At 40.3% G+C, this 1,022,318-nt stretch overlaps 2 protein-coding genes, 1 non-coding gene and 1 pseudogene across 5 annotated transcripts; 1 reads left to right on the forward strand and 3 right to left on the reverse strand.

Moving 5' to 3' along the window:
• Positions 1–478: 478 nt before the first annotated feature.
• On the reverse strand, positions 479–70,620 carry SLC1A1 (solute carrier family 1 member 1). The gene is made up of 12 exons (XM_060100829.1): positions 70,530–70,620; positions 37,314–37,454; positions 20,562–20,654; positions 18,785–18,899; positions 17,070–17,112; positions 15,554–15,649; positions 12,501–12,685; positions 11,273–11,380; positions 9,293–9,415; positions 8,715–8,909; positions 2,848–2,982; positions 479–725 (listed from the first exon to the last, which is right to left on the reverse strand). The coding sequence occupies exons 1-12, from the start codon at positions 70,618–70,620 to the stop codon at positions 479–481; spliced, it is 1,572 nt and encodes a 523-aa protein (XP_059956812.1).
• A 10,826-nt stretch (positions 70,621–81,446) lies between these two features.
• Positions 81,447–81,558, reverse strand: LOC132492870 (U6 spliceosomal RNA). The gene has a single exon (XR_009532922.1). It is a non-coding gene; the product is annotated as a U6 spliceosomal RNA (small nuclear RNA).
• Positions 81,559–149,853: 68,295 nt separating this feature from the next.
• On the reverse strand, positions 149,854–165,987 carry LOC132491646 (elongation factor 2-like; annotated as a pseudogene).
• A 94,311-nt stretch (positions 165,988–260,298) lies between these two features.
• Positions 260,299–784,977, forward strand: GLIS3 (GLIS family zinc finger 3). Of its 3 annotated transcripts, XM_060102228.1 has the most exons (11): positions 260,489–260,575; positions 280,748–281,234; positions 448,211–448,418; positions 454,474–455,593; positions 677,393–677,554; positions 681,595–681,705; positions 718,206–718,347; positions 737,794–737,962; positions 755,682–755,857; positions 781,743–781,925; positions 782,823–784,977. In XM_060102228.1, exons 2-11 carry the CDS (start codon positions 280,847–280,849, stop codon positions 782,957–782,959), a joined length of 2,796 nt encoding a protein of 931 aa, XP_059958211.1. In that variant the 5' UTR covers positions 260,489–260,575; positions 280,748–280,846; the 3' UTR covers positions 782,960–784,977. The 3 variants fall into 3 exon arrangements, with proteins under 3 accessions (XP_059958213.1, XP_059958211.1, XP_059958212.1); XM_060102230.1 differs by lacking the exon at positions 280,748–281,234 and having other exon boundaries at positions 260,299–260,575; XM_060102229.1 differs by lacking the exon at positions 781,743–781,925.
• The last annotated feature ends 237,341 nt before the right edge of the window (positions 784,978–1,022,318 follow it).

Genomic DNA, 1,022,318 nt, shown 5'->3' on the forward strand with positions numbered 1-1,022,318 from the left:
ATTAACTTGTGTGTGGGGGTGTTTAGATGCATTATAATCTATAAAAATGTGAGAGGTCAAAGGAAATCCATGGCAATAGAAAGCCTGAGTAATGACAGAATATTTTTTTTTAAACCCAAAACACTGGTCTGTGCATGAGAAAGCAGCTTCTCTTTCACATCTATTGATATTACCTAATTAAAACAGTTACTACTTTAAATACTTCCTAACTCTGTCTCCCATAGATTTAAAAATTCCATATAATACAGCTTTCCTTTCAATCAATTTTCTCTCATCTTACCCCACCCCCAAATCTCAGAACTCGGAGAGCAAAAGCTGTGAATCCAAATATAGAAAATAAACCAGAGGTCTGTATATCAACTCCAACGTACAGTTGGCGGTTAGTGTTTTTCTTTTCCTTACTTAATGTTTGAATTTGCTAAGAGATGACTCTCCTGGAGAGGTCCTTCACCACTCCCCGTTTTCCAAAGCCAGGGCCCTAGAACTGTGAGGTCTGGGTGAATGAGATGGTGTCGGACTTGTCGACAGCAAAGCCTCCGTTGACATAGGACTTCTTGGTGTCCAAGTCTTCATTGTCGAGTGTTGTGGATTCCAAGGCAAAGGGGTTCACGATGTTGACCTCAGATGAAACATCCATCTGCTCCAGCTCCTTCTTAGAGAGCTTCTCCACGATGCCAGTCCCGAATGCATCGCCGAGGACATTCACCATGGTCCTGAACCGATCCCTGGGGAGGACAGACGGAGAGTCAGACAGAAGGCCCGGATTTTGTTTTCCTTCAAGTTGGAGACGGGAAAGGACCCAAGGAATTCAGTTACAAATTAAATAAAGCACAAAGTACTGTCCCCAGGGCTGGCTGACCAGAGGCTCTCCACTTCACAGGCCTGGGCCAGAGGTGGTTTGTAAAGGCACAGAATGAGCATACAGGCTGCCCTGGGTCCCCGTCAGTCACAGTGAATCTCCTGAATTCAGCACTGAGCTCCCTAAATTCCCTCCTCTCCTCCCAAAGAAATGTGAACACCGTCTTCACAGATACTTTGGGGGAGCTGAGGGAGGGTCAGGATTCATTAGTCTTTCACCCAACCTCTTTCTTATGGGCATTTCTGAGCTTTCTTTTGGCCAAGATGAGAGAACTTGGATGTTTTGTGGGTGGTGTGTGTGTCCCCGGTGTGCTCCTTTCTTTCCCACACAAGGTCACTCCATGAGCAAGCCAGCAGGGACACCACTGAGCACAGGATCAGAAACCCCAGCCAGCCTGGGAACAGCTTACTCCTTGTGGCACTCTCAGCCACTGTAAACCCCCAGACAGCCCAGAGGAGAGGCCGGTGGCAGGAAGCTGAGTAGGTGTAGGAGGCATCCTGGATGCTGGAGCACTGTTGCTAGGAAATGTGTACATGAATAATGTGAAAGCTACACCTGCAGGACAGAAAAGGCTTACGCACGTGCTTACACACGTCCATTCTGGGTGCTCTCCTGCTATTTAGAACATGGACTGAACTAGACCCTGGTGTGGACCAGCTAGTGTCTTCTTGTCCGTGGATCAGGTCAGGCCTTTGACTTCTCTGGATGTCTTGGAAGTGAAGGTCACTGGTGTTTCAGGAAGAACCAGGGAAAGAAGAGAAGTGCAAATCCACCATCACCACTAGAAAGAAAAATTGAAGCACTTGCCTCAATGGTAGGGTATCTTGGCAAGAAAGGTACCACCTCAGTTGGGCCTTGAAGAACCAGCTAGCTGCTGAGGGGGCCCCATAGCAGCTTCCCAAGTGCAGAAGCTTCTGCCTTCTGGGATATGATGGTATCTTCAAAGCCACATGGAATGTTTCTGCTTCCCTTTGTACTATTTCAGCTGCTACTTGCAAACTACATAGCTCTGTACTCCCCAGTAAAGCTGGCTGGTTCTGAGTGAAGGCTCAATATGGAGCAAACTCTCCCCTGATGGCCAGGGGACAGAGCCACACCCAGATGCTGGAAGACCACTGCACAGAGTGGGTATCAAGTTTAAAGCCGGGAACCAGGCTCATTCTAACTTTAACCTTGGGGGTCACAAAAGGCATGTTCTTACCCAGATGTTCTGCTGTGTTCCTTAGGTAGGTGTGTGCATGTGTGTGTCTGTTGTTTTGTGAGAGAGAGAGAGAATGAATCGTTGGTTCAGGCCTGAAAGGTCCAACTCATTCTAATCATAACAATTAAACTTGGCTGTTAATTGAGCACATACTGCTGGCCAGACACTGTTCTGGACATTCCTCTGATTTTAGCTCACTCAGTCCTTATACCAACCCCATGAACTAGACAGAACCTTTCCCATCTCATAGGTAATGCAGCTGGCCCCCAGGGAGGTTAAGGAACTTGCTCAAGGTCAAAGAGCCAGTAAGACACTGAACCAGGATTCAAATCCAAATTAGTCTTATCCCAAAGCCTTTGCTTGTGCTACTGCCCTGATGGTGCTGACGATCTTGGGAAGGTGGGCTGACATTGAACCAGGGTGTTCTGAATCTATGATGCTGACTCAGGGCTGGGATAGGCTAGGGTGGCCTATTGGGTTTGGAGTGTCTGGGGCCTTGCCCAGCTTCTTCACCTTATTATTTTATGTTTATCTCATCCCACACCCAGCTCCTAACCTTGAGCATTACCAGGTATAATGAGTTAATGGCGATCACTAGCTTTATAAAATCACGGCTTGAAGTTATGAGGAGTTAGTTTTTAAGCATGTTATCAGATAGCCTGGTCAGAGGGAAATTAAAGCAGCAACAGATGGCTCATTAGGCAATCTGATGACAGACTGCAGATTATGCGTGGCTGGGAAGCCTGCCTTCCCATCCGGCAGAGGCAATGCATGTATTCCAACTCACAGGAACCAGTCGACAGCGATGATGAGAGTGACATCCTCAGTGGGCAGGCCCACGGCACTCAGCACGATCACCATGGTCACCAGGCCGGCCTGGGGCACACCGGCAGCTCCGATGCTGGCGGCTGTGGCCGTGACACTGTAGACAAAACATACCAACACAAAAGGAGTCAGACACACATTTCTCCCTTCAAGGGCCCCAGTCCAAAACGGTTAGTCCTGTTGGCTGTTACTGCTCTGTCGCTAGACTGGCCGGTCAGAATCTGTTCTCTGCTGAGCACAAGCTCTGCCTCATTAGAGAGCTGTGGAAGACTGAGAAGAGCGTCATCTTTTTCCAGGGGGTAGATATGGCAAGTCATTCTAACGTGAGGAAGTGGAGAGGAACGGCGTGAGGGGCACACAGAAAGGGAGCTAGAGAGACACTTAACAGGAAGGCCAGAGTTTACCAGCCGAGGTGTTCATGGAGGGCGTTATCCACCCATCCATGAATCCATCCATCCTAAACAAGTGCCAAGTACCTCTCCACCTGCTTTCTTCCTCCCTTCCTCCATCTACTCACCCAGGCAATCATTTATTGAGCATCTAAGTGTGCCAGGAATTTACACTGCCTTGAAGGATGGTGAAGGGGCGGGGATGGGGGTGGATGGGCAAGGGTATTCCAGGTGAAGGCAAAGGAATGAGGCACTGGCCAAACAGGTTTCATGCACTTTCTTTTTTTTTTTTTTTTTTTTTTGGCGGTAGGCAGGCCTCTCACTGTTGTGGCCTCTCCCGTTGCGGAGCACAGGCTCCGGACGCGCAGGCTCAGCGGCCATGGCTCACGGGCCCAGCCGCTCCGCAGCATGTGGGATCTTCCCAGACCGGGGCACGAACCCGTGTCCCCTGCATCGGTAGGCGGACTCTCAACCACTGCGCCACCAGGGAAGCTCCATGCACTTTCTTTGACATCACAAGTCTCTTGACCTCTCTGGGAGCTGCCCTTTAGGGCACTGAGTTGAGAAATAGCTGTGACTCCTGTCCAAGGTACAAGTGTTTATTCCCAACTGCTCCTTTTTGCCAGTAGATGCACTTTGTGCAAAAGGAAGAAAGATCTGGAATCCAGGAGAGGCAGCCAAATTAACTTCATTACCTTGTATTTAAAAAGATCCCTCTTGCCCAGATCAAATGTGGCACTAGGGATTTTTCTCTTTGGAATGTGCAGTTTTTTCTCAGCAACATCTTCCTGATTTAAATCTGGTCATTTTGGAGAAAACAAGGGTTTGCCCTGCCCTGAAATGTCCCTGGATTTGAATGAGCTTGAGGGGACCCCTATATTTTCTGGATACACGTTCTCATCCTTGGGCCAAGGATGCCATTGGATTTAAAGCTGAAGATGGAGACACTGTCAATTTAAACTAGAAGAATCCCTGATTCTATCCACAAATCCATACTCTGTGGGCTAAAAAAAAGCCTCAGAGTTCTCACCAAGCTGATTCTACTGTTCATTCATCTGCCTAGTGATGTGTCACAGGTGGTCTCTGAGGGCACGGTCAGACACAGGCCAGAGTTCTTTGACAAGTGTGGTTTCCTTCCGTCGCTGTGACCACCAACTTATAGTAAATTAGAGATTTCTGGGGCTGTCCCCATTCCTCTAAAAGTTTCAGGCTTGCATAATCCTTTAGATCTGTTCTGACTTAAGCAGTCTTTGGAAAACTTAAGTTTATGTCAGTGGTGGTCGAAAACATTTAAAGTGAATGCATCAGTGGGTTTTCTTTGTCAAAGTGATTTGTGTCCATACCCACTGTTCCCTCTTGGAAGACCCAACACATCACGGTTAACCACGTCCCTATGGTTGAGGCTGGGCTTGAAACTCAAAATCCATTTGGTCAAAGAAAACTCTGCCCTTGAGCCTTGACCTTGCTGATTAAACTTCAGCCATTTGCCTGGCTTAGGTCTGAAACTTGGAACTATAAATCTTCAGATGGGGGTAAAAATATAAAAAAACTACTTCTTCTTGAACATACCCCACTTTGACTTAGAGGGTTTCACAGAAGAAAACACAACAATCATTGGTAGAAAGTTCTTTCCTAGCACTGAGATCAAGTTTTAGGTCAGGCCATTTAAAACTAAGCTCTCCATACAGGTTGGGGACTGAGTCGTGAGCTAAAGTGAGCACAGGTTTTAGAGGCAGACAGATCCAGCTCTGCCGTTTTACTAACGGTGTGTCCTTAGGCAAGTTACTTCTCTGAGTCTCAATTTCTTGCCTGTAAAATGGGGAGAATATGTTTACTTTGCAGGGCTGCTGTTAAGATTAGATGAGGTAATATATGTAAGGCATCAAGTAAAGCACCTGGATATAGTAGATGCTTAAAACTGATGTCATTTTGCTATGTCAGCAGCTGTTACAACTACTACTGCTGCTAGTATTACTATTAAAATTATCATAAAAACAACTACTATTACTACTGCTGCTACTTTTTTCCTCTAAGCTCTTTCTAGGCCCGAAATCCCATAATTTTCTTTTGTTATAAGAAACTTTATCCCATTTTCAATCAGTTGTAACCTTTGATAAGTGAATATTTTGACAAAACCACAGAAGGGAATGTTTTAGGTGGATGGTTTCCTTGATGTTTCTTTGATGTCCAGTCCAAAAGGACCATAGAAAGAGATAAACTATGGGTCCAAAAATCTCTGTAACCATCAACCACATAAGCCACAACTGTAACTTGTAAAATTAAAAAATATATAACACTTATTATTTCATTCTCTCCCAGGTAGAGCCGGAGGATTTTTTAAGTCAATGATTACTCTGGGCCAGTAGTTATCAGCAAGTGTGATTTAAGAACACACCAGAGGGGCTTCCTTGGTGGCACAGTGGTTAAGAATCTGCCTGCCAAAGGGGGGACATGGGTTTGAGCCCTGGTCCAGGAAGATCCCACATGCCACGGAGCGACTAAGCCCGTGTGCCACAACTACTGAGCCTGCATTCTAGAGCCCATGCTCTGAAACAAGAGAAGCCACCGCAATGGGAAGCCTGTGCACCCCAACGAAGAGTAGCCCCTGCTCGCCGCCACTAGAGAAAGCCCGTGTGTGGCAACGAAGACCCAACACAGCCAAAATAAATAAATAAAATTAATTTTTAAAAAAAGGGTTAGAAAGATCTAGGAAACTTATGACTGAAGCAGAGGAAGGGAATTCATCCCCCAAATGGCAAATACCCAAAAGAACTGGCACCTCATACAACCACTCCTTGGAAATAAGTTCAGCACAGACTGGGTTCCACAGGCTGTGGTGAGGGAGGTGGGAAAAGGCACTTGGAGAAGTAAAAGTAACAACTGCTGGAACCACGGTGGTTGTGGAACTTTTTCAGGCATGGTTCAGGGTTTCACTTTTAACATACTCGCTGCTACTCAAATTACAGAATTTTACCCATGCTCCTTGAGGTCTAGCTTCCTTAGCCACTTAATACATTTTACAGATCGGGAGGCACTGGTATAGCTTCCCAGCTGATGTGCCAAATGGTCTAGTTTGTACTTGTCTTCAGTTAATTTCAAGCAAACTGCAGTACATACTTTATGATTTAGGGTTGGGAAGATTTAAAAATTTACTGCATTAGAACACTGCAAGAACTTACTTTATGCCTGGGATTTATGCCTATGTCAAGTGCTGCAGATGCAAGAGTGAATTAGCTCTGAAAGGTTCGGATTCAACTGTGGGTAGGCCTAGGGACCTGGTTTAGTCTTAAACTTCTACTCTAAACTGAAGTCTCAGGATTAACTCTAATCCCAACCCACTACTTCAAAGCAGCACTGTCCAGTAGAGTTTTCCACTATGATGGCACCTATTTCTACAGTGATAGAACCTTCGCTGTCTGCTCTGTCCGATTTGTGTGTGTGGCTAATGGCTACGATATTGAACAGTGCTGTTCCAGAGAAACATCTCTGGCAGAACTCACTAATGAGGACTTCCCTGGTGGTGCAGTGGTTAAGAATCCGCCTGCCAATGCAGGGGACACGGGTTAGAGCCCTGGTCCAGGAAGATCCCACATGCCATGGAGCAACTAAGCCTGTGCGCCACAACTACTGAGCCCGTGTGCCACAACTACGGAAGCCCACGCACCTAGAGCCCATGCTCTGCAACAAGAAGCCACTGCAATGAGAAGCCCATGCACCACAATAAAGAGTAGCCTCCACTCGCCACAACTAGAGAAACCCCGTGTGCAGCAATGAAGACCCAATGCAGTGAGAAATAAATAAATTAATTAATTTTTAAAAATTTGCTATGACATTTTCACCATCTACTTGAGCAGACAATTTCAGTCTTCGTTTGACTACAATTCTCTGCAAGATTTTACTCTTGTTGACCATTTCATCCTTGAAAATCTCTCTTCTCTGGGTTTCCATGACACCATGGTTTCACGGCTCTCTTACCACCTTTCTATTCCTCCTCATTCTCCTATTGGGTTTTCCCCTTTCTGCCTGCCTCTAATATTAGGCTTTTCTAAGGCTCAGTCCTTTGTCTTTTTCTCTTCTCTACAAACTCTCCCTAAGTAATGTCATCCATTCCCAACATTTACTGAGTGCTCAGGATGTAGGCACTGTTCTAAGCATTTTATGTGCATCATCTGACTTAATTATCACTACTTGCATAAAATGTAGGTACTATTATCCTCATTTTACAGGTGAGAAACGGAAGCTTAGAGAATTCGAGTAACTTGGTCAAGGTCACAGCCAATCATGGTCAAACATACATAACTGACTCACGACCCACATGCTTGATGAGCACCATCAAGCTGATGACTCTGACTTCTGTATCTGCAGTTGTGACCACATGTCTCACTGCATATTTCCACCTGCATGTCTTAAAGGCATTTCAAATTCAGTGTGTCAAAAAGTGTAATCTCTTTACCTTCCCACCTATACTTGCTTCTCTTATACTAGTCCCTGTGCTGGTAAGCACCATCCATCAATCCAGAACCATCCACTAATCCTGGGGGTCATCCTAGCTTTCCTCTGTCCCTCACTCTGAATCCAGTAAATGCCTCTTGAATTCATTAGCTCTTCCCCATCCCCCGTGTCAGTACCTTAATGTAGGCCTTTTTATACCTTACTTGCAATAGTCTTCTAACTGGTCTTCTAGCTTATGGTTCCTGCCCCCACTGGGGCCATCCACCATATTACCAGTTACCTCTCTAAAATGCAAATCTGTCCATAATATGAAAGACTGTCTAAGACCCTTCCATGAGCTCCTCACACAAAGCCCTCCACGATATGATCCCTGCCTTCACATTGTACTCTTTATGTCAACCATACCAAATAGTCTGTACTCTGTAACTAGGCCATAGTTACATCAAGACCCCTGTTAATGCTATTCCTTTTTCCAAAATGCTTTTAGCTTCCTTCCTTCTACTACTAAATTCTTATTCCTCTTCTAAGACTTAGCTAAACGTTCCCTTCTTCCAGGAAGCCTATCCTCACCTTCCCAGGTAGAGCCAACCCTTTCTTCTTCAGTTCCCTCAAACCTCTATTATAGCCTTTACCATACCACCGAGCACTTATTTAGATATCTTCATACCTTACCTTTCTCCAGGAACCCCTTGAAAGCAGGAACTGGTCCTTATTCCACCTTGAGTCCTTGGTGCCTACTCTGCCTAGCCCCTAGTGGGTGCACTGGACTGAGAATACAGGGATGCCTTTGGCTATCCAGACCTGAAGCAGTTTTATGTAGCACAATCCCACTACTTGTAATATAGTTGTGCTTAATCTTGGGAAGGGACCTTGTAGACCAAGAAAGTCAACCTATCACTGGACCATCCTTGATCTCCCTTCACAGATGATTTTCACTTGAGGCAATTCCAGTAACAGAGATGAAAATGAGTGTGACTTCATGCCCCACCTGATAGTGACAATCTGCCCAATGCTCAAGTCCAAGTCATTCAACTGTGCAATAAACACAGCTGCCACTGCTTCATAGAGTGCAGTCCCATCCATGTTGATTGTAGCACCAATGGGTAACACAAATCTAGTGATCCTCTTGTCGACCCGGTTCTTCTCTTCAGCACAGCGGAAAGTGACTGGCAGTGTTGCTGAACTGTGTGATAAAAGAGAAAGGAACTGATGGTCTAGGAATGCTGGTCCTCGATCCCTGCCTGAAGAGATACCTCTGTTCCAAAAACTAAACCGAGATCTCAAAGCATGATGGCACTTTTGGCAGGTCCAGGAGTCAGAAGGCGCTGTGCTTGCCACTGCCCCCAGCTACACTATAACCCCTTCCGGGCTGCAGGCTCTGCCAAGAGGGCAGGAAATATCCAATAGGTGAGGGAATATGTTTAAGGACATGGGCAGAGACTATGGAGGTCATTTCTCAAATGCAGCTACAAAACCCGCCAGCTGCAGCCAGTGCTTCATCTGGTGAGGTGAGAGTTGCTAAGGCTTGGTTCACAGACTTCTTCCAGACACCCCTCTTCTATTTACCTGGAGGAGATCATGAGAGCTGTCAGAAGAGCCTGGGCCATTCCCAGGGCAAATCGGAAAGGGTTCTTTCGTACAATTACAAAATACATCAGTGGGAGAATTACAATGGAGTGGATTGCAAGCCTGTAAACAGGAGAGAAACAGGTTCATAGATGTTAGCATCTCTTCATGCTACTTTTTTTCAAACAGCATTTTTACTCATGATATATCATTCAACTTTCATAATGACCCAATGAGAATATGAAAAAGAGTACAGGAATATATGTCTCCAGTGCACATATGAGGAACAAAAGAATCAGCAAATCAAATATCTTGTCAAAGTTAATGGCTAAGCCAGTAGCTGAGCCCATGTTTAGGAGCTCACAGAACGAATTGTGTCATGCTGCTGAGCCCTGTACCTGCGCTTCCTGCTACACGTGCTAACATGCTTTCACTTCCTTCTCCTGTTGAATTCTTATTCCTCATCTAAGACTCAGCAAAACTTGCCCCTCCTCTGGGAAGCCTTCCTTCACCTTCCCAGGTCAAGCTGACCTTTCCCTCCTTGGTGACTCTGTGGCCAATAGTATTATAGCCCTCATCACAGCACTCAGCCTGGGCCACGCCACTGTCTGGCTGGATGGCACCCACCACCTAAGAGGAGAATCAGGGTGCAATAAGGAGGAAGTAATCCCTGCTTTTCCACAGTCATACTTCAGGACTGACCCTCTTTTCTTTATCATTCCTACCTTCCGAACTATTCCTTGCCAGGGGGCTTAAGAAATGAGACTGATTTAGCAGATGCCATGTAAGTGGGAACTTAGAGTTTACAGATCAGTTATGTGAAGCTGAAATAATAAGAAATGGTCATGGAAAATACAGATCCTGGAGGTCAGGAAAGAGGATCTTATAGACAGAAAGCCTGTGGCTTAGAACTATGAGAAACTGACTTTTAGTCTTCTGTTAGAAACCTAGATAGGTCGATAGAGCAGAGACCAGCAGAACCCCATTATGAAATAGCTCAGCATAATAAACCTCAGCCACCCCATGACCTGGACACAGCCCCTGGCCTCCAGTAAAGTGGATGGTCCCACCTCCATTACTACTGGGGCCCTGGGATTTGATTCTGGCTTTCTTCTCCATTGACCAGCAGGACTATGCTTTTGGTACACACAGATTAAGAACCAAATGCTGTGCAGTGGAAAGTCCCCAGTGCATCTGAGTTCCAATAGGTGAGCTGATTACTCCAGTTGGGTGTTTGGGGGCAAGGACCCATGGGAGTCAAGTTGATGATGTTTAGTCATTCCCTTGGTCCATATTTCTTAGCACATGTGATGTATCCTGCCCCCGGCTAGATATCTGGGCACACCACTCATAACCTCTCCCACCACATCTCCCCTCAAGAACCAGTAAGTGGGCTACAATAAATATGCACACAACCTGTCTCCTACTGCCCTCCTGCTTTGTACAGTTCTTACCAATCTGAAGATTCTCCTAGCACCCTCTCCAATGATGCAGGCTGTGACTGTGCTTACCAGCCCCACCAACAGGAGTGGAACCAACCAGCCATCCCACTCCTAGTTGCTCCAGTCTGACTTAATTTAGGCCCTGCTTAATTTCTTTCAGACTCGGGGTACGTGGGGCCTGTTCTTACTGGTTTGGTTGGTTTACATCCTTGAAGAAGTTAAGGCCAGGAGTGGGCCAAGAGAGGCCACCAGTGGGTTTTTCTCTTGTTTTAAGATATGATTTTTACACAGCTAATAAAGGCAGTGACAAAGCATGGTCCAGGCTGTTCTGCCAAGATCTGGAAATTAGCACAGTGTGATCCACCTCCAGTTCAGCCGTTAAAGGGCAGCCCTCCTCCCCGCTGCTCTCTTATCTCTGAACCCCATCTTTCCCTGCACGTGGGAGAGAAGCCAATTTTAACCAACTGAAACCCAGGCTCTCAGCAGAAATCCATTGGCTCAAATGAGGTTTCTGTTTCTTCCCTTGAGTCTGACATACCCACTCAGGACAGTGGCCATGTAAAGGCCCAGCTTGCGGAATATTTGCCAGTCTTCGACTTCCATGATCTTTCCGGCAATCAGGAACAAAATACCAACCGGCATGTAGCTAGAAAGTAAACATAAGAAAGACTCACTTCTGTCATCAAGTATTTTCTCAGGGTGGGAATGCCGGGGAAGAAACAAGCCAGGGCATGCACCTGGGCTTGGCATGTGCCCTCAGCTGGGAGTACACAATGAAGCTAAGGTCTCACTTTCAGCCCTGCTGGACCACACTGGCACAAGGTTTCAGCACCCCTGTGCACCTTAACTTCTACCCACCTAAGCTACTGTAAGGGGTACACTTGGCTAGAAGGTGTGGTTAAACTGGTACATACCCCATGCCTTGCTTCTGGTACACAAACTCCCTGCCTACTCTCACATCTGCAGATCTCTCCTTAGCTTGACCCTCCAAATATGGCCACTAGGCTCTTTCTAGACATGGTTGTCTTGTTTCCCAGGTAGTGGTATCAGCAATAGAATAGGATTAGTTGTGCAAGTGGTCGTAATAGCTCTCTTTGTGGAGCCGTCATTACGTGCTTTGCGTTGGGTTGAGAATTTTACATGCACCATTTCATTTAATGTACTTCTCCCAGCTCTAGGGGTAGAGGTTATTAGCCTTTTTTTACATATGATGAAGCTGAGGTTCAGCAGGATTAAGTGACTGAAATGTCACTGTCAGTGCGTCTATACATTGAACCAACTTGCTATGAGATAAGCGGGGCAGAGGTCTCCTAGGAAAGGTGGACTTTTTGGCATCTCTAGGGACAGGGCAGATACTCAGGTGGTGCCACTGCTATGCTCACCAACGGCAGCTTTTATTTGGATGCGTTAGGGCCCATGTCGTACCAACTGTAAATATCTGAATATCCCTTCTGCCTGGGGCCTGGGAAGGAAAGCACCTTGTGTTCTGATGTGCAGGAAACTCTTTCAAATCACTCCTTTAAGAGTTATTTCTTACATAAATGCTGCTTGGTTGCAAGATGATCGAGGGCTTTGGTAGAAAAGACAATGGCTGATATCTAGACTTTTGTTAGTGACCTAAGTCCTAAGTAATACATGGAATTATTTAATACTCCAGTGTCTGGATACCCTCCTCTAAGGTGAGGTCAACTGAGAAACATAAATCTCTTCATGTTAGTTTTGAAGGGTCAGGGGAAGCAAGATGGCATTAACCGGCATGTGCTCACCACATAATGATTTGAACGATTTTCATGGTTGCATCACTCAGAGCACTGAAGAAATCCACCAGAATCTGTCCCCTTTCTCCCATTTTTCCAATGACAATTCCAAAGACAAGGCAAAAGACAATCAAGCCCAGGACATTTATGCCGTCTGAATACATGCCTATGATCTTGTATTCCTTTGTTTTGTTCTGTGGATCAAAACCAAGAAAATATATTGATGCATGATTACAATCTTGTTAGAATGCATAGACCCTGAAACAGAAAGATATGAGAGCCATACCAACCAGTGGCTCTAGCAAGAACTTTGGATCAACAACTTCGGGAAACATAATTAAAAACACAAACACCTACGCGTGGGTCAAATTTTACTGCCCTCCACCCTCTGCCACTGAAGTTTAAAGTGTGTTTTTTTTCCTTTCTTTCAACAAATCCATATTTGAATATTTCTTTTGAATTTTTTTTTTTTTTTTTTTTTTTTGCGGTACGTGGGCCTCTCACTGTTGTGGCCACTCCCGTTGCAGAGCACAGGCTCCGGAGGCGCAGGCTCAGCGGCCATGGCTCACGGGCCCAGCCGCTCCGCAGCATGTGGGATCTTCCCAGACCGGGGCACGAACCCGTATCCCCTGCATCGGCAGGCGGACTCTCAACCACTGCGCCACCAGGGAAGCCCTCTCTTGAAGATTTCTTATTCTGGGGTGTTTTAAATTTTTAATAAGAACTTTAGAATCAAGGTACTTTTCAGGGTTATTTTAACAACTAGTTACATTTGGAGTCTGCATAAAAAAGATACAGATTAATAATGCAGAAAGCTCAAAATATTTACCAGTGTGGACATTTTTAGGACACTTTACTATCTGTTTTATCCTGATAATGAACACAGGAATATTCTTTTCTGCCTCTAATCCTGGATGACCAATAGGATTTTAGACACATAAAAATTAACCAGACATATACTACTATGAACCATGTCTTTGTTTTATGCTGGGTAAGAAGAGCATGAGATATACCAAGAGATAACTCAATCTGCGTTGTGCAGCATGAGATTTACTGAGAGATTTCACAGGGAGATAACGTATTCTGAGTGGTGCAAACCAGGTTTACAAAGAATTATGTGGACGAGCCACTGGGGTACCAATTATTTCTTACTTATGATCTGACATGATCAAACATATTTATTGAGCAGTTAGTGTGCTACCTGCATTGGCTACAGCATAAGGTCTTAAAATGCAGCTGGACAGACAAGACTAACTGTGAGAAACATGAGCCAATGATAGCAAGATGGTGTGTAATTAGCTGCACAGCCAAACCATGAGTTACAGGCATCATATGGAGACTGGGGACATGAATGAGGGCTGTGAGGTTAGGGAAAGCTAGGCCTGAGCAGTAGGCAGCCAGGAGATGAAAGCACAGTCCAGAAAAATGTAAGGAAAGGCAAAAGTCATCATGCACCAGGTCCCTGTACCCTGCTTGAATAATTCCTACTCATCCTTTATGGACCCCAAACTAATTTAAACCTCCCTGCTGAATGCCCCAGAGTACCCTATTCTTCCCTGTTTTAATATTCATCACTCTTCACATGAGGGCATATGTCACATCTGTCTTTTCTCTAGTGTAATCCCAATGCCCAGCAGGGCTTGGCTCATGGAGGGTGCTCAGAAAATCTTTATGGAACCATATCAAAAAGCAGGAATCGAAACTAATTGAGGAGGTGGATCTGGATGGAATAGATTGGGCTCACCAAGAAATAAGCTGGGAAACCAGGGAGGAGCTAGGTCATGAAGGGCTTTCTGTAGGAAGAAAGAGGGAGCTAACTGTGGCCTACTTAACCTGAATTCTTAAGTCTACTGAGTATTTCTTTTTTCCTTAAATCTTTCCTTTCTGTGTGAAGGCAGAGTACCTTCAGGAGCGATCTACAGGACTACAAATATACTACTTTAGGCCCACATGATCTAATCTCCAGTGCTGAAATCCCCAAAGTTCTCAAAGCCTGTTGATTTCATTGATAAATTTATGGCAAACTTTTGGTGGCAAAACCTATCCCGAACTGAAATGAGGCTACATATAGCCTATTTTTCTTACTTGGTAGAACATTCATAAGTTAGTTGCAGAAATACTGATGTGCTTGATTCTAGAATGTTATTGTCAATTCCACTTAAGGATGTTGTATAACATATAGTACATACACCACCTGGACCTTCTAAAGTGAAAAGCTCTGGACTCGGTATCAAATATGGGCAAAGAGTTTCAGGTAAGGAACTGTAGGCCTGCAGTTTAAGTAGTCTTGCAAATCTAACATAGTTCCCAGAGGTGCCCAACTCAACTGTGGGTGGCAGAGATACAGAAGTGAGAGGGCTCATTCTTTTCTCTGCGTGGTTCAGTTGCTTCTCATTATTCTCAGAAGTTACACTCTATAAAGTGGCTGTGAACACTGAATTAGTGAATATTGAATCAATGTTCCTAGGGGAAATATAGGATTAGGTTCCTGGGAATCAACAGTCACAACATTTTTGCCAAATAATCAACATAAAACCTTGTTTTCTCTGTGTTTCAGTTCAAAGGCACCTTATTTAATATATATTATTTAGTTGTTAACATTGAACTCACAGCCAACACACCTTAACTCATGTCTGAATGAAACTTATCTAACACATGTATTTTCTCATATGGCACATCAGCCTGCCTGCCTTTGGGAAAACTAACCAGACAGCACTGCAGCATGATGCTTGGGGGACATTTCAAACAGCAAAATCACCAAGACAAAGTACAAAAATGTGAAAAATGTGGCATAAACACACCGCACAAAGGACGCTTATTTACCGTGTAAGAGCTGAACCAAGAAGGCTGAGTGTAACCTCGTTCAGCCTCAGCGGGGAACATGTGCATTGGGCAACTTAAAATTTTCACCACTCTTTGTGCGTCTGTGAATGTGAGTTAGGTGAGTTCACAAACGTGGAATCTGCGAACAATGAGGATCTACTTATTTCCATCTCCTGCTCACTCATGGCTCAGCCCCTGCCTACCAGGGAAGGGAGCAAACAACAGGATGGAAATGGTACCTTGGAAATAGTTGTCATGATGGCTGTGACAGACGCCTCCGTTGTGTTTGTCCCTGGCTCATCGGGATGTTTCACTTCTTCACGTGTGGTTTTGTACTGCACGATGGACGGGGAAAAAAGTCAAACAAACCAAAAAAGAATTTTTTTTAAGCTTCTGAGGCTAAACTATAGGAGTATTACTTTGGCCAGACAAGTGTCACTGAAAGGGTCCACCTCCAAGGCCTCTGCTGGCTTCAGTTTTGGACGGTACCTCCCATGAGGCTTTGGAAGCAAAAATGGGATTGAGAAATCCAACCTCCTGACCTCCACAGCCACCATTCAATGGTGTCAAAATGCTCTCTCACCTCTGTAATAAGGGACCAATTAATGGAGCAATAATGTGAAAGAAAGCATGGGTTTTATTTGTAGTTGCTTTACCAGACAATACTATAGGATTCTATAGGAATCGAATCATTTTTGTTTCTGTTTATTTATTTATTCATTTATTATTTTTAATCTGGAAAAAAACCCCTCATCACTTGGATAAATGTAGTCACCATGACTTTAACAAACATCAAGAACTATACAGGTGTTCCGAAGTCAATAGTCCCTTTAGGGCTATTACGTGAGTGAGATTTCTGTTGAAATCTCACTGGGCCCTGTTTGATTCTGCTGGACTTCAGCAGAGATGTTTAAGAAAGAGCTAGTATAACATCATGCCAGGCATAAATGTCACTCCTACGAGGCTCTGCCAACACCAGGAACCTTACAAATGACCACTGTGGCTGAATTGCAAAGGCACTCCCTAAATAGAGGTGGTTCTGTACCTCTTGGAGGTCGGCAGGGAGCAATTTAATTGCTATTTTTGTTGGTCTACACAGAGGTCTCTGTTCCTGTAATTATGTAAATGAATTCAGCAGCTTGTGATAGACTCAGCTGTCTTAAAGTGCATAGATAAACAAGAGGAAAAACCTTAAAGGAAATGGAGTGAAGAGATTCTTAAACTTCCTAAAGGAAGAAAATCTTGGCTTTGTTATATTGCTCTGTAGAGTGCCAGCAATGGGCATGTAAAGATGAAACAAAAGACCAAATGCCAGGAACACTAACCACCCATGTGGGTCAGATACTGATTTCCCAACATGGGAGGGAAAGGAAAGAAGAGGTGGAGGGCTACTTTTCTAACTGCATTGTATGTGTAGACAGTCTAAGTTTCTTCACAAATATAATGTGGTTCTCCAAAAATAGGTACTAGAAGCCACATTTTAAAACACTCATTTTTTGACAGGTTCCTGACTTGCTCCAGTTGAGCCCTTTTGGAGGAAAGAAATAAAGGCCTAAGGGAAAATGGAGGAGCTACAACAGGCATGTCACTGTGCCTGGAAATACTAGGGTTACAAAATAGGTCACCTGATATTCCTCCATTCACAGGTGAATTTCCTGTCATTTTTGACGGGCTCATTCCATTTCTTGGGTCATAGCAGGAAAAAAATCTTAGGGAAGAGGGGAGCAACTTGAGGGCAAAAGTCATAATTCTTACCAGCTGAAAACAGGCTTGGACAAGGTTCTCAGGGAACATATTCCTGTTGGAGACAGGACAAGCAGTATTACATTAAGGCAAAAGTGTTTTGGGCCTCCCTGGTGGCGCAGTGGTTAAGAGTCCGCCTGCCGATGCAGGGGATACGGGTTCGTGCCCCGGTCTGGGAGGATCCCATATGCCGCGGAGCGGCTGGGCCCGTGAGCCATGGCCGCTGGGCCTGCGCATCCGGAGCCTGTGCTCCGCAACGGGAGAGGCCACAACAGTGAGAGGCCCGCATACCGCAAAAAGAAAAAAAAAAAAAAAAAAAAGTGTTTTGTTTTTTTTGGGGGGGTGTGGGGGTACGAGGGCCTTTCACTGTTGTGGCCTCTCCCGTTGCGGAGCACAGGCTCCAGAAGCGCAGGCTCAGTGGCCATGGCTCATGGGCCCAGCCGCTCGGCAGCATGTGGGATCCTCCCAGACCGGGGCACGAACCCGTGTCCCCTGCATCGGCAGGCGGACTCTCGACCACTGCACCACCAGGGAAGCCCAAGGCAAAAGTGTTTTGTTTTGTTTTTTTGGGTTTTTTTGGTCATACCCAATACTTTGATGGAAATGATTATGTGATAGAATTAGTACTCTGGTTTCTCTTCTGGCCTCTCCTTTACATAATACTTCCTTGTATTAAGACTTATTTTTCCCTGCTGAGCTTCAACCAGGGATAGATAGAAAGCTCTCCTAACCACCTGTCACGCTTAACTGATTCACCGAGTAGCTGACATGCTCGCTGTCCTTGGTGAAATTCACGCTGGCAGGTAGACATGCAGTTAAGAGACTTCTTTAATATTTTCCACATTTCTGTTTTCATTGATAATGAGAGTCCACTGCACTTGTTCCCAAATTCTTTACGCCAGTTGCAAATAATCGTTATTATTGAATTAAAAATTATGTAAATCAATGCATTATCAGTGTGAAAAGGAAGGAGCAGTTTCTATAGAAACTAAGCTGGAATGCCTGGAAACTCAATCGAGGCAAGTGAGTAAAACTTCTGTGGTTGCATTAGGTAAGGGAAGACAATTGAACTAAAAAACAACCGGAAGAACTCGGCAATCAGCTTTCTTTGCTATTTCTAAGGGTTTTGTTTCTCCACTTCATGGAAACTGAATCTGGAAATTGTAGATGATGCGTTTATAAAGGCAGCCTAGGCAACAGGAGTATGAAAAATCAACTGACACGCTCTAAGAAAAGACCTTGGCCCGACATGAAAAAATTGGCAAATAAACGCATTTAAGTTTTAAGTGTAAACAAAATATGTAATGCATATTTATGATTCTCTGCTTTAAATGCTGGTTGTTTTTTTTTAATTAACTGACCAATCTCCAGCCCTGATTGCTTCAGATAAGAGGGTTTCTCCTGTACAATTAAAAAATGTATTTCTTCAAGTGCTTCAGAACTGACCACCCAACACAGCCTGGCATCTTAACGCAACAAGTATACTTTAGGCATCTCTGTCCATCCTAAACCCTGACAGAGAACGCTGTTCCTTCCATTCCCTCTTGGAACCATGACCTGGTAAGCATGACTGGCTGTGTAATTTGCAGGGTCCAGGGCAAAATGAACATGTATGATAATTTAAAAATTTCAAGACAGCAACAGCAGAGCATTAAACCAAGTATGGGGCCCTGTGCGACCACATAGGTCGCATGCCTATGAAGCCACCCTGCTGGCCAGACACTCACCTGATCAGGTCTAACATGGCATCCACTGAACTGACTTCAGGGCTGCTGCCTGTCCTGTCAATTTCATTCACTTTCTGGGAGATACCAGGCTTGATGCTCACCACCAGCACGATACCTATGACCAAAGATAGCACCCACAGAGCATTAAGAACCTCCCAGGGCACCTGACACCCCTCGTGGATCCATTTTAGAAGCAATAGGCCTGGTGGTACCTGGGATGGGGACCCTGAGGTCCAGCCAAAATGACAAGCCTCAGTGGGGACCTCAGCAGCTGCCTTTATTACTTTTCCATCTAAATGAAGCAGAAAGAACTCTTCATGTGTGTTTTTAAAAAAGGAAGGGGCTGCATTCCAGAACTGCTTCTGGAAACACCTGCTGATGAGAATCCTCTTTTTTTCTTTTCTTTAGCTTATGAGATCAGCCTAGGCAGGGGTTAGGGTGAGAATAATTCATTTTCCAACTCAGGGCACTCACTCAAAATCTTTCTGTAACTTTTACCCACAGTTGCTGGTTATTTTTCTGAGGGTCATACAGAATAAGCCTTATTTTCCTTTCATATCACAAGCCTTCAAATATCTGGAAAGCTGTTGTGTAACCCACAAAAGGATTTGGGTTAGGAAGTGTTGTTCCGTTTGACTCTTAGGGGGTGGAATGAGGACAGGAGTTCCAAGGAGAGATAGTTCTTCTCATTGTAAAGAAGAAATGTCTAGACAGAGAGCATCTGAAAGCCCCATTCTGGCCTCTGGAGGTAATGGGTTCCTCTTGAGATGTTCAAGCAGAGGTGGGAGGTTTTAGGAAAGACCAGGTTGTTTGACTGGAGGGGAGTGAAGAAGAAAAGGCCCCATGCCCTTTATCACTCTTCCCAAGGAGAAATGCTAGTCCAAGGGGGTAGGACTTAAGGATGCTGAATGGGTCAGTTTTGCTAATGGGAGGAGTCACTGGGCAATAGAGGGGCAATGAATGGGTGTGGTCCACTCTTCTGTCTCAGGGTTGCAGAAAATAGATAAGCCCAGCTTTGTTCTTTGCCTTGGCCTCCCTCAGGAATCTCATGAGGAGATGTAGCTTTGATTTAAGGCGGGGTTCAGGCCCTCCTAAGTCCCCTGGCCTAATACCACTAAAATGTCACATCTTCATCACCTTTTATCAGTTCATTAAAGCAGAGCTGCAAGGGTCAAACTGGCTGCAACATCTGAGTACACTCCTCTCCTCTCTTCCCACTCCAGGCATCCTTCTTAAGATGTTATGCTAGGTCCCAAAGGATGGACCATACTTTTTTCAGAAAAGAGTGCCAAATGTATAAGAGCAACCATATTCTCTTATTAGAACATTCTCCCTCTTTCAAGTGGAATTTATACTTGGCAAGACTCTGTTAGCTCTGGCTACTACATGAAATTTGAAATGTAATGAAACGCTATCTTTCTGGAAATACTTTATAATTATACTCAAAGCCACTATTATAGACTAATTATCAAGTTTAAAGATTATATTAGCTCTTGGCTTCATTTCTTTCTACCCAATAAGGTAGATATGGCACAGAACTGTCACCCTCTTTCTGTTTCTTACTAGAGACACTAATAAGCAGTACCACGGCTGAAATTCAGTCCGTATTATATTGTTCATATAAAATGTGCTGTGCTGACTTCAAGCCAAAAAGCTTCATAGTAGTTTGACAATTGTACTTTCTGATTTTAAGAAAGTGTGCATTTTTAAAAGTCAACTACTTTTAAATGGAAAGTCACAATTATACAGAAAAATAAGGATTCAGAAATAAATTTACCTAAAATTACAGCAATGACAGTGGTACAGAAATAATAGAAGACAGCACGTAGACCAATTTTTCCAGATATGTTGGAATCCAGTGCAGCAACACCTGAAAAGGGGAGAGAAATCAAATTATATTACTCAAAAAAATTTCCAGGACTGGTGGTGATTCGATCCTCAAGGTGTGTAAAAAAGAGCTGAGAGCTGTGTCTGCATCTGCTAGGCCTATCTCACACATTTTGTTTGAGTAAGTGCAATGGGCAAAAGAACCACTTCAACATTCCAAACGCAGGTGGGAGCCTAGTGGGAGGCAAGTTCCCCTCTGGCTAATCCCCACTACTTTAGCCCATAGTGAGTGCTGTGTCTTTGGCTGCTCTTGGGGGTGGTCATGAGACAGTAAAAGGAGTCCCCCCTTCTGCATCCGCTCTAAGAACTTTATCAAGATTTGTACATTATATCACTCAACATTCTTTTGGGATTCAGTATCAAGGAAAAGTTTACCTTGAAGAACGGAGAAAGTTCTTTCATCACATAATAAAAACCATGTAACTCATGATTGTCTCCCTTTCTGCCTTTTTTGTCAGGAATCTCAGTCAACTAAAAAAATAACTTTTACATGTGATTATAATATATATGTTCATTGTAATTATCTGAAGAAAAGAAAAAAACATAAAGATGAAAACAAAAATCACTTCATGTCATCAGCTGTAGTCAATATTCTGGTGAATTTTATCCCCATATTTTTTTCTCAATGTTTTGTAAACATGGCTGAGACAATTTGACAGTTTTTAATCCTTTCTCTTCTAAATACTGTATTATAAGCATCTTTTCTTATTGTTACAAATTCACCCTGCAGATAATTTTAAAGGCTACATAATCTTCTGTCGTGTGGCTGTACCATAGGTATTTAATCATCTACTTAATGATGGATCTTTAGACAATCTCAGGGCCAGATTCAATATAAATGACAGTAATTTCATTATCCATCCTGGCTAGCAAATTTCCTTCTTTTCATGATTTTTAAATTGCTTTTATGTTTACAACCTTATTCTGTATGGCTTTGATTGTGAGACTCCTTAAAATCCCAGTTGGAGTTGGGATATAAATAAAAATTTCCGAGGGCACAGGTAATCAAAGAGACTTAGGACCACATTGTTAGATCTAGTTTCAGATGGTCTTTGGCTGCCAGTAAAATGACTGAATGTTACCTGACTTGAAATGGTTGTGTAGAATGCCAAGGATAGCTGTAGAGGTAGAAGGCACACATCCCTCCTTGCTAGAAACCTCTGCGTTTCATCAAAGATGCTTATATAAATGGAATCAAATGATGCATCTCTCTAACTGGACTGCTTCTACATGGGACACGAGGCAGGTTCAGAAGTGACCAAGTCATCTTTCAGCACTGTCACTTGAAGGTTTCAGACTACCCTGTCCGATTTCCAAAATGAGAATCACATTTTGAATCAAACAATCACCATAGAAAGTGATTTTTGAGTCTTCAACACACATGAGTTGTTCCATAACTGTTTGCAAAACCTGAAGTACAGGGTAGCAGGAAAAACGAAGAGGTTGTCATGAGGCAACCCCGAGGAAAAGGTCATAAACCTGCAGGCTATCAGCAAGCACTAGTAGCTTTTATATTCACTCCTCATGCTATAAAAGGCCTATCCATTTTTTTTAAGTGACTAGGGGATTATGCTCCTCAAATATAATCGTACATAGTTGACGTACAGGAAAAATCTGTAAGGAAGCTATCATGATGATGATGACAGAAAAAGTCATCTCTCACTCTAAACACACCATTCCTCTGGCTGTTGATTGCTCCTTATGAAGTTAATATTTTGAGAGAAGGGGCTCTGGCCTCTAGCAGTCACCCCAGGATGTTGTTAAGGGCTCATTCACCAACCTCCAGAGCAAGATTGTGCAATTACCATATGATGGGTATACTGCAGCAGTCACATACTAGAATAACCTGGATGATAGATCCTATTCTCTTTCTTTGGGAAAAAGAATGTGGTATGCTGAGCAGACTTTCTTTTCCTAATGTTAAGACAATTAAAAACAATAATTCTGCAAGAAACAATAACAACAAAAAAATTAAGAGACACTGAAGGCTACAACTCAGAAACCAATGAACTATCTCATATTTAGCTTTGGTCTCTTAAAAAAGAGCAAACAATAATGCAAATATATAAGCTTGCTATGTGTATTATTTGATTATAAAATCTTCCTATTCCATTTTTGAGCTCCATACATTTTGATAAACAATTATAATTATTCATAACAATAATGGTAGGTTAAAAAAAAGAAAATCACCAACTTAACAGCACTCCAAGTAACCTGTACAAACACCTGTATCCCTGATCTAACAGAAGATGTATTTTCAGATATATTGTCCTTTGTTAGACATCCAATTTAAGCATCTCCCAGTCCCTAAGGCGCTGACAAGTGACAGGCTCACAGGGTGACTGCAGAACTGTTCTCAGGTATGTGTTTCATGCCCGCTCAGGATTTTCTTCCAGCAGTGAAACAAATTAAATCTATGTGGGTAATTGTTTCCAGCATATATGGATATGTCTTAATTTGTCTTAATGATTTGGTCATGGGCTGGTGCCTCTGCTTTTATTCCAGGTTCCAGCTGGCAATAAAAGGCTTCATAATAATGAGATTCTTGGTGGAAATATTTTAAACAAATACAGCCCCCAAAGCAGTCAGCCAGCTCCCCTCTGCTGAAGTACAGCAACTCTCTTGTAGTTACTTTCAGAAAGAGCTTTGTGCCCCATTTCTCAAATCTACCTAGGTCCTACAGTTCTCTTGGATATATCAGAAGTCTATTCAAATCAACAGTCACACTTCTCCACCTCTCTAGAGTTACCACTGTAACTTTCTAGCCACCACTGATTGGGGGCAGAATTCGCACTCAAATCCAGGTTCTCAACAATTTTTAACACAATGTTGAGGATGAGGGGTGGGTGACTGCCATAAAGGGAGGGAACATATGCAGGGAAACAGCCTAATATTTGAAAACCTTTATAACAGGAACATTACTGAACCTAACATGAATATAAAATGTCTGAATGGATGGTCTAAACACCCCACCTGCCAGTAATGATAATTATTATAAAAATGAAAAGATAATAGAAACTGTGTATTGAGCAATGACTGCATGTTAAGTGCATCATCTCCTTTTATGCTTACTATATAACCCCACGCGGTAGGCCTTATTACTCCCATTTAACAGAGAAGGCTGTGGCTCAGAAAGGCTAAGTGACATGCCAAGGTCCTACAGCTGTTGAGTGGTGGAGCTGGATCCCAACCCAGGTTTGACCCCAAGGGCCAGATCTTAACCACTATGTCATACTGGGTCTATCCACGTGCTACAAAATTCTAGACCAGCACTGCCCGTAGAACTTCCTGTGATGATAGAAATGTTCTTGGTTTGTGCTGTCCATTGCAGTAGCCCCAGCTACACATGGTTAGTGAGCAATTGCAATGTGGCTAGTGTGACTGAGGAACTGATTTTAAATTCTGCTTAATTTTAATCTCAATATAAATAGCCACATGTGGCTAATGGCTACCATACTGGACATCAGCATAATCTCTAGACCTTACCAGAATGTCCAGCATTTAGTGGGTGCTCAGCAATGTTGAATGAATAAAGTCAAGCTTAAATATATTACAAAACTCAGTGTAGGGCTTCCCTGGTGGCACAGTGGTTAAGAATCCGCCTGCCGGGCCTCCCTGGTGGCGCAAGTGGTTGAGAGTCCGCCTGCCGATGCAGGGGATACGGGTTCGTGCCCCGGTCTGGGAGGATCCCATATGCCGCGGAGCGGCTGGGCCCGTGAGCCATGGCCGCTGAGCCTGCGCGTCCGGAGCCTGTGCTCCGCAACGGGGGAGGCCACAACAGTGAGAGGCCCGCATACCGCAAAAAAAAAAAAAAAAAAAAAGAATCCGCCTGCCAATGCAGGGGACACAGGCTCGAGCCCTGGTCCGGAAAGACCCCCATGTGCTACGGAGCAACTAAGCCTGTGCGCCACAACTACTGAGCCTGCTCTCTAGAGCCTGCAAGCCACAACTACTGAGCCCGTGTGCCACAACTACTGAGCCTGAGCTCTAGAGCCTGCAAGCCACAACTGCTGAGCCCGTGTGCCACAACTAGTGAAGCCCGCGCACCTAGAGCCCGTGCTCCACAAGAGAAGCCACCACAATGAGAAGCCTGCGCACCGCAATGAAGAGTAGCCCCCGCTCGCCGCAACTAGAGAAAGTCTGTGCACAGAAACGAAGACCCAACAGAGCCAAAAATAAATAAATTAAATAAATAAATTTATTTAAAAAAGAAATTCAGTGCAACCTGTACCTTGGTAGCACAGGGGCGGTGGAGAGGATGACGGTAAGCCTGATCAGCCATCATCTCTTGGTGTGCTTTTCCATCACCATGCTGACCATAGTGCTCTAAGGCCAGAGGCTTTTTCTTTTCTGGATCCTCCGTGTATTAAATAAGATGCTTTATGAATTTTGTACTCGATGCTTTCCATGTGACAGAAAAAACTGCACTTCTTATTGGTATTCCTCTCCTTACAAAGTGAGCCCATTTCAAAGATCCACCCCTGTGTCAGAGATTAGGAACTTGGCAGGTAATCTTAAAAACCACTCATACAGGGCAGTTTGGTATGGTTCCCAGAGCGGCCAACAAAAATACTTTTCACCCATAACAGACCTCCATGTGAGAACATATTTAGCATCTTAGTGTTTCTTTTTTTTTGTTCATTATTGTGTGCTCCACCCCACTCACCCCTCCCCCAGTCTTTTAGATATTTTTTCCTCATTGCCATCCCATGAAATTTTAATAGCACAAACTGTTCATCTGGTCATGTACTAAATGTATATAAGTGCTCTTTACATGAGAAGAGTAAGTCCCCCCTCCATCCTAGGAACCAGCTTTTGCTGCCTCGAGGCCATATTGCTCCTGTTGAGAATGTGTGGTCTAGCTCAATGGATGTTGTCCTGCAAATGGTAACTTAATCCAGACTTTGCACTCTGAAGACAGCGCTTTTCAAGTGCTCTCTTGTCACATGTAGCTGGTGGCTACTGCAATAGACAGCACAAATAGAGAAAAATTCCATCATCACAGGAAGGTCTACTGGGAAGCACTGGACTAGATTTTGTAGCACATGCATGGGGCTAGTATGACATAGTGGTTGAGAATGTGGCCCCCTTGATAAAGGAGAATGGGGAGCTATTTATGAGTACAGAGTTTCAGTTTGCAAGATGAAAAGAGTCCTGGAGATGAGTGGTGGTGATGGTTATGCAACAATGTGAATGTACTTAATGCCACTGAATTGTACACTAAAAAATGGTTAAGATGGTAAATTTTAGGACTTTGCTAGCGGTCCAGTGGTTAAGATTCTGCGTTTCCAAAGCAGGGGGCGCAGGTTCGATCCCTGGTCGAGGAACTAAGATGCCATATGCCACAGGACATGGTCAAAAAAAAAAAAAAAAGGTAAATTTTATGTTATGTGTTAAAAATAATTTAAAAAATTTAGAACTCTTACAGGTGAAACATCACCATGCTTTATCCTTGGGTTTTACTCTGAAGAGCCTCCTGGATTCCTGGTTTTCAGGCCACGCCTCATGCCTGGCGAAGTCTAGAGGACCGCCTCTCCTTACAGTCCACTGCCAAACTCAATTCTTCTGGAAGCTAACACCTGCCCTTTAGCAACTGACAAATAAATGAGAGGGAACTGTGCACTAATACACTGCAAAGCAGGTACGACAGGATCTGCACAGAAATCAAAGGTAAGTGTTTGAAAGTGTTTATAGCAATTGAACAGAATTTTATGTGTGTTGACTGTAAGAATAAAAAATTGGGCAAGTGTTTGTGTGTCTTTGTTTTTTATACCTTCTTCCTAGTAATTCATTTCTATCATAGTTTACAAAGATTATTGATCCATGCAGATGGAAATTTAAAAAACTGGATCTTTCCCACCCACTTTAGAAACTGGAGGCTCTGTAAAGCACTGGTGCCGAGACCTGGTATCATGGGCTTTCAGAGGAGCCAGAGGTATCAGCAGGCTGAGGTGACCAGAAGCAACTCGCAGCAGGCAGCATCAAGATGTGCCGGATTCTGACAAAGATTCTGTGCTTGGCCACACTTCAGTCAGGCTTCTGAACCTTCTCTTAGGCCCATCTGTGTACTTCCTTGCAAAATACACTTTTAGCAAGAACCCTGCTAAGTCAGTTTAGCCAGAACCCCCTACCCTAGATATATCTGATCAGGTCTCTTAATCCTCTACCACCTCCCAGATGATGTCTGATTACTCTGGCCTGTCTTCAACATCAATCTTATTGGGTTGATTCAGCCAGAATCCCCCTTACCCTTGATGTTTTCTCTTAATAATTATCCATCCAGTGCCCCCCACCCCCGTTGCTCCTTGGCTATAAATTCCCATTTGTCCATGCTCTATTCAGAGTTGAGCCCAATCTGTCTCCTCCACTGCAAAATCTCATTGTAGTGGCCCCTACACTTGTCTTTACGGTTCTAGGTAAAGTCTGCCTTACCATCTTTAACAAGTATCACTGAATTTCTTTTCTTTAACAAGTCCAGTTACCAGTGAGTCCAGGATTGTCCTTTAAAAACAGGGATAGTTTTGAGGCTGAGCTGTGGCCTAGAAACAGAGGTAGTCCTTGAAATTTAGGGGCACCTGCTAGCAGTTTAAGAAACCACACTTGTTTTTTCACCTCCGGAGGAGGCTTGGATGAGCTGGGGTGCTGGCTCTTGACCAAAGCAGTAACAATCTACTAGAATTTTTTAATGAAAACACTGCAAAGGAAGACGTTACCATGGGCTAAACAATAGTAATGTTTTAAAGATAAACAACTGAGGGCAAAAGACTCCTCTGAGAGCTCTCTGATTAAGCTACCACCCACCTGAGAACAAAATTTCGTGATGATCTCTCCCCACCTTGCCATTAAGGTATCAGAATTAACTGTTACTGGACGTTTTTTGGGTCTGGCATCTGATGGTGCTTCACAATGGTGAATGGACACATCATTCAAGAAACTCGTTGCACTGGGGCATCCTCTTATCCACAGGACTCCTGTCTCTCCATCACCAGCAGAGAGGCCACCGGCACATGGAGAAACAAGTATGGGCTTCGGTGGGACCCCCTGGGATCCAATCTATAAAATGGAGGGTTTTTTAAAAAAATAAATTTATTTATTTATTTTTGGCTGTGTTGGGTCTTCGTTGCTGTGCGCAGGCTTTCTCCAGTTGCGGCGAGCGGGGGCTACTCTTTGTTGCGGCGCGCAGGCTCCTTGTGGTGGCTTCTCTTGTTGTGGAGCACGGGCTCTAGGCACGCAGGCTCAGTAGTTGTGGCTCGCGGGCTCTAGAGCACAGGCTCAGTAGTTGTGGCGCATGGGCTTAGTTGCTCCACGGCATGTGGGATCTTCCTGGACCAGGGCTCGAACCTGTGTCCCCTGCATTGTCAGGCGGATTCTTAACCACTGCACCACCAGGGAAATCCCTAAAATGGAGGTTTTAAATGCCTCTACCTCATAAAGTGAAATTGTGAGGAGCAAAGTGAACAACCCCATCTTGAACAGCTGTTGTGAGGGTCAGAAACAGTACCTATAGCATGCCTAGAACTTAAATTTTACTCGGTCAATAGCCTCCGTTATCACTGAATGAAATGATCTATATGAAGTGTGTCACTGAGCACATGGAAGGCACTACACAAGTGTTAACTTGTTCGTTCCCTCACTCCCACCATAATCCTCTGTATTCCTTCATCCCATGGCCACTAAAGAGATCTTTTTAAGACACAGATCAGGCCATTTCACATGCAGGTATAAGCCTCTCGTGGCACTTAAGGTAAAATAGAAAATCTATGTATGGCTGCCTGCCCCCAGGCACCTCTTCCCAGGCTTTGGTCCCCAGGCAGCAGAAGGTTCCAGAATGGAGCTCGAGACTCTGTGTCAGTCCTAGGTGCTGCCCTTATGATCTGTGTAATCTTGGAAAATTGGCTGAATCTCTCTTCGATCTCCTGTTGCCTCATCTCTGAAGATAGAGAGGTACGGTCCTACTTACTTTCATTGGGTTGCTATGAGGATAAAGAAATAAGTTCATTCCCCAGTGAAAACAAGGCTGGCTATGCTCTCATTTTGTTGATTCAGGGCAGCGTGGATTAATACTCCTGGGATGTTAAAAGGGGGAAAGAGAAAAGGCAGAGGGGAGCATGCAAAATATATTTCTGTTTACGCTTCACCTATGGCATCTATTTTCCTTAGAGACATTAATACAAAGAACTGCCTTGAAATAGGTTCTATCACCTCCCAGACTATTTTGTGAAGTTTAAAAAAAAAAAAAAAAAAAGGTCCCCAGCAAATGAACTAAAGGCTCTCACTTGCAGCCTTTGTCAGCAGGTCCACATTTGATGTTCAAAACATCTGTCAAGAAGCAATGGGCTGGTCTCCTGGTTCTTCAGCAATCCAGGTGCTGTTTTAACTTTTTTTTTTTTTTTAATATCATAGAGGACAGTGGTATTTGTAGTTGGGCCAATTTTTCAGAAGATTCAGTGAGCTTTTATAGGAGGCTTCTTGTTCAATAAGCATTAAACACACCTCAGAGGATCTAAGGAGCTCAGCCGCTCTCTTCAAAGTCCATGCTTTGACATCAGGGTAACTAACAGCTCAGTGAGACTTTTTTGGCTTTCTACCGCAAGCTAATTATTACCGAGCTCTCTCTTTGCTTCTCCTTCCCTTACGAAGCTGGTAGCTCAGGCATCTGGGTAGAGGCTGCTTGTATGCTGAGGAACTTAACACTGCTGGCAGAGCAAGCCTTTTCCTATTATTTTCATTTCCAGAATGAACTCATTGTGTGAACTCACCTGTGTGGGCTTGATTCTAATATTGGCCCTGTAGCTTCTGATGCCAACGTTGGGACTGTCTAGAAACCTCTGATAGTATCAGACAAAAAAGAGTAAGTTAAAAAATTATATAGCTCTTTCAGGGCACTATGACATAGTATTATCATTATCCCTATTTTACAGTTGAGGACACGTTAAGTAACTTGTTCAAGGTTTCACAGCTAGTAAATGGCAGAGCCAGGATGCAAACCCAGGTAGTCTGGCTCTTAACCAGTAGACTCTCCTGTTCCTCTGTGATTGATACTGACAAAGATTCTTTGCTTGACCACACTTTAGTCAGGCTCCTGAACCTCCTCCTAGGCCTAACTGTGGACTTCACTGTAAAATCTAGTTTTAGCAAGAACCCTGCTAAATCAGTTTAACCAGAACCCCCAAACCTCAATATCTGATCACTCTCCATATCTAATCAGGTTCCTCATTCTCCACCACCCCTCAGGTGTTATCTGATTAACCTGGCCTGTCTTCAGCAAGAATCCTGTTAGAGGTCAGTTTAGCCAGAATCCTGCTTACCTCCGACGTTTCCTCACAGCAATTTTCCATCCACTGATCTCACTGCTCAGTTTCTTGGCTATCAACTCCCAGGGGCTCATGTTGTATTCATTTGGAGTTGAACCCACTCTTTCCTCCACTGCAAAATCCCATTGCAGTGGTACCTCTACCTACCATGATGGTCTGGAATAAAGTCTGCCTTACCATCTTGGAGTGTCACTGAATTTTCTTTTAAACAATACTTCCTCACTTGAAGCTTGTTCAGGGTGTTCCTTTGGAGATGACAGGTGGGAGTCACTGCTCTAACTTGCTTCGCATGCCTACAGGCTCACGTTGACCTCCCAGGAAGGCGCACAAATCACATGAAGCCATGCCCTCACCCTTCCATTCCCATGCCTCCTCCCCAGGTTTGCAGCATTCCAGTCAAAGTCTCACTGTCCTCCCAAGATGCCATGCCTTCTGCTATTTTCTTCTGCCTGGAATGCCTGCCTCACTTCATCTGATTCCTATCTCTTCTTCAAAACTCCACCCAATGTCCCCTCCCCTGTCCTCATTCCCACAAAGCACTTATCACACAGCATCGCAATGTAGTTTCCCTTTCTTGAGGGACAGGACTTCTCTTTATATCTTGTATGCCCAGCACAGAGCCTGGGACACTGAAGATGAAATGAATGTAGTTTCCCAGATCCATGTATTCCACAAAGGAGGTTCCTTAGAATCCTTGCATGATATCTCACTCAGTTTTTCTATTTTTTTTAACAGGAGAAAAGCATACACATTTATTTAACACAAGTTTTACAGGACATGGAAGCCCTCATAAAGAATGAAGTCCCAAAGAAATGGCAAAACCTACTTGCTTTCACATTAGGTTGACAAAGAGAGGCAATTGTGGAAAAGTGACTAAAGTATATGAGGCTCACTCCTTTTTTTTTTTTTTAAGAAACAAAACCAGGTTAACTCAGTTGAACAGAGCTGTGAACCAGTCTAACAGCACTGGTTTAGGCAAAAGGAAAGCTCATTCAGGGTGGATTCTCTGGGTTTCACTATGTCAGAGACTGAAGCAGGGAATATTTATCTCTTGCCGCTTTTCTCTTTATTACCGCGGCCAGTGGCACATTCATTATGGGAACTCCATTCCTTATGTATACAATGTACCCCTTCCTTCTTTGGAGAAAACACGTTGTAGAAACCCAGTTAATATAATAAGTCCTCTGGCTTCAATAACTGTGTTCTGACACAACAAAAGTTTCTTGTGGGTCTTAGGGAAATGTTTAATTCATGTGTGCAAAGCTGTTTAGGCCATCTTATTTTCTTGGTTCCCAAACAAGTCTGGGAAAAGAGAGAGGAGACACTTCTTGAAATGCAGGCAGAGTCCAGTGGTTCCAGATGGTGCAAATGAGGTAAGATGTTCATTCTCAGCCTGTGTGATTTTAAGCTCCAGCAATAAGTTTTAAATTTATAATCCATCTTGAAGTGGCAATTTTCGTAGAGACTAAACTATATAAAAAAGCCACCAATGTTTCAAGAAAAGCATGCATACTTTCCCCCATAGATGAAGTTGACATTGGATGCTCTTAGTTACCTAATAGCAAGCTGTACAGCCAAGTGATATGTGAGTCTTCAACTCTTATACCTTCTGGACAACAAGGGGACTCATGGACTTGCGTGGCTAGCAGAAGACCTGGGATCCATGACCAGGTGGATGGTAGGAACTTCAGCCTCTCGCAGGGTTAGTTTGTTTTCACACAGTTAACCAGTGTTTTCTGAATTAAACTGAACCTGTTTCAGGGAGGCACATGGCATGATTCTTTCCACTGGAGGGTGTGGGACACCTTCCCAGTACACAGCCTATTATGAGTAAATGAATATGTATCCTTAAAAAAAATGCCCTTCCCAGCCTAGACGATCCCAGTATGTCATCACCTGCAAAGTCTGAATTTAAAAATAGGGGTCTCGGGCTTCCCTGGTGGCACAGTGGTTAAGAATCCGCCTGCCAGTGCAGGGGACACTGGTTCAAGCCCTAGTCTGGGAAGATCCCACATGCTGCAGAGCAGCTAAGCCTGTGTGCCACAATTACTGAGCCTGCGCTCTAGAGCCCGCAAGCCACAACTACTGAGCCCACGCGCCTAGAGCCCGTGCTCCGCAACAAGAGAAGCCACCGCGATAAGCCTGCGCACGGCAACGAAGAGTAGCCCCCGCTCACTGCAATTAGAGAAAGCCCTTGCGCAGCAACAAAGACCCAACGCAGACAAAAATAAAATAAATTTTTAAAAATACTAAACAAAAATAAAAATAGGGGTCTCCAAATACCTTGAGACTTCACTTTATCTGCTCCATCCTTCATTCTTGTGTCTCTTCACTTCTTATGAGTAGTATTTGCTTGGTGTGTTGGTTTGTCACTCAGATTCCATCTCAATTAGACTGTATCCTGAGAGTTAGAATCTAGTCTTAAATTTATCTCACCAGAGGTCAGCTGCCAGCTGGTCTCCTATTATTTTGTAAATAAACATTTTATTGGCAACGCAGCCAGGCCCAATCTTTTACATATTACTGATTGCTGCCCTTCTGTGATAACCAGTTGGATAGTTGGGTAGGGACTGTATGGCTCAAAAGCCTAAAATATTCACTATCTGGCCCTTTACAATAAAAGCTTCCAGATCCCTGCTTGAAAGGAAATCTACTCACACACATATTCTAATAAATACTGTTTATATCTAAGCCTTAATAAGTACTGGCTGTTGCTTAATAAATACTGTTTATATCAAAGCTTTCGTTAAACCAGTGATGGAAAACCTTTGCCCCTGGAGGTGAGATCAAATGGTTGTCATTCCAGCTTCTGCATCAGGGGAGTAAGAGCATTCTGGAAAGATGCTCAGGGAATTTCTTGGAGCAGGAGCCAAGGAGCTGTTCCATTCCTGTGCTGGAGGCTCCAGTCATTATAATTTGTATATTAAAGAAAATGTGACCCGAATTTAAACTCATTGGCTGATAAGAATGGGCCAGGATTTTCCAGAGCCACAATTCTCAGGCACGGCCATAGCCATTTCCCCTGCTATTTCCCTGGTGGTGTGATATAAATACAGCTTACAGACCCTAACGTTAACAGGGCCTAAGCACTGATATTCTGCACATGGCACGAGTGTGTCCCTCAGGATGTAAATTAAGGGTAGGATTCTGTTAGTGCCTACACTATCCGCCTCTGAAAATGCCTTGAGATTATGTCTATTGTGCCTTCTCTCTCTCTTTTTTTAAATTAATTTATTTTATTTTTTATTTTTGGCTGCATTGCGTCTTCGTTGCTGTGCGCGGGCTTTCTCTAGTTGCAGCGAGCAGGGGGCTACTCTTCTTTGCAGTGTGCAGGCTTCTCATTGCGGTGGTTTCTCTTGTTGCGGAGCACAGGCTCTAGGTGCATGGGCTTCAGTAGTTGTGGCACATGGGCTCAGTAGTTGTAGTTTGCGGGCTCTAGAGCACAGGCTCAGTAGTTGTGGCGCACTGGCTTAGTTGCTCCGTGGCACGTGGGATCTTCCTGGACCAGGGCTCAAACCCATGTTCCCTACATTGGCAGGTGGATTCTTAACCACTGTGCCACCAGAGAAGTCCTTCTTTTTTCTGTTTTAAAGCAAATTCCAGACATTATGTCATTTCATCCCTACATAATTCCACACACTTTTGATAAAAGAACATTTTCTTACGTAACTAAATGCCATTGTTACTGCTAACAAAATTATCAACAATTTCTTTTTTTTTTTTTTTTTTTGCGGTGTGTGGGCCTCTCACCGTTGTGGCCTCTCCCGTTGTAGAGCACAGGCTCCGGACGCGCAGGCTCAGTGGCCATGGCTCACGGGCCCAGCCACGCCGCGGTATGTGGGATCTTCCCGGACCGGGGCACAAACCCGTGTCCCCTGCATCGGCAGGAGGACTCTCAACCACTGCGCCACCAGGGAAGCCCTCAACAATTTCTTGATACCATCTCATAACCATTATATATTCAAATTTCCCTGATTAATGTGACATCTGATCCTCATCATCACATAAAGAGATATTCTTCCTGTTAAAATAGCTATAAAGTAGTTTTACATCAGCAGAGGCTTTGATGGCAGAGGTTTTTTTCCTAATTGTTATGCAAGATTATGCATAAGCACAGATATTAGTCTTAGGTCACAGTTTTGCTGTGTCTCTACCACTAATTTATGTATCCTTAGGGCACTCACTCAACTCTCCCCCACTTCCAACATGTATTCTCCTTTGTCCTAATAAATGTATAAAATAAGCTCTTGACCTGCTGGATTTATAAAGGCTTTCAAAACTTGAAAACTGTTCTTCCTGTGTATTTTCCATAGTCATCTTCTGCTTTACTCTCCTGGTTCTGTGCTGGGTGGGGAGGCTGAGGACCACTGCAGGGTTTGGGGGAAGGACCACACACCAGGTAAAGGTGGTGCTGAGCTGCAGGAACAGGGAGCAGAGCTGGGGAGGAGAGGGGGAGGGAAACTACCAGAGGGAAGGCTGGAGGAGCACAGAGCAGAATCCATCCTACTTCCTTCTTCTGGAAGGAAGGAAGGAAGGAAGGAAGGAAGGAAGGAAGGAAGGAAGGAAGGAAGGAAGGAAAGAAGGAAGGGAGGGAGGGAGGGAGGGAGGGAGAGAAGGAGGGAAGGGAGAGAGAGAGAGGAAGGAAGGGAAGGAAGAAAGAAAATACAAAACAAAACAAAAATAACGTGTGTTTGCCTTGAAAATGTAAAGAAAGCTCAGTGAATCACTTTTTCTTAGTATCAGGATCTAATCATTGTCAGCCATTTGGTTTTGATCCCAACTCTTAAAATGTATATACATTTTAATAAAATTTGGATTGTACACAATATCTTGTTGTTTAATTTGTTTTATCCTTCTACTTTATATTGTATTAGGAACATTTCCACCTTTGTTAACTATGTTTCCAAAACAAAGTGTATAATAATTGCATAGAATCCTAACTTACAGGTATAACATACATTTAGACAGCTTATAATTTATCACCATTATTTAAAAAAATGTTACCATGAACATCCTTGTACCTAAATCTTTGAACATATCTCTGGTTATTTCTTTGCAGTAAATTCATCAAAGTAGAAATACTACGTGGAAAGGTCAGAACATGCTCCAAACTGCCCCCAGAAAGTTTGTTCCAATTATACAGTAACTGAAAGTGAATGAATGAGCCCATTTCCCCATACCTTGCCTTTATATTGTTATTATTTCTTCCTTTTAATCTGACAACTTAAAACACAAATATAGCATCATCGTTTCCATTCTGTTTTGTTCATGTCCCTTGAATCTTTGATCATTTTATCACTTTATGTCAAAAGAATGGGTAGTTGTTCTGCTTTCTAACTCCTGTTTAACTGCTGGGGATTTGGTGAAGGAAAATTGTAGAAATTTCCAGACCTGTGCTACACCTTCAAAAAGCAGCTAGGCTATGTGAATGGAATGCTGAGGGTTGCAAATTATTTTCCTAGATTATTTGCAAGGCTGAGCTAGCACCCAAAACAGCCAGACTGCAAAAATCTCACTAGTTATTGAATACCAAGAGCAGTATATATTTTCAAACATCCTACAACTAGTATATGCATACATGTATTGTTACCTTTTCGTCTAAAACCTGGTTTACGGCATGAGTTTTGGATTTGCTGTCTAATCTGGATCAACATTCCATACCTTCCTCCATAGATGTAAGTATCAATCACTAAGTAGTTTATGAACTTCGTGCAATTGCATGTAAAATACAGTATATATGTACAACTGTGAACACTTTTCTTGGGAGAGAGTCCAAAGCTTTCATCATGTTCTCAAAGGAGCCTAAGAAGAGATTAAGACTCTTCAATATGGAGAAAATTCTAAGGGGTTGTAATGGCAGTGTCTACAGGGGAAGGCAGGTAATGCAAATGAGTGAAGTAGATGAGGTATTAGGCAATAGGGAGTGGTGGGGACTGTGGCATCCTCAAATGCATTTGCTCCAAGTAAACAGAGTAGCTGTTTCTCAGCTCCAAACCACTGTTGGTGTGTGGGAACATGGCTCCAATGTTTCCTGATCTTATTTTTTTTTTCAGAGGAAGCCAGAAATCTGGATGCTTACATGAAGTCTTCCAAATTTTAAATGCTTACAATCACTTCTACAAATAAACAAACATTATATGGTACAAATGACTGGTCTGCTGATTTGGCCCTCTGGCTGCAGGGCCTAAAAGGAGCCAGTCATTTCAAAACATAATTATACTCTCTTTAGGTTTGTAATAGGCCAAGAACACCAACACCCAAGGGACTCTAGTCTGACTGGAGTTTGGCACTTCAAAAGGTCAATGGCCAAATCCACAGCTCAAGCAATGCATTGCTGAATGCAGAAGATCCTGACACCCACCCTCCCTTAACCCAGCCAATGTCCAGTACTCTACATAGATCAGTCCTAGGTCTCTTTAGTGGCAGTAGAGAAAAATGTTCTAGAAGAGGCCATGTCGAGAACCCTAATTGCCTGGTTGTATAAAACCATGATTTTCAAGCTGGCAACACTAGTGATTGCCACATTTTACCTACTGCCAGAATGAAGATAAGGACAAGAAACTATGGAATGCAGAGAGAAGCTTACCATACCCAGACAAATGACATTTTTGTAAGCCAAATTAATCTCTATCTACATAAAGGCGCTTGTTCTTTAAAGAGACCCTGCAATATAATGATCTATAAGGAAACAATCATTTCCAAATTCAACGGCATCACAAGTTCAGATTTAAGAAAACCAGGTTTTTAAAATATGGTGCCAAGCCATCATTAAACCTTTCCCACAGCATGTGACTGCTGGTCCCCTGGGCAGATTTCCAAGGCAAGTATGTAGCAAGTTCTGAGTTCTGTGGAGGAGTGGCTGTGAGTGAGAAGAGGGGACAGAGGACTCTGCAGGCTGCCGCCGACAGGGTGGGGGGCAGGACGGATGCAGCTGAGAAACAAATGAGTCAACTACTGAAAACACGATCAAGACTGACAACTACGTTTTCCCTGAGGACACTGGCTGACATCTCATTGACCAAATATGCCTTTTTTGTTTCCTTCCTCATAAGACATTATATGGCTGGTCAAATGAAGATCTGAGCTGCGGTGGACAGTGCTACAGGCAGAGCAATGCCACAAAGCAATGCCACTTTGTGAATAATGAAATATTTCACTCAAGCAAATATACACTTTCCAAGTGAGGGGTGTTTTGTGTGTGTGTGTTTGTGTGTGTGTGTGAGATGCATCAAATGCATTTTGACTTTTTCCATAATAAGAAAAGAACAACTCAGGTGATGGGATGGCTCCTTAAATAATCATGGAGAATGTCAGTTTTCTCAAGGTACCTGTAATCATGCTGGATACAATTAATGGTAAAATGATGAGTTTCAGCATTCTCATTAGAATTTCTCCAGGAAAGGAAAAGTAGAATTTCTCCAGGTTAGAGAGCTTGCTGTGTTCTCGAACCAAAAGGCCTATGGCAATCCCTAAGAAAAACAAGAATTGGAAAGAAGAAAGGAACAACATTGAGTTCTCCGGTATAAATTTCTATGGAAAAATACCACCCCCAGTGCAAATTTTAGTGGCAGGAAAAACAATTTTGATGATCTCCCATGAGTCTGTAAATGTTAGACTTAAAAAACAAATCACATTTTAAAAGGTAAAGAGTACAAGTACACGTTATTCAGCAAATCTGGAAAAAGTATAGTTCGTGTGAAAGCTTTTGTTTTCATTTATTTTCTTCCCCTTCAATTATATTTATTATCATGACAAAACATCTAAGAATACTGTGAGAAGGAAAAAAAAAGTTCATCTTAGTCAACCCAATATAACTATTGTTTTTACACACCACTTTTATTCTACCTATAGATATTTTACATATTTTATAGTTTACATATCAGTTTGTATTTTTCTCATATTCTTTTAATAATAATTGTAGTAATACTCTTCTCTTTTTTAATTGAAGTATAGTTGATTTACAATGTTGTGTTAGTTTCAGGTGTACAGCACAGTGATTCAGTTATACATACATATATATATATATATATATATATATATATATATATATATATATATATTCTTTTTCAGATTCTTTTCCCTTATAGATTATTACAAGACATTGAGTATAGTTCCCTGTGCTATACCGTAGGTCATTGTTGGTTATCTATTTTATATATAGCAAGGAAATGTTCCATATCAAGAAACATACATTCTCTGAAAGCTTGCCTTAATGTTAATATGAACTTCTTCACTTGTTATGACTTTGACAACTAAAAATCACAAATTCTATCAATAAATATTTCTTCTTTATCCTCTTTCAAATGGTTCTAATAACGTCTAATTGGCTTACTCCCCCCCATCCCCAGGAACCCTCACTCCCTACTACCTTTTATTAACCAAGAAAGAAAATGGGTTGGGATGACTCACACATCTCTTTTTTCTTCATCAACCTCTGATGGATGACATGCTAATTGGGAGTAAAATGACTAGAGGGCAGGAAGATTCAAGGAGGATATCACTGGATATGTTAATTCACAAATTCAAATAATTAGTATGTGAAAATTTAGTTATTTGGGTCCAGTTAAGAATGCTAGGGCAAATGAAAAGAGATGTGAATTATAATCAATACTAGAGTTTTCATTTAAATTCTGGTATACTTCTCATGCTCACTAGTAGACCAAATAGATGAACCACATAAGATACATTTGTGTAGTAACCTTACCTTTAGCTTACTTTTATTTTCCTGCATTAGCAGGTGGATTCTTAACCACTGCGCCACCAGGGAAGCCTTGGATATGGGTTTTTATGGGAGACATAAAAGAGTCACCACGAGGAATCATTTAAAAGCAATCAAAGGTGACAAGCACAATGAATAGGTTACTATATTTAGTAATGAAAGCTTTCTATCAAGCTTGTTCTTGAAGTTAAGTATCACAAATTATATTCTGATATTTGTTTTTTTTTTACTGAAAAGGAGAATATAAGTGCCAACCAAAACCTGGAAAAGCAGTTGGGAGATTCACCCTGGGCCAGTGATGTCATCCTGGGACTCTCAAGAACAAGTAGCTGGTGAATGACCTCAGCCAGGAGTTATGCTTGTGAATGGGTATGCTTTATCTTGGTCTCAAACACATTTGGGAAAATGAGATGCAAGATAAGAAAAAAAATCACTGGAAGATTTGCCAGGTTCCAAGATGAGGTCAGGATTTCACAGGGCACAGTCCTTCCCTACCCTTTTCCAGAGTCAGAACCTTGGAGTGGATTAAGAGGCATGGAGAGGGCTCCATAGCCAAAGGCTGCTGGGAATAAGTGCCTGCCTGGAGGTGCACAGATCAGACGCACATGGTAGGGCCACTCCCAGAACTAGGGAAGATGAAGATCAAGAACCTCCCTGAATGGTATAGCTCTACGGAGGTCTTCAGCAGGGCCAACAAGTAAGCCCAAAGGTAAAATTGTTACGTAGACCTCTGTAGCCCCCTTAATTATCAGGAATTCATTCTTGGCTGCCTTCCCCCACACAGGGTGGAAGATCCCAAGCAGGTACTGACACAGCTTGGGAAGAATGTGGTGTTAGAAGAGTAGGCTCTGAGTTCTGCTTCCACCACTTACAAGGTGCATAACTTGGGCCATGACTTTAACTTCTCCCGTTGTCAAGTGGTGGGATTAGAGGTAGGGCAAAAAGGTTGAATTAGATGTCTTCAAAGGTTCCTTCTGTGGCTCAAGATGCTGTGAGCATCACTGAGCCTTGGTGTCCTCGACTTTAAAATGGGATCATAAAACAAGCTCATTAGTGCCTGGAGAGCTCGCCGTGCTTTCTCCAGTTTTTATGCGAAAAGTAAGTACACTGGTAAAATGGAAGGGAGAAACTAGGGAGGAAAACAATTAAGAGCGCAGCTTCAGATTTCTTCTTCAAGTTCAAAAACTTAAGCTTAAAAGAGAAGATACACAGAATGTCATCTCTTTGTGCTCATGTTGTCTCAAACAACAATTGCCAGTCCAGTAGCCCTATTTTGGAGGTAATGGGGTGATTTTTTTTCCTGTAAAGTTTATAAAAAATTATTGTTCATGAAATAATTCTGAAGATCAAAATAAAAGACGAAAGTCATAAATAATTAATTACACCAACCTATCCACTCCTTTCCCCTCACCAATTTCCAGGTCCTACCCAGTCTTTGTTCTGATGCACGCGTGTTTTTAATAGTTATAAAAATTAAACCTGGGGATAGTAGCTGAACTGCATTTGATTCAGATTTATGAAAACAGCAGTGTTCCTGTTTTAGGGTATTTGCAGAAAAGAGATTAAAATCTTCTGTGGTTTTTTTCAATCGTTTTCAATTTATTAAGGCTTGTTTTACCACCTCACATATGATCTATCTTGGAGACTGTCCCATATATTCTTTTTTTTTTTTTGACATCTTTATTGGAGTATAATTGCTTTACAATAGTGTGTTAGTTTCTGCTTTATAAAGAAGTGAATCAGCTATACATATACATATATCCCCATATCTCCTCCCTCTTGCTTCTCCCTCCCACCCTCCCTATCCCACCCCTCTAGGTGGACACAAAGCACCTAGCTGATCTCCCTGTGCTATGCGGCTTCTTCCCACTAGCTATCTATTTTACATTTGGTAGTGTACATACGTCAATGCCACTCTCTCACTTCGTCTCAGCTTACCCTTCCCCTTCCCCGTGTCCTCAAGTCCACTCTCTACATCTGCGTCTATATTCCTGTCCTGCCCCTAGGTTCTTCAGAACCTTTTTTTTAATACATTCTATATATATATATGTTAGCATACGGTATCTGTTTTTCTCTTTCTGACTTACATCACTCTGTATGACAGACTCTAGGTCCATCCACCTCACTACAAATAACTCAATTCCGTTTCTTTTTATGGCTGAGTAATATTCTATTGTATATAGGTGCCACATCTTCTTTATCCATTCATCTGTCCATGGACACTTAGGTTGCTTCCATGTCCTGGCTATTGTAAATAGAACTGCAATGAACATTGTAGTACATGACTCTTTTTGAATTATGGTTTTCTCAGGGTATATGCCCAGTAGTGGGATTGCTGGGTCATATGGTAGTTCAATTTTTAGTTTTTTAAAGAACCTCCATACTGTTCTCCATAGTGGCTGTATCAATTTACATTCCCACCAACAGTGCAAGAGGGTTCCCTTTTCTCCACACCCTCTCCAGCATTTATTGTTTGTAGATTTTTTTGATGATGGCCATTCTGACTGGTGTGAGGTGACACCTCATTGTAGTTTTGATTTGCATTTCTCTAATGATTAGTAATGTTGAGCATCCTTTCATGTGTTTGTTGGCAATCTGTATATCTTCTTTGGAGAAGAAGATCTTCTGCCCATTTTTGGATTGGGTTGTTTGTTTTTCTGATATTGAGCTGCATGAGCTCCTTGTAAATTTGGAAATTAATCCTTCGTCAGTCGCTTCATTTGAAAATATTTTCTCCCATTCTGAGGGTTGTCTTTTGGTCTTGTTTATGGTTTCCTTTGCTGTGCAAAAGCTTTGATGTTTCATTAGGTCCCATTTGTTTATTTTTGTTTTTATTTCCATTTCTCTAGGAGGTGGGTCAAAAAGGATCTTGCTGTGATTTATGTCATAGAGTGTTATGCCTGTGTTTTCCTCTAAGAGTTTTATAGTGAGTGTCTGGCCTTACATTTAGGCCTTTAATCCATTTTGAGTTTATTTTTGTGTATGGTGTTAGGGAGTGTTCTAATTTCATTCTTTTACATGTAGCTGTCCAGTTTTCCCAGCACCACTTATTGAAGAGGCTGTCTTTTCTCCATTGTATATTCTTGCCTCCTTTACCAAAAATAAGGTGACCATATGTGCGTGGGTTTATCTCTGGGCTTTCTATCCTTTTGCATTGATCTATATTTCTGTTTTTGTGCCAGTACCATACTGTCTTGATTACTGTAGCTTTGTAGTAAAGTCTGAAGTCCGGGAGCCTGATTCCTCCAGCTCCCTTTTTCTTTCTCAAGATTGCTTTGTCTAGAGAAATTAAGGAAACACTCCCATTTACCATTGCAACAAAAATAATAAAATACCTAGGAATAAACCTACCTAAGGAGACAAAAGACTTGTACGCAGAAAACTATAAGACACTGATGAAAGAAATTAAAGATGATACAAACAGATAGAGAGATATACCATGTTGTTGGATTGGAAGAATCAACATTGTGAAAATGACTACACTACCCAAAGCAATCTATAGATTCAATGCAATCCCTATCAAACTACCAATGGCATTTTTCACAGAACTAGAACAAAAAATTTCACAATTTGTATGGAAACACAAAAGACACCGAATAGGCAAAGAAATCTTCTGTGGTTTTTAATCAAAGCCCCAGAACAGCTCTCTGGTACACAGATTGAATTTGTCTTGATTAAATAAGAATTACTGGCAAAGGAAAACATATTTTTTATTATCACTGAAATAGTTATCTAGCCATGCCATCATGCTATGCACTATTTTAAGCACTGGATTAAGCCCCTCAGGAGCTAACCTAAGATGAACGTTGATAAACAGAAAATAAAAAGAATGGAATGAATAATGTTATTAACAAATGACTATGTGCATACACTCAATAGATGGGAGGATGGTTTCCCTATCTTATCCTTCCACGGAAATATACCTGTCCCTTTTTCTCATCTTTTTCTTTGGAACTGAGTAGCTTCACCAGTGCTTATAATTTAAGCAATGTTATAACAGCTCTACTGGAAATCAAAAGTCATAAAATTCACCCACAATCTCATCAACTCAAATATATGTAAAGTGAAATTGTTTTCATTTTTCACATAGTATTATGGTTAATCATAATACAAAGATTAACAATCAGTGAGTACATACTATATGTCAGACTGTGCTAAACACTTAAAGTAAATTATCTCTTGCATATCTCTTGCAATTCTGAACGGCTATATAATTACAGGGTTTTGAAATCAATAAAACACCAATCTGGGTATTGCTGTGCAGGTGTCTTGTAGATGTGGTTAACACCCATAATTAGTTGACTTTAAGTAAAGGAGATTATCCCTGATCATCTAGGTGGCTCATCCAATCCGTTGAAGGCCTTAAGAGCAAAAACTGAGGTTTCTTGGAGAAGAAGGAATTCTGCCTCAAGACTGCAGCATCAACTCCTGCTTAGTTTCCAGCCTGCTCTTTGGATTTCAGACTTGACTCATCACATGAGCCAATTCTTTAAAATAAATCTCATGTAAGTGTATATAAAGAGATTCTATTTCTCTAGAAAATCCTGATTGATCAATAGTGGCATCTGTGTCTGGATTCTTTCACCTAGCATAAAGTTTTCAAAGTGCATCCATGCTATAGCATGTACGGGTTTTTGTTTTGTTTTTGGTATTTCTCCTTTAACATTATATCACAGGCATTTCCTCATGTTACACATCTCCATCTTTTTAAAATGCTGGATAATACTACTTTGGATGGACATATTTCTTGACCATCACCCAACTGTTAGACATGTCCTTTCTTGACAATTTTGCTGAATGTTATTGACTTTACCTAACCACCAAAGGGTACAAGCATAAAATACGATGAAAGGCTTGAGTTACTGTCCGTTTTCAGGTTCAAGGGAAGGAAATCACATTAAACACATTTTTGTAGTATATGAATTCAAGAAAAAGCAAAACAAAGAACTTTTATTGACATCCAACTATATGCCCAGTACTGCACTGAGTGCTAGAAAATCTGAGGGAGAGGAGTTAAAAAAAGAAAACAATTTTTTGTTATTTGCAATAATAAATATTTTCCATCCATCATGGATGGATCTGTCCACTATCAACAGGAAATGTGGTTTGCACTGTTTTGTCAATAGCCATGATTGTTTATATTGAGTCTTTTATCCCTTTTTGTCTACTACCTACAATTAAGAATTTAGTCTGACTCAGGAAGAAAGTTGATTCTGGTGAGGATCTAATAGGTTTCTGTGTATGTCTCTATCCATTAAAATGTATAATGCTGTTTGTATGTGTTTGAAAATTTGACTTAACATGGTATCAGTCTGGATGTATTTGTAATCTGCCTTTTCTTTTTGAAATTTTTTCATTACATCTTTGAGATTTATTCATATTAATGCAGGTGATCCATTTTAAGTGCCGTTCAGTATTCCATAACACACTCCCTATTGTGTTTCTGTTTTCTATATCATTAAATTCTGCTCTTATCTAATGATTTATTTCCTTCTTTTTTTATGTTTACCCTATTCTTTTTCTACCTTTTTGAGTTGACTGCTTAGCACATTCACTTGTTTTTTTCAATATATGCATTTCCTTCTAAATTCTGTGCGTGAGTCCTATAAATTATTATATAGTATTGTCATTGTTGTTTAGTTCTAAATGTCTTATAATTTCTATTATGATTTCTTCTTTGAACTGTAAATTCTTTACAAATATGTTTCCCAGTATCCAAATACATGGGGATTTGGGGGCTTTTTACATTCCTTCTTGTTACCTCTCTGTGATGAATTTGACTGAGTTTCTCACACTACCTTCCAGTTTACTAATCTTTACTTCAGGCATATTTACTGGATGTTTAATCTTGGGCAAAATACTGGTCTGGCTGCCTGTGCCTCTATTTTCCCATCTGTAACAATGGGCATAATAAAATATCAACCTCAGAGTCACTGGGAGATTTTAAAATGAGACTATAGGGCTTCCCTGGTGGCGCAGTGGTTGAGAGTCCGCCTGCCGATGCAGGGGACACGGGTTCGTGCCCCGGTCTGGGAGGATCCCACATGCCGCGGAGTGGCTGGGCCCGTGAGCCATGGCCGCTGAGCCTGCGCATCTGGAGCCTGTGCTCCGCAACGGGAGAGGCCACAACAGTGAGAGGCCCACATACCGCAAAAAAAAAAAAAAAAAAAAAAGAGACTATACATAAAGTGCTCAGAGTAAACAGTACCTGGCTCATATAGTACATACTCAATAAATGTTAACTGTTATTATAGGTAATACACTCTTCATAGGGTTTCTCATGAAATCCTCAAAGCAGTTGTGGCTCTCACAGGTGAGTCATGGTCACAGAGCTCAAAGCATGGTCAGGAGTTGAGAGAGATTCATGTAAAATATTTTCAGTGTGACTAAATTTACAAACTTACTCCCTTAGTCTACTGTGTTTACTTTGGTAAAGAAATATTTCCTTTTATCCTATAAATGAAAAAAATTTCAGGGTTAAAATAATGACACCTAAAGCACCCATTAAATGCACCGAATGGAATGTTTGTTCATTTTGATACCACTTGACATCACTCAAATAAAAGTCTCAGGATCTTGGTAGCACCAGAAGAAAAGGCGTTTCGATTTTTTTTTTTTTTTTTTTTGGTGTCTTCTACAATCATTTTCATTGCGATTCAATAACCTAATTAAATTCTGCAAATATTTACTGTCCAAAGGACGTTAAGTGCAGCAGTGGGAGTAAAGATATAAAAATGGATGGCATAAGACCCCCTTCCTTCAAGAAGCTCCCAGGGTAAAGAGGGCCAGTCACAGATGTAACTGAGCAGAACCAGAGTCCAGGTGGGGAAAGGACTAACGCAAGGAGGGAGAAGGAGCTCTGGAAAGACAGGGAGGCAGGGGAGAAGGAAGAGGAGAGGAATGAGGAAGGCTCAAGAGTAAACACAAAGAGAGAACTATTTCAGGATTTTTATGGAAATGTTTGCAAGTCTGAGAGCACATCAGGGAAATGCCACGTATTTTTCTTCATCCAGCAAGGAAAGGAAGCTGCAGTCAGTACAGCTGGCATTAACATCACATAGGCCAACCCATGGAAGCAGGAAAGAAGGAGGAAGACTGTTCAGACACACAGATTGAGTAACCACGTGAGGTGAACAGCAACAGGGAGACTGGGAACTGAATATCTGCTTCTTCAACTTCGATGTGCACACACTCACCTAGGGATTTTGTTAAAAGGCAGATTCAGTCAGTGGGACCATGCTTTGAGTAACAAAGAGGTAAATGAGCCTGGCAAGGGCATCCGTAGGACTTTGCAGTAATGGTGGCATCCACCTCAACAGAGCAGAAGGACCCTGCCGCCAGCCTCAAGCCCAGCACAGTGAGGACGAGCTCCAACAACACATGAGCAAGTGGAGCTGCTCCCGTAAAGGCCCTGGACACACAACTGTTCCTGCTGACTCCTGGTCTCTCACTTAGCCACCCTCTTCAACCTCAGAGGAAAAGCTTCCTATGAAGCCGCCCCAAACTGGCAAACTCATCTTGACTACAAGAAATGTGCCCTAATGATGGCTGATGAGGGGATGGGAGCTCATCTGCCCCAGAATTTTTCTTTAAGAGCAAAAGACAACCCAATTCTTAAAGATGCAGATGTAAAGAATGGACTTGAGGGGCTTCCCTGGTGGCGCAGTGGTTCAGAGTCCGCCTGCCGATGCAGGGGACGTGAGTTCGTGCCCTGGTCTGGGAAGATCCCACATGCCGTGGAGCGGCTGGGCCCGTGAGCCATGGCCGCTGAGCCTGCGCGTCCGGAGCCTGTGCTCCGCAGCGGGAGAGGCCACAACAGTGAGGGACCCGTGTACCGCAAAAAAAAAAAAAAAAAAAAACAGAAAATAACTTATGTTGGTGAACAGGCTTCCCTGGTGGTGCAGTGGTTAAGAATCCGCCTGCCAATGCAGGGGACACGGGTTCGAGCCCTGGTCCGGGAAGATCCCACATGCCACGGAGCAACTAAGCCCGCGAGCCACAACTACTGAGCCCACACGCTGCAACTACTGAAGCCCGCACACCTAGAACCCGTGCTCCACAACAAGAGAGCCACTGCAATGAGAAGCCCATGCATCGCAACGAAGAGTAGCCCCCGCTTGCTGCAGCTAGAGAAAGTCCATGCGCAGCAACAAAGACCCAACACAGCCCAAAATAAAAACTTAATTAATAAAAAAATATCATATGTTGGTGAAGATGTGCATGTATGTAAAATAATACAGCCCCTGTGGAAAACTATTTGACAGTTCCTCAAAAAGTTAAACATAGTGTTACCATATGACCCAGGTAGTGTTACAATTGATGTAGGCAATTCTTCTCCTAGGTATATACTGAAGGGAATTGAAAACATATCTTCACCAACAACTTGTACACAAAATGATCATAGCAACATTATTCATAATAGACAAAAAGTGAAAAACAATAACTGTCTATTAACTTATTATTGGATAACAAAATGTGGCGTATTCATACACTGGAACATTATTCAGCTACAAAAAAGAATGAAGTACTAATACATGCCACAGCATGGATGAACCTTGAAAACTTTATGCTCAGTGAAAGAATCCAAACACAAAAGGCCACATATTATATGATTCCATTCACATGAAACATCCAGAATAAGCAAACCCAGAGAGACAGAAAGTAGATTAGTGGCTGCCATAGGATGGGGGTGAGGGATAGGGACTGACTGCTAATAGGTATGAGGTTTCTTTTGGGGGCATGACTGAAAATGTTCTGAAATTAGACAGTGATGATGGCTGCACAACACAGTGAATATAATAAAAACCACTAAATTGTACACCTTAAAATGGTAAATTTTATTTATGTTATATGAATTTTACCTCAATTAGAAAAAGCAAACACATACTCTCAAACTAAATTGACTTAAAAAACTGAAAAAGAGAAAGGCAGGTAACACTAAATGTGATTCATTTCCTTTTTGATCGGTTGACAATTTGATGACTTTTCCATGGGGTGGGAGAGAAGACAAAACCATAGGGAGACTTCTCTTTTTCCTTTTAGTTATCATACTAATAGCACAAAGACTGCCAAAGATGCGGCATTTTGTTCAAGTTTTCACTTAGTATGATATGTATAAGCTTATCAGATCTGAAGGCCTTACCATCTGGAAATTCCAATTTGAAAACCCAAATGATGCCAGACATGTTTATTAACAGCTCAGAAAGAAGATGATCAATTTAAAGAAAAGTTGTGATTACAGATTGTAGTTCATAGCCCACAAAGGAGATGTTTGAGAGCTTAATTTTTAATTACAGGTTATAAAAATCAATCAAAACCAATAGAAAACCAGGATTAATCTGAGAACAATATGACCTGAAAATCCCTGCAGGAGAAGAAAAATCTAACTAATGACCTAGAAAAAAGTCAAATGTCATTAATTAATGACTAGAGTCCCTGCTGCATACAAGCAGTTTGCTAAGCTCTATGGAGGATACACTTGTGGTCCTGGTCCTCATCTGGCTTACAGTCGAGGAGAAGATACCAATACAAGTCATATCAGAAATGTCCAGGGGTCATCCAGATCTGGAGTTGAGTCTGCTCTAACAGGTACTAGCTGTATGACCTTAGATAACTTACTTAACCCTGTTAAGATGCAGTATCTTCATCAAAGAGACATAACAGCAGTAGCTATATCATGTGGTTTGCAATGTTAAGTGGAGTAATGAATGCAGATGATTTAGCCCCACCCCTGGCAGGAAGGCTCAGTAAGTGTTAGCGGTGACTGAGTAACAACAGAGATAATAGCAGCAGCAAGTGAGAAAAGAGCTTTCAAAATTAACTTAGACTCTCTATGGTATAAGTAAAAACCAAACAGGAGCATATAATGCAAAGAGGAGTCATGAATCCAGATTTTAATTCCATTTCTACCACATACTTAGCCGTCACTGAATGCCTTTGATTTTGGTTGCTTCATTGAAGTGCTTGAAGTATTTACTTCAACAAAGGTACCTCAAAAATGTTGTGAGAACCAAATGAGAAAATGTATGTAGGAAGCACTTTGATCTCAACCAGTCACGTATTATTCTTATTTCACAACGTATTTAATCTTATTATTCTTTTTTTTTCCTATTTCCTTGAAGACCATTCAAATTATAGAGCTATTAATGGTGGAAAGTCGGGAGGCCTAAAGACACACTCCCAGTGGAGGGCTGAACAGAAACTTCTTATTTAGAGCAGGGGCAGAAGCTCAAGTTTTGTTTATTTCAGCTCAGCTCCTGATTGTCTTCCAACTAATAAACACTTATACAAATACCAGCCTTAGAAACATGGTGGGAAAGGCTGAAGATCCTAAGGCAGACAGAATAGGAAGAATGTGACATAAGTTAGCTACAACTGGGCCCAAACTCTGCTCACCATTTATTTCCTTGCTCTGGGACAGAGGGTAAACAATTGCTTCTTTGTGCCTTAGTTTCATCATCAGTCAAGGAATCATACTTGACTCAGAAACGTGGGGTGCTTTATATGTCCATGCCGCTCTTGGACATATATACACTACCAAATGTAAGGTAGATAGCTAGTGGGAAGCAGCCGCATAGCACAGGGAGATCAGCTCGGTGCTTTGTGACCGCCTGGAGGGGTGGGATAGGGAGGGTGGGAGGGAGACGCAAAAGGGAGGGGATATGGAAACATATGTATATGTATAACTGATTAAATTTGTTATAAAGCAAAAAATTAAAAAATAAAAAAAAATTTAAAAAAATTAAAAAAAAAAAAAAGAAACGTGGGGTGCTTTGGCTGGTGCTCGAGGCGTGGTTTAGAGAGACAGAAACCTAAGTTGGGGCACCCCATGAAAGGCCTAGAATGCCAGGGAGGAGAATTTATACTTCCCTAAGCGTAGGTCCCTTCCGATAACTGGGTCATTGTGCAGATTAAACAAGAGAAACCATGTGTTACACTATAACGTAATACACCAAGATTAGCTATTAGTAGAGATAATGAGCAGCCACTGAACATGTTTGCACAGGGGTGGGCCTGGATTGGAGATAAAGCTGGCTGAGGTATGTAGGGGCTGAGATATGTAGGATGGATTAGAACAGGGAGCTAAGTAGTTAGGAGGCTGTTCTTGGAAAGGAAAGTGAAGCCACACGGGGCTGGGAGATGGAAAAGGAGCTTCATCAGGAGTGGGAAAGAGAGAAGGCTGCAGAAGAATGAGAATCCCAGATCCACAACTGGGTCAGGGAAAGGTTTGATGGGATGATGAGGGTGGTTCATTTCAGAGCTTAGGTGAGAGGGAGTACGAATCAGCTTGTTAATTCATCTGTTTCCCAGAGAAAGGAGGAGGTCAAGAGAAGCCATTCTGACTCTGCCATGTCCCCACTGCAAGCCCTGGCTTATTTCACTTTCTTGCTCAAACTAAACCTACCAGACCCAAGCTCGATCTATCAAGAACTGGTTGATGTGTATTGTATTCAACTGTCCAAATGTTCAGGCCATTCAGGGTAGGTGTACAGTGGTGTCTTTAGAAGGATGCCTGGGGTGAAGGGCTCAGCTCTGAAGTCAGACACATCTGATTTGGAACCTGGCTCTTTTGAGGAATCGCAAGTGACTTCCTTTTTCCTTGTGGCAACTCAAAGGAGGAACCAGGCTAGCCCTAGTACCAAAGCGGTTCTCTAAAAGGATCGGGAACTGAAGGCCAGTCACAGGGACGTGGCTTGAATTCAGAAAAAACATTTTTAGGTGGCTGAAGAGAAGTGACTTTCCTAACAACTTGCTCAAGTAATCTTTCAGTTCAGGGAAAACACCTCACTGGAAGGAGGGAGGAGGATCTAATTCCTTGCCCCATACTGAAAATGTACAGGACAGAAGCAATCAGAATGCTGTGCTTCCTGCACGCACTGCCTGGCCTTCCAGGAAGGGCAGGAGATTCTGACAGTAGCAGCCTGGTGGGAGAGGGGGAGAGGATGCTCAACGTGGGTCCAAGAGTCCCTTCTGGCTGAAAAGATAACTCTTTGCCAAGAGGATGCTAGGACTCAGAGAAAGAATTCTCAGACTGCAACATCCTACAAGTAAAACCAGATGGAGGTCTGGAGGAACCTAGCCAGGCTGAGTAAGCTCTCCATCTCCCCACCTCTGGACATTCCCCTCCACACTGATACTGCTGTTTCCCAAGGAGTTTGTATTCTGACCTCTTCATGGGCTGTCCACTCTCCCAGGGTGATCCTATCTGCTCTTATAGATTCAGTTTCCACTTCTATCTCCTGCCTCATTCTGTCTCCCAAGTCTGTCTCTTCAGGCAATCTCTACCTAGATATATATAACTCAACGTGGGACCCAACATACTAAAAACAAACCTATCTTTCCTTCTCCCAGAAGACTTCTGACTTTTCCTCCTGGGTTAGCTGGTGGTTTTAAAATAGGTCCACACATTATTTGACACTCTTCCCATCAGGAGATGGAGTCTCTGTTCCCTTCCCTTAAACCTGGATAGGTCTTTGTAATGGCCTTAATAAAGAAAACACAGAAGAAATGAGCCTGCATGGAATCTGAGGCTAGCTTAGAAAAGGGGTGGCTTTTGATGGTTTCTCTTCTTGGGACACTCACTTTGAAGCCCTGAGGTACCATGTAAAAAGTCCAGCTACCCTGAAGCTGCCCTGCTGGAGAGACCACATGGGAGAGCGAGTGAGTGAGTGAGTGAGTGAGTAACAGAGAGAGAGAACAGCTGTCTGAGTCTTCCAGGCAGTAAACACATGAGTGATGGTCCTTCAGTTGACTCCAGCCCAGTCACCATATCCCTGCAATCACAAAAGTGACCTAAAGTAAGAATTGTTTAGCTGAGCCCAAATAATTCTCAGAACGGCGAGGGATAATAATATGATTGCTATTTTAATCCACTAACTTTGGAAGTAATTAGTTACACAGAAATAGATACCTGGGAGTTCCCTGGTGGTGCAGTGGATAAGACTCCGAGCTCCCAATGCAGGGGGCCCAGGTTTGATCCCTAGTCAGGGAACTAGATCCCACATGCATGCTGCAACTAAGAGTTCGCATTCCACAACCAAGGAGGCTCCCTGCCGCAACTAAGATCCAGCGTAACCAAATTAATTGGCTTCTTAATTAAAAAAAATAAATAGATACCTGGAAGAGTTCCCTATCTTCCTAAATTGTGTTGTCACTGCAGACATTTTTTGAGGGCTGTGTAGACTATGGTCAGGTACTGTTCTAAGCATAATTAACTCTGACTGATCTTCACAACTCTGTGAGGTGACTTCATTTTCAGGTGAGAAACTGAGGCACACGGAAGTAAAGTAGCTTGCCCAAGGTCCACAGGAAATAAGTGACACAGCTGAGATACCGAAGCAGTCTGAGTCTCAAGTGGTACACTTTGGGGACATTCTAGACAACTCTGCATCCCATCCCAGGCCCACATCGAACAGCCACCAAGTTCTGCTGATTCTACTGTCTAAACAACTCTCCAATCTGTCTCTCTCCCTTCCATCCTCACTGGCACCACCTTGGCTCAAGTCAGCCTCATTTCTCACCAAGACTATTTCATCAACTTCCTAACACTCTCTCTGCTTCTGGTCTTGTCTCTTCCAATGCATCCTCCAAATCAAAGCCAGAACGATCTTTTGGAGATGCAAATCTGGCTGAGTCACTTTCCTGCTTAAAGCCCTTTCAATGGTTTCCCATCATGGGGTGGCATGCAAGCTCCTTGGTCTGCCCTACCCCCAGCCCCGCCCAGTGCCCAGGTCTCTGAGCCTGTGCACAAAGGCCCCTCTGCTTTCTGACTTTACTTGTTTACCATTTCAGCAACTTCAAAACTCAGCTCAAGGGACTTCCCTGATGGCGCAGTGGTTAAAAATCCACCTGCCAATGCAGGGGACACAGGTTCGAGCCCTGTGAAGATCCCACATGCTGCGGAGCAACTAAGCCCGTGCACCACAGCTACTGAGCCTGTGCTCTAGAGCCTGCGAGCCACAACTACTGAGCCTATGTGCCACAACTACTAAGCCCGTGTGCCAAAACTACTGAAGCTGGCACGGATAGAGCTCGTGCTCCACAACAAGAGAAGCCACCGCAGAGAAGCCCACACACCGCAACGAAGAGCGGCCCCCACTTGCAGTAACTAGAGAATGCCCTCACGCAACAAAGACCTAACACAGCCAAAAATAAATAAATAAATTTATTTAAAAATACAAAAACAAAAACACCTCAGCTCAAGGGTGTTTGGAAAGCCTTCCCAACCTCCTCCATGTGACGTGTGTGCAGGTAACAAGGCAGGCCCTGGCTGGCCCTGCAGATGTGGAGTTAAGAAGATCCCTTATCTTCCACGCCCCAAAATACCAAAAACAATTAGATCAGATATCCTCCGTAGGAGGGCAGCATCAGTCCACTGGAGGCTTCGCCCTTCACAGGAATGAAAAGACACCAGAAAGAAGGAATTCCTCACACCATTTAAACATAGAACACCTCCTGGAACACTGGGCCTGTCTGTACCAGCCAGACTAGAGTCTGTGTATGTATGTTTGTGTGTGTGTGTGTTTAAGTGTATTTATCATACAGTAAGACTGAACTTTAGTGCACAGTCTTATGATTTTTAACATGTGTTAAAATTCTTACAACCACCGTCAAAATTAGGATATGGACAGAGAATAGTTCTATCACCCCAAAGAACTCCCTCATGCTATACCATTACAATGATACACACACACACACCCTGTCCCTAATCTCTGGCAACCTCTGATTTGTTCTCCACCACTATGTTTTTTTCTTTTTGAGAATGTCTTGTACATAGAGTCATACTCTACGTAGCCTTTTAATACTGGTTACTTTCACTGAGTATAATGCCCTTGAGATTCATCCATGTTTTCTGCATATCAATAATATGTTCCTTCTTCTTGATGAATGGATCACATCTTATAGGTGGACAGTATTTATTTTTTCATTCACTGAAGGACATCTGGGTTGCTTCCTGTTTGGGGTGATTATGACTAGAGCTGCTATAAACATTTGTGTGTAAGTTTTTGTGTGAACATAAGTTTTTCTCTTTCTAGGGTATATACCCAGGAGTAGGATTGCTGGGTCATACGGTAAGTGTATATTTAACTTCTAAGAAACTGCCAAACTGTTTTTTAGAGTGGTTGTACCATTTTACATCCCCACCAGCAAGGTTTAAGAGGATCAGTTGCTCCACATCTTCATCAGCACTCAGTACTGTATTTTTTTTTTTTTTTTTTTTTTTTTTGTGGTATGCGGGCCTCTCACTGTTGTGGCCTCTCCCGTTGCAGAGCACAGGCTCCGGACGCGCAGGCCCAGCGGCCATGGCTCACGGGCCCAGCTGCTCTGTGGCATGTGGGATCTTCCCGGACCGGGGCACGAACCCGTGTCCCCTGCATCGGCAGGCGGACTCTCAACCACTGCGCCACCAGGGAAGCCCTGTATTTTTTATTTTAGTCATTCTAATAAGCATGTAGTGGCATCTTGTGTTTTTTTTCATAATTTATCCTTGTTTTATTGAGATTTAATTGACATACAGCACTATATAAGTTTAAGGTGCACAGCACAGCGATTTGACTTACATACATTGAGATGATGACCACAAGAAGTTTACTGAACATCCATCATCTCACATAGATACAAAATTAAATAAACAGAAAAAAAATTTTTTCCTTGTCTCATTGTGGTTTTAATTTACATTTCCCTAATGGCTAATAATGCTCAACAACTTTTTGTGTATTTACTTGACAGCCTCTTTGGTGAAGTGACTTTTTAAAGTTGGATTATTTGTTTTCTCACTATTGAGTTTTGAAAGTTCTTATTATGTTCTGGATACAAGTTCCGATATGTTGGATATGTGATCTGCAATTATTTTTTCCGAGTATGTAAGATTCTTCAGTCTCTTTCCCCCCACCCAGCTTTACTGAAATATAACTGACAATTAAAAACTGCATACAATTAAGGTGTACAGCTTTATGATTTGTTGTGTTCATTCTCTTAACAGTGTCTTTCATAGAACAAAGGTTCTTTTTTTTTTATAAAGTCCAATGTATCAATTTTTTCTTTTATGAATTCTATTTGGTCATAATATCTAAGAACTCTTTGCCTAACTCTAGGTCACAAAGACTCTGAAAATTTTCTTTTTTACTCTTCTTCTAGATCTATGATCCATTTTGAGTTAATTTTGTAAAAAATATGATGTTTAGGTAGAGGTTCTTTTTTTTTTGCATATGAATGTTTAGCTGTTCCAATACCATTTGCTGAAAAGACTCTACTTTCTTCTTTGAACGGCTTTTGCATCTTTGTCAAAAATCAATTGGGCACATTCATATAGATCTACTTCTGGAATCTCTATTCTATTTTATTGACTTATGTGCCTATCACTTCACCAGTACTACAAAGTCTTGATTACTGTCATCTGTGATTCTTCCAACTTTCTTCTTCTTTTTCCAAATTGTTTGTTATTCCTTTGCCTTTCCATATAAAGTTTAGAATCAGTTTGTCTGATACATCTACAAAACATACTTCCAGGATTTTGACTAGAATTGCATTAAAACTATAAGCCAATTTGAGAAGAACTGACATCATCATTATGATGTATCTTCCAATCTATGAACAGGTATGACTGTTTATTTAGGTCTGGAATTTCTTTCATCAGTGTTCTGTAATTTTCAACTATAGATCCTATTCATACATCTTGTTAGATATATACCTGATCTTTACTGTTTGGAGCTATTTTAAATAATATTTAAAAATTTCCATTTCCGGGCCTCCCTGGTGGCGCAGTGGTTAAGAGTCCGCCTGCCGATGCAGGGGATGCGGGTTCGTGCCCCGGTCTGGGAGGATCCCATATGCCGCGGAGCGGCTGGGCCCGTGAGCCATGGCCGCTGGGCCTGCGCGTCCGGAGCCTGTGCTCCGCAACGGGAGAGGCCACAACAGTGAGAGGCCCACATACCGCAAAAAGAAAAAAAAAAAAAAAAAAAAAAAAAAAAAAATTTCCATTTCCAATCATACATTGTTAGTATATAGAAATAACAAATGCTTTTTTGGGAATTAATCTTAATTTTGTCTTCATTCCTTCCCATTCCTGCCATGGTTCTGGTAGTGGCTATGTTCCTCTGTGGCCATACAGGTCCTATCAAGCAGCTACTCTGTTGCAGCCCAGCCCCCAGTGGACTGTGATAACACTGTCCCCCCTTCCCTTGACCATTCCAGCATAGGGGAGTTAACAGCTTCCCACAGTTACTAGCCCTGGGTGCCTCACCATCCCTTAACCCCACCTAACACTGTAAGTAGTCCCTTGATTACAGTCTGTTCAGTTAAATACTTTTGAGTGAGTGGATCATCTGTTTTCTGCCAGGTCCCTAGCTGATACAGGCCCTCACATCTTCATCATCATTGATCTTATCATGTCCGTTCACAATAAACTCCTTGCTGTTTCTTAAAGATGCTCCTTGCTTTTGTGCGCTTGTTCAAAGATCCCCCTCCAAGGAAAACCCTTTGTCACTATCTTTGCCTAGTGAAGTGCTAATCACCCCTCAAAACAGAGTCACCTCCTCCAGAAAGCCTTTCCCAGGGTCTCTCCCCAGGTGGGATGAGTCTCTTCTCAGGGTCCTTCAGAGCTCCATCTGCATCTGTTGTCCCCTCTAAAAGACCTCTATCTCAGCCCCTCCCTTCATCGCAAGTTCCCAAAGCATAAGCATTGTATGCTCACTTTTGTACCCCGCAATGTCCCAGGCACCAGTGCGTGACACTCCATGGATGTTTGGCTAATACCTGCTGCATTGAAGTGAACCAGGAATGTGTTATAATTGCTATTTAATGCATATGCCCAGGAAACCACTGCATTTTCTATTCGTTACTCATCAAATCTGATTACAAAAGGCAGGAGAAAACAGCTGAGATAGGGTACCATTAGCAGAGTGTGAAAACTGGGCTATACGAATGTGGGTACAAATTCTGCCACGTTGTCCCAGGGCCATCAAACCCAGAGAGGCATCATAAATATGGCCTCTCCAGTAATGGACAATGGCTATAGTAATGTACCCATGAGAAGTTAGGTGCCTGGTTCCTACACCTTGGGACTTCTCCCAGGCTTCTGGAGCCCCTGGAATCCAAAGAGTCCCTTGCGTTCAAGTGAGGATAAGGTTGGTTATAGGACCAAGCCACAGGAATCCAGTCTCTACAGCAAGCATTCAACTGGCTTAGAGGCCCAGCTTGTTCTAAACTAGGAACAACCAGACTGTCCCTCCCCACTAAAGATGGGTCAGTCCCACATATGTGTGTTTGGGTTATTTCCTGAGATACCTATCTATGACTTGACTTGTGGATTCTAAAATCTCCCGTTTCCTACCTGTGGTTGACTTTCTTTATTCTACTTTTTTTCCCCCCCTCTTAAAATGGTTCACATCTGCTAAACTGATGGGTCATTCTACCTATCAGGTTATTTTATACATTCTTGTGAAAGATCTTCATCTACCTGTGGTCATACTCCACTCTTTCCCCTCCTTGGTACCCAGGCAAATATTTGGTCTCCTAGTCCCTGGAGGAATGACAAGTCTCCTCCCTCAGACGTACACAGTTTGGAGAGGCCCTGGAATCCTTTGCTTGAAGGACACACCTTTTCCTCGGGTTTAACACCAGATTATCCGGGAACCCTACCTCTTTACCGTAACCAGTTTTACAACTCCCATAAACACCTTCTTGGTTCATTACACAATCTTAGGAAGGCTTCTTTCCATGTGTAAAAGAAATCTGACCATCTACCCCCCAGTGAGGTTTAGTCAGGGGCAATTTGAGAGCAGGAAAGAGATGGACCTCTGCGAGAAAGAAGGGAGCCAGTCATCCTGGATTTTCTAGACCTGTCACAAGCCTGGAATTCCCATCTTGATGAACCCTGCATCCAGAGTGCTAAGTCTAAGTAACTGGGACTCCCCAACTTTCTCAGCCCATTCCTCACCTCTGCCTCAAAACTGTGTCACCTGCTTATTCTTACCATGTTCCTGCCTGCCAACTGTTTATCCCTCTCTTCTCCTAACTTCTATGGAGTCTTAACTCTGACCTCTCCTTCCCCACTCCCAGAAGGACTGCAGAAATATTTACTTTCATCTTCAAATGAGTTAAGGTGTATTTGAAGAACTGTATATTTCCTAAATTAAAATGAAAGTGGTACCCAGTGTTGAAAGTTTGGGTCAGGGATTTCTGTCTCTAAATATCTCAGATGCTTCTCTTAATCCTAACTGAAAGAAAAAAGGGCCCAGATGTCTTTTCACAGGGATGAGAGTTGGGCCCTAGAAAACACACAAAGATAACATTGTATATTAGTGTCTTCAAGGAATAACATTGTAACCACGAATCAAGTTTTACAATTTGCATGGCTCCCTTTTTTGTTTGTTTCTGGGAAACAGTAACAAACATTTATAAGACACTTTATAGTTTTATAAAGTACCTCCACATGTATTAGCTCATTTGATAAAAAACAATGGATTAGATTTAAGGTCTAGAGATAAGTATAAATGCATTTAAGATGACTGGCAGAGACCAAAAAAAGAAAAAAAAAATCAAACATGGTGAGTATAATCTTTTCAGAGTAATACTAGAGGATTTTGTTTATTCTTGCAATCTTGGAATGTTTTACATTTGTGAGGATCTTCAGCCTCCTTTCTCAGTATTGCCCTCATGAGCAGATGTTCCAGGGCATGGGGAGAGGCTGTAAAAGGGGAGAAAGAGAGAGATCTAAGCAAAAAGTGACAGCTGCAAACCTCATCCACTGTGATCTACCAACACTTTCCCCTAGAACACAGAGCCCTGAGCAGGATTCATAAAGCCTTTAAAAACTCAGCGATGAGCACTGCCTCAGGAACTTCAGGATCTTGATCTTGGATTCAATAAATCCAGTCTTCTATGGTTACTTACTTGCAATTTAAAAAGCAGCCAAGGGGGCTTCCCTGGTGGCGCAGTGGTTGAGAATCCACATGCCAATGCAGGGGACATGGGTTCAAGCCCTGGTCCAGGAAGATCCCGCACGCCACAGAGCAATTAAGCCCGTGTACCACAACTACTGAGCCTGCACACCTCGAGCCCGTGCTCCGCAACAAGAGAAGCCACCGCAATGAGAAGCTCATGCACCACAACAAAGACTAGCCCCCGCTTGCCGCAACTAGAAAAATCCCACGCACAGCAACGAAGACCCAACGCAGCCAAACCTTACCCAATCATTTCCACTTAAACAACAGTAGACGTAAACTTCTAATTTTTTTTCAAAATAAACAAGCTAGTTAGAGATTACTGGCAAATACTTATATTCAATGCAAATGGCAAACCAGTTACAGAGGAGACCTGGGCATGTTTCTCGGGGTCTGTGGGTTCTGCACTGGCAACAAGAGCTCAACCTCTGTTGCTCTGTGGAGCTCAGAATCTCTCCCACGTGATGAAACCTCAGGAAGTTCTCTAGGTGTGAGAAAGAAATCAATGAAGCGAAGCAGAAATGGAGAAAACCTGTTATGTCTCCTGGTTGACAATTAACTTTTGCTGATAAAAAAAGTAAAAACTCATCTTCAGAATCTTTAACAACCGAGTCTAGTATTTGTCCAAGGTGTTTAAGCTCAAGGTCTACTGGAACAAGCAGCACAGACAGGCTAATTAATCTCTTATCATAGAAATAATCTCCAGACAGAGACAGAAATGGGCAGAATTTGGGCAGGGATGTGAAACGATGAGTGGAGGGGGAAAACCTAGAAAAAAATTCACTGGAAGACAGAGGAGTTGCTAAATACCACATTCAAAAAGACTCTACCATCCAAGGGTGATTCAGCTCCACGCCATGGCCCAACTTTGGGAAGCCAGATGGATCTTCTCATCTCTCTAATTCTGTCCAGTTTCAGTATTGTATGGAACTATTAGTTAGTCTAATTAGTCCAAAGAACTCTCTGGAGATCAGGCTCATTCCTGTGCTGGTTTCCTGAGGTCAGATCTTCCTCAGGGTAGAAAGATGCTCTCCATTCTGAAAGCTCCAGGGTCATGCTGAGCTCACACTAAAATGGCTTCAGAACTGTTAGTGACTAGGCTTGCTCTTCTTCTGGGGCCCCCAAACTAGGAGTAAAGTATATTTCAGATGACTCCAGCTTGGATAAGAGTTCCTCAGGGTCTTCAAAAACCCATGCAACTTACTGGGTAACTAGGGGATCAATGGGATAGGCTCATCAAGGACTGACCTCTTCTTCAGTGAAGAAGGTTCTATAATCAGTCAAAAATATTTGTGAGCATCTCTTATGAAGCAGGTACCAGGTTAGATGCTATGAGTGTGACAGACCCATATAAGACAGCATTTTTTTTTAACCCTCAGGACACTGAGATAAGAAAGAGAAGTTGTAAAAACATAACAATACATATATTAAATAGTTTCATACCATACTGAAATTGGACACAAGATAAAGACCCCTGTACTCGTATCATTATCTCTACCTGGGTTTGTCATCTTTCCAATCTTCAAGCCCAGAAATCCTACCACACCTGCTCAAGGCCATTCCTGGCCTCCTCCAATTCCCAATTCCACCTGTTTCTCAATTGCCCCTCTTCTTTGAAGGCCCAAGGCGTGTTGTAGCTTTCCTGCAGCATTTACAACACTTACACTCATATTAGTGATTTCTGTGCACATATTGCCTCTGACAGACTAAGACAAAACACAGACTTCAACTCTGCATCTCTTGCCAGTTAACATCAATACTTGTTCAATTTAAATTAATTGCAAAATGAATAGATTTTCCCAGAAATGGACAATACTTTTCATCTTACATGCCAGTTCCCTTTGATTAACAGTAGTTGCCTAGAGAAGAATTTTGAGGATTCTGAGGTCATAGCAAAGCTCCAAGGTAAAGAGTGCTATAATCAATAAGTGATGTCTGCCACAGGGCAGGATTAGGAGTAGTGGTTCAAAGGCAGTACAATTTGGGAAAATAAATTAAGGGTTATACGAGCACAGAGAAGGGAAATCATCTCTGACTGGCAGTCAGAGAAGTCTATATGATAAAAGTGAAAATTAGATCCACCATCAAGGATGGTTAGGATAACAGTGGGTGAAACACATGAGCAAAAGCAGTAGGGCAGGAGAGTATGACACATCCTGGGAAAGCAACTCTTAGACAAGCTCAACTAGAATAAGTTCAAATAGAAGGTTTATATGGGAGATGAGTAGGGGAAGGACTAAATACTGTAGAATGCCTCAGGTTGAAGGACATGATAAAGAAAAGCCAAGAGACAGACAAGGGGTGGAGTAAGGAGGAGGTTACTAGGCTTTATTTAGCTACTGTACAAGAGTGAAGTCTGTAAGAATGCTCTGAACTATCAATTAGGTGTATCAAGGTTCATTAGGAAGTAGCCTTGCTTAATAGTTAAGAACTGCAGTTTTTTTGTTTTGTTTTGTTTTGTTTGCAGTACGCGGGCCTCTCACTGCTGTGGCCTCTCCCGTTGCGGAGCACAGGCTCCGGATGCGCAGGCTCAGCGGCCATGGCCCATGGACCCAGCCGCTCCGCGGCATGTGGGATCCTCCCGGCCGGGGCACGAACCCGTGTCCCCTGCATCGGCAGGTGGACTCCCAAACACTGCGCCACCAGGGAAGCCCCAAGAACTGCAGTTTTGGAGTCAGACAGTCCTGGGTGCAAATCCCAGCTCTGACTGTGACCTCACGTGACTTAAGCCTTGTAAGTTTCAGTCTCCTTTTCTGTAAAAAAAGTACACTTCTTACCTCATTGTGCTGAGGCTCAAATGGGAAATAATGTGCATAAAAGTCATAATAAGCCCTCAATAAATATTACCTATTAGGCTTGGTTACCCACAGAAAAAGAAATTTTCAAAGGAGAAAATGTCTCCCTCATTGTTTCATAATTTGGGAAATCTTATATGAAACTTGTGAAGTGGTTACGTGGCTCAGAAAATAATTAAGTATATGAAATAGCCACAGAACTAGAATAGAATCAGTTTATTTTCCAGTAATGCTCGGAGATTAGGCTTTTTGTGGTTAGGCATTTCTGGTGATGGTGCATTTTTTGTTGACTTAATTCTTTACTGAGTTATAAGTAACCAGATAATTCTCAAGCGGTAGAAAAATAATTTAATTTTATAATCTCATTTAAGCATTCTCCTCTAAGGGTTTCCTCCTTGGTCAAGAAAGTAAGTACAGTTTTAACCCCCTGAGAGCATAGTTGTCTCAATGCAGCTGTAAAAATTGACACACAGGGCTTCCCTGGTGGCGCAGTGGTTGAGAGTCTGCCTGCTGATGCAGGGGACACGGGTTCCTGCTCCGGTCCGGGAAGATCCCACGTGCCGCGGAGTGGCCGGGCCCGTGAGCCACGGCCGCTGAGCCTGCGTGCAACGGGAGAGGCCACAACAGTGAGAGGCCTGCATACCGCAAAAAAAAAAAATTAACACACAGTGCAGACCCCCACTGAGGTCACTTCTGAATAGTTCCAGTCCCAAAGGCCACCACTCTGCTTCAATATGCAGACCTAGCAGAGTCACATGATGCTGGTATCAGGACCCTTCCTGGACACAGGAAAATCTGCTGTGACAACTGTCCTGCTTGTGGACCCTGTTATGGACTCTGACCAACAAGGGCTCTGGGAACAAAGACCTTAGCCTGAGTGTGGAGGGATTGGTGGGAGGGTCTTTTTTCCTCAGTGCTGGTTCTGGGTCTCATGGTGGAGAACAAGGCACAGAGTTCCCACTCTCCTGGCAGAGCGGGGACCACTGCCCAGAGCTCACACAACTGGGGCTGGGCCCGGGAGAGGAACCACCCAGGACACACAGCATGAAGTGTCTGTGAGCTGGGACAAGGTCTGCCCATCCCAGAAAATGCAGGAGTATTTGCTGGAAAGGAAATATTCTACCTCTGGTAATGGAACAGGCAGTGGGCAGATATTTTTCAAAGGTAGGGTAGTAACATTTCTGGCAATGAGTGAGTCACTGAAACACTTCCTTTCCATTAACAGAGGTGTTACTGTGGAGCGTTCTAATTACAACAGAGCACTCTTTGTCGCAGTTTGGGGCTGTTTCCTCAGCAAGTATAATGAATCAGCTCCTTCTAAATCTATCTGCCGTGCTAAACTACAGCTCCGAAGTGAATTATTGGCTTAATGGTAACTGTCTTCAATGTTGTCTTCTATTAGATGTATGTTTAACATTCAAAATAGGAAAGGCCATTGAAAAGACTTGCTACTTTAACAGGCACTGCTGCGGGGGAGTTTAAGTGGGCCACTCAGTGCCGTCTAAGATGAGTTCATTTTCTTGGAGAGTGTTCGAGTCCCCACAGTACTCGTGACCCCAGATCTCCAGAGACATCAACATGGGGGAGATCTGCAGTTCCTCAGGTGAACAGAGCTGCCTGGCACCAGGCCAGCGTGTCACTGACTCCCTATATAGGACAGCTATTTTCATTCTCAGCTCTGCTAAAGGTAATCACAATTTCTCCCAAGTAATTAACATGGAAAGCTTTCTCTCTTTATAAGCAAGTGTTCGTATGAGCACGCATATGCTCTCCAACAGCTAATTCCTAATCCCATTTATTTACACTGTGTCTGAGCAACCCAAGGTTTTTACCCATCTGAGCTACTATATGAGCTCCACCAAATCCAAATTTGGCATGTGATAATTTTCTACATCTTATGTCATCATTTGAAGTTTCCTTTATTTCTTATGCTCACTGCTCAAATTTTTGACAGATGGGTTAAGTTTGATCAGCCAAAAATCAGAATCTTTTCAGTGATTCCCCAACTCTGGTGGGTTTTGATTTCAAAACTGAAAGCACCAGGCATAGGCATTCAAAGCCCAAAATTGTTTCCCTAATCCTTCAATATGTGGAACTAGGGACAAGTCAGCTAAAGGATCACTTCTCAAAGGTACTTAATTAAGCAGATACATGCAAGATATATATACATGTATAGAAACAACGTAAGTTTATTAGATCTCACATTACTGTTGTGATGAATAATTTAAGGCTGACATAGAACATTACCCTGGTAACAGTCCCACACACAATTTACATTTTTACACCCCAAGTCACAGATGTAGAACAAATGACTCAACATCAAGGTCCTTTTACCCTCCAGTAATGACCTTTAACCCTTCCTTGGTTCCCTAAGGAAGACTTCCTCTAACTCCCAGCAATGAACTGAGGAATGACTATACAAGCATAGAGCTAAAGGATTTTAAACCTAGAAGGAACTTCAGAGACTTTCAGACCCAGGGTCAACAAGTATGAAGCACACAGGCCACTATTTCCTGTCCTTAAGCCCTTGGCAGACAACAGTCATCAATTTCAGAACTTTTCTTTCTCAACAAACATATCACGCCAGACAGTCCATTACCTATAAACTGGAGTTGGCACATGAATGAAATCTCTTTGATCTTCCAGCTAATCCAAACCTCTCTTCCTTCTGACAAGAAACAAAGATTCACTTTTTTATATAGCATTTTAGAGTCAGTCTCATTACTTTAAGGCCTCCTTTCATTTTCTAGTGCCTGCTAAGGGTAATCGAATGCTTTCGCCCGCTAGGGGTCTATAATCTAGTTTTGAAGAAGAAAAGTTTAACATGCTTGATAAGTATATGTAAACTAAGTGTTAATCTGTTTTACTGATGCAGATCAGAGGAGGCTGAAGTAGGCAGAGAAGAATGTATGGTGGAATTCAAGCTTAGCTTTGAGCTCATTTACTCATTCAATAAACAAGGATAACGTCTAACTATCTCTCTGGGTCATAAATGACACAACAATTTAACAAATGTATTGAGCCCACCAGGCATTGTGACAGGTGCTGTGGGTATAGAGAGGGGCAACACAGAATTCCTTCCCTCAAGGGCTCATGGGTCAGTGGGGAAGGCAGGAAATTAGAATACACTCTAACTATACAATAACAAAAAGCAAGTAGACATTGGTTCTGTACAGTGGGAGAGCATGGTAGTTCTTTTCCAAGCTGCTGCCCCCTCCGGGACTTCCTCTCCTGCTAGAGATCACCCCCTCCTCTCCCGAGGACTAAACCTAGCCAAGCCGCATCAGGTTAACCTCCTTTCCACTCTCACTGCTGCTGCTCTGCTGAGGCCCCCATCTCTCTCTCTCTCTGCCTGGACCTTAACAGTAATCCCCTAGGGTGATCTGCCCACTTGCAAGATCACCCTTCTTGGATCCATTTTCCACATCCATCTGCCTCAAGGATCTTTTCTAAGCACAGTCCTGCCTATGTCATTGTCCAGTTTTGTCCTCAGGAGCATGTCTGAACTTATCAGCATGGCATTCCAGTCTCTCTAGGATCTGGCTGCCGACCTCCGTGGCAGCCTTGCTTTTTCTCCCCCCATGTCCCTCAATCACACCCTTTGTGCCAGTCACACCAAGCCACTTAGTTAGAAGGTAGAAAGGGCAGGCTTTGAAGGTGAAAAGAATAGCAGGGCAGCCTCATGGACAGAGGTGTAAGGGTGGCTCTGAGCCTAGAGTGGAGACCAGTCTGGCTGATCAGTCTGGCAAATCCCACAGGAGCAGTGTTCCTCCAGGGCACACACTGCAATTCCGAGAGTCCTGTGGAGGCATGTTGCCGCCCCTTCTCAGTCTCAGGGGAGAAAGGCGCAACTACAGCCCAAAGTGCACGCTACAGAATCCTCATACCCTATCCCGATGTGGCATACAGCCAGACCACCATGGTCCCCAGGAGGGTCTGCAAGGACCAAATATGACAGGGAGATGGGGAGCAAGACAGAGGACAGCAGTCCAAAGGGGGGGAAGGAGACGTATAGGAAGACTGGGCATTGCCAGTTGTTATCTGAGTGATCCTGAGCGAGTCCTGCTCTGTTCCAAGTCTGCTTCCTCGTCCATAAAACGGTGAACAATAAGGCCTACTTTATAGTTGCAATATTTTTTTCATTGATTTTTCTTAAGTATTTCCTAAGGTTTCACTAGCCATGATGGAAATGAGATTAGAAAAGTGTAAAAGTAAAATACATAGCAGAACAAGATCCTAACTTTCTATACAGAACAATTATAAAATAAATCATTTTTTCAATTAAAAAAATACATAGCAGGTTAATTGTACTAGCCTCCTAAACTGGTCTCTCTGCTTCCACGCTTGTCTCTGCTGTCTGTGGTCAAAAGAGCAGCAAGCCAGGGAAAGCTGATTAAAAGATAATCAGACCATGTCACTGCTCTGCTCAACACCTTTTAATGGTTTCCCAACTCCCAGTAAAAGTCAAAGTCCTTATAAGAACTCGCACCATCCTACTGCCTCTTCCCCCCACCTCCTCACTCCACCCCCATGCTCTTCCTTAAACACATCAGGATCTCCCCCAGATATCTGTGTTCCTTCACCTCTTTCCAGTGTCACTTCAATTCTCGCCTTCCCAGCAGGGCCTTCCCATTCTCCCTATTTCAACCTGCAATCCCCCAGTGCCCTCTCTGCTTTATGCTACTCTAGAGCACTCTCACCAGCTAACATACTCTACATTGTAGTTTACCTATTTTTCTGGTTTACTGCCAGCTTGTCTCCACTTGAACATAAGTCCCATGAGGACAGGGGTTTTTATTTTGTTCACTGTTATGTGCCCCGGTTCTAGAACAGTCCCTGGCACACAGTAGGTGCCCAATATATATTTGTTGAATGAGCGAATGATTTAAGCATCGGTTACTCTACAGGTATATTCCAAGGCTGAGCTGATTAGACGCCCAGCAGCACCAGGCCTGAGACCTGCCAGAGCACATGAGTTTCATGATAACAAAATACATTCTGAACATTGAGCTGCAGTCGTCTCCCCGCCCGACCCCCGATCTTCAGGAGCTTCACAGACATGTAGAAACTGAGCAAGAGAGCTTATACCATGACTCAAATTAGCACTGCCAGATACAAGAGCTCCGGCGTAGGAGATGTAAGGCTGGGTAGGGCAAGGGTTATTACTAAGAACATGAAGGAATTGTTCTCGATTTTGGACAATGGAATCTGAATCTGTAAATGACTGCTTCCTTTAGTGCTCCAAAGAAAATTATTCTGGATGAATAAGCTTGCCAGCTCTGTCCTGTAAATAACAACAGCTATTTCCTTTCCTGAAAATCCACAACCTGGAAATCAGATTTTTCAAACGACTGAAATAAAGCACAACCTGTCTGGACACAAAGATCAGGCTTTATGTTGTGAACGGGGTGAGGGTTCCATGAGTGCTTTACCAACATTATACACGCTATGATCAGTACTGGCTGACTTGAATCACAACGCTTGGACACAGAATTCTCACACACAGATTCTGCTTGCACAGAATTCCCACTTAAAGCACTAAAATTCTTCCCTCATAATTTCTGCCCTGTTAAGTGAAATGAGAATCAGGCTATGGGGCACAAAACAGAATGATTAATCCTTTCCATATCCTTTTAAAACAGTAAATAATGCTCTGGAGGCTGGTGTTCACCTAGACAGAACATGTCATCAAAACACTTGAATCACCTTGGACTCAGAATTCTAGGCTGGACACCAAGCAGAACAGCGAAAGACCACGAGAGTCCTTATTTTATAAGAAAATATTAATTTCCTCAGAATGAAATTATTCAAATCATCTTAAAATGACATTTATTGAGTACCTGTTATATGCCAGTCACACAACTAGATATTTTCACATTATCTTAAACAACTCTAATAGCAAATGAGGTAATGACCTATATCCCTATTTTCCAGATGAGGAAATTGAGGATTCCAGAGAATAAGAGATTTTGTCTAAATGGCAGAGCATGACAGTATCAGAATTCAAATCCAGAACTCTTGACTCCAGGCTCTGTGCTCATACTACTACACTATGGAAGGAGGGAAAAAGCCTGAAAGAATTGTAATGGATGCAATGAAAATTGTTCCTAATCAGATTTTAGTAAAGGCCTCTCACCTGAAAATCCAAGATATTATTTCCAGGACCTTGTAGGGTTTCACAGAAATTAACGAAGATGGTCACGTAACCATTCAATCCCTTTATCTCACAAATAAGAATATGAGGAAGCATCTCCTTGTCCATGAAAGAAATTAACTTTTACACCTAATAAAGATGACTTTTAATTTCATTTCCCTTCAAATGCTGTCTTCAAAAATCAGAGGCTTTAAGATGGCTGGGAAACACCTTTGCCCCTCACTTCAAAAATCAAAACATTTTAAAGTGTCAGGGCTGCTGAATTATAGCAGGGACAAAACATTTCAATTTTAATCAGAAGATGATATTCTGTCAGGGTAATAAATAAATTTAACTGTTTTTTCTTCTTTAAGATCCACATACTGAAAGGTTCAGAAAGGAGGCTACATGAGGGTGCTTGTGATTTCTGTATCAATTAAGACTGTTATAAAAATAAACTTACTATCATGGCCTAAAGGGCTTATGGATGGACTTAGCATCCCTGTTATAAGTTGGCTGCAATTTCACTTCCAGGTTTAAACCAGAAAGAGTTAGCACAGACTACACAGACAGAGGTATGATTTTTGCACTCAAGTCCAGTGCTCCAAAGAATGAGGAAAAGAGGAGGACTCTGGGAAGTGCCTTGTGATGGACACATTGAGGGTGGTGTAGGCTTGACTTCTCAGACCAGGAGCTGAAATGCTCAGGGACTGCCCGATGTTGCTCCTTTTGCAAATGTGCTGAAAGACTTCAGTTGAGCACTTACAATTTTTATATGGTGTTTTTCCTTTCTGGAGCAAAGTATCTAAATCAAGCTCCTGGGGCTTACCCACATTAAAACTGGAGGAAATTGCCCATCTGACAACAAAGGCCACGTCTGCAAAACAGACTTGTCATCTCCCGTGACCCTGAAGACGTATTTATGCAACAAGTTCCAAAGGTCAGGGTACAATTTTCAAAATCTTTGCCAAACCAGCCACCAGTGAATCAGTAAATTCACACTGGTGTGCCACACTTGGTTAATAGGTGAGTATCTCTGGAAAACCCCACAGGTGAAAAGGCAGGATCATTTCGTGTCCACGGGGGATTGGGAGGGAAATGCCACGCTACCCCAAACCATCCTTAAAAAGGGATTTAACAATTAATTCTGGAATCTTGTCACTAGGAAAACAAACAAGGCCAACTCATCTATTTGGCTGCAGGGAAAACAAATCACTCTCTCTGAGGCATCTGTTATTTAAAACGTGATGGGGCAGGATAACTCTTCCCTTAAAAACATCCTAACCAGGGACTTCCCTGGTGGCACAGCGGTTAAGACTCCGCCTGCCAATGCAGGTGACACAGGTTCGAGTCCTGGTCCGGGAAGAACCCACATGCCACGGAGCAACTAAGCCTGTGCGCCACAACTACTGAGCCCGCGCGCCACAACTACTGAAGCTCACGCGCCTAGAGCCCGTGCTCTGCAACAAGAGAAGCCACCGCAATGAGAAGCCCACACACCACAATGAAGAGTAGCCCCGCCTCGCCGCAACTAGAGAAAGCCTGCGTGCAGCAACGAAGACCCAACGTAACCAACCAACCAACCAACCAACCAACACAAAACAAATGCCCTAAACCATGTGGCTCTTCTTGGGGAAAAGTTAAGCCGTCAAGACTTGCTCCTCTACTTCTCTCTTTTCCTCCCACACGTGGCCTCTGCTAAGGTAATTCCAGAATGTTATTTATTTACTAGAAACCTGACTTGACTTTGCATAAGGATCTGGAGGAACAAATCCAGCCCTGAGGAATCCATTAATCTCCACAGACTTTTTTTTGGGGGGGGGGGGGGCGGGGGGTTGGGCACCAAGAGCGGGGAGCAGGCAACACCAAATATTCTGAGATTCAGAAGCAGCAGCTGGAGAGAAAGGTTCATGAGGCTGGAAGAGGTACAGGCTAACCCTCTCCCCAGCTCCAGTTTCCAAATGGAAGGTGGGGTTTTCAAAGGAGCCTCACCTGCTGGGTGTCCCCACCTGTGCGAGCTCTTAGAGGAAAGGAGGCAGTCTTGGCGCCAACCCCAAAGAGAAGCATCCCAGGGCTCAAGGTGTAAAACAGACAACCTGGCAGAAATTCATAGTCTAAACAGGAACAACTCATACCTCTGAGCAATGGATCTGACATTCACCTAGTCCAGTGATTTCTCAGGAATGAATCACTTAAATACACCTTGTTTAAAAACAAGCACATATGACTTCAAAATTACTTTCAATAGAGAACCAATGTGGAGAGCAAGGAAGCTCAGGGAGGCTACCTCGGTAGATTTGCACGGGGGAAAGGGAGAAATCTGATAGCTCTCTTCCCCTTGACATCCTGCGGGCCACAACTGCATACTCCTGAGTTCAAGCACGAATCTGGCAGGTTTTCCGTGCGGGCAGCGGCTCGCCGCGTGGGAAGGCACCTTTCCAGGTACTGCCCAGGGTGACCGACCGTAGGTAACATCCACCTCCTCCCTCCCGCCGGGGACCGGACCATCCCTGAGGTTAAGGTGCCTCTTCCAGTCCAACCGCGAACCATCATCCACACTCAATCCTCGTCCGGACAACGTATGGTTCAGGGAAAAAAAGGGGGGGAGCAGATAGGATTTTAAAAATTAAACCACATTTGCTTCCAAACGGGAAGAACCGAGAGCTCTTGCTTCCCTTTCTCCCTTGCAAGCCCCTTTAATCATTTTGGGTAAAGCAGGAACCCGCAGCTCGCGGAACACCCAAACGCGAGTCCCGTAGGAGCTTTGTTCTTTGCACGCAGAAATCAACACCCTCGAGGGTAAGCCCCCGCGTGGTGGCCGAGGGAGAGCCGAGGGACCGGAGCATTGGGTGCGCCAGCGCCATGCCCACCCTCGCACCCGCCCGCCCCACACGCGGCCTGGGCGCTGGAAGCGCGTGAGGGTGCGCGCGTCTCCCACCCGCCAGGCAGCTCACCTAGCACCACCGCAGCCACGGTGGAGAGTAGCAGCCAATTATTCCTCAGGAAGCGCTTCCAGTCGCATCCCTTCTTCGCCGGCTTCCCCATGGCTGGCGCCCGGGCTCCGAACCACAAGAGAGGCGGCCGTTCTTGTGCGTGGGGGCTCGGCCGTGCGCGCGGGGGCCGGGGGAGCCCGGGGACCGCCGGTGGCTCCGCGGCTCAGTGCAGGAAAGATGCGGGCGCGCTGGGAAGAGGGTGTGCGTTGGCCGCTGCCGCCACCGTCGCCGCCTCCGCCGCCACCTGAGCTCGCGCGCCGCGCCTGCAGCCCGTGCTAGCTCGGTGGCCGTGCGTGTCGGGCGCGCCTGGCCCCTCCCGCCGCCGCCGCGCTCTGCGGCGCCGCGGCCAACCAGCGAGGAAAGAGGGAGGAGCGGCCGGCCCCCGGAGGAGGGCGGGTGGGAGCGTGCGGGGAGCGTGCGTGGTGCGCCCGGGGGTCCCGGCGGAGCAGGCGTAGGAGGGTTCCCATGCTGTGGCTGCAGCGGGGACGGCTACTCAGAGACCGCTGCGCTCCTCCCCAGGCTTAGGCTGGAGCCTCTCGCTTTTTTTTTTTTTTTTATTTAACTGGTCAGGCTAGGTTTTCGGATTTATGGTTTCCTCCTCTCCCTAATCCAGAGGGGCGGAGCCGCTGGCCACTTTGGTTTGGACTTCACTCGGCACACCAGCACGCCTCCTCTTTCTCCATACCAGCCACTGCCAGTGCAGCACCGCAGTGGGGAGAGTCGGGGGGAACTGAGTTCGGTCTTGGGTCCCATTTGCTTCTCCACTGCAGCCTCGGATTGGCCAGCAGCCTGGAAAGCCTCCTAGAAGCGTCTAGGAAGAGGGGGAAAAAAAGAGTGCTGGTGGGGTGGGGGGGCGGTGAGCAGGACAGGACTTTGTGAACTTTCACACGAGGCCTCTAACTCCCCTGCCCGCACAGGTATTATTAACTCTCCTCCTTAAGCCGAGGGAGGTGACGCTCCCCTAGGATGGTCTGTGGACGCAGGGCTTGGAATGGGCCCTCTTAGAACTTCACTGCCGCTCCTTGCGACCGGCTCTGTGGCCGCCCAAGGCCCCAAAGCTGTGAGCCTAGGCAGAACGATTGGGACTGAGAACCCGACCTAGCCGTTCTGAGGAGAAAGTGGGCGGGTCCATCCCTAAGGCCAGATGCTTTGGAAAGGCAAACACAGGAGAGGTGGAGAAACTAGGTAAGTGCAGCTAAGTGAATTTTCTAATTCTCTTCCATTCTTCTACCCAGTTTTTTCACCCTCGCTTATACAAAACTTTTTCCTTCCCTTTTACCACGCCACCACCTCTGCAGCTCCAGTCTGCCTTCTCATTAGCTTTCCTAACGTTAAGTCAGCCCTGCACCTTTTTGCTGTTGTAGAGTCTCCTCTGATTGGGGAGGGTGGGGGAATCTCCCAGCTAGATTTTCTGGTGACTAACCCCTCACAATTAGAGCTCCATTCCTTTGGCTTAAATTGACAGAAGTGTCCTTGAAGAGAAAATAAGTTTTATGAACCATGTACACTTTAGTATGAATGAGTTTATCAGCTCCTTTCCAAAAAATAAATTTTGAGAGAAGGAAAGCTAGAGGGACACCAATGTCACTGTGTGCTTGGGAAAGATATGAAGAAATGTCAGAAGAAGGAAAACTATTGAGAAAGAGGAGACAAAGACATCCATCCCACAGTAAAAAAGCTGGAAATACTCAGATGTTCAAGGTGAAGAGTGGTAAATATATTATGGAACTGCCACGTAACTGTACATTATGCAGCGTCTATAAAAGAAGTTTATGAAATTTCTAATAGCATAGGATAGCACGTCATAATATGAGGGAAAACCGGAAGATGAAAATTGTATGTATCACATGATCACAACTATGGAAAACAAACATAGAACAAAACCATGTACTTAGAAAAAAGTCTAGAAGGAAACACAAAATTTTAACAGTGGTCATTTTTGGGTGATATTATTACTTGAATCTTTTTGCTTTCTATTTTTTCTGTATTTTCTATAGTGTTTACCATAAGCATACCTGTGCCCATTACAGGTGGATAGGGCTGTATTTAAGAAATGAAGAGGTTCTAAAGAGAAAAATGTGGAAGAATCTAAGCAGACTTTGTACATCACAATTTTTTGAGGTGTATGTAGTGAGATAATTACACCTGGGTTTTGGGAGTAGGATATTTAGGTTTAAATCCCAGCACTACCATTTACCAGCTGGGTTACCTTGGGCAAGTTGCTTAAATTTTTTGTGTCTCAGTTTCTACATCTGTAAACGGGGGCATTAATATTATTTATCTCATGAGGGTATTGTAAGAACTGAATACTAGAATGTATGTAAAAGACTTAGAACAGTGTCTGGCATACAAGAGTCATCATGAGTTTTACTTGGGGGTCAACCTGGACAGGCATCTTTTTACTTCTTCTTGTTGCCTGCCTGTCATGAACACACCCTGAGCCACTTCACACCCACAAGAACCCTTGTATACATATTTTTTATTATTAATTTTTATTGGAGTATAGTTGCTTTACAATGTTGTGTTAGTTTCTGCTGTACAGCAAAGTGAATCAGCTATACATATACATATATGCCCTCTTTTTTGGATTTCCTTCCCATTTAGGTCACCACAGAGCACTGAGTAGAGTTCCCTGTGCTATACAGTAGGTTCTCATTAGTTATCTATTTTATACATAGTAGTGTATATATGTCAATGCCAACCTCCCAATTCATCCCACCCTCCTTTTCCCCCCGGTATCCATATGTCTGTTCCCTACGTCTGTGTCTATTTCTGCTTTACAAATAAGTTCATCAGTTCATTTTTCTAGATTCCACATATAAGCAATATTATACGATACTTGTTTTTCTGACTTAACTCTGTATGACAGTCTCTAGGTCCATCCACGTCTCTGCAAATTGCACAATTACTAGAACCCTTGTATATTGGTCAATAGTAATTGCCTTTAGAATTACAATCAGTGGACCCTGAATCTATTGTACTTTCACACCTAAAGCCTATATAGTACATATTCAGTTTACACTTATTTAAATTATACAATTTTAGGATAGTGCAATATAAAAAAGAAAAATAGAGTCTAAACATATACACTCATTTCAAAATAATTAAAATCTCCTAAATAAAAAATAAAAGTCAAGAATCGAAGAAGTTCAAAGCACGTGGGCCAAGTGAATTATAAACTATGTTTATGCTATTGCTACATGGCAGGTCCACTTTAGCTGGTAATAAAAGGTAATTAATAAGCAAACACTTATAATACACTTAACATTTGCCAGACACCCTTCTAACCACTTTATACATAGTAACTACTTTGGTCCTCACAACAACTTAATGAAGTAGGGACTATTGTTACCTCATGGGGCTGCTGGAAGAATCAAGTGAGATATTGTGTATTGTTATTATCTTCATTTTACAGCTGAGGAATCTGAGGCAAAAAGAGGTTAAGTAACTTGCTTAAGTTCCCTCCATTAGTAAGAGAAGGATCAAGGATTGAACTAGGTGGTCTTGCTCAAGCTAAATGCACAAACTCTGCATTAAACCATGGGTCCCCAACCCTCGGCCACGGACTGGTACCAGTTCATGATAGTGGTTCATGGCCTGTTAGGAACTGGGCCACACAGCAGGAGGTGAGCAGCAGGCAAGCAAGCGAAGCTTCATTTGCATTTACAGCCTTTCCCCATCGCTTGCATTACCGCCTGAGCTCCACCTCCTGTCAGATCAGCGGTGGCATTAGGTTCTCATAGGAGCAGGAACCCTACTGTGAACTGTGCATTCGAGGGATCTAGGTTGCGCGCTCCTTTTGAAAATCTAATGCCTGATGATCTAAGGTGGGGCTGAGGCGGTGCTGGGGAGCGGCTGCAAATGCAGATTATCATTAGCAGAGAGGTTTGACTGCACAGAGACCATAATAAATCAATTGCTTGCAGACTCATATCAAAACCCTATCAGTGGGCTTCCCTGGTGGCACAGTGGTTGAGAGTCCGCCTGCCGATGCAGGGGACGTGGGTTCGTGCCCCGGTCCGGGAAGATCCCACGTGCCGCGGAGCAGCTGGGCCCGTGAGCCATGGCCGCTGAGCCTGCGCGTCCGGAGCCTGTGCTCCACAACGGGAGAGGCCACAACAGTGAGAGGCCCGCGTACCACACACACACACAAAAAAACCCCTATCAGTGAGGGGCGAGTGACAAGCTGCATCTGGTGGCAGGCTTTATAGTGGCAAGTGAGTTGATGTGCTTCAGTTGTACAGCTGCATCTGGTGGCAGGCTTTAAGTCAGAATCCAACACTTATTTTAGTCCACATGTGGCCCACCCATTATTTTATTTACCACTTCCGTCCGTGCCTCTTTCCCACACTGCACACTTGTCTCAATGACAGTTTTGGTAAGCTCACAAGCTAACCCTAGCCAAAATGAGTAAAAAACAAACATCACTGGAGAGCTTCTTTGAAGAGGGGTAAAGACCCAATGATGAGACAGCAGAAGACTCTAAGACTGCCAACAAAAAGAAAGCTGCATTTAAAAGAAAATACCAAGAGTCCTACTTAAATTACAGGTTCATTGCAACAGGTGATTCACATTCTCCAAGCCCGCTTTGTATAATATGTGGTGACCGGCTCTCCAACGAAGCCAAGAAACCTTCAAAACTGCTTTGTCACATGGAGACCAAGCACCCTGCATTAAAAGACAAGCCTTTGGAGTTTTTCAAAAGAAAGACGAAGAACAGAAGCGATTATTGAAGGCCACCACTTCATCAAATGTGTCTGCACCGAGAGCATGGTCCTTAGTGGCTTACTGCATTGCTAAAGCTAAGAAGCCCTTTACTATTGATGAAGAGTTGATCCTGCCTGCTGCTAAGGACATTTGTCTTGAACTTTTAGCAGAGGCTGCAGTTCAAAAGGTGACACGTGTTCCTCTTTCGGCTAGCACCATACCTAGATGAATTGATGAAATAGCAGAGGATACTGTGGCACAGTTGTTAGAGAGGATTAATGGGTCACTGTGGTATGCAGTCCAAGTTGACGAGTCTACCGATGTTGACAACAAGGCAACAATGCTTGTTTTTGTGCAATATATTTTTCAGGAGGATGTGCATGAGGACATGTTGTGTGCACTTTTGTTGCCAACCAACACCACAGCTGCAGAACTATTCAGTTCTTTGAATGATTACATATCAGGAAAACTGAATTGGTCATTTTCTGTTGGTATATGCACAGACGGAGTGGCTGCCATGACTGGATGGCTTTTTGATTTCACTACTCGGGTCAAAGAAGTCACTTCTGAATGTGAGTCTACGCACTGTGTCATCCATAGAGAAATGCTGGCTAGCCAAAAAATGTCACCTGAACTTAACAGTGTTTTGCAGGATGTGATTAAAATTATCAACGACATTAAAGTACATGCCCTTAACTCACGTCTGTTCACGCAGCTCTGTGAGGAGATGGACACAGGGCACACATGTCTTCTCTTATATACAGAAGTGAGATGGCTTTCTAAAGGTAGATCACTGGCCAGAGTTTTTGAGTTATGAGGGCTGCTCCAGAGATTTCTTTTAGATAAACAGTCACCCCTGGCAGCACATTTCAGTGACACAGAATGTGTCACAAAACTTGCTTACTTGTGTGACATATTCAACCTGCTCAACGAACTCAATCTGTCACTTCAGGGGAGAATGACAACTGTGTTCAAGTCGGCAGACAAAGTGGCTGCATTCAAAGCCAAACTGGAATTATGGGGCCGACGAGTGAACATTAGGATTTTTGACATGTTTCAAACATTAGCAGAGATTTTGAAAGAGACTGAGCCAGGGCCTTCTTTCTCCCAGCTGGTGCACGATCACCTATCTCAGCTTTCAAAAGAGTTTGAGCATTACTTCTCAACCACAAAAGGCCCCCGAACTAGGAAGGAATGGATCCACGACCGGTTTGTGAATAAGCCAGGTGAATCGACTTTGTCTGTGCTAGAAGAGGATCAACTGCTTGAGATCTCAAATGATGGTGGCCTTAAAAGTATGTTTGAGACAACTTCAAATCTCCATACGTTCTGGATTAAAGTCAAGGTGGAATATCCTGAGATTGCCACAAAAGCACTGAAAAGCCTGCTTCCATTTCCAACATCCTATCTTTGTGAAGCAGGGTTTTCTGGAGTAACAGCAACCAAAACGAGATTACAGAGTAGACTGGACTTAAGCAACACAGTTCATGTGTCACTGTCTCCCATCACCTCCAGATGGGACCATCTAGTTGCAGGAAAACAAGCTCAGGGCTCCCACTGATTCTGCATTATGGTGAGTTGTATAATTATTTCATTATATATTACAATGTAATAATAATAGAAATAAAATGCACAATAAATGTAATGAGCTTGAATCATCCCAAAACCATCCCCCCCTGCCCCATCCCCACCCTGGTCCATGAAAAAATTGTCTTCCACGAAACTGGTCCCTGGTGCCAAAAAGGTTGGGGACTGCTGCATTAAACCACCATCTCTTATATGAGGAACAAAAACAGAATTGTTATGGGAAAATTACTTTTGAGTTACATGAATTTTACTTTATGCAAGATCTTCAAGAATCCCTCCGTTCGGGCTTCCCTGGTGGCGCAGTGGTTGAGAGTCCGCCTGCCGATGCAGGGGACACAGGTTCGTGCCCCGGTCTGGGAAGATCCCACATGCCGCGGAGCGGCTGGGCCCGTGAGCCATGGCTGCTGAGCCTGCGCGTCCGGAGCCTGTGCTCCGCAATGGGAGAGGCCACAACAGTGAGAGGCCCGCGTACTGCAAAAATAAATAAATAAATAAATAAAAGAATCCCTCCGTTCACATCCAAGAGACACTATGGTGTCCTACAGTGCTGTGCTGAAGTGGAAACTGCATACATTTTATGGGGCAGTGGTTGAACTCTCGAATCCTCTCCCCATTGCTGCTACTGGAACTTAATAATTCTATGTTATTTCTCTGCCTAAGACAAGAAATGGTGTAGGAAGCATCACTTTGGGAAGGGGGGAAATTGGAGACCCCTAGTGCTCAAATTCCATTCTTTATTACTTTCTTAGCCTGGGATAGTCATGGACACAAATGATCACAAATTTGACGAGAGTGAAGAGGCATCTCCCTTGTAAACTCTACCTGAGGGGATCTTGACCACTCAGCTCCTGGAACAAAAACTTCACTCTCCTGGGATAAAATCTTAAAGCCAAGTAGAAAGAAGTGTTAGAATTTTACCCCCTCCAGTAGATGTTAACATCTCCCTTTCTGCAGGTCCCTCACATTCCTCATCCTGCTGAAATACACCTTTGGCCAGTCCTTACTAGATTACATTTTGCCAGTACGCTTGCTTGCTCTTTTCCTCCCTCCCTCCCTTCCTTCCTTTCTTTCTACCGTTTAAGTAACTATGCCATTTCCTTTATTGTTATTGTTCCCCACCCCCCTTTTAAATTGTTAACTCATGGACTCTCTTGTTAGTTATTAAAGAAAGGAGACTTCGACTTTGCCACACAAGGTTAGATGGGCAGGTGACAACCTGGCCTTATATGTTAATTGGGATAGAAATGGAAAGGGGCATTCAGAAACAAAAAGTAAGGCATCAGGGCCTCCCTGGTGGCGCAGTGGTTAAGAGTCCGCCTGCCGATGCAGGGGATACGGGTTCGTGCCCCGGTCTGGGAGGATCCCATATGCCGCGGAGCGGCTGGGCCCGTGAGCCATGGCCGCTGGGCCTGCGCATCCGGAGCCTGTGCTCCGCAACGGGAGAGGCCACAACAGTGAGAGGCCCACATACCGCAAAAAGAAAAAAAAAAAAAAAAAAAAAAGTAAGGCATCAGCTTCTGAGCATCTCTCAAAATAGTATGCTGGTTGCATTCTACCACCATAAAACATATGCAGTGGGATGCTTTGTCCTCAGGCTGTGGTAATGGGGAGAAGGAGGTCATGGGTATCAGAGTCTCCTTCAGCATCTACAGCTGTGCAGCCATTGATGACTGATTGATGGTAAGAAGGATGCTGTCAGCATATTCAGATGCCCTTTTTAGCAATCTCTTTTTTATCTTCCAATCTTGATTTGGATTTCTCTTGGAATTAAAAATTAAGGAGTAAAAGAACTGTAATTTATCAAGTCTTCACAATAGTTCTCCAAGCAATATTTTATAAAGATGATTTTGCCTGAAGAGACTTACATGTTAGTTAGATATCCTTGAACTCTTGGATTCAACAGAACTTTGCCCCATAGGCTTTATTGCTTACTCTGACAAACTGAAGAGCAATTCCATTTCATTTTAAAATATGAAAAAAATAAGTTAACTGCTTCGTAGAAGCTGTGTGTCCTTGAACAAGTCATTTAATCTCTCTGAACCTCAGTTTTCTCATCTGAAGGTATCATTTAAAGTAATACAAATGGTCAATACGTATTTGAAACATATGAAAAAATGTTCAATCTCACTAGTACTCAAAGAACTGAACATTTAAACCAATATTTGTTTACCAGCTGAACAAAGATATTTTAACATAAAATATTTTATTTTTTCACATCTTTATTGGAGTATAAATGCTTTACAATGTTGTGTTAGTTTCTGCTGTACAACAAAGTGAATCAGCTACATGTATACATATATCCCCATATCCCCTCTCTCTTGAGCCTCCCTCTCACCCTCTCTATCCCACCCCTCTAGGTCATCACAAAGCACCAAGCTGATCTCCCTGTGCTATGCAGCTGCTTCCCACTAGCCATCCATTTTACATTTGGTAGTGTATATATGTCAATGCTACTCTCTCACTTCATCCCAGCTTCCCCTTCCCCCCCATGCCCTCAAGTCTGTTCTCTACGTCTGTGTCTTTATTCCTGCCCTGCCACTAAGTTCATCAGTACCACTTTTTAAAATTCCATATATATGCATTAGCATATGGTATTTGTTTTTCACTTTCTGACTTACTTCACTCTGTATAACAGATTCTAGGTCCATCCACCTCACTACAAATAGCTCAATTTCGTTCCTTTTTATGGCTGAGTAATATTCCATTGTATATAATAGCATAAAATATTTTTAAATTCACAATTATAAAATTTATAGTTTTAACATTTTAATTATAAACTTAGAGAAGGTATGGAAAAATGGGCAGTGTCACACACTGCTGGTGGACCTGGAAAAATGCTATGATTTTTCTTAGGATAATTAGGCAATTTGTAATCTTTCCATCAAAAGTGTTTGTATTCTTTAATTCAACCAGTCTACTTCTAGAAATTTATACCAAAAAAATACTACAGTGCTGTTCATCCCAACTCAGTTGGAAACAACTTAACTGTCTAGTATAGTAGATTGGCTAAAGATTGATTAAGTGTGTAAAAATACACTGGACAATGGAACACCATTCAGGGATTGAAAAGCATATTTTAGCAGAATATTAAATTACATGGGAAAATGGTAAACACACACAACTATGTTTTGAGATGGCAAAAGTAATAAACAGTGGGTGGGTTTCTTTTTACAATGAAGATGTAGTCATTTATTATTTTTAAACCTAAAAAGATAAAACTTAAAATATGCATATTATAATTCCAAGTAAGTCTCTGTGTGTGTGTGCGCATGTGTATAAGAGTTGTGATACGAAAGTTATTAATGTGCTTTTTTTTTTTTTTTTTTTTGCGGTACGCAGGCCTCTCACTGTTGTGGCCTCTCCCGTTGCGGAGCACAGGCTCCGACGCGCAGGCTCAGCGGCCATGGCTCATGGGCCCAGCCGCTCCGCGGCATGTGGGATCTTCCCGGACCAGGGCACGAACCCGTGTCCCCTGCATCGGCAGGTGGACTCTCAACCACTGCGCCACCAGGGAAGCCCATTAATGTGCTTTTTTCGTTTTCCTTTCTGAGCATATGTTCTTTGCCCTGCTAGGCCAAGGTGTTCATATGCTTAGGAGATTAGGATTTGTTATAGAAGGAATTTAAAGGAAATAAAAATGTACTAACATTACACTTCTGCGTTATATAATAATAATAAATAATAATAATTGTGAGACAGAATGTTCCATATTCCTTCATCTCCCCACTAGAATATCAAAATATCCAGTTCACAGAATTTTCCTGTAGTGTAGGAACGATACCCTTCTATCTATAGCAGCTGTCACTCCACTGGAGCACGAGGTTAAGACATAGGGGAATTAGAAGAAAAACTTACCACTTTGTAGTCAATGGAATGGTGGGAGGAAGAAACGGAGAGGAGAGATGTTGGTCCTGTTTTCTCTCTCCAGGCAGACTTCATCCAGGAAGGGGGTGTATGTTAGAGAAAAGGGGATAGCAGCTGTCCCCTACTCCCTATTACGATGCTGCTTCCCAGGCTCTCCTTTACCAACCTGGGGTGCAACTACATCAGCACAAATGTGGCAGGACAGTGTGATCAGGCAGCAAGAGGCTCTGAGATTTCACTTCTCAACCACTCTCTGTTCCTGGTGGCAGGGATGCTGAGCTGAGAGTCACAGAATGGTCATGGCAGGATGAGGGGACTCTTCTTAGAGTCTGGGGGGAAACCATGTGAACTGGCCTCATGCAGAGAGACTCACTTATTTGTTACTTAGCGATAGCTGAGGTGAGACGGAGGCTGTGGGTAGATGCCCATTGGCTCTGGCTCTAACAAAGTAAAGGAAAGGACAGAAATACATCTTCACAGCAGCAGATTTCAACCAAGAAGGCCCACAGGGCAAGTTCCAACCAGAAACACAGAGGACAGTGCTCTGGAAACCAAGATCCAAATGAGTCCACACATTACACTAGGTTGTTAATTTTGCATAGTCTCTTTTATTCTACAACAGATGCTCCTCATCTCATTTGTTCAGGGGTCATTTGTCCTACAAAATTCCCCATATTCTGGATTTGGCTGGTTGTTTCTTTCTTTTTTTCCTTTCTTTTTTAAAGTATGGAACGCTTCACGAATTTGTATGTTATCCTTGCAAAGGGGCCATGCTAATCTTCTCTGTATCATTCCAATTTTAGTATATGTATTTCTTCATGGTGGCAATTAATTTGTTTCTCTACCTCCACTCTTTCCTCTAAGCTAGTGATTAGATCTGGAGGTTTGATGTTTAGCAATGCTAAGATTGAACAGTGGATTCTGATGTTGCCAGCCTGATTCATCCATGATAAATTCACTCATCAACCCTTTTGAATATTGTTTTGGCATCTGTTGGTGACGGTTGCTTAATACCATTTTGTTTAATTCATCCTAATTCTATCATTCCTTCTGAACACATTTGCAGAGATTCTTCCGTAAAAAGAATTTCTACCTCATCAACTGTTTGGTTACCCTGAAATAGAGTTTGTATGGAAAAGGCAGGATTCATGCTTAATTTCCTCCCTTTATTGGTTTTCTCAGTAATGAATTGGTACACTAGAAACATCCAGTGGTGATTGATGAGATTTTGTGGTTTCATTTTTTGTTAGTATTATTATGAACACATGGATTTATGTGTTGTGGATGGTTTTATGTGTTTCAGTCAGTTATAATCATGATTCTTTTCCTTGCTCAAATTGTCCCATCTTTGGTCAATGGGAGCCCCTTCATTTTGACTCCTGTGTCCTTTTGACAGAAGTATTTGTCTTCAATAGTGTCCTTATTTTCTGGGTCAGCAAGATGTCCCAAGGCCATCTTTTACACTTCTTGCCCTGGAGCTGGAATCAGCCATTTCTCAAAAGAGTCCGGGTTCCTCTTCGTGGAGAATAGTATTTAGAAGCTATGATCTTGGTGATGGGGGGGCTCATTGCTACTAGGTTGTCAATGCTTCTAGACCTTTTTAGTGGACAGCCCTCAGAAATACATATTTCATGGTAAGAGACAAATATATAATGAGTTCATACTGATGTTTCCTGTACAGTTGTTTTATTATTGTAAAATATTCATAATTAATTTTACCATGTAAACAATTTTTAAATGTATGAGTTTGTGACATTAAGTACATTCACATTGTTTGGCAAGCATCACCACCATCTGTCTCCAGGGCTTTCTCATCTTCCTAAACTGAAACTTTGTACCCATTAGACACTAACTCCCCACTCCCTTCTCCTCCAGCTCCTGGAAACCACCATTCTACTAACTATATTTATGAATATTTTCCCTTTTGTGGCTGGTTTATTTCACTTAGCATAATGTCCTCAAGGGTTATCCATGTTGTGGCATATAATTTCTTACTTTTTAAGGGTGAATTATGTATACATTGATGTATATACCACATATTGTTTATCCATTCATTCGTTGATGAACACTTGGGTTGTTTCCAAATTTTGGCCATTGTGAATAATGCTGCTATGATAATGGGTGTATAAATACCTGTTCGAGTTTTCAATTCTTCTGTGTATATATCTGGAAGTGGAATTGCTGGATCATATGGTAATTCTATGTTTAATATTTTGAGGAACTGCCATACCATTTTTTACATTGGCTGCACCATTTTACATTCCAACAAGCAAAGCACAGGGGTTCCAGTTTCTCCACATCCTCATCAATGCTTGTTATCTTAATAGTAGGTATCCTAATGGGTGTGAATTAATTCAACTTTAAGATTACAGAGTTTTGATTAAACTTCTTTGATTTTACTCATATCAATTTTCTCTTTACTTCAAAAATCGTGGTTCCCAAAGACATTAATTGAAGTATTTATTTCCTAATCCTATAATGTATATATAATAGTTTTTAAAAAGTATCAATATTACTTCTAATAATAAGACCACTGAATGCAGCTTAAGAATTCTTTGGTTCTTTTGTCACCCAGATATATACCACAAGGGATATATAGTTATATTTCTGTGTTTGAAAGTCACTCAACAAACATAACTAAAGAGAAACAGAGTCATAGATACAGAGAATAAACAGGTGTTTCCTCAGGTTGGGGGGATGGGATGAGAGAACTAGATGAGGGAGATTAAGAGGTACAATCTTTAAGTTACAAAGTAAATGGCACAGGTATGAAATGTATAGTGTGAGGAATATAGTCAATAATTATGTAATATCTTTAGTGACAGATGATAACTATTCTTATCATGGTGATCAGTTTGAAATGTATAGAAATATCGATTTATTATGTTGGGTACCAGGAACTAATGTAGTGTTGTAGGTCAATCATACTTCAAAAACAAACAGACAAACTCATACAAAAAGAGATCAGATTTGTGGTCATTGGGGGTGGGGGAAAAGGAATTGGATGAAGGTGGTCAAAAGGTACAAACTTCCAGTTATAAGATAAATAAGTACAACATGATAAATATAATGAACACAGCTGTGCGTTATATATGAAAGTTGTTAAGAGAGTAAACCCTAAGAGTTCTTATCATAAGGAAAAAATCTTTTTCTATTTCTTTAATGTTGCATCTCTATGAGATGATGGATGTTCACTAAACTTATTGTAGTCATCATTTCATGATGTATGTAAGTCAAATCATGATGCTGTACACCTTAAACTTATACAGTGCTGTATGTCAATTATACCTCAGCAAAACTATAAGAAAAAAACCCATGGGGCTTCCCCGGTGGCGCAGTGGTTGAGAGTCCGCCTGCCGATGCAGGGGACACGGGTTCGTGCCCCGATCCCGGAAGATCCCACATGCCGCGGAGCGGCTGGGTCCGCGAGCCATGGCCGCGGAGCCTGTGTGTCCGGAGCCTGTGCTCCGCAACGGGAGAGGCCACAGCAGTGAGAGGCCCGCGTACAGCAAAAAAAAAAAAAAAAACAACAACAACAAAAAAAACCCCATGGGTATTCCAAGGAAAACGACCTAAGAGTCAAAAATAATAAAACAGCACAACACTGTGAATGCACTAAATGCCACTGAACTGTGCACTTTAAAATGGTTAATTGTATGTTATGTGAATTTTACCTGAATAAAAAAATTGAATTAGGGCTTCCCTGGTGGCGCAGTGGTTGCGAGTCTGCCTGCCGATGCAGGGGACACGGGTTCATGCCCCGGTCTGGGAAGATCCCACATGCTGTGGAGCGGCTGGGCCCGTGAGCCATGGCCGCTGAGCCTGCGCGTCCGGAGCCTGTGCTCCGCAGCGGGAGAGGCCACAACAGTGAGAGGCCCACGTACCGCAAAAAAAAAAAAAAAAAAAGTCACTTGAAATAATTATTTGCCCTGTGTATTTATGCCATCAATTTGATATACAGTTAGAATCATAGGTTTCCATTTGGTGTCAATTTTTCTTTTCTTTTTATTTTTTGGCCACACTGCGTGGCATGCGGGATCTTAGTTCCCCCACCAGGGATCGAACCCATGCCCCCTGCAGTGGAAGCTCAGGGTCTTAACCACTGGACCGCCAGGGAAGTGGTTTTCAAATTTTAGAAACTGGTTTTTAAAAATTCAATAATTTTAAAAATAAGTAAAACTTTTACATAGTTCAGTCAAAACTGTAAAACAGCACAGTCAGAGAATTCTCCATCTCCTTTCTTCCTTTACTCCCCTACCTCCCACCATATGTAACAATTAGCAGATATCTCTTACTGTTTGGTTTATCCTTTAGTTGCTTCTTTTTAGGAAATAGAAAGAAATATTTATATTTACATTCTCCTTCCCTTTATTACACAAAGGTGACATTTTACAAGCCCTGTTCTAGGCCTCACTTTTTTTCATTTATCCTGGTGCTCACTCAGTGTTACGTACAGAGATCTTCCTCATTCCTTTTTCTGTTCAATACTCCTTTGTGTAGGTCTTATTGTAAAGAAATCTTCCTCATTCCTTTGGACTGCTATGGAATATTATACTGTGTGAATAAACCCATAGTTAATTTAATAACCTCCCTACAGCTGCTATGGAGGACAGTATGGAGGTTCCTCAAAAAACTAAAAATAGAGCTATGATATGATCCTGCAATCCCACTCCTGGGCATATATCTGGAGAAAACCATAATTTGAAACGATAATGCACCCCAGTGTTCATTGCAGCACTAGTTACAATAGCCAAGACATGGAAGCAACCTAAATGTCCATTGACAGATGAGTGGATAAAGAAGAGGTGGTATACACACACAATGGAATATTACTCAGCCATAAAAAAGAATGAAATAGTGCCATTTGCAGCAACTAGATGGACCTAGAGATTATCATACTAAGTGAAGTAAGCCAAACAGAGAAAGACAAATATGATATCGCTTATATGTGGAATTTTAAAAAATGATACAAATGATGGGAATTCCCTGGTGGTCCAGTGGTTAGGACTCCATGCTTTCACTGCTGAGGACCTGGGTTCCATCCCTGGTCAGGGAACTGAGATCCAACAAGGTGCACGGCACAGCCAAAAAAAAAGAGATACAAATGAACGTGTATACAAAACAGAAATAGACCCACAGACATAGAAAACAAACTTATGGTTACCAAAGGGGAAAGGGCAGGGAGAGGGATAAATTAGGAGTTTGGAATTAACATATACACACCACTATATATAAAATAGATAACCAACAAGGATTTACTGTATTAGCACAGTGAACTATATTCAGCATCTTCTAATAAACTATAATGGAAAAGAATCTGAAAAAGAATAGATATATACATATATATATATGTATAATCAAGTATTTTTTATCATTCCAATCAACTTGTTGGTATACAATCTTTATTCCTTTAATGGTTATACTGGAGATTACTACATCCATTCTTGAGTTATTAGTGTGTAATATAAATTAGCACTTCCCACATAATGATAAGACCTTAGAACATATTAACTCTGTTTACATTTGATGTTTATGTTGTCATGCATTTTTAATTTTACATAAAACCCCAGAAGACAGAATTAATAGTAGTAATACTAGTATTTTTTTCATACAGTCAATATTCATTTAGGTTTACTCACGTATTTACCTTTTTGGGTGCTCTTAATTCCTTTCTGCGTTCTGTATTTTGGCTTGGGATCATTTTTCATTTTCCTGAAGAATTCCCTTTAATAGTTCTTGTGGTGTTGGTCTCATGGCAATGAACTGTCTTTGTCTGGAAGTAGCTTTATTTTATGTTCTCTTTCAAAGAACATGCTTATTTTTGTCTTAGATCCTACTCTGGCCCAGGGCAGACACTTCATGGTCCAGGCCTCGTGCTGCCCTTTTAGTGACTGGGCTCCTAATGCCAAACTCCCTCCTCATGCCCACATACCAGCTTTGGCCCATCTGAACCTTGGGAGGGTGTTTCTTGCTTGCCTGGTAACTGTGGACCAGTTCTTGCCTGGGCAACCCAGAGAACTTTTTCACTGTCGAGTAGGCTATAACTATATCTTCTCCAACCTGGGTCTGCGTCCCAGCCTTGGGGAAAGGACCTTCTAAATTTGTCCATCCTTGGGTACTTTTGTCAGGGCTAGTTTATTCTTTAGCATTCTCTTTATATATTTATAGTTGCTCCCCTGTTGAATTAGTGATTTTTTAAAATCAAACTTTCCCCATTTAAATTACTGTGTGATTTCTCTCTACTGGTTAGACCCTGAATGATACACCAACACATATCCCCAGGATAACCCCTTGTGTCATGACGTATTATCCCTATTGGATATATATTATCCAATATAATAAATATATATTGTTAGATTAAATTTGATAATATTTTGTTAAGAAGTTATACATCTGTTATGAGGGATAATCTGTAATTCTATTTTTTTTTAATGTCTTTGTCAGTTTTTGGAATCAGGGTAATACTGGCCTCATAAAATGATTTAGTGTTTCTATCTTTTCTATTTTCTCAAAAATATGTGTTTGGATTGGTATTACTTTTTCCTTAAATGTTGGATGGAATTCACCAGTGAAGTCTTCTAGGCCTGGAGTTTCTTCGTGGAAGCTGTTAACTATGAATTCAATTTCTTTAGCTGAAATTGGGCTGTTCAAGTTTTCTATTTCTTCTTGGGTCAATTTTTTTTTTTTTTTTTTTTTTGTGGTACGCGGGCCTCTCAACTGTTGTGGCCTCTCCCGTTGTGGAGCACAGGCTCCGGATGTGCAGGCTCAGCGGCCATGGCTCATGGGCCCAGCCGCTCCACGGCATGTGGGATCTTCCCTGACCAGGGCACGAACCCGTGTCCCCTGCATCGGCAGGCGGACCCTCAACCACTGCACCACCAGGGAAGCCCCTTGGGTCAATTTTTGAGAATATGTGTCTTTCAATGAATGTGTCCATTTCATCTATGTTATCACAATAATAGTTGTTCATAATATATCCTTATATCCTTAATATCTTTTAGGTCTGTTGTGACGTCCTCTCTTTCACTCCTCATGTTGGTAATTTGTGTCTTCTCTTCATATTTTTCTTGATCAGTCTGGGTAGGAACTTGTGAATTTATCAATCCCCCCCCAAGTAGAACTAGCTTTTGGGTTCACTGTTTTTCTACACCGTTTTTCTGGCTGGTAGACCACATTTTGGGGGTTCCCTCATCTCTCTGATCTTGTACTCTAAAATTGTGGCTGCTAAGCCAATTTTCTAATGATGTCAAATAGACTTACTGCCTTTAAATAGATTTCATTTTTGTATTTTTTTCTGGCTTTTCAAGTTGTTCTCAACAGGAGCACATGTTGCTTCATTACAGCCAGAAGCAGAAATGTGAGAGAAATAATTTCAGGTGGCTGGTACTGCTGGAAAAGTGCTGATTTGGAAGCAGGATTCTTGGGTTCAAGACTTTTCTCTGTTGCTTACTGATACTGCTGTTAACAACCTTGGGCAAGTCAACTTGACTAAGTTTTAGTTTCCTTGTTTGTAAAGTGGGGATAACAGTAATATCTTACATTACAGTGCTTCTGTAAGTATTAAGTAATCCAAAGTGAAACTGTTTTATGAACTATGAAAAATTTCATGAATATAGCATGGCTCATATTTAATTTGTACAACTATGGATGCCTTGGAGGCAGGGACTGAGTCTTTTTGATCATGATTCCTCAACACCTAGCACAATTCCTGGAACATATTTTGGCTTTTAATAAACCTTTGTTGAGCTCAACCAAAGCTATTTTACATGAATGGTTAAAACTCTTACACACTGACTCAGTGTGAATTCATACTGTATGCCCATAGTTATTGGCAACACCTGAATTAAGCCAGATCATGCTGAATTGTTGTTTATTATTGTTATTTAGACTAAAAATATATACAATATCATGTGTAAACTTCCTGTATTATTCTTATAGGATTATCCTTTTTCTGGCCACAAATAGAAACATGTGCTGAAAATCTATAAATAGTGGGAAATCCGTAAGGGTTGTCTCATAGGAGGAAGAGGTAAAAAGAGGCCTTGATTCTGGTAATGCTGTAGGGTGAGTGTGCAAATATAACAGAGGTTCCTAAGTGATCTGTCACTGCAGCTTATAAGCTCTAACATTCCTTTATAGTTTCTGCACATGGGGCTGTTTGGAGGAATTTAACTACACCACCTACAGAAGACAGGTTTGTGTGTTATCTTAATACCATTTCTGGGTCACCCCTGCCCCTTTCCCCCCCATATGCATGCATATCTCTCTCAGTTTTAAATTCAAGTGTGAAGTTCATTCAGGCTAGATCACTGTTTCCCCAGCTTCAAGATTCTGCATACCACCTTCATAATTCTTTTCCACATCTATGTACCACTTATACTATTTACCTAAGATTTTCCTTGAACTAATTTTATTTTTCCTAAATTAATGTATTTTAAAAGAAAATTATCACTGTCGCAAATTGAAAATCAACACCACCTTCCAAGATTGTGGTAAAAATAAAAAATAGTGAAAACAAAACAATTTGTTTTAATTCAAATGCTACAAAGAGATCATTGCCTATTGAAGACTCTGAGCCCAGGGCCTGCTGTCTTTCAGGGATATACTGGGTCAGATAATCTCTAAGGTCTCTGATTTCATCTTTCAACATCTGTGGTGTTCCAAATATTTTCTCTTCCAACTATTTGTGTATTTCCTCCCTCAGTTCTCACTCATGCAAACTGTCCTTGCCTTATATCTCATGTACAAATGATTCCTTTTTACCAATGACTGCCTCCATTTTTAGTGTTGAGAGTCAGTATGGAAAAAACTTGGGGATTCTATGTAAGAAATAGAAAAAGGGGGGAAATTGTGAAAAGCAGGAAGTGATTGGGAGGACGTAACTTGGACAAGAGTCATCCTGCCTCCTTGACCTAGAATAGTTTCCTCTGTTTTCCCAAACATATTCTTTTCATTTCCTTTTACTTCCCCTTTGAGGTTTGAGTTAAAATAAGCATATTCTCTAAAAAAGATAGATACCTCTAGAAGGATTAAGAGGCCATTAGTCATCTACACCTAAGTGTAAAATAATCCAATCTACTTATTTCCTTAATATTGAAATTGCCTACACTGAAGGAAAGGGAATGAAATAATTCTGATGAGTGGTATGTTTTGGAAGACTAGGGGAACATAAGAGGAGAGAGGGTTGGCTGAGAAGGCATGGAGAGATAGAAGATAATAAAAGAAGGTGAGAGAGTCTAAAAGAAAAGTTTAGCATAGTTTAACAATTTCTCTCTTTCCCCTCCTTCTTACCCTATCACCTTAATTTCTGTTCTAGAGACCCACAAGTTAAATTAGTATAAAAAATTATAGAGTTCAGCTACTTCTTAGATCAAGTCAACTTTTTTTTTTAACATCTTTATTGGAGTGTAATTGCTTTACAACGTGTGTTAGTTTCTGCTTTATAGCAATGTGAATCAGCTGGCTAGGATTCTCCCCACCATTAGTAAAATTGCTTCTAAGAGAAAATGTATTCTGCATTCTGTGACACAGTATTTCATAACCTGAGAATTGTACAGTGTTCCACACACAGTGGGTAATTAAGAAATGTTATTACTACTGTCTGCCTTTATAAATCTCCAGTGGGACAGAAAATGTCAGGAAGATTGTTAGTATGGACATGGATTTTCCCAAGAGAACAGTTCAACTTTGCTTATAGTGTTTCTGTGTGGTTTAGGTCCTGTATTAGGTTTCTTATCATGCTAAGTGCAATGATTGTTCTGATGACTTCCAGGCAGCTTTTGGGCCAATGCTTTTCAAATTGTCTGTGGTGAAGAGCCAGGATTTGTGTGTGTGTGTGTGTGTGTGTGTGTGTGTGTCTGATCTGTGGAAGACCAATCTTAGTATGCACCTTGTGCCACATGTGACTCACCACATCATTCTGACAACGCACACACTGTTCTGTTACCTCACTCAAGAAGACAATTTGAATAACCTTGAGTTTGGATGTTCGGGTAATGTCAAATTGCTATAACAGCTTCTAAACACACACTCCTAATTTCTGGGCTTATCTCATTGAAGAATGATGAAGAAAAGATCACAGACTACACTTGAGTAGTCTGGTCTAGTAGGTGTATTCTGAGAGTTCCTCTTATAAAATGACAAGACCCCTCCAGCCCTGGGGAGTCCTTTTATTGACCTAAAATAAATGTAATATTAACAGTGTGGTTCATGGACAAAAATAATCTAAGAATTATTGGTTTGTAACACAAATTTTCCAACTCACTTGGCATACTCTTGTTGCTATTCTCATTTTTAAAAACTCTACCAGAAAATTAGGAGCCCAGAAAGTTTGGAGATCTTATAATTTTTGCCTATTATTGTAATACTTATATTACATAAACATAATGTGTAAAATAATTTATAAAGCACTTTCTGTCAGGTTAAGTTATGCTGCAGTAACAAATGGTCCCTGAAATCTCAGAGCTTTATAGCAACATTTATTTCTTGTGCATGCTGTGTATCCATCAGGGGTCCATTTAAGCTCAGCTCCAATTTGTCTTCATTTTAGGACTCACAGTAAGAGAGCAGTCTAGGTGGAACATTGCTGGTCTTGTGGTCAGGGAAAAGAGAAGATGGCAGCCATGTGATGGCTCTTAAAGCTCTACCCAAATTGTACACATTACTTTCTCTCATATTTCAATGGCCAAAGAAAGTCATATGACCAACCCTGAAGTCAAGGGGTCAGGGACGTATAACCTTCCAGAGGGAGAGGCCTGGAAGGAGGGGCAGCAAAGAATTCAAACTAATAACACCTATGACACACACTGTTAGAATCTGAGTGAGAGTTGGGAAAAAGAATAGAGAGGCATTTCAAAGTGTAGGGAATCTAGTCTGTAACTAAGAGAGAGAAAATTACTTTTACTAATTTTAATACCAGTTTGAGAACATTTAAGTCTTTTTTTCCAGCTTTATTGAGATATAATTGACAAACAACATTGTGTATGTTTAAGGTGTCCAGTGTTATGATTTGATACATGTATATATTGTGAAATGATTACCACAATAAGATTAGATTACATATCCATTACCTCACATAGTTACAATTCTTTCTGTGTGGGCTGAGAACTTTTAAGATCTACTCTCTGAGCAACTTTCAAATATACAATAGAGTACTGTTAGCTGTAGTCACCATGCTGTACATCACATCCGCAGAATTTATTAATCCTAAAACTGGAAGTTTGTACCTACCTTCACCCATTTTCCCCACCCCACCACCCCCGGCAACCACCAATCTGCTGTTTCTATTTCAGTTTGTTTTTTGTATTTTTAGATTCCATATGTTAGTGAGATCATACATTATTTGTATTTCTCTGACTTATTTTGCTTAACATAATGCCCTCAAGGTTCATTCGTGTTTTTGCAAGTGGCAGGATTTTCTTCTTTCTCATTGCTGAATAATATTCCATTGTATATATACATATACGCACCACATTTTCTTTATCTATTCATCCATTGATGGACACTTAGTTTGTTTTCATGTTTTGACTATTGTAAATAATGCTGCAGTAAATCTGGGGTACACATATCCCTTTTAGAGAGTGATTTCATTTCTGTTGGATCCATACCCAAAAGTGGTATTGCTGGATCACATGGTAGTTATATTTTTAATTTCTTGAGGAACCTCCATATTGTCTTCCATAGTGGCTGCACCAGTTTACATCACCTTTTTTTTTGTATCTTCCTCAGCATTTGTTATCTCTTGTCTTTTTGATAATAGTTATCCTAACAGGTAGGAGGTGATATTTCATTGTGGTTTTTATTTGTATTTCCCTGATGATTAGTGATGTTGATTGAGCACCTTTTCATGTACCTGTTGGTCATTTGAATATCTTCTTTGGAAAAATGTCTCTTCAGGGTCTCTGCCCATTTAAAATTGGATTATTTGGGTTTTTTTGCCATTGAGTTGTATGAGTTCCTTATATATTTTGGATATTAACCCCTTATCAGATATATTGTCTGCAGATATTTTCTCCCATACTGTAGGTTGCTCTTTCATTTGTTGATTGTTCCTTTTGCTGTGCAGGAGCTTTTTAGTTTGATGTAGTCCCACTTGTTTATTTTTGTTTTCATTACTTGTGCTTTGGTGTCATAGCCATAAAATCATTGCCAAGACCGATGTCAAGGAGGTTTTTCCCTGTTTTCTTCTAGGAGTTTTATGGTTCCAGGTCTTACAAGTCTTGAATCCATTTAGAGTTAATTTTTGTGAGTGGTGTAAGATAGGAGTCCACTTTCATTCTTTTACATGTGAATATTCAGCTTTCCCAACACCATCTATTAAAAAGACTATCTTTTCTCCATTGAGTATTCTTGGCTTCCATGTCAAATATGAGATGCCTGTACATGCATAGGTTTAATTTTGGGCTTTCAGTTCTGTTTCATGTGTCTGTTTTATGCCAATACCATAATGTTTTGAGTACTATAGTTTTGTAATATAGTTTGAAATCAGGGTGTGTGATGCCTGCAGCTTTGTTCTTTTTTCTGAGAATTGTTTTGACTATTCAGGGTTTTTTATGGTTCCATATGAATTTTAAGATTTTTTTCTATTTCTGTAAAAATTGCCATTGGAATCTTTCTTTTTTAAAAATTTAATTTAATTTTTTATTTTTGGCTTCTCTGGGTCTTCGTTGCTGTGCGTGGGCCTTCTCTAGTTGCGGCGAGCGGGGACTACTCTTTGTTGCAGTGCGCAGGCTTCTCATTGCAGTGGCTTCTCTTGTTGGGAGCATGGGCTCTAGGTGCACAGGCTTCAGTAGTTGTGGCACGCAGGCTCAGTAGTTGTGGCTCACAGGCTCTAGAGCGCAGGCTCAGTAGGCTCAGTAGTTGTGGTGCACGGGCTTAGTTGTTCCGCGGCATGTGGGATCTTCCTGGACCAGGGATCAAATTGGTGTCCCCTGCTTTCGCAGGTGGATTCTTAACAACTGCACCACCAGGGAAGTCCTGCCATTGGAATCTTGATAGGGGTTGCATAGAATCTATAAATGATTTTGGCTAGTATGGACATTTTAACAATTTAATTCTTTATTTTACTCTGTCTTAAAGGCTCTTATGAGATTAGTTCTTTAGGTGTCTTAAGTGGAAAATGTATCCCCTATGGAAGAAATATAGATAATTTATATTAAAAAAGAGAAACATCATGGGAATTTATCTCTCTCGGGTATATAGGGATGACATAGTAATAAGCATGATTATAAAGGAAACACAGAAGATAATAAAGTCTAATCTGATGCTAACTCACTTTATGTCTGAGGTTTCAAAACTTCAATGTCTTTTATCTTGATTTGTGTGGTTCATTTTTTAAATTTATTTATTTTTGGCTGTGTTTGGTCTTCATTGCTGCACGTGGGCTTTCTCTAGTTACGGCGAGTGGGGGCTACTCTTTGTTGTGGTGCGCAGGCTTCTCATTGCGGTGGCTTCTCTTTGTTGTGGAACACGTTCTCTAGGCGCGCAGGCTTCAGTAGTTGGGGCACGTGGGCTCAGTAGTTGTGGCTCGCGGGCTCTAGAATGCAGACTCAGTAGTTGTGGCGCACAGGCTTAGTTGCCCTGCGGCATGTGGGATCTTCCTGGACCAGGGCTTGAACCTGTGTCCCCTGCATTGGCAGGCGAATTCTTAACCACTGTGCCACCAGGGAAGTCCCCGTGTGGTTCATTTTAGAAGATCAGAATATCACAGAAAAAGAGTAACATATTCACGTTCTGAACTTGTCAGAGAATTCCTGATTTGGTAAAATACAATTCCCAGAGAAGAAGTCAGACAGGTCTTAGCAGTTCTTAAAAATTATTAATTCTCTGAGGATAGGAAAGAAGTTTCCTTAAACCTTTCTTAAAATAGGGCTCACTTCATATCAAAGAATTAATAAGTCCCCTTAAGCAAGTAACATACAGTCATAGAGTAATTGGGCTCATTTGGAGCTAGCGCTCTTCAAGATCTCTTTTATCTCTAAACGACTTCAGATTTGAAATGCCTTGTCAGAAATAGAAAGAAAGAATAAGGACAAATCCCCAGTACATACAGGGGATTCTTCTTCTTTTTTAGTTTTAATTTTTTTTACTTTTAATTTTTTTTACTTTTCATTGTCTTTCATTCTTATTGATTTATGTTACTAGTAAACACAGTATTTTGCAGTATAACAAGCAGTTTACTGTTCAGTTATATGATTTAGGAGGAGGACATAAAATTTAATCTTTTTTCTTCATAGTCCAGTGTGGGACAGATTACATATTACCCCTCTACCTATGCACACATTTATGAATATATACATATATCTATTCATATACACATGTACATATATAAATGTATATATACACATGTATTTATATATAAGAATAATATATAAATAAAATAATACATATAAGTGAAATCAACTTTTTTTCCCTCTTTTCTCTGTCTCTTCCCTTTCCCTCCTTGCCCATGATTTCTCTCTTTTTTTTTCTTTTCCCATATCTTTTGTTTTTCTTCAGTCTTCTTTCCTCTCTTCCTTCCTTTCTGTCTTTCTGTCTTTTTTGACTTATGCTACTCTTGGGATGGCTTTTTCAATTTTCTGCTTTGAGAGCTAGTAGGAGTACATTTTCCTAAGAGCTCCCAGTGTTTAAACTTGGGGAAAAGAATTGTGTTCTTCTAGCCAGAACATCCAGCTATAGTTGTTTAAAACATATATGCTTCTTTATGGGGCACAATGTGGCCAGGGAGTGATGCCTGAAGATGTGCCACATGGGTCTGCACTTCCATTTTGTCATCATGATGGTAACCAATTATGCTTGTTGTGGTAACCTATCATGCTTGTATAGAAGTTACAGTATGTACAGAGTTCATTCATCACATTCTCTTTTTTGATCTGATTTTGACACCAGTTCTGTAAAACTGGGACTTTTAACCCCATTTTATAATTAAAGTTTAAGTTACAGACCCAATGTTGGGGAGAGCCTTGGTGACCTCCCCTTCCTCCTTCCTTCCCCCTTTCTCCATCTGCACATATATCTTAGGTGCCCATGTTCCTACATTACAGCCTGAGAACCCCCACTGTTGATCAGTCTACCACTAACCCATCAAATTACCCTCCCCCTTGGTCACAGTTTATTGGTCTAAAGGTGAATGCTTGATCTGAGCCACATTAATCAGGGTCCATCTTTAGGATTTTAAAAACTAGAACTGAGAATTCAGCACCTCTTCAGTGGTACAGCTTTTAGAGCATTTGTCTCCATTATTTCACTGAAAACAGCTCTTATCAAGGTCACCTATGAGCCCCTGTGGTCCTATCCAGTAGTTAGTTCTCAGGCCTCATTTCTCCCCACCATTCAGCAGCATTTAGCATGGTTCATCAATTCCTCCTCCTGAATTTTCTCCAGATGGCTTGTGGGATATCACTGTCTCTTGCTTCTCCTCCTACCTTGCTGACTATTCCTTCTGAGCCTTCTTTGCAGATTTGTTCCCAGCTCCCAATCTCCAAGACATCCCAATCTGAGGCTCAGTCCAGGCTTCTTCTACTCTCTATCTTGGGCTACCTTTGGTTCTCTCCTCTTTTACCTCCACATCCAATACTTCAGCATATCATGTTGACTACCTTCAGAATATATTCAGCCTCTGACCATTTCTCACCCACTCTACCACGTTATCTCTTATCTAGATTATTGAAATAGCCTCCTAAATAGGCCCCAGGCCTCCACTTTGCCCCCCTACAGTTTCATCTCCATGCAGCAGCCAGAGTGGTTCTACTAAAACATGAATCAGATCCTTTCACTTCTCAGCTCAATATTTTCCAGTGACTTTCCATCCCAGAGTAAACACCCAGATCCTTACATGATCTTGGATTTATATGGTCTGGGCATTGTTACCTTTCTGATCGTGTCTCTTAGCACTCTTCTTTTCTCCCACTTCTACTCTAGCACACTGGCCCCTTGCTTGTCCTTGAACATGTCAAGAGTATGTTCCCACTTAGGAGTCTTTGTGTTTGTTCCACCAAATATTCTTACTACTTTCTCCCTAACTTCATGGTTTGTTCATATATAACCAAATATTAGAACACCTTCCCTGACCACTTTTATAAAATAACACACACCACCACTACCACCACAACCACTCAGCACTCCCTAACTCCTTATACTGGTTATTTTTCTCCATAGCAGTTAACACTACCTTATATATTATTTGTACATTCGTTTGTTCTGTGACTTTCTCCACTCCACGAGAACACGAGCTCCCTGAGGGCAGACATTTTCCTTGTCACTACAATTTCCCTAGTGCCTAGAGCAGTGCCTGCCATGCAGTCAGGCTCAAAGGCAACAACTGTTGAGTGAATAAGTAAATGTAACAATATAGAGCTGAGAAAGGCAGAGAAAACCAGTCTGAAAAAAGGAGAACAAAGCCAGCATTCTGGGAGGAGCAGAGACCAGGTGAAAGGTGAGTCCTGACTGAGCCTGAGTCCCTGATTGTTCCAGGTGCTCAGGTGCCTTTCTGATCTCCTGCAGCTTGGTGATTCAGTTCTCCCATAGAATCTATGGACCTTGGTGTTTAAGTGGCCTTGAGTTGGGTTTCTGTATCCACCAGAGTCGTAACAAGTACTGTACACCATAGTCATATATACAGAAGGAGCTACAGGTCCAGAATCCAGGTCTTGGATTTTTTTTTTTCCATGGCACGCGGGCCCCTCACCGCTGTGGCCTCTCCCATTGCGGAGCACAGGCTCCGGACACGCAGGCTCAGCGGCCATGGCTCACGGGCCCAGCCGCTCCAGGGCATGTGGGATCTTCCCAGACCGGGGCACGAACCCACGTCCCCTGCATCGGCAGGCGGACTCTCCACCACTGCGCCACCAAGGAAGCCCCAGGTCTTGGAATTTTAATCCAGCATCATACCAGGCATTTCTGCAGTTCAAATCCCTCATATGATTACAGGGCCAAAGATGTAAGTGCCAAAATCCACTTGAAACAAGGACACAGAGGGTGTCAAATGTGAATGATTTCCTGCCAAACTTGCTAAATATCTGCAGAGGGTGCAATCGCTTTCCTTATAAATACACATTTTCAAGATCTGAAAAGGTACAAGCAACACATAGTCTTTGCGCACCCCATTATTGATCAATTTATGATGATAAAGAGTAGACTTTAGGGCTTCCCTGGTGGCACAGTGGTTAAGAATCCACCTGCCAATGCAAGGGACACAGGTTTGAGCCCTGGTCCGGGAAGATCCCACATGCCATGGAGCAACTAAGCCTGCGCGCCACAACTACTGAAGCCTGCGCACCTAGAGTCCGTGCTCCACAACAAGAGAAGCCCCCGCAATGAGAAGCCCGCACACCGCAATGAAGAGTAGCCCCCGCTCGCCACAACTAGAGGAAGCCCACGCACAGCAACAAAGACCCAACACAGCCAAAAATAAATAAGTAAAATAAATAAATTTTTAAAAAAAGAATTTATGGTGCAAACTTGGGTGCTGTCCATGGTCCTGCCGATTTAAAGTGAATTATTTCCAACTGTACATCAAAGGCTTTATTATGATAAACAACCCAAATCAGAGTTGTTTCTGACGAAACATCAAGAATCTGAAGGTAGACAATCAAGTAGCCGCTCAGATTGGGATAATAGGGAGCTGTGGAAGAAATCTTGGACTGGGCATTAAGAGGATCTAGTGCAGTGATTATCTGTGTTTTTGTCTGTCTGGCATTCATTTACCTTACTTCAGTTAACAGCACCACGATTTTCCTTTGATCAATCTATCATCCCCCATAGCTCCATACAATTCAGGTAGAGTTGACCTCACCCTCCACTTCCCCCCTCCATTGACCTGTCATTGTTACAGTGAAGGATCATAGTTCTGTGTGAGATCCCAAACTGCAGTGAATCAGATGAGAGCTCCAAGAGTTAGCTTTAGTGACCAGTACCAGTTAGGGAAAGCTTCACTACTTTGGAGGACAAATAGGACAGGAAGAAAAGTGAAAACAACATAAAAGGGCAGGACCTGAACATGGAATACGCTGGCCTCAGGTGCTGAACGGAGGACTGTGCTCAGGAGGTGGACTGCTTTACACAACCTCCCATCAAAAGTAGAGATAAAGTTACCTGGGTCCTTGGGGAGGGTGTCCTTCATGAAATCATCCATGGAGAGAAGATTTCAGCATCTCTTTCAGCAGATCAGCAGTACTTGGAGTCAAAGACCAGTCAAGAAGCAGAGTGAGTGAGGTTCAGGAAGGGTGATCAATGGTCACACTGGAATAAGAATGAAGAGTTTAATTTCTCAACATTAGTTGAGATTTTGATTGGAACAACAGACATAAAATAAGTACTTGCCATACTATGAGGTAAATGCAAGAATACATGCAGGACATTGTAAGAATATAATGGATGAACACATTGTGTGGTGTTGTGGTGAGGAGACTGTTCAGAGATTAGTTCCTGGTAGGAAGATAAGATATAATATGTGAGAAAGGTTCATTGCAGGCGTAAGGTAAAACGTGAGCAAGTGACAGTCAGTGGGCATGTTTGTTAGAATCAGTAGGTGTGTTTGTAGAACTATAAGCTGTTCAGCGCTGCTGGCGCCTAAGCACAGGCAAGGACAGTTAGAAAGTGAGCTAAGAAGGAAGCAGGGGCTGGATCACGAAAGGCCTTTGATACCATGAGAAAGAATTAGGACATTTCCACAGGTTGCAAATGGGTAAATCATGGGCTAATTTTGACCCTCTTGTTTGACCTACACAACATTATTTAGAAAATTGAAATATCATTTAAAGGGCTTCCCTGGTGGCGCGGTGGTTGAGAGTCCGCCTGCCAATGCAGGAGACACGGGTTCGTGCCCCGGTCTGGGAAGATCCCACATGCTGTGGAGCGGCTGGGCCCGTGAGCCATGGCCGCTGAGCCTGCGCGTCCGGAGCCTGTGCTCCGCAACAGGAGAGGCCACAGTAGTGAGAGGCCCGCGTACCGCAAAAAAAAGAAAAAGAAATATCATTTAAAAATTAGGAGGTTTTACATATCAAAAAGATCTAGATTTCTGATCTTTCTAGAAAGAATTAGAAGATCTGGCAATCTTGGACCTACATGATGATATGGTAAAAAATTACCCAGAAACAAATATTATCTGTCTTCTCTGAATGGGGCATATGCATTTCCAGTTCCCAACACTCCAGTTCCAGTACACTCCACTGATTTCTCAACTGGCAGCCAGCCTCTCTCTCTCTCTTTTTATCTGCATGGCCCTTGTAGTAGTGAGAGTATCTGAGAAGGATTCAAAGTCTGAGTTGCCCCCAACATGCTGTATGTCTACAAGTAGGTCATTTAATCCCTCTGGTCCCCAGTTTCCCCATCACTTAAATCCTAACTAGTTTATTTCCAAGGTCCCTTCCTGCACCATCATTGTATAATTTTATTATAATTAAAACAGTGATGAAAAATGCTCTAGCACTTTACAGTTTTCAAAGATTTTGTATACATTTGTCAGAGCTCCTGTGAGAAAAGTACTACATTCCTGATTGAATAGATAGTAAACTGAGATCCATAGTGGCTAAGAAACAAATCCTGCGCCCTTTCTCTTACACTGCACTATGCTGTAAGGCTGTGCTTGAATTTCCTTCTTTCCAATATGCCCCAGGGTTGATGCATACTGATTAAAATAATGAAATGCAACCAGCTAGCATGAGATAAAACGTATGAGATGTAACTCCAAGGCAATGGGATAGATTCCATATGACAAACAAAAAATATATACTTAACTCTCATGTTTCTTCTAAGATGTTTTGGCATCTTGGGAAAGAAGGAGCTAAAACTGCCCATTAAGAAGGTTTTCAGTCAGTTCTTTTCAGACAATTTATTCAAGCATAACATCTTTGAAACAATTTTGTAATCAAGTCTGAAAACAAGTTTTCAATCCTCAGATGCAATAAAGCAAGGGCTAGTGAGGGTAAGAGGGTGTGCCTGCAGGGAATGCAAATGTCACTGGTTTCATATACACTAGAGGCTTTGGCTCTTCTTATGTGTTCATCTAAAAGGAGAGGTAGGGGAGGGGAGGAAAAAATAAATAAATAAAAGGAGAGGAAGCCAGACTTCTAACGATGGGATGGCTTGCTGTCTTCATGATAACTGACAAGGTTAATCAGAATACCAGACTTGTGAAGTCATGTCCAGCAACCAGATGTTTTGCTTCATACAGGTGAATTTGAGGTTGCTGGAAAGAAGAGACATCAGATACACAATAGAATTACAGGAGTCTGGCTTAATGATTCACATATGAAAGAGAGACCAGAGCCAAAAGCTCATCACTCCAGTTCATTCAAGAAAAGTATGTGAACTGGAAGATACCTGAGAAAATGTTGCTAACTCAGACAGAAAGGTGAGAGGACAGACAGCTTAGCATGTGATTATGTATCACTTCTGTTGGGAAAACAGAAAGGCATTACGTAGCTGTCTTTAAATTGTGTACATGAGGCAGAGTAGTTATTATGATGCTCTTGTGAATTAACACAAGTCGTATACATTATTTTGCAGAAGAGATTTTGCATGTTTGAGATGCTGATTGTTGGAAGGGCATCCCAAGCTGAATGGTTTGACCAGCAACCGAACCAAACCTCCTGCTGACTCAGTGACTTTATTGGAAATATCCCAAGTATCACCCCAGGGCATTTCTTTTTTCTTTTTTTTAAAATAAATTTATTTATTTTATTTTTGGCTGCATTGGGTCTTCATTGCTGCATGAGGGCTTTCTCTAGTTGCGGCGAGTGGGGGCTACTCTTCGTTGCAGTGCATGGGCTTCTCATTGCGGTGGCTTCTCTTGTTGTGGAGTATGGGCTCTAGGCGCACGGGCTTCAGTAGTTGTGGCTCACGGGCTCAGTAGTTGTGGCTCATGGGCTCTAGAACACAGACTCAGTAGTTGTGGCACACGGGCTTAGTTGCTCCGCAGCATGTGGGATCTTCCCGGACCAGGGCACAAACCCGTGTCCCCTGCATTGGCAGGCAGATTCTTAACCACTGTGCTACCAGGGAAACCCCCCAGGGCATTTCTAAACTATTCTTATGAGGTTGCGTTCTGGATTGGGGTCTGGAGCACTATGTGGACGCAGCTTCAAAACTCTTAGAATGAGGGACAGCAAAGTGGGAGAAAGAGAAAATGAAAACAAAATCCATTTGATTTAAACTAAACCTGCAAATTAATAACTGTAAACATATAAAGGAATCTAATGGTAAGAAAGACATGAATTCATTATAGATGAGATTAACTTATTAAATTTATTAATTTTATTTTATTAATTTATCTGACGAAGACTTTGAACTAACTATATATGTTTAAGGTATTCAAGGAGAAAACTGGAGAAATAAAATTCACTGAAAATAAGACATTGTAGAACAAAAGTAACAGAAATGAAATCTGAAATGAAAAAGGATGAATTAGAAATCTTGGAAAATAGAAAAAAACTGTAGTCTTTGAAATACAAAATTTCATACTTATAGGGAGAATTAATGAATTGGAAAGTAGTACTGAAGAATTCACTCAGAATGCAGCATGGAGAGACAAAGGGACAAAAAAATTAAAACATGTTGAAGAGGCAATAGACTGAGATTGAAAGGGAGGGACCAACACTGACCATTGTGTACATTTTGATTGCACATTATGACTCTATGTATATAATTCCTAAAGGCAGGCCAGGCAATGCTATATTTAATGAAAATCTACATGTGTGGTAGGATTATACAAAATATGCAAGGAAATGATAAACACCAGATTCAAGATAAGCTGTTGCTTCGTTCGAAGTGGGGCCGAATTTAGGGTAAAAAATACTTCCCATTGCCACCATGTCACATTCTCTTTGGCTCCTTCCACCCCCCTTAGGAAAATGAGAGTCAGTCACCATATCCTCAGAGCTTCCTGTTGTTGATTACAGGGTGGGCAGACTTCAGTGGGATATGGATAAATACAGTCTACTAGTTATCTGGCCTTTCATTGCTTTTAGTTAATATGGTCTTCACTACTAAAACAAACATTTTAGTTGTATCTATAATTTTTTTTTCTTTAAACATGTGTATCTAAAGAAAATATGGCAAAACATTAGGATTTATTAGGGTGGCACGATGAGTACCTGAATATTGGTTATTTGAGTCTCATTATTATACTTTGTTGTAGAATGGAAATATTTCATTTGAAAATAAATTTATAAAATAAAAAAGAATAAGAAGCTATGTAGTTGGTGTCAGTGTTTGGGGCACTGGTTCTGGAGTCAGATTGGTTGGGGTCATTTCCTAACTCTTTAACTACCGGCTGTGTGACTTTGGGCAAGTTGCCAAACCTCTCTCTCCATGCCTTAGTTTCCTAATCTGTGAAATAGTTGTCATAATGGTGTCTACTTCAAAGAGGTACTTGAAGAGTAAATGAAAAAAATTCTATATATATGCACACAAAGCTAGAGAATTTAGAAAATATAGATATGTAAAAAGAATAAAACCATGTCATTCACATCATATTAATATCTTAGTGGATAAACCTGCATCTCTTTTTCCTTGTGGATGTGCATATAAATATAATCCTAATAAATGTAAGCCCCTCATGCAGTTTTGGGTCCAGCAAGCAAAATTAATATATAAGAAATCGAATTCTTTATTGCCACTTCTACAAAACCACGAAGGGGTTCAAATACATTTCCATACTAAGTTTTCACAACTTTCCTCTTCTGTCCCATTTCCTCACACCCTGATGCTGTTCTACATCCCCTAGGAAACTCTTACTCTTCCCCAGCTCAAGATACCTTTTCTCTACATTAGCACTTTATTATGTAGATTCAGTTGCCTTTTAGATGTAAGTCCTCCTTTTTCTTCTTCTTTAGTTCTGTCTCTCTCTCCATTACCCAAATTACACATCACAAAACTCAAAGAATTTGTCTGAGAAAAACAGAACTCTTTTCTTTCTTTTTTTTTTTGCGGTACGCAGGCCTCTCACTGTTGCGGCCTCTCCCGTTGCGGAGCACAGGCTCTGGACGCGCAGGGTCAGCGGCCATGGCTCACGGGCCCAGCCGCTCCGCGGCATGTGGGATCCTCCTGGACCGGGGCACGAACCCGTGTCCCCTGCATCGGCAGGCGGACTCTCAACAACTGCGCCACCAGGGAAGCCCCTATATCTAAATTTTTAGAAGAGGCATTATTGGGTTCAAGGATATATCAAATATCTAACGCTTTTTTTAATAGTAAAAAAAAAATCAGCACCAGTGTTGTGAGTCACAAATGAGTTTTCTTCAAGTATTCATGTTTATACCGAATATACTTAGGATAGCTACAATCCACAGAAAATTTGGGGGGAGATTTTTGTTGTAGGCTATTGTCTTATCCTTTTTGGCAGAGATTTAAACTGAAGAGGCTTTTCAGTGATACAGCAAATCTGTCATTAAATACTAGGCAGACCCAGGATCAGATAAAATTAATATGAAAGGACCTTTGTAAGAGGATGCCTTTTGAGGGTCCTGTGACAATGGTCAGGAGACCCAGAGAAGGAAAGAGACACGTTTCTGGCAGTCTGAGGCATACTCCCCACTCTCCAATGAAGAAATGAGAGAATCTGCTCAGCTCCTGGAAACTCTACCTTTTGATTTGTCTTTCTGGGATTTTATCCAGCCTTCCTTGCGCCTGCCTCCTGCCACTGAGTTTTATAATCTCATTCAGTTTTCACTATCAGTAGTAATTCTGAGTATGAAACAGACAGTGGGGAGAGGGGAAAATGAAGGGGGTGGAGAAAGGAGAAGGAAAGAAGCAAGAAAAGAAAGCGTTTGCCAGGCTAGGCATACTGTCATGGAAGGGAGAAAACTCGAGAAATTCTTTAGGCTGGCCATATTCAAACCCTCTCAACAGGCTCAAAGACGTTTATCTCCACAAATTGTTTCAGATAATTGTGAGAGGCAGAAATGTCAACTTCAGCTGTATTAATGATTGTGAACTTCCCAAATTCTTGTATAACTTTGAGTACAAATTATACAATTTGGTACTTGCTGGCTTTGTTCTGATTTATTTCTTGAATACAAATCTTGATTCTCTAGTGACATAATTTATTGGTGGACTGGATCAAATGTCCTTTGGCATCTCACTGGGCTCACAGTGAGTATGAGATTGTATTCAGTATCCCATTTGCTTACATGTGCATTAGGATGAAAATCTCTCATTCTCAAGATTTAAAATTTTTAATTTAACAGAAAGAGAAAAACTAGAATCTTCTCTAGGGCTGGAGGTGGAATTGGAATTAAACCTCAAGGCACACTGGAGGTCTGTATGGAAGAAAGACTGACTGACTCTGGGTAGACGACAGTACAGGGTTTCCAAAGGTTTCTTCATATCCATCCTTCCTTCCATTCATCCATCCATCCACCCATCCATCCATCCATCCACCCATCCATCCATTCCCTTAGCAAATATTTATTGAATGTACACAATGCTCTGTAATCAAATGCTTTCTCTGCTTGAGATGCTGTCTTCCCATTCTCTCTAAAGCTTCTATTTAACATCTCAGCTCAGATATTATCTTTTCAGAAAAGCTTTTTCTGATCCTATAGACAATTTTAGATGCCTCTTTTCCTATGTCCCATTTTGACCTGGACATACCCCCACAAAATAAATTATAATACTGTAAACACTTGTTTGCAGTGTGACTCTCACGGGCTATCTCTACTACCTCTGGCACCAGTGCAGTATCTGGCACACAGCAGATACTCATAAATATTTGTGGAATAAATGAGTGAATAAATGACTATTAACATTAAATGTCAGGATGAGGCACTGGCACTGGGTGCTCCCAATTTTGAGGCTTCCATTCAGTTGCAGTCTAGGTAGACCTTACATGAATGTCAGAACAGATTTCTCCAGCAGCAGGTGGAAGCAGGGAGTCCTGCCCAGAAGGCAGCTGAAATCAATGCTTTCAACACAGATGGGTTCTGAAAAACAAGCCCAACAGGTTTGTGTCAATTAGGGGTAAGTAGTTCTTTTTAGGGATCTAGAAATGAAGGCCCAGCTAAATAAGCTTCTGACTTCATGGTTCCACCTCTATGCAAATTACTTCTCAGTATCCAAATGAGCTGGCAAAAAACTTGAGTCTATATTTTATCATGGCATACCCTTCCAGGAATTTCAATAGTTGGCTATAAATCTCTGTACATGTTAACTGAGGAACTTTTCCTTCCTGCTTATTTTAGATTAAGACAGTGAGATTCAGAGCAACATTTATAAAGCTCTATAGCTGAATAACTTTCTGTATATGTTGGTTGAGTAAAACAATTCTTCTTTGCAGATACTTAAAAATTATAAACACCTGAGAAACAAGCTTCTGTAGACCAATCTGGGCCTCTAACTCCCATTGCTTATAGTGTGTTAGAAAACAGTCTGTGTTTCAAACAACAAATTTACAAACAGATTTTTGGCACCCAAGATTTGTGTGTATACTTCTCAACAACTTACAGTGGCTCTCTATTGCCACTATATGTCTAAACCTTAAACCTGATGTTCAAACCTTTTTATCTTTCCAGACTTATGTCCCTTGATTCCTCCAAATAACCCTGTGTTACAGCCAAACTCAACTACATGTGCTTACTAAACCTACAATGCTTCCAGCTGCTACACATTTGCTCAAGCTGTTCCCCATTTCTCTTTGTTAAAATCCTATCTTACCTTTGAGAATCAACTGTAACCTTTCCTAATCTCCCTCAATTAAGTATGACCACTTTCTCCTATAAATACCAAAGGTACTTTATTCCTGTATTAAAAACAAAAGATGATGTTGCCATTTATTGAGCAAATCCTACATACTGACCTTTGCACTAAGCACTTTACAAACATTGTTTAGTATAATCCTCAGGACAGTTATATGGGGATAGGCATTAATTTTACATGTGCCTCTTCCATGGTGCTCACTCTTTATCCACTGTCTGAATGCAGAGAGGGACAAGGTCCTAGAGCAGGCGTCAACAAACTACAGCCCGCTGCCTGTTTTTGTAAATAAAGTTTTATTGGAACACAGCCATACTTATCTATTTACATTTTTTAATATAAATTTATTTATTTATTTTTGGCTGCATTGGGTCTTCGTTGCTGCGTGTGGGCTTTCTCTAGTTGCGAGTGGGGGCTACTCTTCATTGTGGTACGTGGGCTTCCCATTGCAGTGGCTTCTCGCTGCAGAGCATGGGCTCTAGGCATGCGGGCTTCAGTAGTTGTGGCACATGGGCTTCAGTAGTTGTGGCTCACGGACTCAGTAGTTGTGGCTCATGGGCTCTAGAGCACAGGCTCAGTAGTTGTGGCGCACGGGCTTAGTTGCTCCGCGGCATGTGGGATCTTCGTGGACCAGGGCTCGAACCCGTGTCCCCTGCATTGGCAGGCAGATTCTTAACTGCTGCGCCACCAGGGAAGTCCTCGATTTACATATTGTCTCTGGCTCCTTTTGTGCTTCAGTGCAGAGCTGATAGTTGTGACAGAGACCATATGGCACACAAAGCCTAAAATGTTTTCTATATGGCTCTTTACAGAAAAAGTTTGCCAACCCCTGGACTAAGAGATGGTGAAAGCACATGATGGAAGGATCCTGAGTCCCCGATTAACCACGTGGAGTGGAACTCTTCATTCCCCTGCCTCGCTAACCCGCGTTGAACTGCGATGGAAGTAAGAAACAAATTTTTATTCTGTTAGTATGTTAAAAGTTCTGGGTTACTTGATCTAGTAGTTAGCCTAGCCTCACTAAAGTGATCTAAATATGCTATCTCTCCAGGACAGCAATCAAATGATTCCTCTTTCCATGATCCAGGAATATGTGAAGTTTGTTGCTGATTTCTTCTATTGACTTCTGATGCCTTTTAAAAATTACAAATGAATATAAGAAAAATTCTAGGACTTCAAATTAGGATATGCTTCACAAAATAACTTCCACAAACGCCATGGCAACTGAGTTACTAGTGATTTAACTAAGTAAATAAACGCCATAGGAAAAAAGATCCCAACAATTTCTGAGGCATGTACTTAGCTGGTGTTTGAGTGGGGAAGGTCAAATTGAGAAAATCTGTGAAGCTCTTCTACATGCCAGGTCCCTCCAGAGTTAGAGGAACTGAAACTAAAAAGCAGATATTTATTTGATCATAGCTTCTTTCTTGGAAGAGCAGTTTGTTACATCTTTTTATCCCTTCAATGAAAAATGCTAAGGAAAGGAACCCGGAATGAGATAAAGATGAACTTTCCCATGATCTCTGGCATATATTGAAAGTGACTGCAGTTCCTATTGGGAATTTGAATTAAGTTAAGGGCCATTATCAGCTTATTTTGGACTATATTTTTTTTGAAAGGAGAGTAGCCTAGTCAGTAATCTACACATTCTTCAGCAGTGGCCACTTGAGTTCCTTGCCCATTGCCTTCCTTAGGATCATGGGAGGAAGATGTTTACCCTCCTGTGGTTGTTGTTTCTTTGCTTTAACGGAACAGAGTGATCTTGGAACAATAAAGCTGGTTATAGATTAACTGATCCTAACTTTTCAGTTTTGCAGAGCCACCAAAGTTCAAGTTGGATAACTATTGCTAAGATTATTTATGAGGGCCCTACCCAAATATTTTCCATGCAAGGTACAAGCATAAGTGTGTACTGACAATAGTGCGTCTTTCCTGCTACTCTCCCATGCATCTAGACTGGGTATTGCAAGTTGATATCCACAGTCCACATTCCTCCTGCAGACATGCTCTCTTTGGTCTGCATAGTGTTTTAAAATCGGAATGACTGCACACAAAAGTCAAGGTTTGAACTTCTCTTAAAAATTAGGACAGCCTAAAAATACTGGGCCTGCATTCCTGTGTACCAATAATAATGTAGAGTTCGAATTATATGCACGTTCCAGCTGGACGTGGTTCCCAACACTCTGTCTTATCTTGGTTCTGACCTGCCTCAGCCTTTACATTACCTGCCCAGCTCCTGTCGGCACTGGAGTTCCTGGCTCTCACTCCAGGGTTCCTTGCTGTCTCCTCTGCTTATCTCAATTGTTTTAAATAGAAAGACGGCTGGATTTGGAGTCAGATAACCTTGATAGGCATCTTAGATCTACCATTTTGTGACTCTGGGCAAGTCATTTGATATCTCTAGTCTCCTTGTTTATAAAATGCCTGAAGCAAAAGATGGAATGTTTTTCAGATTAACCAAGGTAATGCATGAAAAAAATGGCCTTGGTTTCAGTCACTCACCTTCTCCTACAACACCATTGCCTCAGTCTCCAACTTGATAACCCTGCATCCAGTCTCTTCACTCTTCTATTCCACGGTTTTTAATGTTTCGTTTACTCAAAAGCATGTTGAGCACCTACTCTGGCACTGGGCTGGGGATTCAACGGTCAGTGAGAACAGACTCAGTCACTATCTTTATGAAACTTACAGCTTTAATGGGGGAGGCAGACATAAATCAAATAATCATACAGATAAATGTAAAATTATAATTGGGGCAACTCTATGAAGGAGATGAACTTGGCATTAAGAGAACATATGATGGGGCCCTTGATGATGCCAGGGAAGTCAGAAAAGGCTCCCGAGATCTAAAGGATGAGGAGTTGTACAATTGAAGAGGGTTTAGAAGAATATTCTAGGCAGTGGGAACAGCATGTATAAAAGCTCTGTCGGGGAGGAACGTGGAAGGGATGAGGCACTAGAAGAGATCCAGTGGGTCAGGTTTAGAGGGAACGAAGAAGAGTGGAAAACAGACAACTCGGGGGAGATAGGGATCAAATGGCACTGTAGGCCATGCTTAGTAGCTTAATCTTTATCTTAAGAGCAGTAGGAAAGCCGTGGACAGTTTAAGCAGGGGGCAGGTACAACAGGATCAAATTTGCTTTATGAAAAGGTAACTCTATTTGTAGGGTGGAAATCAGATGGAAGGAATATCAGGTTGAATCATATGAAGTTGCCACATGCAGACTATTTGTCCTATAAGATGGCAATTTCATATGATTTCACCTGATAAAGTGGATGCAGGGTAAACCAGATAGGAGGCTAGCAAGAGATGATTAGTGGCTTGGACTAGGATGGGGCATTGGAAATGGAGAAAAATGGACAGATCTGATAGGTATTTAGAAGGTAAAAATCAGTGAGCCTTAGTGACGGTTGGTGCAGGGTATCAAGGACAACTCCCAGACTTGTGTGCCTTAATGGGAAGTGGTGCCATTCATGAGCAGGGTGCTTTGGCAGATGACCAGGTTTGGTAAGCAGGGGCGATTCCACATTGAGTTCAAAGTGCCTTTGCAACAACCCCAAGGAGATGAACTTTGAAAATGTCTCTACAGAAATATCTTGCCTTGGCTTTAGCTGGATTCCTGGGGGGATGAATGACCCTAGGCTATGTTAAATCATCAGCTAGAGGTTCCACATTATGAATGTTTTATAAATTAAGGCCCCAAACCTGTGTGATGTGGGCTCAGAGTTTTGATTTTCAAGGTAATTATTTTTACCCCTCTCAAAACACCAGGCAGATAATGTGTTTATGCAGGGAGTTCAGTTCTATTCTTTCCCTCCTTTGGGCCTGAACTCACTATTTTTTTTTTTTTTTTTCTGTAGGTGTTAGAAGTCTAGCTCCCTTGCCCCAGGGGGTCCATAACTCCACCTGAAACTCCTGTGGCCTCCTCCTGATATCAGCTCATATTTGTTCCTCTGACTTGATTTCATGCTATTCTTGGCACTTGAAAATTCCTTTTTTTAAAAATCAAACTTGGTTACGTGGAAGGTATTTTTTGTCACATTGTATCTAGTATTTCTATGTGGTTATGTGGCAAGGGGTCTATTTGGGTCAGCTCAGTGGGCTGGGTGGTCACAAGTGGTCCAGGTAATTTTATATTTTTAGAATTATTTTATAATGAAGTATGACATGCTATTCTGCCATTTGACATAAGTATACATATCTTGTCACAAGAGAGGAAAATCTTGCAGAGTGGTTGCCATCTGGCATTGGGCTTCAAGCTTATAGAATATGAAAATTTGTATATGACCTGCGTCCTGAGCTTGAATTCCAATGCTAAAGAGCAGCTAGTTTGCAGGAGCCCAAGAAGGACATTTCTGATCCCTTACCACAGTGTACGGCACCCAGGAGTTGCTGAAGAGATATCTGTAAAATTGAAACGGAATTGAAAAAATTTTAATTGGAGAAGATGGGAATTCTTGGCCTATCCTTCATGGTGTAATAAAAATCCTGGGATTAGGACAGAGAGATGTAATCAGGATGTTTTTTCAAGACCCAGAATGATTTGTAGTCTCAATATAGCATCCATCTTACTGTTCCCTGGCGTCTAATCTATTCATAAAATGTAGATGACAACAGTGCTATCTCTGGTTCTTAGGTTACATGTTTATGGATGATTCATTTAAATTCAAATATCATATACTAGTTATTAGCTATGTGCAAAGGTTTGTTTGTTTGTTTTTCTTTCTAGGTTCTATGAGGTATAAAGTGATGACTAAGACCCAGGGTCCACCCTCAACTATTTTATAGCCTAATGGTAGGGGGTGGGGACAAAAGCATACAATTAAAATAAAAATAACTAGCCCTTATCAAATGCTTTCAGTGTGCCAGGCACTGGCTAAAAATTTTACACGGATTAGCTCACTTAACACTATGAAGTAGGCTGTTATTGTCTTTATTTTGTCAGTGAGGGAACTGAAGCGCAGATAGGTTAAGAAATGTATACAAGGTCACATAGCAAGAAAGACACTGAGGCGGGATTGGAACCCAATCATTCTGATTTCAAATGTCAAGAGTTCAAATATTCTGCTGTATGGCACCCCAAATAATCCATGTTAGAAGATGTTCATACCTTAACAGATGTTCAAGCTCAGGCTGAGAGCACAAAGGAAGTGTTTGGGAAAAGCTTTAAAAAAGTTTATTTTTCCATGGTCTTGAAGAATGAGTGGCATTTTGACAGACAGTGATGAACGAAGAGGGTCTAGGGGTAGGAATTTGTTGAGCAAAGGCAGAGGGCACAAGAAGGCACCTTGGCATGTTTGGGAAACAGTAAATAAACAGTCCAACAAGGCCAAGTATGGGCTCTTTTTGTGAGATAATGCAGGAAAGGAGACGTAGATGGGACTTGAATTTCAGATAAAGGACTTCAGAGCAGGAAGTGGGGAGGGGTGTGCAGCATTCTTCTCATTGTTGGTCATAAATAACATAAAGCCCATGAACAATTGAAGCTCCCAGAATTGACTTGGTCTACTTTCATTTGAGAGCAGAAGTGGAGAAAAAAAAAATTGGATGACTTCAGAGGTTTTAAAATCTGCTCTGAGGTTCAAAGGCATGACATATACACACTACTATATATAAAATAGATAACTAATAAGGACCTCCTGTAGAACACAGGGAACTCCACTCAATACTCTGTAATGATCTATATGGGAAAAGAATCTTAAAAAGAGTGGATATACGTATAACTGATTCAGTTTGCTGTACAGCAGAAACTAACACAACATTGTAAATCAACTATACTCCAATTAAAAAAAAAAGACTTCTTAGCCTGGGGGCTCTGGACTCATGAATAGGCTTCAGGGGGCCTGGCACCTCAGGAAATTGTGGGCAAAGTTTTGTGTTGCATGAACATATATGCTTTATGTCTAGGGAGGTGGTCCATAAGATGCATCACTTTCTCTAAGCATTCATAAGGTCCTTAGACCTTACGATGGTCTAAGGAGAGAAAGTCAGCAACGATCTCAGTGGGGCCTTCCTCGGAGTCAGGAACTAGAACCAATGTCCTATTGTGTATCCTGAAACTTTGAGATTCTGCAGAAGTCAAAACTGAGAGTTTGAATTCCCCACTGATAAGCAAAACTTTCCACAGAAATATCATCACCATTAATCAGTAGAGGCTTGCCTTGTGTCAGCCTCTGCCTCAGGATTGCAGGTTATCTTGGTTAGCAGTCCTAACCAGGAAGGTATTAGGTAAAGCAAACCTCACTGTAAAAGTGTCAGTAGGAACTGGGTCACTTTTGCGCTTCTGCCCCTGGATGTTTACAAGGGTAATAGGAAGCTATAATTTCCAGGCAGATGACAGCTGTCTGGAAGGATTTCTACCATTGCACTTTTAACCCAACCCACCGGAGTCACTCAACAGTAAAACAGCCTCGACAATTGGCAACTTGTGGGCCAGGCCTATGAGAAAACCCTTCATTTCCTCCTGTTTGCAAAGCTTGCCCAGCAGGCCCTGGCATCAGTGACACCAGCTGAGGCGACTGAGGGTGGGAAGCCAGAAATGCCAGTGATGAAAAGAAGGTTTCCAGGTAAATCCTTTGGTTTGCAGAAATAGCTGTGGTGGAGGCCGCTTTGGTCATTAGTGTTGTGTTTTATATAATGATACGCTTTGATAAAGAGAAACAGAGTCCTGTGTGTATTAGTCATGATTAGGACTATCTGCAGGTGACAGAAAACTGAAGACAACAGTGGCTTAAACATGATAGATATTGATATCTCTCTCATGTAAACCAAATCTAGAGTTGGGCAATCTGGAAGTGGTTTGGCAACTCCATGATCAGCAGGAAACCAGGCTCCCTCTAGTTTATTCCTTCCTCAAACCTAGGGAGCTACTGGCTCCTCAACCTCCAGCCTGGAGGAAGGAGAAAGAGGGGAAGAAAGGAGCCCACTCTTTTAAGGACACTTCCTCAGAAGTCTCAATTCCATATACATCCCATTGTCCAGAACACAATGGCTGAAACTAGTGGTGAAGATGGTTGGAATGTAGTCTTCAATATGGGCATCCAAGTGTCCAGTGAAATATTGGGGGCCCTATTCCATACATACATATATGGACAATTAGATGTCTCTTACAGTGTCCTCAGAAAAGATGGAATGTTTTGATGCTGTTTTGATAACTCTAGAGACCTTAGCAAGCCTGGATACTCCTCTATTTATTTAGGTTATTTAGTTAGTTCTCCTCCTGCCATGAAAGGCACCTTTAAATAGATAGCATCCTTTATTTTTGTTAGCAGGAGTGTGAGAAGCAAGATTTCTCCATTCACTCACTCATTCATTCAGGTATCAGTACTGTCATGGCAGAGATGGTCGGCTATTCACATTTATGCCTCCTATTCAAAGCATAGAGTTGCTCCTGGGAAGTGGTTGTCCAGCCAGGGACTAGACTTAGCCTGTACCATAGAGGTGGGCCCATATGACCAGCTTTTTTTTTTTTTTTTTTTCCTTTTTTGTGGTACACGGGCCTCTCACTGTTGTGGCCTCTCCCGTTGCGGAGCACAGGCTCCAGATGCGCAGGCTCAGCGGCCATGGCTCACGGGCCCAGCCGCTCCGCGGCATGTGGGATCTTCCCAGACCGGGGCACAAACCCATGTCCCCTGCATCAGCAGGCAGACTCTCAACCACTGTGCCACCAGGGAAGCCCCATATGACCAGCTTTTGCCAATGGAATGTGAGCAGAGGAGATGCATCCCTTCTCGGAGGAGGTGGTTAAAAAACAAGCATGCTTTCTTCATCTCCTATTTTCCTACCTGCCTCTGGAAGCAAGGGATCCTGAGGCCTATCAGACGGCAGAGCCACAGGTGGAAGGAGCCTGGGCTCCAGAATCACCCCAGGAAAGCTGCCCACCAAATATGCACACTGGACTGTTACATGAACAAGAAATAAACTCCTATCATCTTAAGCTTCTAGTATGAGGGTGTTCAGTAAGTAGCCTGCTCTGATACAACACTAGGTTGAGGGCTCAGCTCTCACATCAGATAGAACTAGATTCCAATGCCACGTGCAGTACTTACTAGCTGTGAGATTTCAGGTGATTTCTACTAATCTCTCTGACATTTATAAAATGTGGCTTAATAATAGTACATACCACATACAATATTTTTTTGGTGAGAGGCTAGTACCTATTAAATGCATCATCCATGTTGGTTTTTATTCTTATAATCACATCTTGTTGAGTTCCTCCTTTTCTATTCTATTAGGGTAGCTTTTGCTAATTTAGGGAGCAATCAAAAAGTTTGGGCTCTCTCACTTAGTTCTTCTCTTGTGCCCTCCAGGTTGTGGGTCTCTCTGCTGATGGTCATCAGTGATTCTGCACAGCAGGAGTCTCATTCCGCAGCTACTCTGTAGTAGGCAGAATAATGGCCCAAAGATGTCCATGTCCTGATCCCCAGAACCTGTGAATGTGTTGCTTTATGTGGCAAAAGGAATTTTGCTGATGTGATTAAGTTAAGGACTGATAGATGGGGAGATAATCATGGATTACCAAAGTGGGCCCAATGTAATCACAAGGGTCCTTAAAATATGGGAGAGGGAGACAGAGAGTCAGAGAAGGAGATATGATGATGGAACAGATGTTGGAGTGATGAGGTTGCTAGCTTGGAAGATGGAAGAAGACCATGAGCCGAGGAATGCAGGCAGCCTCTAGAAGTTGGAAAAGGCCGGGAATGGACTCTCCCCTAGAGCCTTAGAAGGAACACAGCCCTGCCAAACCCTTCATTTTAGCCCAGCAAGACCCATGTCAGACCTCTGTCCTACAGAACTGTAAATAATAAACGTATATTATTTGTCCTTAAGTTTGTAGTAATTTGTTACAGCAGCAATAGGAAGCTAATGCATACCCTACCCCTAACATGCTTTGTTGCAACGTTCATGTGAATTTTTTTTTTTCATCTTGGAATATAATTGCTTTACAATGTTGTGTTAGTTTCTGCTGTACAACAAAGTGAATTAGCTATATGTATACATATATCCCCATATCCCCTCCCTCTTGAGCCTCCCTCCCACCCTCCCTATCCCACCCCTCTAGGTCATCATAAAGCACAGAGCTGATCTCCCTGTGCTATGCGGCTGCTTCCCACTAGCTATCTATTTTACATTTGGTAGTATATATAGCTACTCTCTCACTTCATCCCAGCTTCCCCTTCCCCCACTGTGTCCTCAAGTCCATTCTCTACATCTGCATCTTTATTCCTGCCCTGCCACTAGGTTCCTCAGTACCATTTTTTTAGATTCCATATATATGTGTTGGCATACGGTATTTGTTTTTCTCTTTCTGACTTACTTTACTCTGTATGACAGACTCTAGGTCCATCCACCTCATTACAAATAACTCAATTTTGTTCCTTTTTATGCTTTATTGAAGCAGGAGGGAAAATCTCAGAAAGGAGTCACAGTGCAAAGTCAAAGGCCAGGGTGGGGTGGCTAACATGAACTTTCCTTTGTATCATACAACGAAAGGTACTTCAAGACTTGGGCTTTCCCAAGGGGGCTGTCCCCAACCCTCCAAGGATGCTCCTCAATTTCTGGCCACGCTCTCCATCTTTGTTTTGTGTCATGGACACTTCATGGCACCCCTGCCCCAGCCCTCCCACTGCAAGCTGTGAGCCTGCCAAATCCCATACTAAGTGCCCTTTAAGTAAGAACATGTCTCCTATTTCCCTATTGGCAGGGCTCTGGCTTTGAACTTGAGCAATAGTGGATCCCATACTTGTAGTGAGAGCTTTGGGATGTTTCTGCCCCTCCCACCCCTAGACCAGGGAGCAACATGAAAGGAACACACTGACTCTGTGTGTGTGTGTTGAAATTCACATAAGCCATTTTAAATTGTACAATTTAATGGTATTTAGTACATTCATAATGTTGTGCAACCGTCACCTCTATCCAGTTCCAAAACATTTTCTTCACCCCAATTAAGTAGTTCCGATTAAGTAGTCACTCCCCAAGTGCCCCTTCCTCCCAGGCCCTGGCAGCCACCATCTGCTTTCTGTCTCTATGGATTTATTTTGGAAATTTCAAATAAATTGAATAAAACAATAATACAATATATGGCCTTTTGTGTTGGGCTTTTTCCACTTAGCTTAATGTTTTTGAGGTTCATCCACATTGTAAAATGTATCAGTACTTCAATTCCTTTTCATGACCAAATAATATTCCACTGTGTGGCTATACCACTTTTTGTTTATCCATTCATCCATTGATGGATACTTGGGTTGTTTCCCCCTTTTGGCTATTGTGAATAATGCTGCTATGAGAATCTGTGTATGAGTTTTTCTTTGAATACCTCTTTTCAATCCTGCATGGACCTGTGTTTTCATATCTCTTGGGTATATTCGAAGGAATGGAATTACTGGGTCACCCTGGCCTTTGATACCTGCTTATTTTGTTGTCAAAGATAAATGTCTCCAGCACCACTAAATTACTTATTTTCAGGATCTTCTCTAGGTGGAAAGTGTGTACGGGGGCAGAGGGGGATGCTAATTTCTCTACCACATTGCTATTATCAAGCATGTTATCCCATACATCTTTGTAGCCAAAGTGCTACCATGTGCTAAATTAATGGTGATCTGGAAGTGAGGGCTACAGGCTGCATCAGAACCCAAGACACCTTCCGTCACACTCTGACACATTAAGCGGGTTACTTATACATTCACTGTCTAATTCCTTTACTGACTATATGAGTTCCACAAGGGCAGGGATTTGGTATGTTTTGTTCATTTCTGTATCCCGAGTGCCTATGACAGTGCCTGGAACAATGAACACATGAACATTTGGGAGGTCTGACCAGCAATGTTCTCTGATTCCATGTCCTGTCTCTCCTTGAGGTCCCAATCCTAGTAGCTGGGTCTGATACCCAGATGGAGGGTAAGACTCATATCCAGGAACTCTTTAAATGGCACCTTTGTGTCCATTTTTCCTTTCAAGACTCAAAACTACCCTGGAGGTGTACAGAGTAGGTATTCTTTCATCATTTTGAAGATGAAGAAAATGATTATCAAAGGCATTAATTTGTGTCAAATAACTCAACTAGTGGGTGGTGTCAAAGGAAGGTAAGGGTGGTGTAGTAGTTTCCTAGGACTGCGGTAACAAATTACCACAAAATGGGTGAGTTGAAACAACAGAAATTTATTCTCTAACCATCCTGGAGGCCAGAATTCTGAAATTAAGCTGTCAGCAGGACCATGCCCACTCTCAAGACTCTAGAGGAGGACCTTGCTTCCAGCTTCTGGTGGCTCCAGGCTTCCTTGGCTATGGCAGCCCAGCTCCAATCTCTGCCTCTGTCTTCACATGGCCTTCTCCCGTGTCTCTGTGTGTCCTTTCTGTCTCTTATAAGGACATTCATCATTGGATTTAGGGCTCACACTAAGCCAGGATGATTAATCTCAGGATCCTAAACTTAATTCACCTGCAAAAGACCTTCTTCCAACGAAGGTCACATTTTGAGATTCAGGTAGACACATCCTTTGGAGGCCACCACTGAACTCACTGCAGGTGGGTATCCCAATGAGAATGTCTCCTGATTGAGCTCTTTCTCAGTGGGAGCCTGATCTGCACTCCAGCCTTCCCAAACGACGTCCATGTAACACTGGTTCCTTGAGACAGTAGGTCTTGTGAAAAAGAGGGCTGCAGGCAAATGAGTTTGGGAAACTCTGAGTTAAAGCTAGGCAGGAGCTTTTACTGCAGGATCTCTCAGACTCTTTAATGTGCTAGTATTCACTGTAAATCTTCATGAGAGGAAAACATATGGAGCACTCCTCAAATTCCTTTGATCTGGAAATCCTTTGAAAAAAGTGTAATGGAGAACAATGGAGCTCTCATGGGGTGAGGCTGCCTGGAATATATGTGGGAAGAGATGCTCCTCTTTTTCTCTCCCTTTTCTCTTGGGGGGACTCCATTCCTAGGAGAGGTCCCATCAGAAATGGTATAAATCACCTCAGAGAGGCTAAAGTGGCATGGAAACGATCAAAAATATAATGCCAGATGTATTCTTTCCATCAGTAAATGTCTAATTAAAAAAAGAAAAATCTACCAGCTGCCTAAAAATCCCATATGATTGTCATAGTGATCATGCTTGAAGATATTTGCTAGGATTATGTTCCTGTTAGGAATCTATTGCCTAGTGCCACGTGTGCCTATTCTAATTAGAAAGGCAGAGTTTTAGAGCTGCAAGAGGTCTTAGAAATAATCTCTTCTAACCCAGTAATTTTACACATTAGGAAACAGAGGCCCAGAGGGACAAAACAGTACAGTGGGGCTTCCCTGGTGGCACAGTGGTTGAAAGTCCGCCTGCCGATGCAGGGGACACGGGTTCGTGCCCCGGTCCGGGAAGATCCCACATGCTGCGGAGCGGCTGGGCCCGTGAGCCATGGCCGCTGAGCCTGCGTGTCCGGAGCCTGTGCTCTACAACGGGAAAGGCCACAACAGTGAGAGGCCCGCGTACCGCAAAACAAAACAAAACAAAACAAAAAATAGTACAGTGTAGAACCTGCTCAAGTTCACCCAGAGAACCAGGTGCAGAGCTAGTTCTGGAACTTACGTCAACTGATTTCAATTCCAAGGCTCTTTCTGCTACCCCGGGCTTCTTTTAAAATATTGCAGAAGGAAAAAATTTTACACTGATGTTTCACTGGAAATTTAAGGATTTGGGGATATTCTTATAACTGAACTTTCTGCCAAAAGTCCTTTTACCTCAACTCTTTTTTTTTTTTTTTATAAAGGTGTCACATTTTTTATTTATTATCTTCGGCTGTGTTGGGTTTTCGTTTCTATGTGAGGGCTTTCTCTAGTTGTGGCGAGTGGGGTCCACTCTTCATTGCAGTGTGCAGGCCTCTCAGTGTTGTGGCCTCTCCTGTTGCGGAGCACAGGCTCCAGATGCACAGGCTCAGTAGTTGCGGCTCATGGGTCCAGTTGCTCCGTGGCATGTGGGATCTTCCCAGACCAGGGCTCGAACCCGCGTCCCCTGCATCAGCAGGCAGACTCTCAACCACTGCGCCACCAGGGAAGCCCCTTACCTCAACTCTTGATTTAAGGAAATACTTCTAACATTTATTGTCTTTATTCAAGATGCAATTTATTTTTTCTTTAAGTATGCATGATTTTACAGTGGGTTAGGTCTACTGTCTGACCACAGACTTAAGTGGAGATATAGACTGTATAGGAAAGTGGAGATATAGACTGTATAGGAAAGAGATTAGCAACAATTTATAAGAGATGTCAAACTTTCACTGATTTTCTTGTGACATTTTAAGTATGTGTGTGGGGGACGCTATGAAAAGGAATAAAGCAACTGAAGGTTTAGAAGTATCTGGAAACGTAGTCTGATAGGAGCAATTGGTCCACTTTTCAATAAAAATGGTTCCATGTGCCCTTTATAGCATTTGTGCAGTAATTTAGCCCACATTTTTTATAGGGCATAGGGCTGAATGTTCAATGACCTTGTGATATCCCCTGAAATTATTGGTTTTTTTAAAATAAATCCTTTATATGAGCTTGTTTCATAGCAACTGGGTAGGATTTTTGTAGATTTTAATAAGCTATAAGTGATGTCGTAGAGGCTGCTCACAGACAGGAGCTTTGATGTCGTTTTTTCATTAGGGAAGTGATTCTCCTGAAGGTCAACGCAATAGGGGCAAACGAGTAGCTTTCCCTGGATCCAGCTGGGAAAAGATGTGAAGATGTGTGGAATAGAATTCTTGTACCCACCGGCAGGCCTTGGAAGGTAAAAGTGAGATGCATTTTAGAGGCAAATAGTTGCCGCTCCCCAATCCCTATAATAGAGAGCTTATTTCACTGCTGCAGGCCTCTCAAAATCAGGGGTGTGGGCTCCATGATGTCAGGTGAAACATAGTTGTGGATCCTCTCCAGGAATGAGGTGGGACCTCTGATTATAGCAACTTTTTGTCTGAAAGGCAGACTTATGAATTGGTCTAGGAAGGCTCAGGGTTGTTCAGAGGTAAAAAGGCGCCGCCCCCTGCCTTCAGTACTCCACATGTGGAGAATCTGGACATGGCATATATGAGGGCCCTCGATATACATCCCCACTGCTGTTTCTGCCCACTCTGTCCATTTCATACCCTTGGCCACCCCAAATTTCCTCTTCTGATTCCTGTGATTTGTTTCTTTCTCCAAAAAGCAGGGCATGGCAGGGAAACAATTACTACTAACTCAAGGGAACTGAGAATTTACTTGTTTCTGTCTCAGGTCCTTTGTCCTATCTGTCAGTAAAATTCCTCCCCCAGATATCCTCCTCCAGGTCTCAGCATGACTTGCGTCCTCCGAGAGACCTTCCCTGTCCCCTTAGATGTCCCATAGCACCTCTTGGAATTTGCTCTTTATCTCATTACCCTGGTTCATTTTCTTCAGGGCTCTGCTCTCTAACAGAAATCATCTCGGTTATGTATTTCCTTATGTGTGGTTGGCTCTGACTTCTTCCACTAGACTGGCAGGCACAGATGCTGTATCCCCAGGACCCACACAGGGCCTGGCACAGGAGAGATGGAAGCAGAATCTAGGTGGGTCCCACTAGACTAGAAAACTGAGGGGTTGGGGGGCATATCTGCTACTATAAGGCATCTCTCACACCTAGACATTTTAAAAGAGCTCTTAGCACTGTTTTCAATTATATATTGGTGTGATTATTTCTCTAAGGCCTATCTCTCTTACTAGGGCAAGGATTCATAACCATTTTGTGCCAAGATACATTTTGGTATCTGGTGAAGCTTATAGACCCCTTCTCAGAATACTGTTTTAAAATGCATAAAGTAAATATATAGGATTATAAAGGAAACCAAATATTGAAGTAAAATCATCAAAATATTAAAATATAAATTTGCAATATAGTTACATGTGCTTCGTCATTAAGTGACACATTAAATAACAAAACTGACCATAATTTTTAAGTGGTGATGAGCATAATCAATTTTTTGAGATGTCTACAAAAACTAATGTGAGATAAAATTGCCTGTGATTTCTACTGGTGACAAAAGCATAGGTACTTTTAATACTGCTGTGTTTTGTTGCCTACATGCATGATTAAATCAAATGCTAAATTTCAGTTAGAGATTAGTGAAAATAAAGATGTAATTCTTCCCATTCAAGCTCACCGATTCCCTGGTCTTTCCACAGATTTGGGGGGGTAGGTGTGGGTGGGGAAGGGTCCATGGAGCCCAAGTTAAGAATTTCTGCACTAAAAAATATCAGTTAAGTTTGTTTCGCCATTTTAACCCTAGTCCCTAAGGCACAGTAGTAGATACTCCTTACATATTTGTGGAAGGAAAGAAAGAAGGAGAAAAGGAAAGAAGGAGGGAAGGACATTCTTCTTTGCGTCTGACACTTTTTGGTGCTTGCTTGCTGAATTAATGAATGAATGGATCCTGCAGGCAGGGCACTACCCTTAATAAGCTAGTCCTTAATAAATGAGAGTACCCCTTTGTGATTCCTTGAATCATAAAGCCCTATGAGGGACTTCCCTGGTGGTCCAGTGGTAAAGAATCTGCCTTTATTAAATAAGCTAGTCCTTAATAAAAGAGAGTACCCCTTTCCCCACCTGTTCCAAATAACAATTGTATTTTGGGTAAGGTCCTTTGTATACTACTGAAACCCACTGAGTGCCTCATGCATAGCTGACAAAAAATGCATACTTGAATGATAAAATGCCTCTTTGACTGAGATAACCCCTACACTGTGAATTATCAGGTATGATGCATCAGTGCTTTGAGACTTCTATCAGAACAATCAGCTTTCCCCTTGGGCTACCTTGGGCTTCATTTCCTGTCAGCAAGTTCAGAGCTTCTGTGGCCACGGCCCTTTTATCATGACAGCACCCGTGAGTTGACACTAGCCACCACCACCAGCCCCCCACGCTTGGTAAGTCATCTTGGAGGGACCTTTTTCCTGCTTCATGAGAAGAGAAGGCCCATGGAGATAGCAGGCTCACTAGGAATCTGGCTGTATCATCTGACAGAGATCACTTCAGGCTCTCATGAATATCAGCTGGAAAGATCAGTGCTGTGCATTACTGCTCTCACTGACAGGATTTAATGAAAACTCAGGGCTAGTGGAGATGAAATCTAATTCTTTATTCAATGCTTCAAAAACAAATCCTAATATATCAGCATCACAGATGCCAACATGCATCTCTTGGTAGCAGACACTTTTTGAAAAGTTTGGAATGCTTTCTAATACAGTTAAGGACAAATGAATATTTATGAAAGTGCTACAAAAATGAAGGGTCTATTTCTTTTTTTTTTTTTTTTTTTGCGGTACGTGGGCCTCTCACCGCTGTGGCCTCTCCCATTGCAGAGCACAGGCTCTGGACGCACAGGCATACCACATATGGCTCACGGGCCCAGCCGCTCCGCGGCACGTGGGATCTTCCCGGACCACGGCATGAACCTGTGTCCCCTGCATCGGCAGGCGGACTCTCAACCACTGCGCCACCAGGAAAGCCCTCTTTTTTTTTAACATCTTTATTGGAGTATAATTGCTTTACAATGGTGTGTTAGTTTCTGCTGTATAACAAAGTGAATCAGCTATACATATACATATATCCCCATATCTCCTCCCTCTTGCGTCTCCCTCCCACTCTCCCTATCCCACCCCTCTAGGTGGTCACAAAGCACCAAGCTGATCTCCCTGTGCTATGTGCCTGCTTCCCACTAGCTATCTATTTTACATTTGTTAGTGTATATATGTCCATGCCACGTGAAGGGTCTATTTCTTAATAGGGGAAAGATAAACAGCTTGGGAAATAAACAGCAATAAAAGCGGCTATAAAAACTAGACCTTATGCATGGACCTGTTTTATTGTAACTGCACAGTGTAATATTTCTATGTTATCACACAGATCAAATAGTAAATGTGCTCCGTGTTCCCTCACCCATCCTACCTGCAAATCGATTGACTTGCTCAACATAATACTAGGCAGTGACTAACTATAACTTCCTTGAATCACAAAGCCCTATGAGGGACTTCCCTGGTGGTTCAGTGGTAAAGAATCCGCCTTCCAATGCAGGGGACGCAGGTTCGATCCCTGGTCGGGGAACTAAGATCCCACATGCTGCGGGGCAACTAAGCCCGCATGCCACAACTACTGAGCTTGCACGCCTCAACTAGACCCTGCGTACTGCAAAACTACAGAGCCCCCGTGCTCTGAAGCCCATGCACCACAACTAGAGAGAGAAAACCTGCATGCCACAGCTAGAGGGAAGCCCACGCGCCACAATTAAAGATCCCGCGTATCGCAACTAAGACCCGATGCGGCCAAAAAAAAAAAAAAAAAAAGATTGATAAAAAACCCCAACACCCTACGAGTAATGATTTGGGGCTAGAGATGCTTGTCCAGCTATATAATCATCAAATTATCTTTCTTTAAGTTTGTGGGGTATGTGCTTTCTCAGATAACATGGTCAAGATAATGGAATATGGATTAAGCAATGGAAGAAAGTGAACTTCTTGAACTCCATAAAATGCCTGGTCTATCTGCAAATGTGGCAGTGGACTTGTGGATTCATGATCCCAAAACTGCTTCTTCCTCTCCATGTGGGGTCAGTGGTCTCCTGTTTGATGATTCCTCAAATCTTTGGTTTTCCATCCTGGAAAAACCACTGACCATTAGAATCACCTGGGAGTGATTTTTCAAAAATAACCACACGTGCCTGGGCCCTACTCCAGGCATTTTAAAAGCTCCCCGGGTGACTGCACTGAGCAGCCAGGGTTCAGAACCACTGCTCTAAAATCTCCACCAACTACTCTTTTTTTTTTTTTTTTGCAGTATGTGGGCCTCTCACTGTTGTGGCCTCTCCCGTTGCGGAGCACAGGCTCCGGACGCGCAGGCTCAGCAGCCATGGCTCACAGGCCCAGCCGCTCTGCAGCATGTGGGACCCTCCCGGACCGGGGCACGAACCCGCGTCCCCTGCATTGGCAGGCAGACTCTCAACCACTGCGCCACCAGGGAAGCCCATCCACCAACTACTCTTGATGACTTCTGTTCAGATCCCTGTACATGGCCCTCAGCCCACTCTCCTGTTTGAAAGAGATTAGCAGCTGTTCAAACCAGATGAGCATCAAAATAGAGTCTTTTTCTCTGATGTAATCAGGAAATTGAACTTTTGGGAGAGAAAGTGACAAAGAGACTCCCATATTTGAGGTCAGAAAGCAATACTCCTGGACTTCATCAATTGGGTCTCCATCTCCCTTTCTAGCTTTGCCTTGAGTTGACTGTGCACCATACTCTACCTTTCATTCCACCACACAGGGCGGCAACCTGTTCCCTGAAGAAGTCCGGAATGTTTCCACCTCTTGCCCTGGCTCATACTTCTCCTCCTACATACAATGCCTTCCTCCTCATCTCCACCATTTGAAATCCTACTCATCCTTAAAGATCCAACTCAAATACTACCCATGAAGGCCATTCTCTCTTCAAGGCCTGAATCAGCATCTTTTGCCAATATGTTTTTATAATACCATTTTGTATTTGTATTTTAGCCTTTTCAAAATTTTTATATATTCCTTTCTAATTATTAGTTCAGAAAATTTTACTAGAGCAAATCCTATAACATCCTCTTTTTGACCTTCTCATTTGGGCAGCATTGTGATTTGCGTAAAGTTATAGTCTACATGTTGGTCTCTCCCATCTGAGTACAGTGACCTCAATAGTTAAAGCTAAGTTTCTTTCCTACAATAAACATTTGTGGAACTTAAAAAACTGCTTCAGTATTCTCTAGCATAGTTTAAGGTTCAGGGTGGCTTATTCAAAGGACATCTGGCTATACCCAGTCCATTTGTTCAGGATGGCTCATGAATGACTGTTAAGTCTTGGTAAGAAGACTGAGATGTCCACCTAGTGGTTCTTAGCCAGGTGGTCCAATCCTAAGAGGGCTTTAGAAATATGTGGCTTTCATAAAGCCTGGAGGTGTTATAGGCATTTAGTGGGCATGAGCCAAGAATGCTAAATGCTTTGCAATGTGTAGAAAAGCTTGTACAAAATGAGTTGTTTCATTAAAAATACCAATGGTTTCCCAAACCTACACCCATCCTAGCAGATTCTAACCAATCCACATTATAAAATACTTAAAAAACAGAAACAAAACCCAACGTGGTTTGGAGAAATGAAAGAGGCTCATAAAACTCACTCTGAAATCACATGAAAAGTGTCCTGGGCATATTATCAGACAGGCAAAGAAAGCTTGATGATATGTGGTTGGTGAAATAGGAATTCTCACATTCTGTAGGTGAGAGTATAACATGATGTAACCTTTCTGAGGACAATACTTATCAATATTTAAAACACACATTCCTTTAGATCTAGCAATTTCACTGCTAGGAATTTATCCTGTAGATATATAAAGGCTCAAAGGTGAATGAACAGGGATGTTCATTACAATGCTGGTTGCCATCACAAAAAAGTGAGAACAATCTATATGTCCATCAATAGGAGAATGGTTAAATAAGCATTGGCACATCCATATGATGGTATGTGAGCACATGGAATGAATGCCAAGTTATATTAAGTAGGAAAAAGTGAAGCCAAGGGATGCATGATATGATCTCTATTTTTCTTCAAAGTATATGCATGTACTTACATACATATATACACACACAGAATATATATATATTCACTTTGCATGGTTCTGGTATAAACAAATTTTGTTACCATGGGTGAGTTAAATAACACCAGTCCCACAACAACATGATTTCAGTTTTAGTTACACTGAATATATATATATTCACTTTGCATGGTTCTGATATAAACAAATTTTGTTACCATGGGTGAGTTAAATAACACCAGTCCCACAACAACATGATTTCAGTTTTAGTTACCAAGGTATATTAACTGTGAGTCATTGGATAAAGTACAAACTTTGTTGCTACCTCTTCAATCCACAAATCACTACATAAATAACAGATGCACACCATGATCTGTGACTCACTAAGACTTCCTTCAATGTCTGTTGGTGATAAGTCACTGAACATTTGTTATCAGTTCACAAACAGACGGCAAAACAAGTAGTTTGTCCCTTTGTCTCCCAGTAATAAACCCACGTGACACTTTAGAAAAATTAGGTGCAGCAAAGAAAAGAATAGTGATAACACTAGAAGGTAAATTTTGAATTGCACAACATGGAGGTGGAGAAGAAACAGATGACCGTGGAAACAATGACGCTGCTGCCACTTGAGAGACTCAAGATACGCATCAGGAGAAACTCAGTGAAGACCCACGTACCAGGAGCAATTAAAATTGTTGTGAGAAAAGAGATGAAGGTGCCTCAGAGGAAGGGACACCAGCAAAAAATTTCACATGAAAGGAACTCTTGGAATTATTTCCTGACATTGAAAGCATAAAGGATAAAATGTTGGAAATTGATCCAGATTCAAAAAGGAGTAGGACAATTCGCCAAGGCATAGAGAAGACACTCTCTCCATATCATCAAGTTATATGACAAAAAGAAGGCAAGGATTCCTGCTAAATTTTTTACAAAGAAATACAGCACTCTAATTCTCAGTGTTTCTAATGTTTCTAAATAAATAGTAGGTTTACTATTTTTTCCCTCTACATTTGTAACCAACAGTAAGAGAGTTTTAATGTTTTGATGAAAAATTGTAAAGATAATGAAACAGTTATAATTTTCCCCATTGATCATTAAGATCGCTTTGCATGGTTTCAGTTTGCAGTTATTTTCACGGTCCAGCACTACTGTGCAAAGCCAGGCCTGCCTGTATATAGAAAAAGGTACATATACCTACATGTACATATATGTGTAATTTAAAATGGAAGTATATACAAGGAACCATTAATAGCAGTTACTTCTGAGGAGTGGGGCTCAGGCAGAGATGGTAGCAAATGGAAATTTTATTTTCATTTTATACCCTTCTGAAATGTTTGACTTTTTTCCCTTTAGTATGTATTAATTTTTGATATAAAACCGAACCTATAAAAATAAATATAACGAGAGAGATAAGTTAATAAAACATTAAAAAATGTTCTGTGAATGTGATTTGTGCTGTTGTCAGTCCCTCCACCCCGACCCCAGGGAGATAATCCAAAGTTTTCGTTAATTAAGAATCTCAAAAGAATTCATGACACCAAAATGGTTAAAAATCCATTGCTGTAAGGTCATATTTACCCTGTTCCCAAGCAGAAAGATTACAAAATGTGCAGGTTCTTCAGATAAATACGATCTTAGTTATTGATTTAATTTGCCTGTAGGGAGAACTGGCCTGAAAACAAGTCCAAGTGATGGTGATGTTCAGGTGCAATTTGCAAACAGATGCCCTAGACAAAATGCTTCCGCTGTGTCTGATGATTAAACATGCATCTGTTTAGAAGGCAGCAGGATTGAGGCCAAGTATGACCTTGTGCACAACCTTGAAAGTTTAATTGCTGGCAAACAAAAAGGCAAATACATAGCAAGGACCATTTAGAGATATAATGTTGAGATTACCGGTGTATTTACCCTGCCAAGACTTGGTATACTCAGAAAATGAAGGTCCCATCAGGATTAGGCTGAAAACTTAACCACTGATGCAGAATGAGCAACCAGGATTCGGTCTGAGAGAGTCATAGGGTGAAAAGATCCTGAGATGCCTAAATTGACCTAAACAATAGGTTTTGACCTTCTATCACATTCCCTGAGGCCTTCTGGATAGATGAGGAAAATGCAAACTTATTATAACCAGGAAAGACTCTTGAAGGTCTAGGGAGTGAGCAGGAATGACTAGGTAATCCTGAAGCATGCAGGATACAAGGCATCAATCAGTGTTTTATATGCATTATCTTATGTGACCATTGAAACCATCCTATGATTATTTTTACCACCCTAATATCACTGATGAGACAACCAAGTTTCAACCAAGTTCAAGGAGATTAAATAATTTTCCATAGTGGGTAACTGGTAGAGCTACGACTCCAAAGTGCTTGGAAACGCCTCTGGGCTATACAGGTTTTGCTGCATCTTCCATTTACCAGAAATCTTACTACTGCTAGATTATCTAAACTAAAATCTGCCCAGCCCTGCTATACTGTGGTGCTTGCCATTATAGGCACTCAAGCCTTTGGATCTTGGATTCTGCCCTTTTGTGTTTCTCTTACATGATGTCTGTGGCTGGGAATCTCCTTGCTTTTGCCCACTTCACATTCCAATCAGTTCAGAGGAAATGTACACAAGCCTTAGTGTTTCCCCTTAAAGGACAGTATGGTTCTGGCTTTCACTGACTTGGCAAAGGCTTCTATGTCTACAAATAAGAAACATCTGACCGCGGGTCTGTAAACGAAAATGATGACAAACTGGGCAGGGTGGAATTCTATAATCTGGCAAAGTTGAGCCATATTTGGATAGTCAGAACTTCATTCAGCAAAATCCAAGTTTTCATTTGGATTAAATCTTATTGGGTCTAAGTTAGTAATTTGAAAAATGAAATTGTGTTCTTTTGGGGGCATTATAAGTAATGGTTAAAATGGGCAGTGGAAAATATTCCCTACTTGGTATAAGACTCAGGGACATGGAGTCCCCTCCCCCATTTAAAGTCATGCTAGGTCTCGGTGGCACTGTTCAGGATGCTATTGGGGTTCCTTCCTAAATAACAGAGTCAAATCTGAGCTCTTTACAGAACTTTGTTAGCACACTGAAGAGTTTGACAATCTAACAATTGTCCACAAGCAGGACTTATTGAAAAGTATGTTTCTTGAGAGGTGGAAACTGGAACTTGCATACTATCCTTGAGATAATACATAGCTGAAAAATTATCAGAGTTCAAAATGTGCAGTGTCAGAAGGCAAGCCCAGGTCTGATGGAAACTCCTTTTTTTTTTAATTAGAAAAGGGATTAAGCATGAGACCATGAAACTGGAAGAGACCAAGAAGTCAATCAGAGAGGACTGCACTTCCCACAGTCATGTGGTCATAATAATGGTGTGATTCAATGTACTAGGCATTATGCTAAGGTGGCTGTGGCTGATGTGTTTTAAGCCAATTGCCTACAGGTTATTTTTTTGGGAGCATTATTCTGCTTCAGAAGAGGAGTTTAGGTAGTCAAGCATAGAGCATCTAGTATGAGGGATCTCATTTAATCTTCTCAACAACCCTGACTTGGGATCAGGGTGCTAAATGTATACCCAACGTCTCTGAGTTGGTGGGTGTCAAATGCAGAACTCAAGCCCAGGACTGACTCTAAATAGCACACTTAGCATTATGATACCTTTCCTTCAGTAATGTCAGTAAAGCATCATCGGGCTTCCCTGGTGGCACAGTGGTTGAGAGTCTGCCTGCCGATGCAGGGGATACGGGTTCGTGCCCCGGTCTGGGAAGATCCCACATGCCGCGGAGCAGCTGGACCCGTGAGCCATGGCCACTGAGCCTGCGCGTCCGGAGCCTGTGCTCCGCAACGGGAGAGGCCATAACAGTGAGAGGCCCGCGTACCGCATAAATAAATAAATAAATAAATAAAGCATCATCTATTTAATGGGTTGTATTAGTTAGGATAGTACCAGCTACTGAAACAAACAGACCCTAAATATCAGTGGCTTGACAAAAGAGAACTTTATTTCTTACTCATGTTACGTCTAATTGGCAGCAAGGGGGTGGCAAAAGAGGCTCATTCAGGGATCCAAGCTGACACAGGCTCTGCCATCTTTGACACTGGCTCAAGGTCACTCTGGGTACTAACATCCAGAGGCAAATGGGAGAAGAAAGATAGTGGGTTATCATATGTTAAGTTTTTATGGGCTGGGCCTGCAAGTGACATATCCATTTTTGCCCTATTTACTGGTCAAATTCAGTCGTATGGCTAGACTCACCTCCCAGGGAGCCTTGGAAATGTAAACGAGTTGTGGGCCCAGGAGGAAAGGAAAAAGGGTTTGGTGAATAGCCAGCCAGTTCCTACCACACTTGTGTTTTTCTATAGTTACCAGAATGTAAGTATTATAAATAAATATTGCCACCTACTAAATACCAAATTCCATGCCAGGTTCTGAGGATTTAAAAGTGAATAAAACCTGAATTCATGTCCCCAAGTCTAGTGGGGGACTAGACAGATACAAACACACAGACTGATATGGATTGTATCCTTTACGTAGATAACTAGGCCATTTGGCTCTTAGGTTGCATTTATGGATGCGAGGATCCTTTCTAGTTCAGAATTACTGAGTTGGCTCCTTTTGAGGCTCTAGAATTGTCTGCTGCAGGGTCTGAACTTAGGTGCCAGTCTAGGGTAGGTTTTTCCCCCTTAAAAAAACTTTGATTATAAAAGAATCCATCTGTAGGCTTCCAACACAACCCAAAAGCTACACTGTCTACAGCTCACAACTCATTTTCACATTATCAAGCTGTCATAGCAGTATAAGCATTCCATCTTGCTAGGCCTAAATAGGTGTGCTTCTTAGAAGAGCACCACCTAACCTTTAGGCTAGCTAGCTATTGGGCTGTATAGATGGGAGGATAAGCAAGATATTCTCAGAAAGTCAATGAAGACAGGGGTGCTATTAGAGACTTAGACAATTTTGTCAGAGTGACAAATCCATTATATTTTGGCCTACAACCGTAACTAAAAAAATAAGATTACCTTTCCTTCCTGTCTCTATGCTAAGGAGAAAAAGGAACTGTTTCTCTGTTGTTCTAGCTTCCTCTTAATAAATGAAAAAATAAATATTTAACTTATATGCAGCCTAGTCCTTCAGATTTAAAATACATGGGGTTTTCAAGAAATTACTCCTGTTTTTGCATGTACTGTCAAAAAAGATACTGAGAATCATTTATAGGCACTTGGGGATTGAGGAAATTCCCGTAGTCATGCCTGAAATCAGAACTAGCCAATAACAATGCTCTTATGTAGGCTCCCAGGTTTGCTTTCCCTGTGGCCAATATTATTTTTCTTTGACCATCTTTATATTTTATGATCAGTTCCCTTTTTCACATCTATAGTTTGTGGCTTATTATTTCTTCCTCTCTTGTTTTAACTCATGTTTAATAACTCACCAAGAAAATGACTGTTTGCAGTTAGAAGCATAATTTTATTGAAATTACTAGAATCTTCAGTGTGTCTCCTAATGGTTTTCATTTATGACATCATGCTGTGACAATAATTCTGTGTATACTCTATAATGATCCAATTATACAAGTAAGCATGTTCACCTGTAGTAAATGACTGAGACTTCCTGTAACCATAACAAGGGCAAATTCGGCCATAAGTACTAGCAAATAAAGTGATATTCACATATTAATTAGGAGATAATTTGTAGGAATTTTTTTTTTTTTTTTTTTTTTTGCCTGTAATTTTTTTTTTTTTTTTATTTTACAAATTTAATCAGTTATACATATACATATGTTCCCATATCCCCTCCCTTTTGCATCTCCCTCCCACCCTCCCTATCCCACCCCTCCAGGCGGTCACAAAGAACCGAGCTGATCTCCCTGTGCTATGCGGCTGCTTCCCACTAGCTATCTACCTTACATTTGGTAGTGTATATATGTCCATGCCGCTCTTTCACTTTGTCACAGCTTACCCTTCCCCCTCCCCATATCCTCAAGTCCATGCTCTAGTAGGTCTGTGTCTTTATTCCTGTCTTACCCCTATGTTCTTGATGACATTTTTTTCTTAAATTCCATATATATGTGTCAGCATACAGTATTTGTCTTTCTCTTTCTGACTTACTTCACTCTGTATGACAGACTCTAGGTCCATCCACCTCATTACAAATAGCTCAATTTCATTTCTTTTTATGGCTGAGTAATATTCCATTGTATATATGTGCCACATCTTCTTTATCCATTCATCCGATGATGGACACTTAGGTTGTTTCCATCTCCGGGCTATTGTAAATAGGGCTGCTATGAACATTTTGGTACATGTCTCTTTTTGAATTATGGTTTTCTCAGGGTATATGCCCAGTAGTGGGATTGCTGGGTCATATGGTAGTTCTATTTGTAGTTTTTTAAGGAACCTCCATACTGTTCTCCATAGTGGCTGTACCAATTCACATTCCCACCAGCAGTGCAAGAGTGTGCCCTTTTTTCCACACCCTCTCCAGCATTTATTGTTTCTAGATTTTTTGATGATGGCCATTCTGACTGGTGTGAGATGATATCTCATTGTAGTTTTGATTTGCATTTCTCTAATGAGTAAAGATGTTGAGCATCCTTTCATGTGTTTGTTGGCTGTCTGTATATCTTCTGTGGAGAAATGTCTATTTAGGTCTTCTGCCCATTTTTGGATTGGGTTGTTTGTTTTTTTGCTATTGAGCTGCATGAGCTGCTTATAAATTTTGGAGATTAATCCTTTGTCAGTTGCTTCATTTGCAAATATTTTCTCCCATTCTGAGGGTTGTCTTTTGGTCTTGTTTATGGTTTCCTTTGCTGTGCAAAAGCTTTGAAGTTTCATTAGGTCCCATGTGTTTATTTTTGTCTTTATTTCCATTTCTCTAGGAGGTGGGTCAAAAAGGATCTTGCTGTGATTTATGTCATAGAGTGTTCTGCCTATGTTTTCCTCTAGGAGTTTGATAGTGTCTGGCCTTACATTTAGGTCTTTAATCCATTTTGAGCTAATTTTTGTGTATGGTGTTAGGGAGTGATCTAATCTCATACTTTTACATGTCCCTATCCAGTTTTCCCAGCACCACTTATTGAAGAGACTGTCCTTTCTCCACTGTACATTCCTGCCTCCTTTATCAAAGATAAGGTGACCATATGTCCGTGGGTTTATCTCTGGGCTTTCTATCCTGTTCCATTGATCTATCTTTCTGTTTTTGTGCCAGTACCATACTGTCTTGATTACTGTAGCTTTGTAGTATAGTCTGAAGTCAGGGAGCCTGATTCCTCCAGCTCCATTTTTCGTTCTCAAGATTGCTTTGGCTATTCGGGGTCTTTTGTGTTTCCATACAAATTGTGAAATTTTTTGTTCTAGTTCTGTGAAAAATGCCATTGGTAGTTTGATAGGTATTGCATTGAATCTGTAGATTGCTTTGGGTAGTAGAGTCATTTTCACAATGTTGATTCTTCCAATCCAAGAACATGGTACATCTCTCCATCTATTTGTATCATCTTTAATTTCTTTCATCAGTGTCTTATAATTTTCTGCATACAGGTCTTTTGTCTCCTTAGGTAGGTTTATTCCTAGATATTTTATTCTTTTTGTTGCAATGGTAAATGGGAGTGTTTCCTTGATTTCACTTTCAGATTTTTCATCATTAGTATATAGGAATGCCAGAGATTTCTGTGCATTAATTTTGTATCCTGCAACTTTACCAAATTCATTGATTAACTCTAGTAGTTTTCTGGTAGCATCTTTAGGATTCTCTATGTATAGTATCATGTCATCTGCAAACAGTGACAGCTTTACTTCTTCTTTTCCCATTTGGATTCCTTTTATTTCCTTTTCTTCTCTGATTGCTGTGGCTAAAACTTCCAAAACTATGTTGAATAAGAGTGGTGAGAGTGGGCAACCTTGTCTTGTTCCTGATCTTAGTGGAAATGGTTTCAGTTTTTCACCATTGAGGACGATGCTGGCTGTGGGTTTGTCATATATGGCCTTTATTATGTTGAGGAAAGTTCCCTCTATGCCTACTTTCTGCAGGGTTTTTATCATAAATGGGTGTTGAATTTTGTCAAAAGCTTTCTCTGCATCTATTGAGATGATCATATGGTTTTTCTCCTTCAACTTGTTAATATGGTGTATCACATTGATTGATTTGCGTATATTGAAGAATCCTTGCATTCCTGGAATAAACCCCACTTGATCATGGTGTATGATCCTTTTAATGTGCTGTTGGATTCTGTTTGCTAGTATTTTGTTGAGGATTTTTGCATCTATGTTCATCAGTGATATTGGCCTGTAGTTTTCTTTCTTTGTGACATCCTTGTCTGGTTTTGGTATCAAGGTGATGGTGGCCTCGTAGAATGAGTTTGGGAGTGTTCCTCCCTCTGCTATATTTTGGAAGAGTTTGAGAAGGATAGGTGTTAGCTCTTCTCTAAATGCTTGATAGAATTCGCCTGTGAAGCCATCTGGTCCTGGGCTTTTGTTTGTTGGAAGATTTTTAATCACAGTTTCAATTTCAGTGCTTGTGATTGGTCTGTTCATATTTTCTATTTCTTCCTGATTCAGTCTTGGCAGGTTGTGCATTTCTAAGAATTTGTCCATTTCTTCCAGGTTGTCCATTTTATTGGCATAGAGTTGCTTATAGTAATCTCTCATGATCTTTTGTATTTCTGCAGTGTCAGTTGTTACTTCTCCTTTTTCATTTCTAATTCTATTGATTTGAGTCTTCTCCCTTTTTTTCTTGATGAGTCTGGCTAATGGTTTATCAATTTTGTTTATCTTCTCAAAGAACCAGCTTTTAGTTTTATTGATCTTTGCTATCGTTTCCTTCATTTCTTTTTCATTTATTTCTGATCTGATTTTTATGATTTCTTTCCTTCTGCTAACTTTGGGATGTTTTTGTTCTTCTTTCTCTAATTGCTTTAGGTGCAAGGTTACGTTGTTTATTCGAGATATTTCCTGTTTCTTAAGGTGGGATTGTATTGCCATAAACTTCCCTCTTAGAACTGCTTTTGCTGCATCCCATAGGTTTTGGGTCGTCGTGTCTCCATTGTCATTTGTTTCTAGGTATTTTTTAATTTCCTCTTTGATTTCTTCAGTGATCACTTCGTTATTAAGTAGTGTATTGTTTAGCCTCCATGTGTTTGTATGTTTTACAGCTCTTTTCCTGTAATTGATATCTAGTCTCATAGCATTGTGGTCGGAAAAGATACTTGATACAATTTCAATTTTCTTAAATTTACCAAGGCTTGATTTGTGACCCAAGATATGATCTATCCTGGAGAATGTTCCATGAGCACTTGAGAAAAATGTGTATTCTGTTGTTTTTGGATGGAATGTCCTATAAATATCAATTAAGTCCATCTTGTTTAATGTATCATTTAAAGCTTGTGTTTCCTTATTTATTTTCATTTTGGATGACCTGTCCATTGGTGAAAGTGGGGTGTTAAAGTCCCCTACTATGATTGTGTTACTGTCGATTTCTCCTTTTATGGCTGTTAATATTTCCCTTATGTATTGAGGTGCTCCTATGTTTGGTGCATAAATATTTACAATTGTTATATCTTCTTCTTGGATTGATCCCTTGATCATTATGTAGTGTCCTTCTTTGTCTCTTCTAGTAGTCTTTATTTTAAAGTCTATTTTGTCTGATATGAGAATTGCTACTCCAGCTTTCTTTTGGTTTCCATTTGCATGAAATATCTTTTTCCATCCCCTTACTTTCAGTCTGTATGTGTCTCTAGGTCTGAAGTGGGTCTCTTGTAGACAGCATATATATGGGTCTTGTTTTTGTATCCATTCAGCCAGTCTGTGTCTTTTGGTGGGAGCATTTAGTCCATTTACATTTAAGGTAATTATTGATATGTATGTTCCTATTCCCATTTTCTTAATTGTTTTGGGTTCGTTATTGTAGTTCTTTTCCTTCTGTTGTGTTTCTTGCCTAGAGAAGTTCCTTTAGCATTTGTTGTAAAGCTGGTTTGGTGGTGCTGAACTCTCTCAGCTTTTGCTTGTCTGTAAAGGTTTTAATTTCTCCATCAAATCTGAATGAGATCCTTGCTGGGTAGAGTAATCTTGGTTGCAGGTTTTTCTCCTTCATCACTTTAAGTATGTCCTGCCACTCCCTTCTGGCTTGTAGAGTTTCTGCTGAGAGATCAGCTGTTATCCTGATGGGGATTCCCTTGTGTGTTATTTGTTGTTTTTGCCTTGCTGCTTTTAATATGATTTCTTTGTGTTTAATTTTTGACAGTTTGATTAATATGTGTCTTGGTGTATTTCTCCTTGGATTTATTCTGTATGGGACTCTCTGTGCCTCCTGGACTTGATTAACTATTTCCTTTCCCATATTAGGGAAGTTTTCAACTATAATCTCTTCAAATATTTTCTCAGTCCCTTTCTTTTTCTCTTCTTCTTCTGGAACCCCTATAATTTGAATGTTGGTGCGTTTAATGTTGTCCCAGAGGTCTCTGAGACTGTCCTCTGTTCTTTTCATTCTTTTTTCTTTATTTTGCTGTGCAGCAGTTATTTCCACTATTTTATCTTCCACCTCACTTATCCGTTCTTCTGCCTCAGTTATTCTGCTATTGATCCCATCTAGAGTATTTTTTATTTCATTTATTGTGTTTTTAATCGATGCTTGATTCGTCTTTAGTTCTTCTAGGTCCTTGTTAACTGTTTCTTGCATTTTGTCTATTCTATTTCCAAGATGTTGGATCATCTTTACCATCATTATTCTGAATTCTTTTTCAGATAGACTGCCTATTACCTCTTCATTTGTTAGGTCTGGTGGGTTTTTATCTTGCTCCTTCTCCTGCTGTGTGTTTTTCTGTCTTCTCATTTTGCTTATGTTACTGTGTTTGGGGTCTCCTCTTTGCAGGCTGCAGGTTCGTAGTTCCCGTTATTTTTGGTGTCTGTCCCCAGTGGCTAAGGTTGGTTTAGTGGGTTGTGTAGGCTTCTTGGTGGAGGGGACTACTGCCTGTGTTCTGGTGGATGAGGCTGGATCTTGTCTTTCTGGTGGGCAGGTCCACGTCTGGTGGTGTGTTTTGGGGTGTTTGCGGACTTTTTATGATTTGAGGCAGCCTCTCTGCTAATGGGTGGTGTTGTGTTCCTGTCTTGCTAGTTGTTTGGCATAGGGTGTCCAGCACTGTAGCTTGCTGGTCGTTGAGTGAAGCTGGGTGGTGGTGTTGAGATGGAGATCTCTGGAAGATTTTCGCCGTTTGATATTATGTGGAGCTGGGAGGTCTCTTGTGGACCAGTGTCCTGAAGTTCGCTCTCCCACCTCAGAGGCACAGCACTGACTCCTGGCTCCTCAATTTGGGATGATTTGTTGTCTATTCATGTATTCCACAGATGCAGGGTACATGAAGTTGATTGTGGAGCTTTAATCCGCTGCTTCTGAGGCTGCTGGGAGAGGTTTCCCTTTCTCTTCTTTGTTCTCAGAGCTCCTGGGCCTCAGCTTTGGATTTGGCCCCGCCTCTGCGTGTAGGTCGCCGGAGGGCGTCTGTTCTTCGCTCAGACAGGACAGGGTTAAAGGAGCAGCCTCTTCGGGGACTCTGGCTCACTCAGGCCGGGCGGGAGGGAGGGGCACGGAGTGCGGGGCGAGCCTGCAGCGGCAGAGGTCGGCGTGACGTTGCACCAGCCCGAGGCGCGCCGTGCGTTCTCCCAGGGAAGCCGCCCCTGGATCCCGGGACCCCGGCAGTGGCAGGCTGCACAGGCTCCCGGAAGGGCGGTGTGGACAGTGTCCTGCGCTCGCACACAGGCTTCTTGGCGGCGGCAGCAGCAGCCCCAGCGTCCCACGCCCGTCTCTGGGCTCCGCGCTTTCAGCCGCGACTCGCGCCCGTCTCTGGAGCTCCTTTACGCGGCGCTCTTAATCCCCTCTCCTCGCGCACCAGGAAACCAAGAGGGAAGAAAAAGTCTCCTGCCTCTTCGGCAGCTCCAGAGTTTTCCCGGACTCCCTCCCGGCTAGCTGTGGCACATTAGCCCCCTTCAGGCTGAGTTCTCGCCGCCAGTCCCAGTCCTCTCCCTGCGCTCTGACCGAAGCCCGAGCCTCAGCTCCAGCGCCGCCCGCCCTGGCGGGGGAGCAGACAAGCCTCTCGGGCTGGTGAGTGCCGCTCGGCACGGCTCCTCTCTGCGGGAATCTCTCTGCTTTGCCCTACCCAGGTATGTGGGGAGTTTCTTGCCTTTTGGGAGGTCTGGGGTCTTCTGCCAGCGTTCAGTAGGTGTTCTGTAGGAGTTGTTGCACGCGTAGCTGTATTTCTGGTGTATCTGTGGGGAGGAAGGTGATCTCCGCGTCTTACTCTTCCGCCATCTTACCCGGAAGTCCGGAATATTTTTGATAACATACTCAAATATGTGGTACTAATATCTACACCACTGCTTAAGTCAAAAATGGAGGACAGGGCTTCCCTGGTGGCGCAGTGGTTGAGAGTCCGCCTGCTGATGCAGGGGACGCGGGTTTGTGCCCCGGTCCGGGAAGATCCCACATGCCGCGGAGCAGCTGGGCCCGTGAGCCATGGCCGCTGAGCCTGTGCGTCCGGAGCCTGTGCTCCGCAACGGGAGAGGCCACAACAGTGAGAGGCCCGCGTACCACAAAAAAAAAAAAAAAAATCTTCAATGATGCTCCTTTTCTTCAAACCCCTTATGTGGGGTTTTACTACAAGTGACCTGCCACTAATTCGACTGCTTCTAGGGTCAAATGCCTTTCTCAATAGGAAGGATAATCATATTTCACCAACTTGAAATTGTAAAGAAATTTAAATAGGAAGGCCATCACCTGATCTGGAATTTAGACAGACTGGTGGCAAGAGCCTGCTGGGAAGTAGTAGCAATCCCTGGTAAAGTATCCATATAAGCTTCTCAAAGGACCAGTTTGGCATGGGCTCAGCCCCTTTCAGAGGAGAGGTGTCACCAGTACCAAAGTGACCCATGAGTTGTATGGGGATCCTTTCCCTTTGGATAGAGCATCAAAGCTGGCTGAATAGCAGGCACCACCACATACCTCAGGCTGCCTTTTGAGCCTGAGGCATAAGATGAAAAGCAGATTGAAATCTCTGTAACAGTTATATGTTCACACCAAAACATTATAGTGAGTGAGTTGGGGGAAATAGAAAATCATGTCGGCACCTCAACAAAATTATCAGACTACATGTGCAAATCACCTTATTTTGGAACTCATGTATGTAATCACTGGTCAATGAATACATTTATATTCTGCTTGTAAAATACTGCCTTTTAAGGGAGAAGATGTGATTGGAGTTTAATAAGCTGAATTATTAGGATTTAAATTCATGGGCACAATTTGTAAATTTATGAACATGGTCTGCATAAAACCCTCAACATTAACATTTCGTAGGTTGGAGACATGCAATAGAATCCCATTTTATTCTTAATGAATAATTGGAAAGCATTTTACACCATTATAGACTTTCTACAGAGTCATGGTTCTGAGTTTTTAAGTTAGCAATTAGTCATCTACTGGATATTCAATGCAATAATAGTACTCAGTGTGTTTTCCCAAGCCAGTCTGATTAAACAGCTAATTATAGTGCTAGCTATTGCAGCTATGGTCTCCAAGCTTAAAGATATTCATAATAGCTAGACATGGCTATATTTGGCAGTGTTTTGCTATTACTGTAATACAGAGAGAGCTATATGAGTTATAATCTTTTCTCATTGTTAGTGAATGGAATGAAGAGTGCACTTGGATTAGTCTGTACTCTGTAAAAACAAATGTAGAGTCAGATGTGCAAAATCAGGAAAATCAAATGAATGTAGTGGGCTACCTTTTCTGAAAAACTTTGGCATGAGATACAAAGCTGACCTTTTGAATGGATATGAATTATTTCTCACATACATTTCATCTGAATTAAAGGTTGAGTCTTCTTTCTTCCACCCACTCGATGGTACACAGCACCACTAAATTAAAGCTTGAAGGTTATGGTTTTCCTTTGCTTGTTGTTCAAGCATTATGACCTTAAAGAATTCTTCAATATTTGAAGCACAGATGCCAGAGCCTAACTCCATGTCCCTTGAGAGACTGAAGGCTCAAAACAGCCCCAGATCACTCCTTTAGTCCTTGAGTTGGGGCTCTGAAATAACAACGACTGAATTGAGCGCTCCTAAGAGAAAGATATGAAAGTCCCAAACCTCATCTCAAACCATTCTGTGCTTTATGCATTCCCTGAGAAGAATCCTGAATTGTCAGGGGGAGCAGACCAAGGCAATCACAATAAATTCAGAAATAAATTCAGTCAAAAATAAACGTAGAATATGAAAGGGAGTTTTTAAAAAATGTACACCAGTTATCCTGGAATTGGGCCTTAAATGGAACCAGGTTCAGCAAGTCCCAGTTCTATGTCCTTCTGGTTCACCCAGAAGTACCATTTTCTGTTCCAGTTTTGGTTACTCTGTGAGTAGGGTAAAAAGTCCAAATTCAGGTGTACTGATCCATGAAGGTCACAGGAAAGATAATGCTTTGATTGGCAGTAAAAAGAGAATCTATTAAAACATAGCCCCTTTTATATTTTTAACAACAATGATAAGATAAAAAGACTGTCTCCCATTAATTAAGTGATCAAAGTTAATCACTAAAACAGACAAACTAACATCATGTGCCTCCTGATATGATGTACCAAGAAGGACACAACATTACTTCTTTGGTTTTCCTGACAAAAATGAATAACCTGAATCTAATCATGAGGGAACATCAGGCAAATTCAACCTATGGGACATTCTACACAATAACTGGCTTGTGCTTTTCATAAAAATAAAGGCCAAATAGCACAAAGAAAGGCTAAGAAACGGTTCCAGATTAAAGAGGAATAAAGAAACATGAAAACTAATGCAATGTGTGATACAGGATTAGACCTTGGTCTGGGAAAAACCAAATAGTTATAAAAGACATTATTAGACAATTAATGAAAACTTAATATGGACGGTACTCCACATTATATATCATCAGGGAAATGCAAATTAAGATGACAGTGAGATGTTACCACATACCTATTGGAATGGCCAAAATCCAGAACACTGACAACACCAATGCTGGCGAGGGATGTGGAATAACAGGAACTCTCCTATGTTGTTGGGAATACAAAATGGTACAGCCACTGTGGAAGGCAGATTAGTGGTTTCTTATAAACCATACAGTTCAGTAGTCATGCTCCTTTGTCTTTACCCAAAAAAGCTGAAAGCTTATGTCTACACAAAAACCTGCAAAATGATGTTTATAGCAGCTTTATTCATAATCGTCAAAACTTGGAAGCAACCAAGATGTCCTTCAGTAGCTGGATGGATAAACCGTGGTACCTCCAGAAGATGGAATATTATTCAGTGCTAAAAATTAATGAGCTATCAAGTCATGAAAGACATGGAAGAACCTTAAATGGATATTACCAAAGTGAAAGAAGATAATCTAGAAAGGCTACATACTGTATGATTCCAACTATATGACATTCTGGAAAAGGTAAAACCATGGAGCCAATAAAAAAATCAGTGGTTTCCAGGAGTGGAGGTGAGGAAAGATGAATAGGCAGAACACAGAGGATTTTTAAGGCAGTGAAAATATTCTGTATGATATTATAATGATGGATATATATCATTGTACATTTGCCAAGTCCACAGAATGTACAATATTACCCCTAAGGTAAACTATGGACTTTGGGTGATTATGATGTGTCAATGTGGATTAATTCTTAGTAAAAATAATGTACCATTCTGGCAAGTGATGTTGATAATGGGGGAGGTTATGCATGTGTGGAAACTGGGGGTATATAAGAAATCTCTGTACCTTCCTCTCAATTTTGCTGTAAACCTAAAACTGCTCTAAAGAAATAAAGTCTTAAAGAAAGAATATATATTGTTGATAATTAGTATTGTATCAGGTTAAATTTCCTTTTTTTAAAAAAAATTTTTGGCTGCATTGGGTGTTCGTTGCTGCGTGTGGGCTTTCTCTAGTTGCCACGACTGGGGGCTACTCTTTCTTGCAGTATGTGGGCTTCTCATTGCGGTGGCTTCTCTTGCTGCGGAGCATGGGCTCTAGGTATGCGGGCTTCAGTAGTTGTAGCACGCGGGCTCAGCAGTTGTGGCTCGTGGGTTCTAGAGCACAGGCTCAGTAGTTGTGGCACATGGGCTTAGTTGCTCCATGGCATATGGGATCTTCCCAGACCAGGGATCGAACCCATGTCCCCTGCACTGGCAGGCAGATTCTTAACCACTGTGCCACCATGGAAGTCCCCAATTTCCTGGTTTTGATAATCACAGTGTGGTTATAAGAGGACACCCTTGTGCTTGTGAAATACACACTGAATTATTGACTAAAGGGGCACAGTGTCTCCAAAATTCTCTCAAAAGATTTAGGAAAGGAAAATTACAGAGAGAGATATAAGTCGAAATGGAAATAGAGATATAAATAGAAATGTGTGTATACAGAGAGACATGCATGTGTAACAAATGGAGAAAAAAAGGAAAATGTAAGCAGTTGGTGAATTTATATAAAAGGTATATACAAGAATTCCTTGTACAATTATTGTAAAAATAAAAAGTTATCTTATAATATAAAAATGGCTGCCATTTATTTGAGCATTTTCTATGTGTGAAGCCATGCTCAGATGTTATATACACATTAGCTCAGGTAATTCCCACAATTGATTTAGGAGATAGGATGGCCCCATTTTACAGAGGTGGACACTGAGGCCCAGAGAAGTTAAGTGATTGTTAAGTGACAGAGAGGCCTGGTCTCATCCTGGGTTGTCCAATGCCAAACCTGGAGTTTTGGCCACTATGCTCTCCTCTCCATGAGAGGCGTATTTTTATACTTATGCATGCCAGTTACTACCCAGACTTTTCTAAAGCAAGATCCTCTGGCAACTCTAAGCTGGCTCTAATACACTCTTCCTCCTTCAGTGCAAAAGCCTCCACACAGCCATGTGCACATATGAGGACTGGAGTTACTTCTGGGGCCAGAGGACAGCCAATCCCTAAGCAGATCTCTGGCCTCCTCAGCCATTACCCCATCAGTAGAGCGCCCTGACCAGGCATCTCCTTTGATGTTCTTATTCTCTTCCTTCTTGGTGCTCTCCTGGGCCCCACACTTCTCCCTGATGCTCACTGGAACCCCCACTGATTTCCCTCTGTCATATATATATATTTAATTTTATTATTTGGCTGTGTCAGGTCTTATTTGTGGCATGCAGGATCTTCATTGTGGCACACAGGCTTCCTAGTTGTGGTGTACAGGCTCTCTAGTTTTGGTGCATGGGCTCAGTAGTTGTGGCACGTGGGCTTAGTTGCCCCTCGGCACGTGGGATCTTAGCTCCCTGACCAGGGGTCGAACCCACATCCCCTCCATTGTAAGGCGGATTCTTAACCACTGGACCACCAGGGAAGTCCCCACTCTTTCTCATTTTTTTAAGTGAAAGTTGGCTCCAACCTCAGGATGCTGCTGCCTGCTATGTCCCCCTCCAACAAAGATGTGTATTGTTCTGTTTCTCCTGTGATTCATGTTATTGTGATAGGATTGGCTTTTCCAATTGTCCAAGTGTTGAATTGTGTCCCCCTAAAAGATATGTTGAAGTCCCAACCCCCAGTACCTCAGAATGCCACCTCATTTGGAAATCGGGTTATTGCATTAGTTAAGATTAGATAAGGTCATACTGGAGTAGGATGGGCCCTGAATCCAATCGGTCTGATGTCCTTATAAGATGTGAAGACACAAGAGTAGAGAACACCATGGATGATGGAGGCATCTATCAGCCAAGAAATGCCAAGGATTACCAGTGGCAACCAGAAGCTAGAAGAGCAGTATGAAAGACATTCATTTCAGAGCCTCCAGAAGGAACCAACCCCACTGACACCTGGATTTTGGACTTCTGGCCTCTAGAACAGTGTGAGAATAAATTTCTGTTGTTTTAAACTACCCAGTTCGTGGTACTTTGTTATGGCAGCTCTAGAAAAACTAATACACCAAGGCTGCTTCAAACTCCTTCTCCTACATCAATTGGTAAAAATCTCAGCTCTTTTAAGGGTCCTGCCACTAGGTTGTACCTCTTCTACTCCTGATCACTGAAAACTACCAGCCTCCTGGCCACTCTTTTTTTTTTTTTCCCTAATAAATTTATTTTATTTATTTATTTTTGGCTCCGTTGGGTCTTCGTTGCAGCACGCGGGCTTTCTCTAGTTGCGGTGAGCGGGGGCTACTCTTCATTGCGGTGTGCAGGCTTCTCATTGCGGTGGCTTCTCTTGTTGTGGAGCACAGGCTCTAGGTGCGCGTGCTGCAGCAGTTGTGGCTTGTGGACTCAGTAGTTGTGGCTCGTAGGCCCTAGAGCGCAGGCTCAGTAGTTGTGGTGCACGGGCTTAGTTGCTCTGCAGCATGTGGGATCTTCCCGGACCAGGGCTCGAACCTGTGTGCCCTGCATTGGCAGGCAGATTCTTAACCACTGCGCCACCAGGGAAGTCCCTCTTGGCCACTCTTAACAGGTTCTTGACCCTTTGGCTCCTTTCTTCTCCACCCCCTCCCGTTACCTGCTGATATTCCATGTGTTCAAATGACCCTGTAGATGAGCCATCCAACACCTGAGCCTCAGTTTCTTAGCCCCAACTCCAGTAAACCCGACTTTACTGGAGCTACCTCCATCTTTGGCTTGGAACCATTCCATATTAGAAATCCTAGGTAACCACTCTCTGACAAAACCCCAAGTCCTCCATAATATAATGTACCTCCTTTCTTAAAACTCTTGTTCTCTAGCTTCCTAGTGTCCTCTGTACCCTAAATCTCAGCCTATTATTCCAGTCATCCCCCTTCTAGCCTCACTTGTTTCCTTCCTTGACTTGGCCCACATGGTTGATGACCTAAGCTACAATTCCACTCAATCTCTTAATTCTTCTGCAGCCTGGCTTTTATGCCACAGCCACCAGGCAAAACTCAATCTTGAAATTTGCAATGTGACTTTCCTTCTGTACCCAGATTGTTAAGTGATAGGTTGGAGAAAATCCCATCTCTAGGTGGGTTGGCTCCACTACAAAGCCAGGGTTAGCATAGCAGCTCAACTCTTTTTCTTGTCCCCTGTCATCTTCTTTCCCTTTCCCCTCAGCAACTACTGTGACCCTCACTCTCCTCAGGTCCCTCATTCTCAGCAGAGAAGCTATCTCCTTCATACACTACAATAGTGAGGTCTTTGGTGATGAACTATTCAACATTCTAGGTCTCCCTCTATAAACACAACCACATCCATATGCACCTTTACCTCCTCCTGCCAGTCTAAAAGGATAGAGTGCTTTCCTCCAAACCAAAACCATTCCTTCTGCTTGTTCTTGTGATCCCAGCCTTCTCATTTCCCTCTGGGACCCTAATTCTTCTTTCTTATCATTTCAACCCACTGTTAAAGTTTCTCTGATCCTAAAATCAATCAGTTATTTGATTCATCCCACTCTAACCACTGTGCTATCTTCCCCTTAACAGTTTCTTACCTCTCATTCACTCCTCAACTCACAAAAATCTGGCTTCTAATTCTATTGTACAATGAACTGCTTGTCAGGATCACCAATGACCTCCATCCTTGTAATCAATGGGTCTTTTTAGCCCTATGTTACTTGTCTTCTGTGCTAAATTTAACCTGTTGGAACATTCTCTCTTGAAATTTTCTCCTTCCTTGTCTTCCATGACAATAGTTCTATTTTTTCACCTATATTTCTGCCTTTTTCTTCCTTTTCAGTTCTCCTTTCCCAGTCTGTACATTTGGTGTTACCTGGGGTTCCATCCTTGGTCTACTACTTTTCCATGGGTCATGATTTTACCCCCATACGTTATTTCCTTAGAGAGAACTTCCATGACCCCAGCTGCAAATCAGGTCCTTCTCTTGTAGTAGCTTCACCTTTCCATTACTGCACTAAGCAAAAGCACAATTTTCAATGATATGTTTATGTGACTTTTTTTTTTTTTGCAGTACGCAGGCCTCTCACTGCTGTGGCCTCTCCCGTTGCGGAGCACAGGCTCTGGACACGCAGGCTCAGCGGCCATGGCTCACGGGCCCAGCCGCTCCGTGGCATGTGGGATCTTCCTGGACTGGGGACGAACCCGTGTCCCCTGCATCGGCAGGCAGACTCTCAACCACTGTGCCACCAGGGAAGCCCTATGTGACTTTTTTGATTAATGTCTGTCTCCCCCACTAAATGGTTAACTCTTTGAGGACAAGAACCAAGAATTATTTTGTGCATCTGTTGTATACCCAGAGTTAAGTGCAGTGCCTGGCCCATAAGGTCCAGATCCAACCAGGCAAGTATATTCTATGATTTCCAAGTTCATAGCTCCAGCCCTGACTTCTCTCCTGAGTCCCAGATTTACATGGCCAACTGCTTACAAGACACCTCTATTTGTATACCTCATAGTCATTCTAGACTTTTCTAAAACTAAACTTATCTTCCTCCTCCTGATGCACTTGTCTTCTATTATTTATCTTCAACCACCCAGACATCCGAACCAAAACCCTAGGAGTTATCTTACGTTCTCATTCACCCCCACATCTAATCAATTACTTAATCTTACCTAATTCAGTCTAAATCTCTCTCAAAGTCATCCTTCCTCTCCATCTCTGTATCACTGCCCACATGCCGGCCCCACTATCTCTCATTGAGATTATTCCTCTATCACCTGCCTGGACTCTCTGCCTTTGCACATATGCGTGTCTGAGACTGGAGTGATCTAACTGAAATGCAAATCTGACCATATCACTCTCCTTTGGAAAGACTTTTCATGGCTCCTCATTGCCTGCAGGAAAAAAAAAAAACCCTCCAGATACCTCCAAATTCCACAAAACCATGTAAGGTCTTCTGCTATCTGGGCACAACTAGTTTTCCCAGTTGCATCGACTGTGTCTCATTATCTGACGCTTCCTACATTGATAATACCAAATGTTCACAGGCTCATCCATACATCCCCATGCCTTTATTTCTGCAGGTCCAGTGACCAATGATGCTCTTCTCTCCATAAAAGTACATCGCACCAAAAGTCATCATCACCAGCATTATCCTCCTCATTTATGTGTCTGCCACCCTCCCTATCTCCAGCCAATTAGACTGAGTACCTTGACAGTTTAGCCATGTGTAGTTCATTTTCATTGCCCCATATCTTACTAGCACCTTCCTGACACATAATAGTTGCTCAATAAATCTGTGACAGCCTGACCTGAATATACTTGGAACATAAATGTGCTGGGAGCTGGTAGTATGATGGTTTGGTTTTGAAACTGTTTTCCTGAGGTTCTGAATTACTGACCAAAGAAACTTCTTCCTTATCCAAAGAAAAACAAAGACTTGCATGGTATCAGATATTTCCTAATGCTGCCAGTTCTGGTACATATTAGCCTGTTATAAATGGCCAAGTTAGACAATAAACAATAACTAGTCCACTGGGTCATAATGTCATCTTGAAGTGCTTTTTTACCCCCCTGATCACCCCTGCTCTCCTCACAATTAAAACAAATCAAGTTCTATTCTACATTCTTCCTTTCCAAATCTAAAAGGATAAATATGCGCCCATACTAACCAGCAAAATAATGGGAAAGAAAGAAAAATTTACTTTTAAAATTTGACCCTATAAATACTGTAACATTAAACAATTTTTACACGTACCATTATTTTATTTCTGTCAAATCCCCCAAAGTGGGATTGCTGGATTAAAGGAAATTCCTTCACTTCAAAAAACAAATTAAGCTCCACTGTTTAGGGAATAAAACAAGCAGTGATTCAGGAAGAACAGTGACCTAAAGAAGCAGTTCTGGATTTTTTCCAGTTATTTCACTCTGGCAAGTGACATCTCTGTGTAGTCTTGTGTTTCCACTTGTTACTATAAGCACCAGTAGTCCTGACTCAGAGAATGGGGCTGCTTTGAGATGCCCCCACCAATGACAGCAGAAATCAATGATTAATTCATCTAGAAACAAAAGGCTATAAACTGTATGTCCTTCCTGCCTTAGCTTCAATACTTTGAAAAGAATGTTGCATCTGCGGGGGGGCGGGTGATCTAGGTCGTAAAAGAAAACATTAAAATCCTGGATTGGATAAAAAAAGAAAAAGCTGCAACTGTGTCCCCCGTTAGAATTTAAGGTTCAGGGCTGCACTGAGAGGTAATTGGCTTCAATCCCCTTTCCCAGGAGGAACCACAAACGCCAGCTAAGCCAGGTGGAGGCAGGTTCTACCTAGAGATCCTAAGGCAATGCACCTTTTGTAAGAATAATGATAGCCTCCAGGTATTGCATGTGTGTTTCCTGGTGCTAAGTGCTTTACTGAATCTCTTTTGACAATGCAAGCCTCTTTCTGGTTTTTCTGTCCTCAATGGAGATAGAGAAATGTGATTATTTTTCAAATTTCAAATAAACATTTACATATCAGCTGGAAAAAAAGTGAACACCCCATCCTACCCTACTCAACAAACACACACACCCCTCCTAGACTTTTATCAGTAAGAAACCTGACAATGAGGAAGAAACTATTTGAGTACAGTTCCATTGTCTCAGGTGACCCAAGTAGAGTGATTTTTCAGTTAATGTAGAGAGCCTTAATGAAAACCAGGCCCAGAGAGAGGTCTAGTGTTACTAATTCAAAAGGAGCAGGGTTAAAGCTATAATAACAAGAGAACATGGTCCCTATATAGACTAGACAAGGTAATCTTTGTAAGTAACTACTTCTTTCACAGACGAAGTTTGTTTGCCTTTAAGGAACGTCAGAAGGCAATCTGGAGGCAGGCCCTTTGGAGGTGAAGCACCCTCAGCGTAAGTCCTTTCACAGGAGAATGTACCCTATAGAACAATTTTACAGAAGGGGGATCAGAGAAAGCCTCCACTGGCATCCAGCTGAAACCAGAGGTTGCAGAATATTCCAGACTCAACAACTGGCGGGCACTAGGACTCTACATCCTGGCAGGAATCATAGGGAGTGACAGAAAGGGGAAGGGGAGATAGGGAAGAGTGGGGTCCAGATAGAAGAGGGGGAAGACTCAAAGATAAGGAGAGTAAGGTGATTCCCTGTGTCCTCTGGCTGCCGCCCCACCTTCTCAAGAGGGTCACAGGCTACTAGCAGTTTCAGACTTTACCTAATATACACAAACACTGTTTGGGGTTTGTACCTCCACAAAATTTACTTATGCTGTTTACTTATGCATATGATGAAGTGTTGCACTCAATGCATAGTATGAGTTATTGCATACTTCATCCTCTGCTGCTTTTTTCCTGCAAATTTTATTCTCCCCAATTTGGAATGCCGCACAGTTCTTCAAACCCACCATGATCTCTTAGGCATCTATACATACATATGATCTCCTCATCCTGAAATGTCTGTTTTTCTCTTTGCTGGAAAATGTACTTATCCAGGATTTTGCTCATTGCAGCACATAGTATGTATTCAGGAAATGTTTATGGAATGAAGGAATGAATGACTCCTTTATCCCCAAAGAGTTAATCACTCCCTTCTCTGTGCTATCTTAGAACCTTCTGTACATGTCAGTAGTTTCACTTATCATGCCATGTTGCCTACTTATTTTTCAACCATAGACAGATTTTTTTTTTGTCACCACCATATCGAATTTTATTCCAACGACACTAATACAGCTGAAGATGCTCACGGTGACATGGCACAAGATTTCCTGCCTTCTAGTTTCTGTCCAAAGAGAATGTCTACCCACTTGTTCCTTCCCCCCTTTCTGGGAGAAAATCCACAATAGGCCACTTACCCAAATAAACCTCTTCGTGTGTCTATTTTAAATTTTTTGGGGGGACATTTGAGTTCCCCTCCGAAGAAATGAACAAAAAAAAGTGTTGGGTGTCCCCTCCCCTCCCCCACCTCCACCGGCCAAATAAGTACCTGCTGCGAAGGCTTTCCTGTTGCTCCGAAACCTTTAAATAGATATGAAAAGAAACGTCATCGAACGTCCATGATGAGCGATGGCACCAAGTGGGCCCCGGAAAGCTGGCAGGCGGAGCGTCTCGGGTCTGGACAGTCTCGCGAGGCGTCGTGAGGAGAACGAGAGGCTAGAGGTTTTGTGGGAAGCCGGCTGGACGCGGGCGCTGCGCAAGGAGACATTCGCCGGCAGAGGCGCAGTGCAATATTCTGCTTCCAATCTGTCGTGGAAATTGTCTGGGGCTGGGATGCCCTCCTTCAGGCCTGTGTGCTTCCACGTGTTCCCCACAGCCTGGCTGGGGAGGCTGGTGTGGTCGAAGGGGTCTGCGAGCAGGGTCTGGAGGTGCCGGGAAGGGGAAGGCCTGGCCGCTCGTGTGAGCCCTCAAGTCGGCCGTGAAGCCAAAGGGCCTTCACGACAAGCAAGGGGATGCCAGCCACCTGGGACTCCTCTAAGACGTGGCCCCGCTTCCCGTGCAGGACCCCCTCAATGCCACCAAGCCCTGTGGCGGACATTGGATCTCCACAGGTGGAGGGGCTCCACGGGCCGGGGCGGGAGGTCAGCACGGCGTAGAGGCAGCGCCGGGCGTGGGGAAGCTCTGAATGGATCCATGTGCAGCGTCAAGTAGCGAATGTCGAAGCGCCCCCTGTAGGCCAGCCGCCACGCTGTCCCCATCTCGTTGAGGTACTGCGCGTCCTTGGTGATGTCGGGGAGGTGATGGGGCGGGTGCTTGAGGGCCGAAAGCACCGCGCACCGCAGGTTTCGGACCTCGGCCACGTCTCACTCATACTTCTTGGCCAGTTTGAGGCCTGTTACTTGAGCTCCTGGCAGGCGGACACCTCTGGTCGGTGTCCTTGACCAAGGAGTCGAGGAAGGGCCGTGTTTTCGTGTACAGCCGATTGTGCTCACTGGGGGCCTCAGACAGGCACCGCAAGTTAGACTCCTCGCTGACGGTCTCGCGATACTGCACGACCGGCTAGGATTTCTTGGTGGGAATGCAGGTGTGGTTCTTCTCCTGGTCCTTCAGGCAGACCCACAGGTGCGGCTCACCACCCTGCTCATAATGTGCTCCCCCGATTCCTCAGTGGTGCGTTGTACCACGTGGACCGACTTGGCCGGCCTCTTCAGCCCCTCCACCGGCTTGGGCAGGTCAGCCAGTTGTTGGCCTCCGTGGTGACCCTAACAGTCGGGCTCATGCTGAACTTCATCACCCGCGTGTTGTGAGCATGCTCAGAGATGGTGATGGTGCCTGTCTTCACCAGGAACTGGCCCATGCCCAACAGGCCAACAGTGTTCCCCCAAGGCACGTCCTCCATGGACTTTACATAATGGTAGACAGATTCTTTTTTTTTTTGCGGTATGTGGGCCTCTCACTGTTGTGGCCTCTCCCGTTGCGGAGCGCAGGCTCAGCGGCCATGGCTCACGGGCTCAGCCGCTGTGCGGCATGCGGGATCTTCCCGGACCAGGGCACGAACCCGTGTCCCCTGCATTGGCAGGCGGACTCTCAACCACTGCGCCACCAGGGAAGCCCATAGACAGATTCTTGGTGGCCGACACTTGATGGCACTTATGGTGTCTCAGCTGGTGCCCAGTCTTGTTCAAAAAATACACGGCCTGGATCATAGTCAGTGGAAGTTTTCCCAGTGGTGAGGACGCTCAGTGGTCTAAGGAAGAAAAGTTAAAGAAATCCTGGGCTTGAAAAAGACCTTAGTAGGACATGGGGATTGAATGACACTTGCAAAGGGCTGTCACATCACAGGGAGGAGGGATAATGTCTTTGTGGCCTTGTGGTCTAGACCTAGACTGGTGGTTGGTGGCTGAAAGGAAATAATTTTCAGTTCAGAATAAAAATGAGTTTTCTAATTGTTAGAGTAGTCCAAAGGTGAAATATTTAGAAAGAGAGTTTACTGTCTTTAAACGTAGATAAATAAAGTGATCCTTGTAGACAGTGTTGAGGGGATGACTCACATATCAGATGAGGATTGAATTTAAGGACTTTCTGGCTTTTCCCAATATGGCATCCTTTGGTTCACTGAACTTGAGTTGTTTTAGTAAAAACACTAGTCATTTACTCATTGTAGCACAGCGAGGGAATCCTCCTTTATTTTGTGTAATGGAAAGAGCATGGTTTGTAGAAATAGACCTGGGTTTGAATCCCTCATCTGTCATTTTTCTGGTACACCTTTTGAGAGAACGCAAGTAAGCTTCCAAGCCTCAATTTCATCGTTTTAAAAGTGAGGGTGCTACAATATTTACCATCTAAGATTGTTGTGAATGTGAAGCATGTGACAGAGTACCTGACAGCCAGTATGCTCTAGGAATATTTGTCATTAATAGTAATGGTATTATTGTGATTACTCTTATTAGACATCTTGAAATTTTGATTGAGTAATTCTATTTCTAAGACTCTATCTCAAAAAATATTCATGGCCACCACAAAGATTTAGTCATAAAAATGTTATTACAGCCCAATAATAAGTATTTATATATGTAATTTATTATTATAATGGAATAACACTCTAATACTGTTTGGTGGCCAAATTTTTTTCTGAGTGTGGTGATTATGGGGAGAGTTTATTTTTAGTATCTCTCTCTTTTTTCCCCCCTTAATTTTCTACTGTGTATATATGTTTTTATAATAAAGAGATTAATCATAATAAAGCATTAAGGAAGGAGTCAATTCCTCATGCCTAGGGGTCGTTGGTCCCTGAATGGGGAACCAGGAAAGATACCAGCATCAGATGGGAATAGAGGTGGATAATCTTAAGGTTTCTCTGTATCCTGAAGTATTTTATGCATCAGTGAGTGGTACAGATGCTAAGTGCTATAGGAGATTAAAAGCTTGTGGGGCTCTCTGGACAGGCTTGGACTTTTAGAAATCCCTGAAGTTTTTATTTGCAGAGGGAAGCTGAGGAGAAACAGTATGGGAAATGCAAGAGGTTGCAGAAACAGTCCTGCTATCAAATTGCAACAGATGGTACTCTGGCTGCTATTAGTTCACCGGGACAATAAACTGTCCCTGATGTGTGTCAGGAGATTTTCCTTTATTTAGAAATTTGAAACACACTTTAAAATCTCTCATTCTCTCGTCATTTTACAAACATTTTCTAAGAGGCTGAGCCATCTGCCCTTGGTTTCTGGCCCTCTGCAGGGCAACATCATGAAATTGGAGCAGCTGAATTTTGACAGGTGACTTGAAATTGTGACAGTGAATGGTTATAACCCAGCACTGTGCAACAGCATCTCAACTGAGGCTCATGTTCCCAATTTGGATATCAAGGAATAGAAAATCTTTTATCTGATATGCTTTAGTTACCAGGGTTGTGTCAGGGGGTGGGGGCAGGACACAGAAGCCTGTAGATATTAACCAGCTGATGTTAGAAATTTCTCAAAAAGAAAAGCAGTTCATTACCTAGCTTTTGGATGTACAGGAAGCTGGTAGATGGAGAGTTAGGTCCTGAAATAAAGCAATGAGTGGCATCTTGCTGTCCAGGGAGGAAAGAAGAGAGTGGCTGTAATTTTGTTTTGTGTGTTTTTTTTTAAAGACCAGGAAAACAAGAAAGAACAAGAGAGAGTGAGAGGGGAATGAATTTCAGTGCCATTGGCCATGGGTAATAGTCCTTTTTAAAGAACAAAAAGCTTAGATTGACAACTTAGAAAATTAACTTTTACCTTCATGTGGAGTCTCTAGAAAGTTCTTTTCCAGTGAGGGTGAGTCCTGACTAAATGAAGAGTATTGCCTAAAAAGCTGCTCCTGCCTTTTTTTTTTTTGGCAGTGTTGCTGTTATTTCAAAAGAGGCCCCCATAACTGAAACCCAAAGGTCATCAAGGTCCAGCAACCTGGGTTCATTGCAAGTGTGGGTCCCACAAAGTAGGTGGGAGGAAAACTTGTAAACACCATTGACACAGTCTCCGAACAGAGTGCTGGGAAGTTAACCCCAAAAAGCCACAGCTTCTTCAGTACTAAGTGGGGAACAGATGGGACTAGCTTGATGCCCTATAAGTGAAATGACTGATGGGCAGCCAAGGACACAGAAATTCCTCCAGAGGATCATTGTAAAATGTAAGTAGAGTCTGGCTGTTCACTGGGAAAATGGGGGTAGTTCAGTGGGTATTTAGGGGAGTAAGTCTTGAAGGAAAGGAATCCAGGGGTATTTAAGGATTCAGGGTCTCTCTAGGACCACCCAGCTAACACAGGATAAGGAGGGGGCCCGTTTCTACAACTGGAGAGCCATTTACCATTCAGTACTTCCCTCTTCATTGAAATTTAAGCCTCTGAATACAACAATTTTGTGGTCATTCAATATGAAGAAAGGACAGATTATCCAGGATATTTACTTTTGGAGAGGTAGGTGCTCAAATGGAGAAGATCAAGGCATGGTGTTACCTAAGAAGGGTTATAAGGGACCTTTGAAGGCCCCTTTTGGATCCATAAATCTAGAATTCAGTTCCTTTCAACCATCTTAATGGATTTTTAATGCAGTCGGAGAACTGGAATTCAGAAATGTTAAAATATAGCCAGGTCTCAGCTTTTGTGGAAACTGCTTTTGGAAAACATGCAGTACTCAACCTGTTAGTAATTAAAATTAATTACTGAATAGCTTCTGTCATAGGTGAGGGTTCTATATCACCTTAAAAATAACATAATAAATAGCTTATGATAAACCTAGATTGGTTTACTCATCCAGGAGTCAGGAATCATTTGTCAATAATGTGGGAATAGTAGACCTAAAAGGAAAATTAAATTTTCAAATAACAACTCCAAATGTTATTAAACAAAAGGTGAATAAAAATGCAGTCTGTTTGGAGTTTAGTTTTTCTTGCAAGCTCATTAAGCTTATTTCTTAAGCTTGTTCTTCAGAATGCTAAAGCCAAGAACCTAATGCAATGAAATCTCAGGCCTCAGGCCAAGGAGAGGCTTATTTCCGCTCTTTTTAGTTCTTGCTTCCTCACTTGAAGCCTGGCAGCCTCAGGACATGCCATCATTTACTTTCAGAGCACTCAGGTTATTTGCACTGTTTAGGTTTTGCTGTCTATTTTCTTGGCTAGGTTTCTGCATTTCTCTCTTAGGAAAGAAAACTGATAGAAAGACGGATGAAAGTATGGAATCAATGAGTTCAGGGAAGGTCAAAGTTTACTACTTGAGATGCTTTTCACTGGGCCAGAAATATTAATTGGGCAGTAGTGACACCACCTGGTCTTCTTGGGAATCTTCACTTAGTCAGTTCATTGAAAAATGGACAGATTTTATTGCCTCTGCGTAAACTGTGTTAGGTACAGTAAAAGCTACATAAGAAATGAGAGGGCCCTGACCTTGAGGGGTTTATTATCTGAAGAATATTTTATATGCCTTTTCTACCCCATCTCGCCCACCCCTTACTCCAGAAATTCTGATTCAGGAGGTTAGGAGTGGCAGTGGGGTCCTGGCATCTGGATATATTTTTCTGAGGATTCTGATGATCACTCTGGCTTAGGAAGTGATTTAGGGGAAGACTCTGACTGATTATTTACATGGAGAAATACTCTAGAAATGAGAGAACTGAAGAACCAAAAGAATTCAGAGTAAGTAGATCAAGACTAGCTGGGGTAATCAGAGAGGCTTCAGTGAAGAGGAAATTCTTGTAGATCTGTGTGAAAAAGCAGAACGGATAAAAACAAAACAATATAATAAGGTAGTATGAGCTAGGAGATATTCTAGGATGAGAGGAAGGTATTTTATCCCCTACATATGCTATTAAATAATAACCTAATTCTCCAATTTAATTTCAGTTTCTATTCTGGATTCTTATGGAACACATGAAATTTTCTCTAACTTCTGCTTTTAATATCTAATGTAATCACGTTTCCCCTGATTTTACCAAGTGTGTCAGTCAGAGTATTGTCAAAAAAACAGAAACCACTTCTGTTTCAAATAGAAGTTTCAAACAGAGAGAAATTTAATACAAATCTTGGTCTTACGGGTGTTGGAAGGGATTTAAGAAAAAAAGAAAAAGCAAGGGAGCTTGAGAAGCAAAAAAGATAAAGAGTGATACCCAGAGATTAGTATTTATAGGAAGCAGCTATAAACTCTAGGACTGGATCCCAAGATCAGGCTTCTAGGGGTTCCACTTAGCCAATGGTAGGGCTGTGGAGGATGGCCTCCCTGGCCACAGCTGGGACCACCAAAGAATAGCAGTTACAGCAGAAGCTTGGATCACTGACAGGATGCAACTACTTCCAGAAACACCAGCAGAAGCAAAAGAGTATGAGAAAGAAATAATGGTTCTTTTTTTTGCCAGCTAATGAATGAATCTGGGAAATGTAGTTTGTAGATACCAAGCCCCAGCAATACAGAATAGTTGGAAGAAGGTGGATGTGGAGCTGAGGGGAAACAGGTAGATAACTGGTACATCAGGTAAAATGAATCAAGATGTACTTCCTTCAGGAAGACAAATAAACATGTTCCAGTCAGAGGTTCATGCATGACTGCCAGCAGGTATTAGTACTAAAATATGCCAAATCTCATAACAACCACTTAGCAGCTCAGTCCAAGAAAAGTAGAAAATGAAGCTTATGAAGTTTGGTGAATACTATGTGAATGTGCAACTCTTCCCTTGGCTTTTCTCATTTTAACCTTCATCCATCCAGTTACTGCCTACCATATGCCAGACATTGTGGTGCACACTGGGGATACAAAGATAATGTCATACAGGCCTCCTTAACTAGCTTCCAAGCCAGGCAGGCAGTGGACAGATTTGATAGTCACAGAAAATGCTTCAAGAAATAACCATATTATTTACTCCTTATGCTTTTCAAAGTAATTTCTCATCTCCTATTCTAAAATTTTTGTAGGATATTTTTAAAAGATAATTTCACATTGAACATATTTTACTTCTTGCCAAAAACTTTCCATGAACATAGTATATCATTTTCTTATAAATATAAGGACACTCACATTTTTACCATTTTTCACTCACCTGCCTCTTACTCTCCTTTTTGATGAATAGGCTTTTTCCTCTGACCAGTGACCTTCCTGAATCTCTTCCTTCTTTGTAGGCCTCAACAGTGGTACCATGCAAAAGATTGCCACTGTTTATCCTGTGGCCATTTCTGTCCCTCTTCCCATGTTTTTCTTCCAATTTTATATGGCCTCTTAGACTCTTGGATTTGTCCTTTTCCTCCATTATCTTCGCCAGCTGGCTCTTGTAGATCAACTTGAAAGACTTTTTGAGAGATCAGACATTGCTATGAATCCTTCTCTCCTTGCCCTACTCTCAGGAGGGTCTTGTCTCTCCTGTCCCAGAATTTATATTTAAACAAGTGTACTTTCTGCTTTCTACCATTTTCTTTTTAACTCATTGCCTTTAAAAATCTTAACTATATATTTGTAGTGACCAATGTTTCCCAAAGTGTTCAAAATGGACCACCTGCCTCTGAATCACCCAGGGAGCTTATTAAATATCCAAATTTCCCTGGCCAACTCCAGTCCGACTGACTTATAATCAGTGGTGTGTGGTCCAGAAATTTACATATTTAACAAGTTCCCCAGATGATTCTAATCACATGAAAGTATGAAATGCACTGATAGAGATCTTTGTCTTAAAGCTCTGAAGCTCTGAAATTCTCACCTCCTTTGGTGCTTTTGAAAACACTGGTGTCTTTAACAGAATTCTTGCTTATCATCAGACTTCCCCGATGGGCAGTAATGATTGGAAGTTGGCCCCCTTATTTCTGAAATCATTTCACTTTGAATCAGTTATAATTTCTTCTCATAGTAGCATACAGCCAAGATGCCTTCTACATTTGAAACCTTGTACCAAAATACTCCTGTGGAGTAGAGCAATATTGATGTCAGGCTACAGTTGGTGAATATGAGGCTCAGAAGGAGTACGGGATTAGTGGAAGGTCACATAGCCAGATCATTGCAGAGCTGAGATTGAAGCCTAGGCCGCCTGGGACACTTTCACTGTCTTCCCCCAGTTAAGACCTCCTCTTTTTGGATTGGTATCTGTATTAAAAGATAAAACACATACACACACAAACACACATTTCCATCCTTTGCAACGTACCATGAAATGTATTGAATACTGGCCTTTTTTGGTACCTACCTTTCACAGAAGTAAAGTGACATCTTTTCCCCAACAGCAAAAAGTTGCTTGAAAATGCCTCTGTTATCACTAGTGTCACTGTGAATTAACACAGTGATGCTGATTGTAAATGGGGAGGGATGGTGCACACTGAAGTGAAGCAAACAGTCGTGATCATTTCAAGCTCCACTGAAATACCAGAAGACAAGTCAGCTGCCACTATCCAATGGAGATGAAGCAACTTGAGGTTTAGCTCCCAGATCTTGAAATCTCATCAATTCCAAAACAACTTATAAGCATTTACATGTATTTACATGTTTACTCTCCCATCTCTAGATAATTTGCACTAAAAGAAGGGACTGATATTGTCAGTCTTCCAAAATGGCTGATAATTCCAAAGTCATTTATATTTGACTTTGCAACTTTTTTTTATGTTTAGTATTTGAATTTGGGCTTAATGTATTCTGAAAAATTATAACATTTTAAACAACAATAACACAGTAGTGAGAACCAGGTAGTAATATCTGCCTTTCTTGTTCTGCCTCTTGATTTAACACTTCTCCTCTTTATGGTCCATAGTAGGAATGCTGGTGACCTCCTACGGCACCAACCAAAACTGAATCTCTGTTTCTGACTCTCTCTGTCTCTGCCTCTGTTTTTTTCTCTCTGTCTCTCTCTTTCTCACATATATTTCTATTATATCTATTTCAAAGGACTGATTGAGGGTTGCTAGATGAAATACAAGGTGCCAAGTTAAATTTTAATTTCAGGTAAACAACATAAATTTTTCGTATAAGTACATTCCAATATCTCAGATAAACAATGAATAATTTTTAGTATGAGTATGTGCAAATATTTCAGATAAACAATGGAGTAATTGCATTTGGACATACTAAAAATTGTTTATCTGAAATTAAAATTTAACTGGCATTGTGTATTTTTTATTTCCTAAACTTTGCAGCTTAAAGTGGAAATTAGATGAGATAATGTGTGTACAGTATCTGGCTCATAGTAAATGTTCATTAAAATTATTTTCATAATTGAGCTTCTATAGACCCTAACAAATAATAATAATTAGCATTTGTATATTACTTTACTATTTACAAAGCCGCCTAATATTCATGACCCTTTTTTTTTTTTTTTTTTTTTTTTTTTTTTTTTTGCTGTACGCGGGCCTCTCACTGCTGTGGCCTCTCCCGTTGCGGAGCACAGGCTCCGGACACACAGGCTCCGCGGCCGTGGCTCGCGGGCCCAGCCGCTCCGCAGCATGTGGGATCTTCCAGGATTGGGGCACGAACCCGTGTCCCCTGCATCGGCAGGCGGACTCTCAACCACTGCGCCACCAGGGAAGCCCTATTCATGACCCTTCTGATCCTCCTAGTGACTCTGTGGTATCCCCATCTACCTCATGAAGAAGTTAAGCCTCATAAACATGTTTTACTGACTGTACAGCAATCCACAGTATGCTGTACAATCTTTTATTTCATAGACATGTATTTTTGAATATTGGCCTCATTTCTAATCATTGCTACTATAAATATTATTGAAATGAACATCTAAAAACATAATTTTTTTATAAGTACTTTATGAGCTCCTTAGGTCAGAGACCATGACTATTTTGTTTTCCATTGCGCAACCAAATATACTGCTCAATACATATTTCCTAAATGAATGCAATTTCCAGATTTACTGCTAGACTCTTCTAATGAAAATAACAACAATAATATTAATACTATTTCATGATGTACCAGGCATATTCTAGATTGCTTTCATTTACTGATAATAATCTTCACAGTACTTTGTGAAATAGGTAGCATTATTACCCGACTTTATGGATGTGGAATCTGAGGCACGAAGAGGTTAGGCGATTTCCTGCCCAATTGTTAGGCTAGTAAGCAGTGGAGCTGGGAGACAATTTCAGGTGACCTGGCTCAGAGCCTGCATTCTTATCCATTTCACTCTTCAGCCTCCAGCAATGGAATTAATGGCTCAAAGAACATGCATATTTGTAAGCATCTTAATGCACATTGCCAAATTGCTTTTCAGAAACATTGCACCTATATATTCTTCTACCAGGAATTAATGAGTGTCTCAACACAGCTTTTCTATCATTGAGTATTCTCATTAAAACTTCTTTTCACATCAGTTAGGTGAAAAATAATATCTAATAGTTACTACATTGTATTTATTTGATTACAAAAGGTTGAACTTTCTTTTTCATATAATTAAAAAATATATTTCTTCTCTTATAAGGTGTATATTTATATCCATACCCTTTGGCATATTAGGACTAAGCAAGCCAATCACATGAGTCTTATTGTCATATGTTGCAAAGGATTTACGAAAATCAAGTTTGCTTGTCTTTCAGTTTTGCCTTTGGACCTTTGGCTTATGAAGTTTAATTATAAAGAGAGAGAAATATGTCAGTCTTTTCTTTTGTGATTTCTTCTGTTGCTCTTGTGCTTTGAGAGCATATAGGTCCAACATTTTAAACTGGACATTGTAATCCATTGCTTTTTCAAAGTCTTTACCTAGAAAACTTCAGCCTTTGAAAGCTCTCCTTGTTATCCTCCTAATTTTTTAGATACTTGACACCTAAAAAGGTGGATTAATTTGTCTTTCTTAACCTTTCCCTACTCACCCCTTTTCCTCCTAACAACTTCTTCTGAGAGAAAACCTTTGCCCCTCCTTCAGGGAATTCTTTCCTCCACTAGGATCATGTCTGAAAATATTTAAGGAGCAAGGCTAAACTATTTCTTTAAAAAAAATCCGCATTGCTAATCCAGCTGTTTTGAACAATAATAAGGCTTTATATTCTGTCTGGTGTTTTAGCATATTTCAGCACCCTTCCTATATGTTATGTGACCTCAGCATCCCTGTGAAGCCCATAGCACAGGTACTTTTTCCCTTTTACAGGTGAAGAATCAGAGACAGAAGTTAAGTGACCCAAGGTCACTGAAACTCAGGTAGCTAGGACTGGAGTCTGGTTATTTTTCTGGTTATTTTAACTCCTGCTCTTGTGATCTTTTCACTACTCCAAAGTTTCTTATAAATGACTTACTGTCACAACAAGAGACCTAAATACTCACATAGTCATTTTTCCTCTCTCAGGTGTTTTAAGGTTCTGATACTTTCCCACTCATGCCAGAATGTTATCAGTTGGGAACAGTGAATTCTCTGAGCATTTGCTTTACATGCACACATTTTTAAAAAGTCAACAAACACTGATGTGTATATTCTATTACTGCAGAAGCAAATATTCCCTGAAAGAGGGGCTTGCAGTCATACTTAGCAGGTATTTCTCATAACTTCACACACACGAAAGCCATGTGTCTTCTGATTATCTTCTGTGTCAGCCACAAGATGGTACCCTTGCACATGGGAAAATGTTCAAGATGTATTATAAAGTGGAAACAATGGAGTTCAAAACAGTATATTCGAAAACTACTAGAGCTAATCAATGAATTTGGTCAAGTTGCAGGATACAAAATTAAGGCACAGAAATCTCTGGCATTCCTATATACTAATGATGAAAAATCTGAAAGTGAAATCAAGGAAACACTCCCATTTACCATTGCAACAAAAAGAATAAAATATCTAGGAATAAACCTATCTAAGGAGACAAAAGACCTGTATGCAGAAAATTATAAGACACTGATGAAAGAAATTAAAGATGATACAAATAGATGGAGGGATGTACCATGTTCTTGGATTGGAAGAATCAACATTGTGAAAATGACTCTACTACCCAAAGCAATCTACAGATTCAATGCAATCCCTATCAAACTACCACTGGCATTTTTCACAGAACTAGAACAAAAAATTTCACAATTTGTATGGAAACACAAAAGACCCCGGATAGCCAAAGCAATCTTGAGAACGAAAAATGGAGCTGGAAGAATCAGGCTCCCTGACTTCAGACTATACAACAAAGCTACAGTAATCAAGACAGTATGGTACTGGCACAAAAACAGAAAGATAGATCAATGGAACAGGATAGAAAGCCCAGAGATAAACCCACGCACATATGGTCACCTTATCTTTGATAAAGGAGGCAGGAATGTACAGTGGAGAAAGGACAGTCTCTTCAATAAGTGGTGCTGGGAAAACTGGATAGGGACATGTAAAAGTATGAGATTAGATCACTCCCTAACACCATACACAAAAATAAGCTCAAAATGGATTAAAGACCTAAATGTAAGGCCAGACACTATCAAACTCTTAGAGGAAAACATAGGCAGAACACTCTATGACATAAATCACAGCAAGATCCTTTTTGACCCACCTCCTAGAGAAATGGAAATAAAGACAAAAATAAACACATGGGACCTAATGAAACTTCAAAGCTTTTGCACAGCAAAGGAAACCATAAACAAGACCAAAAGACAACCCTCAGAATGGGAGAAAATATTTGCAAATGAAGCAACTGACAAAGGATTAATCTCCAAAATTTATAAGCAGCTCATGCAGCTCAATAGCAAAAAAACAAACAACCCAATCCAAAAATGGGCAGAAGACCTAAATAGACACTTCTCCACAGAAGATATACAGACTGCCAACAAACACATGAAAGGATGCTCAACATCTTTACTCATTAGAGAAATGCAAATCAAAACTACAATGAGATATCATCTCACACCAGTCAGAATGGCCATCATCAAAAAATCTAGAAACAATAAATGCTGGAGAGGGTGTGGAAAAAAGGGCACACTCTTGCACTGCTGGTGGGAATGTGAATTGGTACAGCCACTATGGAGAACGGTATGGAGGTTCCTTAAAAAACTACAAATAGAACTACCATATGACCCAGCAATCCCACTACTGGGCATATACCCTGAGAAAACCATAATTCAAAAAGAGACATGTACCAAAATGTTCATAGCAGCCCTATTTACAATAGCCCGGAGATGGAAACAACCTAAGTGTCCATCATCGGATGAATGGATAAAGAAGATGTGGCACATACATACCATGGAATATTATTCAGCCATAAAAAGAAATGAAATTGAGCTATTTGTAATGAGGTGGATGGACCTAGAGTCTGTCATACAGAGTGAAGTAAGTCAGAAAGAGAAAGACAAATACTGTATGCTGACACATATATATGGAATTTAAGAAAAAAAATGTCATGAAGAACATAGGGGTAAGACAGGAATAAAGACACAGACCTACTAGAGAATGGACTTGAGGATATGGGGAGGGGGAAGGGTAAGCTGTGACAAAGTGAAAGAGCGGCATGGACATATGTACACTACCAAACGTAAGGTAGATAGCTAGTGGGAAGCAGCCGCATAGCACAGGGAGATCAGCTCGGTGCTTTGTGACCGCCTGGAGGGGTGGGATAGGGAGGGTGGGAGGGAGACGCAAAAGTGAGGGGATATGGGAACATATGTATATGTATAACTGATTAAATTTGTTATAAAGCAAAAAAAAAAATTAAAAAAAACCAGTATATTCAATTGTATGCACGTGTGTGTGCATGTGTGTATGTGTGTGTGGAATTGGATGCACAATAAATGGCTAACTGTGGTTCTCTCTGAAAAATGTAGCCGTTTATTTTTTGACCTTTGAGTATAATTTACATTTTCTATAGTAAGCCTGCTTTGTGTATGTGATCACTCATCCAGGAGATGGGAAGGCTCTGCTGTCAACAGAGATTGCATTCCTATCCTATGGTGGGGGAGATGTGATGCTTGAGTTGACAGTCTCATCAGAATCACACAGAGTTGGGAGTGGGCATAGTTTCCCTAGAAAGGGATGCCAGGGAGACAGGTGCCACGTGTGAGCCTAGCTGTCTTGAGGGCCTTGGGCTGGGCCTGTACGAAATGTTCTTTAGGGATTGGTCAGTAATTGGCTGAAAGTCCTGTCTGGGTTAACCCCAATATTGGTTCTTCTAAAATATGCTATGAGGTGGAAATTTCAGGATAGTTAAAGTTGACCAACAGCACCTTCTGTCTTTTTGTTTTGGAGGGGTGAGTAGAATAGGAAGTAGGGCATAGAGGTTTTTGCCTACAACAGCCATTGATTCAGAGGAGGCAGTTGTTCTGACTCATCTTGTAACTGTTCTTGGAGCAGAAATACTTGGCAGTGATGGCAAATAATCAGAAAGCAGTATCATTGAGGCAGTTTCAATAGGGAATTCTTTCTCTGTATTTCAGTAGGAAAATTAAATAGCAGAGGTATGCATTTGGACAAAGATTTCTTGTATTACCTGAGAGCTTCATACTACCTGTTCCATTCATTGTAAGATATGAAATGTAACTGTCAAAAAGGTGCACACATATGGTATAAATTGTTCAATAGTCACAGTCTGAAAATTTCGTGTTTTTCCCCCAGATAAGGAAAAATAATTAATTTCACCCTGAGTGCTGAGAAGTCTTTTTAGACCCAGGAAAGAGTTTGGCCAGGGGTTTTGCATAACATTTATGTAATTCAAATTGATTCTTGGTATAAGTTGAGTTGGGTCTCAGAAACATATGCAGCTTCAACAGTTTGTCATCCTAGGGCAATGGTTCCCAAATGCTGGTTTGTGTATTAGTTACATGAGAATCACATGGAAGAGGTTTAAAAATCCCCCACACCACTCCCAAATTCTGATTCAGTAGGTCTTCAGTGGATCCTGAGAACCCCCAACCTTCCCCAGGTAACTCTGATGCAGTTGGGGTGGGAAACCATTGATCCAGACCACAGGACGTGGAAGCTAACAGCTCATCTTCCACATTTAATGCAGTGGGTGATTGGTGATGTCTGAGAAAGGTGTTCTGTGTTCCCTAGGTCCCAAGCACATGGAAACATTGGGTTCTGTGATTTATGAGTTCTGAAACGTTGCTTTCTTACGTAAAACTGGACTTTTTCTGGTGCCATGATGGGACCTGGGGGCAATGCCTGGTTTTGAAATGTGGCATTTAATAATCCAACTTGTGTTTTTCTTTCTAGTGTATTTTTGCCTTCTGCAAACATTTATGCAATGCTACTAGTACTAGTTAGTGCATGAGGCATTGAGGTGGATAGAAATATCAGCCATCATCCCTGGCTCAGAGAACTCTTTGTCTATCAGAGGCTGGGGAAGGACTTTGGAGTCCTACCATCATTACATGGAGTGACATCTGCCACGGTGGTGGCAGGTGGGAAGAATATGGGTGAAATAAGGACAATAGCACAAGATTCCTTCAAGGGTTAGATGAACTATTATAACTTTAGCATCTTTCCCAATTCTTTTTTTTTAAAGATTTACTTACTATTTATTTATTTAATTTATTTTTGGCTGCGTCAGGTCTTAGTTGCGGCACACGGGATCTTCGTTGAGGCATGCGAGATCTTTTATTGTGGCATGCGGGCTTCTCTCTAGTTGTGGCATGCAGGTTTTCTCTTCTCTAGTTAGGGGGCACGGGCTCTGTAGTTAGCTGCACGCAGGCTCTCTAGTTGAGGCGCATGAGCTCAGTAGTTGTTGTGCGCAGGCTTAGTTGCCCCGAGGCATGTGGGATCTTAATTCCCTGACCAGGGATAGAACCACATGCCCTGCATTGTAAGGCGGAGTCTTTACCACTGGACCACCAGGGAAGCCCCCTTTCCCAATTCTTGACTCTATTTTTAGGGTTCTTAGGAAAGTCACCTGTTTTAGCAGATCTGGGCCCCTTCAAGCAAATACCACTTACAATAGGATTTTCATCTTTTGATCATCAGACAGTCTCCTAAATTAGATGAAACTAGGAGGCTTTCTTGAAGCAACTTCCTAAAGTCTAAGTAGTATGTGCAGTTGCTGTATAATTTTTTATTGGAGGGCAACTGTCCTTGGGTGGCCCAGCCCATGAATGCCTGGCTACTTACCATTAACATCCTGACTACACCCTCTGGCCCTCTCTCGGGCAGCCTGCAACAACAGGGTATGTCCAGTGGTTCTTGCAGTTGGTGATACACCTGCTAGAAGCCACTGTGGATTTCCCACTTCTTTCCTAACTAGAGATGGCGGACTCATCCCCAAAAAAGTGCTCATCCTCCGCCCCTCCATCAGCATGCACTGCCTGGAGTGATGAGGTCTGTAGTCCTTATTTCTCCTGGGCTGGGACATCTCCCTTTTTCCCCACAAGGTCTGTGTGCTGTTGGTTCATTTCTGTCAATGCTGTGTTCCTTGTGTAAGAGACTTTGGATTAGAGGGAAAAGATTCTGTTCTTAATTTCCATTGGAACAGACAATTTAGTCTTTAATCAGACCAAAGCACAACACATAGTAGGCACTCAATAAGCCTTTCCCTCCATCTTTATAAGTGTAATTTGGGGTTTGCTGGTAGTCAGGATAGAAAGTGGTTCCTTTTTGCCTGTGAAGGGCCAGCTACCTAATTTGCAGGGTCCAGTGCAAAATGAAAGTGCAGGGTCCCTAGTTAGGGGGCACGGGCTCTGTAGTTAGCTGCACGCAGGCTCTCTAGTTGAGGCGCATGAGCTCAGTAGTTGTTGTGCGCAGGCTTAGTTGCCCCGAGGCATGTGGGATCTTAATTCCCTGACATGAAAAAAAGCATGAAAAAAGTGCCATGAAAGGTACTAAAAAATACTTTCTCCTTTCTTCTGTAGACTCTCTCATGATTTGTCATGGTGTTTAAAATTTGCTATTTAATATCATTCTAAGTAATTAAAAATTTAAATTATTACCATGAATTTTACCATTCATAATTACATTGTGCAAATGTCAGTCTAAAAGCAAATATAAGAGCATTTAAATTGTATGCAGAATCAATGTAGTTGCACATTTGTATTTCATAGATCATACATGCATATGTATTTCATTCTTAGCAGAACAGTAGAAATGCTACACAAAACTAACTCAGCTTTTAAATTTCACTTCTTGATATATGCACATTCTATCAACATTCTCCACCTGAGAAGTAATGAATAACTTAAAGGAAAAGGAACCAAGGTTACCCTACCTTTCCCTTTCTTTCTATGTCGTCTTTTTCACCATAAGTGATTGGCCAATTCAGGGAAGTAATGTGAATAAGGAAGGATATGATAGGGTCCTTGGGCATTCATATTTCTGTCTTCTTTCTGCACTCAAAGTAAATTCTGGTTCAAATGGAAAGAGTGGTCTCCCTAAGGTGTCAGTTTACTCAATTGCAAATGTAACGTGCTCACCTTGTACCCACTTTTGAGTCTTTCTGAACTCCCATGTATGTAGATTTACCAGAATTCTGTACTCATGGGGTATCACAAATGCTATATGTGATCATGGTGGCAAGAAACAGAAGCAGACACTCATGTTGCATGTATCTCTTACACTCAAACTTTTGCTCCACTGTTCCATCGTATTTCACTTACATGGCAGAAGTTCAAAGATAAAATTATTAAAAATTTCAAGATGGCAACAGTAGAGTATTAAACCCAAGCACAGGGCTCTTCTGAGCAAAGGTCTTATGCAGCTGCACCAGTGGTATGCCCAAGAAGTTTGTGCTACATGGATTCTTTCTAGACTAATTCCTCTTGCCTCAGGACACTTCAGCCACCCTTCATGGCATAAAAAGAGCAGGCTGAGTAGAAGTTATGCTGCCACATCTTCAAAATATCAGGGATCCTAGAGGAGGGGAGGGGACAGCACACAGTACCTGAAACTACCCATGGAGGCTGGACTAGAAGGGGACTGAAACAGACCCAGGTGCAGTTATGGCTAGAAAAGGTGCAACAGACAGGCAGAGCTGAGGATCCAAGGAAACACTGTTCTGTCCACATTTATTGTGAAACAGAAGGACTAAGAGGTGGCCTATACCCTTGAAGGAAAGAGTCAGGTCCTCGGGGGAGACTTGAGCCAGGCACCAGATTTGAATTTCACTTTGTAGGAAATGCGGAACCACTGAAAACATTAGGAGAGTTATGGGATGATTTCTATGTTTTATAAAGATGACTTTGGCCACAGTGCAGTAGTGGGTGGTGGGAGAGACAAGCCAAGGGGGCAGGGACCAGTTGGAAAGCTGTAGCAATAGTCCAATATCTTGTAGATCACAATGAGAGGTCAGCAAGGAGGGCCACACACTGGGGGTGTTGGGTGTCCCAATGGCAAGTCCAGGCAGGGAGAAGCACTGGAACTGCCCTCACTGGGCTGGGATTTGTGGGCAGGGCTCCAGCCATCAGGTGGGTGAGTGGTCAGAACAACACAGGCCACATACAGAAGCTTGAAGGAGAGAATTAACTCATCTACGGAGGAGGAGTCTGGGGCTTAGGATTGAGGTGGTATCTAGTAGAAGAAGTGGAGTGAAACTGAGGGGACAGCTTATGAGAGGCAGTGTACTAGGGCTACTTACATGCCTTCTGTCCCCCGTCAGTCAGGATTTGTCATGGGCATGCACCGAATCAACAGGGAGAAATACTGTTCTTCTTTTTGTGAGGAACAGAGGAGATGTCAATCCTGGGAGCCAGACCTGACCACACAGTTTATATATGAATCTTTTTAAGAACCAAAAAAATTATATCTTTTTCTATTACAAAAATCAGGATATTAGACAATACAGATGAGTAAAATGAAAAAATCAAAGCAAAGTATAATTCCAACCATCCTGGGTCACTATTAACATTTGGGGGCATACACATTCAATATTTTATCTTTGCAAGTTCCCCTCTTCATTTACAGAAATGTTAGTCTTTTAAGCTGAATCTAGGTTGGAGGAGGGTTATCTTTTACCTTTTGAAGTTTCACTCATTTGTGGTTCCTATATAATTAATATATGTTTATCTCAAGTGCCTCTCTCTAGAAGTAGGACTAGGTCTGCTGTTTTGTTTTGAATTCCCCAGAGGATTCTAATTCTTTCTCCAGAGTCTTCATGAAATAATGTCTTGTTGACTAGAGGACTAGTTACCTCAGGAAATGTACATTGAATATGGTGTGGATCTCTTATTCCTTAGTTGAAAGAAAGAGAAAATATAATTAATTAAATATAAAATATTTTATTTATATATAGTTTTATAAAATACTTAAATATATTTGTTATATATAAAATACATACATGTTAAATATAGTATATTTAGTATCTAGAAAACCTGACATTGTGCAGCTCCCATTCCTTCAGTCCTTCCACATGACCCATAGTTTGAGATCCCATTGCCATCCAGAGGAAAAAAGACTGTGAGCAGATCTAAATCCCTGAAGATTTGGAAGATCTGGAATAATGAACCAAATGAACCAAATTTAAAGAGCTTTATTTAAAAGAGATGAAGACCTATATTTGCAACGAAAAATCTAACAAGACCCGTAGAAGAAACACACAACTCTGAGATGGTGATGAGGCAGCAAACTATGGCTCAGGAGGAAGGATTGGAAGAACAGTACTGTTCATCATGGACAAGTCTGAGAAAGTGATGCTGCTTACTTGTCTGAAGACTGTCATGCAGAAGAGGAAGCTCCTTACTGATACAGAAACCCATGCAAATATTACTTTGGATAGCCACAAAGTGCTATTTATTTGTATTTCGCTTCCAGTCTCCAATTCTTTTCACTGTCTCTTCATTCATGTACTCCTGCAATTTCATGTTTCCTTTTTAGTTGCTTGCTTTTTGGCCATGAACATAGGACTTTATTAGATAAACTCTCTTTAGATCTGGTGCATGGTTCCAACTTGTCAAAATCCTTTGGGATTCTGATTTGTTCAGTGAGCATCTAAACCAGCTCTTGCAGTTGTATGCACATTTGATCAGCATGCCATTATTATGTTATAATCCTCCATGTATTGATGAGAAATAGATCCTTAAGAAGGATAACTACTCGCCCAAGGCCTTACAGCTAGGGTGTGTCAGAGCCCAGACTACACCTGGGTCTTCTATTCTCAGGCCAGTGTTCCTTCCATGGAACGGTACTCTCTCAACACAATTTTGAATTTTTGGTAGAACTTGAAGATAGATGCCCCAGACACAATGTAACAGAGACGTGCCCTTTGAGTAATGCTTTCACAAACATTTGGCAATAAATTATTTTAATAACTTTAGAGTTGGTATTGTTGCTCTCATTTTATAAATAAGAGGCCCAAGAAGGTTAAGTATTTTTATTCAAGGTCAGAATGCAAACTACATATCAGTTGCTGCAGAGAACAGTTAGGTTGGGAAGATGTCTTCCCTTCCTGGGATTCTTAAAACATCTTAGGGAACACCTCTTTAGAAGACCTAGAATAGTAGCTGAACAGTTCATCAGGAATTATTAAAATGGGAGGACCTCAAGGTCTGATCGGTCAAGATACTAGAGAATCTTTTTATGGTGTACAAAAATTCTAAGATGAAGCAAATTTCCAAAAATATGCATAACAAGAAAGCATGTAAGCACCATTTGGGATCTGATTAGAATTCTGAGACTAGTCCTTTACATTTAGAAGTATAGTAGTTGGAGAGAATTTTCAGGAAAAAAGAAAACATTCTTTTGGGCATTATTTGCTCTGTTTAATTAAGACTTAGTTAACATAAACAAGATTTTTATTTTTCTGACTGAAGAGTTTGAAGAGGTCTTTTAACACCAAGCAAAATCACCACCTTATTTCAAGTATAAATCAACAAGTTTGTAGAGACCAGCTCCACTTTGAATTAGAACAATAGATTCCATCCTCTTCTTTTCAAAAATGAGGAACCAAGTTTCAGAGACATGAAATAGCTTAGTCAAAGTCATCCTTCAGGCTTGGGCTAGTGCTTACCTCCTAACTTTGTCCTCTTCCTGTTTTCTGCTTCATGATGCTTTTTTGCCTTCTGGTTGGGAAAGCTCACCAGGGTGACTTAGTTATTTTCTTTGTAGATATTCAGAAATGGAATATCTCATTATCTCTTTTTAAATGGAAGAACAAGAACACCACCTAAAGTAAACACCACCTGATAGAGATGATTTTAGCATTATTCACTATTTGAGAATAGTCAAGCCATGTGATGCTTTCATTGACAGGAATAAGCAAGAATTGACTATGGTCAACTTGGGCTGCGTAAGAGGAGGCATCATGCAGTAGAAAGTCCATGGGCTTTGGAATTATACTTGGGTATGAATTCTGGATTTGACATATTCTCCCTTACAGCTTTGGCCAAGCTACATAAAACCTCTCTGAGCTCCACTCACTTTCCTCACTATAAATTGAAGATGATAATACTTTCCTTAATTGTATTAAATGAAGATTAAATGAAATAATAGATGTACAAATATCTAACCTAATGCATTGTCCATATTTGACACACAATAATATGTCGGTCCTCCTTTTCCATTCTAGAATTTGCTTCTTCAAACACATTATTTCAATAAATATCTATAGTCCCTGTGTTTGGTGTAAAGGATAAAGAGATGACAAGCACAAGCACATTATCTGTCCTCATAGAGGACAGATTGGGGAAGATACACATTAAATAAGCAATTACAATTGAGTGTTATGAGTGATTAGGTAAGGAAATGCAGGGTGCTAAATTTGGACTGAACAGGGAGATCTACTTTAGGGGATCAAGAAGGGCTTCCCTGAGGAGGTGATATTTAAGTTAAATTCTAGCACATGCATAAGATTTAACCAGATGAGATGGGATGAGGTTGGGGAAGGGAAGTCCCAACTATTCCTAACAGAGGCAGCAGTCAAGTGTGAAAATATTGAAGAGAGAAAGTTCAAGAAATGTAAAGTGATGGGGAGAGTGACAATTGATGTAGCTGGGGAGGTGAATAGGGGATATATCCTCAGGGTTTTACAAACCATGGTAATGATTTTAGAGATTAATTTTAAGGGAAATGGGGAATCATTGGACAGTTTATGAATTCAAGTGAAATGATTTTTGTCATTGAAATTAAAAGACTGTAGATATTAGCTCTCTGGAAGTGTGTAGATAAAGGCCATTACTCAAATGGGCTGATAGGATTGCTTCAGGAATTGCCTTCATCCTTCGTTCATAGAATTCAGGGATGTCTTTCTAATGGGAAAGTGGCAGGATTTAGCTATTGTGCTCTGCCACAAGAGGGAGCTAGTGGTCTTCCATGGTCAAGTAATCTTCTGTTGGTCCATTGTCTAATGACAACATGGTAGTAGCACTGGCAGTTGGCTTAACAGCTGGCAATTTTCCAGGGACAAGGCCGTTATGGCAGTTGGTGGTTGGTAAATTCAGTCCCTACTCTCTGTGCCCAACCATATGTCCAGACCTTCCTAGTCCTGAAGCCTCCAGCCAGCTCAGAACAAAAACTTAGTCTGAAAAGGCCTCTCTCTGTCACCATCGCAATCACTTGATCATTTATGCTCAAATCAGCTCTCTGACAGGAAAACGTTTGTGTTCCTCCGGAATGTGAAGGAAGGTTCATGGTTTTTAAAATTCATGAATTGCGTGGAATGGAACGTTCCTTTTCTGAGTACAGGATAGAAACAGAGAGGCTGTGTCTTCATGACATCCAAGCTATGGGTCATCTCAGGCAGGAAAAATTTAGTCAAGCCAATTATTTGGCATGGTAAAGATTCCCTTTCCCTTCCATTCCAAGAAAAGGTCGTAAAATTTTTTCACTTTCCAGCTCGTTGCATTGGGTTCACTTGAGAATATTCAGGCTTAGGCAACCAGCTGAAGAAATTCAGTATTTCTTTCTTCTACTTAAAATTATATAAAGGCAGTGATTCAGGCTGGGTATATGATCAAGTGAAATCCAATTAAAAGATTCAAGTGGCCTGATTTTCTTTGGTTGGTTAAATACAGCTATGAGGATAGGATAGAGCCTTGGGAAATTGTGGAGTTTATCTTTAACCATTCTTATCACTCTTTCTACATTCTCTCCTGCCTTCTTGGGTCTATTTCTTCCTTCTGGATGCCAGATCCCCTCATACCCAAATCAGACTTCATTTCCCCACCAAAGCATATCCAAGGACCTCTCCCACCCTGTTTGTTCTCTCATCTGCACTTTTTTTTTTTTTGCGGTACGCGGGCCTCTCACTGTTGTGGCCTCTCCCGCTGCAGATCACAGGCTCTGGACACGCAGGCTCAGCGGCCATGGCTCACGGCCCCAGCCGTTCCGCGGCATGTGGGATCTTCCCAGAGCGGGGCATGAACCCGTGTCCCCTGCATCGGCAGGCGGACTCTCAACCACTGCGCCACCAGGGAAGCCCTCTCATCTGCACTTTTGAATGAAATCTTAGAACCTCTGAGTTTGAAACAAAGACATTTGATTAAATTGATTTACTGTAAGTTTTTAATAAACTCTTATGTGTGAATGTAGGAACACGCAGCACACACTCTAGCTTCTTGACCCTTAGGAAAAGATTTTGATAGCCCAAATGAATACTTGGTGGTGGCATTTTAGGAACACAGTATTTTGGCAGCTGGTGGAATGGGGTGAGTTGGAGCAGGCCTTCTCAGCACTGTGAGTGGGTAGTAATCTACGTTGCTGCTTTTGGAGTCTTAACTTTTGTCCTTCCATGTGAGCAAGTCAGGGTGATAAGATGCAGCTCAGGTTTTCATTATGTTTCATTTGATCTTTCTCATTTTCATATAATCTTTTTCATATAGTTAAGCCATCTCTATTTCAACTGCCTTCCCTTCCCCATACATAATACTTAATAGCATGTTTGTGGAAACTAGAATTACTGTTTGATGATAGTGTCTGAGAAAGACCTACGACAGACAGAATTTTCTGAAGAGGGAAATACCTCTTTTATAAAGAAATCATATTGAAAGGACGTGGAATTTTTTTATTAGTTAAGAATATCCCATGTCTTCACTTTATAGTTTTATTTTAAAAGCAATACATGGGCTTCCCTGGTGGCACAGTGGTTAAGAAGCCGCCTGCCAATGCAAGGGACACGGGTTCGAGCCCTGGTCCGGGAAGATCCCACATGCCACGGAGCAGCTAAGCCCGTGTGCCACAACTACTGAAGCCCATGTGCCTAGAGCCCGTGCTCCACAGCAAGAGACGCCACCTTAATGAGAGGCCTGCGCACCACAGCGAAGAGTAGCCCTCTCACTGCAACTAAAAAGAAAAGCCCGTGTGCAGTAACGAAGACCCAACGCAGCCAAAAATAAATTAATTAATTAAAAAAAATAAAAATAAAAGCAATACATGATGACAGCATAAAGATATAGAATACATATAAAGTGTAATAGAAAATATAAAGAAGAAAGTAAAAAAGATAAGTGATCACAGTTTTAGAGAATAATCACTGTTAAACTATTAACATTTTGAAACATTTGGAACTTTTCGGATATTTTTCTATGCATACATAGTCATTTTTCAGACATAAATAAGCAATATTATATTGTGGTTATTATTTTGTAACCTGATTTTATTCACTTCATTACACATTGTGAGCATTGTTCATATCATCATTTTAAATGGGAGCACACAATTCCTTTGCTTGAAGGTATTATCATTTACTTAAGCAGTGTAACTGATCTCCTGTTAATCGAACTGTTCACAGTTAAAAATGGCCAAATATTGCATCCTGAGATTTACCCTTGCTGGGGATATAGCACACACTTTTTTTTTTTTTTTTTTTTTGGCTGCGCCGGGTATTAGTTGTGCCACGCAGAATCTTCCCTGTGGCGTGTTTTTAGTTGCGGTATGCAGGATCTGTAGTCACAGCATGCAGGCTCTTAGTTGCAGCATGTGGGATCTTTAGTTGAGGCATGCAGACTCTTAGTTGTGGCATGAGAACTCTTAGTTGCGGCATGTTAATTCTTAGTTGTGGCATGCATACAGGGTCTAGTTCCCTGACCAGGGATCGAACCCGGGCCCCCTGCATTGGGAGCACAGAGTCTTACCCACTGGACCACCAGGGAAGTCCCACCACACACTATTTTTGAAGAGGGAGTTTTCTAATGTTCACTAAAAATACTGTGGTCCTAGGTTCTATCTCGTATTTCAGAATGAGCTTCAGAGAGAGACCAAAGGCATACAGAGATTTAAAGAGGGATTAGCTGTCCTTTTTGGTAATAGTTCTTCAGTAGACTCAAGGATATCTTAAGATCAAATGAGAATAATCAAGTGTTTTCACTCTTACAAAGAGAGCCTTGAGTTTTCCATTCAGTTTTCAGCTGAGGTTTAACCCAGAAGGGCAGATTTTTAACTTGACTATGCATTTTGTGTCACCTGTATGTGTTTCAACATTTAGTATACAAGTCTCTATAGGAATTCTATCCAGACTACTGTTGAACCAGAGTTACTAAAGGGGAATTTAAGCAAAGGATCGAGGACTATAGAAACCTCTTTTGTAATATTGGACTGGGGGTCCTGCTCTGTGTCCTCATTCCTGGGAACGCTGTTGGAGCCTGGCATGAAGAATTGCCACAAGAGGTTGTAACCAGTTTATTAACTTCAACAGCCATCTAGCCCTTATGAGATTATCTTAGCTGGTACAAAGTGTTGATCAATGACAGTTCTATGTGTATGTGTGTGTATTTTCAGAGCAGAAGAATTATATGAATTTACTATGGGTAGAGCAAAGATACAAATTAAAAACCAGTATACTTAGAAATGTTGCTGAGTACCTATTTGTTGAGGATGTGATAGAGGTGGAAAGAATCCAGTCTGGATTAAATAGTGCTGGAGAAGCTGACCATTAAGGGGCCTTTTAATATTAATAGCTCAGACACTAGGAAACATCTCTTGGACAGGACCGTTGCTACTGCAGTATATAGAATTTCTGCTCCAAAATTTGTGTTTGACTTCTAAATGCCTTAAATATTCTTTTTTAATTAATTAATTGATTTATTTACTTTTGGCTGTGTTGGGTCTTCGTTGCTGCATGCGGGTTTTCCTCTTTAGTTGTAGGGAGCAGGGTCTACTCTTCATTATGGTGCGTGGGCTTCTCATTGCGGTGGCTTCTCTTGTAGCAGAGCATGGGCTCTAGTCGCACAGGCTTCAGTAGCTGTGGCATGCAGGCTCAGTAGTCGTGGCACACAGGCTTAGTTGCTCTGCGGCATGTGGGATCTTCCTGGACCAGGGATCAAACCTGTGTCCCCTGCATTGGCAGGCAGATTCTTTTTTTTTTTTTTTTTTGCGGTACGCAGGCCTCTCTCTGTTGTGGCCTCTCCCGTTGCGGAGCACAGGCTCCAGACGCGCAGGCTCAGCAGCTCACGGGCCCAGCCGCTCCGCGGCATGTGGGACCTTCCCGGACTGGGGCACGAACCTGTGTCCCCTGCATCGGCAGGCGGACTCTCAACCACTGCGCCACCAGGGAAGCCCTGGCAGGCAGATTCTTAACCAGTGCGCCACCAGGGAAGTCCTGCCTTAAATATTCTTAAAAAAATTTAAACACTCTATTTTTTAAAGGCAATTTAATTTTCATCATTTATGCCCTAAAATTCTCTGGTTACTTGGTGTTAATTCAATCAAGTGTTTTATTTTTATTTTTTTTATATTTATTTATTTGGCTGCTCTGTGTCTTAGTTGCGGCACGCGGGATCTTCATTGCCGTGTGCGGGATCTTTGTTGCCGCGTGCGGGATCTTTGTTGCCGCGTGCGGGATCTTCGTTTCAGCATGCGGGATCTAGTTCCCTGACCAGGGATTGAACCCAGGCTCCCTGCACTGGGAGTGTGGAGTCTTACCCACTGGACCACCAGGGAAGTCTCTCAGTCAAGTGTTTTAAAACTATCTTCAGCTTATTTATTACTTCTGTTCTTGGTGGTTTTCTAGATCAAGGCTGTCTCTTGGGATTAATGGGACTCATTTCCAATTTACTGAGTGAATAATAGACCAGTGTCCACCTCTCTCCTTTCTTTTCTTTTCTCCTCTCTTTTTCTTTTTATTCTGCCATCATCTTCTTTTTGTATTACCAGTATTTCCCCTTCACTACCCTCTTTACCTCTCTCTTCCTTCCTTTAACTCTTCAAATTCTACTTCTTTGTGAGCCAATTTTCTCAAAATTAGGCATCTTTTATGTTTTCCCATCATTCTCCTGCATAATAGCTGGGTTTTCTGGCAAGCTCTGTAGGTCCTGCAGAGTTTACTCTTTGTTTAGGGAAGTGGTGTACTAAGAGTGTGATACTCAGTTTTTCTGTGCTTTGCTGCCCGTCTACCTCTTTGCTTGAGCATTACCTGAGGGCCCAACAAATGTTTTTTTTGTTTGTTTGTTTTGCGGTACGCGGGCCTCTCACTGTTGTGGCCTCTCCCGTTGCAGAGCACAGGCTCTGGACGTGCAAGCTCAGTGGCCGTGGCTCATGGGCCCAGCCGCTCCGCGGCATGTGCGATCTTCCCGGGCCGGGGCACGAACCCGTGTCCCCTGCATTGGCAGGCGGACTCTCAACCACTGTGCCACCAGGGGATCCCCCAACAAATGTTTTTGATCATAAGAATAATGTTCAGACTTTCCCCCTATGAGGTAAGATCCCTTTCCCACTGGAGTCACTGAAGGTGGCAAACATATGACCATGAGCAACTTTAAGGGAAATTCATCATAAAGTGCCTTTTTTAGTGTTGTTTGAAAAATAAGCTGTTGCTATAGGATTTTAATAAAACTGGCCCCATGCCGAGATGGAAAGCATGTGGTCATCAACTACAAAGGGAGCTTCAGCTGAGAGGGCTCATTTGGGGATGAAAATTGTCTTCCTGTTTTCTTACTGCATCAGTGATACAGCAGTTTCTTTTATAATTTCCAGTTGTGCACAAGCCAGTCAGAAGAAAAATGAGTTTCCTTTCCTCCCTAGCTGAGAGAATATTCTTTTAAAACAGGGAAAGAAAGATAAACAGAAGAAGGAAAGAAAGAAGTAAGGAAAAAAATCCATGGTAAAAAGTATATTTAAAAAATCCTTCCCCTCCACTGGTTTCAGGGAAGAGAGATTAGTTTGATATACAGCTTGTTTTAGATCTTATCTTAACCAGATAAGTTGCTTCACCAGGCACATGAGGTTGCTGGGGGGAACTGATGAGCACTTTTTAGTGATTCAGTATTGTGTAAGTAAATATATCCTCATTCACTGACCATTTATCTCGTTTATTTCTGCTTACAAGCTAGAAAAAGAATATCAGTTGATCGTTGGAATTTCACTTGGATTTTCTCATAAAACTGTTCACACATTTTATTTCTTTTGGATGGGGAGAAGAGAAATAACATTCCAAACTTGCAAAAACAAAATAAAAACCTCAAAGATTACAAGGTCCTTCTCTTCATCATCAGGGAAGGAGCTTCATATTAGGCTGTAGATTTTCTACTGATGTGCAACCAAATTCAGGGTTTTAAGGTGTAGTAAAATCATCGTGTTACAAGGTCAGGAAATGTGGTTAGGAGCTTTCACTGACTTTTGATGACAAGTCTTCCCAGATATATTTGCAAGGTTGGAGCAAGCTGAAGTGAGGACTGCTTATAGAGTGACTAGGGTAGGAATGTGGGGATCTGGAAGCTTGAGCTTCCACCCAGGATTTATCCGAGGATTGATCTTGGCCCCTTGGGTGAATTACCCAAGAAGGAACAGTTCATACACCACAGCTTTGTAAATCTAAATCTCTGTGCATGTAGAACCTTGTTGACACTCGGTATGGAAGGGAAAGAGACCAACCATCAAATAATTTTTTTACAAGAACTGTTGTCTCAGATTGAGTTCCCTAGGAAAATGGGACATTACTGTCAAGGGAGTTAGGGAAACAGGATTGGGCAGAAATAGAAATTGAACTGCCCTGCAATTGCAAGAGAGATTTCACCCAATCCTTGGGATCATCAGAGGGATCTGTTCTTGAAGCTAGAGGGCCCCCTTCTTGACTTTAGAGGGCCAGACCTTGGTACTCCCCTCCATCCACCAGCGATTACATAAAGACTGCCCACAGGGAGGGGTATAACCTTGAGTGAAGCCACTCCCTTCTGCAGAGAGCAATTCCCCAAGAGGGGCAGCTGGGAGCTGTCAACGGCCACCATTGCCAGCAGCAACACTCTCAGGAATGAGGTTTTTTTGTTTGTTTTTTTCCATTTATAAAATAGGGCCAATACTATCAACTTTATGGGGTTAATATAAAGAGTAAATGAGATAATCCTTGTAAAGGGCCAAAGGTGGCATGGTAAATGCCAAGAGCTTAATGCATATTAGCAGTTATTATTTAAATGATAGCAATCTAATATTAATAATATTTGTAAAAGTGTTATTAGCCATCAGCCACATCTGTCTGAGAGTGTGTATTTTCTGGGTGCAAGATGCAGGCGGACTTCGGGAGAGTGACAGTGTCTCTGAGATGGATCATGTTTCTCTTAAAACAACCAAATGTAGTCAGTCATGTGCTCTTCTGTTGTTGTATTCCTTCACTCTTGGAAGACTTGTTGAGACACAGAGCCCTTTGCTGTCAAACAATCTAAAAGCCAGGGGTAGGTCAGACGCTTAGATGATGCCTCCAGTGTTTCTAAGCCTGCTGCCTCCTTGGGAACAAACAGTGCTGTCTGTACAAGGCAAGTGCCCTTGTTGAATAAGGATGGCAGAGGGAAATGATGACTTCGTTAGGAGATGGAGAATAGCATAGGTAGGCTTTAATTTCTGTAATTTAAGTTTTTGCAAATTCTGGTATTCGATTAAAATTCTATCTATCTGACATTTGTGTCAGCATGAAAAAAAGTAAGAATACATATATTGGTACTTGCTTTTTTTAACATGAAGCTTAATTAGTTTTCAATGTAATTATTGACTGAGGTGGAGACCAGGGTAGCCTACACTTCTCAGTTCAGTAACTCTTTTTTTAAATTATAAATACTTTTATTTATTTATTTGAAATTGATTGTTTTTATTTTTTTTCTCTAGTTGCGGCGAGCGGGGGATACTCTATGTTGCAGTGCGTGGGCTTCTCACTGTGGTGGCTTTTCTTGTTGTGGAGCATGGGCTCTAGGCACGTGGGCTTCAGTAGTTGTGGCTCGCGGGCTCAGTAGTTGTGGCTCATGGGCTCAGTAGTTGTGGCTCGTGGGCTCTAGAGCGCGGGCTCAGTAGTTGTGACACACGGGCTTAGTTGCTCTGCGGCATGTAGGATCTTCCCGGACCAGGGCTCAAACCCGTGTCCCCTGCATTGGCAGGCAGATTCTTAACCACTGCGCCACCAGGGAATACCCTCAGTTCAATAATTCTTGATGTTAACTTCAGCAGAAATCAGTGTCTGCTTATTGTACTCCCAAGAGCCATTGCAGGCAACTCTACCTTTTAAAATAAATGTTAGTTCTAAAATTAAATTAAAAGTTGGGTCTTGGCATCTCATGAGTACTGTGTACTCCCAAGTTATTTCCACGAAATGTTAAATAAAACATTTATTGGCTATGTTGCCCCTGTCACCAGGCAGAAACTGTTATTCCTCTGCATATGGGAGGGAATCATTATAAGGTGATGAAAGGTGACCAGTAGCTCCTCCGAGGAGTCAGCCAGAAAGACTGTAGGCCTTAGTCTCATTATAGTAGAAATAACAATCAGAAATCTGTCCTGATCTTTGCCCTGAAGGAATGTAAGCAGCTGTTCCTGACTTCCTGAGGCTAGTGGTTCCAAAAGCAGTTCAGGTGAATCTACAAGGTCAGAGTGGAAGAGGAAACAGAAAAGGTCTGATGAGCCACATGCCAGTTCCAGGCACTCCAGCAGTGGAGCCAGTAACAGGTTGGGAAAAAGCAGGTGCAGGGCTTCCCTGGTGATGCAGTCATTAAGAATCCACCTGCCAATGCAGGGGACATGGGTTCAATCCCTGACCCAGGAAGATCCCACATGCCACGGAGCAACTAAGCCCGTGCGCCACAACTGCTGAGCCCATGTGCTACAACTACTGAAGCCCGTGCGTCTAGAACCCGTGCTTCACAACAAGAGAAGCCACCACAATGAGAAGCCCGTGCACCACAACTAAGAGTAGCCCCCACTCGCCACAACCAGAGAAAAGCCCGTGTGCAGTGAAGACCCAACGCAACCAGAAATAAAATAAATTTAAAAAAAAGAAGTAAGTGCATGAGGAGATTCACATGTATGTGTCTCTGGGTGTGCACAGCTGTGAGCATTTCTGACATTTGGGGTTTAGTACATGCTGGAACAACTGTTACAACTGACTTGGTTGGAAGGAGCTACTTTCAATCCCCAGAGACTGGTAGCTAGGATGACAACCCAGATGAGGTATTTGAAATCTCCCTTTGGTGAATGCAAACCTCTGTCTCTATAAGCTGGCATAGTCTTACCAGATGGAAATGCCAAGGATGGGACTAGTGACAAGTTTTAAGGATTTAGGGACCCAGCTATCTCCTAAACTACAGCCAGCCTGGGATTTAGGGACCTGGCTGTCTCCTGAACTGCAGCCAGAGTGGAAGGTTTTGGAGTGGAGGAGTGCAGGCAGCAGTAGCAGAGGGAGCCCCCCGTGAATTCTGTAAGATGACTCTGGTTGTTAATAAGATTTTACATGTTATGGGGACATTTTTCACACCCATCTAATCTAATCTGCTCTGAATAGAGACTTCACTGTATAGGGTTGTCTATATGAATGCCAGACAGACTGTACCCCAGACACATATGTTAAAACACACATGTGCACACACATGTAATGTGCACACATACACACCTGTGTGCTCATCCCTCTGGGAGCATTTGTAGAGATTCTCACTGTATGAGGTGTATCAGGACCACATGAATGTGATGCACAGACTGAAAAATTTCTGATGTAAATAGGACTTTAAGAATGATGAAGGCAAAGGTTTTTGTCTCTTTTGGTCAATGATATATCCCCAGTACATAGAAGAGTGCCAGCACATATTAGGTGCACAATAAATATTTGTTGAATGAGATAGGTAATATTTCACCACCAATAACAGCAGCACCACCTATACTACCAAGAACAATTACACCAGCGAACTAGATAATTTCACGGGACGAGGAGTACTTCAACTTGGGAAGGTACTTAGCATGTTGCTTGGTATGTGATCCTTAATTACTGAATGAATGGGGGAACTTTTGTATTACTCTAGTTTTTTTTAAATATAAAAGTAATACCTGGCCATGGTAAAAAAAAAAAAAAAACCCAAACATTAAAAAAGAGTATATAACAAAAAGTAGAATTCCTCATCACTCTGGCCACTAGTCTCACTTTCCAGAAGCAACTAGTATTTACAGTTCATGTGTGTATAGGGGAATGTACTCTACACTGTTCTGTCCTTGCCTTTCTTGTGTTGGATGTCTTTCCTTATCAGATTATATAGATCTACCTCATTGTTTTTCAGCAAAGGCATAAAATATCCATAGAATTGTGTCATGTAGATGTAACATAACTTATTTAACTGGCCTCCAGTAGTTGAAAGTTGCACCCTTCTGAAATGTCACTTGACATTTCAAACAATGTAACAGTGAACATTTTGTCATGCTTCAGGGGCCCATTGCCAAAGCCTCAATGGGAATGGTGCCACCCGGCCCAACACTGTGTAATGCAGTGGTCCTGAGCCTTATACTTGGTCTTTGCACACATGTCCAAGTGTTTCTGTAGGATAAATTTCTAGAAGGACAATTGCTTGCTCAAAGCCTATGCTCAGTGTGAAGTTTGATAGCTAATCTCCATAATGTTGAATGATGTTAACATGAATCAACTGATTAGTCATTTGTGGGAGTCTGTATTAGCCAGAGAAATAGAATATCTACCTATCTATATATCGATATCTATTTATCTGTCTCCTATTGGTTCTCTCTCTCTATATGTGTGTGTGTGTGTATGTATATAAAGAGATTTATTATAAGGATTTGGCTCATATGATTATGAATGGTGAAAAGTCCCAAGATTTGCAGTTGGCAAAGAGGAGACCCAGGTGAACTGATGCTATAAGTTCCAGTCCAAGTCTGACTCTGAAGGCGGGAGCTGGATGTCCCAGCTAGAAGAGAGTCAGGCAGAGGGAGCAAATTCTTCTCTTACTTACCTTATGTTCTGTTGAGGCCTTCAGATTGGATGAGGCCCACCCACATTGGGGGAGCAATCTGCTTTACTCAATCTACCAATTCAAATGTTAATTTCATCCAGAAACACCCTCACAGACACACCCAGAATAATGTTTAATCAAACATCTGAGCACCCTGTGACCGACCCAGTCAAGTTGACAGATAAAATTAACCATCGCAGTGTACTCACTTTTATTATTTTTTTAATAAATTTATTTACTTATTTATTTAATTTTATTTTTGGCTGTGTTGGGTCTTCGTTGCCACGCGTGGGCTTTCTCTAGTTGCGGTGAGCGGGGGCTACTCTTTGTTGCGGTGCGCAGGCCTCCCATTGCAGTGGCTTCTCTTGTTATGGAGCATGGGCTCTAGGTGTGCAGGCTTCAGTAGTTGTGGCACTCGGGTTCAGTAGTTGTGGAGCACAGGCTTAGTTGCTCTGTGGCATGTGGGCTCTTCCCGGACCAGGGCTTGAATCCGTGTCCCCTGAATTGGCAGGTGGATTCTTAACCACTGCGCCACCAGGGAAGACCGCTACTCACTTTTAAAATGAAACTTGAGACTAAAATATGACTTTTATTTCTATCCTATTTGCATAAGTAAATGCACTAATATTCAATGATTTGTATGTGTTAAATTTTGTTTTCAGATTCTTGGTCTTTGGACACTATAAGATTTAGTGCTAGTGAGTATATTCCACCTTTTAAAACACTTGTTAATGTATTACGATAAAGCCAACCCTAGCTCCTGGCATAATGCTCTCCCATGAAAGTCTAACTTAACCTTCCTTTTACATATGTAATATTGCAAATATCAGTGGGCATTTTACATCCAAAGGGCTTTGGGTTCAAACCTTTAGAGATTTCCTTACTGATGTTTCTCAGCTGTTACTTCAGCAAATTCCAAATTCAGTCTTGGTGATTTTTATAGCTATAATAGCCATTGAATTTCATTTATAAATGAAATAAGTGGCCTTTGATCATATACTCTTTGCAAAGCCTGATGCACTCTGTTGAATGTGTTTTGTTCCCTCTGTATTTTTAAAAGCAGTAGCTGCACTAGAGACAGCTTGACCTTACCGTGAGAAATAGCATTTTATCATGAAACTTGGCAGAGCCTTCAATTTCCTCCCGTTTAATATCTGTCAGTCATTCCCATTGTCCAGGAAATATTCTCTCTGCTCTCCATGTGAAAGTTGTTATCTCTGGTGGCAGATACAACTTCTCTGAGGCCAGATCATCCTCATCCCACAGCTCAATCATGTAGCATTGCCGGATCCCTGTGGAAAACCAATCATGTTCTTTAAAGTGTGGCTGGAAAGTTAATGATGCAAAAGAAGGACACTGGATCCCCTAAACATACCATTGAGTTCCTGCCCACTTCCCCTAAATTGTGTGCCAATCTCTTTGACCCTGCTTATGAACCCAGCAGGCATAAAATAGAGGCTGAAATGAAAGGAAGAGGTCTTATTTACCATATCAAAGTATTGAGCTAGAAGGGACCTTAGACTTTGTCTAATCATAAACCTTCATTATAAAGACAAGAAAGCTGAGGCCCAGAGAGGGGAACTGACTTGACCAAGACCACTCAGCTAATTGGTGTTGGAGCTGGGGCTGGAAAGCATATATTTTTATTGACTAATTTAACAGGTATGTAATTTGCATACCATAAAATGCACAGAACTGAGATGTCCAGTTGATGCATTTTGACAAATGGATATATCTATGTAATCATAGCTAACACACCCACGTCCAATCAAGATATAGAATATTTCTGAGGAGTTTTCCATATATTCCTTTCTAGTTAAAAAGTAGGTTTTTCACTCCTGATCTAGTATTTTTGCTACCACTGACCTTTTCACCATCATATAGGTACGCTTACCATTTGACGAAAAGAGCCCAGGGCCAGAAACAAGGTATATGGGTTCTCCTTCCAGTTCTTGTTCAATTAACTGTATGATATTAGGCAAGCAGTTTCACTGAGTCAGTATTTCTAGCTATTATAGGATGGCGTACGGTGGGGAGCCAGATTGTAAAGGTGATAAAGCTTGCCTTTGGTTCTTCCTGCCCTTCTTTTCTGAAATCTTTCTTATCTGGGCTGTGAAGTGTTGCTAGTTCTATCTAATTCCAACTACATTCTGTACGTTGTTTTGATCTAGCTAAGTACCATTACAAAGTAAGCTGAGTAGTCTGTTTTATGTCAAGGTATCAATAACTTTGTTCCTGGAAATGCTTGTATTTAATAATCATAGTGACATCTACAGTTTATTGGAACCTACACTGTATATCAGGCATGTGTTTAGTACTCTATATATGTTGCCTAAATGGATGTTGCCTTATAGGAGCTCTATAAAGTTGTTGGGTCTATAAAGTTGTTGTTTAGGAGTTCTGTAAAGTTGTTGGTTGTAAGGCCAGTCTGAGGCTCAAGTAGGTTAAGTCATTGGCCCATAGTTGCAAAGCTAGTAAGTAGCAGAGTTTGCACTGGGACCCAGATCTGCCCAACTCCACAATCAGGACACTTTCCATTCCCCTTCCTGCCTCAGGGAACTCTTGAAGGTGACAATGGCTTCAACCAAAGGAATAACTCTTTGAAGTTAGAATTTGAGGTAGTATATCTTTCTGGAGGGAGAATGACATCTGACCGGGAGCTCATAGACAACATATGCATCACCCCAGGGCTGTCAGTGTGGTTGTTCTCCTGGTCTCAGGACCACAGTGAGAAAGGCCTGAGAAAGCCCTGTGAACAGTGCACTGCTTTGCATGAGTTCTGTGTTTAACTGTGTCTGGACAATTCTGTGCACTGGGGTTTTGGACTCAGTAAGATGGAGCAAATGGATTTTGGAGGGCAAGTAGTTATTACAGCCAATATCGCCTATAAAAATTGAGATTGCAGGGCTTCCCTGGTGGCGCAGCGGTTGAGAATCTGCCTGCTAACGCAGGGGACTCGGGTTCGAGCCCTGGTCTGGGAAGATCCCACATGCCGCAGAGCAACTAGGTCCGTGAGCCACAACTACTGAGCCTGCGTGTCTGGAGCCTGTGCTCCGCAACACGAGAGGCCGCGATAGTGAGAGGCCCGCGCACCGCGATGAAGAGTGGCCCCCACTTGCCGCAACTAGAGAAAGCCCTCGCACAGAAACGAAGACCCAACCCAGCAAAAATAAAATAAAATTAATAAACTCCTACCCCCAACATCTTCTTTAAAAAAATTGAGATTGCAGGCCAGAGTATATAGCTATGTTAATTACAGGAAAAGAGAAAGGAATCATCATGCACTCACTCAAGGAAGTAACTCTGGCTAAGGACCTCATGCCTACTAAAGAGGTGCTCTGTCCTCTTCCCCACAACATAAAGAGAGGTTTGCTGGTTTAAGGGTATGAACTGAATCTTATTCACAAAGAAAATGATTAGGAAGTTTTGCCTGAGGGAATACTCAAGAGTTTCTGTTGGGGTATCTAATTTCGTTCATATACCTTTGCTTCTAGTTGTCTGACTTGCAAGTTTAGCATAGTATTCTTTTTTAAAAGCCCTACTGGGGGCTTCCCCGGTGGCCAGTGGTTAAGAATCCGCCTGCAGATGCAGGTAACGCAGGTTCGAGCCCTGGTTCGGGAAGATCCCACATGCCGCGGAGCAACTAAACCCGTGAGCCACAACTACTGAGCCTGCGCTCTAGAGCCCGCGTGCCGCAACTACTGAAGCCCACACACCTGGAGCCCATGCTCCACAACAAGAGAGGCCACTGCAGTGAGAAGACCACGTGCCACAGTGAAGAGTTAACCCCGCTCGCCACAACTAGAGAAAAGCCCATGCGTAGCAACAAAGACCCAAGGCAGCCAAAAATAAAATAAATAAATTTATTTTAAAAAAAGGATATTCTAAAAAAAAAAAAGCCCTCTTGGGTACTAAGAGTTTTCCTGAAGTGGTACAGAGGAGACATGAGAAATAAAGCAACTCAACAGATAGAGGTGCCAAATTAAGTACAGCACATGTAATTCAGAGCATACTATCCCCTTGCAGGGGATATGCAGGCCCCAGGAGAAACAGCTGAGAACAATTCTGTTGTGTGGTTTACGAGAGGAATCTAGATCTATCTCAAGAGCGTCCCAGACTCTAGCCTACTACTGATTAAGACCCCCTTTTGGGTAACTTCTTGACCTTGGACCTGTTGAGAGACACTCTCAGGCAAGGAATCAGAGTGTAATCCTTAGTTTTGTTAGTAATGCACAGATACACATGCCACCCTTTGGCCAATGCCCAGAAGCAGTTCTGGAAATGCCTTAGTCATTTTTGAGCTGGGCTGAATCCAGAGACAAACCCTGGCCCCTGAACTTTGGAAATGCTGAGGCTCAGTAGACTTGATTAGTTTTGGTGCTGGTGATCTTCAACACCTCCTTCTCATCTTTTAAAAAAAGCTGCCTGAGGTCAGAGGCCTGAGACTTCAGAAAAGCAGATCATATAACAAGACAGTGGAGGCTTTAAGGGTTGCTTGCCTATAGAAGTTTGCCCCCAACTGTGGTTTTGCCTGGTCAGTGGGGCACAGAAGTCTGATCGCCTTTGCATCAACAGTTTTAGCCTTTAGTGGCACAGAGGTATCAAGACAGGACAGTTCTCAGAGTCTGAGAGAAAAAGAGGTTGGGTCAAGTTGTGTTTGTTTGCTCAGGGATAAAAGATGAAACTGAGTCTTGGGAGGTGGCTGCCCTACTCCAGGCTGGCATAACTTTCCAGAGAGCTAACTGACCTCCTGGCCAAACCAGTAAACCAACAAACCACTAAGGACTAGAGCTCTGAAGGAGGACCCCATATCTTAGCCTGAAGAGTCGCCACTTACACCTGCTAAATGTATAGACAGTAGGACTTGTTTTGTGCAAAGGGATGTTTTTCTTTCACAGTTCACATAATCTTTCAATGGTTCACCAGCAAAAAATATTTATTTTTGGCAATGTCTGAGAATATGCATTTATGACCAATTCATTCTTTTGACCACTCCATCAAAGTGTTGTTTCCTGGAGTCTGTGGCACAAAGGTACAAGGGCAAGCTGAACTGCCCAATACCACACCTAGCCCTTCAGGCCTGCCTTGGTCCTGATTATCTCTGTGCCCATGAAAGCCTATGGGTGGCCAATGGAAGAAATCTCTCTACATAGAGACAGCCTAACCCAAGACAGAGTTCATTTAATGACCATCTGTAAGAGGCATGGCTATTTGGTTACCATTCTGTGCTCTCTGATGCTGGAGATCAGGAAAGTCTCTTGGTTTTACCCAGAAGATGCCCCACTGTGCCTCAGCCAACTGTGTTCTCGTGCCCTCACAGGCCAACGACCCAAGCTGAACTGTGAACTGCTTTAACATTGGAGATCAATGATGGAGACCTTACATAAAAAGCCTAATGTAATTTTAGTAGCCACAGGCCAGCCTCAGGTTTTCCCCTTGTTCGTGAGCCATATGCCTTCATGACCTTGAGAAAATCAGGTAGCCACCCAAAAGAGGGTGTTACTGGGTGTTGCCTGAGCTTTACTGATGTTAGCAAGGCTCAAGACAATGGCTGCATTTTTTATTTAAAGGAGGAATACTGTGAACCAAGACAAGCTTCTTCTATAATGACAAAAATACTCCTTTCCACATCAGTTGTGAATCTAACTTCATAAACATGATAGTTCAAGTTTACACTGAACACTTCATGAATCGGAGGATATTTTACAAAATGATCTAGCTTACTTATTTCTTAACCAAGAACAGCTGTTAACCCTCTAGAGATTAAATTAAATCTCTTAGATCCAAACACAACTCAAATAGAAGCACTGTTAGTTTAATTTTTTCTCCAGATTCAGAATCTAGAAATTTTTTAAAAAAGAAAACTGTGCATTCATTTTCTCTGAACATGACTTCTTTGTGGTCCAGATTTCTAGCTCAGATATAAAATTGGATTCTTTGAAGAGATTCAGAAACTAATTTTAAAAACCTAAGGCTCATCAATAAGTGACAGACAGTACTTTGGGTACTATTTTATGCTCCCTAGTTCTAGGGACCACAATATTTTGTTCAAAACAAAATCTTTCATTGTCATTTAATGTCCATCATTAGGCAATACAGACTATAAACTTTTTGCTCTTTTTGCCCATGAAAACTACTAATTCTTGTCAGTTAAATGGAAAGTTTATTTTCAGTGTAAAATCTGAATAATAAAGAATTCTTAGAGAAAGGTATTTTTGTGTTTTAAAATATATATTTGAATACTTTGTAATAAGCTCAAGCACTAAACAGTATTTTCTGAACTATGTAAAAGATTTTTCCTTACCCCTCCCTTCTTGATTTATATTTTGTTTGTTTTTAATTTTGGAAATTTAAAAAATACAGAACAGGGCTTCCCTGGTGGCACAGTGGTTGAGAGTCCACCTGCCGATGCAGGGGACATGGGTTCATGCCCCGGTCTGGGAGGATCCCACATGCCGTGGAGCGGCTTGGCCCATGAGCCATGGCCGTTGAGCCTGCGTGTCCGGAGCCTGTGCTCCGCAACAGGAGAGGCCACAACAGTGAGAGGCCCACATACCGCAAAAAAAAAAAAAAAAAAAAAAAAAAAATACAGAACAGGGCTTCCCTGGTGGCGCAGTGGTTGAGAGTCTGCCTGCTGATGCAGGGGACACGGGTTCGTGCCCCGGTCCGGGAAGATCCCACATGCCGCGGAGCGGCTGGGTCCGTGAGCCATGGCCATTGAGCCTGCACGTCCAGAGCCTGTGCTCCGCAACAGGAGAGGCCACAACAGTGAGAGGCCCACGTACCGCAAAAAAATAAATAAATAAAATAAAATAAAAAAATACAGAACAGTGTGAAAAATAATAAACTATTATCCAATACCCACTAACATTTTATTATATTTACTTTTAGTATTTTTTAAATTAAAAAATAAGACATTTTAGATCAAATTGAAGTCCCCTTTGTTCTACATTCTCTATCTTATCCCATTCCCAAGGACAGTTGCTGTTATGAATTTAAGATATATTCTTAAAATATTTTTAATACTTTTTAGGTGCATACTTATATATCAAAGGACAATATGTACTAGTATATGTGTGTGTGTTTTAAAATTAACTTTTATTAGAGTATAGTTGCTTTACAATGTTGTGTTCGTTTCTGCTGTGTGTGTTTTAAATGTGCAAGAGGGACAGTTTACCCTACATATATTATTTTGTATATATCATCTTACAAGTTGCTTTTGTCATTCAATATTGATTTAACCATGAATATCTTGATTAGTGGATGAGTCTTCTTTGCTTATATTATTTATAGTATATGACATATTTGGAATTACTTACACCATTTTACCATTTTAGTTTTTTTTGTTTGCTTTTGTTTTTCCATTTTGCTTGCTTTTCCCCTCTCTTCTCATCTTCTATTAGATGGTCACATTTCTTTATTTTCCCTTTTTTTTTTTTTTGCAGTACACGGGCCTCTCACTGTTGTGGCCTCTCCTGTTGCAGAGCACAGGCTCCGGACGCGCAGGCTCCGGATGCGCAGGCTCTGGACACGCAGGCTCAACAGCCATGGCTCACGGGCCCGGCTGCTCTGCAGCATGTGGGATCTTCCCAGACTGGGGCACGAACCCGTGTCCCCTGCATCGGCAGGCGGACTCTCAACCACTGCACCACCAGGGAAGCCCTCCCTGACCTCTAAAATGGAGATAATAAAGCACTCTGAAAGAGGCTTTAAAATAAAAATGTTTTTCAAAATTTCAAAGAGATACAAAGCAGTAGAATTGTAAATTTACTCATGTGGTACTCAGGTGAACAGAGAAAATGTAGTTTAAAGAAATTTTCTATTAATTATCCAAATTTCATTAGTAGGTCTCATCATTATAGAAGTGGGAAGAAAAATCTAAATTTTATGTCAAATCCAGTAAGCCTGGTCCAGTGCAATAATTGAAACAATCCTTCTAAGCTTGATTTTTGTTCATGATTTAAACATGCCTAATTGCTCAGAAATCCACCTAGTCTCCCTTTGCTCTCCCAGGTGCTGAGTGATGTCTAGAGGATATAGCAAACATGGTCGTGCCATGGACCTTGAAGGATGGAAACGATTTCCTGAAGATGGTGAACTGGCAAGATAGGAACCTTGGTTTCTGATGACACTGAAGATTCCATATCAGCCCTGGATTGCCTACCTGCTCTGAACTTCTTTTAGGTGAGAGAGGAATATATTTCTATTTTGTTTGAATGATAATTATTTCAAATGTTCTCTTATATGCAGACAAACTTAATTCCAATACAGATACTTAGGCTGATTCTAATTTTTTGCTGCTATAGACTATGCTGCAGTTAGCATACTCATCCAAACATTTCTGCACATTTGTCTGAGAAATTTTAGAATATATTCCTAGAAGTTGAATTATCAATTAAAAGATTTATGGGGCTTCCCTGGTGGCGCGGTGGTTGAGAGTCCACCTGCCGATGCAGGGGACACGGGTTCGTGCCCTGGTCCAGGAGGATCCCACGTGCCGCAGAGCGGCTGGGCCCGTGAGCCATGGCTGCTGAGCCTGCGCGTCCGGAGCCTGTGCTCCGCAATGGGAGAGGCCACAACAGTGAGAGGCCCGCGTACCGCAAAAAAAAAAAAAAAGATTTATGAACATTTTTTATTGTTTTGTGAAATATCTTGCCTAACTTGGGAAGGCATTCTGAATGGGGATCCTCTTGGGCAATGAACAAATGGGGTGGGAATATGTGGGACACTGATACTGGGAAGTGGTTGACATAACATGGGAAATGTAGATGAGAACCAGATGTCCCCATGTCAAGCTAAAACTCCATTCTACAATTCCCTTTACTAGAATGGCTGAATCAAAGTCAAAATTATAAAAAATAACCCAATATAATAGTTGCATTTCAAGCCTGTCAGGTGTTCTTAAGACATTCATTTGATATAATTGTAAAGCAATAGAGACACACACACACACACACACACGCACAAGCTACTATGCTGGGTCCACTTCCGTCTATGATTTTTAGGTCACTCTGGATTATCGGGAGAGTATTATTGTTAGATTATTATTGGATTATGTAAATAATTAGTTCTCAAACTTCAGCACATTTAAAGATCTATCTAAAAGCCTATTCGAAAAGTACATTTCTGAGCTTCACATATTCTGATTCAGTTGGTCAGGGGTGGGGCCCAGGAATATGTGTTTTAACTGGTGTATCACTTTGAGAAGCACTTATCCAGATACTTTAAAGATTAAACTATTGGTTGAAATCCCATCCATCAGTAAATCTTACTGTCTCACTGTTAATTAATTCTTTGGTCAGAGAAGCTGACCAAAGATGGGCATAGAGGCGCAACTGAAATTGGCAGTTGTGGTCCTTCCTCTCAGTTGATTGACACTTTATGATTGTGGATTTAAAGTAATAGCCACACTTATGAATAATGAATATGATATTTTAGGAATTATTTAATGTATTTTTTATTCCTCTTAAATCAAGATGCCATATGGCTTCCCATCCTTTTAATCAATGAGTTTCAGTGCTTCAGAGGCAAGGTAGTTACTGGCTAGAACACCAAAGTCATCCCTCAGCTTTGATTGTCAAATGAAGCTTTTTAATGTATTGTGTCTCCAGGGAGAAAGTGCTGTTGAAAGCTGGGCTGTATCAAGAGAGGAAAGGAATTTCTAATTTTCTAAGCTCCTTTTATATATCATTTATTTCTAATGGTATTGGATTCTTATTAGAGAATGAAGTCTGTAAAATTTCTACGTTCATACTTTCTTGAGGTTTTTTTGCATCCATGTTCATGATCAATTTTTATAATATGTCTTTCCTTTAAAGGATGTCAAGTTCTTTAGCAATTAAAACAAGTGAGTTGATTGTAATATTCAGTTCCTCTGTATCTGTATTTATTTTTTGTCTCATAGATCTCACTGATTTGAAAGAAGTATATTAAAATCTCCTATATAACTGTATTTTATCTGTTTCTTTTTAACTTTTGCAGTCAAATTGTACTCTAATGCTTAAAGAACAAAAATTAACAACAAACAAACTGAGCAACATAATCCCTTCCTTACTCCTTCCTATTCCCATATCCTCACTCCTCAGAGGCAACCACTTTCAACTCTGCTTATCTTCTGGTGGTTACTACCATATTTCAAAATTACATGTAACTTTGATTTTAAATTTAAAAAATTATCTATTGACTTTCTACTTTGGACAGTAAGTTTGGGGAGAAATGGAGATAAATACCTACATTCAATCTGCCACGCTTAAAGTCTTTAAGGAGGGGGAAAATGAGGAACAAAGGCAAGTGGTGAGATATGTGGATCCTGGTTCCTCTTTTGCAGGTCAAAACGTCAGCTTGGGGGTAATGAATATTAGAAATAATAAGACATTAAAAATATTTATTGAGCGCTTACTGGTCTAGTAAAATGCCCTCATGAGCCTGTATTCTACTGAGAGAGCCAGACAATAAATAAATATGTAAAACACATATGTCAATCGGTTAAAAGAAAAAAAAAAAGCTATGGAGAAAACAAAGCAAGGAGGTAGATAGCATAAAGAGGTGGGGTTGGGGGTAGGCTTGTGATTTTTAACTAGGATCATTATAGAAGGCCTGACTGAGATGGTAGCATCTGTGCAAATGCCTGAAGTAGGTGAGGGTACTGGCTAAGGGTATTTCAGGAAGAGCAGAATGAAAGAAAGGCAAAAGTAGGAAATGAGATCAGTGAGGTAATGGTGGGGCCCAGTGGCAGGAAAGGGTGAGAATAGATTGTGTCTGACCTTGTAAACACTTTGACATTTACTCTGAGATGGAAACTTCTGGAGACTTTTGAAAAGAGGAGTGACCTAATTTGATTGTTGTTTTGAGGACAGACTGAAGGGAGACAAGGTGGAAGCAGGAGATCAGTCAGGTGAGTAATGCCATAGTCCAAGTGAGAGATAAGTACAAGTTGGACCACAGTTACAGTGGTGAAGACACTGAGAAGTGTGAATTCTGGATATATTTTGAAGGTAGAGCCAATAGGATTGCTAATGAATGAGCTTTGGCAATCTGAGAGGAAGGAAATTTTGACTGAGAAACTGGAAGGAGAGAATTGCTACTTCCTGCATTGAGGAAGATTGTAGACGGAGCTAGTTTTAGGGGGAAACATCAGAATCTAGCTGTGGACAGGTCAGGTCTGAGATGCCTGTTGGTCATCCAAGTGAAACTGTGGACTAGACAGTTGGATATTGGAATCTAGAATTCATGGGAGATGTTTAGACTGAAAATGAAATTTGGGAATCATTAACATAGATGATTTTTAAAGCCAGGAGACTAGATGAGAACACCAAAGAGTGAGTGAGTATAAAAGAGGAGATAGGAGAGAAGAGGCCTAAGGACTGAGCCCTGGGTCACTCTACATTTGGAGGTCAGAATAGGAGTGGGAGAAGAGTTGATAATGAAGTCAGAAGAAAACCAGGATTTCTAGGAAGCCAAGTAAAGACAGTATTTCAAGGAGAAATGTCAATCAACCTTGTCAAATGCTGCTGGCATGTTAAGTAGGATGAGGACTGGGAGTTGACCACTAGACTGAGCAATAGGAAGTCATTAGTGGCCTTAAAAAGAGTAGCTTCAGTGGAATGGTGGCAGGGGAGAAAAAAGGGGAACCATGGAGGAATCAAAATAAGTATAGCCAACTCCTAAGAGGAGCTTTGCTGTAAAGGGGAGCAGAGAAGTGGGGTGATAGAAGGGGATGGATGAGGATGTAGGTTCAAGGTGGAAAAGAAATTTCAGTATGTTTAAATGGGATTAAATTAGCAGAGAGAAAAAAGGTGATAATGCAGGAGACAGGGGAGAATTGCTGGCAATGGGATCTAATGTTGAAGTGGAGTTGTCTTTAATTAGGAGAATGGATTGCTTGTCCTCAGTAACAACAGGGAAGGCAGAATATATGGTCACAGCTCCAAGAGCTGGGTAGAAGTGATGGTGTAAGCCTGTGTATGCTTTTCTATCCGTTTTCATATTCTCAGTGAATTGAATGCCCCTTCGTCAGCTGGAAATGAGTATTGATGAGGAAGCGCTAGGAGTTTGGGGAGATGAGAGAAAGTATGAAATAAGTCATGGAGGAGAATGGGAGAGAAAATGATCTAGGGCAGCATTAAGGCCTCCGTGAGATGAGTGACTTCAGATTTAAAATGAGACCAGTCTTCATAATCATGAGTTTTTCTCCAGCCACACTGGAGCTGTGCACATGTTAGCCTGGGACAGAAAGAGAGTTAGACTGAACCAGGGTGAAATGTTGCCAAACATTTATGAGTTTGGAATCCAGAGTAATGGAACTTATCCCTCACTTCCTTGGGTGCATGCTGGGAAAACTCTAAGCTCCAATTTTGCCAGAGTGCTAGTTTTGAAATGGCTGAAGAAGGGTGGACGTGGTTGGGCGGAGAGCGCTCTTGATTCACAGAATGTAGCACGTGCCTGTGGGGTCAGAGAATGCAACTAGGAAAATCTGTCCCCCAAAAGAGAACACAGAAATGCTAAGAGGAGCTATGGACCAGAAGAGATAAGAGATCATTTGGATTAGGGGTAGGCAAGATTTGCAGCCAAGGGGGTACCTCAAGGATAATGGACTCTAGGCATGGGTGTTTGCAGAGTTTCCAAAAGAATCAGGTGGGATCAGGCCCCCACAATGGTCAGCAGGTTCAGGTATCCAGGGAAGAGATGCCTAGTCTCCATGTCCCCATGGTGGGCAACAGCAAGGACATGGGAGCCATCCCTCCTACTCCCACCCTCCTGCCACCATAAATACCCCCAGGTCCAGGAGCCATCTTGGTAAGGAAAATGGGGAAGAAGTATACACCCTGAAAGATGGAGCATTTCTTCCAAAGACCCTGGGTGAGATAGAATTTTAAAATGTTTCATACTGGAATTAAATGAGTTATATTTAGTTAGTTCGTTGAGTCTTCCCCCACCCTTCTCACTTCTACCCCTTGGCACACCAGAAGCTCAAAAGTCAGATGATAGCAGTTGTGGGAAATAGAGGAAAGCAACATAATTTTTTCTCATTTGATTTGTAGTTCATAAACTTCTACTTGGGTGTAGACATTTTGGATTATTTAGGGATTTAAATCATACATATTATTCCATGTAACAAAATATTAAAAGTATGAAGAAGTCTGGAGAAAAAAGGAATAGATCCAGACATTCTAGGGGAATACTAACCTCACACTAGACCATGAAGCCATGAAGATCTTATGAATTTTCCAATGAGCAAGAAGCAAAGCCACTTGTAACCAGGTGGTATTAGATCTTGACTTCTCACCAATCCATGTATATTGGTTAATATCAACATGAGAATGTCTGCTCTGAGAAGTCCACTCTACCACCAAAAACATCCTGGTTTTTTCTTTTTTCTTTTTTTTTTTTTTTTTTTTTTTTTTTTTGCGGTATGCGGGCCTCTCACTGTTGTGGCCTCTCCCGTTGCGGAGCACAGACTCCGGACACGCAGGCTCAGCGGCCGTGGCTCACTGGCCTAGCTGCTCTGCAGCATGTGGGATCTTCCCGGACCGGGGCACGAACCCATGTCCCCTGCAACGGTAGGCGGACTCTCAACCACTGCACCACCAGGGAAGCCCTCTTTTTTTTTTTTTGAACAAAAATTGCTATGGAGCTTTCACACCCATTAGGGAGATTTCCAGTTTTGCACTTTGACCCTGAGGTGCGTTAATGATCCCTCCACCCCATTAGCTCTTGGACTGTATCTTAGACGTCATCAGCATCCTAATGGGCAGTGTCCTGTGATTTGACAGTGCTACAGCTGTTTGAGGATTTTGCCTTTTTAAAATCCAAGCCAAAGGCCACTGCAGCTCAGGAGAATCATGTGTGCTCTAAGAGTAGAGGTAAAATGAGGGCAAAGTAGGTTTTCCAGTGGCCTTGTGCAGTGCTCAAAGTTGTTATGTTCATCAGTGACCCAGTGGGCAGACAAGGGCAATGAGGAAGCTTCCCCGTGGAATCAAAGGCACTAGCACCTGAGAGAATGGGCCATTCAGAACCATCTTGGGCCACATCTCTATCTTTACCAAGAGCTCAGCATGACAGAATGTCCTGTCTTAGAATGGAAGCTGTTAGATGGCATCTGGATTTGGGCAAAGCTACTATTATCCCTACTTTCCTTTCAGAATTCAGTCCTGCCAAGTTGCTATAAGGATTAGTGATAACATATTTAAAGCAGAAGACATATACTAGGTGCTCAAGAAATGCTTGCTGTTATTGCAGAAACAATGTGAGTAGTATTAGTATAAAGAAGTAGTTTTCAAAGATCTTCTCAGAAGTCCATGGTTAAAAAAGGGAAATTTAATTTAGACCAATGTTTTTCAAATCTGGCTGTGGTCAGAATATTTTCTGAGGCTTGTTAAAAACACATACCCTGGTGTCAGTCCTAGACATTCTGATTCACTTTGGGGTAGGGAGTGGGCATCTATATACTGATAGTTTAACAAGTTCCACAGGTGATACTGATGCACAAACCAGTGGTTCTCAGCCCTGGCTGTACATTAAAATATTAAAATAACTAGGGAGCTATGAAAATTACAGATGCCAGGGCTGTACCTGGGCCAACTGAATCAGAATCTTTGGGCAAGCAGACACTGGTGTTTAAAAAGCTCCCCATGAGATTCTGATGTGCCACTAAAGGGTCTCTGGTTTACATCATCATCACCTGAGGTGCCTGTAAAAAATCCCAATGCACAGGCCCCACCAATGCTATTCTGTACTAGATTTATTTGAGTGGAGGCCCAGGGATCTGCATTCTAGCAAACTCCACAGGTTTTTATGCATAACCAGTATTAAGAACCACAGTTATAGACAATAATTCTCAAACTTAGCACATTGGAATCTCCTGGAATATTTTAAAAAGTACTGATAGTTTGGTCTCACCCCCGCATATTCTGAGTGAATTGGGATGGGCTGTGGCCTGGTCATAAAGATTTTTTAAAGCTCTTTGGGTGACTCTAATATCCAGCAAAGCCTGAGAACCAGTAGTCCCTGGGTCAGTAGCATCAACATTATCTTCTGGGAATCTGTTAGAAATGCAAATTCCCAGGCTTCACCCCAGACCTACTGAATCAGAAATACTGGGGGTGGAGCCCAGTTATCTGTTTTTTGTTTTTTTTCTTAATTTTTATTGGAGTGTAGTTGATTTACAATGTTGTGTTAGTTTCAGGTGTACAGCAAAGTGAATCAGTTATACATATACATATATTCACACCTGTTTAAGATTCGTTTCCCATATAGGCCATTACAAGAGTATTGGGTAGAGTTCCCTGTGCTATACAGTAGGTTCTCATTAGTTATCTGTTTTATATATAGTAGTGTGCATATGTCAATCCCAGTCTCCCAGTTTATCCCTCCCACCCTTATCCCCTGGTAACCATAAGTTTGTTTTCTACATCTGTGACTCTACTTCTGTTTTGTAAATAAGTTCATTTGTACCCTTTTTTTAGGTTCCACATGTAAGTGTTATCACATAATATTTGCCTTTCTGTGTCTGACTGACTTCACTCATGTGACAATATCTAGGTCCATCCACGTTGCTGCAAATGGCGTTATTTTGTTCTTCTTTATGGCTGAGTAATATTCCACTGTATATATGTACCACATCTTCTTTACCCATTCCTCTGTTGATGAACATTTAGGTTGCTTCCATGTCCTAGCTATTGTAAATAGTGCTGCAGTGAACATTGGGGTGTATGTATTTTTTTGAATTATGGTTTTCTCTGGGTATATGCCTAGGAGTGGGATTGCTGGGTCATATGGTAGCTCTATTTTTAGTTTTTTAGGAACTTCCATACTGCTCTTCATAATGGCTGTACCAATTTACAGTATCTGTGTTTTAACAAATGCTTCTGGTGATTCTATTGCACACTAAGGTTTGAGAACCAGGGACTAGATCTTGCTAATTAGCATGAATCAATTAGTAAGAATTCATGGATCAGATTAGCTGGTTGACACTTTGATTCAAGGGGCTTGACCCAGTCAGTTTCTACTGAAACAGTGGGAAAGGCTGGCAGTGTGCAACCCTGGTTGAGGGGTGCCTAGCTCAAGGCTGCCCAGAAAGGTTAGCCTCTGGGTGTGTGTGTGAAATGAAGAGCTCTGATCAGCCCTGAACACATGGGTTCTTTCTCATTTGAAAAGCCATGTTCCCTGGTGGTGCAGTGGTTAAGAATCTGCCTGCCAATGCAAGGGACATGCGTTCCAGCCCTGGTCCAGGAAGATCCCACATGCCACGGAGCAACTAAGCCCGTGCGCCACAGCTACTGAGCCTGCGCTCAAGAGCCTGCAAGCCACAACTACTGAGCCCATGTGCTGCAACTAGTGAAGCCTGTGCGCCTAGAGCCCATGCTTTGCAACAAAGAGAAGCCACCGCAATGAGAAGCCCACACACGGCAACGAAGAGTAGCCCCTGCTCACCGCAACTAAAGAAAACCCGTGCACAGCAACAAAGACCAACACGGCCAAAAAATAAAAACAAACAAATAAATAAATACATTTATAAAAAAGAAAAGAAAAGAAAAGCCATGTTCTACCAAAGGAGAGCCCATCCCTCCCAAGGGCTTTCAACAGCTGTTCCAGGCTTTGGTGAGAACTAAACCCTAGACACCATGTTAAAATTCAGCTTCCTGAGCCCCATGCCAACAGATTTTTGTTCTCTGGGTGTGGGGTAGGCACCAGGAAATAGCATTTTAAACAGGCACCCACGGTGATGCTGATGTAAGTGGTGTGTTAAACCAAGCTCTGAAAAACATTGGTTTTATGGGCTGCTCTCTCGAGGCCTTGTGAGACCAACTTCTGAGACCTTCAGATTTTAGCCCTGGTTCAGCTTCAGAAGGTCTGGGCTCCTCCATCGGCGTATGGGTAGCAAACCCAGGTCACTATGTGCAAAGTCACTGGCCGAGCTCTTCTTCCAGCACCTGGTTCCAAAGTGAGGCTTTTGATGTCAGTGAGAAGCTTCTTTTGTTCCAGGCCTTCCCAGCCCCATTGTTGCACTGCAGTCTGGCTTTGAAATGTCACTCTAGGGTCCCCACCCTTGCTTAGGAAACTTTGCTATATGCAAAATCCAATGTGCTTCACCTGACCCTAACTCCTTGTGACTGAGGCCAGAAGCAACAGGTCGAAGAGGCTCCTTCTGAAAAGAAATCCAAAACGCTGCACATATTTGGCCTCCAGGCGGCGCCAGCCTTTTGGAAAAGGAGGTTGTTTATGTAACAGATTGGCAGTTTCAGCGGCTGTGTAAATGTCATTCTTTAAAAATAAAGATGAAACTCTCAGTTAACTCAAACAGGAGCAAATTAAAAAGTAGAGTGAAACATCTATTTCATGAACACAGTTCATCTGCTGTCTCTGGTACTTCAAAATGATACCTTTTCTCCAAATGATAACTGGCACCCTCCCACTGGCTTTAGCTAGGCAGTGACAAAACAACAGATCAATTCACTCACTTCAGTGAAGAAGAAAAATCCAGTCAGTTAGGATGGGCTTCATGTAACTCACACACATGGAGACTGAATCTTTTCTATGCAACCAAACATATAAGCAGAGCCACTGAAACATGACTGAGATGTTAAGTTTGTCCCCCAAAATGCAATAAAGAAGTTTGTAATGAATCTCAATTGTTTTTAAACCCAAAGGATGATTATTCTTTGTGAACTCACCAGGAGGTTCCTTGAAATAATCAGTTTTCGGCCATTGTAAGGGTATGTCTATAACATGTAAAGCCATCTCATTTAGAGGGCTTTCTGTCTTGTGTGCTAATGCAAAATCTCAACCTTAGCTTCAAAATGGAATCGCTTGGGAAGCTTTTAAAAATTCCAACATTCAGATACATATCCCAAGCCAATTAAGTAAGGATCTGGAGGTGGGCCCCAGGCAACAGTCCTTTTTTAAGCTCCTTAGGCGACATAATGTGAAACCACCCCTTTCTGTTTGCAGCTATTTTCTCTGGAGTTTAGACCCTAGTCCTTGGGGCTGGGTGCAGGGACCAATCTCTAATACTCACACTGCTTTCTCCCAATTTCTCTTCTCCTAGGGTCTGCTCCAAACCTCGTGCAGACCAGTCCCTAGAGGGCCCATCTCCAGTATCTTATGCCTACCATCCCAGGCGTGTCTGAAATCCAGTGGTGGCTACACCTTGACCTCAAGCTTGGGGCCCCACCACATAGTAATTGACTGGTCGATATGAAAGATAGCTCATTGTCTAGTATGATGGTTCCCAAATACCAGTCCAGAGTTAATTCTTATCCTGAATAAGAATAGCTCAAGGAGCTTGTTAAAATATGTATTTCTGGTCTCAACCTCAGAAAACCCTGTTCAGTTGGTCTGGAGAAAGACCTGGAAAGTTGTGTTTTAACAAGCTAAGCTTCTGGGGGAAACTGATTTAGTCCAGTGCCTCCAATACATAGAGGTAACAGAATCTCAGAGGAGATGTGACTTGTTCAGGGTCACTTGTCTAGTTAGGAGAAGAGGCAAGATTAGAAGCAGGTGCCCTGACTACCATGAAAAGAAGACATGCTATGGAGAAATACAATTTTTGCATTTCAAAAATATTTTAAAAATCAATGAATTTTCTTTCCAACCTTACCAATTAGATATTCCAGAAAGAGCAAAGCCTTCTGAAGTCAGATCTGTGTTCTACTCCCTGCTTAGCAATACATTAGCTGTGTGGTTTGAGGCAAGTATTTTAATCTCTCTGAGTTCCAATTTCTCTATCTTTCAAATGGGGTGCTACTTGTCTCATAGGGTTTTATGAGGATTATATGACATAATGTTGGGCTTCCCTGGTGGTGCAGTTGTTGAGAGTCTGCCTGCCGATGCAGGGGACACGAGTTCATGCCCCGGTCCGGGAAGATCCCACATGCCGTGGAGCGGCTAGGCCCGTGAGCCATGACCGCTGAGCCTGCGCGTCCGGAGCCTGTGCTCCGCAACGGGAGAGGCCACAACAGTGAGAGGCCCGCGTACCGCAAAAAAAAAAAAAAAAAAAGACATAATGTTGCAATGGAGAGGACTTATTTTGAACCCACATGAGCTACTGTTTGGAGACTCCCAAAATTAGGGCAGGGAGAGGATTTTGCAATGGGTGGGAGCCAATAAAATATTGTTTCTCCTGCTTTTGTGATCCCACTTTAACATCATGCTATGTGGCCTACAGGTAATAAACAGATTGGGAATGGAGGCCTACCAAGGTGCAGTGACTTGCTCAAGATCACATAGCACATTGCTTTCAGACACAGGTCTTCTGACTTATCAATCATTGCCCTTCCTTCTACATCTCCTACGTGTCACCGAGGAAATTGCTTCAAGTCAGTAAGTTTTTACATTAGATGATCGTAGTACTATATTACCTACCTGAATTTCTTGGAACTAGATACAGACACCAAGGATAGGATGAGGGAAGGATCACTCAAACCTTAACCTTATCTTCCTAAATCTGATTCAGTGGAGGAAGGGAACTTAGGACACTTCAGCAAAGAACAAGGGACCCAGGGGAGGGCCTCTTGGATCCTTCTAGGATACGTATAAACGGATCCTGATGTTTCAGGTTTAAATCTTACCCTAAGCAATGTTGAAAATGCTCCCTGTTTAGCCCTGGGCTATCTGGGACCCTGCAGAAGAGATGCTAGACAGAAGTTGGGTCAGTGCCTTCCTCAGGCTAGTGGGGTGGGGATGGACCCTGGAATCATCACATTCTCCCCGTTTTCCACCTGAAAGCTTTGTCAACACAAGAAGAACATGGAGTTGAGATGACACTTCAGTTTGAGCAAAAACCCTTTGCTGAGTAGTGTTGCTGGATATTTCCATCTGGTAAATCTGGAAACCTTATGAGCGATTGAGGATTTTTTTTTTGAATTTTTGAATTTTATATAATTTATTTTTTTATACAGCAGGTTCTTATTAATTATCCATTTTATACATATTAGTGTCTATATGTCAACCCCAGTCTCCTAATTCATCACCTCTCCCCCCTGCCACTTTCCCACCTTGGTGTCCATACATTTGTTCTCTACATCTGTGTCTCAATGTCTGCCTTGCAAACGGGTTCATCTGTACTATTTTTCTAGGTTCCACATATCATTAATATACGATATTTGTTTTTTTCTTTCTGACTTACTTCACTCTGTATGACAGTCTGTAGATTCATCCACGTCTCTACAAATGACCCAATTTCGTTCCTTTTTATGGCTGAGTAGTATTCCATTATATATATGTACCACATCTTCTTTATCCATTCATCTGTTAATGGACACTTAGGTTGCTTCCATGTCCTGGCTATTGTAAATAGTGCTACTGTGAACATTGGGGTGCATGTGTCTTTTTGAATTATGGTTTTCTCTGGGTATATGCCCAGTAGTGGGATTGCTGGGTCATATCATAGTTCTATTTTTAGTTTTTTAAGGAACCTCCATACTGTTCTCCACAGTGGCTGTATCAATTTACATTCCCACCAACAGGGCAAGAGGGTTCCCTTTTCTCCACACCCTCTCCAGCATTTGTTGTTTGTAGATTTTCTGATGATGCCCATTCTAACTGGTGTGAGGTGATACCACATTGTAGTTTTGATTTACATTTCTATAATAATTAGTGATGTTGAGCAGCTTTTCATGTGCTTCTTGGCCAATTATATGACTTCTTTGCAGAAATGTCTATTTAGGTCTTCTGGCCATTTTTGGATTGGGTTGTTTGTTTTTTTAATATTGAGCTGCCTGAGCTGTTTATATATTTTGGAGATTAATCCTTTGTTCATTGATTCGATTGCAAATATTTTCTCCCATTCTGAGGGTTGTCTTTTCGTCTTCTTTGTAATTTGCTTTGCAAAAGCTTTGAAGTTTCATTAGGTGCCATTTGTTTATTTTTGTTTTTATTTCCATTACTCTAGGAGGTGGATCAAAAAAGATCTTGCTGTGATTTATGTCAAAGAGTGCTCTTGCTATGTTTTCCTCTAAGAGTTTTAGAGTGTCCGGTCTTACATTTAGGTCTCTAATCCATTTTGAGTTTATTTTTGTGTATGGTGTTAGGGAGTGTTCTAATTTCATTCTTTTACATGTAGCTGTCCAATTTTCCCAGCACCACTTATTGAAGAGGCTGTCTTTTCTCCATTGTATATCCTTGCCTCCTTTGTCATAGATTAGTTGACCATAGGTGTGTGGGTTTATCTCTGGGCTTTCTATGCTGTTCCATTGATCTATATTTCTGTTTTTGTGTCAGTACCATATTGGCTTGATTACTATAGCTTTGTAGTATAGTCTCAAGTCAGGGAATCTCATTCCTCCAGCTCTGTTTTTTTCCCTCAAGACTGCTTTAGCTATTCGTGGTCTTTTGTGTCTCCATACAAATTTTAAGATTTTTTTTGTTCTAGTTCTGTAAAAAATGCCATTGGTAATTTGATAGGGATTGCATTGAATCTGTAGATTGCTTTGGGTAGTAGAGTCATTTTCAAAATATTGATTCTTCCAACCCAAGAACATGGTATATATCTCCATCTGTTGGTATTATCTTTAATTTCTTTCATCAGTGTCTTACAGTTTTCTGCATATAGGTCTTTTGTCTCCCTAGGTAGGTTTATTCCTAGGTATTTTATTATTTTTATTGCAGTGATAAATGGGAGTGTTTTATTGATTTCTCTTTCAGATTTTTCATCATTAGTGTATAGGAATGCAAGAGATTTCTGTGCATTAATTTTGTATCCTTCAACTTTACCAAATTCATTGATTAGCTCTAGTAGATTTCTGGTGGCATCTTTAGGATTCTCTATGTATAGTATCATGTCATCTGCAAACAGTGTAAGTTTTACTTCTTCTTTTCCAATTTGTATTCCTTTTGTTTCTTTTTCTTCTCTGATTGCCGTGGCTAGGACTTCCCAAACTATGTTGAATAATAGTGGTGAGAATGCACATCCTTGTCTTGTTCCTGATCTTAGAAGAAATTATTTCAGTTTTTCACCATTGAGAATGATGTTTGCTGTGGGTTTGTTGTATATGGCCTTTATTATGTTGAGGTAAGTTCCCTCTATACCCACTTTCTGGAGAGTTTTTATCATAAATGGGTGTTGAATTTTGTCAAAAGCTTCTTCTGCATCTATTGAGATGATCATAGGGTTTTTATTCTTCAGTTTCTTAATATGGTGTATCACATTGATTGATTTGTATATATTGAAGAATCCTTGCATCCCTGGGATAAATCCCACTTGATCATGGTGTATGATCCTTTTAATGTGTTGTTGGATTCTGTTTGCTAGTATTTTGTTGAGGATTTTTTTGTGTGTGTGTGTGTGTGTGTGGTATGCGGGCCTCTCACTGTTGTGGCCTCTCCCGTTGCGGGGCACAGGCTCCGGACGCGCAAGCCCAACGGCCATGGCTCACGGGCCCAGCCACTCCGCGGCATGTGGGATCTTCCTGGACCGGGGCACGAACCCGTGTCCCCTGCATCGGCAGGCTGACTCTCAATCACTGCGCCACCAGGGAAGCCCTTTGTTGAGGATTTTTGCATCTATATTCATCAGTGATTTTGGTTTGTAATTTTCTTTTTTTTTGTAGTATCTTTGTCTGGTTTTAGTATCAGGGTGATGGTGGCCTCATTGAATGAGTTTGGGAGTATTCCTTCCTCTGCAGTTTTTTGGAACAGTTTGAGAAGGATGGGTGTTAGCTCTTCTCTAAGTGTTTGATAGAATTCACCTGTGAAGCCATCTGGTCCTGGACTTTTGTTTGTTGGAAGATATTTAATCACAGTTTCAATTTCATTACTTGTGATTGGTCTGTTCATATTTTCTATTTTTTCCTGGTTCAGTCTTGGAAAGTTATACCTTTCTAAGAATTTGTCCATTTCTTCCAGGTTGTCCATTTTGTTGGCATAGAGTTGCTTGTAGTCGTCTCTTAGGATGCTTTGTATTTCTGCGGTGTCTGTTGTAACTTCTCCTTTTTCATTTCTGATTTTATTGATTTGAGTCCTCTCACAATACTTCTTGATCATTCTGGTTAATGGTTTATCAATTTTGTTTATCTTCTCAAAGAACCAGCTTTTAGTTTTATTGATCTTTGCTATTTGCTATTTCTTTGTTTCTATTTCATTCATTTCTGCTCTGATCTTTATGATTTCTTTCCTTCTGCTAACTTTGCGTTTTGTTTGTTCTTCTTTCTCTAGTTCCTTTAGGTGTAAGGTTAGATTGTTTATTTGAGATTTTTCTTGTTTCTTGAGGGAGGCTTGTATTGCTATAAACTTCCCTCTTAGAACTGCTTTTGCTGCATCCCATAGTTTTGGATCATCATGTTTTCATTATTATTTGTCTGTAGGTGTTTTTTGATTTCCTCTTTGATTTCTTCAGTGATCTCTTGGTTATTTAGTAATGTATTGTTTAGCCTCCACATGTTTGTGTTTTTTACATTTTTTTCCCCTGTAATTGATTTCTAATCTCACAGTGTTGTGGTCAGAAAAGATGCTTGATATGATTTAAATTTTCCTAAATTTACTGAGGCTTGATTTGTGACACGGGATGTGATCTATCCTGGACAAGGTTCCATGCGCACTTGAGAAGAAAGTTTAATCTGCTGGTTTTGGATGGAATGTCCTATAAATATCAATTAAATCTGTCTGGTCTATTGTGTCATTTAAAGCTGTGTTTCCTTCTTAATTTTCTGTTTGGATGATCTGTCCATTGGTGTAAGTAAGGTGTTAAAGTCCCCCACTATTATTGTGTTACTGTCGATTTCCTCTTTTATAGCTGTTTGCAGTTGCCTTATGTATTGAGGTGCTCCTATGTTGGGTGCATATATATTTATAATTGTTATATCTCATTCTTGGATTGATCCCTTGATCATTATGTAGTGTCCTTCCTTGTCTCTTGTAACATTCTTTATTTTAAAGTCTATTTTATCTGATATGAGTATTGCTACTCCAGCTTTCTTTTGATTTCCATTTGCATGGAATATCTTTTTCCATCCCTCACTTTCAGTCTGTATGTGTCCCTAGGTCTGAAGTGGGTCTCTTGTAGACAGCATATATATGGGTCTTGTTTTTGTATCCATTCAACAAGCCTGTGTCTTTTGGTTGGAGCATTTAATCCATTCACATTTAAGGTCATTATCAATATGTATGTTCCTCTTACGATTTTCTTAATTGTTTTGGGTTTGTTTTTGTAGGTCCTTTTCTTCTCTTGTGTTTCCCATTTAGAGAGTTTCCTTTAGCATTTGTTGTAGGGCTGCTTTGGTGGTGCTGAATTCTCTTAGCTTTTGCTTGTCTGTAAAGCTTTTGATTTCTCCATCAAATCTGAATGAGATACTTGCTAGGTAGAGTAATCCTGGTTGTAGGTTCTTCCCTTTCATCACTTTAAGTATGTCATGCCACTCCCTTCTGGCTTGTAGAGTTTCTGCTGAGAAATCAGCTGTTAACCTTATGGAAGTTCTCTTGTATGTTATTTGTCATTTTTCCCTTGCTGCTTTCAATAATTTTTCTTTGTCTTTAATTTTTGCCAGCTTGATTAGTATGTGTCTCTGTATGTTTCTCCTTGAGTTTATCCTGCCTGGGACTCTCTGTGCTTCTTGGACTTGGGTGACTATTTCCTTTCACACGTTAGGGAAGTTTTCGACTATAATCTCTTCAAATATTTTCTCGGGTCCTTTCTCTCTCTCTTCTCCTTCTGGGACCCCTATAGTATGAATGTTGGTGCATTTAATGCTGTCCCAGAGGTGTCTTAGGCTGTCTTTTCATTCTTTTTTGTGGCAGTGAATTCCATCATTCTGTCTTCCTGGTCACTTATCTGTTCTTCTGCCTCAGTTATTCTGCTATTGATTCCTTCTAGTGTAGTTTTCGTTTCAGTTATTGTATTGTTCATCTCTGTTTGTTTGCTCTTTAATTCTTCTCCATCTTTGTTAAAGATTTCTTGCATCTTCTTGATCTTTGCCTCCATTCTTTTTCGGAGGTCCTGGATCATCTTCACTATCATTATTCTGAATTCTTTTTCTGGAAGGTTGCCTAGCTCCACTTCATTTAGTTGTTTTTCTGGGGTTTTATCTTTTTCCTTCATCTGGTACATAGTCCTCTGACTTTTCATCTTGTGTATCTTTCTGTAAATGAGGTTCTTTTTCCACAGGCTGCAGAATTGTAGTTCTTCGTGCTTCTGCTGTCTGCTCTCTGGTGGATGAAGCTATCTAAGAGGCTTGTGCAAGTTTCCTGATGGGAGGGACTGGTGGTGGGTAGAGCTGGCTGTTGCTCTGGTGGGCAGAGCTCAGTAAAACGTTAATCCACTTGTCTGCTGATGCGTGGGGCTGGGTTCCCTCCCTGTTGTTTGTTTGGCCTGAGCGACGCAACACTGGAGCCTACCTGGGCTCTTTGATGGGGCTAGTGGAGGACTCTGGGACGGCTCACGCCAAGGAGTACTTCTGAGAACCTCTGCTGCCAGTGTCCTTATCCTCATGGTGAAACGCAGCCACCCCCCCGCCTCTGCAGGAGAGCCTCCAACACTAGAAGGTAGGTCTGGTTCAGTCTCCTATGGGGTCACTGCTCCTTCCCCTGGGTCCCGATGCGCACACTACTTTGTGAGTGCCCTCCAAGAGTCCTACAGTCAAATCCCGCTAGACTTCAAAGTCTGATTCTCTAGGAATTTCTCCTCTCATTGCCGGACCCCCAGGTTGGGAAGCCTGACATGGGTCTCAGAATCTTCACTCCAGTGGGTGGACTTCTGTGGTATAAGTGTTCTCCAGTTTGTGAGTCACCCACCCAGCAGTTATGGGATTTGATTTTATTGTGATTACACCCCTCCGACCATCTCATTGTGTCTTCTCCTTTGTCTTTGGATGTGGGGTATCTTTTTTGGTGAGTTCCATTGTCTTCCTGTCGATTGTTCAGCAGTTAGTTGTGATACCGGTGCTCTTGCAAGAGGGAGTGAGAGCACGTCCTTCTGCTCTGCCATCTTGAACCAGTCTTGCGATTGAGGATTGGCTTTAACTGAATCGTTTCATTTGGCTATCTACAATTAATTGATCAAATTCACAAGTTAATTGGCTTAGGGCTTCATTTCACTGTGTGGTATAGACGTTGATGATCTCTGGAGATATTTTTTATGCTTATAATTTTTTTTTTAAAGGTCAGATTTTTTTTTTTAAATAAAATTTATTTATTTATTTATTTATTTATTTATTTTTGACTGCGTTGGGTCTTCGTTGCTGCATGCGGGCTTTCTCTAGTTGTGGCGAGCTGGGGCTACTCTTCATTGCGGTGCGCTGGCTTCTCATTGAGGTGGCTTCTCTTGTTGTGGAGCAGGGGCTCTAGGCGGGCTCAGTAGTTGTGGCTCACGGGCTCAGTAGTTGTGGCACGCGGGCTCTAGAGCGCAGGCTCAGTAGTTATGGCGCACGGGCTTAGTTGCTCCGCGGCATGTGGGATCTTCCTGGACCAGGGCTTGAACCCGTGTCCCGTGCATTGGCAGGCGGATTCTTACCCACTGCACCACCAGGGAAGCCCCTGTAATTTGTTTTAATTATGGCACTGGGGCGTTCAGTAAAAATAGGTGGAAAGGCCTGTTTCTTCCGAGAGCTGTTCTGATTTTAGTTGTAGGTTTATGGGAGTGGGCATGACTGTCCATGGCTGGCCACACTTTGAAACTTTGAAGGTCAGAAGTAGAAAAGAACCATGGGACACCTCCCAACCCGCGCCCCCCCGCCACTACAGAAAGCCTTCTATAGTGTCTTTGTGTGCAAGAATGAATGCTGCTTCTCTTAAAGGCAGTGGTATGGCTGAGGGAGTGAGGAAGTGAAAGGAGAGGGCAGGCTAGGCAGCCTGGGGACAGTGTATAGCACTAGGCTGACTGCTTACTGGGCCTGGTCAGGCTGTTTGGTCTTCACCTAGGTAACCTGTTGCTAGGAGCATGACAATAACTTCCCCATGACAACACTGGAGCAAGGTCCCTGGCATTGCAAACAGGGCCAGAAAAGTCTGCCCTTCATTAGGCCTGCTGGTTAATGAGCATGCATTTGTGCTGCAGTCATTTCCGGAGGAGTGGAGGGGGCAGAGGGCACTCGCCAGCTTCCCAGTCTCTCCAGCCATAAGCTCCTTGACAACCCCACTTTTTCTGCCCATCTGCATACCCTGGAGCTGCCTGTTTTTACAGTTGCTTGTTTTGATCTGGTTCTGTGCTTTCTTTTTTTTTTTTTTTTTTTTTGCGGTACACGGGCCTCTCACTGTTGTGGCCTCTCCCGTTGAGGGGCACAGGCTCCGGACGCGCAGGCTCAGCGGCCATGGCTCACGGGCCCAGCCTCTCTGCGGCACGTGGGATCTTCCCGGACCAGGGCATGAACCCGTGTCCCCTGCATCGGCAGGCGGACTCTCAACCATTATGCCACCAGGGAAGCCCTAGTATATTTTTATTGATAAATGCTTTATAGCCTTTGACTTCTTAGTGAGGTTGGTGGGGTTACAGTGACGCTGTTACCAGCTGCTGGACACCACCTAGTTCTAGGATAAATCCTGAGGTGTTAGAAATACCCATTGGGGGGCTTCCCTGGTGGCGCAGTGGTTGAGAGTCTGCCTGCCGATGCAGGGGACACGGGTTCGTGCCCCGGTCTGGGAAGATCCCACATGCCGCGGAGTGGCTGGGCCCGTGAGCCATGGCCACTGAGCCTGCGTGTCCGGAGCCTGTGCTCCGCAATAGCAGAGGCCACAACAGTGAGAGGCCCACGTACCGCAAAAAAAAAAAAAAAAAAGAAATACCCATTGGGAAGTATTTTACCATTCAGAGGTATCTTTTTTTTTTCCTCTGTCACATTTGTAAATTTGGAGGATTATTCTGACTTCAGTATCGAAATGTTGATTATCAGAAATGAGCTGCAAAAGAAAAGAGTAAGAGCCTCAGTGGGGAAAAAAAAGAAACTTCACACACAAGCGCAAAGGTGCCTCCCCTGGTTTTATGCAGGCCTGGGGTCACAGACTCAGAATGTTATTGCTGGAAGGGACCTCAGAGAATTGTTTACATTCAAGTAAGCTGAGGCCCACAGAGGTGGAGAACTTCTTGAGCCCACAGAGCTGTCCAAGTAGACAATATATTGGGAGGATGAAAAAGTTTCAGTGTTAAAACTATAGCCTGGCAATAAGGCAGGATTTGAGAGTCTTATTCCTCACCATAAATAAGCCTTTTGTGACAAATGCTGTTGGTATCTTGCCCATGTTCCTTTGGAACTCACCTCACAAACTGTGGTCACTGGAGCTTAAAGGAAGCAGTCAGGGAACTGCAACCTGTCATCTTGCCGTTGAAGGCCTGAGAGCAGTAAGTGTCAGACTCCTGTTCTAACAGAGTAATAATATTGAACATTTATTAGATGCTTACCATGCCAGGCACTGACCTGAGTTAAGTGCTCCATGTGTCTAATGCTTTACATCCTCACATTGCTCTCTATGATAAAAGCAAGTAATATCATCCTCATCTTACAGATGAGAACACTGAGGCACAGAAAGCTTAAGAATCTCATCCAAGGTCACATAGCTAAAGACAGGCATAACAGGATTCCAACCCAGGCTGTTCCAACCAGACTTCAGGATGACTCCCTTATAAACTGCTCCTTAACATACATGATCATGGTGGGTTCAGGAGTTGGAAGACTTCATCTTTATCAACACAGGTTTTGGCTCCTCTAGGTTCCCCTGCTTCTTGGAGGCTGATCTGCCAGTGGATCATGCTTTGGGCTGGAGCTACAGTTTACCTGTCCACAGAATGGCAAGTGAGGGTCCCTAGATTCCACCCAGTGCGGCCTGTTTTACTGTGACTTTCTGAGGTGTGAACACCTCTACCTGCTTCCATTTAGTGGGTGGAATGGGTCCCTGTCTGGCTTTAGTCAACTGGAACCCCAGGAGGAGCTGTGTCCAAATCATTCTTTAGGGGCCACAGCATCATGTGGGCTACCTAGGAGTCCCTAGAGGAGGCCTGGAGGGGTCTTTGTTCTCTTGCTCCAGCCTTCTTAAGCTGCAAAGGGTGAGTCAGTCTCGGGCCTCTGGTCAGACTCTATGGAACATGACTTACTGGCACTGAAGCCCTGGAGTAGCAGCATGCAAGACTCTTCCCATCAGCAGACCATGTGACCAGAAGACGTATGTGCTGGACTACATGAGCATTGCATTGATAACAGTGATAAGTGGGGAGAGAGTGAACAACCCTCCAACGTGCCTCCAACATGCCTCCAGTCATGTGTACATGGGGGCTTTCTTCTTCCTACTTTCTTTTTGCCCAGAATTTTTCTAAAGGCCGAGGTTCATGATGTGATTTCAGTGGAATTTGACTTGAACAGCTAAACACAAAACATTTGATTGCATTGGGCTTCAGGCACGTTGGTCACTGATCACAACCCGCAGGTATACCAAGGGGAAGTGGTAGATAGGAAGAAGTTAGGCCCAGGTTAGGTAGCCGAATTGTCTCCCTAAGGGTCACATGTCATATGGGGCTGTTGCTTGTGCACAAGGTCAGGAGCATCACTGCCACTGACTGAAAAGTGGACAGTAGCCACTGGAGTTGATCAGTGTGATGACAGTGATCGAGCCTTTATTCAGTGAGTTTGAAGGCAGTATCCATCCAGCTTCACAAAGCAGAAAGTTCAGATTTGTTTGTGACCTCTCCTTGTCTTTCATCCTTCGTACTGCCTGATTCTGCATCCAGTTCCAATGTGGGTTTTTTTCCCCACCAACACGCAATTCTCAGGTACCAGCTGTGTGTCCTACAATTCAACTCAATTCTGACACTATCTACCTGGAGATAGAGCCAGATCCCACGGGTTGTCCTCCCACACACATTTCAGATGCCAGTCACAAGTCCAGGTTGTTGACTTGTGTGTCTGACCGACCAGCTATAGATCAGAGGTTCCGATGACCCATTCCTTGGGTTCTGTTAATTTGCTAAAGCAGCTCACAGAACTCAGAGAAACTTTTTGCTTTCTAGATTCTTGTTTTACTATAAAAGGATATAACTCAGGAACAGCCACATGGAAGAGATACATAGGGCAAGGTATGGGGAAAGAGCAAGAAGCTTCTATTGACCCTTTGAGCATGCCACTTTCCCCAAATCTTCACATGTTCACCAACCTACAAGCTCTCTGAATCCTGTCCTTTTGGGTTTTTGTGGAAGCTTCATTACATAGGCATGATTGCTTATATCATTGGCCATTGGCGATTGATTCAGGCTTCAGCCCTTCTTTCCTCCTCAGAGGCCTGGGGTGGGGCTGAAAGTTCCAACCCTCCAATCATATGGTTGGTTCTCCAGGCAACTAGCCCCCATCCTTAGGTGTAGTCCAAAAGTCACTTCATTAACATAACAAAAATCACTGTTATTGCTCTTATCACTTAGGAAATTCCAAGGGTTTTAGGAGCTATGTACCAGGAAAGGGGTTGAAGGCCAAGTATATATTTTGTTAAAAGATAAACTGAGCATATTAAAATTTTTAAGAGTTTATTTGAGCAAAAATTGATTTGGGTAGTGCCAAACCAAAAGTGTTTAGGAATGCTCCACTAGCAGGAGCTTGCGGAGAGGCTTTTATAGTCAACATGGCATTAGGGCCACATCAGCTTAATGGCCTCTCTGTGTAATTAATTTCCCCCTTTTTGTCATCCTCTCATACATGAGAGATTGATCCCAAAAATTGGTATTAGCACCACTCTCAGTCACTATCAGAGTTAAGTTGCTCTTGTCTCTTTGTGAAACTCAGGTTATGATGTCATATCTGTGGAAGAATGGTTTTTGCTGTTCATCTCATTACCCATCCTGTTTCTCTTCTCCCAAGTGCAGTGAGACCATCTGATAGTAGTATTGCTGATCGTTACAAACATGCATTTAAGACCTTTGAGAGAACATAGTGTACCAGGGAGACTACAGTGATAACTATTGGGAGAATACCAAGAGACTGAAGTATACTTCTTAGCCAGGGCCCCATGAACCAAATCAGTTGTTATCAAATAAATCAAAGAATGTACCTGAAGGGTCATCAACCTGTTTTAACTAAGTGGCTTGTGTGTTAATTTCTTGTACTTGCTACAGTACCAGAGGTGTTGATCCAGGTACAGCAGGAGACATTTGCTATGGCATAAACTTCTCCTTGTTCAGCCAAAAAGTAATCTAAAGCATTTTTATTATCTAAAACCACCTTAGCAAGAAAGGCTAGGGACCTTAGCGGTAGATTCAGCAGTAGTTGCCAGAGTTAAGGAGCATTGTCTTCCTGTACATTAACAGAGAGAAAAAGGAAGTAGGGAAAAGGCAAAAGGAAAAAGACTTCATATTGGAGATGAAGATCTTGATCTGTGATCTTGGGAGAGGTTGTCTGCCTCAAGATGCTGTCTGCTTCAGTGGAGGAACCTCCCTAGTCAATTTTAATTTAATATCTCCAGCTAGTGTGCAGTTCCAAGAGTCAGAAGGAGCCCTTTTTAATTGGGGGATGTGGACCCAAGGTTCAAGTCCCTGAAGTTTGACTGCCATCTGGGTAGTGAGGAGAACCTGGTATGGTTCCTTCTAAGGAGGTTCAGGGGCTGTCTTTGTTTTCAGTGATTCCAAACCAGAAGAGTGGAATAAAGTTGGAAACATTAGTTTGGAGAGTTGTAGCCAGATATTTGAGAAAACTAGAAGAATTCAGGATCCAGTTCGGTTTATAGATATATAACAAAATCTCAAAGGCAATAAACAGGACTAGAATATGATATCCACAAGGTTGTTTTAATTTTTTACTGAAATACAATTTTTTCCTCTATAATCACCTTCATTTCTATCAAAGATAACCATAGTAAGATTAATTTGTTTGCAGAATAAGTCTAGTCTCATTAAACTTGGCCTGATTATTTACATAAGAGCAGTAGGAATAGTCACTGACCATATACACTCTGCTGGAACTTTTCACAAGGAATGTTAGATTGGACTTTTAAAAGCCTCTCCAGGCTAAGAAGCCAAGCCAAGAATTTACCATCAGACTTTGCTTGCATTACCTATAGATTTCAGTGAATTCCTCTCTTCTTAAGGTACCCAAAATATCTTGAGGTTCCTGGGTGTGCCAGGAAGTGACCTTCCATACTCATCTGGTAAGGCTGCTGGGAATCCTGTAAGCAAAGTACCAGGCCAGTTTTCCCAGGAGACTTTTATTGGCTCCATAAAGCCAACTTTAGTTCCTTAAAACTGTCTGGGCGTATCTGATTTTATGCATATTCTTCTTTTTTTTTTTAAAGACTGGTTTTGTTTGTTTATTTATTTATTTTTGGCTGTGTTGGGTGTTGGTTGCTGCACGCAGGCTTCTCATTGTGGTGGCTTCTCGTTGCAGAGCACAGGCTCTAGGAACACGGGCTTCAGTAGTTGTAGCACATGGGCTCAACAGTTGTGGCTCATGGGCTCTAGAGTGCAGGCTCTATAGTTGTGGCGCACAGGCTTAGTTGCTCTGTGGCATGCGGGATCTTCCCGGACCAGGGATCGAACCCGTGTCCCCTGCATTGGCAGGCGGATTTTTAACTAATGCGCCACCAGGGAAGTCCCTATGCATATTCTTTTTTTTTTTTTTTTTTTTTGCGGTACACGGGCCTCTCACTGTTGTGGTCTCTCCCGTTGCGGAGCACAGGCTCCGGACACGCAGGCTCTGAGGCCATGGCTCATGGGCCCAGCCGCTCCGCGGCACGTGGGATCCTCCTGGGCCGGGACATGAACCCATGTCCCCTGCATCGGCAGACGGACTCCCAACCACTGCGCCACAAGGGAAGCCCCCTATGCATATTCTTAAATATGACATTCTAGTCAAAGGCTTTGTAATATAACCAGTGTTTCCAATTGTGTCCAGTTACAAGGAGAACAGATTCTTTTTGAATGTATGCATATAACTGTATTGCCATGAACATAAGAATAGAGTTTCTGAATTATAGAGGGATCAGATAGGGAGAAAAAAATAAATGTTTCATCGTTGTTCACAGAAAATGTATTTTACCAAATTGCTGAATAGCTTAAGAGGAAAGAGAAAAAGTTTCCTAAAATTTGGGAAAACAAAACACTGAAGGACCACAGTGTTTCAAACAAAGGTCTTAAAGAATATAATCATCCTCATCAGTTCATCCAGTCCCATGTAATTAATTCTTGTTGATCTTGATCTTTTGTTAGCAGTTGTATGAAGCCATCAGTTTCTCCATTAGCGTTCTGCAAAATCTTATTCAGTTCAGTGGTATGATCTGAAAGTTAACAGAACCCTGTATCTGTTAGAGTCCCTTCCATGAGTCTCCTTAAAGATGAAGTACTGGGGCCTCCCTGGTGGCGCAAGTGGTTGAGAGTCCGCCTGCCGATGCAGGGGATACGGGTTCGTGCCCCGGTCTGGGAGGATCCCATATGCCGCGGAGCGGCTGGGCCCGTGAGCCATGGCCGCTGAGCCTGCGCGTCCGGAGCCTGTGCTCCGCAAAGGGGGAGGCCACAACAGTGAGAGGCCCGCATACCGCAAAAAAAAAAAAAAAAAAAAAAAAAAAAAAGATGAAGTACTTTTGCAGGAACATTTTTGCAAAAGCATCAGAGTAAAACAATAACTGTCTGTAAGTGATAAGAGACATAAAAGTGGCCGTGGTTAAATATCTAATGAGAGCTCCTTATAATGCTGTTGACAAGAAAACTTGGTTATTTCTGTGACATACAACATTTTAAGATAATAACTAGAACTACAAGTGATAACATTATACTAGGACATACCAAATTTCTAGGACACTTATTACTGATATCATATATCCATATAAATCTAATTTAAACATTACTTCTTATTTGACAATGCTTCCCATGTAATATAACATACAAAATAAGCCTAATTAGTTCAGTATCTCTTTTTATAAGGAGAGAGAACAACTCTTTTGAGATTTTCCAGGGACCCTCTGTAAAATCCCAAAGTTACTTCCAGGTCAAAAAGACTTCATTTAGAATTTGAAGTTTGCAAAAATACCAGGATTTAGACACATGGCCAAATAGGATCACAGATCATTATGAAACAATATACTTAATTATCTATTTAACCAAAGTGACAAAGGATTTTAAAGGCAAATACAGAAGGTTACATAGTTGTGAGCAAAAATTAGCTCTTTTAATATTGAGAAGACTCAGTTTTCTTAAGTATTTAAAGACCTGATAAAGACAATACAAAACACAGGAAATTATTTTAGTAAAACACAAAATCTTTGCTTTCTAGGTGGATTACTTAAAAGGTAAAGAAAAAATCATTCAGAATCTCGTATTATCAAGAGCAGAACAACATTGTCCAGGAAAACATCTTTTTAGCAGATGAAAAAAGAATTAAGTTTTAGTTTTACATAAGCATGCCACTATATTAAAGCTTATTTTAAAAATCCATATAATAACAATTCAATGTTAGCCAGCTTCACTACACAAGGTAAACTTTTCTCTCTTTCTCTCTCTTCCCAGCTTTCTATATCCATTTAGTTTGTCTTCATTCTCTTCTTTCCCATTCTGAAGAAACCAGCTTTACTTTAGAACAAAATTACTTTCATTTCTCTTAACAAAAGTGCATCTCCATACCTCATAAACTTTTCTTAGCCAAAAACACATCTTACTTTCCTTGCATAGAGTTGTTTTCCTTATTATTTTTAGTAGTTTTAATTACACATTAATTAGAATTCTTAATCCTTAGGAACCTTAATTTATAGTGAAAAGTAAGAAGTAAGAAATTGTGAACTGTTACCCCAGCATTCTTTAGATTGGCAAATTTATGAATACATTTCATAATTTCTAGAAGCATATGCTTCCTCATAGCATCATTTTTTCAGTGAAACACAGGCATGTTTACTAATAGACCCAAGTATGTTTAGTTCCTCTGTAATAACCCAAAAGTAGATAAACCTGTGTTCAGTAATTAATGTTTCAGTATTTTACCTTATTTGGAAGTGGTCTAGATATTCAGTGAATATCCATCATTTAACTTATTTCAGTATAATTTTAAGGTTTCAAGTTACCAAAAAGATTTTGGGAACTATTTTTAAGTAAATATACCATAAAGCATACTTATTCTTTAAAAGTTCATTTATAAACTTTTATCTTACCTACATCTATTTAATTTACTTGTTCTTAACAATTATGTTTAGATTATTCATGAAAATTTTATAAAATATTAAAGGGCTCACCATTATCTTAAGATATATTTCTTGTTGACAAATTCTGTAAGAGAGAACATGAGGTTTTTTTTAATTTTAGTAACCTAAAATAAAAGTATTATATTTAATGCTGATAACTCTAAAGATATGCCTATTTAAATTAAACTAACAAGCTTAAATGAGCTTTTATCTACCGAAGATTATCCTAGATCATGTGAAGTTGAAAAACATTTAGGTTAGTGTTTACATTTCTGAGAGTATACTTAATTTCTTAATTTACATAGTGCTTGTTTGTCTTTCTTTTTTTTTTTTTTTAGGCTGTGCTGCACAACTTGTGGGATCTTAGTTCCCTGACCAGGGCCCTCAGCAGTGAAAGTGCCAAATTCTAACCATTGGACTGCCAGGGAATTCCCCATCCTTGTTTTTCTTTAAGCCAGTTAAATAGAGCTCTTTATAAACTAATTTTGGCAGTACTATCCAGAGGTAGAAAAATGTTATACATCTATAATATACATGCACAGATGTACATAAACATACAGACAGATACAAATCTTACAACTTTCACTTAAAAATTTTAGCCGGAGACAGGTATGATAATGCAAAAATCATAGGTTTATAAAGGAATAGTTGGCTCCAAATTGTGTTTCTGGCAGGTGATATAAGTTTACTTTCTCAGTTGACTTAAACTTTTTACTAATGTTGTGGAGAAGGTTTTTAAGATTTTTCGTTTGCCTAGTTTCCAAATAGCCTTTCCCCCATTTTTCTTTTTTTAATTTTTATCTTCTGATTTAGAATTACCTCCCTGAAGTTTGCTATTCAGAGATAGCCCTCAGTTTCCAGAGAAGACTGGGTAGAACATTTACATCTCAAAGGCACAGGCAAAGAATGCAGGTTCCTTCAAGAAGGACTTTTGATCCTAAATGTAGAATTTTACAACACCTACAAGCCTTTTGAGATGAATAGGGGAGGCTTGCGGTTGGTAAAAAGGATAGATGGGCTTTGAATTGTTTCTAGAGCAGCATTTCAGTTCTTACAAAGATTTGTAAGACAAGTACAGTTTTTAATTCCTTAAAGAATTGGGTTGCTGCTTGAATGATATCAAGGCTGATCCATCCAACTACTTTATCTTCAGTTTGCTTCTTATGTCAGGGAGAAGATCATTTCAACTAATACGGAAGTCAAAGATTCCTCTGTTCTAGATTTAGAGCTGTTTGCCTTTGAATGTTTTTCTTCCCCTCTGGGTACAGAGCTTCTTTTAGCTTAGGGGAGCCTAAATAAAAAAGAACAAAAACAAAACAAAAAAAACCCTTCCTATCAGGCTCTGAAAATCAGCTTCCAATTTAGCCAACTTTTGACCTTAGAACTACTTTTTAAAAATCCTTTCAAATATCTTATAGGTTTTCTTGGCAGTATTGAACAACTCCATGGACTTAAGAGGCATCCCCAAAGAGGTACAAAAGATACTGTCCTCCTAAAATCCAAAGCCACTCCCCAAGATTGCTAAAGGAAAGAAAGACTTAAGACAATTTCCCTGAGAGCTGGCAGCAGTAAGACCCTAGCCACAAATAGAGTGCAGCCCACATTTCTGCCCCCAACCTGGTGATTGCCAAAATAGTTCTCATGACACAAAATTAGGTAAACAAGAAGGCAACAGCTGTCCCTGGGAGAGAAAGAGTTGACAACCATTGACTACCGGAAGGCAAATTTACGAGTCATAATTCAAAGACCTTATTCTCACAAATGGTTTTTATTTTTATTTATTTATTTATTTTTGCCTGCCAATCTGAATTTGGAAAGGAGGGGACAGTGTGAAATTTTACCTTACTCTCTTGTCCAGGCACCAAAGATAGAGATCTAGGAGGGCTGACTTTGGTAAGAATTCTCACCCTTTGCCAGCTTCTGCCAGGTTTTCCAGGATCCCGTCTGCAGGCTCTGAAGCAAATGGGGTGTTCCAGTGGGTCTCATCATGGTCACCAGAAACAGTAGAGGAGGAAAATAAATTTCCCTCTACCTTCTATGGTGAATGCTTGGCTGAGACCCCGTTTTCTCTAGGTACCTCCTAAATGGAAAAGCTTATCTAGGTTAAAAGTTCCCTACTGTGGTCACTGTAATTCAAGATTATCTTTGGTAAAGTTAACCTGCTTGTTCAGCCTTAAAACAAAATTGTATTCACCTGAGGCTTCACACTGGTCTGCGTCCAGTTTAAGTAAACCCAGCCCAACCTCAGACCCAGACTGTTTTCCAAGTCGGACCCTGGCCAAGTCTGTCTCTGGCCAGTTTCTGGACCCAGTCTGGAAAAATAAATGCTAAAATGAAGTCTGAAAGTTCATAATGCAAAAACTGGTGAACTAGGATCTGAGAGGTACTTAACCACCACCTCCAAAGGTGCAGCAAATTTAAGGGGCTCAGCAGGTCGCTTCCCCTTTTTGTTCATTGCTCCTGGGGGCAGTGGTGGGGGGATCTCCTTCAGTTCACTCTTCTGACATCAAAACTGTCAAAAGATAGACTGAGACACATTAACATTTTAAAGAGTTTATTTGAGCAAAAATAGATTTGAATCAGGCAGCACCAAACCAGAAGTGGTTAGGAGCACTAAACTAGTAGAAGCTTGGGGAGAGCATTTTATAGAGAAAAGGCAGAAGAAAAGTTGATTGGCTATAGCTTAAAGCCTCGTTGGTTGTTCGTGGTTGACTGTCCTTAGTGGTTTTGATTTTGTAACCTTGGGACATTTATAAGCTTAGATTTTGATTTGCATATGTAGGCCACCATGGCCTTAGTAGAGCCACATCAGTCTAATGGCCTCCTTGTTTAATTAATTTAACAATTTCTTATTATAAATCACAATATCATAATAACTGATTCATCTCAAAATCTAAATGCCACTTGAATATGCCTCGTCTCCTCATCTCCAGCACTTCCCTATCCTCTCACATCTATTGTCCCTCATATGGATTACTGAAGTAGCCTCCTAACTGGTCTCCCCATCTCTCTCTTGACCCTTCTTTCCAAAATGCAAACCTGATTATGACATCTCAACCTCCTTTTCTCCCCTACTCCCACCCCCAACACAACTCCAGTGATTCCTCTTTGCTCTTAGGACAAAGAACACAGGTTTGAACATGGTCCCAGGCTCTGATATCTGCCCTCTGCCACCTCCCCAGAAACATCCTGCTCCCTTTGCTCTCTCAGCTTCACTGCTGTGTTCAGGTCCTAGAAACCTGTGGTTCTTTCTGCCTAGGACACACTCCTTTCTCACCTCTACCCCCCTGCATCATTAAATCTCACTCATTCCTCACTCTTGGCTCATGCCTCACTTCCTCATCAGACCTTCTTGACATGGATCAGATGTGTAACCTCCATATGTGATTATTTGTTTTATGTCTTTCTCCCCCATGTGACTCTAAGCTATATATCTTGTTTAGTGCCGTACCGCCAGTGACAACACAGTGTATTCAATACCTATTTGTTGTTGTTGAAGGAATCACTTTGCCTTAGGTGGAAGGAGAGAAAACTGTGTCACTGTGAGAGGACAGGCAAACCCACAGCCATGGATCCTTCACACCAATGCCAGCCCCTCTGTCCTCCCAACCAAGCCCCATACCTCCCTCTTCTGCGGGTGCTTCCAGCCTGAGTACATTTACAAATCGCTCTTGTTCTTTGTCCCCACTGTTGTTACAAACTCCATTATAACAAAAGTGTGGTAAAATACATATAACATAAAATTTACCATTTTTACCATTTTAAGTGTACAGTTCAGTGATATTAAGTACATTCACATTGTTATGCAACCATCACCACCACCGACCTCTAGAACTTTTTCATCATTCCAAATTGAAATTCTGTCCGCATTAAACAATAACTCCCCCTCCCCCTTCCCCCTGGTAACTGCTATTCTACTTTCTGTCTCTATGATTTTGACTACTCCAGGTAGCTCATATAAGTAGAATCATACAGTGTTTGTCTTTTTATGACTGGCTTATTTCACTTAGCATAATGTATTCAAGGTTAATCCATGTTGTAGCATATATCAGAGTTACCTTCCTTGTTAAGGCTGAATAATATTCCATTGTAAAAAAATCTCTCTATCTATATCTGTATCACATTTTGTTTATTCATTCATCCATTGATGGACATTTGGGTTGTTTCCACCTTTTGACTATTGTGAATGATGCTGCTATGAATGTAGGTGTACAAAAATCTGTTCAACAGACTCTTTCTTTTTTTTTTAAATATATTTTTATTGAAGTATAGTTGATTTACAGTGTTTCTGGCATACAGCAAAGTGATTGGTATACATAAATATATCCATTATTTTTCAGATTCTTTTCCCTTATAGGTTATTACAAGATATTGAATATAGTCCCCTGTGCTATACAATAGGTCCTTGTTGTTTATCTCTTTTATATACAGTAGTCTGTATCTGTTAATCCCAAATTTATCCCTCCCCCCTTTCCCCTTTGGTAACCATAAGTTTGTTTTCTATGTCTCTTAGTCTATTTCTATTTTGTGAATAAGTTCATTTCTACCATTTTTTTAATATTCTACATATAAGTGATATGTGATATTTGTCTTTGTCTGACATACTTCACTTAGTATGATAATCTCTAGGTCCATCCATGTTGCTGTAATTGTCATTATTTCATTATTTTTTATGGCTGAATAATATTCCATTGCATATATGTTAAACACATCTTCTTTATCCATTGATTTGAACAAAATCCATTTTCAGTGACATGCTATAATTGTAAGTTCAAAGGATGATATCTCCCTCACATTGATATAATGGAGTCTTTTTTTTTTTTTGCCCAGAGAGGTTTTATTGAAGAATGAGCTATTATTTTCACTTTTTTTTTACATCTTTATTGGAGTATAATTGCTTCACAATGGTGTATTAGTTTCTGCTTTATAACAAAGTGAATCAGTTATACATATATATATGTTCCCATATCTCTTCCCTCTTGCATCTCCCTCCCTCCCACCATCCCTATCCCACCCCTCTAGGTGGTCACAAAGCACCGAGCTGATCTCCCTGTGCTATGTGGATGCTTCCCCCTAGCTATCTATTTTACGTTTGGTAGTGTATATATGTCCATGCCACTCTCTCACTTTGTCACAGCGTACCATTCCCCCTCCCCATATCCTCAAGTCCATTCTCTAGTAGGTCTTTATTCCCATCGTACCCCTAGGTTCTTCATGACATTTTAATTTTTTTCTTAGATTCCTTATATATGTGTTAGCATACAGTATTTGTCTTTCTCTTTCTGACTTACTTCACTCTGTATGACAGACTCTAGGTTCATCCACCTCACTACAAATAACTCAATTTTGTTTCTTTTTATGGCTCAGTAATATTCCATTGTATATATGTGCCACATCTTCTTTATCCATTCATCCGATGATGGACATTTAGGTTGTCTCCATCTCTGGGCTATTGTAAATAGACCTGCAATGAACATTTTGGTACATGACTCTTTTTGAATTATGGTTTTCTCAGGGTATATGCCCAGTAGTGGGTTTGCTGGGTCGTATGGTAGTTCTATTTGTAGTTTTTTAAGGAACCTCCATACCGTTCTCCATAGAGGCTGTACCAATTCACATTCCCACCAGCAGTGCAAGAGTGTTCTCTTTTCTCTACACCCTCTCCAGCATTTATTGTTCTAGATTTTTTGATGATGGCCATTCTGACCGGTGTGAGATGATATCTCATTGTAGTTTTGATTTGCATTTCTCTAATGATTAATGATGTTGAGCATTCTCTCATGTGTTTGTTGGCAATCTATATATCTTCTTTGGAGAAATGTCTATTTAGGTCTTCTGCCCATTTTTGGATTGGGTTGTTTGTTTTTTTGTTATTGAGCTGCATGAGCTGCTTGTAAATTTTGGAGATTAATCCTTTGTCAGTTGCTTCATTTGCAAATATTTTCTCCCATTCTGAGGGTTGTCTTTTGGTCTTGTTTATGGTTTCCTTTGCTGTGCAAAAGCTTTTAAGTTTCCTTAAGTTCCATTGGTTTATTTTTGTTTTTATTTCCATTTCTCTAGGAGGTGGGTCAAAAAGGATCTAGCTGTGATTTATGTCATAGAGTGTTCTGCCTATGTTTTCCTCTAAGGGTTTGATAGTTTCTGGCCTTAAATGTAGGTCTTTAATCCATTTTGAGCTTATTTTTGTGTATGGTGTTAGGGAGTGTTCTAATCTAATACTTCTACATGTACCTGTCCAGTTTTCCCAGCACCACTTATTGAAGAGGCTGTCTTTTCTCCACTGTACATTCCTGCCTCCTTTATCAAAGATAAGGTAACCATATGTGTGTGGGTTTATCTCTGGGCTTTCTATCCTGTTCCATTGATCTATATTTCTGTTTTTGTGCCAGTACCATACTGTCTTGATTACTGTAGCTTTGTAGTATAGTCTGAAGTAAGGGAGCCTGATTCCTCAAGCTCCGTTTTTCGTTCTCAAGATTGCATTGGCTGGGGCTTCCCTGGTGGCGCAGGGGTTGAGAGTCCGCCTGCCGATGCAGGGGACACGGGTTCGTGCCCCGGTCTGGGAGGATCCCACGTGCCGCGGAGCGGCTAGGCTCGTGAGCCAGGGCCGCTAAGCCTGCGCGTCTGGAGCCTGTGCACCGCAACGGGAGAGGCCACAACAGTGAGAGGCCTGCATACTGCAAAAAAAAAAAAGATTGTGTTGGCTATTCGGGGTCTTTTGTGTTTCCATTACAAATTGTGAAATTTTTTGTTCTAGTTCTGTGAAAAATGCCTGTGGTAGTTTGATAGGGATTGCATTGAATCTGTAGATTGCTCTGGGTAGTAGAGTCATTTTCACAATGTTGATTCTTCCAATCCAAGAACATGATATATCTCTCCATCTATTTGTATCATCTTTAATTTCTTTCATCAGTGTCTTATAATTTTCTGCATACAGGTCTTTTGTCTCCTTAGGTAGGTTTATTCCTAGATATTTAATTCTTTTTGTTGCAATGGTAAATGAGAGTGTTTTCTTAATTTCAATGTCAGATTTTTCATCATTAGTGCATCGGAATGCCAGAGACTTCTGTGCATTAATTTTGTATCCTGCTACCTTACCAAATTCATTGATTAGCTCTAGTAGTTTTCTGGAAGCATCTTTAGGATCCTCTATGTATATTATCATGTCATCTGCAAACAGTGACAGCTTTACTTCTTCTTTTCCAATTTGGATTCCTTTTATTTCCTTTTCTTCTCTGATTGCTGTGGCTAAAACTTCCAAAACTATGTTGAATAAGAGTGGTGAGAATGGGCAGCCTTGTCTTGTTCCTGATCTTAGTGGAAATGCTTTCAGTTTTTCACCATTGAGGATGACGTTGGCTGTGGGTTTGTCATATATGGCCTTTATTATTTTGAGGAAAGTTCCCTCTATGCCTACTTTCTGCAGGGTTTTTATCATAAATGGGTGTTGAATTTTGTCGAAAGCTCTCCCTGCATCTATTGAAATGATCATATTGTTTTTCTCCTTCAATTCCTTAATATGGTGTATCACATTGATTGATTTGCATATATTGAAGAATCCTTGCATTCCTGGAATAAACCCCACTTGATCATGGTGTATGATCCTTTTAATGTGCTGTTGGACTCTGTTTGCTAGTATTTTGTTGAGGATTTTTGCATCTATGATCATCAGTGATATTGGCCTGTAGTTTTCTTTCTTTGTGACATCCTTGTCTGGCTTTGGTATCAAGGTGATGGTGGCCTCGTAGAATGAGTTTGGGAGTGTTCCTCCCTCTGCTATATTTTGGAAGAGTTTGAGAAGGATAGGTGTTAGCTCTTCTCTAAACGTTTGATAGAATTGGCCTGTGAAGCCATCTGGTCCTGGGCTTTTGTTTGTTGGAAGATTTTTAATCACAGTTTCAATTTCAGTGCTTGTGATTGGTCTGTACATATTTTCTATTTCTTTCTGATTCAGTCCTGGCAGGTTGTACATTTCTAAGAATTTGTCCATTTCTTCCAGGTTGTCCATTTTATTGGCATAGAGTTGCTTGTAGTAGTCTCTCATATCAGTTGTTACTTCTCCTTTTTCATTTCTAATTCTATTGATTTGAGTCTTCTCCCTTTTTTTTTTTTTTTTTTTTTGTGGTCCATGGGCCTCTCACCCATGTGGCCTCTCCTGTTGCAGGGCACAGGCTCCGGACGCGCAGGCTCAGCAGCCATGGCTCACGGGCCCAGCTGCTCCGCGGCATGTGGGATCCGCCCGGATCAGGGCACGAACCCGTGTCCCCTGCATCGACAGGTGGACTCTCAACCACTGTGCCACCAGGGAAGACCTCCCTTTTTTTCTTGATGAGTCTGGCTAATGGTTTATCAATTTTATCTTCTCAAAGAACCAGCTTTTAGTTTTATTGATCTTTGCTATCGTTTCCTTCATTTCTTTTTCATTTATTTCTGATCTGATATTTATGATTTCTTTCCTTCTGCTAACTTTGGGGTTTTTTGTTCTTTTTTCTCTAATTGCTTTAGGTGCAAGATTAGGTTGTTTATTCGAGATGTTTCCTATTTCTTAAGGTAGGATTGTATTGCTGTAAACTTCCCTCTTAGAACTGCTTTTGCTGCATCCCATAGGTTTTGGGTCGTTGTGTCTCCATTGCCATTTGTTTTTAGGTATTTTTTGATTTCCTCTTTGATTTGTTCAGTGATCACTTCGTTATTAAGTAGTGTGTTGTTTAGCCTCCATGTGTTTGTATTTGTTACAGATCTTTTCCTGTAATTGATATGTAGTCTCATAGCATTGTGGTCGGAAAAGATACTTGATACAATTTCAATTTTCTTAAATTTACCAAGGCTTGATTTGTGACCCAAGATATGATCTATCGTGGAGAATCTTCCTTGAGCACTTGAGAATAATGTGTATTATGTTGTTTTTGGATGGAATGTCCTATAAGTATCTATTAAGTCTATCTTGTTTAATGTATCATTTAAAGCTTGTGTTTCCTTATTTATTTTCATTTTGGATGATCTGTCCATTGGTGAAAGTGGGGTTTTAAAGTCACCTACTATGATTGTGTTACTGTTGATTTCCCCTTTTATGGCTGTTAGTATTTGCCTTACGTATTGAGGTGCTCCTATATTGGGTGCATAAATATCTACAATTGTTATATCTTCTTCTTGGATTGATCCCTTGATCATTATGTAGTGTCCTTCTTTGTCTCTTGTAATAGTCTCTGTTTTAAAGTCTCTTTTGTCTGATATGAGAATTGCTACTCCAGCTTTCTTTTGGTTTCCATTTGCATGGAATATCTTTTTCCATCCCCTCACTTTCAGTCTGTATGTGTCCCTAGGTCTGAAGTGGGTCTCTTGTAGACAGCATATATATGGGTCTTGTTTTTGTATCCATTCAGCCAGTCTATGTCTGTTGGTTGGAGCTTTTAATCCATTTACATTTAAGGTAATTATCGATATGTATGTCCCTATTACCATTTTCTTAATTGTTTTGGGTTTGTTATTATAGGTCTTTTCCTTCTCTTGTGTTTCTTGCCTAGAGAAGTTCCTTTAGCATTTGTTGTAAAGCTGGTTTGGTGGTGCTGAACTCTCTCAGCTTTTGCTTGTCTGTAAAGGTTTTAATTTCTCCATCAAATCTGAATGAGATCCTTCCTGGGTAGAGTAATCTTGGTTGTAGGTTTTTCTCCTTCATCACTTTAAATGTGTCCTGCCACTCCCTTCTGGCTTGCAGAGCTTCTGCTGAAAGATCAGCTGTTAGCCTTATGGGGATTCCCTTATGTGTTATTTGTTGTTTTTCCCTTGCTGCTTTTAATATGTTTTCTTTGTATTTAATTTTTGACAGTTTGATTAATATGTGTCTTGGTGTGTTTCTCCTTGGATTTATCCTGTATGGGACTCTCTGTGCTTCCTGGACTTGATTAACTATTTCCTTTCCCATATTAGGGAAGTTTTCAACTATAATCTCTTCAAATATTTTCTCAGTCCCTTTCTTTTCCTCTTCTTCTTCTGGGACCCCTATAATTCGAATGTTGGTGCGTTAAATGTTGTCCCAGACGTCTCTGAGACTGTCCTCAGTTCTTTTCATTCTTTTTTCTTTATTCTGCTCTGCAGTAGTTATTTCCACTATTTTATCTTCCAGGTCACTTATCCGTTCTTCTGCCTCAGTTATTCTGCTATTGATCCCATCTAGAGTATTTTTGATTTCATTTATTGTGTTGTTCATCATTGCTTGTTTCCTCTTTAGTTCTTCTAAGTCCTTGTTAAATGTTTCTTGCATTTTCTCTATTCTATTTCCAAGATTTGGGATCATCTTTACTCTCATTACTCTGAATTCTTTTTCAGGTAGAATGCCTATTTCCTCTTCATTTGTTAGGTCTGGTTGTTTTTACCTTGCTCCTTCATCTGCTGTGTGTTTCTCTGTCTTCTCATTTTGCTTATCTTACTGTGCTTGGGGTCTCCTTTTTGCAGGCTGCAGGTTCGTAGTTCCAGTTGTTTTTGGTGTCTGTCCCCAGTGGCTAAAGTTGGTTCAGTGGGTTTTGTAGGCTTCTTGCTGGAGGGGACTAGTGCCCTTGTTCTGGTGGATGAGGCTGGATCTTGTCTTTCTGGTGGGCAGGTCCACATCTGGTGGTATGTTTTGGAGTGTCTGTGGCCTTATTATGATTTTAGGCAGCCTCTGTGCTAACGGATGGGGTTGTGTTCCTATCTTGCTAGTTGTTTGGCATAGGGTGTTCAGCACTGTAGCTTGCTGGTCGTTGAGTAAAGCTGGGTGTTGGTGTTGAGATGGAGATGTCTGGGAGATTTTTGCCATTTGATATTACATGGAGCTGGGAGGTCTCTTGTGGACCAGTGTCCTGAAGTTGGCTCTCCCACCTCAGAGGCACAGCACTGACTCCTGGCTGCAGCACCAAGAGCCTTTCATCCACATGGCTCAGAATAAAAGGGAGAAAAAGAAGGAAGGAAGGAAGAAAGGAAGATAAAAGAAAATAAAATAAAGTAAGATAAAAGAAAATAAAGTTATTCAAATAAAAAATAATTATTAAGAAAAAAAAAATTTTTAAGTAAAAAAAAAAAAAGACAGAACCCTAGGACAAATGGTGAAAGCAAAGCTATACAGACAAAATCTCACACAGAAGCATACATATACACACTCACAAAAAGAGGAAAAGGGGAAAAAGTAATAAATCTTGCTCTCAAAGTCCACCTCCTCAATTTGGGATGATTCATTGTCTCTTCAGGTATTCCACCGATGCAGGGTATATCAAGTTGATTGTGGAGCTTTAATCCGCTGCTCCTGAGGCTGCTGGGAGAGATTTCCCTTTCTCTTCTTTGTTCGCACAGCTCCCGGGGTTCAGCTTTGGATTTGGCCCCGCCTCTGAGTGTCGCAGGAGGGCGTCTGTTCTTCGCTCAGACAGGACGGGGTTAAAGGAGCAGCTGATTCGGGGGCTCTGGCTCACTCAGGTCGGGGGGAAGGAGGGGTACGGATGCAGGCCGAGCCTGCAGTGGTAGAAGCCAGCGGGACGTCGCACCAGCCTGAGGCGCGCTGTGTGTTCTCCTGGGGAAGTTGTCCCTGGATCCCGGGACCCTGGCAGTGGCGGGCTGCACAGGCTCCCGGGAGGGGAGGTGTGGATAGTGACCTGTGCTTGCACACAGGCTTCTTGGTGGCGGCAGCAGCAGCCTTAGTGTCTCATGTCCGTCTCTGGGGTCCGCGCTGATAGCCGCGGCTCGCGCCCGTCGCTGGAGCTCCTTTAAGCATCGCTCTTAATCCCCTCTCCTCACGCACACCAGGAAACAAAGAGGCAAGAAAAAGTCTCTTGCCTCTTAGGCAGGTCCAGACTTTTTCTCGGATTCCCTCCCGGCTAGCCGTGGTGCACTAACCCCTTCAGGCTGTGTTCACGCAGCCAACCCCAGTCCTCTCCCTGGGATCCAACCGAAGCCGGATCCTCAGCTCCGAGCCCCGCCCGCCTCGGCGGGTGAGCAGACAAGCCTCTCGGGCTGGTGAGTGCTGGTCGGCACCGATCCTTTGTGCGGGAATCTCTCTGCTTTGCCCTCCGTACCCCTGTTGCTGCGCTCTCCTCCGCGGCTCCGAAGCTTCCCCCCCCACCCCGCCCACCTCCCGTCTCCGCCCGCGAAGGGGCTTCTAGTGTGTGGAAACCTTTCCTCCTTCACAGCTCCCTCCCACTGGTGCAGGTCCCGTCCCTATTCTTTTGTCTCTGTTTATTCTTTTTTCTTTTGCCCTACCCAGGTACGTGGGGAGTTTCTTGCCTTTTGGGACGTCTGAGGTCTTCTGCCAGCGTTCAGTGGGTGTTCTGTAGGAGTTGTTCCACGTGTAGATGTATTTCTGATGTATCTGTGGGGAGGAAGGTGATCTCTGCCTCTAACTCTTCCGCCATCTTCCCCGTCTCCCCTATTACTTTGACTTTGGTTTAAGGAAAACTACAGCTGTTGTACAGCTACAATGTATAACAACACAAATCTAGTATCAGAAATAGAGAAGACTGAATGTGGATTATACAATTAAAATAATATGACAAAATTATTTGGCATGATTCCATGGCTTCTTTTGTTCGATAAACATTTATTACTACAGGAATGAAATTAACTATCACTTTTTAAAAATTGGGGTATAGTTGTTTTACAATGTTGTGTTAGTTTCTACTATACAGCAAAGTGGAGTTCCCTGTGCTATACAGCAGGTTCTTATTAGTTATCTATTTTATATGTATTACTGTATATATGTCAATCCCAATCTCCCAATTCATCTCACCCCCCCCCCCCTTCCCTCCTTGGTGTCCATACGTTTGTCTTCTACGTCTGTGTCTCTATTTCTGCCTTGCAAACAGGTTCATCTGTACCATATAATGGACTCTTGAACTGAGTATTTACTTATTCCCAAAAAAGTACCTGCTAAGTCTTTCACCAAGCTGGCTCCAAGTTAGACATTGCCCCCTCTGAGAAATTAACAAGTATAGGGAAAGTCTGTATCCCAAATGGCAGTTATACCTGGAAGAGGAAACAAGTTCTGTGGAGTTTTGAATGCTATATTATGTATTCAGACAATCAGAATTCAGAGAAGGGAGAGATCAAAGTGGACCTGAGTGTTAGAGAGGTATATTAGTTTCCTATTGCTGCTGGAACATACTACCAAAAACTTAGTGACTTAACACAAATTTATTCTCTTATTGTTTTGGAGGCCAGAGGTCTAAAATTATTTTCACAGGGCTAAAGTCAAGGTGTGAGTAGGGCTGGTTCCTTCTACAAGCTCTGAGGGGGAATTGTTTCCTTGCCTTTTTCAGCTTCTAGTGACCTTCTGTATTCCTTGGCTTGTGTCCCTTTCCTCCATCTTCAGAGCACATCACTTCAGTCTCTGCTTCCACCATTGCATTGCCTTCTCCTCTTGCCTTCTAAGAACTGTTTTGATTACATCAGGCACACATGGATAGGCTCCCCACCTCAAGATCCTTACCGTAATCATATCTACAAATTCCCTTTTGCCATATAAGGTAACACATTCACGGGTCCGGGTATTAGGATGTGGGCATATTGTTTGTGGGTGGGTATTATTCAGCCTACTACAGAAGACTTCCTATAGAAGCATGTGGGCTGGCCTTAACAATTGGCAGGCCCTGTAGGAGAAGCAGGTGGAGACGACATTCCAATGAGGAGGTAGATGTGTGCTGTGTAGTCTGCCCCCCACTAGGCAGTAGGCTTTGCAGGACCTTCTTTTTCCTGTGTATGATTCAACATACATGTATCCAGTGCCAACTGTGAGCCTGGACCCTCCTCATTGTACCTGTTTGAGTATTCTGTATTTTGCAAGTACCCACTATGTGTTTCTGACCAGTGAGCAATGCCCTGATCCCTGGACTTATAGTAGCAGTGGAGACCATTGGCATTGAACGCTCATGGATCTTTAAAAGATTCACTCATCACCTACATTTTGGGGGCACCTCCAAGTGCCAGGACTATGTTAGGCTTTTGGACACAGATAACTGACATGTAGTCCTCTCACCCAGGGCATCTTTTTCTGTTTTATTTCTCAAGTTTCATACCATGAACAGGACTACTTTTATAATTGACAAAAAAAACCCCATAGTATTTATCTAAAAATATAAAGGAGTTGCTTTCAATGCCAACTTTAGGTGAAAGTGAATCTAAAGTACGCTTTTTCTTATTTTAGTGCAGATGAGAGTTTGAGAAGGTAAAAAAGACATCCTCCATTTTGGAGGTGGTTGCAGAAACATAGATGTTTTCCAGGAAAGTTATGGATATCAGAGGATGGAGAGTAACCAGAATGCTAAGTGGGGACAGGCTTTGGGACCTGGGCTTAGTAAAGATTCCTAGTCGGCCCTGAAAGTCCATTGCAAATGCTGATTTAAAGATGAACTGGTCTATGGCCATACCACCCTGAACGTGCCTGATCTCATCTAAAGATGAACTGTATATTCTTCCTTAAACCTTTCTTTCTTTCATGCTTGCCCAAATGTTAGGCCCTAGCACATTTCTCAGAGTTCTAGTCATCACATTAGGGGGTCCTCTACTCTTTAAAGTGGTTTCAAGGGGGACTTGTCACTCATCAAGAACGCATAAACAGCCCCAGAATAGGTCCTATGGTAGCCTCAAAAGTAAAACATAAAGGAGGAAAAAAATGTGATAGGGTTTGCAATTTGGAAAACCCAGATTTATGCATTTAAAGGTCAAGAGTGTGCTGAAAAATATGGGCTTTGCAGTCACACCATATGTGTTCACATCCCAGCTTAAGGATTTACCCACTGGGTGGCATGGGCAATTTATTTAATTTCTCAGCGATTCCGTGGCCTCGTCTATAAAATGGGGACAAAAATAGTACCTACAGTATCAGGCTGTTGTTAAGGATTAAAGTATTTAACATATTACTCAGTATGTAGTAAGTTTTCAGTAAATGTTAATTGCCATTCAGCGGGTCAAGATGCTATTTAAACTTATAGGGGAACATCTTTTAGTTTTTAAAGCAAGGTATGAGAAAATGACCAAAGTTAATGGCTTTTTTAGAAACTTGAAAGAAATCACCCAAAGCCAAAACAAATCAAGTGACTTACAGAAAATGGGTCAAAACAAATCAAATGATTTACAGAAAGTGGCGCTTACTGAGTCATTGGCAGGTTTCCTGCTTCCTTGCATTTTCCTTAGCAATTTATTTGAATCCTGGAATATGTGTTCAGATTGACCTCAGTGTCTTTATGAGGAGATATTTCAGAATCCAGACCTGCTGCCAAACTTATGTCAAAGGAGGGAAAAAGTTTGAAACGATCAAGGAAGAATAGTTATCATAATATTAGCTACCATAACAACTAACATTTGTATTGCGCCTATGGTTGACAAAGAGCTTTTTCACCTGTTTTAGCTCATATGGTTCTCAAAATAATCCTGTGAGGTATCTGTGGTGGGTGTTATTAATTTGGTTTTACTGATGAAAATACTAAAGTTGAAAGAAGTTAGATAACTTGTCTAAGATGACACAGAAAATAAGTGGCAAGGTTCATGGCTCTACATTTTGTGCCTTTAGAAAAAGTCAGCATCCTATGCTATCAGCATCACTATGAAGAGATTTAAATAATAATAAACACACCCTGTTCTACGTAGTAGCCAGAGAGTGTTGTTTTTCACAGTGGGCACTGTTGGGTGCTGTGAGCTATTTTGACAATGTGGCTGTTGTGCAAGCATTTTTAGGATGCTTTTCCAATTATGACACACACATACACACGCATGTTTCATTATTTTTTAATTCCTTCCCATTGTTGATCCAAAATGCTCAGTGATTCATTAGCCTTGGTTTCAAGTGACTTTTTGCTGTTTCAAAACTCAAATCCGCCCTTTTCAGATGTGACTTGAGATCAGTAAAGATACTCAAATAAAATCCACAGGCCCTATTGATACATCCAAAAGATTTTAAACCAGAGTAGCCTTATTGGAATGTACTGGAATAATGTGTCCCTTCCTCAGGGGACTATTTTGAAGGGCATCTGTCATATGGGTGTGAAAGTTCTGGTATGTTTGTTTAAACACAAGGGTCATATTACTTTATCATTGTGGTTTTAGGAAGTCAATAAATAACTTCATTTCTTCCCCACCCAAATTAACTACCAGTTGAGAAATGAGACAGGGAAAGCAGACAGATGAAGATCAAAGTGCGAACTCTATTACTGATAAGCTGATGGGAGAACTGACTTGATAACTGTGGCCAAAAGCGTTGCCAACAACCTAGGCCAAAGTTAGAGAGGTTTTCTCACCAACCACCCGCACCCCCATGGTGGAGCCTGTTTCATTAAGGTACCACGCTGTAGAGGGGCAGAGCCGTATGTCTGAATTCTACAGCTGGACTGATGAGAGCTGTTGAAGGGTTGAGAGGGCAGAGGAGAGTTGGGTGCAGGGGAGCAGGGATTAGAGAAGTTGGGAGAGAGAGAGAGAGAAAGATGGAGTAGGAGATGGAGGAGGAGGTGACTGCAGCTAAGCCTGGATGTTCACTTCTCCTAAGTTCACTGATCTGTTACCCCTCCCCCTTCCTAAAAGAAAAGTGAGTAAGAGGTGGGGGGTGAGGCCAAAAGTGTTACAACAGGAAAACATGGGGTAAGTGGAAAGGGGATTCCTATCTAGCATTTTCCAGGTATTTATCTACTTTAATATGACCAACATTTCCAAGAGTTAGAGTGGTTGGCTGAATCTGCAGATGAAGAACCTGTGGAAACAGAGAACCAACTTACTATGCCATTTTATATAAGGGACTTGAGCATTCCCTGATTTGTTATTTGAGCCAGGGGTCTTGAAACCAATCCCTCTGCGGATAGTGAGGGGAGACCATATAGATAATTTCCAAAGGTCACACTGTAGGTAATGGTAGAAAGGATTTGAACTCAAGTGTGAATACAAAGCCCATGTTTGTTCCAGTACATCAAAAAGAACTTTGGATCATGCACAAATAAGCGCTGTGTAAGGTAGTGTGTGATAATAGACTAGAGACTGAAGATCATTCCATCTGGGAAATAGGGAAGTATTTTGGGGGATGTGGCATTTGAAGCAGGCATTGTGTAGGATTTAAATACTCACAAACGAAGAAAGGACTCTGGGAAGAGGGAACAGAATAACCAGAGATAAGGTGATGAGAAATTGTCAGGAATTGAAAGGTAAAGGAATTGAAAATAGTACATGTGGAAATCATACCGGCTTGGGATGGTATATTGGGGTAAGCACCATTTTCAATGTAGAAAGAACAGAAGTGAGCAAACAATTAAATGTGAGGGGTCAGGGAAAGACCAGAATCAATCAGACCTAATGTCAAAAATTTTAAGCCTAGTTAACTGTTAAAGAATGATGATGGCATTAAAAATATATGAAAGTCAGGAATAGAGACTGGTTTTACAGTTATTTATCTTTGAACATGTTTAGTTTGATGTACTGTTTAGTACAGATACTTATTTTCATGATTTATCCATTCATTTAAGTAACAGCTTTTTTTTTTTTCTTTTTTTTTTTTTTCGTGGTATGCGGGCCTCTCACTGTTGTGGCCTCTCCCATTGCGGAGCACAGGCTCCGGACGCGCAGGCTCAGCGGCCATGGCTCACGGGCCTACCGCTCCGCAGCATGTGGGATATTCCCAGACCGGGGCACGAACCCGTGTCCCCTGCATCGGCAGGCAGACTCTCAACCACTGCGCCACCAAGGAAGCCCTAAGTAACAGCTTTTATTGAGTCTTTATGATGTGCTAGGAGCTAGGGATTTAATAGCAATCAAACATAGGCATGGTGCCTGCTCTTGGGAAGCTCATAGCCAAGTGGATGGGGGAACAGATGACAATCAAACAATCACATGATGTGAAATTGCTACTGTGGTAATGGCTACAATGGAGATATTCAAGGTGCTTTGAAGGTCTGTAATAAATAAGGGGGTCTTACCTGGTTATGAATGTCAGAAAACATCTAATGAGGTAACACCTGAGCTGAGATCTGAGAGATAAGTAAGAGTTAACTGGGCCAAGAAGAAAAATTGCTTTGCAGGCATGGGGTCATTTGCATAATGGAATATTACACAGAAATAAAGATGAATGAATCTCTGCTACTCACAACTACCTGCAACTCACGACTTTGGATGAATATTGGTAACATAATGTTGGGTGGAAAAAAAGCAAGTTCTGGGCTTCCCTAGTGGCGCAGTGGTTGGGAGTCCGCCTGCCGATGCAGGGGACGCGGGTTCGTGCCCCGGTCTGGGAGGATTCCATGTGCCATGGAGCGGCTGGCCCCATGGACCGTGGGCGCTGAGCCTGTGTGTCCGGAGTCTGTGCTCCGCGACGGGAGAGGCCACGGTGGTGAGAGGCCCGTGTACCACCAAAAAAAAAAAAAAAGCAAGTTCTAAAGATTATATACTTCATGATACCTTTTAATAAAGTTTAAAAACAAGAAAAATTAAACAACGCATTGCTTAGATATATATGTGATTTTTAAAAAAGGCAATGAAAAATAAACACAAAATTTAGAAAGTGAAAATTCGGAGTAGGAGTGGCAGGGGAAGGGATGGAGAGGTTCATAAGGACATGTAAGTTTTTGTAAAACATGATGTTCTAGATACTGGGGTGGATGGGGAGCTCTGAAAAGTTCATCGTATTATTTAAAATAAATAAAGAGGGCCACGTACCAGCCAATTTTAGTGGCCATGATAAACTAAGGATTATGATTAATCCAATTTTGGGCACCTGAGATTTTTTTTTAAAGCGGTTATGCTGAGTATTGGAGACTTAAAGAATATCAGGATGGCTGGAATAGAAAAGCAGAGGGGAAAAGATAGGAAATGAGGCTGCGAAGATGGCTGAGCTCTGGACCATGTGTTGCAGGCCTTTTCAGGCAGTTTTCCCATTATCCCAAGAGCTGTGGGAGACATTGAAAAGTTTTTAAGCAGGAGACAGGCTTCAAAATTTGCATTTTGAAAAAAGTCACTTTGCCTTCAGTGTAGTGACCAGATTGAAGAGAGGCCAGAAGTAATGTGGATGAATCACTTAGAAAGCTTTGTCTAGAAATAAGATAGTGGGAGCTTAGGATAGGGTGGATGTTGCTGTGGTGGTAGTGTTGGTGGTGGTGATGTTGGTACTGCTGATGGTGATGGTGATCTTGGTTGTGGTAGTCCTAGATGGGATGGTGGTTTTAGTGTTGGAAATAGAGCTAAATGGACAGATTTGAGAATATTTAGGAAGTAGAATCTTTAGAATTTAGGGATAGGTGTGACATATGTGTTGATGGAGAGGAAGGCAGACATCAAGGATAATTCTAGGCTTTTGGCTTGTCAGTAAAGTGGGGATGGTGCAGGAAGGAGAAATCAGTGATTCAGTTTGGGGCATGCTGAGTTTGAGATGCTTTTTCAGGTTCTACTTTTTTTGTAACCCCTTTCCAGAGATAGTGATTCACTTTCCTCTTTATTGCCTAAATGAAAGCTCACAAACTCCAATTCTTTTGGGGGTCAGGTGGGTGAGTAAAGCAGGCTGAGTCAGGGAGAGATTCAGAATGGTGAGGACTTCAGTGACCTGTGGAAAACATGACCCATCAAAGAGGGGGTGGTGGTGGCTGCAACTCAGCCCAAGTGTCGTTTTGACTCTTGAGTTTTCAAGCGGAGCAAAAAAAAGTCATGGTTTTAATGTTTATTAGTTAACAACTAATCCGACACACAAAAAGACCTACTATAGTAATAAGGGCTAATCCTGTGGGTGGGCCAAATGAAATTAATCTGTGACCCATAAGTAGCTAGATTAGAATTTTGGTTCTAAATCATTTATTAATATTAATTTATTCATCATATTATTCCTTGATTTTTTTTTTTTTTTTTTTTTTTTGTGGTACGCGGGCCTCTCACTGTTGTGGCCTCTCCTGTCGCGGAGTACAGGCTCCAGACGCGCAGGCCCAGGGGCCATGGCTCGCGGGCCCAGCTGCTCCACGGCATGTGGGATCTTCCCGGACCGGGGCATGAACCCGTATCCCCTGCATTGGCAGGCGGACTCTCAACCACTGCGCCACCAGGGAAGCCCTGGTTATCTATTTTAAATACAGCAATGTGTGCATGTCAATCCCAAACTCCCAATCTATCCCTCCCCCACACCCTTCCCCCCGGTAACCATAAATTCATTCTCTATATACTCAATATTAGAACATTTTTTAATATTTAAAATTTTCATTTTGAAAAATATTAAATCCTCAGAAGAGTTGCAAGAACAGAATAATGATTCCTTCACCCAGATCCACCATTTGTAAGCATTTCTTCACATTTGCGTTCTCTCCCCTCCACCTTCTCACCCCTGCCCCCTCACATCTGAACCATTCCAGAGTTAGTTGCAGACATCATGACCTCTAATACTTTAGCATGTATTCCCTGTACAATGACATTCTCTTACATCACCACAACACAGTGATTAAATTCAGGATTGATACAATACTATTATCTAATATACAGTTAATATTCAATTTTGCAATTTTGCAATTTTTTTCTGATCTAGAATCCAGGGTAAATCATCCATTGTATTTGGTTGTCATGTATACTAGTCTCCTTTAACTTGGAACAGTTCCTCGTGTCTTTTATGACAGTGACTTTTTTGAAGAGTACAGGCAAGCTGTTTTATAGAATGACCCTCAGTTTGAGTTTGCTTGATTGTTTCCTCATGATTAGGTTCAGGTTATGCATTTTTGGCAGGAATACTATGTAAGTATTGCTGTGTCCTCAGCGCATCACATCAGGAGGCACGTGATGTCACTTTGATGATTTAGGGTGGCTTGTGTCTGCCAGATTTCCCCACTTACAGGAACTTATCTTCTTTGTAATCAGCAAGTAATCTGTGGGGAGATAGTTTGAGACTCTGCAAATATCCTGTTCACCAACAAACTTTCACCCAGTAGTTTTAGCATCCATTGAAAATTCCCATCTGAATCTGTTCCTACTATGGAGGTTGCAAATTTGTGATTTAAAAAACCCCTAACATTTCTTCTACATGTATTAGCACTCTACTGTAAAGAGGCGCTTTGTGTTGCCCATTTATTTGTTTATTTACTTTGTCTTTTTTGTATCTGTATAGACACCTAGATTCTTTTGTATCCGACATTTTCTAACCTATTGTTGTTTTTATGCTAAAATTGCCCACAGTTTTATGCTAAATTTCCAGCACCTTCAAGCTGGCTCCTGTGTTCTTTGACATCTTCCCATCAGTTTTTGAGGATTTACTTTCTGCCACAAGATGCTATGGCTCGCTTTGTACTTTCCCTGTCCTAGCCCTGGAAGCTGCCATTTACCCAAGGAGCCCTGCTTCCTTTTGACGGGGAATGTGTTTAGAAACAAAAATCGGAGACTACTTGTGCTAATCACTATTGAAATGTCATTGATCCTAGATGCTTTCAGTGGACAGAACTAGGAGGCATGCATTAAAAAAAAAATCCATGGATTCATTCCGATACTCCTAATTCCAGTCAAACACTAGAGGGCTCTTCCTTGCTTTCCCCTCAGTCCATAGGTGTATTTCTCTTCTCCCACAATGACTGCCTGGCTCCTAACAACATCAGTATATTTGCTCATTTAAAGAATGTGTTTTATACCAAATGTAAAATAGCTAGCTAGTGGGAAGCAGCCTCAGCACAGGGAGATCAGCTCCGTTCTTTGTGTCCACCTAGAGAGGGTGGGATATGGAGGGTGGGAGGGAGACGCAAGAGGGAGGGGATATGGGGATATATGTATACATATAGCTGATTCACTTTGTTACACAGCAGAAACTAACACACCATTGTAAAGCAATTATACTCCAATAAAGATGTTAATAAATAAATAATGTGTTTTAAAGCAAGGGAGATTTCCTCCTTTCCCAGCTGCTGAGATAATTTATTTTGACATTCCTCAGTTCCCATAGTTTTTCCTAGTTAATTTTTTTTCATATTTTAGGCATGTTCAGATTTCTCTAAGCATATCTTTGCAAAGATTTCACCATGTAGAAGTACTATATTAATATTATTTATCATAAATCATATGGAGAGAGAACAATTCCCTTCTTTTGAGTGAGGCTAAAATGAGGGTTGTTGATAATAACTTCCATCTGCTTGGCAGTTTACAGTTTGCAAAGTACTTCTTTACATGTACTACTTCATTTACTCTTAATGGTTTGAATTCTTTAGGTCCCATACAAAATGAAGAATACATATGTAAACCCAGAGCTTCGTGAATGTTTCACATGGTAGGACTCAAATAATACCTGCTGATTTTTAAAATGATGCATTTAGAATCTATGGCAGATGAAAACAGGTATTATATAAAACTGTTACCGAGTTCAAGCTCACTCTGCTTGCCACACGACAGACGAATAAATTGAGAGACGAGGTGTCGAGGCAAGGAATAGCGACTTTGTTCAGAAAGCCAGCAGGCCAAGAAGATGGTGGACTAGGGTCCCCAAAAAACCATCTTATCGGAGTCTGGATGCCAGTTTCTTTTATAGAACAGAGTTGGGGAGGAGGTTAGGAAGTAAAACGGCCATTTATCTTGCAAAATAGGAGGGGATGTGTTAATTTCTTCTTTTCTGCATCCATTCGCAGGTGGGCAGGGTCAGAATGTCTCTCTGTGAGCTGAACAAAGGCCCTTTAGTTTAACAGTCAGGCAGAGGGGCAGGGTTCCCTGTGGCAGGCCATCATGTATGCTTACAGCTATAGATAGTGATTATAATAACAAAAGCGACAAAAGCAAAGGTTAAAGTAAAGGAAACAGATCCAACATGGAGTCAGGATTGGCTCTTCCCTGTTACAAAAGCATGAATAATCCTCAGCAATAGATGATCTAAAACAATCGTTTTTAAACATCCAAACTTTATTTTTTTGGCCGTGCAGCGTGGCTTGTGGGATCTTAGCTCCCCAACCAGGGATTGAACCCGGGCCCTCGACAGTGAGAGTGCAGAGTCCTAACCACTGGAACTCCAGATTCCTTAGATGATCTAAAAATTTTTATACTCACATTGGCACTTTTTGCCATTGCTATTTTATAGGAATTCTGTGTCTTTCTTAGAGTGATATTTTGAAAATATGTCTGCTTCTTAAACATACACCAAATTACAAATGCCTTTAAAGCAATGGTTCTAGGGACTTCCCTGGTGGCGCAGTGGTTAAGAATCCACCTGCCAATGCAGGGGACACAGGTTCGATCCCTGGTCCGGGAAGGTCCCACATGCCGCGGAGCAACCAAGCCCGTGCGCCACAACAAAGAGTAGCCCTGGCTCACTGCAACTACAGAAAGCCCGCACGCAGCAGCGAAGACCCAATGCAGCCAACGATAAAAATTAAAAATTAAAAAAAAAAAGCAGTGGTTCTTAAATGTGGCTGTACATAGAAATGCTTGGGGAGATGTGGGTGAGGGCCGCATCTCTTGCCAATCAAATCAGAATCTTTAAGGTAGGCATCAATACGTTTTAAAGCTGTCCAGATAATTCCAATGAGCAGCCACTGCACTGGTGAGAGAAGGCTTTGCTAAGTTTTGGTGAGAGTGTCTTGGGTCACAGATAAACACAAGGTAGCTTGATCTGGGCCTGATTTCTGATTTAAAGACTGATGCTTAGAGTTTGCAAGAATATATTTTGAGCTTGACTTGGCAGTTGAAAGGCACCGAACATATTCTTTTATTTTTTCATTAGCCAGCCATATTCTCTTTATTCTAAGGTTTACATGATTTTCACATTTCAGTGTTTCTGAAATCATGTCATGACCTAAAATTAAGTGTGTGTGTGTGTGTATGTGTGTACACACATGCATTATAACATTATAAAGCCATATATAGAACAGGGTTCTTAAACCTCAGTGTGAATCGGAAATATTTGATTAGTTATTATAAATGCAGAATCTTAGGCTGGTTTTGGGCCTTTTGAAAGGGCCAAGGTTAACCAGCACCCTGGGTGATTCTGATTCATCAGGTCCTTGGACTCTGTGTTATTACCGAGTCCAAGCTCACTCTGCTCGCCGCACAACTGGCCAGTAAATCGGGAGACGAGGTGGTCAGGCAAGGAATATGACTTCATTTGGAAAGCCGGCAGACTGAGAATATGGCAGACTAGTGTCTCCAAAAAACCATCTTATGGGGGTCTGGATGCCAGTTTCTTTTATAGAATCAGGGAGGGAGAGGCGGTGAGGAAGTAAAGTAAAAAGGCAGAATAGAGAGGAAGAAGCAGTGAGGAATTAAAAGGCCGTAAGTCTTACAAATATCTCCTGGAATGGCAGCCTCAGGAGGGGATGTGTTAATTTCTTCTTTTCTGCAGCCATTCACAGGTGGGCAGAGTCAGATTGTCTCCCTGTGAGCTGAACAAAGGCCCTTTAGTTTAACATTCGGGCAGAGGGGCAGGGTTCCCTGAGGCAGGCCATTATGTTTGATTATAACAACAAAAGCAAGAAAAGCAAAGGTTAAAATTCAAAGAAACAGATCCAACATGGAGTCAAAATTGGCTCTTCCCTGTTACATTTGCTTGCTTTGAACAGTGGTTTTCAGAGTGGTTTTACCTCCTTCCCCCCAAGCAGTATCCATGTCACCTAGGAACTTGTTAGAAATGCACATTCTCAGGCCCTATCCCAACCTACTGAATCAGAAACTCTGGAAGTGGGGACCCACAGTCTGTATTTTCACGGGCCCCTAGGAATTCTGATGTAGGATAAAGTTTGAGAACCACTATTTCGAGGAACACTGCCAGTGTTTCCCATACTTCTTTGATGATAAGAATCACCTAGCATACTTTAAAAAACCCCAAATCTCGGCTCCATCCTGGATCTATTGAATTAAAAATCCAAGGGGGGAAAAATATTCCAAGGGAACAGGTGGGTAATCTGTATATTAACAAGCTTCCCAGATGATTCTTATCCTCAGACAAATGTGGGAAATACTGAGATGGAAAAGCCAAGGATTTGTCAATTCACAGCCTTACATTCCCTATTTAGGCTTATCTTGGGTTTTGTGTTTATCATCGCATTTAAATTTTATAACAGCCTTATGAAGTAGATACTATTATCAAACCTGTTTTATAGATGACAAAACTGAGGTTTGAAGATCTCAAAAAACACACCGGGGGGCTTCCCTGGTGGCTCAGTGGTTGAGAGTCCACCTGCCGATGCAGGGGACATGGGTTCGTGCCCTGGTCCGGGAAGATCCCACATGCTGTGGAGCGGCTGGACCCGTGAGCCATGGCCGCTGAGCCTGTGCATCTGGAGCCTGTGCTCCGCAAAGGGAGAGACCACAACAGTGAGAGGCCCGCATACTGAAAAAAAAAAAAAAAAAAAAAAACCACACCAGGTCATTTAGATAGTAAACCAGAGAGCTGGAGTGAGAGGCCCGCATACTGCAAAAAAAAAAAAAAAAAAACCACACCAGGTCATTTAGATAGTAAACCAGAGAGCTGGGACTCAAACCAAGAACTTTCTGACTCTAAAGCCTTGGTTCTTAAACTGTTCTAGGGTAACTTTTTGCAAATCGTTGATGTTGTTGTTGTTATAATGTAGGGTAGCTTTGCAGACAGATACTTGCCCAGAGACATTCCTTGGGTCAGTATTTAAGAACTGCCATCTGTAATCCCAACCCAGATTTGCAGACTTTGTTCCCTACTGTTTCTCAACATGAATTGTTCCCTCCAACAAGGCCATATTACTCCTCATCTTTGACCTCCCTTTGCTCACTCCTTCCTTTACTGTTGTATTCACTGTACCTTTACTGATGAGAAGTATCCATCCTCTTGTCTTCTAGGCCTCTTAATTACTCATCCCTTATTTCTTCCCACAAAAGGATTTTCCTTCCTCTTCTCAGTCCAAAATCTGGCCATGCCTCAAGACTCTATTTCAGTTTCATTTCCTCTGTGAAGAACCCCTGACCACACTGGGCATCGGTGACCTCTCCCTTCTAGGACTTACAGTGACACTCTTGGCCTGCACCCTCTATTTGGTCCCTATCATGGAGTGACCTGCTTATGCATCTTAATCTTTAATATAGATTTGAAGGTGCCACTCTGTTCCTGACCAAGTAGTAAGAGTGCTAAAATATCTATTGACCTGCAATAAAGGCAATCCAGTTAAAGAATCACAGAAAATGAAGATGGATTTTAAAAGCAAAAAAGACAAGTTGTGGGACCTTCTGGGAGAATCTGTGATGGGGTTACACTGACTGTCACGTGAGCCATCAGTGGATTTGCAAGGGTAGTTAGGTGAATTTAATGATTGTTCCTTCGAATTTAGTTTGCAGGAATCTTACCCTTTCTTCCAAACTCAGAAAAAGGTGGGGGCATCTCTTTTGGTGAGGATGGAATGACAGTGGAATTGGGAGAGGGGGTGGAGGTGTGGTGTAGGCTTTGTAAGCGGGAATGGACTTAATTAAAAAAAAAAAAATTCCATTGTGATCTCATTCCAGACTAGAATGTATTTTCTTTTAAAAATACAATGGGTAATGCCTATTTTGGCTCCCTTCCAGACGTTAAGGTAGCATCATGTTTTGGAACAGCAGCATCCTACGAGGTAACATGAGACTCCAGATCTGAAAGTCCTACATTCTGGAAACCCTGACCTGGAAGAACATGTCCAGGTACCTCTGAGCTAGGGTCAGGGCCAATGCTGGGGAAAGGGTGCCACCTACTGACCAGCCATAGTCACACCGTTTCCTGCCAGAAGCCTTTCATTTGGTTTGGCTCAGAGCTCTTGCCTCAAAGAGGCTGGCCCCAGAGGCCCAGGGAGGTTCTCTGCCAATACCCATTGTGTTTCATGGGGAAGTTCATGAGGACATAGCTACACAAAGTGAGGTGTTCCAAGGGTATGTCTTCTATGAGAATATCTTTCAGGAAAAGAGTTTTCCTTTGAGGAAAAATATCAGCAGCCTCTGTGTAGAAAATGACAGAGCAAATATTTGGCTGTATGCTGTTACATAAAGTTATGGTTCCATCACATGGATTTCAAAGACAGTTGCGTTCTTAAGGGGTGGACAGAACAGAGGGTGATGTTTAGGACTTAACTCTGTTTTAGAAGAGTTTGAATCCATTAATGGTTTAAATAATTTTAATTTCATTTAAAAATAAAATTATATTTTCTACCATATTATTAAATGGGGAATATACATATAGAAAAGTTTTATTCTTTTATTTAGTGTAGGTTGATGGAAGACACTGACAGAAAGGGAACCAGTGTCTCCTGATATACCATTCAGTGTCAAGCTCCTCGACTAGGAGATAGTCATAATTGTTTGTCTTCTCAAGACCCTGTTGGGTCAGTTTGAAAAGTGCATTAGAGGTTGACAAGATGGATGGATGGGATTTGTTTCCTCCACCAGGAAAATGCATCCAGGACACATGATTGCAGGTGTGAGAAAGGCTACTTCCTAACTCAACTGAGATCCAAAATTAGACTCTTGCTTCTTTGGTGGGAGTGGCATCTTAAAGAAGAGACGCTTTCATTGAGTCAATACACAGGGGAATGAGAGAGAGTGGGAGGACCATGAGAGAGGAGAAGGAGATGTTTCTATGGCAGCTGGAGAAGGACTTCACAAGCTGCATCTTGGCAAATTGGCTTTTGGGGGAATCCCACTGTCACCCTCTGCAGCACTTAATCCCTGGGGAATTCCAGCCCTCTGGATCCTGATAAACAAAGTCACATTAAACTAAACCCTCCATTGAGATGTGCTATCAAGAGGGTTTTACCTAAACTAGAATGAGAGGAAGGGAGTGCTGCTTAGCCCAAAGGAGTAGTACTGACAGGCAACAGTTACTGGTACCAGGCACTGTGCTAAATGCTTTCCACAGATCAGTTCATGGGTGCTCCCTACAGTTCAGTGAAGTAGGAATAGCATAGGCTCAGGGATGGGGATTAAGGAACTTGCCTAATGTCCCAAAGCTGATGAGTGAGAGGGCTAAGATCTGAACCCAGTTCTGCCTGGCTCCAGAATCAGTACTCTTACCCATGTGACATTCTGAACCTCTAATGGTGGCATTTCAGAAATTGCTAGTGGAATTATCTTGGAGTTCGGGAAGCTATGAAAGACACCATGGCTCACCTCTTTTTTTGATATAAGGGGTTACCCTGTGCCATGGTTGACGGAGATCCCCCTAATTTCTTTTCTTTTTTTCTTTTGACTGAAGACCACGTAGCTTCCTCAAGCTTGTGTGTGTGTTGTGGGTGTGTGTGCATGCATGTGTGTTTGTGCATGCATATGTACACACACATATACATGTGTATGCATCTTTTTTGCATGGAGTGGGTTTGTTGAACCAAGAGTAGTGACACTGAAGGAATGGAGAGCAGTCAGCTACACAGTGCCGGGAGAGAATTGAAATACAGTGAGCAGTGAGCAGTCAGCTACACAGGGCCAATGAGAAAACTGAGTCATACAGAGGTTGTTACTTGCCCCAGGTCACACCAGCTAATAAATGGTAGAAAGTTGGCTTAAACTCAGGCAGCCTGACTTACTACACTAACTATTATGTAATACTGTTTCTCAGCTAACTGATTTGTGTCAGTTAACCTTTCTGGGCTTTAGTTTTTCCTATTTATAAATTCATATTTTTAGCAAATATTGAGTTCCTAGCTTGTGCCAGAACTTATAGATCAGGTAGAGATGGAAAAGACCGTGCACACAGAGTGCAAAATGCAAAGGAGAAGGAAGGAGTCCACATGCAACTGGCAGCACAAGGAAAGGCTGCAGGTGGAGCTGGTATTGGAACTTGATCTTAAGGCTGGACACTGGTCCAGAAAGGGCATCCTAGGCAGAGGTAAAGTTCAAAGTGACTTTGGGGACTTTTTGACTGACCAACAGGGTATTGGGCAGGGGACACTGCCAGAGAGAAAGAGGTTAAGCAGTCACATTCAGGACCATTACAATCTTATAGTCGTGTGTAAGTCAAATTAATGTGGGGAGAGACTGGAGGCAGGGAGACCAATGAGGAGGCCAGAGAACTGAAGACCTCAAGCTGGGTGGAGGAGGCAGGGGTTTAACAATGGGAACAGATGCCAGAAATATCAGGAAAGCAGGATGGTGAGGGCGAGACAAGGTGGGGGGAGGTAGTACAGTGAGCAGAATGGCTGAGTGAGAGGTTGACAGTGGCTTGCAAAGGAGGTCAGTTCAACTGCTGACTTCTTCAAACTAAGATTCCTGTGGACTCTGTATGCAGATATGCTAGACCAGAGCTATTGGATTTATATGGCTGAAGCTCAGAGTAATGATCTTTGGAGGAATATGATAATGACAGGTATGTGCCAGGCATTCCCCCCACTCACAGTATCTCTAGTCAGCAGAAGAATATTGCTCTACGGGTGCATGGCTTTCATTTTGGAGGGATTTTCCTTTCCCAAAGAGGCAGCGTAGCATAGTGCTAGCAGGGCAGACTCCGAAGCCAGAAGACTAGAATAAGTAGAGGACCTACTGACTAGTTGTGTATCCTGGGCAAGAACTTTAGTCTTTCTGTGCCTCAGTATATGCATGTGTAAAATGGGGATAACACCACCCGCTTCATAGGGTTGTTGTGAGGATTAAACAAGTTAATATATGCAAAGTGCCTGGCCTGAGTTAGCACACAGGAAATATTAATTATTCCTGTTGATGAGTAAACTGGGGAGCAGAGAGATGAAATGATTGGTTGAGGGCTCATAGCTCAGGATTCAAACCCAGGCCTGCCTAGCTCCAAGCCCTCCTTAATTTACACTGTGCCATGCTGGACTGAGATGCGAAAGAAGTGAAGAGGATTGTGGAAATAGCACATCAGATGGCAGAGGATGAAGAGCAATATGAGAAATAACAAGGAAAAATTATGAGGAAGAACAGGAATAAAGAACTTTAAAAAACCTTTCCTGTTTTTCTGATTGTTAAATTGAAACAGCCTCACTGTAAAAATTAAAACATCGTAGAACTAAATTCCTGTCATCTAACTACCTCCCCTGCTCCCCTATGAGACTTTGAAAAAACAAAAACAGACCAGGACTTCATAGTATCATAGAAAGCAGGGGAGGCTCGAAAGAGCAGAAGTGGTTGACAAGGCTGGATGCAGGACGGTCAGGGCCACAGGCTTGGTGTTGGGAAGAGCAGAGAGGGGACGTCATGGTAGGCGTTTGAGTGGCAGATGATGCAGATCTGGTTGTTAGATTTGGAATGAATCTGGTGTGGGAGGGAGGGAGCAGTGGGCATAGACAGCACCGAAATAAAGGGGCTGGAGCAGAGAGTTGTGGGGCAGGAGACTTTTGTGCTATAAATCCGTTTGGGAGCCTCATGAAGCTTAGGGACCTCTTTTCAAAAAATGTTTTAACACCTAAAATAAAAGACGTGAGGTTACAAAAGGTTAACACTTCTCTCCACACACCTCTTGGAATTCAGAACTCCTGTAAAGACACTACCAGTTTTAAGATTTGGTACTTCAGTAAAGTCTCCATCCTTAGAAGCTACTTGCTGCCCTTAGAATCCTCTATACCCTGTCTGTACAGAAACCCAAAGATACCTCAAGAATGCAGAATGAGTCCAGATATCTGGCTCCAGACTGATTTTAGATGAAGACCTATCTTCAGGTGATTTGGATACCCTAAAATGTAGAGAAGTTGTATAAAACATCAACATCACCACCCCCATTTGCTTATTTCAGAAGGATGTTGCCAGAGTGGAAAATGCTTTGGAGACTGTGCTGATCAAATCCTCGTAATGTTTCAAAAAAAAATTTCACTGAAAACCAGAGAAGGGTAATCCTGGGTTATTGACTCATTGTAGGAGGTTCTCGGTATGCTTCACATGCTTGAAAGATGGCTGATGTGCTTTTCTATGGGGTTGGATCTATTCTCTCACCCCCATATGGGCATATTTGGGATTTAAGTTTGCAAATGAAACTCAGAAAATCACCAGTGACTCTTCTTGGACTAGGTGGAGGGCAAGGGGAAGCCTGGCAGCAGGCATGACCCAGGGTGGACTTGTTGGGGCATATACACTAGAAAAATGAGTTTCTGAGATTCTCCTCTTCACCCATTCAATCAGAAACTGGCTGAGCCTGCCTATGAAGTCATTATTAATACAGTAGAGGAGTGGTTTACATAAAATCATCCCATTTACTGTTCAATTATGTTTTTATATTTTTTACCAGGTCACAAGAATGTGTCTATAGGAAAAGGGTTTTTCTACTCCTTGCCTGTAACTTGAAATTAAAATCATCATCCCAACAACATCCACTGTTGGAAGTACTATTTTGGGTTGGCCCTATGTAATGTGAAATGAGGAGAAAAAGTGTGTAGCTGAATCCCGATATGGAAATCCAGATTTAAAAACATTCTCTGATGGTTTGGCATCCGTGGGATAAATTGGTCATAGTTTTCAACAACTCAGATCAAAGCCAAATGCTGTTTGCATTCAGACAGTGATTCAGGGACCATGTCTTATTTGGTTTCTTTGAAAATAGAGCACAGACATTTTTTTCATACCTTTGAGAGAAATCTTTCGGCCGCCAAATTTGTGCCTTGTAAATGTTATTGTACCCTAATACAAAATTTTACATCTTGTCTCAAATATCTTTTTCACAGTTATTCCACCATCCCCAAGTGCGTGGCTTGTTGCAATGAGGGTCTCCTGATGTAATATAAAGAGAAAAAATAGGCCAACTGGTAAAGATAAAAAAGAAATGAGAGTAAATAAAACACATATGGAATGTCTGCTTTCAGAGTTATAATGTATATGAGCATGTATGCAAATCAGCCATCCAAATAGAAATCTAGACTGGGCCAACCAGTTATGAAGGAGAAAAGGCCTTTCACTCCCCTTACCTAGATATTCCTCCATCACCTCTACCTCTCTCCTTTCTCAGCCTACTTTTTTTTTTTTTTTTTTGCGGTATGCGGGCCTCTCACTGTTGTGGCCTCTCCCGTTGCGGAGCACAGGCTCCAGACGTGCAGGCTCAGCAGCCATGGCTCACGGGCCCAGCCGCTCCACCACATGCAGGATCCTCCCGGACCGGGGCACGAACCCGTGTCCCCTGCATCAGCAGGCGGACTGTCAACCACTGCGCCACCAGGGAAGCCCTCAGGCTACTTTTGATCCTTCTCAGTGAGAGAATCAGAATTGCTTGGTTTCAGTATTCGCTTTGGGACTCCTACCTCTGCCATGCATGCACTTCCTTTAACTTCTACTGCCCTTCAAATGCATGTGTCCTTTGCCTCCTTTCTGTGGGCCTTGCTTGTTAGGGAGGAGCTGCAGTGGTAAGTGAGAATTATTTAAATGACAGTTCTTTAAAATATTAACTCATAGCCAGTTCTTGATTTTAATGAACAGATTATATGTTTTTAAATTAATTAATTAATTAATTAATTTATTTATTTATGGCTGCATTGGGTCTTCGTTGCATGCAGGCTTTCTCTAGTTGCAGTGCACGGGCTTCTCACTGCGGTGGCTTCTCTTGTTGTGGAGCACTGGCTCTAGGTGCTTAGGCTGCAATAGTTGTGACACGCAGGCTTCAGCAGTTGTGGCGCCCAGGCTCTAGAGCACAGGCTAAGTAGTTGTGGCGCACGGGCTTAGTTGCTCCATGGCATGTGGGATCTTCCCAGACCAGGGCTCGAACCCATGTCCCCTGCATTGGCAGACGGGTTCCTAACCACTGTGCCACCAGGGAAGCCCTATATGTTTTTTGAATTGTTTTCTGATTTTGTTTTGTTCACTTAACAGACTTTATTGAGTGTGTATTATACAGAACACAATGGCTCTGGTGTAGTGGGAATTATAGGAGAGCCCAGTTGTTAATTGGGGGCGGGGTCATATACACAAAATGTTAAACAGCATGGCAAGATAGAGTAACAACTTGGAGATGACACAACTGATTTTATCTAGTGAATTCTTATATTGTACATTCAGTGTGGCAGACACTTTTCTAAGTGCTTCACAAATATTAACTCATTTAGTCTTCAAAACAGTGCCTGATATTATTACTATATTCATTCCCATTCTGCAGATGGAGAGATAGGCAGAGAGAGGTTAAGTGACTTCCACAGGGTCACTCAGCTATTAAGTTTGGAACCAGAACTAAATCCCATCTGTTTGGCTCCAGGGTCTGGGTCCTTAAATCATCTTGATGCAGCCTCTCCAGCTTTAGGCAATTAGTGCCAAGTGCGAGAAACAGACAAGGGCTCTGAGTTTGACAGCAGGACCCACTCTAGGTGAGCTGAAGAGGTCAGAGAGGGCTTTGTGACAGTGGTTTTTACCCTGGCTGCCCATTACAGTGATCTGGGAAGTTTAAAAAAAAGTCTCCATGCTTTCATTACACCGAGGCTGATTAAATCAGAATCTCTAGAGGTGAGGTCTGGTCAGTTATATGAAGAGCTTCTCCACATATTCTAAAGGTCAGACAGCATGGAAACCACTGCAGGGAGAAGGCACTAAAACTGGATCCTGGAAAGTGGGCTGGAGCTCATGAAGTTGGGAGGAGAGAGGGTGGTCAGGTGGGAGATGGGGAAGCAGAGAAAAAGGTCCCTCCTCTGTTTTCTTTCCCTCTTCTCTCCTACCACCATGCTTTTGGATCTTCTTCCAGCCACCCTTCCTTTTTTCTCTTTTCTGACTTCATCGTCCCCTTCTTTCCTTTGCTTCTCTCCCCCTCTCTCATCAACCCTTTATCCCTTTCCTTCTTGTGTCCTCCTGCTGCCCAATCCCTTCCTTCTAGTTCATGACCTTTTGGTCATCTCACTTGCCGTTGCCCCTCCTCCCAGCAAAAAGTGAGCAGAGGTTGAGGCTTTTGGGTCAGTCGCAAGGCCCATTCATAGTGCTCCTGAAAGGAATTAAAGGAAAGCCTGGGAGTACAGACCCAACTCCCAAGTAGTATAATTAGTGTTAAATACTGATAAGGACTGTACTGTTTTCTTTGGGGAGCTAGAGCATGTGGTATGCCTGGCTCTGGGGTGAGAGGAGAGAAGAGAGCTTGGAAGATGTATTAGTTTTCTACTGCTGTTACAACAAATTACCTTCAATATAGTGGCTTAAATAACTCAAATTCAATCTTACAGTTCTATAAGATAGAAGTCTGACCTGAGTCTCACTGGCAGGGCTGCATTTCTTTCTGACTGCTCTAGGAAAGACTCCTTTTTATTGCCTTTTCCAGCTTCTAGAGGCTGCCCACATTCCTTGGTTCATGGTTCCTTCCCCCGTCTTCAGAGCCAGCAGCATAGTACCTCTCTGGCCCTGCTTCCATGGTCGTCACATTACTTTCTCTATCTCTCTTCTTCTGTCTCCCTTTTCTACTTGTAAGGACTCATAATTACATTGGACCCACCTGGATAATCCAGGATAATCTCCCTATATTAAGGTTATTTTATTAGCAACCTTAATTCCATTTGCACCTTAATTCCCTTTGCCATGTAGCCTAACATATTCACAGGTTCCAGGGATTAGGATATGGACATTTTCGGTGGGATATTAGTCTTTCTACAACAGAAGGCCTCACAGAATAGGAGGAGAAATGGACAGTAAAGGTCATTCCATGTAGACAACAGCAGATACAAAGGATTGGGGGCTTTGGAGAGTGTTCAGGGTAGGTTTTGAGGAACTATAGTTTAGTATCACTTCGTAGTATCATACAACAGGCCATTACATGTGCCACTTATCCAGTATATTTTGTTCTTAAAGTTTATTTATAATTATGTTTACCACATATCTCAGCAAAATATCTTACAATAAGCAGTACTCTTTGGGGGCAGTACAGTGTTACAGCTAAGAACATGTGCCATGGAGCCATAGGCAGTGGGTTCTAGTCCCACCTCTACCATTTATTAGACTGATACTGGTAAGGATTCAGTGAGATCAAGAATCTCAAGTACTTTGCTCTGCCCCTGGCATGTAATAAGCCCCTAATAAATGTGAGCTGTTATTATTGTCATACTTAAACTATGCCTTAAGCTAATGGCTTATAACTTGCCACTCTCACTTTCTCCTTTTTTATTTGGCCTTGCTGTGAGGCTTGTGGGATCTTAGTTCCCCAACCAGGGATTGAACCCGGGCCCTAGGCAGTGAAAGCACGGAGTCCTAACCACTGGACTGATGGGAAATTCCCTTACTTTCCCCTTAATGTCCGTTTCTTCCTGGAAAAAAAAGAAAGCAGTGATAGAAAGAATATTTCTGACCTATGCAACCTGCTGAGATAACATCGTTACTATCAAGCTCAAACTGTCTAACTGCTGGGCCCTTAACTCAGTCTAGAATCTAAGGACTCTCTGCTCCTGCTGCTTATGCCAACAACCCCAAATGGTATCTATAACGGAGTTTTAATTTGGTTACGAAGCAGAAGACAGAAAAACATGGTGGGTGGGGAAGGGGGTGTTCCAGGCTGAATTGAAACTTTCGAAGGCAGGATTAATAACAACAGCAACAACAGCAAAAGTGAGTGGGACTCAGAGATGCCTGGATACAAATCTTTTTTTATTTCTGAATGTAATTCCAGGAAAATCTTGGCTTTATTTTATCTGGGACTGAGATAAAGTCACATTTCAATAGGAATTTGGGAATACATATATTTTCTATTAGGTGCTGAGTTCTGGGACTACATTTGTTAACCAGTAACTGAGAACATGTAGAAATGACCTGGCTTTTCAGGTCAGTTATCTGACAACCAAATGGATACACTACTCTATCTGACCCCCAAAAGTTTACCAGCTGTTCTGAAAGGGGGCACTGTGCAATTATTGGGGAAGTGGAATGTTTCTTGCTTAATATTATACTGACAAAATGGTAGGAGGATCTTGAAAAGAGGATGAGTTATAACGTTTTAAAAATAATCAGGCTAAAATGATATCACAAAAACTATTTAAGTAATTATTAGGTAGTGAGCACCTTTAAGTTTGTCTCGCTTATCTTTGTACCCTCCATGGTGCCTTATAGAACACTGTAGGTACTTCTGTGACTTGTTGTCAGCTATTTGATTAAAAAATAAAAGGGATCTACTGGCTCCCACAAATGAAAAAGTCCAGCGGTCAGATAGAGATCAGGTGTGCCTCCATCAGGGCTCTGGCCCCTGCTTTTTGCAACCTTCTCCACAGAGACACTCCACAGAGTGTCAGCTCTCTCTGTAGGCTGAGAGGAAGACAGCTTCACTTCTGTCTCTTCACAACACATAGAAGAGGGAGGGTCACCTTTCCAGTGGCTTCCTAAAGCCACTTTCCTTAGAAGCTACTGAAGAAACTTCTCATGAGAACATCTCAATAGCCTAAATTGGGTCACATGCCTATCACTGAGTCAGTCCCTATGATCAGGGCTTTCCTCTTCACATCTTATTGGCCCAGATTGGGTCACATGCTCATCAATGAACCAATCCGTATGGCCAGATGAATGTCATGCATTGGTTGGCTTAGGTATGGATTTATGAGCAATTCACTTTGACCCGGGGAGGGAGATTTCTCTCAGAGTCATCAAGCCCATTCCTGGAGCTGGGGCTGGGGTTTATTTCCCCTGAAGGTGTTAGACTGTGTCCCTTATCAATAGAGAAAGCCCCTGGTTGCACATGTGTGCTGGTCAGTGTTGCAGTTCCCATTCAATCTTTGCAATAACTCATGTAGCTGAACTGAGGTCCCCCCCAGTGGCTCAGGAACCACCTCAAGGTCTCCCAGTAATGGTGGAGTTAGGATTTCTAGGTTTTCTGATTCGCAAGTCCGTCCTCCTTCTAACACACCACCCTTCCCAAGTGAATGAACAAATAATAACACACCACCCTTCCCGAGTGAATGAACAAATAAATGTATGGTGGAAGCAGGGCTTCCTGCTCCGAAAGGGTAAGAGAGTAATGGTTAATGTGGGAGAATGTTTTTCTTTGAAGCCTGGCCATTCCCCCAGGAGCTAGGTGACACTGAGAAGACCTCACCCCTCTCTCTGCTTGTTTCCTCATTTATAAAATAGTAGTTGTGCTAGATCTTACCTCATTGGGATGTTGTGAGAATTAAGTGAGGTAATGCAGATAATGAACTTGGAACAGTGTTCCTGGCCTGAAGGTGGTCAACACCCTTACCGAGGGTAGGTCTACTTTGGGGGTAATTGGATATTTATCCAATGGACAATAAAATTACACTTCTCCCTTCTCTACAGGATTAAAAGGGGATAGAAGTATTTATACATGTGAAAACCTCCTGAGTGTTTAGCATCATAGGGATTTAGAATTTGTAGAAAATTTCCAAATGTATTCAAACTCCCTTGCAAGGGTATTGGAAACTTGAGATGAGTTGGGGAGAAGTCTGGAAATCCATGGAATCACTTTTTTTTAGAGCTTAATCATACCCAAAACTTATTCACTGTTCTCAGTTATCCCGATGACGTCCTGATGCTGTCCTGCCTTCTTCATTTCCTCTCAAAAAACTCATCTTCCTCTCTGCACCCTCACTCCATCTTTTCTCCCCATAATTTAGTACATATGTGTATATTTTTTCCTACAAATTTGAGATAAGCCATTCTTTTTCTGTTTTAATCAATTTATTTTTATTTATTTATTTTTGGCTGCATTGGGCCTTCGTTGCCGTGCACAGGCTTTCTCTAGTTCTGGTGAGCGGGGGCTACTCTTCATTGCGGTGCACGGGCTTCTCATTGTGGTGGCTTCTCTTGTTGCCAGCACGGGCTCTAGGCGTGTGGGCTTCAGTAGTTGTGGCTCATGGGCTCAGTAGTTGTGGCGCCCGGGCTCTAGAGCACAGGCTCAGTAGTTGTGGTGCACTGGCTTAGTTGTTCCGCGGCATGTGGGATCTTCCTGGACCAGGGCTCAAACCCGTGTCCCCTGCATTGGCAGGTGGATTCTTAACCACTGTGCCACAAGGGCAGTCCCAGTACATATGCTTTTGGGGAGAAGAATTCACGGTGTGATGCAAATGACCGGGTTTGGAGTGGTGTGAAGGAGGTAGTGGGGTGTCAGATAGGGAGGGATCATCTGGTCATTGGAGGGAGAGGCTCACCCTCCTGGTTCTAAGCATTGCACAGAGACTGAATTTTCTTCCCCAAGAAATAGGAAATAGTATTTTAATATTCAGTTTACAATGAGGAGCATGGGGGCACAGAAAGAGAAAGACAGGTGTTTAGACTCTTTTGGAGTATTGAAATGATTGCACATATTCACAAAGACAATAGTTAGTGCTATTAACCATCTCTGCAAGTAGGGAAACCATTCTTTGGCTTCCTCATTAATTCATACATTCAGTTAGCGTTAATTACTTACTAGTGCCCAGCACTGTTGTTAGGCCATGAAGGGCTTATGAAGAAATGTAAATTCTGTCCATTATAAGGCATTTACAGAAGGCAGTTATGGATAAGATAGCATCATGATCAGGTAATGAATTTTATAATACTATATATAAGTGGCCAGTTTGGATATCAAACGAAACTGGAAACTGCCACAGGAAACTGGCTGCCTGTGGAACATTGTGTATATCTATGAATTTATCTTTATTTAGGTAAACTCTTTGTAGATATACCTTAGTAATATGTCAAGAAATGTCCTATAAACCTTTGTAGAATATTAGATGCATCTCAATTGGGTTTGTATAAAATAGGCGGAAAAATTTTACCAGTAATACAAGGCGGAGAGACATTGTATAGAGTAAAATATTTCACATTTTGGTCAGTTGTTTGTGGAGTGATACATTTTAGACCCTGACTTACGGTTTTGGCCTTAGAAAGGAAAAGAGGCATGATGCTATGAACATAATGGGTATAAATAATAATTTTTAAAAATTGCATCACTGATGTGTAAGCAGGAGAGTCTGGATTGACTGCACTTGTGGCAAAATTAGTAGAAAGATCAATTTAAAAGTTTTATTAGGGTATAACACACTGATAACATTCCACTATCTGTATTACTAACTTACAACGGTGAAATGGAAATTTTTCATCTTACACATTTAGCTCCCCTCTTTAAGTTGGCAAACACTGACTTTTTCCACTGTATTTCTACATAACTGGACTCTTGCTAGCTCCTGGGTGTGTATGTGTATGTGTGTATGTGTGTTGATAGTTAGGCATACTATCACTGGTGCTGTTAGCTCAACTTATCTGCATTTTTGAGGTAAAACTCTCTATAGACACTTTACAGGAGTAGGAATCTGATCAAGGTTCTTTGCAAGTTTGTAAATGCTGTCAGATCACTCAGACTGACACAAGTAACAGTTCTCCTGAAGGTTTGCAGTTAGGATGTTCCCTCCAGGGTCTACTGTGTTCCACTGCTATAGCTCTGAGATTGTGAATTATCCTATTTTGTATTCTAGCTTTGTGTGAACAGATACACTGGAGTTAACGCTTTTTGTGCCCTTTGTGATGCTGATTCCTCCTCTTGAAATGTTCTCCTTTGTTTATCAATTCTCTACCCACTCTTTGAAGCCCAGCTGAAAGAGCCAAGCTACTTACTCCATGTTCTGTAGTAGGAAACTATTCCTTCGTCCTCCACACTCAGTTGTGCTGGTCTGACATTGATTAGAAGACGCCTTTTACTTTATACACTTGCAATGTATTTTACACACATTCAAAGAGCATGCATGGTTATTTTGTAGAATAGCAATGTTGAAAGGACTTGAGGCTTCTAGACTGGCAAACCTAGATGTGTCTCCTACTCTCCTTACCTGTTTACTGAGTTTCAAGCTTCCTTACTCCTAAATAGGAGACTGCCAGTGGCCATCTCATATGATTGTTTTGATGAGATAATATATGTAAAACGCCACCATTTCTTGAGTGTTTGCTATATCCCAGGCCCTGGGCAAATGCTTTATGTAACATCCTCCCATGTACAATGCCTACATGTGTTGATTCCTTTGCCCCCAATTCTGGGACAGAGTAGGTACTCGCTGAATATTTCTCAAATGAATGAGAACTGGAGTTGAGCTGGCAGCAGGGCCCTGTCTGCTGAGTCAGCTGCCCTGAGTCAGCCGTGGAGATGCATGCAACTAATGACTGCAGAGAGGAAAGATACAACTGGGTTGCAGTTCCCACCTATCTGGCTGAAAGGCTACCATGGCATTCCTAAGCACAATGGAAAGCTCATGGAGAAAGGAGAGTGTCATTTCTGAACTGCACTATTTCCTTTTCCACCATCTCATTATTCTCCCCATCCCAACTCATGCTGACCAGTTCAGTCCAGAAAAGGTACAGATCTCATTATGAGTCATTCCATGGTTGTATTGGGAACACAGCATTTTAACTATATCCCATGGAATACAAGGACATTGCAGATCTACCTTCCTAGCAAAAAAAAGAAAGAAAGAAAGAAAGAAAAAAGTCAACCAAAGCATTGTACCTGTTAAGTGGTAGGTAAATGTCTTAGGAATGTTAGAAGCTTGTGAAAATCCCACCTAAATAAAAAAATGGCATTCCCACCCTTGGGCTCTTATAAGTGAAGAGAATTTTGGGAATCCAGGTTGATGACTCATAACTTTCCCAGTGTTTTATTTCCATGAGCCATTGATTAAAGTAGGGTGTAACACTATATATTTCTCTTCCAGCTATTCCCATCAAGTGGGAAGTTTTGGAAGCTTCTGTAAGCCCCTAGGATATAATTTCATGCATCAAAACCATTGTATTTGAAATGATATTTAAGGTACGTTGGAAAGGTTTTTTGCAACCTTCATTGAGGCTTGTCTTGTTCCTGGGGAGCAGTATGTACAACAAAAGAATCTGGATGAAGAGAATTTCCCGTGATGCATTGAAGGGTCAGTGTTCCCATCTTGCTCTGCTCCGGAAGGCTGGAGTTAATGAGGAAGAGTTTTTATGTGAATGTCAGGCATGTTGCCATAACTAGCCACAGTGGAATAGTCATGGCAACTTCCATCACTTGGTTTCTTTGTTTTTGTGATGCTGCTGCATGCTTTATTTTATGAGTATTTTCTTTTCTTATGTGTGGTTGAACCCCCTTCTATTGCCATCTTGGGCTTGGATAGTTGTGTTTATAAAGAGAGGAAGAACAGAGGGAGAAACTGGAAAACTGACAGAATTACATATCTTAAGAACTTATTACTTTATTTCCCTCCCTCCACTTCTGCTGACAGATATTCTGGTGATTAATATTCTGATGAGTTTGTGTCTTTGGGAAAGGAAAAAAATGCCTTCCCTGAAGGGAATCTTGAAAAGCGGATCATGATGAGACAGAGGAAGTATTGTGAAAACTGGACTTTTTTGGTGATGGCATACCTTGGATACAGACCAACTCTAGTAATATTATTTCTGAAGTAAGATAAATGAAAATTGTCAACAATCTTTGGTGAGTCATTTGTGTACTTGAGGGCTTTTATCTTGATCACAGCATCTGCTACCTGAATGGTAATTTATAGTTCAGTGAGAGCCTTGGAATAGAATACAAGGACTGGTGAGAATCTAAGTGTCTTGAGATATCCTCATTCATTTCATTCATGAGGGTGAATAATATTCTCACTGTAGAAAGGTCTAACTGGAGAATACTGTGTGCTTTACTTACATTGACTCCCAAGGTGGAAGTCCACACATCTGTGGCAGTACATGTAGGGAACCATTAACAGTTGGCTTTCTGGGGACAGCCTCTTGAGGGCTCTGACCAAACCAAGCAGAAGGGCTGGGGTCACAGCTTAGGTGAGGTATGAAGTTGAGGATGTTGGATTCTTAAGAATGGTCCACTATATAGGTGCAACATATGCAGGGGATGTGCCTCCATTCCTAGAAGCCCGTGTTTAGAATTTTACATCTTGTAACACTTCCATCACCTTCCTCTCTTTTCTGCTTATTCTTTACTTTAAAAAGTTGCCAAAGGCATCTTCACCTATCCATTTTCCAAGTTATGTGCATTCAATCCTGTATATTAGAAAGACCCTTTTGCCATTTTCCACTTTTTAATTTTTCTCTCCATTTTACTACTGCGTGTTTTTTTTAAACTTGTTTATGCTTTGACATTAACTCTTGTCGAAATGCTGACGCTTTTGCATGTTAAAAAAAACAAAACAAAACACCGTTCAATAAATAAGGCCCAAGAAGAAGGTGAAGTGTCTTCCGGCTGTTACCCGGTTCTGGAGTTCTTTGACTCCTGGCGCACGGGAAGGACTATGTGCTTGATCGCGTCGAGAGGGAGACACAAGCTCGGCCTTCGAATTGGCCAGCCTGGTGACCAGCGAGCCCGTCCCCCCTTCCCCCTCCCGCGCTCACACTCAGGAAGCAGCTGCCTACAGGCCGGCCCTCAGCGGCCGCACACACATCCACTCTCCTCCCAGGCCGCCTCCCTCCCTCCCTCTTCCCCCTTCCCCCTTCCCCTCTCCCTGCAGCCGCGTCCACACTGCGCCGCCAGGGCAGCCCAGAGCGTGGCGCGCACGGGCACCGGCGCTGGGGCCGCCACCACTGCTCCTCCCCGCAGCCCCGTTCGCTGCCCGCAGCCGTCTAGGCTCGCACCAGCGTCCTCCCGACGGAACCCGCCGAAAGCAGTTAGCCAGCATCCCGCTCCGGCCCCCAGGCGCACCCCCAGGCCCAGGGCGAGGATGAACAGGACGCGCGAGGCACAAAGTGGAAACTCAACTTTTTAAAGATATTATTTTCTCTGTGTGTGTGTGTGTGTGTGTGTGTGTGTGTGTGTATGCGCGCGCGCGGGGGGGGGCGGCAGAATGAGCTGATGCCGAGGGTACAGCCACCCCACTTCTGCCCCCTCCTCCCCCTGCCGCCGCTGCCCTAGCACACGCGCGCGCACACACGGCGCTTGGGCCGGGTTTCCGCGCCTGTCCCCCTGCTTGGATGGGAGTTTTCATTTCCGAAGGAGGCAGAGCCGGGGGAGCGCGCTGAAGGGCTGGAGCCCCAAGTTTCTCCTCGCCAGCGCTGGCCGCCCGCTGTCACTCGCTCAGGCTGGCCGGGGGAAGGGACCCGCACGCCAGGCTTTGTTGTGGAAATCCCGGTTACCTGGTAAGTGGATGCCATAGGAACTTTGCTCGCAGGCGAGAGATGGGAGAAGCCGGGCGCTTGAGAATGTGGGGGAGTTGCAACGCTCAGAGATACAAACTAGGTATTAGAACTGTTACCATGCTGAGCGGGTGGCGTTCGCTCAGGTTTAAGAATACGTGCACTCCAACACCCAGATTCTCTAAAAGATCTGTTTACTGAGATAGATAGCAATTCTCAATTAGGAGTCAAGCTGTGTTCTTGTCAGTTGCCTAAAAGCGTCGACTGAAGAAGACGGAGAGGAAATCAACAAGGTTTTAAAGTTTTTCTAATGAGGAAGACTTTTTTTGTTTTTGGCTTTTCTTCTAAACTACAGGGTCCAGAAGGCTACAAAATCAGGGCAAGTTACGGAACGCAAGGGCATGGTTGTGCACGCCACCCATGAGTCCCCCACTGAAGGGAAACTTTGGAGAAGTGGGAATTGATGGGTTGACATGAGGTCTCTCTCCCGCTCATCAGGCTTTAGTTGCCTTTGCCAGTTCCACGTGTTTGTGGAGCTCTAACGAAGGCTGTTTTCCATGCTGTGCCTCACCCAAGCCCATGTCCCTCCCCACTGCTCTGGAGGTCCTCCTGTAGGGGGTACATTAACTCCTCGTGGGGACGGGTCCAGCGACTCGCAGCCACCAGGTCTTGTAACTATAACTATAAACCCACGCCGCAAAATGCACAGATTCAGACGCGCACACTCCCCACCAGGTTTGTCACCTCGCGTTTACATTTTTATAGGGCCCGACAAAATGTCAGCACTGTTTGGAAAATGTCTCAGTCTCGGGGACTTTGTCCTGCGCACAACTCCAGTCCCTATAAATGACCCTGTGTGTATTTTGAAGTCGCCCGAGGCCGCTTTCTGGAAAGCGTGAGTGAGCAGCCGGCTTTCTCCTAAACACACACCTTGCCCAGAGCGACACTTGCAAGTTACTCACTGGAGCTGACAAGTCACTTCGGTGATGAGGAAGTCACCCAAATGTCTGGAAAACTTGGCCCTGACGGATTTGTCATCCTGTGGATGATTCAATTAGGTACCTGTAGGGAGAAACTTTCTGAAAGGTCATTTCTGGCTTCCCGAGTCGCACCCTCGACTTGGGGGTGTCTAAGAGGCAAGAAGTGAAAGAACAAGGATTAGGACGATAGCTGGGTGGGGGCTCCGGGCGGGCGGGAGCGTGCGCTCCCGGGAGCGGCGAGCAGGCTGCGACTTCCTCGGGATCCGGGATTGGGCCGGGCAGCGCGCTGCTGCTCCCTGCCACTTGGACTTCCCAGCCGCGGGCCAGCCGCAGCGCTCATTCGGCCCCGACTTACTCAGGACTGGGTTGCACAACAGGAAGCCTGCACGAGTTTGTTTTGTTTTGCTGCGCTTGGACAAGGCCGAGGGTTAGGGGCAGAGGCGGCCAGGGAGTAACGGGGTCGCAGGAGCGCGTCCCCAGCAGGGCTTTGTCGCCTCTGCCTCCCCGGACCCGCCCCTCACTCCGCGCCAGAGAGCCCAGGGGCCCCGGCCTCGGATCCCCGGTGGCCAAGATAGGGGGGTCGTGAGCAGATAAGGGCTGCCCTTCTCCTGTCCTGCCCCACACGCTTCTCCTTCGCCCGGCGGGTCCCCGGCACCTCTCCCGACTTCTCCAGCCCTCCTCCTGGCTGGAGAGCCGCCCCCCTCGGTATTCCTCACCCCCTTACTAGGCTTTCCTGGACATCAGCTGGGCCCTCATCCCTGCAGCATCTAAACCCAGGGCAGGGGGGTGGAGGTGGAGGGTACTTCCGGAAACGCAGGGACTTGATAGCTGGAATTGCGGCCCCTTCTTGCAGAGAAGAGGGCTTTGCACCCTCTCCCCACCTACTTGCAGGACATAGCGTCGCCCCAGAGTTTGGGCCTGGGGCTCTGGAGTTTGAGAAGAGGAATGTTCTGCAGCTCCCCCCAGTGGACCAGTTCCCTTTAGGTTGTGGAAAGAGGGAATCTCAAGTATGATGAGATCTTGGTGATCACCTACGGATGAAGAAACTGAGACCCAGAGAGTTTTAGGAGTTTTGCCCAGGGCCTCAGAGCCAGTTGTCACAGTCGCAGGGCAGACAATCAAGTTTCCCAGTTCCCAGTTCAGAGAGCATTCCTTGGCCTGAAGGTGAACTCAAGACAAATGCAGAGTCTCATTCTGTCCCTTCTGAAAGCTTTGATGAGTCATGATTTCTGCCTTGGTAGTTAGCCAGACGTCTGTTTCCCTCTCTGTAGCATTTCTGACTGGACCTCCCTTTTTACATAAATGGGGAAACTTTTTTTTTTTTGTATGAAATTGATTTGTATTGGTTTAAATTTTTCCATTCCTTCTTTTCTCCCTCCTTCAAGTTTGCTTACAGTGAAGTGTGAAACAGGTGCAACCAGCAAAAGTTTGTAGAAAAAGGATCTGCCACAATGAATGTTTGAAGCCACTTAGAGACAGGAGAGTGTGATGTTATTTTTGCAGTTGGGAACTGTTGAAGTTTAATGATCGCCTTTGAATGCTTTACAGTTTTCATATGTTTTCACTAGTTGTCTATGCAGCCAGATTAGCCCTAACACTACCTTGGAAAGGAAGAGTGGGGGATTTCTTTTCCATTTACTTTCAAACACCTTTCCTTGTTGGTAGTTGAAGTCCTTTCCTTTGTTACCCAGAGGACTCAGTAATCCTGCAGTGTGAATAGTTAAATCTAATTGCTGCTGTAACTCCATCTCTCCTTGGTTCACATTAGGCTAGTTTGAGAGAGCATCTTTTCTCTGGTTCCCCATACCATACAAGTTCCTTAATAGTAAAGGGTTTGTCAGAAATTGAATACTTGGGGGGTTGGTTGGTTTGCTTGGGAGGAACTGATCATGTACCAGCCCTGCCTTCATTTATATGGCAGGAAGTGGTCTTTCCATCATTTCAGAAGAGAGCTCAGTGTTCTCAGTCTTTTTTCTCTGAGTGTTCTTTCCTGCTAGTAAATTAATTTGAGGACATTCTTTCCGGTGTTGTCTCTTTCATATTGTAGTTATTGATCTCTGGAGTTGTAATGTTAATTTGTAGTTCTTCCAGAGTATAGAAGGAGTACTTTTTGAAGGAGATAATTCAGGAAGTGGCATCCTGTGGACATTCTCTTCCTTGGAGAAGTCATTTTCTGTGTAATTATTTTCTGTAGAGGATATTATAAGGAAGATTGAAATACAAGACTTAACATTTAACTTTTCTCAAAGTTTGGTTGGCTAATAGACTCAGGACTGAAAATAAATTTAAAACATAAATAAATGGCACATAGGAAATCTGTGCAATATAATCATGCCTTACTCTTTCCAGGAGGATGAAACTTACAATAAAGTCTTTGAAATGACATTAACATGTAGTTTGATTAAAAGATGCTCAAATTCCAAGTTTTCCTAGTTTTCCACTTACTTGAGGCAGAGTTGACACAAAGTCCAAAATTTGTATTGAGATAAAATATTTTTATTGAGATAAAATAAAATATTGATAAAGTACATACATACATCTTAAACTTGATGAATTTTCACAAACTGAACACAACTGAATAACTAGCATCTGGATTAAGAAATGGAACATTACCAACACCCTAGAAACATCCCTCTTACTCTCTTCTCATCACTATCTTCCCCCAGCCCTTCCAGTCACTGTATTTTCCTCAAGAGTAATGACTGCCTTAACTTCTAAGAGATGTAATAATGTTGCCCGTCTTTTTAATACTTTATGTAAATGGGATAATTCAATATGCACCCTTGGGTCTGGCTTCTTTCGCTGATATAACAACCTTTTAGTAGGTCAAATAATTTGGACTCCCCTTTAAAGTTTAGGGGAACATTTTGGCTTGCAGAAATTGGTTGGTCAGGCGTTACTTAATATGACAGAATTAAGGAAAAACGCTGACAGAAGCAGAATCCTATTCTCCATCCTAATGACTGTCTGATTAGGGAGACTGAACATGAGTGAAGCTGTAGAGTGAAGCCAGCTTAGGGTGAGCAAGGAGAATGCTGAGGAGAAGCTACCACTGTGACAGCCCAGAATGCATTCGGCAGTCTGTCTGTTAGGGACAGCAACCCCGCCCCTCCCCTCCAGCAAAGAAGCACCTGGGTGAAAATACTGAAATGACTGTATTTGTTTTGTGACTTTTAGTTAGGATTTCTCATTGTTCACGAGTATGCCAAGGTAAAGACAAGAATAATATGCCGGCTCAGAAGAGTGAGATGGAGTTTTTATGCTGCTTTGTTCTAATAAAGAAAGGAATAGACTGGGAGGAATAGACCAGGAAGCACACAACTGTAATTAAACTGGTTCCACAAGGCACAGAGCGTAAGGTTCATGATTTTATGGTCACACCTTACTTAGACTATGTTTATTCAGGCAATAAATGATAAATATAGGATATTAATGTATAAATATATAATTATATATTTCATTTATACCATGCTTTTCAGTATAAATAAGCAGTACAGTGTGATAAATATAAATATAATAAATATATGTGCATAAATGTATATGAAAAGTCAATATGTATGACATGGGTACTGTGAAAAATATAAATATATAGGTATAATATAAAATAATCTGTGTACCTATAAGGGCTGGGGAGAGTTCAAAGGTAATTTAGACACAGTCCTAAAACTTAATGAAATTAGAATTTAGACAGGAAGATGAAACATAGGCATATAACTATAAGGCAATGCAGAAAGTTATGAATGTTAAAGGAGGTGTACATAAAGTGAAATAGTCAACATTTATTGGATCCTTCTATGTACCAGACAGTGTGCTAAACAAGTAACATGCATTATCTCATTTAATATTCTGTAATGCTGTGAACTAGGTACAACAGTGTAATTCTCACCATTTTACAGATCAGAGACAGAAGGATTAAGAGAGGATCAGAGAAGGCCTAAGGTGGGGTGGGCCTGGAGGTTGAATAGAATCTGGATTTGGGGAAACGGAGGGCAAAAGAAGGGAGGAGGGGAAACACCACTCAGGTGGACTCAAAGGCAATATGTAGGATGAACAGAAACAAGGATCTAATCATTTTCTACTTTGGGAACAAAATCAGGGGATTTATTTGTAAAACTGGAATCATGAAGGCTCTAAGTAGTTGAGAGCAGACTTGAAGTAAAGAAAGCTGGTGGGGGCCATTCTTGTCTGACATGATCTCTTCAGGCCAAGAATGGGAACAACTACACATTCCTTCAGCTGCAGCAAGCCTTGCAGAACTGCAGATGGGCAGATAGGATTACAGTGCAAGATCAGACACTGTCCCAGGCTCCTTGATAAAAAGGTCAGGCTCTCTCAATGTCAGTTATTTCTGAAGTTCTGAGCCAGATCTATGAAGTTTCATTTCTAGGCCTGCTGAATACTGTACACACAAAACTAACCAGATGCCAGGCCTATGTATGAATTCTTGTTATTCCTGTGTGTGAAGAAATGGATTAATGTTTTCTCAACCTTTGCAGCATGACCAATAGATTCCACTTCTGTCTGTAACTTGACTGAGTCATTCATGTAGGGTTTTTTTTTTTTAAATAAATATGTTGTCATGTTGGTTAAGGGCCTAGTCATTGTTGTGGACATTCATACTTCTGCAGTGATGTCAGTGAACATAATTTAACTTGTATAAAACTTCTGTCTACCAACGGCTAAAAATAGTTACATTGGTTACTTTTAAGCAATAACTAACTACACCGAAGGAAAGAAATCACTCAGTTACACAAGTGATAGGGATAATTTAATGTATTTGAATATTTGGTTTAATGATTGCTAAATTCAGTTTATTTCTAGAATCTTCCATAGGTAGATGTTTATTATCCTTTTGAACGTATAATGAGTTTTAGCTTTGCAAATAGCTATTCACATGGGCTGAGTAGTTATTTATACATACTAGGTGACAAAGAATGCACTTTCATTTGCCATATTTTAAAACCTGTGTATCTCCTTGTGTGAGGATGGATTTTTTTTTTTTTAAAGAAAAATCTCCAGCCAGTTACTTTTCCTTTATATTTCTGAAGAAGCCTTTGTGTCTCAAACCATGGCCATGTGGTGTTTGTTCACTCTTTGCAATTCAGGTAATTAATTCAGTGGTGACATCACTGGGAATGTGTTCGTTTTTCCATTTCAAATTCCTCTTCATAAGATCTGATGGTTAACTCGTATTAAGAACAGATTTCAAAAAAACTCAGTTCTCAAAGGCAGTTATGTGTTAATTTATACTTGCCCTCTTTATCACTGTAAAAGTGAAGTTTTATTCCAGGGAAGGTCATGTACCCTTTACAACAAGAAAGATATAAAATTGTCAGTCATTTTGATCCTGATTCTGGTAGTCAGTTGATTAACTGATATTTGTAGAGCACAGCTGATCAGTTGATACTAAATAAAAGATAAAGTGAAAGATAACAGTGGTAGGAGTGTAGCTTTGTGTGATTTAAGCCTTATTTTTCATAAAGCTAAAAATGTCAAACATTTAGATCTTTTCTTTATAATGGCTATATTATGGTATTTGTTTTACTTTGGTTGTTTAATTCTGTCTATGTCTACAGATATTCCTGGTAAGTACCTGGGCAGGCAGATAGTCCAAATGCTTCCATAACAGTAGCTTTTATGCCTTTTTGTCTGTAACCCACCAGAAAATATATTTTTCATCTTACCCAGAATACGCTATATGCATATAGCTATGCAGACATATACACCCACAAATCATTAAAAGGAAACAATTCTTAACCATTAATATATTTGATGCACATCGATAGCTTCTATTTTATTCTAGTTGGTTCTATTTCATTAAAAAAATGTTTTGCCATTGAATAATTGATTTCAGGGCTCACCAGTGGATTGCCATCAATTTGAAAAACAGTGCTTAGAAACATTACTTTGTTAAACATAGATCTAGGAAGTTATGGCCCATATTCACCTTGGGCCAATGCATGGGCCAAGGCATGGTTACCTTTCTGAACTTACCTATGTTTGTCTCAAAAATCTTTTTGGTTTCAAGTTCGTTCTCATTGTGTGTGATTTCTTGCAGCTGACTAAGGGAATCCCTAACTATCCCCCTCTCTGTTGCCATTTTTTGGTAGGGCCATATTTTTCTAGAACTTTCTGTACTCATTGATGAGTTCATGACTGAGGCAGAGTTGATGAAACACTTGTAGGTAATTGCTACTAAAAATAGTGACATTTAGTAAGTTAGGGGGATATGAGAGTTGCATAGATGCATTGAAGTGTGGAAAGTAGATTCTAAGAGAGGTTATTGAACTTCTAATAATGCCCTCCAGCAGTATTCTCCTGAAGGTTCTGAATTTCTTCCAGAAATCCATAATCACTAGCATCGTGTGGAATGTTCTCAATGCTGCTTCTGATTTTTAAGTTAGGATTAACTAACTACAGAATAAATTCCTGCATTAGATTTGGTCATTTTTTAGCACTCCCTTCCCCTCCCCTTCCCTCTCCTTCTTTCTGTCCCTCTTCTCCCTTTCCCTTTCCTTCCTTTCCTCAGCGTCCTGTCCATATTTACTACCCACATTTTTAGTATCGTAGCCACTAATTTGATTAAAAAGGCACTGCCAGATATTTTACTCCATAAATTTAGGGAAGATTATTTTTGAGAAAATTTTATATAAAAAAGTTAAAATGTGTACATCTCTAATTCGATAGCAAAGAGTTGTAATCACAGATTAAAACAGAGTCAGGAATTCTATCAGATGGGATCCATAAGTTCATTATATTACCTTTTCTGAGTGGTCTTTGGTAGAATGGTCTTGAATTTCTGAAGGGAACACTGATTTGTCTTCATACCTTTAAGTGAAGTACGGTATAACTCAAAGCTAAACTTCTTTGATTTCATTTTATTGGTGATTATATTGCTTGAGTAATAGCTATAAACATCTTAGTATTCAAAATAAATATGTTAATATTCTCAAATTACCTATATTAGACCTTGGGAGTGCCCAAGTGACTATATGGTCTATATGTACTAGTTACAAGGTGTAACCTCCCTAAGTTTCCACTCTACATCCCAAATGTGGAATTATTCCATCCCTGTTTCTGTGTAACTTCTGTTGTAAAGTCTGTGAGTCTGTCAGTCTCACTGTATAAAGTTATGAAAACACAGACATGATCAAGTAAGCTTTGTTGCTGGTTACTTAATATACTTTCAATTTAGAGAAATGATATTGTACACATCCAATGCATTTCTTCTATAGTATCTTCCAGCTTCACAGGCACATGTTTGCACTTTCCTCTTGTTAAAATTGCAGACAAGAATAATTTTGATTTATTGGTGACATCTAATATAGCTGTGTTTATATTGTTGCCAATAAAATGACTTACACGATTGGTTTTTGTTTATACAATCTTTTCTGAGGAGTCAGTCACCTCTGTTAGGACAAGGTACATTCTGCTTATTAAAATGAACTCTTAGGATCTAAGAACATTCAGCTCTATCTGTCCTTGATTGAATTGCAAAATGTGCTTCACACTGCAGCCATGCATGAGAATACCTTATATTATCTATCAATAGGCTTTTCATTTCTATATTCTTCTGGCTACAAAGCTGTAACTAGAGAAACCCATGGGAATAGCAGGGGCCTATTAGCGATCAAGGCAGTGATGTTGAAAAGGCAATGTTAATGAAATTATACAATCATTAACCCGAAGCGGGAAAAATAAAAAGAATCAATAAAAGCTCTATTTTAGATGGTTTAGACGTATATATAAGAAGCCAGCCCAGGAGCAGTTTGTTTGCTGACCAGCATTTTGTGTCTCATTATCAGGTTTTCTATGCAGGGTAAGAAATGCTTGTGGCATAAGGAATGGAAAATGTAACAAAGGCTAAATGTAGCCTAAGGAAATGAAATGATGTATGAAAATTAATAATTAACTGGCTCATCAGATGAATTATGACTCTAGATGAGTCTGTTAATAATATTAACTAAGAAAGGGCTTTTGGCTGTAAATAGACATTATGGAACTCGTGTTTTTGGAATGTTCTTGAAGGGATGAGTTAACATTGTTCTGTGTAATCTTTTAATCCACAAGGCACAGTGCCTCGAGTTTTGGGTAGAAGGTAGAGTCATGATCTTGTATTTTGATTAAAGTCATAGCTTTTCCAGAAATCTAATGAAATTATCATTAAGTGATTTTGTGCCTTGGTTTTCTTAGGAGTTAAGTAACTTCCTCTCTGACTTGACTTACAGGAATGTGTTTTAAGAGTTTTCAAGTGGCCGAAAGGAAAGATTTATTAACTTATGTTGACTCATATAGCAGAATGGATGAAGATTTTCATTGTTTGAACCAAAGAAGTATTAAAAATCTAAGTGTATTGCTATGTCAGATCCAAAGTACCCTAAATTTATACTTACAGGGATTCCATGCTTTTTCTTTTTCTTCTTTTTTTCTGTTGATGCCTGGGTTTAGAGTAGTTGGATGGAGGACAGAGGAGAAAGTAATGGTGGAGAACTTAATTAAGTTTTTATTTTTTAATTTTTTTTTAATTTTTATTTTTATTATTTTTTTATTTTACAAATTTAATCAGTTATACATATACATATGTTCCCATATCCCCTCCCTTTTGCGTCTCCCTCCCACCCTCCCTATCCCACCCCTCCAGGCGGTCACAAAGAACCGAGCTGATCTCCCTGTGCTATGCGGCTGCTTCCCACTAGCTATCTACCTTACATTTGGTAGTGTATATATGTCCATGCCGCTCTTTCACTTTGTCACAGCTTACCCTTCCCCCTCCCCATATCCTCAAGTCCATGCTCTAGTAGGTCTGTGTCTTTATTCCTGTCTTACCCCTATGTTCTTGATGACATTTTTTTCTTAAATTCCATATATATGTGTCAGCATACAGTATTTGTCTTTCTCTTTCTGACTTACTTCACTCTGTATGACAGACTCTAGGTCCATCCACCTCATTACAAATAGCTCAATTTCATTTCTTTTTATGGCTGAGTAATATTCCATTGTATATATGTGCCACATCTTCTTTATCCATTCATCCGATGATGGACACTTAGGTTGTTTCCATCTCCGGGCTATTGTAAATAGGGCTGCTATGAACATTGTGGTACATGTATCTTTTTGAACTATGGTTTTCTCAGGGTATATGCCCAGTAGTGGGATTGCTGGGTCATATGGTAGTTCTATTTGTAGTTTTTTAAGGAACCTCCATACTGTTCTCCATAGTGGCTGTACCAATTCACATTCCCACCAGCAGTGCAAGAGTGTTCCCTTTTTTCCACACCCTCTCCAGCATTTATTGTTTCTAGATTTTTTGATGATGGCCATTCTGACTGGTGTGAGATGATATCTCATTGTAGTTTTGATTTGCATTTCTCTAATGAGTAAAGATGTTGAGCATCCTTTCATGTGTTTGTTGGCTGTCTGTATATCTTCTGTGGAGAAATGTCTATTTAGGTCTTCTGCCCATTTTTGGATTGGGTTGTTTGTTTTTTTGCTATTGAGCTGGATGAGCTGCTTATAAATTTTGGAGATTAATCCTTTGTCAGTTGCTTCATTTGCAAATATTTTCTCCCATTCTGAGGGTTGTCTTTTGGTCTTGTTTATGGTTTCCTTTGCTGTGCAAAAGCTTTGAAGTTTCATTAGGTCCCATGTGTTTATTTTTGTCTTTATTTCCATTTCTCTAGGAGGTGGGTCAAAAAGGATCTTGCTGTGATTTATGTCATAGAGTGTTCTGCCTATGTTTTCCTCTAGGAGTTTGATAGTGTCTGGCCTTACATTTAGGTCTTTAATCCATTTTGAGCTAATTTTTGTGTATGGTGTTAGGGAGTGATCTAATCTCATACTTTTACATGTCCCTGTCCAGTTTTCCCAGCACCACTTATTGAAGAGACTGTCCTTTCTCCACTGTACATTCCTGCCTCCTTTATCAAAGATAAGGTGACCATATGTCCGTGGGTTTATCTCTGGGCTTTCTATCCTGTTCCATTGATCTATCTTTCTGTTTTTGTGCCAGTACCATACTGTCTTGATTACTGTAGCTTTGTAGTATAGTCTGAAGTCAGGGAGCCTGATTCCTCCAGCTCCATTTTTCGTTCTCAAGATTGCTTTGGCTATTCGGGGTCTTTTGTGTTTCCATACAAATTGTGAAATTTTTTGTTCTAGTTCTGTGAAAAATGCCATTGGTAGTTTGATAGGGATTGCATTGAATCTGTAGATAGCTTTGGGTAGTAGAGTCATTTTCACAATGTTGATTCTTCCAATCCAAGAACATGGTACATCTCTCCATCTATTTGTATCATCTTTAATTTCTTTCATCAGTGTCTTATAATTTTCTGCATACAGGTCTTTTGTCTCCTTAGGTAGGTTTATTCCTAGATATTTTATTCTTTTTGTTGCAATGGTAAATGGGAGTGTTTCCTTGATTTCACTTTCAGATTTTTCATCATTAGTATATAGGAATGCCAGAGATTTCTGTGCATTAATTTTGTATCCTGCTACTTTACCAAATTCATTGATTAGCTCTAGTAGTTTTCTGGTAGCATCTTTAGGATTCTCTATGTATAGTATCATGTCATCTGCAAACAGTGACAGCTTTACTTCTTCTTTTCCCATTTGGATTCCTTTTATTTCCTTTTCTTCTCTGATTGCTGTGGCTAAAACTTCCAAAACTATGTTGAATAAGAGTGGTGAGAGTGGGCAACCTTGTCTTTTTCCTGATCTTAGTGGAAATGGTTTCAGTTTTTCACCATTGAGGACGATGCTGGCTGTGGGTCTGTCATATATGGCCTTTATTATGTTGAGGAAAGTTCCCTCTATGCCTACTTTCTGCAGGGTTTTTATCATAAATGGGTGTTGAATTTTGTCAAAAGCTTTCTCTGCATCTATTGAGATGATCATATGGTTTTTCTCCTTCAACTTGTTAATATGGTGTATCACATTGATTGATTTGCATATATTGAAGAATCCTTGCATTCCTGGAATAAACCCCACTTGATCATGGTGTATGATCCTTTTAATGTGCTGTTGGATTCTGTTTGCTAGTATTTTGTTGAGGATTTTTGCATCTATGTTCATCAGTGATATTGGCCTGTAGTTTTCTTTCTTTGTGACATCCTTGTCTGGTTTTGGTATCAAGGTGATGGTGGCCTCGTAGAATGAGTTTGGGAGTGTTCCTCCCTCTGCTATATTTTGGAAGAGTTTGAGAAGGATAGGTGTTAGCTCTTCTCTAAATGCTTGATAGAATTGGCCTGTGAAGCCATCTGGTCCTGGGCTTTTGTTTGTTGGAAGATTTTTAATCACAGTTTCAATTTCAGTGCTTGTGATTGGTCTGTTCATATTTTCTATTTTTTCCTGATTCAGTCTTGGCAGGTTGTGCATTTCTAAGAATTTGTCCATTTCTTCCAGGTTGTCCATTTTATTGGCATAGAGTTGCTTATAGTAATCTCTCATGATCTTTTGTATTTCTGCAGTGTCAGTTGTTACTTCTCCTTTTTCATTTCTAATTCTATTGATTTGAGTCTTCTCCCTTTTTTTCTTGATGAGTCTGGCTAATGGTTTATCAATTTTGTTTATCTTCTCAAAGAACCAGCTTTTACTTTTATTGATCTTTGCTATCGTTTCCTTCATTTCTTTTTCATTTATTTCTGATCTGATTTTTATGATTTCTTTCCTTCTGCTAACTTTGGGATGTTTTTGTTCTTCTTTCTCTAATTGCTTTAGGTGCAAGGTTAGGTTGTTTATTCGAGATATTTCCTGTTTCTTAAGGTGGGATTGTATTGCCATAAACTTCCCTCTTAGAACTGCTTTTGCTGCATCCCATAGGTTTTGGGTCGTCGTGTCTCCATTGTCATTTGTTTCTAGGTATTTTTTAATTTCCTCTTTGATTTCTTCAGTGATCACTTCGTTATTAAGTAGTGTATTGTTTAGCCTCCATGTGTTTGTATGTTTTACAGCTCTTTTCCTGTAATTGATATCTAGTCTCATAGCATTGTGGTCGGAAAAGATACTTGATACAATTTCAATTTTCTTAAATTTACCAAGGCTTGATTTGTGACCCAAGATATGATCTATCCTGGAGAATGTTCCATGAGCACTTGAGAAAAATGTGTATTCTGTTGTTTTTGGATGGAATGTCCTATAAATATCAATTAAGTCCATCTTGTTTAATGTATCATTTAAAGCTTGTGTTTCCTTATTTATTTTCATTTTGGATGACCTGTCCATTGGTGAAAGTGGGGTGTTAAAGTCTCCTACTATGATTGTGTTACTGTCGATTTCTCCTTTTATGGCTGTTAATATTTCCCTTATGTATTGAGGTGCTCCTATGTTTGGTGCATAAATATTTACAATTGTTATATCTTCTTCTTGGATTGATCCCTTGATCATTATGTAGTGTCCTTCTTTGTCTCTTCTAGTAGTCTTTATTGTAAAGTCTATTTTGTCTGATATGAGAATTGCTACTCCAGCTTTCTTTTGGTTTCCATTTGCATGGAATATCTTTTTCCATCCCCTTACTTTCAGTCTGTATGTATCTCTAGGTCTGAAGTGGGTCTCTTGTAGACAGCATATATATGGGTCTTGTTTTTGTATCCATTCAGCCAGTCTGTGTCTTTTGGTGGGAGCATTTAGTCCATTTACATTTAAGGTAATTATTGATATGTATGTTCCTATTCCCATTTTCTTAATTGTTTTGGGTTCGTTATTGTAGTTCTTTTCCTTCTGTTGTGTTTCTTGCCTAGAGAAGTTCCTTTAGCATTTGTTGTAAAGCTGGTTTGGTGGTGCTGAACTCTCTCAGCTTTTGCTTGTCTGTAAAGGTTTTAATTTCTCCATCAAATCTGAATGAGATCCTTGCTGGGTAGAGTAATCTTGGTTGCAGGTTTTTCTCCTTCATCACTTTAAGTATGTCCTGCCACTCCCTTCTGGCTTGTAGAGTTTCTGCTGAGAGATCAGCTGTTATCCTGATGGGGATTCCCTTGTGTGTTATTTGTTGTTTTTGCCTTGCTGCTTTTAATATGATTTCTTTGTGTTTAATTTTTGACAGTTTGATTAATATGTGTCTTGGTGTATTTCTCCTTGGATTTATTCTGTATGGGACTCTCTGTGCCTCCTGGACTTGATTAACTATTTCCTTTCCCATATTAGGGAAGTTTTCAACTATAATCTCTTCAAATATTTTCTCAGTCCCTTTCTTTTTCTCTTCTTCTTCTGGAACCCCTATAATTCGAATGTTGGTGCATTTAATGTTGTCCCAGAGGTCTCTGAGACTGTCCTCTGTTCTTTTCATTCTTTTTTCTTTATTTTGCTGTGCAGCAGTTATTTCCACTATTTTATCTTCCACCTCACTTATCCGTTCTTCTGCCTCAGTTATTCTGCTATTGATCCCATCTAGAGTATTTTTTATTTCATTTATTGTGTTTTTAATCGATGCTTGATTCGTCTTTAGTTCTTCTAGGTCCTTGTTAACTGTTTCTTGCATTTTGTCTATTCTATTTCCAAGATTTTGGATCATCTTTACCATCATTATTCTGAATTCTTTTTCAGATAGACTGCCTATTACCTCTTCATTTGTTAGGTCTGGTGGGTTTTTATCTTGCTCCTTCTCCTGCTGTGTGTTTTTCTGTCTTCTCATTTTGCTTATGTTACTGTGTTTGGGGTCTCCTCTTTGCAGGCTGCAGGTTCGTAGTTCCCGTTGTTTTTGGTGTCTGTCCCCAGTGGCTAAGGTTGGTTTAGTGGGTTGTGTAGGCTTCTTGGTGGAGGGGACTACTGCCTGTGTTCTGGTGGATGAGGCTGGATCTTGTCTTTCTGGTGGGCAGGTCCACGTCTGGTGGTGTGTTTTGGGGTGTTTGCAGACTTTTTATGATTTGAGGCAGCCTCTCTGCTAATGGGTGGTGTTGTGTTCCTGTCTTGCTAGTTGTTTGGCATAGGGTGTCCAGCACTGTAGCTTGCTGGTCGTTGAGTGAAGCTGGGTGCTGGTGTTGAGATGGAGATCTCTGGAAGATTTTCGCCGTTTGATATTATGTGGAGCTGGGAGGTCTCTTGTGGACCAGTGTCCTGAAGTTCGCTCTCCCACCTCAGAGGCACAGCGCTGACTCCTGGCTCCTCAATTTGGGATGATTTGTTGTCTATTCATGTATTCCACAGATGCAGGGTACATGAAGTTGATTGTGGAGCTTTAATCCGCTGCTTCTGAGGCTGCTGGGAGAGGTTTCCCTTTCTCTTCTTTGTTCTCACAGCTCCTGGGTCTCAGCTTTGGATTTGGCCCCGCCTCTGCGTGTAGGTCGCCGGAGGGCGTCTGTTCTTCGCTCAGACAGGACAGGGTTAAAGGAGCAGCCTCTTCGGGGACTCTGGCTCACTCAGGCCGGGCGGGAGGGAGGGGCACGGAGTGCGGGGCGAGCCTGCAGCGGCAGAGGTCGGCGTGACGTTGCACCAGCCCGAGGCGCGCCGTGCGTTCTCCCAGGGAAGCCGCCCCTGGATCCCGGGACCCCGGCAGTGGCAGGCTGCACAGGCTCCCGGAAGGGCGGTGTGGACAGTGACCTGCGCTCGCACACAGGCTTCTTGGCGGCGGCAGCAGCAGCCCCAGCGTCCCACGCCCGTCTCTGGGCTCCGCGCTTTCAGCCGCGACTCGCGCCCGTCTCTGGAGCTCCTTTACGCGGCGCTCTTAATCCCCTCTCCTCGCGCACCAGGAAACCAAGAGGGAAGAAAAAGTCTCCTGCCTCTTCGGCAGCTCCAGAGTTTTCCCGGACTCCCTCCCAGCTAGCTGTGGCACATTAGCCCCCTTCAGGCTGAGTTCTCGCCGCCAGTCCCAGTCCTCTCGCTGCGCTCTGACCGAAGCCCGAGCCTCAGCTCCAGCGCCGCCCGCCCTGGCGGGGGAGCAGACAAGCCTCTCGGGCTGGTGAGTGCCGCTCGGCACCGCTCCTCTGTGCGGGAATCTCTCTGCTTTGCCCTACCCAGGTATGTGGGGAGTTTCTTGCCTTTGGGGAGGTCTGGGGTCTTCTGCCAGCGTTCAGTAGGTGTTCTGTAGGAGTTGTTGCACGTGTAGCTGTATTTCTGGTGTATCTGTGGGGAGGAAGGTGATCTCTGCGTCTTACTCTTCCGCCATCTTACCCGGAAGTCTCCTAATTAAGTTTTTAAATAGAAAGATGCTCTTCCAGTGGAATCCTACCAGTCAGGTTTTGATAGTGATTAGTTGTGATTTTACTTTCCGGCAAAGTGTAGGAAAATTTAATCCCAATGCTCATTTTTCAAGGTGGGTGTTGTCTTTCAGCACATCTCTGATGTGATGGAGACAGTAGAGATTACTGTTATTTTTGCTTTCATATCCACCCAATCCCTTTGATTTAAGTGCCATAGGTATAAAAAATCTACATATTTATCCTTCATCATAGTTAATGAGTATTTTCCATAATCTTCCTTTTCTTAATTATCTGGAAGAACAAAATTTCAAGTGATTATCACCAAATTCTTCATTTTGTGGCTGAAAAACTGTCCAGAGATGTTATAAATGATTTGCCACAATTAGAACTCAGGTGTCCTAACTTCTAGTTGAGTACTCTATTCACTCCGACTCAGTGAGGATGGTTCTTTCTTAAAAGTTAGCTGTTTATTCCTTTTTTGTTACCAAGTGGGCTTAGAATTATGATCATATGACCTGGCCAAAAAACACGTAAAATATTATATAATATGAATAAACAAATTGATTTTTAAATTCTGGTGTCAAATGCTTAAAAAATTTGTTGGTGTAATTAATGTGAAAACTGGATTATTTGGCATATTTTCTCATACAGTTTATTTTATTTTTGTCTTGAGGCTGGTTTTTCTCAGCTCACACACAATTGACCTATTGGTTTTTCTTTATGGTATTAATCACTTTACTGTCTGGCTATTGCTTTTTTAGTAATAAAATTTAAGTACATTTTTGTTGTTGTTTTTACTTTCACCCTAAAGCTATTTAAAACAGGAGTGTGGTTTATAAAAAATAAAAATGAAATAAATATCTGGGCAGGTATGAGTTCTGATAATTAAGTTCTCAGTTCTTTAGTTCTTTTTCCTTCTTACAAACTCACCTTCTTAATGATCTAACCTAATGCTGAGTACTTACTTATATGTTTTTACCCAGATTTTTTATGAGAATTCCTGCTTATATATGATCTTGCTGCCAAAATCGACTCCCTTATTTTAAAAAAAAACCTGGAAATGGGCATAGTCTGCAAATCTGCAGAAACTTGTCACTTGGCCCATGGTCTTAGTGACTCATATTTCCAGTCATGTTGGATGATTCCTCATTTTCAACAAATTGCCAATACAACATATTTATTTATTTATTTATTTATTTATTTTTTTTTTGATTTTTGCGGTATGTGGGCCTCTCACTGTTGTGGCCTCTCCCGTTGCGGAGCACAGGCTCCGGATGCGCAGGCCCAGCGGCCATGGCTCACGGGCCCAGCCGCTCCGCGGCATATGGGATCCTCCCAGACCGGGGCACGAACCCGTATCCCCTGCATCGGCAGGCGGACTCTTAACCACTGCGCCACCAGGGAGGCCCAATACAACATATTTATTTTGCCTTTTTTTTTTTTTTTGGTTGGTACCGAATAAGTGCTTTCTTCTGCAGGGTTCAAAGTGCCTCAGAAAACACTGTTCTATCAATGAATGGAGAATAGATGGCCGATATCATCTGGCAAAGCACAGAGACATTAAATGACTCTTGCCCACAATCAACTAGTGAATCAACAGACCAGCTGGTAGTATACTTGAGTTCTTCTAAATGGATGCAGCAGAAAAGGCATTGGAATTTTTCCAGCATTAAAAAAAAAAACTTACAACCAGTCTGATACCAGGGTTCATTTCTTATTGTTCATAAAGAAACTTAAATGATGCAGTTTTGGATAATCTTCATTAGATTTATTTGTCCCTTCTTGGCCACTGTAGTGGAGGGAAGGACAGGAGTGAGACCTAGGATTGTTTCCAAGGAGGCATGTCAGTATTAAATGTGGCAGACTGATAGAATTCTTAATAAAATGAAGACTTGATAAAGGTGAAGAAGACATTCCAGATTTATATTGTTGGTAATTTTGGAAGTTCCTCAACATATGGGCATACACAGTCAACTTTGCAGAAGGCACAGTGAGTGCTTGGCTTGAAAATTAAATACTACAGGTTTCCCCTGCTATCTGAAAGTAGAGTGTTCCTATGAAATCTTTCATCAGCTGAAATGGCATAAAACGAAGAAGCAATTACCTTAGGACACATGTTGCTAAGGAATGCACAAAATAAAATGAGATAAAGCACAGATGCTCACAGACACATTTCAACGCTCTGGAGGCTTGAAGTTGAGATGCTGAGTGTAGTTCCCAGCGAAGGAGCACTGTCACTGCTTGGGGTGAGTACTGCCTCTATAATGGCCCCCTGCAGAACAAATGCTAAAGCTGTTTTTGCTTTTCACCTTTTTTCATAAAAGTGAAAATCCTCCTCAAATTTCTTTTGGTTAGTGAAAACAGGTACTTAGGTAAGTTTTATAAAAGCAAAGTGGTGTAAGGTGAAATTTTGAAAAGCAAGGGATACCTGTATTTTTGATTTTCTAAAACGATAAAAAAAATTCTTCACAAAAGGTTTGCTGTCCTTGATATCTTGTACTTGATGATTTATGGAACATTCATTTGGGAGTTGAGTTGGAAATATTCATCTAAGACATTGAGTGGATCATAGAGAAAAAGTAGGAATCATCCAGTTGAGGATATCTGGCCATTACTACTTTGCACTCAGTCTGTATTTCTTGTGTTTGTTCAGCTTTGGCTTCTTTCCATGACTATCATGTCTGTATAAAAGAATACAGATTGTGACTATGTTGGTCATTTATTTGGAGTAGTGGCACTTAGTCACGTTATTACACACATTTTGGGGAACTCTTGATCAAGGGAGGAAAAGGCCTTTCCTAATGATTTATAACCAGGGAGTACTGGCATTATTATATATGGATGGATGATGATGTCCTGTGGCCACGTCACTACTTTTGGTTCTCCCTCTGCCACTTGAGGAAGGGAGTGGTAGGATGGCAGATGGAAGCTTCATGGAACTACTGTCAGTTTACTGTGTGTGGTGCATGATGAACATACTCACCTTTAGAAGGGTTGTTTTGTCCTTATGCTTTCCATAAAGCATTTCACACGGCCTTTTCCTTTTCTAGGATCTTACTGGAGGATGAGAGTATTGTGATGTTGATTCTATTTCCATCCCCATAACTCAGGATCAATATAGAACCAAGACTCTAACGCTGCTGTGAATATTTGGATATATGGATATATGAAGGCTTTGTGAGATTCCCATGCCTATTTTTTTATCCTTTGTAAATCTAGGGACTGCGAAAAAGATTGCTCGTAGAGTAAAAATCTGAGATAGTTTAATGTCCTCATAATCTCTTTTAGAGGTTATATCAGCTTTAAAAAAAATTTCTTTTTTAATTTATTTTTGGCTGCACTGGGTCTTTGTTGCTGTGCAGCTTTCTCTAGTTGCGGTGAGTGGGGGCTACTCTTCGTTGCGGTGTGCGGACCTCTCATTGCGGTGGTTTCTCCTCTTGCGAAGCACGGGCTCTAGGCGTGCGGGCTCTAGTAGTTGTGGCTCGCGGGCTCTAGAGCGCAGGCTCAGTAGTTGTGGCACACAGGCTTAGTTGCTCCACGGCACGTGGGATCTTCCCGGACCAGGACTCGAACCCATGTCCCCTGCATTGGCAGGCGGATTCTTAACCACTGTGCCACCAGGGAAGCCCTGTATTGGCTTTTTGTTTGTTTACTGGAATCTTTGAAGCACTAGTCTCACAGCTCATGAAGGTGATGCTTTTGGGTTTCCCAGGACGCACTGTAGCAAATGTGAACTAGTACAGACAAATCCTCTATGGAGCAAAATAAGTTTCATTTTGCAAGCTGGCACCAGTAGATTTGTTATAGTTGCCAAGAGCACTGTATTGAGAAGGATTCAGTGGCAAAAAAAAGAAGGCAGTGATCCATAATCCATGTCTACAACGAGTGCAGGAGGGGAGAGTGCCTGACAATGAACCATGTATTTGATAACCCTGTTCTACATAAAAGACCGTTTTGCTTAGAGTGCTTCTTTTCTTCCTGATATGAATGCTACACAGGTTGAAAACTCGTTGTAATTTATTTTCCTTTTTACTTTTAAAAATGCCTGCATTTATTTTTTTAAACAGGCTAATAAACCACACCATGGATAACTTATTGGACTTTGCCTGAAAGGAATCATTAGTGTCATTGGATATTTGACCAACCTGGCTACAGGTTTTGTCAGAATGAATGGAAGGTCATGCAGCATGAATCTCCACCGGACATCAGGAACCCCACAGGGGCCTGGGATGGTCAGTGGCCAACACATTCCTCCCATTCGAGCCCACTCGGGGACTCCTGGCCCCTCGTCCTGTGGCAGCACACCAAGCCCTGCCATTGGAAGCCTTGCTAACAGCCTCCATCTCAAGATGCCCTCAGGAGGAGGGATGGCTCCTCAGAGCAACATGAATGAGAGCCCCATCCATCTGCCTGCCTTGAGCCCCAGGAGACAAGTGCTCACCAGTGGGAAGCCACGTTTCCAGGTGACCCAGGCTGGAGGCATGTCAGGGCCACACACTTTAAAGCCAAAGCAACAGGAGTTTGGAAGCCCCTTTCCTCCAAAATCTGGGAAAGGTAGGATTGTCTTTTTGGGATCTTTTAAAAGTGGACACTATTTTTTTTCTCCTCCTTGTCTCTTCTCTGCCAGCAAATCCAATGGAAAAATACATGATTCAGTGTCAGGGTCAAAGTTGATAGTCTCATAATGATATGTAGCTTTCTAGGAAAGGATGTGGACGTGTATACGTGTACATACGTGTGAGGGTGAGGGCACCACAGTGGTAAATGTGTCATCTCATGGGACTGTGAAATAGAGTGGAAGATGAGATAGAAAGATTGGAAACAGGGAGGTAGGGTGGGTGGTGGCAGAGGAAGGGCAAGAGCAAGTTTAGTATGATCCTGCCCTCTGGATACACAAAGCTCTGCCTTGGCTTACCAGGGGCTGGATTCTGCAGGCCATGGAGGAGATGGGTGGCTGGAACTGTCATTATGTTAGTTGGATGCTAGAAGAAAGGTGGTGTTTGGAAGGAAAAGGATTAAAAAGGGAGAAATTTTAATAGCCAATAAAATGAGGAACTAGTACATAAAATGATAAAAAATTATTCTAAGAGCAAAGCCTATAATTTTTAAAAAGTTTTATTTATTTTTATTTATTCATTTTTGGCTGCATTGGGTCTTTGTTGCCGTGCACAGGCTTTCTCTAGTTGCGGTGAGCGGGGGTGCTACTCTTCATTGCGGTGTGCATGATTCTCCCTGTGGTGGCTTCTTTTGTTGCAGAGCACGGGCTCTAGGCATGTGGGCTTCAGTAGTTGTGGCACGAGGGCTCACTAGTTGTGGCTCGCGGGCTCTAGAGCACAGGCTCAGTAGTGGTGGCGCACGGGCTTAGTTGCTCCGTGGCATATGGGATCTTCCTGGACCAGGGATCGAACCTGTGTCCCCTGCATTGGCAGGCGGATTCTTAACCACTGCGCCACCAGGAAAGTCCCTAAACCTATAATTTTTATAATACAGCTAGTGACATGAGAGAAGGCAGCTAGAAGAGTATAATGAAAAGATGTATTTTTGTGCTTGTTGAGAACTAGAAAAAACTTGTTAATTTGAAATGCAGAGAGAATGCTTTTAATTCAGCAGTGTTTGAATTACCATATGTTTTAAATTAAGAATAATTTTTGGAGAATAACAAATTATTTGAGTGACATGCTCTCTCTAGAAACTGTTGTTGACTTAATGAGGTTATATTGCTAATGATATGTGTATTGGGGCTAGAAAAAGAAGGAGTATGTATCCCATGTAAAATATAGCCTTGTTATATAAAATAGCATGATTATATATTCCTTTAGGTATTTTTAGCATTTAGTTTTAAATGTTTATACTAAGTGTTTATACCACCAAATAAAATTACTAGCAGCCTTGTGAGTAGCCATTCACCCAGTTAACTCATAACTTGTCCAATTATGATGAATAATGATTTATATCAGGCAAGTAACCCAAAAGTTGTTTGTTTTAGTGTCTGTGTATTTCTGTATATGGAGAAGTTGGTATAAATGGGTAGCTTAAAAAAAAAAAGTAAACATATATGTAACTTTTTTCTTTTCTTTTTTTACTTACTTTGGTGTAGGCTTGGTTTTGAGGTGTTTTATTTCTCAGAGCTACTGATATTTAGTGTAAGTATAGGAAAAATTTTCCCTGGGGGCTGCATCTAAAATAGCTCCGTCATTGTCAGGTTGCTATGTTCATGACGTGGCAAGCTAAGGTTCTTAATGTCAAACTCATGTGTTTGTATTTTTAGGGACTGAGGCCCAGTAAAGTCTTTCAGCTCATGCTTGACTAGTGAACTGTAGCTTGCTTTTATATATACTTGTGTTTGAAATCCTGACTGGCAATAATAATGGTGATAATATTAATAACTTGCACTTATTATATCATAACTTAGCATGTGTCAGGCACCATGTTAAGTGCTTTCCAGTACATAGTTTCAGTTATTCCTAACGACAGCCCTGAGTTGTATGCTATTGTTGATTAACTGATAAGGGAACTAAGGTCTAGAAAGAATAAGTAACATAAGCCCTGCCAGGCAATAAGGAGTTTGGGAATATTACTTTAATAGTGATTAGAAGTGGTTATAATTATAATTGTAGTTTATAAAAAATGCTTCAGGTACTTAAGGAATAACGAACTCTCAGGGTTAATACATCTTGGAACTCATGTAAAAATTAGCACTGCTTCCTGATTCTCTTCTTTTCTGTTTTCTGGCTCCTTGCTCAGCTTACAAGTTTGCAGTGCCTGTTCTGGATCTGCATGATTGGGGCATGCATGCATGGACATGGGTAAGGGGTTGAGGACAACTGTATTATTATTCCCCCTTGCCTTGCAGCTTGGATACCACTAGTGGTCTGGATGGTGCCAGGAGTGGCTGAATGTGTCCCTTTCAGATCTTGGATAACAATTCCTAAACTAAGCCAGTAACTGCTTGAGAATGGTGATCTGGGACTGTTTGAGCTTCATCCAATCATTTGCTCTACAAATAATTATTGAGCATATGTTATGGGTGAGCCACTGTTTTGGGGATATAATAGCCAATAAAACATAGTCCTGGCCCTCAAGGAGTTGAGAACTCAGAAAAAATAAATGGGCAGTTAGAATAAAGCATAATTAAGGCTCTGGTAGAGATACACTCAGGGTGATATGGCAACATTTGGAGGGGTTCCCAGCCGGTGCTTGAACAGTGGATCTGGGAGGAGAGTAGGGTATCTAGGCAGACACCTGAAGGATGAGGAGCTAGCCTTACAATCATGGAAGAGTATGTCCTCTGTGTGTGTGTGAAGGGGCAGGGGCTGTCTGGGACTTACTCTGGGTAGGGAGAAAAGCATGCTCAAAACCTGGAGGGGAGAGATCATGGTGCATTTCATGGACTTCTATCTGGTTTCACACTGAGGGGAGGTGTGGAGACTCTGGTAAGAGATGAGGCTGGAAAAGAATAAGCAGTAGCCAGATGAAGGGTCCTGAATGCCATACCAAGGAGTTTAGATCCATCTTGAGGACACTGGCAAACTGTGGAAGGATTTTAACCTTAGGGATGATGTGATAAACTTGAGGTTGATATCTCTCCCTGATTTTGCCACTGCTTTCCCATGCACTATTGACAGTGTCATGATCCAAAAGGATAAGTGCCAAAGAACCTGTGACTCTGTGGGTGTATTAGGGTTCTCCAGAGAAACAGAACCAATAGGAGGTGTATCTATTGATATATATATCTATTTATCTTTCTGTATATCTCCAGTAGAATAAGTTACCTGGGGATTGTCATACAGACAGACATCTGACTTTTTGAAGACTTGAAAATTTCCAGCGGGAGCCTCATGAGAAATATAAACTTGATTGTAATTTTTATGTTACTTAAGGATTGAGTTCTGCTCATATGAAAACTCAGATAACCATGGCTTTAACACTGTAGGGTGTGGTTCCCAAATAGTGTGCCGAGGGCACTGGGGTATCACAGGAGACTCAGAGGGAGCCACGAGATATTTTAAAGTTTGCAGGAAACATGGGATATGTGACAACCCTGAACACCAGGCAGACCACTAGTTTGAGGAGGCTCACAGTTTCACCATGAGATTGCAGTATGTTCTTTTTGATGATGTTGTATCTTTGAGAAACTGCCTATTTGGTAGTTGTGATTTAAAAAAGCAAGTAGTTTGTACATTCATGTTCAGAGCAACATTTTTCACAATAGCTAAAGGTAGAAATAACCCAAGTATACATCAATGTATGGATGGGTAAACAAAATGTGTCATATCTATACAATGGAATATTATTCAGCCTTCAAAAGGAAGGAAATTCTGTTATATGCTACAACATGGATGAACCTTTAAGACATTATGCTAGTGAAATATGCCAGACACAAAAGGACAAATATTGTATGATTCCTCTTATATGAGGTTCCTAGAATAGTCATAGAGACAGGAAGTAGAATAGTGGTTACTGTGGACTAGGGGAGGAGAGAATGGGGAGCTGTTGTTTAATGGGTACAGAGTTTCAGTTTGGGAAGGTGAAAAGTGGTGATGATTGTACAACAATGTGAATATATTTAATGCCAGTAAACTGTACACTTAAGAAATGGTTAAGATGGTAAATTTTATGTATATTTTACCACAATAAAAAAAGCACATACTAAGTGAAAATCAGTGTGGACTAGGAGATGAAGGTGGTGATGTCCAATCTGATTCCAAGGTTTGAGAAGTAGTAGAAGGCATAATTGAAATGCACATCCCATTAGTAATTGTGGTTATTTAAAAATGAAATAAAAATGCTTTTAAAAAAATTTATGTGTTATTTTTTCAAACAGCTAATAAGTTATTAGTACATAATTACTATTCAGTTATTGAGACCTAACTACTTAATAAACAGAACTGTTAGGTGTTTCTTTTGGCCTGGGGCGCCATGAAAAAATTACCGAGACGCTAAGAATGCCATGAACTGAGAACATCTGGGACCCTATGTCTTAGGAGTTCATTTTTCTCACAGAAAGAGCAAAGGTAGGTGATTGCTGCTAATGGTTAGAAGCTCAAGGAAGACAGGCCCAAGATCATGGAGCTTCCCTTAGTCTTTCCCTCTCGGTTGCACAGGGGCTGCCTCACTGCAGCATCTTTATGGGTTCTGTCTTCTGAGGAGGCTGAAGGAGGAAGGAAGAAGGACAAAAGGCAGAAAGTCAACGGGGACTATTCCCCTGCAATCTACCTCCTTGAATTGGCTTTTTCAGGAGCCACACTCAACTACTTCCACTTAATTAGCCAATCGTACATGACTGATCTCTTAAATAAAACTTATTCTTGGTTCCTGAGTATATCTTTTTTAAAAAGTTAGATTTTGTCTTATATCATTTTGTATTATGTTCTATTGTATTTTACTTTTTAGCATTTGCTACCTTTATCTCTCTCTCAAGTAAGTTGAAACACTTGGGAGTAAGTTGCAGACATTGTGACCCTTTACCCCAAAATTCCTAAGCAGGTATCTTTCATGCCATATAACTAACATACCTTAATCGTAACCAAGAAATATAGCTTTGATATAGCAGTATTATTTATAAACAATTGTATCTTGAAATATAGTTTATATTCAGATTCATTATATATTTTATTTTACTTATTATTTATAATATAAAGTATTATTTTCTTCCCCCTCTTATAATCTAGTATTCTTTGTAGCCATTTTTTCCCCTAGCCATCTAGGATCTAATCAAAGATCATGCATTACATTTGGTTGTCATGTCTCTCTGGTGTACTTTAATCTAGCATGGCCCTCTCCCCCTGCCTTTTTTTGTGTTTCATGGCAGAATGTGTTGATACTTTTAAAGAGTTCAAGTCAGCTGTCTTGTCTCACAATCTGATTTGTCTGTTCATCTCTTCATGATTGGGTTCAGGTTAAACATTTTTGGCAGGAATACCACATAGGTGATTTGTGCACCACCCGTTGTGTATACCAAGAAGCACTAAATCTTCATTTGTCCTAGTATTTGTGATGCTGCTTTTGGTTGTCTGTCTAAGGTGGTGTCACCAGATCTCTACATTGCAAAGGACTCTTTTCAAAATTAACAAATAATCGTATGTGAATATCTTATTCTGTAACAGCCTTTCATAGCATTTATTGATTATCCTTGTCTGAATCAGTTATGCTGCTGATTGCATAATGGTTGTTTTCTGATTTTATCATTCCTTCTAGGTTTATTATCTGGTATTCTTCTGGAAGGGAGAGCTTCTCTCCCTTCTCTTCTAGAGTCATTGCAGATTCATGTATTCTTTTAAAAAATTCACTGTGCTGTAATTCACTACCATCACTGTTTTTTCTGCTGCTCAAACTGTCCCAGATTTGGCCAACAGGAGCCCCTTCAAGTCAGTTCTTATGTCCTTTTGACATGTTCCCATTAAGTACTTCCTTGGTTTGAGACATAGCAAGATGTTCTAGGCTCATTTGTACTTCCCTGCTTCAGGCCTGGAATCAGCCATTTTCCCAAAAAGTTCAGGTTCCTTTTAGTGGGAATTGATACTTGGGAAACTGGATGAAAGGGTGTTCTTATTGGCTCTGGGGTGTCATTGCTTCTAGGTCCTTTCTGTGGACAGAGTGAGGAAATACACCAGACCAAGATAATGAGTTCCAGTTAAAATACATCACAGAGTTCTTCCTCACACTTCCTCACACTTCCTCATTGCGAATTTGTCAGTGAGAACCCTGGTTCTCAGGAACATGAGTGTATTTGTTTATTTGCTTTGTACTACAACAGAGAAAAAAGTTACTTTTAGCTTTATATTTATAAGATATAGAAATTTGTTTTAAAAATGATTGCTTACTACATGTCAATTTTTAATGTGCTGAGATAAGAATGTTCATATTTATCTTTGCTGGTGAGTGACTGAGTTTGGAGGACTTTCTGCAGTTGGCAACTTTCTGGCCCTCCTAGAATTGGTGAGTACAGAATCTAAGTTAAATTGTACCACTAATGGCATTTCTCCCTACTTCCTGCTCAACAGTTACAGACTGTAATTAGACTGGGAGAAATGCATTTTTCAAAACATCTGGGAAATAAGTTTTATGATCCTCACTATAAGCATGTTTGACATAGCTATTTAAATATTTAAGACAATTCCACATTGGCAGTACCCCTAGAAATATATAATTGGGAAGATTTTCATTGTAAAGGTTTTTTATTTTTCTTCGGGGCCTATGACATTTCTTGTTGGGCTCTGCTGTCCTTGGAGACAAAGGGAGTTAGTTATTCATTAGTGCCTTGTGGGTTATTCATTATTGTTAGTCAGAAAAAGCAGAATAATATCAACAAAGGACATTAAACTAATTGCGATTTAAAAACTCTTTTGTGTCACTTAAGGCTGGTGTCTCTTATAAAGACCTGGTCTAAGAAAATGTGTCATGTGAGCCTGGGAGGTCTAAAAACTAGTGTACTTTAAATAATACATCAAGTTTTATTTTTATTCTTTATTGTTTGTGGTTTACTAATTTAATTGGTTATAACCTGGAGCTTAGGTTAGAGCTTGATTCCTTAGTGGGTCAACTAGCTTCATAGTTTTCCCCCACTGCTACATCAGAAAATTTTAAAATACTGCCACTGATTTAAAAAGTTACTTTTCTATATCATTCCTTTACTTATGTTGATCCCTGGTAAAACAACAGACAATAAAAAAAAAATCTGCTAACACCAGTGAGTGAACCATGTTGAGTGTAGTCATGTTAGAAGTCGGGCAAGAATAGCAATTGGGAATCCCACATTTTTGAAGAGATACAGTTGATATATTAGCTTAAGAAAGTTGGGACAAAATTTGTGGTTACTTTTTTCCCCCCTACTTCTGCTTTTTAATCATTTATATTTCCTTGCACTTCCAATGTGGCTTCCTGCAGAATTAGAGCAAATAAAGTTAATATTCCATAAAAGGTTCCAAAAATAACCAAACCAGTGAGAGACTAAAGGCTTTATTCCAGTTGAGGTAGCCAGAGTTTTCATTTCATCTTGCCAAACAAGACAGGTGAAACACAATGTTTACTTTTGTTTACTCTTTGGTCTGCACAGGGTTCACTTTGTGAGATTTATTGATGCTGAGTATAAGTCATATTGGTGATGGATTTCCAAGTATTACTGAATGACAGGCACAATTTGTTCCAGTTATGAAAGTGGTTTGTCAGTCTCATAACATTCCACCTTTAAAAGAATATATTCTTTTAACTCCCCTACCTTCTACATACACCTCAAATGCTATGGGGCATGACCTTGAAATGTTACATCTGTTAGTAACCTATAGCATTTTCTAAGGCTGTTAAACAGCAGCAACTTTGGATTTGTAAAGTACTTTGTAGTTCATAACCTTTCATAGTGACTGTTTCATATGATTTTATCAAAGGCATAATCCCGTGAGCTAAGGCAAGTGTAATTGGCCCCATTTTAGGGATGAAGAGACTGAGGCTCAGTTTTCTAGAGATCTCATTTTTCATGTGCTGCCTGGGTTGCCATTGAATAGGACTTCATAATCTGAGAGTTCCTGCTACAGGAATTCTGAGAAATCTTGCCCCCTCTCTTCAGTAGAGTCTAAGGTTGCTGCCATTCCTGAAAAAGTGTATCTCTAAAAACTCAAATCAGTTCAGCCATCATTTCTATCCATGAGCTGAGGATATGGGCCCTTGCTCCTGTTTTAGAAAATTGTACTTGACACTTTTCAATAATAGGTCCTTCTGAGCAGGGAGGGCATTGTCTACCTGAGCAGGAATCAGGAAGCCTTTGTGTGATGGCCACCTGAGTAACATTGGTATATGTACAAGTATGAAGTCTTTAAACCCAGGCCAGAGGATATCATAAATATATGAATAGATTTGCTACTTCCGACACATCAGATTTTAAGGATACAATGGATGGTGACTTATATTTAATACCTATTTTCATGGCTGCATTATTTGAATAATGAAAGAAATAGAAGTTGTATAATTGGCTCTGACATAATAAACTGGTTAAAAAATGAGACTTGTGGTGTAGGATCTTGATACTCAAGGATAGTCTGAGGCCAACAGTGTTAGCATCCTCTGGGAGCTGGTTAGAAATGCACAGTCCCAGGGCCACCCCAGATCTGCTGAGTCGGATCTTGCATTTTAAAAGATCCCAGGTGATTCATGTGCTCAGGGCTGGCTTAAGGGTGACTGCACAGTGCCCTGTCTCAGAAGGGGTGCGCTGTGCTTCGGGTATAATGCTCTGTGGTCACTTGACATTATTACTAATTTTATCTCTGAAATTGTGTTTTGTAAGTGAAGTCTGGTGGGGCACTGGAGCTTGCGGGGGGAGGGGAGCTTCGAGTCTCAGTTCATAAGTAGTTCCACATCTGGCCAGGATGGCCACTGGCTCCCTCGCCCCACCCAGTGTCCACTACTGCCCTCTGCCCTCAGCAGGGACCTGAGCATTGGTGTGGGGAAGTCAGGGTCAGATGTGTGTGCCCCACATGCCCAATCATGGGTGAGGATCTGGGCACCTTTGAAAGCCTGCATTCACTCTGTGAGTATCCCTGTTTGGAAGTAGCCCAGTGTTAAATAGCAAATAAAAAAATACCATGGCAAGTCAAGAGATGGGAGAAGAAAGGAAAATGCTATTTTCCTCCCTTTTGAACAGGGATCCAGCATTTTCATTTTGGTCCCTGTAAATTATGCAGCTGGCCTTGCAAGTGCACACTGAAATTTGAGAAGCATTAGTATAAGAGAAAGAGCATGGACACTAGAGTCAGAAGACCCACATCTGGTTCACACTTTGCTGGTATATGACATTGGGCAAGCCACTTGACCTTCCTGACTCAGTTTTCTCATCTGTAAAATGGGGGTGATGTCTTATGCTCCTTTCCAAATGGGCAGGGTCTAGGTAAAGGGCAGACCTGGCGACATGTCTTTGGTAGGAGTGTGTCCAGATCACCTTTCATCTTTGGCTTCAGTTTCATGAGGCTGGTAAACAAACCTGGACATCATGGCCTGAGGGTGGGATGGAGGTGGAGGGCAGGGTTCAGAATGGGAGAAGAAGGTCAAAAACCTGGGTTTCAAATCCTTGGGAGTGGATGGAAAGCAAGAGTCAAGGAACTGAGGAAGACAGGGACTGAGGATTGTGGGTAAGGGAGAAGTGAGCATCAGAGAACTTGTGAGCTGCACTCATAGGTTTCCCAAGTGGTTACCCACTTGTGTGGAAATCTCAGGCACGCGTGAAATTGTGGAACAGAAAACGCGTTTGCTCTTGAGAGTTAAATTTGATGATACATGTGAGAATGCATTTTACACTGTAAACCGCCAGACGCATGTAAAGTATTGTTCTTCCTAATTACAGGGGCAGTATGACTCTCCATAATCCACAGCACCTGCTGCTGAATGGAATGGCCTCATCCCGATACCCTATTCATTCACGGATTTGTCCTTTTAAGTAAAGGCCAGCTTAGTCATAACTCTCAAGTCTGGAAAGTTTGAAAAGCTATATGTTGTGTGGATGTAGAACCCTAAATTCTGTTTTCACGGTTTGCCTCAAAAGCTAGAGAGAAAAAAATTAAAACACAATAAAAAGCCTTGAGATGAAATAACATCTTTTAAGTTTGTCTTCCACCTAAAGATTTTACTATAGATAGGGTGATCATATAATTTATTATCCAAACCAGGACACTTTCAAAAGTGAAATGGGGCCCTATTAATAATTATGCCCAGGACTGCCCAGGACTACCCAGGATGAACTGGAATGAAGGCAGGGTTGCCCTACCTTTAGGGGAAAGTTTAATTGCGTTTAAACTCGGCATCTTACTCAACTTTTTTTTTTTTTTTTTTTTTTTTTTGCGGTACGCGGGCCTCTCACTGCTGTGGCCTCTCCCGTTGCGGAGCACAGGCTCCGGACGCGCAGGCTCAGCGGCTATGGCTCACGGGCCCAGCCGCTCTGCGGCATGTGGGATCTTCCCGGACCGGGGCACGAACCAGTGTCCCCTGCATTGGCAGGCGGACTCTCAACCACTGCGCCACCAGGGAAGCCCCTCAACTTCTTTAAGGTAAAGTAGCAACCTACTTGACAGGATTAGCCCCATGTAAGTTATTTCTTTCAAAATTATTTCTTGGGGCCATTGAGTGATTATTAGTATATTATTAGGTAGAATATATCAGTTTCTGGTTGTTCCATGGTTGGATATAAGTGAGCTAGCAATTATTTAGCACTTTGTATTTTGTATAACTGTGCTTAGCTTTACATATTTTAATTTAATCCTTCCCAGCTCTATGAAGTATCCCCATTGAAAACATGAGGAGAGAGAGGCTTAGAAAGATTAAGTAACTTGACCAAGAACACATGGGTATTTTAGCCCATGCCTCACTGACTTCGGAACCCTAAGTACTTTTATAGGATGTTGTTTTGGTTTTCTGGCACAGGGTTTGCCTCAGCAGGCTAGGTTCTTGGTAGTTGAGTACGATTTCCTGAAAGACATAATTATGTCTACCATAATTTCTACTATATAGTATTGTAGTGTCTGGTATGTATTTATTTTGAAGAGAACAGTGAGCTGAAGCAGAAAATCAATGTCAAGTAAATTGTTGCAGGTGTTTGTGTCAATTTGTGTTAAAAGTGTTCCTCCTTACTTGATTAAGATAGTGGTTTTGGTGGCAATCAGGTAGGCAATGTGATATAAAAAAGATACAGCTAATTTTTTTAAACCCTTACTCTTGGCTGGCTGCTGCACTGAGCAGAGCTGCTGGGCCATGCAACTGGAGAACAATTCAGAAGCCTAACATGATGGCCCTGGAGCTCAGTTCCTTTTAATCCTTGTAACAACCCTATGTGACATTAGATTAAGAAAACTAAGGTTTGAAGAGGTGAGTAATTTAGCAGCAGTCATGTGGCTAGTATGTGGCAAAGCTGGGAATTGAATCCAGGTACTGTCTGAACCGAGTGCCTTGGGTCTTAACCATCCTACTGTCTTCTATTGGGATGAGTCAGGTTACGGGGGCTGAGCTGGAGACCAGGGCCTTCTGTTGCATGTGTACTGATTCACCAAGTACCTTATTCAAGCCTCTTTTGGTTTCAGGTAACTTGAAATCCACTGGGCTAGCTTACGTAAAAGGGGATTTATTATAAGGAAGCAAGGGTGTTTCATGGCACCCCAGAAGAGGGTGGACCACAAGATCTTTTGAAGGACTATAAGAACAAGATACTTCTCCACACTGCTTCCCTCTAGGCAATGTGATTTTTTATCTCTGCTGCTTCTGTTTGCACATTACTTCATTCTTCTCCCTGCAGATTGATTTTCTGTTGTATGTGTGTGTGTGTGTGTGTGTCTATATTAGTCAAGGTTCTCCAGAGAAATAGAACCAATAGGATATATTTATTTTTTTGTTTATTTATTTATTATAAGATACTGGCTTATGCAAGTATGTATGCAGAGAAGTACCAGAATCTGCAGTCGGCAAGCTGGGTACCCAGGAGGGCTGATGGTTTAGTTCTAGTCCAAGTATGAAGGCCTGAGAACGAGGAGAGCCTGTGGTGTAAGTGCCAGTCCAAAAGCAGGCAGCCTCGAGATTCAAGCAGAGTCAATATTTCAGTTTGAGTCCAAAGGCTGGAAAAGACTGAGGTCCCAGCTCAAAGCTGTCAGGCAGGAAATGTTCCTCCTTGCTAGTGGGAGGATCCACCTTTTCTTCTATGTACACCTTCAACTGATCGGACTAGGCCCATCCACATTGGGGAGGGCAGTCTCCTTGACTCAGTCTACTATTTCAAATGTTAATCTCATCTAGAAACACTTCACAGACATACCCAGAATAATGTTTGACCAAATATCTGTTCACCCCATGGCCCAATTAAGTTGACCCATAAAATTAACCATCACAATATCTATGGCCTCAACACGGCTTTCTTCCCCAGCCCTAAACAGGTAATGTACTCAGAACTTCTGTGCTATGAGTCAACTGGGTACTGTCCCTCTATCCCATTTTTAGGTTCCTTGGAAAGAAAGAAAGAGAGTCTGGTTGGTCCAGCTTGGGTCAGGTCTGGTTCATCCAGCTGGGTAGGGAGAGCCTCATGGAATAAACATGGGTCCCTCCTGCTCAGAAAAGGAGCATGTAGGTTGAGTGATACCTAGGACTTAGTCTCCTAAGTAAACATAGTTTGGGGATATGCTTCAAATAATGGTGATGTTTCCAAAGGTATCACAGAAATGGTGTTCTTCAGCTGGCAGGATTCCAAAGTAAGGGAGGAGATTGTGGAATAATGACCACCAGAAAAGGTTAATTCTAAGAGAAGTTATTTTTTTAAATTTATTTTTCTACTTAAAAGATAAACTACTAAACTGTGATTGTGATTGTGATACTTTGCATTACTTTTCAGTAGTGGCCACTACAGTTTATAAGGTAAATGATTTTTTTAGTGTTACCAGGTTTTCAGTCCTGGATGTGGGAATTAAGAAAGAGCATATAATAGTTGATCCATTAAGCATTTAGGTTTATGTTGTATTGAGAGTGTAGTGAAGGTGAGGGTTGCCAGGGTTCAGATACGCAGACCAATGATTTCTATTTGAAATCACCTTGAACAGCACAGCAATTTGAAGTAGTTTGGCTGTCAGTTTTGAAAATTTTCAGCATAGCTTTTTCTTGTTGTCTTGGGTTATATAATCAGAGAGTATCTATTCATGATTTAAATACTCTCAGCTTTTATGCCAGTTTTAATAGGAATCTATCAGGCATAAAACACATGCAATTAATCAGTGAGTCAAATTTTTAAAAGTTGGAGTATATGGATTGGGTGTTGAAGGCATATTTTCTTACATATTTGGCCCAGGTCATTTTCCCACATACATAGAAGCAAATTCTGTATAATTACCTATACATTATTGTGACAGGCAGACTCTAAGATGGCCCTCAGTCTTTCGGCATTCATGCCCTTGTGTAATAGCCACCCCTTGAGTATAGGCTAGATGTAGGGACTTGCTTCTAACCATGACAAAGGTGATAAAATGTTACTTCCATCATTAGGTTACAGAAGGTTTCACTGTTGTCCTGCTTGCAGACTCTCTTTATTGTCTTCTTGGTTTGTATCTTTGATGAAGAACGCTGTGATTTTGGAAAGGCCCATGTGGCAAGAAACAGAGAGGGGACTCTGGCCAAAAAACAGTGAGGAACTGAGTCCTCAGTCTATCAACTGTCCTGAAACTGAATTCTGCAAACAACCATGTAAGATTTGAAGTAGAGTCTTCCACAGCTGAGCCTTGAGATGCGACTCTAGCTCTAGCTGACACTATGATTGCAGGCTTGTGAGAGACCCTGAAGCAAAGGGCCCATCCCAGCCATACTCAGATTTCTGACCCAGAGAAACTGAGATAATAATACACATGTATTGTTTTAAGCCACTAAGATGGTGGTAATTTACTATGTAGATAGATACCTAATACAGTTGTTGTCTGGACTTCTCTGTCTTTCAGGAGGCACAAAAAATTAGGCAACATCTAGGAGCAGGTGGGTAGGAATTAACCTCTGGGTTTTTTTTTTTTTAGGTTTTGATTTTATTTTATTTTTTAAAATTATTTTTTATTTAATTTTTATCTTCACTGTTATGTTTGCCTTCAACACTTTTTTTTAAACATCTTTATTGGAGTATAATTGCTTTACAATGGTGTGTTAGTTTCTGCTTTATAATAAAGTGAATCAATTATACATCTACATATGTCCCCATATCTCTTCCCTCTTGCATCTCCCTCCCTCCCATCCTTCCTATCCCACCCCTCTAGATGGTCACAAAGCACCGAGCTGATCTCCCTGTGCTATGTGGCTGCTTCCCACTAGCTATCTATTTTACGTTTGGTAGTGTATATATGTCCATGCCACTCTCTCACTTTGTTCCAGCTTACGCTTCCCCCTCCCCGTATCCTCAAGTCCATTCTCTAGTAGGTCTGCATCTTTATTCCCATCTTGCCCCTAGGTTCTTCTGACCAATTATTTTTTCTTCATTTTTTTTAGATTCCATATATATGTGTTAGCATGCAGTATTTTTTCTTCTCTTTCTGACTTCACTCTGTATGACAGTCTCTAGGTCCCTCCACCTCACTACAAATAACTCAAGTTTCGTTTCTTTTTATGGCTGAGTAATATTCCATTGTATATATGTGCCACATTTTCTTTATCCATCTGTTGATGGACACTTAGGTTGCTTCCATGTCCTGGCTATTGTAAATAGAGCTGCAATGAACATTTTGGTACATGACTCTTTTTTTTTTTTTTTTTGCGGTATGCGGGCCTCTCACTGTTGTGGCCCCCCCCCCGTTGTGGAGCACAGGCTCCGGATGCACAGGCCCAGCGGCCATGGCTCACGGGCCCAGCTGCTCCACGGCACATGGGATCCTCCCAGACCGGGGCACGAACCCGTATCCCCTGCATCGGCAGGCGGACTCTCAACCACTGCGCCACCAGGGAGGCCCCCATGACTCTTTTTGAATTAAGGTTTTCTCAGGGTATATCCCCAGTAGTGGGTTTGCTGGGTCGTATGGTAGTTCAATTTTTAGTTTTTTAAGGAACCTCCATACTGTTCTCCATAGTGGCTGTATCAATTTACATTCCCACCAGCAGTGCAAGTGTTCCCTTTTCTCCACACCCTCTCCAGCACTTATTGTTTCTACATTTTTTGATGATGGCCATTCTGACCGGTGTGAGATGATATCTCATTGTAGTTTTGATTTGCATTTCTCTAATGATTAATGATGTTGAGCATTCTTTCATGTGTTTGTTGGCAATCTGTATATCTTATTTGGAGAAATGTCTATTTAGGTCTTCTGCCCATTTTTGGATTGGGTTGTTTGTTTTTTTAATATTGAGTTGCATGAGTTGCTTGTATGTTTTGGAGATGAATCCTTTGTCAGTTGCTTCATTTGCAAATATGTTCTCCCATTCTGAGTGTTGTCTTTTCGTCTTGTTTATGGTTTCCTTTGCTGTGCAAAAGCTTTGAAGTTTCATTAGGTCCCATTTGTTTATTTTTGTTTTTATTTCCATTTCTCTAGGAGGTGGGTCAAAAAGGATCTTGCTGTGATTTATGTCATAGAGTGTTCTGCCTATGTTTTCCTCTAAGAGTTTGATGGTGTCTGGCCTTACATTTAGGTGTTTAATCCATTGTGAATTTATTTTTGTGTATGGTGTTAGGGAGTGTTCTAATTTCATTCTTTTACATGTAGCTATCCAGTTTTCCCAGCACCACTTATTGAAGAGGCTGTCTTTTCTCCACTGTATATTCTTGCCTCCTTTATCAAAGATAAGGTGACCATATGTGTGTGGGTTTATCTCTGGGCTTTCTATGCTGTTCCATTGATCTATATTTCTGTTTCTGTGCCAGTACCATACTGTCTTGATGACTGTAGCTTTGTAGTACAGTCTGAAGTCAGGGAGCCTGATTCCTCCAACTCTGTTTTTCTTTCTCAAGGTTGCTTTGGCTATTGGGGGTGTTTTGTGTTTCCATACAAATAGTGAAATTTTTGGTTCTATTTCTGTGAAAAATGCCCGTGGTAGTTTGATAGAGATTGCATTGAATCTGTAGATTGCTTTGGGTAGTAGAGTCATTTTCACATTGTTGATTCTTCCAATCCAAGAACATGGTATATCTCTCCATCTATTTGTATCATCTTTAATTTCTTTCATCAGTGTCATAATTTTCTGCATACAAGTCTTTTGTCTCCTTAGGTAGGTTTATTCCTAGATATTTTATTCTTTTTGTTGCAATGGTAAATGGGAGTGTTTTCTTAATTTCACTTTCAGATTTTTCATCATTAATGTATAGGAATGCAAGAGATTTCTGTGCATTAATTTTGTATCCTGCTACTTTACCAAATTCATTGATTAGCTCTAGTAGTTTTCTGGTAGCATCTTTAGGATTCTCTATGTATAGTATCATGTCATCTGCAAACAGAGACAGCTTTACTTTTTTCCAGTTTGGATTCCTTTTATTTCTTTTTCTTCTCTGATTGCTGTGGCTAAAATTTCCAAAGCTATGTTGAATAATAGTGGTGAGAGTGGGCAACCTTGTCTTGTTCCTGATCTTAGTGGAAATGGTTTCAGTTTTTCACCATTGAGGACGATGTTGCCTGTGTGATTGTCATATATGGCCTTTAGTATGTTGAGGAAAGTTCCCTCTATGCCTACTTTCTGGAGGGTTTTTATGATAAATGGCTGTTGAATTTTGTCAAATCTTTCTCTGCATCTATTGAGATGATCATATGGTTTTTCTCCTTCAATTTGTTAATATGGTGTATCATGTTGATTGATTTGTGTATATTGAAGAATCCTTGCAATCCTGGGATAAACCCCACTTGATCATAGTGTATGATCCTTTTATTGGATTCTGTTTGCTAGTGCTGTTGGATTCTGTTTGCTAGTATTTTGTTGTGGATTTTTGCATCTATGTTCATCAGTGATATTGGCCTGTAGTTTACTTACTTTGTGACATCTTTGGGTATGGTATCAGAGTGATGGTGGCCTCATAGAATGAGTTTGGGAGTGTTCCTCCCTCTGCTATATTTTGGAAGAGTTTGAGAAGGATAGGTGTTAGCTCTTCTCTAAATGTTTGATAGAATTCGCCTGTGAAGCCATCTGGTCCTGGGCTTTTGTCTGTTGGAAGATTTTTAGTCACAGTTTCAATTTCAGTGCCTGTGATTTGTGTGTTCATATTTTCTATTTCTTCCTGGTTCAGTCTCAGAAGCCTGTGCATTTCTAAGAATTTGTCCATTTCTTCCAGGTTGTCCATTTTATTGGCATATAGTTGCTTTATTGACATTTTTTTGGTATATAATCTCTCATGATCCTTTGTATTCCTGCAGTGTCAGTTGTTACGTCTTTTTCATTTCTAATTCTATTGATTTGAGTCTTCTCCCTTTTTTTCTTGATCATTCTGGCTAATGGTTTATCAATTTTGTTTATCTTCTCAAAGAACCAGCTTTTAGTTTCATTGATCTTTACTATCATTTCCTTCATTTCTTTTTCATTTATTTGTGATCTGATCTTTATGATTCCTTTCCTTCTGCTAACTTTGGGGTTTTTTAATTATTTTTTCTCTTATTGCTTTAGGTGTAAGGTTAGGTTGTTTATTTGAGATGTTTCTTGTTTCTTAAGGTAGGATTGTATTGCTGTAAACTTACCTCTTAGAACTGCTTTTGCTACATCCCATCGGTTTTGGGTCGTTGTGTTTTCATTGTCATTTGTTTCTGGGTAGTTTTTGATTTCCTCTTTGATTTCCTCAGTGATCTCTTGGTTATTAAGTAGTATGTTGTTTCGCCTCCATGTGTTTGTATTTCTTACAGATTTTTTTCCTGTAATTGATACCTAGTCTCATAGCGTTGTGGTTGGAAAAGATATTTGATACAATTTCAATTTTCATAAATTTACCAAGGCTTGATTTGTGACCCAAGATATGATCTATCCTGGAGAATGTTCCATGAGCACTTGAGAAGAATGTGTATTCTGTTGTTTTTGGATGGAATGTCCTATAAATATCTATTAAGTCCATCTTGTTTAATGTATCATTTAAAGCTGTGTTTTCTTATTTATTTTCATTTTGGATGATCTGTCCATTGGTGAAAGTGGGGTGTTAAAGTCACCTACTATGATTGTGTTACTGTTGATTTCCCCTTTTATGGCTGTTAGTATTTGCCTTATGTATTGAGGTGCTCCTATATTGGGTGCATAAATATCTACAATTGTTATATCTTCTTCTTGGATTGATCCCTTGATCATTATGTAGTGTCCTTCTTTGTCTCTTGTAATAGTCTTTGTTTTAAAGTCTCTTTTGTCTGATATGAGAATTGCTACTCCAGCTTTCTTTTGGTTTCCATTTGCATGGAATATTTTTTCCATCCCCTCACTTTCAGTCTGTATGTGTCCCTAGGTCTGAAGTGAGTCTCTTGTAGACAGCATATATACGGGTCTTGTTTTTGTATCCATTCAGCCAGTCTATGTCTGTTGGTTGGAGCTTTTAATCCATTTACATTTAAGGTAATTATCAATATGTATGTTCTTATTACCATTTTCTTAATTGTTTTGGGTTTATTATTCTAGGTCTTTTCCTTCTCTTGTGTTTCCTGCCTAGACAAGTTCCTTTAGCATTTGTTGTAAAGCTGGTTTGGTGGTGCTGAATTCTCTTAGCTTTTGCTTGTCTGTAAAGCTTTTAATTTCTCCGTCATACCTGAATGAGATCCTTGCTGGGTAGAGTAATCTTGGTTGTAGGTTTTTCTCCTTCATCACTTTAAATATGTCCTGCCACTCCCTTCTGGCTTGCAGAGTTTCTGCTGAAAGATCAGCTGTTAACCTTATGGGGATTCCCTTATGTGTTATTTGTTGTTTTTCCCTTGCTGCTTTTAATATTTGTTCTTTGTATTTAATTTTTGATAGTTTGAATAATATGGGTCTTGGTGTGTTTCTCCTCGGATTTATCCTATATGGGACTCTTGTGCTTCCTGGACTTGATTAACTATTTCCTTTCCCATATTAGGGAAGTTATCAACTATAATCTCTTCAAATATTTTCTCAGTCCCTTTCTTTTTCTCTTCTTCTTCTGGGACCCCTATAATTCGAACATTGGTGCATTTAATGTTGTCCCAGAGATCTCTGAGACTGTCCTCAATTCTTTTCATTCTTTTTTCTTTATTCTGCTCTACAGTAGTTATTTCCACTATTTTATCTTCCAGGTCACTTATCCGTTTTTCTGCCTCAGTTATTCTGCTATTGATCCCTTCTAGAGAATTCTTAATTTCATTTATTGTGTTGTTCATCACTGTTTGTTTGCTCTTTCGTTCTTCTAGGTCCTTGTTAAACGTTTCTTGTTATTTCTCCATTCTATTTTCAAGATTTTGGATCATCTTTACTATCATTATTCTGAATTCTTTTTCAGGTAGACTGCCTATTTCCTCTTCATTTGTTAGGTCTGGTGGATTTTTGCCTTACTCCTTCATCTGCTCTGTGTTTCTCTGTCTTCTCATTTTGCTTAACTTACTGTGTTTGGGGTCTCCTGTTCGCAGGCTGCAGGTTTGTAGTTCCTGTTGTTTTTGGTGTCTGTCCCCAGTGGCTAAGGTTGGTTCAGTGGGTTGTGTAGGCTTCCTGGTGGAGGGGACTAGTGCCTGTGTTCTGGTGGATGAGGCTGGATCTTGTCTTTGTTGGGCAGGTCCACGTCTGGTCATGTGTTTTGGGGTGTCTGTGGCCTTATTGTGATTTTAGGCAGCCTCTGTGCTAACGGATGGGGTTGTGTTCCTGTCTTTTTTGTTGTTTGGCATAGGGTGTCCTGCACTGTAGCCTGCTGGTCGTTGAGTGGAGCTGGGTCTTGGCATTGAGATGGAGATCTCTGAGAGATTTTTGCCGTTTGATATTACGGGGAGTTGGGAGGTCTCCTGTGGACCAGCATCCTGAACTTGGCTTTCCCACCTCAGTGGCACAGCCGTGATGCCTGGCTGGAGCACCGAGAGCCTGTCCTGCACACAGCTCAGAATAAAAGGGAGAAAAAAAAAAAGAGAGAAAGAAAGAAGAAGATAAAATAAAATAAAGTAAAATAAAATAAAAGAGTTATTTAAATAAAAAATAATTAATAAGAAAAAAATTTTTTAAGTAATCAAAAAAAAAAAAAAGAAAAAAAGCAAAGAAATGGACATACAGAACCCTAGGACAAATGGTAAAAGCAAAGCTATACAGACAAAATCACATACAGAAGCATACACATACACACTCACAAAAAGAGAAACAGGCAAAAAATATATATATATCGTTGCTCCCAAAGTCCACCTCAATTTGGGATGATTCGTTGTCTATTCAGGTATTCCACAGATGCAGGGTACATGAAGTTGATTGTGGAGATTTAATCCGTTGCTCCTGAGGCTGCTGGGAGAGATTTCCCTTTCTCTTCTTTGTTCGCACAGCTCCTGGGGCTCAGCTTTGGATTTGGACCCGCCTCTGAGTGTAGGTCGCAGGAGGGCGTCTGTTCTTCGCTCAGACAGGACGGGGTTAAAGGAGCCGCTGATTCGGGGGCTCTGGCTCACTCAGGCCGGGGGGAGGGAGGGGTACGGATGTGGGCAGAGCCTGCGGCGGCAGAGGCCAGCGTGACGTTGCACCAGCCTAAGGCACGGTGTGCGTTCCCCTGGGGAAGTTGTCCCTGGATCACAGGACCCTGGCAGTGGCGGGCTGCACAGGCTCCCGGGAGAGGAGGTGTGGACAGTGACCTGTGCTTGCTCACAGGCTTCTTGGTGGTGGCAGCAGCAGCCTTAGCGTCCCATGCCCGTCTCTGGGGTCCGTGCTGATAGCCATGGCTCACGCCTGTCTCTGGAGCTTCTTTACGTGGCACTCTTAATCCCCTCTCCTCGGGTACCAGGAAACAAAGAGGCAAGAAAAAGTCTCTTGCCTCTTCGGCAGGTCCAGTCTTTTTCCCGGACTCCCTCCCGGCTAGCTGTTGTGCACTAGCCCCCTTCAGTCTGTGTTCACACAGCCAACCCCAGTCCTCTCCCTGGGATCCGACCTCCAAAGCTGGAGCCTCACCTACCAGCCCCGCCCGCCCCGGCGGGTGAGCAGACAAGCCTCTCAGGCTGGTGAGTGCTGGTTGGCACCGATCCTCTGCACGGTAATCTCTCAGCTTTGCCCTCCGCACCCCTGTTGCTGTGCTCTCCTGCTTGGCTCTGAAGCTTCCCCCCTCCGCCCCCTGCAGTCTCCGCCTGCGAAGGGGCTTCCTAGTGTGTGGAAACCTTTCCTCCTTCACAGCTCCCTCCCACTGGTGCAGGTCCCGTCCCTATTCTTTTGTCTCTGTTTTTTCTTTCTTTTTTTTTGCCCTACCCAGGTTCATGGGGGAGTTTCTTGCCTTTTTGGAGGTCTGAGGTCTTCTGCCAGCGTTCAGTAGGTGTTCTGTAGGAGTTATTCCACACGTAGATGTATTTCTGATGTATTTGTGGGGAGGAAGGTGATCTCTGCATCTTACTCTTCCGCCATGTTGAAGCGCCTTCCTTATTGAAGTATTGAATTACAGTGTTGTGTTAATTACTGCTGTACAGCAAAGTGACTCAGTTATACATATATACATTCTTTTGCATATTCTTTTCCATTATGGTTTACCACAGGATATTGAATATAGTTCACTGTGCTATACAGTAGGACCTTTTTGTTTATCCATTCTATATATACCAGTTTGCATCTGCTAATCCCAAACTCCCAATCCACCTCTCCCCCACCCCCTCCCCCTTGGCAACCACCAGTCTATTATGTCCCTGATTCTGTTTCTGTTTCATAGACAGGTTCATTTGTGTCATATTTTAGATTCTACATATAATTGATATCATATGGTATTTGTCTTTCTCTTTCTCACTTACTTTACTCAGTATGATAATCTCTGGTTGTATCCATGTTGCTGCAAATGGCATTATTTCATTCTTTTTAATGGCTGATTGGTGGAATTAACCTCTGTTGAGGGCCCATGATATGCCAGACATGGTGACAGGCTCTAAGATTCAGCAGAGCCAAATTGTAAGGCCTTTTTTATTACCTCCATTTTACAAATGTGGAAATAGACATTCAGAGAAGTGAAATTATTTGCCCAAGTTTACATGACTTATAAGAAGCAGAACCAGTGTTTGAATGCAGATCTGTCTTACTCCAGTGTCTCTGTTCCTTCCATGTATCTGGCTAACTCCTGCAAGGTATGACAAACACTGGTGTGGCATTATTACCTAGAAAAAAAGGATTAAACAAAGACAGTTCAGATTTAAGCATTCACCAAGTAGCCAAGTACCTTCTGTGGCTTGTTGTCAGGACTCGCCCCCACCCCTCCGTCTTTCTTCTCAGTGTCATGTTCCCACCAGCTATTCTTTTGCTTCTCTCTTCCTGCCCTCCATCTCCATCTAAACCTGTGTTTCATAGCCCTACTTTTATTGCCCCATTTATTACTCTCAAACAAAATTCATGGACAGTATTGTCTACCTACACATTTAATTTTTTCAAATGGATATAATTTCATAATTGAAATACAAGGAAAATAATTTATAATAAAATAAAATGCATTTAAATATGAAAATGTTCCAGCGCAACTATACTAGAAGACATAATGAAGTAGATAAGCTTGCACGTAAAAGTGGAATTAGCTAAAATTCTGATGATTTAGAATTGTATTTGTTGTATTGGTGGCTCAGATATCTAGTTGTTTGCTTTCAGTGATAGGATTTCATGAAATGGTGGACAATACTTCATAATATTACTGTCAAAACAATAATGCACTTGATTTGCACTATAACTTCATTTTAGATAATTTAGTATAAATAAGAATTATGAAAATAAAATTGACTTCAGTTCTAAACTCAGGTGATTATAAACAGGTTTTTACCTATGTGAATGTCTGGTGAGATACTTGAAAATCATATGGGATAAGTTTTTATTGTGTGGGACTGTGTGGCATCCCTGCCTTCACCACTGAATGCTGATAATGATAACAACCCAGAATGCCCCCAGAATTTCCAGATGTCTCCTAGCGGGCAGTGTCCCCCAAACCCACTGATATAAATCTAAATTTGCTTTCAGCAAAAGAGATGATCAACTGAATTAAAGTATCACAATTGTCAGAGGTGTTTATGTTTTAACTGGGTCAATATCTTAAGACAAAGAAAGGCATCATTCATGGTGGAATTTGTTTGTGGGGGGTAGAGAAATGGCAGTGTGAGGGATGAAGAGGATCTCCTTTTTGCAACCCTTAAACTATATGGCATATGTGTAACCTTTATATTTTTGATTCTAGCCTTTCTTCTTATATCCCTTTTCTTTACGCTCTGTATACACTTTACATGACAAATTAGATGTCTTTTTTTTTTTGGCCAAGCTTTGCGGCATGTGGGATCCTCATTGCCCAACCAGGGATCGAGTCTGCGCCCCCGGCGTTTAAGTGTGGAGTCTTAACCACTGGACCACCAAGGAAGTCCCGAGATGTCTTTCTAAGTCAAATTCTTTTTTAATTTTATGATTGTATTTTAAGAGCTTCTCTATGTATCTAGTGCTGTCAAAAAATCAACTGATATTTTCTGAGCATTGACTTTAACTAAGATGATGCTGTGCTAGCTACTGTGGGGTCAAAGGTGAACAAGATGCAGCCTGAAATCTCAGTATATTTGTGATTGTAACTCAATCCAGCACACATTTACAGGGCAAGGCACAATGCTAGGCATTCTGCAGATACACACACACACACACACACACATACATATGTGTACATACATTTGTGTTTATACCTTCAGGGAGCTGATACATATCAATACATATAAGTATGAAGAAAATCAATATGAACACAATCAAATATGAAGAGAGAAGGAGAAGCTTTAAAAAACAAGAGATTGTATGAATAATAGTTCATTAACAAGAATAAATGAATTTCACAGGCTTTATGTACTTACATGTAACTCACAACATGTAAGTATGTAAAGCCTTTGAAATGACATATATTATATGAACTGTATAATATACTATTTATATTACATGTGCTATATATAACTATATTATTTATATTACAATTTTTATAGAGAGTCTTTTATTAAATTAATAAGTAAAAGTTCCCAGAGGCAACTTTTTCCTCCATTGTTTTTTTTTTTTTTTTTATAAATTATTTTCTTTTTTCTTTAAACCCCACATTTGTTTATTTTTTTATTTTTGGCTGTGTTGGGTCTTCGTTTCTGTGCAAGGGCTTTCTCTAGTTGTGGCAAGCGGGGGCCACTCTTCATCGCGGTGCACGGGCCTCTCACTATCGTGGCCTCTCTTGTTGCAGAGCACAGGCTCCAGATGCACAGGCTCAGTAGTTGTGGCTCAGGGGCCTAGTTGCTCCGCGGCATGTGGGATCTTCCCAGACTAGGGCTCGAACCCGCATTGCCTGCATTAGCAGGCAGATTCTCAACCACTGTGCCACCAGGGAAACCCTCCTCCATTGTTTTATACATTGGAAATATATCTTCATACATAGATACCTTTATATCCCGTGGAGTATGTCTTTAGTTTACATTGACAAGAGAAGAAGATAAGCTAAGAGGATATCTCATATCTCAAGTGGATAAGTTGAAATTAGACGTTAAGAAGAGCTCCCTTTGAGGGACACAAGGGTGTTTTAACATGTTTCAGGTAAAGGATTAGTGTTGCATTCTCTGTCGATTTTTTTTTTTTTTTTTTTTTTTGGTACGCGGGCCTCTCACTGTTGTGGCCTCTCCCGTTGCGGAGCACAGGCTCTGGACGCGCAGGCCCAGAGGCCACGGCTCATGGGCCCAGCCGCTCCGCAGCATGTGGGATCCTCCTGGACAAGGCATGAACCCGTGTCCCCTGCATCGACAGATGGACTCTCAACCACTGCGCCACCAGGGAAGCCCTCCTCTGTCGATTTTAATGATAAGGGGTGATTTGTGTGGTGCGAGGAAGCTGGGCCTAAATGTCCATCCAATGATGTATCAGCCATGGCCCAGTCAGGAAAAGAGAAACCACTTCAGCTATTTTAACAGAGATAATCTAATATCAGAAATTAACAGGTTAAACAGATATTGAAGGACTGAAAAGGGGAAACAAACAGAACTCTGAGGAAACACATAGATAATAATTGTAGGAAGCAACTACCATCTTAGGGCTGGAAGATCAAAAGGAAGAAATTCAAAGTTACCAGAACCTAGAAATTCAGAGGAAGAGCCCACAGGGCTGGGACCCAGACCTCTGAGGAGGTGCTGCCCAGCTGGTGCTGGTACTTTGGAGAGCTGGGACACACTTCCCTTCCAGTAGCTCTTACAAAATCAAACCTACAAGTATGCACTCCTACTCTCTGTGAAGCATCACTACAGACCCTGGAGTACTCTACACAGATGTCAAATCAATAATGATTCTCAAAACAAAAGTCATGGATTAGATCTAAACACTGGTGGGACATTTCCTCCTTTTATTCTTGTCCTTAAATTAGCTAGAATAATTACACTGGTTAGGTCTAGGCATAAGCCGCTAAGCCATACTATTGCATTCCTTTCAAACTGTTTGTATCAAGTGAAGCTTGCATGTTTGAAAAGTGTTCAGAAAAAGCCCAGAGAAATAAAGCAAAGTGAGACCTTAACCTCCTTTTCGTGATTTCTTTACAGTCTTATTAACAAGATTGGAAAGAATAATGATATCTAATACTTACATAACACTTATGATGTGGTAGATATTATAAGTGCTTGATATCTGATTTTTAAAAAATGTATTATTGGGACATATTTAAGTTGCCCCCAAACCCAGTGAGGAGGGGGCCATCATGCTAGTTGTTGTTATTATTTTTTTTCCTCCTATTTTATAGGTGAGGAAACTGAGGTATGGTTGAATAACTTGTCCAAGGTCACACAACTAGTAAGTGCAAAGTTAAGATGTAAACCAGCCAGTTTGACTGTAGAGTACATGATCTTAACTACTAAGCCATATTGGCAATTTATATCTATAAAACCTGTGTTCTTATTTATCTATGGATGGATAGCAAATCAATTCATTTCTTCAGCAATGATGTAATTTAGTAGGAATGCTGGCTTGGGGATTGGGAAAATGAGGTTCAAAACCTAAGTCTTCCAATAATTTTCTGTGAGATTTTATGAGAGTCATCCTAGCAATTTGGGCTCTTTGTAAAATGAAGAAGTTGAATGAAATTATTTTGGAGATTTTTTCTACCTATCATTGTTTTATGGTTTGTAAGGAGCTTCGTTACTTTTTAGGAATTGGGAGCTAGAGGTGAAGCCTGACTTGCAGGGTGAGTTAGCCGTCAGTTTCCTAATATGTGTCAGACATAAACTTGGTAGTGGTAGTGTGATTGATAGCTAAGTAGACAGAGATTGTCAAGGACAAATAGAGTAAGGACTCATTTTATTCAGACATTTGGGCACTATGGATTGACTGTTGTTTTATTTCCCATTTTTTGCTGAATTTCTATTTTTCTGCACTAGAAGTCAGTCTTGCCGGGAACTTTCAAAACACTGCTTAGAAGTAATTTCATCTCTGGAGCTTTAGCCAAGAGAAGATGGTCTCTTCTGCTAGCTTCCCTTGCTCCTAAGGGACTGTCTACTTTCCCAGTTTCCCTGGTGGTGCAGTGGTTAAGAATCCGCAGAGGTTAAGCTATCTATCTATTTATAGATAGCTCATCTACAGACTTATCTTTGATCCAAACGCTGGAGAGCTAGAGTCCAGAGACTGAAAAATGCCCACAAACTAGAAAAATCTAGCAAAAGTGTTCTCAGATTAGAAGATGGGCGATGAGGGGCTTCCCTGGTGGTGCAGTGGTTGAGAATCTGCCTACCAATGCAGGGGACACGGGTTCGAGCCCTGGTCTGGGAAGATTCCACATGCCGCGGAGCAACTGGGCCCGTGAGCCACAATTACTGAGCCTGCACGTCTGGAGCCTGTGCTCCGCAACAAGAGAGGTCGCGATAGTGAGAGGCCCGTGCACTGTGATGAAGAGTGGCCCCTGCTTGCCACAACTAGAGAAAGCCCTTGCACAGAAACGAAGATCCAACACAGCCATAAATAATAAATAAATTAATTAAAAAATAGCTCCAACTCATGGTGACCTGTGAAAACCCGATGCTAAGTAAAGGAAGCCAGACATAGAAGTTCGCATGTGATGCATGATTCCATTTATTAAAAAAAAAAAAGAGACAAAAGAAGATGGGTGATGAGTTGTATTGGCTTAATAAACCTTATCCTAAGGTTATGGAGGGAACATGGGTGTGTGTGGAGTGGGTGTATGTGTGTGGGGAAAGCTTTTCTCTTATTCTCTAAGCAGTGACATTCCATTTTCCCTTAAGCACTCTCTTTTTTTTCCATTTCCTTCTCTCCCACCCACATTTTCCAAAGCCTTGATTTTTATGAAAGAGCTGAGTCTTCGAAGCCTTTACATAAATGGGTTGTATTGTAGCATGTAGCACTTATCAGCAGTTCTATAAAATTTATGGGTTTATTTAGAGTCAAAAGTGATTTCAAATTAGGTTCTAAGTGTTGCCAAGTGTCACAGTTGATGTTGTTTTGGTAAATTTAGAACAGAATAATTTTGGCTCATGTTTAGTAATAAAGTTTTATACAGATACGTAGTTTGTTTTCCAAATAATTCTTTGTAATCTTTGAATTGTGTCAGGATATTTTTTTTACTATTTATAATATTGCAGTGAAATATATTTTTTTACTATTTATAATGCAGTGAAATAAATGCATCATTATCATAATGGATGATGTCCATTCCATATACAATCAAGAACCACAAGGCTGATAAGGAGGGGATATGTGTGTGTGTGTGTGTGTGTGTGTGTATAAAATGTATGCCTATATTTGTAGATATGCTAGATAGCATGGGCAGTGAGAATGAGTGGCATCTTGATAGGGTACACATATGGGCTATTCATAATTTATATTGTAGTAGAAGAAAGAAGTGAAGTCACTTTACTGCATCTCGAACTTGTGGTACCTGTTTTTCGGTCTTGTGCTCTTCTAGAATTGAGCTAGAGAATTTTCCTGGAGCTCTGTCAAGCTGTAGGAGGGATCCATCTGAGGCACTCCATCCTGCACAGTCAGGAGTTAATGCAAGTTTTAGGCAAGAAGTTGGTTTGGTTCTTTCTGCATAAGCCAGGCAGCTGATTCTCCTGGTGACAGATGAAGAGCCAGGATGAATGTGTTTTACTGACGTATTTGGCTTTGGGTTACTCCAGGCTGTGAACTTGTCACCTCTAGTTCTTATTTAAATTTATAATCTTTAGAGGGGAAGAATTCATAATGTGGGAAATATGGGTGATGAAGTAGTATGACAAATGTCTTATTTGATGCCTCATCACCATAACATGGCATGTCATCTCTGTATGTGCATGTCTCTGCATTTGCCTATGGTCAGTTGTCTTCAGTTAATTGTATTTGGGTAAATGAGTTCTTGTGATTTAATGTAGAAATTAAATTTCAAGCAGTACAAGTGACAGCATTTTCTTTCCTGTGATAGGAGGTAGAATTGAAACATTAGAGGTCATTCTAGCTCAATCCCTCCATTTTACAGGTAATGACTTATAGAGGCAGTACATAGCATAGCATATTGGTTAAGGGTGTAGACCAGGAGTATGATAGAACTGAGATTGAATCTAAACTCTCCCTAGGATCACCTCTGGGACTTTGAGCAAGTGACTAAGAGACAACATTTGTATGTACCTCATAGAAACTTAAAAGATTAAGATAATATATGTTCAGAATTTCACATAATTATTGATACGTAAGACATGCTAATATGTTAAGTAGCATAGTGTGAAATTAGCACAGTAAACAACAGACTTTAGACCAAATAACCAGGTCTTTTGAGCTGAAGGTCTTTGCCTTGTCATCTTTCACCAGATGTAAACTCTGTGAGGACAGAAGACTGTTTTTTTCACTAAGAATTTGAGAGCCCATTGTATGCCCATGTGAACAAGAAAAAGTCTCACCTTATATTCTAATGGGAATAGCAATCAACAAGTAAATACCTAAGATATATTTTCATAGGTTGGTAAGTACAACAGAGAGAAGCAAAGCAGAATAATGGGGCTCAGAGGGATGGGGATAATATTTTAGAATGGATGTCCAGAGAGAGCTTCTGATTTAAGTGAGGAGTAAGCCATCTGAAGATCTAAGGAAGAGTGTTCCTGGAAGAGATAAAAGCAAGTGTATCGGACTTGATGTGATTCTGGTTTAGCCAGATCATTTAGGTCCTTAGAGACTGAAATAGGGAGTTCAGAGATTTTAAGTGTGATGGGAACTCCTTTGAAGGGCTTTAAGTAGAGAACTGATATTATCTAACATATAAAGAGGAGGTTCTGGTTACTGTGTTGAGAATAGACTGGGTGGGAGGGAAAGAGTGGAAACAGGAAAACCAGTTAGGTTATTGCAGCAGCCCCAGTGAGATGGATGGAGGGTTCAGATCTGAGATGGGTTTTGATGACAGGACTTGCTGAAGGATTGGATGTGATGATAAGAAAAGGAAAAATCAAGGAAGAATTCTAGGTGTTTTTCCTGAGCATGTAGTGAATGGCAGTACCATTACCCTACATGGAAAAAAATTGAGTTTGAGGGTAGGAGATCAGGATTTTAATTTGAACATATTATATTTGTGATACCTGTTTAGTCCTTCAAGTGAGAATGTCAAGTACATAGTTGGATATATAAGTCTGGCACTCTGGAGTGAAGTGGGAGCTAGAGATAGAAATGTGAGAGTTAACAGTATAGAGAAGATATTTGATGTCATGGGACTACAAGGGACTTCGCAGGAAGAGAGTGAGGATGGAGAAAACAGCCAAGAACTGAGCCTTGGGGCAACCAACATTGGAGGCTGAGAAGAGGGAGAAACTGATAAGCTACAATCAGTGGGGTAAGAGGAACACAAAGATAAAAGATGTCCTGGAAACCAAATGAATAAAATGTGTGAAGAAAGGAGTGATTAACTTGGTCAAATGTTGCTAAGAGATTGGGAAAGATGAAACCTGAAAATTCTCTATTGAATTGGAGAAGATGGAGGCCACTGTTGGCCTTGACAAGAGGACAAAGGCCACGTTGTTGTGTCTGGCTTTTTCACTGCTATGTTTCCTGTGAAATACATTGTGTCTGGAACATGATAGAAACTTAAAAACATCTGTAGAATGCTGGATGAATGAATGAATGAATGAATGAATGAATTGACAAGCCAGACTTTCCTCCTTTTTGTAGTCTCAGTGCAGTCTTTGCTTATTTTAGACTTTAGTTTATTTTTTTAACATCTTTAATGGAGTATAATTGCTTTACAATGGTGTGTTAGTTTCTGCTGTATAACAGAGTGAATCAGCTATACATATACATACATCCCCATATCTCCTCCCTCTTGCGTCTTCCTCCCACCCTCCCTATCCCACTCCTCTAGCGGCTGCTTCCCACTAGCTATCTATTTTACATTTGGTAGTGTATATTGTCCATGCCACTCTCTCACTTTGTCCCAGCTTACCCTTCCCCCTCCCCGGGTCCTCAAGTCCATTCTCTATGTCTGCGTCTTTATTCCTGTCCTGCCCCTAGGTTCTTCAAAACCTTTTTTTTTTTTTAAGATTCCATATATATGTGTTAGCATACGGTATTTGTTTTTCTCTTTCTGACTTACTACTTTACTCTGTATGACAGACTCTAGGTCCATCCACCTCACTACAAATAACTCAGTTTTGTTTCCTTTTATGGCTGAGTAATATTCCATTGTATATATGTGCCACACCTTCTTTATCCATTCATCTGTTGAAGGACACTTAGGTTGCTTCCATTAGACTTTAGTTTTTAGTTTTATCAGGGACAGAATCATACGATTATAATAAAACATGTACATGGCTTTCTCTCAGCTAACAGTCTGTAATATTGACTGAACATTTACCTCACATATTAATTAATGAAAAGTTTATAAACCACCATAGTTCTAGACAATGTCCTACATTATACAGTAGAATGAAGTAGTTAAAGAAGTGATCGATCCATTAATACTGCACACCTTGTCCTCCCTGTTCCTGAGTCTGCAGAGTCTCTCTGAGTCACCCTGGGGTTTATCAGTCCCCCAAAGGCTGCTGTGACTTGAATGTAGAACACTTTCAATAGAACAGACCAGAGGTTATTTCAGGCCATTTCAGTCTCGGCCATACAGATCTTTTTCCCTTTCTTTGAGATGTAAACCAGCGAGGATACTCTCAGTTGGTTGCAGTAGGAAAAGCCCAGCCTTTTCAAGCAGTTTCTCAAACAATTCTCTGAGGTACCGTGGGGTGACACAGGGAATTCACAGGGAGGCTGTGGGATTAATTTTTTTTTAAGGAAGACAGAAATGAACATCTGTCAGTTACTCTGTGAACTACTGGTTCAAGGTAGTTCATAGTTTCAACATTAGATCACTGCATTACTTTTTAATGATGTCATATCTTTGCAAAGCTGGGCTCCTGGGGTTCACTGCCCTTAAAAAAATAGTTCTGTATAAAAATGTGGAGCAGGAAATGGGGTGGAGGGGTTCAAACTCATTTCAAAGTTTGAGAAGCTGCGCAGTGCCAGCAGCATACACATCTTATTAAAAATCGTGGTTATTTAAGAATGAAATAAAAACATTGCTTTCATATCGATTTATTTCTAGTTTGTGAATGACTACCAAGTTGTTAGAACATAAGTACTTATTAAGTTGTTTGGATCTACCTATTTAACAGATGGAACTGCTAGGTATCTCTCTTGGCTCAGGGGAGCCATGAAAAAATTACCAAGACACCAGGAACTGATAGAGTTTGAGAACCTCTGGTTTAGCCTTTTAGGCTTCTAGCAAGAAGAAAAGGAGAGAGGGAACCATTCTGCTGCCATCTCCAGCTTGGCCTGTTTGATGCCCAGCATCTCACCTAAGTCCACGCCGCTTAGTATTCTGTGAGGCATTCCTGTGAATGATTGGGTGAATTTGCAAAATTAACAGGTATTGATGAACATTCTTATATTACAGCTGTGCCAACAACCCTACTTATGGGTGGCCAGTGTTACCTCTCACCCAGGAAAGAGTGACAGCATTTTCTGTCCCCTTTTTCTCTTTCTCCCCCTTGAGCACTGTGCCACAGCTCCTAGAACCAGGTTCAGATTTATTGGTTAGAGAGACTTTTCGGACTAGCCTGGGTCTCTCCCCTAACCATTCATTTCTGTTTTATTTTCCTCTCCATGGCAATGTATTTTGAGCACTAGACAACTACCTTACATGTGAACTTTCAGAGCACAGCCCTTTATAACATGGGGATCAGCTGAATTGGTGGAGAGCCCTTTCTGGAGATAATATTAGAGGATACACTTAGTTATGATGTATTATATTTGGCCCTAAAACCTTAAGAAATTCATATCTGTTCATAGGAGGAGCATGGTGCTTTTTTTGTGTGTGTGTGAGATTCAAGAGAAGAAAGTGAAAAAGATCCGTTTCACCGGTTCATGAGCAGTGCCATGTGATCTAAGACTTTCTGAAATGGGAATTGCGCTTAGTGAAATTGTGGGTTTATGGTCATTGACAAAGATGAAAGGCAGAGAAATGAGGGAATTACATGATGTGTCTTTGTCCATTTTCCTCAGGGGTATTCTAAGAGCTCAGAATGCCAGAGATGTATCCTTTACCTTCACTTTTGTGCCTTTTTTTGCTGAGTGGGTTGACCCTCTTGAATTATCTCCTTGGTTACTTGTCACTTTATTCATGATACCAGCCTTCTCAGTTTTAGTCTTCAGAATTACTCTGAGTAGTGGGAAGGGTGTTTGGTTTTTTCCCACCATAGAGATATTCTTCCCTATCTCTATCTATTTCTCCTTAATCTCCATCTTTCCATTTGTACGTTCACCATCTCCTCTGTTCTCTTTCCATCTCAATCTACCCCTCCTCCTTCTCTCTTCTTCCCCCTCCCCCCTTCTCTCTTTCATCCCTTCTCCTCCATCCCCGTATCTCCTCTTCATTGCTTCCATCACAGCAGAGTCCTCAAGCCCCATGTCTCACTCTCACGTATCCACAAGGAAAGAGGTGCTCACACTGAATTGTGGGTATCTACACTAGACCTGAATTGAGCATCAAAGCTTTTTGATATTTTCTGTGTTGAACTTGTGGATGGGACACAGATGATCTCTATAAATGAGTTTTACCCTGGGATGAGTTAACCAGGACTCAGTTCCCTCATCAGTTTTCTAGAATTCCATAAAATTCAGAAAAATTAGCCTGTGTTCGCTGCTTGGGTTTAAATGTCTCTAATACTAGGACCACATTATCTCCAGAGCAGCACTGCTGTGTAGAAATAATGTGGTAGCCACAAACATGAGCCACAGAAGTAATTTTAAAATGTTTTAGTAGGCACATGAAAAAGTAAAAAATCAAATAGTGAAGTTAATTTTAATAATATATTTCAGTTAACCAAATATATTCAAAACATTATCATCCCAATATGTAATCAAAATAAAAAGAGATTAATGAGATATTTTACATTCTTTTTTTCTTACTAAGTCTTTGAAATCTGGTGTATATTTTATACTTAGAGCACATCTCAATTTGGACGAGCTCCATTTCATTGCTCAAGAACCACATGTACTCGTGGCTACTGCATTGGACATTGAAGCTCTACATAGAAGGACATGGAGAAAGAAGATTGATTTTAGGCAATTAATGAACTGAAAGTATTTCTTGAGCTTCATGCTTCCAGAATGCTGAGTAAATGGAGCAGGTCCTCGACTAATAAGATGGGCTTGGAAAGCACCTTCAAGTTCAATGTCAGTCTTTTAATGACCTTAATCAAATAGCTGGTTGGCTGTGGGGTCTGGGGACTTGACCTGAGGGATAGAAGGCTAGGGGTCACTGCTATTTTCTGTACAACCTCCCAATTCCCCCTCTTCTATATTTCCACCCCCCATGGAACTTTCCCACTTCTTGTAAGTCTAGGACTTAAACAAATAAGGATTAGTCCTTCTGGTGAAAATAACTTAGCAGTTAAGAGCTCAAGTAGGTCCTTTAAGTTCTGATACACATTCTCTTCCTTTTTACACCTTGGTTTGCATGGCAAAGGAGATTGACCTTTTTCCTTGAAATTACCAAATGACTTCTTATCCCAGAAAGGCTCAAAAGTCAGCAAATTTAAGTAATATATTTTCGTAGTTTGCATGTCACAGTGACGGGAAGGTGCTGCTTACCTCCACCCCCCATTTTGAACAGAGACAAGTTTGAACAGGCCCTGCCCCCTTCACCTTGGTTAAGCATTATCTTGTGTTCTTTGGGTTACTCTTGCATAACACTATCACAGCATAAACTGAAAGTGCCCCCATTTAACTTTGGTCTGAATCTGCCCTAAGGATGAAGGGATAGGTTTGTGGGGGTGAGGAGTTGGTGAGTTGTCAATAACTAGGTAAATAAAATGGGAATATGGTTAACTTTAACCCCTCCCACCTAAGTCTCCCCACACTTAACTTCCATTTATTTTCTTCCACATGAAATGAGGAGTTTGATTAGATGAGAGACTCCCAGTGTTTCTTCTGAAGAAGGTCTGTTTTCCATTCCTTATGTGCGAAGGGGAAGGTACAGGGTGCTGTCTGTACTAGCGGGGATTGGGAACTCCCAATTCTGCAACCAGTTATCTGGCTTTTCTTAGAAATGAGCAACTGGAGACCCGTGGATCTCATGTAACCTAAGGTTCTTTGGTAGTTTCAGTTTCTAGGTTTCTGACTTTTGTAGAATCCTTGAAGTGTTGCTTACCTATGCTTTTGCAACAAAGAGGTATTGATAGGATCTGAGTGGCGGGGTCTCCATTTATGAAGTACCTGGAATGTTTGGTTGCGGGGAGGTGTTATGCAGGCAAGTAGGGGACAGGTAGGAGATGGCAAACCCATAAGGGCCCATTGGTGTTTACCAGAGTAAATTTGTTTGCTGGATGACATCTGGGGCTTTGTGATAGTAAGCTGAAGAGCTATGTTTAGAAATAGCATTGGAGAAATACAGAGGTTGAATGATTTCCACATGTTAGGAATGTGGAGGGTTGCTTGGATAAAAGAGAAAAGAATCCAAGTAATGTCATACTAGGGTAGTCCAGTATTCTGTTTTCAAGGGACTTCAAAAATTTTAATATATTTACATTTACTATTGTAGCAATAAAAAAAGAAACCAACGCATGAAAACATAAAATCACCCCCAATTCTGCCACAGAAAACCAACTGGTCTAGTTTTCTGTTGTTTCTGAGAGTTCCAAGGGCTGATTTATAAGTGAACATGGCTCCCCTTGGTGATGATATCCTCAAAAGCAAAAGGCCATCTTCCAAATATGCTTCCTTTCTCCCTCCCTTCCTTCCTTCCTTTCTTTCTGTTGCGCCGGGTCTTAGTTGCGGCAGGCGGGCTCCTTAGTTGCAGCCGGCAGTCTCCTTAATTATGGCACGTGAGCTCTTAGTCGCAGCATGCATGTGACATCTAGTTCCCTGACCAGGGATCGAACCTGCATCCTCTGCATTGGAAGGTGGATTCATAACCCCTGCGCCACCAGGGAAGTCCCCAGATATGCTCCTCCTTTACCCATTATGAGTCTGCCTTTTTTTTTTCTTAAAGTAAACTTTTTATTTTGGAACAATTTTAGATTTACAGAAATGTTGCAAAAATAATACAGAGATAAAGCCCCAAAGACAAGCGCCTGATACTTCCCTGCAGGCCAACAATCTGACTAAGGTTATTTGAGGACTGACAATGAACTTTAAGGTTCATGAACTTTCCCAATCGCATCTTACTGGCCAATATTACCTAAATTACTTTATATTACATTTGTCAAACCTAAGAAACCAATACTGGTACACAGCTATTCACTAAACTCAAGCCTATATATTCAGATTTCATGAATCCATTGTGGATCTTTATTAGTTCATTTAAGTTATTTTTTGAAGTTTGGAATTGTCTGTGATACTACTTTATTTAAATAATGCTTTTTTCTCTCTGTAAACAATATATATATATATTTTTCATTGTAGAAATTAGGAAAATACTGAAAAATATAAAGAATAAAATAAATTGTAACTCCATTCCTGCCCTAATTTTGTGTTGAATGTAAGTATGTATGCATTAGCAAATTAAGTTCATTATGTTTACAGCATAGTTTTGAATTGCATATTTTTCATGTAGTATTACTTTAGGAGAAATTTAATTAAAAATCTTCAAATCAAATGTGTAATTTTAAAAAGTCATATTCCATTGTATAATTACTCATTTATTGATGAACAACCCTTAGGCTCATTCTAACTTTGACTACTATAATTTTTTTTTACCACTTCCCTGATGATGTTCTCAGTGTAAATTTCTAGGAGTGGAATTACTGGATCAGTGGACTTGCCTTGGTGTTTGTTGACAAGTTACCATCCAGAAACATGGTACCAATTTATATTCCCAAAGTATCCTTTGAGACACCTTACTTCACCTTTACCAGCACTGAACATCATAATTTTTAATCTTTCACAATTTGATAGGTGAAAAGTTGTATATCTTTATTTTTTTAATTTGCATTTCTCTGTCACTAAAGTTGTCCTATATTTTCTTAGCTTATATAAATGACCATATTATGCTTAATGTTTTAAACCATCACTGATTAAATATACATTTACTGAATGGTATGATATTAATATAAAGGTCTAAAAGGCCTTTTTCTACATAGTTAATGTACCCCCGAACTATAATTGAATATTGCTTATCCTGTTCTCACTGAATTGTTATGTTCTTTTTTATAGGAGTGTCTCTATCTGAGATCACTCATCTGTTCCAGTGATTTCTCTGTATCTTTGGCCAGTACCAATATTATTTTACCATTAGAACCATTTTTATTTAGGGCTTGGGCAAATTACTTATCTTTTTATTCCAGAAATATTTTAGTTCTTCCAACCCTTCCCGATGAACTTTGGAACATTTTGCCAATTTTCAAAAAGGATTCTATACTGTCCAATTTCATTGGAATTGCTTTATAATTGCTAGTTTCCTCAATCATTAATATGGCATGATTCTCTATTCAGTCTTTTAAAAAATTCTGTTTCTCAAAGTGATTTGTAATTTTCCTCAAATAGATCTGATGCATTTCTTGTTAACATTACTTTGTTTTGTTGTGGTTGATGTTATTGTTATTGTGAATGGAATCTTCATTTACACATATCTTCTAATTATTTTTTATTGGTAGAGGTAATTACATAGGGCTTGATTGAACCATACTGATTTTTTTACCCCTATGCCTAGTGCATTACCTGACATGTAATAAGTGTCAATTAGTTTTCAGTTCTTAATTTTATATTTTCTCACTATACTGTCATATTCTATAAGTAATGATAGCTCTGTTTTAATATTTAAATGTTTTGTTTCATGTCTTATTGAATTGTCTATATCTTCCCAAGAAATGATAAATTATAATGGTGGTAGTAAGTATTCTTGTCCATGATTTAATAGGGATGCTTCTGGTGCAGGAATTCTTAACATCCTTAGAGGTCTATGATTGGGCTTTGGGAGAGTCTATTAACCACCCAAATATATGTGCAAATTTGATTTAATGAGAGAGATTGTGTGTGGGAGAGAGTATTTATATTTATATAGCTATTCTTATATAATTATATATTTTATATTAAATTTATAATTTTAAATCATATAAACAATATATCTCTTTATTTCTGTACTTCTTTTTACCATGAGATTATTTTCCTTTGTTTGAGTTCTTCTTTTCTTTTATTTAATTTAAAACAACTGTCATTTGAGCTTTTTTTTTTTTTATAATTTTTTCAGGGCTACTGATTTTTAAAAAATTAATTAATTAATTAATTAATTTTTGGCTGCATTGGGTCTTCATTGCTGCGTGAGGGCTCTTCTCTAGTTGCGGCGAGCAGGAGCTACTCTTTGTTGCGGTGCGCGGTTCTCTCATTGCGGTGGCTTCTCTTGTTGCAGAGCGCAGACTCTAGGCACATGGGCTTCAGTAGTTGTGGCACGCAGGCTCAGTAGTTGTGGCTCACGGGCTCTAGAGCACAGGCTCAGTAGTTGTGGCACACAGGCTTAGTTGCTCAGCAGTATGTGGGATCTTCCAAGACCAGGGCTCGAACCCGTGTCCCCTGCATTGGCAGGCAGATTCTTAACCACTGTGTCACCAGAGAAGCCCCTCCTTTGATCTTTAAGGATATGTCCCCTTAAAATAGCTGGTTTTGACTGATGATACTGTTAGCAGAGAGAACAGCTATTGAGAAAATCCAGGCAATTGTGAGATTTAAGCTTTGTAGGAGGCTGGAGATACAAATGGCAGTGAGAGGCTATTTTAATGGCCTTTTTTGTACACATTGAACTCATGAAGACCAAGGCAAGGATGACTGACAAGGTGTTTTTAAAATCCAGTGTTTGAAACACTCAGATGTTTGAACGACAAAACATATTGAATAGAGACTATAACCCATCACAAATGTATTATCTTACACTTAAACCCAACTAAATATGATCTAGTTTATTTAGGGTAAAGCTTTTGCTCCCTTTGGTGTCAGAGTTTGGTTAAAGGATGTGAAAGAGCCTCAGGAAAATGACAGAGACTATCTCATTGGACAGTAGTCATTAAAACAAATTAAATACAATTTACAGTTTCTGTCAGGAGTTAAAAGGAACAGAACTTGAAAAGCCCCTTTAAGAGCTCCAAATAAGTTCTACAATGGGCAAAATGCAGTTTTGTTTTAGGAAATGACAAGAGGAAAAGGATGAGACCAGTACTTTCCTTTAACCTTAACAAATTTCATATCAGGTGGATGCCTTTAGTCAGTAGCAGTTAGTGGGGATCCTGAAATCCAGTGTTAGTTTGGAAAATACATTACTACAGTGATGGCTGTAGGTTCCTCAGTGATTACTCATTACTTAAATTTTAGTGGGAGTCATTAGAAATCCTAAAACAACCAAAAGAGGCACTTAGAAAAAATGCATGTAAATTGTAGTCACACAGAATCCCCTATGGAGTTGTAGAAATATTTTACCTTAAACAAGATCTTGAGAAGCCCATTTCCTATATGTGTACCTGGGAACACAATGTGGTCTATTTCTTCCTGTAGGCAGTGACTGACTTCATCATCTACATTGTTTTGTGTGTGCAAAAGCACTCCAAATGCTGATCAGCAAAAGCATTACTAACCATTTAAAATAAAAGAAGTATTTTAAGAGGAATTTATTGCTTCTTAGACTCATAAATGATATGGGCCCTCCTTGAAATAGGGTGTTTCCTTTTCTAGCAGATAGGGGAGGTGGAAACACAGGCAAGAATTACTTTTCCCTGATTATTCTTTATGTAGTTTGCTAAGTCAAACTGGAAAAGTAAAAATAATTGCCAGAGTAAGGAACAGAAGATATGAGAGTGAACAAAACCCATGAGCTTTAATGACTTTGATAGTCAGTTGGAATTCTGCATTCAGACCTACCCTGCTTGGCACAGGGCACTTTGACATACTCTGTGCTGACTTAGAGCTGAAAAGAGAGGTTTCCGTCCTGGACGCATTTAACAAGAAGGGAAAACTTAATTATAACATAAGGCAGATACCAGGTTATAATAAAAATATGTAGTGTTGTGGGTGCCTAGAGGAACTGGAAGAACAGAAAAGGTGGAGAGTTTTTGAGCTTTTCAACCCAGAGGTGGATTTCCTTAAGAAGTCCATTACAAGCCAGAGTTAAGAGTGGGGCAAAGCCTGGGGCATGGAAGTGTTAAGGAAGAGTCTGCAGTCTGTTGTGATTCATGGTGAGAGTGACAAGACTGTGGAGCTGTATAATATGAAGTCCTTCAATGCAGAGTCCTTCAGTGTGTTGGCAGAGGTAAGTTACTGAAGGATGTTGAGGAAAGAAATGACATGATTTGAACTGTGTTTTAAGAAGACACCTTTGGGGGTATGGAGTCAAGATGGTGGTGTGGGAAGATGTGGAGTTTATGTCTCGCCACAACTAGGGTGCCTGCAGGATGCTGGTGGGGGACCTTGACGCCCAAGGTGATGGGAGGAACACACAAGTGAACTGCCGGGGGTGAGGCCGAAGCTCCTGCAGTGGGAGCTCTGTGTCCGAACCACTGGACTAACAGAGAACCTCAGAGAACCCTAGGGAATATTCATCAGAGTGAGGTCTCCCAGAGGTCCTCATCTCAGCACCAAGACCCAGCTCTACCCAACAGCCTACAAACTCCACTGTTGGAAGCCTCAGGCCAGACAACCAGCAAGACAGGAACACAATCCCACTCATCCAAAAAAAAAGAAAAAATGAGACTGCAAAAAAATATGTCACAGATGAAGGAGCGAGGTAAAAACCTGCAAGACCAAATAAATGAAGAGGAAATAGACAATCTACCTGAAAACGAATTCAGAGTAATGATAGTAAAGATGATCCAGAATCTCAGAAATAGAATGGAGGCACTGACTGAGAAAATACAGGAAATCTTTAACAAAGATCTAGAAGAACTAAAGAACAAACAAACAGATGAACAGCACAATAACTGAAATGAAAAATACACTAGAAGGAATCAATAACAGAATAACTGAGGCAGAAGAAAGAATAAGTGAGCTGGAAGACAAAATGGTAGAAATAACTGCTGAGGAGCAGAATAAAGAAAAAAGGATAAAAAGAATTGAAGACAATCTCAGAGACCTCTGGAACAACACTAAATGCACCAACATTCGAATTATAGGGTCCCAGAAGAAAAAGAGAAAAAGAAAGGGTCCGAGAAAATATTTGAAGAGATTATAGTGGAATACTTCCCTAACATGGGAAAGGAAATAGTCACCCAAGTCCAGGAAGCACAGAGAGACCCATACAGAATAAACCCTAGGAGAAACGCACCTAGGGTTAGACACATATTAATCAAACTAACAAAAATTAAATTCAGAGAAAAAATATTAAAAGCAGCAAGGGAAAAACAAAAAATAACATACAAAGGACACCCCATAAGGTTATCAGCTGACTTTTCAGCAGAAACACTGCAGACCAGAATGTAGTGGCAGGATATACTTAAAGTGATGAAAGAAAAAAAACCTACAACCAAGATTACTCTACCCAGCAAAGATCTCATTCAGATTTGACGAAGAAATCAAAAACTTTTCACACAAGCAAAAGCTAAGAGAATTCAGCACCACTAAACCAGCTTTACAACAAATGCCAGAGAAACTTCTCTAGGTGGGAAACACAAGAGAAGAAAAAAACCCACAAAAACAAACGCAAAATAATTAAGAAAATGGTAATAGGAACATACATATTGATAATTACCTTAAATGTAAATGGAGGGCTTCCCTGGTGGCACAGTGGTTGAGAGTCTGCCTACCAATGCAGGGGACATGGGTTTGTGCCCCAGTCCGGGAAGATCCCACATGCTGCGGAGCAGCTGGGCCCGTGAGCCATGGCCGCTGAGCCTGCGCGTCCGGAGGCTGTGCTCCACAACGGGAGAGGCCACAACAGTGAGAGGCCCGCGTACCACACACACACAAAAAATGTAAATGGATTAAATGCTCCAACCAAAAGACATAGACTGACTGAATAGATACAAAAACAAGACCCATATATATGCTATCTACAAGAGACCCACTTCAACCTAGGGTCACATACAGACTGAAAGTGAAGGGATGGAAAAAGATATTCCATGCAAATGGAAATCAAAAGACAGCTGGAGTAGCAATACTCATATCAGATAAAATAGTCTTTAAAATAAGACTGTTACAAGAGATAAGGAAGGACACTACATAATGAGCAAGGGATCAATCCAAGAAGAAGATATAACAATTATAGATGTTTATACACCCAACATAGGAGCACCTTAATACATAAGTCAAATGTTAACAACTATGAAAGGAGAAATTGACAGTAACACAATAATAGTAGGGGACTTTAACACCCCACTTACACCAATGGACAGATCATCCAAACAGAAAATAAATAAGGACACACAGCTTTAAATGACACAATAGACCAGATAGATTTAATTAATATTTATAGAACATTCCACCCAAAAGTGACAGAATACACTTTCTTCTCAAGTGTGCATGAAACATTCTCCAGGATAGATCACATCTTGGGTCACATCTCAAGCCTTGGTAAATTTAAGAATATTGAAATCATGTCAAGCATCTTTTCTGACCACAATGCTATGAGACTGGAAATCAATTACAGGAAAAAAACGGTAAAAAACACAAATACATGGAGGCTAAACAGTGCGCTACTAAGTAACCAAGAGATCACTGAAGAAATAAAAAAATACATAGAAACAAATGACAACAAAAACACGACAACCCAAAACCTATGGGACACAGCAAAGGCAGTTCTAAGAGGGAAGTTTATAGCAATTCAGTCTCACTTCAAGAAACAAGAAAAATCTCAAATAAACAAGCTAACCCTGCACTTAAAACAACTAGAGAAAGAACAAAGAGGACACAAAGTCAGTAGAAGGAAAGAAATCGTAAAGATCAGAGCAGAAATAAATGAAATAGAGACAATGAAAATAGCAAAGATCAATAAAACTAAAAGCTGGTTCTTTGAGAAGATAAACAAAATTGATAAACCCTTAGCCAGACTCATCAAGAAAAAAAGGGAGAGGATGCAAATCAATAAAATTAGAAATGAAAAAGAAATCACAACTGACACTTCAGAAATACAAAGGATTATAAGAGACTACTACAAACAACTATATGCCAATAAAATGGACAACCACATAAAAATGGACAAATTCTTGGAAAGGTACAATTTTCCAAGACTGAACCAGGAAGAATTAGAAAATATAAACAGACCTATCAGAAGTAATGAAATTGAAACCATAATTAAAAATCTTCCAACAAACAAAATCCAGGACTAGATTGCTTCACTGGCAAATTCTATCAAACACTTAGAGAAGAAGTAACACTGATCCTTCTCAAAGTCTTCCAAGAAATTGCAGAGGGAGAAGCACTCCCAAATTCATTCTACAAAGCCACCATCACCCTGATACCAAAATCAGAAAAAGGTATCTCAAAAAAGAAAATTATACACCAATATCACTGATGAACATAGATGCAAAAATCCTGAGCAAAATACTAGCAAACAGAGTCCAACAGCACATTAAAAGGATCATACACCATGATCAAGTGGGGTTTATCCCAGGAATGCAAGGATTCTTCAATATATGCAAATCAGTCAATGTGATACACCACATTAACAAGTTAAGGAATAAAAACCATATGATCATCTCAGTAGATGCAGAAAAAGCCTTTGGCAAAATTCAAGTCCGATTTATGATAAAAACTCTCCAGAATATGGGCATACAGGGAACCTACCTCAACATAATAAAGGCCATATATGACAAACCTACAGCAAACACCATAGTCAGTAGTGAAAAACTGAAAGCATTTCCACTAAGATCAGGAACAAGACAAGGATGTCCACTTTTGCCACTCTTATTCAACATAGTTTTGGAAATCCTAGCCATGGCAGTCAGAGAACAATAAGAAATAAAAGGAATACAAATTGAAAAAAAAGAAGTAAAACTGTCACTGTTTGCAGATGACTTGATACTATACATAGAAAATCCTAAAGATGCCACCAGAAAACTACTAGAACTAATCAATGAATTGGGTAAGGTTGGGGCTTCCCTGGTGGCGCAGTGGTTGAGAGTCCGCCTGCCGATGCAGGGGACACGGGTTCGTGCCCTGGTCCGGGAAGATCCCACATGCCGCAGAGCGGCTGGGCCCGTGAGCCATGGCCGTTGAGCCTGTGCGTCCGGAGCCTGTGCTCTGCAACGGGAAAGGCCACAACAGTGAGAGGCCCGTGTAACGCAAAAATAAATAAATAAAGAATTGGGTAAGGTTGCAAGATACAAAATTGATGCACAGAAATCTCTGGCATTCCTATACACAGCAATAAAAAATCAGAAAGAAAAATTAAGGAAACAGTCCTATTTACCATTGCAACAAAAAGAATAAAATACCTAGGAATAAACCTGTCTAAGGAAGCGAAAGATTTGTATTCAGTAAACTATAAAACACTGATGAAAGAAATCAAAGATGATGTAAACACATAGAGAAATGTACCATATTCTTGGATTGGAAGAATCAGTATTGTGAAAATGACTATACTACCTAAAGCAATCTACAGATTCAATGCAATCCCTATCAAATTACCAATGGCATTCTTCACAGAATTAGAACAAAAAATTTTACAATTCGTATGGAAACACAAAAGACTCCGAAGAGCCAAAGCAGTCTTGAGAAAGAAAAACAGAGCTGGAGGAATCAGGCTCCCTGACTTCAGACTATACCACAAAGCTACAGTAATCAAGACAGCATGGTACTGGCACAAAAACAGAAATATAGATCAATGGAACAGGATAGAAAGCCCAGAGATAAACCCATGCACATATGTCACCTAATTTATGACAAAGGAGGCAAGAACATACAATGGAGGAAAGACAGCCTCTTCAATAAGTGGTGCTGGGAAAACTGGACAACTACACGTAAAAGAATGAAATTAGAACACTCCCTAACACCATACAGAAAAATATACTCAAAATGGATTAAAGGCTTAAATGTAAAACCAGACACTATAAAACTCCTAGAGGAAAACATAGGAAAAACACCCTTTGACATAAACCACAGCAAGATCTTTTTTCACCCACCTCCTAGAGTAATGAAAATAAAACCAAAAATAAACAAATGGAACCTAATGAAACTTAAAAGCTTTTGCACAGCAAAAGGAACCATAAACAAGACAGAAAGGTAACCCTTACAATGGGAGAAAACATTTGACAATGGAACAACGGACAAAGGATTAATCTCCAAAATATACAAACAGCTCATGGAGCTCAGTATCAAATAAACGAACAGTCCAATACAAAAATGGGCAGAAGACCTAAATGGACATTTCACCAAAGAAGACATACAGATGGCCAAGAGGCACATGAAAATATGCTCAATATCATTAATTTTTAGAGAAGTGCAAATCAAAACTACAATGAGGTATCATCTCACACCAGTCAGAATGGCTATTATCAAAAAATCTAGAAACAATAAATGCTGGAAAGAGTGTGGTGAAAAAGGAGCCCTCCTGCACTGTTGGTGAGAATGTAAATTGATACACCCACTATGGAGAACAGTATGGAGGTTCCTTAAAAAACTAAAAATTGAACTACCATACGACCCAGCAATCCCACTACTGGGCATATACCCTGAGAAAACTGTAATTCAAAAAGAGTCATGTACCACAATGTTCACTGCGGCACTATTTACAATAGCCAGGACATGGAACCAACCTAAATGTCCATCGACAGATGAATGGATAAAGAACATGTGGCACATACATACAATGGAATATTACTCAGCCATAAAAAGAAACAAAGTTGTGTTGTTTGTAATGAGGTGGATGGACCTGGAGTCTGTCATACAGAGTGAAGTAAGTCAGAAAGAGAAAAACAAATACCATATGCTAATGCATATATATGGAATCTAAAAAAAATTGGTACTGATGAACTTAGAGGCAGGACAGGAATAAAGATGTAGACATAGAGAATGGACTTGAGGACACATGGGGGAGGGGGAAGCTGGGGTGAAGTCAGAGTAGCATCGACATATATACACTATACCAAATGTAAAATCATTAGGTAGTGGGAAGCAGCAGCATAGCACAGGAGATAAACTCGGTGCTTTGCGATGACCTAGAGGAATGGGATAAGGAGGATGGGAGGGAGGCTCAAGAGGGAGGGGATATGGGGATGTATATGTGCATGTGGCTGATCCACTTTGTTGTGTGACAGAGGCTAGCGCAGTATTGTGAAGCAGTTATACTCCAATAAAGATCTAGTAAAAAAAAAAAAAGACAACTTTGGTAGAAAACAACCATACATTTGGGGGAAAGAATAACAACGTGTTTGGGTTGTGTTTAATCGTTGCAGCGATTTCTTAACCCTTTCTCAGGATCTCCCTGGTGCTCCAGTGGTTAAGACTCCATGCTCCCAATGCAGGGGGCCCAGGTTCGATCCCTGGTTGGGGAACTAAGATCCTATATACCGCAACTAAGCCCTTGTGCCACAACTCCTGAGCCTATGTGTGCTGCAATTACTGAGTCCGTGTGCTGTAGAGCCTGCACACCACAACTAGAGAAGCCTGCACGCCTCAACTGGAGAGAGCCTGTGCACTGCAAGGAAGACCCAGCGCAGCCAAAATAAATAAATTAATTAAGAAAACAAAAACAACCCTTTCTCCAGGTCATCAGGGTCTTAGGGAGTTGTTCATTTATTTCCATCCTTCTTCCTCTGTATATTCATCTCTTTATTCATTCATGTAGGAAAAAATACTGAGCATTCATCATTACATCCTTTCATGTATATAGTTCCTTGTACTTTTCAAAGTGCCTTTATAATATTGTCTGTCTTGCTTCCTGTAAATACCCTGTGAAGTAAGTAGGGATGATGTTATGGTTCGTATTTTATAGATGGAGCACCTGAAGATTGCTCCAAGTCAGGAGCCAGGAAGCAGTGAATTTGTATCAGAATTTGGGTCTTCTGATTCCTTAAACAAATATGACTTCTTCCTTTTGTACAATACTTAATTCTATGTGGAATGCTGAGGACTCTGGGCCACGATAATCTTTTCTTTGAGAGAGGGACAATTTTTGTGGGGTCTGAGGTCACATACCTCCCAAGCAGTATAATCCCTCTTAGCCAGCATGATCTGGACTAGTTATTGTTCAGATAATTTAAAAAAATTGTTCATGTGGGAAATCCAAAAGCTGCTATACATTCATACCTTAAACATGTTACAGCAACTTAAAGCATCTAAATGCATATTTATTTACCAGTCTTTTGATTTGGGACCAAGGTCCTTTTTTTTTCATTAAATGTCTTCTTCTTGGAGTCCACTTCAATCATCTGTCTTGTATATCTCTTTTATAATTTGAAAGTATTGATTTATTTAATGTGGAGTGAGAACTTAAAACATTTGTGAAGCAATCTTGAGTATGGAATCATTTTAGATTTTAAAATTTCCCCGTAAGATCTTTTACAAATATCTGCCCCACACCTAATTTAGCAATAGTTTTTTTTTTTAAGTTGTTGACCTTTTTGTTTTTTGACTCTTTGCAATGTAGTTTTTATAGAAAAACAACCTGCCTTCTTTTTCTATTCACTTTATGTAATCTTTAATTAAAGTATGTAAATATAACAGCATACAACTGTCAGAAACATGTCTATCATAAATGGGTTTGGGAACAAACACAACGACTCTTTGTGAATACCCTACTCAGTTGGTGGGGGTGAAGTACACTGGCATATTTGAAAGTAGCTTCCTAGCCAAGAGCATTCACTGTGCCATGGACAACAGTCAGTATATTTCACAGAGGGAATGGTGGACATTAGCCATTTCAGTGAGTTGGTTAAGAGAGATTCAACTGCAATGTAATCTACAGCAGCATATACCACTAAAGAAGTTCAGAGTGTGGGTGGGTTGAGGTGGTCCAGAATGATTTGTGGATGGCTTGGAACAGTAGTTGGGGTAGGAAAGATGGGTAGGATTTAGGAAGGGAAGTTCTGGTTGTGTGGGTGCATGGATTTGTGTGTGTGTACTCAGAAACAGAGAGATAAGGAGCAAACAGGGAATGGTCAGGTATTCTCAGAAAAGGAAGGAAGTCCATTTCCTTGGAATATAAAAAAGTGGACAGTCAGACCAACTTCATCTATTCAAAATCCTGTTCTAAATTCTACCTCATGAAGGAAATCTTCTCATAATAGGTGGTTTTGTGAGGATTTTGGACTTACTTCCTAATGTAAACAAAATAATTGTGGTTCCCATACAAATTAAAACGCTTTTGTTCTAGTTCTGTGAAAAAAATGCCATTGGTAATTTAATAGGGATTGCATTGAATGTGTAGATTTCCTTGGGTAGTATGGTCATTTTAACCATATTGATTCTTCCAGTCCAAGAACACAGTATATCTTTCCATCTGTTTCTGTTGTCTTCAGTTTCTTTCATCAGCATCTTATAGTTTTTGGAGTACAGACCTTTTGCCTCCTTAGGTAGGTTTATTCCTAGGTATTTTATTCTTTTTATTTATTTATTTATTTATTTATTTATTTATTTATTTATTTATTTATTATTTTTTGTGGTACGTGGGCCTCTCACTGTTGTGGCCTCTCCCGTTGTGGAGCGCAGGCTCTGGATGCGCAGGCTCAGCGGCCATGGCTCACAGGCCCAGCCGCTCCGCGGCATGTGGGATCCTCCCGGACCGGGGCACGAACCCGCGTCCCCTTCATCGGCAGGCAGACTCTCAACCACTGCACCACCAGGGAAGCCCGGTATTTTATTCTTTTTGATGCAATGGTAAGTGGGGTTGTTTCCTTAATTTCTCTTTCTGATACCTAGTTGTTAGTGTATAGAAATGCAACAGATTTCTGTATGTTAATTTTGTATCCTGCAACTTTGCTGAATTCATTGATGAGCTCTAGTAGTTCTCTGGTGGCATTTTTAGGATTTTCTATGTATAGCATCATGTCATCTACAAACAGTGACAGTTTTACTTCTTCCTTTCCAATTTGGATTCCTTTTATTTGTTTTTCTTTCCTGATTGCTATGGCTAGGACTTCCAAAACTATGTTGAATAAAAGTGGCTAGAGTGGCATCTTTGTCTTGTGTCTGATCTTAGAGGAAATGCTTTCAGCCTTTCACCATTGAGTATGATGTTAGTTGTGAGTTTGTGAAAAGTGGCCTTTATTATGTTGAGGTAAGTTCCTTCTATGCCCACTTCCTGGAGAGTTTTTTTTTTTTTTTATCATAAATGGTTGTTGAATTTTGTCAAAAGCTTTTTCTGCATCTATTGAGATGATCATATGGTTTTCATTCTATAATTTGTTAATGTGGTGTATCACATTGATTTGCAGATATTGAGAAATGCTTGCATCCCTGGGATAAATATCACTTGAAAGTGGTGTACTAACCCTTTTAATGTATTGTTGGATTCAGTTTGCTATTATTTTGTTGAGGATTTTTGCATTTATGTTCATCAGTGATATTGGCCTATAATTTTCTTTTTTTGTCTGGTTTTGGTATCAGGGTGATGGTGGCCTCATAGAATGAGTTTGGAAGTGTTCCTTTCTCTGCAAATTTTTGGAATAGTTTCAGAAGGATGGGTGTTAACTTTTCTCTAAATGTTTGGTAGAATTCACCTGTGAAACCATCTGGTCCTGGACTTTTATTTGTTGAGAGTTTTTAAATTACTGTTTCAATTTCAGTACTGGTAATTGGTCTGTTCATATTTCCTATTTCTTCCTGGTTCAGTCTTGGGAGATTGTACCTATCTAAGAATAAATAATGCCATTTGTAGCAACATGGATGGACCTAGACATTATCATAGTAAGGGAAGTAAGTCAGACAGAGAAAGACAAATATCGTATGATATCACTTATATGTGGAATCTAAAAAAAATGATACAAGTGAACTTATTTACAAAACAAAAGATTCACAGACATAGAAAATAAACTTATGGTTACTAAAGGGGAAAGGAGGGGAGGGATAAGTTAGGAGTTTGGGATTAACAGATACACACTACTATATATAAAATAGATAAGCAACTAGGACCTACTGATCACACAGGGAACTATATTCAATATCTTGTAATAACCTATAACGGAAAAGAATCTGAAAACAGTATATGTGTGAATAACTCAATCACTTTGCTGTACATCTGAAACTAACACAACATAGCAAATCAACTATACTTCAATTAAAAAAATCATTGTGATAGCTATTTAGTCTCCCATCTCCATTGTGGACTACACCTGACCCATCCCAGACAGTTTAAGGGCTACCCGATTTTAAGAAAACTGCCAAAGATGAATTTATGGTTTCCCTTAGTAATCCATTCTGATGTTCTGGCCCTCTGTAATAACCCTTCACATATTTAAAAATGATTATTAAATCTTTTTTCCAATGCCTAGGCTGGATCATCCCAAAGTGATAGAACCATCATTTCATATATTCTTTATTCTAAATTTACTGAGTAGAAAGAGAAATCACAAAGCATAGATTTCCCATTCACAATTTGAAATCAGCCATGAAGGATGTTGGTACTATATGTATATATCTATGTTAGTACTATGTGTGTATGTGTGTGTCTGTATAGTTGTGTTTATATATATATATATGCATGTATGAACATACATATGTGTCTAAAACAGTGTGTAAATATAATATATATACACAAATGCATACATATGCATACACACACACCATAGCTTTTAGAAACCAAAAGATAAAGGTGCCAAAGGCAGTCTTACAGGTGTAACTTGAAAGTCAGAATGTTGAGGTTCTGTCTGAGATCACCTGACAGGGAAAGTTGATTGTTTGATACCCTTTTACCTCGATCATTTCTGGCTCTTCCTTTCTGGCCACTTCCTCCTCCTTTCTGTCTTCTGTACTCTGTCACAGGTTAAATAAGAGTTGACCCTCATATCAGTTTGCTGAGTTCCTCCTGATTATTAAGTGGGTTTGCTACTAAAAATGGATTAAGGTATCATTCTCCTTAAGGTTATTTGTTTCTTAAGGGAGGACTTTTAGAGACAGAAGTCTTTTTTTTTTTTTTTTTTTTTTTTTTTTTTTTTTTTTTCAGTACGCAGGCCTCTCACTGTTGTGGCCTCTCCCGTTGTGGAGCACAGGTTCCGGACACGCAGGCTCAGCGGCCATGGCTCACGGGCCCAGCCACTCCGCGGCATGTGGCATCTTCCCGGACCGGGGCACGAACCCGTGTCCCCTGCATCGGCAGGTGGACTCTCAACCACCGTGCCACCAGGGAAGCCCCGAGACAGAAGTCTCTGAAGACATAGGTCTTGAAGACCCAAGGCCTGGAATCTCTAATGTGGGATCAAATGGTTGAAGGGTTAATCCCACTAGTTTGCCAGGCATACACTGAAATTTCATTGATGTACATACAAAGGTGGGCTTTTCTGTATGCATAGCTTATCTAGACCAGTGCTGTACAATAAAATACAATGAGCCATGTATGTAATTTAAAATTTTTTGTAGCCACAGCAAAAAAAGTAAAAAGAAACAAGTGAAATTAATTTTGTTAATTAATTTATTTTTTTGTGGCTTAATCAGTCTCTTCTTTTTTAAAAAAATTCCTTTCTATTATGGGTTTATTATAGGATATTGAATATAGTTCCCTGTGCTATACAATAGGACCTGTTGTTTGTTGTTTATCCATTCTATATATAATAGTTTGCATGTGCTAGTTCAAAACTCCCAATCCATCCCTTCCCCACCCCCTTCCCCCTTGGCGACCAAAAGTCTGTTCTCTATGTCTCTGAGTCTGTTTCTATTTTGTAGATAAGTTCATTTGTGTCATACTTTAGATTCCATATATAAGTGATATCATATGGTATCTGTCTTTCTCTTTCTGACTTACTTCACTTAGTATGATAATCTCTAGGTCCATCCATGTAGCTGCAAACATTATTTCATTCTTTTTTATGGTTGAGTAGTATTCCATTGTGTGTGTGTGTGTGTGTGTGTGTGTGTGTGTGTGTGTGTGTGTACACCATGTCTTCTTTATCCATTCATCTGTCGATGGACATTTAGGTTGTTTCCATGTCGGCTATTGTAAATAGTGCTGCTATGAACATAGGGGTGCATATATCTTTTCGAATTAGGGTTTTGTCCGGACATATGCCCAGGAGTGGGATTGCTGGATCATATGGCAACTCCAATTTTAGTTTTTTGAGGAACCTCCATACTGTTCTCCATGGTGGCTATACCAATTTACATTCCCACCAACAGTATAGGAGGGTTCCCCTTTTCTCCACACCCTCTCCAGCATTTGTTATTTGTAGACTTTTTAATGATGGCCATTCTGACCAGTGTGAGGTGGAACCTAATTGTAGTTTTGATTTGCATTTCTCTAATAATTAGCAGTGCTGAGCATCGTTTCATGTGCCTGTTGGCCATCTGTATCTCTTCTTTGGAGAAATGTCTATTTAGGTTTTTGAAACTAATTTTAATAATAGGTTTTAGTTAACATACATATATAATCAATGAAAAATTTCATCAATGAGATATTTTAGTGTTTTTGTATTAAGTCTTCTGAATCTGCTGTGTATTTTGTATAATGCATCTCTACTTGGATTAGCCACATTTTAAGCACTCAATAGCCACATCTGGCTGGTGGTTACTCATTTGAATAGTGCAGGTCTAGAGACCTGAGAGTGCCACAGTGAGGACAGGGAGCCTGTCATTTCTAAGTGTTGGATCTCACTTAGTACAGGGAGCCTGTTGTTAGACAACCTCCATCTGCCAGGGCAGTTCCACGGTATGCGTTGGTCATGCCCAGTAAGTAGAGGGAGTCAGAGTGTTTTGTTGAGCATGGGACTTTAGAATAGCACTTTGTGTTTGATTTCACCTCAGAAGGAACAGATTGATTCCTATACAGCTCTGAATAAAGTGAATTGTTCCTCAGAAAGAAAGTTGTTGAGCAACAAGTATAGGATTTCCTGGATAATAGCCAAGCGTGAGCAGGTTTTCTATAGATTAGCTGGCACACATTTTTTTCCACTTCCTGGAGATGCTGGAGAGTTAAGAGATGAAAAACAGCCAAGTGTTACAGTGAGGGACTATACAAGACACAGTGTACCTGAAACTGACCAGGTTAGAAGTTGTTTCCGGGGGTCTGGGATGGATCAGGAAGGGTCCATAGCAGCAAACTGGCTTTGTTCTACTACTCAGACTCCTGAGGCACCCCTGTGAGTTTCTTTTCATTGCTGAGGGCCTCAAAGCCACAAGATAAATATGGTATAATTTTACTCCAAGACTTAGAGAACAGCAGTGTTATTTTTGTATTAAAACAAATGTGGCTATTTTATGAGTGTAATGCAAAATTCCCTTGCACCTTAAAACATAAAACACAAGTCTTATAAAAACAAGGGACAGTGAATTACTTTGGGACACACCATCTTTTTCCTTGAGCTTGGAGCTCATTTTCCTTTGCTTGTTGGGAACACTTGTAGAAGTGCTGCCTTTCCTATGTACCCCACCACACTTCTTCCAGTCTTGAGTTTAATGCACCTTCAGGTTCCAGAGCATGCACAAAAAGGCAAGGAAACTCGGGTAAGGTCATAATTATAAAGGGAGATTGTCCAGTGATGGGAGTAAAGTTATTTTGAAATCAATATTTTGAAAAAAAAGGATAACAAATTGCCTGTAAAGGTTAATTTCAGTAGAAATTAGTCTAAAAAATACACACACATACACACATATACACATACATATTTTCTTCCTCAGAGTAGCCATAGTTCTCTTTCCTTACCCTATGTCATTTATTTTCATTTGAATATTTCTTTTAGTGAAACTCAGTGAATAAGGATATGTTGTTTAGATAGTTGACTTATTCCATTTAGCATTGTAACTTGTATTTTATTTAACTAGTTAATTAATTTTATTGAGATATAGTTGACACATAATATATTAGTTTGAGGTATGCAACATAATAATTCAATATTTGTATATATCCAACTTACATTTTAAATCTTTTCTAACATTTTTGCTTTACTCAAATTATAAGACTAATGCATTCTGACTATATGAATAAGATAAAGTTATCTATTAGTTTTGTGATGTAGTGCTATCTTATACTCTTGTTTATGATTGTTGCTGGTTTTTAAAAAATTTTTATTTATTTATTTATTTTTGGCTGTGTCGGGTCTTCATTGCTGTGTGTGGGCTCTCTCTAGTTGTGGTGAGAGGGGGCTACTCTTCAGTGCTCAGACTTCTCATTGTGGTGGCTTCTCTTGTTGTGGAGCATGGGCTCTAGGTGCATGAGCTTCAGTAGTTGTGGCATGTGGGCTCAGAAGTTGTGGCTCACAGGCTCTAGAGCACAGGCTCAGTAGTTGTGGCACACGGGCTTAGTTGCTCTGCAGTATGTGGGATCTTCCTGGACTAGGGCTCTAACCTGTGTCCCCTGCATTGGCAGACGGATTCTTAACCACTGCGCCACCAGGGAAGTCCCTGATTGTTGCTGTTTTAAAAAAAATTTCTGAAGGGAAAACCTTAGGAACAGAGGGTTGAAGTTAGGCTTTAGGTGATGAAATAATCATGAGAAAGATAAGATATATGTCCATCAATTACATATTATAATTTTATCTATCAATTGCAATTGCAGTTGTAAAAAGATCAAGTTAAATGGTTGCAGAAATAATTCAGCATGAAAAAACTAAAGTTAAAAAAGTAATTTAGTGTATAACATAATGCAGATGGGTGAGACAGGGTCTCTCACCCTTTATTCTGATAAAGGTCTTATGATTCAGAGTGAGGAAATAGACACCATTTGCTGACACTCCTGAAATCTAGTGATTGTGGTAGATAGTGCTCATTGTCCGTGGTCGTCTTTTCTATTGCAACTAGGCATAGCCTCACAATACTTTTTAATCAGCTGTGGGTATAGTCAAGTAGAAACTATTTAATGTTTATATTTATTTAATATTCTAGGTGTAATGTAGTCAGAGAAGGGAAATAAGTGATGGAAAACCATAAAAAAATTTAGGTCACTTTTTTAGTGAAAAAAAGGGGACCTAATGATGATGAGATCCCCTACAGCTCCCAGTGTCCAAGCCTTCTTTATATTGAATTTAAGGAAAGATAGAGAGCACTAGTGTAGTAGTTCTCAACCTTGTTTTCTCATTAATGACGAAAGTACTAGAGTTGGCATCCAGGTCTCTAGAAACGGTGCAGAGTCTGCAGCCCACAACGTAGGTCTGCTCATGGGAATACAAAAGTATGAGAAGATCATCGTTCCCAGTCACAGAGGAAAAGAAGCCGTGACTGCTGTGGCTAGAGAGAACAGCTCTTTCATAATTTTAAACTGGTTTCCTCACGGTGAAGAATTTACAGCAGCAGCAGCAGCTGCAGCTGAGTAGTTACAGTGGTTATAGCACATCTCTTTGCTGGCCATTTCAGAAGTCTGAATTCCAGGGAAAGCCTGACTTACAGCATGCTTTAGCACATGAGGGCTTCAGGGTTTAATTAAAGAAAGCCAACTCTGGAAGAAAGATATCAGGTAGGCACACGATACAGTGATAGAAGGTGTCTGACCCACAAGGAATGTGGGAGAACACTTGTTCAGAAAATTGTGCATTTTCCTGTTATCAGTAACTGAAAGAACATTGGTAGCACTTGTGTTATGCTGCCCATAAATGGTGAAAGTTTCCTTGGTTGCTAAATAGAGGCCTTCTGAGTTCAAGTAGTTACAGTGGTTTTAGTTTTAGCACTGCAGGGTGGGGGGATATTTGGCACTTGATTTTTTTTTAATTGTAAACTGGTAGGTCTAGGTATATTTCAGGAAGGAAGTAAGAATGTTGGGGGATGATTAATATCTTCTCTCATGAAGGAAGGCTCTCTCATTCTCCAACAAATAGGAGTATATTCATATTTTATTCCTCTTCATAGCGAAGTAACAATTCTGTCTTCTGTATCACTTCTATTTTGGGCAGAGGTTAGGGATGGAGAGGGATAAATAATGATAAATACTGTCTACTAAGATATCATCTCTCTCCCTTCCCTCCCTTTTGGTCTCTCTTTTAGCTACATTGTTTTACACTGTCTCTTAGGAAGCTCTGTAGAGGAATTAACTTCACATGAAACAGGCTGAGAAGTCCTTTCTCAGGGGGTGGACCTAAAGGCCCTGACATTGTGCTCAGTGGTATGGAAACAAGACATACCAGTGACAACAGGAAATTGGCAATAGGAAATTTGGGAGAAATTTTTTGCTTTAGAGCACTCCTAGGTAGAAATTCTGAGAAAGGAGATCTGGACAGTCACTGGTCAAAGGTAGAATAAAGAGAGCATGTGGGGACTCATCCTGTCCATGTGAAACCTGCTGGTTAGTGAATTAACTGAGGAAGGGAAAGTTATTTAAAGCCACATCAACTGGGTAAAGCACTGAAGTAGCAGAGGACTAGAAGAGAGAAAATATGCTTCCAGTGTTTCCAAAAACAGGAAGACAGAAATGAAACTGTCAGTCGTTATGCTCTCAGTATAGAATTAATCTCAAGTGAAACAGTGGAAAAAACATTGCAAAACAAAAGGCATATCTTATGAGAGAGTTAATCAGGTCGTGAGAATCAACAGTTTGATAAGCCATGTTAAAAAGTTTGAATTTATGAAATTGGGGGTAAAAAAGGTAATATAAATTGATAATGAAAATGCTACACCAAAAACCTGGACCTGTGGTTTAAAAAAGTAATTATTCTGGAATGATAAAGATCCCACTTCTAGGTTTTCAGTCATGCCTCAAGGCTCACTGTTGACCCTGAAGTAGAGATTCCTTCTTGCTTTCACTGGAAACTACTATTTTTGCTTTTTTGCATATTTAAAAATATTTTGTAGTCATAGTATAGACTTAATTTAATAACATGATTTTTTTCCTAGTTGATGTAAAGTTGCCATGAGTGGTTAGTTCATGTTGTCATAATTTTTATGGCTGCATAATATTCTACTTAGAGACAGTGAGTGCTTAACCATGTCTTGTGTTAGATATTTAGGTTATTTCAAAGGGCATTTTCATTATTACAAATAACCCACTATGAACATATTTGCTTAGTAAACCCTTTCCCGTTATTTTTGGATTATTTCCTTAAAATTATTTTTAAATAGGATGGTTGAAGGAAATGAGCATCTTTATGACTATACTTATTGTCAAATTGCTTTCTGAAACATTTCTGTGATTTTCACACGGTGGAGTTAGGAGTGGATGTGGCCACTTGTGCCTAATGAGATTATACTGCGTGAAGGATTCCCTAGATTTAATGCAGCTGGAAATGATTCTCACTTGAGGTGATGTTGAGTCATCTCCCAAGGGAACCCTTGTCTCAAAAAATATTTCTAATGAATTGCTATGGACAAAAGAAAGAAAAGCATCTGCCAATCAGAAGTTTTAGATAGCCTTCAAAGGAGGGATTTTTATTTTTACTTTTTTTTTTTTGGTTTACATTGTCTTATATAAGTGTTTTTGGCCTAGAATCTGGGAGTAAATACAACTTTAATAAATTGAATTTTGTTTTTTGTAAGATAGCACCTAAAAATGCCTCATGCATAGTGGAGCTCAGTAATATTTGCGAGTAAATGAAATGCTGTGGGAAACTTGTCATTGAAAGTAACCCTGAAATGAATTTTTTTTTTGATCAACAGAACAGAAATTAGACTATTCTGCTTGAAACTTCAGATATTTTTCCATCTAGGTTTTCTTAAAATGAGCTATGCTTCTACAGTTCACTGCTACAGCCAATATTTGCAAGTACTGTAACAAAAAACTGTTTAAACATAAAAACAAATATTCAGTTTGTCACATCCCAACCCATGTGGAAAAGGGAAATACGTTTTTAAAGTGGGAATTCTTAATATTATAAATTGTTTGGTTGGAGCAGCAACTATTTAAAAACTCACAACTTTAATAAGTGAAGGAGACATACTGATGTAAACCACAAACATGTTTAGTGCGTGAGATAGTTCAGACTCCTTCTCACCTTCAGCACAAAAGGTTTTCCTTCTTCTCTGGATTTTTCTTTTTCCTTTCTTTCTTTTTTTTCTTTTCTTTCTTTTTTTTTTTTTTTTTTTTGACAACCACGTCAAGTTTTCCTGGCTGTGGCCAGGGAGCAGCACTCCAACTATTAAGCTGTGTGAGAACAGTGAACTTGGTCAGCAAGGATCATTTGTCTCCAGTTGTCAACAAAGGCTTGTTTTACTAGGAACAATGACTACACAGGTTTGTGCAGAGTGTTGTGTGCAGAAACGTTAATCAGTAAGCAGCTTGAGCCATACTCAAAATCTCTTTTACAAAGTTATTTTGCTTTTTCGGGGTGATTATTGTCTCTGTCAATTGGCACCATCTGAAAAAGAAGTTCATCAGTATGCCGAGATGCTCTCTACCGAGAAGGCTTGACTCAGTCCTCTGTTTCTTTTGGTTCTCTTTAATCAGTTTTCACCAGTGCGCAGCCCCGTTACTATTGATGTTTAAGTACAGCGAAGTGATTAAATGATAATGATCTTGGTTTCCATCCAAGATGACAGATTTTTCTAGCTTTGGGAATTCTTCAGTGCCCTGATGGAATGCATTTTTTACACACTCACCCACTCGTGCATTCATATGCACACATACACTCACATGCTTCACACTCACAGAGGACCTTGATTCCAAGAAGTACAGAAAGGATGACTGTTGGCTATTAGAAAGGGTGCAGTCTAAAGCCAGTAGGAGTAACTGGGGGTGAATGAATTCTTCTGCTCTGTTTGGCACTTACCAAAAGGACTGAATCACTCCAAGAAACATTCTGAGCTTAATTCCAGCATGGCTGAATCACTGAGATCAAGTTGTTAGAAATTTGAAGCTGATAGAAGTTTCACTTTGAATCCGAAGGAGTGGTACGTATGTGAGCCTTCTCTCTGTGTACATATTTCAGGAGGCTCTTCCCAACATTTCCCACTCAGTGATCACCTCCCAGCCCATCACATTTTTATTAAGTTCAGTGGGGTGCAGCTTTCCATGACTGACTGAGGCAAGTGAGACTGGTGTCAGGGAGTACATGGAGTGGCATATTTTCAAGTCCTTCCACCTTCAGAGAGTGTTTATGAGGAGGCAAAGAGTATAGTGTCTAAGAGCTTGGACTCTGGGGTCTAATGCAGATAGACCTATGTTATAATCTTGACACTCTCTCTTTTTTTTTTTAAATTAATTAATTTTTGGCTGCGTTGGGTCTTCGTTGCTGTGCACGGGCTTTCTCTAGTTGCGGCGAGCGGGGGGCTACTCTTGGTTGCGGTGTGCAGGCTTCTTATTGCGGTGGCTTCTCTTGTTACGGAGCACGGCCTCTAAGCGTGCAGACTTCAGTAGTGGTGGTGCGTGGGCTCAGTAGTTGTTGACACTGTCTCTTAATAGCTGTGCGACCTTCAGCAAGTCACTTAACCTCTCAGTATTAAGAATCAACATACAAATAATGGATTAACATAATAATAGTTTAACACTAATTGAGATTTCACTATATACTGGGTACTATGCTTAAGCATGTTACATATGCTGTCTCATTTAATCCTATGACAGTGCATCCAGGTACATCCTGTTATATCTGTGAGGAAATTCAGACCCAGAGAGGTTAAAAATGAGTAGTCAACTGCATCTCTTGAGCCATATTCATTCCACCATACCATCCTGCCTCTCCCTAAATGCCCTGGTGTGATTTCTTATATACCAGGATTCCTGTTTCTGAAATATTGAATGGATGAGATAGGGAGAAATGTTTGACCAAGGATCTCCCCAGATTCTAAACTGTGCTTGCTTTTAACCGCTAATGGTTGGGAAGCAGGCTATGGGGGGATAGACCTATAAGAACTAATATTCTAACTAATTGCTGGTCAAAGTGGTTTGCAGCAAGCAGCTTAGGGGTAGTGAGACATGGAAAGGGATACAGAAGGTTGAGGCATCCCATAGACACACGGTCCTGGGAGGGACCATGAAGTAGCAACATCAGTGACAATGGAGGAAAACCCATGTGAGGGTCCAGTGAGTCACTTTAGTCAAAGGTCTTTCACCCCTAAGGCTGAAGGTATGAGGATTTGTGTAACTAGACCACAGTAGTTATACCAAGTCCTGGAGTGTGAGTCTTTAGAAATGTTCCTTGGTGCATCCCATAAGCCCTGTAGACTTCATTGTTGTTGAACAGTTTCCCCTAGCCAGAGGTGGATGGAGTTGAAGGAAGTGCTGGATTCCTCAAGATTAGCAAACCTGGGATAGTACCTGAGCAGGAGGGGTCAATACTGCTATAAAGTACAAGCCTTTCTGGAGGGACCTGGCTAGTCCCTAGATCAGGGGTTTCTGTGGTAATGGTGGCCAGCTCTAACTTCTGAGTGTTTGAATGGAGAGTGTCACAAGAGAAGCAGTAGTTAACCAAGAGCATCAAGAAATCACCTCGTCTGCCAGTCTTAAGGACTGAAGATAATGTGGGAATACTCTCTCTTTGAAAAAGGGGTCACCAGTGTATTTGTATCATTGGTACCAAAATTATGTGATTGGTCATTGGAACTCATCCTCTTTGTTAATATAGATATTACTGTCATGTGGTAGTCTTGGGAGCAGAGTTGTTGGTAATATTCTAGAGTAGAAAAGAAACGGACCCAAACACAAAAACACTTTGTCTGCATACTGATTCCACTGGAGGTATTAGGATTAACATTCTACTCTTTGGAATGGCCAGTGTTTCCTGGGTAATTTTACCTATCACTTACTTATATCTTTGATTTTGTTTTTCAGAAGTTTGCTAACCACATCTAACTGTAGTTCCTTTAAGAGTTTTGCTTTCTTCTGATGTTTTTCTGTTTTACCTCAGTGTATTAGATGTAGATTTATTTTTACTTATCTTGTTTATGCTTTCAATATAAGGACTTGTTTCTTTCTCCAGTTATGGGAGATCTTTGTAATTCTCTCCATTCCTTTCTTCTGGAATTGTTATTAGACATGTAATGGAGCCTCTCAGTCTGTTTTCTGAATCTCTTAATTGAACTTTAATATTTAAGAAAAACCTTTTTTCCCCTTGTCTTCCTTTTGGATGAATAAAATAATACCTTCTTAGTATTATCTTCTAATTCACTGTTCCTTTTTGGACATGTAAAATACAGGTTTTACCTCATCTATTGAATTTTTCTGGTTCAGTTAGTATACTTCCCAAAATTTTAAAGTGTTTCTTTTTTGTGTCTACCTGTTTTTATTTTGCTTTTTTATTTTTATAAATCCATTCTTATTTTTAATGGCTATTGCTTCTTTATTTATCTTATTAACCATCCTAAACCTGTGTACTTTAAACTCTTTGTCTGTTCTGTGAAATTAATTTCATTTGGGCTGAATTCATAACTTGATGGTTGATTTGAGTTTCTTAGAATTAGATCCTTTTATATGTTTGGAATTTTAGTTTGTGGTTTCATTTTGAATGTGATGGATTTTTGCTTTCTTCTGTTGTTTCTTTCTCTCATTCTTCCTTCTTGACTAATGCTTTTGTGGTTTTGCATTTGCCTTTACCTGGTGCCTCAGGCACAGTCCATAACTGAGTATTATAACAGTGTTTATTATATCCTTGCTCTGTGATGATTTGGGGAACATCACAGATTCATGGAGCAAGGAGGCAATCTGACCCAATTCCTCTCTTAAGTCTTCTTTCCTCTTTCCCTATGCCCATAGCTGCTGGTAAAGCTTAGGAGTCTTAAGAAGTAGGTCCTCTGTTACTTCATCCAGGTTCCTTTCACAAATGTGTGGGTACTTGGACATTTGCAGAGGAGAGAGGGAGCCTCACTTCAGTCTCTGGCTTCAAGCAGTAAGTCAGTCTCCATCTCCACCTAGCATGTGACAGTTTAGGCTCTCATACCCCTCAGAAGTATACTTCTCTGCTGCTGCTGCCTGCTCCTGATTTGGGAGTCCTGCATTTCTTTAATCTCAGCCCTACTTTATTTCTGTTTCTTTTCTAGTTGATGGAGATTTATCTTGCCTTTGAGACTGATGATATCTTACTGATTTTCTCTTTTTTAAATTAAATTTTAAAATGTAAAATATGTCTTTGGATCAGAGAAACTGTTTTGGAGTTTGGACTTACAGGGCTGACTTGACCTGAATTGTACCATTTTCACTTTGCCAGCCTGCCTGTTTTAAAAGTCATTTCCCCAGGAATGCCAAGGTACTATTGTATTGCTGTCTCCCTGGCCTTTTTTCCTCTCTTGTCGAGTTGCTTCTGAAATTAAGGGACTTACTTTCTACCTGGTGTTATCTTGATTGGGTAATATTGAGAATAAATTTCAAGACTTCATCTTCACTGTAAATATCAGTATTATATCGAGTTAAGGAGGATAATATTAAAGAATAAGTAAGCCTACAGAAATTATTCTCCAGACCAAATTTCAGGAGATGTGACATTTGATATGATGTGTACTCAAGTATAAACTTCCACTTGGCTTTCATGTATGGTTATGAAATAGCTGAAAAAGCTTCATGGAGTTGTTAGGGTTTTCTTTTTCTTTTAAATAAGAAATAATATGGTAGTAAAGACTTTATATCAACGCTTTTAAGAAGGCAAATGTTAATAAAACTGCAAATATTTTCTTTATTTTTTTCACATCTTATTAAATTCAAAGAACCAAAAAATATCCATGTTTCAGGGCACTTTTAAACGTACCTTGAGTACTTCAAGTTTAAAGGTAACATGGTGCTATAGAGAACTTCTCTAGTCCTCCTTTAAAGTCTGTTGAAGACCTATTGTAACTTTCCTGTCATTCCAGTAGCTTGTGCTCTTATGCTCAGATCCTGAGCTCTGGGAACTGGTCATGGTAACCAACCTAAGTTAGATCTCTTGAAATCCTTTCTGTATGTACCATAATTTAATATCAGCTATTGTTTTCAAAATTGTTATTTATTTTAAATGATTCTTAAAAATCTTTCAAAAAGATAATATGTATGCATGGTATAGTTTTCACACAAAGCATATTCAGTAAACACAAGTCTCTAATTCTGTCCCATTCCTTTAGGCCTCCTCCTAAGAGATGGCAAATGTTGGTGCTCTGTACTTCCTTCTTCAGATCTTCTATGCACGTATGTGCATATTCCGTTTTTTCATAAATTGCAGCATATCGTACATACCGTTCTGAACCTTGTTTTTTATATCTAACAACTTACTTTGGAGCTCATCCTCTAATGGTGTATATAAGGCTACCTCATGATTTTTCTAAATTAAAACCGTTAATTATTGCTAGAATCTTCTTGTATTCCATAAAGCATTATGTAAGAGCTGTTAATATCCATCACAGGTTTATTTTAGAGTAGAGTGGACTCTCTCTATTCAGCTGTCCTGGACAGTAGATTTTGAACTTCATATGTGAGTAGATAATAGAGCAGAGTTTCACTGTATGGAAGTCAGCTCCTAAGCTAGCCTTTCAGTTCTGTGTTTTCAACAATAGGTGGCACCAGCAATTTCTGTATTTGGGCTGTATGTAGATGGGAAGCATCATCATTTTGATAATTTTTCATTTCATATCGTTGTGTTCACAGATTGTAAATAGCAAAGATGTGTTTACCTGAAAGCCTAGAGGCTTGCAAAACATGCGTACATATGTGGGGGATTAAGAAGCACTTTGTAGAAAGGTACCTGGAGTACTATGCTGCTTTCCTTCCCTTGCCCTGGATTTGTAGCAGTCATCTAATGAGACCAGACATTTATTTAATTATGAATATTATTTTATATATACAAACAGATCTTTGCAGGTGAAACTTTTGAGATTGATTTTGGTGGAAATTTGTTCCTTGGCCACATACATGAGAATTTATCACTGCAGTGAGGAGTCATGCATTCTCAAGCTTAACCTGTCACATCTGTGCTGACAGTTCTTGTCTCTGTCTCAACCCCTCCTGCTACCCCATGATCCCTGTCAGCTGTGCCTAGAATGTCCCCTCAGCATTTAAAACACAGCATTTAAAAAACAAAATGCTTGGCTGCACAAGGGCTTGAAGGTGCACCTGCAGGCCTGTTCCCTAGCATGTGTGTTTACTTTTGAGCGAAGATCCACTACCCTGTGATGCTGGGAGCTTCCTGTCACATCACGTCAGGAGGAACGTCCTGTGTTCTTAGGTCGTTGGGAAACAGACTGAGCCTGCGTACTTTTTTCTCAGCTGTTACCCATAATGTATTTGGAATCATTTAGCCTGCCATTGTTTCCAGAAATAATTACAGGTCTGTCCTGAGTGGGAAAGAAGTGGCCTGTGCAGCAGGACATCTAGAGCAAAGTCCCAGCTCTGCTGCTGTGTGGCTGTATGACCTCGGGCATGAGTGTCACCTCTCTCTGGGTGAATAACAACACCTGTGTTGGAGTCTATCTCTTGGCCACCTCCTCATCCATCACTACGTCCCATCTCCTCTAGTCCACTTGGAGATGAACCCAACAGACTCTGCCCTGGAGTCCTTCAGAGACAAGAGTGGAGACGTGTGTGTGTATGTTTCCTTGTGTGATTTTTGTCTGTTTAGTTTCGCTTTTACCATTTGGTTTGGAGTTCTATCTGTTTCTTTTTTTTCTTCCTTTTTTCCTTTTCTTCTGAGCCGTGTGGTTGGCAGGGTCTTGGTGCTCCGGCCAGGTATCAGGCCTGAGCCTCCAAGGTGGGAGGGCCGAGACCAGGACATTGGACCACCAGAGACCTCCTGGCCCCACAAGAGCCCTCCCAGAGATCTCCAATACCAGCTCCACCCAACGACCAGCAGGCTCCGGTCCTGGCCACCCCATGCCAAACAACTAGCAAGACAGGAACACAACCCCACCCATTAGCAGAGAAGCTGCCTAAAGACATACCATGTTCACAGACACCCCAAAACACACCACCGGACATGGCCCTGCCAACCAGAAGAACAAGATCCAGCCCTACCCACTGGGATACAGGCATCAGTCCCCTCCACAAGGAAGCCTACACAAGCCACTAAAACAACCTCACCCACTGGGGCAGACATCAAAAACAATGGGAACTATGAACCTGCAGCCTGCGAAAAGGAGACCCCAAACAGAGCAAGTTAAACAAAATGAGGAGACAAAGAAATATGCAGCAGATGAAGGAGCAAGGTAAAAACCCACCAGACCAAACAAATGAAGAGGAAATAGGCAGTCTATCTGAAAAAGAATTCAGAGTAATGATAGTAAAGGTGATCCAAAATCTTGGAAATAGAATGGAGAAAATATAAGAAACGTTTAACAAGGACCTACAAGAAGTAAAGGGCAAACAAACAATGATGAACAACACAATAAATGAAATTAAAAATTCTCTAGAAGGAATTAGCAGAATAACTGAGGCAGAAGAATGGATTAGTGACCTGGAAGATAAAATAGTGGAAATAACTGCCACAGAGCAGAATAAAGAAAAAAGAATGAAAAGAATTGAGGAGAGTCCCAGAGACCTGTAGGACAACATTAAACACACCAACATTCGAATGATAGAGGTCCCAGAAGAAGAAGAGAAAAAGAAAGGGTCTGAGAAAATATTTGAAGAGATGATAGTTGAAAACTTCCCTATCATGGGAAAGGAAATAGTCAATCAAGTCCAGGAAGCGCAGAGAGTCCCATACAGGATAAATCCAAGGAGAAACATGCCAAGACACATATTAATCAAACTATCAAAAATTAAATAAAAATAAAAAATATTAAAAGCAACAAGGGAAAAGGAAAAAATAACATACAACACATCTCCATAAGGTTAACAGCTGATCTTTCAGCAGAAACTCTGCAAGCCAGAAGGGAGTAGTAGAAGATATTTAAAGTGATGGAAGGGAAAAACCTACAACCAAGATTACTCTACACAGCAAGGATCTCATTAAGATTTGACGGAGAAATTTAAACCTTTACAGACAAGCGAAAATTAACAGAATTCAGCACCACCAAACCAACTCTACAAGAAATGCTAAAGGAACTTCTCTAGGCAGGACATACAAGAGAAGGAAAAGACCTACAAAAACAAACCCAAAACATTAAGAAAACGGTAATAGGAACATACATATCAATAATTACTTTAAATGTAAAAGGATTAAATAAATGCTCCAACCAAAAGACATAGACTGGCTGAATGGATACAAAAACAAGACCCATATATATGCTGTCTACAAGAGACCCACTTCAGACCTAGGGACACATACAGACTGAAAGTGAGAAGATGGAAAAAGATATTCCATGCAAATGGAAATCAAAAGAAACCTGGAGTAGCAATACTCATACCAGACAAAATAGACTTTAAAATGAACACTATTACAGGAGACAAATAAAGATGTTATTACATGATGATCAAGGGATCAATGCAAGAAGATATAACAATTGTAAATGATTATGCACCCAACATAGGAGCACCTCAATACATAAGGCAAATGCTAACAGCCATAGAGGGGAAATTGACAGTAACACAATCATAGTAGGGGACTTTAATACCCCAGTTTCACCAATGGACAGATCATCTAAAATGAAAATAAATAAGAAAACAGAAGCTTTAAATGACACATTAGACCAGATGGACTTAATTGATATTTATAGGACATTCCATCCAAAAACAACAGAATACACTTTCTTCTCAAGTGCTCATGGAACATTCTCCAGGATAGATCATATCTTGGGTCACAAATCAAGCCTTGGTAAATTTAAGCAAACTGAAATCGTATCAAGTATCTTTTCCAGCCACAATGCTGTGAGACTAGATATCTGTTACAGGAAAAAAAATATAAAAAATACAGACACATGGAGGCTAAACAATACACTACTAAATAACCAAGAGATCACTGAGTAAATCAAAGAGGAATTTAAAAAGACCTAGAAACAAATGACAGTGAAAACACGAAGACCCAAAACCTATGAGATGCAGCAAAAGCAGTTCTAAGAGGGAAGTTTATAGCAATACAGTCCTACTTCAAGAAACAAGAAAAATCTCAAAAAAACAACCTACCCTTACACCTAAATTAATTAAAGCAAGAAGAGCAAAAAAAAAAAAAAAAAAAACCCCAAAGTTAGCAGAAGGAAAGAAATCATAAAGATCAGATCAGAAATAAATGAAAAAGAAATGAAGGAAATGATAACAAAGATCAATAAACTAAAAGCAGGTTCTTTGAGAAGTTAAGCAAAATTGATACACCATTAGCCAGACTCATCAAGATAAAAAGGGAGAAGGCTCAAATCAACAGAATTAGAAATGAAAAAGAAGTAACAACTGACACTGCAGAAATACAAAGGATCATGAGAGATTACTACAAGCAACTGTATGCCAATGAAATGGACAACCTGGAAGAAATGGGCAAATTCTTAGAAAAGTACAACCTTCCAAGACTGAACCAAGAAGAAATAGAAGATTTGAACAGACCAATCACAAGCACTGAAAATGTGAAGAGAAAATCTTCTAACAGTCAAAAGCCCAGGTACCAGATGGCTTCACAGGTGAATTCTATCAAACATTTAGAGAAGAGCTAACACCTATCTTTCTCAAACTCTTCCAAACTTTAGCAGAGAGAGGAACACTCCCAAGCTCATTCTACGAGGCCACTATCACCCTGATACCAAAACCAGACAAAGATGTCACAAAAAAAGAAAACTACAGGCCAATATCACTGATGAACATAGATGCAAAAATCCTCGACAAAATACTAGCAAACAGAATCCAACAGCACATTAAAAGGATCATACAGGGCTTCCCTGGTGGCGCAGTGGTTGAGAGTCTGCCTGCCGATGCAGGGGACACGGGTTCGTGCCCCGGTCCAGGAAGATCCCACGTGCCGCGGAGTGGCTGGGGCCATGAGCCGTGGCCCCTGAGCCTGTGCGTTCGGAGCCTGTGCTCCGCAACGGGAGAGGCCACAACAGTGAGAGGCCCACATACCTCAAAAAAAAAAAAAAAAAAAAAAAGGATCATACACCATAATCAAGTGGGGTTTATCCTAGGAGTGCAAAGATTCTTCAATATATGCAAATCAATCAGTGTGATACACCTTATTAACAAATTGAAGGATGAAAACCATATGATAATTTCAGTAGATGCAGGAAAAGCTTTCAACCAAATTCAACACCATTTATGATAAAAACTCTCCAGAAGGTAGGCAAAGAGGGTATCTACCTCAACGTAATAAAAGCCATATATGATAAACACACAGCCAACATTGTCCTCAGTGGTGAAAAAGTGAAACCATTTCCTCTAAAATCAGGAAGATGACAAGGTTGCCCACTTTCACTACTATTGTTCAACATAGTTTTGGAAGTTTTAGTCACGCAATCAGAGAAGAAAAAGAAATTACAGGAATCCAAATCGGAAAAGAAGAAGCAGAACTGTCACTGTTTGCAGGTGACATGATACTATACATAGAGTATCCTAAAGATGCTACCAGAAAACTACTAGAGGTAATCGATGAATTTGGTAAAGTAGCAGGATACAAAATTAATGCACAGAAATCTCTGGCATTCCTACACAGTAATGACAAAAAAATCTGAAAGAGAATTAAGGTAATACTCCCATTTACCACTGCAACAAAAAGAATAAAATATCTAGGAATAAACCAAACTAAGGAGACAAAAGACCTGTATGCAGAAAACTATAAGACACTGATGAAAGAAATTAAAGATGATATAAACACATGGAAAGATATACCATGTTCTTGTATTGGAAGAATCAACATTGTGAAAATTACTATGCTACTGAAAGCAATCTACAGATTCAGTGCAGTCCCGATCAAACTACCAATGGCATTTTTCACAGAACTAGCACAAAAAATTTCACAATTTGTATGGAAACACAAAAGACCCCGAATAACCAAAGCAATCTTGAGAAAGAAAAATGGAGCTGGAGGAATCAGGCTCCCTGACCTCAGACTATACTACAATAAATAAAGTAATCAAGTATTTATTATACTACAATAAATACAGTAATCAAGACAGTATGGTACTGGCACAAAAACAGAAATATAGATCAATGGAATAGGATAGAAAGCCCAGATATAAACCCATGCACATATGGTCACCTTACCTTTGATAATGGAGGCAAGAATATACAGTGGAGTAAAGACAGCCTCTTCAATTATTGGTGCTGGGAAAACTGGACAGCTACAGGTAAAAGAATGAAATTAGAACACTTCCTAACACCATACACAAAAATAAACTCAAAATGGATGAAAGACCTAAATGTAAGTCCAGACACTATAAAACTCTTAGAGGAAAACATAGGCAGAACACTCTATGACATAAATCAGAGCAAGATCCTTTTTGACCCACCTCCTAGAGAAATGGAAATAAAAACAAAAATAAACAAATGAAACTTAAAAGCTTTTGCACAGGAAAGGAAACCATAAACGAGACAAAAAGACAGCCCTCAGAATGGGAGAAAATATTTGCAAATGAAGCAACTGACAAAGAATTATCTCCTAAATATACAAGCAGCTCATGCAGCTCAATATCAAAAAAACAACCCAATCCAAAAATGGACAGAAGACCTAAATAGACATTCCTCCAAAGAACATATACAGATTTCCAACAAACACATGAAAGGATGCTCCACATCACTAATCATTAGAGCAATGCAAATCAAAACCACAATGAGGTATCACCTCACAGCGGTCAGAATGGCCATCATCAAAAAATCTACAAACCATAAATGCTGGAGAGGGTGTAGAGAAAAGGGAACCCTCTTGCACTGTTGTGGGAATGTAAATTGATACAGCCACTATGGAGAACAGTATGGAGGTTCCTTAAAAAGTAAAAATAGAACTACCATACCACCCAGCAATCCCACTACTCGGCATGTACCCTGAGAAAACCATAATTCAAAAAGAGTCATGTACCACAGTGTTCCTTGCAGCACTATTTATAATAGCCAGGACATGGAAGCAACCTAAGTGTCCATTGACAGGTGAATGGATAAAGAGGATGTGGCATATATATACAATGGAATATTACTCAGCCATAAAAGGAAACAAAATTGAGTTATTTGTAGTGAGGTGGATAGACCTAGAGTCTGTCATACAGAGTGAAGTATGTCAGAAAGAGAAAAACAAATACTGTATGCTAACACATATATATGGAATCTAAGAAAAAAGGAAAAAATGGTTCTGATGAACCTAGGCGCAGGACAGGAATAAAGATTCAGGTGTAGAGAATGGATTTGAGGACATGGGGGAGGAGGAAGGGTAAGCTGGGACCAAGTGAGAGAGTAGTATTTACATATATACACTACCAAATGTAAAATAGATAGCTAATGGGAAGCAGCTGCATAGCACAGGGAGAGCAGCTCCGTGCTTTGTGACCACCTAGCGGGGGTGGGATGGGGGTGCAAGAGGAAGGGGATATGGGGATATATGTACACGTATAGCTGCTTCACTTTGTTATACAGCAGAAACTAACACTATTGTAAAGCAATTATACTCCAATAAAGATGTTAAATAAAATAAAATGAAAGCACACACACACACAGAAACTAAATTCATCATTATTCCCTTTTCTTTCTATTGCCACCTTAGAGTTCTCTCCACTAGTTTCTAATTTGCCCTTTTGTATTTCAAAAGATTGCCTTTATTTCTGTTTTCTTGCAGTCCAAGGCTTTGGTCAGTTTATAACTCTGGGAGAAAAATCCTCCTGACTTGAGGATGGAACATCAATAGAGGGGTCCTCAACAAGGTTTTCGAAGTTAAACATGCACTGATTCCAACAAACTGTGTGATTCAATACAGGTGTGAACACACACATTTTGATGTCATCATCTTTTTGCCCACATCCCTTGGGTCCATGGGCAACCTTTGGAAAGGAGCAAATGAAGGGAGATTCTACGACCCTCAACAGTGTTGGCTTTCAGTTGAGTCAGCCTTGCTTCTCTTTTCCTTTCTGAAGGGAGTTCAGAACTCCTTGGCCTTCACCTGCTATCATGCTTTGGTTTCATCCCATGATGATATTTGTGGGTTTCTGTCTTTATAGAAACTTTTTGATCTTGTAGAAGTCCCACATAGGTCTGCTGTGGATCTTTAAGTCAAGACCTTATATTTTCCAGAGTTCCTAAATCTTCCTTTGTGTTTTGTAATTCAGTACTTTACTCTTAGGCTTTTTCAGGTACTTCATTGACTTATTCAAGTCACTCTGTCAGTAAATAGTCAGTTACACAGAAATACCAGAGCACACATTCAGAATTATGACTATTCTTTGTGCTCAAAGCTTCTGATTTATCAGCTCCGTATTTTGCCATTTTATTAGGAGAAGGGTCTGTACCAAAGAGGCCAATATAGTCCTGGAGTCACTGCCTTTTCTACATTTTTTGCTTGAAAACCTTCAGTAGCTCTTCCCAACTTTCCATTCCAGACAGACCATCATTATGTAGACTTAACCTACTTTTTTGTGTGTGTGTAACATAACATGACCCAGAGCCATCTTTGGGAGTCTGCAAGCTCAGACCTGTCTTTCTGGGACCATGAAAGATCACCTGCCTTAGAGAGGAATACCCGAGAGAGAGAAAGAGAAAAACAGGGGTGCTTGGTGAGGTTCCAACTGCTGCAGAGCTGTCTCCTTCTGCACATTCTCTGTCAGCAAAGCAAAGGGACGGAACTGCCTATTATCTTTCTGCAGACCTCTCCCAACAGTAGGCTTCTTCCTTGTGTGCTAGGACTTCTGCTTTTTTTTCCAAGGATGCTCCTAATGATTATTCTGACTGGATTTTATACACACACACACACACACACACACACATATGAATGTGTATATATGATTAACTGGGCCCCTCTCAGAGATTAATTATTCTTATTCTTTTAAAAACCTGGTGGAGTGATAGTCTAGAAATTTACTTCAAACTAATTAATTAATAATACTAGCCACTGCTTATTGAGGTCATGCTATATAAGCTAGACATTTTACACCCATTGTCTTTTTAGTCCTCATCAACAACTCTATGCCATAAATACTGTTACTCCTGCCTCATTTTGCAGTGGAGGAAATCAAGGTTCAGGAAAGTTAAGTAACTTGCCTAAGGTCACATAGATAAGGAGTAGCCAGAAGGAGACTTGGCTCTTCGCTTCATACCTTGTTATCTCCATACTTTGAGGCAATGCTATAAAGTTCTACTTCAGTAAGAAGCAGGAAGCCATACAGTTTTCTTATCCTTGCTTGGCTCTGTCTTACCATTCATTCTCCCTTAGGCATAGACGGGTCGTGATACAGAGTTTAAGCCTAGGCATAGCACCCTTTAACCTTCTCTAGGGAAGAGCCAGTATTTCTCTGTTTCAGTTTTGTAACTTGTCTTTGTTGGTAATTTTTTTTCATTATTTTCCCCATATATATGTATTCTAATGACTGTGTGTCAAGCACTGAGCATACAGTTGTTCAACAGACATATATGGTCCTATCTTCATAGAGTTTTATAGATTAGTTGGGGAGAATACAGGCTATATGTATATAAAAAGTTAATTAGCTCAATAAGAGACCAACTTACTTCTGTTCATCCTTACTGTCAAGATATTGGAAAACAGAATTAACTTGAGCATCCAATGCACAGTCTGCTGAGAGAAGATACATACGAATACATTGTCTCGTGGGCAGGAATTAGTAATTCAAACCAGTAATGTTTGAAGTTGATTAAAGAAAAATAGTCAAATTCCTGAATAATGATTTAAATGTGCTGGAACATTACCCATTACCCACACATTATATAAATATATTTTAAAATTCTGGCCAGTTGTTGAAATGATAATATTTCAAGTAGGTGGCGCTAATAAGTATTCATGCAATCATAGAATGTTGTTAGAAGGTGTTGTTTGACCTTCCTGTTCCTCATTTTATCTGAAGAAATTAAAACTCAGAAAAATTGCCTGTGCAGTGTTCCCTTGCTTTCCAAATTCATGACTTGTAGAATGAATAGACTCTGGTTTATTCAGGGTCTCAGGAGTTCAAGTTGTCAACATTTCATTCTCTCACACATTAGCAATGTCAATGACTTGGAAATGAATATGATTTGAACTTCATGATTCTTTCTCTTAGATGTGGTTGAAGTAGTGTGAGCTCATCATCAAGAAACAGTTAGTTAGATCTTCTCTTCAGCTTGCCTTGTCTAAATTTCATCTTCTACTACTAAATGGTTTTTACTAGTTCTAGTGACTCAAGAGGCAGTTTTACTCTGTGTGACTACTAGCAGACCACATTAAAGCATTTATGTTCCTTGTTAAGTTGCAGGAATGAGTTTTCTTAATGCCATCACTGAATTCCAATGGAGGAAATAAATTACTCATGCATTTTCTAATGGTTACAAAATTTTCCAGTGTCTTGGCTGTCTAGTTCTCATCATGCTGAGGTTCCATTACCAAAGAGTAGTTGACATGATTTTGACTAGCAGGCTGATACTACTTAGAAAACCAACTAAATAAAACATCTGAGTCATGGATCCTAGGACAAAATTTCAAAGAGTAAACTATATAAGAGACAAAATTTTTTAGTTACGGGGAAAAATACTAGACTTGGGAAAAAAGCGTGTGGTCTTGTCTTATTAACTTTGTCAGTGTGGGCAAGCTGTTTAACCTCTCCAAGCCTGTTTTCCTCATCTGTAAGCATGAAGATAATCATATTAATAACTGCTGCAACTATTTCATATGATTGTTGAGAAAATCAAATGAGATAACAAATGTGAAGGCTCACTAGAAAAATACTCTGAAGATCTTTGTAAATGTAAGGGCTGAAAAGTATTGTAGTAATGATAATGGTACTCAAAGTGACAATTGTGATCTAAATCTTGGCATAGAATTATGTATAAGAGAACATTAAATGGGTGCTTGGATGCTCTTATGTGTTGGTACAGTGACAGTGTTTGAAAAATGCAAGTCACTAAAAGAACGATTTTGCTGTTTAGTATTGATGTCAGTAAATGAAAATAGCTTGAAATATCTCCTTTGTGTCAAAAAAGGTTAAAAGTAGTTTTCAAAGATATAAACAATAGAAGAAGATGAAAAAAAGGTAAGTGAGGAAATGGGGAGAAGGGAAAGTGGGATGAAACAAAGGGTTAAGTTAGGACCCCCCAATGCATCTCATAGGGCCCTACACCATTTGTTAGAGGTGAGTCAAAGATTGGGTTCTCAGTTTTCCTGCAGCCAGTGCAAGGAGAGAAACATAATCAACTATGTGAACCATAGTGCCCTTAAGGTTCTATAGTGAAGGAGGGCTGGCTATTCCTAATAATGAGACACAAGACAAAAGATTTTCCCAGGGAGTCATAAAAGAGGACAGTGTATGATGAGCAACATCCCACAGGACATCTTGATGATAAGCATTCATACATTTTTTGACGTTGTTATCGGCATGATTGCCAGATGAAGAACTGACAAATTCACTGTTGGTTAGCAAGTTTTTTAGTTGCTTGGTTTTAATCATGATTGAATGTATGTTAGGAGTAGAAATAATCTCTGAGATCACCTTGGTCCCTCCTTAGGTCTTGTGGATTAGGGAATTGAGGCCTACAGGAGTTGAGTGAAGGCTCAGGGTTAGGTGGTGGGTTTATATCAGAGCGCAAGGGGCTTCAGTGAAGACAGTTTCCTCTAAGCCCAACCTGTGTGATTGCGGGAGCTTTCCTTGTCTCGATATAAATACCATTTGGTGCTTTCAACATGTTTCTAATTGTGAGTTTAGCAGTTTACTGTGGTGGGTTTTTTCTGGCTGTTCGTTGTAGATTATAGAAGCTGTTGACTTTGATGGCATCTTCGTATCTTGTTTGTTTTGTTTTCATTGTAGAAGTTACTGATAAGCCTGCAAAACTGGATCCGAAATTTATAGAGAACAGGTCTCAAAATGCAAAATTTCCAAAATCTGTAATTATACTGTCTGCAATGCCCTCCTCATAAACCTAACAGTATCACTAAAGACATAACTAGAAAATGAAGACATCAATATTTTAAGCCAATTAAAAAAAAAACCCAAACCGTAATTTTGAAACATAGATGGAGTTTTTAAATATTGGCTAAAAGCCTAAGGGAATTTTAGGTTGGCTTCTGTAGTGAACTTATTTGCTCACATTCATGGAAGGTGGCTTCTAATGTAAGCAGCAGTTGTTCAAGAGGTTCCTGTGGTGTTTTAGAGGCTGAGTAAAACAAACTTCTTTTATCAAGGAACCATGAGATCAGCTGTGAGAATAAACGAGGGGGCCTAGGTTCTAGAGAAAATGAGAATGGGTTTCCAAAAGGATCAGTCAGTGGGTTTGAGGGATTTTAGGGAAATTTGACTTTTTATGGTCAATTTGTGAGGCAATGTGTGTCTTTGAGAGAGGCACACTTAATGAACTTTTAACCTAGGAGTAGTGAATCATAGAATGTAAACCTTGGAAGCGGTGGTCGTGAGAAGACATCATGTCTGTCTCACCCACGAGGTTAAATGACTTGACCAAAGTCACAAAGTACAAAGGATTGAGACTTGAATATTCTCAGTCCAACTCTAAGATATGTGGGGATATGCTGGAGTGGAGGGGAAGAAGAGGCAGTGCAGATGTTAACATCCTTTCCCATCTGTCTTTTTCTTTCCTAATTTGTAAAATTAAAAATCGGGGCCAGATTATCTCAAAGCAATTTCATAAATCTAAAAAGAATTCCTCTTGTGGAGTGTAGGTGTGGGAGATGTAAGTACTATAAAAGTAATCTTTCTCTTTCCTTAAAAAACCCCAGCCTACCTAAAGAGTATTTTTTTCTCTCATTCTGTAAGGAAGAGCAGTTAAAGGAGTTAACCTGAAGGCTACTGAGATGAACAGAGCGGAGACATAATCTGTTATTCCCCTTCTGCTTGGTATAACCCTGTGAATGAGCACGTTGGCTCAAGAAATGGCATGCTGCATCTTTTTCATCTTCCAGCAAAATGAGTTTGACACCTTTTATCTCAAACATAAGCACTTTAGGGGCTTCCCTGGTGGCGCAGTGGTTGAGAATCTGCCTGCCAGTGCAGGGGACACCGGTTCGAGCCCTGGTCTGGGAGGATCCCACATGCCACGGAGCAACTGGGCCCATGAGCCGCAATTACTGAGCCTGCACGTCTGGAGCCTGTGCTCCCCAACAAGCGAGGCCACGATAGTGAGAAGCCCGTGCACCGCGATGAAGAGTGGCCCCCGCTTGCCACAACTAGAGAAAGCCCTCGCACAGAAACGAAGACCCAACACAGCCATAAAAAAACAGAAAAAAACAAAACAAAACAAAACATAAGCACTTTGTTAAGCCAATGTGTTAAGATGCAAAACATATACCACTTTTTTTACTCAAATTGCTTGGCGTGTAGTTAAAGTATAACACATTCCCCTGGACTTGGTACTGCCCAGACTTGGTTCAGGTGATGCCTTTATTCTTTCTTTTAAAGTACCACTGTTCTTTGACCCTTACATCCAAAAACTTGCCTACTGTATTAGTGATCTGTGCAAGCACTTGACACTAAATAGTGACATTGTGACTTGAAACATCGGGTGAGCTACAATGCTGTGGGGTTAAGTAAAGTCTTGGCTGGGTCTGTTTATGTTTGTTGTTGGTGATGAGTGTTAAGTGATTCACGGATGAAAAGGTTAAACACAAGGCTGGGCCCATTCTAAGCATCTCATTTCTGCATGTCCATTTTCTAGGTTGTAAGGTGAGTCAGTGTAAGGCTTTCTGGAAGAATTTAGTCATGCAGAATCCAATGCAGAGAGGTTGTCTTTTAGATAAGTGGATAGTGAGAGAAGCTGGGTAGATAGAATAATATTTTGCTTGGGAGTTGCAACAGGAGAAGAGAAAGAGGAAGGTGCACTTTGCTACAGTGTCTAGAGAAGTTGTGCTCCATAATGGTTTATGTTTATACAAAGCTTAGAGCTTGCAAAGCAGTGTCACATACCTGGCCTCACTGACTCTGGGTGGAGAGAAGGGAAGACGGGAGAGGAGTCTGGAGGTGGCACCGGTGGCATGAATGTTAAAATACAGACATCTTGAGGGTCCTTTGGGTCTGTAGCAAAGCTCCAGCTCCATCATCCCAAGAGCCTAAGTAGCTTCTTCCTCCTTCCCTTTCTGGTCTGTCCAAGGGCAGCTGATCTGGACATCTTCCCAGACCTGTATGGGTCCTCTTTACATTGGGGAATTTGCCCAGGTGGCCTCTGGGGTCCCTTTCAAGAGCTCTTAGAGACGATTCCTAGCGCTGGGACTTCTTGCTTAAAGACAGGGATACTGCCTTTTCAGACTGTCTGATTCCTATCATCAGGTTTGCCTTGGCCTCTTCTTTCTTGCATTGTCAGTACATGCAGTGCTTTTCTCAACTGTTTCTGCCTCTTGGTATTTCCGTATGTTATCTTTGCCCCTTTCTCTCATGGTATAATCACATGTTAGCCAAAGTCAAGTATTAGATTTTCCATTCTGTGTGTCAGTAGTTCTTTCTTTAGACATTCTTTTTTTTTTTTTTTTTTTTTGCGGTACGCGGGCCTCACTGTTGTGGCCTCTCCCGCCGCGGAGCACAGGCTCTGGACGCGCAGGCTCAGCGGCCATGGCTCACGGGCCCAGCCGCTCCGCAGCATGTGGGATCTTCCCAGACCGGGGCACGAACCCGTGTCCCCTGCATCGGCAGGCGGACTCTCAACCACTGCGCCACCAGGGAAGCCCTAGACATTCTTTGATATCAAAAGAGGGTTTTGGAAAAAAATTAGGTCAGTTGCCTGAATTAAATCTAGATAATTTTCAAAACCTCTTAGCTCACTAATTGATCTTTATGTTCTCATTCATCTAAGGAAAATGTGAGAAAAATTTTTTTCCAGCTAATTCATGGCCCCTGTATTATACATGTATTTTGTGCATGCTTGAGGGTTCCAAGAAAATGCCAAATAAAAAATTATTTATTTTCTTTATTTTTTACCTGTATATTTTTGGTTAACTTAAAAATTTTTAAACAATGTCAAACTTCAAGAAAAAGTCGTAAGCCTGGTACAAAGATTCCCATATGCCCTTTACCCAGATTCCCCAAATTTGAACATTTTACCTCATTTTTGCCTTATTATTCTTTCTCAGCTCTTCAAAAATGTCAAGCTTTGACATATATCCATATATCTTTCTATATGTATTTTTTTCTGACTCATTTGAGAGTAAGTTGTAGACATGTTCCAATATCTTGAAATATTTCAGTGTATATTTCCTAGAAGAGAAAAAAAGAAAAAAAAAGAAAAAAAAAGAAAAAATCTTTCTTTTATTTTTCCCTTTCCTTTTTGCTCTGGGATCCAACTTAGAGGGTTACACATTGTTTTCATCATGTCTCTTGGTCTCTTTTAGTTAGGAATAGTTCCTTAGTCTTTTGTCTTTTTCAGTCTTTTTTTTTTTTTTTTTTTTTTTTTTTTTTTTTTACTTTGATGAGCTGACGTTTTTGAAAAGCACCTGCCTCTTACATTGTCCATGTTGCTCACGATGAGGTGTTGTGCTTTGGGTCTGAAGACCTCAGATACAATGCTGTGTTCCTCTTGAGGAATCATACTGGGGCATCAATGTGTTCAGTGCTGGTGATGATAACTTCTGTCTCTTGGTCAAGATAGTTGTGCCAGGTTTCTCCTCTCTAAAGTTAATTAATATTTTGTTTTCAGGAATTTATAAGTGACTTATAAGTTTGTGATATGGAAATACTTTGAGATTATCTACCTATCCAGTTCTTCATCAAACTTTTACCCTCTGCTTTTAGTTACACAGATTATTTTCTAACCTCATCATTACTTCTAAATTTATTAATTTAATTCCACAGTAAAAAATTATTTATTTATACAGTATGTCATGGATTTTAATTTTCTCAGCATGTTTTAAACCATTGCTATCAGTATTTATTTTGATGCCCAATATGTCCCAGATTTGTCTAGTGGGAGCCCTTTCAAACTGTCTCCCGAGTCCTTTTGAAATGTCTCTATCATTCCTTGAGCAATTTTTTACTTTCTGCTATAATTAGATGTTCTAGGCTTATCTAGTACTTTCTTGCCCCTGCCCTGGAATCAGTCACTTCTCTAAAGAGCCCTGGTTCTTTTTGGTGGAGAGTGGTATTTTTAGAAACCAAGGTTCTGGGTGGTAGATGTGCTTATTCCTACTGAGGTATCATAGCTTCTAGGCCCTCTCAGTAGGAAGAACTGGGAAATATATAGGTATGTACACACATACTATATACACAAAAACATCTATATGTCTTTCTATATCTATCTAACTATGGATATTAAAAAGCTTGAGTTCGTACCAATACCTCTAATTTCCAGTTTAACACCACAAGGCTTATCCTAGTTGTATCCCTTTCCACATTTGTATCTCCTTCTGCAACAGTGAGAACCCTGCTCCTGTTATTCTTGTTTACTTATTTCCTCAATTTCCTGGCCACATGGGCTATCTCCTGAGTCCAGCCTCTTCAACCTAACAGTCATCTGGGACAAGCCCCTATCCCTGCTCTGCCCATTATGGGTCTACTGCACATGCCGACTGTACCAGCCAAGGCCTCTCCCTTCCCTTAGCTCAGCTGCGTATTTGTGAGTTTTAAAAAAATATTACTGTTTTTCATTGAAAGATGCTTAGAATAGTGATTGCCATAACTAAAGTCAAATTTGTAACTGGTATATTTTCATCTTTCTCCCTGTTCACTATGGGTATGAGAGAAGTGACTGATTTCTAAATATTTGAATGATATTTTGAGGGTTTGTGGTTCACATTTATTAAAGGGTGGGTTCAGTGGGTTAGCAGTGCTTCTCAACAAGTTTTGTATCTTGAGGCACGTAGAAAATGGTGATATTTGTTCAGCACACAGAGTTAAATGGATGAGATTTGTAGAGGGTGCAGTCAACAGGCCTGGGGGCTGTGGGTATTCAGGTTCCCTCATCTTGTTATACCCGTCACCCAGTAAGGACATACTACTGTTTTAGAAGCTCTGGTTTACACCTTGGTACTCCTAAGCTGCTCAGATAGTTCAAGGACCTAATTCTAGTGTCTGTAGCCTGTGTGCCTGATGTTGGTCAGTTCTCTGTCAGACTTGTGCCAGTGGTCACAAGGGGACTATGTAAGAGGGCATGGATATACAATGACAGCCCCCTGGCATGTTAGGTGCAAAAGCTCAAAGCACTTGTTATATTAATAGATGGACTCACTAATCACCTCCATTAGTGGAGGATTGCTGTAAAGCAAAACATAGAAGATAAAATTAAAATTTAAAAAGTGTCTATTCCAAATTCATTGATTTATTACTTTAGCAATTACTTATTGAGCTCTACTTATGTGCCAGGCACTGCTTGAGTTAATAAGGATACAATACGGACCAATTTTGGCTCTCATAGGCCTTATATTTTAGAGGAAGAAACAGATAATAAAAAAGCAATTAATAAGGATTATTTCAGATATCTTTGAGTGCCATGAAAAAAATAAACCCAGGGGAGTGTTTTAAGGTGATGATGGGGCATGGGCTGATTTGGTACATTGTGATTTGTATTTTTAAAAGATCAGTTTGACTGATATGTAGGGAATAAATTTTAGGGAGCAAAGAGTGAGTGTGGGAGACTAGGAGAAAGATGATGATGATTTACACTTGGCTGTCCAGTATGGTAGCCACTAGCCATATATGGCACTTTAAATTTAATTCAAAATTAATTAACATACCTGACACATGCTACAATATGGATGAGCCTGGAGGACATTATGCTAACTGAAATATGCCAGTCACAAAAAGATAAATACTGTATGATTCCATTTACATGAGGTACGTAGAGCAGTCAAATTCATAGAGACAGAAAGTAGAATTGTGGTTGCCGGGGGCTGGGAGAGGGGAGTAGTAGTTTAATGGGTGTAGTTTCAGTTTTGCAAGATGAAGATTTCTGGAGGATGGTTGTACAACAATGTGAGTGTACTTACCTTTTCTGAACTGTACACTTAAAATGATTAAAATGGTAGATTTTATGTATATATTTTACTACAATTTTTAAAAAAACAGTTAAAAGAACTAGCTAAAATTTTTCTGCATGAGAACACCAGAGATAAGCAGAAGTTTGTGGAGTAAGAGAAGGATGAGAGGAGAAAGAGGGAAGAAAAGAGGAGCAAGATGGCATGAGGCTAGGGTCAAGAGAGGGGGAGAGAGCCAATCTAACATATCTCAAGAAATAGGATATGGAAAGACAGTTAAAAACATTAATGTATCTCCTCCCCCACCCAAAATTTATTAACCTAAAGTCATTTTTTTCCAGTTACACTAGCCACATTTCAAGTTCTCAATAGAAACATGTGGCTGGTGTCTGCCATATTAGACAGTACACATATAGAACATCTCCATCACTGCAGAAAATTCCATCATACAGCTCTGGTTTAGACCATGGTGGTTGTAATGGAGGTGGGGAGAAAGAAGTAGATGGATTGGGGATGGATTTGGGAAATATCATCAACAGGACTTGCTGATTGATAGGATATTGTAGTAAAAGGGAAGCAACAAATAAGGGATGATGTGTGGCTTTTCTGCTTGAGCAACTGGGGTAGATTGATAAGACTGAGTAGGAACGGGCTCGAGCTTACAAATCAAGAGAGTTCTGCTTTAGGCACATTATGCCATCTCTTCTAGAGCAGAATCTAAATAACTCTTAATGGAAGTAGAGGGAGAAGGAAAAGTCCATTTTGATGAGTTTTTCAATCTCATAACAGATGCTAAATAAGTCCCATATGTTTGTAAGTCCTCATCTTGCTTTAATTTTAGAGAGGCCATTATTGTCTGTTGGTTGTTTTATTAAAATACTATTTCATGCTGCTGCAAAATTTAATTCCACAGAAATCCTTTTGTTTATTTTAATTTTGTTTGAATTGTGATTTGGGATGCCAACTGAAAGTGACCAGAAAATGGGGGGTTTGCTCTTGATTCTTTGCTGAAGAGTTACTTATTAAGAGACCACAGATGGAGGACCCTGACTCAGGCTATGACAGGTAAATTAAATTATACTAGCTTTACCTTTTTGGAGCTTAACACTTTAAAATATATAAGCAAGGCATGTCTTCTAAAGAAGGAACTGTACGGGATGAGGATACTGCAAGCGGCCTGCCTTAGAACCAGATGACATTTCTTAGTCTCTTTAGAGAAGGGTGCTACTTTCAGACACAAGGACAGTCCATGCTGAGCACTGTTACGTGGGTGCATACCCTTGAAGTTTTCCCCTCTTAGAAATTTCTGCCAATGTTGCCCCCTTTTTGGAAGGAGTCACTCGCCTGTCCATGTTTAGGGTGAGAGGCCCTATACTGACAGTTGTCATGGGGTAGAAGGCTAAATAATTTCTTTTAATATCACAATGCTTTTATGGCTAATGGCTTACAAACAGGTATCAGGTCTGAGCCAAGTGAATGAGTCACATCTATGCTCTGTGTGTTTCCCTGCACAATTTTTCTGAAGTATGAAAGTTCTCTTTGGCTTCTTGGGTTGACCACTTTTGTGCTCATGAACGAGTCACTCTAGTGCCCTTCTACCCATTTCCAGACCCTCTTTATTGTTCTGTGGGAGTGGTAAAGATCACCTGACAAAAGCAAACTGGGGGACACTTGGGAAACATCACCCTCTCCTTTGTTTGCTTTAGTAGCACATTTTCCAGCGCCTCGCCTCCTGGCAGCAGCAGTCCCCTTAGTGTGGCTCTGTTCCCCTTTGAATGTTCGTTGTTTAATGTACTGAGGTCTCCATTCTCTTATGCTGTTGTGCGGATCAGATCGATTCCAATTTGCCATTCAAGAGAGGAGGAGTTTTGATTTTTAATACAATGCATCTGACATTCTTTGTCTGCTTCATCTCTTCTTGTTGTGACAGCCCCCTCCCCCACATCCTGCTCATCAGATAGAAAATGGATATTTACAGATCCATAGCTTTAGTAAGAATAAACTTAGCAGGAACATATAAAGAGTTTTGAAACCTAAGTCCTCGACCACATTGGACTGAGGGTATACTAGAAATCATAGAAATACTGAGATAGGACTAAAAACAAAGAACAACCAGGTATGCATCACAGTGAACTTATATGTCACAGCTGAACTTGGCTCTCTCTAGCCTTCCTTCAGAACCCTGGTGGGGCTCTCTAAGTCCAATGTGTTTGCCAATTCAACCCACATTTTCTCCTTGCATGGAATTAATTTAGAACTAGGGAAGAAAAACTGCCCTGGCATCTGTCTATTTAAATAGAAGGAAAAGTCAAAAGCTTTTTTTTTTTTTAAAAAAACAGTCTTCTCTGAGCATATGTAATGAATTTATGTGGACCTGATTTTCTCAAACATTAGGAAGGCTGCAGTGGGACCATCACACCAAACAGCATGGAGTCCAGCATCAAAATGAGAATTATATTTGAATTTAGAATTGCATTAGAACCGTATTTTTGATTTTTTAATTCTCCTGTGTCTATCCCTATATTGCAGAACAGTTTTAAGAAAAGGATTTTGAAAACAACTAAGTTCATCTTTCTTTTAAAGGCAGGCAAATACAAACTAAGTATTGTCATACTATTGAAGAAAACAAACATTGAGAGCTGGAACATGACTTTGTAGTAACACAGTGTCATGAGGAAACTTTGAAGTAGTAACACAGACCCGTTTTCAGAGTCTAGAGCTTTCAGTAGGTATTGGAAATGGATGCTGATGACAGGAACATTCAGTGCATCAAAACTGAATCATAGAAAGATGATTCCATGGTATACACCCAGGCAATGGCATTATAGTGAAGTTCAGGGTTTTTGATGCTTGGAAGATGAAAGTAGAGCATTGGAAAATCCAGGAATCTTTTCTTAATAGAGTGGTAATAAGACCAAACATACTTTTTCTTTTCTTTTTTTAATTAATTTTTAAAATTAATTAATTTATTTATTTTGTCTGCATTGGGTCTTCACTGTTGCGCACAGGCTTTCTCTAGTTGTGGTGCACAGGCTTTCTCTAGCTGCAGCAAGCGGGGGCTACTCTTTGTTGCGGTGCACGGGCTTCTCATTGCAGTGGCTTCTTTTGTTGCAGAGCATGGGCTCTAAGTGCGCGGGCTTCAGTAGTTGTGGCACGCGGGCTCAGTAGTTGTGGCTTGTGGGTTCTAGAGGGCAGGCTCAGTAGTTGTGGCACATGGGCTTAGTTGCTCAGCAGCATGTGGGATCTTCCTGGACCAGGGATCAAACCTGTGTCCCCTGCATTGGCAGGCAGATTCCTAACCACTGTGCCACCAGAGAAGTCCAAACATACTTTTTCTTCATCATAAATGTGTCAACCTTCACAAAAGTGTGCCATCATAATTAACAAAAGAAGTGAACTCCCTTCCCACCTGAAAGTGAGTGTATATATAATATATGCGCACATATTTATTTATATGTGCACACACACACATGCATGTCTCTCCTGTCACTTCACTGGCAAACGTATGACCAGTGATTGTGCATGCAGAAGTTTAGCTCAGTTCTAATTGGAGAATTTCAGAGGTGTGGTGGGAGGGTTTGCACATAGATTTATTTGCTTGCATATTAATCCTCTCTTCCAACAAGGAGGCTGGAGGTCATCTCAGTGAAGTTTTGCCTCTATCTGCATGAGGCCAAGTTTTTAATCTGTCTTCTCCGTGTTTGAATATTGGCTTACCTATGTACCAGTCAACTAGTGCTATGAGAGCAAGAATCATCATTTTTTCCTAATGACCATTTATACAGGGCTTTTAAAACTACAGAGTGCTGTCCTGCCCTGTTTCACCTAGCTCTCACAACCAGGAGAGGTGGGCAGATATTTTTAAAGTCCAGATGATCCTTTTGGGGAATCTCCTCTTGGGTAAGTGATTAACATAAGTTACATGCTGTTGACCAGCCTTACAATTTTTTTCCCAGCATACGAAATGAACTTTATATTCTGACATGTTTCCCAGCTACATGATTTGTAATCCCAATGGTGTTAGATGCTGCAGCAGCTAAGGGAAATTTCATTTTATGCAAGATGCTGAATTATGAAATAATCTTGGTTTTAGGAAAGGATACAGTATTCTTGGAGATTTTATGACCAAGGATAAAGAACATTCAGAAGCTAAATGAAAACCAAAAGAAAGAAAATGGTGTAACATGCTCTGCTCAAGTTGTCTTTTTTTTTTTTTTTTTAATGTGTGGTTTCTCTTGTTCTTCCTGGTGTGGGAGCTCTTGGAGCACAGGCACTAGTAGGTTCCTGTCCCTCACACTTAGGGAGATGCTCAGTAAATGTGGAGTAAATTAAATTACAAAACAGAAGATACATGCTGCAGGTGGAAATTTTGATTGGCTGCTGGTTCTGGCACATGTTGTGACACTGGGTAATTCAGAAGATGTTTCCCCCAGAGTTTGCAGAAATTCTCTGCCTGCTGGGGCTAACCATTTGACACATTAATAGCTCTGAAACAGAATATGGGTCAATTTTGCCACTGCCTTCTTTCCACAAAAATGCATACTTGAAAGCTTTTATGACAAGATGATCAGAGAGCAGAATTTATTTCTGAGCAATTATCTTACTTTCTGTTAAAGTTTGTTCCATTAACTTTCATCATGAGTTTTGTTTGATATGTGCTAGAATGCTGGGGCAGCAGAGGCTCTGGCAAATACTATTAGTGAGATAAAGTATCATTAAAACCATCACATACTCTCTCCATTACTCTCTATCCGTTTACTTTGCTTTATTTATTTATTTTTCATAACACCTCTCTCCGAAATTGTTTATTTTTGTTTTGCTTAATGTTTATTTTCTGTCTTCCCATTAAAGTGTAAGTGCCACAAAAGCAGGGTATTTGATCTGTAACCCTGGTATCTAGAACGGTACTGGGAACTTTCTAGGTGCTTGATAAGTGTTTGTTGAATGAATGAATGCATGTAATTATGGCAGTCTGAGCCTGTCTGTATTACTTATTCATTATATAAATATTTGTATATTTATCAAGTTCCTATTATGTACCCCATGCTTTTATATATGCCAGAGTTTCAGCAGTGAAAAGATACAGTGCCTGTGTTTACAGATTATAATGTGTCGTGCTGTGCTTTCCAATATGATAGCCACATGTGGCTATGTAAATCTAAATGTAAATTAATAAAGTTAAATAAAATTAAACGTTCTGTTCCTTAGTCACACTAGCTTACATGTAGCTGATGGCTACTATAAGTGCTTACATGTAGCTGATGGCTACCATATTGGACAGCACGGATATAAAATACTGCCATTATCATAGAAAGTTCTATTGGATAACACACATTTAGCGATAAAACAGATCAATATTTGGGCATTTGCACTGCAGAGGGATATAATACATGCTGTGTAGAGAATAAGCACGTTTCAAAGGGAAGCGTATAGGAGAGGCTTCTAGCCTAGAATGTGGCTGTCAGGGGTTGTCAGAGATGGCTTTCTGGAGGAATGGCTTCTAAACTGAGAAATCAAGAATGCATAGGGATTAGGCAGGCTAAGGGGAGTGTCTGAATCAAAGGAAACAGCTGGAGGAGAAGGGGCTAGAATATGTACCTTAATATGGTTAGCTGCAGGAGGACCTTGTACCTTATTCTGAAGCCTACCCGTGAGTGGACAGATCGCATGTCCATTCATAAGCCACCTCCCATGCAGGCAGATATTTTTGTCATGGCAGCTGCTGTCTCTTGTCAGGCCCAGCCCAGCATCAATCTATAGCAGCCTCCTAAAGGAACTTCCTGCTTCTAGTTTTGACTCCTCAATGTTTTATCTCCAGCGAACTCCAAATTTTGTCATGTTATTCACTTGCTGAAAACATTTTATTGCCTCCCCGTACCACTTAGGATAACGCTCAAACTCCTTAAAGTACCTGTGAGGGTCTTTATGATCTGACCCCTGTTTACTTTCCCCAGATTTATTTTCCTACTCTTCACTTTTCACACTATGACTGAGTAGCATCACTTTTCCAAATGTTCCATTTCTCTGGCCTCTAGGCCTTTGCACCTGCTGTTCCCTCTGCATGGAAAACTGTTCCTCTTCCCTGGCTCATCTTTGTTTCCATACTTGCTTTTCAGACCTCACTTGAGAGTTTCTTCAGGATCCCCTGATATCGAAATCAAGGTGAGGTGCCCCACCGTATTCCCTGTCACACCTTTGTGTTCCCCTATTGTAGAATATATCACACTGTCTTATTTTGCCGGCTTTTGTGTCTGTAACTCTCAGCCCTGGGACTGCAAGGAATCACATCTTCCTTGTTCCCTTTTTTGCCCCAAGTACCCAGCATAGTGCCTCAGTAAATATTTGCTTATGGAATGAATGGATAGATTTGATGATCCATCCTCCTTTCCAAGGTGTGATCAATAACAAGTATGGTTCTGAAATGAAGGGGCCCATTAGAAGAAGCTCCTAAAATTCAACCACTGGGGGAGAAAAGAGATGGAAGTCCGTTCGTGAAGAAAGCAGATCAGTGACCCTTATTATTTGTTTTTATGCTTAATTTTTTTATTGAGGTCTGTTTTCTTTTTCAACTCAACACCATGCATAGAAGCATGCAGTCCAATGACTTAAGGTAAATTTGTAGAATTGTGCAACTATGACCATAATCCAGCTTTAGAACTTGTTCGTCACCCCAATAAAATTGCTCCTGTATGTTTACAGTTAATCCTTGTTCCTACTCCCAGTCTCAGGCAACCATTAATCTATTCTTTGTCTCTGTGGGTTTGTCTCTTCTGGGCATTTCATGCAAATGGAATCATATAATATGTGGTCTTCTGTGACTGACTTCTTTCTCTTAGCAAAATGTTTTTAATATTCATCCTGTTGTAGCGAGTATCAGTATTTAATTCTTTCTATATTCAATAATATTCCATTGTATGGATATACCACATTTTATTTATCCATTTATCAATTGGTGGATATTTGGGTTGTTTTCAGTTTTTGGCTGTTATGAATAACGTTGCTACGGACATTCACATATGGATCTTTCTGTGGATGTATGCTTTCATTTCTCCTGGGTAGATATCTAGGAGTGGGATTGCTGAGTAAATTTATATTTAAGTGTAAAAAATTTTTCTTAAAATGTTAATTATGGTAAAATGCACAGAACACAAAATTTACCATAATAGCCATTAAGTGTACAGTTCAGTACTGTTTTAAATACATCCACATTGTTGTGCAACCAATACCCGGAACTCTTTTCTTCTTGCAAAACTAAAACTCTATACTCATTGAGTAACGACTCCCCATTCTCCCTCCCCCTCAGCCCCCAACAACCACCATTCTACTTTCTGTATCTACGAATTTGACTACTCTAGGTACCCATGTAAGTGGAAACATACAGTATTTGTCTTTTTGTGACTGACTTACTACACTTAGCATAATGTCCTCAAGGTTCACCCATGTTGTACTATGTGTCAGAATTTCCTTTTTTTTTTAAGGTTGAGTAGTATTCCGTTGTATGTATATGACTCATTTTGTTTATCCATTCATCCATGGATGGATACTTAGGTTGCTTCCAACTTTTGACTGTTGTGGATAATGCTGCTATGAACATGGGTGTACAGATGTCTCTTTGAGACCCTGCCTTCAATTGTTTTTTGTAAATACCCAGAAATGGTTTTGCTGGATCATATGGTATTTCTATGTTTAATTTTTTTTTTTTTTTTTTTTTTTTTGCGGTATGCGGGCCTCTCACTGTTGTGGCCTCCCCCGTCGCGGAGCACAGGCTCCGGACGCGCAGGCTCCGGACGCGCAGGCTCAGCGGCCATGGCTCACGGGCCCAGCCGCTCCGCGGCATATGGGATCCTCCCAGACCGGGGCACGAACCCGTATCCCCTGCATCGGCAGGCGGACTCTCAACCACTGCGCCACCAGGGAGGCCCTCTATGTTTAATTTTTTGAGGAACCTCCATACTATTTTCCATAGTGCTGCACCAAGGTTTTAATTTCTCCACATCCTCCCCAAAGGTTGTTATTTTCTGTTAAAAAGTCTTTTTTTTAAATTAGAGCCATCCTAATGGGTGTGATGTTTAACTTTTTAATAAATTGCCAAATTGTTTTCCAAAGTTACTACACCATTTTACATTCCTACCAGAAGTGTATCTGGTGTGACCTTTGTTCTTAAGGGCTAACTTTAACCAAGGCAGCATACCCTTTTATCCCTCCACCTGGTGTTGTGAGCTGACAGTTAAGTGACACAATGTCTCTTTCCTCGCAGAATAAGGAATTGGCAGGATTGTGGCAAAGCTTGGTAGGTCTCTTTCTGCACCGAGTGTGAATGAAACCTCCTCAGGGAAACTCTGTCTTAGGAGTCTGCTGGAAAACTCACTGCCCAAAGCCATCCCAATGAGAATTCATTTTGTGGGTTTTGTTAGAGTTGGGCCCAGTGGACCTTAAATTTACATAATTACATGGAATCCAGAAGAAATGTACATAAAGAACAGGGCACAGGTTCATACATTTAGCACAATCTGGAATAGCTCTGTAAACAAGTTTTTATTGAGCAGTCACCATGTGGCCAGGATTGAGCTAGATGCTGGTGGGATGTGGGTTTCGTAGATGCCCAGGGAATTTAGTCTTGTTGGGGAGACCAGTTTAATCCAAAAGAAGCCACAGCTGAACCCTCTAAGATAGCATTTACTTAAGTGGGGAAATGTGTGGTACAGATTACAAGTATGGTAGCAACTCCAAGTAGAGGACTATCTATGAGAGCTGGAGGTGTTGGAGTTGACTTCCTGGATGAGGGAAAGTAAGGGTATATGGAGTTTACCTTGAGAGAGGGAAATGGGGGACATTCCAGGTGGGGGCCAACATGAGAAAAGGCCCGTAACTGAGATGGCTCATGGCTTATTGGTGAGACCATGAGGAGACTGCTTGACCAGAGCTCTGGAAAATAGGACTGGGCAATGAAGCTGCATCAAGACCTGGAGCCTGGTGTGGGCCTGTAGGAGCCCCTTCCTCCCCGGACTAGCAGGATAAGTGTTGTATTTCTTTCTGTATTTTGAGGCTTCCATTTTCTAGGGGGCCTTGCTTATTTTTAAACTGAAGACTAAGGTTTTCTGGATTGTAGAATCCCAAGATAAGAAAAAAAAATTCCCCAGGGCAGCTTACTAAAGTTTGCTCTTAAAAAAAATATTCCTGCCTAGCAGTCATAAATAGCTTGCTAGATATGAATTTAAGTAGGCCAACTTTGAAATTCTATTCTAATTCAAAGCATGTTGCAAAGCCCTGTTTTCAGATTGGCAATTCAAATGCTTTCCCAGATAATACAGAGGGATGTTAAGATAAACTAAGGCTACCACAAAATAGGAAAGGCAATTGGATGCCAAACTTCACTGATAACGACTGGCATGATAATCTGATGGTTACTTTCTGGTTGGGCTGCTCAAAGATGGAATGACTAACCACACCACAGATCTTTTACATATTACAAAGCTATCGTAATAGGTGCTTTCTGATGTTTTCTCAAGAAGGTCTTTGGGACTTCTGTTACTGGAATTAGGCTCATTTATTAAGGCTTGAGTTAACTAAGGTACGGATTGTTCTGAAGAAGGCTTCTTTCATTCAGTAAATACTTATGGTGCACCTGCTATGTGCCAGGCATTGTACTAGCACTGGAGATACCAAGCTGAACAAAACATCATCCTTACATTCTGTGAACAGTGTACCCTAACTTCACACCAAGCCATAGACTGATATCGACAGAAAAAATTAGGGATGAGGTGATGGGATGTTTCATCTCCTTATGCTTGTGTAGATTTCTTATTTGCAGTTTTGGTCTAGAGCAGTGGTTCTTAACTGTGGGTGGTTTTGGCAATGCCTGCAGATATTTTGGTTGTCATACTGGGGAGATGTTACTGGATTCTGGTGGATAGGGGTCAGGGATGCTGCTAAACATCTGAAATGCACAGGAGAACTCCCCACACAAAGAATTATCCAGCCCCAGATGTCAGTAGTACCAAGGTTAAGGAACCCTTGCAGAGGGACTTCCCTGGTGGCGCAGTGGTTGAGAGTCTCCCTGCCGATGCAGGGGACATGGATTCGAGCCCTGGTCCAGGAGGATCCCACATGCCGCGGAACAACTAAGGCCATACGCCACAACTACTGAGCCTGCGTTCTAGAGCCCACGAGCCACAACTGTTGAGCCCGTGTGCCACAACTACTGAAGCCTGCACACCTAGAGCCCATGCTCCTCAACAAGAGAAGCCAGTGTAATGAGAAGCCCACGCACCACAGCTAGAGAAAGCCCTCACACAGCAATGAAGACCTAACACAGCCAAAAATAAATAAATTAATTTAAAAAAACAACAAAAAAACCCTACAGAGAGGTAGGAATTCTACAAAGGCTCTAGCAATGAGTCTTTCTGACACCTGTTATGATGAAGGTTGTAGAGAAAAGTGAAATGGAATGAATGTGACTTATAAGAATCCAAGAGCTGGTGCATTGAGAATAACAGAGACTCGTCACTGATGACGTTTCTATTGGGAAAAGGAAGCCCATCTTGTGAGGGTTGCTCCCACCAAGGGCCCTATTGCCATTTGGACTAGAGGATTCTTTGTGTGGAGGACTGTTCTCTGGATTGTAGGTGTTTAGCATCCCTGACCCACACTCATGTGTGCCAGTGCCACACCCAGGCATTATGACAAACCCAGAGACCTTATGTTCTTCCAAATGTCCTGAGGTGAGGTAGCACAGACCAATGTTGAGAACCTTCAAGGATTACTGATCTAGGGTCAAGAGGTGTGGGTTCTAGGTGAACGTGGTGACTCCCAGTAGAAGTAATTTTACCTCTTTGAGCTGAGTGTCTTCATCTATAAAATGAGAGGATTGGGTTAGATCAGGGGACTCCAAAGTGGAGGATGGATATCCATTTTAGTGCAGGAAGAAAATCTATAATTTTGTCTGTTTTTCTTGTATTCTTTTTTTTTTTTTTTTTTTTTGCGGTTCGTGGCCCTCTCACCGCCGTGGCCTCTCCCATTGCGGAGCTCAGGCTCCGGGCGTGCAGGCTCAGCAGCCATGGCTCATGGGCCTAGTTGCTCCGTGGCATGTGGGATCTTCCCGGACCGGGGCACGAACCCGTGTCCCCTTCATCGGCAGGCGGACTCTCAACCACTGCGCCACCAGGGAAGCCCTCTTGTGTTCTTTTAAAATGGCACTTTAATGTATGTTTTATAATGTACCTGGCATGGACAGTAGCATGGGCACATAAGTTATATAAAAATAAATGTGCATTTATGGTGGGCATGCTCAGTAGTGTTCTACTGAAGGGGTGCACCATCAGAGAAGTTGGGCACCGTATTCCTCTTCTGACAGCCTAAGTTTGGGGAAGGAATGTCACAGGAGCTGGAGACTTTCTAGCCATGGATTCATCTCTGCTGAAGGGCATACAAGGTGATGGATATCAGTTTTACCAAGAAGCAACCACCCACAGAGCTTCGTCTCCTGGTATGTGGAGATTGGCATAGGACTTTAGGCAAAAAAACTACATGTTCCCTCATCATATAGAGCCAGAATTTGTAAAAACTGGCAAGCCACTGGGGTTTTAAAAATTATTCTCTACATGGGTGTGGAAAATACTATTCCCTGACAGAAAATTTGATTCACACTTTACAAAGAGTATGGATGGGGACACGGTTAAATTGTGTAATCGCCACTCACAAAAGGACCCTGAGTAGAACAGCCTCTTCCAACCCTGCCCACTTCAGCTGGAGCAGGATAGCACACTTGTTTTCAAACACTTATGCTACACCATGTTGAGCAACTTAGTAGACTTTATATTCTTAAGACCACTCCTTTGGAAGCTGCTCAGAGGCACAGTTCTCACTCAGTCCCCTTTCCATTGACGTCAGGCTGAGCTGCAGGGAGATCAGAAGTTGTCCACAGCCATTGTAGTCTCAAGATCTAAAATAGAAATCTTTTCCGTCCCCCATTCCCAAGCATGTTAATTATCACTTCTCCTTTTGTCATTTATCTTGGGGGAATGTGTACTTGGTAGTCATATAAAGAAGCCATATTTTAGAAATCAGCTAGTTTCTTAGATTACTTATGTGTGGGAGGAATCTGCTTTGACAAATAAAAATTTCTCCCCAGGGAGTGAACTAAAATGAAAACTGCAGGCCTGCTTAGGCCTGCACTTGGCAGAAAAGGAGGTTAATGTGACATTAGTAGAGCAGAAGTAACTTTGCTGTTGGTGAACAGAATGGTTATTGAGTCACACACACTGACCGTGCTGTTTTTAGCACTCTGTCATTGCCCCCAGCTTTGCTCAAGGGACGTATAGTATTTCTGTGGCTGTTAAGGTGGAAGTACTTTACTTTAGCTAGGTAAAGCAAAGTTAGAATTGTAGAATCACTGACCTAAAAGTGATCTTAACAAATCATTCCATTTGCTTCCCTGTCTCCTACCCTGCTCAGAGGCAGTATAGTACAATGGTTAAGGGCACGGACCCTGGGCCAGGCTGCTGGCTCTGAACGCCCCTTCTTTCACTCATGAGTTGTATGGCCTTAGGCAACCTATTTATGTCCCCTGTGCTGCTGCTTCCTCATCTGCAATGCAGGCACAATGAGAAAAATGATGCTTATGTCATAGCATTGCTGTGAAGATGAAATGAAATAATATCCATAAAGATCTTACTATGTGTAAAGCACATAGTAGTATGTTAGCTATTATTATTGGCTATTCTTAACTTTAAGGAGGAATAATCATTAATACCAGATTTGTAACCCATCTCTAAACTACTCGGTAAGCATCATTTTGATGTAAAAGCATAATGGGAAAAATGCACATTTTAATTCTGTAAATGTTTCTTTTTCATTCTGAGTTTAGGTAAGGCTGGCAGAGGCAACTTCCCCTCCCTATAGTGGAGGAACTTGGGGGGCAGCTATGGCAGGGGGCTGCTTTGTGTGAGGAGAGGATTTGGGGTTAGATCATAAAGTTGAACTGGGTTACAGAAAGAGGTTTTTGATTATTCTTCACAAATCATTAGGGATTGGGAAGAGTGACCTGGAGGTAGGGAATGAATGTGATGACTTTCTAGGTGCCCTCTGGTCTAAGATTCTGTAATTTCAAAGGGCAAGTTGTCTTCATCGGCTTCTAGCCCCTCTGGCTCCACGCAATAAATGTATTTGGTTTCTGTGGACATGAGTGTCCAAATAAGAATGTTAAAGTTGTTGTTTGTCAGTATCAAGGATTTAGTCCCTCCCTGCTTCCTCCCAGTGCAATATGCCAAGTATCTACTTTAAAATGTGAAAGCTATGTTAATCTCTCAATTGTACCCAGATTTGACAGGTCAAATTTCAATAGACTATTAAAACAGTTCAGCTTTGGTGTAAATTGACCCAATTTACGTTCATATCTATCAAAGATGTTCATTCATGCAGTTACCACAATTCTGCATTTTTCACAGATATATCATTTCATTTATGGATGGTTCACACTCCTCATTAGACCTGAGAATTTGAGGTGTGAGACCCATGGTTCTTCCAGCCCAGCAACATGCTATGGGAGAGATTATAAGTATTTTGTTATTTCAGTGAGCTCAAAGGTTAGGGAATATGGAGGTTTCTTTAAATGTCTAAAGTGCATATACTATTTGAGGTTTTCCTAAGCAGTTCATAAAGCTATGCCTGCATTTTCGACTGGTAGGCATTCTGAGTTTTACATTATCATAGCTTTCCGCTGGAAATAGTAATTTTCATATGTAGAAAATAAACCTCTTTCAGGGTTAGGGGATACCAGCTAGTCTTGTGTACTGAAATTTCGTGAGTGATATCTTTTTTTAATTTGTTTTTTTGTTTGTTTGGTTGGTTGGTTGGTTAATAATGCTTTATTTGAAAGTATCCAAAAATACAAATGTACTCCTCTAGGTGGACATCTTATTTCCATTTTCATATGCATAATTTTTTCTCTTTAAATATCCTGCTTAAAAACACCAACTGGTGAATGAGACCTTAAGTCAGTCTTTTTGTAAATTTTTGGAAGACTCTCATTATGTCCTCCCTAAACTTTCTTCTTAGAATAAAAACTTTGATTTTTTTTTTAATGCCTTTGGTGAAAGTATAGGAAATAAAACTAATTTGCAAATCCCCTTGAACACTTTTAAGATCTTTCCAGACAGTTCTGTTATAGATTTCCTTAGGTTTAGTGACAAGAAAGCAGATAGACTTTCCCTTCATAATTTTAGAGTGGAAGCATCTTGTACCAGTTATTCACTTTCTCTTCTATACCTTCAACTCTCCTTTGTTCTAAATCCTAACTATCAGTTTTCAAGTTAGATTCAGGTATCTTGCATATTGAAACAAATAAGCAAGCAAGCAATCACACAAACAATGAGCATTAAAACAAAGCAAAACAAAACAAAACCAACAAACAAAAAACTAAAAAAGAAAAAAAAAAAATCCTCTTTTGACCACAGCTGATCCTTCTTTGGGTGCTGCCTAAATTTTTTTCCTTTCATTCAAATTTCTTTAAGGAGAAATCAACCACATTTAATGTATCTACCAATCAATTGAAACTGCTTTGCTTCAGGTCACTGGTGACCCCTTGTATCAGCTGGGATTCTTTGTCTTGCTTTGTTGAACCAACTCCAACTGGCTTAAACATAATGGAGAATTCTTGGCTCATGTAAATTAAAATCCTGAAGTGAGTGGTGGCCTTAGGTGAGGCTTAATCCGGTGCCTGAAATGATTCACCAAGGACCTGGGTACTCTTCATGCCTTTGCTTTGCCTTCCACGTTTCGTCTTCATTCTTTGGCTCTTCAGTGTCACTTACTTATCTTTCCACATCCCAGCTCTAGCCTTTCCCCTCTTATAGCGACATAAGTTGCAAGCAATTCCAGATATTATATCCTCACATTAAAAACCTTACAGGAAAAAGACATAGGAAATGTCTTTTTTTCTCAGAAGCCCCAGCAAATAATCTCCTTGCACCCCATTATCTCTGCTTGGATTCCTGCCCATCCCTGAACCAATCAGTCACTCTGGCCAGGGGTTTTGAAATGGGGATTGACCGAAGCCAGTCATGGCTCATCTTTGGAGCTAAGCATGGCACCAGTAAATCCAGATCACATGACTAAAAGTGGGAAAAGAGTGATTCCCAAGGCAAAATTGGGGTGCTTTTAACAAAATGAGAGAAGAGGGTTTTGGGCAGTGACAACAGGGGGTGCTATCTCTGAAATGTCATAACCTTCCTTCTTGAAACTCGACTCCCTTGGTATCAATTCCCTTCTATCATGATCTCTCTACTTTCTTGGTTCTCTTCACATTTCTTAGGCTTTCTTACTTAAGTTCTCTTTGATGGCTCCTTTTACTCTGCTCATCAGTAAACATTGGTTTCTTCAGGATTCAAACCTTTCTTTTTGATCCTTTTGCTTTCATATTCTGTATCTTCTCAGCTTCTGCTCCCAGATTAATGCAAGGAGTCTCCTACTCTCAGATATGAGTTCCTGAAAATGTGTCAGATGGTTACACATACAAAAGTCAAATATATTCTAGAAGGCATTGGAATGTGTGTTGAAAAAATGGTAATAAAACACCTAATTATACTTCTCCTTTTAAACAGTATCATCAACCAGAAGATATTTCCAAAAATGTGTACCTATATTCTTGAATTTAGTGCTTTTGCTTCATAATGGATCATGCTTTCATCAACTTAGATCCAATGACTATCTGTACACAATAATTTCTGACTTTTCTATCAGTAGTGTCAGACTTCAATTTTCTTTTTCTTTTTACCTCTTTTTTTTTGGATTAATAAAACAGTAAGCCCAAAGTGTAATAAACCCCAGTAGCCAAAAAATTACACAAACATTGTTGAGTGAAAACATTGTTGCTACTACCAGGCTGATGAGTATTGTCACCACATGATTGCTCAGAATATTTATTCTTCAGCTGAGGAAACAAAATCCATATTTGGCATATGAAAAGTGATTTACGGATTTTAGAGTACAATGTGCAGAGGTGAAATGGATGAGAGTTCATTGTAGCTTACATTTCTAGCTCATGTGTATCCAAATGCCTCCAAGACAACTCCACAGAAATGTTTTCAAGGGCACCTCATCCTTCCAGCATCCCTCCTGCATTCTCTAGCTCAGTTGGAGACACCACCACCCTCCCTAGTTGTTCAAAACAGAAACCTGAGATTATCCCTGATGTGACCTTTTGTTGTTAGTGTATAGGAATGCAAGAGATTTCTGTGCGTTAATTTTGTATCCTGCTACTTTACCAAATTCGTTGATTAGCTCTAGTAGTTTTCTGGTAGCATCTTTAGGATTCTCTATGTATAGTATCATGTCATCTGCAAACAGTGACAGTTTTACTTCTTTTCCAATTTGGATTCCTTTTATTTCTTTTTCTTCTCTGATTGCTGTGGCTAAAACTTCCAAAACTATGTTGAATAATAGTGGTGAGAGGGCTCCCCTGGTGGCGCAGTGGTTGAGAGTCCGCCTGCCGATGCCGGGGACGCGGGTTCATGCCCCAGTCCGGGAGGATCCCACATGCCGCAGAGCGGCTGGGCCCATGAGCCAAGGCCACTGGGCCTGAGCGTCTGGAGCCTGTGCTTCGCAACAGGAGAGGCCACAGCAGTGAGAGGCCCGCGTACCGCAAAAAAAAAAAAAAAAAAAAAAAAAAAAATAGTGGTGAGAGTGGGCAACCTTGTCTTGTTCCTGATCTTAGTAGAAATGGTTTCAGTTTTTCACCATTGAGGACAATGTTGGCTGTGAGTTTGTCATATATGGCCTTTATTATGTTGAGATAAATTCCCTCTGTGCCTACGTTCTGGATAGTTTTTATCATAAATGGGTGTTGAATTTTGTGAAAAGCTTTTTCTGCATCTATTGAGATTATCATATTGTTTTTATCCTTCAATTTGTTAATATGGTATATCACATTGATTTGTGTATATTGAAGAATCCTTGCATTCCTGGGATAAACCCCACTTGATCATGGTATATGATCCTTTTAATGTGCTGTTGGATTCTGTTTGTTAGTAGTTTGTTGAGGATTTTTGCATCTGTGTTCATCAGTGATACCTGACATGACCTTTGATTTCATTCACACACTTTGCTGATTTGATACTATATGTCGTGAAATTGCCCTACCCTCTTTATCCCTCTTACCGCTTACCCTAATTCAACCCCATGTCATTTTTCAACTGGTCTTCCTTCTTTTACCCACGTTCTATACCAGGGGTCAGCAAACTTCTCTGTAAAGGGCCAGATAGTAAATATTATAGGCTTTTCAGGCCGTATGGTCTCTTCCAACTACTTAACTCATCTTTGCAATAGCAGTCATTGATACAATGTAAATGGATGATTGTGGCTGTGTTCCAATAAAACTTTATTTATAGACAGGGAAATTTGAATTTCATATAATTTTCATGTGTTACAAGATATTTTTCTTCTTTTGACTTTTTAAAAACCTTAAAAATGTAAAAACTCTTCTTAGCACACAGATCATACAAAAGTCTTGCAGGCTGCTGTTTGCTGACCCAAGTTTTACAGGGTTACCAGAATGAGATAACCAAAATATAAATCTGAACATTTCATTTGCACCCTTAAATCCATCATCAAAGCTCTGCCACCATGAGAGAACAGAATAAGGTCTATCTTCCTTGAAATGGTCTGTTAATTCCTTCATGATCGGAGCTTCAGCCTTATATCTTGCCAGTTCTAGTCATGGACTGCACAATTCAGAATGCTGACTTCCTTGCAGTTCCCTGCCCACACTGAACGTTTTTTTTTTCTTAGGCCTTGACTGCTGTTCTTGGAAGGTCTTCCCTTCTTCCTTTCTCCCTTCCTTCTTTCCTTCCTTTCTTTTTTCTTCACAATGTATTAGAATTGTTGCATTGTTTGCCCCGCTAACAGGTTTCCTGCTGGCAGGACATTTATTACTCTACTTTGTGTCCCCATTATCTCACTTCTAGCCCAGTGCCCTGCTAAAGTAGGTACTCAGTAAATATTTGTTGAATGCATGCATGCATGAATGAATGGACAAATGAATAAGTGGAATGGAATAGTTAAATGAGGCAAATTTTCTATTTTGCTAACAACCCTGACCAAAGTGTTGGTGAGTTCATAGGTTGAGACCAGTACAGGCAGTTCTTAACATAGGAATGGGTTGGGTTCCAAAAGTTTGTTTGTGAGTTGGTTGTTCAGAACTTGGAATGCATTTTCCCATATAAATGATTTTGTAAATTATACCTAACTGTTAGCCCTACTCCACAGAGGATTATTTGATGCATCATGCCACTGAACTGTGGAGTTGAAATTTTAAAAACTTAGAATATAATAACTGAGATGCCATGGTTTAAATTCTATTAAAATATTATAAGCCCACATTTCATCTCAAGAAATGTTAAAAGGTGGCATTTTGTAATACTATAAATAAAACAAAACTGAATGCTGGTAAAGGCTTAGTGTAGAAAAGATGGTAGGAAAATTCTACCTCCTACCTTTTTCCCATAGAAAAATTCTATGGGAAACAACGTTTTCAAGAACATCAGTTTTTTTACTCTTCTTATTATCACTTCAAAACTTACAGTTTTCTTTGCTATGATAAATGTTAATCATTGGAACTTCTTTTGGGCTCATCAGAAAAGGTTATGTTCAATTTTTGACTTAAATGTAAATGATACATAGACACATTTTAGAGGCCCAAAAAAAAGTCTTCTTAACCATTTACTTCTAACCTCGTTCAGCAAAATTTCATGTTATTTTATCCTTGCTTTTTTTCTTGCTTTAGAATTATTGTTTCTCTTTTGTTCTCTTTTTCTTCTTGTTTTTCTCTCTGGCTTATCAATATTTTACTTGTGGTGTTTGATTTCCTTGTATCTTGGCTAAGAGATCAGGTAGGCACTTGTGGGATCAATGATAAGATCATTAGCTTCAAGTCACTTTCATTTATTAATTGAGTTGTTTACTGAATCTTTCCTCTATTTGATATGTATTTATCAAAATGCTTTCTAAATCTAAGGCAGAAGGCCAGCTCTGAATCAGTTAGGGGAAAGGGTTTGGAAGGACAAAGTGGAGTTAGTAGGAATGAAAGGAAGTTTGAAGAGCAAGAGCAAGGCTTGGTATTCAGAAACCATGATGATCTAAGTCTTGGTAATGGAATACACTCATTGTAAAAAAATCCTGACATTACAGAAATTCTTAATTTAGACAAGTAAATTTACTCTTAAACTCCCCCATTGCAGATGAGGTATATACATCCAGATATTTCATGTGTATATGAACATATAGTATTAATAACGATTTTTACAAAATTGGGATCATATCTTATTTCATCAAATCTAAAATTCTCAATTAAAGATGTACCATTACTTTGTGTATCACTAAAAAAAGAAAACTTTGCCAATTTAAACAATGCCAGATATATATATGTTAATTGCTCTTCCATATCCATTCTCCACCCTTCTCCACACTGTTCTCTGTTCTGGAAGACTGACTGATCTGTATGGACCATGTCAAAGGCCTCCCTTGCCCTCTGGCTTCCAGTTGGGTCTGGCCAATTGGGAACCTCTGCAGGAGATGAGAGGGAAGGAGAAGAGTGAGGAAAGAGGATTTATTCCTAAAACTGTTCCAGGGGACCTTGTGCCAAGTGTGCGCCTTGATAGAAGGACACTTTCTTCTCAAGGCGGCACTTTCTTCTCTTGTCTATTCCCCTGCCTCAGCCCTAACTTTACCTTTATATTTAATCCCTTTATTATACCTTCCTCAAATTATCCTAATTTGAGCATGCCATCTGTTTCCTCTTGAGACTTTGACTGATATATAAATGATTGATCCTAATTATTGAGATGTTAAAACGTGAAGCTCTTGGAAGTGATGCTATTCTACATCTCCCCCACTGCACCCCACATAAAAGTCTATGTTGTTGTGTCAATGCACAGATTTGCATGTGAACATTCATAGAAGCATTATTCATAATAGCTGAAAAGTAGAAGCAACCCAAATGTCTATCAGCTGGAGACTGGATAAGCAATATGTGGTATATCCGTAGAATGGAATATTATTAAGCAGTAAAAATGAGTGAATTCTGAAATGTGCTATGATATAGATAAACCTCAAAGACATTATTCGAAGTGTAGGAAGTCAGGCACAAATGACCACACATTGTGATTCCAATTGAATTAAATGGTCAAAAAGTCAAGTCAGTAGAGACAAAAAGTTGATTAGTGGTTGGCTAAGGATTGGGGGTGGGAACAGGGATTAACTATATACAGGCACCATGGATATTATTGGGATGCTGGCAATGTTCTAATTCTAGATTATGATGATCATTATACAACTTGGTAAATTTACTAAAATTCATTGAGTTGTACACTTAAAATGAGTACATTTTTTGGTATGTAAACAATAAAGTTGTTTTGGAAAAAGTACACCTTGGATATCTTTTTATGTCAGTAGTTGTGGCTATAACTGTAACCCATATGTTTAATGCTTTTGTATATAATTCTATTTTTCTGCTGTGCAATATTGATGTACAACTTCAGTCCCTCCCACATTCCCTGCCACACCCCCAAATAATCCATTTTCTTAAAAGCATTGAAAGTGCTGTAGTCCCTATCAGAGACTCTACAGGGGAGTTAGTATCCACAACAGAGAGGTCTGCTGTCGCAGGTCTCTCCAGGCTTCTCCTCCAACCAGGGGCTTGCCCGTCCATGGAAATTTTCCCCTGCATGCAATGCCAACCTGGGTTGTTCTTCTCCCCTCTTCTTCCCCCACCCTTCCCTTCCCCTTCTCCCTTCTCCTTTGTCCTCCCCTCTTCTCTCTAGCAAATATATTATTGATCATACTTACTGGAGAACTGTTCTATCTGTGTCTCTCAGTCCTAGATTCTAGTGGCCCCTCAGTTTCAGATACCCACCAAGGAGGCTTATCCACCCAACAAAAAAGCAAGTCTCTGTCTTTGGGGTGGAGGTATTCTAATACAGCTGATAAGAAAAATAAGTTTATCTTTATATTATTACATCTGTTATTCTATTCGATTGCTGTGTAGTATTTCATTTTATGAATGAAATAAACTTTTTATCAAGTTTTCTCCTGAACAACATGCTTGTGCTATCGCATATCTTCAGACAAGAATATAAGGACTCCCTGTTGTTGAATTTAGATTAGATTTAGATTAGACAGTGTTTATCCACAAATTTGCTTTTAATCCATGCCCTCCTACATTGCCAAAGATAATCAAGCGTTGGCTGTAATCACTCATACTTTGATTTGGAATACGGATTAATTATATGTAAATATTATATCCTGTTAATTGGTGTTTTCAATATAAATGGCCTGAGTTAAATTTTTTTCCAAGGCTTTTTTTTTTTAATAACCAGAAAGTCAATTTTTTTGTGTTCCCCATTCATTTCCTGTGGCAATAAAAATAAAAGGTATTGAATTTTTTAATATGAATTAAAATTTCACTGAATTTAACTATGTAGTTTAATTAAAGTGCCTACTATGCTAGGCAGCAGAAGTATGTTAGAAGAATTATCGGCAGTTCTCTGCTGTCAAGGACCTGAAGGGCTAATGGAAAGTAGGACGTGTAAACGACTAACCTATAAAAGATCCGAAATAATTGTCAGGATCCTGACAAGATAGGAAGAAATAGAAGGAATTCCTTTATCAGTTGGCATGTAAAGCTAGTCTAATTGAAAGTGATTTAGAAAGTGTTATTATTTAAACATTTTTTAAAAAGATAACACAATAAGAAAAAGTTGGATCTGAAAGAGACCTTAGAAATAAATCTAATTAGTGCTCTTATTGTACAAACAAAGAAACTGCCATCTAACCTGGTAGAGGGGCTTTATAAAGTCACACAGCTTGGAGTAAAGGAGTCAGGAAGATGAAGATTCATAGACTTTTCTCCAGTACAGTGTGCTAGACCATGTAATGAAGCTAGATTAAGTTAATGAAAATGAGGCTAATTAAGTTAATAAAAAAGACATGGAATCTTTGCTTAGGAAATCTATCAAGTCAACAGTGAGTGGCATGGTAACCTCTGGATGTAGAAATGTGGGCTCTTTGCAGAACTCCTGAGCTGTATGGTTGGTGTTGCTTTCCCAGAACCCTGGACTCTCCTGGTTGAAGTGACCCCCAACACTCATTGAATTTTTCCTTAAAGTTCTATGTTGAATTTAAATTTTTGTGCCTAAGACATCTACCACCTGGTTTCAGCTTCATATCTCAGAAGTAACATGGAAGTCACGTACTATTCTTTCACTTGGCAGTGTCTTAACAACCAAAAGATAGTCAGCTGTCTCTCCAAGCCTCTCCAGGCCAAATAGCACAATGGGAAATGCCTTCCAGACAGCACACTGGCCTGACCACTATCTTTGTCAGCCACACATAACTGTCCCTCACTGGGATTGAGAAAGGGCATTAGAGTGAGAGAGACTGAGTGCCATTTACTAGCTCTTGTGTGGCGCTTGGTGAATTACATTCATCTCTGCTGCTCATTTCCCTTATTTGTAAACTAGGAGTTGGGAGAGTCTGATGAGATGACAGTTATAAAACTTTTAGAATGATGCTTTTATATATAGTATGTGTTCAATAAATGGTGGCAATTTATTGAACACCCTTGAGTGATTCTATTCCTCATTACTATTGCTTTTTCAAGACACTTGTGGTGATCAGTCTTTGAGATAACATCCAGTGATCCACTTTCCAGCTGGTTATACCCTGTATAGTCCCCTCCCATATTGAATCAGGGCTGGCCTATGTGACGAATAAAATATTGCAGAAGGTATGTGACTTTTGAAGCGAGGTCATAAAAAAAGACCAAGAACCTTCTGTCTTGGTCTTTTGAATCACTCGCTCTGAGGGAAGCCATCATGTTGTAAGGACACTGAAGCAGCGTTGTGGAGAAGCTCATGTGGAGAACTGTGACCTCAGGACTTCCCTGGTGGCACAGTGGTTAAGAATCTGCCTGCCAATGCAGGGGACATGGGTTCAAGCCCTGGTCCAGGAAGATCCCACATGCCACGGAACAGTTAAGCCCGTGCACCACAACTACTGAGCCTGCTCCTAGAGCCCGCGAGCCACAACTACTGAGCCTGCGTGCCACAGCTACTGAAGCCCGCAGGCCTAGAGCCCATGTTCCTCAGCAAGAGAAGCCACCGCAATGAGAAGCCCACTCACCGCAATGAAGAGTAGCCCCTGCTCACCACAACTAGGGAAAGCCCACATGCAGCAGCGAAGATGCAGCCAATAATAAATAAATAAAGACAAACAAAAACTGTGCCCTCTTCCTAACATCCAGTGCCAGCTTGCCAGCCATGTGAATGAGTCACCCTAGAAGCATATACAGGTCAGATGAGTCTTTCAGTAATTGCAGCCCCAGTGACATATGACTGCAGCCTCATGAGAGACCTCAAATCAGAACTGCTTAGCTGAGATACTTCCAAATTTCTGACCCACACAAATTGAAAAATAATGAATGTTTATTGTGGTCTTAAGCTATTAAGTTTTGGAGTAATTTGTTATGCAGGAATAGATAAATGATTCAACATATTTTCTTGTTTTTTATTTCTTCACTGGGGGAACCATGACTCATGGAAAATTTGCCCACATAAAAGATGAAGATGAAGAGTGAGGTCTTGTATGTTGTGAACATTCTCCAAGATGTTGTTGGTTCTACTCCCAAGTCTTTATGCCTTCTCATCACCTCCCCCAGTTTTAATCCACTTTTCAGTTCATATCTCTGCTTTGTCCTATCACTGATAATGAAATATTCCTATCAGTAGAGGAGGTTCAAGTTTTGTGTACCTGGTGCCTTGTAACTTAAAACTGCAAATGGTCAAAACTGGGGGGAAATCAGATGTCTCTAGAGCCAGTCAGGTGAGTTAAATGGTTCTAGGAGGTGTGGACTTTATAAAGTGGTGAGAAATGTGGCTGAACTGAAGAGTACATGCCTCATGTAAAGGGACTCACATTTCAAAAAAATTTTCAACATTCTGTGCTCTTTGTCTACAGAATTCAGCCAGATGGTACCAATTTGATAAATCTGATCAAAATGAACAACCATATTAATAAACCTAAAGGGACAAAAGTTTCATCCCTGGAAAATGTTTATTCCCTTTCTATCTTCCCACTGGCACATAAAAGCTCACCATATATGTACTTAAAGAATGGATACATATGTATCTTGGAAGAGCTATACTTGCTTTCTCACTTACCTATTGCAACGTAACAAACCACTCTAAAATTTAGTTGCTTAAAACAATACATGTTTATTATGTCTCACAAGTCTGTGGATTGGCAGAGTGATTCTTCTAGTCTGGACTGGCTCAGCTGGGGCTTGATGACCTAGGATTCCTCACTCACTTATATGGGCCCTTAGCTGAGAATATTGGGACAGACTGTCTCTCCATGTGGCCTCTTGATCTCAAGGATGCTAGCCCAGACTTCTTCACACAGTGATCACAGGGTTCCCAGCAACAATAAGCTTCAACGCTCAAGTACTTTTCAAGTCTCTGCTTGTGTCACATTTGTGAACGCATCATTGGCCAAAGCAAGTCTCATAGCCAAGCACAGATTCAAGGAGTACATAGACTTCATCTCTTGGTGGGGGAAATGGCAAAGTTACCTCCATGTGCCTGGAAAACTGTATGGCACTTTTTGTTTCCATAGGTAGGGAAGGCTTTGCTTGCTGGGAAATTTTCCAAATATAGGAAGGAGAGTTGTATGGTGGTTAGGCAAAAAGGACAAATGTCCACTACAGTTCTTCAGGCACAGCCTGGCAGTAGCAGCCTAGATGTCATGGAGCACAGACATGCTGGAGCACCTAGCTGTCATCCATCAGCGATCAGAGAGATAGGGAGGAACAGGCGGAATAACCAAATGGCTGGAGTGGGCCTGAGGATGGTGCCTGCAGGCCTCATGGATCAGTAAGACAAAGGAAAAAAGGGAGTCTGCGTGGAGTAAGTGCTGTCTATGGTTAGCCCCAGTGTCCAAGAGATAGACAGGGCCTGATCAATACCCACAGATCCACAAGGGAACATTTCTGAATGATGCCTGTGGAGAGGAGCTATGCCTAAAGCCCTTCTCGTTCAATCAGGCAAAAGTATGCCCAGAATGGGTGAATGCCAGGCATCTGCTCACCTTTCAGGACTGACCCCCACCTGTGCCTGGAGACTTTGCTCAGCTCATCTTTACCTACATGCGGTGGACACCTGCTTCAACATTCAAGGGTACTTGTCATTCCCTTTACCCCCTACCTCCAAAACAGAGAGTAGCATTCTGGACAGCCAGGCAGATGGTGGCAGACATGGAGTAGAAGAGATGCCACCACTCCCCGCCTCCCCCAGCACCTGTGCTTGGGTAAATCTGAACAAAACCAGTTTGAGATTTTGTTCACTAGCTCTTTACCTCCAGGCACCTGCCACCCCTAGGCTTTGTGTGAGAGACAGGGGAAATTTATGGCCTTTTTTTTTTTTTTTTAACAGTCTACTAACTTGCCTTAGGGAAAGGAGAGTAGGAAAAAGTTATGTAAGGTGGGGAGGGGACGTGTTCTCTGATGAAGCTGAAAAGAAAGTACCCCTGATGAAAATTGGAAACAGAAAGTTTCCAGAAAAACACAAAAAGATTTCTGATGACAGGCCTGACATTTGATGAGCACCAGCTATGTACGATACTGGGCAGTAAGTCACAAAGAATGTTTTCATTTGGTCCCAAAATAACCCTAAAAATTTATGTGAGGGTTTCCTCATTGTTGACGAGGAAACTGAGGCCAAGAGCAGGTGAAAATCCTGAGTGTGCCCACTGAGCTAGGAAGAGGCTGAACCTCATGTTGTTTCCTTGTGTCATACTGCTTCCTGTGACTATATGGGGGAGCAGGGTGGAGACATCTGGGTGGGGTGGGGTTATCACTGACCTAGGACTGAAGTAGCTTTGGGAATCATGATGATAGGAGACTCTGCCCCATAACTCTTTGCCCCTAATTCTCCCCAGACTCCATCCTCTCCTAGGTATGCCCCCTGCCCCTGATCCCCATCCTGTTCCCTGCTCCAGGATCTCTGTCTGTGCCCCTCACTGACCCTTTCAACCTCAGCCTTGACATAGGTAATCATTGGTAACTTGGAGCTGGAGAAAACTCTAAGTCAGGTACCTGTCAAGTGGCAAAGAGAATGTTGTTGCAGGTCCAAGTAGATGACACAGGCTCATGCAGAAATTCAAGTTTGAATTTCAAGCCTACTTTCTTATAAAAATTCTATTACACGGGTAGTTCATTTCTTTTGCTAGAAATTTATTTTATTTTTTAAATTATTTAGTTAGTTTTGGCTGCGTTGGGTCTTCATTGCTGTGTGTGGGCTTTCTCTAGTTGTGGCGAGTGGGGGCTCCTTGTCATTGCTGTGCACGGGCTTCTCATTGTAGTGGCTTCTCGTTGCAGAGCATGGCCTCTAGGTGCACCGAGCTTCAGTAGTTATGACAGCCGGGCTCAGTAGTTGTGGCACGCGGGCTCAGTAGTTGTGGCTTGAGGGCTCTACAGTGCAGGCTCAGTAGTTGTGGCACAGGGGCTTAGTTGCTCTGCGGCATGTGGGATCTTCCCGGACCAGGGCTCGAACCCGTGTCCCCTGCATTGGCAGGCGGATTCTTAACCACTGCACCACCAGGGAAGTCCCCTAGAAGTTAATTTTAAACGAAGGATTTTAAAAGTGCTTATATTTCTTCTCTTTTCTATAGGAGGTTGCATCCTGGGTTAAAAACTAGAGAGACAATAACTAGGGTTTTCAAATAATTTATCATCCAAACTGAGCATTTTTGAGAGCAGGAGACACTGTTAATAATACCCCAGGACTATCCCAGATAAACAGGGATGTATAGCTAAGGGAATTTTAGGATAGAACACCCTTGAAAGTTTGGAACTACCTGCACACATTTTATGATTTGATGATATGTTGTTTTAGGTAGTGTCTTAATAACTTTAAAGAAAATACATGCACATCTCTGGGGCAGGCTTCTAAGCAGTGAAAGGAAGAGTAACTTTTTGGCTTGCTCATTATTAATAGCCCAGTGCTTTCAAATTGCCGTTAAGTTTCTCTTGTCTGGTTCACACATTTGGATTCTGTCTTTCATACTGAACATTTGCAAACTATCCAAATATAAACATCTTTAATGAAGCAGTAAGATACTGAGGCGAAACAATGTCCAAGGTGTGAATTACTGCACCATCCATAACTCAGATTGAAGTGTGACTTTTTGTGATTACAGAATAGCTGTTTGCCAAGTTGTATAACAAAAAGCATGGTAAATACAGCCCTAAGTAATTCATATTATCTTTAAACATCTTTTTTTTTTTTTTTTTTTTTTTTTGCGGTACACGGGCCTCTCACTGTTGTGGCCTCTCCCACTGCGGAGCACAGGCTCCGGACATGCAGGCTCAGCGGCCATGGCTCATGGGCCCAGCTGCTCCGCGGCATGTGGGATCTTCCCGGACCGGGGCACGAACCTGTGTCCCTTGCATCAGCAGGCGGACTCTCAACCACTGTGCCACCAGGGAAGCCCCTCTTAGTAACTTTTGAGAAGTATTATTAATTTATAATTGACGGGGTTAGATAAGGGTAAAATGTCTTTGGTGAAAGACTTCCTATAAATCAATATACATCAGGCATAATTCTGTACACTAGAAAATGGTGTATCAGACCTTCTGAATTTCTTTAGGAAGTTTAGATTTTTATTTTCCTAATTTTATCATGGTTAAACTGTGATTCCCTTGACATAAATTATATGCACGTACAAGTTTGGAATACGTAAGATATATGTAGGAGAGACCCTAGGCAAAAACCACATAACAGGCAAAATTCAACAACACTCAATAGCTTTTTGTTTGTTTTCAGTCATCTTGACACTGGATGTTCCTAGCTCGAGATTTTTTTATGTATTCCTCTCTGATCCCCAACTCTTCCTTATCCTGTCTCTTTGCCTTAAGATTCTCATCTCTACTCAACCTAAAGACTGTTTTTAAGTGATGATGATTCCTATTATCTCCTATGCCACCATTTTGTTGTTGTTGTAGTTGTTAGGATATCTTTTAGAAAAGTGACTTAGAAGAGTGCGTAGGTACTCAGGCACTGTGGCAAGTCAGTTGTGAGGACTGGAATTTGGGGGGTAGGGGTATATTTCTCAGCACCCCTTAGTGTTCAGTCCACCTACCCTTCTTTCATTATGCAACGAGACTACAGTCATTCTCGTTCACTTGGAAATAAGAATGTAACTTTAAGAATAAGAAAGACCCATGGGAAGATGTACTGAAATGTGAGGCTTTTGAGAAAGGATGCAGTAATTGCTAGCTTTGCTCCATAAATCACTGTATTTCCCTGAAGATAGAGATAATCAATGTTCTTTGACTCTCAGCTTCAGCTGGAAGAATCGAGGAAGAAATATTTCACATTGATTTGTCTCATCCAGGACCCAAGCTGTGATGGGAATTAGTGAATTCTGAAGAATGGCTGATACATCTGCTGGAAACATTCAGCATTTGGAATACTCCTGTTTTCCTGTCATATAGTTTATTCAGTATTGCTTTTTTTCCTCTGCACCAACTGCATTTTCAGAGAGAGAGAAAAAAAACTCTTCAGATTCACCAGGAATACTTTCTATATGAAGGCTTGTTCCTATGCCTCTGGGATGCTGGCTTTCTGAACTCACCAAATCTTAGTGTGTTTTTTAAAGCTTTCTTTTGCATCCTAGGAATGATTGGTTTTATAGAAGCTCAAAGAGATCTTAGAAATAAACATGCTCAGTAGTGTTTTATTTTATTCTTCAGAGCCCTAGGGTTCCTCCAAGGTGTTTCAGAAGCTATGAGGGGCCCATGAATAAGAAGGTAAGGTCCCTCGCTTCAGTCTCAGCACCTTCATTTTTATCTGTTTTATACAATGGGCTCTGTGTAAAATTCTCTTGACCATGTCAACCAAACTTTGAAAGAGTTTGGTCTCTGTGAAGTGATTAGTCCCAAGTGTTCCAACTAGTTAATGGCAATGTCTAGGTCTAGACTATGCCTTCTGGTCTGTAGACCTCTTGTTTTGTTATATTGCTGTACCTCATGGAAAGGGAACCAAGGCCATAAACTGCCAACCAGTAGACAGAGTCATGAAAAGACCACTCATAAAGAGGAAATAAGCCTTTTTAGAAAATGCTCAACCTCACTGAATTTGGGAGTATAGATTAAAGCAGTGTTTGTTTTTTTTGTGTTTTTTTTGCCCTTATAAAATTGGCGAAGATGATACTTAGTGGATAAGCAGAACACATTGAGGTTGGTGTTATCGATATGTGTTTTGGGGGTATAAATTCGGCGGGAGGCATATTTATGTAGAGAGCTTGAAAAATATTTAAGATACATTCACATTATCACCTGGTGAACACTGTTGCAGCCCAGCAGATGTTCACAAGCCACATCCTTTCTGACTGGTCCGTGTATGTATTCTGACTGGGGGATAACCATGCTATACAGGGATTAAAGGTGTTGACTGTTGTTCCCCCATATAGCCCAATAAACTTACACTTTTAGAAATTGATGCTAACAAAATAATTTGAATTATAGTAGAAGAAGTGTGCATAGAAATGTTCTTTGCAACATTTTCACTAATTTTTAATAGTGAAAAATGATCGCCCACCTAAATGCACACAGTAAAGGAACAGTTAAGCAAACTCTTAATGTCTGGTTGGTGAAATATTAAAACTAAGTTTACAAATAGTTTCTTGAGAAGTGTTAAGATAATTTTAGTATACAGTAAAGTGAATAGAACTTCATATAAAGTATAGACTGGAATGATTATCTCTGGGCAGTGAGATTACGAGTGATTATTCATTTCTTTATTGGCTTTTAAAATATTTTCCCAGTTTTCCACGGTGTGTATGTGTTCCTTTTATAAAAGGAGAAGGAATAGTTTTTTCTCTTCCTGATAATTCCACTGAAAGTGCCACCAAAGTCTTGGTTTGGGCTATTTTCTGATATAACCCAGGAGTGAGGAGAAGGCCAGAGCCTGCCTTCCACTGTGCTGTTTTGGTTTTGTGAACAGAAGAGATTTTCACGTGTCATTTGTCATTTGGCACACTCATAGTTCTCTGCTGGCAACAGTTGCTCCCTGAGTCTTTTGAGTTAGCATCAAGGAATTCTGGGTTTATGTTTGGGAAAGTATAACGGCAATGTGGGGCTTCAGTTAGGGTTTAGCAACTTAAAGGCACTTTCTTCTAGCTCACAAAAATGAGAAGCCCTGCGTTTCAGTTCTGGCTATGTCACTTCCTATCCATGTGACTTTGACTGAATGTGGAAAGTCTCCGAGCCTCAGTTTTTTCATTTGTCAAATGAGAGTGATGCTACCTCTTTTATTGTGCTATTGAAACAAGAAAAGACGGGTAATGTGCCTAATGTAGGGCATGGCATTAATGTAAAAGAAACCTTCAGTCTGTGTTTATTCCATTGCTTTATTTACTCTGGGCCTCCTTCCTTTATTATGCGAGTTATGTAAGGGGAAAAGTACTTGTGCTTTGAAAATTTATTCCTCATCCAATACTGTGGAGACTTGGGTAGATATAATCCTAAGAATCGGAAGGATAGTCCTAGATGGGTAGATAATTCTGGCAACTCCAAGAGAACAACAAATGGCAGTTTCTGTTTTTCAGGACCTGTGGACTGACATGGTTAAGAACTTTTGTTTATGTGAGTGTCTCAGAGGATATATAAAAATGACAGTTCTTTGTCTTCAGTAGCCAGAGGTCCAGCTTTTTATTATTTGTGACTAGAGAAGGTGCCTAGCACAGAATGTGTTCTAAAACTCTGGAGGAGACATTTCTTTTCAGTCTCCCTAGTCCATCTACATCTACCCAGTACCCAGTACCTTAAATCTTTCTATCTGCCTTTTCACCCTTTCAGAACACTGCAGTCAGATCCTTCATTCTGGGAAAAAATATCACTATTAACAGATTTTGCTGCTCCCTTTTTCTTTTTAATTTAATTTAATTTATTTTTTTACACTGCAGGTTCTTATTAGTCATCCATTATATACACATCAGTGTATACATGTCAATCCCAATTGCCCAATTCAGCACACCACCATCCCCACGCCACCGCGGTTTCCCCGCCTTGGTGTCCATACGTTTGTTCTCTACTTCTCTGTCTCAATTTCTGCCCTGCAAACCGGTTCATCTGTACCATTTTTCTAGGTTCCACATATATGTGTTAATATACGGTATTTGTTTTTCTCTTTCTGACTTACTTCACTCTGTATGACAGTCTTTAGATCCATCCACGGCTCTACAAATGACCCAATTTCGTTCCTTTTTATGGCTGAGTAATATTCCATTGTATGTACGTACCACATCTTCTTTATCCATTCGTCTGTCGATGGGCATTGCAGTTGCTTCCATGACCTGGCTATTGTAAATAGTGGTGCAATGAACATTGGGGTGCATGTCTCTTTTTGAATTATGGTTTTCTCTGGGTATATGCCCAGTAGTGGGATTGCTGGATCATATGGTAATTTTCTTCTTAGATTTTTAAGGAAACTCCATACTGTTCTCCATAGTGGCTGTATCAATTTACATTCCCACCAACAGTGAAAGAGGGTTCCCTTTTCTCCACACCCTCTCCAGCATTTGTTGTTTGTAGATTTTCTGATGATGCCCATTCTAACTGGTGTGAGGTGTTACCTCCTTGTATTTTGATTTGCATTTCTCTAATAATTAGTGATGTTGAGCAGCTTTTCATGTGCTTCTTGGCCATCTGTATGTCTTCTTTGGAGAAATGTCTATTTAGGTCTTCTGCCAATTTTTGGATTGGGTTGTTTGTTTTTTCAGTATTGAGCTGCATGAGCTGTTTATATATTTTGGAGATTAATCCTTTGTCCATTGAATCATTTACAAATATTTTTTCCCATTCTGAGGGTTGTCTTTTCATCTTGTTTATGGTTTCCTGTGCTGTGCAAAAGCTTTGAAGTTTCATTAGGTCCGTTTTGTTTATTTTTGTTTTTATTTCCATTACTCTAGGAGGTGGATCAAAAAAGATCTTGCTGTGATTTATGTAAAAGAGTGTTCTTCCTATGTTTTCCACTAAGAGTTTTATAGTATCCGATCTTACGTTTAGGTCTCTAATCCATTTTGGGTTTATTTTTGTGTATGGTGTTAGGGAGTGTTCTAATTTCATTCTTTTACATGTAGCTGTCCAGTTTTCCCAGCATCATTTATTGAAGAGACTGTCTTTTCTCCATTTTATACCCTTGCCTCCTTTGTCATAGATTACTTGACCATAAGTGCGTGGGTTTATCTCTGGGCATTCTATCTTGTTCCATTGACCTGTGTTTCTGTTTTTGTGTCAGTACCATATTGTCTTGATAACTGTAGCTTTGTAGTATAGCCTGAAGTCAGGGAGTCTGATTCCTCCTGCTCCATTTTTTTTTTCCCTCAAGACTGCTTTGGCTATTCGGGGTCTTTTGTGTCTCCATACAGATTTTTAAGATTTTTTGTTCTATTTCCATAAAAAATGCCATTGGTAATTTGGTAGGGATTGCATTGAATCTGTAGATTGCTTTGGGTAGTATAGTCATTTTCACAATATTGATTCTTCCAATCCAAGAACACGGTATATCTCTCCATCTGTTGGTATCATCTTTAATTTCTTTCATCAGTGTCTTACCGTTTTCTGCATACAGGTCTTTTGTCTCCCTAGGTAAGTTTATTCCCAGGTATTTTATTCTTTTGGTTGCAATGGTAAATGGGAGTGTTTCCTTAATTTCTCTTTCAGATTTTTTCATCATTAGTGTATAGGAATGGAAGAGATTTCTGTGCATTACTTTTGTATCCTGCAACGTTACCCTGTTCATTGATTAGCTCTAGTAGTTTTCTGGTGACATCTTTAGGATTCTCTATATATAGTGTCATGTCATCTGCAAACAGTGACAGTTTTACTTCTTTTCCGATTTGGATTCCTTTTATTTCTTTCCCTTCTCTGACTGCTGTGGCTAGGACTTCCAAAACTATGTTGAATAATAGTGGCTAGAGTGGACATCCTTGGCTTGTTCCTCATCTTAGAGGAAATGCTTTCAGTTTTTTACCATTGAGAATGATGTTTACTTTGGGTTTGTTGTATATTGCCTTTATTATGTTGAGGTAGGTTCCCTCTATACCCACTTTCTGGAGAGTTTTTATCATAAATGGGTGTTGACATTTGTCAGAAGCTTTTTCTGCATCTATTGAGATGATCATATGGTTTTTATTCTTTAATTTGTTAATATGGTGTATCACATTGATTGATTTGTGTATATTGAAGAAACCTTGCATCCCTGGGATAAATCCCACTTGATCATGGTGTATAATCCGTTTCACGTGTTGTTGGATTCTGTTTGCTAGTATTTTGTTGAGGATTTTTGCATCTATATTCATCAGTGATATTGGTCTGTAATTTTCTTTTTTTGTAGTATCTTTGTCTGGTTTTGGTATCAGGGTGATGGTGGCCTCATAGAATGAGTTTGGGAGTGTTCCTTCCTCTGCAGTTTTTTGGAATAGTTTGAGAAGGATGGGTGTTAGCTCTTCTCTAAATGTTTGGTAGAATTCACCTGTGAAGCCATCTGGTCCTGGACTTTTGTTTGTTGGAAGATTTTTTATCACAGTTTGAATTTCATTACTTGTGATTGGTCTGTTCATATTTTCTATTTCTTCCTTGTTCAGCCTTGGAAGGTTATACCTTTCTAAGAATTTGTCCATTTCTTCCAGGTTGTCCCTTTTTTGGCATAGAGTTGCTTGTAGTCGTCTCTTAGGATGCTTTGTATTTCTGTGGTGTCTGTTGTAACTTCTCCTTTTTCATTTCTAATGTTATTGATTTGAGTTCTCTCCCTCTTTTTCTTGATGAGTCTGGCTAATGGTTTATCAATTTTGTTTATCTTCTCAAAGGACAGCTTTTCATTTTATTGATCTTTGCTATTGTTTTCTTTGTTTCTATTTCATTCATTTCTGCTCTGATCTTTTTGTTTTCTTTCCTCCTGCTAACTTTGGGTTTTGTTTGTTCTTCTTTCTCTAGTTCCTTTAGGTGTAAGGTTAGATTGTTTATTTGAGATTTTTCTTGTTTCTTGAGGTAGGCTTGTATTTCTATAAACTTCCCTCTTAGAACTGCTTTTGCTGCATCCCATAGGTTTTGGATCGTTGTGTTTTCATTGTCATTTATCTCTAGGTATTTTTTGATTTCCTCTTTGATTTCTTCAGTGATCTCTTGGTTATTTAGTAATGTATTGTTTAGCCTCCATGTGTTTGTGTTTTTTATGTTTTTTTTCCCTGTAATTGATTTCTAATCTCACAGTGTTGTGGTCAGAAAAGATGCTTCATATGATTTCAATTTTCTTCAATTTACTGAGGCTTGATTTGTGACCTAAGATGTGATCTATCCTGGAGAATGTTCCATGTGCACTTGAGAAGAAAGTGTAATCTGCTGTTTTTGGATGGAATGTCCTTTAAATATCAATTAAATCTATCTGGCCTATTGTGTCATTTAAAGCTTCTGTTTCCTTATTTATTTTCATTTTGGATGATCTGTCCATTGGTGTAAGTGAGGTGTTAAAGTCCCCCACTATTATTGTGTTACTGTCGATTTACTCTTTTATAGCTGTTTGCAGTTGCCTTATGTATTGAGGTGCTCCTATGTTGGGTACATATATATTTATAATTGTTATATCTTCTTCTTGGATTGTTCCATTGATCATTATGTAGTGTCCTTCCTTGTCTCTTGTAACATTCTTTATTTTAAAGTCTATTTTATCTGATAGGAGTATTGCTACTCCAGCTTTCTTTTGATTTCCATTTGCATGGAATATCTTTTTCCATCTCCTCCCTTTCAGTCTATATGTGTCCCTAGGTCTGATGTGGGTCTCTTGTAGACAGCATATATATGGGTCTTGTTTTTGTATCCATTCACCAAGCCTGTGTCTTTTGGTTGGAGCATTTAATCCATTCACGTTTAAGGTAATTGTCGATATGTATGTTCCTATGACCATTTTCTTAATTGTTTTGGGTTTGTTTTTGTAGGTCCTTTTCTTCCCTTGTGTTTCCCACTTAGAGAAGTTCCTTTAGCATTTGTTGTAGAGATGGTTTGGTGGTGCTGAATTCTCTTAGCTTTTGCTTGTCTGTAAAGCTTTTGATTTTTCCATCAAATCTGAATGAGATCCTTGCCGGGTAGAGTAAATCTTGGTTGTAGTTTCTTCCGTTCCATCACTTTAAGTATATCATGCTACTCCCTTCTGGCTTGTAGAGTTTCTGCTGAGAAATAAGCTGTTAACCTTATGGGAGTTTTCTTTTATGTTATTTGTCGTTTTTCCCTTGCTGCTTTCAATAATTTTTCTTTGTCTTTAATTTTTGCCAATTTGATTACTCTGTGTCTCAGCGTGTTTCTCCTGGTGTTTATCCTGTATGGGACTCTCTGCACTTCCTGGACTTGGGTGGCTATTTCCTTTCCCATGTTAGGGAAGTTTTCGACTCTAGTCCCTTCAAATATTTTCTCGTGTCCTTTCTCTCTCTCTTCTCCTTCTGGGACCCCTATAATGCGAATGTTGTTGCATTTAATGTTGTCCCAAAGGTCTCTTAGGCTGTCTTCATTTCTTTTCATTCTTTTTTGCTTATTCTATTCCACAGCCGTGAATTCCACCATTCTGTCTTCCAGGTCACTTATCTGTTTTTCTGCCTCAGTTATTCTGCTATTCATTCCTTCTAGTGTAGTTTTCATTTCAGTTGTTGTATTGTTCATCTCTGTTTGTTTGTTCTTTAATTCTTCTAGGTCTTCGTTAAATATTTCTTGCATCTTCTCGATCTTTGCCTCCATTCTTTTTCTGAGGTCCTGAATCATCTGCACTATCATTATTCTGAGTTCTCTTTCTGGAAGTTTGCCTATCTCCACTTCATTTAGTTGTTTTTCTGGGGTTTTATCTTATTTCTTCATCTGGTACATAGCTCTCTGCCTTTTCATCTTGTCCATCTTTTTGTGAATGTGGTTTTTGTTCCACAGGCTGCAGAATTGTAGTTCTTCTTGCTTCTGCTGTCTGCCTTCTGGTGGATGCGGCTATCTAAGAGGCTTGTGCAGTTTTCCTGATGGGAGGGACTGGTGGTGGATAGAGCTGACTGTTGCTCTGGTGGGTAGAGCTGACTGTTGCTCTGGTGGGCAGAGCTCAGTAAAACTTTAATCCGTTTGACTGCTGATGGGTGGGGCTGGGTTCCCTCCCTGTTGGTTGTTTGGCCTGAGGCGACTGAACACTGGAGCCTACCTGGGCTCTTTGGTGGGACTGCTGTGCTGGCGGACTCTGGGAGGTCTCACGCCAAGGAGTACTTCCCAGAACTTACGCTGCCGGTGTCCTTGTCCCCACAGTGAGCCACAGCCACACCCCGCCTCTGCAGGAGACCCTCCAACACTACCAGGTAGGTCTGGTTCAGTCTCCCCTGAGGTCACTGCTCCTTCCCCAGCGTCCCAATGTGTACACTACTTTGTGTGTGCCCTCCAAGAGTGGAGTCTCTGTTTCCCCCAGTCCTGTCGAAGTCCTGCAGTCAAATCCCGCTAGCCTTCAAAGACTGATTCTCTAGGAATTCCTCCTTCCGTTGCCAGACCCCCTGGTTGGGAAGCCTGACGTGGAGCTCAGAACCTTCACTCCAGTGGGTGGACTTCTGTGGTATAAGTGTTCTCCAGTCTGTGAGTCACCCACTCAGCAGTTATGGGATTTGATTTTACTGTGATTGAGCCCCTCCTACCATCTCATTTTGGCTTCTCCTTTGTCTTTGGATATGGGGTATCTTTTTTGGTGAGTTCCAGTGTCCTCCTGTCGATGAGTGTCCAGCAGCTAGTTGTGATTATGGTGTTCTCGCAAGAGGGAGTGAGAGCACGTCCTTCTACTCCGCCATCTTGGTTCAGGGACTGCTCTTCCCTTTCTTAGGTGCACTTGCTTTTAATGAGAAGCCTTGGAGCTAAGAGCATGGGTTTCTAAATGGAGGAATTCTAAGGTTCAGTTAGCAAGAGAGAATTTTGGATGTTAAGAGACCATCCAGAAAGGCCTTAAAGTAATTCCTGAAGAAACCTCCTGTTTGGACTATTTGATCTTTAAAGGAAGGAGGGCTGAGTTCAGAAGACCAGATGTTTAGGGAGGGTCACCACTATTGGTGCACTGTTCACTTGTTCCTTTTCCTTTGTGTCCTTGGCCTGTTTCTGAGTCATCTCACTACTCCAAATGTCAGCAGCCATATTTGCTGTGAAGATGGTTAGATCTAGATTGTTGCAGGTCTGAGGGATCATGTTGGAAGAACCTAAAATTAAACCAAGTCAGATGCCAATATATAAGGAAAATGCAAATGAATCATTAAACAATTAGAAACTCAACTGATGTTTACTGCTGCCTGGAACATAGCCCGGGAACCTGGATGCAAGATAGGCACACATCTCGAAAATAAAGCAACTGCACCATGGGATTTAAAAGCCAGTAATTCCAAAGGGACAATTAATTAAAAAAGGAGGTTAATTCACAGTTTACAGACTTAGCAGCTGCTTGTTTAGCATATGCAATAAAGAGCAAACCAGTGGTAGATTTATAAAAATGTCAGTTAAATGATTTATGATATATGCATGCTAATTGTTTTTGCATAATCCAGTTCTCTTTTCCCTCTCATGACCCTCACTGAGATACTGTTTTAGAACAGAATGTAGTGCTTATACCCTATGTCTTTTTATGATTTAAATATTCTAAGTTGAAAGAATTTATATATTTTTTGGTAAGCTGCTTGTCTTTCGAATTTTGGAACTTGTTTTTGTTTATTTTTTTCTTTAAATCAGTGAATTGAAAATTATCTATTTGTGTATATTTTTTTCTTGGCATGTCCAAGTTATCTTCTTTAGCTGAAGTTCACAGGTTATCTAAGTATATGTAATAATAAGAGTCCTGTTTAATTTGCCGATAACAGGAACTTAAATGCATCTTATTATAATATGAAGAAATTCACGTGTTATTGCTTTATCCTGGCATATTTGTATTTACCTTTATTCTGTAGGAGCAAACTATTATTTTAATTGTTTCTTCTTCTAGAGAGAGGTCCCTACTGCAAAAGGTTTTTATGGTCTCAACTACTTATGTAGAATTTCCTACAGAGGCCTAAATATACTGAAACATGAAGGTCAAAACTGAGATAGAGATGTGGAAATCTAAGGTTTTGGGTTTTTTTAATTTATATTTTTCTATATGGAAATGCTTGAGAGAGAGAGAGTGTGTGTGTGTGTGTGTGTGTATTTTAACTCAGACTAGGATTCCTGTCTTACTTTGCTAAAGGCTGAAGAACATAAATCATTTGAAATAAGGATCTTCCAGTTTATTCAAGTGAAAATTTTGGATATAGAATTTTCCAATAACATTTTTTGCTTCAGAAAAATCTCACCCCTCAGGGATCACTTCTTGTGTTAAAAATATATTGCTCCTCAATATAGTAATACAGTTGCCTGTAATTAGAATATCATGAACATCTGAAAGATTATTTTTATTTAACATCTTTATTAGAGTATAATTGCTTTACAATGGTGTGTTGGTTTCTGCTGTATAACAAAGTGAATCAGCTGTACTTATACATATATACCCATATCCCCTCCATCTTGCGTCTCCCTCCCACCCTCCCTATCCCACCCCTTTAGGTGGTCACAAAGCACCAGGCTGATCTCCCTGTGCAATACAGCTGCTTCCCACTAGCCATCTGTTTTACGTTTGGTGGTGTATGTATGTCCATGCCACTCTTTCACTTCGTCCCAGCTTACCCTTCCCCCACCCCGTGTCCATAAGTCCATTCTGTATGTCTGTGTCTTTATACCTGTCCTAGGTTCTTCAGAACCTGTTTTTTTTTTTTTTTTTTTTTTTTTAGATTCCATATATATGTGTTAGCATGAGGTATTTGTTTTTCTCTTTCTGACTTACTTCACTCTGAATGACAGACCCTAGGTCCATCCACCTCACTACAAATAACTCAGTTTCGCTTCTTTTTATGGCTGAGTAATATTCCACTGTATATATGTGCCACATCTTCTTTATCCATTCATCTGTCCATGGACACTTAGGTTGCTTCCATGTCCTGGCTATTGTAAATCGAGCTGCAGTGAACATTGTGGTACATGACTCTTTTTGAATTATGGTTTTCTCAGGGTATATGCCCAGTAGTGGGATTGCTGGGTCATATAGTAGTTCTATCTTCAGTTTTTTGAGGAACCTTCGTACCGTTCTCCATAGTGGCTGTATCAATTTACATTCCCACCAACAGTGCAAGAGGGTTCCCTTTTCTCCACACCCTCTCCAACATTTATTGTTTGTAGATTTTTTGATGATGGCCATTCTGACTGGTGTGAGGTGATATACCTCATTGGAATTTTGATTTGCATTTCTCTAATGATTAGTGATTTGAGCATCCTTTCATGTGTTTGTTGGCAATCTGTATATCTTCTTTGGAGAAATATCTATTTAGGTCTTCTGCCCATTTTTGGACTGTGTTGTTTGTTTTTTTGATATTGAGCTGCATGAGCTGCTTGTATATTTTGGATATTAATCCTTTGTCAGTTGCTTTGTTTGCAAATATTTTCTCCCATTCTGAGGGTTGCCTTTTCATCTTCCTTATGGTTTCCTTTGCTGTGCAAAAGCTTTTAAGTTTCATTAGGTCCTATTTGTTTCTTTTTGTTTTTATTTCCATTTCTCTAGGAGGTGGGTCAAAAAGGATCTTGCCGTGATTTATGTCGTCGAGTGTTCTGCCTATGTTTTCCTCTAAGAGTTTTATAGTGTCTGGCATTACATTTATGTCTTCAATCCATTTTGAGTTTATTTTTGTGTATGGTGTTAAGGAGTGTTCTAATTTCATTGTTTTACATGGAGCTGTTCAGTTTTCCCAGCACCACTTATTGGAAAAGGCTGTCTTTTCTCCATTGTATATTCTTCCCTCCTTTATCAAAGATAGGGTGACCATATGTGCGTGGGTTTATTTCTGGGCTTTCTATCCTGTTCCATTGATCTATATTTCTGTTTTTGTGCCAGTACCATACTGTCTTGATTACTGTAGCTTTGTAGTAGAGTTTGAAGTCAGGGAGCCTGATTTCTCCAGCTCTGTTTTTCTTTCTCAAGATTGCTTTAGCTGTTCAGGGTCTTTTGTGTTTCCATATAAATTGTGAAATTTTTTGTTCCAGTTCTGTGAAAAATGCCATTGTAGTTTAATAGGGAGTACATTGAATCTGCAGATTGCTTTGGGTAGTAGAGTCATTTTCACAATGTTGATTCTTCCAATCCAAGAACATGGTACATCTCTCCATCTATTTGTATCATCTTTAATTTCTTTCATCAGTGTCTTGTAATTTTCTGCATACAGGTCTTTTGTCTCCTTAGGTAGGTTTATTCCTAGATATTTTATTCTTTTTGTTGCAATGGTAAATGGGAGTGTTTCCTTGATTTCACTTTCAGATTTTTCATCATTAGTATATAGGAATGCCAGAGATTTCTGTGCATTAATTTTGTATCCTGCTACTTTACCAAATTCATTGATTAGCTCTAGTAGTTTTCTGGTAGCATCTTTAGGATTCTCTATGTATAGTATCATGTCATCTGCAAACAGTGACAGCTTTACTTCTTCTTTTCCCATTTGGATTCCTTTTATTTCCTTTTCTTCTCTGATTGCTGTGGCTAAAACTTCCAAAACTATGTTGAATAAGAGTGGTGAGAGTGGGCAACCTTGTCTTGTTCCTGATCTTAGTGGAAATGGTTTCAGTTTTTCACCATTGAGGACGATGCTGGCTGTGGGTTTGTCATATATGGCCTTTATTATGTTGAGGAAAGTTCCCTCTATGCCTACTTTCTGCAGGGTTTTTATCATAAATGGGTGTTGAATTTTGCAAAAAGCTTTTTCTGCATCTATTGAGATTGTCATATTGTTTTTTCCTTCAGTCTGTTACTATGGTTTATCACGTTGATTGATTTGCATATATTGAAGAATCCTTGCATCCTGGGATAAACCCCACTTGATCATGGTATATAATCCTTTTAATGTGCTGTTGGATTCTGTTTGCTAGTATTTTGTTGAGGATTTTTGCATCTATGTTCATCAGTGATATTGGCCTGGAGTTTTCTTTTTTTGTCGCATATTTGGTTTTGGTATCAGGGTGATGGTGGCCTCGTAGAATGAGTTTGGGAGTGTTCCTCCTTCTGCTATATTTTGGAAGAGTTTGAGAAGGATAGGTGTTAGCTCTTCTCTAAATGTTTGATAGAATTCGCCTGTGAAGCCATCTGGTCCTGGGCTTTTGTTTGTTGGAAGATTTTTAATCACAGTCTCAATTTCAGTGCTTGTGATTGGTCTGTTTATATTTTCTGTTTCTTCCTGGTTCAGTGTCAGAAGGTTGTGCTTTTCTAAGAATTTGTCCATTTCTTCCAGGTTGTCCATTTTATTGGCATATCGTTGCTTGTAGTAATCTCTCATGATCCTTTGTATTTCTTTTTTCTTTTTTTTTTTTTGCGGTACGCGGGCCTCTCACTGTTATGGCCTCTCCCGTTGCAGAGCACAGGCTCCGGATGCACAGGCTCAGTGGCCATGGCTCACGGGCCCAGCCACTCCACGACATGTGGGATCCTCCTGGACCGGGGCACGAACCCATGTCCCCTGCATTAGCAGGCGGACTCTCAACCACTGCGCCACCAGGGAAGCCCAGATCCTTTGTATTTCTGCAGTGTCAGTTACTTCTCCTTTTTCATTTCTAATATTATTGATTTGAGTCTTTTCCTTTTTTTTTCTTGATGAGTCTGGCTAATGGTGTATCTAGTTTGTTTATCTTCTCAAAGAACTAGCTTTTAGTCTTATTGATCTTTGCTATCGTTTCCTTCATTTCTTTTTCATTTATTTCTGATCTGATCTTTATGATTTCTTTCCTTCTGCTAACTTTGGGGGTTTTTTGTTCTTCTTTTTCTAATTGCTTTAGGTGTAAGGTTAAGTTGTTTATTTGAGATCTTTCTCATTTCTTGAGGTAGGATTGTATTGCTATAAACTTCCTTCTTAAAACTGTTTTTGCTGCATACCATAGGTTTGGGTTGTCATGTTTTCATTTGTCTCTAGATATTTTTTGATTTCCTGTTTGATTTCTTCAGTGATCTCTTGGTTATTTAGTAGTGTATTGTTTAGCCTCCATGTGTTTTTATTTTTTACAGATTTTTTCCTGTAATTGTTATCTACTCTCATAGCGTTGTGGTCAGAAAAGATACCTGATACAGTTTCAGTTTTCTTAAATTTACCAAGGCTTGATTTGTGACCCAAGAGATGATCTATCCTGGAGAATGTTCCAATGAACAGTTGAGAAGAAAGTGTAATCTGCTGTTTTTGTATAGAATGTCCTATAAATATCAATTACGTCCATGTTGTTTAATGTATCATTTAAAGCTTGTGTTTCCTTATTCTTTTTCATTTGGATAATCTGTCCATTGGTGAAAGTGGGCTGTTAAAGTCCCCTACTATGATTGTGTTACTGTTGATTTCCCCTTTTGTGGCTGTTAGCATTTGCCTTATGTATTGAGGTGCTCCTATGTTGGGTGCATAAATATTTACAGTTGTTATATCTTCTTCATGGATTGATCCCTTGATCATTATGTAGTGTCCTTCTTTGTCTCTTGTAATAGTCTTTATTTTAAAATCTATTTTTTCTGATATGAGAATTGCTACTCTAGCTTTCTTTTGATTTCCATTTTCATGGAATATCTTTTTCCATCTCCTGACTTTCAGTCTGTATGTGTCCCTAGGTCTGAAGTGGGTCTCTTGTAGATAGCATATGTATGGGTCTTGTTTTGTATCCATTCAGCCGGTCTGTGTCTTTTGGTTGGAGCGTTTAATGCATTTACATTTAAGGTAGTTATCTACATATATGTTTGTATTACCATTTTCCTAATTGTTTTGGGTTTGTTATTGTAAGTCTTTTCCTTCCCTTGTGTTTCCTGCCTAGAGAAGTTCCTTTAGCATTTGTTGTAGAGCTGCTTAGGTGGTGCTGAATTCTCTTAGTTTTTGCTTTTCTGTAAAGATTTAATTTTTCTGTCGAATATTAATGAGATCCTTGCTGGGAAGAGTAATTTTGGTTGTAGGTTTTTGCCTTTCATCACTTTAAATATGTCCTGCCACTCCCTTCTGGCTTGCAGAGTTTCTGCTGAAAGATCCGCTATTAACCTTATGGGGATTCCCTTGTATGTTGATTGTTGTCTTTTAATATTTTTTCTTTGTGTTTAATTTTTGATGGTTTGATTAATATGTGTCTTTGTGTGTTTCTCCTTGGATTTATCCTGTATGGGACTCTCTGCGCTTTCTGGACTTGACTATTTCCTTTCCCATGATAGGGAAGTTTTCAACTATAATCTCTTGAAATATTTTCTCAGTCCCTTTTTTTTTATCTTCTTCTTCTTCTGGGACCCCTATAATTCGAATGTTGGTGTGTTTAATGTTGTCCCAGAGGTCTCTGAGATTGTCCTCAATTCTTTTCATTCTTTTTTCTTTATTCTGCTCTGCAGTAGTCATTTCCACTATTTTATCTTCCAGGTCACTTAACTGTCTTCTGCCTCAGTTATTCTGCTCTTGATTCCTTCTAGAGAATTTTAAATTTTATTTATTGTGTTGTTCATCATTGTTTGTTTGCTCTTTAGTTCTTCTAGATCTTTGTTAGATGTTTCTTGTATTTTCTCCATTCTTTTCCAAGATTTTGGATCATCTTTACTATCATTACTCTCAATTCTTTTTCAGGTAGGCTGCCTATTTCCTCTTCATTTGTTTGGTCTGGTGCATTTTTACCTTGCTCCTTCATCTGCTGTGTATTTCTCTGTCTTCTCATTTTGCTTAACTTACTGTGTTTGGGGTCTCCTTTTCACAGGCTGCAGGTTCGTAGTTCCCATTGTTTTTGGTGTCTGCCCCCAGTGGGTAAGGTTGGTTCAGTGGGTTGTGTAGGCTTCCTGGTTGAGGAGTCTGGTGCTTGTGTTCTGGTGGATGAGGCTGGATCTTGTCTTTCTGGTGGGCAGTACCACGTCCAGTGGTGTGTTTTGGGGTGTCTCTGAACTTATTATGATTTTAGGCAACCTCTCTGCTGATGGGTGGGTTTGTGTTTCTGTGTTTCTAGTTTTGTGGCTTAGGGTGTCCAGCACTGAAGCTTGCTGATCGTTGAGTGGAGCTGGGTCTTAGCGTTGTTATGGAGATCTCTGGGAGAGCTTTTGCCATTTGATATTACGTGGGACCGGGAGGTCTCTGGTGGACCAATGTCCTGAACTCGGCTCTCCCGCCTCAGAGGCTGAGGCCTGACACCTGGCCAGCACACCAAGACCCTGTCAGCCACATGGCCGTCCAAATTATCCTCCATATAGATCTCTTCCAACTGCACTCAGAGTTGGCGAACTCTAAGAGTACGCTCTCCCCGGGGCTCACTATACATCAGAAACCCTGGTCTTCTCTCCATCTCTCAAACAGAAAATTATTCCTCTTTTGGCTGATTTCTTCAGTGGTATTGGTGTGCTACTCCCTCCTCCCATCCTTTGCCAGACTGGAAGATAAGGGAAAAATAAGCAGTGCGTTCTTATTGATATGTAGAAAGACTTAGATAGGAGATTACTAATGGATAGTCAGTTTTCACTGGGGGAAACTACTTGCAGTGTATCAGTTATTCAGTTTGGGCACTGAATGACCTTGGTGGGCCAGGCAGTCCTACACCCCTGTCAGTGTCCAGCTTACTCTTAGCTTAATATATACAGCTAAGAAGCTGTATATATTAAGGGTTGGAGCTGAGCCATTACTCCAGAAAAGAAAGCTCACTGATAGTAAGAAAGACAGATGCAAATATAAGACTTTCCAAGTAAATAAGAAAATATATATTCATGTGGATTTATTCCAAGCCTGAATGTGATTCATTTTGGGTTCACATATATTTTTTTTTCGCAGATCCTAACATTTGGAGGCAGAGCTAAAACTTCAGTTTTCAGAAACCCTTAAATACAAGGTACTTGATATAAAAGAAGCATTTTATGAAAAATAAATATTTAGCAAATCTGTTAATTTTTAGAATTAAAAAAAACCAACAAAAACTCTTTAGTCATTATTTCCTCAAATACAAGCAAAATACAAAGATTTCTTAACCTTTGATTGTTGACTTCTCTTTAAATGACTTATAAAATTTTATTCCTTAGAAGCCAGCCCTCTCCAGTCATTTAATCTTTCAGCCAATTGACATTTGGGCATTTGTTCTATGTGTGGTACTGTAGTTCCAAATTACACTTGTTGAAAACCTGCAGAGTCTAAACACTGTAGACCCAGTTTTAAGCTTAATCTATGTTAAAAGAAAAAGATTTCAAACCATCTTAGTCAGATTCCTTCCATATGACTGCTTTTGTCATAAATTTTTATGTCATGTGATAACTTATCAATACATTAAAGGCCACACTGGATGATGTAAGCAGTTCTTGTCTCAGATAGCTAAAGATAAATTCTTTAAAGCAATCAACCAGCAAGAATCTTTCCTTATTCCAAATTTTGAAGTCTGCATATGATTTTCAAATTAAGTGGATGAGGTTTATTCCATCTGTGTTTCTTTCCTTTTCCTTTTTTTTAACACTAAAAATGGAAGCCTGAAGACAGCTTTTAAGGTGAAGAACAGAATGCAATAGGTTAAATTTTAACCTAATTTCTCTCTAAGCAGCTTCTATGGAATCTTTATTACTAGGCTTGGGTACAACACATTTCATTTTTGAAGGCTTAACTTAAGCTATTCCCAAAACTCTTTTAGTGAATAAAAAGAACTCTTTTATCTCCATACTGTTTTGGTGAATATTGAACATATATATATATATATATATATATATGTACATGTGTGTGTGTGTGTGTGTGTGTGTGTGTGTGTGTGTGTGTGTGTGTATATATATATATATATATATATATATAAAATCATGTTCATCCCTACAGAACTGAATTATAATGAATACCCCTTCAATGATGGAAAGTCATAGCATTTCAGGAGTGAATGTCTGATATGCTAAATATGACTTACAGGTGATGCTAATAAAAGTGTGTTCACCATGTATGTGGTGGTGATGAATCTTATCCTTAGATAAAAGCTTGATCACTCTCATATGACTCCGTATGTGTGATCTGTATGTGCTAAGTATCATGAACACACTTCTAGGTATGTGATTTCTTAAGTAATTATTAATTGATCAGTTCATTTTTCTACCTTATTGTGTTCCCTGCCTGACTCTGTGTGTGATCCCCAGTTATAAGAGGTTCATGGTTTTTACTTAGTGTTTATAGTGGAAGCCTTTGGAATGTTCCTGCTTATATGAATTTAGGTAGTTACTAGTAAAACACACACCCTGAACATACAGATGTTGGATAGAACATGGGGACTTTTCTGAAGACTTTGCAGAGTGGGATTTCCACTATATGTTTTAGTCCTGAATGAGATTTTCCTGCCTTGTGGTTAGAGCATTGTGTTGACTGTATCCAGTGCTTGATCTTTGGGATGTTGTATTGGGTATGTACTTGGAGAACAAGACATGCATGCCCCTAGGTGATTATCTCAAAGATTTTAATACATTGCACATGGCATATTGAGTCAGAGGTTTCTTATCAGGCTGGGAGGGTACTCTAACCCTGGCTCCCCTGCCTTGGTTGCATCCTCACAGGTGGTGTTGAAAAACTGATCTGTTGACTAGTCCAGTTTCCCTCAACCTAGCCAGACAAACATGCTTGGTCTTCCTGGCAGGAGACTCCCTCAGGCCTGCTGCCACCCCTCTGTTCAAAAGAGTGGCCCTTATATAATTTCACTGATGATCATCTTTACTACTTTTAGGGTTCTACTTGAAACTCATACCTTCTAGAAAGTTTCTCCAGTTAGGTTTAACTCATCCTGAACACTTATCCTTATTTTATCATTTCAGCCTTTTTGAAGGCTAGAATCGTATCTACTACTATTATTATTTTCTCCATGTGTTACAGGAAAATTACTATATCAATGATTCACTGCTTTTTGTAGAATCAGAGCCACTTGGGGATAGCTGGATTTTAAAAAATCCTCTGGTTGTACATGTGAAGTTCTCTTTTGTCATACATATGAAGATACTGTTAAATTAGCATTCTGTGAATATTCACCAATTGCTGATTATATACCTAGGATTTATTTTATTTTAAGTTTTTATTTTGAAATAATTTCAGACTTAACAGAAAAGTTGCAAGAACAGTACAAAGAATTTCCTAATATTCTTTACTCAGATTTCTCAAATGTTAACTTTTTACAGTATTTGCTCCATTATTCCCTCTCTCTGGTTTTTTTTTCTGAACCATTTAGAATAAGTTGCAGACATGGTGCCCCTTTGCTCCTAAATTCTTTAATGTGTGCTTCCTAAAAACAAGAAAATTCTTTTATGTAATTGCAGTACAGTTATCAAAATCAGGAAATTAATATTGATCCATACTATTACCTAGTATATAGACCTTAGTGATTTTGCCAATTAACCCAGTGTCCTTTATAGTAAAGGAAAATCCTGGATCACACGTAAGTGGCATCTGTGAGACTAGCACCCAGATCTTTCAGCTCATTCTCCCATGTTCCTTTTGTCTCTCTACACCAAAACAACATTTCTGAGGCCACCATGGAGTTATCTGAAAGCCTTGGTAAACTGCTTAGGGCTTTCAAAGCTGTTTAGTAACTTCCAGAATCTGGGGCTAGTAATGATGTTATTTTTTAAAGGTCAGTGAATGACAAGAAATCTTGTCATTCTTCAGGCTTTCCTTGCGTATGCCAAGCTGTAGAGGTCTCATTTATGAGATTGAAACTCAGAGAACTACCAGTAGGCAATGTTTGACAGCAGCAGAACCTTGACCAACAATTAACTAAGGTTGGAGATGCCTGAAATGTACAGACAGAACAATCAGCTTTCTCCTCCTTCCTCATTGAAGATGGTGGTGAAGATCTTTGACCCCATAGGAAAAAATATCAGAATACCATGAGCTTAAGTTTAAATAGCTCATCACTTATAAATTAAATAACATATATCTTCCTACGTTGCTACCATGATTTTCATCTTCTAAATAAATTAAAATAAATAAATCCAATTAATCCAAATCTTATAAACCAGTTAGAGAATCTGTATTAACCAGAATGATGTTTCAGTGATTAGGCCTAACTAGGGACCAAGGCTTATGTCTATTTCCATAGAGTTTCTTGCTTAATTTACCATAAGGCATCCCAACATGGCCTTCAGCATTAAAGAGAACACAGTAAAGCAGCATATGAACTGGAAAGGAATTTGACACTGTTCAGAGGTTTGGAGGATAATTACAACACACATAAAACCAGAAAATGATGCATAAATCTTTTATAAAGTAAGAATGTTGGCTTATTTCTCAAAATGTTTCTATTACTTAATACTTTGAATATCAGATCCTTTGTTCAGTACATAATGTTCAGAATAAATTGGTAGACATGAACTAAAGATCCTCTAAACAACTCGCTTTTTTCACAATTCAATTTTATTTCTCTATTCAGGCATGATGACATTCATTTAGTGACTTTGTTGTGGGAACATTTCTTTGCATATAATATACAGAAGTGTTCAAATGTAGTCTGTTTTGGGTCATTATCCATTTCTTCGGGTTTCTTGGATGGAACAAATAGAGTCCAGTTAACAACCTCCAGTAAAAAATATCTGAAAGACATGACTTCTCTTATATATATATAATTAGGAAAGAAACCCTTCATTTTCGGATATACTTTAGACAGTCATTTACAACAGAGAGCTGGTCTGAAGCTTTGGCAAGGAAGAGAAGGGAGAGAGGAGAAAGAGAACAATTAGTCTGACTTGCTTGCTGTGTTTAACCTTTGCTATCAAGGAGGGAGGGAAAGATTACATTTAACCAGGCCAGTTATGTTATCTCTACACAGTAGGAACAGACTTCAAACTGGAGCCCAAGACCAGCGTGCTCTTCCTGTTGTTCTGCGCCTCCTCGCTGCTGACGCTTGAGAGTGTGTCTCATCAGCACTCTTAGAGATACTGACCATGCTTGGCCATTGCAGAGGAGTAACCAGACCGAAAGTGGCATCTTGAAAAAAAACACTTTGAAAACAACCTAGGACTTAAAGAAAAGGATGAAATAGCCATATGCGTGATAAAAATCAGCCACTGTATCTGTTAGAAAATAAGTGTTTTTCTTGGGGTTGGAGAAAAGTATACAAAAGGTGGTCCAAGCAGTGAAAGGAGCACAAATGTACTATGGGCTCAGACAATCCCAACTTCAACTACAGATTCCAGTGCTGCTACTTTTACTAGCAACATGACCCACCTTGAATACATAACCTCTCTGATCTTCACTTTATGCACCAGGAAAATCTTAACATTCATTCAGCAAACATATATTGGGCACCTACTGTGTACCAGCACTTTGTCAAGCACTGAGGTTCATGGATGAATAAGATGCTGCTCCTCTCCTCAGGAAGCTCAGAACCTACGAGACTCACAGAGTCATGAGGTATATGAGAACATACATGAAATCACTTAGCAGAATGTCCAGCACATAGTTAGGGCTTAACGTATTTTTTTTCCTTTCCAGTTTGTCCTCTCAGCTTTCCATGAAAATGGGGAAATCCAAAGATCTCCCAAGAATTTAGCGATTGTAGTCAATTATTCCCATTACCTCCCACATAAAACCTCTTATTAGGAGATGTCATAATTTGGAATTTGATACATACCAGTTAGATGCATATTTGCATGGAATGCATACTTTTGTGGTACTGAACTGAACCAGCAAACAAGAGCTCCTATTCTAGCTTTGCATCACTGTTTGCTCTTGGGTGATTCACTTCACCTTGGGAGTCATTTGGTTTAGTGGTAAAATGAGTATTGTGAGTTAGTTAAGCCTGGTCTTTTATTGATTGATTGATTGATTGATTGATTGCTGCATTGGGTTTTCATTGCTGCGCATGGGCTTTCTCTAGTTGCGGTGAGCGGGGGCTATTCTTCGCTGTGGTGCGCCTGCTTCTTATTGTGGTGGCTTCTCTTGTTGTGGAGCACGGGCTTCAGTAGTTGTGGCATGCGGGCTCAGTAGTTGTGGCTTGCGGGCTTAGTTGCTCTGTGGCACGTGGGATCTTCCAAGACCAGGGATCAAACCCATGTCCCCTGCATTGGCAGGCGGATTCTTAACCACTGCACCACCAGGGAAGTCCTAGGCCTGGTCTTTATCCTTTCAGATCCAACGTTAATAGGTTTACTTCTGATTTTCCACCTGAATCAATGTTACCTGCATTTTTGCCTTTCTTATATCCACCTTCCCCTTCCCCCACCCTCAAAGCCTTGTTGGAGTTGCTATGAACAGGAATGCTGCTTGGTTTCAACAACCTTTTTTTTTTTTTTGTAAATAAGAAACCACAGTTTTTAAATTCATTTTTCTTTTTTAAAAATATTCATTGGCTGCATTGGGTCTTAGTTGTGGCACGCAGGGTCTTTTGTTGCGGTGTGCAGGCTCTTTGTTGCGGTGCACGGGCTTCTCTCTAGTTGTGGCACGCGGGCTCCAGAGTACACGGGCTCTCTAGTTGTGGCGCCCAGGCTTAGTTGCCCTGTGGCATGTGGGATCTTAGTTCCCCGACCAGGGATCAAACCAGCATCCCCTGCATTGCAAGACAGATTCTCAACCACTGGACCACCAGGGAAGTCCCTGGTTTCAACCTTGATTCAGTTGATTTTATCCTTTCTTTCCTCTCATATCTGGTTTTGGGACAAATTGAGGAGGAAAAAGAAGAGGAGAGAAGACATGGCTGTCTCCACTTCTTAAACCACAGGTAACTCTTGGATTCTCTGTTTCATGCTGAGAACACAAGAGGCTAAAGTCCCTCTGATCCTTAGTGTCTTCACCAGTGTTACTGCTTTCACTTGTAGCCATTGAAACCCTTAGGCTAACTTGTAGAATACCAAAAATCATAAATGGTCAGAACTGGAAGAGGTTTTAGTTGGCTGTTTTGCATGTATAAAACTGAAGTTCTGGAAGGAGAAGGAAGCTTTTCAAGGATGTGCTGTTGGTTAGCACTCAGGTCAGAACTTGACCTCACATCTCTAGTGCAGCTCTCTTTCACTCTGCCGTTGCTGTAAGAATAATTATTTTTATGGTTTATTCTCCACGTCACCTCTTAGGCAACCAAACATCATAAGCCTCTTTTTTGGTAAAGATTTTCTTGGGCCCCATCTTCATTCTACTGTGGTCTCTCTTTGCCTTATGGGGTTCTTCCCACTGTCTCCTTGGCTGAAGCTTTCCCTTCTACTCTTTGATGTATTCAGAGCAGTTCTAGAAATAGATCTGAGATGCTTCTAGTTACCCATAACCTCCTGTATCTATTCCTATAAACATATTAATCATGGCTAACGGTTTTTGAATGCTTAATATGAGCAAGACACTGTGTCAAGTACTTTCCATTAGAACAACTTTGTGAGGTGCTATTGTTTTCTCCATTTTCCAGAGGGGAAATGGAAGTATAGAGAAATTCTGTATTTTGTTTGGGGTTCCGAGTCTGTAAGCATTAGTTTCAGGATTTGAAGCCAAGTGGTTTCACTCCAGAGTCTGTGTCTTTAAATATTGTGACTTCCCACCTTGCTTCTTCCTGCTCACCCCATCCCACCCCAAAGATACTTTCTCTTCCACTTTTGCAGATTCCTTTTTGCCTACAGCCCTAAACATTGGAGATTCTCAGAGTTCTATTCTTTTTCCTATTCTCCATCCCCTATATATGTGATCCTTGGGCAATCTCACCTGTATTGAAGACTCTATACTTATTCATAGCCCCAGGACCTGATTCTGCCCCATTTCCAGGTTCTCCCTTACAAATGCCTATGTAGTTCTACCTGGATTTCTACACAGGCACCTCATACTCAACTTCTTCAAAACTGTGTGGCATCTTAGGTGACTTGAGTGATTGCCCTTCAGGCATCCGCCTGGAGGGGGAGATATTTTGAAAGCCTCCCAGGTTCTGCTGCAATGAAACTCTAGGTGTAGCTCTATGTCATAATGTGTAGGTCTGGGTGTTAGAAAATATTTTTAATAAACATTTACCTATAAAAAAATAAATTAGAAAACCTTTTTTTTCCCCTATGGAAAAGAATGTAGTTTTATAAAGCATAGGATGATTTTTTTTTCTTTTTTGCCTTGGATATTCAAGTAGGTGTTTATATAAAAAGGAACTCTGCAGAGATGATGTTGGAAATGGCCTCCTCACCATGTTTGAGGACCCCTCCAACCTCCACTGTCCTGTATCCATGGAGCCTCAAAGGCAGAGGTGCTCTAGAGCCTCTCACAGTGTGGATGAGACACAGCCCATGAGGGTTTCCACAAGTTACAGTAACCCAGTGTATCAAACCATAGTATGATACCTTGAAAGGGAAACCAAGAGCAAAATTCAGAATTAATCTGTCTTCACTCCCCTTCCCTACTTCTAGTCTCCAGCTGCTCTGCTATCTTTGGTTTAAGTGTCACTATTTTTTGCCAAGATTAAGCATCTTTTTATTTCTTTTAAGTCTGGTTTGTGCCTTGCTTGGGAGTGTTCATCTGGATTTTACTCTCTTCCTCCCTGATCCATAAATTTTTGTTCTTAAATAGCCCTCTCACCTAATACAGTATTATTTGCCTCCCAATATTGTTTATTCCATGCTTATAGGATGTTCTTTGCCATCTAATTTTAGGTCCTACATAATGCCCTCTAAGCAGCCTCTTCTTTGGATAAAAGCCATAGTTAAGATGTCACTTTCTATAAATCAGTTTTGGTGAAGATGAAGGCAGCTGTGGACAGGGAAGGAGGGCACAGGAACTCATGAAGTCTGATTCTTTCAAAGTCGACTTAATCCTCCCTCTTATCCCAGCTGTCTTTGTGCTGCTCTTTGGAGGGTGGATGGACCTCTTTAACAAGAAGGAATGAGATTTTGCATTGTTCAACTTTGTCACAACAACAAAAGCTCTGGAAAATTCCAATTAATTAGCAAGCCATGGGCTAATGAAAGAATAAAACTGAAAGAGAAATGCTCTAAGCTTTTGAGAGGCATGCGCATGTGAGGACAATGCTGATTTCAAATATTTGGGGCTGTTTGTATAATTTTCCCAAGGTTTGCCTTCCTCAAATTCAAAGAGATAAGATGAGAGACAAGAGCAAGGATTTGTCAGAGTCAGGGTGTAATAACACTGTTGGCTTTTCAGGACACTAAATGACTGGCCATCATTTGAAGAAGTCAGTTAAATGTGGACTCACACAATCAGGGAAATTAAAACCAGGATATAGACCCTTTGTACGTTTGGGTTTAGAGGAAAACATGGCAACTGGCCTGGCATAAAGTAAATTTATGAAATAAGGTTGAAGTTAATTACTATGAAGGACCAGAAAATCACTGTATCATTGTGTCCTTGAATGAGGGAGTGCTTGCAACCAGTGTGGCTGCTAGAAATGTATAGTGATGGAAAACACTGAAGTTATTCATGTGTAGCTTTTTATTGAATGATAATAATAATGATGATGATGATGATGCAGTAGTAGTAATAAAACTACAACAAAACTGCTACCACAACTAACATATACTAAGCATTTAATGTGCACTAGGCACTATTCTAAGATATTTAATCTCAGCAAGCTTACTAGACAGTAGATATTATGTGACTCATGTCTTTATTACCTCCATTTTCTACTTAAGAATATTGAGACTAAAATATTAAGTGGCTGACCCACATATATAAGTGACAAGCCAAGATCTGAATCTATGCAGTCTAATAATTTTAGTGTCCATATTCTAAACCACCACTTCCACCTACCTGTGATATGGTTTTACTACATAGACCTACTAGAGAGGCTAGACGTTGCCAGGCTGGACGAGGAGGCAGAATCTCTGGGGCTCTATTCCCATTTTGGTCACTAGTTTTTCCCAGGGACCAAATAATTCAGTTATCATTTCTATTCTCCAGCGTGTCCATCTATAAAATGAGATTGTTGTAGTAGATGATAGCTGAGGTGTTTTCCACTTCTAAAATTCTGAGGATTAAGAAAATGATGTGTTTTAGATACAGGGTAAATGAAATGGTCATTTCTGAAGTTGTGTGTGTGTGTGTATGTGTGTACGTGCTCAGACATAAAAAATGAGGTATCAGCTTTGGATTCAGGTAGATCTCTCTACTTGTGTGACTCTCATATATGACTTGGGGCTGATTGCTTTATCTCTGTGAACTTTAGTTTCTTTTCTACTGTTGGAGATGATGATACTAAGTGTCCAGAGTGCCTAGAATAATGCCCAGGCATTGTTGGTACTTCTCCTGTCTGTCCTCATGTAGATGGTCTGAGGGTTGAGTAGAAGATACCCCACTTAGGGAGCTGGGTCCAGAGAAGTTGGTTCAGCCAAAAGGGTCATTTTCCTGAATAGGTGTCTGGGTAGGTATTTTTACATGGTGGATCTGTTGATAATTGACCTCATAGGTGAGAATAATTCAGACCTGGAATCACCAAGCTGTTGGCAGTTTTACTGTTAGACTTTTTTTTGTGAATTATATCACTTTCCTTTCACTGTTCTTCCATGGGCAGTTATTTCATCTGCACATATTCTTCAGAGCGCAGTGTTCTTCAAACTCCTTGAAAGGATGTTGCTTAGCAGTCATACTGGGTTGAATAGTGTCCCTCTTAAATTCATGCCTGCCTGGAATCTCAGAATGTGACCTCATTTAGAAATTGGGTTTTGTAGTTGTAATCAAGTTAAAAGATGATTTCTTACTGGATTAGGGTGGAGCCTAATCCAATAACTGGATCTTTATAAAAAGAGGGAAATTTGGACATGGATACCAAGATGAGAATGCCATGTGAAAACAGAAGACACAGGGAGAACCCCATGCGATGACAAAGGTAGAGATTGGAGTGGTGTGTCTACAAGGCAAGGAATGTCAAGGTTTGATTATTGGTAACCACCAGAATCCAGAAAGAAGAAAAATCCTCCATTAGAGCCTTCAGAGAGAGCATGACCCCATCAACACCTTGATTTAGGACTTTTAGTCTCCAGAGCTTTGAGAGAATACATTTCTGTCATTTAAAGCCACTCAGTTTGTGGTACATTTGTTACGGCAGCCCTAGGAAACTATTACAGCAAGTAAGGTACCTGTTACTACTAATATTCAGGGCTGCTTGAGAGGGAGAAAGACACATAGACACTGACTAAGTGGGGAAAGAAAATACAATGCATCCACAAAGGTGTGATTTGGAAGCCATTTATTGTCATCCTGGCTTCTCTGCACAGTGTAAGTAAAATCTCTTTTTACTCGTATTGTCCAGAGTCAGAACAAGTGTCATGGAAATGACAAAACAAAACACTTGACAAAGATTGGATTTTTAGTAGGCTAACATTTTAAAAATTTGACTTTCATAAAACCAATATACTATAAACTACAGTGATTACCAATGAGATACTGAAGTGTTGGCCACTCGGTGAATATTAAGAGAAGTGCTACTACATGGTTTGTCAATTAATTTGGATATTTTTTGAAGTTACCTGCATGCTTCCAGAGGTTGAAAAATGTTTAGTATTTCAGAAACATTTACTTGGCTATAGAATAGATTGGAAAGTGCAGTGTTCCTTAGAATCAGGTTATCAGTTGTAATTTGGGAATCAATCTTGAAATTGTAATAAGAAAAATAAATCTTAGTTACCTAAAAGGCAAGGACTTTGCAGAAAACAACACGATAATAAGACAAAACTGTCAAATAGGCTGGGGCTATGTGGATTCAGTTTGTTTCCAAAAAGCTCGTGAATTCTGTCATCAGGCAGTGAGGCCCGTATCACATGTCACTTTACTTTGTTTTTAACATGTGGCTAAAGCTATGCCAGACCTGCTGCTGTGTGGGAGATGTACTTTCTGACAAAATAAGGCATTTTCCTGGCATCAGGCCCCTTTGGAATTTTTACTGGTATGCATAAATCCAGCAAGTTTGCATTTCCCACACATATCCAATGTAGTCACACTTGGCTTTCTGGATTTGTGGTGGTCTCAAAGCCTGTCAGTGCCAACCTGGTCATTTCCTCATCACTATTGGGACTTATTCTGAAGAAATGAAACCAGGTGTTCATTCATCCATTATTCAAAAGTTATCTCCCATCTTCCGTGCCTGATGTGACGAAGAAACCGAGGAGGCAAAATAATCCAATTTTGAACCGAAAATGTTTTGCAGAGTAGAAATGAAAGTATTTCTAATAGGCTGTCTCCTTTTCCTCTTTCTCCTTATCCATCCTGATAATAAAGTCCACTGGGAAAGTTCATTTATATTATTTTGTGTTCAAAGTGATGATGATGATGATGACAGCGATGATGTTAATATTAATTCTTGGTTGTTCATTATCAGCTGAATTTAAGTACTATATAAATAAACAAATTTCAGGACATGAGTCTGAGCTTTTCTAAGCTACTTTTTAAAAAATTAATTAATTTGTGGCTTCATTGGGTCTTCGTTGCTGCACGCGGGCTTTCTCTAGTTGCAGTGTGCAGACTTTTCATTGTGGTGGCTTCTCTTGTTGTGTAGCACGGGCTCTAGGCGCATGGGCTCAGCATTTGTGGCTCGTGGGCTTAGTTGCTCCACGGCATGTGGAATCTTCCCGGACCGGGACTTCAACCTGTGTACCCTGCGTTGGCAGGCAGATTCTTAACTACTGCACCACCAGGGAAGCCCTAAGCTAGTTTTTGAAATCTTATTAGGTTGCCCTTTTAATTCCTGGTTCTCTTCTCCTGAATGTTTTGATATTTCATTCTCAGTCACAAGAGCCATCCGCAAAACGATATGGATCTCCAAGCACAAATTCATTATCTCTGATGGAAAAGTAACTAAAAGAACCTTCTCCAGCATTAAGAGTCCATGATATGTTATCTTTGCATAGATAAGATAGAACATGATCATTCATGTTGAAAGAAGGGGCTGAGGAAGGCAGATTGTACAAAGCAACAGAAAAATCCCCAGTGTTTCACATACAATCTTGGGAAATGCCTCATTTACTTTATTCATTCAACACACATTTGTTGACCATGTGTCATACATGAGACTAAGGACTAGAGCTGCCAACTCAAGTGAGACACAGGCCCTGTTTTCTAGGAGCTATAGTCTAAAGTCAAAAGATTGGCAAGTCATCTCCAAATTTGTCTGGTACCATGCTCCCCTTTGCAGAGTACAGTTCAGTCAGCCTGGTTTTCTTTTCCTTTCTCCAGCATGCCAAGCTGGATCCGCCTTTAGGTCTTTGTACTTGCAGCTTCCTCTGCCTAGGACTCTGCCCGTGTTGTTGTATGGCTAGTTTCACCATTTGTGTCTCAGCTTATGAGCCATCTCTTTCACAGGCCTTCCTGCCATTCAATCCAAAGTAGCACCCTCACCCCCTGCCCATGCTTCTTAAGTCCATCTACCTGTTTTCTGTGTTTCATGGCACTTATCCTTGTCTGAAATTACCTTGTTCATTTATTCATTCACTTGTTCTATTGTGTACCTCCTCACCAGTAGAATGTACACTTTCTGAAAAAGCAGATCTTACTTGTCTCGTTTACCATTTTGTTGAATGAGTGGATGAATGAATGAATGGATAACTGTAATACATTATAATACAGTTTGTAATGGAAGCATTAACAAAGTGCTATAGGAAAGTAAGGAAAAGAGTGACAACTTCCATGTCTGAGCAGATTGGGGATGTCTCCACAGAGAAGATGTGTGAGCTGGACCAGGAAGGCAGCAGAGAGTGTATCAGAAGGCACTATTTCTCTTAGGTAGATGAAGCCCTTCCTTCCTCATCCTGACCCTCCTCAATTGATGATTCGCTGATAGAGCCGACTTAATACCTGACAGGATAAGCCCAGTAGTTGTGACCCTTGCCCTCTCTGGATGCATGTATGAGGGAAGTAAAGAACACATTTCCTGAAAACTTCTCTTTCATGCTATGAGAAGTTGCTAAAAGCTTGTCTGTCCAATAAAGAGAACTTGGGATGTAATGGATAAAAGGAGCTTATGAAACATAAGTAGGCATTCTTGACAAAATAAAAATAGAAGCTTAAAAGATGCATCATTTTTGGAAAGTTAAAATTAAGATTTTTTTCCCCTACTGTAAGAAAATATGTGTGGATGAGGCATGTGTTTTAAACTATAGAATAAAATTTGCATATTACTTCAGGGTACTGCAACCATGGCAATTCAGAGTTTTGTCGTTCCTGATAGACTGCTTGCAATATATACATCCATTAACAGGATTATCACTTGAAGAGACAATCGTATTTTTACTGAAAAGGTTTTTTGAGGATAAAATTTATTGATATTTAATGAAGCATGAAGCTTCTAAATGAACCATGAAAGCAATAGCTAAACTAATTAACTGCACACAAAGGCTCCCAGAATACATATGTGATGTGGGCTGTGTGCTTATCAATTGTGCCTGGTTACACTGACATCCTGGATAACATGCTCCTCATATGTGCTTTGTGGAGCAATAGTAAATCCTTCTGTAATGCATGCAATAAAAGAGGAAATAACTGTTTAGATTTCCTGCAAATGTGGATGGGATATTTAAGTCAAGCGTTGCAGGGTTTATAGGTTATAATTTAGCAGAGTTAAGACTAGTAATAACAACATATTATTTCCACACAGTTGATTTAAGCCTCTGTCTGTGCTGTTTCATTGAATGATAAATTGTTCCCTGGTTCTAAAAATACGCATCTTCCTCCCTCCCCTTTCCCCTCCAAAGAAAGACCAAGGATGCTAAATTAACATGAGGTGAACATTTCATTGTGCAACAGGGATTCTTGTGGGCTTTTTTCAACTGCATGTGAAAACATGCCCTGTTGAGGGCTCTAATTTTAAAAAGAGAGCAAACCACTCTGGCTTTGGCGGTCATTGCAAGTTGCACCAATTTGGGAGGCAAATGACTTACCCTAACGGAGCTGTTCACATTGACCTTTATCAGTGACCATCTTCCTGTGTAATCCAGTGGCTACCTACTCAGCCATAGATACCTACTCTCTGCCTCATTATCACAGAGTTTAGCTCTCAATGAGTACCTTATAATTTCCTCATGCACCTTTCTGAAAATGATATTCGTATACTAATAAAGGAGTCTGACAAATCATTAAGACCCGTAATAATCGTGCATACTAATGGTATAGAGCAGGCACTCTAATAGACATTGGAGCATTGAACTTGAGTGTGCATCAGAATCCCCCAGAAGGCCTGTGAAATTGCCAGTAGGTAGACCCTACTGATTCAGTAGGTACGGGGTGGGGCATAGAATTTGCATTTCTAACAAGTCCTCAGGTGATGCTGATGCTATTGGTTCAGGCACGACACTTTGAGAACCATTGCAGTACTACACGCAGACTAGGGTGGAAAAGGCCATTTCAGGGACACCTTTCAGGGAAGTCACAACCAGGGATGGATATGGTTTGTCTCAATAGCACCTAGACTCCCATCTAATATTCTTTTCTTTCTTAAAAAGTATTTCCATTTTTTCTCTAAGACATCCTGGGCCCTCTTCACCCGACAAGGCTTCGAAATTTATTCAAACTTAGGTGTAAGTGACCCTTGGCAGTTTAAAAGGCTGTCCTTAACAAGGATATGTACATTTTAATGGGGGTGAAATGAAAAGAATGAAGCTCTGAAGAAGATATTTCATATATCTGCTCTGCAAAGAAAACAAATGGGCTGAATATTGAAAGGGTAAAAAGAAAGTTTATAATGCAGTCACACTGAACAATTACATGAGAATCTGTGTCATGGCTGGGTCATGAGCCTGGGAAAATGACTCGGTTGCAGATCAAATGGGCCATGTAATGGGTCAGTGGTTCCAGGTGTAATCGTCCCTGATGTCACTGGCTGCACAATCACGTTTATTCTCCCGCTTTTTACTGGCTTTTCAGTCTTTCGGCAGTAATTTAGTAATGTGTGACCTTTTCAGTTTTTCACCCATTAGTACTAGTATTTTTTTCTTTAAATAGCTTTTTTTTTCTGAGTATAAAAATAATACATGTTTACTGTAGAAAAAATCTTAAATACTGAAAAAAATATAAAAATAAAAGAATAATGTAAAATCACCTACCAGTATCAGTATTCCCCAAACACAGAGGTATCCAGTGTTAATATTTAGGAGATAAATATGTGTGAATATCCTGTGATATATGATAGTGGTAATAAATATCTTAATAAAGTTTTGTGTTTTCTTGTCTTTTCTTTCACTACCTTGTGTTATGAACTTTCCCCCATGTATTTTAGTATTCTTTGAAAGTACAGCAGACATTTTTTTAAGTGTGTGAGAAGTATACTATATTTATTTAATTAAGTTTGGTTTCTTTTTTGTTAAAACTATATTATCACAAATATCTTTTTAAATGATGGTAGATTATTGGGTCAAATGAACATTTTTTTTAAATACCCTTGACTGTATTACCAAGTTGCCTCCCAGATGGGTTATGTCACATTTTATACTTTCTACTCGATCTACTAGCAGAAAATTGAGAGTGTCTCTTTTATGTCTTGTCTACTGGATTCTTTTTTTTGTGAACTGTGGAACATAGGAATGTTTGTCTTTATTATTGATTTGTAAGGCCTCTTTACATATTAAGCCCATAACCCTTTGTTATGTAGAATGCTGGTATTTTCCTGGTCTTTTGATTGCTTTTCAATTTTGTTTATGGTACTTTCTGAGCTAAAATATTTTTGCAGTTCTATCTATTTATCTTTGCCTTCTGCATCCTAAAATTTTAAAAACATAGATATATTTTCTTTTAGTTGTTTTATATTTTATTTTAATAAATATTTATTAATAATATTTAGCTCTTAATTTCCCTGGAATTTATTTTGGTATGTTATTGCTGATTGTATTTTCGAATGATGACTGAAACCATCTCTCCCATTCCATGTGCTTTTCTGTAGTGTGACTTTGCTGGTTCCTTCTTTATTTTTCCACTCCTTTGAATTTGAGGGAGTCCTGAGATTTCTTTGGCCAGCAATATATGGCAGAAGTAGTGCTGTGCCTGTGGTAGGCATGGCCCTTAACTGGCCTGAAAGTCAGCCGCTGTGCTGTGAGAAACCCAAGCCATATGCAGAGGCCATATTTAGATGTTCCCATTGACAGCCAGGATATGAGGGAACCACCTTAGAAGTCTACACAGTTTACCCTTCAGGTAACTGCAGCTCTAGTTGACATCTGACTGCCGTGCATGAGAGACCCCAAGTGAGAAGTACCTTGCTGACCCAGTTAACTCCCAGAACCACAACAGATAATAATAAATTGTTTTAAAGACTCTAAGTTTTGGGGTGGTTTGTTATGTAGCAATAGATAATTGGAACATATCTAATGTGAATAAGGATTTAGCTTTGATTTTTCCCCAAACAGTAAACAGTTGCCCCACTACCATTTAATGAAGGATCTCCTTTCTCCTACTCATTTGTAATGCCACCATATGCTAGTTGTTATTATATATCTGAGTTATCTGAGGTCATGATCTTTTGCTTCTGTTCTGCTTCTTTGTTCAGTTTAACTACTCTTCCTTCTTTATTTCACAATTTTTACTTTCATAGCTCAATAATATATTTATTTTCTTTTTCAAAGTCTTCTTGACTATTAGTATAGTTTATTCTTCCATATGAACTTTAGAATCCATTGTCAAGGTAGAGAGTGAATGAGGAAGGGCCTGTTAGGACTTCGCACTAAATCAATGGTTCCCCACCTGAGCGTTGTTGTCCCCTGGGGATATTTGGCAATGTCTGGGCAGCATTTAGTTTTGGTTATCAACAACTTGGGGGAGTGCTCCTGGCATCTAGTGGGTAGAAGCTAGAGATGCTGCTCAACATCCTACAATGCACAGGGTCCCCCCTCCGACCACCACCAAATAAAAGCCCGAAGAGTTATTTAGCACAAACTGTCATTAATGCAGAGGCTGAGAAACCCTACATTAAGTCTATGAAAAAGTTTGGAAGAGTCAACACACTTACTATATTTAGTTTTCTCACCTGAAAATATGTATATATTTTTTCATGTCTTCAGAACAAAAAATAGTTTTTTTCATATTACATGCTATTCCTAGGTTTTTTGTTTGTTTGTTTGTTTTTTGTGGTACACAGGCCTCTCACTGTTGTGGCCTCTCCCGTTGCGGAGCACAGGCTCCAGACGTGCAGGCTCAGCGGCCATGGCTCACGGGCCCAGCCACTCCGTGGCATGTGGGATCTTCCTGGACTGGGGCACGAACCCATGTCCCCTGCATCAGCAGGCGGACTCTCAAGCACTGTGCCACCAGGGAAGCCCCCTAGGTATTTTTAATTACAATTTTTTCCATTAAATTTTGAAACTCATAATTGATAGTATATAAGAAATCTATTGTTTTTGCCATATTTATGTTGTGTGTCACCTTAATGAATTTTCTTTTCCTGTATAGTGATTTTTAGGGGATTCTGTTGAATTTTATGGGTAGGTAGAATTCCTAAATTTTATTTGGTAAAGAGGAGAGAGAGTAAACTCAGTGTTCACTCAGAAAATGTTTGAGCTGGAAGGGATTTGAGAGATTACTTAATCCCTGGCCTTCATTTAAGTGATGATAAATCTGAGACCTAGAGAAGTTAATTTACCTGCCTTGCATCACATAGTAGAAGCCTAGAGTAGAAAGAAGCACACACACACACATATACACACACAAAAGCCTTTGAATGAGGGCATTGAAATTTCTCATAATTTACATAAAAATATGAAACTTGACACTCTGTTTTAAGCCTTTTGACGTGTTACATAGAGGGGGGAATGACCTTAGAAATGTTCTCTTCTAGTTCCTTCTCCCTCTACATTCTCTGCAATATCCTGGCAGCCCTTCCGTGTATTCTTTCAGGGACAAGAACTCTGCCTCACCAAGAGTTCCCAAGTCACTTCTGCTTGCTAGAAGGTTCTTCCTTTGATTAAGCTGTATTCTGCCTTCTTGAGGCTCACACAGCCATTATAGTTGAATGGTACTGGAGGAAGCAGAGCTTTTACCTGCTGCAGAAGTGGCAAGTAATAGACGTTTGAAGGGCAGTGGGAAAAATTGTGTTACTGGTCGGTTGACTAGGTGAGATATGGGGTTGGGAGGGTTTAAAGTTCTGGTTTCCAACTATACAAGACCCGTGTCAACTGGGCATCCCATAAATACTTGTTGAATAGAATTTAATTTTATATGATGATTTCACTTTCTACTTCTTCCTCTTCTTTTTTTTTTTTTTTTTTTTTTTTGAGAAGCCTGGAGATAAAAGTTTGGCCAAGGAGGACTAAGGGTCTTAACCCCAAATGCCCCTCGTTGTGTCACCTTCCAAAGGCTCTCGTTTTGTTGGGGCCTCAGCCAGGGTTCCCCCTGCTGTGGAGGGTGTGAGCAGGTTTAACTAGGAACAGACAATTCTTTTTTTTGGGGGGAACAGACAATTCTTATGCTTCATTAGCAGGCTTCGTTACCAGGCAAGGTCCCTGTGCCACGGGGACTCCCTCCAAACTCTCATTGACATAATGAAGAACTCTTTCATTATTTTAGACTCCTGAGGCAGAATTCTTCTTCAGAACAAAGACAAAGACAGTAAGGCCACAATGCAAAGGAATTCCCTCAGTGCTTAACAGCTAATTGGACAATTTTCTGCAATTATTATTATGCCTGGAAATAATCTCCTTACAGCCTCACTCATTGCTTGTAAACTTTCTTTGAGATGGGAATCTTTTAAATTATGCTGTCAAGTTTGATATGCTGAAATTAGATTTTTTCCTTTTCCTTAACAAGGTGCTTGCTGTCCCCAAGCAGCCTGAACATTGGTTCCATGGAAAATTTATATTTGGCAGGTAAATAAGCAGGCACTGGTTCCAGTAAAATCTGTAGTTCAGCAGTGATTCTACTGAAACCTAAGGTTTAAGAAGAGTTGAGCAAACTCAAACTGAACCCCTTTTTTAAACTATTGAAAAAGATGGTAAACCATCTCATTTCTCTTTTCTCCTGAAAATTCATGAATTTTCTCTGAGCCAGGAGAGTGGTAGATTTTGTATTCTCTAGGCTCGCAGATAAAAGGGAGGAAGAGGACTTCCCTGGTGGCGCAGTGGTTGAGAGTCCGCCTGCCGATGCAGGGGACACGGGTTCGTGCCCCAGTCCGGGAAGATCCCATATGCCGCAGAGCAGCTGGGCCCGTGAGCCATGGCCGCTGAGCCTGCGCGTCCGGAGCCGGTGCTCCTCAACCGGAGAGGCCACAACAGTGAGAGGCCCGCGTACCCCCCCCCACCCAAAAAAAGAGGGAGAATCTGTCTGGGGGCACTTCCAGATTCAATTGGTGGACTGAAATGGAATTGATTTTTGGGCACAGTTGTAAAGTAGGGGGTCTCTGTGTCCCTTTTCACTCCTTATCCCCTCCTCTGTGCTTACCCCTTTTCTCCTCCAGCTTATCATCTCTTCATGAACATTCCTGTCCCAAACCCAACACTCATTGTGTAGAAGGAGTCTACCATCTGCCATTTTCATTCTATTTTGAAAGCCAAAGACATTTTTTTTAACGTCTTTATTGGAGTATAATTGCTTTACAGTAGTGTGTTAGTTTCTGCTTTATAACAAAGTGAACCAGCTATACATATATATATATCCCCATATCCCCTCCCTCTTGCGTCTCCCTCCCACCCTCCCTACCCCACCCCCTCTAGGTGGTCACAAAGCACCGAGCTGATCTCCCTGTGCTATGCGGCTGCTTCCCACTAGCTATCTGTTTTACATTTGGTAGTATATATAAGTCCATGCCACTCTCTCAGTTCGTCCCAGTTTACCCTTCCCCCTCCCCGTGTCCTCAAGTCCATTCTCTATGTCTGTGTCTTTATTCCTGTCCTGCCCCTAGGTTCTTCAGAACCATTTTTTTTGTGTGTTTTTTTTTTTTAGATTCCATATATATGTGTTAGCATACGGTATCTGTTTTTCTCTTTCTGACTTACTTCACTCTGTATGACAGACTCTAGGTCCATCCACCTCACTACAAATAACTCAATTTTGTTTCTTTTTATGGCTGAGTAATATTCCATGGTATATATGTGCCACATCTTCTTTATCCAGTCATCTGTCGATGGACACTTAGGTTGCTTCCATGTCCTGGCTATTGTAAATAGAGCTGCAATGAATATTGTGGTACATGACTTTTTTTGAATTATGGTTTTCTCAGGGTGTATGACCAGTAGTGGGATTGCTGGGTCATATGGTAGTTCTATTTTTAGTTTTTTAAGGAACCTCCATACTGTTTTCCATAGTGGCTGTATCAACTTACATTCCCACCAACAGTGCAAGAGGGTTCCCTTTTCTCCACACCCTCTTCAGCATTTATTGTTTGTAGATTTTTTGTTGATGGCCACTCTGACTGGTGTGAGGTGATACCTCATTGTGGTTTTGATTTGCATTTCTCTAATGATTAGTGATGTTGAGCATTCTTTCATGTGTTTATTGGAGATCTGTATATCTTCTTTGGAGGAATGCAGAAGACATTTTTGACTGCCTCAGAGGTATTTGCACTATTAAGCAAGTCCAATGAATGTAGTAGAATACAGTAGAAAGTGGGATTGGTTGGGTGCTGATTACCTGGATTTTTATCCTGACATTGCAATTAAATAGCTGTGTGACCTGGGATAAGTCACTTTACCTCTCCGGACTTGAGTTTTACCATCTGTAAGGAAATTGGAACCATGATCTCTATTATTCCTTCTCGACATATAAATCTGTGAATGCAAAGCATGGTGGGAGCATGGATCCATCATTTTCTCATGGGGGAAACTCTTGAAATGATTTCATCCTCTATTCTGGTTTGAAGGTAGTCTTTTATATTATGAGAGGTGAAAGGTTTTCAGATTTGATCTGTGGGTAGGAAGGGGAATTAACGCTTACTGAGTATTTGGTTTGTGCCAGCCAGGTGCTAGATAGTTCATTATATGTTCTCAGTAAGCTAAGCTTGGCAGGGACGTTTAGTCTAAGAGATTTGGTCAAGTTCACACAGCTACAAAGCCACAGACCAAACTTAGCCTCCTGGCCTTATGACTTGGCTCCAGCAGGCATAGATCCTTTTCATCTCCATACTGCTGACCCCACCCACCGTACATCCACATTTTTCTCCTCCTTATGTCAATATTTTTATTTCATAGCGAGAGCAGAGAGCAGCCACATGCCTGGGGACAGTTGGTGGCTGGTTAGACTCTGCTTTTAGGTCAGTGCAGTTTTGAAAGATGAAATTTTAAGGCAGAATTTTAGAAAAGATTCCTTTAAAGGCTTCATTTATATTGTTTTTAAGGTTGAGATTTCTAGTAGAAAGGGGCCCTATCGAACTGCATGGGAGGGTTACCCTTCAAGCACCTCATATTTACTTCTTGTTGAACCTGACACACTGTGTAACTGTCTTTGTGCTCCTCTGTATGTGTGTGTGTGTGTGTGCACGCATGTGCGCATGCAAGCAGCTATCATGTTCTTACATCTCTAATATATATCCTGATGAATTGTGCACACTTAAGACTATTAATCAATAGAAAAATCAATAAATACCTTCTATAGTAAGATTCATGGAGATGCTTTTTTTCGTATTGTGTTCCTAAATATTGTCATCATTATCATCATCATTGTCTCCTCAATGTTCCAACAGCTTTTTGATCGCCCCTTTTTTTAACAGACATCATTTTGTGTTGTAATTCTCTTGATCTCTGTTTTACCTTCTCTTTCTATGCAATTTAACCCCTGACTGAGTGAATGAAGAAATGAAGTTGATGTTATGTATCAAAAATTCCTGGAAGTGAGAGTGGTTATATAATGGACATTTATCTGCTACCATAAAGGTTAAAATAATGTCATCTATTTATACTTGCATGCATGACACCTTTTATGGCACCTACAAGAACAAATTAAGGTATTGTTCCTCACTTTTGCTTATATATGGAAACCAAGATGTTGGAGGCTGTGGGTGGTGTTTGTTCTAGCTTTGGGAGAGAAGAATCAGTTTCCAATTGTCCTCTCTTCTCCCCATTTTGTACTATCTGTCTAGTCGTGTGGAGGGTGGTGGTCAAGGATGTATGAGCTCATGGACATCTGTGCATGTTTTTGGAGTGGGGCTACCTGAGTTTGAATCCTCACTCTCATTGAATTACTGTGTTTTCTGAATCTCAGGTTGTCTCCTCTGTGAAATGGGATGGTAATAATCAGGGTTATTGTGTGAGTTGACTGGTTAACCCAAGTATAGAGCCAGGCATCCTCCCCTGGTACCAAGTAAATCTTCCACTAATGTCAGCTCTCATTTTTTTTTGGCTGCGTGTTACTGCATGCGGGCTTTCTCTAGTTGTGGCTAGCGGGGGCTACTTTTCATTGCGGTGCGCGGGCTTCTCATTGTGGTGACTTCTCTTGTTGTGGACCATGAGCTGTAGGTGTGCAGGCTTCAGTAGTTGTGTCACACGGGCTCAGTAGTTGTGGCTTGCAGGCTCTAGAACGCAGTCTCAGTAGTTGTGGCGCACAGGCTTAGTTGCTCCGCGGCATGTGGGATCTTCCTGGACCAGGGGTTGAATCCGTGTCCCCTGCATTGGCAGGTGGATTCTTAACCACTGCACCACCAGGGAAGTCCCTCTCATTTTGTTTTTAATGTATAGATGTATTATTAGTAGTAGTAGTAGTAGCAGCGGTAGTAGTAAAGTATAAGTTCTTGGTGAGGAAGTATGATCACCATGTTGATATCTATGTAACCTCTACGTCTCCTTTGTGATATTTATGAATAGCTAAGAAGAGGGAGAGGAGAGGAGTTTGTTATACTCCTGTTTCCATGGAGGGCTTCACAGAAAAGGTGACAAGTCACACAGTTTGGAAAGGGCTGTGTCCATGGGGAGGAACTGTGTGTGTAATGAGGTGTAGAGTCAGCCTGTGGGGAGTGAGAGAGGAGGACAGGTTAGGAATGGCAGGGGCAACAGAAAAGAGGCCCTCTCCCCCCCACACACACTGGGCCTCCCAGCAATCTCCCTATTTTGAATAATAGAACACTTTTTTCCTTTTAGCCTTCCCGCCACCTACCTGTGGAAAGTGGCTCAGTGTTAACAATAAAAGGTATGGGCATTACCTGTCCATAGACATTTAGTGAGTGTCTGCCCTGAGCACAACATCGTTGTAGCCTGGTACTCTGGGGGTGAGGGGTTGGGGATGAAGGTAGATAAGGTAAGTTCTCTATCCTCATGTTCCTGTCAGTTACAAGGCAGAAAGGTAAGATATAGGTACAGGTAATATATAATGTAGAAGTGATCAGTAACACAAAAGATTCAAAAATAACATTACCTGGGATTTTAGAGGAGGGATAAAAGCACCTTAAACTTGGGATAGGAGGCAGGAATCTGGAAGGTTTGTTTCAAGGAGGGGGTAGCATGTTAGCTGGTCTTTAACGGTGGGAGTTGGGAGTTGTGGGCCCTGAGGGGCAGTGGGCAGGGATTCCCAGCTGCCTGGAATGGAGTATGTATGAAGGAACTGGGGCCTCCTGTGAGTGCAGCAAGGAAACTGATATAGCCATATCTCATCTAGGGTCTGCGATAATTAGTAAGAGTTTTCCTGAACCTATTTTTGCTATAATAAAAGGGGGGAGGGGTTGAGAGCTAAAGCATTCTCAGTATTCAAAGTTAAATGTTAACTCCTTTGTGTAGTTAACGACTAACTTATTCTTTCCTATGCAAAAGAAAAAAAAGAGAGAGAGGGAGAAAACAATGCATTAACCACCTAATTTTTTAAAAAATTGCGGTTTACTTGTGTGGTTGCTTATTTTCAAGGTAATACATATGTAGCGATTATAAAGATGTGTGCAAACTTGAACAACAGCAGACACACCTTCGTGAGTTCCCTGTGTGGCTTCTGCAGGGTTCTCAGAGAGTTAGTTATTTTCGAACACATTCCTAGTTTAGCCATTAGAAAATTATGGGTTTTATTTGTATAAACTCAGAAGCTAAAATAGCACTTCCAGAAAGGTGGGTGAGCTCATCGCTGTCTGAACCAGGCAGGTTAATGACCTGCCCAGTATTGTTCACGCTGGCCAGTGCTGGCTGACTTCACCAACGGTTCCACTTGAAGGGAGACATTGTTTCTTAGGCTGCATTTGTTACATGCTTTCCTCTCTGCACACCAGCCCTTGCTGAATGTGCTAGCAGTCCCTGAGTGTACAAGGCCTGCGCATACTTTATGAAAGCAAAGAGCAGGTAGACCTGGAAATGTATGCAAAGTACTCTCTGCACAGCTGTCTGAGGCCCCCAGCCAAGAAAAAGATGTAAACACCTTTATCCCCACACTTTTACACAAACTGCCTATGGAAGCTCCCCAGTGAGAGAACTTCTTACTTGTAACACTTTTAAATGTCAGTGACCAAACAGCCTGGGAACATGAATAACTTAAGCATGAGGTGCTTTTGCTGGTGATTCTGATGACTTTTCAAGAAGAATAATGGTAAAGTATGGAATGGAGGTATGCGGAGGAAGGGGATTAGGGATTGTAGAATTTGTATTTGCTGTGAGAAATGAAAATATACCGTGGTGTTGAACTTTAAGAACTTAGGATATTACCTGCATAACGTTCAGTTTGGTGAAGGAATAAATGGCTGGATGAGATGTCGAGTGCTAGGGCAGGGTGGCTAGAAAAGTAAGAGGCAGATGGTGGGTGAAACACCTTTGATTATACCAATAACGGTGAATGTGTTTGACTCTGAAGATGCTATTCTGCATACAGTCAATGGAGAAAGAAGAGCAATGTAGTTTTAAAAGTCAAATTGAATGCTCTTCAGAATGAGTGCCAAATAGAATCCTGGTACGTTGGTTCTGGCCTCTTTTAAATGAGTGGTGTTTGCATTATCCTCTCCTTCCACTATGGTTATCTAGAGTACTGTTTAATTTTTATTACTAGGCTAATCCCTGTATTAAAGACATAAGACCTTTCATCTCTAGGTAGGAGAATAGGTGTTTGAGGTGAACTTTCTTCAGGGTTCTGTCCTTACTGCAGAAAAACCTAATTCACTGTTGAGTGGATTGAAACTGTAGATGCTAATTTAGAAATCCGTTTGCCAGATTCAGGTGATTCTGATAAGACTTTTGTTCTTTACAATCTTATGTGTTTGTGCGTGCATTCTTGGGAAGATTGCTGCTGGGTAGTGTTGCATGTCAGAGATGAGGGAAGTTTAGTTATTAACCCCACATAGAGGGTAAAGGGGGTGCAATAGGCAGACTGTGGAATGAGGAAAGGGCCAGGTTGAAACATTTCCAAAAGGTATTTTTGTTGTTTATACTTGTTAATTATTAATATTAATTATTGATGAAAAGCAGTTTTGAGTTACATGCCACACATTGTTTAGGAATAAATTATCACATTTCTTATCTGGAACTATAGTAGATATTAAACTGTTTCAAATAATCAATATGTATTAATTTAGCAAGATTTTCCCCCTCCTGCAACATTAAAGACAAAAATTTATTAATTTCTGACTCATAAAGAGTTTTTGTGAAAGTGTGCTCTTACCTCAGCTTTGGGTGGCTTTTAACACTAAATGAGTATGTTAAGAACTTTAACCAAATTAATAATTTGGTGTGTCAATAATTAAAAAGTATCTTTAGAACAAAGTACATATTTTATGAAAGACACATAGATAATATATGAGGCTTTGTAGGTTAAAATTGCCAAATTAGTTGTGAGTATCGTGCTTTGTCTCAAATATCTGAGCCTTTTCAGATACGCACTCTATGATCATCTTAGTTTCTTGGAAATGAGCTTTTTAGGCATTTCCATATTTTGTAGTTCATCATATAGGTTTAAGTGAAGTATATTTTGTTCAAATTCCAGTGGGCAGAGATGTACAGGATTGAAGATAGCTCTGGGAGTCAGAACTGGCTGATGATCATAGTCTGTGTATGTGTGTGTAGGGGGGGGAATTGGGGGTAGAAGGAGAAGAGGGGAGGAGAGAGAGGAGAGAAAGAAAGGTTGAGATTGCAGGTCTCTCTGACAGAAAAGGAATTGATATGACTTGGAGGCCTTGCTCTCACAGTCAGGCTATAAAAGTCAATGTTTAATTCTTAGGTATTACGGGCTTTTTGAATGTTATTAAGATTCATTTTAGCCACAGTCTTAAGGACTGTGTATTGGGCTTCCTGTGGCCTTTACTCATTCTGATCATTTGGTTCTACTATGTAATAGCACAGCAGTCACAGCATTGGCAACCCAAAGAGTTGTTTGATTGAGAAAATAGCACACACAGTTGAACCATCTCTGGAGTTTTCTGGCAGTGTATTTTCCCAGTAAGGAGAAGTTGTAATAGTGGCTTGAAAACCTTACCTAAGGTGGAGTAAGTAGTCTGATCCTGGATCAGTTCATTCTCTCTGTCATCTGAAAGACTTGCCCACTGACCTCATCCATAGCTTGGTGTTTGATCTCTGTGAGAAATTGATTCACCACTTTTCACAGCCCCAATCTAAGATTCTCTGGGGGATCTGGAAAAGTCTGTCTTACCTTTATGAAGGTTATGGCCATTTAAACCTTGCTTTTGATGGGCTCACTTCATTTTGGGAAGAAAAATTCTGCACTTGTGAAAAATGAGAGACACTTGGCTTTTTCAAGGGAGCTGACAGCTATTGGTTTCTCCAGAGAGGATTACTGGTGAAGACAGTTATGAAGAGAACAAGTAACTCTTTTAAATGAACAACATATTCTTGCTTAAATATTTCCCAGAACAATTCTAAAGAAATATAATACAGGTAAGTTTTGTTATATTCTCATTGTGAATTATGTTTACAAGAAATAAAAATAGGATTAGAATCATAGAGGAGGAAAAGCTTTTTTGTACCGGTGGCTTATGTTTTACATGTCATGAATTCTAACCATTTATAAAATTATCTGGTTTCTTGCCCCTACTCACGGTTGATTTTTTTCTTCCTCTTTTTCCATCTAGAGAACTTTGAATTATTTTTATTCATAAGTGAAAAATGTATTACAGCTTTATTTCCTTTTATTAATAATTCCTTCTTGCCCTTAACCACATCTCTGACTTTTTGGCATGTAAAGTCCAATGAGCTCATGCTTAATCATGTATAAACAACCATCTAATTATATGGTTTTGAATTTTCATTTGACCAACTAAACAAAAATGACACAGAAAAGAGAAACCTGACAACCTCCCTGTCTTTGGATACCTGGCCTTTCTCTCCCTCACTCTCTATTCTTGCATTTAGTAAAATGCGTGTTAAAACTTATCAAAAAATCAGTTTGCATTTGCCAAGTTTCTGAGGTAAAATTGTTCTTTTCAAGGCTACATGTCAAAAAGCAAGTCAGTTAAGCTGAATTATATGTCTTTTTTACAAATTTTTTTCGGACTCCATTCTTTCCTCCTCTAGAGGGAGGTGTTACTAGAATTCCTTGTGCTACTGGTGTCAGATGACAGAGCATCCAGTATTCATGAGGCAAGATTTCTCAGTCTTTATCCCCTTACTTTCTCTACTGAAGTACAATAACAAGGATACCAGTTGCCACATCTTCCCACCCTCCCCCAGACCACTCTGACTAACACATTTTTGAAAGAAGATAGTGGGAAAGTCTTTCCAAACAAAGGTGCTTACTGTGTTTAAAGAGGAAGGAAGTTGTCCATTCCCTTTTTTTCTCATTGGCTTGGTCCTAGAATTTGAACATGGAGCAAAATCTCTTCTGAAATTTGTGATGGTTTCACCATAGCTAGCTTGCTGTGATTGAAAGCAGAAGACCAAAGAAAAGATAACTCCCTTTATAATTTTTTTTTTCTGGATTCTTCACAAGATCAGTACCTAGGAGAGTAGGTTTGGTTAACTAGTACCTAACAGCTATAAAAGAGAAGAAAGGAAAGGGATACCTTTGAAATTTGGTGAAAGTGATTTATTTTCTCACTTTCTTCAGCCTTAAGATATAACTTGATTTCTCAAAGTACGATGACTCTGAAGCATGCATATCTCTAAGTGCTAAAATTTATGTAGTTTTATTAAACTTACTATCTAAGTAGGTTTATTTAGAAGCAAATTATATTGACTCCATTTTGAAAATTTAGACTTAGAATGACCTCACTAAGGTGATTGCCTAAACAGTTTTCTTTATTGAAAATATTTTAGCAATACCTTTATAATTTTTCTGCTCATTGTAAGTAGCTAATATTACCCAGTGATTCACAGGTATTTATGTAATATTTTATTTCAAACTGTAGATTTGTATCAAGGTTCATGTTCCTCTCATTGTGCAAGAAGATCATAGTGAGACTTCTGCCTTTCCTTGTTATTTTTGTTTTGTTACGGGTGTTTAGAACAAAGAGAAGAACAAATTCCGGCAGACTTTATACTTTGATTCAGCTGGAGCAGTCAAAGGAGGAGGTATCTAACCACCAAATGAAGGCCTTTACTTAATTGACCTTTGGAGAATTGGGGAGGAATTTTATTTCTCTCCTTCCCATTTACATTTAAAGCCATAGGAATCTTTTATGTTGCTTATGATTTGTTATTAATTCTCTTCTAAGAATTTGTAAATTATTTAGGAAATGTTTTTGATTCAATTAGCATTCAACTTTTTATTCACATTTATTTTCAGCTTTCATATTCAAATTCAGATAAATAATTATACTCCTTAAAAGTATTACTTTAGGGAGAACATAAGCACCACTTTTTTTTTAATTGAATGAAAGATTCTTTGAAGTCTATAGTGCTTTACAATTTTCAAAAGTCGTTACATGATTTCATATAATCCCATAGTAACCTATTTTCCCCTACCCCTATGTTGCTCCTCCCCTCTTCCCAGTTCCCACTGGTAACCACTAGTTTGTTCTCAATGTCTGTGAGTCTGCTTCTTTTTTGTTTTATTCACTAGTTTGTTGCATTTTTAGATTACACATGTAAGTAATATCATATAATATTTGTCTTTCTCTGTCTGACTTACTTCACTTAGCATAATGCCTTCCAAGTCCATCCATGTTGCTGCAAATGGTAAAATTTCATTCTTTTTTATGGCTGAGTAGTATTCCATTGTGTGTGTGTGTGTGTGTGTGTGTGTACCATATCTTCTTTATCCATTCACCTGATGATAGACACTTAGATTGCTTCCATACCTTGGTAGTTGTAAATAGTGCTGCTGTGAACATTGGGGTGCATGTATCTTTTCGAATTAGTGTTTTTTGTGGGGTTTTTTTGGGGATATATACCCAGGAGTGGAATTGCTGGGTCATATGGTAGTTCTATTTTTAGTTTTTTGGGCAAACTCCATACTGTTTTCCACGGTGGCTGCCCCAGTTTACATTCCCACCAACAGTGTAGGAGGGTTCCCTTTTCTCCATATCCTCGCTAACATTTGTTATTTGTGTTCTTTTTGATGATAGTCTTTCTTATAGGTGTGAAGTGATAGCTCATTGTGGCCTTGATTTGCATTTCCCTGATGATTAGTGATGTTGAGGGTCTTTTCATGTGCCTGTTGGCCATCTGTATTTCCTCTTTGGAAACATGTCTATTCAATTCTTCTGCCCATTTTGTGATCAGGTTGTTCGTTTTTTTGATGTTGGGTTGTATGAGCTGTTTATATATGTTGAATATTAATCCCTTATCAGTCATATCATTTGCAAATATTTTCTCCCATTCAGTATATTGTCTTTTCATTTTGGCGATGGTTTCCTTTTCTGTGCAAAAGCTTTTAAATTTAATTAGGTCCCATTTGTTTATTTTTGCTTTTGTTACCTTTGCTTTAGGAGATGGATCCAAAAAGAATTATAAGCACTACTTTTAATTTAGATTGTTTTCATACTGGCATCAATCTGTATTATGATTGCTTTTTTGTTTTGATGAGAAAGAATTTGGGTTGGAATTGGTGTTCTTTTTTGTTTGACCTAATTTCATTATTATTAATTCAGTTATTGTTGATATAGTGTCTGAATTAGCACCTGTAGGATATAGAGATAAAACAGTCACAATTACTTTAATGCTAACTCATGCCCCAATTATATTTACAGAAGTGCTTATATTACTCTAGTTCTCTTGTAAGTTCAAAAATGCCATTAAATAAAAGAAACACAGGGAACTTGTACTATGTAGGCCTTAGTCAGATTGCCTGTGTGTTGAGACTTGTGATGTTAAAATTTTAAAAAATATTTTGGTAGTTGGGGTAACGTTATGTAATTTTACACAATGACAAGTTTCAAGTTGCTTGAGCCAAAGGGTAGATATTTCAGCCTTCCAATCTCTCCAGTTTTAATTGAATCTGTAGTGGATGTGACTTACTCTACCAACTCACGTATAACTGAAAGCGTTCTTTAAATTATTTCCTTTAATTGAAAACAAATCAGACTCCAGTACCCTGAAATTTAATCTCAGTCATTGTTGGTTGGAGTACCTAATACCTTGCCAGAGAGACGAGATCCCAGGGTCTTTGTGCAGAGCAGAATATACCAAGAGCTTTTCTGGTTCTTGGTCCAGGTTGATGCTGAGGTGCCTGCTGACCAAGCCTACATGGCCTCTAGAAGTCTGCTCCTTGTGCATTGCTTGGGCACAGAAAGCTTTGCCAGAGCTGAAGAGCTGGGAGCCCCTAGACCTAGAGCCTGGCCTTTGTACATTTGCCATTGCAGACATTCTCTTCACCCTCACTGCCTTCTCTGAGAGCTGCCTCACTACATGGGGGACTGTCAAACTGATGTTCTTCCCAGACTTTGGGCAATCTCCCTTCTCCTGGCTTTCTCTTCATGGGTACTCAGAGCACTTGGGTAATCTCAGTGGATTTAGGCCTCCCCACAGGACTAGGAGAAAGGGCGAAATCAAGCAGTGTCTACTTTTAGCCCTTTTATAATAACTACCCTGAGACAAAGGAGCACAAAATACAAGTAGCAGCTCAACAAATTTTCTTGCATATACCTGGGCTGCTGAATGGACTTTGGAGCCCAGAGTCAAGAATCTAAAGCCTAGAAGCAAAAGATATCTGGTTGATGAGACAGTTGAACAACCTGTGTGACTTCTGGATGCAGGAAGCCGGGCATTTTCTGGTTCTTAGAAATATGGGTGACTTAATTTTTAGTATAAGAGAATGTAATCTCCATAACTGCCATTTCTTTGGGTTGGATGCTTCTGGGCATCTCATCTGAACTTGCAAGCCTATGTAGAATGTGTAACAGAAAAAAATTATGGTATGTGTGTATCTCTTTGGACAGTTCTGCAGAATTACTGTTTGGTGGAAAAGAAGTTAGTCTAGTAGCTTTTAGTGATGGCTGTGTAAGTTGTGACTTTTAGATACTAAGAAGTTATCTCTGTTATGAAGGATCGAATGGGATTTTCCCTTGGAACCAGCTCTTAGGTCCTAAAAAAAGTTCCATTGATTTGCATTGACTGCCTTAGACTACTCTCCCTTCATGTCAAGTCATGTGTGTGTGTAGGGAGTAAGCAGAGATGCAGCAAACTAGTAATATTTCCAGCTGTTCAGGAACTTAGAGATAAGGACGTATCAACAGTTGTGTTCACCAGGGATCTCCGTCTTTCTTTCTTCTGTATCACAACTCACACTTAAGAGGGAACTTCTCAATTTTATTTGTGTCCTTGAACTATATTTGCCTTAGAAGTCATATTCTTTATTCATTCACCCAACAAGTATTTGTTGAGCACCTCTTCTCTGGCAGGGGTCCCAGTCATTGTTCCATACAATGAGAGGTCTTACTAGTGGGCAGCTTTGCCATTTCTCTTCCAGTCTCTGTTTTTGGTTGGCCTAGAGGGGAAAAGCAGCCTAGGGAAAACACGATGTTAATTTATGGAGAAGGGTCTGGAATCTAGTACTTCTTACAGTCCCTTCAACACCCCTCTTATTTGTTTTCTTCATAAGATAATTTGGGGTTACTCTGTCCCTTTTATTCACCTCTGCTCAACCTGGTCCAGGCCTTGTCACTGCATCCTGAGCTCAAAGCAACATCTTCCTATCTTGCTCTGCTTTCTTATGTCCTGAAGAGAGTGAAATTGTCTTCTTCATAGTCCCTCATCACATCACACTCATGCTTAAAAGCCTACTATAGTTCTTGGAGGGCCTAGCCTTAGAGGGCCTGTGTAATCTAAGAATGCTTTAATAAGAGCATGAATACTTAAGGCTTATAGAGTACTTATTGTGTGCTGGACACTATTCTAAGTGCTTACATATTTTAGTTCTCCAAACAGCCTTATGAAGGTAGGTACAATGATCATCCCCATTTTCTAGGTGAGGAAACAGAGACACAGAGAGGTTAAGGAACTTGCCCAAGGTCACAGAGCTGGTAAGTGAAGCCATTTTGGCTTTAGTATCTCCATCCTTTACCACTTCCCCATGCTGCCTCCGTATGCCTTCATAGTACATTTCCTCACTTCACTTTGGCAAACCCCCTTTTTGTACCGTCCTCTGCCCTCTGGCCATTAAAAGGCTCAGATCAAGTTTCACCTCCTCCACCAAGCCTCCTCCAATTTAACAGATCTTTTTCTTGTTTGATCTATCTCTTTGCTCAGCATATGGCAACTCAGTTTAAGATTGGGTGTTTCCTCCTGTCAGAATGGCCATCATCAAAAAGAACACAAATAACAAATGTTGGCGAGGATATGGAGAAAAGGGAACCCTCCTATACTGCTGGTGGGAATGCAAATTGGGGCAGCCACTGTGGAAAACAGTATGGAGTTTGCCCAAAAAACTAAAAATGGAACTACCATATGACCCAGCAATTCCACTTCCGGGTATATATCCAAAAAACCCCCCAAAACACTAATTTGAAAAGATATATGCACCGCAGTGTTCAAAGCAGCACTGTTTACAACTGCCAAGGTATGGAAGCAATCTAAGTGTCTATCATCAGGTGAATGGATAAAGAAGATATGGTACACACACACACACACACACACACACACACACACACAATGGAATATTAGCCATAAAAAAGAATGAAATTTTGCCATTTGTGACAATGTGAATGGACTTGGGGGGCATTATGCTAAATGAAATAAGTGAGACAGAGAAAGACAAATATTGTATGATATCACTTATATGTGGAATATAAAAATACAACAAACTAGTGAATAAAACAAAAAAGAAGCAGGCTCACAGATGTAGAGAACAAACTAGTGGTTACCAGTGGGAAGAGGGAAGTGGGGGCAATATAGGGGTAGGGGAAATAAGGTTATTATGGGATTATATGAAATTATGTGTGTGAAACTTTTGAAAATTGTAAAACACTATAAATTTTAAAGAATCTTTCATTCAATTAAGAAAAAGATTGGGTGTTTCCTAATTGTTTCATTTGTTGATTAAAACTCTTTCCAACTGTTCAGAAGCTCTTTAGGGGAAAACCCAATGGCCTGGGACTCCATTAGTACAGCACAGCACCAAGCCCACAGGTGGTGCTTAATAAATGTGACCTGTTCATGGGCTTTGGGAAACTGAGGCAGTTTTCTCCCATTAAGTATGCTTCCTTCCTCCTTTTTTTTCTCATCCTTTCTTATATTTGTGGAAGTCCTATTTTTATAGAGTAAGTATAATTTCACCTTGAATTCATATATTTTCACAGATTAATCCCATGTGTAAGCCTTGATGTAAGCCTACTAAATTAGATGGTAAGCAAGAATTGTTTAGCCCCTCTGTATATCCACACTCCCTAGAGTATATACTATAGCACAGAGCAGGGGCACAATAAATGAATACCTGATCAGTGAGAGATGAATTACTGAACTATGCCAGTACTGGTATTTCAGTTTTTCAGAGTAATGGTTTGCTTGTTTAACAAATATATCCACTCTCTTCTCATGGGATTGTTAGAAAATTTGTTGAGGGAAAAGCAGTAAAATGTGCTTACATTTCCTCTTTGGTTTTCTAGTCTAATTGTTGGTGAACTTTATTTAACACTCTTGCTATACTAAGAGTCTCTATGGAGCAAAGCAGCTTTCAGTTAACTTGGCAAATCATTACAAGAGAGAACAGAAGGGTCAGCATAAGCACTCTGTACTAATTAGTTGATAATTGATGTGCAATAGCTGACTGATGGGACTTTAGGATATAAACTTTGGGAATGCTGTTTAATATATCTTTACATCTTTATGAGGTGGTTTGGAGCTATGTGTTCTTAATAACATGTTATCAGGAGTGCCCAGTGGTGGGGAGCAAGACTGAGACTTCATGTCCAGGAATCCAGGGCACTGAGTGGTTCAGAAAGGAATATGATATTTTTTAATCTCTCGGAGTATAAATACGATTGCATTTAATGCAGGGATAAAATAAAAATGAGTAATGCTGGTGATTCCATACTTTGTGGCCAACATTCCTGAATACTGACTAAGGTTAGAAGAGTGTTAGTGTGAAAGTTATATTCTTTCTGGGATAAACTTGGTAGGTTTCCTGAGGGCAGAGTGGTGGGAGATTGCCCAATTCGTGGGAATCTTCATAAATCTGGGTTAGGATTTAATCTATTTATTATCTGGGATCAAGTAATTAATTTCAGATTGGAGTTACAAAAATAGCCTTTATATGACCTCCTCCTCCTTTTTAAACTTGATCTTCTAAATCTTTATCAACCAATTATATAATCCACAATCTTACTCTTAACTTGCTTCCCTAACCGTTGCCTTCTTACGCTGTCATTTACTACCACATGGGCTTCTCCTCATTGTTTGTCCAGCTTCTGGTTCATGTACTCCTCCATCCTTTCTCCCCATCTCCACCAGATTAATCTTGGGTGAACTTGGCTTCTAGTGGGGTGCACCGCTATCTATAGCACAGGGTCCCAGGTACATGTCAGCAGGCCAATTACACCAGCATCATCTGGCTTAGTTGGTTTGAAGTGAAGCCTATGAATTTGCATTTTTGAAAAGCTTTCCTGGTGACCCTAATGTGCAGCCAGGTTTGGGGCCATTGGTGAATACATAATGTCCAGTTGTTAAATCAGGCCCACCAGGCTGATTAAACAAGTCCTCTAAGTCTGTCTTCTCCCTTTTTTCTGGTCAAGCCCCCTCATGCAGGCAACCCTGACTTCTCTTCATTTCCCTAGCACATACCATGCCTCCTCCCTTCTGTTTCCATGTCTACACCTTACTATTTCCTTCCCATTCATGTGCTCGTTTTTCCTTCATGTTTTACCTCATTGTTTTCTAAAGAGTGTTCTTTAGTATGCCAGTCTTGGTTGAGTCATAGGGGAAAACAAGTACCCTAAACAAATATATTTTGCATATTATTTGCTCCTCTGGGAGATTTATTATCAGCATTTGCAATTTTTAAAGGCCCTGAGAAGACCTGTAGTAAAGAGATATGTTTAACTTTGTTATATTAGAGTTTCCCAAAGCTATTTGACTATGGATCTCTCCATGACCCCACCTTATTTGTTATCACTGAAAACCTTTGGACTTCCTGAAGACCTTTGGGAAATGCCTTTTTGGTTAAAATTGTTCTTCTTCAGTGAATTATCTGGTAAACAGTGATTTCCACCTTTTCTGAACTCCTGTCTCTATGATTCAGTCTCATGCTTTATTCTGTACAGTCTAGTATCATTATCTGATTGTTCCTAGATGAGTGCGTCTTATCTCTACAGAGCTGTAAGCTCCATGGAGGCAGGATGCTCTACTCAGCAGTCCTTACCTCTCATAAGTTTTGTGCAGTTTCGAGCATTTGTAACATACACTAAATTTAAATGCTTTGCCCCTGAATAAAGAAGCCAGCTATTTCATTCTGATTCTCATCCTTTGGTGTTCTTAGTCATTTACCCTTGCCTTAACTGTATTTCAGTTACACACGTTACACACATTACACAGTCACATGTATTCATGAAGTTGTCACTACTGTATTTCAGCCGTAAAACATTACAAATTTGACAAAACACTATATAGCAAACCTAGTATGTCTAGTATGCAAGAATATCTTATTTCTAGTTCTAAGGGGGAATATGAATGAAAGCTGGGGAGAGTCTAAGAGTAAGATAAGATGGGAGTGAGGAAAGGCCTGAAGTCTGGAGTCCATAGATGGGAGGATAAGTCTACTGTGTGTTGAGTGGAAGGCCTTGGGTGGGGAGGTATCAGCATGCCATCCTTGGTCACTCAGGAAAAGAGGTGCTAGAAATATCAGAAAGGTACCAGAAATGAGTTCTTTAATAAAATATAACTAACATTTATAATGTATTTATTAAGTGCCAGGCCCTAAATATATTACACATATTAGATCATTTAATCCTCAGAACAACTCAGTGATGTAAGTACTAGTATTAACCCTATTTTAGATATCAGAACACTGAGGCACAGAAAGCTTGAGTAATTTGCCCAAGGACACGTGGCCATTCAGTGGTGGAGCTAGGGTACAAATCCATGTTTTTAACTATTGTGCTGTGCGCTGTTACCTCTCACTTCTTTTCTTTCTCTGATTTTCTACTTTTCCATCAACCTTCAGTGCCCGGGTGTCCATTGATCTACTCTTCCATTCTTGAAGTTCCATCTCAGCAAAACCTTTCCTTGAAATGCATGATCCTGGATTCAAAAACAGTTGCTCTAAAGGGTGTTATTGGGATAATTAGTAATATTTGACTATAAATTGTGTATCATGTACTAGTACTATATCATTGCTAAATGTCTTGAATTTGATGATTGTGTTATGATTATGTATTTAGGGGTGAAGGGCATAAAATCTATGGCTTATTATTAAATAGTTCAACAAATTAATGATAATTAAAACAATCTTATATATACAGAGATGGATAGATGAATAGATAGATCAACAGATGGAATTTATCAATTGATAAATTAGATAAAGAGGATTCATGTACTACTTACAACTATTCTGTAGGTTTGAAATGTTTTTTTTTTTTTTTTTGGTAAGCCTGCCTCTCACTGTTGTGACCTCTCCCATTGCGGAGCACAGGCTCTGGACGCGCAAGCTCAGCGGCCATGGCTCATGGGCCCAGCCGCTTTGTGGCATGTGGGATCTTCCCCGACCGGGGCACGAACCCGTGTCCCCTGCATCGGCAGGCGGACTCTCAACCACTGCACCACCAGGGAAGCCCTGAAATGTTTTAAAGTGAAAGATTGGGAAGAAAACCCTGATCCTTAGAGATGGTAAAGCATATAATAATATATACTAACCCTTTCAATCCTCATAACAACCCTGTATTAGGTACTATTACTGTCCTAATTTTAGGGACAGGATACTGAGGCACAGAGACTTTTAAGGACCTTGCTCAGTGTTGCACAGCCTGTGGGTGGGTGAGACAGAACTCATATCCTGATATGCATTATTTCTGTTTCCAAAACACTCTGCATATGTGTTAGGTTGAACTATATAGAAACTGCTCTTATTTGATCATGTTTGACCTGTAAAGAAAGACATTTCATATGACTCAACCTAGGAGCAGGGATCTCTTTTATATAATGGTTGCTTTGGTATTCCTCTTCATGGGCAGACTGTGGGCTCTGTGGGGAGATGGGACTCTGTCTATCTTGCTCACCATTGTCTCCAGGGACTGCCCAGCTCATGGTTGGCATTTGATTAGTGTCAGTTGATGAACAATTACAATAAAAAAAAACTTTGATTACTTCTCCCTACCCCCCTCCCATATATTTTATATATATATATATATATATATATATATATATACATATATATATATGCTATTTCTGTTCCCCCAATATCTCTGTCATTTTTAGAGGAACCAGTGGATAAACATAAATCATTCTGAAAGTTGCAGCCTCAGCAGGGGTAATTGCAACATAGTCAACTATTTGACTTCAAGAGAACTCTTTCAACTAATGAAGATGTTAATTAAAAACATGCCCCTGCTAAGATGACCTCTCAGTTCAGGAAATGCAAAACGTTTGCGCTCCCCACCAGCATGCAGTGATTTGGGCTAGAATGTATGTAGTACTCAGAATGCCATCCACTCGAATCCTTATTTGAGCAGTAAACACATTTTTAAGAAACACTGTACAGTCTCTAAAAATAAGCAGTATTTCCAAATGAAAACCAGCATACAAGTAGTTGGCACATCTGGTAGTCAGAAAAGTTGTACGGTTTGTTTTCAGGGAATGACAAGCCAAGGAATGTTCAAACTTGGCCGGCTGAAAACTTTTCTTCTGTCTGTGATGACACCTGGTTTTAAAAAAGTTGGCTCCAGGCTCAAAGCAGAAAGAAATGGGTAGAGAATTAAATAGTATCATTTACTTGTATCTTGTTTTGTGCAAGGAATTATAAAGAACTGTTTTCTTCTTCAAGAAAGAGAACGTAGCAAAAAAAAAAAAGCGATGACAGGCATGAACAATAATGACAACAGCAACTACAACAAAAAATGCAGCTAACATCCATCAAGTACCTACTATGCCCTAGGCAATGTATGAAGTCTATTGTGTGTGTAATTAATACTAGATGCACAATAACACCTTATAAAGTGGTGTTATTTTTATTCCCATTTTACAGATGAGAACACATAGAGTAAACACAAATGTTTAAGTAATTTGCCCAAGTCACACAACCAACCTGGGTTGGGGGTTCCCAAGCAGGCTGTCTCCAGAGCCTACTATAATGCACTACACAATTCTGAGCAGTCTGGAGGTGTTCATTCTGTCCGGCATTATGAAAAAAAAAATTGGAGTTAGATGGTTGCATTAAGCACAGTGGTTCTTGGTCAAACTGTTATTTGCCTCCCTGTGTGAGAGTGATGATGCCACTTTACAGAACATTCTTACAGCTGCTCCACAAACATAACGTGTTCCCAAGAAATTTACCATATAGCTTCGTGCTAAACGTATGTGATAGTCAGAAGCTGTCATTCCTCTATGGTTAGATGAGGCTCAAGTTGACCAGTGAATTTGGGAGTAGGAGGTGTTATAGTGAAAATGATGGAGACAGTGGGGAGGGGAGGATTAATGTTTCTTTATTACAGACGGAGAAAATACTGTGAATGTGAGGATCCAGGGTATAGGGTTACAAGGGCAGCCTTGACCAGTGTAAAATTCTAGTCCTGGGAGATGGATTTATAGCCACTACTCCCACAGCTTCATATTCCATTCAGACCTAGTTAGCCACACTGTGGAGAAACATCAAAGGATTGACTTAGTTTGAGTCTGTTTTTGAAAAATGGCACTGTTTTAGACAAGAAGACCGGGGGGGCTTCAGTGGAAATAATGTGTCAGTATTTAATATCATGTATAACTATCTTTTATTTTCATTCATTCCTTCATTCATCATTCTTAGCTTCATTGACAGACTTTATTGTGTACTGTATAGGCCCTGGGCTAGGTGCTGAGGAAGCAGCGATATCTCAGACAAGAGCTTTGTCTTTAAAAAGCAATAAAGTATAAACGGATGACAGGCATGTAAACATTTCCGTTCCCTGAAGGTGCTGAGGCAAATGTGTTACGAAAGACTGTGGGGGAACGAAAAGAAGAATTGGTCAGATTTGCCCAGTTGGCAGTGGGGGAGAGGGAGTCACAGAGAAGATGACCTTTGAATCAAGACCTTGAAGACAGAGGTGCTCCTAGGTAGACAAGTTAGAGTAAGGCTGTGCCAAGCAGAGAGAAAAGCAGGAACAAGAAAAGGGTTAAAATAATTTTTTCAGCAATCTTATTGGTATTTATCTATGCTAAGGTGTTCATTATTTTCACATCAGATTATCTCTGAACTATTAACACCATGTACTAGTTTATTCTTACTGGTATATAAAATAATGGTATGACTTATAATATATGGCATCTAAGATTTGATGAAATAATGTATTAATGTGCTTTGACACCAAGTAGTATTTGTTGGGTGTGCTCTTCCAGCTGCTAATGTGTCTTTGTTTTAGAGGTAGATATTAATACCATTTTATGGTGAAGGAAACAGGCATGAAACGAATGAGTTCCTTAGATGAATATGTGACACTGAATTTGACAGAATACCTGACATCTAATGTTGCTTTTAATAGCAGTGGCTGGTAGGGATAGAACCTGGGGATAGAGTTCAAGTGTCTTATATACTGGGCTAGGATATGAACCATTACACTGCCTTTATCCAAGGTAAAAAGGGGGTTTGAAAAGCAAATCACATGTAGCTTGTTGGAATTTATAAAGATATTAAGTTTATGATCATTGCACAAAAATGTACCCACTACTCTTGGTGTCAAGATGAAGCCCTGATGGTACAGTGTTATATGAGTTATGAAAACAGAGAGACTATCATCTATAACTGATCTTTCAAGGCACAAGAAAATGCATCAGATGGAAGCTGCAGGGAGAGGGGAAGGTTCTGGTTTGTGTATCTGAAAAAAAAAAATCAGACAGAAATTTCTTTTGGACCTTTCTTGGATCTTGGAAAGTATCCAAGGAAGAAACTAAGCATCCAGCACCTAAACTTAAGGGCACAGGTGCCATGAAAATACACTCTTGTAGACTCCGTTTCTGCTCTGTCAGTAAATCTCAGTGTAGTTTACTGACACAAGTCAGTTACCACTTGGATTTTAGTTTCCCAGAGGGCTGGACTACAGAAGGCTTCCTGCTAGCTAAAGATGCTGTGACTCTCCTAGCACTTTGGAGATGTGGTTTCATAGATGAGAGCATTGGTGATTACTCTAAGGTTTTGTTTATCCTCAGTTTGTGGGCTCTTGGAAGAGAATGTTACAAAAGATGAAGAAGTCATTTTTTTGGCTATTAACCTAATTTTTGAGAAGACAAAATAAAAAATTATACTCCTTAGGGCTAAGGAAAGTTACCGTGATGCTTTTCTACTACTTTGATCCCAGATATATCAACGAGCAAGATGGGGAATTTGGTGAGAAAATTTTAGAGCCAATTTGCCAGAAAAACCTGAGATCATATTTATTTTGATTTATTTGAAATGGGAACTGAGACTGGACCAGGTAGTTTGCAAAAAATGTTTGAAAAAGTATATCCATGTAAAAAGAATGTCTAGAATGATTCAACCACTATTATTATTTTTTATAAATGAGTCATGGCAGTGTTTACCTTTCTCCTCTTTGCTCTTCATGTTTCTGTAATGGCACAGATTCTTGAGGGTTTCTTTTTTTTCCTTTCCCCTCTGGGATACCTACCAAATTTTACTATGTTCGAAGATTGTTACTAATGAAATGAAAAATTTATGTCAAATTTGGTTAACATGCTACTTTTAGAATGAATGTTTTGTTTAGGGTTCTCTCATCTTGATTTTTTAAAAAATTGGGTGTATGTCCAATGAAAATATATTAGGATGAAGAGGAAAAATAAAGATTGGAGAGTCACAGCCAGTCTATATCCTTTTAAAGAGGCTTTTTGGAAGACCAGACTTGGAATGAAATGAACCAGTTAAACAAGTTTTTTTCAGGAGTGTCAACTTTCCTTGCTGGGTCATTCAAGATATTAGCTATTCTAGAAAAAACATGGTTTGATACAAGTAATCCCATCTACTTACCACCTTAACCCTTTAGGTAAAGAGATGATAAAATATGATTCTTAATATAACTGGACACTTCTAGATAGAAGAAGCAAAATGTAAGCATATTTTGTATGGGTGGTGATTATAGAAGGGTTTCTGTTTGTAACATTATGGATTTTTCATTGGAATTAGAGAAAGCTTTTTTCTGTCACTAATACTGAAAAAAAAAAAAAAAAGATGATCCAAGGACTGTCTCTATAGATGAGTCCTGATATAAGTGTGCACATGTGTATTTACTGATTTCTGATATAAGGGACATGAAAGCTAACCTGATTCATTTGTTTTTAGGGGCTCTTGGCTTTGGGCCTCAGTGCAAGTCCATTGGAAAAGGCAGCTGCAACAATCTAGTGGTCACCAGCAGTCCCATGATGGTTCAGCGACTGGGACCCATTTCACCACCAGCAAGCCAGGTCTCTACAGCATGCAACCAGATCAGTCCTAGCTTACAGAGGGCAATGAATGCAGCCAACCTGAATATACCTCCTTCAGATACCAGGTCTCAAGTTACTTTTTTTTTTCCCCTTCTTATGGTATAATCACACTCATGACTGTTTTTCCTTTCCTTACTGAATGCATGCCCACACAACACACACACACACACACACACACACACACACACACTCAAGCAGCTCTTTTAATTTGAGCTTTGTAGGGGAATGTGTATAAAAACTGTGTGTGCCATAATATCATCTTAATTGGGAAGAATGGTTTAATACCTGCTGTCTTAACAGTGTGAGTGAAATTAAGGCACATTTTGAGATTTTGGGGCCTCTGTGACTAAATACCAGTGTGTTAATCTGTTGATTCCTGGTGAAGCAGGTCATATCATGGCCTAGAAAGATAAGATGTTCCATGCACATCCATCTTAGCTGCTCGTTTTTCAGTGTATGTGTTGCAGCATCCTAAGGCTGCTTTACAGTTGTTTTGTCTGTCCATCCATACATTCACCCATCTAACCAAGTATCTTAAATATTTATGGTCCTGCATAATACAATAGTTGAAGTTTAGGGAGAGAGTTGAAAAAGTAAAGATAGAAATCATGAATTTTAAGACTTTATGATGCGTCTAGGAAGACATACTTTCATGTGTGAGTTACATAACATTTCAACACAATGTCTGATTAGGTGCTGGAATAAGTAGGTCCAATAAATGCTATACATCTATCTCCATGGGAGATAATTAAATAGGGAAATTACCTTCTCAAACAAATTTTTGTATCTCTTAAGGTTGATATTACAGGGGACATAAAACCAAAATACTGTGCAATGTATAAGGTCTATTTCTATGTTTGAAATGAATTATTTCATCTTCTGTAAGTAGTCTTCTTGGAGAAATACAATCCAAAGTTTTTGCCTTATCCCGGATCTGTTGTAACTGTGATTTTGCAAAGGAATTTGACCTCTCTTCTGTGGACCTCTGTTCCTCTTCTTGGGGGACTGGAATCTGCTGAGATGCCTTGTAGTTCTGGGTTCTGTTTCTTCCTCTTCTTCCTCCCCTTCATTTTTCTTTTCCTCTTATCCCCCTTTCCCCCTCTTGTGTCTCTGCACTGTCCTCCTAGCTGCTATTCGAGACTCTGAAATCACAGTTCCTGGATCATTTTTTATGCCAATTTTTTCATGAGATGGAAACTTGTTTTTCACCTGAGATTTTTTTTGTGATGGGAAGCTGCTCCTGTCATTTTCCTATTGATGATTATGCCTTGAGGGACTCTTCAGACTTGCTGAGTATTGCATGTAAAATTAACTGTACTCGTGGGGTAGATGTCATTGGGAAGCCTTCAGCTTCCTGTCTGTGGCAAGTCCAGCCCATGCCTTGAAGGCAGAGAGTCATAATTAATGGAGAAACTGAAGGTAGGCAGGGCACAGGCTGCTCCAGCCATGCATGTATCTAGTGCAGTCCCTTTCATGGGTTGGGCAGGGAAGGGTCATTATCTCAGTGTTTTCTGGCATATTTGATTCCTTAGCATAAATTTTTATCCTTAAAAGATAAAATCCTTAAAATCCTTTATCCTTAAAATCTTAGAGATGCACTAATATATATGTTTTGACTATGTATTCTGTGAGTCCTCCTATGGAAATAATTTTTTGCAGGATGAGCAAAGAAACAGGAGTTGGGAAGTGGCTTAGTGAAATATCGAATTTACTTTTAACACTTTGGAAAGGTCACATTCATTTGTGATACTTAAATTGGTTTGTGTGTTCCATAAGAGGAGAGATAGGACAGGAGGCAACAGTTCAACTTGAAGGCATTTTGCTATCTAGAGATGAAGAGAAGATGGAGAGAGAATCAGCTTTGTGTACTGGGGTCATGCCCGGGGGAGGGGGACGGGGGGTGGGGAGCTGGATGGGGACATAACTGTTCAGTCTGAGTGATGGCCACCCTATAAAAAGCTGTAAAATTTATTGTTTTTTCCTGATTATCTATGTAATTCTTACTCATTGTAGAAAATGTGGAAAATATTGACAAGCACAAGACAGTATATGATAGTCATCCCGAATCCTACCACTCACAGGCAACCATGGGTGGAATTCTGATATATATCCTTCTAGCTGTAGGCAAACATATACATCATAAGCATAGGTTTCCCTTTCCATCAAATTGATCTATAATGATCTATAATAATAGTATTATATTTACTTTTTTCATTAATGTAAACACTTTCCTTTGTAATAATCTTTTGTGGTAAAAATATATTTAGCATCATATAATGACTTCTTCCTGCCCAAGATTCCATTTTATTAAAAAGTATAGAAATATGGGGCTTCCCTGGTGGCACAGTGGTTGAGAATCTGCCTGCCAGTGCAGGGGACACAGGTTCGAGCCCTGGTCTGGGAAGATCCCACATGCCACGGAGCATCTGGGCCCGTGAGCCACAACTACTGAGCCTGTGCGTCTGGAGCCTGTGCTCCACAACAAGAGAGGCCGCGATAGTGAGAGGCCCGCATACCGCAATGAAGAATGGCCCCCGCTTGCCGCAACTAGAGAAAGCCCTCTTACAGAAACGAAGACCCAACACAACTAAAAATAAATAAATAAATAAATATTTTTTAAAAAAGTATATAAATAAAACTATAATTTTTATCAGTATCTTATTACTGGGCATTTGTTTCCCTTTATTTCATTATTATAAGTAATACTTTATTGGATCACTTCTGTAACTCTTTTGTTGCACATCTCTTTTTCATGACATATATGCATATATATGTATACATATATATGTAGTCATTCTCTTAAGCATCATTTTGAGGAATTCCTTGTCATATATACGTTAGTATTTCTTTTGAGCTTGGCGTTGAACCAAGCAATTCAGCTTGGTCATTACACCTCTTACGGCCCCATGAGAATTACTGAGCTCCTGCTTCACCAGCTACCCTAACCTATTTCACTGTTGGTTTCTGAGTTTTTCATATTACTTTTATTTTGTTTGAGTTATCTTTCTTTCACATATAGCTTCAAATTAACCAGTCACCAGAAATAATATGTTTAGGATTAGATGAACATTGGAAATGGAGATTTCTCTAAGTATGATAGAACCACAGCTCTTTGTCCCTTTCTTTCCCATAGGCTTGGTGTGGGTAGCAGCAGGGATTATAGGCAAGAGTTCTTTGCAATCTTTCACAGTCATTCAGCATATTGTTTCAGAAGGAGAACAGAAAATGTGTGTTCCAGTTGTAGCTCGTGTGACTTTAAGCCTTGTACACCAGGTCTTTTAATCAAGCAGAGCAGCATGGACCACATGTGGGGTATGTTGTGGGGAAAACAATGGAGGATGTATGTGATCCAGCTAGGTGACTGCCTATCAAATGCTGCTTTATTTGTACTTCTTTAAGGAGTTTTGGTCCTTTTTTTGGTGTCACTGGGAGGAATTTCACAGAACCTTGGTTTTATTCTCTGTAAAACAGAGGTTATTTAAACAATCCAATTTACTTACTTCACAGGCTGTATTAAATGAAATAATACAAAGGGAAAATACTTCATAAGTTAAAAATGATGGTTATCATTATATTGATTGATTACTCACCTTAATCAACATTTTTTTGGAAAACTTAACACTCTGGTGGGTACTGGCGGAGATAAAAATGACCCCTTTTTTTTGGAGGACGTTGAATTTTATTGAGGAAGATAACACCCACAGATGCTTGAAGTTAGCTGTTTAAGGCTCAGTACAGACAGTATATAATTTTTCTGGAAAGAGGACTTTTACTGACAGCTACTATCTTTGGGGCAGGTTTCATGGATTAGAACTTTGAAATATTAAAAGATCTGGGTAATTGCTCAGAAGGGAGGTGGGCTGCTAGGCAAAGGCCATTTGTTGGAAATTTTGTTCTTATTAGGTGTTCAAGATAGAAGAGAGAGTTCTCCATTCATATAACTACCTTAGTGAATAGAGCATAGAATTTGCTTTCTGAAAAATATATGATAACTGTCTTAGAAAACTGAGATGTCCAAGGAGTTAAGGAATGTGCCTGCATGGGGTTATGCTCAAATTTAAATCGAACTATACTTTAGGTGTATTTTGAGAAAAATAAGAAACATCTCTTGACAATGGAACAAATGAACATGTCTCACTATAGGCAGCCCTGAAACCAAATAATATAATTTCAAATGCAAAGTATATACAGATGGGTAAAATACTTTCTGCCTGCCATTCACTGCTTGAAAATCTGAAATCCTCCAGTATGACAGTGACCAGGCAAATGCACCATTTGAGAATGTTATATAAACCATCTCAACCTTAGGGTGTAAAGCAAAGTCAGTTGTTTTTGCCTCATATATGACACAACTACTGATTTGACTTGGGTCAGAAAGCAATTCTGTATCTCCCTGGGGAAGGGACCAAAAGGCCCTTGACATCCTATCACCAGGAGCCTTCAGCTGAGCTCTGCAGGGAGAGCTACAAGCTGCAGGTATGCTGGGAAAATAATTGAAAGTGTCCATGGGGAATTAAAAAACAGATGGTTCAGAAACCACTCTGGGGCTTGCAGAAGGACTTCAGTCCAAATATAAGGATCTGGGCAGAGGAAAAGAAATCTGTGTCAAGGGCAACTGGACGTAAATTCCTGCTGTGTTTGTCATCGGTAAACATTACTTCACTCGGTGGAAACACCACATTGACAATGGTGTTATCTACCACCTTATACTGGGCATTTCAGAGCCGAGATGTTTTTTTGCTAATTTCTCATGCTTGTAGGAAACAGTGTTCCTGGCTTCCATTTTGTGAAAAGAAGTAAGAGGAAGAGATGGGATGAGAATGCTTCTATTTTTCCCTCAGTTCTTTTGCAACAGGTTGCTGTATAACAGCTGGAAGTAGTAGATGGGTTCATTCTGGGAAGATAGACATTCTATACAATATTTTATTTTAAATTTTTTGTCAGAAAAAAGATCTCTGTAGAAAGCCAGTGCAAGTACATATAAAGAAGTCAGGTTTTTCTGATATACACTATTCTGAGTTGGAAGTACAGTGAATTATGAATTATGTCCAGCCTCTTTGTGACAAATTTTCCATCCAAAGGGCATAGCTTTTCTCTTCAATGATTTTTAAGGCAATGATGTCATAGTAAAACAAAATGAATTTTAAAGTGGCCAGACTACATTACAAAGCATTCTGTTATTCAGCTAATTGTTGTGACATGTGAGGCATGTTTTGTAAAGGGGAAGAAGGACAGGAGAGGAATTGTTGCAAAAGTGAAGTACTTAAAGCAGATGCTTTGCTCTCAGTCCAAATCTGCTCTGATTCAAGGACAACAGTTCATGGAAGATCCAAAACTAGCAGGTGTGATTAAACCCTGCACGGCCCAAATATGCATAATTCCAAATATGACTTGATTTCAGGCTGTCACTCCCATATATATTACAGCTGTATTTTATATATATTTTATTTCTGGGGCAATTTGATGTTGTGACTGAGTACTTATAGTGTGAATTGCTGTCTTTTATAGAAACATTTAAAATTCCTTAATATCAGTGAAATAAACTTGTGAAATTATTATTAGGTCCCCTGGATGACTTTGAGGATTTACTTTTTTTTTTCTTTTCAAATTTAGCATAGGTTTATGTTTTACCTCACAAAACAGATTTCATTCAAAGGCTGGGACTCTCTTTAGACTTGTGTTCTGCAATGCCTATTTGTAGTGTGCTGCACACAGTAGATGCTTAATAAATACTTGTTTATTTGGTTTGCCATAACAAGCTTCAATAATTATTCCTAGGTGTCTGATGTTTTCCCTGTATTACAAAAAGATATTTAAAAATAAAGCAAGGACTATTTATTATCATTTAAAGTATTAAGATTATTTATAACAGTAGATCTTTTTGTTTTATTATTCCAGTGAGCATTAGCTTTTATGGTTCTTCTTGGTAAAATGTTATTTACCTGGAACTAAAAGCCTTGGGTTTTATCTTAGCCAAAGAATGTGTGTTTAGCCGAGAATGTAATTAGGGGAAATACTTAAGGGATTGTCAATGCAATGTTCTTTTTGCTCTTAGGCAATCCATATCCTGCTAAAATGTTTGTCTTTTTTTTTCCCCCCGCCTTCTGGCTGCTGTTCCAGGTCCCTTATTTCGCGTGAGTCTTTGGCATCCTCAACTTTGAGTCTGACAGAAAGTCAGTCAGCCTTGAGCGTGAAACAAGAGTGGTCTCACGGCTACAGGGCTCTCCCTTCGCTCTCCTCCAACCACAGCTCTCAGAATGGCATTGATCTAGGGGACCTCCTCAGCCTTCCTTCTGGGACAGCCATGCCCAGCAACAGTGTCTCTAACTCATTGCCGTCCTACCTGTTCGGGATGGAAAATAGCCACTCTCCTTACCCTAGTCCCCGGCACTCTTCGGCCAGGTCCCACTCGGCCCGCTCTAAGAAGAGAGCACTGTCCTTGTCCCCATTGTCCGATGGCATTGGGATAGACTTCAATACCATCATCCGCACCTCGCCCACGTCCTTGGTCGCCTACATCAACGGGTCGAGGTCCTCCCCGGCCAACATGTCCCCACAGCCAGAGGTCTATGGGCATTTCCTGGGGGTGCGCGGCAGTTGTATTCCCCAGCCATGCTCGGTGCCAAGCAGCCAGAAGGGCGTGCGGGTGGCCAGTGGCGGCCTGGCTCTTCCAGCCTACGACGAGGACAGCGTGCCGGAGTATGAGCGCATGCAGCAGCTGGAGCACGGCGGCCTGCAGCCCGGCCTGGTCAACAACATGGTGGTGCAGCATGGCCTGCTGGACTCTGACGGCCAGCCGGTGGGCCTGCTAAAGACGGAGCGCCTGGATGACTTCCCGGGCGGCGCCCTGGACTTGCCCCCGGCACCCCCTCTGCCTCCTCTGCCACCTCCGCCCCAAGGCCCCCCGCCCCCCTACCACGCCCACCCGCACCTGCATCACCCAGAGCTCGTCCACCACACCCAACCGCTGGCCCTGCCTCAGGCCGCCCTGGAGGAGGATGGGGAGATGGAAGACGTTGGGGGCAAGCACTGCTGTCGCTGGATCGACTGCAGCGCCTTGTATGACCAGCAGGAGGAACTTGTGCGGCACATCGAGAAGGTTCACATAGATCAGCGCAAAGGGGAAGACTTCACTTGTTTCTGGGCCGGTTGTCCTCGAAGGTACAAGCCATTCAATGCCCGCTATAAACTGCTGATTCACATGAGAGTCCACTCGGGGGAGAAGCCCAACAAGTGTTCGGTGAGTTGCCTAAAGCCCACGGGAGTTCATTGAAGGTGTATGTGGTTTAACAAATGCCGCCACAAGTTAGGTGGCATTTTCTTTTATGGAGTTCGGATGCTAGGGGTCTAGGTATCCATGAGATTTTACTCCTCTTCAGCCTGAGAAAGGGGAAGTTTTCTTTAATTATTAGTGGCTGGGGTATATCTCCACTTCTAGATTCTCTTCTGCAGATGTACATGATCAGGGGAGGTTCACACTGCCACACTGTCCAAAGTCTTGGAAAATTGATTTCCACCAGGCACCAACTTGAAGTTGCTGAAATGTGCAGGGCAGAGGAACACACACTGCACCACCAGCAAGCTTTAGCTATTTTCCAAAGTAAATATTCAGTGATTTTCCCTTCCCTCCAATAACTGGGTGAGTGTTAGGGTTAGAGGGGTGGTTCTGATATTTGGAAAGGAACTCACACTTAGCAACTTGGCTAGTAAAAATGTTGCTGCATACACCCACACGCCTGCACACTGCACCCTCCAAGGTTGTAAGACTAGTTAATGATTTATAGCCAGCATGAAAACACTCAGGGTTACCACAGGAGCAGAGTCTTACTGGATCTCACTGAACTTTAAGGAGAGGGAGTTTGGTGGAAAATGTATAAGGAGAAAGAACCCAGAGGGAACTGTGTCTTTGGTGTTGAAGGAAGTGGGCATGGTGTCTCTTTCTCCCCACTTCCCCCTTTCACAACATCAATCCTGGAACTATCTCTGTTTCTTGGCAGAATTTACTGTTTTTGAATAACATGACTCTTAGATGGTTGCACAAACATTTCACACCTAACAGAAACCCTCAGGGTTTACAAGCAGGACATCACCCTTGAGATCCCAGGGTGGCTTTGCACAATCTCAGACAGCTCGCTTAACTCTTGGAAAAAGAAGAGCATATGTTTTATATTAGTTTAGATGGACAGGAATATTTCTTTTAGAGTTAAGAATCTGAGAATTTTAGGTATTCCCTGGATATTGAATATGCTACAGGTCACTAAATGTGTAAAAAATATATATCATTTGGAAAAGGAACTTATTTAGATGGTGGTTCCCCCAGCCAGAGTCCCTTCTTTCTGTAGTATGTCTTGATAATAAAGAATCTGGGCCATGTTTACCATGTTTATGCTTGATTATAGATTGGCCAAGTTGTCGGATTCATGTAAAAGCAAACCAAACAGGTGATAGTTGTAAGGCAAGTATTAGAAGCGCTTTTTCACCATCCCGTAGGTATTTTTGAAAGAGTTTTAAGAATTTCTGGAGGAATGAAACTGCATTTCTTGTCCTTACATTATGCCCCATGTTATGATTCTTCTTAAGGAAAACTTGAAGCTCATACATTGTAAGAATGCCAGGTTATATGACTGAAAAGAATAATTACATTCCAGCCAACAAAACCTTACTCTGTCTGTAAGGTTCTGCATTAAAAATGCCAGAAAGAGACAAGCAATTGAAGGCAATTCCATTTACTCTGTTTGGAACACACTGGCCTATTGCAGGCAAGAAAGACATTCAGTCTCTGAAGGAAAACAGTCCAGCCTTTTAGTTCTGACTAATCCTGGCTGAAAATAGTTTGCTGGATTTGGCTTTACTGAAATAAACATATAGGCTTGAATTATCCAAAAAAAAAATATTTTTTTGCATTGCAAAATTAATTTTTGTACAAAAGGATTTCCCTATTTTCCCACTATCCCCAGATTTTGAAAAGGCGTATAACTTTATAAAGTTGACTTTTGCTTATGTGCATGATGACTATTAGAAATAGAAATACTTCAGTGAAAGAATAAGCTGAGAGGTGAATGTTTGCAGGTGTCTGCATAGCTTTTCATGGTATTATTCAAGATGGGTATGGGAGGTGATTTTTCTCTCTCCCCTAGTCTGCCTACTCCCCATTTCTAGATGGAATCTTTGCAAAATTTGGATTGCTAGATTTAATAGCAAATCAAATCTAGACCCACAGAGCATCAAATCACATGTTATAGTGCAAATGTATTGTACAAAACAGGGTTTCTTAGGGGCTGACTAATGCTGCAGTTCTTGCCTTGGGACTGTATATTTTTAGCAGGAATATAAAACGTACATATCATGAGCATCGTGTCTTGTGAAAACTGTTATGTTGCTGCCTGTCATCTGCTTGATTTGTAGGGTTGTAGCTAACTGGCAGGAAATAATTTTGCTCTGAAAGTTTAGCAGTCCTCTCAAGTTGTAGCCCATGGAGAGAAGGCATTGTGCTTAATGTGGATGTGCATCTGAAAAAGATGCATTTTTCTTCCTCTTGCAAAACCAGTCTTTACACTCTTGGAATCCAGACACAAAGAACTCTTAAAACTGAACAGTTTCATCTCTCACTTTTTTAGAAACTGATGGTAGTTGATTCAAAGCTCAAGATCCTTGCCAAGTAAAATGACCACATTCTTCTTTTGGAGACATGAAGTGATCTTTGGGTTTTTGTGGCTGTGTCACATGCTGCAAAGGCTAGGAGCAGTTTAAATTATAAGACCCTGTCCACTTCTGTTTTACGTATGTTTAACTGCTATTAATTTTCTGTGGACCCTAGTTAGAGTTAGTCATCATTTTCACTCACTTAGCTTATTGACCCAAGAAAGACGTGATGCCCCAATTGTGTTTGGTGACCATGACTACAGGCAGCACAATGAGCTTCTGGAAGTCATGTGAAAAGGAGGATGTGTGAAAGGGCTCTTCAGTGACAGCCTGCTTACAGTAAGAGGCTGCCACTGGTGTGCTCCCTTGATGCCAGGTTCCACCTCATGCATGGGGGAACACATCCTCAGCGTCTCTGACTGTAACTCCTCAGTCTTACCCAGAACTCTGAGGTTCAGATCTCTCAGGACTTTAGGTGGCAGAACTGGGGGAGGATTGTTAATTTATTATTTGGTTAACTTACTGGAAGGAGAGAATGGTTTCTTTTCCCTTTCCCACCCAAGCAACTCCACCCTTCTGTAGATCTCATTCTTAACTGCTTCTGTGGAGAGCCAAACCAGCTGCTCTCTTTCCGCTCTTGGCCTTGATTACAGAGATATTCCCAGCCGTCGGCAAAGGCCTTGAGAAGTAAAGGCCTCAGCAGGCAGACAGACGGACCTCAGTTAAATCAGAAACTGGAATATGGCAATATTATATTAAAAACACCTGAGTCCATTCACTTCTGTCTACTAATAAAGCAATTGGTAGGTGCCAGATCATTCTATTGAGACCTTCCTGAGCTTAGACCAACCTCAACATTGATGAATCTCAGAATTATCAGAACGTTTGAGCATTCCCAGGTATAACTTTGCTGAATTCTTTTATGTTTTTCTGAGATGGTAAGGTTTCAAATTCTCAAGTCAGAGCAAGTAATGGAGCCTTATAATTAGTTTCTTTCCCAAACCCCTGTTTCATGTGCCTAAAAGGACAATGTAAAGAATAACCCCAAACTATAGATGTACACTAACCATCCCTAACAGTAGCCATAGTAAGTGTTCCAACTGAGTGCACACTGAGAATGTTTTTACCATAGTAGGTCTTTTTGCCATTAAGTTGAAGAGTGTGCAACACCTCGGTAGCGTTCCCAGGAAGGTGTGCTCTGAATGAGATCAGACACACTCTGTCTGCCAGTACTTCTCATGAGAAAGCCTATCTGATCAGGGCAGAGTGAGCAGAGGGACAGGGTTCTGTTGCCAGGATCAGAAACACTGATCCTGGCCTTTGTGCACAAAAGAAAGCAGTTGGGCTGGAAGGTTAGGGAGTGTTAATAAGGGAATTAGGGGGAATGTGGATCGCCACTTAAATTTTGCTTATTTTTCCTGGATGAATTTTATCCAATAGCAAAAAGGAATTTTGTAAAACTTTTACCCACCCACAGATTTTCACAAAAATGTCACTGACCAAAGACAGCTTTGAATCTTGTATGAATTGACTCATTTCTCCACAGACATTTTGCCTGGCAAAATGCATAGTATTTGCTTTGGCTTGACTATTGGGCCGTTTGCTTTTTAAGTAACATTGGATTATGGAATACAAGAAAATAAATACAGAGCTGGGGCCATGTCCCCATTCCTCTTTTACGGCCTGATTTATGGGTTATGGGCCAGCTTTAGCCATGTAAGACATTTCTTGAGGAAAAGTAAATTCATTGTAAAATACGGAAGAAGGCTTTTTTTTCCCACATCCTTTATTTTATTATTTTGATAAGACTTGGCATTGATGTGGTGACCACAATTACCTGACTAGAAGGGACCTCAGGAAAATATCATGTAAGCATAATTATTAGTTATCACTCCACAATCTTCATATTGGCAACAATTAATAAATTCTCATAATGTCAAGTATTGGAGGGTATGGAGAAGGGAATGTTTTAACATTGTTAGTGAGAGTAAATTAGTGTAACCACTTTGGAAAAAATTTTGAGAATATCTAGCAAACATGAAGATGAGCATATCCAACAAAACCATGTCTAAATATCTATCCTAGAGCAACTCTTGGTGGCAGGAAGACATGTCTTTGTTTTTTTTTTTTTTAATAAATTTATTTATTTTATTTTTGGCTGCGTTGGGTCTTCAGTTGCTGCAAGCGGGGGCTACTCTTTGTTGCGGCGCGCGGGCTTCTCATTGTGGTGGCTTCTCTTGTCGCGGAGCACGGGCTCTAGGTATGCGGGCTTCAGTAGTTGTGGCACCCGGGCTCAGTAGTTGTGGCTCGTGGGCTCTAGAGCCCAGGCTCAGTAGTTGTGGTGCATGGGCTTAGTTGCTCCGCAGCATGTGGGATCTTCCCAGACCAGGGCTCAAACCCATGTCCCTTGCATTGGCAGGTGGATTCTTAACCACTGCGCCACCAGGGAAGTCCCCATGCCTCTGTTTTTTTAAAAAAATACAAATAACCTATCTGTCTATAGATAAGGTAAGTCAACAAACTGTGGTTTATTCCTAATGAAATAATATAAAGGAATTTAAAATTAAGAAGCTATATATAAATCGATATATTTATAGATTGATAGATAACAACATGGATAAATAGATAACAATGTTGAATGAAACAATTACATGCAAAAGGGTATATACAGTATAATATAATTTATGTATATTTAAACACATGCTAAGCAGTATTATACAGTTGTTGTAGATACATAAATACTTGATTAAACAATAAAATCATGTAGGCAGGATAACCTTAGGATAGTGGATACTTCTAGAGATGAAAGAAATAGGAAGATACGGGATGTAGGGATTTTGCTTTATCTTTTTTTCCAAAGAGGGAGAGAAATGAAACAAATATGGCAGAATATTAAAATGTTTGGTGGTGGCAATACAGCTGTCATAGGTATCTTATAATATTTTCTATGTTTTGCTGCCTGTTTGAAATATTTTATAACTATAAATATATTTTTTTATCTAAAAAGAAAAGAAAAGAAAATCAATGAATATAATACTCTTAACTCCCTTCCACACATACCAGTTTTTCAGATAGGAGAAAAAAGCCTAGGGAAATTAAGCGATTTTTCTAAGACTAGAAAGTTGTTTGGCCATTGCCTACTTACTCCAAGGAGGTGGTTTTCCACCTTGCCTGACATTGGAATTGCCTGAAAAGATTTATAAAATACCCACAAACTGGGTCCTACCCCCAGAGTCTGTGATGTAATTGGTGGGGTGTGTAGCTTTCCAGATGATTCTAAAGTGCAGAAGGGTGAGAACTAGTGCTCTGAAAGCTTCCACACTCTGACACTGAACTCTAGAAAGATGAAAGCCTACCTTGTCATTTCAGTTAAGGCGTAGGGAGGCACTGTTTAGTAGCAAGTACATTTTCATTATCATAGGTGTCCTGACAATGATTAGGGTAATTACGTGTTCCCTTGGAATGAAATTCAAGACAAGGGATAAGAAGATAATAGAGCAGCACTGGTAGTGGCAGAGGCTTTCAACTGAGTGTCCATTTCATATGCAGAGTATTCTCTCTCTACAATTAATAGTCAGTTAAAGGTTGGGATGAGACTGCTGAGTAATGCATGTCATTGCCACCTCCTTGCCTCTAGAGTTAAAAGTGGAACTGACAAATCTGTCACATTGCTCCCATTTTTAAAGGTAAAATAGAGTGTTTCCCCTAACAACTACAATGCAGCCTTTCTGCTTTTAATATAAAATGATCTTCAAAACATTTTTGCTACTATGGATGTTTCTGAAGAGTTGGTAAATTACTAAAATATTGAATTTTCCCTTTTATCAAATCTGCCTGATGTGATTAAATAAATAAAATTAACATTAATATCCTCTTTGTCTCTTGAGGCTGAAACACCACCAGTGAAACATCTGGTAAAGATCAGAGAGAGCATAGCTTCCAAATCGTATCCCACAAGGCATCAGTCTGTCAAGTATTTAATGCAAACTCAGTGATTTAAAAAAGATACAACTAAATCACAAGATTTTTTTCCCATCGATTTTACATAAGAAAGAGATGCCACCATATTTATCTATGTATAGACATATCCAACATAGTGTAGACATATATATGTCACTATAAATCACAAACCCGTTAGTATAGGTAAAAACAAAACCACAGAAATTCTCATCAGATGGGGCATTGGCCACAGTTTATAAGGCGTCTGTCAAATTGGATTTTACATCCCAAAACACAGTTTAGAAACCTTCCATTTGGTAGTGGTTTAATTTTATTTCCCTTTAGAAGGCATTTAATCCACTTTACCTGAGGAACTGGCCTTTCATGAACTTTGTCTTGAAAATAAATTCATAGCAGATTTGGGCAAACGTTTCATAGCAGGTCGTGGTTTGTGTTTCTTTGCCCGGCACTTCTAGGATTAATGAAAAACAATAGATAATGAGAGAAACTTTAAGAGGCTGAATACTTGAGGCTTTATCCTCATTAAGCAAAATCATTAACTACATGACAGTTAATGTTCCTTTTAGTTCATATTTGTTTTGTGGTTTTTCTCTAATTTCATGCCCTGAAATAATGTTTTTAAAATTACAAAAAATTATGGTAATCTTTTCCTAAGTGATCTGATTAAGGGAATATATTTCAGATCTCCTGAGGTTTGTTCATATGTAGATTTTATTTGATTGATTTTTATTTTTATTTTTTTATCTTTATTGGAATATAATTGCTTTACAATGGTGTGTTAGTTTCTACTGTATAACAAAGTGAATCAGCTATATGTATACATATATCCCCATATCCCCTCCCTCTTGCATCTCCCTCCCACCCTCCCTACCCCACCCCTCTAGGTGGACACAAAGCATCGAGGTGATCTCCCTGTGCTATGCGGCTGCTTCCCACTAGTTTTCTGTTTTACATGTGGTAGTGTATATATGTCCATGCCATTCTCTCACTTCGTCCCAGTTTACCCTTCCCCCTCCCCATGTCCTCAAGTCCATTCTCTACGTCTTCGTCTACGTCTTTGTTCCTGTCCTGCCCCTAGTAGGTTCATCAGAACCTTTTTTTTCTTTTATAGATTCCATATATATATGTTAGCATACAGTATTTGTTTTTCTCTCTCTGACTTACTTCACTCTGTATGACAATCTCTAGGTCCATCCACCTCACTACAAATAACTCAATTTCGTTTCTTTTTATGGCCGAGTAATATTCCATTGTATATATATATACCACATCTTCTTTATCCATTCATCTGTTGATGGACACTTAGGTTGCTTCCATGTCCTGGCTATTGTAAATAGTGCTGTAAGGAACACTGTGGTACATGACTCTTTTTGAATTATGGTTTTCTCAGTGTATATGCCCAGTAGTGGGATTGCTGGGTCATATGGTAGTTCTATCTTTAGTTTTTTAAGGAATCTCCATACTGTTCTCCATAGTGGCTGTATCAATTTACATTCCCACCAACAGTGCAAGAGGGTTCCCTTTTCTCCACACCCTCTCCAGCATTTATTGTTTGTAGATATTTTGATGATGGCCATTCTGACTGGTGTGAGGTGATGCCTCATTGTAGTTTTGATTTGCATTTCTCTAATAATTAGTGATGTTGAGCATCCTTCATATGTAGATTTTAAAACATACTTTTCTTAGTTGATTCTCCATCAGTGTGGAAAATTAGTTTGGTGATTTATTAGAAATATCTTTTGTGACCTTTGGAATATTTCTTGATTACGTTTGCTCTGAGTGTTCGTGTTGACATCTTTGAGTCCAAATGGAATTCAAGTATGTAGAGTGAAAGACCACATTTATTTTTCCATAAAAGAGGTAGTCTGATTCTCTTTGATCTTTCAGAAGTGTTTTCTTCAAGCTCTGGGTAGAAAGATGTGGAAAAGAGATGTTTTTTTTTTTTTTTTTTTTTTTTCTGGGCAGATTTATTAGTTTCTACTGTAATTACTGAGTCAGGGCCTCTGGACTATCAATAAGACAATGAATGTTGTAACCCTGGGTGGTGGATGTGTGGCTGGCAAACACACAACCTGGGTGGGCAGACTCGATTTCCCCTTGGCTTGAACTGTGGGCAGCCTCAACCAGAGGGGAGATTGGTTGGTTTAGTGGGTGTCATCGCTCATATGGGAGGTTGGTGTAGATAGGAATTTGATGAGAAAATGGAATGAAACCTGTCTGTTCTTATTTTGTAGCACAGTGTTTATTTTTATTTTTATTTTCTTGGTCTATGGTTGCTGGATTTGAGTACAGAGAATAACTATTAATTTTGAATTTTGAAGACTTTAAAAAATGGTTAATTTGAAAAGTAACTGAGAAACTGGAAAATGAGATGACCTAGTTCTGGGCAGGCAGGGGCAATGTGCATGAGTAATTACACTGTGCTCCAAACTTAGGGTGAGCATATAGTTTATTGTTCAAATTGGGACAATTTTGAGAGTGAAAGGGGTTCTCTTTCCCTGGAATATCTGTGTAAACCAGGCTTGTTCTAGGAAAACCAGGATGTATAGTTGTCCTGCCCAAATAGTATATGCAGGGACTTCCCTGGCGGTCCAGCGGTTAAGACACCATGCTTCCACTGCAGGGGCCATGGGTTTGATCCCTGGTCGGGGAATTAAGGTCCCTCATGCCGCATGGTGTGGCCAAAAAAATAGAAAAAAACACAAAAAACCAAACAGTATTTGTACTGATGTGTCCAACCAATCAGTGCATGCTCATTCATTCATTTGATCACTGAGTACAAGCCATGTGCCATGCCCTGTCCTGGAAGCTGGGGGTGAGTAGGTATGGAAATAAATGGGACATTCTTTTGAGGAGATCACAGTCTTCTAGCAGTGACAGCTGTGAAAATAGTTACTTACACAGTAATGAAACAAGGGCTATGATATAGGTCTATGCAGATTGTTTTAATGGGAAAACAGGGGAAGAAGCTTCCAGTTCTGTAGAGTCTTAGAGGAGGTGACTGAATCTTGAAAGAAGACAGTGATTCTTGCAGAGAAAAGGAAGGAAGCCACTCAAATGGAGCACCACAATATGTGATAACACAGGGGTGTGAAAGAGTCCAGGAAAGAAACAGTTCCTAGGTAGTTCGATGGTCCAAGACTAGGTAGGAGTGTGAAGGGAGGCTGGAAATTCACCTTGGGCCAATAACAAAGGACTTTTACTATCAAACAGGGATAATATTTTGAAAATTAGAAAGAATTACACACCTAGTTAATACAAATGCAAATTCAGTTAAAACAAAAAAAGTCTTAGGAGGCAGCATCACTGAGGAAGTAAGCACAGTGCTTCAGTGCATGTGAAATGAAACTCTGACGTCCCCCAAACCATCTCATTGTCTCTTAAAGTTTATAGTTTCATTCTTCATTGAAATGTATCTCTTGACAGCTATAATATGAAACAAAGTTTTCTTATGCCAAATGATAAGAAACACATAAATGGAGTGTTTGTCTCCACATAAATGGAGACAAACGTAAAAGTATTTTCTGTGGTGGGCTTTAAAGAAAATTAAAAACCCAAGGAAGACTAGGGACCAAAGGCTATTTGAGCAGTTATGTAGAATGACTAAGATGTGGACAGAGGCTGCATACATTATCCTGTGTATGAGTAGCCTTCTATTCGTTAAATATTTCCTTTTATAATCTGTAAAGTAGTGAAGTACTGTTAAGCAAAGGTTGGACTGGTACTCATCATGTTGAGCTTGTCAGCCCTTTCCAGACTTCCCCCCACCCTCTGACTGCTAAGATTTACTGTGGAATTTTTTTCTTCTCAGACTGAATTAATACAGAGCAGAGTTAAATGTTTGAGATGGTTAGAGGAGTGCACATTAAGTAAATTCTCATCAAAATGGCACCCATTCCTGGTGATTCAATCTGGAACACCTTAGGGCCTAATGCCTCTTTAGACGGGGGAAGGCAGAGTGAAAGCAGAGACTGGCCTTTTGTTACTTGAGCTTCCTGCTCTAGAAGCACTCACCTCACCTGGGGCTTGAGCCTCCCAATGTTGGGCCATTTGCCTGTGTGACCAGAGAGCACAGCCTGGAGCCAACATCAGTAGACTTAAGTGTTCAGAGTGCTCCAGATAAGGCATCTGACTGGTCTTGTCCTTAAAATTTACGAGGCAGCATCTCAGGCTTGTATTTATAGAACAATTTCTTTTTTGTGTTTTAACATGCTTATTTGAAAGTGCTTTAAGTTTTAAGCTGGGAAAGCTCATCCTTTGATGAGAGATATTGCTACAACTAAACTCTTTCTCTTCTGCCACTCTGTCTCCCATTCCCAGTCAGTTTCTAGCGTGAAACCACCAACTGGTGCTTTGTTAGCCAAGAGAATGGATTTGGAGGTGGAAGAGCAGTTGTAATGAAGAGAAAATGGGGGACCCCACCTTAAAAAAATTCTGAAATGGAAATTTGTCTTCCATTACATTTGTGGTGACTCTTATTGTCTCCTTCCCTCAGAATTTCCATGCTGCCTTAGGGCCCATGCTTTTGCTCCTTATTTTTTCCCTCCATCTATTCAAGGCTTGCTTTTGGGAAAAAAGTTCAGCAAAGATAAAATTCATACATATAAATAGTGAATGACTGAGAAAAGATTCAGTGCACTGGCCTTCTCAGGGATAGTTGCTATTTTCACTAGGAAGAAAGTGTTAAACCTCTCCCTTAGAGAGAAACTCATTTAAGGAAATGAAAAGGGAAAGAAAATAATGGTGTCATAAATTCTGAGCTACTAGATTACTTTAATCTTCACCATAGCCCTCAGAGTGAAGTAATTTGTGGAGCTTGAGACTCATATTCTCTTCTTTTTAACTACATATTCCAACATCATTATTCATCTTTGAGTCCTACGCATGGCACCCGGCTCAATGATTAGAATAACATGTAGTATCTCTCAAATATATATACATACATCTCTATCTTTTTACTAACCAATCAACTGATCTATCTATATCTGTGTATATGTATATGTGTGTGTGTGTGTGTGTGTGTATATATATATATATATATATATATATACACACACATATATGTGTGTATACATATATTCTTGGAGTCAGGATGGGTACATGGAGGTTATTATTATTCTATTGTTTCTACTTGTGAGAAGATTTGAAATTTTTCATAATAAAATGTTAAAAATAAGCAAATAAAGTTTTTGAGTTAACTTTTAGGAAGCAAAAGGACAGTTCGTTCGTTCCCTCCAACACCTCAGAAAATGTTGCCAGCCATTGTTTTCCTTGTGTATCCTGTGTTCTGATCTGAAAGCAAATTAATTTTTTCCATTGCTCTTAAAGGTCTCTGAAATAATTTTGCTTAAAAATGAGATGAGAGATACTCTTAAGCAATAACATGATATTTGAAAAGGCAAACGATAACAAGGAAGCGTTATTCGAGTATGTTAAGATAATCTAACTTCTGTAATAGACAGCCCCAAATCTCAGTGGCTTGGTACAATAAAGGTTTGTTTCTTATTCATGTTGTAATACAGCTCGCTCCTTGTGATTGTACAGTGGCTCAGGAGCCTTCAATCTAATAGCTCTGCAATCTGAGTCTAGGGTGAAAGAGCATGTTGAGGATTGTGCAGAAGGTTTGGAAGCTGGATCTGCAAATGACACGCTTCACTTCTTCCTGCATCCCATTGGCCCGAACTTAATCACATGACCCCAGCTAACTGCAAGAGGGGTTGGGAAATGTGGTCTTTATGTGTGCACAGGAGGACCTTAAACACAGAATATTGTATCTTCACCAAGCAACTAGAGGTCCCTCTCCTGCTTCACCCCTGACTTATCCTGGTTCTCTGTATCCCCTTGAAAAGAAGAAACGTTCAAATCTTGATCTTTGAGTTTTTCTTGAGTGGCCACCCTACCTCATCAAAGTGGTTTTGTAAAAGACCATTTCTTTTTTCTTATCAGTGCTGGCTTCTATAACTTGCTTTTCAACTTACTAAATCTTTCCCAGCCCAACCATTTTTTTCTTATTTACTCTCCAAGGATTCCATTGCCATACAGTCACCACTGCTGGGAAAACTCTTGTTATCTCAAGTGAATTACTCAGTTTTTCCCACCTTGTCCAAATTACATGTTCTTGGTGCATAATTCCCCACTGCTCATCATCCTTCTAAGTCATGAGGATGTGTGATGTCTTCATGTCCCACAGGCACTCACCCTTGAGGGAGATCTGCTCATTATCAAGGGCAAGGTCATAAATGAATCACAGAGAGATACACCATCGTGAACAGAAATGTGGTGTGAAGGGCTATTTTACTAAGACCCTGAAACACAATATTCCCCATCTGTTCATAAAGTAACTTATTTGATACACACAGTGTGGTCATAAGTGCTCTTCTATTCTCTGAATGCTTGCTTTTGGTCATGAACTGGCACACACAAAAGGAAAAAATGACAGTGTGCCTCTATGGACACTTTTGGTCTGTTTCCATAAATATATTCAAACAAAATGAAATTGCCTGGCTCTATATAATATGTCCTTTAGTGTGTTTAAGCTTGCAAAATTACCCCCAAGGATGACAAATTGTAAACATCATGCAATACCACAGCCGTGGTTCAAGGCCTGTCTCAGTGTTCTGCCGACATTCACCCTTCCTAGAAACGTTTAAAGTGTTTTAGGAAAACGAAGCTAGGCAAACAAGCTTATCAGGAACGACAATAAAAAAATCATTGATTCTAATTAGGAGGCGTCACATATACAGAAACAAAGCTGCTTTTGTGTAGTGGAAAGTCTATCTGTTCTCTGAAACACATGGAGTGTTTTCCAGTCGCTTTAGATAATCAAGCTGACAAAGTTTCAGGGCCCTGACCTTTTGGCCCATCTCAAGCAATGCAGCTGCACTTGTCGAAACTTGTTGAAGGTGTTGGTGGGAGGTGTGCTGGGATACAAGTTGTTATAAAGGTGACAATGAGACAGGTGCTATTTTTTCTGAAAGCCCCAAACTACATCATAAATTGAGGTGGGGAGTATTTAGGTTCTTGAGGCAAGGAATTAGTTTATAGCAATTACCTCTAGTTGTTCCTGTAGCAAGTACTTCCACCAGCAGCCCAGTGCATTGACCCACCACTGGTGAGGACTCCAGCAACTCCGGCTGTCTGGGTCAGCCTGATCCTGCTCCATCATGTGTCCTGGGGAGATCAGCTTTAGACTGTAACCCTGGTTTTGTGCTATGCTCATGGAATGGGGTCTTTATGATGGAACCAGGCAAAAAGGAGCTGTATAATCTGAGCAAATAATGGAGAAATCACTCTAATTGCTTAGTCCATTGAGGTAGTAAATCAGAATCAACAGCTGTGTCACTGTCACTTCTCTTGAATTCAGAACTTCAGAAAAATGAATTTCACTAGACCACAGGGTTAGGAACATAGATCATAGTAAATCAATGGACAGTTTAGTTCAATATTAAGAGTTCATATTGACCATTTGCAGTGTCAATGATTTATTCTCAAGGAGGAGTTTCATAGAAGACGTTTCTAGTTGCTTGATTGTACATTTCCTCCAGAGATTGGCTTGCTGATTACCATCAGTGAGTAATAGGTGTTGCCCCACCCTGAAAAATAAAGCCCATTGTGTTCTGAAGGAATGATATTGCCAAGTGTCTTGACAGGCTCCTGCTGCACTTGTCAAACAGCTGTGCCTGGGTGTGAAATTTTGAAGTTGGATTCTCACTTAGCCAAGATTAGAATAGGTTTAATTGAAGGTGTCTGAAACAGGGGACAATTTAAAATTCTTAAATACAGAATTCACACATTTCTAAAAAACATTGTACTGATCATTTCTAAATTTTTTGGTTTCCGCCTTCATTTTTACTAACATAGATATTATATAAAATTCAAATGATCATAATATAAAAGAAAATTATCTTAATATGGAAAATGTTGTAAAGTTATTTGTATAATTTTTTTTCACTTAAAGATCTTTAAATATTTGGTTTATGTTTACATTTTAATACTGAGTCATTCCTCTGTTTGCAGGTGTGTGTGCTCTCTGTGGTCTCTAAAAGTGATCCCCGGGTGTAAGACAGAAGGGTCTCTGATGACTATCTCTATTTCACTCATTCAACTACTGAGCAATTGAGCAACTATTTCATAACAACCACTCTTCTAGGCCCTGGGGATATAGCAGTGAACAGATCAGACCCCAACCTCCCTGTCCTCTTGGAGCTCTAGAGGGAAGGATAGTAAATAATGCCGATACTTGGGGGAAGAAGGTTTCAGACAGAGAGAACAGCAAGTGTAAAGGCCTTGAGGCAATAGTGTTGGCCTGGTTTGTTCTAGAAACATCAAGGAGTCCAGGGTGGCTGGAGTAGAGTGAACAAGGATGAAAGAGAAGAGGAATTCAGGGGAAAAATGGAGTCTAGATTGTTTAGGGCCAGTAGTCCATGAAAGGATAGTTTTGAGTAGAGGGATGATATGATTTATATTATGTTTTTATATAATTGTTGAATGCTGTATGGAATGTACATTAAAGAGGAACTAGGAATAAAAGCAGGAAGACCAAGCCTCTGTAACTGGGATCATTGCAGTAACCTCTCTGGTCTTCCTGCTCATGTCCAGAGGTAGAAGTTAGGATAATCAATTGAGTTCTGGCTGTATAAACATAGCCAGAACTCAGTTGACAGAATTTCTCAATGGATTGGCTATGAGATGTGGGAGACAGAAGTGTCAGCTGTGACCCCAGGGTTTGGAGTCTGGGAGGATGGGAGTTACCTTTAACTGACTGTGGGAGGTTTGGGGGAAAAACAGAGAGTTTGGTTTTATTTTTTTTAATTAATTTATTTTATTTATTTATTTTTGGCTGCACTGGGTCTTCGTTGCTGTGTGCAGGCTTTCTCTAGCTGCGGAGAGCAGGGGCCACTCCTCGCCGTGGTGCGTGGGCCTCCCACTGCAGTGTCCTTCCCCGCTGCAGAGCACGGGCTCCAGAGCACAGGCTCAGTAGCTGTGGCACATGGGCTCAGCAGTTGTGGCTCACGGGCTCTAGAGCGCAGGCTCAGCAATTGTGGCACATGGGCCCAGTTGCTCTGCGGCATGTGGGATCTTCTTGGACTAGGGCTCGAACCTGTGTCCCCTGCATTGGCAGGTGGACTCCCAACCACTGTGCCACCAGGGAAGCCCAGAGTTTGGTTTTAGACTTGTTAAGTTTGAGGAGCCTGTGGTGTGAGTCCCAGGGTGAGTCTGGAGATCAGGGAAGTCTAGACTGATACTATTTTGGGGTTACCTATGTATAGATAGTATTCAAGGTTATGAGATTTGCTGACCTGATTGAAAGTGAAATAAGTAGAGTCATGAAAAAATTGGTGTCTGTACTCCTGAATTCCATGAGGGGTGGGTGGAAGGAGAGATGAGTTGTAGTAGTCAAGTTCTCTTTCCCAAACAGCTTGTATCTCCTTTGCCCTGCTTTGTTGTGTTGCCCTGACCCTACCTTCCATATATCTAGGAGAATTTCAAGGTGCCATTGAAGAGAAAAAGATAGGGTTGAAGAGGTTGGTTCAAGTTGGACCGCCATTGACATACCTGTATTTCTGTTTCCAAATCAGAAGATAAGCAGACAGAAAACAAGGAGTACATGATTCAAGAGAATAAATAGGTTTCTACTGTCATAGTCTTATGCTCTTGAAATTGGGGGGTTGTTAATAATAGGATCCATATATCTTAGTTTATACAGAACTTAACAGTGTGTAAACTCCAAGAAATAGTCTTAAGTCAGTTCTATCATTGAGGTGACATGGAGGTGACAAGGAATCCAGGAACAGATTTGGATGACTTCTTGGTCAGTTTGTTGAGGGGATTCAAAAAATAATGGGTAATTATTTTCTCCTTTTCCAACAGTGGGGTTCTGAGATTCTGTCTTTTAATAAATTAATCTCTCAGTGAATTTGATGGTAGCTTGTGTTCCAGAGTTCATGTTCTCAATAGCCTGGCTGATTTCTGCTTAGAGAGCCAGCTCCATGAATGTCTCCATAATGTTGATAGGGAGCAATATGAAAGAGCTATGGGTTTGGGGTTTTCAGGGGTTGTACTTTGGTTCATGTTCTAAATGTGTACATTGTGTGAAAGGCTCAGGGATTCTGTTCTTGGCCATTGAAGCCCAGTGAGTCTGTGGAAGTAATTTTAATTTTAAGATCCCACAGTTATATTTCTTCCTACTCTAGAAACAGCTTAATGAAAAACCTTTTGTGTACCATGTATTGGGTTTGTTTACTGTAGATTGTGATAGCCAGGGAACAAAACCTTACATTATAGCTTTTGGAAAATTTTATGATGTTCATGTCTATGGCAATAAAACTTCGTTGGCTCCAACAAGATGCCTCTTTTGTTTGCCTGAAGTGTTATGTCAGGTCTATATTCAGAGAAGGGATAGGGATTTTTTTACATTTATTTTTCCCTTCTGTTTCCTCTCTTCTCCCCCCATTTTCTAGCACCTACTCATTCACTTTATGTTTTCTTTCTACGCAGAGCTATTGAAGGTGAGTACAAAGAGAAAATTGACATTTTTAACAGTGCTTAAAATCTGTGTGTGTGTGTGTGTTTCCATCCAGTGACTACGAAAGTATATTCAGTGCTTAAAAACAGTGATATTTAATATTTAAGTCTATATCTTATAGAGTTTATATCTGTTGTAGGGACTGTCTTATATTTTCTATCAGGGTTTACTGTTCTACTAGTTAGGGCAGGGCTTCACAACCTTACGCTATTGACATTTTGGACCAGATAACTCTTTGTTGATGAGGGCCTCTCTTGAGCATTGTAGGATGTTTTAGCTGCATCCCTGGCCTCTACACATTAGATGCTAGTAACAGCCCCTTTATCCCTGGTAGTGCCAAAAATATCTCTAGGCATTCTGTATGTCTCCTGGGGGCCAAAGTTGCTGCAGGTTGAGAACCGCTGAGCTAGGGGAGTCTGAATTTATCTGCCTTATTCATGTGGAGACAGGGCAGTTATTTTGAGATTGCAGTCAGTGCCTGAAATGCAAATATTTGACTTAAAAAATCTTCACTTGACATTTCCAAGTGAGAGCTTATGAGAATCTTTTCTCCTCTGGCCTCACCAAGGACCCTGGCCATGGCCTCTGCAACTTCTGATGACCAGTTGATGAAGAAGTAGTCCTTGATGCATTCAGGATTGTAGTAGGGAGGGATGTAAATTGTTCCAAGAACCTACTTGACCCAGAATTGCCTTTTCTTATAGAAATACTGATGTAAATGGAGGGTTGGTTCCCTGTTCCAGAAGAATGGCTGTATCTAGAATGTATCCTCTTCTGTTGGGGAAGTGGGGATTTATCTAGAGCAGAACTACTGTGATATTTTAAGCCAGAATCCCAGTCTTAGGTGAGAATAATCCCTATCAATATTCAACTTCTCAATTTCAGTATTCATAATGAAAGCATAGTACTGAAAATATACAGAAATTTAAAGGTCCAAATTTGCAGTTTCACAGTGTTTGTCTTTGCAATGCTCTGCCTTTTGATTCTAGAAGTGAAGCCCATTTCACTCTTCCATTTAGAAAAAGTCATTGAGAGGGTGCACTGTTGGTGCCCACGATGGCACTAGATATGACTCATTAACAGGAAAGGGCTCTTTCCATCACTACTTGACTTCAATAAGGAAAGCCAAAGAACCTTTAGGTCTACAACTGTATCAAGCCAGCAGTGCTTACAAGATTAAACTTTTTTGAAATCAGCTAATTAGAAGCAATTTTAAAACAAACAGCTTTCTGGAGCTTCATCAGGAAAATCGTAGGTATAATTGTCAGTAGTTACATGTATTATCCTAGAAGAATAATTTTCAAAATATAAGACACTGATTGCTTAACTAACCTGTTCCACCCAGGAGACTTTTTGAGTCAAGACTGGGTTTGGAAATATTTTACACAGAATGACTAGTGGCAGTAATAATAGACATTGACAAATGAAAGTGGCCTTGTATGGTTTATACAGAATAATAAAAATCCCCCTATGCTTATGACAGAAGAAAATTAAGTAGAACAGCTGTATATGGACATTTACTTTTAGACCCCGAGGGGGAAAAAAAGTTTTCATGGTTCGAGACAGACTGTTGGGAAGCTGAACTCTACCCAAGATAATAACATCTTCCATTTGTTAAGCCAGGTTTACAAAGCACTGTTTCATGCATAATCTCATTGGATTCTCACAATAATCCTTAGAGGTAGAAAAGGTAGTTGCATTTTAGAATAAGGGAGCAGCTCATGTGACTTTACTAAAGTTTTACAGCCAGTAAGTACTAGATTGTAAACCAAGACCCAGGTCTGTTGGACTCCCGGACCAGCACTTTTTTCCATTCCACCACAGCCTTCCATGAAGCTATTGTGAGTCATGTTTATTCCATTTCATACTCTGCTTTTTTCTGGGATCCCAATCCTAGTTCCTGCCCCTACTCCACTAGGACAGCTGCATTGCACAGCCCAGGGCACCATTCATTTTGCACATCCCCTGGTGTATTGCAACTAGAGGATCCTTGGAGAAGCACCGTGTACATAGGCCACATGAAATTCCCTCCATCAGGAGAGTTTCTACCTGTGTTCGTTACAACTGCACAGCAATACAGTGGGTGAGTAAAGTGGCTCTCTATGCCTGGAAACTTTAAAAGAACCATTTTTTCCCCTTCTTTTCTTCCCTCAGTGTTATACCACTTAAAACATCATATAACTCTATGGTACAACTTGTGGAAATGGCTACTTGGGTTCTGCAAAAAAAAACCCAAAAAAGCCACCACTGTTTCTTTTCACTTGGTTAAAGAAACACCCTGGTATCTGACACAGAATCATTTCATCTTGTTTAAGATGATGTAATTTTGTTCTTTTGAATTTGGTTATTCTGAAAAAGGCACATTTTTACTTGTTTCAAAAGTATGTATCTCAGAACAAACGAATGGACACCAAGTGGGGGAAGTGGCGGGGAGGTGGTGGTGGTGTGATGAATTGGGAGATTGGGATTGACATGTACACACTGATGTGTATAAAATGGATAACTAATAAGAACCTTCTGTATAAAAAAAATTATGTCCAGCCACCAAAAAAAAAAGTATGTATCTCTGAACCATATATTATCAAGGAGTATTAGAAGTGGGTTTTTATTTATATATTTATTTATTTATTTTTGACTGTGTTGGGTCTTTGTTGCTGTGTGTGGGCTTTCTCTAGTTGCGGCAAGCGGGGGCTACTCTTCATTGCGGTGCGCGGACTTCTCATTTTGGTGGCTTCTCTTGTCACAGAGCATGGGCTCTAGGCACATGGGCTTCAGTAGTTGTGGCATGTGGGCTCAGTAGTTGTGGCTCCTAGGCTCTAGAGTGCAGGCTCAGTAGTTGTGGCGCACAGGCTTAGTTGCTCCGCGGCATGTGGGATCTTCCTGGACCAGGGCTTGAACCCCTGTCCCCTGCATTTGCAGGTGGATTCTTAACCACTGTGCCACCAGGGAAGTCCTTAGAAGTGGGCTTTTAAAAATCATGTTTTTCCTTAAGTAGTCAGGTGTCTTTTATACTCTTTTGTTGTACCTTCCCCCCATTAAAAATATACTAATACACTCCCTCATGTTTTCCAAAAGTTATTTGTCCTCTTTTCATGAGCGATCAATTTTGTGGGAACAAAATGCATGTAAGAAGTTTAGTGACTAGGATAGTGTGTAGTTTAACAGGTCAGCCCTGGTGGGCAGTAAGGCCAATTAAGATGGAAGGAAAACAACCTGCCAGTATAAACCTCATTCTTTTATACTACCCCATCTGTTCTGGTTTCTGTTGTAAGAACTCTGATTTCTATTACCAGTGTAAAACAGACAGCTAAGTAAGAGTAAGAATACCATGACTTTTCATTATTATACCATTTTACACCTTTTCAAAACATCCTCATATAGTATGTGTCATTTTATTGTTGCAAAGTCCAGTATGGAAGGCAGAATGGGCAGTCTTATTATTTCCATTTTACAGGCTAGGAAACTGAGGCTCAGAGAAGTTATGTGAGAGGATTGCCCAAGTTAATAAATTATAGGATAGAGTCTTCTTTATATTTTTTGTTGTAAATCTTATCATTTTCACCCAAAAATAATGTTAGGAATTCAAAGGTAAAAACACATTTCAAGCAATTTAAATTCTTGGAATGAGGTGAGATAAATTTGCCATCAACATCTTAGAACACAAAGTCACATATTTCAGTTCATTCTTAAAATATAACTTATTGTGTCCTGCAAATCAGAAACCAATAGAAATGGTGTTTGGAAGGGGCTTAGAGAGTCAAACCTCATCTTGGAACACGGTTTTGTTATGGGTTGAATTGTGTCCCCCCTTAAAGATATGCTGAAGTCATCACCCCCCAGTACCTCAGGATGTGACCTTATTTGGAGATAGGGTCTATAATTGTAGAGGTAATCTAGTTAATTAGGGTCATTAGGGTGGATCCTAATCCATTATGATTAGTGTCCTTATAAAAAGGGAAAAGTTGGACACAAAAACAGACATACACAAAAGGAAGATGATGTGAAGAGAGGAGCATGGAGAATGCCATGTGAAGATGAAAGCAGATACTGGAGGGATGCATCTACAAGCCAAAGATTGCCAGCAAACCACCAGAAGCTAGGAGAGAGGTCGGAACTAATCCTCACTCATAGCCCTCAGAAAAAACCAACCCTGCCAACACCCTGATTTTGGCTTTACAGCCTCCAGAACTGTGAGACAAAAAATTTCTGTTATTTTAAGCCACCCTGTTTGTGGTACTTTGTTACAACAGCCCTAGGAAACTAATACAGACTTTCCTCTGTGCCTGCCTTTGACAAACTGCTGCAGGTGCCACTGCCACTGCTGCTTTTCCTCCTTTTCTTTTCTTTTCTTTTCTTTCTTTTTTTTTTTTTTTTGGCTGTGTTGGGTCTTCGCTGCTGCGCGTGGACTTTCTCTAGTTGTGGTGAGCGGGGACTACTCTTCGTTGCAGTGCACGGGCTTTTCATTGCGGTGGCTTCTGTTGTCGCAGAGCATGGGTTCTAGGCACGAGGGCTTCAGCCGTTGTGGCTCGTGGGCTCTAGAAAGTGTAGGCTTCAGCAGTTGTGGCACATGGGCTTAGTTGCCCTGTGGCATGTGCGATCTTCCAGGACCAGGGATAGAACCCGTGCCCCCTGCATTGGCAGGCAGATTCTTAACCATTGGGCCACAAGGGAAGTCCTGCTTTTCCTTCTTGGTGTCATAACTATAGAAAACCATGCAGCAGAATGCTGGACTTCATCTTGAAGGCAGTGGGGAGCCACTGGAATGTTTTCAGAGGAGAAGGAAATGATCAAATCTGTGTTTTAAATGTTCACATTGGCTGCAGTGTGGAGAAATACATTTGAGAAGCATGATGCAAGCAAGACCATAGACCTGTAAGGAGGTGTTGACAGATGAAGAAGGCATAAATTATAGTGAGGACCCACTGAAGTATATCCATTCCTTAGGTTTCAGTACAGCCTCATCTGCACACATACTCTCTTAGCTTGTGGGCGAGAGCAGGATGCACCCGCTGTCTTGTGGTACACGTTCTAGTCTACCATGCATCAGGGCTCCAAGCACACTTGTAGTTCATGTTTTCTGAAACCCAACTCATGGGAATTTGGGGATTATCATACCCTGCCCTGGACATAGGTATCCTTACTTTGAGCTCTGCATACAGGTTTGTTTAATGTGCTTTCGAAGTGTGTGAGAGCTAACTTGGAGAGACAAATGAATAAGCTTCTAGGAGAAATTAAATCATGAGTCTGTCTATATTTGAATTAAGATCCCTGGAATTTTATGTCTCAACTTTGATCATGTTTTTTTTTTTTTTCACTGTAAAGAAAAAGCAAAAAGGTGAAGAAGAATGACACTGTAGCAAGGGATCAGAAGAATTTTTCAACACCTTAGAAATTAAGTTTAGAGCCATCCCGATACTTTTTTTTTTTTTTTTTTTTTGGTGATACGTGGGCCTCTCACTGCCGTGGCCTCTCCCGTTGCAGAGCACAGGCTCCAGACGCGCAGGCTCAGTGGCCGTGGCTCACGGGCCCAGCCACTCCATGGCATGTGGAATCATCCCGGACCCGGGCACGAACCCGTGTCCCCTGCATCGGCAGGCAGACTCTCAACCACTGCGCCACCTGGGAAGCCCCCAATACTTTTAAGGCACATTTGTGCTGTATACAGTTGGAAGAAGGAAATGTTACAGAGAGAGGCTTTAGTTCACATCCAGTTAATCTCTCAGGATAATTTGTTTACTGGATTCTGCTGCCAAACCTATGAGTTGCTTTCTTCAGGGGTGAGAGTTCATCGATGAAGTGATTTATTATGTTTCTATTACACAGCATATTAATCATGCTCATGGAAAATGTTAACAGTGTCCCTTCTACATCATTCATCTTCCACTCTCTCCTTCATTATTCCAATCCCCCATCAGTAGTTCTTGTATCACAGAGGGACATCTCATTAGGAATATACTAAGGTCGGTGAATGACATGGCTCTGTGTGTTGCTGCAGGATTTTTAAAAGGCATTCATTACTTAGAATTGAAAGAGGGAATTAGCATTTAAGTAAGAAAGTGTTACAAAGTCTTGAAAGTGGGTCCTTCCGTAGCTTCGGTGAGAAATTAAATTCTGAGAGACAGATATTTGTGTTTATTTTCATATCTCTCAACTGTACCAGCTCTTCCTTCTTTAATCATCCAGTGTCCTGCTGTGTAGAAGAATCTGTGGGCCTCTCTGTGGGATACTGAGACCCTGACTTTAAAAAGTTATGAACTACTTCTGAATACGTAAGGCTGTAAGAATATTACAGTGAACACTCAAATAGACTGATGGAATAGAGTAGATTCCAGAAATCACCCACAAATAAATGGAAGCTTAATTTTTCAGAATTCTGTGTTGTTTTGTTTTGTTGCTTTAACTGAACAGTGGGTCTTCCTGCTGCTTTTGGGGGTGATGCAGCCCCAGGACAATTGGGTTCTTGAGACATCATCTCCCAGTAAACTCCCCATATTGATCATAGGATATAATAAGGATATATTACTGACAATGTGCAAAGTGCTTCACATTCTACAACAGCACAGCACACTCCCATGATTATATTTTTAAAAAATATTTTATCCTGATGAAATATTTTGGTCACTGTGTGATGCTGTAAGAGTGGCGCCCTGCATTGAAATACCCACTATGATATCTTCAGCTAAAAGCCCCAGAACAGGGAGGAAACTAGTGGAAGTGGTCATAGGTGATGCCGCCTCCCTCCATCTGCCTTCTTACTGAAGACTGCATGGGTGTACCTGTAAGAGGAAGTGACAAGAGCATCAGGTGAGCCCACTCTTCTGCCCTGAGATGAGCCTTGAAGCCCAGGATTTCAGGTAGGCCCCTGATTCTCCCTATTCCTTCTCATAGGGTAGACATCCTATTTGTGCTATAGGTCTTCACTCAGCAGAGACTCACTCAAACCGTCTTACTCTCAAACCTAGAAGAAACTTTTCCTTTTGTCTCAATTTACAGTAGAGACAATCTTGGTTCCAAGTGGCTTTGGATGGCAGTAAATCCTAGAAAGGATGCTCCTACACTAACGAATTAGAGGTATGCTGCTCTCCAAACCTGTAGGTCCTTCTTGGGAGAAAGATTTCTGCAAGCAGAACCCTCCCTGTGGAGTGAGGAGTGACTTTTTTTCTAGTTTACTCCACCCTTTGTTTCCTTTATTCCACTAATTTATAAGGTGTCTTCCCCTGATGCCACCTCTGCCGCTCCCCTCCCCTCTCTCCCGAACCTTGTTTTGAAAAATAGATTACATTTCAAATAGATTACATCTCAAATAACTTCTAAATTCAGAGAAGGAATAGTCTCCGCTACAAATAACCTCAGATTAAAGATTCTCCACTATAATTTTTCGTTTAGTCCTTCAGCCACTAGATTTAAGTAAGTTGAGTAACAACTATACTCCCTCATCCTCCAACCCCAATTTTTAAAAATTATAACTGGTCACCATATTAAAGAAAGGGCCATTGAGAGCTTAGAGTTCTGGAGTTATTCATAGGATGAATGCATTACTTTTGTTTTGGGTGTGAGTTAACAATACAAATGACCTTTCAGTTGAAACTGTTCCTGGACTGGGTGTAGGAGTGATTCAGTCTATGTCTTTATAATGCAACTGGTAGAAAAAAAAGAACCATACACTCATATTAGCATTATTCTAAATACAGTCAATTAGCAACAAATCATCTTGTTATTTTAATACTATGTAGAAACAAATTTTAAGTCACTTTTGGTGATTCAGAATTTTTTTTTTAATTATCTATTTAATTCTTTGGTGAACAAACTTATCTTTTTTCTTTTTCATTATTTTCCTTTAAAATATTTTCTCTTTTTGCTTTTGCATTCAGAGGTATTCCTATTATGACAAAATCCATGATAGAGAAATTTTTCTTTAAGTCTGGATTACTGGATATAGAAAAAATACAGCAAAAAGCAAAGAACCCACATTTGGGGTTAACTACTTAACTCCTCTGAGCTTCAACTTCCTAGCCTGTAGAAGGAAGATGATAATACTTACCTTGTAAGGTTGTTGGCAGGGTTAAGAAGTGGAGAACTACAATGGCAAGCAATTAGTAGGAACTCACTTGTTTTTGTTTTGTTTGTTAAAATTTTTTTTATTGAGGTGTAATTGATACATAACATTATATTTGTTTCAGATGTACAGTATAATAATTCAGTATTTGTATACATCTTGAAATGATCACCACAGTAAGTCTAGTTACCATCCATCCGTCAGCATACAAAGTTAACTTTTAGGATTTATTATCTTGACAACTTTCAAGTATGCTCTACAGTATTACTGACTATAGTCATCATGCTTTATATGGCATATCCCCATGACTTAGTTACTTTATAACTAGAAGTTTGTACCTCTTGACCCTTTTCACCTGTTTTGAATACTCCCCAACCTCACTCCCTTCTGGCAACCACCATTCTCTTCTCTGTATCTATGATTTTTACTTTGTTTAGATTGTTTTGTTTTTTTAGACTTCACATATAAGTGAAATCATACAGTGTTTGTCTTTTTCTACCTGACTTATTTAGGTTAGCATAATGCTCTCAGTGTCTATCCATGTTATCACAAATGGCAAGATTTCATTCTTTTATTTATGGTTGAGTAGTCATCTGTTGTATATATGTACCACATCTTTATCCATTCATTCATTGATGGACACTTAGGTTGTTTCCATATCTTGGCTATTGTAAATATGCTGCAATGAACAAGGGGGAACTTATATCTTTTCAAATTATTATTTTTGTTTTCTTTAGATAAATACCCAGAAGTAGAATTGCTGGATCACATGATAGTTCTCTTTTTAAGAGGAGCCTCCATACAACAGTAGTAGTCTATAGTAGCTGTACCAATTAACATTCCCACCAACAGTGCATGACGTCCCCCTTTTCTACACATCCTCACCAACGCTTGTTATTTCTTGTCTTTTTGATAATAGCCTATCTAACAGGTATGAGGTAATATCTTGTTGTGCCTTTTTGTTTTTGTTTTTTTTGTTTTTTTTGCGGTACGTGAGCCTCTCACCATTGTGGCCTCTCCCGTTGTGGAGCAGAGGCTTCAGATGCGCAGGGTCAGCGGCCATGGCTCACGGGCCTAGCCGCTCTGCGGCATGTGGGATCTTCCTGGACTGGGGCACGAACCCACGTCCCCTGCATCGGCAGGTGGACTCTCAACCACTGCACCACCAGGGAAGCCCTCATTGTGGTTTTGATGTGCATTTTCCTGATGATTAATGATGTTGAGCATCTTTTCGTGTGCCTATTGGCCATCTGTATGTCTTCTTTGGAAAAATATCTATTCAGCTCCTCTGTTCAGTGTTTCATTGGATTGTTTTTAGTTAGGTTTTTTTGTTTTTGTTTTGCTATTGAGTTGTATGAGTTCTTTATTATTTTGGATATTAACTCTTTATCAGATATGATTTGCCAATATTTTCTCCCATTCGTTGGTCACCTTTTCATTTTGTTGTTGGTTTCCTTTGCTGTGCAGAAGCTTTTTCATTTGATGCAGTCCCACTTGTTTATTTTTGCTTTTAGAGTCAGATCCAAAAATTCCTCACTGAGACTAGTATCAGGTAGCTTACTGCATATATCTTCTTCTAGGAGTTTTATGGTTTCAGGTCTTATATTCAAGTCTTTAATCCATTTTGAATTAATTTTTGTGTATGGTGTAAGATAGTGGTCTAGTTTCATACTTGTGTGTGTGGCTGTCAGTTTTCCCAACATCATTTATTGAAGCGACTATCTTTTCCCCATTGTATATTCTTGCCTCCTTTGTCATAAATTAATTGACTGTATACATGTGGGTTTATTTTGGGGTTCTCTATTTGTTCCATTAATCTATATGACTTGATATGATTCAAGTCTTCTTAAATTTATTGAGACTTGTTTTGTGCCTAACATGTGATCTGTCCTGTTTTTATGCCAATACCATACTGTTTTGATTACTGTAGTTTTGTAATATAGTTTGAAATCAGGGACCACGATGCCTCTAGCTTTGTTTTTCTTTCTCAAGTTTACTTTGGCTAATTGGGTTATTTTGTGGTTCTACATAAATTTTAGGATTGTTTGTTATATTCTTGTGAGAAATGTCATTGGAATTTTAATTGCATTGAATCTGTATATTGCTCTAGGTAATGTGGACATTTTAACAATATTAACTCTTCCAATCCATGAGTGTGGAATATCTTTCCACTTCTTTTGTGTGTGTCTTCTTCAGTTTCTTTCATTAGTAACTTATAGTTTTCAGCATACAGTTCTGTCACCTCTTTGGTTAAATTTATTCCTAGGTATTTTATTCTTTTTGATGCAGTTATAAGGGATTGTTTTCTTAATTTCTCTTTCTGATAGTTCATTGTTAGTGTCCAGAAACACAACAGATTTTTATGTGCTAATTTTGTATCTTACCACTTTACTGAATTTGTTTATTAGTTCTGACAGGTTTTTGTGGAGTCTTTAGGGTTTTCTATATATAAAATATGTCATCCACAAATAGTGACAGTTTTACTTCTTCCTTTCCAATTTGGATGCCTTTTATTTATTTTTCTTGCCTAATTGCTCTGGCAAGGATTTTCAATACTATGTAGAATAAAAGTGGGGAGAAGGGGACATGCTTGTTTTGTTTCTGATCTTAGAGAAAATGCTTTAAGCTTTTCACCATTTGAGTATGATGTCAGCTGTTGGCTTGTCAAATATGGCCTTTATTATGTTGAGGTACATTCCTTCTATACCCACTTGGTTGAGAGTTTTTATCATAAATGAATGTTGAATTCTGTCAGATGCTTTTACTGCATCTATTGAGATGATATTTACTTGTGATTTTTCCAGTTTTGTTCTTTTTTTTTTCCAGTTTTGTTCTTATAATTGATTCTAATTTCATACCATTGTGTTCAGAAAAGATGCTCGATATGATTCAAGTCTTAAATATATTGAGACTTCTTTTGTGGCCTAACATGTGATCTATCCTGGAGAATGTTTCTTGTGCACTTGAGAAGAATATGTATTCTGCTGCTTCGGGATGGAATGTTCTATATATGTCTATTAAGTTCATCTGATCTAATGTGTCATTTAAGGCTGATGTTTCTTTTTTGGTTTTCTGTCAGGATAATCTCTCCACTGATGTAAGTGGGGTGTTAAAGTCCCCTACTATTATCCTATTACTGTCAGTTTCTCCCTTTAGGTCCCCCTTTAGTATTTCCTTTATGCATTTGGTGCTCTTATGTTGGGTGCATATTTATTTACAAATATTATACCTTCTTATTGGATTGACCCCTTTATTGTTATGTAATACCCTTCTTTTTCTTTTATTACAGTCTTTGTTTTGAAGTCTGTTTTGTCTTATATGAGTATAGCTACAGCAACTTTCTTTTCATTACCATTTGCATGGACTCTCTTTCTCCTTCCCTTTACTTTTAGTATATATGTGTCCTTATTTCTGAAATAAGTCTCTTATAAGCAGCATATAGATTAATCTTTTTTTTAATCCATTCACCCTCTCTATGTCTTTTGATTGGAGAATTTAGTTCATTTACATTTAAAATAATTATTGATAGATATATACTTATTGCCATTTTTTAATTGTTTTCTGGCTGTTTTTATAGTTCTTTTCTGTTCCTTTCTTCTCTTGCTCTCTTCCCTTGTGCTTTGATGACTTTCTTTAGTGTTATGTTTAGATGCCTCTCTCAATTTTGTGGTGGGGTATCTGCTCTAGGTTTTTGCTTTGTGGTTACTGTAAGGTTCGCATGTAACATCTTATGTACATAGCAGTTTATTTTAAGTTGAAAGTAACTTAAATTTGAACTCACTCCAAAACCTTATATTTTTACTTTCCCCTCCACCATATTTTATGTTTTTGATATCACATTTTACATCTTTGAAAGTTTATGTATCCCTTAACTAATTATTATAGTTTTAGTTAATTTTACTGCTTTTGTCTTTTAGTCTTCATATAGCTTTACAAGTGATTAATTTACTACCATTACCTTATAACTACCTTTGCTACTGAGATTTTTACTTTCATATGCTTTCTTGTTATTAATTAGTGCCATTGCTCAAAGAAGCACCTTTAAACATTTCTTGTAAGGATGTCTTAGTAGTGATGAACTTCTTTAGTTTTTGGTTGTCTGGAAAACTCTTTATCTCTCCTTCCGTTCTGAATGATAACCTTGCCAGGTAGAGTAATATTGGTTGGAAGTTTTTTCCTTTGCACACTTTGAATATATTATGCCACTACCTTGTGGTCTGAAAAATTTCTGTGGAAAATTTGCTGATAGTTTATGTATGTAACAAGTTGTTTTTCTCTTGCTGCTTTCAAGACTTTAACTTTTGCCATTTTAATTATAGTGCGTCTTGGTGTGAATCTCTTTGGGTTCATCTTATTTGGAGATTATTGGGCTTCCTGGACCTGGCTGCCTGTGTCCTACCTCAGGTTAGGGAAATTTTCAGCCATTATTTATTCAAATAAGTTTTCTGCCCATTTCTCTCTCTTTTCTCTTTCTGGGACCCCTATGGTGTGAACGTTATTCTGCTTGATGTTGTTGCATATGTCCCTTAAGCTGTCTTCTTTTTTTTTAATTCTTTTTTCTTTTTACTGCCCTTTTTGGTTGAGTTCCATTGCCCAGTCTTCCAGATTACTGGTCCATTCTTCTGCTTCATCTAGTGTGCTGTTGAATCCCCTAGTATATTTTTTCAGTTTAGTTATCATGTTCTTCATCTTTGTGACTTCTTTTTGGTACTTTCTTATATTTTCTATCTCTTTGTTGAAGTTCTCACTGTGTTCATTCATTTTTCTCCTTAGTTCAGTGAGCATATTTATGATCATTACTTTAAATTTTTTATCATTACTTAAAATTTTTTATCTCTGTTTCATTAAGATCTTTCGCTGAGGTTTTACCTTGTTCTTTTGTTTGGAACATATTTCTCTGTTTTCTCATTTTGCTTGACTCTGTTTCTCTGTATTAGGCAAGATAGCTTCTTCTCTCAGTCTTGAAGGAGTGGCCTTGTGTAGGTGGTGAACCTTATCACTCAACCTTGCCCTAGCTCTTGGTTGTCTCTTGAACCTCCATGATTGTCTAAGCAGCCTGATTTATTCTTGATATGTCCCTGTTGTTGAGGGTATGCCAAGACCTGTCAGTGTTCCAAGGGGAGGGATCTCATTTAGCACCTAGTTTCAGGCTGATTAGAAGCAGCAGCTTTTAAAGTATGTAAGTAAGTACAGCTCCATGGGACTGAAATCATACACCCTGCTGATCTCCAGATCACCCCTGGGTGACAGTTGCAAAAATAAAGCTCCAGATGAGTATATAAACTCTTTTCTGGAAGGTATCAGTGAGCTGGAGTGAGACCAGGGGAGTGCTCAAGGATAGTGTCTCCCTGCTTATGTTACCTGGGAGTGCCTCTGTAGCCTCTAGACGTATGGCAAACCTGAAGCTTGTCCCTTATGCGGATCCAGGACAAGTAAATAGGCCTTTTTAGCAGGAAGACTGGGGATGTGTTTTAGTCTGCTGTCTGTGTGGTACCCTGAGAGTGGTAGCCTGCCAAGAACTGTCTTCCTGATTGTTACAATCACATGGAGCCCAGGCATACAAGCCTCCTCGACCACCAGGTCCAGGTGATCTAGAGGTGTCCCCTGTGTTGACTGTGCATGCCTGCTGGCTTTAACAAGGCAACTAAAGAGAAAAGGGGGCAGAGCATGCTCTCTGACTTAAGCAATGCAGCAGGAGAGTGCCTTGTCTGCCTATACACTTGGCTTTAGTAAAGGAGCTAGAGAATGACATGACTGCTTATGCTTGCTAGCCACAGCCTGGGAGCAGGAGAGTGCGGCAACTGCCTGCCCTTGTTGGCTTCAGCAAGACAGCAGGATGGTGTTGCAACTGCTCACCCCCACAGGCCTTAGCAAGGCAGCGGGAGGGTGTCATGTCCTCACACACCAACTGTGCTAGCACGGTAGAGTGAGAGTGCAAAAATGGTATTTGCCAGTGCCTCCATCTCTGGCGAAAGTCCCAGCTGTCCCCCCTGCCCCTCCAGCAGATGCTGGAGTAGCAAATGAATCTCCTTCACATATAGTCCAGGCATTTTGCAAATTGCTGCTTTGGTGCGGGGTCCTGGGGCAAATGAGACTGCCTGTGAGCCCTTTAAAAGGAGAATCTCAGTTCCCTATAGCCCTTTAGGTCCATTGGACATAAGCCCCGTTGGTTTTCTAAGCCAGATGTTTTGAGGGCTCATCTCTCTGGTTGAGGTACCTGATAAGGGGCACAAACCCTTCATTCCTCTGAGAGAAGCTCCAGGCTTGTGAGATCCCTTCCTGTTGTGAGTCACCACACCAGGGATGGAGTTTTTGGTAAGACCAAATTTCTCCCTGTCTTACCCGACTACCTATGGTCTTTTTACCTTTTGTTGTGGAGGAGCAGTTCAGCTAGTTTTCAGTTCTTTTTCAGAGGGAATTATTCCATAGGTAACTGTAGATTTGATCCATCCAAGGGAAGAGGTGAGTTCAGGATCTTTCCACACTGACATCTTGGTCTGCCAGGAACTCAGTTTTTAAGTGTTAGTTCCTTCCTCCTTTTGTGTCAGCACACTGAGATTCAGCTTAATTTAGCTGTTGTAGAGATGGATCATTAAAAGTGAAGCAAATTTGTAACTAATTCACATTTGTCATTCATGGATGAGGGAAATCAGAGGAGTGAAGTATCTTATTCAAGAAGGCAAAATTATTGGCAGAGGAGAGATTAGAACCTGCCTGTCCCCCTTTCTCAAACCCAGACCTTTCTCCTTACAGTAAAGCTTGTCCGTTGATCCAATAAGCCTTACCATTGAACACTATAAAACATAGCATCCACCTAAACAAATCTCCCAATCTAATCACCAAAGGAATATGAGTGAAATATGATCTCTATCTGCTTGGACATCATATTTGTTATAACATAATTTGTTAATTAAGATGAAGTTAGGGACTTCCCTGGTGGCGCAGTGGTTAAGAATCTGCCTGCCAGTGCAGGGGACACAGGTTCGAGCCCTGGTCCGGGAAGATACCACATGCCACGGAGCAACTAAACCCGTGTGCCACAACTACTGAGCCTTGTGCTCTAGAGCCCTCGAGCTGCAACTATTGAGCCCACGTGCCACAACTACTGAAGCCCGCACGCCTAGAGCCTGTGCTCCACAACAAGAGAAGCCACTGCAATGAGAAGCCCATGCACTGCAACGACGAGTAGCCCCCTCTTGCCGCAACTAGAGAAAGCCCACGCGCAGCAACAAAGACCCAACGCAGCCATAAATAAATAAATAAATAAATAAATAAATAAATAAATAAATAAAAATTGAAAAAGAAAAGATGAAGTTATACTATTAATTAAGATGAAGTTATACTATGAATAACTTTATGTCTGTGGTTATCATGAACCCCGTTCATTAAAATCTCTCCTGAAATTCAGCAGTACTCAGAATTTGGATCTCTTTTTGGTATAGCATGAGATGGCACCCAGGTATAAGGTTAATATTCAGGGAATGGCTTATTCAAAGTGTGTGTGCATTTAAAACTGGACAAATCTTGGCAGATTTTATCTCTATAGTCAGTTGTACTGATTTATACTCACTAGCCATATATGAGAGTGCCAGTTTCTCCTACTCCTAACTGATATACTGTGTCAGCAAACTTTGATATTTGCTAATCTTGTAGATGAAAAATGTTCATCTTTTTAAGAATTCAGTGATCCATTTTGACTGTCTTTCTTGTTCCTCAGTCCCTCTGTCCTCCCTGCCATGTTCCTTTCTTGTCTCTTTCTGTTCATCATCTGGTGGCTTCGGTTGAGATTTTAGATTACTTGAAGTCTTTTATTGGGAAGCATGCATGGAAAAGGTGATCTAGAAGGAATCCAAAGTTAAGACATTTGCAGGAAGCTGAATTCAAAGAGGATGAAAAAAGCAACAAATTATTCCCAAGAATTAGTCAATAGCAAAATATTGATTCAACACACGGTTGACCTAAAATTCCTCGGTTTTTGGAGTGGGATTTTATGAGATGAGGCCTTAGGGATATTGAAGAATTGATAAGGCCTTCTGGTGAACTTGTCCTATTGTGACCAATGAATATGTCTTTGGTCTCAAATGACCTAAAATTCAAACGGGTGTGCAGTAACAGGTCCAGTATATCCACTGCAATCTAGGGAAGTTGTAAATGGACAAGTCAACCTCACTTCTGGGTTTGGAGGGAAGCTGAAGATACCTTGGCCTCCTATAAACTTCTTCAAGACTAATATCTAGTCTTCCAGTTATATGTAATCCCTCATGGTACCACAGAAGGCCAAGCTCATAATAAACATTTGTTCCTTGTTAGTTTAAAACATGCTATAAACTAAATGACTTTGGATTCAGGGCCAAAACCCTAAGTTCCTTTTTGTGTCTTTAGGCCACCCTCCTGTTCTGACTTTGGCTGGAAAGCCCCTGCCAAGCAACACTGAGTTGACCTTTCTCTGCCCTCCAAGTGCCTTTGTCTTCCCTTCCTGTGCACTTTGCAAGAACTGTCCACGCTTATTGAAAACAGTAGAGCCAAAGTGATTGACTCTTTTCAGTATTTTTCTAGCAGGAACATTCATTCATTGTTTTAACGTTTTTTCAGGCAACATAGTATAGTGATAAAGAGCATGGGCTCTGAAGCCAGACAGCCTGGGTTTAAATCATGACTCTTTTGACTCTGCCACCCAACCTGTCACTTACACTGTGCCTCAGTTTTCTCATCTGTAAATGAGGATAATTAAATATACATACATACATATGTACATATGTGTGTGTGTGTATGTGTGTGTAGCTTAACAAAGTGCCTACCTTATAAGTGATCTTGTAATGCTTATTGTTATTAATAATAATATTATTATTTTTACTTCAGACACTGTAAGGATAGGTAGAAAAAATGCTTACTATATACAACTCCTGCAAACATTTTATACAAATAACTTCACGTACAATAACTCCATGGATGTTATCATCCTCTTTTTATATAAGGAAACTGAGGCACAGAGAGATTAAATGAATTGTTCAAGGAACCTACCTAAGTCCGAAAATGGCCCAGCTGTGATTTGAAGTCAGACTCTAGAGCCTGCAGTTGTAAATACTGTGCTGTGCATGAAACTCCTCTTCACAGAGCACACAATCTAGTGACTCTAGCATGCTGGCAGTAGTAATACAACAGTCCCAGCAATAGCAGTAGAAGTACCGATACCAGCCTACTGGTAAGAGGGTGTATTACCCTCTGCTTCACATGCCTTATGAGGGAAGTACTATTAGAATGCCTGCCGATGAAATAGAGGAACACAGCTACCATGGTGGCTACATATATCTGAGCCATAGTTTGAGCCTAAACCTGTCTGATTCTAGTGTCCTGGGCCTTAATACCACCCTGAATGTCTCCAGTTCAGATTCTGTGTCATGGGCCAGGTGGCCTGAGTATGTCAGGCAGGATATCAGTGTGGGTTCAGTGGACTTGGAAGCTTTCCTTTTTCCTTCCACCTTTAACTCTCTCTTACCTGATCCTTCCTGGGGAGCCTCATTTTTTTTTTTTTTGAAGTCCCAAAGAAGATTATAATACAAATTCTCTTGTGACACACCAACAGGAGCTGTAATCAAGTCTTTTTTTGGTTTGGTTTGGTTTGGTTTTCATTGAGTGTCAGTTTAAGATCCTCAGTGAATTTAAGAGGTTTTCTTAAACTTGAATCAAATATTGATTAAGCTAAGACCACAGTTTTGGATCTGTTGGAGTAAGAAGCTAGTACTAAGAAATCTAGTGTTCTCTAGAAGTTGATGAGGGCACTGGGCCTCTGTAGAAGTGAAGAGGCAGGGCAGATCATCTGTATCACAGCTCTGTCTAATACTATCTCTGGGACAAGTAAGCTGACCTAGATGGGATGAAAATGTGAGATACATACCCTGAAGTCCCTGGGAGCCCAGACAGGACAGCTCTCACTGACACAGGGCAGAAGGGATCCAACAAGGAGCAGAGTTCTTGGACATAACACCTCTATGCCAGGAACATGGTACATAGGGGGAGGTACCACTTCTTCTGAATAAAAAGAAATATTCCTCTTTTTGATCACATGGATATGTGGATTTCTCCTCTTCACTACCTGATTAATGAAGACACCTGAGAATTTAATTTTTTATGTTTTTAATGTTTTTATATTTTGGCAATGTTCCTTCTCAGTAATTCCCCAATAATTTTGAAATAGTAATATATTTGCATTTCCCCTTTATTTCATATATTTGAATTTTAAAGCCATGTATATAAATACACAATTTTGCATTATCTTCAATATTTTATATGTATATATAAATATATGTATACATTCATACAAACAAACACATATACTTACATTTGTTTTCTCTTAAAACTTTTGTAAAGGGGCAAAAGATATTATCCACTGCATCCACTATTCAAGATTGGACTTTTCAGGAATTTTTATTTTTCATTTTTGCGATAAATTCATTAAACCGAGCTATTTTATAGGTGATCAATGTCTCCTTTATATAATGGAGTGATGTATCCTCATAGAACCTGAGCTTAAATTGCCACACTGCAGTTGTGACAAGCATTAATATTTGGGTTATTAAGAGGCATGAAAAACTAGCCTGGATAGGAATATTTGTGACTAGTCCATAAAAATAAAAATAAAGCCAACATTTACATTTTGTTTGAAGAAAGTTGTGAGGGAGAGCCTTTCTACCAGCTTTGTTTTAACATAGACGCATTGATATAGATGTTTCTGTCAAAATTAAGTCATTGGTAACTCCATTTGAAGAGCTATTTCATTTTCTTTCTGAGGAATGAATACAAGCCTTTTGGGGTGAGGCCCTTCTGACTGGCAGGCTGCCATGTAGGATTTGGCTGTGAAGTACGTGGGCTTTTTGAAAAGGAGTATTAGTATATCTTTTTTGATCATGGTTTTAAAACATAGGACTTCATAAATACTGTGAAATGTCATCGTGTTTTTTGCATCATAGTAAAAGGCACTGCAGTTTACAAGGAACATGACACTAGATTGTAAGATCCTTGAGGGGAAGGACAAGGTCTTATTTATCTCTTTGCTCCCTAATATCAGAAACATACCCCATATATAGTTGGTGCTCAATAAATACTTATTGAAGTGAATTCAGTTTAAAATAGTGAGTAGCCAGTTTTAAGAAGATAATTGCCATATGAATTTTTACTTAAAATATCCTTTCAAATTTGGCTTAAGGGACAGACAGCTTATTGAATCACTTTGGGACACCTTAGGACGGGGAAAATAAGGGAGGATTGTATTTCTCTTCTGTTGACCAACATTCATTTCTCATTTCAGTAGGTACTAATTAAGTGAGAACATTTCTTTTTCTTACCCTTCTCTCCCCTTTGATTAACTAATTGATATACCAAATATTTATTAGGCATATGTTTTATATCAAGGATTGGGCTAGGCTATGGGACTGCAAAGGTAAATAAAATGTAATACTTGCTTGCAAAAGGAGGCAGGTCAATAAATTAAATTAATGGTTGCAAGTTGCCTTGATAAGAAGCATTTATCTACATGGTACTAACCTCTGTTCTATCACATTTTCTTTCTCATTGTCTCTATTCTTTCTCCCTTTGAGAAGTAGAATTCTTGTAGGTTTTGTGGGGGTAGAGGAGAAATCCAGATCTACCATGCTGTGATCAAACATTGTCTGGCCAGTCAGCTGTGTTCCACTGTGGCAAATGCATTGAGAGTTTATTATTTAATGAGATGTGAAGTCTATCTGCAAGTGATCTGAAGTTCATTGGTCGATCACATGGCTGTAACTAACTGTAATACAAAATAGATAATGGTAAATGGGATAATCAGGGATAGATAATCTCTGGATGTGTTTAGGGGCCAGAGAGAACACTTCTGTGTGTGCGGAGGCAGAGGGGGGAAGGGAGGATTGGAGGAAGAAAAGTGAAGACTTCATGGAGAAGATGGTCAGGTTTGGGCTGGGTAATAAAATGGGTACCTTAGGGCTATCATGCCACATAGGAATATGGGTACTGCATATTTCCATATTAGGTGCTCAATGAATATTTATCTCACATATATGAATCTTATGTTGTTGCTTTTTTTTTTTTTTTTTTTTTTTTTTTGCGGTACGCGGGCCTATCACTGTTGTGGCCTCTTCTGTTGTGGAGCAAAGGCTCCGGACACGCAGGCTCAGCGGCCATGGCTCACGGGCCTAGCCGCTCCGCGGCATGTGGGATCTTCCCGGACCGGGGCACGAACCCGTGTCCCCTGCATCGACAGGCGGACTCTCAACCACTGCGCCACCAGGGAAGCCCTCTTGTTGCACTTTTTTCCTTAAATCTCCTATTGTTTTCTAACTTTTAATGTGGTTGTCAATATAAGTGTATTTTCAGCTCTGTGAGGACAGAGTTCACATTCTGTACTTTTTGTTCTTTATAGCAAGGAGCTTTCAAACTGTTTGAAAGGCACTGAAGGATTTAGTTGGAGTATTTTCACCAGAGGAGTTAGGTTTTAGATCTATCTGGAAACTGCTGATTGTTTTCCTGTTTCGTTTGTAAGGATGTCATTTTGGAATCCATTTGCCTTTTCTTCTTTTATCTCAAAACTTTTTATCACCTTCACTCGGTAGTGGTTCTGTACAGTTTTGGCTGTGCATACATTCACGGCTCTCACTTGAAAGTAAAATATGTGTTTTATCCACGACCTAAATAATGGATGACAAAACAAACAGTTGATACATTTTTACAGCTGTTCTACCTCTGCACTCAGTCTGACCATAATAAACCTAAAATTTATTGCTATATTACCTATTAGCAGTATTTTAGATTTTTCTCTTCCTTGCCTCCACTTAGCATGAATTATTAGCTGCAAACTAGTATAATTATTGCTTTTTAAAATTTGAAACTTAGACATATTTTCTTGGTCAATCCAAGTCTATTAAACAATAGCAAGTTGACTGCCAAGGGTATGCAAAGCACTATACTAGAAGCTTGTAGATGCTATGGAGGTGAGGAGTGGAGAGTCCCTGCCTTCTAGGAGCTGATTACCCAGCATGAAGGACATGTCTATAAATCATTCCATTATCAGTTAGACTGTGTAGAATGCCACAACTAAAGAACAACACGACTTTGTAGGAATTGAGGGGGGAAAAAGAATAATCTACACAGAGGTTATCCAAGATCTTAGGTTTCTTTGGTTAATGAAGTTCCATGATGCCTAAAATCCCGGCTGTGCACAGTGCCAGGTACATACTATAGTGCCTCCTCGGGCTATGTTGAAAGGTAGTACGCATGGGTGGTAAAGAAATCTAAAACTCTATAAAAGGGTATACAGTGGAAAGTAAGTCTGTCTCTTAACATATTCCATCATCTTTCCTCACTAGAGACACCCGCTTTTCACAATTTCCTGTTTCTGATTAATTGTTAAAGATTTATTGCTGGAAGACCCTTTTAAAAATGTCATTGAATTCAATCCAACATAATAAACATTCTGCAAATGTGCCAGGTGCTGTATTAGGTACTGCCAATACAAGACTGGGATTCTGATTCCCGAGAGTTCACAGTATGATACAATAAAGATATGACTTGAAATATAACATGTTCAATGATTTGATAAAGTTATGGGATAAGTGTTCTGATAACTCCAAGGAAGAAATGAATGATTCATTGCCCTAGAGTGGGGCTGGTACAGTTTTAAAGAGGTCATTATCTTTCATCTGGGACTTGTAGATAAGCATTTCACTAGACTGAGGTAGAAAGAACCATAGGTTCAAAGAAGTAGAAGACAAAATACATGTTGAGTATATCAGTAAGGCTAGAGTATAGGATGCGTGCAACAGTAAACGTCTGGAGGTTGAGGCCAAATTGTTGGGGACATTGAATTTCTCATCTCATGAAGTGTGGATGTCATCCTGTATGAGGGTGAAAGGAAGTGGTTGAAGGTTTGTGGGAATGGTAGGGACATAAGGTATATCTGTCTTTTGGAAGGATAATTTTGGTGGTCCTCTGAAGGCTGTAATGGGCAGGGGAGAACGTGTAAATTTGGGGATCAGTTAGGATTATAACTCTGGCTACTACCTGGACAGGACGACTTGAGATGGTGTCAGTGGAAATGAAGAGAAAAAAGATCTGAGAGATATCACAGAAATAGAAATGACAGGCTCTGATGATAATAGGAACGTATTGGCCATGTTCCTATCTCAGGATTTGTACTCTTGCTAAGGGGCACTCATGGATGAATTAGACATAGTTTTGTCTAACAGTCCAGTGAGAAACAGAGCATTTTCAGGATTCAGAGCAAGAAATGAGAAGGGAATCCCTAGAAACCATCAACATTTAAATGGCAGGTGAATAAAGTCATCAGTGATACAAGCAAATTGATTGATTATAAAGCAGAATGAGACAGTCTAGAATAGCACAGTGGTGAGAGTTTGAGCAAGGAGAAAGTGTTCCATAGTGTCTGACCACTGATACTGAGAAGTCAGGTAGAGTGAAGACTGTGAGAGAGCTTAGGCAGTTAGAAAGTCAGTGTTGGCTTCTGAGGGAGAATATGACTTATTTGGCAAGGAAAGAAAGGTCAAGGCAGAGGGCCTTGAGGGGAGAGGAGATGAATTATGAGCCGCTGGCTATGAAGTGGGCATCATGAAAAGATGTAGGACTGGGCATACCATCTCTCCTTGTGCCATCTACTCAGTGAATTTTGCCCAGGGTGGTTGGTAAATGTGAAACCAAATGTGGGAGCTGGAGGAGACAGAGTTGATTGTCTGTGGTGTGAAGGATGGCAGTTGTAAAAGATGGCGACCAAGGCAGGGAGAGGGTGAATGTTCTGCAGAGCCTCCATGGGGCGTCCGTTCTTGGCAGTGAGTCTGGGATGTGTCTGTCCACTGCCTTCACTGGCAAGCTGTTTTGTTGTTTCTGTTGAGTATCTAATTTTACATATAAACTCAAACGAGATCATTTTCTCTGGGCTTTTTTTTTTTTTTGCCCAGAAAAGTTTCACATTCTTTTGCTTGTAAAACTTGATAGTTGCTTTTCATCACAGATGGGACCAACTCTGTCTGCATCTTTCTGACCTGCATCAATGTGAATGCAGGAGGGTTCTTGGAAAAAAGCAGTGCGGTGCCAGATATTATAGAAGGTCCCTGTGTGTAGCTTGAGATGTACAGATTAATGGCCACAGTCCTGACGTGGTGTTCTGGAAACAGCGTCAATCTACACAAGGGGGAAGCTGAGGAGTTTGTTAGGTCACTAGAGCCTGGAGCTTGAAGCGCAGCTTTAGTGTACGGCATGCTTCTGTTGTTTATAACTTTCTGTAATGTGTGATAACAAAGAGCAGTGTGTGGTAACAAAGAACACTCTGTTACCACAAGTTATTTTAACCACCAGCCTTCGGCTGCTCATCCTTTCTTCCCCTTCTTCCTCACAGCTCTGTTTCTGGCTCCTTGTCTCTGTCACCCACTTCCACCTCCTCCCCAGCTGCTCCTCCTTGTCTCCTTGTGTGAAGTCCTTCCTCATGGCTGTTTCTCCTCCACCACAGCAAACCTGCTAGAGGCTTTTGGCTTCACAACATTAGCGGTTTGCCATGATTTTCCCCTCCCCTTGCACTAACATTTCTCTCAAGGGTTCTTCAAATTTAGAGAACCACAAGATGAAGGATATTTTATGGGTTCTCTCAGTTTAATGGAAGTCTGGGAATTTGTGTGTGTGTGTGTGTGTGTGTGTGTGTGTGTGTGTGTGAGAGAGAGAGAGAGAGAGAGAGAGATCAGAGGTTTTGAGGACTTCATAGTCGTTTTCTCTCTTCCCAGAGGACTCCATGCCTTTTTAATGCTACTAAACTAAAAATATAAAATAAGCTTTATTAAATGGACCTGGAGAAGTCAATGTGTTTTGTTCTTAAAAACCTGGCCTCAGACTCTGAATGGTATCCAAGCCCTGGAACAACATGTGACCCTGTGAAGAGAGGTGGGCAATCAGATGTGACCATGGTATAATTGGTGATGAACCCAGAATGGTCAAACAGAGGCAGTTTCTTTCTCTAGAGATAATTTCTACATGTACTGCCTTTTTCTTTTTCTGGCATAAAATAGCAAGTGAAATCAGAATTGTTGATGTAAGCAAATGATACATGAGGTAAGCTTTACTGATCATCTTGCATGAATTTAAAGGTAGAGAGTGATTTTTTATATTTTCCTTGTGCTTTCTGTGGTGGATTTTTTTTTTTTGGCTTAGTTTATTGAACACACCTGAAATGTTTTTCTCAAACCCCTTTACTCTTAAATCTTGCTGTTCATGTTTTCAGTAGTATAAATCATACCTGGAAAGAACATAAAAAGCAATTCAAAGATTTCAATTTAAAAATCCCTGTGTATTGACTTTTTGACCTTTGAAAAGTCAATTAACACCTCCATTTCTTAGTTTCCTTATCTGTGGAATGGGGGAGTTGAACAATGTAAACTCTATTAAAGTCTTGTCCATTTCAAATACTCATTAATAATAGGACAAACTCAGGGCTGGATATACTGGATTTCATCTAGTATTTCAATTCCATGTGTCTGGTTGCAGCTACCTAGAGGGCTATGTAAGGATTATAGACTGCCAGGCTCAGCTGGAAAGAGGAAGGTATTGATTAGTGATGTCTGCCTTGAATGTACTATTTAGGAGTGGTTGTACGTGTTTTGAGTTTTTACCTTTACCATTTTTTCTCTAACCCTACTAAGAGGTACCACAGGGCAATTATGTTTTCATATTACACAAATACACATCTCACTTGAACCAAATCATTGATGGGACCACAGGCATGGGTTCTATTCCTTTTTTCTGATGATATAGCCTCAATTAAGTCAAATTTATGCTCCCTGATTCATGTCTTAAAACCAAGAGGAATAGAGAAAAGGGTGTGTAAGTGACTTATTTTAAACACATCACTGCTTCAGACCCAGATGTTCTAAAAACTTGTTCACTTGCAGAGCACAAAGTGCTAAATTATAGCCAGTTACCACCTAATGTAGTATATCATTGAGCCCTACAATGTTACTTGTTTTTAGTAACCATGGGCTAGGAACAAAATAGTATAGAGAGGGGCTTCCCTGGTGGCGCAGTGGTTGAGAGTCCGCCTGCTGGTGCAGGGGACACGGGTTCATGCCCCGGTCCGGGAGGATCCCACATGCCGTGGAGCGGCTGGGCCCGTGAGCCATGGCCGCTGAGCCTGCGCGTCCAGAGCCTGTGCTCCGCAATGGGAGAGGCCACAACAGTGAGAGGCCCGTGTACCGCAAAAAAAATGGTGTAGAGAAATATGTATGGGAAATTATGTAAACTAAATCTTAAGTCAGTTTCAAAGTGAAATTTTTATAATTATAATTAGTTATAATTTTATAACTAATATTTTTTATAACCGCTGTAGGAAGTTTGACAAAATTATGCTTTCAGAATATCCAAGTGGGGGCTTCCCTGGTGGCACAGTGGTTGAGAGTTCGCCTGCCGATGCAAGGGACACGGGTTCGTGCCCTGGTCCGGGAAGATCCCACATGCCGTGGAGCGGCTGGGCCCGTGAGCCATGGCCACTGAGCCTGCGCGTCCGGAGCCCATGCTCCGCAATGGGAGAGGCCACAGCAGTGAGGGGCCTGCGTACCGCAAAAAAAAAAAAAAAAAAAAAAAAAATCCAAGTGAAGAGTGGAAGAGCTACAAAACAGTATTTTTAGAATGCTAGATAAAGATGGGTGATGTTCATCAGATTTCAAGGTTCATCTTGACCTGCTGCCTCTCGGGACACTGATCAAAGTTTCGTGAATCCTTCTGATGCGGAGTTATTCATTAGGGTTCTCAGCACATAATTATGGACTGTCAGAAGATCTCAGTTTTGTGTAATAAATGAGTAGCATGCCTGCAGCTTGCTGAGGTGTTAGCTTAATAACCTCATAAGATAGGTTGTTTTTCTTCTCCCTCAAGCCCTGAGCAAACTGGCTTATATCTTGCCCACCCCATCTCAAATGGAGATGAAAAGTTGAAGACTTAGATTTCTTTAAAAGTTTCTTTTTTTTTTTTTAAACATCTTTACTGGAGTATAATTGCTTTACAATGTTGTGTTAGTTTCTCCTGTCTAAGAAAGTGAATCAGCTATATGTATACAAATATCCCCATTTCCCCTTCCTCTTGCATTTCCCTCCTACCCTCCCTATCCCACCCCTCTAGGTGGTCACAAAGCACCGAGCTGATCTCCCTGTGTGATGCAGCTGCTTCCCACTAGCTATCTGTTTTACATATGGGAGTGTATATATGTCCATGCCACTCTCTCACTTCGTCCCAGCTTACCCTTCCCCCTCCCTGTGTCCTCAAGTCCAGTCTCTATGTCTGCGTCTTTATTCCTGTCCTGCCCGTAGGTTCATCAGAACCATTTTTTTTTTTTTAGATTCCATATATATGTCATCATACGGTATTTGTTTTTCTCTTTCTGACTTACTTCACTCTGTATGGCAGACTCTAGGTCCATCCACCTCACTACAAATAACTCAATTTCATTTCTTATTATGGCTGAGTAATATTCCATTGTATATATGGGCCACATCTTCTTTATCCATTCATCTGTCGATGGACACTTAGGTCGCTTCTACGTCCTGGCTATTGTAAATAGAGCTGCAGTGAACATTGTGGTACATGACTCTTTGAATTATGGTTTTCTCAGGGTGTATGCCCAGTAGTGGGATTGCTGGGTCATATTGTAGTTCTATCTGTAGTTTTTTGAGGAACCTCCATACTGTTCTCCATAGTGGCTGTATCAATTTACATTCCCACCAACAGTGCAAGAGGGTTCCCTTTTTTCCACACCCTCTCCAGCATTTATTGTTTGTAGATTTTTTGATGATGGGCGTTCTGACCGGTGTGAGGTGATACCTCATTGTAGTTTTGATTTGCATTTCTCTAATAATGAGTGACGTTGAGCATCCTTTCATGTGTTTGTTGGCAATCCGTATATCTTCTTTGGAGGAATGTCTATTAAGATCTTCTGCCCAGTTTTGGATTGGGTTGTTTGTTTTTTGATATTGAGCTGCATGAGCTACTGTTATATTTTGGAGATTAATCCTTGGTCAGTTGCTTCGTTTGCAAATATTTTCTCCCATTCTGAGGGTTGTCTTTTTGTCTTGTTTATGGTTTCCTTTGCTGTGCAAAAGCTTTTAAGTTTCAGTAGGTCCCATTTGTTTATTTTTGTTTCTATTTCCATTTCTCGAGGAGGTGGGTCAGAAAGGATCTTGCTGTGGTTTATGTCAAAGAGTGTCCTTCCTCTAAGAGTTTGATAGTGTCTGGCCTTACATTTAGGTCTTTAAGCCATTTGAGTTTGTTTTTGTGCATGGTGTTAGGGAGTGTTCTAATTTCATTCTTTTACATATAGCTGTCCAGTTTTCCCAGCACCACTTATTGAAGAGGCTGTCTTTTCTCCACGGTACATTCCTCCCTCCTTTATCAAAGATAAAGTGATCATATGTGCATGGGTTTGTCTCTGGGCTTTCTATTCTGTTCCATTGATCTATATTTCTGTTTTTGTGCCAGTACCATACTGTCTTGATTACTGTGGCTTTGTAGTATAGTCTGAAGTCAGGGAGCCTGATTCCTCCAGCTCCATTTTTCTTTCTCAAGATTGCTCTGGCTATTTGGGGTCACTTGTGTTTCCATACAAATTGTGAAATTTTTTGTTCTAGTTCTGTGAAAAATGCCAGTGGTAGTTTGATAGGGATTGCATTGAATCTGTAGATTTCTTTGGGAAGTATAGTCATTTTCACAATGTTGATTCTTCCAATCTAAGAATGTGGTATAGCTCTCCATCTGTTTATATCATCTTTAATTTCTTTCATCAATGTCTTATATTTTTCTGCATACAGGTCTTTTGTCTCCTTAGGTAGGTTTATTCCTCGGTATTTTATTTTTTTCATTGCAGTGTTAAATAGGAGTGTTTCCTTAATTTCTCTTTCAGATTTTTCGTCATTAGTATATAGGAATGCAAGAGATTTCTATGCATTTATTTTGTATCCTGCTACTTTACCAAATTCATTGATTAGCTCTAGTAGTTTTCTGGTAGCATCTTTAGGATTTTCTATGTATACTACCATGTCATCTGCAAACAGTGACAGCTTTACTTCTTCTTTTCCGATTTGGATTCCTTTTATTTCTTTTTCTTCTCTGATTGCTGTGGCTAAAACTTCCACAACTATGTTGAATACTAGTGGTGAGAGTGGCAACCTTGTCTTGTTCCTGATTTTATAGGAAATGGTTTCAGTTTCTCACCAGTGAGAACAATGTTGGCTGTGGGTTTGTCATATATGGCCTTTATTATGTTGAGGTAAATTCCCTCTATGCCTATATTCTGGAGAGTTTTTATCATAAATGCGTGTTGAATTTTCTCAAAACCTTTTTCTGCATCTATTGAGATGATCATATGGTTTTTATCCTTCAGTTTGTTAATATGGTGTATTACATTTATTGATTTTCATATATTGAAGAATCCTTGAATTCTTGGGATAAACCCCACTTGATCATGGTGTATGACCCTTTTAATATGCTGTTGGTTTCTGTTTGCTAGTATTTTGTTGAGATTTTTGCATCTATGTTCATCAGTGATATCAGCCTGTAGTTTTCTTTTTTTGTAATTTCTTTGTCTGGTTTTGGTATCAGGGTGATGGTGGCCTCGTAGAATGAGTTTGGGAGTGTTCCTCCCTCTGCTGTATTTTGGAAGAGTTTGAGAAGGGTAGGTGTTAGCTTTTCTCTAAATGTTTGATAGAATTCTCCTGTGAAGCCATCTGGTCCTGGGCTTTTGTTTGTTGGAAGATTTTTAATCGCATTTTGAATTTCAGTGTTTATGATTGGTCTGTTTATATTTTCTATTTCTTCCTGTTTCAGTCTTGGAACGCTGTACTTATCTAAGAATTTGTCCATTTCTTCCCGGTTGTCCATTTTATTGGCATAGAGTTGCTTGTAGTAATCTCATGATCCTTTGTATTTCTTCACTGTTAGTTGTTACTTCTCCTTTTTCATTTCTAATTCTGTTGATTTGAGTCTTCTCCCTTTTTTTCTTGATGAGCCTGGCTAATGGTTTATCAATTTTGTTTATCTTCTCAAAGAACCAGCTTTTAGTTTTATTGATCTTTGCTATCATTTCCTTCATTTCTTTTTCATTTATTTCTGATCTGATCTTCATGATTTCTTTCTGTCTACTAACTTTGGGTTTTTCTTTTTGTTCTTCTTTCTCTTATTGCTTTAGGTGTAAGGTTAGGTTGTTTGAGATTTTTCGTGTTTCTTGATGTAGGATTATATTGCTATAAACTTTTCTCTTAGAACTGCTTTTGCTGCATCCCATAGGTTTTGGGTTGTCATGTTTTCATTGTCATTTGTTTCTAGGTATTTTTTAATTTCCTCTTTGATTTCTTCAGTGATCTCTTGGTTATTTAGTAGCGTATTGTTTAGCCTCCATGTGTTTGTATTTTTTTACAGATTTTTCCTGTAATTGATATCTAGCCTCATAGTGTTTTGGTTGGAAAAGACACTTGATAAGATTTCAATTTTCTTAAATTTACCAAGGCTTGATTTCTGACCTAATATATGGTCTATCCGGGAGCATATTCCATGACCACTTGAGAAGAAAGTGTATTCTGTTGTTTTAGGGTGGAATGTCCTATTAATATCAGTTAAGTTTGTCTTGTCTAATGTGTTGTTTAAAGCTTGTGTGTTCTTATTTATTTTCATTTTGGATGATCTGTCCTTTGGTAAAAGTTGGGTGTTAAAGTCCCCTACTATTATGTGTTACTGTCAATTTTCCCTTCTGTGGCTGTTAGCATTTACCTTATGTATTGAGGTACTCCTGTGTTGGGTGCATAAATATTTACAATTTTTATATCTTCTTCTTGGATTGATCCCTTGATCATTGTATAGTGTCCTTCTTTTTCTCTTGTAATAGTCTTTATTTTAAAGTCTCTTTTGTCTGATATGAGAATTGCTACTCCAGCTTTCTTTTGATTTCCATTTGCATGGAATATTTTTTCCATCCCCTCACTTTCAGTTTGTATGTGTCCCTAGGTCTGAAGTGGTTCTCTTGTGAACAGCATATATATGGGTCTTGTTTTTGTATCCATTCAGCCAGTCTTTTTGTTGGAGCACTTAATCCATTTACATTGAAGGTAATTATCGCTATGTATGTTCTATTACTATTTTCTTAATTGTTTTGGGTTTGTTTATGTAGGTCTTTTCTTTCTCTTCCTGCCTAGAGAAGTTCCTTTAGCATTTATTGTAAAGCTGGTTTGGTAGTGCTGACTTCTCTTAGCTTTTGCTTGTCTGTAAAGGTTTTAATTTCTCCGTCAAATCTGAATGAGGTCCTTACTGGGTAGAGTAATGTTGGTTGTAGGTTTTTACCTTTCATCACTTTAAGTAGGTCCTGCCACTCCCTTCTGGCTTATAGAGTTTTTGCTGAAAGATCTGCTGTTAACCTTATGGTGATTCCCTTGTATGTTGATTGTTGCTTTTCCCTTGCTGCTTTTAATACTTTTTCTTTGTATTTAATTTTTGATAGTTTGATTAATATGTGCCTTGCCATGTTTCTCCTTGGATTTATCCTGTGTGGGACTCTCTGCACTTCCTGGACTTGATTCACTATTTTCTTTCCCATGTTTGGAAGTTTTCAACTATAATATCTTCAAATAATTTCTCAGACCCTTTCTTTTTCTCTTCTTCTGGGACCCCTATAATTCGAATGTTGGTGTGTTTAATGTTATCCAGAGGTCTCTGAGACTGTCCTCAATTCTTTTCATTCTTTTTTCTTTATTCTGCTCTGTGGTAGTTATTTCCACTATTTTATATTCCAGGTCACTTATCCGTTCTTCTGCCTCAGTTATTCTGCTATTGATTCCTTCTAGAGAATTTTTAATTTCATTTATTGTGTTGTTCATCATTGTTTGCTCTTTAGTTCTTCTATATCCTTGTTAAATGTTTCTTGTATTTTCTCCATTCTATTTCAGGATTTTGTGTCATCTTTACTATCATTACTCTGAATTGTTTTTCAGGTAGACTGCCTATTTCCTCTTCACTTGTTAGGTCTGGTGGGTTTTTACCTTGCTCCTTTATGTGCTGCGTATTTCTCTGTCTTCTCATTTTGCTTAACTTTCTGTGTTTGGGGTCTCCTTTTCACAGGCTGCAGGTTCGTAGTTCCCGTTGTTTTTGGTGTCTGCCCCCAGTGGGTAAGGTTGGTTCAGTGGCTTGTGTAGGCTTCCTGGTTGAGGGAACTGGTGCCTGTGTTCTGGTGGGTGGTGCTGGACCTTGCCTTTCTGGTGGGCAGGGCTGTGTCTGATGGTGTGTTTTGGGCTATCTGTGAACCTACTATGATTTTAGGCAGCCTGTGTGCTGATGGGTGGGGATGTGTTCCTGTCTTGCTAGTTGTTTGGCATGGGGTGTTTAGCACTGGAACTTGCTGGCCGTTGGGTGGAGCTGGGTCTTAGCGTTGAGACGGAGATCTCTTGGAGAGCTCTCACCGATTGATATTACGTGGGCCAGGAGGTCTCTGGTGGTCCAATGTCCTGAACTCGGCTCTCCCACTTCAGAGGCTCAGGACTGACACCAGGCCAGAGCACCAAGACCCTGTCAGCCACACGGCTCAGAAGAAAAGGGAGAAAAAAAGAAAGAAAAAAAAATAATACAAAGTGAAAGAGCGGCATGGACATATATACACTACCAAACGTAAGATAGATAGCTAGTGGGAAGCAGCCGCATAGCACAGGGAGATCAGCTCGGTTCTTTGTGACCGCCTGGAGGGGTGGGATAGGGAGGGTGGGAGGGAGACGCAAAAGGGAGGGGATATGGGAACATATGTATATGTATAACTGATTAAATTTGTAAAATAAAATTTTAAAAAAATAATATAAATAAATTAATTAATTAATTAATTAAAATAAAAAAGAATTATTAAAATAAAAAATCTTTAAAGTAATAATAATAATTTAATAAAGAGAGCAACAAAACCAAGAAACAACTCCACCAATGATTATAAGCGCTAAATTCTATACTAAGATAAACATAAAAATCAGACACTAGTCAGTCGCATACAGCAAACCCCAAGTCTACAGTTGCTCCCAAAGTCCACCGCCTCAATTTTGGGATGATTCATTGTCAATTCAGGTATTCCACAGATGCAGCGTACATCAGTTTGATTATGGAGATTTAATCCGTTGCTCCTGAGGCTGCACAGAGAAATATTCCTGTCTCTTCTTTGTTTGCACTGCTCCTGGGGTTCAGCTTTGGTTTTGGCCCCGCCTCTGCATGTAGGTCACCCTCAGGCATCTGTTCCCGCCCAGACAGGATAGGGTTAAAGCAGTGGCTGATTAGGGGGCTCTGACTCACTCAGGCTGAGGGGAGGGTGGGGTATGGTAGTTATAATTGGAATGCGGGGCTAGCCTGGCGATGGCAGAGGCCAGCGTGTCGTTGCAACAGCCTGAGGAACGCCATGTGTTCTTCTGGGGAAGTTGTCCCTGGATCTTGGGACCCTGGCAGTGGTGTGTTGCTCCCAGGGTGGGTGCGGATAGTGCCCTGTGCTTGCACACAGGCTTCTTGGTGGCTGCAGCAGCAGTGTTAGCGTTTCATGCCCGTCTCTGGTGTCTGAGCTGATAGCCGTGGCCCGCACCCATCTCTGGAGCTCGTTTAGGTGGTGCTCTGAATCCCCTCTCCTCGCGCACCCTGAATGAATGGTCTGTTGCCTCTTAGGCAGGTCCAGACTTTTTCCTGGACTCCCTCCCGGCTAGCTGTGGCTCACTAGTCCCCTTCAGGCTGTGTTCACACAGCCAACCCCAGTCCTCTCCCTGGGATCCAACCTCCGAAGCCTGAGCCTCAGCTCCTAGCCCCCACCTGCCCCGGCGGGTGAGCAGACAAGCCTCTCCGGCTGGTGAGTGCTGGTTGGCACTGATCCTCTGTGGGAATCTCTCTGCTTTGCCCTCTGCCCTCCTGTTGCTGCACTCTCCTCCATGGCTCCAAAGCTTCCCCCCCGCCCACCCCCTGTCCCCGCTAGTGAAGGGGCTTCCTAATATGTGGAAACTTTTCCTCCTTCACAGGTCCCTCCTAGAGGTGCAGGTCCCATCCCTATTCTTTTGTCTCTGTTTTTTCTTTTTTCTTTTGCCCTACTCAGGTATGTGGGGATTTTCTTACCTTTTGGGAAATCTGAGGTCTTCTGCCAGTGTTCAGTAGGTGTTCTGTAGGAGTTGTTCCACATGTAGGTATAGTTTTGATGTGTTTGTGGGGAGGAAGGTGATCTCCATGTCTTACTCCTCCACCATCTTGAATTTCCCCCCCTAAAAGTTTATTTCTAAGAGAAAGAAACACAGCTTCTCATTTTATCCCCCCTTCCTTTGTTCCATCTTCTTTTGAATTGGAAGCATAACAAGTTTTGTTTTTATACTGAAATCTTGATTAGGACGTATACATTTTTCTCCTATCACGCATAGTTATATACAGTAAGATGTTAGTAAATCAGTGTTGATAAGCACTGCCATGTTTAAATTGCTGCCTGCATGATACTCTTACTCAGGGTTGCAATTATTTCCCTTGGTTTTGACAAAGATGTCAACTGTGATATTCACAGAGCACAAACATATCCTAAGACACTGTAGTGCATTAGAAATCTTTCCAGAGGAGGACTCAAGCTTCTGCCTGGGGCTCCCATTCTGACTCTCTCCTCTGTTTTTGGATGTTTGTTTATATTTAGATATTAGCTGATTATGCACATGAAGTGGCATTTAAGAAGCATGAATCATTCTATCTAGTGATCATAATTAACAGGGATTTCTAGGAATATTTTTACCTTCATTTTCAAGTTTGAGAATATAAAGTAATGGAGGGCAATTCATCATTAGTCATTTTATTGGTAATGGTGGTGGAGGCACTTGTTTATAATAGCTTCAAGAGGGAAATAGAGGTGGTTAATTTACTATAGAATGTTATTGCACACCTACTATGTTCAGCTCACTGTTGAGAATACAGAGATGCATCAGATACAGAGCCTGCCAGTGAGGAGTTTATAGTCTAGTTTAGGAAGTAGATCAGTCAGGATAGACTGGCTGCTATACCAGACCCCTAAATATCAGTGGCTTATACACTGAGCTTATTTTATTGATATTTATTTCTAGTCAAAGTATATTTCCAAGTTTGGGGCTTTCCTTGTTTCATCCAGAGACACTTGCTCTGTCTACCTTTGACTCCATTGTCTGGCAGATCTACAGTATTCTCTCCATTTAACTAGATAAGGAGCAAAGGAAAGGTAGATTATACATGGGAGGTCTGAAAATGGGTAAGTCCCTTCTATTCACGTCCCACTGGCTAGAAGTGAGGCACATGGCCAAATGTTGGTGCAAGGGAGGCTGAGAAATGTAGCCCAATTTACTGAACAGCTGACAGCCTCTGCCACCAGAGATAAGAATGTGCAACAGAGGAGAAAGTGTTGGATGTGGTAAGGACAGAGTGGGAAAGCCTGGGAGAGAGGAACTAGATGCTTAAGAATATTTTGAAAAGAAATCAAGTGGGTCATTTTGTACCAGTTGTGTCTGGCAGTCACATTCCCACATAGCATGGTAATCCTCAGTGCCATGTTGGAATTTGAGTGCCTGGCCTGCATTGAATATGAAGCTTGTTGTATAACCCAAGAACAGCTAAGGGATCCATGGTGGCTAGTCAGTTCTGAAGCAGACTCTACTGTCCTGACCAAGAGCCAGCCAGGCAAGTCTGGAAAAACGCCCTGTGGGGTGGAAACCCTGCATATGGAAATACAGTTGTCCTATGGAGCTGCGTGTGTAAACAAACTGTGAAAGACAAACAGAGCCACCTCAAACAGCCTTTGTTCCAAAGGCTGTTTCTTCAGAAGTGAAAGGAGTATGAAGGTTGTATGATGTAGCATAGGAAGATCCAACAGAAGGACTTGTTTTAGGTATTGCTGCTGACCAGCCTTGTGTCATTTGCCCCTTGCTGTTTCTCAGCCTCGATATTTGCAGCATATCCTTAACATCCCTAGATTTCCCCCATTGGCAACTATGGAATTTCAGGTTTCAGCCAACTATGAGATATGTCTTATTCAGGGCCAGGATTAGAGTCAGAAATCTAAGGCGGTGCCAAAAGCTCATCAATCAAGATCAATAAAATTTTACTGTAAGATTTGAAGTAATCAATATTAATACAGAAAAACCCATAGTGGACAAAACATCAAAATTTTAAATAGAACAAGAACATTATTACTAATTTTTCTTTCTGCCTCAGCTCCTGTATGACTCAGCACTGTACTCTTCGTGATCTTGTCTTTATTTAAAATCTTAATATTTTATTCATAGTGGATTTTTTGGTAATGTTATTGGTTACTGAAAATATTGCATCAAAGTATTACTTATCTTGATTACTGAGTTTTTGGAGCCCCGTTAAATTGTGTATCTAAGGCAGATGCCTCCCAGCTAACCTTAGTCTGAGCCCTGGCCTACTTACTTCTGTATCCCCAGTGTATAGCACAATGCTGAGATATAGTAGATACTCAAGAAATGCTTAGAAATGCGGGAATGCTGGAAAAAATAATGGATAAACTAACAGATGAGGTGTCTTGAAATTGGAATAAAGGATAGTTTTGGAATTATAGTGCACCGTTTCCAGGCGAATCATAAGGGCAGTTTTCATAGATACCCAGTACGCTCAGAGTCCTTAGGTCTTACTAGCAGGCAGATTCCTGCATGGACATTTTTATTTATCTATCTATCTATCTATCTATCTATTTATTTATTTATTTATTTATTTATTTTATTTTTACAACTTTATTGGAGTATAATTGCCTCACAATGGTGTCTTAGTTTCTGCTTTATAACAAAGTTAATCAGTTATACATATACATCTGTTCCCATATCCCTTCCCTCTTGCGTCTCCCTCCCTCCCACCCTCCCTATCCCACCCCTCCAGGCAGTCACAAAGCTCGGATCTGATCTCCCTGTGCTATGCGGCTGCTTCCCACTATGCATGGACATTTTTACAACAGCATTTTCCAAATGCATCCTTGTTTGTAATCTTAAATGATTGTGCATATTTTTCATCTTTTAGGATGAGAGTATTCATAGTGTTCTGTATTTTATCAACAAATATCTGTGGAATACCTAGTTTTTCTTTTTTTCTTCTCTTTCATTATCAGGTTTTTTTTTTTTTTGGTAGGGCAATGTTTATATTTATGAGCAGCTATGAGTCATTGAATTTTCCTTGTGTGTTTGTTGCTTCTAATGATCCCAGCAATCTTTTGAGGTAGTGTCTTTTGTTTGTTTTTATTTTTTTAAATCCTCTTTCAAAGGTGGAAATAGAGGCTGATCTTGGTTTTGTGTGGTAAAGCTAGGGTTTCAATTTAGGTTTCTCTGGCTCCATAACCCATGCTCTTCCCTGCACTGAGGACATGCCTAGGGATAAAGGCACTTCCTTGGTTGTGACTTGAACTGTGTCCCAAAGGCAGAGGAACAGGGAGAGGACTTTGAAACTGCCCTGACCTCTGCTGATTGGAGAAACTTTCCTGGAGAGGGAGATAAGAAAATCCCATCAATAGAACAAGTTGCTCCAGGTTTGCAGAAGTTTCAGGATTGCTTGGTCTCCCTTTTTTGCTTTCTTCACTTTGGTTTGCAGATACTGCAGTTTAGGAAAGCAGCATACCTTTCAGAGCAAGCACCGGGCAAGCATCCAGCGAGTCTTTCTCCTAGTCAGGCTTTGACAAGGATTTTAAGCAAGTCAAACTCTCTGGGCTTCAATCTTTTCTTCTGTGAAGAGGGAATAATTCTAATACCTGCCACTTTATTGACAATTGTTGAAAAGATATAAAGAAAAAAGTATTTGCAAGTTATATATGTTACCTATACAAAATTTAAATGTTTGGAATTTGTTCCAAAAGCAATATGACCCTATTTTGGGGGATCAAAGAAGGTAACGACATAAGCTTAAACAAACTGCAGGGAGACATGGGTGCAGGAAAACCACCTTTAATATGAAATATATTGTTTGCATTAAACTGCTTTACATTTGAAGAGTCTGAGTATCACAAAGACTTGGTTCAATTTAACAATTTCCTAAAGAAACAAGACTACATTTTTAGCAAATGGCCTGGAATTTTATTTTTATTTTTTTGAAGAAAAGAAAGCTTAATAGTTTTCTAGGGGGAAATGGAGGGTATTTCAAAGCACAGATTTCTCTTATTCAGGACTTTCAATGCCCTCTCTGAGCTCTGAAGTAGCTAAACACATTTTTAGTAGCTTCACTGAAAGAAAGTACAGCCTGGAGCCAAGAGCTTTCATGCCAAACTTTAAGCTAGAGCAGATTTTTTAAGTCATGTTAGAAACCTCCAAAAGAGGAGGGATTATAATGAAAAATGTTGACCTGTCCTTAACTTAACAGCAGGAATGGCAGCAGTACAATAATAATGATTTCTCTACTGTATTACTCCCAGCCTGGCTGAAAAGGATCTCTTGGTTTCCTTTTGTGGTCAAAAGATTGGGCTATAAATGGGACAGCTAGATGTATATCAGGCGCCCTGTGGCAGGAGTCTTATGCACTGCTGGAGCTATTATTGGGGCTACATAGATCTCCAGAGAGTCCTGGGGCCATGCAAGAAGAATTACATGGTTACAGAATCATAAGATTTGGAAGGGAACTCAAGTTGTCTGGATCAGTGGTTGCTAGACTGGGTTCTACTGAACCCAAGAGTTCCACAGAAGGATGGGGCAGGGCAGAGCAGGTGGGAGCAGGGCTCTGTAGAAGCTTCTGGTGGAGTGGAACCATGCAAGTAGGGGCAGGATGCTCCATACCCCTATCTTAGCCAAAGCAAATTTGCTTTTATATGCTTTATATATTGTTTGGCATGAAATTATATTTGCAAAAAGGGTTGCATTGATAAAAATAATTTTAAGACTACTGATCTGGTATAACTTTCTCTTAGTCCAGGAATTTCCTTTACAATAACCTAGAACAGAAGTAATTCCTTCTCAATTTACCTAACTCTAGTGATGGGGAACTGTATCAGTCAGTCAGGGCCCACTGAAAAGACCACAATCACACCAGTCATTTTAACAGAGAGAATTCAATGTAAAGAATTGTGATTCTTAATAATTCCAAACAGTTGTTTTTTTTTTTTTTTTTTTTTGGCGGTACGCGGGCCTCTCACTGTTGTGGCCTCTCCAGTTGCGGAGCACAGGCTCCGGACACGCAGGCCCAGCAGCCATGGCTCACAGGCCCAGCCGCTCCGCGGCATGTGAGATCTTCCCGGACTGGGGCACAAACCCGTGTCCCCTGCATCGGCAGGCGGCCTCTCAACCACTGCACCACCAGGGAAGCCCCTCCAAACAATTTTTAACAATTCCAAAATAGGTATGGGAAAAATGAAAAAGTTAAAAGAAGGGGAGGAAGTAACTGTGGGAAGTAGCTGTCACCCCTTGAAACAGGAACAAAGAGAAGAGGTCAGAATTGTTAAAATTTAGGAGCTTGGAGAAGGCTCCCAGGGAGCTGGGAACCAGGCCTCTGAGGAGGAAACCCTGAGCTGATGAGGCTGATTCTGGGCTTGTTGGAAAAACTACAAATTGGGATTAATTACTGTGGCCAAGGTGAAGGCCTTCTCCTAGGGTAATCCTGACAAGAACAGAAGAACCTGGAAGGAGCCAGCCCTTTCTCCCTCCTCCAGTTTTCCTCTAGCACTCCCTATTGGTAGAGGCTAACAGGGAACCACCTGGCAAAGGAGAAATGAGTTGCAGCTTCCCAGCTTTAGCAGCACAAAGCATAGCACAGAAGCGAAGTTTTGAAGCTGAGATGCAATACCTTAATAACCAGCATAGGAATATACCCTTTCTCAACGTATCCTAGTGTAGTGTTTTTTTGTTTGTTTGTTTTTGTTTTTAACATCTTTATTGGAGTATAATTGCTTTACAATGGTGTGTTAGTTTCTGCTTTATAAAAAGTGAATCAGCTACACATATACACATATCCCCATATCCCCTCCCTCTTGGGTCTCCCTCCCACCCTCCCTATCCCACCCCTCCAGGTGGTCACAAAGCACTGAGCTGATCTCCCTGTGCTATGCAGCCTAGTGTATTGTTGAATCAGCTTTAAGTGAGAAACAAAGAAGCAGACTAGTAAACAAAAACCCTTTCCATTTTGGAGGGAATTTATCCTTCCTTCCCAGGTTTTCTTTTCTCCAGGCCAAATACACCCAGTCCCTTCAGCCAGCCTCAAGGACATGTGTAGACATTTTGGACACCTCCCAGTTTGTCAGCATCTCTTTTAAATATGGTTCTCAATTTGTTGGTACCTACTGAAAGCCTTAAGAATGTGTGTACTTTTTTTCTTAGCAGTTCCACTTCTAGGAATTTATCCTTATGAAGTTTTCATAGTCTGCATAAAAATTTAGCTATAAGGGTATTAATTTCAATGTTGATCATGTTTTAAAACTTTGAAAAACCGTAAATGTTCAAGAATAGGGGATTGGTTGTACTGTACAGTACTCGGCAGGTATTATAAATGATGATGAAGAAGAAAATTTAACAATATGAAAACAAAGTCACATTGTCTTTTTAGGTAAAGACAGGTAAAGACGTCAGGTTATGAAATGGCATACACATACATACATACATCCACATTAAAAAAAAGATTGGGAGGATATATACTAAGTATCCAACATATGATTGGTGATTATTTTGAGATGGAGATATAATAGACAGTTTTAATTTTCTTCTTTCTAGTTATTTGTATTTTAAACTTATTTTCCAATTAAAATATATTTCCTTTTGTAATAAACCGAGAAGTAATCCGGTGCAGAGATTGGAGCTTAAGACTTTATAGGTATCTTTTGACTAACACATAATGGAATTACAGTTTCCCTTCATCTGAAAAATATAGTTCTATTAAGACAACCTAAGATTGCACTCTTCTTCTTTCTTTCTTTCTTTCTTTTTTTTTTGCAATTATGTCACTTTGTTTCTCCATTGTAAGGTTTTAATCATTTAAAATTCAATATTTTTTTAATATGAGGATCATGGTTCTCATGGGATAGTAGGTAGAACCTATTAATCAAGGTTTCCTCACCCTCTACCGATCTAAAATGTATTTTTAATCAACTTTATTGGGTTTTAATTTACATTCAGTAAAATGTACTTATTTTTAAGTGTAAAGTTCCATGAAATTTGACTAATGCATTCACCTGTGAAACCGCCACTCCAGTCAATATGTAGAATATTTCCATCACTCTGCTAAGTACCCTTGTGTCAGTTTGCAGCGAACGCCTCTGTCAACTCTGGACTGAGATAACCACTACTTTGCTTTCTGTTACTGTAGATTAGATTTGCCATTTTAATCATTTGACAGAAATGGAATCATCCAGTATGTACAGTTTGCTCCTAGCTTCTTTTGTGCAGTATAATGTCCTTGAGATTCATTTATTATCATATATTGAAGTAGTTCATTCCTTTTTATTGCTGAGTAGTATTGCATTTATATGAATATATCATAGTTTGTCTGTCCATACACTTGATGGGCATTTCAGTTGGGGCTATTGTGAATAAAGCTTCTGTGAACATCCTAAAATCTTTTAAAAACCTATCTAAGACTATGTTAGCTCCTATTTAATATCTTTTATTTGGTTTATTTCCATCATGTCAGCTCCTGTCAGCCTTTTAAAAGCTAGTTCTATCATCTAATGTATTTGTCATTCTTCTCATCATGTGCCAACTACTTATTTGATGAATATGGCTTTTATATCTTCATTGTGAAATTGCATCAGTAGAAAGATTGCTGGAGCAGTCAGGAAACTATAAACCTCCTCCTGTGTGTCTTTGAGAAAGTCTCTTAAACAAAAACTTAAGTGTCTGTATCTGGAGAATCAAGAAGATTGCTGTAGATGATCCTCTTAGATTGGCTTTAGCTCCAGAATTCTGTGGTTTGGTGAAAATGCTTGATTACCAAATAGAGGCAAAATCACATTTACCAAGATCATGTTTACTTTGTAGATGACACAGATGACTGAGACCAGGTGACTGAAATGTAACTAGATACTGTGTGTGATCCTATGTTGATGATTTTAACTACTGCTATCTAAGAAAAGGTCTTGGTACAGGGATAGGGCCCTAAACATGGCTCTTCATGGTGATGGCATTTCCAAATCATTGGAATATGGAAAACAAATCTCCTATGATGTAATAAGGGATCAAGGTATAAAATATAGACCATAAGAGAATATAATCCAATTGGGTAACCTCCAAATCTGACAAAGGAGGAAAGGAGTTTAGAGATTGACAGCTGATAAGAAATGGAGAACTGGGACTGAAATGTGGCTGAATCTCTCAAGGTTTGGTAACACCAATCATCAAGAAAGAATTATCAGGAGGAGTAGTTGGGTGTATTTAGAGGTATATAAGCCACAAAAGGCTTAGAAAATAAGTGTTTAGAAAAGGAAACTAAATTCCTGGAATTTCTGTGACAAATCCTGGGTGATGAGGATGCCCAGTCATGGCTTAGGTGGAGCAGTTTCAACCTGAAACCGAAGTATTTGGGGAGACTTATATTGAAATGGCCCTGCTCCTCTGGAGGCTCCTGATTCATGACATTGATCGTCCCCAGTCTGGGGCTAGCTCAATGGTAAATTAGCAAGAAGACTCTATTCCCTTGGATTGGGGAGGAAGGAGGAACCAGCCAGCTGGAAGGGAGATGGAGAGATAGAAATGCCAGAGAATGGGGCAAAATGGTTGTAGCATGCTCCTTATGCAAATTTGAGTGAATAAAACTGTAAACCTGCCCCTTGGCTCTCAGTTTGAATAATGGTATTCTGCAAGTTACTTCTTCAATGACTATTTTGTGTTCTGCATTTTAAGCAGGGGTTTATGTACTTACACACATCAGACACACACAGTTCAACCACTGAGCACCTCCTATATGTCAGGTGCTGCTTCATATACCTTGCATGTTTTGGTTTACTTAAACTTCCCATTAATTCTGTAAAGTAGATGCTCATTATTATTCCCATATCATGAATTAAGAAACTGAGGCAGAGAGAAGTTAATTCCTTTGAGGAGTAAGGATTTGAACCTTGGCAGTCTGACTCTAGGATTTACATTCTGAACCACCATGTTATGTTGCTCTATACCTCGTATGCCCTGGTCAGGATTGGGGAAGAGTGCTGTGTTACCCAGTAGAGGCCATCCTGAGTTTCTGCTTTGTGGCTGTGAATTGTGAGTATTTCTCAGCCAGTTTTGCTCATGTTGTCATACCCTGAGAGTCTGTCTATGAGCTTTTTCAGCCTGGGAGTAGAGACGCAGGCTCCTCTTATGAGTGAGTCCCAAAGTGTGGTAGTTCATGATTTTTTTGAATGACCTGGGTGCTTATTCTTAGGCCCCACCTAAGATCTTCTGAATCTGAAACTTTCAAGGTGAAACCTGACAATTAGAAGGTGTAACACATTCTTGGGTGATTTGGGTGTACACAGAAGTTTGAGAACAGCTGTTTAAGCATCCTGTATTTAGATGATTTTTACATCAATTCTCTTTTGCATGATCATTCTTGTAAATCAATCCAGATGAATGTATCTCTATCTCCACTGTACTATAGAAATCTGGTGGTGAGGGCTTCCCTGGTGGCGCAGTGGTTGAGAGTCCGCCTGCCGATGCAGGGGACACGGGTTCGTGCCCCGGTCCAGGAAGATCCCACATGCCGCTGAGCGGCTAGGCCCGTGAGCCATGGCCGCTGAGCCTGCCCGTCTGGAGCCTGTGTTCCGCAACGGGAGAGGCCACAACAGTGAGGCCCGTGTACCACAAAAAAAAAAAAAAGAAAAAGAAAAAAGAAATCTGGTGGTGGGTGTTAGAGGAACAGGTGTGCAACACAAGTGTAGTGGTTGCAAGGTTATAAAGCTGGTTTCCAATTTGAGATTGGTAGCCATTTGAAAAAGAAAGAAAGATACTTAAGGGGCCAATATTTAAAAAAGAAAGCAATAAACCCAAGTGGGAAACGATCATAAATACATGCATCATGCCTTATGGCTAAAGCATATGATTTAATTTGAGTTATTTTACTACTAATTTGGCCTTTCAGTTCTATTTGGGGCTCTATGTGAACTTTACACTGATGAGCATGGCTTTGTTAGGCTGCTCATGTATATCACAAGGTTCTCTTTTTTAATTCCCTCTACTCTTAGAGAAGAAACAAACTAAACAGTCACAACAGCAGCACAATAATATAACAACAGAAAAGCACAGTCCTTTTTAGAAAGTCAGTTCTCTTGTTATGTGCAGAAATCTCTGTCATAGGCAGGATGTCATAAAAAAAAAGGTTCATGCTTGGCTAGACTTTTCAGTAAAGAGGAAGAAATGTCATGTTTTATTTACAATGAATGTATTTCATACATAGGAACTAAATTTTGATAACTCAATAATGGCTATTTAAAATGTCCCTGGAAGTTTTACAGAAAACTCTTCTCCTCCCCTTCTGAAAATTCACTCAGTAATGCCCAAAGGTTACTGATGGACTGGAGACACTCTGACTCCATTGTCATGGAAGAGTGGACCCACCATGAAACTACCCACTCACAATGTTGGGAACATTGTACAATTTTCCTTGTGCCCTTGTCAACTAAGGGCTTTACAGCCTGGCCCTTTTCACAATAGTCCAAACTTTGCAATGGTTGTGAATAACACAGAAGGCCCATCTTTGAAGGATTTGAGTTGTGTGTGAGCACATGTTCTGAAATGGTCAAAACTAAATATTATTATCAAGATGAACTCTTCTCAAGAGAGAAGATGAGTAGCTTGAAAGCACTCTTTGGAGGAAAGAACCACTGAGAGAGGCACAGAACTGGAAATAAAGGATGAGGGGACTATTTCCATGATTAGAGAAAGCATCCCTCTACAGCTTTGCCTGGCCTTCTCTGGCATCTGAGACAATAGGATGACCCAGCAGGTGGGTATATATAGAGCTCCATCCTTTATGTTGTACAGAGCTGTGGGCTTCGTTCTCTGTCCAGAGGGGTGTTATCAAGGCAAGTAAATGCAACCTGTTGCTTTTCTTCTTTGGGTGTGTTTCTTGATGTTGTGTTATCTCTTGCTTTGTGATGGATGAGTTTTTGTGGCTTTTATGAAACTCTCAGGGTGACTTTTTAAAAGATATATTAAGAAAGTACTTTAAAATTATAAAGCCACCTTAGTAATTCTCCTCCCAAAGAATAAAAATGCCAAATTAGGAATTGTGGACTCCAGGGAGTATGACAAAGGGAAACTGAATTTTATCCTTTTCCCTCTGGATGGTTCTAGCAGTCCTGGGAGCAGATACTAGTAGTAAGATCTCCTAAATGGTAACAGTGTTGGCAGCTATCACTTAAGCTTTTTCATAGTTCTTTGTTCCTTAACACGTGCAGATATCCATGTACTCCTTTTAAAAGTCAAAATCTGAGATCCAGGAAAGAAAAGGAAACACTGGTGGAGACTTCAAGGTCATGGATGATTTAGAAATAGCTTATTTCGTGCCCTGATTCTAATCTAACCCCAGCACACTCTGTTGGCAAAGCTAGTATCAAGTTTATTTTCAGGATAGTTAAAACTGAGATTACTTTCAATTTCCATAGAATCATGTCTGGATTGTTTAAGGAGTTCCTCTGTACTTTGAAAAAAGAAAGAAAAACAGCAAGGTTTAGATTAAGGACATCTACTTGTGATTTTATTTTCCTTATTCATATTGGCTCAGTGGTTACATAACAGATTGCTGCTATGAATATTTCCCGTCACATTGTATCTTTGAAATGTACCTATAGGCATTTGAAGCCCATGCCTCCCAATGATGCATTGTCTCCTTATTTAAATTCAAGGAATGTTTTGTGACCATTGCTGATTCCTGAGTGGGAGCTTTTGGTGTATTAGCATGCTTTTCAGTTGAAAGGCCTTATAGATCTCTTTGCATAATATTGGTCAAATCATCATAAACCAATTTTAAAGGAAGAAAAAAGATCCCAGTGGTGAAAGGAAAAAATAATGACAAAGAAAGCTGCTTCCTGTGAGTGTACATGTGCATATCTCTGAGTGCTAAAGTACAGATATATAAAGCAGGGGGTTTAACCTTGCCACCATGTTGTGAAGCTCTTTTCTATCTTAGCAGGGCTTTTCTAGCTGGCCCATAAAAGAACTCTAAAAAGTGTTCTCATAAATAATTGGAGGCTCACTGGCACCAGATTAATTAATTACTTAATTATTTGAATATTTGAGTGCTGATTACTTGCTTTGGTAGATAAGAATTTGAATATGTGGGGCAGAGAAATAATTTTACTCATTCTCTTTCACCTAGGTGTGTGAGAGAGAATTACATAGAGCTTACACATAAACACACATACACAAACACGAGTTACCGCCACCTATCACCTTCTTTGGCATCTTTTTTGATACCAGAGGGTTTAGAGAGTCAGTAGTCATGTCTGGGGACATAGTCTTAGATATCTGAGAGATCTTACTTAACAAACAAAATTTCCCAGAAAATAGTCCTTATTTGTCAGTTTTCTCATTATTCTTACTTGGTGCAAATCTGAACTTATGCTAAGTCATTATCCATTAAATCTTTATATTCAAGAGAGAGGAACTCAGTACAGAATGGATCTATATGGAACCGTCTTATAAGGAAGGGATTTGAATGAAGAATCTGAAGAACTTTTCTATAAAGCTATCTCAACTATGAAGTATCAACTTTAGCAGAGATAGTGAGGGCAGAATTAAGATCCAAAATGTAAATTACCTTGAATGTAAATAGATTAAATGCTCCAACCAAAAGACACAGACTGGCTAAATGGATACAAAAACAAAACCCGTATATATGCTGTCTACAAGAGACCCACTTTGGGCCTAGGGAAACATACAGACTGAAAGTGAGGGGATGGAAAAAGATATTCCATGCAAATAGAAATCAAAAGAAAGCTGGAGTAACAATACTCATATCAGATAAAATAGACTTTAAAATAAAGACTATTACAAGAGATAAGGAAGGACACTACATACTGATCAAGGGATCAATCCAAGAAGAATATATAACAATTATAAATATTTATGCACCCAACATAGGAGCACCTCAATACATAAGACAACTGCTAATAGCCATAAAACAGGAAATCGACAGCAACACAATAATAGTGGGGGACTTTAACACCCCACTTACACCAATGGACAAATCATCCAGACAGAAAATAAATAAAGAAACACAAGCTTTAAGTGACACAATAGCCCAGATAGTTTAAATTGACATTATAGGACATTCCATCTGAAGGCAGCAGAATACACTTTCTTCTCAGTGCACATAGAACATTTTCCAGGATAGATCACATCTTGGGGCACAAATCAAGCCTTGGAAAATTTAAGAAAATTGAAATTGAATCAAGCATCTTTCCTGACCACAACACTATGAGATTAGAAATCAATTACAGGAAAAAACTAGAAAACACAAACACATGGAGGCTAAACAATATGCTACTGAATAACCAAGAGATCACTGAAGAAATCAAAAAATACCTAGAAACAAATGACAGTGAGAACATGACAGCCCAAAGTCTACGGGATGCAACAAAAGCAATTCTAAGAGGGAAGTTTATAGCAATTCAGTCTCACCTCAAGAAACAAGAAAAATTTCAAATAAACAATCTAACCTTACACCTAAAGCAACTATAGAAAGAAGAACAAAAAACCCCCACAAAGTTAGTAGAAGGAAAGAAATCATAAAGATCAGAGAAGAAATAAATGAAATAGAAGTGAAGAAAACAATAGCAAAGGTCAATGAAACAAAAAGGTGGTTCTTTGAGAAGATAAACAAAATTGATAAACCTTTAGCCCAACTCATCAAGAAAAAAGGGGACTTCCCTGATGGCGCAGTGGTTAGGAATCTACCTGCCAATGCAGGGGACACGGGTTCAAGCCCTGGTCCGGGAAGATCCCACATGCCGCAGAGCAATTAAGCCTGTGCACCACAACTACTGAGCCTGTGCTCTAGAGCCTGCAATGAACACCCAACGCAGCCACAAAAAAAAAAAAAAAAGAAAGAAAAGAAAAAAGGGAGAGGACTCAAATCAATAAAATTAGAAATGAAAAAGGAGAAATTACAATGGACACCGCAGAAATGCAAAGGATCATTAAGAGACTACTACAAGCAACTAAATGCCAATAAAATGGACAACTTGAAAGAAATGGATAAATTCTTAGAAGGGTACAGTCTCCCAAGGCTGTACCAGGAAGAATTAGAAAATATAAACCGACCAATCACAAGTAATGAAATTGAAAATGTAAGTAAAAATCTTCCAACAAATAAAAGTCCAGGACCAGATGGCTTCACAGGTGAATTCTGTCAAACATTTAGAGAGCTAACACCTATCCTTCTCAAACTCTTGCAAAAAATTGCACAGGTCACCATCACCCTGATACCAAAACCAGATAAAGATGTCACACACACAAAAACAACTACAGACCAATATCACTGATGAACATAGATGAAAAAATTCTCAGCAAAATCTAGCAAACAGAATCCAACAACACATTAAAAGGATCATACACCATGGTAAAGTGGGATTTATCCCAGGGATGCAAGGATTCTTCAATATATGCAAATCAATCAGTGTGATACACCATATTAACAAATTAAAGAATAAAAACCATATGATCATCTCAATAGATGCAGAAAAAGCTTTTGACAAAATTCAACACCGATTTATGATAAAAACTCTCCAGAAACTGGGCATAGAGGGAACCTACCTCAGCATAATAAAGGCCATATAAAACAAACCCATAGCAAACATCATTCCATCATTCTCAATGGTGAAAAACTGAAACAATTTCCTCTAAGATGAGGAACAAGAAAAGGATATCCATTCTCGCCACTATTATTCAACATAGTTTTGGAAGTCCTAGCCACGGCAGTCAGAGAGGGAAAAGAAATAAAAGGAATACAAATTGGAAAAGAAGAAGGAAAACTGTCACTGTTTGCAGATGACATGACACTATACATAGACAATCCTAAAGATGCCACCAGAAAACTACTAGAGCTAATCAATGAATTTGGTAAAGTTGCAGGATACAAAATTAATGCACAGAAATCTTTTCATTCCTATACACTAACAATGAAAGATCAGAAACAGAAATTAAGAAAACAATCCCATTTAGTGTCACAACGAAAAGAATAAAATACCTAGGAATAAACCTACTTAGGGAGGCTAAAGACCTGTACTCAGAAAACTATAAAACACTGATGAAAGAAATCAAAGATGACACAAACAGATGGAGATATATACCATGTTCTTGGATTGGAAGAATCAACCTTGTGAAAATGACTCTACTACCCAAAGCAATCTACAGATTCAGTGCAATCGCTATTAAACTACCAATGGCATTTTTCACAGAATTAGAACAAAAAATTTTACAATTTGTGTGGAAACACAAAAGACCCTTGAATAGCCAAAGCAATCTTGAGAAAGAAAAACGGAGCTGGAGGAATAAGGCTCCCCAACTTCAGACTATGGTGCAAAGCTACAGTAATCCAGACAGTATGGTACTGGTACAAAAAGAGAAATATAGATCAGTGGTACAGGATAGAAAGCCCAGAGATAAACCCACACACCTATGGCCACCTAATCTATGACAAAGGAGGTAAGAATATACAATGGAGGAAAGACAGCCTCTTTAATAAGTTGTGCTGAGAAAACTGGACAACTACATGTGAAAGAATGAAATTAGAACACTACCTAACACCATACACAAAAATAAAGTCAAAATGGATTAAAGACCTAAGGGTAAGACTGGACACTATAAAACTCTCAGAGGAAAACATAGGTAGAATACTCTCTGACATAAATCGCAGCAAGATCTTTTTCGATCCACCTCCTGGAGTAAAGAAAATAAAACAAAAATAAACAAGTGGGACCTAATTAAAAGCTTTTGCACAGTAAGCAAAGGAAACCATAAAGAAAGTAAAAAGACAACCCTCAGAATGGGAGAAAATATTTGCAAATGAAATAACTGACAAGGGATTAATCTCCAAAATACACAAACAGCTCATGCAGCTCAATATCAAAAAAACAAATAACCCAATCAAAAAATGGGCAGAAGATCTAAATAGACATTTCTCCAAAGAAGACATACAGGTGGTTAAAAAGCACATGAAAAGATGCTCAACATCACTAATTATTAGAGAAATGCAAATCAAAACTACAGTGAGGTATTACCTCACACCAATCAGAATGGCCATCATCAAAAATTTTACAAACAGTAAATGCTGGAGAGGGTGTGGAGAAAAGGGAACCCTCTTGCACTGTTGGTGGGAATGTAAATTGATACAGCCACTATGGAGAACAGTATGAAGGTTCCTTTAAAAACTAAAAATAGAACTACCATATGACCCAGCAATCCCACTACTGGGCACATACCTTGAGAAAACCATAATTCAAAAAGACACCTGTACCCCTGTGTTCACTGCAGCACTATTTACAATAGCCAGGACACAGAAACAACCTAAATGTCCATCAACAGATAAATAGATAAAGAAGATGTGGCACATGTATACAATGGAATATTACTCAGTCATAAAAAGGAATGAAATTGGGTCATTTGTAGAGATATGGATGGACATAGAGTCTGTCATACAGAGTGAAGTAAGTCAGAAAGAGAAAAACAAATACTGTATGCTAACACATATATGGAATCTAAGAAAAAAAAAAAAGGTCATGAAGAACCTAGGGGTAAGATGGGAATAAAGACACAGACCTACTAGAGCATGGACTTGAGGATATGGGGAGGGGGAAGGGTAAGCTGTGACAAAGTGAGAGATTGGCATGGACATATATACACTACCAAATGTAAAATAGATAGCTAGTGGGAAGCAGCCGCATAGCACAGGGAGATCAGCTCAGTGCTTTGTGACCACCTAGAGGGCTGGGATAGGGAGGGTGGGAGGGAGGGAGACGCAAGAGGGAAGAGATATGGGAACATATGTATATGTATAACTGCTTCACTTTGTTATAACACACCATTGTAAAGCAATTATACTCCAATAAAGATGTTAAAAAAAAAGAAAGAGAAAAACAAATATTGTATATTAATACATATATGTGGAATCTAGAAAAATGGTACAGATGAACCTATTTGCAGGGCAGGAATAGAGACACAGACATAGAGAATGGACCTGTGGACACAGTGGGGGAAGGGGATGGTGGGATGAATTGGGAAATTAGGATTGACATGTGTACACTACCATGTGTAAAATAGATAGCTAGTGGGAACCTGCTGTTACCACTAGCACAGGGAGCTCAGCTCAGTGCTCTGTGATGACCTAGATGGGTGGGTTGGGGGGTGGGGTGGGAGTGAGGTCCAAGAGGGAGGGGATATATATGTATATATCTATATATGTATACATATAGCTGATTCACTTCATTGTACAACAGAAACTAATACAACATTGTAAAGTAACTATACTCCAATAAAAAAAAGCCAATACCTAAATTATATATGTATATGATACAATACAATGTGTATTATATCTATGTATATACATAGATATAACGTTTTGAGTCAGAATCACTTGACTGTCTTATTACAGATGCATGCAAATGTAAGCTGGACCGAGTAGAATGTGCATGAAATGGCTGCCTATGCACCGTGGTACCATGTTCTGTGGGTCTCTGCCTGGGTCCGACAGTGATGACACAGATGGCTGGAGCATATTCAGAGCTTCTCTTCCTGTCACAATGGAAAATTGCAGTTACACTTCAAACTGGAGAAGGCAGTGTCCTTAGGGTTGGTTTTCTTTTAAAATCTACTGTGGTATTTTAGAATGATTCCCAACTCTTTCATAAAAGAGCTTTGGCAAAATAGCAAAACAGCTGTAAAAGGCTCTTGACTAAATTTAATGGCTTAATTTCCCTGCAAGTATGCACTGTAGAGCAAAAAGCACCTCTCCACACACACTTTCATTTCAAGGTACTTTCTGCTTCAATCTAGAGGTAGGCATGCAGTTGGCAAAAAACCTTTTGATGTTCTGGGGGGAAAATAGCCTAGTATTTGACAGATAGTCTAAAAAGAAACTTTAGGTTTTTTAGATCGTAAGTATCTGTGAGAGCCACTGTGGGCTGTTACAGACCTGGACTGGGCCTTTAGTAGGCTTGTAGGCCCATGCGCATTTACATCTATTAATGATTTTTATTTGTAAATATCTTATCTTTAATCCTGCTTTCTCCTGGGGATAGCAACTGGAATATTTATGAGCCTGAGGTTTGGAATGGCTGAGGCGCTATTCCAAGTTTAGCTACCAGCTGGGCAGCCTCTCCAGTGGTTTTAGGCGCAGAGGCTGAAGAGGACCCAAAGGAGCAACCTCCAAGTCTTGAAATCTGGAAGACAAGGTAGCCAATTAATTTCCCAACCCTAAAGTTTTAGAGCTGGCTCGTATCTTAGGAATCTACTCTGCTCAATAAGTTCCTATATATTCAACAGGGCATTTTTATTGAGCCTTATCCGAGGCCCTAAAGGCTTTGTAAAACTATGAGTTTTATAGTATTCTTCTAATCCCATGCATTTATTGGAAGTAATGCTATTGGCTGAATGTGTACAAGTTACTTACTTTTCTGGGCCTTAATTCTCAATGAGTGAGACAAGGGGGTTGGATTATAGATGATTTCTAAAAATCCCTTATTTTTCTGATATTCTTTAATTAATGATTAGACCTGGATTTATTGGTCAAGTCTCCATTGAGAAGTCAAATAGACCTGTTAAACACACACATACTCACACACACAGAGCAAAAACCCCCAAAAACCTATAGTCAAGAAAGAAAAGACTCCCTTGACAGCACTCTCTTTCAACGTTTCATATTATGACTAGTCTTGTCTCCTTCTGCTGGTCTTATGGAGGCAGATATAGGACCATGTGGACTGATGTACTTTGCAGTTAATGACAGGAGGAATGTCTTCTCTGAAATTTTAGCTTTGAGTCCCAGGGTTTTGTCTAATATTTATTATTTTGTTTCTGATTATACAGATTATACTTCATCATTGTAAACAAATTGGAAAGTACAGAAAAATATAAAGGAAGAAAAATACTAAATTCATCACTCAAATACTTAACATGTTTTGGGGTATAATGTTGGCCTTTTTACTTTGCATACATATAATATTTCTTTGTCCCTTTCACCATTTGTGATTTGGAAGTTGTTACTTTTAGGTTAAAATTAATTTTATAATTAAATAGTGTACAACTTTTTCTCTAGTTGTCAAAATCAAGAATGAAATACCCTTGGGCTTCCCTGGTGGCGCAGTGGTTGAGAGTCCGCCTGCCGATGCAGGGGACACCGGGTTCGCGCCCCGGTCCGGGAAGATCCCACATGCCGCGGAGCGGCTGGGCCCGTGAACCATGGCCACTGAGGCTGCGCATCCGGAGCCTGTGCTCCGCAACGGGAGGGGCCACAGCAGTGAGAGGCCCACGTACCGCAAAAAAAAAAAAAAAAAAAAAAAAGAATGAAATACTCTTTTGATTTTCCACTTGGGCAACATAAGAAATATAGCATCTTTCGCCAACTTCCCTGAACTTTAGAATGAGATTATTATAATGATTTAAAATTTTTTGGGTTTTTTTTACATTTTGCTTTTAAACTTTTAATTCAAAAAATTTTTAGAATTTGCCTTTTTTATTATCTTATAAAATGTCATTTAATTTTAATTAGAAAATTTAGTTTCTGAACTCATGCTTACTACCAGCCTTTTCCTACTAATACTTCTCCATTTTTGAGCTCTTAATTTTGAGTCCTTTCTCTACCAGTTGGAAGTTGTTTGAGAACCCTTTTCAGGAAGGATATATAGTGTAATGCTTTCTGACTTTATACACCCTGAGAAATTTTTCTGTTATCTTTACGTAAGAATGATGACTACAGGATATTGAACAATTGTATCATAAGCTTTTTCTTTCAAAGCTCAGTGGTTATTGCTTCATTTTATTTCTAATTATTGTGGAGAAGTCTGGAATCCATCTATTCTTTGCTAGTGATCTTTTTTCCTTGCTTTGATGCTTAATTTTTTCTTGAAATGAGGCATTATTGATTTTTTTTCTCTCCTAGAATCCAGTCTGCTATACCCTATCTTAATTGTGGTTTTAAATTTGGCAAATCTGTTTTATCTCTATACTGTCCTTACTCTAGTTTTGTATATAAAATACCAACTTGAATCTAGTTGAAAAGACAAATTGGAAATTCTCAGAAATATTCTGTTTCTTTAAGCAAAACTATTTCACAGGAATGCTTTTACTTTGATCCTTTGTGGCTGCTTGCTTCTTTTGGCAACATCTTTTTACAGCACTTTCTAAACAGCATCTTTTCCTGTGTTCTTTGCTCTTACTCTCTCCTTTGTTCACTCCTATAAAGAAGCTTCTTTGCTTATGCATTGTTAGAGTGTTGAGACAGTGCATCAGGCAGGGTCCAGTCAGGAGACAAACCTTGCCAGTGTTTTGAAGAAGAACAATTTAATGTAAAGTATTATTAACCAATCAAAGGTGTTAAGTGCTAAAAAGGATAAGAGGATTCTGAGGAATACTTGAGTGGCAAATTCAGGGAACAGTTGCTTCCTCTAGGGCTGAAGGGGACTAAGCAAGCAAGAAACTAAGAATTTAGAAGCGAGATTCCCCTCTTGTCCAATCAAGGTTGAGAATTAGACCTCATTGGAAAGGGTGTATTTGCAGCTGTGTGGTGGACAAGTTCACTGGGTGTTAGCTGACCAGAGCTGCTCCACATGAAGCCCCTGCCGGAGTGCCAGCTGACCACAGCTGTTGAACAGGAAGTCACCCACCATGGTGCCAGTGGGCTGGGGCTGGTCCCTGGGAAGATGTGCACTGGGGTACTAGAGAAACTCCCTAGAAAGTAAGTACCACTGGGCCTCATACACACTGCTGCTGGAATGCAATAGAAGCAAGAAGAAAAGCACACCAGAACTAGAAAGAGAAGCCCCTTCTTCCACTATGCCTTGCAGTGGCCTTCCAGTTTCTTCTGTTGACAAAACCTAATATTTTACCAACTGGCAAAGAAGAAATGCTTACAGGGTTCAGCTTTAGTTTTACTAAGCAGAGCAAAGAAGGGTGAACTGGAGTTGACAGTCAATAAGCTGCTAACTGACACAGATGGTCTCTCTGAGACACAGATAGAGGAAAGAAGGAAGAGTTTTTAGTATTGTTTATATTACCTGGTAAGAAATCAAGCAGCCTGGAGTAGCAGGGAGAGAGCTGAAGCCATAGCATTGGCGACGAGGAGCATCAGCTTTGTGCTGTTGAGTTTCTTTTTCATTCTTTCTTGACCACCAAGAGGAAGCTGGGACCGTGCTCTTGTTCTGCAGATGGTACAGGTATCAGCATCAAGGGAAGACTGGGAAACCAGAGGATTTCCCACCCAGGGGGCCTCCCTGCCTGGATGCTTCTATAAACCCTGCTGGGGTTCAGATAAGTTCCCAACTGCCCCACAATAGTGAATGTTAATGAGTTTCTGCTGGAGCCTCTCCGACTTCTGGGCCAGAGAGTTGTATATAAGGTCAGCCTTCCCTACAGACAAATACCATTTGCTCTTTTATTAAATAGAAATACCTTGAAATTTCTGGTGTGTGACTGTAACCCTTTCTAAATTCCTTAAAGGATGTAAATTTTCCCAGTTTTTTATATTCTTTGCATTTTAATGAGATTATGGAAGGAGGCAGAGTTATATGTATACTTATACACCTGGAAGTCTTATATTTTTAATGTGCCGCAAATCTGTTTTCCTATACTTGTTTTAACCATATATTAAAAAGTCCAGTCTTAATCTGTATTTCTTATGCCCTTTCTAATTGAATTTAGAACTATGTGACATTATTTCAGGGCTAAAAATATATTGCATGCTTTAACCTTTAATTTTTATGAGTGTCACCTATACATACAGTGTAGCCAAATTCTAGCATCTTTTTTTTTTTTTTTTTTTTTTTTGCTGTACGCGGGCCTCTCACTGCTGTGGCCTCTCCCGTTGCGGAGCACAGGCTCCGGACACACAGGCTCCGCGGCCATGGCTCGCGGGCCCAGCCGCTCCGCGGCATGTGGGATCCTCCGGGATCGGGGCACGAACCCGTGTCCCCTGCATCGGCAGGCGGACTCTCAACCACTGCGCCACCAGGGAAGCCCAAATTCTAGCATCTTAAACAGACCTCTTCACCTGGAATATTCTATGCTTGTCAGTTTAGTTAATTAGCATCACAGTGATTTATGGGTTGAGAAACATTTGGGTTTTGCTACTTTGTTTTTTTTTTGCTGGCCGGTAAGAAATTTATAAGGTTAATACAGAGAGTTCTATTTTAGTAAACCTGTTTACTAATTGGTAGAACATGACATTTGTGTTACTTAATACATTAAGGCAGAGAGGTGGGAATTTGTATAAAACAAACAAATTTGATATTAAAGTTTGAAAATGACAGAGGACTTCTCACCTGGGCTGTTGTGCAGTATTAGTATGAAAAGATTCAAAAAGGGTAAAATAAAAAGTGAAGGGCCTTATGTACCATGTGGGAAAAATCCCAAATGTTGTACTACTTAAAAAATAAGCCATTCCACTTGTCCTTGACTCATTCTTTGTTCAGTATCCCCTGATGCTCCTCTTTCTATCTGGTTTGTGTTGCTGGTGGCTCTTTAGAAGAATGGCTCTGAGTCAGGGAAAACCTGAGAAGGGACCCAGAGGAGCCTTTGTCCCAAGGAAGGATCTGGTTTGCAAACACCACAGCCTGAGGGAGTTCTGGGAAAAAACAGAAATTCAGACCTACAGAAGAAAAATTAGCCAGTTCTATATTCTTGATGGGACATGGGATTAAATGTATTGTCTAAAAATTAATTAATAATTTTAATTTGAAAATATTTTATTAATAAAAAAATAAATTATTTTATAATTTCCAGAATCAAACTTTTTTCCTTTTCTAAAAAATTAGGAACAGTGGCAGTTTTAATCTTCAGGTGTCTCTGCTCTACTCTTAGACAAATTGATAGTGGAGCACTAGTCATGTCTACTAACAGTACCCTGGGGGATTAGGACCCATCAGCACCAGGACACTGGGACCCAGTTAACATGACTACATGTTCTCTTGCTAATTTTTTTTCATCTAATTAGTCTTAAATTTCAGTTTGAAGCCCATTTCCCTATATGAGAAAATGAAAATGAAATGGGAATTAAGTAGCTTCCTCTCTGACATTGGTTAATTTTATACATCTTCTCTGAGCAGAGGGTCTGGAATTGAGTGTGGTAGGAAGGGGATGAACTAAATGGGGATATGGATCTTGCATAACCAATGTTATAAATCCAATATTTATATTTTATGGAATAAAAATTAGAAATGCAGAAAATATGACAGTCAAGGAAAACCTTGAACTAATGTATAAATTTTATGTAAGTAATATCTCTGTGCTTTGTTGTGTAAAAGCTTTACATTTTTGTCAGTCACATCCTTCAATAGCTTCTATTATTTGTGGATTTTTATCTTATTTAAGAAGGCCCCTTTCTCCTAATATTAGAAAAAAATTCTCTGGTATTTACTTCTAATACTTAAAATTTTTCTACTCACTTTTGTCTCTTTATTCCTTGTAGAATTCATTTCTGTGTATGGTACAAGGTACACATTTAGGTTATTTTTTCCCCTCAATAAATGTAAGTTCTCCCGGCATCACTAAGGTCCATCTTTATCTTTATCTACTATCTCAGTAGATAAATATTATCTACTGAGATAATATGCTACCTTTAGCATAAACTATTCTAATTTTTGCCTTATTCTGTTACTTGGTTCTCTCATCTGTTTCAGTGGTCTAGTTGTCAGTTACTGTAGAGACATTTTAGAGTTTCCAAAAATGTCTTATAGCTTTAAAATATGTTTTGACATCCAGATAAGATGTTTCCTCTCATTATTAGACTTTTTCAAAATTTTCTTGACCTTACAGATTTTCCTTTCAATTTTAATGGGCCTCAGAATCAGGAATTTGATAAGTTCCATTAAAAATCTTGTGATTTTGATTGAAATTGCATTCAGTTAACAGATAAATATTTAATCTCACTGTTCAGATTCTGATATTTTCCCTGTTTCTTCATGTCTTCCTTTATGTCCTGTAGTAAAGTCTTATGATTTTCTTCGCATACATATTTTACTTCTATCAGTAGGTTTACTATTGGATATTGGACACGCACACTGTCACATATACACACACACACTCTGAATACCTTCACCTTTCAGTTGGTTGGTTGTGTGTAGAAAAGTTATTTTTTTCTCTGATGACCTTGTGTATGACCAACCTATTAAACTCTTTTATTTGCCTTAATATTTCTTTTCAATTGATTTTCCTAGATCTTCTAGGTATTCCTTTCTAATATTTACATCTCATTTGTTTTCTTGTTTAATTGCCTAATTTAGGACCTTTGATACATAGTTGAGTTCTTAGTGGTGAGATGATAGCAAACCTTCTTGTCCTTCTTCGGATTTTAGTGAATGTGCTTCTAATACAGTATCATTTTTAGAATTCTTATTTTTTTGTTTTTAAATCATGAATTGGGATTGAATCTTATCAAGAGCTTTTTAAAAATCTATTGAGACAATCATCTGGTTGGATTTCTGATTCTGTTAGTGTACTGAATTACATGAATAGATTTCCAGATGTTTAATCATTGTTCATTCCTGGAGTAAACAGTTTGTTGTGGTAGGATTTGGTTTTCAATAATATTATTCTTTCCTGCACCAACATGCCAAATATATCACCCCACCTTCCAGGATAATTTGTTACATACCTCTAAAAGTCTCTTCCACACCATATGAGTTATCCTTGTATTATATGTTTTATAAGAGAATTTTACTAAGTGGGGAATAAAAAAGAAGAATAAGTAAGAAGAAAGGATAAGTCTCATACATTTTGCTCCTGGGAATATTGTAAAATGTACAAATCACATCCCTAGACAGACCTAAGATGGTGTTGGCTCAGAAATACTTTTTTCTTTTGTGCTTTGTTTTTTGCAGAAATGGAACTTAATTTATTAATCATCAATATATTAATCTGATGAGGGTAAAGATTCAAGTGATGTAAATGACTTGAATCTGATGAGGGTAAATCTGATGCGGGTAAAGATTCAAGTAATGTAAATGAGTTTATTCCAAGTGCTTAGTCAACATAACAACAGTAAGAATTTGTGTCGCTTGTACACTGTACTTACTGTATGCATAGCATTCTTAACATACACCATCTAAATTAATCTTCACAGCAATGATGGGGGCAGGCAGAAGAGTTATTGTCACCCCGTTTTATAGGTACGAAACTGAGGTTTGGAGAAGATTAGTGACTCAACTGAGGTCACATAGCAAAGGAGTGATTCGGTTAAGACTAGACCCCCAAGTTTTCTTAATCCTAAATCAGTATTCATTCCATCTCTGTCTCAGACCTTTTGTATGATGAAAACTCTATGTGGCAGAAACTGGCACAGAAGTAAAGAAAGTTGAGAACCCATTCTTTCCCTTCCACCTCTGTCCCACTCCCTCCAGTAATTTCAACATGAGGAAATTAGCAAGGAATCTTCAAGGAACATTTCTACAACATCATGATTTTCATTTTGAACTGCCTTTTCTTTGTCTCCTAAATTAAGGAAGTCACTAAGCCACAGGGGCAGTGTATCATTTTAATATGACTCTGCATTTGTTGAGCTCCTTTGGGTCAAAGAACGCACAGTCCTGTACAGACATTAACTTTCACAACCTGGGTACTTAGTGTGGGTAGTCAAGGAAGTAATTCAGTCTCCATGTTGTGGGTAATGAAGTCATGTCAGGAAGAGGTGTTGGGACAGCCCAAAACCTCAGAGCAAATGAAGTGAGAATGGAGAGGACCAACACACCTGCAGCCCCTCTCCACCTCCCATGCCCCCTTTTTACCACCTGACTTAAAGAAGCTCAGCTGTCCCAAAGAGAAGAAACTGTCTCAGGATACCCTGATCACTGAAAAATCAAAGGAACAGAGTAGTAAAATGTGCAGAGAGTCCTTATAAGTCACATGTGGCCGTCTAGCATAATTCCCCATAGAATATGTAAATACAAGCTTACAGAAAGAATAGCATGTTGCTTTTTTCCTCTAGAAACACTTCAGAATATCATGATGTTGGACTTCATGATGCTTTTGATAATTCAGATATTTTACTGGACTGTCATGCAAACATGAGACTAGAAAAAATTGTTGGCATCTCATTTTTATACTAAACTGTGATAATATATACTCTGTGTAGTTCAGTCTTTACAAGTATCCAATTAAACCATTCTGTGCCTAGTTACATGAGGTTCCAAGTCTAGAATAGAAAGCCCTCCCCCAGCACCCCCCCCCCATGTAGCATTGTAATGTTAACAATTCAGCAGCAACCATCACAAAGCAGGCAAATAGTGGTGTGCAAGTCTGTCTGAAAACCAGAGGATTGGGGTAGAAACTGTATCTGGAGCATAAAATGGATAGGCCAGAAAGTAAGGACTGGAGGGCAGGCTCTGAGTGTAGAAAATCTATAGGTGGGGGTGGAGGGCGGTAGGGCATAAGAATGGTACCAGTGAGCAGAGCTGAGACTTGCTTCTGGGGCAGAGCCTGGTTGAGTTAGGGAGAAGAAAAGAGAATACCACTCCGAATGCAACTCATTGGTGAGCTGGCAGGGAGGACCTCCAGGTGAAAGAGACCAAGGATTATATTCAGTTGAGAGGAACCATTACCCAAGGTGATAAACAGATTGGCTGAGAGGAGAATCTGGTACCAGATTCGTGTTTAAAAAGACAATACTTGTTAAATTGGAAAGTTGAAGAGAAGACATAAATGGGAGACTCAGTAAAGGCAGTTAGTCCTGGAGAACTGAAAACAGAATGAAGTGAGGGGTAAAAATTCCATTAAGTGAGAAGTTCAGGGTAGGCTGGAATTCCGAACTGGGAGCTTGGCTGAGACATCTTTGAGTAAAGTGTCTGGTGTGTGCTACGAGGCCTGGAAAATGGGCTCAAAGAAGCTGCCTGGGCTGGCCAGGAGCCTTAGATTCCAGAAGGAAGGCTGCATGTAGAATTCAACATGACCTTAAAAGTAGGAGTTGAGGACTTCCCTGGTGCCACAGTGGTTAAGAATCCACCTGCCAGTGCAGGGGATACAGGTTCGAGCCCTTCTCCGGGCTTTCCCACATGCCACGGAGCAACTAAGCCCATGTACCACAACTACTGAGCCTGCGTTCTAGAGCCTGCGAGCCACAACTACTGAGCCCATGTACCACAACTACTGAGGCTGCTCTCTAGAGCCTGCGAGCCACAACTACTGAGCCCATGTACCACAACTACTGAAGCCCATGTGCCTGTGCTCCGCAACAAGAGAAACCACTGCAATGAGAAGCCCGCACACTGCAACAAAGAGTAGCCCCCTACCCCGCTCACTGCAACTAGAGATAGCCCACGCAGCAATGAAGACCCAACACAGCCATAAATTAATAAACAAATAAATAAATAAAAGTAGGAGTTGAGTTCGAGTTCAGATGTAGAAAATTGCAAGAGACCTTCACATCTACTCTAACAATGAGAATAAGCAATAGAATTACAGATGTTTTTAAACCAATGAGAGAGCTAAGGACACAAAGAAGTAGACATAACTTCTTTCTCTTCCTAGGAGAGAAGAAACCCAGGGCTGCTTTCAGTCCTGGAAGAGTGGTAGAAATAGGAGGAATATGTTATAGGCAGAGTAAGAAGAAACTAGCCCAATTTTAACTAACTTTGAGTGAATGCATGTTGGCTGGCATGACTGTTTAGAAAACCAAGGATCCCTAGCCACAGAGCAAGCCTGCATCACCCTCTAACTTCTCTGTGGGCTTTTACCAAGTGCATAGGGGTGACAGGCAAAAGGCTGAGAGTAGGACAGAAAAGCTGATAGTTTCCTTTTAAGACACATGTGGGCTTTCCCGAGAGTAAGACAGTGACTTGGTGAAGACTGACACAGGAGAGGAGAGGAGAGCTGAGAGAAATTCTGTCACAGCACTCTAGAGTGTTCTGTAGTCACCATCCAAAGGTTGAGGGCACCCAAAAGTAGGGCAGAGAGAGCTTTGCAGAGATACAGAAAGCCAGGAGCTGTAATGGAGAATGAAGAGAATTTCTTAATGACCCCAGAATATGCCTGCTGGACTTTAAAGTTGAGAGAGATAACCACCAGTTTTGAACGTTGATGGTTTACCTGTAAACCATAGGGAGATCTTCTGGAATCTTATTAGTACTCAGATCTCAAGCCCTGCTAAAAAAGAGTCCTGATCCCATCCTCTAAATATTAAAGCCAGTGGTGAATTGAATTTAACTACAGCCTTAGTAAATCCAGACACAGATCAACTATAGATTAAATGACACAGTGCTCCTTTCCCCCCACCAAAGAAGGATGAGGCCTTTTCTGTGGATAAATATTAACTTAGTCTCCATTGTTCTTCTACACAAAATGTCTGCAAAAAATAAGTTATAGACCTATGAAAAAATAAGTGAATGTGACTCTTGCCCAAGAGAGGAAATAGTCATAGACATAAAGATGGTCCAGTTTTTTAATTATTAGGCAGGATTTTAAATGATTATGCTAGGTATCTTCAAGGATCTAGTGGAAAAAATGGATAACATGCAAGAACAGATGTGGAATTTCAGCGGAGAGACAGCAATTTCTTTTTTAAAGTTGGGGCAGGAGAATCTAGAGAGTCAAAGAGCTCAATAGGGAGAGAAAGGCCCTATTCAATAGGGATGTGATTCTGTACCCAGGGCAGTGACAACTTATCCTCTGCCATGCTCTTGTGCTCCCTATTATACATGTGTGTTCATAGTTGCTAATTATGGAAAAACAAAAAATAAATTAAAACAAAAAAAAAAAGCAAAGCAAGGAAAAGAGAGCAAAGGCCTACAAGCATTTCTTGGTCTGGAGAAATTAGTGGCACAAGAAGCCAGGCTCATAGCTAAATCCTGGATTCACTTCCTTTTCCCTAGGAATAAGGTACATTTGTGATTCTGTACAATCCACACAATGAGTGATATTCTTTGTCTTTTTCCTTAGCTTTATTTGGAGAAATCACTCATGCAAAGGGGCAGATGCACTAGAAGAAAATGTCTGAGTTCCAAAGCCCAGAATAGCAACAAATATCTATAGATAATTTTAGAACGATTTTCTTTACAGTTAATTTTGTTTAACCTGTAAAGTAGATCAAAGTTCATAGCAATGGGCCTGGGCTTTTTGCATAAGCCCATCATCAAGGCCTGTTTTCTGAGGTTTTTCTCAGTGAAGACCACTGTTTCTTACAGCATTAAAAGTACTGTCATGTCTTTGCTGAGAATTGTCAAAGACTCCTTTTTTTTTTTTTTTTTTTTTTTTTTTTTTTTTTTTTTTTTTTTTCTTTTTGCGGTATGTGGGCCTCTCACTGTTGTGGCCTCTCCCGTTGCGGAGCACAGGCTCCGGATGCGCAGGCCCAGCGGCCATGGCTCACGGGCCCAGCCGCTCCGCGGCATATGGGATCCTCCCAGACCGGGGCACGAACCCGTATCCCCTGCATTGGCAGGCGGACTCTTAACCACTTGCGCCACCAGGGAGGCCCAAAAGACTCCTTTTGATATCATGGAAAAAGTTGAGTAAACTGTTTTTGTTTTATGCTGCATTTTTCTGTTCCCTAGGAAGTTGGTTGACCTTTCTTTCTTTTTTATTTCTTTTTCAATTTTCTTTCATTTGAAGAAGAGTGAACTGGTTCACACAAAATGTGATTTTATGTTGTGCTTTTTAATCAAGAACAAATAATGAGTCTGAAACAGACCCCAAGTGCCTGCCTTTTCCAGGAAATGAAAAAGTTCTTCTCTTTATTTATATGTGATTATCCATTTAAAAATTGTTCTTTGTCACCTGTCTCTCTGCTTTCCTGCGCATTTTTAGAATAAAATTTGTATCTTCATTAGATATTTTTCTTGGGTACAGACCCAAGCAGAGAAAATTCAGTTTGAAATCAGTCAGGACCAGCTTCATAATTTGCAGGGCCCAGTGCAAAATGAAAATATGGGACCCCTTGTTCAAAAATCGTTAAGAATTTTAGGCTGTCACCATCCTAGGTGAAAGGCTCCCAGTGTGGAGCCTTTGTAAGGGTGAAGCCCTGTGCAACTACACAGCTTATATGCCCATAAAGCCAGCTCTGGAATTTGGATTATCTCAGCTTCTGGTTCCTTAGGACATCGCTGATCTCTCAAGAAGCTGTTCATCCAGATATTCTAGAGTCATGGTCTTGAATGAGGTGAAATTTGGGAGCCTAGTTGTTATGAAGTTTGCATGGCCAGGATGTAAGGCTGTGCAGGTTGTGCACTGAACAATCCTAGGGAGCACCATTCACATTCTTAGTCATCATAGATTTAGATAATTAGTGGCATTTTTTCCTGGCATGTGGCAAAAAAGTGTCTTGGGGAAGAAGAGCAGCCTTTTCTAATACACAAAGATATTATTTGGGCAAGTAGTAGCTGCTTTTGCCAACTCCCTTTTCCCTATTCGTCAACATTTTCTCTTTCCCTGTCTCTTGACCTCACAGTTTGTGTGTGCTTGTCTATGTCTGTCTCTCTTTTCTTCTTTCTCTCCTCTCTCTCCTCTTCTCTGTTTTCTTCTCTTTGTTTTTTTTTTTTTTCCTCCTCTCTCCAGCCTTTACTTTGCTCCCAAAGCCTGGCTCCATAGAAAGTCTCCTGAGAAACTGGCATTCAATCTTAGGTTGAATTTCATTCAGTTTGTCCCATCTTTAAGGGAGTATTCCATTTAAAATCCTCAGTTGTAAATCCTCATTTTAAAGCACACATTCTCTATCTCATATTTATGTATTCTAAACTTTCATGTGTCTCAAGATTATAAGCCCTGAGAGGTAGCTACTCATCTACCTCACCTTAGAACCCCCATTTTCTTTGCATACGGAAGGTGCTCAAGTATAGGAGCTTTTTGGTGATGCTGACGTTAAAAAATAGGATCAGGAACCGGGATACACAGAGGAACCCTTGATTTCATCTTACCTAGGATTTAGAGTAATCTGAGGCCAGCCACACTATTTCTAGTCAAACTCTACATCTGCAGCTACATGTCTCAGAATAGTCCAAGAAAGAGAAAACAGGGGGCTCTTGCCAAGTCTATTGATGTCAAGGATGACAGCTCCATATGCTAAGAAGAAGGAAACCCCAGTCGCCCTGTTCATGCTTGGTCCAGGATGAAAAAGTAATGGAAAGGAGAAAGATGAAGCATATCTGGCATCATCTTTTCTTTTTTTCCCTTACCCACAGATCCAGAAGAGAGGAGAATAGAATTTAAAAAATCAGGGTAGCATCATAATGATTTTTTAAAAGCCCTAGATATCAATGTTAGGGCAAACCTTGTCAAATCCCAGAAAAGTAAATTAGTAGCTCTTGTGGGAAAAGCCATGAGAGCACATTAATTGGACCAATATCTTCATTTTTAAAAATAGAATCTTCTAAGCACTGAAAGCCCATAGCAGTCAAGTGTGCCAAGGAGCAAGATGTTGAAAACTGCTGGTTTCTCAGCTGATTTGGTCAAGAACAACACCACCACCACCACCCTCCCACGGCAGCACACACCAAAATTTTTTAAAATTTACTCTGCTTTCAAAATGTTCTAGTTTGGCTATCCATGATGTGCTGCCATTATTATTATTATTATTATTATTATTATTATTATTATTATTATTATTATTTTAGCTAAAATATTATTATTTTCCAAGGCCCAGGAAAAGTGATAATCATGTCTTCAAACTCTGAATTGCCATGGAGGCAGCTTTGTCACCAGTGTTCCCTGTGATCTGATTCTACCTGAAGCCCTGATCAGGCCTGCATTTACCTCCTTCTCCCATGGAAGGCCATTTCTGTACCTGCAGAACCCACAGGCTCTGACTGTTGAATTTACTCCAGAGCACATCCTCATGTGACTCTAACCAAGGTGTTTAATGTCAATCCTTAAATTCAGGTAGTTCTTCAGAGCTTGGGAACACACATTTATTTGTTTTGTGCCTTTGAAAGCTTGGAAACGTGGAGTTGCTGTGGAGCTGAGGGAACATCTATTGAGTACACTGCAGGCATTGCTCTATTCTGAAATCAAGCAGTGACCACGAGAGGCAAGGTCTCTGCCCTCATGGAGCTGATGTTCTGCTGGCGAGTGTAGATGGGCAGTCTGCCCTGCCACCAGGGAGGTCTGTCTTTGAATAAGCAGTTTACTGCATGAAGCCATGGGGTCTTCGTCTCCTAAAAGAAAGAGTGAGACCTTTAGAAGGCTTTGTGCTCAACTCAAACATTTTCTTTTTGTTCCTCTTTCTCTCTTATTCAAACAGCAGGAATCTGATTGTTGTGAAAAAGACCCAAGTTGGATAAAAGCAAATGTGTACACATTGAAGGATCCTGCAAAGTAACTTGACTTTTTGCTTTGACCTTAAAGTGAGTTCTTGGAGGCTTCTATTTGATAAGCAGAACAGAACAAAATAAAATCAAAGCTTGAAGCAAACTTACCTTAAGGGCTAAGCTCTTTTGTCTTAACCTCAGGAACAAAACCAACCAATTGCAGTGACAACTGGTCTGTGAAAGAAAGGCCAAGACTTAAATGCACAATTGAAACTAAGCAGTCTACAGTTAGTTGGTCAATGGTGTCACTAATTGGGTGGCCTTTGAGGCCACATTTGTTTCCTTTCTTTGGGCTTTAGAGCCTGTTGCCATCCAGAATTATTTTGTTTTGTTTTGTTTTGTTTTTGAGAAGAAAGAAAATTAATAGGCACGGAGTCTGGCTCTTCCTCTGTCTTGTAGGAATTCTTTTTAGCCTTAAGCACTCTTCAGATATTTATTCACTAAAGAAATGCCTACTGTGCCTGGTACTGTTTTATGCACTGGGGATATAGTGGTGAACAAGACAAAAGAGTGCTGCTCTCATGGAGCTTACATTCTAGCAGAGAAAGGTAGGCAATTAACAAGCAAATGAATAAATAAATAATTTCAGAGAATCTGAAAGTGCTGTGAAAAGAGTACAATAGGATAATAGCCTGGAAGTACCTGGGGATGGGGAGGAGGAGCTGTTTCAGTTTGAGTGACCAAAAGGTTCTGTGTGAGGAGGTGCCCAGTTAGCTGAATTTGGGCAAAATGGAGAAGCCAGCATAACTGCTTGTTCCTGCACTGACTGTTCATGTTATTTAATAATAGTTATCAAATTAAACACAAATGGGGTAGCCTGGAGAAACATAGTTTGGTGGTTCCTCAATAAGTTAAATGTAGAATTACCATATGACCCAGCAATTCTATTTCTAGGTATATACCTAAAAGAATTGAAAACAGATGTTCAAACAGGAACTTGTACATGAATATTCATAGCAGCACTACTCACAGTAGCCAAAAGATGTAAAAAAACCAAATGTCCATCAATGGTTGAAGGGATAAACAAAATGTGTTATGTCCATACAGTGGACTATTATTCAGCCATAAAAAGTAATGAAGTACTGATAGATGCTACAACATGGATGAACCTTGAAAACACTGTGCTAAGTGAAAGAAGCTAGACAAAAAGGCCACATATTATGTGATTCAACTTATATGACATAGGTAGGTAAATCCACAGAGATAGATAGTAGGTTAGTAGTTGATTAGTTTATGGGAAGCAGGGAATGGGAAGCGACTGCTAATGGCTATGAGGTTTCCTTTCAGGGTAATGAAAAGGTTCTGGAACTAGATAGGGGTAATGGTTGCACAACACTGTGAATGTACTTAATACCAATGAATTGCACACTTTAAAGTGGTTAACATAGTATGTATATTTTACCACAATTGAAAAAAATTAAACCCAACTGTGATTTTGACACTAGTCCATACCAAGAGACATTTACATACAGTTGGAAAAAATCCTGAAAAGTAATTGTAGGTTGTCGGGCTTAGCCCTTTATTTTAGGGAAGACGTTTAATTTTGTATTTATTTAGGCCCATACCATCTGGATTGATCCCTTGATCATCATATAGTGTCCTTCTTTGTCTCTTGTAACGGTTCTTATTTTAAAGCCTATTTTGTCTGATACGAGTATTGCTTTCAGGGACTTATCAAGGTAAAATTGAACACAAATACAATTGTACAAATATGCAGATGCACACATCTCTCCAATGAATCTATTCTTTAATGTCTTAAACCATTTAGAAGTGAATAGGATGTGTTTTATACACGGGCCCCCCCCCGATGTACTTTAATGTCTAACTTTTTTATATGTGAGGAACATTCTCACCTGCGAGCTTGCTGACTGTTCCTGAGGTCTTAGTGAAAAGAGAAGGCTCTGCAGTTGAGGAGTGAGTGTGGGGGGAGGTGATATTCATTATTAAGAACACCAGACTTGGAAATAAAACAGGTGGAGGAGGTTTGGACAGGTCTCCCAAGACCAAGTTGAAGACATGGCCATAGATAGAGGTAGCGTGGGGGAAGGATGAAGGGCAGAACAGTGGCCTGGCATTCCAGAGGCCTGATTTTTGTCCTGGCCTCACCTGTCCCTAACCTGCCTTGTGCATCTAGGATGTTATTTCAATACATGTATATATGTATTATCTATAAAGATTCATACCTTTCACAAGCCTAGCACCTAAAGCAAACACAAATGGGGAAAAATAAGCACCTTTGATCAAACTTCAGAATATTAGCCATAGCAGTAGTCCCATATTTCTTCATTGAGTTTGGTGTGTCATCCATCTGACATTTCTTAGAATGAGAAACTGGTGAAAATTCTGTAGTCCCCCCAGATTATTGATGAAACATCTAAAGAGTTTTCAAACCTCTGGTAAGAATGATGACTATGCTCTTTAAAAAAAATTATATCTCAAGTAGTATTCATTTAGTGGCTCAAGTTGTTATGACCTTTTTCTTTCTTCAACTTACATAAATAAAATGCTACCGAGGCCTCCTTGTTTTTTCTACCACTTCCTCTGATCTGCATAGTTATTGGGAAGTGGAGGTATATTTAGATATATTATTGAAGAGGTGGTTTTGATATATTGAGGCTCAGGTATAAGGCATTCCACCAGACTGTCTTAAGAAAATGTTAGGATTGTTATAATTTCCAACAATCCAGAATGTTTCTGTCTACTTGTCGGTGGCAGCCACTCACCCCCACATACACCTTTCCTTTTTTTTCGTTTGCTCTTCCTACTACACTCACCATTGGAAATAAGCAATGCTATGTGTTGCTTAGGCAGTGTTTGAATTCCCTCATAAACACGTGAGAGAAGAGAAGTGCATTCTGTTCTGTTTGTCTGAGGCCCATTGTCTGCTTTCAATTTTGACCCAGTTTCTTTTGGGACTGGGAGTACAGGGAAAATTTAGGCCTCACAGGAGATTATCAATGGATGCTTTCAGGCAGTCCTCTGAGACGTGTGTCTGAGTGGTAATTACTTGCCTAGGATCCTACATTTACTAGAAGGAGTATATTGTTCTCAAACAGGAGGAAAAACAAATCTTTGTAGTTTATTGTGAAACTTTCTACTTCCCCCAACTACAAGGACCCCGAAGGCAGGTTTAGGGTTTCACCTGCAGGTGTAAAGGCTTACTATCTTTTTTTTTTTAATAAATTTATTTGTTTATTTATTTTTGGCTGCATTGGGTCTTTGTTGCTGTGCATAGACTTTCTCTAGTTGCAGTGAGCGGGGGCTACTCTTTGTTGCGGTGCACGGGCTTCTCATTGCAGTGGCTTCTCTTGTTGCGGAGCATGGGCTCTAGGAATGCAGGCTTCAATAGTTGTGGCACATAGGCTCAGTAGTTGTGGCTTGCGGGCTCTAGGCACGGGCTCAGTAGTTGTGGCGCACAGGCTTAGTTTTTCTGCGGCATGTGGGATCTTCCCAGACCAGGGCTTGAACCTGTGTTCCCTTCACTGGGAGGCGGATTCTTAACCACTGTGCCACCAGGGAAGTCCTAGGCTTACTCTTTTTATCCCCTCTTACTCTTTTTATCCCCTCTTACATGAAGGCTTATCTCTGATGGGGGGGTTAGAGCCTAGCCAGGCTAATAAAAAGTGATGCAAGTGACTTTCGGGGGAAACCTAGTATTAGAATATGGAAAAAAGTCACAACTAAAAGATTTGAATCCTGATTTAAAAAGTATGAGAACAATAAAGACTCCTAACCTAGCATAGCTTCTTCTATATGAGATATATACTCTGTGATCTTAAGACATTCTCAGAGGATTGTTATGCAGAGAGCTTAATCCTATGTGTCCATATGTGTGTTGGAAGCAGGGAGATGTGTATAAAAGAGGATGAGGGAGAGAATCAGAATATTAATAGGCTCACAGGACACTCTCACTAGCATCCCTGGGCTGTGGGCTTTGATGATAGTCACCGTCTTTACTAGCTGGCCTGGCATGGCACTGACAAGTTGGAATGGATGCCAACTATATTGCTGACACAGAGTCCTGGACAGCCCATTTTGTGCAGGCTTTCATCCTTTAGCTATCATGTTGTGGGGAAGGGATCCTATAGGAGGAATCCAGGTGGCCATGCTAGTGGCAAGGGGAACTTAGGTATCACGGCAGTGGTTATTTACCAACCAGTATGAATGCATTTGAATATTTCAACAACCAGTACACAAGCTGCAGGTCTGTGAATCTCTCTGTATCCTAGGCTGGTAAAAAGCAGTTCTTATCAAGATGTAGCCTACTTGGTGTCTAGGACAGCTGGTTGTTGTTGTTGTTGTTGTTAGGTGTTTGTTTCTTGGCTTGTATGATTATGTGATAATTTGCTCATACATCCTTGGTGTTCATCTGAATTGCTACCTGGTTAAAACCCAGCGTTTTGTCCTCAGCAGTCTCTATGCCTATGACATTCAGTACAATAGAGGCCTGCTGACTACATCAGGAACCCAAAACTATTTTAAATACTGGCTTGCTGTGAGTACTTGAGTACTCATCTTACTGCTTTTTGGTGACTATTTCAAAATGATAGGATGCAGTAAAGTCACTGAGTCTCCAGAGATGGTTTTTTAGGAGAAATATATTGCCTATTTTCAGAAAAGGGCTAAAATATTGGAAGTCACAAAGTTGTTGGTAAGATGTTTGTGTAGGGGTCCTAATAGGTGTACACGCTAGGCCTGGTTACATGATGGGTGGCTGGAAGGACAGTATCTGAGAGGGGTGAACTTATTAAGAAAGTTTGCAGCTGGGACATCTGATTTCCACAGAGAGGACTTCAGTGTTGGAAGAGATGCTGCCACCTTTCAATCCTGGTCTTAAATGGTGCTTTCATGTGCTCCATGAGGAGGTACTTCTCTCTTCATTAGGTCATTGCCTTCCAAGTGATTTAATGCGATGTAAAAATAAGCACACAGTTGAATACTATAATGTGGTTAAGCAAGTTGTTTCTGACTGTGCAAGCTAACTTTTTTTCTATTTATGAGAGTGGCTTATATTATATTATGCATATACTGAGCCATGGTGTGACTATATGATAGCCCTGTGTAACATCAGCATTTAAGGTGGACTGTTTAAATAGATCCACAGGGAAATAAGTTTCTAGCAGGATCCCTTACAGTGCATGAACCATCTCACAGCTTGATTTGTACCTTTACATCTTCTGCTCAATATGTTTTCTTCTCTTGATCCTCATGAACGTCATTCAGTATTAAAAAATACTGTTTGCTTTCCATGGTTCAGCTTAAATGTTGCATTATGTTTAACTCTAACATGCCCTGTATGATAGAATCTGCTAGAGAGTCAGAGTAGGGTTCGATGCTCAAATGTTACCACTCACCCCTCTTCTTCAGGGTTTGGCTAAATTCGGTATGAACACACAGAACTGCAGTAAATAGGACAAAGTATGTTTTATTTAGGGTTCTCCGATCATGGGTTAGAGTGCAGCACACAGTGGTGCCCCTTACCTCACTGCCTGAATCTTGAGTCTTACCCAGACTTCCCATCTGGAAAAATTGGAAAAATTCTGGAAAAATTAGAATTAGAGAACAAAGACCTTCCTGGGTCTACCAGATAGCAGCTGGTTGTGGAGGGTATAACTAACTCCCTGGTTAACTGGGTCCAGTGGATGTCAGAGTCTCCTTAGTATTAGTCACACTCTCCTTCCCTAGGGAATGGCTAGGAGGACCAGAAGCCTTATACAGAAAATCTCTCTCCTAAGGAGGGCCTTGGAAATCCATTCTTGGATGCATGAGTTTAGTGAAGTAGGATTGTGCTTGCACCCCTTCTATCCCAACAGAGTTTATCTCACAATAGTTCATTGGCCTTGTCTAAACTACTTTGAGTTACTTTTTTCTGTGTAACCGAGAGAGTATACAGAAAGGTCCAGGATGTGGCTCTAGAGCCATAATGCCAGCTTAAGTCTTTCATAAGGTCTTCCCTGACTTAGCTAGGGGGCCCCTCTTCTGTGCTATAATAATGTAACACACTGAGCCCACTCCGTCTCTTTTCACTCTGACAGCATTATGTTAAAATTCTTTCTCCCCTTAGATTGTGAGCTCCTTGAGGCCAGGGACCATGCATTGGTGATATAAAATTAGCTCTTAGCATAGTGCCCAGATTATAGTAGGTACTCAATAAATATTTGTGAAACTAAAATGAAAGGCAAATGAAGCCATCTGGTAGAGGTCTTTAAATGGTAGGTCTAAGGGTGTGGATTTAAGCCTTTTTGTAATTGGGAGCAATAGCATATTTTGTGAAAATACATGATTGGAACTGGAATATAAGACTAAAAAAGTAATATTTTTTTAAAAGCATAGACCCTTAAGATTAAAAAGGACCTTAAAGATTACCCAGTCCAGCTACACATTTTAAGGTAGCTATAACTTAGTGGTTATTGGGCCTTTGAACACCTGCCAAGGCAGCCTATTCTATTTTCAAATGAGCTAAAATATCTTCTATAGCTTCATCCCTAATTTTTCCTTTGGAGATACCTAGACAGTGTATTGCCTCTCTTCTATATGACAACCTTTCATTTATTTCAAGAAAAATTGTCATGTCCCCCTGCCCACACTTGCTAAGTGAACACACCCAGTTTACTATTCCTCATATGATACAATTTAGGGTTCCTTCCTTATCCTAGTAGCTATCCTCTAAGTATTTTCCAGTGAATGAACATTCCTCAAAAATTGCATCACTAGAACTAAAGGGGATATTTCACGTATGGTCCAGAGTAGAAAGGATTTATTGCTTCTCTAATCCTAGAAGCCATATGCACATTAAACACAACTTACCTTATTAGCTTTATTGATGACCTGGTCCCATCACTGAATCCCGTTTGGCTTTCTGTTGATGAAAACATAGTCTTTTGCTATGCTGCTGCTTAAACTGGGTATCTCAGCCTGTACTTATGTAATTGCTTATTTGGACCCAAGTAGAGAACGTTACATCCTGCTAGGTCTCTCACACCTGCCAACCCTCTCTGGCTCTGTACTGTGCCATTTGATGTATCTGCTACCTTTCTCAGCACTGTGACCTCTCAGGATTTTATGGGCATCCCTGTATTATTACTATCTTCATTCAGCTTCATATGAAAATGTTCAGCTGGATGGGCCAAGGATAGGGTTCTGTGTCAAGCTGCTGGAAATCTCTCTGTGGTGGGTGTCAAATTTGGGAATGGTTTATGTTTATAAGTTTTACATCCTCCCCCCCCATAATTTATAATATCGTAAGAGACCTTGTAAAATGCATTGTTGAAGTCCACATTTTGGTATAATCGAAAGGAAAAATGTTTAGGCAGATATGGCCAATTGTGGGTAAAATTTTGCTGCCTTCTGGTGATGGTAGTTTCTCTTTCTGGCTTCTCGTGAACAATCCCTTTAATAAACCATTTTGGATTTTTACCAAGGTGACCTGTATACAATTTTTTGAATCTACCTTCTTCTTCAGACTGAAAACATGAATGACATTGCCAGTTCCCCAGTTTTTGGCACATCTTCCATTTTCCACAATTACTCAAGGATTTCTGACAGGGCTGGAGCATTAGCAATCTCTTTTGTGAGGATTCATAATACCTAGGCTGTGATTCCAAGGCTATGTTTAATTTCACCTGAAGCCTGTTGTCTGATTTTTTCCAGGCCTTGACTGTTGAGAACACAACTTTTCTTTTTGCGGAGTTGTTACATTGTATGTAAGAAAGAAAAAAATTCATTTTTATAGCAAAAAATGTCCAGAACACTTCACCTTCGTGCAGCTTTCTAGTTATGTTAAATGCACAAGTCCCAGTGTGTGTGTAGGCTTCTTTCATAAGTGGGCTTCTTCAAGTAATAGAGCTTGTTGTAAGGCTGCAGGTGGCAATAATAGCAAAAATGGCTCTTTGGAAATGCAAAGTTGAATCAAGAAATGGCCAGGACCTGGAATTGGAAAATCAACATCAATTCTAGGGACTGTGCTATCTGGACCCTGCAGTAGCAGCAGTAGTTCACTGACTCCCCACCCCAGCACTATGCCAAGGACAGGCTCAACTCCCTTCTGCCCTCCTCCCTCCCACCTCCCCCCACCTGCCTGCCTTCCTCCTTCCTTCCTTCCTTTCTTCCTCCCTCTCTCCCTCCCTTCCTTTCCTAGAGCTGACCTCAGGCATAGTTTATTTATTTCCTCAGCTCTTTTCTTTGCTTTATCTTTTACTTCTCTGCTACAATTTATTGACTCTTTACCTCAGAATTTACATTTACCCATATTTTTGGCTTGGTCAAAACTTTGCCTCCCCCATGGCATTTTGTGGGCTATTTCTTACCAATTCTTTTGTCCAGGGAGACTTTTAAGATGGTGTCTGGAATAATTTAGGAACAGATGTGCCCAAAGACTTCAAGACATTAAATAATCTATATTTGTCCTAGTAGAACTGAATATTCCTCAGGTTTTTGCTTTTCTTTTCAAACAGGTATGCGAAAACTTGCTAATTGTCTAACTCTATGACAATATCGTGAGCAGTAACTTGTCAGTCATGCCCACAGTCTCTTTCTGAGGATAACTGCTCACCTTCTGGACCACCATGTTTTACTCCACTTGACCCTCGCTCAAATATGGCTGACTGTATTATGGGTACGCAACTGACCCGAAGACAGCAGTCCATGGGCTGGCCAGCAAAAAGCTCTTCCCACACAAGGGTGAAATGGGCCAGTCAGATTCCTTCTATCTGAAAAGGAATTCCTTTTCTAACTGAAAAATGGGAATAGGAGCAGGCAAACAGGAGCTCAGAAGACGGAAACCCACAGAGAGACCGTGAAAGACAAGAGAAAGACTAGGTGCTGTTTTCCTAAGGGAAAGGGGCAAAGATTATTTAATGTCTCTCCCAGTCTTTGGGCTGATCCATATAATCATATGCATAAATAAATACTTTATGGCCGTTTTACAGAACTTGGCATGAGTGGATGGAGAGTGGGAGGTTGTAGGTAGAGTTAGGAGCCACACACTATTTCAAAGACTTTACTCTTCATTCTGTTGTAGGAGCTCCATTCTCCTCTGCATTCTCCTCTTGAGTAGATCAGATTCTTCTCTCATCTTCTTTCTGCTGGGCATCCCCAGGCAGTCTCCCAGCTTCTCTGGGATACTGAAGCATACCTGCCAGTTTCCTCTTCTGTGCCAGCCCCTATTGGTGATGTTTGTCTTCTTTGCCTCTTGACCCTCACCTGTGCTCTTAACAGTGCCCAGCGTGCTGCCTTCCAGTATGGGTGACACCACCTTGCTGTGCCGCTGGCTGGTGCTCCATGTGCTAGGTTCTGCTGCTCCTGCAGCTGCTATACCTGGGAGCCGTGTCAGAGGGTACCAGATCCCGACATTAATTAAAGTGGTGAAGACGGATTTTACTCAGTAACTATTGTAATAGAGGAAAAGAGACTCCAATATAGAACTGGGCACAATTCGAAATACAAAGACACATGGGACTTCATATACAAGGAAAAGGATGAGCAGGTCAGTGGATGGAAATTACTAAAAGGAGACATCAAGCGTGGGGGGTTTCTTGCTTAAATGACCTAGCAGGATTCTTGCTACAACTGGACTATACAATCCAAAGACAGGACCCAAGGATGAAGCCTAGTTGAAGGAGGGCTCAGAGGAGCCTTTGTGAGGTTTGTTAAGGAGAGAGTCTTTGCCAGCCCTCAACCCACCACATTTTTATTGGATTTCTGGAACCACGGATGAACTGAAGCTGCATCTTGTTTTTGTCTTAAATGAGATTCCCTTCTCCCTTTTGTGTTACTTGGTTTACATTCTCCTAAAGAGGTACTGTGTCAGTTCCCAGCTCCAACATGGTGGGAAAACAGGTCTTTGCATTTGTTTCTTCAGGCTTCATTCACAAGCCCATGGCTGCCAGGACTTGCTGGGTGAGAAGTTTTTCCTGGGAGAAGTCTGAGTAATAGACAAAATACTGTACTCAAACCATGTCTTCTCAGCCCTGTAACAGCTGAGGCATTGTTTGGGACTAAACTGGTCTCTACCCTTGAGATCTTATGTGAGAGCCCCTCTCTAGCCCTTCCTGCAGACTGACCCTAGTGGAGTTGTCAGCCTGACAGTCACCTCAGATCAGCCACACCCGAATACCACCTGGGAGTCCAACCAAGGCTAAGCCAGAACTGCTCCCCACCCTCTTTAGTACTTGGAAAAGAAGAAAATACATCGAAACCTAATGCACTTCACCCTGACACCTGCAAAACTAAGAAAACTGCATTTATTTCTTAACACTCTCCAGTTTATACTTTTAAAAAATTAATTCTGACAGAACCACCTCAGGCCTGTTTCCAAAAGAAGTGAAGTTTTACTGAAAATGATTGGAAAGAAAGGCACAAATGAATGTTTAAAAGAATTAAAATGCAGGCGTTAAAGTAGGACCTTGAGTGGGGCTGTGGGGAGTGGAGAGGGCTGAAGAGAACCATAGCTGAGTGTATTGTGACGCTGAAACTAGGGGAGAAAAACCATTTTTGGTTCTCAGTAGAAGAATGGCCATTTCTTTGGATATTTCCAAGATTGCCGCTCTTGAGGTTTGCACTGCCTTTTCACTGCACCTTTTTTTAAGAAACTGCTAATGATTTGGCATCCCGCACATAACTGCATTCTCCTTATAACTATGTGTACTTTCAAGTCTTTACTCAAATTCAGTATAATTTATTTTAGAAAATCATTTTTCAGGAACATCGTATTAATTCAAGAAAGCTCTTGCTGCTTTTATTGTCACTAAAATCATATATTGTTTTTCACAGAATACCGTCATTTGTTTGTATTTCCCCACAGTTTTTATTTTTGGGAGTTTTGTTCTGTTCTAGTGGTACCTGAAGTGATTTTGAGTGTTTGCAGCATGATGTTAATTAACCAAATGTTTCAACTTGGAACTTTAAACACCTGGGCTGACATAAACTGCTCTGAATCAGTGTGGAAATCTTTGAAATGGTGGATGTTGAAGATTTGGGGTAAAACACAGTAGATGGTAAGAGATTTTATGCTCTACTCATTTTTTAAGGCAGAATAAAAGCAGATGAATAAGTGTCGGGCTCAGTAGCAGAGTTTGTTCTCAACAGCAGGCATGTCTTATATACTAATGGGTCAACCATCAGCAGCTCCCAGCATCTGTCTGGATGCAGAGAGCATAGGTCTAGTTTATGTTTGGCTGAAATATGACCCTGTTCCCATTTCACTTCTCTATTCTGCCTACCCTTCAGCTTGATAAGTTAAAAAACTTGGATAGTTGCACATGAAGAGTCAAGGCTAGTCGTGGGAATTGCTAGGGCAAAGGATTTGGGTACCCAAATGCTTCCACTCATCCTTTCTTCCCTCTGAGGAATTCTGACCAACAGAACATATGCAATAGGAACCATATTTGAATGGAAAATGAAGCACCGTTTTATTAGTAACTGAGCAGGCACCTCATAAGCTCACACAGACACCTGCACAAGAAAGGGGGCTCTGGTAAGGCTGAAGTGAACCAAAATGGCTGTGCCTGTGGGGCAAACCCACCCTTTCTTCCATCCAGTCTAAGGTACAAGAGCTAAAATGGATTGAGAATAGTTGATTTGTCTATCGCAGGGTTTCTCAGAAGCAGCACTAATGGCATGTGGGACAGATAGTTCTTTGCTGTGGGAGCCGTCCTGTGCATTGTAGGAGGTTTGGCAGCATCCCTGGCCTCTCTCCTCAGTAGATTTCAGTAGCAAGCTTTCTCCACCCTTGTTGTGACAGCCAAAAAAGTCTCCAGACACTGCCAGACATCCCCTGGGGGCAAAATTGCCCCTAGTTGAGAGCTACTGGCCTATGGGAAGCAGACCCCCAACTGGCCTGGGTTTCCCAGTGATACGTAGGTTATAAAACACAAGCTTAACCATGGACCCATGAGGAGAGGGTCTAGAATAAGATTTTTTAAATTGAGTACATAATATGATTGAAGTGCTTTCAAACAGTGGTTTCCAAATGTTACATATTAGAATCACCTGGGGAGCTTGTAAAAATCCTGACGCCCTGGCCACACTGCAGTGTCAATTAAGTCAGAATCTCTGGGGTGGAACCAGGCCCTCGGGGTTTTTTAAAGCTTCCAATGTGCAGCCAAATTTGAGAACCAGTGCTTTAAAGTACAGTCACTAGCAGGACATGGCCAAATTGCCTGACTTGCAAATATCCTGTGTAATGAACAGCTTCTTGCTGTTATTCATTCTACATAACTGGTGAGTAGTTCTCAAACATTAGCTTGCATCACAATCAGCTGGAGGGCTAGATGTTGAGAAAGAAATCTTTCTGATTCATTAGGTCTGGGGTGGAGCCTGATGTTTTGCATTTCTGAAAAATTCCGAAGTGGTCTTGATGCTGCTGACCAGGAACCACCTTTGAGAACCACTGCTGATCACCATCACTACAGCCCTTTTACCTGAGGAGCAGTGGTCCAACTGTCCCAAGTCAACAGCACCACCCAATGACAGACATGGAACTATCTACCAGACTTCACTAGTCTTCATCTCTCTTCATCTTCTCATAGTTTTCTCCTTTTTTCCATCTCTCCTAACTCACAGCCCACATCGTTCCACTGAAGGCACTCCGTGATTGTAGTCAACCTTAATAGTCCTCAGAAGTACTCAGAATTTCTACTCAGAAATTTCACATGCCTTCCATACCCTTATTCGTTGAATCCGTTTTTCTTCCTTTGCTAGCATTTGAAAAGTTTAGGAAAATACCTCTTATTTAGTTTTATTGTTTTCAGATTGCCCTCATCTGGTGATATACTGTCAGTGGGGATTTCTTCCATTTTCATTGTAGCATGTTGTAATACTTTGTTATTGAAATAGACTTTGAGGATTAATTTAGAAATCTAACCGTGATTTTAAAATGATGAATTAATTTTGACAAAATATCTTTGGAATTAGGAGACTATATATTCAGTGTAGCAGGTTTTTTTTTTTTTTTTAATCTGTTAGATGCAAGGCTCCATAGTTTAAACATATTATTTAAAACACGATTGTCTTGCTTTAGAAGTATCAAACTCTTTGAAGACCAAGGCCATGACTAACATGTCCCTATTTATGTCTCCCATTAAAATGACTACCCATTCAGAAATAGAGATGGTGTTAATGGGTAGATATTTGGTCAGTTAAGTACCAGGGCTATGCAGGGGGCTTTTCTGCAGGATGACTAGAGGATGTCATTTTATTAAGGAGGAGGTCTCAATTACCAGCTGCTTAGAATCCTTTGAAGCAGGGCTGCCTGCCCTTGTCTTGCCTCTTGACCCGCAGATCTTCCCAAACAGTTTGAGATGGACTGGCCCTGTGATTAGTATTTGCCCATTGGCTTTGCAGAGTCAATTTCTCATAGGCATTTCTACAACCCTAGCAGAAGCCATTTGGATGGATTTCGAAAAGAAAACAAATATGTCTTAGGAAATATAGTAAGAATTAACATTGGACTGGGAAGCCAGAACTGGGCTCTCTCTAGTCCAGGCTCTGGCACTAACTAGTAGTGTGACCTTGGACAAATCACTTCACTTACCCTGCTTTCATCTTTCCCGTGGGGAAAATCGAGGGAATTAAAGCAGGCAGTCTGTAAGTTCTTCTCTAGTGCTGCTACCCTGTGATGATGTGAAGTTAGATATTCTGTAGGCTAGAGACCTATGGGAGCCTAACTGCTTCTGTGAAGTGTGGGCTTCTTTCCACAGTCAGTAACTCGGGGTAATACATTGTGTGGAGGAGGGAAAGACATGAACAGAGAGTGTTTGGCAGCTTCTCTTTGTTGCCTTTTAGTGCCTGAATAATACTACATTGAACAGCTAGGAAAAAGAAACTTTGTTTTTCAATCAAGCCCTTGAGTTTCAGTCCTCACAACCAAATTTAATATATGCAAAAATACCTTACTGAATGACAGTGCTGGACCCTCTCCAAAGGATAGCTAAGTGGCCTATTAAATTCCATGTTAAGCAGGTAGAGTGTGGAAGCACCCTAGGTGTGAAAAGGGTCCTTTAAAATGTTCCTTCTTAACTTCTCATCCCTTCTTAACTCCCCAGAAGTTAAGAAGGGATGAGCGTAAGGTCTGGTGCCCAAGCTTGTTACATTTGTTTTCTTTTTTCCCTGAGTTTGTAAGAGATGAATGGTTCCCAGTGTTGTGGAAGGCTCTCCAGCTATGCTCTGGCTCACAGTGAAAGAAGACGTGGGGTTATCAGGCAGTTCCTCAATTGTGTAAATTAGTCTGCCTTGGAGATCAGTGGAGGAGAAAAGCAGGTGATCAGAGTTATGAGGGAGTCCAGTGTGTCCTCTTCCTGATTTTTCCCACAGATAAGAACACTTGTATGCATGGTATTTAATACATATAAAGGCTGGGTCCATTCCTTTAAGAAATCAGGTTTAAGGAAGCTGTACAAATGTAAACTTTGAAGAAAAAGAATGAACAAAAGAGTACTGGAAAGTTGAATACGTATGGCCAAACTGTGTCACAAGTCAAAGGGCCAGTCATCTTTATACCATGCTAGCACAGTGGCTTACAGAGTGGATTCTCATGCATACTCCTAGGACAAAAACACTAAAGGGACATACCCAGGAAATTCCTTTTCCTTAAATCAGGTTGAAGCAGCATATTGAGACCTGGGGAATCGTATTAGATTTCATCTTTAATCTCCCAGACGTCAATCTCTTTACAAGTGGTCATTCTCAGAAAGGTACAAGTCGGGAGTGCTTTGGCATTGAGTTCCAAAATGGCCTTTATCATCTTGATGACAATTTTTCCAATTTAGTTAACAGTTTATTCAGTTGTAAAACTATAGTGACTCACGTAGAGGTTTCCCTTTGTGTCAACAGCGAGGATTTTCAGAGCTTGGTAATGAGTTGGACAACTTTTCTGCCACACTTCAAAAGAAGTAGTCAATCATGGGATAATATTTGTAGAATGTCAGAACTGGAATATGGCCAGATGCTAATCATCCTCAAATAAAACCCTTGATTAATTACAAAATGAATTATCTAAAAGTGACAAAATTTACTTGGGCCTTATTGAAGTTTTACCAGGTTACCCACTCCATGCCAGGTGAACAGGAAGCGGGAAAAGATGTTCTTCTCCTTCATTAATGTTCAACTTAAAACAAACATACAAACAAAAACAAAAAAGCTACAGAGCTCACAAAAGATGGATGAGAGACCTTGTAAAAGTTTCATCCAATGAAGTGATTTTTTCTTGTACTTCCTGCATTTCATATCTTCCCTGAATGTGGGCAGCTGAAAGCTGTTTATAAAATATTTCTCAACACCAAAGTGAAATTTCTCCACAGCAGTCATAATAATAGTTCATTAAATAAATGGTATAAAAAACTGCTTGAACATTTCACAAGCATAAATGAATCACAGCAAGTCTTGGAGAGATACTACAAATTAATTAAGTGACCACAAGGACAGGATGAAAATCTGAAATTTGAAATTCAGGAGAATTCCAGCTATGAACCCCTTGTCAAGGTTGTCATCTGATTTTCTGCCCCTGAGAGGTTTATTGTTTATCTCCTATTGCTTGGGTCATAGGTTAAGTTACGCCTGGGCATGTGAAAGTTCTGACAGGATCCACTGTTATTGTGTGTGTGTGGGGGGGTGCAACCTGCAGCACATAGCATAGTACCTGGCTTATGGGATAGTCACAATCCATATATTTATGAAACATGTATAACATTACTTCTTTAGATAAAAAATTACCTCATTTATTCCTCATGATAACCCTATCAGATAGTCACTCTTATCCCATTTTACAAATGAGAAAACTGAGCCTTGGAGAGGTTAGTAACATGCCTAAGGCCATAAAACTAGGAAATGACAAAACTGGAATTTAAATCCTGGGCCATGTGGTTTTAGAGTCTGTGATCTGTGCTCCTATGCTGTGTTGCCTCTCTCAATAAATCTTTGTTGAAATAAAAATAAGTCTTGTCTATGAAGAGTTTACAAAGCAAATTCACATATCATTTGATTTGATTGCCAAAGTACCAAGTAAGGAAGGCATAGCTATTCCCATTTTAGGATGGAGAAAACTGAGGCTTGGACAGGTGGATGATTTTTCCAAACTCACCTGGCTAGTAAGTTATGGGGACAAAAGGTTGGAACTTGGATGGCCCATGGCTTCAGCTCTGGCTTTCTTTCTGCCTTAGCTGCAGTGGAGTAGTAACTATTATGAACCAGAGTCCACTGCACTCTGCCCGTTTTATTTCTAGCCCCCTCCACTGGTTTTCATTTCTCCTTGAGGTTAGTAGTTACACTCAAATGAAATGAGTGGGGAGGGATTTTTGCATCAAAGCAGGTTCCTCCAAATACCAGCTTTTCTGCACTTTCTCTTGGTATGTCACCAATCTCTAGTATAGTTTTCTCCAACTCCTGCCCCATGCACAACTAGCAATCACTTATGGTGGGAATGGATTTGGGAAGTCAAAGTTAAGTAAACAATTCTTAGGTAGTGCTCTGTTTACTGGATACCTGGTTCATATCTGGACCTCAGTGCTTAAGGCTATAGCTTCAGAGTACTATAGCCCCCACCCCCATTTTTTACTGTGTCACCCTTTGAGTCTCAGGGAGCAAACTGCTTTCTTGTTTCAGTCCTGTATCCTTCCCTTTAGACTATGGACAGAAACTGTAACAAATTTTGGCTGAGTTCTCCACTTTTTTCCCCCATAGGAATCTTACTTTCAATGCAAGTTGTCAATCATTTCTCAAAAAACCTAATCTTTATTTATACGTCTATTTATTTATATGCTATCTTGTTCCATAGGAGTTGAGATAAATTAAAGGAAACAGAAAATAAGAAAATACAAGGAGAAAGTAGAAAATAAAGATTGGAGAAGATAGAAATTAGAATAGGGCAGGAGTTGAGGATAAAGAGAGATTTGACCTCTAGCTTTTTAGCCAGAAAAAAACAAATAAGAACAAAAACAAAACGTGAAATGCAGTGAATTTCAGAATTCTTGTTGATGAATAGGAGGATAAAAACCTTTAACGCTAAAGGAAAATTCTCACTTGAGGCTGCTTCCAGATGGTAATTCTCTATGAAAAGCATTGTAGGTACTGTGGTTATAAAGATGATCTTGAATCTTTCAGTCTAACGGGTGAGTCAGGCAAATTGAAACCTATGGAATAAAATAAATGCAGCTCAAGGGCAAGTCAGTGGGAGTGCCTAGGAAAGGAAGATCCATTTTGACAGGAGATTCCTGGTTGAGCATTGAAGGAAGGATTTGATTTTGATTGAAGAGAATGAAAAGATGGGCATTCCAGCCCTAGGGAATGGAATGAGCCAAGATCAAGGTTATGGGCTTGTGTTTGGGGTAGAACAGCGAGACAGTCATTTGGGTCAAGTATAAGAAGACCGGTGTGGAAGGCGAGACAGGAAGAGAGCTTAGTATGAACCTGTGCCTTTTAGGAAGCTGGATGATTTTTGTGGAAGGGCTGTGTTCTGACCTTGCTTGAGGACGTTCATCCTGGCATCAAGGTGAAGATTGTGTCACAAAAGTGAGGGGCTGAATGAAGGGAGATCAGTTAGAGCATTGCTGCAGTAAAAGAGAAGTGACCAGGTCCCAAGTAGGCCAGTGGCAATGGAAATGAAAAGTAGAAAATGGAGAATCTATGGGAGCTAAAATTTAAAAGATTTGGCCAAATGTGGAGGTTAACTAGGAGACAGATAGGAAGGGCAACAGGAGAAAGTTAGGAGGTAGGTTTGGGGTATGCTGAGATAATCCAGCATGCAGAGATCTGACTGAATCTTCTGGAGTCTTTTCTACTTTCGTTACAGTATGATACACTGGTCAAGAACTTTGAGTTTGGTTGACTAAACCTGGTTTTGAATCATGGCTCACTAGCTATGTAATCTTCCATAAACAATCCAAGCCTTCATTTTGCCATTCATAAAATGGGAATAACATCTACCATAAAATGGTGTGGTAAAGATTGAGGGAGAATGTGCACATTTGGAAAACACTTAGCACACCATGCAGCTGTAGTAAGCAGTCTTATTGGGATCATTTCTACTCCTGGTACTTTCAGGCTGGTCTTGGTCCTTCTCTTTGTACTTCTGCTCTGTTGTCTCATCTGCCATTCTATTGGAAACATACATTTCTCAAAACATATTCAGAGCCTCAGTGTCCTGGCTCACCTAGCAGTAATAGTACACACAGCAGCATGGTGAAGTCAAACACAGTCTTGCTGCTGCTAGAGTATCTGAAGTGATGAAGACCCTCAACATTTGTGTTTTGGCCCTACTCGCCACTAGGTGAAGAGGAGAGACACTCTAGGATACCAAGTGACATTCAGGTTCTGAAGGCAAGACTTTGCACTCTGCGATGTGAGTGTCTGCACTACTAAAATCTTCAACCAAGAAGTGCTCTGGGTGAAGTTAAAGTGCCCCTAAGGACAGAGAAGCAGACACTATTGAAAAAGGGAGTGCCAGGATTTCAGTGTCACTTGGTTTCCGAGACTACTTCTTGAAGACATGTAAATGTGACAGCCTGCAAAAGCAGCAGCAAAAGTGACAAGTGGTAGAAATTGTGATGCGGTCTTCTATGAATCCCTGAGGGCAGCTTATGCTAGGAGAGTGTCTCTAATGGGTCAGTGATTTGTTATAACATTCCTAATTATCAGGCTTTGTGAGCTGAGCTTCTTATTGGAAAATTCTCTTTCTAATTAACATATCCCTGCTCTGAACATGCTCACAGGTCACTGCTAATTCAAGGAACAGTGAGAAAATGTACCAGGAGCTCAGCTTTAATTGAAAATATAATAATTAGATTGTAGAATCCTACTTTTAATTGATAGAGCCAGATTATCCTTGGTGTCTAACTTATTTTCTGATGATATTTTGCCCTGACAGAAGTAATAAAGTTTCTGGGAATCTGTTACAATTTTTAAAAAGTCTGTGACTCAGACTCAATCCAGAAGTGTAGATAGGACCCATGTCATTCCACTTGTCTTGGATCCTTTGCTTGAGTTGTTGGAGAACTATAAACAAGTCCCTGTGTTGTCGTGCACATGAATGGAATGTTATTTCATCTGAAATAGCCTACCTTCACTTTCAAAGTTGGTTAAGTAGTATATTAAAGGCCTGACAACTGCCAGACACAACATCATCCTTCAATTTGGACAAAAGGGGCCCTGTGTCAGTCCCATACTTGAACTTTAATGTGCGTATGAATCACCTAGAGATTTTGATTGAGTGGGTCCAAGTGGGGCCTGGGATTCTCCATTTCTAGTAGGCTCCCAGGTGGTGTTCACTCTCGTGTTGATGGAGCACACTTTTGAGGAACATAGCTCTGAAGGACCCCACTCTGGCCCTTCTCCATCTTCTCCCTTCCCTGTGGGATAAGGAACCCACAGATCCAAGGAGATGTGCCTACCGACAGCCTGTGCCCCCTCCTTCTAGACCTTGCTTTAGGTACTTGGAGTGCTAGAATTCCCTGCCCAAATGGCCTAGCACCTTCTTCTAGAGTCTTCTCTGACCTCCTTCTCAGGTTCATTCACCTGAAGTAGGTGAACCCCAGGTCTGAGGGGTTGCTAAGGGGCAGCTGTTGTGGATGTGTGTTCAGTGCCCCTTGTGGTATAAGACAGAACTGAGGTGGAAAGAAGGGGAAAAGTCAGGGTATGGGTGGCTCTCCTGGCACGGCTCTATTCTAGTGCAGAACCCTGAGAAGTTGAAGAAGTCTATGTTCAACCTGGATTCCAGCCTCAGGTTCTTTGAGGAACTTAAAAGGAGAATGCCATTATCAGTAGAGACTGGGGGCGTCTTGTGGACAGGAGTTGCCTATCTTGAATTGGATGGGGTGAGCAGATACTTCATGGTGTATGATATATGGGCCTCCATTTGTACTCTTGCTCCTGTCCTACAAATGTTGGGGTAGGTCTAACTGGAAGATGCCTTATGATCCCAACAGAGAGAGATCTTCATTCCTTCATCATTTGATATTTTGCATACATTTATTTTCCTTGATACACATTAGAAATATGCATATTTGTTATGCTGCTCTATGGTATACAGTCCTACACCTTTGTTTTATGGGCCATTCTTCCATCCTTAAATATATTTATCAGCAGACAAATTCTTTTAAAGGTAAGGTTTTTTTTAAGTTATAAAAGTTAATACAACATTTTTTAAAATTATTCTCTGAGGAAGAAAATAAGATGATATGCTTTTACATTTTATGATTTTGGTAGATTTCAGTAAAAGTTGGTTCTTTATGGTTAGACTAGTGAGGACCAAAGTTCCCAGCTACAGATACAGCTTATAGGAGCGATGCGGAGTGAAAGAAGTGAAGGGCCTTCTGCTGAACCCAGCACCTTGTGTTCTGCTTTAAGTTTTCATCTGCACTTTTGAAACCCTTCTGTATGCAGCGAACATCTGTGTTTAAGGACCCTCAGGCCAAGCACAGCAGGCACTCTTAGCAGGACTCAAGGCTAGGATCTAGCACTTCGGATGGGGATCTCCCTAGGTATACCTTGCTGCTCAGTGCTCCTGTGCTGCCTCTGTCTGAGCTTCTGAACACCCCACCCTTCCTGCCAAGGTTGAGAGGGCCTTCTGGGTTCTTTGGGTTTTGCTGAACTTAACCTTCTATCTGTCTAGATTCGGTATCTGCCAGGCTTTTTAGGCTAGTTGAGTCTAGGCTTCTTGCCTCCTATATATTGGCATGAAAAATGAGGGTTTAAAAGGAATGATTTCAAACATTTATTGTGTCACTGAAGAGAAAGAGACTGGAACCACTGGAGCAATTTCTAATTGATTTCTCAGTTGAATTGATTATTTGTTTTCTTTTCACCTTTATATCTCTGAGGGTGGTTCTTTCTTTGGCACCTATGAGCAGTTTCTTTTTCCTTTTTTGCCCCCTCTTTGTTTTCCTTTTTTCTTTCTTTAATCTCTTTTTTTTTTTTTTTTGACATTTAAAAATATTGAAGTGAGAGCTAACACCTATCCTTCTCAAACTCTTCCAAAATATAGCACAGGGAGGAGCACTCCCAAACTCATTCTGCGAGGCCACCATCACCCTGATACCAAAACCAGACAAAGATGTCACAAAGAAAGTAAACTACAGACCAATATCACTGATGAACATAGATGCAAAAATCCTCAACAAAATACTAGCAAACAGAATCCAACTGCATATTAAAAGGATCATACACCATGATCAAGTAGGGTTTATTCCAGGAATGCAAGGATTCTTCAATATACGCAAATCAATCAATGTGATACACCATATTAACAAATTGAAGAATAAAAACCAGGGCCTCCCTGGTGGCGCAAGTGGTTGAGAGTCCGCCTGCCGATGCAGGGGATACGGGTTCGTGCCCCGGTCTGGGAGGATCCCATATGCCGCGGAGCGGCTGGGCCTGTGAGCCATGGCCGCTGAGCCTGCGCGTCTGGAGCCTGCGCGTCCGGAGCCTGTGCTCCGCAACGGGGGAGGCCACAACAGTGAGAGGCCCGCATACCGCAAAAAAAAAAAAAAAAAAAAAAAAAAAAAAGAATAAAAACCATATGATCATCTCAATAGATGCAGAGAAAGCTCTTGACAAAATTCAACACCTATCTATGATAAAAACCCTGCAGAAAGTAGGCATAGAGGGAACTTTCCTCAGCATAATAAAGGCCATATATGACAAACCCACAGCCAACATCGTCCTCAATGGTGAAAAACTGAAACCATTTCCACTAAGATCAGGAACAAGACAAGGTTGCCCACTCTCACTACTATTATTCAACATAGTTTTGGAAGTTTTAGCCACAGCAATCAGAGAAGAAAAAGAAATAAAAGGAATCCAAATTGGAAAAGAAGAAGTAAAGCTGTCACTGTTTGCAGATGACGTGATACTATACATAGAGAATCCTAAAGATGCCACCAGAAAACTACTAGAGCTAATCAGTGAATTTGGTAAAGTAGCAGGATCAAAATTAATGCACAGAAATCGCTGGCATTTGTATACACTAATGATAAAAAATCTGAAAGTGAAATTAAGAAAACACTCCCATTTACCATTGCGACAAAAAGAAAAAAATATCTAGGAATAAACCTACCTAAGGAGACAAAAGACCTGTATGCAGAAAATTATAAGACACTGATGAAAGAAATTAAAGATGATACAAATAGATGGAGAGATATACCATGTTCTTGGATTGGAAGAATCAATATTGTGAAAATGACTCTATTACCCAAAGCAATCTTCAGACTCAATGCAATCCCTATCCAACTTCCACTGGCATTTTTCACTAGAACTAGAACAAAATATTTCACAATTTGTATGGAAACACAAAAGACCCTGAAGAGCCAAAGCAATCTTGAGAAAGAAAAATGGAGCTGGAGGAATCAGGCTCCCTGACTTCAGACTGTACTACAAAGCTAGAGTAATGAAGACAGTATGGTACTGGCACAAAAACAGAAATATAGATCAATGGAACAGGATAGAAAGCCCAGAGATAAACCCACGCACCTATGGTCACCTTATCTTTGATAAAGGAGGCAAGAATATACAGTGGAGAAAAGACAGCCTCTTCGATAAGTGGTGCTGGGAAAACTGGACAGCTACATGTAAAAGTATGAATTTGGAACACTCCCTAACACCATACACAAAAATAAGCTCAAAATGGATTAAAGACCTAAATGTAAGGCCAGACACTATCAAACTTAGAGGAAAACATAGGCAGAACACTCTATGACATAAATCACAGCAAGATCCTTTTTGACCCACCTCCTAGAGAAATGGAAATAAAAACAAAAATAAACAAATGGGACCTAATGAAACTTAAAAACTTTTGCACAGCAAAGGAAACCATAAACAAGACGAAAAGACAACACTCAGAATGGGAGAAAATATTTTTAAATGAAGCAACTGACAAAGGATTAATCTCCAAAACTTACAAGCAGCTCATGCAGCTCAATAATAAAAAAACAAAGAACCCAATCCAAAAATGGGCAAAAGACCTAAATAGACATTTCTCCAAAGAAGATATACAGATTGCCAACAAACATATGAAAAGATGCTCAACATCACTAACCATTAGAGAAATGCAAATCAAAACTACAATGAGGTATCACCTCACACCAGTCAGAATGGCCACCATCAAAAAAATCTAGAAACAATAAATGCTGGAGAGGGTGTGGAGAAAAGGGAACACTCTTGCACTGTTGGTAGGAATGTTAATTGATACAGCCACTATGGAGAACAGTATGGAGGTTCCTCAAAAAACTACAGATAGAACTACCATACGACCCAGCAATCCCACTACTGGGCATATACCCTGAGAAAACCATAATTCAAAAAGAGACATGTACCAAAATGTTCATTGCAGCTCTATTTTCAATAGCCAGGACATGGAAGCAACCTAAGTGTCCATCAACAGATGAATGGATAAAGAAGATGTGGCACATATATACAATGGAATATTACTCAGCCATAAAAAGAAACTAAACTGAGTTATTTGTAGTGAGGTGGATGGACCTAGAGTCTGTCATACAGAGTGAAGTAGGTCAGAAAGAGAAAAACAAATACCGTATGCTAACACATATATATGGAATCTAAGGGGGAAAAAAATGTCATGAAGAACCTAGGGGTAAGACGGGAATAAAGACACAGACCTACTAGAGAATGGATTTGAGGATATGGGGAGGGGGAAGGGTAAGCTGGGACAAAGTGAGAGAGTGGCATGGACATATATACACTACCAAACGTAAAATAGATAGCTAGTGGGAACAGCCGCATAGCACAGGGAGATCAGCTCGGTGCTTTGTGACCACCTAGAGGGCTGGGATAGGGAGGGCTGGAGGGAGGGAGACGCAAGAGGGAAGAGATATGGGGATATATGTATACGTATAGCTGATTCACTTTGTTATGAAGCAGAAACTAACACACCATTGTAAAGCAATTATACTCCAATGAAGATGTTAAAAGAATATTGAAGTGAAATTCACATAACATATAATTAACCATGCAGTGTTCAGTACATTAACCTCTTCTGGACATTTAATATAAGTGGAATCATAGTATGTGATCTTTGGCCTCTTTTACTAACATGTTTTTGAGGGCATGTGTCAGTACTTCATTTCTTTTTATGGCTGAATAATAGTCCATTGTATGTATGTACTACATTTTGTTTATCCATTGATGGACTTTTGGATTGTTTCCACCTTTTGGCTGTTGAGTAGTGAGTAGTGCTGCTATGAATGTATGTGTAGAAGTATTTGTTTGAATACCTGTTTTCACTTCTTTTGAGTGTATACCTGGGAGTGGAATTGCTGGGTCATATAGTAATTCTATGTTTAACTTTTTTGAGGAACTGTCTTCCACAGGGGCTGCACCATTTTACATTCCTATCAGTAATGCATGAGTGTTCCAGTTTCTCCGTACCATTCCCAGCACTTATTTTCCATTTTTATTATAACCATCCTGGTGGGCGTTTGAAGTGGTATCTCATTGTGGTTTTGACCTGCATTTCCTTAATGATGAATTATGTGGAACACCTTTATGAGCAGTTTCTTGATGTCGGTACATGATGTTATGATGTCAGTGAGTAAGATACAGTTCATAGTGGAATATCTGAACGAAACAGATAGCTCAGCATTTCTTGCCTCATCCTAGCTTTCTGTATGGGCTGTTAACCTCTTGGTGAGTGCGAGTTACGTGAACTCTTACTGCCATGCCATCAAGAATGATAGGGAGGGGCTTCCCTGGTGGCGCAGTGGTTGGGAGTCCGCCTGCCGATGCAGGGGACACGGGTTCGTGCCCCTATCCTGGAAGATCCCACATGCCGCGGAGCGGCTGGGCCCACGAGCCATGGCCGCAGAGCCTGTGTGTCCGGAGCCTGTGCTCCGCAACGGGAGAGGCCACAGCAGTGAGAGGCCCGCGTACAGCAAAAAAACAAACCAAAAAAAAAAAAAAAAAAAAAAGAATGATAGGGAGCCACCCATGTTGGTCCAGTGGGAAGAAAAGACCTGTTGGTCATTTCTAATTTCTAATCCTGAGGAGCAAATAACATTAGAGTTGGCTAGATGAGAATTTTTAAAATTTATTTTCTGAGGATCCTAAGGGTTTCTGTGATCGTTTTTAAAGTCCTGAGGAGGATATCAGTGCAGTTTAAGTTTTAGATGTATTTTGGGGAAATTACTGGTTTGTATTTTAAGTGTGAGTGATGGCAGTTACTTTCAGAGTTAAATAATTTTTCTTCTTACTACAAAATACACTTCTTCTTGATGTCCTCACAATCTAGTACCACACTAGAAAGCAGATACGATGAGTTTCATCCAGATACGAATGTGTAAATTTTCCCCTTTTTGTTCTAAAGTGTTTGGATAAAGAGTAAGAAGAAAAGAGAGCCCAACACTGTCCTAGCAACATATTGACATTGCTGTCAATGTATTTATTTTTATAACTTACTGTCCCTTTGGCTTAGCTGATTAGCTGCAGTATCCTGCATTCCCATTTGCCTTTTGCATGTGTCAACATTATTAAAAAGTTACTTGATTCAAAAGCAGGCAGATGTGATCTGTGGTGTTGGGATTCAGGAAACAGTTTATTGTTGCAGGAGAAATGGCTGGAATTGGGCCACGAGGGGGCTCCTGGAGGACTGGTTATAATCCTTTCTGATCTAGGTTACATGGGTGTATCACTTTGTGTAAATTTAGGGAGTTGTACCCTTATGATTTATGCTCTTTTCTGTATGTATGTTATACTTCAGTAAACGTTTTATTAAAAAATAAAAAGAGGGAAAGAGCCCTGCTTCTTCCTCAACGTGCTGTATGTTCTGGACCTTAATATAAAGGCTGCATGATTTGAGAAAATGGGGAAATCTTTGGTCCTGATAAAGGGAGAAGAAAGGAAGGAAATTGATTTTTGGGAGTCATGCATTATATTACATAATGCATTATCTCATTTGGTCTTCACAGCAATCCTGTGGCATTGTATGTTATCCCCATCTTGCAGATGGAGAAACTGAGACTTAGAAAATGTAAGAAATTTAGGGAGGGTCATATAGCTTTCTGTAATGGAGTCAGGAATTGGCCCTAGAGCTGATGTTGCAAAGTTCTCTACAGTACATGGTGTCTTTGTAATCTAGTCAGTGTTCAATTACTACCTCCTTAATGGGTGAGGGAGTTAATGAGGAGAAGGAAAGTGCTATGCTGCTCCTCTAGTGTGGATCTGGTTTGTGCTGGTTTGGTCTGGTACAGTTTGCAGATGGGTCCTTAGGAATGGAATTGACAGGGCCCCCACCCACTAGGTTCCCCTTTCTCTCAACTCTGAGTTGGTCTTCACTTGGACAGAGCTGAGCAATCTTGAGAGATACTGACAGATTGATGGCCTGTTAGCCAGAGTGTACCTGTCCTGTGAGGGTTCCACCAGGGCTCTTCTCATTTAGAGCTGGGTGTCTGAATGCCTCGACCTTCTGGAAACTGGCAGGAATAATGGACTGGTTGGGACGCTGAATTGAACAGAATCCTAGTGAGCTGTCAAATGTGATTGCTGAAATGGTTTCAGTATGAGCTTATCAGACTGTTTAGGGACAGAGAACAAGCACAGTACATGTTATTTATGGCATTCACACTCTTGCAGCTAGAAACAAAATATAGCATGTCCCAGGCTCAGATTTAAATTAGAATATTCCGGCGTGCACAGATTAACTGAACAATAGATTTATTTGAAGGATAAGAAAGAGCCTCAAATTTAGAGGAGGATAGAGGGAGAGACAAGCAAGAGCCAGAGTGAGAAAGAGAGATTGAGGAAATGTGTCTAATTTTACAGTGCAATTTGAAAATGTTTCAGTCCTCAAATGAACTGGTTGTCCTTTACCAACTGTGGGAATGGGAAAGGCATTCTAGTATAACCAATTGTGAACTATTTTAGTAAAACTCCTGCTGTGAACTACTGCTGAGTTACATTGTTTTCTTGTGGCTTACAGACCTGTTTAGATAGATCTTTCAGTATCTTCTGTAGTTGTTTTAGTGACTTTGAAAGGACTACGTTTTGTTCAATTAAGTAGATGTGTCCTGTTAGCCAGGTTACTAAAATTGTATCCTGGTGGATTGTTAACTACTGTATCAGTGAAACTGATTATAGTGTAGCAGATGAGTGTGTGTTTGTGTCCTGAAAATTGGTTGACTTGTATTTATTGTTGAGAGAAAGATGGGGCAGGTTTGAGATTTGAAGTAGCCTCACTGCTGACCACCCCCCACCTACCCTGCAGGCATCTGGCTGGTGTGACCCACCAACGTATGTCCTCAAAGCCTGGGAATCCAAGGCATTTGGAGTCAGGTAGACAGACCCTGCTTTGAATCCAGCCCCACCTTTTACCAGCTGTGTGATTTTTCTCTCTCTGATTCCCTCTTCTCATTTATAAAAGAGTGATAAAACCTAAGTTGAAGAGATAGTGTGAGAATGAAATTAGATAATATTTACAATGCCTGATCAATAAATGTTAATTTTTTCACTCATCTCCTTTCACCCCTGGTAATTTGAATGGATGAAATAATACTGGTAAAAGTGTAACACATATTTTAAAAATAGTCTAGTAAGTATGCTTAAAGAAAATATCTTAAAATATCTTCTTCTTGTTGAGAGGCTCTTAGGTTTGGAAGTTCATTACAAAATGATTAATATTTTACTGCATTATTTTATGTAAACTGCATTGTATATACGATGATTTTTTTCTTATTTGCATGTTTGTCTCTGTGTGTATACATATATTTTATAGATACAAAATATATAATATACATTATAATTATATATTTTATATATATAAATAATATGTGTGTATCCTTTTTTGGGCCACCTCAAATGTTTTTTAGAAAATGGAAGACAATAAAGAAATTTAAAATACATAGATTTTTATACTTTTGATGAGCTTTCACACTTAAATGCATATTAATAAAACTGACTGCAGTCATTGTTGCTTTAGGATTACAGAAAAGCATTTATTCACATACACAATGATAAAAGTAATTGTGTATTTGCTAGGAAAAAATTAATGGACTTCTGTTTATGGGGCTTAATAATTGAGACTGTTTGATAGCAAATCTACGGGCTTATTGTTTCTCAGTAAATACTAAATGGGTAAACCCTCTCTTTCCAACTAAAATAGTGATGTCCTAGCTATCCAGGGATGTTGTGGGCCTGCTTGGTGAAGTACTTGTGCATTTCTAACCTTGATGTTGGAAGAAAGCCTTTTTGGCTGTGTTAGGCAGTTGGGCTACTGTGGTTATATACCAGAGACTGGGTAGTGTATAAACAATATAAATTTATTTCTCATAGTTGTGGAGGCTGGGAAATCCAAGATCAAGATTCAGTGTCTGGTGAGGGCCTGATTCCTTGTTCATTGATGGCCATCTTCTTGCTGTGTCCTCACATTGTGGAAAGGGCACAGGAATTCTCTGGGGTCTCTTTTAAAAGGGCACTAATCCCATCCATGAAGGCTCCACCCTCATGACCTAATAAGATCCCAAGGGCCCCACCTCCAAATACTATGATAATTGGGGATTAGGTTTCAACATATGAATTTTGAGACGGACACACAACATTCAGTCTATAGCATAGGCTAACCATATTCTCCTCGGTTTTTACTATCTGCAGTTGATAATGTTCTTGGGAGTTGTGATTTGACCCAAAACATAAACAAGGGTATATTATATTAAAATTTATTCCTCTCTACCATGACTTTTATTTTTAAAAATTATTTGCAACATTTTATCCTAATTGCAGTACAGGATAACAGAAGTCTTTTTCTCTATTGATTATTTCAAAAAAGAAAACTGTTTCATTTACAAAACTCCCCATGGGCAAGAATCATGAATCATGTATTCACAGTATATTTCCTACCCCTGAATTCTTAGAAATTTTTATTTCCTTTTGAGCTGATAATAAGGCCTCCACGGGCTATTGAATCTTCTTTAAATTTTTAATTATGTGAGACTCATGATTAATTTTATCTTTCTATCTAAAAACGTGGACCAAAGCATTGTATAGATGGTCTGATATCTGGAGACTTCATTTGTTCAGCCATTCATTCACTTATTCATTCATTTTTTCTTTCAGCAAACATTTGTTTAGTATGTTCTGTTGCTCATTGCTGTGTTTAAGTGCTAGGAATCAAGTGCTGAACAGGACAGGCATGGCTGCTGCCCTGTGGAGCTTACCAAACTGTAGGGGACGTGAACACCAGTCAGAAAATCACTGGACTAAATTTATCCTCTCTGTGATAAGCAGAAGGAAGCAGTCTAATCAGGAAAGTTGAGGAAGGCCAGCTGAAAAAGTGACAGTTGATCTGAGATACGAAGGAAGAATAAACATTAAGTAGTTTCTTGCCTATGAATTCAAAGTCCTGGCCTCCATTTTGCCCATTTGAATCTGTACAGTCTCAGCGGCAGTTATAAGGAGCACACCTCCTCCCCTGCACTCCTGTGTAGTATGAGGCAGCCTGTCTATACCATACACTCTTGAGTTCCCCCACAACTAATCTTTGTGAGAAATATGAGAAATGAGGAGACAGAGTTTTCTGGGCCAACGTTTAGTTCTACCCTAATTAAATTTAAGCAGTGGCCACATGGAGCAGCTCCATCTGTGCCTGCTACCTTTGCTGCTCCAAAACTAATGGGGCTGATTCAGGAATAAGTGTGTTCCTACAGGGATGAAATAAATAAATAAATAAATAAAGAGGAAAAGAAGGAAAGAAGAAAAGAAAATTAATTAATCCACTCCTCATAGTCACTATCATGACCTTCATTTTGATTCTTGATGTGATGACAACCATATTTGCAGCTTATACAACCATGATACTAATTAGAATGGAAACATAGCACTTTTGATAAACTTTCTCTTTATAATGTCAGTCTGAACAGCTACAGACAGGCTGGGGGGCTGCATGGATTTGACTGGATGAAAGCAAGTGACCTCTTTTTGGCTCTCGCCATCATCACTTTGGGAAAAATTAACCTTCACTGAGTAAGACGTACTATAAAACTGTGCTTCTTAAACCATGTGTGGAGGAGGATCAGTTTTTTCTTTTTGCATTTTAAGCCACTGTAAATGGAACATGGCCCTCCTGTTCATGGCTGGATTCACCAGCTGTGTTTGACAACACTGGACCTGGTCTGTACCCCGCTCTATGAGCTTCTCAACACTCTTAATTTCTGTACTTATCTCACTGAGTGTCAGTAACAAATAGTTTGTGACCCAGAACTGGGTCACAAGCATAGTAATCCTAATGCTTCTGTATCAATGAGAGAGCAATGAGGTGGGAGCACATCCAGAGCTGAGAAAACTTTCTAGTTGCTGACCTCTTGTGGGCTAAACTCTATTTCATCTTCTTTCCCCTAATCCCTTGCCTTGTAGAAAACCTAAAGTTCAAGCTCAGGATTGCCATGGCTTTCAGAAGCAACACTACCTATATGGCCCACACGACGTAACATGTTCTACAGCACAAAGAGGGTTTTGGAGAAGTTCTGAGACTTAGAGTCCTGAGTTTTTGTCAGTCCTTCCAGGCATACCTCATTTTATTGTGCTTTGCTTGATTGTACTTTGTACTGATACTATAATTTTCACAAATTGAAAGCTTGTGGCAACCCTCCACTGTCAGATGATGGCTAACATTTTTTAGCAAAAAAGTACTTTTTAGACTAAGGTATGTCGGTTTTTTTTAGACATAATGATATTGCACAGTTAGTAGACTACAGTTTAGTGTAAACATAACTTTTATATGCACGAGAAACCAAAATATTCTTGTGACTTGCTTTATTGTGATATTTTGCTTTATTGCAGTTGATCTGGAACTGAGCCCACAATATCTCTGAGGTATGCCTGTATATGTTTGGGAACAAACGCAAACATTTCCTTGGTGACGCTTTTTTAGGGTCAGTTGGACAAGCTAGCAGGCTCACTCTAGTCTGCTTCCAGGATGTCTTTGAAAAGCAATGAAAAATAGCAGAATGGAGTTACATTTAGATACAATTCTCTGAAGAGTTGCAATGCCTAATGCTGTGCTCTGAACTGCACAGAATTTAAGCTAAAAATGAGAACTTACTGTTGACTATCAGAAGTTTAGAATCTAAAGTAAACAGTGTGGATAGCTCAAACTATATATTGTGTCAGATAAGGGCTGGGCAGTTTCACAAAAGTTTGAGTAGGTTTTAAAAAAAGATTTGATAACTGGAGTTTAGTATATACATGGTTTGCTTTAGAAACCCTTATAGTTTATTTTCAAATTTATTGAGGTATAATTTATGTATATAATAAATTATATCCTTTTAAAGAGAGAATGCAAGTTGTTTCACACCTGTATATGCCCATGAAATCATTGCTCCAAACAAGATACAGAGAGCATTTTAATCACCCCCAAAAGTTTCCTCATTCTGCTTTGCAATCTGTTCTTCTCTCAGTCTGCGATCCTAGGCAACCGCTGATCTGCTTTTTGTCACCATAGATTAGTTTACATTTTCTAGAATTTTAGATGAATGGTGTCTTACAGTATGTACTCTTTAGTGTCTGGCTTCCTTCTCTACTATACCTGTCTTGAGATTCATCCATGTTGTGCGTCTCAGTAGTTCATTCCCTTACAATGCTGAGTAGTATTTCATTTTATGGATACAACATATTTTGTTTATCCACTTTCCTGTTGAACTGTTACCAGTTATTGACTATGGTGAATAACATAGCCATGAATATTTGTGTACAAGTCTTAGTGTGGACATATGTTTGCATTTCTCTTGGGCAAGTACCTAGGAGTTAAATGTCTGGGTCATATGGTAGGTATAGGTTTAACTTTTTAAGAAATCAGGACAGAGCATTTTTTGGTAAATTTAGCCACCAAGCAAGGCATACACATTTGCATTTTAGAAAGTTAAATTTTTATACATGAATGGATAGAATCAGGTTGGGGGGGGTAAGGATTTTCTGTAAAAATGCATGCCGAAATATGCTCTTATAAAATAGACTTTCAGAACAGGGAAAACTGAGATATGAATAGAGGGAATTCTAATTATATAGTTATCAAACCAAGCACAGGACCTGGAGCTTGAGTTCCTCCATTTCCTAGTTATGTGACACAGACCAGTTGCTCAACCTCTCTAAGGCCTCCATTTGCGTATCTGTGAAATGGGGATGATGAATGTTGCTGTAAGAATTAAATGCAGAAGTCCAGTGGTCTTCCTAGCACAATGTCTAGGCATAGCAAGTCTTCAGATACTAAGTTGTTGACATCTCTGTTGTATTTAAGAAAGTATCTGAACAAAACCATCTGAGAAGTACATAAGCTGCATTGGAGACAAAAAACAAAAAAATTGAACTGCAGTTCAGCATGTTTTGCTTGTGATTGTATGTATCTGATTTCTGCTCTTTTGACTAAGCAGTGCACCAAAATTACTACTTTAGGAGCTTCAAATTGTAGAAACACGTTGCTCCAGATAAACAGAAAAGACTTGAGTTGCTTTGTGAATTATCCAAGTGATGCCCAGCTGGTCACATCTTGAGTTCAGGAAAAAGTACAGACAGCTTGGCAAGTGCTTCAGCAACTTGCTTCTGACAGAAAACCAGAAGCTCCTTAGAGCTTGCTCAGGGAAAATCTGTAGGCCCTCGGGTGTATTTTGTTAGGAACCTGGAAAGAGCCTCTTTATGTTAAATGCAATGTTACATTATATTAATTAAAAATGAGATTCTAACTGTGTTAAATTGTTGAACAGGAAATTTGACTGGGACACAACGGAAGCTTGTATTTGTAAACCACAAATAAATAATGGGTAGGCATCCAAGGCTGAAGTTACCTCGTGTCAGGCAGATCTGAAGCTACATATTGCCATAGCTGTTGTATTCTGTGAAGTTGTGCTGTGTAGAGGATGAAATCTTGTCTCTATCTGCTGGTGACATTAACTCATTAAACTAAGCATTAGTCAGATAAATTTGGCCAGGAGGGGTTTTGCAAAGAACAGACATAAATTTCTTATTCAGTTGCATCAAAACCACAAAAAAATGTTATAAATTATTTAAAAATGAACATGAATTAGTAAGTCAGGTTTATTTTTTGAATTATCATTTTTTATTTCATTGCAAAAAGTTAAGAGTTAGATATCTGAAGTATAGTGCCTAACTTGGGCAGAAGTTAGAATTAGTAAGTCTAAAGATTTCCATGCAGTTACTCAATATATTTTCATATGTAAAAGTAAGATATATATATATATATTTTTTTAATATCTTAACATACCTCTGGATCAGGAAGGGTATTTGTCTTCATAAGAAATGAGAGAGCAAAAAATAATTTGAGCCTTTGGAATATATAAAAATTTATTTTAAACATCTTTATTGCAGTATAATTGCTTTACAATGGTGTGTTAGTTTTTGCTTTATAACAAAGTGAATCAGCTATGCATATACATATATCCCCATATGTCTTCCCTCTTGAGTCTCCCTCCCTCCCACCCTCCTGATCCCACCCCTCTAGGTGGTCACAAAGCACGGAGCTGATCTCCCTGTGCTATGTGGCTGCTTCCCACTAGCTATGTATTTTACATTTCGTAGTGTATATATGTCCATGCCACACTCTCACTTTGTCCCAGCTTACCCTTCCCCCTCCCTGTGTCCTCAAGTCCATTCTCTAGTAGGTCTGCGTCTTTATTCCCATCTTGCCCCTAGGTTCTTCATGACCATTTTGGGGTTTTTTTTGGATTCCATATATATGTGTTAGCATACGGTATTTGTCTTTCTCTTTCTGACTTGCTTCAGTCTATATGACAGACTCTAGGTCCCTCCACCTCACTACAAATAACTCAATTTCGTTTCTTTTTATGACTGAGTAATATTCCATTGTATATATGTGCCACATCTTCTTTATCCATTCATCTGTTGATGGACACTTAGGTTGCTTCCATGTCCTGGCTATTGTAAAAAGAGCTGCAATGAACACTGTGGTCCATGACTCTTTTTGAATTATGGTTTTCTCAGGGTATATGCCCAGTAGTGGGATTCCTGGGTTATATGGTAGTTCTATTTTTAGTTTTTTAAGGAACCTCCGTACAGTTCTCCATAGTGGCTGTATCAATTTATATTCCCACCAACAGTGCAAGAGGGCTCCCTTTTCTCCACACCCTCTCCAGCATTTGTTGTTTGTAGATTTTTTGGTGATGGCCATTCTGACTGGTGTGAGATGATATCTCATTGTAGTTTTGATTTGCATTTCTCTAATGATTAGATGTTGAGCATTCTTTCATGTGTTTGTTGGCAATCTGTATATCTTCTTTGGAGAAATGTCTATTTAGGTATTTTGCCCATTTTTGGATTGGGTTGTTTGCTTTTTTTGATATTGAGCTGCATGAGCTGCTTGTAAGTTTTGGACATGAATCCTTTGTCGGTTGCTTCATTTGCAAATATTTTCTCCCGTTCTGAGGGTTGTCTTTTGGTCTTGTTTATGGTTTCCTTTGCTGTGCAAAAGCTTTGAAGTTTCATTAGGTCCCATTTGTTTATTTTTGTTTTTATTTCCATTTCTCTAGGAGGTGGGTCAAAAGGATCTTGCTGTGTTTTATGTCATAATGTGTTCTGCCTATTTTTTCCTCTCATAGTTTGTTACTGTCTGGCCTTACATTTAGGTCTTTAATCCATTTTGAGCTTATTTTTGTGTATGGTGTTAGGGAGTGTTCCAAATTCATACTTTTACATGAAGCTGTCCAGTTTTCCCAGCACCACTTATCGAAGAGGCTGTCTTTTCTCCACTGTATATTCTTGCCTCCTTTATCAAAGATAAGGTGACCATAGGTGCGTGGGTTTATCTCTGGGCTTTCTATCCTGTTCCATTGATCTATATTTCTGTTTTTGTGCCAGTACCATACTGTCTTCATTACTCTAGCTTTGTAGTACAGTCTGAAGTCAGGGAGCCTGATTCCTCCAGCTCCATTTTTCTTTCTCAAGATTGCTTTGGCTCTTCAGGGTCTTTTGTGTTTCCATACAAATTGTGAAATATTTTGTTCTAGTTCTAGTGAAAAATGCCAGTGGAAGTTGGATAGGGATTGCATTGAGTCTGAAGATTGCTTTGGGTAATAGAGTCATTTTCACAATATTGATTCTTCCAATCCAAGAACATGGTATATCTCTCCATCTATTTGTATCATCTTTAATTTCTTTCATCAGTGTCTTATAATTTTCTGCATACAGGTCTTCTGTCTCCTTAGGTAGGTTTATTCATAGATATTTTTTTCTTTTTGTCGCAATGGTAATAAATGGGAGTGTTTTCTTAATTTCACTTTCAGATTTTTCATCATCAGTGTATATGAATGCCAGTGATTTCTGTGCATTAATTTTGTATCCTGCTACTTTACCACATTCACTGATTAGCTCTAGTAGTTTTCTGGTGGCATCTTTAGGATTCTCTATGTATAGTATCACGTCATCTGCAAACAGTGACAGCTTTACTTCTTCTTTTCCAATTTGGATTCCTTTTATTTCTTTTTCTTCTCTGATTGCTGTGGCTAAAACTTCCAAAACTATGTTGAATAATAGTAGTGAGAGTGGGCAACCTTGTCTTGTTCCTGATCTTAGTGGAAATGGTTTCAGTTTTTCACCATTGAGGACGATGTTGGCTTTGGGTTTGTCATATATGGCCTTTATTATGTTGAGGAAAGTTCCCTCTATGCCTACTTTCTGCAGGGTTTTTATCATAAATGGGTGTTGAAATTTGTCAAAATCTTTCTCTGCATCTATTGAGATGATCACATGGTTTTTCTCCTTCAGTTTGTTAATATGGTGTATCACATTGATTGATTTGCGTATATTGAAGAATCCTTGCATTCTTGGCATAAACCCCACTTGATCATGGTGTATGATCCTTTTAATGTGCTGTTGGATTCTGTTTGCTAGTACTTTGTTGAGGATTTTTGCATCTATGTTTATCAGTGGTATTGGCCTGTAGTTTTCTTCTTTGTGACATCTCTGTCTGGTTTCATATCAGGGTGATGTTGGCCTCGTAGAATGAGTTTGGGAGTGTTCCTCCCTCTGCTATATTTTGGAAGAGTTTGAGAAGGATCGGTGTTAGCTCTTCTCTAAGTGTTTGATAGAATTCGCCTGTGAAGCCATCTGGTCCTGGGCCTTTGTTTGTTGGAAGATTTTTAATCACCATTTCAGTTTCAGTGCTTGTGATTAGTCTGTTCATAGTTTCTATTTCTTCCTGGTTCAGTCTCGGAAGGTTGCGCGTTTCTAAGCGTTTGTCCATTTCTTCCCAGTTGTCCATTTTATTGGCATAGAGTTGCTTGTAAGTAATCTCTCATGATCCTTTGTATTTCTGTAGTGTCAGTTGTTACTTATCCTTTTTCATTTCTAATATCTGTTGATTTGAGTCTTCTTCCTTTTTTTCTTGATGAGTCTGGCTAATGGTTTATCAATTTTGTTTATCTTCTCAGAGAACTAGCTTTTAGTTTTATTGATCTTTGCTATCGTTTCCTTCATTTCTTTTTATTTCTGATCTGATTTTTATGATTTCTTTCCTTCTGCTAACTTTGGGGTTTTTTTGTTGTTTCTCTAACTGCTTTAGGTGTAAGGTTAGGTTGTTTATTTTAGATGTTTCTTGCTTCTTAAGGTAGGATTGTATTGCTATAAACTTCCTCTTAGAAGGCTTTTGCTGCATCCCAGAGGTTTTGGGTCATCGTGTTTTCATTGTCATTTGTTTGTAGGGGTTTTTTTTGCGGTACGCGGGCGGGCCTCTCACTGTTGTAGACTCTCCCGTTGTGGAGCACAGGCTCTGGATGCGCAGGCTCAGCGGCCATGGCTCACGGGCCCAGCCGCTCTGCGGCGTGTGGAATCTTCCCAGACTGGGGCACGAACCCGTGTCCCCTGCATCGGCAGGCGGACTTCCAACCACTGCGCCACCAGGAAAGCCCTTGTAGGTATTTTTTGATTTCTTCTTTGATTTCTTCAGTGATCTCTTGGTTACTAAGTAGTGTATTGTTTAGCCTCCATGTGTTTGTATTCTTTACAGATTTTTTTCCTGTAATTGATATCTAGTCTCATAGCATTGTGGTCAGAAAAGATACTTGATACGATTTCAATTTTCTTAAATTTACCAAGGCTTGATTTGTAACCCAAGGTATCATCTATCCTGGAGAATGTTCCATGAGCACTTGAGAAGCACTTGAGAAGAATGTGTATTCTATTGCTTTTGGATGGAATGTCCTATAAATATTAATTAAGTCTATCTTGTTTAATGTTTCATTTAAAGCTTGTGTTTCCTTATTTATTTTCATGTTGGATGATCTGTCCATTGGTGAAAGTGGGGTGTTAAAGTCCCCTACTATGAATGTGTTACTGTCCTTCTCCCCTTTTATGGCTGTTAGTATTTGCGTTATGTATTGAGGTGCTCCTATGTTGGGTGCATAAATATTTACAATTGCTATATCTTCTTCTTGGATCGATCCCTTGATCATTATATAGTGTCCTTCTTTGTCTCTTGTAATAGTCTTTGTTTTAAAGTCTATTTTTTCTGATATGAGAATTGCTACTCCAGCTTTCTTTTGATTTCCATTTGCATGGAATATTTTTTCCATCCCCTCACTTTCAGTCTGTATGTGTCCCTAGGTCTGAAGTGGGTCTTTTGTAGACAGCATATATACGGATCTTGTTTTTATATTCATTTAGCCAGTCTATGTCTTTTGGTTGGAGCATTTAGTCCGTTTACATTTAAGGTAATTATCAATATGTATGTTCCTATTACCATTTTCTTAATTGTTTTGGGTTTGTTATTTTAGGTCTTTTCCTTCTCTTGTGTTTCCTGCCTAGAGAAGTTCCTTTAGCATTTGTTGTAAAGCTGGTTTGATGGTGCTGAATTCTCTTAGCTTTTGCTTGTCTCTAAAGGTTTTAATTTCTCTGTCAAATCTGAATGAGATCCTTACTGGGTAGAGTAATCTTGGTTGTAGGTTTTTCCCTTTCATCACTTTAAATATGTCCTGCCACTCCCTTCTGGTTTGCAGAGTTTCTGCTGAAAGATCAGCTGTTAAACTTATGGGGATTCCCTTGTATGTTATTTGTTGTTTTTCCCTTGCTGCTTTTTTTTTTTTTTTTTTTGCGGTATGCGGGCCTCTCACTGTTGTGGCCTCTCCCACTGCGGAGCACAGGCTCCGGATGCGCAGGCTCAGTGGCCATGGCCCACGGGCCCAGCCGCTCCGCGGCACATGGGATCCTCCCAGACCGGGGCACGAACCCGTATCCCCTGCATTGGCAGGCGGACTCTCAACCACTGCGCCACCAGGGAGGCCCTCCCTTGCTGCTTTTAATATTTGTTCTTTGTATTTAATTTTTGATAGTTTGATTAATATGTGCCTTGACGTGTTTCTCCTTGGATTTATCCTGTATGGGACTCTCTGTGATTCCTGGACTTGAGTAACTATTTCCTTTCCCATATTAGGGAAGTTTTCAAGTATAATCTCTTCAAATATTTTCTTAGTCCCTTTCTTTTCCTCTTCTTTTTCTGGGACCCCTATAATTCGAATGTTGGTGAGTTTAATGTTGTCCCAGAGGTCTCAGAGAGTGTCCTCAATTCTTTTCATTCTTTTTACTTTATTCTGCTCTGCAGTAGTTATTTCCATTATTTTATCTTGCAGGTCACTTATCCGTTGTTCTGCGTCGGTTATTCTGCTATTGATCCCTTCTAGAGAATTTTTAATTTCATTTAGTGTGTTGTTCATCATTGTTTGTTTGCTCTTTTTAAAAAAAAAATATTTATTTATTTCTGGCTGCATTGGGTCTTCATTGCTGTGCACGGGCTTTCTCTAGTTGTGGTGAGAGGGGGCTACTCTTTGTTGTGGTGCGCGGGCTTCTCACTGCAGTGGCTCCTCTTGTTGCAGAGCACGGGCTCTTGGCGCTTGGGCTTCAGTAGTTGTGGCACACAGGCTGAGTAGTTGTGGCTCGCAGGCTGTTGATGGCAGGCTCCATAGTTGTGGTGCATGGGCTTAGTTGCTCCGTGGCATGTAGGATCTTCCTGGACCAGGGCTCGAACCCATCTGCCCTGCACTGGCAGGCGGATTCTTAAGCACTGTGCCACCAGGGAAGCCCCTGTTTGTTTGCTCTTTAGTTCTTCTAGGTCCTTGTTAAACGTTTCTTGTATGTTCTCTATTCTATTTCCAAGATTTTGGATTATCTTTACTATCATTATTCTGAATTCTTTTTCAGGTAGACTGCCTATTTCCTCTTCATTTGTTAGGTCTGGTGGGTTTTTACCTTGCTCCTTCATGTGCCGTGTGTTTCTCTGTCTTCTCATTTTGATTAACTTACTGTGTTTGGGGTCTCTTTTTCGCAGGCTGCAGGTTTGTAGTTCCTGTTGTTTTTGGTGTCTGCTCCCAGTGGCTAATGTTGGTTCAGTGGGTTGTGTAGGCTTCCTGTTGGAGGGGACTAGTGCCTGTGTTGTGGTGGATGAGGCTGGATCTTGTCTTTCTGGTAGGCAGGTCCACGTCTGGTGGTGTGTTTTTGGGTGTCTGTGACCTTATTATGATTTTAGGCAGCCTCTCTGCTAATGGGTGGGGTTGTGTTCCTGTCTTGCTAGTTGTTTGGCAGAGGGTGTCGAGTACTGTAGCTTGCTGGTTGTTGAGTGGAGCTGGGTCTTGGCGTTCAGATGGAGATCTCTGGGAGATTTTTGCCATTTGATCTTATGTGGAGCTGGGAGGTCTCTTGTGGACCAGTGTCCTGAACTTGGCTCTTCCACCTCAGAGGCACAGCCCTGACGCCTGGGTGGAGCACCAAGAGCCTGTCATCCACACGGCTCAGAATAAAAGGGAGAAAAAAAGAAAGAAAAAGATAAAATAAAATAGTTATTAAAATAAAAAATAATTATTTAAAAAAATGTTTAAAGTAATTTAAAAAAGAAAGAAAGAAAGAAGAGAGTAACCAAACCAAAAAACAAATCCACCAATGATAACAAGCGCTAAAAACTATACTAAAAAAAAGAAAAAAAAAAAAAAAAAAAAAAACACGGAAAGACAGAGCCCTAGGACAAATGGTAAAAGCAAAGCTATACAGACAAAATCACACACAGATGCATACACATGCACACTCACAAAAAAGAGAAAAAGGGGAAAATATGTATATATTGTTGCTCCCTAAGTCCACCTCCTCCATTTGGGATGATTTGTTGTCTATTCACGTATTCCACAGTTGCAGGGTACATGAAGTTGATTGTGGAGATTTAATCCGCTGCTCCTGAGGCTGCTGGGAGAGATTTCCCTTTCTCTTCTTTGTTCGCACAGCTCCCGGGTCTCAGCTTTGGATTTGGACCCACCTCTGAGTGTAGGTCGCCTGAGGGCATCTGTTCTTCGCTCAGACAGGACGGGGTTAAAGGAGCAGCTGATAAGGGGGCTCTGGCTCACTCAGGCCGGGGGAGGGAGGGGTACGGATGTGGGGCGAGCCTGCGGCGGCATAGGCAGGCGTGACGTTGCACCAGCCTGAGGCGTGCCGTGTGTTCTCCCGGGGAAGTTGTCCCTGGATCACGGGACCCTGGCAGTGCTGGGCTGCACAGCCTCCCGGGAGGGGAGGTGTGGATAGTGACTTGTGCTCGCACACAGGCTTTTTGGTGGCGGCAGCAGCCTTAGCGTCTCAATCCCGTCTCTGGGGTCCGCGCTGATAGCAGCGGCTCGCGTCCGTCTCTGGAGCTCAGTTAGGCTGCGCTCTTAATCCTCTCTCCTCACTCACCGCGAAACAAAGAGGCCCGAAAAAGTCTCTTGCCTCTTCGGCAGCTCCAGACTTTTTCCTGGTCTCCCTCCCGGCTAGCCGTGGCGCACTAACCCCTTCAGGCTGTGTTCACGCTGCCAACCCCAGTCCTCTCCCTGGGATCCGACCTCCGAAGCCCGAGCCTCAGCGCCCAGCCCCACCCACCCCGGCGGGTGAGCAGACAAGCCTTTCGGGCTGGTGAGTGCTGGTCGGCACCGATCCTCTGCACGGGAATCTCTCGGCTTTGCCCTCCGCACCCCTGTTGCTGCGCTCTCCTGCTTGGCTTGAAGCTTCCCCCCCCGCCGCCCCCCCACCCCGCATTCTCCCCACGACAAGGGGCTTTCCTCCTTCACAGCTCCCTCCCACTGGTGCAGGTCCCGTCCCTATTCTTTTGTCTCTGTTTTTTCTTTCTTTCTTTCTTTTTTTTTTGCCCTACCCAGTTTCGTGGGGGAGTTTCTTGCCTTTTGGGAGGTCTGAGGTCTTCTGCCAGCGTTCAGTAGGTGTTCTGTAGGGGTTGTTCCACATGTAGATGTATTTCTGATGTATCTGTGGGGAGGAAGGTGATCTCTGCGTCTTACTCTTCCTCCATCTTGAAGCTCCCTCTCAGGTTTATTCTTTGATAGTGTACGTTATCCAGTTTGAACCGACCCCCCAACTTGATTTTTATTCTTACCATAGTATAATACAGGATATATACTCTAGTATAGCAAATTATGGTATATATTTATACACACACACACACACACATATATATATACACACACATCTATACACACACTATATATAATATAGTAAAATTGTTAGGTAGCAGTCTCACTGACCTGCAGGTCCTTTCAGGGACTTATCCAAGAATTGCAGAATGCTCAGTTCCTGTTACTCTTGAAAAAACTTTGCATCAGACCTGTGTCTTTTTTAATCCCTACGACCCACTGCTTTCTCTAGTGCACAGAAATCTCTGAGCTGCTGTATTTTTGGCACTGTGAGCAGGTGGAAGTTGATTTGTGGTGAGTGTTACTGTGGTTGTGATCAGGAGATGCGTGACCAGTATCATTTGCTTATATCAGGGTGACAGCAAGGGAGAATTTGAAATGAATCCACCATGTGTGCTGCTGCTAATTATTTACTTTGTTCAATACAGCTTGGCATTAATTCTCACAATATCAGACATTTATAATCTGATGCTATGTAAATGACTGGGGAGAAGTCTAAAAAGTGTCTCATAGCTGGAAGCTCAGGCTTATTGGAAAAGTTGTTAAATCTCATGATTAAAACCAAGGTGAAAAGCCTGGTGTCAGAATCCATGTTACTAAATAAGTGTTTGGTGTGTGACTCTCTTCCTAAAGATCTTAGACTGCACATGAAGCCAACCTGATTGGTTTAAAGGGTGAAAAATACAGTCCCAAAGACTTTTTAAAAAAATTATGTTTCTCTAATACTAAGAAAAAGATTTGGTGAAATTTCCCTTAAATTGACCAGATGTTTTGGTATGATATAAATAAACAGACAATGGCATGCTTGGTTTGAGAGGGGCCTTGACAGCTCAAGTCCTTGCAAGGAAGAACTGCAGTATACTCACATACAAGCCTATTTTATGCCAGTTCTAAAAACAAATAAATGGACCTTCCCATCTATTACCCACCTCTTCTCACCCCACGCTGGCCACAAGGGCCCCTGTTCCTCCTGCACACAAGACTCTCTCCTAACTTAGCATCCTTGCACTGGCTGCTCCCTCTATGTGGAAGTGCCCTCTGCCCTCACCTACTAACTCTCACCTCCTTCAAGGCTTTGCTCAAATGTCACCTTCTCCATGAGGTATACCTTAGCACCTGATTTAAAATGGAAGCCCACACTTTCCCTGCTCTAACTTTCCTTTTTTACTATAGTGTTTACCAACTTCCAGACTCTGCTGTAGAATTTACTTACTTACTGTGCCTCCTGCTTATTGTTGGCCTTTTCTCCCCATACCTCTCCGTGAGGGCAGAGTTCTTTGCTGTGTTGTTCACGGATGGGACTAAGTGGCACATAATAGGCACTCAATAAATATTTGCTAAGTGAATAAATTTATGGTATGAGCACTGGAAAAAAAAATATCTTGGGTGGTAAGGTTGCCAGACCCTGAACTGTCTGATGTAATCCCAGAGATGTGCAGGCAGAGACTGTTCCACTCTTTGAATTCCTTTGCTAGATGCATGATGTCAGGCAAATGACTTGACCTCCTGGGCCACCATTACTTTCTAATAATCCCTGGGGATTCTTGTGAGGGGCAAAGAAGTCACAAGTATGAAAGCACTGTTTAAACATCCTATATAAACTTTGATCCTGTGTTACGGAGTTTTAATGTTCCAAAGAATCAAGATTATTTCTATTTTCACCAACTTCTTAACTATCATGTTTTATGTTGCATTGAATGAATCAAACTAGCATTTATTGACTGCCTGCTAGTTGACACTGTGCTGGGTACCTTCCACAAGTCACCTCATTGCTCCTTACCACCACTGCATGAAGTGCCTGCTGTTACCTCATCTGCAGTAGGAATTAAAGGCCCAGAGGGGTACACACAGTAAGTAGGATGGCTGGAATGTGAACATCAGCCTGTGTCATTCACAGATTCTTCATGTTTGTTCCTCTAAGCAAGAATACATGATTTTTCTTTTCTAGTTAGGAAAAATTGGTCTCATTAGCTTACTGCCATTTACATTCTGTCCCCCTACCATAGTGATTCCTGAGGGGCATGTATCAATATCACTGGGGACACTCTTTTTCCAAGTGTGTACACCTGTCTCCCTGAGGGTTGGGCCTCATTGCCACAGCTATTACTGAGGGGACTATGGGTTTAGGTCAAAGATAGTTTGAGAGCTATTGCACTTTTTTTGTGTGTGTGTGTGTGATACGCGGGCCTCTCACTGTTGTGGCCTCTCCCGTTGAGGAGCACAGTCTCTGGACGCTCAGGCTCAGCAGCCATGGCTCACAGGCCTAGCTGCTCCGCGGCATGTGGGAGCTTCCCAGACCGGGGCACGAACCCACGTCCCCTGCATCGGCAGGCAGACTCTCAACTACTGCGCCACCAGGGAAGCCCCTATTGCACTTTTGATTTGAAAGCTACTCTCTTAAGTCACCCTCCTTAGCTTCTCCCTTCTCTGAGCCCCCTAATCCCAGTCAAGTTCCCAATTATAGCTAAGAATCTGTGAAGGCCCTGATATTTTAGCCTGTTTTACAGGCTTAATTTAATTCAAAGATGATAAACTGTGACTTAGAAAGAACATCCCAAGTGTTCCTTTAATTCATGAAAAAACAACCAGCAAAAGAGGTGATTCATCTTATTTCCTTCCTCAGTGACTTCTCTTTCAACTGTGGGTTCTGGGAACAGGTCTGTGTATCCTCTCCAGGGCTTCCTGAGCCAGCTCTTCTGTTACTGGGGAGGGTGGATGAAGAAGCACAGCCAAGAACTTACCTCTAAACCTCAACCTAATTGTCCTATTTTATATTCAACATCCCTCCTGTTAAGACAGGACAAAGGCCACAAACAAGTAGCCAAGTTTATTTCAGTTTCATCCCTCCCTCCTTCCCTCCCTTCCTTCCTTTCTGCCTTCCTATCAGGATACACTTGAAAATTTTGATTACTTTATAGGAAGAGTTTTGCTTCTCTGTCAGTCCAAGCATGCAAAAATCATGTGTTTATGAGGTTACCCACAGCCCTGATATGTAGCCATGTTTTCATATTAGAAGTAGGTTCCCTGGGGGTGAGGCTGGGCCCAGGGGACAAGGCCTGCCGCATTGGTTGGTCGGGGAACAGCCATGTTAAAAAAAGATGGTGCTTTCAGTCAGGTTGGTCAGTACATCACACACAGTCCTACTGCTAATGTTCCAACTGCATATTGAACTGATTGACCTTTGCATTCACACAATTTCTGCTGAATATTTTTCATCGGTCTTAGCACCCATCCTTAAATATTGCTGCTAGCATGTATTTTGAGGAGGGTATGTATTTTCCTCCTGCAACTTCTCAGCCTTTTCCACTGACTCACTCTGTCACCAGGCTATTCATTCATAGAGTTTTGTCTTTGCTTGTGGTACTTCCCCTATTGGGAATCCCCACAAACTTCAGATCTTTGCATCTCAACCCTAGCCACCTTTCACAGCCTCTGTCTGATCATCTGTACTCTGGGAAGATTTCTGGGACCGCCTGAAAGCAGAGGAGGTTTCTACCTTCTCCAAACAGTTGTCCTCACTCTCTGTCCCTCATGTGATATTTGTATACCCCCGTGTTACTTGTTTGTGTGTGTGCATGCATGTGCCCACAGATAGATTGCTGACTTCTTGAAGGTAAAGACAGCATATCTTCTGTTTATTTCATGGCATCCAACAGCCAAATTGCATCATCTGTTGGGTGAAGAAGTACATACCACCTGTTACTCCCTGCTGCAGAGTGAAGATTAGTCAAGGAATAAACAACTTCTTGAGCTGGTTATAGTTACTAACCTAGAACTAAACCAGCATCTCTTTTTATTTTTCCAAGCAAACGGCTGCCACTATTCAGAGACAAGCATAAGGCTAGCTTGTCTAGCTAGCTGGTCTTGGCAAATATCTAAGTGGTGGTGTGTTGGGAAGAAGACTGAAACAATTTAGTGGTTTCTGAAAGGTGCAAGGTTTTCAGAGGGGAAAAAGGGCCAAGCTGCCTTTTTCAGAAGCACTCAGGACCAGATGACAGGCACATGATGGCCGATTGAATAGTTGTTCCTCGACGTTGGAAGCATTTTGCAATGTGATTGTTCAGCTTATGGATCGGGTATCAGAAGATCTCTCGGGCTGCACTGCCCAAGAGTGAGACCTCAGCAGCTCCTTGTGCGGTTTAAGTGTTGGTGTTCCCTTTAGTTATCATCTGATCATATGCCAGCTGGTAATGAGATTGTAGTGGCTTTGCACAACAATGGAGTCCTCAAAAGGCTGAGAAAACATGACAGAAACGGTGAGTGGCAGAATCCTTAGATGTCTCATTTAATGCTGGGTGATTGAGTGCATCCGTGTGGAGGAGTTTTTTCAAGTCAACATCAGAGCAGAGCAATTTCAGAGAAACATCAGAGCCTTCCCCAAATGGGAAGGCATGGATGGGCAAAGGCACTTTTTGCAAACAAGTTCAGAAATCTGAAGGCAGAGGAGTTGTACTGTTTTTCAGCATTAGGGAACCTCACTGTCATTTCACGTGAGATCTTCTAAAATGCCCCTTTGGTGTTTCTGGCCTAATGTATTATGGTGAGTTCATTCAGCCCCTTTGTTCTGTTTAGGAAGATATAATTCTTCATATTTATTTAGTGTAAAGTGGAAAAGAGAAAATAAAGGCATCACAAAACTTAAGTTCCCAGAAAGAAAATGAGATAGTTTGACCAGGAGCTCTTTTTCAGTAACAATGGGAATTTCACTAGTTTCTGATACATCCTGACTTCATGGTTGACTCCATGTAAAATAGCTTCAGACGTGTGAAGCTTTTTATTGGATGACAGTGCTGCATGGCCACTGACTTTCTGGGTGACTGGTGACTAGTGGTTGGGGTCAGCCAGTAATTCACTGCACTCAGTTTACTTTGTTTTTGTTTTGTTTTGTTTTGTTTTGTTTTAATATTTATTTATTTATTTGGCTGCACCGAGTCTTAGTTGAGGCATGTGGGGTCTTTAGTTGCAGCATGCAGGCTCTTTTAGTTGTGGTAGTTCAGTGCATATAGCAAATGAGAGTTCCCTTTGTCTCTTTTAGGCTGTAAGTATTTTGTGGTTAACATCTCATTAACATAGCTTGATAGGAAAATGACATTATCTTGCTTTTGTATGAGCTTCCAGGAAAAGCAGTGTGGTGGAAAGAAGATTGATGAAAAGGTCAGAATCTTTATCTGGAATTTTCTCTTCTAGTTCTACCTCCTTACTCCCTCAAAAACCCCATGTCTGCACACATGTCACCCTTCCATGATGTGGTGAACTAACTTTAATTTATCCTTTCGATTTCCTCTCAAATATCACTTGCAGGGTGCCTTTGCCTGATTTCCAGGTTAGGTCAGAATCCCTATCATGTGCTCTCATCATCAGACACTGTGTTTCTCTTCTGTAGCTTTGGTCCCACTTGTAATAATTTAATAATTCTTTAAATAGTTGTTTATTATCAGTCAAATCTATTAGAATGAAAGTTCCATGAAGGAGAGGTCTATCGTGTTTTCTAATGCACAGTGACCTCTTCTAGGTATAAAAGCAGTCCATGAATATTTATTGAAGGAGTGAATGAACAGTGAGTGAATTGTCCCAGCTCTGCCATGATTCAGCCCTGTGATACTGGGTCAGTTATCCAAATCTTTCTCGGTCTCAGTGTGTACATCTGCCCTTCAAAGGCACTGGACTACATGATTTCTGTATTAGTTTCCTGTGGCTGCCATAATGAAGGAACATAAACTGGGTGGCTTAAAAGGACAAAAATTTATTCTTTCACCATTCCGGAGGCTAGAAGTCTGAAATCAAGTCATTAGAAGGACCATGCTCCCTCTGATGGTTCTAGGGGAAAGTCCTTCCTTGCCTCTTCCTAAATTCTAGGGATTGCTGGCAGTCTTTGGTGTTCCTTGCCTTGTAGCTACATCACTCTGATTTCTGCCTTCATTTTCACAAGGCCTTCTTCCCTCTGTGTTTCTGTGTTGCTCTTCTTATTATTAAGACACCAGTCATATTGTATTTAAGGCCTACCCTACTTCCAGTGTACCTCATCTTAACTAATTAAATCTGCAGAGACCCCATTTCCAAAATGAGGTCACATTCTGAGGGAGGCACTGTTCAATCCAGTACAACTTCTAAAGCCCCTTCCCAGTTTTTTGATTCTGTGGCTTAGCTTTCTGTGATTCCATACTCCCATCTTCACAGCTCCACTCTCCTCATGCTGGTCTTAGAAACGTTTCAGGCTCAGTTGAGACAAAAGCCAGGAGTTGGTGTTGCCACCAGCAGGGCATGTATCAGAGCTTACTGGCTGGTAGGAAGTGTTGAGTCCCAATGGAGTTCTTCTTCTTCTTCTTCTTCTTCTTCTTCTTCTTCTTCTTCTTCTTCTCTTCTTCTTCTTCTCCTTCTTCTCCTTCTTCCCCTCCTCCTCCTCCTCCTCCTCCTCCTCTCTTCTTCTTTCTTCTTCCCCTTCCCCCTTCCCCTTCCCCTTCCCCCTTCCCCCTTCCCCCTCTTCCTCTTCCTCTTCTTCTTCTCCTCCTCCTGCTTCCTCTTCCTCCTCTTCCTCTTCCTCCTCTTCCTCCTCCTCCTCCTCCTCTTCTTCCTCCTCTTCTTCTTCTCCTTCTCCTTCTTCCTCTTCTTCTCCTTCTTCCTCTTCTTCCTCTTCCTCCTCTTCCTCCTCCTCCTCTTCCTCCTCTTCCTCTTCCTCTTCTTCTTCATTATTATTATTATTATTATTATTTATTTATTTATTTATTTATTTATTTATTTGGTTGCACCAGGTCTCAGTTGTGGCAGGTGGGCTCCTTCATTGCAGCTCACCTGCTCCTTAGGTGCGGCATGTTTGCTCCTTAGTTGAAGCAGGTGGCCTCCTTGGTTGTGGCATGCGAACTCTTAGTTGCAACATGCATGTGGGATCTAGTTCCCTGACCAGGGATCGAACCTGGGCCCCCTGCATTGGGAGCGCAGAGTTTTAACCACTGTGCCACCAGGGAAGTTCCCAAATGGAGATCTTCTTGATTCTTGGGCCCCATGTCAATTCTCTCTTCAAGTGTGTCTGCATTTCACTTCCCTTGGCTCTCTCACAATTGTAGTATGCCCATATGGTACTTTTGCACGAAAGAGTAAAAGATGCCCCCTATGTTTGGCATTTCAGCTCCCATCACCCCTTTGCTGGGAATACTTGTGCTGAGTACAACCTGCCCAACTGTGTGCTGAGGCCTTGGCCTCTCCAATTTTTGACAAATGCCTACCTGGACTTCTGTTCCTCTGCCTTGCCTTGCCTTGCCGCTTCACACTTGAGTCATCCAGGTTTGCATCTATCTATCTGGCCTGCCTGTGACTATACTAATCCTTGGAGTCTCTTTTGTCCTCACACAAGACATTTGCCACCAAGAGATCAAGCACTGACTAGAAAAGTGAAGGTAAAGGTGGCCTAATACTTCATACCCACAAAATAATAAACTAGTAATAGCAGGTCTCAAGCCTGCCTGTGTTCTCCGTTGGATAGAGAAGCCAAATGAACATTTAATGAGGACCTGCTATATGTCAGGCCTTATATACCTGTTATAAATGTCTAAATTTGTATACAGAGTAGGCATCTTATTCCTATTTAATGTATTTAAATGCAGCAATCATATAGAAACAATGAATCTCTAAGGACAGAAAATTTATTATATAATGAGAAAGTGTGTTTTGACTCTTAACATAATTGTTACTGCTTCCTTTGATATTGGGAATAAATGTCACAACAATCATCAAAAGAGAAAATATATAAGGAAGAAATGGAGTTTGCTATGGAAGTGATTTTTAAACTTGTAGGCTATCTTAAAGTCTGTACTGGCTCATCCTCTGAGAAGTGTGTGCTCTGGTGTTTGGAGAATTGGGGACATGGGACATCATGGGCCACCAGAGTTTATAAATCAGTTCACAGGCATCACCACACTGTGATCCCAGCTGCCACAGAGAGCTAAAGGTTCCCAAAGATAGTCACAGTTTTGCTCTATTCCTGTACAAGAAACCAGGGAGAGGTGAAGTTCCAACATGTGAAAAGGATTAGAAGAAAACAAAGTTCAAGAGAAATGGTGGCTGGGGCCCACCAGGTGCCCCCATTTCCTGACAGATCATAAAGGGACATAGTAGTTTCTACAATGTAAGGAAGAATGTTTTTACATAGTAGCTAAAGAAACAGGAATCTCGATGTCCTCAAGAAATTGTATAAATATATAAATAATAGCATCAAGAAGGGTTTATATGTTCAGTTCCTTTGGAGAATTATTGGAGGAGAGTTGGGAATGATCATCAACCTTTTTTTTCTTTTTGCTCATGACACAGGTGAAAGAATAAATACAATAATTATCAAAAAGGATCTAGTTTGCCTAGATTTCTAGGCCCTGCTTTTGATCTCCATAATGTGCGTTGACTGCTTTTATCTACACTCTTCTAATAATTATTAGTAACTCACTGATTCATTTATTTACAGGCATTTTTCAATGGTCCTATGTGCCAGACATTGCAGTGACTGCTGCGGAAAGATTGGAGTTGTAGAAAACACTGTTCATACTTAAGGGGTTTACAGCCTAATATTAGAGTACGTATGAACAGGTAATGGGACAGTGGTTTAGCCCCTATACTTAGGAAATTGCTTTGAATGACACAAACAATGTTAGAAGGGTTTTTGTTGTACTTTAAAACTTTTTCTTTGTTCTCCTCATGATGTTTGCTTTACAGGCAGGCTTTCTGCAAGTGGAAGCAAAAAAAATCTCAGTGCCTCTAGTACTTCCCTCTCTACTGTCACCTTTCTGACTTCTGCCAAAAGTAATCATTTTTAATGAGAATTCTCAACCATAAAAATCTGACTTTTGAAATCAGTGCTGGAAAGAGAAACCAATCTCTTGGTGGGTACGTCAAAACAATGTTTTAAAAATGTTAAAAGATTTGCCCAGTTTCCTGTGAATAGCTAGAGCTTTATGAAAGTCATAGGAAGTGAAAAATGAAGTATGGAGACAAGATATCTATCTGTTTCACCCAAACCAAACTTACCAGATGAAAGCATTACCAAAAATCAATTAGAAAAATAATGATCATACAGCAACTCCCTCCTAGTTGGTGAGGGCAGCTGGACCAGAAACAGCAGGCTGGGAGCAGTTCAGTGCATTATTCACCAGATAGGTGAATAGGCCAGGTCTTTGGCCCCCTCCCCTGCTTGGGAAGCTTTATATTCTAGACCCTTTGTGAGTGGGCTACCTATCATATCTGTGAATCAGGGAGAGCACTTTGTGGTGCATAGCCCAGCGTCTGCTCTCTGAGGCCTTGCTCTTAGGACCAAAGACACTTATAAGGCCACCAGATGCCGTGTGCCTCTCACCAAGATGTGTCACCTTATTTTCTGTGTCTTCTGGGCCTTGCTTCTGTATTCATCTGCCATTTGACTATGAAAATCTTGAGAACAGAGACCCTGATTCTTCCTGAGCCCTTTCTCTCCCCAGGGCTGGGCACAGTGTACCTTACAAACCTGCTTCTCCAGAGTGATCAATCAACAGTTGTTTGCTACCTTCTCTGGCTCTGGGAGTACTTCCTCCAGACTTCCAGTTTAGCACTTCGTATGCATGGAACTGGTGTGTATTTTAGGATTCTTCTCTTACTGCAGGGATTTGCAAACAAGATGTTTCAGAGGCTTAGGATTCTGCAGGTGTGGGGAAGAAGTATGAGCAAGTGGTAAGCCACAAGGGCACCCCCTTCACCCAACATCTATCTATCTTGAGAAGCTCCACTTTTACCTGTTTTATACTTTGGGATTTTCTTTGCAAATAAAGGTTCTATATAGATACATGCATAAATACACCATCCATCCATCCATCCATACATACATACATACATACATACATGCATACCAATGCATCACTATTCCCAGGAACACTTCTGATAGTAGGATTTTAGTAACTTGATCAAGTTAATGGGTTCATAGTTAGAGTCTGGTCTGGAAAACAGGACCCACCCACTCTAGGTACTTTAAGAAGGAGGGGATTTCGTACAGGAAATTATGCCTTATAGAACCACTGGACAGGCAAGTGGAGAAAGGCTCAGGGAAAACTGCATCTGGCTTTCCAAAAATTAAGAGGGTCCAGAAATCAAAAGAAAGAGTCACAGATGACCTCAGTCATTTAGAGCACCAAAGCAGGGACTTTTCAGGGGAAAGTCTGGAATCTGAGGCAAATTCCAAGTCTGTACTTGTACATGGCTCTGTTTGCCATTCCTAGAGGGGAAAATGGCTTCTCCTTCTCTTCTGTTTCCAGATTTGCACAAGATGACTCTCACTGGTAGGCTCTAAAGGTGGATCCCTGCTGGCAGGGATTCTGGAAGAATGGAATATTTCCTGAGCTCCTCTGGAGGAGAGGAATCCTTACTATAGGCCAGACACCATTCTGAGTGTTTTCCATATATGAAATAAGTTAATATTGGAGCCACCTGATAAGGTGGGTTCTGTTATTATCCTCCCATTTTACAGCTGAGGACACTGAAGCACAAAGATCAAGTTACATGGCCAAAGTTATCCATCTTGTAAGTGGCAGAGTTGGGGTTAAGAGCCCAGGCACTCTGGGGCCTGAGTCTGTGCTCTTGACCTTGACACCAGTGGTTCTCAGTTGGGAGCTGTGCTAGGGGACAGGGGACATGTCTGGAGATATTTTTGATTGCCACAGCTGGGGAGAGGGTGTTGCTACTGGAGTTCAGGGATGCTGCTGAACATCCTACAATGCACAGGATAGCTTTTTTTTTTTTTTGCAGTACATGGTCCTCTCACTGTTGTGGCCTCTCCCGTTGCGGAGCACAGGCTCCGGACGCGCAGGCTAAGTAATTGTGGCTCACGGGCCCAGCTGCTCCGCGGCATGTGGGATCTTCCCGGACCGGGGCACGAACCCGTGTCCCCTGCATCGGCAGGCGGACTGTCAACCACTGCACCACCAGGGAAGCCCCACAGGACAGCTCTTTACAGTGAAGAGTGATCCATCCCAAAATGTCAATGGTGTGAAGTCGAGAACCCCTTCTATACACCATGCTGAGTGGGAGCGGAGGGGCTTCTCCTGTTCTTTGGTGTGTACCACTTGAGAGCCTCTTTAGTGTCCTATGCCCTGGGTTGAGGTGGCCAGGCCCTTCCCCTTTCCCCAGCTCTACAAAGAACTGCTTCTCTCTTTGCAGTGAATCCAGGTGGACCTGGCTGAGGTCAGAGGATGGGAGGCCCTCCTGTTCCAGAGACTGCCAGGTCCCTTAGTGTTTGGCCCACACCTTTGGCGGTGCCTAGAGCGTTTTTCAGATAAAACATTTTGTCTCTTCCTTCTCCTCCTTGCTCCTCTTGCTCCAGGATTGTCATTCTTCTGCCGAATACAGCACAGGCCCACGGGGAGCCTTAGAATAATCTTAGGCTCCAATCATGGCCCCAACAACCCAGGCAGCATGAGTGTGCTGCGACCCCTTCCCACAAATGGCCAGCATGAAGCTGGTCCCACTTCTGCTCTCTGCTGGGAAGTTTGTGGAGGGCTGTGGGATCCAGGGCTTGGGCCATGGGCTGCACTTGCTGGCCCTCAAGAACACTACCCATCTTCTTGAGCGGCAGCCGGTGCCTGTCACACGTGTCCTGGTGGCATCTCTGTTGGAAGTGAGGAGTGATCCATGCCAGCTGGCTCGTCAGCTGTCAAAATAAACAGTGAGCATGAGCTACCTTGTGTCCGCAGCGCAGCTGAGGGGCTGTCTTTGCACACGGGCTGTGCGAGGGAGGTGGGCAGCCTCCTCACGCTCCATATGAGCAATTTCCATTCTGTTGTTTTCTCTCACACATGGTGTTCTGGAACGGCTCTGGAAGGAGAGAGAGGGAGAGAGACTGACTCAGTGTTTTAACTTAGATTCCGTGAGATTCATCTATGGATGCATCCATTTTCTTGTGAGTAACAGGAACGCCTCTTCTGTATCGCAGAGTATCAACCCATGAAGAAATCTAATGCTGTGGTGGAAAGGGCACTGGGCTGTGAGTTATGACTCAATGGGGTCAAATTCATGACCATGGTTTTCTCACCTCACTTCTTCTCATCACGATTTCCTCATCTGTAAAATGTAGATATTGGAACAATATCACCTTTAAAGTTTCCTCCAGCTTTAAACATCAGTGGCTTTAGAGTTCATTTCATAGCATTTAGACTAGGGTCAGAAGCTTCCAGATCTCCAGCCCGTAGCCTTTTTGACTATGTCACAGAATTCACATAAGCAAACATGTGGAGCTAGTCCTCTGAATCGCTCTGGATGAAGAGATGAACATGGAGTGCTCTGAAAGTCACCCCTGGCCACATACATCAGTCCTTACCCCTTGTGTTGAAAGATGTCAAGTTAAGTATAAAATAAGATAGTGTAACCCACGTAGAATTCTGCAGGCCCTGCCTGTTTTATCCAGGGAGGTACTGTGGGGGGCTAGGTTTGAAATACACTGGGAGCATTTTGGACAACTTCTGTCTGCCTCTTCACCTGGGAATAGAATGAGAGCAGGGAAAGGCACTGGCCGCTATAGCTGGGATCAGTGCTAATGTTGGAAGCTGATGACAGCTTCTGAGCCCACATGAAAGGCAGGACTTGTCCTGGCCGAGCAGTACAGAGCCACTAAACAAATGTAATGTGAGGGCCTATTGTGAGCCAAGCACCATGCTCTGGGTCAGGCCTTTGGAAGTGATCCTGAGGAGTCTCAGAGCATACCCTTCTGAGCCATGTACAAACAAGGCCAAGCCTTCTCTCAGCCGCTCCCAGGCCCTTTATAGTCAACAGACTTTGCAGAGACTGGGGGGGTTTGTTAGATACAGAGAATTTAAGAAACTGTGGAATTAAGGGCTTTCTTTGGGCAAGTGAGAACTTAGGTGCAGAGGGGTCAGGCACACGCAGCCCTGGTGTACACACGGGAGCATGCTGACAAAAGACTGGCCTTTGGTCCCAGAGCCTTGGGTGTCTCACAGAGGCCTGGGGCGATGCCCCTAGGGACATGGGGTACATCACGACATTTGGAGGTAGGCAATAGCCTGAGGAATGTCTGTGATTGCCACCGAAGTCTTTATCTCTCCAAAGTGAGAATACACATCGGTACTTCTTGATTTGTAGCTTATGGATATACTTTAAAAAAAATTATATATGTGTGTGATCTTTCTTTTATATCTTTCTTACGTGTGTATATCTGCCCACGTGTGCAGGTAAGAATTTGTGTGTATCATCAGCTTTTCATAGTTTCTGAAACTCTACCACGAGATATTATTTCCTTTCGTTTCTTTAGATTTTTTTCTTAAATTGTCAATAAATCCCCACTGAAATTCCAACTATCCCTGGGACTGTTAGCATCATATTTCTTTTATAATTGGCATTTTCGTAGGGATTGATCTATCTCTTAGTTTTGGCAGGGGACTGAGAAGATGGCATCCGGGGAGAGGGGTGCAGCCGGCAGTGAGATGAGGGAGGTATCCTTGAGCCAGGAAGAGGAAGAGGGACATGGAGAGTGTTGGACTTTATTTTTCACATTAGCCTAAGTGGTGGGAAGTAGGGGTCATACCACCTAAAGCTCAGAGCTTGGCTGTTTTCCTGTCCAATCAGAAGGATGACAGACAGGGCTCTTTGTTACTGCTCACCCTAAACCCTGGATGTCCCCTCTCTTTTGGGGGCCCCTGAAGCAGGACAACACCCACCAGGCTCAAGCAGGGCTGAACCAAGCACTGTGAGACCCTGTTGAGTGTTTGGATTTGCAGCTGGTTTCCTATGCTTTTCTCCTAGTAGTCTGTGTCTCTAGGAAGATGAGTCAGATTCTTGGTCTCAAGGCTTGTGCCCCATAAACAAGAAACTCCAAGTGACTTCCAAAAATGCTGTGGGTTACCAATGTATTATCATTTCATTTTGGCCCACAAAGAAGTACATTAATGACACTGGGCCTTGGCTGTTAGCATTTGCCTCTTTCCCGGGCAGCTTGGATCCAGGACTTTCTGATCTGTCACCTCACAGTGTTTCTCTGGGTCAAAGAGCACCATTAAGAGTTTTTTATAGACCTATCTATTCCTACGTTTTCCCTTAGCCTTCACTATTACTGAAATATAGTGTCCTACCCCAAAATGTTGGGCTTTAGAAGAGCGAGCACGGGTTTTAGAACCAGCCAACTTGGTTTTTAAATCTAAGCTCTGTCACGTTCCTGCTAAAAAACCTCGAGCAAGTCTTTGAAGCTCTCTAAGCCTCAGTATTTTCATCTACAGTGTGGAGATGATGACTCTTAGTTCATAGGATTGGTCTGAGTACTTAAGGTATGTATAGTGCCAGGCATTTGTTAGTCAGGGAACATGCCTTGGTTCCCCTTCCTTTCTCTGTTCCTCACCCACAATCCATCCTAGGTCTTCAAACCTTCCTCGTCTCACATATGCTGAAGGTATGACTTGAATTCAGTGATGACACATTTTTTTTATAACCTGGCCTGCAACTAAGTTATATTCTCATCTACTGGTTTGCCCTTTTGTTCTATTTTCAAAATTTCCATACAGATGGTTAAATGTGATTTAGAAACACTCCCGTTTTCTTGAATCATGTGAGTAACTGTAGTTAAAACCAGTGTTCAGAATAATCCATTAAGGGAGCGTTCATGCTATTTACCTGTCAGGCAAGGAGTGTGAAAGAGAGAATTTACAGCAAAGAACCTAACACTGTAGATCCAGGCAGGAAAACCTGCATTCTCCCCAATTATTTTGGCAGCTTTTGTGGAAAGTCTGTTGAAAGCAGGGATGAGAAGAAGGTAGCTCAAGTGTTCTCTTCCCATGATAGCTGCGACTTGAAGAAGTGAAGCAGCAGGTAGGAAGGACCTATGTGGGTCTGTAAAGATGTTATGTCCATGTGCAGATACACATGACTTTAATCTTTGTATTGTCTCACATTTCCGCTCATCCTGAAGCACTGACCATAGCAGTACTAATTCAATAAATGGCTAAGAGACAACTGAGGGGGGAAAAAACTCCACAGAGCCCCAGATAGAATTCTTTGCCTGATACATGTGTATTCTTTCTCTTCTGGACAAGCAGCTGATACAGATAGATTTCAGTACCTTCAGTGGTAATATAATTTTCTCTTATATGGATTCCATCATGAATTCAACCATCCTATTCTTGGGAGATGTTTTGGTTATTTTCAGATTATTTTGCTAATACAGTATTTGACTGAAAATCATAATAATAGCAGCTAACATTTGTATAGTACTTTATACTTGTTGGCCTAAGCCCTTTACATATATAGTTGATTTAATCCTTTCAACAAGTCTATAAGGTAGGTACTATCCTTTTTTTTTGGCTGCATTGGGTCTTCATCGCTGTGCACGGGCTTTCTCTAGTTGCGGTGAGTGGGGGTTACTCTTCGTTGCGGTGTGTGGGCTTCTCATTGCAGTGGCTTCTCTTGTTGCAGAGCACTGGCTCTAGGCACACGGACTTCAGTAGTTGCAGCACACGGGCTCAGTAGTTGTGGCTCACGGGCTCAGTAGTTGTGGCATGCAGGCTCTAGAGCGCAGGCTCAGGAGTTATGGCGCACAGGCTTAGTTGCTCTGCGGCATGTGGGATCTTCCCAGACCGGGGCGGGAACCCATGTCCCCTGCATTGGCAGGCGGACTCTTAACCACTGCGCCACCAGGGAAGTCCCGGTAGGTACTCTTCTTATCCTAACTTTATAGATTAAAAAACTGAGGAATAGAGATCCAAGAGCCCTAATGTCACATTAGAAAATGGTAGAAGCAGAAAGAAGCAGCATTTGAATTCATGAGGTTTAGCTCCTAAGGCCATACTCTTATTCACTACATTACTCTGTCTCCTATTATTAGCCTTTTGTGTATGTATGTGTGTATTTGTGGATGTATGCTATATACATCCTGACTTTTATGGCAGGACATACTTTTATTGTAGAGCAGTAAATTAAATTCTTAGCAGTGAGATTGTTATATAAAGGGAATGTGCATTTGAAATTTTGATAAGAATTGCCGAATTGCCTGCTCCACTCCCACCCCCCAAAATAGAATGCACCAATTTACTCTCTTACAACAGTTATTTCAAGATATATTTTCCACTGCTAGGTGCCACAGAGAATACTGAATGGAGAAATGACACCAAAACATGTGAAGGTAGACGCTGAAGTTTGAATGTGTCTGATGACAGTTTAGAATAGACCAGAGAATTCACCACTGAGGGCATTGTAATTCAAGGGGTTAGATCACTGCCTGTAAATTGAGGAACTGCCAATTTTAATCCTACTTTGACTTTGCTTTGGGAGGGTTACTTCATTTCTTCATTCAGTCACATTTTAAATTTATGTCATCATAGATAAATAATACATGGTAGAGCCAGGACTCAAATCTAAGTATGTTTAAAATCCATATTCTAAGTCTAGTAGAATGGGATTACTAATTGGTATCTTACAGGGTTGTTGGAAGGATTAAATAAGTTAATGTGTAAGGACCACACAGTATCTGTGCAATAAGTGTTAGTCTCCATCTCTTTCAGTGTTTTGTGAAACCATATAACTAATCCCAGGGCTCCCCTTTCCAGTATTCCCGCAAACCAGTAGACCTGCACAATGAACATCAGCTGCTGGATGTGCCAAAGATGTGCTCAGTGATATTGAACTTCCCTGAACTGTACTTGTCCTGTGACCAACCTTCTCAGTCTTCCAGCTATTCCAAGCAGTGTGCATACAACAGTATCTGGCTGGATCCTCATTTAATCCTTCATGTTTTGAATGACTTTGGTACTAGCTGTGAACTTGTTCTCCAGTCATGTCTCCAAAGACATTTTTGGTATTTGTGGAGGGATTTGAGTAATTTGTGTATTAAAGTCCTCCCACTGCCTCATCATTTCCATCTATTCTTTTATTTTCTTTACTTGAAACAGTCCTGATATGTTGACCTATCAAATGTCAAGGAGTCTTTTTCTTGTTTACCACCCTTGCTCTGGTCTTCAATCAATCCATCAATCAGTCAGTTAAAAGGAGGTTTTTTTATCCATTCCCTCATTCCACTCAAATAACTTGTAATTTCCCTTTTACAACTCATAACATATATTTACTTATTAATGTCTGTCTATTACTTAACCACAAACTAAGCTTCACAAGGATAAGAATTATAATTTCTCTCTGTCTCCATTTCTAGCTCTGTGCCTGCCATTGAGTAGGTCATCCACATAGGTTGTTGACTTCAGCCTCTGAATGTTTCGGTGCACTGGGACACCACAGTAATAGTCATTATAAATGGAATGTTCTAATGAAAAAGCCCATTTTAGATCTCTGCCTTTGCTGTAAAAGATTTACCAAGGAACTTTAACAAATCTCAAATTTTGTAAGACAATTAATGATATGAGCACCAAGGTGAAAATTTTAGAAAGTTGGTATAGTTTCATTCCCAGAATAATCTTCTATCTTCTTTGGCACTGATTTCCTCTAGACAGCTCACTATAATTTTTATTATTACTCTGGGAATTTTATGTTATGTGTAGTCTCCAGCACACTGGAGTACTATATTTGGAACTGGCAAATTAAGCCTCCTTTAGTAATATTTTGAGTTAATTTGGTTTTGGGTTTGCAGAATGGTGATGGAGAGACTTAGAGACACTCAGTACATTGATGTTAGAAGGAGTGATTGGGAGCTTGGAAGTCTCAATTTGATTGTCATTGCAAGTTCTTCAATGTGTATTTATAACATGTAATTCTGCAAGGTTGAGCCAATGAAGGTGGATACATCTATCCTTCAGCATTTCTTTTTCAAATTGTAGTTTCATAGTAATGATTGAAGTTTCGTTTTGCATTCCTCCCTTCCTTTCCTCCTTCCCTCCCTCTTCTGTCTCCCTTCCCTATCTCCCTCTTCTTTCCTTCTTCCCTTTCCTTTTCTCCCTCCCTCTCCCCCTCCCTCCCTTTCTCCCTCTCTCCCTCTCTCCCTTTCTTCCTTCCTTTCTTCCTTCCTTCCTCCCTTCTACCTTCCTCCCTTCCTTTCTTCTTCTCTTTCCTTTTCTCCCTCCCTCCCTTCCTTTCTCCCTTTCCTTCTCTCCCTTCCCCTCTCCCTCCTTCCCTACCCCCCTTCCTCCCTTCCTTTCTTTTCTTTCTTTCCTTTCTGTATATACCAGTGCACAAAACTATGTGCTAGAGAGGTTTCTGTTATACTTTCCAAAGCCTCAGTGATCTGGCTGCTTATGGTATTGTACAATGGGGACTACCAGAGAAAAGTAATATATTAGGAGTACTTTTAAGCTGCAAGTAACACCAACCATACTGCAGTGGCTTAAAAGAAAAGGAGCTATTATTCTCATAAAACCAGAAGTTTCCAGACATAGGCAACTATTGGCTTCGGCTCCATGACTCAGCAATATCAGAGCCCATGTCTTTGTGGTTCTCTTTGCCTTTTGCTCATGAGAACAAGACAGCCACCGCAGCTCTAACCATCACACTCATATTCAAGGTAAGAAGAAAGGGAAACGGTCACACTGGTCACACCTTTCCTTTTCATCAAAAAAGCAAAAGTTTTCCTCAAATTTTCTTTTTCTCCCAGCAGACATCCATGTATGCATCACTTTTCAGAAGTGGGTTATACTGTCATCCCTCTTTGCAAGAAAGGCTGGGAAAGAGTGTTTGACTTTCTAGCCACTGCAGTATGAGGCAGCAAGGGAGAGTGAATTGGAAGTGGTTTCAGGGTAATTAATCAACAGTGTCTGCTACAGGCAACAAACAAGTATCAGGTTAATACAAATCATACCAGAGCACAAGGGGATAACCAGTAAGATATGATGATAGTTTCAGAAATGAGAGAATTGGGTATTATGTGGGGCCCAGGAAAATGTTAGGGGAAGAGAATGTATGCAGGGATACAGTCTAATCAGTGAGTGGATTCCTTTTCTATTGCTGTTGTAACATTTACCACAAATTTAGTGGCAAATCAAACAATACAAATTTATTATCTTACATTTCTGGAGGTCAGAAGCCCAAAATGAGTGGGCTTATTGGGTGAAAGTCAGCAGGGCTGGTTCCTCCCGGAGGCTCTGAAGGGAGAATCTGTTTCCTTACCTTTTTCAACTTGCAGAGGCCACTTGCATTCCTTGGCTTATGACACCTTCTTATCTTGATTCCATTGTCACATCTACTACTACTAACTCAGATCCTCCTGCCTTTCTCTTATAGGGACCCTGTGATTACATTAGGCCACTCAGAGAATCCAAGATAATCTCTCCATCTCAAGACCCTTAATTTAATCAATCTGCCAAATCCCTTTACCATGTAATGTAACATATCACAGATTCTGGGGATAGGACATGGACATTGCTGGAGGTGTCATTATTCTGTCTACCACAGTGAGACTAGCGAGAACCACCCAGGAGGGTCAGAATAAGATGTCTGTTGAGAATGATAATACATTTGTCCACCAAAGAATAGAGGCCAAGGAAGGGAGAAGGAAGCATTCAGATAGCATAGCCACATCATACAAATGATCCTTACTTGCTTTTCTGTGTTTGGTTTGTTGAAAGCTAGTATCTGAGAGATGCATCGTTTTCAGTATTCTTTGGCATATACTATTCATAAGTGACAGATCTGAAGACTGACTGGGTGCCTAAAGCTGCTTAGGAATTTTAAAACATTAAAGAAATGCTTGATTTGGACTCTTTCTTGGGAATTTCTTTCCTTTTAAAGAAAGTGAACAGCAAGTTAAGATGTTTACAAACAGAGGTTTACTTTGGAGAGACCAAAAAGGAATACTTTCGCTGATATTTTCCAATTCCACACACAACTTGTATTTTTGCTTGGTGTTGTGTTGTATAGTGAGTCTAACTTTTAATTGATTGGTTCTGGAAATTCCATCAGAATAATTAATAATTAATAATCTCCATTAAGATACCTTTTTGGTATTTTTTTCCTTAGATAAACTTTAGTTTTTGACAGATATATACAGCTTACAGCCTTAGAAAGTCATGGATTTGTAAAACCACTGAAAGCATGATTCATTGCCAAAAGGTTTGTTTGTTTATTTTATTTTTATTTATTATTATTTATTTATTTTTTTTTTGTGGTACACGGGCCTCTCACTGTTGTGGCCTCTCCCGTTGCGGAGCACAGGCTCCAGACGCGCAGGCTCAGCGGCCATGGCTCACGGGCCTTGCCGCTCCACGGCATGTGGGATCTTCCCGGACTGGGGCACGAACCCGTGTCCCCTGCATTGGCAGGCGGACTCTCAACCACTGTGCCACCAGGGAAGCGCCTGTTTGTTTATTTAAGTAGGAAAAGAATAGTTCTGTTTGTCCCTTAGTTTGTTCATTCACTGAGTGATTCATTCATTGATTCATCAGACATAATTGAATAATCTGCAATATACCGGGCACTGCAATCAGCATAAAGAATATTGACATGAATATAACTAAATTGCAAATTCTTTGAGGGTAGAAAGTAGGGCCTATTCCTGATCAATTCAATGTCTAGCACAGTCATAAAATTAACACACAGGAAATGTTGGTTGAACTGAATTGAAAACATAGTCTCTGCCTACAAAGATCTCACAGGCAAGCAAGGAGGGACATATGAACAGATAAATTGAAATATACCTTGTGAAAGCACAGAAGAAAATATCTATCAGAATTTTTCAGGGAAGGCTCTACTAAGGATCTGGCATTTGCCTAGTTTGAAAACAGGAATTGGCTAAATTGAGACAGGAAGAGTGAATGTCAGGAGAGGGAGCTGAAGGTGCATAGCTTAGGTGTGTGCTTGGGGATCTGATAACTCAAGTGTCACTAGAATACAGGTAAGTCATGGTGGGTGGTTAGGGGGAAGATGGAGGGAGGCGAAGCTGCAAAGTTAGTTGGAGGCCTGATGGGGAAGAGCCTATAGTTTTTCTTGGTAGGAAGTTGGATTTTATCCTATAGGCAACAGGAAGCCACTAGAAGCTTTTAGGTAAAGGACTAAGAAAATCATCTTTTCTTTCCTTCTATTAGACTTTTTGAAATTGTGAAATGAATCTTACCTACCAAAGAGGGAATATAACATATATGTCTATTTTAAATGAAAATAGTAATAAAATAACACTGATGATTCTAATAAGAGATGGATGATTTTCCTCTTAGAATCTCTCTGTCTCCTTTACCGATCATATCCCCTCTCTCCCCGTCAGGGGAAATTACCATTTTCATATTGTATTAATAATTTTCTTGCTAAAGTTTTACCACATGTGTAAATATCCCTAAAAATATATTGTTACCATCATGATATTTAAGTTATTTCAAGTTTTTATTATTTTGAATAGTACTGTTTAAATTGTTCTTGTACTTGTTTACTGGAGGCATGTATATGAGGGTTTCCCTTGGAGAGAAATCATGGGGTCATCGTGTATGTGCATGTTCACTTTTTCCACAATGAATCTACCAGTTTATACTCCCACCAGTATATGAGTTCTTTCCTCAGATCCTTACTTGGTATTGTCAGACTTTTTAACCTTTGCCCCTTTTTTTGTATATAAAATATTCTCTCACTAGAATTTTAATTTGCATTTTTCTACATACTAGTGAGATTGAGCCTCTTTTCATATGTTCATTGGTTGTTTGTATTTCTTCTGTGAAATACAAATTTTTCTGCCTATTTTAAATAAGGTTGTTTGGTTTTTACTTATTGATTTGTAGGAGTCTTCCATTTATTCTAGATAGTATCCTTTGGTGGTTATCATCTAGTTTGTGACTTGGATTTTTATTCCCTTTAAGATCTTTTGATGAGCATTCTTGATTTTAAGTCAAACATTAATTTTTTCATTATGGTTTATGTTGGTTTTTTTTTTTTTTTTTTTTTTTTTTTTTTTTTGCGGTACGCGGGCCTCTCACTGTTGTGGCCTCTCCCGTTGCGGAGCTCAGGCTCCAGACGCGCAGGCTCAGAGGCCATGGCTCACGTGCCTAGCCACTCCGTGGCATGTGGAATCTTCCCGGACCGGGGCACGAACCCGTGTCCCCTGCATCGGCAGGCGGACTCTCAACCACTGCGCCACCAGGGAAGCCCAGTTATTGTTTTTTATGTTTTATCTAAGACACCTTTCCTACCTTATGATCTTCAAAGTATTATCCTATATTTTTTGCTTAAATATGTTAACCTTTTGTCTTTCACTTTTAAGTTCTTGATTTATTTGAGAGTTTTTTTAATGGTGGGATCTACTTTCATTTTTTTTCCTCTGGATGATCAGTTGTTCTGGAAGCATTTTTAAATAATCCATACCTACAGATCTGCAATGCCAGCTCTGTCATATATCAGGTTTCTATATATGTATGGGTCTGTGTATGGGATCTCTATTCTTTTCCATTGGTGTATTTTTCTATCTCCATGATTAAATATTAAATTACATAATGACTAAGTCTTGTTTCTTGACAGAGCAAGTCCCCAAACCTAGTTCTTCTTTAAGCCTGTCTTAGCCTCTCTTTCTTGGCTGTTTGCTCTTCTGTATACAGTTTAGAATAAATTCCTCAAGGTCCTTGAAAAATCCTATTGAGATTTTAAAAAAAATTTTTACTGAATATGTAGCTAAATTATAGGATCATTGACATATTTACAATAGTAAGTCTTTCGATCCATGAATATGTCTTTTCTCTCAATTTATTTATATCTTCTTTAAAGTCTTTCAGTAAAGTTTAATACTTTGTTTACCTAAAAATCTCACACAATCCTTGTTTTTTTTTCCCCCACCATATATTATATATTTTCGTTGTTGATTTTGTGAATGATAACTTTAAAAATTTACAGTTTAAATTATTGATTGCTGGTGTTTAGAAATGCAGCCTTGCTTTTAAAAATACACTCTATTGGAGAGTCTAGGAAAAAAAGCATTCTCATTCATTGCTAGTGAGAATGCAGAATGGTTACAACCTCCATTTGGGGGAATTTCATGGTATCTAACAAATCTGCATACCTGTTTACCCTTTGACCTAACAATCCCACTTCTAAAAATTTACCTTGATGAAACACCTCTATAAATATGAAGTAACATAAAGATAGTTATTTGTTGTAGTTTTCTTTGTAATGGCAAAATATTGGAAACCCAAATGTTCAGTTACAAAGACTGGTTGAATAACCATGGCATATCCATACAACTGAGTAAGTACTATGAAGCTGTAAAGTATCATGAGTAATATTTCTATAAACTGTTATGGTGTGATAGCCAGAATAATTGTTAAGTGAAAAAACAAGGTACAAAAGAGTATGTATTGTATGCCACCTTTTGTTTAAGAAAGAAAGGGAAATAAATCTATATATGTGTGTATGTATGTAGCTGTGGGTGTGTATTGCTTAATTTTGCAAAAAGAAATACAGGAAGTATAAACCAAAAGGTAATTAAAATGATTGATAAGATGGGGTGAGTGGTAATTGGGTTGAAGGCGATAGGGATTGGAGTATACCTATTTATATAGTTTTGACTTTTGAAATATATAATATTTTACCTAATAAAGGTAAAATTAAAATCATAAAGGATGAAAACATATCAAATCTTAAAATTGAATGGAAACAAAAAGAAAAGAATCCTAATTGTATATCAAATAGATAACATAACCACAGAACAAATAATGAATTCACAGTATTTTTAAACATAGTACTCAGAATATATATTTTCATGGGATGTATTCTAAGGCAAAAAAGAACTGCAAAGAAATCTTAAACTCTACTTAGTAGGTTTATTGTTAGTATAGTGTTTGTATTATAATTATGAAAAAATATTGTAGGATAAAATAGGTAAGTAAATATACTAATATAATTATAAACCACAATGTTTTACTGTAAGAGAAAAGAGAGATATATATATATACATATATAATATAATAAGATAAAAAAACTTCTGTGATATTAAATTTGAATTGGTTCTATCAGATGAATTTATTATTTAAATCATATATTTCCTAGCTCTGTACATTAAAAGGACCTGGGAAATGACACACAATTAGCAATAAGCACACTCAGCACACAGATCTTGGTTTCTAAGTATCATTACTGACTAAAAGGAAACAGGACTTCTTATAGAAATAGCTAATTCCAGATCTGGAGCAGGGAAGGACCAAGGTGAGCCTGGATTATCTTTTGGGGCCAAAAGGCAAGGAAGCCCTCAAAGAGTAATCAGGATCATGTCAAAAGAACACAGGAGCTGGCCTCAACAAATTTCCACAGGCATTTGGGTCAATTAAACCATCAAAAAGAACAATGACAAGAATTAATTATTATATAGTGATGAAAATGAAATAAATGAAACTTCATTAAACTTTTTAATTTGAATAATTTGTAGATTCTTTAGGTATTTTTATGTATAAGACTATATATTCTACATATAATGATTTTTGTGTCTTCTAATGCTGGCACATTTTATTTCTTTTTCTTATTACAGTATATAAACTAGAACCTTCAGTTTGATATTGAATAGAAATGCCGATAGTGCATGACCTTTTCTTATTCTTATTCCCTTAAGGCCATGTTTTTAACTATTTCACAATTGAGTATAACATTTTCTGTATGTTTTTCACAGGTTAGCTGGTTCCCTTATATGCTTAGTTTGCTAAGAGTTTTTATCCTGAATGGTTGCTGCACTTTATTTAGCCTTTTTTTTTTTCTTCTATAGTGGTAGTTATATTGTTTTCTCCTTAATCTCTCAGTGACATGATCAATGAACCTTACATTCCTAGAAAAAGTGTTCACCTTGGTCATGATGTGTTATATTTTTTATGTATTTAATGAGTTAGTTTGCCAATATTTTAAGATTTTGACATTTATGTTAATGATGAGGATCACCTAAAGTTTTCATTTCTTGTTCTAGTCTTATCTCATTTCTGTACTCTTGGTAGATTTTATGTGAGTGTGAACTTTTCTGTTTCTTGAACGTTGGTAGAACTCAACTGTTAAGCCATCTAGACCAAGTGGGAAGGTTTTAAATTTCTGACTTAATTATTTTAATGGCTGCATTGTCATTCAGGATTTCTGTTTCTTCTTAAGTCTGCTTTGAGTTAATTTACATTTTTAAATAACTCTTAATAATTTGTTATTTGTTAACACAAGTATGTCAGGTTAAATATCCCTGGAAGAACTGCTTTAGCTTTATCCTACAAATTTTGACATTATAACATGCATATTTAACTTAACAAAAAGTAAAGTCAATCAGTATTTTTACCTTTTTCCCAAATGGCACTCTATCCATTCCCCACCATAATTGTGTGGGGAGGATGCTCCAGAATTTATCAATCATTATTTTTTAATCCCTAAAATTAAATCTTAGTGTTATTATTTTAATGACCAATATTTGTATTAACCCACTTCTTTGGTCTACTTTCTTTGGTTCTTTTTCTTGTTATTAGAACTTTCTTTTGAGATAACTTTACTCTTTCTTTTTTTTTTTTTTTTTTTTGCTGTATGCGGGCCTCTCACTGCTGTGGCCTCTCCCGTTGCGGAGCACAGGCTCCGGACACACAGGCTCCGCGGCCATGGCTCACGGGCCCAGCCGCTCCGCGGCATGTGGGATCTTCCGGGATCGGGGCACGAACCCGTGTCCCCTGCATCGGCAGGCGGACTCTCAACCACTGCGCCACCAGGGAAGCCCAGCTTTACTCTTTCTTAAAGGACATCCTTTAGAAGTATTTTTAGTGAGAATCTCAGTTTTTGTATTTCTGAAAACATTTTTATTTCATCCTTGTTTTTGAAAGATATTTATACCTTCTGTGCAATTTTAGATAGTCAATTATTTCTCATAGCAATTTGAAGATATATATCATTCTCTGTCCTTTGGCTTCTGTTGTTGCTTTTGAGTCTGTCATTCCTACTGTAATCTATCTTTTCTGTTGGACTGCTTTTAAAGTCTCCCCCTTACCTTGGTGTTTTGCTACAATGTGCCTAGGGATGAATTTGGTTTTATTTGTTCTACTTAGAATTCACTGGGATTGCTAAAACATTATGTTTTTTTTTTCAATTCAGGAAAGTTCTTATTCATTTTGTTCTCAAAATATTGCCTTCCCTCCCTCACTGTGCTGTCACTTCCTGGAAGTCTGATTAGAAGGCTACTGTATGTTTTCTGTTTACCTTCTATATCTTTTATGTTGTCTTTCATAATTTTTTACCCCTTTGTCTCTTTGCTGTGTTCTACCTAATTTATATAGATCCATTTTCCAGGTGGCTAAGTCTTTCTTCAGCCACATCTTCTTTGCTGCTTAACTCATAAATTAAATTTTTATTTTTAATTATTACATCTTTCATTTTTAGATGTAGTTTTTATTTTTCAAAACTGCCTGATCAGTTTTTGAAATTTCTTGTTTCTTTGGCATACATTAATTTTTCTTTTTTACTTCTTAAAACATTTAGATCATACTTATGGACCTGATATTTCCATGCTTGTATAGTTGATAATCTTTTCAGGTCTTCTGCAGTGTGTAGTTTCTGCTGACAGTCACTCAGTGGTAAATTTGTACTGTGAGCTCACATCCTTTAGAATTTTATCTTCGGGAATTCTTTGTGGCCTAGGTTGAAAGTACAAAAGACTCTATCAGCTCTGTATCACTTTCAACTAAAATATCAGCTTTGAGGTGTTTTAGTCCATACAAGTACATGAATTCAAGATCCCAATTCAGGTTTTGTGGTTAGGAATTCTTAAGGGAGCTTTCCCTCCTTTACCAATTGCCAAGAAAGGCATTTTTGCCTACTGGCTCACCCTGTATGTCAGGTTTATTTATTTGTTTTTCCTAGTTCATTTGCTGATTATGTTGCCATTCAGAAGCTCCTACTTTATGAATGGATATCTTTCAAAACTGTGGATCCATGCTTTGTTTCCCCCCACACACCTAGCCCTTTAGAAGCCATGCTTTAGGGTGCCTGGAATTAGTAGACTATCCCCAGCTCTTACTTACCCTTAATTGCTGGGGGTTGTGTGTGTATGTGTGTGTGTGTGTGTGTGTGTGTGTGTGTGTATGTGTATGTGTGTCCAGCCTCTAAAGTATCCCCTTACTCTATTGCCAGGTGAGCCATGCATTAAAAAATATATTCTTTGGATTCCACATATAAGTGATATCATATGATATTTGTCTTTCTCTGTCTGATTTACTTCACTTATGATATCGCTATCATAATGTATGATATGTATGATAATCGCTAGCTCTATCCATGTTGCTGTAAATAGCATTATTTCATTCTTTTTATAGCTGAGTAATATTCCATTGTATATATGTACCACATCTTCTTTATCCATTCGTCTTTCAATGGACATTTAGGTTGCATGATGCAAATGAACTTATTTACAAAACAGAAACAGACTCACCGACTTAGAAAACAAACTTATAGTTACCAAAAGGAAAGGGGGGGGGATAAATTAGGAGGTTGGGATTAACATGTACACACTGCTATATATAAAATATATAATCAGGGCTTCCCTGGTGGCACAGTGGTTGAGAGTCCGCCTGCCGATGCAGGGGACACGGGTTCGTGCCCCCGTCTGGGAGGATCCCACATGCCGCAGAGCGGCTGGGCCCGTGAGCCATGGCCGCTGAGCCTGCGCGTCCGGAGCCTGTGCTCCGTGACGGGAGAGGCCACAACAGTGAGAGGCCCGCGTGCAGCAAAAAAAAAAAAAAAAAAGCAAAAGAAATAAAAAACAAACAAAAAAATATATGTATAATCAACAAGGACCTACTGTATAGCCCAGGGAACTCTACTCAATACTCTTTAATAACCTATATGGGAAAAGAATCTGAAAAAGAATAGATATATGTATGTGTATAACTAAATCACTTGACTGTACACCTGAAGCTAACACAACATTGTAAATCAACTATACTCCAATATAAAATAAAAAAATTTTTTAAGATATTCTTTAAAAATTTTTCACCAATGTTTTTAGATGTGCTGCCTCAGAAATGATTTCTTTGAGCATCTCATTTGCTATATTGCTAGGGACAGAAGTAAACAGGCAATCAGTTTTGATTTTTAGAAAGATATGTAGGTGGTAGGGTTGAACATAGGCTGACAGCAGGGAGAGTCTAGATGCAGGGAGAAAGTTTTTGGTTCTGATGATTTATTCTCACAATAATGCACAAATCCTATGTAAATACTTAGATCTCATTATACAGGCAAAAGCATGTAAAACAACTCAAAATCAAGATATTTAATACTCATTAGTTATGTAAATAGTTATTTACCCCTTGTGGTGTTTTGAATTAGGTTTGTGAGTCAGAGTGTATTTTCACAGCCTAACCTTAAGGAAGACATATACTTGCCAAATGTTGAGTGAGAAAAATGAATCCCAAATCGAGGTACAGGTGTCTAAATTGCAGTCTCTCCTGCCAGCATTACTCATTTGACAAACATTTTTTAACATAAAGAGGGCACCTGAGCACATGCCAGGCCACGGACTGTGCTGTGAAATGGCAACTGAAACAGCTTTTTATTTCTCAATGGGAGGGTAAAAAGAGATGATACCATAATGATAAGCCTCTTGATGTATCAGTTTCATAAATCCAGCCAGTGCATCTCTAGAACAGTATTTCTCAAAGTGTGGTCCAGAGCATGGAACTTGTCAGAAAGCAGATCCTCAGGTCCCACCCAAGACCTTCTCAATCAGAAACTCTAGAAGTGGGGCCCAGAAATTTGTGTTTTAACAAGCCTTCCGGATGATTCTGATGCATACTAGAGTTTGAAAACTACTGTTCCTAAGAAGGCTGGGTTGAAACAGAAAGGAAGTGATTCAGAAGACAGTCCATTTTCCATTGGATTTTTCCACTGTCAAAATATTTTTAAAATGTGACAAAGCAAATTATTTATAACAGACAAAAAAATTGGAAGCAAACTAATTGTCTAGCAGTGCAGTATTAGTAGAATGAATTATGGTATAAACATTTGATGAAATTATGCAGTCATCAAAATTACTTAAGAGTATTTAATAATGAGGAAAATGCTTATAATAGAATGTTTAAACACGTTTGCATGCATATACAAACATACATGCTTATAATGGCATATGTAGACATTCATCAGGATCCCAGAGAATTCCTTACTTGTCTTTGGAAATACATGAAAACGATGTTGGTACTCCATAGATAGTAATATTATGCGATATTTTTACATATACCCATAATATACATATATATTACTACTTTATGTATTTCTAAATTGTCTATGACAGACAAATATTATTTTTATAAATATTAGCAACAAGGAAAGAAAGTATCTTTTAAGCTATAATCAAATTGCATTGAATTGCAGACTTCAGAAGATTAACGATTACACCTGCCTCACTGCTCTTCTGTGGAACAGTTAGGGGAAGAACCAGTACAAAGAGATCCTGATTTGACAGATGCTATAAGGCCATGGCAGAGTGAGGTGCATTGTCAATGGGTTTTACTCTGGGGATATTGTCAGGCCAGTTCATGACATTGTTGACCGGCCATAAAAGTTTGAAAACTGAAAGTTTGAGAGCTGGAGTGAGAACACAGGAAACACAAAAACCTTTTCCCCCACGATCCTGTAGCTCAGAAAATCCCCAACATCTGGCTCACGTGTGAAGCCAGGAAAGATATGATTTACACTGGCAGCCAGCCTTACTTTGAGCCTTAGCTAGTTGGCTTCGTGTCACACAGGGAAAACACTGGATTTGCTGAGGATTTTATTCCCATGTGGAAAATCTTCATACACATCAAACTAAACTAAGACAGTTTTGTCTAGCACCTTCTAGGGGACAAAAGTGACCTTATGGGAATTGGTCAAAGTAGAGATTATCGGATATCACACTGTCTGGTCTTTGTTTTACACTGACCAAATTAAATCTGGAATAATGTTCAGAGAGTAGGAATACCTTTACAAACAGCGAATCCATTGTTAGCCTCTTTTTTTACTTTTATTATGGAAATTCACAAAAATTGTCAAAAGTTTAAAGGACGGTTGTAATGAATATGCATATCACCTTGCTTTAAAACCGTTTACTCCTTAATAATAGAAAAAATATATTGAGCTTCTGGATTAATAATCTTATCAACCTTATCTCATAAATGAGCATCTCTTCTTTTACTTTGAGAGGGGTTTAATTTAGAACCTCTATACATTCATCATTTACCTGTGGGGAAAGGGGCATGCAGTTTCTTTGAACACTTTTCAGCAGAAACTTTAACAAGGAAAAGCATTTCTTTGTTGCCCCCTTTCTCAGAGAAGCAAGTAACAATAAAATACACAAACTAATTTTCACTAATCCCTTTTCTTTGGTTTTTATGTTTTACACTTTGAATAGCTGAAAACAAAAATCACTTTTTCTCCCCAAAATTACTGCTGGAAAATGTGGGGTTTTTTTATGCTAAGCATTATTAGTCTAGGCACCATGTAAGATTAAAATGAATGCCACTGTTTTTGTCCTCTGAGTGTCCACATTCTAACATCATTAGTTGTGGTTGTGACATGAACAGACAAAGCTGCCCTAAAGCAACATTTTCAAGGGGGACCTCTGTTTTCTCATTGACTTTGTACTAAAAAATCTGACTTCAGTTCCTCTAAAAGTAATTGGCCTTAAGTTACAATAAAACTTCAATTAAAAATTCAACCCACATGAAGTCATGATGAACTATGTAGTAATAAAATATTGCTAACTCCCAAGGTAAGCTACAGTTAAAATACAAAAATACAATTAAAACAAAAATGAAAGTATCAATAATTTCATTTATCACCATGTGAAGTATGGCAAATGAAGGTATCGTTAATGGAGTGAACAGACTCCAGGATGTGTATAATTTTCCTAAGTGTTCTCAGCATATTAAACCTTCAAGCAAAGTCATAACTTCAATGATTATATCCAGAGTTTTTTAACTACGTGATTTACTTTGTTTTACTTCTGCTATCTCTTGCACATACTAATCTTCCTGCAGATTTGAGCCCAGTGACATCTGCTGAAACTCTTTGACATTTTCATTAAAGAGGCTTTTGGGGGAAAGGTAAAAGTAAAAATCAAAATGGACATTTGATGTAATGATAGCTACTGATGTACCAATTTGTACACTAATTTTCAAGGCATCTCAATAAAATACTTTCCAGTTTGAAAAACTGACACAACTTGCTGTTGCAAAATGTGTGACTTGCAATTTCTTTTCAGTACCCTTTGTATCCAAGTCATTGCAGGAGCTGAGTGCTTCTGCTGTTACACTAGGAGCTATTTCGGCTTAAGAACTAGTTGGAATGAAGATATAAGGCTCTTGTCAAGTTCCATAGCCCTCATTTTCTACATCAGAAACATCATTTCGGTTCCCTGTTAAACAAAACTGTTTCATTTTGACATTTCATACTTCAAAGAACTCCATTGTTGTTTGGACCTGTTTTTAAAATTTGGGGGTTGTGTGTACTGACAGGGATGAACCTTTTCTTACTTGGAAGGGATGGGGGTAAGCTCAGTTCTGTCATTTAACTTGTATAAAATTTAACATATTTTTTAAAATATCAAAATATACATGGAACACAACATTGTAAATCAACTATACTTCAATAAAAAAATAAAATAAACATGGATATGGTTGGATATTTGACAACTAATTTTGACTTTAAGCCTGGACAGCTTCAGGTTGTATCCTTCAGTCTTCTGTATGGCAGAAGACATGGGCTTAGGCAATGGTTAGAGTGCCAGGAAATTCCTGTTGGACCTACAGAGCCAGAATATTGTACACTCCTAGTTGGCAGGAATTTCTTTTTTAGTCTCACTGTGTTGGGTGTGTATTTGTTTTTCATTCAGCAGTCAACCCTACTGAGTGCCTACCATGAGTCAGAGGCTGTGCCAGGTGCCGATCAGATGTGTCATTTAAGACTTATTGTTATCAGTAATTGCTAATTGACTGATAGGGTGTTTACTAGCATCTGTCTTCCTCCTGACTGATTCTTATACTGTGTGAATGTAATATTCCCTCCTCCTTTCTCTTATAAAGCAGTGGCTTTTCAGTGATGATTAACTGAATGATGAAAAACTATGCACAAAGGCAGGTTGCCCAAGGCCCTTTCCATGCTGTACACCTGGCCTTGGTTGCCACATGCCGTGTTTGGAAATTAACTTCACGGTAGAAATATTACCTGGTTTCATCATTCAAATTGTGACAGTATTCAGGTTTTTTAAATTGAAATGTTTATTGAGGTAATTATAGATTCACATGCACTTGTAAGAAATAATACAGAAATGTACATGTGTTTGTGTGTTTGTATATAATTGTATTGCCTGTTTTTGTATTCACCACCACGGTCAAGATACTGAACATTTCCATCACCCCAGGGATCTCTCCTGTTTCCTCTTCATAACCATACACTCTTGCTGCCCATTTCCCTATCCCTGACCTTTCTAGCATTAATCTGTCTTCTATTGCTAGAATTTTTTTCAGCTCAAAAAAGTTACATAAATGGAACTATACAGCATGTCACCCCTTTGGGTTGGCTTTTTTTACTCAGTATAATTCACTGGAAATTCATTTAATTTGTTGTGTGTATCAATATTTTATTCCTTTTTATTTCTGAGTAATATTGTATGGTATGTGTATTCTACACTTTGTTTAACCGTTTACCTGGTGAAGGACAATTAGGCTGATTCCATATTGGGGCTATTACAAACAAAACTGCTATGAACATGTGTATACAAGTTTATGTATGGATGTAAGTTTTCATTTCTCTGGATAAATACCCAATTGTACAATTTCTGAGTCACATGATAATTTTATGTTCAGTTTTTTGTGTTTTTTTTTTTTTTTTTGTAGTACGCAGGCTCTCACTGTTGTGGCCTCTCCTGTTGCAGAGCACAGGCTCCGGACGCACAGGCTCAGTGGCCATGGCTCACGGGCCTTGCGGCTCCACGACATGTGGGATCTTCCCGGACCGGGGCACGAACCCGCGTCCCCTGCATCAGCAGACAGACTCTCAACCACTGCGCCACCAGGGAAGCCCTATGTTCAGTTTTATAAGAAACCTCTAAACTGTTTTCCACTGTGGCCGTACCATTTTACATTCCTACCAGTAATATATGAGTGATCCAGTTTCTCCATATCTGCGCCAGCATTTGTTACCACTATTTTTTATTTTAAGCCTTTCTTATAGGCAAGTAGTGCTATCTCGTGGTTTTGATTTGCATTTTCCTGATGGGTAATGGGGTTGAAGTCTTTTCATGTGCTTCTTTGCCACCTTCTGTGAAATCTCTGTACATGTTTTTTTCCCATTTTCTAATTGGATTGTTTGTTTTGTTATGTCGAATTTTGAGAAGTTTTTAAAATATATAATCTATATATTAGTCTTTTGTTGAATATGCATTTGCAAACATTTTCTTTCAGCATAGCTTGTCTTTTCATTCTTTTTCCATGGGCTTTTTCTAAAAGTTGTTTGGCTTTATGTTTTACACTTAGGCTTATGATCCATTTTGAGTTAATTTTTGTAAAAGTTACTCGGTTTAGGTCAAAATTCATTTTTTTGTCTGTGTATATCCATTTGTCTATGGCGTTCCAGCACCATTTGTTGAAAAGGCTATCCTTCCTCCATTGAATTGCTTTTGCACCTTTGTCAAATATCAGTTGAACATATTCGTGTGGTCCAATTTCTGGGTTCTCCATTGTATAACATTGATCTATGTGTCTATCCTTTCATCAGTATCACACTGTCTTGATTATTACAGCTATACAGTAAGGCTTAATGTAAAATAGAGTGATTCTTCCCCCTTTATTCTTCTTTGTTGAGACTGTTTTAGCTTTTCTAGGACCTGTGCCTTTCCTATAAATTTTGAGTGAGGTATGGAAACCTCACTTCCATTTAAGTCCTTTTACCTTCCCCACTTTTAAATATCATTGTCTTGAGTATCAGATAGTGTTATAATTTTTATTTCAGTCATCAAATGTGATTTGTAAAACTCATGAATAAATGATAATCTACTGTATGTAGCAATATTTCCACTTTTTCATTGTATCTTCTTCCTTCTTAATGCCCCAGAATTCTTTCTTTTATCATTTCCTTTCTGTTTGAAGAACTTTCTTCAGCCAGTCATTAAGGGTAGGTCTGCTAGCATCAAATTCTTCATTTTTCTTCATCTGAGAATATTTTTATTTTCCCTTTATTCCTGAAGGATAGTTTCGTTGAATATAGAATTCTCAGCTGACAATTCTTTCATTTCACACTTGAAACCACTTTGTTCTGCCCTCCATGGTTACAGATGAAAACTCCACTGTCATTTAAATTGATGTCCATGTGTAAGCAGTGTATCCTTTCTCTCTTCTGCTTTCAATATTCTTTTCTTTATCTTTAGTTTCCAAAATTTTAATTATGATTGTGTCTTAGTGTGGATCTTTCAGGGTCCATTCCCTTTGCCATCACTATGTTTCTTGGATCTGTGGGTTTGTGTATTCTACATTTGGGAAGTTTTCAGCCATTATTTCTTCATACACTCTTTCAGCCCCACTCTCCTTCTCTCCCTCTGAAACGTTGATGATACAAGTGCTGGATCTTTTGTTACTGTCCCACACTTCCCTGAGGCTCTGTTAGTTATTTTTTCAGTATGTTTTCTCTTTTTATTGAGATTGGGTGATTTCTCTTGTTCTGTCCTCAAGTTCACTGATTCTGTCCTCTGTAGTCTCTACTACTGAGTCTATCCAGTTAGTTTTTACATTTCAGTTACTTTGTTTTTCATACAGTATTTTCTATAATTTCCACTTGATTCTTTTTTATAGCTTCTATTTATTTCCTGATTTTTCTATTTTTTCACTTGTAAGAAAATTTATAGTTGATTAAAGCATATTAATAACAACTGCTCTAAAATCCTTTTCAGATGATTCCAATGTCTGATCCACCTGATTTATTTTGGTACTGGCATTAGTTGTTTATCTTTTTTTCATTCAAGTTGTGATTTTCTTGGTTCTTGGTTGATAGGTGATTTTTTTATTTTATCGGGGACATTTTGTCTATTATATTTGGAAACACTGGATTCTATTTCAGTCTTTTATTTTAGCAGACAGTCACCCTGTTTAGGTTTAGCATGTGGGTCTTTACCTACTTTTTAGTGGGCTGTGGTTCCAATAGCAGTGTAATCTTTAGAGCCTTTGTGGCGCTATTTTGGTTGGCTCAGATTGCCTGGTGCCACTGGGGCTCCCATTGGTCCCTGTCGGTGCTGCCTGAGGGGGCAGAGAAGGTTTCACCACCAGATGCCTTTCATTGAGGGAAGGGTGTGGTGGATTTTTCCTGTCAGTCTTTCCAGGTAGGGGAGGAGAGTATCAGGCTCATGCGGACAAAGGGGATTCCCAGAGAGGGTCACTTGCTCTACCTGGATCCCTTTTACTGGTTCCAGTTGTCTACCATAGTATCCAATATAAAGTGTATAAATAGTCTCTTTATTAAAGATTTTTTCTTTCTTTCTTTTTTTTTTTTTTTTTGGTCCCTGTATTATAAGTGCTGGTATCACAGTTCTTTATGCATTTTTGGGCCTCATTCCATCCTCCCTTATTAGGGCAAAAGTTCCTTTGAAATTAGTGGTGTGTTGTGTTAAGTAAGTGGCATTAGGCCTACAGGACCTTACCCAGGTTGATGTGTAATAACCTGCTAACTCAGCCCCCTGTGCTTTGGTTGTGTGTGTATTATTGGATCTGGTCCTGTTTGTTCATCCCCAACTGTCCATATTCTCTGTCCCTACCCTCCCCCAGGCCTTAGTGAAGCCTGAGTGAGGTACATGGCTTGTCCACTTGAATGACCTCATGTGAGCAAGTAACCCACCAGTTTGAAGCTCCTTCCTGGTCTATGCAAGAGGCATTACCTTGTTGACCAGTTATCACATTTTATTGAACATTGGGCCTGATCTCAAGACTTACTTAATATTTCATTGGAAGACCAATCTTGTGCCTCAAAATACAGCTAGCTGTGAGGAATAGCTTATGTTACTTGGGAACTCAGTGATACATATGGTACTGGGGATGAAAGATCAGACTGTGGATTAATGGTGAGGTAGGCCTAATTTCACAGTATCCAGTAAATCTGCTTGAGAGATCAGAATGGGGGCAGGCAATGAGGGTGGAATTCTGTGAATAGTTTATTATCACACAAGGAAGTTTCAGTCTATATTTAAAGTTTGATTCATGTAATTATCAGAGACCCAGAGCAAATTATCTGCAGCAGCATCCACAGCCTCCATCCATTTCCAGTCTTCATTGACTCCTCAGCTGCTGAGCAACTGCATTTAGCTCTGCTCTGCTCTGTGTGGAATTAGCAAAGGACAGAGGGTCCCTTGTCACAGGACCCAGTGGCTCCAAAGTCTTGAGAATTTGTTTGGTAGTTCTTATTTCTATAAATTATTCTATAATTTAACTAAAAAAGACTTCCTTTTCCTTCAGGAAAGTTATTCTTTTTTTTAAAAACATTTTTATTGGAGTATAATTGCTTTCCAATGGGGTGTTAGTTTCTGCTTTATAACAAAGTGAATCAGTTATACATATACATATGTCCCCATATCTCTTACCTCTTGCATCTCCCTCCCTCCCACCCTCCCTATCCCAGCCCTCTAGGTGGTCACAAAGCACTGAGCTGATCTCCCTGTGCTGTGCGGCTGCTTCCCACTAGCTATCTATTTTACATTTGGTAGTGTATATATGTCCATGCCACTCTCTCACTTTGTCACAGCTTACCCTTCCCCCTCCCCATATCCTCAAGTCCATGCTCTAGTAGGTCTGTGTTTTTATTCCCATCTTACCCCTAGGCTCTTCATGACATTTTTTTTTCTTAGATTCCATATATATGTGTTAGCATATGGTATTTGTCTTTCTCATTCTGACTTACTTCACTCTGTATGACAGACTCTAGGTCCATCCACCTCACTACAAATAACTCAATTTCATTTCTTTTTATGGCTGAGTAATATTCCATTGTATATATGTGCCACATCTTCTTTATCCATTCATCTGATGATGGACACTTAGGTTGCTTCCACCTCCTAGCTATTTTAATAGAGCTGCAATGAATATTTTGGTCCATGACTCTTTTTGAATTATGGTTTTCTCAGGGTATATGCCCAGTAGTGGGATTGCTGTTCTATGGTAGTTTTTTAAGGAACCTCCATACTGTTCTCCATAGTGGCTGTACCAATTCACATTCCCACCAGCAGTGCAAGAGGGTTCCCTTTTCTCCACACCCTCTCCAGCATTTATTGTTTGTAGATTTTTTGATGATGACCATTCTGACCAGCATGAGATGATATCTCATTGTAGTTTTGACTTGCATTTCTCTAATGATTAATGATGTTGAGCATTCTTTCATGTGTTTGTTGGCACTCTGTATATCTTCTTTGGAGAAATGTCTATTTAGGTCTTCTGCCCATTTTTGGATGGGGTCGTTTGTTTTTTTGTTACTGAGCTGCTTGTAAATTTTGGAGATTAATCCTTTATCAGTTGCTTCATTTGCAAATATGTTCTCCCATTCTGAGGGTTGTCATTTGGTCTTGGTTATGGTTTCCTTTGCTGTGCAAAAGCTTTGCAGTTTCATTAGGTCCCATTTGTTTATTTTTGTTTTTATTTCCATTTCTCTAGGAGGTGGGTCAAAAAGGATCTTGCTGTGATTTATGTCATAGAGTGTTCTGCCTATGTTTTCCTCTAAGAGTTTGATAGTTTCTGGCCTTAAATGTAGGTCTTTAATCCATTTTGAGCTTATTTTTGTGTATGGTGTTAGGGAGTGTTCCAAATTCATACTCTTACATGTAGCTGTCCAGTTTTCCCAGCACCACTTATTGAAGAGGCTCTCCTTTCTCCATGGTACATTCCTCCCTCCTTTATCAAAGATAAGGTGACCATATCTGTGTGGGTTTATCTCTGGGCTTTCTATCCTGTTCCATTGATCTATATTTCTGTTTTTGTGCCAGTACCATACTGTCTTGATTACTATAGCTTTGTAGTATAGTCTGAAGTCAGGGAGCCTGATTCCTCCAGCTCCATTTTTCGTTCTCACGATTGCTTTGGCTATTTGGGGTCTTTTGTGTTTCCATACGAATTGTGAAATTTTTTGTTCTAGTTCTGTGAAAAATGCCCGTGGTAGTTTGATAGGGATTGCATTGAATCTGTAGATTGCTTTGGGTAGTAGAGTCATTTTCACATTGTTGATTCTTCCAATCCAAGAACATGGTATATCTCTCCATCTATTTGTATCATCTTTAATTTCTTCCAGCAGTGTCTTATAATTTTCTGCATATAGGTCTTTTGTCTCCTTAGGTAGGTACAGGCCAATATCACTGATGAACATAGATGCAAAAATCCTCAACAAACTAGCAAACAGAATCCAACAGCACATTAAAAGGATCATACACCATGATCAAGTGGGGTTTATTACAGGAATGCAAGGATTCTTCAATATACGCAAATCAATCAACGTGATACACCATATTAACAAGTTGAAGGAGAAAAGCCATATGATCATCTCAATAGATGCAGAGAAGGCTTTCGACAAAATTCAACACCCATTTATGATAAAAAAAAAACCCTAGGCATAGAGGGAACTTTCCTCAACATAATAAAGTGCATATATGACAAACCCACAGCCAACATCGTCCTCAATGGTGAAAAACTGAAACCATTTCCACTAAGATCAGGAACAAGACAAGGTTGCCCACTCTCACCACTCTTATTTAACATAGTTTTGGAAGTTTTAGCCACAGCAATCAGAGAAGAAAAGGAAATAAAAGAAGTCCAAATCGGAAAAGAAGAAGTAAAGCTGTCACTATTTGCAGATGACATGATACTATACATAGAGAATCCGACAGATGCTACCAGAAAACTACTAGAGCTAATCAATGAATTTGGTAAAGTAGCAGGATACAAAATTAATGCACAGAAATCTCTGGCATTCCTATACACTAATGATGAAAAATCTGAAATTGAAATTAAGAAAACACTCCCATTTACCATTGCAACAAAAAGGGAAATTATTCTTGATAGTTTCTCACTTAATTTTTTTTAATTAACATGACTGATTTATTTCTCTTCTTTTTCTCTACAGATGAGTTTATAATTGATGTGGGTAGAACAAATTGTGAAGCTTATAGTTTAATGACATTATAAAGTTTTAGTTTAAATTGGAAATGGCAAAAGCTAGAAGGAAACATTAAAAAATAATTTTTATGGAACTAGATTGTTGCATCACGTAATTGTTTTGGGTTTGTACATAATACCCCTAACTAACACATAGGACCTCTGCTTCTGTTGAGTGTTACATATCAATAAACCCTTCCTTTTCCAGAGTAATTTGGGATTTCTTACAGAAAAAGCAAGTCTTGCTTTCTTTTCTAAAATGTTTATTACTTGAAAAATCTCTTGCTATTACTAATTGACATATTTTATTAAAAAAATAGTGAACCTGGTAGTAGCTGATGTATACCCACACAATTTGTGGTAGAAGATGATATTCTAGAGAAGAACATACGTCTACCTTCTGGCCTCAAACATCCTATACCAGAAATCAGTGCCTTGCAATTAATGATCCCTAAAATTGTGGAATTTTCTTTCTGACACAAGAATTATATTTAATTTTGACTAAAATGGTGAAGAATAATTTTCTGAGTGAATTAAGCTCTGTGTGTAGGGAGTGTACAAAGTACAAGAGACTGTTGTTTACTGGCTAAGAGAACCTTAGTTGTGGCCTTTCACCTTTATTTTGACTCTGATTTCTTTTGATTTAGGAAAGTTTGGATCCTGTATCATATCTTGATGATAAGAGCCAGTGACCGTAAAGTGACCCAGATCTTGATTTTCCTACCTTCTTTCTGGCTAGCTACGTGAAGGCTTCTATAAATGACAGGAAAAATAAAGGAAGTTAGGATGTAAGCCAGTTTCCTTTCTGTTTCTGAGAAAAGTCTTGGTAAAGAAAAGAGTTTGAAACTATCCTTTGGTTAAATATGTCAGTGGATATAGATTATTTTTGCCAGGCTTAGCCCTTCTGACTGAGGAAAAACTGAAAGAACCTTATTAGTTTGTGCTTATTTAGACACTAAATTTATGGAGCATCTTTTCCTGAATTCATAAAGGGCCCCACTATATCAACAAGAAAAAAAAACAAGAAACTTCTCCTTTGTTTTCCGTCATGGGCCACTTGTTAAAGAGGAATGCAGTCAGACATATAAACATTGTAGTATGTAGCAGAACATTTGATCTTTACAGGTCGGAATGACTAGAGCGGTAACAAGCTGTGCAGAGCCTGGCAGAGTAACCATGACTTTACTAGGGTAGGGGACCTGGGGGAGAGATGGAGTCTCCATGCCAAGATCACCCTGGATACGAGTCATATTTAATATGAAGGAGGGAGAAAAGAGACAAAAAGAGGCAGTGTAGTCAGTTGATTCCTTTCTTAATTTATACAGCTGTGTAGGAAAAAAAAAAGTGAAGTAAAGGTACCCCATGCTGGTAGAGGAAGGGCAAATCATGGGAAAGAGTACATTTTGGAATGTTATGTTCTTTTCTGTTCTCTGCTTTAACAAGTAAATACAATAGCACTACATGGAAACAACAAAGGCATTAAAATGTGCCATTCTGAAAGGCATAATAAAATCAGACAGGCCAATCCAGGACTTTTTTTTAAGTGTAAGCAATTACTTTTCAGGTAGAATAAGATTAAAGCTGTTCCATAATTTCCTCCCTCCCTCTGTGGCAGAAATGTAGAGCTCAGAGCCTACCAGAACTGTCTAGAAGCTTTTGAGATATCTCTCAGGGTTTTGAATGTCCTTCTGTGAAAGATTTGCCAGCAAGTGGCTGGGCCTCTACCTGGGAAGGATACCATCTTTTGGACCTGGCTGATTAGGTAATACGATAGAAGACATCTCATGACAAGGATTAGGTTATGTGATGCCTCCCACAGGCCCAGAAAACCAGATCACAGTCCACATCACAGCCCCTAATCACTGTTCTTGGGGTTGACCTAAGTTTGTTGTAAACCATGAATAGCAAGGTTCTCTTACAGAGTCTCATGTTAGAAAACCTTCAAGAAGTGTGCATATGCTAGCAAAAGGCATGAATATGCTAGCTTCCATCCATCTGCCCATCTATCCAACCATCCATATAATGAGTTTTGAATTCCTTATTTGTTCAGACTGTTGGGGAAGATCTTCATACCAACTTTATTAAAGTCATCAAGGAGCCGCAGACAGCCTTGGATTTTACTGTTAGGTCACCTCTGTTGCAGTGCTCTGTTAATGACCAAAGGAGTTCTAGCCCTCCCCCACGGAAAGTACCCCACCAAATTAACTATCAATGAGACACATTTTCAAAAGAGCATGTAAGGTTAGTTTCTACATATTTTTTGATTTCTAGAATGGTAAATATCCTGATAAACTGACAAAGTGATAAGTTGTATGACTCCAAACCAGCCCTAAAATGGACAAACAGCTCTTCACGCATCTTGGGAAGCAGAACTGCACCCAGGCAAACAGGACAAAAATCTCCCTGGTTTCACTGCTTTGTCTCAGCCACTTGTAGGTGAGCCTGGGCAAAATAGCAGGTCTTCAGAGTTTGACTTGTTACTTCCTTGTCTATTCTTTGCATTTTATCTCTGGGGTTGGATCCTTTGCCTGCTGCTCTTTCCCCTCTCTAGTTAACCAGTGCCGTTTGTTTTATTAGCCTCTTTCCAAAAGACTCTGCTACCAGCCCTTTGGCCTTCTTGACTGACAAACATTTACTATGCATAGTTTCCATATATTGCCTCCTACTACTTGCATTTTAATCTTTTCTTTCAAGTGTGGATGAAAGTCAAGGCCCCCCGGGACACTGGGAGGGGCTTCTTTCCAGAAATAATTCCACAGTGGGCCTACTTTCCCTGTTGAGGATCCTGAAAGTGTCCTGTGACTTCCTACTCTATATGTTCAACTTATATCCCATATTCCTCCACTGCAACTAGGCCACTTCTCACCCTCCCCTCACCGCATGCACGGTGTAAGTGCCTGCCCAGCCCTGCCTTTGCCCAGGAGTCTCCTTCCCAATGGTGGTGAACTTTCTCCTTTATTCCCTGGCCTAACAAATTGTTCAAGACCTCCTTAGTCCTAACTCCATGATCCTTCTGATCTCCTGTCAGCTCCCAGTTTATGCCTCCAAAGAGCCTCTGTACTGATGAGAAAGAGGAACCAACATGTTAATTTGACCCCATCTCCCTAATCTCTCTGGAGGCCCTGGAGAGAAGTAAGGATAATTGTTTTTAAGTAGTAATGAAGAGAGAAATTCTTGGACCCCACTTGAAATTCAAGAGATTTAGAATTAGAATTGAATTGTACCTCACTCATCAGAATCAATTTTGATCCCTTTGAAGCATGAAAATTTCTCATGTAAAATAGCCTTAAGCCAGGCAACTTTTAACAAGATATTCCTGGACCAGTAATTTTCACATCTCTTATATCCTTGCTTCCTTGAGATATTCCTTCTTTCTGCATTATTTAAGCACTTTTTATGTGTGGCCATATCTACTGACTATACTTTTTCAGGTTCACTTTTCCTACTAAGTTGTAAATTCTGTGAAAATAATGACCCTGCCTCTTTATTGTACATTGTCCCTAACACTACTCACTGGTCTTCCTGTGAAGGCAGAAATATTTAGAGTATAGTGTCTCTTAGTGTCACTAACTCTGCTGATTTTATGTTCAAAATGCCAGCAAGGCAAGTGTTCAAACTGCATTTTTCAATTTCGGAACCAGCAATAGGTGCCTGAAGCTAATTATATTCCATCCATGGGACAGGATAGAGAGGAGATTAGGACAGAGAAGTGGAAGGAGTTTGGGGTGAGGAAAGCCGAGGGTATTTTGCAGAATTTTTCATCCCATAGATAGTTAGTGAATGCCTCCTATGTGTCAGGACCTCTGCTAGTAACTAGGAGTAGTACAACTGTAACCAACATACACAAGGTCTCTGCTTTCATGGAGCTTGCAGCCCCCTGAGAGAGACTAATAATACAGAACTATTTATTTAAAACGGGTTAAGAGTCACAAAAGAAAAGTAAAAGTGTGCTTTCAGAGTACTTAAAGGGTGGGGGGCTTCTATTCAGGAGCTTCACTGAGAGACTCATCAAGATTCAGCTGGCCTGAAACTAATCTGAAATACTTTTTCTTGGTGTCAGTGAGAAACACCACTGTCACGTCAGGAAGAATTTTCCAGCCCCAGGAACCAATGGCATATTTATAGCCTCTTTTACGTCAACTTGTCAAGCCGCATCTTTAACACAGCCTGCTCCCTAGAAACATCTCACACTCGTTGCAGGCTGTGGCAGCACCGAAGCCAAACATTCTGTGCTCTCCGTTTCAGTATAGCAGAGGATGCCGGGAGTTAGTCTACCCACAGCACACTGTTAGCACAAGCATCTCGAGTGAGCCAAAAGACAATAGCAGCTCTGATTCCCTGGAGTCTGGAGGTACTTCTCTGGCCAACTGGTCTCATATGTAAACCTCTAACCTTGGAACTGGTTGTCGGTAACTGATTTAGAGGCTTAATTCTGTTTGTGTTTTTTAAATGGTGATGATAACATGCAGTTTTTTAGACTCTTAATACACCTCCAAGTGTAGATTGTTAGAATTTTTGCTGAATAATACATATCAGGTCTAACTAGCAGGAGTGCAGTGATGCTTGTTATTGGGACACTGCATGTTACAGAAATGTGTGCATGAAAAAGAGATAGAATAAAAAAAAGAGAGAGATAGAATATATTATGCTGGAGAAGAATGATGTTATTCACAAATGAAAGCTCAAACAATATTAAAATGCAGACTATGAAGAAAAGATAAACAAAAGGTGAATCTTCGTTATGTACCTAACTGGACCTTAGGAGTTCACCCATCAAGTTTCCATCATTGCCTAACTTGAATTAGCTCCCAGTAGCAATCAAGGTGATTTAATTTTGTGCACAATTCCACATAGGGAAGCTCAGGGTAACAAATTATATCATGCTCATTATGAAAAATCATAATAGTCTGTAGCACATCCATAAGCTTGATGCCAGTTTTCTCTGTGCAGAGAGGGAACTGAATTCATGTAGCAGTGCTTTAGCCATCTCAGATCTTTTGTTCAGAGGAACAGGTCTTTCTTTGGGCTTTTCTTGATGAGTTTCTGAAACCTGGATCAAGCATAATTGCTTTTAAATGGACTAGCACTCCAAATCATAACACATGTGAGATCTAGAATTAGGAAGGAGTGGCTGGCTCAGTGAGTTAGAAAGGGCTTTGCTGAGGAGGTGACATTTGAGCTGCGTCTTTGAGGAAATGCAGGTTATGCCCAGAGCACAGAGGATGACAAGAAGAGTTTTCTCTCCAGAGGGAGCAGTATGTGGTAAAGCACAGAGGTACAATATCTGTAGGAAGCAGCTAATAGGGGTGCCTAAAGATAAGATCATGGCAGGGAGGGGTGGGTGAGGGGATGTGCCAGCTTCATCTGCTTGCCTCCAGACTTTCTCTTGAAAGAAATGAAGAAAAATGCAGCCTTTTAAAGTAGTCAAAGGATGGAATCACATTTATTTTTCAGAGAATTCTGATGACAAGCAAGAAACCAAAGACAGTAAGAGATATGATGAAGCTGATATGGGAGATGCTGAAGACCCAAGGCCTTATGTGGCAGTGGGGAATACAGGTGGGGACAAAGTGAAGAGGAGCTTAGGAGAAGTCTGGGTCAGAACCTTTACCAGCAGAGAAAACAAATACTCTAGGGAGATACAGCATGTCCATTGCAGTAGGCCAAATACTAAGAATGGTTGGAGGAGCTGTAATCAGCTGTGACTTCCAACCCCTTTTAGTCCTTGGGACTTGGAATCTGGAGATTTTCCCCTTCAGCTGCAGACTAACAGTGAGAGAATTTATTTAAGGTTTAGTATGCAATTGGCACTCTGCCAAGCATCCTACTAGTGCTGTATAATTATATTCTTATTGCAGACCAACCATATAATGTAAGTATTACTATTATCTCCATTATGTGGATGAGGAAATTGAGGCCTAAGAAGCTAAGTAGTTTTACTGGGGCTTCAATCTTGGGTTCAGACCCTAGAGTGCATCCTCTTTACCCCATACCCACTGCACAGTAGAAAGATTTCTCAGTTTCCTCATAGGTATATAAAAAAGAGAAAGTTCCAAACAGAACCTCCTGACTCCTGGTTGCATCTCTCCATTCTCCGTTATTTTTTTTTACGTTATTAATGAGAACACTTCTTTTACTGTTTTTTCTAGTTTTACTGAAACTAGAAAATGTGAAAGCCCCTGACTCCACCTTCTCTGTCTCCCTCTTGTCCATCACCAATTAGTCCCCACCCCCGAACTGTGTCTCCTCCTAAATACTCTACAGTTGAGGTGTTACTCCACTGTGAACCAACCCTGCCTCTCAAACCCTCTGTTCCTTATACGTGCTTTGCTGTCTGTGAATTCCTGTTTCTCTTACATTCTCCATTGGGTTATAAACTTCTTACAAGTAGGGACTATGTCATATGCATTTTTGCATGCCTTTATGGACTCTAACATTCTCTGTGTCTTAGCAACAGTAGAAGTGTAAAATGATTTACTAATTGACTTAGTCAAGAGAGCCTTTAGGGCTTCCCTGGTGGCACAGTGGTTGAGAGTCTGCCTGCTGATGCAGGGGACATGGGTTCGTGCCCCGGTCCAGGAAGATCCCACATGCCGCGGAGCGGCTGGGACCGTGAGCCATGGCCACTGAGCCTGTGTGTCCGGAGCCTGTGCTCCACAACGGGAGAGGCCACAACAGTGAAAGGCCCGCGTACCGCAAAAAAAAAAAAAAAGAGACAGTCTTTAACTATATGATGAAACTTTAATTGTGCTTTACTATTCATTTATTTTTGTGTTAACCCAAATTGGGAGTGTAGTTGGGGGGGTGTGCTGCCCCTCTTACTGGAGAACAGCAGTTGGGATCAATGAGTTGGACAGAGTTGAGGACTGGTTTCCAGACCTTCTCAAAAGGGCAGATTTCTGTAGGAAGGCCTTGGAAAAAACGTTTGGACTTTATCCATGACTCAAGGCTTAGGCAGTTTCAAGGTCCAGTATGGAGTATGAAGTTCTTAAAAGCTCCAAAGCCAGCAACTCCCTCCCCCATAGATCAGAGTAAAGAGAACCAACTTCAGGGGACATACGCTAGATTACCAGACATTCCTCAGAAGAGGATCTGTTCTTTTTTCCCTCTTATATTCTTCATTCACTTTACATTTTAAAATTACATGTGGTATAGTCTGGGTTTTTAATTAAGAAGGGAAGTGAATTTCATATTAAATTACTTTAAAATTTGCAGATGTTATTTTCAGGATGAAATAACCCAATTTTATTTACAAGTGAAGTTTTAATTTTGTCAGCTTTTCTCTCCTGTATCAAATGATCATTTTAAATCTGTCATCACATGATCTCCATTTTTGCCTTCCCTGTCATTTTTGAAAACATCTATGTTAGTGTTCATTGGCGGGGTCCAGCCTTCTGCTCAATCATTAGAATTGTGGTCAGAGTATGGGGCCTACGGTGGATTTTTCATTCTGTAAAAACTCATTAATTAGGATTCTGTTGCTTTAGATTTGTGGTAATTTAGGCCTGGCAAGTATTACTGACATTGAGTAAAATGTTTGGCCTTTTTTGTATAAAATTGTCCTTTTTCCACTAATTTTCAAAATTATAGAGCTCAAGGAACCATAAAAGCTTGTCACAGATGCCTTACTTGACAGATGAGGAAACCAAGTTACAGAGGGTGGAAGAATATTTGAAGGTAGAAAAGCCCTGATCCTCTATCTTCAGATCCCCAAGATACCATGTAAAAAGAGATACCGGGCCTCCCTGGTGGCGCAGTGGTTGAGAGTCCGCCTGCCGATGCAGGGGATACGGGTTCGTGCCCCAGTCTGGAAGGATCCCATATGCCGCGGAGCGGCTGGGCCAGTGAGCCATGGCCGCTGGGCCTGCGCATCCGGAGCCTGTGCTCCGCAACGGGAGAGGCCACAACAGTGAGAGGCCCACATAACGCAAAAAGGAAAAAAAAAAAAGAGATACCTTTTGGGGCTTCCCTGGTGGCGCAGTGGTTGAGAGTCCGCCTGCCAATGCAGGGGACACGGGTTCGTGCCCTGGTCTGGGAAGATCCCACATGCCGCTGAGCGGCTAGGTCTGTGAGCCATGGCCGCTGAGCCTGCGTGTCCGGAGCCTGTGCTCCGCAATGGGAGAGGCCACAACAGTGAGAGGCCCGCGTACTGCATTAAAAAAAAAAAAGAGAGAGATACCTTTTTAAAAATTCCAAAGTAGCTCTCACTTTGAACCCTGTAATGATGCAAGCAAGGCTTTCTTATCCACTATCTTCTGACCCCACCCCTTCTCATATTATTCTAACAGTGAAGTTATCTTTATATCCTATATGCCAGTAGGACTTTATTTTTTTATTTTATTTTATTTTTTTTTTGCTGTACACGGGCCTCTCACTGTTGTGGCCTCTCCCGTTGCGGAGCACAGGCTCCGGATGTGCAGGCTCAGCGGCCATGGCTCAGGGGCCCAGCCGTCCGCGGCATGTGGGATCTTCCCGGACTGGGGCACGAACCCGTGTCCCCTGCATTGGCAGGCAGAGTCTCAACCACTGCGCCACCAGGGAAGCCCATGCCAGTAGGACTTTAATTAATCTAGAAATAATTTTGGAGCCATCACTGTACTAGAAATGCATCTCCTCCACACTGCTTTCCTTCAAAGACAACCCTGAAGTGGCCACTTCTGGTAGAAAGAAAAAGAAGAGAAAGCCATGTGGTCCCCTTTCCTTCACAGCTGATGCTGCAGCCTGGAGCCAGAGCTGGCTTCCTCCTTCTGCCAGCAAGCCCTTAGTTGAGCCACCATCCCCTTAAGGCTGGCCCCCCAAGTTGACTTTGGATCTTGCAAGTTCTTGAAGTTCATGGGCAAGCTCAAGGAATTGGCTGTGAACAGCTGCCACCCTGGAGGCTACTTCAATTGTTAGCCTTGTCCCCGAACTTTGGAAGAGCACTAGTTAAGGTCAAAAGGCATCTCAAGGGGCTTCCCTGGTGGCGCAGTGGTTGAGAGTCTGCCTGCCGATGCAGGGGACACGGGTTCGTGCCCCGGTCCGGGAAGATCCCACATCCCGTGGAGCGGCTGGGCCCATGAGCCATGGCCACTGAGCCTGTGCGTCCGGAGCCTGTGCTCCGCTGTGGCCCACGTACCGAAAAAAAAAAAAAAAAAAAAGGCATCTCACATCTTTCTCCAGAAGTTCTAAAACAATGGTATGCATCCTTTGGGGATATGGATGGCTTTGGGACTAATGAAGACTATGGATACGCCTCCCCCCCATCCCCAAATATAGAGATGCGTGTGCACAGACACACAATCACACAGCTTTGCATGCTATTTCAAGGGATCTGTGGGTTCTCTGAATTCCATCTACAGAGTGTAAAAATCAGTCTCCCTAACCTAGAGAGTTCAAATTTATGAGTATTACATAAATTTGTATAGCACTGTATGGTTAATGACACCTTTGAAATACATTATAGCATTTTATCCCAAATACCCTCATGTGGTAGGTATATTTCTCCCATTTAATAGATGTAAAATAATAGAAAATAATAGCAATAATGACATTATTATTATTATTTATTATTGCTAATACTTATTGTTTTCTGTGTGCCAGCTACTATTCTAAGCACTTTACGTGTATTGACTCCCCTTTATTATGTCTTTTGTAAGTAGGAAGTATTATTAGCCCTAGTTGAAAGGGCATCAAACTAAAGCAGAATAGTAGGGTGCTCACAGGATGGATAGGGCTTCAGGACCATGCATGGGGTTGAGTGGAATCTAAAACATCTTTCAAGGAATTCGCTGGTGGTCCAGTGGTTAGGACTCTGTGCTTTCACTGCAGGGAGCATGGGTTTGATCCCTGGTTGGGGAACTAAGGTCCTGCAAACCATGCGGTGCTGCCAAAAAAATAAAAATAAAAAATAAAAAAGTAAAACATCTTTCAGAGTTTGTGAATCAGTCTTAATTTTGGTCAGTACACTTTCCCTATGATGAAAAATCTCCAGCCAATTAAATCGCTTACTCAAATGCAGTGCCCAGGGGAGACTATACAGTATTGACCCAACTTTTAATAGATAGCATGCCCGACCCCTGGCTGAACTGGTCCCTGTGGTTTCTCTAGAGAGTGGCCAGCTCCTGGATTTATCCTTGTACTCATACTATACTTCATGATGAAGAACTAATTCTCCCAAAAGAAGTTGGGGTGAATTAAGAAGGGAGAATAAATATTGGGCAGCTAAAAATGATAAATGGATTGATGATCTGTTATTATCCCTTCCAACCATGGGATTTTGTTACTTGGTGATTCTGTGCCATCCCTCAGTTGAGCGATTGAATGAATTCATGGTGATCGAGTCCGTGCCAAATGTCCAGTGCCAGCAGCTGGAACTGAGGCTGAGTCCACACCCTGGGCCTGGAGAGCCCACCACATGAAAGGATACAGGAAGCCAAGCCTGTTTTCCTTTAAAAAAAAAAAAAAAAAAAAGTAGTTGAGCTAACCACCATATTAATATAAGCTATTTTCATGGGAAAAGAATTTTATGTGTGGGGCAATGGGCCATAGTAAAAACTTTATTTTATTTTTAATTAAATGCTGGTTTTTCAGGTGCCCTTGGGCCATACTAATATGTGAAGAGTAAATTCGTAACTTGTTGGGTTTTTACAAGGATTTATTGTGTAAAAGCAGCTCTTTGCTCCACTGTAGTTTTTCTGAGTGCCCCATCACTTTAGATATAACCAACACACATGGGGCTGAGTTTTTTACTCAGCACACCTCACAACATCTATTCATGTATTTCAGTCCAGATCTGATATTTTTACAGGGAAGGTCATGAATATAGACTGCTCCCCACACATGAACACTCCCACACACTTCTCCCCCCTTTTAGGGCTTCACACCCTGAGTAGGCACCTCAGCGATGTAGTCAGATTGCTATAGTTGGGGTGTCATTGATCTTGTGGAGCTAGAAATAGCATGACAGGGTAGGAAGAATACAGGCTCCAAAGCCAGATGTATCTGGCATCCAATCAAAAACTCTGTTCAGTTTTTTTAAATTCTCTTTTTTCTCTATGTTTCATTTTGGATATTTTCTATTGCTCTGTCTTCAGCCTCTCTAGTCTTTGCATCTACAATGTCAAGTCTGCTGTTAATCCCTTCCAGTGTAATTTTCTTATGAGACATTGCAGTTTTCATCTCTAGAAGTTTGCTTTTTTAGGTATCTTCCACGTCTCTTCTTAACTCTTTTAATATAAAGAATACAGTTATAACAACTGTTTTTTTTAGTTTATTTTATTTTTATTTACTTTTGGCTGCATTGGGTCTTTGTTGCTGTGCATGGGCTTTCTCTAGCTGCAGGGGCTATTCTTCGTTGAGGTGTGCAGGCTTCTCATTTCAGTGGCTTCTCTTGTTGTGGAGCACAGGCTCTAGGAGCATGGGCTTCAGTAATTGTGGCACATGGGCTCAGTAGTTGTGGCTCGCGGGCTCTAGAGCGCAGGCTCAGTAGTTGTGGCTCACGGCCTTAGTTGCTCTGCGGCATGTGGGATCTTCCTAGACCAGGGCTCGAACCCATGTCCCCTGCGTTGGCAGGCGGATTCTTAACCACTGTGCCACCAGGGAAGCCCTATAACAACTATTTTAATGGTTTTGCCTGATAACTCTAACATCTGTGTCATTTATCAATACATCAAATCCAGATTGATTTTTTTCCGCATTGTGGGTCACATTTTCCTGATTCTTTGCATTCCTGGTAGTTTTTGATCAGATGCCAGACAATGTGAATTTATTTTGTTGGGTGCCTGATACTTTCGCATTCCTGTAAATATTCTCGAACTCTGCTCTGGGGTATGGTTAAGTCACTTGAAAATAGTTTGATCCTTTCCAGTCTTGTTTTGTTAGGCAGCCTGGGAGCAGTGCTCCGTCTAAGGCTAATTATTCTCCACTACTGAAGATGACTATCTTGAGTCCTCTACTTAACGTCCTGTGAACTCTGAGTTTTCCAGTCTGACTGGTAGGCATAACAGGGACCCTATATGAGTTCCCAGCACTGTTTCCCCTAATCCTTTGGCACTATCTTCACACTCAGGTAATTTATTCACATGAATGTGCTTACGTATCTGTTCTTGGCTGAATACTTGAGAGGACCCTGTGCAAATCTCTTTCTGGGCTGTTCTCTTCTCTGTACATTTTTTTATTCTGTCCTGTAAACTCTAGCTGCCTTGTATCTACTTGCTCTATTTCCTCTATTTAGGGAGTCTACTGCCTTCTGCCTGGGCCCTTCTTCCCTGTGCTGCCACCCAGAAATTTTCTTAAGGCAGTAAGCTGGGGCAGTAGTAGACCTCACCTCATTTGTTCTTTATCTTGGGGATCCCTGTCTTTATTGCCTGGTGTCCAGTGTCTTGAAAGTGTTGTTTTATATATTTTATCTGGGATGTGTGTGTGTGTGTGTGTGTATGTGTATTTCAGATCAGAGAGTAAACCTGTCCCTTTTACTCCATCTTGACTATAAATTAATGAGAAGTGTGGCATATATAAAGAGGGTACCACTCAAGGATTTTTCTCCTTGCATACTGGTTACTGATTTCACTCAAAAATAAAATTCCCGGGCCTCCCTGGTGGCGCAGTGGTTAAGAGTCCGCCTGCCGATGCAGGGGGATATGGGTTCGTGCCCCGGTCTGGGAGGATCCCATATGCCGCGGAGCGGCTGGGCCCGTGAGCCATGGCCACTGGGCCTGCGCATCCGGAGCCTGTGCTCCGCAATGGGAGAGGCCACAACAGTGAGAGGCCCGCATACCGCAAAAAGAAAAAAAAATAAAATAAAATTCCCATAGTAAATTATTTTCATGTAGATTAATGCTCCTTCCATCCTCCCTCCCTCCCTCCCTTCTTTCCTTCCTTCCTTTCTATCTTTTTTAATGCAATAGTGGCTAGCATGTTTAGGGTTGCTCAGTTACTCACTTTTCACAAATACTCATTGAGCATCTACTAGATACCGTATGTGCTGCAAGCCACCAGCAATATAAAGAGTGATGTGATGGTTCTTGCTTCAGAGTGGCTATAATGTGGTCATTGATTGAAAATTTCCCCAAAAGCATTCGTGAGTCAATTTCTTGCATATAGCCTATGAGTTGCCTTTTTGAATGAGAAAAACAAAGGCTTTTAAAAAGGAAGAAAGAAAACATTTGACTAGCAAGTCTTATGAACAATGTATGGAAAATAGTAGGTACTCAATAAATACTTATTATTTGAATGAATAAAAATTATCTGTGAATTTAATAATCATATTGATGATTTTAGAACCATATTTAGCTCAGTATGGCTTGAAGGGATTTGAAGATACTTTTCCATCTCATTTGCAAAGCAGTTTAATTGAAATTATGTATTACACCATTGATTTTCTTTGGCCATTGTGGTTGGCCCTGGGGCCATGAATGAGACATGGTTCCTGTCCTCCGAGCTTATGGTCTAGAATTGTGTGAAGTACTGGTTGTGTCAGAATACCTAGGAGCATACTTATCCCAGAATCATTGAGTCAGGGAGGGCTTCCAGGAGGAGGTGATGGCTAAGCTGCAGCCTGAACAAATGATACCTTTGGTGAAGAGGAAACTTTTGAATGAATCCAGTTCTTCCAAGTCCTAAACTACAGCTTTGGAAGCTAGACTCAGACTTTCATATCCACTGTCTACTTCTGTCCTCACTAATAGGTTTCATATAAAATTGGGTGAGCCATCAAGGTAAAATCACCTTCCAAGCATGTACAGTGCAATATCCTGCCAGTACCTGCTTGAAACGAAAAGACCTAAAGTTCTGTCACGTTTAATATAGAATCCATTAAAAAGTATCCCAGCAGAGGGCTGAGCACAGAGGGCTAAGATCTTAACGAATGCTTGTTTAATTGAATTGAGGACATAAACTCTGAGAGGTGGCCAGGAGAGAAGTTGGGGAATCTGCTGCCCCCCTCCTCTCAGTTCTGGGCTGCTGCCCGACTTCATCTTTCTTCAGCTGGTCCAGCTCTGCAACAAAGGAGTGCTTCAGTTCAGCAGAGCAGCATAGAGCTTGCTCGCATGCTGAGCAGGAGGGCTGTCGAGAGAGACTGTGTAGTAAATAAAGAGTGCTCATTGAAATGCCAAGTGTCACTACTTTGGCATTTAATTATCTGACTTGCTGGCAGCTGGAAGTAGGGAAACAAGAGGAAAAAAAGAAGAAAGGCAGCGAGGAGCAGAAGGCAGAACTGGACAGTGATCTGATGTGGACAGTCAGCCAGGAGCACTACTTTCTAAGCACATCCTTAAAAAACACTCACTTTGTATCAACTGTTAGAATTACCTACATTTTTGAGAAGAAATTTCAGTTCAAACGCCTTATGATTTTTAAGAAATCACCACTTGGAACATACAGAGGCACAATCAAGGAACTCTTTTTTTTTTTTTTTTTTTGCGGTATGCGGGCCTCTCACTGTTGTGGCCTCCCCCGTTGCGGAGCACAGGCTCCGGACGCGCAGGCTCCGGACGCGCAGGCTCAGCGGCCATGGCTCACGGGCCCAGCCGCTCCGCGGCACATGGGATCCTCCCAGACCGGGGCACGAACCCGCATCCCCTGCATCGGCAGGCGGACTCCCAACCACTTGCGCCACCAGGGAGGCCCACAATCAAGGAACTCTTGAAGTGAAGATCATTTTAGGTTATGTTCAGCATGGGCTGTCAAAGGTGTCTAAACACACAGCAAGGTCGTGTGGGAAAGACATTCAGGCAAAGCAGTGCCAGTGCTGTGGGCGTTCTGTCCAATGTGAACGAACACCACTTGGCAGCCTGCTGGTCTTCCTTACTTCTCCGGTGAGTAGAGAGCCGTGGGCTCTTGAGGCAGCAGAGAAGGGTTTTAATCCCAGCTTTGCCACTTACAGTGTGAATTTGGGCCTGTGTGTGTGTTATCAGTTCTCTCAACACTTAAAGCTTAAAACACTTAAAGCTTCCTATTGGAAGCTTTCGTTGTTTGGGTGCTGGCCTAAAAGTCACTTTCTGTAGTGCCTAGCACTGAGCTGATTATACTTGGGGATGTGTTTGAAAAATCTTTTTTTAAAGCAGCAGATCCCTTTTATTAAGCAAAATATTACATAAGACATTTGTGTCCGAAACCAACAGGAGCTAGCCGCTCAAAGGAGGAAGAGTGACCTCTCCCAACTCTAGACATCTTCAGGTCTTCATTCACATGTCACCTTTTCAGGAGACCTCCTCATACCCCTCTTCTGCCTAGGCACCAAGCCCTCCCGAGCCCACCCCCAACTGCTGGCATTACTTTCCCCTTACTCAAGTCCTATTTTTCTTTGTAGGAGTTACAGTATCTGCCATGCAGTACATTGATCTATTAGCTGTTGGTTTGCTCCTCCCCCACTGGAATATGTGTCATATGTTGTGTTCTGTGCTATATCTCTAGCAAAGAGGTATCCCTAGTACCTGGAACAAAGTAGGCACTCAATCATTATCTTTTCAGTGAATGGTGCATAAGTAGTGACCAATATTAACACATACGGTTCCTGCTCTGAAAGTCTCGTGTTGGGGAAAAACAGGTAGTCAGGCAACCATTGAACTGTGTGGTTAAGTGTTGTGCTGGGTGAAGTGTGAAGTGCTGTGGGGACACAAGGAAAGGCCTCTGACCCAGACATGGGAGGTCTAGGAAGGCTTCCTGGAGGAGGAAACCTGATCACATAAGAAACTGAGGGTCATAGATGGTAAGTCCTAAGGTCAGGTAGACTGAAAAGTGGAGGAGCTGGTGCAAAGTAATGAAATAGCACTGGTACAAAGGTGTTGGTCTCCATTCTGAACATGTGATATTTAGAATCTGCAGAAGTTTTAGGACTTTAGTTGTGCCAATGGGGAGTCAATAAAACCACGCCTACGTCATTGAAGGTTGATCAGAACAGGATGCCTTGCAGGGATTGGGTCCAGGGAAAGTTCATATTATTCTGGAGAGTGAGAATCAGCATTGCTGAGGAGTTAGAGGTGAAATTGTGGATCTGTATGACTCTATGAACATGATAATAGCAAGTTTGGGGTTTTGTCAGGATCTGATCCAGGAGAAGTTGCCTTTAAAACAAACATTCCAGGCTTCCCTGGTGGCGCAGTGGTTGAGAATCTGCCTGCCAATGCAGGGAACACGGGTTCGAGCCCTGGTCTGGGAAGATCCCACATGCCACGGAGCAACTGGGCCCGTGAGCCACAACTACTGAGCCTGTGCATCTGGAGCCTGTGCTCCGCAACAAGAGAGGCTGTGACAGTGAGAGGCCCGTGCACCGCGATGAAGAGTGGCCCCCGCTCACCGCAACTAGAGAGAGCCCTCACACAGAAACGAAGACCCGACACAGCCAAAAATAAATAAATAAATAGATAAATAAATAAATAAATTTTAAAAATAAAAATAAAACAAACATTCCATGTCTAGGCATTAAAACGTGGCTATCCTATATGCAAAACAAAAATTTTTAATGAAGATACTTTGACCTAGGAGTTCCAATTCTAAGAATTTATCCTAAGGTAATTCTAACATCATAATCCAATTATACCTGTGTATGTATAGTACATGTTCATGTATGGAGAGTACATGTTTATGTACTCTATATTATTGTTAATAGTATATATGCATATACACATATCATTGCAAAATAATTGGGGACTATCTAAATGTCCAACAAGAAGGAGCTGATTAAATAATATGGGTAATTCATAATGGAATATTATGCAGTTGTTAAAAGTGACAATTTTGAGATATATTTATTTACATGGAAAGATAACTAAGTTATTAAGCAAAACACCTTATAGTATATATATATATACACACACACATATATAGCATGATTTCATATTCTAAAGAAAAGTGTGTGTGTTTATGTGTGTATATATATATATATATATATATATATATAAAGCATTTATATATTTCCATGCGATAAACTACAGAAGGACATACATCACTATATTAACTGTGTTTATGTATATTAACAGTGTTTGTTTATGCAATCAATACATTTTTATTCATGTAATGAAAATCACTGGAAAGAAGTACAGTGATAATTATATACGCACCACCCCTTTAAGAAATGGCTAGACATTTGGCAACAGTTTTTCTCCCAGCGGTCATCACCTCTACCTTCTCTTGGGCTGAGAAGTATTCCCAACTGCATGTGAACTTCTCTGGAGGGCTTCTACCTTTCTCCCAGATCCTCCCCTCCTGTGAGCTTTTCACAAGAAAGGTCCATTTTTCAGTACACAGCCAAGACTGCCATTTGTCTCTCAGGTTTAGACCAGCGGAGAGTGCACCCAGTGGCATCAACTGGCATTTTGCTGTCATTAAATATTACTGTTTTACACTCACAAATAAAAGTTAGCAGCATTTCATTGCTTCATAGTGTGAAATTAGACCTCCTAACCAGCTGGATGCAACAGCCTGGCGTAGAAATGGTGATGACTGCTAGTGTTCGTGGTTCAATTCAATTAGGAATATTTTTTTCTCCCCTTTGGTGAAAGGGGTAGTCAAGATGAATGCCTCACAAACTTCTGAAATATGTACTTGTATAAAAGAACTATTAAAGTAGAGTAACATCTCTATGATCTTTGAACTAAGCCGTCATTCTGCCATTATTGATGTAGCTGCTTTAAGCCGTCTAATTAAAATCGGAGTGACAGATTTGTTATTGAAAATCTGAAATCCAGCTCACATCCCGTACAGCACATCTGAGCAGGGTATATATCTGCTGTTTTGATGGGCTCTTAAAATTGCTAAGCTGTGCCCGGTGCCAAAAGGAATTCAATAAATCTTTTCTTTTCTTACTGAGCAGCTCTCGTTAGTCTTTTTAATAATAGCACTAGTGGATATCAACTTCAGTTCTCCAAAATAAATTAAGTGTGTCCATTAGGGTTGTAATTATAGCATCGGATATGAGTTTATTCTGCTACAAAGAGATGGCGGGGCTGATAGAGCCAAGAGCTCTCCTCTCGGCCCTTTGCATTTCAAACATTGTTTTGTGCATAAAATGTGGATCTAATATCTGAGTTGGGGAGGGGTGGCCTCTGAAGGTCTTTCGTCATCTGAACTGACAATATTTCTCCCTCCTTGGAGTTCTGAGCATACGGTATCAAGTGGTGTGAATTTTGCAGATACTAAGTGAAAGCTGGTCACCAGCGAGCAGCCCACAGTTCAGAGCCTGCTAAACAAACTGCATAAACCTTGGAGTAGGAGAACATGACAGAAGGCTGTGTTATCTGAAAATTTAGCTAATTTTTTTTTTTAAACCATCTGTCATGGTTATTCAGATTCGAGGGCTAAATGGAATGGAAGGCATTGCTGGGGGATTAAACAAGTTCTCCGAAAATATTTTCATACCCTTCCCTCTTGTCAGAAGCTTTTTTTTTTTCACCAAAGATGTCATTCGAGTGTTTGGGTCTTTTTTTTTTTTTAAGTTTCTGTCTTCCATGCCATGGGAAAACTTTGTTATCCTGTTGGTACTAAAGAATGGAGTGGGATGCAAGTAGATGAGTGTGTAGTGTATAAGGTTTATTCTGGACTTCTGGATCTCACAGCCTTATAATATCATTCTCAGTCCTGATTGAGATATCTGGATATTCTAAATTAATCCATAAGAGGTTTCTGCAGAGGTTGGCAGAGGGTAACATTTAAGCAGAGCCCTTTTCCTCCCCATGCCCAGAAAAGAGGAAGGAATTACTAAGCAGAAAAAAGATGAGCAAGGGGACCAGAGAGTGCATTTCATAGCAAGAATCTACCAACACTCTCTTGTCATCATTATTTTTCCACTTCTTCCTCCAACTTGGAAGAAAAGTTCCTGTTATTTCTTAATTCATGAACAGTAACACAGATATTAGAAGCTCTGTTTTCTTGGGCAAGTGTGGAAATAGGAAGTTTGAAAAGATATTTACATCTTTAAATATGTATGGAAGGTAACCTCCCTCCTTTCCCATCTTCTGACTTCATTATTAAAAGAAAAAAATTCACGTGGTGATGTGAAGGCAACTGAGTGTCATTTCCCTTTAAATAGTACAAAACATATAGGGGCAGGATTGCATTTGTCACAAATTGTCAAAATATATTTTTTTAAGAAACCAAAATCTTATAGGGATGGTTCCAAATGTGCCTGATTTCCCTGAGCAGTGAGCAGCTCGACCTTTACATTAGCAGATATATTTATAAATACACATATGGCCTGCTAGGACCTGATTGGCTATTGATCTGATGAGCCAGCAACAGAATTATGGTGTATCACCTGCGTGGAGTTTAGTTTGCTTTTATTTTATTTTTTTTAAGTTACTGATTTACCTTAGAGGTTTTCACTTGGAGTCACCTAATTTATCTGCGTTCATTGACAGGTGTAATTTGTTAATGCAGTCTGTGAAAGCGGAGAGGTTTTGAATGTTTTGATGTGTTTTGTGGGATCTTTACATAATAGCTTTTTTCCTCATGAATCCGTGACACTTGTCAATATGGACAACAACCAAGGGCATAAAAGAGAGCTGGACTCGCAAGGTTTGTGTTACAAAAATGAAAGAAAATTTTCTGTATTTAAAATATAAGATTATAATACTTAATGCCCTTTTAAAAACTATACCACAACCCCAGGAGATTCTAATCTTTTTCCACCTGAGCTGGGAATCACTGATTTAGGAGGCTTCTCCCAGCTGCTGCTTCTTCCTCATCCTCCATATGCATTAGCATGCTTTCTAAGCCAATGCCTTTTCTTTCCTTTTCCTTTTCCTTTTTCGCATTCACATTTCTGGCTGCCTTTTAATTCCTGAATAATCACCTTTCTCTAGCTGATGACATTAAAGGACATTTTCCCTACATTAAAACAATGAAATGCCTGAGTGAACTGAGTACTTTTGCAGCTAAGTTCATTTCTTTTTCAGCTTCACAGGCACAGTGAAACGTGTAAATAGGGACCTTAATTTTCCCTCAGCTGCAATCTATAGTCTTTAACACTTTTGAGGTGGAAAAAACATACGAATGCTCTTCTTTTAAACTTGTAATAGTTTCATTGTAAATTCCCCATATACTCTTTGTCCTCTGTAATAGAGAGCAGTTGCTTTTTCTGAAGGCACAAATGGAACTGATTGACTTTTAGAGAATAGCAGAGGCCACATGTCTCTTTAGGGAAGTTTCCCCCCCTCACTAGGTGCCTTAACAGCGTTAAAATCACTAAGAAACAAAACTTTCACATGGAGCAGAGGATCCTGTATGGCAGTAACTACTTCTTTATATTTATGGACAAGGTAATCCAGAAGCTCTCTTGAATAGAAATATAACCCCACTGTCAGCTCTGTATCAGAGAGAGGTTCTGGATCTAGAAATTAATTAGTAAAGAAGAGAAAGGATAAAATTAAATCATGGTTCCTTCATATCATCGATTTTCTTGAGTGCAGTAGAAACCATTCATTAATTTATTCAAACCCAGTTCTTGACCTGCCACTGTATGTAATTCATAAAATTTCATGTAGGAAAAGAAGAAAAAGGTGTGAATCCGGAACTTTTCACTCTGTTTTCATGTATGGTAGAAAAGGTCTTGAAGAGCTTTACACATCTCACTTGCAAAATAAAGTAGGAATGAGTGAGAATTTATACCATATGTCCACCTATTTTTTGCACTTACAGGAATCACAAGTGATCTGAGTTCATAAAATGCTGATTTTTTTCTAAGATTTTTCCTTTCTCTTAGGATATCTCACCTAGGTCTGCGAGGCTTCAGATGGATTACAATAAAAAATTTGGTTAGCTTTCAACAGCAAAGTTCAGTAAACATGTGAAAAGTTTACAGAAATAAAATATTGGAAACATTTATATTTTCCCCTTCTTAATTACATAGTTTGAAACGATGTGTACTTTTCAAGCTGTTCTTCCATGACTCTCATTTTATTTTTAACTATTATTTGGAGGTTGCTGTCTTGTTTTGATAGTCTTTGATTTATGTTATCAGAGATATTTATTCCCAGATCCAATTTGCTTCGTATTAAAAATTTTCACAACAGTTTTGTGTGAAAATTATTCCCATAGTGAAGTATAATAGTAAAAGGAATAGGCTAGGATTAGCATGGTCAGTAAGAACAGGTAAATTATTTGTGTAATAAATAACTTGGCCTTGCCCAATGAGAAGTTTCCTCTGCCTTCAGCTTCTGGGAGGTAACCTATGTCATACCTGATAGGAGTGTCTTTTTTAGAGTGGGAGTTGCCCACAACAGATTTAGGGTGAGCTGGCCACACCAGGAAGACAATCATGTAAGTTAGGGTGAGGGCTTTGGGGTCTCCTGATATCAGTCAACCTGGAAGCTGAGATCAGCCATGAGAGCATTCAGTCAGTCAAGCATGCCTATGTAATGGAGCCCTAATAAAAACTCTGGGAACTAAAACTCAGGTGACTTTCCTGGATCGTCCACATCAATGCAGGGAGGGTAATGCATTCTTGGGACAAGCTTTCACGTTTGGAGCCCTCTCAGACTCTTTCATTTATATCTCTTCCCTTGGATGATTTTCATCGGTATCCTTTCTCTGAGTGATCCATAACCATGAGTATAATAGCTTTCAGTGAGTTGAATGTTTCCATTTAGCAAGTTATCAAGCCTGAGGGTGGTTTTGGGAACCTCTCAAACTTGCAGGTGGTGTCAGAAGTGAAGGCAGTCTTGTAGAGATCTGTGCCCTCAAACATTAAAGTTTGGTTAACCCCTGCAGTTAGTGTCAGAAGCAGAATTCTCTAGAATGACCTTGACTCACTGAAACATTTGGTTTGGGAAGAATTATTACAATACAAAAATCAACATCTTTTCTGTAAGTGAAGTCTCTCTTAAATAATTTTTGAAACAAGTTGGGGAATAAATAAATACATATATATTTACTAATAGCTTATACTGTTACTCATAAAGTAACAGTATAAGCTACACCCACAGGTAGGAAGAATTTTATAATAGTAGTACAACCTCAACTCCTAAGGATTCCTTCCCGACCACATTTCATATTATTGAACAAGGAAGAGCACTTAAAGATAGCTCACCTGAGAAGTGACCCTGTGATAATCCATCAGAAAGCAGACAAAAAACATCAGTCAAAAAACCAGAAACAGGGCTTCCCTGGTGGCGCAGTGGTTGAGAGTCCGCCTGCCGATGCAGGGGACACGAATTCATGCCCCAGTCCGGGAGGATCCCACATGCCGTGGAGCAGCTGGGCCCGTGAGCCATGGCCACTGAGCCTGCGCGTCCAGAGCCTGTGCTCCGCAGCGGGAGAGGCCACAACAGTGAGAGGCCCGCGTACCGCAAAAAAAAAAAAAAGAACCCAGAAATAAAGAGACTTAAAAGATATAACAACAAAATGCAAGGTTCAGACCTTATTTAGATACTAATTCAAACAACTCCTGTTAAAAATATAATTTTGACACAATTGAGAAAATTTAATTTTTTTAATTTAGTTTTAAAAATTTGGACAGTGCTTTAGAAAATCCCAGGACAAATCTGATAATAGTATTGTGGTTATGTAACAAAATATTTATATATTTTTTAAATGTACATTGAATTATGTAGGATTTAAATAGCATGATATTGAGATTTACTTTAAAATATATCAGAAATAAAAAGAAAAGGATTAGGTAAAGGATGCATCAAAAATCTTAATAGGGCTTCCCTGGTGGCACAGTGGTTGAGAGTCCGCCTGCCGATGCGGGGGACACGTGTTCATGCCCCGATCCGGGAAGATCCCACATGCCGCGGAGCGGCTGGGCCCGTGAGCCATGGCCGCTGAGCCTGCGCGTCCGGAGCCTGTGCTCCGCAACGGGAGAGGCCACAACAGTGAGAGGCCCGCGTACTGCAAAAAAAAAAAAAAAAAAAAAAAATCTTAATAATACTTGAATGGTAATGAAGGGAATTGGAGGGTCATCACCCTATTCTTTCTACTGTTGTATATGTTTAAAGTGTTTTATAATAAATTGTTTTCAAGTATTTTTTTAATAAATGAAAGAAACCAGAAATAAGGTGGACGTTTGCTGACCCTAAGTACTGAAGAAACTCATGCTTACTTGGGGAGCCCCCTGTTTAGGACATCATTATCTGTAATGCAGGGTTCTTTCAGCCTGAAGAAGCTAACATGCCCTCCACAACTGAACAGCTGTACTCCCCACCCTCTGTCCCATTCACAGGATCCAGAGGTGTAACCAGTAACCAGAGTGTAGAGTGAGGGAAGTTTAAAGTTAAACTAGGTAGAGAAATAAAAGAATTGGGTTGGTTAGTCAGATGCACAGATTTTATCCTAAAACAGAGAAGAATGATCTCAAAGCCCTCAAAGTCATACTGGGGATGAGGAGAAAGGAATTATATCCAGTTTCATCCTTCCCAAATCAGGCACTACTCTTCAAAACAGAATTTTTTTTTTTTTGTAAATAATGTACAAGTTCAGCGTTCCATATAACAACATACCTCTCTATGGCATCCTAAGCTAGATATGAAAACTAGTGCAGATTTGAAATGCTAACCTGCTACAGTGTGTTCCATGAAATTTGTGTCCTAACACACCTTTTTGAACAAAAGTCTCTATCTACTTGTATCACAGATGGCAGGACAATGCCTGCTTCTCAAGTAGTTTCTTGTTGGCAAACAGGTGCCACTCAAAACAGCGGCACCCTCAGTACTGCAGTACTGCCTCCAGGGGCGACTGCTGACCTGAAGAAGAAGGTGAGATGTGTCACCTGGTCTCTTTCCAAGTCTGGAAATAGACTGGCGTTCTCAAATGTAGTAGGATCTAATTGTTGGAGCCAAATCATCAGTTAAATATACAGCAGTCCTTTTCAAGGAACTGTTATCACAGGCTTAAGTGTAAATACACCAGATGGAGTAGTTGCAGCGCGCCCATCAGATAACCGTATGCCCATCAGCTACTGTGTGTTCCGCAGATTAATTTATTGTGTTTAGACCCAGCTTTGCATCCTGGCAGTCATGGTGCCAACAGAGCCTGAGCATGTCAGTTGTCTCTGCCTCTTAACTGTGCGATAGATCTCTTTTCATTTCCCTTTCTCTCTTCCCACAAACCTGTTATTTAGTTTCCCCAAATAGCATATTCAGAATTTTCTCATTTCTGAAGAATACCATTTTTAGGTGCAAATGATGACTGCATAGAAATCGAGTAATGACTCCTTTTGTTATGCTGGGTCAATTTTGTCATGACCCAGTCTTACTTTGTGTCAGTGACACCATTAAAATACAAAATAGAATTCATCCTCAAGCCCCTTCTGATGTAAGTGACATCAGACAGAAAGTGTTTGTTGTCTTCATGTGGACAAGAAGGGTCTGAAATGAGCCCCTGAAATGTCCTCACTTTAAGAGGAGTAACATGGCTACCTTGCCATGGCTCTATTCATCATTGATGGTGGAAACCACAAGGCTCCTTCTCCCCCTCCCCCTTCCCACCTCCCTCCCTCCCTTTCTGCCTTCCTTCCTTCCTTTTTTATTTTACCCCAGGAGACCAAGGTCATACAGCAGGACAAATATAGCCAACTTTGAACCTCTGAGTCTGCTTTGAATTTAGGGAATACTCATCTTCTCATCTTTCTCTCTTTAATTGCCAGCTTCACATTAGGGTGGTTACTTGAGAAACGTTCTCAGAAGTTTAGAAAAGGTTGAGCTGTGTTGACTGGAGTGAGGGTTTTGTCTGTATTTCAGTGATCAAAGCAATCTCAGTTTCTGCTGCCACAAGTAATCTTGTATCACCATACTCTAGGTGATGAGAGGGCTTCTCAACCTCAGTATTACTGACATTTGGGGCTGGATAATTCTTTGTTGGGGGACTGTCCTGTGCATTGAAGAATGTTTAACAGCATCCCTGGCCTCTACCCATTAGACACTAGTAATGTCTCCCCCTGCCCTCCCCCTACACACACTCAGTTGTGACAACTTAAAAGTATCTCCAGATATTGTCAAATGTTCCCTGGGAGGCAAAATCGCCCATGGTTGAGAATTGCTGCCCAAGGATGTAGCACTGGTGATCTGTTCCAAATTTTTTGAGAAGATGGCTATGGCACACTTTCAGGTTGATAAAATGATAACTTCTCCTTCTTCAAATAATGAATTTGTTTTCCCAAGTTGACTAGGGAAGAGAAAAAATTGCATTTTGAACTCCGTGTCCCATAAATTACCAGAATTTTCAGTTAGAGGAGAATCAAAACTATTTATCTTCTCCTAATATAAGAACTGTAAGATCAAATTGCTTTTGCATTTTTTCACCATTAAGGTATCTTCTTCATGACAATTTTAGTCTCAAATCTTTACCAGCATTAGTGAAACAACAAGGGTCTTGTTTACTCTCCACTTTAGGAAACCTCTGAGCTTAAGCAGAAGGATCTGTGCTAGATATTTGGTGATTATATGTGTGTACCAGCTCTGAAAACCACCTTTAATAATTGTTTTCAAATTACCTTATGTGCCAGCTTTTTGCACTTAAGCAGATACGAAAGCTAAAACTAAATTACTGGCTTCCTGGTTGAGAGTGAGGGTGTGTGAATGCAGTACATGGTATTGATTTGGAATACAGAATGACTGTACAGTTCTAAATGAAATATTTTATCGTAGGTAGCATTTATCCCCCAAGTTGCAAGACATATCCTCAAACAGGAAATAACAGAATCAACTTAAAGTCCCCCATTTAGCTTTCTTCCCTAAAAGTATACTCTGAAAATGCTTCTTTTTGAATTTTACTTAATTTCTGGACAGAGGTGCTGGATTGCCTAACTTTCCAGTCATCAGGAATGGTTGCTCTGAAAGCAACCATTTGGGCTTCTAACAAGGGGAACATGGAACTTAAAAATTAAGGATCCAGGTTATTTTGGTTAATTCATACACAGCAAGCTGAGTCCTTCATGGTCGTTCTGTTTGGTTGCGAAAAAGAAATCTCCAGAAGAATCAAAAAGCTATCCTGGGCTTTCAGAAGCTTTTTTAGAAAAAAAATTTTTTTTATTTTATTTATTTATTTTTGGCTACGTTGGGTCTTCGTTGCTGCGCTCGGGCTTTCTCTAGTTGCAGCGAGCGGGGGCTACTCTTCATGGCAGTGCGCGGGCTTCTCATTGAGGTGGCTTCTCTTGTTGTGGAGCACGGGCTGTAGGCACGCGGGCTTCAATAGTTGTGGCACGCGAGCTCAGTAGTTGTGGCTCACAGGCTCTAGAGTGCAGGCTTAGTATTTGTGGCGCACGGGCTTAATTGCTCTGCGGGCATGTGGGATCTTCCCGGACCAGGACTTGAACCCTTGTCCCCTGCATTGGCAGGCGGATTCTTAACCACTGCGCCACCAGGGAAGCCCCAGAAGTTTTAACACAGAGATATCTGCTTTCATGGAATTGATCCTGATCACCTTATATCAATTCTGATCAAATCATCAAATAGCTATGCATCTGGTATGTGCAAGAACAAAAGATCTACTTTGAGTGGAAACATTGGACATTAATAAATCGTTTCCCAGGACCTACTCTTCTTTGAAGATACTTCTTGTCATGTATAGGGAATCTGTAGGGTCTGCTTACTTTCTTTTTTCTTTTTTTCTTTTTTTTTAAAGTCTTTATTGAACTTGTTACAGTATTGTTTCTGTTTTATGCTTTGGTTTTTTGGCTGCAAGGCATGTGGGATCTTACCTCCCTGACCAGGGATCACCCCCTACATTGGAAGGCAAAGTCTTAACCACTGGACCACCAGGGAAGTCCCTCTGCTTACTTTTGAGCTTCTGCATTTCTTACCTGAATGTGGATTCTAGGCAACCTTTTATTCAAAGAAAGAATGATAGATTAAAAAAGAGATTGATATTCCAGCCTTCTGAGTCTTCACTTTGTGCTGACAAATTAATTGTCTGTTTTACCTTCTTTGAACAGCGAGGTTCTATTCGGTTTGTCGGGTCACGTGCATTTCATTACACTACACCTTGGTGACAAAGGAAGCTTAGGGGTAAAAATGAACCCAGAGATGAGTCAAGCATTTGGCTTGAGCTCTGTGGCTCAAAAATGGACAAGTCATTGGTCCTGACGGTGCGTCCTCTGACACATGGAAAAGACGTGTGGCAAGTCGTGCTGATGGAGCCTCACACATTTTCCAAGGGATGTTTTGTCTCTAGACTGTGGAGTCATATTTTAATTTGCTCATTCACTCATATTTAAATTTTACCCAGACAGCCCAGTCTAAACCCCAGTGGATGGGATAACTGCCTAAATATACCAAATGTATTTAGTAATTCAGACTTTCTCCTCTGGAATTAAAGATTGAATTTCTTTTAAGAATAATGATGAAATGTTCTATTTTTTGATCTACGTGGCAGTTACATGGGTATGTTCAATGTGCAATAATTAATTGAGCTGTATGCATATCATTTGTATGGCTTCCTAGATATAGTACTTAAGTGAAAAGATTTATTTTAAAAAGAGTCATGCTGAAATTGACAAGACTAACAAAAGTTTATAAAAGGGGAAAAAACTTACCCGTGGAAAAAATAAAATCACAACACCTTAATGAGCTCCCAGCTGTCATTTGTATAGTTTAATCAAACATCTTTGCAAATGTACCTCTATTAAGCATTTTTATAGGAGGCTTATCACACAAATATGTACTTTTCATATGTGCGTACAGTCATGATTTCATTTTGTAATGCTGAAAATGCTATCTCCTTTAAAAAAACATCTTTGTTGCTTTACTGATAAGATTTCTGTATTATTTAATTAGACTACAATGGGTATTGAGACCAGTACCATTGGACTATATATCATTTCATCAGCGCCCTAATTAGTCTAAGCATTTACTGTATCTCCACTGCTCCATTCAGTTGGAATAATTTTGAGAGCCAATAAAGGTGAGGTTTCATCCTGAATATCATGCCACTTCTGCTGCATGACAAAATCATATTGTCGAGGGCTTCATCCCCTTAAACCAGCACTGTGAATTTGAAATCCGGTTTTGAAACCTCTTCAGTTATAACCCAGAGGTCTCCACAATCCATATAATATTTTAGCCCACACATTTGGTAAAACCATATGAATATAGATTTATGGTGAGGAGGGAGGAAGGAGAAGGAGAAGCTAACCTGAGTTAGTGGAAAATGTAATTATCGTTTTTAAAGGTATTATTTATGGGATTTTTCCTTTCAAAGAGCAAAGTGAAATTTGCTCACAATGATGTACGTAGTATTTTCCTCACCGCCTGCCCCCAATCACCCTCCCCCTTAAAATAATGTGTTAACAATTTGATGTCTGTCTGTACATTCTTGATGATTATAGAAACAAACATATGCCCACATATGATTTTTTCTTTTGTATTACAGAATGGGATCATACTATATATATTTCTCAGCACATCATTTATCATGGACATTTCTCCAAGTCAGTCCATGTAGCCCTAATACATTCTTCTTAATAGCCACATCACAGCCTATAGCATTGATGTATTGTAACTGAGGATTCAGGCAATGTCCTGTTTTTCTGCCCCTATAACAAATGAAGCAATAAATACACTGGTATATTTATTCTTATATATTAATATTGGGTAGAGAACTTTTAAAGAAAAGTGGATTTAAAAAACTATTTTCAGGTGCATATAGTAACTGAAAATGAATTAGCCAGGCACAGGCAGACAGAGATTCTTAGTGGTTGTTTTTGCTAAATGCCCAAGAAGAATCGCACATACTGTATCAATCATATACATGATTGAGGAGTCCTCAAAATGTCAATTTTTGGCAGAAAATAGATTGCCTGGGGTTGGGATGGGAACAAAGATTCACTGTAAATGGGCTGAGCTGGTTGATATTCTCATCATTGGGATGCTGAGAATGCTCTAAAATTGGACTATGGTGAGAGTAGCACACCTCAGTAAATTTACTAAAGAGTAATTTAATTGTACTTTGAAATTGAGTGAATTTTTGGTATGTAAATTATACCTCAATAAAGTTGTTTAAAGAGGTAAATTTTTAAAGCAGTTCATGGGACATCTTTTTTTTATATCATCAACTAGCATTATCTGAGAAAAAATGTTTCCTTCAGTAAAGGCAATTTCAGCCCACCAACACCTGTTTGATTTATTACAGTCTCAGAATTCTTGGACTTTGCTCAATAAATATTTTTTGCATTTAACTAAATAAACTTTTTTTGCTCCTGCTGACTGCAGTAGTCATTTTCCAGGGTGACATTTAAGAAAGCCATGATCTTATTATTTAGACACTGATGAGTTTTATCAGTCCCATTCAGTCATTCACTCAGCAGTTGCATACTGAGTATCAGTGTATGCCAGGCACTGTTCTAGTAATTTGGAATGTATCTATGTCTAAGAAGGTTGAAGACACCTGCCCTCTTGGAGCCTATATGCTAACTTAAAGTCAGAGAAAGGAGAGAAGACCATTATTTCATATTGTAAAGCAGGGCTTCCCAAATGAATTACCAGGGTTTCTTGTTAAAATGCAGCTTTTGGTTCAATAGGGGTGCTGTCTGGACTTCTGGATTTCTACCAAGCAGTCAAGTGATGGTAATGCTGCTGGTCTGAAGACCACACTTTGAGGAGCAAGGTTTTAACATACAATGACAAGTCATGCTTTTATGAGGTTGTACTGTATTTCACACCCTGTGTTCTCCTGATTCCCTCCATTTGCTGGGACCCAAATAAACAACACAGGTGGGAATGGGAGTGTTGGTGGCCTTGATAATCACCTGGTACCTCTTCAGCATTCTTTGCTGGATGAGAGATGTGCTGCCTGCTCCAAAGAGTAGGAACATAGCTGGTCTTGGAAGTAGCATCTTCTGGCTACCCCTTCCGCTTCACTGGCCTTCCTCTCCACATGCTTGGTCTGGAGGTTAGAAAGCTTGAATTTTTCTGCAGATCTTTTATGACTCTTCTATAGACCCTTGATGATTAAAACATAGCAAGCTACTGAAAGTTACAAACCAGTGAATTCTAGTGATTGAATTAGGAAAGAGGTATGGTGAAGGGAAACTAATATCAGTATTTTTGAGTGACTACTCTGTACATTTAAGCATTCTGTGATGCATAAACCTTAGGAAGTCTTTATTATTATTTTCATTTTCAAACATGAAAACTGTGGCCCTCAGAGTATTCTGCTGATTTTTTTTTTAGTTTGTTCAAGATCACACAATGGGTAGTTAGCAGAACTAAGATTAGAATAGAATTATTTGTATCTGACTTTGAAGAAGCAACAATACCCTTCACCTCGTACCCTGCTGGAAAGTTCTTAGTTAAGGAAAATTTCTTGTCTCTTAAGATCTCCCTCAATTTTAAAACTTTTGAAGTCAAAGCACCACAATTTCCTTGAAAGATACCACTTCATAAGTCAGAAAGAGAAAAACAAATACCGTATGCTAACACATATATATGGAATCTAAAAAATTTTTTTAAAAATGGTTCTGAGGAACCTAGGGGCAGGACAGGAATAAAGACACAGACGTAGAGAATGGACTTGAGGACCCGGGGAGGGGGAAGGGTAAGCTGGGACGAAGTGAGAGAGTGGCATGGACATATATATACTACCAAATGTAAAATAGATAGCTAGTGGGAAGCAGCTGCATAGCACAGCGAGAACAGCTCGGTGCTTTGTGACCACCTAGAGGGGATGGGATAGGGAGGGTGGGAGGGAGACGCAAGAGGGAGGGGGTATGGGGATATATGTATACGTATAGCTGATTCACTTTGTTATACAGCAGAAACTAACACAACATTGTAAAGCAATTATACTCCAACAAAGATGTTAAAAAAAAAAAAAAAAAACACTTCACCCTCATGCCTCACTACTACTCAGAAACTCTGAAAATACAAGGGCCTTGACATTGTCTATTATAAATCATTGCACCTGATAACCTTTTGTGAAGACAATAAGAAAAGGTTCTGTTTCTGTCTCTTGTTCTTTTTGAGTATTCCAGCATGACAGGCAAGATATGTTCTAGACACAGGCAACTTTAGAGATATAGAAACATCATTTGTTGGAGAATAATTGATCCTTGTTACATGCCTGATAATATTTTTGGCTAGTCATCTTCAGAACATCAGATTTAATTAAACATAGTCACTAATTAAAGTACAGAATGTGTGATTGACTTCCTGGGAAATTAGAAAAAGAAAATTTCAGAAAATAAGTAGAATTCTCTTCATATGTTTCCTCCCCTCCACTTTTTGGGTAATTTCTTGACCTTCTGTCAAATGCAGTGCAAAGAGAATGTAATTAATGCAAGTGTGTTTTGTATGCCCAGTAATAGATTTTTTTCACTGAAACATAACCTTTATATGATGCTTCTGTTATTACTGGCTGTCAGGTGAAAATTAAATTAGCTTGCTCTGAGCTTCAGATTTATCTTTCAGTCTACAGAAGTCTATGTGAGAGTTTGAGGAGTTACATAGCTTTTACTGATGATTTGGTAAATTAGCCCCATCAATCTGTGATAAACATAATACATCCTCTTCTTGAAGCTAATGGCTGGGGCCAGCAATGATACTTTGCAGCCCAGCACTCTATCTGTGCCTTCTGCTTGGAAAATACCTTCAGCTGCCAGGAACTTCTACCAGTTAGTGTGCTGATGCCGTTGTTTACTTAAAACGTGCGTGGCAGCCAGAAGCAGTTCATGCACCCTCTCAGATTGGGAAAAGCACCCAATTTACCAGTGTTTGGTTCATTGCAGCCTTATGGCAATCAGATTCAAAAATGAAGCTGAAAACTGACCTAAGGGATACAGAAGGCCAGTCCATACACTATCTCCAAAGGGCTTGTCCTTTTATACTTTCTGCACCTCGAACATCATCCTTGATTGTCTCTCCAAGGGATAGTCCGCACCATCGAAAGCCCCCCAGCAATATGATCAGTCTGGGTTGGCAAGGATACCACCCTTTGCTTTACCTGCATTTCTAAAGCTGAGCCACAAAGCAGAAGTTGACTTCTAAATGGCCCTTCTGCTTTGTGTGCGTGAAACCTAGGATGGAGGAGGAAGCCCCCTTATCCATCAATCAGTGTTCCTCATGTGTGATGTCTGTTTCAAAGGATAGTCCCAATGAGCTCAGAGCTGACTTGAACTCTGGCTGAGTCACCAAGGACCTGGAGATGGGATCCCACTTGGCCAAGCACCAAAAAAATCTCTGGTTTCCTGTGGCAACTCGGATTTCACAGGGGTGTGGAGTCTGACCTCACATCTTATGAGAACAAGCAGCACATCTCCAGCAGGGCCAGAAATACTGCAGGAGCAGTCCTCGCCTTGCTATTCCAGCACTCTCACTGCCAGTTTTGTTCAGAGCTCCAGAAGTGCAGGGGATGTGTGAACATGTCAAATTAATGAAAAACAAAGTTAAACATTTCAGAACCTGCAAAACGGTTCAATTCCAGAAATGAGCAAAGGTTTGGGAAGAGCCTTATTTTTTTGGCGAGGTTTATTCATCCTCCATAGACATAAAAATAAGTCTTTCAAAGAACATGAATATTTGAGGCATTTGGCAACATACAGACTCTGGCAACCTCTCCTTATTTATACCATGTAATTATACTTGCCTTTATATGTCTGTCCTTTTCATTATTGAGCCTAACATGGTCTTTTGTGAAATTCCAATTATTGATTAGCACTGGCAACTCAAACGTGGCTTTTTATACGTCAATAAGTCTCACTTTTCCCCCTTCTTAAATCACAGCAGATCTTGTTGGACATTTGGGGAGAAAACAACTTAAAATTCACATCCAGATCTTGGCTGCCAATTCAGGACTTTGTTACTATGAGATTTGCCAAGCGTTTAGCTTACTCCTTGCAGAAAGTGCAGAGTTTGGGGGTGGGGGATCCCTGTCGCCAGAGTAAAAATGGAGTGACATCATTAGAACTCAGCTAAATCTGCAGCTCCGGTGAAATTCTGGCCTCCGCATATCCCCCCAACCCCTTTTTTGTTTCTTCCCTCTCCACTGCCCCTCAACCCATTATACACTCAGTTCTCAAACTAAAAGCAAACAAAAAACAGCTCAAAGGCATGACATCAGAGACCAACTATGAGCCTATCAGATTTGTTTGAATAAATATAAATAAACAACCAAAGACTTGGCCTTTTTTCAAGAGATTTAATCCTTTTGCCAGTTGTATACTTACAGTGTTAGTTTTCATTAGGGAACTGGTGCCCCTTTTAAAAGGAGAAAATTAATATTTCTGGGGAAGAAACTAATGAGGCATGAGCAGGAGCATCAGGTATTTCCAGCTTCCCTTTAGTATTTACCCAAGTTACCATTGTGTCTAATCTGTAGTGCAACCAAGAAAATATAGTAGCAGCCAATTGTTCTAAACTCAGTTATATTTAGGGTAGAATCTCTTTAGAAGAAAAGAACCAAAGTTCTTTGATAATGCTATTTTCATATTACACATTTATATCAAGGTACATTGATATCATAATTTATTGGAGAGGGTTACGTTAGTCCATGTATTAAATGGTACCCTTGAGCCTGAAAGTGTTAATGCAACTTTTCATGCTGCCTGCTTTGCAGTCACTACAGATCCCCTCATTCTTTTAAAATTAATAGACTTGTTCTTACCTTTGTCTGATTGTGCAGAGATTTGCATGTAGACCTGCTAAACTTGCCAACTGTAGCAAATGGTTAGTAACTATTCTCAATATGGGTGAGCACACAAGGTACTCTTTCAGAACTGAATGCTATTTCCTCACAGCAAGTTTCCTTCTTCCTATTGAATGTTGGCAACCTTGATTTTGGAATATTTTTGCATTTACAATCAAGAAACTTTCAAAGAATGTTTTTCTGTCTTATTAGGAACCCATGATTTATGGCATGTTTAATTCCACCTGACTTCCATTGGGTGGTTGCATGGAGAGAACATGGAATGTGTTCAGATTTTGTCAAAGCCCAAGAATAGCATATTTTTGTCATATATCAGATTCAAGCCTGTATTCCAAGCATTTATATTCATTTTACTTGTGTGTGTGTGTGTGTGTGTGTGTGTGTGTGTATGACACCAAAGCAATTAGTATGTAAGTTTTGAGACTTATGTCACTTATAGGATACTGTTTCCACGTCTTCTGGGGTCAGAAAGCCAGTACGAACCATACAGCAAGAGCACAGTGGGTTCTGATGAACCATTTACTTTCTTGTAATGCAAGAGCCTATTTAGGGTGATCCTGTGCTGCTGTCAGAGCAATGAGGGTCAGCAGTTGTGGTGACAGATTAGTTTTGACAAGCTTAATGACCCCAAAGAAGAAAAGTCTGTGGCTCTGATAGCAACTGGGGAATAATTGGTGAGCTCAGCCAAATAGGGAATGTGTTAAAATTCCCCAATTCTCTATGGCAGGCCAATTACACCATTCAGCACAGGGGTGGAAGGTTGCCATCCACTTCTTTAGCCTTACAAAAGCATCAGCAGGCTATATTTCAATCAATTGAATTTGGTTTGGCAGGACATCAGGACACTGAAAGAAACAACTGGATCTTTCAAACTATGTTCATACAAAAAACTTGGGCAAAGAGCAAAACGAGAATTTTTGTAAGGCACCAGTGGATAATGCTAATCTCACTGTTGGCAGATTCTGCTGGTGCACTACAAGCTGTCTCTTATCTGCCCAGGGTGCGGAGGCCCTGGAAACATAAGTTCCTTAGAGTGCATGATAAGTAAATGATTGTCAATTATCAGTCCAGCCAAGTGCTATCTTTTCATTAACCTATTCAACAAAAAAATTTATTGCGAACCTACTATGTGTCAGGGCGCTTCTGGGGTCAAGGAATGAAATTTTGTTCATCTCATTCCAAGAAAAGACCCCTGCCTGCCTGGAGACTATATTCTAACGGATAGATACAGTTATAAACAAGTAAGAAATAAATCCGATGATTGCCACCATGGTGGCAAGTGCTATGGTGTATTAGTTTGCTAGGGGTGTCCTAACAAGGTACCACAAACTGCGTGGTTTAAATAACAGAAATTTGTCGTCTCACTGTTTTGAAGGCTGTAGATCTGAAATCGAGGCACAGCAGGGTTGATTCGTTCTGAGAACCATGAGGGAAAGATCTGTTCCAGGCCCTCACCTTGACTTGTAGATTATTGTCTTCTCCCTCTATTTTTGTATCATCTTCCTCTGTGCAAGTCTCTTATGTCCAAATTTCTCCTTTCTATAAGGACACCAGTCATATTGGATTAGGGCCACCCCCCCCATGACCTCATGTTAATTTCATTCCCTCTGTAAAGACCCTGTCTCTAGAAAAGACAGCCCTCAGAATGGGAGAAAATATTTGTAAACGAATCAATGGACAAAGGATTAATCTCCAAAATATATAAACAGCTCATGCAGCTCAATATTAAAAAAACAAACAACCCAATCCAAAAATGGGCAGAAGACCTAAATAGACATTTCTCCAAAGAAGACCTACAGATTGCCAAGAAGCATATGAAAAGCTACTCAACATCACTAATTATTAGAGAAATGCAAATCAAAACTACAATGAGGTATCACTTCACATCAGTTAGAATGGACATCATCAGAAAATCTATAAACGACAAATGCTGGAGAGGGTGTGGAGAAAAGGGAACCCTCTTGCACTGTTGGTGGGAATGTAAATTGATACAGCCACTATGGAGAACAGTATGGAGGTTCCTTAAAATACTACAGATAGAACTACCATATGACCCAGCAGTCCCACTACTGGGCATGTACCCTGAGAAAACCATAATTCAAAAAGAGTCATGGACCACAATGTTCATTGCAGCACTATTTACAATAGCCAGGTCATGGAAGCAACCTAAATGCCCATCGACAGACGAATGGATAAAGAAGATGTGGTACATATATACAATGGAATATTACTCAGCCATAAAAAGGAACGAAATTGGGTCATTTGTAGAGACATGGATGGATCTAGAGACTGTCATACAGAGTGAAGTAAGTCAGAAAGAGAAAGACAAATATTGTATATTAATGCATATATGTGGAACCTAGAAAAATGGTACAGATGAACTGGTTTGCAGGGCAGAAATAGAGACACAGATGTAGAGAACAAACATATGGACACCAAGGGGGGAAAGTGGTGGTGAGGGGGTGATGGTGGGATGAATTAGGAGATTGGGATTGACATATATACACTAATATGTATAAAATGGATAACTAATAAGAACCTGCTGTATAAAAATCTAAATAAAATAAAATTCAAAAAAAAAACACCAGACCCTGTCTCCAAGTAAGGTCACATTTTGAGGTATTCAGGGTCAGGACTCCAATGTACAAATTTTGAGGGGGACACGATTCAACCCATAACAGCAGTTAAGCCACCTACAAGAAAGTGATCACAGAGTACATCCTGCAGGGAGTGATAATGGAGTTGAGGCCTGAGAAGAAGAAACCAGTCCTTGGAACAGGTGGAGGCAGAGTGTTGGGGCAGAAGAAACTGCATATATAAACAACCCAGAGGTGGTATGTGTCTTAGGAAGAGTAGCTAGAGTGCTTGTAAAGATGAGGGAGGGCTTTCGGTCAGAGGTGTGGCAGGGACAAGATCACATGGGCCTTGTTGGCCAACTGCAAAGAAGAATTTGGATCTTACTGAGAGTATGTTGGGAAGCCAGTAGAGCATTTTAGTCAGAGGAGCTAGATGTTCTGCTTTTCATTTTAAAGCCTAGATTATAGAGTGCCTACTGAAAACAAAGCAACGCGTCCAGTGCAGAGTGGGCTCAAGGCTTTTCTACAGTCTTTACCACAGCCTACCTTGCACTCTTACCCTGTATCTAATCACCAGGACTTCTTGCTGCTCTCTCTCAGCCTGCTCCCACATTATGTTGTCTGTTTTCCCACCTCTAGGCCTTTTTCAGTGATATTTCTTCTACCTGGATTTCCCTAAGTGCTCAGTCTGCACATTGAAGTCCTATTCCTACTTTGACACCCATCTCAAAAGTTACTTCCTGTATGGTATCAGCTCAGATTCACACAATCCATCTCTGTCTTTTTATTGTATCACAGTGTATTGCATCTGTTTGTTTACATGCCCACTTAACCAATTACTGGGTGAGCTCCGTGAGGGCAAGGACCCCAACCCCATTCATCTTCATGTGCTTAGAGCCTACCTCAGCACCCAGCCCAGAGTTGGAGCCCAACACCCACTTATTAAATGAATGTCTAAATGACTTATAAGTCAGGGCTGTGTGCTTAAGAAGAGAAACCATTGAAAACTCTTGGAATAGTGCAGTATTAAAACTCTTGGACCGGTGGAGTAGAGTGGGGAGAATGAGGGGCTTTATAGGCACACCAGCATCAGTCTGAATTCAACTGCAACTTGGGTTACTTCTGGGCATTGGTGCTTAACTTCTTAGAGCCTCCATTCCCTTAATAGTAAAATGAGCCTAATGATTCGTGACCTTTTTTAAAAAAAATAGGATTTAGGAAACTTTTGTGACTGCACCTGGTCCATGGCCTGGCACAAACTAGATGCTCAATAAAATGGTGCTTTTTTTTCTCTTCGCCTCATCTTCAGAAAACCTTATTGTTATTACACACAAGGAAAAGCACATAAAGATTCATTGAAACTATGAATTGGGCAATTGTTCACTTACGGGCTTGGTAGTTATATATATGGCGGGTATTTACCTCAAAAATATGTTTTTCAGCAAACTGAGAGAGTGTTGCAACACTCTGGTGGAAAATCGGGAATTTGGAGGGGTGGAAGAGTCACAGCTTTTCATTACCAATCAGCTTTTTATGAAGAACTTTAAGAGTGTAACATTTGCTACCACAGAATACCAGCACTGAAGATCTGATTCATTAACCGTGATAATCCCTTTGTTTGGGGCTTTATTTCCTATTCCCAAGAGGCTGCCTGATTTGCAACGTGGACATTTCAGGCAGAACATTTTGCACAGTCTTGCAACATCGATGGTGTGAGTCTTTGTGTGGACCTGAGCAGATGATGCAAATGCTTAATTTTTGAGACAAAAGGAAAAACATTAAGCAGCTCCTTCCTTTGTGAACCCGAGCCAGACTGGGAATGAGAATTCAAGAAACCTCACCATGAAGTCTGTCGGTGCTAAGATTTCTTTGTCTGTTTTCCAGAGTCGTGGTATATGTATGTGCCTAATAGCAAGGTTTTAAATATGGCTTCTATTTAAAATCACTGTTCTCTTGTGCTGCCTCTGGGGTGAGGATCTCATTTTCAGTGTCAGTACTGACCTGGGGGTATAGCCTTAGGGCGGCTCGAAAAGTCTCTTGGTTGACATGTCTGCAGTATGCAAATTCCATCTGGAGGTTCCTCTCGAACTCCCTGTAGTTTCGGTCTTTGTTCCTCGTGCACTCACAGCCTCAGTGCCTTCTCCTCACTGCCACCTCAATAGCAACTTTTACAGTCTTCTTTTAAATGTGCTGATTATAAAGGTGAAAGCAAAGACATTAACTGGCTAGGCAGCTACACTGGAGAAGTGTTATTCAATCCAAATATATTGATTACTGCATAAACAAGAACAGGTTTGATGTGTAGGCAGTGTGAAAGACTCGCAGGCAAGGACTCCAAACCCACTGCTTGATGATGATTTTATCCTGCTTTTCCATTTGGAACCCCTAGGCCACACCTTCAAAGAAAGAACAGATATGTAGATACGGAGCCACTTTGCGATTTTTCTTCCCATTCCACGGCACTGCGGGAGGCAGGTGGCTGGGAGGTCTGGTAAAGATTTTTCAGGTTTTAGCTCTAACTGCTTACACCGCGTCGCGAGTCCCCGGGCAGGTTCTCAAGGACGGAGTTCTTAGACGCAGTGCCAGGGAAGATGCGGGGGCTTAATCAGTTTGTGACTACAGGTGTAGATTATTCTTCTCGTTTGATGTGCCTGTGTGTTGAGGCAGAAATCTCTCCTTTTGGGGGAGCTCTCATCGTTTCAGCAAAGCTGCAGAAGAAAAAGCGTGATAAAGGCTAACATCCAAGTTGTTAAAGCATGGTCAGCCCTCTCATGTATGAGGCTGTTTCTGTAATATAATTACTGTTTGGGGATATTCAAAGTTGGCTCAAGGAAGAAACCACTTTGGTAATGAAAGGAGAAAAAAAATTAACCGGTCCATGGGATCAAAAGAAAAAAAAACCTGCATGTAATGTCTTTTGGTGCGTCCTAAAGCTAGAGGTGAGATCCAGTGTGTCGGGTTACTTAAGCATGGACTGAGAATCAGAATGATGTCTCCAAGCCCTTTGGCTTTCTGAGTAAGGTCTTTATTTGACTGGCCAGAAATATTCCGCTTGAGGATTGGGTCTCCACAGAATTAAACAAAGGACATCAAAGCCTGTTCCATGGTGATCTGAAGGCTTCTGTCTGGGATGTTTCTGCTGATTTGGATACCAACTGTAGTCTCAAACCCAGGGCACTTCGTTGTAACATTTTACTAGTCAGCCTGGATTTTTGGCAGGCTTTAGTTTATTTTTCTCTAAGCTTAAGACATAAGGAATTGAAATTTGAGAGCACTGCTGTGCCTTGGAACTTAAAATTTAAAAAGCTTTTGGAAGTGACTTTCTTTCTTTCAACTACTGCATTGAAGAATAGAATTTAACTTTTATAAATGACCATTGGGTAACGTAACCACAGCGGTTTTTGTTTTTGTTTTCATGGACAGTGTAAGCAGGTGGTTTGACCAGAGTTGAAGAAGTCATTTCTTTTTTCTTCTTTTTTTGCCACATCCAGGAGACGTAGATTGTAGTAAGGAGTATTTATGGGGGGACCAGGCTATGGTATGGTTGTAGCCAATGGCTGGTGCATTTATACTACCTCATTCAGGTTCCTCCTCTTTCCCATAGCTGCCATTAAAGGGAAACCTCTCTTTACTGATTATATTGACACCTTTCTTTTCCTAGATTTTGCTTTTTATGCTCTATCTATCTCTTAGGCAACCAAACTCAATGTGGGGATTTTTAAAGAACTCAGTATATTATTCAATCACCAGGTAAACAGTCTATCCTTAAATACAATTTATCAGTTATTTTTCCCTATGGCTTTTGAGTCCCTAAATGCTGGGAGAGAAAACCTGACATTTTGATACTTTTTTTTTTTTTTTTTTTTTTTTGCGGTACGCGGGCCTCTCACTCTTGCGGCCTCTCCCGTTGCGGAGCACAGGCTCCGGACGCGCAGGCTCAGCGGCCATGGCTCACGGGCCCAGCCGCTCCACGGCATGTGGGATCTTCCCGGACCGGTGCACGAACCCTCATCCCCTGCATCGGCAGGCGGACTCTCAACCACTGCACCACCAGGGAAGCCCCATTTTGGTACTTTTTATGCTTAACTCTTTACAACTTTATTTGGTAATGATCTGTTCTGAGACCCTGGAAGCATCTTGTATTCTTTAATACAGTGCCAGCCATAACCACTGCTCATGACCCCTCTTTCATTCGTATGATGCATTTAAGTTTTCAAAATATTGTGTATATATTATCTCTTTGAGCTTCACAACAGCCTCTTGAAGCAGGCCATTCTCTGTGGCAGAAATTCCTTCTCGGGCAACATGATATCTCTGTCCTTATGTCTTCCATGGAATTCAAGTGCAGGGGGTTTTTGTTGAAAACCCTCGGTTGAACTGTCTTTCTTTCCCTCCCTCCCTTCCTCCTTCCCACACAAAATGACCGTCAACTTTTAATTTAACTCCTGAAAGAGACAGGCAGAACACCACATGTCTTCGTGGGTGTAGTGATTGGAGATGAAAGAGCTGACTTTCGCGCACTATCTTCCCTCGCTGCTATTCTGAGAGGCCGTGTTTTGAGACATGTCTCCGATTTACAGCTCTGTTTCCTCGGTCATCTTCATTTGATAAAAGAGCTAGCTTCAGCCATTCGTGCTCTTTCTCTCCAGCCTGTCCCCTTGTCCCCTCCACATCGTGAATTGTCTTGCTTTTGCAGAACTTCTGCTCACCAGGTGGGTCCTTTTGAGCTTTCACATCTCTTTTATTTATTTTTACCCACAGTCTTATTCCATGTACACCATTGTCTGAATTGTCATGAATTTTGGATTTAATTCCAGATAGTCAAAAGCATGTTTTCAGCTGAACAAACCAAATGAAGTAAAAAGCCTCATTCCCCTTTTACTTTATTCTCATTACCCATCCCAGCGGGGAGGATGAGTAAAGAATGCATCCTCTAGATCCTGAAAGAATTTCTAATATTCATTCTTTCTCTACAAGATACAGAGCTTAATCCTTTCTTTAGACATTTTCTTTTTTTTTAAATAAACAGGGCCTAATTGGAAAAAGCTGAGAGAGTTAAGCAGAAAAGAATAGAAAACATTTACTGAGTTTGGAAGTGCATATTGAATACTGCAGGAAATTTGCATATGGATTACTTGGTGAAAAAATAGAAACATTCTCAGCCCATTAGTTACTGTGATGGACTCCCACTGACTAAAATCCAAGTACTTTTGCCTTGTTTTCTCCAACTGTTCTTTTCTGTAATCATTTCTCTTTAACCACAGGGCAGCTATTCTGTTACTGCACTTTGTACTAGGGAAAGGACAAAATAAGGAACATAGCTGTGCCTAGAAAATGAGCAGGCGATCTCTGATTTAATCCCCGAACTTTGTACCGTTATTTCTATGCTTTGGCGAGAGGGTTGCCTGTTTATCAGAGGGGGCTTCTAAGTCATTTTTTCGTCTCTATAGTTGTAAGTGACTATCCTCGGTTCCAAACCTTAGGTTCCTCCTTGGTGCCTCAGTTTCTCCAAATGCAAAATGGAAGGTAATATTTAGCAGCACTAATGGAAACAGGAGGAAAAGAATCAATGAATATTTATAAAAGTAAATTGAGTCCCTGGGATATAAGATTCCACAGAAATTCAAAGCATAATTAAAGTAGGGAGAACAGATTAGTGTTAAATATATGTGTGAAGCACATTTTACATTTCCTTCCAACAAAGAGTGAATTTAATTTACTCTAAGAGGAGAAAAAAAGGAAAAAAGTGGTATTGTGAATTAGGATTCTAAATTTGGTTTTTGATATGTTGATTGGTGTACTGCAGACATAAAGCCACATGTTGACTTTTTCAGCAAATGCATGCTATGTGCGTGTGTGTGTCTTGGAGGTGGAGGAGGGATATACATAAGTAAATCTAATTACCATTGGCAGTACTCCTCTAGGAGAGCTGCATCAAGTACTAGCAAAAGAATTGTTATCAAAGAGATATTTAAAACTCTTTACCTTTAATCCATAGAAAAATCATTAAACATAGATCAGCTCTTTGTATTGTGGTATAAGGCAAGACCATGTGAACAAAGAGATGTTCAGGTATTGCCTACAGAAAACATCTACATTATTGTGTCATTATTTGAGGAAACAACCCAAACTCTGTCACTTTACAAAAGAATCATTGAAAATTAATAGATGTGGAAGTTGGTATAAAAGATCAAAATATCAGGGGCTTCCCTGGTGGCACAGTGGTTGAGAGTCCGCCTGCCAATGCAGGGGACACGGGTTCGTGCCCCGGTCCGGGAGGATCCCACGTGCCGTGGAGCGGCTAGGCCCGTGAGCCATGGCCGCTGAGCCTGCGCGTCCGGAGCCTGTGCTCTGCAATGGGAGAGGCCACAACAGTGAGAGGCCCGCGTACCACGTTAAAAAAAAAAAAAAAAAAGATCAAAATATCAATATCTGTCAGCCTGTTCCAGGCTTTCCACAATGGCTTGGAAACTGCTGGAAAAAAGTTTTATGCAACATTGATCACAGAAATGGAAAGAAATACTAGTAGGTAAAGAGGACCCTCTGTGTTTTATAAACACTGAAGTGCTGCGTATGCACTAATTTGTCAAAAGAACTAAAACAAGATAAATATTCTCAAAAGATTTTATCATAAAAGTATGTCCTATAGAAAATCCAAGTTCACTTTTTTTTCCTGGCCAAATTCTCTTGACACAAGTAAAGCTTTTGTTGGGATAATGAGGACATGGCTAAATTTTTTGGTGAGATAGAGTTCACCAGAGAATATGTGTACAGACCCCAGGTCCCAGAGGGAATCAAGAAATGGTGATCCTTCATCCTCCCAAGACGACATCTGTGAATACCTACACCAGGAACCACCTAGGTAATAATCACAATGTGATTTTTTTTTAATGCAAAATAAATAAGATTCATGTTGGGGGAAAGCTGTGTTTGAGTTGTCAATTTGACCTGTAGGAACTTACTACACTGAATGTGACCTGAGGACCATCAGCATCTCTTGGGAGTTTTTTTTTAGAAATGTAGACTCTCAGACCCCATTCCAGACCTGCTGAATCAGAGTCAGCCTTATAATGAATTATTCAGGAGATTTGTGAGCACATTAAAGTCTGAGAAGCACTGTCCTAGGATACCACTTGGTAGCTGATTGCTTCGGGTTTTATGCATTGTCTCCATACAATAATTAATAAACTTTTGGTAATTGATTTTTGGTCATTGAGTAAATGATGATCGAGAGTAGCTTTGACATTTGGATGATCTGACCTAATATTACCCATCAATTCCAGATTTTTCCATTTCATTTGGTGAGCACCTGGCAAGTTCCAAGCACTGTGCTAGGCTCTGGAAACAGGGGTGCGGACAAGAAAGAACTCAGGAGATAACCATTATGCAGACGATTACTGAAATTTTTATTTAATGGCAGATGAGTAAAGAATTATGAAGGAGAAATACAGTGTGCAAAGAAAATACAAATTGGGTGAGCCTGGTTGCGTCCAGAAGATCAGAGAGTGCTATGGGATCCTGGAGTGGTGCTACCCTTTGGAGGCTTCGGGTTCAAGTGGGCCTCTAGTGGGTGGATCCCAGATAGGCAGAAGAGCAGTGAGGTAGATTACCATTCCCCAGTAGTAAGGTGGCTAAGAAAGTAGGAAGCTGTTGCCTTTGAGCTAACTTTTTTCCCCTTGAATAAACATTTTTATTGGTCATACGATTTTATTTTTTTTGAGGTGCCGAAAGCTTACATGGTTTGCTCAAATTAGAAATATAATAAACACCACAAGTCCAGAGAGCATGCAAACAAGAGCTCTAAATAGGGCAGTAGTTCCAGCTCAGGCTTGTTGATTGTTCTCCAGATTCTCTTGGTCTGGTTAGACCTGTGGCTAAGCAGCTTCCTCCTTTGCCTCTCACCTTCACTGGGTTTGTCTTAAAGAGATCAGCAGTGTCCCTATCTATCTTTACTGTGGCTTCAGCTGACCTCTTATCATCCAGAAGGGCCAGTGTTGTTTTTGTTTTGCTTCTCTCCTCTCTTTCCTTCTTTTTTTCTTGTTGAGGTTGCTTTTCCATCTCAGTCATTTCAAGTTTGAATTTGATTTGCATATCTAAACTGCTAATTGTACCAATTACTTGCAGTGCTTCTGAATTCCAAAAAAGAAGTCTGAAACTGACCACTTTCATTAAAGTCAGTGTCAGTTTGCCCTGAAATTTGGAGCTATGGAGACAAGTCCTTTTTTTTTCCTTAAAAATATATTTTTAAAAGGCCAGCTGCCAACGAGTGTATTTTTCAGGTCCCAATCGCTCATGTTTCTGGTGGTGTTTTTCTGTAGTCCAGCATACATTCTTTAACTAAATACTACTCTTGAAAGATCAAAAGGAGTACTCCCTGCTTTCATTTTGTTCTTGGCTGTAGCTCATGGATGTCTATTTTTTTTTTTCTTAATTTACAAAAAGCTTTCTTTCAGAAGAAAAAGAAGTGGCTCTGTGGATCATAAAGCGATCATTAGCATTTACTAATACAGTCTGTTCTTAAATTGCTTTCCACCACATCTTTTCAGTATTATTTACTGAGCAGCTGAAATAATTGGGCTTTGAATTTTTAGATTACTATAAAGCAAGACCTATTGTCACTTATTGCTGGGTATAATTGCACACATATATTTAGTGAAGCTATTTATTCATCTCCCTGGTGGATAACTTTGTCAAAATGAGTTGAGATATTTCTGTGTGTGCAGTTGGAATCTAGAAAACATTTGCATTTCATGTAGCACTTAGAAATTATAGAGAGTTTCACAAATATTTTTTTTCTCCAGACATGAGGGTCTGTTCTTAAGTTCTACTCATCTTTTATTATTCCCCCTTGTTTGTTAGAAGAAGCACTGTTCCTATGAGTATATAGTTATTCTGAGTGGATTTTAAGCCCTAACAACATAGTTTTAAAAAGAGAAAGGAAGGAAGGGAGGGAGGAAGAGAAAGCATTTTAATATAAATAGCTTGTATTTTAATATATAATAATGCATTTGTCCATTATTCAACAAATCTACATTAGGAGCTTTCTGTGCACACTAGTGCATTATGAAAAGGACCATCCTGGTCCCCATCCTAAAGGAGCTCACAGTCCGTGAGGATGTTATAAGGGCATATATGTGGGAGACTAAGCCTAAGCTTGGGGACAGAGACTGCTTTCCTGGAAAAGGTATATTTAAGCTAAGCTCGAAAAAATGAGTCATATTTAACCAGGGAAATAGGAGGAAAACATTTTTCCAGGCCAAGGAAGTAGCATGTGCAAATGCCTTGAAGTAAGAAAGGGCATGACGGCTCAAGGAACTGAAAGACCAATGTGGCTGAAGCCGAAGGAGGGAAGGGGAGGAGGGTGAGGTGAGGATGAGGCTGGAGAGTAGGCAGGAGCCAGATCAAGCAAGTCCTTGGAAGCCATGGTTAGGCTTTGTCTTTATCCAAAAACCAATGAGAAGCCTTTAAAGAATTTGACATGGGAGTGACATGATCAAATTTGTAGTTTTCAACCGATTACTCTGGCAGCAGCCTGGAGACTACATGGTGGATGAGGGCAGACCTATGGTGGGAGGGGAAGACCTATTAGGAGATTACTGTGGTAGACCACGTGGGAGAAGTTGGTGGCTTAGTCTAGGGGAGGTCAAATGTTGATGAAGAGAAGTAGGCATGTTTGAGAGATATTTCTGAGGACCTAGATATTAGAGATGGGTGTGTGAGAGAGGGTTGTCAAGGGTTACTTCCACGTGCTGGGCTGTACTGTTGGGTAAATAGAGAGCAGGGAGTGAAGCTGTGTTTTGGGGGAAAGGTCATTGTTAAATGTTGGAATATTTACTTTGAGGTACCTTGGACCATCAGTATACAGAGATATTGAATAGGCAGTGCGACCTGGAGCTCAGAGGAGAGGTCTAGGCCAAGTTTAACAGTTGATAACCCTGTGATTTCTGATGTGATACAGTTAGGATCCATATATCCAACAAAGTAAAGTGAACTGTTTTTCTCTTTCTGGAGGAATTTTGCTTCAAATTAGAAGTGCTACAACAAATACTTAGGCAAATATTCAATCATTAACCATTTTTCAAAAAAACACATTTATTGAGCACCTAATACATGTTAGGCACCTATTAGATTATGGGAACTGCTAAAACATCTTTCTTTTCTCCATAAGTAAAGTTACTTTGACGAAGGGCTTAGCCACATAGGCAGCTAAGAAGGACCAAGTTTTGTCACCACTGGTAAATTGGTAGTAAATTCAGGAGCCCCTTCATTTGATGAAATGAGGTAAGGGTTCATGCTGTATTTTATTGTTCAGCTGAGTATGCAGCCTTGAAGTTCTTTCAGAATGCTCAGGTTGACTATTTCACATTGGGTCTGATGTTGTATTTGTTTCAAGCAGCATAAGCATCTGAGTGATTTACAGATGCATACCACTTTTTTTTTTTAATTTGAGAATTACAGTTATTAAAACAAAAGATTATCCCAAGAACATAAGTCTCACAATACTTTTTAGTCATTATCAGTGACTTCCCTTTATGCTCAGACTTTGGTGAGAATGATTGGTATAATCTAGGATAGTTGATGGTATTTGCTATAGTGAATTTAAACTACTAATATTTTTCACTTCGTAAAGGAACAAAAGAAAAAGCGTGTTTGGATTCCTTCCAAAGCATATTTTTTCCTTTATCTCTTTAACCTCTTGAGAAATAACATTACCTTGGCATTGTATAGAGGAAATGGTTAAATAATTAAGCCAGAAGGCCATGATTCTAGTTATCCACCTGACACTTACTAGCTCTATGTCTGTGGCAAATCACCTGACTTCTCTAGGCCTCGATTTTCTTCACTTGTAAAATGGGGATAATAATACTAGATAATTTGAATACATGAAAGATGATGGTAATAATGGTTAACTTTTATTGGGAATTTACTCTGTGCTAAGTATTTTCACGTCAGGATTGTTGACTGTGTAAGATGGCTAAGGACATAAAGCAAGAAACATATCTTAGAAACAATATCTTTTACTCATTTTTTTTTATTTCTTTGGAGAATAAGAAACAATTGTAATTTAAATTAATCAAATTAAAACATCTGAGATGATCCACATATACCACAAACTTGACAATTTTAGGTAAAATTTTATGTAGACCTATTATTCTTGTGATAAATGGAGTCATGTTCAGGGCCAGGGAGGGGAGGGTTGAAGTTGCATTAAGTAGAATAGTCAAGGGGATTGAGATTACAATTCTTAGCCAAGGTATTTGCTTAAGAATTATAGGGATCAGACTCAGTGTATGCCTACAGTGATTGAATACCCTGTGGGTCTCAATACCTAAAAGGTCATACTTGGAAGGGGTTAATGAATTTGACGATAGTTTCTTGCCCATGGGTGAACCATGGGCATATATATAGGAAGGCGATTCCCTCAACAAAACAAAAAGGAGAAGGGCTCAGAGATAGGATAGGTAGTTTAAAATCAGAACCAGGAAGGAGAAGAGCAAGTAGAAGGACTGGGAGATTTTCTGAGCACCTGCTACTTGCCAGTCAGGCATGTGATGGGAAAGCCATGCAGAAAAGCTCAGCTGTGAAAGAAAGAATATTGGAGGTGATGCACTTTGGAAGCAAGTGAGTGAGTGGCCTTGACAAATCTTGTGGGTTGTCACAAAGGATTGTCAGTTCTCGGACTGTGAAGCTGCATCACTCTGAGCTCACACCTTTGTAATGGCTGCCAGGGCTAATGCAAGGTTTTAGTTCCATTATTTTCATATCTGCTTCTTTTTTAAGCAGCCAGACACAGATGACTTTTAGCAAGTACAGAATTTATATTTAAGCAATGCATAATGAAAATCGACGGCTTTTTGTTGAGAAAAGCATGGTGTCAGGAAAATATCCCTGCCACACTCTTTCCTCCTGTCACAGTGGTGGAAATTTTACATTTGAAAGTGAAAAGGCTTAAGATATAATTTTTTAATCCCATCTTTCCTGCCCACTTGCATCTCTTCCAAAGCTTGTCAGGACCAGATCTGGAAAAGTAAGAGCCATTAAAAATTTGGCATCTTGCACTCTGTTTTTTGGAGTAAATTCAGTGTGGGCCAATTTATGGTAAATTATTCTCTTCGTGTGTGAATTTCCTTTTCTCTCTTGGCAAATTCATGCTTGTCTCTGTACCCCTGCACACAGATCTTAAATATACACATTTATTACAGAATCTGTGTGGGGTATGTGTGCAAGTGTTAGTGTGTGCCCATGGCTGTACCCACAAGTACATATGCACATATTTGCACCTGTGTGCCTATATGATAGCAAATTGACTTAAACAGTTTGTCTTGGAAGTTTGTGTTGCTGTATGTATGTTAGCATACATTCTGTTGCAACCCACAAACAGTTTCTCAGTCAAGAGATGACAGAATTCAGCAATCATTTTGGGAAACACCATAGTAAATAAATATATTGCTTAGCTCTGTTAAACCAAGCATGCCAATTCTTAATAAAACTGAAGGCAAGCAGTGGCATTTCTCCTCTTTGCAGTCAAAGACAATTACAGGGGAGCCAGTCCACTGCCAACAGGAAAGGCAGAGCCAAGGCCTTGCTACAGCCCCTTGTACTCTGAATACAGAAAGCTCTGGATTTAGGCATGGTTATAACCTGGGATTATATGGGGTTGTAATGGCTGCCTCCCATTCAGAGAGGTTGGCTATAGGATGGTGAGCAGAGGCATGGCATGGGAAATTGATTGACCTGCTCTTTGGAGATATTTGACTCAGGCAATTCAGGGCAAGGTCCCAAAGATCTTTTTTCTTTGCATGAGGCTCTTTCCTGGCATATTTGAGAGCATATTAGCTCAGCTTAGGGCAATTTACAACAGTTTCTTTTCCTTTATGTATGAAGAAGGCACACATTTTTGTGCCTTGAATTACTGGTAATAACATGTTCCCAATGGGTCTGTGTATGTTTAGCTCAAGTTGGTGTGGTAGCAAGACTGCTCACTCCCTTCACCAGTATTGCTACAGATTTCTCAGAACATCAGTAAAGAAGTTAATGCATTGCATCTACAAAAAAATACAACCATATGTTGTTATTAGTATTGTTTCCCCATGTAATTAGATATTAAAATAATTATATGTTTTACAGTAATTCTATAGAACATTAAAATACAGCAAAACCCATAAAGCATTTTATAGCTTTTGCGATGTTGACCATTTGATGTCATCAAGAATGGTAGCTGGCCCTACCTAATTAAAAGGCCTTAATGAGCTTACTACACAAGGAAGTCTAGGAAATCAATATGCTTTTTATACAAAGAGTTCATTCTCTCCATTTCATTTAACATTTATTTAGCAAATAATCTGTGGTCACTTTGAGCATATGCCAAGCACTGTACCCAGTGCTGGCCATAAAAAGATTAATAAGACTCAGTCCCTTATCCTCATAAAGCTCACAGCCTACTGGGGGAGGCAAACAATCCAATTAGTTTATCTCCAGGCATTACCGAGGCAGTGGGCAAGGCTTGGTGTGTGTGTGTGGGGAGTGATCCATTGTGCCTTGGTGAAAATATAAAGGAAGGCATCACAGAGGAGGTGACACCAAGCTAAAGGTTCAGTAGGATGTCACCAGGCACAGGGAGTAGCACAAGCGGAGGCAGAGGCAAAGCAGAGCATGCTGCTTAATTAGGGAACCACAGCTGGACTGGCCTGGAGTCCAGTGGGAAGTGTGGGAGGAGAGAGGGGAGGGGACAGGCCTGACCACGTACATGCCAAGACCTTCTTTGACCCGTAGCCTCTCTCTCTCCTTCTCTGTTTCTGTTTTTCTACTTCTCCTTTGCTTTTGCTTACTTAGTTCTCTTTTACTTCATCTATCCCTATCTGTCTTCTGAAATTTGAGAGACCTTTAAGAGAAACTAGAGTTTTAGAGAATGTTTCTGCCATTTTTTTAAAATGCAAAAAATAATGCCTAAAATCCAAAAGATGATTCCTCCAATATCTCTGTTTTCCTCACCTTTAGTATATAGAAAATAATTTGAGGGTGTTGGAGCAGGCTGGGTCAGATTCAAAATTTGTTCTGAGTATATGTCTATCTCCTGGAATGTACTGTGAACGCAGAAAAGGTAGGATGGAGCCTGGTGGTTCTTTTGTATCATCCATACAGCCTATAAAGTGCTGAATGTACAAGAAACTCAGTATTCCCTGGTCCATTGGTATATAGACTGATACTTAAAAAATTGGAAAAATTGTTTTCTTTAATATAGAGTGAAATATTAAAGTGAAAGTTGCTTTTATATGTAGACTTTATATATACTTAATAGAAGGACTGTGCTTTTGTAGATCCATGTATATGGAATTGTATATGACTATGTGGTAGTCAGAAACAGAGATACACAGAAAATTAAATAGTTTGATTTCTTTTAGGTATATTTATTCAGGGCCAACGACATAGCCTTAAATATATTTGCTCTACTGGCATGTAATCAAAGTGCATTTATTGAGGTCTGCCTGTGAACCTCTGAAGGATACATGTTCTAGTGGATATGTATTTGCAGACTGAATGAAATCAATGCTAATAAACAACAACAACAACAAAATTCAGGCAACTTATTGTTATGTTTAAAGAACCCCCAAACAACCAGTTTTCCATTATTTACCCAGTCACGGAATAATTATTTGCTTGACATTGTAGTTTTCTGGCATTGTATTGACACAACATGAATAATATATGATACTTTATATTTGTTGAATAACTGGAGACAGCCATATGATATGTTTTAAATATCAGTGTTGCACTGTGGAGTATTCTTTTTCCAGTTGTGAATATAATGCCCATGATGAGGTTCCATTTATCCCCAGCTCCTTTCAATTTTTATAAACCAGACACTTGATAATTTCCATAAAAATTTAATATGGTTCAAATGTTGGCACAAAAATAACATATTTCTCTCTACATTGTCATGTAGCTTCTCCAAAACGTTTTTTCCATTTTCAATTTTTATGTTACACCCTTATTTATTTTGTCACCTCATTTAGAGTGTCCTTTTAAAGATCAGCCACTGCCCATGACCCAAAATGTTAAAAAACAACAAATTGCCTTAAACCAATAAGAAACACATACATACTGCCCATTTAGGTAACCTTTGTTTTATACAGATTTCTTAATCAAAAACAAGAAGCACAACAAGCCAGGAAGTTGCACTTATGAGCTAGTTAATAGATTCATTTTGTACACTAGAATAAGAAGGAGAAACATAGTAGCTGGGATCTCTTTATTACAGCTTAGGAACACATTACAAAAAGGTTTTATATTAATTCTACAAAATTTTAATAGTTCCAGAAAATCTGGATAAATGAGTACAGTAGGCCATTTCAGAATGCCAGATGAGTGGCATGCCCTGAAGTGGTTGACTCATTGAGGCCAAAGTGCCAGACTCTCTTCCCCACTCTGGCTGCCCCACAGCCAAGCCAAGGGACTGGGAAACTTTGAAGGCTGTCCTAGGAAATGCAAGTGCAAATCTATTTAGGTATTTGGAATCTTTGGAAAATCACTTGGGAGTGCACTGATTTCCTTGAAGTAAAGATAAATATCAAATTAACCAGGGTTAACCCTACCACAATTTTAAATAATTTTCCAGTGAGGCCACTGCTTCTCTTGGTAGACCTTTGAAATATTTTAAAATCAGATATTACCTTTAACAACCAAAAGGAAACATAGAAACTCGTTTTCTGTGGGTATATTCTTCCATTATGGATGAGAAGGTGATTAGACTGAAAACATGAGTAAAATCACAAAGTGAGAACCTGCAGAGACATCTTCTCCATCCTCCTTACAGAATTAATAGTCTGAATGAAGCATGGAGAGGAAGGAACTCCATATTCTATTCATGAACTAGATACTTTTTAAAAGCCTCAAAACATTTGAATTATTTTCTTTTTCTCCCTTTATGTAACACTTTATACAAACTGATGTGGTAAATATTAAGGTTTGCTGGAGCATCCAGTCCTAATAAGAATGCACTGGGAACAGAAACCACAGGGTGGCACGAGGTAAGCTGTATGTCCAAAGACGAATGAGACTGAAGGAGAAACAAGATCAGATTGTCCCAATGTGCTTCTGCAGTCTTTCTGCTTTGATTTCCTGTCCTTTTTTTTTCCCTGACTTTTCTTCAGCTTTTCTTCCCCCAGACAGCACTTTCTATTCTCTTCCCAACCTAAGTTTAACAATTAGACTTTACTCTTCTGTACTTTTAAGGACAAAGCGGCAATAGTTTGGTTCATCAAAAGTAAGCCCTTTACTTTTTTATTCTTGCTCTAGTTCTTTTTTTAGTTTATCTCTTCTTTTTTCTTTAAATCCCATCAAACTGTACATTTTCAACCTGAGAGTGGTTTCATGATCCCTAGAATCTTCTCAAAATGGAATCTTTGAACATTCAACATTTAGAAGTATGACCTAGGAGATGGTTAGAAATGCAGAATCTCAGGCCCTACTCCACACCTACTGAATCAAAATCTGTATTTTAATAAGATGCCCAAGTGACTTATGAGCACATAAAAATGGGAAGCACTGTCCTGTAAGGAAACTTATAAATCTCAGCTGAACACATGAGTCAGATTTCTCACCTCTTCTCAGATGTGTGGGGTGGCTTTGGGCCCTCAGCCGTGCCTTTGGCCCCCTCTTTCTGAGTCACAGAAGAAGCCATCTTTCATTTATACCTTTTGCAGGTATGTCCATGATTCAAGTGGACTTGAACTCTTGGGCTTACTGTGGAAGTCATCTTGACTATATTCACAGTGTTATAAATATTTGCTGACTTTTCCACCAATGCCTTTCATCTCTGTTGTCTTTGGGCTGTACCTGGAAGATGTAAACTAGCATGTAATTCATCAGTCAGTCCCCAGCGCTGCACAGCATGACGCAGTATCAGCTGTCACTAATGGGATTAATTGGTCTTGACTGATGAAATTGTAAAACTTATTCTTCCAAGGGTCGTAAACACTGCGCCTTAATTGAAATCAAATGTATATTTTTAAAAAGCATGTCCAGGGCTTCCCTGGTGGCGCAGTGGTTGAGAGTCCGCCTGACGATGCAGGAAACGCGGGTTCGTGCCCCAGTCTGGGAGGATCCCACGTGCCGCGGAGCGACTGGGCCCATGAGCCATGGCCGCTGAGCCTGCGCGTCCAGAGCCTGTGCTCTGCAGCGGGAGAGGCCACAACAGTGAGAGGCCCACGTACCGCTAAAAAAAAAAAAAAAAAAAAAAAAAAGCATGTCCAGCATCATAGACTCCTTTCTGTTTTGGTTTTGTTGACACTAGTGATGGTATAGAAACCTGATTGGGAAAGGTTTGCTATTATTACTGCTTTGAATATGAACTTGTGCTTCTCAACACTCTAAATTGCTGATTAGGGGAGGGAGTAATATTCTACTTGATTACTGGTTACACATATGGAATAAATCCTATTTTAATGGTGTCTAATGAGTCTTTCCTTTTCAAAACCTTACACAAAAGCCTCTAATAGAAAGGGAAAGTAATATTTCAAAGGTCATCTTAATGCCACTTAATGTCAACAATCTGTAATCAAGCCTATATATATATATATATAGAGAGAGAGAGAGAGAGAGAGAGAGAGAGAGAGAGAGATGGTGATTACAGACCAGTTGTGATACTTTAAATATGAAATAATCTCCTAAATTAACAAAGTGGTGCAAGCTAAGGGTCTCTGGATTTGAGGTAACTTATACTTTTTAATTAAGGTTTGTTACTTGAAAACAGCCCCAGAGTTAAAGAGATTTTTCTCAGAGTGAGGCTTCATACAATGCAGTATTTTCAAAACCCCATGAGATTTTAAATTCTGTTGCTTACAGTTTCATGCATTGTTCTTACATGTGTCTGTAAAGCCACTGAAATGTGCGATTGGAAAATAATGACTCCCCGTCAGTGCTTTTTCTCAACGGTGAAATGTAGTAGGCGCTAGAAACATGGGATGTTTTGTTGGTCAGGAGGCCACTGAGGGAACTGTTAGGCATACCTGTTTCAGAACTAGACATCTACTTGGCAACAGATTAAATAATCAGGAGTTTAAAGAATCTCTAGTATGACATTGGCATTCTGGAATTTTGTCTCATTTGCAGTGCAAATGGAGATAACCCTGCTTTATCCTGGGATGGAGATGTTTCCTTTCAGTCCAGGGCTGCTGCAAGCCCATATGACTCTTGTCCCAATTAGAAATGAGTGAATTCTGCAAGACACTTTACTTCTGGCAGGAGATTTTCTTAAGAACATCAACAGTGATTACAATATGAATGGCATTCCAAACTCACACTGTAGCATCCGAATCTCCTGGAGGGCCCCTTAACACTCAGATGTCTAGGCCTGCACCCCCAGGTTTCTGTTCTGTAAGTCTGGGGTTGGGCCAGAGAATTTGTGTTTCTGACAAGTTCCCAAGGGTATGCCGATGCTGCTGGTCCACACACCATGTCTTTGAGAGTCACTGCTCAAGGTTCACCAGTGTGTGACCTGTCCAGCCATATGCATTGATCTTGCTTCCATCTTCCCATGAGTAAAATTTGAGTTCATCTTGTTCCTCTCATTGCTTAACACATAGTGCCATGCTCATAGGGCTTACTCAGTATTGGTCAGGGGAAAAAAAAGGATGCTATTTAGATAAAATTACTAATGGGTACCAGACCCATTTCCCAACACCACTCCCTCCCGTATTACCATTCTGCATTTGTCTCTCTTTTTGTTCCACTTTTCCTCCTTCTGCTACCCCCTTGGATTCTGAGAGTTTGTTTATTTGTTGTTTTTCTCTCATCTTCCTGTGTATGGCTTGTGTTTGAACCACGGGCAACTTCAGGCCTGATGACCCAGCTGTGTGTCACTGGGCCTTAGGTTCCTGGCTCTACAGGCAGTCCAGGAAGGGGATGACCAGGGACTAAGATAGTGGTCAATTTTTGTGTAGAGGTTGGTTCGTGGCAATGACACAAGCAGTCAGGTGACAATTTGGACCTTAGATCTCAGGATAGACTTTACAATTCAGGAATCTTGATGAGAAAGTATGTGGTCAAATTCAAGGAAACTCTCCTTCTATGATTCCGGCTTACCTTTATGTTTAGATGTTCCTTTACAAGGTGAGACTCATTTTGAAAGATTTTGAAAACATGAAAAAATATAAGTAGAAAACAAAGCATCGGGGCTTCCCTGGTGGTGCAGTGGTTGAGCGTCTGCCTGCCAATGCAGGGAACAGGGGTTCGAGCGCTGGTCTGGGAGAATCCCACATGCCGCGGAGCAACTAGGCCCGTGAGCCACAATTACTGAGCCTGCGCGTCTGGAGCCTGTGCTCCGCAACAAGAGAGGCTGCGATAGTGAGAGGCCCGCGCACCGCGATGAAGAGTGGCCCCCGCTTGCCACAACTAGAGAAAGCTCTCGCACAGAAATGAAGACCCAACACAGCAAAAAGAAATTAATTAATTAATAAACTAAAAAAAAAATAAATTAAAAAAATAAAATAAAATAAAATAAAAAAAGAAAAAAAAAAAAAGAAAACAAAGCATCCATTTACTCAAACACCCAAAACATACAGTTTAGCTGTACTTTGTAACACTCTTGTGTAGTTCTACCTAAATGTTAGTTTATTTTTAATGCATTGGCATTTAATTGAACTTATAAATCTTGGGCTAAAATTGCCTGAGGGAGAGGAAATTCTTGTGTTGAATTACAGGTTCATTCCCATAATGAATGATAATGATTCATTATGAAATCATTTGCTTTCAAGTTTCATCCAGACACCTTTAGAGAAATGAACAGCACCTAATTTCTCTTCTTGCAGAATTGTTAGTGTGGCACGCACATTCAATCAGGTGTGATTCTCTGCATACTCCTGTGATGGGTTGGGTGTTAGGTGCACCCCCATGGAGCCATTTGTCAGTTCTTCCGTGCTGGATTTTATTGGTTTGGCATTCATGGTTTCTTCCCAGTGAATTTCTTCAACAAGAGTGAGTGGGTGATGTTTATTATGAGCCCCTGAATACATGGGGTTGCCTTGTTCTTACCTTTATTCATACAACTCAGTGTGGTCAAATCCCTTCACTCTTAGTCTTTTCTCCTGAAAATTGTATAATGCTAGTACAAGTACTACAAATACTTTTGTCTTCTGGCCTTTCTTGTTACAGAGGTAACATCTGAGATCAGTTGGATTTTCATGATTTTACTGATAATCTTTTTGTTGTCATTTTCAGTCTGGGTGCTCATATTTTCCTCCATCTTTGCTATTTTTAAAAAATGGTCAGGATGTTCTGAGCTATAGTACTTTTCACTGATTTGCTTGGAATGCAGCAAGCTCTTTGGTCTTTGATCATTACTTCTGTTAACAATAATACTAGCAATTATCTGAGTTCAACTGGACATTTACATGGGCATTTAACTGGAGAGACCTTAGAAATGCTAATCTACATTCAGTTTACATCTGATGAAGTGGGCAGTTGGAATTAGTTCTAGGACATGTTTGGGAAACCCTCTAATCACTCTGTGGTAGATCCAGGGGTCTTATCTGTCTGGTGCTCACAGAAACCTCATTAATCTATTCTAAAGTGGTTTTCCACTCCCATGTTGGTGCTGAGACAATGCAGCCTTCTCTCTGACCAAGAGCTAGGGTGACTATAGAAGGGAGTGGGTGTTGGGGCCTACTCAGGTCTGGGTATGCACCCCTGGAGCTGGCCCCAGAATGGTGCCCACCCTACAAAACAGCCTTGCTAGGAACTAGGCTACAGGCTTGATGTGTCCAAAACCACAAGCTCATTTTAGACCTAAGTGTGGTCTACCAGGTGATTCTAAGACAAATGAACTGAGCTCCAGAAGTTTGCACTGCGTTATCATTCAGAGTGAACCTTAAAAACAGAGGTTTGGTTGGCAGAGGCCTCTTAGCCATGAATTGGGGATTATCTTTGAGCCCCTTTATTCTCAACTTTGAGACCCATAGAAAACCTGAAGAAATAAACCACTTAATTCCCCTCTCCCTCTAGCGATATAACATTATATGCCTTTCACTCTTCGTCAGCAATCGTCTTCTGTTCGGGCTAAATTTATATTTATGTGAAATAGAAATCAGGAAAACACCAAAATTATTTTAAGCAAAATATCAAAATTGAAATAAACCAACATATGTCTGTGAAACATGTATAACTCTCAATCAAAAATAAGTGCAACTTTCATAAATTTCTTAAAATACTCCAGCATGCAAAATCTGGACAACTTAAATAGATGGAGTTGTGACATGTTTGATTATTCTTCCTCCTTAGTTCATCCTTTACTTAAAGGTGAAAATTCAAATAACCAAAACCTGGCCAGCACTGGGTCATCCCTTCATGGACAATGTACTCATCTGTTATAATAAGTAAGAGAACCAAGGAATTTTATAGCATTTCTTGTAGTAAGCTTAAGTTATACCTGCTAATTTTTAATGAAAACCATCTTCAATTTACCCTTCTTTACTTCTGTTCTCCCCACCAGCCCCACATTCCTCTCTAAGGAGTGAGGTTTCTTAATTGCAGTAAACATATTATGTTTTGTTCTGATAGTTTTGAGATTTTTTTCTTTTGGCCACGCTCCGCAGCATGTGGGATCTTGGTTCCCCGACCAGGGATCAAACCCGCACCCGCTGCATTGGAAGCGCAGAGGCTTAACCACTGGACCACCAGGGAAGTCCGTGATAATTTTTTGTTTTGTTTTTTTTTTGCGGTACGCGGGCCTCTCACTGTTGTGGCCTCTCCCGTTGCGAAGCACAGGCTCCGGACGCGCAGGCTCAGCGGCCATGGCTCACGGGCCTAGCCGCTCCGCGGCATGTGAGATCTTCCCGGACCAGGGCACGAACCCATGTCCCCTCCATCGGCAGGCAGACTCTCAACCACTGCGCCACCAGGGAAGCCCTCCCTGATAGTTTTTTAATTGAAGTTTTCCTTGCACTGGGGACTCTAATGGCATTAAAATTGTCAAAAGGACATAATATTCTGGGGCTTAGCATCAAAGAGAGAGTTAGAGGATAAATGCCCATTTCACATTTATGCTTCATGTATAGGCTTTCTCTAACACATTTTCTATTAGATTGTCACTTCAAGGATTGAAATCACTTTGACCCTCTAATAGTAGCTGATATTTTGCCCACAGAAGACAGTAAGTAAATATTACCATCAATAAATATTATTGACAAACCAATGAAGCATTTCTTGAGATCTTCAACTTTTTATTTTCAGCTCTTCTCTTTTAAGAACCAGATAACAAAATTTCTTTAAAAAATAGAAATAAATAAAACTATAACTTTATTTGGAATATGATTTAGCACTAAATGAATTGTCTTCCAGTTCCTTTTTAAAAGCATGTTAAAAACTTTATCTCATTAGGCTTGGCATCACCCTATATATTAACAGGGTCACTCTTGGGAGTTGAAAACCACTTAAGATAGAGTTAAGAAAGTTTATGATCTTAATGATTCAGCAGACACATGTCCTTTTCATCTCTCACTCTTGGATATTATATTTACTTTTTTTCTCATACATCACTCTTTTTTTGTAGTTTATTAGTTGTAAAAAGTTTCTTCCTTCCTGATTCTTTCAATTGAGACCAATTTGGAAATGGAAAAGTGTGTTAATTTTTTAACAACCTTTAAGGCACGCATTACTGTATTTTTATTAACTGAGCCAGATGGCTCACAGCAAATTTTCTCTGACATAAGTAATCACAGAAATCAGTTTGGGACCCAAATCTGGTATGGAAAGTGGCATGTATATTCAGTGGAAAAATGCAGTTCACATAAACATACGGATCTTTTTAGAAGTAATATTGTTACTGTTTGGATTTCATTTTATTTTTTTGTTTTAGGCTAAGTACAAACTAAGGACATTTATTTTTCCTGTCCCCCAACCCCAAACATTCAAGGTCCTTCTCAACAACCAAAAATTGTTTTCTTTTTTGCAGTTTGAAGGTTGCAAGAAGGCCTTCTCAAGGCTCGAAAATCTCAAGATTCATTTGCGGAGCCACACAGGCGAGAAGCCTTATTTGTGCCAGCATCCGGGCTGTCAGAAGGCGTTCAGTAACTCCAGTGACCGCGCCAAGCACCAGAGGACACATCTGGACACTGTAAGAACGGCAGGAGCTTTCCAGCTTCCAGCCCCAAGCCCCGGTGTGCGGAAGTGCCCGTTTGACAGTGGGACGGTGAAGGTGTTTGCTTTATGACCTGCAGGTTATAGGGAGAGTGCCAAGGGCAGCAGTGAAACCTGGTAAAGAGCCAGAAGGGGCCCTGTTTGGTTCTTTCTTTTCCATTTTTCTGTAGTCACAAGTTATCCTAAATATTACAGCTGCCTGGGACAAAGGGGGTTCCTTGGTTACCTCTGTATACAAAGCAAAGGCACTTTAGGGGCTGTCATATAGTAGATTTTAGTACAGAGAATGACTCCTAGAGATTGGACATTGAAGTAAGTGTTCAAATATCAAGATATACTAAGATAGATAAGATATGCTATTGTGAGAAATAGGAAACACTTTTTTTCTTACCCTGGTTCTTTTCTTCTTGACATAAGAACTTTGAGACTGGCATGATTTTTGAAAGTGAATCTAGCCTTTTGCGTTAGAAACCACCTGGTATTTTCACCTTCAAGTGATCTAAAAAGAATCAGTAAATCTTTCTCAAGGGTTCAGTTTCATCACACTTCCTATGTGTTAACAGCCACATATCCATTGACATAAACCTTAACTCTCTTAGAGCTGAAACTTTTTGTTCATTTGCTAATGCCCTTTCCTTGACTCTATCTTTTATTTTCTAAATTATGTTGATCGTCTTCCTTTGCATTTCTCAGGTTTTGATGCCATTTTCTTTACATGAGGCCAGGTAGATTATATGTAATTTTAGTTCACTTAACAAAGCCATCAGGATAAATGTATTATACACATCACAGATCTCTTATCCCACGTTCTTGCAAGTAATGTATTCATGACAGTACTTTTTCAGTGTTAACATTCTGATGTCTATTATTAAACTACACCAGAATTTGAATTTTTAAAAGATACTGTTATTTCTACACACCGTCTCATACATATTTAAGATTCTTCTGTTATAGCTGACATATTTATTAAATTTTATATTAGTCTCTATTAGTCATATTGATAGAAGTCATTTTAGCTATATGTCACATAACCTTTCTAAACAGAATTACCTCCTGATATATATATAAATGTGATGGTTTGCCTAGTAAATATCTGAAATATAATTAGAGTAATATGGGTGTAAGATGGACCCTTTCTGCTACAGCTGAATTGAATTCAGTGATTTTAGGACCTAAAGAATGGAATATTAAATGAATAAATTTGGTGAATAGCAGTATTTTTTAAAGGTAGAAGTAGGAAAAAAAAGAATGAATTATGTTAAAATGCCCTATTTCATATGTCTAAAATGGTCTTGGTAGAATCTAATAAATTTTCCAATTTGTCATTAAACTTTATCATGGAAGAATGAACATTCATGAGGCAAGATTGTCTTGAGAAATTGCTTCTTCTCTAGCTAGTTATCTATAGTTTGAAAGAACTATTGTAAGGCTAAGTGTTATGGCTCTACAATACCCTTCTTTGCTTGGAGCTAATTTTAGCTAATCAAACTAAGAGCATTTTCTAAAATCATTTTGAATTAAAAAATATATATCCCTTTTAAAAACTTTTGAGGAAAGCTACCTAAGATAATAATTTCACGATTAAGTTCAACGTGGTAGCTTTTAAAACTTAGCTGTTTTTATTTTTTTTAATTATTTCTCTATTAAATCTTTTAAAACCATCATTTTTCCTTTGAAGTCCAAACTACCTTCTGTTTAAATTTTTGTTGCATTTAACAAATTGGTAAGTTCTTTTAAAATCTTTTACAATTTTAAGAAATTAAACATTTATTTAAAGAAGGAAACTGTAGTTGCTTGTAGAATTTATTATTTAAATTTAGGTCCCCATTCCCTTTCATTAAGTACTCCTTATGCTAATGCTGTCAGAATTTTGGATAAAGTATTTCTTCAATTAAATGGATTCTTTACTTACAGGAAAATGATTTCCCCATAAAAATTACTGAGTTCATAATTCTAACCCTGAAAAGTGTTATTAATTCATTTCTCTATTAGCATCTTAATGTCTCAACAGGGGAAATAGTTTTATAGTACAAATGGAAAATAATGAAGAATATAGTTTGATGAAGTGTAACATGCCATTTAAAGCTCAGGTAATCTGAGTTAAAATGACCAGCATACCAGTACCACTTACACCATCCCCTGATGTTGCTCTTTTGGAGTACTGATCCCAGCTGGCTGATAGCAGGGGAGAGAGTGATATCTCAAAATCAAATACAAAATGACATTACCCATTTCTTATCTTTCTAACCCAAGTAATGGTGACTATTGTGATAATTATGGCATCGATTTATATAACACGTTAATATTCCCAAAGATTTTTACATGCAACATCTCTAATGCTCAAAACATGAGCTTATGTGGTCACAGCATGACTGCCAATAAAGATGTTGGCTAATTGCCCCCATAACACCAAGGCAGGACAGGGAAGACTAGGGCAAGAAAGCTGTGTGAACCCAGAAAAGGTTCCCAGGTTAAAGGAAACCTTTGTTTACCCAGTGGAAACTTCCTTGGCAAGTGACTTCAGCCCATAATTGGCTCATCATTTTGCAGAAACTGTGACATATTGAGAGGCTGGTTCATCCATTGTTCATTGTTAGATCCCTGATATGTAACACAGTGTCCAGCGTGTTACGGGAGCAAAAGAACTGCTGAGTGATTTACTCATTCAATCAATCAGTCAGTCAATGAACAAACACATCAGATAATCAAACTTAGAATTCAAATTGGGAGTATCAAACTAAATTATATATTCATGACTTTACCTTGTTCTTGGAATCAAAAATGCTAACAGTAGCAACAAAAAAAGTGAATCACATATATGGCTTCCTGCAGGGCAAATAATATAATCCACATATATGTTGGCCTACAAAATGACAAGCAAGTGCATAAAAACAGGAACAAAATATAAACAGTAGGGAAAAAAAACTGATTTTTGGGGGGGTGGGGTCAACAGAATAGCAGGTTTTTAAAGAAAGAATTCTATTGTAGAGACAGGGTTTTAATTCTCTTCCTTACATTTCACCTCATGCAGGCATAGCTTTAATATGTCACCTGATGAGATACTAAGTAGATGAGTGACTGTTAATACATCTTATAAACATAGTTAATCTTGTGATTTTTTTCACTTCTTAGGATAAGCAGGTTTTTATTTATTCTACAACTTAAAAGCCGTATTCCCAAACCTTTGGTTTGAATTTCGTTGTTACAATAGGAATAGTTGCTAAAATTTGAATCAATGTGTATTGCTCTCATTCATTGATTCATCATTCCTAATTAGCATCTACCAATCACCAGGGACACAAAAATAAAAAAGATTCTAGACTCTGCCTTAGGCTCCACACCTTACATCTCTCAGGCGTATGGGGGAATTGGAGTAGCCAAAACTTGTGTTCTCATCATGCTCAGCCAAGGGCTTATTCACCTAACCCAGGCTTAACAGCAGGACTCCTCTACTAATAATAATATTAATGTTTCTCTGGCTGATTTTTCATGTGTCTGTTGTTTGAAACCTACTGTCTTTTACTCACTTTCCACTAATTTTCCCTTTTAATTTTCTCCCTCTCTCTTTCTGAATCAGGTTTCTTCTGAAACATTCCCAGTCTTTTCTGGACTTTTCTACAGCTTCTTTATACCTGAACTCTTAAAGAGTATGTGTTTCCTAATTTCTGACAGTACCAAAGATTGTTTTCAGGGGAACATAACTGTAAGTATGACTGAAGATACTAATAATTTCCATATTGAAAAATGCCACAGGAGGTTTCGTGGTAAGAGTGCATTCTGTAGCAGTCTCTTAAAAATCTTCAAAGATAAGCCATCTCTTTGTTTCTTGAAAGTTTTCTCTTCGCCTTGATGCAAACTTACTGGGCTTTCTAATTAAAATGCATGAGTATTACATAGCATTTCACATCAGTCAGTTGGTAACAATTCATGCTCTGAAGTCGGTAGTCTTTGAGTAAACCTTCCCCAGTTACCTTTATGATTTAACCACAGCTGTTTCTTTCTTTCTTTCTTATTTAGAAACCTTACGCTTGTCAAATTCCAGGATGCACCAAACGCTACACAGACCCAAGTTCCTTAAGAAAGCATGTGAAGGCACATTCTTCCAAAGATCAGCAAGCAAGGAAAAAGGTAATTTTAAAAGAGTATTTATCCAGCCAAGACAAGCACATTTAAATTCCTCTTGCAGTACTGGGAGCTTCTGCAGGACATTGGTAATTCTCATACTTCTCAAGGTATAACATGTTTTAGACTCTGAGTAGAGAAGTCGTCCATGAAGTAGTAGTAGCAAGGCTGTGATTTTCATAACTGATGTAACCAGCTATGAATTTCTGGGGAGGGTTTGTATAATAGGAATTGGAGGAAATTAGTGAAAGTCACCTAAACTGGAAAGTAACAAAATTCAGTCCAAATAGCTAAAGAAAATTGAATTGGGAAAAACAGCACACAAAAACCCTTTCTGGAGATAAGTGCTTTTTCATAAAATATCAGTTGGCTAAAGTAATTACGTCTGATGAAGGGTAGGGTAAGTATAGAGCATTCTTACCTTTAAGCTTAGAAAGAACCACGTTCCTTAATAGTATTACGTAAGAAAGTCTGAGAAAGGAATTGAACCTAAAATTACTTTGACATCAATGAGGGCTTAGTGCATCTCTCAAAGTTCATAGAAATTATAGTATCTCTCGGATTTGGAAGAAATGTTAAAGATCAACCTGCCAACCCACCTGACTTATTCTCCTGACCTCATAAAATCTCCAGCAAGTGGCTGACCATGCTGTGCTTTAACACTTTGAGAAATAAGGAGCTTACTGCCTTTCAAGGATTTTCTACTGACTGAGTTTGTAAATTTTTGGACCAAAAAGTATCTTCTGATCATGGCAGAAAATAAGTTGACCTGACCTTAGCTTTTTGAGTGTTTCATTTGTGTTCAGATGGGTACCTGATTCATTTAAGGGCCCTTCATAACAAATTTAAGGGAAGTTTAAGACTCTGCTTATTTCAAGTGATTGAACCCCATGGTGTGATTAAACCCTATGGCCATGGTTTTCAGATCACCATGGCTTCTAGTTAACTAGAATCTTTTATTCTTTTATGATTTATAGGGATTTAACTCTTTTATGTTGGGAAATGCTCTATAATCTTTTTGTTACTTGAGATTTTTTTCTTCCTTGAGAGGTGTTAGCACAATGCCAGTTGAGGGCTCATATATGGAAACAATTTGACCCCTTTGCTGTGAGTTAGAAAAATGGCCAGTCAGAAGGATTTGATAGATATTCTTTTCTTTTTTTTTTTTTTTTTTTTTTTTTTTTTGTGGTACGCGGGCCTCTCACTGTTGTGGCCTCTCCCGTTGCGGAGCACAGGCTCCGGACGCGCAGCCTCAGCGGCCATGGCTCACGGGCCCAGCCGCTCCGCAGCACGTGGGATCTTCCCGGACCGGGGCACGAACCCGTGTCCCCTGCATCGGCAGGCGGACTATCAACCGCTGCGCCACCAGGGAAGCCCAAAATAGATATTCTTAATGGCATACAAACCCACTCTTGTAAGTCAATTGTTAAAATTATTTTTTCTCTATGAATATAGTTAAGTCTCTTTAATTGGAATCCCAATAAACTGCTAACAGATGATCATTATCAAGAGATGATAATAGATGATCCTTCAACATGGATTGGATATGTTCCTGTATTTTACAACAGCAAAGAAACTGCTAAGTGAATTAATAATATACATAAAGTTGTAAGGAGGATGCTTAATATTCTTAAAATAATACACCATTGTTGCATACTGTTAACTGTGTAGGAGGACCATTGTCCAATGGTTTTTGTCATTATTGGTGTATATCTTATAAACTTGAAGTAATAAGTTGTGTTTGTTAAAAATAAATAAATAAACCTTCTTGCTGAGAGTTTCTTCCCCCTAAATCTGACCATTCTCCACCTCCAAGTTGTCCCAAATGTATGAGGTTTTACTGTAATAGCCAATCTATTGTAAGATTGAAGAGCACCTTCACAGAGAATAACAACTGTCATGGGCACGACAGAATGTAAGTCTCACATGTAGATAAGTAAGCAATAATATGATATTCAGCTTAAGAGGGTAACCTAGGTTGACAGTAGGTATGAAAACATAATGGGATATTTTTAGGAATTACTAATGATTTCTATTGTTCAAACACGGTGTGTTTCAACCTCTTTATAAAGGAAGAGTAGTTTTGATTATGTGAAAGATTCTTGAAGCACTAATTTAAAAAGAAAATCAGATCTTAAGACTACAGAATACAAATTTATAAACTATTTGCAGACAGCCTTCAACAGGCAATCCAGATAACAAGGATATACTTTCAAGGAGCAGTATTATAATCTAATGTCAAATATTACAATATTCTCTTAATTTTGTCTTATGTAAAATGAGGTATTATCTCTCCAGTGATTTAGCTTTTGATGTTCACTCTTTTTCCTGCAAGTGGTTGAATTGGATTTGGCTGACGTTCTGACGTGCATTGCTTAGTCCTTAGTGACAGGTTACTGTGTTTACTTTCCAAATTTTAACCTGTCCTTTTAATCTGAAGATTTAAAAACTCCTGTGTGGATCTGTAATGGACTAATTTGTGGAAATTAAAATGATGAAAGTTGCTCCATCCAATAAAAAGGGGAAATGTCACTCCTAGGAGAAGCAGTGCTAATAAACCTGAAATCAATCAATCCACATTTTCAAACCTTGTGCTGGTATACTGGTGTGTAGTATTTACATGGTACAATGTTGTTACTAGACCTCAGAGAGGTTCTAAGTGCTATTCACATCAGGGCTTGGTATTTGAAATATTTCCTGGCAGCAATAATAAAAAACAGTAAGAAACAATAACCCTTTTAAGGCAGAATTAAGATTATTTACGACTTTAATTAAAAATTGAAAACTGGCATCATTTCAAAAGCCTTTACAAAAATGTGAATTCATCAAAAATAACCATAAAAATTCCAAGGTGATAAAGGAACTGTGGAGTAATGGTCCAGGCCCTAGGGAATTGTTTTGTTGAAAAGAATAAAACCCTTTTCTGTCACACCCTGTTAGTCATGGACTTGTTTAATATACCCTGCCTGCCTGCCTGCCTCTAATCCTCTTTTTAACCTCCCCCTAGACACTAAATGACATTATTTTGGTCTTAACATGGCCGGCTTTATGAAGTCCTACAGTGAAATCATGGCCAGTGACAAGGCATCCTCACCCATAAGGCAAATGTTTATTAGGAGGGGTAGAGATCTCATAAGTGATGCCCTGGTCATGGGCATGTGGCCCTTTTCCCACATCTGTTAGATCCTACTGAAAACCAAGAACCTGAAATCTCAGCTTAATATCAATTCAAGCTATGAAAAGAAAGAAGAAGGAAAAAAAAAAACTCTCTGCAAAAGAATTGGGATAATTTGGCTCATGGCATGCAGAGAGTAACTTTTCTTTTTGTCTAATGTGTGCACACCCACACATCCCATCAGGTGACATACAGACTTCTTCCATCGAATGTGCTTTGCAGATCTTGAGTCCATTAAATAGTGGGCTATACAGATAAATGAGCAGCAAAATAGTCAAGTCACCAGCTATGGTCTCCAGTGAGAATAGAATTCAGCTTGTAGAGCAAAAGACAGAATCTGTCCTTCAATTCTGTCTGATAATGAGTGTTGAAATAAGAGAAAACTAAGGCAATAAGCCACTTGAAATTTTCCTCAAGCCTGTGAGCTTTATCAGAATTTTTCATTTTCACCTTGGAAGTGCCATAAACAAGGAGGTTTCCTTCAACTCTGGCCTGCTACCAACGTGGACTTTTTAAAAGTGAATGCAAAGAAAGAATGCTGGGCCAGAAGTTAGAGATGACATGAATCTTTCATCCATTTCACACTTCCACAAAGATTCCAGACTTTGGGTGTGATTCATTAAATGTTTGTTAAACATTCACCTTTGACCCACCATGGTCGATAACTTTCACTTTTGTGACCTCTATGTGGGCTGTTTTAAACCAAGCAAGTATAACGTGAATGCAACACGTATGTGTATTTCCTACTTAGGGAACAGCTCTATATAGCTTTCTGGCTAAAATAGAGCTGCTTATTTAATGCAACTCTCTTCATGTAGAACTGATGATTCTTTGGAATCTGTTCAGAGCCACCACCACCCCATATGTACTCAAAACTATAAACAATTTCATTAAATACAACATAGGCTCACCTTGCTTTGTGCAGTTGTTGGAATCTTAAAAAAGCTATGTGGGGGCTTCCCTGGTGGCGCAGTGGTTGAGAGTCCGCCTGCCGATGCAGGGGGCGCGGGTTCGTGCCCCTGTCCGGGAGGATCCCACGTGCCGCGGAGCGGCTGGGCCCGTGAGCCGTGGCCGCTGGGCCTGCGCGTCCAGAGCCTGTGCTCCGCAACGGGAGAGGCCACAACAGTGAGAGGCCCGCGTAATGCAAAAAAAAAAAAAAAAAAAGCTATGTGAAAAAATACATTTTCCCCTGAATGAAAGCATGTATAAAAGAGCTAGTGAGGCTCACTTTTCTATCAGTTTTCTGTCATCATCTGCGTGGCATATGGCATATACAAATGGGGTACACAATCAGAGGCCTTCCCAGATTTTGACAATCCTCTTTCCATCCTCCCTGCCTCCCTGCCTCCCTTCCTTCCTGCCTTCCTTCCTTCATTCCTTTTTCTCCTGCTCAGGAATAAATTAAAAATCATTCCAACTCTTGATGGAATGTCAGTCATAAGCACATATTACAGATATATCATTTCAAGATGAACTGGTAGCTCCCCTTCTTCCTCTCACATTTAGGAAATCATATTGGAATTTGAGTAATAGTGATGCTATTACAGGGATGACATTAAAAGGGCACTAGTGTGTGTGTGTGTGTTTTTAAGTGGGTCACATTAAGTTTTCTACTTTAACAATTGTTGCTGACAAATTACGTACTTTACACCTCAGAATGATGGTGAGACATACTGAATGTCTTGATGTCTCAGTTGAGGGTAATGGATTTCAAGAAAGGTGCTAGGTATGCTTTTGTAAAACAAACAATTTTGGTTCAGAATAGTGATGCTAACTAATAATTAAATTTAAATTTAAAAAAGTCAAGTTAACCCCAGATTGATAATACTGATTTGGAGTTGAAACCAGTTGCCTGGAGGCTTCTATTTTAAGTAGATACAGTATGAAACCAGCTATGCTTTTGAGAACATTTTGATGCTACATGGTGATTGGAGCTTTTAAAAAAGAATTGAGAATTCACATTTGAGGGTGGGAAAGTGGAGGGGTAAGGGTGGTTGTCCATGAGAGTAAACAGTTAGTGAGAAAAAACATCTGTTCATTTCTGGAGATAATGGAGAAATTGTTTTCAGCCTTGTGAATACAGAAAAATAAATATTCGCATCTCTGAGCCTAGCCCAGTGTCTTTTTTAGCCCTTAAAGCAGTGTTTCTCAAAGCATGTTCTTTAGAACCTTATCAGATCCTTATCTTTAGGATCTTATCAAATAATTCTTTTAGAAAGTTTTTTGTTATATAAATTTGGGAAATGCTGAGTTGAAAAATATTCAATGGTTTTCTTCTTGCAAGAGTTCTCAGAGCCTTGGGTGTACCAACATTCCAGAGGGAAAATAACATTAAGCATTGTTCAAAATTACTTGGCCAACAAAACAATCTTCTTTTTCCTCTAGAGCATCTCATCAAACTACTCTTCTGTAAGTTACTTGAGAAATACAATCTCAAGTAATTTCATTTATTCCATTCAACAAATATTTATTAAGCACCTACTGTGTGTCAGGCATTGGATAAGACCCATGGATGCAAGTGTGCATAAGACAGGCATATTCTCTGTTCTCATAGAGCCACATTGTCTTGATGAAGTCCAGCAACAATAAAAAGATTGACAGAAAATAAGTAACATAAATGTAGTCAAGGAAGCAGTGAGGGAGTTGATATGGAGATTAAAGAGGGAGACCTGTTGAGGTGAGATGGTCAGGAACACATTCAAATGAGCACTTTAGAAATGAAAAAACTGTATTAGCTGCAAAAAGTTTTAAAGCACTGCTTAAGTTAAAATACTGTACCTTTCTGTTTGAGCTTCTTTTAAATAATTCTGGTGCTAACTAAGAGCACAGCAGTAGATGTCAGGATCATCTTAGTCTGTTGTAATTAAACTTTTTGGCAGCCTCTCCTCAATTGCAGTGGCATTAGAGGGACTGGATGCTAGACATTGAAAAACATAGCTTATTATCTCCCACCTAAGAAAACGACTCAGATGGTCAGCATTTGTGGTTCGCTGAGCAATCAGCACAGGTAGCGCAAGTGAGGCCCTGCATCAGCTCTGGGGGTTTAAAAACAAGTGAGATCTGAATTTGCCCTCCTACAGATTACATTCCAATGAAAGACACATGGAGATACGTGCTTTCTGTATGGTAAGAGAAATGCCGTGATTAAAGTCACACAGAGCATGCTTGTGGAACTTGGTATCTGGGAGTTCCTTTGTGACTGACAGAGATTCTTAAGGAGTGAAGCCTTAGATTCTATTATTTGAAAGAAATGGGGAGATCTTTGGAGTTCTACATTGTTGATTATATTACAGTTCTTTGTCATATGTGGCAAAGTAGTTTTTGTTCTATCCCCCTTGAAAATTCTTAATTGGAACAAAAATTAGGAGCATTTGGCCCTGCTCTGGCCAACTACGTAAGGAATGAGGACCGTATGACAGGTGCTTTAGTGAGCTATTTTATAGAAATGGTTCCTAGAAAATTGTTTTTTTGATTGATTGACAGAAACCTAAGCTTCTCCTTCCTTTTCTCTTATTAGATTTTGTGGATTCTTGATAAAAATGATTTTGGAGTAGAAGCATTTTTCTCAGACTTTCTGCTGCCTAAACATAATGTCCTAAAATATCATGACACAGCTCATCGTGGCCCTCCTCAGGTGTTTGCTCTGTCTCCACTTCTGAAGTACTGGTTCCCCTTGCAATTACTGCTTCCTCTGCTAGTTCTCTCTTGTTTTTCCTTTTCATATTCAACTGAGTTTTGTCTTTGATACCCATGGGTAATATATTTCTATTTGTTTGTGTCTTGGCTCTCTGAGCTCTAAAGATTTATTTTCAGGTGACTTCACACAAGGGCTTGGATAAGCCTAATGTGAAAACTTTTCATGGTGGTTACTGGACGGGTGGCTGTGTCTCAAGAGTACTGTTTGGATTGGACGTCAGGAGGTCTGGGCTCCTTTTATGCAGTGCTATGAATTGCTTTGTGACTTAGCTTAAGTTACAGTCCCCTAGTTTTTCCATTTCCCCATCTTCATAAGTATCTTGAAAGGCAAACACGGGGCCTCAAAGGTGAAAGGGTAATCATTTCAGTGTTGTTACACATACCTACAATCCAGGGCGGTCTATTGTGAATGACAACAGAACAACAGTGTCCTTGGAAATATTTTTCTTTGTGAGAACTGAATATTCTTGTAGGTGAAGTCCTCTTTTAGTGATGACTATAGCTAGTCTTTCTACGTCATATGGTTGTTTGGATGATGGAGCAAAAAAGATCCAAATGAGGGAAAGGAAGCTGAGGCCCAAACCAGAGGAGATTAAAATCAAACTTGAACCTGTGATATTTGGTTCTATTCAGAAGTTATTAACCTGGGATCCATGGACCATAAGGGAATACATGGAGGAGTGGGTTTTAGGAAGTTAATGAAATCCCAGAAATTATGTAAAATGTATTTTTCTAAGGAGAAGCTCCATAGATTTCACTGACTCTCTGAAATTAAGACTTCCTGATGACCAAAGGGAAAAAAAAAGAAAAAAGACAAAAAACTCCCACAAAGGGACACAAGGAAACACTCTGGGAGGTGTGTTACACGTCTGTTACCTTCATTGCAGTGATGGTATCATGAGTGTTTGCATATGTCCAAACTCATCAAGTTGTCCATATTATTATATGTGCAGTTCTTTGTATATCAATTATACCTCAATAAAGCTGTTAAAAAAAAGACCCTCTGAGCCAAAAGAAATGCAGGATGCCTAGTGACTGTTTCACCTGGCTTTAATTATAATGTCCCCCAAAACTTTGCCCAACTAAGAATAATCTATGCTTCTTATGTTCTGGGGGATCGACTCCTACTTACCCAGCATTTACTGTGTGTCTGATATTTTGATAAATGCTTGTGAATACAAAAATGGTAAGATAGGCTCCTTTCCCTTGAGCCAAAGGAGCCTCTGTAACAGAGATGTTAAAGCAGGACTTCCACAAGCGGTGGGATGATTGTATAGATGGTGAATTGAAGTATGGAGGGGAGGGTACAATAAATTAATGGAGGAGTCTGAAGCAATTGCACCACTTAGGATGGTATGCACTTTTACAAGATTTAATAAAGGCCTGGACAAGGATAGTGGCAGTTGAGATGAAAATGAGTGGACAGGGGCTTCCCTGGTGGCGCAGTGGTTGAGAGTCCGCCTGCCAATGCAGGGGACAGGGGTTCGTGCCCCGGTCTGGAAGGATCCCACATGCCGCGGAGTGGCTGGGCCCGTGAGCCATGGCCACTGAGCCTGCGTGTCCGGAGACTGTGCTCCGCAACGGGAGAGGCCACAACAGTGAGAGGCCCACGTACCACACACACACACACGAAAAAAAGAGTGGACAGGATGTGGTGATGGATTGGATGCCAGGGGTGAAGGGTAGAGTCAAGATGTCTCCAGAGTTCTTACTTCTAGGATTGGATGAGCAGTCCACAGGTGAAATTTCTTCTTTCTCAGGGAAATCTCAGTTCTGCTCTTAAGGCCTTTCAGCTGATTGTATTAAAAATTGACTGTATTGACCCACCTCCTAGAGAAATGGAAATAAAAACAAAAACAAACAAATGGGACCTAATGAAACTTAAAATCTTCTGCACAGCAAAGGAAACCATAAACAAGACAAAAAGACAATACTCAGAATGGGAGAAAATATTTGCAAATGAAGCAACTGACAAAGGATTAATCTCCAAAGTTTACAAGCAGCTCATGCAGCTCAATATCAAAAAAAAAACAAACAACCCAATCCAAAAATGGGCAGAAGACCTAGATAGACATTTCTCCAAAGAAGATATACAGATTGCCAACAAACACATGAAAGGATGCTCAACATCACTAATCGTTAGAGAAATGTGAATCAAATCTACAATGAGGTATCACCTCACACCAGTCAGAATGGCCATCATCAAAAAATCTACAAACAATAAATGCTGGAGAGGGTGTGGAGAAAAGGGAACCCTCTTGCACTGTTGGTGGGAATGTAGATTGATACAGCCACTATGGAGAACAGTATGGAGGTTCCTTAAAAAACTAAAAATAGAACTACCATATGACCCAGCAATCCCACTACTTGGCATATACCCTGAGAAAACCATAATTCAAAAAGAGTCATGGACCACAATGTTCATTGCAGCTCTATTTACAATAGCCAGGACATGGAAGCACCCTAAGTGTCCATCAACAGATGAATGGATAAAGAAGATGTGGCACATATATGCAATGGAATATTACTCAGCCATAAAAAGAAACAAAATGAGTTATTTGTAGTGAGGTGGATGGACCTAGAGTCTGTCATACGGAGTGAGGTAAGTCAGAAAGAGAAAAACAAATACCGTATGCTAACACATATATATGGAATCTTAAAGAAAAAAATTGTTCTGAAGAACCTAGGGGCAGGACAGGAATAAAGACGCAGATGTAGAGAATGGACTTGAGGACATGGGGAGGGGAAAGGGTAAGCTGGGACGAAGTGAGAGAGTGGCATGGACTAATATATACTACCAAATGTAAAATAGATAGCTTGTGAGAAGCAGCCACATAGCACAGGGAGATAAATCAGCTTGGTGCTTTGTGACCACCTAGAGGGGTGGGATAGGGAGGGTGGAAGGGAGATGTAAGAGGGAGGAGATATGGGGATATATGTATATGTATAGCTGATTCACTTTGTTATAAAGCAGAAACTAACACACCATTGTAAAGCAATTATACCCCAATAAAGATGTTAAAAAAATTGACTGTAAATGTTAATCACATCTAAAAAAATACCTTAATAGCAATACCTAGATTAGTGTTTTATTGCGTAACGAGGGCCTAGAGGCTAGCCAAGCAGACACATAAAACTGACCATCACACCCAGAAACTAAAATTCATTATGTTAAAATTTAACTGAGGGTACTTTATTTGAAGGTGACACTAGCCACACAAAATGGGGCATGGTAAACTTCAAAATGTAATTTATATTAGTGCAAATTGATTATTCACTAGGAAAACTTAAGGAAATTAATTACTGGATATACTGGTTCTACTCCCTTTTCTTATACCAGTGATGGTTCAAAGCAAATTTGTTCATGCCAATTAATTTATAGATACTATGCTAAGAGAGTGTAAGAGGATTATACTTTAAGCAAATAAGCAGATACTTTTTAAACATGTATTTTGTGTTATGTATCAGAGAATTTACAGAATCATAGAAATTTATCATAATATGTTAACTTTTAATTCAGTCATTTTTGTCATGTTTGTGTTATATAATGTTTGTTAATACAGTGTGTTTGTATTATATTAAATTAAATAATTACAGTAAAATGCTTAGCATGGTGCCTGATACGTTATACGTGGCCAATAAAGGTTAGCTGTTACCACTAGAATTACATCATGTTGTCCATTAAGGGTTTCTAAGAGAGAAGACAAGGATTGTTGAAATTTTAGTGAGTTGGTTTTCCCCACTCCAGACTTCTCCATTAATTTATTTTACCTCAAGGAGATTTTAGCTGCTTAAAAACAATTAATGGAAACTGAGATTATGACATAATTGTGAATTGTTTATATATCCATTTTGTTTTTTCTTCATACTAGAAACACATTTGTGTTCATGTTTGTCTGTTTTAAAATCTCAACCAGACAAACTTACTGGAGAGAATCCATGTCTTTGGGTTGAAAATCCCTGCCATTTGTCAGTTTTCCTATAGGTATTGTTATGTGAATGGCAGATGGATGGATATAGATTTCATGCAGAGGAGTTTTACTTTTATACCCGTTTTAGACCTTGATTGTTTCCTGACTTTTCCTCTTCTAAATTGCTCTCATTTGTGAAATCTGGACAGTAACAGCAGTGCCGTAGGTATCTGGTAGCTACTAGTGAGGAAACACATGTGCAGTGCTTGTTGCAAGCCTGCACAAGACAGAGCTCAATCCTTGGAGGAGGTATAGCTGTGGCCATGGTGGTGGGAGTTAGAAGGTGTTACAATAAAGAGCAAAATGCCTTGTCGTCCCCTATTTCTGCTGGGGAAACTGGCTTTTATTAGTGGTGTACAGAGGCAAAAGTCAGATAATAGCAAGAATTTTCTGAGGGGAGAAGAGATTTTTCCTGCCTCAGCTGGTTTATTTGGATTCTTGCTGAGAAGTTAGAGGAACTTGACGAATAGATCTTTGAGCCTTCTGCAAGGCACCTCTTGAGTTGTTCAGCAAGTGGAATCCAGTCTCTGTGACTCAGTTGTTTTAATAGTGATGGTGATAATCTTATTTTGCCCACATTTAATGCTTTAACATTTCAGAGCCATTTTGTATACATTATCTTATTTTATTCTTTTGGCCTTTAGAGTCAGGATGAATTTTTTATAACTACTTCTACTCTCTTTAGTTTGTTTCTGAGAAATGAGAAAGTTTAGAAGTGGAAAGGGAACCAAGTATGATGCCAAAGGTGTTATGCTGTTTTCCTACAAGGCCTACAGAATGTGCTCCAGAATTAGCTAATACTGCCTAACGCAAAGCCGTCCGTTAAGTCTTGACGTACTGTTTGCAATCTTGGCATTCCACAGAACGTTTTGGCAAAAGATTATTCTCCCTCCCAGCAATCCAGACCCCTCTTTATAAACTCTAGCAAAGTGTCATGTGACATCTTAAATGCTCACTGTTTTCACTGTTTGTTGAGTCCGGACTAACTCTTAAGTAACTGTTAAAGGACTACAGATTGTCGCTGCCTCAATAGGGCTGTCCTTTTCACTGGAATAGAAAGACGTTTTTCTTCTTTTGGGGATGGGTGCTTGCTGTGCTGTCACTATAGGGGCCAGCTGTGGGCACAGCTGTAGTCCATTAGAATTATAAGCATCCTTAAATGGACCCTCATCTTCCCTGGAACCCAGCATGGGGAATCACATTCAGAAAGTTCCAAAAGATATTCATGACGACTCTTCATGAAGTCTTAAGCTTTCTGATTTTTAAGACAATCTCTTTTTTTGTTATTTAGCAAGTCTAATATGTCCAACCATTCTTTATATTATTTTTAGCAAGTCTAATATGTCCAACCATTCTTTATATTATTAAGTCAAAAACCTACCTTCCTGGAACACCCACACAGGAGCTCTAGTTCTGTCTTCCAAGTATGCTTCTTTGTTTCCATCAATGACCTTACTGATGTATGCAGAAATTCTGCATTAATATTCCTGTTACCAACAATCTTTACTTATTACCCAGCTTCCAGATTTCTTTAGCATACAGGTTGCATGACTTTCTATTCTCTCCCTTTCATTTGTGCCATAGAATACAGTTTCAGGTAGGGTCACAAGAGACCATCAGTGTCATTAATTGTCTATTGAGGCAGCACTGAACTGAGAAGGTTGACAGGGAACTGATGTCAAAGGGCCTTATATATCATACTAAGATGTTTAAAGACAGATCGTGGTCAGATTTCTGATTTAGAAAGATAATTATGGTGGTAATGTGGGGCATGATTTAGGGATCTAGGGTGAAAGGAGACAAAACAATTAGGTTGGCATATTTTTGTTAATCAATATTGTGTAGATACAGTGGCTCATCTAATTATGACTATATCCAGGGCTATCATCAATTCCAGGTTTCTCAGTCTTCTCCAAAATGCTATCGTGAGAGACGTTACTAAATAAGTTGCTGTAATCTAGGCTCATTCTATGTGTGGCTTTCAGCTAATGGTATCTAAAAAAGGAAATGAGGTTTCGCTGGTTGTTCTCAATAACCCCATCCTAGCTCCTATTGACTTACTTTCTCTTGAACTGCTCACCAACCTATATTATTTCTATAGTCTTTCCAAGCATGAAGTTTAAGCATTCTGGTTATCAGTTGCATTTCTAGACTTTATCTTTTTTTGCCTTGTTGAAATTTGAGGTATGGATTTGTTTTTCCATTTTTCTAGGCCTTATCTCTTTGTACTTTCTTAAAACATATTTTTATAATCATGTTTACAAGTGTTTTTGGTAGCAGAGTTAGTGTAACATTAGAATCTTGAATTCCCTGACTAGTTAGTGGGCTCTCTTGCTGTCTTCTCTCCTATGCTAGGCCTTGCTGTCCTCTCTCACCCTACTTCCAGCAATTGTTTTTCTAATAATTCCCATTTGGGACTCTCAGCTATGGGATATATAGAAGCCAGGTAGTAGCAGAATTGTGATGTAGTTGATCAAAGTGGCTTAACACTGCTACGTATCTTTCCATATATTTTTCTATCATATATAAACACGGGGCCCCTCTGTTCTGATTCTTTTTACTACGTAGTATATAGTAAAAATCACTGCCATGAGGAGCCTTTATCACTCAACATTGGCAAGAACATCACTGGTCTCTGAAAAAGGAGACTCAAAAGGGAAAACAGTTAAAAAGGTGACAGAACACAACAGACAAGAAGCTCAGTTTCACAACAATGCTTTGGGCCAGGCTAGCATATAAGCGCCAGCTATAGGAATTTGATAATATTTACGCACTGTGGACTTTGAATAGAAATTGTATTTTGAGATGATAGTATGACAAAGGACATCCTTGATATTTCCTCACATGTACATAAGCAAACACAGAAATCAGATTTCATTTCTTTGTACTCAAATTAGCAATCAAGGATGATCCATTCCCCTGCTCCTTTAAAAAAAATCTTGTTCTTTCATATGGAAAAATGTCAAGAACAAGTTCCCCAATTTTCAAGTCATAAAGATTCAGAGATGTTAGGGTGCCCTCAATCTTGGCATAAGTGAACAGAGGAACCCAATGTTCATGATGTTTTCCCCACCTCCCATCTCTACCCCAATTATGAGCCCCCTCCCACCCCAGAATATTTAGCTTGAAGTTGATTAAAGCCTTCAACACAGCAAAACACTCACAAACTCAGTACCACTAAATCTCTTCAACCATTGGTGATGGCAAAAAGGGGTGAATTGGCATTTAAAATATCCAGTAAAAACACAATGGGTGCAATTATCCATTTTTATTCTCTTCCCTTATGAAATAAGTGTTTAAAGGGAACGGGAAGAAGAACAATAAGAACCATTAAATACCTGTGTAGCACAGTTTACTGGGCATTTTCATGCCTGTTTAGCTCTTTAATCTTCACAACAGTTATACAAGGTCAGTGTTGCAATTATTGTAATCCCATTTTAGAGATGAAAGACCTAAGCTTCTGAGAAGCTAGCTGTCTTTACAAAGCACACTCAGTAAGTAGTAGAACCATACTCCAGCTGAGTTTTTCTGACTCCACATCCAGTGCTCCTTTGACTCTACCATTCTTACTATGGGCTGTCTGATTTTCCAACACGGGAAATTTTGTAATTTGTCTGCAAGTTCTTGGCATGATGATCATTCCCAGAAGCTCTGTAGTAGCCTTCTGTTAGAAGATGGTAGCAGGGCCCCTGAATGAGGCTCTGCCCTTAGAGGACCCCATGCTTTGGAGTACCTTCCTCAAATTTTTCTAAACCCTTTTTTGGTGACTGGGCCAGCAGTACCATCCAGGTGGGGAACCCTGAGCCCAGACTAGCACCCACAGAGGTGCCAGCCCTAATTTCTCTCCTTCAGGGCATTCTCTCACCCTCTACCCCATAGGTGGGGTCAACTAGGTGCCCTAATGAGCTTTTGGACATGCCTGTGAGATCATCCTGAGGCCCTGTAGGCCAGACCTAATTCCAAGAGGGCAGCCTTGTGAGCAGATCGCTTGTGCTGGCCAATGTGGTATTTCTTTTGCTGAATCACTTGAGATTGGCCCTCTAGTGTGATGCTGACATACTGATTTGGCGTGACTCAAATTGATTATTTTGACAGAAGCCCTGCAAAATCTTTTGCCTAGTGCTCCGTACATCCTGTGGATAGTCTTGTAAATGGCAGGAACTATAAAGCATCTGAGATTTTACCCTAGGTACAAGCTAGTAAATTAGCCTGCCACAGTTTCATGGATGCTGGCAGAAGACATGAGCTTCCTGGGTCAGAGACAAATGTGAGGTTATTACTCACAGCAGTGGCAGTAGCCAGAGTATCATCTTTTTCTTTTTCTTTTTTTCTAATAAATTTATTTATTATTTATTTTTGGCTGCGTTGGGTCTTCGTTGCTTCACGTGCGGGCTTTCTCTAGTTGTGGCGAGCGGGGGCTACTCTTCATTGCAGTAGGCGACCTTCTCACTGCAGTAGCTTCTTTTGTTGTGGAGCACAGGCTCTAGAGTGCAGGCTCAGTAGTTGTGGCTCACAGGCTTAGTTGCTCTGCGGCATATGGGATCTTCCCGGACCAGGGATCGAACCCGTGTCCCCTGCATTGGCAGGCAGATTTCCAGCCACTGTGCCACCAGGGAAGTCCCTCATCTTTTTCTTGTTCAAGTTTCTTAAGTCTCAGTTCCCACAAGGTGACACAAAGAGGCCAGGTGACACTTGCACACTCAGTGGATTGTGTTAAAAGAAGGAAGCTCTGAGCTTAGGGAACCCAAATCTTTTATATAGATTCACCCTGCTACCCAAAAGTTGAGCATTCCTGTGAAACCTTTCTTAAGCAGAAATGGCATAAAGCAAAGAAGCAATTACCTTAGGACACGTCTTGCTAACAGATGCACAAAATGAATGGAGATAAAGCACAGATGCTCACAAACGCAGTTCAATGCTGTGGAGCCTTGATGCTGAGATGCCGAGTGTAGTGTAGTTCCTGGGGAAGGAGGTTGGTGGTGCCACTCTCACTGCTCTGGGTGTGCACTGCCTCCGTAACACCTGACTACAAAACAAATGCTGAACCCTATTTTCTCTTTTCACCTTTTTTCATAAAAGCAAAAATCCTTAAATTTCTTTTGGTTAAAGAAAACAGGTACTATGTAGGTCTTTTGTAAAAGTGAAGTGGCATAAAGCAAACTTTAGAAAAGCGAGGGATACTTGTAATGGGTGAAAGTATGCCTGCTCTTTGCTAAGGAGGAAGATACTAACCTAGTCAGTTTTCCAAAACCGTTTGGTATAAAAACATGCTTTAAAAAGATAGTCTAATAAGGGAGTCAGTGCCTCTGTTCCCAAGACGTAGAGAAACTTGAGAGACCCATGGAGAATTGCCTTTCAACAGTAGGTTCTTATTGCTCCCTCTTGATTGCAAATGTGCAGGAACAGCCAAACAGTAAGCCCAGCCTGCCCTGGGATGGCCCTAAATCTTTAGGATTGTCCCAAAATAAATGATTTCCAAAAGAAAAGACTGAAGCCAGGAAAGAAGGAACATGGATGTTTGAAAAAAATGATTGTATGCCTTGTGGGTCTGTATATAACTTGCCATTTCCATACATGTTTGTTTCAGATACTACAGCTCTGCCCATGGGTAGCACCAATTATCTCATGGTTTGATTTGTTCACCTGCCTAGAATTATCTATACCACTAGCTTGTTACAATGCTTAGAATTGCCACCATTACAATCATTCTTTCCAGTTACTGTCTACGGATTGTCTCCAGAAGATCTTGTATAATTTTGTTCTGTTATATGGCACAGGCAATGCAACAGTCCCTTCACTCCCAAAATGTATCAATATGGCTTCAATTACAAATTTTCAAGTAGCAGGTCTGTCTTCCATGGATATTGTGAGAGGAAGGCGGTTTTAACGGGAGTCTGAGATCAGAAGAGGTGAGAAATGATGGGTATACTTGGATCTGGGGGAGGTGTTTTCAGTGGGGTCTCCAGGGGATAAAGGAATAGTTTGCACCCACTGGAGGATAAGGCAGAGAAAAACCAAGCACTGGGGAGCATTGGGAAAAAAATGGCTGGGGTGATGTTTTAGAAGTCACTCCACAATTTACCCTGGAGCCTATCCTCCTATTGGACTTTAAGAATAGATCTGAAAATGGGTTTTTTGCTATTCCATCTCCTTAGTTTTCCTTGGCTTTTAAAAAGAATGTAGGCAGTACATTCTAAAATGAATATCAGGGGAGTGTTTTTAAAGGAACAACTCAAATGCAGTTGTGTTTGCTCACTTGTCTATCAATGTCACCCTTCCGTTTTGACGCCCAGCTCAGCCATCAGCTGTGTGCAGTGTACGTGCAGACATCTTCAGCCCTGACAGCACCTGCTGTTCGTGGCTATCACCTCTTTGGCCACACCCCTATGCAGATGCTGCCCTCAATGGCTTGGATACCAAGCAGTGATATTTACATTCATATGGATAAGTTAACTTTGTGGTGGTAAAAGCCTCAGTTTTTCATTTCCTGGCTGGTATTTGCAATGTGGAATTGCAACACTGCATTTACGTGTGTTTTTGCCTTTAAAATGTTCTGTGGTGTTGCAACATTTGAGAAATTCCCAGGGACCCTTAATCTTCCTACAAACACTGGTTTGGAAGCTAAGAGCCAACTCACTATCTCAAAGTAATCTCCTTGTGCCCCTGCTGCATAATTCTGATTATCATTTGTGTACCTTTAGACTGTCCCTGTGCTGTCTTTTAGTTTGTTTCACTCTTGAGGATACCAATAAAAGAATGAAGAAAAAAGATTTTTTTTAAATTCTAGTTTCTTCTTTCAAGAGCAATTGAACTTAAAGCTACTTTCCCTATTGTTTTCCATGAAGTTGCATTTAAATATTTTATTCATGCAAAGACGTGTATTCAGGACTAAGGACCAGTGAACAGTAGCCATGGCAACCAGGAAGCCATTCAGGAGGTGAAAAAAAATGCAGTAAAGAGTAAGTGTTTTAATCCTTAACTTTAATCCCTTTACTTCCTGTTCTCAAAATGAAATATAAATCAGGCACCATGGAGTGCTGCAATTTTTCTCTGAAAAGGATGTTGGCAAAAGAGGATTAGTAAAGGACAGACGTATTTAAAGAATTTAATCACACAATTTGTTGTAAAACTTTTGAGACCATGAGTGACCAGTTCTTTTGAGGGCCGTCAATGAGAACCAACAAAACATACTTTGAAACTGATTAGAGAGTTAGCGCAGGGGGACACCTCTGCTTGCTGTTATTGTTACATCATTTCAGCCTGTGGTAATGACATGAGAAACCAAGGAATTTGCTTGGTTCCCCTAGTGGGGTGGTAGAAGACTGGGGGTGGGGGGTGTCTTGTTGGTAGAATAGAGATATTCTTTTGATCTTCAAAATACCAGGGAAAAATTAAGTCTCCTGTATTTCACATACTACCTTTCCTTGATGTTTGATTACTATGGGAGTTTTACAAAGATGTGTGCTTTCCATTGTCAACAGACTCTTTGGATTTCTGCTAAAAACCACAGGCTTTACTTTCTGTGGACAATAAAACAGAATCCTCAGAAGGATAAATTATTATTTCTTGGTGTCTCTATTTTTTGCTTCTAAGATTTTCTTTCACATGGAGCACTGCTGACTTGTTAATTTCTGTTTAAAAATAAAAAATCTATTATTTTTTCCTTTAAAGTCAGACCTAAAATATGCCCCCTACACTGGCTTAAAACGTTGGTTGTTTGACTCTACAACACATCTATTTTCCCTTGTTCTACTTTGGAGGATTACTGGGGATGAAAGGGGACATGTCTTTTGATAGCACTCTTCCTTTCTTATGTGTATATATATATGAGTATTTTTTTATTTCTACTGGACTAAAAGTTACCAGTACACAGGACTCTTTGCAGAGATCTGAAGTAGCCACAATTTGTACTAGCTCCCTGCGTTGTCAAATGTGAAATCACTTCCAATAATAACATCTTCCCAAGGGGGTGCTAATAATGATGACAGATAAGCAACATGAGGCCTAGAGCATTTGAGAGTGGAGTTAGACACAGCAGAACACTGAGTTTGGAGTTCCTTATAGACCTTGAAAACAAAAGCATACATTCTAAGTCCTGCAGGTGGCAGGACATCTGGGGAAGAAAAATAGCATCATGTTCTCCAGCTTAGAGGACAACATGGAACATTGACAACACCTGTTTCTGCTTCATCATCGTGACCTACCGTCATTTCTTCCCATACTGTCAGAACCAGCAAGGCTTGCCTAGTCTAGGACAGAGCTTCTGAAATGTAATGCTTGCACTGTGAGTGGCTACTGGCAGCCATCATTATCCTTCCATACTTTCCTTGGAGTTTTGGCTTTCTAGTCTGCAGTTCTGGGGTGCAGTTAAGTTTTCGGAGAGGGAATTGGAGTTCATTGCAGTGGGTGGATGATAAGAAGAAAGACGAAGTAATGTCAGTGTCCAAAGGAGGAATAGTAGGTTCTAAACATGAAAAAGACTTTGGCAGAAGCTGCAGAGACTACAGGAAGTCTCAGGAAGAGTCCAGTTCCTGTCTCAGGCTTTACTGTAAAGAACTTCTCTGAACCAGGCCTCCTTTCCCATGACCAAAGAGAAGAGCTTCATTTCACCAAAGCATTAAAAGTTTATGTGATTCATGCATCACTCTTAGTTATACAGTCCTCAGTCGAGAGAGGGGAAGTTACGTACAGTAAAATGCTTCTGTGCCTTGATGAAAATAACACCAGGGGCAAGCTCTTATGTTGGTTGGCATTACCTCAGTGGGAAAAAGACCCTGGAATAATATTAAAGCCTGAATGTGGAGCAGTGACCAGGGAGACCAGGGACATGGCTGGCCACTTAATCAACCAGGGTCCAAAAGACGGAGGGTCTTGTTTTTGGCGGTGTACATTGTCAAAAAGGGCGCTAGAGTGTGTCATTTCGGGTCCACTTGGCTCGAAATTTCTGTTCTGCTTGTCAAATATATGCTAGACAGTGAATCTTTAAAAGCAAGGTAGAAAGTTGGATTTGTTCCCAGCCCTTCCAGGTGAATAAGAAATGGGAAGTACAAATGTAATGAATGAGCATTTCTGGAAAAATTCCTCATTTGCACATTCCAATAGACAACATATAAATGTGAATACTTTTATCTAGTGAAATTTGGCATGAACGGGGACTGAGCATTATAAGGAAATAAACTTCCTAAGTATCTTGAAAAAACAAAAAAACTTCTGTTAAGATTTCACTTGTCTAGAGGCAAGACGGGAATAAAGACACAGACCTACTGGAGAGTGGACTTGAGGATACGGGGAGGGGGAAGGGTAAGCTGGGACAAAGCGAGAGAGTGGCATGGACATATATACACTACCAAATGTAAAATAGATAGCTAGTGGGAAGCAGCCGCATAGCACAGGGAGATCAGCTTGGTGCTTTGTGACCACCTAGAGGGGTGGGAGAGGGAGGGTGGGAGGGAGGGAGATGCAAGAGGGAAGAGGTATGGGAACATATGTATATGTATAACTGATTCATTTTGTTATAAAGCAGAAACTAACACACCATTGTAAAGCAATTATACTCCAATAAAGATGTTTAAAACAAAAAAAGATTTCACTTGTCTAGTTCCTGTTTTATTCTCAGTTGATAATTTCGGCATGCTTAAACTGCCTCACTCTTTTTTTCCTTTTGTATTGCAATGAAGACATGATTTTATCTGCCTTTAGGAGCTGCCCTAAAGGATAAGCATGGATTAATGAATCCTTAGCAGCTATTGATTCATTTGTTATTCATTCCTTTATTTGTTCACACATTTCCCCAAATACTTATAGAGGACCTTTAATGTGAAAAGAAGCACTGTTTTAGCTTATATGATTAAACAGACATGGTTTCTGTTTTCAAGGACACTTTTTATCTTCTGTGACACACACACATGTAATGTATAAGTAAGTATTATAGAATATAGAAAACCACAATACTATTACAGTGATACAGATAAATTGCTATTGGAATGTCTAAAAAGGAAGAAATTACTTTGGAAAGGAAAGATGTGGGACAACTTTGAGGAAGAGGTGACATTGAATTGGACCTTGAAGAATATGCAGAATGTGTTATAGATATGCAGAGTCTGGAGTAAGGGGGACTCCAGATAAGGGAAGCTTGTGGCCAGAAGTACAGCATAAGACATGAATGAGAATGAACAAGGGTTATAGAGGAGAGCATGTTGGCTCTGTGTGACATGAGGCATGGGACATGAAAGCACACAGCTAGGGGAGAGCCCACCTGTTAAGTTAAAGCTGGTGAGTTTGGGGGTAGGTAGTGCTTGCTAGAGAGTCACTAAAGGGCTTTGGAGCGGGGGTGGGGGTAATGCTGTCAGCAGTGTGCTTGGGGAAAATTAAACAGAAAGCAAGTGCTCTCCTTTTAAGTTACAGCCTTCAACTTTTAGAAGTAGGCATTTGAAAATTGTCCAAACACCGATATACGTGAAAATCAGCCTTAAATCTTTTTCAGACAATCTGTTTTAATTAAATGAAAGGAAGGAAAAAATAACTTCTGCAGTTAGTCTCTCCCCACTCCTCCTAAACTATAGCATCGGCAGGGGTTGTAGTCAGAAATCAATTCAAAGGGACACAATAAGGAGCTGGTAAGATGGACGGGGGAAGTAATTACTAGATAGCTGGTTGCTTTAATTAAACCTTGAGAATACTTGAATAGAAAGAAAAATGCTACAGTTGACTGGATGGGATGGAATGTGTGTCATCACATTAGGGCAATGAGCTGGTGTCAGGAGGAATTTATGAAGCTATGAGAGAAGAAACCCTTCTTCTTGAGTCTTTACAACCTCATCACCAGGCCCCAAAGGGTGAAGGAGGATGTTTTTCATGCCATGTGAAATTCCATGTTGATATTTCTGTGTTTGTCTTAAAAAAGAATCCATCCTTCAGTTTAATGTTCTGCCTTTTAGATGTTCCTCCAAATGAAGTTTGAATCTACCTTTAATTATGTTCATTTGTATATCATTTTCCAGTCAGAAAACAAAATGTAGGATTCTTGGTGTCAATTTTAGAATAATATTGACTTAGGAGGAAAATGGTGTTTTTACAAATGTAAACAATGCAGAAAATCCAACCTGCATGCCTTTATGATTTCAACATACTTTTGAACCTCAATTCTCCAACTCTGTCCAGGAGAGCTAGATAGTGGTACAGATTTTGGTAAACAGGGCATCTAGGTAAGTATTAACATCCCCCAAAGTGTTCTGAAAATGTTTTGTTGTTGGTTTTGATTTCTAATATATTTTGGGAAAAGTCCAATTAGAAAACTGAGTAAAAGCTAGCTACATTCTTCTGAGATAGAATAATTTCAGAGTGATACTCATCTGTGAAAACTGTGCTCTTGTCTTGAATAAGGCACTCTTTGGCCCCAGACTCTATTTATGAGGCTAAGCAAGACGACAGGTATCAAGTATCACTCTTAACAATTATAATAGCTTCTCTTCTGGAGCAAAAAAAAAATGAACTATGTACTACACTAGCCACTTTCTGTAGGTCATCCCATGTAATCCTGTAATTACCCCACAGTGTTGGTGTTGTCACCACCATTCTACAGAGGATGGTACTGAAGCCTTTCAAGGTTAAACATCTTGCCAAAGGCCACACGTTAGTAGGTAGCAGAGCTGAAATTTGAACTTGCATCTACTAGACCCCAAAGTCTCCGTTCTTTTCCCTTTGTCTTAGTGCCATATTATGGTATGATAAAAAAGAAAGAGAAAAATAACTAAAGATGGATGGGAGAAGAAAGAAAATAAAGGTGCATGTTATACAGTGTTGTAATGTTTCCACACTGGATATTAATGGGAAAAATGTAAGAATAGAAATGGTAGTTACATGTGTTGAACGTTGACTATATACCATTATTGGTGAAATAATTTATTATCTCATGTTATCTGTTATCCCCAACAACCACCTTATAAACTACCCACATTGAACAGAGGAAGCTGAGCTAAAGAAATGTTAAACTACTTGTTAACAGTTGTCTAACATTTCATAAGTAAGGGTACAAAAGCTCAAATCCAGGTATTTTGAGTCCAGAGCCCACACTCTTATTTTTCATGGCCCATATGCTAAACTATTATTTAAGTGGCTGTTAATAGCTGTTAATATCAATAGAGCATGGGCTGTTTTTCAGCGATAACTCACTCTTGTTTAGAGATTTAACATCATCATTTAATACCATCTTTTTAAAAATTATTTATTTTATTTATTTGTTTTGGGCTGCTTTGGTTCTTCATTGCTGTGCGCAGCTTTCTCTAGTTGCGGCAAGCGGGAGCTACTCTTCGGTGCGGTGTGAGGTTTCTCATTGCGGTGGCTTCTCTTGTTGCAGAGCACGGGCTCTAGGCCCACGGGCTTCAGTAGTTGTGGCACACGGGCTCAGTAGTTTCGGCTTGTGGGCTCTAGAGTGCAGGCTCAGTAGATGTGGTGCATGGGCTTGCTCTGCAGCATGTGGGACCTTCCCGGGCCAGGGCTTGAACCCGTGTCCCCTGCATTGGCAGGCAGATTCTTAACCACTGCGCCACCAGGGAAGCCCTAATACCATCTTTGATGCCAGAGGATATTTTCATCAAGTTTGTAAATGGCCCCGAAGTGGGGAATGTGGTAGCCAGCTGAGTGACAGAGTCAAATGAAATGCAGCCAAGAGCTTCTGTACCACCAAATGACAATGGAGATGTAAAAAGTTAGCTTCTGAATATAAAGAGCCATCAGAAATAAAGAGCATCACATTTGAAAAGAGATCTAGAAATTTTACTTAATGGCATGTTTTATTTTAGCCACACTATAAACTCCATGAGGGCAGGGAACCAGGTTATCTTGGGCATAACTTTATCTTCTAGGCCTAGCATAGTTTGGGGAACACAGTAAGGGATTCAATAAATGGAATGAATGAATGAATGAATAATGTAACATGGACTTTAAAAAGCTATTGATTCTTTTAGGTTGAATTGATAGAGGTAGAACATCTAGAACAAGGGATGTGTTTGTTCTGTTACACTCTCTCTTGGTCACACAGCTAGTTCACTATATTAGTATTGGTATATCATTTGCACATTTACACATGCAGTGAGGTCCAGTGTTAAGAGTAATTGGTGTGGTGAATGGAATAATATGCTACATGAGAAAGCAGGGACTGACATTTTAGGTAAGTGACTTCTGTGAACCAAACATGGTTTCAAGCACTTTCTCAACCTTATCTAATTTATTTCTTAAAGCAACCAAGGTAGCTCAGTGGTATCATCCTTATTTTACAAAAGGGGGACTAAACTCAGGCAAGTCAATATATCTGCTCTGGATCACCCAGTAGTTGAACCAGTTTGTCAAACTAAGAAGCCCGATCTCCTCCTACCTGAGATTACTCTTGTCTATATTAAAAACTAAAGATATTCAGCCTGGAGAAAAAAACTGCTAAGGGAGGGCTGACAAAGAAAGTAAACTACTGCCCCTTTTAGGGCTGAAATTCTGTGACACTGTTGCATTTTGAGGCTTCTTAAATATTAAAAGAAATATAAAGTAGACCACAAGCAAAGTTATTCTGTGTGGTCTGGGGGAAGAGGGGAGAAATAAACTCCAGCGAGTAGAAATTGTGGGAGGCAGACTACAGATCAACTTGAGGCAAACCTTTCTAATGATTAGACCTATTTAACAGTGGAGTGCAATGAGTTGTAAGGAAATGAGTTCCCTGTCATCGAAGGGATTTAGACAAAGGCTGAGCTGCCACCAAGATATGCGGTAATGTTGGGCAGTTCAGTACCCTACATTTAAATTTAAATTAATTAAAATTAGATTAAAATAAAATAAAGTTTCATTCCTCAGTTGCACTAGCTACATTTCAAGTGTTTATTAATCACATGTGACTAGTATCTACCAATTAGTACAGTACAGAACTTTTCTATCATCTGAGAGAGTTCTGTTGGACAGCACTGCTATCGCACTGGTGCATAGCATTACTGGACTCTGGTTCCTTTTTACTCTGAAATTCTCTTTCTGTGAACAGTTCCCCATCAATCACCATTTTTTACTAAATAACCAGTAGTTTTGTTGTATCTATATAGAAGTTGATTTTTCATGTCTCTTATTGAGATATACCCTGGTATGTGTATTTATTCAAATATTTTGGCATGTTCTTTAAGTAGCTATAGATAAAATGTTTGGCCTTTGGAGTCAGTGCTAACCAAATAAGTACTTCCTATTATAGAAATTCTGGGTGTCCAATTGGACAGTACCCCTTGTTCCCGAAGAGTTTTCTTCCAATAACATTTTTCTAAGTCTTCATTCTCATTTCTTTCCTTCTTTGCAAATTGGTCATTCCCAAAGGAAATGAATTTGACAGCAGATTGTTGGAGATTAATTACCTATGATATGCCAAAGCCACTTCATAAATGTCAGTGCTGAGGAATCCCTAGAGAGAGAATTTTTAGATTCAACTGGAAATTAATTGTAATTAATATAATAGGTTAATTCATTGTAATTATTTTTAAGCCTTTTGGCAGTGAGTTAATTCCCCAAGATCCACATTGCTCAAAGTGTCATAGAGAATGCTTGATGAGAATGTTCTGGTACTAAACCTTAACCCTCTTGAAAAAAATGCTATTTGTCTTTCCTTCTGGCTGAGTTTCTTCAGAAACATATTTTGGTGGCATTTGATTTCTGGAGAACAAAGGAATCCCTGCAAGGTGATGTATAAACATCACAGCCCAGATAGAGGACGCTCATTGGAGAAAGGGAAAACAAAGGCCTTTGATTGTGCTTCGTTTTCTTTGGAAGTATGTCTTGCTTCAGCCTAACAGAATGCCTTTGCTCTTGGAATAAAATGTAATGGAACTGAAAATTGAAGAATCTGGGCCTTTTTCCCTTTCCTAATTATTTCCACTTGACTCACTTAATCTTGGACGATTATTCAATCATATCTGAAATGGGAAAATGATGGGAGTAGAATTTCCGTCTCTTGTTTCAAGAGCTTATAAACATTAACAGAATAGTCTTGAACAAAAAACAAATACAAATCACAATTGACGGTGCCTCGTTTTTAGATATTAGAAAAAAAGCCCTGCATTGTTAGGGAAACAGCTCAAGTTTCCAAATGCGGGAACCTTGTCAAGACTTGATGCGTGATTTCACTATTAACGTTGAAAAACTATCATTTAGAGCAAATATTTCATAATGACAGATTGTACAGAAGCTAAGGAGCCAATTTGTTTACTTGCACCTGGATAGGCCAAGAAATTAAGCCCTAAAATGGGTCATTAATGATCAGGATCATTAACATTCAAAGATTCGCAGGTTGGTTTCTGAGACTCAGAGATGTCTCATTTCTTTCTAGTATGTTCATGAGCCTTACTGCAGGTTTATGAATAGAAGGACACATGCAATCCTAATAGTTGCTGAGAGCTAGATCGGGACTCAATATGCAATAAAATTCCTGGCAATTGGGACTGTCTAAAATTAAAGCTAACTGCCAAGATAGGGAAGTAAGTTGCCTGTTACTATAGGGAAACAAGCAGAGTCTGAGAGCCACCTACTGGGGTTGCTGTAGGGCAACAGTGCATAAGACAGAGGTTTGGCCCCAGTGATATCTGAGGCTGTTTTGAATGCTAATTATTCTTGTAAATTAGGGTTTTGTTTTTAATTTAGACTCCACAATTATGCTTTTAGTATTATCCATAATGGCCCAGAATACCCCACTTTCATTACACATCTAGTTACTATACTGCTGGTGTGTGGGCAGAGCAGGAACTGAAGAAAAAGGAACAATGTATGTCTGAGCATCTTATGAGTGCTGCTGATTGGCTCTCTGCATTCCTGAGGCAAATAAAAAGAATTTGGGGGCCTTTGCTAAATTGGGTGCTCCCAGAAGCAGGCTGTGAGCCAAGGATTCAGGTGCCTGTGAGTTGTTAAAGAACTGCTCCCAGGAGAATACAGGAGAGGAATGAGGGAAGGGGCTAAAGCTAAACGGGGTGTGTGTTGGGGGGTGATCCTACAGGGAGCTCTGGAGCATAATTTACACTTCAGAGTTTGTCCCACTTTGGCGCTAAGCAGAGCTGGTTAGCCACGCATATGTCTGTTGGTGGGGGGTGTCTGCGAGCTGCTGGCTGTAATGTACGCAGAAGCTGGGGGATGGGCACACAAAGCGAGGAGAGGGGGTAGTACAGAGCTAATCAAAGGGATCAGAGGGGATCTGGCAGAGCAGCAGCAGCCTCTGCGCTATAGCTACTATTATCTGTATCTTTTAAAATTCTCCGTCAGGAGAGGTAATTAAGACACGACCACGTTGTATTTTTAGACACATCCACAGGCCAGTAGAGATTGTAAAGTCCTTTAGATAAAGAATTGTGTCTCATTCTTACAAATCCAGTTAGCACTGTATGATTTATCCGGATGCTGGTCCCACCCTGCCAGGTGCTGCAGGGTTTTGAAAGTTTAAAAGGCAGTCAGCCAACCAGGTCCTTGTGGACTTTATAATAGTGCAGACTAAACTCATAACAAGAAACAAAGCCTTAAACGTACGTCCGGTTGCAGGATTGTTGAAAGCAGACTCTTCAGCTCTCCCTGTACCATTGGGGGCCCCGTGTGGGCTGACCTGGTCAGAGGGGCTTCATTCAGGAGGGAGCCATAAACTGGGTCTTGGAGGAATTATACTGAGAGGAGGGAAGCCATTCCAGGCAAGAGGAATGAACAACATAATAAATGGGATATTTGCAGACAGCGAGATATTGCTCATGAAAGGAGCAGAGGCTTTTGTCGAGGCCTAGGGGAAATATCTATCCTTAGTATGTGGTGGAGTCACGTCACAGAAGCTCTTCTTGTCTTCGCCTTTTGGGACTGGTGTACTAAGAGAGGAGAGGATATTTGTTTCTTGGGTATGGCATAATAAACTCTATTTTAGGAGAGTCTGCCTGAAATCCCAGTATGGATTGATGAGGGAAGAGGGCCTGGAGGGAGAAGTAATGCCTAGCAGTCACTATTAGCAGTCCAGCCCCTTTTTTTTTTTTTTTTTTTTTTTTGATGTGGACCATTTTTAAAGTCTTTATTGAATTTGTTACAATATTGCTTCTGTTTTATGTTTTGGTTTTTTGGCCTCGAGGCAGGTGGGATCCTAGCTCCCCGACCAGGGATCGAACCCGCACCCGCTGCATTGGAAGGCAAAGTCTTAAACACTGGACCGCCAGGGAAGTCCCTCCAGCCCCGTATTGTGCTCCCTGAACCTTGCCCTCTGAATTCCAGCTGCCTGCAGATCCTTTCCACCAGGATGTCCCAGAATAATCTCAGAGTTAACATGTTTCAAACCAATCTGCTGATTTACCTCCAACCTACTCCTCTGTTCTCCTTTGCTGTTCCTCAGGCCAAAACTTGGAGCTGTCCTTGACCCTCCTTCTCTCATATTTCACACCTCATTCAGCTCCACCATCAAAACAAAGTCACCAGGGACTTCCCTGGTGGCACAGTGGTTAAGAATCCGCCTGCTAATGCAGGGGACATGGGTTCAATCCTTGGTCAGAAGATCCCACATGCCGCGGAGCAGCTAAGCCCGTGCGCCACAGCTTCTGAGCCTGTGCTCTAGAGCCCGCGAGCCACAACTACTGAGCCCACATGCTGCAAGTACTGAAGCCTGCACACCTAGAGCCCATGCTCTGCAACAAGAGAAGCCACCGCAATGAGAAACCCACGCACCGCAACGAACAGTAGCCCCCACTCACCGCAACTAGAGAAAGCCCGTGCGCAGCAATGAAGACCCAACGCAGCCAAAAACAAAAAACAAAAAAACGAAGTCACCGCCTCTGACTCTAGGCCTTCAGCATCTCCCATCTGGATTGTTGAAATAGCCCCTAACTGGGCTCTCTTGCCCTCCTACTGTCTGTTTTCCACACAATAATCAGTTATCTCTTCGCATTATAAGACAAACCAGTTGCTTTCTTGCTCACAGCCTCCCATTAGTTGCTGTCACAATGAAATCAGCCTGCCCTCGGTATCCTCATGTTCTGCATCTCTGGATTCAACCAACCACGGGTCAAAAATACATGGAGGGCTTCCCTGGTGGCTCAGTGGTTGAGAGTCCGCCTGCCGATGCAGGGGACATGGGTTCGTGCCCTGGTCCAGGAAGATCCCACGTGCTATGGAGCGGCTGGGCCCGTGAGCCGTGGCTGCTGAGCCTGCGCGTCTGGAGCCTGTGCTCTGCAACAGGAGAGGCCACAACAGTGAGAGGCCCGTGTACTGCAAAAAAAAAAAAAAGCGGGGAAAAAATTCCAGAAAGTTCCAGAAAGCAAAACTTGAATGTTTTATGTGCCTGCAGCTATTTACATAGCATTTTCATTTTATTGGGTATTATAAGTAATCTAGAGATGATTTAAAGTATATGGGAGGATGTACATAGGTTATATGCAAATACTGCACCATTTTATGTAAGGAACTTGAGCATACGTGGATTTTGGTAGGTATCCACAGGGGTCCTGGAGCCAGTGCCCCTGGATACTGAGGGATTACTATGCTAAATCTCCTGGTATTGAAGGCTGGACACAACCTGACTCTGGCTATTTCTCCAACCCCATGAGCCACATCTTTCCCATTGCTCCCTTGCTCCCTCCTCTCCAGGTGGTTGTTTTTAGAACCCATCAGCCTGTTCCCTCTTTAGATTTCTTTCCTTTCTGTTCTGTCCACATAAAATGCTCTTTCTACCATCTTGCCTCTCTCACTTCATTCAGGTCACGGTCCATAATGTCCTCTCCTCCCAGAGGCCTTCCTTGACCCCTCGTCTAAAAGCATGGAGATACGAGCGTCATCCCCACGAAGTCTGGCTGAGCTCCACAGAAACAGGAGTGAGGGCCAAAGAGAACATCAGGGAAGGGTTGGGAAGGGGAAGAGGACCCAAGGGAGGAGCATGGAGTCAGAGACTCAGGAGAGAGAGAAGTAAGATGTCCTCTTTTGGAGAGGAGTACTGAGGTCAGGATGCCCCTGGATTAAGATCATCTCCTTTCAGGGGCCCTGAGGCCACTCTGCATGTGCTTAAGATGCAGATCTTAAGGAATGTTGGGTGCCATGCTTTATTTTTCCCAACTGCAGATATTCATAGTACTGGCCCAGGAGTGAACCAGGTGACAAGCCTCTGGGGAAGGGGAAATGAAAACCAAACAGTGGTACTTTTTGTTTCTCTGTCTCTACTCCAACAAAGACCCCTTTCCCTCAAGGGCATGGTGTCAGAATCTACACAGTGATAATGAGATATTCCAGGAACTTTTCTGGAGAACCTAGGGACCTTTTGCTCTTTCCCCAACTAGACCAATCTGAATGACAGTCTCCTGGCTAAAATACTTAAAAGTCCTAAGAGGAAGAAGGAAGTGTATGAATGTATGTGATGTGGTACAGGAAAGGAGGAAGTTGGGGGTGGGTTATTTCTTGAGGCAGTATAGTGTAACTTTGAAGAGCCTGGTTTAGGATTCTGACACCCAAATCCAAGTCTGACCTTTACCGGATGTGTCATTCCAACTTTCTCATCTCTAAAATGGAAATCACAATAGTGTGTGCCTCTTAGGGTTGCTATGAGGCACACAGTGTCAAGTACACTACATGGATTCCATATATGTTTATTGAAATGGAATGCAATCTTTAAAACTGTGTCATGGTGACCCTGTACATCCAGCCGTTTCCTGTGGAATTTATGTGCATGATCCTCTTTTCCTTGCTGATTGGAAATAATCATCATATGGTCGTGTCTTTCAAAGTGCATTCTAATAGGATCTGTATCAGTCATGCTTCTCCAGACAAGCAGAACCAGTAGGAGATATGTATATGTATGTATCTATGTCTATATCCATATCTATAGATACAGATAGAGAGAGAGAGATTGATAGATTGCAAGGAATTGGCTTACTCAGTTGTGGGAACTGGCAAGTCAGAAATCTGTCAGGCAGGCCCACAGGCTGGAAACTCTGGCAGGAGCTAATGCTCCAGTCCAAAGGAAGAATTTCTTCTTTTTCAGGTAAACCTTAGGTTTTTGCTCCCACAGATTAGATGAGGCCCACCCAGGTTATAGAAAAGAATCTCCTTTACTTAAAGTCAGCTAGCTGTAGATGTTAACCCTATCTACAGAATTCCTTCCCAGCAACACCTAATGTTCAATTGAATAATTGGGTACTATAGTACAGCCTCGTTGACACAAAACTAACTGTCAGTGTATCCATACCCTACAACTCATATGGACTCTCAAAGAAAGGGAGACACAGTGCCTATGAGGCTATAGATAATAGGGGATGAAATGAGCCTCCCAGGAAGCAGATGGTGAAGACCCTATAAGGGTTTCCTGCCGTACTAAGACTAAAAGCCAAAGTCCTAACTGAGTGCTGCAGGGTCCTGTGATCTGGCTCTGCCCCCACCTCACCTCTCAGAACTTATCTCCTACTTCTCTCTCTAGGTCACACCCCACTCCAGCCTCGCTGGCCTCTTAATTCTAGAACTCTCTTCCCCTTGATATGTACTTAGCTAATTTCCTCAGTTCCTTCAAGTCTTTGCTTGAATCTCTTCTCAACAAGACCACAGTTCTCCCCAACATAACAATCCCACCTACCCTTCTCCTTTTTTCTTTTTTCCATAGCACTTACCACCTTCTATACAACTTACTTATTTAGTTCATTTATTTACTGTTTACTCCCTCCTCTAGAACGTAAACTCCTCAGTAGGGATCTTTGTGTGTTTTGATTACGAATGTATTTCAAGCCCCTAGAACAGTGTCTGGCATATGGTTGAGACCCAAGAAATACTTATTCAGTGAATGAAAGAGAAGGATAAAGAAGGGCAGTGCTACTCAGGAACTAATAGGGTGTGGTTAGGGCAGCTGAGTTGAACAACACAAGGGGTGCCATTCACATAGATTGCAATATGAATAAACATCCCTGGTGTTGTGCAACACAACAGCCCCTTAAAATAGATGAGCTGATGAGTGGGGCAGGGGCAGTGGTTATTCAAATTCCATTTCTTTCTATAAAGAGCAGTAAAGGCTCCATAAAGGGCAAGTCCTTGTTGTCCTCTAAGGGAAGGTATTAAAATGGATTGAAATTTTTTAACCTTTTTTATCCCTGTGAAAGGGTAAAAATCCAAATTGTTCTTAAGAAATGAACTTCATGTAACCATTTATTATTATGAGGTCTGAAGGGAGACATAATAAGAAATGGTTACATGAGTTTCATGTTATAAGGACAATTTGGTTTTTGTAATTCCTTATTTCTACAATTCATATCCTCTTCTCATAACCAGAAAAATCTCAGCTCTTCTATAATCAGGATTCTTAAAGAATCTTCTCATCAGGATTCTTAGTGGTTCCAAAGTCTGGTTCCCAGATAACAGCATTATCATGACCTGGGAACTTTCCAGAAATGAACTGCAGACCCAATGGATCATTAGCTCTGCATTGGAACCTGCAGATGATTCTGATGCGTGTTCATATTTGAAAACCACAGTTAGAGACCATCCCCCATTGAAGAAGTTTCCTCTTTCTTTTTTATATTCCTAGGAGCTAAGAAGATGTTGTTTTATATAAATAATTGGGTTTCTTACTCCAAATATAAAACCATAGTATATTGAAAGATATCCCTCCCAGGAGATTCTGCTGTGTGCCTCCTGCTTCACCCATTTGACAATTCCTGGACTAGAGAATGTTTAAGAGCCTTAAATGATCCGGAAGGCCTTTTCCTGGTCTAATAATCTGGGAGGGAGAGAGGGATACTAAATTTGCAAATCATTACTGCATTTCTATGCATATGGCCCTCCTTCGGAAATTTTGCATAACGTCCTTGAGGACCTTCTGCAAAAAAAAAAAAAAAAAAAAAGGTCCTCAAGGCTTATTTAATTTAAGAAGCACTTTCTAGAACCATGTCTAGTCCCAGAGAAAAACAAATTAACTCTCACCACAAAGCTGTATGGAATCACACTCTTGGAACACATGAATACTTGTCACAGCTAAGGAAGAATTGCCTGCCTTTGGATCCAGGAGTAACCATGGCAGTGAAATTCCTTAGAAAGACCTCATCAGTACTCATATCTGTAAAACCCTAGAATAGTTGGTAATAGAAAGCAGAGAGATGTTCATGTCTACTCTTAGTAGAACATGTGGGCCCCAGATCACATTTTAACGATGAAAGATAAATTAAAAGTGATCACCAGAACTCATTCTAAGCCTTGATTTTTTTTCCAGTTTTTCTTACGTGGCATGTGTTAGGTTAGTACCAAAATAACAAACATACCTTCCAAAGCCCCTGAGAGGGTTAGGCATTAACTCAGATAGTCTTGGTCAGACATTCCAATATGGCTAAGCTGAGGAAATTATGTCTTGTTCACTACATGTGTTAAACGCTTCTTCCCTATACTTAGGGTCACTGTGCCCTTTTCATATTCTTGGACTAAGACCTGGACATGTGTTTGTCTCTTCATGAAGCTTTTTCAGTTCCAAGAAATACTGCTCTCTAAATAGTAACTTACTGACGTTTTGTACCTGTGTGTATGTTTTTCTTTCTGATCAGAGTCATTGTCGGTGGTGTGCTCGTAGTGTTTTAACAACCAGCTTTCCAGATGAAAAAGCCCCAGTTTGTAGCATTTGTCAATTTCCTTAGTGTAAATGTTATCACCATGACCAATTTCAAGCTATCAATATGACATCACTGCAAGTAAAGTTTGGAAAAAGTACACACAATTGGTATTCTTGGATTGGTGCAAGCCAGCTCTAACACGTCATTGGAATGTAGAAAATTTGGAAAACAGAGGAAAGGATAAAAAGAAAACAGAGGAAATAAATTCATGATATTGCTGCTAAGAACAAAAATCACTTTAATATTGGATTACATTTTCCTTACAGTATTTTGTCTTTGTTTTAATGTAATTGTTATCATTTTGTATACATAATTTTGTGTTTTGCTTTTATATTCATCAACATCATTTTAATGGTTGCATAATATTCCATCAAATTAATGTAACAATAATGTATATATCAAACTAGAGCACTGGGTATAAATCTTCCTTCACCTTTCTGGCTATTTCCTTAAGGCAAATTCTAAGAACAAATGATTTCAGTTATGGGTCTTGAAAAAAATATTCCCAAGTACCGTTTGGAAAGTTTGAAACAGTATACACTCCACCCAGCAGTGTTTAAGAATGCTTCTCTCACTCTACCTTTACTACAACTACTTCTTTTTTAAAGTTTTGGATAATTTGATAAGTTCTTCTTTTTTTAATATGTAGGATATTTATTTATTTTAACATCTTTATTGGAGTATAACTGCTTTACAATGGTGTGTTAATTTCTGCTGTATAACAAAGTGAATCAGCTATATGTATACATATATCCCCATATCCCCTCCCTCTTGCGTCTCCCTCCCACACTCCCTATCCCACCCCTCTAGGTGGTCACAAAGCACTGAGCTGATCTCCCCGTGCATTGCAGCTGCTTCCCACTAGTGAGGTGGATGGACCTAGAGTCTGTCATACAAAGTGAAGTGAGTCAGAAAGAGAAAAACAAATACTGTATGCTAACACGTATATATGGAATCTAAAAAATAAAAATAAAAAGGTTCTGAAGAACCTAGGGGCGGGACAGGAATAAAGATGCAGACGTAGAGAATGGACTTGAGGACACGGGGAGGGGGAAGGGTAAGCTGGGACGAAGTGAGAGAATGGCATGGACATATATACACTACCAAATATAAAATAGATAAGTTTTTTAAAGAAAGTTTAGCATTGCATTTCTTTACAATTGTGCCGAACATTGTTTATGTTTATTTTCATTTCTATTTCTCCTTTTTAAAAATTTTTGTTCATGTCAAGGGCTGCATAGTGAGTCAGTCGCCTCCCAGGAGATTCTGCTGTGTGCCTCCCTCCTCACTCATTTGATAATTCCTGGACTAGGGAACGTTTAGGATCTTTAAATGATCTGGAAGGCCCTTTTCTGGTCTACTCATCTGGGAGGAAGACAGAGAGGGACACTTAACTTGCTCCCTTTCTCCCCCACTTACATCTCGGCTTTTTTCTATTTCTCTACTCCAAGCCCCAAACTCCTTCCTCTTCTGCCTTACTATCCCTCAGATAATCCAGGCACACCACAGAGCAACAGGTTCTTCCCCCATATGTCTGCAGAGCTCACTCCCTCACTTCTATCAAGGCTTTTTACCAGTGCCATCTCCAACAGACTTTCTCTGATCCCACTGTCTCAGGTTGCCATCCCTCATCCCTACTCACTGTCTCCCTTCTCTGAATCACTCTTCTCTATAGCATTTATCACCATCTTCTATGGCATATATTTTACTGTTCATCATCCGCTTCCCCTGTAGGGTATAAGTTCCATAAGACAGTATCTCTAGAGTCTAGAAGAGTGTCTAATGCTCAATAAATAATTGTTGAATGAGTAAGTATACTCAAGCCCTGTATCTAAAGAGTTAGTTTTATCCTGATGAAGACAAAATCGATTTATATGTTCTCTTTAAACACTGAAGATAACTATTTGCAATATCTGTAAGAAATATATTTCTAGATTTTTTGAAGATATTATGTTTTTAGACAAACAGAAGGTTGGTATTTTTATGTAACTAAATCTTCCATTGTGATTTTTTTCAATTCAAATTACACTTATAAAATTCTTTTTCATAAAGAAATTGGATAACTTTGCACCCGTACTTTATTCTGCCATTTTTATGACTCTTTAATATACAAAGAATTAATTTTGTCATTGTGATAAAATGAAGTCTAATTTTTTAATGTGACTTACTGTTGGGATAGTTTGTTGCTTGTAATGACTTTGGTTTTTCTTGTTACCATGTTCCATAATATTTTAAAATTTAACTTGTGTATTTTCCTCTCATGTAAAATCTACAGGTGTCAAATCTCAATGGATGTTCTTTTTTTTTTTTTTGCGGTACGCGGGCCTCTCACTGCTGTGGCCTCTCCCATTGTGGAGCACAGGCTCCGGATGCACAGGCTCAGCGGCCATGGCTCACGGGCCCAACCGCTCCGTGGCATGTGGGATCTTCCCAGACCGGGGCACGAACCCGTATCCCCTGCATCTGCAGGTGGACTCTCAACCACTGTGCCACCAGGGAAGCCCCTCAATGGACATTCTTAATTATCTCTAAGATATTTTCATGATAGTATCTCTGTATTTTAAAAGCACTTTACGGAGGGGGAGGTGGTGGTGGGATGAATTGTGAGATTGGGATTGACATATATACACTAATATGTATAAAATAGGTAACTAACAAGAACCTGCTGTGTAACAACAAAAAAAAAAACTAAAAGAAAAAGCGCACTTTACAATATAGACTAAATACACTTGAGTTTGTTTTTGTTATCACTACAAGTTCTGATAGGATACAGAGCAAATGAAAGAAAATATAATAGGAAGTTGGGTTCCCAGAAGTGGGAATATCAAGGACTGAAGTAAAATCTGCCTCTAGCCACATTTTTCCTGAAACACCTGCCAGGTGTTATTAGAATTAGAAAGCTGACCCTTTTATTGACTCTGTAAGTCCCATGCCTAACCTGTAGTTGTTGCTTGATAAATACTTGTGGACTGAATTGCCTGAGCCTTACAGCATGATAGCCTTTCCAGAAAAGTATTCCAAGGAATAGCCTTCCTTTTCCATCTGTCTTCTGTTTTCTCCTTCTCTTAGCTGCGGTCCAGTGCAGAGCTCCATCCTGACCTGCTCACAGATTGCCTCACCGTGCAGCCCCTGCAGCCCGCCACTTCCCCACGAGATGCTGCTGATAGGGCGGTGGGATGCTCCCCAGGGCCTGGGCCTGACCTCTATACAGGTAATGTCAGCAAAGGCAGACCCAACCACATCAACTACCCTTCTCTAGGCCCTTCACTTTGGTTAATGGAAATGCACACATAAAAATGCTTCTAAGATCATCTGTATTTCACTTTATCAGTAGACTGCAAATTATCCTGCTCCTGTCCTCCGCATTTGATTCCTGAGCTGGGTTTGGCAGCAGACTGTTTTTTCTCATAAAGAAACAAAGTAAAATAATGCATTAACTCTTTAGGTTCTGGACTGCTGCCAAAAGTTCAGTGTACCCAACCCTCCCAGGTATCTTAAATTTATTAATTTGATTTAGACTCAAAGGAAATGTTTCCCCTAATGGAACATTGCTGTCTTTGCATTGTAAAAGGAAGCCCCAGGTCTCTTAAGAAAAAATTTCACCTCAGTAAATCAACTTGTAAGAATGTCCATTAATGTTTGTCAACCACTGGGGGAGGAGGGTTGGGATGGCACTCCCAGAATAGCTTCCTTCTGCCTAGGTTTGAATAATAGATGACTCTACATCTAGAAAAATGTTATGTATGCAGTGAAAAATGAGAAAGGATTAATATGCAATAAGGATGTTATTTTTTTCATTTACTTTCTTAGCCTGGATTTTTGTGCATTTTCTACTCTCTATAATGGTGATATACTTGTGCAAACATGATTGGTTAGTCATCCTCATATATGGAAAGCTCTTACTGTCATGCTATGAACATGAAAGCAAAAGTCCCACCAGCTCCACATTCCAGACAATGGGAATTTTCTGTTTTCTGTGAATTACAAATTCTTCTCCCACTCCATCTGGTTCCAGAGCCAGGTTTTGGCAGCAGATGGCTTTTTCTTTTTAAAAGTCCTAATAAGCCGTAAAGAATGAAGAATTTACTGATGCATAACAGTGGAATAGGAGAAAGACAAGCTTGTATAACTTTTTAAACTTCATAGTTCTCAGCTGATCCAAATTCAGGGGAAAAGGCATTAAGCAAATATTTCAAGAGGGTCAGTCATCAAGACATCCTTAATGTTGTCCCAGTGTTGGTAGCCCTTTATCAATTGCTTTGGGTACTTATTCTTGGAGAAAACAAAGCCTCAACTTTTTGAGACCATAGGAGATTAGATTAAAACTTATTTGAAAGGCTGACCAAATCTGACAGAGATTTTGGGTGCAGGTACACATAGCACATGAAATATGCCAATGTACAATGTTACCAGCACCCAAATATTAGATATATACATGAAAAAGTGTGACTAGCTTTTGTTTGCACATATGTCCGTTTGATTTGCCAAACATTTGATATATGAACATTTATTCTAGCACATTAAATTAGCAATCAGTTTAAAACAGCCTTTAGGGCATTTCCCTACTTATTTAGTCCATAAATCCATGATCTTATTATTATAAATAGCTGGAACCCAGCAATTAGAGAGTAAGAGCTAACCAGAATTGATTGAAAAATGACCCAACATCCAATATAAAAAAATAGTTTATGGTGATGGGCTGGTCTTGTTGCATTTAAACTTCTTGGAAATGGATTTGGGAAGCCATGATATCTTTGTCTATGAAAAACATTAGTACCTTTGCTGTATGTGGCATACAGTATATGGCTCACTTTCAAAACTTAGGAGGCACATTTGTCTTGATATGTGCTTTTGGATGTCTGGTAGTATTGTTAAAGTTTTTTAAGAGGTTTAGTTTGAAATGGCTTTGTCATTCCAGACAGAATTCCTCTTTTTGTTCATGATGCTTTTCTGCACTTGATCTTCAAAACAAGCTGTTAGCTTTGAGCCTCTAACTGTGGCAGGCGAGCTGCCAGAGCAGACGAGGAGCCTAGGTTACCACGGCGTCAACAGAGCATCTTCACATTGACTTGAATTTTCTGTGGCTCTGGGAATATTGGAAACAGGCAGGTGGCCATCTTGCTTAACTTTGTTCCTAGAATTTTACTTCTCCAGTTAGCTTTTAAGTATGAAAGTTTATCTGCCCTGCTTCTTTCTTTATTCCTGCTTCCTTCAGGCTCTATTTTACTTTCTTTGCTCTTGACTTTTTTTTTTTTTAGTTGATTATGTTCTCTGTTTTGCTGAGTAGGCAACAAACAGAGCAGCACAAGGCAATTGAAAACTAAAACAAAAATTTTAAGCCTTCCTTTTATAGTTCTAGAAATGCAGTTACCAGCAGTGCATGTTCACACCAGTTTCAAACCTGTGCTAAAGACTGATGGAAAGAAGCCAAACAGGAAAAAATGCCAAAAGAAAAGGAAGCTGTTCATCAATTAGTTAAATGTAAAATCTGAAGTGTTAAGGTAATTTGATGAAGATTAAGAGTTGGCTAAATGGCAAAAAGATTTTGGAGTCGTTCCCTTAACATTCTATTATACAAAATCAAGAAAATATTTATTTAAAGATTGTCGAGAACTTATACCTATAAGTGCTAGTAAATTGATTTATCCTAAAAATATTTTGATGGAAACCTGTTGAGTGTATATGGGTGCAAAGGATCAAAAATAGTTTAGCATGAACATCATGATTTTTTAGAAGCCACGATGACTGGGGACTTGTGGTTTGAAGAAGTCATGCTTTTGAAATGGAAATTTTTAGTGGCTAGGAGACAGTGACTTGTAAGATTCCAAGGTAGGAATAATTTACAGAGCATTAAGGTGAATAGGGAAGATGGCAGATCTGACACATACAAGTCTTGCAAGTCTCCTAACGCATTGGCTTCCCTTATTGAAACAGACTTTTCAGTTGATAAGACAGAGTTTGATTGGAAAGGATTGCACGAAAAGACTTTTATTTCTTTGGAAGAAAATAGTGCCCCAGGTTAAAGCAGCCAAATATTACTGGAGGTCACACTGAGGAAGATTTTAAATTGAGGTGTTTACCTGTCTACTATTCTGAAAAACCCAGGGCTCCCCACCCCTGCTCCTGGGTTAACCTGAGAGTAATTTTGTGATCTAACAGGGAGGCCAGGGCAGTGATGAATAATTCTCAAGGATGGCTCACTTCTATTTTCTGTGCTTTTGTTCAGAAGTTCTGTAACCCAGATAGATAATGCCCCAGGCCAGCCTGTAAATTTAGGTGATTTATCTGGTAATCTGAGAGAGGAGTATTTCATAGCCAGTAGATCAAGGTTTGAATGCCACACTCAAGCCTAAATGCCTGTGTAGATCTTCCCATCAGTGCCCTCAATGAGCTAATAAAGTGGATAAACCTATAATTAGTGAGTCTGCAATATCATGGGCAGCCTGGACCAGTGCCTGGTCTTGGCAGAGAGTCCATTCAGTAACAAAGCATGCTCTGGGGAAGAATTTCTGCCCCATGAGTGATCATAAAAATTACATCTCCCTCCAAACTGAAACTGTACTACAGACTCAATAAAACATGGCCTTTGCAAATGCCCTTAGCCATGAAGACATCATAGAGGCCAGTGTGGTTGAAATATTTGAGTCCCACAGACACCACCCATGAGGTGAAGAGCTAATGCAACTGGAACAAGGAAATCTGCAAGAATGGGGGGGATTTTATTGTTACCACTTCTATTGGGTTATAAAATAATGATGTTTTAGAGCTTATAAGTCCTATTGAATTATCCCAATTTTGAATGTAACTAGATTTTTCAGGAGAAAAAATGTGTTATGTTCAGATATCATAGGGCATTGTAGAAAAAAATCAAAGACTTGTTTAGGGCAGGAATTTTTGAAGCCGTGTAATAGTCGGTCCTCCGTATCTTCAGATGCAGAACTCAAGAATGCAGAGGGACTTCAGCATCCAAGCATTTTGGTATTTGCAGGGGGTTCCTGGAAGCAATCCCCCAAGGATACTGAGGGATGACTGTATTGTCGTTCCCTTCCCTTCACCTCATTACTGGAAAATGAAAGCTTCTCTCTTACAATATCATCACTTTTTTTTTATAATATCATCACTTTTTTAATATATAGCACTGTATTAAATCCATACAGTATTTAGCATACTTCAAGAAATAGTTAATGTTTCATTTTAATGTAATGTTTCATACAGTATTTAGCATACTTCAAGAAATAGCTAATGTTTCATTTTAATGTAATAGTTAATGTTTCATTTTAATGCATGGTATATGTTTTAATGCATTTTCTGCATTCTTGAGTTGAGTATATTTGCTATCTTGGGACAGCTTACAGAGTTGCAGGGGCTAGAAATAGTTTCATATAAATGTGCCTCATATAGTCTATTCTCAAAAACTGGTTGTTAATTCAGGGACTTTATTAGAAGGTTCTAAATTGGCACACAAATTTCCCAATAGGTTAAACTTTATAGGAGAATTGTGAAGATCAAATAACATGATCTATGTAAAACTCCTTAAGAAGGCATAGTGCACTGTAAAAAATGCAATCGTTATTAATTGCATTATTTTCAAAAGCACTGCTTTGTTTAGAATGCACAAGAGGTGAAAAAGGGACAGAACAATTTGGAATTGGTGTTGGACCAACACTAATGGGCCAACACCAAGAAGGAGGCAGATACTGGGGTTACAGAAAGGATTTAAAGGGAAACATTTGGCAATAAAGTCATTGTCAAGTCTCTTTGATGTTGCCTTGAACTGCTGTCAAAATCTTGCATTGTTTTTGTAATGTCTCTTGTGTCTGTGGTTTGTCCACAGATTGCATTGGATTGGTGAGGGTAGGAGCAAGCCTCATCCTTCTCTGTTGTAGACACTGATAGCTTTGACCTATAGATTTAGCCCTCCCTGCCCCTGAGCCCGTCCTTTAGTATGCATTATGTCACCTGAAAGACTTATGAGAATAGGCTGCTGGGCCCCACCCCCAGAATTTCTGATTCAGTAGGTCTGAGTGAGTCACAGAATTTGAATTTTTTGCCAGGTATTTCTAATAAGTTCTCAGGTGACACTGGGTGTTGCTGGTCCAGGGACCATACTTTGTAAACCATTGCTCCGGGATCATAAAGTGTGGGAATGTGACTTTTAGCAAAACATGATCCGAATTTTGACTGGTGGAGTTAAAATAAGAATGCCCCTAATTAACTAGATGGGGGGAATCCTTTCACAATGAATACATATAGCAAATCACCACGATATACACTTTAAATATCTTACAATTTTATATGTCGGTTATACCTCAGTGAAGCTGAAACAAAAAAAGAAGTATTTAAAAATGAAGCAAATATATCATGTGAAAACAGCATGATGGAACTCTGTCCACAAAAGGGAATTTTATGATATTGCTGATATACTATATATTTATAATGATAAATGGAATAATGCTGCTCTGGTACTTACAATTAAATAATTACAAAGATAATAAAACAGAATCAAATAGTGGGGAGCAAAATGCCCTGCAGTGTATATTTCTGTTTCTTATTATAGTGACCCTATAGATTGATATTAAGCGTGTCCTCCCACACCAGAGTTATAATGGCACTGCTCATATTTTGGTTAAGAATAAGATCTTATAGCCACCCAACTAAAGAAAATTAAATTCTGATTCCCAGCCAGCACAAGGCACATTTGTATGTATGCAGCTAATGTTAGTGACTTTATATGTTTACAGGCCGCCTAATTTGGTGCTTCAGTTTTCCATATCCACTTATTCCCTTGTATTCATGTTAGTTTTTCACACAAGATTAAGCTGAATTATTCAATTATATAATATGTACACGTTTTTGCTGTAAGAATATTTTTGTGGGTGAGCAAAAACAATTCCACACCTTATGGAGGAGGAGAGGAAGGTAGTGAAGCTAGATGATTATAGTTGTGTTCTCACTGGGCAAAGTGTTCATTGTCTTTATACAATATTTCTCCTTTCTCTCATTTTATGTTATTTTGTTGGCGCTCAGATGGGGTGTGGGAAGGAAAGGTTGGATCTACTTTGACGTGTACCCCAGGTAGGTCTTAGGAAGCAGACAGATGGCAAGATAGAATTCAGGATAGAATTTGTGGAACGAGGAGCTAGTAGCTTTTGTGATTAGGAAGTTATGGGCCAAACTTCTGGGTCCAAAGTTCTGACTTTCTGCTCCAAGGAAAGAGGGATAGAGGTAGTTATGTCTCTTTCATGTGAAGAATAAACAAAAAAGAAACTGGACATTTTCAAGGTGTTTGTAGCCACAGTGAAAGTTCATTTTTTTCATTTGTATGAGCACTGAAAATGAATGTTAGGAATAGCATAAAACTCTAAAGTGAAGGACATTACTGCATTAGCTTCAATATTACTTGTCATGTTTTGCTGTTAACAGTAATAAGGGAGCATATTGCAGGCATTGTATAAAGAGGATTTTGTGGAATTGACCCATTCCAGGCCACCAACAGCACTGACTCCAAAGACTGACTTTTATAGTGTCTTCCTCAATATTGTCAGAGGATTATCTGCTCCTTTCAGGTGCCCTGGCCATGTCTTGAACCATTAACGCTTCTCTAACAGTAGGCATTGATCCATCAGAAGTTACAGCTGCCTCCTTGGGGTCTTAATTTTCCTACCTAAGTTTCGAGGCCGCTCTAGCCTCACTTTCATGACATTGTTTCTAGTTGCTACCTGAGTTTAGCTTCTTGGACTCCAATCCTGTTCTCTCTTAGTGAACTTAGCTGCTCACATCTGACTTCTGCTTTGACTCTCATCATCTCTGATTTCAGAGCTGAGTCCTACCCTAAAGATCTGTTAACACCTAGCCACATCCTAAGAAGCCGGGGATTTATTATCTTCATGGAACCTTTCTCTGGGGATTTAATAAAAAGATCTATTCCCACGTTATAGGAGAGACTGCAGAAAGTAAACTACCCAGGTGATCCTTGAACAATGAAGGTTCAAACTGTGTTGCTGCATTTATACATGGACATTTTAAAATAGTAAATACTGCCATACTACACAGTCTGTGGTTGGTTGAATTCTTGGATGTGGAGGAACTGCGGAGACGACTGCGGATACTGAGGGCCAACTATAAGTTATACATGAATTAACACCTGCATTCATTATTGAAAAGAAAAGGGGATAAACTCTCATCAGCATGCATAAGAGTTTGCTCCTCAGACAGGTTCACAGGGATGCTTATCAAGTTTTCTGAGAAATGGACACACTTCATGAAAATGAATTGCATCAGCTGCCCCAGGAGATTTTGCAATTGGTAAATAATGATCTAGGTTCCATAGTTCTGAAGTACTAAGACAGTTGGGGGTCATATCTACACAAAAGTAAGGATAGGCAATACTTAGCATCTCTTTTCTTAAGTCACATTACTGGCCACATTTTGTACAAGCCCCCTGATCACTGTGTAGCCAATCTATGCTCAAATAGAACATTTATAAGTGGAAATGTTACTTCTTCCTCTAAGTCAAATTTATTTCCCTCTTACTGAGATAAGTTACTGATCTGACATACATTAAATGATATAAGAGTGCTCAGAACAGTGCCTAGTACACAGTAAGTGTTCAGCATCTATAGTTAATATTATTACTTTTATCCAAATACTAGAAAAATATATATTATGACTCTGCAAAGCAGATAGGAAACAGGTGCCAAAAATTTCCCACCATTCCCACTGTTTAAGGAATGGGGAAAATATGGAAGCCTAAACAAATTGTAAATTTAATAAACATCGTTTAGTAGAATAAAAGAAAACTAAAATACAGTCCTTTATATTTTATATTTCAGTAATTTGCCCAGTAGTTCACATAGCATTTTTAAAATTCTACTGTAGGTCTCTAGAGAAAAACAAACTGGAATCAGAAGCCCACTGATTCACTTGGGTGGCAATTCACCCAGAATCACAAAATCCTGTGTTGATGGGTACCAGTGTTTGTGTATTCAAATATAACACCATTTTTTTGTTTGTTTTTGTTGTTAATAGGCCAGTGTGCTATGATAGAAAGAATGTGGGGCTAAATCTGAGCCCCAGTCCTGCCTCTCCACTCACTGAATGTTTAGTTTGGGGAGGTTACCTTTCCTCTTTGTAAAATGGTGGTAAGGTTACTGATTCCATTTTCACTAATTGTGAGAATTAGGTGAGTTCACATATGAGAGTTCAGTACACTCCCTGCCTCTGTTAGATGCTCAATTGATGCTCCTTTCTTTTTTTTTTCCTTCCTCTTTGCTTGAAAGCTTAGAGAATTACTTACAAGCCAAGTCCATGTCTGTGACAGGGACTAGAACCTCTTCTATCCATTCCTTTTAGTACTGGGTACTACTACTTGGAGTTTAGAAATAGCTGTCCTGAGATAAAGTATTCCTTCTGAGAAGAATTCAAGTCAAGACGAGGACTCAGAACTCCCATATTCTAAGACCCAACTTCAGATCTGTACATTAGACATTTTTTCGGTTGCCATAAAGATTAGAAGTATACTTAGGCTGGTCATTACAGAGTGAAAAGGTGCCTGGTTGATAAATGAACTTAATCAGCATTGAATCTGTGAGGGTGAGGTAGGTGGAGGAAAAAAGAAATAGGATTGATGACTTTGACCAACACAGTTTTACACCATCATTGTGTTGACCTTGCTGAGGTATAACCTTGGTCCCTCCTGATGTCATTTTGTAAATAGACTCTTCCAGGACATGTCATTTTTCTCAAAATACACTACAAGGTGTCTAGAAAACTATTCTTGACTACTTGCTTACTTCAAATTACTTTTCCATATTTCAAAACAGTTCTCTAGTCTTTTCATGGGGATTCTTAGTAGTTAACATGCAACAGCTAATGTATAACACCATGGGTCAAATCTGGCTTGCCTGCCTCCTGTTTTTGCATGGCCTGAGAGTTAAGGAGGGTTTTAAGATTTTTAAATGTAAAATGTAGAAAAGATTTTTAGCCTTTAAGTGAGAACAGTTGCTCAAAGAACTGAGGACATTGCCTCTTGCCTGCAAAGCCTAAAATATTTACTATCTGGCCCTTTATGGAAAAGGTTTGCCAACCACTGCTTTATATTTACATCTGGAACATTCATCAATTACTGAGAGAGATCAAGGAAGCTTATGGCTTCCATGTATTTTTTAAAAATATTTATTTATTTATTTATTTATTATTTTGGCTGTGCCAGGTCTTAGTTGCGGCATGTGGGATCTTTAGTTGTGGCATGCATGCGGGATCTAGTTCCCCAACCAGGGATCCAACCCAGGCCCCCTGCACTGGAAGCGCAGAGTGTTACCCACTGGATCACCAGGGAAGTCCCTGGCTTCCATGTATTTAATCCTATTTTGTTTTAAAAATCTTCTAGTACATAAGGTTTTGTTGATCCCTGTAATATTTTAGATTTAGCAAATATTTTAGTAGTTTTCTAGTCCATGGGTTTGCAGAGATTTTTATAAGGCCCAGTGCTTAAAACAGGTCACAGCAGAGCTGTTTTAGTTGAAGGGATCCAGACTACTTGAACTGCCCATTGGCTAGCATTCCTAGTCCTCCCTTGGGCATTCTGTGGAACCCTGAATGTAGTGGCTTTCAAATGGAATTATCAGCAGTAAAGTCCTCACGTTGCAAGCAAACACCTTCAGTTGCAGCCTGGGCCATGGTGGGAATGTGTAAGCCCTCAGTGTTGTGGCTCCCCCTTAGGAAGAAGCTTCCAGAAGACAGGCAAGATGTGGTTCTGGTTCTGATGAGCCCAAGGGTGACAGAGCAATGAGAGGAAGCAGTCATAGTTTAATTCTACCCAGGTCTATTTTTCCTAAAAAGAGAAAAGTCTCAAACCCTTGAATATCCAGGATTATGTTTTCTAAAATCCAGGTCTGTTGTAGATATACGTTAATGTCCAGGAGAAAAGCAAAAAGTTGAAATATTGAACTTTAGGAACCCATGTGGTCACTTTCCAACAGGAAAGATGCTTACTTCCTCAAAAATAACTTTCTACCAGCAACAAAGATGCTTGAAGTTCATATAACTGAAGACTGAACTGTCCATTCCACAGGTAGAGAAAAGCCTTTAAATTCCTTGAGAAAGGTTGTATGTGGGCATAAAGTCAGGATAACATGTAAATGACTTATCAGAGTCTATCTTGAAAGTAAACTAGGAAGAAATACTGAGTATCTGAAGGCAAAAATGGGAAGAATGTCCACTTCATGGGCAAAGTGTGAAAAAAGAGGGAAGGGATTCTCTGGAGTCACAAGCAAACCAAATTCTTCATCTATGGAGGTTTTCCCAGGGTTAGTGGTAATTGCAGGCTTCGGTTCCCTGCTATAGCACAGTTCCCCAAAAGCGCTATTGTAACTCCATCGTACAGAGCTAGGAAAGGGAGAGGTGTCCTGGGAGAGTTCAGAGTTGGTAAATCAGCTCTTGAGTTGGCTGAAAGAATATTGCATTAAAAATTGGATTGGCTATCTGTGCTAAAAATCTGTTTCCAGAAAGCCTTCTCTGTGAAATGTTTTTAGAAGTCACGTGAAATTAGAGTGGGTGGAGTTGTCTCAGCAGTATCTGAAAGGGAGGAAACATCTTTTGTGGTTAACATGATACAGGTAGGAGATAGCTAAGGGATGAATAATGAGGAGTTGGAGAACCCAGTATGTTTTTTTACTAAAATTTCTGTTTTTTTGACTGAGTCGGACTTTATTTCCAAAAAAAGAGATGAGGAACATTCCTGTAAGAACTTCCAGGAATGGTTGTCCATTCCTGCTCCACCTTTCTTCTTTCTTTCTGCTCTCCTACTCTGCTCAGAATGGGATAACATAACACACAGAGGCAATACTGGATTTTTTTCAGAGTAGTCTGAGTTGTTTGCGGGTTCAAATTATTTTAATGACTTTCTGTATAACTAACTCTCTGTGAGCGAATAAGTGTGTAGGTTGGGAAGTGAAGGAAAGAAAGCTAAGGTATGAGATTTGAGGTTAGATATGTCATGCATTGTCTGGAAAGACCCAAGAGGGCTGCATGAAATGCTGGTCCCAGAGAATTTGAGAGAGCTGCCAGGTGATGCCATTCTACTTGTAACCAACTGTCTTTGTTCTGAAATGCAGATGTTTTAGAAGCTTTTCCTAACATGAAGTTAATTACACCTGGTATTTCAGAATGTTTGATGGTAACCTTTGGCATTTACATGCATGACGTCAGCCATTATCTTCTAGTTGTATTGCCATGTATTCCAGAAAGGCATGTAAGCATGTATCCTCTTCCAAACACTAATAACTTCTTTCCTGGCTATAAATCCAGCTGCATGATGTGGAAATGTAATTGAGCAGCCTACATAGATGTTTGGAGCTCATGTGGGAATATCTATTTGTAAGAGAACCTGAATATTCATGTAACTGTCCAGACATCAATAAATTTTCATTTTACCTTGTTTATTTCTGTTCCCCAGTGAACAGCAGCACTCTTAAGCTCAGAGTTAATAGGCACGTTCTTCAGAGATGTACCCCCTCTTACCTTAATAGGACATCTCCCTAACACATTTGTTTATCGGTTGCCAGGTAGCTCTCCCATCAGGTGACATGAGTATGTTTTCTTTGTCTTAGTGCACAGGTGACAGTTACCATTGTTTGCCATCAATTAGCTTGGGGTAGCATGTCAAGGATGTACAGGTGGTGTCACTTTACTCTGACAGCCACCCGATCCGGTTGAGAAGGGATTGTTTCATTATCCTCTTATCAGGGCTGCTGGATAATGATACTCTACACTGCAAAGTGGGAGGAAAAAAAGACAGGCAGAAAGAATAGATTTTTAGGGATTGGCAATGTTAAAATTATTCATGCCTCAAGGAGAAGGGAAAGATTAGAGAGCTGACAGGGCAAACCCTTAAGAAGCTTCTTTTTCCTAATACAGATGGAATACGGAATGATACCCTTCCTGATGGAGAAAGAGAAGAGGGGGGAAGTGCCCAGACATTAGGAGGAAAGAAAAAGAGGAACTAGTCCCTTCTGCTCATAGCGCGAGCAGGCAAGGATTAGCCGCCATCTCTCTCCCATTCTCCAATTAACCTCAAATGCAGCCTTCCAAGTGACCGTACCGGGACCTTTTCCTTGCTAGAAAACTCTCTGGTTTGTGGATTTAGGTCATGAGAGCATTTTCCACTGAACAACAGTGCAACTGAATGGTTTTATGATGAAATACAAAGAACTGCAGAAGGTATTGGGACACAAGTTTTCATTATTGAGGACCAAAACTCCAGTCACCCCCCTACCCCACCGTGTTGGTCATTTTCTTCAGAATGACTGAGGGGAAGTCTTTTTTGAATTCTGAAAATTAACCACGGCTGGATCTTTATGCTGTTGGAGAAACAAACACAAAGAAGTGCTGAAAATGTAAAAATACTTCAAGATAAACTAAGCTTCAAGGGGGACAATTGTGTTGACATTTTAGTAACAGCCCATTTTCACTCCTTAACGAAGTGCAGTCATGCATGAAAATGACTTATCTTTTAAACTGAAACACATTATGGGTTGTAACTCAAAGGTGTGTATTACTCATGTAAAATAAAGTACAACATTTTAACCCTATGAGGATTCTTTCACAGACCCTGAACACTTTATACCAACTTGCGTTAGAAAAGTTGAACAAAAAATGCTTATTATCAGAGAATATGATGTATATGCTCTTCTGCATTTTAAAGTGACTCTAGTTCACAGTTTATATTTATATGCATCTTTAAGTAAGAAGCCATTCTTTATTGGAGATTTACCATTTTGGAGCAGCATGCCTTTGTCTTCTCCATCCTGTTAATTATAGGAATAATTATAATAATATAAATAGGCAAGGAATAGCAACAATGGTTTGTCGAGCACTTAACCATGGTCCAGACACACTTAACACTATGCTAAGTATTTCCTATATATTGTGTAATCCTCCTCGCCATCCTGTGAGGTATTATCCTTATTTAAGATGAAGAAACTGAGCTTAGGTTAAGTGACTTGCCCAAGACACATTGCTAGTAATCGGTAAAGCTCAAATTCAAACCCAGGTCCATCTGACTCCCAGTGCATACTCTTTCTTCCTTTAATAACCACCCTGACACTATCGCTCCTGAGTGCCCAATTTCTGGTAGGCCAAAGTAGCTAAAATTTTCATTGCAGTTCAGTCATTTCCTGAATCCTTCCTAGGTTCAAATTTCTCCTGGAGAGAGCCTTGAGGAGGAAAGACAGAGACAAGATTGAGCTCACCATTTGAATGGGGCCTCTAATTCTTTTTTAATATCTCTGTGAAAGCCGACTTAGCCTGATTTCATTGATTAGTTTACCCCTCTGTACCCAGACCCTGGAAATAATACCCAAGAGATGAGTAGTGAGCCCATACCTCTTCCCATGTACCAGCCACCAAGCATTAAATGTCATTCCTCTGTGTCCCAACTCTGGCACTGATTATAAGTGAATTCACAATCTATGGATAAGATTGGTTCCCCCTGTCCTGTGAGAGCAGGCCCTCTATGAAGTGCAACACCATGGCTTTTCAGGTAATCATAAATGACTCTGAAAGCATATTTACTGTAACTACTAGGTGGCAACAGATCTGCCCAGCACATCTCTTCTTCGTGCGTTATTGACAGAGGCAGTGGCCTTTCAGCCCACGACATCAACATCATGCTCGCTTGTGGTAACAGGTGCATATATCTGATTGCTCATGAAGAACCCCTCCCTGCCTTCCTTCTTTCCCACCAGTGGATCGACATGCTCCTGACAAGCATCTGAAATCTTTATTTCAGAAAAAGCCCATCTCCTACCAGCTGTTTGTTTTCCAAACCAAATAATTCAGTTAATTTCTTGCCTGAGTTAATTTTCAGAGCTGGAAAATTTCAGCCGTGTTGAGGTCACTTTAGTGCTTTTAGGGTGGATAGAAGTAAAAATGGGAATCTACTTTTTGGATCCTAACCAGCATTTTGGTGGTTAAAACTACCCGTGTGCATTGTGTGTGGTGGGGGAAGAGTGCCTAGTGACTCCAAGCAGCCTTTACAAGTGGAGTATGCAGGGGTTCTGATACAGTATCAACACTCTTATGCCTTTGTTTTTGCATCCATCTTGCATTTGAGAGGCAATATAGTGTGATGGTTAGAGGCATGTGATCTGAAATCAGGTTTCCCAAGTTTGAATTCCAGGTCCACTACTTACCAGCCACATGACCTACATACGCCAGGTAACCTAATCAAGAACCTGATTAGGCCTCAAGTTCCTCAGCAGTAAACTGGAGAAAGGTTTGCAAATACTAAATAAATGTCATCTATTGAATCTGGGGCATGGGGCAGGCAAGAAGATGAAATACAGCAGAGATATGGTCCAACACCTACTGCTCAAAGTGCAGTCCCCAGACCAGCAACCTCAGCATTGCCTGGGACTTTGGGAATTTGATAGAAGTTCAGAATCTCAGCATTTGCTGCCTCCAAGACCTAGTGAATCAGAATCAATATTTTACCCTGGTGAATTGTTTGCAAATTAAAGCTGGAGAAGCAGGATTCTAGCTGCCCATACAGTTTTGAACAGAAATATGCCCTCCAGTTGACTGTTTTTAATATACCTCAGCCTGACAAGGGAGGTCTTCTTCCCTGCCCTCTAAAATGATGAAAACATAGTCATGAAACAATGCCCATGGTAGCCTTCCCTGTCTCTGCGGATGGGCCTGAGACAAGTAGACTTCATTTTAGGAAGTTGCCTTGCCTGAAAAACTCCTTGCCGTTCTCTAGTCACACAGTGAATACATGACAGCTGAAGTGTCCCCAAGGGTGCCCTGTCCATACCCATTAGACATATAGATTAATTGTTTTCATCTGGATAGAGAGAGTGCTGCTTGTTAACCCAAACCTGAGCCAGTTAAAGGCTCTAGCCTAGAATGCCCTGGTCCCAGTAGCTGGTGAGATGGCATCTGGGGACCACACAGATCAACAAATGCTGCTTTGTCAAAATTAAAAAGCCCAACTGAGTCACCTCCACCTACCTCTATAAGGAGATGGGATGAGGGACTGTAGTGAGCTAAGCCCCAGAGAGAAAGAAAGACTAAAGCAGCAGGGAGGCCAGCTCCTGGTCCTCTGCTGGAAGTAGGGCTCACAAATTCATCTCAAGACCAAGCTTTTATTTCCTTGGGGAGTCCACCATCTCTTAATCACAAAAGCAATAAGAATTTCCAATATGTTGCTCCGCCGTGCCTAATCAGTTGTTCCAGCTGCCAGTCATCAGTGCAGTCTCGAGGCTCACCTAAAAGCCCTCTTCCAGCCTTGAAATCAACACTGACCCCTGAGGTGACACTAGACAATGAAGGCCGCCCCCGTAGGTAGCCTGTGTGTGCTGGTTAATTTGATCACAACAGTTTTGTTAATATTGCCCTAGATGCTGGAGGGTTCAGTTCTCTTCCTTATGCTTTGATTGATAGGCTTCATTGTATGCCCCATTAGTGGAGTTTGGAAAATCATTTTGAGTGTGTATGGAAGGAAATTTTTCCTTTTGTGAATGACCTTACACTTGCACTCTGACATGGAGATTTTCTTCCTGAGGTTAAAAATATCACTTGGCAAAGCCTGAGCATCTGTCTGTAAGTATTTGTTGTGGTGGGCAGGTCTGTGTGAAGGTCTCAGGTATTTGACTTCAAACATTAAGAGACTAGCGCCTGCCTGGTACAGAGTAAGGGCTGGAAAATTGTGTTTGAATGAATGAATACTCTTAGACTATAGTAAGATAGAATCCTGGATGTATGACTTTGATAGCTGGAAATTCCTGGAAGTCAGTGTAAGTAAGAGGCATTTCCTGTGCCATAGTGCCAATTTCTAAGAAATGTGGATCTTTGGTAGAGGTCAAAGGCAATCCTACTGAAGCCACTGATACCTGACAGCAGAGTTTTGTCCATTTTATATGAAGGCTATGTGAGATGGGAGTTGGATGAATGTTGGAAAGCCATGCTCTATTGTTACTTCCTCTGAATCTCTGGTCATTATATTGGTCCCAGGCAACATCCACAAACATTGCCCTGGACTCTGCATGCAAAGTGCTCTGTGTAGACACTGAATTATAAGCCTCTTCTAGGTTATCTAACCAGAAGAGAATTTGTCTTACCTTTCTCATCCCATTTGTTAGAATATAGAGGCAAGTCCCAGGCTTCATTTTGCTGACAGGTAATTTCTTACACCCTACGTAAGAAACTGTTTCATACACTTTTTTTATATACTTTAAATTGAACCCTAAAGCCTCCCTTTCTTCGTCTCGTGGGGTCTCCAGTCAAAGGGTCTCTTCCTGTTCCAGTGTCATTCGCTGGCTGTAGCAGTGGAAGGAAGGGCTGTAGATGTGTGTTTGACTGTTGGTCAGTCAACATGTGACCTCAGCACAGCTGGAGGGCATGTTTCTGAGCCTTCGGCCCTAAACCACACACCTCTTAGGTCCCACCTCACATCCCCTTCACCACGTGTTCCTACCAGTGGCCATTGCTATGGCAACCAGGCATAACTTGGCAGCACCTCCCCTCAACTGCACTGGCTTTCTGTCCCCAGGCTTCTCTGATGCCCTGGTATTGGGCATCTCTGAGAACCTTTAGCCACTGTGGTGCACATGCCTACTTGGAAGTGTGAGAGAAATAACACCCTTTACCAGTGGGGAACAGGAGTTGGTGGATAAATGTTCCTTTTTGTCCTTGTCCTACTCACAGAGCCCAAGACGGGCTCCAGTGGCATTTAGATTGTGTTCATCTTTGTTTACTCAACAAACATGAATGACGTGTTGGAGGCAGTAGGCACCAAGGGTGTCTGGTTCACTAGTCTATCCCAGGACCTGGCTCAGTGTCTGCCACATGGTAGGTGCTCCGTAAATATTTGTGGAATAATTGGCTGCTGAGAGGGGAATGAGAAGAATGCAAGTAACTCTGCACACACAGCAAAAATATTAAAATAAGTACAGAGGGCTTCCCTGGTGACACAGTGGTTGAGAGTCCGCCTGCCGATGCAGGGGACACGGGTTCGTGCCTCGGTCCGGGAAGATCCCACATGCTACGGAGCGGCTGGGCCCGTGAGCCGTGGCCGCTGAGCCTGTGCGTCTGGAGGCCGTGCTCCGCAACGGGAGAGGCCACAACAGTGAGAGGCCCGTGTACCGCAAAAAATAATAATAATAATAATAATAAGTACAGAAAGGTAGAGGACATTACAGGCAAAAGCATAGTAGCTTAAATTGCCATGACATATTTGAGGTGTGGTCAGTTGTCTGATTTGGCCAGAGTTTAGGACACATTTTGGGATTTGGGGGGCACAAATAAGATAGCGTGTTAAACACGCAGCGTGTTGAACACCGTTTGATGTTCTATACTAGTAAGTCTCAGTATTTTGGTATAAGGATTTATAGAGGTATGTTCCCCTCATTCAACTGCAACCTCCGCAAGGACAGGGGCGCACATATTGTAGAGTGGCTAGCATGTAGTAGGCACCAAATAAATATTGAATTTAAAAATTAATGGTTGGAGGATAGATGGATGGATGCATGATGATGGATGGTTGGTCCTGGCTATTAAGCGGGCTGAAGGAGAGGACCTTAACCAGGCCTAACTTTCAGTGTGTGGCAGGCTGCACACAATACCAAATTTCCCAGCCTATTTCTTTGCAACTAATGCAAAAACATGGCTAATATAGCTAATGTAGGCCTTTGGGAAGCAGCAGATTTTCTACTGAAGCATAGAGCAGAGCATGGAGTGTGTACACCAAGTTTCTCTGTTGCTCAGGGGTTGTAAACAGCAAGGCAGCACTTCTCTGTGAAAAACACACACACATATATACAAAAATACCTCCAGCGGATAATGTGATGGGCACATTCAGCAACTACAACAAAATAAATAGGAGAGCTCACATTTCTACATTAAGGCAGAAAAAAGTTAGCTGTGTTTCCACAGTGTCTCTGTGACCTTATTATTCCATTAGTTTTTGGAATAGTGTATAAAACACCAAGCTTCATGCTGACAAACACCGTATTGAAACTATTGCCGCAGTCAATCCAAACAGCCTTCTCCCATGGGTAAAATTATTATTTGGAATACAAGCAGAATGTGGTTGCTTGAGCAAGCTGAGCATAAATGAGGTAGTGATCCATAAGGTGACTCTAGTGAGTTTGCAAATGTGCAACTTTTCTGGAGGCTGACACACAGCAGAAGCTCTGCATTGCCCTTTTGAGCTGGTAAGCATTTTCTAGTCTCACCACCTCTTCAGGACTTGGAAGACTGTGGAGGATGCAGGCGTCTAAGGACAAGAGTTAACCTGACACAATGCTGACTTACCAAAAATAAAACCTTCAAATGAGATCACACTCCTATCAGTAGCTTTTTGAGCGCGAAGATGATAATTCTGCTTCTTCAGGAGTTCCTTTAAGTACTTGAACTCTTGTTCCATTGGATTAAGCTTTCAGGGGCTGGGTCATTTGGGGGTATTAACTCTATCTTGGAGAGGTTGGAGAAAAGTGGTGCTGGTCTAAAAATACAGCTCCCTGAACTTTCAAACCTTCAAATCTCTTTGATTATGTGGCTTCTTTTTCTTAATCTTGAACCTGGTTTTTTAAATTTTTTAAAAATCCATTTATTCTTTGATATCAGTAGAGTAAGTTCAAAAAGAGCAAAGATGGGTATAAAGCTTGGCATAGCTTTGTATAGAGAAGGAAGTTAAAGAGAGTCAGCATAATGATGCTGGTATGATTGCAGCATAATGAGACGTCTGCTGAGTAGATCCAGGCACTGAGAGAGCTTCTCTGATAGTGATAGACTCCGAAAGTGACAAGCCCCAGTTTCTTCTGTGACATGGTACCAATTAGCCGTCTAAATGGGCACATATTTAAGTTTGAGGTCACGTACAGTTCTCAAAGGCTAGGCTGCCCCCAACAGCGAGGCTGTAACTCACTCTCTGTGTCATAATAGACAACAGCAGGAGAAGATCCCGGAGCTGTTTTTGAGGCCCCTTTTCCATATTTTGTGGTGTTGGGACAGGAGTCATGTTTGCTGAAGACTAAGTACATTTATCCATCACACCATTGGGAAATGCCCAGGGTCGGTAAGACTCTGAAGTTAAAAGAATGTAGGATGCTGCATTGGTACTAGGATCAGGGGAAGCTCTGTTCTCATTACATTGATTTAGCAGTGACACGGAGACTGGGCATGACCCACAGCGCCTCACTGCAGCATCGAGAAGAGGAAGAAGGCCTGTGTTGTATCCTTCTGGGTCAGCAGACCGCATATTCTGTTACCTGACTGTCCTCCCCTGTGACTGAAAAGTGCTAATACAGAGACCTTCGCCCAGGTGCAGACATTACAAGATTGGCTAATTATACAGTGTCCAGACAGGGAACTTGCCGGGCAAGGCAGCTCTTATGAGACGAACCATGAATGTCAGCCTGGAGCGAGCTGAACATGGACTCCTCAGACAGCAGTAAAGGCACATTAGCCGGGGAACCTGTTCCACTGTGAACACAAAAGCTGTGTATATCCAATAAGGGAAGAACTGTTCCCTTAAAAACCACTGAAGAGAAAAACAACCAAGCCCCTAAAATGTGCTTGCTGTCAGCCTTCAGTATTTAAAGAGTGCGTGCTTCATTTGGGGCGCAGTCTGATGCTTGTTCTCCCTTGATTTCAGCTTCAGTTTTCTCCAGCAATCATTCAAGCCGAAGCGGGACAGCTGCTGGGGCCATGCCAACCCCACATCCTGTCAGTCACCCTTCTCCGGGACATAATGTACAGGGGAGCTCCCGCAACCCCTCCTCCCAGTTACCTGCACCCACAGCTGCGGACGCGGGAGCTGAGAGGTAAGGCCATCCGTCTCTCTCTTCTAATAGGTGGCACCGCCAAACCTCCCTCCACCAAGAAGAGCTTTGACAGTTGCTGAAGTTTATTAATAATCCATTGGTGGGTTGAATTACCCAAAGGTGACATTGTAAAAGTACATGCACAAAACGCGTGAACCGAATATCTCATTATCTGTTTTATTTCCCATGGGGAAAAAAAATAAAGATACTGGCAATAGCCCACTGAAGTGTCTGATGCTGGGAAAATGCATCAGAATGTTCCTGTCGTTCCTCAGTTTGTTTCAGGGACTCAATTTTAAGGTAATGTCCCTACAGGTTGACACGCTTTCCAGATGTAAGATGGTACCTTCAGCACATAGATCAGTGGTGTTATCTTAAGAATACAGCATAAAAGGGCACAGGATTTTATACGCACTACCAGAAAGGGGCTGTTCACTGAATACTTTATGTTGATACTACCCTCATAAAGAGTTTCTGGAAGAAAATTTTTCAATCTTGACATTTCGGTCCCTGTCTTTGGACTGCCCAGTCCTCCAGTGGTGTGGACAGCATGCTACTTCTTTCATTCTCCTCTCCACTTGTCATCTGGCTTGAACTGACCTAGACATCCATGGGAAAAAGTTCTTGTGGGCACCCCTATGCAATCCTGGAATGGTAGGCATTTGGTAGACAAAATAATGGGTTGAATAGGCAACAGGAGTAAAAGTTTTGAATCTTTGATTTCACCAGCAGTCTGTGGTTTTGTTGGTGTTGGCCTGGTCTAGGAGTTTTTTAATGTGTTTTTAAGTCCACTAAGCCATATTTTAAAATTTTATGCCTACCCTTTATTAATACATCTGTTCATTTAATAATCACCTGTTGAATACTTGCTATGTGTCATACATTTTGCTGAAGATGAAAAGATGATTAAAACCTGGTCCTGCCATTATAGGATTTGGTAGTGAAGACAGACATGCAAACAACATATAGTAATGCTGGTTGGATAAATGATGTAACAAAGGTGCCACAGGAGCTCTGTCTGTGCCTTGGGAGGGGGAGAAAAGAAAGACAAGAGTGATCTAGACATTACAGGAAGATGAAGGCTCTTCCAGATGGATAAATGGGGAAGAGCATCCAAGGTAGCCAGAGGAACATATGTAAGACATGAGAGGGGGAAGGACACATGGAGGGAGCAAGGTGCCAGTAACTCAGGTGGCATCATCAGGTAGACATGGCAGACAAAGTCAGGTGAGAATGGGTTGGCTCATGGGGAACAACCATGCTGAAGATTTTACCCCTGATCCTACTGGAAGTGAAGAACCATTATAGACCCTTTATTAGGAGAGAAACACATCAGATTGTCGTTTTAGAGAAGGAACTCAGGTGACAAGATGGTAAAGTAATTGAGGTTTGAAGCAGGGATGAAAGGGAAAATAAGAAGGAGGTTATTATAGAAGTCCTTATGAACAATATGAGGACCTGAGCTAAGGCAAAGCAGTAAGGATGGAGAATTTATTCAAGGGCTATTAGTTAGGAGGCAGCATCGCTAATTATAAATATATGTGTGGGGTAAAGAGGAGGGACCAAAATTCATTCCTGAGTTACACCCCGAGACATCAAGATGGAAAATGGTGCCATTAACAAAGGAAAACAGGGTGTTGGGTAGAGGTGAGGGTGGAAAGAAGGAATGATAATAAATGCACTGTAGGGTTTGGACTTTCAGGTGGCTGTAAAACATCCAGGTGGATGTGTCTGGTAGGCAATTGAAACATGGATCAGAATATGTTAGACTTAATCCTAACACTTCTATGTACATGGTTATGTGTAAACAAATTATTAGCCTTCTCTCACAGGATCTGTCAGCAAAGCAGTGCAAATGATAATCATCTATTAAGTTCACAGACTTGCCAGTTGTTGGATGTATTTCTGTAAGTTCAGATGAGCTTATTCATTTTAGGATTTTATTTAGATCCCAGTTGAGTTTTAAATGATATTATCCATGGGCTTTTCATCATCCCATTTCATTCTGCCTGGCCAAGCATCATACCCTACAAGGTAGTGAAGCTAAGAAACCATCCATAGGCACCTCCTCCTCTTTGTCTCATCTTATTGGTAGTTATAAAGACTCTTTACAAGAATATAAGAAAAAAGTAATCTGTGTGTCTTCTTTTTTGTACACAGCCTTTAAAAGAATCAATGTAGAAAAAGATTTTAACCATTATTAGAGTCAAAAACAACAACAACCCAAACACCTGATTAAATCCCATCTCTCACAGTTGCTAATTGTTTGATTGTGTTCCTTGGATGCTCCTGCTGCTTGGGTTGTTTCTGGTTTTGTTTTTAACATTTCATTTTGTTTTATTTTATGATTTTTTTTTCAATTTCGTCTTTTGAATGTTGGTAACATATTAAAAAATTTCAAGAATGGCACAGTGAACACCCATATACCCTGCACCCATGTTCACCCACTGTTAACATTTTGCCACCTTCTCTCTCTCTTTCTGTCTCTTTCTCTTTCTGACTTGAGAGATCCTTTATTTGTCTGTTTGCTTGCTTGCCTGTTGTTTCTGAACCAATCTGAGAGAATATCAATGAGCTTTAACCCTAATTACTTTAGGAAAGATCTAAGAGGGACATTTTGCCTACATAATCACAATGTAATTATCACACTTAGGAAATTTAACATTGATAATGTATATTGTCTAATATGCAATCAATATTCAGATTTCCCAAATTGTGTGAATAAAGTTCTATATAGCTAGAGTTTTTTTCTTTCTTTTTATGATCCAGGATCTAAGGATCACAGTTCTGATTTCTTTTTAGTCTTCTTTACTCTAATGAAGTTTCCCAGCTTTTAAAAAAATCATCTTCTTCTTCATTATTATTGCTTTTTTCATGACATTGACAGTTTCTAAAGAACTGAGGAGATTTATTTTGCAGAATGTTCCACAGTTTGGACTTGTCTGATTTTTTTTCCTCCTTAATAAACTTGTTCGTTTTGGGCAGGAATAACACATAGGTGATGGGGTGTTCCTTAGCTCTTTTGAGCCTTTGTTTACACTCATGGGGAATTAGGATTAGATGAACCAAAGCAGGTAAAACACCTAGCTTGTTACATGGCATGAGGACAGGCAACCTTGGCATGGCTGAGAGATTCAGGTTTGTAAGGATGTTGTCAAATGATTGCAGTGGCTGATAATATAATCATGGAAGGGAAAATGGAGAGGCAGAGGAAGGTGGTGTACTTTGCATGGCTGGGTGAATGAAGTGGATATTTTCACTTTTGTGGCTTTGCCTTTTTGCTCTGCTCTCCCCACAGGATGTGAGCCCCGTTCCTATGCCAGCCCAACTGGCAGGAACAAGGGTGTGGAGGTTTATCTCTTCCAATCAGGTTTGGAGATGAGGATGACTGGAGAAACAGCCCTGAATTATTCACTGTGTTTGCACTAATGTCCAGCATAAAAACACTAAGAGGAAATGTGCTTACCTTCCGCTTTGGGTTTATATATCTTTGCCTCTGTTTGCCTGGGAAATTCCCCAGTAAAAACCCCAGCAGTTTTCCTAACGGAAATAAGTTTATCCACTTTGCGATTTTTAGTGGGAAACTGGCATTTTTTTCCTGCTTTGCGGGCATTGATTCATCATTTATTTAGCTTTAACTTGTTAATAAAATGGGCTGAGTCACTGTCATAAGTCAGGAAAGGTCCACTACATCTATGCAGTTAACATCTGTTTCTTTGATCCTTACCACCGTAAAATAAAGTAAACGCAAGTTCTCTCAATTTGACGAGGTTCCATTTTTATTTTGAAATATTATCTGAATGACACATCGTTTCAGTGATTTAAGCCGAACTACACCACATCACCTAATGTTGATTTAAAATTAATATGGGAAGTGGTGTTTTACTGTGTCATATTGAACGAGCCAGTGGTACTTTATGACAGTGGGAACTCAGTGTCTTCGGAAATGTTAATTTATTGGGTTTCAAAGTATGTCTTTTAGACCAGAGAAAACAAACATTGATGGAAGTCCCTTTTTGAGATGGAGAAATCTTGCAATCCCAAGAATAAGTCAGCTGGATTTGTGTCACTCATCTTGTTCAAGAGCATGTTGGCTGCCTCTCCCCTTCTAAAGAAGGCCACAAATATGGTGTGCTCTGTAGCATAAGTGACAGTGTTTAGGGGACTTGTGGATTTACCAGAGTGGAGCGACATGTAAAGAGCTTCCTATGAGCCCCACCTCTGAGCCAGAGAAGACTGAAAACAAGGAAAGGATGTGCTCTGCCCGTGGAGAATGCATTCTAGTACAGGAATCAACAGCAGAGAATGTTAGGGACAATTTTTTTGGAGAAAGTAATCTAAACACCTTAACTAAATAAGGAATGTCAGTTTCTTGAATCTGTGTGAAGTATTGGGAAGCCTTCCTGTTTTCCATTCATATCAGATATGATACTGCTAGAATTCTAGGGACTTTGATATATGTGCGGTCTTTCTATGCCTTTGGGTAACCAGGGCTGGTCTTCACAGATAGCATTTTCTTATTCACCATTGGGAACATATTGTAGCTTTCCTGGATGCCAAGGGGTTAAAAACAGCAATTGTTTTCTATGTCATGTCTTTGCAATTATGTAAAGTTCTTTAGCTCTAGTCAAACCAACCTGCTCACTGACTTAGCTTGGTTGTTTTCTGCATCTTAATTCAGGATCTTTCTCTACCTAAAGAGACAATAAGGATATTCCCTTATTATCTTATTCTTCACTAAATGTTATCAGCCTGGGGCTTGGCTTAGTTTTCAGCCCAGAAAGCCTCCTTGCCTCTTGCAGCTCCCCAGTTAAATCTATCTCATTTATTTTCCATTTCCCAGATGTCCACTTGCTAACTGGATTATTAGTTCTTTGAGGGCAGGAACCTAAAATTTCCTTGTAACCTCCAGGGTTCCTGTGATGCTAAGGCAGGTTTGACAAGGGAAAAGGACCAGTGAGGGGAATGCCTAGGAAACGGGGTCATTGCCAACTCCCACTGCCCAGGTGGGAGATTCCTAGAAAGGATTACTCCCCTTGATTCATTGGTCTGAAGGATGGTGACCTCAAAGCTCCAGCATCTTATATAACCTGCATACTTCTATACAATACGTAGTTGCTCTAATATATATGTTCACACACACACACACACACACACACACACACTGCTAGGAGTCTCTTGCCATCACCCATTGCTGGGGTTCCCTTTGCTTTCCTGTGGTCTTTTTTTTTTTTTTTTTTCTTTTTTTTTTTGCGGTATGCGGGCCTCTCACTGTTGTGGCCTCTCCCGTTGTGGAGCACAGGCTCTGGACATGCAGGCTCAGCGGCCATGGCTCACGGGCCTAGCCGCTCTGCAGCATGTGAGATCTTCCCGGACCGGGGCATGAACCTGTGTCGCCTGCATCGGCAGGCAGACTCTCAACCACTGTGCCACCAGGGAAGCCCTCCTGTGGTCTTTAATACTAGATGCTCAATACTAACTATTCCCACATATTTGCATCTGTAGTATCTGAACAGCTCAAAACTAGGCCTGCTGCTTTGCTGTCCTTCCCTCCCCAGGACTTTCTTAGTAAACAGGGACACTGATATCTTCACCCACTCAGCTTTTCCATAGACACATACACATACACATTCTCTCTCTCTCTCTCCACATAATCTTTTATCTCTCTTTTTAATCTTCTAGTATGTTTGCAATAATGGCTAAAATCATACACATCATACAAAATATTAAAGTTTATCAAAATGAGGTTCATTCATTTATTAAATCATTCAGTCAGTATTTGGGCACCAGGCAATATACTGGACACTGAGGACATAGTGGTCAATGAGACTGACAGGAGCCTGGCCCTCTCAAAGCACCTAGTCCAGCAAGAGCTAACCTGGTCAATAGGTGATCATAATTTCGGGTGCTATGAAGGGGCGCTACAGGAGGCTGAGGAGGCATACAGAAGGAGTACCTAACCCAAAATTGGGGAGGGAGGAATAGAAGAAAAAATATCTCCCTGAAATCTGAAGGTCTGTAGAACCCAGCCAGGCAACGTCATATATACAAAAGCTAAGAGGAGAGAGAGCAAGCGAGGACGGAGCTTCATAAATAGATGTAGGAGGAGGCTCATGAGCTGCGTTAAGGTGCTTGGGCTTTACGTAGAGAACAGGCTTCTGTGTATTTGGCTAAGACAGGTACCCTGGTGACTCTGGCATACATTTCAAAGGCCTCCATATCCTGTTATCCACCCAGCAAGAGTTCAGAACATATTCTGTGCCCAACAGAAGAAGAAATGATGAAGAATGTACGAATGATCTGTCTTGTCCTCAAGCAGACAGAGGCTGTCCTTTCCATATCCTAGACTGATAAGGCAACACAATGGGTTTTGTATTATTTTTGTTTTTAACACAATTTGTAAAGACAATTTTGTCCCTTGCAATTCCAAGCTTGTAGTTTATATAGTCATGACCTATTTAAGAAGATTTTGAAGAGTCAGTGTCAAAAAAAAATTACCTCCATGTTAGAGACAAAGTGCAGAACATCTGAAAGTTAGAGCTCTAATATCAATAACTTGCCCTCACTGTTCTTATCATAACAGAGAAGACTTGAGTATTATTAAGAAGTGTCCACGTTGCTGTGTGTCATAATTTAGTTGCAATTTACCCAGTGAGCACTGCTCTCAGAGACTCCTTGATGTGTATTACAGACCCTTTCCCACGTGCATAGATAGCTGACTTATAAGGCAACAAACACTGGCAAAACAAACAAACAAACAAACAAAGCTTGTCAATCTTTATCACTGAAATAATTGAGAAAAGCCATAGCCAGAAAATAAATATAAGCCTCAAATATCCATTGTTATCAGCCTGAGTATTGGCATCTACATCATCCTCTGTTAGAGTCTATTGATAGGACGCTTACCTAATGTCATGTGGTCAAGAGCATCATTCTTTCTCTTTGGACTTCAGCACTTTACATTCAGAAAACAGTTATCCACATTTAACATGCCATTAAGGGGTCAGTTTCTTTCTAGAAAAGAGACATCCACAGATGTTCAAGATTAAGAGAGGTGGGGTCCAAAATCTACCCCCCCACACACACACACATACCCCTACTTGAGAATTGCTGAATGTAACTAATGTTGTTCCTGATGTTGATGCTGTGAGCGCAAAGAGGTAGAAACTTCCAATATCCTAGACTTGCAAATGGAGATTACAGCATTGTATCTTAGACGGAAAAGTTTGAGGTCCTTTTTCTGTTCTGTTTTCTTTAAATCTGTGGAAAATTCCTGGTACTTCTTGATGTTTATTCCAGGGCAGAATAGCCCACCAGTCTTAAAACTTCTTAAATATTGATCCATGACCACAGCCATGCTTCATCCTCTCTGGAAAATATCAGTTGGGTTATTGGCCTTTGGAATGACCTTTCTTTTCACAGAGATCTTCACCTTACTAATAGCTTCTTATAAATACGCCACCCTGACTCACTTGTAATAGTCACACGTACAGGGAAATTGGTGATATTTGTTACTTTCTTCTTACCTACCTAATGACTGTGAATGGCTCCTCTGGAAGAAAAATAAAACAGCAACAGCAACAACAAGGCATTGCTGAACTAGCTGCCATAGTCCACCCTGATCTATCTCTCATTTAAATTTCTGGGCAGATAACAGGATATGGAGGCCTTTGAAATGTATGCCAGAGTCACCAGGGTACCTGTCTTAGCCAAATACGCAAAAGCCTGTTCTCTACATAAAGCCCAAGCTCCTTAATGCAGTGTGGTCTGCAAAACTTTTATGAGCCTAATTGCCAGAGTCCAATATATTTCTTGATAATGGAGGAAAATAATGAGCTAGGTCTACATGGCTGTCTTCAGCTTACTATTAAAAACCTAAAAAGCCTAGGAGTCAACTTTGATTCCTCCCTTTGCCCAAGCACTTTCATATAGAATTAACCTGTAAGTCCTGTTAGCTCTGCCTTCAAATACATTTTAAGCCTAATCAGCTCCACTCCTCCACACCCAGCTCACCAGTATCCCCTCCTGTCTCAAGTACAACAGCCCCCTAACTGGTTTCCTAACATCCAGTCTTGCTTACCCACAACCTTCTACTTTCACCCTAGCAGCACACCTGGCCTTTGCTCCACACCACAACAGGAGCTGCCCTTTAACATGTAAATTGAATCATTGAGGATTTTCTGCTCACATCTGTGTTCCCACCATACTTAGAATAAAGTCCAAACTCATTTTTATAGTGTGAAAGGCAGCAGTAACCCTGAGCAGCTGATTGATGCACTTCCATCTCCACATTCTCCTTTGTGTCACTTCATGGCAAAGCAGGAGATGCTGATGTGAGCATACACGTGTCACTCCAGCAAACAAATGGCTTGACTTGTGGTTCAAGTATTCGTTCACATCAGTTTGTTGTCCATGGATTTTAAATTTTGCAATGCACTATATCATCATTTTAGATTAATTATAAACGCACATTACAAACCATCTATTAGAAGGTCTGTAAAAGGAACTATAATTTTTAAGTGCCAATGAAGTTGTTTCACCTCTGAATGCCAAATCAGCCATCTTTATTTTGTTCCCACATTCCAAACAAATCCACTTCATGAGAAGCCCAAGATGACGTTTTTTTAGTCCCCTTGGATTTTCAATCAGGAAAGTGAGTCATGACAGTAAAAGGAATGCTTGAGGTAAAATAGAATTCCTTTTCTTGAAACCTCTACTTTAGTGCATTAGCGTGAAGCAACATGGAGTTCGCTAAGCCATTATAGTATTCAAATGTGGCAATGTGTTCTTTTCATATGCTTCCTCTGAAACAGCAAGTCATATGGAGCCAGAATTCCCAGAGTGAAAGCCCACAAGCCATTCTAGCCCGAGTCACGATATCCACATATTACAAAGTGCCTCATCTCTGATGTAGAAAAGGCTGTTCCAAGGAAAGCCTCTGCTTAATGTTTTAACAGTGTGATCTGGAAATCACCTTCATCTTTTCCCCTCTCAGGTGGGGGTAGTTGGAGAAATTGGCTCCTAAGAAACTATATCTTTTTTCAAGCGAAGGTCTGTTTGTTCAATAGTGGTGAGGACTCTATTGAAGTGAGCAGAAACCAAGAGACAAAGTTCCTTGGATTAGTCTTTTTGCCTCCTTTTCTGAGAAATAATCTTTAGTTGCTTTTCTGTTTAGTTGCAAAGAGAAAAACTTTTCTCTGTTTTAATCATCTTCCTCAGAGTAATGGTTGGAATCATTCTCCTGAAGATGTTCTCCCCCCAGAAACATAAACTGGTTTCTGGACAAATATAATATTCAACTGGCCATTTGCACCAATTCGACAAAGGTACCATCCACCTGGACAGAAGAATTGGCACTAAGTTGGGAGCCATGTCTGTGGAACCAGTGGTCTCTTCAACAGAGTATTTCTTCAACAGCAACAGCCAACATTTATTAATTATCTTTGCATAGTACTGGATGAGGTGCTGAAGATACAAAATGGTTGCAAACATCTGAGGATTTGATGCTCTTTCCATCTGTAAAAGCCAAGAGTCCTTCTCTAATTGTGAATTTTTAAATATATGCTGTTTCTTTTCATTCATTTCTGTAGCCAGTTGTTGAGTCTCATCTTCAAGAGAAGGTATAGAAATTCATTTGTGGTTATTACAATAGTAACCTGACATCCTTCAGATGAAGAAAAAAAAGCACATATAAACAGCACATGTTATTACTGAACAAACCACCACCCAGCTAGTTTCTTTTCAAATTTATGGATTATATTGACTTCTGAAGTCTCACTTGGCAGTGGCTTTCAAAGGCACCTGGCTGTACTTGGCAGGAGTACTGCATTGGAAGTTAGTTCTAAAAGTTCTTCTGATGTCAAGAGACTCGTGTTTTCAGTTTGTGACCATGAGAAAGGTATGCAAGAAGCTGTTTTGTAATCTACCTATACCTCTCTTTCTCATGTTTGGAGAAAAATAACACTTTTTTTCTCATTTCTCATCTAGCATTCTCATCACACTTTCTTCCGAATGTTTTTCTTTCACCTAATGCGTTCTATTTCAAAGCAGACTGAACTCTATGCCTAACACTATGCTGAACAAGAGAAAGTCTTCCCTTTGCCACAGGACTATGAGTTAATCCCCTTGCTTTGACCTACTCAAAGCTGCCCAAGGGACGAACGATATCATTACAGAATTTTTTTTCACCACAGAATTTTTGACATGAAATGTCTAAGACCACTCTGGATAAATTTTCTTCTGGTTGGCACTTTTTTTGTAAAGAGGATTTGGCAGAATCAGACTTTTCTTTCCTTTCTCTCCATCACATCAGATTCTGAAATAGACACCCAACCAAGTCACAGCCAATTCTTCAGTCAAGATATTCCAAAAAACCTGGCTCTTGGTTAAATGTGTCCTGCATAATTCATTTTTGTAACATATCCTGGATGTCCTCTCCTCCTCCCTTTGCATTTCCACAGGGGAATAATAGTGTGATACCGTGGGCCATATGTCACTGTATGCAAGAAAAAATACACTTCTCTGCCTTGGGCATTGATTACTTTGTTTTCTTGACTTACAACTTACTCCCTAAACCCAAGTGGAGAAACGTTCCTCCAGAACACTCTACCCTTTCTATTTCCCACAAGCACTCACTCATTATAATATATATGTGTCTTTTTTTAAAAAGCCTTGGTGATCATTTCACCTATAGCCAACTTCACAGCCCTCATTTTGTCATGCTCTGTGGAGGCTCAGGCAGTCATTTTTGAGTCTTAGTCTCGTCCAATGTGATAAATTATTTGCAGTTAATATTGACCCAGACTCTTGTAAGGAGAAAGAAACACTAAGCCCTTCCTGGGGATGGCTTCAGCTCTTTGACTAGTTTGGAACAGAGTCCACAGATGGACATACAGCTCTTGGCCTGCTTTGGTCCTGCCCAGATGGACAGTGTTGCAATTACCCACACTTCCCCAAGGCCGTTTCTTCATTTCTGAAAGCTGGTCTTGATTGTCTCAGAAGCAGAATTCAATTTGCAGTTCCCCCAGTAACGTGCTGTGATTCATTCGGGGACAAATCTGGATTGAACTGAGTCCAAGTGTCTCTTTTGTGAGACAGAAGGGAAGTATAAGTAGATACTATAGTCACCCAGATGATTCAGCCAGGAATTCATGAAGTGATTCATAAATCGTTATAAAGACCACTAAAGACTACTAAAATGGAGCGCTGTCTGGCTATACAAAGTGGGGTATTATCATTGGGGGGTTTTTTTAGATGTTAAATCAGATGTGTAATCCTTAAAACTGTGCTTTTCTTTTTAGGTTTTGAAAAGGATTCCTTTTTTCCCCCTCTGCAGTCAGCCAACTGCTAAAGCCATTTTTCATTGATTAGTTTTGACAGATGAATTTTAAAACCACTACAGATGATACCCCACAATTCTTTGGGGATATGAAGAATACCTCCCGAAATCTGCCATAGACCAGTTTCTATTCATTATTTCTACTCCCTGGCAGCAAATCAATAATATTTTTCATGTGAATGCAATGAAACTAGCTGTTCTGATGCATTCTTCCTTCTTTGGGAGGTCTGTAACCCCCATGGAAGAAAGAAGGAGGGGTGGGTAACTATCCAAAGCACATACCAACCAACATTTAATCTAGCTGATCATGAAAACACCTCTTTTCAAAGTGTCAACCCCCAAAGCAGTGCTAAAACATACAGTCCCACATGGCTTGCACTGCTTGTGTATACAGTACAAATGAAGAAAAGTGAGACATATTTATGACATGTGCTTGATTTGCAACACAGCCTATTAGTAAATTTTGTTTGAAGAAATACAATTGTTAGTTGACATAGAAATACTTTGGATTTATACACAAGAGAAAGAGTGTAACTGAAAGGCGTTATCCAGCTGGAAAGACTAAAGGTATAAGCCTGGCTTGGGCACAAAGAACCCCAGTTTAGAAATGAGCAAATTCACCAAAGCAAACTGGGGAATCACATTGTCAGATTCTTAAAGGCAGTAGGTTGCTGATACCCCCCATCCCCATCATCTGGCAATGAGGAGCGAAACCTCAGATGCCCACAAGAGTCCTCTTCCAATCCTCCCTCAACCCCTCTCTCTGCCTTGCTTTGCATCTTCACTAGAGAGCATCTTACCTTATTGGGATAAAGTGGTATCTGGAGAACTAGCTGTGTGACTTTGGCAAATCATTTCATGTCTCTGGGCTAGATACAGTGGTGCTCCACTGCCCTTCAGCTCCAATATTCTATGATTGTATGGATTTGTGAGCTCAGGATAATTCATTGGGAAAGCCAGTACCAAAAAAACAAGACTCTCACAGAAGACCACAACTAACTGCTCCTGGAACTAGGAAATTAACCAGATGAGTAAAAGCCTCGCCTTCTTTGAGCCTCTTTCCATAGTCAAGAGAGAAAAGAGTGCTAAGATTTTTTTTATTTTTCGAGCTTCATAGATATTCTAACACAGTGCTATTAGACAGCTCTCAAGCATTGGGTACATTTTAAATCAGGGATACCTTAAATGTACATTCTATTTAGAGCAGTCATTCCATAAACATGTGTCAATCATCTGAAAGGTGTCAGACATTCACTGTTTAAAGTACTTTGATATCTGTGAGTTCCTAATTTAAAATTGTTCATAGTCCACCTGGCCCCTCACCTTGCATCCTTTATTTTTCTCTGTAGTACTCATTTCCTCTAGCTCAATACATAGTTTGTGGGTTTAAAATTGTTCACTGCCTGCTTCCTCTCACACAAACACGGAGATCTGTGTCATGTGTTACTCTCTCCGTAGTGCACTCGGAGCACTTGGTTGGTGTTCAGTAAATACCTTCTGAATGAATAAATGAATATGTTATCGCAGATTTTATGATCCCCGGTAAGAGTTGAGGTTAGCTTTATTTTGCACTTGAAACTGAGGCTGGGAGAAATCAGGGTATTTATTCAAAATTACCCGGCTGGTAAGGGATGGAGCCACACCCCAAGGCCGGGAGGTCTGACTTCTACTCCATCTGTCTTCTACGACAGCCGTCTGCTTCTCCTGCCATTTGCAATTTCTCTGCACATGAACCTCACCAGTTCTATGTGTTTCAATTGGGACCTATTGTTCTATGAAACAATCTAAGATTGAGTACTGCATCAACAGGAGAGTGCTTTGCTTCTGGCCCACATCACTGCAAGGTTGGGAAGCTCAATGTGAACAGAGGGTGGGAGCAGTCCACAAAAGAGACCAAGTAAATACCCCCAAATTATCAGACATTTCCCAAGGTATATGTATAGATAAATATTTGCAGAAATCTTTCCAAGGTGTTTTTATTTTTTCCCCCAGATCTTTGGTGAGCACTTTAAAACCTGTTTCCTTCTCTCTGTCTCTTTTTTTTTGCAAACCATTGAACCATGGCTTAAGCTAAGGTTATATAAACTCCTCCACTAAATGAGTGGAAATGGTTGACTCAATTCTCTGGTTTGCTTTTGTGTGATCTGCTTCTGGTAAGCAGTGATTTAAAAAAAAAAAATCTGGTCTGTTGTGTGCATTTTTACATAACAATCTTGTATTGTTTCAAAGAAGTATGAAAGGCCAAAGAAGAGACTGGTAAGCTATATCAAATGAAATCTGTGAAATGTCAACTGCAGATCAGCAGCTGGGGAACAGAGTTGGACCTAGAAAGACTTCAGACAGTCTGTCTTCTGGCTCTTGGACACTGCTGTCACTCAGAATGAATGAGAGTGATGTCATCTTGTCCTGACATAGTGGGGGAATGAGATATTCCTTAGGAGAAAAATTATAAATCACTGCAGTTTATACTCAGCATCAAAATTATTTATTTATTTTAGTATCAAAAAGTTTAATTCATCTTCTTTGGAGTTAAAGAAAATTTTTCTGTTTAGGGCAGAAAATTCAGATCATATTTATTTGACCGTGTGTGCGTGTTAAAAAGACTAGGTTGGAAAATAGGTGAGGACACTAAGAAAAAGGGATTTTGAGGCCCCCTCTACTCTACCTTCAGTAACAATAACATTTTGTGTTTTGCTTAGCAAGTTTCTGTTTAAGCATGCATGTTTTTTGTTTGTTTGCTTGCTTCTGGAGTAAATGGCCTCAGACTACTCAAGTTTCTTGAGTCCCTTTGGCTGTTTAAATAACATTCCTGGCATCTCTCTTGCTATGATTTAGTGATTGCTTTTGGTTGCTCCCAGGGCCTTGCCTTGAACAGTACGGCTCTCTCTTTCTCTGCTCCTCTCCTACCCTCTCATCCCTGATTCTAATTTGCTATTTCTATTTCTATGAGCTAGTTAACAAGTAAGCAAGTTTATAAAAATTAAAGTTAATAGATTGTGAGAGATCTTTCAATAAAATACAATGTAGTGTTTTTAGGCAGTAACAAAATTGATTCTATGTGCTGTACTTGAAAGTCAGTCATTTATGCACTCGTTTCTTACACTGGGCTTTTTAGTGCTAAATTCTTATTTATTTCCTTGTTCCTAGAATTTGTCTGGATCACAATCAAGATCACATCTTGTTACTTTCCATCTTTTCTTTATATATGTAAAAGTTAGAGTTTTTGTACCAATTCTTTCCTTTCCAAAGCAAAGACTACTTTAAATGTACATTTATTTCATTTAGAATAGTATATATTTAAATTTTTATTAATACTTTATATGGAGTGATGTACTGTATTTTGAAATTATATTAATTTATACCATATAATCTTATTTATTTGAATAACGTGGTGAAAAATCCAGACTCAATTAGCAAAAAGCAAAATGTAGAGTCAGTTGAAGGCTCAGTAAGTATTATTATATTCCCCCCAGGTCTCTGAGATAGATGATGCTAAAATCTTGATGCGTATGTACTTCCACATTTTTTTTCTCTGCTCAACATTGCTATTACATTAAGTAATATGTGGTAACCAAGAGAGAATGGCCAGGGTGTGAAACTTGTGTGAATAAATAGATAAGAATGATTTGTAATTAGCATATAATTATATACTCTCTAGATAGATAGATAGATACATAGATATATAATTTATATATAGATATATCATCTAAATATAGATATAGAGGTCTGTTGTATGAAATTAACATTCCAGATGACACCTAAAATGCTCAGATGAATTCTTTTCTTTTAGTTGGTTGAATACACCCCTTTTTTATAGCTAGTAATCATAATTCACCCTATAGTCACATCATCCCGAATTATAAAAATGTAAGGTTTTATATTGCTCACAATCTTTGCCTTCTTCCCCTTCCCCATACACATTTTCTACTCTTTGTTAATCAAACCTTCATTTATGAGTCAGACTTACTGTGCTGTGGGGGAAGGAGTTGTGAAACAAAATTATTCTCCTCCATCAAGCCGGTGATACTAAGGTCCTACTTCTAAATACTGCAACTTGCTCCATCTACACATCTCTGCTCCATCAATCCTTAAGAGAAAGGACAGGTGGCAGAAGTACCAGAAGAGAAGACTGAAAAAACACCAAGAGCATGTTATATCTTTTATTCCCAAACAAAGAAATATAATTAAGAAGGCAAAGGATCTTGCTGCTTTGTCCCCAAAAAACAAAATTGAGATGCCAAAGATGGCTATTTAGCAATGGCATAGGTTTCCTTCCAATTCAAATCCACCCCTTTCCCTCCCTCCCTGGAGATCTTCCGTTCACAGAATTCTGGTTTTGGTTGGTGATGTGGACCCCTTCTAGCCCCAAAGTCTGTGGTCTCACAATTCCTCCTGCCTCTCCCACAAGCCCAGATCAGCCTGTAAGACACATTGAGGACATGTTCCCCAAGAAAATAGCCTCTATACGGGGAATCCCGGCATACAAGTTTTAATAGATATTCTCAGGACAGTGCCAGCGTTCATTTGCTCTGTTTTTCCTCAAGGCCATTCAGCACATCTTTTCAGGCTAATTCCAGTTAAGATGATGTGCTTGGAAAATATATATTTACCAGGCACAGGACACTCAGTTACTCTTCTCTTCCAGCTGAGTGAAGATCTAAGTTCTTGATTAAGCAGGCATCCTAACCCAGCTAGTTTCTTTAAGCCTCCTCTGACTTGTCTTCTCCGTAAGTTAACCAGTCCAAATCCTTCCTTCTTGGTTCCTACATCATCTTACATAGTCTCATCAGACCTCAGCAAGGGGAATGCAAAAACAAATGGGATTTCATCCCATGGTTTCTTACTGTGGCAATACAGATGTAGAAGCTCTGCCTTGTTAAATACTGGTTCAAATACTGGTTAAATACTGGTTCAAAATGTTGAAAATAGCTTGATAAACTTGACTGGTTCGTCCTCCCTTTGATCACCTATGGCCCTACACAAAAAGCCCAGAAAAATGAAGTGACCTGTTTCTATGAAATAAGTGGTGTACACAGATGACGACATCTACATGTTGGCATAAAACAAAGCCTGTCTTTCTATACACTGTAAGAAACAGCCTATTTAAGGTTTTCAATCAATCACCTGAGCCTCTAAACTCTTCATTGCTAATATAGTTTTTCCTAACATCGTGATGCTTCTTCTTTTTTTTTTTTTTTGCGGTATGTGGGCCTCTCACTGTTGTGGCCTCTCCTGTTGCGGAGCACGGGCTCCGGATGCGCAGGCTCAGCGGCCATGGCTCACGGGCCCAGCCGCTCCGCGGCATGTGGGATCCTCCCGGACCGGGGCATGAACCCATGTCCCCTGCAACAGCAGGCGGACTCTCAACCACTGCGCCACCAGGGAAGCCCTGTGATGCTTCTTTTCACTGCACTGACAGAGTCCCTGCTCCTTTCTCCACCACACTTGCACCAGCCCCCTATTGAACTGGCAGATTGAATGTCGTTTTGATAGTCTATGGTCATTGCTCAACTTTAATACTGTTTGCACGAGTACACTTCAAGGGAACTTCAATGTTAGAAAGTATAAACTGCCCTTTTAAACCTAGTGAGTCACATCCTGCCATTTTTCTGTATAATTAGAAGATCAATGGATAGTTATCCATTTTATATCTCGGGTTAGTTGATGATGTCACCTTATGTAAACACCTGTATGTCCCACCTCAGAAACTACCATAATCTCATTATGATTGGCCCCTGTGACTGCAAAAGATGTCCCAAATCGTGTGTAAGGTTCCTGTTACACCTCGGGCAATGTTCTTTGCCAAGCACAGAACCCACACAGATCTTTTTGGGTTCTGGATTTCAAACCACAGTTGACCTTTGAGGTTTAAGTTAATTTATTCTTGGCAAAAGAAAATGCATTGTTTAAAGAGAATAGGACTAGAGAGGCTTATAATAAAGTCTTATAACACTTCTTGGACCTCAAATATGTCTTACAGAACAAAATGTTTATGAGCTAAGTGTAAATGAATCAGAAACACACAGATTAAATTTCCCTTAAAATGCAAACGGGTCTAAAAATTAGCAGAAAAGGGGTCTGGCAAAAGATGTGCTTTGAATTTCACCAAACCCAGAGTATTTGAAATGCATTTTAAGAAGCTTGACAAACTCAGACTGTGACTAGATTTTTCCCTTTGTTGATCTCTTTTATTCCTTCAATATCTCAATTGAGAAGTCAGTGGTTAAAAATGGGAAAGAAAAGTCTTAAGTTTTTTTTAAAGGGCTTTTTGTCACACTCTTATACAGCCAGAAGAGGGAATTAGAATTTGGCTTTGAAGAGTTTGTCTTTGCTCCTGCTATTTTACATCTCTTATGTTTCCTTTTATAATTATTTCCTCAGGTTTGCACCTTCTGCTCCATCTCCTCACCACATCAGCCCCCGGAGAGTTCCAGCTCCTCCTTCAATAATGCAGAGAACACAGCCTCCCCATACCCAGCAGCCCTCAGCATCACACCTGAAGTCTTATCAGCCAGAAACAAACTCTTCTTTTCAACCAAATGGAATCCATGTCCATGGTAAGCAAGTAGCTGACAGTCCCTTGAGTTTTGAAAAGTGATGTTGTGCTGTTGCTTTTAATCAAGTGTCTTAGTTACCTGTTGTGGATTTCAGATGTCCTGCTATACACCACCAGGCTTTGGCTTTAATAACTTTCCTCTAAAATTTCACACTTAATCAGCATGAAATCTTGCAGTATCTTCCTGGCTTTGACCCTAAGATGGTGTGACTTAGGACACCCCCAAGTGGTCAGCCCAAGGTGATGATTCATTCATTGACCCAGCACTTTTTTTTTTTTTTTTTTTTTGTGGTACGCGGGCCTCTCACTGTCGTGGCCTCTCCCGTCATGGAGCACAGGCTCCGGACGTGCAGGCTCAGCGGCCATGGCTCACGGGCCCAGCCGCTCTGCGGCATGTGGGATCCTCCCGGACCGGGGCATGAACCTGTGTCCCCTGCATCAGCAGGCTGACTCTCAACCACTGCGCCAGCAGGGAAGCCCGACCCAGCACTTTTAACACCTCATGGTTAGGCCCTAACAACAGCATCTTGCCTCCTAAACAATAAACAGTGTAAAAGGGAAACAACAGGAGTCCTTTTGCCCGTGCATGCCTCTCCTCTCACAGGTCTTTGCCCCCATTCCCATATGCCCAGATCCCCTCCATCCTTCAAGGCCCAGATGAAATGGCACTTCTCTCTGAAGCCTTTCCTGATCTCCTTGCTGGATGTAATCTCTCCTGGCTTTAAACACTTGATTGCATATCACCTGTATTTCTGATATTATTGATACTTATGCTCTCTCTCCCTTGTAATTTACTTCTCTGTGGGTAAAACTTGTCTTCACTGGTAATGTGTAAACTTCTTTCTAAAGTCAGAATTTTCTGACCCACTGTTCTTTCTTTTAGAGAACTTAGCATAGTTCTTCACGTGTTGTAAAGACACATAGATACTGGATGAGTTCATGGAAGAAGAGGAGGGAAGGAAGGCAAGAGGAATCATGATGGTTTTCAAAATGTGTTTAACCTAGAACATGCATGGAGAACTAAGTTTAGCTTAATTTCTTTTCTTTACTTAAACCAATTTTACTGACTCGGGCAGATATCTTAGTGAACATCCATAGAAAGTTGAGTTGTCAAATCATATAGACTCAAAGTATACATAGCCTTTTACTTCCTAGGGACAGACACACCTTCTGTATAAGCAGAAGGGATACCATACATTTAAACTGAGAGTTTCAGCACCTGAGAAGCATGACTCTTCTCCATCTGTCTCATGTTAATTCCTGAGTTTGCTCTTTATGAGTTATTACTTGAAATTAATGGGTGGTGTGGTATCCCCAAACAAATCTATATCAGTATTCAAGCTGTGTGGATAAGTGTGAATAACTTCCCAAGATGGCAGAATCAAGCAGTACTATGGAGCTAGGTTTGGATAAGAACATCAAAGCAGGGGTCTAGACAGCCAACAAGGAGACAAAATGCAGACAGTGGCAGGTTGTTGGAAGGGAAGAATCTTGGGAAGCCCAGGGCCACTGGCTCTGGCTCAAAGTTCCATCCATTGCTTCTCCCCTCTCCCTGATAGTAGTCACACAAACCTCCGTTCCCCATCAAAACTTGGGCCTGTGGTAATTTTTACCTTCTTCTGTCAGTAAATTTCTTCTCAAGCTTTATTATGTGTTTACTCAAGCAAGAAACATTCCTTGAGTGCCTACTATGTGTAAAGCAATGAATGTGTGAGGAAGACAAACAGAGCACTCTGTCTTCTGAGGGGGGCCTCCCAACCCCGACAAGGAGCTCTTCTAATGTGGGGGAGATTCAGGTGCTCTGAAGCCACCCTCACCTACAGGCAGGAGGCAAACAACAGGAGTTCGGGGTTTGTGGAATACAGAATAGGTCACTGATTCTAAGACACACAATTTTTACCTTCATATTTTAACACTGCTGAAATCTGAACATATCCCAGTCAGTGGCATCATGTAACTGGCAGTGATTTTTCTTTCTGGTGCTGTATAGAACAATGGAGCATTTCACAGTCAACGGTGTCCTAATTCCAGTGAAATGCAGTATAACACACTTTGATTACAACTGTGAAAATCACCCCCATTAAAAGTAGATTTTTAGGGGCTTCCCTGGTGGCGCAGTGGTTGAGAGTCCGCCTGCCAATGCAGGGGACACGGGTTCGTGCCCCGGTCCGGGAGGATCCCATATGCCGCGGAGCGGCTGGGCCCATGAGCCATGGCCGCTGAGCCTGCACGTCCGGAGCCTGTGCTCCTCAACGGGAGAGGCCCGCATACCGAAAAAAAAAAAAAAAGTAGATTTTTAAAGCCCCAAGCAGTGTCGGGATTCCTAACATGATAGCTACGGTGAATATTTGTTCTTTCTTTCAAGAAGTTCATGGCTTTAATGAGCGTTGTCACCCCCGTCCTCTCTGTGCTCCCTACTGCAGGTAGAGGTCAGAGAAAAATGTCATCACTGTATTTTTAGAGATGGGAACTGAGACATAGAAGAATATTAAATGTCTAGGCATTGCTGCCTTGGCAAAGTAAACAGGCGTCTTTAACAAGAAGTCCACATTTCCAAGCCACATTCTTAATCTACCTATTTTTAAGTCAAAGGTACATCAAAATAAATATGCGTTTATATCTATCCATGGAATATACGTTTGTATGTAGATGCTGTTGCATTACATAGAGCCATGAAAGGTTAGTACTCAGAGTGGCTTTAGTCTTATAGATGAAGAAGAAAATGAGGTCCATTGAGTTTTGCTCATGGTGTACTAATTGATAAGAGCTTAGATGTTGTGTGCTCTATGTATATATTTATTACGAGGTATTTTGTAAAAGGCACACTTTGAAAAGATTAATAGCACTGCTTTTTCAAGTTCCCTTAACCTAGTGGATGACCCAGGACCAGAGCTTAGTTTTGTTGATTCTGCATCCACTTCATCCATTCATACTGCCTTCGTTAGTAAGGGTGGATAAGGTGTCATTTCTTTTAATGTTTGAATACTGGTAGCATTTACAGGTCTCTGAGTGGCATCTCCAAGGCAACTTCCTAGTACATTTTAGTCTTTTATTTAAGATGTAAACATAAGGACAACTCTTTCCAATCATGTAAGCTTGTTCTTCAGTCTTTTCTTTCTCTTTAGGACCATTCTCTTGCCCGGGCAAGCCTCAGAATTTTGCCTGGATTAGTTGCCTGAGAGTTGATATTTGTATCAACTCTTTTTAAATGCTCTATTCACTCCAAGCTGTTAGAATGCTGTGGGATTTCCTAGAACAGTATTTTCACAACCTTCCTGCTTCTGGACCCATCAAGGAGAGGCCAAGTTCAATTCAGCAAGTGTTTATTGGTCACCCACTTTTGTCAGGCAAACATGAATGTCATTTAATCAATGCAATGTGATACATGCAATAACAGAATGTATCAGAGGCTCCCAGTTTATTCAGAAGAAGGTGTCAGAGAAGGGGTCCTAGAGGTGAATAGAGTTTCTTGGTGAATAGAGCTTTGTTTTGCTTTGTTTAATACTGGAATATAGCTGATTAATAATGTTGTGATAGTTTCAGGTGCACAGCAAAGCAACCCAGCCATACATACACATGTATCCACTCTCCCCCAAGCTCCCCTCCCATCCAGGCTGCCACATAACATTGAGCAGAGTCCCCTGTGCTATACAGTAGGTCCTTGTTGGTTATCCATTTTAAATACATGTGTGTACATGTCAGTCCCGAACTCCCAGTCTATCCCTCCTCCCCACCCTTCCCCCCTGGTAACCGTAAGTTTGTTCTCTAAGTCTGGGAGTCTGTTTCTGGTTTGTACATAAGTTCATGTGTATCATTTCTTTTTAGATTCCACATATAAGTGATATCATACGATATTTCTCTTTCTCTGTCTGACTTACTTCACTCAGTATGACGATCTCTAGTTCCATCCATGTTGCTGCAAATCGCATTTTTTCATTCTTTTTAATGGCTGGGTAATAGTCCATTGCATGTCCAGTGGTTAGGACTCCACACTTTCACTGAATAGAGTTTTGATGGTAAATAGATCACTGGGTAAGCCAAGTGGCGAGAGGCAGTCCAGGCAGGGGGAAGCAAAGCACACAGGCAAGAACACAAATGACAGCATGGTGTGTGCCTAGAGAGATGAGCCAAAGACAGTTGGTATACGGCTGGGATATACAGCTTCAGTCGTGGAGTAGAGGGAGATAAGGCTGAGGAACCTGCAAGACCAGCTCATAACGGGATCTGTGGCCACACTGAGTGTAATGCTGCCGAGTGAAGAGGCCAGCGTGGTATTTAGGAAAGTCAGCCAGGGCACTGTGTAGAGAATGGAATGGGCGAGGTAGGAACATTACATCCTAAGTCTTGGGATTATATTGGACTGTCTGCATAGAACACCCAAACAGCAGTGACTTAAATAAACAGTCCAGTTCACTCAGATAGAAGTGGTAGATAGGGGAATGATGTCAAAATAATGTGGAACTCTGGTTGTTCACACACGATCTTTCCTAGGCAAGAGGAGCTGAGATGGCAAGAGAAGGAGAAAATGAAGAAGCCCTCAGCCTATCTGCTGCATAAGCAGAATCCCTTTCTGCTCTCTTTCTATAAAATTTGAAATGAGCATGATCCCAGGGGCTGCATCCCCGGAAAGGTGCACACCTGACCTGCCCAGCCCTCAGCTGATGGCCGATCACAATTCTTCCTAAGTGCTGGTTCTGTCACCTGCTGTCTCAGTTCCTGCAAGCCATCATTTCCAGTCAACATTTTTGTCCATTTTTAATAAGCACCAAGGAGCCTCCAGCCACATTGAACCGGCTGCCCAAATGCTCTCTTGATTATTTTGTTACTTCTGCAATGAGCAGGTTTCATAGATTTTGAGTGGTCTGTCCCACTCCTGGTTTTCCCAGAGAGCCTGTTATTTGTAATACACATTTGTACAGAGCAAAGGGCTTCTCAGGATTTGTTTATCATGTTATAGCAGCATGCCTAGTGTACTCTTCTCATGTGACAAGACATGTAAAAGTAAACAGTGCATGGAGGAGAAGCAGCCCCATGGAGCCAATGGTGCACCAGTCTCCTCCAGCTTTCTGCTTTGCCATCTTTAACAGTGGCTTCCATCCTTCTGGTCACAATACGGATGCTGATGTTCTCCATTCATTTCTTGTCTCAGTTTCAGGCAAAAGTGAGGGAGAAGAGTGAAGGACAGGTGTACCCCAAACTTAGTCCCATGGCCACCCTCACATGCAAGGGAGTCTGGGAAGACAGGTATTTTAGTTCATTGCCATGCTCGACAAAACTGAGGTTCTGTTAATAATGTTTATTGGATAGACAGACTACAGGGTGTGCCAAAGATTCTCTGGAACCGTCTTCTAATCTGTAAAATGAAACTATCTCATGGATTCATTCACATTGATTGCCTCTGGGAAATCAGTGATAGAGCCTAGAGACCTCTTTCTGAGGGTTCTGCCCCATTTTCTGCCCCTCTTCCCTATTCTCTTAGGTTTCTATACTTTCCACTGCTTGCTCCCATTTTCACCCCTCTGGAGTTGCCAGCTGCCAACACAAAGATTTCCATCATCCAAGATCCAATCATTAGATTTCATTAGGAAATCACCATGAAGCTGTCTCCCCAGCCTGAGCTGTTTGATATCAAGGCAGCAGCGGGGGAAAAGCAGAGCCTTCTCTGCTGGTCCTGGCTCCTGTGGTTCATAAGCTGTCTTTCTCATGATTTAAGTGTGCCTGCAGGCCCCGAAGAAGCAGGCCAGTGAGCTCCCAGACAATAGTGGCATTTTCCCACCTTGGTGCGGACAACAAAAGGTTTCCAGACACCAACAGGCCTCCAAGAACAAAACACGTTGTAAATGGCTTGTCCTACCAAACAACCAAACCATCTTTCAAACTGAAGAAACCTCAGAGCACTGATACTTAAATGAAATGGAGTGGCAGGTACAAGCTTAACTTCTTCCTCTGTGTTGGCTGTTTACTTAACAGTGATTGTGCAATGGTACTTTCCAGAAGAGCCCTATGGGTTACAGCCATGACTGATCTCATTTCTGGGAGTTTATAGTGTTAAATGTTTAAAGCTTATTTTTTTTTAAAGGCAAATTGTAGAGACAATAAACATACTTCCCTCCCACAGGAAATTTAGTCACATCTGCATATGTGAGGTTGTGAAATAATAAAGCAGTAAGTCTAGAAATTGTATTGCTTAGAACTTAAGCATGTGTCACAACTTTGCCTTGAAATCTCGGGAAGACAAATAAGATTGATAAATCAACAGTGTAATAGTCTTCACTGAGAAAGTTGTGACATATTCACAAGGAGATTGAGCCAATGAGTGTACTTCACGTTATTCTGATGTTATCAGCTGATATTATCATCAGTGGTCATAATCAGGAATAATTTTTGGTATCAGCCTTGATGTTATTAATGCTTATATAGTACTGGGGATTGATGATTAGATCCAGGGAAATTCTTAATTACTCTTATATACTTAATTACTACAAAATTATCCCAAGAGCAATTTTACATTGCTAGTACTTGATAAATTCTGACAGTGCTAATTCTATAAAACAAAAGTTAAATTTAATTGTGTATATGAGTGCAGTCAGAATTTCAACATGTTGGGTTTTATGACAGGTGTGTAAGATGGTCATCTTAATCAGAAGAGCTGTTTGATTGATTATGGAAAATTGAACTGTGAATAATCTACATATATGATTAAGCATCTGCACACACAAGCACACACACTCACAGATTAAACCCATATATCAGTAAGGATATTAAAGGACTAGATCTAAATCAAGTAATCATCACTAAATTCTAAGTTTCCTTAGGACAGGAATTGTATCTCCTCACAATGTTTGGTACATGGTAATACTTAATAAAAGTTTATTGAATAAATATGAATTAATAAAAAGGGGAGGAGGAAGAGAGGGATTTTGCCCATGGTTTCTTAAACTGGTTGGTGGAGCCAGCCGTTGGCAAAATTGTGACTTGGAATCAAGTTTTCAAGGCCCGTCTTTTCTCTGGGCACTTCCTCTTATTTTCCTATTCGTCTCTTTAGATATCCAGTGCTTACCAACTGCCTGGGACCTCTCCCTAGAGGAAATAGGATGATTTAATGATTCACTTATACATTAAGGTAAATTTAATGCAATACTCCTTCTCATGAGTATTTGCACATCTGGTACTGAGTGTCAAGTAGTGAAATTCTGAGCAGTGGCAACCCTGTGGAAGAGGTATTTTGAGGCAGTCCCAGGGCCCATAGGTGCAAGTCCCTTGTTTTTGAAAGCACTTTTCAGTTTTCAAAGCATTCCCAGCCACTAGCTTACATACCCCCAAATTGGTCACAGTGTCTCAGAAGAGGAGATTTCCAGAAGAGGAAGTTGTGACTTGCCCAAGGTGATAAAGGAAGAGAAACAGTGAGCTGTAGAAAAAGCTGTAGAAAAGTCTGCAGAAAAAGACTTTGGAGTCAGGCAGATCTGAATAGGAATCTTACGAGCAAGTCATGCAATGTCCTGAATCTAAGTTTCCTGACTATTTTATTTTTATTGAAATACAGTTGGTGTACAATATTACATTAGTTTCAGGTGTACTGAAATTTGACATTTACATGCATTATGAAATAATCACCACAAGTTTAGTAACCATCTGTCCCCATACAAAGTTATTACAATATTATTGACCATATTCTTTATGCTGTATATTACGTCCCTGGGGCTTTTTATATAACTGGAGACTTGTACCTCTTAGTCTGCTTCACCTGTTTCACTGACTACCCTCCCCTCTGCAAACCACCCATTCTCTATATCAGTGAGTCTATTTCCATTTTGTTTTGATTCTTTGTTTTGTTTTTTAAATTCTGAGTATAATAGGGGGATAGTGATACTTCTCTTTCAGAGTTGGTGTAAGAGTATGCCTGGTCTGCAGTATATGCTCAGTTAATTAGAGCTATTATTATTGTTGTCATTTTTCTACTGTGTACCAGATACTGGGTGTGCTGGATACTTCCACTTGTATTGTTTAATCCTCACAATAACATTAATAAAAATATTAATATACACTAGCCTCCCAGGTGAGACTGAGAGTTTAAGCACCTTGCCCCAAGTCACATACCTAGTGAATATCAGAGCTGGTTTTATAAACACAGTCTGACCCCAAAGCCCACACTCATTCTCCTTCATGATGATGCCTGTAGCTACAGTACTGTAAGAGTTTTTAGTTAGCTTGGGAATTATTTTTGTGTGAAGGTCAAATGTGGAACCATTAAAGATGAGGTTCCTTACAGGGCTAAAATTCTGCTGGCAATACAGTTACTATGATTCATGAGACAAAGTGATTTCCCACCAACCACTTGTCTTGTGTATTTTGCATACTGATTGCTGAAAATGTTTGCCTTTTTTTCCCCCTGTGTCAGGCAGTATGGTGCATGTTTACATTGTCCTTTCTTATTAGTCCTCATAACAACCCTATAAAGAAGGCATTGTTTATTCCCATTTTACAGCTGAGGAGTCTGAATCGCTAAAACATTAAGTAACTTGCCCATGATTTCTTAATCTTGAAATGGTAGAGCTGGAAACTACACCCAGGACCATCTGACAACAGTCTATGCTCTTCACCACTGGATTAAGAGCCGTGACGGTCCCTGTAGGGAAGGGATAGCTCACACTCTGATTGCCCCCAGTGGTGTTACCCCACAGGTGTGTATGTGTATTGGTGCGTCTGTGTGTCTCTGTGTGTGTGTGCCCACGCGCATGCACACGCCCATGCTCTCATGTGCCATGTTTGCTCAAGCACACGCCTGCTGGGAGAAACTGTTTGGAAGCCTGATTACTAAATCATCAAACCAGGTTTACTGGATTCTTAGCACATTCCTTAAATGCAGTTTTTAAATTCTTATTGACTTTTTAAATTAGAAAAAAAATTTTTACCTGTTCATTTTTTTTAAAGTACTTAGGGTACTTAACCTTATAAAGAGTTTAAGTTGCTTCCCAGCCTATGTTCACCTTAATTCCACTGCTCAAAGGTAATGATTATTAAGATTGGTGAGTATTCCTTTTAGGTTTTTAAAAATGCTTCTGAAAATGAAATATATGCATGTATATGTACATAACATGTGCCCTGTTATAAAGTGGCCTCACATTCTGCATTTTATTTTATGACTTACTTTTTTTTTTAAATTAATTAACTTATTTATTTTTGGCTGCATTGTGTCTTCGTTGCTACACGCAGGCTTTCTCTAGCTGTGGCGAGCGGGGGCTACACTTTGTTGCAGTGCGCAGGCTTCTCATTGTCGTGGTTTCTTTCATTGCGGAGCACGGGCTCTAGGTGCTTGGGCTTCAGTAATTGTGGTACCCAGGCTCAGTAGTTGTGGCTCACGGGCTCTAGAGCACAGACTCAGTAGTTGTGGCGCACGGGCTTAGTTACTCCATGGCATGTGGGATCTTCCCGGACCAGGGATCAAACCCATGTCCCCAGCGTGGGCAGGCAGATTCTTAATCACTGTGCCATCAGGGAAGTCCCACTTTTTTTTAACTTACAAAATATATGCTTTTGCTTTCTAGGTCAATGTATGTAAATCAACTCCTTTTTAATTGTACAGTATAATACTTATGGGAACTTGTCATTTTTTAATCATTCCACTGTTGAAAGACATTTATGGTTTTTTCCACTTTTTGCTTTTATTAACAATGCTATATTAAATCTCCTTATGTATATTGTGTGTTTACACAGTACTCTCACACACATATATATCTCTTTGCATTCTTTCTTTAGGAAATATGTCTGAAAGAGAAATTGCTGGATGAATGGGTATGCACATTTTAAAGCTGGATAGATACTGCCATATATTCCTTCACAAAGTCCATACCAATTTAGACTCTCACCAACAGTGATTAGAGTGCTCATTTCCCCACCCTAGATATTGTCAGTCATTTATTATTATTTTTGTTTGTTTTTTAACTGTTTTGAATTTTGTTTATTTTTATACAGCAGGTTCTTATTACTTATCCGTTTTATACATATTAGTGTATACATGTCAATCCCAGTCTCCCAGTTCATCCCACCACCACTACCACCAGCCCCCTGTCAATCATTTTAATACTTGCCAATTTGTATAGCAAAGTTGTTTTGATTTTTCCTTTGGTTAGTAATGTGACTGAGCATCTTTTAATATTTTTATTGACCTCTAAATGTAGTTTAGTTATAATAGGAATTAAGTAACAGGAGCTACTACTTGGGTATCTATATTATTTATTAAGTAGTTTGCTTGCTCTTTCACCTGCCAGTCAGGTTGTGTCATTGGCAGCATGACACTTCGTTTTCTTAATTGGAACTCAAAAATTTATTGAAGAGAAGGAAAAGATCCAAGAAAATTTCTGTTTCATTGACTACTGTGACTTCTCTGTCAGTTAACTTAAAAACTATAGAGGGGCTTCCCTGGTGGCGCAGTGGTTGAGAGTCCACCTGCCGATGCAGGGGACACGGGTTCGTGCCCTGGTCCGGGAGCATCCCACATGCCGCGGAGCGGCTGGGCCTGTGAGCCATGGCCGCTGAGCCTGTGCGTCCAGAGCCTGTGCTCCGTAACGGGAGAGGCCACAACAGTGAGAGGCCTGCCTACCACAAAAAAAAAAAAAAAAAAAAACTATAGAAAAGTGTTTAATGAACATTATTACAGATTTAGTGCTTTTTCATTCTTTGGGGGAAGCAATGACATTTTTTCCAGCAGCAAATGTTTTGCCTTATATCTGAAACTCATGAAGTTTAGCCTCTAATGAATAAAGATCTTAAAATCAAGTTTAAATATTGTCTTATAACTCTATTTTAGGGTCTGCGCATTTGAACTCTTCAGATCTGAACATACTAATGGCAATCCGTGTCTTGTAATTCTTGTATTTTTAGTTGCAGTTTTCCTTGTAAATATGATAAGCAACTCATCGTTTAGAAGAAAAAATGTGAATAGCTTTGGATGGAATTTCCTTAAAGGGAAAACCCACACACACATCAGAAACATCTTGTTACTGGTAGCAAGGCCACTGTGTTAATAAAACAGAACAACAACAATAAAACACTAGAATTGGCTTGATCTGTGCCCATTCAGGTCATCTGGGCTCAGACCAGGTTGCAAAACAGTCCTAGTTCCCTTAGAATTCCTAGTTGATTTACTTACAATTGTGAGTCCTCTTTCTCATTACGGAAATTTTTGCTTTCTAACCAGACTGCTCTGGCTAAACTCTCTATTTCGTTCTTTTGTAAGGGCTTTGAGAACTTGACCTTAAAGATGCAAGTCTGTTGAAGTAAAAACATTCAGGCATTTTTCTAGATCACTTAAGTGTAACGACCAGCCACTCCTCTCCTACATTCCTCCGCAAACCCAATCTCATATCACACATCCCAGAGCAAAGCCTTTATTACTTCAGATTCTTAAATTCTGTCATCAGAATGGCAGAATGATTCAGGGGATCTGAATTAGCCAAATATTTACCCCAAGGTTGTTTGTGTCTGTGGATCTGGGCTGATGTAGTGTTTTTATCAATACCATTGAGGTCAGTGATAGTACATACATTTATATTGCAATATATGTTTTATAAATTACTCTTAGGTACAAGATCATTATCAGTGACTGGTAGCTATAAAGAAACTGCTCGATAAAATATTTGTTGGATGAATACCTGGATCCTCTTTATAACTTTATGAAGAGAGTAGGAATATATTTCTGCTCCTATTTAGAAATGAAACTCAGATTAGAAACTCAGAAACTCCTTGACCTTGGGATGGTTTCCTAAAAGAGTACAAAGTGTTCTGTGGATGAGTTGAGCCACTTAATTCTCCTGCCCACTCTTGTTCCTCTTCAGGTTCAGTGGCCTCCTGGCATCCAGCAGAAAATGGTGGCTTGGAGCAGCAAAACTCTCCAGGTCATCTTGACAGGGCCAATTGTATTTCCATTGTCTTTGTTTCTTCCTCCATTAAAAGAAAATTTCAGTGTTAGAAAGGGAAGTCACTTTATTTTTCTGAAACTCCTGATAGGCTATTATCTACAAAGTTCATAGATCAAAATCTTTGAGCTCAGTTTTGGTTCCTCTTACCATCAGTATCTTCACCAAAGGCTCTATATGTAAGTATCACTCACTCATCCATTTATTCATTCTCAAATATTCAGCTCCTATTATGTGCCAGATCCTGCTTGGGGGTGCTAAAGCTACATCAATAGAGAAAATAGAAGTCCCTCCCTGTCCTGAGCTTATATGTAAGGAATGGTTCTTGGCAAGCAAAACCTTTGAACTCAACCGTGAGACAGTATTCTTCATGGTCCATATGTAGGCAAGGAATCATGTCATCTATTTAATCCCTGTAGTATATGGCACATTTGAGATGCCTAATACATACTTTAAAATCGAGAGTTTGGTGTGCAGTGGGATGAGAGTAAGCAGGAAAGGAAAGACCCTGTAGACTAGACACACTCATCAGAGTGTGACCCCCAGGTGGCAGTGGGAAGAAGGCTGTCTAGCTGGAGGGGTGGAGCAGAGGAAGGTAGATCATAAATTGAGTTATCCACATTAGTAGTCAGTGTCCCCAAGGTTTGACAAGATGAAAAGGCAAGTTTCCTGGTAGCCAGATGGAAAGGAGTGACAGGAATTTGGGATCCAATGACATACATCAGGTTTTACAAATGCAGAATCCACTCTGCTTTCTTAAACCCACCTATATAGATTTCTTTTACTTCAAGCCCAGATTTCATCTCACTATAATATTCTAGACAGCAGATTTGGGGGAAGCTTAACAGTATGTAACAAGGACTTAGCTGTGAGGCAGAGGTTCAGCAGGAGAAACAATGAAGCCATCGGTGCAAGTGTGAGCTGGTGCCCACTCTTAGAGAGATTAGAATGCTGGAAAGTTGTATAGTCATAGACTTGGATTCAGGGAAATAAGAAATCACCTAGTTAGTGGAGCGGATATAATGTGGGAGTTTGGTTACAGCTAGACAGCAGAAGTCTGGGCCACAAGATCAGTGTGGGACCAACAGTAAGCCCAGAACTTCTGAGTCACTCAACTGAGGTCCCGTGATTGCACCTTGCCCAAGAAGAGAATGGTACTGGGGTGGGGAGGGAGATCATCCTGATCTATATCTGTAATCTAAAGTCACTTTGGGACAGTCATCATTGCTTTATCCCCAAGAACCCCCAGAGTCCAGCAGAAAAGGGCTGGGGGTGAGCCCAGGGGGAAGAGATGCCCAGACAAAGAGCTCTCCTCCTCCATTTCAAATGAACTCAGAGCTGTTCTGTTTTTTCCTATTGGTATTCCATTTGGAAAACTTGCCAAAGATTGAAAATCATGTAAAAATGTTCTTAGGGCTTCTAAACCTTTAGTGTAAGAAACACCTTGTTAACATGAACACTCCCAGGCCCTTCACCCAGAAGTTCTGATTCACTGTGTCTGCCGTAGAGCCCAGGTGGAGCTGATGCTGGGGCCCCCACTTTAACAACCACAGGCCTAGACCCTAAGTGTAGGACTTAGTGCCACCTCACCGTGCTTCCCCAATCAGAGGTGATGCAAAGGAAGCAATTGGCCAGTGACTGAGGGAATACTTTCCAGCTTCCTTCTCCCTTTACCTTCCGGGGAAGTCCTGTAAATGCAGCACAGCCTAAAAGCTGTAGAGGGCCAGGATGGCTCTCAGAGGAGGCTGCAGCATTTCGTGTTAATGTCCCTTTTAGTCTCTATCTGGAATCCTCTTCTCTGCCAGACCTTTCTGACAGCAAAGCTTGCTTGGAAGGACAAGGACAGATAGAATTAAATCTTCATTCTTTGCCGTGATTTCCTTCTTCTGTTTTTGGCTCAAGTACTCCTGAGTCAGAGGGTTGCTTGTGAACTTTATGCAACAGAGCTTGACACAACCGAGGGCAAATTTACATTTGTACTCAGAGAATGTAGGATGATAAGTAACACCAGGCTTATAATGAGGCAGTAGGGGATGGAATTTTCAGTGTGTTTTACTGTATGCAAAATATTTTCACACTTTTTATTTCATTTGATCCTTGTAGCCACCTAGGAGGGTTATATACACCAGCAACAGCGTAACTCCCTCTCATAGAGAAATTCCCAACTCATTCCTTTCAACCTTGACCCATGGCCAAAGTATTTACTTAACACACCCATCAGACTCAGAATGTCCAACTCCTCCACCCTTCATTCTGGGCTTTATATGTATCCAGGATTTTTGAGTCATAGGCGGGTGATGGAGTACAGGAGGCAAATCATGGGCAACTGGGCACTGAATCTCTTTCCGTTTGTTCCCTGTGCTTCTCTCCCTCCCTACCATGAGGATCATGCTGCCACAATATTATTATTTTCCCCCTTTTATCAATAGGGACTCATACGCTCAGAGAGGCTATGGTTTCCTCAAGGCCACACAGCCAATAAATGGCAAAGCTGGCTTTAACATCCATCTTAAGAATCTTTGGGTCTTCTGGTTTTGAGCATCTCTGTTTTATATAATTGCCATACGTGCATTGTCATTATCAGGATTCACTGAACCATTTTACTGCAACTGTACATACCCACATATGGCAATTACTGAGACACATTGCAATTAGTTTACTTCGGCAGCTTATCATTCTGAGAATTTGGAAGCCATAGGCCACACCACCACGCATTAGGGTTTTGGTTGGGTTGAAGATATTTTAATGAAAATCGATATAAAACCCAAAAGGGTTTTATACATGCCTTCCTTCTCACTCTGCTTTCTCCCATTTCCTTTTTGCCCTTTTCAGCAAAATGCTCTGCCCACTCTCATCCCCTTATTTGAAACTTTGCAGACATCGGTAGCAGACCATCTTCCTCTTCCCCTACCCCAGGTATACAACTTGGAGAGCGAGTGTGGCTCACAGTAATAAATGCTGTTAGCAGCTTGCTGCGGAGCAGGTGAGGTTCTGTGAGGTGCATGAGCAGAGGAGAGCGCCCAGAGTGTGCAGAATGCATCTCTCTGTGGCCTGCAGGCTAGTGGTAGAAGCTGTAGATGAAAATGGCCCCACTTCTTGGAACCAGGTGGACTTGTCTAACTTGAAGCCCTCACGCTGCAACCCATCTGACTAGGGGCTAGGGGACCAGAAGGTTGCTCCGCTGGTCAGCTTTCCAACCACTGTAACCTGGTTCCTTCAAAAGGAATGTGCCAAATGGAATGTTCAGGGTTATTATTTCCATTATTTTCCTTTTTCTTAGTACAGTAGTTGCTTAAATGTCAGTCTTAAATAGCTCGAGTGCTTTGCAAGCTGGTTTAGTTCTCAGCCCGAAGAAAAATCTGTCTTGCTAACACAGTCTGTGAGCTGTTCCTGTAGCTTCCCCATTTATAGACTCCATATTAAAATGAAGAGTCGGTTTCTCCATCACTTCCAGGGAGGAAGCTTAGTAGAGTTCTGACTACATGAAGACCTGGCTGAGGTTGTTGGCCAAGACCAGGAGCTAAGGGGAAAAATGGCAACCAAACTGTGGAGGCTTCACTTCGAAGATCAGCATCATTTTATACCTAAGGGTGGTGGGTTATGAGAGATAAATTGCTTAAGAATTGCATGTGCATTATACAGAATCTACAAATACTGCTAAGCTTATTTCATGGTAGTAATAATTGCTACTATTTACTGAGGGCCTACTACATGCTGGGGAATGCACTAGATGCTTTTATGAATGCTCTCATGTATAATGTTTTCCACAACCCTATAAAATGGATATTATTTTAAAAGAAGATGAGGCTCAAGAAGGAAAATAATTTATGCAAAGACACACAGTTGGTTAATGGGTTATCCAGGCTTTGAACCCAGATCCAGGTAGTTCATGCAATGGATAGAAATAAAATAGTGACTAAATCAGAAAATTGGCCAAGAGAAATTTCCGAAATGTCTCTGTTTCTACTCTTCAGGGTTTTTTGAATTTTTCAGTGTTTAGGTAATTTCATCAATTTTGTTAATTAATTCAATGCTTTTCTCCCTAATGAAAATGTTTGTACTTTATGAAATGTTGATCCAGTCTGAGTAACTTTGCCTATAATCTGGCAGTGAGGGACCTCAACAAAAATGGCAAGATTTTGTTTAAAATGATTTGTCTGTGAGCTTAAGCCCTAATAGTCTCTATGAACTGTTACCAGACAGACCAGAGTTTGAGTCCTAGTTCTGAAACTTGGTAGCTATGAGGATTTAGGTAAGTTATTTGAACTTTTTTGTTTCCTTGTCTATAAACTGGGGACGATATTAATTAACTCAAAAGTTGATGTAACTTAAAAAGAATGAAATATTGCCATTTGCAGCAACATGGATGAACCTAGGGAATATTATACTTAGTAAAGTAAGTCAGACAGAGAAAGACATATTATATGATATCACTTATATGTGGAATCTAAAAAATAATACAAATGAATCTATATACAAAACAAAAACAGACTCAGAGACATAGAAAACATACTTATGGTTACCAAAGGGAAAGGTGGGGGGCAGGTAAATTAGGAATATGGGATTAACAGATACAAACTGCTATACATAAAATAGATAAACAACAAGGATTTACTGTATAGCACAGGGAACTATATTCAATATCTTGTAATAACCTATAATGGAAAATAATATGAAAAAATATATATATATCTGAATCATTTTGCTGTACACCTAAAATTAACACAATATCATAAATCAACTATATTTCAGTTTTTTTAAAAGTTGTAAAAATGAAGATTTTCTATTTAAAACAGCTAAGATAATGCCTATCTCAGAGCAAATAAATATTAGCTCCTCTCCTTCCTTCTGAAAGAATTCTCTGAGGGGTTGGTGTAACACTAATCAAAATGTCTATAAAAATGCCAAAGCGGGCCTCCCTGGTGGCGCAGTGGTTGAGAGTCCGCCTGCCGATGCAGGGGATACGGGTTCGTGCCCCGATCTGGGAGGATCCCATATGCCGCGGAGCGGCTGGGCCCGTGAGCCATGGCCGCTGGGCCTGCGCATCCGGAGCCTGTGCTCCGCAACGGGAGAGGCCACAACAGTGAGAGGCCCGCATACCGCAAAAAGAAAAAAAAAAAAAATGCCAAAGCAAAGGGACTGCAAATGAGAAAACTCTGGACTTAGTAGAAAAGTAGATGATGACTGTTTTAGCTCTGCTCCCCATTTGTTTTAAGATAAAGGCTAGATCCATGAATAGTTGCAAATAGCTGGATGTTTGTAAATATTAAAATGATTGTATGAATTTTCCACTTTTCTCTTATTTGCACAATAACATATGAACATAGTATTGGTTTAAAGGCATATGGTTCAACTTCCATCTCTTTGTCTATAAAATGAGAACATTTGTTTGAATCACCTACTTATAAGACAGGTATATCAGAGGCTGCCTAAGAAGGAGTTTTTAAAGTTTTTTAAAAAGGTACCATGTGAGTAATAAGTGTATGATTCCCTGGGCCTTTCTCTGAGTAAAGTTGGAGGGCATTAAATCATGCTGAGAAGATGTGATGCCAGAGATCATATTCTTAGAGCCTTTAACAGCTTTACCAGAGACTTACCTATTTTTTTCCTCTTTTCTGCTCATTGGCTTGTATCATGGATTGCAGAAGGTATTTAAAGGGGAGAATGCAGAGAGTACAGGGAACGCACAAAGAGCCATAAGAGTGTTGGAGAAGAAGAAATAAGGGTAACGAAAGGGAGTAGGCCATGCATCTTCTTTCTGTGTCCCTATCCCTGGAACTCTCTGATTTGAGCCCTCTCGTTCATCACTTAGGCTTTTCCATGCCCCTGCACATGCAGCAATCATGACTGAGGCCCAAAACTCTACACTTCCTAAAGTAACCCACAAAATTATAGTCTCTGTGGAAAAATGATTAGAGTTGTAAAGCTTATAAACATACATCCCTGCTTCCACTTGGCTAGCAAACAGCTGTACCACCAAAAAGCTGAGCACTGCCAGCTCTGCCTCTGTCACTGACATCTGCTTATTCTCCTACCCAGGCACAAATTGATCAGTACCACTGGCAAAAAAAACCCCTACTCTGCCAGGGCTGGTCCTCAGCAGAGCTATGGGATGACCTCCTAATTATAGCCACCCTCACCAGACAGGGCCAAACAAAAGGGACCATAATCACTACTCTTTTTTAAAAGTTTTGGGAGTGCCCAAACTTCTTTCTTATTTGAGCTCTTTCCTCTTCCTATCTTGAATGCAGTCTAGAGAAAAAGAGTTGCATCTCTATATATTCCTTAAAGAAAATTTCCTTTTTATTGTCACATATAATATTAAATTGTATTACTTGATTTCTCATTTGTACGTTTATCTTCCTTTCTCACTGAAACATAAACTCCAAGAAGGCATGGAGTATGTTTTATGCACCACTGTGTCTCCAGCACCTGAGTAAGTGCTTAGCATACAGTTGTTGACTAAATTAAGGCATAAAAGTTGAAACGTTTGTGTCATTAGAAGAATAGGGAAGGAAAGTGAAAAGAAACATTTGTAGAGTGCTGTGTGCAGGCACATGCTCAGCCCTTCACATGGGTCATCTCTTAATCCTCTTTAATCTTTGCAGTTACCTTACAAAGTAGATACTGTGAACCCCCGTTGTATAAAAATACAATAACAAAGGCAAGCACATGCTTAGCCAGTGTTTCCTCTGAAAGGTCAAGGGGACAGATGACTCCTGAGATTTGGGCAGTATCTGAAAACAGCAGTGTTTGGCCTGGATGCCTAAAATGATACTCTCCGATCACATGGGAATTGAAGGGCTTTCTTGTCTGAAGATATTGAGGGGTCTTGGGAAGCAATTACTCTCAGCATTGTTTCCAAGGAGCTTCACAAAGGGTCCTGCCCAGCCTGATCAGGCCACACTCTGGTTGAGGAATTAGTTCTGGGGGCCCTTCCTGATGCCTGTGATGGGCTTCACAGTGGGCTGTCTGCATCTATAAGTTGGCATGATGGTCTGGGCAGAACCTACCGCAGGAAAGGGTCAGTCTTGATTCTGAATGTTGTCCATCCAACTCTTTTCCTGGTGCCCAGAGTTTGGTGGTGGTTCTCAGCCTCACCATAAAGGAGAACAAGAATTTTGTTTTGCAAAGCCATCTACTATATATATAAACAAACCCATTAGGGGCACAGCTCCTGACATAGCACCTTGACAAAGTTCACGCTGATGGTATTCATCTCCACCTGTAAGTGTAAGGTAGAGCCTCTGTATTGAACTGTATTTCATCATCAAGTGGTAGGGAAATTGGAGACCCACCTATACTGTTGCCACTCCCATACACACAGTGAGCTAGGCCCAGAGTCTGCAGGAAAGAAAGTGGGTGATGTGTTTCCTTTTCCTTCTCTTACTTCCAGAAAGGAAAGTGGTTCCTGCAGGAGAGCTGAATTGCCCTGGAAGTTTAGCTTAAAACAATGCGCATCAGCCCTCATGAGGGTTGTGAGTTGGGTGACCATTATTTATTTATTGAAGTATTTATACTCTGGTTCCTTCTACCAAGATTAGAGTGTAAATTTGTAAGGAAAATATAAATGTAATAAAGAGTCTAATATACTTCTTATCTTGAACGCCAGGAGTCTAAGAATCATTATCTGGCTTTTATTTAAACTCTTGGTGGGTCATATGTTTTTTCTCTAGGAATTTAATCAGAAACATTACTGAAAGTCTGTTAAACCTGAGAATGCAGATATCCCTAGAGTTGTGCTGTCCAGTACAGTAGCCACAAGCCACATGTGGCCATTTAAATTTGATTAAAACTAAATAAAATTTAGAAGTTGGTTCCTCAGTCAACTAGCCACATCTCAAGTGCTCAGTAGCCACATGCAGCTACTGTATTGGACAGTGAGATAGAGATCATTTCCATCAACACACAAAGTTCTCTTGGACAGCGCTGCCCTAGAAAATACCCTTCTATTACTGTACTTAGTCATGTGATTCCTTTCTCCTCTAACTTCTTCCACTCCCCTTCCACGTTGGGAAGGAAATCCACACTCAGCTTCACGGGGCTACTTTAACATCATTAAGCAGCAAGAGTAACCATGAACTCCTGATCTAACGGATCATCACAGAGCTGTCAGTGACCCCACATGACAAAGTAAAGAGGAGAGGTTTTTAAGAATGAATTTTAGGGCTTCCCTTGTGGTGCAGTGGTTAAGAATCCACCTGCCAATGCAGGGGACACGGATTTGAGCCCTGGTCCGGGAAGATCCCACGTGCTGCAGAGCAGCTAAGCCCGTGCACCACAACTACTGAGCCTGCGCTCTAGAGCCCTCGAGCCACAACAACTGAGCCCACGTGCCACAACTAGTGAAGCCTCACGCCTAGAGCCCATGCTCCGCAACAAGAGAAGCCACCGCAATGAGAAGCCCGCGCACCACAACGAAGGGTAGCCCCCGCTCGCCTCAACCAGAGAAAAGCCCGTGCACAGCAACGGAGACCCAATGCAACCAAAAAAATAATAACAATAAAATAAATAAATTTATTTTAAAAAAGAATGATTTTTAATACTATGTGAGCTCATAGGTAATATTAGGGGAGAAAACAGGATACAAAATAATATGTATAACATTCCAGTTTTGTGTGTATATATCTGGCTATGTCTGAATTGTAGGAATTAAGATAGTTTTACTTTTCTTTGCATATACTATTCTACATTTTCTAGTTGGTATAATTAATTCAAAGTATTTTAATAATTAGAAAAACAAGTTTGTTTTTAGAAGGGAAAAATACTTCCCAAAATTGACAAGAGGAGGAATGATTCTCCTTGACCTTCAGGAGCTACAACTTGAGTAAAGTCAGTTTATCTGCAAGTTCCTCTTCTCCTCCTCCATTCTTGGAGGTAAAATATCTTCTAAAATGGGGGAGGGGTGATTTTCTAACTAAATGTGATGACTAATATTTATTGCCAACATAAACTTATGTGTGCATTCTTCTGCTATTGTAAGTGTATGTGTTCTTGTTCCAACTGCATTATCAATCCTCAAGGACAAGGTGTTATCTTCTACTTCTTTGGTCTCTCCAAAAGCACCTTGACCAGCACTCAGTAACTATCATTGACTGACTGACTGACAGATTGGCTGACCTTGCCATCACTCTTATGTTTTATGCCCATGAAATGTGTTAACATCTTGCTGCATTTTTAGAAATTAATTAATTTATTTGTTTTTATTTTTGGCTGTATTGGGTCTTCGTTGCTGTGCCCGGGCTTTCTCTAATTGTGGCGAGTGGGTACTACTGTTCGTTGCAGTGCATGGGCTTCTCATTGTCGTTTGCGGGCTCTAGAGCGCAGGCTCAGCAGTTGTGGTGCACGGGCTTAGTTGTTCCGCGGTATGTGGGATCCTCCCGGACCAGGGCTCGAACCTGTGTTCCCTGCATTGGCAGGCGGATTCTTAACCACTGCACCACTAGGGAAGCCCCAGCATCTTGCTGCATTTTGCTTTGGGCCCTCGAGGTAGTGTTCCTTCCAAACTTACTGCATGAAATTCAGCAGCTGGAATACAGGAGCCATTCATCAGAAAATTAGTTAGGCTTTCTCTGGGTTTTTGTGTGTGGCAAGATCCTAATGGAATCTTTTAAAATTATGTTAGTTTTATGGAAATAGCAGTGGGAAGAGGCTATGTTAAAGCTCTTTGATTTGAGTGACCACAGTCATCCACACCAGTGTATTTGGCATCTCTAGTAACTGGCTTCTTGAAGGGAGGGATTTGATAAAGAGGATTTTCTTTCCCTGAGTTGGCTGTGAGAGTGGTAAAACATGCTTGTGGGGCCATTCTGGTTTTGACTGTTTCTCGTGTCAGCCAAGAAAGCCACAGGCAGGAACTACAGTTCACTCGGCCCTCTCACTCAGACCCAGATGGACAGGGGAAACTGGGAGATGGAGCTCAGGATGTTGGGTTTACTATTTAACTTCACCGGGTGTATTTCACTGCATTACAAACCTTTTGTACTCTTAAACTTTACAGCACTCAAATGTAGATTGAAGCCATGTGAAATTCCTGCCATGTCTTCAAAGCAGGGAGGAGACAGGAAAGAGAGAATGAATTGGTTTTCACAAAAGGCCAGTGGAAGTCTCTATCACTGTCCCTGACATACCTGAATGATCAATGTCCCTATGTGGGGAGTTGTGGGAGTCTCTCTTCCTAGAAGGTTAATATTACACTGAGGAATGCTATCAGGGTATATATGAGTGACAAGTATGAACAGAGCCAGCATAGGGATAGAAATAGCAAATATTGTCTATTTTGTTCAGTGAGGCGACATTACATTCTAATAAACCAACTGTGATGGTTCCTGGTAATGTTTTCCTCCTGATGGTGATGCCGTGATTACACGTGCCTGGCCACTGGGTACCCAAAGTCCAGATCAGTCCAAGGAACTTCTCAAATGAAACTGCACATCCCAGGTCTTTCAGCCCACTCAAGTTTGTTGCTGTTTTGAGCCTGCATGGGGGTGAGTGAAGAAATCAGAATGTGTGTCAGTTAGTGCAGGATCTAGGAACCAATATGGGAAAGAGGTATATAGCCCAGGTCCCGAGGGCCAAGAATGTTCCAGAGGATTCCACCTGGGAACTGGAAGTGAGCTACATGCCCACTGCCTTGTCCATTCTTACATTTGATTATTGTTGAAGGACTTACTTGTTGCCCTTTTGAAAATTTTATTTCTCTTAATAAACATTTTACTTTTGAGAGCTACATTATTGTGATGTAATTTTACTTTTTTATTTTTCTTACTTAGCAAACATATATAAATTATGTTATTAAAATATATTATATAAATATTAATCATATTCTCAGATTATATTGTATAATATGTAAATATTAACTCAATTTAATCTTCATAATAACTCACTAAGGTATAGGTACTACTTTTTTTTTTTTTAACCATTCTTTGTCCTGGAGTAAACCTTCTTTGATCATGTTCTTTTTTTTAAAATTTATTTTATTTATTTTTGGCTGCATTGGGTCTTTGTTGCTGTGCATGGGCTTCTCATTGCAGTGGCCTCTCTTGCTGCGGAGCATAGGCTCTAGGCTAGCAGGCTTCAGTAGTTGTGGCTCACGGGCTCTAGAGTGCAGGCTCAGCAGCTGTAGCACACGGGCTTAGTTGCTCCGCGGCATGTGGGATCTTCCCGGACCGGGGCTTGAACCCGTGTCCCCTGCATTGGCAGGCGGATTCTCAACCACTGCGCCACCAGGGAAGCCCCTAAGTACTACTTTTAATCCCATTTTACAAATTAGAAAGCTGAAATACTGCAAGGCTAAATAATTCACCAAGACTACATAGTTGGTAAGTAGTTGAGCTAGAATTTGAACCCAAGACGTCTGGCTCCAAAGTACTTGTCCTTCACTGATACTAAAATTCAGAAAAACATAAAGCCAAAAAAACCCCAAAGACAACTATAAATATGTTGCCTTGCAATCTGTCCTCTACATAGTCTTCCACATAGCTGAACCCAGTCTCCCTATTCAGTTTTGTATCTTGCTTTATTTTCCAACTGAACCTTATAATGGTCTTTCCACGATGTTAACTCCTTGTAAATACTGTTTTCATGGCTACTTAACATTCCCATCAGGTAAATGTACCACTGTTCAACCGTTCTCTTATGGGTGGCCATTTTTCCTTGTCAGTTTTCTGTTATGACAGCTAGCACTGTGATGACTACCTCTTGCAGAATTTCTTCTGTTTTTCAGAATACACTTTTAGGATACATTCGTGGAAGAAAAATTCCCCTGTACAGAAGTATGAACACTTTTAGGTTCTAGATGCAGGTTGTCAAGTGATTTACAGAGGCTTGTACTCCTTTGCAATGTCTGCACACTCTGCACAGGTGCCTTTGTCACCAGTCTCAGTCCAGCACCAAGAATGACTTTCAGAAATCTTTGCTAATGTGATAGGTAGAACATGGTATTTTATCATTGTCTTGATTTTTATTGCTTTAACAGCTAGAGAATTGCCAGTTGTCCATATTGGTTGATAAATTATATGCGTATTTGAGTGATCTGTTTGGGTCCTTTGCCCGTCTGCCTACTGAGTCCATGCAGAAGACTTAGGGCATCAAAGAGAAGAGCCAGTAGTTTTCCATTCTTTCTTCTCCTGCCTTGACATGGAATTTCCTTATGTTTTTTCCTAGTCTATACTGCTAACATGAATTTAATCTTCCTCCCAAACCTTATATGGATTTTTCTCTTGATTCTATATAAAGTATACTACTGGTTACTTACAAAGGATATTATTTTGTTTTCTACTGTGAGTGTATCCTGTTCATAAATTTGTATCCATCCTTCTGTCTTGTATCATAAGCTCCTAGAGGGCTGGTCTGTGGCTTTGTGAGCAGTTCAGCACACATTCTTTGGTGATATTCCTAGTGACCATAGAATAGGCCTCCTGGCCAAGGGTAGTCTGCCTTGAGAGTACTAATCAGAAATGAGAAGGGTGTAAGCATAATAGGTTGGATGTGTTAGTGTGCCTCAGTTGTACTTAAAGAGAGCTAAAAAGAACCCAACCCAAATAGCACCTTCCCTACCTGTTGATAGGTGACTCCGTAAGAAACAGTTCTAGAGGAGGAAAGCACACAGGACTAGGGCTCCAAAGTCCATGAATTAGTTCTGTATTCACCATCGTGTAATGTTTGTGGAAGGAACACTGGGGCACTTCCTCTACTAATCCCTTGTTGTTGTTTTTTAGGGTTGTTTTTTTTTTTTTTGCGGTACGCAGCCCTCTCATTGTTGTGGCCTCTCCCGTTGCGGAGCACAGGCTCCGGACGCGCAGGCCCAGCAGCCATGGCTCACAGGCCCAGCCACTCTGCGGCATGTGGGATCTTCCTGGACCAGGGCACGAACCTGTGTCCCCTGCATCGGCAGGCGTACTCTCAACCACTGCGCCACCAGGGAAGCCCTAATCTCTTGTTTTTTTCACCAGAAACAGAGTCATGATATCAATAACTGACATTCATAAAGCACTTTCACATGTTATATATGGATTTCCTTATCCAATGACTTGCTTAATCTTCATAATCACCCAGTGAAATAGACAGTGACTTTCACATGTTAGAGTTGAGGAAACAGGTACCATGAAATAAGGTATTGAATGAAGATTTCATTATATTTTTAAAACCGTATACTCCAGAAAGTAATCTTTTACTTAAATTTATTATGAGACAAGGAGGAGAAGGGAAATGGTAAGGTATCATGGAAGGTGTGGAGAATCATAGAAAAGGACCACATAGGACCCCAAGGGAAAAACTCCACTGAGTAAGAAAAAAATTGAAAAGATAAATGAAACAAGATTAGCAAAATGTTGATTATTTTCAAATATTAAGAAATCTTTCCACGTATTTCTTCATTATATTGTGTATTCACTTCCAGTTTTTCTATTTACTGCAAAGATCAGCAATAATAATAGTTAAGTAAATGGTAGCATATCTGACTATGAGATACTATGTACCTATTCAAAACAATGAGGAAGAAAAATATAAATGTGTATAATTGTATCTGTTGGAAGTGCAGGTGGACTATGTTGCATTTTTTTAAGGTGAGCATTGTTAAGAGCTTTATTCAGGTTTTTATGAAATGTGAAAAACAGACTATAGAATAAAAGAAGTTAAGGAAGATGCACTTAAAACCTGGTGAGAGGGCATGGGGTAGGAATGTCCCCTGAAGGACAGGCCTTCAGTGTCCAGGACTCTTTGGAGAGTCTAGGGAAGGTGTGAAGCCCTTCAGCTTCAGGTACTAGAGCAAGAAATAAAAAGCCCCTGGAGGTAGAAGAGCTTCTGCTCAGGTAGTACATTATGGATGCTTGGTCAGAAGGTTTTGTAGGTGGGCTTAAGGGTTAAAGGCATTTTGTCATATGAAGCCAGGCTGAGTGAGGGTCTAGCCAGGTTGAAATGATCTTCTGAACTTGTGCCCTGCAGTAGCTCAATGCCATGCTTGCATTTCAGGATTTTATGGGCAGCTGCAGACATTCTGCCCCCCACATTACCCTGACTCTCAGAGAACCATGCCGCCTAGCAGCTCCTGCAGTGTGGTGCCTTCCTTCGAGGACTGCCTGGTCCCCACGTCTATGGGCCAGGCTGGCTTTGACGTTTTCCACAGAGCCTTCTCAGCTCACTCGGGCATTACAGGTGTGTTGGTGTCTGTGACTTAGACACTCGGGCAGACAAGCAGGTGAGATCAGGTGGGTTTTCCACGACCAGCCTGGACTAGACTTGACCCAGCACACGACCCTATCAAATCCTGTTTGGTCTGCCCGTGAAATGTCTCTCCTCTTATCTTCCTCTCCAGCCTTTCTCCAGCCCCACTTCCACCACCCTCGTTCAGGTGCCACCATGTCTCTCCCAGACTTAGGCACCAGCCTTCCAACAAGTTCCTTGAGTCAGCTCCTTATCTTTACCATTCTGCCCTCCGAGCTACCGTAACCATTGCCTTCCAAAAATGAAGGATAAAATAAGGTACTTTTCCTGTTCAGCTACCTTCAGTAGTTTGTAGTTTCCCAGAGAATAAAGTTGACTGTCCTCAGCAAGGCATTCGAAGCCCCCAGGAGTTGAGCCTGATGGAACTCTCCGGACCTGTGCTCATGTCTCATGTGCCCTCCTCACATGTCTCCCTACATACTCTGTACCTGAGCTTTGCCAGCACACTTGGCCCCACATGCCCCCTCTCTGTCTTCGCTCCCTCTTTCCTCCTCCTGGTATGTTCTTTCTTTATCTCTCCGTCTGTGAGAATGCCATCCTTTTTTATGGCTCAACCGTAATATCACCTCCTTTTTGAGGCCGCCCTCACTCTTCCCTACAGAACTTCACTTTCATTGCCACTCAGCCCATCTCTTGTGCCAAGTCCTATTTTAGCCACCTGCCTGCACATCAGCCTCTTCCCCCACCTAAGGAGCCCGAGGACGGGGAGACCCACTGAAGGGCCTGGCCCGGCACGGTTTCCTCCTCAGCCCCAGCCAGCATTTGCTCCCTGCATGCCCAGCGTCTGCGACAAGGTAGCAGTTGACTTGTGCGCTCTTTCTCTTCCAGTGTGTGATCTACCTTCGGGTTCCTCAAGCCTTTTTGGGGAGTCTCTTCGCGGTGGACCTGAAGACACCACGTTCTTGCAGATCAGCGCTGTGGATCGCTGTCCTAGCCAGCTCTCCTCTGTCTATACTGAAGGCTAAAGGCTCCCCTAGCCTCCAATACCACTGGCGTCCAGAATCTTTTTGTTCCTTGCCACCTTTTCTTCTTATACTTTCACAGACGATAAGAAAAAGGATGTCAAGCGAATCAACGGAACCTGCCAAGTCCCAGGTGTGTCTTTGGAGGGCAGGGCTGAATGGTCAGAGCTGGGCTTTGTAGGTGTGTTTGCAGCTGCTCCTTTTTCTCCCTGGGTTTGCCGGTGACCAGCAGGACTCTTTTCAAAGGGAATTCAGAGTCTCACTCTACCGGATACCTGTTACTTCCTGGCTGCCAACCTTCAAAGGACACCAGTGAGATGATGTGCACGTGAAAGTGTAATTTGGGGATTTGCTGAAACTCCAAACAAGGAAGGGCGACCCAAATTGCCAGAAGCACAGTGAACTGTCCCACCCAAGAGCCAGGCACAGCAAGGGGAACCCACTTCCAAAGCACAGCATGGGCTCAGCTCTTGGAGGACCCCAGGTTTCCCAGTGCCGGCCTGGCATCCAGTGAGCTGGCTGCCTCTCTCCTCTTAGATATTCCCACGCTAACCAGTTGCTTTTCAGTGTTTCTCCAAAAGCAAAATGAGAAGGTTCTGTCAAGCACAGGCCCTTGAGAAGCACTACAACTTGTTTTATATTCATGCAACCTATCTTAGTTCTTTGATTTTAAAGACTTGTTATTTACTTCTACTTTTTAAAGGAAAAAAAATATTTAGAGGTCTGTTCTTTGGATGGAAATAATTATTTTAATGCCCCCAGCTACGTACACCTTGCCTCCGCTGCGGCTCTGCTTGCCCGCACCCTGCAGCACCTGTGAGCGCCCGGAATGTTAGTGTTGCATTAGCAAAGGCTACCTGAGGGACATGGGGTAGGCCACCCTCTTCCCAGTGCTGCCACAGAGACCCTCGTGAGTTGACTCTTCAGCGGCTCCACCTCGAAGACATTTTTCAAAGGAAAAGGTCACTTGACTGGCTCACCCATGGCCTCCGCTCTGGTGCTCTGCCCAGGGACCTGCTAGAAGCTGTGAGAGCAGGGACACACGGAGGTGTGCTCCTGGGTTCTCAGAAAACCAAACTAGAGATGCCTGATGTCTGGCTACTTTGCACAGCCTCTGCTCCCTCTGTTAGGATCTCCCCTCACCTGTCTGTCTGTTGCTCCCTTGCCTTCCTTCTCTCCCTCTTTTTGCATCGCTCTCACCATCTTCTTGACTGTGGTTCAGACATGCCCACCACCCGCCATTGCCTGCTCACCACCTCTGAGCAACGTCTGGCCAAAGGCAGGTAGAGGGGACAGTTCTGGAAAGGTGGCCAGAAGGAGGCAACCTTTCTGTCTGAAACTCTGTTTTGAGGGCCTGGAATTTACCCAGAGCTCTTGGCCATTTGATCTCAAACCTGAATAGAATGCCATTTTCTGTGACGCCTTTACCAAGTTATTAAAAAGATCCAGAGTCCTATGACATAGGCTATAAAAATTGCCAAAACCCCAAAACACCTGGTAGATTCTGACATTCCAGAAGTATCGCCTCTCACGATTTCTTTTCTCTCTCTTTAAAAATGTTCTCTGAGGGAAAATGAAACAATGCTATTTGTCAAACTGGGATAATTATAATCTTCAACAAGACAATTAAACAGCTTGGTGTCAGACTTGGGATCCGGTAACAGTTTTTATCCTGACAGACATGTCCTTCCAGTCTGGCTGCACGGTCGGTAGTGTTCTGCCTGATTCCGGACTTCATTCTGACACGAAGTAGAATCAGCCGAATAAAGAACAAAGTGCAGGGTCCATTTTGACAGTGCACTCAGCCAGTCTAGTTTCTCTGGCCAGTGGGCTCTGATCTGAGGAGAGCCATCATGCAGGCATCCATGTCTGCGAAAGAGACAAGTCATTCACTTTACAAAAATCTGCTCTGCTTTACAAAAGAATTCACGTCAGGCTTTCTTTCCACATGAGTTCTCAGACGGCACACAAAGTCCCACCCCTCTGGCAGGCTTTGTGGGTTGTGTCACTTGGCCTAACCAGGGACCATGTCCTTTGTCACACCCTGCAGAGAAGGGAAAGCTCTGGTATCTTAGAGAGACAATCTATTCATTCTAAATCCTGGAGCCTCTACAGGGAACTCAAAACACATTTCATTTGTGTGATGAGGAGGAAAAAAAATGGAAAGGCAAGGTTGTTACTGCAGCTGATGTTGTCTGCCTGCCTGTGGCTTCTTGCTATAATTTAAGGTGAAAACAGGTTAGCAGGACAAAGCCAGAAGCTGAACCTCAGAAACTTTGGCTGGAAGAGATCCTCCTGCACATCTGTAGCTTCCCCGTTGGCCTCGCTGAGGCCCGAGGGAACCAGGGGGTGCCAGACAGCAGCGCACCTGCGGAGCCTCCTTCCCCAGCAGGAATTGGGAGAGGGAACAGGCCCGGTGCAGCCTGCGAGGCTGAGTGCCCCTCACTCCCCTTCCATGTTTCTCCTCAGCTGCAGGTTTGAGCTTAGGGCCCCAGGACATGACACCTCCAGGTTCCTTGGAGACAACACACGCTGCCCTGAGATTCCAGAATCTCTCCTGACCTTAAAATTTGTTCCCTGCTTGCTTTCACACTGCACAAGATTTATATATGCTTTCATCATTATGTTTGTAGCAGTAAAAGTAGAAACTTCAAAAACTCATTTCCTTCCATTTCCTGGTCTTTTTACTCTTGATATGTAACCATTTTTGTAAACATACGAAGAGAGATTGTCATTCCCCTTTTTTAAAAGACTGGTGCTTGTGAAAATACACACAGCACAAAGCCAATTATCCTATTACATTAAAAAAAAAATCAGTATGCCTAGAGACATTTCACTTGCTGCATTGTCTTAATTCCCTAAAGGGACTGCATCAAAATGCAAGTTGTAATTTAGCCTCTGATCAGCTGCTAAATATTATTTAAATATTTACTAGACCTGTGGGGTATCTCCCATTACCCATGTCTACCCCAAATTATTTAGGTGATTCCAAAATGAACAAAAGGTCTTCAGTCAATCACAGCAAAGTTTCCACTGATAAAACAGAGCTTTGGTGTTGTTCTGTTGTTTTAAAATTAGCAGCTGTCAAGCACTTAGCATACTAGAACAGAGGTAAGTGTTCAACCCCCTATCCAAGAACCTTGCTTCCCAGTTGCCTTGAAGTATTGGGAATAGTGATTGTAAATGTCCAATTTAATTATTTGGTATTTTATTTGACTGTTTTGACCATGTTGTTTTATAGCAGCATTTTTAATGGCACTTTTTGTTGGTGGTGTGGAATTTCTGTGGTTACATTTTTTTTTTTTTTTTTTTGCAATGAGTAAAGAAAAAAAAACACTCATTGGAGAGATGGCGAGTGTAGGAAAGAAGAGATTTATTTTGTACAGACAGCAGAGCATCCTGTGTAATGTTGCTGACATAAAGCACTTTGGGGGAAAAAAGTGGAAATCTGTTTCCCATAAATCACACAGACTCTTGTACATAGTTATATACACTCACGTAGAGAAATGAACTGCATATATCATACTGGATATGGGGCTGATTTTACTCTAGGGGCACATCTGGTGCTTATTGTCATAAATCTTTTAAAGAATTAGGTACACTTTTTTCTATTAATATGTATAGTTTTGTGATTTGTCACAGTTATGTTTCATATAATCATAAGTTATTTTGTCTTGTTTCATGAAGTCCTTTTTTTATGTTGAAAGTAAAATGAAGGGATTGTGCACTTGGTACATAATAAAACTGGAAATAGAGGATGCACCCACCTGCCTGAAATCCTCCTTTAGCATGTCATTTTAAAACATGATGGCAACAACCATTTTTTGTTTGTTTGTTTTATTATTTTGTTTAGTTTTACCATCCGCCTCAGTCATATTGGATTGGTAGTTATAAGTAAAAGCAGATGGGGGTGGGGGAGGGAGTGTCCAAGGCCAGTTTTAAAATGACGCATCGCTTTGGGCCAGAGCTGCAGCCTGGATTTAATTATAGATATGAGGACGAAATGGCAGTAAAAATGAATGTGTCCCTGAATCCTTTACATGTTGGGAGTGTCCATAAATAAAACATGAAGTTTTATTTCATCAGATTTAATTAAAGCTTTTATACATGTTTTATTGGTTATTCTATTAATCTGCTTCAAAAACTGGATAAATGTGTGCTAGGGTTTGGGGTTTATTTGTGCCTTTTCAATGTAGTGCTACATCATGCTTCAGAAATGCCTTTAGTGCATGGTCCTCCAGGTGATGGGGTTTCGGCATGCTGGCCATTGGAGTGGGCCCTTTCTGCCCAGTTTTCCTAAAACCCTGCCAAGAAAGACACAAGCATCAGCTTCCTGTGAACTAATAACCTGACCTTTAAGTCCTCTGATTTCCCAAAGGAGAAAGGGGCAGTTATCATTTCCCAGATTCCTTGTCCTGTCTGATAGGCTTCTTTCCTCAGCTCCCCTCCTTAGGGGGCAGGGAAGGGGAAAGGCTTGTCAGGACACTCACACATCTGACTGACCCGTGAGCCAAGCACAGCACTCTAAATAAAAGACATCACATTATCTCAAGGATTATTCTTAGAAAATTGACAGTTTTCTCACTGAATTTTTAAGACTTGAGAATTATGTTAATGGAAGATACAAAGCAGAAGGGATGATGGCTCCCATACACCTCATCTGGCTCTTCAAGGTGCTGGGGGAACATGCAGCAAACTCATGTGGTTCAGGCTTTGGAGGTGAAAATAGTGCTGACTGACAAGATACAAAGTGTCTCTACTCCCTAGAGGGAGGCAGCTGGTGGCAGGGTGATTTGGTCCAACCTCTTTGGAGGACGGTGTGGCATTAAATGGTAGAGTTGAAGATACACATATCCTGCTATCCAACAATTCCATTCCTCTCTTGGGAGTCAATGGTGGCTCAGTTATAAGATGTCCAATGCTATCTACAATGGCCAAAAACTGGAAATGACCCAACTGTCCACCAACAGTAAAAAGAATAAGTGAACTGTGCTAAAGTAATGAAATGCAATGCAGTGCAGCAAAGGCAGTCACAGACCTGCAGCCACATGCAGTAATTCAGAGCTGAGTCTCATGAACTGTGTTGAAAGAAAATACAAGACAGAAAAGAAAATATACAGTGTTATTCTATTTATACACAGTTCAAAAACAAACAAAATTCAAATATAGAGTTGTTTAGGGGGCAGAAGTATAAACAACAGCAAGGAATATACTACCACAAAGGTCCAGATACTGGTGAACTTTGGTCAGGAAGAAAGGGCAACCCAGAGTACTCCCGGGGTGCTGACCAACAGTGTTTTATTTCCTGACCCATGTGTTAGGTTAAACAGGTGTTTGTTTTGTAATTTAACTGTGCATACATATTTTTTTAGTTTTTAGTTCAAATGCCAGGGAAGGTCAACTCTTATATCCTCTAATCCCAGGGTCTGCAAACTTTTTCTGCAAAGGGCCAGATAGGATGTATTTTAGGCTTTTAGGGCTATATGATCTCTGTCTCAACTACTCAACTTTATTGTAGCTCAAAAGCAGCCATAGACAATATACAAACAAATGGGTATGGCTGTGTTACAATAAAACTTTACTTATGGACGCAAATTTGAATTTCCTATAGTTTGCAGATGTCATGAAATATTTTTCTTCTTTTGATTTTTGTCAACTATTTAAAAATGTAAAAAACATTCTTATTTCACAGGCCATACAGAAAGAAACAAAAAAGGCAGCAGGCAGGATTTGCCATGGGCCACAGTGTACTGTCCCTAGTCAACTGAGGGAACATTCCCCTGCCCTTCCCATAAATATCTGCCCAAAGAAAACCACAGTGAGGAGCCCCTCTGCTTATTCTTCGGCTATGTTGGGTCTTATTCCTGGAGGAAATTCATGAGTTCTATTGATTAAGCTTTTGTTTGTTTAGATTCTGGGTTCTGCTCCCTGGGATACAGATGAATGCTTAGAGCCTGGAGTGCCACTTGACTTTATCTCTGGATTTGAAGTTTTTAATAAAAAGAACTGGGCATAGAGAAATGTGTGAGAATTGGAAAATGAGCACCCATTCTTTCCAAGCTAACCAAATATTTGCTGGATCTTGGCAGCCATAGCCAACTGTTTCCTCTGAAATGCTGAGAGGTTGTAAGTAATGGGAGACTTCATTTTTCTCAGGCCATAGCTCTTATGAGAAGCTGGAGTTGCCTCTCAAAACCTGCAGCGTTCTCAGGGAGAGGAGTCAGTGTTTTTATGTCCAAAGATTCCACTGAGCTGTTTGGAGCAGAGTCAGGGGGCACTGACGGCGCTAACAGTCTGTGCCCTCTCCTCGTAGCAGGAGAAGGGGCTTAACACCCCAGCACCTTCTCTGGCCTCTGGTTTCCCGCAATGTCTAGCTCCCTAATTCCCGAACTTAAGGGTTTGTCAGCCCTCACAGTGCTGCCTGTCAGCCACTCATGCTCATGATAGAGAATGAGACTGAATTCACATGGTCATGAGTGTATACTCTCTTTGTATCTCTAGCTTGTGATAAAATTGATAGTTTTAAAAGTATGGTTGTTAATGAGTCCTGGGGCATTTTTTAAGTACTAGCATGGACTAAATCCTCTTCAGTGGGTCTCCCTGGTGTTTTTGTGTGCTTGGCTTTGTACGTTGTGTATGGTTTGGATACTAAAGCTGCAGGGAACACAGTGTCTTGGGTGAAATAATCTGAACTTTACAAAGAGAAGTTTAACCAAGAGAAAGCTTAGAGAACATCCAGTCCAACTTCATCTTTTACAGAGGAGGAAATTGAGGTTGTTTCATTCATTCATTCATTCATTCATTCTTTTAACATTTTTTGTGTAAAATACGCAGAGGTAGAAGTGGCTGTCATGCTCACATAGCTGACAACAGAAGATTCCAAGAATCATCTGCCCAAGAAAATTGACCGGGTGCTTATTCAGAATTCACACTCTAGAGCTTCTGAATGCAAACCCCAGAGTTACTGAGTTGGAATTTTTAGAGGTAAGATGGTTGCATCTGCATTCTTAAATAAACTCTCCAGGTGGCTGTCTATGAAAACTTACTTTGACCGCCCCACCTTGATTTAGTGGAGGAGGCTGACCATTTAACAAGGCAATGTAGTTTAATAAGAGCTAACAAAGAGGGCCTTCCAATCCCTGCCTGGGGAGACAGGAGAGTGGGGTCAGTTCCCTGAGGGATGGGATGACTGCCTGAGCTAGTCCTAAAGGTCAAGTTAATCTTCAAGAAGCAAAGAAGCAGCAGAAGGGTGTACCATGCAGAAAATGGCACATTTGCAGAGCTGCCAGGAAGGACAGTAACTTGCAGGCGTCACCCAACAAGCTGGTTGGAGAGTTGGGGATTGTCCCGTCTCTGGGCAGTGAGTGATTTTTCTTCTCTGGCCCTGAGCCCCAGCCCTTCCTGTGTCAGCCCCACTGAGCTCAGGGTACTGTTTCCCAAACCAGCAGGGGATGGTATGTTACCAGTTACTCTGCAAAAAAAGGGTTCCACTTTCAAATTAGTTTGGGGAATGGTGGGTCAAAGTTATTGTACAAAGTTGGGTTTTTTTTTCATGGTTGGGGGGGTTGTTTTTTCTTTTTTTCTTTTCTGCGGGACCTCTCAGAGACTTTACTATGCTAAAGTGCATTGTGACTCTCCAAGAAAGAGTTAGAGGATGAAGTCTATTGACCATGTAACCCTTTTTTTCCAAAAAGTACCTTGTCAGCACTGTAGAAAACAGTTTGGCAGATCCTCAAAAAATTAAATATACAATTACCATATGATCCAGCAATTCCATCCTTATATACATACTCAGAAGAATTGAAAACTGGGACTAAAAACAGATAAATGTACACCAATGCTCCTAGCAGCATTATTCACAGTAGCCAAAATGTAGAAACAATCTAAATGTCCATCAGCTGATGAATAGATAAGCAAAGTGTGGTCTATCCAACACTGAATGTACAGCCAGCCTTCTGTATCCACAGGTTTGGAGCCAGCCAACTGTACTCTGCCATTTTATATAATAGACTTGAGCATCCTCAGACTTTGGTATCCATGGAACAAATCCCCCAAGGATACTGAGGGACAACTGTACTTAATGTTGCTAAACTGTGCACTCAAAAATGGTTAAAATGGTAAATTTTATGTTAGGTATATTTTACCACAATTTAAAAAAAAAGTATAATTTAATGTAAACAGAGCGCCTAATAGGGTGCCTGACACCCAGAAGACAATTTTAAAAATAAGTGCCTTGTTAGGTAAGTGTTCCTTAGGACACAGTTTGGGAACGTGACTTCAGAGACAGGTGTCAACTACAAATTGGCACTTGCCATTGGCACTTGCCATCTACCTCTACAAGTATTACATCATGTGCTGCTGCAGCTGCTGACTTTCAACACCCCTTGAAAGGAGTTCAGGGTGGAGAGTAGAAATGAGGCACTCTGTGCTCTGGGAAACACTGGCAGAACAGGTCTTCAGAGAGTTAGATATTCTCAGGAGCTGATTTTATGAGCCCAATTCTTGTATCTGCTCAAATCTACAAAAGCACTAAAATCCTTCATGGTGACGACTGCTCCTCATGACTAGCAGAAACCTTCATGAGACTAGCAGAAACCTTCATGAGACTAGCAGAAACCTTCTGCAAAAAGATGTGCTTGGGGCTTCCCTGGTGGCGCAGTGGTTGGGGGTCAGCCTGCTGATGGAGGGGACGCGGGTTCGTGCCCCGGTCCGGGAGGATCCCGCGAGCCACGGAGCGGCTGGGCCTGTGGGCCATGGCCGCTGAGCCTGCGCGTCTGGAGCCTGTGCTCCGCAGCGGGAGGGACCACAACAGTGAGAGGCCCGCATACCGCAAAAAAAAAAAAAAAAAAAAAAAGATGTGCTTGAAGACACAGAGAATGGACTTGAGGGTACGGGGAGGGGGAAGGGTAAGCTGGGACAAAGTGAGAGAGTGGCATGGACATATATACACTACCAAATGTAAAATAGCTAGTGGGAAGCAGCCACATAGCACAGGGAGATCAGCTCGGTGCTTTGTGACCTCCTAGAGGGGTGGGATAGGGAGGGTGGGAGGGAGGTGCAAGAGGGAGGACATATGGGGATTATGTATATGTATAGCTGATTCACTTTGTTATACAGCAAAAACTAACACACCATTGTAAAGCAATTATACTCCAATAAAGATGTTGGAAAAAAATAAGTGCTTGATTGCATGTACTCCCCTTTCACCCAAAATCACATATATACTGACCATCCCCCCTACCTCTTTGGAGCAGTTTCTCAGAGCTGAGATACTGTTTCCCGGGCTATAGTCCTCATTTTGCCCCAAATAAAACTTGTCACAACTCTCATGTTATACATTTTTTTAAGTCGACACAGGTGAGTAGAGCCTTCGGGGTGGGTGTTGGACCCCAACAGGTGGAAGTGGGTGCTGTGAATGGTACCAGCTGGCAGAGAAAGCAGAAGAGGATGAGAAGCAGAAGAGGAGATGGCCAGCTGGTTTGGAGCAACTGCAGAAGGTGGTTCTGAGCGCAGGGTACCGTGCCCAACATAAATTCTCAGGTAACTGAGGAAGGGAGAGAAAGGCAGACAGAAGGAAGGGGGTGGATGTCAGTGTAGCAGAAGGAAGAGGTAGTGAACTGGAGGGGGAGACAGGATGCACTGGCATAGACCCCGCTGATCCCAATGTGTGCAAATGCAGAGATTTGGGTTTCGTTCATTCACCTAACTATTGTTTACTGAGCTCCATACTCCTCACTGTGTGCCTCTTACTGTTCTAGGTGCTGTGATAATGCAAGAAAGAAAACACAGCGTCATCCCTGTTCTTATGTCATTGTATTCCAGTGGACTGGCGACTCAAATGGTTTGCTCTGGTTGTCTGTGAAGTATGAGGCTCTGGAAGGTCGTTGGCAGTTGGGTTCTCCAGGAAGCAGATGCTGAGGCAGAGTTGGGAGTGGAAACGATTCTGAAGAAGTTTTGAAGAGTGACCCCAGTGAAAGGAAAGGGGCTGAAGCTGGATTGGGCATGAGGCACCATCAGACTGTGATGCTAACTGGACAGACGTTCTGCCAGAGACTGCTCTTACCCACTACAAGAGTGCCATGCTGGGTGGAAATAGCTAGGCCATTGTACCACCCCCTTGCTGAAGTCCATCCTGAGAAGGGTGTGTCTTGGCTATCACTGTCTTGGTCATTCATTGGCTGAGGTCCTTCCAGAGAGCCAGAAAGCTGAGAGGACACTGAAGAAGTTAATAGTGTCATCTAACCACACACAGCGTAGCTGGGGGTCTGAACAGCATAGCTCTGTTCCTGCCACAGAGGGTGTTAGGAAAAAGCATAGGTCTCCCATCATTTTGCTTCCCAGTTTGTAATAAAGAGCATATTGGGGACATACATTCACACACACACTATTGAAAATGGATTTCTGACTCAGCCCTTCCCCTGGTAGCTCTAAAACACACACACACACACACACACACACACACACACACACACACACACACACACACACACACACACACACACACACGTCACTGGGATTTCAGCATCTCAAGAGTATTTTCTCTCAAGGCTAGCACACTCCTTCCTAGGAAAGAGTGGGGAGAAATTTTGAGGGAGATAAGGCGGTAGATGACCTATTGCTTTTTCTCTCATCCAGGAGGCATCAAGGACTGTCACAGGTTTGGTGTCAGGCAGACCTTGTTCTCCGTCACTTACACCCTTTGCAGCAGCAGAAATAATTCCTCAACTGCACTGCCCTGAGCCCATTTCTTATTCTTCCAGCAGGAGTAATCACGTTCATCTCACAGGCAGTGAGATCATGCAGATATCTGGCATAGTCCCAGTTACATGTAACGTACTTGCTAAAGAGTGACCACCATTTTTTAAAAAATTACTGATCCTGCACCCAGAGTAGAATGATAATTTGTGAGGAGACCACAGAAAGGATTATAGTTCTGAGATGAGTGCATGGAAGCAGGAAGGAAATGAGCTAGTCTGGAGAGCAAACAAGTCATAAAATCACCCAGATGACATTGCCCACAGAGGTCTGTCTGTATCTAGAGCTCAGAGCAACCTGTAGTACAAGCAGACACCTCTTTGGCATCTTCCTGGGACCATCAGGATAGATAGTACTGCCTTTGGAAGCAAACAAGAGGATCTTCTGTGCTGGGTCCTGTGCACCAAAGGCTCCCCTCTGACCATCCTCCAGCCATGCCCTGCCCCACAAAGTGAGGAGCTCATGTGAACAAAGGTATGTCTCCAGCCCAAACCCACTTTCCTTCCACTTCTAGACCCAGCCCAGGTATCTGTAAACTCCAAATTCCCAGTCCAAATGGTCCCACACTGCTTCCAGGGCCGGCACAGTCTTCTTCCTCAAGCCCATCCTCCTGAGAGTGGATCAGGTCTTCAGTGTGTTCATCCCTGGGCCTGCGAGGTAGCTAGAGAGTGGCTGTTAGAGGGATTGTGGGTGAAGCTAGACATGGAGACTGGGCTGTCCATAACTGAGCATAAAGTCTCCTCATGGCTGAAACCAGAACCAGCATTTTGGAGAGAAGAGGGGTGGGTTACAGGCTGGAGGCCGGACTGGCTTTCCTGGTACCACCAGGTTCTGGCCAAGAAATCCAAGGAGTCTCTGATCATTCTAAATCAAACCTGGCCTTCCAGGTCGTTAAGAAAGTATATTTGTTAACAATTGTTTTAGCTTTCTTTGGAATTTTAAAATATTTAGATCTCTGAGTTTGTGGGCTTCCATTTGCAGTCTTGCCCTGGGGCCCTGTAAATCTTAGAGGTGGGCCTGGGGGGATGCTTAGAGCCTGGAGTCAGTAGGCCCTCAAAGTACCAGGAGAGAAGGTGTGCAGTGGAGATTCGAAAGCCCGTGAAAACTCTATAAGGAATGTCAGAGCATCAGGACTCAACAAATACCTAGACAGTTGCCAGACAGCAAATGGTGTACAGTGCAAACATTTGTTGTAGTCTGATGCTTTTAAAAACAAAATAATGCGTTGTTATTTCTAATCCAAGAGCTTCCTGACTTGGCTGTGCTCTTCAGTCCCCAGTGAACATCTCTAGACCATGTCCCCGCATGTGGTCCATGGAACATCTGTACAGCTCAGTCCTTGTTGCCCATGTATATAGCATGACCCATTACACTGAAGAGTTGCTTCACAGGGTGCCCCTCACCCCTGTCTCCACATCTGCATGGCACATTAAGCTAACTGTCTCTCTGGGGTACTGGGGGGCACATCTGTGTAGCTCACCCACACAGCTGGGTCTTCCATCACCAACTCCAAATCATCCCCTCCCTTCTCCCTAGCTTGTACCCTGTGCTCACTCCCACTTAGTCTTTCAAAAGGCCAGATTCGGGCCTCCCTGGTGGCGCAAGTGGTTGAGAGTCCGCCTGCCGATGCAGGGGATACGGGTTCGTGCCCCGGTCTGGGAGAATCCCATATGCCGCGGAGCGGCTGGGCCCGTGAGCCATGGCCGCTGAGCCTGCGCGTCCGGAGCCTGCGCGTCCGGAGCCTGTGCTCCGCAACGGGGGAGGCCACAACAGTGAGAGGCCCGCATACCGCAAAAAAAAAAAGGCCAGATTCATGTCCACAGAAAGGGTTTATGTCTGAGGCCTAGGGTTCATGATGGAACAGGCGCATTTGTGCTCCAGTCCCCCACGGATGCCTGAGTAATCCAGAGCTCCATCACTGGACACTATCCAGTCCAGGTGCCTTTGCTACTGCACAGGAACCAAGATGCAGCATCAGCAGCTTGTCCAAGGCTAGTAAGTGAGATGACCAGACCAAAAAGCCTGGGCTCTTCTGTTTATACTGTGGTCACTTTCCCTCTGCCCCCAGGCTTTCTAGAATCTTTGCCCTTATCAAAATCTGACTGGGCTGTGCTGAGCTATTAGTGGTCAGGCTTGCTCACTGCTCACGGTAGAGGCAAAGCTGCTCTGGGAACTCATGGTCTCTTGTTCCATTCTTCTCTTTGCAGTAGATCTCAGGCTGCCTGGCTGGGCTCTGACCATCAGACCTGAGATCAGTGCTTCTCCAGCCATGCCAGTTGCACCATGATAGAGGCAGCATGGAGAGAGGTGAAGGGCACTGGTCTGGGCTCCTGAGACCAGGCTCCCTCTGGGTGATTATGGCCAAGTCACTTCTGACCAGAGCTTGAGCTCTAGCGTGAGATGGTCTCAGAATCCACTCCATCTTCACCACTTAAGCAAGTTACTTGACTATCTGAACCTCAGATTCTTCATCTACACAATGAGGATAATAACCTGAGCCACGGGGTTCTTAGGGATTCATGTGCCTGTTACATGGCTGGGCCCTTAATAAATCTTGGTTTCCCTTCCCCAACTATAAAATTCAAGGAGAGGAAACAGATGATCTGTACAGCTCTGACATGCTTTCATGCTGTCACTTGGCTTCCTATTCCAGAATTTTTCCCAGGATCCATGATTGATTTCCTTCTGGGGTCATTTCACACCTCAGCCCTGCAGCGTTCATTGGAAAATTTGCTATGAAATTGTGTTGTCCCTCACCTTCCCAGGCCAAGAAGAGCTCTACAGCCAGAGTCATCCACCTGGTGGTTGGCTCTATTAATGTTCCACCCAGAAGATGGATCCAGGAAGCGACCTATCACAAGGTCGCCTTCTGTGCTGCCTGAGAGAAGTTCCAGGAGAGCTCTGAAGTCAATGGGACGTGCCATCCTGAGGCATGGGAGCCACAGGGATCATGCAGGCAGGGGAGCCTCTACTCAGAGGCTGCAGCCCACAGAACAATACCAAGACTTCATCTCCTGGCCTTCCTTCCTCTGGGCTGCAATCTCAGGACAGGTGCAGAGAGCAGAGTACTGGGGCTAAAGCCAAGCTGTCAGGTAAAAGAACAGCTCTGCACAGCCAGGTGGAACTTATATACTCTTTGTTTATAAGTAACAAAAGCTACGCTGAGTTGCTTAAGCAGTGAAGGGAAAGTTATTGAAAAGACATGGTACAAAATAAGGTGATACCAGGAATGGAACTGAAATGCTAACCCAGCTCGCTCTCCCTCTCTCATCTTTCATCTCTACTCATTTTGGCCTGGCTGTTCTATTCTTCTGTTTCTGCAGACCTGCCTCATCTGCTTCTCTGATCCACACAACTGGCAAATGATGCCCATCCATCCTACATCTCAAGGTTTATGCTTTACCAGCATAAAGAAAGAGAGTAAGTCAGTCAACCTTTCTCCACACATGGATAAATATAGATGTAGATGTAGATGTAGATATAGACATAAACATAGACATAGATGCGGATATGTGTCCTATCAATCTGGATTTCAAATCCACAAAGAAGGCCTTCTGAGGTATCCATCCTGACTCAGGTACCCACCTCTGGTCTGATCAATTCCTCCCGGCGCTTGGTAGTTTAGTTAACTGGACCCGCCCCCCTGCAATGAGTGAGGGGACAATAAAGGGAGATCTCTGGGCTCTAAAAGTTATCCATGGCAGCCTAGCAATCAAGCCACTCTGAAAGCCAAAATCATGAATCTAATATCAAGAGGAGCCCAGTAGTTCCAGGATTACCGTATACTAGTAATAAGTGGGTAGCGACCCTTAGACAGCAGGATGCTTCTCCAAACCTGCCCCAGTTGACTACTGTCTGGCAGACCTGCTTCTTCCAATAGTTCCTCGGTATTTAATTGTCCCCTTCAGAAATAAGTAACACTGCTTTAAGAGGAAAGAGTGGGGAGAGAGATTTGGAGAATGAGAAGAAATGAAATTTGTTGAGGAAATTGGGCTGTTCACAGTCTGTATACATTACTTCTTCGATCTAAAATCAGCTGAGAACTGAGGTATCTTTGGGCTGAAGCAAGAAATGCGGGCTGCTGGCATGCCTGTCCTGGTTACTGCTGGTCTCCCTCAGTGGGGTTAGGAGTGGTTTGGCAATTGTCTTCCATTGATAAGGTAACATTTAAAAGAAAACAACAACAACAGAAACAAACAATAAAGGTGTGAGGGCTAACTAGGCTTCCCTTCTCACTACAACTTGTGTGGAGGAATTTAAGTTTTCTTTATTCCACCAAGACAAATCAGGTACCCCTTTGACAAGTATCCCCTTCCTGCCCACTGACTTTATAAATGCTACTTAAAAGTTGATAACAGTTGTGTGTACATGTGTGTGTGTGTGTGTGTGTGTTTGTGTGTTGGGGGAGAGTCAGGGGGAGAAGTTTTAATGGGGAAAACATTTTTTATTGATTCTCAAAATGTGTGTGGTACACATATGTGATAGGGGAGGATATGCAAGTAAGTACAATCTGGGGCACCTCTCTTAACTAAGATGCTTTATACACGTGAATGCACGCACTGCAAGGGATTTCATCAGGCATTTCCTGTGTACTTGAGGCCTGAGGCCCAGAGTTGAGAACCCCATCGGGATGTTGTGAAGTTTGAATGAGGTAACATAGGGATGGTCAAACTTTCTTTAAAATTTTTTTTGGAGTATAGTTGCTTTACCATGTTGTGTTAGTGTCTGCTGTACAGCAAAGTGAATCAGCTACACATATACATATATCCCCTCTTTTTTGGTTTTCCTTCCAATTTAGGTCACCACAGAGCACTGAGTAGAGTTTCCTGCGCTATACAGTAGGTTCTCACTAGTTATCTGTTTTATACATAGCAGTGTATATATGTCAATGCCAATCTCCCAATTCATCCCACACCCCCCTTCCCCTCTTGGGTTATGTCCAAACTTTAATGTACACTTAAATTAGTTGAGGATCTTGATAAAACACACATTCTGATTCAGTAGATTCGAGGAATGGCCTGAGATGCTGCATTTCTAATAAGCACGCACATGATGCTGGTGCTGCTAATTGGGGACCACACATTGAGAACCACATGCAGAGACAAAGACCGGCACCTAAATCAGAAGTGGACGCTACCATATGGCCACATCCACACAGTCTATTCCCTTGCACACCCTGGCTGAGGTCATCACTTGCTACTTAGTAAGGAAAAAGTAAAAACTTAAATGCACCTGCTTTGTATTTCTTGCCGCCTGCCTGTTCCATTTTTTCACACATTTATCTAGATGTTCAAAATTTTCTGAAATTTTAGTTAAAACTCCTTCAGCAATAGATTGCAAACCTCTACATTTTTGCTTGAACATAACAGACTGTTTAGCAATTTGTTATAGATATGGATGTGCACATGTACAGAGATAAACATTTCTCCCTCAGAAAGGAAGATAAGTTCTACTTAAAGGGAAGTTAGCCAATTTCTGACATATTGGGGGGATTATTTCTTCACATTTTCCAATATTCATGATACTTAATATCCTCAGCACTCTGGGCCCATCCCATGCGATTTGGTTGATCCATCTCTGTGTTGTTTTCTTCCTGTTTTGCACAAAAAGTTACCCACCAGGAATCATGAGACCAAAGCAAAGAGATAAGAAAGCTACAGTGGGCCCGTTTGAATGTTCACCCCCTCTCTGAAGTTTCCCCCCAACACAGTTGCCCTCCCCTCCCCTCGCTACCATTTCTGAAGAATAAATCCTTCTGTGTTGCCACAGGCCTTGGGGCATGCCCCCTATGAGGACCCATCGAAGCTTATTATAGTTATTTACTGATGTATGCCCTCTCCCCAGAGAGCTTATGACTTATGCATCATTGTATTTTCTGAGCATAGCAGAGTGTTTGACACAGAAAAGGTCCTTAATAAACTTTGTTGAATTGAATTAAACTGAATTGCAGGTGAATGAAAAAATTACTTCCATGTTCTTTGGAGAAAGTGGAAATTATGGCTTCTGGAGTAAGAATGGGACACGGACAGATTTAGAATGCAGAGCTGTGAGAGATCTCCCTTGCAAAGGACTACAAATAGTTCAGTCTGGCTGGTGTGCACAATGTGAGTAGGTATCAGGAGAGAAAGGTAAGCAGGAAACAGATCCTCAGGGGCCATGGGCCCCTACTAAAGAGTTTAGAATATATCCTATGAGATCTGGAGAAGTATTAAACTGTGTTAAGCCTATAACATGATCTTTTTAGCTTGTACACAGAACACTGGCAGCAAAATAAAGGATAGATTGGAGCAGGCTGAGACTAGAGACAGGGATTTAATGATCCAGACCCTGGTCCTTGGAGGTTGGAAGAATATGTTCAATGGACCCAGGGTAGGGGTGCAAATGTACCTGCATCTCTGGTAGCATCCTAGGGCTGCCCAAAGATGTTCAATAATTTTTCGGAATTTTGAGAACCCATTGGGTTACATTTGAAAAACAACAACAAAAAAGGGTCTCTCCTCCAAAGATATAAGAAATGTCTTTTGCATTAAAAGCTCCATAAGTTTATTTAAGATTCTGGGGCTGGCCATTCTGGCAAAATGAACTTCCCATCAGCCTACTTGATTTCACTTCCTGCCTTTCATGAAATATATGTATAGAGAAAGCATGATACTCCCCGGTGGGTTCTGCATTCATGTGCATCTGCTGTCCAATTTACAGCTTGCGAAGGAGGTGTTAATTAGCTGGCAGAAGCACCTGAACAGGGAGTACTGGGTTGGCTGAGGGGGTGGGAAGGTCTCTGGCATTTCCTTATTCACAGAGGCAGGAAAAAAAAGACAGGAAACTCACATTGCTGTCCAAAATGGCAACCTCCAAGCCAAGGCAAGTAGCAGAATTATAGCAGGTACCTCTCTCTCTAAAAAGAATCTATTTCTGGATTCGTGTGATTAATATCAAATGTTAATATGAATTTACTTTAAGTTTTACCTTCATATACGACTCTCTGAATTTTAAAGATCTCTCCCAGAAACATTGGTGAGTTTTTAGCTACTGAGTAGGATAAAATTAACATTGAAGAAGGGATAGAACGAATTCCCACAGGAGAAAAAGCAGAGAACCTGTCTTCCAAGAGAAAGGGCAGTGATCCAGAGCCAGGAGAGTCTAGGAGGTGGAGGGTAGAGAAGGGAAGTCACAAATCCAGGTGGAGCCGAAAGGACTTTTCATTCGGGGTCAATAAAAACAGTTGGCTGGGTTGAAGTAGGTGGTTCAAGGCAACCATTTGTTGGGAGGAGAATAAGGCTAAATAATGATCAACTCGAAATTTCTTCAATTTGTATGTCAACAAAACTCGCCAAATCTCTTAACTCAAAATAAACAAGCAGTCGATGAAACAAAAGGAAGACAGAGTAACAGGATGTCATCTGATAAAACATTTTCACTGTAGAGATGGCACAGCTGAGATTCAGAGAAGTAGAGTAACTTTCCCAAGGATATTGATGATGGAATCATAACTTGAACCTTGGGCTCCTGACTTTCTGCCCGCTTTTCTTTCCAATACACTCCACTGTTTTTTTAAACGTACTTGGGGCAGTACGCCTAATCTGATCCGGCACAGCAACTCTTAACAGCACTGAGATATTTCTACAATATTATTGCAGAATAGCAGGAGGGCCAGACAAAAAAGACATGACCAGAAAGAAGACATGGACACAGAAGGTATGAAACACCTAATTATTTTGCCTCTAATGACCATCAAGAGGAAATCAATTTTTTTTTTTTTTTTTTTTGCGGTACGCGGGCCTCTCACTGCTGTGGCCTCTCCCGTTGCGGAGCACAGGCTCCGGACGCGCAGGCGCAGCGGCCATGGCTCACGGGCGGCTCCGGACGTGCAGGCGCAGCGGCCATGGCTCACGGGCCCAGCCGCTCCGCGGCATGTGGCGTCTTACCTGACCGGGGCACGAACCCGTGCCCCCTGCATCGGCAGGCGGACTCTCAACCACTGCGCCACCAGGGAAGCCCGAGGAAATCAAGTTTTAAAAGTTGGGCAAATATAAACTTGCAGTTAGTTAATAAATATTGCATGTACCAACGTGGCAGAAGACATTGTGTAAAAAATTCAGAGGTGCTCACATTACACATATAAAGAATACATGGAGACCCTTACTTTCTGCTTTGAAAAATGCCACTGAAACTTCATAAAGTACAACTTGTTCTAAAGCAAAGCAAAAAGGAGAAAGCGGCATAAGTTGAGCTTTTGGCACACTCGGCAAGTACTCTTTAGGCTGCCAAGGTACAAGGCACCTGCACAAAGGGAAGAGGGACCTTTTATATCCGACCGCAGGATGGCTGCACCGGGTTCCCAGTGAAGCTGAGGTGTCCAAACTGAGGAAGACAGAGTCAAGGAAATTCAGTGAGGAAGACAAATGAGGGCAGGGCCTCTCTGGAAGATCAGAGGGCTCCAAGCCCTGCTGCTTCCTTCAGCAAATCCTAATTAGCCCAGGAGAGGACAAAACACAATGTGTTTTCATGACACACGCCCCGGAGAGAGAGAAATTCTTGAGCTATGTAATTCGGCGCAATTAGCAAGGGCTGGAGGGGAGTGGATAGAATGTGGAACAGGCTTGATTGGGTAATAATTTCCCTGGGGAATTGTGGGAGGTGAGCCAGTGGGGCTTTTCTGAACTGACTTGCCATGGACTCTGTGCTCTAAAGCTTGAGGACAGAGATGGGAAAATCAAAGGGGATTTTCCTACTCAAATGTACCAAATATTTTCTCTGAGAATTGCTTTAATCCCCCAATTTCTAGGCCAGTATGACACGTAGTAGATTTTCAGTAATGTTTACTAATGAGAAAATAAAGTAAAATGAAATGGTGAAGGAAACTCATGCATATCCTGTCTGTCCTCAACCCCTATGGAAGTTTTGAAGGTGTTGGCAGAGAGGTAGAACAGGCTACTTTTAGTTATAATTCACTTGTCTTGTACTAGCCCCCAAAAGCCTGTAAAACCCAGCAAAGGGATACAGGGTAAAATTTCCTCTGCTTGGAGATTCATTAGGTGTAATAAAACATAATGGGCCTCCTATAGCCTATGTGGACAAGATCCAAGATCCATTGCTTCCTAGCTAGGTGACCTTATGAAGGCTATTTGATCTTCTGAGTCTTGGTTTGCTCATCTGCAAAATGGACCTGACTTATCCAGGGTTGTTGTCAGGATTAATAAGATCATGGCCCCTACTGGCTCTAGTGAACAACCCAAGACAGCAAGCCAATAAATCCATTTACACAAATGTGTATTTTGCAATCAGCTTATCTTGGAGAGCTCACCAGGAAACTTCATTGCTCAAAATTAGACGTTCTAAACCTGGGAGATTTATTAAGATTTTTTTATAGCCAAGGTGGGTGTTTGGCAATGCCTACTTTTAAAGATTGTCAAGTTAAAATTATATGGTGAGGCTCTGTGGTGTCAAATTTTGAGGCCATTCATCCGTTTATTGGAGGATTCCTGGTTTACTTTTTTCCATGCTTTATTTCCTAATTGTGGTAAAATATACATAATGAAATTTACCATTTTAACCATATTTAAGTGTGCAGATCTGTGGCATTCAGTGTATTCACATTGTTGTATTCACCATCACCACCATCCATCTCCAGAACTTTTTCACATTCCCAAACTGATACTCTATACCCATTAAACACTAGCTCTCTGTTCTCCTCTTCCTCAGCCCCTGGCAGCCACCATTCTACTTTCTGTCTATGAATTTGACTACTCAAGCCATCTCATATAAAAGGAATTACATAATACTTGTCCTTTTGTGACTGGTTTATTTCACTTAATGTAATGTCTTCAAGGTTCATCCATGTTGTGGTATATGTCAAATTTCCTTCCTTTTTAAAGGCTGAATATTATTCCATTGTATGTATATACCACATTTTGTTTATCCATTCATCTTTGGATGGACACTTGTGTTGCTTCTACCTTTTGGCTACAGTGAATAGTGCCGATGTGAACATGTGTATACACCTAATTTATTTTTTAAGAAGATTTGACCTTCTGCACAGGTACTGCCTTGATCTACCTCTGATGATAGCTGGGTTGGTTGTCCCTTCAAGCACATCGCCTTCTCAGATTTTTAACATCTCACAAAAAAATGTCAGCCCTCACCCCAGTTCTGTTAGCTGTTGAAACATATAAGTTTATAATTAACCTCCAAACACTGAATAGCTGCATTCCAGGTACTTGTCAGAAAGTATAATCTGAAATTTAATGTGGCTCAGTATGCTTCCAAAGATCAGTTGGAAGGCATACCTTGTGAAATGAGAACTGCCTGAAGCTTTACTCTTTCAAATCTATCCCTAAATTAAGCCAGACCCCATCCCAATAACTGGGATGTGTTTCTTTATTGTACACAGAAGTGATCTCACTGAATTATGCTTTGGTGAAAGGGCTAGATTTAGCTTCAGTTTTTCTCATCTGCAGTTTTATGAACCTGTATTGTATTTAGTGCATAGATAACGTGCAGGATGTTGTTTACTTTTTCATACTGTTTCCTCTTTAGGAGGATCCATGGGAGAAATTATTCTTTGGTGTCAGCATCAGCCATGGCTTCCTGGAGCTACTGGTTTATGTTTTTTTCCTGTGGGCATGGAACTGTGTAACAAATTGTGTTCCTATCATCACTTTGGCTACTAGGAAGCTTAGATTCAAATGTGCTCCCACCTAAACAAAAGGCATGGAAATGCGTAACATGAATTTTGTGTATTGAAGTCACCTCTTGCTGTGTCCTCTTCTTAAATAATTTTCTCTTTGCCATGATTTTCTCCCTTATTGCCATTGTGTGTTTGTGTAAATCACCAACAGGGAGAGACAGACAGACAGAGACAGAGAAACAGACAGAGTGGGACAGAGAGAGAGGGAGGAAGGGACAGCAAGGAAAAGAGAGGATATGTTTTAAAATAAGAATGTATCATTCAAAATTCTTGGCTGCAAACAAAGAAACCAATTCTAATTAGCTTCACCATAAATTAATTAATTAATTTAAAAGGGAATTCACAGAAAGACTAGCAGCTGAGCTCACAAAATCTTCGGAAAGGTGGAGAATGGGGCTTAAAAAAATAGGCAGCATCCCAGAACACTTGGGCAATGGGCACTGCAGGGCTCTCTGTACTGGAAGAGGAGGGTAAGATGTGAAGTAAGAGAAAGTTTTCTCTTTATAACCCCAATCCCCATGTGGCAACAACCTCAAACAGGTACATCTGACAAGTCCATCTCTTCCTGGCTACCTCTTTAGTACATGGTCCTACTTCTTCTGACCCTAACATAGCACTCACTTGTCTGAACTTGGCTTCCAACTCTGTTAAACGAAAGCCCTGTAGTGACGAGAACCATACTGCTCAGACTGCAGTCCACTGACTACCTGTTGCTCTCTGAACGTATCCACACTTCCCCACACCCCCAAAAAACACACACATTGATGTCAAGTGGCTCATAAAACAGTCTTCAACTCTACAAAAGGCTGTCCTTTAGAAGAGTTCAGGTAAATACAAATTCCTCCATCCTACTATACATCAAAATCTTCATCTCCTCATTCAGTGCACTGGAAATTCCACTCTGCCAGAAATGTCTAAAAAGTTTCAGATGTACCCAGGGTCCAGCATTAGCATATCTAAAGCTCTTGACCCTCCCTTTTTTTTTTTTTTTCCCTCCACAATCCCAGAGAAAGTATGTTATCACAATGAGGCATTCTGTGTGGAAACAGAACGAGGGCTGTGTCAGCCCTGTTCACAAGAGGAAGTTTCCTGACCAGACAGCTGGAAGAGTCATCCCCTTTTGTACACAAATACCCAATATTCTCTTCATGTGGTGGGGATGACTGCATTAAATCTGCACAGTTCTACTGCCATGTTCACCAAGTAAACTTCTAATTAAAACTCGAAATGTGGTTAAAACTTCTTTAAAAACTTTTTTTCCCATGTAGCGTTTCATATGAGGGAAGGATACCATGACATGAATATCTGGGTGGCCCCCTTGCCTTGCTGTAGGTAAACACATTGGCAGAGGGGCAAGAAACCCTTTTGTGAGTTTGTGAGTCTAGTCTGTGTGGGATAATCCCCCTGGGTCCCTTTAACTGTGACCACCCTGAGGCGGTCACTTTTCTAGATCTATAAAGCTGAACATCCCACCATGATGCCCAAGGCCCATTCATCCACTTACTCCTGCCCTGTGAGGTCCTGTAGACACAGCTGACAGGATTCTTGAATAATAACAATGCTTACCATTTATCGAGCACTTATAATATAGCAGGCACTATTATTCTACATACACTTTTGTAAAAAAGAAAATTAACTAATTTAATCCTCACAGCATCCCTATGAGGTTGGTACTGTAATTATCATCATTTTACAGATGAGAAAACTGAGACACAAAGAAGTTAGAAATTTGCCCTAGTGGTAGAGTCAGGGTTCAATGCCAGGCAGTCAGGCTCCTGAGCTTACACTCTAGAATGTTATGCTATAGTGTCCCCAGGGATTGATGACATGTACATCTATACAACTGTTATATTTTGGACAGATTACAGGTAGAACATCTGGAAATTGTTCATCTGAAGTCATTGGATAGAAGCTATGTCTAGTGGCTTAGAATTGCTTTGATATTGGAAAGCAAAGCAAAACAAAATAGGAAGGAAAAAACCCCAACTGTGATATATGCCAGGTTGTTCTGTAAACTTCCCCAAAGTCATGTCTTTAGCACGGGAACTGACCAAGGAGACTTAGCCCAAAATTCACATGGGTGTTGAAGGATCATTCCAGGGGAAACCGTCCTCCTTCATTGCCTGAAGTGATCTTTCTAGATTTCTGCCTCTGTAAGCACAGCTCCTCAGTGCAGGTGATTTGTGACATCTGCATTCACAGACATCACAAGTACGGTGGGGAGTTTGGAGAGTGAGCTGCTAACGTCAAGCCTCAAACAAAGGGAAAGATGACAGTATGGTGGACCCTTTAGCCAGGGTGTCCTTCCTGTCGAGTAGGTGTCTGATCAGGCCACCCAAGATAGCTGTTCTCCTGCTCTCTGTACATCCCCTGCTCGATCAGTCCCTGCTTCACCTATGCCCTACTCACCTAACTGACCTTCCCTCTTAATTATAGAGCCTAATCAAAATGCCCATGTGCTTGCCTCCAGCCCCAGCTAGTTATTGTTCTAATTAGAACATCTCCACTATGATAGCTGATCAAAGGGGTGGTGAGGGACATGCCCCTCTGCTAGTTTCCCTGGTAACCAACAAGACAGCCTGAAGGCAATTCCTCCTGTAACTGGTAACCTCCCCTCCCCCAGTCGTGAAGGCTGCCGCCATGTTCTGCCCACTGCCGTCTGACGTCTGCTCTCTGTGGGATGTCGCTCCAGGACCTCGCTTCAGACATGTAAGCTCCCCAGTCCATTAGAACACTGATGTCTCTGTCACCAACTCTGGGCTCTTTCTTCCGTCTCGAGGCTGGGCAAGTACAGGGCTTAATGCCTGTGGGGTGCAGCCCAACAGTAGGAGTCAGGCATTTTGACTTGCTAAGGAGCAATGTTGCTTCCTTTGACTTTCTCTAGACACATCAACAGGACTTACAGCACAAACTGGAGCTGGTTCATTGTAGCCATTCTGTCTTTGCTCTTTTATTTATTATTATTTTTTATTTGCGGTACGCGGGCCTCTCCCGCTGCGGAGCGCAGGCTCCGGACACGCAGGCTCAGCGGCTATGGCTCACGGGGCCAGCTGCTCCACGGCATGTGGGATCTTCCCGGACCCGGGGCACAAGCCCGTGTCCCCTGCATCGGCAGGCGGACTCTCAACCACTGCGCCACCAGGGAAGCCCTATGTGAGTGTGTGTGTGTGTGTGTGTGTGTGTGTGTCTGTGTGTGTGTGTGTGTGTGTGTGTGTGTGTGGTATGTGGGCCTCTCACTGTTGTGGCCTCTCCCGTTGCGGAGCACAGGCTCCGGACGCACAGGCTCAGCGGCCATGGCGCACGGGCGCAACCGCTCCGCGGCACGTGGGATCTTCCCGAACCGGGGCACGAGCCCGTGTCCCCTGTATCGGCAGGCGGACTCTTAACCACTGCACCACCAGGGAAGCCCTGTCTTTGCTCTTTTATAGCAAAAGCCTGAGCATTTCAGGGTTAGAGCATGAGGGATTCCCACCACCACAACTCCACAGCTAAAGCCCAGGCCATACACCAATCAGGGGGGAAGCTTGGGTTGGGATGTTCCCATCAATACTGAAGCCATTTCTTCTGAGGAGGACTTGCCAAAAGCCAAACATTTGATTAGAGATTCTCCTCTAGAGTCGTCCAGGGTCAACTCTTTGCCTACGCTGCCTGAGAAACCACCAAATCCAAATCTACAGTCTTCTCCACTAAGCTTTACCGCCTCTCTTTCAGTGTTTGTACATTTAACTGTACCATCTGTGGTCATGGAATATAGGATTCCTATAGCTAGAAACAATTTTCATCAACAATAAATTGTGGTAGGAATATTTACCATTAAAAAGAAAAAAAAATCTACATCATAACTTGCAGCTTCCTGCCTGAGCAGCTGTGCCTGAGAATAAAACCTGGCCCTGCCCCCAGCCTGGCCCCAGCCCCTGCCTTCCCGTCTCCTCTCGCCCAGTCTCCAATGGGGGTCCAGCCTCTGTAACACATGGCACTGGTCCTGATCCCTCTGCCTGATCTCCTAATCTGTGACCAACCACTGACTCTTCTGCTGCTTGGAACCTCCTCATTATTCCATGACTTCAGCTGTAGGTAAACCCTCTGGCCCCAGTGGCTGAGGACCCAGCCTCTCATGGAATGCCGAGCTCCCTGCCTTTTCCCTCTCCCACTGACAGTACTCTTTGAGTGACTCATTGATTTTCATTTCAATATCTCTGTCCTAGAGGCAAAAAAACCCTTAAGTAACATGGACAATCTCACCATCTCCACCCTCCCATCCTGTACACAGCTGAGACCCTTGCCTTTATGGCTGGTTTAGCAACTAATCAGTTGGCTCAGTTAAAAATTCATTTGTCACATGTTCTGTTACTTACAAAATAATACATAGTTACTGTAAAAAGTTTTAAATTTGCAAAAAATATATAATAGAAAAAGTGAAGGTTCATATTCACATCCCCCTGAGACAACGACTGTTAAGTTTAGTACACATGGGGATATATGTGTGTGTGTGTGTGTGTGTGTATATGTATGTATTTTAGTGTCTTAGAACTGTATTGGAGTTATACTATACATATTGTTTTGAATTTTTTTTCTACTTAATATATCCTGAACGTCTCTTCTTATCAGCACATAAAATCTACCTCATTTTTTAAAATGTTACCTAGTGATCCATTGTATAAATGTAGCACAATTTATTAGCAAATACCTAATGATGGACATCTGGTTTATTTTCAATTAATTTGTCCTGACAGTGCACAGCGAACATGCTTGGACACTAATCTTTGCTTGCTTGTATATTTCTGTAGATCTTAGATTTGGGATGTGGCAAGGCAACTCTGAGCCTCAGTTGCTCTTTCGATAAAATGGGGATAACTGCAGGAGGCTGTGAGAATTAGATGAGATTGTTAACACTGAGGTGGACATGTGTAATTCACTCTAGCTCCCTTGTATCTAAAGTTCTATCTGAGTCAGGAATTCTCCAATTATTGAGTCTTAGTTGAGGATACTTTCTTCCATTAGAAATACCCAAAATGCCACATACTCACCTTCCCAGACACCTTAGCAGCCAGGTAAAATCATCTGACCCAGGCTCCACCAATCAGATGATTCACAGTACACTGACTTGGGAGTCAGTGACACAACAGCCAAGGTTGGGTAGCACACTTACTCTCTCTCTTTCATGGCCATGGTAGTTGATGATGAAAGCAAGATCCAGTTCTCATCAGAGAAACAGCAACAGTGCAAACTGTAGATGTTGTGTGCGGAGACTGACGTCAGCAGGGACTTCTTCATTAGAATTGCGCTCCTGATTTTGGACATTGTTTCTGGCAGTTTAACCTCAAGCTTCATTCTTCAGACATCCTGACAACTCTGAATTACTCAAAATCCTATGAATAAAGTCATTTTCTGGTTAAATTAGCCAGGAACATTTTCTATTGCTTGTAATTAGGAACATTGTCTACTACATATGCATAGCTGTAAAACACCATATGAAGATAAGTGACATAGCAGATGCTCTTTGATCCTCGTCATCAACTAGTCCTCCTTCTCCCTTGCTAACAGGTGGACATTTGACCCAGTTTCAATTAAGATGGTATAAAGGATAGGGTTCTTGGGACTTCTGAGAAAGAGTTTTCATTCCTTTCTGATAGGAGAGAGGTATATGCTCCAGCTTTCTCCTTGGGATGTTGTCATGTTAGAATGAGTTGCTTGGAGATCTGGCAGCCATTTTCTGACCACGAGGAGAGATGTTGCCCACACACAGGATGAATGACAACGTTCAAAGATGTAAAAAGCCTTGGTCCTTGATGACACAAGTGAATTTCCGAAACAAACCTGGTTTGCCTACTTCCAGACTATCTGCTAAATGAAAAATAATCATGACTTAAGACACTAAAAATAAGATTCTATTATTTACAACCAACACACCCTAATTGGTTCAAGATACTTGATTATTGTTAGAGCAGCTGTGAGAGGCTAGGCTGATGGTTTTGAGGTTTCAGAACTCAACTATCTGACCCTATCTCCACTTGCCGTATTATCCCAAATTACTGATGACATCTAGATAGTTTTAGTCCAAAGCAAACTTTTGGATAGTTCAGTTTGTTAGTGTTAGAAGCCTGATCTCATTGGAGTGCTCTTTGAGAGACTATTAAATCATCCCCAATTGGCATAGATCAAAGTAATCTTCTGTACCTGGGAGCTTAGCCACATGGTGTGCCCTGGTATAAGGATATCTGGTATTCAGGGTCACTTGACAAACCTGAAGCTGACTTCTGGGTCTTAGACTCACAGGGTTTTTGGGGTTTTTTTTGGGGTTTTTAAAAATTGAACTATAGTTGATTTACCATGTTGTGTTAGTTTCTGGTGTACAGCAAAGTGATGCAGTCATATATATACATATACATATATATGTATTCTTTTTCATATTCTTTTCCATGATGGTTTATCACAGGATATTGAATATAGTTCCCTGTGCTATACAAGAGGACCTTGTTGTTTATCCATTTTGTATATAATAGTTCACATCTGCTAATGCCAATCTCCGAATCCATCCCTCCCCTGCCCTTCCTCCCGCTCGGCAACCACAGGTCTGCTCTCTATGTCTGTGAGTCTGTTTCTGTTTTGTAGATAAGTTCATTTGTGTCATATTTTTAGATTCCACATATAAGTGATATCATATGGTATTTGTCTTTCTCTTTCTGACTGACTTTGCTTAGTCTGATAATCTCTAGGTCCATCCATGTAGCTGTAAATGGCATTATTTTGTTCTTTTTTATGGCTGAATATTGTTCCATCGTATGTATGTGTGTGTGTGTGTGTGTGTGTATACACACACCACATCTTTATCCATTCATCTGTTGATGGACATTTAGGTTGTTTCCATGTCTTGGCTATTGTAAATAGTGCTGCTATGAACATAGGGGTGCGTGTATCTTTTTGAATTATAGTTTCATCCAGATACATACCCAGGAGTGGGATTGCTGGATCATATGGCAACTCTATTTTTAGTTTTTTGAGGAACCTCCGTACTGTTCTCCATAGTGGCTGCACAAATTTACATTCCCACCAACAGTGTAGGAGGGTTCCCTTTTCTCCACACCCTCTCCAGCATTTGTTATTTGTAGTTTATTTTTGATGATGGCCATTCTGACCTATGTGAGCCGGTACCTCATTGTAGTTTTGATTTGCATTTCTCTAGTAATTAGCAACGTTGAACATCTTTTCATGTGCCTGTTGCCCATCTGTATGTCTTCTTTGGAGAAATGTCTATTTAGGTCTTCTGCCCATTTTCTGATTGCGTTGTTTGGTTTTTTGTTATTGAGTTGTGTGAGTTATTTGTATATTTTGGAAATTAAGCTCTTATTGGTCATATCGTTTGCAAATATTTTCTCCCAGTCTAGGTTGTCTTTTCATTTTTATTATAGTTTCCTTTGCTATGCAAAAGCTTATAAGTTTGATTAGGTCCCATTTGTTTATTTTTGTTTTTATTTCTATTGCTTTGGGAGACTCACCTAAGAAAACAGTTGTACGATTTATGTCAGAGAATGTTTTGTCTATGTTCTCTTCTAGGAGTTTATGGTGTCATGTCTTATATTTAAATCATTAAGCTATTTTGAGTTTATTTTTGTGTGTGGTGTGAGGGTGTGTTCTAACTTCAGTGATTTACATGCAGATGTCCAACTTACCCAGCACGACTTGCTGAAGAGACTGTCTTTTCTCCATTGTATATTCTTGCCTCCTTTGTTGAAGATGAATTGACTGTAGGTGTGTGGGTTTATTTCTGGGCTTTCTGTTCCATTCCATTGGTCTATATGTCTGTTTTTGTACTAATACAACATTGCTTTGATTACTGTAGCTTTGTAGTATTGTCTGATAGACTCATAGCTTATGACTGTCATCTCTTCTCTATAGACTCTGTTGATCCCAGGGAATCTACAAGATGTAGCAGTTGTTCCACTTGACATTATTCTGCATTCTTTTACATTCATAATCTCAATTTAGCCTCAAAAAAAGAACTTGATGAGGTATTATTTCTTTATTTTGCCAACAAGAAAAATGATCTTCAAAGAGATTAAATAGGGCTTCCCTGGTGGCGCAGTGGTTGAAAGTCTGCCTGCCAATGCAGGGGACACGGGTTTGTGCCCCGGTCCGGGAAGATCTCACATGCCACGGAACGGCTAGGCCCGTGAGCCATGGCTGCTGAGCCTGTGCGTCCAGAGCCTGTGCTCCGCAATGGGAGAAGACCATAACAGTGAGAGGCCCGCGTACCGCAAAAAAAAAAAAGAGATTAAATAATATGCTCCAAGTCACATAGCTGGTGAGTTGTGAAAAGGCAATTCACATTCATGTTTTTTCCTCTGCCTCAGTGTTTCTCATTGGCTGTCCATCACAGTATATTGGGGAGCTTTAAAAAATACTGATGCCTGGATCCCAGCCCCAAAGATTCTGATGTAAAGGATCTGGAGGAAATCTTGGACACTGGGATTTTTTAAACAGCTTTATTGACATCTAATTTATATAGGATAAAATTTACCCATTATAATTATAAATTCAATTATTTAAAAATATATATTTATAGCATTGTGCAGCCATTACCATAACGTAGTTTTAGAACATTTCCATCATCCCCCAAATTTCCCTCCTACCAGTTTGCAGTCAACGCTTGCTTCTTTTCTGACCTCAGACAGCCACTAATCTACTTTCTATCTCCATCCGTTTATCTTTTGTGGGCATCCGTGTAAACAGGATTAGACCATGTGTAGTCTTTTGCATCTGGCTTCTTTAACTTCTCATAATATTGTTGAGGATCTTCTGTGTTGTAGCATGTTCCTTTTTATTGATGAACAGTATCCTATATACTATATAGGATATATAACTATATATAACTATAGAACAGTTATCCATTCTGTAGACACTCCACATTTTGTTTATTCAGTGGTTGATGGACATTTGGGTTGTTTCCAGTTGGGGGCTATTATGAATAATGTTAGTGTGAACATTTGCGTGTATGCCTTTGTGTAGAAATATGTTTACATTTCTCCTAGGTATATTTCTAGGAGCTGGACTGCTGACTCATATGGTAAGTTTATGTTTAACTTTTTAAGAAACTGCCAAACTGTATTCCAATGTGCACCATTTTACAGTTCTACCAGTGATGATTAGGGGTTTCATTTTGGTAACACTTAGTATTGTCAGTGTTTTTAATTGTTAATTTGTATTTCCATAATGACGAATGATACTGAATATCTTTTCAAGTGCTTATTAGCCATTTGTATATTTTCTTTGGTGAAATGTCTATTCAAAGTTTTTGCCCATTGTTTTCATCAAATTGTCTTATTAGTAGCTTGTAAGAGTTCTTTATATATTCTAGAAACAAGAATTTTATCAGACATGTGATTTATAAATATTTTCTCCCAGTCTTTGACTTGTCTTTTTATTTTCTTATTGGTGTTGTTTGAAACGCAAATGCTTTTAATTCTGATGATGTACAAGATACCAGTTTTTCATTTTACAGATTGTGCTTTTGTGTCATATCTAAGAACTCTTTGGTCAACCCAAGGTCATGTAGGCTTTCTCCTATGTTCTGTCTAGAAGTCTTACGATTTTAGCTCTTGCATTTAGGTCTATGATCCATTTTGAGTTGTTTTTTATCTATGTTGTGAGGTTTTGCATATTTTGATATTAATTGTTCAAGTACCATTTGTTACAGAGAATATCCATTCTTCATTGAATTGTCTTGGCATATTTGTTGAATGGGCACTGGAATTTTAAGTGTCCGTGGTGCAAAGTTGAGATCCAAGCTGCCTGAAGGTGCTAGCATCTAGCATTGCTAGGTCTCCTCTGTCTTTCCACATTAGAGAAAGATCTTGATATGTTCTAGAGTCTAGAACACTCTCCTAGCCTGATGAGAGTCTTTGTGATTTTTCCTTAGATTTTTTGCAAATGCTGTCACCATCTACCTGGAACAGATTATACAAAAGTGATCTTAAATAACTACAACCTACACTTATAAAGCTGTTCTATTATATCCTGAATGAGTCACAACTAGGTCTGCTTTTCCCATTAGACTGTGAGCTGTTCAAAGGCAAGGACTGTGTTTTAATAATGAAAACAATATTAACAGCTACCATTTTGAGCATTTGTTCCAGTGCTATGCTCAGTACCTTATAGATTTATCTCATATAATTGTCATTTTCCAAGACTTTTGAGAGGTGTTTCACAGAGGTTAAGTAACTTATCCAAGGTCACACAACCAATAAATGGCAGAGCCAGGATTCATACCATGGAGAATCTGTGTATAAAACCACAAAAAATAATCAAGCAAATACTTCTAGGTAGCCCAGTCCTTCTCAGGAAATGGCTCCAAGTTCTCCAACCCGTTGCAGACCAATAACATTATTGTAGCATGAAAAATGTATATGTAATCAACAGGGATGAGAAGCTGAGGCTGGCAGAGACTTTGGGCTTGGGTGGGTTAGGACTTTCCATATAGAGGTGCCACTAATAGGTTTTGTTTTTCTCTTCTGTTCTGATGACAATTTGGAATTTTTACCCCACTGTGAGAGTGATGGTTTGTTTCACGTTTTACATGGCTGGTTTATTGTGCTCTTGAGAATTTTTCCCCTACTCTTGACAATTGTGAGCATTGATCTTTTCTCTGAAGTGACAGAATATTACACTGAGACTTTGGGGAGGTTCGTGTTGCTTCTCACCAGCCATCCACAAATGCATGATGCTTGGTCTGTGTTCCTCTATCACTACTCTCAGAGCCTCTTCATGGTGAAAGATGATGCCTGTGCTATCCCTGACACTCCTGCTCAGAGCACATTTGCACAGGTGAGGCTGATGAGCTGGTAAAGCCGTGGGCAGGCCATAGCTGTGGGTGGATCTGGCCTTCTAGACTGTGCCTATCAAAAACCAGGGCAGGACTCAGCCCACCTCTTGACTTGGCTACTCAGGGTTTCATGTGGAAGAATGGAAGAAGCACTACTCGGGTCATCAAGAAGTCTGTGTCTCACCCGAAGCCTGCCACTCTCTAGTTGCGTTACTTTGGTCAGACCACTTAATCTCTCTATAAGCTTTAGTTTCTGTATGTGAAATTGGGACTAGCTCTGTATTTCCCAGTTGTTGGCCTAGGTATTGCAAACCTGTAATATTCTCCAGTTAAATTCGGCTTAGTAGTCAATTAAGTTGGGGAGTCTTCTTTGGAAATTCGTCTGTCCTCCTGGAAATCTCATACACCTCCTTCAAAGCCCTCCCCTAAACTTGGATTCCTCATGAAGCTCACCCTGATCATCCTCCCCAATGGAATTCATCCCTTTCTCTCTCGTTCTCCTACACTACTTTCCAAATTCTTCTACTGTAGTCCTCGTTCCGTAGTGCCCAGTTTATTTTCACATATGTCTGTCCATCAACTACCTGAACTCTGAAGGCAAAGATCTTGCCCCACTCATCTTTGTGATACCCAAGACCTAACACAGATATGACATTTATGTAGTAGGTACAACATAAATGTTCATATGAATAACTAACAACTGTTATAATTGGCGATCTTGGGATGTGTTTACACTTAGCTGTGCACCTGTAACCATTTGTGTTGGTCATCCACACACCTTTCTTCCTTCTCTTCCTTGGGAGACAGCTTCTCCCCAACTCCAATTCTATAATCCTGGTGGGGCTGCCAGTCATAGTACTCGGCCCCTTGCTCACAGAAATAGCCATGATGTGACCCAGCCTGGCCTACTCTTTCACTTTGGCAGGTGTGTGACCTACACTGGGCCCATCGTGGTTCTTCTCTGAGATTTATTTAATTGTTGTTCGTGGGTCCTTTATCAGATTTTGTTTTTATGTTAATTAATACTTTTAAACCACCTCTACATGGAGCCACACATTTACGACAGTTAACCAAATTAATGTGACAGCACGGGAGCACCAAAATTCAAGCAGAGGGCTGTAACAGTGATGTTTACACACCCGCAATATTATGTGCACAGATAAGTGTGACTTTGACTTTTTTGTGTGACTAATCTCGTAAGGACCTTTTCCATCACATTCTACTTGATCCCTCTGTGGTGTCTGATGCCTCCTCCTTGAAACTCTATCCTGCTCTGGTTTCTGTGACATAGCTCTCCCAGGTCACCCCTCTCTCATCTCCTTTGTGGACTCCTTTTTCTCTGGGCTATGTTGTCAAGTGGAGAGGGAGAGAGTGTGTCTTGTATTTCGGATTACAGAAGCAGGAGGACATGAATTAGAAGCTGTTGGTGGCCGTCTTCCATCATCTGTGGAAATCTGTTTCCAGCAGGAGAGAATGAAGCCAGGCAGGACTGCGTGGAGTGGAGATGAGAGAGAGGATGGGGGAGAAGGTGTCCGAGTGAGTGGCCCCTGACAGTAGCAAATCCCTTAAGTCCAGCAGTTTCTCTCCCTCTGATTCTGTTAACCTCCAGTGTCTTTCTAACATACCCCCTTAATACTTAAGTGAGTTTGAGTTCCCATTACTTAACAGCTCAACTTTACTAAAACACAACCACAACCCATCCTTTAGATTATATCATTCTAGGAACATGATTACTGTACTGGCTTAGCAAAATGAAATAAAGACAAAGTCTAGGTCTCAAACAGGAAGGCAAGATTCCAGGGCCAGAAATGGTTTTTCCAGACCACAACTCAGGAAACTTGCACATTTTGCAATAATTTTTTCTTCCTGGGTAGACTTTTAAAAATCAGTCTACCCCCTTCCTCTAGCATAGCCCTCTGAGAAACCTGCAGTCCTTCAGAAGGATTCCTATATTTGGATGCTGACTCAGCCAAAAAAAATTTTTTTTCTCCCCCAACTAATTGAATTCTGCAGGCCCCACCGGTGACTGACAGTGTTCCCAACTGGGAGCACAGTGACTGAAGGCAGCAAGTTGCCTGCTGTTATTTTCTGCTTTGTTCTAGTTTGATTGCTTTTGTACCTGTGCCTATTACATGAAGAACTAAATGAAAACTCTATAGGACTGAAAATAGCACTTCAGATGGGATTATGTCCCCCTCAGAGTCTCCTCCTTTTTTTTTTTTTTTTTTGGCGGTACGCGGGCCTCTCACTGTTGTGGCCTCTCCCATTGCGGAGCACAGGCTCCAGATGCGCAGACTCAGTGGCCATGGCCCACGGGCCTAGCCGCTCCGCAGCATGTGGGATCTTCCCGGACCGGTGCACAAACCCGTGTCCCCTGCATCGGCAGATAGACTCTCAACCACTGTGCCACCAAGGAAGCCCAGAATCTCCTCTTTGACTCTGTAGCTAGACAGGTGTTTTTCAGCAGAGGGAAAGATTTTTTTTTTTAAAGTTACTGTGAATCTGGGGGAAACGATGGCTACAATTTCACCTAGCCTATGCTACCCCTCTGGCATATTCTCCCATTAAAATGACAGGTTTCCACCACGAAGCCCACCAATAAAACACTTCACATTTGATGATGGCAAAGGAGGTAAAAGTTGTGTGAAAATTCCCAAGGGAAAAGTTGTCATTTCCTTAGTTGGATGGGGTTGGGTTTGCATATGGGAAGCTTTGATTATAAACATGGTGCTGTGCTATTTTTACATTGTCCCAACTTTCCTCCCTGTTCAAGCAGTAATAGCAATTGTGGTTACTATACTGTGGATCGGTCCACTCCTTCCCATTCTTCTTCTCTATTTGGGAACATGGGGAGGGGGTGACCCCCATAGCTGTTTCATAAGCAACTGTAACATAGGAGGCTTCCTAAAAAGTTGGCCAGTGGGAGGAACTGGTTCTCATTCATCTTGCCACCAGGATCTGAGAGTCCATCTGAGAATGCAGCAGATAGAGAACAGGCAGAGGACAGAGGTACAGAGAAAAACTCATTTGGGCTTCTGGATCAAGCCATGCCTGCATTCAGTCCATCTTTGGGCTTTTCTTTTATTTGAGCCAATAAATGCCCTCTTTTTTTTTTTTTTTTTTTTGGTCATTTTGCAACTGAAAGAATTCAAACCAATACTGATGATTCACTGTTTGCGTTCTTCCCCTATGAAAAAAGATCTTCCAAGGAACCATGAGAAGCATGAACAGCCACCTTCATTCACCTCCACGCCCAACCCTCAATTCCCAGCTTGACCTCCTGCTGCTGTTTGGCCTCATACCTGTGCTAACTTTGTTAACAGCACCTGGGTTCAATTCTGAAACAACTGTTTGTTTTTTCTTCAAGGCGCCATCCAAGTACAAAGCATGGCAGAAGTTCTCAAAGTGTATGATACAAGAGGCAGAGGCAAGTGCAGCCCCTGCCTGGGAACTTGTCAGAAATGTACATTTTCAAGCCCCGCCCCAGATCTCTTGAGTCAGAACTTGTAGGGGTGGGCCCCAGAGACCTGTATTTTAACCAGCCCTCCAGGAGACTTGAATGCAAGCTGAAGCTTGAGAACTCCTGGCATAGAGGGTGTCCACAGTCACTGTAGACTGTGGACACCCTCTATGCCTGTAGAGGGTTGTAGACTGTAGAGCAGACATGACTAGCATTTATAATGAGAACATTTGAAGAAGCCATAGTAAGACCAGGATGGTGTCTTAGCAGGAATGTTTCATGACACAGAGGCTGAAAATTTCAAGTGGTACAATAAGCAAATATGACAGGTGGGGAGACCAAAACAGGGTTAGGACTTAAAGAACCCCTGTACTGGGCTTCCCTGGTGGCGCAGTGGTTGGGAGTCCGCCTGCCGATGCAGGAGACGCGGGTTTGTGCCCCGGTCCAGGAGGATCCCACATGCCGCGGAGCGGCTGGGCCCGTGAGCCATGGCCGCTGAGCCTGCGCGTCCGGAGCCTGTGCTCCGCAGCGGGAGAGGCCACAACAGTGAGAGGCCCACGTACCGCAAAAAAAAAAAAAAGAACCCCTGTACTTTTCTGCACAGCAATGCAAGCAAGCTGGGATCCTAAGAGAGGGGGTGGAGATTTGGATGTTTCTTTTGTGGGTGAAATTACTTGTAGTTGCTTCATAATACTTTTCTCGGGCGCTCACATTTTGATATCATCTTGGATGGTTTCAGTCTAGTAATGTGGAAGTGTGGGGGAGGTCATCATTTGCTGTCTGTGTAAAACAAATTTTGTTTCTGTCGTAACAGCAGCTTATCCAGCAGCATTCTACCTTCTAGGGCTGCATGTAACCCGGAAGAAGCCAGGAGTACCTCCTTTTCTCTTTTGATCACTCAGAGTGCTTGGCGGCCTTGCTCACTTAATGCATCACCGCACCTGGGAGGGGCGGTTTATTTCTGACCAAAGCCCAAGTGTTTTAGCAAAACACTATCCACCACCAGCACACCTCTGAGCCTGAACATTTAGAGTGAGCATAAAGTTGAGGAAAGAAACCTACCCCCCCGGCCAGGGCGAGGAGTGGCCTTGATTTCTCTGTGTGTGTGACCTACCTGCCTCCCCCCAATCCAGCCTTCTTTCTAGAGAGGGCCACTGTGATAAGTGGCATTCTCTCTACCCTCGGGAACAGTCCTTGGTATTAACGAGTGGAAGCAAAGTATTAACCTGGAACCTAGAGAAACAGGTGACCTGGCCGCAGCTCCAAAGCCCAGTGGCGTGTGGTGACAGCAGGACAGGTCCTGGGCAGCAACTCTAGGAGCAGCCTGGAGCTGCCTTCTCTGAGGCTCTTTCCTGAAGGTTCAGCCTTGCCTCTCAGGTTCGGAAAACGTACGGGAAGTGAAGGGTTTGTGGGGCACTCCGAAAGCAGCCCTTGTTGGCGATGCCTCTTTCTGTAGGATGTCTGTGTTTCATCCCGTCAGGTGCGCTCTGGCCCATCTACCTCTCAGTCTCTCCCTCTGTTGCCAGATGATTAGTCGGTATTCAGTAATGCTGCCTTTGTTCCATGCCTGCTGAATGAGGTAAGGCTCTAGGATGAAGGCCAATGCCGCCACACGCACACACACACAGGCGTGCGCAGCGTGTCTTCTCAGCCATGAGGTTCATTTATTGAAAAAAAAAAAAAACTACAGCAACAAGATTGAGCGAGAAAAGCTTGCTTTACTCTTTGCTGCAGCATCTGCCACGCTGCCCCATGTCAGCGACTAGCGTCATTCCTGCCGCCTGCCCGCGCTGCTATCCATCAAGGCTCCTGGTGGGCTTTCCTCCCCGCTCAGGTGTGACAGCAGGAGCCCAGGACTTGCCGTTGGGCAGACCTGAGTACAAACGCGGGCTCTACCACTTCTTTGGTAATTGATATGAGAAAGAAACATAAATCAGGTCAAGGGGGATAGATTCACCATGTAATGGGAGATCGGTTTGCAAAATTCAGCAGGGTACTCAGCACCACCTTCAAGAGCAAAGACCTGAAGGCGAGAGACTTAGATGAGGGGGGCTACTTGGAGGAAGAGTGTTCCGGGCACAGGGCACAGCTGGAGCAAAGGTCCTGAGGCAGGAGTGTGCCTGGTGAATTTGAGGAAGAGAAAGGAAGCTGGAGTGGTAGAATGAAGTGAGCAATGGGGGAGAAGTGAGAGAGGAGGTCAGGAGGTAACGGCAGGCTGGGATTAGCTTGGCCATGAGAGACAAATGTCAGGACACTGGCTTTACTTTAGTGACATGGCAGCCACTGCAGGATTTCACGCAGAGGTGTTAGGTGATATGCCCTGGGCTCTAAATGACTCACCCAGGCTGCAGTACGGAGAGCCGCCTGTAGGGGCAGAATCGGGGAGAGAGATGGTGGGCTGGGCCAGGCTGGCAGCCGTGAAGGAAGAGAAGTGGTTGAATTCTGGATGTGTTTGGAGGTAGAGGACTAACCTGAGAGCTGGATGGACTGGATATGGGGTGTGAAAGAGAGAGAGGCGGGATGTCTCCAAAGCTTTTGTCCTGAGCAATTGGGAGAATGCAACTGTTTTGTGAGAATTAAATGGGACGCACATCCCACGGAGACTGGCACGTAGTCGGCGCTCACTAAGGGTTCCCTTCCTCTGCAACAGCCTGTGGGTCACTCTGCTCTTTCCTCCTCACGTGGCCTCCCAGTGGGCCAATGGCAGCATCTTTAAGCCTCAGTCTCCTAATCTGTAACTTGGGGTCAGTAGAGCCAGGACTGTGCGGAGGATTACGTACGAGGAAGCATTTTGCACGGCCTGGGCACAGAGTAAATCCTCAGCAAGTGTTGGCTTTTACTAAACAGAAAGAAAAATGTAGCCAGTTGTTGGGCACTTCAGTAGGATTGAATTTGGCTGGTCTTCCCACTTCCTGTTCCTGCAGCTTCATTGGGGGCCTAATGAAGCTTCTTGAACACTGGCCTGATCATGACGCCCAGCCACTCACGTGCAGTTGGCTCCCAGCTGCACCCATGAACAAGGCCGGGCTTTTAAGCAGCAGCTACAGGCCCATCACACTCCACTCTCGTCTCCTCAGTAGCTATTCCCCAACAACTTATGCTCAGTTCACCAGCCCATATGCTCATCTTCCCAACCTCTGCGCGCATATTCAGGCCACAGACGTGGTGGTCCCACTGGGCTCTGGAAGGCCCTCTCCCTTCTCGCCCCTCTGGGTGATGTCCTACTCTTCCTGTAGGACACAGACCAAATGCCACCACCCCGGAAAGCTATCTTCAACTCCCCCAGTGTTATTTTTCCTACTCTGTGCTACCATGGTAGAGTGTACACGTGTATCTTGTTGGACTGCTCCCACATCACGAAGTGTGGATGGTATTAAACTATTTAATAGGACAGCGACCTATCAGATTAGACACCAGCCATAAGCAGCCAGGGCAGGACAGCTGGATACAGCCTTCCTGTACAGTGTCACACATTGACTTGCCCACCTCCTCTCTTGATTCTAAGGTCCCACAGGCTAGAGACCACCACTTAGCTATACCTATTCCCCAAAGGACTGTCTGACATCTACTAGCCTCTCTATAGATATTTTCTAAACAGTCATAGGGAAAAGGGATGCAAAGGCCCTGGCTTCCTTTGAAATCACCGCATTGGTAATTTCTCACCCCCGGTGCTGCCTGGATCAAAGAAGCCCTCCTCCCCTCTTGCCCTCTGGCTGCAGGAAGGCCTGTCCCCTTCCTCTTGCCTGATGCTCTGCTTCAATCAAAGACAATCAGGTTGGAGCTGAACGTGTCTCCCCACAAGTAAGTTTTCACAAGTGGTGAAGCCAAAACCTACAACATCCTCCTCTGCCATCCGTTCCAGAGCATACACTTGGCCTTGAGTGCCCAGCGGGGCACATGTGTCAGGGAGATGGAGATGGTTTGAATTTACTGCTTCAAGCTCAGCTCAGCTTTGGCAACTTCCGCTGCCCATTTTTCCTCACTTGTATACTCACCTTTTCTAGTCTGAACTTAAAAGTGGGTTTTGGAAATTTATTCCCTCCCCATCAGGAAAAATAAGCTCCAAATAGGCCAAAGTAAATTGGCTGGGTATTTGAATAAATGATTATTTTTCCTAAGTGGGCTCTCACACATTGCCAACATCCATGATTTTAGCCCAAAAATAAATAGAGGGAAAGTGAGAAAAATTAGATAAGAGCGTTGGACCATCTACATAGACTTCCTCAAAGTTCAGGCTGGAAGAGGCCGTGGAGATCAGCTACCTCAAGGTTTCTCAAACTGTGTTCTGAGGAGCCCCAGGAGTTCCAAGCAGCCCCATCAGGAGGACAGAAGGTGGAGGGCAGCAAGTGGGGCTCCAGGCCCCCGAAGCACCTCTCCAGCCAGCTTCGCTAAGGACCTGTGTGTTTTGTACAATGATTTGTTTAAATTGAGAGTCTTGTAGTTAAAAATGCTTACAGATTACTGTTCCAAGCCCAATCCACACATTTTACAAACGAGGAAAGCAAGGATGAAAGAGGTGAAATACTTTGTCGGGGCTCTCACAGTGAATCAATGATGGAGTCAGAACTCAATTTCAAGTCTTTTAATACAGGTACTTACCCCTCCGTACCCGGCTGCCTCGTGATATTCTACACCTGGAATTGTCACCTACCCAGTAATCTTTGTTCCCTTTTTCCTTCTTCGGTCCGGGGACTCTGCTTCCCCTGCTACAGGTGGCTGAGGAGTAGGGTACTCCCAGAGCCTTTGGTACCCAAGGACAGAGTGATTGGCCAGGAGTGGGTATGAAATCCAAGCAGAGCCAGCCAGAGTTCTTTCTTAAGAGATAGTAATGACACACAGAGAGAGTACAATGTCTGTCCTTCTGAGACTGAGAGCACTAAAATCACATGTAACTTAGAGCTGTTGGAAGCCCTGTTGCAATCATGGGGAAGAGTCCATCTGAGAATGAAACGAAGGCAAAGGAAAGCAAATCAGAGTGATGGAGAGAGATTCAGCAGATTCCTGAAGGCATTGTTTGAACCCTTGAACCCAGCCGTAACTAAACCTTGTGCAACCTCTGGTCTTCTCAGTCAAGTGAGCCAATAATTCTTTTTTTTTTTTTTTGCTTAAATTAACTTGATTTGGTTTCTATCTTTTATTGCAATGAAGTGTCAAAACACGTGTCCTAAAGTAACTTTTATTTATAGAACATTTTATAGAATACCAAGCTTTTTTCATTACCCCAAGTCAGAGTTGGATGGAGCTATAGCCCCTTCCTCCCAGAATTTCATCGCCTCCCTTCTGGCCACGAGGACACATGAAACCCAGGATGTTGCAACATGCCAGAAAGACTTATTTGCTCGACAGATGCTCTTTGAGAGCCCTCTTAGTGCAATTCCAATTTCCCTCACTCTAGACGTGAAATCTAGCTGGCCAGAAGGTAGATGACTTGACATTGTGTTAGATGTCTTCAAAATAAAGGGAAGAATACGCATGTATCAGTCAATGTCTGATCAGGAAAACAGGAACTACTGCAAGAGTTGATGACAGAGTGGATTATTCAGGGAATTGGTTACACAGGAGAAGCCACATGAAATGGCCTTCTTTCCAGAGGGTTGAAGTAGAGATAGTGTTTCAGCTGGGCCAGAGAAGTACAAGGTCCTTCTCCATGATTTTGAGGCATCTTCAAGGTTTGCTACTTTTGTTTGGGAAAATTGTGTTCTCTTTATTTCTGGCACTTTCACACTGAGTGGATGCTTGCTACTGTTACATCAGCCACGCCTTGGAGACAAACAGTGGGTGTGAGGCGCAAGCCACATGTCCAGAAGCGACTGGTTTAGGCTTTTGTTCCTTGCCTGTTGTAGTCATTGTTCTGGTGGCTTCCATTCAGCCAGTTGAAGGGACAAATGTTTGTCTGTAGGCCCACCTATTTCAGGAACTGTACGGTTCTGAGCCTGCCAATGCGTCATTAAGAGAAAGGCCGTCCACGGGAACCAACCCTATTGACAAATTCCAAGGAAGAAGACAACTTCCTGAAACTCTTTGCTCAACTTCTCTGCCTTGTTTTATTTCTCTGTGGAAGGTGCCAAGCCAAGAAAGACAGCAGGTCATTGAGCAAAGTTATTCATTTATTGGTCTTTTACTTGGTCCAGCCCCAATTTGTTACAGTTTGCTTCTCAACAGCATCAGTCTGGCAAGGAAATACTGCCTAATTTTTGTTGATACTGGGAGGGTCTGCAGTTCAAGTGGAAAATTAGAATTTAATGAGAAATGAGTCTTAGGGAGGAATTGATACATATTCTTGTGTTTTACGTGTTAGAAAGGGTTGTGTGACTTCTAACTGCTTAATTATGGTGCTATTCACTCACCAAACATTTGCTGAGTAATCTGATAGTGGATCTTCTTAGTTTTTCCTCAGAAAACAAAACCAATGAGGGCAGAACCATGACAGGCCTTCTGTAAGTATGAGAGATTCACTTTACTATTGTGCTCTTTTCAAGAGACTACTAAAGTCTGAGCAATATTTTAATGACCAAATTTTAGGTGTAGGAGATGTTTTACTAATTCAAGTTGATGTTACAGAGTGGAAAGAGTGCAGATTCTGAAGACAGAATTGAATTTGATTCCTGACTTTACCATGTGTCAGCTTTTTGGATATAGGTGAATCATATCCTTTCTGAATCTCAATTTTCTCATCAAAAAAAAAAAAAATGGCTTCACGATACCCATCATGTAAGAGAAGAATTCAGGATAAAGAAACCTCTAACATATTAACACTCTGTTGGCACCTAAGTGCTCACATAATTGTGCGAATCATTATATTTATGCAGCCTCTTCAGACATGTCTCTTTGCCAAACTGAAGTGAGGTCACATTACTTATCTCTGCTCCAATCTCATAACTTTCTCCCTTCACTCCCTAATTAGGCTAACAAGGTACTAATATTGTGTCCTCTCTGATAAGGCCCCCGGCTCTGGACATTTTGTGATCTCTCTGCCATTGTGCTGTTCTCGCTTTGTGTAAATGCACAGAGTAAGCTCTCAGCAAACACTTGTTGAATGAATGAACAAGTGCTCTACCTGATCTGATAAGTGAAATCATAGGGCTACATGCAAATTTGTCACCACTCCTAAGTACCTTGTGCATATTTTAGGATGGAACTTCTGAAGCAATTGTAAATAACCAAGAGGGGGTTCTCATATATTAGCATGCGGGGTCAATGCATAAGGTAAATCTTTTGGGGGGAAGTTCCTTGGAGTATTCCTCAGATCCTACCCTGGAATTATACTCTGACATCCTCTGTAAGGCATTGCTGTTTGCATTTTTTATGGGAAGTATCGGATTGGGTGGTTGGATGATATTTAGATAATTACTCGGACTGGCTTATAAAGCTTTTAGAAACATCGCATAAAGATTGTTTCTAATGCCTGAGTATCTCACCTCTAACTTAGACCTGCAGTATGACACACACTTCTACAAATTATTTGAAAAGCGATGGTGATCGGTGTGCTCAGGATGAAATAATGGCAGGACCCCAGACCGAAGCCTGGACTGTAGCCTGTGTCCACATAACACTGGTGCTCATGTGACTGAATCTCTTAATTTGGCCTCATCAACACCAGGCTCTAACCAACAGAGCTATTAACCACAGACTGTGCACAAATAATCAGAGTTCCCATACCTATCCCAAACATTCCTTCTGGAAGAAAATAAACTATCGAATATTTGGTATTTCTGATGATGTTGAATTTAGGAAATATTCTTTTTTTGCATACAACTTATAACTGATATGTTACTTCCATATGTATTCTACTCCCCACAGAACTAAATGAGGTGCTTTGCTGGTGGTTCTTTGCTTGCACTCCCCCATGTGATCTCTGCCTTTCTCCACCCTGCTCTATGCTTGGAGGAGGATGGGGCTGGCTCTCCAGACCGTGTCATTCAGGCACCCTCACCAATAACTGCAGGTTGAGAAAAGGAGCCAAGGGGAAGTGCTAGCAAGAGATTGGAGGGCAGACCGAGAGAGAAGTCAGGGTATTTCTTCCCCTGCTACTCTGCTGCATTGTGCTTTGTTCTGGCAGTGACTGCATCTCTAAGTCTACACCTTCTTTCAGGGAGCCTCTCTTTATAGCTCCAGTTCACATCAGGCTCCAGGAACACTGTTTCTTCACCTCCTCCTTTAGGACTAAGTGGTAATGGCTTCTCACTATTGCTAGTCTCTAAATGCCCAATACCCCCCTATTGCTTTCTTTAATCCTTCCATACCTGTACAGAGACTCCAGTAATTAATTTTCTTCAAAATCCAAGCGGAGTGCACTTTCTGTTTCTTGCTGGGAATCCTGAGTTCTACAGGTAATTGTGACGTAAAAGTATCATTCTCAGAATGGCTTACAGAATAACACCCAACTTATAATGTAGAGGAGCCAGGAAATGGCCTCAAGACTTGAAACTCTGTACCCTCATCAAGTCACCTCATGGAGAATAGAAAATGTCTTGGAATAACAATGCCCTCTTGCGTCCTTAGCCATTTCCTAGACATCTGAAAGTATCTCAGCTTCACATCATTGTACCAAGAGGAGTTACGTTTATAAGAATTCATTCATTCAGCATTCAACACATTCTACTTTGGGGAAGGATTTGGAAATTCAAGACAAGAAAGACACGATTCCTATCTTTGAGGAAATTTTCCGTTCTAGGAGATGAAGATGGACCTAAATAAATGAATCCTGGAATTGAGTCTAGAGGGATGAATAGGTGTGTTCACCAAATAGACAGGGGTCAGAGACAGAATTCCATGCAGAGAGAGCAATTTAACAATGGTTGAAAGAGGAGAGAAATAATCCAATTGTTCAAGGAACTTCAAATTGTCTATTGTGCCTAAAGTACAAAAGGAAGGAAAACAGGAAGGGGACAACACAAGAGATTTGGTTAATAAGAGTTAAGAAGGGACCAGAGCATAGAGGGCTCTGTGTTCCATGCTTAGGAATTTAGACTTCATATTTAGGGTAGTGTACCCATTGAGGGCTTTTAAATTGGGGAGTGGCATGATTAGATTAGTAGCATTTTGTAGTAATCTGATGTCATCAGGAAACATAGGTTAGATGGGGCCATAACTAGAAACTTGGAGATCAACAAGCTCTTACAAGAATATTGCATTTATCTAGACTTGGGAAGGCTGGAGGAAGCTGGTCGCTGAGCGGGTGGAAAAAAGTGAACAAATCCAAGAGACAGCAAATGTACTAGTCAGGGTCAAATCAGGAGACAGAACCACACAATAATTTGAATGGGAAAAGTTTAATATAAATAATTATTATCTATAAAAAGTGATTGAAGTAATGAGGAATTGGCTGGTAAGAAGTAAGGAGAACTCTAAAGAATATAGGAAAAGCAGGTGTATGAAAATAGTCACACACCCTAGGGCTGAGATAGAATACCCAAGGATGAGAAAAACAGCTGATCTAATTAACAAATCAAAATTGTAATTTAAAAAATTAACAAAATAGACAAACCACAAACTAACTTGATCAAGAAAAAGAAAGCACAAACATACAAATTAAAATGACGAGGGGGATATAACAATTGAAGCAGAAGAAATTAAAAACAGTATAAGAAACAACTTTCAAGATCTCTATGCAAGTAAATTTGAAAACCTAGATGAAATGGATAATTTCTTAGGGAAATTCAAATTACCAAATTTCATGCCATCAGAATTAAAAAGTTTAAGCAGACTAATTTCTACAGAAGAAATAGTGTTGGGCTTCCCTGGTGGCGCAGTGGTTGAGAGTCCGCCTGCCAATGCAGGGGACACGGGTTCGTGCCCCGGTCCGGGAAGGTCCCACATGCCGCGGAGGGGCTGGGCCCGTGAGCCATGGCCACTGAGCCTGCGCGTCCGGAGCCTGTGCTCCACAACGGGAGAGGCCACAACAGTGAGAGGCCCGTGTACCGCAAAAAAAAAAAAAAAAAAGAAATAGTGTTAATAAGGAACTAACCCACACTAAAAATGCTACCATACCCAACTGGCTTCACAAATTATTTCCATCAAATCTTCAAAGACCAGATTTTTCCAATGTTTTAAAAATTCTAGAATATTAGAAAAAAACAATTCCTAATTCCTTTTATGAAACAAGTATAAAATTATGCATAAACTAAAGACTATACAAAGAAAGACAATTATAGACCAATATCACTTGTGAATACAAATGCAAAAATTCTGATCCAAAAATGCCCAATCCTGCTGGGATTGAAGAAAATTTACTGAATGGAGTCTTTATAGAGGAATGGAAAAGTTAAGGGAACCAACAAACAATATTAGCAAACATAATCCAACATCACATTAAATATTATAGTACAGTATGGCCAAGTAGGATATATTCAAGGAATGCACTATTTCTGCAGATGCTGAGAAAACCTTTGACTAAATTCATTACCCATTCATGATAAGAACACTTAAGGAAATAGGAATTGAGGGATACCTTCTCAACATGATAAAATATGTATGCCTTAGTCCTAAAGGTAGTATTCTACTTAATGGGGAAACACTAGAGGTATTTTCATTAAGACCAGGAACAAGGCAAGAATTGAACATTAGGCAGTTAGACAAGAGTTAGTAATTAGAGGTATACAAATGGCAAAGAAAAGGTAAAACTACTTCTATTTGAAGATGATATGACAGTACTCTGAAAAACCCAGAGAATCAATGATAAAACCAATTCGAAGAGTAGGAATTCAGTGAAGTGGCAAGATATAAAATTAACAAACAACATTGATAGCCTTCACATATAAAAGAACAGAGGACATAATGGCAAAGAACACCCCGTTTACAATAACAGCCAAGAAGATGAAATGCATAGCAATATATTTAACCAGAAATGAGCAAAACCTGTCTATATGAGGACAGTTTTGAAGCACTCCTGAAAGACGCAAAAGCAGACCTGAAAAATTGGAAATCCATTCCTTGTTCTTGGCTAGGATGAAAACATAAAAAAGCTGTCAGTTCCCCTGAAGTTAATTTATAAATTGAATGCATCTCCAATAAAAATACCAAGAAGTTATTTTATAGACAAGTTGATATTAAGGTTCATATGGAGAAACAAACATGCAACAGTCACTAGGGAATATTGAAAAAGAACACCTAGAAGGGAGGACTAGCACTAACAGACATTAAAGCATATATAAAGCTCCCATAATTAACATAGGGTGCTATGACACATGAGTAGACAAATACTATAGATCAATGGGATAGAATGGAAAGCTCAGAATTTGACCCAAATACTATTTCTGAAAATTTTCTGTAAGCCTAAAGATGGTTCAGAATACAAAACTAAAGCCATATAAACACAAATAGTCAGTAGGGGAATGCAAATCAAAACCATAATGAGGGGGACCTTCAAGATGGTGGAGGAGTAAGATGTGGAGATCACCTTCCGCCCCACAAATACATCGGAAATATATCTACATGTGGAACAACTCCTACAGAACACCTACTGAACACTGGCAGAAGACCTCAGACTTCCCAAAAGCTTTGCTTTTACCATTTGTCCTAGGGTTCTGTCTGCTGTTTTGTTTTGTTTTTTTTAGTGTAGTTTTTAGCACTTGTTATCATTGCTGGATTTGTTTTTTCATCTGGTTGCTCTCTTCTTTTTTTTTAAATTTTTAATATTTTTTATTTTAATAACTTTATTTTATTCATTTATTTTTTCTTTCTTTCCTTCTTTTTTTTCCCTCCCTTTTCTTCTGAGCCATGTGGCTGACAGGGTCTTGGTACTCCAGCCAGGTGTGGGGCCTGAGCCTCTGAGGTGGGAGAGATGAGTTCAGGACATTGGTCCACCAGAGACCTCCCAGCTCCATGTGATATCAAATGGTGAAAATCTTCCAGAGATCTCCATCTCAATGCTAAGACCCAGCTCCACTCAACAACCAGCAAGCTACAGTGCTGGACACCCTATGCCAAACAACTAGCAAGACAAGAACATAACCCCACCCATTAGCAGAGAGGCTGCATAAAATCATAATAAGGTCACAGACACCCCAAAACGCACCACTGGACGTGGTCCTGCCCACCAGAAAGACAAGATCCAGCCTCATCAACCAGAACACAGGCACTGGTCTCCTCCACCAGGAATCCTACACAACACACTGAACCAACCTCACTCACTGGGGGCAGACACAAAAAACAACACGAACTACGAACATGCAGCCTGTGAAAAGGAGACCCCAAACACAGTAAGTTAAGCAAAATGAGAAAACAGAGAAATACACAGCAGATGAAGGAGCAAGGTAAAAAAACCCCACCAGACCAAACATGAAGAGGAAATAGGTAGTCTACCTGAAAAAGAACTCAGAGTAATAATAGTAAAGATGATCCAAAATCTTCAAAATAGAATGGAGAAAATACAAGAGATGTTTAACAAGGACCTATAAGAACTAAAGAGCAAACAAACAATGATGAACAACAAAACAAATGAAACTAAAAATTCTATAGAAAGAATCAATAGCAGAATAACTGAGGCAGAAGAATAGATAAGTGACCTGGAAGATAAAATGGTGGAAATAACGACCTCAGAGAAGAATAAAGAAGAAATAATGAAAAGAATTGAGGACAGTCTCAGAGACCTCTGAGACAACATTAAATGCACCAACTTTCGAATTATAGGGGTTCCAGAAGAAGAGAAAAAAAAAGGGACTGAGAAAATATTTGACAAGATTATAGTTGAAAACTTCCCTAGTATGGGAAAGGAAATAATCAAGTCCAAGAAGCACAGAGAGTCTCATACAGGATAAATCCAAGGAGAAACATGCCAAGACACATATTAATCAAACTATCAAAAATTAAATACAAAAAAAATATTAAAAGCAGCAAGGAAAAAGAAACAAATAACGTATGGGAATCCCCATAAGGTTAAAAGCTGATCTTTCAGCAGAAACTCTGCAAGCCAGAAGGGAGTGGCAGGACATGTTTAAAGTGATGAAGGAGAAAAACCTACAACCAAGATTACTCTACCCAGCAAGGATCTCATTCAGATTCAATGGAGAAATTAAAACTTTTACAGACAAGCAAAAGCTAAGAGAATTCAGCAACACGAAACCAGCTCTACAACAAATGCTAAAGGAACTTCTCTAAGTGGGAAACACAAAAGAAAAGGACCTACAAAAACAAACCCCAAACAATTAAGAAAATGGTAATAGGAACATACATATCGATAATTAAACAGGAAAGGATTGAATGCTCCAACCAAAAGACACAGGCTCATGAATGGATACAAAAACAAGACCCATATATATGCTGTCTACAAGAGACCTACTTCGTACCTAGGGACACATATAGACTGAAAGTGAGGGGATGGAAAAAGATGTTCCATGCAAATGGAAATCAAAAGAAAGCTGGATTAACAATTCTCATATCAGATAAAATAGACTTTAAAATAAAGACTATTACAAGAGACAAAGAAGGACACTACATAATGTTCAAGGGATCAATCCAAGAAGAAGAAATAACAATTGTAAATATTTATGCACCCAACATAGGAGCACCTCAATACATAAGGCAAATGCTAACATCCATAAAAGGGGAAATCGACAGTAACACAATCATAGTAGGGGACTTTAACACCCCACTTTCACCAATGGACAGATCGTCCAAAATGAAAATTAATAAGGAAACACAAGCTTTTAATGATACATTGAACAAGATGGACTTAATTGATATTTATAGGACATTCCATCTAAAAACAACAGAATACACTTTCTTCTCAACTGCTCATGGAACATTCTCCGGGATAGATCATATCTTGGGACACAAATCACGCCTTGGTAAATTTAAGAAAATTGAAATTGTATCAAATATGTTTTCCTAACCACAACACTATGAGACTAGATATCAATTACAGGGAAAAATCTGTAAAAAAAATACAAACACATGGAGGCTAAACAGTACACTACTAAATAACCAAAAGATCACTGAAGAAATCAAAGAGGAAATCAAAAAAATACCTAGAAACAAATGATGACCCAAAACCTATGAGATGCAGCAAAAGCAGTTCTAAGAGGGAAGTTCTAAGAGGAAGCAATACAATCCTACCTCAAGAAACAAGAAAAATCTCAAACAAACTACCCCTATACTGAAAGCAATTAGAAAAAGAACAAAAACCCCCAAGGTTAGCAGAAGGAAGGAAATCATAAAGATCAGATCAGAAATAAATGAAAAAGAAATGAAGGAAATGATAGCAAAGATCAATAAAACTAAAAACTAGTTCTTTGAGAAGATAAACAAAATTGATTAACCATTAGCCAGACTCATCAAGAAAAAAAGGGAGAAGACTCAAATCAACAGAATTAGAAATGAAAAAGGAGAAGTAACAACTGGCACTGCAGAAATACAAAGGATCATGAGAGATTACTACAAGCAACTATATGCCAATAAAATGGACAACCTGGAAGAAATGGACAAATTCTTAGAAAAGCACAACCTTCTGAGACTGAACCAGTAAGAAATTGAAAATATAAACAGGCCAATCACAAGCAATGAAATTGAGACTGTGATTAAAAATCTTCCAACAAACAAAAGCCCAGAACAAGATGGCTTCACAGGTGAATTCTATCAGACATTTATTTTATTTGTTTTATTTATTTATTTTTGTTCTTCCAGTTGAGTCAACTGCAGGCTTATTTTAAAATTTATTTTTCTATACAGCAGGTTCTTATTAGTTATCCATTTTATACATATTAGTATATATATATATATACTAATATATATATTAGTATGTCAATCCCAGTCACCCAGTTCATCACACCACCACCACCACCACCCTGGCACTTTCCACCCTTGATGTCCATACATTTGTTCTCTACATCTGTGTCTCAATTTCTGCCCTGCAAACCAGTTCATCTGTACCTTTTTTCTAGGTTCCACGTATATGCTTTAATATACGATATTTGTTTTTCTCTTTCTGACTTACTTCACTCTGTATGACAGTCTCTAGATTCATCCACGTCTCTACAAATGACCCAATTTTGTTCCTTTTTATGGCTGAGTAATATTTCATTGTATATATGTACCACAACTTCTTTATCCATTAGTCTGTCGATGGGCATTTAGGTTGCTTCCATGATGTGGCTATTGTAAATAGTACTGCAGTGAACATTGGGGTGCATGTGTCTTTTTGAATTATGGTTTTCTCTGGGTATATGCCCAGTAGTGGGATTGCTGGGTCATATGGTAATTCTATATTTAGTTTTTTAAGGAACTGCCATACTGTTCTCCATAGTGGCTGTATCAATTTACAGTCCCACCAACAGTGCAAGAGGGTTCCCTTTTCTCCACACCCTCTCCAGCATTTGTGGTTTGTAGATTTTCTGATGATGCCCATTCTAACTGTTGTGAGGTGATACCTCATTGTAGTTTTGATTTGCATTTCTCTAATAATTAGTGATGTTGAGCAGCTTTTCATGTGCTTCTTGGCCGTCTGTATGTCTTCTTTGGAGAAATGTCTATTTAGGTCTTCTGCCCATTTTTGGATTAGGTTGTTTGTTTTTTTAATATTGAGCTGCATGAGCTGTTTATATATTTTGGAGATTAATCCTTTGTCCATTGATTCATTTGCAAATATTTTCTCCCATTCTGAGGGTTATCTTTTCGTCTTGTTTGTAGTTTCCTTTGCAAAAGCTTTTACGTTTCATTATGTCCCATTTGTTTATTTTTGTTTTTATTTCCATTACTCTAGGAGGTGGATCAAAAAAGGTCTTGCTGTGATTTATGCCAAAGAGTGTTCTTCCTATGTTTTCCCCTAAGAGTTTTATAGCATCTGGTCTTACATTTAGGTCTCTAATCCATTTTGAGTTTATTTTTGTGTATGGTGCTAGGGAGTGTTCTAATTTCATTCTTTTACATGTAGCCGTCCAGTTTTTCCAGCACCAGTTATTGAAGAGACTGTCTTTTCTCCATTGCATATCCTTGCCTCCTTTGTCATACATTAGTTGATCATAGGTGCGTGGATTTATCTCTGGGCTTTCTATCCTGTTCCATTGACCTATATTTCTGTTTTTCTGCTACTACCATATTGTCTTCATTACTGTAGCTTTGTAGTATAGTCTGGAGTCAGGGAGTCTGATTCCTCCAGCTCTGTTTTTTTCCCTCAAGACTGCTTTGGCTATTCAGGGTCTTTTGTGTATCCATACAAATTTTAAGATTTTTTGGTTCTAGTTCTGTAAAAAACGCCATTGGTAATTTGATAGGGATTGCATTGAATCTGTAGATTGCTTTGGGTAGTAGAGTCATTTTCACAATGTTGATTCTTCCAAACCAAGAACATGGTATATCTCTCCATCTGTTGGTATCATCTTTAATTTCTTTCATCAGTGTCTTATAGTTTGCTGTGTACAGGTCTTTTGTCTCCCTAGGTAGGTTTATTCTGAGGTATTTTATCCTTTTGTTGCACTCGTAAATGGGAGTGCTTCCTTAATTTCTCTTTCAGAATTTTCATCAGTAGTGTATAGGAATGCAAGAGACTTCTGTACGTTAATTTTGTATCCTGCTCCTTTATCAAATTCATTGATTAGCTCCAGTAGTTTCCTGGTGGCATGTTTAGGATTCTCTATATATAGTATCATGTCATCTTCAAACAGTGACAGTTTTACTTCTTTTCCAATTTGGTTACCTTTTACTTCTTTTTCTTCTTTGATTGCCGTGGCTGGGACTTGCAAAACTATGTTGAATAATAGTGTTGAGATTGGATATCCTTGTCTTGTTCCTGATCTTACAGGAAAGGCTTTCAGTTTTTCACCATTGAGAATGATGTTTGCTGTGGGTTTGTTGTATATGGCCTTTATTATGTTGAGGAAGGTTCCCTCTATGCCCACTTTCTGGAGAGTTTTTTTAATCATAAATGGGTGTTGAATTTTGTCATAAGCTTTTTCTGCATCTATTGAGACAATCATATGGTTTTTATTCTTCAGTTTGTTAATATGGTGTATCACGTTGATTTGCGTATATTGAAGAATCCTTGCATCCCTGGGATAAATCCCACTTGATCATGGTGTATGATCCTTTTCATATGTTGTTGGATTCTGTTTGCTAGTATTTTGTTGAGAATTTTTGCATCTATATTCATCAGTGATATTGGTCTGTAATTTTCTTTTTTTGTAGTATCTTTGTCTGGTTTTGGTATCAGGGTGATGATGGCCTCATAGAATGAGTTTGGGAGCGTTCCTTCCTCTGCATTTTTTTTTTGAAGAGCTTGAGAAGGATGAGTGTTAGCTCTTCTCTAAATATTTGATAGAATTCATTTGTGAGGCCATCTGGTCCCCGACTTCTATTTGTTGGAAGATTTTTAATCACAGTGTCAATTACATTACTTGTGATTGGTCTGTTCATATTTTCTATTTCTTCCTGGTTCAGTCTTGGAAGGTTATACCTTTCTAAGAATTTGTCCATTTCTTCCAGGTTGTCCATTTTATTGGCATAGAGTTCCTTGTAGTAGCCTCTTAGGATGCTTTGTATTTCTGAGGTGTCTCTTGTAACTTCTCCTGTTTCATTTCTAATGTTATTGATTTGAGTCCTCTCCCTCTTTTTCTTGATGAGTCTGGCTAATGGTTTATCAATTTTGTTTATCTTCTCAAAGAACCAGCTTTTAGTTTTATTGATCTTTGCTATTGTTCTCTTTGTTTCTATTTCATTTATTTCTGCTCTGACCTTTATGATTTCTCTCCTGCGAACTTTGGGTTTTATTTGTTCTTCTTTCTCTAGTTCCTTTAGGTGCAAGGTTAGATTGTTTATTTGAGATTTTTCTTGTATCTGGAGGTAGGCTTGTATTGCTATAAACTTCCTTCTTAGAACTGCTTTTGCTGCATCCCATAGGTTTTGGATCATCGTGTTTTCATTGTCTTTTGTCTCTAGGTATTTTTTGATTTCCTCTTTGATTTCTTCAGTGATCTCTTGGTTATTTAGCAACATATTGTTTAGCCTCCATGTGTTTGTGTTTTTATGTTTTTTTCCCTGTAATTGATTTCTAATCTCATAGCATTGTGGTCAGAAAAGATGCTTGATATGGTTTCAATTTTCTTAAATTTACTGAGGCTTGATTTGTGACCCAAGATGTGATCTATCCTGGAGAATGTTCTGTGTGCACTTGAGAAGAAAGTGTAATCTGTTGTTTTTGGATGGAATGTCCTATAAATATCAATTAAATCTATCTGGTCTATTGTGTCATTTAAAGCTTGTGTTTCCTTCTTAATTTTCTGTTTGGATGATTTTTCCATTGGTGTAAGTGAGGTGTTAAAGTCCCCCACTATTTTTGTGTTACTGTCGATTTCCTCTTTTATAGCTGTTAGCAGTTGCCCTATATATTAAGGTGCTCCTATGTTGGGTGCATATATATTTATAATTGTTACATTGTCTTCTTGGATTGGTCCTTTGATCATTATGTAGTGTCCTTCCTTGTCTCTTGTAACATTCTTTATTTTAAAGTCTATTTTATCTGATATGAGTATTGCTACTCCAGCTTTCTTTTGATTTCAATTTGCATGGAATATCTTTTTCCATCCCCTCCCTTTCAGTCTATATGTGTCCCTAAGTCTGGAGTGGGTCTCTTGTAGACAGCATATATATGGGTCTTGTTTTTGTATCCATTCAGCAAGCCTGTGTCTTTTGGTTGGAGCATTTAATCCATTCACGTTTAAGGTAATTATCAATATGTATGTTCCTATTGCCATTTTCTTAATTGTTTGGGGTTTGTTTTTGTAGGTCCTTTTCTTTTGTGTTTCCCACTTAGAGAAGTTCCTTTAGCATTTGTTGTAGAGCTGGTTTGGTGGTGCTGAATTCTTTTACCTTTTGCTTTTTTGTAAAGCTTTTGATATCTCCGTTGAATCTGAATGAGATGTGCCCCTCCTACCGTCTCACTGTGGCTTCTCCTTTGTCTTTGGATGTGGGTTATGTTTTTTGGTGAGTTCCAGTGTCTTCCTGTTGATGATTGTTCAGCAGTTAGTTGTGATTCTGGTGTTCTCACAAGAGGGAGTGAGAGCATGTCCTTCTACTCTGCCACCTTCTGCTACTTCTTCTCTATCAAACTCTTCCAAAATATAGCAGAGGGAGGAACACTCCCAAACTCATTCTACGAGGCCACCATCACCCTGATACCAAAACCAGACAAAGATGTCACAAAGAAATTAATCTACAGGCCAGTATCACTGATGAACATAGGTGCAAAAATCCTTAACAAAATACTAGCAAACAGGATCCAACAGCACATTAAAAGCATCAAACACCATGATCAAGTGGGGTTTATCCCAAGAATGCAAGGATTCTTCAATATATGCAAATCAATCGATGTGATACACCATATTAAGAAATTGAAGAATAAAAACCATATGATCATCTCAATAGATGCAGAAAAAGCTTTCAACAACATTCAACACCGGTTTATGATAAAAACCCTCCAAAAAGTAGGCATAGAGGGAACTTACTTCAACATAATGAAGGCAGTATATGACAAACCCAGCCAACATCATTCTCAATGGTAAAAAACTGAAACCATTTCCAATAAAATCAGGAACAAGACAAGGTTGCCCACTCTCACTCCTATTATTCAACATAGTTTTGGAAGTTTTAGCCACAGCAATTAGAGAAAAAAAAAGAAATAAAAGGAATCCAGTTAGGAAAAGAAGAATTAAAACTGTCACTGTTTGCAGATGACATGACACTATACAAAGAGAATCCTAAAGATGCTACCAGAAAACTACTAGTCCTAATCAATGAATTTGATAAAGTAGTAGTATACAAAATTAATGCACAGAAATCTCTGACATTCCTATACACTAGCGATGAAAAATCTGAAAGAGAAATTAAGGAAACACTCCTATTTACCATTGCAACAAAAAGTAAAATACCTAGGAATAAACCTACCTAAGGAGACAAAAGACCTGTATGCAGAAAACTATAAGACACTGATGAAATAAATTAAAACTGATACCAACAGATGGAGAGAAATACCATGTTCTTGGATAGGAAGAATCAACATTGTGAAAATGACTATGCTACCCGAAGCAATCTGCAGATTCAGTGTAATCCCTATCAAATTACCAATGGCATTTTTCACAGAACTAGAACAAAAAATTTTACAATTTGTATGGAAACTCAAAAGACCCCGAATAGCCAAAACCATCTTGAGAAAGAAAAACAGAGCTGGGGGCCTCCCTGGTGGCGCAGTGGTTGAGAGTCCGCCTGCCGATGCAGGGGATGCGGGTTCGTGCCCCGGTCTGGGAGGATCCCATATGCCGCGGAGCGGCTGGGCCCGTGAGCCATGGCCGCTGGGCCTGCGCGTCCGGAGCCTGTGCTCCGCAGCGGGAGAGGCCACAGCAGTGAGAGGCCCGCATACAGCAAAAAAAGAAAAAAAAAAAAAAAAAAAAAACAGAGCTGGATGAATGAGACTCCCAGACTTCAGACTATAGTACAAAGCTACAGTAATCAAAAGAGTATGGTATTGGCACAAAAACGGAAATAGAGATCAATGGATTAGGATAGAAAGCCCAGAGATAAACCCATGCACATATGGTCTCCTTATTTTTGATAAAGGAGGCAAGAATATACAATGGAGAAAAGGCAGCATCTTCAATAAGTGATGCTCGGAAAACTGGACAGCTACATTTAAAAGAATAAAATTAAAACACTCCCTAGCACCATACTCAAAATAAACTCAAAATGGATTAGAGACCTAAATGTAAGACCAGACACTATAAAACTCTTAGAGGAAAACCTAGGTATAACACTGTGTGACATAAATCACAGCAAGATCCTTTTTGACCCACCTTCTAGAGAAATGAAAATAAAGACAGAAATAAATGGGGCCTAATGAAACTTAAATGCTTTTGCACAGCAAAGGAAACTATAAACAGGACAAAAAGACAACTCTCAGAATGTGAGAAAATATTTGCAAACAAAGGAACTGACAAGGGACTAATCTCCAAAATATACAAGCAGCTCATGCAGCTCAATACCCAAAAGACAAACAACCCAATCCAAAAATGGGCAGAAGACCTAAATAGACATTTCTCCAAAGAAGATATATAGATTGCCAACAAACACATGGAAGAATGCTCAACATCACTAATCTTTATAGAAATGCAAATGAAAACCACAATGATGTATCACCTCACACCAGTCAGAATGGCCACCATCAAAAAATCTACAAACAGTAAGTGCTGGAGAGGGTGTGGAGAAAAGGGAACCCTCTTGCACTGTTAGTGGGAATGTAAATTGATACAGCCACTACTGAGAACAGTATGCAGGCTCATTAAAAAACTAAAAATAGGGCTTCCCGGGTGGCGCAGTGGTTGAGAGTCCGCCTGCCGATGCAGGGGACATGGGTTCGTGCCCCGGTCCGGGAGGATCCCACATGTTGCGGAGCGGCTGGGTCCGTGAGCCATGGCCGCTGGGCCTGCGCGTCCGGAGCCTGTGCCCCACGACAGGGGAGGCCACGGCAGTAAGAAGCCCGCATACCGCAAAAAATAAATAAATAAATAAATAAATAAAACTGAAAATAGAACTACTGTACCACCCAGAAATTCCACTATTGGGCATATGCCCTGAGAAAACCATAATTCAAAAAGAGTCATGTACCACAATGTTCATTGCAGCTCTGTTTACAATAGCCAGGACATGGAAGCAACCTAAGTGTCCATTGATAGATGAATGGATAAAGAAGATGCAGCACATATATACAGTGGAATATTACTTAGCCATAAAAAGAAACGAAATTGATTTACTTGTAGTAAGGTGGAAAATAGTTTGGCAGGTCCTCAAAAAGTTAAGCAGTGAAACAGGAATTTCACTCCTAGGTATGTATCTAAGAGGATTGAAAACAAATAGTCACACAAAAACTTGAACATGAATATTCATAGCAGCAGTATGCATAACAGGCAAAAAGTAGACACAACCCAAATGTCTATCAAGTGAATAAACAAAAATGTAGATAAATAAAATATGGTCTATCCATAAAATGAAATATTATTCAGCCAAAAAAAGGAATTAAGTACTGATACATGTTACAGCAAGGATGAAACTTGAAAACAGTGCTAAATGAAAGAAGCCAGACACAGTAAAGTCAACATATTGCATGAATGGGCACATCTACAGAGACAGAAAGTAGGCAATGGCTGTCAGGGAATGAGAGGCAACTGGAATTTCTAACATTTACAGGGCTTCTTTTTGGGGTGACAGAACTGTTATGGAATTATATAGTGCTAATGTTGCACAGCATTGTGACTATACTAAAAACCCATAGAATTGTATACCTTTAAAATGGTGAATTTTATGTTACATCAATTTTATCTCAATTTTTTAAAATGGAAAAGACCTCCATACAGTCAAGAAACATTGTGCCAGCTAGCACAGGAAAAATATTTAAAAGAGCAAGGTCCATTTACACAGAGCAGACAAGGAGGCTGATTTGGAGACAAGAGGTGATAGTAAACCGATCAGTGGCACAGTCCACCCCTTTGATTACACAACTTCCACAAGTATCCTTCAAACATCTGAACTCCCATGCACTTTGAAAACAGAAAGTTCTATATAATTATGAATGATTTCACAGGATCTACTTATATTCTTGTATCTTTTCCCCTGCCTTTTCTCTTTGAAAACAACTCCATTTGAATTCCAAAACTTTTTGGATCCCACAGGGTGACTTTACATCTTTGCCACCATGTTAGAGGAAGGGAACGAAGATTATATGTGTCTTTACCTTTAGTGAAGTTAGAATCAAACAAAAGAATGAAACTACCTGGGATAAGTAGTATGGGTGAGATAGGTGGAGAAATCCCCAAATTTTTTCTATACTCACCTCTGGGCCCCGAGCAAAAAGGGAAAGTAGGACTAAGAGAGTTGCTTATTTATCTCCTTTTTCCCTCTTTTATTTCTCACCTCTACAGACTAAGCCTTCTTCTGCAAGGCCAGACTATGAAGGAGTGACAGGGAACCCAGAGGTGGCTTTAGATGGAAATTTCTAGAATGGAATGTGATATATATTATTTCCCTACACACTGACTGGCTTGAAGATAACTACTTTAGAAACACTACTTTAGAAACCTTTAAATCTTCCTCTGCATGTCCAATGTTGCCATTTCCCTGAGAGGCCCAGCTGTACACAGGCCTGAGTGAATTCGCTCTGTGAGTAATACTTGATTGTCCAAGAGCCCAGTGAGGTCCACTGTCTAGCTCCATGTGAAGCTCCTTAAAAGGTCTGTATTCATCCAAGGGTCTATCAAGTAGTGCATGTTCTCAGAGGAGAGCGTCCCTTTTTCCTGCGGTGAGGTAATGAAACAGATGGCTCCGGCATGCTGTGCTCTCACCTAAAGTGTCAGTGAGCCAGCCATCCTGTCTCAGTTCCACAAACAAACATCCCAGTCCTTGCAAAATGTGGAAACAGCAGAGGATCTTGATTCAGCATTGGCTTCAGCAGTGAAAAAATGAAAGCATTTCGCCGTTTCTCATAATAACAATTACCTAGGAGGTAAATTTAAGAGATTTAGTTTCCAACGAACCCTTTCATGGTTAAGGGAATACAGTCTACTTGAATATCCTGAAGTAAAAATTTCAACTGTAGTTTTGTGTGGGCAAGAATTGGGTGAGTAGAAGAGTATGAAATTGTAAGCCTTCAACTGTTTTAACCAGGACCTCCAATTAACTGGAAGTTCCCTCTTTCTTTTTTTGGAAACGGGGGAGTGGGGGAGGGTGATGCTTTAAGAACTCACATCCAGGATCTTAAAACAACTTCCAGGACTTTTCTTAGAATAAATCTGCCTTCTAGATCTCTAATTCTGTAGAAATAGAACTGATGGTCAAAAGATAATCATGAGTAACTAGAAAATCCCCAATTATCAAAAGAATCAACTGTGGTCATTCTACTACTGTACTGAATAAGACAAGAAAGAGGAGTGATGAATTTATAAACACTTTCAAGTGAGTTTTTTCAAAAATTTAAATGAGAAAAATTTTGGTTATTGTTTAATTAATTACACAATTCACTTGATTTGGGTCCTTTACTTTCTGGGTAATTGAGACTTTATGAGGATTTATATATAAAGTTGTGTATATACATGTTCTCTTTAAAGATTCCTAAACAAGAGAGGGACTTCACTGGTGTTCCAGTGGGTAAGACTCTGCACTCCCAATGCAGGGGCCCAGGTTCAACCCCTGGTTGAGGGACTGGATGCCACATGCATGCTGCAACTAAGGGTTTGCATGCTGCAGCTAGAAGATCCTGTGCACTACAACTAAGACCCAGAGCAGCCAAAATAAATAAATAAATAAATAAATAAATAATCTTAAAAAAAAATTCCTAGAACAGTATGGAGTTTCCTTAAAAAACTAAAAATAGAACTACCATACGACTCAGCAATCCCACTACTGGGCATATACCCTGAGAAAACCATAATTCAAAGAGAGTCATGTACCAAAATGTTCATTGCAGCTCTATTTACAATAGCCAGGAGATGGAAGCAACCTAAGTGTCCATCGACAGATGAATGGATAAAGAAGATATGGCCCATATATACAATGGAATATTACTCAGCCATAAAAAGAAACGAATTTGAGTTATTTGTAGTGAGGTGGATGGACCTAGAGACTGTCATACAGAGTGAAGTAAGTCAGAAAGAGAAAAACAAATACCATATGCTAACACATATATATGGAACCTAAAAAAAAAAAAAAAGGTCATGAAGAATCTAGGGGCAAGACAGGAATAAAGACACAGACCTACTAGAGAATGGACTTGAGGATACGGGGAGGGGCAAGGGTAAGCTGGGACAAAGTGAGAGAGTGGCATGGACATATATACGCTATCAAATGTAAAACCGATAGCTAGTGGGAAGCAGCTGCATAGCACAGGGAGATCATCTCGGTGCTTTGTGACCACCTAGGGGGTGGGACAGGGAGGATGGGAGGGAGGGAGACGCAAGAGGGAAAAGATATGGGGACATATGTATATGTACAACTGATTCACTTTGTTATAAATGTTATAAAGCGGAAACTAACACACCATTGTAAAGCAATTGTACTCCAATAAAGATGTTTAAAAAAAATTCCTAGAAATGTTTATTTGACTGTAAAGTGCTTATCTTAAAAATGTGGCAAGTAATTGAGTTACTTTTCTTTTTTCCCCAGTGAAAACATTCAAAGACAGTGTTCTGTTTCAATCTGCAAGGATTATTTGTCTCTTGCTTTGTTTAGGAGAATCTTACCCTGGTATCCCTCAATAAGGGACTCTTTGACTTTCACTGGCCAAAATCCGTTGATTAGGAGCCCCGCCTGGGAGTTAATGGGCGAGTGTGGTGGCATGAGACAAGTGCAAGACGCAATATCCACCTCCCACCACCAAGCCAGGGGTCCAGTGTTGTCTCGCCAGCTTAGCGCTTCATCATATGCTCCTTCACCTACTCTTTGTCCGTATTTGACGGAGCCCCGCCGAACAGGAAACAGCTAAGGTAGCACAGAGAAGCAAATTTGACAGAGCCCTTTAATTAGAAGCTAATGGTTAACTCGTTTGGTATTCTTCATACCATAATGACATTATTTATCAGGAATTCTTTTGGTGGGAGTGTGGCTGCCTTTTACACTTCCAGCAACATTTCTCATCTATTATCACGAAAGAATCTTGAGTTCTTGTAAATCCCTTAGCAAAGGCTTCTTATAAAAGAACTTAAAAAGGAATAAGTCCTCTGAGATATCACAGGATTCTTGCTGTGTGCCTCCCACAGACTTGCATGAGAATTGCTCGGCTTGAACCATGTACGTGGCTTTGAAGATCCAATCCGTGTGCCTGTAATTCAGGCAGAAAAAAAAAAAGTCATAAATATTTGTAACGGAGCTCACGTCTGCATACGTTTGCGATATTTTTGGTACGGTAAAGGAGGGGAGAGTAAAACTCCGGTGTTTCTTTGCAGCCCCCCTTGTAGGGGAAATTTCAGTCTACCTCTTAGGGGCAAGGAATTAGAATTTCATGTTGGCGAACATGGATAGGGCGACACTGGAGGACGGATGGAGATGGAAATGAGAGAAATCAAATAATTTTTTTGGCGCCTACTTCTTATTGTTAAGAAGTCATTTATGTATTTGCTCACATAAACGTCTGAAATGTTGCCTCTCCCCCTCCCCCAACAAGGGCGTGTATGAACACCTGCCATGCACCGTTCTCCCCAGCTGCCAGTGATTTCAGCTTCCCAAGGTATATGGCCCTGCAGCTGCCAGATGAGCGACTTTCATGATTGCAGAGTTCCTATTTTTAATCAGACTTGCAGGAAATTGCGGGCATCTCTGTTTTATTTACTTCGTTTTAAAATGTTTCCTGCATGAGTTTCTTTTCTCAGCAGTGAAAATAAATGGTAGGAGGTGGTATCTGTGCCCTTCAAAAACTTTCTGTCGGTTGGGGGGCTCCTCTTTGCATTGTCTGTATGCAGGACTCGGATAACCAAAGTCCTGAGTCTTTCGCCACTATTTTCTACATGTTTTTCCTTCATTTCAGATGTCCCATAAATAGCCTAATAAGTGGAATTTGACTGAGGGATGTTGCATAGCAGCACAGAGCTTTCTGGTGCAGCTCTGGTGTGGTCAGGATAGAGCAAGGTCACTTCCTCTTCATTCCACCATGCTGAGTAATTCTCATAATACCAAGTCACCAAAGGAAGGGGCATGGCCAAGATTTTACTTATATTTGATCAAATCTATGAGGGTGCTAAGAAAGAAGAGAAAGCTGCCAGTTAACCCTGACAAACCATCAACTGAATGACTGATGTCAGAGATGTTCAGTGTGATGGAAGTGTATGCACCTTGGAATTGATGAAAAGTGGTCATTAGTCCACGATTTTTTCCCTAGCACTTTGTATGCCCACCCCTTTAGATGCTAATGGCCAAAACATGAGACATGGCCCTGGTGTCAGAGAACTTATGGTCCCTTTGGGAGAGATAAGATTATGACCACATAAATATCATGGATAGGGCTCAATGCCCTGAAGCAGGGAGTTGGGAGAGAATCTCATGGGAGTGGTTTAGAGGAACCAGAAAAGATGAATCTTAAGGATTGTCCCATGGGTAGACGAGAGCATTCTAGGGAAAGACAAAAGCTTTGACATCTGTGGAAATGATAGGCAATGATGTAGGTGGTCAGACTCTGGAACCAAACTGCCTGGATTCAAATCCCAGCTATGCCAGTTATTGGCTGTATGACTTTAGGCAAGTTGTTCAACCTCTTCTTGCTTCGGGTCGCCTACTTGTTAAAGGGAATTAAATTTGTTATTGTGGTTAGCATGTTACTTAACACACAATAGACGATCAGTGAGAATTAACTCAGAAAAACAATAATAATGGCATGTAAAGGACTGAGTGGGCTGAAACAGGAAGGGAAAAGTAGGGAACCTGGAGGGGGGTAGTTGTGGGGTATTAGAGAGGGTGAAGTTACACTGGTCCCTTTGCTATTCCTTAAACACAGCAAAGTACCAGGGCCTTTGCACAAGCTAGTTCCCTGGCCTACAATACTCTTCCCCTAGCTAGCTGTCTGACTTTCTCCTTTAGATTTCTTTTTGGTCATGTAATCTGATCAGAGAGGTCTTCCCTGACTCTCCTATATGAGATGGTGGTACCACCATCCCTGCTCAGTCACTTTCTGTCTCCCTTACTTTAATTTTTAAGAATAGTTCTTACTACTCCCTGTTACTTTATGTGCTGATTTATTGGGTTGAGAGAGAGAGAGAGAGAGAGAGAGAGAGAGAGTGTGTGTGTGTGTGTGTGTGTGTGTGTGATCATTCTCTGGCAGCCAGAATGGAAGTTAGAAGAGAATAAGGCTCAGATAGATAATAATGGGAAAGAAGAACAAGTCCTCAAGACTGAAAGACTTGGAAACATCTTCAATGAAGGGGCTCAGAATGTGCCACCCCAAAATATACCACTTAAGGATTATTTTGAGCTAAAGGCAATTAAGAAGCAGCAAATGTAGAAAGAGCTTTCTGCCCTACTCCTATCTGCTGAAAAGCAGGATATTAATTTCCCTTTGGGAAGATGGTCCCCCTCCCCTCTCCCGCTCCAGGAGGGCAGCCCTTGTTACTGGAGACAGAAAGTCTGCCCTGAGATGGGTCTGCACAAACAAACCTTACTAAAACAACCCTTATTCTCCATTAGTTTTCCCCACATATTTACCTTCCCCAAATTTCCTACCTTGAGAAACTCGAATTCCTTTCCCTTTGTTTTGTCACTGCTCCAAAATTCATCATCCTTTGTTAAAATGGTATATAAGCTCCCATGCCTGTTTTGGGGGTATTTTCACTTCTTTTCTGTGAGGCTCCCCTATGTGCATATGAAATAAACCTCTTCCACTGTTAATCTGTCTTTCATCAATTCAATTTACATGCCCTAGCAGCTAAACCTAAAGGGTAGAGAAAAAGATTTTTTCTCTCCCCTACAGCAAAAATAATACCATCAATGAATTCTACTTCCAAGGATATATAGTCTACATTTAAATAATAACAACAACAATAAAAATTAAAAATAAAAACAACAACAAAATTGTGGAGCCCTTTGAAGGCAGGGACTATGTCAGTTTTATTTGTAACCTCCATACCTGCTCATATCCTGTTCTGTAGTAAATGAAGAAGAAGCATCTCCATGATAGAGATGCCTCCTTGGGAGAACAATACATTCTCCTGGCCCATTAACTGAAACCCGTGACTCAGAGGGCTTGGGATCTCTCACTGTAGTAGACTGAATAATCATCCCACAAGGTTCCTAATCCCTGGAACCTGTGAATATTACCTTGTATGGCCAAAGGGACTTTGCAGATGTGAGCAAATTAAGAATGTTAAAATGAGTAGATTATTCTGGATTATCCGGAGTAGGCTCTAAATATAATCACAAGTGTCTTTATAAGAGGGAGGCAGAGGGAGATTTAACTACAGAAGAAGAAGCCAATATCAGGATGGAAGCAAGATGCCTCGGTGCTGGTTTTGAAGACGGAGGAAGAGGCCAGGTGCTAAGAAATGAAAAAAAATGTAACTCTAGAGAACAGAAGGAAGCAAAGAAGTGGATTTTCCCCTAGAGCCTCAGGAGGGTGTGTGGCCCTTGATTTCAGCCCAGGGAAATAGATATCAGAGTTCTGGTGTCCAGAACCATACAGTTGGTGGTAATTTGTTACAGTGGCCATAGGAGACTCCTACACTCACTGCTGTCTTTGTGATGTTTCATAGACACTGAGCCATTTGTTCAGGGCAATCGCAGTTCAAGACAACAAATCTAGTAGAGTCTTAGGAGTTTTCTCATTTTGTTTAGGTTCAGGACAGAATTTTTTTTTTTAACACTTTATTCCATCAAAATGTTAAGTCACTGGCTATAAGTCATGGTTCTCATTGTCTTTCAGCTTGTCCTTCTTGAACAGGACAGGAGGCAATATGCACCAACAAATAAGAATTCTCTGAGCACCTACTATGTGGCTGTATTTTGAGGCATAAATAAGCTTTAGACCACTTGGTCTAACCTTGATCATACTGGTAAGGGAACTGAGATGTGGAAGAACTCATATGAAAAGTATATTAAAAAAGCTTTGAAAACCAAAATAACCTACATGTAAGACGTATTTTTATTGCCTAACACTGTGTTGGACCCACCTACAGGATCAATAAATATAGTAGTTAAGTGACATAGTCCTTGTTGTTAATAAGCTTACAATCTAGGGAAAAATATTTTTACAGGAAAAACAAATAGATTTTCCTGATTGATAAAATGTATTATAAAACTCTGGTAATTAAAACAATGTGATCTGGTGTAGGAATAGACAGATATCTGGAATGTCATAAAACTCTAGGAATAGAATAAGAGTTTAATTTATAAATTTCAAATAGTGGAGAAAGAATAGATTATTAAATAAATAATGATGATAAAAATCAGCTAACACTCTGGGGAAAAAGGCTTCATTCCTTACCATACATCTTACACCAAAAGGAAGCTGGGATATAAATGGAAAAACACACAATATAATAAATTAATAGAAGAAAGCATAGATTAATATTAATTTTATTTTAAAGTGCAAAGATATTTTAAAAACATTGCACAAACAGAAATGGCATGAATTTTAAATTTTATAATCTGGTGACAAAAAATTATTAATTTAAGTTTTTATGTCCCAAAACAGGATATACAAATTCCAAAGATAAAGAATCTGAGAAATAATTACGAAGTGTGAAAATATTTATCTACAAGAGGTTCATTGCAATATATACAATGTGTGTGTATAAAAATCTAGAAGGAAAACACTAATATATTAACAGTAATTATATTTTGTTAGTAGGGTTACAGTAGAGTCTGTCTAGCTGTCTATCTAATCTCTCTATTGAGATATATATATATATAGATGTTAGATAGATGATAGATAGATAGATATTTAATTTATTTGTTTCTTTAATAATTTAACTCCTGGTAAACTGCCACCCCACTATCTCATTTAATTTCCAGAATAAGAAACACATCTATTAACATGGATCTGATTATAGGGTTTAGTATCAAAATAGAGTGGAATGAACTCTGAAGGAAAGCAGAAACACTTTAAAATTCTATACTCTTTCCTCAGTTTATTACTAAGGATTTCATTGTTACTTTAAAGGCAGAATACTTTGTTTATTTCTTTTTTTTTTCTTTTTTTTTTTTTTTGCTGTATGCGGGCCTCTCACTGTTGTGGCCTCTCCCGTTGCGGAGCACAGGCTCCCCATGCGCAGGCCCAGCGGCCATGGCTCACGGGCCCAGCCGCTCCGCGGCATATGGGATCCTCCCAGACCGGGGCACGAACCCGCATCCCCTGCATCGGCAGGCGGACTCTTAACCACTGCGCCACCAGGGAGGCCCAAGGCAGAATACTTTGAATGACTATATGTCTGCATATAGATTATCCTTTAATTCCTTCCGTTAGTTTACAAAATAAATCTCAAACTTTAGTATGTCTAATGTAAGTAAACTCTACTTGGAGTGATTTAAAATCCTTTAAATCACTTAAATCACTTACTTTTATTTAAAGAATTTTTAATGTTGGATTTTAACTTTGGAAACAAACCCTGTATAAACGCAGTTGCACTGCGTAGATGAATTTTATTTTTCTTTTTATTTAACCTATTTAATATGGAAACAAGCCTACATTTTTTCTTTCTTTTCCCTTTGTTTACAACATTAGAAGATTCTAACCCATTTTAAGTTAGCGGAGGGAACAGCATTCCCTGTAGGCTGATTTACAAATATCCCTCAGAGGAGTATGAAGATTAAGCCCTAAGGACAAAGAATTGGCTTTTCTGTTGCTAGTGATTCTGTTTCAAGATTTAGTGATAGTGAAAGACAGTTTCTTTGCTCTGTGAGGTGAGAATTGGGGACTGGAGGATTGGGGTAAGAAGGAGAAGGCAAGAAAGTCACAGGACAGATTACCGTAATCTGGGAGTTGATCCTGGGAAGGTAGCCAAAAAAATAACAAGCTAGAAGGAGGCTAGTGGCCTTGGAGAAGGGCCACTTAGAAGGACGATATTCAAAGGGCTTGTGTTCACTAGCCCTTTGAAAATCGTGTTTGGGCTCAGGCCCAAAGAATGAGACTCTCCTATCACCAGAATGTGGGTCCGTGACAGTAAATTCTCCAGTAGGTGCAGGTGAGAAGTTGGTCCCATTTGGGCCTCACCAGTTGCCTGATCATCAGGGCCTGTGCCCATCTGTATCTTGAGACTAGGCTTGGTCTTTGTCACGCTACTCGGTATGGGCATCCCCCTCCTTACGACGTCACATATTTTTCAGCCCAGAAGTTGTGTCTGGGGGTAGGGGGTAGGAGAGAGTTGGATCCCTGTACTGATGGTGATGAGAGCACTGAATTGAGTAGTTGGAAACATCTGGGCTGGGATATGATTAGCAACACCCCTCATATAAGCATTTTCTAACTTGCCTGAAAATTAAATTTGAAATACCTTAAGCAATGGAATAAAATCACAGAGCAAAATGTCTATAGCTAAAAAAACCTCAATCAAATTCTGCTTCCAAAAATAATAGCCAGATTAAAAGGCAAACAATATACTGGGGGGGATATTTGGAACAACTGTATCTCTCTTCCCCCCCCCCCCGAGTGGCAGTCGTGTCTGCTATGGTCAAGACTGACCACATGTGGGCGGTCAAGCGTGGGAGGTTATTTTATTTAGGTGAATTGCTGGAGTGATTGAGGATTAACCTGTGTTTTCTCAGCATGTGAATCCAGGGGCTTTGAAAATCAGGAGTTGCTGGCAGAACTTTGCCCTTTCCAGTGGAAGACAGACCAGGATGTTTTGGACAGGGTAAATGAACATAATTTGAAACAGAGAAAAGTAAATATTATGGAAGAGACGTATATCACAGTATTACATGGTTATCTGGGTAGTAGGTTTATAAGCGATTTTTCATTCTCACATGTGCTTTTTTTTTTTTTTTTTTTTTGCGGTACGCGGGCCTCTCACTGTTGTGGCCTCTCCCGTCGCGGAGCACAGGCTCCGGACGTGCAGGCTCAGCGGCCATGGCTCACGGGCCCAGCCGCTCTGCGGCATGTGGGATCCTCCCGTACCGGGGCACAAACCTGCATCGGCAGGCGGACTCTCAACCACTGTGCCACCAGGGAAGCCCTCACATGTGCTTTTAAATGTTAACCCTGTAAGACATATCTCACCGGAAGTTTCAAAATATGCCTAAATAAAAATTGAAGTCCCAAATGTGAACACATTAACCCTCAGTGCTGAAATGCATCTATATTTTTCTCATAATAATACTTGTCATCCTTTAAAGATTGTTACACTATTCTACGCTTAAACTATACCTATTTGTTCAAAGAGGGATGTTATTTTTTGGAAAGTTGTTGTATCTATGCTGTGATACAATCTGAAAAACATAAGCCTCATAAACTCTCAGCCTTTTACATTCTCCCTCAGCGCATTCCTTCTAAATAGGGTACTGACCTTGCTTTGGTGTTAATTCTTTCAACCGGCCAGATTGGCAAATTTACCCAAGAGAGGAGAACAAACTGAGTGAAGAGGAAATGAAAGAAAAGTGAAACAATCAAAAAATACTAAAAAAAAATCACAAAAAAAATCTTCATCTCCTTTGAAGGGTATTGAATCGATGTCATCATTTCCCTTTTAATAGAAACGTGTGGGAGGAGAAGCTTCCAGCCTTCCACTACCTAGATGACCACAGACTGTGCCTGCACCAAAGTTGTGACTCTAGGGATTCAATTTCTTTCTGTTTTGTTTCCAGGAAGTGCATTTGTACCAGATAACTCTAGCATAACAAAGGTTACCCTGAAAGCTGGTCAATAATTTATATGAAAGAATTTATGGAATTTTGTTGTTCCCTGATTTTCTTGTGGAAAGGGAGAGCAAAACAAGCAAAAGCCCTAAAAGCTTTTTGAAATGAATGTTACAGCAGGTTCCAACTTTCAAAACAACCACGACCATAATCGTTTGTGTTAGAGGGCAACGTGCTCCTGTGGTTTGGTCTGTGGCAGAGTTGCCAAAACTCACCGGCCTGTGGCTTCATTGTTCTCTGCTCAAGAAGAACAGAAACAATGATATGGCTTTGGTTTTTTTTTTTTAATTTCTTTGCTGGTTTTCACAGTTCTTTTCCAGTCAGTGTGTTTGTCCAATTTGGCCACAACCTGGCCTTGTTTCTAGAAATGGGGTTAGTCCTCTCAAGGATTTACCATAAAATATAATGCAGCACGTCTTTGGCTAAGCCTCCCTAGGTTGCTATTGTGAATCAAGTCTCGTGTGTTTTATGCAGAGCTTTTGGATTTTCAGAGAAATTTTAGGTCTTCCCTCTCACTAAAATGAGATAATGAGGATATGAACTAGTATCGCCCACTTAACAGGAGAAAAAAAACAAAACAAAACACTGAAGTTTCAAGAATTTCTACAGGGTATTTATTATTAGTTTGGGGACCTTCTGGCATTCAAATCCCCCTTCCCGTCAATACCCGAATATGCCTTCTGGAGGACCCCACATGATAGCCCAAATCCTCCCTATTCCTGCCCTGGCACAGTTTCAGGCACATGGCATAGACTAAGCCAATAGGATGCTCTCTCCTGGGATTTCACATCTTGAATGTGACCCAAAGACAAGGGGACAAGAGATAGCCAATGTCCCCAATTCCTTTCCTCCCATTCTCTGCCTCTCTCTCTCTCTCTGTCTCTGGGCGTTTTTTTGTTTGTTTTTGTTTCTGTTTTTTTTTTTTAATTTATCCTTTTAAAAAATCATTATTTATAGTGAAATCTAGTTGAAGAGCAGAGAAGTGCTGTATTTAAAGTTTAATTATTTTAAAGTGAACACATGTATAACGACCATCCAAGTCAAGAAATAGCCCTTTGCCAACACCCAGAAGTTCCTGTTAAATACTCCTTCCTGACTGCATTTCTCTCCTTCCCCAGGTTAACCGTTAGCCTGACTTCTGTAGGTAATTACCCTCTTGCTAGTTTTTAATTTTATCACCCAAAGATGAACCTATAAACAGTATAGTTTAGCTTTGCCAGTTTTTGAATTTTATGTGAGTAAAATCAAACACGTATTCATTTGTAAGTGGCTTCTTTCACTCAGCATTTTGTCTTTGTGGTTGGGTGAAACCACAGTTCATTTATTTTCATTGCTATGTAGCATTCCATCATATGAGTATAACACAATATATTCATCCATTCTACTGCTGAAGGCTACCTGGGACATTTGGACTGTTACAAACAATGATGGTATAAACAGTCTTGTACATTTTATCCTGGTGCACGTGGACACAGACTTATCTAGCTATCTGAGGCTGAGAGTGGTATAGATGGATCATAAGTTTTATTAATCTTCCACCTTACTTCACGATACCAAACAACTTTCCAAAGTGGTTGTTCCAGTTTATACTACCACCAGTAGCAAATGCGTGTTCCCATCACCGAACATCCTCACCAACACTTGGACTCGTCAGACTCTTAAATGTGGGATTATCAAATGATTTGCACAATTGTAACTATCTGATTTGCATTGGCTAAAAGTGAGCCAGAATATTTTCCTCAAAGTCTCATGAGTGGTGGGGTAGTGTAGTGGTCACAGTGCTGACCTTGGATTTAGTGTGTTTGAGTTCAAGTCTCAGCTCTACAGTTTAGCTGTATGACTGTGGGAAAGTTACTTAACCTTTCTGTGCTTCATTTTTCACATTTATCATAAGTTGGATAGTAATAATGCCCAACCTCATAAGGTCACTGTGATGATTAAATGACTTAATGAGCATAGAGCATTTAGAACAGTATGTGGCACATAACGAGTGTGTATAAGAACATACTCGTTATTATAACATATTATTATATGTTATAATAACATATTATATGTTATAATAACATTATTATATGTTATAATATATTATATGTTATAATATCATATGTTATAATAGCACATTATTATGTTATAATAACATTATATGTTATAACAACATATGTTATAATAACATGTTATAATAACATTATATGTTATAACATTATTGTGTGTTATAATAACATATTATGTGTTATAATAACATTATTATGTGTTAATAACATATAAGTGTTTGTCATTGTTATTATTCTGGTAAAAGCAAAAGCATGTCTGGGATCAGGTGTTGCTAAAGATTAGAATACTTATGTGTTGGAAGAAAATAGGATTATTTATTTATTTATTCATTGATTTAACAATTCAACAAACATTTGAAGGACTATGGGGTCTGAAAGGATAAGAGACATGAGTGATAACTCACAATTTAAGGGGAAAGGCGGGTACACAAACAAGCAACACCAAGCACAACATCGTAAGTGCCATAGTGGTGGATATACACTGAGGAGGAAACTATTAATTAAGCCTGAGAATAGGGAGTTGGAGCAAAGAAGGCTTCACCTTAATAGTAGCAGTTGAGATGCACTTCACAGTTTGAACAAACAGAAATATGGAGAAAGGACATTCCAAATAGAGGTAAAAAAGCCTGGGGAGAAAAATGACAGAAGCCTGAGAGTTTAGTGCCTATTTGGAGGACTTAAGCTGGTAGGAGACACTTAAAATATTTTGAAAGAAAATTAAAAAGTGATAGAAAATTAGATTAAGGTCAGATTGTATAAGGATTTTAGGAAATGCCAAAAAGGTTAGAATTTATTCTTTGCTTGATCGGGATTCACGATAAGTTTTAACCAGAGAAATGACTATCACTTTTTGATAGAGTGATAATAAGCTGTATTACAGGGATCAGCTTGAAAGGGGGAGGGGAAAAGTAGGTATACAACTATATTTGGGTCCTTATCAGAGGAGTGGGACCAAGTGCACTTTCTCTGCAGCAGCTCCACTTTCTGACAAGGCTCACCATCATGGTCATAAGACCACTGTAGCAGTGTAGATCTTACAGCCTCTTTTCTTCAAATCCATGAGAACAGAAAGAACAGAAAAAGTTTCTCTTTCCCCAACAACTACTGGTTGACCGGGAAAGCAAATAGATGGTGGCAAAAATGGAGAGTTGTCCATGTCCAGATCATGTAGGGGATAGTTGAGCAGATCAGACAAGAAGTTGCTAGAAAAATTAAATGGAAAGGAGGGATGAATAGGAAATATGATCATATCTGATGATGGATGGGATATGTGGGAACAGTGAGAGGAGAAGGCTAACATGATTCCAAAGGTGGGGGCCTGAACATTTGGGAGGAGGGTGATGTCATTTACTGAGATAAGAAACACAGGCGGAGGAACAGGTTTGGGGGCCAGATGAGTTTCATTTTGGACCTGCTGAGCTTGCGTCCTGGCAATCTATCTCTGTGGAAAGGTTGACCAGGCAGATGGAAGAGCAGGTCTGTAGGAGGCACAATACCCTGCACACAGCTTCCCCATAAATGTTTATTAAATACAAAATAAACAAAGATGAAACCAGTTTCCATGTTAGCATTCCCACAGTGATATTTACTGGTTGGGTCCTTGCCGAAGTGAGGCTTGAATATATCCAACTTAAAAATAATTGCTTACCACTTCTGTGCCCTCCCATATGTTTCTCCTTCCAGTTACTAATACAATCTTTTTTTAATAATTAAGATTTTGAAAAAAAAAAACACCATTCAAACACACTGTAGTCCTTGCCCTAGTATTATTAATTACTGGAGTGGTAGGGCTTATTAAAAGCATTTTTAACTGTGTGCAGTAACAGAGATTGACAAGGGCCCTGAACTTGGCTTTGAAGTGAACACGTTTTTTCTTCCTCATTGTACAATGGATACTGCAGCCTTTGATCTCATGCTGCCTTAGTCAGCTCAGGCTGCTATAACAAAATACTACAGACCAGATGGCCTATAAAGAAGAGAACTCTATTCCTCACAGTTCTGGAGGCTGGAATTTCGAGTTCTGGGTGCCAGCATGGTTGGGTTCTGGTGAGAGCCTTCTTCTGAGTTACAGACTGCTGTCTTCTCATTGTATCCTCACACAGCAGAAAGAGAGAGCTAGCTGTCCAGCCTCTTTTCCTAAGGGCACTAATTCCATTCATGGGGGCTCCGCCGTCATGACCTAATTACCTCGCAAAAGTCCCACCTCCAAACACCATCACATTGGTATTAGGGTTTCAACATACAAATTTGGGGGGAACATTCAGTCCATAACATTCCCTTTATAGCACATACTTCAAAAATTTTGTCTTGTCAGAATATGTTAGATAATAGGCTCCCATCTTTGGTTCCAGAAATATGCTTAATATAGATATGGTTGTCCAAATCTAAGAAGGTAGCCACATTCCTTTCTCCTGCCCTCAAGTTACACTGTCAGGGTAGGGTTTAAAAGTATCTCCAACTAAAAAATCTCTCATTTAAATTTGGAAGTAGTAGGGGCAGACGAATTCCATTCTCAGACTGTGTTCCACAAATTCATGTTCTTTTGCCCCCTCAGAAGGCTTGCTGAGCTTGCTTATCCTGGGCTCCCTCACCCTAGCTTAGTGCTCGGCACATAGCAGTTTTCTCAAGCAAAGCACATGCAGAATACACTGGATCAAACGATTGTTTGTCTGGTCAGGTCTACTATGAAATCACCACCCTGAATGCTTATCTTGCTCCTGTTTAATCTTGTGTAGTGGGTTAGTGGCTTTGTTCAGGCCAGTTAGAAGTTGGGATGATTTATGGGATAGGAGAAAACAATGTCATATATTTTTCTATAGTAATAGGACCAAAGTCTGGCTATGGTTTGCTTTTTCTCAATTGGAAGCTGTTTAAACACTTCTGCTGGAGTTTCCTTTTAAGTCTTTCAAGAAAGAGTTTCTCTTCACCCCCAACCGTACTCACCCCAGCCAGGTGCCCAGAACACCACAACAAGGGAATTGCTGACTCACCCTCACAAAAGTGAAGCTGTATAATAGGATACATTCTTTTCTGACTAATTTCTTCTTCTCAACACATGTTGACTCATTAGAAATGGTGAGAAGAAATTTAGCAAAAATCACTGACTTTTATTGCTTCCTTTGCAAAAAAATTTTTTTCTTTTCTTTATGACAAATTAATTGCATACTCAGTACCATGTAATTCAACACCCATTTCAAGAGTACCTACTAGGAAAAAGGCACTGGGAACTGCTTCCTTTGGAAGTCATAAAAATTAAGAAACTAACTAGGGGAAAAATGGTCTTAGCATGTTTTTATGGCTGCAGATAAAGTACCTTGGTGAGGTTGATGGGGAATCTTTGAAGAGAAATAGGGGACAGACCTCAGTGTAGAGGAAAACTTGAAAAGGAACACTGAGCTGGGGGATGTCTTTGAATACATGTATGCAATAAGGTTGTTTACTCCCAAAAGGTCTCTTTCAGATTGCAGCAGAAGGGAGGCATTCTTCCTTGTCTCAAAGGCAAAAATTCTGGTTCTTTGAGCGTTTTTCTTATATTTTTATAAATGGCTGTTTTTTGTGTTTTGCCTCTAAGATAGGACATGTGCTCCTGAGCGGGGCTATAGAAAGTTCTCCCTGAGGGTCCACTCATGCCTGTGAGTCCAGCTCAAATTCTACTTCTTCTGTGAATCCCTCTCAGAGTCCCCTAGTAGTGTCTCTCTCACTTCCAGGTGTTCTGTGGTGTTTCTATCTCTGATGCCCACTGCCCTATAATAGAGCATCCCAAAATAGACGGTTTAAAGCAAAAACAATTTCATTGCTTGATAGTCTGTGGGTGAGGAATTTTAGCAGGGTTCAGCAGGGATGGCTCATCTCTGCTCTGTGTGGTATTAGTGGATCCACTGGGGCTGGAGGATCCCAGAAGGCTTCATCCCGTGTGTGACATCTCAGCTGGAGCAGCTGGGATACATGGAGGATGGTCAAGCCTTCATTCCAGAAGGGTAGATGAACTTCTTCAGGGTAGCTCAGGGCTCCAGCAGAATGAAAATGGAATCTCTCCAGCTCTTCAGGTCTAGGTACTAAACTGACATAGTAGCACTTCTGTTGCATTCTAAAGGCCAGAACAAACCACAAGGGCAGCCTAGATTCAAGGAGAGGGGAGATGGACTTCACCTCTTCATGGAAAGAGTGTCGTGCCCAGATGGAGAAGAGGAAATTGATGGTGGCCATCTTTACAGACAGTCCTTTGTAGCTGTGTTGAAATTTTTGGTCCCAATATTCTCTTATTATCTGTCTGCCTACCCTATAGTTCTGTGAGCTTCTCAAAAGGCAAAGCCAAGCTCATATCCATTGCTGTTCCTTCCCAAAGTTGGGTCTCAGGGACCATTTGGATAAATGAATCGATTTGTATAGGCTAGGGACACAGAATAGAGAAATATCTTGGAAAGACTGTCAGGTTTGGAATCAGATAACATGGTTTTGATTCCCAAATGTTGCACGTATCTATGAGCTTTAGATGTACCCCTTATTTTTAATTTCGATTTCCTCAAGTATAAATTGAGGTGATAATTCACAGTCCATAGAGTGATTAAGAGGGAACAAGTTATTGTCTGTGGAGTTATATAGCACATGGGCTAAGGTTGGGAAATGAGTCTCATTCTTGACTTTTGGTCCATGTCTTCATTTCTCTCCTCAAATGTTCAGATACATTTTGACATACTTAATGACACATTTGAAGGAAAAAGTTTTCTCATTGAGTGGTTAGAAGTAGAACAATATGTTAAACACAGCCCAAGATATAACCGCATTAGAATGCAGTAATTGGCCCTTAGTGGAGTTGCTGACAAAAGACACTCCTGCATTCTCATGAAGCCCCCGGGCACACGTGCACGTGTGGATATCAAATTAAGGGTCCAGTTGTGCCAGCAGCCAGGTTCCTTAATATTACCTCTCACACCCAGAGCTGACTTTTCTTTCAGAAAACTGTCTATGATTTGTCCATAGATTACCCTAGCAAACCATAACTAACGGACACACACTAGAGGACAAAAGAAGCCAGTAGGGAGATGTTTAATGTAGCAGCCTTGACATCATAAAGAGCAGAGAGCCATCTCTCCCTGGCTAATTCGAATTCAGTCACTCTCTTGTGCAAAACCAAGGACAAATAGCAATAATTCACATTTCTTTCGTGTAGTAGTCCTCAACCTTCTCAGTCCCAGCTCTCCCTTTATAAAGCACATATTCTCTGCTGCCCTTTTACTATTATGAAATCAAATTCATAGATAAAATAGCTTATCTACAAGCATAAAAAATCTCAGTAGATGCCCTAACTGTAGCATAAAGGACAGCGATGAAAAAGTAATGTATAATCAAATAATATGTGTTTCAGTGTGTAAATACTGAGGAACACCACACCTCAGAGAATCAAGAAGTAGTTAATTAAATGCTTGCACAAACTTAAAATTCACAAATTTGAAATTAAGATAATATTCAACTAAAATCTTCCTGTTTAAACTTTTTTTCACATTTGAAAAATAAAGGTTATGTAAGTATTGGTGTGGCCAAAAAGTTTGTTCAGTATTTTTCTGTATCATCTTACGGAAAAACCCGAATTTTGGCTAACCCAATACATATATATGTGTATGTATATAAATGCATATATGTGTGTATACATGTATATTTATATATATGTATGTATATATAAATTGCTGTAAATACTACAGTTACAAATGTAAACGGAAACACATGTATTTGTGACTCAATGCTGCTTTTGCTGGAAAAGTTGTAAACAAAACTAAATTCTGTATTTCCTCAATTTACATGGCAATTTTCATCTGGAAAATTCAGTGCACATTCCAACCATGAAAAACTACTTGGTGTTTATGTATTAATCCAAGTAAGGATCTACACTCAGATTATTATAAACACATTTTTCACTTACACAAATGTCTGACTTCTCAAATTGAAGTCTGTGACTTTAGAAAATTGACTGAAGGCAGAACAATTTTTCCTCGTACAGGACTGTCTGCACATTGCAGGATATATGGCATCTCTGATCCTCACCAATCCAATGCTCCCTAAATCACAGGCATCCAAAATCATTGTGATAAAACAAAGCTGCTACAACTGTTGAATTCCACCAGTTTTGTACAGTAAGTTTCCAGAATGGCCCTTTCCAATGATATGATCTCATTGGATCATCACAGTGAGAGGTACTATTATTTTCATTTTTTACCAGTAAAGAAATAGGCTCATGGAGGTTAACTAACTCACATGGATCGTAATTAGTGGTGTTGACCCATATCTTCTTGTATTTGGTTTAGAATCTTCCCCCATGCTCAGATTTTATTAAAAAAAAAAAAAAAAAGACTTGTTTTCATCATGTGGTAGCCTTTTCAGACTTATTAGGGGGTACTGAGTCAACATTGCAGCAGTTAGGATTTGCTGACTCATGGTAAAGATATAGCTTCCTTATTCAGCTATGACTTCTGGCTTTTCCTCATTTGTCTTTCATTTAGTCCATTCATTTTTGCTTACCTGCTAAAGTGGGTTGTGGCGGCTCTGACTTCATAGGGGTAGTTTAAAGGGGGAAAATGACTTGATGACTGTAGGATGCTTTGAGCCCATTAAATTAATTACATGAGTTGATACAGACTAAGTGCTTGGAACAGTGTCTCACACTCAGAAAGTCCATAAAGTCAGCTTAATAAATGTTAGCTATTACTACTGAAACATTTTGGGGAAAACAGGGGTTTATGATAATGGTAGTGGAGGTGATAGTGACTGGCTTTCTTGCATTTTGGTTCAACATCTTTGTTTTGATTGCCTACTTGCAAGGCTTTATACGAGGGTATTCTTTGAACAGAACACAATCCTTGCCCTGAAGGACCTTATTAGTCCTGCTGGGGAGAGGAGTCGGGTTGAAGAAGAATGAACAACACAAATAAAATATGTACATAGTTTCTTTACAATAGCCAAGATATGGAAACAACTTAACTGCCCATTGATGGATTAATGGATAAAGAATATGTGGCATACACACACATAAACACACACACACACACACACACACACTCACAATGGAATACTCCTCAGCCATAAAAAAAGATGAAATCTTGACATTTGCAACAACATGAATGGACCTTGAGGGTATTATTACGCTAAGTGAAATATGTCAGATGGAGAAAGACAAATATTGTATGATTTCACTCATATGTGGAATATTAAATAAATAAATAAACAAAACAAACAAACACATAGATACAGAGAACAGAGTAACAGAAGTTACCAGAAAGGGAGGGAGTGGGGGACAGCAAAATGGGTGAAGGGAGTCAACTGCACAGTGACGGACGAAAACAACTTTTGGTGGTGAGCACACTGCAGTGTATACAGAAGTCGACTTACAATGTTCTACACATGAAACTTACGTAATGTTATAAATGAAAATTACCTCAGTTAGAAGGACGATGTAGAAAGATAAATGTCTTGAGAGGCAGAAACTATAAGGCATTAAGATTTCCAACTTCTGGTAATAGCAGGAAACAAAACGAGAAATCGCATTCATCTGGAAATCAAGAAAGTTGAGGTGACGCTGAACGATGATAATTTGATTGTGAAATTGGAGGAGAGGCCCAGAAAGATTCAGAATCTTAAGAGGAAAGTGCTGCACCACCAAAAGCACCAGGTAGCATTGGGAAGCACGTTCACAGAGCTAAAATCAGCTAGAGCAGCCTCCCCAAACCTGCTAAACATGAAAATCACCTGGGGAGCTTTTAAAAACCCATTCCTGAGGTCTAGCCCAGGCTTACTGAATCAGAACCTCCAAGGGTGGATTTAGAAACTTTGTATTCTTTTGTAAACTTCTCAAAGAAATTCTGATGATCAGCCTGGTGTGGACAAGTTCAGAGGTTCTCAGACTGGTCCTCAGCACCTGTGACTATGTAAGAAATCCAGGTTCTCAGATCCCCTGAGCCAGAAACCACTGGGCTGGAGCCCAGCAATCTGTATTTTCACAAGCCCTGAAGGTGATTCTGAAATACATTCAAGTAAAGCCCAGAGTAGAAAAATGCACTCAACTGTCAATTTCTTCTTCTTTTTTTTTAATAGAGTGAAGATGATAGAGACCTTTCTGAGTTTTTCTTGGAGACAAGGCATTTCAAGGTATGCTCTGACACAATCAGATGTTTCTTGTCTTTCTTTTTTCCAGCTTATTGAGGTATAATTGACATATAACATTGTGTTAGTCCAAGGTGTCAATTTCTTGAGTGTAAAGGGTTAATGAATGGGAGGGTGGCAAAAAAAATGGAGATATTGGCTCCACCTGCTTTTTTGGTGTGCATTTGTTTTTTTTCTTTTTTTTGCTGCAAGAATTTTAGTAGTGAAGAGTAGAGAAAAAACAAAGTAGAATTCTTCCTCTTCACTTAAATTATAATAGTGATGACCTCAGGCATCAACAATGCCAGCCTCTTCTAATATTTTTCTCAAAGTCTCATAACAACCTGAGAGGTAGGTTGATATTATCTCTATTCTACCTATGAGGAAACACTCTCAGAGATTTTAAATAATTTGTCCAAGGTCACATAGTTAATCAGTAGCTGAGCTGAGATTTGAACTTAAGGGTCTTTCACACTATGCCAGGCTGCCTCTGCTCTGATCTTTCTCCAGTTGGGGCAGTTAGAACTGTCAGAGAATTGAGAGACAACAAATGCCAATCTTCTAACTTTACCGCTGACATCTGAGGTTCAGAAGTGTACATTAAATCACCGCAAATCACCAAGCAGGTTGGTGGCAGAGTTGGAGTGAGAAGCCAGAAAGAGCCAGTCCAGGGCTCTTTCGAACATGCCACCTTGAGGTTCCTTCTCAAACTGCTGGGACACTTGTTACATAATGTTTCAATTTATGTAGGAATGTGACTAATCCACATTTTTTGGTATTTGATCAGATGTAGAATATAAATGAGGAAAGCACTTAATTGAAAATCTCAAGAAATGGGAGAGCTGGGGAGGGCTACAGTACAGAGCAACAATGAAATGCAGGCTGTGTGAATTTTTTCATGCGTTATGGATATGAACTAGTTTAGTTTACTACATCTGCTGAGATCAATTCCGTATTACAGCTAAACAAGCACAGGGCTGTGTGGCATTCATGTCTGATTGAATTGAGGATTTGGTAATTACTAACCTTCCTGACTGATCGCTTCATCTATAAATCAAGCAAAAATTAAATGTTTGTTGCATTGCAACCTGTCTCCAAACAACTGTCTGTTTTATTCAGCAAAGCAGTGATCAAAGCAATCTGCTCATCATTTCAGACTTTCTCTCTTCTGAAAAGTCAATATTTAAAATTCATTTTTGCTATAGGAAAGATAGCAAAGATAGCAATGAGTAGAATTTCCTTTCTGAAGAAACACCTGTCATTTGAAGAAGCACGAAGACTGTAGAGGGAAAATACGTACCTTAATCATAATTTTGTGTCCTTTTAATTATAATTATCTCAGAGCTCTGGTATAAAAACATAGAACATTTAGCTAAAATAGATAAAACAGATCTCAAAATGATGCCACTTAAAGGACTCTAATATGTTATTATGCCTAGCTGATTCTAAATGTCAGACTATAATCACCAAAACTTAAAAAATGATCTGTAGGTTACTGCTTTTGACCTGAAATTCTAAAAGGTTAAGAAATTAGGATAATCAGATTATTGAAACAAATTTACAGATTCCAAGTTGAAGTTCTTACGTGGCTAAGCATTTTCTGCAGTGTGAGTCAATCGTGTTCATGACTGTAGCTGACACTTTTGGTCGTCTATACAATATCTATTGCCATATACCACCTCCTGGCTCTGCTTTCCTCCGCCAGCAAGAACCTCATTTTTACTCAGGTATGCTTCCTCCTTAGCATGGCCATATGGCAGGGGGTGAGTCTTGATTGGTTTCAGCCAATCATGTTGGTCCCATTCAACTTGCCAATAATTGGCCAAAGGTGGTGTTGGGTGACAGAATTCTGGCCTTTGAACCATGAGGGCAAGCCTCTTGAGAGGACTTCTGGGAAAGGTGTCTCCACTCTTTGAAAAAGACAGAGGAAGAAATGGCTCATTTTCTGCTTTGTGGCTCATTTTCAGCCATGAGGAGAGTCAGCTTGAGAAGAATGACAAAAGTAAGAGAAACAGAGAAGTAAAACCTGGCCCTGATCCTGCTGCACCCAGAGATACTCTGTACTTCCTGCTCAGTGAGGAAAGTAATTTCTTTATTGTCTAAAACAGTAGCTCTCAAACTTTAGCCTTCATCAGTATCCCCTGAGGGTGCTTGTTAAAACACAGATTTCTGGGCCCACCCCCAGAGTTTCTGACTCAGTATACCCTGGGTGGAACTGGAAAATTTGCATTTCTAACAAGTTCCCTGATGATGCTGATGTTGCTGGTCCGGGGATCACACTTTGATAGTCACTGGTCTGAAAGTCAGTTGCCAAGGGTTTCAGTTACTTGCAGCTGAAAGCCTCTTAATTTATATGCATAGGTGCTGAGAAACACATAAAGATGTAAAGGCCTCCAGCCTTCCAGGAAGTTTCAAGCATGATTTATGTTAAGCTAATCAGAAAGAAACATTCTGTCCTTCTTTTTCTTTCCATTTACAATGACACTCCTTTAAAACAAGTTGATCAAAACCTTGAAGCATAACATGTTTCTAAAGAAAAAGCATGGGCGTTGGAGGCAGGCAGTCCTGGATTTAAATTAGAGCTCTACAATGCTGTCTGTACTTGTAAATTATTTAGATTCTCTGTTTTCTGATTTATAAATGGAAATTAAGACTTTATTCTATAGCCTTGTTGTGAGGATTATATGAAATAACATGCAGAATTCTTCCAGCATAGTACCTGATATATGGTAGATTAATTCTCCCTCTCTCTTTGTGTTTATACACAACATAATTTCTATTTGTTTACCTAACTTCATAACTGAAGTACAACATACAGGGCAAAAAACAGAATGTCCTCATTATCCAAAACTGTGTTATCTAAAATCCTGTATTTATAAGATTGTCAATGGAAACAAGAGTCTTCATAATACAAAAATATTTACCAGTGACCTGTCCACTTATAATATTAATACACATTCAAAAATCCTCCCTGCTAAACAGTAGTATCTATTTCTACCAATCCATCCTAATATTTGTAGATGAGTCTCTACTAGATTGTAAATTGTGAACATCTGGTAATAAAAATCGATTGCAAATTGAGGTTGCATATCTTGCAAGTGATACAAGATATCATGACGCTAATTAAAGTGATGTTGAAAAACTCATCATACCACTCTCAAAGTTCCTGGCATATGAGGATCTAGCAGAAGTAGACCAGTGAAAAATTAGAAGTAAAACATGTGGAATTTTGATACTAGGATAGACTCTTTAAGAATGATGAATATCTAAGGCCTAAGAGAGGCTCTTGGTAAAAGTGATGCATATTTTCACATAGAGATTCTCTCCAAGATCATATAGCAGAAGACAAATGGAAACAAAGAAGTATTAGATCCTATTATTTTCTCATCAAAATGATGTCAGATTAAATGATCACCATTTCACTCTTTCTTGGAAAAAACTAAGGAATAAGGAATATAACCTAAATCATGTTAAATATTAAATAAAATAAATTAATTTTCAGAATTTTAGTATCAGTTTTCAAGGTATAATTGCACCTGAAACTTTTCTGTCACTACTTACTGTAAAAATGTAGCTTCTGCTTTAAGTGGATTTACTTTAAAATATTGAGGAGGGCCTCCCTGGTGGCGCAGTGGTTGAGAGTCCGCCTGCCGATGCAGGGGATACGGGTTCGTGCCCTGGTCTGGGAGGATCCCATATGCCGCGGAGCGGCTGGGCCCGTGAGCCATGGCCGCTGGGCCTGCGCATCCGGAGCCTGTGCTCCGCAACGGGAGAGGCCACAACAGTGAGAGGCCCGCATACCGCAAAAAAAAAATAAAAAATAAAAAATAAATAAAATATTGAGGAGACAGAAATCCAGACAATAATACTATGTTGTTTTTTACAATACCTGAACCTTTTTTAGGAGAAACTGCCAGCCACATCTCGATATCTGTTCTTCTCTTCTCCCACAATAACAGAAGCCTGAGTGTTAGCTGGGCCAGTGCTGTCCAGATAGATCATTTTGTTTGCTAGCCTTCTTTGGATCTATATCTGGCTGATGAGATGTGGTAAAAATGTTTTGTGAGGGTTCAAGTAAAGCTGCTTAAAAGGGAGGAGGTGTGCCTCTCTTTCTTTCCCACTTCCTGCTGGCTGGGATGTGGGCAGGGCCTCCAGCAGACATCTTGGACCATGAAGTGAAAGCCACACACTCAGATGGCGGGAAAGAAAACTAGACATCCGGGTCCTTGCCATGACCGTGGAACTCCCATACCAGTCTCAAAATGCCTACTCTTGAGTTTCTTTACATGATAGACAAATAAATAATTATCCCGGGGCTTCCCTGGTGGCGCAGTGGTTAAGAATCTGCCTGCCAATGCAGGGGACACGGGTTCGAGCCCTGGTCTGGGAAGATCCCACATGCCGCGGAGCAACTAAGCCTGTGAGCCACAACTACTGAGCCTGCGCATCTGGAGCCTGTGCTCCGCAACAGGAGAGGCCGTGACGTGAGAGGCCCGCGCACCGTGATGAAGAGTGGGCCCCGCTCGCTGCAACTGGAGAAAGCCCTCGCACAGAAATGAAGACCCAACACAGCCAATAAATAAATAAATAAAAATTTAAAAAAATAATAATTATCCCATTAAAGCTACTGTTATTTGGCATTTTCTGGAATATATAGCATAATTATGTCTCATATACCCTCTAGGATTTGCTGAAAATCTGTTGTTATCTTCAAGTGTATTTTTGCTCATCGCTTTAGATGATGAGGATGTGGGAAGTGGGTCAGCAATGTCGGTGGGGGGCAAGGAGGATAAAAGGCTCAAGTTTGATATTAAATAGAATTACAAAAAGCAAGGCAGTCATATTTAGTTGTTTCACATCTGATTTAGCTCTGAGTGTAAATGCACTCAGTAGGTTGCTATTGTAGATTATTCACATCTAATGTTATATCGAGTCTACGATATTTGAGCAGGAAGGGACTTTTCAATCATCTAATGCTACATCTGTCCATTTCGAGAGTCCTCTCTACCACATCCCTGTAATATGGCCATCCAGCCTCTGCAAAAAGACCTTGGTAAGAAAGTATTAAAGGTATATGGCAGCCCCTTCTGTTGATGGGAAGGGATTCCTTGTGTTAGTTTTGAACCTGGCTATTCAAAACTTGCACCTACAAGGTTATGGTTTTACAGAGCTGAACTTCCTCTTAATAGCCCTTTGGGTTATTATAGAAAGCTAACATGCTGCCTTAACATCTCAGTTTTCGGCTAAACACCCCCAGTTCTTTCAATTATTCTTCTTTTGAGGTCGTTCCCAGTCCTCTCACCCTCCTGATTGCTCATTGATGCATTCTAAATTGTCAGCAGTCATCTTTGCAAAACCCCATTTCATCATGCTGTGCCTTACAGGAAACAGAGGGTCATCATCAGCTATAATTATACTTTTTATAGCTGATGGTTACCATGAGTGCCCTCTGAAGCCTTCTCCTCACAAAACAGAAGCTAACTGTTTTTTTGCATCTTTCTTTAAAGCCCCTTAAAAACATTTGATCTCTATCAAATAGGAGGCATGGAAACAGTCTCCGAAACAAAAACAAACCAGCAAGTAAACAAAAACTTGGCTAGTTAGAGGGCAGACTTTTGAAATATATTCCAGAGTGTTTAAATCCTCCAAACTAAAATGAGATAAGACATGAGTTTTTGAAAAAGATCACATTCCCCATAGTGTTGGTAACCTGTTGGCCTCAGTAAAATACATGTTGACTGACAATTTTCTGGGTGTGGGGAGACTGGGGCAAAAACTGATGCATCTGAGGATAAGCAAATCAACCATTGTCAGAGGAAATAATGGAGAAACAAATAAGAAATACTGGACCAAGCCAACACACACACATACACACACACACACACACGGTAGTAAAGCCTTGCAACTTGCAGTATTTCCCAGTTGTCTAAAAATAAGAAGCTATGGGCAGCTCCAGGCTCTCTCATCTTTTTCATAGGTATCTGCCTCCTCTTGGTCCTGGGATTAAATCTTCTCTTGATCACTATCTTACCCTTTAGCCATTCATTCCCCATTGACAGTATAAATGTCACTTTGAAATAACTGTCCCTGCTATTTAGTTTGAGAATGTTTGACAAAGGTAGTATTTTTGCAGGAGTTGATGTTGGGTTATATGATTTCGTGTAAAACAGCATGGGGTCAGCAGACAAGTCCTGCTTCTTAAGGGTTTTCTAGCTCATCTTTTAAGAAAGAGTTTGTGTGAAGAGAAAATAAAAGCAACTCATCTTGCCTTGGCCTCCTCCATTCCCCCTACTCCACACTTTTTTTTTTTTTTTTTGGATCACAAATCCTTGTTTTGTCAAGAGGTTAACAGGTCATAAGTAGTGGTTCATTAATGTAAAAGCCAGGCACTATGCTGCTGTACATTTTGCAGAAATGTTTGTTCCAGATCAGTGTGGAGTGGTGATTTCCAAAGGCTTCTGGATTCTCAGTGGGCTATGCCTAACCGGGTTTCCCCATCTTGAATCAACTCTCCCAACGTCTCTTAATAACAAGCCTTAGCAAGCCATCTTCTTCTGTTGACACAACTGTGATCCCCATGTGTCACATAATATTTTTATTTCACCACTGACGAGCGCAAAAGAGGATGACCAGCAGTCTTGGGGTCAGGAGTCTTGCTTTGCTACCTTGTGGCCTCAGTGCTCAGAGCTAGATTTATCAACTGTACCATTGGTCAGAATTGATCCCCTCTTTCTTTCCATCCTCTTGACTGCCTTTTTCAACAGTCCCACGGTTATATATTTTGTATTGTAAATCTTGCCCACATTTTATTTGGAAAGAGTGCCATAGAATAAAGTGAATAGGTCCACTTTTGTCACCAAATGACTCGAAGCAGTACTTTCCTTTTCTGAGACTCAGTTTGCAAACATGTGAGATAAGAGGATTGAATTGGATTTTGAGGCCACATCCAGCTCTTACATTCTACGACCAGTGACTTTTGCATTTTAAAATAGAGCATAGGGGCTTCCCTGGTGGCGCAGTGGTTGAGAGTCTGCCTGCCGATGCAGGGGACACGGGTTCATGCCCCGGTCTGGGAAGATCCCACATGCCGCGGAGCAACTGGGCCCGTGAGCCAAAATTACTGAGCCTGCGCATCTGGAGCCTGTGCTCCGCAACAGGAGAGGCCGCGATAGTGAGAGGCCCGCGCACCGCGATGAAGAGTGGCTCCCGCTCGCCACAACTAGAGAAAGCCCTCGCACAGAAACGAAGACCCAACACAGCCAAAAATAATAAATAAATAAATAAAGCAAACTGTCAACAAGTAAAAATAAACACTATAAAATATATATATATATATAAAATTAAAAAAATAAAAAAATAAAATAGAGCATAGAAGGAATATAGGTCAAATACCTTGAATAACAAGGCTGTTTTTCTGCCTATCTGTGGGCAGGAGGAAGGGTATGTGAAGCCACTGTCAATTTTTAAATAAGAGCTATGCAGCCCTGGAAAGAATTCTGCAACCTGAATTTACCCCTTATTGTGGCTGAAGCATGGCTCACTTTCGAGCTTTCAAAGGATGCAATTTGGTTTATTCAGAGGGTACAGGTAAGAAAGAATCCATCTGGCTCCAAAGCCTCATGCTAAAGACATTTAAGGATGTCACAGAAAAACTGAGATAAATACCCTGAGCTGCTCAAAAGGAGGTGTTCAGTCCAGACACCATCAGGAATACCACGACCTGTGGGGTCCTTCTCCTTCATGCCAGGGCCAAATCTTCATCAAAAACTTCCATTATTTACTTGTTCAATGAGGCTGAAAAAGTCTCACAGAATAATGTTAACTTGTTCTTCTGTTGACCTCCTCTGGCCCTCTAGGAACCCAGCTACGGAGTATGATCTGATGAAGGGGTGTCATGATGACCCACTTGCTTTCCAAGTGTGCAGTTCAGTTCATGGATTCAGAAAACAGTAGTTTGCTAAGCCTTCCATTTTCCAACTTTAAAAAATGGAAGCAAAGTTTATTAAAACAAAAAAATTAAATATGTTTCCTCTTTCTTCTTCTTTTTTTTTTTTGTAGTACGCGGGCCTCTCACTGTTGTGGCCTCTCCCGTCGTGGAGCACAGGCTCCAGACGCGCAGGCTCAGCAGCCATGGCTCACGGGCCCAGCCACTCCGCAGCATGTGGGATCTTCCTGGACCAGGGCACGAACCCGTGTCCCCTGCATCGGCAGGCAGACTCTCAACCACTGCGCCACCAAGGAAGCCCTCTCTTTCTTCTTTTTAATAGATTGTTTTAGTTAGAAAAGGCATTTTTGTTATGCATCTAGCTGACTTTTTGCTGCAATGCATTGGTGGAGGTCTATGAAGAATAACAGCTCAATGCTAAATAGTGGGGGTGGGCCTGTCGTGGTGTGGGGAGGAACTGCAGGCCACATTTCCTGATGCACAAGTGGAAAGAATTCAGTAGCTCTTGAGTGTACAGTGTACATATGAGTCAACAAGTAGACAAAGAAAATCCAGACCTTTGATGACCCCTGGTGAATAAACTAAGCACTGCATTGAAATGCAGCTAGAGCCGCAGACTTCCCTTGCAGGCTAGCCCCTGGATTGCTCCTCTCTCAAGCAAGGCAAAGGGTTTTTTCCTCCTAAGTGCCTGTTTCGTTCGCATTACAGACTTGAGGCATCCGTATCCCTCTAAACAAACCTGATTTTGGTGATCTCTGTTGGTAGATTAAGAAATGTGTGTGTCTACACTTTTTTATATCTGTGCTATGATCCCGTTAGACACAAACAGTGTTATTTAGGAATTCAGGGATTCATAAATCAAGGTCTGTAACTTTCTTTCAGATTGGGTAATTACTTAATATTGTTTTATGGAAGAGTTATGAAGGACAAATAAACCTTCTTATGTAACCCAAATTTAAAGTCAGAGTTTACAGGTAATCACTTGTCTGTATAAACCCTGAGTAGCAGCTAAAATGCTCTTCTATGCAACAAAAGCCTGCCTTTTCATAAACCACTGTATGTGGCCAGCATGTGGTACATGTGAGCCAGAAGGCAGGCTTTGTTTTGTCAGCTTGCAGGAGAGGAAAGAAACTTGTTAGTGTAAAAGATGAGGTGGGGGGATGTAGGCATTTTGGGGGTGCACCCAGGCATCCGATTATAAACGTGGTAATGCCAAGTGCCTATCTGTAATCACCCAGAAGGGAATGTACCTGATAGAGTTATCATAGGGTCGAATTCTAAACAGTTTATAGTATTATGCCAGTTAGCCTATCAGTAGTTTGTGTACCATAATCACTGGCTTTTATGTCTTTGTTGCCTGAACCAGAGATATTTTTTATATCTCTAAGGTTGATGTATGTAGGGTGTTGAATTTGTTCTCTCTCCCTTCCCCCTTTATTATCACAAAACTAAGAATTATGCCTTTATTTCTAAAAACAAAAAATCACTAAAAATTTTTAATGAGAAACATTATATATTCCAGAGGTTTGCTTCAGCTTTGTGGGAAGCCATTTGGTCTCTTCACTGGTATTACAGGGGCTCATGTAGACATGCGCAATCACATAAGCAAAGGCGGGGGTCTTCAGCACAGCCATACGAGGTAGTCCTCACCTGCTGGATCAGGAGGCTGGCATTCTGAGAATTTAATCAACTTGCCAAACAGACATCTAAAATTTCAAAGGTGGGAAGAATCTTAGATGTTGTCTAATTCAGTTCTTCCACCGTCTGCTCCTCCCGAAAGAGCAAACTGAAACCTAGAATTGGTTGATAATTCCAATGTCGGAAAGCCAAGCACAGAGGTCTGTTCTCTCCCGGTCCAGCTGTCCATCCTTTGCCTCACTTTGCCCTCCTTGGGTCATGTTGAATGTACTGTGTCTTTATAGAGGGGACCACATCACCGTTGGGAATTTCGGGTAAATTGTTGACTAAAAAGTGGGAGGCAGGAGAAGGGATATACTAAACACTGATAATCTGAGAAACAACTCAATTTGAAGATACATTTATTTTATCATTTTTAAAGTTTCTTTTTCAAATTAGAGACTGTGTGCTTTGATCTTAACCCCCAAATCCATCTATGTTTATTATTTCATTATATGTTTTAATGAAGAGTTACATTATATACAGAACATTATAATTTGAAAGGTTTGTCATGAAATCCTTATTGATGTGGCTGGGCATGTATGTTCTCCTCTGTGGCTGAAGGACAAACAAATTGCTAATGATTTATCTACTACTATACATCTCAACTGCTAAAAGTCATTTCTGAGAATTTTCGCCTAAATATGATGTATTCTGAAATCTTGACGATTGCTCATCTCTCATGTTTATATGAAGTACATATTTTGATTGAACAAATGGAGCACTAAAAAGCCCCTCCCTACATGATGCCAGCAGGCCACCGAGCTGGAAAAGTAGCTTTGCGTGAAGTGTTGGAAGACATGTCCAAGATGTCCTCAAATTCAAGGTCATGGGCTCTAAGCTACCAAATACAGCGTGAGACTATCCACTCCTGACTCAAGGAATCCTTCCTTTCAAAAGAAAATCGGTTGGACATGATAAGAGGCTCTTAGTAACCTGTTCCGGGTCTTAATAATCCTGAAGGCTCAAGTATCTCACAAAATCCCTTGTAGATATCAAGGCTTATTTCCTAGTTGTCAATCCCTAAAATTAAGACACGTTTCTTATTGGAGGTAGCAGAGCTTCATGGGAAAAGCAGTAGAAATCTGAAGACTTGACTTTGCATCCAGACTTTCTTCTCTCTAGCTGTGTAACCTTGGGCAGATTATTTAGCCCATCGAGCCCAACATCGGGGCTAGGGAGATTGGTTTTGTCGTAATATGTGGCTACAACCTGAAGTTCTTCTAGGTCTGCTTATGGAGTAGTGATTAAGGGGGCCACAGCTCAGGAGAGTGAGCTACACCTAATTGTGAAGCCCACTATAATGTTGAAGTAAGAGCATCTCCACAGGAGTGATGAAGCATCCCCTGGGACAGGGCAGGACCAGGTTTCAATGGCCACACTGGCTGAAGACTGACACCTATAGACCGAAGGACTTTCAAGTCTCTCCTTTATCTAAATAAGTCTTCCAGGTGCTTGGACATTTTATGTCTGGGTATGTTGGCAGGGGAAGGGGAGTGGGTGTGCATCAAATGATTGATCCTAGATTTTCTTAAAAGGGCAGGTCTGGAGCTCAAACAATTGAATTGGAAAAATAATGCTGACCTGAGCAGTTGAGCTTGAGGCTTAGATTTCTTGCATATTATACTGCTAAGGAAAATTAATAGTTTTACTGATAATTCAACCAAGTTAAAAAACAAACTCTTCCTACATTAAGACAAACAAGCACCCAAACAACAATACATTACACATGGAAAGGTGACATGAGTTACACTGTTCTCAGTACTACAGTCGTCCTTAGAGGACTGCATCAGAATCTCCCGGGTTGGGAGGAGGCTGCCTTTTCCTATTTCAAGCTTGTCACACGCCCCTTTCTCTTCTTGAATGACTGCTTAATTTCATGACAGCTTTTGCTGGTGGATGTGAATTGTGCATGTGAACACTGTGGAGTCTGAGGAGAGGCTGCAAAGTTTGGGTTTAACCACAAATGCAAGTAGATAAAAAGAACTGCTTCATCATGTGGTGTAAGATTCTAGAACCGCACAAATGGGAGAAAGCATTGTTCAGGTCTCCAACAAATATTTATGCAATGTTACCTTAAATTTCCTACAATGATGTTCACTTGGCATGGTATCTAAGGCCTTCCATAACCTGAGTGACATCTACCTGCCTGCAGGATCTCCTTCCACTGGCCCTTTGAGTTCAGGTAATTCAGAATTATTGACCTTTACTTAAACCCATCATGCTGTTTCATGCCTGTCCTCCTTGACAGGCTACTGGTTTTTTCTGGATTGTCTTTTTCCTGTAGTGAACTCCTACTCATTCTTAAAGACCTGGTTCAAATGCCCTTTGCCACCTGCCTTTGCCCTGCAAAGTCATGATGAATCGCTATTTTTCCTGCATATGCTACGTTGCAGTCTAATTATTCATAAACAGGTTTTTATAACCATCTAGACTCTAAACTCCAATGAGCAATCACAGTGTTATTTGTTGTTCACTGCCAGTTCCTAGAACATAATAGATTTTTAAGCAATATTTTTGAGTGAATGAACACATGCATACATGAATTCTCAGCACTGTATCAAAGGGGTGGTAGGTGGAGCTACAAAAATGAAGAGATGCCTTTTATCCTCAAGGAGACTATAATCATGGGGAGGAAATAGACATGTTAATCTTACCTTCACTGTAAGACAGGTTTCTAAGGAATATGCTAGAGATACAAAGTGCTATAGGAGTATGTATGCCTAGCAGTAAAACTTTTGTTGAAATAATAATGAAGGAAATAAATATTTATTGAATGAATAACAAATGGAAGAAGAACAATGATGAGAGAGTTATTTTAAGAGACAGAAAAAGTTTGGTGGAGGAGATACCATTTAAACTGGAGTTTAAAAGGTGATGGTAAAAATTGGAAAGGCTGAGTAGTCCCACTGGTAAAAGTAGAGCCATGAACACATGAAGTGTTAGGGAAATGATCAGCAATCCTGTTTGGTTGGAACATAGTGAATATGGGAAGGGATGGTAGGAGATTTGTCTGGAGACATATATTGGCAGCACTAGGAAAGCCTTGGATGTTATTGGGGAAGTTATGGAGAGCTGTTGAAGGTTTTGGAGCAGGGGAGTGAAATGATATATTAATACATGCCTTATAGGATTAAATGAGATAATACGTGGAAAGTGTTTGGAACAGTGATTTGTAAACAGTAAATACTCAATGAATGTTCGTTATCCTAGTTAGATATTTTCTGGAAGAAGAAATAAGGTAAGAAGAAACAGAAGTCAAGGAAAAAAGTAAGCTATAGCAATTGTCTAGATAAGAGATAATAAAGTCCTAAACTTAGAAAGAGACTGTAGGCATGAAAAGGGATTATATTCAAATGACATTTTAAAAGTAGATTGGAAATAACTTCATCACCAGTTGGTGAGCCAAGAGGAATCAGAAGCTTCTAGCCTTGCTGTCTAGGAGAAGAGTGATGTTATATAAGTTATGAGACCAGAGGATGGGGGGATTCTGGGAGGCAGGTAAGGGGTGTGTGTTGGAAATGTTGAGTTTGATGGACGCTGGGACTCAAAAATGTTCACACACCTGTCATATATGTGGGTCTGAGGTGGACAAGAGATGTGAATTTGTGAATCACCAGCAGAGAGGTGATGGTTGACACCATGCAAATGATTTAAATGACCCCCCTCCTCAAATGTAGAGAAAGAAAAATAATGAGGACAGAAAATTTGTGAGGGCTGATTTTTATTGGGGGTGGACCTTATGCCTAATACTTGAGAATTTTGGAATATCTTCCTTCCTCACCAGTCATGCTATTTTGAGTGCCAAGGGCTGCTGAGTATGGGAAAAGCAGAACACAGAACAAGGCAACATAAATATGTATAAGCTGAGACAACATAATCAACAATAACCGTCTTATCACAAAAAAAATGCAGGTGCTTTAAAGGGGTGAAATAACTATGCTAGGATCCCACCATAGTGCTCCTTTCATGTACTACTAACCTGATCATTGACATACTTTAAACTGGTATGCTTCTTCATTAGGAGCAAGTTTGATCATGACACTGAAAGGAAAACTCCATGTTGCTGGATTTTAAAAACGGAAATATGACTAAGTGCTTCAGAATGATCACATTTCTCAATTCGTGGTACACCATCATTGTCGATCTACGTAAGTTTCTCTTTTATTTTATTTTTCTATTCTTCATTCCATATCCTCCATTTCCAATCCTTTTATTATCACAAAAGTTACCTATACTCCTATATATCGAACATGTTGGGTAAAAAGAAGTGACTGGAATGAGATGTATGGAATAGTATCATGTATGTTCATTTAAAATATATTCATAGAAAAAATTCTATATATTATTTATGGATAAGTTATATGCATGTGCGGTGGGGGACTAAAAATATAAAAACCCTTTGTTACCTAGGAACCTTCTGGGAGTTTTACTTTCCAGAGCAGAAATCTTAAGGTGTAGAGCACTTGTTGTCAAAATTCAGCATGAATCAGAAGCTCCTGAGGGCTTGTGCCAACACAGATCACTGGGACCCACACCAGAGTTTCTGATTGGCTTGGGTAGGGCCTGAAAATGTGCATTTCTAACCAGCCCCCAGGTGGTGTTAACGCTGCTGATCTGGGCCCAGACAGTTACTCTCCAGTGGTAACCGCTAGTTTGTTCTCTGTATCTGTACGTCTGTTTCTTTTTTGTTGTATTCACTAGTATGTTTTATTTTTTAGATTCCACAGATAAGTGATATCATACAGTATTTTTCTTTCTTTCCTTTCTTTTATTTCACTAAGCATAATACCCTCCAAGGCCATCCATGTTGTTGCAAAGGGCAAAATTTCATTCTTTTTCCTGGCTAATATTCCATTGTATGTATATACCACATCCTTTCTGTCCATTTGTCTCTTGAAGGACACTTACATTGCTAAATACTATTTCCTACTAAAAGCAATCAGAGCTTTTTAAAGAAAAAGTGATTTCTGGTCTGTGGCAGTAATTGTACAAGGTGAGCCTGAAAGCTAAGACGTTTTTAAAGATTAATGTAGTAATGTCAAAAGGGGCCAGATGTAAGGAGCTTGCACAGACCAAAGTTAGAATAATTTGAATATCAAAAAGAATAATAATCAATGGTCAAATAGGGAAATTTATGGATATCAGTAATTATAGTTTTCAATGTGATAATGGTCTTGGGTTATGCAGAGAATTTCTTTAATTTCTTTAATTTTTAGAAATGGATGCTAAAATCCTTATGGGTGATATGTCATGATGTCTGTAATTCTTTTTTAGTAGCTCGGCAAAAAGTTATCTAGATAGATAAAACAAATATGGCCAATTTTTGAAAACTATGACTATGGATAGCTAGTACATGTGTTCATTTTTCTGATTTTCTGCATACTTGAGATTTTTCATAATGCAAACAATTCTGAACTTAAAACATTTTAAATTTATATATGTAACGTATATTTTTTAATTTATATGTGCGTGTGCACGGAGTACCTTTCACAATTTGTAGATGTTTAAAAATTGTTAGTTCCCTGCCTTAGACTCAAAAAAGAAGAAAAAAACAAACCCTATCCTTGGCTCGGCTTTAATTCTTTTTTTAGAATGAAGTGAAGTTTAAACACACACACAAATAAACAAACAAGCAAACAAACTTCTCACCCCACCCCCCCTCCAACCCCATTCCTCTAATTGATTTCCTGGGCTTCCCTTTGTTGTATCAACAGAGAGAGACTTCAGCTTTTAATTCACACTGGATAGTGCCAAAGACATTTTGCTTTTATTCAAATCATAAGGTCAAAGAGAGAGAAAGTGGGAGAGAGAGCATGCAATGAGAAGCCAGATGGAGTGGAGAAGAGTTATGAGACAGATGGGCCTCTCGGAACAAGCAATGTAGCCATGATAATAAAACTGTAAAAACAAGTCAAGGAGAATGGTTAAAATGCTAAGAGCCTGACTGCCTGGTTTGCTAGAAATTCAACCAGAGGTGACCTATACTCATCCTAACCTGCCTAAAATCAGAATTCAGGTTTTTTTCCTCCTAATGGAAGGTCACCTTGGCCTATTTACATATAGGTAGGCCAAGTTCATTCAAGTATTCATGTCTAGATCGAGGAATGTATAATCATAACTCATTCAACAGATATTTATCAAGCTTCTACTATGTGCCAGGCTCTTTTCTAGCAGCTTGGGCTATATCCGAGAACAAAACACATCAAAATCCCTGCCCTTATGGAAAGACAATAAACAGCAAATCAATAAATTAAATGGGGTGTGGATTGCAATTTAAATTAGAATGGTCAGGATGGGCCTCATGAGGTCGGGCATTTGAGCAAAGTCTTGAAGAAGGGGAAGGAGTTAGCTGTGCTAATGACTGTGGGAAGAATTTCAGAAGCTAAAGGAATGGCAAGTGCAAAGACCCCGTGGCAGCAACGTACCTCGCAAGTCCCAGGAATGGGGCAGAGGCCAGGGGGAGCTAAGAAGAATGAGACTGGGGAAAATGGCAGGACAAGAGGTCAGAGGTAACAACAGCCAGGTCATGAAGGGCTTTGAATACACCGAAGAATTTGGATTTTTCTCAAAGTGAAACGGGAGCAGAGGAAAAGCTTTGAGTAGAGAAGTGACACAATCTGGCTTATGTTTTTTAAAGGATGGCTCTGGAAGCTATGTTGCAAATAGACTGCAGGAGGGCAAAGGTGGACCCAGGGAGACTAGTTAAGGAGCTGCTTCAGTAATCAGGTGAATGGTGATGCTTGCTAGGCTCAAGGTGAAAGCAATGAAGTGGAACAGCAAATGTAATTGGGTCATGTGCTCACAGTGTGGAGAAGCAAAAAAAATGTATTTAGTTCCCCACTTCTCCATATCAAATAACAAGATGTTTACTTTTTCGTCCAGAGATAAACTTTATCCAGCATTTAAACTCTAGGAGTGAATTATCTGGTGTATCTTTCTGCATAGTTCATGAAACAAGATAATGGGAAGTATGTTTAGGGCTGATGGGGGCAGGAGTGGAGGGAGCACACATAACAAGGACCCAAGAGTCCACAGGAAATTCCAGAGCCCCACTATCCTGGATGTCAATACAAACTTTGTTTAAGACCTTTTAGGCAGACTGCCCTTGCTGATGTGCCAGAAAAAATGATTATTGTTGTATTTATGAGATCCAGGCCCACTCTCAGGAGGTATTTTCTGGGGCTCTTTAGTGATAGTTACTTTTTAAAATGCTAGACATCCTTCCTGTTGTTAAGGGCAAAAATATGAAGTGAAATTGTAATCCTGAAGTCGCTTTTAAGGGATAGCATCAGAGATTTGACACGATTCAGGAATAGAGTTTAGAGAATCAAGAGGACAGAGTGAATCATGTCCGAGCTGTGTGGCCGTCCCCCTTCTGCATGATCTCTGCCATGTCCTGGAACTGTAAGGTAAACAGTCAGAAATCAGGGTTGCAGGTGAAGTTTTTTGTTTGATAGTTTTATTGAGGGATAACTGACATACAATAAACTGCACATAAAGTTTACGTATGAAAAGCTTTGACATCTGTATACACGAGAACCAAGACAATGAACATAGCCACCATCCCCCAAAGATTCCTGCTGCTCCTTTGTAATCCCTTTTTTCCCATTATTCCTTGATCTAATTTCTGTCAATATAGATTAATTTGTATTTTCTAGATGTCCAGAGATCTTTTTTCTGTGCAGCTCTCTCCTCTCTGGTACTCTATTCAGAAAACTCTAGCCACCAAGTTCTCCCTGGGTTCCAGCTGTATCTCCTCAACCGAAAGAGGGAAGCTCCTGAGCTCCACTTGGGTTCTCACTCCCTGTACGGTGGGCTGGAAATTCTCTCAAGGCAATCAGTAAGCTGGAGCAATCATAGATCTCACCTCATTTGTTTCTCTTCTCTCAAGGATTACTGTCTTTCATTGTCTGATTCTACTGTCTTGAAAGCTTTTGTTTTATATATTTTGTCTTTTTGTTTGTTTGCTTGGATATTTCAGGTGGGAAATAACTATCCGTGTTATTCCATTTTGGCCAGAAGTCACTGGTAAAGTTTGGAAGTGGAAGAATTCTGTGTTGCTGGCTGAAAAGAGATTCAAGAGTTATAGATTCTGTGCTGTTGGTAGCAGAGCTGAAATTTTGTTTAGGAATTAGAGAGCTTTTCTTTTTTTTTTTTTTTCTTTTTTTTTTTTTTTTTTTTGCGGTATGTGGGCCTCTCACTGCTGTGGCCTCCCCCGTTGCGGAGCACAGGCTCCGGACGCGCAGGCGCAGCGGCCATGGCTCACGGGCCCAGCCGCTCCGCGGCATATGGGATCCTCCCAGACCGGGGCACGAACCCGTATCCCCTGCATCGGCAGGCGGACTCTTAACCACTGCGCCACCAGGGAAGCCCTAGAGAGCTTTTCTTGTATATTTTTGCCCTTGGCCTGGAAGTTGGCTGCAATACCAGTGGCCAGGGTTATCTTACAGTTTTCTTACTTGATGTTACACGTGGGAATTAAAGCAGTTAAACTCAACTGATATAAGTCATCTTTTTTTTTTTTTTTTTTTTTTTTTTTTTTTTTTTTGCGGTATGCGGGCCTCTCACTGCTGTGGCCTCCCCCGTCGCGGAGCACAGGCTCCGGACGCGCAGGCTCCGGACGCGCAGGCTCCGGACGCGCAGGCTCCGCGGCCATGGCTCACGGGCCCAGCCGCTCCGCGGCATATGGGATCCTCCCAGACCGGGGCACGAACCCGTATCCCCTGCATCGGCAGGCGGACTCTCAACCACTTGCGCCACCAGGGAGGCCCAAGTCATCTTTTTTAAAATGCAAATTCCCTTAGGAATTAATGTCTAATAACCCTGCTCCTAACAACTTAATAGGTACCAGGCATCGGAAGTGTACTGCTGCCTGCCAGGTACTTTGCTGAACATTTTACATCCATTAATTCATTTAGTCCTCACATTGATCCACTTAGGTACCTTTGAGCTTAAACAGACTGGCAGAAGCTGAGAAACTTGCCCCGGTCCAAGAGCTCTTGAGAGGATTAGAATCTAGATTTAGATGACACCAACCTCTTGCTCTTCAAAGTATGGTCCACGGAGCAGCAGTACGAGCGGTTCTACTCCAACCTACTGAATCCAAACTTGACTGATAACAAAAGTTCCCCAAGTGATTTGTGTGGACAAGTTTGAGCCTGCTCTGATCCATGCTCAACTTGCTGTCCCATCAAGTGGTGGAGAGAAGAACTTAAGGGAAGTTGAAACTTAAGGCAGGAGGGATAATCTGAGGGCTTGGACCACTGTCATGGCCCAGGCAAGGGTGGGTGCCATGGTGTTGCAGGAGAAGGGGCAGCGAGAGGACGGTCACATCCCAGGTCTCCAGCAAGTCCCTGGGAGGGGCCGCCAAGTGAGGGTCCTTGGCTTCATGCAGGAAGGAATTCAAGAGCGGGCAGAAGTAGAGTGAAAGTGGGTTTACTCAGAGAGATACACACTCCATAGATAGAATGTGGTCTGTCTCAGAAGGTGAGATTGGCTCTGTGGTATGGCGTTGTTAGTTTTTAATGGATCCGGTAATTTTATACACTAATGAGTGGGAGGAATATTCTGTTAGGGGGAAGGGCAGAGATTTTTAGGAATTGGGCCATGGCTCACTTTTTGGCCTTTTATGGTCATCCTCAGAACTGTCATGGCACGAAGGGGGAGTGACTCCTAGTATTATAATCGGTATTATAATGAAGATGTAATAAGCTAATGACCAGGCCATCATTGACACCATCTTGGTTTTAGCTGGTTCTAGCCTGTTTTAGTTGTATCCTGTTTTTCTCAGGCTGGATCCCCCTCCTCATTCTTTTAATGGTTGTGCCCTGTCCCCTTCCATCCAATCTCACTCGTATGGGCACTGGGCAATCAGAGATGGAAAAGCATCTAACACACTGCATATTTACTGTGTGTCAGAAATTGTTCTAAAGGACTTTACAATATTCAGTCACTTAATCCTCACAACACCTTTAGTGGATTTGTCCTCATTTTGTAGATGAGGAAATGAGTTCAGAGAGCTTAGGTAACTTGCCCAACCAATTTATTAATGGTAGAGTTGTAATGTGACCTCAGGCAGCGTGGCTCTGGAGTCTCAGCTGTAGATCACTCCATCACGCTGAGAAAACCTCATGAACCTGGGCAGAAGGTGGAGGAGGAAGGCACGGAACAGGGGAGAAGAGGAGAGGTACAAGAGACCAGACCCTGCTGCTCTGCAGGGGACAAAGCTGTGCATAGTCATGGAAACACACAGCATGCTGGCATCTTCAAAATATCTAGAAAACTCAGTTTCTTTTGCATATCTGAAATTCCACGTATTATTTATAGGCGAGCATAACTAAATAGTGCTGAAGATTTCTTGTCTCTCAAAAGAAATGATGAAGGAATAGAGAGCAATCGTTTTGGTTATATAATCTGCTGATTCTGTAGTGAGCAGAGAGAACACAACACACTCAGAGGCTAGATCTGTGTAGTGTAGAGCAAAGACAGATAAAAATATGAGAGTTGCTGGCCTTCATTAAAAGGATAAAGGATTGCTGATTGGTATTTCCTTTTAGGCTTTATAGAAGCTTTAAATTTAAAAGGACATTGCCGCTTGCTGACCCTGGTGAGGCTTTTTGCTTTATGTGGAGTGGCTTAATTGTGCTCATGCTTAGTTGTTAGGTTTACTGAGATATATTTAGATATAATCTATACTCCTGGAAGAAAAAAAATGCAAATGCACAAGTCAGCTGGCTTTGGGGGCACAGTTGAAGGCCTATGTCTTCTATTGTGCATGCTTCAGTTAATTAGCTTTCTAATTATGATTTATTCTAATTTGTTATTTTAAATCCATGCCCAGAGAGTGTGTTGAGGTGACATATTACCTTAGAAGTAGCAGGGATTTGGTTCTGTGCCTTTAGCTCTGAGAGTTACACAGTTCACAAAACCCTTGTTTCTGTGCTTTCCTTTCCCACACTACCCTGATTCTTGTCGAGATTCCAAGTCATCCACAGAACTTGCCCAGCAACCAGAAAATGTGACCATCCAGTTCCGTTCTCAGAAATCACCCATCTCCCTTTGCTTTCCACTTCGTTTTATTCTGCTCTATTTACACCTAGCCTTTTACTTGGTTTTTGCTCCCTCTTTTTTTTTTTTTTTTTTATGATGAACTTTCCCCTTTTGGACTTGCAGTTTATTACACTTTTGTCCAAGGACCCTTGGAGTCCTATAGCACTTCAGCCCTGACTCAGACTTCTGGCTTCTCCTGATATGCCATGAATTAGATACCTTGCTCATCCAATTTCAGTCCCTTCTGAGCCAAACCTTGGAATTAACCTGCTGGACAAGTGCCTTGGCTGGGTGTATTTGGTATTCATAGATGAGGAACAGACATACCCACCACTTGACCCTGCCAAATCTGGGCAAAATCGCAGTGAGAACAGGTTTGACTTTAGATACTAACATCCTCCTTTGGGTTTATTCTCTCTGTTCCCTCTCCTTCTCCCTGTATCTAGAAATGTTGATGCTCTTGTGCACCTTTATTCCCTTCAGAGCAGCTCTGATCTAAATCCCATTCTCACAGTAACTTACCATTTTACTGGATGACAGGTATCTGGTCTATTACACCTGAGCATGGATTTCTTTGAAAGATATTAGTTGATTGTGCTTCCCCCACTTCAAAATCATTTGTGTGTCTTCATAAGCCATTTGAATGAGATTTTCTAACTCACATACTGAAAGTGCCTTAGGGCCTTCCTAGAACATGGTGGGATGTAAGTAAAACCAAACCAAACCAAACCAAAACAATAACAGCAGTAAGACCTCAACGTTAGCCTGACATTGTGGCACATGCTGTGACCGTCTGCTGGTTGTCCTCCAGATCCTTTTTTCCTGGAAACAAAGCCACTCAGCTGGAGACTACATTTCTCAGTGCCCTTTGCAGTTACATGTGGTCATATGACTAAATTTGGAACAACAGTATGTTTGAGGATATGATGTTTTCAAGTACTGTGTCACATGCAAATTAAAATGAGCTTCCGGCTCTGGACTTTGTCTCTATTTGCCACATCCTATGGCCAGAATTTGGATAAGACAGCAACCTAGTTTGACTACCCAGATGGAGACACCACCCAGGGAGATGGCAGAGCGCCCAAGAAGGAAAGAACCTGGGTCCCTGAATGATTTCGTAGAGCAGAACTGCCCCGCCAGCCTATACTGCTAGACTGTTACATGGAAATACTTTTCTGTCTCATTTAAGCCATTGCCTTTTGGTTTCTTTTTGTTACAGCAGCTTAATATTTACAATAACTAATACACAGACCTATGGGGGGAAAATGTCTGAATCATTCCTGTGAGGAACTAGGTTTGGAGACCTGGGTTCTAGATATTGGGCATTGGAAAAGTTCTAAATCTCCATCTTCCCTTGGAAGATAAATCAATTTATGGATGGGGCCCTTTCCATCTTTAAGTTAATTTATGGATGGAGCCCTTTCCATCTTTAAAACTGTGGTTTGCAGAGTTTTAATGTTCATCAGAATCACCTAGAGGGTTTTCAAAACACAGATTGTTGGGCAACATTCCCTGCGTTTCCAGTTCAAAAGGTCTGGGGAGGGACCTAGAATTTTCATTTCTAACAAGCTCCCAAGTGCTGCTGATGCTGCTGGTCTGGGGACCACTCGGAGACCCCCTGAGTATTCGCCAGTCTTTCCTCTAACAACATCTTGAGACACATTGACCCAGCATTGGTTTGATGAGTGCACTGTTGGGGTATTGTTGAGGCCCTACCCCAAAACTCATGGCTTACCTCTGAGTTTTCCTGTAGCTCTAGTGGGCAGTTGCTGTTACACATGGACAGCTTCCTACCCAAGTCCACAAGCCTCTCAGTTTCTCTGCCCAAGGGCTTGCTCCAGCACCATGGCATCTTGCTCAGCCTGCCTGTAGAGTCACCCAGAAGTGCTGGGGATCTGTGGCTCTCAGTGGAAATCTTCAACCACCAAGGGATGCTGTTGTTCGTGGATGAATACCTAAGCTTCCCCAGCCCTGAGAGGGACAGGTCTGTGACAGGTTCTTTGTGATACTTCAGAGGATCACAAAGGAGGAACCTTTAAAAGCATGAGCTCTGGAGCCACACTGCCTGATTCAAACCCCAGATTTGCCGCCCACTAGCTGAGATGTTGGGCAGATTATTGTGTCTTTATGCCCTAGTTTCCTTACTTATTAAATGTAAAAATAGGTCCCACCATATAAGGTTTAGGGGATGATTAAATGAGTTAACACATAAAAAGTTCCTAGAACTGTGTATACACATAGTAAACTCAACAAATGTTAGCTTTTTGTCACATTTCTGAGGCTAGGACTCCAGAAGAATGGGGGAGGAGGCTCCAATCCACTCCAACCCTGATGTACCTTCTTTTCATGTCAGGAACAGAACAGCCATCTCTCTGCCTCTCTTGCTAGAGCAGACAGCTGGCAGAGAGCTATGTGTTCTCTAATTGTTTAGTGCGTTATGAGAAGTGAAATGACTCTCTTGTCCTTCTGTTAGCCTGTTTTCCTTGTTGATTTTGGTAAATTACCAGTTGCAAATTTTTTTTAAAAAGGGAGCCATGCAATAAAGGACAGTCTTTATCATTTCAAAATCATTAGTGATAGAAGCTTTCTAATACAATCCACAGCATGTGATAAAAGTAAAGTTACTATTTTCTTTTAAAAATACTTTTAATACAAACAATGCATCATCTCTGGAAAAAAAATTGGGGAAAATGATACAAGGATCAGCCATAATAATTCAACTTCCTCCTAAGAATTTGTATATTGCCTTATATGGCTTTCTCTCTATGTGTGTGTGTGTGTGTGTGTGTGTGTGTGTGTGTGTGTGTGTGTGTGTGAATGATGTTAGATAGATAGATAGATAAAAATGAGACTGCACAATACATGTTGCATTCCATGTTTTTCACTGAATATAGCATGAGCAGCATTCTGTGTCTTGAAATATTTTTCCACAACATTATTTGATTTTCTCTTTTATTCTCAGAAGATGACTTATCGTGAAATCAAAAGGGTGCCTTGCTATCTAAATAATGTCTCTGAAAAGAGACAAATAAGAAATAAAGAAAGAAATCTATAGATAAATATCCATACAAAGCTGAAAGGGATTAGCTGAAAACAGCCGATGGGGAAATGTTTCTCACATAATTTTTTGAGTGGAACTGGGCTCACTTTCCTCTAAAACTGCTAAAAATTAGCTTTCAAAGTTTTTTTTATTCCTTCTCTTGACCCCTATCCTCCCGTGGGAACACTTTCCAAAGATGGGTTAAGATAGACATTTTATCAGCATTATCAAGGAGAGTTATCAGTTGATTAGATAGAATATGACTGAGTTGTAAACTATGAAACACTTCTGATTTCAACTGTGGGGAGGCAAAAAGTAGAGAATGAGCCAATAGTTTGTTCTCTACTTTAAAGGCTATGAATGTGAGCTAATTACACAGAGTACTTTCCTTTGTGGAACTCGAGAGTGGAGGGGCTATTTTTGCCTCTTTCAGGTACATGATGTAGCGGACACCAAAAATTTACAGACTCTTGCTCCACCCTTGGATGATGGGAACACACTGTCCCACCTCCCTCCCAAGAGGGGGAAGCTGTCTGTATTCTTCTTTCATGTACCGTGGAAAATCAAAAGGCAACAGACCACCAGCCTCAAGCAGCATTAACCCAAAATTAATTTCCTACATTTATAATCAGTTCCTAAGTCAAAAAAATGTACCAAATGTACTAACATATTATACAAAGGTTTTAATGGAAAAGAATTAGGGATAAAAATAGATTAAAGGATTTTAAGTCTATCTTTGAGTAGTGGCTACCACTAAACTAATTCAAAAATGATTTAACCAGAAGTAGTTCTTTGAAGAACTTGGAAAGAATGAGAGACCCTATTCATGTAAAATCCTTTTAATATCATTCCAGTTGGCAAGTAAGCAAGAATGCCTTGAGAGGCATACCAGGAGAGGTCGAGGTGATTTGGGGGGAATGATGGCCCCCTCCCTGTCCAAGGAAACAGTCTGGTTGTGGAATTTAAAGGGAAATGAAGGCAAGGCAGAAGGACTTGGGATCGTGTGGTGGGGGAAGGGATAATACCAAGACCTTTGAAGCAGAGCATTTAACTTGCACGTGGAAACAATTGGAGATGTCGCTAGTATCTTTAAAAAATATGACACAATCCAAGTGGTAGGAAAGATGGGAAATCCTGTTTCAACATACTTTAATTGTATAGGATGTAGAAGTAGAATGCAAGGGAAGAGATTGAAAGAACTTGACATGCTTGTTGATAAGTGGAAAATGAGTCTGTGAGCAGAGGAGAAAGGAAAAAAGTAATTTAGTTAGTTATGAAAATAAGATGTAACACTTGCTAAGGATCCAAATATGTGAAGTGGGCAGCAGCAGGGTAAAAGACAGTGTGAAGCATCTTTTATTTGGGCCTGGAAGAATACATATATTGTTAGAACTGAGAGGAGAAAAGCCTTTAGATTATACTAAGCTAGATAATGGGAGATTAAGAAAAGATGCCAGACTCTCAGTAAGCTGGGGAACTCAAGTGAGAGTCATTGTGATGGTAGGATTTGAACTCACCACTAAAGTGATAGACAAAAGAATATATCTTTTTATCCTGGGGAAAGCAGAGAAATAGAGAAAAGCAAACATTAATGTAAACATATTTTCATTATTTTCTTTTTTTCACAAAAAATGTAGAGCAGAGTCCACTAGCCTCCTTAACTTGTTAATGGTAGATCAGTGCTGAAGCTCAAACACTAGGAGTATAGGAATCCTGGGAGTATAGGAAATCAGGTTGTGAATTGGGTCAGTTCACACATCTTTTCCAAATAATTGTTGGATAAAAAGAGGGTGACTTGGAAATGGACTTTAGTAAAAGCAAATATCTTTGCATTTTACAAGTGTTTGAATTTCTCACTTCTCAAATTTTGCCTCAAAGAGGTAAGTTTGCTAAACCCTTTTATGTACTAACATCTCAAAGCTAAGTTAGCCCTAACAAGGCAAACAAAAGCTTTGCTTAGGCAAAATAGCATGAACAGCCTTGAAAACAGACACATAAACAGAACCTAAAGTATTAGCTTGGGCAGATTTTTTTCTTTTCTTTTATTTGATTTGCATATAAACAACAGTGTACCACTCATCCAAGTCTGTCTTCTGCCCATAAAGGCAATTTTCTTTTGCTATTTGCTTACTTTTTTCTGGAGGAAGTGAACTATTATTGGTTCTTGACAAGATGTAAATGGAGGCTATAGTCAAAGCTCTACATCACCTTATGATTGACTCACACCTGTACTGGAGGATTTTGCAGCTGGTGATCAACAGGACCAGGTTTTCGCTCTCTTGGCAGTAGGAGCTACACTAGGGAACTGGACAGAGCCACCTTTTAAAAATTATTATCTGCCTCACTCCTATGTGGAAGGATATGACCATAAGGTCATTTCACCATATTACCTTCACTAAGATCACAACTAATTTTCTGAGAAGGACCCTTAGATTGATGGCATTGGTTATTTACTTTGACAAACTACTAAAAAGCTCTGGTTAGATCCACTTAACTACTCAATTGAAATATATAACAATTTAATTAAATTCAAAATGAAGACAATTGACAAAATCATTAAAAGATGAATTTTAAAAATCGAACTGAATTGACAGCTGGTTTGGCTGAATTATCCAAAATGGGTCATAGGGGGTACTATGTCATAGCCACAGAGAAGAGCTCATGATGACTTCAGAGGGTATCCCACTTGGCTGAGCTGAGACTGGCATTTCTCTGCTTTATCAAGGGAGTCTTCCAGGCAGGGAGAAATGTATAGAGGGCAAGACTGAGCTGGGATTTGAATGTAAGGAGGAAAATGACTGAGTGGGTATGGAAGGGGGTGGTGGTTCTAGGTATCCAAAACAATAAGAAAGGAGTAGGCCTAGGAGCCACATTAAGAAATGAGGCAGTTACTATTTACAATAGCTAAGACATGGAAACAACCTAAAGTCTGTCGACAGATGAATGGGTAAAGAAGATGTGGTGTGTGTGTATATATATATATGAGAGAGAAGGAAATAACACCATTTGCAGCTAAATGGATGGACCTAGAGATTATGATACAAAGCGAAGTAAGTCAAAGAAAGACAAATACTACATACATACTTATATGTGGAGTCTAAAATATGACACAGATAAACTTATCTATGAAACAAAAACAGACTCACAGACATAGAGAACACACTTATGGTTGCCAAGTCGGCGGGGGGGGGGGCATGGGAGGGATGGATTGAGAGATTGGGATTAGCAGATACAAACTATTATATATAGAATGGATAAACAGCAAGGTCCTACTGTACAGCACGGGGAACTATATTCAATATCCTGTAATAAACAGAATGGAAAAGAATTTTTAAAAAAAGAAACGAGGCAGTTGTTTTTTCTGCCACGAATGCCCACTTTCTTCCCTTCTCTGTCCAGCAGATCCCCATTACTTGCTTAATATTCAGCTAACACATTACCTTTGCAGAACATTCTTCCTGATCTTTTAGTTACATGTTCCCGTTCTGTGCTCTCATAGCACCTTGACCTACCTCTACCAGGTCATGTTCATTTATGACCACTGTCTTTCTCCTCTGCCTATCCTACTTACATTGTTTTTTTTTTAATTTTTATTTATTTATTTTTGGCTGTGTTGGGTCTTTGTTGCAGTGCGTGGGCTTTCTCTAGTTGCGGTGAGCGGGGGCTACTCTTTGTCGCAGTGCGCGGGCTTCTCATTGTCGTGGCTTCTCTTGTTGCGGAGCACGGCCTCTAGGCGTGCGGGCTTCAGTAACTGTGGCATGTGGGCTCAGTAGTTGTGGCTTGCGGGCTCTAGAGCTCAGGCTCTGTAGTTGTGGAGCACAAACTTAGTTGCTCCGCGGCATGTGGGATATTCCCCGGCCAGGGCGCGAACCTGTGTCCCTTGCATTGGCAGGCAGATTCTTAACCACTGCGCCACCAGAGAAGCCCAAATTGTTTGTTTTTATCGTGATACATTCTACAAGCTCATACTGTGAGTCTCTAGGCTCTAAGCATGGCACTAGGTGCAGGGGTAACAGGCAAATAAACCCACATTCATGAAGGTTACAGTTCTAGTGGGAGAGTCAGAAAATAAATGAGCAAACAAAATATAAAATAATTACAAACTGAAACGACTGACTTTAGATAAGGGAGTCAGGTAAAGGCTTCCTGAAAACATGGCAATTAAGCTGAGACCTGGAACTTAAGAAAGAGGGTATGTATGGGTGCATATGTGTGTGGGTGGGCTGGAGGGTTCCAGGAGGCAGGAAGAGTGAACGTAAAGGGGAAGACGGAATGTTGTTTCAGTCATTCACTCTATAAGTATTTGGCAATGGGAAATAAAGGCTGATTCCTAGGATTCTGACTTTAGGAAATGTGTGGGGAATCAGGGCACTCTCCATGTGGGCAAGACTGGTGTGGTGGGTGCTGCGTGCCTCTCAGACCCCCTGCTGAACTTGGCCCTTATTCCCCCAGCTGCAGGGAACGTTCGCTGCTAAGGGCTATGACCGTACCACTCTCTGGGACTTGCCCTTACCCAAGTAACACCCCTCCTCAGGCACAGCCCGTGGACAATGACTGGTCGAGGCAGGGGTACAGAGCCTAGCCCCCTCATCTCAGGTTGGGACATCTCTGCAGGGCCCTCCCAGCTCTGGAGTTCCCCATGGAATTAGCAGAAGCCTGTCACAATGCCAGCACAGTTCAACTTCTCCCCCTGCCCATTCCTATTTCTGTGATAATTACCCTTCCACGTGATGGTCTTGAGAACACTCCCTGATAAACCTCCTACAGGGAGAATCTTCATCTCAGAGTCTGTTTCTCTGGAAACCCAACCGAAGCAACTAGAGAGGATCAGGTTTGGGGTCGGATATCAAGAGTTCCTTTTTTTTTTTTTTTTTTTTTGGTACGCGGGCCTCTCACTGCTGTGTCCTCTCCCGTTGCGGAGCACAGGCTCCACACGTGCAGGCCCAGCGGCCATGGCCCACGGGCCCAGCCGCTCCGCGGCATGTGGGATCCTCCCGGACCGGGGCACGAACCCGTGTCTCCTGCATCAACAGGCAGACTCTCAACCACTGCGCCACCAGGGAAGCCCAAGAGTTCCATTTTAGAAATATCAATTTGAGATGCCTGTGAGACATCCAAGTTGGTATTTCATATAATTCAGTATACAATTCAGAACTGAGGACAGGTCTGGCTGGAGCTATAACTCTTGTATTCGTCGGCATATGAGGTATTTAAAACCTTGAAAATATACGAGCATAATCAAAGTTGCGGTATTCAACATGGTAGCCACTAGTCACGTGTGGCTATTAAGCGCTTGAAATGTGGTTAGTGTGACTAAGAAACTGAACCTTTAATTTTAAGTAATTTAAACATAAAAACGGACATGTTTCAATTACTGGTAGACTTGTAAAAATGTTGGAAAAAACTTGGGTATGCGAATCTGCTTTTTCCGCTATGAATTTTATGAAACCTAAATACAAACCAAGTATTTCCAATGAAAATTTAGCATGTAAATCAAGAAGCGCAAAGTGTTAAAAAACATACAGGAATTTGAAGGTTTAGTACAAAAAATGTAAAATACTGCATTAATAATTTTTATATTGGTTAAATGTTGAACTGATAATATTGGGTTCCATTAAGTAAAATTGTTAGAATTAATATCACCTTTTCCCTTTTAGTTTTTTTTAACATAGCTACTAGAAAATCTAAAACCACCTATATGGTTTGCATTATATTTTTATTGGATAGCCCTGCACTGAAAAGAGTATGTACACAGGGATGAGAAAATGGCCTGGGCTAAGACTGGGTAGAGGATAAAATGCCAGTAACAGAGGCGAAAAAGTGGCTGGTCTGGGAGAAGGAAAATAAGAAGGGTGTAGTGTTCAGGAATAATGTGAAGGGCGCTTCCAGGAGGGAGTGCTCCTCTGTGTGGACTGCTCCTGAGGACAGGAAAGTATCTGGTGGGCTAGATGGGAGGAAGCTCTGCTATGTATCTGAATCCTTGGTACTTGGCGTATGAAGAAACACTCAGTAAATGAGTACTTAATGAATTCTTGAATGAATTGACGAGGTGAGATGAAATGCACTGACCTACAATTTCCAATTCAGAAAGAGAATAGGAAGGATAAAAAGCCAAACTTTACTTCATCCATCTTTTCCACATGACAGTTCTTTAAGTGGTTCAATTGAAAAAATTGTATACAAGGGGGAAAAACTGTAACTGTGTGAAGTGATGGATGTTAACTAAACTTATTGCGGTAATCATTTCACTACATATATAAAAATATATGAATATATACTTTATATATATATAAAATTATGTTGTACACCTTAACATTGTATTCAATGTTATGTGTCAGTTATATCTCAATAAAACTGGAAAAAATTGTGTAAGCCCTCTTCTGGGAAACATGTGAATGAATCGATGAGGATGCTTTGAGCAAAAAGGTGAACTCAGTAAAGTTGCTTAACGTCTTTGAGCTTTAGTCTTCTTTTCTCTGAAATTGGGGGATAATGTCTCTATTGTGGAATGTTTGTGAAGAGTAAATTAAATAACTTAATGTTTATAAAGTACCTACAGTGATGCCTATAACAGCAAATGCTCAACAAATGTAGCGTCTATCATCTTCACTGTTAATATTATTGTGGTGTCAGGTTCAAGTCTGGTTTCCAGATAAAGGAGTTAATCTTACTCTGTATGCTTGCCCCAAGGTCAGGCACTTTACAATGCTTATTAATGAGCACAATAATAGGGGGGCAGAAAAAAGGAATAGGCCAGAGATGGCAAATAAATGGTTCACGTGGCCCATACTCACTCTCATATGCCCATGGCAGACATAAGTAATCAATCATGATACTCTTTCCCACTGAGCATGAACACAGCCTCAGAATCTTTCCCAGCACACTTTTTTAGGCAGCTCCCAGCTCAGTGATTCAGAGCGAGCATCTGTGATGAAAACTACTTGGTAAAATAGAGTTAGTTCAACTATAATAGCACTCAGGGGGAAAGTAAGCTGAAATATATTACTTTTGAAAAAGAGAGAACAATGGGTTTTGAAGAAAAAATGAGTTGATTAATGCAATGAGCAAAGTTTGTTCTGACAGTAGATACAAAGACTATCAAAATGTCCTTTTTCTCAAGGTATTATTTTGCCATCAGAAAGGAAAATGTTGAGGGTAGTTTAGGGAAAAAGACAATTTAGCAAACCATATGCTGAACACAGTATTTTCAGTAACAGCCACTGAATAATCAGGGAGACATCATGTCCTACCTCTCAGTCCTTCACCTTGCTCTTCTAAGTGGAAACACAAGTGCCTGAGGATATTTGAAGCGTGACAAATATTGGAGCGAGTGCTGATGTAAAGCCCTGTAAAGAATTTCCATGGCTGATCACATAACAGATGGCTCCTTACAAGAATCATTTTAATATTAAACAGACAATTTGGGCCTATGAAAAATTCTGCCATAAATCTGTAATTGAAAATATTTTAAAAAGTCCATTCAAAATGACTGTAAATTTTTACAAAAGATTGTAAATTTTTACAAGGAACTTAGGCATTTCAGAGCTTATGTCAAAAGTCAGGATGTCCTTTATATTATTTTTTAAGAGGGGATTTAAGATCAAATGGAAGGCCTATCGACTTTCAAAAATCGTCTTAGATGGAAAGGAGAAAGGTGTGTGGGGAGGTGGGTGTGTGTGCTTTACTTTGATCCTCTCATGTGCTCATTCTCACTGAACACCTTCCTCGTCCCACACTGACCCAGAGGCACCCTTGCTTCTCCTTGTCCATCAGAATCTTGTGGATCCCCAGGTCTTCTTGCCCAGCCACTTTTTTATGCCGCCCTTTCTAGGACTCTGGAACCTCTCTGACACTCTTGCTCTCCCACCACTCCTGTTACTGCAGCAGGGGCTCTGAGGGTGAAGCTTTGTGAAGGCTCAGCAGCTTGCTGAAGTCCTCAAGTTGTTGCTGCTGAGACCTGAGTTCAGTGGTTAGACATGACTTAATCCAGCCCTATTTGTTATTGTTGTTTCTCATTGCTGCCCAATATACCTCCCACCAATTCTTAGCCTGGAGTGAACTCTCACCCCACCCTTTGCCCACCTGCTTTCTTCATGGAGAAAAGGGAGAAGGGACCTGCCCGACACCCCACTCTGGGAGAGTGACTGTCACCTGACACCTAGTCCAACAGCCCCTTCAAGCCTTTACGATGCTTCTTGCTTTGGGACACCAGGTAGCTGCATTCACCTTTGTAGATTCTAGCCTCTCTTAGATCAGAACCCCTGTAGTTTAGGAGATAATTTTAGGAGGCATATGGAAAACATTTTTATCAAGTTTAAGTATTTGTATATTTATTTCAATATAATTTTTAGAGAAAAAATTAGCTCATCAAAATCAGCCATTTAAAGCTGATTTTGAAGACCCAAGGCGAGGTGAAGGGAGGAGACAGGAAAGGAAGACACCAGATACCAACCAACCTGGGGCTGTATGGAGTCAAAGGATGCTTGATGATCCAAATAAAGGGAGATTAAGCCAATTATCTGGACTCCACATACGCATGTAAATCAGCAAGTGTAAGACTCTCTCAATCTCTTTCTCTCTCAATCTGTCTCTGTCTCTCTCTTTTTCTCAGGCCATAGACTCTGTCTTATTCCTTATCCGGACATTACAAGACATAACTTTGCCAAATTCCAGGCTGTTGAGCCAGGCACTGTAACCCCTTAGCTCTTCTCCTGCACCGCAGTATCCATAACATCATTTAAGAGTTTATGAGTCAAATGGCTTTTTCTTTCCTGTAATACTCCAGTCCTTTCAGAGCCATGGCAACTAAAAGAATGTATCGGTGTTTTATTGCTGTTGGCTTTCTTTTGTTTATTTTGATTTATTTACTTTACATTTAATGAAAGCAGGAAGCATCAATGCAGGTTGGGGGTCGTCAGCCCCAGGTGTCTTTGCTCCCCAAATAGGAAGTCTTTTGTTCCCATCCCTTAGCATCTTAGGAGATGCTCAGATCAACATGCCCTTCTTGACCCAGATAGCCTCTGGACTATAATAGTTTTGAACCATAAATGGTTCCCTCCTGGAGAAAGTGAATAGTTCCATAGTCCTGAAGAGGGGAGGCGCGTTAGGTTTAAGTTCTCACACAATAAAGCCTCTAAATTTTTTCTTGCCTAGTGCTTACTATATGGCAAGACTTGCTCCAAGCACTTCCTAAATATTAACTCAGTTACTTTAATCTCCTTAATAACTCCATGGCTAGGTATATTTTTCCATCCCCATTTTGTAAATTGGGAAGCTGAGGCACAGAGAAAATAAGTAATGTACCCATGAACCTGCAACTAGTGAGTGGAAATTTGAGACACTGTCCTAGACTAACACCTGTTATTTTCTTTTAGAAAGCCCTCATATGCAGATCTATCTGAACTCTAAGAAATGATGAGGTATAAGTGAATAAAAATCAATATCTTTATACCATGCAGTTATCCAAGAAGAACTGCACAATGCAGTCCTCAACAGCACACACACACACGCAGGGCTGGCTTCATGGGTGAGCAACCTGTGCCAGCTCACAGGGTCTTGCTTGGAAGGACCCCACACTTAGTTTTATGCTCTGCTGCAGCTATCTTGAAATTCTTAATAATTTTCAAGCAAGGAATCCTGCATTTTCATTTTGCACCAAATCCTGCAAATTATGTAGCCATTCCTACACATATGCACACACTCACACAGACCAACACACTCTCAATATGTGTATGCATTAGGACTAGAAGGGGTCCTTACCCTATTCATGACTTAAGGGCAAAATTGTATTTGTGTACTGGTGTATCCCAGGTAATTCACCAGATAATTCAGTGAATGGTTGGAGGTATGGGGCACAATGGAACATCTTTGCCAGTGAGCAACCAGCTCTGCATTGGGGCAAATCTGTTCATTTTACACCCCGGACAGCATCAGCAGCATACCTTGCAAAATATTCTTCTTGTGAGAGGCTGACAGCAAAAATGTGCTGCAGTGAGTTCACAAAATTTAGCTCTCACCACCACTGATAGGCTAGTTCCTTAATTTTGTCTATAGTTACCTGTGATCCTCCTGAAGATCAATATAAATTAACTGGTTAGTAGGCACATAAATCAAATCATCTGATCTAGATTAAATTTAGTCCAACCCAATCATTTAAATGGTTCCTTGCAGTAAAATTTAGTCTCTCTGGGAAAAAAATGTTCATGTTCCCAAAGAACCTGCTCTTTCTTCCGCTCCTTTCTCTGAAATGACCTCCATGTGTTTAGGGGTGAGGAAGCTGGTGTGTCTTTGGGGGGTGTGAAGTTGGGTAGGGAAAAAACGTGTTGTTCCTTGGGTGTGCACTGGCTAGGATCCACTGGGTCTCTGGGATGATGTTCTTTGCCCACCTGTGTATTCCTTGCCCTGCTCTCTTCAGATGCTGCGTTCTATGGCTGATTTGACTTAGGGTCCATTCTTTTGACTCAAGTGACGCTCCCGTGGTGATCTGTGCCTCTTCCTCCTCGCTCAGTTCCTGCAGTGCCAATTCCCACTGAGCCCCTAGCTGTGTCTTCCGTCTTGTCCTCTAACTTGGCAATTCACCCCCAGCATCTCACCCAGCCGTGACAGACCCCATGGAATGCCCACCAGCTTCAACTCAATATCTGCACCACGTAAGAATTAAGGGCAGCTTGGAAATGCTAAACCACAGGCGCCCCTGTCTAACCCTGTTTGCTGTGTTTCTGTGGCTGTCGCCCAACTTTACCTTCAGGTTTGTCATCACTGATTTAATGCACTTCTCTGTGCCTGGCAGCCTGAACCCAGAGAGGACAAAAGCAGGACATTCGTATCTGGTCACAACACTCGCGCTGCCTGTCTCCTTTCCTTCCCTCTCCCTACTATTTTCCAGGGACCAGATGGGTGGGTTTTCCTATGAATTCTGTGTCATGTCTTTTTTCTTTCTGACTACAGATCAGATTAAGGACAGGCTTGGCTTTGATACGCTACGTGCAGTAGGCAGGAATTTGGAAAAATCCTTTCTCAAGAAAAGAACCTGGCTCCCAGGGCATTCTCTTGTTGTACAGTCCGATTTCTAATGTCAAGAGCTGAATATTCCCTCCTCTTTCTTCTTGCATACCTTCTGCTTTAATTTCTAATCTCTTCTCAGGCAGATGGATACCCGGGGCAGATTAGGTAAAGATACTAAGAAAGGCAAAAGAGAAAGCCACATTAATGTGTAAAATTATTTCTCACGTGAAAACTGCATTCTTCATGGCTCTGCTTTAGGAGTAGACAAGAACTGTGGTATCTTGTTAGCGTGTGCATCTTCCTCCCTGACAAAAGGAGGGTTGGTGTTGGTTTCCTATACCTCCACTTTCTTTCTCTTACTGGTCTTGTATAAACTTCTGGTAGGATTAGAACATAACACATTCTATATGCCATTGACTGTACCTACAGTAAAGTCATAAAAATTGGTACCAATTGAATTGCTTAGGAATTGCATTTAGTTAGGACAGAAATCTAGAAATAATGGTCTGAAACAAATTAGAGGTTTTATTTTTCCTACTTAAGGAAGGTATACTCCTAGCCTCCCTGGCAGTTAGACAGAGCTGTAAGAATAATTCTGACCAATAGGCTGTATGGGGAAATTAAGTGTTTCATTTCTAGGCATAGTAGAACGCAGTCAGATCACCTGAAGAGTCTGTGTGTTCCAGATGGTACAGCTGCAAGTTGGTGGAGGCACTGCACCTGGGTCCCTGAGTGATACATGGGTCAGAGCTGCCCCAGCAACTGGCAGTGGACATGAAACGAGAAAGTAACTTTTTTGTGTGTTGAAGCTCTAATATTTGGCAATTAAGTTGTTATTGCAGCATAATTGAGCCTAACCTCACTGATACAAATGGGAAGGGCAAAAGACAAAAGGTACATGTCAGCTTCCTCCTGCCCATTTTCAAGGAGATTTTAAGTCTCATTCAACATCATTCACTTACATCTTATTAGCCAGGACTGTTATAGGGCCATACCTATCTACATGGAAGGTTACTAAATATCATTTCTTATTTTGACATATGCTTCATCTAATAAGATTTTGGTAGTAAGGAAAAATAGAAGAATAGCTACTGGCTAGATAACTAGCATTGTTTGCCATCCCTTTGGTTACCCATCTTTCAGATACACTCTTATTTCCAGTGGTATGGAAATAAGCCTTGTATCAGCTCACAAAAGCCAGTTGTTGAAATTTCAGGCATTTTGTGAATTCATGGTTAGACACAGTCATTATCAAAAATGAAATTACATAAACTTGGAATTATATAAACTTTAGTTAGTATAACTATGCAAAGTATACTAAAAGCAAAAGTAATATTTAAAATTCATCGCTTCCTAATTGTTTTACTACATTTTGCTCTTATCCTTGGTCTTGGACTTTGCACCTATCGTACCTATATGGTGGAGATACTTTAAAATGGAATGATACAGCACATCTGTTCCCAACTCTGCCCTCAGTGACATCAAGTTGTTATCTTAAAATCAGCCACAGTAGGAGTATTTATGCCATGGAAATCATCAAATGCTATAAATTAGGGCTTGATTTATTGTGTTCTTGATTGTGTAGACTTAAGAATGATGAAGAAAATGTTACTAATGCAACTTAAACTTAAAACTGTGTTGTGATAACAGCCCTTGCTTTGTGAATAACACAAAAAAGTGAGGAAACATTCTTGTAGTCTTTGAGATTTCCAGTATTTGAAAGTTGCTCACGTTATTGATGAACGAGTGGAATTCTGACATGCCTCTTTATCGTTTCACTTTCATTTTACTTGTTAACATGAACAAACATATCAACCAACATTCATGTCAGAACTCTACTCATTTGTCAAGTGCTTTGTTTGTCAAAAAAGTGTGTAAGAATCAATTGGCTCTGAGGAATGTATAATGAAGAGTATGATCTTATTGTTTGTAAATTATATACTGTACATCCTTTATATCAATAAAATTTATGTAACTGTATGTAGGTATATAAATATATGTCACCCTACCCCAGCTAAGGGTGTTGTTCAGATGTAGATTTTAAGCCTGAGGAATCTCCTCCTTTAATTACAGGTCTCTCTGTTCTGCTCATCTGCTTTGTCCTAGACTCAATAGCTGCCGCCTGAGACAGCTAGAGTCAACAGGCTCTGGCAGGAAGGCAACATCCTCAAGCCCATCACTGCCAGAAGGTGTTGCTCCTTTTTTCAATGAAACACCAGTATTTAGGCTACTGTTTGCCCATCACTATTTATAATTGCTTCAAGTTTGAAGAACAGAAGCCATTGGTTTCAAGACTCCCTTCACCATGACGTGTAGACCACAGGCAGGGAAAGATTCCACTGGGAAAAGAGTGTTTCCTTCCCTCTCTGTTTGCAGTCTGAGTAGCTGTAGTCTGATGTCATCTCTTCAGTAGGATTTTGCTGAAAGTGCTAGAAGTAGCACATGCCAATATATAAAATATTTGCTACCATTTCTCCTAATTGTACAGCCTCAGTTAGCCCAGGCCTGCATTCCAAGTCAAGCAGACACTAATTTCATCAAATTTTCTGCCATTTCATAACAAAGATCAACAGCTTTCCATCTTAAAATATCTAAGATCTTTTTGCCCAAAGCCCCATTTTCCTCTGCCAAGTCAATTCCACATTTTAGGTTTGCTTAAAGCACCTCATTTTTAGGTACCAAATTCTGTTATCAGTTAGAAATTATATTCAACTCTGAATCATAGAAAATTGAAAAATGGTAGCATTAAACATATTAACGATTTTGTTTTATCCATGAAATGAGAAGCCTAGATGCAGTTAACACAAGGCTGGTATGAGAGCTCCCCCATTGTGGCAGGTGGCTGCTTCAGCATTTTATCCTTCATCCAGAAGGGGAGAGGCAGAGGACAAAGGGTCCATGCAGGGTTGATCTAGTTCCTTTTGAAAGAGCTTTACTAAAAGCCCCTTTTCCCAAATAATAGTCATAATGATAATAATAATAACAACAATAGTAATTTCTGGTAAAAACAGATCAAGAATCACCAGAAATGAAAATCTGACAGAGCCACACTCAGATATATTAAGTTCAAATTTTTCTACAATTATAATTATCCTTTTACTATAACTGGAATAATTTCCAGAGAAACTCTCTGGTTCAGTTGTCAAGGGCAACAGTAATGTCAAATTTTGGACATGGGTAACTGCGATAGAACTTTTGTAAGAAGGATTATAAAAAAACAAAATTATCTATTGACGATTGGATAAGAGACCTGCCTCAACTTTACAGTCCTGTTGCAATCTCTGCATTTTATAAATTCAAAAGCACTTCCCAGCTGGGATGCAGTAATTTCATTTTCTCTAAAATACCAGTGTAATCATGTAAAAAGGAAAAAGGCCCCAGGAGAAGTTCTCTAGCTATTAGAGTAACATATATGAAACCCTTCTCAAAAAGGGCTGTTAATCATGTCTTTGGAAAGGGCCCTATGAAGTCATTTATGTCATCTTGGACTCATAAATGAGTATCCTAACCTTAAAAATATATTCAAAGAAGATTGAAACTCTTCTTTTGTTGACTTAATAATTATGGGCACTTGCCTTGCAGCAGTGTTCAAAATCATTGATGATTCTAGTTCTTTCAAGAGGTATTTATTGAGCATCTACTATGCTTATAACACTGTAGGAGAAGCAAATATGGTCTTTGGTAGCAAGCAGATTATAATCTACTTAAGAGATAAAAAATGGAGATGAAAGAAATTTTCCATGGTGGGAAATGGCTTAAAAAGGATTCCTGAAGGAGGGAGACTCTGTTGGGCTTTGATAGTCATAATTTGGAGAGCAAATCCCAGGAGAGAGGACATTGCCATATACCCAATTTTTATCAAATTCTTCCCATTCTTCATTCCTGACACTTCTTTCAACCCCACCTCCACTCTATCCCCTTTGTTGCCTTGGTTCAAGCTTCCATTATCTTCTACCTAAATTATTATAATAGACTTTAACTTTCCTCCCATTTCTCCAATATTACCCACCAAAGTCTTCAGCAATCCATTCTCAGCACTGTGAGAGAATGATCTTTAAAATATAGATCTAATGGCTTTATAATGAGATTAGGGTGAGGTGAGTGAAGCACTTGTGTGCAAAATTTAAGGGCCTGCTAGAAAACTCAATAATCAAGATAATAATGTTTTTAATAAAAAATTTTAAAGTAAAAATTAATGCAAAAAATTCATGATGAACAAAATGTCAAAATTTTAAATAAAAACAGAATCCGACAGTGCCATGCTAAACCATATTAGAGTCTGAGACAAAAGTAAACATGTGTGCCCCTGGATATGAGTTTTTATGTAATTTTTAAATGGTTGTTTTCTAGAACATTAAGAGCTTAAAAAATTGAAAAGTCAAAGAGTAAGCATATTAAAACTTAAAATATTATTTTAAGTTTGAATAGTTTACTTATACCATAAACATAATTTATTATAATTTTACTGTCTTGACTTTGATGAATACAAACTCATTAATTCAATGTTGTCAGAATCCATCTCTTGCCCTGATGGCTTTGCTCACATTACTACTTCTGCCTGGAATGCCCTTGCCTGAATGTATACCAGGTAAATGGTTATACATTTTCCAGTAATAAGCTTTTCCTGAGTCACCCACTCCTACCCACTATCCTCAGGCAGAATTGACCAGTCTTCCTTTGTGCTTTTCACCATAGCCTATACTTAACCTCTGTCAAAGCACCTGTAGCATTTCAGGTATATGTATTTTATTATTTGTCTTCCACTAGAATAGGGATACACTAAGGGCAAGGATTACTCTTACTCATCATTGTATTCTCAGTGACTATTACATGTCTGGGACTCTGTAAGTACTGATAATATTTCTTGAATGACTGAATTCATTAAAAAACAGGGTGAAAATGTGTTTAGCATATTCAAAGAAAGGTAAGTAGAAAAGCTTTATTGGGAAGTTAGAAGATAAAGGCAAACGTTTATGTTTAAATAGCAAGAATATATAGAACATTACTACAAAACATCCAAGTCATTCAATTTAATTAATTACTTAATTGTTTAATTGAATTTTACTTAGTCATTTGGTTGACTAACATTTTAGCAAGCCTCATCTGTCAGTCCTCTGTTGAAGGAGGGGAGAACTTCAGGCAGGGAGACAAAAGTCTTTTGTAATAGTTTGTGTCTGATGTGATAGAGACCTAAAAAAGGTGGTAGAAGAAGAAAAGGAAAGCAGTCTGGATGGAAAAATTATAAAGAAGTATTCCATTGCATTTGATAACTAGAAAGTGGAACGCCTTGTGAAGAATTTGCATCCCAGTACAATTTTTTTCTGAAATTTGACATAGCTAAAGCTTCAAACACTGTTCAGGGCCAAGGTCCTTGTCTACATCCATTTTACCCAGTAAGCACTAAGGTGCCATGCCCAGGGTCCCTGAGTTTGTCAGGGGCCTATTAAACATGTTTGAGATATTACCCCCCAGAAAATCATTGACTCCCCAATAAGAAAAGAAAATTACAATATTAAAATCAGCAAATGTTTAATTAAACCTCTACAAAAATGTTTAAAGCATAAAAAAATATTTTCTTGGCTCCACAATATGCAAGGAAGTTAGCAGCAGTGAAATGACCAAGGGTTTAATTAAATGTCTCTAAATTGTGGCATTTAGGTCAACTAGTTGAGGGCAACTCAGCTTAGCTCTTCTATATATATTACATTTAATGTGGAATGTAAGTGCATTTTAATATCTGTAATAAAATGTAGATGGCCTCCAAAAGTAAGTTTTCATAGAGCCTGTGAATGATTTAAACAACCTCATCTGCATGCTCAGTTATGGTTCACATCATGCTGACCTTTATCTCTGCAACTCACAGGTGAATTCTGAATGGTGGGTCAATGTCCACAGGAAATGGCTACAATTGCACTGGTTTATGAACATCCAAGCCTGAACTGTAAATGAGAACTTGACATGAGATGCTATATTCCTTAGTTAATCTTTTTTTTTTTTTTTTTAGTTAATGTTGTGTTCATTAAAAATAGGACGTTTAAAGAACAAGTTTCAGTTAAAACAAATGCTATTGATGGCATATAGTCACGTAGTAAATGTTTCTCATTAACTGGCGTTATCAGATGATGAGCTGATCTTATCTACAAATGCTTGTAAATTGTACTCTTTGCTTTTACCCAGCTGAGCCTGGGGAAGCTGGCTTTGGAAGCAATGGATAACAAGTACAGATAACTTCATCATTGAATAACAGAATGGTCTATAGGATCAATAACTAAGAACATTAGACAGTTCTTTAAACTGTCTTGTAGTGCAGCATCCATAAATTGTGACAGTTGTGCCATTTTAAAAAGCCTGTTTTTAGGGACTCTAACCATGTAATGAACTAATGTACAGAGAGAGCACTGATCTTGTCCGAGTCTAGTTGATTTCTCACTGTGGCAGTGGCATGCGTAGGTAGTAGCTGAGCAGCGTGAACAGCGGCATCTCATTGGTGAAGGTCTGGGTCCTACCTGCAGTACCTTAACAGGTATGATTGTTACACTGGAGAACGCCAATGGTGACCTGCATTATAATTCTATTGCCGTGGGCCAGAGTCTGCCATGACTAAAGGCACACCTGGAAATGACTACTCAGACCCATCTTCCTGATGAGTAAATTATCTTTCAGCAACTGTACCTGGTTGCTAGAGAAATGTCAGTTTAATTCATCAGAGAATGAGAATGGTCTTTATTATTATCATCCCTGCCTTTGAGCAGATTCAAGGGGGTTCAGCTTTGGAAAGAACATAATTTGGAATCTGAGCCACTTCTGGTTTTCTCTGCTGAGTCAATTGAACTGAGTTATTCCTAGACATTAAATCACTAGAAATACTCATTTGCATGGTTATTTTGTGCTGCCCCTCAAAAGCTTACAGTTCCCTGAAATTCCTACTAATGGTTATCTGACAGAGACTACACATGTCCACAAAACCCTGAATTCTGCTAGACATTTGCTTTTTTTTCTCTCCCTCTTACAGCTCAGTCAGAGCACAGTGATTTCCCCAGGGTCACACTGTTCTTGGGTGCTAAAGTTCTCACTAGATGTTACATTTTGTGTTTCGGATCAAAGGATTTTTTTGCACCTGGGTCTCAATATACCCTTGGCTATTTCTTCTATTTCTTAATTCAAATTCTGAAAAGGCCAAATAGAACTGTTAATGTTCACATTCAACAAAAACATCTGTTATAGGCAGTTGCCGACTGACTAGTAATATTCATCTTCTCTGCCAGATCTAAATTGGACCTGGGAGAATTTTCACATTTGCTGGTAAACTATTAACAGCTCCATACTGGAGCATTTTCCTGAGAGAAGAAATAGCTCACGTATCTCTTCTTAACGCCTAAGAAGAAAATTGCCCCCAAATGGTAAACTGTGACTTCTTGTGGGAGAGACAGAGGATTTCACAAAAAGTGAAATCTCTCTTGCTTTCGCTAAGAAGCTAACTCCTTTTCCCACAGCCCAGTCTAGCAACTGTATCCACATAGTCCACATTTCCTCATTTCAGTGGGTGAACAGAATTAACTGACATCGGATGTCAGCCGCTCCACTTGCGCACTTGTGCACAGAATCCCACTCTTGTGCTCTGCCTCTGCTGCTATTCCTTTCCTCTTGCATTATCAAATTTCCCCTCTCCCCTAGACCCTTCACATTAGCATACATAGATGCTATAATAGCTCCATTAAATAATCAGGGCCTCCCTGGTGGCGCAGTGGTTAAGAGTCCGCCTGCCGATGCAGGGGATACGGGTTCGTGCCCCGGTCTGGGAGGATCCCATATGCCGCGGAGCGGCTGGGCCCGTGAGCCATGGCCGCTGGGCCTGCGCATCCGGAGCCTGTGCTCTGCAACGGGGGAGGCCACAACAGTGAGAGGCCCGCGTACCGCAAAAAAAAAAAAAAAAAAAAAAAAAAAAAAAATAATAATAATAATCAACCCTTTCCTTGATCTCATATCCCCTCTAGCCATGTCCCATTTTTCTACTAGCTTCTTTATTGTGAATTTTTTCAAAAGGTTTGCCTATGCTTCCTGTTTTCATTTCTTCACCTTTTATCTCTCCTCAGCCCACACCAATCAGGGTGCCATCACTACAACTCCAATGAAACCAGTCTTATGGAGGTCACCAGCAGATAGGGGGACCCTATATATGTTCTTGTTTGCCCAGGACAGTCCCAGGTTACACCTATTGTCTTGGTAGAATTATTAATAACTTCCATTTCACTTTTTTTTTTTTTTGAGGTACGCGGGCCTCTCACTGTTGGGGCCTCTCCCGTTGTGGAGCACAGGCTCCGGACGCACAAGCTCGGGCCATGGCTCACGGGCCCAGCCGCTCTGCAGCATGTGAGATCCTCCAGGACCGGGGCACGAACCCGTGTCCCCTGCATCGGCAGGCGGACTCTCAACCACTGCGCCACCAGGGAAGCTCCCATTTCACTTTTTAAAAAAAGATCATGGCTTGAACTATAAATTACATGGACTATAGATCATCCTACCAATGACCTCCATCTTGCAAATTTTACTGGTCACTTCTCTGTACTATTTTTCTCAACTTCCCAGCAATGCTTCTCACTGACTCTAAATGTTGGCACATGCCAGGCTTTTAAATCACCTCTCCCTTCCCTTCCCTTCCCTTTCCTTTTCTCTTCCCGTACTCTCTCCATAAGTCATCTCATCCAGTCCCATGGCTTTAATATTATCTACATTCTGGCTCACAGATTTATACCTCCATCTCTGGCATCTTCCCTGAATTCTAAACTCACCTTTACTGCGTATTTGGTAGTTCCATTTGCATGTCTAAAAGGCATCTCAAATTTAACATGTCCAAAACAGAGCTTTTAATTCCCTTCCATTCTTTACCTATCCTTCCCTGGGTGTTCCGACTTTCAGGAAATCACATCACCATTATCTCAGCTGCTGGAGTAAAAAAGTATGCTTCATCCTCTTACTATTCTCTTTTCTTCACAACCCATATTCATTCTTCAGCAGATTTTATTAACTATTTCAGGACCTGTCATCAACCTGACTACTCTCTATCTCTCCTACCATCCTTGTAATCCCAGTCACCCTCTGTCATCACCAGGACCGCCAATGGTCTTCCTGCTTCTATTCTTGCTCTTCCACAGAACAGGCAGAGTTATACTTACCAACAGTATATCAGGTTATGTTACTATTCAGATCAAACCCTCCATAGGCTTTCTATAGAGCAATGAAAATAAAACCTAGACTTCTGTTCATTACCTTTTATAGAAGGTCTTGGCTTCCTTCATTTCTTTGAGCTCATTTTTTAGCATTCTCTCCCTTGCTTTCTCTGCTCTGTCTACCACAAAGGCCTTTCTGCATTGCTCAAACATGCCAAGCTTCTTCCTGCCTCAGGACCTTTGACCTTGCTGTTCCCTCCACCTGGGAGACTCTTCCTCTGTGCCTCCTAATAGCTTTGCTCCCTCGCTTCATTCAGGTCTGAACTCCGCTAACTAAGGTAGCAGCCCCATCACTCTCCATCCCCTTACACTGCTTCATTTTTCTTTCTAACACTTACCACTACTCAAAATTGCACTGCCTTTGTGTATGTTTATTTTCTATCCCCTCCATCATAAGTTTAGAAAATAGAACAAGGATCTTGTCTGTCTTGCTTATCTCTAAATCCATAGTGTCTAGTTTAGTATCACCCTATAGTAGATGTTCAGTAAATATTTGCTGAAGGAATGAATGAATCACAGTTTTTGACTGAGTGAACTCGGAATTCTCAGCACTCCTCATCTCACCAAATATCTGTTTCCCCCGTACTTGTTAAATATTGGTTCTATTATCTGCATTTTTAAATATCTGTCTAGTTGAGGGATACTCCCAAGGCCTGTAAACCCCCAAGTTAATCAATCTAATTTAGCCTCCAAAGAGTGGCACATCAGAGCGCCTGACATTCTTGTGTGCCTTTGAGGCATGCAGACATATCTATGTTGAACTAGGAAGACAGCAGTGGACTTCCCAGGTGTGAACAGTCCTGGACTCTCTTCCTAGCTAGTATGTTGCTCAATGTGCACATATATTTGAATTTGATTTCACATCTGACTCCAGACCTACCTTTGGCTGAGGGTTCAGGTGAGTTAGCAGAAAATACATCCATAACTCCCCCAACTCCCAAGAGAAACAAAAAGATACTGAAATTGTCAGAAGAATAATAGAATAGTCAAAAGTATATAGCAAACTGGTTATTTATGTAAAATGTGAAAAAAATAGAAATTATTTCTTTTACCAGTAGATGTATCTGTTTAAACACATCTGAGCAATCAGTATCTGTTTCTCTTTTTTGACTTTTGTCATGTGAATCTGTCTCCCTCAAGGCTAGATGCTCAGTCCTCCCTAGTTAACTTTACTTTCTCAGGGTGCCTTGGTCTCTTAATGGTTTATATCAGCGTGCTCTCGTCTGAAAGCCCAAGGGCCAGCAGTGGCCCTTTAGCTGGTGTTTCAGTTGGGACAAGTGAAGCCCTTTGTTGATTGGGTAGAGTAATCTGTGCACATGCAGAGTTTTAAAGTGCTTTATAATATGGTAAATATTGCAAGCCAAGAGCCAACTAAATTGCAGTATAAATAAGGTTTGTGATGACAAAAGATTTTAGTGTAAAGACATCAGTTCAACTGAGGAAGTCATAGATATTAGGCTCACCACGACCTGAATGAAATATCCTTTAAGACCGCCACCTCTTTCCCTGATTCTAAACTCCCTGAGGGAACTTCTGACTATTAGTTTGGCTTCACAGTTATTCTGAAACTGGAAAGGAAGTGTCACCATGGGTTCTCCCCCAAAGTAAGTTATTTGATCTTAGCCTTTCAAATGTTAATACCTTTTAATTCAGTAATTTTTTTTATTTCCTATAGAAAGAATCAGCAGTACAGTCAGAAACTTAGTATAAGAATATTTATGACAGCATTAGTTACAATGATGAAAGTTTTGGAGTAACAAACGTTATATATTTAAGAGTGGTCTGTCAAGATACTTGAAGATAAATTCTTAAATATGCCATCATTAAAAAACATATTTTAGTGTCTACAAAATGATATAGGAAAATGCTCACACATGAAAAAAACTGTATATAAAACTCTGCTTAGTATGATCCGTTGTGTGTGTATGTGTGATGTAAAATATTGTAAAGAAAGATACCAAAATGTTAATGGTTGTATCAAATGATAATTAGAAGGATGGGTTTTATTCTCCTTTATATTCTTTTTCTTCTACCTTATATATTTTTTGTAATTTCTAAAGTTTGCCTGAGTATGTAATACTTTTTAAATCAGAAAACTATACATAAATTTACATCTATTTTTGTGATATTTCAGTCAAACACAACTTTTTCTGAAATATATCATGTTCTTTCTACACATTTTCCCCCTGTTAGAAGAGTTAGTTTACAGAGGTCACTAAGCTCTAAATTATTTATATACATCACTAAGGATGGAGTCCCTAAGAATATGCAATATTTAAATGTGACTTAAATAAAGATATAAATGCCACAGTGCAGGAAATTGTAAAAATTTTCATCTTTAAGTATGATCACAGCAATGAAATGATACAATTAAAATTCTTCCTCAAATTCCAAATGCCCAGGTGCTTGTTACTCATCAGGTTCTTGAGTTAATTACAGAAAAAAGTGAGTAACGCAAATTGTGACATATCTGTTCTGCTACCCCCCATCTCTGAAAATATCCAGAATTTGCTTTAAAAACTATGCAAAAATGGCAAACCCCCATACAGATAAAAGATCAAGGGAGGGAATGAAAGATGAAGCAGCAGATGAGATAATAGACAAGATAATTACAGAGCTTTAAAAGCCTCCGATTTATTTTTAAGCTGTAAGAGCTCTATTTAGAAAAGCCCATAGCTAACTTTATGTGAATCTTGAATGAATTGTTCTGAAACATGTGAATAGTAATGAAATGAAGGAAAGGAAAGCTTGCTTTGCTTTCTGTGTAACGCCTATTCTGGCTGACCCGTAGCTAAGGTGGCCCAGTGGGCTCTGTCCTTCACACAGAGTTAATGCCACTGACCTCCCCGTCAGTAGATAAAGGACTGGGTTCTGTAGGACAAACTATTTCTCTTTCTCTCTCTCTCTCTCTGGTTTTCTACCATGACCCACACAATGAAACTGCTGTCTTTTCAGAAGAATTAGGAAGCTTCTTTCTGTCCCTCCCTCGCTGCTCCCCAAGAGAGGACAAACAACTTATCTCAGTTGTGAGGTAGAGAACAGACTGATGGTTTTATTTTTGAGCTCAGCTGTTCTCAGATAGGACTTGCTCTTTTCTTTGGAATCTCCCACTGGCCACATGTAACATTCCATCCTTTGCTGTGCTCAGTCCTACAGCTGGGAGCCCTACAGTTTCCATTTGTACTACCTAGATTGGATGGGCAACCCACGGTCTAGACGCAAGATGTTCCAAATATTAAAAGACCATCTTTTGGTCGCTGTGTGGCTCCGTTGTCTAACTTTTTGGATGGTTCCAAATTCAGAGAGGGAATAGGGTTTGCCTGCTACTTCAGAGAACCCCCAAAAGCTGCATTTCCTTGAGTGGTCTTAAATTAGTACTGACCCGTCCACACGATTTCAGGATGGGTCTCTCACGTAAGCAGCAATGTAAAACTCAATATTGCCAATGTTGTCAATCATGTGAAAGGTTGAGATTTAGGCTACAGTATGTATTTTAACCGGCACATTCTAATTGAAAAACTTAACAGGTATGAATAGTGTTGCCATATGATCCAACAATCCCACTCATGGGCATATATCCGGAGAAAACTCTAATTCAAAAAGATACATGTGGGCTTCCCTGGTGGTGCAGCTTTTGAGAGTCCGCCTGCTGATGCAGGGGACACGGGTTCGTGCCCCGGTCCAGGAAGATCCCACATGCTGTGGAGCAGCTGGGCCCGTGATCCATGGTGGCTGAGCCTGCGTGGCCGGAGCCTGTGCTCCGCAGAGAGAGAGGCCACAACAGTGAGAGGCCCGCGTCCCACAAAAAAAAAAAAAAAAAGATAAATGCACCCCAATGTTCATTGCAGCACTGTTTACAATAGCCAAGATATGGAAGCAACCTAAGTGTCCATCAACAGATGAATAGATGAATAAGATGTGGTACATATATACAATGGAATACTACTCAGTCATAAAAAAGGAATGGACTAATGCCATGTGCAGCAACATGGATGGACCTACAGATTATCATACTAAGTGATGTAAGTCAGTACAAGAAAGACAAATACTACGATATCACTTATATGTGGAATCTAAAATATGACACAAATGAACTTATTTGTGAAACAGAGACAGACTCACAAACATAGAAAACAAACTTATGGTTACCAAAGGGGAAAGGGAGTGGGGAAGGGATAAAGTAGGAGTTTGGGATTAGCAGATACATACTTCTATTAATATATATAAACTAGATAAACAACAAGGTCCTACTTAGCATAGCAGAGGGAACTGTATTCAATATCCTGTAATAAACCATAATGGAAAAGGAAAAGAAATGAACAGGTATGATTTATGTGAAAGTGGGGTTCTAGAAAACAAAATCTCATTATTCTTGGGAAGAATAGATGGATTATTGATGACTTTAGGATTAGAGGATATACTGTGGCTTCTTGGGCAAGAAAACGAATTAGAGATTTATTTATTTATTTTTGTTTGTTTGTTTTTGCGGTATGCGGGCCTCTCACTGTTGTGGTCTCTCCCATTGCGGAGCACAGGCTCTGGACGCGCAGGCTCAGCGGCCATGGCTCACGGGCCCAGCTGCTCTGCGGCATGTGGGACCCTCCCAGGCTGGGGCACGAACCTGTGTCCCCTGCATCGGCAGGCGGACTCTCAACCACTGCGCCATCAGGGAAGCCCTAGAGATTTATTTTGGAACATCACTTATAAGGAATTTTAACCTGGTTCAATTCAGGATCCAAATCTATGCATGGCCATATTATGCTCAAAATATTATGCTCAAAATGTAATACATCTTTTTCCAGCAGAAGACTAGTTTAGAGCCACAGTTCTTGACTCTATGAAGATGTTATTTGCTTAGGTGTAGGTAACACAACCTACATTTAAAACTAAACAGTAGGGCTTCCCTGGTGGCGCAGTGGTTGAGAGTCCGCCTGCCGATGCAGGGGACACGGGTTCGTGCCCCGGTCCGGGAAGATCCCACATGCCGCAGAGCATCTGGGCCCATGAGCCATGGCCGCTGAGCCTGCGCGCCCGGAGCCTGTGCTCCGCAACGGGAGAGGCCACAGCGGTGGGAGGCCTGCGTACTGCAGGAAAAAAAAAAAAAAAAACTAAACTAAACAGTATGTTATATCAGTCCTGGTCCTCCAAGAATCAGATGCCAAGACAGGAGTAAACAGGCAGAGGTTTTCTTAGGGGAGCTGCCTGTGTGAGAGAAAATGGGGAGGGAGCTGAAAAACGAGCCTGCAGACCTGATGCAAGTCCGATGCTAAGTGAAGGAGAGAAAAAGGAAAGACTGAATAGAAGCATCCCAAGACACAAGGCTGTCAGGGAGTCCTGGAGCTGTCCGAAGATTTCTGGGTCTCCCAGGAATGGGCCTGCCTAAGCATCCCTGCCCACTCAGCCATTGGCTGAGAACAGCGTGGCAAGACTGGCACCAGTCACAGTGTGGTGGTGGATTTCACAGTGTCCCAGCTGGGGCCTTGGTCAATTCTCTCCCCCTTGTTGGGGGTCTGCGAGACCTATTACCATTGCCACCAGACCTGGGATTTGGCAACCAAGAGGCACAGAACCAGATGGTTTTCAAAGCCGTATTCCCACTGTAATTGGCTGGGATGATCCCACCAGCAGAACGTTGTTTTCACTTACCTAGGGAAGAACTGATTTAAAAATACATTGTTTCTGGTATGTCATGGACATAACCAAGAAACATTCAGAGGAAAACAATTTGCTGAAGAACAAGACAAACTCGAGGGGTATTCAGATTTTGGCAAGAATCACTCATTTGTGCCCCCTAAGGTAGGGTACTGCATACAGCATCCCATACTGTTCTTTCATCAAGGCACATGTTTACTCTGAATACTAGGTCCCAGTTACCTACTAAATATCAGAATTCCCAATGTGTGCTGTGCATGTGCATGCATGTGTGCATGTGTGCACGTGTGCGTGAGACGAGTGGTGCTGAGGAGCTGGGGAGAGAAGCAGAGAGAGATCTGAGCTCCCTAGAGCTCAAACACATGTCAGTAATCAGTCAATAACTAGCTGGCACATGTGGAGCTAAATTTAAACATATGTTTTTGATTTAAAAAACCTTGTTCTGACTGCCAAAGGAAGAGAGGATCTTAAATTTTTCTTTTAACCATCCTGAATTTATAATCGGGTGGTCTTATGAAGCAAAACATAATAAAATGCGTTTATCGGAAACACATTTATGCTTGTACCAGAGGAACAGGGTCATAATAATTTATCTAAAAGTTTTATGGTGGATTACGCTAGGCATTTGTTTTCCAAAGCTTTTGCATATTTCACATAGGCCTGTGTAATGTAATTTTTACCATGGGTTCCTCAGATAAATCACGTTTGCTATTCCCAAGATCTTTTCTCATGGGTACACAAGGATGGGGTGATGTTTCATTGTTGTAAGGTGAGAATCTGAAAAGCCTTGTAGGGTACAATCTCATCGGGTCTCTTGAAATTACCATGCAATGGGACGGGGTATAAACTTTCTCCAAAACAGGTATGCTGGCTATGTAGTCCTCTCCACATAGAGTGGCTTCCTGGATCCTGAGCATCATCTGAGAGCAGGATAGCTGGCTTTCAGAACTCTTCACCCTCATTAAAGAGCTCTCTCTGAGCTGTGCTCCAGCATTATGTTCAACAGATAGACGTTGACTTCAGTTGATGCAAGTTTTTAAAAAATGGCTATGTGAAACTTGCTGTTTCTTATTGCAGGAGTATTGGCGAGGTGATTGTCCATTACATTATAATATCCCTTCTCTTGGGGAATTTCTTACTTGTGTCAGTTCTTTGAAAGGCTGTGTTCCTCCAATGCACCTGATAAATGTTTCCTTCACAGGTGCTTAGCGTCTTGACTCTGATCTTGCTTTCCTCGTTGCTTTGCCGCCAGGAAGCTGAGAGGCAAATTCACAATTGGTCTTTAATCATTATACAGACCTCTAGTGCACCTAGCAGTGTCCTAAATTTACTTCAGTTTACTCTTCTACCTTTACTTACTTTTTTTATTGAGGTGTAATTGACATAGCATTATATTTTAGTTTCAGGTGTACAACATAATGGTTTGAAATTACCTTTATTTTCTTATTGTTTGCTTGTACAGTATTGATTTTTTTTTTCTTTTTTGCACTCCACAACAATTGGGTTTCGGGAAAAGACGTGGTATAAGTAAAAAAAAAAAAAAAAAAAGTAAACTTTCTGGAATTCTACAGTGAACCTAATACCAAATCCAAGTCATTCCAGATCCCCAAGAGTCTTTATGCTCATTTTCTGACGATCTCTAGGGCTGCAAATTGTATGGTCTCTCATTCTCCAGAAGAAGAGAGTTAATCACAACACACAGCATCTGTCAGAGAACATAGCTCTGGTTTACTGATATGAGAATGTTAGCTGGTCCTGACAGTAGATGTACTGATGCATTCCATGAGTGCCTGCTGGTGTGTGCGTGCATGCATGTGTGCGTGTGTGTGTGTATGGCAGAAGCAGAGAAGGTTTGATATTCAGCAGGGGATAAACAAAGAACATGGCAACATTGTCACCTGGTTACTTCTTCTGCCTCTCCCTCCCTCATTTATTGGTCTTCCAGAGCTGAGTCACATTGACAAGTTCAATCCTCTTTGAAAAGCACATCTTTGGCCCTCGCATTGCTGGTCACTCGGGTGCCTGAACTCTTCCTTTTGTATGGCACACACTTTTACTACTGAATTCTAATCCTCTTCTTCATTTCTCTTCCCGGCTTGGCTTTTCTTCCTCAGTTTCCTTCTGTTCTTCACAGCCTTCACCACTGAGCAAAGTAACATCTGATGCTCTTATTACACAGCTTTTTTTTTGGAGAGGCCATTACAGATTTACAGAGATGAAAATAACAATGTGAATGATGTATTGTGCAAATCTCTTTAAAAGCCTACAAAAACAGCAGAAAGAAATCAATTAGAATTACCATGGCAACTACCAACAATTTTATATGCAAGAGTGAAATAAAATAAAATAAGAAAAGTCACAAAATAAAGCATAAACTGATTGAAATACCATGAAGTGTTTATGAAGTAAACACTATAGAGTGAATACTCATGAAAGTAGATTTCATTAAGGTAAATGAAATATTGTTTAACTCTTCATTACAAACGAGCAAGGTATACATAGTGAAATAAACTATTATTGATGAACTCTTAATGATGTAATTTTTCAGTTAAAAGTATTTTTGGATAACAATTTTAGATTGGGAAAGTAAATTAAAATGTATAAAATGCAACTTTAAATAATAGTTTTTCTAAGGGAAGATTTCTTTACATCTAAGAATATTTAAAACCCATATATTAAATTTGATAGAGGTAAATTCAAGAAGTGGGGCTTGATGTATAGCAGAAGTAACTGATAGAAATCAGAAATGAACACAAGTCTCTAGGACATGTGTGATCTGCGTTTCTGTCTTATCCTCTGGAGTCAGAATAGCAACTCCCATTTCCTAGATCAGTGGTTCTTGACCCTGCCTGCAAATAAAAATCACCTGGGTCACTCAGATCTAAATATCCCAACATCACTATGTCTGGAATCCATCCCAAACCTATTAGAACATGTGAGGGTGTGACCTGAGCATTAGTATTTTTGAAGGTTTCCTTCCACACGATTCTATGTACAGCCAGTACTGAGACCCGGGGTTGAGTCCTTTCCTCAGCTTGCTTACACTCCTTACCCACCTACCATATTATCAGGACATTCAGCATCTCCCTGTTGGAGCTCCAGGGGGAGGCAGAATGAGGCCCCTCCCCAAAGATGTCTGCCTCCTAATCTCTGAAACCGGTGAATATGTTAGGTTACATGGCCAAGAGGAATTTAGGTTGCAAATAGACTTAAGGTTGCTCATCAGCTGACCTTAAAATAAGGGAATTATCCAAGTGATCCCAGTATAATCACAAGGGTCCTTACAAGTGGAAGAGGGAGGCAGAAGAAAGAGAGCCAGAGAGAAGGGGTCAGTCTGACGTGCTTGAGCAAGAGGGTTACCAGCCAAGGAGTGTGGGCTGCCTCTAGATGCTGGAACACGTTAGGAACTGGATTCTCCCCTGGAGCATCCAGAAGAGCTGCAGCTCTGACACCTTGCTTCTACCCCAGTGGAGACTCATTTCAGACTGCAAGTCTACAGAACAGTAAGATAATCAAGCTTTGTTGTTTGAAGCCACTACAGTTGGTAGTGATTGGTTATAGCAGCAATAGAAAACCAATATATCCCATCTCCATAAATGACCCCCCCCCAAAAAAAATTCTGGACCTTATATAGTCCAAAACAGTCAGTACAACTTCTACACCTAAGATGTTTCTGGCTCTTCAGCCATGTGACTATGGTGAATTTGCTCTTTGCAGTCCCACAGAAGATTCTGGTTCACTCTGAGATGCTGGCTTACTGTCCAGATTCCCATTCAGGCTTCTGTGGTCCTTTAAGAGATACAGCTCCTTCCACTTTGGTTCTTCAGCTGCTTCATTGAGGCTCAGCTTTTTCACTCATCTTGTTTCCTTTCAGGAATCTACACACTCAAGGTTTAGATAACTTTCCCTTTCCTGACGTGAAAACATAAGCTTCCTGATTAAACCTCCTTTTGGGGACAAAAGAGTACTCAACTTCTATTCCTCCATCATTGCTGGGTGCACAGGTTTTCATTTTACTCTTTCCCCTCAAAACAGGATGATCTGCCCTGCCCCAACCTATTGAAGTAAAGCTAGCTTCCAGATGATTCCAGGACGTCCTCACCTCCCTTCTCTAGATGTGAGTTCCAGAGTTGGTTTTCTGGGTGTTCCTTTTCCATAGAACAGTAAAAAACACAGATTAATTCATCTCCAGCAGGGCATCCTGTTATATGGCATCTCCCACTGTCACCTGAGAATAATGTAAACTCAAAGTGTGATGCAGCTAAGGCTCAACATTATTTTTGGGGGTGTGGGGGGGTTCATAGGATCTTATGGATACTAAAACAATTTATAGAACTGATGGCTTTGAATGAGTTAGAAAGTTGGCATAAGGTGTATCAAAATTTAAGAAAGACATCACCATTGACATTATTCAGAAAATCACACTGGTGTTCTCACTTTGATGTAATGGCCTCACGTGTATGATGGTACTCCCACCTTTTGTTTAGTCACTGGACTGGAGTCCATCTCTATTGCTGCAAACATCCAAATCCTGTGAGGGAAAAACTTGATATTAATTGTTAATGGTGATATGAAAAATTACATCTCAAAGTCCACACCTCCTGCCAATTTGTTTTTCTCTGAAGAGAAAGCATCAGGTGTAATTGTAGTTGTGCCCTAACACGGGGATGATTGCATGTTCAAGTTTAATTATGCTATTTTATAGCTGCTCTTACCTTGGAATAAAACATAATTGGTGCAGAATCCTTGAAAGGCCATGTGTGAAAATACCAGGGTGGATGTGTCAGTCTACTGTGAGTGGAGCAGTGGGAAAGAAAAATGGGGAAGAGGGAGTGAGCGAAATTATAACGGAGACTGGTGGAGTGTAAACTGGCAAAGCATGAAATGTGTGTTTATTATTCCTTTCTTTGCAAGTTTCAGAGTTAGAAATTTTCTTATGGATGGAAACAGTCCTGGGTGGTAGTATGTAAATTAAATTTCAATAGAGCTGTTAATTTAAAGAAGGCACTGGGTACCTGCTTCTGCTTTAGATCCAGTGTCTCCTGTCGGTTAAGAGGTGCCCTGGAATCTCAATCCAATTTCAGGAGAAAGAGGCAGCTTAACTGGAGTAGACGAGTGGGTACAATCTCTTCTTTATTCTTGTCGCGTCAGGCAAGTGACATGTACTGTTGGTTAATTTAATCCACTCTCTCTCCTAGAACAGGCAAAGCTTATTTAACTTCATGCAAAGTGTTTACCAATGCAAGAATCAGCTTTAAACGTGATTATTTTAAAGTCCCTAATGGGCTCTGCTGAGAACTAAAAGTTACAAAAGAAAGCATTTTTTATTTTAATATTCTCTTCAATATTGAGGTGGTTACTATAAAAGCAAATGTTGTAATGCAGAGATAAATTAGAATCCTGGGTTTGGAAGCCAACAGAAAACATGGAATCCTTGTGGGAAAAAATTACGTAAGTAGGTTGTAAGCTCCAGAGTGCTCTAAATGAATAAATGGTGTGCTGGGAGAATGAATGCATGAATACATGTTGGAAAGTTCAACATATGTTCTGTATAATACTTGGTAAATATGAGAGTCTAACAACAACAACAACAAAAACAATTCAAAGAGAAGTGATACAAGCATGCTTTACTAGAGTTAGCAGATTAAAAGCATAAGGTCTAATTTTGTGTGTATGTGGTTTTAACTTTACACTGACGTAAAGGAAATACATTGCAGTAATTTTGGTGTTAGCCAGACCTGGGTTTGTGGGTTAGTTCTACTATGAACCTGCTTTTTGAGCTTTTTGACCTTAGGGAAGTTACTTTACTTCTCTAAATCCTGGTTTCCTTATGAGTACAAAGAAATGCATAAAAAATCCCTTGAGCAGTTATTGAGAAGAAATAATGTATAGTCAGTTGCTCATTAAAGGTTAGTCCCCTCCCTTCACTTAAATAATCCTGTGATGCCTAATAAAAACTGAAAACTAGTCTTTGGGGAAAATAAGAAAGAACTAGAGGATAAGAAAGGACGTTGAATGGACAGGAAATATAGAAGATGGTAAGAGTTCCCTTATCGCATTTGCTTGTGTGGCAGGTAATTTAACCAAGCCAGTCATAAATTGATTTTTCTCCGTATTCTTCCATCTTAGCTAATGTTTATATTTGGAGGCACAGATCCCCAAAAATGGGAATAGTACCAAATTAAATGCATTTAAAACCAACATGAGGAGACTTTTCACTCAAAAAAGCAAAATAAGTTAAACCCTGAAGCAAAGGTTTTTGAAAAGGGAAACATAAAATCAATATGATGGTCTCAAATAGCATTTTAAAGGATTAGAGTAGAAAGGAACATTTCCGAGTGTATGAAATATAGTAAGTTCTATTCCGTGAAATTCTCATTTCAGACAGACACATACATGCAATGCATATGTGTGTATCAGGTCACAATGTAAAATGTATTTCTTGCTGTGGGTTGAGGTTAAAAAAAAAAAGTTTGAAAGTCACTGCTCTAAAGGGAAAGAAATAGCTATGTTCCTTTTCAATAAATTAGATTCTCTTTTGGCCTTGTTCATTCAAAGACAGTGTCATTGCTTCTGGGAAGGTAGACTTCATTCTCAATATCCTTGTCCTTGAGTCATGTCCAAACTATTCATGTATTATTTCAGTTCATGATGTACTTTATCAATACTTCCATACGTTTCATCAGTAGAAAGATGTAAGAAACATTGTCAAGTTGAAGTAAAAAAAAGAATGTGAAAGCAAATTGATACTTTCATTTTCTTCCAATTCCTGAGAGAGAATATGAAAAAATATTAAGTGATGAGGAATACAAAATAGGCTCATCCTGCTGTTTTCTAAAGAATGTTTTCCTAAGTCATCTAAAAGCCATAAAGCAATGAAAATATTTAAGTGAATGAATAGATGGAAGATAACCATGAAGGAACTGGCACTGAAAAAGATTAGTGTTGGTAGAAAAAAGGAGAACCCTGGCAACAGGGAGCTAACACTTAATGAACTCCTATGCTGGGACCAGCATTCCATCAGGTGCTTCAACAGCATTATCTCATTTAATTCTTAAACAGGGGCCCAGGGTGCATATTCCCATTTTACAGCTGAGAAAAATGAGGCTCTAATGGGTTGAGTCACTAGCCCAATGCAGTGACAATTCTAACGCAGATCCTCCTGCTTAACTCCAAGGTTGAGCTACATCTGTTGCCATCTTTTTCTTGGGCCACCTGTCCTTTCAGTTCTGCTTCTTGCTTTTGTGCCTCTGCCCCTTGGAGGCCCATTTCTTCACTCCTGTTAGTGCTTCATGCTTTCTCCTCATCAAAACCTATTTTCTGGAGTAAGTTATTTACACCAAAATGCTGGTGACCATGCTGGTTTTCTTCATGTTGTAACAGGGATCAAAACTTAAAGAAATTCCTCCAAGGTGAAATTTCAAAAACCATGGAAAAGGTCTGAGAGATTTTAGAAATGGGGGATGGGGGAAGAGGAAAGGGAGAGAAATAGTTTATGATGTTCCTATATCTTTCCACTAAGACACTCTTTAATGTTGCCTATCTTTAACAGCTAGTTCTTTCCAGATGATGGAAAGCTGCCCAACCTGTAATCCACCTCAGGATCAACCTGACTCTTCCATGTGCTTTGCATTCCAGGTCTGTTAAATCCCATTTGCTTTGCTTACATGCTGTTTAAAACTAAAACAAATTACAGTTAAGTAGGTCACCAAAGAGGTTTTTAAGCTGTCACCTGGGCAGAGACCTCATTTTCTTCTGCTTTCGCCCCACACTGCACACAAAACAACAAACGACTGACACATAACATGCAGAATCGACGGAAAGAAGTAACAACAGTGCAAGCTTTCCTTGTTGTAGAGTTGACGTCCAGTGCTCACATTCTCAGGCCCCAAGACATTAAGAAGCCCAGTTCTAGCCACAGATAAAAATGCTGGGACTCTCCTCCATCTCCCCTGGGCTCCCTTTGGTCTAGTGGCCCTGATGTGGCACAGTGGGGAAGCATACTCAGGCAGTAGCCAAGTGGCTGTAACATAAAGACGCATGGCATGGGACACATTATTGCTCCTACAGGGCTGGCAAGAGTTCCAGTACAGACTGACCAAATTCCCCGACAACGACTCCATCACTCTCAGCACACGCTCTGGGTGCAGGGGCAAAACCTTTCCGCTAATGCAAAATCATGAAGATATTCTCCTAGATTACCACCTGTGTTATTGTCTTGCGTTTCGCACATAGGTCTATAATCCCTCTAGTATGGCTTTAGTTATGTTGAGCTGTAGGGCTATAATCTCATTCTTTTTTTCCATTTGGAGATCTAATTGCCCCAACTCCGTTTTTCAAAAAGCCTCTCCTTTCCCTTCTGCCCTGCAATGCTTCCTATGTCATAATAGAAGTGTCCAAGTATGGGTATGTCTATTTCTTTGCCTCTTCATCCTGCCCTAGGTCCATATGTCTATCCTTATGCTGATACCACGCTCATTTGGTATCAGGTAGAGCAAGTCTTCCCATCTTGTTCTTCATCTTCAAGAAAATCTTGGCAATTTTTGGCCTTTTGTATTTCACATTAAAATTAGAATCAGTTTATCCAGTTCCTTTAACAATTTCTTGGGGTTTTGATTGAGATTACCTTGAGTCTATATGTCAATGTTGGAAGAATTAGTTTTTATGGGATTCAATTTCCAGTCTATGTTCATAGGTTACCTATTAGGTCTTCCTAAATGGCTTTTAATTTTTTTTTTCATAAATAGAAATGACTTTATTTAAAAATATTTGTGGAAAATTAGGTAAAGGGTATATGGGATCTCTCTTTACTATCTCTTAAAACTGCATGTGAATCTACGGTTTTCTCAAAACAAAAAGTTTTTAAAAATGTGTTATTCAATGGTAATATCTTTTTTGCCAAGTGTAGGTTCCTCAGTACATCAACATACACTGAAATATTTAAATTGTACGTAATGAAAGAGAATGAAAGAGATCCTGCTGTAGTGTTTATGTTGGCATTTTTAGGGTAATTGACTCAACGTCATCTCTGTATTAATTTTTTTTAGCAGTTATGTAGCTTTATTTTTTCTCTTTTATTTATTTTTTTATACAACAGGTTCTTATTAGTCATCCATTTTATACACATCAGTGTATACATGTCAATCCCAATCGCCCAATTCATCACACTACGACCCCCCCACCTCCCTGCCGCTTTCCCCCCTTGGTGTCAATACGTTTGTTCTCTACAGCAGTGTCTCAATTTCTGCCCTGAAAACCGGTTCTTCTGTACCATTTTTCTAGATTCCACATTAATGCATTAATATGCAATATTTGTTTTTCTCTTTCTGAATTACTTCACTCTGTATGACAGTCTCTGGATCCATCCACGTCTCTACAAATGACCCAATTTCGTTCCTTTTTATGGCTGAGTAATATTTCATTGTATATATGTACCACAACTTCTTTATCCATTCCTCGGTCGATGGGCATTTAGGTTGCTTCCATGACCTGGCTATTGTAAATAGTGCTGCAATGAACATTGGGGTGCATGTGTCTTTTTGAATTATGGTTTTCTCTGGGTATATGCCCAGTAGTGGGATTGCTGGGTCATATGGTAATTCTATTTTTAGTTTTTTAAGGAACCTACATACTGTTCTCCATACTGGCTGTATTAATTTACATTCCCACCAACAGTGCAAGAGGGTTCCCTTTTCTCCACACCCTCTCCAGCATTTGTGGTTTGTAGATTTTCTGATGATGCCCTTTCTGACTAGTGTGAGGTGATACCTCATTGTAGTTTTGATTTGCATTTCTCTAATAATTAGTGATGTTGAGCAGCTTTTCATGTGCTTCTTGGCCATCTGTATATCTTCTTTGGAGAAAAGTCTATTTAGGTCTTCTGCCCAGTTTTGGATTGGGTTGTTTGTTTTTTTAATATTGAGCTGTATGAGCTGTTTATATATTTTGGAGATTAATCCTTTGTCCATTGATTCGTTTGCAAATATTTTTTCGCATTCCGAGGGTTGTCTTTTTGTCTTGTTTATGGTTTCCTTTGCTGTGTAAAAGCTTTTATGTTTCATTAGGTCCCATTTGTTTATTTTTGTTTTTATTTCCATTACTCTAGGAGGTGGATCAAAAAAGACCTTGCTGTGATTTATGTCAAAGAGTGCTCTTGCTATGTTTTCCTCTAAGAGTTTTATAATGTCCGGTCTTACATTTAGGTCTCTAATCTATTTTGAGTTTATTTTTGTGTATGGTGTTAGGGAGTGTTCTAATTTCATTCTTTTACATGTAGCTGTCCAGTTTTCCCAGCACCACTTATTGAAGAGGCTGTCTTTTCTCCATTGTATACCCTTACCTCCTTTGTCATAGATTAGTTGACCATAGGTGCGTGGGTTTATCTCTGAGTTTTCTATCTTGTTCCATTGATCTATATTTCTGTTTTTGTGCCACTACCATATTGTCTTGATTACTGTAGCTTTGTAGTATAGTCTCAAGTCAGGGAGTCTGATTCCTCCAGCTCTGTTTTTTCCCCTCAAGAATGTTTTAGCTATTTGCAGTCTTTTGCGTCTCCATACAAATTTTAAGATTTTTTTGTTCAAGTTCTGTAAAAAATGCCTTTGGTAATTTGATAGGGATTACATTGAATCTGTAGATTGCTTTAGGTAGTATAGTCATTTTCACAATATTGATTCTTCCAATCCAAGAACATGGTATATCTCTCCATCTGTTGGTATCATCTTTAATTTCTTTCATCAGTGTCTTATAGTTTTCTGCATACAGGTCTTTTGTCTCCCTAGGTAGGCTTATTCCTAGGTATTTTATTCTTTTTGTTGCAGTGGTAAATGGGAATGTTTCCTTAATTTCTCTTTCAGATTTTTCATCATTATTGTATAGGAATGCAAGAGATTTCTGTGCATTAATTTTGTATCCTGCAACTTTACCAAATTCATTGATTAGCTCTAGTAGTTTTCTGATGGCATCTTTAGGATTCTCTATGTATAGTATCACGTCGTCTGCAAATAGTGACAGTTTTACTTCTTCTTTTCCAATGTGTATTGCTTTTATTTCTTTTTCTTCTCTGACTGCCGTGGCTAGGACTTCCAAAACTATGTTGAATAATAGTGGTAAGAGTGGACATCCTTGTCTTGTTCCTGATATTAGCAGAAATGCTTTCAGTTTTTCACCATTGAGAATGTTGTTTGCTGTGGGTTTGTCATATATGGCCTGTATTATGTTGAGGTAGGTACCCTGTATGCCCACTTTTTGGAGAGTTTTTATCATAAATGGGTGTTGAATTTTGTCAAAAGCTTTTTCTGCATCTATTGAGAGGATCAGATGGTTTTTCTTCTTCAATTTGTTGATATGGTGTATCACATTCATTGATTTGCGTACATTGAAGCCCTTACATCCCTGGGATAAATCCCACTTGATCATGGTGTATGATCCTTTTCATATGTTGTTGGATTCTGTTTGCGAGTATTTTGTTGAGGATTTTTGCATCTATATTTATTGGTGATATTGGTCTATAATTTTCTTTTTTTGTGGTATCTTTGTTTGGTTTTGGTATCAGGGTGATGATGGCCTCATAGAACGAGTTTGGGAGTGTTCCTCTGCAGTTTTTTGGAAGAGTTTGAGAAGGATGGGTGTTAGCTCTTCTCTAAATGTTTGATAGAATTCACCTGTGAGGCCATCTGGTCCTCGATTTCTGTTTGTTGGAAGATTTTTAATCACAGTTTCAATTTCATTACTTGTGATTGGTCTGTTCATATTTTCTATTTCTTCCTGGTTCAGTTTTGGAAGGTTATACCTTTCTAAGAATTTGTCCATTTCTTCCAGGTTGTCCTTTTTTTTTTTTTCGGTACGCGGGCCTGTCACTATTGTGGCCTCTCCCGTTGCAGAACACAGGCTCTGGACACACAGGCTCAGCCACCATGGCTCACGGGCCTAGCTGCTCCACAGCATGTGGGATCTTCCTGGACCGGGGCACGAACCCTTGTCCCCTGCATCGGCAGGCGGACTCTCAAACACTGCACCACCAGGGAAGCCCCAGGTTGTCCACTTTATTGGCATAGAGTTGCTTGTAGTAGTCTCCCAGGATGCTTTGTATTTCTGCAGTGTCTGTTGCAACTTCTCCTTTTTCATTTCTAATTTTATTGATATGAGTTTTCTCCCTCTTTTTCTTGATGAGTCTGGCTAATGGTTTATCAATTTTGTTTATCTTCTCAAAGAACCAGCTTTTAGTTTTATTGATCTTTGCTATTGTTCTCTTTGTTTCTATTTCATTTATTTCTGCTCTGATCTTTATGATTTCTCTCCTTCTGCGAACTGTGGGTTTTGTTTGTTCTTCTATCTCTAGTTCCTTTAGGTGTAAGGTTAGATTGTTTATTTGAGATTTTTCTTGTTTCTTGAGGTAGGCTTGTATGGCTATAAACTTCCCACTCAGAACTGCTTTTGCTGCATCCCATAGGTTTTGGATCATCATGTTTTCATTGTCATTTGTCTCTAGGTATTTTTTTATTTCCTTTTTGATTTCTTCAGTGATCTCTTGGTTATTTAGTAACGTATTGTTTAGCCTCCATGTGTTTGTGTTTTTTACGCTTTTTTCCCTGTAATTCGTTTCTAATCTCATAGTGTTGTGGTCAGAAAAGATGCTTGATATGATTTCAGTTTTCTTAAATTTACTGAGGCTTGATTTGTGACCCAAGATGTGATCTATCCTGGAGAATGTTCTGTACACACTTGAGGAGAAAGTTTAATCTGCTGTTTTTGGATGGAACGTCCTATAAATATTAATTAAATCTGTCTGGTCTATTGTGTCATTTAAAGCTTGTGTTTCCTTCTTAATTTTCTGTTTGGATGATCTGTCCATTGGTGTAAGTGAGGTGTTAAAGTCCCCCGCTACTGTCGATTGTGTTACTGTCGATTTCCTCTTTTATAGCTGTTAGCAGTTGCCTTATTTATTGAGGTGCTCCTATGTTGTGTGCATATATATTTATAATTGTTTTATCTTCTTCTTGGATTGATCCCTTGATCATGATGTAATGTCCTTCCTTGTCTCTTGTAACATTCTTTATTTTAAAGTCTATTTTATCTGATGAGTATTGCTACTCCAGCTTTCTCTAGATTTCTATTTGCATGTAATATCTTTTTCCATCCCCTCCCTTTCAGTCTGTATGTGTCCCTAGGTCTGGAGTGGGTCTCTTATAGACAGCATATATATGGGTCTTGTTTTTGTATCCATTCATCAAGCCTGGGCCTTCTGGTTGGAGCATTTAATCCATTCACGTTTAAGGTAATTATCGATATGTATGTTCCTATTACCATTTTCTTAATTGTTTTCGGTTTAGTTTTGTAGGTTCTTTTATTCTCTTGTGTCTCCCACTTAGAGAAGTTCCTTTAGCATTTGTTGTAGAGCTGGTTTGGTGGTGCTGAATTCTCGTAGCTTTTGCTTGTCTGTAAAGCTTTTGATTTTTCCATCAAATCTGAATGAGATCCTTGCCGGGTAGAGTAATCTTGGTTGTAGGTTCTTCCCTTTCATCACTTTAAGTATATCATGCCAGTCCCTTCTGGATTGTAGAGTTTCTGCTGAGACATCAGCTGTTAACCTTATGGGAGTTCCTTTGTATGTTATTTGTCATTTTTCCCTTGCTGTTTTCAATAATTTTTCTTTGTCTTTAATTTTTGCCAATTTGATTACTATGTGTCTCGACGTGTTTCTCCTTGGGTTTATCCTGTATTGGACTCTCTGCACTTCCTGGACTTGGGTGGCTATTTCCTTTCCCATGTTAGGGAAGTTTTCAACTCTAATCTCTTCAAATATTTTCTCGAGTCCTTTCTCTCTCTCTTCTCCTTCTGGGACCCCTGTAATGAGCATATTGTTGTGTTTAATGTTGTCCCAGAGGTCTCTTAGGCTTTCTTCATTTCTTTTCATTCTGTTTTCTTTATTCTGTTCCACAGCACTGAATTCCACCATTCTATCTTCCAGGTCACTTATCCATTTTTCTGCCTCAGTTATTCTGCTATTGATTCCTTCTAGTGTATTTTTCATTTCAGTTATTGTATTGTTCATCTCTGTTTGTTTGTTCTTTAATTCTTCTAGATCTTTGTTAAACATTTCTTGCATCTTCTCGACCTTTGCCTCTATTCTTTTCCCGAGGTCCTGGATCATCTTCACTATCATTATTCTGAATTCTTTTTCTGGAAGGTTGCCTATTTCCACTTCATTTAGTTGTTTTTCTTGTGTTTTATCTTGTTCCTTCATGTGGTACATAGCCCTCTGCCTTTTCATCTTGTCTATCTTTCTGCGAATGTGGTTTTTGTTCCACAGGCTGCAGGATTGTAGTTCTTCTTGCTTCTGCTGTCTGCCCTCTGGTGGATGAGGCTATCTAAGAGGCTTGTGCAAGTTTCCTAATGGGAGGGACTGGTGGTGGGTAGAGCTGGTTTTTGCTGTGGTGGGCAGAGCTCAGTAAAACTGTAATCTACTTGTCTGCTGTTGGGTGGCGCTGGGTTCCCTCCCTTTTGTTTGTTTGGCCTGAGGTCACCCAACACTGGAGCCTACCTGGACTCTTTGGTGGGGCTAATGGCGGACTCTGGGAGGGCTCACACCAAGGAGTATTTCCCAGAACTTGTGCTGCCAGTGTCCTTGTCCTTATAGTGAGACACAGCCACCCCCCGCCTCTGCAGGAGACCCTCCAACACTAGCAGGTAAGTCTGGTTCAGTCTCCTGTCTGGTCACGGCTCCTTCCCCTGGGTCCCACAATTTTGTGTGTGACCTCCAAGAGTGGAGTCTTAGTTTCCCCCAGTCCTGTCAAAGTCCTGCAATCAAATCTTGCTCACCTTCAAAGTCTGATTCTTTAGGAATTCCTACTCCCATTGCCAGACCCCCAGGTTGGCAAGCCTGATGTGGGGCTCAGAACCTTCACTCCAGTGGGTGGACTTCTGTGGTATAAGTGTTCTCCAGTTTGTGAGTTACCCACCCAGCAGTTATGGGATTTGATTTTATTGTGATTGCGCCCCTCCTACCGTCTCATTGTGTCTTCTCCTTTGTCTTTGGATGTGGGGTATCTTTTTTGATGATTTCCAGTGTCTTCCTGTCGATGATTGTTCAGCAGTTAGTTGTGATTCTGGTCTTCTAGCAAGAGGGAGTTCTAATGGCTTTTAATACGTTTTTATAGTTCTCTCTGGAAAGGCATTAGACATTTTATTTGTATGTATTCCTGTGTACATAGTATTTTGATGTAATTTCAAATTGAGCCTTTAAAATATTTCATTCTCTGTTATTGATGACATATAGAAAATGTTGATTTTTGTGTACTGAATTTTAGCCTGCAAACTTATATACTCAAATATGAATTTGAATAATTTGTTACATTCTTTTTTTAATTTCTGCATATACAATCATATATTCTGTAAATAATGTTTTTCTCCTACTTTTCCAATCCTTTATTTTATTTTCTTGCCTTGCTCCGTCAGTGGGTAATATTAAAAGGCATAATGTTAAAAAAACAGTATCTTTTTTCTGTTACTTTATCCTGATGTTAGAGGGAAAACTTTCAACATTTTACTTTACAGGAAAGACTTTTAACTTTTTACGTTAAGAATTTTGTTATAAGGGTTTCTTTCCCGCCCCCCCCCCCCCCGCCGCCAAAGATATCTTTTATCAACACAGGAATGTTCACTTTTTTCCTTCTTTTATATGTTTTAATTATGAGTGTATGTTGAATTTGATGACATTGTTCCTCATACTTCTGGGAAAATATAACTTGGTCATATGCTTGCTTATATTTTATTTAGGATTTTTGCATCTATATCATGAGTGAGAGTAGCTGATAACATTCCCTTATTGCACTTGTCAGATTTTGGTATCAAGGTTATACTAGTCTTATAAAGTGATTTTGAGACTGCACCCTATTTTTTATTCTTTGGCAGAGTTTTTTAAGCCTGTAATAATTTCTTCCTTAAATGTTTGGTAGAACTCACTGTTGAAACCATGTGGGTGACCCTAGAGGTTTATTTACAGGAAGGATTTTCATCCCTCTGTCAATTTTATACAGCTATTCACAGTCTTTATTTCTTGAATGGTAAGTTTAATTTACTTAGGAGTTTCTCCATTTTATCTAAAATTTTTAATATGTCAATATAAGTGACTCATAGCATTCTCTTTTCATTTTTTTTAATGTCTATAGGATCTGTAGTGGTACTCTCTTTTCATTCCTGATGTTGGTAAATGTGCTTTTTCTCTTAGTTTCTAAATTAGTCCTACCAGGGCCTTATCTCATTTAACATCTTGTTCAAAGAACCAACTTTTGAATTGTTGATGCTCTCTACTGTATGTTTGTCTTCTTTTTTAAATTAACTTCTGGTCTAATCAGTATTATTTCTTTCCTTTTTATTTCTCTGAGTTTAATTCAATTTAATCAATTCTTTACAAGATACAATGCTTAGATCACTGACTTTTTAGCCATTTTTCCTTTCTAACATATTCATTTAAGGCTATAAATTTCCTTTTAAGTAGTACATTAGCTGCTTTCCATAAGTTTTGATTTATTGAATTTTCATCAGAGTTTAGTACGAATTATTTTTAATCTCCATTGTGATTTCTTCTTTTATCTGTTAATTATGTAAAAATGTATTTCTTTTTTTTTTGTTAAGGGATAAATTGACATATAACATTATATTAATTTCAGTTGTACAACATAATAATTTGGTATTTGTATACACTGCAAAATGACTGACACAATAAGTCTAGTTATCATCTGTTACTGCACATAGCTACAAAATTTGTTTTTTTTATTCTTGTGATGAGGACTTTAAAAAAATATTTTTTAATACAGCAGGTTCTTATTAGTTATGTATTTTATACATATCAGTGTATATATGTCAATCCCAATCTCCCAATTCCTCCCCATGGTGTCCATACGTTTGTTCTCTACATCTGTGTCTCTATTTCTGCCCTGCAAACCAGTTCATCTGTACCATTTTTCTAGGTTCCACATATATGCGTTAATATACGATATTTGTTTTTCTCTTTCTGACTTACTTCACTCTGTATGACAATCTCTAGATCCATCCTCGTCTCTACAAATGACCCAATTTCATCCCTTTTTATGGCTGAGTAATATTCCATTGTATATATGTAAAACATCTTCTTCATCCATTTGTCTGTCAGTGGGCATTTAGGTTGCTTCCATGACCTGGCTATTGTAAATAGTGCTGCAGTGAACATTGTGGTACATGACTCTTTTTTTTTTTTTTTTTTTTTTTTTGCGGTATGCGGGCCTCTCACTGTTGTGGCCTCCCCCGTCGCGGAGCACAGGCTCCGGACGCGCAGGCTCCGGACGCGCAGGCTCAGCGGCCATGGCTCACGGGCCCAGCCGCTCCGCGGCATATGGGATCCTCCCAGACCGGGGCACGAACCCGTATCCCCTGCATCGGCAGGCGGACTCTCAACCACTTGCGCCACCAGGGAGGCCCTACATGACTCTTTTTTATTTATGGTTTCCTCTGGGTATATGCCCAGTAATGGAATTGCTGGGTCATATGGTAGTTCTATTTTTAGTTTTTTAAGGAACCTCCATACTGTTCTCCATAGTGGCTGTATCAATTTACATTCCCACCAACAGTGCAAGAGGGTTCCCTTTTCTCCACACCCTCTTCAGCATTTGTTGTTTGTAGATTTTCTGATGATGGCCATTCTGACTGGTGTGAGGTGTTAGTTACCTCATTGTAGTTTTGATTTGCTTTTCTCTAATAATTAGTGATGTTAAGCAGCTTTTCATGTGCCTCTTGGCCATCTGTATGTCTTCTTTGGAGAAATGTCTATTTAGATCTTCTGCCCATTTTTCGATTGGGTTGTTTTTTTTTTAATATTGAGCTGCATGAACTGTTTATATATTTTGGAGATTAATCCTTTGTCCATTGATTCATTTGCAAATATTTTCTCCCATTCTGAGGGTTGTCTTTTAGTCTTGTTTATAGTTTCCTTTGCAGTCAAAAGCTTTTAAGTTTCATTAGGCCCCATTTGTTTATTTTTGTTTTTATTTCCATTACTCTAGGAGGTGGGTCAAAAAAGACCTTGCTGTGATTTATGTCAGTGTTCTTTCCCATGTTTTATAGTGTCCAGTCTTACATTTAGGCCTTTAATCCATTTTGAGTTTATTTTTGTGTGTGGTGTTAGGGAGTGTCAATCAGAGAAGAAAAAGAAATAAAAGGAATACAAATTGGAAAAGAAGAAGTAAAACTGTCACTGTTTGCAGATGACATGATACTATACATAGAAAATCCTAAAGATGCCACTAGAAAACTCCTAGAGCTAATCAACGAATTTGGTAAAGTTGCAGGATACAAAATTAATGCACAGAAATCTCTTGCATTCCTATACACTAAAAATGAAAGATCAGAAAGAAAAATTAAGGAAACAGTCCCATTCACCATTGCATCAAAAAGGATAAAATACCTAGGAATAAACCTACCTAAGGGGGTAAAAGACCTGTACTCAGAAAACTATAAGACACTGATGAAAGAAATCAAAATGACACAAACAGATGGAGAGACATACCATGTTCTTGGATTGGAAGAATCAATATTGTGAAAATGACTATACTACCCAAAGCAATCTACAAATTCAATGCAATCCCTATCAAATTACTAAAGGCATTTTTTTTACAGAACCAGAACAAAAAATCTTAAAATTTGTATGGAGACACAGAAGACCTCAAATAGCCAAAGCATTCTTGAGGGAAAAAAATACAGAGCTGGAGGAATCAGACTCCCTGACTTCAGACTATACTACAAAGCTACAGTGATCAAGACAACATGGTAGTGGCACACAAACAGAAATATAGATCAATGAACAGGATAGAAAGCCCAGAGATAAACCCACCCACATATGGTCAACTAATCTATGACAAAGGAGGCAAGGATATACAATGGAGAAAAGATAGTCTCTTCAATAAGTGGTGATGGGAAAACTTAACAGTTAAAAATGTATTTCTTAATTTCCGTAATTTGGGGAATTTTCTACTTATTTTTATTAATATCTACAATAATTTCATTGTATTGGAAAATACATTCTATTGAGAATTTTATGGCTGTGCATACTTGAAAAGAATATTGCAGCTTGTCATTTAGGTCACTTTGTTAATCATGTTGTTTAAGTCTTATCTATTCCTTCCTTTTTGTTCTTTCAGTTACTGAGAGAAATGTACTAAAAATTTCTCACTATAATTGTGGATTTGTCTGTTTTTCATTTTAGTTATGTCAGTGCTTGCTTCATATATTTTTAGCCCATGTTATCAGGCACATTCAAATTTTAAATTGTATTTCCTCATGGACAATAGGACATTTTTTCCTTCTGTAGAAAGGCCCTTTTGCTATAGAATCTATGCTAATGCTTTTCACCTTAAAGTCTACTCTGCTATAGTATAACTATAGTTGATCTCTTTAAGTTAGTGTTTAATTGACTTCTCTTTTTTTCTTTTACTCTCAAATTTCTCATATCCTTATATTTTAAACATGTCTCTTTAAGCAGTATCTAATTGAGTTTTATTTTAAAATCCATTCTGCAGCTGCTTCCCAGGGAGACACAAGAGGGAGGAGATATGGGGATATATGTATATGTATAGCTGATTCACTTTGTTATAAAGCAGAAACTAACACACCATTGTAAAACAGTTATACTCCAGTAAACATGTTAAAAAAAATCCATTCTGCACGTCTACTCATTCAAACTGAATATTTGGTCCTCTTATATGCAGTATAATTACTGATATTTGAGTTAAATCTGTGGTCTTATTTTGTGCTACTTATTCTTAGTGTTCTATTTGGATTACCATTTTTAATATTCCTATTTTTTTCTCTACTAGCTTCCAAGTTGTAATCTTTTATTTTTTTGAGGGGGTTTAACTACAAATAACTTTTCTTACCATATCAAACTTTAATGTTAATTGAAAATATTCTGTTGCTTTCTGAATTCCTTTGTTACGGTAGAGAAGTTAGTTTTCAGTCTAACTGTTCTTCTTTTGAAAGTAATTTTTCTTTTTTCTCAGACTGTTTTTAAGATTTTTTCTTCTTCTATGGTTGTCTGCAGTTTCACAACAATGTCTAAGTATGGATTTATCTTAATTTATTCTGTTTAGGGTTCACTGAGTTTTTTGGAATTTTGTATTGATGTTTTTCTTGCTTTCGAAAAATTTGGAGCTATTTCTTCTTCTTCAAATTTTACCTCTGTTCCATTCTCTCACTCTACCCTTTTTCAGCTAGAATGTCTCACTGATATCCCATATACCCCTTACCTTTTCTTTTATAGTTTCCTTCCTTTTGTCCCTTTGTGCTACAAGCTGGATATTTTCATTTCCCCCTTCTTCCATTTTATAGATTTTTAATATAGCTACATTTAATTTGCCCTTAAACCTATCTTCATTTTAAGTATTACGTTTTTCAAAGTTTGGGTTTCTTAATGTGCTACCTTAAATTTTAGAGTTTCCAGTTTACTTCTGGTATTTTTAAGCTTAGACTTTATATCATAATTGTAACAAGCATGGTTATTTTATGAACCATGTCTGATAATTCTGAGAACTCAAGTGTGGGTCTTCTTTCTGTTGTCTGTCTTTCTTCTGTTACTCACCCATTGCATCCTATTGTCTTATAAGGCTGGTTATTTTTCATTGCATGTTGGGTGGTATATTTTACAAATTATTTGGGGGAAATTTTGAGACCTGGTATGGTGATGTCTTCCTCCTGAGAAGGTAGTCATTTGCTTCTGCAAATAGCAGTGGGTATCATTCCAGGAATATCTTAACATAAGAGTTTGAGTTTACTTGTACCATTAAATGATGCAAAGCTGATTGAAAATCCATGAAAGGGCTGGTTTACTTAGAGTTACTCTTCATATTGAGGGTCTGGCCCTTCAGATTTTCATCTCAAAGGGGCCTTGATTTATCGAACCCCTCTTCCTGGCAGGCTTCAGTCTTCAATTTCTGTTTGTTCTTCGCTGGGGGCATCACCAAAAGGGTGGCTCAGCTTTGCAGGTGCCTCCTCAGACTTGGCAAAAGCCCTCAGGCAAAAATGCATTTTTGAGGGCCAGGTCTATCCCTCTGGTTTCTTATTGTCTTCTATATCTTGACCGCAAATTTCCTCACAATCTTGCAAGTCTTTGATGCTTTCAAGAAGGTGCTTTTTGTTCTTCATCCAACTTCTTTAGTTGTCCTCAGTAAGAGGGGAAAAAAAGCCTAGTTAGATGTTCAAGGAAATCAACAAGGTATTATGTAGAGATATGTACTACTTTGATAGACTATTTAAAGTCTATACCTGTTTATCTCTAAATGATAATCATCAAGGTAGCTAAAAGGCAACAGAGTTGGATTCCTCTAGTGGTTTCTTTAGGGGAGTGATGTTGAGGATAAGAAAAGGTAGGGAAGGTGACTGTTATCGTCCTAATTCACCCCTCTGTTCTAATTGAACTTCTAATCATGTGTACATATGGCAAAGGCCACTCAGTGTCCCCAGTATCCTCTCTTTTCTTTTAGTAATAGAGGGACTATGTTGTGCAGCCTCTTGGAAAGGTGTGTCCAGCTAGGTAGGGCTCAGTTTTGGCCAATGGATGTGAGTATTACTGACATGTGAAACTTCCTTAAGGTCACTTCCTTAAAGATGAAATCACTTATTCTTTTTCCTTCTTCTGGAATTGAGACATCAAGATGAAATGGCCTCAACTACACAGATGAGGGCAACACCCTACGAGGTAGTAGAATAAAAAGGCAGAAAGAACCCAGGGTCATGGAAGACCTGTGGTTTGTGTGCCCTTGACCACACATGTTCCTCTGTTACAGCACAGAAAATACATTTCTAGAATATATAGGTCACTGTACTTGGGTCTCTTTGTTACAGCAGTTTAGCTATACAATAACTAAAATAATATGGAATATTTGGGTTAAAATTTTAAGATATTTTATAAGACTAATAATGGTTCCATGAAATGTGAGTTTGATCTCTGAGGGATGGTGGTTTTTGGGAAGAAGGTTTATATGACAGAATTATTCATGGAAATCTGGGAGTATATAAACTTATACACATTACTCATAAAATTAAGGAATAGCCTGTGGAACCATAGAGAAGAAAATGAACAGAGTTAAAGGTTACCAAGCTGCACTCAGTAGCAGCAAATATGCAAATTTGATGTGAAACTTTTGGCTAATGACAAAACTTCTCTCAGTTAATTGACATCGATCTTATGAATGATGAGAGTCTGGATATCTGTGATCTTCTTAATTTGTATATAGTTTACACAGGTCATAATATGTAGACAGGTAATTGATAGGGTACAGTTAAATAATAACTGATTATGCTATTGAGCAGTTACTATGTGCCAAATACCATGCTGTGTACTTCATGTGCATTATCCCACTTAACCACCTCCTAGGGTGTTGCTCTCATCTGCGTGGTTGAAGCTATTTCATCTTGATGTCTAAATTCCAGAAAAAGAAAAAATGAAAAGTCCAGGATAAGTCCTCCCAACACTACGATGTAGGTACCATTGTTGTCCCCATTTAAAAAGGCTCAGAAAGGTTGGTGATTTACCCATGGTCACACATCCAGTATGTGAGATAACTGGCATTCAGACTTAAGATGTTTGATGCCCAAGTCCTTAGAGTCAACAATTATGCAAGATGGTAGCAATCAAACAGTTTGGGGGACTCTTAAAAAGCTAAAAATACTATGTGTGGAAGAAGACACTGTGAAGAAGGGTGTTAAAGAGAAGAGAAAGGGCAGGGTGCCAGGTCCTGGGAGCGGACTCCCTGGGGTTTGGTGGTAGCAAGTGTACCTAAGCCAGAGCATGAGACTTTCCACCCAATACGTGTTCTGAACCCATTTTAGCAGAGACCCACCAAACATAATTGAGGATGGAGGAGCAGTGTTCAGAATTTTACATTTAGGACAGCCAGAATTTCCCCTGGAAATGGTGGTGCTTAAAGTCAAAAAACCAGCTGAGAGTAGCAGCAGCAATAGCTACAGTGGCAGAAAGTGAGGGATGTGATAGTTAAGACCTCAGGGAAAATGAGATAGAAATGGGCTAGGGGCTGGATGGAAGACTCTTTTTTTTTTTTTTTTTCTTTTTTCTTTTTGCGGTATGTGGGCCTCTCACTGTTGTGGCCTCTCCCGTTGCGGAGCACAGGCTCCGGATGCGCAGGCCCAGCGGCCATGGCTCACGGGCCCAGCCGCTCCGCGGCATATGGGATCCTCCCAGACCGGGGCACGAACCCGTATCCCCTGCATCGGCAGGCGGACTCTTAACCACTGCGCCACCAGGGAGGCCCTGGAAGACTCTTTAGAAAACAGTGAGATGAGAGAGGCTGAGGAGGACAGAAACAGGTTGGCAGCATTCTTCTATCCTCAGAGAAACAGAAATAATGATAGCTATGAAAACAGCAGCTGGCAGAGGGGCTGGAAAGGCAACTCAGGGAGAACGAAGAAGACTTGGCAGGAACTTGGCATTTTACCTACCTGGGGAAAGCTTTGTGTGTCATTCTTTTTTTTCTTGTGAGGCTTAAGGAAATCATCAGTCTCTCTGGAGACCCTTTTACTTGAGTGTCTATCTCTTGGACTGTCACTTTACTTAGAATGCAGTATATGGAACAAACGCAGAAGTGAAGTATTCATGGGGTGATGCTTCATTATAAATATGACTTGGGCAGATATTTAATTTTTTACTTTATGCAATTAAATACTACATCCTATGCAGGGTTGTGATTTACATTAAGCTATTTGGAGAGGGTCTGAAAGAATGGGGTCCATGTCCAGTCTCCACCTCTGAGCCATTCTGTTATTGGAAGCAGTTTCCTTATCTCTGAGACAAAGGAGTTGGGCTAGAAGATGACTTCTAAGACCCCTTGGTTCTCTGATTTTGTTTTATGCCCTATACTAAGGAATATTCTGCAAAAGACTGCTTTGAACACTTAGGTTAAATTATGGATCACATTTCCCTTCAACACCTCTCTGTAGAAACACGTGGACCCAAATACCCACCCATACACTGTGATGTAGGCCAACGGTTTATTTGCTAACAATTTTAGTGTTTCCCAACCTTTCACATATCATAGCAGACATAGAAAATGATACTTGTATAGCCACTACAAAAGCTGAGGGTCACATTATCTCAGTGCTCCCATAACCCATTCCTGCCCTACCATTTGGAATTTACCTCACCCATTAGAAAGATTTGCACTTTGGGCTGTACATTAGAAACACCAGGGAAGTGTTTTTTTCTTAAAAAAAAAAATACCAAGACTTCACCCCAGAGGAAGAGAATCCAAATAGCTGGAGGTGGGTCCCTGGCATCAGACCTTTTACCAGGTTCTCAGAATATTCTAATTGCAATAGTTTGAGAACCCCTTCATAAATGCAGGGACTATGTCTTATAAACCCAAGTATACGGCTTACTATGTAACAAGCACCCAGTAAAGATGTGCTGAATTGGTTAATTAATATATACCCTAGATAGCATAGCTGGAGACAGTCCTAGACAAGCTTAAAAAACTGGTTTAAGTTTATTGGTTCCTTCCTCCCAGGAGGGCCATCTCCATAGTCATTCCTAAGTTCTCCCTTTGCTTTCTCTCCTTCCCTTATCCTAGATTTATGCCATGTCCCAGCTCTCAAATAGCTGTTGCTAAATCCACCACAAGATGTTAACCACTAAGAAATATCTTCACTTCCCAGATCCCATTAAAATCCCCCAAAGATATGGAGGCACTATTGTACATTGGAAACATCAGGGCCCTGGAGTCAGAGAGCTGGTTTTGAATCATCCCTGTGTCACTCATTTATAAGATAACACCTCCCTCTGAACACTGTAGCGATGATTAGAAATTAGTAAGAGTCTGCACATAGATAATTTGTTTATACATAAATAAATTGTATGATAATATCATACAGTAGTATGTGTATATATGTCTTTGCATGTATATATACACACACTATTGGTATTATTATTAAGCTTGCAAGAGTAAAAATCTCTTTGGATTACTTTTTTTTTTTTTTTTTTTTTTTTGCAGTACGCGGGCCTCTCACCGCTGCGGCCTCTCCCGTTGCGGAGCACAGTCTCCGGACGCGCAGGCTCAGCGGCCATGGCTCATGGGCCCAGCCGCTCCGCGGCATGTGGGATCTTCCCGGACCGGGGCACGAACCTGTGTCCCCTGCATCGGCAGGTGGACTCTCAACCACTGCGCCACCAGGGAAGCCCTGGATTACATTTAAACCTAGTCAGATGACATAGCTGAAGGAGAAAGCTTTAGGTGAACTCCAAGACATTTCTAAACTTCCTCACCAGTAAGCAAATTTCTCATGCTTCCTTTCCTCATGGTCTCAGCATCCCATGTTTCTTTTTCTATTTTCCTTCCAAACAGTGTTTCAGTGTTTGGAAATCTACTGCCCAGATAGGCCTAGGAGACACAAAGATAGGTTGCTGAGTCAGGGGCTTTTTTTCTCCACTTCTGTATAAGGTTTGGTCTTGACCCCAGAGTCACAAACATAGTGAGGGGCGTGAAGCACCTGGGAGAGATCGCTGGCCTCTGCCTTCCCTTGTTCCTGAGCATCCTTAAGTTCAATAATCAGAAGTTTGAGGCTAATATGAACATATCCCAGGGTAACAATTGCTAGATTATCGATATAACACTTCATCAATGTTTTTGCCAAACAAATGTATTCAGGGGCACCTGCCTCCACTCCTGCCCTTCATCAACCATTTTCTAGGTAATAAAAATTTGAGATGTCATTATTTTAAAGTTGCTGGTCACGACGATACATGTGTATGCTGGCTTCTCTCACCTCAAACTTTTCCTCCGCCATCAACACTGACCAGAAGTTATAAATTTTAGAATCTGTAGTAAACTAAACTTCATAAAATGTTTTAAAGAAAAATATATTTACAGGCATCTATGTATACATATTCTCATATACCCCAAAATATTAGTTTGAGTCCTTTGTAGGAATATTACTTTGTTAAGGGTTACCATTTATTGACAATTCCACATTCTGGTATATTTTTATTGTATAGAAAAAATTTCAAAACTCATTTCTCTATGTTCCATTCTTTGGCAGGTGTGGAGGTGATGTTTTAGAGGAGTTATGCAACGTTCCAGGCTGGACAGGGCAGTTCTCACAGAACATTGTCGGTTTGCCTACGTGATAAATCCAGTAGCTCTGCTCATAGAGCCATGCCAAAATTACAGTTTTCAGAAACTTCTGCAAAAGGATTTAAACAGTTTGGTGCCTTGCCACCAAAATGTGTGTTCATTTTTCTACACCTCCACACCTGGCAGTGTTTCAGCCCAACATTTGCTACAGTATTTTGAGTTCATCTTGTTTATTTTCTGCTTTATTTTTTTCTCCTGATGTACATTTCATGTGCAAAGCTGAAGTTACCATTTCCAATATATACTGCTACCGTTTAGCCCTGCTCCTAAACCATACTCTTCTTAAATAAAGTACACTTCAAAGTAACATAGACTTCATACTTTAGAATTTTTACTTCCAACCTCAGCTTTTTAACCTCATATCAAGAATGGCATTTGTTATATAGCACAAAAATTGCAGAGGTATACTAAAAGTGTATATTTGATATGAAATATTGTTTCTTGGAAAATTATATTTCAGAATATTGATTAGATATCAGTAGTACAATAGGACAGGGAATGAATGCTCCCTGGTGTGTTGTTAAAGGGATGCAGTGTAGGAGGGTATAAGAGGTCCAGAATTTGAAATGAGATGATCTATATTAGTGGTTCTCTCAAAGTGGGGTCCCTGGGCCCGGAGCATCAGCATTACCCAGAAACTTATTAAAAATGCAGTCTTGGGGAATTTCCTGGTAGTCCAGTGGTTAGGACCCTGTACTTCCACTGCAGGGGGCCCAGGTTTGATCCCTGATCAGGGAACTAAGATCTCCCGAGCCACATGGTGTGGCCGGGGGAAAAAAAAATGCAGTCTTGGCCCCTTCCCCAAACTCCCTGAATCAGAGATTCTGGGGGTAGGATCCAGCAATCTGTTATAACAAATCTCTCCCCATGTCACACACATCCTCCGCGGTGCTGACGCACAACGAAGTGTGAGCATCAGTGGTTTATATTCAAACCTCAGCTCAGCTGTGACCTTGGTTTATGGCCTTGGAAAGAAACCTTACTGAACACTGGTTCCCCACTCTGCTTTCTCTCTCTGTTTTCATTTTCTGTGCTCTATCTAGAGACAGAAAGGCAGGACTTCTGGTGACACTGATGTCCAACTGGACAATGGTATGCCAGTCTCTACTTTTTTTTTTTTTTGCAGTATGTGGGCCTCTCACTGTTGTGGCCTCTCCCGTTGCGGAGCACAAGTTCTGGACACGCAGGCTCAGCGGCCATGGCTCACGGGCCCAGCTGCTCCGCAGCATGTGGGATCTTCCCGGACCGGGGCATGAACCCGTGTCCCCTGCATTGGCAGGCGGACTCTCAACCACTGCGCCACCAGGGAAGCCCTCTACTTTTTACAGATGCCCCATATTCACAAGTGATACTCTTGCCTCTCCTTAGGTTTGAGGTTCATAGTGCTGATTCTCTGAACTGGCCTTCCCAGTAAACTTGTGAAGAGAGGGACTGGCCCCCAAAACTGGAGTCCTCTGACCTCAGAATGTAAAACACTTCAGGATCTTTTGTGCTGAGCTATGGGCCTTCACTATAATTCCAAAACCACAGGAAAGACTTCCACTTGCCATTCTGTTATGTTTGTAAATGTGTATAATTATACACTGTATTTCCTCTACTTCACAGAATTATTGTGAGGGCCAAATGAGAAAATTATCATGCAAGTACTTTGAAAACTGTAGAGCCCTACACAAATGCTGGTTTTTGTTGTTATCTAATACTCTTGAGAAATTTTTCTGTTCCTCTTTCTCCATCCTTTGCAATTCTAGTCTCAGTAGAGGAAATTAGGCCTCTTCACTTTCCCCATAAGTATTTAATTGTCAGCCTCATCACTCTCACTTCTGTTGTATGGAGCTAAGGTAGTCAGGCCTGTTTTGGTTACAAATAACAAAAACCTATCTCAAAGTGATGTAATCCAGAAATGGGATTCATGGGGAGACAATGAGTGTAGCCCACAGAAACAAAGAAAGGGCTGTAGGAACCAGAGCCTCAGGGACTCTGCCGAGGCTTTCCTTCTCCTGCTGTGGCCCTCGTCTCCATCAGTCTTGACTTCGCTTGGGGGATTGCATTGTTTTTTCCATTTCAGCCAGGTTGTGACCACATGGCACAGAACGTGGCCACAATCAGCCTCAGCCTAGCAACTCCTGAGAGAGCAGATAGCATCTTCTTCCCACTCTCCATATGTTAATCCCAGGGAAGAACTCTGATTGGACCAGGAGGATGGGGCCAGGTCTGTGTCATATGATCATCCCTGAAAAAGGGGTAGATGGCAGCTCTTGGGGTTCATAGTGTGTTTCCAGAGGAAGGGTCATGGGAAAGCCTGTTAAAAAGACAAACACCAACTGACTAAGATTTCCACAGGAATCTGGCTATTTGGTGTAGGGACTGAGGGGATACTTTAGTGTGGATACCTTTTCCACTTCCAGTGGCTCATACTAGTACAGAAAAGGATTTACAATATTCACATGTAAGAATATACAAAGATATCTTTTTAAGCACAAAACCCAAGCCATAAATATAGGGTTCCTTTTTTTGGTTGAATCCTGCAAGTAATTAGCTTATCTAGATTTTGTTCATTAACAAATGATAAGAAATGAAACCCATAACACTGAGATTGTAAAGAGCCAGGAGATGTGTCTGCCCTCAAGGATCTCACCATCTAGGGAGCTAAGCAACCAGAGCTAAGCAACCAAGCATATTTGTAGTGCATTCCATGCTTTCTCATGGCAATGTTCACCAAAGAAAAGACAAATGAACAGCTTATGGTTTTATATGGGTATTATATAGCTGCAAAGCTTCTCTCTGAAATGCAGATAACAGTCAAATCATGTCTATGCTCTTGAAAATACCGTGTTTTCACTAGGATTTGACCTTTATTCCTTAGATCAGAAACACCTAGCATTTTCCTCAAACTATCTATAATAAGAGACTACAACCTCTTAAAACAACACACACGTGGACCAGCACTGTAGTGTAAATTTATGGCTTAAAGGTGAAGAGTTTGAAAAGTCAAGTACTCCCTAAGAGCCACGGTGACAACAGCTTATGAATTTATATGTTGTTACAGATTAAAGTAATTACTTAGACTAGCTCAGGGAAGGCCAACATAATCCCCACTCTTAAAACAAGCTATAGATTACAATTTCATCTTGAAAGCCCTGGTTAGACTGGTACATCTTATCAATAATTTTGAAAACTATATTTCCACAGAGAAATTATCAAAGAAATAACTGCCATTCAATTTCTTGATGCTCTGCATTCTTTCCGAGTCGGCAAACATAAAAAAGTCAGCAGGTGGAGCTCCTATTCCCTTGGCAGGCCTGATAGAAGGGCTTCTCTTGAAAGAACTTTCAATTACAGACGGTCTTTCTGGCAGCCAGTTCTAGGCACCCTACACAGTATCAGAATAATACATGAAAATGTGAGACTGTGAAACATTCCTGAGTGCTGTCATAGGTCAGGAAAGAGACGAGAGACAGAAGAGCCAGAAATCTTTTATTTTATTATTTTTTGGGCTATTTCCCCCATTTTAAATTTCTTTTCAGTTAACAAAGAGGGTGCCGTCCTTCATGAGTGAAACCCGACAGGATATACTAATTCATTTGTTTTCTGGGGCACTTTGCAGTTCTCTCTCCTGCTTGTGTTCTGTCACCCTTTCACGATGTGGCACTTCCCTACCCCTGAGCTCAACACTCGATCAGACAAGAGAAATCGTATGCCAACAGGGGAATGAAAAAAATATGGAAGCACAAGATGCCTTGGACTCCCCTTCTAAACCTTTTATTGTTGTTATTCTGTTTGACAAGTAAATTCACAAAAAATTTAAGGATCTTTGCTGCCAGCCACTAAGTCTGATAACTTCTCTAAATTTTTCATCAGGGTGTGTGATTGCCATTTTGCAGCAGGCGATTACAATAAAAATTCCCTTTTAATTCACTACATTTGATATGCACATAATTCCTTTAGTGTGAAACCTACTTAGTGTCTTGTTCAATTTGCCATCTCTAAAGGAGAAGGGAGAAACTGGGTGATCAGATACATTTCATATAAGGACCTGGCACGTGGTATCATGTGACAGCAGATGGCATGTGAAAGCCTTTGTGGGAAATATGGCCCCTGTTAAATAGGCTGTGAACGTGCAAGGTTGTGCGTGTCTCCTCAGAGTGTCATTCAGTCACCCCGGCATCTGCAGGAGAGGAGACAGCATCCCGTTCACTTTCAGAATGAAAGCTAATGTGAACGACCTCAGGAAAGTCATGGAGCTGCAGGTACATGCTGCCCATTGCCCGTGCGGTCAAATGCAAAGACCAGAGCTAATAGCATCCACTCTGCAGGGGCGCTGGGCTCGGGCCAGCCGCCGACTTTGGAATTTATCAGATTGTGCAGTAAGAAACCACAAACGGCTAAAATCTCGGAGGCAGCAAGTGAAGAAGCAAAAAGAACACGAGGTTCCCAGTTTGGTATTAAAATTCCTTTTTTGTCTATCCCACCTGTGTTGGGGAGGGAAAGGTGCTATGGCCATCCAATGGTGTCCCCTCTTCTGAGATCTTCCAACCTTTGCACACTCTGAGAATTTCATGGCTCTTCTCTTGATTCGCACCGAGGAGGAGCTATATTTTGCTCTGCAATACACATCCAAGGCAGCATGCTAATGAGAATTATTATTAAGCGATGTAGAGTTGGCACCAGTCTCTTGCAATCTGCTCCACGGCAGAAGCAGGAAGGGCAGAGGCAGAGAGTCAGAAAAGCAGCTTTACTGAATGCTCTTCTGGACCTGATTAATTTTGGTCACTTTCAACACCAGGCAAAGCCAAATAGAATTGTAAGCTTTCACAGGCATGCCACACTGTAATGTATCTGGCCTGTCAGAAAGTCTTCTAGATTTTACTGTTGCTTTAAAAACATTCTTCTCTTTAAGAACTACAAAATCAAGAGTTTCTGTAAATTCAATAACCTGGGTACCAGAAAGACCAATTTGCTGTTCATTGCGAGATTTTTTTCATTTTGGTACCCTATTCAAACAGGCTCACCTCACTCGCAGAACCTTTGAATTATGTCCCAGAACCTTTTATGGCATAACTTTTGGACTAAGCTGGGACATCTTGGTCAGATGGGAGAATTTGGACCACTAATCAATGTCAAACAGAGGGCCCTGAAATTAGAGCTATTATGAATGATCCTTCAAGCAGTTAGACCAAAGCCCCTTTGTGAAGATGAAGTATGATGAAAGCAACTTGGAGATAAGCCACAAGACCAAAATAAAAGGTCATTTTCATGTTTATATTGATTTATTATTAAAGACACTTTATCAGACAGGCTTTTACCAGAATGTACTAATGTGAGGTGATTTTAAGACTGAGAGGCAGCGGGCTCATACCTCTGTCTCCCCTGAGTATTAGACCCATAGGCCCACATTGCTCATGGTCATGTGGATGTACCTTAGGCACTCAGACACGCTAAGTTCCAAATTGTACTCAACCATCTCCACAGCTGCCACAAAGATGTTTTCTTTTTTCATTATTATTATTTTTATTTTATGTTGGGGCATAGTTGATTAACAATGTTGTGTTAGTTTCAGGTGTACAGCAAAGGTATTCAATTATACATATACATATATCTATACTTTTTCAAATTTTTTTCACATTTAGATTATTACAGAATATTGAGTAGTGTTCCCTGTGCTATACAGTAGGTCCTTGTTGATTATCTGTTTTAACTATAGCAGTGCGTACATGTCAATCCCAAACTCCCAGTCTATCCGTCCCCCTCCCCACTGCCCCGGTAACTATAAATTCATTCTCTAAGTCTGTGAGTCTGTTTCTTCTTTGTACATAAGTTCATTTGTATCATTTTTTTAATATTCCACATATAAGCGATATCATATGATATTTGTCTTTCTCTGTCTGACTTACTTCACTTAGTATGATCATCTCCAGCTCCATCCATGTTGCTGCAAATGGCGTTACTTCATTTCTTTTTAATGGCTGAGTAATATTTCATTGTATATATGTACCACATCTTCTATATCCATTCATCTATCAATAGACATTTAGGTTGCTTCCACGTCTTGGCTTTTGTAAACAACACTGCAATGACCACTGGTTACGTGTATCCTTTCGAACCATGTCTTTCTCTGGATATATACCCAGGAGTGGGATTGCTGGATCATGTGGTAGCTCTGTTTTTAGTTTCTTAAGAAACCTCCATACTGTTCTCCATAGTGGCCATACCAATTTATATTCCCAACAACAATATAGGAGGGTTCCCTTTTCTCCACACCCTCTCTGGTGTTTATTGTTTGTCAATTTTTTGATAATGGCCATTCTGACCGGTGTAAGGTAATATCTCATTGCAGTTTTGATTTGCGTTTCTCTAACGATTAGCAATGTTGAGCATATTTTCATGTGTCTCTTGACCATCTTTTGAAGTCAGCCTTGGCTTCTTAGTTTTCCTCAACTTCCAGTAATCACCAGATGCTTCTCCATGCTTCCTCCTCTCCATCCCCACTGCAATTGCCTTTGCTTAGGGTTTTTCCTCATTTCTGCTCTAGACCGTAGTAATGACCTCTTGTTTCACACAACTAACCATCCTCCAGACTGTCATCAAAGTGATCTTTCAAGACCACAGTCCTGACCGTGTTACTTCCTTCCTTGAAGCTCGCTAGTGGCACACCATTACCCCATCTCTTAGTGTGACATCAAGCTTCTCTGTGATCTGGCACTAACCTGTCTAGACTCGTTTCTAGCCATGACCCAGTGTGCATTTCATACCTGAGCCATACTACAAAAGGTCATGCTCACCAAATCAGGCTTTTTTGTATCTGTGTCTGTGTACAGTTGCTTATAGTCCCCCCACCCCAGGCCTCAGCTATCCTCTTATCCCCCCTATATATTTTTATTTTCAGATTTTCCATTATAGGTTATTACTATAGTTCCCTGTGCTATAGAGTAGTTCCTTGTTTTTTATCTATTTTATATGTGGTAGTGTGTATATGCTGGATATGGAGATATATTGTACACATGTTGCTATACATAATCTATATTAGATAAATCTTTACACTATATGTACATACATATATACACATCTTTTTTACACTGTCGATAATTTATTAAAACATCATTCTATACCTTGCTTTTCCTCCCCTTTTACTTAACAATGTATGTTAGAATTGCATCCATATCAGCACACTTGAACCTATCTTGTTTCTTATTTATGACCTCCTCAGGAAGCTTCCCCTAATTCCCCAAGAATGCAGTAGGGGGGCTCTTCTGTGTAACCAGTGGTGCTCACCGTGATATGTTGTAGTCGCCTATTGTATAAGTTTTGAGTATCTTCAGCTTGGAAACAATGGAAAACTAAAGTCAACTGTAGCTCAAAAAAAGGGAGTTTTTTTGTTTTGTCTTTTTCTACACTAAAGTATGGAGGGTACCAGGCCAGGGCTGGCATGGTGTCTCTTGTCCATAATGTCCTCAGGGATGTGATGGTCTACAGGGATATGACGGCTTCTATCTTACTGCTCTTCCATGTGGGATCTTTTTGCCCAAGGGCACCTTTGTGCAAGATGGTCACCTCAGTTCCAGCCATTACATCTGCATTCCAGACAGCTCTCATTTCTTTTAATGTCTGCATAATATTCCACTGAATGGACAGATCAAAATTTACTTAACAAATACCCTATTGATAGACATTTAATATCCCACCTTTTTTTTTTTTTTTTTTTTTTTTTTTGCGGTACGCGGGCCTCTCACTGTTGTGGCCTCTCCCATTGTGGAGCACAGGCTCTGGACGCGCAGGCTCAGTGGCCATGGCTCACGGGCCCAGCCACTCTACGGCATGTGGGATCCTCCCAGACTGGGGCATGAACCCGTGTCCCCTGCATCAGCAGGCGGACTCTCAACCACTGCGCCACCAGGGAAGCCCTAATATCTCACCTTTTAAGAGGCCCATTTTTCTTTGCAAGCCCAGGTAATCCTCTTTCAATGTCCAGGGAGATTTCATATTGAACATCAAGAAAATGCACATGACAATTTGATTCACATTAATAATATTAATAACAGTAATAATTGTTATCAATACTGAAGATGTTATATACATGAAATATTTCATTTAATACAATAATCCTCTGAGCTGGTTATTATTATTTCCATTTTACACATGAAGAAACAGGGTTAAAGAGATTAATTGATAAAAACAAATTCATTCAACTCTTAGAATTTGATTCTAATTTTGGTTAAATACTGTCAGTATTCTTCATTAAATTAACTCATTTTTATTTAAAAATTATTGTAAAAGAAAGCTTTATATTACTAATAGAAATTCAAAGCTGTTTGACATAAATGCAAGGTAAGAATAAAAATAAATATGAGGGCTTCCCTGGTGGTGCAATGGTTGAGAGTCCGCCTGCCGATGCAGGGGACACGGGTTCGTGCCCCGGTCCAGGAAGATCCCGCATGCCGTGGAGCGGCTGGGCCCGTGAGCCATGGCCGCTGAGCCTGCATGTCCAGAGCCTGTGCTCCGCAACGGGAGAGGCCACAACAGTGAGAGGCCCGCGTACCACAGCAATCAATCAATCAATCAATAAACTATTCGAATTTAAAACTGCCAAAGGTACCACCTAAAACCACCTCATGTATATAAGATATGTGTAGCACACTTTAGGAAACACCGAATCATAAGATAAAATCAACATCAAGACTAATTATTTCGTAGTATATTCTATCAGAAGTGAAATATTGCATAAGTATTACGTTAGGATACATATTTATTAGCTGAACTAGTAATACACTGAGTAAAGAAATTTCTATTTCACTGATCTAGTGGTCAAATGAGTGAATGAAGTGGCAAATAGCATCCACTTCCTTCTCACTTTTGGCTTGCCAACCCAGGACTTCCTCAGGTGGGTCATTGAGGCATCTCACACTTCTCTTCTTGGGCTGTGGAGAACTTCAGAGAGCGTTGTGTGGGAAAGAATCAGGAATCAAGCAGAAATATGAAGGAGTAGCTAACAGGGAGGAAACTCCAAAAACAAGGGCCTGGTGTTGGCAGTAATTTATGGCAGGTTCAGGAAGAAAGATGATATTCTGGACTTCATAATCATACCTTTCAAGATTGGGTCCAGTGCTGGGCTCTGCAGCAGTAAAGCTATAGGCAAACATAGTCCAATCTGCTATGTTTTGTGGAAGTTTTTCTCATGGTAATTACCCTAGGCACCCGCTGAGTATTCCGATTCCTGAGCCCCACCCCGGATTTTCTGAATCAGAATCTTTGTCAGTAAACCAGAAGTCAGTCTTCTGGAAAGCTCCCTAAAAAAAAAAAAAACTATCTGTGCACATTATTTGTCTATCATTTTCAGATACAATTCACTTTAAAGATACGTGATATTAGAAAATACTCTGGTTTCTAAAACATACAACATAGTGTGATCATTTTAAAAAACATTTTTATTGAATTTGAATTATATTCTTTTCTCTCTGCTCCTGAGTTGCTAACCAAAGTGAATAGACATTAGAGAAATTAGGAAACTTTATACATTTAAACAATCACTGTTTATGAATCAAGTGAACAGCATCCATTAATTACCTACTATGCTATGTATTGATTTTAAGCACTGCACTAGATGGATTTACTAATAGGGGAACCCTTTGCGGAAAGGTGAGGTTATGGGTGACTTGAAAATATGGCACAGTGATGGTTTCCCATAACTTCCATTCTTCTAATTTTTCATGGTAGCAAAACCCTATATTTTTAGCTAAGAACATGGTATTACATTTTCCAGCCTCTTTTGCACCTAGTGCAGCTGTGTGTCTAAATTCAGTCTAGTAGGATGTAAGTAAGTGGAAGTGTTATGTTCAATTTCTAGAACTTTCTTAAAGAAAGGGAGCATTCCCGTCTTCCTTTTGAGTATTCCTGCTATTCTGCAGACAAGCCTGATGTTTACTGACATCTTGAATCTCAAGGTAGCCTTGGGATGGAGGCTGTGCATAGCAGAGGAACAAAATAGAAGGGACCAGGGTGGCTCTCACTTTCCCTCCAATTTATAAGTCTTACTTTCAGATATAAATTGGAGAGAAAAGCACTTTGAACTTGCTGTTGCCACTGTTTGGTGGAGCCTTCTGTCACTTGCAGTTGAATAAAAGCTTAACTAATAGAGATATTTCTTGAACTTGGAGGCAAGATGCTAGAAGCATGAATTTTGTTGCAGATGAGCCTTGATTGTTTCTAGTAAAATCTAGAGCTAAATATATAGGCCACTATATGCTGGTGGGGGACAATTGCTCACAAATGTTAAGAATGGTGGGCTGGAAGAAATGATATTTGTGTAATAGAGGTGCTAAATATCGTTACAACAGCAGACATTACAATATATAAATGTATTAAATTAACACATTTAAATAAAGAGAATGGTGGGCTGGAAGAAATGATATTTGTGTAATAGAGGTGCTAAATATCGTTACAACAGCAGACATTACAATATATAAATGTATTAAATTAACACATTTAAATAAAGAGAATGGTGGGCTGGGCCTCCCCTTTTGTCTTTTTCGAAGGTTGTACTTTGCTTACTTATAGAAACCATCCAGGAATTTAATCTATTGTCTCTCAAGCCAAGGGAATCTCCCTACAGTTCAGTTAAGGAGAGGCAGCTTAACTTATAATGCCTAAGAATAGGGGTTGGGGTGCAGTGCTCTCCCCACCATCAGAAATATCCGATGGCAAGGAGCTGGATGACCGGGATGGGTGATGTGAGCCATGCTGGAAAGCAAGATCTTGCTAGACAAACATGTTGTGTTAAGATATACAAAATTTTATTTTTAATGAAAATTCAAGTAGATCTCAAGAAGGAGAGCCACAGGGCTGACTACATAATTTGTGGAGTTCAGTGTAAAACAGAAATGTGGATTTCCTGCTTATTCAAAAAGCAGGAAAAGAGTGTTATTAAAGGTATTACAACTTAAGGCTTTTTGTTTTCTTCTGAAAGTCTTTCAAATTGTCATCGTGGATTTTTTTTGTTACTTAGTGTTGTTCTAACTAAAGATAAATTTAAAATTTTAATAATTAGCATGGATTTTGCTATTCTTTATATTGTACAGTACCAGTGCAAATATAAGAGCACTGAACTTGTGTGCAGAATCATTGAAATTACATAATTCGTGTTTCATAGCTCATAGTTGCATATGTATTTTGTTCTTATTAGAACAGAGGAATCACCGCACAAAACTACTGTTTTTCATTTTCATTTCTGTGCACATTCTTCCAACACTTTCTACTTCTAAGTTATTGATGAGTAAAGAGGACTGGCATCATTTTTAGTGGTTAGCTACTGCAGGAATGTAACATGAGTAGGAAAGGATCTAATACTGGGTAGTTCATCTTTCTTTAAACATCATTGCTTTCTTTCATGTATTTGAAGCAAGTTCTAGTTCAAATGAAAGCCTGACCTTTTGTGGTTGTTAGAGCCATTACTTACTCAGACACAAATGTAACAAGTTTACCTTGAGGTTGCTTTGAATCTCAGTGAATTCCCACTCACTCTGGTTGGGAGGAATTCTGTTTTCTCGGGGCATCCTGAACACTAAGATGCGAGTGGGGTGGCAAAAAAATGGCGGCATGAATGCGTATTGCCACATTGGACGTCTCCTCTGCTCATGATCCGTTGTCACTTATCAAACACAAAGAAAAACATAAGATGGCACAGGTAGCGCGTCCGTGAAGCTAGCCTTATAGGGCAATAAAGAAGACTAGAGATCATAGGAATTCCCTCTAACTTAATCATTCTTTGACACAGCCTACAGGAAAGCTCTTCTGGATTTTAGCCTCATGAGGAAAATGCTCCCCTTGTGTGCTCTCTCCTTCCCTATCTTATAAATAACCCACACCTTTCTCTCTTTCTTCAAACCTCCGTGTAGCACCCTCTTCAGGGTCTTTTGTGATCCTGACTCTCCTCCTGGGAAATTCTGAGAGAAATGTATTCCACTTTTTGCCAGGATTTTTGGAATCTATCTGTTCATTCAAGCTAAAGTTTGGGAGTGTTGGGAGGTGGACAAACACCCACCCTATAAACGAGGATGAAGATGACCGTGGATGCTCCAATTTCAGGACAGTTTCCCCATCATGGAGAGCTGCAAATACTTTTCCTACCACATCACGAAGAAAGGTTAGCACATCAACAAGGCAAGCATCAAGACCGTACTGTCTGCAGCCATAACGAGGAAACATGCTTCTGTTTAGTGACTTTGGACTCACCGCCTTCTGAATAATAAACCCTTCTATTATTTTGTTAAAAAGCATTAAGCGCTTCTTGACCCTGGCTTGCTTTACTAGAAAAAAAACATACTGGCTGAAAATGGCTCTCTTCAGTGAAAAGGTAGAGCCAATGTTTGGTCCCTCCTTCTCGGACTTCCAGGCCTTTTTCCACCTCTGGCCACTTGATTGTGGATGGCAAGCACATTTCCCTTCTGGGCAATCTAATTAGTCAACTCATTAACTGGGCATCTAATAAGTCAACCAATTCATGCTGCCATTTTCTGATAATAGCTTAATGAATTCCACTTCAAGAATTTGCATCTTAATTGGGGAGTTTTTTAAGTAAAAGAAGAAGGAGGAGGACCTGGAACGGGAAGAAGAGGAAAATTGGTTTTAATACCCAGAATTTTGTATGTATCCGAGAGTGCAAAGGCAATGGATTACTCTGCTAGTTCTTAAGTTTGTGTTATTTGGGAAACAGTTAACCTTATTAAAATGGAAAGAAAATTGAACTGAGGGTGGAACAATCCACGCTAATAGTGGAGGCTTTGCTGAACTCCTTTGACAAACCATTTACTAATTCACAATTGTGTTTGCTTGAAACAAAAAAGCTTCCCAACTATTTTGGTTCAGTTGAATAAGAGAAAGCAGCTTGGCTTCAATTAATATCCTAGCATCATACTAATAAATGATGTAGTGGCAATGAGGTTGCAAAGGCAGAAAATTTTAGAATAAACCATAGACCACTTCCTTCAGATTGTTTTAAATGGTAAAGATAAATTCCACAAGTAGAATTAAAAGGGTTAGATTGAGAGGTTAGAAAAACTCTGACATTGTTTCAATCTAACCCTTAAATAACATCCTTTAATGAATCTTTGCTACCTACAGGGAAGAATATCTCTCACGGCCTCTGGTTCCTTCACACCTTGCCAGCCTTCCCTTTTCCCACTCCCTGCTTTGCAGTTTTTTTCTCCAGTAACATGAATTGCTTATAATTTTCCCCACACAAGGCTGTGTCTTCACTTCATGCCTTTGATTACACCTCTCTTTCTGAATATCTTCATCTTCTCTCCAACCTGCCTTTGCCTGGCTAATGCTTACTCATCCTTCAATATTCAGCTCAAATATCATCATCTCCAAGAAAACTTTCCGTTGATCCATCTCTAGACTTAAGGCGACTTAAGTATCCCTTCTAGGTAAAATTCCTAAATACCCATTCCCATTCCTCATCGTCCCTAACCCGGTCTAAAAATTCCTTTGTGCTAGATGTCAGTTGTGTTACTTTATTATGAACTCCTTGAAAGCCCAGACCAAGTTTTTTTCTTTTTTTTAATTCCCAACACCATGATAGGCAGTCAATAAATATGCATTGATTTAATGAATGAATGATTCACGGAGTCTAATGACCTGAGGAGAAAACTGTGATTTGGAGGGGAAAATGGCTTTTCTCACAACTACCTTGACACCTGTATCCAGCTCTCCTGACTTCAGATCATTAAGCTATTCTCCACAAACAACTAGAAGTTCCTAGAAACAGGAAAATAGTTGTTAATTTGGTTAAAAAAGAAAAAGCCAAAGAAAAGGCACTGAGATGGAAATCATTAAGGCATATATGTATGTTTTCACTTTAAGAAAATTAAGAAGTGGCTTGCTGAATTTAGATGCCACTCCACCTCTTCAAGGATAAAATGCTGAATTTATCACACTTGGTGCTCAGATTTATACTTGGTAAATTGATTTCTAAGATTAAAGATACAAACAAGCTCATTAAAGAGTGTCAAAAACTTGTCAAACATCAAATAGCTGTTACATAACATTTTGAAATCTAGGTTATTATATACAGATTGTATCTCCATTTTTAAAAATCCTATGTTCTGAAAATTAAGGGCAAATTACCACTTAGGTTTTTCCAGACTCCAAATATTTTGAAAGTGTTCAGAGCTATTTGGGAATTCTAAAACCTGGCTAGAGTTAGGATACATAATAATATTGTTATTCCCATTCAAAAGTATTATTGTCATTTCAGCAAAGGGGAAAACTAGATGGGGAAAAGGTTGGATTCTTTTCCTTCATAATTGCTTAAAAGCCAAGTTTTGTATGAAAAACATTTTCTGAAAATAATGTTGAGCAAATTATCATGTACCTGTTGGCCATCTGTATGTCTTCTTTGGGAAAATGCCTATTTAGGTCTTCTGCCCATTTTTTAACTGGGTTGTTTGTTTTTTTGATATTGAGTTGTATGAGTTTTTTATATATTTTGGATATTAACCCCTCATCAGACATATCATTTGCAAATATCTTCTCCCATTCAGTAGGTTGCCATTTCATTTTGTTGATGGTTTCCTTTGCTGTGCAAAAGCGTTTAAGTTTGATTAGGTCCCATTTGTTTATTTTTGCTTTTGTTTCCCTTGCCTGAGGAGACACATCCAAGAAGATACTGCTAAGAACTATGTCAAAGTGTGTACTCCCTATGTTTTCTTCTAGTTTTATGGTTTCACATCTTACATTTAAGTTTTCAATCCATTTTGAGTTTATTTTTGTGTATGTTATGAGGAAATGTTCTAATTTTGTTCTTTTAAATGTAGCTGTCCAGTTTTCTCAACACCAATAATTGAAGAGGCTGTCTTTTCCTCATTGTATATTCTTGCCTCCTGTGTCATAGATTAGTTGATTATATGTGCATGGATTTATTTCTGGGCTCTCTGTTCTGTTCCATTGATCTATGTGTCTGTTTTTGTGCCAGTGCCATACTGTTTTGATTATTGTAGGTTTGTAGTATAGTCTGAAGTCACTGAGTGTGACCCCTCCAGCTTTGTTCTTTTTTCTCAAGATTGCTTTGATTATCTGGAGTCTTCTGTGGTTCCACACAAATCTTAGGATTATTTGTTCCAGTTCTGTGAAAAATGTCATGGGTATTTTGATAGGGATTGCATTAATCTGTAGATTGCTTTAAGTAGTATTGGCATTTAAAAATATTAACTCACCAATCCATGAACACAGGATATCTTTTCATTTATTTATATTGGGTTCACTTTTCTTAATCAATTTTTACAGTTTTCACAGTATAGGTCTTATACCTCATTGGTTACATTTATTCCTACCTTGTACCCATATGATTACATCTGAGGCATATTGCCAAATAATGGGTATCATATTTCAAAAAGGATAATAGCTAATAAGAGTTCACCCAGGGGAGGATAAGTATGGCAGGAGTCTAGAAATCATCTCACATGGATTGAACAAATCATTTAGCCAGGTTGATCAATTTTTTAAATAATGTTTTGTTATTATAGAGAGAATACACAATTGATTCACTGTAGAAAAATAGAGAATACAAAGACAAAGAAAAGAATCTCACCTCCCACCATCCAGTGATTGACACTATTAACATCTTAGTACGTATCTTTGAAATATATATGTATCTCTTATGTCTTTTAAAATCTAAAGTAGTCCTTTTTTTTATGACCATTGAAGACTGAAGGCCAATTGACTTCCAGAATGTTCCACCTTTTTGGATTTGTCTGGTTACATCCTCTTTTACTCTAACCCCTGTGTGAGTGATTTTAAAGGCTTGATGGATTCAAGTAAAACACTATGGATAGAATATCATAGGTGATATTGTATACTTCATGCTTGTTGTGTCGCATCAGAAGACATGAAACTTCTAGTTCATCTACAATTAATTTGCTAAAATTGAGCTGCACTGGAGTGATGGCAGTCTGAACTCTCTATTGTATAATTTGATTTAACTTCTTGTGAGTAGAACATATTCTGTGTGATATTAGTTTGGCACCAAATTAATGTCTAGGTTCCCATCAACCATTTACCTAATGATTTTACCTTGATAAACCTTGTCTGAATTGATAAATTAGCTAAAGTTTGTAAAATGAAGTTTTACTAATTCTGTTATTCCTCCTACATTTACTAACTGGTATTTATAGTAGAGTGTTCCCTTATCAACTGGTCTGGGCCTCAATTACCAGTTGATGAAATTGCCGGGATGATGTTTATGGAATCCTAGAAGTATTCCAAGGAACTTATAAAGTTATTGGAAACGTTTATAATGCCTGAAAAAAAAGAGTATATAACTGTCTTTATATATTTAAATCTGGCCCTCTGGAAAAGGAAGTAGATCTATTTTGCATTGTTCCAGAGGGAAGTTTTGAAAAGGCACATATTAACTCATATTAACTCAATAACTTTTGTAGGTTTTCCTCACAAAGAAGTAAGGAAATATGTGTCTCTGAAAATACTCAGAGGCTGAACCTATCATGGTTGTTAGTTCTCAAGTGCATCTCCTCAGTTGAAATATTAGAATTATAAGATTCTCAGCAGAATAGAAAATCCAATAGAAATAGTGCCTAATTTTGTACCAACATTCTAGTAAACCAATAAAATTCTAATAAAGCTCAGTAATAAGACCAAATCTCAAGAGTTACAAACTGAGTGAGTGTCCTTATTTTTGCATTCTTCATACTGGCAGTGATAGATATGGCTTCTGGGGGAAATGGATAAGATGGGGAAGTGAATATGGGTATGACTGTCTGTGAGGGAAATGAAGGTTTCAGGACCACTCAGTGAATTGTGGACCTTAGCTTCTTCCCTCCACTCAGGAACAGTTTACATCCCCCAGTTAGGTGGATTGAATCCTGGAATAGCACATTTAACAAAATATTAGAAGAATTCTAATAAAGACTGGATATTACTGCCTTATCTCTTACTGTTCTTCCTTGCTTCCCATTTCCTTCCTTTCTAACCCTGTGCCTATCACAATTCCTTTAGGTTGCAAAAAATAAATCAGTCCTAAACTAGAAACTGAAACAATCTCAGATGTGGTAGGAAGGTAAACTACATGTTATATGCAGTATATTATAGCAACTAGAATGTCCTGAAGATCATACAGTCATACTCTGCACCCACAGCCATTAACTTTATTGGTAACAACACACAGCTCTAGACCAGAACACATGTTCTAAGTTCAAATATTGATAATATTCATAATAATGACAACGGGACCTAGTCCAAGGTGACTTTCACTTTGTAAATTACCAAACCAGCAAAATTATATGAAATAAAGTGCAAAATTATCTGCGATAAAGAATGCAAATGAGTAGTCATGCCTTTCTAGTATAGTACCTCCTGCTATTTTTCATGAGGGTGTACATGAAGTTTGGTGATTAGTATGGCCCAAAATGAAATATAAAATCTGCCAAGTTGGTGGACACAGAGCCATTGGTTGTGGTCTTTTGTACTATTCAGGCTGGGTAGAAAGTACATTATTTTCATATAAGAAATCTACTGTGGGGCTTCCCTCGTGGCGCAGTGGTTGAGAGTCCACCTGCCGATGCAGGGGACACAGGTTCGTGCCCCAGTCCAGGAAGATCCCACATGTCATGGAGTGGCTGGGCCCGTGAGCCATGGCCGCTGAGCCTGCGTGTCCGGAGCCTGTGCTCCACAACGGGAGAGGCCACAACAGTGAGAGGCCCACATACCGCAAAAAAAAAAAAAAAAAGAAAGAAATCTGCTGTGCCAGAATATATACTTCCATGTTGTTGTTCTTAATATGTCTTTGAGCCTACTTATGTGTTCAGTACAATATGTCTGGCATGGCCTACCACATTTGCCAAAGAGAGGAAAGAGAACTCTATTTAGAAGAAAACATAACTCAGTGGACCAAGAAAAAGACTATCTATGATTACTTGTGAGTTGATTAAAACTTAAGATGCATGGGTACAGGATAGATATCCTTTTTCTTTTGTACTTTCTGCTATCTTTTCTCCATAGGCTAAACAGAGCTAGACAAGACCTGTCTCCCTGGTTATCCTTTTCTCTCTGGTGCTCTTCTAGACAGTTATGTAATTAGTGAACCAGTGACCCTCTCGTTTCCCTTAGATCTGCATTAGGGTAGCTGTGGATTGTCATTTGATTCCCATTTTCCTACTGATCTTTATTGTTAGAGATGCATCATGAATGATTTGGGGATGACTAGCAAGAAATAATTTAAGCATTCTAGAATCATAGCAATAATGCCATAAAACTAGCATATGTATGTTTGATTCTCATGTGTTTTGGATTCTCTCTCATTGTCCAATATTTCCATTTCCAATAATTGTATGCCCTTTTAGCATATACTTTCTTAATTTGTTTGTGTTACCCCATAATGAATTTGTGTTTATTTGTGTAATATATTGATACCCAACCTTTTTCACCAAAAGCCATGATTCTTCCTACCAGAAAGTTGGGCCAAACTTCATGGGTAAAGGCCACAGTCCTCCACAAGAATACTCTCACTTTAGACACCAGCCACAAGTTTGGGAGTCCTCAAGCCAACCTCACTTACAACCAGCAGGCAACAAAGTCAGTGATTCCCACTACCCCCTTAGTTTTGATAATTCTCTAGAACAACTCACAGAACTCAGGAAAGCACCATATTTATGATAACAGTTTTATTAAAGCAAAGGAATACAAATCAAAGTCAGCCAAAGGGACAGAGGCATAGGTCAAGGTCTGAAAAGGTTCCAAACATGAATCTTCTGTCAGCTTCAGGGACACATCGCCCTCCATTTGTGATAACACACGTAGTACTGCCAAACAGGAAAGCTCATCTGAGCCTCTGGTGATCAGAGTTTTTATTGGGGATTGATCACTTACTGCCCATGTGACTGACCTTTATGTTCCAGCCACCCCTGGAGGTTCTGGCTAATACCTTTAGTCTTCTGTTCCTCCAGAAATTTGAAGTGATATGGCAAGTCTTAAAACCCCTATCATAAATCACATTGCTAGACTGTTCAGTGGTGAAAGCCCTCAGGCAAACAAAGACACCCCTATCAAGTAAGATATTCCAGGGGCCTAGAGATCTCCCAGTAGCTGAGGACAAAGGCCAGAACTCTCTTCAGGTAAAGTTGATTCTTTACTACACACACATTCCAATCCTGTTATAGAATATGCATTTACAATTTTTGGTCAACATTTAACTAAACAATTCTGTCCCTTAATCCTGATAGGATTTTTTTCATTACCCAATACTATATTAGTGATTCTAAAGTTTAATCAGTGCATTCATTGAAGTATATCTTCTATTTTTGCATGACAAAAATATTCACTTATATGATTAAGAAATAAATAAAGGAGAATTCTAGGCTGATTGTGTTGGCAGTGAACTTCCCTAAATCATAAAACATATGAGCAAATAGGATAACAAAAGCAAAAACCCGAGCACAACATCTATGATAAAACTAAGTGATAAAGTATTCCCATGAACCTAAAATATGAACAAGTGGTGGCAAATAACTCACAGCTATAAGATCCATTGGAATCTGTGAAAGAGAAAACTAAGGGAAGGCATCAGGCTGTCCTTGAGAATAGGAGACCCTCAAACTCACAAACAGGTACTCACCAGAAGGGGACATTTTGAGAACAGAATCTGAAACAGAATTCAATGCACTGAAGTGGGTAAAGGAGTCACTATAAGCTCTGAAATGTTAGACTCATATGGCCCCAAGACCTCGTAAAACCAAAAGACCTAAGCCCTTTATTAGGACAGGCTCACACTTAGGAGAAACTTCTTGGAATAGAAACCAAATTGAGCAAGACAGGAACAGTGGGGAAGAGGAAAGAGAAGTTCCAGATAAAGGTGGAAGGAGGAAGAGAGGCAACAGACTTTAAAAAGTAAGAGGTTACATATTTCATTAATTCCAGAAAAAAATCGAAAAGAGCATCCTAAAGACACACCACTAGAAAAATTATCCTGATATACCTCTACATTCTGACAGTCAAAGAAACAATTTTCACTTAAAAAACAAGCAATAGAAAGGGATCACAGTTGAATCCAATACAATTTTAAGAAAATAAGGAGAAGAATGAATAACAGCTTCTGAGATGGCTGAAATATGAAGTGCAGAGAAGAGGAGAGAGCTGCAAAGAGAAGGAACTTGGGCTTCCCTGGTAGCACAGTGGTTAAAGAATCTGCCTGCCAACGCAGGAGACGGGTTCGAGCCCTGCTCGGGGAAGATCCCACATGCCGCGGAGCAACTAAACCCGTGCACCACAACTACTGAGCCCGCGAGCCACAACTGCTGAAGCTCATGCACAACTACTGAAGCCCACGCACCTAGAGCACATGCTTCACAACAAGAGAAGCCACTGCAATGAGAAGCCTGCACGCTGCAACTAGAGAAAGCCCGTGTGCAGCAACGAAGACCCAACGCAGCCAAAAATAAATAAATAAATATAGATAAATTAATTTAAAAAAAAAAAGAGAAGGAACTTCACAAACCTGAATTTGGTCCCCTTGAATCTTTGGCCAAAGAGGAAGCTGTGCAAGCATAGGTTAAGACTCTGTAAGGCCAAGAAAAGCTATGAGTTGAAGGGAGATTCCAGAGCTTGCTCAGGGCTGGGAGATTTGGGGTTCTGCCTTGTTAGATTGGGGAGACCTCAGTGAACCCCTAGGCATTCAATTGACACTCAAGAAAGGCCAAATCTAATAAGTAGACCATTCTAGCTCTTGACTAGACCTTCTATACTAAAGCTTATAAACAATCCTCTAAATTACCAAGCTGACCCACAAATAAATTAATTACCTGCCATAACAAAGTTCAACCCTCTTTATAAAAGAGAACAAAATTGTCCAGAATCCAATAAAAAATTACCAGACATGTAAAGAAGAAGGAAAATGTGGCCTTCAACCAAGAAGAAAATCAATCAATAATAAAGAGACCCAGAAATGACAGATTGTATATTATCAGACTGAGATGTTAAGACAGATATCTCCAAGGATACAAAGCAAAACATAAGCATAATGAAAGGAACTAATAAGAAATCTTAACAGAGAAATGGAAATTATTTTTTAAATGGAGATTTTAGAACTGAAAAATAAAATATCTGAAATTTAAAAACTCACTGCATGGGTTTAAAAGCAGTTAGATACCAAAGAAGAAAATATCTTGGAACTTGAAGACAGATTAACAGAAATGATCAAATCTGAAGATCAGTCAGAAAGACAATTGGTGGAAAATGCATAGAGCCTCAGAGACTTGTAGATCATTAGCAAATAGTCTAATGTGTAAGTGATTAGAGCTCAGATTTAGATTCATACTTTAATAGTCAACTGCTTTTCTTCAAAGATGCCAAAGCAATTCAGTGAGGGAAAGAATAGTCTTTTCAAGTAATAGTGTTAAAATAATTGGATATCTGTATGGGGAAAAAATGAACTTGGACTCACACTGTACAAAAATAGATCAAAATGGATAATAAACTTAAATGTAAATTCTAAAACTTTAAAACTCCTAGAAGAGAAGAGAAGAAAAAATTTAACCTTTGGATAGCCAAAGATTTTTTTGACAGGACAAAAAAAGTGTTAACCATAAAGTAAAATAAAAATGGATAAGTTGGACTTCATCAAAATAAGGCTCTTCTGTTCAATAAAAAAAAAACACCATTAAGAAATTAAATAGCAAGCCACAACTTCTGATAGAGGACCTGTGTTCAGAAGATGTAAAGAATTCCTCTAACTAAAGAATAAAAAGACAACCCACTTTTTTATGAACAAAACTTTAAAAAAAAGTTTTCGTGAGCAAAAAGACTTTAGCAGGCACTTCTGAATATAGTACATGTAAATGTCCAATAAAGAGGTGAAAATGCTCGATATCATTACTCATCAGAGATGCAAATGGAAGTCACAATGAGGTGCCCCTACATATTCACTAGAATAGCTAAAATTAAATAAACCGACTGTCTCAAATGTTGGTAGGAATGTGAAATACTCATATTTTGTTGGTACGAATATAAAATAGTACATCTAAAAAATACTTCTGGCAGTTTCTCATAAAGTTAAATACATAGCTATACTAAAAAACAAGTCCACTTTTTAAAATTTACTTAAGAATAATGAAAACATATGTACACAAAAAGTCCTACCAGAATGTCCATAACAGCCTTTTTCATAATAATCAAATATCTGTCAATACAAGAATGGATAAACAAATAATGATACGTGTACTCAATGGAATACAACTCAGCAATAAAGAGGAATGAACCACTTTTATATGCAACAATATGGACGAACTTCAAAAAATATGCTGAGTGAAATAAGCCAGACACAAATGAATACATACTTTATGATATGATTTATATGAAATTCTTGAACATACAAAACTAATTTGTGATGAAAGAATTCAGAATACCAGACTGCATCTAGTGGAGTGTGTGGGAGGGTGAAAGTTGACTGGGGAGTTACAAGAGGGGACATTTGGGGGTGATAGAAATATTCTGTATCTTGATAGGTGTATGGGTTACATGTATATATACATTTCTCAAAACTTATGCTTAAAATGTATGCATTTCACTCTATGAAAATTATACTGCAGTTAAAAAGGGAAAATTAAATACATAAAAATTCGTGAATCCAATCCAGCAAAATATAAAAGGGATAACCATGACCAAACGGGGTTATTATTCCACATATGTAAGATTGGTTTACCATTCTAATTTGTCAGTGATTTTCTCCATAATAGAAAAGGAGTAAAAGTATATGAGCATCTAGATCAGGGAGAGACAAACTTTTTCTTAAAGAACCAGGTTGCTAATATTTTAAGCTTGAAAGACATATGGATCTCTGTTGCAACTACTCAACTCTCTGGAGTGCAAAATAAGTTATAGGTAACACAAATGAATGGGCATAGCTGTGTTTCAGTAAAACTTTATTTATAAAAAGAGTCAACCAGTCCACGGACCATAGTCCTGTGACCTCTGATCTAGATAGATATGTTTAGTGATACATGATTTAAATCTTAGCAAACTGGAAATAAAAGAAAATTTCCTAATGTGATTTTTTAAAACTATAAAAACCTGTAACTAATATGATATTTATGAAATATTGAAAACTTTTCCTGTGAAGTTGGGTACAAGACAAAGATGCTTGCTACCACCACTTCTATAAAACATTATAGTGGAGATCCTAGCCAGGAAAATTAGAAGGGAAAAAAGAAAATGGAAAGAGGATGGAAAGAACGAAATCTATTGTAATTTGCAGATAATATGATTGTGTACCTAAGAAGCTAGAAGAGTCTAAATGATCAGCAAATTTAACAAGATTGCTGACTCAAGGTCAATATACAAATTTCAGTTGTGTTTCTGTACACCATCCACATAAAGAGAGAATATAAAAAATTTAAAAGTATGTGATTTACAATAGTATCAAAAACAACAATACCTAGAAATAAATCTAATCAAGAAGTACGAAACATTGACACTAAAAAATGCAAGATATTTTTAAAGTAAATAAGACCTAAGTAAATGGTGATATATAAGATGTTCATGGGTCAGAAGACTGAATCCTGTAAAGTGGTTCATCTCCAAATTAATCTATATACTCAATCCAATAAAAATGCCAGCAGGTTATTATTACTTTTTTTTCAAACAATTAAAAAGCTAATTTAAAGTTAATATGGAAATGCTGTAAGCCAAAAGAGCTAAGACAATCTTTAAAAAGGAGAAAGCCTACACTACAGATGCCGATACCTATTATAAAGCTATAGTGACTAAAACTTGGTATTTGGATAAGAACAAACCTACAGAAAAGAGGTGAGTTCAGAAAGATCCATATAGTCAGCTGATTTATGACAAATATACTTCAGTGCAGTGGAGAAAGGAATTTTTTTTAATAAGTTGTGCTGGATCAGTTTATTATTTCTGGTTAGATTGCAGTTTTAAATGTGAAATGTTAAACAGTTCAGAATTAAACATAAAAGAGCATTTTTATGACAGTGAGATAGGCATAGATTTCTTAAACAGCACATAGAAAACACTAGCCAAAATTTTAAAAAGTAATGCTACTATTTTAAAATTTAAAACTTCTGTTCACCAAAAGATACCATTACGGGGTTGAAAAGGCAATCCAAATAGCAGGAGGAGATTTGGCCGAAAAGGGACTCATGTTCAAAACATTTAAAGAATTTCTACAAGTCAATAAGGAAAACTGACAAAGGACTTGACAAGACACTTCACAGAAGAAGATATCCAAATGGCCAACACAAATAAGAAAAGATGTTCAACTTCATTAGTCTACAGAGAAATTCAAATTTAAAAAGCAATGAGATACCACTACAGTCCCACCAGAATGGCTAAAATGAAACACAGAAAAAACCAAGTTTTGTCAAAAATGTGGAATAACTGGTACTCCCACACACTGCTGGTGGGGATATATATTGATATTAAGACAATCAACTTTGGAAAACTTTGGAAGTATATACTATAGCTGAAAATATACATACTCTATGAACCAGCAATTCCACTCCTGGGTATATCCCCAACAAAAATGCAAGCATGTGATCAACAAAACCATGTTTTAGTATGTTTGTAGCTGCGCTATTTGAAATAGCTAAAAAGCAGATCTGACTGAAATGTTCATCAACAAACAGTAGGATGACTAAATAAACTGTGGTATATTTACATAATCCAATACTAAACTGTAACGAGAAAGAACAACTTAAAACAGACAACCATAGGAATGAATATAAGAAATGTAATACTGAGCAAAGTCAGAACAAAAAAAGTACATATTGTGTGAATCCATTTACATAACATACAAAAAAAGGGAAATGAATCTATGCTGTTAGAAGAGTGGTTACTCTTGGAGGGGTATTAGCCAAAAAGAGGCATGAGTGAGGGGCTCTAATGAGAGGCGCTGGGGGCTGCTAATGTTCTGTTTCTTGATGTGTGTACTGGTTCCGTGGGTGTGTTCATTTTGTGGAAATTGAGAGAGCAATACATTTTGATACTTGCACTTTTCTATATGTGTTATACTTCAAAGAAAAATATTTAAATGGAAAAATAAATAATCCTAGAGAAGAGAGAGTAGGTGAGGATTTAGTGCAACAAGATTTAGCCATAAATTGATGTGTTAAGTTTGGATGATGGGTACATGGGGGCTAATTCAATTATTCCTGTTATTGTTACACAAGTTTGAAATTTTCTGAAATAGAAGATAAAAATGAGTTGGAGAAAAGGAGGAAAAGAGATATATATTTTTTATTTATAAATACAGAGATGTATAAATATGAGATTAGTGACTCGTGGGAGGAGGAGAGAGATAAGGCATAGAACCATTGTTTTTGTTATAAACATTTTAGGACTATTTGATTTCATAAACTATGTACATGTGTTACTGTGATAAATTAAAATAGAATTAAAATGTCAAACAATAACAAACAGTTGGAAGGAAAGAAGATGAAGTCCTATTATTTTAATCTAAAATGACAATAAAATCATGTTTTGGATTTATATTACTTGAGGGAATTAGAATGAAAGAACAGAATTAGAGTTGAGGCCTGAGATGCTATAATTTTGTATAAAATTTAAAATTTACATACTGAAAAAAGGAAAGAGAAATCAGTAATGAGCAGTAACTTCCTGCCAAAGAATACATTGGAAATAGGAATTTTGAAACAGAGAGAAATTACATACACTTTAATATTGTACAAATATATTTTAACAATGTAGTAAGTCAGTTCTAATCTTTTAAGCTTATTTGACTACATAATGCCATGGTCAAATAAGCTTGAAAAACATTCCACTGAATCCTATTCCAAGGAGAACCCTTAAGGGAAATCTGAGCTAAAGACAGTGTTAATAAGCAAAGCAGGAACTTTGCATTTTATGAAACTTATGTAAGGTAGTAGTCTCTTAGAACCCAGCGGATAATTCCAATCTCTCCTCTCAGCCAAGTAGGATTCTTGGGCCCTATGGCAAACTCAGTAGTTTGGCTAGTCAACACATATGCACTGGCCTGCTTCTGCTTTAAGGTTAGAAAAAGCAAATACTTTCTGTCCTAGGATTGTTGCAGCTTGTAACGGTCATGTGACTCAGTTTTCACCAGTGACACAACAGCAAAAGTCAACAGGGAAAGTTTTTGCATTCCTGATAGAAGGGACATATTTTAGATTTCTTTTTTCTATCTTGATGGTATAAAAGCTCTCCCTCCACATACTTCCCACCTTTGCCTTCACCTGGGCAAAGCAAAACTTGCTCTCTTTGTGTGATTATGCCTTTGTTGCATTTTCAGTTGGGCTTCAGGAAGGGGTGAAGATAAATGTGTATGTTCAACCTGACATGTTTAACTGGAGTCCTGTATATTGTCTGTATATCTAAACATTTTAAGTAAGCAAACTAAAACATGCTTGAGAATAACTGACACCAAATTCAGGGTCATGGTTATCATGTGGGGAGAGAGAAAGGGAAATGGGATTAGTAAAAGGTTTAAGGGAGCTTCAAAATCCACTATAGCTATGTTTTGTAATTTAAAAATGAAAGAAAGTAAAGCAAAATAGTAAATTTGATGGGTCCTGGAGTTGGGTACATGCATGTTTCTTATGTATACTAAAATATTTAAAAATTAAAACACTACACTCAGAGATACTGTTTATAATTTTATAAATGCTAAATAGGTAATGAAAATAAGGGTCCTAAAAATCCATCCACTTAGGACAAGAAGGTGAGATGTTAGGAAGAGGATAAAGCAGAATATGGAAGAAGAATCTGAAACAGACCAAAGTGCAGATGTGACCTAGCTAAGGGCTGGAAGGTGATATGATACCAATATCCACCATGTAATACATGCACACACATATATACACATACACATACCACATGCATGTATACACATATATGCATAAATATGTTTGTGACTAGATTAGGGGTAGAGTATATATTACTCTCGTTAAATACTGTAGTTTCAATCCTTTTAAAACAAATGCTTTTCTTGTTTTTATAAAAGTCTAATATTCTATAATTTCTCCAGGTTTTTTAAAGTATATATACTTAGGTAAACCTTACATCAACATTCCTGAACTCAGAGAGGTCCAGAACAGGTAATTAGGCTTCTTTAAAAAAAAAAAAAAAAAAAAAGTGGTCTTATTGAGGTTGATTTCTTTCTGTGTGATGTTGTTACAGAAGCACTAGACAATGTGTGTCAGTGATCTATATTTAAAGCCAATATTTAAATCTACACACTTTAAAATATTTGATTAAATTTAGTGTAGGACTACACATTAATGATAAAAGTGCAAATCACTTTTTCATTTGGAAGCTTCCTCAAGAAGTTGTTATACTCAGTTATGGCTAAAACCAAACTCGTGCAATATATGTATAGTACTATATCTAGAATAGCCGCTCTTCTGTGACCTATAAGATCTGATAGTACAATTGGTTCAGCCACAGAAATACTTGTCTAGGAAATTGAATCACCTCAATTATCCAATTTGGGGATTCATAGTGAAATACTGAATAGGTTTGTTTTTTTTGTTTTTTGGGTTTTTTTTTGCGATATGCGGGCTTCTCACTGTTGTGGCCTCTCCCGTTGCGGAGCACAGGCTCCAGACGTGCAGGCTCAGCGGCCATGGCTCACGGGCCCAGCCGCTCCGCGGCATGTGGGATCTTCCCAGACCGGGGCACGAACCTGTGTCCCCTGCATCGGCAGGCGGACTCTCAACCACTGCGCCACCAAGGAAGCCCCTGAATAGGTTTTTTTTTTTTTTTTTTTTTTGCGGTATGCGGGCCTCTCACTGTTGCGGCCTCCCCCGTTGCGGAGCACAGGCTCCGGACGCGCAGGCTCCGGACGCGCAGGCTCAGCGGCCATGGCTCACGGGCCCAGCCGCTCCGCGGCATATGGGATCCTCCCAGACCGGGGCACGAACCCGTATCCCCTGCATCGGCAGGCGGACTCTCAACCACTTGCGCCACCAGGGAGGCCCCTGAATAGGTTTTTAATCTAAATATGTTGACTATTTTTTTCTTGTAAATATGTCTCTAAATTGTATAATTTGTCTAGATAGTGAACATGCTTTAGTAGAAGGAGCATGATATATGGAATCAGAACTAATTTCCAGGATGGGGAGGGTGGGAGGGAGGGAGATGTATGAGGGAAGGGATGTGGGAACAGATGTATATGTATGACTGATTCACTTTGTTATAAAGCAGAAACTAATAAAAAAATTTTAAAAAAATTAAATTAAATTAAAAAAAAAAAAAGAACTAATTTCCAGCCCTAGCTATGTCATTCACCAGATGTGTGATTTGGGTAAGTTATTTAACCTCTTTGAGCCTCCATCTCTTCATCTATAAAATGGGGACATGTGATTACACCTTATATAATTAGCTTAAGTAATCTATGTAGAATGTAATCAGTACATGTTAGTTCCTTTCCTGCTTTCATAAAATCCATCTCAAAGGTCATTTTCATTGATTAAGATGCTGAGAATCCATGAAGCATTAGCATCCAAAGCTGTAAGGAACATCACATCTTTTATTTTAGTTGTTTTAAGCAATCGATTTATTTTTTCAAATTGCTCAGACAAAACTAATGTATTAATTATACCAGGGCTCTAAATCTACTTGCAAGGCCTCCAGGCAAAATCATCTGATGAACCATTTTGTTTATGCCTTCCCACTGATAATGAGCCTGATAAAATCAGAAGGGAAGCAAATATTAAAGAATGAAAGGTTCATTTTAGGGATGGATGGAAAGAGGGGGTTTATACAATGTTATCACAAACATTTTACATTTGCCCCAAATCAAAATGACCCTGTGTATATGTTTTTGTTTTAATTACTTTTACATTTTGTTAGGTAAGTTGTGTGGTTCTAAATCTGTACCTACGCGAAACACTGACAAAAAACCAAACTCATTACTACTGCATTAGATTGTTAGGGCCTTTAGAGAAGATATTGTTGAATGACATACTATCCTGTACCGCAAGCTACCGGCGGGGGTGGGGGGGGCAAAAAGATGTTAAATACTTGTAAGAGGGGGGAAAAAGAGTGAAGATACAGCTATGTCATCATTTGCCTTTGATTCTTCTGTTTGATAAAAATACAATAAATCGTTTTCTCTTGACTGAATGAATATAGTGATGACCTAGGAGATTTTTGTGGCCTTCTCAGAGAATCAAAATCAGTTTTTCTCCACCGGTCGAGGGGGGTGCACTTCCCTTGGGAATTGGATCAGAGTCTTCACTGTGGCCTTTCCATGTTACAAAACCTGTGGCCATCATTATTCCTGTGCTCCTGTCTCCTCTGAGAATCGCTGAATCAGGGAAAACATAAGTGCTGCAGGGACTTATGCAGCAGAAGAAAAGTTGAGTTCACTGAGAATCATTTCAGCTGAGTGTGATATGGGGCCAATCAATAGGTGACTTAACTACCCCGGCAGCAATCTATAGGAACAAATTCTTTTTTCCTGAAAATACTGTTTTATAAACCAAACAATAAAAACATGTACTACCCTGAGTCAGGCTCTTCCCAGAAAATATGACCTCTGCTTTCTAGCCTCAGTAAAAAGCTTGACTGGAAATAGTGATATTCAGAATAGGTAGCATAGAATGGTGAATCCCCAGAACCAATCTGCTGGGCTGACTGGATGACAGCCACCTGGGGAGCTTGTTAAAAATACATATTCCAGACTCTGGCCTGTAGATTTTGATTCTGTAGATCTATGAGAGGGCCCAGGAACAAATATTTTTAAAAACTTTCCGGCTAGACTAAACAACTTATGGTGCATCCATACAATAATATAAAATGCATATGCAAAAAAGAATGAGGAACTTCTTTGTGTGAGGATATAGGCTCATCTTCAAGATGTTTTATCAAGTGAAACATGCAAAGAGTGTCTATCATTTGTTACCAGTGCTGTTAAAAAAGGATGAACATACATATTTGCCTATATATGTGTGAAATATCTCTGGAAGTTTATACAGAAAGCCAATAATGCTGGTTTTGCCTCTGCAGAGAACTGGGTGGTTGACAGGAGTGAGAGAGAGATTTTACCACAGCATAACCTTTTGTACCTTTTGAAATTTGAGCCAAGTAAAAATATTATGTATTCAGAAATAAATGAAAAATATTACTTCTATAATACTCATGGCAAAATATGGCTTACAGATAACTCCTCCAGGTAACTCTGATGTTCAGCTAGGATTTTAACTACTGGCCAAGAATTATATAATATGCAACACATAAATGTAATAATGTGTAAACATGTAGTATGTAACCTACCCATGTCTCTAAGAGATTAAGGATTTCGCCTGTGCAGATAGAGCACCAGAAAGCTAGATACAGGGTAGTTGCATTAATGTGAATGGTACATTTCTGGAAACCTCACTTATTTCTAATAATTCAAGACCTGACAAGGGATGGTGTGTCTTTTGCCAGTTAATTTGCCACCTCCTAATTAAAATAACAAAAACATTAGTTTATAATGTATTCAGTCATTTGGAAGGGATATAGATTATTTCAAAATATATACATACAGACATTATTAATGTTTTATACCACATCAAATTAGTGAACTTCATAATCACGTTAAATGCAGCCGCATCTCTCTTGAACTACATTTGATTAACCTCCTCAAAAAAAACTTCACAGAAAAACTATTTTGATGTGATTCATTGGGTTTTTATTGAGAGTTGATCAAGTAACACCCACTTGAGGACACTTCTGCTTTTTCTCTGAAACTGTTAGAAGACATTGTGACCGTTGGGCTCCTTGATGCCACTTGTGTAAATCATAACTTCCCCATTTAAATTTTTGGACCAGAAAAGGTTTTTAAGAACTGTAGACTTCATTTTATCAGATAGGAGTTGCTGCCAAGAACCAGGGGGACGAACTTGATGTTCTACCATAGTATGTGGCAAATTTCCTAACAAATTTTGGAATGATCTAGCCTTGGGAGAGGAGAAAGGAAAAGCAAGTATCACCTGTTTATAAAATTTGCACAGCGTAATTTTTTTTTTTTTTTTTTTTTTTGCTGTACGCGGGCCTCTCACTGCTGTGGCCTCTCCCGTTGCGGAGCACAGGCTCCGGACACACAGGCTCCGCGGCCATGGCTCGCGGGCCCAGCCGCTCCGCGGCATGTGGGATCTTCCGGGATCGGGGCACGAACCCGTGTCCCCTGCATCGGCAGGCGGACTCTCAACCACTGCGCCACCAGGGAAGCCCACAGCGTAATTTTTTAAAAAGCAAGCAAAACAGTCTTCTACTGAATAACAACTTTTACAATTCCTGATTTTAATTAAAATTTGGCTTCCTGTGCAAGGTAAAACAACTGAATGGATAGTAACGAGGTTCTTTTCTTTGAGGGGATCTTAGGGATAGACGAGACAATGAGAATGTCCCCACCTTTAATGGAGTGATGCTTGAGTGGGTTGGCTAATGAATGCACACCTTAAATGGCTCAACAGGAATAGTGAGGGAATACACTAGGAGCTGAGTGTCAGTCTTGAAGAAAACTAATACGTTTGACTCATTCTTCACATATGTAGGATGCCTTGGGAACCAACAACATTCTTTCGACTTTTCGAAGTCTTTCTCTTGGTAGGGACCCTGCACAGACCCATCTAAGAGAAATGACTACTCTGCATCTGGCAGAATATTTCAGATGATAAGGGAAACCTACTTGGACTAGGGTGGAAAAATAATGTGGTTTATAATAACTGCTGACTGTAAGGTGGTGCAGCTACTTTGAAAAACAGTCTGGCAGTTCCTCAAAAGGTTAAACATAGAGTAACAATATCACTCACCAATCCCCCTCCTAGATGTTAGTTTCCTATTTGTCCACCTCACAGGGTAACTTCAGTGAAGCCAGTGGATGAATTAGGGAAGAGAGGTAAATTGTTTTTCATTCTTAAATCAAGGTCATCTGGAATAAACAATAATTATATTGGACTCTGTGTTTGTCTCTACTTCCTTCTGCTTTATACATACTTCTCTATGTTTATAGTATATTATACACTCAACTTTATTACTAAATATTTTACCTGATTGAAAATAACTATCTAGTGTTGATTATTAAAAATATAGAAGAACACTACAAGCCTAGTACCCAAAGACAGCCACTGTTAATGTTTTGCTGCTTTCTGCTTCTTCTCAGGATATATTTACATATATTTGTATACATTTATGAAAGTGGGATCAAACATTTCGCAGTTGCCCTAATCTAATTTTCTCAATATCATGAAACATTCTACGATATCATTCTCATGACTAACAAATATTATCTCACATGGGCATGCATGCCATATGCTTTTTGAACTAGCTGTCCCTGAGAAATAGATTCTAAGAAAGATTTGTATTGTGTGCAATAATTGTATTGGTGAGGTGGCCTTGGAACCAACCCTTATATGGGCGAGTAAAGGAAGTAGGGTTGGGTTGAGGGAAGAGTAGAACCACAGTGAAGTTGCAGAAAAGACCTGGGCGGCTCTGGAGCTGGGATGGCCTTTCAGAGTTGTTCCTCCTTGAGGCAGAGGGGCTGAGTCTTCAAATACTCTTATCATCCAGTAATTGAGTGGGAACTGTGCCCCAGGAGTAGGCGTGACTTTGGGCAAAACTGCTCTTTTCAGCTTAGGGTAATTGACAGATAGAAATTCAGCTGAGAGCCATAAGTTGTCAATGCTACCAGCAACTGATTCCTCAGTCCTGAAGGGGGAATCTGGGTGACTTAAAATAGTATTTGCTAAAGTCTATGTCCTGTGACACTTGAATTCACTTTTATCTTTTATTAAGTGCTCATTATATCCTTCCTCTACTATTTAATCTAGATTCCACTCACTCTTGGCTAACATCTCTGCTGATCTAGGTGGCTTACATGGTAGGCTGACCCAGATCCTCATCCCTCATGGGTCTGAGCCCAGTCATCATGACTTTCTCAGTCCATGGCTATTGTACTTGCCCAATCTTTGTCACAGTTGGGCAGTGTAGTACATCAAGAGATTTCCCAGTGGACTGGTGGGTACCATAGTCCTCCTGGCCCTTATTGTGAAGGAACTGTTCTATCTCCACCTGATGCCAGGATGGTGACACCTTTCTTTGTGTACTACTTTCTTTGCTTTCTTCTTGTCATGAGGACCCTAAAGTGACAGTCGTAGTTTCAACTTAATATTTAATGGGAGTCTTGTTATGTCTTTTGATGGAACATTTCCCAATCTGAGGGGTAGAACATTTAGACCCACATTATCTAGAGTTGTAGAGATGGGAAGCACAAATTCTACAGGTTGGTCACTTGGAGGCATAGTTAGCAGGGATACTACTTCATTCTCTTAGGTCCCAGACCCATACATTCTACCTATTGGGAACATAGCATCATACAATAGACATTGTTTTAGGGTGTAACTAGGTACTAGAGCATAAGCCCCCCATTCTTTTTTTTCAAAAGAATTATTTTGACTATGGAGATAATTTTTTAAATTTATTTATTTTAATTTATTTATTTTTGGCTGTGTTGGGTCTTCGTTTCTGTGCGAGGGCTTTCTCTAGTTGCGGCGAGCGGGGGCCACTCCTCATCGCGGCGCGCGGGCCCCTCACCGCCGCGGCCTCTATCGTTGCGGAGCACAGGCTCCAGACGCGCAGGCTCAGTAGTTGTGGCTCACGGGCCCCAGTCGCCCAGCGGCATATGGGATCCTCCCAGACCAGGGCTTGAACCCATGTGCCCTGCATTGGCAGGCGGACTCTCAACCACTGCGCCATCAGGGAAGCCTGCCCCCCATTCTTGTAGAGTCTCATATCCAAGCTGGTACCTCCATTATACTTTCAAAAGGCTATTCTATCAGTCTTTCTATCACTGGCAACTTCTGGATGATGCAGTATGTGATCACATCAGTGGATCTCAAGGTCCTATGTTCACTGCCCTATCTCTTTGTTGTCAAGTGGTCCCTCAGACTGATGCAATGTTGTACAAGGTCCTATGTCAGCAGATCAGACGCTCTGTAAGCCTTTGAATAGTGGTGGTGTCTGAGGTCCTGTGGTTGGCAAAGGCAAACCTATACCTGCAATATGTGTTGATTCCAGCCAAGATGAATTGCTTCCCCCTGCAGAGTGGAAGGAGTTCAGAGTGGTCAGTTTGTCACCAAGGAGCTTGTTGATATCCTTGAGGATTTTGCTGTATGAGGACTTAGCATTGATCTCTGTTGCTGGGATGTTTGGCAATGGCAGTAGCTAGATTAGCCTTGGTGAGTGGAAGTCATGCTGTTGAGTCCATGCATAACCTCCATCCTTGCCACTGTGGCTTCTCTGTTTACGTGACCATTATATCAGCCCTGAGATGGCTGATGACAGAGGCTAGCTGACAGCAATTTTCCATACCATTCTGTATTTTTGTTTGTTTAGTGCCTCTTCTATGAAGGATGATGGAGGGAAGGATACACTAGAGAACATTAACCTGTGATACATTCCCTGTGTGCCTGTGTGCCTCATTCCCACAGGCCCCCACATACAGCTTCTCCAAACACCCTTGTCACCAGTCTTTTAGTTTTTCTTTTTCCAGGTTTCTGAACAACCAGCTCAATCATTTTCCTCTGCTCATACTTTACTTTGATCCACCATTCTTTCCATGCAAGGTGGATGACCAGATGCAGTGCCTGAAGGTCTGCCCACTGCAAGGATTTTCCTTCACAGCTTTCTTTTGGAGACACCATTGAGTGAGGCTATAGTGCAACAGCAGTCCATTTTCAGCTTGCACTTCATATCAGGATGACCTGTCTCTGAACCATCTGCTGGGCTTTTTCCTTCTCCATGAGCTCATTATCAGGGCCCCCTCATGTGGCCGTAGGTTCATGCTGAGGGAGAGGTACAATGCAGCTTACTTGTGCCTTCCATCTCACTTATGCTTGATGCTGATTTGCCACTTTCATCTTATGATAGTTTGCTGCTGCAGCCGCCCCAAGGGAAGGGCTCGGCTGACAGCCATCAGCTGCCAATCCTCCAGCAGCTGGAGGATTAAATGCCCCAGCTCCTTCCCAAAGAAGGAACTTCAGTTCCCTGATGCTGAGAATTTCGTGTTCCTTGTTTTTGGTTGCTTTTTATTTTGCTATTTTAAACAATACAACCTTGAAAGTTCTTTTTGTAAGTGGATAGTTTATAAAATTAGAAAGCTATAAACCAAAAATGGAGAAGTAATAAGATGATGAGAAATGAAACTAGGAGACTTGGGTTCTAGTCCTAGCTTTGCTATTATCTTTGAATTTTATATTTGACTAATCATTTCACTTCTCAGAGCCTTAACTGCCTTATCTACCTTATGAGACAGTTGAATGAGACCAATTTTTTCCAATCTAGTCTACTAAGAAAGTAATAAAAATTTAAGAGCTATTTCCAGTATTTTATAAAGTCTAATGAAAATAATTTATCTATCCTTGACAAGCTTGCAGAGGGATCAGGTTGTGGACACTGCACTGACAATTTAGGCAAGCAAGAGGGCAATCAGATAAATACTGTAGAATAAAAAAAAATCCTAGAACATCATTGCGTGATAGATATTTCCAAGGTCATCTGGTCCAACTCACAAACAGACGCCCAAATCCCTCATTTTAATTGTAAACTTTTCTTTGAGCTTTTCCAATATCATAAGTGGGCCTTTTCCATTTCAGGGGCCTCTAACGATTACAACATCTAGAGGTACTTTCTCCTGTCAGTAGTTGCTCTCTTTCTTTCCTCATTTCATGTTCACACATCAGTTTATTCTAACTGAGCTTTGGGATCCACCATTCCACTGGGACTGCCAAATCCAATGGTCTCTGATTTGTTCTTAATTCATTTCTCAGCAGCATTCAACACATTTGACCACTCCCTCCTCCTTGAAATGATTTCTTCTCTTGGCCTCCTGATTAGTATTTCTCTTGCTTTTCCTCCTAACTCACTGATTGATCCTTCTCAGTCTTGTATTCTGGCTTCTCCTCTTCCTCCACCCAATCTCTAAATGTTAGAGTACCCATTTGCTCTGTAACTTGGCCCTGTTCTTTCAAGTAGTATCACTCATTTTCATGGCTTCAGGTAGTCTAAGCTTTCAAATCAATATCTTCCATTTGTCACCTCTCCTCCGAAACTTAGATTCAAATATCCAGCTTCACACGTCTCTGCTCTTCTTGAATGGCTAATAGGCATCTAAAGCTTAATTTGTCTATAAAAAGAACTTTTTATTTCTCTACCCAAATCCATTTCTTCCCCAAGATTGCAAATATCAGAAAATGGCACTTCTACTAATTTTCTCAGGCCAAAAACTTAGAAGAGGTCCATAATTTAGCACGCTCTCTCTCTCTCTCTCTCTCTCCCTCCCTCCCTCTCACTCTCCCCCCTCCCTCCCTCCCTCCCTCTCCCTCTCCCTCTCTCCCCCCAATCTAACCACAAGTTCTCTCACCTCTAACTCCCAAAGTTTCCCCCCAAATGACTATTTTTATGTCCATTACTACTACTTCCCTCTAAGTCATTTCCATTTCTTGTCTGGAATATTGCCATAACATTCCAGTTGGTCTCCTTGTGTGCACTCTTGCTTTCTATAACCTAAACGCCATGTAACAGCAAGAGCAATTTATTTAAAACATAATCAGATCATGTCAGATCATGTCACTTCTCTGTTTAAAACCCACCCAATGCCTGTCTTCTCATCTTAGTCAAAGTCTCAATTTTCTTCCCTTGTCCTACCATGTCATAAATGACCTGGATTCTGCATCTTTGAACTTCCCATAAACATTAGCTCTCCTGACCCAGTTCAGCCAAGCTGGCCTTCCCTCTGCCCTTGGGATCTTTGGACTAGCTGCTCCCTCTCCTTGGAATGATTTTCTTTCTTGCTTCTCACAGCTTTGGATGCTTATTGTCATTTGTGTCTCAGTTGAGAGGTCAGCTCCTTAGGGAAGCCTCCCTGGACACCCAGTACAAAGTAGACATCTAGTCTTGCCCTATCTTTATGTCCTATTTGATTCTCTTCTAATACTTATCACTCTCTGGAATTTTTCTTGTTTATTTGTTGTGTCTCCTCACTAGAAGGTAAGCTCTGTGAGTGCGCTGACATTGTCTACCTGGTTCCTGTTCTTTTCTGAGGGCTTGGAAAAGAGCTTGGGACACAGCAGATGTTTAAGAAAAAATTGCAGAGGGAACGAAGGAATCAGGAGCCTCTGGGACCCAGAGTTTCTAGCCTGACAAAATATCCAGGATACAATTGAAACCCATTATTATTCAAATTGGTGTCCTTGTTTCAACATAAAACCTTATTAAAAGTCCAAGTATAGAGAATTGTTAACTGCTGTCCAGCTCTTTCCTTTGTCAAATAAAAGGCTTCTATTTCTAAAATTTGTCATTTGGGGGAAGATCTAAGGCAGAGCGCACAGGGGACATAAAATGTCACTTGCCAAGAGATATAATAAAATGTATTTTATGATAGAAGCATTTTGATTTGTATATACATGTTTTCCTTATTTCAGATAATCCACAGGTACTATAATTCATTCCAGTGAGCCACCTCTGCTCCTAGTAAAGTGAGGTAACTTTCATAGAAATTTTAATAGGATATTCTCCACAGGTTTTATTGTCCTGCCTCTTTATACAAAGCTCAAGAAGTTTTGCCCAGGCCTGAGAAATTACTTATCTTCTTGACAATCCAATTTTTAAAAATCAAATAGTAATCAGTTTGTGTTTGATTTTGCTGAGGTATGAGACGTCACTAGATAGTTGAAGATATCCTAACTTTAGTAATTAGGATCCATTTTTCTTCAGCCAGATTTATTCCATGATAAGCACAAGGAAACTCAAATTCTCAAACCTGACCATTGCCATTCTTTCCTTCCCCATCACTCTCTTTCCTGACTGAACCATCATCAAAAGTCTAATCATTAGTTTATGTTATCCAACAAGAAGAAAATTTCTATTGTGCTTTATTAGTAACTAGAATGTATCAAGTACTTGACATGTACCAGTGAATATTGTCTGTGTTTCATTCATTTAATCCTAATGATGTGCGTACTGTTACAGTTGACCCTTGAACAATGTGGTGGTTAATCCACATTTAACTTACAGTGGCCCTCCATATCCACGCTTCCTCCACATCCACAGATTCAACCAGCCACAGACCACATACTACTGTAGTATTTACGGATGAAAAAAATCCAAGTACAAGTGGACCCATGTGGTGCAAACCCAAGTTGTTCAAGGGTCAGCTGTATCTTGACCATTATACAGATGGGAAAACTACTGCACAGAGCAGTTAAGTAACCTGAGTAAGTTTTTCTTTTTCAATTTTTATTGGAGTATAGTTGATTTACAATGTTGTGTTAGTTTCAGGTATACAGCAAAGTGAATCAGTTATACATATACATATATCTACTCTTTTTTAGATTCTTTTCCCATATAGGCCATTACAGAGTATTGAGTAGAGTTCCCTGTGCTATACAGTAGGTCCTTATTAGTTATCTATTTTATATGTAGTAGTGTGTATATGTCAATCCCAATCTCCCAACTAATTCCCCCCCCCATTTCCCCTCTGGTAACCATAAGTTTGTTTTCTACATCTGTGACTCTCTTTCTGTTTTGTAATTAAGTTCATTTGCACCTTTTTTTTTAAGATTCCACATATAAGCAATATCATATGATACTTGTCTTTCTCTGACTTACTTTACTCAGTATGACAGTCTCTGGGTCCATCCATGTTGCTGCAAATGGCATGATTTCATTCTTTTTAATGGCTGAGTAATATTCCACTGTATATATATACTATGTCTCCTTTATCCACTCCTCTGTTGATGGACATTTAGGTTGCTTCCATGTCAACAACTAGTAAGTTGTGGAACTGGGCTATATATATCCAAGCAGTCTACCTCTAGAACCTGTGCTTTCAGCCACTACACTACTCTGTAAAGTGATAAAGATCTGATTTTTCCATTTGCTCTTACAACCTATTATTACTCCAATCACTTTTACAGTTTGATAAATAGTGACTAATATCTTCTCCAGGAAAAAAATCCCGATTTCTTCAAGAGTGTCTCACATTACATGATTTCAAATCTATTCATCACCCAGGTCACCTCTGGAAATACAGGGGTATTTCTATTCATCCTCTTAAAATGTCAGAACTAGGTATTCATCTGTGTGTGGGTTTAGGTATATATATATATATATATATATATATATATATATATATATATAGAGAGAGAGAGAGAGAGAGAGAGAGAGAGAGAGAGAGAGAGAGAGAGAGGGAGGGAGGGAGAGGGAGGGATGATTAGTTCCTTGGAGAGAGAGATGATTAGCTCCTTCTTACTATATATACAATTTTATGAAGATAGTATCACATCACCTTAGCTTTTTTGCTAGCCACATCATACTCTTTACTCATATTTCTATCAAATGTATTTTTCACAAGATTCAAAGCTCCTTAGAGCTGCTATACATACTTTTCCAAACACCTACCAGGAACTAAATAAAAAGAAGCTTCAGCACAGCTGCCATAGTCTGAAAATGAGCTTCCCTTAACATCGAGGGACACATGCATATTCAAGCCTAAAATCATTTAAAATAGTTCACATGTGAAAAGATTTTTTTAAAAAACTAAAAATTTTATTTTTTAAACATTAAAGTAATTAAATCAAGAAGCATTTGCTACAAAAGCCACCTGAAGGCCTGCTTATAACACAGGTAAGGAAAATAATCAAAGCCCTCAGTAATTGAAGGCCTTCCACTGTTACACTACACATGTTAAGAGAGGAGAGGAAAATAAAGAGTGTATATATAAGAAAAAATGAGCATAAAATAGTTGGACTTTTCTGAAGTCTTTCTCTCTCTCCTGCTTCAAATTCTCACAATTACTAAACTTGCTGTTTGCTTGTTATCTAATATTTTCCCCTGTGTTACTCTCTGGACTTAACTCTTAGCACTGTTTTTCTACCTGTTTTGTGGGACTTTCCAAATAGAGTCAGTTCAGTGATTGAATCTAAAGCTTCCTTATTTGAACTTTTTGCTTTGGTGAGGTCCCTTTTCCTGGGGCTGTGATACCATGGCTCTGGCACATGAGGAGAAGCTATTCATGAACTGTTGTTAGCTCTTCTGTTTTTCTCCATGTATTATTGGGTAGATTTTTAAAAACCTAAGTGAGAGATTTTATATTTAGTCCTAATATACTGCCTCTTGTTTTATTGAACCTGTGCTAAGATCTTTGGAGGGTCCAATTCTGTCATCAGATACTAGCCAATCAGAGTTCAGGTCATCCACATATTTTGATATGATGCCATTTATTTATTTAGCCAAGTTCATAAAAATGTCAACCAACAATAGGTCAAGGATGGGATTCTGAAATAAGATCACTGGAGATTTCTATCTTAATATACAATGACACATTAATCAATGCTCTTTGAAAATGATCATTCTATCATTTATGGATCACCCCAAGTGCACCACCAGTTAATTCATCCTTTTCTATCTTGTCACCATTAACATAATCCAGGTGTACCATTTCAATAGCATTCTTGGGATATACTCATCCTGTACTCTTTAGCGGCATTATAGCACTACCTATAACGTGACTACCTATGCTTAAATTCTTGTTCCCTAGTTTTAGCTTTGTGATCTTGAGCTATTTACTGCTCTAAACCTCTGTTACTTCATCTATAAAATGAGGGGAAATAATACTTAAGATCAAATTTTAAAATGTATATAAAGCATTTAACTGAGAGCCTAATATCAAATAAGTGCTGAAGAAATATTAGCTCTTCTTAACAGTGGTAGTTAACCCACCCAAAAAGAAAATGAAGATAGTCTGGTACAGCTTAATCTTAATGAGCCCATGCTGGGTCTTAGTGAATACCATTTCCCTTTGTAAGAATTTACATGCTCTCATTTTATGCTGTTTTAAAACCCATCCATTTTAATAATCCATTCTGTAATTTTGCACAGGGATTAATGTCAGGTTCACTGATCCATAATTGCAGGATTTACTATTTTCCCTTATGGGAAATAGGGACTGCATTTGCTTCTCCAGTCCTGTGACACCTCTCGCCTTCTCCACTATTCCTCAGAGGTAACAGTTGCTGGTTTGGAAGTTTCATCTCCTAGTTCTCAGCAGCCCTGCAGTAAAGTTCATCTCAGCTGGGGCACTTGATGTTCTCAATATCCCCACCTATCTTTGACATCATTTCCCTCTTAAACTAGTTTGTTCTACCCTCCTCAGGCTGAAGATCATTGTCTTTGATGCAGAAGACAGGCAGAACAGGAACGCAGTGGTCCTGCTTCCTTTTTGTCGTCTGTTATCACCATCTGTCTCAAGCAGAGGGCCTACCGCTTCCTGTTTGTTCCTCTTGCTCAGTAGTATAACTTTAAAATTCTCCTCTTTTCGCCTCATTATTTTATACAAAGTTTAGCGCCCTGAGAGTTTATGCCTTAATTCATTTTTAAAGACCCATACACATAGTTTAAATTCACTGCTGGTGATCCAAAAAGCTCTTTATGCTTTTTGTTTGTCTTTTCAAAATATAAGCTCTGACATTTCCAGTCTAAAATGACATTTGAAGTAGTTTCTCCCTAAAATATCTTTTAAGACTCCAATTAAAAGCAAACATTCATACACAATATGTGACTCTGGAGAAGTTTAAGGTCCTACTGTTTTTAAATGACCTGCCACCCATATCTCAGTTTTAAGTGAATTCGTCAATTGTTAAGAAAATGTGAGGTGAATAGGTGATGTGGAATAAAGTTATAGTTACGTAGATGGTAGTAATTGGACAGATTCAGGACATATTGAAAGTAATACCCACAGTACTACTGATGGATTGGATATAGGTTATAAGAGAAAGAAGAATCAAGAATTACAAAACCTATGGGGTTTTTTTTGTTGTTTGTTTGGGCAGTTAGGTAGATGATAAATCTGTTTAGTGAAAGGTGGAAGAATTTGCAGCAGCAAATTGGGAAGGGGTATTAATAATTCTGTTTGTCCATGTTTAAGTTTTCTATTAGAGATCCAAATTGATATGTCAAGTAGAATATAGGAGTTTGGAGTTCTAAAAAGAGGAATAGGCTGGAGATATAAATTTGAGTTGTCTACTGAAGATGGAATTTAAAGCCCTGGGACTAGCTGAAATTACCCAGATGAGATCATTGAGGTGAGAATAGAGCCAAAGAGAAAGCCCTGGGTCACCAAAACATTTAGAGGTCTGGGGGAAGAGGGAAAGGAGATTGAGATGAAGCCAAAAGATGAAAGAAAGGCCAGAGAAGCATAATATCCAGGAAACCAAGTGAGGAGTGTGTCAAGAAGGAGCGAAAGGTGTCAAATGTTAAGAGCTCAAGCAAGATGATCTCAGAGAAGTGAACATTAGCTTTACAGCAAGATGAGGTCATTGGTCTATTCTTTTTAAAGAGAAGTCAGAGAAATACCCAATTAGGATGATCTGAAGAGAAAATGGGAGTTGAAGAAGTAGAGAGAGACAATAAGTATAGATAATGCTCTATTTTTATGACGGAGAACAGAGAAATGAATAGTAGCTGAAACAGGATGTGGAAAGGAAAGTTTTTATTTGCTTGCTTTTTTTGTTTGTTTTGATAATCTTAATGCATGCTTCAGTTTGGAGAGGAAGAATCCAGTAGAGAGGGAGAAATTAATAATGTAGTAGAGATGCAGAAAATGGAAGTAAAAAAATTTCTTTTTAAAAATAAAGGTAAGTGAAGAGGTTGAGCTAAGGTAGGAGCAGTGCCTTTTCTATAATAACTAGAAGAGAGGCCAATATGTGTGTACAGATACAAGTAGGTTGATGGCTGTCTGGTTGAAAGGTGAGATAGTTCTTACTTGAGTGGAACTATTTTTGTATAAAATGTGGAGAAAAGTTACTAGCTTAGATCAAGAGGGGAAGAGGATATAAGAGGATTGAAATCATCTGCTGTGATACTGGAAAAGTGAGTGAATTGGAGTATGTTTGTCAGTGTCAAATGACCATTCGTGGTGTAAGGTCATGGATTTGAAATGACTCTGGTTAGTACTGCTATGATTTTCTCCATGAATATTGAGATACTGTGAACAAATGTAGATAGACCTGTTTGCATAAGGAAAGTTAGGATTTTTTTCTGGTTATGTACGAAAGTAAGAGAGATAAGCAAATAATTAATGACTGTTATAAGGGAATAATTATAAAGCTGGGCAATGGAATCTAAGCCTGGTAACAAGAGAAGTAAAGGAATTGAGTGTGCTCAGTATTGTCTTTCTTTTGCTTGCTTTGAGTTTACTTTGCTCTTTTTTTGGCAATTTCTTGAAATAGAAGCTTATATTATTGGTTTGAGACCTTCCTTCTTTTCTAATGTAAGCATTTAGTGCACTATAAATTTCCCTCTCAGCACTGCTTTAGCTGCATCCCACATATTTTATATGGTGTGTTTTCATTTTCATTTACTTCTATGCATTTTTAAGTTTCCTATGATCCATTGTTTACAAGTGTTTTGTTCAAATTCCAAGTGTTTGGAGATCTTCCTTGTCTTTCTGTTATTGATTTCTAGTTTGATTTCATTATGGTCAGAGAACACACTTTCTATGGTTTCAATTATTTTAAATTGATTAAGGTTTGTTTTATGCTCAAGAATTATGGATTTGGTAAATGTTCCATGGGTGCTTGAAAAATGTCTCTTCTGTTCTTGTTGGGTGAAATGTTCTACATACATCAATTTTCTGTTGGTTACCTGTGTTGTTCAGATCAGTTCTAGGCACTTTCACAGTCTTTGCCACAAGCATTTTTGCTGCCGATATTTTCACTGCATAACTAATTGGCCGTAAGGCAATTCTACAATAAAAGATAAAATAATGAAAAATAAAAGAGGGGAATTGGGCTTCCCTGGTGGCGCAGTGGTTGCGAGTCCGCCTGCCGATGCAGGGGACACGGGTTCGTGCCCCGGTCTGGGAAGATCCCACATGCCGCGGAGCGGCTGGGCCCGTGAGCCATGGCCGCTGAGCCTGCTCATCCGGAGCCTGTGCTCCGCAACGGGAGAGGCCACAGCAGTGAGAAGCCCACGTACCACACAAAAAAAAAAAAAAAAAAAAAAGAGGGGAATTAAAAAGGACACAATGACACATGAGAAACAATTAACAAAATTAAAAAGACTTCATTGCAAAATAAGAAATATTTGAATACATTTAAGATATATAGGTTCATGGCAATACTGCACAAAGAATTGATTTTATTTTATGGATTGTACTTAGCATTGACTTCCAAGTCTGTCATTCATAGTATTATATACATTTTTTTGGTTTGTTGATTCTTCCGATCATTCAGCATCACACTTTTTCTTTTTCCCGAAAATGTCTTCCTTCATTAAGAGACGTATCTGTTTTCAAATGCTAAGATGTATATTTGTACCTGAGATTTGTATTGCATTGTGAAAGCCTGTACACTGTTGTTTGTTCTTGGCATATTGTCATGTGTCTGTTGATAGATGTTTCTTAGTTCCACAGGAAATGTGGGTTCAACTCTGCACCTCTGAGGCCCTTGACCTCTTTCTCCTCCACTGTAGTGATTTTCAAAATAGGAAACCAACTCTTGGGGCAAATCATCATCCTCTGTCAGCTCAATAAAACCATCGATTATGTAGCTAGGGCTTCCCTGGTGGCACAGTGGTTGAGAATCCGCCTACCAATGCAGGGGACACGGGTTCGAACCCTGGTCCGGGAAGATCCCACATGCCACGGAGCAACTAAGCCCGTGCGCCAAAACTACTGAGCCTGCACTCTAGAGCCCCCAAGCCACAACTGCTGAGCCCGCATGCTGCAACTACTGAAGCCCATGAGCCTAGAGCCTGTGCTCTGCAACAAGAGAAGGCACCACAATGAGAAGCCCGCGCACTGCGATGAAGAGTAGCCCCCGCTCAACGCAACTAGAGAAAGCTTTCTTGCAGCAACGAAGACCCAAAAGCAGCCAAAAATAAGTAAATAAATAAATAATAAAAATTTAAAAAAAAAAAGAGAATGTGCCTGCCAATGCAGGGGACATGGATTCGAGCCCTGGTCCAGGAAGATGCCACATGCAGCGGAGCAACTAAGCACGTGCATCACAACTACTGAGCCCATGTGCCACAACTACTGAAGCCCGCATGCCTAGAGCCCATGCTCTGCAACAAGAGAAGCCACTGCAATGAGAAGCCTGCACACCGCAACAAAGAGCAGCCCCCGCTCAGTGCAACTAGAGAAAGCCCACGCACAGCAATGAAGACCCAATGCAGCCAAAAATAAATAAATAAAATAAATGAATTTACTAAAAAAAAAACCCCAAAACACAGCTAACTGAAACCAAACTGTCAAACCAAAAATGTCAACCAGTTATTTTATCTTTCATGGCAAAATGCCTTACAGCCAATTAGTTGTGTGACTAAAATGTCTGCGGGAAAAATGCTTGCAGCAAAAATGTTTACTGCAAAGAAGTTTACAGTGAAAATACAGGACATGGTTCAGATTTTCCATGTCTTTGCTGATTTTCTGTCTATTAGTTCTATGGCTTGCTAAGAGGAGGTATTAAAGACCAAAGAGTAATTGTAAATTTGTCAATTTCTTTTTTCAGCTGTATTGATTTCTGCTTCATGTATTTTTGAGGTTCTGCTGTGTAGTGCATACACATTAGGACTATGTCTACCTGGTAGATTGATTCTCTTATCATTATGTAATGTGCCTCTTTGCCTCTGGTAACACTGCTTGCTCTGAAGTCTACTTTATCTAATGTTAATAGAGCCACTCCTGCTTTTTTTAAATTAACATTTTCATGGTATACTTTTCTATCCTTTTACTCTCAGCCTAACTCACTTAAAACTCAAAAATCATGTTGTTGCATTTTAAGTGAGTTTTTATAAACAGCATACAGTTGGGTTGTGTTTTTTGATATACTTTTAATTGGTATGTTTAGACTCTTGCACTTGAGGTAACTATTGATATATTAGAACTTAAATCTACCTTTTATTATTTGTTTCCTTTGGTTCTTGTTCCTCTGCTTCTCTTTTCTTGCCTTCCTGCATGTTATTTAAACATTTTTTAACACTCCATCGTGATATATTTATAGTTTTTTTAGTGTGTCTCTTTGTATAGTTTCTATAGTAGTTGCTCTGGGTATTATAAAATACATATATGACTTATAGCAGTTTACTGATGTTAACATTTTATTAGTTTCAGTGAAATGTGAAATCCTTTCTTCCATTTATTTCCCTTTATCTTCCCTACTGCTAGCATTGTCTTGAATATAAGATAGCATTATAATATTTGTTTCAAGCATCAAATATAATTTACAAAACTGATGAGAAGTATAGTCTTTTGCATGTACCCATATTTCTGTTCTTGCCATTTTTCCCTGATGCTCACAATTGATTCTTTTACCATCTTCTTTCTGCTAAAAGAAAATTCCTTTGCACTTTTGAAGGGTAGATGTGCTAGCAACAAATTCTTTTAGTTTTCCTTCATCTGGTTGTGTTTTTATTGCCTCTTCATTCCTGAATTATAGTTTTCCCAGATATAAAATTTGATATGGACAGCTATTTTCTTTATACCCTTGAAAAATGTTGTGGCATATCCTTCTGGCCACCATGATTTCAGAGAAGAAATCCACTGTCATCCAAAGTAGTGTTCCCTGTAGCTAATGTGTTGGTTCTCTCTGGCTGCTTTCAAGATTTTTTTTCAATATTTTTAGTTTTTGAAAGTTTAAGTATATGTCTTGGCATGGATTTATTTTTTATTTTTTTGAGTTTATATTATTTGGAACTTGCACCGCTTCTTTATTCTATAGTTTTAGGGCTTTTTTTTTTCTTTTTTTTTAACCAAGTTTGAAAAGCTCTCAGTCATTATTTTTTCAATTGCTCTTTCAGCCCCTTCTCTTTCTTCTCTCTCTCTCTAGGAATCCAGTAATACAAATGCTGGATTTTTTGTTATTGCCCAAATTTCTTTGATTCTCTGTTCAGTTTTTTTTTTTTCAGTCTATATTTTCTCTTGTTCAGAATGGGTGAATTCTATTGATCTGTTCTCAAGCTCACTGATTCTATCTCTGTCACCTCTACTCTACAGTTGTGCCATCAAGCAATTTTTTATTTCTAACATTGTATTTTCAGTCCTATATTTTCATGTCATTCTTATTTATTACTTCTATTTCTCTTCTGTGATTTTCTATCATTTATTTAGTTTCAACAGAATTTGTAATTGCTTACTAAAGCATTTTTAATATAGCTGCTTTAAAATTCTTGTTGGATAATTCCAATATTTGATTCCTCTTGGTTATGTCAATTTATTGTCCTTTTTTGTTCAAGTTGTGGTTTTCCTGATTCTTGTTATGTACAGGTGAACTTAAAAAACTATATCCTGGACATTTTGGCTATTTTCTTAGGAGAGTCTGGGTCCCATTAAATCTTTTATTTTATGACAATTCTAGTGACAATTTAGTTTTGAGGGCTCTTGTGGTACTGTTTCCATCTGCTTGGTTTATCTCATGCCAGAGGGGATCCCAAAGGTCCATGATAGTGCTGCGTGAAGGGGCAGAAGTTTCCCCAGGCTAGGCTGCCTGGTGTCTCTAAATAGAGGGAGGGGGCTTCCCTGGTGGCGCAGTGGTTGAGAGTCTGCCTGCCGGTACAGGGGACATGGGTTCGTGCCCCGGTCCGGGAAGATCCCACATGCCGCGGAGCGGCTGGGCCCGTGAGCCATGGCCGCTGAGCCTGCGTGTCTGGAGCCTGTGCTCCGCAACGGGAGAGGCTACAGCAGTGAGAGGCCCGCGTACCACAAAATAGATAGATAGATAGATAGATAGATAGGGGGAATCTGACTCACAGAGCAAAATCTTCCCAGACCAGGCAACCAGTTTTGCAGGATTCCCCTCCCTGGTGCTACGCAGCCACCTGATTTTTTTTTGTGTGTGTGGTACGTGGGCCTCTCACTGTTGTGGCCTCTCCCGTTGCGGAGCACAGGCTCCGGATGCACAGGCTCAGTGGCCATGGCTCACGGGCCCAGCCGCTCCGCGGCATGTGGGATCTTCCCGGACCGGGACACGAACCCGTGTCCCCTGCATCGGCAGGCGGACTCTCAACCACTGCGCCACCAGAGAAGCCCCAGTCACCTGTTTTTTAGGTAAATAGCATGAACCTCAAACAAGGAGATGTCTTTACTCAAGGGTTTAGCTTGTGTCATTCAAGCCAGAAACCTGGAAATCATTTATGATTCTTCTCTCTGTCAACCAGAAGTGAATATACTCAGAATTAATGACGTTTAAGTTTCAGTGCTCCTCACTTGCAAGATCCCTGTCAAAGGCCCTGCAACCCAAATGTGTTCACATGATCACATACTTTTGTAAACACCGCAAAAGTAGCATGTTTTAACTGCAATTAATTAAAACTCTGCCTTTTTTTCCTGACTTCCCTTTTATCACTTTCCCCTCATGTCATCACCACAGGCACTTTTGAGATCTGGCTATGAGAATGCTGTGCTAGGGATGCATTTAGTTTGGATTTGGTGAGATAAGCTTATGTTGTCCAAAGACGCTTCTGTATATAGTTAACACTAGATATTCTTGCGTGGAGTGGCTTTAGGAAAGCTCCTAACCACTCACTTCACTGACTTAACCGGCTTTGTAACACAAGGTTCAGGGCCTATGGTTGTCTTACAATAAGAGTATCACCTATCTCACTCAGAAGTATTGTGTAGAGAGGAGAAATATTTGAAATTTGGGGATCCAGAAACTAGCCTGTAGAAAATTCTTCCGATCATTGGACTTGTAATATTTAATATTTATTTAGCTAACTATTAGAACATTTATTTAGCTAAATATTGGAATATTTGAGACATAATGGTACCTAGTCAAAATACAAGTTCTCTCTTGCCACAAATCCTCTATAATGCACAACATATATGATTATAAAATAGTCCATACTTTTTAGATGAAAATTGAATGAAATTGAATTATCAGAATTTTTCATACAGACCACAAGCTTAAAGCTATACTACAAATGGTAAGTACATTTATGTGTGATATCACGTGTTTTATATATCCCAATTCTCCATAATAAAAAACAAAAGTTGATCAACCATGCTAGAACAAAGACTGAATTATCTTTTCTTTATTTACAGTATTATCTTACAAAACCATTGACTATAAAAGGCAATATCAAAGAGTTCACTGCCAAAGTGTCTCAAGCAGTTGATTGATTAAAAATAGTATGTCATTATTATTTTTTCTTGGATTTGGTAATGTTTATAGTTTTTGGCAGCTTTTTAAAATTTGCCATTTGTTGTGGCTTCTTTTCGCATTCTAAAGGAATACTCATTTTGTATCTAATTTGGAGTGAGTAGTTTTGTATTTTTTTTCTTAAAATGATCTCACAAGATTTGGAGCAAGTTCTACTTTCTTCCCACTTTCAAATCCACATCCATTCTATCTGGAAATCCAGGTATTGCCACCTTAAGATATATATCAATTCTGTCTACTTCTCCCCATCTCCAAGGCCACCACTGTTGTAACTACTCTCACCTCTCATCTGGACAACAGCAGTAGCTTCTCTTTCTTAGGCAGAAATGTCTTAATTTAGTGTAACCAAATCAACTGCTTTTTCTGTATGTTTTTAAGACTTTAGTCTTGCTTTCTCCATTCTGAGGTTTAAAAAAGTCTCTTAATTTTTCTTTTGATATTTTTGTCTTGTAATTTTTTTACATTTATATTTAGCCATTGTAGGGTACTTTTATACTCTTCGAGGTAACTAACCAGGAATGCTAACATCATTTAAGAGAAAATTTTTTTCTCCTAAATCAAAATACCAACTTTAGCATTTATTATGTTCATTTTAGATTTTAGTTTATACTGGTTATCTGTGTGTCCTATTAGTATGCTAGTAGATAGTGCTTTGATTACAGTTGATTTAGAGTACTTTTAATATCTGATTGAGTAGGTCTACCCTTGATAACATTTTTTTAATGAAAAGTTATTGCACATTCTTTTTTTCAATTTTATTTTATTTATTTTTTTATACAGCAGTTTCATATTAGTTATCCATTTTATACACATCAGTGTATACATGTCAATCCCAATCTCCCAATTCATCCCACCACCACCACCTGCCCACCGCTTTCCCCCCTTGGTGTCCATACCTTTGTTCTCTACATCTGTGTCTCTATTTCTGCCCTGCAAACCGGTTCACCTGCACGTTCTTTTTCCATATGAATTTTAAACTTATTTTGACTAATTAGAAAAAATTATATTGAGATTCTGATTGGAACTTCAATAAATTTATGTATTAATATAGGAAGTACTGTCTCTTTAATTTCAGATCTTGTGTTATGTCCTTCAATAAAATGTTACCATTTTCTTCATTTAGATCCAATTCTTGTGTTCTTAGATTTATTTTTGGTAATTTATCTTTTTTATTGTGCTTATGAATGGGATGTTTCCCATTTTAATTTTTTTTTAAGATTTATTTATTATTTATCTTATTTACTTTTGGCTGTGTCAGGTCTTAGTTGACACATGCGGGATCTTCATGGAGGTATGCAGGATCTTCTGATGTGGCGCTCAGGCTTCTCTCTAGTTGTGGTGTGTGGGTTTTCTCTTCTCTAGTTGTGGTGCACGGGTTCCAGAGCACATGGGCTCTGTATTTTGCAGCACCCTGGCTCTAGTTGAGGAGCATGAGCTCAGTAGTCGTGGCACATGGGCTTAGTTGCCCAGCGGCATGTAGGATCTTAGTTCCCTGATCAGGGATCGAACCCCTGTCCCCTGCACTGTAAGGCAGATTCTTTACCCCTGGACCACCAGTGAAGTCCCCCATTTAAATTTCTAATTGTGTAATATTAGTAGAAAGAAAAGGTATTAATTTTTTATCTGGCCACCCATATTACCAAATTCTCTTATTAATGCTCAGAGATATTTAGCAGACTATCTTGTATTTTCTAAGTATATAATCATACCAACTGGAAATAAAGATAGCATTATCTTTTCATTCCCATCTTTTAAACTGCTTATTTTCTACCCATATCAATCTCCAAAATGTGTTGAAGAATAATGATAATAGCAGAAATCCCTGTCATGTTACTGATTTTAATTTATAAATGGCTGTTGTATATAATTTAGTTGTTGGGTTGAGGGAGAGATTTTTTTTAATCTTGTTTAGGTAGTGCTGTAGACTGAATTATGTCACCCTGTAATTCATATATTACACACATATAACTCCTTATGTAACTGTATTGCAGATAGCACCTTTAAGGAGATGATTAAGGTTAAATGAGATCATAAGGGTGGAGCCCTGTCTGGTAGAACTGGCGCCCTTATAACAAAAGGAAGAAAAGGACACAAAAGCTGGCACGCTCTCTCTGCCACGTGAGGACACAGTGAGAACTTAGCCATCTGCAAGCTAGGAAGAGAGATCTCACCAGAACCCAACTATACTGGTACCCTGATCTCAGACTTGCATCCTCCAGAACTGTGAGAAAATAAATTTCTGTTGTTTAAAGCTACTCAATCTATGGTATTTTCTTGTGTCAGCTCAATATGACTTAAGACAGGTAGCTTCCCCTTTTCTCTCCTAAGAAGTTATTGGCGTAAATGCAACCATGTAAAGCCATAAATTATGATAAACATAGTCATGACTTTGTCCTCTAGCCCAGCAGTTGTCAACTGCAGTGAATTTGTCTCTCAGGGGACATTTAACAATGTCTAGAGACATTTCTGGTTGTCACAACTGGGGGTGAGTATTGTGTGCTGCTGGTATCAAGCAGGTAAAAGCCAGGGGTGCTGCCAAGTATCCTACAATGATGGACAGCTCCCCACAACAGAGACTTATCTGGTCTATAATGTCAGCAGTGACAAGGTTGAGAAACTCTGCCTAACCAAGCCCCTAAAAACTCCTGTAACCTAGAGGGAGGGGAAAGGAAGAGGATGTCTCAAAACTACTTGTAAAATGCCCCACTGCCTGAGCCAAAGAGGTGGCTGGGCTGCGGAGAGTGAAGGGCTGACCCTCAGAGCTCTGGTAGTTGATAGAGCAGGACCGCTCACTCTGCTGGCCCTGGAAGTAGAGGTCAGTAGTAGATTTTGGTATCAGGCCACATGCCAGTGATGCTGAAGGCCACCATGCCTGTTGTCACTGGCAGGTGTCCCTCAGGTAGAACACAGGCTGGCGGGTAGAGAAACTGGTTCTTTTGTAGCAGCAGGTGAACTTGCCCATACCACCTCCTACTCTGGCTGCCAAGACCCGCTACAGAGCTTTCTCTTATTCCTATTTTACATAAAGTTTATCTTAGGAATGGCTAATGAACTTTATCAAATGCCTCTATGGTGTTCATTGACAGAATCACATAGTTTTTCTCCTGTAATATTTGGTGTGTTCAATTATCTTGATAGACACCTTCATTTCAAAAAATAAAACTTACAAACTTTTGTTACTTTCACTTTTTTTTTATTAAGGCTATTCTAACTTTATTCAAAAGGTCTTTATGTTTTTCTACAGTCTAGAATTGGTGGACTAAAAAAATTATATGTTCATTAGTGTTAGAGAGAATTAATTTCTAAAACCGTCTGTGCCTGGTGTCTCTTTTAAATTATCAATTTTTAACCTTTGCGATTTGTTCTATAGCCAGTTTTGAAACAGTTTTGGTCTTGTGCCAGTTTTGGTCATTTCTATCTTTTAATGGTTTCTTGATCGGTCTTGCTTCTTCTGGTTTATATTCTTGTAGTCAGGGTAACCTTTTTAAAACCAGAGCTAAATCATGTCACTGCTCTGCTTAAAACTCTACTCAATAAATAATGGAAAACAAAATTTGAACTCCTTACTTTGCTTTCACGGCCCCTAATGGTTGGTCTTATCCATTACAACCCTTTCTTGCGGTACCCTTTCCTTTACCATTTCATTTCAGACATACTGATGAACTGCCAATTCTCAAATGTAGTGATCTCTTTTCCTTTTTATGGGCTTTCCCCTTTGCCTGGAAAGTTCTCCATCCCCTCCATACTTCACATCAATTGCTCCCTTCCAAATTCAGTTTTTAAAAATGCCACCTCACAGGCATTTCCTGACCACCCCATCCAAATAGATTTCCCCCACCCCAAGACCCACCGTGTTACCCAGAGTAGGCAGAGTTTTTCTCTTTTCTGGCAGTCACAAAACTCAAAGTCAACAGCCACTCAACAGCCACATTTTCCTCCAAGGGAAAACTCAGATACTGGGTTGGTCACTAAGAGAATTATCTTCCCACTTCTCCACCTTACTTTGAAAAAATCTCATGGTTTCAGAGCCCAAAGGTTATAACAGAATCCCAAATTAATTTGTTAAAGATAATTTCTGCCACTAAGAACTTCTCAATTCCTTTTGATTCTCTGTAGACAAACATTTGTATGCAATCACATATATATGCCAGGAATTTTGTTTTGTTTTGTTTTGGCCATGTTGGGTCTTTGTTGCTGCACGTGGGCTTTCTATAGTTGCGGCGAGTAGGGACTACTCTTCTTTGTGGTGTGTGTGCTTCTCATTGCGGTGGCTTCTCTTGTTGTGGAGCACGGGCTCTAGGTGCTTGGGCTTCAGTAGTTGTGGCATGCGGGCTCGGTAGTTTGGGCTCATGGGCTCTAGAGCGCAGGCTTGGTAGTTGTGGCACATGGGCTTAGTTGCTCCACGGCATGTGGGATCCTCCTGGACCAGGGCTTGAACCCGTGTCCCCTGTATTGGCAGGCGGATTCTTAACCACTGCGCCACCAGGAAAGTCCCATGCCAGGAATATTTTAGAATTGTAACCATGTAGAAATTAATATGTGTACAAGAACACTAATGTTCAGAAAAAGGGGAAGGGAGAAATTATATTTTTGATCAAGGTATCAACTACTTTAAAAAAAAATAGTGTCTCCAAATGGCTTGCTGAGAAATACTATTTGGCAAGATATTTCTCAATCTGGCTTATGTTGCCTGTTGTAATTTTACTAAGCCCAGCGTTTTAACGTTTTTGAACATATTCCCAAAGATCTTTAATGATTGATGAGTCTTTAAAAAAAGTCAATAAAGTAAATATGTAGCAAAAACGGGCCACTAAAGGAATGCTAAAAATTGGATGAAGAAAATTCACAGTATGAACAATGAAGAAATAAACCATGTGTCATTACTATATAAATAGGTGTGACAATTCCTTTGAAAAAGATTTCACTGACCAGTTTTAACATGAAAGTATTATCAAATGCAGCAAATGTATCTCTTTTCCCACCATATAAACTTTTTGAAAATAGAACCCACCCTGGATAGCAAATTTTCCAAGATAAACACTTGTATTTATTTTTCCAAAAGTAGGTGAATACAAGATAGGCCAGTTCAGGAATCATATTTATGAATGTGCGTTATTGGTGTGGATAGGATCTGCTAGCATGTACCAACTAAATATTAACGTTTTCCTGTTTTGTGGGTATAAGTGGTCCAGATTTTGAATCTAGATTCCTTTCATTGTCACCTCAGATTGGGCAATATTTTTGCTTTTAAAATGATGAAATTCATTTCTCAGTGAACTTCAAAAGAGGGAGAGCCACCCTACAGCAGATGCTTTCCTGCTAACTCAGAATCATTCATGGGAGTTGTCAATTTGTTCTTCCAAAAATATCGAGCAAGATGAGAAGAAAGCAAATGTTTTTGCTATCAAGACATAGACATTTGGTCAGAGCAATAAAATAGCCTCCAATGCCAATAAATAATGAAGAAAATGTGGGATGAGTAACTTCCAAAAGTTATGGAAATAATTTGACTGTATCTTGCTACACGATAAAAACTGACACGATTCCTAACTACCCACAGATGGAAGCACTCCTCTCACCACGTGTTCAAGCAGAGTCATCATTACAGGCCTTATAATCATGGTGTGGCCAGGAATTTTGCCTGTTTTGAAACAATTATGTATGTATATAAAATGTGTATACATGTGTGGTTAATTTTCTAATGGTGGTGATTAGTTTGCTTTAAGCCAATACAAATTCTCTTACAGCAAATGTTACGTATTTAAAAGATGACTGCATAGGGCCGCAGGTGGAATCTATGAATATAATCGTTTCTAATCTGCTCGTAGTTCACCGGCCTATACGTAAAGGGATAAAACCCTACATTTTACACTCAATTAACAGTGTATATCAAATAGGCATTCACAATCTGCTTCTGCCATACAAATTAACCCTTATTTTCTTTGCTGAAAATGGAAATTAGTAGAGTTATGGAAGATATGGATAACCCCACAGAAAGCAGATTTAATTTTTGTTTACATGCAACTTAATCAGTTTGAAAACTATTATGATAAACTGGTTTAAATAGGATTGGAGAAGCTAGGAAAAAAAGAGGAAAAATAATATTTATGTAGGCTGATGTAGTATGGGGGAAAAGGGATGGACTTCAGTCTGGTAGACCTGGGTTTGAATCTTGGTTCCTGCATTATGTGTGACACTGAGCAGGTTTCTTAATCAATGTAAGTTCTGTGCTTTGTAAAATTAGGATAATAAAACCTCATGGGGATATGATGAGAGTTAAAAGAAATAATGAATACAGAATGGTGCAGTGTGGGATACATAGTAGACACTCAGTAAATGAGAGAGATTGTTATTTATTGAGTGCCTTCTACCTGCCAGATCATTTTTATATGTTGTCTTAATTTTTGTTTTAATTCTTGAATTTTATTTTATTTATTTTTATACAGCAGGTTCTCATTAGTTATCTATTTTATACATTTTAGTGTATATCCCAGTCTGCCAATTAGTGTATATCCCAATCTCCCAATTCATCCCACCACCACCACCCCACCCCATATGTTGTCTTATTTAAACCTTAAATTTGACTCCCCAGCTTTGCTGTAAATTGGAATCACTTGGATTAAAAATTATCGATGCCTAGTTCTCATTTCCAAATATTCTGAGGTGTGACTTGCAGTTTGGGATACTAAAAACTCAGTAGGTGATTCTAATATGCAGCAAAGTTTAGAAATTACTGCCTTACCACAATGCAATGAGCTAAGTATTAGCATATCCATTTTAGAGTAAAGAAATTAGAATTGGGGGATCGATTTACTCAAGATCACATGGTTAATGACTGACCATGTGGATATGGGGAAAATGGTCTTCCTGTATTATTTTACAATAATACTGGCTCACCAAAATTTAAAAAAAAAGAGTTACAAAATAATATGTAGCATTCAATGCTAATTTCTTCTTACTGATGTGTAAAAAGGCTATAAATATGTTTATCAAATACATTTGTCAGAAATTTTGGGCAGGTAGTGTTGAAGATTAAGGGTTTTTTTGGCATGGTGATGGTTTTTCCAAATGTTCAACAAAGAATATATATTACTATTTTAATAAGAGAAAAAAGCATATCGATATTTCTTTAAGAATCAGAAAACTGGAGAAATAACAGACTTATAAGTTCAAGAATGAACATCTTTAATTTGAGGGCCTGGAGAACATTCAGATGACAATATCCCAAAGGTAGAAGGATGCATGATTCTGAAGCCTGGAATAGAGCTTTGACTGGATATGTAATCTCTTCTTGCAAATATCTGTTAGAGATCTGAAATTACTGTCAACCTTCCATCAATTGTAAGGCAATAAGGAGTTATACGATTTTTTTTAGCAGTCTGACATCAGGCTTTGTATCCTTTTCTTTCAGTTTCCTCTGCCATCATCTAAGCTTAGCCCTGAATCATTCATGACTTGAAAATCTATAGCTCTTTAATTGGTCTCTTTTATTCCAGCCTCTCTATATTCCAATCTTTTCTGTATACCTATGCAACGGTACCTATAAAGCTCTAGTAAGCCTTCTTCTTAAAGACACAATGGCTTTCCATCGTCAACTGAATGAAAATTGAATTTCTGAGACAAGCATTCAAGACCTTCCATAACATGACCCCTTGCTGTTGTTGTTTTTTTTTTACCCTACTCTCCTATTAAACATGATTATTTGCTTAGATACATCATTTACTTGTCCACTCAGGCCCTTTACTTGTGCCTCTCTCTCTGTTCCAAATGCCCCTCTGTATCTGCACCTTTTAAAATTCTGTCCATTCTTTGAAGCTAATGGTCCTCCATAAAAGCCTCCTCTATCATTCTCATTGGAAGTGATCACAACTCCATGCAAATTTCACACTCACCTGTATCACTTACATGGCATTTATCCCCCACCTGGAATGTGGTTTACTATTTACAAATCACTTCACAATATATGCTCATTTAATTCTCATAAACAATACTTGAATAAGTAGACACTAGATCACCATCCATTTCTATAATTTTTTTCATCTTGCAAAACTGAAACTCTGCACCTGTTAAACAATAACACTCCCCATTCTCCCCTCCCCAAGCCCCTGACCACCACCATTTCCAGTTTCTGTCTCTATGAATTTGACTACTCTAGCTACTTCATATAAGTGGAATCATACAGTATTTGTCCTTTTGTGACCAGCTTATTACACTTAGCATAATGTCTTCAAAGTTAATCCATGTTGTAGCATGTGTCAGAGTTTCCTTCTTTTTTAAGGCTGAATAATATTGCATTGCATGTGTGTACCACATTTTGTTTATCCATTCACCTGTCAGTGGTTACTGGGGTTGCTTCCAGCTTTTGGATATCGCCAATAATGCTATTATGAATGCAAATGTACAAATATCTGCATGAGTCTTTGTTTCAATTCTATTGGGTATATACCCAGAGGAGGAATTACTAGATCATATAGTAATTCTGTTTTTAAGTTTTTGAGGAACCACCATACTGTTCTCCACATTGGCTGCACCATTTTACATTCCCACCAGCAGTGCACAGTTTCCAATTTCTCCACATCCCCACCAACACTTACTATTTTCTGTTTTTGTTTTTTGACAATAGTCATCCTAATGGGTATGAAGTGAATCTTTTGCATTTTGAGGATTAAAAACAGGAGTTACAAAATCAAACTTCCACAGGGGCCAAAGGAGGTTACTCTAAACAACTGGCCCATTAAGACAGTATACGGTACCAGACACTCAGCCTTAGGGTCCAAGAAATATTAGGAAGTGGATGATTCAATGACCATTTGAAGAGCCTATGGATTCTCTAATAGGACAGTTGCTACTCATCTCCAGTGGATTAGGACTTTGGCAGACCTTCGTGTATTACATGAAATCTGGGGTTTTTTTTAAAGCACTGCGTAATGGATTTGAATTTTTAGCTAATATTCTTTAGGCAACTGTATTTGAATGAAAGGGTGCCAGTATAGGATCTCGGGTGTGAATAGAAGCCTTCCCACTTTTTGGGTGACAGTCACACTGGTAGGAAAGAGAGCAGAAATTCTGGGTCCACGATGGAGTGAGTGCTGAAACTCAGTGCCTAGGAGATGGCTGATATGATGACTGAGAGCCAACGGCTAAGAGCTCCAATACTTTGGGCTCTTGGCTTAGCAAGGTATAGAGGCGTCATGCTGGGGATTTGCCTTTTCCCAAGACCTTGAAGAACATGCCTTCACCCTGCTTCTGTGTTTGAGACACGACTACTGATCAAGGCTGCTATTACCATTCTGCTGCAAATGCCCTTCTGCATAAGTCAGCACTAGAAGATGGTGCTGAGAGAGACTAAAGTTCTCTCAAAATACAGAGAAACACATGCGACCACTGGAAAAACATTAGAGAAGAGGTTGGCTAATGTATGTGTATATGGGGACCATGAGAGTGTTCTCCAGTATTTGCCCTTGGGGAACGACTGTCTCCTGTTCGTTACATGGAGAACTGTGTGGAGCAGGGCTTGGTGAACCTTCTCTGTAAAGGGCCAGATGGTAAATATCTTAGTCTCCGTAGGCCACTTACAGACTCTGTCACGTGTCCTTTTTCGTTTTTGTTTTGTTTTGCTTTTTATAATCCCTTAAAAATATAAATAACCTTTCTTAGCTTGCAGGCCACATAAAACAGTCCATGAGCCAAATTTGACCCACGGGCTGTAGTTTGCCAAGCAGGATGTTAAAGGATCATCTGTTACATTGTGAGATCCTTTCCTTTCCAGTACATTGTTAAGAGCCATTCAGGGAAGAAATGATTCCTTGCATCCACCACAGTTTCTAACACAGTGCCTTGTAAATATTTGGGCTCAGCAATTATTGATAAGTAAATTAATACATGATTAAGAAGGGAGTTTTCAAGTATCTTCAGCGAAGTGGTGCTATCATGAATCATTTCTAGGATCTAACCTTATTACGGTTTAGAGGCAAAAGGGAGCAGGGACTATTTTCTTTTTCTCTATATAAGAGGCTAGAGTGGTTCTGTAGAGAATTGGTGAGAGGCGATGGTAATGGCACCTGTATTTCGTGGAAAGAACAAAAATGATAAGCATTAAAACCCTGTGATAACAACACAGATTTGAGATTTTTTTTTTTTTTTTTTTTTTTTGCGGTATGTGGGCCTCTCACTGTTGTGGCCTCCCCCGTTGCGGAGCACAGGCTCCGGACGCGCAGGCTCCGGACGTGCAGGCTCAGCGGCCATGGCTCACGGGCCCAGCCGCTCCGCGGCACATGGGATCCTCCCAGACCGGGGCACGAACCCGTATCCCCTGCATCGGCAGGCGGACTCTCAACCACTTGCGCCACCAGGGAGGCCCGAGATTTTTTTTTAAATGTCCCAAATTCATGGGAGACACAACCATTGGGCAAAGCTTTTACAAAAGTAAATACAATATGTTTCCAATGAGCACATTATTATATATACTCCCTTTGTGAAATGTCTATTTTAAAGGGGAGTTTTATGGTGTTCTTAGGTTTCCAATATAAAATGTAGAACTCCAATAAGGGCTTGAGGGCAGAATTTTATCTCTCGTTCAGTAAAATTATTTCTACTTAATAAATTTCCTTTATTTGGCTTATGCTTATAGTGCCCTGCACCACTCCCTGGCACTATATCATGGAGATAAATTAACATTCTCGGGTCTCTAGGATACCAGTGTTTATACTGTCCTCGGCAGGGTGTACTATGTGTTGGCAGAGTAGACAGGCCTGGGTGTGATATGAGGGGCCTCAAAAGAGTGTCTACCTCAAAATATTTCATTATTAGCACTCAAGAGTGATATTCAGACTGTAAAAGAAATTATTCCTTTGGGTTAAAGCACAAAATCTAGCAGAGTATCCTGTTAAAGTGGAACACTTTGGAAGAAATAATGACACATTAGTTAACCCATGATCATTAATTAAGAACCCAAGGAGGATCTGTTTTTCAGGCCGCTAACCCCCCACTGGTCAGCAGAGGGGAAAGCCCTCTGAACGCAAGATTTGATGATAAAAGAGTTATGATGACCCAGCACCTACAGGGGAAGGAGCCTGGGTAGGGCTGAAATAAGGACACTAGAAAGTGAAGGGAGATGGGAAGTGAATTGTACAAAGTGTAAAGTTTATTTTTAATTTGTATTATTGTTTTTATTGAAGTATAGTTGATTTACAATACTAGTTCCAGGTGTACACCATAGTGATTCAGTATTTTTGTGTGTGAGGAAGCATAGAAAAGAAAACTGTGCTGAGAGAAACAAGGGCATACAACGTATACATGTACTTCCTTCACAAAGTTAACCAGACTCAACTCTGGTGCCATAAAGTGCTATGAAGCTATTATTTATTCTCCTCAGGTACATAATTTGCTAGAGACAAGAAATTTCAGAAATGGAAACAAGCTACTTTCTTAATGGAGCCTTAAGAGCTATAAGTACCTGTTATAAATATTGCACTGTTCTAGGTGTTTAATTAGAGATGAGGGGGGAAAGAAACTAACATGTTCTAAGCATATACTATGTGCTCACCCATTAGTTAGTTACCTCATATGATCCTTACAACCACCCTGTGAAAGAAGCAGTAATTCCCTCATTACAGATGAAAAATTTAGGGTCAAACAGCCCATGTGACTTGTACAAAGCATTAAATTTATTATTTTTATTATTATTATTTTTATTGTAGTATAATTGATTTACAGTGTTAGTTTCACGTGTACAACATAGTGATTCAATATTTTTATAGCTTAGTATTCCATTTAAATTTATTATAAAACAATCTGCATTACATTTAATTCTGAAAGTAATAGATAATTGTATATTATGATGTAGTAAATATTGAATAGATTGTGAAAATACTTCCCACATGGTAGAAAAGGATGCAAACCACAGTCTGTAATTAATTGTCTGTGCACTTTTATATATTATCAAGCCGTAAGACCGATAATCCAGATAGGCAGGTTGTCTGGGGACCAAACCAAAATATATGAATGAGAGTAGAAGAAAGGTACATGGTATGTTTTTCTCAGAATACATCTTTGATTAGAATAAGAAAAAAATTATTACAAAACAATGAGTATATTTCCCTGTGCTGTATAATATATCCTTGTTGCTTATCTGTTACATATAGTAGTTGTACCTCTTAACCCTCTTCACCTGTGTTGCTGCTCTGCCCACCCTTCTCCTCACTGGTAACCACGAGTTTGTTCTCTGAATCTGTGAGTCTGTTTCTGTTTTGTTATATACATTCATTTGTTTATTTTTGGATTCCACACATAAGTGATAACATACAGTATATGTCTTTTCCTGTCTGACTTATTTCACTAAGCATAGTACTCTCTAGGTCCACCCATGGTGTGGCAAATGGCAGAATTTCATTCTTTTTTATGGCTGAATAGTATTCCATAATACAAAGTGTAAAGTTCAGACCTGAACAATACTTGCTTAGTGTCAAGTACCGTTCTGAAGATTTCTATGGATCTCTTATTTAAATGTCGAAGCAGCCCATGAAGTAAACATTAGTAGTTTTTTGTTCGTTTGTTTTTTGGTTTGGGTTTTTTTTTTAATAAATAAGTAATCTGATGCTCAGCCAGGTTAATTAATTTGCTCAAGATAAGTGAGGATGTTGGGATTCAAACACACACACACAGTTAAAATTCTGAGCCCTGAAACTGGTGGACTTCATTATCTTTAGGATGAGCAGTTCTCACCTTCTGTCCTTTGAGCAGCACTTTATATCCTACTATACCACACTGCATTCTATGCAAAATATGTTGTAAGATGTAACCTATATAGCAGTATGAAAATGTAACAAACTCCCTCCCTTAGGTTGCCACCTTCTTCTTTTCTTTCTCTTCCCCTCCTTCTTCTTCTAAGGATATAAACTTCCTTATGGGTATGGGCCCTCATTTCCAATTAAGGGTGAGTAGGAAGAGATGAAAGGGAGAATACCTAATCATGTTGACTAAAATTTGCTTAGACCCACCCATTTCATGTGAGTAGTCATTTAAATCAAAGTTCAAATCCTTGTCGGGTCTGTTTCCTTTCTCTCTTTCTATTTCCAAACACGAAGTGTGTGTTCAAGAGGGAAGCAAATGCATCCTTCTGGTGGTGAGAAGGTGCTTTAGGAGTCCAGGTGGGTATTTCGCCTGTCTTGTCTTCTAGGTGTCCATGATGACATTTGTCCCAGTTGACAGTGAGGTACCAGATTGGCACCTCCTACTGAAGTCTGTGAGTTGTCCTTCTGTGTCTCTGGATTCACTTGTCTTCATCCAGTCTGGTTCCTGTCAATAGTGGTGTCCAGCAAGTGGTTCTATCATGGGGCACATTTCATGGCCATTAGACACCTGCTGGGCACATACCACCACAGCCTCATGGCATCAGGGATCTTTAGAGGTTCTGCCTTTGTATTCCCTTTTGCCTGATAATGACTTTCTCTAAAGCTGCTGTATGAGGTCCCCTTTCCCTGATAGAAATTTTTGGGTAAGGGTAGATGGGAGTCATAGGCACCAGTGAGCTGGTCCTTGGATATACTACTTATGTGGCCTTCTTAAGACAACTGGACAGTCAGAAATCCCTACCAAGCCAGCTCTAGTTCCAGTGCAAACTTGGGGGTGATCTCCAGATTTACTATGTTATCTGTCATTTCTACCTGGCAGGGAGAGGAGGGAAAGGACCACATGTCTGATACTGTGTCTCTCCAAAAAGGCATGAAACATATTTACCCATATGAGTTGAAAACTTAAGTCTATACAAAATCCTGCGCACAAATTTTTATAGCATCTTTATTAAAAATTGCCAAAACTTGGAAACAACCAAGATGTTCTTCAATAGGTGAATGGATAAACAAACTGTGGTACATCCATACAATAAAATATTCAGTGACAAAAAGGGGTTATCCAACCATGGAAAGACATGAGGAATCTTAAATACATATTGTTAAGTAAAAGATACCAATCTGAAAAGGCTGCATACTGTAAGATTCCAACTTTATGACATTCTGAAAAAGGTAAGAATATGGAAACAATAAAGAGATCAGTGGTCACCAGACATTCAAGGGGAGTTAGGGAAGAAAGTGGAACATGGGATCTTTAGGGCAGTGAAAGTATTCTGTATGATATGGTAATGTTAGATCCAAGTCATTAAACATCTGTCAAAACCTATAGAAAGTACAACACAAAGAGTGAACCCTAATGTAAACTATGGACGTTTGTTAATAATGTGTGTCAATATTGGCTCATCAGTGGTAACAGATGTACCACAAAAATGAAAGATGATAACAATAAGGGAAACTGTGAGTGAAGAGTAAGGAGGTATATGGAAACACTGTACTTTCCACTTCATTTTTTTTAATAAACCTAAAACTGCTCAAAAATAGTCTATTAGTTTGTTTGTTTGTTTGTTTGTTTGTTTTGCGGTATGCGGGCCTCTCACTGCTGTGGCCTCTCCCGTTGTGGAGCACAGGCTCCGGACGTGCAGGCCCAGCGGCCACGGCCCACGGGCCCAGCCACTCCCCGGCACGTGGGATCCTCCCGGACCCGGGCACGAACCCGCGTCCCGTGCATCGACAGGTGGACTCTCAACCACTGCGCCACCAGGGAAGCCCTATTAGTTTTTCTTTAAAAGTCATGGAACAAGACTCCTTTGGGATCCCCTAAGTGTATTTTTCTATCCATATCATCCTTTTTCAGGGTTTCAGGCTTGAAAGTGAGCAAAGACTTTATGTCTGTTCTCCTACCTTTTCCAGCCCCCTCTCCAAAAACCTGAAGGGCTATCTCTTACTTACCCTTACTAGCTTTCATGAACGTACCCTATGCTGCATCCTCCTCCTTCCTGGGGAGGTATTCTCCCCTCTCTCCCCTACCAGTGGGAGATAAATGTGCAAGGCATCCATGAAAGGAGCCATCCTAACAATGAGGAAGATATATAAGGAAGTGTATCACAAATATTATTCCTAATAACACAAATAGAAAAAAAATGTAATATAACATAGGGCAGAGGCAAACAGTATATCTGTAAACATAATCAAACTTTTGAGTATTTTCTAAAATCTTGAAACATAAGATACATATAAGAGTGTAGGGGCTTCCCTGGTGGCACAGTGGTTAAGAATCCGCCTGCCAACGCAGGGGACACAGGTTCAAGCCCTGGTCTGGGAAGATCCCACATGCCACGGAGCAACTAAGCCTGTGCACTGCAACTACTGAGCCTGCACTCTAGAGCCTCTGAGCCACAACTACTGAGCCCGTACGCCACAACTACTGAAACCTATGTACCTAGAGCCCGTGCCCCACAACAAGAGAAGCCACTGCGATGAGAAGCCCACGCACCACAACGAAGAGTAGACCCCGCTCGCCGCAACTAGAGAAAACGTGTGCACAGCAGCAAAGACCCAACCCAGCCAAAAATAAATTAATGAATAAAAAAGTGTACAAGGCATATACGTACAGTTTGATGAATAATTATAAAGCAAACAACTATGTAACTACCAACTAAGTAGATAAATAGAATATTTCCACCCTCTTGAAAGTCCCCATTCCATGTGCCTCTCCCTGATTACAGCTCTCATCCTGTCCACTAGAGAAAACTACTCTGTTTTTGATAATTGCTTCCTTAGTTTTTAAAAAATAATCATAGAATTTTAAAACTGGAAATTATCAATTATCTTGTCCCACACATATTTCAGATATGGGGACTTTGATGCCAAGAGAAGTAATATCCCAAAGTCACACAGACTGATGGTAGAGGAAAACCAACTCTTGACTTCCACTGCTTTCTGATGTATGGCATGCATGTTTTAGAAACACACAGCAGAGGAGTGGGGTGGTGTGTGTTGGGATACTTAGTAATAATAATATTGTAATAATTATAGTTATACCTTATTGGGTGCTCATTATGTACCTTAAAACAACCCTATGTATGCTATGTTAGAAATTGTCATCATCTTTATTATTTTTGTTATTGAAAGAAAATCAATAAGGAAATCAAGACTGAAAAATATTAATTACATTGTCAAAAGTCCGACAATTAGTTTATGGAAAATCTGGATTCTAAGTTAGCCCCGTTTGATACCAAATCCTGGTTTCTTGTGCACTTTCTTTTAACTTAAAGCAATTCCTGTTTTATTATTATAAAAGTAATTCATTCTTACGGTTAAAAAAAATCTGAGTTGTTTCAGTTAGGAATGCATTTGTCCACAATAGCTGGAAAGCCCCTCCAACTGTGTAGAGAGATAGAAGTTTATGTTACTCACAGGACAAGACTAGGCGATAGGGAGGTAGGTAGAATAGGGCCATTCATGGCAGCTCAGTGGTAACGTCAGGGGACAAGGCTTCTTCTATTTTCCCAATCCATCATCCTTAACACATAGGTCTTTGTCTTCAGGATTATTACGTCAAGGTGGCAAACAGCCACTGTATCTCCAGGTATTGCATCAACATTCCTGGCAGAGAGAGGAAGGAAGAGGCTCCTTATGAAGAAAAAAAAAAGTCTTTCCAAGAAACCCCTAACTTCTGTCTCATTGTCCAAAATTGTGTCACAAGGCTACCGTAACAGCAAAGGAATCCAGGAGAAGTATTTTTAGCAAAACACGGTGCCACCCTGAACAGAATTGGAATTGTGCTACCAAGAGTGAAGGGGGAATGAATTTTGGGTAGGCAACTAGCATTGTCTTCCACAAACATGATAAAAGGTTAGCAGGTAAAACATAAGTACATTCTACTGCTTCTTGCTATCATCTTCCTCCCATGTAATTACTGCAGTTGATTTTTCAGTCAAATTTAGAGGACAGAGTGGACATGGATGGAAGGAAAGAATGGAAAAACTTCAAAGATGCAAAAAGGGACATGTGCAAAAAAAAAAATAGAGTTGAGTCTGAGCAAGTAAATTGAGGAGCACAAGGTGTGAATTGACAATGGGACTTAAAGGTTAGGCAGAAATTTTGGCTGCTATTCAAAAAGACTAAGAAAGTTGCTGTCGATTCTGAACAGAAAAGTGAAATATTTCTATAATAAGAAAATACATATTTGTTGTCATACTGAGATTCTTAATCTCTTTCCAAGTTGAGTCAATACAGTTATCAACACTTAGCTGCTTACCACCTCCAGAGCAACATGCCAGGGAATAGGAATAGATCACTGGAGCATGATTCACCATTAATTAACAGTATATTTTTTTTAGTGATTTATAAAAGACAAAGGAACAATTACTGTTCAGCTAGAAATCTGTGTAGATATGAGTGGCTCTTCTTTTCTAGGTTGGTTCTTCTACTAGTATATTTTAAAAAGCCATATGGATATGATTTAAGCTTTAAAATGATCAGCTAATTCCATTCAGGTGCGTTGTAAAATTCATTAGAAAATACTTCCTTTCCCATCACCCAAATGCCTCAGAGAATAATAATTTTATATTTTTCACTTGTTTGAATTGTAAATGTCAGCAGCACTAAAATGGAATTTTTTTTTCAGATAACATGACAAAGAGCTTACTTTTCTGAAATATTTTGAGACAGTGCCTAGTGCTATTGGGAGCTTTCAGGACCAAAAGTCCCAAAATTCTTCAGAAAGTCTGGAACTTGTTCTAATTCTTAAGCAATTTGAGCTTTTTAAGGAATCTCTTGTTCTGATATTTAAGTGAGTAACTTCTCTGTGAGTCTACCCGTGCATGTTTTTTTTTTTTTCCTTCTGTGGTTTTGATGTACTGCATTTTGGGGCCATTCTAACATATGAAACTTTTAAATTTTATATTGATAAATTTTGATAGCAGTTGATCATATTGATAGCATATTGATTAAATTAATATGAATATCAATTTATATACCACCGACTTGTAGTGCATGACAAATTTGACCAAAGTCCACACAGAATTTTAACTTTGAACTATGTACATAAAGTTGTAAATATTGTTTCAGTGGAAATGTAATCTGCTTAAGAAAACACTTTTTTTGTCACTGTAAAATTACTAATAGCCATTTATATTTTAAAACATGCATAAAGGCCAACCTGGTAAGATCTTAGTAAAAAATATACAATCTTCCTAAATTAAAAATAAAAGCTAAAAGAAGCAAACAACCTCAAAATAAAAATACATAAAGTAAAGATTAGCGTTTCCAGGGTTGGGACACAGTGGAAAGTCTCCTTTGAACAAAGAACTGGACTACATAGTCCTGCTTCTCTTCTCAAGATTTGTCTTTCCATTGATGCCTATTACTAGGCATGTTAGTAATTAACTGACGCTGCCACCACCAAAAATCTAGTCTCAGACATGAGCTGTTCCTCCCTTAACAGTCTGAGTCTGAGCCAAAGTTGACCTGTGATTCTTCCCTTAAAATCAGGAAGCAGAGCCAGGACTGAGACATTCAAAAAAACTTGTTTTTTTTTTTTTTAAAGATTGAAGGATAACCAAGTGAAAACTAGGTGATCTGACTCAGAAAATACAGCTTTTCCTGTAGGTTTGCAGGCCCATTCCTTCTGTGGAAACCTAATCTGGTCGGGGAAAGCTAGTTGCTGTGTCAGATAAACTCTAACATCTCAGGAGTTTGGTACAATGGATGAGTATTTCTGCTCTCCTGAGACTCTTTTCCCTTTGTACCTCAGCCATCTTGCACATATCTTCCAAGGTCTCAGCATTTGGCTACATCATGACAGACAAAGAGTTTTGGAGACATGTCCTTATGTATGGAGGCTGGGGGCCATTTATGGGCCATGGAGCACTTGCTGTGATGGAAGGCACTGGAGACAGAGGCAGGGGATCCAAGGCTGCCCTCTACTCCTGCAGGTAACTGAAACCCGTGGTTGTACGTGGGACCTACACCACCCCACCCTGGGCTACTTCACTCCATATTCTCATCAACCCCTAACACGTAGAAAGCTGTCCTGGTGAAATCTGTGGTCTGGACTGAACTGCTTCTGATGTCTTTCTCTCCCTTCTAATAGAAGTGCTGTAATTAGTTCACAAAAGGTTAAGCCATTTCTTTAATTTGCCTTGGCATTGTGAAGTTGTTTGGGTGTGTATTCATATTTTGTCAGTCTAGACTGTTCTTCCTGTTCAAAAAAATTTTTTGAGTGATGTTGGACAGTATTCAATCTGGAAGCAAACGAGATAAATTTTCCCTGTGTTTCTTCCAACCAAGAGTAAAATCACTTTGCTGCCCCTAGGGGTGTGGGTGGAAGAACACAGGGCCTGGAGGAGTTTACAAGCTGCTCTCCTTGTGTGTAGATCTGCTTCTCACTTCATTCCTCTGGGTCTAGAGGTAACCTGTTTAATGGCTAATTTTCTCGAGCCCAGTTGGAATTGGGGAACACGCCTCCTTCCCAATAGTGTATTTTTAAGTATTTCTTCCCTCCATTTTTCCCTCCTTTGGAAGCTTGAGGGGTACTTGTTGGTAAGCTGAAATAAATCCCTAAAACTTAGAGTTTGAAATAATTGGTTGAAAAGCTCTTTGATCATGTCACAGTTATTCTGAATCTAATACAGTCACTGAGGAATAAAGTCCAAGGGACCAACCACTCTCTTAGATTCCACTAAAACCCCAAAACACGAAAATTAGAAAAATGATAAGACAATCGTTTATGAAGGTCAAACTTGGATGCAAAATAAGAATGAGTTGGGAAAAACATTTTACTTAAATATACTGTATATAATGGGAGTAATTGTCTTGGAGATGGTAGCATGATAATGATTACCAGAAGCAAACAGATAGTTAACTGAATAAAGTATAAAGACAAAGAAAAATAATATAATAAAAATAATATTTTATCCATATCCTTACTGTCCAGGTAAGAGAATATTCCAATTTTACTAGACTGATGCCAGATTTTACTAAAAAAATCCTGAAAGAACAGAAGAATAACACAACAAGGCCACGTTTAATTGACATGAATTTCCTTGGTTCAATACCCAGTATCCTTAATTATTGCTCCCTAGCAACTTGATGGACAGTAGTAATTAATTAATTAAACAAACATTTATTGAAATTCTACTTTTGTAGCAGATATTTGACACTTGATTTTTAGGAGCTTCTTAGCTACTGGGAGAAACCAATAAATAAAAGATTATGTTAGAGAAGGATGGGGCTATGATGATGTAAACACAGTTGCACGTGGAGAGGCATAGCAAATCAGCTTGGGGAATTGGTAAAGGCCAATGGTGGTTGACAAGCTCAAACTCTAGCATCAGACTGTCTCGATTTATTTCCCCTCTCCATATTTAATTGTTGTAGGACCTTGTGCAAATTGATTCATCTCTCTAAACATCAGTTTCTTAATCTGTACAATGTGGAATAGAGGCACCTTTCCTAATGAGATTTAAATGAGATTATGTACTAAAGCATCTGGCATAGTGCCTATGGATTGTAAATGCTCAATTTATGCTGGCTAGTGTTTACAGAAGAGATGATGCTTGGAATGAGTTTACAGGATGAGTAGGAGTTAGAGAATAGGGGAGTGGAAGACAGCATTTCAGAGGGAGGCAATGACGTGGGATAGACACAGAGACACGAAATAGCATAACATTTTTGGGTAACAGCAAGCAGTGTATGTCTATTCTACTTTAATTTACCTTCATTAAACCCAGCATGTCCTCACAGTTGGCATGAAAATAACATTAAAAGTTTGTTACAAACGTTTGTATTTCACCTCAATAATTCCTTCAGATGTACCTTCCTACCCACACTCTTCACTCCTGATTAGCCTAGTTTCTGAATTCAGTTTGGCTCCCTTCTCTGGTTTCTGCTCTTAATCTAACTCACGGATTTGGAATTGTTTACTGCAGACCTAACTACACTTCAGAGGACACAACTCCTGGGGTTTGCTTACTGGCTCTGTGAACCATAACAGCGGAAATATGCCTCACCATCCTCTGGGAAACTCCCCAGCCTCTGATGCTGCATCACCAGACAGGGAGGATGGCTGGACAATTTTCTAGAGAGATAGGCCAGTGCCAAATTATAATGAGCTTTATGTGTTCAGGAATCTGAATATTTTCCTAAAACTACAAAGAACCACTAGAGAAGTTTAAATAGAGGAAAGACATGATCAGATTTCTATTTTAAGAAGATTACTCTAGTAGCAGTTTCTAGATCAGACATAAGAAAAACCATTAGGAACGTCTGCACAAGTAAGCCCAGTGCAGTGGGACCTGTTGTAAAGCAGCAATGGTGGGACCAAAGGAAAAGCAGTGAGTGTGAAACAGAATAGTGAATGTCCTGGACTTGGTGACTGTGGGAGGTAAGTGACAGAGAGGAGTCTGGGATGACTACCAGATTTCTAGCTCAGGCAACTGGAAGGCTGGTAAGGGCATTCATCAAGAAAAGGGATCCTGCATAAAAAAACAAAGTTTGGGATAAAAATCATGAGGTCAGATTTTGGATATTTTGTGTTGAAGGTGTTTGTGGGACTCTAAGTAGAGATGCCCATCAGCAGAGAAGTCTGGGCTTCTTGAATATTCATGTTTCTGAGTGCACATACAGAAAGAGACCAGCTTTACGGAGATGATTCTTGTTTTCAGACTAGGTATATATCTTTCATTATAAACGAGTAGTTCTTCTGTTCTAGAAATCAGTGTCTGGCGTTTGAATCCTAGAGGGCCTGATTGTCATTGATTAACTTTATGAACCACTCCAGAAAGTTCAGCAATCATATACTTTATTTTTTGCTATATTAATAGGCATATCTTTTTTTGTGTGTGTGTGCGGTACGCGGGCCTCTCACTGTTGTGGCCTCTCCCGTTGCTGAGCACAGGCTCCGGACGCGCAGGCTCAGCGGCCAAGGCTCATGGGCTCAGCCGCTCCGCGGCATGTGGGATCCTCCTGGACCAGGGCACGAACCTGTGTCCCCTGCATAGGCAGGCGGACTCTCAACCACTGCGCCACCAGGGAAGCCCAATAGGCATATGTTTTAAAGCATTTTTTAAAGTCTGGATTTATCATTACTTCAGGCTGGCTTACTCATGTACTTGGGAAAAAAAGATTTGTATTCTGTCAAATGTATACAACTATCAGTACCCTGGAGGGGTAGCATAGTGACATGCTCATTGAGTATGAGAACTACTCTTCCTTACTTGTTTCCTAAATTCCTCATTATCCAATAACCAGAGAGAAAAAAGTATTCAGAGACTAAGATGAATGGAAAAGTACAGAAAATACTAATATGAAACTCTACTCATCAATAGTTATTGAAAATGATAATTACATAAATAAAAGTGAAGATTTTAATTGATGCTGGAAAGGATTTTGTACAGGACCCTCTTTTTCCAAGCCCTCCATATATCCTCTTCTTTGCCTTCTCTCTTATGCGACTGTTTCCTTCCACCTAATTCACATATTCATTGAAGGTGCAGCTTTCAGGTCTTGGCTTTGTGAAGGGGTTTCAGATGATAACTTTTCACCCCACACAAGGTCCAAGGCTTTGTCTTCAGTTTCCAAGAGACCTTTAAAATTGAAATTCTAGTTTACCAAGGAATGGTAGATGTTTTTCCTCTTCAGCACTGCTTTACTGATTTTGATTTGGGCTTTCATTCCTTTCTAGATCTTTGTGAGTTCCCCTGACTTTCTTGCCAGCTCAGCAATGCATTTAATAAGCTGTTTTAAAATACTTTGCCCAGAATTTTTTGGTGTTTAATCAGCTTACCTAACCCACCATATAATCAGAAATGGAAATAATTTTTATAAACCTAGGCAGTGTAAAAGTATACTGTAACTTGAAAATGGGAATCAGAGGGAGAAAACAGGATGAAGGAAGGGAAAATAGAATAATATTTTCATCTTTCATTGTAGAGTGTCAGTAGACACTATTTAAATATGAGCCATAGCTCCACATAAATGTGTTTATTACCAGAGGAACTAAAACCAAACATTGTTAACTTATTTCTGAGACCTGGTGGGGAGGGCGATGTTAGGAAAGAAAGTCTTTTACTTTTGGAAAAGACAGAAGTAAAGTTGTCTTTATTTTTTTTTATTTATTTTTTTTGCAGAACGCGGGCCTCTCACTGTTGTGGTCTCTCCTGTTGTGGGGCACAGGCTCCGGACACGCAGGCTCAGCGGCCATGGCTCACAGGCCCAGCCGCTCCGCGGCATGTGGGACCTTCCCGGACTGGGGCACAAACCCGTGTCCCCTGCATCGGCAGGTGGACTCTCAAAAACTGCGCCACCAGGGAAGCCCAAAGTTGTCTTTATTGACAGCCGACATGATTGTCTACATAGACAGTCTGATGGAATCAGTAAAGAAGCTACTAGAACTAACAAGTAACTTTAACAAGGTATCAGGATATAAGATCAATATAAAAAATCAATTACATTTCTCTACACTAGCAACGAACAAAAGTAATTTTTAAAACAATATATTTACAATAGCGTCAAAATTATGATATACTCAGGGATACATCTGGCAAAAGCTGTGAAAGACCTATATACTAAAAACTTAAAAAGCATTACTGAGAGAAATTAAAGAAGACTTAAATAAAAGGAGAGATATATCTTTGTCATGGATCAGAAGACTCTATACTATTAAGATGTCAATCCTCACCAGACTGATCTATAGATTCAAGACAATACCAATCCACATCCCCACAGGCCTTTTTGTAGAAATTGACAAGATGATACTAAAATTCATATGGAAAGGCAAAGGACCTAGAATATCCAAAACAACTTTGAAAAAGAAGAGCAGAAATGGAGGGTTAATACTACCTGATTGATTTATTTATAAATTTAAAAAGTTATTATAAAGTTACAGTAAATAGATAATGTGGTATGGGGTAGAGATAGACAGACATACCAATGGAACAGATTAGAGAATCCCCAAATAGAGCCACACATGTATGAACAACTGATTTTTGACAAAGGTAGAAGGGCAATATGGTGGAGAAGGATAGTCTTTTTTTTTTTACATCTTTATTGGAGTATAATTGCTTTACAATGGTGTGTTAGTTTCTGCTTTATGACAAAGTGAATCAGTTATACATATACATATGTTCCCATATCTCTTCCCTCTTGCATCTCCCTCCCTCCAACCCTCCCTATCCCACCCCTCCAGGCAGTCACAAAGTACCAGGCTGATCTCCCTGTGCTATGCGGCTGCTTCCCACTAGCTATCTACCTTACATTTGGTAGTGTATATATGTCCATGCCTCTCTTTCGCTTTGTCACAGCTTACCCTTCCCCCTCCCCATATCCTCAAGTCCATTCTCTAGTAGGTCTGTGTCTTTATTCCTGTCTTACCCCTAGGTTCTTCATGACATTTTTTCCTTAAATTCCATATATATATGTTAGCATACGGTATTTGTCTTTCTCTTTCTGACTTACTTCACTCTGTATGACAGACTCTAGGTCTATCCACCTCATTACAAATAGCTCAATTTCATTTCTTTTTATGGCTGAGTAATATTCCATTGTATATATGTGCCACGTCTTCTTTATCCATTCATCTGATGATGGACACTTAGGTTGTTTCCATCTCCAGGCTATTGTAAATAGAGCTGCAGTGAACATTGTGGTACATGACTCTTTTTGAATTATGGTTTTCTCAGGGTATATGCCCAGTAGTGGGATTGCTGGGTCATATGGTAGTTCTATTTGTAGTTTTTTAAGGAACCTCTATACTGTTCTCCATAGTGGCTGTACCAATTCACATTCCCACCAGCAGTGCAAGAGTGTTCCCTTTTCTCCACACCCTCTCCAGCATTTATTGTTTCTAGATTTTTTGATGATGGCCATTCTGACCGGTGTGAGATGATATCTCATTGTAGTTTTGATTTGCATTTCTCTAATGATAAATGATGTTGAGCATTCTTTCATGTGTTTGTTGGCAATCTATATATCTTCTTTGGAGAAATGTCTATTTAGGTCTTCTGCCCATTTTTGGATTGGGTTGTTTGTTTTTTTGTTATTGAGCTGCTTGTAAATTTTGGAGATTAATCCTTTGTCAGTTGCTTCACTTGCAAATATTTTCTCCCATTCTGAGGGTTGTCTTTTGGTCTTGTTTATGGTTTCCTTTGCTGTGCAAAAGCTTTGAAGTTTCATTAGGTCCCGTTTGTATCTACTGAAGTAAAATGAAATCGTCTGTCTGCAAGAGACAGACAAATGGTCATGCGGCATTATTTATAATAACAAAAAAAGTTGGAAATAAATTGTAGTATATCCATTCAAAGGAAAACTACTCAGCAATAAAAATAAATGAATTAACTGATATACACATTAATATGGATGAATCTTAAAAATATCCTGCCAAGTAAAAGAAGCCAGAAACCACCCCCCCAGCTTTTTTAACGTTGTATTTTCCATTTATATGACATTCTAGTAAAGGGAAAAATATAGTTAGGGCAGATCAGAGTTTTCCTGGAGTCACAGGTTGGGGTGGACTGAGGGGAGAGAGGATTGACTACAAAGAGCCACAAGGGAATTTTTTGTTGACAGAAGAATTATGTTGATAGAAGGGTTCAGTGGCTTGATTGTGGTGATGATCAAATGACTGCATACGTTGCTTAAACTTTTCTAATTGTACGCTTAATATGGGTGAATTTTCCTCTATGTGAGTTATACCTCAATAAAGCTGTTCTTAAAAAGGAACGTACTTCCCTGGTCCAGTGGTTAAGAAACCGTCTTGCAATGCAGGGATGCCAGTTCGATCCCTGGTTGGGGAACTAAGATCCCACATGCTGTGGGTCAACTAAGCCCTTGCTCTGCAACTACTGAGCCCGTGAGCCACAAAAAGAGAGCCCCTGTGCTGCAAGTACTGAGTCTGCATGCTCTGGAGCCTGTGCACCACAACTAGAGAGAAGCCTGCACGCTGCAACGAAAGATCCCGCGTGCCACAACTAAGACCCGATGCAGCCAAATATTAATTAATTAATTAATTTTAAAAAGAATATACATTTATTTCTACCCCAAGATGGCATAATACTGATTATAAATATAGTTTTCAGATGCCTTTGTCGGCTGGAAAAATTGGTTACAAGGAGTAGAAATTAAAAACCACAGTAGGTATAGGGGTAGATTCATTTCAAAATCCCATCCCAGTAAAGCTTTTCTTGAGGATCAGTGCTATTAATAGCCTGAAAGCAAATTGTGTGAGAGACATTAGAGGTCCTTTGCCTTCTGTGTTCTGCCTTCAGAACTTCTTACTTCAAGTGGATAAATGGATTCCTTATTTATGCCTTATTTCTTTGCAGAATTATTGTGCATTAACATCCTCTAAGTAGATCCAATGGCCTTTCTGAAGCCTTTTATGTAGCCAGATGGGAAGGGAATAGAACAATATCCACTGGTCCAGTTTTTCCTCTTTCCAAACATTAAAAAAAAAAAAAAATCAAGATGCCCTTAAAATCCTTTTTTCTCCAGTTTCTCAGAGAGGGGTTAACAAAGCCCAGTAACACTCTTAAAGCTCTCCTGCTGCTAAAGGGAGTACAACAGAGACTGTCGCCATAAGGATTGACTCCTGACTGAGAGCTGAGTCTTTCTCAAGAGAAATCTGACAATTAAGTGCAGAAGTTGCCCCTGGACTGCACCAAAGATTAACCCAGCTGGCGTTCTGAGAAGGACTCTGGCAGAATATGGCCAAGAGGAAGCCCCTTTGTGGCATACATCTAAAATACCTTCTTGCCCTATGGGGCTGATCACAGCCAAATAACTAGGAAGCAAATGCATTTTAGATTTATAGAGCTTCACAAGAGGCTCTGAAAGTAAATTTTTTTAAAGTTAAGTTTAGAAAGAGACACATTGTGAGTAACCAAAACTGTAGCAATTTTTAGGCTAAAATAAACAATGAAAATAAGATTATAGGTATGTAGAAAACTTCACCAATGTTTTTCATTTCATTTGCTTTCCCTCCCTTGATAAACTGTGTAACACTGTTCCAAATTCAAGTGAGATTTTCTTCTTTAGGCTGTAGTTTTCAAAAACAACCCTATTCCCCATACAGGGGATGATTTGGCTCGACATGGTGATTAAGAGGGCACACTCTGGAGTCAGATTCTCTTAGTCTGGTTTAAATCCTAAACTCTACGTGGTGGGTTGTTTAGGGAAAAGTATTTAATCTCTCTATGTCTGTTTCCCTACGGAAGATAATAATAGCACCTACATATAGAATTGCTACAGGATTAAGTGAAATACAGGTAAAAAAAAACTGGGAAGAATGCCTAGCACGTAGAAAATGCTTGTATTAATTAGGATTTGTTTCAGCTGTAAGACAAAACACGATGGTTGTTTCTTTTCTCATGTAAACATAGAGAGTGCTGGGCAGGAGAGTAACCTCACAATCACTAGGGGACTTAGTCTCCTATTCTGTTGCCCCATGTGTTTGTCTTGGTCTAAGTTTGTGGCATCCTTGTTCTAAGCAGCAGGAGGGAGAAGGGGATGAAAGGATCAAGGGGCAAAGGACCCAAGTAAGGTGCCACTTAAGGAAGATCTCTTAGACGTGACCCTATGAACATTCCTGTATATAACTCAGTGACCAAAGCTTAGTCACAATTCTCCATCTAGCTTCAAGTGAGACCAGAAAAGGAAGTCTGAAAAGGTCATTTTGTGGAAAAGGTCCGGCAAAAACAGGAGTAATTCTGTTATCATTAGAGGAAGATAACCACTAATCTCTGTCAGAGTGCTCCATAAATATTAGTTATTATTGTTACCTGGTTACCAAAAGAACTACCAGTTCAGTCTCCAGACCAGATAGCTCTTTCTAACTCATGTGATTTCTTTTGTTTTGGTTTTGTTTTTTGGGGGGGTATGCGGGCCTCTCACTGTTGTGGCCTTTCCCGCTGTGGAGCACAGGCTCTGGACACGCAGGCCCAGCGTCCACGGCTCGCGGGCCCAGCTGCTCCGCAGCATGTGGGATCCTTCCAGACCGGGGCACGAACCGGCATCCCCTGCATCGGCAGGCAGACTCCCAACCACTCCCACCACCAGGGAAGCCCATGTGACTTCTTTTGTACATGCCTTTCCACTTTAATCCGCTACTGAGATTTGCACATTTGTAAAACTGTGCTCGTTTAAAAAATCTCTTCTCCCCTTTCTAATGTTCTGCTCAGGGTAACTGTAATACTATCCTTGTCTTATATTCATACTATATAGATGGTCCCTGACTTGAGATGGTTTGACTTTATGATGATATGAAAGTGATGCCCATTCAAAAGAAACCGTATTTTGAATTCTTATCTTTTCCCCAGGCTAGTGATAAGCAGTACTGCTATAGTGTCTTGCAGTGCTGAGCAGGGGCAGCAAATGCAGCTCCCAGTCAGCCACGGGATCACCAGGGTCAACAGCTAATACACTTACGACCATCCTATACACATACAACCATTCTCTTTTTTCACTTTTAGTGCAGTATTCAAAAAATTACATGAGGGCCTCCCTGGTGGCGCAAGTGGTTGAGAGTCCGCCTGCCGATGCAGGGGATACGGGTTCGTGCCCCGGTCTGGGAGGATCCCATATGCCGCGGAGCGGCTGGGCCCGTGAGCCATGGCCGCTGAGCCTGCGCGTCCGGAGCCTGCGCGTCCGGAGCCTGTGCTCCGCAACGGGGGAGGCCACGACAGTGAGAGGCCCGCATACCGCAAAAAAAAAAAAAAAAATTACATGAGATATTCAACACTTCATTATAAAATAGGCTTTGTGTTAGATGATTTTGCCAAAATGTAGGCTATGTGTCCTGAGCATGTTTAGGTTAGGCTAGACTGAGCTATGATGTTCAGTCTACTAACTGCATTTTCGATTTACAACAGGTTTATTGGGGTGTAACCCCATTGTAAGTTGAGGAAAATTTGTAGTCATAATCTTGAGATATTATTTCCTAACTTATTCTGTGTTTTTCTTTCTCAACGAGTCTGTTATGGACTAAATTGTGTCCCCTCTGCCAAATTCATATGTTGAAGTTCTAACTCCCAGTACCTCAGGATGTGACTGTTTTTGGACATAGGCTCTTTAAAGAGGTAATTTAGCTAAAACTAGTTCAGTAGGGTTGGCCCTAATCCAATATGACTGGTGTCCTTTTAAAAGGACAAGATTAAGACATAAACACACATTTGAAAGACCTTGTGAAGACACAGGGAGATGACCATCTGCAAGCCAGAGAGGCCTCAGAAGAAACCAACTCTACCAACACCTTGATCTTGAACTTCTAGCCTCGAATTCAAGAAAACAAATTTTTGTAGTTTAAGCCACCCAATCTGAGGGGCATTGTTATGGCAGCCCAAGCAAAGTAATACACAGTCTGTCATCTTATTTGGCATCATCAAAGTCCCAACAAGAAACAGACGACAGACTAAAAAGAAAGCAGTTTGAGGTGATTTAAAGTACGAAAGGGGCTTCCCTGGTGGCGCAGTGGTTGAGAGTCCGCCTGCCGATGCAGGGGACGCAGGTTCGTGCCCCGGTAGGGGAGGATCCCACATGCCGCGGAGCGGCTGGGCCCGTGGGCCATGGCCGCTGGGCCTGCACGTCCGGAGCCTGTGCTCCGCAACGGGAGAGGCCGCGGCAGTGAGAGGCCCGTGTACCGCAAAAAAAATAAAAATAAAAATAAAATAAAATAAAAAAATAAGTACGAAAGGCCAGCACTTCCCTGGTGGTCCAGTGGTTAAGACTCCGTGCTTCTAGTGCAAGAGGTGCGGGTTCAATCCCTGGTCAGGGAACTAAGATCCCACATGCCACGCAGTGCCACCAAGAAAACATTAAAAAAAAAAAAAGTGCAAAAGGCCCATTTTGATGTGGGTGTTGCGAATCAAAAAGGATGGTTCATTAACCTAAGGAAGAGTGGAGCTACTACCACCTGGAAAGCCTAGGATGAGAGGGGAAAGAGCCTGTATCAGAATCTTTAGTGAAGGGATGCAGGTGCATCTTGAAGCAACTTTGCAGGGAGGGAAAAGGGTAATAAGTACCGTGACCCCATTCTCCTCCCTTCCTGCCTCCAATCTCCTGCCAGTGCTGCCCATTGATGGAAACCACCTAGCTACCAGAAAGCATGGGAGTGCAATCATGTGGTCCAGGAAGGTCAGCCATCTAGAAAGGAGAGTGAAGAAGAGTAGAGAGTGAATGAGTCTGGAGAAACACATAGGAGATATCTAGCACAGGGAAGAACTTGTCTTCCTCTCTTCCTTGTCCCCCACCCGCCCAAAGTGCCCATAGTAACTACTATAATATATATAGCAGGCCTTCAGTAAATATCTGGGAATTGGGTATTTTTCATCCCCAGTAATTTTCTTTTTTTTTTTTTTTTTTTTTTTTCGGTATGCGGGCCTCTCACTGTTGTGGCCTCTCCCGTTGCGGAGTACAGGCTCCGGACGCGCAGGCCCAGTGGCCATGGCTCACGGGCCCAGCCGCTCCGCGGCACATGGGATCCTCCCAGACCGGGGCACGAACCCGCATCCCCTGCATCGGCAGGCGGACTCTCAACCACTGCGCCACCAGGGAGGCCCTAATTTTCTTTTTTATCTTTCTGCATTGATGCTTTTAATTCTTTTATCAACTTATTTGTTATCAATGCAATTTTAGATTTTCCAGATTTAATATTAAACTTATTGAGGTATAGTTGATTTACAAAATTAGACGTGCTCAGTCATTTTCAACTATTGTCAATACTTCCTTTCTACTAGTTTTTAGAATACATCATCTAAATCTTGGCTATATTTTACTTCAAAGACTACTACTTTCCTCATGGTTTCTTGTTGGTTCATTCTGTGCAAATAAAAAAAGAAGCAAAGCAAAGCACCCCACAAAACAATACCTAGTTGTACAACAACATCTCAGTTGATTATACTTTCTGGTTACATTTTCTCCTTCTTTCACCTTTATACTGCTTCATTATAGTTGACACCAGACTGATTGTTTGTGGACATTTAAGTAAGGTTCCTGTCAGCTTCCTTTCCAAAAGTGTTACAATTTTCAGCCTACCTTACCTGTTTCTGACAGGTAAGCCTTATACCTTTTGAAGTTTACAATAAACTTTTAGGATATTTCTTTTCCAGAGATGATTCCCAAATATATTGGGTTGGCCAAAAAGTTCATCCAGGTTTTTCCATAACATCTTATGAAAACCTGAATGAACTTTTTGGCCAACCAATAGTAATATGGCTTTTTCAAGAGATACTAATAATTAGTAATGATTTGATTAGATAACTAAGTTAAAAAAATATTCTTATAAGAATTACTCTAACTTATATTGGCTACTTCCTTAGTTTACCCTCAGTAGTGAGAATGCCTACTCAAATAAAGCTCCATTTTAGATTCATTTATTTACACATTATTCAGTTCTGCCATCTCTGTAGCTGATTCCTTAGAAGCGGATATATTTTCTGGCTTTTCTAGAAACATAGTGCTTTGTATTACATTGTTGGGTCATTGAATCAGTGCTGACTTGAAAGAAAATGACATGGTTATTTTACGTAATTTTACTTTTTATCTTTTTGATTTGATTTGAGCAAGAATTTAATCTTAAAAAATATTCACTTTAAAAAATAGGCATGTTTAACCCTATGAAAAATTCCTTGTCAGAGACTTTTACATATCTTTTTAAATTATTCACATTAACATTTCTTGTCTTTCATCAATCTTCAACACAAATTAATATTCTTTCTTTAAGGGTTATTTCTTCTGGGTGAAGAATGATATCACATTTAATAAGAACGCTATAATTAATGTAACACAAATTTGTAGCTACAAATAGGGTATCCCTGTAATGTAAATCCAATTTTCTTTATTTTTTTATAATATGTAATTTTATAATGAGGTAAAGATTGTAGTGCCAGATTAGGGTACTGAGTTCAAGCGCACTTAAGTCATCATCTTAGAAAATAATTTTTCTATTTCTTGATTATGTTAGTGTTTTCTGATCTTTGTGAACTAGTACCCATGGTTCACTGTGATTTTATCTCAGTGTATTTCTATGTTTTTCTGGTTAATTAAAACTCCCACCCCCATAGGAAGAAGGAAAAAGAAACTAAGTCAAATTGTGTTAAATTCTGTTTTCCTACTATATTTTAGGACCTTTTATTCATTGAGGACTACGTTCAGGACTTTATTTATTCCTCAAGGTCCTCTGAAAATGTTAGGGATCTGAAAAAAAGTTGACTTGAAATTATGAAGAGAAAGCTGCAAATCAAAGTGAACAGATACTTAATCAGATGTCTACAAAATTTAACAATGTGCTATTTATAAACTCAATACTTAGTTATGTATATTTTGTGTGATATATGGGTACATTTTAAGATGTTTGATGTGATGTGGGACTGGAGAACTTCAAAACCAAGCTGTAATCAGTGCTTTCACATTAGGCCAGATCTACGGAAGTCTTAAAAGTGACCTTAATTTCTTTTAGGGAAGAAAGTACTAAGTAAAATTTCAAACAGTGTTTGGAAGCAAGTGTGTTAAATGTTTCGCTATACAATGTGTATACAATGTGTACAAAATACAATGTGTATTTTTTGTATTTCTTGGCCCTCAAAATAAAAATGTTAGTAAGCAAAACAAAACAAAAATTTTGGAAAAATATTCCATGCACATAAATTCCCTCTTTTCAAAACAAACAGAAAGGCATCAAAGGAGACAAATTCATGTAATTTGATTCAGTGATCTTTATTTTTTGTTTTTTAGTGGCTAAGTTAGTAAAAAAAAATATAAGGGTGAAAAAATGTGGTCATATGCTTTAACAGCTGACGTCAGTATTCAAAAACAATTTAAATGTAGGCTGTATAATATACTGTGATGCTGGGGGTGGGGAGGGTGAGATGTTTGACATATTCCAGTGGGAAGATACTTTTAGTACACTTAGCATAGGAATAATGGCCCTACCAGAACTTGGGAGATTTTTTTCCCCCATACTGTATATTACATTAAAGGGAGGAAAAATAAAAGAAAAAAGTAAAGGGAGAGAGAGGGCCAACTTAAGAATTTCTGTGGCAGTTAAAGACTTTGGATCAATAAAAGCATTTCTGATAAATAATTTTTGATAATAATTGAGTGAAAATGAAATACTTTTCATTTAGTAATATATAAATTTATATAATAGTAATATATTACTAATACTGACATTAATTGCAACTAAGTTATAAAAATTAATCTCTAAGTTCATATTCTGTATCTTGTAAAAAATCTACTAGGGGTTCACAAAATTCTTAATAAACGCAAGTAGAAATATCATTAACTTTACAGTATTTACTCCACCAAAATTATTTCCTAATTTCACATAGGTATTCCATGAACATATATGTTTAGCATTTTGAATCAATTCACCTGGTGTGCCATTTCTGAAAATCCATGAAAATTAGAATTTAGATCATTCAAGTCTTTTAATCCATTTACAAACATTTCCTTCCACCTCCAAAAGCCCTGAGTCTTTACTGTTACCTAGAGAGTTTAGATGATTTTCTCAACTTGGTCATAGAGTTAGTACCAAAATCTCTGAAGTACTCCTAATGTTACCTCAGAAGGTTATATGATCTCCACTATGTTTAAGCTACTGCAATTTCAGTAGGGAAATAGAAAAAAAATCTCTTTAATCATCTAGACTTGACTTTAAGCCTTCAAAAACAATTCCTTTGCTTTCTAATTGTATTAAAGATTATAAAGTGGCAGAACTCATTTCTGTGAGCAGCAAACCAACATTATCTACTGTTCAGTCACATATATTACATTGTTGAAAATTTGCCAAGGATAATTTTACTACCTATTATTTGTCCTTTTCTCTGTAGTGTTGAATAAAAATATTAAGGAAAAAGTGGTTAATTAGGTATGTAATACAGCAATAAATACTTCTATTAGCATTTTCTGGGGCTTGGGGACAAGTATTATTGACATATAACGCATAGATATAATGTGCATTGTATTACGATTTTGACAACTGTAATACACTTTACTACCTAAAACAAGATCTAAAACAGCACTTTCTAGTAGAACTTCTGCAATAATAGAAATGATCTGAATCTGCACTGTCCCATTTGGTGGCCACTAGCTGCATGTGGCTACGGAGCAATTAATGTAACTACTGTGACTACAGACCTGAATTTTAAATTTCATTTAATTTTAATTAATTTACAATTAGATTTTAATTTTTAGCTAGTGGCTACCAAGTTGGACAGTACAGAACATTTCCATCACCCTAGATAGTTCCTTCAAGCTCCTTTCCATTAAATCCCACCTCATTGCCCCAGGCATCATAGGGAAACACTAAATACAGCTTAGTTTTTTCTGTTTTTGGACTTTACATAAATGGATTCATACAGTATATACTCTTTGTACCTGGCTTCTTTTGCTGAACATAATGTTTTTGAGATGCATCCATATGTATCATTAGTTAGTTCCTTTTAATTGTCTAATAGTATTCCATTGCATGAATGTATCACAATTTGTGCTTCCATCTTCCTACTGATAGCTATTTGGGTTGTTTCCAATTATTTGATTTTAATGCTGCAAATATTGTATGGAAATTCTGCATTAATTGAAGTGAAAAAGCTGCATGTGTATGTCAAAAGATATTTTGATCTTAAGAAAAGATAGTCTACTTATGATTCTATTATCATCTTTCATTGCTGGGGTAAAAATTTAATTCCAGGTTATATATAAGGATAGACAGACATCTCTCAGGACTGCTGAGTATTTGGTTTGTATTACTTAAAGAAAACACAATTAGAAAGATAAATCTACCAGAAAAAAATAACGCAATATTTTCAAAACGAAAATGTACTTTGGGTGGGAATGGGTAGAGTTAGGAGTGCTCTAGAGAATAGTGGCAAATTATGTAGTTTTGAATTACCTTGGCCTCTATCACCCTCTGTTATTATTGATTATTATCATACAGCCACAGAACTTCAGATCTACTGATAGTACAGGCAACTAGTAATCCAGTAGTCTAATTTCCCAGTGCTATACATATCATAAATATTGAAACAATTCATTTCCATGTGAGAACTAAGACTCTAGGTGTCTCTCAATTGAAGAAAATCAGATATTATAATCAAGTGAAAAAATTTTAAACAGGTGTGATTTCTGCTTTATAAAAGGATTCACCACAAATTCAGTGGTAAGCTGCCACAGACCAATTCATTATTTTTTTAAAAATAAATTTATTTAGTTATTTATTTAGGCTGCGTTGGGTCTTTGTTGCTGTGCACAGATTTTCTCTAGTTGCAGCGAGCGGGGGTTACTCTTTGTTGCGGTGTGCAGGCTTCTCATTGCGGTGGCTTCTCTTGTTGCGGAGCATGGGCTCTAGGCGCATGGGCTT

The sequence above is a fragment of the Mesoplodon densirostris genome, chromosome 6 (genome assembly GCF_025265405.1).
Source record: "Mesoplodon densirostris isolate mMesDen1 chromosome 6, mMesDen1 primary haplotype, whole genome shotgun sequence".
In the NCBI taxonomy this organism is placed as follows: Eukaryota; Metazoa; Chordata; class Mammalia; order Artiodactyla; family Ziphiidae; genus Mesoplodon; species Mesoplodon densirostris.

Coding starts and splice junctions, on each gene's coding strand:
- SLC1A1 (XM_060100829.1), bottom strand. CDS start 70,620: ATGGGGAAGCCGGCGAAGAAGGGATGCGACTGGAAGCGCTTCCTGAGG. Junction 15,650..17,069: donor TCCAAGCCTGTTTTCAGCTG/GTAAGAATTATG, acceptor TCCATCGTGCAG/TACAAAACCACACGTGAAGA. Junction 8,910..9,292: donor GCTCTCATGATCTCCTCCAG/GTAAATAGAAGA, acceptor TTTATCACACAG/TTCAGCAACACTGCCAGTCA.
- GLIS3 (XM_060102228.1), top strand. CDS start 280,847: ATGAATGGAAGGTCATGCAGCATGAATCTCCACCGGACATCAGGAACC. Junction 448,419..454,473: donor ATACCTCCTTCAGATACCAG/GTCTCAAGTTAC, acceptor CTGCTGTTCCAG/GTCCCTTATTTCGCGTGAGT. Junction 455,594..677,392: donor AGAAGCCCAACAAGTGTTCG/GTGAGTTGCCTA, acceptor TCTTTTTTGCAG/TTTGAAGGTTGCAAGAAGGC.